This window comes from Bos mutus, chromosome 2, assembly GCF_027580195.1.
Source record: "Bos mutus isolate GX-2022 chromosome 2, NWIPB_WYAK_1.1, whole genome shotgun sequence".
In the NCBI taxonomy this organism is placed as follows: domain Eukaryota; kingdom Metazoa; phylum Chordata; class Mammalia; order Artiodactyla; family Bovidae; genus Bos; species Bos mutus.
The window spans coordinates 97,546,890-98,507,687 of NC_091618.1; the positions used below are offsets into that span (position 1 = coordinate 97,546,890).

At 40.0% G+C, this 960,798-nt stretch overlaps 4 protein-coding genes, 2 non-coding genes and 2 pseudogenes across 19 annotated transcripts; 5 read left to right on the top strand and 3 right to left on the bottom strand.

The window, feature by feature from the left end:
- Positions 1–36,167: 36,167 nt before the first annotated feature.
- LOC102284628 (tropomyosin alpha-3 chain pseudogene) lies at positions 36,168–36,971 on the bottom strand (annotated as a pseudogene).
- Positions 36,972–84,463: 47,492 nt separating this feature from the next.
- Positions 84,464–121,004, top strand: UPP2 (uridine phosphorylase 2). Its single transcript, XM_005906373.3, has 7 exons — positions 84,464–84,531; positions 89,229–89,346; positions 95,207–95,365; positions 98,515–98,629; positions 105,896–106,105; positions 108,208–108,354; positions 119,979–121,004. Exons 1-7 carry the CDS (start codon positions 84,470–84,472, stop codon positions 120,128–120,130), a joined length of 963 nt encoding a protein of 320 aa, XP_005906435.1. The 5' UTR covers positions 84,464–84,469; the 3' UTR covers positions 120,131–121,004.
- On the top strand, positions 103,618–104,363 carry LOC106701352 (large ribosomal subunit protein eL21-like; annotated as a pseudogene).
- A 19,869-nt stretch (positions 121,005–140,873) lies between the features above and the next one.
- On the bottom strand, positions 140,874–444,305 carry CCDC148 (coiled-coil domain containing 148). Its single transcript, XM_070357356.1, has 16 exons — positions 443,756–444,305; positions 358,007–358,126; positions 357,591–357,653; positions 356,087–356,208; positions 348,538–348,641; positions 340,182–340,264; positions 339,834–339,985; positions 337,333–337,428; positions 337,073–337,254; positions 314,494–314,632; positions 307,639–307,845; positions 249,167–249,307; positions 211,137–211,255; positions 151,942–152,059; positions 149,632–149,772; positions 140,874–145,929 (listed from the first exon to the last, which is right to left on the bottom strand). Exons 2-16 carry the CDS (start codon positions 358,041–358,043, stop codon positions 145,783–145,785), a joined length of 1,851 nt encoding a protein of 616 aa, XP_070213457.1. The 5' UTR covers positions 358,044–358,126; positions 443,756–444,305; the 3' UTR covers positions 140,874–145,782.
- Positions 306,425–306,572, bottom strand: LOC138985045 (U12 minor spliceosomal RNA). Its single transcript, XR_011462281.1, has one exon. It is a non-coding gene; the product is annotated as a U12 minor spliceosomal RNA (small nuclear RNA).
- Positions 444,306–444,418: 113 nt separating the features above from the next.
- PKP4 (plakophilin 4) lies at positions 444,419–702,434 on the top strand. Of its 14 annotated transcripts, none has more exons than XM_070357349.1 (23): positions 515,558–515,694; positions 515,817–515,913; positions 576,786–576,898; positions 582,132–582,207; positions 612,536–612,570; positions 636,993–637,124; positions 637,235–637,425; positions 640,107–640,659; positions 649,080–649,268; positions 651,369–651,592; positions 658,094–658,222; positions 659,331–659,544; positions 678,260–678,443; positions 682,859–682,976; positions 684,420–684,611; positions 684,812–684,985; positions 687,984–688,134; positions 691,195–691,390; positions 695,411–695,495; positions 695,619–695,736; positions 698,173–698,301; positions 699,933–700,006; positions 701,773–702,434. In XM_070357349.1, exons 7-23 carry the CDS (start codon positions 637,267–637,269, stop codon positions 702,019–702,021), a joined length of 3,138 nt encoding a protein of 1,045 aa, XP_070213450.1. In that variant the 5' UTR covers positions 515,558–515,694; positions 515,817–515,913; positions 576,786–576,898; positions 582,132–582,207; positions 612,536–612,570; positions 636,993–637,124; positions 637,235–637,266; the 3' UTR covers positions 702,022–702,434. The 14 variants fall into 14 exon arrangements, with proteins under 14 accessions (XP_070213443.1, XP_070213446.1, XP_070213449.1 ...); XM_070357353.1 differs by having other exon boundaries at positions 636,993–637,118; positions 637,287–637,425; XM_070357324.1 differs by lacking the exons at positions 515,817–515,913; positions 582,132–582,207 and adding an exon at positions 444,420–444,554.
- A 129,092-nt stretch (positions 702,435–831,526) lies between these two features.
- Positions 831,527–858,434, top strand: DAPL1 (death associated protein like 1). The gene is made up of 4 exons (XM_005904131.2): positions 831,527–831,630; positions 841,866–841,953; positions 846,074–846,134; positions 858,068–858,434. Exons 1-4 carry the CDS (start codon positions 831,573–831,575, stop codon positions 858,182–858,184), a joined length of 324 nt encoding a protein of 107 aa, XP_005904193.1. The 5' UTR covers positions 831,527–831,572; the 3' UTR covers positions 858,185–858,434.
- Positions 858,435–907,904: 49,470 nt separating this feature from the next.
- On the top strand, positions 907,905–907,976 carry TRNAY-GUA (transfer RNA tyrosine (anticodon GUA)). Its single transcript has one exon. It is a non-coding gene; the product is annotated as a tRNA-Tyr (tRNA).
- Positions 907,977–960,798: the final 52,822 nt, after the last annotated feature.

The window sequence follows — 960,798 nt, forward strand, 5'->3', positions numbered from 1 at the left end:
GAGGGACAGAAGTGGTCAGCTCAGGGAGAGCTGAAGCAGGGATTCGAATATCAGCAGGACTCTCTCTTCCTCTGGTGTATCTGAGTATTGCCTCATTTTCTCCTCTGCTTCTTAACGGGCTCTTTGCTGCTTCTGGGTTCACAGCGCCACAGCTCTCAAACAGGTGGCAATAGGCAGTCAATAAGATTAGCTTTATTTCCTGAGAAGGGTGCTTGCCTATTAGTCTCCTAGGCACTTCTGTATCTGGACAAAAACAGCTCTTAGTAGCAGTAAAGGGAGCTGTGAAGGGCGAACAGCAAATGAGCTCACACATGGGAAGGAAAGTTTTTTGCCGCTTGTTTGTGCAGAAGCCAAGCCCAGGGGTTTTATTTTATGTTGCTTACATAGGTAAGTCACAGACAGGGGGTTCCCTAGAGACTGTCTTCTGTAGCCACTGTCTGCTCCAAATAGTTCCAGGAGCCACCTCTTACTCCCGCAGCCGGCGGGAGTGTGCTTCTGCAGGGTCCCTGATGGGGAAGAACTGAGCTATTTAGGAATGAATTGCCCACCTACTGTTAAGTAATGTTCTGTCTCTAACGCAGTCTCTCCATGGAGGAAAATGTGTTGTGCACTTGGCTGCAGTCTTTACTACGCATCTGCTTGTCAAGCCTGAACTGCAGCTCTGAGGGCCCAGCTTCCAAACAGCAAGCGATTTCTGAAGCCAATGCGGGCTTTAGGAGGCAGACCACAGCTGAGGAGGCGTCAGGGTAACAGCTAGTCTACTATGAAGGTCTGGTGGAATCAATTAGGAAAGTTAAGCAGGGGAGCCCATCAGTGGCTGATTGTGCCTCCTAGAACAACCCCATCTAGCAATCCTTCCCAGAGTTATTCCAACAGCAGCGGACCCTGGAGCGGTGGCTTAAGCTGGAAGGTAGTAAAGTTTAGTTATGGGCATCCCACAATCCAAGCTAAAGCCACAGTTTCCTGAACAGTTTTCCAGCAGCACTCCGTCTCCTATTAAAAGTACAGTTGATCTGGACCTTTTCTCCCCCTTAATGTCAGAAAAGAAATGTGTTTCTGATAATAAATGCTTCCTTTGCTGCACAGCTATATTTCATCAGGGCTGTAGTTGGCAAATTGCTGCTGCATAGTATAAACTAAGTAATGAAACATAAGATATGTGCCTTGTATAATTTGCTACTGGTGGACACAGAAGGCAGCCCCCACCCCAAGCAGGATCAGATCAAATTCTATCACACCTTCCACCCCAACACAACAAAACAACCAAACCATTGAGTTTCCTAGGGAAATTTGGTTACCAGGAAACTGCTGGGTCACAGATTCTTTTGAAGATTATTCTTATATTCCAAAAGAATTATTGGGTTGTATGGTAATGGAGTGGGTTTCCCTAGAGGCTCAGCGGTAAAGAATCCACCTGCAGTGCAGGATCTGGAGGAGACACGGGTTCAGTCCCTGGGTCCAGAAGATCTCCTGGAGGAGGGCATGGCAACCCACTCCAGTATTCTTGCCTGGAGAATACCATGGACAGAGGAGACTGGAGGGCTACAGTCAATAGGGTCGCAAAGATTTGGACGTGACTGAAGTGACTTAGCATGCATGCATGCATGGTGATAGAGTATCTTGGAATGCTTAGCCAAGTTGATTTGCAGGAGGCAGGAAGCCCAGTCTAGCAACAGGATTGTGTTGCTAGTCCTATAAGGACTCTTTGAGCATCATTTAATTTACCTTGATTATGGTCATTAGAAAAAAACTTTTTTTTTTTTTAAGAGATCCATTTTAAAAAATGAGAATTGAGAAAAGATTTTTTCAGGTCTTCCCATTAAGATCCTCTCTTAGTGTCCTTGGTATTTACTGAGTAACCTGTAGGTTTGTGTAGAAGTTGATAGGAGATCTATGTAAGCAAAAAATATTCTTGTAAACCAGATAGTACTGTGGACTTCTACACTGTTGGTGTATTTCTGCTATTTCATTTTTCCAAATTGAGTTTGACAAACAAATGCTGTGGGTCTAGGTCTTGATTACCCAAGCCCTCTTCCTGTGGAATTTGAACTTGAGTTTAGCTCAGGCAGCTTTGCTGATTGCTGGCCTTCATCTCTAACCCTGGAGCGAGCCCAGAGATTTCTCAATAATTAAGTGAGATGGTCCCCTTCCCTCCTCACCTCACAAGCTCAGTCAGGTGGTTGATATTTCAGGCGTAAGTCCAATCCTCTTCAATTTTCCCCTCTGCACAAAAAGGAGAGCCAAGGAAGAGTGACCAGACTTTGTAACTGCTCATTATGGGGCCATTCATTATACTTTTTGTGTGCAGTATGTTAATAAGCCAAGAGACCATGGCAGAGAGTCCATAACTAATCTCCTGTTATAAATAAGAGTAATGGCAATGGTACCAGTATATTCTATGGACATAATGTGCTGCTGGCTAAGTGTGACATTTTGAATAAACTTTATTCTTGAGGTATTTAAAAAAACATAAAGGCAGTAATGAAATATGGAGCACAACATTAGTTGACACAGCAATTCCTGCCTCCCAAGACCCTGCTAAATAACCAGAGTTTAAATCTTCATCTTGAAATATACAGCTCTTCTAAGATTTTAAGTGAGTTGTAAAACTTTTATGTACTATGCCCTAACTTTATTTTTAAAATATTCTCCACTTTTATAGTAAAGGTGACCCAGAAGTACCTTATGAATAATAGAACAACATATTTAAGCTATTAAATTCACCTCTCTAGACAATACATAAGCTTTCCTGGTACTCACATCTTTCCTGGATGGAAGCAGGAATTGGAAAGTATCTTGAATTGTCCATTTACCCAAAACATACTGATTTTAACTCCAGAAATGACTGAATTGTACTTCAAATGGGAAAACTTAAAATTTCTGCCATCCAGGTGAAACAAGAATTCAAAACCTAATACCATTTATTATAGAAACTTAGAGAAAGTCAAATATTTGTATACCTGAGTGTTGAAATAGTGAAAAGTTCATACCCCCAACACCTGGTTTAGAGTTGTTGTTTTTGACATACAAAAGCTGACTTAGGCCTGGGGGATGAGTTTGTTCCCATATACAGAGAACTCATTTTAAGTCCAAAAACTAATTAAGGTACTCAAGTACTTTTTATTTATTGCCTGTCTCATCATTGAGTTATGGTTCTCTGATTATATCAAGCTCCCATACATCTTAGTGAAGGACAATTTATTTTCTACCGTTCTTTGTTTCTTCTTTTTAAGCTTACATTCTTTGACAATAGTTGTAGTCTAACACACACACACACACACACATCAAGTACATACACACACAATATGGCCTTCAGCTTAACCACAATATGTTCAACCTTGTTTGAATACGACAATAGTGTTTAAAAAATGAGAAACCAGTTCATCTATTTATTTCTTCTCGTTCGCACTGAAGTCACCGTTCGCACTGAAGTCACCTCTAATAAGTACACTGTATCCTAGTTGACAAAAGGCACTTAGTAAACAGTTTCTTTTATGCAGTGCCATATTAAGCATTATCCAAAGGACAGTAGTCTAAGTCAAGGATTAACAGTTCTACTGTCTGTGACCTCTCAGAAAATATCTACTCCCACAGTTATTTAGTAAGAATGCAATTGTTTACTGAATTCAGAGGTCTTGTTACAACTAATAGTCTCTGTTTCAGTGTTTATGGAAGGCAGGGCACGTGGCGATGCGTCTTTTTTCCCCAGTAGAACTCTACCGTGTGAGCATCAGTTTCTTTTATATCTGTGTTCAGTCGCTCTTCCCTTGTCTTTTCTGTCTTAACTTCCAGCCTCAGTTCTCTTGTTAAGAGAAGAAGCCAAGTGGGGATCCAGCCAGCTGAGTTTAGTGGCCACAAGTACGGAAGATTTGGATTTGGTTGCTTCCTATGTGGCTTTGGGGGAAGCACACCGCTTAGTCTCTCAGGAGAGCAGGTGGGCACTGCAGACAAACGCCCTTTTATTTCAGGCAATGTTAAGTGAACAGGAAGTCTATAGAGGGTACAGTTTTAGCGGGAGGTAAAAAGGAAATCCTTTCTCTTTTGTCAATAGACTCTTAATTCCTGTATTACTCACTGGAGGACTGGGAGATAGAAAATCAGAGAAGAGTAGCAAAGACAAGGAAGAGGCAAGTAGGTGGGATGAGGGGGTGGAGAGAGGAGCTACTGGAGAGTTGCCAGGATCTGGTACAGGGAGGGAGCTGGGATCTGGCAGCCTCAAAGGTCCTGGCTGGTTGATGGGGACTCTGGGGGATGCTCTTGGGTCTCCTTCCTGGGGCCACTTTAGGCCTCACCCCTTGGTTCACAGGGTGGCTCTAATGTCTTCTGTCAAAATTTGAAAACAGTCAAAACATCATTTCCTTTAAAAAATTGTTGAAAACGCTCTTCAACAATGGCCTGTGCTGGATATTTTTCAACAATTTAAAATCCTCCCAAGTGGAAGGAAATCAAATCCTTTAAGACACAAACACACACACCTACATACAGAAATTCTTTCCTACAAATAAAATGCATACTTCATTTTACAAATATCCCTATCATGTAACTATTTTTAAAACTATTTCAAAGGGCAAGCATTAAGGAGCTTATTGGAGTGATGGATCTGTATTCTGAAGGTGGTTACCCAAATCTACACATATGTTAACATTCATAGAACTATATACTCAAAAAAGTCAATGTCACTGTATTATAATTTTTATTTTTTATCTGGCTATGCGATATGGCCTGTGGGATCTTAGTTTCCCAGCCAGGGACTGAACTGGGTCCCCAGCTGTGGAAGCTCAGACCTAGCCACTGGACCAACAGGGAATTCTCTATAGTTTTTAAAAGTGTAATAAAATACATTTTACTGACATAAGAAATAAAAAGCCCAGCTCCCTTATAAGTTATCTCCCCTCTGTGATTAGCATAAAGCTAAGATGGCTGTTTGGGAGAAAACAGATTCACTTGAAATGTCTAGACTCTCTGAAACATTAATGCATCCAGTTTAAACAAAACTTGTTAAACCCTTGCTGTGGAATTTCCAAAAGTCACTTTCTCCTCAAAATGTGTGTTTTGTTCTCCCCTCTGGGTATATATATAGATTCAGATTCAGGAAGTTTGTGCTCTCCTGACACTGCACCTCACTCTCTTTGAACCTCAGTGGTCCTCCTTTGCAAAGTAGGGGCTCATTCCTTTTCTCAGATGGGTTGGTATAAGGATCCCCTCAGATGAGGTCTAGGGAGAGAGCTGAGTAAAACACCTTGAGGATGACAATTGTGGGCATTATTAGGACCCGCTCTGTGTTCCCTCAAGTCCAGAGACTGGATGAGAGGCTTGAGGGGGCATCTCTGTTCCTTTGCTGAAAGGGAGAAACAGAAACTCTTCTCAGAGTTCCCTGGGAGACTGTAGTGTTGACACCCCCAAACAAGTTCTAAACAGCCTCGCACTCACACACCCTGATATCCCAGGAAGAAGGGAGGATGCAGCAGAGAGTTATGTCTGGAGATTTAGGGGAGTCCAATGGAGCAGAATGAGGACTCCAGGCGCAGGGCTGAAGTTTGGGTGGCACATGCCAGAATTGTCTGTTTGCAGGTGGCAACCTGGTGTTATACCGAGGTTCTGAGGTGTTGAATTTAACCCTTGTGGGCAGAGATCATTGAGGCAGCATAAATAAGTGGGACAGCCTAGTATAAGAATTCCATGATCGTCTTGGTTCATTTATATTTTTCCAACTTTTAAAAGAGATATGATTACAGGGAGATATTTCACCGTTCTTAGAAAAGCATCAATACAGTGGAAAATGGAAACACATGAACAGTCTCAGAGCAAGGAAAGAGTGATGAGGATGGTGACCACTTATGCAGGTAAAGGGGAGAGATGCTGCTTGGCTCGAGGCTTGGAGGTCTTAATGTTTATTGGGCCCCTTTGGCAGCCTGGTGAAGCCTCTGGATCCCATCTCAGGATGATATTTTTAATGAAGTGAAATACATGAGATTATAAAATTAATTACATGAAAATACAGGGATTCCATAGATTTAGGTTAAGAACAGTTGTTCCTGTGCGGCAATATGAGCCTTGCAGTGCTAAATATTTTTATTTTCTTAGAAAAGCCAAGTTCCAAATTTTTAAATGAAGCTTTCTGGTTTTTAAGTGTCTCTCTCTCTCTCTACATATATATACATATATATATATTTTTTTTTTTTAAACATGGAGTCAGTCTACCCAAGTGCATGTCTGCTGGTCACCACTTTGATGTTTTCTTACTAGAGATTGTAGGAAACCCTTTGTAAACAAGGAAGGGTTAAGATCCTATATGATGTCAACAGATAAGACTGGGAACAGTGTCTTGACCCAGAGAAGGCAATGCCAACCCACTCCAGTACTCTTACCTGGAAAATCCCATGGGTGGAGGAGCGGCCCACCAGGTCGGTAAGAGTCGGACACGACTTCACTTTCACTTTCACTTTTCACTTTCATGCATTGGAGAAGGAAATGGCACCCCACTCCAGTGTTCTTGCCTGGAGAATCCCAGGGACGGGGAGCCTGGTGGGCTGCCGTCTATGGGGGAGCATAGAGTCAGACACGACTGAAGTGACTTAGCAGCAGCAGCAGCAACAGTGTCTTGACCAAACCAGTGAAAGCTTAAAATGGTCATACGTCTAATGGAAGAGGATAAAACACAGTGGAGAGGTTGTATGTGCCCTACATGCTTGGATTCAAGTTCACAGCAAGGTCAGTAGTTATTTTCCTTCTTTTGTGATTTTAATTTTAGCATCTCACCTTCCACTGTAATTTTCCACTGAGAAATTTAGATAGTTTTTTTTTTTTTAAGTTTGGCTTTGGGATTTAAGTTTTTAGATTTTATTTTATCACTTCTTTCTACTAACTCTTAGTAGAAATAGATTTTTCTCCCTGATGGAAAAAAGGGGAGAGCTAGTGTCATGCTATTGGCATAGAAAGGTAATGCATAGGACTCCCCTGGTGGTCCAGTAGTTAAATGCAGGGGGCACTGGCTCGATACCTGCTAGGGGAAGATCTGAAATGCCGAGGAAAAAAAAAGGTAATGCATGAGTACACACCAAAAGAAAAACAGAGGGTAAGGTCTCTATTTCAGTAAAAATGTCTTACAATAATAATCTCTAGAAAGGATTTTTATCTGTTCTGAACATAATTGAAATAAGGTTAAATCAGATCATTATCATTTCTTATAATTAGAAAACATATTGATCTCCAAAGAGTCATGGGATCTGTATACATTTCCTTACAAAAGGGTCCTCACAATCCAATAAATGGAAGCCACATCATAAGATCACTAAGTTATTTTTTTCAAATGGAGTCAATGAAGTGTAAAAGGATGACCTTTCCTAAATCAGTGGCTTCTAAATCTTTTTTTTTTTTTTTAGTGGTATTTATTCTTGTCTTTCTTTAAAAAAAAACAAAACTTTATAGTTCCTATTGGGGTATAACCAATTAACAATGTCATGATAGTTTCAAGTGGACAGCAAAGGGACTCAGCTACACATACATATGTATCCACTGTCCCCCAAATTCCCCTCCCATCCAGGCTACCACGTAACACTGAGCAAAGTTCCCTGTGCTATACAGTAGGGCCTTACTGGTTATCCATTTTAAATATAGCAGTGTGTACATGTCCATTCCAAACTCCCTAGCTATCCCTTTCTCCATTCTCCCCTGATATGGACATTTTTTAATTTTTTTAAATTTTATTTTATTTTTAAACTTTACAATATTGTATTAGTTTTGCCAAATATCGAAATGAATCTGCCACAGGTATACCCGCGTTCCCCATCCTGAACCCTCCTCCCTCCTGCCTCCCCTACCCTCCCCCTGGGTCGTCCCAGTGCACCAGCCCCAAGCATCCAGTACCGTGCATCGAACCTGGACTGGCGACTCGTTTCATACATGATATTATGAAGAGAAGTATATTTTGCATCTTTATATATATATATATTCATATTTTATATTCATATATATCATATGTATTATATATATTCATATTTATTATATGTATTATATATATATATATTTTCATGAAGATAAAATGCAAATTCCAGAATCCATTCTGGTATGTTCTAATCCTTAGGTCTTACGGTAGGGAAACCCTAAACCTGGCTTCTAAATATCTTCCTCAAAGATGCTGATGAATGTATCCCGTTGGAGCACATTTGGAAGAACATAAGAGTAATAGCACATCGGGTTTGAGTAAAACAAAAATCTGGGCTCCCAGGAAGTTGTTTCCCCTCTTGACCAAAACACAGTTTAAGGAGTCACAAGGTTTCCTTCAACTAACCCACTGAAGCCACTTAGAACAGCTGTCTTTCCCCACACTGTCAGGAAATCTCCTCAAGTAGACCTTCAGAAGAGAAGACTGGGATATGAACTGCATGGGAAACATAACTGCATGCATCTTATTAGAAGTCGTTTAATTTAATTAGCAGCAAGGCCCCAACCTTGGGAAAACCCAGCAGAAGTCTAAGTGGCAGATTTCACAGTGGCCACGAGGTGGCGATCTTCTGCATCTATTTGAAATGCTCTTCTGTCATCCGGTTTTAGCTTACTTTCAATATTAAACACATCATTAATTTTAAAAGTGTGTATTAATTTTAAAAGGATGCAAGTAGATATGATTTAACCGGTGAGACTTCAAACTTGCATTTCACTCAAATACTGACATGCTCTAAATGGGGAAATTTAGTGAGATTTCCACATCAGACCCCAGAAAAAAGATAAAAATCTATTTGAGAAAAGGCTGTGGTCCTTGCAAAATGAAAAATGTCACTCAAAGAAAGTGTCTTAAAAGCCTTCTGGGAAGCTGGTTTTCTTGAGAAGTAGCAGATGCACTTTGGTCATCAGAAAAAAAAAAAGCATCATCTGGTAAAACTTCCTTTTCACTGGTCTGTAGTCAAGATCAGAAAATGAAAGACAGGGAGTGGGGCAAGAGAGAGAGGAAGAGAGAAAGGGAAGAAGGAAAGAAATGAAGGAAGGAAGAAAGAAGAAAAAAGCTCTGGGTGAATATACTAACATCAGAAAATAAGAGCCAAGCTGAATCAAAAAGAAGAGCCAAACTGTGGCATGGCTTGTGTGGACCTGAGCCTTGCTCCCAGCCATTCTAGTGAGTTCCCCAGGAGGAGCAGTAGCAGGTGAGGAAGCCAGTGGGCTGAAAGCAGAGGCCTTGGGATCACCACAGCTCAGCCTCAACTGTGCAGCACCGCCTTGGACCACTGGAAGGCCAAGTCACTGCCAAGGTCACTGTGAGCCTGGGATCCCAGGGACAGAGAGGCTAGCAACTGGGCTTACAGTGAGGTCAAGGCACAATTCCACAGGGACAGGCTGCAAAGACCCAAGAACCTCAGGCCAGCAGAGAGTGCAGGGGACAGTGTGGTCTTTGGGCTGTATTTGTACACATCTGTACACAATTGGCTTGATCTGTTCTAGTGAAAGTGTCAGTCTCAGTCGTGTCTGACTCTGCGACTCCATGGAAGGTAGCCCACCAGGCTCCTCTGTCCATGGAATCCTTAAGGCAAGAATACTGGAGTAGGTTGCCATTCCCTTCTCCAGGGGATCTTCCACATTTGGTGTGGGAGCAGCCGCAGGCCAGAGCCTCACACTGAGAACATACAATTCAGTGAACGAACAGTGCGTTGGAGGAGGTTAGTAGGAGGGGCTGTAGAGAGGTACAGGTCACATCCTCACTCTCTAAGGGCACAGGGGAAAGCTGGCTTCACATCCTGCCCCTGCTTCTCCCTGTTTCTTCCATTGTGCCCTTGGTCAGGATAGGAAATGGTAGGAGAAAGAAAACTCTTTCAAAGAGGAAGAGCTGAGAATGCCATTGTCTTAGAAGTTTGTAGAGTGCAGGAAAGAAAGAAAATCTTTTTCTCTTTTCTCTTTTCTCTTATTCCCCCAGGGTGGGGCCAGGGGAAAGCCGCAAGGTCCTGCTTGTTTTGAGGGACAGCCATCCTTTGGTTCAGGGGAAATCAGACAAGAGAGGATAGTGGTTGTCTGCAGAGAGGATAGCAGTTCTCTACACAGATCTAGTGTGTCTCCAGGACTGTAGCCCAGAAGAACCTTCCCTGTGCTGCTAGGCAGCTGGAGGAGATGCTCAAATGGCTGAGGAGAGGGGATATCTAAGAGACACCCCCTGCCTTGGCAAGACCCTCTTCGATCGCATTATTCATGGATCCAGGGAGATGAGCTACTCAACACTAGGCACACAGAAAGAACCTATTTGCAGAGCAGAAATAGAGATTCGGACATAAGACTTGTGGACACAGTTGGGGGGCGGAAAGGGAGGGATGAACTGAAAGAGTAACACTGGAACATATATGTTACCATATGTAAAATAGTCAGTGGGAATTTGCTGTATGATGCAGGGAGCTCAAATTAGGTACTCTGTGACAACCTAGAGGGATGGGGTGGGAAGTGGGAGGGAGGTTCAAGAAGGAGGGGGCATATGTATACCTATGTCTGATTCATGTTGTTGTATGGCAGAAACCAAACACAACATTGTAAAGCAATTATCCTCCAATTAAAAATTAAAATTGAAAAAAGTCTTTCCAACTCTTGTGAGACTTCTGGGCCATACTTAAAGTAAAATACAGTAGGTGATACAAAGGCAAGCAGTTCATTTAGTGACCTTTAAATGAAAACCTTATCCCACATGCAGTATGAGAAATGCCTTGTCTTTGGGGTACATGTCTCATTGACCTGGGTTGATTTCCTTACACTCAGGCAGTCAGCTCAGAGGCGAAATGGAGAAACATAGAGGATGTTAATTATAAGAAGCAATTTTTTGAGTCTTTGTTAGTTTTTACCTTGCATGGCAGACTTCATGTTTGAAGATGAAGTTTCTGATTTACAATATGGGGGTGGTGGTAGTGTTCAGAGTGATTTTCTGATGAGTGGGAGTGGATTTGCATGAACTTTTTCATGATGTCCTCTTTAGTCTCTGCATATCCATCAGTACTGTACAGGCAGTGTGTGTGTATGCTCAGTCATTCAGTCGTGTCTGCCTTTTTGAGGCCCCATAAACGATAGCCCATCAGGCTCCTCTGTCTATGGAATTTCCCTGGCAAGAATACTGGAGTGGGTTGCCATTTCCTCCTCCAGGGGATCTTCCCTACCCAGGGATTGAACCCACGTCTTCTGCATCACCCCCCTGCACCACCTGGAAGCCTACAGGCAGTAGCCCAAGGAAGGCTGGCAGGCTGGCACAGGGGCCAGAATTCTGATGTGAGCCCTGTGAGCCCAGAACTTTCAGGAGCCACTCTGCCTGTTTCTACACCCCTCATCACACACTTCACACTCACATGCAAGACACTGAGGAAGACATGAACTTTCCTTAAACGAGCTGTCTTTGTAAGTATGAATGGTCAAACTGTAAAATAAGAAATAAAGACAATTTCCCTCCACCTATTTAGAAATGTTAAACTAAATATTTTGTTTAATAATAAATGAAATGCACTATTCTCAGATCAATTGAGCTATTCTCTAATTATTATTGGATTTTATTAAAAAAAAGAATTATTTCAAAGAAATGTTTCCTCTAGAAGCAGATGCTGTGTTGACTGTTGTCAGATTACCAGAATCTTAGACATTTTCATATCACTTTAGATTATTAGCTGCATTTCTTTCATTTCCAACTAGTGCGCCCTTGGTTCTGTCTGGTATCCATGCAGATGTTAGTCTCACAGGAAAGTTGCTGAATGGCCAATGTGTTGGATGTCTTGGCACAGTCACAGAATTACGGTATAGAGTAATATATACTCCTCTGGTAGCTCAGCGGTTAAAGCGTCTGCCTGCAATGCAGGAGACCTGGGTTCAATCCCTGGGTTGGGAAGATCTCCTGGAGAAGGAAATGGCAACCCACTCTAGTACTCTTGTCTGGAGAATCCCAAGGACGGAAGAGCCTGGTGGGCTACAGTCCACGGGGTCGCAAAGAGTCGGACACGACTGAGCGACTTCACTTTCACTTTCACTGTAAGTACAGTAACTATATAATTGTCCAAACTGGGACACTTTTGAGACTAAAGGAGGCACTATTAATAATTACTTCAGGAAAACAGATATAAACTTGGACCTCCTTACTTTTAGGCAAGGTATTTCACAGAAAGGAAGAAGATGCAGATATAGATATTATTCAAAGGCTCATGGAATTTTTCATATTTTAGGTTAAGTTCTGATTTACTTTAACAGTAAAATACAATTTAAAAAGTCCTGAGACAATTCAATCACTGCTAGTTTTGCATTTTTATAGAGGTCAGCTAATGGAAAGGATATCCTTTTAAAAGGAGGCATAGAATCTTGATGTACATTTAGAAATTATTCCCGAGGTAGTCACTCAAAATTTTAGTTGTTGAGTTTTGCAAGCACTTAAAAAAGAAGAAAGGTGAGTGGTTGGGCTGTCAACCCGTAGGATAAATGGAAGCTCCTATTGTTATGAAAGCTCATGGTTTGAAAGGCATTTTTCAGCGACATCATCAGACATGATTTTTCAAATTGCTGTCTTGTCAAACAATGAAGCATAAAGATGTGCTCTGGACAACTTAGTACAAGATAAAACAAAATTGGCCATTATGTTGAAGGAGATAATGAAGATGAAATATTTAGGTGGAGACTGAATATGAGCAGATGACTCATATTCAAATGACTGAATATGAAAAAATTCTAAATTAAGCATTATTTCATTTAATATATAAATACATGACTTTTAATATCAATATGTACAAATTAAATATTATGAGCAGTCATTTGAATATTTCATCTGTAGCCCTAAAAGTTGATATATTTAAATTGGCCAAAAAGTATCCTTTGACTCTTTTTATAAAAATTCATCTTGTATTTGGGGTCAGCTTATAGGGCTTCCCTTGTGGCTCAGATGGTAAAGAATCTGCTTGCAATTCAGGAGACCTGGATTTGATCCCTGGGTCAGGAAGATCCCCTGGAGAAGGGAATGCAACCCACTCCAGTATTCTTACCTGGAGAACTCCATGGACAGATGAGGCTGGCAGACAACCCCTTCTATGGGGTTGCCAAGAGTCAGACATGACGGAGTGACTGACTAACACTATTTCCAGGCATATGTTATAATCATATGGATTTCTGTTCTGTGTAGTTTTATAGCACCTGGGATTAAGGCTAGGAGAATGCAGGGTCCCCCAGCTACTTTTTGGGGCAGAAAACACATTGAAACTCCAGGTGATAGATCAAACCATTAGCCTGTGAGTTATGTCTGCTTTATCCTAAGCCCAGCTTGCAAAATACCACTATGCATGGAGTACGAGATGATGGAGATGAGCAGATCCTAAAGATGATTAGATGACTACCAGGGTTTCTGCAACCAAAACTCTCAGGTCTATACCGCATGGCCCAGGGGCACTGCCTTTCCATCAAGGGCTCTGAGCAGTCTCAGTCCTAGACCCAAGCCTTAACTCAGTTTGGGATTAAAAAGGTGGCCTGGGGTACCTTTATCAAAAGCCAGCCACTGGGTGCATCTGGAAAGAAGGATGTGTCAACCTGGTCTCTTCTGGCTTCTTGGGAGCTTAACATCTAGCTGGGGATGGATAAGGCATGCTACTATACTAACCAGCTCCTCAGCTTTAGGCAAATCCCTTAACCTTTCTGAGGGACTTAGATGTATTTCCTTCTAGAGTTGATTACTCCTTTTCTTTATGAAAATAAAAGTAAAAAGACAGAGAACGCTTTTAATAAACGGTTCAGAAAATAAACACCTCGGAAGTAAAAAGAAACAAAGATTAGTGTGACTGAAGTGATTAGGGAGATCATCTGATTTCTTTGGATTTCCCGAAAAAAGGAAATTAGGTTTCCCTCCTCCATTAGCTGTAGATTTTTAGCTTCATAGATTTTGGAGTAAACTCAAGGTTAAAGGAGGAGAATATATTTACTTAAGGCCATATAGATACACAAAAGGCCCTTAAGAACCAAAGCAGATCCATCTGGCCTCCCAAGCCCTAAAGTAAGATATGACTTAGTATGTTGAGCATCTTATGGAAATGGAAGTCATGTATTCCCAGTGACCTTACTTTTAAATGTGATGACCCTGTTCTCCTGACTTGGTACTTCAAAGGAACTGCAGAAACTGTGAGGTGCCAGGGGCAGGCTTAGGGATGGGTGTGGAGCGCAGGAATGGGGACCCAGGGGTGCTGGAGCACCTTCAGGACCACTGAAGCCAGTTAGGTGACACAGCTGTTTTCTAACAAGAATCTGAAGAGTCAGCCAGTGCCAGGTTGGGAGGCTTAGAGCTTTGACACCCTTCACCCTCCAACTTTCTCTACTTACATTTTGGTTTGGCACCTTTTATAGCTGGAGAACCAGTTACATGAACTTCTTTATAGAACTCACATGAACTGCAACTATGCCATCAGAAACCTATGAGATAAAATTGAGAAAATAGATTTCATATCTGCGGCAATCCAGGTGTTTCTAATTCCTACACTTTGGGTTTTATTTAAAACTGTAATGCCTTGGTTGGGTAAAATACTTACTTTTTCTTTTTTCGCTGCACTACACAGCATGCAGAACTTCCCTGACCAGGGATTGAATGTGCGTCCTCTGCAGGAGAAGCGCGGAGTCTTAACCACTGGAACATCAGGGAAATGCTGCCATCTTTCTTTTTAAATTAAATTTTATTTTTTAAAACTTTTAATTTATATCCGAGCCAATTAACAATATTGTGATAGTTTCAGGTGTACAGCAAAGGGACTCAGCCATACATTTGTATACACGTAACCATTCTCCCCCAAATTCTCCTCCTAACCAGGCTGCCATATCCGGCTTTCTTTTTTAAAAAAGCATTTCCCTCTTGTTTCAAGCAAAGATCATTAGAATCTGATCATGATCATAATCATCACAGTTATCATCAAAACACCTCCCTCATGTGCCTCCCCCTCTGTGCTTTGTCCTCATCACCCAGCTTGCACATCATCCATAGCTGAATATTGCATTCAGTTCTGGGAAGCACACTGCATGGGTGATACTGGAAACCAAGAAGTTCCCAGAAAGAGAACTGCTGGGACGATGCAGGATCTGGAAACTACAATAAATGAAGAACAGGCAAAATTACTGCAGCTCTCTGGTATGGAGAAGAGAACCCATACTTAAAAATTGAGAGCTCGCAGCTGCTCATAATGCAGAATTGGGACCAGATATGGCTCAGTTTGGCTTTGTAAAAGGAAGAACTTAGTAGAACTTAGAGCTATTTGGTATTAGAAGTCACAAGCATCCTGACCCCAGACATGTTCACAAGGAGATGGAGATGAGCATCTTTCAGGGATGCTGTATTGGGGATTTCTCCCAGGGTAACTTGCAGTGAAAGATTCTGCATTTGAGCTGATGATACAGAGAGATTTACAACAAAGAATCTACTGCCTTCCACAAGGAAAGGCGCCTTCATAAATATGTAAGTAACAGCGTACTGATAGATGAAACAGACGAGGGAGTGGGTGGTGAAACTGAAAGTCTGACTCTCTGTGACACCCATGGACTGTGTAGTCCATGGGATTCTCCAGGCCTGAATGCAGGAGTGGATAGTCCTTCCCTTCTCCAGGGATCTTCTCAACTCAGGGCTCAAACCCAGGTCTCCCGCATTGCAGGCAGAGTGGGTGGGGAGGAAGGCAATAGATGAGAAAGGCTTCATAAGCATGTGGGATGTGGGGTGGGAGCTGAAATGTGGCAGGGACTCAGTGGTGAAGGAGATTACAGGGGTGCATCTGGGGCTACAGGAACGACACCACGAACAAACAATTGTACTAGAACAATGAGCCTGCCTAGGATAGAGAGGAGGATTTGTGAGATGAGGGGTCCTTGAGAAGATTAGAGACACCATAAAGACCAGATCCTGAGAATTCTTGAACCCAAGTCATTGAAATAAATCCTCTGCTGGTACTTGGATTGCTAAATAGCAATGCCTTTCATATTTGACAGACAGTGCTGGCCTCTTTGTGCTGCACCTCAGGGTGGCCAAATGCTAGGGTAGACAGTAATTTCATGGCATTTTCCTGACCTCTTTCATCACTGGAGGATCTAGCCCTAACAGGCTTTTAAGGGAAATAGTACATTCTTTTGGCATTTGCCAGTATGAGCCTATCCACCCCTAAACCCTCAAAGCCCGCTGTATAATTACCCCGAGGAGGCCAGAGGTCATTTAGAACAAGTGTAGGCAACACCCAGCTATTAGAACTCAAATTTCAGAGCTCTCCTTAAATTCTGACCTGAAGCATTTTGGAAATGAGAGGAGGCCCCCAAGTTGGGGGGCCTTTGTGGTTGGTATTTCCTGTGTGTGGTTTGTGAGGTTGGCCTGGCAGGCTGTATGCCTGGTAGGAGGGGTGAAGCTCAAGGAGGCCCCCTTCTCAGCACTGGCTGCAGACCGGCTACAGGCCTCCCTGCCTCCTCAGAGGCACATACTCAGCTGTTCTGTCTTTCTGCATTGAACTGGGCATCTTGGGAGCGAAGCCCAGACAAGACTCTGGGCTTCTGTAACCCACTACCTCAGAGGGGAGAGGTGGTTCCAACAGGGAGTGCTGAAAGGCAGCTTTTCCCAAAGGGACCTTCCAGTGAGCCTGTGAGCAGTCAGCCAGCTAGCCAGGCAGTGTTCCTCCTATTTCCTGAGAGAAGGGGAAGAAGCTAGGGCAGGGGCAGCCCAATAGATGGTCTCCTTGTGGAGTGACCCCTTGGTCAAGATGGCAGCAATAACAGCCTTGCATGGTACCAGAGCTGCCTGCAGATGCCTGCTCTCCATGGTCTCATCTGAGGGGTCTCAGAAACCCCACATTAGCCTATGCTGAGATCTAAAATGATGCCGTCAGGATAGAGTCACTGGATTTTAGCATAAATCTCACCCTGAGGTTCTCTTTAAAAATGCAGTTTCACCAGGATGGAATAAATTAGTCTATTGGTTCATTTCTCCTTGACAGGAGGAGTGCGCTGCCCTGAAAGCATCAGAGGCTGGCAAAGGCAGCCAGTGACAATTAGATGCTCTGAATTGAAAGAGCAGAGTAACAAGGGCCACACTTACTTTCTTCATGATTTGCCCTGGCCCAACACAGACCCAGATGGCACTAGTGGTAAATAACCCGCTTGCCAGTACAGGAGACATAAGAAATGTGGGTTCAATCCCTGATTGAGAAGATCCTGTGGAGGAGGGTATGACAACTCACTCTAGTATTCTAGCCTGGAGAATCCTAATGGACAGAAGAGCCTGGCAGGCTATGGTCCATAGGGTTGCAAAGAGTCAGACACAACAGAAGCAACTTAACATGCACAAAACAGACCCAGTCAAGCATCTCCTAGCTCTGGAAACCCAGAGCCCATGATAAGAGTCTATATCCTGAAATTGATGCTTTGGAACCCAGCTTTATGTTCAGTCTCTCCAGGAGAAGGAAAAAAAAAAAAACACAGGAATGCAGAGTTTGATCATGATTACCAATTCCAGCCCTCTTAATGTGCCCTGTTCTGCCTGCTGATCTTGCATTCATTTTCACCATTCCGGCCTTTGTCTTTGAAGTTGGCTGGAGAGTCTGAAGTTTGTTCTCTGTGGGGAGAAACACAGAACTCTGCAGGGCGTGGCAAGCTCTCCATGCCTACCCCAGTCTAGAAACCAATATCTTGGGACCATCACACATAGAGCAAAGGTTTCTGCTCAGATCCTACTGACTGTCCAGCAGATGTCAGTAATTTCTAAGATGTGCTGGGAGCCTGACTTGACAATCAAGTGTCTTCTTTTCCAAACCAGCTTAGCATCCAAAGACCTCAGAGGGGATGTGACTGAGCAGAGGGCCTGTAGTAGCGGAGATCCTGAAAAGGAGAGCAAGGAGTGGAAATAGAGTCCATGTCCTTGCGGAGAAGAGCTGAGATCTGTCATGTGTCTGAGGCTTCAAGGGAGCCTGCACTATGGAGCCCAGGCTGAGAAATGCCTGGTGATTGATGAGGCGGAGATTGTGAGGCTCCAGATAGGAGTTCATGCTGTCTGTTTCACTACCAAGGGGTACAACCTTGTTCTGGCATCAGCTAGGGGCAACGTGTTTAAACTAGCCCTAGATTTCTCATTCAGTTTGAATGAGGCCTTAACTGAGCTAACTGGGAAGAGCCCAGGCACGTCAGTCCAGCCCACTGGACTCCATACTACATTAAAGTGACCCTTCATCCCCCCTCCAAGTGCCTGCAAATGTGCTAAGTCGCTTCAATCATGTCTGACTCATTGCGACCTTATGGACTATAACCCTCCAGGCTCTTCTGTCCATGGGATTCTCCAGGCAAAAATACTGGAGTAGGTTGCCATTCCCTTTTCCAGGGAATCTTCCTGACCCAGAGATTGAATTTGCACTTCTTAAGTCTCCTGCATTGGCAGGTGTGTTCTTTATCACTAGTGCCATTTGGGAAGCCCAGTCCAAATGCACAAATACACAAGTGTCGAAACTCATTTCCTGCCGATTAGCAGCTATTATCCTTACAAGTTGTGTGGATAGAGGATGTCTAGGAAGTTGATTTTCACATTAAACCTAGATTAGTGAGCTCTGAAAGACAAGGATTGTGTCCACTAGTTGACTGACAGTTGAAGTTGCTGTTGCTAATGCTTGGAGTTGCTGTTGCTATGCTTGGACAGAAAAAGAAGGGCACGCTGTTGTTGGGGATGGGCTAGGGAAATGCCTGCTGAGCTTCTTAAGCCATTCTCCAAGATTCACAGTGTTATACCTTCTGTTATTAAAGTTATATTTTCTGTTTTGCGCTTTTCTTTTTCATAGTTGAATCTAAAGTGTTTTCGCTTGAGCCTAAAGAGCAGGAGGAGCAAATACTCAGCCCATTCACCACTACTGATCCCTGTGCTAAGCACAGACATCACATGTTTCTCCTGGGTCCACGGGTGGTCTTACAATTGACCTCAACACTGAGCTCTGGGCCTTGGCATTCATTACTAACCCATTAGTGCTGGCCTACTGCATGCCATGTGAGATGAAAGCTCTTTTCAAGCATAAACTATAACCAGTGGTGCAGGTATATGTAAAGACCATGAGCAGGAATTTTGCTAGCTCTTATCTGTGCATGTGCTGGTGTAAGGCTTAGAGAAATACACAACTTCAAAATCAATCACCTATAGATTGTGACACCGATGCTGTGAATATAGATGTTTATGGAACGGCAAATGAAGATAAGACCAGTTACTTCTAAGTACTCTATGCATCAGTTTCCTGTCCCTGCAGGCAGAAGATAAATATTCATTGAATGAATCAAAGAATAGTGATCCATTGAAAGGAGTGCAGTCAAAATTTCACATTTCCAAATGTGTTTTGCTTCTTACTGACAGCTCCCTGACAGTCAAGGAGACTCAAGGTCGTCTCTATGTTCTTAAAAAAAAAAAAGTGACGTATTGCCAGCAAAACAGTGGCTCAGTCCAACGCCTGCATTGGGCTGGAAAAGTTTTCTGTGTTCAAACTCTTTTATTTCCTGGAGTCTCAGACTCATTCTCATCTCAGAGGGCCAGTCCTTTGATGACTTGACATAGAAGATGGAAATAGAACAATCCCTATAAGGAGAATATATTTATTCCTTAGAGCTATTATAATAAAGTACCACAAATTAGTGGCTGAAAACATCAGAAATTTATTCTTTCACAGTTCTGAATGCTAGAAGTATTCTAGCATTACCCTGGTGGCTTAGGGGTAAGGAACCTGTCTGCCAACTCATTAGATGTGGGCTTGATCCTTGGGTCAGGAAGATTCCTTGGAGAAAGAAAAGAGGAGCCTGGTGGGCTACAATCCATGGGGTCACAAAGAGATGGACCCAGCAACTGAGCACATACATAATGTTGGATTAGGGGCTACCCTACTCCAGTACAACCTCATCTTAATTAGTTACATCTGCATTATCCTGTTTCCAAATAAGGTCACATTCTCAGGTACTAGGGGTTAGGTCTTTGATGTATTTTTTTTTTTTTTTTTTTTCCCCTGAGGTTGAGGGTAGGGAACACAATCCAATCCATGATAGAGGATGAGAAATGATCAGACTTCATCAAATAATTAATGTTGCCAAATCATGTAAAGCAACATCTTAGGTTTAATTTGTGATTCACAGGGGCTTTAGAAATAAACTAAGACATCTAATAATGTACCCACAATGGATAGAAATGTTTCTGTTCTATTATTTTCCATCTCAACTCTGATTAGGATATTACCATCCACCTAAAAGATAAAGGGTCCATATTCCATCACCAACTTCCAGAACCATCTTATTTTTAGTTTCCCAAATTTGCAGATGTCAGGAACACAGAGTTCAGTATTTGTATCAATAGCACTAGCTTTCTCTGTCTTGTTAAGCTGACTTTTCTCCCCAGAGCATTCCACATATCAGATTTTCGATATGGCTTCAATGCACGTAGAAACAGAAAAAAAATATTCCACAGAGGTTAAAGTGATATGAGGCTGAGTTGTTAAAAGAGTTGTGTCTTTAGAATAAGTGGATACTAAAATAGTTGATTTCAAAGAACTAGATTGATCACCCCACTTGGGTTGCACCAATAATAAAGACAACCAGAGTGATGATACTTTTTGTTGTGTATTTGTTACCGTGTTTGTAATTTTTTTCACTGGGCAGATGCTGGAATGATATATTTTGTTTTATGCAGCAACTCTAGACAGACAGCTAATATTTTTTCCAGTTCAGTTATTCATAGCTCAGCATTGCTGTAGAAAGAAGTCATTTCATTCCTTTTACTGTGGAGAAAGGAAAAAATCTGTGCTACTCTTCACCATTGAGCTGGAACAGCCTGTGTCGAATGCCCATTTGCAAAACTACACTGGGGGAGAATTTTTACTCTCTCTGCTTTCTGACCTCCCCATAGACATCACTGTCGAGTGCTAGCATTAAAAACTCTATTCAGCCCTGGAGAAGGAAATGGCAACCCACTCCAATATTCTTGTCTGGAAAAGTCCATGGACAAAGAAGCCTGGTGGGCTGCAGTCCTTGGGGTTACATGACTGAGCATGCGTGCATGAGGGTGGAGGGAGATGGGTTGGTAGTAATAAACTGGTAGAACTAAAAAACCCAAAAAAACAAACAAACAAAAACCTCTATTGAGGCTTTCTACAAAGATGCTAGAGAAGAAAAGAGGGGTGTAGGTGCCCAACATTGGAGTAGACTGAACTTTATCCCTGTCGACCAGGTCACCAAGACTAACATTATGCAGAGTCTACACCATAGGCTCTACTAGGACAGTCATAATTTTCCCCAGGGAGGAAATGCCTTTCCTTAGAGCCTGGGGGCTTCTGCATACTGCACTGAGAAGATGTAATCCATTTTGGCTGGCTGCACTGGGATACTCTCTGTTCTCAATTAAATCAATTATCTGAGTAATCTTCATAATTAATGGCAGAAGACTTGAGCTGTCAGGACCGGCTGAAGCAAAAATATTTGGGCGTGTGGGTTAAGCCACAGTTGTTCTGTGGGTGTCTGAGGCTGGGGCAGGGAACGGGGCTGATTGCATGCTGCGGGCAACTTTTTCAATTAGCAATGGGCTCTAACTAGACGGCAGAGCATTTTTGCTTAGAAGTCAGGAGATAGTGTTCCTGTTCAGTCTCTGGCACTAGTAAGCTGTGACATATTGAGCAAGACTCTTTACCTTGGAATGACTTATCTTTACTTCTGCAAAATGAGGAGTAAAGTCATATGGATTTTGTTAGCATTTACAAAGCAGATGCTGAATATCGGGCACTATAGTAAGCATTATATCATTTAATCCCCATAACCAAACTTTTATGAAAAACAAAGAACAGAGAGGATAAGTAACTTACCCAAGATCACACAGCTAGTAATTTTCAAAGATGAGTTCTAAGCTCCCTCCCTGCTGTGATTTTAATGGCCATTCCTAAGAGTCAAGTGGAAATCTCTGTGTCCCAATTAAGGCTTAAGTTAATTTAGATTCTTGCTACATAAAGTTCATAGATTAACAGCATGAGTATCACCTGTAATCCCACTGGAACTCTGCAATCTCAGATCCCACATCAAATTTATTAAACTGAACCGGCATTTTAAATTAGAAGCTTATGAAAGATCGAGAGGCACTGATCTAAGGCAGACCACAGGTCAGTCAAATTGGAACCACTGCGAGGAATTTCTGTTTTCTGTCTCCTCTGGTAAGGTCTGAAGGCCCTAGAATGAGGTGCCAGGCGAGGGATGCCCTTTTGCTTGAAGTTAGTCCTGAGCTGGAGAAGGCAATGGCACCCCACTCCAGTACTCTTGCCTGGAGAATCCCAGGGATGGGGGAGCCTGGTGGGCTGCCGTCTATGGGGTCGCACAGAGTCGGACACGACTGAAGCGACTTAGCAGCAGCAGCAGCAGTCCTGAGCCAGTTGCCCAGTGCAAGAATCTGTGTTTCATCTTCTCATTTCTTACCCAAGTTATGTGCTCCCGACTCTCTGCCCCACTTCCAAAAGGAAGCTTCCAGTAGCCAGAAGAGATCTTTGGGGGCTGACTGCAGAGGGGAGGCCATTATGAACAGATTAATGTATGTGCTAGATGAAATTCTCCAGTGTCCTTTTGCAGGCAGGAGAAATTGTTGTTCTAATGTTCCCACTGGTTCCCCTCCTTTTTATAACAATGACTCTACACAAAAGCTTTCTATGGAAAGATAATTGGATTTCTAACTCTATTTGTTCAAAACTCACTTAACATTATAATGACCCTAGTTACATTATTTGTATCAACTCATCAGTAGTAAAATACCAATTTCTGAATAAATATCTAGATTTTGTACCTACATCTAGCATTACCAAAGCAAGGAGGGGGAAAGAAGCTAGAAATAGAAATCCATTAATAAAGACAGATACCACATATGCCTTGCTGCACCAGGCTTGAATGTGTTGGGTAAATTTAGGTTTCAATCATTTCAGTGCTATTCTTTATCTTATCTATGTATGTATTTGCTTAGTGTTTAATCACTGTAGTACTTTTGGCAAATGGGTCACTGAAGAAGAAAAATATAGCCTGGTGTATTCACGACTGAAGTGCCAATGTAAAATGAATGAAACATATACTTTAACTTAACAGTGATTATCCCTCTCTAGCAATGGAGATTACAATGGATTCCTGTTTCCTGAATACTCTAGAGGTTCCCCTTTGACATTTTTAGAGCAAAATGAGGGGGAGAAAGAGAATTTCTAAGGCTATGTGTGTTTCCATTACGTACAGCGGAGATTTATTTTTCACCTTTTCAGATATATCATATATCTATGGCTTTTTTCCACAGTTTTCCTTCTCTGCTCTTTCCCCTGGACAAGAAAGAAACTAATATCTTCTTTTTATCCTGTTGTACGTTACATCCCTAGTACTTATTCATCTTACAACTAGAAGTTTGTACCTTTTGGCTTGTTGTTATTCTTTTGCTAAGTTGTGTCCGACTCTTTGCAACCCCATGGACTGCAGCACGCCAGGCTTCCCTGTCTTTCACTATCTCCCGGAGTTCACTCCAACTCATGTCCATTGAGTCAGTGATGCCATCCAACTATCTTATCCTCTGTCGCCCCCTTCTTCTCCTGCTCTCAATCTTTTCCAGGATCAAGGTCTTTTCCAATGAGTTGGCTCTTCACATCAGGTAGCCAAATATTGGAGCTTCAGTTTCAGCATCGGTCCTTCCAATGAATATTCAGGATTGATTTCCTTTAGAATTGACTGGTTTGATCTCCTTGCTGTTCAAGGGACTCTCAAAAGTTTTCTCTAGCACCACAATTCATAAGCATCAGTTGTTTGGTGCTCAGCCTTCTTTATGGTCCAGCTCTCGCATCCATACATGACTAATGGAAAAACCATGGCTTTGACTATATGGACATTTGTTGGCAAAGTGATATCTTTGCTTTTTAATACACTGTCTAGGTTTGTCACAGCTTTTGGCTACCTTCATCCGATTTCTCCCTCCCCTTACTCCTCACCTCTGGAAAACTACAAATCTGCTCTCTTTTTCTGTGAGTTTGTTTATTTTTGAAGCATAATTGGCCTATGACACTACGCTAGTTCCTGGGACACAACATAGTAATTCAATAGTTCTATGCATTGCACAATGACCCCTACAATAGATAGGGATCTAATTACCATCTGTCCATCATGGACAGTTATTACAATATTAGCAACTATATTCTCCATCCTGTACATTTCATCCTGTAACTTATTTATTTTGTGACTGGAAACTTGCACCTCTTAATTTCCCTCACCCATTTCTTTCATTCCCTACTTCCTTCCCCTCTGGTTATCAACTATTTGTTCTCTGCATCTCTGACTCTGTTTCTGATTTGTTATATTTTTTCATTTTTTTTAGATTCCATACATAAGTGAAAATATATGATATTTGTCTTTCTCTGACTTATTTCACTTAGCCTAATACCTTCTAGGTCTATCCCTGTTGTTGCAAATGACAAGATTTCATTCCTTTTTATGGCTGAGTCGTATTCCATTGCCTATATATGACACATCTTTATCCATTCATCTATTGATGGGCACTTAGATTGCTGCCATATATTGGTTATAATGCTGCAAGGGACATGCAGGTGCATATACCTTTTTGAATCAGTAGTTTTGTTTTGTTTTCCTAGGAAAAATTTCTCAGAAGTGGGATTGCTGGATAATAATTTTTTGAGGAATCTCCATACTATTTTCCACAGTGACTGCATTCATTTACATTCCCAGCAAAATGCATGAGGATTCCCTTTTCTCCATATTCTCACCAATACTTGCTATTTGTTTCTTTTTGATGACAGCCATTCTGACAGGTGTGAAGTGATATCATTGTTGTTTCAATTAGCATTTCACTAATGATTAGTGATGCTGAGCATCTTTTTATGTGCCTGTTTCCATCTGCATGTCTCCTTCAAAAAAATGTCTATTCAGGTTCTCTGCCCATTTTTTAATCAGGTTGTTTGGTCTTTTGATATTGAATTGTGTGAGTTCTTTGTCTATTTTGGATGTTAAACTCTTGATTGCATACATTGTTAGTAAATATTTTCTCCCTTTCAGTAGGCTGCCTTTTCATTTTAAGATAGTTTCCTTTGCTGTATAAAAGCTTCTTAGTTTGATGTAGTCCCATTTATTTAGTTTTGCTTTTGTTTCCTTTGCCTGAGGAGACAGAGACAAAAAAATATTGCCAAGACCAATGCACTTGAGCGTACTGCTTATGTTTTCTTATAGGAGATTCATGATTTCAGATCTTATATTTAAGTTGCTGATCCATTTTGAATTTACTTTTGTATTTGGTGTGAGAAAGTTGGACAAAATTTTAAGCGCCACTTTACCTCACATTTGACTTTTGCTGTACAGTTACTTAGGGCTTCCCAGGTGGCGCTAGTCATAAAGAACCTGTCTGCCAATGCATAAGACGTAACAGACACAAGTTTGATCCCTGGGTTGGGAAGATTCCCTAGAGGAGGGTATGGAAACCCACTCTAGTATTCTTGCCTGAAGGATCCCCTGGACAGAGGACCCTGGTGCGCTACAGTCCATGGGGCCACAGAGGGTCAGACACGACTGGAACGACTTAGTGTGCACACATGCACACAATTACTGAAAGAGTCAATTTTTTTTTTTTTTGCAAAATATTAAAGGACTTCACTTATTCTCCCAAGGGTCTCTTTTAATTCTCTGATATTTAAATCAGTCTCTTATAAAGCTTAAATTGTGTCCTCATCCAACTTGGATGAAAGCCTGCATCTTTTGCAGAATGGGCAATTTCACTTCGTTGCAATCAATTTGCATTTGATTTGCATTGTATTGTTGACCACATGGGAGTGTCCAACAAAGATCTTGATGCCTTGTATGAGGGTCAACACACCAGCATAATAGGAAGTTATTAAATGGGAACTAATTACAGAAGTGGTCAATTGATGGATGAATATTTTTCTGTCCTGAGAATTTTTGCTTCCCCACCTAATCTTAGGACTGCATCAGTGTAGTTAATGAGTTCCTATCCCCCCGTTAAAACTGTATATAATCCAATTCTCAAGAAGTTGATTTGGAATCAAATTTTTAAGAACCAGATTGTATTTCAAATGCCCTTGAATGGGAGACACTATATTAAGACACCCTTTGATGTTTCTCAAGTAAAACGGAAAACCTACCTAATCTCTGACTTAATCTTACTTTCATAAATCTGGATTTCCAGGAATCAGATTTTCTTAGAGCAGAGCACATCCACTTCTTTCTTACATGAGTTGGGGGCCCATGATGTCTTGCTTTTCTCTCTGAGCAGGCAAAGGACCAGGTGCAGGTGGGACAGGCATGGAAATAAGTTCTCTACTTGCAGGGAAAGAGCGAATTCTTACTAGGAGCACCTCTCCCTTTCTGAGCTGCCCTGACTAAAACAGGCCTGTGAAGTTCTCTCTTTTCCGTCCTCTGCAGGCACGACATGTTGATGCTTAAAGACATAAGCAGACCAGGAAAGAACAATGTCTCAGAGCACCTCCCAAAACCTGTAGCATCCCATGACTCATCTGGAAGGGGAAGTGTCTGATGTCTGTTGCGATCACAAAAGCAACCTTTCCCTCCACTTGAACCAGACTCCACTTTCCTATCCTGTGGGGTTGGCAGTGGATAGGGCTGAGATCAAACAGGATTTCACGGTGCTTTTGTTAGATTTCCTAAACAGGCAGCTGTGGGCAGAAATTTAAACAAACAACAGGCCTTGTAAGGGGATCCTGAAATAATCTCATCATTCTTGACCTTGTCGCTCTGTTTCCACAGTCTGACCTTAGTAAGACCAGAAGCTTGGGCTCTGAGGAATTGGGGCGCCCCTTTTGAATATGCTTTGTTCTCCTCTTCCTCCCAAGGAGGAAAGTGGGTGGGAAGGCGAAGGAGAGAGAGAGGAGGGGGAGGCTCTGAAGAGTCCACTGAGCTGGCTGGAGAGGAAGGGAGGGGCCATACTGTGGGGAGGAGGCCTTTTGAGGAAATGAGCGATTTCCACCCCGAGTCCTCTCACGACAAAATGGCGCTGCAGAACCTTCTCCGGCCAGCTCAGGTCTGCACAAGCTCCCACACCCGTCCACAAAGACCCAAACCAAAAGTTGACTATCTCAGAGCCTCACTTAGGAGAGGGAAGAGAAATCCTCTGGAGAAAATCTCTTTTGAAACGCTAAACTCTAATGTTTAAAATCTGTTAGCAAACCACACACTTCTCCACTCTCATGGGGGCAGCTGGTTTCTTTCCAAATAAATCCCAGGGCTGCTGAACATTTTAAGGAGAGACCTTTGGGGGTCTCCTTTAAACTCCGCTCGAAAAGCCTGGCCTCAAGGGAACTGACCAGAGACACCCCTCCTGCAGGCTAAGATCCTGTTTATAAAATCCTTTGGGACTGGTATGTCTGAAAGGTGGGTTTAGGAACACTGAACCACCTTGGCACTGCAGAAAGGTGTCAGGTGGTGGCCAGGGCTCTGGGTTGTCAGAAGTCACACCTGGCAGGTGGGCAGAGAGAGACAGAGGCTCCATGGGGGAATCAGATGCCACCTATCTCGGGTGGTTGTCACCTCAGCGATGCAGTGGCTCACAGAGTGTTCATGGGAAGAAAGGGGAGAGACGCAGTGCATAACCTTACAGAGGCTGAGGAAACCTTGAAGGGAAAGGTTGTGTTGCTCTGTGTCTGAAAATGGTGATTCTATGGGAGAGGCCAGTCACGGGAAGATAAGTATAATTGAAGGGTCTATTACGTACTTGCTTAGGAGGACCCAGAGAGCACAGAAGTCGTGATCCTGCCCACACAGTTGCCTGTAATCTAGTTGGGGCCATTAGAGAAAGACACTTGAAGGTAGAAGGAGCAATTCTCTGGGGTAAAAGGCCATATGAACGGAAAGTTTAGCCTCTGACATTTGATTTCTTTGCACGAATTGTTTCTCCATCAACTACCCAATTCTATAAACTTGGGAAAGCCTCTGAATTGCCAGGAGGCCAAGGTTCCTCACCTTCAAATGTGCATATCATAGTACTCATCTCACATGGTTGGTGTGGAGAGTAAATGAGCTACGCCTGTGGAGCACTTAGTCCATAAAAGGTACTCAATAAATACTGTTGTTCTGTTGCCAAATCATGTTCGACTCTTTGTGACCCCATGGACTGCAGCACACCAGATTTCCCTGTCCTTCATTATCTCCCAGAGTTTGCTCAAACTCGTGTCCACTGAGTCAAGGATGCCAGCATTAGCTATTGATATCATGTGTTATCCAAAGATGGAATATAATTAAGCTCTAAAGTAGTGTGGCATAACCTAGTGTGCGTGCATGCATGCTTAGTGGCTCAGTCGTGCCTGACTCTTTGTGACCCCATGGACTGTAGCCCGCCAGGGTCCTCTGTCCATGAGATTCATCCAGACAAGAATACTGGAGTGGGTTGCCATTCCCTTCTCCTGGGAATCTTCCTGACCCAGGGATCAAACAACCTAGAGTAACTAACAATTCTGAAAACAGAAGATAAGTTGCATTTGAGATAGGCTTGGGAAAACAGTTGGATTTAAATTAACAGTTGAGAGAGGAAAAAATCATTTCAAAACATGCAAAAAAAGTGAGAAAGGCACAGACTGCAGTGTTTCTATTCCTGTGCCGGTTGGGACAATGGTCTGCCTAGAGTAGGGGAATGGTGATCATGGAGGGGATTTGGGGTTTGTTTATAAGAGCAGAGCCTGAAAACCGGGCTGAGGCAAATCCAAGTCACTGAGATAGGGAAGAGGGAGAGCCCATCCCTCAAATCTCTGAACAGGTGGTAATGTGGTGAAGGTAGAGTTTCAGGAAGACTATGGGGGCAAGAATTTCAGGATTAAGGGAGCAGAGAAACTATAGTCTGGCAGCTAGCTAGGGTGACATATTGGTGATCTGGAAATGTGACAGCTGGGGTCTGGAATAAGGTGGAAGGGTAAACTAGAAAGACTTCCCTAGGAAACATGAAATAAGATTTAGTGACACTCATATGCACAGTGTACACACTGTGGGATATGAAAGCTTCAGTTCAGTTCAGTTCAATCGCTCAGTTGTGTCTGATTTTTTGCAATCCCGTGGACTGCAGCAAGCCAGGCCTCCCTGTCCATCACCAACTCTGGAGTTTACTCAAACTCATGTCCATTGAGTCAGTGATACCATCCAACCATCTCATCTTCTGTCATCCCCTTCTCCTCCTGCCTTCAATCTTTCCCAGTATCAGGGTCTTTTCAAATGAGTCAGTTCTTCGCATCAGGTGGCCAAAGTATTGGAGTTTTGGCTTCAACATCAGTTCTTCCAATAAATATTCAGGACTGATTTCCTTTAGCATGGACTGCTTGAATCTCCTTGCAGTCCAAAGGACTCTCAAAAGTCTTCTCCAACACCACAGTTCAAAAGCATCAGTTCTTTTCAGCACTCAGCTTTCTTTATAGTCCAACTCTCACATCCATACATGACTACTGCAAAAACCATAGCCTTGACTAGATGGACATTTGTTGGCAAAGTAATGTCTCTGCTTTTTAATATGCTGTCTAGGTTGGTCATAACTTTCCTTCCAAAGAGTAAGCGTCTTAATTTCATGGCTGCAATCACCATCTGCAGTGATTTTTGGGAGCCCCCCAAAACAGTCTGACACTGTTTCCACTGTTCCTCATCTATTTCCCATGAAGTGATGGGACAGGATGCCATGATCTTAGTTTTCTGAAAGTTGAATTTTAAGCCAACTTTTTCATTCTCCTCTTTCACTTTCATCAAGAGGCTCTTTAGTTTTTCTTTGCTTTCTGCCATAAGGGTGGTGTCATCTGCATATCTGAGGTTACTGATATTTCTCCCAGTAATCTTGATTCCAGTTTGTGCTTCCTCCAGCCCAGTATTTCTCATGATGTACTCTGCATATAAGTTAAATAAGCAGGGTGACAATATACAGCCTTGACATACTCTTTTTCCTATTTGGAACCAGTCTTGTTCCATGTCCAGTTCTAACTGTTGCTTCCTGACCTGCATACAGGTTTCTCAATATTTATGGAATATAATTAACCTCTCAAGAGGCAGGTCAGGTGGTCTGATATTCCCATCTCTTTCAGAATTTCCATAGTTTATTGTGATCCACACAGTCAAAGGCTTTGGCATAGTCAATAAAGCAGAAATAGATGTTTTTCTGGAACTCTCTTGCTTTTTTGATGATCCAGTGGATGTTGGCAATTTGACCTCTGGTTCCTCTGCCTTTTCTAAAACCAGCTTGAACACTTGGAAGTTCATGGTCCACGTATTGTTGAAGCCTGGCTTGGAGAATTTTGAGCATTACTTTACTAGCATGTGAGATGAGTGCAATTTTGTGGTAGTTTGAGCATTCTTTGGTATTGCCTTTCTTTAGGATTGGAATTAAAACTGACCTTTTCCAGTCCTGTGGCCACTGCTGACTTTTCCAAATTTGTTGGCAGATTGAGTGCAGCATTTTCAGAGCATTGTCTTTTAGGATTTGAACTAGCTCAACTGGAATTCCATCACCTCCACTAACTTTGTTTGTAGTGATACTTCCTCGGGCCCAATTGACTTCACATTCCAGGATGTCTGGCTCTAGGTGAGTGATCACACCACTGTGATTAATCTGGGTCATGAAGATCTTTTTGTACAGTTCTTCTGTGTATTCTTGCCAAATCTTCTTAGTATCTTCTGCTTCTGTTAAGTTTAACTGAAAGCTTTTATTCATTTAAATACACTCAAGTTAAACCAAGTAATTAAAGATTTGCACACAAGCATGGAGACTCAGGAAAGGCTCAACAAACGAACTAAAGGAGGTCTCAGGGAGACTAACTGGAGACAGTCTTCTATAACTGAAATGGCTCTATTAAGGCAATTGTGAGTTTCATTTTAGTGCTCTAGCACTAACAGACTTAATTTTGCTCTGCGTGTTACATCTCAGTTTCCTCATTTCTGACCAACTCCCCACCCTTTATAAATATGCTTTATATTCTCTATACTGCAATAGGGATACTATTTGCAAAATATTAAGCTAATATGTTTTACTTTCTTCCTGAAGTCATATTCTTTGGAACTTTCCACCTCTGAGGATCAACCATAGAATCCAGTGTCCTATGAGAAAGTAACAGATTTGAAAAGCAGACTTGAATGAAACAGATGATTTTCTAAATCCCTTTAGAATTTCACGAACTAACTTGACAGGTCATGTCATAGAAATCCTCCCAGGGAATGGAGATGACACCTTTTTTGAGCACATTCACATGCACACAAGTAATGGTGGGAGGATAATATGATGCAGGTGAAGTGATGAAAAACCCCACCTTTTATAACCTGAAGGACAGTGGGAGAACAGAGGAGGCAGAGGTAGAGGAAAGGAGACATCAGACACCTATTTTTTTCTTCCTCTTATCTCCTCCCATCATCTCAAGGTTAAACGTCAAGGGCAATGGGCAGCATTAGAAGCATCTAGGTAACTTGGGTTCTTAATGTGAGGAGTCTGCTGCACTCCACACCGGGGAGTCTGGAATGCAGTGAGTTCCCACGTGCCCTCTGCAGCTCTCCGTGACAGCCTCATCAAAGTAAACCTAGTGCGCTGTGTGGCAGGAAAGACAAGCTTTCTGATGCTTTAGTGTTTTTGGTCTGCCTTTGGTGCTCCGTGATGTGGATTCAACATAGAGAAAATTGAGAGTTTAGGGAGCTCTCTTTCTTAGCAAGAGGGTTTTGAAGCTGTAGCAGATGAATGGGAGGGAGTCATAGCCCTTTAGCATCAATAAGAGCAGAGTGGGGCCACATGAGCCAGGGAGGGCCACCAACCACAGTCCACACTTCAAGAGACCAGATCACAAGTGACACCATCTGCCAATGGCTGTCGTGAGGGCTAGCAGGGCCAGTTCAAGGGTGATGACTGTGAAGACTAGAGAAGATAGGCTGCCAAATGGTTTTTAGGCCTGTTTCCATTCAGAGTCACAAGGTTACCTGAGCCCTAGTTGTCCCATAGACCCAAATACCATACTGAAATTGAGAAGGGAAAGCAATAAAATTCAAAAAAATTGAAATGCTAAAATTAATACCTCAAGCTAAGAACTAAAGTTTATTTTACTTTGTTCCTTTTGTTAGTGGATAGGGGTACATGAAGAAGATTAAAGGAGTCAGAAATCAAATAAGGAAGCTCTATTTTCTCTGCACAGTAGCTGCTGCTGCTGCTGTGTGGCTTCAGTTGTGTCCGACTCTGTGCGACCCCATAGATGGCAGCCCACCAGGCTCCTCTGTCTCTGGGATTCTCCAGGAAAGAACACTGGAGTGGGTTGCCATTTCCTTCTCCAATGCATGAAAGTGAAAAGTGAAAGTGGAGTCACTCAATCGTGTCCGACGGGTTGTAATTTAAATGAATTTATAACACCACCACAAGAGTGTCTGCCTGTTCATAGTTTCTGCTGCCTCCAAACCTCACTTGAAAATGGTCCATTGTGATTTCCCAGTCAACTCCTCAGTTGCTCTCTAAATCATTACCTACAATTTACCTTTCCACTGCTAGGAGTCTGCTTTGCACACAGTGTGTTAGTTTAGGAACTCTGCAGTTGAGAATCTTTTGGACCTAGATCACCTTTTTGAGCCAGGTTGCAAGTACTGGGACCTGACCTTTGGTTCAGGAGATAGAAGACAGACAGAACAGGGGAAGTCGCAGGAAAGTGTCTGAAGTAGATAAATTAATAGAATAGCCAATTCTTTACTCTTCCACTCATGCTGAAAGTCATGTGTGTTTAGTCGCTCAGTTGTGTCCAACTCTTTGTGACCCTATGAACTGTAGCCTGCCAGGTTCCTTTGTCCATGGGGATTCTTCAGGCAAGAATACTGGAGTGGGTTGCTGTGCCGTCCTCCAGGGGACCTTCCCAACCCAGGGATCAAACCCAGGTCTCCCGCATTGCAGGCAGATTCTTTACTGTCTGAGCCACCATGCTTAAAGTCATGACCAAAGAAAAACTGGGAAAAGTGCCCTGTAAAGGTATAAAAATGTTGACTCTTGACAGCCCGTTCTTTCCTCTGCATCTTTTCAATAGACTTATGTAACTGTGACCGTTTCTCTACTATCATAAACAAACTTGATAAGATAAGGAAAGATAAGATAAGATAAGAAAGATAAGATAAGGAAAAGTCCCTCCTTTTCCTCTACAGGGAATCAGGGATCCATCAATTCTTAATTATGCAGAATTTCATTTACATTTTCTAGTTACTCTGATATTATAATAGTTAATAAACTGTCAGCATTATGTTATAGTGGAATATGACTTTTTAAAAATTCAAATACATATACTGCAACAGATAAACTAAGACAACACTATACACTATCCCCATTTTAAGATTCAGAAGAGAGTTCAGTATTTTGCACTCTCTCTGGGTTGTAATTATGAAAATAAGTTATTTTCTTTATATGTGCATCTGAGAGAGTTATGATTAACAATCTAAGTCAGTTGATAATTCTCTTTCACTTTGCATTTATTCCAAGTTTCATTCCATTGAAAAGCAACTTCAAGGTGTCCTGTGGTGTATTTCCTACCTCATAAACATCTTTGTCAAGAGCTCCACATGTTCACCCAGTGGGGGTGTTGAGGTTCATTTAAGGGGAACCATGCCAGGTGATCCACACCGAAGCATGAATGCAGGGCTGCTGAGCCAATGGAAAAGTCACATGAGGACCTGGGGGCTGTTAGGAGATGGAGGTGGCTGCTGGTTTACTCACTCGCCTAACTTCAACATAAGTTTAAACTTGCCTTTCTTCCAAGTTTTAAGTCGGTGGCAAGATGAACATGCTGATATGAGCATTTGTTAGCTGACATCAGCTTTAAACTTGGGTGTTAGTGTCTATTCAGAGACATCACATAGGTTTGCCCAAGGCCAAGCCAAGAGACCAACAGAAATGGGAAAGCACAGAAAAATTTCTTTTTTCTAATTCAGTACCTCTCCTTAGGGTCCCTTGTGAAAATAACTCACTTCAATAGCAGCTGTAATTGTTGGAAAACAGAAGAGAGGTGCATATTGCAAATGAATGTATCTTCATTTTTCAGCTTTCTCTAGTGGCTCAGACAGTAAAGAATCTGCCTCCAATGCAGGAGACCTGGGATCAATCTCTGGGTTGGGAAGATCCCCTGGAGAAGAAAATGGCAACCCACTCCAGTATTCTTGCCTGGAGAATCCCATGGACAGAAGAGCCAGGTGAGCTACAATCCATGGGGTCACAAAGAGTTGGATGTGACTGAGTGACTAACACTTTTCAGTTATGTTTGCAGATAGGAGACAGCTCATCATCCTTATTCCATAACCCTGTGGCTTGTCTGTTAACACATTTGATCCCACTGGTGTTCAGCAAACTCCTACTATATGCCAGACTCTTTGAAACTGCCAGGGCACAAATCTGTTCAGCTAGCTTTTCTCCCACCTCAGCCCTGATGTATGAGGATATTTACTTGTTTTGTTGGATTTTTACTTTCAAACAGCTCAAAATCTGAAGAGAGAAGTATGTAGGGTAGAGTCCCAAGCAGCATTCAGTAGGGGGTGGGTGAAAGGGTGGGACCTCTGAGAATCCAGAGCATGCTATTCAACCAGAGATGGATTAAAGTGTGGGGTTGCTGGGCCTCTCCCCTCAAGCACCTCATCAAGCACACTGGCCATTACTGAACATTAAATTAAAGACAGCACAGATTTTTGCAAGACCTCTTCTCATATTTTGTGCTTTATATCATTGAAAGGGATACTTGGACAACACAAGTGGGCAGGGGCCAGGGCAGTGTGACTGCTCACTCTGGAAGCTTTCATAGCAATGAATGTTAAGGCATATTTTTGTTTTGCTGCTCTTCCTCATGGTGGTAGCCAGGGCTGAACTGACCTGCTCAGGAAAGCAAATAAAATGGAAGGCTTGTCACATACCTTCCCTCTCAGTTCCCCTCCATGATGTAGCAAGACCTTTTCTCATATTTTTTTTTTTTTCATATTGGATTTATTTATTTATTTTGGAGGGACTGGTTATTTCAAAAATACATTTATCAATTTTCAGTATCAAAACAGTTACACTATTGGTTTTTTTTTCTCCCAATCGGTCCCCAAAGAGACCACACCAAAGGAGAGAACATTTTAAGCCAATTAAGCTTCAGGATGCACCCCTAACAGACCTCACTGAAACCTCATCAAAAAAGGGGGATTGGGTAGGGAAAGAAACTTTAAAAGATCAGCACACTGCTAGCCCACAGACTGTAGAGAGCTCTCACAGGCAGAGGGGTGACCAGTTTGCCTCAACCCCAAAGAAGCAAAGTTCCAAAATATAAAAATTTACAAGTTTTGTACATACACTTTTCAAGATTTCTCCAGCACTAACCGATACAAAGCACAGTGAGATGGCACTTTTAGAGACAGCAGCTTCAGACCCAGAAAAGGGTGATGAGATGAGTTTCATATGGCTAAATCAGTGGCAAAACATAATTTTCTTTCCTTTCTTTCAAGGAGGCAGGAGAGCAAATAAGTGGTCACTTCAATATAAGGGGCACATGATCCATTCTGTGAGCAGTTGGAAACAGGGTAGAGCTGGGACAAGGATTTGGTCTCACAGGTTTTACCATCTTAATTGTTTGGTCACTTCTGATGAAAAAAGAAAAAAAAAAAAAGTTGTCCAAAGATACCGTAAAGCTGAAAACCTGAACAGCACTTTTTTTTTTTTGGCTAACTCCTTCTGGAATCATCTTTCTGCTTTGGCAGGTACTTTTTACAGGGCAATGAGGTTTCCCCAAATGTAGCCTTTCTCTGGGCTGCTAGGCTCTCAGTAAGGCAGGCCCAAACATTTTCCCTTTCTCTCTGGAGAAGGCAATATGCATTAAGCTGAAATGTTACCTTCCAAAAATGAGAAAGGGATTAGACTGCTGCTTCAGTTCTACGGAATTATCTGGAATGTTTTTTTACAAATGGTTGTAACATCAAGAACAAAAAAGGTAATTACAAAATGTGTACATCACAACATGCTTTTAAAGACACTTTGCATTGTGCTCACATTCCCTTAAACGTTGTTCCCAAAGGTGCTCAGCCTCTAGCCCAACTGGAATCTCTGGGGAGAGGCAGAGACTGTTTGGCGAAAAGGACACAGGAGTAGGGGGGTGGGAGAGGTGGCAAAAGGAGAAAGCAGCCTTCCAGTTAAAGATCAGCCCTCCGTTTAAAGGTCAGCTTCGGGCAGGCTGGCCCCAGTGGAGTCGGAGTCGGGGTGAGAGGGAGGAGCAGCGGCAGGGCGGGGCTGGGGTGCTCTACATTTTATTCAGGTCAAGCAGAGTCTGGTTCAGCATCCTTTGTGTACAGAGGTCCTCCTCTTTGATGCATTTCAGTTTATCTTCCAAATCATCAATTGTCTTTTCCAGCTTGGCTACTGATCTCTCAGCAAACTCAGCACGAGTCTCTGCCTCCTTGAGTTTATCGGTAAGAATCTTTATCTCTTCCTCATATTTGTCTTCCTTTTGAGAGTACTTTTCTTCAGCAGCACTCAGACACTTCAGGTGCTGGTCCATCAGTCTGATTTGCTCACCCATCTTTCGGCAACGGGACTCTGCCAGCTCCGCTCGCTCCTCTGTGCGCTCCAAGTCTCCCTCAATAATCACCAACTTGCGAGCCACCTCTTCATACTTCCTGTGTGCCTCTTCTGCAATGTGCTTAGCTTCTTTGAGTTGGATTTCCTGGAGTTCCATTTTTTCTTCATCTTTTAAGGCTTGGTTTTCAATAACCTTCATAACTCTCTCGCTCTCATCAGCAGCTTTCTCAGCTTCCTCCAGCTTTTGCAGCGCAGTGGCCAGGCGCTCTTGAGCTCGGTTCAGCTCCTCTTCAACCAGCTGGACCCTACGGTTTAAGGAGACCACTTCAGCCTCAGCCTGTTCTCGGGCCCATCTTTCTCCCTCCACTTTCTGCTGGAGGCGCTTGGCCCTCTCCTCTGCATCATCGGCCTGCTGCTGCAGAACCTGGATCTTGCACTTCATTGCCTCGGTGACGGCGATTGCGGCCATGACAGTGGTCCCGGCCATGGTCCCCACCCAGCTCCTGCTTGCCTTCGGGTTCCTGTCTCCTCCGCTCGGCGTTGCAGCCGCTTGGTTCCTGCAGGGTTGAACTTGTGGCCCACACTAGGCGAAGAGCACGAGCAGTCGAGGCTGACAGTAGGAAGCTTGGGATACTTAGGAATGGTGGGCTGCAGTCTATGGGATTGAACAGAGTCAGACACGACTCCCTTTTCTCATATTTTGAGAGACCTCTAAGTCAAGTAAATATTTAAAGAATATTGGTTTAAAGAATTGCAAATTATTGGCTCTCCAAGACTCCTGCTTCCATGTTTAACCATATTCTTCTTGTTTTGCTTGGACCCACCATGAGTGGCTTGAAAAGGAGGAAATCAGAAAGCCACATGAGGACCTGATCAGTGTCTGGAAATAGAGGTGAAGACCTACCTGATTTCTTCCTGTGCCTCCCTTCGTGTTAAACAGAGCAAATTCTTAAAAGATGTGATGAGAATGATTGTGTCCTTGGCCATCTCTCATTCTCCACTGCAACATCTGCCTGCTTCCTGGGCTGAGCCCTGACAATTTAGGTCTCCCCAGTGTGACTCCAAATATTCTGTCTGTCCTGCCTCATCACAATTTAATTGTCAGGTGTCTGATGTCCCTAGGGTCCCACTAGATGACTTTTACTAAAGTAGCATATTCTAAAATAATGGTTAGCTGTGGAACCATGTTCTAACTCATGAAACTAAGCCATGCCCATGGGGCCACCCAAGACGGGTGGGTCATGGTGGAGAGGGCTGACAGAATGTGGTCCACTGGAGAAGGGAATGGCAAACCACTTCAGTATTCTTGCCTTGAGAACCCCATGAACAGTATGAAAAGGCAAAATGATAGGATACTGAAAAGGGAACTCCACAGGTCAGTAGGTGTCCAATATGCTACTGGAGATCAGTGGAGAAATAACTCCAGAAAGAATGAAGGGATGGAGCCAAAGCAAAAACAATACCCAGTTTTGGATGTGACTGGTGATAGAAGCAAGGTCCGATGCTGTAAAGAGCAATATTGCATAGGAACCTGGAATGTCAGGTCACTGAATCAAGGAAAATAGGAAGTAGTCAAACAGGAGATGGCAAGAGTGAACGTCGACATTCTAGGAATCAGCGAAATAAAATGGACTAGCATGGGTGAATTTAACTCAGATGACCATTATATCTACTACTGTGGGCAGGAATCCCTTAGAAGAAATGGAGTAGCCATTGTGGTCAACAAAAGAGTCCAAAATGCAGTACTTGGATGCAATCTCAAAAATGACAGAATGATCTCTATTTGTTTCCAAGGCAAACCATTCAATATCACAGTAATCCAAGTCTATGCCCCACCAGTAATGCTGAAGAAGCTGAAGTTAAATGGTTCTATGAAGACCTACAAGACCTTCTAGAACTAACACCCCAACAAGATGTCCTTAGGGGACTGGAATGCAAAAGTAGGCAGTCAAGAAACACCTGGGGTAAGAGGCAAATTTGGCCTTGGAATATGGAATGAAGCAGGGCAAAGACTAATAGAGTTTTGCCAAGAGAATTCACTGGTCATAGCAAACACCCTCTTCCAACAACACAAGAAAAGACTCTACACATGGACGTCACCAGATGGTCAACGCCGAAATCAGATTGATTATATTCTTTGCAGCCAAAGATGGAGAAGCTCTAAATAGTCACAAAAACAAGACCGGGAGCTGACTGTGGCTCAGATCATGAACTCCTCATTGCCAAATTCAGACTGAAATTGAAGAAAAAGTAGGGAAAACCACTAGACCATTCAGGTATGACCTAAATCAAATTCCTTATGATTATACAGTGGGAGTGAGAAATAGATTTCAGGGCCTAGATCTGATAGAGAGAGTGCCTGATGAACTATGGATGGAAGTTCGTGACATTGTACAGGAGACAGGGATCAAGACCATCCCCATGGAAAAGAAATGCAAAAAAGCAAAATGGCTGTCTGAGGAGGTCTTACAAATAGCTGTGAAAAGAAGAGAAGCAAAAAGCAAAGGAGAAAAGGAAAGATATAAGCATCTGAATGCAGAGTTCAAAAGAACAGCAAGAAGAGATAAGAAAGCTTTCCTCGGAGACCAATGCAAAGAAATAGAGGAAAACAACAAAATGGGAAAGACTAGAGATCCCTTCAAGAAAATTAGAGATACCAAGGGAATATTTCATGCAAAGATGGGCTCGATAAAGGACAGAAATGGTATGGACCTAACAGAAGCAGAAGATATTAAGAAGTGGTGGCAAGAATACACAGAAGAACTGTACAAAAAAGATCTTCATGACCCAGATAATCACGATGGTGTGATCACTGACCTAGAGCCAGACATCCTGGAATGTGAAGTCAAGTGGGCCTTAGAAAGCATCACTACGAACAAAGCTAGTGGAGGTGATGGAATTCCAGTTGAACTATTTCAAATCCTGAAAGATGATGCTGTGAAAGTGCTGCACTAAATATGCCAGCAAATTTGGAAAACTCAGCAGTGGCCACAGGACTGGAAAAGGTCAGTTTTCATTCCGATCCCAAAGAAAGGCAATGCCAAAGAATGCTCAAACTACCACACAATTGCACTCATCTCACACGCTAGTAAACTAATGCTCAAAATTCTCCAAGCCAGGCTTCAGCAATACGTGAACTGTGAACTTCCAGATGTTCAAGCTGGTTTTAGAAAAGGCAGAGGAACCAGAGGTCAAATTGCCAACATCCAGTGGATCCATCGAAAAGCAAGGGAGTTCCAGAAAAACATCTATTTCTGCTTTATTGACTATGCCAAAGCCTTTGACTGTGTGGATCACAATAAACTGTGGAAATTCTCAAAGAGATGGGAATACCAGACCACCTGATCTGCCTCTTGAGAAACCTATATGCAGGTCAGGAAGCAACAGTTAGAACTGGACATGGAACAACAGACTGGTTCCAAATAGGAAAATGAGTACGTCAAGGCTGTATATTGTTACCCTGCTTATTTAACTTACATGCAGAGTACATCATGAGAGATGCTGGGCTGGAGGAAGCACAAGCTAGAATCAAGATTGCCGGAAGAAATATCAATAACCTCAGAAATGCAGATGATACCACCCTTATGGCAGAAAGTGAAGAGGAACTAAAAAGCCTCTTGATGAAAGTGAAAGAGGAGAGTGGAAAAGTCGGCTGAAAGCTCAACATTCAGAAAACTAAGATCATGGCATCTGGTCCCATCACTTCACGGGAGATAGATGGGGAAACAGTGGAAACAGACTTTATTTTTTGGGGCTCCAAAATCACTGCAGATGGTGACTGCAGCCATGAAATTAAAAGACGCTTACTCCTTGGAAGGAAAGTTATAACCAACCTAGAGAGTATATTCAAAAGCAGAGACATTACTTTGCCAACAAAGGTCCGTCTAGTCAAGGCTATGGTTTTTCCTGTGGTCATGTATGGCTGTGAGAGTTGGACTGTGAAGAAAGCTGAGTGCTGAAGAACTGATGCTTTTGAACTGTGGTGTTGGAGAAGACTCTTGAGAGTCCTTTGGGCTGCAAGGAGATCCAACCAGTCCATTCTAAAGGAGATCAGTCCTGTGTGTTCTTTGGAAGGACTGATGCTGAAATTTAAACTCCAATACTTTGGCCACCTCATGCGAAGAGTTGACTTATTGGAAAAGACTCTGATGCTGGGAGGAATTGGGGTCCGGAGGAGAAGAGGACGACAGAGGATGAGATGGCTGGATGGCATCACTGACTCGATGGACGTGGGTTTGGGTGAACTCTGGGAGTTGGTGATGGACAGGGAGGCCTGGCGTGCTGCGATTCATGGGGTCGCAAAGAGTCGGACATGACTGAGTGACTGAACTGAACTGATGGAACCATGTCTAACTTTTCCCTATAGAAAGACAAAGATTAAAAGCAAAGCCTGAGAAATGGATAATTATTTCAAAGGCATGCAAATATTATGGTAGGCTTGGACTGATGCTAAAGCTAAAATCCAATTGGCCACCTGATATGAAGAACGGACTCATTTGAAAAGATCCTGATGCTGGAAAAATTGAAGGCAGGAGAAGGGGACGACAGAGGATGAGATGATTGGATGGCATCACTGACTCAACGGACATGAGTTTGAGTAAACTCCGGGAGTTGGTGATGGACAGGGAGGCCTGGTGTGCTGCAATTCATGGGGTCACGAAGAGTCAGACACGACTGAGCGGCTGATTCCCTTTCTCTGAGACAGATGGAGAGTGACTTGGGGACACCCTCAAAATCACAGCACCTGGGAGCAGCTAAAAAGCCTCCTCTTTTATGCCCCAATCTTTCTTTCTTCTTTTAGCCTCATTAGTTAAGTTCCAAATTGTTTTCAAGTGCAATGCAAACCAGAGGACATCAGGTCTGGTCATGTGTTCTTTCACACATTTTCCTTTAAAATTTCCTCATCTGTTTGTGGCCCAGCATTTCAAAGCAGAGAGTGGTTTTTCAGGCCCTTTCATTTGAGGCAGGTAATACATTAGTGAGTCTTTTTCCTACTGTGAACAACAGGTACATGGAAATCATAGTCAGGGAGAACAGGCTGCAGCCATCAGACTTTCACATACTCTGTGGGAAGTAGGAGCTCAGGCACATTAACTGCCTCTTGCATTTGGGATTTAAGACCATTTCAAAGTCTAAGTCTGCAGTAGAATAGTTGTCAGCTTACATCTGAAATTCTAAAGTGAACTGGGGAATATTACCTGCAGAGAAGAAGTTTGTAAATGTTTTCCATTAGTTTCTTATGATTTTACATTAGAATTTGAACATGTTTGTTTACACCCTGTCGATAGTTTTCACTTGGAAGAGACTTCAGCAAAATGGCTCTTAGGTGATATTATTTATTTGGACCAACAAACCCCATCACAAGTTGAAATAAAAAATCCCTTTGGTTCTGGGGTTCTTCCTTCACAGTAGTGATTTGTGTTTTCTTTCTAATAGTCAGTCTCCTTGATTTCCTCAGTTTTATTTTTCTTTTGTTTTTTCCTGAGTGGAGCAGTGGAAATAATATGAATAATAGGCAACAACAGAGAGTGGAGGGGATTATGCTGTGTTCCTAACGCAGAAATTTAGCAGAGAGGCTTAGCTAAAGAGATTCATGAGAAATAAATAAGAACCTTTACGGGCTAAGGCTTTCCATGAGTGTATTTCAGAATAGACCAGTTCCTGAGGACAGGTAACATATTATTTCCTTTATTTTGCATTTTTAAGAACCTGTGAGAGCCATTAGCTACTATCTGCTAAAGGCAAAAAAGTAGATACTCTAAGTGAAGACTGAGAAGTAAAAGTTTGGCTCCAATTTGTTCACATGGATTAATTGCTTAATCGCTTAGTTTCTTTCTTTCTTTCTTTCTTTTTTTTTTCAGGTACTACTTTATCCTGTCCTTGTTCTCTGAACTGCATTAACCCCAACTGTAAAATTCCAATCTCTAAAGGAGACCTTAGAATAGGAAGGATCTGGCATTTATTAAGTGAACAAGGAGGACAAAAGTTCTCTAATGCAAGGAATTTTTAAAAATGAGTTTTTAGTTTCTGCAATCAAATGTGAATATGGAATTTGAAACAGGTTGACATTCAAAAGCAAATAATATAACTGGTTGTGAGCTAGTCACATCCACTCAGGGAGAAAATATTTATGGAATATCCTTCATTTTATAGCAACTGAATTTATTTTAATTTTTTCCTATGAAATTTATAAACCAGGGGTGGATTTTGTGTACTTCATGATTAAATCAACTTTAATGGATGTTTAAATTCCTCTGTCAGATGCTGAGGAAGGGAGTTCCGGGAACAAAAATCCTACAGCACTGCGCTGAGGGCATATGGAGGAATGTCTGTTTTACAGAATCCAGACTCTCAGAGGGAATAATTAAATAGAATGAACAAATTTTACTTGGATAGAAGACAACAGTTACTAGCTTTTTATCAAGCATGATACTACTCACATACACCATTTCACTCAGTCTTCACAAAACCAAGCTAGTAGGAAACTACTATTCTCATTTCATGGAGGGTGAAATATAGATATTTTGAAATGTAGGTAATTTTCCCAGCTGTCCTGGCACACACATCTTCTAACAGCAAATCATACACTCTTTTTCCTAACCCACAAGGCCTTCCAAGTAAATGCCCTGCCACTCCACAGTGGGTAATTCATCTTCCAGCTACAAAAACACAGAGATGGGGTTAAGGTTGCCAGAATTAGCAAATTAAAATGAAGGACCCTGTATAAGTCCCAAATATTGCACAGGGCATACTCATACTAAGAAATTATTCATTGCTTATCTGAAATTAAAATTCAACGGCTCTCCTGCATTTTATTGGGCAATCTTAGGTGGGGAACTAAGGGGCATTTGCTCAAAGGGAAGAACCTGAAGGAAGAAGGAGGTAAGATATTAGAACTCAACAGCGTGTCTCAGGTCTTCCCTGTTGGTCCAGTGGCTAAGACTCCATGCTCCCAATGCAGGGGGCCCGGGTTTGATCCCTATCAGAGAACTAGACCCCCATGCCACAACTAAGAGTTCACATGCTGCTACTAAAGAGCCCGTGTGCTGCAAAAAAAAGGCTATGGTCCAATAAACAGTGAGAGATCTTTCCAAGGAAAAAAGATGCACTTTTACTTTCACATGAAGCTGCAGGAGAAAGCAGGGTGGTAGAGATTCTGGGATGCGCATAACCTGGGAAGAAGTACACTTACAGTAAATGTTCAGTAAACAGTGACAGCATTGAGTTACTATTATCTGGAAAGCACTTGTGTACTGTTAGATCCCTAATGACTAATGTCCTGGACACCGAGAGTAGCCACTCACTCTACAGGCCATGAGTGACTGAATTAAAAGCACACACTTTGGAGTGATATTAACTAGTAGGTATTAACTCTGTCACTTTGATCAGGTTACAAAATATCTTTGAGCTTCAATGCCTTTCTTTGTATAATAGAGTTGATATCACTCTCTTTAAGAACTATTTTACTCAATTAATGGCAGAAGTGGCTTATTTTCTTTTTTCCCCTTCTCCTCCTCCTTATAATCTAGAGTAGGAATTGGTGAATGTTCACTGTAAAGCCCCAGATAACAAATATTTTAGATTTGATGGGATATAATGGGGCTTCCCAGGTGGCTCAGACTGTAAAGAGTCTGCCTACAATGCTGGAGACCCGGGTTCAATCCCTGGATTGGGAAGATCCTCTGGAGTAGGAAATGGCAACCCATTCCAGTACTCTTGCCTGGAAAAACCCATGGACAGAGGAGCGTGGTAGGCTACAGTCCATGGGGTCGCAAAGAATTGGACATGACTGAGCGATGTGACTTTCAATGGGGCTTCCCAGGTGGCTCAGTGCTAAAGAATCTGTCAACCAATGTAGGAGATGAGGGTTTGATCCCTGGGACAGGAAGATCCCCTGGAGGAGGAAACGGCAACCCACTCAAGTATTCTGGCCTGGAGAATCCCATGGACAGAGGACCCTGGCGGGCTACAGTGCAAGGGGTTGCAAGTTGGACACAACTTAGCATCTGAGCACGCATGCAGGGGACGTGTCACAATTACTCTGTTCTGCCATTCTAGTGAGAATGCAGCCACAAACAACACAGAGAAATGGTTTTGTTCACTAAAACTTTATTAACAAAAAGGTATTGAATTGGATTTGCCCTGAGGGCTGTGGTATGCCAATCCCTAATTCAAAGCAGGGCTCCTGATCTCTTCCCAAATCTCATCATCACAGGGAAAGGATGAGGAAAGAAGGAAGAGGGTGCTTCTGGACCTGGTGATTTAGCAGGAGTTTATCTCACAGGGTACCACTTGTATGTGGTGAAAAGCAAACTGCTTCTTTTTTTAAACTGGCTTATTTTTAAGCAGTTTTAGACTCACAACAAAATTGAGAGGAAGGTACAGAGATCTCCTGTGTCCACACATGCACAGCTCCCTGCGTTACCACCATTCCACACCAGGGTGGTATATTCGTTACAACTAACGCATCTATATCGACACATCATAATCACCCAAAGCCCATGGTGTATGATTCATTCTTGTTGTACATTCTATGGGTTGGATAGGTGTATATGTCATGATACAATGACATGTACTCACCATTACAGTATCAGAGTCTTTTCACTGCCCTAAAAATCCTCTGTACTCTGCTTATTTATCCGGTTCCCCTCCAACCCTTGGCAACTACTGATCTTTTCATTGTCTCTGTAGTTTCCAGAATGTCCCAGAGTTGAAATCACATAGTTTTTTGCCTTTTCAGATTGCCTTATTCCTTTCACTTAATAATATGCATATAGGTTTCTCCATGTCTTTTTGTGGCTTGATAGATCATTTCTTATTAGCACTGAATAATATTTCATTGTCTGATTATACTAGATTACTTTTCTATTCACCTACTGACACATGGCCTCATTGCTTCTAAGTTTTGGCAATTGTGAATAAAGCTGCTATAAACATCTGTGTGCAGGGTTCTGAATGGACAAAATTTTTTAACTTTTTTGGGTAAATACCAAGGATCACAACTGCTGGACTGTATGGTAAGAATATGTTTGCAAGAAACTGCCAAACTGTTTTACAAAGTGACTGTACCATTTTTCATTCCCACCAAAAGTGAATAAGAGTTCCTATTTTTCCACATCTTTGCCAGAATTTGGTGGTGTCAGTAGTCTGCATTTGGTCATTGTATTAGCATAAACTGATATCTTGATTTAATTTCCATTTCCCTGATGACATATGATGTGGAATATCTTTTTATGCTTATTTGCCATCTGCATATCTTCCTCACTGAGGTGTCTATTAAGGTCTTTGGTCTGTTTCTTAATTGTTTATTTAATTCTTGCTGTTGAGTTTTAAGGGTTCTTTGTATATCTAATATATTTGCAAAACATATATCTTTATCTTTTGCAAATATTTTCTCTGTGTACCTGCCTTTTGAGAAGCCCTCATTTAGAGGAATGAGTGAGAAAGACATAAACTATCAAAATTCCAAGTGAAAGAGTTGATTTTTATGCACTTTTATAATAATATCTAACATATACTGGGTGTTTATTGTGTGCTAACCATTGAGATAGCATTTTATACACATTATCTCATTCAGTGCAGTCCAGAATTTCAAAGAGTGGGTACTACTACTATCCCCACTTTGCAGATGGGGAAACTCAGGTTTGGGAAGACTCGCATGATCACCTAATGATCCAGAACTTAAATTCAAGCTGTCTGACTCCAGTGTCTGGATGCTTGACTCCTATGCCATATTGCCAGTGGCAGTACTGTTTAATACAACACAGCTCCCTCAAAGCAAGGGAAGAGAGAAGCCAGCTTTTCATGTGCCGAGTGCAGAATGTTGGAAGGCACCAAAGCATGAAATAACACGGTGCCTTTCAGGAGCGGTGAGAGGTTTGGCATAGCTGGTCTTACTCTAGGCTTCTCATTTCTGTGTCTCAATGAGTGACAACTCCATCCATCCAGTTGGGTCACGTCAGCAATCCATAAATCATCCTCAACTTTTTTCTTTTCCTTAGCTTCATGACCAAATTTTCTACTCCCTTTAATTTTACCTTCTTTACCCTTCGGGTCTACCTATTCCTCTCTATCTCTTCCACCTCCACCACCACCCTGGTCTATGCTCCTGTCACCTCCACCTGGACCATGGCAGTAGCTGTCTAACTAGGATGCCAGATCCACCCCATCCCTGCCAATCCATTCTCGTCACTGCAGCCAGAGTGATCTTTCAAAATTACAAATCTGATAACAATGTCGTGTCTTCTTCCCCACAAACTTTTAATATCTCTAATAGTTTACCATTGTCATCAGGAAACACAAAATCTTTGGTTTGACCTCAGGGTTCTGTGGGGTCTGGCCCTCGGTTTCTCTTTCCAGCATCTTCCCACATTAATACTCACTCTACCTCACTCTGCTCCTGGGCTGAATGGCTTAATCCCTCATATCTATATGCTCCCTCCCACCACAAGGGCTTTATGCTGACCATTCCCTCTACCTTGAGACTCATTTCCCTCATTCTTTGCCAAGTTAACACACATTTCTCAAGTCTCAGCTCAGGCTTTACACCCTCGAATTTGTCTTCCTTGACCTCCGTGACTAAGTGATACCTCTCTAAAAATGCTCTCATAATAAACCACGAACTTCCCTTTTATAGAACCTACAAAAGCTGTGATTTTAATTTAAAGTGGGTATTCAATGGTCATATATCTATTGAGTCAAAGGAGAGCAGTGAGTTCAGGCATAAGCAATTCCAGAGACTCTAATAATGGCCCAGGACCTCTCCTCTGCTGTCCCTTTGGATGGCTTCTTTCTCTGCTGAGCTCTCTTCCCATGACAAAGATTATGTTGTCCTTACAGCGAATGATCCAAGTTTAAAAGCTCACAGGGCAATCTGGCATTTATTTGTGTGATTATATTTGTAGTGTCTGTCTTCTTCCCTGGATGACAAGGGCACTGTATGTACCTGGCGCATGTCCTGGCACAGAATGAAAAGGTGGATGGATAACTAGATCTCATATGGGGACGAGGAGAGGAGAGGAAGCAGATAAGACTAAATTAGGAGCATGATGCCCTTAGGATGGCTTTCTGTGGGGCAGTCTCTGAGTCTTTAAAATTGGAATGCAGTTGATACAAACAACATAGAAGCAGATGATTCAAAACAAAAGCTTGGAGGAATTAAGAGGCCTTATTTCAATGATTGCAGTGATATGAACAAAATATTTTAAAGCTATACTTTATTTTTAGTTTTCAGTTAAGTTCAGTCACTCAGTCGTGTCTGACTCTTTGCGACTCCATGGACTGCAGCATGCCAGGCTTCCCTGTCCATCACCAACTCCCAGAACTTACTCAAACTCATGTCCATCAAGTTGCTGATGCCATCCAGCCATCTCATCCTCTGTTGTCTCCTTTTCCTCCTGCCTTCAATCTTTCCCAGCATCAGGGTCTTTTCCAATGAGTCAGGTCTTTACATTAGGCGGCCAAAGTGTTGGAGCTTCAGCTTCAGCTTCAGCATCAGTCCTTCCAAAGAATATTCAGGATTGATTTCTTTTAGGATTGACTAGTTTGATCTCCTTGCAGTCCAAGGGACTCTCAGGAGTCTTCTCCTGAGATGGCCAGCTTTCTTTATGGTCCAGCTCTCACGTCCATACATGACTACTGGAAAAACCATAGCTTTGACTAGATGGACCTTTGTCAGCAAAGTAATGTCTCTGCTTTTTAATATGCTGTCTAGGTTTGTCATAGCTTTACACTATTTTACAGTATGTTATTTAATATTTTTAGTTACTGAATAATTGTGAAGACAGTACAGAGAACCAGTTTTTCTCATTAGTAGCATCTTACATTAGTAGATGCTACTAATTGTAAGTAGCATCTTACAATTAATGAACCAATATCAATACATTGTCATTAGCTAATAATGAACAGTTTATTTAGACTTAGCTTTTACCTACTGTTTTTGTTTTCAGTTCCAATACTGTATTAATTCTTAAGGGTGACATTAAAAAATTCCTCCAACTAGGTGGTTTGAAACAGCAGAATTTTATTGTCTCACAGTTCTGGAGGTTAGAAGTCTGAAATCAAGGTGTCAGTAGGACCATGCTCCCTCTAAAACCTGTAGAAGAATTCTTCCTAGCTTCTAGTGGTTCTCTGGCAATCTTTGGTGTTCCTTGGCCTGCAGCTGCATAATTCCAATTCTTGCTTTGTTATCAAGTGGCCTTCTCCTGTGTTTCTCTCTTCACAAGGCCATCTTCTTATAAGGATGCCAGTAGTATAGGATTAGGGACCGACTCTACCCAGTATGTGCTCATCTTAACTAATTATATTGCCATGACACTATTACCAAATATGGTCACATTCTAAAATACTGGGAATTAGGACTTCAACATATCTTTTTTTGGGGGGATACATTTAATCCATGACAGACCTGATCCAAAATACTACATTATGTTTAGTTGTTGTGTCTTTTTAGGCTCCTCTTGGCCAGGACAGTTTCTTCAGCTTTCCTTGGTTTCAATACCTTGAGAGTTTTGATGAATACTGGTCAGGTATTTTGTAAGATGCCTCACTGTTGATATGTGTCTGATCTTTTGTTCACAATAAGATCAGGATAATGTGTTACTAGTAGCAGAAAATCCACAGAGGAAAGAGCTATTGTCATCACCCAATATCCAGAGTGCATACTATCAACACGATTTTTCACTGTTGATGTTCACCTTGATCACCTGGCTGAGGTTGCATTTAGCAGGTTTCTCCACTGGAAAGTTGCTCTTTCCCTCCCTTTCCATATTGTACATTTTGCAAGGAAGTCACTAAGCATAGCCCCTAAAGAATGAGGAGTTATGCTCTTGCTCCTTGAGTGTGGAGAATATACACAAATTATTTGAAATTTATCTGTATGGGAAATCTGTCTCTTCTTGCCATTTATTACTTTATTCAATCATATGTTTCTATCAGTATGAACTCATGGATATTTATTTTCTGTTTTGGATCATAATTCAATACTACTTTATTTTGTTGCTCAAATTCTTTCAGATTTGCCACTGGGGACTCTTGTGGTTGACTCCTGTGTCCCTTTGACATAATCCAATCAAAAATTTTATGCATGTCTTTATTTTTTGACACTACAAGATAAGATGCTCCAGACTATTTTTGCATATTTTTGCTTCAGTATCAGTCAGTTCTCCATGGAGACTTGGTACCTTTTATCAAAGAATGGTATTAGAAACCAAAATCTGGGCAATGAAAAGGATTTTGTAAAAGGGGAATGAATGATTTAGGAAGCTGAGAGGGAGAAGAGAGTTTTAGGTACAAAACTCATGAAAAAGGGAGGAAGGGAATTGCCCAGGTTACACAATGATTTCCCGATTAAAGTTCAGACAGGTTAGGGAGGTGAGAGATAGTGGAGGGATGTAAATGAAGAGGACAGTATAGATGGTCCCAAAGTCAACCAAGTGGTATCAAAGCAAATGCCCTTGGTATTACCTGAGCTGCTGATTGTAAGTCATTAAAAAGATCTTCCATAGCAATCTTTAATTCCTGTCCCACCTCCAAAACAACTATCTACTTGACTATAACTTCAAGGTCTTGTAAGATCATTAAACCCTTCAAAGAGCCAAGCAAGATGGGAAAGTGTAGGTAAAAAATCTCTGCACTTAGACTTTTTCCCTGCCTCTAGCCATTTAGTGAACCTGACCATCAGCAAACCAAGTTGGCTGGTACTCTCAGCCAGATTTATATTGGACATGAATACCTATCAGCCTTTGGCTTCTGCAGCTGTTTGAGTTGATGGCTAGGATAATTGGCTGTTCATCCATTCTGTCATTTAACTGGACCATTGAATTTCTTGAGTATCCTAGGTGTTGTCCCATATGAAGTCATACTTTAACATAAGCTATGTATTGCATCTTGATGGTAAAGCATAACCAACCTTGAACATCTAGCTGACATGAAGACAGGTTTTAGTGGCTGGTGTTGGCTATGCAGGGCAAAGGACAAAAGTAAATAAACCTGTCCTAGGAAGCCTATACACAGAGAACAGATTTTTTATTCAAATGTTGGCTATTTACTAGGTATGTAATTTTAGGTATGTTTTGAATATCCCTAGGAATCAGTAGCTACAATATAGGAGTAATAAAATCTACTTCTAAAGATTATTGTGGGGAGAAACGAGAAAATACATTTATAATGTCCTGAGAACAGCGTCTGTCATGCCGAACTCGGGAGAGGGCGTACTCCGTTTCTGTACTCCTCTCCTCAGCATGGCCTCTCTATTTTCTCCCTCCGTTTTCCTCTCTTCAAGTGCTTAAGCCTTTGTCTCATTCCCTAGTAGTTTGTGGTTCCTAAATTCAGCCTTCTTTCTAGGGCTCTCATCCCTCAATTGCTCCAATCCAAAATAGCTTCTTTCTCTTAACTGCTCATCAAAACTCTCATTTCCTGAAATTCTGATCTCAGCCAGGTGTTAAGAAAAAACGTTTTGCTGAATTGATTAAAATACATCACATTGCTTATAGGCATTAATATGTTACTTACATGTTAATTAATACATGTTTTTGATATATTAATACAACTCTAGGGTGTGTGTGTATAGACTCTCCTGATAGTCTGTGTCCAACCTGAGAATGTAGAGCATGGTAATTAGGTGGGCAGGCTCTGGAATTAGTCTTCTGGGTTTCATATGCAGATTTAGTCTCATGGTAACTGTGGGAACTTATGCAAATTACTACAGCTTTCCACATATTAGTGTCTTTATCTCTGCCGCTGCTAAGTCGCTTCAGTCGTGTCCGACTCTGTGTGACCCCAAAGATGGCAGCCCACCAGGCTCCCCCGTCCCTGGGATTCTCCAGGCAAGAACACTGGGGTGGGTTGCCATTTCCTTCTCCAATGCATGAAAGTGAAAAGTGAAAGTGAAGTCGCTCAGTTGTGTCTGACTCTAGCAACCCCATGGACTGCAGCCCACCAGGCTCCTCGGTCCATGGGATTTTCCAGGCAAGAGTACTGGAGTGGGGTGCCATTGCCTTCTCCGGTCTTTATGTGGGTCTAATAAGGTCCCTGATACTGGGAAAGGTTGAAGGCAAAAGGAGAAGGGGATGGTAGAAGATGAGATGGTTAGATAGCATCACTGACTCAATGGACATGAATTTAAGCAAACTCTGGGTGACAATGAAGGACAGGGAAACCTGGCATGCTTCAGTCCATGGGGCTACAGAGTTGGACATGACTTGGTGACTGAACAACAACAACAGCTGTAGGATGAAATGAGATGGTTCATACAATACACTTTGAAGAGGGCCTCATGGAAATAAGCTGCTCAGTAAATGTTAGCCATCATGATCATTGATAACTGAGGCAGTCATCTTTCCCTCCCACCTCTGCTTTGAATCTCAAGAAAGGTGAGACTCAATCTGATACTTCTTTCTAAAAAATTTCCTACTGATGAGAAAAGCATCTCCTTTTGTCTTGTACGTAACCAGAGAGCAAAATTCCAAGAACTCAGCATCCAAGCATAAAGTAATTTCAAGGTTTGTGCTGCAGACTGAATTCAGTCTCCCTGCCAAGTCCATGTGTTGAAGTTGTAATCTCCAGTGTGATGGTGTTTGGACATGGAACCTTTGGGGGTAATTAGGTTTAGTTGAGGTTATAAGAGTGGGCTATCATCATGTGAGTGCCCTTATATGAGGAGACACCAGAGAGCTCCCTCTCTGTGTATTTCTCTCTGCCATGTGAGGACGCAGGTAGAAGGTAGCCATCTGCAACCAGAAAGAGGCTCCTCATCAGGAACTGGCCATACTGGTGCCCTGATCTCAGACTTCTAAACTCCAAAACCTGAGAAAATATATTTCTGTAGTTTAAGCCTCCTGGGGTATGGTATTTTGTTATGATAGCTCAAGCAGACTAATACAGTTTGAGTGATAAGATGACCCCCACAACCATCCAAGTATAAAATGTCAGAGCTTTTCAGTGAACTGGTAGAAGCTTACTAATAAAGCTAAGACTTTATTCATTAACATGTGATCTGGTTCTCCATGTTAATTATAATCTCAGCTACAACCCCAGCCAGATGTCTTTCAGATGAAACAGAGATTGTTATCTAAGCTGGGTAAGAATGTAGTAGTCATTTGATTCACATTCCCGTGTTGCATATGAAGTCACTGAGGCCTAGAGTGTTAAGAGGTTTTGCAGAAGTCACACAGCTGGAGCCCAGGTTCTCTCCCTCTGAGGCTACGTCCTCTTCACGGAGCGCCTCGGTGCAGATCATCAGTCACAGGGAGGCCCTGGAGGGGCTGCAGAGATGAATTAGCTCAAACCAGAGCTCCTAGGAAAAGTGCTTTCCTAAGCTCCATGTGCATAGAAGAAAACATAGTGTAGCAGCATTAACCTTTTAGTTACTCTGACTCAGAGATGCAAAGAATGGCTTACCTGTTTTCTAGAATTGATCTAAAGTTCCTCTGGAGTTTCACCCTATCCCCTTGTGTAAACTGAGGTGGGGGGGTTGGGACAGTGGGTGATGACATCTATATTTGCCAACAAACAGCATCACTCTCTCTTCCAACTTAAACAGCCTCTTTTGGGTCATTGACTGATTTGAGGTTGGTCTTGCAGGTCTCTTCCCTCTGTGTTCCTTCTCAGGATGGCCTTGACTCTGTGTGTGCAAGTTTGTGTGCTGTTCTACAATGCTAGTCTGGTCCTTGTGCTAAATTTCACCTGGACCTGCACTGCTTTGGGTGCAAAATTGGTCCTATCCCAGGGCTCCACTAGTCCACCAATTCTTTCAGTGGTTTCTGTCCCTTCACTGAGGCACTCATGTGGGGATTTTCAGATCTTCTAGACCAGAGATGAACATACTGTGGCCCTTGGGTAAAAGTTTTTTTTTTTTGTAAATAAAGTTTTATTGGAACATAGACAAGCCTGCTTATTTACACATGGACTATGGCTGCCTTCATGCTACAAATACAGTACTGAGTAGTTATGAAGGGAACTGGTCCATAACTCCCAAAATATTAACTCCCAAAATATTAACTATCTAGCTTTTTAGAGAAAAAGTTTGTTGCTCACTGCACTAGACCACTGCTGTCTAAAAAAACTTTCTGCTATGGTGGAAATGTTTCCTATTTGCCTTTCAATACAGTAGCCACCAGTGACATATTGTTTTTGAGCACTAGAGCTGTGGCTCGTGTGACTAAGGAACCAAATTTAAAATTTCATTTAATGTGAATAACTTTAAAATTTACAACACATTTATAACAACAATATCATACTCAACAGTGAAAAACTGAAAGCATTCCCTCTAAGATCAGGAACAAGACAAGGATGCCTACTCTCACATTTTTATTCAAAATGATTCTGGCCAAAAAGCACAAGAAAAGAAGCTCAACATCACTAATTATTAGAGAAGTGCAAATCAAAACTACAATGAGGTACCACCTCACACTGGATCAGATGGCCATCATCAAATGTGATGGCTCAGAATGGCCATCATCAAAATGTCTGCAAATAATTAATGCTGGAGAGGGTGTGGAGAAAAAGGAAATCTCCTGCACTATTGGTGGCAATTTAACTGATGCAGCCACTATGAGAACAGTATGGAGATTCTTTAAAAAACCCAGCGTAGAGCTTCCATATGATCCAAAAGGGCTTCGTGGGTGGCTCAGCTGGTAAAGAATTTGCCTGTAATGTGGGACACCTGGGTTCAATCCCTGGATTGGGAAGATCCCCTGGAAAAGGGAATGGCTACCCACTCCAGTATTCTGGCCTTGAGAATTCCATGGACTGAATCCATGGGGTCAGAAAGAGTCAGACATGACTGAGCGACTTTCACTTTTACATGATCCAGGAATCCACTCCTGGGTACATACCCAGAAACAATTAAAACTCTAATTTGAAAAGATACATGCATGCCAATGTTCATATCAGTACTAATGACAATAGCCAAGACATGGAAACAACCCAAATGCCTAACAACAGATGATTTGCTTAAGAAAATATGGTATGTACACACACACACACACACACACACACAATGGAATTTTACTCAGCCATGAAAAAGAATAAAATAATGCCTTTGCAGCCATGATTTGTTTAAGAAAATATGATATGTATATATACATATATATATACACAAACACATATATGTACACAACGGAGTATTACTCAGCCATGAAAAAGAATAAAATAATGCCATTTGCAGCCACATAGATAGACCTAGAGATTATCCTACTAAATGAAGTAAGTCAGACAGAGAAAGACAAATATCATGTGATATCCCTTTTTGTGGAATCCAAAAAATGATACAAATGAACTTATTTATAAAACAGAAGTAGACTCACAGAGGTAGCAAGCAAATTTATGGTTACCAAGGGGAAAAGGGGTAAAAGGATAAATCAGGAATTTGGGATTAACAGATATACATTATTACATATAAAATAGATAAAAGCAAAGACCTACTATATAGCATATGAACTATATTCAGTATCTTGTAATAACCTATAAAGAAAAAGAATCTGAGAAAATATATGTATATAAAACTGAATCACTTTGCTGTATACCTGAAACATTGTAAATCAACTGTACTTCAATTTTTAAAAGGATAAATAAGTTAGGGAAAAAATACAATTTAACTACCTTATGTGTCTAGTAGCTATCATACTGGACAGTGCAGCCGTAGGCACCCTGAATAGGCCTCTGGGAGCCGTTCTGAATCCCTTGGGATCTTCTCTGGCCCCTTCCCTGGGCATCTACATTATCACTCTGGGAACACGTGTTCACATTCAAGGTTTTTAACTACAGGTATGCAACTTTCCTCAGGCAGGGAAGAGGAACATGCTGTTAGTCCCTGATGTTCCAGACTCTTCCATATCTATGAAATGTTCACTATCCAGCACCAACCACCAGTGTCCCAGGTTCTGACCCAGGGATGCGCTGCAAAGAGTTAACCCTGGAATATTCTTCTTCTGTAGTCTACTGGGCTAGGGATGGCACTGGTCCCTCCTTCCTCATGTGGCTGAGGCTTCTCTTACAAGATGCTGTATCCTCCTCCCTGAGATCACATCCATTCTTTCCCCTTTCCAAGACCATCAGATGGATGAGGTACAGAGAGAGAAAACAGCTTAACCACAAGGGAAGGCTATCATACCGGCATTCCAATACATGTCTTTCATAGGACTGCTGCATTAACTTGGTTTGTATAAGATAGAAGCTGGACTATGCTCAGATTCAATGCACATTTGTTGAGTACCTAAAGTTTTAAGCCCTCAACCCACTGCTAGAAAGGACCCACTCTGCTTCTCTCCCTCTTCTCTCCCTCTCCTCAAGCTGACAAATACAGTTCCTAATTACCCCTTTGAATCTGCTTCGGTAGCTTTAGAAGAAATACTTGCAACATAAGCATGGCTTTTTCTTGAATAACTTACATTTTTCTAAACTATTACCTTTATATAGCATTTATACCTGATATAGCACTTATCACCTGTCAAACTTGATTACCTAGTTAACTAATTTCCTGTTTCCACGTTCAGAATATAGGCTACATGAGAGCAGAAATTCACTGCTGTAGTGTACAGAATTGCACCTGAGAGAAGGTAGGTGCTCAAATATTTCTGAGTAAACAAAAACATGTGGGTTATACTTCATAGGATGCCTTTGATGTTTAAAAACAAAACACCTTCCACACCAGTGGTGAAGATGGAGATGGGGCAGGCTAAAGAAGTTGAAGGCTGTAAAGAAGCCCTCTTCACAGCCTTGGTGGAGATAGTGAGTGGCAGAAATTGTAAAACAACACAGAATCTCACCTGCATCACGGGTCAAAAATCCACAACTTTGAGAAGTTAAACGATGACCCATTGTTGGTGGAGAAGATATATAAATTCACATGCCCTGCTTTCCAAATTTCAAGGGTTCATCCATTATGTACTTGACTATAATTACTGTGCTGTGCTGTGCTGGGCTTAGTCACTCAGTCGTGTCCGACTCTTTGTGACTCCATGGACTGTAGCCCACCAGGCTTCTCTGTTCATGGGGACTCTCCAGGCAAGAATACTGGAGTGGGTTGCCATGCTCTTCTGCAGCAGATCTTCCCCATTTAGGGATCGAACCAAGGTCTTCTACATTGCCAGTGGATTCTTTACCACTTAAGCCACGAGGGAAGCCCAGAAATACTGGAGTGGGTAGCCTATCCCTTCGTCAGGGGAATCTTCCTGACCCAGGAATCAAACTGGAGTCTCCTACATTGCAGGCAGGTTCTTTACCAGCTGAGTTACCAGAGAAGCCCTATAACTACTAAACCTGAGATTAATTTCTGAAACTCACTTATTTACCTAAAATTTCAAGTTATCAACTTCTGGAGGTGTCTTTATGCTTTTAGTAAAAAAAATTAGGTTGTGGAGATTACTTAAGTTTTTGTTTGAAATGAACTGGAATCTTTTCTTAATTATGTTTTGCCTTAGCATCTTTCAGCTGTAAAGTATCTTCAACTAGTCTTCTTAGTTAAAAAATAAAGGGCTACTTGAAAATAAACTTTCTGAAGATTTATTTCAAATGAAATAATGTATAGAAAAGTTATATCATAAACATGAAGTATTCTGCATTAGTAAGCCTTTGTGACGCTATTGTCTTTATCAGCAATCCTGAAAAAAAACTTTGCAATAAAGTTTTCTTTCTCACCTTACAAAGAGTGTAAAATTATGTAAGATTTTTGAAATCACCTAACATTTAGTTCCTTAATGAAAATAGCATAAATTTCCCATTCTGTTGAAGTGATAGGAATCTCTACAATCTCATCAGATAAAAAGTGATGGCTTTGAAAATGCAGGAGAAGGGTTAAAGTGGGAATCAATGAAATTGTTTTTGTAGTAGTAATTATAGATTGGGAAGTGCCGATTTGGTTTTAAGGGATTTTGAGTGGGAATTTACATGAGAGCAAACAATATCAGGGTCGTTAACCCAAGGAGAAACCAGTCTTTATAAGCTTGCTGCAGAGCATTATGAAGACATTTCTTCCAATAATCTCCTCATTTTATGTAAGTGAACAAAGTCTATGCAACACAAACAGCCCAAATCTCGTACAAGTGTTTGAGACAAATCCACATATACGTTTATTTCTTGTCCTTGACAAACATCTCCCCATTCCCTTTTCTCCCCAGTCCTTGGCAACCACCATCCTGCTTTCTGCTTCTATGAGCTTGACTATTTTAGATTCTGCCCATAAGTGAGATCATGTAGTATTTGTCTTCTGTGCTTGGCTTATTTTACTTAACATAATGTCTTTAAGGTTCATCCTGCTGCTGCTGCTGCTAAGTTGCTTCAGTCGTATCCGACTCTGTGCGACCCCATAGACAGCAGCTCACCAGGCTCCCCTGTCCCTGGGATTCCCCAGGTAAGAACACTGGAGTGGGTTCTCATTTCCTTCTCCAATGCATGAAAGTGAAAAGTGAAAGTGAAGTCGCTCAGACGTGTCCGACCCTCAGCGACCCCATGGACTGCAGCCTACCAGGCTCCTCCATCCATGGGATTTTCCAGGCAAGAGTACTGGAGTGGGGTGCCATTGTCTTCTCTGAAGTTTCATCCATGTTGACACAAATGGCAGGATTTTTTCTTTTTTAAGACAGAATAATATTCCGTTGCATGTGTATACTACATTTTCTTCATCTGTTATTGAGCATTTAGATTGTTTCCATATCTTGTTAATAATGTTACAATGAGCTTGAGAGTGCAGATAGATATCTCTTCCAGATCCTGGTTTTATTTCCTTTGTCTATATACCCAGAATTCCACCTATATTTTAAGAAAAAGAATTGAAGAAAAGTCTTTTCCCAAATTTTCATCATTATTTGCCACTCTTTCTGCTCTCCAATGATGAGTGTGCCTCTAGCAGAGAAAGACTGAACAAGTAGAAATGAATCAGTCGTTGACAGAGGGGTGCACGACATGCCGCCTGGTCCATTGTTCCTTCACATCATCATCGTGGATAAATGGAAGGTTAGCTGCATCCAGAGAAATGTTTCACAGGGATCACTTTCTTGTCTGTCAGGCACAGAGATATCCAGAACAATCACCATCTGTGTCTGAAGTCTGATTCTCTGGGGCAGAGCCTTGATGAAGATACAATACAGTCATGTAAACATGCCCGGTGTTCTCCTGGAAGCCCTCCTTCTGAGACTGCTTATTTAACGAGGGGATTTGGGTTCCAAGAACCACACCTCATTTCACATTTCTTTATTTGCATGTTCTGTAATTTTTTAAAAAGAGTGTGTTAAGATAATAAATGGTATTAAGATAACAACTGCCATTCTTTATGATGTGTTAATGAACCAGGTATTTAATATATATTTTCTCATTTTATCTTTCAGAGACTCCTTTATGGTAATTACTATTATTTCACTTTCTAGGAAACAAACTACAGTTGGGAGAGATTACAAACCTGCCCAACAGTTCAGTCTACCGTATTGCCTCTGTAGTTGCAATTTTTTTAGCCTACCATTTTGAAACAAAACAGCATTCCTATACTGCAATAGAACTGTGCTTATTGTTTCCTTCTCCTTCCAGAGCCAAGAGTATGGCTTTTCTCTGAATGCAATGATGTCCACTTATCCACACACTGATTATACTCAAGGACAATACATCATTTGATATATTGTCGGTCTATTTTTATAAATTTTGATGTTTTCTTTTTTAAGCATATTAAAGCCTTAATTCTTTTTTTCTAGCTAGCTCAATTCAAGTAAAAACTTGCCAAATTGCAATGTTTTTCCCTCTAATTTGCAATAGAACTATGAAACTCTTACCAAGATCCAAGCCTTTGCATTTTGTTCACCAAACTATGATCTCATTGGTGTGGGAATGAAGGAGTAATTAAGGCAAAGAAATAGAGGATTAGAACCAGGAGGAACGTCTCTGGTACTTGTCCACTGCCCCTTCCTTCACCCCCGGAAAGGAGAAAGAGTAGGCTCTGTCTAAAGGAGAGCGGAGATGCCCAGTAACCTGGGTTATTTGTTAGAAAGCCATACATTGTAGCATTTTAAAAATATTCATTTAAAGGCATTTATTTTAAAATATTTTCAAATAAAACTTACTATTTAAAAATGTGGTATACCATGCCTGTGTCCTATTTTAAATGTTTATTTGCTCTATTGTTACATCCCAATTGAGTTATAGAATAAGAATCAAGTATTGCTAGCAAAATATATGCATAGACATATTCTCATAAAAGAAATTACAGAATATAACAGAATTTTGGGAAATGCTGATATTGGTATCAAGTTTGATAAGCTTAGAAATTACTTATGTCAATTCTTTAGTATTTAACTGAAATAGAGTCTACTTTTAGTGCTTAACGAAAAATCAAGGCTATCAGCCAGGACATGAAAGCAACCTAAATGTCCATCAACAGAGAAATGGATAAAGAAGATGTGATATATATATGTATATATATAATGGAATATTACTCAGTCATAAAAAGAAATAATGCAATTTGCAACAATATAGATGGATCTAGAGATTATATACTGAATGAAGTAAGTCAGACAGAGAAGGGAAAATATCATATGATATCACTTATATATGGAATCTAAACAAATGGTACGAATGAACTTATTTACAAAACAGAAATTGAGTTACAGACGTAGAAAACAATCTTATGGCTATCAGAAGGAAAGGCGGGGGGCTAAATTGGGAGATTGGGACTGACATATACGCACTGCTATATAGAAAATAGATTTGAGGACTGTATAGCACAGAGAACTCTACTCAGTCCTCTGTAATGACCCACACGGGAAAAGAATTTTTAAAAGAGTGGATATATGTATACATATAACTGATTCATTGTGCTGTATACCTGAAACTAACATGACATTGTCCATCAACTATATTCCAATAAAAATTAAACAGCAGCAAAACATAGGCTACTAAAAAACACCAAAAACTGTTGTCCTGATCCATATTCTTTGTAACGAACCATGTTTTTCTTTTGCCCGAGTGCTGGGTCAGTTAAAAAAAAAAATCTCTGTCTAATTTTTACGGCCAATTATCTGTATTTACTAAACAAAGCATGTGCATGTGCAAGCAACATGGAAAAACTGAGTGAACTAGATGTCTTTCCTAAAGTAAACAAGAAGAAGTATTGTGCAAAAGTCAATACTGGGTGAACTTTAAGGAGTGAAGCTAATTTCAAATTTCAGAAATGAAGAATGTCATAAATAATACCAATGTTTTCTTAGGTTAGTCTCTCAAGATAATATAAAACCATTGAAAATAAACAAATGGGACCTAATAAAACTTACAGACTTTTGCAAAGCAAAGGAAACCACAAACAAAATGAAAAGACAACCTATAGAATGGGAGAAAATATTTGCAAATGATGCAACCAACAAGGGCTTAAATTTCTAAAATATACAACCAGTGCATACAACTTGACAACAACAAAAAACACAACTCAAGTGGAAAAATGGGCAGAAGAACCAAAGAGGCATTTCTTCAAAGATGAAATACTGGTGGCCAATAGGCACATGAAAAGATGCTCAACATCACTAATTACTACAGAAATGCAAATCAAAACAACAATGAGGATCCCCTCACACCAGTCAGAATGGCCATCATTAAAAAGTCTACAGATAAAAAGTGCTGGGGAGGGGATGGGTAGAAGGGAGCCCTCCTACACTGTTGGTGGGAATGTAAGTTGGTTCAGCCACTGTGGAAAACAGTATAGAGGTTCCTCAGAAAACTAAAAATATAATTACCATATGATCCAGCAATCCCATTCCGGGGCATATATCCAGAGAAAAGTTTAATTCAAAAAGATATATGCACCTCTACATTCATAGCAGCATTATTCACAATAACCAAGACATGGAAACAACATAAATGTCCATTGACAGGTGAATGGATAAAGAAGATATGGTACATATATAAATGGAATATTACTGAGCAACAAAAACAACAAAATCCGGCCATTTACAGCAACAAGGATACAACTAGAGATTGTTATACTAAGTAAGTCAGAAAGAGAAAGACAAGTACCATATGATATGGTACAGACATAGAATCGGGGACATAGAGAATATATTGGTATTTGCCAAGGGGAAAAGGGTGGGAGAAGGTTGGATTGGGAGTTTGGAATTAGCAGTTGCAAATTTGGTATTAATATATATAGAATGGAAAAACAACAAGCTCCTACTGTATAGCATAGGAACTATATTCATTATCCTCTGATAAACCATAATGGAAAAGAATACGAAAAAGAATATACATATATATATGTTTTATATATGTGTGTGTGTGTGTGTGTGTAACTGAGTCACTTTGTTGTACAATAGTAATTCACACAACATTGTAAATCAACAGTAGGTCAATAAAAATTTTTTTAAAGTTAAAAAAAAAAAGTGAAATGAAGAATGTCAGCTCACAAGCTGATGGCAATATAGCCCAGTGAGGATTAGCCTTGGAGTAGACCCTCATGCCAAGTTGCTGGGTTTACAGGACACACAGACATGGTCCTGGTCCTCAGGAGGTAGAACTTGGACCTGAAATTCCTACATTAAGATGGGACCTTGGAAATTCTGTACCTTCAGTGAAAGAGGATTAAATATTCAGATGACCAGTCTGAAAATGCAAAAGAAGCTTGTCTCTGACAGCAGATATGGTTAGAAAAAGTTTCTAGTGAGAAACTGAAACAAAACATGATATGTGGTCGTAGACACAACTTATGCTAGCCATGTGGTGCTGAAATCATTAAGACAGGGATTTAATGTAAATCTGGTCCTGAGGATACCCCTGGAGCTCCTGGCAGAAGCAAATACAAAACCACCACCTTGGGACATTTTCCTGAATCCATCTATACCATGAAAAGTGAAAATGTTAGTTGTTCAGTCATACCTAACTCTTTATGACCCCGTGGACTGTAGCCCACTAGGCTCCTCTGTCCATGGGATTTTCCAGGTGAGGTTACTGGAGTGGTTTGCCGTTTCCTTCTCCAGAAGATCTTCCCAATCCAGGGATCAAACCCAGGTCTCCTGCACTGCAGGCAGGTTCTTTACTGACTGAGCTACCAGGGAACTGTACACACATAGAAAAAACAATATGGAGTCAAAAATTAAAATTATAGATAAAATGAAGAAACAGTCCCTTAGGAGAGAAATCAGTGGACACAACAAACAGAAAGATGAGCACTGTAAGAACTTGACATAATTTAACATAATTTAAATGGTGCTATTTAAAGTGATTAAGTGGAAACACGATGGAGTAGAAATATATAGAGACAATTTACAAAGAATAGGTAAGTTTGAAAAAGTAACAGTTAGAATATCCACAAATGAAAAAATATTCATCGGAAAAAAAGTCTCAGTGGATGGTATATCAGTTATCTATTGCCATAGTATACTGCCTTGGACTCGAGAGGTATGAAAGTCTGAAAGTATTAGTTGCTCAGTTGTGTTCAACTCTATGCGACCCCATGGAGCCCACCAGGCTCCTCTGTCCATGGATTTCTCCAGGCAAGATACTGGAGTGGGTAGCCATTCCCTTCTCCAGTGGATCTTCCCGACCCAGGGATTGAAACTGGGTCTCCTGCATTGCAGGCGGAGTCTTTACCTTCTGAGCCACCAAGGAAGCTGAGAAGTATACAACAAGCATTTATTCCTTATGTGCCTGGAGTCAGCCGGGGCTGCCTAGGTGGCATTGTTGCCCTTGGCTGGGATTGCTCACCTATGAGGGGTCAGCTGGCTTTTGGCTGCTATAAGCTGGCCTCAGTTGGGGTGACAAGGGTGAGTGGCTCCACTGTACATGTTTCTCTTCCTGCAGTAGACTACTGGGTATGTTCTTATGACAATGATAGAGCAGGGGCATAATAACTGACACCCTATCCCTCCTGCTTCATTTTCTTGATCAAACCATGACTCGACCAAGCCCTGAATCAAGGTCAGGGCACGGCGTCTCATTCCTGACGAGAGAGCACTGCATTGCACAGTCATGTGGAATAGGATATTTCAGGGAGACGTGAAGAATCGAGGACATTGCTGCAATAGATTGCAGATGAGTGAAAGAGCTCGTTAAACACACCTGAATAGAGAATGAGTGAAAAGGAAAACCTGAAAAAAACTCTCAATTTACAGCAAGCAGAGAAGCAAAGAGATAGGATACATGAAAAAGTTAAGACATTAGAAGTACAGACTGAGATGGCCTGTCATATATCTAATAAGAGGGCCAGAGAAGACAGTACATTTAAGGAAGAAATACTGAGAATTTTCCTGAGTTTATAACAGACCTATTTTCTCATAATTTGAAAGCATGATGGGCTCTGAGAAGAACTTTATTTTTTTTTAAAGTCATACCTAAATGCACTTTAGTAAAACTTGAGAATGTGAAAATTTCAAAGCCACAAGGAAGAATAGACAGATTACTTACTAAAATACAACTAGTTGCTGCTGCTGCTACGTCGCTTCAGTCGTGTCCAACTCTGTGCGACCCCATAGACGGCAGCCCACCAGACTCCCCCTTCCCTGGGATTCTCCAGGCAAGAACACTGGAGTGGGTTGCCATTTCCTTCTCCAATGCATGAAAGTGAAAAGTGAAAGTGAAGTCACTCAGTCGTGTCCGACTTTTCATGACCCCGCAGACCGTAGCCTACCAGGCTCCTCCGTCCATGGGATTTTCCAGGCAAGAGTACTGGAGTGGGGTGCCAGTTCCTTCTTCAAAATACAACCAGTAAATGAAAGCAAACTTTTCATCAACAACAATAGATACCATAAGACAACAAACTATACCCTACGGGATTGAGGGAAAATAGCCATCAATATGGAATTCTATACGATACAAAAAGTCACTACAAAATGAGGGCTAAATAAAAGGCTATGCTAAACAACTATTACATAATGTGCTTCAGAAAGAAAAAAAATAAATCCAGGAGGAAGGAATAAGATCAGAGAAGCAACAATGATCACAGACAGCGCAGATGTGGATAATTTAAATTTTTATTAACTGAAGATACCACAATAACCAAAATAATGACTATGGCTGAGGGAGGCTTGAAAACAGTAGATTAAGCTCCTTCACAAGGAAAATGTGAAGGAGTAACTAGACTTAAAGAATTCCAAGTTTCTTGTGTTACTCAGGAGAAGATTTGAGGTATTAATTAACTGTAAATTTTGTTAAGTCAAGCATGCTTGTTAAAATATAAGGGTAACTATTAGAAAGACAGAAATAGAGTATATAGCTTCAGAATCAACAGAGGAAAGTGGAGTCTACAGAGAACCTAATCATTCTATAGAAGGCAGGAAGTAAAAAGAAGCACTCTCTATCTTTCTCTCTACATATAATTAGAAACACAAAATAAGGTAGAAGAAATGTAATCACACTATTTGTAAGTGTATTAAACTCAAAAATGCTTGGCCTCACTAACAGTCAGGGAAATGTAAAATGAAGCAAAGAGATACAATTTTATGACCATCATATTGTGAAAAGAATTAAACCGCTAATAACACCAGATTTGTTGCCAAGGATATAGGAAAATAGGTCATGTTGTACACTGTTGGCACAAATGTAACTTGGTACTTTGTAAGGCAGTGTAACAATACCTAATAAAAGTGAAAACATACAAACATATGTCCAGATGTTAGAGAAACTCTCATGTGCATACAGAAGGAGATATACATAATGATGTTAACAGGGAAAAACTGGAAGCAACCAAAAACTGTAAGGTAGAGGCAACCTATAAAAAGCAAACAGTAAAGAATATATATAGTATTCTCCTGTCTCTCTGTGTCACATATGCGTGAGTGCATAACATACACATATATACCTTAAAGTATGTACTTATAAGTATGTTATAACTACATGAGCAGGTTATATGTATATACCTTAAACCTGCCAATGTCATTTGGGTAAATAAAAATATACTTATAAGTAGAAGCTATAAAATGTGCCCTAGAAGGACATCCACCAACCTCAGGGTGGTGGTTACCTCTGGGGAGAAAGCAAAAGTTATCTAAGGATAAAGAAGGTGAAGAGGGCTTTTAATAGACTTAAAAAAAAAAAAATCTGTATTAAGTATGGCAAAATGTTGGCAACTGTAAAATTTGTGTGGCAACTTCACAGTCATTTGTTACAGCTGTACATTTCCAAAAGTTTGAAAAATTTCATAATTAAAAATTTAAAGAATTCTGGCTAACACAAAATACTCAGAGAAACACCAGCAATCATCACAGCAGAGAATGAAATTCAAAGCCAAGGAGAAGTGTTCAAAGGAATCACATTTTTGGAAAGTCATGACATTCCTAAGGTGAGGTATTAACAGAAATGCAACTGTAATCATGATTATGTACTCAAGATTTCCTACTTCTTTAGCAAAAAATTAATGTTTAACCCAATGTATTGCACTTGGTAGTGTTAGGAGAGCACCATAAACACGCTGTTCTCTGTCCCTCAGCTAAATTCAAATTATAATCAGTCAGCTTTGACATTTCATGACTTTCTGGGCCTGGAATTCACCACCTCCACAAAGTATTAGCATTATTTTCCCATCTGAGCCCTTTTGGGCCACAGCAGTAATAACCTTGGTTTTTTTTGTGAGAGGTTATAACTGAACCTTCCTTGCGTTCCAAGGAAAATAGCCCCCATCTCATTTCAGTGTGAGGTTTGTCAAACTCAGAGCTTCCTTCCAACTGTGAGTTTGATTTCCCAATATTCTTCATGTTCCATTTGGGGCACTTTCATCTGGTGCTGAGAATGAACATAGGCTTTAATCTCCAAGGCCCAAAGTGATTAGAATGAGTAGGAGCCTCTCAGCGCTGTGCTTTTTAAATGCCCTTTTCAGGGACAGCTCAGGAGCAAACAGAACTTTCTGCAAGCAGGGTGTTGAACTGGATCTAGCTTTTGGGGTAAAATCATGGGAAGTAGTAAGCCTGAGATGAGTTAAACTATAAAGTGTATTTGAGGCACATTTTAAAGGTCAATTTAAATTTTGTCAATGAGGTAATTTTTAAAATCAGCATTAGGACTGGGCTACCAATCTAATGGTAGCCACAGAGCACACACTTGCTATGGCTTGGCTATGCCCTCTGCTCCCATAAATGCAGGAAATCGACAACCCTTCCAACCAGGGTAAGATGTTGCAGAGAGATGCTCCTCACATCCCAATCTTGTGTCACCTTTAAAACACATGGCAAATTTCCTTCTCTTGTTGATATCATTCTCCGTGGATTATTGTCTTCTTTAAGGAACACTAACATTTAAAAGGGTTTCCCTGGAGGCTCAGAGGGTAAAGAATCTGCCTGCAATGTGGGAGACCATTTCTCACAACTTTGTAGTTGGACAAACCTAGGTGTGAATTCCAGTCTTGGATTACTCATTGTAGGATCTCAGGTACCTTATTTAACCTCTCTTCACTTTAATTTCCTCGTCTGAAAATTGGGAAAATAATAAGACTTTTTTTAGAGACTTCTTGTGAGGACTGAATGAGATAGTACAGTCTGCCCTGGCATAATGCTGAATTAATCACAATTGTTACCAACATTCTTCTTTCCACTAATTTTCCTTGTCCTTCAGATTTCCATGCTGAGTTGAGAGTGATTATTTTGAACTTAGAGAAAAGCATTTTCATTTTATTCTTGTCTGCTATTGATGAAAAATATCATGCTTTATTTCCAATGAAAGAGATTTTCTTGAATTATTGTTTGGTATTCTGTGTCTTACATTTCCTTTTCTCTAACATCATTAAGAACAGAAACATTTGAAAAATTGAAGTCAAGCATATTCAGCAGTCAAGTGGTTTCAGTCTTAAGGGCCACTGTTCATCAAGCCACTTGAGGTACTTCTGACCTTTGCTGACTTCTCAAAGTGGCTGTTAATTCACTGAGGCATTGGTGTTGGTGTTAAGATCAGCCATTGGGGAACAGGACATTTAAGCTTTATTACACTGTGGGAGTTGTATTTCCAGTAAGACAGGCCAAGAAAACAACCAGAGAAGTTGTAAGTTCAGTCCTTTCCATTTACAGGTTGCCAGGAGAATAAGTCTGAGAACAAGTACCATTCCTTTATGTCATAGTCGGTACTTGATAGTCACTTGCTGAGTAATATGTAATGCCTCCCATGGGGAGTCACCTCAAGACAGACTGTCATGGACTAATTGTGTCCCCCCAAATTCACACGTTGAAATCATAAACTCCAAGGTGATGCTATTAGGAGTAACTAGTTCACAAGGGTGGAGCCCTCACGAATAGGCTTAGTGTCCTTGTAAAAGTGACCTCTGAGGGCTCCTTGCTCCTTTTCTACTATGCAAGGATACAGCGAGATGATATAGTCTATACGAGGAAGTGGTCTCTTATCAGACGCTGGATCTGCAGGTGCCCTGATCTTGGACTTCCCAACCTCCAGAATTATGAGAAATAACTGTTTGTTTTTTAAACCAGCCAGTCCGTAGTGTTTTGCGGTAGCACTCTGAACAGACTAAGAAACAGACCCTATCAAGGATGGCTGACAATCATCAAGTCTTCCCCACCCCTCAAAAAAGTCCTGAAACTAAATGCCTATACAACTTGAACTGTGTTCTTTTGTTTATTATTTTCAGTCTTTGCCCAAAGAAAAATTCGTGGCTATATATACTTTATTTTTTTTTTCAATTTTAATTAAAAAAAATTATACATGTGTTCCCCATCCTGAACCCTCCTCCCTCCTCCCTATATATACTTTAAATATTAGAAAATATAATTCTGGAAGGAAAAGCAGATCAATGAAATTTTGTAAATCAAGAGAAATCATTTTCCTCAAGAGAAATTCAACTTTGTAAAGATTCCAGATGTCAGTGCTCTGTGAATCCTGGAAAATCTGTCATTGTTTTGTATTTGTAATCTCATACACAATTACTGAACTTCAAAAACCTGCCCACTGTAACTCCAGCATCTCCTGGGACTGAGAACAGGCAGCTGCAGTTCTGTGCTGTCATCCTCCCCACGGTCTCAGCATGGTTCAGCTTCCACTAGAGAGCCCTTCCAGTGGCCCTGCTCATGGCCAAGTCTTCTTCATCTGCTCCCCCTCTGTGTGACCCTGCCTACAAGAGTCTCGTATAGCTCATATAGACTAAGTATAGCATTTTAACAGAATAATGGAGGGACAAGCACTCCAAAGAACAATACAAACCCTGTGCTGTTCCTGGCATTTGGGCTAAGAAGTCAATTCTTATTACTTATAATGCTAATGGAGACAGTACTTTTTTTTTTTTTAACTTTACAATACTGTATTGGTTTTGCCATATATCAAAATGAATCTGCCACAGGTATACACGTGTTCCCCATCCTGAACCCTCCTTCCTCCTCCCTCCCCTGGAGACAGTACTTTTGAGACATATTACTAAACTCTTTTTTCCTTTCTGTGTACATGACCATTTTCATAGCCCATATTCCCACCCATCTGCTGTGGGGATGGGAATTAGAGTAGAGAATTCTGTATCTATTCTTTTTCAGATTATTTCCTATTATAGTTTATCACACGATATTGAATATAGTTCCTGTGCTATACAGTAGGATCTTGTTGTTTACCTATGGAGTAGGGAATTCTGATGATTTGAATAGAAATTTTGAGTCTCTAGTCAGGCAATGTGGCAAAAAATAAGGATCTGAAAAATGTTTATGTTTTGGGGGGAAAGGTGGGGGAAGGAAAAATTGGGAGATTGAGATGGACATAAACATTCTATTATATATAAAATAGATAACTAATAAAGACCTACTGTATAGCACAGGGAACTCTTCTCAATACTCTATAATGATCTATATGGGAAAAGAATTTAAAAAATTGTAGATGTATGTATGCTAGTGCTAAGTTGCTTTCAGTCGTGTCTGACTCTTTGCGGCCCCATGGACTGTAGCCTACCAGGCTCCTGTGTCCATGGGATTCTCCAGGCAAGAATACTGAAATGGGTTGCCATTTCCTTCTTCAGGGGATCTTCCCAACCCAGGGATCAAACCCGTATCTTTTATTTCTCCTGTATTGGCAAGTGGGTTTTTTTGCTGCTAGAGCAACCCGGAAAGCCCAAAGATGTATGTGTGTATGAAAATGAAAGTGAATGTCTCTCATTAGTGTCCGACTCTTGTGGCCCCATGGACTATACAGTCCATGGAATTCTCCAGGCCAGAATACTGGAGTGGGTAGCCTTTCCCTTCTCCAGGGAATCTTCCCAACCTAGTGATCAAACCCAGGTCTACCACATTGCAGGTGGATTCTTTTTCTTTCTTTTTTTATTTTATCTTTTAAATCTATTTTTTAACTGAAGGATAATTGCTTTACAGAATTTTGTTATTTTCTGTTAAACTTCAACATGAATGAGCCACAAGTATACATATATCCCCTCCCTTTTGAACCTCCCTCCCATCTCCCTCCCCATCCCACCCAGATTCTTTACCAGCTGAGCCAAAAGGGAAGCCCAAGAATACTGGACCTATCCCTTCTCCAGTGGATCTTCCTGACCCAGGAATCTAACTGTGGTCTCCTGCATCGCAGGTGGATTCTTTACCAACTGAGCTATCAGTGTGTGTGTGTGTGTAAAAATGTGTGTGTGTGTGTGTGTGTGTATATATACTTATATATATATATATATAAAAAACAAAAAATAAATTTAAAAATGTTTATATCTCTATTAGCATACTGACAGTAGATAAGGGCATTTCACATCAGACAGGGAGAAACATTATGAAGGGGACCTTATTTTCTAGTTATGAGAATGAGAAGGCAGGAGAAATGGAATAAGATCAGACAAGGGTCCTTGGTTCCCATCCACTGTTGTGGATAAAATTCAAGGAAGAGAGTACTATTAAATATCTCATTAGGCATAGGTCAGCCTGAGAACATTGGAGCAAGAGACCTGCATCTTTTGATGTCACCCAGGGGAAGATGTAGGGATGGCCCGACAGGAGGATGTAGGATGTCTCTAGAAGAAGTTCCATCTTCAACCTGGGCCATATCCAACATGGGGTGAGTGAATTAGCAGCCACGGTAGAGAGAGAAGAGTCAGGAGAAACAGCCAGAGACCACACTAGTGGCTCCCCAAGCCTAGGTCTGGCAGGTAGGGTCTTAAAACTTCCTGAGTGTTCTCTTGAAGAATGCAGAGGTTCTTGGGTGTTGGTGCGCTGTCAGAAGCCAGGAGACTGAACAGGAAGGACACAATGGAACAGGGCTTTGAGGCTGGAGTAGAGGCCACAGACTTCAGAGATGGGTGCATGATGTTCCAATAGTGCTAGATGGAATTAGCTGCGTCTCAGTGGCCTCATTCAGGGACTCATAGACCAACCCAAATAGTCACAGATTCCTCACAGGGACACAGTAGACAACGCCTGACCTGCAACCTGCCAAACGGCAAGGAACTGAGCACATGGCTCCAGAGGCCCTCCTTTTCCTTACTGCCAAGGAATCAAGTAAATTCTCCCCACCCACTCTATTCAGTAGGTGTCATTTCAGATAGAAGAAGCGGGCAGAGGCAGGAGATTAGAGAGACTGAGTATGCGTATCAATCAGAGCAGGTTATCTGAATGAGACCATTTAACCAAAGACATGAAACTGCTACTGATTGGCAAGTTTAAAGTCACCACCCTCTGCCCCAATTTCCAGGACCATGGGTACTGTGAGAAAGACTGGGTGGCTAATAGATAAAAAGGTACATTTTCTTCACACATATTTGTAAAAATATTAAGCTGCAGGACATTTATACAACAAAGGAAACAGTTGTGTATTTTTTAATATCTCCTTTCTTCTAAAAAAGATTTGAGGCAATTAAAACTGATATATTGTAAAATAAACACTTCAGGGAAGAGCCAAAAATTGAGTAAGTTTTAATTATTAGGCATGAAGAATAAAATGATGCAGACACACTTAACTTAGGTGCTACAATCTAGAGAGAGAGAGTATGAGATGGGTGATACCTTGCATCTTCTCTATTCTTGTAATGTCAATATGTTTGTGGAAGAAATCAGAAAAGCAAAAACTGTGCTAGTCACACCTGTATTGCCAGCACTTCCTAGACTTGTTGGAGCATAGTGTATGCTCAGTAAATATTTGCTGAATGAATAAAATAAAAAATATAGGAAGCATTAGCATCCAAATGGATAACAAGACATTTTTTGAAATCTCAAGTCATCAATAGTGGGCCAAATGATGGGGGGAGGGGTTCTGGTATGGCAGGAAGTAGGGATACCCTGCAAGACCTGCACAGAAGTGGGAAAAAAAAAGGGAGTGGGTGTGGGGACTTAGCTGTGCTTCTCACCTTATCTCCCCCAAGCTGTGAGTTTGGTGCTGTTGTCTGTGTGAGTGTGTGTGATTGTTTTCTTGGGCAGAGGTACCTGCTGTAATTTCAGGTGAACGGATATGACCTTCAGTGGTACCTTATGCAGCAGAGATTCAGGGCCAGGGCAGAGAGGATTGTCTGGGAGGAAGGAACAAGGCACTCAGCATGGCTTCTGGGAGGCAGGCCTAGACCAGTGGGCCCCAGAGAGGCCTTTGGTCTACAATTAGACTTTATATACATATACTCATAACTCACTGATTACCCAGAAAGAAAGAGAAGAACATACTGTAACTTTAAACCGTATTTCATTAAACTTACATTGTGTGATGAATTAAGAATTGTTTTAATAACCCTGCAGTATCTTGTTACTAGCACAATTTGACTCATTGGAAAAGACTCTGATGCTGGGTGGGATTGGGGGCAAGAGGAGGATGAGATGGCTGGATGGCATCACTGACTCGATGGACGAGAGTCTGAGTGAACTCCGGGAGTTGGTGATGGACAGGGAGGCCTGGTGTGCTGGGATTCATGGGGTCGCAAAGAGTCGGATACGACTGAGCAACTGATCTGATCTGATCTGAGCACAATTTGACTATTGTTTATTAAAAGAGTTAAGATGCCAGTTCACTAAATGTCAACATTTAAAGTACACTGAAATTAGTGTAAGTTTGTTTTTGGCTTTTCTTTATTTTTTAAAATACCAGAATCTCAAAAAGAAAAAGCCGCTAAAGGCCCTGTCTGAGATATTCTGGTGCAAATAGTAAAACCACACAGCGCCTACTGACGGTTCTCTCAATGTGACGCTTTTTCTGTCACCTCTATGCATTTCACACACTGTTCCCTGGGCCAGGAGCACAGACTTTCCATATTTAGCCCACTTCCACCCCCAGCAATATTTTTCGGGATTACGTCTTTCTTCAAGACTCAACCCACGTATCACATCCTCCCAGAAGCTCCCACTCCTTCCATCTTGGGTTCAAGGCCGCTCTTTTCATAGCACTCATCATATTTACCACTCATCTCTCTTCTCCACTACAGTATAAATTCCTTTAGGAAAGACAGCATCCATTTCACCCTTTTTGTGTTCTTAGAATTTGGCACAGTGTCTGGCACTAGGTAGATGCCCAGCTCTTACAGTAAAGTTCTGGGAATTCCAAATTTCTAATTATGTCCTTCCCCAGCATGATTGGAGCACAGTTTAAGAGGGTGGGTAGGTGGCACTAGTGGCAAAGAACCTGCCTGACAATGTAGGAGACAAGAGAGATGCAGGTTCCATCTCTGAGTCAGGAAGATCCCTGGAGGAGGGCATTGCAACCCACTCCAGTATTCTTTTTTTTTTTTTTAACTTTACAATATTGTATTGGTTTTGCCATATACAAACATGAATCCGCCACATGTGTACATGTATTCCCCATCCTGAACCCTCCTCCCTCTTCCCTCCCCGTACCATCCCTCTGGGTCGTCCCAGTGCACCAGCCCCAAGCATCCACTATCGTGCATCGAACCTGGACTGGTGACGCGTTTCATATATGATATTATACATGTTTCAATGCCATTCTCCCAAATCATTCCACCCTCTCCCTCTCCCACAGAGTCCAAAAGACTGTTCTATACATCAGTGTCTCTTTTCTGTCTTGTTTACAGGGTTATTGTTACTGTCTTTCTAAATTCCATATATATGCATTAGTATACTGTATTGGTGTTTTTCTTTCTGGCTTACTTCACTCTGTATGATAGGCTCCAGTTTCATCCACCTCACCAGAACTAATTCAAATGTACTCTTTTTAATGGCTGAGTAATACTCCATTGTGTATATGTACCACAGCTTTCTGATCCATTCATCTGCTGATGGACATCTAGGTTGCTTCCACGTCCTGGCTATTATAAACAGTACTGCGATGAACATTGGGGTACATGTGTCTCTCTTTTTTTTAATTTTATTTTATTTTTAAACTTTACATAATTGTATTAGTTTTGTCAAATATCACAATTTGTATGGAAATACAAAAAACCTTGAATAGCCAAAGCGATCTTGAGAAAGAAGAATGCAACTGGAGGAATCAACCTACCTGACTTCAGGCTCTACTACAAAGCCACAGTTATCAAGACAGTATGGTACTGACACAAAGACAGAAATATAGACCAATGGAACAAAATAGAAAGCCCAGAGATAAATCCACGCACATATGGACACCTTATCTTTGACAAAGGAGGCAAGAATATACAATGGATTAAAGACAATCTCTTTAACAAGTGGTGCTGGGAAAACTGGTCAACCACTTGTAAAAGAATGAAACTAGAACACTTTCTAACACCATACACAAAAATAAACTCAAAATGAATTAAAGATCTAAACATAAGACCAGAAACTATAAAACTCCTAGAGGGGAAAATAGGCAAAACACTCTCTGACATACATCACAGCAAGATCCTCTATGACCCACCTCCCAGAATATTGGAAATAAAAGCAAAAATAAACAAATGGGACCTAATTAACCTTAAAAGCTTCTGCACATCAAAGGAAACTATCAGCAAGGTGAAAAGACAGCCTTCAGAATGGGAGAAAATAATAGCAAATGAAGCAACTGACAAACAACTAATCTCAAAAATATACAAGCAACTCCTACAGCTCAACTCCAGAAAAATAAATGACCCAATCAAAAAATGGGCCAAAGAACTAAACAGACATTTCTCCAAAGAAGACATACAGATGGCTAACAAACACATGAAAAGATGCTCAACATCACTCATTATCAAAGAAATGCAAATCAAAACCACTATGAGGTACCATTTCACACCAGTCAGAATGGCTGCGATCCAAAAGTCTACAAGCAATAAATGCTGGAGAGGGTGTGGAGAAAAGGGAACCCTCTTACACTGTTGGTGGGAATGCAAACTAGTACAGCCACTATGGAGAACACTGTGGAGATTCCTTAAAAACCTGGAAATAGAACTGCCTTATGATCCAGCAATCCCACTGCTGGGCATACACACTAAGGAAACCAGAAGGGAAAGAGACACGTGTACCCCAATGTTCATCGCAGCACTGTTTATAATAGCCATGTGTCTCTTTTGATTCTGGTTTCCTCAGTGTGTATGCCCAGCAGTGGGATTGCTGGGTCATGAGGCAGTTCTATTTCCAGGTTTTTAAGGAATCTCCACACTGTTCTCCATAGTGGCTGTACTAGTTTGCATTCCTACCAACAGTGTAAGAGGGTTCCCTTTTCTCCACACCCTCTCCAGCATTTATTGCTTGTAGACTTTTGGATCGCAGCCATTCTGACTGGCGTGAAATGGTACCTCATAGTGGTTTTGATTTGCATTTCTTTGATAATGAGTGATGTTGAGCATCTTTTCATGTGTTTGTTAGCCATCTGTATGTCTTCTTTGGAGAAATGTCTATTTAGTTCTTTGGCCCATTTTTTGATTGGGTCATTTATTTTTCTGGAGTTGAGCTGTAGGAGTTGCTTGTATATTTTTGAGATTAGTTGTTTGTCAGTTGCTTCATTTGCTATTATTTTCTCCCATTCTGAAGGCTGTCTTTTCACCTTGCTAATAGTTTCCTTTGTTGTGCAGAAGCTTTTAAGTTTAATTAGGTCCCATTTGTTTATTTTTGCTTTTATTTCCAATATTCTGGGAGGTGGGTCATAGAGGATCCTGCTGTGATGTATGTTGGAGAGTGTTTTGCCTATTTTCCCCTCTAGGAGTTTTATAGTTTCTGGTCTTATGTTTAGATCTTTAATCCATTTTGAGTTTATTTTTGTGTATGGTGTTAGAAAGTGTTCTAGTTTCATTCTTTTACAAGTGGTTGACCAGTTTTCCCAGCACCACTTGTTAAAGAGATTGTCTTTAATCCATTGTATATTCTTGCCTCCTTTGTCAAAGAAAAGGTGTCCATATGTGCGTGGATTTATCTCTGGGCTTTCTATTTTGTTCCATTGATCTATATTTCTGTCTTTGTGTCAGTACCATACTGTCTTGATGACTGTGGCTTTGTAGTAGAGCCTGAAGTCAGGTAGGTTGATTCCTCCAGTTGCATTCTTCTTTCTCAAGATAGCTTTGGCTATTTGAGGTTTTTTGTATTTCCATACAAATTGTGAAATTATTTGTTCTAGCTCACCCTAATACCAAAACCTGACAAAGATCCCACAAAAAAAGAAAACTACAGGCCAATATCACTGATGAACATAGATGCAAAAATCCTTAACAAAATTCTACCAATCAGAATCCAACAACACATTAAAAAGATCATACACCATGACCAAGTGGGCTTTATCCCAAGGATGCAAGGATTCTTCAATATCCGCAAATCAATCAATGTAATACACCACATTAACAAATTGAAAAATAAAAACCATATGATTATCTCAATAGATGCAGAGAAAGCCTTTGACAAAATTCAACATCCATTTATGATAAAAGCTCTCCAGAAAGCAAGAATAGAAGGAACATACCTCAACATAATAAAAGCTATATATGACAAATCCACAGCAAACATTATCCTCAATGGTGAAAAGTTGAAAGCATTTCCTCTAAAGTCAGGAACAAGACAAGGGTGCCCACTTTCACCATTACTATTCAACATAGTTTTGGAAGTTTTGGCCACAGCAATCAGAGCAGAAAAAGAAATAAAAGGAATCCAAATTGGAAAAGAAGAAGTAAAACTCTCACGGTTTGCAAATGACATGATCCTCCACATAGAAAACCCTAAAGACTCCACCAGAAAATTACTAGAACTAATCAATGATTATAGTAAAGTTGCAGGATATAAAATCAACACACAGAAATCCCTTGCATTCCTATACACTAATAGTGAGAAAACAGAAAGAGAAATTAAGGAAACAATTCCATTCACCATTGCAACGGAAAGAATAAAATACTTAGGAATATATCTACCTAAAGAAACTAAAGACCTATATATAGAAAACTATAAAACACTGGTGAAAGAAATCAAAGAGGACACTAATAGATGGAGAAATATACCATGTTCGTGGATTGGAAGAATCAATATAGTGAAAATGAGTATACTACCCAAAGCAATTTATAGATTCAATGCAATCCCTATCAAGCTACCAACGGTATTCTTCACAGAGCTAGAACAAATAATTTCACAGTTTGTATGCTTGTATATTTTTGAGATTAGTTGTTTGTCAGTTGCTTCATTTGCTATTATTTTCTCCCATTCTGAAGGCTGTCTTTTCACCTTGCTGATAGTTCCCTTTGTTGTGCAGAAGCTTTTAAGTTTAATTAGGTCCCATTTATTTATTTTTGCTTTTATTTCCAATATTCTGGGAGGTGGGTCATAGAGGATCCTGCTGTAATGTATGTCAGAGAGTGTTTTGCCTATGTTCTCCTCTAGGAGTTTTATAGTTTCTGGTCTTACGTTTAGATCTTTAATCCATTTTGAGTTTATTTTTGTGTATGGTGTTAGAAAGTGTTCTAGTTTCATTCTTTTACAAGCGGTTGACCAGTTTTCCCAGCACCACTTGTTAAAGAGATTGTCTTTAATCCATTGTATATTCTTGCCTCCTTTGTCAAAGATAAGGTGTCCATAGGTGTGTGGATTTATCTCTGGGCTTTCTATTTTGTTCCATTGGTCTATATTTCTGTCTTTGTGCCAGTACCATACTGTCTTGATAACTGTGGCTTTGTAGTAGAGCCTAAAGTCAGTCAGTCCTTCAGTTCCATTCTTCTTTCTCAAATAGCTTTGGCTATTCAAGGTTTTTTGTATTTCCATACAAATTGTGAAATTATTTGTTCTAGCTCTGTGAAGAATACCATTGGTAGACTGATGGAGAAGGCAATGGCACTCCACTCCAGTACTCTTGCCTGGAAAATCCCATGGGCAGAGGAGCCTGGTGGGCTGCAATCCATGGGGTTACAAAGAGTCGGACACGACTGAGTGGCTTCACTTTCACTTTTCACTTTCATGCATTGGAGAAGGAAATGGCAACCCACTCCAGCGTTCTTGCCTGGAGAATCCCACGGACAGGGGAGCCTGGTGGGCTGCTGTCTATTGGGTCGCACAAAGTCGGACACGACTGAAGTGACTTAGCAGCAGCAGTAGCAGTAGCTTGATAGGGATTGCATTGAATCTATAAATTGCTTTGGGTAGTATACTCATTTTCACTATATTGATTCTTCCAATCCACGAACATGGTATATTTCTCCACCTATTAGTGTCCTCTTTGATTTCTTTCACCAGTGTTTTATAGTTTTCTATATATAGGTCTTTAGTTTCTTTAGGTAGATATATTCCTAAGTATTTTATTCTTTCCGTTGCAATGGTGAATGGAATTGTTTCCTTAATTTCTCTTTCTGTTTTCTCACTATTAGTGTATAGGAATGCAAGGGATTTCTGTGTGTTGATTTTATATCCTGCAACTTTACTATAATCATTGATTAGTTCTAGTAATTTTCTGGTGGAGTCTTTAGGGTTTTCTATGTGGAGGATCATGTCATTTGCAAACCGTGAGAGTTTTACTTCTTCTTTTCCAATTTGGATTCCTTTTATTTCTTTTTCTGCTCTGATTGCTGTGGCCAAAACTTCCAAAACTATGTTGAATAGTAATGGTGAAAGTGGGCACCCTTGTCTTGTTCCTGACTTTAGAGGAAATGCTTTCAACTTTTCACCATTGAGGATAATGTTTGCTGTGGATTTGTCATATATAGCTTTTATTATGTTGAGGTATGTTCCTTCTATTCTTGCTTTCTGGAGAGCTTTTATCATAAATGGATGTTGAATTTTGTCAAAGGCTTTCTCTGCATCTATTGAGATAATCATATGGTTTTTATTTTTCAATTTGTTAATGTGGTGTATTACATTGATTGATTTGCGGATATTGAAGAATCCTTGCATCCTTGGGATAAAGCCCACTTGGTCATGGTGTATGATCTTTTTAATGTGTTGTTGGATTCTGATTGGTAGAATTTTGTTAAGGATTTTTGCATCTATGTTCATCAGTGATATTGGCCTGTAGTTTTCTTTTTTTGTGGGATCTTTGTCAGGTTTTGGTATTAGGGTGATGGTGGCCTCATAGAATGAGTTTGGAAGTTTACCTTCCTCTGCAATTTTCTGGAAGAGTTTGAGTAGGATAGGTGTTAGCTCTTCTCTAAATTTTTGTAGAGTTCAGCTGTGAAGCCTTCTGGACCTGGGCTTTTATTTGCTGAAAGATTTCTGATTACAGTTTCAATTTCCATGCTTTTGATGGATCTGTTAAGATTTTCTATTTCTTCCTGGCCCAGTTTTGGAAAGTTGTACTTTTCTAAGAATTTGTCCATTTCTTCCACATTGTCCATTTTTTGGGCATTTAATTGCTGATAGTAGTCTCTTATGATCCTTTGTATTTCTGTGTTGTCTGTTGTGATCTCTCCATTTTCATTTCTACTTTTATTGATTTGATTTTTCTCCCTTTGTTTCTTGATGAGTCTGGCTAATGGTTTGTCAATTTTATTTATCCTCTCAAAGAACCAGCTTTTGGCTTTGTTGATTTTTGCTATGGTCTCTTTTGTTTCTTTTGCATTTATTTCTGCCCTAATTTTTAAGATTTCTTTCCTTCTACTAACCCTGGGGTTCTTCATTTCTTCCTTTTCTAGTTGCTTTAGGTGTAGAGTTAGGTTATTTATTTGACTTTTTTCTTGTTTCTTGAGGTATGCCTGTATTGCTATGAACTTTCCCCTTAGGACTGCTTTTACAGTGTCCCACAGGTTTTGGGTTGTTGTGTTTTCATTTTCACTTATTTCTATGCAAATTTTGATTTCTTTTTTGATTTCTTCTGTGATTTGTTGGTTATTCAGCAGCGTGTTGTTCAGCCTCCATATATTGGAATTTTTAATAGTTTTTCTCCTGTAATTGAAATTTAATCTTACTGCATTGTGGTCAGAAAAGATGCTTGGAATGATTTCAATTTTTTTGAATTTACCAAGGCTAGATTTATGGCCCAGGATGTGATTTATCCTGGAGAAGGTTCCGTGTGCGCTTGAGAAAAAGGTGAAATTCATTGTTTTGGGATGAAATGTCCTATAGATATCAATTAGGTCTAACTGGTCTATTGTATCATTTAAAGTTTGTGTTTCCTTGTTAATTTTCTGTTTAGTTGATCTATCCATAGGTGTGAGTGGGGTATTAAAGTCTGCCACTATTATTGTGATATTGTTAATTTCCCCTTTCATAGTGATTGGGCATCTGTTCTCTGATGAGCATGGTATTGCAGTATTCACAGATGACATTTGCCAAAGGACAGTTCTACTCATGAATCTCTTTATAGCATTATAAAGAGCTAGCATTTGTTAGCATTTGTCTTGCATATTGCGGCGCTCCTATGTTGGGTGCATATATATTTATAATTGTTATATCTTCTTCTTGGATTGATCCTTTGATCATTATGTAGTGACCTTCTTCGTCTCTTTTCACAGCCTTTGTTTTAAAGTCTATTTTATCTAATATGAGTATTGCTACTCCTGCTTTCTTTTGGTCTGTATTTGCATGGAAAATCTTTTTCCAGCCCTTCACTTTCAGTCTGTATGTGTCCCCTGTTTTGAGGTGGATCTCTTGTAGACAACATATATAGTGGTCTTGTTTTTGTATCCATTCAGCCAGTCTTTGTCTTTTGGTTGGGGCATTCAACCCATTTACGTTTAAGGTAATTACTGATAAGTATGATCCCATTGCCATTTACTTTACTGTTTTGGGTTTGAGTTTATACACCCTTTTTGTGTTTCCTGTCTAGAGAATATCCTTTAGTATTTGTTGGAGAGCTGGTTTGGTGGTGGTGAATTCTCTCAGCTTTTGCTTGTCTGTAAAGCTTTTGATTTCTCCTTCATATTTGAATGAGATCCTTGCTGGGTACAATAATCTGGGCTGTAGGTTATTTTCTTTCATCACTTTAAGTATGTCTTGCCATTCCCTCCTGGCCTGAAGAGTTTCTATTGAAAGATCAGCTGTTATCCTTATGGGAGTTCCCTTGTGTGATACTTGTTGTTTTTCCCTTGCTGCTTTTAATATTTGATCTTTGTGTTTGATCTTTGTTAATTTGACTAATATGTGTCTTGGGGTGTTTTGCCTTGGGTTTATCATGTTTGGGACTCTCTGGGTTTCTTGGACTTGGGTGATTATTTCCTTCCCCATTTTAGGGAAGTTTTCAACTATTATCTCCTCAAGTATTTTCTCATGGTCTTTCTTTTTGTTTTCTTCTTCTGGGACTCCTATGATTCGAATGTTGTAGCGTTTAATATTGTCCTGAAGGTCTCTGAGATTGTCTTCATTTCTTTTAATTCATTTTTCTTTTTTCCTCTCTGATTCATTTATTTCTACCATTCTATCTTCTAATTCACTAATCCTATCTTCTGCCTCTGTTATTCTACTATTTGTTGCCTCCAGAGTGTTTTTGGTCTCATTCATTGCATTATTCATTATATATTGATTCTTTTTATTTCTTCTAGGTCCTTGTTAAGCCTTTCTTGCATCTTCTCAGTCCTTGTCTCCAGGCTATTTATCTGTGATTCCATTTTGATTTCAAGATTTTGGATCATTTTCACTATCATTATTCTGAATTCATTATCAGGTAGAGTCCCTATCTCTTCCTCTTTTGTTTGGTTTGGTGGGCATTTATCCTGTTCCTTTACCTGCTGGGTATTCCTCTGTCTCTTCATTTTGTTTATATTGCTGAGTTTGGGGTGTCCTTTCTGTATTCTGGCAGTTTGTGGAGTTCTCTTTATTGTGGAGTTTCCTCGCTGTCCACTCCAGTATTCTTGCCTAGAGGATCCCATGGACAGAGGAGCCTGGCGGGCTACAGTCCATAGGGTTGCAAAGTGTTAGACATGACTGAAGTGACTTAGCAAGAATGCGTAGTCCTACGTCTATATGAGTAAATAGCACAGATTCAGCAGAAAGTATATCAACTGGGGAGAGACACAAATGCTACCCAGTTACACAGCAGGGCTCTGACTTCTTTTCTCCAAAACTAGAGGTTTGGGGGCAAGATTAAAGCAGAGAGAAAATTTTTGTTAGACTGAGGATAGGAGGTTGCTGTTACTGTGCAGGATGACAGTTGGAAGTGAAATGCTTTGTCCCAGGCCAGGAACTGTGGAGAACGAGCTGATGCAGCCCCTGCTAATCTCTAAGCTGTGCTGAGTCATGGGCTCTTCCTGGCACGTGGCCTCTGCTCACAAAACACCCACTGATGGTGTGAGTTTGCATTGTGTGTGCTTTCTAAAAACAAAAACTTTTCCTGTTCTTGTTTGGATGACTGGCCTTTTGCAATACAGGCAGTTTTAAAAAATTATCAAGGACCAATCTGTCATAAGAAAGGGCTTGAGTCTTAAGAATATTGAAAACTAGGGAAAATAAGACAACTCAGAAGACATGAATTAGTACTCCATGTTCATAGACTGAACAAGACTATTCTGCATTCCACCAAGATGATGACCACTTGTGTAATGTCCCGGAGAGTTGTTATATGGGGTCCATAAATCTTTGCTGGCATTAACCTGGCACAGGCAGTGAAGAAATCATTAGCTGACAGGCATAGAAAACATGCCATGTTGCCACAAAGGAAAGGATAAATTAAGGAAGGGATAAATTAGGAGTTTTGGATTAGCAGATACAAAGTACCATAATAAAACAGATAAACAACAAAGTCCTAATGTATAGCACAGAAAAATATTTTCAATATTTTGGAATAATCTATAAATCAAAAGATATGAGAAAGAATATATATATGTGTGTTTGTGTATAATAATCACTTTACTGTACACCAAGAACTAACACAACATTGTAAATCAACTATAATTTTGAAAAAAGATCATTGGCTGACAGAAATTGCACTGGAAATCAACATGTCAACTGGCCTAATTAATTCACTGGAATAATTAATTATATAGCATTTTTCCAATTAGTGAATGTTTTCACCTGTCAGAACCAGAGGTAAATGCCACACTGGAATTGGCGGCAGTGGGTGAGGGGTGCAGGGTTCCTCCTCATTATACTCAACAGTAAATTGAGAGGAGCACAGAATACTAAACATAAGTGGGAAGGTCCCAGCAGTGGGAAGTGGGCATGCTGAGTCTCAACACTGTCAGTGAGCATTGGGAAAGAGCAGCAAGTAGACCACTTTGAGGTAGGTCATGAGGTCAGAGACATACGTGTTATTATAAACTACAAACAGGAACTACTGTACCAAATTACAAGCAACATACATATGCAGGCTTATTTTGCTTCAAAGTTTTCATTACCTTCAGTTTCCCTGGGGATTTTTGGATACCCAAAGTGACAAATGTATGTTTAGTGGTGGCAATGACAGGCTGCTACATTGGTTCCCTATTTATGGCCTTTCCTTTTCAATCAGTAAACTTTGCTAGCTGACTAAGATGGACCAAAGGAAGCCAGTATGGAATCTGAGGAGTTTTCCACAATGACTGTCACCAGGAAGAGGAATATCTTCTAACATGCAGACCCCAATTAAGACATGGGCATTTGGTACCTAACAAGGACATGTTGTATAGCACATGGAACTGTACTCAATACTCTGTAATGACTTGTATGGGAAAATAATCTAAATAAAAGTGGATATATGTATAACTGATTCACTCTGCTGTACACCTGAACTCAACACAACATTGTAAATCAACTATACTCCAAAAAAAATTTTTTTTTAAAGATATGGGCATTTGATTATCCGCTGTTATGCACATTCTTACAGAGAAATCCATGCACATTATGGAGTGCCTTGATCTGGTGCTGTTTGGGCATTTATGGACATTTGAAGCTCCAGTTTGCTTGAAAGTCATGAGATTAATATTCCTGATGCTCTCACCAGCATAGAACCTCAACTGATTGCCACTGGAGCTGAGCCAAAAGTGAAACAGGATGATGAAGTTCCTCTAACGTCTTTTAGATTTTCTGTCTGTAGAAGTATAAAGTGATAAACAACAGCAAACCTGGTGAATTCATGGATTTCTTGACAGAAATATCCTGTTTTCTGAAAATATTAGTCCGTATTTTGTTATTCTACCTGGGTTGATTTCTGACAGCTGCTTCATTGGATTTCACAGGCAGCCTTGGGTTTAGCTAAATAAAGAGTACCTGGAAACAGGTTTTGTTTAATTATCAGACCTTCTGTGTGAATTTGAACGGGCAAAGTTCAAATGAAGGGGTGTTTTGAGGTCCTGAGTTTTGTGTGTTTTTCTCACTTGTGATCACAAAGAATGAAAACAAGTTGATGAGAGGCAGGATGGGGTAAGAAAATGAAATGTTTGGGAACTGAAAGTTCTCACGTGTACCGGATACATTTTGAGACAACCTGGTGGATTTGTTATAGAAATCAGTGGAGGACTTGAAACCATATACAGTTGTCTTAAAGAAAATAAGTCTGTGTGCTACCCCAAACCCATATTGGACCAAGACCAAATGTAAGGATAAGGTGCACTGGTCAACAGTTAACAAATCAACCAACCTATCCTATGAGAGAGATAGATGCCACACCTTCAAAGGGGGCCTATCTTCTCGGGGAAATGTTGCCCTGAGAGCTGGGGTATAGTATAAAAGGCTATGTCAGGGGGAATATTTTTGAATTGATAAGGGAGTTTAGAAAGCTAAGGGGAAAGTTCCATTAGCAGTTTCAGAAGAAAACGAGTTTAAAGGGAGAGTGGCATTCTAACATCATTCTACCGTGATTTGATCTGTAACTGAATAGCAAATTACAATATTTTTATTTTCTGTTATCAACTTAAGAGTGACTATCTTCATATTACAAAGTATGGCTTCAGTTTTACCTGCTTCCAATACATCCATGAGATCTGACAGGAATACATATGTTGGGTGAGTAATTTTGACTTTTTTCTATTGACTTTGACAAGATGGAGGTTCTTTGGACTTTATATTAAATGTTCAGAAGATGGATCTCTACAGTTATGTAAGTTTCTTAAGTTTAGAGATCACATAGTTGGAAAGCAGTTCAGAATACAAAGCAAAAACAATGCCAATTTTCTTCTCAGTGGCATTTTCTTTCCTCAGTTCTTGGGAGAGTTTAGCTCATCTTTAAGAAAGTGGGGCAATATGTCAATTACATCTCAATTAAAGAAAAAAGAAAGTGGGGGCAAAACAATTCACCAAAAAACATGGAAAAGCTGAACCAACCTGCCTGAATGAACAAATTCACAGTTCAGCCTGAAATTCAGTGTGGAGTTCAGTCTTTAATTCCAAGACTATGTGCTGTATCTGAGATATAATTAAAGGGGCCTCCTGGTATCTAAGGCAGATTTAACTGTGTTGCAGCATATTGCAAAGTGATTTCATATGCTTTATGATAGACTTTACATAGAATTCACTTATAAAATACCATGTAGGTTATTCATCTCAGAGGTAGACATAAATCTGTTGAAGCTGTCTGCAAATTTAGCTCCAATTCTTGCCCCAGGTTCATAGAACATAATAGAGCATTAATCTTCATGAAGCTTAAGGAATTTTTGTAAGTTCCCTCTGATTTGCTGAGAGTTGTGTAAAATGTCTGCTTAAAGCTTCCATCAGGTCAGCATTTCAGAAAATGCTACACTTACACATCTCAAACAGAAGCAGCCTTCCACTGTGTTCATTTCTTCAGGGAAGCCAAGGAGAAAGAAAAGGAAAAATTACGAAGATGGAGGTAATAGTAAAATGGAAAGACATCTCAGCCAGCACTTTACTTTGGTTAACAATATTTAATACTGACCATGCCATGTAGCTTGTCATAGTTTGCTAAGACTTTATTCCCAACCCATCTCTGGCTTATGTTTTAGCAAAAAAAAAAAAAAAAAAAAAAAGGCAAAACAAGGTAGAGGAGAAGACAGTAAATGCAAGTCTATTTAATAAATATATATCTTGTAAAAACTGAAGCAATTGTCTGATTCATGCTGGATTGAATTTGGTATGATACCCCAAATTAATACTTTATTTGGTCATTGGTAAGCATGATCATCTTAGAAATGCTTCTCGATGAAGCCAGTGTAATAAAAATCTTCTACAGACATCTCTCTGCCCCCAATTTCTAGTCCAAGGGATCATAGACAATGGGACAGACATCAAGGAAAACTAAAGAATGAATTATGAGAGGTATTATTATTAACATGAAAGAATATAATTAATGGTTATGCCAGTTTGAGAATTTCTTCTTGAAGATAGGAGAGGTGGAATAGATCAGTGATTTTAAAAATACAAAATCCCAGATCTCCTTGACCAACTAAATCAGATTTTCAAGGAGCTGGGTCCAAGTATCACTAATTTTAAAGCACCATGGGTGATTCTGATATGTAGTTAGAGTTTGACTCACTGGAGTAGATGAACTCTTTTATAGAGTAATGATTCACTCATTCAATTGGGAATCCAAAGGAAAAATATCCAGATAGTGAAGCTGTTTTGGCAGAGTAAGACAGGAAGCATAATAGAAACTGGAAGAGAAAGTGGATAGTGGTGTTTCTCAAACTTTAATGTGCATGAGAATCACAAAACAGTTAGTTGAAATGTAGACTTCATTAGATCCAGGGTAGGGAGTAAGATTTTGCATCTCTAACAAGTTGCCCAGGTGAATGCTGCTGACCCTGCTGGTTCATTGACCACTTTGTCTAGCAAGGGACAGTGGGTAAATGTCCTCTTGCCCTTCATCAAGAGAAGAAAGGACACCTGTGGCGGATTCATGTTGATGTATGGCAAAACCAATACAATACTGTAAAAAAAAAAAATCTTAATAAAAAAAAGAGAAAAAAGGAGATATCCTTTTGCTTTGAAGCTTATTCTGAAAGTGCACTAATGCCATGGAATATTTTATTTTTGAAATCTACTCGGATTCACTAAGAATCTGTTATCCTAAATGTCTTGGAAATTAATAGTATTTTCTGTTCTACTTCCTGAACAGTTAAATTTAATTCAGCTAGTAGAATTTTTAAAGATTTAGGAATTAAAAAAAAAGATGTATATGTACAGCTGAGTCCCTACACAGTTTACCTGAAACTAAAACACCGTTAGTGGCTATTCACATGTCCTCATTGTGTCTGACTCTTTGAGAACCACCAGGCTCCTCTGTCCATGGAATTCTCCAGGCAAACATACTGGAGTGGGTTGCCATTAAGTAATTGGCTATACTTGAACAGAAAATAAAAAGCTTTAAAAAAAGATATATAAGAGAGCTTGTACGAGGGAATTCATATCTTTCTGGGGAGGCAAAAAAAATTAACATGTGAAATGCTAAAATAAATGCTTTAGGAGTACAGTGGGGAGGAATTCATACTGACCAGAGAGGAAAGATGCTTTGAAAAGCCTTCACAGAGGATATGGTATTTGAATTTGACCTTGAAGAATGGGTAGGAAGGTTTCCTTTTCTCCATACCCTCTTTTTTGTTTGTAGACTTATTGTTCGTAGACTTTTTAGATGGTGGCCATTCTAACTGGTGTGAGATGGTACCTCATTGTAGTTTTGATCTGCATTTCTCTAATACCTAGTGAGGGATTCCCTGATAGCTCAGTTGGTAAAGAATCCACCTGCATTGCAGGAGATCGAGGTTTGATTCCTGGGTCGGGAAGATCCGCTGAAGAAGGGATAGGCTACCCATTCCAGTATTCTTGGGCTTCTCTGGTGGTTCAGTTGGTCAAGAATCTGCCTGCAATGCAGGAGACCTGGGTTTGATCCCTGAGTTGGGAAGATCCCCTGGAGAAGGGAACAGCTACCCCTCCAGTATTCTGGCCTGGAGAATTCCATGGACTGTATAGTCCATGGGGTCACAAGAGTCGGACACGACTGAGCAACTTTCACTTTCAGCATCTTTTCATGTGCCTCTTGGTCATCTGTATGTTGTCTTTGGAGAAATGTCCATGTAGGTCTCTGCCTATTTTTGAATGAGTTTGTTGTTTTGATATTGAGCTGCATGAGATGTTTGTATATTTTGGAGATTAATCTTTTAATCAGTTGTTTCACTTGCAAATATTTCCTCTCATTCTGAGGGCTATCTTTTCATCTTGTTAATGTTTTCCTTTGCTGTGCTGAGGATTTTAAGTTCAATTAGGTCCCATTTGTTTATTTTAAAATTTTTCATTACTCAAGGCAATTTTACTCCAATAAAAAAATCTATATATATCTGAAACCATACTTAAAAAAAAAAAGCAAGTAGGATTCCAGTAATAAAAAACAGAAGGGTAGCAGAAGGCTGTTTCAGGAGCAAAGGCCTAGAACAAGGATCCTTAACTTTGGCTTCACATCAGATCATCCCAGAAGATCTGAAACATAATCAGAGTTTAAATTAATTTGGGCCTGAGCACCAGTGTTTCCTGCAAAGCCCCTTGGTGACTTTAATGTACGATCAGGTTGAGGATCATCAGAGATATAGAAAGATACAAGGTTTTTGTTAAGGGGTTTTGAGGTATTTGGAGGGAAATGGGAGGTCTATAGAACAGAGAAGTCCCAGATGGTTCTTGGTAAAGTTGGCTGGATCCACTGTGGTATAGGGTACATAATTTTTTATCACTACTAATTAAAGCAGTATATAATTATTATTGAAATAACCAAAATCTATATAGATGATGTGTTTCATAAATATGACTGTTTGAATTAAGGTGATTTCTATAACAGCAGTCAATTCACTGTCTTGACTTCCATGTCTTGTATTACTTTTCCAAGAGAGGGATGAAAAACTGGTGGTTCAGCTTGCACTGCTGTGATGGAGGTCTAAGCTGGGGCAGTGGCCACTGGCGTGGAGAGGAGGTGCTGTATTCAGCGTGGTTGATGGAGTCCTCAATGGCAGTGCTACTCTGAGTGTGATCCTTGGGCCAGCAACATCACACCAATGAGCAGCTTGTTTAAAAGGCAAAATCTGACACACACACACCCCCCCAAACTGCTGAATCAAAATTTCTAGAAGAGAAGCCATAAAGTGTCCAGTGATTCTTACGCTTGTTAAACTTTGAGAAACACTGGTCTATGGAGCTGAAAGACACTATTGGACTCACAGATTACATGTACACATACACTCAGATACAGACATACACAAAACCCCATGGAAAGCTGAGGAGACAAAGAAATATGCAGAGATGAAAAGACAGCAGAGCGTATGGAAGGATTGCCATGGGAGCAAAAGCCTGCCTGTGCAGAAATGACTGCTCTGCAATTTCTTGGTTATATGATCTTGCACAAGTTTCTCAACTTCTGTAAGCTTTGGTGTCTTACAAATTGAATTATTAGTATTTGTTACCTAATAGAATGATTATAGGATTAAATGAAGTAATATATTTATTATATGCAGTTTTTATGACATTGTGGAATTTTCATGCCTAATGCTATGCCTGGCACACAGTAAATGCACAGCAAATCTTTGCCATTTTTATTCATTATACCATATTTCTTCCTTACAAATCAATTAATCCTAAACAAAGGTTTGTGTCCAATATTTGGGCTTGTGGTTATCACAGATGTAGAATGATATTTCTCTTTTGTGTGGTATCTCTCCAGATTCCTTTACATGTTTGTACTATTATTATTATTTTTTTTTTTTCAGAAAAAGTTTTGTTCATGTTAAAAATCCTTACCTGGACTCTATGGATGAAGATGTTCTCTATCACTTGGATTTAGGAACAAAAACACACAACCTACCAGAAATGTTTGGGGATGTAAAGGTAAAATATTTCTAACTTTAGGGAAAACAATTTAATTTCTTCTGGTGATATTTCTCCTTATTTTCCTAACATAAACATTACTCTTTTGGCTAGAGAAATGTCAGAGGTCCAATAGGAACCAAAGTCATGCTCATTCTCTGAAACAATTTAGATTGTGTATGTCATAAACAATCATTTCCACCTCAACAAGACACAAAAGTTCCCAAACTAAATCTAATGCAAACATTGTTATTTGACTTCTCTGGCCCCTAGAGATAAATCTGACTTTATTGACAATCCTGCTGGGTGTTCAGAATTCATTATGATTCAGTTCACTGTTTAACATCTTTATTTATAGATGAACCTCACTAATCTTCATTTTATCAAACCATGAAATAACTCAACAGAACTAACAATAGGATCTACCACTTCCTGAAAACAAGCATTATTCAATATTTCATATTATTAAGATTTTTGTTATCTCATAAGACAATATTATGAGAAAAAATGTTTATGGAATTTTACTAGGAAAATTGTATGTCTGTATTATTTATTTTATCTTAAATGTATATGTTAATTATAAAAGTGGCTCATATTCACTATTTAAAATTGGAAAAATATAAAAAAGAATAATGACTTTAAAAAACACACCTAAGAAAAACTCCTACTCCTAGACATAGATGCCATCAACTTATTTTCTTTTCTTTTAAAAGGGAGGTGGGAGGGGGGTTCAGGATGGGGAACATGTGTATACCCATGGTGGATTTATGTTGATATATGGCAAAACCAATACAATATTGTAAAGTAATTAGCCTCCAATTAAAATAAATAAATTTAAATTAAAAAAATAAAACTTTTTTAATAAGTAGATTTTATAATTGTTGGAATTACATAACTTTACATCTTATGTTTTTCATTTAACTTGATGTCATTAATATTTCCCCATATTACAATATTCTCTTTGAAACAGTTTTTATGGATGCCAAGTGCCTGTGCCATACATTATATAGACTAAAACTGGCTTTCATGTTCAAGTATTTTCCATCATAAACAGCGCTCAAATGGATATTTTTGTACCTAAAATTTTTTCACATATAAGTCTATTTCTTTAAGATGATTTACAGAAGTGGTCAAAGGGAATAAACTTATTTTTAAATTAATTTTTATTGGAGTATAGTTGCTTTACAATGTTGTGTTAATTTTTGCTGTACAGCAAAGTGAATTATAAATCTACATGTATATATACATCCCCTCTTTTTTGGATTTTCTTCCCATTTAGGTCACCACAGAGCATTGTGTAGAGTTTCCTGTACTATATACTAGGCTCTCGTTCATTATCTATTCCATATACGAACTTAAAAAAAGATTTGTGTGCTCTAAAAGGCCTACACTGAATCACAGTCCCACTACTAGAGAACTGTGCAGTTTTCAGCTGACTTTTATTCACTCCTTTAGCAATTATAAGAACATAAATGAAAATTCACACATCCACTATCTCAAATCTTCACATTCCCTCTGTTAAGTGGGTATAGCAGATATTCATTTTCTCCATAAAATAAGGAAATTGAGTTTGAGTGGTCAAAGGTGGTTAACAAGTTATGCCATATAGTGGCAGTGCTAGGACTTGTCCAGTTTCCAGGATTCTTGCCTACTGCTCTAGGTAGGCTCTTTGAGTCATCGTAACTGAGAGTAGTCCATTAATTGGCAGGGGCACTGGAGAAAGGGGAGCAAGAGGAGGAGGATATTAGGTACATGAATAAGGAGGAGAAGGAACGAAAGCGGGAAGAGGGAGGTGAAGAAATCAATCTATGATGCTCATTAACAGTAGGTGTTAAATTGCTTCCTCCCCTCCTGTTGCTCCTATGGCACAGGTGTGAAGATACAGGCTGATCTGATGTAACCTGCCTGTTTCCTTACTCCCCTGCAATCAGTTACTCCTTGCCCTTTCATGGCATCCCTCAATCTTTTGCTTCATCTTTTCAATGTAACCTCTATTCCTACTGTTGTTTCTGATATTTATGCTCTAAGAGAAATTGATCAAGGCTGTCTGTGATACTCATTAACCAGACTTTATCTGAATTCAGATGTTAGGTTTGAGGTTCATGCCTCACAATTTTTCCAGGACCCTTATATAAAGATAACTCTGATTAATTAAATGATCCATCATAATTAATAAACTAAGGTGCACATCTAATTAAAAAGACATGTTTTTGAGACAGAACATGATCTATTATTTACATATCTAGGTATCTCTCTCTCTTCTACCTGACTAGATTTTTATCAGCACTCATTCTTATACTTTGTCATAACCACTATCCAATCTTAAAAATTCACAACCCTCTTGGTTCTGGACCACTTCAGTGATTCTCTTTTGGATAAAAAAACATGCTCTGGTTTAAAACACATTTCTACCAGAGAACCACTCTATTGATTGGGCCATTTGGATGGCTAGGAGGCAAACGTGTGTGTGTGTGTGTGTGTTTGTGTAGATTGGGAGCAAGTAATGTAGCTTCAAATAATCTGAACTGGCTGTTTAATGTATTCTTTAGAGGCAGCAGGTAAAGTATGATATATTTATTAATGCTCTTCTCAGAAACTTGCCTCCTTCCAGTTACATTCTTATCTTTGATTGAGAACATACTAGGTTCAATTGCTTGACTCACTTAAATTCCAGGATAGCCATCCTAGGTAAGGAGAGAGGACATAACCCATCAACACCTGAAAACTTAGCCTTATCTTCACAGAGATGATCATTATTAATACTACTACGTTCAAAGAAAAGAAGAACTTAGAGTGTGTAAAATTTTAAAACTTAAAAATTTTAATCATTGAAATGATCTCTATTTTCTTCATTTTCTTACTTACTGTACTTAAAGGGCTTTGTTAGCTGCTGCTTCAAAATATCAGTAGCACAACACAATGTAAGTTTGTTTCTCACTCACAGTGAGTGCCCCTGGTCAGTGGGGGGTTTCCTCCAACTGGTGATTAAGGATCCAGACGTCTTTCATCTTGTTGCTCTGTCATCGTCAAGGGGTGCCTTGCAAGGAGTGCCTGGGTGTCAACACCCATTCAGCAGACACATGGAAGACAATCTATAGGATCATTACTGGGAGATTTCTATGGGTGAGAACTCGAAGTGACACTCATCACTTCTGTTCACATTCTAGCAGCTGGAACTCAGGTATATGGCCTCATCTAACTGAAGAGAAGGCTGGAAAGTTACATTTAGTAGTGTACCCAGAAAGAAGGGGAAATAGCTTTGGTGAGCAGCTAATGTCTTCTGTCGTACTGACTTGACTCAATCAATCATTTGAAAATATAGTGGGGGATCTTTAGAAGTTATCTACTCAAATTCAGCCTCCAAATGCATCTTTTATAAAATCACTAACTGGTACTCTCCATTCTCTCCCTAGAAATTTCAAGTAATATGGAAAAGCATTATACCACTATATATGTGTATTTTAAGTCTTTTTACTCCTTTATTAACATACGAAATACATATACTGAAATAGGACTAGATTAATACAACATGGCAAACCTAAATCTTTCAAAACAGTAGGCATATTTGAAAGTGAGCTCATGCTGGCAGTCATTAGGGCAAGTCCTTGACATAGTTTTGCAATGCTTTAGACTCCTTCCCAACACAATTTTATCTCCTTTGATAAAACCAGGACACATCATCATTGAGGGGAGCATAAATCACAGAAAGTGTCGCTTAAGGTTAATGTTGGTTGGTGGTCTTCAGTTGTATTTTACTTCTCATCAAAGCAACCAGACTGAAAATTGTGTCCAGAGGTGATATTTAGTAAGTCTGATTTAGAAATAACTCATTAAGAACAAAAATGCCTTTGTCTATACTTATCATCTTTATGTCTCCAGAAACATTCAGAAATTCCCATTGATTACAGCAATATCTACGTTCAAAGAAGAATTCAAACCGCAAGCTATTCCAACATCTGTTTTGCTTTTATGGTCAATCTGAATAGCTGTAATTTACATTTATGGTACCACACGAGGTTATTTTCAAACTACTGTATTTTGTAAAAAGGAAACAATGACAACAAAAATGACCTCCTTGTACTTAGATCTTGAGCCAAGTCTTAACTATCCATACCCACAAGGGGAAAATTTCATGAATAATCAATAATAATTCAAAAACTCACCTTAGACCATAGCCTTATCCTCTTTGCTACTCAGGCTTGAAAGCTACCTTTCATTACAGTTCATACCAACTTTAGGCCCCAACCGAGAGCCTTGTAAGAAGGCACAGAAAAGACAATAACGAGAGTAGAAGAGAAGCAGAGGACCTGGATAAAAGGGTAATTACATCCCATAATTGAGAATGAGGGTGGCATAGGAATTATTGCTAAATGGAAACAGAATGCATCATGTAATGGACCACCCATGATTCACAGTAAATCATTTGTGAATTGGGCACCTAACTCTACAACCTCAGTTAGGTATTTCCTTAGGCAAATACTCTTCATCCCTGTGAGAGACCTCATCGACAATCTTTCTGAAGCTCTGCCCAACACTGCCTGCATCAGTCAGGCAGCACCAGCTGCCTTTTCCTTGCTGGATTTGAACCAGCTTCATTTGCAAAAATTATGCAAATACAGAAACACATAACCAAGCTAAAAGCAGGGCTAGGAAATTGCTCTATGAAAGATGGAAGTTACCATTTGTTGACCACTCAGAAGGTGTCTGGCTTTGTCCTCTATCACACTCAACAAAATCCTCAAAAGGGACTGTATTTTTTTTTCCTGTTTTGGTGATGATGATCTGAGGCACATAGAGATTACATGTATAACACTGAATAAGCTTCTTAATCAGAAACAGAATTGGAATACAAAACCAGGCTTCTCTAACTTCAAAGGGCAGTCCTTTAACCACTATGTTTCCATATCTCTATGACCCAGGGCTTCTTCAGACTCTGTGCACTTTACCACTCAGCTCAGATTCCAGAATGACTTTGCAGCTGGTACCTTTCTGTGGACTATGCTTCATTGGGTCTCTGATACCTGCTGCCACTCATCATCCCACTGCTGAGCACTGGTCCCCACAAAGCTGGCTGCTCATCCACACTACACTTAGGTCATGCCCATCCTGTCTCTGGCATCCACCTCTCTCAGCCCTGGGGCTGATGTACCCCTACCAGGCTACTGCACAAGCAATTACCAGACAATTTTATTACTGTACTTTATTAGATTTGACACTCTTGACTGCAACACATATTGTAATTTCAAAGATGTTAAAATGTGAATGAATAAGACAAAAATAAAACCAAATCATTGGAAGTGATGAAATACCATACTGAGATTTTTAGTCTTCAATGATAAGGCTTGTTCCATGAGGATTTCTTCTGAATGAGAAGTTGGAAAGCCTTCTGCTTTCTTTTAAGTTTCATGTTAACATTGTGTATTTCACAATAAAAACATATGATTGGGAGGGTGGAATCAGAAAACATATCTAAACTCGTCATTCTCCTATGGTTGCTCTTATATTACTTGCATTCCATGTCCTCGGTATTGCCATGTTAAGCCTGTAACCCACTAATGCCCAACAACAGGTGGCCTGTATAAACTTAAGATGCTGGTTGATATTCTCTGTGACAAAAACACCCACTTGAACAAAATCAACACTTATTTTTATTATGTGATTATCTTTTTTTTACAAATTAAGTACATCAAACTTTTTTTCTGGTTGCCTTATTTACTGGTTAATGATGCCAATTATTTAACTCATGAACATTAACCCAGAATGTCTACATATATCCTTAAGTATATAACTGGAAAACGAAATAACAACATTAAAGTTGAAAGATGACCCTTGCCTTTTATCTCAGGTACTTAGGTGGGTAATTGTTTATTTTTATTATCAGTTTGTCTGTGTTGGTGGAAGCCCCAACAGAATGAAAGCATTTGCACTGTTTATGCACAAGGAGCTTAGATTGACGGACAGTGAAGAGGACATCAAGGATATCTGTGCTGGGACAGACAGATATTGTATGTACAAAATTGGTCCCGTGCTCTCCATCAGTGTAAGTACTCTAATAGCTGCATGTCACGTAGTCATCACAAGCTAGCAAAAGAAAGTAGGACCTTCCAAATATAGGAGTTTCTTTTCCTCTCCTTCTTTGCATTTTCACACAGTTAAATGAAGTGTCCAGGTGTGACATTCATAGTTGGAACAAGTTCTAGGAGCAGAAAATAACATTCTGTGCCACTTTGGTATACTTTATTAGTTACCACTAAGCTATGCAAATTAGGGGAAAAAGCCTTCAAAGCACACTTCCTCTCTTTAGTTTGTAACTGATTAATAAGCCACCAGCAATTTTTTTCTCCTCTATGTCTTATCCAACTTTGGGAATGTTGGGCTTTTAGTACACAGGGTCTGATTTTCAGGGTTACCAAAGTGGTGCCATTTAACACTATACTAAGCTTGCTGAAAAGCTGCTAATGCTTTTCTGTGCAGACCTTGTAAACTGCTCTCCTGTATTAGAACATGCTAACAGCTCTGGACACACAGTGTCCTGGAACAATATGAAAGTGGAATGACTTGCACTCTTAGGGAACACAAGGCCTCTTTCCCTCTTGGGCCCAGGATAGCATACACTTAGCCAAGTGTAAATGTATGTGTACCCAGCTTGCCTTCCAAGTGGGTCTCTCTGCCACAGGGCTGTTTTCTGAAACAACAGTTCTGAGGCTGTACATATCTAGACACTGAAGCCCCCATAAGGAGACAGTTAACCACATCAGATGACAAGGGAAGAATCTACAATGGCGTGTGACAATTCTAAGGAGCTGCATTATATAGGACTCCTGCACTAGGGGATAACTACTTTTCCTCAATCACTCTGGAGATGGAAAAATGGATGATCATGGCTACAAGCCTGGACTGCAGAAGGGAAAACTATACAACACTAGTGGAACAGCCAAGCTGATCTCTCCTCTGGGTCAAAACACATGAAACCTGCTTTGGACTTGAATGGGAGAAACCATTCATTCATGTATTTGTTTAGCCAACAATTATAGAATATCTACATTAGAAAAAACTGAATACCCCCTGATCGTGGCATATTTTGTCTTACTTTTGTTTGACTTTTAGACTACAACTATTTGTCCTTTTTTGCACAATAAATGGGAAATGACAAAAAGGTAAAATTTATAAAAATGAGAAACTATCATAAACAAGTAGTAAAACTTCAGATATAAAAACAGCAGTGACTGATACTCTTGGCCTGTCAGAAAAAGAACTGAAATATGTATCATGCCCAAAGAGGTCAGCCAATTGGAAATGAGCCTCAGTAGGCAGAAAGAGGATTTCCAGTTGAGATCCCTTCTTTGAAAATTCTTCCTCTCCAAAAGCTGCTGAGGTCTGTGTGTGTGTGTGTGTGTGTGTGTGTGTGTATGTGAGAGAGAGAGAGACAGAGAGAGAGTTCAGTAGAAATACACAAGCCCATTTGTCATTTTATTACCATGCCATATATAAAGTGATAATCATAAACCTATCAAGTATCTGATTTAGGAGGAACCTAATAGACTTCCCTGGTGGCTCAGACGGTAAAGCGTCTGCCTACAATGTGGGAGACCTGGGTTCAATCCCTGGGTCGGGAAGATTCCCTGGAGAAGGAAATGGCAACCCACTCCAGTATTCTCGCCTGGAAAATCCCATGGACAGAGGAGCCTCTTAGGCTGCAATCCATGGGTTTGCAAAGAGTTGGACACAACTGAGCGACTTCACTTTTCACTAACAGATCAAATAATGGTTCATTCTCTTCAATTATAATCAAGGAAATGAGACTTAGAGAGTTTACTCATTAGTGGCAGAGCCCAGACTCGTTAATCTTGGACATACAATTAACGTAGGTTTGATTCAGGCCTCTCGGAGACTTATGATGCATTTGGAAGTCAGAACATATTCCGTGGCAACCAAAAATAGGAAGTCCAAAGGTTCAAAGTTTCTGTAGTTTAATATTCATGATGAGAAAAAGGGAACTCAGGTGAAAGTATTGTGCCCGTGGCTGCAGTGGTTTTCCAGATTTGTTAATGAAGAATTAGTGGAAGCCATCATCTAACTGCCAAGATGCCCCTGGTGCTTTTGTGCATTCAAAGTCTTTGTGCCTGAGTAGAATACTGAAGACCACATTTGACTTTCTGGCATTATGTTAGAAATGAAATAGAAACTGATTTGAAACTTAGCTCCATCTACCACAAATTCCAGCATGGAGGATCTTTCTAGAACATTATTAGAACATATTGTAAATGCCAAGAATGGCCAAATCCTCTAACCTGTGTTGATCTTTATTCTATGACAATGATTCTACTTTCCCAAATGCTGAGGAAGACAGGGTTGCAGTCATGAGCTATAGCAACTTATTCAACAACTTAATCTCACCTACACATTTAGTATGGGCTTCCCAAGTGGCGTTAGTGGTAAAGAACCCACCTGCCGATGCAGGAGACATAAGAGAAGTGGGTATGATCCCTGGGTTAGGAAGATCCCCTGGAGAAGGGCATGGGAACCTACCCCAGTATTCTTTCATGGAGAATCCCAAAGACAGAGGAGCCTCGTGGGCTACAGTCCATAGGGTTGCAAAGAGTCAGACACAACTGAAGTGACTTAGCAGGCATGCACACATTTAGTATATGCTCCAATTTTTAGGTGTAGGTATAACCCATATCTCTAACTTTGTACCTTTCAAAGCTCACACAGAATTACCAGCAAATGAACATGGACACATGAGAGCAATGAAATGGATTTACTCTTTCATTTAGTATGGTGGAAAAGGACTAAATACATGGCAGCCAAATCTATATTTCCTCGAAATCAAGTCAATCTTGCAAAAAGCTCTTTTTCAAAGACTCACTGTGAAAAGCCCAGAAATGGCACTGCCCTGACACACCAGTACACCACGCTGTCCCCACCTTCTGCTCTTGACAATGAGGGTTGAACTCAGTTTAACTGGCAGGGAGATGCCTCTCTTTGATCATCACAGATGGACCCATCTATCAGCATGTCATGTGGGCGTCAGTTAGAGCTGACTTACGTTTTTCTCCGCTTTGGCAAAGTCATAATGATTATGTAAATTTATCTGCGGGCTGTTAACTTGTAATGAAGGAAGAAAATATGTCCTGTGCGTGTATCAGTCTGCGAGATGTATAATGACTTTCCCTTTTCTCTCCACAGCATGGCATGGGCATCCCCTCCATTTCTATTATGCTTCATGAACTCATTAAATTACTATACCATGCCCGATGCTCTGACGTTACCATTATCAGAATCGGCACATCAGGGGGAATAGGTGAGATGAACTGATTTCTAAACTATACTAATAAATTCAAGGAGTGGTTCTGTACAGGGTAACTAGCTGCCAAAGCATACCAACATACCCAGAGCCCCGCTGAAACCCAGATGGGCTGAAAAGTGTCAGGAGGCTGAGCTTGAGGCAATTTGGAAATTTAAACTTAGAGAAAACTAAAGGAATTTAAAGAAATGTGTGTGTGTATATATATATGTATATATATATATGTGTATGTACATATATATGTATGTATAATCTTTCTCTTTTTACCTGCATGGAAACCTGGAGTGAGATCTCACACTGCCTATTGCCCAAATAGGCTTAGGTGTTTTTAAGGGGAAGAGTGGAATAACTGCTAGGAAATTTGTTTTGAGGATAAGAGTAAGTTTCAAGGGTTAGCATACATTTTGAGGCTTAAAAATTTTATAAGTGACAGAAATAAGTGTTTTCAAGTGAAAAAAAATCACTAAGACTTGCTTTGTTTATCAGCTAAGTAAGATGTCAATAGTTCTCAGGAAAACATTGCTTTTAGCTCACATCAGTGACTACCCTTTACTTGGCTTGGTCTGGGTCTTTTCTACATGGACATACCAGAAGACATCAGGCCAGGCTGTTAGGGAAGAGTTGGGTGACGCTTCCAAAGTTTTTCTCAGCACCTCGCCTCCTCCCTTACTCCTCGGCCGGCCAGGCAACTGGTCAGGAGCCTTGTTAATATATCTACCCTGGGTTCAGGTAAAGTTCTGAGGAGACCTTCGTTTTCAACCGTTTCCTCAGGAGCAGATCTTGTGAGAGGATGATTCTACTATGTCAAGAAATGCAAACAGAGCAGGGCATTGTACCTGAAAAGCTTGGGTTGACAGAGTGACAGGACTGAATGGGAATTTTTTTTTTTTAAGCTGGGAATTATTAACAAAAATTTGGTCTTACAATTACACAGGTGGCTAAGTTGTGCTTCACTGGAAACCAACATGTTTAAAAAAAAATCATGTCCTTTCCACAGCTATTGTACAGGAATAAAGTCCATCCAAGACCCTCACAGGTGGATTAAAGGACATCTATGGATGTTCATTTGGAAAGAGAAGGAGAATGTTAGCAATCATTGTTAGATCAGGCATCCTTCTGGATGGTTATTTAGCCAATGTTATGCCAAATAGGCAATGGTAGGAAATGAGGCATTTGGGGATGAAATGGATAATGTTGTTATAAAAAGTGCTCAGAATTCTTGAGTTGTGGGATACAAGGATCTGTCTGTGCAGCACGTGCCCATGCAGTGTACCATCCTGAGCACTGAGGTTTCCCTGTGATATTGGCAAGTGTCCAGTGTGGGCCAGGTACCCTACTGACCATCCAGCTTATGGTCATGGACTCTAGGTGTCTTGCTTCATGATACATACATCCCTTGCAGCACAATGAAGGGCTATGGATTGTGGGAAATTAAAGCAATGTGCTCTTGTGGATATCTATCATTTTGAAGTTCTGGTGTCACTAAGAATTCTTAGCTTATTGGTAAGATGTGTTTGTTTGTTTTGTCTTATGAAACATTGATTTGGAGATGAAGAAGGTGTAACTTGTTTCTCCCCCAATTTATGTTTCCATTCTTTAAATGAGCCAACAAAACTTGATGATGATCAAGTACTTGAATAAATAGTAAATAGTACATTAGCCTTTAACTGGGACATAAATGTTCCAATGCATCTAAATATTAGGATGGCATGTGAATAATTTCATTATTGATGTCCACATTTTCAGTTTCCTTCTCAGTCACTTTCTTGTCTTTAGGACATTGTAAATAATTCAAGAAGCTACTTTTTTGATTTATTTAAAAAGTATTTGACCTACCAAGGTTCTATCATCATAGTCTACTTTGGGTCTCTACCTGGATTTTCTAAATTAACCACATGTTGACAATGTTTGAATTTATTAAGAACCCAGAAGGATATGGCTAGGCACTATGGTAAGGGTTTGTAATTTTTTTCTACACTAAGTCACATAATCAATATTTTAGGATTTGCAAGCCATACTGTTTCTGTTGCAACATCTGAACTCTGCCATTAGTGTGGAAACAATCATTAAAAATATGCAAATGAGTGAATGTGGCTGTGTTTCAATAAAACTCTATTTACAAAGATGGACTGGATCTGGCCCATGAGTTGTAGTTTGCAGATCTCTGTCTATGGCATCTCTATGGAAACGTTTCACTCATTCAATGAGTTTTTACTGAGTACTTATAATGTGTCATGGATCACAGCTTTGTTGTGGCAAAAGGGCTTGCATAACTCAATGAAGCTATAAGCCATTCCATGCAAGGCCACCCAAGATGGACAGGTCATAGTGAAGAGTTCTGACAAAACGTGGTACACTAGAGGAAGAAATGGCAACCCACTCCAGTATTCTTGCCACGAGAACGCCATGAACAATATGAAAAAGCAAAAAGAAAAGCAAAAAGATATGACACCAGAAGATGAGCCCTCCAGTTCAGAAGGTGTCCAAAATGCTACTGGGGAAGAGCAGGGGGCAACTACTATTAGTTCCAGGAAGAATTAGGTGGCTGGGCCAAAGCGGAAATGACACCCAGTTGTGGATATATCTGGTGGTGAAAGTGAAGTTCCATGCTGTGAATAATAATATTGCATAGGAACCTGGAATGTTAGGTCTAAAAATCTAGGTAAACTGGAGGTGTTCAAGCAGGAGATGGCAAGATTGAACATCGACATCTTAGGAATCAGTGAACTATAATGGAACAGAAAGGTCGAATTTAATTCAGGTGACCGTTATATCTACTACTGAGTGCAAAAATCCCTTAGAAGAAAGAGAGTAGCCCTCATAGGCAATAAGAGTCCCAAAGGCAGTACCTGTGTGCAGCTTCAAAAACAAAAGAATGATTTTGATTCATTTCTAGGCAAACCATTCAATATCACAGTAATCCAAGTCTATGCCCCAACCACTGATGCCAAAGAAGCTGGAGTTGATTGATACTATGAAGACCTGCAAGACCTTTTAGAACTAACACCAAAAAAAGATGCCTTTTTCATCATAGGGGAATTGAATGAAAAGGTAGGAAATCAAGAGATACCCAGAATAACAGGCAAGTTTGGTCTTGGGGTACAAAATGAAGCAGGGTAAATGCTAACAGAGTTTTTTCACAAGAAGATGCTGGTCACAGCAAATATCCTTTTCCAATAACCCAAGAGACAGCTCTACACATGGACATCACAAGATGGTCAATACTGAAATCAGATTGATTATGTTCTTTGCAGCCAAAGACAGAGAAGCTCTATACAGTTAGCAAAAACATGACCTGGAGCTGACTGTGGCTCAGATCACCAGTTCCTTATTGCAAAATTCAGGCTTAAATTGAAAAAAGTAGGGAGATCAACTAGGATCTCTTCAAGAAAATTGGAGATATCAAGGGAACATTTCATGCAAGGATGAAAAGTGAAAGTGAAAGTCGCTCAGTTGTGTCTGACTCTTAGTGACCCCTTGGACTACAGTCTGCTAGGCTCCTCTGTCTATGGAACTCTCCAGGTAAAAATACTGGAGTGGGTTGTCATTCCCTTCTCCAGAGGATCTTCCTGACCCAGGGATCGAACCTGGGTCTCCTGCATTGCAGGCAGACTCTTTATCAACTGAACCACTATGATAAAAGACAGAAATGGTAAGGACCTAACAGAAGCAGAAGAGATTAAGAAGAAGTGGCAAAAATATACAGAAGAACTATACAAAAAGGTCTTACTGACCTAGATAATCATGATGGTGTGGTTATTCACCTAGAGCCGAACATCTAGGAATGTGAAGTCAAATGGGCCTTAGGAAGCATCACTATGAACAAAGCTAGTGAAGGTGACAGAATTCCTGCTGAGCTATTTAAAATCCTAAACGATGATGCTGTTAAAGTGCTGCACTCAACATGTCAGCAAATTTGGAAAACTTAGCAGTGGCCACAGGACTAGAAAATGTCAGTTTTCCTTCCAATTTGAAAGAAGAGCAATACTAAAGGAATGTTCAAATCACCATACAATTGAGTTCATTTCACATGCTAGCAAGGTTATACTCCAAATCCTTCAAGTTGGTTTCAGCAGTAGGTGAACTGAGAACTTCCAGGTTTACCAGCTGGGTTTTGAAGAGGCAGAGGAACCAAAGATCAACTTGCCAACATTCACTGGATCATGGAGAAAGCAAGATAGTTCCAGAAAAACATCTACCTCTGCTTTATTGACTCCACTAAAGCCTTTGACTGTGTGGATCACACCAAACTTGGAAAACTCTTAAAAAGATAGGAGTACCAGACCACTTTACCTGTCTCTTGAGAAATCTGTATGGGGGTCAAGAAACAACAGTTAGAACTGGACATAAAACAAAAGACTGGTTCCAAATTATGAAAGCAGTATGACAAGGCTATATATTGTCACCTTGCTTCTTTAACCGTTATGCAGAGTATATCATACAAAACAGTGGGTTGGATGGATCACCAGCTATAATCAAGATTGCCAGGAGAAATATCAATAACCTCAGATATGCAGATGATACCACTCTAAAGGCAGAAAATGAAGAGGAACTAAAGAGCCTCTTGATGAGAGTGAAAGAAGAGAGTGGAAAAGCTGGCTTGAAACTCAACATTCAGAAAATTAAGATCATGGGATCCGATCCCATCACTTCATGGCAAATAGAAGGGGGAAAACTGGAAACAGTGTCAGATTTTATTTTCTTGGGCTCCAAAATCACTGTATATAGTGACTGCAGCCATGAAATAAAAAGACACTTGCTCCCTGGAAAGAAAGCTGTGACAAACCTAGACAGTATATTAAAAAGCAGAGAGACATCACTTTGCCAACAAAGGTTCATATAGTCAAAGCTATGGTTTTTCCAGTAGTCGTGTATGGATGTGGGAGTTGGACCATAAAGAAGGTTGAGCGCCATAACTGAAGCTTTCAAATTGTGGTGCTGCCCTTTCGGCTGGAACTGCCACCTTCCAGTAAATCACAAAAATAACCAACACAAAGGCAAAGAGGAGGGGCACCCACTACATGTTCCCTAGGCCTTTCAGAAAACATGGAGTTGTTCCTTTGGCCACATACATACAAATCTACAAGAAGGATGATATCGTGGATATCAAGGGAATGGGTACTGTTGAAAAAGGAATGCCCCACAAATGTTACCATGGAAAAACTGGGAGAGTCTACAATTTTACCCAGCATTATGTTGGCATCATTGTAAACAAACAAGTTAAGGGAAAGATTCTTGCCAAGAGAATTAATGTGCATAAGGCAGTGGCAACCCACTCCAGTACTCTTGCCTGGAAAATCCCATGGACGGAGGAGCCTGGTGGGCTGCAGTCCATGGGGTCGCTAAGAGTCGGACACGACTGAGCGACTTCCCTTTCACTTTTCACTTTCATGCACTGGAGAAGGAAATGGCAACCCACTCCAGTATTCTTGCCTGGAGAATCCTAGGGATGGGGGAACCTGGTGGGCTGCCGTCTATGGGGTCGCACAGAGTCGGACACGACTGAAGCGACTTAGCAGCAGCAGCAGAGCATATTAAGCAACCGAAGAGCTGAGATAGCTTCCTGAAATGTGTGAAGGAAAATGATCAGAAAAAGAAGGAAGCCAAAGAGAAAGGAACTTGGGTTCAACTGAAGTGCCAGCCTGCCCTACCCAGAGAAGTACACTTCGTGAGGACCAATGGAAAGGAACCCGAACTACTGGAGCCCATTCTCTATGGATTCATGGCCTGATGGATGTAAAAATAAAGACCTGGGCTTAAAAAAAAAATTGTGGTGCTGGTGAAGACTCTTGAGAGTCACTTGAACTGCAAGGAGATCAAACCAGTCAATCCTAAAGGAAATCAATTCTGAATATTCATTGGAAGGACTGCTGCTGAAACCGAAGCTTCAGTACTTTGGCCACCTGATTTGAAGAGTTGACTCATTGGAAAAGTCCCTGATGCTCAGAAAGATTGAAGCCAAAAGGAGAAAGGGGTGGCAGAGGATGAGATGGTTAGATTGCATCATCAACTCAATGGACATGAATTTGAGCAAATTATGGATCTTAGTGAAGGACAGAGGAGCCTGGTGTACTGCAGTCCATAGGGTTACAAAGAGTTGGATTCTTAGTGACTGAATAACAACAAAACCTATAATGTGATAGGCATAATACTACCAAGGAGAAAACAGAGGACAAATACTGCTCTTGCCTCTTTATAGAGCCTATGTTTTATCAGGATAACAGACAAACAAATGAAGAATTATGAAAAGTGTAATGAATCTTAGGACAGAGAGAATCTAGTGAAGAAAGTGTGGTCACTCAGTCACGGCCAACTGTCTGTGACCCCGTGGACTATAGCCTGCTAGGCTCCTCTGTCCATGGGATTTCCCAGGCAAGAATACTGGAGTGGGTTTGCCATTTCCTTCTCCAGGGATTCTTCCCAACTCAAGGATTGAACCCAGGTCTCCTGCATTGTAGGTGGATTCTTTACCATCTGAGCCACCATGGAAAGCCATCCTGGGGAAATTGAATGTAATCTATCTGTGTGACCTTTTAGACCTCCCCATACCCCACTGTGGATTCAGATCTTTTGAAGGAAGTGATTTAAACTGACACTTGAAAAATGGGTTGGAGTTAGTCTGATGAAAGTGCATGGGGGAGGATGAGAGAGCGAATCAGGCCAGGGGAATAACAGTTGTCAGAAAATGGTTTCTCAAGTCCCAGAGACTTGAGTTCCTGAGTCCCAAGAGCAAACCAGACTTTGTAGCAATGGAAGGTCAGACAAGAGGCCTAATTTACATGGCGTAGGAGAGGGGAGGAGGGAATGGATGTGACGAAGATCAAATGGAAGAGAGGACAGTGATGCAAAGAAATTATAGTAATCAAAGAGTTGCAGAGAAGATTAAATATCAAGTAGTCACATCACTTTATGAAGGCTACTTGCTGGCAGTCTCACTTAGTTTATTCCTGACCTAATTTATTCAAATTTGAGCCCGAAGGCCAATACTAATTTGCATGCCCAAGAGTCATGTTTATCTTGAAATCTAAACCCCGTCACATTGTAAATGTGACTCTGGAAAGACAGCAAATGTAAATGCCTGTTTGGAATGTTACTATTAATTGCATTTGGAAAAGAAAATAATTTAAAACTTGAAAGTCCACAGAATCATTAGCAACTAGCATTAATTAATGCTGGAAGAAGAGATTATATTATATACTATGTGTCACAAGTCAACTCTAAGTGACATTCTTCTGTAACCACCTATTTATTCCCACACTGCAGGGATTGCACCGGGATCTGTTGTAATAACAGATGAAGCTGTAGACTCCTTCTTTAAGCCCCGGTTTGAACAGGTAATCTTGGACAACATTGTCACCAGAAGTACTGAACTTGACAAAGAACTGGCTGAGGAAATATTCAACTGTAGCAAAGAAATTTCCAACTTCCCAACCCTCATTGGACATACGATGTGTACTTATGATTTTTATGAAGGTGAGAAGAATTTATAAACTGTGAAAGCAGCAGAAAATTACCAGCAATATTTTGTTATTCAAACCTATAATTAATATTAAAAACTTCACCATAGAGAATTAATAGTTGGGGATTTAAAAAGGCACTGAAACAGCCTTTTCAACTTACTAAAGTAAAGAAATGTAAGGACATAATAAGCAGAAGAGACATACACACAATGAATTTATTTTGAGAGTGAGTTTAATCCTCCAAGAACAAATTGGATACTCTATGCAATTAGTGATGTTAGCAAAATCTTATCTCTGTTTATACCTTTAATTTAAACTGGAGAAAGGGGATAAACGTCTATGCTTCTGCCATTTTGAGGTACATTCACCTGTACCTTGAAAAGAAGCAGGTGCCTATTAAAGAGCGGGAACCAGGAAATCAGGAGAAATACTTGGAGGAGGAAATCTTGAAGGGATGGAATAGTCTCAGATCAGTTCTCTTCTCTCTCAGCCATGAGTAAAATGTCCTCAAATCAAGTTTAGGGACAAATTGAAGGTGACTTCTGAGTAGCAGTTCTTGCTACAGGGGTGGGGGGCCAGGAGAAAAAGCGTTCCGGGACAGACCCTGCTCATTCCACAAGAAAAATCTAACCAGGGCTGGTACCATTCCTTGGAGGGCATTCTAGAAATCTTGTAGTATAGCTGTGTCTGAGTATGTTCATTAAACCACATATTACTTCACTTTAAATTATTTTTCTTTTCCCTTTGGATCAAACTTAAAGTATTACATTGAATTATAAATAATTATGTATGAAGATACATTATATTATCTATACAGGTTACTTCAGGTTAGCAAACGTGTTGTCACAACATATGTGTTATAAAATAGGAGGTGCTTTGGGTCTGATAGGGTAAAGACTCCATCTCAGGCCACTGGTCCCTTCATTAGGAGGGTCACCAATGAGTTTAAGCCAGAGCTTGCAAAGAGCACAGGTAGGAGTCAATGTTTCTTTGGGCTGCACAGTATTTTTAAAGTGTGAATTGTTTTGCCAACATTTATACGTTCTGGATTTTTCATATGAAAAATATACAGATTTAGGGCTTCTTGAAATAACATAATAGCATAATATTAAAAATATAAAATAATTTATGCATGGCCGCCCTGGCAAGTCACATCTGGGGCTGCATTCATTGAAGGTGAGGTGAGGCTGCTCCCTCCCCACCAGGCACACCTCATTGACATTACCTGCTTGACTTGTGGGACGTCCGAGTTTAGATTGGTTCATTAGTGGTGTTAGCAGGCAGCTACAAGGAGTGCAGGAGAAGTAGGCAGAGTAGAAGTAGCATGAAAGATAAAGGAAAAGGGAAAAGGAGAGGAAAGGGAGACAAAAAAAGAGAATTGTGCAATATGGATAACAGTGTATACTGGCCTCCCTGCTTCAACAGGACACCCTTGGAGGTAGGACCCGGTGAAGTCTGTCCCCAGCGCATGCACAGTGGAGTCATAGCATCTGCCTTTTCTCTGGCCCCACTAATAGGTGCAGGTGGAAAAAGTGCTAAATAAACACTGAGAGCATCCTAAAAGGGAAAAACATGATCACAAAAGGCTGGCGTGCAGCCTGAGGTGTGTGGCAGGGAACAGGGTTGACAAATCAACTGTCTGTATGTACCTACCGTGGTCATGATGGTCAGATGGAACTGCAATATCCAAACCACCCTCCCAGTCCTCGAATAGCTTAGGATCATCACTGGGGCTTGGAGCATTATATTCTTCCGCAGCAACTGTTTCTGGGCCATCTGCCAGTCACAGGAGCAACTTGAGATTTTCCTCAAAGGGCAGATCATCCAGCAACCCTCAGATCCTGCTATCCCTGGGCACAGTGCTGGTTGCTGAGGCCACTCAGTGGTTACTTGCCCCAGAGTTGGGGAGCTCAGTGCCATGGAGACCCCACTCTATGTGAGATGCTTGAGCTAGGCACAATCTTGCCTCATGTCCTCTGGTAGGATGATTCAGATGGCTAGATTTATCTTATCTGAGTTAGCCACAGAGCACTTGGTCTGACAGCAAGCCTCTTAGTGATGCCACAGCGACCGTAGAGGACATCAAGTCGCTAAACATTCTCCATTCTCTTTCAGGCCAGGGTCGACTCGATGGAGCACTGTGCTCTTTTTCCAGAGAAAAGGGTTTAGATTACTTGAAGAGAGCATATAATGCCGGCATCAGAAATATCGAAATGGAATCTACAGTGTTTGCAGCCATGTGTAGACTTTGTGGTCTAAAAGGTAAGACATTCATGAATGCCTAGGGTCAAATTATCTTCTTTCATGAAGTTATTTTCACACTTCAGGAGAAGAAAAAGGAATTCAGCTATATATTACTTTGGGTTGAAAGCACGATTAGGTCTTAGTATCTTGTGAGTGGGCAGGACATTATTCCTATTTTGCAAATGAGGCAACGAAACCTTAAGGGTCAGAAGTGAGTTGCCCACCATCACTAGATAGTGGGTTATGTCGCCAAGACTTGACAGCTGGTTCAGTTTTCTTCATCCTAATAGTGACTGCTGTTTTCTACTACAATTGAATTTACTGAGACATAACACAAATAACATATCCCTAAAACAGTCCATCAAAGGACAAAACATCAGTGGAGCAGTGTGTTTTTAGAGTTAATTTACATGCATTTTTGCTTTTCCCACCCTTTTATTTTGAAAAGAAATCAAGAATACAGAAAAATTAAAAGAATAGTATAATACTTAGGTACCCTTTACTAAAATTCAAGTTTTTAGTATTTTCATGTTTGTGCATATATATCTAAATATATATGTACGTGTGTGTATGTATATATGTGTGTATGCATATATATATATATATACACACACATCTATTTGGTTTTTTCTTCTGAATCATTATAAATAAATTACAAATATCATGCCACTTAACTTTTGTACCTCAGCATCATTTCCTAAGAATAAGGATGTTCTCCTAATGTCCATAATATAATTATCAAACAAGAAAAGCTAAGAAAAGTAAAAATCATTTCATAACATCATTTAACATCCATTCCATATTTAAATTTTATGATTGTCCTAAGAATATCTTTGAAGAGTACTTTAATCCAGTATTGAATTAACTTTATATGTTGTATTGCTTGGTTATTGTATCTCTATATTTTTACAACTAGAATAGTCTCTCTACTTTTCTTTTTTCCCTGGGATTGTGATTTTTTTGAAAAGTCCAGGCTGCTATCCTGTAGCACACCCATGATCATTTCAAGGTTTTGCTTGTGCATTTATACTGAATATTTCCTGTAAAGCAGAAGCAAAATCTAGGGGCTTGATTAGAGTCAGCTATGTGGCAAGAAGATTTCATAGTAATGTAAGCTATGTACATTAGTTTTTCTTGTTCCATATCAGAGAAAGGTAAGGTGAAGATATTCCACTATCAGTAATTTTGCATCACTTGGTTCAGGTGGTAACATCCATCTCTCTCCATTGAAAAATTAATGCTTTCTCTTTGTAAGTAACAAGTAACCTTGGGGATGATAATTTGGCATTTTGATAATTTTGATTTTCTAATTCCATCATTCCTCCTACATATATTAGCTGGTATTTTTTAAAAAGAGGCTTTCTTTCTCACACTCCTCTCTCTCTCTCTCTCTCTTTGGTGACAGGGAGTTATTGTTTTGCTGATTTTGGTCAAAGCAGTTTGTATATACGGCTTCTGTCATTATTCTTTTTGATACTCAAATTATCCCAAAATTGGCTAGGAAGAGTCTCTTCTAGCATCCTTTTTTGACATAATCCTCTTAGCGCTTAGGCATCACTTGCATCAGGTTTGAAATCATCCATTTCTCCAAGAAGCTCTGCTTCTTTGGGTGGAGAATGGCATTATGAAGCCAAATATGGATGTGGCATGCATTTTTATTTTGGGTGAAATTATTCCGATAGAACCACTAACCTTTAACCAATACCAAGAAAACCTATTGTAGTAAAACATAATTTTCACAAGAATTAATCAATATAACTATTCTTTTTGATTTTAAATTATTTTCATACTCATCTTCTAGATTAAAAAAATCAAGCTTAACTGATCGAAAAGGTAAAGCTGCAAAGTTAGTTAAATATTATATATTAACTTGGCTATGAAAGCCTCAGATCTAAAGCTAAATATCATCATCTAAAATAATATTTTTGAGTGGCAAGCAGTCCCCAAATATGAATAATGATGTTCAAGAAAACATTGGAGCAACTTTTTTTTTAAATGCCTAGTTTTGTTTTTCACATGGCAATTATCTTTTTTCATAAGAGTCCATAAAAAATGTCATCTATTCAAATGTGTTTTAGAGCATGCCTACTGAGTGCATGGCACAATACAAGAAGCCTGGTTTTTTAATCAGATTTTTGGCTGATAAGATTTGTCTCAATCATTGTCTTCCTAAAGAGAGAAGAACTTTCTCCTATGCATCAGCTAGTTTCCTGAGGACCCAGGCAGTGTGGACACAGCAGAGGATGACACAGACTCTCTGCCCTTGAGGAGTTCTAGAGAGGAGAGAAATAACAACAAAGAGTTATCTATAACAATATAGTAGTGTGTTAGATGCTGAGGAGCATGATGGTGAAAAAATAAGGCAGGGAAAGGGCACAGGGACAACCAAGGTAGGGAGGAAAACCATAAATTAAAATAGGGAAGGGTGCACGGAGAAGGTGCCATTTAGGAAAATGCCACATGGGTGTCTGGGCAAAGCAGTCTGGGAAATGCAAATCTAAGACTGCCAAGCAGGAGCATTCAGAGTGTGCTGGACACACAGGGAGACCAGTGTGTCTGGAGGGCAGTGACAGCAGTGGAGAGGGTAGGAGATGGAGTGAGTGAGGACTGTGTGGTCCCCGTGAGAACTGTGACTTTCACTCTGAGCAACATGAGAAGCCATTGGAGGCCTTTGAATGGAAAAGTGATGGGATCTGGCTTGCCTTTGAACAGCAGCACACTGGCTGCTGATCTGGGAAGAGCCTACTGGGGTCCATGGCAGAAGCAGGGAGAAAGGAGGGCTGATCCCATAGTCTAGGGAGATATGAACAACACATGTACACCTGTGGCGGATTCATTTTGATATTTGGCAAAACTAATACAATTATGTAAAGTTTAAAAATAAAATAAAATTAAGAAAAAAAAAAAAGAAAGTGGGAAGCAATCATGTTAGAAGCAAACGCAACAAGATTTGTTGACAATGTGATGTGAATTTGGAGAGAAACACAAGAGTGAAGATCAACTCCCGGGCTTTGGGCCTGAACAGCTGGAAGGATGGAGTTATCACAGTTGAGACAGAGAAAATTCGGTGGGGCTTTGGGGGTACTGTGAAAGTGAAAGTTGCTCAGTCATGTCCGACTCTTTGTGACCCCCTGGACTATACAGTCCATGGAATTCTCCAGGCCAGAATACTGGAATGGGTAGCCTTTCCCTTCTCCAGGGGATCTTCCCAACCCAGGGATCAAACCAAGGTCTCCCACATTGCAGGCAGATTCCTTACCAGCTGAGCCACAAGGGAAGCCCAGGAATACTGGAGTGAGTAGCCTATCCCTTCTCCAGTGGATCTTCCTGACCCAGGAATTGAACCAGGGTCTCCTGCATTGCAGGCAGATTCTTTACCAACTGAGCTATCGAGGAAGTCCTGGGGGTACTGTAGTAGATGTCAAATAGAGGTTAAATAAGCAGGTGGGTTTATCAATCTTGAGTTTAGGTGTGAAGTTTTGACTGGAAAAGTAAAGAAAGTTGTAAGTTGACAACATGTAGGTAGCATTTAAAGTCCTGCAATGAATGAGATGACAAAGCAAATCAATGTAGAAACAGATGAAAAAGTTAGGGCAGGTGAGGAGGTCTAGCAGAAACTAAGGAGGAGGGGTCAGTGCAATTGGCAGAGCACTTGGAGAGTCTAGTGTCCCAGAACCAAAGAAGAAATCTTCAAAGAAGCAAAGAATTATAGCCCGATAATGATTTCACAAGTAGAATTTTAATTCTAGTATTTATTCTTATTGTCACCTAATTTTAATACACAAAGCTACAAACAAAATGTATGTGGCAACATTTCTAAGCACATCTTAGAAAGAAGTTGTAGGTCACAAGAAGAGATTAATTGTAGAACCATTACTCTCATCACAGAGTGAATGCACACACAAATCCTTGAAACATACGAGTGAAGGATGCAATTGCATCCTTGTCCTCTTTAGAAGGCCATCATTAATACCCGCTTTCAGGGAAGCAATAACACCTGCTTTTCTGCCACGAGTCAGTGAAGGTGGGAGGCCTAGCCGGGAGCAACTCGCCCTTCCCTGAGCAGCAGCCCAACCAGCACATGAACTGCAGGAACACCTGGATTCAGATGATATCTGCTCCAGGAAATGTTTCCTCACATCTCTTTATTATGGAACTAGCAAGTGGTCACCTGAGTCATGACTCCCTCTAATATGCAAATGGAGGAAATTTTGATAACCAGTGTAGTCAAACACAACACGCCAGGTCACAAACTGCTGCCCTGATGTAAGTTTGGCGATCACCATCAGTTCTTTCTTAAGAGGCAGTCAGAGAGAGTTCTAGGCTTGTGAACACTGGACCCAAGTCTTTCTTTGAAATGTTGCCAAAACTTCAGAGAAGTTACTCTGTTATGAGAGAGTTTTTGCCCTTGCCACAGGTCCTTGTGACCTTGCTCTCTCTGCCACCTGCAGGTCCCCTCCTAGGCTCTTTCCTCTCTAGCTTGCTCTAGTTCCTGCCCTCTGCTGTGTTTTCCCTTTTCTGTTGCTATTGAAGCTGTTGGTAGATGACTTCAGCCTGCCAATAGCTGTCTTCCAGGCCAATGATGCAGACTTTTCCTTGAGCAGATCCCTTCTGGGCTGCCAACATTCACACTAAAGGTTATATCTGTAAGTATGTAATTCTGTAGTTCTTGGGAGAATTTCTGTCCAAATTTCTTCTTGGTGACAGGGACTCTTTATCTCCCTCAGACACCACTGTTTCCAAAGATGAATTCTTGGTACAGGAAGATCAGCCCCTGGAAGGTCAACCACCAAGGACACAGACCAAAACCCCATGCATATGATTCTGCCACGTTCCCATCTTTCATCCCCACTTCATTATATTCTACTCCGAATGCGGTGAAGCTTGGGAAAGCTCTGTATGAGCTGGAAGAGCTTCATTTGGGGAAGGGTTGTGAGAGCCTTCACAAATGGCTGCTTTAACATACTTATCAGGGAGGTTATTTACCAATGGTAAGCAACACTGGAAAATATGTTTCATTTGGCACCAAAAGCTCAAGACTCCCAGGCCTATTCCCCCTCCCCCTCCATCTTGCTCCCACTGTCAGCAAAGACCCATTCCCCATGTGTCTCCAAATGGCCTTCTCTAATGGCATCACCGACTCAACGGACATGAGTCTGGGTGAACTCCTGGATTTGGTGATGGACAGAGGGGCCTGGCGTGCTGTGATTCATGGGGTCGCAAAGAGTCAGACACGACTGAGCGACTGAACTGAACTGAACTGAACTGAATGGCCTTTTATGTCCCTTTAGTAGTACCAGATGACTGGCTTCATACTAAGGCAATGATGCCTAATGGTTTCAGCTTATAAATAATATTTTATTTAAACAAGAGTCTTTTAGAGGATCATTGTTCTCAGAGGAGTCACTCATTGAGTATGGACTAGTTCAAAAACAGATCTTTCTGCATTCACCAGGACAAGGAGGTCCTGGGACCCCATGGACTAGCACTTCTTATCTTTACGATTCATGTAAGGTCTCACTTACATTAAGGGACATAATTCTCACTTCATCAGGGACATTTTGCGTGACTGCCTAAACTACTCACTCCCATTCATTCTACTTACCCACTCATTCACTTTTTCTACCTCATTTCTCTGTATTGTATTTACTACTATACCAAGCTACATTTCTTATTTCTTTATATATTAACTTACATATAATTTTGCATGTATTAATACATGAAGATATATATTTAGCATCTCTCTCCATTACAACATAAGTACAAGAACAGGAATGCTGTTTGTAATTTTCTTGCTATATCTTTAGCACTTAGAATAATATCTGTATATGGTCCTTCAATAAATATTTGCTAAATGAATAAAAAGAATGACTACTCAACTTCTATAGACCATAGAAGATAGCTATAACAAACTCAACTGGTTTCTTGTTATTCAGCTACATTTATGGCTTGGGATTATCTAAAGGACTCTGGAATGCCTCATACTCGTCCCAGTAGGAAGTGGCAAAATGTTATAAAGTTAAGCATCCTTTTGCTATAAGGTTCATATAATACTTCTATATCTCCTAATATCTGATAGATGGACAAACTACTTGAAACGGAGCCATGGACACCTCTATGTCACTGTTGTTATCTTGATCTCATTATGCTGAAAAAGAATAGTGGGAGTCCATTGTTGCTTTAACAAAGATTTAAGTGAGGGAAATAGTGGTCTTCACCAAATTACTCTACCTTGAAAGGCTGAACCTTCAGAACCATGTAAACCCACTGTACAATGCTATATACATATATTCATCTATGGTTCTATAATATGCACACACCTTTCCATCTCTTAAAACAAAATCTACTTTAATTAAAACCCCTAACATTCTGGTTAAAGATGATATTCCTTTTGCACTGGGAACTTGTGATAAGTATGTTGAGTTTTTATCCATCTTTAAAAGACAGTGCTGGCTGCCTTTTGACACATGCTTGCTTGCATGACAATATATGAAACCTAGTATTTATCCAAGATTAGGTTCACTTAAATCTTCTTTGTCTTTAGTTTTTGGCAGTACTCACAGTGGTTTATCTTTAGGGTAAAGGAAGAATTCACTGTTATTTCTTTTGACATATACTGGGAACTTTGGGGATAAATTCAGTCTTCATAATATTACTTTACTAGAGTTTGATGAAAGTGAGCAGAATCCTGACTTTAATTCCATATTATATTCATCTGCTGATCCAAGAAATGAAGGCTACTGGGCTCTGGGAATTGCAGGATTATCATTGATAGAGTAAACAAGATATTACAACAAGGATTAAAGATTATATTCAGTCTGGAGCTGGAGTATTTCTTAACTCAAAAATGGGAAAACTGGGGTTTTAAATTATTATTATACAAAAGCAAAAGGTGACCCATTGCAGTTCTTCACCCTCACAGTATTTGCTGAGAGATACTGTAGCTCAGAGAGGCTAACAACTTTCCCAAGTTCTCACACTAAATAAGAAGTAGCTGAACTGGAACTGGAATTGACCTCTCTCTGACTTGAGGCCCCTTTGCACCATGCCCTGCTGTGTCTTCCCGGCAGCCTCCGATGGATACACAAGGTTCAGAGCCTCTATTCACAGGAAACAAAAAAATAAGTGCAGATTTTTCTATTTTATATGTTGTGAGCAGATAGTTGTGCTACTTCAGAAAGCAAAGCCCCTGAAGGCTAATCATATATCAAGATAGTGTTGAAATCAAGTAAAGCATCACATAGATACTTATTCAGTTGTAAGTATAGACATTATTTTACTGAGAAAATAAGTCAGTGTATTTGAGAAATCAGACATAAATATAAGTAATTCATGTATTATGCTTATAAAGGTAAAAATTTTTTAAATTGTTTCTTCTTATTTTGCTGGTTTTTACATATTTTTAATGAAAGTCAGTGTCTAGAATTTTGTTTGATTCATTTTAATTCTACTCTCCTGCCTCTATCCTACTTCTGCCTGCCTTGTACCAACACACTCACCCATTAGAGAATGATTTGGATCCATGGATTCAACTTTTTGTGTGATAGCATTACCTGTGACCTGCCTCTCTCCATCTATGACCCCAGTGAGGAATTCTCCCTGCTGGAGCCCCCAACCCCAGCACAGCAGCTTCCATCCTCTGCCCCTCCTGACACAGCTCTGCATGGAGGTCCAGCATCCAACAGAAGCACAAGTTCCCAAGGTTGAACCTGGATCTCCAGGAGATGACAGCATGGTCCTCACACCAAGATAATGTGAGACACAGATGCTGAGGGTGTGGGCTTGGGTGAGACCTTTGAGGTCCAACCTGCTCCTTTCTCAGAGAACAAGACTCAGAGAGTAAAAAGTGACCTGTCAAAGGAAGCACAGCTAGATCAAAACAATGATGGACTAGCCCTGATATTTCCTGCCTCTTTGCTCCCACTTTCTACACTACTCCATAAGGTATAAAAGAGTAACATATTTATCTATTGACAGATTACCTATACTTTCCCCATATTTTAAAAAGGCATGAGCAGCAGCTTTCAATAAAAGATGAATGTATAAATAATTTAAGCAAAAGTAAAGAGAATAAGAGGCATGTAGTTAAGGGAGTGAGTGAGATGTTCTCAATAGCAAAGAGCTACCTAAAAGGCCAATACTAAATATAAATAGTCTGAGTTTCCTAGAAGCCAAGTTGAAAATGTAGACTCTTTGAGTAATACAGCACTAATTATCTTGTAAAAGAAAGCATTTGAAGTTTGTCATAAAACTTTATTCAAATATGTTAAACATAAGTGATCAGCTGTATTACATTGATGGTGTCTTTAGTAACACTTTCATAAAAGATATGGGACAATTTTTGATAGAGTTAATACTAAATCTTAGTTCTAATCCAGAATTTCTTTGGGAATATAAAGTGCTAGGGTGCAGGTATGAACATTTGTTTTCATTTGATTTAATTAGGGATAAAGTTTAAAGTCTTTAAGGCAATAGTTGTCAAATATCAATGTGCAAATAATTTAACTGATAATTTTTTTTTTTTTTATAAAATAAAGCTTAACTGTCCTTTTTCACTCCTCACTCCTAATTCTGTAAGTCTGCTGTTGCTGCTGCTAAGTCGCTTCAGTCGTGTCTGACTTTGTGCTACCCTAAATTAAAAGACGCTTACTCCTTGGAAGGAAAGTTATGTCCAACCTAGATAGCATATTGAAAAGCAGAGACATTACTTTACCAACAAAGGTCCGTCTAGTCAAGGCTATGGTTTTTCCTGTGGTCGTGTATGGATGTGAGAGTTGGACTGTGAAGAAGGCTGAGCGCTGAAGAATTGATGCTTTTGAACTGTGGTGTTGGAGAAGACTCTTGAGAGTCCCTTGGACTGCAAGGAGATCCAACCAGTCCATTCTGAAGGAGATCAGCCCTAGGATTTCTTTGGAAGGACTGATGCTAAAGCTGAAACTCCAGTACTTTGGCCACCTCATGCGAAGCATTGACTCATTGGAAAAGACTCTGATGCTGGGAGAGATTGGGGGCAGGAGGAGAAGGGGACAACAGAGGATGAGATGGCTGGATGGCATCACTGACTTGATGGACGTGAGTCTGAGTGAACTCCGGGAGTTGGTGATGGACAGGGAGGCCTGGCATGCTGAGATTCATGGGGTCGCAAAGAGTCGGACATGACTGAGCGACTGAACTGAACTGAACTGAACTGATAGATGGCAGCCCACCAGGCTCCCCTGTCCCTGGGATTCTCCCGGCAAGAATACTGGAGTGGGTTGCCATTTCCTTCTCCAATGCATGCATGCATGCTAAGTTGCTTCTGTCATGTCTAACTCTATGCTACCCCTTGGACAGCAGCCTACCAGGCTCCTCTGTCTACAGGATTCTCCAGGCAAGAATTCTGGAGTGGGTTGCCATTTCCTTCTCCAATATACAAATACTAGATTGGCCAAAATGTTTGTTCAGGTTTTCCCATAATATATGGGAAAATCCGAATGAACATTTTGACCAACCCAATATTTTATGTGTATATGCACATGTATATTTTTTTGAAGAGAGGTTCCAGTTACAGCTTTTATCAGGGGGAAAAAAATTAATGATCAAAGAGTTGAGAATCACTGGGAGTTCCTGGTGCAGCTCTGAGTGGATTGAGCTCCATGTTGACACTGGTGTGTTCCCATCCCATTGCAGCCTGAGGTCACTTAGCTGACAACCTCCTTGGTGACAGCTAGGTAACTAAATGTCCCTCCACAGGAGCCATCCTCCCTGCCCAATATGAGGATTATGGTAGCAAAACTGTCAGGCTTAATTCTGAAAAATTATTTTGGGTAAGTTGGTCCCTTTTAATTGCTGGTGGAAATTGTAATTTTAGATGACAAGATTATTACAAGCTGCTTGTTAATCGGTCTGCCAGCATCAAGAAAACCCCACTGAGATCACAGTGACCTGTTCTTGTCCCTCTTTGGCACTACCCATGAAATCACCAGAGAAGACATTTAGTAAAGTCAGCTCTTGCTCCTTGATAAGCACGAGTTTCCTTTTATCCCTCTGCCAAGTGAAGGATTAGAGAAGGACTTTCATCTTTTCCCTGTTACCGCCAGCCCACGTCAGCCTTCACAGACTAGCTGATCATTAACTTGAAAAGCTGAGGAAGTTTCTAGCCCTTCAGTTTGCTTGTTTACGTGTTGAGCCAAGTTGCTTTACAACCGGATGATTTTTGAATAAATAGGGTCCTCGGTGATGAAATATTTGACTCGGCTCCAGTTGGATATTTTCATTGCTTTTCACAGGTCACTGAGCAGGAGAGTCAATTTGACTGGTAGGTCAGGACAGGTCTGCCTTATGGTTTGCCATGTGCCTGCTCAGTAGAGGAGGGATGGGAGGAAAAGGAGTCTTCTCAGCAGTTTACGAAGCGGGGAGTTGATTGGCTATTTACTAGCTGTGTCTTCCTGGGCCTTTTGACCTCCCTAATTTCTCATTTCATCATTTGTCAGAAGAGGCTAAGAATAATAGCTAGCTTATGGCACAGCAATGAGGTCTAAAAATGGTATCGTAAATACCCAGCATATAGCAAGAGCTAAACCAAACAAAAAAGATAGCGCCTATTATAGTTACAGTCCATTTTTCCTTCTCAAATCCAGAAGTTTGAGATAGCAGAGAAGTCAATAAATAAATATCACATTCATACCCAACTTTATCTTCATGACCTCAAAGCCTGTGAAGGTAGCTACATCTAATCCCAGATCCACTGAAATCCTTCTTTAAATGATGCAGATGAACATAGAGATTATGATACTGCTATCAATTCAAAGTGATTCTCACTGATTTCAGTGTATGATATTCCTTGAAATCAAAGATTTCATGTGAAACGGGCAATAAAAAATTTGTAGGGTACCCAGTGTTTCTCTCCAGTTCTTGATGGAACAAACCAAGATGTTGCCTTTATGGTGACTTATCAAAAATGAAACTTCCATTTTTTAGAAAAGAAAGATGCTTGTTCTTTCCCCTTAGTTTTGCAACTGTCCCAAGATTTTGTCATCATTCTTTAGAAACGAAATGCTAATAAGTGTGCTACTTCATGGAGCTGATTCTTATGTTGAAGCATATTGTTTCACTTTTTTTCTCAAATTTCAAAAGGGTCAGGACTTGCCTTTAAGGCTATTTCCCGAGGATAGTGTTCATATCTCTTCTCTGGTTACTTCCCTTCCCAGCAGGCACACTCAAACATTGGATCAAGGAGTAAAATGTCATCTCAGGAAAAATGGCTAGCTCTCTAGTTATCCTCAAGAAAGAAAAGTTTGCTCTAAGAACTGGAAATGGGACAGAAAGCTGGAGGTTTGTGTATCTTGAATGGCAAAGATCCTTTCTCGTTCTTGTCTTGAATATAAAGCTTTTCTGAGCCTTAATCTAACCAGTTGTAGGGGAAAGGAGAAGGGAGAGTACTGACAACTATTTCAATTAATTTATTTAGATGGAGTGTTTGATGGGAGTCCACAGAAACATGAATCATAATATAGGAGTCTAGAGGGTTCAGTGGGTTGCCTTCACACAACAGGGAAAGCGACATAAAGCCCACGTGCAAGGGACATGGGGACTGTCCGGTCAATGTTTCTATAAGAAAGATAAACCCATTTGCTCAGTAATGGTCTCATTTACGTTTCCAGCTGCCGTGGTCTGTGTGACACTTCTCAACAGACTTGAATGTGACCAGATCAACTCTCCCCACGATGTTCTTGTGGAGTACCAGAAACGGCCTCAGCTCCTAATCTCCAAATTCATTAAACAGCGGCTTGGATTATGTGACCAGACATCATAGTTGGGCAGCTCAATCCTTCTCTGCAAATTCACAGTTCCAGTCATAATGTTGAAGTCATATATTATTTGTGGCATTTTTATATAGTTCTCATCCACATGGTAAAATCATAATTGAATGATTTTATAAAACCCTTTCTCTTAAAAATGAATTTGTTGAAAAGAATTTAATAACTTACATTAAATTAAGTTCAGATTTCGTTTTAAAATGAGTTAGCTAAGTCAGTCTAATAATTAAAATTGTAAAACTGTATTGTGACATTTGGAGTTTCATATGCAGCATTAATTAAGTTCACATCAAAATAGATCAACCACTTGTAGATTCAGTTATCCGTCACTCTGCTTCTGAAACCAATCCAGAAATTCATGTTAGGATGTTGTCAGGCACTTCTAGGTGTTGGACAAGTGACAGAAATTGATCATGCACATTCAAAATATTTACAGAAAAAAAGCCTCAGTGTAATGTTGGTCTCTATGAAAAAGCTACTCATAGGGAAATAGGACCATACTTCTTTTTTTTTTTTCCCCTGCAGGATTTTACTGTACCACAGAATAGGATTAGAGGCTGAGGTTTGCCCATGTTTGTGATTCTACCACAAGCTGTAACAACTCTAGATCACACATTGATTTTCAGATGAAAACCTTTGGAAATGCAAAGAAAGATCTTCATTTTTCTTCCAAAATCACACATGATTAAACTATTTTCTAACAAATTTTTCTTTTAAGGAAGTGCATTTCAAATGGGCTGTATTTTTAAAATTTCATTTCATTATTAACCTCATAGGCTGAGGAATAATAACAACTGAATTTAGACTTGAGTTCAAGATGTTAAAGTCATCCTTTTGTGTGACTTTGAAGTGGTCTTGCCTGCACCCTGCCCCGCCTATTCAGTTTGACCCTCTGGCAGGCATGGTGTCACTTGGAGGGTACACCATGCTTTGTATGAGTTGATGCTGCCTGGAGGGGGCAGTTCTTCTAAAGATGATACACTTAGGAGCTGGGAGGCATGGATGGAGGATGCGTGGAGGATGGCTTACAATCTTGAATAGTATGTAATGTTGTATACATATATTTATATTGTTGTGGCTCAAATAAAGTTTAATCCCAACCGTGATAGAGATTTTTTTGCCTACTGTAATCAATGACAATGAACAATCCCCAGAGAGGAACATCAGTCTGGAAACATTTTTGGTAACAGTTATGCTTGGAGTGTTTTTAAAGCCGTCCCAATAATTGACCATCAAATACCATGATTAGAACTAAAAGTAAGGTAGAATGACATTATAGTTATTAGGTGGGGTTTTCACTATGTTTCTTTTTTTTTTTTTTCAGACAAAGTGGACAGTACTTCAGAGTGTTCTCCATAGCCTTCAATTTGAACTTTTATCTGTCTGTTTCTGGAAAATCTTATTTTCCTTTCTATTGAGAGAAGAGGAGGTTATGGGGGCAGAGAGAGACAGCATTAAATACTCACAGTTAATCCTCCTCTCAGCTCCTGTGTAGGGTGTGTATATGTGTGCACACATGCCAGAAATCTAGGAAACCTTTTTGATGATTCTGCCTCCTCATCCAATCAATCACCATGCCTATTAATTGATTCTAAGACATTTTTCCAAACTGTGCTTCAGTGAAAAGCCTTCCATGTCCTCAAACCAGATTTCTCCCAGCCTCACCCATAGCTTCCCACAGCACCCTCTACAGCTTCTTTAAAGTATTCATGACAGCTTGCAGTTGTGTTGAGATTTGGGTCTTTAATGTGTTTAGACTATAAGATTCATGAGGACAAACACTGCTGCTAAGTCACTTCAGTCGTGTCCGACTCTGTGCGACCCCATAGATGGGCAGCCCACCAGGCTCCCCCGTCCCTGGGATTCTCCAGGCAAGAACACTGGAGTGGGTTGCCATTTCCTTCTCCAATGCATGAAAGTGAAAAGTGAAAGTGAAGTCGCTCAGTCATGTCCGACTCTTCGCCACCCCATGGACTGCAGCCTACCAGGCTCCTCCATCCATGGGATTTTCTAGGCAAAAGTACTGGAGTGGGGTGCCATTGCCTTCTCCGTATCTCATTCTAGGTGCTTCATTTAAGTGAAGGATATATTCTCTGCAAACATTTCCCTTATAGACTCTCACTAAAATGCCTCTAGTCTTTGCAAAACCCATCCTCTCCTTATTCAGTCCCTTGTCAGCTCAGCTCTCCCTGGCTTCCTCCCATGACATTCTACTTTGTGAGGTGGAAAGTTCTCTGTATCATCAGTGTGGAGTTGGGGTGATGTCTAGAACTTCTTGTTTTATCCTATAGCACGTGACTTTCCCCTCTGTCAAAATCAAACCCCAAATTCACCCTTTTTAGGAAGGTCTCCAAGTTTAATTCCCCTTGATTCATCATACCTAGTTCCTTAGAGAGATACCAATGTGTTCTCATTTATATGCTTTTTTGAGAAGACTTGTACTTTTATGTGAACCTGGGGAATGGATGCCCAGCTTCATTTGGGAGGCTCATGTTTCCTTTCTACCCTTTGACTGCCATGGAGTGTTATCCACTGCAGGCATTCAGCCACTACTCAGCTATGCCTGCCTTAAGTCTAGGAACCACCTCTTCACCTCACCCCTAACCTCACCTGCACACTCATTCAGTCTTGCCCTCCTAGAAGTCAGTTCAAGAAACAGTTAGACTTGCAAAAATTCCTCTGATTATTTCTATTTATGGGTGTTTCCTTGCATTTTTGGTATGTTTTTCCTTTGTTCACTCATTTGTTATAAATCTACATCTCTCCTTTTTCCCCAGAAGAATAAGAAACAATTTATAAGGAAAAATTAAAGTACATCAAGATAGTATAAAGTAGACATAAGTGGGGGGAAAAAAAGAAAAAGGGAAGGGAAGGGCCACCACTAACAAAGCCTGAATCTAACACCACAATGCGTTGCATATAGCCCATGCAGTGGCAGACAGTAGGGCCTGAAATGGCTCTGGGTTGCCCAGCAGTTCCTTCATAAAGAAAAAAAATTTACAGCGCCTCTAAGATAAAATGTGAACTAATCATCAGAAGAACAACTAGTCATGCTTCTAAGAAGTTAGAGTGTAGTGTAGTGGTGAGTGAGGGAGGTGGGGAGGGGGAGAGGTGTGTACGTCAATGCCTTTACTCCAGGTGGCTCTCAACACTGGTGCACGTTGGGGTACCGGAAAAGCCTTCAAAAAACACTATTTGGGGCCCCACCTCAAACCAGCTAAAGGGGAATCTCTCAGAGTGGGATCGGGAAGCCCTATTATAATAATTTCCCCTGATGATATGCAGCCTGGGTCAAAAGACACTGATTTAAAAGAACGAATAGTCTGTGAATCTAGCAGGCACTCCTCCAGCTGAACTTCTAGAAGTCTTTTGATGATGACTTCATTGGAAGAGTTATATACAGATCAAGCTCTTTTACTTGATTCTTACTCCTCAACAGGAACAGGATCCTTTTGTTTTAGTATTTTCAAGTGTACAATATGATGATTTGATAATACATACATTCTGAAATGATTACCACAGTCAAGTTAATTAACATATCCATCATCTCACATAGTTATATACATTAGCGAAGCTATGGAAACAGCATGTGTGTCTGTTGACTGATGAATGGACAAAGAAAATGTGTTATATATATGTGTGTAATATATACATATATACACACAATGGAATATTATTTAGCCATAAAAGAGGGGGAATCCTGCCATTTGTAACAACATGAATGAAACTGGAGGGCATTATACAATAAAATAAACCAGACAGAGAAAGACATATACTGTATGGTATTGCTTATATGTAGAATTCCCCCAAAAAATCAGATTCATAGAAACAGAGAATAGAATGGTGGTTACCAAGAGCTGGAGCAGGAAAAGGGGAGATGTTGGTCTAAGTGGTCAAAGGGTACAAATTTCTAGTCCTAAAATGAATAAGTTTTGAGGATCTGACATGCAGTATGGTGACTCTAGTTTAACATTGTATTGTATACTTGAAATTTGCTAAAAGAGTAGTTTTTTAGCATTCTCACCAAAAAAAAGAAACAATGTATTAACCATTTTATATCCCCAGCAATGTGCACAGTGCCTAACACATAATAAAAGTGGATTAATTATACATATTTTATCTCTCTCTCTCTCTCTCTCTCTCTCTCTATATATATATATATTACTATCGATTGAATTTTTGTGTCCCCCTCACCTAATTCTTATGTTGCAGCTCTCACCCTATATTGTGGCTATGTTTGGAGATGGGGCCTATAAGTAATTAGGTTCAGTGTGGTCACAGGATGGGGCCCTAATCTGATAGAATTATTGTCCTTATCAGAAGGGACACCAGAGAGTTCACTGTCTTTCTCTCTGTGTACATATAGACTGGGAAAGGTCCATGTGAGGATGCAGTGAGAAGATGGCCATCTGCAAGCCGGGAAGAGAGCTCTCAACTGATATGGAGTCAGCTGAAATCTTGATCTGGAACTCCTAGCTTCCAGAACTACGAGAAAATAAACTTCTGTTATATTTATTTAATCACTCAGTCCCTGGTATTTTGTTATGGCACCCACAGCTAAGATATATATCATATATATGAATTACATGTGTATACATATATATATATATGTATATATAACCCCGTAAACAAACAAAAAAAATGATCAATTGATCAGTTAATACAAATACATAGCTGACTGCCTGTCAACTTATTTTGCCTGAATATTATCCCCTGACCAACCTTTCAGAATAACATATGTATATTATTCAGCGTAATTTTCTGTGTGAGATCATTACCAGCCAGTTCACCTCCTCTGTTCCACGTTTCACTCCAAACACACTGGACAACTGACGCACAATGCAATCTTAGTAAAACTCAGTCTTTGGTCCAAAATATCCTCAGTAACTTTTCCTGTCTTATGTTTACACAGTTATGGAATAGTTACAGAATGTTAGTAAGTGCTCTGTACTATGTAGGTACTTAACAAGGACTAAAAGCTATCACCTTCAGAAATACAACAAAATGAGTTTAAATTTTATATCCTTCTTCTAAAAACATAGCTCTTAACATTTGGATTCATTTAGGAGACCGTTGATAGCAATCTATGGACCAACTCCACAGAAAAAGGCATGTTCACACATGTAACTCTGAGTTTGCACATAATTCGTGGGTTTGCACACCTTCCTCAGGCTGTCATGGCAGGATACCTGCATCCCCTGCCACAGGCCACAGTCCTTCTGGGTGACCCTAGTTACAGTGCTGTCCTTGATGTTCTGGTTATCACTCCCCTCCAGCCACCTCACTCCAGTGCTAACAGCTGTTCTGGCTACACCACCTTTGTCGTTCCCTAAATCCTGCTCACCCTTTTGTAAATAGTTCAGTAAATTCTCTCAGTTTCCTAGTTTAATTGTGCCATCTGGTTCCTGCTGGGGCCCATTAATACAGCCTCCAAGATACATCTGGGGACCCAGAACCATTTGAAAAAATGTAAGAAGCTAAAGTCATTCTATGTGCAGATCTTTCTATTATAATGTGTGGTTTTTTTTTTTTTTTTTTTTTACTGCAAAACAGAAGTTAGTATTTTTCTTCTTAACTGGTAGAGTACTTTAAAAAATATATAACCTTCTATTCAAGACTGTATATTTGTATTTAAAATTCTCCTGGAACGCTTTAGGACTTGTAGCTTGAAAAACAGAATGTTCAACTTACATTTTCTTAGCTGGCTGCTGGGCATCCCGTGTATGATAGAACTGAAAGCTTGAATAAAAGACAGATAAATGGCTTCTACTGCTTGCCTCCAAGCTACATGTTTCGTCATCCTGACATGGAAGGAAATTAAAATTGTCTGACATACTGAGCTTCATAAAGCCACACTGTTCCTCTCCAGGATCCTGTGTGCCTCTAGATGTCTATACCATGAGTAGATTTTTTGGGGGGATTTGATCTACAATCTTCATCTCAGGATTAAAACTTGAACAAACTCAATCCTTAGTTATTAGGGTCTCTCTCTAACCCTTTAAAAAATAAACTATACAACCATTTCATTCATCAGTCCACCTGGACTTTCTCTACCTCTTAATAATCCTAAAATTTTGGCCAGTGGGTCTACCATCCAATGTCTCCTAAGATGAATAACTGAAGATACTTATAATTTGCAAACTGCTTCATTATTTACTTCTTAAGGGTTTTCCTCATTTCTTATTTGCTTTTTTAATCCTTCCAAATAGTTGTTACTCAATATAGAATCAGCTTAACATTTATTTTTCTAAAAACTGAGCAATTTTCACTTGAGAACAAAAGCTCACCATTAAATCACTTTTCCCCCTGAAATTTTAAATGTTATTTAAACATTATTTTTATAAGTATAGTTTAAAAAATCATCAGGCAAACAACCTAAAAACGAGTATCATCTAGTTTGTATAGGATTAGTAAAAAATTACCCTCCAAAAGGCAGTAGTTTAAGATCATGTCCATTTATTTTCTAAATTTCCAAAGTGTTTTAGAAAATCTGTTACTCTCTACAGTAGCTTAGTCATTAACATTGTGAAGCACTGGGTGCATTCCAGAGTTACAGAAATCATTTGAATAATCTGATTTTGGCCCCTCCTCTGTTAGAAAAGGAAGTACAGATCTTTAAAAATCTGGTTTCTTCTTTTTACTTTCATATGAATTTACTTTTTCATCTGAGTTTATGGACATTTGCATTTGTATTTTCTCCTAACATTGTAACCAACAAAAACCAATGATGTGGCAAATAAATGTTACCCATGTCCCACTTACTCTGGGTAAATAATCAGCAGTGGACACCAATTCCACTAGCCAGATCTGTCTCCTACACTGCCTGGTCCTGTCCTCTCCTTTCTTCACCTTGGACTCCAGAGATCCCACCTGTTCTAGAGCTGGTTCCATGATTGATTTAAGGTTGTAATGCCATGGGCTAGCATGCAAGTAATAGAACAAATATAAAGGACCTACTATGCACAAACCACAGTTCTAGACATTGTGGGAAAGCAAGACACAGTCACCTCCTTTAGACAATGGACAGACATTCTACTAAGTTTGAGGCACTAAAACAAAGGTGTGGATAACTACAATTCAGAGATAATTGGATAGACTTGAAAAGAGAGGTGGAAATAAGAGTGTTCTAAGGAGGTATTGGACTTCCCAGGTGGTGCTAGTGGTGAAGAATCTACCTGCCATTGCAGGTAAACATAAGAGATGCGGGTTCATTCCCTGGGTCAGGAAGATTCCCTGGAGGAGGGCACAGCACCCCACTCCAGTGTTTCTGCCTGGAGAATTCCATGGACAGAGGAGCCTGGCAGGCTGCAGTGCATAGGGTCGCACAAAGTCCAACATGACTGAAGCAACTTAGCATGCACACAAGGAGTTATCAGGAAAATGATGGTATAGAGGTAGAAAAATTTGAAAGGGTTTCTTGAACAAGGTAGATATTTGAGATGAACTTTATTTAAGGGCCACAATTCTAAAAGGACTCTAAGGAGGGTGTTGTCATCAGAGGGAAAAAAAATGAAATAAAACAAAGGAGGCAAATACAGGACATATATAAGAATCGTGAAGAATCCTGTTTGGCTTGATCTGGAAAGCTAGCTTGGGGTTCTATTATGTGGGACCCCAGAAGTCGGGGTAAAGAGATTGGATCTTATTCCCAGGCAAAGGGAAGCGACTGAAGCACATAGAGCAGAACCGATCAGTAGTCTGTCAGGATAAGAAGAAGAAGTAAAGTTGAGATAATTAAAAATAACAAAAAACTTCACCAGGTGGAGGTGACCAAGATGTGACTAATTCCCTCCCACAACATTCCAACATTACAGAATGGGTGGAGATGGAGTAAAGATAAGCTCCCCTGTAAAGATGGTCCGCCAGGCTCCTCTGTCCATGGAATGCTCCAGGCAAGAATACTGGAGCAGGTTGCCATTTCCTACTCAGGGGATCTTCCCCATCCAGGGATTAAACCCACGTCTCTTGCATTTCCTGTATTGCAGGCAGATTCTTTACCCATTGAGGCCCCGGGAAGCCCTTAAAGATAAGTTAGGGCTGCCAAAAGACATTATTTTTTTTTGTTAGACTAGGCAGCTCCCCTACTTGTGAAGGTCAGTGCCTTCAAATTTTCACCTAATAAGTTAAATAGCATACATATTTTAGAATAAAAATTCCCTTCTCATGTGAAAATGATGTGTTTCCAAAATCTTTCTCTTGCTAAAAGGCTAAGGAAAGTTCAAACATGACAGAGCCAGAGCAGTAGCTGTGGGAGAGAATGGCATTTAAAGGGCTAATGAGTGAGAGATGTCAGCGGTGATCTCAGTATCCATTTAGATAAAACTTCTTATGGCTTTGTGGCTAATAAAAAATCTTCTTTCCCTCAAAGGATAAATGTAAAGTAAAGACTTGACTCACAGATAGAGAAAGCAAACTAGTGGCTACAGAAGGGGGGGAGGGTGTGTGCAACCTAAGGGTGGGGCAATGGGAGGTGTAAACTGCTGAGTGTAAGACAGGCTCAAGGATGTACTGTACAACGTGGGGAATATAGCCAGTATTTTGTAATAACTGTAAATGGAAAGAAACTTTTTAAAACTGTATAAAAATTTTTTAAAGATTTTAAGAGTAAACCAAATAAAAATGAATAAATAAAATTAGAAAATAAAAGGAGGTTCATCAGTCTGCATCTCTATTTCGGCCCTGTAAACAGGTGAATGTAGGAATGCAGACACAGACACAGAGAACAGACGAGAACACAGTGGGGAAGGAGAGGGTGGGAAGAACTGAGAGAGCAGCACTGACAGATATACACCACCATGTATAAAATCGATAGCTAGCAGGAAGCCAGTGCTCTGTAATGACCTAGAGTGCTGGGATGGGGGTGATGGTGGGGGGAGGCTCTACAGGGAGGGAATACGTGTATACATATAGCTTATTTGTGCTGTTGTACAGCAGAAACTAGCACAGCATTGTAAAGCGATTCTCCTCAAATTAAAAAAAAATAATAATAAAGGCTCAGTGAAATCCTGTCACATGCTGCAACGTGAATGAACCTTGAGGACATGATGCTAAGTGAAATAAGGAGACATGAAGGGACAGGCATCATACCTAGAACAGTCAGACGGTTATGAGAGACTGAGGGAAAGCCTGTACTGGGTACAGAGTTTCAGTTTGGGGTGGTAAAAACAAGTTGTGGAGATGGATACAATAGTTGTGTTGTATTGTATTGACAGCTGTATTGTATTGACAGTTGCTCAACAATGTGGATGTACCTAATGCCTCTGATTTCTATGCTCAAAAAAGGTTAAAATGGTAAATGTTATAGTAGGTACATTTTACTATAATAAAAAAGTAAAAACTTGTTGAGGTCTGCATTGTGGTTTTGATAACAACAAATTCTAACTTACTAATTTTTGGAAAGAAAGTTCATACTATATTGTCTGCTGGTTGACAACCTATCAATATATATGGGCTTCTCTGTTCTACAGGAGGAGTCATGTGGCTCTGAGAAGCTTGCTTGCTGAGTGCGAAATCAGGGCTGGGACTAGGTATGGTGATGGTTACCAGTAGACAGACTATTTTGTTTAATGTTCTCATCTTCAATATAGGAATATATCTGCTAAGGAGGCCTGAATCTTCGGATTAGCCAGTTAGGGCATTCTTCCTCAAAACAGTGTAATCAACCAAGGTTATTTTTCAAAGCACAGTTTATCAGAGTCAGGAATGGAGTAGGAGAATACTAACACATCAATAACTGTCAGAAAGAATGATGAAATCTAAAATACTCAGAGGAGAGACGAGAAGAGTAACATCAGGAAATATTACTACCAGATGAAAGCCAGTGATTTAAAACTGCCTGCATCAACCCAATATGCATTCCCTTTGGTTCAAATGCTTTGGTGTCTCGATGGTAGAAGACCATTTAATAAGGTTATTTGTCTTTTCAGGTTGTCATAACACATATGAGAGTCTCTAGGACTGAAATATGCTACTGGGGAAGGAAAGAAACGGATACGAAATGGGGGAAGATAATCAGATGAAAAATGAAATATTGAGAAGGAAGGGAGACTAGTAAGGAAGGAAGACAGTTGAGAAATAATGTTGTGAGAAGAAGCAAGTCTACTGGGGCTTCTAAGAGACAAAAGAGCTTGTATATCCTCAAGAACTGGAAATACCTACAAAAGCTACATGAAACATTTCTGGAAGAGAATTAAAACATGCTAATAAAAAGGAATAAACTTAAAGCCAGAGTAGGGACCTGAGCAGATACTTAATAACCTGGAGGCTTGGCCTTAAAGTTCATGTAGACACATTTTGAGTGAGGTGTTGGGACTAAGCCTCAAGAGTAAAAAATCTCCCAACCTGAACAGGAGATCCTAGTGAATACAGGCTATCTCTGTCTAGACAACCCGTAGGAAAAAGCATGTAATTCCCTGAGAGATCCAAAATTCATTCTTGATCCTTACTCAGGCTTGGAGTTTAAATTTATATTGCATTCAAGGAAACCCTATTTCAAAATAAAAACAGAAAATTAAGTTATGGAACAGAGATGTCCCTGGCATGAGTAAATGAAAATCAATGTGGGAGAATATAGACCCAGCTAGGTGGCAGGGGATTCTCACAAAATATTCAGCCTCATTGAGTATGAACTCAGGATAAAAATCACACAGTAAGTAACAATTTTTGTGTGAAGCAAAGTCAATGGTCATAAAATACAGGAAAATTATATTCAAGAATTTGAATTACTAGATGAGATATAGAAATTGACTGCCAAGGAGAATATCTTTAAAATTATTAAAGCTATACTAGACATAATTAAAACACAGAAATGAAAAAAGTCAAGACTGCTTCGAATGATGTTGTTGATGATAATAATAATAGCACAGCACTGACCACTTTTCTAAATGCTTGGCAAATATTAATTCATTTAATCCTCACGACAACACTGTTACATTGTATTATGAGGGATTACTATTTTATCATTTTATAGGTGAGAAAACTGGGGCACAGAGAGCTTAAGTGACTTGCTCCAGGTCACAGATATAATAAGAGACAAAGCTGAAGTTTGTACTAAAACATTCTTTATCCAAATGTCTTAGTCCTTTTGGCCTGCTATAACAAAAATACCATAAACTGGCTGACTTATAAGCAACAGAAGGGTATTTCTCTCAGTTTGGAGGCTGAAAAGATCCAAGTTTTGTGCCAGCATACTTATGTCTGGTGAAAAACCATTTTCTGGTTCATAGATGGCCATCTTCTCACTGAAACTTCACATGGAAAAAGGGACAAAGGAACTCTCTGGGGTCTCCTTTACAAGGGCACGAATACCATTCATTTGGGCTCTACCTCTGTCTCAAATGTGTCATAATCGTGTGATTAAGAATGCCACTTTCCTTGTCTGTGTCCTTTGCAGAGAGTCGGGTTTTCTCTCGGTCAAGTCTTTTACAGAGAGTAAAGTCATTTCAAGTGTCCCATTTGTGGGGAGTCTACATTTCACCTCCTTCTCTTTGTACAGACTAAAGGCCCAGGCTTCACTTTCATATGGTTCGTTCTATGTAGTCTCAGCCTGGGCCTCTGGAACAGGGGTCAGCAAACTTTCTTATAAAGGCCTAGATAGCAAGTGGGCTTCCCAGGTAGCATTAGTGGTAAAGAACCTGCATGCCATTGCAAGAGACTTTAAGAGATGCAGGTTCGATCTCTGGATTGAGAAGATCCCCAGGAGGAGAGCACGGCAACCCACTCCAGCATTCTTATCTGGAGAATTCCAAGGACAGAGGAGCCTGGCGGGCTGTGGTTCATAGGGTAGCATAGAGTTGGATGCGATTGAAGTGACTTAGCATTGCACACACACAGATAGTAAGTATTTTACCTTTGCCAGTCATATGATCTCTGTTGAAACTACTCAGTTTTGTTGTAGTACAAAAGGATCACATGGCAAAGGGGCAGAGCAACTCTCTGGGGTCCCTTTTACAAGGGCACGAATACCATTCATTTGGGCTCCACCTTCATGACCTAATCACCTCCTAATATCCCCATTTCCTAAAAGCACCACTTTAAAATGTCATATTAGGCTCATAAGAAATTAGAGAAGTCCTTAAGACAGAGAGAAAGCAAAGAGGAAGCCCACATCACAGAAGTAGATGAATACAAACACAAAATGTGGGGCCGCTCTGGGTCAGGGGTCAGCAAACTACAGTCTGGAAGCCAAAACTGCCTCTCCTGTTTTTGTCAAATTTTCTTGGAACCCAGCCAGGCCCATTGTTTACATGTCTCTGGATCCTTTTGTACTACAACAACAGACTGAGTAGTTTCAATAGAGATCGTATGACTGGCAAAGGCGAAATACTATCTGTGTGCATGCAACGCTAAGTCACTTTAGTCATGTCCAACTCTATACAACCCTATGAACCACAGCCCGCTAGGTTCCTCTGTCCTTGGAATTCTCCAGGACTAGGAGATTTTCAATTTCTCCACAAAGGTTTCCTGACGGTGATCTTCGTCATAGTCTCCACAGAAGTCCTCAGTATTGGCACCCCAATTTCATGTTTTAACTTATATGCCAAGCAGTAGGTCTACTATAAAACTCCCTTTCCTCCTTGACATAAACCTTAGGACCCACCCCAGCTGGTTTACCTTTTCCCTTCCTTTCATTTCTAAGTTCTTACTTATCTCTGGGTATAAAATGGAAAAGGAGGTTAGAGAAGGAATGGAGAAGACATGAGTTGTTCCAATGTCCCCAGAAGCTAAGGCGTTGGATTACAAACATTAGTGAAACTGGTGAGATGTGTCTTGCTCTGAGGTTCTCTCATGTCTACTGCTTTTACTGTATACGTTTTATCTCCTCAAATTCTGAGCATGTTTTAGGAACAGAAGAGATTTTAAACTTTGTCTCTCTACCATGTATATTTATCCTTATCCAGAAGAGATATAGATAAATATTTCTAGGTTGAGTATCCCATACAAAAACAAAGTCATATAGTTAGCCCATCCATCCATTTATTGAGAAAACAAACATTTACTGACTGACCCCTATTCACCCTGAAGCCTGACTAGATGCTGCCTGCTGCGGCAGATGGTTTGTGCAGGCTCTAGAACTCCTGGATTCCCCAGCATTTGATACATAGCCCCCTATAAAATATTCATTATTATAAAAGTAACACAGGCTCATGGTAAATATTAAGACAGTATAAAAGGGTATAAAGGAAAAAGTTTTACTTTCCCAGTCACCATTCTATCGAATTTTACTGTTTCAATTACTCAAAAGAAACAGTTGCTGATAGTTTCTTACATATCCTTCCAGAAATGTGCATTATTCTTTCTACATAAATGAAATCATTCTATATGTAATTTTTGTTGTTGCTCTCCACCCCTCACCTATACAATGCATTTTGGTTCTCTTTTCACATTAGCTCGTGTAATTTTCCTTGCTTTTCTTGTAATACTTTACAAGTATCTTTACAAGAGATATAATTCAAACACTATGTAATTCACTCACTTAAATTAGATAATTCAATGATTTCTAGAATATTCATAGAATTATGCAACCATCACCATAATTCTTGTTCTTTTTTTTAATGGTTACAGAGACTATTTTATCTTATGCATAATTTCAATAAATATTTGTTGAATTGAATTAAACCATAGATTTGGACTAAAAAAGTAGGTTAAAAAAGCAAATTGTCTAGAAACATAAAAATAAAGAAGTTCTGATTCTCCCACTAGTCTTTTAAGTCAATTTATAACTATGTTATATTGATGTGAAACACGGATGAAAATATATTCTCCACACATTATCTGGATCTTTTCTTTCCAGGTAATAGGGTCCTAATCCACATGGACAACTTAATGTTGCACTGTACTGGATTTTCTTTAGTGAATCAATTATTTTTACTTCCAAGTAAAGTTTTACTTCATTTTAGTAAGTTTAAAAATAATATTACCTCTAATAATCTTCCCAAACTAAGCTTAAAACATTTCAATAGTAACAGGACTTTCCCTCCCCCTAGCATTTGTTTTCTGGAGAAGGCAATGGCACCCCACTCCAGTACTCTTGCCTGGAGAATCCCAGGGACGGGGGAGCCTGGTGGGCTGCCATCTATGGGGTTGCACAGAGTCGGACACAACTGAAGCGACTTGGCAGCAGCAGCAGCATTTGTTTTAAATCTATGTGAAGGTAAGCATTTCAGATTAATACAATATTTATAAAATGTCTAAAGAAATGCAAGCAAATTGTTTTTGCAATTGTTTATAAATATTAGGAATTTAAAGCATATGTGGTGCTAAGTAATATTGACATGTTGGGAAAATGTGCAAAGCAGAAGGAAAATAATGCAACTACTCCTTCCCTGCAATTACATTTCCATTTATAAAATAAATTCTCTGAGGGACAAAAAAAGATACTTGGTAATATTAGTAAGGCCTACAGTGACATTAGGAACATACATTTAAATAATTTCAATAAACAAGTCAAGTTAAGCAGTGTAAAATATAGACTCAAATACTCTGGGAGGTAGGAAAGAAAAAGAACACAATCACTTGTCAGAATAAAAGAGGAATTACTGTAGAAAGGGGAAATCATCTTTCTAGAGATTTAAAAAATATGAACAGGATGGATTTGATGCCACATTCCTCCCTAATGATTGAGACTTGATTCTATAAGCGGTCATGGAGATTGTGAATTCTATTATTATAATCCAGTCCCACACTGTGTCTCAAAGTGAAATACTCAGTGTTTCAAAATGTTCAATGTCTAAGTTCCTGAAAAGTTTTCCCCCAGGACCTCTCCAGTACTTGCCAATAATCTATTAAGTGTTCGTCCTCAAATGTATTAGCCAACATACAACCACTTTTCCAAAACAAATTAATCAGATGCCAGAAACAGGCATTTTTTTCTAGAATTTCAGAATTTTCAGATTTTTTTTTTTCTCCTTAGATCAAACTTAATCATTTCTGGGATTTGACTGAGATCTTTAAAAGTCTGTATCTTAGATTTTTCCTCAAAACTTCTCTAGGCAGTTTTGGTCTTAAAAGACCTTCAATTATTCCAGATTTTCTCAAAAATGTCTTTTGTATTCAAAATGTTCATATTTTACCTCTGTGTCCTATGCTTAAAATCAAGCACAGCTAGAGATGGTGTAGCTGCTTTAATGGGGGCAAAATAAAACCCAAGAAAATGCAGTCTCCATAAAAAAATAAATATATGCCAGATGTAGGAAGCCTCACCCTCTTCATGCTTTTTAAAAATAAAAATACTACATAGGGCTTTGGATATGGGAAAATGGGCTGAACTCTTTAAGAAGAGAAAAAGTAATTTTCAGTAGGTCCTTTCATAGAGTCGAAAATACTGCTATGGAAAATAGCACCAATTAATGTGACATGCAAAAAAAAAAAATTAACATAGAAATATTCTCTTCATTCTACTTCTTGGAGAAAAAGAAAGTGATAATTAAGAGGACAGATTATGGAGATGGAGGGATTATCTACTTATCTAAAGAGGGCATGAGACTGAAAAAAACCACTTTTGTGGTTGGTGCATTGAAAAAAGAACAATGTATCAGAGCATCCATAGTAGCAAACAACAAAACCCACTTAAGCTAGTTGGATAGGAAAGAAGTTTATTGGGTTAACCACAAAGTTCATTACTTTTGGATTTCTATAACTTCTTGTGGAACAACTCAAATGAATTTTTTGGCCAATCCAATATTAAGGGTGTTGGATAGTTCCTAGAATTTCTGGGAGGGCCAGAGAAGAGGCTCAACCCTCACTAGGAGACTGCTGCTCTGAAGACTTGCTGCAGCTCTACTAGTTCCCTGTACATATGTCTGCATCACCTGTCCTGACAGCTAGACACTATAAGTATGCTTGCTGCTGCTGCTAAGCCGCTTCAGTCATGTCCAACTCTGTGCGACCCCATAGATGGCAGCCCACCAGGCTCCCCCGTTCCTGAGATTCTCCAGGCAAGAACACTGGAGTGGGTTGCCATTTCCTTCTCCAATGCATGAAAGCGAAAAGTGAAAGTGAAGTTGCTCAGTTGTGTCCGACTCTTAGTGACCCCAAGGACTGCAGCCTACCAGGGTAATGGTGTTAATTAGACTTATTGTGGTGATCATTTCATAATATATACAACTATTAAAACATTATGTTGTACACCTGAAGTTAATTATATGTCAATTATGCTTCAATTTTTAAAAGAAAGAGGAGGAGATGTGGAGGGGAAAAGAAGGAAGATGAGGAGGAGATAACAATGATGACAATGACAAGCTGGCAGATTTAGCTGGAAAATAATAACCCACAGGCATACCTCAGAGATATTGTGGGCTTGGTTCCAGGGCACCACTATAAAGGAACTATTGCAGTAAAGCAAGTCACACAAAATTTTTGGCTTCCTAGTATATATGAAAATTATGTTTATATTATACTGTAGTAGTATTAAGTGTATAAAATCATCATGTTCAAAAATGTTTTACCTTAATTGGAAAATAATTCATTGCTAAAAAATCCTAATCATCCTCTGAGCCTTTGATGAGTCATAAACTTTTTGCAGTAGAGGCTCTTGCCTTGATGTTGATGGCTGATGACTGATCAGGGTGGTGGTTGCTAAAGTTTAGGGTTGTTGTAGCAATTTCTTAAAATGACAATGCAGTTTGCTGCATTACTGAACTCTTCCTTTCACAAAGGATTTCTCTGTATCATGCAATGCTGTTTGATACCATTTCATTCATAGAAGAACTTCTTTCAAAGTGGAAGCCAATCTGCTCAAACCCTGCTAGTGCTTCATTAACTAAGTTTATGTAATATTCTAAATCCTTTGTGCTCTTAAGTGAACAATGCAAAGAATTAGAGGAAAACAATAGAACGAGAAGGGAGAGAGATCTCTTCAAGAAAGTTAGAGATACCAGGGGAACATTTCATGCAAAGATGGGCACAATAAAGGACAGAAATGGTATGGATCTAACAGAAGCAGTAGATATTAAGAAGCAGCAGCAAGAATACACAGAACTATACAAAAAAGTCTTAATGACCCAGATAACCACAATGGTGTAGCCACTCACCTAGGGCCAGACATCCTGGAGTGTAAAATCAATGGGCCTTAGGAAGCATCACTACGAACAAAGCTAGTGGAGGTGATGGAATTCCAGCTGAGCTATTTCAAATCCTAAGAGATGATGCTGTGAAAGTGCTTCACTCAATATGCCAGCAAACTTGGAAAACTCAGCAGTGGCCACAGGACCGGAAAAAGTCAGTTTTCATTCCAATTCCAAAGAAGGGCAATGCCAAAGAATGTTCAAACTACTGCATAATTGCACTCATTTCACTTGCTAGCAAGTAATCTTCAAAATCCTTCAAGCTAGGCTTCAACAGTACCTGAACTGAGAAATTCCAGATGTATAAGCTGAATTTGGAAAAGTTAGAGGAAAGAGTTCAAATTGCCAACATCTGTTGGATCATAGAAAAAGTGAGAGAATTCCAGAAAACTATCTACTTCTGCTTCATTGACTACGCTAAAGCCTTTGACTGTGTGGATCACAACAAACTGTGGAAAATTCTGAAAGAGATGGGAATGTCATCTTACCTTACTTTTCTTACTTGCCTCCTGAGAAATCTTTATGCAGGTCAAGAGGTAACAGTTAGGACCAGACATGGAACAATGGCCTGTTCCAAATTGGGAAAGGACTATGTCAAGGCTATAGATTGTCACCCTGCTTATTTAACTTATATGCGGAGTACATCATGCAAAAGTCCAGGCTAGATGAATCACAAGGTGGAATCAAGATTACTGGGAAAAATATCAGTAACCTCAGATATGCAGATGACACCACTCTTATGGCAGAAAGTGAAGAGGAACTAAAGTCTTTTGATGAAAGTGAAAGAGGAGAATGAAAAAGCTGGCTTAAAACTCAACATTCAGAAAACAAAGATCATGGCATCTGGTCCCATCATTACATGGCAAATAGGTGGGGGAAACAATGGAAACAGTGACAGACTTAATTTTCCCAGGCTCCAAAATCACTGGGGATGGTGACTGCAGCCATTAAATTGACAGACGCTTGCTCCTTGGAAGAAACGCTATGACAAAACTACACAGCATATTAAAAAGCAGAGACATCACTTTGCTGACAAAGGTCTATGTAGTCAAAACTATGGTTTCTCCAGTAGTCATGCATGTATGTGAGAGTTGGACCATAAAAAAGGCTGAATAATTGATGCTTCTAACTATGGTGCTAGAGAGTCCAAGGGACTCTTGAGAGTCCCTTGGACTGCAAGGAGATCAAACCAGTCAATCCTGAAGGAAATCAACTCTGAATGTTCATTGGAAGACTGATGCTCTGGCTGAAGCTCCAATACCTTGGCCAGCTCGTGGGAACAGCCAGCTCATTGAAAAAGACCTGCATACTGGAAAGACTGAGGGCAGGAGGAGAAGCGGGCACAGAGGATGAGATGGTTGGATGGCATCATTGACTCAGTGGACATGAGTTTGAGCAAACTCCAGGAGATAGTGAAGACAGGGAAGTTTGGCATGCTGCAGTCCATGGAGTCCCAAAGAGTAGGATGTGACTGAGTAACTGAACATTTAACAATCTTCACAGCATCTTTACCAGTAGTAAAGTCCAGCTCAAGAAACCACTTTCTGTGCTTATTCATAAGAAGCAACTTACCATCTGTTAGTTTTGTCAGTGATTCAGATACATGTTCAGGCTCCATTCAAGTTTTCTTGCAATTTCCACCACATCTGCAGTTACTTCCTCCACCAATGCTTTAAACCCCTCAAAGTAATTGAAGAGGATTAAAATCAACTTCTTCCAAACTCCTGCTAATCTTGACCCCTTTCCATGAATCACAAATGTTCTTCATGGCATCTAGAATGGTGAATCCTTTCCAGATTTTCAATTTTCTTTGCCCAGATCCACCAGAGGAATCACTATCTATGGCAGCTATAGTCTTACAAAACCCATGAGTTGCAAAATGGATGCTGTGTTAGCAGGCATGAAAACATGAATCTCATTGTACATCTGCATCAGAGCTCTTAGGTGCCCAGGGACATTGTCTATGAGCAGTAATATTTTGAAAGGAATCTTTTTTTTTTCTGAGCAGCAAGGCTCACCAAATAATCAGTAAACCATGTTGTAAACAGTTGTGCTATCATCCAGGCTTTGTCATTCTGTTTATACAGTACATAAAGAGTGGATTGAGCATAACTCAACGTTTCTAGGGGTTTCAAAATGGTAAATGAGCACTGGCTTAAACTTAAAGTTACCAGCTGCATTAGTCCCTAATAAGATAGTCAACCAGTCATTGACTTGTCCTCTCTAGTTATGAAAGTCCTAGAAAGCATATTCTTCTAATAGAAGGCTATTTCATCTACATCGAAAATCTCTTATTTAACGTAGACACTGATACTGTGCCCCATAGTGTTAACAGAAGCTGATAACTAACAGAAATTCCTGAACTTGCATTATGAAAGAACAGACAAAGGATCAGCTTGTTAAAACCTCTTTGCTTTTAATCTGTCTTCAATGATTAAGTTCACGTAAATATTTTTTTCTTCCTCTTTTCCTCTTTTAAACAGCATACCTTCCTAGCTTCATACACCTCAGTTGCTTTATAGGAATTTGGAGTCAGCTGCTGACCAGTGTAAGCTGGCTGGAGGCTAAATGGGACTGTGACCCTAAAACTGGGCCTGCTCAGATGCCCAGGAATGGTCTTTTGATGTCAAAGAGCCGGAAAACTCCACCCTCAGATCATACTAAGTGTCTCCATTTTGAATATGCAGAATCATATAACCCAGGTCCACCTGCACAGAACACTGATTCCCTCACCACTCTCCATACCTCCAATCTCCTTTCCCCATGCCTGAGAGTGCCCTGCTTATTCTATAAATACCCCAGGGTGGATCTGAGACTTGTTCTCCATCTCCTTGCTTGGCTGCCTTGCAAATCAATTCTTTCTTGGTTATGAACCTCAGTGTCTTGGCATTTGGTTTGCTGCACATCTAGCAAATGGATCCAGTTTGGTAACATCACGTTTATTAATTATCTTAGCCAGATCTCCTGGGAAATTTGTTTCAGCTTATACATCAGCACTTGCTTTACCTTGTGCTTTTATGTTACAGAGAGGGCTTTTTTCCTTAAACCTCATAAACCAATCTCTGCTAGCTTCCAACTGTTCTTCAGGAGCTTCCTCACCTCTCTCAGGCTTCACAGAATAAATGAATGGTCTGGATTAGGCTTTGATTTAAAGGAATGCTATGGCTGGTTTGGTCTTCCATCCAGACCACTCAAACCTTTTCCATTCCAGAAATAAACCATTTTGCTTTCTTATCATTCATGTGTTCACTGGAGTAGCACTTTTAATTTCCTTCAAGGACTTTTCCTTTGTGTTCACAACTTGGCTAACTTTGACCTGAGGAACCTAGTTTTCAGTCTAGGTCTTGACTTTTGACATGTCCTTCCTCACTAAGCTTAATCATTCCTAGTTTTTTATTTAAAGTAAGAGACATGTGACTCTTCCTCTCACTTGAACACTTAGAAGCTTAGGATTATTAACTGGCCTAATTTCACCAAGAAATTGTGTCACCAGGAATAGGGATTCCCAAGGACAGTGAGAGAGATGAGGAAACAGCAGGTTGGTGGAGCAGTCAGAATACACACATTTATCAATTAAGTTTCTGTATTATATGAGCATGGTGTTAAAATAATTACAATAGTAATATCAAAGATCACTGAGCACAGAACACCACCACAAGTATAACAGTAATATTTGAAGTATTTTGAACACTACCAAAATGTGAAACAGAGACACGAACAAGCAAATATTGTAAAAACCCCACCAATAGACTTGCTCGATGAAGGGTTGCCACAAACTTTCAATTTTATTAAAAAAAAAAAAAAAATCAAAAACACAATATCTGTGAAGCACAATAAAGAACAATAACATGAAGTACGCCCGTAGTTAAAATGAATAAATAAAAGCTATGCAATTATTCTACCCCAAGCTGAGCACTTTCATTACCACCCTTGCCAGAAAGTAGATTCTTGCTTTCTCACACAGCTCTCTTAACAGTGAAGTATCAAATGGGTGCATTTCATAGCCACATAGTAGATCATGAGAGGCTGGGGAAATTGAGTCTCTAGCCTCTACTCTGGAAGATGAATGCACAATATGGGGTATTCCCCAATTGTGAGAATGGTGTGGCCAGGGAGCCCAAAATCATGGCAAGTATTCTCCCTCAGCAGTATGGTTCCATTGTTGGCACTAGGAAGACACTAGGTCTTGACAGACGCAGTACTGAAGTGAGAGCGCAGGGCCTAGCATCACGAGTGGCAACCAGATTTCAGGTTTGTGTAGGGTGGGGGACGGTGTTATCATTACTTTGATGGAGGTGGCTTGAGGGAGAAACATGTTTAGTGCAGGAAAGGCAGGTAGGATATCAAGAGCAGTTTGAAAGGATTCTGGGAAACAGAAGTGGCATATTTTTTGAATCTCTTCAAATTATTTTATAAAAAGAAACAAAAATAAATAGAACAAAGCCAAAAATCATGGTGATAATCTCTACCAGTAGGTGACAAGGTATTGCCATATACCGCAAAATAGGAATGGGCAGGGAGTAAACCACTGAGAGTTAAAAGACTTCAGTGTACCATCTTTGCAGGACAGAAGAAATCAAGTGTTATCAAATGGACTTGAGAACCCTAAAAGAGTCAAGAAGTACTTATTGGAAACTTGAGCTGAAACTGAAGAGTTTTACACTCTCTAATAATAAATGAATATAGGAGTTTGCAGTAAAGTCTAAAGGAGCCAGAGAAGTCTGGGTCCCACGAATTCCCAGACTAACAAGTCAAAACTTACTTCTAGGACAAAGTCTTACAATAATGAGAAAACTTCTGCAAAGAGAATCCAAAGTAAGTAGTACAGGAACAACAGTCAAAGAAAATAGCAGGTCCAAATAAAATAAGGGGAGGCAGGAAAATCTCTAGAAAATAAGCTGTAATTAAAAAAAAATGTTGCATAAACACAACAAAAAATTCTAAAACTATGAAGTTAGAGGAAATATCTTGAGTCACATCCACTTCTGTAAGTTAAGAAAAGCCTCATTTCAAGTATAAAAGGAAAAAGAAAAGGATTAGATCTTGACACTAACAGGAAAAAAACAGATTAAGAAGCAGAATAACATCCCTACAGATCAGGAATGAACACAGAAAGACATCAGCATAAGACATATTAGAATTATAATCTAAAAATTAACAAAATAATACAAGATAAAAAATAATAATCAGAATTGGAAAACTCAGAAATGAGGTGATATAGTCGCAGAAAAAATTCTAAAAGAAAGAAAAACATTTCAGAAACAAGGTTAACTAGAAGGAAAAAAAAACAATGGCCTAAGGATTTCAATGGACATTTCTTCAAAGAAGACATACAAATGGTCAATAAGCATATTAAAAAATGCTTAATGTCACTAATAAGTAAATGTGAATCTAAACTACAATGAGATAGCAATTCACACCTATTAGGATGGCTGGTGAAAGCAAGTCAAAAACAAAATAACAACTGCTAGAGAGCTGTAGAGGATGTGAAGACATTGGAAACGAAACCTTGTACAGTGCTGTCAAGAATAAAAAAGAAACAGCTGCTATGGACAACAGTTTGACCAATTTTCAAGAAATTAAACATAGAATTACGATATCATCCAGTGATTCTACTTCTGGGAATATACTCAAGAGAATTAAAAGCAAGGGGAGTGAACAGATATTTGTGTACCAATATTCATAAAAGCCATATTAATGATAGTCAAAAGGAGAAAACATACCAACTGTTCACTGAGACATGAACAAAATATGGTTTTAAAAAGTGGTATGTACTATTCAGCCTAGAAAAGGAATGAAATTCTATACATGCTACAACATGGATGAATTTTTAAAGCATGATGGTAAGTGAAATAAGCCATTCACAAAAGAATAAATACTTTATAATTTGAATTATATGAAATACCAATTTGGAAAACTCAGCAGTGGCCATAAGACTGGAAAAGGTCAGTTTTCATTTTGATCCCAAAGAAAGGCAATGTCAAAGAATGTTCAAACTACTGCACAATTGCACTCATCTCACACAATAGCAAAGTAATGCTCAAAATTCTCCAAGCCAGGCTTCAACAGGATGTGAACCAAGAACTAACTTCCAGATGTACAAGCTGGATTTAGAAAAGGCAGAGGAACCAGAGATCAAATTGCCAACATCCACTGGATCATTGAAAAAGCAAGAGAGTTCCAGAAAAACATCTATTTCTGCTTTATTGACTATGCCAAAGCCTTTGACTGTGTGGATCACAACAAACTGTGGAAAATTCTGGAAGAGATGGGAATACCAGACCACCTTACCTGCCTCCTGAGAAATCTGTATACAGGTCAAGAAGCAGCAGTTAGAACTGGACATGGAACAATGGACTGGTTCCAAATTGGGAAAGGAGTGTGTCAAGGCTGTATACTGTCACCCTGCTTATTTAACTTATGTGCAGAGTATACCATGAGAAATACCGGGCTGGATGAAGCACAAACTGGAATCAAAATTGTTGGGAGAAATATCAATAACCTCAGATAGGCAGATGACACCACCCTTATAGCAGAAAGTGAAGAGGAACTAAAGAGCCTCTTGATGAAAGTGAAAGAGGAGAGTGAAAAAGCTGGCTTAAATCTCAACATTCAAAAAACTAACATCACGGCATCTGGTCCCATAACTTCATGGCAAATATATGGCGAAACAGTAGAAACAGTGAGAGACTTTATTTTCTTGGGCTGCAAAATCTCTGCAGATGGTGACTGCAAGTCATGAAATTAAAAGATGCTTGCTCCTTAGAAGAAAAGCTATGACAAATCCAGATGGCATATTAAGAAGCAGAGACATTACTTTGCCGACAAGGTCCACCTAGTCAAAGCTATGGTTTTTCTAGTAGTTGTGTATGGATGTGAGAATTGGACCATAAAGAAAGCTGAGTGCAAAAGAATCGATGCGTTTGAACTGTGTTGCTGGAGAAGACTTTTGAGAGTCCCTTGGACTGTAAGGAAATCCAACCAGTCCATCCTAAAGGAGATCAGTCCTGGGTGTTCATTGGAAGGACTGATGTTGAAGCTGAAACTCCAATACTTTGGCCACCTGATGTGAAGAGCTGACTCATTTGAAAAGACCCTGATGCTGGGAAAGATTGAGGGCAGAAGGAGAAGGGGACGACAGAGGATGAGATGGTTGGATGGCATCACTGACTCGATGGACATAGGTTTTGGTGGACTCTGGGAGTTAGTGATGGACAGGGAGGCCTGGCGCGCTGCGGTTCATGGGGTTGCAAAGAGTCGGACACGACTGAGTGACTGAACTGAACTGAACTGATCTACATGCTGAAGGAAAACTTGAACACATAGGCGAGAAAAAGCATAACCAAGCAAGACAAATTCTTGTGGAACTGAGAAGGGATGAAACTAAAATCACGCATGGATTTCAGGTTATGTCTTTTTGTGTGTCATTTAAAAACTACTTACTGATCAGGACTCACTAATATTGATTTAATGACCCACAGTTTGAAAAACAATAGAACTACGGCATAATATTTTACCTTCCTGAATCTATTTCTTTAACTATAAAATGGGAATGACAATCTTATAAGGTTGTTAGGATGGTCAAATAAGACATATGTAAAGTATATATGTGGTACTGAGCACACAGCTCATGCTCAATAAATGTAACTATTATTAAAACTATTTTTAAAAACAGAGAAAGTTAATAAGGTCTGAGTCTGGGCATTGCCAGAACATATCTAGGCTGCTGCCCAAACTTCAGCTAATATTTTCATCATAACCACAAGCATCAGATCTACGGTGTCACTGTCTCCTGCTGTGTAGCACCAGCTACTCCTATTTGTGTGGTTGTTTAGAAATAGCTAAAAATTATGCTCTAGTTTATTTGAAACACTTCCATCTATAAAATCATCCAGATATTTAATTGAGAACATGGAAATTTTGATAGCATTCTAAATTTTAAAACATTCCTCCCAAACAACCATACGAATACATTTTCCCAAGTCAAACAGATATCCCTAGGCTTGAACTGCTATTTCTAATTTCTAATTCATTCTTACAGGCTAATTTATAAAATGAAATTGTTTGGATGATTGGTTTGCAGTAAACATGGTAAACCAAACTGGTTTCTAAATTTAGAGAAAGGTTGAGTCTCCTCTTATAATAATGGAGAAATAATAGAAGTATTAATGACAATGAAACTTTCATAATTAAAAAGTCAAATTCTGAAATAACAAGAAGAAATGAACATTAATAGGTAGCAACAGCATAAATTGTGATTCTTGCAAATGGTTATTTTGAGCTCCTTTCACGGGATACTGCAACCTCCAAAATACAACTTACTAAATGATAATATATGTTCCAGATGTGTCCTAATTAAGTTCCATAGTCTTTGGAGAATTTAGTACTATTAAACATAAAAAGAGATTGGAAAATAGTGCATAAAATTCTAAAAATCATAAAAGAAGGACAAAATTGTTTTAATAGATGCTATGACTTCTACATCTGATAATTTGTAAACTTTAAAAAGTAGTAATTATTATTATCCATATAAATGTATTCAAAGAAAAATCTTATTTATGTATAACAGAATTTGAGGATGAACTCTAGATTTTAAATACAGTAGACTCCATATCCTTTCTTGGAGGTTTTTGAGGACTGATTTTTGGTAATATCTCTTTGGCATAAAATGTTTTATGAAGTCCAGCTTCTCGGAGTGCTAACTCAAAACGAAGTCTAGGGTCAGAAATTATCTGTAGAAATAAAATGATATAAATATTATGTATATAAATAATATAAGTAATACAGATAGTATAAAATAATACAAATAAATTTACTGAAGTAAATTTTATCATTTAGTTCCATATTTCTCCAAGCTGCATAGCTTGTTTTTGCTAGATGGATGACTAGATAACAATAAATTTTGTGCATACAGTGACTATATTCTGCTTATTTTTACTGAAAGGTCAAAATTTTTTGACATTATCACTTTTCAGTACATCAGTGGTTTCCAACATAAGATGTATAGAATGTTGTATACTAGATTAGTCAAAATAAAACATAAAATTATTTTAAAATGAGATAAAAGAAGCTTACTTTCAGTACTATCATTGATTTGTTATTTATCGTTAGCTGGGATTATAAAATATAAGCAACCATTCATTAAAATAAACCTAAATCACAATCTTGTATATTTGTCTTTAAACAGACATTTTAATTTCTCCATCATTTGGCAGCATGTAAGTTAAGTTCAAATACATGGCTACTACTTGAAAAACACAATCAATAGAACCTTTCTTCCAAGGCCAGATTTCTATTTCAAGCAGAACTAGAAAATGGTTCTATCAATCTGATTCTAAGTGGGAATAGATATATGAGTAGTTCAATTTCTGTTTTCATTTATAGCTGATTAGGCTTTATTTCTTCTTCTTATGAATATTAACGTCAACAGACACTGTTTGCAATGATAAAAAAGTGGCCACATATAGATTTCAGCTAATGAAGCATTTTACATGAACATTATCCCCCTAGAGGATGGGATAATAAGCTGTTGAAAGCAGCCCCTCCTTCAAGGAGCTCTTAAACTAACAGAGGTAGTAAGAATGTACACAGATAATTATAGTCCATGGCAACATGTGACAGATGCTCCAAGAGTACTAGAACACATTGGGACATCTCCTGGTACCAGTGGGACTAGGATGGTCTCAGGTAAGGACAATAACTTGAGTTAACTTTGAGGTCCAACTTATTCTTCTATAAAGTTGGGAGTGGGAGTGGAGGAGGAAGAGAGATCAAGCAAGAAAGGAAGGCTTATGCTAACTTAGAGATGAAATGGGTCAATTTAGGATCATGGTAATTTGGGTGGAGTACTTGGTACCACTGGGGAACATTGAAAAAGGACACTTCTAAGACTAGGACTTGAATTTTAAAGGCTTGAAGTCTGTGTCATGGAGTCTGGGGAGCTACTGAGGTTGTGTTTCTGTTTTCAGGATAAATTAAGGCAGCAGGCAAACAAGAGACAGAGGCACAAAGAGTGCTTAAGAGTCTACTACAGTTGTCTAGACATAAAGTAATAAATGCATAAAATTGGCTGGTAGCAAAGAAGAGATAACTGTCCAAAACATTATGAAGGGAAGAATCAGTAGAACTTGGCAACTGATCAGATACAGGGACGGGGGCAATGATGCATATAAATGGAGAATAACACAGAATTTGTGTCGGCAAAGCAAAATATTTAAGTCTTAGACTTAGGTTTCTTCTCTTTTGCCCCAAAAGAGTCTTCCTGGTCACTTTCATCCACTTCCACATATTCATGCTCCACCTGTGTGCTGTTGACATCCTAATTATCTCCAGGATTCACCATTTCTCCCCCAGCTCCAGATGTGTGATGTTCAAAACATTTTCATAATTATAGTTTTTTCAACATATATCAAGTGAAATGGATATCTGCCTCCCATACTGATGTCCCTTTCCCCAATTCTTCTCCCCAGAGAAAGCCCAGTAGTTTCTTGCGAGCATGTATTAGACATCTTCACCCTAACCTGACATGAACAAAGCAATTGCTCTCTCCCTAAGTCTGTTTCTTCCTTCTGTATTCTTACATGGTTAATGGCAGCACCACCTAACAATTGCAATTTATTGAATTACTACTAGGTGCCAGACAATATTCTAGGCAATTGACATGTATTATCCTAATCATCACAAAAAACTTAACGAATTATTGTTTTACAGATGAAGTAAACAAAACATAAAGATGTTAACAGCTTACACAAGTTCACACAGCCAGCAAACAGTGGATGTGGATTTTAATCCAAAGTGTAGGCTCTTCTCAATATCACTTGCTGCCTAGTTTAGAATCACCCTCACTTTCATTATCCTCTCCTCAGCCAGAGCCATACATGCCTCCACATCCCACCCTCCCCTGACTCCACTCCACTTCCATGAAGTCTCCACCATCTTAAAAGAACCCAACTCCACCTCCACCAATTTTCCATTCAGACACATTGCTATAACATGAAGCTTTTATATACTTCACTTGCTTCAAAGTCTCCCCTCTGCTCATAGGTCAAAAGTTCAAAAGTCTTTAGAAAGTAAGATCAACTATACTTTCCACAGTCTGACCTAAATTTATGTTTGCAGTCTTATCTCCCAGCACCCAAGATGTACAAGTAAGGACCTCTTTTCACCCTCTTCTGCTTGATCAAACCCTTATTTCCTCAGTCTAGGTACCTGAAAGCTTTCCAGCTTCTGACTTCAATTCTTTACAAGCCCAGATGCCTTCCTGCTTTGACTTCTAGAGATACTATTGCATCTTCTAATTAACCCCTCTTCCTATGCCCACCCCTCCCCAGTCAGTTTTGCCGTTCTTTTTAGTTAAATTATCTGGAATGAATTCTGTTACTGATGCCAAAATTCCTCAGTGAAGATGGAGCTTAGTTCCATCTTTTCTGCCTTCTCTGACTTCCCTTTCAGGGTTGTCTTCACTCCCTTCCTCTTGCTGCTGCAGCCCTGAGCCCTCTATCAGGGAGGTAGGTGATCTCACTCTAGTGGCATTATTCCCGTGCATTCTACTTTCTTTCCCAACCCAATTCCCCTGCTCACTTCCTTCACACAGAACAAGTTTATCTTGTTTGGGATGCAGCCCTGGCACCTGGCTCAGTGCAGATACAGTATATGTTCCATAAATATCTGCCCAATTAATATGTAAATTGTTCTTTTTATTAATATTCCCTAGCAAAGTGTGCAGCACATAATAGAGGCACATTAGATTTATTTGTCATTGGATAAATGTATAGTTTCCTACTTTTAAAATGATTAAACATTTAGCTTCTCTTAGATTTGTAAAGTTTACAGCTAACTCCTGTGGTATCCAATCATTCATATGTCCTGGCTCCCTCTCTTCCATCCACCTAAAAAAAAGCTTCTTAAAATCCCTTCTCCATTATAGAAACAGACTAAAATGATTCAGAAGCACCTAGAAATAGTTAAATAATCTCTTAATACCTTTTTCCACAGCAAGTGTTTTATCATTAGCTCCAGTACATTATTTTCTGTTCATTTTAATTTCAGAAAGCTTCCCTCTGCTTTGTCTTATCAGTATCATCAATTGTTTCATTAATAGGATTTATATTATGCATTTAAATAAATTCTGAATATGATAAATATTTAAACAAAAATACAATATTAACACAACTTTAAAGTAAAATTTTATAAAATTGTTTTAGATTAAAATAATTTCCAATGACAGATTCATAACATTTTCAAAGTGTTTTGTTCTATAGTCACCTATTAACATTTTATAATATTAAGAACTGTTCAGTAATTACATGTGATTTATGCTAATATGCATGGTATTTAAATAGAAATATAAATAATTTGTAACCCAAAATACACACTTCTACAATTCTTATCATCATCATGGCTTTTGCATCAATCTTGCCAATTTCCATAATTACCTGCTGTTCATTGTATGTATTCAATGTGAAGAGTGGCTTTTGAAGAATAAATTCTTCTTCAGTTCCAATACCCATCCTTGCTTTTGATGCCACTGTATCTGACATCATTCTAACAGGATCAAATTGAGCGACAATAGCAACCTAAAAAAAGTGAAAACATGGCTGCTTGGAGCAAGATACAAGCTAAATACTTCTGGGCAACATTATTAATGCTTAATGTCCATTAAAGTTAAGAAATTTTATTATTGCATAGTTACAGGTACGATTAAATTTAGATAAAAATTTCTTCCTGATCCAAAGTCAAGGGAAATCTTATATAGAAAACCTACATATTCAATCACTTTGAAAGTAACCCAAAGTAGAAAACATTAATTTTTAGCCACTAGAAATCCGTGGCCACAGTAATGACTCCATGAAGCTTTCTAGAAAGTTTAATCTGATTAAGCTGAGTCTAGAGTATATCATTTATGGGTAAAGTCATGTGTGTTAGCATTATTGAGCAAGATGGGTGAGTTTTCATTGTACTGAACAACAAGATTTCCAGGGACTGTTAAAAACCATTGTTTCCTCTTCCACTGAAAAACTCCAAGTCATTTTAACCCAAATGCCCTTGAGCTTTATGATAATTGAAATCAATCAAACCTGCATTCTGATGAAAAGAAGCCACTAATTTTGTAAATTATATGCCACCCTTAATAACACCTGCCTGCTAATTCCTAAAGTCAGGAAATAGCAATAGGAAAATGGCATTTTTAATTCTATTTAGAAATTATAATGACATAACTGGAGGTTGAACATACTTTAATTATTATAGGTTTTACTAGCCAAAATGTCTTTTACTATAGTTCTAAACACTGATTACAGATAACAGGCACAGACATTTCCTCTTTCAAAGGTCTCACAGATGGAAAAAGAATCTTAATCATATGGACTGTAGTTGTCAAAATGATATTTCGAACAAAATGTGTTTAGTAATAGTAACATTAAATTTTGTCCCTAGAAGGCTATGGTATATCATTATTGGCTAATGATTGAAACATTTAAATTTCATTGACTCTAAGATGACCAGATGTATATTCCTATGCTTGGAATTTGTTTCTATAATCTGTTTTATCAAAGATGGATACAATGTTTGTATGCATTTATACTTCCTTTATATGATTTCATTTAACTTAATTTCCTTGGTTTGAATTCATATTTACATTGAGTAGCTAGGTGACTTTGGGAAAACTCTGGGCTGCCTCAAGTTTCTCTTCTATAAAATAATAATTCTTACATCATAGGGTTGGGGTAGGAGTTAAATGAGGTAAGACCTAAGAGCATTTAGAAGAGGGCTTTACACTTAATATTCAAAACATGTGAACACACACTGCTACAAACCTATGAGGTAGGCTGTTGTTCTGTTGTTCAGTCACCAAGTTGCATCTGACTCCTTGCGATCCCAAGGATGAGATAGGTACGATTAGTATTATTCCATTTTTCAGAGGAGGAAATAAAGTTTAGGGAGGTTACGTGAAAGACCTAAGTTTCCTCTGCCAGTAAGCAGTGAGCCAGGTTGTACCAGCTTTGAAGGAAGCCAGAGGTGGAGTTCTTACCCAAGATTCGAGGCTAACTCCCAACGATATGGAAGGAGAACCAGTCAGTCATTTCCTGTCAGCTAGGAAATGGTATCAGAGAAGACTTTGGAGCTGATGAGCTGTGCTTATCACTGTTATGTTAACAATACTGAAAAATTACCAAGTAAAACTACTTTATAACGTTTCCTAAGGTCTGAAATTCTTGTTCTTGCTGTCTATAAATACTATTTTCAAAATTTTTGTCTACTTTTATGAGCCAAAGCAATAGAAGGCTTTTATTTTCCCACAAAAACAGTCATTTTAATAAGTGATTTTTAACCTTTTTGTTGACTGTAGGATATTTCCAAACAGAGGTCCCTTCCCTAGGGAGTATTATCTTGCTCAAGCTCCACCACATGTTTTTCGAGGAGAGTAAAATCCTTTAGCTACAGGCAGGGTTTCACTGCTATAGATGGATACTATTCAGCTTATAAACTAGAGGTAATATGGATGTATTTAAATCTTGGGAGAGCTTTCTTTAAAGGTTCTGATGAAGTTCTTTTCATATACTAAGAAACTGAAAATAATTCAACATAAATCTAATTGTTCCCAGGAATGAAGATCAGTGTCCCAATTTGGAAAAGTTACATTTTATATAGCAGATGTAATGAACTAAGTCCTAGTAATAATGTTATTAAGAGCACTTAGACACATTTTTTTAAACCACCCATGAAATTCTCCAAATTAAAAACACCTGTTTCCTTAGGGCTTCTAGTCGCTTTTCTCTCTCTTCTTCTTCAAGTGCTTCTTGAAGGGCCACTTCTTTTTTCTCCATCAAACGCTTTTCCAATAATTCTTGTCTATATTTAACCCTTTAAAAATAATGCACAGGGAAGTGAGGAGAACATCATGATAATGTTGGAGATTATGTGGACAGCAGCACATGGGCAGAAGTCATCCCAGAAGTGACATCAGTGTCATTTTGTTTTACTTGCTTTGGATGATTTCTCATATCACAACCATAAAGGATGTTTCTATAAAATATAATTTACAATAATTCTAATAACAATCATAGAATTGCAGGTCACACAGGCAGGAAAACATGGGGTAAAACCCAATCTCACTCCTTCTTCATTGAAATCATTGTATTAACCATCAGCTGCCACAACTGCAGCTAATCCAACTTGACAGATGACAGCCTCACTCTTGAGTTATTTCAGCAGTCTTCTAGTAAGTTTTAATACAATATGAGATTTAAAAGGCTATGTTACTGTTTGAATAGGCCTAATTTTAAAAAGACAAGTAAATAAAATACTATAATATGCCCAAAGTATCTCAATTACTAGAATGTAAACCAAACTTTATATTGTCACTCATTTTGTCAAGAATGCTCTATCTGGATGGATGTGTGTGTTTGTGTTAAGAAACTTTGAAAATTGTACATTGACTGTAGATGGCAGCAAAAACATGACTTTCCCTGAGCATTCTGTTTCCATCCTCCTTAACAGCAGCTATTAAAACTGAGCACATTTAAATACCTGTTTAATACTCCAGGTTTCACCTGGCCCTCCTCTGTTGCTCTTTTGGGGCAGCCTCCCTAACTATATTTTTGTCCAAGGTATTATTCTATTGAATTATAGGGATAAGATTTGCCTTTTCAAAAACAGTAGGCACCTGGCTTCTCAAGGTAGAAGGAGGTGTTAGCTCTGTCTTCTATCACTGATGGTTTAGATTCGACTTCCTCTATAGCATCAGGGCTTCCTCGGTGGCTCAATGGTAAAGAATCTGCCTGCCAATGCAGGAGATGCAGGTTCAATTCCTAGGTCGGGAAGATCCCCTGGAGAAGGAAATGGCAACCCACTTCAGTATTCTTGCCTGGGCGATCCCATGGGCAGAGGAGCCTGCCAGTCTGCAGTCCAAGTCTGACACCGCTTAGAGACTAAATAGCAATAGCTTCGGTCACAAATGTGCTTTCCCCCAGGCGTGCACACCTGTATTTTCCATGGATGTCCTTGCACTAGACCATTTTTATTCTGGATCCTGACATTTACTGAGGTGTTCACGACACATCAAGTCTTGTGCTAAGGGCTCTTTCAAACTTCACATGTTGGGGTACCATTATTTATCCCATTTTAAAGATAAAGAAATGGAGGCATAGAAAGGTGATGAAACTTGTCCCAAGCCTCAATGGCAGAACCTGAGGTCAAACCCAGGTGAACTGGCCCCAGAGCCCATGAACAGTTAACTACCATGTTCTTCTCTCTTCTCCCCTTGACAGCTCTACTCACCTCACTGACTGATGAATACCTAGTTTGTGCCAAACCCTGTGCTGGAAATTGAGAGCACTCTGAGAAAAAGACTGCTCTTAAAGAGCCTGTGGTTTAACAGAGACAAAAGACAAGCCCAAGAACTAAACAAGGTATACAGTATCTTCAGAGAGGTATAAATAAGGTCCACTGAGGATTCAGAGGAAAGTGAGATGCCTACTTGCTGAATTGTGAGAAAGACTGGGCGACTTCAGCAAGCACTTTATGGAGGAGGCAGCATCATCTGAGCTGGGTCTGGAGGACTAGGGTTTGGAGAGGCCAGGAGGCATGGCTGAGGTGGGGCAGAGCGAGAGCTGGGACGAGGGCGAGTCCAGGGAGGCTCAGGCTCTGCAAGTGCCCGGTTGGTCTCCCAGAGTGGCTGACTTCTTCAGTTTTGTCCTCTGGGCACCTTGCTTGCCCCACCTCGTCACAGCACTGGGCAGGGAAGGGTTCAAGGTGGCTAAACGGAGTGAGTGGGTGAGCAGTGACAGAGAAGCCCAGAAGAGCACTGAGGTAGTCACATGGTTCCCTCAATGATCTGCTCTTGGGGAGGAAAACTTTAAAACCAGGTTGCTCCTGAGGCTGGCATTGAAGAAGCAGCACTGGGAAAGGAGAGGAGGGGAGCAGGCAGTAGATACTGTAGGAGTACAAAACCCAGAATGGAATTTGGAAAGAAGGTCCTAAGCTCTCTTGATGGCTGTGGCTGTTCTGCCCCATCATCTCCCATTTCAAGAGTCACTACAACCGGATATATGGATTAAAGAATTCACAGACCACATTGCTCTCTTTCTCTGATGCCTCTCTGTCATAGAAAGCTCTGTTTCTCATTCCCTCCATTTTCACTAAGGCGTGACACAACTTTCCTAATGAGGTTCTACTCAATTTAAGCACTGAGTACAAGCTAAGGGAACTACTGTGAAAGTTCAATTAAAAGACACCCAGGGATTTGACAATTACCATATGTTAATTCTCAGAACTTCTGAAAAGTTTCTCTTCCTTTGGGATGTATAGGTTGCTTTGTCTGCTACAAACTTTTGGCTGCTTTGCGGAAAAGTAATAGCTGTTCTGGTTAGAGGAGCTTGACCAGTGAGGAAGAGATTAAAAAGGGGAGTGAAGCATTTGAAGCTATTTGGTAAAGAAAGCTGGCTTATGCTTTACTTTAAGTTCATTCATTCATTCAACAAAAATTTGAGCGCCTCTCTGCGTCAATTACTGTTGTTAGCACTGGACAAAGGATTTCAGTACAGAAGACATACTCCTGTCCTCACAGAAGTGACCATCTAATGTAGATACAAAGATCCAGGCAATTATGGCACAGGGTAGCTCTTGCCCTGGTGAGACAATGGGGCAGAGATCATGGGAGAATCATCTTTGCCAGACTTGGGGCATTCAGAGGAGCAGCCATCAGGAAGTGCTCTGAATTTCAGATCTAAAAAAGGAGCAGGAATTCGTCAGAGGGGGAGAGAACAGGAAGAATGTTCTAAGTAGAAAAAAAAATATCATATGAAGGCCCAGAAGGTGAGAGAGCACGGTATGCTTGAAGAACTCAAAAATATTTGGAATGACCAAAAATGAAAATTGTAAGGTGAGGAGTACCAAGAGTTGAGGCTAGGAAGGCAAGGGAGGACAGGTGGTGAGGACTTTGCAAGCATGAGGACTTTGATCAAGGCAACACAATCAGGTAACTCTCTCCTGTAATGTGGAGGATGGATTGCTAGGAAGCAAGACCAGAGAGACTTATTTTGATGCAAAAAAGCTTTCCTGAATTAGGGCAGGGGAGGGGTGCTTGTAGGAGTTAGGGAGACGATATAGTCTTAAAATTTTATGTAGAAAATAGAATAAATAAGTATTGTTAGTGCTTTTTAAGGGAAAGAGAGAGGAAGCTAAAGTTTCCATGCTGTATGGTGAACAATGGCATTCCTCTCTAAAACTGGGGACTTAGAGAAACCAGGGAGAGAAGGAATTAGGTTGAGTTTAGACATAGATCTGCTGTCATAAGATCTGGGCTGGAGAAATGGATGGGGATCTTTATCAATGGCGTGGGACTGAGACTGAGAAACGGATAGCATCTATCCAGGAAGATACTATAGTGTAAGAGGAGGTGGCAGGCCTAGAACTGATTCCAAAGGAAACAACTTTTTCTTTTTCATTTTTTCTATGTATATTTTCAGTATTTATAATTTTATATCATTCACTCATTCATTGACTGGGTGCCCAGGCTGTGCCAAGTGCTATTCTAGGGTGGATGATCCACACTGATTAAAAGAAAAAAAACAAAAACAACAAAACCCTGTTCTCACACTTTCAATTATAGGCATATATTTTCATGTATTTAGAAGTTTAATTTCTTTTCAAAAAGGGGGTAAATTACCAATTTCCCCACTCTACTCAACCCAAGGAAGGGGGCAACTTTTAAGAAGGGGATAGAAAAGGAAGAAACTAGGAGAATGAGGAGAAATTGTGGCAAAGAAGAGAATGACAATGGAAATAGCAATGTCTCATGCTAAAAATCAGCTCTAATCTAAGATAATCATTGGATTAAATAACAGGGAGCCACTGGCAATCTTGGCAGTAGAGAGGTAGCTGAAGAATTAGCAGTAGATAAGGAAGTAAGAGGTAAGAGAGACAACACCTTCAGTAAGGCTGATGCCAGTGGAGAGGAAAGAAGCTGGGGCTGGAGGAAGCTGATCACAGTGGCATTGGTTCCAAAGTGATGACCAAGATGACACTGACTGTTGTGAAGACTGGCCATGGGAAATTTTAAGAAGACATACTCAAATTCTTCATTCTTAGAGATGCCAATGTTTAAATTCAAATAATAATTCACTGTAAAAGGGGAAACTCCTGATACACCCTCCTTTTCCCAGTCTGGATGGAAAAATGTCTTTGCCTAAAGAGAAGTGATGCAGAAAAATTCCTGGGAGAAAGCCAAATACTCACATATTCATGGGGAAAGAAAATAGCAACAGTAAAGTCAATCATTTGGAAAAATTTTCCACATAAATACCTTTAGCCATTTGAAATAGCAGATTTTCTCCAAATTAAACTGTTGCTGTGAAAGTCAATGTCAGGAAGTGGCAAAACTCAATAGTCTTTAAGCTGTGCACTGAATTCCCAAACAAGAATCCTAGGTTCATCTCTCAGTCTGTTTCATACTCCCTGAGTTGACAAAGGTTGAGAATGCAGCAAAGGAGGCCTTTTCCATTCCTCTTGGGGGAGGAGAAGCATCATATTGTTCAAAAGCAACAGCTGTTGCAGAATCAGGCAGAGCATTAACAATAATCTGAAAAGGATTTTGTTTAAGCTTCCAGACCTGAGTGTAGTTGAAGGGACAAGAAGCTTTCATGTAGAAACGGAGAATTTATATATCATTTTGGAGATATTTTTATTTGTGTATTGCATTCGAAGAGAGGAGTTGCCATTGTTGTTTAGTCACTAAGTCATGTCTGACTCTTTTGAGACCCTGTGGACTGTACCCTGCCAGGCTCCTCTGTCCATGGGATTTCCCAGGCAAGAATACTGGAGTAGGTTGCCATTTACTTCTCCAGGGGATCTTCCTCACCCAGGGATTGAACCTGCGTCTGCTGCATTGCAGACTGATTCTTTACCACTGAGCCATCATGGAAGCTCCAGAGATGAGCATACAAATGCACATAGTTGGGAAACATCATGAACTTCAGTGACACCCTCCTTTGCTTCAGTGAAACTAGCAGTTAGAACTAGGCAAATTATTAACTTCAAAATTTGACCTCCCTCCTATCTGAAGGGAGACACAGATAACTTCAGTCTTAAAAGAAGCTACAGGAACTAAGAGGAGAAAAAAGACTTCAGAATAATTTTTTTGCTGACAGTGGCAGGTTCTACAGTTTGTTTTTTTTTAACTTAAGCAGTAAATAAAACAGCATTAACAATACATCTTAATTAGGTTACACTAACCAGTACAGGAAAATCCCATGGATGGAGGAGCCTGGTGGGCTGCAGTCCATGGGGTCGCTGAGGGTCGGACACGACTGAGCGACTTCACTTTCACTTTTCACTTTCATGCTTGGAGAAGGAAATGGCAACCCACTCCAGTGTTCTTGCCTTGAGAATCCCAGGGATGGGGGAGCCTGGTGGGCTGCCATCTATGGGTCGCACAGAGTTGGACACGGCTGGAGTGACTTAGCAGCAGCAGCAGCAGCAGCAACAGTACAGAACTCCCACGAAAAATGTTTCAGGGAAGTAATTTGCCCTACTGAATTAGAGCCAGTTTCCAAACAAATCTGCTACTTCATTTTTAGGTAATGTGGCTTACTCAACACTGAACAAGAAATCTTTAACAGGCACATGCTGGAGGTGCTATTGCCAGAGGAGTTTGAACAGCAGTGCAGCAGAGTGAACCTGTTTCTCTCTGCTGGGAAATCCAGTTTTGGCTTAAACCCCACTCAGAAAGTTGTTCTTCCCACCAAGCAAAGAGACACCCCCATGAGCTGTACAGGACTCCAACAGGGAAGAGTGTGCAGATCAAAACATAGGCAGGCCAAGTGGCAGCACCTGCATAAAGGAGGTGGTGGAGAAGCCTCGCACAGAAAAGAAGGAAGAAAACATGACAGGTGTTCACACTGGCCAGCGTCACCCCCCAGTGGTCAGGGCCACGAGATTCTATACTCAGTGAGGGTTCTGGCTAAGGGCAGAAACAGAGATCAGTTCCTGCAAATGTAATGTGAATCCTGATACAAGGCAGTGACATCCTGGTACAGATCAGCATGGGACAAGAACAAAGAGGATTCACAGAGAACCCACAGAACCAGAAGGAGATGAACCCAGGCCAGGCCCAGACAGAGACTATTCTTCTAGCTCAGAGTGCTTACTGGCTCCTTTGTGGGGTGTAAAGGCAAGTTCCTATTGGAACTTATCTTTAATTGATTAATCCAATTAGTCAACATAGAGTTATTGGCAAACCTACTGTGTGCCAGGCACTGCCCCACAGGCTCAGGATACAATAACAAAAAATAAAATCCAGACAAACAAGATCCCTGCTCTTAAATCTTACATTACTTATGGTTTGTTGTATATGAGCATGCCTAAATTAACGTCCTAGTAAAATACATAAAATTGTTTTAATAAATTATTTTAAATTTATCACAAAGTCCTAAATTAGAGATCTTTTTCTTTTATTGCTATAGCTCGATAGTTCTCAACTATGACTACATTAGAATCACTGGAACTTATAAAAACTTCTGATGCCAGGGCCTCACACCACACTAATTACATCAGAATCTGGTTTCAGGGCTCAAGATTGGTATTTTGTTAAAAGTTTCTCAGTGATTCCGATATGCAGCCTGGTCTGAGCACAGCACTGCCTGGCCAGTGGATCCCTAATTCACAGTAGTGTCAGGATCACCTGGAGGGCTTGTTTTTATTTTTTTATATTTGTCTGGGCTGGGTCTTCGTTGCTGCATGGGCTCTAGTCGCAGAGAGCTGTGGTGCACAGGCTTCTCATCAGGGTGGCTTCTTTCGTTGCAGAGCACAGGGCTCTAGGGCATGGGCTTCAGTAGCTACAGCTCCCAGGCTCAAGAACACAGGCTCAGTAGTTGTGGTACACAGGCTTAGTTGCTCCGTGGCATGCGGGATCTTCCCAGATCAGGGATGGAACCCTCGTGTCCTGTATTGGCAGGTGAATTCTTTACCACTGAGCCACCAAGGAGGCCTTGGAGGGCTTGTTGAAGGTCAGATTCAGGAGTAGTGAGGTGGGGTCTGAAAATCTGTATTTGTAAGAAATTTCCAGGTGATGCTGGTCTGGAGACCACACTTTGAGAACCACAGCACAGATAAATATTTAGATTAAAGGAAATCTAATTGCCTATTATTAGCAAGACAAAACTAGGTGCAAATCACTACCTAGATCAGCTTATTTCTGGTTGCATGTGCTAAACATCACAGTTATATGCCTCAGGATTGATCCGAACTAGAAGTTTCTGCTTTTGTGCTACTGACATTCATGAGCAGAAACTTTAATTTGTGTCATATTTTAGATTCCACATATAAGTGATGTCATTCACTTATGTGTGTATGTATATATATATATAGTGTGTGTATATATATGTATACATATAGTGTATATATATGTGTGTGTATATATATATATCTCCACATCTTCTTTACCTATAAAATAAAATGTCTGTTTACTCACAGACATAGAGTGGTTCCCAAGGTAAGGGGGAAGAGGGAGAGGGTTGGCTTGGGAGTTCGGGGTTACTAGATGCAAACTGTTATATAGAGAATGAATAAACAACTAGGCCCTACTGTATAGCAAAGGGAACTATATTTAGTATCCTGGGATAAACCATAATGGAAAAGAATATGAGAAAGAACATGCATATGCATAACTGAATCACTTTGCTGTATACCAGAAACTAACACAATGTTGTTAATTAACTATACTTCAGTTAGAAAAACAAGAAGCAGAATCTTTCAATCCCAACCTATCCCATGGCCTTAACACATTTGGATGACAGGTTTCCTAGTGACAGTGGTCAGGCTTGAGAGAGCAACAGTGGCTATCACTGAACCTTTCTTTGCAGTTGCAACAATGGCTACATCTGAACCTCTTTCTTTCCCTCAATGGACAAAACACTGGGATATCCAACAACAACTGGAAACCTCAGACTCCTGGTGATATTTAAAGGGTCTATTCAATAAAATCAAAGAAGGAAGAAACAACTTGAAAGCATTTGAGCAATGAGCCACTTCCCTTGGGACTAGTTCCTGAAACTCTGGGGTTGGGGGGAGGGGAGGGGGTAAATATTTTTCATACTGGAAGTGAAAACCCATAAATGAGAGTGATATACATCTTCCTGTTGGCTGTAATCAGTTCCAACCTAGCCATCTGAGTTCACTTGAGTTGGAAATACAGAGATACAAACAGCTGTGAAACAAGGACTTAAACCTGGGACTCCAGAGTTAAATATAGGATAAGCTGTGAGGAGAGGGTTAGTGAAAGAATGTTATAAATATAATTTTGGCCTTTGCTCCAAGTAAGTTCACAAAGGCATTTCTGCCACATTTACCTCCTCTTTTTGAACTATTTCTAAGTCTTTCCATCTAGTTTTCAGTAATCCTTTTATATCCTCACATAGTCTCAAATTTTCCTAGAATACTCCTTTCCCAATAGCATTTCAAGTAGGGTATAGGAAATAAAAGATGCATTGTCTATGGAGAATTAAAAGCAATAAATAAAAGCTAGTCTTTTTTTTTTTTTTTGTATTTTTAAACACTACGCATCAGCAAGTCTCAACACAGTTAGTGATAAAAACTCCCTCTACTGGAGCATGCATTCCTATCTCACTTACTCAGTTGCCCCTTCCATTGCTTCCCAGGTGATACTACTTCCATTGCTACCCATTTACAATGGAGAGAGAAGAAAGATGATAGCATTTTCCTGGCTCTCTGACAATTCCAGAAAAGTTTTACCCATTGACTTGGGTTAGATCATCCTGTTTATAATACAGTTCTTGGGATCAACTACTGGCTTCCCAGCTCACTGCCCACATTTACTGAGGGTTATTCAAAACTCCACTTTTACAGTTCCTTGATCCTGAACAGCATTTGCTTTTCCCCTCCTTTAACAGCCCACTCCTTAGACCAAAATTGGAGCTTGGCGTCACCTAAAACCTTTGAAACTGTGGATAATTATCAAATCCACTTTACCTGCCTTCACTACTCAAGATCATTTCATAACGTGCATGTTCTCCCCAAGCTGCATGGAGCCTAAACAATAAGATGTTTGCCCGAGGTGCTCTCCAGGAACTGGGAGTCAGTTCTGTCTTATTTGAACTGAAGGACCACCAACCCTCCAAATGAGCATGCTCGAGTGTCCACTAGGTGATTTTGACATCAGAGAGCTGAAATCTTTACCCTCAGATGGTGCTAAGCATCTCCATTTTTGGATGTACAGAGGCCTGTAACTTAGTTACACCTGAGGAGAATGATGATTACCTTTTCCCAACCAGCTTTCTCCATGCTCCCTATACTTCAGATCACCCTGCCCATTGCTTCATGGCAATGGGGAAAAAATGGAAACAAGGACAGACTTTATTTTCTTGGGCTCCAAAATCACTGTGGATGATGATTGTAGCCATGAAATTAAAAGACACTCACTCCTTGAAAGAAAGGCTATGACAAACCTAGACAGCGTATTAAAAAGCAGAGACATCACTTTGCCAACAAAGGTCCAACTAGTCAAAGCTGTGGTTTTTCCAGTGGTCATGTACAGATGTAAGAGTTGGACCATAAAGAAGGCAGAGCCCTGAAGAATTGATGCTTTTGAACTGTGGTGTTGGAGAAGACTTTTGAGAGTCCCTTGGACTGCAAGGAGATCCAACCAGTCAATCCTAAAGGAAATCAACCCAGAATATTCGTTGGAAGGACTGATGCTGAAGCTGAAGCTCCAATACTTTGGCCATTTGATGCAAAGAGTTGACTCACTGAAAAGACCCTGATGCTGGGAAAGATTGAGGGCAGGAGGAAAAAGGAGTGACAGAAGGTGAGATGGTTGGATGGCATCATCAACTCAATGGATATGAGTTTGAGCAAACTGAGATAGTGAAGGACAGGGAGGCCTGGCATGCTGCAATCCATGGGGCTGCAAAGAATCAGACATGACTGAGTCACTGTACAACAACAATGTATTTCAGTTCAGTTCAGTTGCTCAGCCGTGTCCAACTCTTTGTGACCCCATGGACTGCAGCATGCCAGGCTTCCCTGTCCATCACCAACTCCCAGAGTTTACCCAAACTGATGTCCATGGAGTTGGTGATGCCATCCAACCATCTCATCCTCTGTTGTCCCCTTCTCCTCCCACCTTCAATCTTTCCCAGCATCAGGGTCTTTTCAAATGAGTTAGCTCTTTGCATCAGGTGGCCAAATATTGGAGTTTCAGCTTCAACATCAGTCCTACCAATGAACACTCGGGACTGATCTCTTTTAGGATGGACTGGGTGGATCTCCTTGCAGTCCAAGGGACTCTCAAAAGTCTTCTCAACACCACAGTTCAAAAGCATCAATTCTTCAGCACTCAGCTTTCTTTATAGTCCAATTCTCACATCCATACATGACTACAGGAAAAACCACAGCCTTGACTAGACGGAGCTTTGTTGGCAAAGTAACAATGTATTTATTGACAGGCAAAAATATTAATCAAATACATGAGAAATTTTTAAAGAATTTGCATTAAGATATATTGGCAACCTCAGATTGAATAGCAACGTATGCTTTATTCTTTATCCCACAGATACCCAGCACCCCACGCCTCTGGGAAGTGTGTGTGTGGGGAGGGGGGCGTGGGGCAGTCTGAGACTTGTTCTCCTGTCTCCTTAATTGGAGATGCTCTCCAATTAGAAGATGCGCCTAATAAATGCTCTCTTTGCTGCACGCTCTGGCTTCTCAGCGCTTTGCTTTGCTGCCTGTCAGGCAAAACGAACTTGGTTTGGGAACACCATTTCCCTGCCAAAAGTTTACACTGAGGTATTCTGTTCTGACTCCAATCTCCAGAGTCACTGACTAGACTGACAAAGGTTGCAGACTAAGTAACCAGGAATGGATTGCCTTCCAACCTCCTGTCCTTTATGTGTTGATTATTTAACCTTATTCAACCTGATATTACCTTAGTTTATCAGGCTCTCCACTTATCAACAACTTTTATAAACTATAAACTTTATGCCAGGCACTGGGCTAGGTCTTCCCTCATGAAGCTTACTGTCATTCTACTTCTTCCTTTTCTCCCAGGCTATGAGACACAATCAGATTTACTCAGTTCTCTCTCCAGCTTTGGACTGATGGATCTATCTCTTCAAAGGCATTACCACTAGTATTCTTTTGTTATCTTCTTTCCACAACTGCCTTGCCAATTTCCAGCTCTCATTGTTTACTGAATTTATTATGTGTTCATGAGGTTTGAGCCTAACTGAGACATTTAACACTCCTCCAGAATAATTTTTACTTACCCTAGCTACTCGATATTCTCCCTCTTAGCAGAGAAGCTCACCTCCTACTTCACTGAAAACAAAAGGCCATAAGTATTCACTTTCCCCACCATGCATTGCTCCTTTCCAGTCTTGTTAGGACGATCTTAATTCATCCTTTGCTCCTTAAACCTGGGCATTTAATCCCAGAAATCTGACTGTCTCTAGGATCTTGCTCCAGTGAATCTTTCTTTCCTATTTCTTCAGACACTCTCCCGTTCATGGTCTTTTTTCCTCTGCATATAAACTTCTTCAAATGGGGAAAATATGTAACTCTCAACTTTCCTTTCAGCTACCATCTTCTTTGTCCCTTCCTTATAAAATTTTTTAAACAAAGAAGCCCCAATTTGTCTCTAATTCTTTGCTTCTAACTTGGTGCAACAATCCCTGGAGTTGGCTTCTGATCCTTCCACTCAGAAGGATCCTTTTACTCAGTCGGCTTCTGATCCTTCTACTCCAAGTAAAAACTACTCCCCCCAATGTCTGTGTAAACTCAGGACCTTCTTGTAGAATAAATTTTAGTCTGACTTGACCTGAGCAATGCCTGGTACTGATGACCATCTCCTTTATGAAATGCACATCCAATTTTTGACTGCTATTCCTCACCTTTTACTGGCTCCTCCTCATCTGTGTACCCAAGTTTTCAACACAAATCCTCTTTTCACAATTTAAAAACATTGTCTGGGAACATGACTTCAGCTACAATCAAGGCATGAATAGCTACAGCCTCCACCCCTTCAAAGCCCCAAATCCTTTGATCTTTTATTTTTTCCTCTATGTAATTTCAGGATTGGCTGCAGACAAATCCCTCAAATGTTACTATATTACAGTGATAGTTAAATGCAAAGCTTCTGCTTTAATGGGCATCAGAGCTTTTTGTAGTAACAAACCTAATGACACAAGGTTAAGTAGAAATCTGGAATTCCTGCCCACATCCTCTTAGAAAAAAGCCACTAGAGCACCATGGGTACCATGGACACGGCCAAGATTTTGCCTAGTCAGTTATTTTAGGTTCACTCTAATCCACAGACCAATACTTAAGCTCCCTTATAACATGGCTGCAATATTTATATACAGTTAGTCACTTCAGCTACCTAAAAATCAGAGAATGTATAACTTTGAGCAATACAACTTGGAACCAAGAAAATTTTTTTTATCCTTAACAGATTAGGGCCACAACTTTTGGGGATATTAGCTATAAACCATTTTATAAATTAGGAGATATCTTCCACAAATAATGGTTTTAATATTAGAAGACTTGATTTTTTAAAATCCCTGCTTTCTGATAGTAATTGTATAGGGCTACTGCCTATTATGGCTAAATCTAGATTTTAATAATTAGGCCATACCGTGGTAGATAGCTGTTGCTTTTTTTTTTTTTGCCCTCTAGCTTCAACCTAGTAATATCAATTCCCTTTCCGATTGCCTTTCTTCATTCCATGTAGGTTTATTGAAGCCTTTAAACAAGAATCCCCCCACCTTTCCATGTGATCAGATATGGTTAATATTAAGTACATTACAAATATGACCACAGTGATTGGCCCTCGGTGCCCACATGATTTCAGCTGAGCTAATCAGAATCAGAATCTTTCCCTGGGGATTTATATATAGATATTGAAGTAGAATTCTCCCAGCGAGGTTTAAAATTCTCCAAACGAGGCTTCAACAGTACATGAACCAAGAACTTCCAGATGTTCAAGCTGGATTTAGAAAAGACAGAAACCAGAGATCAAATTGCCAACATCTGTTGGATCATCAAAAAAGCAAGAGTGTCCCAGAAAAACGTCTACTTCTGCTTTACTGACTATGCTAAAGCCTTTGACTGTGTGGATCACAACAAACTGTGGAAAATTCTTCAAGAGATGGGAATATCAGAGCACCTTACCTACCTCCTGAGAAATCTGTATGCCAGTCAAGAAGTAACAGTTAGAACTGGACATGGAACAATGGACTGGTTCTAAATTGGGAAAGGAGTATGTCAAGGCTGTATGTTGTCACCCTGCTTATTTAACTTATATGCAGAATACATCATGTTAAATGCCAGGTTGGATGAAGCACAAGCTGGAATCAAGCTTGCCAGGAGAAATATCAATAACCTCAGATATGCAGATGACACCACCCTTATGGTAGAAAGCAAAGAGGAACTAAAGAGCCTCTTGATGAACTGAACTGAACTGATTGAAGAATAAAAGCTTTCTCTTCTCTCTTTAGTTGCTAAGCTCAAATGATACAATTACCCCTGGAACTGCTAGTAGCCATGCCTCCTTTTCCTTCTGACTCCCCCAACCCAGACACATGAGGAAGTCCATTTCAGTGTACAAACATGGACAGATAAGTGGAGAGTGAGAGGAACCCGAAGACGCCATTTGAGTCCCTGAGGCAAGACCCACTTCTGGATTCTCATTCATGTGAATCAATCCATTCTCTTTTCAGCCTAACCTAGCTTGAGTTAGATTTCTCTCAGTTGTTTCTGAAGAATCCTGACTGATAAACATAATTTATAAGGGAATACTAATTTTTTTTACTCTTCATAACATACAGAGCTGTTTCAAGTGATAATCAGTTCATTTCTTAAATTGATGGCCCATGAAATGTTAACATCCCATAGGACATGTTAACATCCCACATGACATGTATGCCATGAAAAATGTGTTGGATGTCTAGTAAGTTTGAGGAAAACTAAGATAAAGTGAAAGAAGAGTCTTTACAGTAGGAGCTCTCAAAAGATTTATTATGATATAGTAGGGTGAATTATGAATCTCCAAAAGGAGGATTTAGTGTGCCAATTCCCCCAAATTATCTAAGAATAGAAAATTTTTAATAGAAGCCAGTTTGGGGAATGTTATTTGCCTTTCTATGAACAAGCAGGGATATTCAACTCTGAGCCACCAGGGAGGCCCAGTAAATGAATTAATGGGCATCAACACAAATATACTTATTGGTCTGTTTTATAGCTATAAATGTTTGTTTTCACACGTTCCTTCTGTTAGACTGCATTTCCCGAGTACAATCAGTTCAGTTCAGTAGCTCAGTTGTGTCCAACTCTTTGCAGCCTCATAGATTGCAGCACACCAGGCTTCTCTATCCATCACCAAGTCCCAGACCTTGCTCAAGCTCATGTCCATGGGGTTGGTGATGCCATCCAACCTTCTCATCTTCTGTCATACCCTTTTCCTCCTGCCTTCAATCTTTCCCAGCATCAGGGTCTTTTCCAATGAGTCAGTTCTTCGCATAAGGTGGCCAAAGTATTGGAGCTTTAGTATCAGCATCAGTCCTTCCAGTGAATATTCTGGACTGATTTCCTTTAGTTTTGACTGCTTTGATCTCCTTGCAGTCCAAGGAACTCTCAAGAGTCTTCTCAAACACCACAGTTTAAAAGCGTCAATTCTTTAGCACTCAGCTTTCTTTATGGTCCAACTCTCACATCCATACATGACTACTGGAAAAGCCGTAGCTTTGACTATATGGCCCTTTGTCGGCAAAGTAATGTCTCTGCTTTTTAATATGTTGTCTAGGTTTGTAAAAAAAAATGAACAGAGATTTATTTATTTATTTATGTATTTTGATGCTCAAGCTGGTTTTAGAAAAGGCAGAGGAACCAGAGATCAAATTGCCAACATCTGCTGGATCATCAAAAAAGCAAGAGAGTTCTAGAAAAACATCTATTTCTGCTTTATTGACTATGCCAAAGCCTTTGACTGTATGGATCACAATAAACTGGAAAATTCTTCAAGAGATGGGAATACCAGACCATTTGACCTCCCTCTTGAGAAACCTGTATGCAGGTCAGGAATCAACAGTTTAGAACTGGACATGGAACAACAGACTGGTTCCAAATAGGAAAAGGAGTACCGTCAAGGCTCTATATTATCATCCTGCTTATTTAACTCATATGTGGAGTACATCTTGAGAATTGCTGGGCTGGATGAAGCACAAGCTGGAATCAAGATTGCCGGGAGAAATATCAATAACCTCAGATATATAGATGACACCACCCTTATGGCAGAAAGTGAAGAAGAACTAAAGATCCTCATGATGAAAGTGAAAGGAGAGAGTGAAAAAGTTGGCTTAAAGCTCAACATTCAGAAAACTAAGATCATAGCATCCGGTCTCAGCACTTCATGGCAAATAGATGGGGAAACAGTGGAAACAGTGGCTGACTTTATTTTGGGGGGCTCCAAAATCACTGCAGATGGTGATTGCAGCCATGAAATTAAAAGATGCTTACTCCTTGGAAGGAAAGTTATGACCAACCTAGACAGCATATTAAAAAGCAGAGACATTACTTTGCCAACAAAGGTCCATCTAGTCAAGGCTATGGTTTTTCCAGTAATCATGTATGGATATGAGAGTTGGACTGTGAAGAAAGCTGAGTGCCAAAGAACTGATGCTTTTGAACTGTGGTGTTGAAGAAGAGTCTTGAGCATCCCTTGGACTGCAAGGAGATCCAACCAGTCCATCCTAAAGGAGATCAGTCCTGAGTGTTCATTGGAAGGACTGATACGAAAGCTAAAATTCCAATACTTTGGCCACCTTATGCGAAGAGCTGACTCATTTTGAAAAGACCCTGATGCTGGGAAAGATTGAAGGCAGGAGAAGAAAGAGAATGAGATGGTTGGATGGCATCACCAACTCAATGGACTTCAGTTTGGGTAAACTGCGGGAGTTGGCGATAGACAGGGAAGCCTGGCATGGTGTAGTCCATGGGGTCCAAAGAGTCGGACACGACTGAGTGGCTGAACTGAACTGAGGTTTGTCATGGCTTTTCTTCTGAGGAGCAAGTATCTTTTAATTTCATGCCTGCAGTCACCATCTGCAGTGATTTTGGGGCCCAAGAAAATAAAGTCTCTCACCATTTCCATTGTTTCTCCATCTATTCGCCATGAAGTGATGGGACAAAATGCCATGATCTTAGTTTTCTGAATGTTTAGTATTAAGCCAGCATTTTCACTCTCCTCTTTCACTTTCATTAAGAGGTTCTTTAGTTCCTCTTTTCAATTTTGCAAGTCTGAATTTTGCAAGAAGGAGTTCATGATCTGAGCCACTGTCAGCTTCAGGTCTTGTTTTTGCTGACTGTATAGAGCTTCTCCCTCTTTGGCTACAAAAAATATAGTCAATCTGATTTTGATTTTGACCATCCAGTGATGACTATGTGTAGAGTCATCTCTTGTGTTGTGGAAGAGGGTGTTTGCTATGACCAGTGTCTTAGCAAAACTCCTTAAACCTTTGCCCTGCATCATTTGGACTCTAAGGCCAAACTTGCCTGTTACTCCAGGTATCTCTTGACTTCCTACTTTTGCATTCCAATTCCCTATGATGAAAAGGACATCTTTTTTGGTGTTAGTTCTAGAAGGTCTTGTAGGTCATCATAGAACTGTTCAACTTCAGCTTCTTTGGCATTGGTGGTTGGGGCATAGATTTGGATAATTGTGATGCTGAATGGCTTGCCTTGGAAACGAACACAGATCATTCTGTCATTTTTGAGATTTCACCCAAGAACCCTGAGTACACTCAGTTCAGTCAGTTCAGTTCAGTAACTCAGTCGTGTCCGACTCTTTGTGACCCCATGAATCGCAGCTCACCAGGCCTCCCTGTCCATCACCAACTCCCAGAGCTCACTCAGACTCACGTCCATCGAGTCAGTGATGCCATCCAGCCATCTCATCCTCTGTCGTCCCCTTCTCCTCCTGCCCCTAATCCCTCCCAGCATCAGTCTTTTCCAATGAGTCAACTCTTCGCATGAAGTGGCCAAACTACTGGAGTTTCAGGTTTAGCATCATTCCTTCCAAAGAAATCCCAGGGCTAAGTACACTGGCTATGTCTTAATTGTCTTTGTATCCCTGAGAGCTAGCATAAGGCCTAAAACAGAAGGCATGCACCAACACTTGAATGACAGAATGAATGATGAATGAATTTCTAAAGCTATAGAAAGTACCCAATTGAATTTTCTAAGTTGTAGGTAAATAACAGGATGCAGGAGTTGATAAAATAAGTTTAAAAATAAATTGAATATATACATCTCCATTAAACCTGTCAAATAAGTCAGTGGGCATTTTTTGGGTGAGATATTTAATTATTTGAGGAGTGAAAGAGAAGTTGAATTCAGTTCAGTTCAGTCGCTCAGTCGTGTCTGACTCTTTGCGACCCCATGAACCACAGCACGCCAGGCCTCCCTGTCCATCACCAACTCCCGGAGTCCACCCAAACCCATCTCCATCGAGTTGGTGATGCCATCCAACCATCTCATCCTCTGTCATCCCTTTCTCCTCCTGCCCTCAATCTTTCCCAGCATTAGGGTCTTTTCAAATGAGTCAGCTCTCTGCATCAGGTGGCCAAAGTATTGGAGTTTCAGCTTCAGCATCAGTCCTTGCAATGAACACCTAGGACTGATCTCCTTTAGGATAGACTGGTTGGATCTCCTTGCAGTCCAAGGGACTCTCAAGAGTTTTCTCCAACACCACAGTTCAGAAGCATCAATTCTTTGGTAGTCAGCTTTCTTTACAGTCCAACTCTCATATCCATACATGACTACTGGAAAAACCATAGCCTTCACTAGATGGACTTTTGTTGACAAAATAATGTCTCTGCTTTTTAATATGCTGTCTAGGTTGGTCATAACTATCCTTCCAAGGAGCAAGTGTCTTTTAATTTCATGGCTTCAATCACCATCCGCAGTGATTTCGGAGCCCAGAAAAATAAAGTCATCCACTGTTTCCACTGTTTCCCCATCTATTTGCCATGAAGTGATGGCACCCCACTCCAGTACTCTTGCCTGGAAAATCCCATGGATGGAGGAGCCTGGTAGGCTGTAGTCCATGGGGTCGCTAAGAGTCGGACATAACTGAGTGACTTCCCTTTCACTTTTCACTTTCATGCATTGGAGAAGGAAATGGCAACCCACTCCAGTATTCTTGCCTGGAGAATCCCAAGGACGGGGAGCCCAGTGTGCTTCCGTCTATGGGGTCACACAGAGTTGGACACGACTGAAGCAACTTAGCAGTAGCAGATGCGACCGGATGCTATGAACTTAGTTTTCTGAATGTTGAGCAGTAAGCCAACTTTTTCACTCTCTTCTTTCACTTTCATCAAGAGGCACTTTAGTTCTTCTTCACTTTCTGCCATAAGGGTGCTGTCATCTGCATATCTGAGGTTATTGATATTTCTCCCGGTAATCTTGATTCCAGCTTGTGCTTCCTCCAGCCCAGTGTTTCTCATGATATACTATGCATATAAGTTAAATAAGCAGGGTGACAATATACAGCCTTGACATACTCCTTTTCCTATTTGGAACCAGTGTGTTGTTCCACGTCCAGTTCTAACTGTTGCTTCCTGACCTGCATACAAATTTCTCAAGAGGCAGGTCAGGTGATCTGGTATTCCCATCTCTTTCAGAAAATCCCACAGTTTATTGTGATCCACACAGTCAAAGGCTTTGGCATAGTCAATAAGTAGAAATAGATGTTTTTCTGGAGCTCTCTTGCTTTTTCAATGATCCAGCATATGTTGGCAATTTGATCTCTGGTTCCTTTGCCTTTTCTAAAACCAGCTTGAACATCTGGAAGCTCACAGTTCACATACTGCTGAAGCCTGGCTTGGAGAATTTTGAACATTACTTTACTAGCATGTGAGATGAGTGCAATTGTGCGGTAGTTTGAGCATTCTTTGGCATTGCCTTTCTTTGAGACTGGAATGAAAACACACCTTTTCCAGTCCTGTGGCCACTGCTGAGTTTTCCAAATTTGCTGCCATATTGAGTGCAGCACTTTCACAGCATCATCTTTTAGAATTTGAACTAGCTCAACTGGAATTCCATCACCACCACTAGCTTTGTTCGTAGTGATGCTTCCTAAGGCCCACCTGACTTCACATTCCAGGATGTCCGGCTCTAGGTGTTGGGAGTGATCACACCTTTATGATTATCTGGGTCGTGAAGATCTTTTTTTGTACAGTTCTTCTATGTATTCTTGCCAACTCTTCTTAATATCTTCTGCTTCTGCTAGGTCCATACCATTTCTGTCCTTTATTGAGCCCATCTTTGCATGAAATGTTCCCTTGGTATCTCTAATGTTCTTGAAGAGATTTCTATTCTTTCCCATTCTATTGTTTTCCTCTATTTCTTTGCACTGTTCACTGAGGAAGGCTTTCTTATCTGTCCTTGCTATTCTTCAGAACTCTGCATTCAGATGCTTATATCTTTCCTTTTCTCCTTTGCTTTTTTTTTTTTTTTTTTTTTAAATTTTATTTTATTTTTAAACTTTACATAATTGTATTAGTTTTGCCAAATATCAAAATGAATCCGCCACAGGTATACATGTGTTCCCCATCCTGAACCCTCCTCCCTCCTCCCTCGCCATACCATCCCTCTGGGTCATCCCAGTGCACTAGCCCCAAGCATCCTTTTCACAGCTTTGTAAGGCTGTGAACTTCTCAGAAGTTGAATTACTGTAAAATAAATCAGGTGTCCAGTTTCTTTGGACAATCAGGAACCATTGATGCTAAAAGGCAAACTCAAATGACATCCATGAAACTGTACTTTTGGAGAGGTAGTACAGGAGAATGACATGTTGGCTTGCAGGAATTATTTATTATGAACTGAAATTTAAAAAGCTACCCAGGCAAATCAGCATTTATTTGCCTAATTTCCTCCTTACATTCATTTATTCATTGTATTCATATTATATGCCATATATACATGATTGTGTAAAACATCATATTCTGCAAAACATGGGAAAACCCAGAGCAATTGGAAACACCTGTCAAGTAGATAAGAGCAGAGCCTATATCTGGATTTATATCTCAAAAGTCTGGATTTTTGAGCCTATATCTGGAGCTTGCCACTTGGCATCATATGAGTTCACTAAGAAAAGACATCTGTCATTTGACAGTAATTGGGTAATTTGCACAGTGACTCTTGAACCCACAAATGGTTTACGTAGATAAAAAATGGTTTACGTAGTCTAGCATCACAATTAATATGCATTGCATTTTAAAAATCTTTAAGATGCACATAATCATCTTATCCATTGTATAAGAATGGAACTCATATGGAGGGTTTATCTCATAGCTGTCTTTAAATTCTTTCCACTAAGGTTTATGAACAAAAAGAAATGATTTAAGAGCTAATAAAATTATAAGCATGGGTGATTAGTTTTATCAGAGCTTTTTTTTTTTTTCCCCTCTGAAGGATTCCCTGATTGCTCAGACAGTAAAGAATCTCCCTGCAATGCAGGAGACCAGGGTTCGATCCCTGGGTTGTGAAGATACCCTCAGAAAGCAATGACAATCCACTCCAGTATTCTTGCACGAAGAATTCCATGGACAGAGGAGCCTAGTGAGCTGCAGTCCATGGAGCTGCAAAGATCAGACATGACTAACATACACAAGCACAGTTTCTGATAAACCTAATTTCAGTGAGTGTTTTCAGAATCACCAATATTGAAAAATGTATTGTGTTAGTGTGGAACTTTGAAAAGTCATGCTAAAGAAATATACCACTTTGTTATCAAATCATTTTGGTATGGTTTTATATCTTTTTTTTTAAATTTAACTTTACAATATTGTATTGGTTTTATATCTTTTTAACTTCTGACTTTAACTGGTCTTTGTTTTCCAGGGACAGACACCTGTATCATGATGGAACTGGTTTTTCTTCTTCAGGAGTCCTGCCGGGATGGTATTGAGACAACAAAAGAAACCGCAGTCCTCTCCCTCAAACAAATGGCTTAAGTAAATAAGATTAATAAAACTTGCCTTCTCTAATCCTGTTTGAAAATCCCCCTTACATTCTCTTTCTTCTTTCCCAGGTCTCTCAGAACTTCTGTAGACAGCAAACATCAAAAAGACCAGATTTTTATAGTGATATAGCCGCCCACAGCAATGAAGTAAACCCTGATTTTCTTTCAGCCTAGGAAAAGATCAGGAAAGAGGCTTCACAAACAACCTCTTTAACATTTGAGGTTAAAAAAAAAAAATCAGTGTAGCCGAAAGGTTACTTTCATCCATACCTTTGAGGGGGTTGTTTCCTTTCTCTTTCCTTTTTTTAAAGTAACACTTAATCCGTACCCACCCCCCATACAAACATTATAAAATATTTTCTTCACCAAAATTTTTTCGTTACACATTTAAAGTATACTTTAAAAAAAATGGCAAAATATATTTCTTGGGGGCATGGCATTTCTTGTGCCTTTTTTCCTTTGCTCATTCCCTCAAATGCGGATTTGCTCCTGCTGCAGCTGGAGTTTCCCTCTTCAAGTTTCAACTAGTTTCTCAGGTGATTTCCCACCAAGGCTCGTCTCTCTTAGCAGTCTCCTTTCTCTCAGAATTCAGCTTCCCTGAATAAGTTCTGGAATCCTTGTTCTTTACTCCTTTTGTTGTTGCTGTTTGGTGACTAAGTCGGGTCCGACTCTTTTGGACCCCATGGACTGCAGCGCACCAGGCCTCCCTGTCCTTCCTTTAGAGACAGACACGCCACATAGCAGCGCCCCCTACAGTCTCGCCGAGTGAACGCTGGTGTTCGGATCTGCGAGCAGAGTGCCGCAACGGAGAGCACTTCATGCACCAACGCTAGCTTTTTTCAGGTAAAAGTTCAAAGCTGATGTTCTGGAACGGCTACTGTTTGAGGCCAAGAGAGAGACGTGTGTCTTTATCCAGAGCCCAAACGAATAAAATTAAAAATAGTATCATTGACTAAACTGATAGGGAACCAGCTTTTTTTGGAAAACGTAGAACAATAAACTGGACAGAGATACAAATTAGTTTACAAATAATACCTTGGTCACAAACAACAACATCCTTTAAAGAATACCTATATTTTCTCAACAGCGTTATTTAAGTATGGGCAGAAATAAATCTCCAAAAGCCCTGTATTTTTCTTTCCTATAATAAATTAAAGATGTCCACACCCATATTCCATGGGACTTCTCTTTGGAAGCCTTTCAAAGGAAGAGAAATTCCTAGAGGAGGGTCATGGGCCAGAGAAGTTCAGTAAAGCAGGCTTACAAAAACGCACAATTGGTACAATTTAACAGTATACTAGAATTACAATTAAATCCCAAACTTAGGGAGCAGCTAGGGAAAGGGTGGAGAGACTAAAGAGAGAAGTAGCACAGATTCTTAAGTAAGTTGGTGGTGTAAATACAACAGATAATGAACTTTTATGAAACTGTATTTTAATAAACATTACAATGGTCAAATGTTGGCCCATCTAGACACAGCAGTGGTTGTGTTTCCTGTATTCAGATTTTGCAGAGAGCAAAGCAATAGCATAAGAGGCTCCTTAGGAAGAAGAGTTCTCTCCCAGCACAAGAACTTTACAGCAGTTGAGCTCAGAAAATAGGCTGACCTGGCCCTCCCAAGCGGCCTAATCATGACCCCCAAACAGTAAACCTGCAGGAAAATCCACATAGTCCTTGTTAAAATGACAAAAGGGTAGTGAATCTTGCTCCTCAAAGGCAGATTATTTACTCTAACCCAAGCTACTGAGCAATCCAATGGCTTGGATAGCAAAAAGAAGGATATTTTATTTCCTCTAAAAGCTATAAGCTGAGTGTCTACATAATGCTAATGTCTTAGAGATATAGCCAACCTTGTCACATATATGAAAGGCAACTCACATTTTTCTCTTCAAGTGACTCTAAATTTTAATCTTTATTGTCTTCTCCCAGATGTCACAACTCCTCTCTGCCAGATTCCCCATTATTTCAAGAGACAAGAATATTCCCTGAAGCCTCCTTTTGAATATACATTTTTCTGAGATCATGTCTCTGGTTTCCCTTGAGGACTGTCACATCAATAAATCTATCTACTGCCTGGATCCTTGGTTTTGAAAATAATTTTACCACCTTGGCCAGGCACAGCCAATATTTTTCTCTAATACATATTCTTTAGTTCAAGTAAAAAGTCTTGCTTGGGCTGTTTTATTTCTGTTCATAAAAATGTTCATATGCAGAATTTGGCATAACTGCAGATGGAGACAAGACTTTCTGCAAAGAAGCCAGTTCTTACATATGGGCCAAGGAAGACCCTACCTGAGCCTGGTCCAATATAAAGTTATATCCATCACATGGATTCCTCAGAGGGTATGGTTCACAGGGCAATACTCTGACAGAGCATACAGATTAACTTGAACCAAAAGCTCCCAGTATTTAAAAAAAAAAAAACCACCACAACAACAAAAATCAAAAAGCTTTACTCTTTGAGAAACATTTGAAGCTTTCAAGCCCACACACACTCAGATAGTACTGATAATCCTCTCTCCATTTGTGGGATTTGGAAGAGCTACAAAGGACGAAAAGCCACAATATTTTGACAAAGTGATATAGTCTTCTCTTTAGGTGTATTTGATGGAAACTTTTGGACTTTTCCCCTTCACTTAACAAAATGTCATAAATGCAGCAACATTTGAGTATATGGAGACTTTATAGTAATATAATACATAAATATACATACTTCTCTGGTATATATAAAGTGTCAATATCTTTAAAAAATTACCTTTTGTATAAAACTTTACAATTTTCAAAGTACTCTCACATACATTATCAGTACAGATTCTATATTAAAAATAACTTATTATTCAACTAACATCTAAGGAGCATTACTCACTCCACTTCTCCTGATTATGTGAGAGAGGGCATCAGTTCAGTTCAGTCGCTCAGTTGTGTCCGACTCTTAGCGACCCCATGGACTGTAGCCCACCAGGCTCCTCCGTCCGTGGGATTTTCCAGGCAAGAATACTGGAGTGAGGTGCCATTGCCTTCTCCTCACTCTCTATTTGTATCATTTGGGATCAGTTTACTCCATTGTTCTTCAAGGGAACGTGGGAGACACTCTCTTCTCCAGCTTCTGGCCATCAATGCCCAGATAAGGCCTTCAGTTCAGTTCAGTTCAGTCATTCAGTCGTGTCCGACTCTTTACGACCCCATGAATCACAGCACACCAGGCCTCCCTGTCCATCACCAACTCCTGGAGTTCACTCAAACTCATGTCCATTGAGTCGGTGATGCCATCCAGCCATCTCATCCTCTGTCCCCTTCTCTTCCTGCCCGCAATCCCTCCCAGCATCAGAGTCTTTTCCAATGAGTCAACTCTTTGCATGAGGTGGCCAAAGTACTGGAGTTTCAGCTTTAGCATCATTCCTTCCAAAGAAATCTCAGGGCTGATCTCCTTTAGAATGGACTGGTTGGCTCTCCTTGCAGTCCAAGGGACTCTCAAGAGTCTTCTCCAACACCTTAGGTAGGAGAAATGATCTGATCTCTGCTCTTTAATGTTATTTTCAGTTCATGGGCTTTATTTGATTATTCTCTCTATTTGAGGTACATATATTATGCTTTTCCCACGCTCCAAACTCTCTTAGACACAGTCTGCTGCCCCTGTCATTTTCTGCTTTCCTCATTACAGTCACTGGCTTATACTATTGTCTTCTACATTTGATGTGACTCCTATATCTGACTTCCCCGGTGGCTCAGATGGTAAAGTGTCTGCCTACAGTGCAGGAGACCCAGGTTCAATCCTGGGGTTGGGAAGATCTCCTGGAGAAGGAAATGGTAACCCACTCCAGTATTCTTGCCTGGAAAATCCCATGGACGGAGGAGCCTGGTTCCATGGGGTCGCAAAGAGTCAGACACGACTGAGCGACTTCACTTTCCTTTCACTTTCCTATATCTGATGATTTCATATGAAGGCACACTCAACATTTTGACTTCAAAATTTATGGCCCTAATTTCTACACTATAATTATCAGTTCTCCGGGCATATATTTGGGAATCAATTCATTATCCTGTAACACTCACTTACCCCCAAGCTTTTTCTCTTGTTCTCTGTGAATTTTTGCCTTTTCTCTTCAAATTTAGGATTATACTCTGCACTGCTAGTAGAGTATAATCCTAAATTTGAAGAGAAAATTTTTACTAATGTAAAAGTTTTACAATATTTTTCAAAAATATTTTCTCCATCTTTGAGAACTATCCTTTGTCCCTAGTTCAGGCTTTTTCTGGCCATGGACTACTTAGGAAACTACTTTTAAAAGATAGTAGGCAGTGTAACCTGAGAATTTGTTATGTTTAACTTTGTTTCCAAAGTTGTCAATATTAACAGGAAGATCAGGTGGAAACACCATCTCCACAACCAGCTCCTCTGGTCTTCCTAAGACACCAGAGTTTCTGCACACCTTCCACTTTTCTCCAAACTTACCATCCAACCCAGAACAAGTGCAGAGTGTCTGTTGGGTGCATGAGGTTAGGACTTCCCTTCTAAATTTTAGGAGAATTTTACAGGGGAGGCAGCTAGCGGATAAGGCCCAGCAGATTGGCTCATGGGCAATTCCATAGTGATCAGTAGGAATTCACAATGATATCTTCATGTGACCTTTGTTATATGATTCCTCTGCTGGGGTGCCTAAGAACCCTAGTCCAGTGCTAGAGCTGCCTCACGTCAGCTGGAGAGAGCCAACTGCTAAATATTTAGGACCATCGCAAGCTAGTTGTTAAATATCAGATCAGATCAGATCAGATCAGTCGCTCAGTCGTGTCAGACTCTTTGCGACCCCATGAATTGCAGCACGCCAGGCCTTAAATATAGCCACTAATAAACATTCAGTTAATGTGGCTCAGATGGTAAAGCGTCTGCCTGCAATCCAGGAGACCCGGTTTGATCCCTGGGTTGGGAAGATCCCTGGAGAAGGAAATGGCAACCCATTCCAGTATCCTTGCTTCAAGAATCCCATGGGTGGAGGAGCCTGGTAGGCTACAGTCCACGGAGTCGCAAAGAGTCAGACACGACTGAGCAACTTCACTTTCATTTTCTTTCTATAAATTTAAAATGAAATAGACTATGTTTAAAAACAAAGGTAAAAATATTCAAAACTCATCATTTTTAATTTACAGTTACTGTTATCTAGGCTCTAAAAATAATATGTAATGATGTGCAATGGCATATTTCTCCATAACTCTGTTCAGTGACATCAAGTCGGTCATTTTAAATAAACCACAGGAGAGGATCTATACCTCAGAAATCACCAAACTACAAACTGGGACTCACCCCCATCCTCTCCTCCCACCTCCAGCCAGTTTTTAAATATTTGTCAGTACATTATCGCTGTGAATCCGTTTAGTATTAAGATGGAAAGCCACAAAAAAACAGTACAGTTATGTGAACTTTCTCAATTTGACAATTCCCTTCAGTCTGTTTTCCTTTCAACGTGGTCTCGCATCTCCCAAGTCAAAGCCTTTGGAAGCAGAACCTGTATCAAATAACTCACCTGAACAGTGTTCAGTCCGAGTTTTTACCTTATTTATTGGCTTTCCTCTGTAAGATGAAATCAGAAATTCCTTTATAGAAACTGTATATCTAAATGTTCCCTGCTCAATATCCCCGCTCTTTTACTGACACTGTATCTTAGGCCCTGCACTGCACATGTGTGTGTGCATCAGTATTTGTGTTGTGTTTGTGTTTATGCATATCTGTGTGTACTATAAAATAGCTGTACAGCTACTTCCAATAGGCTAATTTTAACTTAAAATAACTACAATTAAACCCAGCTCTGTATCAACTAAAACACTAGAAAGGGAGATCATTAAATGTCTTAGAATCAATATTTTAATTCTGAAGAGGAAATTCAGTAGGAGGTCAGCAAATGTTATTAAAGGATCAGGAAACTGACTCAGGAAAATCTAAAGAAAGTAAGACTCCTTATATGGCAATGATAAGGCTAATGGGAAACTGAAAGCGATCTTGGAGACTGACTGGAAATTTTATACAGAGGAATCATTGTTCTCTGTTTCCACTCAGAATAAGTCAAGAAGTATTCAACTTACAGCGCTTTATTGAGAGAACGTTACAAGAATTCAGTAAGAGAAAATTATCTTAAGGATTTTTTTCTCCTAAAGTTGTTTCTTAATCAGCCATTTTAATCAGTGATCCCACAGAAGCTTAAATTAAAGGTAGAGTGTCTTATTACGAAAAAGTCACCCATAAGTGCACTCAATGGAAGATGGATGTCTGGATTTTCCCCACAAGTAGATATGGACTTTAGCTTTCAAAATATTCTTCAAAGTTCTAAGCTCCATTGAAGGTCATATTTACTAAGGCTAACCCGAAGAGATAGGCATGTATAATTAAGGGATAAGGATATAAATACCTAAGACAGGTAATACCAAATCAGACCAAAGAAACATTATATCTGAAACTCAGTTTCTGATCATGTCAATGAGGTCCTTTTGTGGGAGGGCATGTGAGGGGCTCAGATAAACAACTTTCCCTAATAATCCACTAAGTCCATATGTGTGTCTAATTCCATTTTGAATCACTTATATATTTATATGTACAACCTCTTAGGGTAATTACTTCCCTAGTTTTTATGACCACTTCTTCTGGTATACCGAAATTTGTTGAATCTCTATGGATGCATTAAAATCCTTTTGGAAAAAGATAGAGTATAACCACTAAATGTATTCACTAATTGTTTAATGTGATTAACAATAATTAATCAAGTAATTAAAACAGAATTTAATCCCACAAGATTTAAGACTCCCAAGGGTTTCCATTATTTGGCCTCTGCTTATCCTGTTATCTTCTCTCACCATAAACTTTCCTCAACCCACTGCATATGTTATGCTTCAACTACTTTAAATTGTTTTCAGTTCCTTAAAATTGCCATAGAAATTTGGCAGTTGACATTTTAAAGATGTTTCCACCACAAAGACTTCCTGGCTTCCCCCTGCCACCCTCTACCTGGTTTAGGTGGTGGGCCCTCATGAAGAATATTTTAATTTCCCATTAGACTGTCAGGTCTTTGAAAATAAGGACTGTGTCTTGTTTGTTTACTACTCTACATCAAGACATAGGCATTCAATAATAATTATGTAAAAAATAAGTAGATCAATGGCTTTAAAACAATATCACCACTGTTCATATACTAGAGGCTCCATCCATTAACTCTGACCCTCACAAACATGGCCCAACTTCATGGCCATTATATTTAATGGCCATTATATTTATCATTTTTTGAATAATAAATAGAAATCATGCAGTCCCCCAAATGCAAATTTATAATGATCTTATACACATGCCAATTCGTGCTTTTGTATTCTTTGTTAGCAGTCAGATAGCATCACTGACTCAATGGACATGAGTTTGAGCACATTCAGGGAGCTACTGAAGGACAGGGAAGCCTGGCATGCCGCAGTCCATGAAGTCGCAAAGAGTCGGACATGACTTAAGGACTGCACAACTGCTAGTGGTACTTTGGATTTCATGGGGACTTTTTTGGCTGATATCTTCAAGCAAATACATATAGTGGCCTCGGATCTCTTTAATAGGTTGTAAAGAATCATTTAGAATTATCATCCTATAAACATAGTTTGCAGAATAGAAGAAGCGAAATGGTGAACTGAGTTTCAATTTATCTTGTTTGATTTTGTATGTTACTGGCAGCACAAACTTTTGGCCTTTGTTAAGGGGAGTTGAAGAGTCACTGTAAAGTTTAAGAACATCTCCTCCTTCAAGGAACAAAAGCAGGAGAAACTTTCATCATGATGAGGTAAATCAAACAAACCTTGGTTTTGAAACTGCTTTGTCCTCACGAAGGTGACTTCTTAACGGAGGAAACCAAAACTAGAGTGGGAAAATAGAGGCAGGGGCCATCAGACTAGTCAAGATTAGTCGAATATAAAGAAGTATGCTCTTTATAAGTTGTGCATAGACTTTACAAGAACAATAGAAGAGGGTCATGGTAGCAAAGTATGGATTTTTTAAAAAATATATCTTGGTCTATAGGAGATCTTACTTGACTTTATTAGTTTGCTCTAAAGTATATGATACTTTAAGCTTAGAAAATGACTTTCTTATAAATGACTTCAATAAACACATATGTTGATATTAAGACAGTTTTTGGTTTGTATGTTATTTTAAATTGTTCTTTTTAACAGATCTTAGGTGCTGATAGGTGACATTTTCTGAAATAAATGAAGATTTTAAACTCCAAGTTCCTTCTGTCTTACAGGAAAATCACAGGTGAATAGGATGATCTTTTATTACAATCATTAGTGAAAAATATTGTTATCTGCTTAAGTTATTCTTCAGAACAAACAAAATTTTTTATTTTGGAATAAAAGGGTCAAATCATATAAACCTCCAGCTTGTGACTGATGGCGAAGATTGGTGATTAAGGCACAGACATTTTTTTCTCTCTTTCCCTCTCTTTATAAGCTTTCTCTCTTAATGATTTTAATGAAAAGTTCAGAGAAAAATTGTATTGATTTTATGTCATGAGGCTAAGAGAGTTGAGACACTCTCAAACTAGTCATTCTGGTAATGATTACAAATCATTCTGATGGAGGGAAGAAGATATTTGAAAGATTCTGCATACTGTTCCAAAAACTCATCTGCAGAAGACAGGGATGAGAAGACAGGGTTTAGTGGCACCATGTTTTAAAAAGATGGGCTTTATCTAGGTTCACACATTGAGACTGATTTTTATATCTTAACTAGTTTATTTTAGTCTGAACAGTCCCATCACTTTTCCCCCTAGGACACTGACTTTTTTTAAGCATTTAAAGAAGTTGTTTTGTAGAATGTCCCTCATTTTGGATGTGTCTGGTTATTTCCTCTTGATATCTAGTAATTGCCTTTTATTCCTCTTTCCCCTGAATTTCCTGTAAGTTAGGTCTCAAACAGGGGTCAACAAACTACAACTTACAAGCTACATTGAATCCTTGCTTATTTTTGTAAATAAAGTTTTATTGGCACACAGCACATCCATTTGTTTATATACTGTTTGTGGCTGCTTTCTGCCATAAGGACAGGGTAGAGTAGTTGTGATGGAGACCACGTAGTCCACAAAGACTAAAAAAAATTACTACAATCGGTCTCTTTCTAAAAAGTATTTGTCAATTCTTAGACAAGAAAATTGGTGGATTGAGGTAAAATACCTTTGGCATAAAAGTGATATATTTCCTATTCAACATCTTAGAAGGCACAGTGTCATGCTATCCAACTATTAGTGATGTGACATTAGTACCCTTGATGAAGCTGGTGATAGCTAGATCTCCCCATTGAAAAGGTACATTTTTTTTTCCTGTTTCCATTCTGTAAGTAATTCATGGAGTGACATTTTGGCTCTGTATAAATATTCTATTACTCAAAAATGTTCCCTCCAAATGTTTTACTATCCATTGATGATCTTTGCCTGAAATAATTATTTCATTAGGGGTTGAAAAAGGTCATTTTCCAAATCTATCATTTCTTCAACAATTATCAGGTGATACAATAAAACAAAGTTCACCTTGGAAATTTAAATCAGCAATATTTTTTCCCAATTAGCTCTGGTTCCTTTGAGTGAAAAATTGTATATAGAAATCAATACTTAAACTGATTTAGATACTAGACTGTATGATTTAGTACTTAGAGTGTATGACCTGTGGGCCTGAAAGAGTTTTATTATCTGGCCTTTTACAGAAAAAGCTTACTGATTCCAGGTCTAGTGGGATGACAAAAGGGAGGGGCACCAAATATTTAAAGACAGAATGTGGTCCACTGGAGAAGGGAATGGCAAACCACTTCAGTATTCTTGACTTGAAAACCCCATGAACAGTATGAAAAGGCAAAATGATAGGATACTGAAAGAGAAACTCCCCGGGTCAGTAGGCGCCCAATATGCTACTGGAGATCAGTGGAGAAATAACTCCAGAAAGAAAAAAGGGATGGAGCCAAAGCAAAAACAATACCCAGTTGTGGATGTGACTGGTGATAGAAGCAAGGTCCGATGCTGTAAAGAGCAATATTGCATAGATACCTGGAATGTCAGGTCCATGAATCAAGGCGAAATGGAAGTGGTCAAACAGGAGATGGCAAGAGTGAACGTCGACGTTCTAGGAATCAGCGAACTAAAATGGACTGGAATGGGTGAATTTAACTCAGATGACCATTGTATCTACTACTGTGGGCAGGAATCCCTCAGAAGAAATGGAGTAGCCATCATGGTCAACAAAAGAGTCCAAAATGCATTATTTGGATGCAATCTCAAAAATGACAGAATGATCTCTGTCCATTTCCAAGGCAAACCATTCAATATCACGGTAATCCAAGCCTATGCCCCAACCAGTAACGCTGAAGAAGCTGAAGTTGAGTGGTTCTATAAAGACCTAGAAGACCTTTTAGAACTAACACCAAAAAAGATGTCCTTTTCGTTATAGGGGACTGGAATGCAAAAGTAGGAAGTCAAGAAACACCTAAAGTAACAGGAAAATTTGGCCTTGGAGTACGGAATGAAGCAGGGCAAAGGCTAATAGAGTTTTGCCAAGAGAACGCACTGGTCATAGCAAACACCCTCTTCCAACAACACAAGAGAAGACTCTACACATGGACATCACCAGATGGTCAAGGCCGAAATCAGATTGATTATATTCTTTGCAGCCAAAGATGGAGAAGCTCTATACAGTCAGCAAAAACAAGACCGGGAGCTGACTGTGACTCAGATCATGAACTCCTTATTGCCAAATTCAGACTTAAATTGAAGAAAGTATGGAAAACCACTATACCATTCAGGTATGACCTAAATCAAATCCCTTATGATTATACAGTGGAAGTGAGAAATAGATTTAAGGGACTAGATCTGATAGAGTGCTTGATGAACTATGGACGGAGGTTTGTGACATTGTACAGGAGACAGGGATCAAGACCATCCCCATGGATAAGAAATGCAAAAAAGAAAAATGGCTGTCTGAGGAGGTCTTACAAATAGCTGTGAAAAGAAGAGAAGCAAAAAGCAAAGGAGGAAAGGAAAGATATAAGCATCTGAATGCAGAGTTCCAAAGAATAGCAAGAAGAGATAAGAAAGCCTTCCTCAGTGATCAATGCAAAGAAATAGAGGAAAACAACAGAATGGGAAAGACTAGAGATCTCTTCAAGAAAATTAGAGATACCAAGGGAACATTTCATGTAAAATGGGCTCGATAAAGGACAGATGGTATGGACCTAACAGAAGCAGAAGATATTAAGAAAAGGTGGCAAGAATACACAGAACTGTACAAAAAAGAGCTTCATGACCAAGATAATCACGATGGTGTGATCACTCACCTAGAGCCAGACATCCTGGAATGTGAAGTCAAGTGGGCCTTAGGAAGCATCACTACAAACAAATCTAGTGGAGGTGATGGAATTCCAGTTGAGCTATTCCAAATCCTGAAAGATGATGCTGTGAAAGTGCTGCACTCAATATGGCAGGAAATTTGGAAAACTCAGAAGCGGCCACAGGACCAGAAAAGGTTAGTTTTCATTCCAATCCCAAAGGAAGGCAATGCCAAAGAATGGTCAAACTACCGCACAATTGCACTCATCTCACATGCTAGTAAAGTGATGCTCAAAATTCTCCAAGCCAGGCTTCAGAAATACATGAACTGTGAGCTTCCAGATGTTCAAGCTGGTTTTAGAAAAGGCAGAGGAACCAGAGATCAAATTGCCAACATCCGCTAGATCATTGAAAAAGCAAGAGAGTTCCAGAAAAACATCTATTTCTGCTTCATTGACTATGCCAAAGCCTATGACTGTGTGGATCACAATAAACTGTGGGAAATTCTGAAAGAGATGGGAATACCATACCACCTGACCTGCCTCTGAGAAACCTATGTGCAGGTCAGGAAGCAACAGTCAGAACTGGACATGGAACAACAGACTGTTTCCAAATAGGAAAAGGAGCATGTCAAGGCTGTATATTGTCACCCTGCTTATTTAACTTCTATGCAGAGTACATCATGAGAAGAGCTGGGCTGGAAGAAGCACAAGCTGGAATCAAGATTGCCGGGAGAAATATCAATAACCTCAGATATGCAGATGACACCATCCTTATGGCAGAAAGTGAAGAGGAACTAAAAAGCCTCTTGATGAAAGTGAATGAGGAGAGTGAAACAGTTGGCTTAAAGCTCAACATTCAGAAAACTAAGATCATGGCATCTGGTCCCATCACTTCATGGCAAATAGATGGGGAAACAGTGGAAACAGTGTCAGACTTTATTTTTCTGGGCTCCAAAATGAATGCAGGTGGTGATTGCAGCCATGAAACTAAAAGACGCTTACTCCTTGCAAGGAAAGTTATGACCAACCTAGATAGCATATTAAAAAGCAGAGATATTATTTTGCCAACAAAGGTCCGTCTAGTCAAGGCTATGGTTTTTCCAATGATCATGTATGGATGTGAGAGTTGGACTGTGAAGAAAGCTGAGAGCCGAAGAATTGATGCTTTTGAACCGTGGTGTTGGAGAAGACTCTTGAGAGTCCCTTGGACTGCAAGGAGATCCAACCAGTCCATTCTAAAGAAGATCAGTCCTGAGTGTTCACTGGGAGGACTGATGCTAAAGCTGAAAGTCCAATACTTTGGCCACCTCATGCGAAGAGTTGACTCATTGGAAAAGACCCTGATACTGGGAGGGATTGAGAGCAGGAGGAAAAGGGGACGACAGAGGATGAGATGGCTCGATGGCATCACCGACTTGATGGACATGAGTTTGAGTGAACTCCGGGAGTTGGTGATGGACAGGGAGGCCTGGTGTCCTGTGATTCATGGGGTCACAAAGAGTCGGACACGACTGAGCGACTGAACTGAACTGATCTGAACTGAGGTCTACTCAGTACTACTTAAGTGTCATTATTTCTGGGGATACATTCAGAGTGATCCTTTTCAGAAGGAGAAATGTTTATTTTAAAAAGAAAAAAAAACAAATTCTTACTGATATTTTCATTTTTTATTTAATATTATAGTCTTTCAAAAATGTTATTTAATATAGGTATCTTTTATCATGCACTAAGTACTAATCCTGTTAACATTAAAATAATCATTTGTATGTTTTACTCTACCAAATGTAAAATATTTCAGGCTCACAATACCAATGTTATCACTGAATGTCAAACCTACTGAATGAAGTTTAGGATTTCTTTCTAGCATTTTTTCACTTAGAATACACTCAAATAAGGATGTACAGAGCATTATTCTCAAAAATCACTTGAAATAATTTTTTTTTCTTCATGTGGTTTTATTATCTTAGCTGGGGAGGCTATAAAAATTCTTATGACAGGAAAATTTGAATACAGACTGGATACTAGATGATGTTATGGAATTATTGTTCATTTTCTTAGCTACTTCATGTCAAAGTATTTAACAGTGATGTGTCATGATATCTACACCTTTCTTTTAAATAGTATGGCAAAACGCGGTGTGTGTGTGTGTGTGTGTGTGTGTGTGTTGAGAGAGAGAAAGCAATATTACAAATAAAACAAATAGGGCACAATACTAAAAATCCATTAATCTAGGTAAAAAAAATTTTGTACCATTCCTGCAACTCTTCTTTAAACTTGAAATTTTATTAAAGTTAACAGTTAAAGAAATAGGTGGAGAAAAACAGAGGATTATTAGTCCAATATGGATTTTAAAAAGTGATTTACATACGCATGCACAAATACTTTGCCACCTTGGGCAAAATTAATTAATGTGTTTATCTTGGGAGAGAAGCTTTTAATTCTGCTCTGCTTTGTCAGGAGAATCAGACCATATACTTAGAGCTCCAAATACTTTACCATGAAAGGGAACAGACAGAAACGAATGCAATGAAAGAAGCCAGTGGTGTGTTAGGTTGAAAAAACATCACGTTTTCTTTGTTTTCCTCATCCCAGTTAGGTTTATTTATACACTATCTGAGGCTCGAGCCCAAGTACATAAGAATATCTTGCTTTTTAATGCAACAGCATGAATTCCTCTCCCTTTCACCATCCCATTAGACCTGGGTTAGCAAATTTCTTCTGTAAAGGGCCGGATAAATGATTTAGGCCTGTGGGCCGTACAGTCATCAAATGTATCACACTGTCATTGTCACAGGGAGCCATAGAGTTTCCGTATGTGTTACACAGTAGGTGTCACTAAAATTTTGCTTATGGATACAGAAATTTAAATTTCATATAGTTTCCACAAAACACAATTTCTTCTCTTTTTTTAACTGCTTAAAGCTGTTAAAAAACACTCAGCTTGTAAGAAATGCAAAAAAATAGAGGGCTAGATATGGCTAAACCCAGAGAAAAAAGGGGGAAACTTACAATTGTACCTTTGTGTTGGCTGCCTTTTAGCTGCTCCATTTGGCTTTGATGAAGAAAACAGGCTCCTTTAGATGGTATGACAAGTCAAAGCAGCTTTCTCTCTCTCTTTTTTAATTTTTTTGGTCATGCCCTGCAGCTTGCAGACTTTCCTGTTGGCTTAGACAGTAAAGAATCTGTGTGCAGCAGGAGACCCAGGTTCGATCCCTGGGTTGGAAAGATGCCCTGGAGAAGGGAATGGCTCCAGTATTTTTGCCTGGAAAATTCCATGGACAGAGCAGCCTGGCGGGCTACAGTCCATGGGGTTGAAAAGAGTCGAACATGACTGAGTGAGTAACACTTTCACTTTTCTCTTTTCACTGCAGCTTGCAGGATCTTAATTCTCCAGCTAGGGATCAAACCAGGGCCCCATGCAGTAGAAGTGTGGAGTCCTAATCACTGGAGCGCCAGGAAATTCCCAGCTGTGTCACCAAGCAGACCATAGAAGACTCCTCCCAGAACTTCAAGATTAAAGAAGTCCATGAACTGCTCTAAATAAGAAGGCTCATTTCAAGCTCGTAATCAGTGTTTTGGGGAGAAGTCGTGATGTAGGTGATCATACATAGAACCTTGATCTGTCAGCCCAGGATCCAGCTGGAACTAGAGAGAAGTGTTTCCCTCAATCCCTCTGCAAGTGAAGCCACCCCACTGTCTTTGCACTGTAGGGCCACTGCCTTGACAGATCCATGTCATGTTAATACCTCTGTGCCATCAAATTACTTTGCTTCTAGGTACGATGGGTCTTATTTAAACAAATGAATATTAGACACAGATACAGGTAACTTCCTAAGTAATAACCTCTATTTACAATAATTTATATACTTTGATAGTACTTCATAGCAACCCTGAACAATGATATGTGGTTCACTGCTCATGTTGGGGTGCTCCTTTGGCCAGTGAGGATCTCCCTTGGAGTCTTCCTTGACTATAAATGACAAATGAGTTGAAAGCATACCCCTTCCAAAAACAATTTATAAAAAAGAGGACTTACAGGAATGAGGATGGATATGTAGGGAGAGACATGCATAGCTATCCTTAATGTTTAAAATGGTTGTCAAGGGAAAGAAGCTTCAGACTTGTTCCGTGTGGTTTCAAGCAATAGAAGAAGGATTAACATGTAGAAGATAGTGGGACAGATCTGGGCATAGCAACAACAATAAAGGAAAAAAAAGAGGAAAAGAAAAAAATCCAGTGTCTATCCAAAGGTGACATGGACTGCCCTGAAAGATAGCAAGTTTAGTATCAGGAGGTACATACATGCCTAGGATATATGATCACATAGTGGAGAGGGAGTAGAAGAAATCTAAAAGTTAAAGTCATTGAGCAATATTACTTTTAAGACATGACTTTTAATACTTAGGCTTGACAATTTTGAGATGGCATTCTTTTCTTTGTTAAAAAAAAAAGACAAATATAAGGAAAAAAAGAGAGAAACAATTCCTCATTTCTCTAGTTTAAAGACAACAAAGATAAGTGCGGTTCATTCACCTACAGCAAATCAAGGCCCCACCATTTGTCTAGTAGTAGTTTACCTCAGCTATATTCAGTCTTACACTTAAAGAATATTTATTGTGACTGAGTTTCCCCCAATATGTAATATATGAGAGCATGGTGGTAAAGACAGACACAGATTTCACTCTCATAATATTAACAGCTCGCTGGAAAAAGTTAAAAATTTAACAAGTAATTACACTGGTGTTGATATTATAGATATAGGGCACAGTGATGCTCTGTAAACATGATCACAAATTCATTAATATTATTCCTTTTGAGAGTTTGGGTCTCTGCAATGAACATTGGGGTATATGTGTCTTTTTCAGTTTTGGTTTCCTCAGGGTATATGCATAGTAGTGAGACTGTTGGGTCATACAGTGGTTTCATTCCTGGTTTTTTAAAGGAATGTCCATACTGTCTTCCATAGTGGCTGTATCAATTTACATTCCCACCAACAGTACAAGACCATTCCCCTTTCTCCACACCCTTTCCAGTATTTATTGTTTGTAGACTTTTTGATGATTGCCATTCTTACTGGTGTGAGGTAATATCTCATTGTAATTTTGATTTGCATTTCTCTAATAATGAGTGGTGTAGAGCATCTTTTCATGAGTGTTAGCCATCTGTATATCTTCTTTGGAGAAATGTCTGGTTAGGTCTTTTTCCCACTTTTGGATTGGGTTGTTTGTTTTTCTGGTAATTAATTGTGTGAGCTGCTTGTATATTGTGGAAATTAATCCTTTGTCTGTTGTTTCATTTGCTATAGGGCTCAATATTGAAAATGTGAATTCATGAGATTTACTAAGCCCTTGGCTGGGGGAGCGGTCAGGGGGACAGTGAGAGAGGGGGGAGTCACCTGGGCTTCTGATTGGGCAGGGGGGTGAGCGGGGTGAGTCATTTATGAAAAGGAAACATTGGAAGAAGAACAGGTGGAAGGGGTGACTAGTAGCTCCATCGGGGCCATGGAGAATTGGAAGTGCCAGTGAGATATCCACGTGACAAAGACAGGAGACAGCTGGCTAAACATTACACATAAGGAGAAGAGTATGGAGAGGAACTAACATTACCAAGTGTGCATTTCAATATGAGTGTCATTTTATAGATGTCATTTCCTTTAATTCTGTGAAGAACCATGTGGGAGTGTTCAGAGAGGTAAGTTCACAGACACAGGAAGTGGTGAGGTAGTAATTTCAATATAGACCTTCTTACTCCTTGTTCAAAGTGAAAGGCACATCGTACTCTGTCCATTAAAAAAAAAAAAGAAAAGAAAAGAAATCACCATGCCCATTGATACTCTTTGGATTTTGAAGGCAGTAGAATCAGCATTTAGGAATGCCTCTCTAGTCAATTTAGAGAGTGACCTGAAAAGCTAGCAGTTTTGAACAGTGGCCAGAGCAAGAGGAAAGTGTCCACCTGGTCTAAGCCACAGTGCAGAGGGCAAGGCCACTTGGCCCTATGACACTGTGGATTCAGTGTTGCACTGGTATATTCTGGATGACCAGACTGTTCTACAGAGCCTGCCAAAAACCTTATAGGTTTTTGTATCATAGAAACCCTCAGGATTCAGTGACACACTCATGCTTTCTTTGCAAGTTATGCTTTTTCTTTTAAGAAATAGCTCTTGGCTTACTATTCAACTATCATCTGTCAAGCAGGTACAATGTAATAAGCACTATTATAAGGGCTTCTGTGTTTTTAGCTTATTTATTCCTCTCAACAACCAGGTATTATTTTTCTGTTCTATAGGTGTCAATTGGACTTTTGACTTTAAGACACCAGATGACAATGAGACTCTAGCTACTCATAATAAGCTGAGTGTTATCTAAGCCACCTGGCCATAAAGCTGGGAGTGGCTCACAGCACAGATTAATAAAAAGAAGTGCACTAGGCTTAAGCATGATCTGAAGACATAAGTAATTTGCCCAAAGAGATGGCTCACTCTCCTTTCAACTGACATGCCTCCCTCAATCCACAACTATGGCCCATGGGGCATTCTCAATGATGAGCTGATGAGGGAGAAAACAAGTGGATCTGACACAAGTAGACTGCTTTGGAGGATAGGTCTGTACTGAGGTGTCCTGAGAGGTGGTAAAGAAGACAAATTTTCACTGAGTATAATTTCAAGAGGAACATCTCATTGTTCACTTTACCTGAGCTAAAGGACTAGTGACTGCCACATATTTGAGACTCAATAAATATTTTTTGAGTCAGTGAATAAGTGAATTAATAACACTCTGTGGAAAGTAGTTCAGAGTTGGGCCAGCTGGTTAGGGACATGGAAGGAATATTATTAGAAGATTTGTGACAGGAAGATTCAGAGAGATTATATGGGTGAACTTGATGGAGTTAGTCCAAAGGATAGAAGTAACTTACGGAGGTGATTTAAAAGAATTAGGTGAAAAGAGATGATGTGCTGTGTGTGTGCCAGTCTTCTCCAGAAGCCTGATATTTGCTTAACGGGCTCAGGATAAAATGCCCCCATGATGAGAACAGGAGCTACATGTTACTCAACTGCACTGATTTGCCCTTATCAAGGCTGACCTGGCTATTGTCAGTCTGAACTCTTGACATATATATATGACATATATATATATCTCTCTCTTATATCTCGACACTTCAGTGCAGACCTATCTAAGACCTATATGAGTATATGTATACTCTTATAACTCATATATATATAAAACACACCAGGGGAACTAGTCAGTGTTAGCTGTTACAACATTATATCACACCAGTTCTTTCATGGGAAAGGCAGAAAAAGAATTTGGATTTTCTCTCCTTATATACCACATTTGTACCATCTGTGCAACTCAACATCCCACAGGATATTGCTTCATCCTAAGGAACTCCCTTCACTCTGTAAGATGTCAGGCAACAGGCTGCAGCCCATATGCTGCCATCCTTACAAGACAAATGGCCTGTTGAAGACTCAGATACATCGTGAGCTGGGAACTAATATTTTGTGAGGCTGGGTGCTATTTTACAGGAGGTGATTTTGCTGTGAAATAGTGACCAATATATGGTGCTATTTCTCAATACAGTCAGTATATGAACATAGGTGGACCACTGCTTTTTCATTACAAACCTTAAAGACCCATTTGCAAAATTTGTTTCCTATCCCTGAGATTTAAGACTCTGCTCATGTTAACCTCTAATACTTCTACCAGGATGACAAAAATAGTTACATTGAACTGGACCACAAAGAAGGCTGTGGTGTTGGAAAAGTTTTGAACTGTGGTGCTGGAGAAGACTCTTGAGAGTCACTTAGACAGCAAGGAGATACAACCAGTCAATCCTAAAGGAAATCAATCATGACTACTCATTAGAAGGATTGATGCTGAAGCTGAAGCTCTAATACTTTGGCCACCTGATGCGAAGAGCCAACTCATTGGAAAAGACTCTGATGCTGGGAAAGATTGAGGGCAGGAGAGGGGGGCAACAGAGGATGAGATGGTTGGATGGTATCACTGACTCAGTGGACATGAGTTTGAGCAAGCTCAGACTGATGGTGAAGGACAAGGAAGCCTGGTGTGCTGCAGTTCATGGGGTCACAAAGAGTCAGACACAACTTAGCAACTGAACCATAGCAACAAGGAGCTAATGTAAGTATTTGCCTTTGGGGGGTTATCTTAACACTAAGTAAATAGGTAGAAAAGGAGGTTACAGTGCTGGCTGGAACAACTGATCTATCAAAAGGAAATAGGACTGCTATTATTTAATAGCGACAGGGAGAAGTAGAGGGAATTCCCAGGACATCTTCTGGTATCACGTGGCCAGTGATAAAAGTCACCCTATACAACCCAGAATAGGTTGACCTACCAGGTAAAGAATCTCACACAACCAAGAAGCTGGCTAAGAAGCAAAGGCCACATGTAATGCATAATAGAGAAGAAAAATCACAAATTGGAGTTGTGATCTTAACCATTTACCTAAGGAAGGCACTCATCCTTGATTTACCATATACATGCAAATACATACATATCTGTCTATATAACATGTATAAATATATGTATGTGCTCACTTATTAAACTAATTTTCTGTCTGCTTCTTTCGTCTCTCTTTTTCTTACAATTTTACATGAGGGCGTTTATTGGTAGTAAACTTTAAAGTTTAGTTCATTGATCATAAAATATTCAGATGAATCATGACAGACTTGAGAATGATATGGCAAAAACATATCACCTATAAGATATTAAATTTAGGGATGGATGTTATAATAAATGAGAGTTTAAACTGATTCCCTTTAGGAAGGAGGTAGGCATGATTTGGGTTGTAAAAAGTAAAATTACACAGTGTTAGGCGTAAGGCAAGTTTGGTATAATTTAAGTGTAGAAAGAAGGGTACATGTTGATTTTCCCAATTAAAGTTGTGGATTGTAAGAGACAGTCTTTTTCTTTTTGTCTCAGCTTCTGTACCCTCTTCCTCTTTTGAAGAAATGCCCACTATCAGCTGATGCCAGATACTTGCTTTCCCAGCCTCCTTTGCAGTTAGAGCATGAGCCTCTGGCCTGAGTTCAGCCCATCACAAGCTTCACTTAGAAGTCAATGATGCTAAGAAGCAAGGCCTGTGAAGACTCTGTTAAGGCCATGGGCAGTGGCAGTCTGGCAGGAATTTGAATCATGTTGCCAACAGTGATGTCTGGAGTCCAGAGTCAACAGAAGAGGAAGTGCAGGCAGTGGCATCTAACAGTCAGTGGTTAGACTCACTGGGGTGATTCTGTACAGGGAGTTGTGTAACTGTCCTGACTCTGATCTTCACAGTCTCTGTTATTTCCAGCCATTTTCTGAGCTGATTCTGTAGGTGATTCCATAAGCTACCCAAATACCTCTCAACAAAATCATTTTACTTCAAAATTTGACTTTCTAGTTGAATTCTGCCTACCTAGCCCTGCAGCTTTATAAAGTCTTCCTTTATAAAAACTTTCCAAAAGTTTCTGCCTGGAAAGTATCGCATTACCTGAGAGTGATTTCTGTTGTTTACAAACTAGAACACTACTTAATACAAGGGAGCTGGACTAGATGCTTTCTGAGATTTCTAGGGGCTCTAAAATTATATGACTCTATAAAACTCATATTAAAATATATAAAGTAAGAAAACAACCCAGATTACAAATATGTTCCTTTCAATAAATAATTACTTTAATATCACCTGATAGCTCTGTATATATATTTTTTGCAGGAGTAGTTTCAAACAAAGATAAACATCAAGTTGTATCCACTACAGCGGTAGCATTTTATGAAAGTTGCCATTACCTTTCTCCTCATATCATGGCTTCATACTTCCATTATAGCTGCTAAATTTCTGCCTACCTAGCCCTGCAGCTTTATAAAATCTTCCTAAAGTTTATGCCTGAAAAGTATTTCATTACCTGAAAGTGCTTAGTAAAACTCCCTAGCTAAAGACATCAATACCATCCAGTGTGGTTGCTCCAGTTTACACAGGATTTACTCTGGAATACGGTGTAGGGTGCTGGACGACACTGCCTCTCTTTGCTGCAAAAAAGGAACAGCAAGTCATCTAACTCTAGGTATTAGTGTAAATGCTGAATGGGAGAAAGGCAATGCAGTTTCAAAACAACCCAGTGCCCAAAGAGAAACTTTTAAGTATCTGTGGAACAAGAAAGAAGTCTGTGTTCCTAGGGAACAGTATATGACATAACTTAATCTTGAAAATACCACTCAATCTATCTCTTCTATTTGGAATTATAGCATCTATGATCATTTCAGTGATACATACATATGCAAGAAAATAATGATGGGCACAAAGGGGAGGTAGTAATGCTCATTTTCTATTAAACTTGTATTATGAAGGGTGTCTGAATACTGCCAGCTCTCAAACAAACACATACATGCTGATATTTCATTTTAAGTCCTAAACAAGTAACTGCAACAGACAAATCAACTTGGTATTGTAGAAATCCAGTAGCTTTTTTTTAATGAGCAAAGATTTCTAAAGTCAAAAATCCAAGTTGTAAACAATAAGTAAAAGTAGCCCAAACTACTGTGCAAAAAGCATTCTCCAATTGCCTGCGATTTGGAAAGGACCACAGATCTGAAGTTGGACTTGTGCAACTCAGGAGATAAATCACCGTCCAAGACCTTTAGAAAGCTCCCAGCTGAGCCATCCCTGCCCAGCTGATGCTCGTCTGCTGAGGGCACAATTTTGCTTATCCAATTTCACATTAAAATGACTCTACATATTATGCTTTGTCCACAGATTTCTTAGCCTTCCTCTGTTGATCATGCTTGCTCAGCTAAGATCCATTTGAGGACTGCTATTGTTGTTGTTCAGTCACCCAGCAGTGCCCAACTCTGTAGTATCTAACCCATGGACTGCAGCACACCAGGTTTCCCTGTCTTTGATCATCTCCTGGAGCTTGCTCAAACCCATGTCCATCGAGTTGGTGACGCCATCCAAATATCTCATCCTCTGTCATCCCAATCTCCTCCTGCCTTCAATCTTTCCCAGTATCAGGGTCTTTTCCAATGAGTCAGTTCTTCACATCAGGTGGCCAAAGTATTGGAGCTTCAGCTTCAGTCCTTCCAATGAATATTCAGGATTGACTTCCTTTAGGATTCACTGGTTTGATCTCCTTGCAGTCCAAGGAACTCTAAAGAGTCTTCTTCAACACCACAGTTCAAAAGCATCAGATCTTTGGTGCTTCTCTATGGTTCAATGTTCACATCCATACGTGACTATTGGAAAAACCATAGCCTTGACTAGACAGACCTTTGTTGGCAAAGTAATGTCTCTGCTTTTGAATATGCTATCTAGGTTTGTCATAGCTTTTCTTCCAAGGAGTAAGTGTCTTTTAATTTCATGGCTGCAGTCACCATCTGCAGTGATTTTGGAGCCCAAGAAAAAAAGTCTCTCACTGTTTCCATTGTTTCTCCATCTATTTGCCATGAAATGATGGGACTGAATGCCATAATCTTCATCTTTTGAATGTTGAGTTTTAAACCAACTTTTTTATTCTTCTCTTCCACTTTCATCAAAAGACTCTTTAGTTCCTCTTTGCTTTGTGCCATAAGGGTGGTGTCATCTGCTTATCTGAGGTTATTGATATGTCTCCTGGAAATCTTGATTCTAGCTTGTGCTTCATCCAGCCCAGCATTTCTCATGATGTACGCTGATATAAGTTAAATAAGCAGGGTGACAATATACAGTACTCCTTTGACATAGTCCTTTCCCAATTTGGAAACTGTCTGGTGTTCCATGTCCAGTTCTAACTGTTACTTCTTCACCTGCGTACAGGTTTCTCAGGAGGCAGGTAAGTGGTCTGCTATTCCCTCTTTAAGAATTTTTCACAGTTTGTTGTGATCCACACAGTCAAAGGCTTTAGCATAGTTAATGAAGCAGACGTTTTTCTGGAATTCTCTTGCTTTTTCTATGATCCAATGGATATTGGCAATTTGATCTCTGGTTCCTCTGCCTTTTCTAAATCCAGCTTGAACATCTGAAAGTTCTCAGTTCACACACTGTTGAAACCTAGCTTGGAGAGTTTTCAGTATTACTTTGCTAGCATGTGAGATGAGTGCAATTGTGCAGTAGTTTGAACGTTCTTTGGCATTGCTTTTCTTTGGGATTGGAATGAAAACTGACCTTTTTCAGTCCTGTGGCCACTGCTGAACTTTCCAATTTCCCTGGCATATTGAGTGCAGCACTTTCACAGTATCATCTTTTAGGATTTGAAATAGGTTAGCTGGAATTCCATCACCTCCACTAGTTTTATTCATAGTGATGCTTCCTAAGGCCCACTGGGCTTCGCACTCCAGGATGTCTTGTCTCTCAGTGAGTGATCACACCATCATGGTTATCTGGGTCATTTAGATCTTTTTTGTGTAGTTCTTCAATGTATTCTTGCAACCTCTTCTTAATATCTTCTGCTCCTGTTAAGTCCATACTGTTTCTGTCCTTTATTGAGCCCATCTTTGCATGAAATGTTCCCTTGGTATCTCTAATTTTCTTGAAGAGATCTCTAGTCTTTCCCATTCTATTGTTTTCCTCTGTTTCTTTGCCGTGTTCACTTAAGAAGGCTTTCTCATCTCTTCTTGCTATTCTTTGGAACTCTGCATTCAGATAGGTATATCTTTCCTTTTCTCCCATTATTTGGACTACTATGATTATGTCCAAATGATCTGTTATCAAATGATCATCCAGTATATAAAAAAATATGGACACACATATACACAAAAGCCATAGTCAGTTTTACAGTTTTACACTGATGAGCAGATTCTACAAGTTATTATTTTTATTCACCTCTACGGGTTGTAAGACTGCTTGTTGTCTGTCACTGGGGTCTCTTTCAGTCTTTTAAATGAATGGTAATTTGTGAAACTTTTATAATATCATTTAAAAAACAAAACAGGAAGCCTTGCTAAGAACTCTATTTGTTTAATGCCTCATGGTGATCCGTGGTTGACATAATTTGGCAAAAGTACTTGTAATGGGGATTTGGTTGACAGAGATTTAATGAACAAGAACTTTCCCACTAATTTGGGGAAATCTCATGCTGAGAAGCAAAAGCATAACAAACGTTTATTAAGTTTCTATTGAAGTCACTTTACTAAACATACTCTTTAAAATCTCAAAGATTAGACTGTGGACCCACTTTAAAAGTTTTCAATTTCTTCTAATACAACATGCTGAATTTTACATATTGTTAGGAAAAGACATGGAAAATAGAGAGAAACATCTGGCTATACTACTTAGAAAATGCAATAACTGTCAATTCCCTCCTGTTGGCATGCACCCCGAAATACACACTAGATTAAGAAAACCAATTTAGTGTTAGGAAGGCAGCTGACTCTAGTTCCTTACTTCGAAATAGCCACTGCCATCTTCAACTTCAAATGTTTGTTTTACAACATAGGAAAACTTCTCCTGGAAATCTTGATTCTAGCTTGTGCTTCATCCAGCCCAGCATTTCTCATGATGTACGCTGATATAAGTTAAATAAGCAGGGTGACAATATACAGTACTCCTTTGACATAGTCCTTTCCCAATTTGGAAACTGTCTGGTGTTCCATGTCCAGTTCTAACTGTTACTTCTTCACCTGCGTACAGGTTTCTCAGGAGGCAGGTAAGTGGTCTGCTATTCCTCTTTAAGAATTTTTCACAGTTTGTTGTGATCCACACAGTCAAAGGCTTTAGCATAGTTAATGAAGCAGACGTTTTTCTGGAATTCTCTTGCTTTTTCTATGATCCAATGGATATTGGCAATTTGATCTCTGGTTCCTCTGCCTTTTCTAAATCCAGCTTGAACATCTGGAAGTTCTCAGTTCACACACTGTTGAAACCTAGCTTGAGAGTTTTCAGTATTACTTTGCTAGCATGTGAGATGAGTGCAATTGTGCAGTAGTTTGAACGTTCTTTGGCATTGCTTTTCTTGGGATTGGAATGAAAACTGACCTTTTTCAGTCCTGTGGCCACTGCTGAACTTTCCAATTTCCCTGGCATATTGAGTGCAGCACTTTCACAGTATCATCTTTTAGGATTTGAAATAGGTTAGCTGGAATTCCATCACCTCCACTAGTTTTATTCATAGTGATGCTTCCTAAGGCCCACTGGGCTTCGCACTCCAGGATGTCTTGTCTCTCAGTGAGTGATCACACCATCATGGTTATCTGGGTCATTTAGATCTTTTTTTGTGTAGTTCTTCAATGTATTCTTGCAACCTCTTCTTAATATCTTCTGCTCCTGTTAAGTCCATACTGTTTCTGTCCTTTATTGAGCCCATCTTTGCATGAAATGTTCCCTTGGTATCTCTAATTTTCTTGAAGAGATCTCTAGTCTTTCCCATTCTATTGTTTTCCTCTGTTTCTTTGCCGTGTTCACTTAAGAAGGCTTTCTCATCTCTTCTTGCTATTCTTTGGAACTCTGCATTCAGATAGGTATATCTTTCCTTTTCTCCCATTATTTGGACTACTATGATTATGTCCAAATGATCTGTTATCAAATGATCATCCAGTATATAAAAAAATATGGACACACATATACACAAAAGCCATAGTCAGTTTTACAGTTTTACACTGATGAGCAGATTCTACAAGTTATTATTTTTATTCACCTCTACGGGTTGTAAGACTGCTTGTTGTCTGTCACTGGGGTCTCTTTCAGTCTTTTAAATGAATGGTAATTTGTGAAACTTTTATAATATCATTTAAAAAACAAAACAGGAAGCCTTGCTAAGAACTCTATTTGTTTAATGCCTCATGGTGATCCGTGGTTGACATAATTTGGCAAAAGTACTTGTAATGGGGATTTGGTTGACAGAGATTTAATGAACAAGAACTTTCCCACTAATTTGGGGAAATCTCATGCTGAGAAGCAAAAGCATAACAAACGTTTATTAAGTTTCTATTGAAGTCACTTTACTAAACATACTCTTTAAAATCTCAAAGATTAGACTGTGGACCCACTTTAAAAGTTTTCAATTTCTTCTAATACAACATGCTGAATTTTACATATTGTTAGGAAAAGACATGGAAAATAGAGAGAAACATCTGGCTATACTACTTAGAAAATGCAATAACTGTCAATTCCCTCCTGTTGGCATGCACCCCGAAATACACACTAGATTAAGAAAACCAATTTAGTGTTAGGAAGGCAGCTGACTCTAGTTCCTTACTTCGAAATAGCCACTGCCATCTTCAACTTCAAATGTTTGTTTTACAACATAGGAAAACTCTCCTCTTTTGGAGAAAATAAGAACTAGTGTTCGTTATTGCTAAACATCTTTGCAAACACACACACACACCTGCTTAATGAGAAACATGTAAGATTTCTGCTTACAGAAGATTCTTGTAATTGATAAACTCTTCCATGAATATAAAGTTTTGCCTACATGACTTTCCTGAACTATTTCAGTGAGGATGTAGCATTGAGGAAAGAGAAACTAGGAGCACTTCTAAAAAAGTGAAATGTTCTCAAGAATCCAATAGATAATTAGAGGCCCATACTTCAAAAAGTATGGAAAGAACTCTAGTAAACTGGTTCTCAAATGTTGCTGCATTGCAGAATCACTTGAGGATTTTCAAAAACTATTTAGGCAGAAATCCCATTGCCAGGGATTCCGATCTAACTGGTCTGGGGCCTGACCTGGACATCAGAACTTTCAAATGCTTTCCAGGTGAACCTATTGCAGCAAAGAATGGAAATTCTGAATGTTGAGCTTTAAGTCAACTTCTTCACTCTCCTCTTTCACTTTCATCAACAGGCTTTTTAGTTCCTCTTCACTTTGTGCCATAAGGGTGGTGTCATCTGCATATCTGAGGTTATTGATATTTCTCCCGGCAATCTTGATTCCAGCTTGTGCTTCTTCCAGCCCAGCTCTTCTCATGATGTACTCTGCATAGAAGTTAAATAAGCAGGGTGACAATATACAGCCTTGACGTACTCCTTTTCCTATTTGGAACCAGTCTGTTGTTCCATGTCAAGTTCTAACTGTTGCTTCCTGACCTGCATATAGGTTTCTCAGAGGCAGTTTAGGTGGTCTGGTATTCCCATCTCTTGAAGAATTTCCCACAGTTTATTGTGATCCACACAGTCAAAGGCTTTGGCATAGTCAATAAAGCAGAAATAGATGTTTTTCTGGAACTCACTTGCTTTTTTGATGATCCATCAGATGTTGGCAATTTGATCTCTGGTTCCTCTGCCTTTTCTAATACCAGCTTGAACATCTGGAAGTTCACGGTTCGTGTATTGCTGAAGCCTGGCTTGGAGAATTTTGAGCATTGCTTTACTAGTGTGTGAGATGAGTGCAATTGTGTAGTAGTTTGAGCATTCTTCAGCATTGCCTTTCTTTGGGATTGGAATGAAAACTGACCTTTTTCAGTTCTGCGGCCACTACTGAGTTTTCCAAATTTGCTGCCATATTGAGTGCAGCACTTTCACAGCATCATCTTTCAGGATTTGAGGTAAAATAGATAGCCAATGGGAATCTGCTGTATATCTCAGGGAACTCAAACAGGGGATCTGTGTCAACATAGAGGGGTGGGATTGGGAGGGAGATGGGAGGAAGGTTCAAGAGTTAGTAGACATATGTACATATGGCTGATTCATGTTGATGTTTGACAGAAAACTACAAAATTCTGTAAAGCAATTATCTTTCAATTAAAAATTAAATAAAATTTAGAAAAAGAAATGAAAGAACCTAACATGCTTTTAATTTAAAAGTTTCCATTTGTCTTACTACCCTACAAGAAGGGGGCTCATAAGGAAGTTGAGATCAGTTCAGTTCAGTTCAGTTCAGTCGCTCAGTCGTGTCCGACTCCTTGCGACCCCATGAGATCAGTTACTACTCTTCAAATATTTGGGATAATGTGAGTGAATATGTCACCCTGGTACAAATTAAAGTCTTATGTTATATTGATATCACACTTTACATACATTTTAAAACTTCCTCTTATACTATTTTGCATACATTAATATTAATATTTTACCAACAAGAAAGGAAACAGCATTGCCTTGAAAAACAGATTTAAAAAGTAATGCTGTCTTTTCATCTTGCTTATAGTTTCCTTTGTTGTACAGAAGCTTTTAATTTTAATTAGGTCTCATTTGTTTATTTTTGCTTTTATTTCCAATATTCTGGGAGGTGGGTCATAGAGGATCCTGCTGTGGTTTATGTTGGAGAGTGTTTTGCCTATGTTTTACTCTAGGAGTTTTATAGTTTCTGGTCTTACATTTAGATCTTTAATCCATTTCGAGTTTATTTTTTGTATGGTGTTAGAAAGTGATCTAGTTTCATTCTTTTACAAGTGGTTGACCAGTTTTCCCAGTATCACTTGTTAAAGAGATTGTCTTTTCACCATTGTATATTCTTGTCTCCTTTGTCAAAGATAAGGTGTCTATAGGTGTGTGGATTTATCTCTGGGCTTTCTATTTTGTTCCATTGATCTATATTTCTGTCTTTGTGCCAGTACCATACTTTCTTGATGACTGTGGCTTTGTAGTAGAGCCTGAAGTCAGGCAGGTTGATTCCTCCAGTTCCATTCTTCTTTCCCAAGATTGCTTTGGCTATTTGACGTTTTTTGTATTTCCATACAAATTGTGAAATTATTTGTTCTAGTTCTCTGAAAAATACTGTTGGTAGCTTGATAGGCATTGCATCGAATCTACAGATTACTTTGGGTAGTATCTTCATTTTCACTATATTGATTCTTCCAATCCATGAACATGGTATATTTCTCCATCTATTTGTTTGATTTCTTTCACCAATATTTTATAGTTTTCTATATATAGGTCTTTAGTTTTTTTAGGTAGATATATTCCTAAGTATTTTATTCTTTTTGTTGCAATGGTGAATGGAGTTAGCAAGGTGAAAACAGCCTTCAGAATGGGAGAAAATAATAGCAAATGAAGCAACGGACAAAGAATTAATCTCAAAAATATACAAGCAACTCCTGCAGCTCAATTCCAGAAAAATAAACGACCCAATCAAAAAGTGGGCCAAAGAACTAAACAGACATTTCTCCAAAGAAGACATACAGATGGCTAACAAACATATGAAAAGATGCTCAACATCACTCATTATCAGAGAAATGCAAATCAAAACCACAAAGAGGTACCATTTCACGTCAGTCAGAATGGCTGCTATCCAAAAGTCTACAAACAATAAATGCAGGAGAGGGTGTGGAGAAAAGGGAACCCTCTTACACTGTTGGTGGGAATGCAAACTAGTACAGCCACTATGGAGAACAGTGTGGAGAGTCCTTAAAAAACTGGAAATAGAACTGCCTTATGACCCAGCAATCCCACTGCTGGGCATACACACCAAGGAAACCAGAATTGAAAGAGACATGTGTATCCCAATGTTCATCGCAGCACTGTTTATAATAGCCAGGATATGGAAGCAACCTAGATGTCCATCAGCAGATGAATGGATAAGAAAGCTGTGGTACATATACACAATGGAGTATTACTCAGCCATTAAAAAGAATACATTTGAATCAGTTCTAATGAGGTGGATGAAACTGGAGCCTATTCTACAGAGTGAAGTAAGCCAGAAAGAAAAACACCAATACAGTATACTAACGCATATATATGGAATTTAGAAAGATGGTAACGATAACCCTGTATACAAGACAGCAAAAAAGACACAGATGTATAAAACAGTCTTTTGGACTCTGTAGGAAAGGGTGAGGGTGGGATGATTTGCGAGAATGGCATTGAAACATGTAAATTATCACATGTGAAATGAATCGCCAGTCCAGGTTCAATGCATGATACAGGGTACTCGGGGCTGGTGCACTGGGATGACCCTGAGGGATGGGATGGGGAGGGAGGTGGGAGGAGGGTTGAGGATGGGGAACACGTGTACACCCATGGTGGATTCATGTTGATGTATGGCAAAACCAATACAATATTGTACAGTAAAAAAATTAATTAATTAATTTAAAAAAGTAATGCTGAAGTGGAATATTATTCAATACAAAAGGAAAAAAGCTAATAATACACACAACTATATGGATGAGCCTCAAGAACATTATGCTAAATAAAATAATTCAGTGTGTTACGTTTATATAATATGTCTAGAAAAGGCAAATCTTTGAGTCAGAAATAGATTAATGGTCATTTGAAGCTAGGAGGGGGATTGGGAATTAATGCAAATAAGCATGAAAATCTTTTAGGGGTGAGGAAAATGATTTAAGACTGGACTATAGGGATGGTTGTAGAATTACATATATTTATTCTATATAAGTATGTGTGCATGCGTGCTAGGTCGCTTCAGTTGTGTCCTTGAGACTCCATGGACTGAAACCTGCCAGGCTCCTCTGTCAGTAGGATTCTCCATGCAAGAATACTAGCATGGGTTGCCATGCCCTCCTCCAAGGGATCTTACCTGCCCAGGGATCAAACTGACATCTCTTGTATCTCCTGCATTGTCTGAGGGGTTTATTACAACTAGCGCCACCTGGGAAGCCCCTGGTGGTTGTTTAGTCACTAAGTCGTGTCTGAATTTTGAGACCCCATGGACTATACCTGCCAGGCTCCTCTATGGGATTCTTCAGGCAAGAATACTGGAGTAGATTGCCATTTCCTTCTCTTGAGGATCTTCCTGACCCAGGTTTTGAACCTAGGTCTCCTGCATTGCAGGCAGATTCTTTACCAACTGAGCTATGAGGGAAGCCCTTATATAAGTGTAAATCATTTAATTGTACACTTAAAAGAGGAATTTATGATAACATAAATTATTCTTCAATGAAGGTTTTATATGTTAAAAGTAGCAGCATTACTAGCTTCCCATAAATCATGCTGAATTTTTACTCATCTTTATGAAAGACAGAAAATAGAAAAGTTAAAGAAATTAAAAACTGTTAGCAACCTTGCCTTTGTCAAGCACCCTACCAATATATTGTTAGGACATCAAAAATGAAACCTAAACTATTTAAAAATTAAATAATAAAAACATATTTCAAACCATGTAGAAAGTGGTCAAAGATACATAGATAGTATATGCAAACGAATTTATCAGAAAGTAAAAGAGATTGAAAACAAAATAACTAAAAGCTTTAAACCCAAGAGGACAGAAAAAGCTCTATAATATTCAGGATCATACTGTTTCCTCTGTTTTACTTCAAACACCTTCCTCAGTGAAATTAATTTTACCTAATCTAGGTACTTCGTAAGAGTCTATCACCTCTGCATCCCCACTGCCACTTTCTAGTTCAGACACTTTTCACATAGTGACTAAAGAAAATTTATAATTGGCTTCTTGGTCACTCAGTTCTACTTATTCCAAAATAATTTTCAGGTCTTCACCAGAAAAACAAAAAAAATAACAGAGCAAAACAAAAACCATGAAATCTTCCAGAGAACCTAAGAAGAGATTTGAACTGGAGAGCTACTCTGGAACGATGGTCCTAGAATGGAGATTAAATTTGGCACATAAATCAGCTCTCAATAACAAAGTTTCAATGCAAAAAATTAACAGATTTTAAAATTGAAAGGATATAGTAACTAACATATTTTTGAAAAGAACAATGAATGAACACAAAATTATTAAAACAGAAAAACAATAATTAAAACAGCATGTTATTGATGTAGAAATAAAAATATAGATCAGTTTTTATTTAATCTAGTCAAGTGTCTATATGGATATAAAAGCATAATTAGAAATGTAATATATAATAAAAGAGTGGCATTAAAATCAGGGGGAAAGGATGAATCATTATATAACTGGTGTAGAGATGGTGGTCCATCAGTTTAGAAATATGAAAGGCTTCCCTGGTGGCTCAGCTGGTAAAGAATCAGCCTGCAATGAGGTAGACCTGGGTTCGATCCCTGGGTTGTGAAGATCCCCTGGAGAAGGGAATATCTAACCATTCCAGTATTCTGGCCTGGAGAATTCCATGGACTGTATAGTTCATGGGGTTGCAGAGCTGGACACGACACTGGGCAACTTTCATAAAAGTCAGAAACTGAGCTCACATCTTTCATGAAAGAAATACCAGATGGCTAAACTTTAGAAGCAACATGGATAATACATAATATTTTAAAAGAATTAGGTTGGTTTATTTGCAGGGATATCCATTTTGAAGATTGTGGTTTGCAAAAGTGATGCTTAGCCAGGAGTAAAAATGGGGTATGATGTCCAGTTTTGCCTCTGCTTGTCAAGCTGTGTGTCATGGTTCAGGAGGGGAGTCTTGTCTTTTCCTAATTTGTCTGCTTCCTGTAGGGAATCTATGTACTTTGCCACCAGAAAGGGGTTCAGTTCAGTTCAGTCGCTCAGTCGTGTCCAACTCTTTGAGACCCCACGAACCGCAGCACGCCAGGCCTCCCTGTTCATCACCAACTCCCGGACTTCACTCAAACTCATGTCCATCGAGTCGGTGATGCCATGCAGCCATCTCATCCTCTGTCGTCCCCTTCTCCTCCTGCCCGCAATCCCTCCCAGCATCAGAGTCTTTTCCAATGAGGCAACTCTTCGCATGAGGTGGCCAAAGTATTGGAGTTTCAGCTTTAGCATCATTCCTTCTAAAGAAATCCCAGGGCTGATCTCCTTCAGAATGGACTGGTTGGATCTCCTTGCAGTCCAAGGGACTCTCAAGCGTCTTCTCCAACACCATAGTTCAAAAGCATCAATTCTTCGGCACTCAGCTTTCTTCACAGTTCAACTCTCACATCCATACATGACCACTGGAAAAACCATAGCCTTGACTAGACGGACCTTTGTTGGAAAAGTAATGTCTCTGCTTTTGAATATGCTATCTAGGTTGGTCATAACTTTTCTTCCAAGGAGTAAGCATCTTTTAATTTCATGGCTGCATCACCATCTGCAGTGATTTTGGACTTAGGCATATATAATTTGTATGTATGTATTAAACAGCTGATATCAGAGAAGACTTCCAGTGGAGAGATTGCATGAGGGTCTCCCAAAATATACATACAGCTCATACAACTCAACAATGAACAAACAACTCACCCACCTGGAAAATAGGCAGAAGACCTCAATAGACATTTCTTCAAAGAAGACATACAGATAGTCAGTAGGTACGTGAGAAGATGCTCACTATCACTAATAATTAGAGATATGCAAATACAATGGGAGACAGTACCTCCTCAAATGGTCAGAATGGCCATCATTAAAAAGTCTACAAACAGCAAATGCTAGAGAGAATGTGGAGAAAAGGGAATCCTCCTATGCCATTGGTGGGAATGTAACTTGGTACAGCCACTGTGGAAAACAGTATGGAGGTTCCCCATGCAAGCATGCTCAGTCACTAAGTTGTGTCTGACTCTGTGTGACCCCATGGACTGTAGCCCACCAGGTTTCTCTGTCCATGAGATTTTCCAGGCAAGAATACTGGAGTACATTGCCATTTCCTTCTCCGGGGTCTTCCCAACCCAGAGCTCCAACCTACATCTTCTGCATTGGTAGGAAGATTCTTTACCATTGAGCCACCCAGAGAGTCCTCAGAAAACTAGAAATAGAATTACCATATGATCTAACAAACCTGTTTCTGGGAATATACCCAGACAAAACTATAATTCAAAAAGATGCACACACCCCTATATTCATAGTGGCACTATTCACAATAGCCAAAATATGGAAACAACCTAAATGTTCATTGACAGATGAATGGATAAAGAAGATGTGGTACATATATACAATGGAGTACTACTCAGCCATAAAAAGTGTGAAATAATGCCATTTGCAGTAACATGGATGACACTAGAGATTATCATACTAAGTGAGGTAAGTCAGGAGAAAGATAAACACCATATGATATCACTTATATGTGGAATCTAAAATATGACACAAATGAAATGAAACAGAGTCAGACTCACAGACACAGAGATCAGACTTGTGGTTTCCAAGCTGGGGCAGGAGGGTGGAGGGCGATGGACTAGGAATTTGGGGCTGGTAGATGCAAGCTATTACATTTAAAATGGATAAACAGCAAGGTCTTAGTATATAGCACAGGGAACTATATACAATCTCCTGGGATAAACATAATGGAAAGGAATCTTTTAAAAAAAGAATGCATAAAAATTTAAAACTAAGTCACTTTGCTGTACAGCAGAGATTGCCACAACATTGTAAATCAACTATATTTCAGTTTTGAAAAGTGTCCCCATTATTACACCTTTTATTTAAAACATTTAAAATGCTTAAATATTTTGAGAACAAATTACGTTAGTATCACATGTTTTAAAACATCAATTGACAGTAATCTTTATATCTAATGGATGTTCACTGTGTGTGCATTCCATTTAATATCTCACTTATTTCTTGCAACAATCCCACCAAAAATATACTATTTATTTCTTCATTATATAGGTGAAGAAACTGAAGCACAGAAATGTGAAATAATTTACCCAAATGTCACACAGCTATAAAGGATAGAGATGGGATTCTTATGTTGACAACCTGATTCTAGAGCCTTCCCTCTCCACTTCTTTGACATTGTTGAGAAATAAAAATAGGGCATTAGGAGGTTAGTGGAAACTATGTCAAGAACAATGTCAATAAAGTGATGAGGGCACAAGACAGCTTATAACAGATTGAGACAGGAAATGTAATTAGTAAATAAATTGCTATATCTCTTTATTATGTTGAACTGCATAAAACTGCCAATACTTAACCATTGTTTGACCTATAAAAAGGGAATTTTCTTATGGTTTAACCTAATATATGTGTTAATTTATGAGTACTGTTTTCAAGAAATTTAATATTAGAGTTAGAAAATAGAAAAATGAAATATCAAAAGTTTTCAAACTCTCAAGGCTATGTGTATGTGTGTTTTTAACAGATCTGGAAACTGCTTCAAGCCTTCTTATTCTGACCTGAGAAAAATGTGCCTACAGTTAAAATATCAAATATGAGATTTGTGAATTGTATTTCAGTAGTGGAGAAAAACATTTTAACCAATCAACCACATTTCTCAGCATCAGGATGGCTGCAAAAGAACACAATTTCTCCTCTTGTCAGAAGCAAAAGTTATCAGCTGTTTTTACATGTTAGATTCTCTCTCTCTAAATCACAAAATGAGGACTGTGCTTTTATCTACAATATCATCCAAAAATTTCTGAGAATTATGTTCTGATACATTATCTGGATATTTTAATGGCCCTCCTCACTGATTTTCCATTGGCATACAAGGATTGGATTCATAATTATCTGAATCTATATTTCAGATGAGTAAAATATACAGATCATAAACTCTTAAAAATTGATAGCTCACTTAGCATTCAAAAGTTATCCAGTTCAGTTTTTTTTACAAAGAACAAAACAGAGCCTAATAGAGGTTAAATTAATGACTTTCCCTAGGTCGTACACCATTCAAATAATATACTAAAACCTTGGTCTTCTGGTTCCTATTCTTTAGTACTGTTTTCATTATGTTATAATATGATACTTATTTTTCTTTTATGTTATGTAAGACAGGCCCATCTAATTTTCCTTTTCTTCTTTTCAATTAAAGTTCTGAATCAGCTTATCTTGATAATTATTGGGACAAGAAGCACAAGGCTGAAATGGCTCTGTAATCAAAGAAACTCCTTGGCTAAGAGGGTAGATTCTACTAGAAGCATGCGGGGACTTCACCGCTGTTCCTTTTTCCCCACCCCCTTTAATTCCTGGGGCTCTCTTTTGTTCCTCTAGCTGAGTTTCAGACTATCCAACCAGCCTTTTGATCCCCACATTTGCCTTGCCTTTAATACTGAACTGCCTGTTTCTGCCTCTGACCTGTGGCCTGGCCTGCCCTCTGGTATCCTCTTATATCTTGGTTTGTGCTTAACTGATTTCTCACTGGTTGTTTCATCACTTAGCCTTGAGCCCTAGCTTTGCTATATTCTTGATTTTTTTCATAATAGATTAAACTCAATTACAAATCCTGAGATACATGGAAAATCAACTGAATTTTATTCAGAAGCTTGAGGGGAATTGCCTGGCATCCGTGTGGAACCCCAGATTCACTCTGCAACTTGGTGACTGGAATTTGAAATTATTTCCATGGGTCACAAAGGAAGCTTCCTAGATACAAGTGAACTTTGTTGTGTAAAATGGTTATGTCATCTTAAGCTACAATAAGTCTAAAATGTAATTTTTAGTACTTTAATAGACTTCATTTTTAGAGCAGTTTTAGGTTCACAATGAAATTGAGCAGAAAATATGAAGAGTTCCAGGCAATTTTTTTTTTACATTGACTAACTGTAAAGAAAACTTTATTATGATTTATGTTACAAAATGAAAGATCTATTTTTAATTTATCTTTTGTGAAAATCCACTCAGGAGCTGGCTAAACTGTATAACTATGCCAGTTACCAATTTATTGTCTCTCAGCTCCAAATCTACCCTTCATTATCTGCTCTATGAAAATAGAGATGGACCTTGTAACATTTCTGCTTTGTAGCTGGCACAGTTAGCCATGATGGAAAAGGGTGCTGGAGGGATTCTGAAGAAGGAAAAGGCTTTCCTTCCTAGTTTCTGTGTTTACTCCCCCTTCTTGCTCCTGCTTCATGGCTGCCAGCAGCACTTGTGGGGTACACTCAGGGGTGCTTGTGGAGCTCATTTGCACCCTGTGGGCAGTTTCCCATCAAATTTAAGAAGTACTCTCATCGTCAGATTCCCATCAAGTCTTGGAAGCGTAAGCATCACAATGCTTGACTTCCAGTTTGGGCATCCTGCACCCAGGTAGGGTGTTCCTGCTTGCCCAGTGACTGGGAACAACTTATGGATGAGCCCATTCAAGGACTTTCCCACCACGTGGCAGCCCACAGCCACAGTGAGATCTGAATCCCAACTGTGGAGAGGAGGGTTCGCACTCTCAAATTTGTTTCTTCCATGAGAACCCTCCTTCAGCCCTGGGACATTCTTTAAACTTCTCTATATCCTTTTACGTAACTGAGAATTATTTTTCTTAGAATTAATATTTTTTTATCTTAAACTTCCCCTATTCAAAATACTATGTTGTCTCTGCCCCTTCACTGACCTTGATTGATACATTAAACTAGGGAAAAGTAATTTTAACTTTCAGTGCAGTAAATCCTCATAGAATGAGGAAACTGTATCTCAGATGTCCTTTCCAGCTCTAAAATTACATTATTCTAGGGAATTCAAGGTTTTTCCTATATCAAATATCTCTTAAGTATAATAAAAGGAATACCACACAGCACAGTATGATTGTGTATTGTCTTTCTCAGCCTCAGTCATAGTAAATGGGTCTCTCTTTTCCTCTGAATAATGGTTTCTTTCTTCTAGGTCAAAATATTAAGTCACTGCAGCAGCCAGTATTATTTCACAAACACAGGGGGCAATCAAATACTATGAAATTCTCTGTGATGATTCTAACTAGGAAGCTATCTAAGGAACAAAATGGAAAATTAGAGATTTGTGTATGAATATGAAAGTTTAAAATATAAGTATCACTTTTCAATTTGTGAATATAAATATTGCAAGGACATATTAAGTACAGAAAAATGCTCCCTCTGATATTATTTATCCTAACACATTATGTAAGATTCCATTCACTTAACACATTACAAAAGACTTCTATTACCACACAATTTACTGTTTTGGTTTTTTTTTTTACCTTTCTCTGTCTTTTACTGACTGTTCAGCCATTAATTTCTTCAGTTCTTCCAGACGCCGAAGACCTCTCATTTCCATTTCCTGCCATTTCTGTTCTTTATCAGCCCGGTATTTTCTTATCTAATGTATAAGTATCACATGAAATTTAAATTAATGACAAATACAAAAACAAGGAACAAAGTTATAACAACATTATCCATTGGTTCATATAGCAAAGATTGAATTTAAATGGCCCTCCATGTTTTTGGTCTGCCTACAATACACTGACAACAGAAAAAATAAGTTAAAACATGAAAGTACATGTCCTGAGAAACCGCACGGTTTAACAGTTTCTAAAGTGGAAATGTAACATGTGCTCAAGACCTAAAGTTTTAATATATGGCTAAAATAATCGACTTTCAGGGAACCACAATAAAAGCATATTATTGTCTCTAAAGTATATGATCTACCTGTTACTCAAGAATATTTTTATCCTCTTATGGTAATGTAGTCTTTAACAAATATAGCATTAAATCTATTTTTACTTTAAAAGCATGAGTTTATTTATGCTAATGGACAGCAAGATATTGAAAGCTTTATGCTTCTGGGGATGTGGCAGGAGATAGGTGGGAGGAAGGAGGAAAAGAAAAAATTAGCAGGGTTGTGATAAATAGTAGTTCTGACTTATGTGGTAAAATGAAGGACAAATTTATCAAGCTCAAAAAAATGAAAGTACTGTCTCACTAGGCATGTTTTACCTCCCTTTTCTGGGAATGGAGTCAGCAAGAGAAAACCTGAAGCACACATAAGCTATTTTCAGGGGGCCGAAACCATTATTCCCCTAGTGACGGTGCAACTGAAGTTTATGTTTAATTGACAGAGGACCATTCAATGACTGGCCTGCCATGCTGTGTCTGGGTCAAGAGACTGAATCTTGCTGGTAAAAAACAGTACATTAATGGTGAATTGTAGTGAGTTACTACCAGCAGAGGGGCTTTTGTAAAGGTTGGGTTAGCCTCATCCCCAAGGTGGCATTTTTCTCTTTTGAGAAGTGAATATGAAAAGCTAAGTGGTTTTCAGACTTGCCCAGCAACGTGGTCTCTGGCCCCTGGAAGAACAAGAAGAGGCATCCCAAGTGCAATGGCCACAGCCTAGCAACTCTGCAGCAGGCCTGTGACACCAGCAGCCACAACAGCAACATCCATTCAGTGCTTAATGAGTAATTGCATGGCTCCAAGGTAAGGTGATTCTACACCAGACATGGTTGAAGTCTGAATTTGGGGGGAACAGAGAGGAAGCTAGAAAGGTAGCAGCACCAAAGATGGAAGGTGAAAGAGAGGGTAGGAAAGGGAGAAAAAGGAACACTGACACATGTCAGAGTCCTAACTGACAAATGCCTCAGCATTCTATTAGTGCCAGATATGGAAATGTTAACAACCATTATATTACCTCCCTCTGGGTTTATAACTGATCTTTATTTTATTCTTCATACTTTCTGTGTTAACTTATTTTGTGCAGTGAATATATATTTCTTTCATAATCAGAGAGAAAAGAGATACTTCAGAAAAAAAGATATTGGATTACAGGGCATTTTTCTCTGGGTTCTGACCATTGACAATATTGCTTACTCCCAGCATTGACCTTGAGGGGAAGTCAGTGGTCCTTCTGCCGACAATCCCTTGACAAGAATGGACCAATCCCAGGTTGCTGGTATCTTCAGATCACTGACACCATCTGGTTCAGTGGCCTGTGCAGGCTCTGGAAGTGTGTCACACCTGAGGCTTTTTGGCATCTCAGAACCAACAATTTCCATCCTTGACTCTGGTATCCTCAGCCTTTGCTATAGCTAACAAATCACTCTCTCTCTATCCCCCTCACTCCCTCCTTTCCTCTTGTCTTGGCTGAAATTCTCCTGAGTGAAGGATGCTTTTCTTATGATGCCTTGTTTGCCAGGAGGCTGGGGAATGGTTTGAGCATTTTCTGTCTTGTTAATGGCTACTTTGAGACCATGATGCTGTCCCTCACAGGTACAATGCTTTCTTCCTTTGATGTTTACACCATCTGGCTGTATTACACCATCTACCTAGCCTTATCACCAGTATGTGTGGACTTCCAGGTCTCTCTCAAATATTCATTGAGAATTCAGATATCTGAGCCACAGACACATGGGCCTTGTCTAGAAGAACTCCTTCTACCTTCCTAGTCAACTTCTGTCTGAAGCCCCTCTGACCTGCTAACTCACAGATGCATGACTTCCTCCATTCCAGTGAGCCACCTCCCCGTCCAGGATTCTACTCTCATGGAGAATGGCTCCAATTCCAAGAGCTTCAATTATAGCCAGTTATCTTACAACCAGACCTATGACCCTTTCCCATCATCCTCTGTGTTCTGCTTGTATAATTTTATTCCTCTGGTATAAGCCTCGCCACAAGGCTTTGTTAATTAGTATACTTATTCCTCTGTCCCGGTAGACTGCAGAAACTGTGATTTATTATCCTCTGCACTTCCAGCAACAACCAAAGTGTCTAGGAGATAGAATATACCTAATAAACATGTGATTGATGAAAGAATTACACGACTTTATAAACTGGTACCAAATTGATGGTTTCAGTTGAATCTTTATTGACAATCAGCATTCCTTTTATGAACTCCTGGCCAGTGCTTCTCAGCTTGCTCATGGTATCATTTGAATGCCTGTTCACTATGTTAAGTTCCATACCTGCCTCTATTTCTTTGCTTTTATCAGAAGAAATGGAGATCCTAAAGATCATTTCCTTGATGTCCTGCTCCTCAGAGGAAGTGAGGAGCACTTCCAAAACTTAACCCCCACCTGGGCTCCATATCCTATTCTCCAATTCCATCTCTATAATCTTCCTCCATCACCTACCCTTTATTCCCTTGTAACTTCAACCTCTTGGTCTTTGCTTCTTTCTCCTCACATGAAAATCTAAACAAATCTTATTCATTAACCAAAATTGTAAAGTACTTTCTTTACACACCCCAAGACTGTAGCACCATACCCTTCATTGTCCCCTTTCAGTCAAGAATACTCTCCTCCAATTTTGCATCTCCTATTTTAATCCTCACCCATGATGTACCTCTGCCTCCACTCCAATTGACTACTTCTGACACTGACTTCCCAATGATCAAACCATTCATTTTATGTATTATTTTTTTAAGTGTCTCTGTATTTGATTCTACCAGTGCTTATAGTCTTAAGAAACTAGTGACTTTGGCATTCATTTATTCAAAAAATACTTATTGAGCATCTACTTTAAGCCAGATACTTGGGATATGATGCTTAAAAAGAAATAAAGCCTTGGCTTCAAGGTTCTGAGAGTTTGTGGAAAGAGAGATAACAAGTAAATGAATGAAGAGAATATTATGCTAAATTCTGGGAAGGAAATAAATATGGCAACAATTTAGAAAAATCTGGGAAGAACTATTAGAAAGCATAGTTGTAAATGACATTTGGATTAAAATTTGGAAGATGAGGGTAAGGAAACAATGAAAAGAGATGAAGGAGACCACTGAAAGAAGTGTGAGTTTTGGGTGCAATAGCATTGAGTGAGAATGACTTTGCACTTGCTCAGAGTTGGGAAGAAACCAGAGCAGCTGGAACAGGTGGTTCGAATTTAGACTGGAGGTGAGTTTGGTAAGCTAGATGGTGGTTAGATGATTAGGCAAGGATTTAGTTCTAAAAAAAAGACATAGAAGAGTTTAAAGCAAAGAGTGATATGATGTGACAAATTTTTAAAAGATAGCTTGGGCTATTCAGTGAAGAATGGACAGTAGCGGAGCAAAGGAGAAATGAGAGACCAAATAGAATAAAGCAAAAATAATCACTGGGATTCAGGAAATTAAAAATTCCAATTAAAAGAGACACGTGTACCCCAATGTTCATCGCAGCACTGTTTATAATAGCCAGGACATGGAAGCAACCTAGATGTCCATCAGCAGATGAATGGATAAGAAAGCTGTGGTACATATACACAATGGAGTATTACTCAGCCATTAAAAAGAATACATTTGAATCAGTTCTAATGAGGTGGATGAAACTGGAGCCTATTCTACAGAGTGAAGTAAGCCAGAAAGAAAAACACCAATACAGTATACTAATGCATATATATGGAATTTAGAAAGATGGTAACAATAACCCTGTATGCAAGACAGCAAAAGAGACACAGATGTATAGAACAGTCTTTTGGACTCTGTGGGAGAGGGAGGGGGGGATGATTTGGGGGAGTGTCATGGAAAGATGTATAGTATCATATAAGAAATGAATCGCCAGTCCAGGTTCGATACAGGATCCTTGGGGCTGGTGCACCGGGACAACCCAGAGGGATGGTACAGGGAGGAGGTGGGAGGGGGCGTTCAGGATGGGGAACACATGTACGCCCGTGGCAGAGTCATGTTGATATGTGGCAGAACCGATGTAATATTGTAAAGTAATTAGCCTCCAATTAAAATAAATAAATTTAAATTAAAAAAAATTCAAATCTAAAATGTGCTTTTGAATAGTGTCAGAGTGCTCATTGAAGGATTAGATACAGTAGTTGAAGTTAAAAGAATCAAGGTAAATTCCTAGGGTTTTGGTAGAGCAACTGGGTAGATGATGGTACCAATAACTGAGATGGGAAATTAGAAGAAGAACAGGTTCAGAAAAGAAAGTCAGGGGCTCACTATTAAACATTAAACAGTTGACATGACTGTATAACATTTAAGTAGAAATTCCACATAAACATCTGGAGGTACACAGATGGGTAGCTCAGGAGAATTCAGGACTGGAGATCTAAATTAAGGAGATATCCTCTTAAAATTGTATGATGCCAAGGGAATAGACAACATCTGTAGAGTGAGAACATAAATAGAAAAGAGAAGGCAGTCATGCACTTTCATGTTTATCTGCCTTTTGCAGTTTTATCAACCAGTATAACTTCATTTTCCTCCTCTACATGTCAGTTTTACTCTACCATTAAGACCAGAACAAATGCCATCTTCTTGAATCTCCCTCTGAACCCTCTAGGGAAAATGTTAGCTCAATCCTTGGCATACCACTGACCCTTAATTAGGATTTTTTTACCCTCACTTCTTTGTTCTGCCTTGTACTCTTTCATTTGCTTTCAGGAGGGACTGCCACTGCCATTGTTATTGATTTATCTGGGCATTTACTACATGCCTGGCATGCTCTGCCCTGCCTTATTGCCTGCTAAATCCTCCTGTCCATCATTTAAGACTCAACTATAGCATTGCTTTCCCAGCCTTCCTCCTTCCCCCTCTTCTCCAGACAAAGTCAGGCACTATTTTATGTATCTTTAGCATAGCCCTTTCCATATTGATCTGCATTATTCACCTTTGTATGCATAGGACATTGTATCATGTCTAACACACAATAGGGCTTAAGTGATCAGCGCTGAGGTGAGTGGAAGCATTTTCTGATCTCTGGTCTGAGAATAACAAAGTTATGGATGGGAACCAGGCCAGCAGTTTTATTTGCAGGGTAGTAAAGTCCGAACTAAACACTTCCCTAAAGACAGTTCCATTGACTATCCATCAGTTAATAAGAGCAGGAAGTATGTGTCATGAAATACTGGCTTTGCAAGCTTCAACTAAAGTTAAGAGTATTTAGCCCTTTAGAACATTTGTTGAGACATAGATTGTAAGCATACTATTTTTTAGACTTTTTGAGTGGTCCTAACAGCTTTCCAATGACAGGGGAACCAGAAAGCTAGTGCACAGGAGACAAGTTGAATTTAAACCTTGTTTCTTCTAGGCTTACAGACGAAATTTCTTGAAAAAATTTTCTTTTCTGAAAACCAAAATGGACCCTCATTACCCTTCATTTCCTCTTGTTATCTTTGATTCTATTGGATAGTCTTTCACAGTTCCACATTTTGTTCATTTTGGTAAAGTTAAGCCACTATAAGTATAAACAAACTTAAGAAACTATTCTCTATATAGATTTATGAGCCAAAATAATGTTGTGCTATCTTTTCAGAGAGTTTAAGATACTTATTATATCCCACCTTACTTTTGTAATCTTCTGAACAATTTGTTTCCTATTAAAAACTTGACTAGTAAACATGATGCTTATGGTATTAGAGTAAATCAGAGTTTAATTTTAAAAATCTTGTGCTAACATTACATAAACATTGTCATTTCTTCAGTCTGAGTTATAATTCAGTATAGAATAAAAATGTCTTATTTACACATAGAAGGGTTTCCCTTATGGTTCAGATGGTAAAGAATCTGTCTGTAATGCAGGAGACCTGGGTTGGGAAGATCCCCTGGAGAAAGGAATGGTAACCCACTCCAGTATTTCTGCCTGGAAAATCCCATGGACAGAGGAGTCTGGAGGCTACAGTCCATGGGGTGGCAAAGAATCGGACATGACCAAGCAACTAATACATGCATTTTTCAGACATTAGAAAGTTAGGGCTAAAGCATTATAGTGGAAGACAGTTTAGTCTCTGATTTCAAGCAATCTATGTGATATTGAATCTTTGAACAAATAAACTTCTGGACCTTGCTCCTAAGTCATTACAAAGGTTTCAATGACTTACTCAGGAGGAGGTCATAATTTTTAACCAGATAGACAAAATATATGAAATATGAAGTGAAAAATATCCAGTTCCATTGCTCATAAACCGCTGAGGTAAAACGATTTTAATTTAACTTTCTAAGATTTCATTTACTTAGCTAATTCCTTGCATCTTTTCTACTTTGGCCTAGAATATGCACTGCCACACACACACACACACACACACACAAATGTGTCATTGCTATATATGAAAACATGACAGGACCTCTTAATAAAAAAAGCATTTTTTTTACTTTAAATTTTCCCACTTGTTTCACATAGATGAGCCTATATCACATAAAATCACCACCAACAGAAGTTTGACTCATTTCTATGCAATCAGTTTGACAATCATCTATATTTTGCCACATAAATTTTCATACATTTGTGTGAACTTCTGAAAGGTTAGGGACATGCTTTACACTGCAGCATTTATTTGTAACCAGTAGTATCACATCTTGGAGATAAGATATATACAAGACACATATTTGCTAAATTACTCCAGTAGAAAATAATATGGAAAGGCAACATTGTACATAGCACTTTTCTTGTATCAATTCATATAAATCCAAACCTATTAATAAAGCATCCAGATAGATAATAATGACAGACCATAGACATGAGTGAACCAATTTGTTTAGTTGTGTGGTGTATAGAGGTATGTTTAATCCCAGCAGAGCATGGGAACATGACACTTCTCTAAGTCAAATTGTCTATGGAAGCCAAGTTCAAGGTTTTTCATGCTAAAGATGGACACTTGGTCACTTCCATCCTCAGAACCTTTCAGCTAACATCTCTTCATCCTTTATGGTATAGAGATCTCTGTGGGCTTTAATCCAGGATGTGCTGAAGCTTCTGAGCAAAAAATTAGCCTCAAAAGAATTATTTTGCAGAACATACTTTATGCAAAGATGGGACAACTCTCTACATGGGTAAAAAATCAAAGCTAGTTCTCTGGTTTTTAAAATAGAAAATCAGTTTTTACACCCTCCTGCCTGGTTATTTGAATATAATGGATCTCCTTTCAGTCTACAGTTCAGACTATTTGTATTTCAGCTACTTACTTTCAGTGTCTTGAAGATTTTTGACACCAGTCTCCAATCTGATAAACAAGAGCATCTACCATTAGTGAGAGGGTAAACTGTCATACTCTTTTAGAAGAATAAATAGGGAAATGACTAGCAAAAGTCTTAAAAATTAAAAAATGAAGTTTAAGAATTAATACCAGATACCTATACAAAGATTTATATATAGGTATATTCATTACAGCCTTAAAATAGGCTGAAAAATAGGCTGGAAATAATATAATACCTCCCAAATAAGAAATTGGTTAAATGCAATTATTCACATAATGAAACACTAAGCAAGCACTAAAAATTATGTGGTAGAAATACAGAGTAAAATACCCTGAATATATTGACAGATGGGAAAAATCAGATTAAAAATATATACGTAGTATGTATGCAGTTAAATTAAAATCCTGCCTGGTGGGCTATGGCCCATAGGGTTGCAAAGAGCTGGACATGACTAAAGCGACTTAGCAGAGTTGGTGAAGGATATGGAGGCCTGGCGTGCTGTGATTCGTGGGGTCACAAAGAGTCGGACACGACTGAGTGACTGAACTGAACTGATACATAAGGAAAAAAGAATATAAGAAATGTTCTAATATAAATATAAGAACATTTAATCTTTTGCTAATGGTTTACAATTTGGGGTGGATTTATGGTATTTTGTGTGCTTAATTGCATTTTCCAAACTATCCACAATGGACATAAAAGACTTCATAATTACAAAGGGATGTATTAAAAATATAGCCAAGAAAAATCAAAATTTAGAAGGAATATTTATGGGACATGACTGTTATTCATTCTGGAAGTTTCCAAATTCTATTCCCATATCAAATCAGATGACAAAAATACTGTATATCCTTGTATATAACATTTTCTATATTTGTCACCTTGCATGCACCACTTTCCATTTTTGTAAAAAAGTTTTATAGAATTATGATTTAATTTTATTTTGAAGGCCTTATAAAGGTTAACACAATATTATATGAGAGTTGGTTTAGACGCAGTAAAACTACTGAAAATGCTTTTCCTTGGGCAGTTTGCCTCCCTCCCCCTGCCAGCTCTGGTTGTGCTAGATGTTGTCTATTATTAGCAAATAAGAACTAAATGCTTCCTTTTAACTTTACCCATGTTCAATTACAGCACCCCTTTTTAGTCTTGGTGTGCTGACATAACTATATTCCCATCCTCTTGGTTTTTTGTCTCTTATTCTCTTACTAATTTTCTATTTTAACGATTCCTAATAGGAAACAGATGGCACACTCAAAATTAGGATAAATCCAGAAGAATGTAATACGGGGACGATGATAAAGAAGATTGGAATGCGGGGCAATCACAAGGGCGCATGTGGCAGCCAGGCTGCTCTACCCAGAGCCAGAGAAGAGCTTGTCAGGTGGCCTTCCCCATCTCCTGCACGGGGAGGGCCACCTGGCTAGGGCTGAGACCTTTGTGGGAGGACACAGCTAGTCAACACAACTCTGCAGGGTCAGGAGCTGCGAGAACAGCGGTCCCAACCTCACTTTCTTATCTTACCTTCATCCGTAGCATTCCACTTCGACTGAACCCAACCAAAGGCGCAAGAATAAGGGAGCCTCCTATAAGACAACTCTCAGGGACATAGAGTAGAATGGAGAGCAGACATGACCGAGTGGGTGCATATCTAGCACAGTAACATTAGTGCCTTTATTATAAATTGTTTGGAAGTATGTGGTTTCTATATGTGTAAGTAAATAACATGAATTTTTTTAGGTGATGTTCACTTTGGTCATTTATGTGAGCATTTTTCCCATAGCTGAGCTGCCAACTCAAATTGGCAATAGCTATTTTCTGCCACAATGTAGTCTTATGTCCCTAGAACATGATGAGCCAAGAAAGTATTCTGGGGTAAACACATTAGTTATCTCCCTCTTAATTGAAATGCCAGGTGGATTTAAAAATAACTGTGATATCTTCTTTAGGAGTAAAGTCTATTTTCAGTCTGGGCATTGAAATATTACATAATGATCATGTCATATGTTGATATGACTAAAATGAATTTGTAATCTTGTTTAATTTCTCTCTTTTCACTATTCATTAAAAAGGGAGTATATATACTGAGGATGTTGTATTTCAAAGCCTGAAGTGTCAGGGAGAGTGAAAAGTGAAAAGTAATCAAACCTAAGAGTCATTCAATCATGACTTCTTAGAGCTGAGGTGATTTCAGCAATGATTCAAACACTTCATTTTACAATTGAGTAAGCAAAATCCCACAGAGCCTACATATCTTGCCCAAGGTCACCCACCTTGCTAGGGTCTCCTAGTTTGACATATTTTCCTCTATATCTCAGTATCAAAGTACAGTTGTATTCTGTTCATTCACTAAATTCACTCATTCAAACAATATTTATTGAGTGCCTTGTGTCAGGCACTGGAGATAAAACAATAAGAAAATGGACAAATTCCTCCTTTTTATTGGGCTTACATTCTAGAAGAGACAGTCAATAAATAAATAAATAGATGTCAGACAAATGATAAATGCTAAGAAAAAAATTAAGTAGGGTGAATGGACACAGTGACAGGGAAGGAGGATGCTATTTTAAGTTTGGTAATCAAGGACAGATGCTCTCTTTGATAAGATGACATTTGAGTGGGACCCTGAATGGAGTGAGTGAGTTATGCAGACATCTGCGAGAAGACTCTTCCAGGCACAGGGGACAGCCGGTGCAAAAGGGTAAGGGGACCTGTACTAGGGTGTTTGAAGAGGAAGAAGCAGGTTGTGATGGGTGGAGCAGGAGAAGTGATGGGGAAGTGGCAAGATATGAGATCCAAGAGATATTGAGTGCAATGCAGGGAACGATGTAATCTGATGTGACTTTTAAAAACACTCTGACTGCTATGTGGGAAACGGATGAAGAGGGAGGGTGGGAATGGAAAAGGAGGAGGCAGAGAAATTAATTATAAGAGTAAGAAATTTATAATAGTTCTGATTTGAAACATGGAGCCTTATATTCATAACAATAGGTAAGGCATGACAATGTGAGTATAGGATGTAAGGGGAAGGGATGAGTCAAAATACCATGGCTTTGGAACTCAAACTAGGGCTCTGGGACAACCTAGATGGGTGGGATGGGGTGGGAGGTAGGAGGGAGGCTCAAGAGGGAGAGGACATATGTATACCTATGGCTGATCTATGTCGATGTATGGCAGAAACCAACACAATATTATAATCATCCTTCAATTAAAAATAAATAAGGAAGAAAAGGGGCAGAAAAAAAAAATATCAAGATGTTTAGCCCAAGCACTGGGAGAATAGGTTTCTATTTGTTGAGAAATGGAATGTGGAGGAAAGAGAAGGTTTAGAGGGAAAAGCAAGATTATATTTGGGACATATTAGATATGAAACAGTGAGATGTGAGACAGTGAGTTTGCAGTTCAAGAGAGAAACCTCTACCAGAGATATTAATTGGTAATTTGAGTCAGCATGTAAATGGCATATGAAGTATATTGGGTCCATTGAGATCCCCCAGAAAGTTCTCCAAGGGAACTCCAAGACTTAGGGGTGGAATGGTGAAGAAGATCCATCCAAATTTATTGAGGACAACCCAGGGAAATAAAACAAAGAGAATGGCTTCCTAGAAGCTAAATATCAAGTTTTCCAAAGAGGAGGCAATGATCACTTCCATCTTAATAGCTTATGTAAAGTGAGGACTGAGAATTGACCCCTGAAATTAGCAACATGGAGATCACTAATGCCTTTGACAAGCACAATTTTGCCGGAATCAAGGGAGAAAATGGCTCCAGAGACAATGGATGGGAAGAAGTGAGGACAGTGTGTATAGGCTACGGAGGTGATGTGATTTTCTTAAGGGAAGAGATGTGAAGTCAAGGGAGAGTAATTTTTTTTATTAATAAATACAAGTCAGAATGGTATATTTGTAGGTTAATAGGAAAGATCTAGAACAAAAGGAGGGGAATCATGGTGGTGGGAGAGAGATTTGATGGCCTTGAGCAGGAGAGGGGGAACAGGATCCTGAGCATAAATGAAGGGACTGGCCATAGACAGGAGCACAAATACATAATGCATTGTAAAAGAAAGAAAGGAAGCGAATGGGTACAGATTCTAATAGGTTGGTAAATGCAATACTGAAAGCCCGTGGAAATTCTCTTCTTGTGAAATATAGACAGGCTTAAAATAAAACTCACATCAAAATCATTAATATTTTCTTCAGTCAACTTAACAAAAGAACAACACCAAGGAGGCAAAGCTGGTTTTTTTTTTTTTTTTTCAACCTGTTCACAAAACATGTCTTATACTTGACACTTCACCTGTGATCAAACTATAACGGTCTGGTTCCTTGTACTGTTAAGCTATACTGGTTCATTAACCTAAGGAGAGAAATCCTGAGAGAATATTAACAAGAATAAGACAGACTGTACCTGTAGAACATGAAAGAAATACTCCTAGGAAGCAGACTACTAAAGAGATTTTAAATTAACAATTACCTATCTAACAGTTCTGAGTAAACTAGGACACGATCAAAGCCATGAAAATGACCCGAAAGCAAATAGTTTGAAACCAAGTGTTCTTAAAATGGATTAATCACAAAATTAGCAGTAAACAGCAATCAGAGTGATGGGCAGCACAGCACAGTGTTTAATGTCATGAATGATGCAGTTGCACCTCCTGGGTTCAAATCTTAGCTGTACCTCTTAGGGGCTATGGGACTTTGGGGAAATTATGTTTCCTCTATGTATCTCTGTTTCTTCATCTATAAAATGAAGATCATATTAGTACCCACCCCTTAGGGTTATTAAGAAGATTAAATAAATGCAGAACAGTGCCTTGCACATAGCAAGCATTGCATAGGTGTCTGTTAATTAAATCAAATCACCATGAATAATCAAGACCCAGCCAGAAAATGTAGCCAAAAATTGACACCTGGAGATAATTTTTAAGACTTTACTTTTTAAATTTCCTACTGGGAAATCTTTTACAGAAAAACAAATACATCTGTTTCTTGATCATCCTGGATATTTTTCCCCCTCCATCTGACTTTTTCTTCAAATTGTATCCTGACAAAGATTAGGAAGAATCCATAATCAGCATTTCCATGCTCAAAAAAGAAATTCTAATGGAAATCTTCACTTTAAAAGACATGGAAACTAAAAAAGTGAGTCTCTTGTATTACCATCCTACCTTTCTGTCACTTACTGACTCAAATACCAAGAGCTGACTCTACATTTGGACTCATATTAGAAGATCATAATCAGTAAACAAGTTCTGTTAATGTTAATTTCTAAATTTTAATGACAAAATACAGAATATTATTATTTTAAAATTATATGATCCTTGATTTTTTTTTTTTTCTCCCATACAACATTCATTTCTTTACTCATATAGCATCATTCAGAGGACTGGTTAAATATTCAGGAGGTAAAATCTGAACCCCCAAGTTTATTTTGGAGTCATTTCTACATGAAATATACATTAACTATCTTTTCCTTTTGACCAATGTAATATCCTGATGGTTAATTTACCTGCTAGATTTTATAGCAACACCTGCTTAAACTTTGTGTGATCACATTTCTGGTAGTTAGTAATTGAGGAAACTACAAAACAGAGGTTGGGAAGTCATTCAATAGATGGTCCTCAGCCAGATGGTCCTCAGCTACTCCTTTAGCTGTAGTAGCAGGAGGTTCCTTTGCAAAAAAGTTTGCAGTGAGAGATTTGGGTAGATGGATTTTAGAGAAGAGGTCAAACTGGTGTTCAGAGAGATTCAAGAGACATTTTTAGGGTCTAAAGAGTCTATAAAAGTTTTTACATTCTATATTCTTCATTTTATAAAGATGTAAAAAAGTGTTATAAACCAATCTGAGATCATCTGAATGTCCCTTCCTGACTAAATGCCTCCATGGTGGTTTTTTGTGTTTGCAACTCAGTTGGTCCCCAGTGGTATATTCCATAAACTGGCAGTATAGCTTAAGTTATTTTACTCTAAGTGGGGTCCAGTTAGATCAGTTAATCTTTCTCTATCTCCCTCTCCCTCCCCTGTACCATCTTCATTCAAGGTTGAGAAAGAGCAGCTTGAGGGAAAAGGATGGAGAATCTGACCAGGAGATGCTAAAGGCTCTTTTTCCCACTGCCTAAATCCCCAAGATCTGTATCACCCTCCTCTGCAACAGCAGAGAATTCACTGGAAATGAAAAGCAATCAGTCACAGACATTTGAAGGAAATTGCAGAGGACAGTTCCGTATCCTGCAGTTCCTTTGGTGCACAAATGCATACAATAGCAATCAAAGGCCTAAACAGGAAAGAGAAGAATTAATAGAAAGAGAGTTGATGAACCCTTTTGGAATCAGTTAGGGCAAAAATTTTGTATTCTAAGGCCTGAACTTTGACCAATTGTGGCAAAACCAATAAGTTTCTTTGGCATAAGAGCGTTCTTACTAGGAAACAATCAGAGCAACATGGGCCAGTGTGAGGATGGATGAGATGGGATGAGGAAATAAGAGAAGGTCTAGGCATAAATAATGGCAAAGGCACTATCCTAACCACCCCAAGCTTAAACCCTCATCAATACCCACTGAAAGGAGCAGGAAAGTCACACCATAATTGTGCATGTCTATGTACACAAATATACACATTTGTATATGTCCATATATATTTAATTTACTATATATAGTTGGGCTTAATTTAACTAATTGAAAATTTCATGTATAGTTTAGTCCACTTTGTATTTTTAGTTTTTCTCTTTTAACCCTTTTATTTTACTTATAAACTTTGAAGCTAAAATAAATTCTTCTGTATTATTGGGAAGGGTCCTAAAATGGTGGAGGAATAGGACAGAAAGACCACTTTCTCCCCTACAAATTCATTGAAAGATCATTTGAACGCTGAGCAAATACCACAAAACAACTTCTGAACGCTGGTGGAGGACACCAGGCACCCAGAAAGGCAGCCCATTGTCTTCAAAAGGAGGTAGGACAAAACATAAAAGATAAAAAGAGAGACAAAAGAGTTAGGGATGGAGACCCATCCCCGGGAGGGAGTCGTAAAAGAGAAGTTTCCAAACACCAGGAAACCCTCTCACCAGCGGGTCTGTGGGGAGTTTTGGAATCTCAGAGGGCGACATAACTGGGAGGAAAAAATAGATAAATAAAACCCACAGATTATGCGCCTAACCACAACTCCCAGCAGAGAAGTAGCCCAGACGCTTGCATCTCCCACCAGCAAGTGGGGGCTGAACAGGGAGGCGCAGGCTGCATTGCTTAGGGTAAGGACCGGACCTGAATGCCCTGAGGACAATCTGAGGGAGCTAACCTGAGATAGCAACCCAAACTGTGGGATAGCCAGAGAGAAAAAAAAGAGAAAGAGAGAACTTTCCTGCTAAAAGCTCTAACCTAAGGCACTGCCAGGCCACTCACAGAACAAAGGACTGAGCAAATACCAGAGGAGAGGTAGCCGGCAGTGGACAGGCCCATTCCCTGCCGGAGGCAGCCAGGTGACAGCCAGAGCCAGAAGGCAAGGGGTAAACTCGGCCCCAGAGATGGCATCCTCTACCAAACTGCAAGCAGGCTCTCCAGTTGCTAACCAAGTCTTCTTGGGATCCTGGATGGTTGACATCCACCAGGAGGGATGCAGCCAGAGATCAGCTCCCCAGAGGAGACACAGGGCACACCTGAGACAGTGCTCCCACTGTGCACCCAGGAAATGGAGCGGCTGGGACATGGGAGGTGATAAGACCCACTGCCCCACCTGGGGAGTGTGCGCTCGCCAAGCACCTGGTCGCCTAAGCTGCTCAGACCTGGGAAGGGCACAAAACGCAGGCCCAACTGAGTCTGTGCCTTTGTGGAGTACCCGAGAACCTGAAACTGAGTGGGTTAGACCTGGGAAGTGCACGCAAACCAGGGCCCCCCGCTTAGACAGTTCCCCTGCAGAGCAACCTGGAGCCTGAGCAGTGTAGACCAGGAAAGCACACACGCCGTGAGTGGGGCAAACCCAGTGTGGCTCAGACACTGCGAGCACTCCGCACGCACACCAGTGATATTTGTTTGCAGTGTTTCTCCCTCCCCACAGCACAATTGAACAAGTGAGCCTAAATAAATGACCACGTTCGCCCCCTTGTGTCAGGGCGGAAGTTAGATACTAATGAGACTTGCAAACAGAGGAAGCCAAAATAAATGAAGAAGAGGGAATCGCTTTGGAAGTGACAGGTACAACAGATTAAAACCGTGTAGTTAGCACTGGCTACATTGGAAGGGACCTATAGACTTTGAGAAGAAGTATAAGCTGGAACAAGGAACTATCTGAAACTGAACTGACCCCACACTGCCTGCAACAGCTCCAGAGAAATTCCTAGATATATTTTTACTATTATCACTTTTTAAATTAAAAATATATATATTTTTAAGTCCTCTATTAATCCTTTAATTTTCATTTTTATAACCTACTATCACATTGCAAAAAAACACCCTATTTTTAAAGCAAACTTAATATATACTTTTTATAATTTTTGTAATTTGCTTTGTTTTTTTAATAGTGTATTTTTGAGAGTCTAACCTCTACTCTAGATTTTTAATCTTTGCTTTTTGGTATTTGTTATCAATTCTGTACCTTTAAGAATCTTATCTTCAGTGCCCATTTTTTTACTTAGTGTGTGATTACTAGCTTGATTGCTCTCTCCCCTTTTGACTCTCCTTTTTCTCTCCCAGGTCACCTCTATCTCCTCCCTCCCACTTCTCTTCTCTACTTTGTGAATCTCTTTGGGTGTTCTAGGCTGTGGAGAACACTTAGGGAATTGATCACAGGCTAGATTGACTCCCCCTCCTCCCTCCTCTCCTCCTGGTCACTTCTATCTCCTTCCTCCATCTTCTCTTCTCTATGGAAATCCATGAACCTCTCTGAGTGTTCCAGACTGTGGAGAGCAAATAGGGAACTGATTACTGGCTAGATTTCTCTCACCCCTTTTGATTCCCCCTCTTCTCCTCTTGGTCACCTCTATCTCCCTCCTCCCTCTTCTCTTCTCCATGTAACTCTGTGAACCTCTCTGGCTGTCCCCAACTGTGGAAAAACTTTTCACCATTAACCTAGATATTTTATCATCAGTGTTGCATGGATGGAGAAGTCTTGAGGCTACTGTAAGAATAAGACTGAAAACCAGAGGCAGGAGGCTTAAATCCAAAACTTGAGGACACCAGAAAACTCCTGACTCCATGGAACATTAATCGACTAGAGCTCACCCAAAAGCCTCCATACCTACACTGAAACCAAGCTCTACCCAAGAGCCAACAAGTTTCAGAGCAAGACATACCAAGATAATTCTCCAACAATGCAGGAACATAACCCTGAGCACAAAAATACAGGCAGCCAAAAGTCACACCAAACCCATAGACACCTCAAAACTCACTACTGGACACTTCATTGCACTTCAGAGAGAAGAGATCCAGCTCCACCCACCAGAACACTGACACAAGCTTCCCTAACCAGGAGACCTGGACAGTTCACTCGTCCAACTCCACTCACAAGGAGGAAACTCCACAATAAAGAGGAACCACAAACTTCCAGCAAACAGAAAGGCCACCCAAACACAGCAACCTAAACAAGATGAAAAGGCAGAGCAATATTCAGCAGATAAAGGAACATGATAAAAAGCCCACCAAACTAAACAAAAAAAGGAGGAGATAGGGGGTCTACCCAAAAAAGAATTCAGAAGAATGATAGTAAAAATGATCCAAAATCTTGAAAACAAAATGGAGTTACAGATAGTCTGGAGACAAAAATGAGGAGATGCAAGAAAAGTTTAACAAGGACCTAGAAGAAATAAAAAAGAGTCAATCAATAATGAATAATGCAATAACTGAGATCAAAAGCACTCTGGAGGGAACCAACAGTAGAATAACTGAGGCAGAAGATAGGATAAGTGAGGTGGAAGATTGAATGGTGGAAAGAAATGAAGCAGAGAGGGAAAAAGAAAAAAGAATTAAAAGAAATGAGGACAACATCAGGGACCTCTGGGACAATGTTAAATGCCCCAACATTCAAATCATAGGAGTCCCAGAAGAAGAAGAAGACAAAAAGAAAGGCCATGAGAAAATACTTGAGGAGATAATACTTGAAAACTTCCCTAAATTGGGGAAGGAAATACTCACCCAACTCCAAGAAACCCACAGAGTCCCAAACAGGATAAACCCAAGGTGAAACACCCCAAGACACACATTAAACAAATTAATGAAGATCAAACACAAAGAACAAAAATTAAGAGCAGCAAGGGAAAAACAACAAATAACTCACAAGGGGATCCCCATAAGGATAACAGTTGATCTTTCAATAGAAACTCCTCAAGCCAGAAGGGAATAGCAGGACACACTTAAAGTGATGAAAGAGGAAAACCTACAACCCAGATTACTGCACCCAGCAAGAATCTCATTCAAATATGAAGGAGAAATCAAAAGCTTTACAGACAAGCAAAAGCTCAGAGAATCCAGCACCACCAAACCAGCTCTTCAACAAATGCTAAAGGATCTTCTCTAGGCAGGAAACGCAGAAAGGGTGTATAACTCGAACCCAAAACAACAAAGTAAATGGCAATGGGATCATCAGTTCACTTCAGTTGTTCAGACGTGTCCAACTCTTTGCAACCCCATGAATCACAGCATGCCAGGCCTCCCTGTCCATCACCACTCCCAGAGTCCACCCAAACCAATGTCCATTGAGTCAGTGATGTCATTCAACCATCTCATCCTCTGTCATCCCCTTCTCCTCCTGCCCACAATCTTTCCCAGCATCGGGGTCTTTTCAAATGAGTCAGCTCTTCGCATCAGGTGGCCAAAGTATTGGAATTTCAGCTCAGCATCAGTCCTCCCAATGAACACCCAGGACTGATCTCTTTAAGGATGAATTGGTTGGATCACCTTGCAGTCCAAAGGACTCTGAAGAGGCTTCTCCAACATCACAGTTCAAAAGCATCAATTCTTCAGTGCTCAGCTTTCTTTATACTACAACTTTTACATCCATACATGACCACTGGAAAAACCATAGCCTTGACTAGACAGACTTTTGTTGACAAATTAATTTCTCTGTTTTTTAATATGCTATCTAGGTTGGTCATAACTTTCCTTCCAAAGAGTAAGTGTCTTTTAATTTCATGGCTGCAATCACCATCTGCAGTGATTTTAGAGCTCCCAAAAATAAAGTCATCAACTGTTTCCATTGTTTCCCCATCTATTTGCCGTGAAGTGATGGGACCGGATGCCATGATCTTAGTTTTCCGAATGTTGAGCTTTAAGCCAACTTTTTCACTCTCCTCTTTCACTTTCATCAAGAGGCTCTTTAGTTTTTCTTCACTTCTTGCCATAAGGGTGGTGTCATCTGCATATCTGAGGTTATTGATATTTCTCCTGGCCACCTTGATTCCAGCTTGTGCTTCCTCCAGCCCAGCATTTCTCATGATGTACTCTGCATATAAGTTAAATAAGCAGGGTGACAATACACAGCCTTGACATACTCCTTTTCCTATTTTGAACCAGTCTGTTGTTCCATGTCCAGTTCTAACTGTTACTTCTTAAAGTGTATACAGGTTTGCAGGTCAGGTGGTCTGGTATTCCCATCTCTTTCAGAATTTTCCACAGTTTATTGTGATCCACACAGTCAAAGGCTTTGGCATAGTCAATAAAGAGAAATAGATGTTTTTCTGGAACTTTCTTGTTTTTTCAAAGATCTATCAGATGTGGGCAATTTGATCTCTGGTTCCTCTGCCTTTTCTAAAACCAGCTTGAACATTTAGAAGTTCACGGTTCACATATTGCTGAAACCTGGCTTGGAGAATTTTAAGCATTACTTTACTAGCGTGTGAGATGAGTACAATTGTGCGGTAGTTTGAGCATTCTTTGGCATTGCCTTTCTTTGGGATTGGAATGAAAACTGACCTTTTCCAGTCCTGTGGCCACTGCTGAGTTTTCCAAATTTGCTGGCATATTGAGTGCAGAACTTTCACAGCATCATCTTTCAGGATTTGAAATAGATCAACTGGAATTTCATCACTTTCACTAGATTTGTTTGTAGTGATGCTCCCTAAGGTCCACTTGACTTCACATTCAAGGATGTCTGGCTCTAGGTGATTGATCATACCATCGTGATTATCTGGGTTGTGAAGATCTTTTTTGTACAGTTCTTCTGCGTATTCTTGCCACGTCTTCTTAATATCTTCTGCTTCTGTTAGGTCCATATAATTTCTGTCCTTTATTAGCCCATCTTTGCATGAAATGTACCCTTGGTATCTCTAATTTTCTTGAAGAGATCTCTAGTCTTTCCCATTCTATTGTTTTCCTCTATTTCTTTGCATTGATCGCTGAGGAAGGCTTTATCTCTTCTTGTTATTCTTTGGAACTCTACATTCAAATGGGTATATCTTTCCTTTTCTCCTTTGCTTTTCACTTCTCTTCTTTTCACAGCTATTTGTAAGGCCTCTTCAGACAGCCATTTTGCTTTTTTGCATTTCTTTTTCTTGGGAATGGTCTTGATTCTTGTCTTCTGTACAATGTCACGAACCTCCATTCATAGTTCATCAGGCACTCTGTCTATCAGATCTAGTCCCTTAAATCTATTTCTCACTTCCACTTATAGTCATAAGGGATTTAAATAGGTCATACCTGAATGGTCTAGTGGTTTTCTGCACTTTCTACAATTTCAGTCTGAATTTGGTAATAAGGCGAAGTTCAGGATCTGAGCCACGGGTTGAATGCTCCAACCAAAAGACAAAGACTGGCTGCTGAATGGATACAAAAACAAGACCCCTATATATGCTGTCTACAAGAGACCCACCTCAAACCTAGGGACAAATACAGACTAAAAGTGAAGGGCTAGAAAAAGATATTTCACACAAATGGAGATCAAAAGAGTAGCAATATTCGTATCAGATAAAATAGACTTTGAAATAAAGGCCATGAAAAGAGACAAAGAATGACACTACATAATGATCAAAGGATCAATCCAAGAAGAAGATTTAACAATTATAAATATATATGCTCCCATATTGTCACCCTGTTTATTTAACTTATATGCAGAGTACATCATGAGAAACGCTGGACTGGAAGAAACACAAGCTGGAATCAAGATTGCCAGGAGAAATATCAATAACCTCAGATATGCAGATGACACCACCCTTATGGCAGAAAGTGAAGAGGAACTAAAAAGCCTCTTGATGAAGGTAAAAGTGGAGAGTGAAACAGTTGGCTTAAAGCTCAACATTCAGAAAACGAAGACCATGGCATCCGGTCCCATCACTTCATGGGAAATAGATGGGGAAACAGTGGAAACAGTGTCAGACTTTATTTTTTCTGGTCTCCAAAATCACTGCAGATGGTGATTGCAGCCATGAAATTAAAAGACACTTACTCCTTGGAAGGAAAGTTATGACCAACCTAGATAGCATATTCAAAAGCAGAGACATCACTTTGCCAACAAAGGTTCATCTAGTCAAGGCTATGGTTTTTCCTGTGGTCATGTATGGATGTGAGAGTTGGACTGTGAAGAAGGCTGAGTGCCGAAGAATTGATGCTTTTGAACCGTGGTGTTGGAGAAGACTCTTGAGAGTCCCTTGGACTACAAGGAGATCCAACCAGTCCATCCTAAAGGAGATCAGCCCTGGGATTTCTTTGCAAGGAATGATGCTAAAGCTGAAACTCCAGTACTTTGGCCACCTCATGCGAAGAGTTGACTCATTGGAAAGGACTCTGATGCTGGGAGGGATTGTGGGCAGGAGGAGAAGGGGACGACAGAAGATGAGATGGCTGGATGGCATCACTGACTCGATGGACGTGAGTCTGAGTGAACTCCGGGAGTTGATGATGGACAGGAAGGCCTGGCATGCTGCGATTCATGGGGTCGCAAAGAGTCGGACACGACTGAGCAAATGATCTGATCTGATCTGAACATAGGAGCACCACAATACGTAAGGCAAATGATAACAAGAATGAAAGGGGAAATTAACAGTAACACAATAATAGTGGGAGACTTTAATACCCCACTCACACCTATGAATAGATTAACTAAACAGAAAATTAGCAAGGAAACACAAACTTTAAGTGATACAATGGACCAATTAGACCTAATTGATATCTATAGGACATTTCACCCTAAAACAATGAATTTCACCTTCCTGGGCCATAAATATAGCTTGGTAAATTCAAAAAATTGAAACCATCTCAAGCATCTTTTCTGATAACAATGCGGTAAGATTAGATGTCAACTACAGGAAAAGAAAACTATTAAAAATACAAACATATGGAGGCTAAACAACACACTTCTGAAAAAATCAACAAATCGCAGAAGGAATCAAAAAAGAAATCAAAATATGAGAAGAAATGAATGAAAATGAAAACACAACAACCCAAAACCCATGGGATTCAGTAAACGCAGTGCTAAGGGGAAGGTTCATAGCAATACAAGCCTACCTCAAGAAACAGAGAAATCAAATAAATAGCCTAACTCTACACCTAAAGCAACTAGAAAAAGAAGAAATGAAGCACCCCAGGGTTAGTAGAAGGAAATAAATCATTAAAAATAGGGCAGAAATAAATGCAAAAGAAAGAAAGGAGACCATAGCCAAAATCAACAAAGCTAAAAGCTGGTTCTTTGAGAAGACAAATAAAATAGACAAATCATTAGCCAGACTAATCAAGAAAAAAAGGGAGAAGAATGAAATCAACAAAATTAGAAACGAAAATGGAGAAATCACAACAGACAACACAGAAATACAAAGGATCATAAGAGATTACTGTCACCAACTATATGCCAATAAAATGGACAACTTGGACGAAATGGATAAATTCTTAGAAAAGTATAACTTTCCAAAACTGAACCAAGAAGAAATAGAAAATCTTAACAGATGCATCAGAACCACAGAAGTCAAAACTGTAATCAGAAATCTTCCAACAAACAAAACTCCCAGGGCCAGGTGGCTTCACAGCTGAATTCTACCAAAAATTTAGAGACGAACTAACACCTATCCTACTCAAACTCTTCCAGAAAATTGCAAAGGTAAACTTCCAAGCTCATTCTATGAGGCCACCATCACCCTAATACCAAAACCAGACAAAGATGCCACAAAAAAAGAAAACTACAGGCCAATATCACTGATGAACACAGATGCAAAAATCCTTAACAAAATTCTAGCAAACAGAATCCAACAACATATTAAAAAGATCATACATCATGACCAAGTGGGCTTTATCCCTGGGATGCAAGGGTTCCTCAATATTTGCAAATCAAACAATGTGATACACCACATTAACAAAATGAAAAATAAAAACCATATGATTATCTCAATAGATGCAGAGAAAGCCTTTGACAAAAGTCAACATCCATTTATGATAAAATAGTAAAAAAACAACCTCCAGAAAGCAGCAATAGAAGGAACATACCTCAACATAATAAAAGCCATATATGATAAACCCACAGCAAATATTATCCTCAATGGTGAAAAATTGAAAGCATTTTCCGTAAAGTCAGGAGCAAGACAAGCATGCCCACTCTCACCACTACTATTCAACATAGTTTTAGAAGTTTTAGCCACAGCAATCAGAGAGAAAAAAGAAATAAAAGAAATCTAGATTGGAAAAGAAATTAAACTCTCACTATTTACAGATGACATGATCCTCTATATAGAAAACCCTAAAGACCCCACCAGAAAATCATTAGAGCTAATCAATGAATATAGTAAAGTTGCAGGATATAAAATTAACACACAAAAGTTTCTTGTATTTCTATACACTAACAATGAGAAAACAGAAAGAGAAATTAAGGAAACAATTCCATTCACTATAGCAACAAAACGAATAAAACACTTTGGAATAAATCTACCCAAAGAAACAAAAGACCTATATATAGAAAACTATAAAACACTGATGAAAGAAATCAAAGAGAACACAAATAGATGGAGAAATATACCATGTTCATGGATTGGAAGAATCAGTATAGTGAAAATGAGTATACTACCCAAAGCAATCTATAGATTCAATGTAATCCCTATCAAGCTACCAACAGTATTTTTCAGAGAACTAGAACAAATAATTTCACAATTTGTATGCAAATACAAAAAACCTCAAATAGCCAAAGCAATCTTGAGAAAGAAGAATGAAACTGGAGGAATCAACCTGCCTGACTTCAGGCTATAGTACAAAGCAACAGGCATCAGACAGTATAGTACTGGCACAAAGACAGAGACACAGATCAATGGAACAAAATAGAAAGCCAAGAGGTAAATCCATGCACTTACGGACACCTTATCTTTGTCAAACGAGCCTAGAATATACAATGGATTAAAGACAATCTCTTTAAGAAGTGGTGCTGGGAAAACTGGTCAACCACTTGTAAAAGACTGAAACTAGAATACTGTCTAACACCATACACAAAAATAAACTCAAAATGGAATAAAGACCTAAATGTAAGACCAGAAACTATAAAACTCCTAGAGGAAAACATAGGCAAAACACTTTCTGACCTAAATCATAGCAGGATCCTCTATGACCCACATCCCAGAGTAATGGAAATAAAAGCAAAAATAAACAAATGGGATCTAATTAAACTTAAAAGCTTTTGCATAACGAAGGAAACTATAAGTAAGGTGAAAAGACAGCCTTCAGAATGGGAGAAAATAATAGCGAATGAAGCAACTGACAAAGAATTAATCTCAAAAATATACAAGCAACTCCTGCAGCTCAATTCCAAAAAAATAAGCAACCCAATCAAAAACTGGGCCAAAGAACTAAACAGACATTTCTCCAAAGAAGACATACAGATGGCTAACAAACACATGAAAAGATGCCCAACATCACTCATTATCAGAGAAATGCAAATCAAAACCACAAATGAGGTACCATCTCACGCCAGTCAGAATGGCTGCTATCCAAAAGTCTACAAACAATAAATGCTGGAGAGGGTGTGGAGAAAAAAGAAACATCTTACACTGTTGGTGGGAATGCAATCTAGTACAGCCAGTATGGAGAACGGTGTGGAGATTACTTTAAAAACTGAAAATAGATCTGCCATATGACCCAGCAATCCCACTGCTGGGCATATACACGGAGGAAACCAGAATTGAAAGAGACACATGTACCCCACTGTTCATCACAGCACTGTTTACAATAGCCAGGACATGGAAGCAACCTAGATGTCCATCAGCAGACGAATGGATAAGAAAGCTGTGGTACATATACACAGTGGAATATTACTCAGCTACTAAAAAGAATACATTTGAATCAGTTCTAATGAGGTGGATGAAACTGGAGCCTATTATACAGAGTGAAGTGAGTCAGAAAGAAAAACACCAATACAGTATATTAACGCATATATATGGAATTTAGAAAGATGGTAACGATGACCCCAAATGTGAGACAACAAAAGAGACACAGATGAAAAGAACAGACTTTTGGACTCTGTGGGAGAAGGTGAGGGTGGGATGATTTGAGAGAATAGCATTGAAACATGTATATATTCATATGTAAAATAGATTGCCAGTCCAGGTTTGATGTATGAGACAGGGTGCTCAGGGCTGGTGCACTGGGATGACCCTGAGGGATGGGATGGGGAGGGAGGTGGGAGGGAGGGTCAGGATGGGGAACACATGTACACCCATGGTTGATTCATGTGAACATATGGCAAAACCCACCACAATATTGTAAAGTAATTAGCCTCCAATTAAAATAAATTAAATTAAAAAAGAGAAATTCTTCTGTATTATTAACAAGAACTTCTGTTGACCTAACCAAGAATTGCAAACAAACCCACAAAAATCTTTATGGCACAGTGGGCAAACACCCTTTTAAAAAGACACCAGAGAAAGGCCAATTCGTGTTTGCATGAAGTGAACTCTTACAGTTGCATGAAGGACTGAGTGTAATATGTATCACATTAAAGGCACTTGGTACATACTTACTGAAGAAGCAAATAAGTGAATGAATGATCAGTCTATTTGGATCTTTAGTGACCCATTTTGGATTATATACAATCTTACTGTCAATATTGTCAAAAGCAGAGACACTACTTTGCTGACAAAGGTCCGTCTAGTCAAAGCTATGGTTTTCCCAGTAGTCATGTATGGATGTGAGAGTTGGATCATAAAAAAAGCTGAGCACCAGCGCTGAAGAATTGATGTTTTTGAACTGTGGTGTTGGAGAAGACTCTTGAGCATCTTTCAACTGCACAGAAATCAAACCAGTCAATCCTAAAGGATACCAGTACTGAATATTCATTGGAACGACTGATGCTGAAGCTGAACCTCCAATATTTTGGCCACCTGATGCAAAGAACTGACTCATTTGAAAAGCCCCTGATGCTGGGAAAGATTAAAGGCAGGAGGAGAAGGGGACGAGAGAGGATGAGCTGGTTGATGGCATCACCGACTCAATGGACATAAGTTTGACTAAGCTCTGGGAGTTTGAGATGGACTGGGAAGCCTGGCATGCTGCAGTCCATGGGGTCACAAACAGTTAGACTGTCAATATATCTTACTAAGAGCTGATACAATTATTCTATGTGCAAAGTGGTGGGGAGTTAACAGAGTTAACAGAGCTCTTCCTGAGCCTAGATGGGTGGTCTGATTCCATGGTAGCACTATTAGGAATGCCAGGTGGCTGAGCAGTTTTATCAGCCTGCTTCCTGCCAATGGAATTTGGGGGATCCATTAACCTCCTTTCAATTCATTCTCTCTCTGTCCCTTTCAGTCTAATCTTATAGCATTTTTGATAAAATTTTTTCAAGAACCCAGTGGGACTTTGTGGATTTTATGGGATTCCCTCCATTAGACAAATACCAATAAACACAAGTCTTTTTGAAATGAACCCTTCTCTCTTTTGGCCTCCTACTGATGTGGTTGAGAGAAATTGCCCTTAAACTTCTCTGAGGTTCTCTACTTAGAGAGTACCTATGAGAAACACCCCTTATCTCTTGGAAGGGTCATTTATATGAATGGATACACTGACCTTTTGATCTTTCCAAAGTTATTAACAAAACAACTGTACATTAACACTTCCAGCTTTTTCTCTGTGCTATTGGAAATAACCTCTTAAGTCTACAATCTTTTTCCATTTGGATAGGTGGAGTTTCCCAAAGCATCGAGTCCTCGTTCTTTTTAGTTTAACAGTTCCTCTCTCAATTTATCTCACTCTCTTTTACTATAAGAAGCAAAATAAAAAATACAGGTAGTATGTTCAACATCTTGGAAATTTTAGTTCATTTATATATGAAGTTCATTGTTTAGTAAGTTTTTCCATTTAACTACAGGACAAAACTCCCTAGGTTTTAGTGCCATAACATAACAGTGATTCTCCTTTCTCCAATTTCCAACAACATGTTCATCACTTCCTTTGAATCCTCTCCAGCCACATCTTAAACACCAATATTTCTATTAATACTAATAGTCTGTTCAAGGAATTCTAGTCTTTTTTCTATCATGCTCCTCAAAATTCTTCCAATTTCTCCCTGCTTCCCAATTCCAAAAAGATTTCTATATTTTTATGTATCTGTTACAGTAGCATTTCACTTCCAGATACTAAAATCCATATTAATTTTTCAAACTGCTGTTCAACAGGCTACCACAAATTTCACTACTTGAAACAATACTCACTTATTAGCTCAGAGTACTATAAGTCAGAGGTTCAGCAAGGCATGGCTGGGCTCTTTCGTCATGACATCACAAGGCTAAAATCAAAGTGTTGACAAAACTGAGCCCTCATCTGGAAGCTTTAAAGAAAAATTTGCTTCCAAGCTCTTTTTTTTTTTTCCTGGCAATATTCGGTCCGTTATAGTTATATGGCTAGACCAGCCAAAGAAAACTCTTTGCTTTTAAAGGGTTCATGTGAATACTTCAAGCCCGCCCAAGTTATCTCCCTTTCTCAAGGCTGTTTATGCCATATAATATAACCCAATTAGACATTTACAGATATCTGGTGTATGATACAGGGTATGTATCACAGAAGAGCAGGAAATCTCAGGGTCCATCTTAGAAGCCTGCCTATCATGGGGCTATTCAATAAATCTTTAAAGCCCCACAATCCCAAAGAAGCAGAGCTCAAAATCTAGGAATTCTTTTTTTATTATTCTTCTATGTCCACCTGTTTTTCTACTCATGGTTCTTTTGATCAGTATATTATTAGATTAAGAAACATTGCAGAAGAGATTTCATAATTTTATGATGAATTACTCTCATAAGGAGGACTTTCTATGTGGTGCTGGCAGTAAAGAACCCACCTGAAAATGCAGGAGACATTAGAGACGTGGGTTTTATGCCTGGGTTGGGAAGATCCCCTGGAGGAGGGTGTGGCAAACCACTCCAGTATTCTTGCCTGGAGAATCCCATGGACGGAGGAGCCTGACAAACTACAGTTGATAGGGTTGCAAAGAGTCAGACATGACAAAAGCAACTGAGCACATATTCTCATGAGAAACCATAAATTCTCACAAAGAGAGACTGGTTTTGATCTGAATGTGCTCTGGATTCCCTCCTAAGCCCGTGGTTCTTAATCTTCTGAGAAGCAACACTGTTCCAGATCTCTAGCATCCATTCTGATTAAGACAGCCTACCATTCTTGTTTTAGACTTTTTCCTCTCTTCTCAGTTATCTCTCAGATGAGTATAATTCTGAGTATTTTCCAGGTCACTTGAGGACAAGGGGAAGCACCCAAGTGCTGAGGTTCTACTGAAGACTGGGTCTACTGGTATTTACTGGTGCGATGTCCCTTGAGGTCCCCCAGAAATACCTCTGAGATAAGGCTAAAGGTCACATGGCCAGTAGAGTCATTCTGATTTTTCTGACTATGTCCCCCACCACTCAGTTGTGCGATATGAGTGGTTTCAAAGCTGGATTCAGAGTTGGTGAAAATAGGGAGAGAACTGTGACACAATAAATCAAAGAAAGAATGTGTTTCCTTTTTATGTGAGCCTTGCTTAAAAATCTCCATTTTGGGCACAAGGTTAAAACTATCCTTGCCTTGGATCCCATAGAATGCCAGGCATTATGCAGCAGTAAGATCTCCAAAGATGCTGTGATACAGAGCAATTTTTTTGTTATTCAAGCCATCCAAATAGTCACATGCAGTGAAAGGGTGGTTCTGGGACCAATACTACAGGTCAAGCATTTTGAGGTTTATCTAACATGATAAACTTGATTTTTACAATAGCTCCTAGGGCTGGTTTATTGAAAGACATCATCTCTTGATTTTGCCATGATAATTTCAAAGTGGAGACATGCTTCTGAAAAAAGCATCTTTATCACCTAACAGCTTCTGCATCAAAATTATCCTTGGGTCTTGAGATATAACTATGAGAACCATGAATATAATGTTAAACTAGATTTTTAAAGCACAGAAGGAAAAAAGTGATCTACTAATAGTAAATGTACATTTGCAAGGAGCTAGGCACCTACCAGGATAAATTTTAATACTGGATACAAATTATGTTATTCTAGCAAAAATACACTATTATTTCCTAACAGACAAATACTGGGAAGAAGAATTAGTATAAAGGTGATTGCTTGTTCAGGAATTCTAAGATAAGGTTTTACACATGGCATTGTATCTCTTTTTTTCATTTCAATCCCAAAGAAAGGCAATGACAAAGAATGTTCAAACTACTGCACGATTACACTCATCTCATATGCTAGCAAAGTAGCAGTCAAAATTCTTCAAGCTAGGCTTCAACAGTATGTGAACCAAGAAATCCTAGATATTCAACCTGGATTTAGAAAAGGCAGAAGAATCAGAGATCAAATTGCCAACCATCCACTGGATCATAGAAATAGCAAGAGAACTCCAGAAAAACATCTACTTCTACTTTATAGACTACACTACAGCCTTTGACTGTGTGGATCAAAACAAACTGGAAAATTCTTAAAGAGATGGGAATACCAGACTACCTGACCTGCCTCCTGAGAAATCTGTATGCAGGTTAAAAAGCAACAGTTGGAACTGAACAGAGGACAACAGACTGGTTCCAAATTAGGAAAGGAGTACATCAAGGCTGTATATTGTCACCCCACTTATTTAACTTGTATGCAGAGTACATCATGAGAAATGCCGGGCTAGATGAAGCACAAGCTGGAATCAAGATTTCCGGGAGAAATATCAATAACCTCAGATATGCAGATGACACCATCCTTATAGCAGAAAACAAAGAGGAACTAAAGAACTTCTTGATGAAAGTGAAAGAGAGTGAAAAAGCTGGCTTAAAACTCAACATTCAAAAAACGAAGATCATGGCATCTGGTCCCATCACTTCATGGCAAATAGATGGAGAAACAATAGAAACAGTGACAGACTTTATTTTCTTGGGCTCCAAAATCACGGCAGATGGTGACTGCAGCCATGAAATTAAAAGATGCTTACAACTTGGAAGAAAAGCTGTGACCAACCAAGACAGCATATTAAAAAGCAAAGACATTACTTTGCCGACAAAGGTCCAGCTAGTCAAAGCTATGGTTTTTCCAGTAGTCGTGTATGGATGTGAGCTGAGCACTGAAGAACTGACGCTTTTGAACTGTGGTGTCAGAGAAGACTCTTGAGAGACCCTTGGACAGCAAGGAGATCCAACCAGTCCATCCTAAAGGAAATCAATCCTGAATAGTCATTGGAAGGACTGATGCTGAAGCTGAAGCTCCAATACTTTGGCCACTTGCTGCAAAGAACTGACTCATTGGAAAAGACACTGATGCTGGGAAAGACTGAAGACAGGAGGAGAAGGGGACAAAAGAGGATGAGATGGTTGGATGGCGTCACCAACTAGATGGGCATGAGTTTGAGCAAGTTCCAGGAGTTGGTGATGGACAGGGAAGCCTGGCATGCTGCAGTCTATGTGGTTGCAAAGAGTCGGACATTACTGAGTGACTAAACTGAACTGAACTAGTATCTCTACTTCTGTTGCTGCTGTCTTTTAAGAAGATATGTCAGGAATTGAAACAGTAGATGAGGAGAGAAAGAACACCAGGTAACAAAGCAGCCAGTCTCAAGTCAAGGGGAGGTTGCCTATGGGGAGTTTTCTGCCAAGCTTCCAGGAGAAGGGAAAGGCTACCCACTTCAATATTCTAGCCTGGAGAATTCCATGGACTGTATAGTTCATGGGGTCGCAAAGAGTTGGACACTACTGAGCAACTTTCACTATTCTATTAAATACTGAAGAGCTAAAATTTGTCTCCAACGTTAAAAAAACAGTTAAAGAAAATCTATATTTGTGGTTCGAATATATAAAGATCGTCAGAAACTTGGTCAGTATGTCTGAGTTGACACAGAAATCTCCTTTACCACTTTAAACACAGAAATTTTAAACAAACTATACCCACTCCAGTGTTCTTGCCTGGAGAATCCCAAGGACGGAGGTGCCTAGTGGGCTGCCATCAATGGGGTCGCACAGAGTCGGACACAACTGAAGCGACTTAGCAGCAGCAGCAGCAGCATACCACAACCACACACACACAGTCAGTACCTCAGTGCTGAAAATAAAGATGGAACTCAAAGTCAGAGCAGTAAGAAGGAGCCAAAGCCAAGTGACTCTTGGGGAGAGCTGGACCTGAGATACATCTGAGAAGCTAATGGCTCAGTTTTTAATAATAGGTGTGGGACCTGTGCACATGAGTTAGGAACCAGCTACCTACGAAGAGCCAAGAAGTCATGTAGGACTTGTCCATACATACAGTGCAAACTAGCTAAGTCATAAACTCTCCCCAGGAGAGACAGGGAGCTAATTTTCTGCTTGGGACCAGAGGAGGAAAAGGGTCAAGTGCAGAGCCCACGGTGCTGTACAGGAGTGCCAAATCAACACCCACTCCCAGCTCACACCATGGGTCCCAAGTCTCAAAGTTAATACTGTACACAAACCGGTGTGGGGCCAGTAAAATACACAGGGCCCTGCCCTTAGCAGAGGCAAACAGCAAAGCTCTCCACAGAGATGTTCTGACTACCAGGTCATAGTTTATACACAAAAGCATGATTCTCAAAGGAAAAGTTTAAGAACTTGGATTATTTGATCATTTTAACTTTCCATGAAACTAAAGACATGGAGGCAAATTTATAGGCCAATGACCAACAAAAGAAAATATTTGCAACTCATGTAACTGATAGAAAGAAATAGTACCAAGAATTTATAAAGATCACCAACAGATTAAATAAAGGAAAAATAGACAAATGGACAAGAAGCATGAATAAGCAATTCACAGAGGAAGAAAACAGCTCAATAAAAACATGAGATTTGCCATCTCACAGGTGACCAGGGGAATCCAATTTAAAACACTGACATACTGTTCCCTTTTGTCCGATTCTTCTGCTGTTGTTCAGTGCGACTCTTTGCAACCCCATAGACTGCAGCACGCCAGGCTTCCCTGTCCTTCACAGTAGGAATACCCCTTGATGTACTCCTTTCCCAGTTTTGAACCAGTCAGCTCTTTCATGTCCAGTTCTGTTTCTTCTTAACCCGCATACAGGTTTCTCAGGAGATAGGTAAGGTGGTCTGGTATTCCCATCTCTTTAAAAACTGTCCACAGTTTGTTGTGCTCCACACAGTCAAAGGCTTTGGCACAGTCAATGAAGCAGAAGTAGATGTGATTTTCTGGAGCTCACTTGCTTTTTCCATAATTTACAAATGTTGGCAATTTGATTTCCGGTTCCTCTGCCTTTTCTAAACATAGCTAGTACCACTGCTGCTGCTGCTAAGTCGCTTCAGTTGTGTCCGACTCTGTGCGACCCCATAGATGGTAGCCCACCAGGGTTCCCCATCCCTGGGATTCTCCAGGCAAGAACACTGGAGTGGGTTGCCATTTTCTTCTCCAATGCATGAAAGTGAAAAAATAAAAGTGAAGTCTCTCTGTCGTGTCCAACTCTAGCGACCCCATGGACTGCAGCCTACCAGGCTCCTCTGTCCATGGGATTTTCTAGGCAAAAGTACTGGAGTGGGGTGCCATTGCCTTCTCCGTAGCTTGTACTGGAAGTTCTCAATTCATGTACTGCTAAAGCCTAGCTTGAAAGATTTTAAGCATAACCTTACTAGCATGTGAAATGAGCACAACTGTATGGTAGTTTGAACATTCTTTGGCATTGAACTTCTTTCAGATTGAAATGAAAACTGACTTTTTCCAATCTTCTGTGGCCACTGCTGAGTTTTCCAAATTTGTTGACATGTTGAGTGCAGCACTTTAACAGCATCGTCTCTTAGAATTTTAAATAGCTCAGCTGGAATTCTATCACCTCTACTAGCTCTCTTTGTAGTAATGCTTCCTAAGATCCACTTGACCTCACTCTGGGATGTCCAGCTCTAGTTGAGTGACCACACCATTGTGGTTATCCAAGTCATTAAGATCTTTTTTGTATAGCTCTTCTGTGTACTCTTGCCACCTCCTCTTAATCTCTTCTGCTTCTGTTAGGTCCTTACATTTTCTGTTCTTTATTGTGCCTATCCTTGCATGAAACGTTCCCTTGATATCTCCAGTTTTCTTGAAGAGATCTCTAGTCCTCCCCAATCTATTGTTTTCCTCAAGTTCTTTGCATTGTTCATTTAAGAAGGCCTTCTAATCTCTCCTCGCTATTCTGGAACTCTGCATTCAGTCGGGAATAATCTTTCCTTTTCTCCCTCATCTTTTGCTCTCTTCTTTCCTCAGCTATCTGTAAAGCCTCCTCAGACAATCACTTTGCCTTCTTGCATTTCTTTTTTCTTGAAATGGTTTTGGTCACCACCGCCTGTACAATGTTCTAACTTTCTTTCATAGTTTTTCAGACATTCTGTCTACCAAATCTAATTCCTTGAATCTATTCATCACCTCCACTGTATAATCATAAGGGATTTGATATAGATCATATCTGAATGGCCTAATGTTTTTCCCTAATTTCTTCCATTTAAGCCTGAATTTTGCAATAAGGAACTTATGATCTGAGTGACAGTCTGCTTCAGGTCTTATTTTTACTGACTGTATAGAGTTTCTCCATCTTTAGCTGCAAAGAACATAGTCTGATTTCGGTTTTGACTATCTGATGATGTTCATTTGTAGAGTCATCTCTCAGGTTGTTGGAAAAGCGTGTTTGCTAAGACCCTTGTGTTCTCTTGACAAACTCTGTTAGCCTAAGCTCTGCTTTATTTTGTATTCTAAGGTCAAGCTTGCCTGTTACTCCAAACAGGTATCTCTTGATCTCCTGCTTCTGCATTCCAATACCCTATGATCAAAGATACATCTTTTTTTTGGTGTTATTTGTAGGTCTTGTAGGTCTTCACAAAACCAGTCAGCATCAGTATCTTCAGCATCAGTGGTCGGGACATAGACTTGGATTACTGTGATATTGAACAGTTTGCCTTGGAAACTAATTGAGATCATTCTGTTATTTTTGCAGTTGCACCCAAGTAGTGCATTTCAGACTCTTTTGTTGACTATGAGGGCCACTCCATTTCTTTTAAGGGATTCTTGCCCACATTAGTAGATATAATGGTCACCTCAATTAAATCTGCCTGTTCCAGTCCACTTTTGTTCACTGATTCCTCAGATGTCAATGTTCAAACTTGCCAACTCCTGCTTGATCATGTCCAATTTATCTTGCTTCATGGACCTAGCATTCCAGGTTCCTATGCAATATTGTTCTATATGGCATCGGACTTTACTTTCACCAGACACATCCACAACTAAGCATTGTTTCTGCTTTGGCCCAGCCACCTCATTTTTCTGGAGCTATTAGTAGTTGCCATCTGTTCTTCCCCAGTAGCATATTGGACAGATTCTGACCTGCAGGGCTTATCTTCTGGTGTCATATCTTTTTGCCTTTTTCATACTGTTCATGGGGCTCTCATGGCAAGAATACTGGAGTGGATTGCCATTTCCTCCTTCAATGGACCACATTTTGTCAGAATTCTTCAGTTACCCATCTTAGATGGCCCTGCCGATGTGTTTCATAGCTTCACTGAGTTATGTAAGCCTCTTTGCCACGACAAGGCTGTGGTCCATGAAAGGGATTTATCAGATTGGCAAATATCAAAAAGAATAGTTTAAATATTTTATGAAGTAAAAAAAAGTCTTATAAAGTTGAAAACATGCAAATCCTGCAACACAGTGATTCCCACCCCAGGTATACCCTAGAGAAAGCTGTGCATACATGCCCCTGTCATTATATACAGGTGGCTGCTGCAGTACAGTTTCAAGAACAAAACTTAAGAAACTTACATCCTACTGCTCAAAGAATGGATAAATGGTAACCTAGTTCTACAGTGAAACATAATATAGCCATTAAAAGAGTAAACTAGCTGCCTCTACTAACATGGCTATATCTCAAAATTCATGGTTAAATGAAAAAGCACATGCTGCAGAATGATACAGTGTGAAAATATTTATGAAAAAAGTAAAAGAATTAAAATGTATTAAAAGCAATAGATGGTCTGAAAGATAGAAATAACATTCATGATCAAGACTCTACTGGGGTGGTAAGAAGAAAAATGGTACTGAGTAAAGTCCTCAAAAGAAGACTTCAACTTTATCTATAAAATTAAATATGAAACAATGAAAAATTTTAACAATTTCAATGTTAGGTGATGAGTACTGTTTTAATTTCATCAAGCTCTGTACTTCAATTTTTTTCTAAATGTTAAGAAGTAATTTTTAAAAGAAAAAAAATAAAATAGATACCTTGGTCGCATACATTTGCAAGAGATTGACCATGAATTTGACTTAGAGCTCGATTATTCATTCCATTACTATTTTCTTTGTTGTGGTTGCTGCTGTTTTGGTGTTAGGCCAAGTTCAGTCCAGATCAGTTCAGTCACTCAGTCATGTCTGACTCTTTGAGACCCAATGGACTGCAGCATGTCAGGCTTCCCTGTCCATCACCATCTCCTGGAGCTTGGTCAAACTCATGCCCATCTCATCTTATCCTCTGTCGTCCCTTCTCATCCTGCCTTTAATCTTTCCCAGCATCAGGATCTATTCTAGTGATTCAGCTCTTCGTATCAGGTGGCCAAAGTATCAGAGCTTCAGCTTCAGCATCAATACTTCTAAAGAGTGTTCAGGGTTGATTTCCTTTAGTATTGACTGATTTGATCTCCTTGCTGTCCAAGGGACACTCAACAGTCTTCTCCAGTACCACAGTTCAAAAGCATCAATTTTTCAGTGCTCAGCCTTCTTTATGGTCCAACTCTCACATCCATGCATGACTACTGGAAAAACCAAAGCTTTGACTAGATAGACTTTTGTTGGCAAAGTGATGTCTCTGCTTTTTAATATGCTGTCTAGGTTTGTCATAGCTTTTCTTCCAAGGACCAAGAGTTTTTTTAATTTCATGGCTGCAGTAACTGTCTACAGTGATTTTGGAGTCCAGGAGAATAAAATCTGTTACTGTTCCCGTTTTTTCCACATCTACTTTCCATGAAAAGATGGGACTAGATGCCATGATATTCATTTTTTGAATATTGAGTTTTAAGCCAGTTTTTTTCTGTCATTTTTTACCCTCATCAAGAGGCTCTTTAGTTTCTCTTGGCTTTCTGCCATTAGAGTGGTATCATCTGCATATATGTGTTGATATTCCCACAGAAATCTCGATTCCAGCTTGTGATTCATCCAGCCTGGCATTTCAGCTGTGTCTGTGTATGGCACTTAAAATAACACTACATGCAAGCTAATGTTTAAAAATACATCCTTTCATGGTCATACTAATTTATAGAAAGGAAGTTTTATGAAGGTAGATGACAAATCTCTAAGAATATACTTTTCCAATACTATAGTTTTATAACAGCAAATGCTGGAATTGATAAGTTTTATCCAGAAATGTGTATAGGTCACATCTGTTTGTTTTTGTTTTTAGTCGCTCAGTCATGTCTGACTCTCTGCGACCCCATGGACTGTAGCTCACCAGGCTCCTCTGTCCATGGAATTCTCCAGGGATGAATAGTGGAGTGTGTTGCCATTTCCTACTCCAGGACGTCTTCCCAACCCATGAATCGAACCCAGGTCTTCTGCATTCAGGCAAGTTCTTTTATCATCTGAAACACCAGGGAAGCCCTACATTATCTGAAACACAGTTGATATTTATGAGTATCTCTTTTGATGGGGACTTGATGAAACCACTTAATGTACTCTCTTAGAAATCAAACTGTAAATTACATCTTCTTCGCAGCTCATTTTCTCAAAAATTATATAATTCCTATACACGTTGTTTTTCACACATACTGACTCTACAACAATTTGCTGACATAAGAGCACAAACCAAGCAAGAATAATGATAACTGAACTATAAAAATGTAGAAAATCTGACTTTTAGCTAAAAAACCACAGTGTTATTTTTTTCTTCAGGTTGAATTTTAAAGGAAAAACTTTTGGACAAGAGTTTCATATGATTTCAATGGACCATATAGCTTAAAGTATAGCAACTGTGTTCATAAAGCAAAATTTATTCATCAAGGACTATGAATTAGTCATTCTTGGCACTTTAAGCAACTCTAAAAGAAAACATTTCACATATTGTCCGGATCAAGTCAATACAGATTAACGGAAATTCCTTTTTTTATCTTGTAGAATTGATCATAAATTGCCTTTTGTGAATTATTTCCACAGAAGTCATAAAACCTTAAAGAAAAGTATTCTTTACTATAAATTCTATCACTTTTATGATATGGGCCAATAAAATATCTAAATATATACCCTATATTTTTTTAAATCCCCTCTGAAATATGTTTTATCTTCCACAGGCTGTCAAAATAATTATTTTAAAGCTATTAATAAGTATTTTGGGGAATTCTCTGGAGGTCCAGTGGTTAGGATTCCACACTTCCTCTCCATAGGACATGGATTTGATCCCTGGTCAGAGAACTAAGATCCAACAAGCTACATGGTACAGCCAAAAATAATAAAAATAAAAAATACCTTTTAAAAAATAAGTATTTTAATCAATATTTTGAGGATTGGGAAACCAATGTTCATTCAAAAATAGGATGATGAATTTGTGTCAGTATGAAAAACCAAACAATCTAACACATAATAAAACAAGAAGTAAATTCTTTAAAGGGACTTTTGGTATTCTATGAATTGTACTGACCCCAATATACTGTATTTTCCAATAAATACATCTTTTCACAGTCTTCTGCTGTACTGTAGTCAACCAAAATGCTATTCCAGTACCTCTGGCTTTGCCATGTCCCTACTTAGAACATACTTTAACAACAACCACAAACCTTGTCTTTTCTTTATCTATAGTATCTCTTCTAATCACAAGTACTTGTGCTTATGAAGTCAATAAAGTGGGTTTTCCTCCATGTACATAAATCTCTGAAGCGCAAATACATTCAAACAAGACTCCCCTAGAACCTTATGAATCTTTCTAAGAACTGCCTATGAGGATTCTATGCCAAAGACCAAGGTCAATCAAATCTCAATCAAGCAATTAAATATTCATTCACACATTTGCAGCAACAGTATAAATACCTCTTTTTTCTTCTCTTCTCTTTGTAACAATTCCTTCTTCTTCCACAGTTTCTCTTTCTCCTCTTCCTTTTCTCTTCTTCTGGCAGAGATTTCCATTTCCAGTCTTGTTATCTCTTCCTGGCGGGCTCGCCACTGAAGAACCTGAAATAAATAGAAATTCATCCAATAAATAAATACACTCAAGTGATTTCACAGATCACAAGGAGACTAGGGTTTGTATCAAGACGATATTAAAGATTTTCCAAGGACACATTAAAATTCTGCATGCACATGAGTGTGTGATGTGTATGTAAGGTGTAGAAAGCAACTGTAAAAATCACCTGATTCAGAGATTGTTCACTTGGATTCATGGAATGAAATTCTAAAGAGTCTGTGATTTGACTTCAAAAGATCTGTGAATTCTCATAAATATTATGTCAAAGTTTTGTGTTTTTGCAGATGTGTTTTCCTGGAACAATATTTCTACTTTCTAGTCAACAGTTTTCAAATGGTCTTAATATCCTAAAACTTTTAAGAATCACTGATATGTTTCATCCTGATTTTTATAAGTGAAGAAAATGAGCCTGAATGAAGATGAAAAATATTAAGACATTTAAAAGAACTTCCTGGGTACTAATAGGTGTTATTGGTAGAAATATAATTGGTACAGCACTTCTAGAGAACACTGGGTAATATGTAAATATATATCGCAATATGAAATATACATAGCCTTTCACCCATAACCCCACTTTGAAGAAGTTATTCCAAGAAGACAATCAACAGGACATGTGCACAAATTACCAATAGGAATGTTCATTGCAGTGCTGCTTAAACAGAACAAATGGAGAATCTAAGTGTCTGGCAACAAGACATGGCTTAAATTAATTATGGCATCATCATGTAATGACTGCCATTGAAAAAGTTTCTATATTTCCATATTCATCAACACAGAAAATATCTACAACCTATTACTAGATGTAAAAAAGCAGGTGCAAAACCACACTCATGGTATGATCTCATTAAAATAAAATATCATCTATCTATCTACGCATAGAAAGAGATTTGGAAGGAGGTTTACCAAAATAATAATATTGTTTATCTCTGAATAGAAGCATTTCATGGAATTAAAAAAATTTTTTTTATAATAAACATATCTTATCTTTGTGAGCAGTAAACCAATAAAACTAACAAAATAAAAGCAAACACACATTCCATGTACACATATAGCTAACAAAGCAGAGAGGAAGGAGATGGAGACAGATGCAGAAAATCTTTTTTTTTTTTGAAACGGAAGAAACTAGCATTCTCAGTTTAATATATCATTGTCATATATTTGATATAAGCATGATTCACTGTGGTAATATATGAAATGAAAATTGAGTAAATAAAATATCATAAAATATAGTGAACGAAAATAACTAGTTAAGCTCTTTTTGCACTTTCATTATTCAAAGTTTGCTTTCTAAAAATATATTTTGCTCTATTTATCAAAATAGAAGGAATATCAAGGAAATTCAGACTTTTGGTCTTCAAACACTTAGGTTTCCCCAACTGCTGATAATCTTGGCCATATTTACCTTCTTCTTTTGAACCCTATTCCTAGAATAAGATCATCTATGCCCTCTGTCCTAACCTATTACTTCCAAATCATTCCTTCCTTTATCTACCCTCTGTCTGTAATATGCTATATCAAAATCAAGTGTCCTGTCAAATATTGCCAGGGGTCTCCCTCCTGAATTGGTCCCCCTTTCTTTAACTTTACAGTGGTATTTAACTCTGTCAACCACCTCTTCATGTTTAAAACTCTTTCATTCCTTGGCTATAACGCTGTTCTCCCCTGCTTCTCCACCAGTTGATACTGCTCACTTCTCTTCTTCCTGCTTCCTGTGTCTACCTTATACTCCTAACTCTATTGCTGTCCTTTCTCAACCTCACCCTCTCTGTTTGTTATCTAATGTGCTTGTCTTCACCTCCAACTAATGCCCCACTTTAACCTTGTTAATGTGGAGTCTCTAGGTAGGTTTTTTCCCATTCCTTTCTTTATACCACCATCTTTGTTCTTTGCCTCATGGTGTGACCCAAACTATTCCCCTACCTGAAATGCCCTCAGTTTCCCCCTATTTCATAAAATGCTTCTTGGCCCAGCACATGTCCCATAGCTGCCATTAAACATTCTCCAACCCACACTCATAACTGTTCTCTAATTATTTTGAGCATAATATTTCTATTTCCATTTCGAGCAGAGGCCATGATATATAGGTATTTTGTTTTCTCCTTATACTATCTAGCAGAGTGCTAGCACATGATAGATGCTCAAGTAATACCTATTTAAATTACCCAAATAACATTTTTAAATGGAACCAAATAAATAAAAAAGAAATGATAGCATTAGAATATACCCTATTGCAATGAGTAACGAAATAATGGGTTCTCATTCATGATAATCATTTGCTACTGAAATTGATCTGAGCTGATAGGAAATGTTATAGTAATGGATGGATCAGGCTGACAGTAGCTGAAAACAGTGAGTAATCTTAACATCAAAGAGGAAACAAACAGCCATTTTAGTTTCTGATTTGAATACACCTAATATAAAAAAAAAACAGATATATTTCAATATTGATTAGTAAGTAGATGCTATTATGGAAACACTGTTCAAGTTTTTAGGTGTGATCATAGTATGGTTATGCTTTTATAAAGGCTTTATAAATGGTTTATTCTTTTTAATTTTAGAGATAAATACTAAAATATAGATGAAATGATATGATATATGGGTATTTGCATAGGCATGAGAGACTAGATAAGGGTATAGATGAAAAAAATTTGACTAGTAAGTTGATAATTGCTGAAGTTGAATAATGACAGACTTTTAGATATATGTGTATATTTTTCTGTATTAAAATTTTTATTTAAAAAAACACAAAATATAATGTATGTCCAAAGAGATTTGTATAATAAAACACTGTAGTCTCAAGGTTCTCAGACAATGAGACCTGAGAAGCAGTGAACTAATGTAAAGAAAATTAGTACACATTCAGCCTTTCTGAATCCTGGGACTATTCCTATAAATTTCAATAGAAAAAAGTTTGTGTTTTGAAACTATTTTACTCACTTTTGACTTAAGACTAATTTATGGGAATTATCATTGAATGACTTTGCACATGTACTGTTGTATGATTTATGAAGCCAAATATAAGCAAATACCTACAACTGGACAAGATTTCTGTTTCCAAAGGTAAGTATAGCAAGAGAATAACCAGACCAATAAAATTCAGGTACCCCAGTTAATCTCCCAGTTTACCCTTCTTGTCATTTGCAAGTCTAAACAATGTTTTTCCTGTTCTCCAGAAGATTGCAGTAGTTTTTAAAATGGGGCATACACTGTAAATCATAAAACAAATGCAAGTTGAGCAATCAAAAGCCAATGGGTTGTAGATGTTAAACTGTGTACACATATATGAATTGCTGGAACAAAAACTCTGGAGCAAGTCAGCATCAGCCTTTTGAAACTAAATAGCTTCTACTTCATATTAGAATCATGAGAGTGGACAGGGACTGTTAGAAGTTTACCTGCAATCAATAACTCACAATATCATCTGTAATTATACCTATATCCCCTCTCCCCCACACACACAAAAAAAAGGTGAAAATTGAAGAAGAGAACATTGTTGAAGCTAGCATTATATCCTCCTAAGTAGCTGGAGTTGTGAGATCGTGACAATGAGAAACAGGCTCTTCAACAGTTAGTATCCAGGAGGTAAGGTAATGGGGCTTTTTGGAACACACAACAGATAGAGTGAAGACTCCGCTGGGAAAAGGGTGCCATTGAAAAAATCTGTACCCAGTGGATCCCCACAGAGGCAGCCAAAGGATTTTCCATGAGGAGAGAATGACAACCGATTATGGTATTTTCAAGTCCAAGAACAAGAAAGCTGACAGGTGGGCAGAGGAATCAATATAAGCACAATAAGCTGAAGTACCGAAGAGCAAACCATGAGCAAAAGGAAGAATACCCCAGAAAACATTTTAGTGGTTTTTATTTTAAAAGGTTTGGTAATTATATAGCTTTAAATGGAGCATGCGAACATAACTGTGTAGCAATAACAACCAGGAAAGAACATTACCACAGTGGTAGTCAGGAGCACATTATAAGTAAAGTATTATTTAGATTATTAACTACAGAAGTTTTTCCAGTTCTTTACTTAATTCTTTGTTTAATATTCCTGCCAAAGGTACAGTCTTTGAATGAAACCTTAACCTAACAGAGAACAAATGAAGTTTAAAATATATTAATCTTTTGCCAATAATAAATTAAGGATTTAAAATGAAAATGGTTAGTAGTATTACATATGTCCTTTGCTCTTGACGTAAAAGTTAAATAGTTCAAGGGAAATTAATTAACATGCATATTTTCAGAATGAATCAAGTACTAGGAAAACACAAAATGAAGCCCATGTAAACTTCAAAGGCAATAATGGAAATTAATATCAAGGTAACAATATTAACACAATTTTACATCAAAGCTGAGAGCATTGAAAATAACTCTGAAGTTGGCAAAGCCATATAAAGGAAATGAGGATTAAAGTGCTAGTCAGAATACCAGCCTTTTTGTCTTCTTGCTGCCACTAACTGACAACATTGTTACTTTGAGCAAAGGGCTAGCCTAGTTTTCTCCCATGTTAAAGGGGACGACTGGATCAGGTGACTTCTATAGTTTCTTTAAGTCCTAATATTCCGATTCTATTTTCTATTTTCCTTATACAGAGAGACCACAATATGCTCTGTAGTTTTCAGAATGAAAACTGAATGCAATTCAAAATGAATTGCAATGAGGAACAAACATCAGCATTTTATGAGCCTGTTAAATAATAATAGACAATTAAACATTAATTGTGAATTCTATCAGCCATTATTTGCAGAAACATTGTATCATGTGTATTGTTTTATATGTGGGAAAAGTACTATTGAGCGGTGTCTATTACTTACGATAAAATATTAAAAACTGCCATATATGAGGGCTTACTGTGTGCTGGGCCTATGCTTTGTAAACACATTAATCACAGTGTCAAGTAATCCTTGAAACAAGAAAGCTCTCTCTTCTTCATGCTTCATCTGGCTAACTTTTCTTTATCCTACTCAAGCCTAAACTTAGACATCATTTGCTCCAAGAAGTCTTCCTTAACTTACCATGTCGAGATCAGGTGTCTCTTCCCAACATCCCTAGCATCTTGTCCCTCTCTTGTATTACAGCACACATCAGCATTGAACCACTTGGACTTGCCCATATCTCAGACTTGGCTACAAACTTCTTAAGGGCAGGGACCAGATTTGTCTTGCATGGTATCTAGCACTTTAAAGGTTTAAGAAATATTTATTGGTAAATGCACAGATAAGACTCTGGGGCTATGCCTGGCAGTTAGATGGACAATATTTCCCTTTCTCCCCCAGTGGATAGGTCTTTGGAAAGAAAGGTACCCTCTCCAGACACGTTAATTTTCTGACTCTTCCACCCTGTGATGCTCAATCCCTGCTTTCCCCAACATAAGTGTTTCCAGGATTCCCAAGCGCCACTTCTGCTTGTCAAACAAGGAAAATATCCAGAAAACCTTGTCAGGATTTTCAATAATGAATTATATTTCTAGCAATGTTAGAGGATATGTGCAAAAAGTGTCAAGCAAATCTTTTTCTATCTTCTCCTTAAATGCTCCTATAAGCTTCTACAGCTGAGTAAACTTCAAATTTTCATTTTATTGAATCTTCAACAGTCTGATAGTTTCATTAAATTCTTTCCAAATGTCCCACCATTTTTCAATATTACCTAAGCTTTTTTTTTATCTTATATGTTCCATTTATGTTTAAACTCCTCTCATGAACATGGAGAAGGAAATGGCAACACTCCAGTATTCTTGTCTGGAGAATCTCATGGACGGAGGAGCCTGGTGGGCTACAGTCCACGGGGTCGCAAAGAGTCGGACACGACTGAGTGACTTCACTTTCACCTTCATGAAATACAGTACCTGTGCTTTTGCATACATTATTAAAACTTCCTGTTATCTCCGTGGCATTTTTGCTTAGTGGAAAGATTTGGTTTTTCCTCTTGGTTTCACAATTGTCCCTTGGTTTCTTGGATGACTTTATAAGTGCATTTTTTGATCACCTCTCTTTGATAACTGCTTTCCATTTTCTGTGAATTTTTACTCGTCTTTTTGAGAATCTCAATGATTATGCACTATTATCTGACTGTTTCGTGTCCTTTTCTTTTCAAATAAAATCTTGCAAAGTTTCATTTAAACGGGTCCTAGAGGGTCTTAACCTTAGTGTAAAATAAGACTTGCAGAGAAAGAAACAAACGAAATGCTAATAAGTGAAAAACTGTCAACAGATATTTTTTCCTAAGGGACAAAACTTACAAACCCATCATTGTACCATATTTACAAAGCTGACAAAGCCAAATTGCATAATAGACTCAGAAAATGGGGTTATCAGTCAGGAAATCTCTTGCCTGCTGACTATGAGATCTAGGGAAACCATTTCCCATTTCTGGGCCTCAAATCCTCTTCAAAAAATGAAGAGCACTAAATCAGTTTTTCAGACAAAGGGTTACAACTCATTAGTGGATAATGAAATAAATTTTATGGATGGGAACTAGCATATTTTTATGGAAGAAAATATAAGAGTGCATTTCATGTCATTACAGTAATGCTGTTTCAGGAAATTATTATTTCCATTCTCTGTGTGTGTGTGTATATATATATATATTCATTTGTGATGTAAAATACATTTCTCATGTAGGTCACAGTGAAAGAAGCTTGAAAAACACAGCAGTAAATTCTCTATAATCTCTTCCAATGCTGAGATTCTATGACTATGTGCTATAAAGACCAAAGCTACTGTGCTGCCATCATTAAGCCACAGTCCTCATCCTTTCTGCGGTCAACCGAGAAGCATAATGAGAGAACCCAGGTTTTGAAATCAGAAACCAGAGATTTAGTTCTATCCCTGTGACTTATTAATGGCACTCCCTGGGCACATTGTTTAACCACCTCTAACTTCAGAATAATGTAAAATGGGATAAAAACAGCACATACCTTACAGGATTGCTGTGCAAATATCATCAGTTTGCACAAGCCAGATTCTCAAGAATCATCCTGACACTGCCTGTCCCTGACACTCCACATATAATCCATTACCAAGTCCTGCAGACTGCATCTGACTATCATTTGGACCTACATTCGATTCTATCTTCAGGCCTTCCATCCTAGCGCTATTGGAATACATCCTGCATCCACGCTGGTTTCATTTTCTGCCCACATCCCCATCTCACTTCCTACACTTTTAAAGATTTCCATCACTCTTAGGGTGAAGTCTAAGCTCCCAACAATGGACTACAAAGCCTCCAGAGTTTGGCCCTGCCTATATCTGCAGCCCCAACTCCTAAACCCATTACAGTAACTGACTCACCCTCTCTGCTCCAGGAGCCCTGGTCATCATCCAGATCCCTAAACAAGCCACATTTCCTCCATCTACGTGGATGCTGAACATGCCATTTCTTTCACTTGTATCCTCCCCTTCTCTTTGCATCCTCCACATCTTCTCCTATTCAATACTTAGCCCCAAAGTTCAGCATCAGTGTCTGTCAGGGGAGTTTTACCCACCCATCCTAGTTGCATGCTCCCATAACTTGCTTATTTTTCAACATACTTGTCATAGTTTAAAATCAGACATTCAGCTTTGATTACATGACCATGGTCCGCTTCCCCACTAGACTATGATCTCCATGAAGAAAGGGACCACATCTGATTGGCTCATCACTGTATTTCCAGTGCCTTACACACCACCTGACACCTAATAGATGCTCAATAAATACGTGCGAAGGGGTGAATAAATGAGATAAGAAAGCATAACTTCTATACAAATGTCCAGTATATTCCTCAATTGCTACTATTGTTTTCTAGCTGACTTTCCTGACTTCAGTACCATTTTCATTCAACCAATTCAGTAGATATTTGTATTTTGGGTTAATTTTCACATATTTTTGCTCCCCTTCACATGATTCTAATAATGGTGGCTTTGCATTTGCCACCATTTCAAGCAGTTTCTATGGCAATTTGGACATTACCTTGTTCAAAGAAAGACTCAATCTTTTAAGGCATATGTGGACTTGACCCCATGTATATCACCTTATTTCCTATTACTCCCCAAAGCAAAGAGCCCAGGCCTTCCTCTTCCTCTGCCTCTTCCTCTCTGCCCCACTGCTACACATCCATGTTTATCTCTGTCCCAGCTCTTTGCCTGGGAAACCCTCACTCCTGCTCATCTGCTCTTCAAGGTCCTTCAGGGTTGTCCTTCCTAACATCCTCTCTACCATTTGTCAACCCCAGCTCTTGTGTGCATCTATGAATGTGTCTCAAAATAGATACCATCCAGACACTCTTTAACCATCTTGCTTTACTTTCATTCCACTTACACTATAAAAAATTATCTTGTTACCCTAAGAGTTCTCAACAAAAGGAGGATTTTGTTTTTCTCATATCTATGTGAGATGATGTCAACTAAACCTACTGTGGTAATCACTTCCAATAAATATAAATCAAACCATCATGCTGTACATCTTAAACTTATAAGTGAGGTACGTCAATTGTTTCTCAATAAAACTGGAAAACATTTTATTATTGGTCAGTTGATTTATTTTCTTAACAGTGTTTCTCCCTAGACTTTAAACTCCATGAGAACAGATATTTGGCCTTATTTACTTTCTAACCCACTGCTGGGACAGTGCCTCCTCCAAAGTAGATGCTCAATGAATATTTCTTTGGTAAATGAACAAGAATGGCTTTCATCAAAAAGATAAGAAATAATGAGTGTTGGTGAGGATGTGAAGAAAAGGAAACCCTTTTGCACTGTTGGTGGGACTGTAAATTGGTGCAGCCATGGTGGAAAACAGTATGGAGGATCCTCAAAAAATTAAACACAGAACTATCATATAATCCAGCAATTCCACTTCTGTGTATTTATCCAATGGGAATGAAATCAATATCTTGAAAGATATCTGCACTCGCAACTTCACTGCAGCATTATTTATAATAGCCGAGACATGGAAACAACCCAAGTGTCCACTGACAGATGAATGGAGAAAGAAAATGTGGTACACATATACACGGGAATATTATTCAGTGGTAAAAAGAAGAAATCCTACAACTTCCAACAACATGTATAGATCTTAAGGGTATTATGCCAAGGGAAATAAGTCAAAGACAAATACTATATGATCTCACATGTGGAATCAAACAAAAAACAAACCCCCAAAAATGAACTTTTAGATACAGAGAACAGATTGGTGGTTGCCAAAGACAGAGGGAGGTAGTCAAAACGGGTAAAGCAGGTCAAGGCACAAACTTTCAGTTATAAGTCCTAGGGGTACAATACACTGCATAGTGACTGTGCATTATACCCCTAGGACTGGGCAATAGTTTACAATTCTGTTTTGCATGTTTGAAAGTTTCTGAGAGGGTAAATCTTAAGAGTTCTCATCATAAGAGAAAAATATAATAATTATGTGTGGTGGTGAATGTTAACCTAAACTTACTGAGGTAATCATTTCCCACAATACATAAATATTTCAAATTATACTATTTGCCTAAAATTAATACAAAGTTATATGTCAGTTATATTTCAATTGTTAAAAAGGTGGAAAAAAGGTTTTATTTATTAGCCATTTCACAGGCACATACTACTTTTCCCAACTAGATTATATGCTCCTTATATTCTGAGGTCAAGGTTTACACAATTTTTATAATCTATAAAATCTTCTGCAACACTAAAAGTTATTATTAAAGATATCTGTGATCTAACAACATCTTGCAAGAAAGTTGAGATAACTTTATGCTGAGCCCTAAATTTAACTTCAGTATCAGGGATTTTCCATAAAGCCATCAACCCAAGAAATGACTACACTTCTGATTCTGCAATTCAGATTTTTTTTTATCTTGGTCTATGGTTAAAAATAAAATACAAATAAAGTATGTAGTACATTTGCCTAACAAGGCATTTGCCTAATTAATGCAAGTGAAATAGATTACAGAAGAGAGAAAAAGTTACCTAGAACCCCTTCCTGTAATTAGGATGGTTTGCTGTCTAGAGGGAGAAAGTGGGAGTATATATTATATAATGTAAATAAGTATTAGTAAGTTATTCTTAAATTCACAAGTTTATACTAGCATAATCATACACCTCAAGCTCTGATATTTTTCTCTTAGAGTTATTATTTTAATGAACAGAGCCTCAAGAGAAATACTTATGGATTAGTAATCACTGAAATAGTCTTTTTTTATGAGAATAAGATGATTTTGGAGCTATGAAATGAAGACCAGTGCTGAGAATAAAAATTAGGGAAAGTTATTATGGAGTGTGATAAAAGTGATTACAGTTTATGGATTCCTAACTCATAGGACCCAAATAGGAAGCCTTCAGTGAGAGTGTTTTTCTTTCCATCAACACAGTTCTTTCTAGATATAGCACAGAATCAACAACAGAATAATTCAACAGAAATAATTCAAAGAACTTGGCAGTACTTTTAATCCGTTCACTCAAACTTATTACATCTTACCTATAAAAAGGGGCCATGAATAGAAGTCAAGCAGAGATCACAAGAAGATTAACTGGGAAAAATCATAAAAGAAAGTGACTTCCATTATCATCAGCAGAACCCCATTCACTTAGGATGTTATTCAGCAATAAATATTTCAAACTAGATATAGTGCATGTTGATATATGTGTATTGCCTGAATGCCTTTCTTCAGAAAGAACAGTCAAAACATATCAGAAAAAATAAGCAATATCTTCTTGGTGGACAGAGGGAAGCAATAGGAGAAAAGAGAGGAGGGAAAGATAAAAGACAAGATGAAAAATTAAGGGGACCATTCTGTTCAGTTCAGTTTAGTTCAGTCACTCAGTCATGTCCAACTCTTTGCAACCCCATGAATCGCAGCATGCCAGGCCTCCCTGTCCATCACCAACTCCCGGAGTTCACTCAAACTCACGTCCACCGAGTCGGTGATGCCATCCACCCATCTCATCCTCTGTTGTCCCCTTTTCCTCCTGCCCCCAATCCCTCCCAGCATCAGAGTCTTTTCCAATGAGTCAACTCTTCGCATGAGGTGGCCAAAGTACTGGAGTTTCAGCTTTAGCATCATTCCTTCCAAAGAAATCCCAGGGCTGATGGCCTTCAGAATGGACTGGTTGGATCTCCTTGCAGTCCAAGGGACTCTCAAGAGTCTTCTCCAACACCACAGTTCAAAAGCATCAATTCTTCAGTGCTCAGCTTTCTTCACAGTCCAACTCTCACATCCATACATGACTACTGGAAAAACCATAGCCTTGACTAGACGGACCTTTGTTGGCAAAGTAATGTCTCTGCTTTTGAATACTATATGAATGCAAAGGGGCCTCACCCAGATTATCCCTAAAAATGCTAATGGAAGTTACACACATCAATTTTCTGAGCAGTCACAAGATAATAAATCCCATTATCTTGAACTTTTTCCAAATAGATACTAAGAAAGAGGCAGATTGCTGTACTGATACTACAGCATGAGGTGTTTGTGAAGATGGGAAACCTTGTTCTTCTCCATAAAGTCTTGGTAAATCTCTGAAATGAATGGTCTGAACAGATAAACACTAAAACAGTGTACATTCTTTTTAATTCATTTATCTTATATTTGGTTATATTTAACCAGTTTTGCTTCTAAATGACAACTCCTTTGCAGTTCCAATTTCTCCAATCTTCAAATTACTTACTCTGTATATGTTTCTTGAAGGAATAGCTCTGACCCCCTATATAAAATTCTATACTATTCAACCAAGGAAACAACTCTGTCCTAATTCATAAAAACATATTCAGCAGAAGATATGAAGCATGATGGTATGAATCTAATTGCCACTTATGCTAGGAGATTTAGAAATTTGAATTTGGTCTTTTATGTCTATGTTCTATTGCAAGTTTCCTGCCTCCAGATAATTACTCCCAGCTAGAAAAAAAAAAAGATCCTATCTGTCATTACAGAGCTAATGTAACTGACCAACAATTCTAAACACCATTATGTGCAAATGTCTTGGGGATTTTTTACATTTAAAGCTATTTTGTCTTTCCACAGGAGTCCAGTGAATTATGGCATTCCAGGTTTCTCATGTGTAATTCCTGTCATGTACCTTCTCTGCCTCACATAGACAGAGATTCTAATCCTTGAATAATATTGCCATTAGCACTTAAATTGAGACATACTCTGTGAAATTAATAAGAAAATATCTCTAATTTGTAATTGAATAAAAGCATGTTTAAGAGTTAGTATCATGTCAGAATTAATAATACTGATTATACATCTTCATCAGCTAGCTGGATCCACCTCTGATGTTCCCAGGGTTTCCGTTTTGGTTTTTTTGCTTCTCACTCAGCCCATTGGGCCTGCAGTACCATGAATGGGCTTATAACTCCCAAATCCATGGCTCTAGATCCATTTTGCCAAATGCCTGTTGGGTAATCTACAGCCCTCTAAAAGCAATACATTAAAGACAGAATCACTATCCTTCCCTCAGAACCTTACTCCTTAGCTAAGTTGGTGGCATCATAGACATACCCAGTTGCCCAAGCCAAGAGCCACTCTAGACCCCTTTCTCTCCAATATCCTTCACACTCTGTCACTAAATCCTTCTTAATAAATCTAGACTCCCTTATCTCACCTCCAGTCCCAGAGCTACAAAGTTCAGTTAAACTTTGATCATCTCATTCCTCAACTTTGAGAATTAGTCCTAACTGGACTCCCCACATTCAGATTTATCCCATATCAATCAATTTCCCACATCTTTACTGAATAATCTTTATAATGAGAAATCTGATGTTACTCCACTTTTGTGGTTGTTGTTTTTCAGTCGCACAGTTGTGTCCAATTCTTTGTGACCCCTTGGACTTCAGCATGCCAGGCTTCCTGTCCTTCGCTATCTCCCAGAACTTGTTCAAACTCATGTCCATTAAGTCAGTGATGCCATCCAGCCATCTCATCCTCTTTGTCCCCTTCTCCTGCCTTCAATTTTTCCCAGAATCAGGGTCTTTTCCAATGAGTTGGCTCTTTTCACCAGGTGGCCAAAGTATTCGAGCTTCAGCTTCAACATCAGTCCTTCCAGTGAATATTCAGGACTGATTTCCTTTAGGATTGACTGGGTTGATCTTGCTGTCCAAAGGACTCTCAAGAGTCTTCTCCAGAACCACAGTTCAAAAGCATCAGTTTTCAGTGCTCAGCTTTCTTCATGGTCCAACTCTTACTTCCATACAGGACTACTGGAAAAACTATAACTTTGACTATATAGACCTTTGTCGGCAAAGTAATGAAATGTCTCTGCTTTTTAATACACTATCTAGGTTTGTCACAGCTTTTCTTCCAAGGAGCAAGTGTCCTTTAATTTGAAGGCTGCAGTCACCATCTGCTGTGATTCTGGAGCCCAAGAAAAGAAAGTCTGTCACTGTTTTCATTGTTTTCTCATCTATTTGCCATGAAGTAATGGGACCAGATGCCGTGATCTCAATTTTTTGAATGTTGAGTTTTAAGCCAGCATTTTCACTCTCCTCTTTCACCTAGCTTTTCAAAGGTTCCCCATTGTCTCCAGCAGAGACTTAAGTTCAAATATCTGTTGGAGTCAGGTAAGTAGCAAAAGTGAGAAAAGGAGGGTGGGTGTAAAATACCCAAGTGGTGGTTGGGAAGCGACCCATATTGACAGGCACATGCTCCACTTAAAGTCACATAAGGGAGGCAGTGGCTTTTGACTTTAGACAGTTGTTGCCACAAAGAAAGGAACTCCTAAGTAATTCAGTTCAGTTCAGTTGCTCAGTTGGATACCTGCAGACCCCCTGGACTGCAGCACGACAGGCTTCCACGTCCATCGCCAACTCCTGGAGCTTGCTCAAATTCATATCCATCGAGTCGATGATGCCGTCCAACCATCTCATCCTCTATTTCCCCTTCTCTTGCCTTCAATCTTCCCCAGCATCAGGGTCTTTTCCAATGAGTCAGTTCTTTGCATCAGGTGGCAAAAGTATTGGAACTTCAGCTTCAGCATGAGTCCTTCCAATGAATATTCAGGACTGATTTCCTTTAGGATTGACTGGTTTGATCTCCTTGCTGTCCAAGGGACTCTCAAGAGTCTTCTCCAAACCACAGTTCATGCTTGTGATACTTTTGAACTGTGGTGTTGGACAAGACTCTTGAGAGTCCCTTGGACAGCAAGGAAATTATTCCAATTTTTCAAAAGAAGTTCAAAGTCTGGATTTGTATGCATATATTCCAATATTTTAGCATTGAAAATATATTCATATTCTTAAAAACAAATATTGCTCACTCAGTTGCTTCAGTCATGTGTGACTCTTTGCAACCCTATGGACCATAGCCTACCAGGCTCCTCTGTCCATGGGATTCTCCAGGCAATAATACTGGAGTCGGTTGCCATTTCCTTCTCCAGAGGATCTTCTCAACCCAGGGATCGAACCCATGTCGTCTGTGTCTCCTGCAGGCAGATTCTTTACCACTGAACCACCAATTAAGCCCAAAAAGCAAATACATGAAGCCCTAATTTAATATTTAGGCTATCTTTTTTCAGCTTCTCATCTACCAGATAGAATTCCAAGTCTTCACATGATTTACCAGGTCCTCCATTATCTGTCAAAGAATATTCTTTCTTCATCCTTCCTGCACCCAAACCACATCCCCTGCACCTATAACAAAATATATGCAGTTCTTCAAACATGCCATGCTGTTTTAGGTCCCCATGCCTTTGAATAGTCTCTCCTACATCTGAAATACCCTGCTTCCCTAGTGGCAAATGGTTATTCACTTTTCCAGTCTTAGCTAAAGAATCTCCTCCTCTAATAAAGCCTTCCTGGATCCAGCCACAGTAAGATAATTATCCTTGGTGTCACTTCCACCTCTAGGCCATAACCATATGACTCACCAGTCCCACTGGGCATGTATCCAAGTGAATTAATTGAATTATTATATAAATAAGCTCACTAAATTGAAATTATTTATTTTAAAGTTGCTTCTTCTGTATCAGGACCACTTTTAGGGCAAAGACTTATTTCACCTTTTTTATGTCTATTCTCAGCCCATAGCCTAATTAGTAGACATAATAGTATTAGAACTAAATAGGAGATATGAGACTTGTGTCATTTTTACAAGTTGATAATTAAGTATTAATGATAGGAAAACAGAGATCTTCATTGATATCTGCGAGAATTTAACTTAACTTTCATAGAAGTAGAACACTTTAGCTTTAACTGAAAAAGACTTCTAATCTGCCTCTTCTCCTAGGCTGGTCAGTCCTTCACTAGTTATGTAGTGGTTTCAGCCCTGTTTACTGTCTCTTGACCCTGTAAGTTTTGCCTTTTCCACAGTTTTATATAAAACTACATGTAGTTTTGGACTTGGCTTCTTTCACTTAGCATAACACATCTGATGTTCAACCATGTTGTTACATGTATAGAAGCTGATTCCCTTGGTTGTTGAGAAGTATTCTGTTGTGTAGATGCACCACAGATTGTTTATCCACCCACTAGTTGTAGGACATTTGGGTTGCTTCCAGTTTTGGGCAATTACAATTAAGCTGTTTATAAACACTTGCTGCAGGTTTTGTATAAACGTAAGTTTTAATTTCACCTGGATACATACTCAGTAGGATTGGTGAGTCATACAGTTAAGTGTAAGTTTAACTTTACAAGAAATTGTCAAACTGCTTTTTCCAAAGTGGCTGTACCATTCTGCACTTCCATCAGCAATGTATGAGAGTTCCAGTTGCTTCACATTCTCACCAGAACTTGCTACTGTCTGATTTCTGGATAGTTAGTTTTTTTTAGTGTAGCAGGAGTGGTTGACTGCAGGAAGGCATGACAACCCACTCGAGTGTTCTTGCCTGGAGAACACCCATGGACAGAGGAGCCTGGCAGGCTACAGTCCATGGGGTTGCAAAGAATCGCACACAACTAAGCTACTAAGCACAGCAAAGCACAGGAGTGGTTGAAGCCATTCAAACAGAAGTGTAGCAGAATGTAATTGTGGTTTCAGTTTGCCTGACATCTTCTAAATAATGTTTTCTTCCCTGTTCTTTATTAGCTGATATTTCCGACATCTCTGTGTCCTACCTTGTATCCTCTTGGTCAACCTCTTGACTGCAGCTGTTGCTCTGTCAGCCAGTTGCTCACAGATAGGGCCTGAAAGCAGCTCAACCTCATCTCACTGGCACTGTGTATCTTGCACTTTCTGCCCCCTGGCTTCTCTGTCCCCACCTCACATTTGAAATATTTGTAAAAGTCTTCTCATTCTGATGCAGTGTAAAGCTAGAAATGCAAGAAACCTTTTACCCTAGTGGGCAATTCTTGACCCATGGTGGACTGAAGCCAATGCATACATACTCCTGCCCTTGGAAGGATAGTTCTAAGACATTTTCTCTATGGTGCCTCGCAGAATCCGCAGTGGGAATGAACACCATCTGAACATTATTTTTGCCCATAATGGTGATCTGCAAAATAATATATCCCAGGGATGGTTTTCCCTTCTTTCTTGTTTGACTCTTTCAAAGCTCCTACTTTTCTTCCCTGAGGTTACCTTCTGAAATAAATTACCTGTGCACAAGCCTTTGTTTTGGTTCCTGCTTTAGGTGGTATCCAGAGTAAGTCAGCTCTGGGAAGTATCTCAGTTCAAAGGAGAAGTAAGTAACAGAACAAAACTGAACCTAGGCTGATACTCTGTAAAGGACACAACATTTTTTTTTTTCTTCTTTAGTGAGTAGTATATTTAGTCACATCTTCAACCATGAGATTTAAGACTGAAAAGTTATGTGACTAAACTGTTGGATTTTTAATACTTAAATATGTCTCTTTAATTAGAACCTTAAGGAGATATATGAAGATAGTATTTTAGATTTATTGAAAATAATAAAATAGCAACGTCAACTTGCTAAACATTAATATTTAACTTTTATTCTTCACTAAAGGGATTTGCAAATTTGCATTGCCTTGGTTTACTTGCACATTTTGTGACAGAGCCTCATGGAAGTAATATGGAAAACTACAGAGGTGGCTTGCTGAGGTGTAGTCTCCTATGGAAGGGGCGTTTTATTCTGTACAAGGGCTCTTACCAGGTTTGGAGAGAGGATGTGGGTGACAATGACTCTTATGTCACTTAGAACAGAAGCAAATAACAAAGGGAAGAATTATTTTATGTGAGGAACAGAGTCCTTGATACCGATAACTCTGGCTACTAAAGTTACACTCAAGTGTAGCTCTGTCTTAGCTTACATCTAAGAAATGTCCATAGAGAGAACAATTTATAGGTAAACAAGGGATTTTGTAAAGGTTTGTATTATTATTATCATGCTTGACACTGAATACCACTTTTCTGATTATCTACACAGAAAGAGCTTTTGTTAGCAAGCAGGAAAAAGCTAATCTATTCAGAAGGATAGAGGTCTCAATTTTCTTGATGACAATACACAAGTATAACTCAACTCTGGCACAAATCATTCTGGCATGTATACATTATATATATGGGTTGATTGTATCTATAGACACTCTTTGCGTGGGTTTTCTTTTCCTATTGTGGAAGCATCCTTAGTATTTTCATAAAAGGAAAAAGCTGACATGTTGGTAGACAGAAGCCACATGTGTGTTCTCTTAGAGGATAATCTTGATTATAGGCTTCATAGGTGAATGGTAGAAAAAAAATCTCTTGGGGAAAATGAGCAATTCAGGTTGAATGTGATTTCAGATAAAAATGTTTAACTACTTGGTATTTACAATAAGCAAGCCCTGTAAACATTTTCAACACCTTGCCTTTGTGAAACAGATCTATTCTGTTTCAGCATAACCGTCATCACCTTTACTTTAACCAACTAACAGAATTAATGACGCAGATTTTTAAAGTTAATAAACTATTCTGAGGGCTTTATGTGTACTCTTCTAAATCTCTCAGATAATAATTTACCAGTATATGAGTAGTTTCCAGTACATCTATTTTATTATACTGAAACCAGATAAAATGTTGTCTGCTGACTATTTTTATTTAGGTCTGTAACTATCATTTAAACAACATGCCTTAAAACCAAACAGTGATTTTGTCACAAAAGTAAATTGCTCTTCTCGTTTCTCTATTCCCCTAAACACTCCAGGTTGGAAAGCTCAGGCATCTTACATCCTCTTTGCCTCCTTATAGTAAATTAAACTCCATTAATTTATCCTTTGTTTTATTTGATTCTTCTTCTCCATTTCCTCTCCTCCTACCCAAGTTGAAAAGGCTAGGCTGATGCTCAGTGGATTAATAGCAGGGTCAGTTATCAGTAAGCTTTGAGAAAACATGAACATTACCTGACAAACTTAAATGCAGCATTCCAAAAGGTTTTCATAAGATTTATAGAGGGAACTTCTGGGGAAAGTACAAAGAGCTATAGCTCCACTTGAGACTTAGGAATGACCTCAGAACAATCACAGAGACAAGCAGAGCATATACTAGAGAAAGAAACAAATATATAGGTCCTAAATGCAAGTTGGTCTCCTTGATGAATGAGAAGATTTTGGTAATTTCTTTCTACCTCTCTGGTTTACAGAAGATGAATTATAGTTTTCAGATGAATAGAATAAAGTATACTTAAATGAAAGTCAAAAACAAAAAGAGCACAACTATTGCCCATGGTTTGGCAATTCTTATCTTTGACATAGATAAGAAAAAAGGGAAACTCTTTAATGCCTTAACTATACATCAGGCATGAAACTCTCCCCAGGCAGAGTGGATTCACACCTTCTGATAAAGCTGCAAAGGCCCCACCCCAGAGGGTGTTAGTGCCAGGTTGGATGTGCAGTACTTTCTGCAGAGGATGAGGCAGCTAAATGCAAGTCTGATATGGGAAATTATCCTGCACTATTCAAAGTTCAAGGAGAGCTTGCCTAGAAACAAGTATATCAACCCTCCCCACCGCTACATTTCTTCTCTTACACTAGGAAAGAATGAAACAATACAATTCAGAATGTATCTCTTAGACCTTAGAAAGTTATCTCAAAAATTGAAGCCTTAGAGACAAAAAAGGTAGATTAACTTTTTCTTCTAATTAAAGGTCATGGCTTTGGAAGAGGCTGGAAAATGAGAGAAGTAAATAACTGGCTCTGAAAAAAGTATTAAGAAGATTTGGTTTCTGCACTGTAAATTATTATTCCAGATTGATAAACTCCTAGAAGAACATTTTATAAAGATTAGGAAGAAAATTTTGGCAGAAGTCATACAGCTCTGACATGGAAGATGTCAACCTTAAAAGCAGCTGAGGATTGGTAAAGAAGTATATATTATGGTGACAACAGGTACAGTATGTAGAGAACAACAGTGAAGGAAGTATTTTATAATTATCAGTAATAAATAATATATTCCCATTGTCCCCAATTGAATGCAGAGTTCCAAAGAATAGCAAGGAGAGATAAGAAAGACTTCCTCAGTGATCAATGCAAAGAAATAGAGGAAAACAATAGAATGGGAAAGACTAGAGATCTCTTCAAGAAAATTAGAGATACCAAGGGAACATTTCATGCAAAGATGGGCTCCATAAAGGACAGAAATGGTATGGACCTAACAGAAGCAGAAAATATTAAGAAGAGGTGGCAAGAATACACAGAAGAACTGTACAAAAAAGATCTTCACGACCCAGATAATCATGATGGTGTGATCACTCACCTAGAGCCAGACATCCTGGAATGCGAAGTCAAGTGGGCCTTAGGAAGCATCACTAAGAACAAAGCTAGTGGCAGTGATGGAATTCCAGCTGAGCTATTTCAAATCCTGAAAAATGATGCTGTGAAAGTGCTGCACTCAATATGCCAGCAAATTTGGAAAACTCAGTAGTGGCCACAGGACTGGAAAAGGTCAGTTTTCATTCCAATCCCAAAGAAAGGCAATGCCAAAGAATGCTCAAACTACTGCACGATTGCACTCATCTCAAAGTAAAGATCCTTAAAAATCCTTAAAATTCTCCAAGCCAGGCTTCAGCAATACATGAACTGTGAACTTCCTGATGTTCAAGCTGGTTTTAGAAAAGGCAGAGGAACCAGAGATCAAATTGCCCACATCCGCTGGATCATCAAAAAAGCAAGAGAGTTCTAGAAAAACATCTATTTCTGCTTTATTGACTATGCCAAAGCCTTTGACTGTGTGGATCACAATAAACTGTGGAAAATTCTGAAAGAGGTGGGAATACCAGACCACCTGACCTGCCTCTTGAGAAACTTGTATGCAGGTCAGGAAGCAACAGTTAGAACTGGACATGGAACAACAGACTGGTTCCAAACAGGAAAAGGAGTACGTCAGGAAGACAATTTGTGAATTTTAAGCAGAGGAGTAACATGGTCAAATGTTTTGTTTTAAGTAGATTATTCTGGTGGCTGTTTTGCAAACAGATTTAAGGTCTCATGGCTGGTATTAGAGGAATCAACATGGGACACTGTGCCTGCAGTCCAGATGAGTGTCAGAAGTGACCATAGACTAGAAGAAAAACTGGGCAGAAAGGATTCTCAGAAGCAAGGATGAGAGGATTTCAAGAAGAAAGGGGCAAGTCAACAGAGTCAAACGGACTTACAGGAGTTATGTAAATTAGTAGTTAGGTGGCCATAAAAATGCATGCACAGCTGGAAACAAACAAAGCAAATTCACTTTGCCTTGGCATAAGTGTTTGAGGGAAATGAACATGGAAAAGAAGAAAGAGCAAGAAATGTTTTATTGCTTTTATTCTGAGCAGCATTTTCCCTTTTACTCCTATGTCACTGCAAATGATCTTGTAGTATTTGGGAAATGGATTTGCTAAGAAACTGCAGAATGAATTCTAGTCCTAAATCAAATGCCAAATATGTCACTTCTGGCAGGCCAATTTTTTGTGACTCAATGTTCTTATCCATGGCTTAGGGATAATAATATGTCCTCTCTCATAAGATAACTTTGGTGACAGGAAAATAAATGTCAAAATACTTTGAAAATTAAGGAAGATAACTAAATTGTGATTGTTGCACTGTTTAGATTTAGACAATATAATAGGTTTTTATTCAGAGCATCTGTATGCACAAGTGGGAGCCATGCCATTCACTTCTAGGTAGGAATTAGGTTTTCCCTTTCTCAAAAAAGAAAGAAAGGACTTTCTGATATTAACACTTTTCTATGGCTTCATACTAGGGAATTTATGTGAACAAAGGGGCCTAATAATTCTTTGACTTTTGAAGTCTCTTTTTTAACTCAAATCCCTGTCAATCTAGTTTTATAATCAAAGTATATTCTTTGGAGACCTTTGGTGACAGCTGGAAGTCAGAGTTATAGTTGGCTGTATTTATTCAAAGTATTTTGTAAAAGATTCTTGATGGGGGAATTTAAAATTGGAAAAAGATCTCTGGAGAAATGATTACTTTAGAAAAATGTAAGTAGTCATGACGATTCTGAAAAGAAGCATTGTATGGTGAGCATTTTGCTGTCAGTGGAAGTTCCTCACAGAATCACCCACCTATACCATCAGCACTACTTGTTAGTACCCAGAAAAGTTCATTGCCTGAGCATTTAGTCACTTCATAATCAAAGAATTATACATACAGATTTCCTGACAGGCTGTCTGTTGTTTTGTTTTGTTTTTTTAAGAAATAAATGTCCAATTTCTCTTTTAAAAAAAAAGTAAATTGGTTTTGCTAAATAAAAGGATTAACATGTAAAATAATGATATTTAGCTATAAGTTCAGAGAAGGCAATGGCACCCCACTCCAGTACTCTTGCCTGGGAAATCCCATGGATGGAGGAGCCTGGTAGGCTGCAGTCCATGGGGTCACGAAGAGTTGGACGTGACTGAGTGACTTCACTTTCCCTTTTTACTTTCATGCATTGGAGAAGGAAATGGCAACCCACTCCAGTGTTTTTGCCTGGAGAATCCCAGGAACGGCGGAACCTGGTGGGCTGCCATCTATGGGGTCGCACAGAGTCGGACACGACTGAAGTGACTTAGCCGCAGCAGCAGCTATAAATTATTCATCTGACTCGCAGCTCTCCAAGAGTCTTATCAGGCCAGGACAAAACACTAGAAGTTTACTGAGTTTATGTTCAAAACTGCCTCACTTCGTCATTGAGCCAACTTTAAGGTTGAACATAAAGTGAGCTGACACTCCATTCAGATACATTTCCATTATCATTCAGGAGGACTTCTCTCAGCTGTGTGAAATACTGTGAATATGTGTAGGCATCCAATATGGTCATTTATACACAGATAATCATGGTGCTGGAACAGACTTTGAAAAGGCCTCTTAGGTCAGACTAAGCCTTATTATTTTAAATGTCACACATTTTTCCTAGAGTAAGTATGCTTTGTTAATATGACAAATGGAAAAAGTATGATGCTTCATGCTAATTATCAGCCTATAACTACAAATTCCAAGCTGTCCAACTAACACTAGAAATTCATTAAATATGCAAATTCACTACAAAGATACTAGAATTGTATTTTGCATGTGAATATTAGAATTTTAGAACTGAAGACAATTTAGTCCAACTCTTGTTTTTGACATACAGAGAAATTGAGGCCTGGGGATAGTAAGCCATTTGTTCAAGTCACACAGATAGTAACAGGGCAGAAACTAGAATTCAAGAAATTCTCTTTAAAAAATTGGAATAATTAAAACAGATTATGGTTTGACAGTTAGTATTGCAAATGTGTTAAGAATACACATCACTATTGAAAAACACTCCCAGGGCTACGGCATGTAGTTGTGCAGAGTGAATACAGAACACGGCTCAAGGGGTGGTGCCATTTTAGAGATGAAAGTTGGGTAGTACACAACCTAACCAACTATTCACATCAGGGTTGACTGTTTATTTCATTCAAAAGTTCTTTTGAGAATTTGGGGAGCTACTCTAAGGCAGTCTACATCTCTCTGAGGTAATGATGAAACTTCTTGATACTTAAGAGTTCGTATCTACCAAGAAATGTTCCAAATTAGGCTAATGAGTTGTCATAATCAAGGAGACTAATGATTGACCTAAATATATCATTACCATTCTTCTCCCTGACAAATAAGGAAATTATAGCTAACATTTACGAAATGTTATTAAATGCCAGGGCCTACGCCATGTGATTTACACATGTGGCCTCATTTAATACTCACTACAACATAGCGAGTTAGGGCTTTTATTGTCTCTAATTTATAAATGAAGAAGCAGATGTTGGAGGGATTAAGCAACTTGTTCAAGGCTAACAGGCTCATAAGCAATCTAGATAAGACATAAACCATGACAATCTGAGTCATGGCTCTGGTCCCATCCACTACACCAGTGTTTGCAAACTTCAGTCACTAAAGTATCCCTTCATAATCAGATCTTCAGATAATCTGTGGATATTAGTATTTTTCTTTAAATGGACTCACTTTTAAAAAAACATTAAATTTATAATAATAAATATTAAAATTTGAAAATAAACATAATGGATTAGGTATGTCAGACTAAACTATCAAACAACTAGAAAAATATTAATAACCAGCCAAATTTTTTAACATAATGATAATAACTTCTTAAAGAGCTAAGAAAAACTTCTCAAAAATTGAAAGAAATTAGTGGATCAAATGAAGATGTCCTTTGAGGAATTTGGAAAGCTACTCAAATCAATTCTTTTTTGAAAAACAGGGAGTTAAGCATTTTAGGGGCACTCACTAAATGGGGTAGGGGAAGAGCAATACTTTGAAAAGGTAATGGACAAAACATGAATTTTGAAAGGCTGTACCAGTGAAACCTGCCTTTGCTTGGGAGCACTTACCTGGAAGCAGCTATAGATTCTTAGGAGTGGAGGAACAGCGAATGGAGGCCAGCATTCACCAAGAGTAGAGATCTGAGTGAAACAGCCTCTGATAAGGGCTGGGGTCCTGAAATTTGATGAGTCAAAAATCTTCAAACCTTAGTCCTGGGCTTTTAATGCTTTCAGGTATATGACAAAAGAGTAGAGGATGTTTTCTAAAAGCAAATGATATCACATAGGCATCAAATTATTTCTATCAGCATTTTAAATTCAATACCTAGTAAGCATCCATCTAAGGGAGAAAGAGCTAAGCTTTGGAAAGATTATAGAGAAAATATGGGTTTTGAAAGGCTGTACCATGGGAACTTGTTTGAGCAAGGACTGGCTAAATCTATGAAATTCTGCAAAATCTGAAATTCTGCAAAAATCATCAGAAGTAGACTGTAACTTACTATGTTTATAGCATAAAAACTGAGCTTGAAATTTTAAGCTCTATGAATTTAATGGTGAACATCTATGAATTATGAACACTGACATTTAACATTAGTAAAAGGCAAATAGAAATTCTAGAACTGAAAATCAGAAAAAGCAAGCAAGAAATCAGTTCTGGATTTAATTGCAGGTTAATAATAGCTGAAAGTGAGGCTGAGAGGAGCTACCCCACGTCCGAGGTAAGGAGCAGCAGGTGCACTTTGCTGCAGCAGCTGTGAAGAGATACCCCATGTCCAGGTAAGAGAAACCCAAATAAGACAGTAGGCACTGAGAGAGGGCATCAGAGGGCAGACAGACTGAAACCACAATCACAGACAACTAGCCAATCTGATCACACAGACCACAGCCTTGTCTAACTCAATGAAACTAAGCCATGCCATGTGGGGCCACCCAAGACAGACAGGTCATTTGGAGAGGTCTGACAGAATGTGGACCAGAAAGGAATGGCAAACCACTTCAGTATTCTTGCCTTGAGAACCCCATGAACAGTATGAAAAGGCAAAAAGATAGGGCACTGAAAGATGAACTCCCCAGGTCGGTAAGTGCCCAATATACTACTGGAGATCAGTGGAGAAGTAACTCCAGAAAGAATGAAGGGATGGAGCCAAAGCAAAAACAATACCCAGTTGTGGATGGGACTGGTGATAGAAGCAAGGTCCGATGCTGTAAAGAGCAATATTGCATAGGAACCTGGAATGTCAGGTCCATGAATCAAGGCAAATTAGAAGTGGTCAAATAGGAGATGGCAAGAGTGAACATCAACATTCTAGGAATCAGCAAACTAAGATGGACTGGAATGGGTGAATTTAACTCAGATAATCATTATATCCTACTACTGTGGGCAGGAATCCCTTAGAATAAATGGAGTAGCCATCGTGGTCAACAAAAGAGTCCAAAATGCAGTATCTGGATGCAAACTCAAAAATGACAGAATGATCTCTGTTCATTTCCAAGGCAAACCATTCAATATCACGGTAATCTAAGTCTATGCCCCGACCTGTAATGCTGAAGAAGCTGAAGTTGAACGGTTCTATGGAGACCTACAAGACGTTCTAGAACTAACACCCCCAAAAGATGTCCTTTTCATTACAGGGGACTGGAATGCAAAAGTAGGCAGTCAAGAAACACCTAGAGTAACAGGCAAATTTGGCCTTGGAGTACAGAATGAAGCAGGGCAAAGGCTAATAGAGTTCTGCCAAGAGAATGCACTGGTCATAGCAAACACCCTCTTCCAACAACACAAGAGAAGACTCCACATATGGACATCTACAGATGGTCAACACCAAAAACAGATTGATTATATTCTTTGCAGCCAAAGATGGAGAAGCTTTATACAGTCAGCAAAAAAAAAAAAAAACACCAGGAGCTGACTGTGGCTCAGATCATGAACTCCTTACTGCCAAATTCAGACTGAAATTGAAAAGTGGAGAAAACCACTAGACCATTCAGGTATGACCTAAATCAAATCCCTTATGACTATACCGTGGAAGTGACAAATAGATTTAAGGGACTAGATCTAATAAAGTACCTGATGAACTATGGATGGAGATTAATGACATTGTACAGGAGACAGGAATCAAGACCATCCCCTAGAAAAAGAAATGTAAAAAAGCAAAATGGCTGTCTGAGGAGGCCTTACAAATAGCAATGAAAAGAAGGAAAGCGAAAAGCAAAAGAGAAAAGGAAAGATATACCCATTTGAATGCAGAGTTCCAAAGAATAGCAAGGAGAGATAAGAAAACTTTCTTCAACGATCAATGCAAAGAAATAGTTGAAAACAATAGAATGGGAAAGAATAGAGATCTCTTCAAGAAAGTTAGAGATACCAAGGGAACATTTCATACAAAGATGGGCTCAATAAAGGACAGAAATGGTATGGACCCGACAGAAGCAGAAGATATTAAGAAGAGGTGGCAAGAATACACAGAAGAACTATACAAAAAAGATCTTCACAACCCAGATAATCACGATGGTGTGATCACTCACCTAGAGCCAGACATCCTTGAATGTGAAGTCAAGGGGGCCTTAGGAAGGATCACTACAAACAAAGCTAATGGAGGTGATGGAATTCCAGTTGAGTGATTTCAAATTGTGAAAGATGATGCTGTGAAAGTGCTGCACTCAATATGCCAGCAAATTTGGAAAACTCAGCAGTGGCCACAGGACTAGAAAAGGTCAGTTTTCATTCCAATCCCAAAGAAAGGCAATGCCAAAGAATGCTCAAACTACTGCACAATTGCACTCATCTCACACTCTAGTAAAGTAACGCTTAAAATTCTCCAAGCCAGGCTTCAGCAATACATGAATTGTGAACTTGCAGATGTTCAAGCTGGTTTTAGAAAAGGCAGAAGAACAAGAGATCAAATTGCCAACATCTGATGGATCTTTGAAAAAGCAAAAGAGTTCCAGAAAAACATCTATTTCTGCTTTATTGACTATGCCAAAGCCTTTGACTGTGTGGATCACAACAAACTGTGGAAAATTCTGAAAGAGATGGGAATACCAGACCACCTGACCTGCCTCTTGAGAAACTTGTATGCAGGTCAGGAAGCAACAGGTAGACCAGACATGGAACAACAGATTGGTTCCAAATAGGAAAAGGAGTATCTCAAGGTATATTGTCACCCTGCTTATTTAACTTATATGTAGAGTACATCATGAGAAATGCTGGGCTGGAGGAAGCACAAGCTGGAATCAAAATTGCCGGGAGAAATATCAATAACCTCAGGTATGCAGATGACACCACCCTTATGGCAGAAAGTGAATAAGAACTAAAGAGCCTCTTGATGAAAGTGAAAGAAGAGAGTGCAAAAGTCAGCTTAAAGCTCAATATCAGAAAATGAAGATCATGGCATCTGGTCCCATCACTTCATGGAAAATAGATGGGGAAACAGTGGAAACAGTGGATGACTTTATTTTGGGGGGCTCCAAAATCACTGCAGATGGTGAATGCAGCCATGAAATTAAAAGACGTTTACTCCTTGGAAGGAAAATTATGACCAATCTAAACAGCATATTAAAAAGCAGAGACATTACTTTGCCAACAAAGGTCCATCTAGTCAAGGCTATGGTTTTTCCGGTGGTCATGTATAGATGTGAGAGTTGGACTATAAAGAAAGCTGAGCACAGAAGAATTGATGCTTTTGAACTGTGGTGTTGGAAAAGACTCTTGAGAGTCCCTTGGACTGCAAGGAAATCCAACCAGTGCATCCTAAAGGAGATCAGTCCTGGGTGTTCACTGGTAGGACTGACGTTGAAGCTGAAACTCCAATACTTTGGCCACCTGATGCAAAGGGCTGATTCATTTGAAAAGACCCTGATGCTGGGAAAGATTGAGGGCAAGAGGAGAAGGGGACGACAGAGGATGAGATGGTTGGATGGCATCACCGACTCAATGGACATGGGTTTGGATGGACTCCGGGAGTTGGACACAGAGAGGCTTGGCGTGCTGCGGTTCATGGTGTCGCAAAGAGTTGGACATGACCGAGTGACTGAACTGATCTGAACTGAGTAGCTGAAAAAAGAATTGATAACCCAGAAGATAGTCAGAAAAAAGCATCTAGAACAAAATATACAAGACAAAATAGAGGGTATAGACAGGCAAAAACATAAGCATAGAAATATAAAAGGTATTTAATTATAATATATATACATGTACAATTTACAAGAAGCAAAATAGTTATTCATAAATAGTACCATCATAGACAATCTAACATAGAGATATATTATTAGAATTAATACTACTTAATATATGAATATTAGAATATCAGTTATTTAGAGTTAAATAAATTATATTGTTATGTTCTAACAATAAATATTAGTTATATTTTTAAAGATATCATTTTCAATAGCATCAAAGATGCAAATATCTAAAAATAAATACAGCAAAAGATGTATAAGATCTCTGCAAAGAAACTATAAAACTTTATAAAAGAAATCAAAATTAAAGAAGACTTGAGTAATTTAAAGGGCTTACATAAATCAATGAAACTATGAGCCATGTTGTGCAGGGCCACTGAAGCTAGATGGGTCATAGTGAAGAGTTCTAACAAAACATGGTCCACTGGAGGAGGAAATGGCAACCAATTCCAGTAACCTTACCTGGAAAACCACATCAGTTCAGTTCAATTCAGTTCAGTCACTCAGTCGTGTCTGACTCTTTGCGACCCCATGAATTGCAGCACGCCAGGCCTCCCTGTCCATCACCAACTCCTGGAGTTTACTCAGACTCACGTCCATCCAGTCAGTGATGCCATCCAGCCATCTCATCCTCTGTCATCCCCTTCTCCTCCTGCCTTCAATCCCTCCCAGCATCAGAGTCTTTTCCAGTGAATCAACTCTTTGCATGAGGTGGCCAAAGTACTGGAGTTTCAGCTTTAGCATCATTTCTTCTAAAGAAAACCCAGGACTGATCTCCTTTATAAAGGACTGGTTGGATCTCCTTGCAGTCCAAGGGACTCTCAAGAGTCTTCTCCAATACCACAGTTCAAAAGCATCAATTCTTCGGCGCTCAGCTTTCTTCACAGTCCAACTCTCATATCCATACATGACTACTGGAAAAACCTTTCCATAGCCTTGACTAGACAGACCTTTGTTGGCAAAGCAATGTCTCTGCTTTTGAATATGCTATCTAGGTTGGTCATAACTTTCCTTCCAAGGAATAAGTGTCTTTTAGTTTCATGGTTGCAATCACCATCTGCAGTGATTTAGAGCCCCAAAAAATAAAGTCTGACACTGTTTCCACTGTTTCCCCATCTATTTCCCATGAAGTGATGGGACCGGATGCCATGATCTTCATTTTCTGAATGTTGAGCTTTAAGCCAACTTTTTCACTCTCCTTCTTCACTTTCATCAAGAGGCTTTTGAGTTCCTCTTCACTTTCTGCCATAAGGGTGGTGTCATCTGCATATCTGAGGTTATTGATATTTCTCCAGGCAATGTTGATTCCAGCTTGTGCTTCTTCCAGCCCAGCGTTTCTCATGATGTACTCTGCATAGAAGTTAAATAAGCAGGGTGACAATATACAGCCTTGACGTACTCCTTTTCCTATTTCTAACCAGTCTGTTGTTCCATGTCCAGTTCTAACTGCTGCTTCCTGACCTGCATACAGGTCTTGCTGGAGCTATTAATAATTGGCCTCCACTCTTCTCCAGTAGCATATTGGACACCTTCTGACCTGTGGCGGGGGTTGGGGTGGTGGTTGTGGTGCTTAAGGCAAAACGATGGGACACTGGAAGACAAGCACCACCACCACCCCCGCACGCCCCACCGCAGGTCAGAAGGTGTCCAATATGCTACTGGAGAAGAGTGGAGGCCAATTGTAATAATTCCAGCAAGAATGACGTGGCTGGGCCAAAGCAGGAATTTCTTTGACATTCAGCTGTGGATGTGTCTGGTGGTGAAAGCAAAGTCTGACTCTGTAAACAACAACGTTGCACAGGAACCTGGCATGTTAGGTCCATGATTCAAGGTAAATTGGACGTGGCCAAGCAGGAGACAACAATAATGAACATCAACATCTTAGGAATCAGTGAACTAAAACGGACAGGAATGAGAGAATTTAATTCAGACGACCATTATATCTACTACTGTAGGCAAGAATCCCTTAGAAGAAATGGAGTAGCCCTCATAGTCATCAAAAGAGTCTGAAATACAGTACTTGGGTGCAGACTCAAAAATAACAGAATGAAATTAAAAAAAAAAAAAAACCAGAATGATCTCAATTTGTTTCCAAGGCAAATCATTCAATATTACAGTAAGACAATTCTATGCCCCAACCACTGATGCAGAAGAAGCTGAGGTTGACTAACTCTACAAAGACCTACACGACCTTCTAGAATGAACACCCAAAGAAAAAAAAAAAGATGTACTTTTCTTTTTTTTTTTTTCTAATTTTATTTTATTTTTAAACTTTACATAATTGTATTAGTTTTCCCAAATATCAAAATGAATCCGCCACAGGTATACATGTGTTCCCCATCCCGAACCCTCCTCCCTCCTCCCTCCCCATACCATCCCTCTGGGCCGTCCCAGTGCACCAGCCCCAAGCATCCAGCATCGTGCATCGAACCTGGACTGGCAACTCGTTTCCTACATGATATTTTACATGTTTCATTGCCATTCTCCCAAATCTTCCCACCCTCTCCCTCTCCCACAGAGTCCATAAGACTGTTCTATACATCAGTGTCTCTTTTGCTGTCTCGTACACCGGTTATTGTTACCATCTTTCTAAATTCCATATATATGCGTTAGTATACTGTATTTATGTTTTTCCTTCTGGCTTACTTCACTCTGTATAATAGGCTCCAGTTTCATCCACCTCATTAGAACTGATTCAAATGTATTCTTTTTAATGGCTGAGTAATACTCCATTGTGTATATGTACCACAGCTTTCTTATCCATTCATCTGCTGATGGACATCTAGGTTGCTTCCATGTCTTGGCTATTATAAACAGTGCTGCGATGAACATTGGGGTACACGTGTCTCTTTCCCTTCTGGTTTCCTCAGTGTGTATGCCCAGCAGTGGGGTTGCTGGATCATAAGGCAGTTCTATTTCCAGTTTTTTAAGGAATCTCCACACTGTTCTCCATAGTGGCTGTACTAGTTTGCATTCCCACCGACAGTGTAAGAGGGTTCCCTTTTCTCCACACCCTCTCCAGCATTTATTGCTTGTAGACTTTTGGATCACAGCCATTCTGACTGGTGTGAAATGGTACCTCATAGTGGTTTTGATTTGCATTTCTCTGATAATGAGTGATACTTTTCATCAAAGGGAATTGGAATGCAAAAGTAGGAAGTCAAGAGATACCTGGAATAACAGGAAAGTTTGGCCTTAGAGTACAAAATGAAGCAGGACAAAGGCTAACAGAGTTCTGTCAAGAGAAACATGCTGGTTGTAGCAAACACCCTTTTTCAACAACCCGAAAGACAACTCTTTGTGGACATCAACATATGATCACTACCAAGATCAGACTAATTATGTTCTTTGCAGCAGAAGATGGAGAAGCTCTATACAATCAGCAAAAACAAGACCTGGGGTGGATAGTGGCTCAGTCATGAGCTCCTTATTGCAAAATTCAGGCTTAAATTGAAGAAAGTAGGGAAAACTACGAGGCCATTCCAGGAGATAGTGAAGGACAAGGAAGCCTGGTGTGCTGTGCTCCATGGGGTCACAAAGAGTTGGACTGAACAGTGACAACAACGAGGCCATTCAGGTATGCTCTAAATCAAATCTCTTATGATTATACAACGGAGGTGATCAACAGATTCGAGGGGTTAGATCTTGTAGACAGAGTGCCTGAAGAACAATGGAAGGAGGTTTATAACATTGTATAGGAGGCAGAGAAAAAGAAATGCAAGAAGGTCTTCACCTTGTCTGAGGTTGTCTGAGGAGGCTTTACAATAGCTGAGGAAAGAAGAGAAGTGAAAGGCAAGGGTTAAACGGAAAGATATACCTAACTAAATGCAGAGTTCCAGAGAATAGCAAGGAGAGATAAGAAGGTATTCTTAAATGAACAATGCAAAGAAACAGAAGAAAACAATAGATTGGGAAAGACTAGGGACCTCTTCAAAGAAAAAAAAAAATGGAGATATCAAAGGAGCATTCTATATAAAGATGGGCACGATAAAGAACAGAAATGGTAAGGACCTAACAGAAGCAGTAGAGATTAAGAAGAGGTGGCAAGAATACACAGAAGAATTGTGTATTTAAACAAGGTGTTAAAAACCTAAAAAAACATGGTGGTATGGTCAGTCACCTAGAGCCAGACATCCTGGAATGTGAAGTCAAGCGGGCCTTAGGAAGCATCACTACGAACAAAACTAGTGGAGGTGATGGAATTCCAGCTGAGCTATTTCTGATGCTGTTAACGTGCTTCACTCAGTATGTCAGCAAATTTGGAAAACTAAACAGGGGCCACAGGACTGGAAAAGGTCAGTTTTCATTCCAATCCCAAAGAAGGGCAATGCCAAAGAATGTTCAAACTACCATAAAATTGTGCTCATTTCACAAGCTAACAAGGTTATGCTCAAATCCTTCAAGCTAGGCTTCAGCAGTAGGTAAACTGAGAACTTTCAGATGTACAAGCTGGGTTTTGAAGAAGGAAAGGAACCAGAGATCAAATTGCAAACATTTGTTGAATCATGGAGAAAGCAAGGGAGTTCAGGCAAACATCAACTTCTGCTTCATTGACTATACTAAAGCCTGACTGTGTGTATCACAACAAACTGCGGACAATTCTTAAAGAGATGAGAATACCAGACCATCTTACCTGCCTCCTGAGAAACCTGCATACGGGTCAAGAAGCAAAAATTAGAACCAGACTTAACAATGGATTAGTTCAAAATTCGGAAAGGAATACAACAAGGCAGTACAGTGTCCTCCTCCTCATTTAACTTGCAAAGTGCATCATGTAAAATGCTGGGTTGGATGAATCACAAGCTGGAATCAAGATTGCCAGAAGAAATATTGACAACCTCAGATATGCAGATGATACCACTCTAATGGTAGAAAATGAGGAGGGACTAAGAGCCTCTTGATGAGGGTAAAAGAGGAGAGTGAAAAAGCTGGGCTTGAAATTCAACATTTAGAAAACTAAGATCATGGCATCTATTTCCATCACTTCATTGGAAAAGACTCTGATGCTGGGAGGGATTGGGGGCAGGAGGAGAAGGGGACGACAGAGGATGAGATGGCTGGATGGCATCACTGACTCGATGGACATGAGTCTGAGTGAACTCTGGGAGTTGGTGGTGGACAGGGAGGTCTGGCGTGCTGCAATTCATGGGGTCGCAGAGAGTCGGACATGACTGAGCAACTGAACTGAACTGAACTGAACTAAATGGAAAATATAAGGGGAAAAACTGAAAGCAGTGACAAATTTTATTTTCTTAGGCTCCAAAATCAATGCAGATGGTGACTGCAACCATGCAATTAACAGATGCTTGCTCCTTGGGAGCAAAGCTATGACAAACTTAGACCACATATCAAAAAGCAGAGAGATCACTTTGCCAACATAGGTCCATATAGTCATAGCTATGGTTTTCCCAATAGTCCTGTATGGCTGTGAGAGCTGGACCATAAAGAAGGCTAAGTGCTGAAGAACTGATGCTTTTGAATTGTGGTGCTAGAGAAGACTCTTGAGAATTCCTTGGACCAACCACAAGGAGAACAAACCAGTCAATCCTAAAGGAAATCAACACTGAATATTCAGGCTTGAAAAGGCTGTTGGAAAAGCTGAAGGTCCAATACTTTGGCCACCTGATGGAAAGAACCGGTTCAATGGAAAAGACCCTGATGCTGGGAAGATTGAAGGCAAAAGGAGAAGGGGGTGGCAGAGAATGAGATCGCTAGATAGCATCATCAAGTAAATGGTCAGGAATTTGAGCAAACTCCAGGAGATAGCAGAGGTCAGAGAAGCCTGGTATGCTATAGTCCATGGGCTCACAAAGAATCTGAGGTGACTTGGCAACTGAACAACAACAACAAATAATTTAAAACATATATGATGTTCTTTATCTTGTAAAAATCTTCTTTAATGCCAAATTTATCTATATATTTATTATAATCTTAACCCTCAAAAGGGCTGTTTTTAGACTATGGTAAACTGTTTTTAAATGTATATGACAGTTCTTGTTTTTCAGTTGCTCGGTCATGTCTGACTCTTTGTAACCCCATGGACTGCAGCACGCTGGGCTTCCCTGTCCTTCACTATCTCCTGGAATTTGCTCAAACTCATGGCAGTGCTAAGGTCTAAGAATTACTAAGACATTTATAAAAAAGAAAAACAAGGTAGGAGGAATACTTTATCATGAGTCAACACTTACTTACAAAGCAATAGTAACTGAGGCAGCATATTATCGGCCCATGCATTTCATACGGAAGATGAAACAGAATACAGGGTAGAGAAATAGATTCATACATTTAGACCATTGGCTTATGACATAGATGGAATTGAAAAGGAGTGGGAAAGGATAGACCTTATAATAAAAGGTGCCAGAATAACTGAGTATCCTTATGATAAAACTAAAATTGGTCCTTTACCTCATGTTATTAAAAAAAAAAATCCAGGTAGATCATAGACATAAGTACCAGAGGCAAAATAATAAAGGTTTTAGAAGGTTAAAAGGAAAATATATTTATGACTTTGATGGGAGGCAAAGATTTCTTACACAAAATACAAACATACTAACTGTAAAACAGAAAAAGTGATATAGTCATTATTTAAAAACTTAAAACTTTCATTAATGGAATACCAGACCACCTTACCAGCCTCCTGATAAATTGATACGCAGGTCAGGAAGCACCAGTTAGAACCAGACATGGAACAACAGACTGGTTCCAAATTGGGAAAGGAGTATGCCAAGGCTGTATATTGCCACCCTGCTTATTTAACTTATACGCAGAATACATCATGAGAAAACCTGGGCTGGATGAAGAACAAGCTGGAATCAAGATGGCCAAGAGAAATAACCTTGGCCTCAGATACAACAATAACCTCAGATATGCAGATGACACCACCCTTATGGCAGAAAGAGAAGAACTAAAGAGCCTCTTGATGAAAGTGAAAGAGGAGAATGAAAAAGCTGCGTAAAACTCAACATTTAAAAAACTAAGATCATTGCATCCAGTCCTATCAATTCATCATGGCAAATAGATGGGGAAACAATGGAAGTGGTGAGAGACTTTATTTTCTTGGGCTCCAAAATCACTGCAGATTGTGACTACAGCCATGAAATTAAAAGATGCTTGTTCCTTGAAAGAAAAGCTGTGACCAACCTAGTGAGTGAGTGAAGTCGCTCAGTAGTGTCCGACTCTTTGCAACCCCATGGACTATAGCCTACCAGGCTCCTTCCATAGGATTCTCCAGGCAAGAGTACTGGAGTGGGTTGCCATTTCCTTCTCCAGGGGATCTTCCCGACCCAGGGATCGAACCCGGGTCTCCTGCATTCCAGGCAGACGCTTTAACCAGAGGGCATATTAAAAAGCAGAGACATTACTTTGCAGACAAAGGTCCATCTAGTCAAAACTATGGTTCTTCCAGTAGTCACATATGGAAGTGAGAGTTGGCCCATAAAGAAAGCTGAGTGCCTAAGAGTCAATGCTTTTGAACTGTGGTGTTGCAGAAGACTCTTGAGAGTCCCTGGGACTGCAAGGAGGCCAAACTAGTTAATCGTAAAGGAATCAGTCCTGAATATTCATTGGAAGGACTTATACTGAATCTGAAGCTCCAATACTTTGGCCACCTGATGCAAACTGACTCATTGGAAAAGACCTGATGTGGGGAAAGATTGAAGGCACAAAGAGAAGGGGACAACAGAGGATGAGACGGTTGGATGGTATCACCGACTGGATGGACGTGAGTTTGGGCTCTGGGAGTTGGTGATGGACAGAGAAACCTAGTGTTCTTCAGTCCACGGGGTCACAAAGAGTCAGACATGACTGAGTGAGTGAACTGAACCGAACTACTAAGAAGGGTACTACTCTTGGATAGCAAGGAGATCAAACCAGTCAATCTTAAGGGAAATCAACCCTGAATACTAGTTAGAAGGACTGATGCTGAAGTTGAAACTACAGTATTTTGCTCATTTGATGTGAACAGCTAACTCATTGGAAAAGTCCCTGATGCTGGGAAAGATTGAATGCAGGAAGAGAAGAGGGTGTCAGAGGGTGAGATGACTGGATGGCATCACCAATGCACTAGACATGAAGTTGGGCAAACTTCAGGAGATGGTGAGGGACAGAGAGGCCTGGCACACTGCAGTCCATGGGGTCGCAAAGAGTCAGACATGACTGGGCACTGAACAACAACAACTGCTAAGAAATTAAAAATTATACACACAGAGTGGGTAATTATACCTGAAACTCACATAACCCACAGTAAGTTTATATCCCAAATATTTAATGAACAAGAACAAATTGATAAGAAAAAGCAAGACAATACAATAGAACAAAAAGGATAAATAATCTGAACAGGCTATTTCACAAAGAAGTCCAATAGCCATTAATAATGTTAAGACTCTTCAGTTCAGTTCAGTTCAGTCACTCAGTCGTGTCTGGCTCCTCATTAGAAATCACAGTACTGCAAATGAAAACTACCACAAAAACTTCCCATCCACCAGATTGACTAAAATGAAACCATTTGAGTATACAAGCATCAGCAAAGATGTGGATCAATTGGAAATGGTATATATAGTTGGTGTAACTCATAATTGGTACAACCCCTTTGGGAAAAAGTGTAGTTGTACCTTGCAAAGGTGTAAATACACATACTCCATGACCCAGTAATCCCCTCTTGGTTGTAGATCCTATAGAAATGTGGCACTGGGGAATATTTGCAAGAATGTTCATAACCATATTGTTCCTAAAAACTCCTAATATGTGGATAACTCAAATGTCCATCAATAGCAAAATACAGTAATCACGATACAGTCACGCACAATACAATAATGTACTATTTGATTCCATTCACAAAAGTTCAAACACAAGCAAAACTATCCATTTAAGGATGCAGGGCTTCCCTTGTGGCTCAGCTGGTAAAGAATCTGCCTGCAATACAGGAGACCCAGGTTTGATCCCTGGGTTGGGAAGATCCTCTGGAGAAGGGAAATGCTACCCACTCTAGTATTCTGGCCTGGAGAATTCCATGGACTGTTCATCCATGGGGTCGCAAAGAGTCAGACATGACTGAGCGACTTTGATTTTCTTCACCTTCTTCTTTCATCCAATAGTAAAACGATGGAAATGATTATGGCAAAAATCTGGCTTTATTATTCTGAAGATGAGAGTTTTATAGAGTTGGAGGGGAAAACTGTGGGAAGAAGTTGAAAGAAAAGAGCTGAGGGAAGCACATGGGTAGGGGCTGGGCTGAGGTTACAGTCTAGAGGAGGAGGGGGCAAAGAAGGATTACTGGAGAGGGGGTGGCGGGAGGGGGTCGGGGTAGGGGACCTGAGGGGATGTGTGAGATGCAGGTGTGGAGGTCAAGGTGAGTCACTGGAGAGAGGGAGCTGAGGTCTGGCAGCAGCTGAGGAGGGGATGAGCTGACAGTACCCAAACAAGATGGGGAAGAAAGGAGCCTTGGGCACAGGGCACGCTCTGCCAGGCAGTGCAGGTTGTCATTAAATATTAGCGGTTGGTTCATTGTCTCTAGCCTGGCTAACTGCAAACGACTCCAAATGGGTCTGCCAGCTTCTTCCCTTGGCATTTTAGCCTATTCTCAAACCAAGAGTCAGAGAGATTCTGCTAAATTGTTTTAAGTCAGATCATGTCATTCCTTGTTCACTCCAATCACACTACTCCCATTTCTGTTCTCAAAGTAGAATAGACAGGGCCTTTACACTTGCTCTTCCTTTGCCTAGATTTATCTGTTACCTTTCACCTAGATACACAACTTGCTTTCTCATCTTGAAATAGGGTTGTCATTGTTTAGTCAGTAAGTAATGTCTGACTCTTTTGCGACCTCATGGACTGTAGCCCACCTGGCTCCTCTGTCCATGGGATTTCCCAGGCAAGAATACTGGAGTGGGTTTCCATTTCCTTCTCCAGGGGATCTTCCCCTCCCAGGGACCAAACCAGAGTCTCCTGCATTGGAAAGCGGATTCTTTACCACTGAGACAGCAGGGAAGCCCCGAAATAGGGTAGAACCTTTGTATTCTATTACAAGTTAATCACTAAAGGGATGTTGCCTAACAGGCTTAAAGTGTATATAAAGGACCATCTCTGGGAACCCTGCCTCCCAGCTAAGGAGCATCAAGTTAAAATACCTTTGTTTAGCTCACAGGAAACACCCTGTCCAGGCCTACCTGTAAATGACTCCACGAAGGAAAAAATTAATACATCCCCTCTGGACGCTGACCAGAACAAAGAAATGTTTGACTTTATTCCCCTCCCCCTATACTTTTTTATATAAAAGAAGTCTGAATTCTAATTCAGGCAAGATGCTTCTTTGGAACACCATCTCCTGTGTCTAGTGGCTTTCCAAATACAGTCACTGTTCCTTGTCCCAACAACTTGTCTCTCGATTTATTGGCCTGTTATGTGGCAAGCAGTATAAGCTTAAACTTAGTAAAAATCTCTTTCCAGTTTTCACTCAACTGTCAGCTTCTCCCAAAGACCTTCCAGAGACAGTCCATCTAAAATTTTAACTACATTCCCCCCACCACCACCTTTTTCTTTTTCTTTCCTTAATATTTTTTTTGCCATTATTACCTATCACTCTCTTGCACTATACATTTCACTTATTTTGTTAGCCATCCTAACTTCCACCAAAATATAAGCACCATAACAGAGTGAGATTTAGGGGCATTTTTCATGTTTGACTCCCTATTACTTAGAAGAATGTTTAGCATATGCTCATGCGTACATGAGTGCTAAGTCACTTCAGTGGCGTACAATTCTTTGCGACGTTATGGACTGTAGCCTGCCAGGCTCCTGTGTCCATGGGATTCTCCAGGCAGGAATACTGGAGTGGGTTTGCCATGCCCTCCTCCAGGGGATTTTCCTAACCCAGGGGTTGAACCTGCACCTCTTATAGCTCCTGCATTGGCAAGTGAGTTATTTACCACTAGCACCTCCTGGGAAGCCCCAGGATATACTCAGCACTAACTAAATATTTGTTGAGTAAATGAATGTAAGAATGAATGAATGAACCCATCCATCCAAAAATGAAAGTTAGAAACATGGGTACCTTTGGCTGTTTCTCCTTCACCCAGTTCTGCCTATTTAATTTTCTAAATACCCCTCTACCCCTTCCTCTACATCTCTATTAATCATCATTCCAGTTCAGACCACCATCATCTTTCACTCAGATCACAGTAATATATGTCTGACTTCTCTCCCCTCCACTATCCCTGTCCCAGAAAACCCATCTTTCCCCCAGCTATCAGACTGATCTTCTTAGAACATGTCAGTTTCCTACTAAAACTCTTCGATGGTTCCTCATCACAGATGCTGACTAAAACCCAAGCCCTTTGCCATGGCACACAAGACCCTGCAAGATCTGGCTCACACCTTCCTCTCTCACCACTTCTCGTTACTCCCTGATACACAAAGTATGAAGAGGAGACACCAAACTGCTTTTGTGCCCTGACATGCTGTTGGTGATCTGTGGGAGCGTGGCTCATCCATCCAATGTCCGGAATGTTTTCCCACTTCTCATTTGACTGAGCCGACAAATACCATCCTTTAGGATTTAATTCAAATGGCCGCCTCTCCCAGTGCTCATTACTTCTGCCTTCTCCTGTAGGCTATGTACCCTTCTCCGTGCTCCCATAAATTTCACATGTCTCTCCTTATCACACTCCATAATAACTATATGTCTGTTCTACTGGAATCTGAGATCCTTGAGGGCATCTTATTCATATCTGTATGTTTAGTGCCTATTACAGTGCCTGTCACAAGGCAAACACTCAAAAACATTTGGTGACTGAGTAAATGAATGTGTTATACTATATGAGCTATACTACATACAAAGAAAAATAATTTTTATAATAATCGCTAAACAAATTAGTAACATGCAACTTGTGTCACTTTCAAATACTCAGGCATTCAACATATGTTTTTACAAATTCCATCTTCTGTGAAAGTAAAAAAATAGGCACAAAGCCCAGAAGAATCACTTTTAACATGTCTCTTATGGTCCTTTCATGCCCAGAAATTTGATTCTCTTTATTATAAATGCCTCAGGCACCATCAGATCATTTTTCTCATTTTTTGTTCAGTTTTATCCCTTCACTAGTCTGCCTCTCTCACCCACAAGAAAGAACTTTCAGCAAGCCACCATAACCAAATGTAACATTCATTATAATGAGACAATATAGGAGAAATTCAATACACCTTATTTTAGACATTTATAAAATGGGGATTTTCTCAAGTACTCTGCAGTGAAAATACTCTAATGGGAATTCACTATGTTAGAATCGACCTAGTAACAAGTGCTAAGCAGTCATTGTATTCAGACCACTAATGTTCACTAGGTAGAAATGTACTTAAATACCATAGATATCAGTAATTAATATATTTAGTTGCTCTATTATCATCCAGAGAGTTCTGTGAAAATACACAACACATCAAAAAGATGACCTCATCTGTCCATTTGTAAACTATCAACCCTAAACTTGAAAGTCTTTTGATAAAAGATTTCCTGGGTTATCTGGAGCTAAGGGCGAGGAATCAGGACTAGAGTTTTTCTACCCAATTATCTTCACATTCACTGCCTAGGGTTTCCCCAGTCAAACAAAACCAAGGTGAAAGGGCGAACTACAAAAAGCAGATCTGCCCTCTGAGTTTCCAGTTGGAGAAAAGTATATATAGAAACCAGAATGAGCTCTGGTATGATAAAAAAAAAAAAAAACTATGGGGATAGCTTCAAACAGAGTTAGATCTACGTTAACACCATGAATTGATTTTAAAATACAAACTTTTCTAAACCATGAGGAACATCAAAGCCAGATGTGAACAATTTGAAACACAAATAGATTATCAGAGAGCATACATGAGTACACAAGACTCTTCCCATAGCACTCTTTAAAAAATAATACAAATTTCATACAAATACAACTTATTCAATGGTATATGATACTAATACCAGTGCTTATTGAGTATGTATTATGGATTATAACTGGTATTAGGCATTATGACACAAAGATGAATAAAATGGACCCTTTTTTTCATATGCTTAGAGTTTGGCGATAGACATATAAACATTTACTTAGATGTAATAAACATAATATGGGAGGTAGGCACAGGGAAAACAATATCGGAAGGAGGGAAAGAGCACATTTACCTTTTGCATCACGTGTAACAATCAGATTTCTAAAGAAGGTTGCACTGTATATATAATGTAAAAGGTGGCAATACACCTTATACTTTCTGTAGAGTAGGTTGTGCCATATGAAAGTTCTGCCACTTTAGCCATTTCTGACACACAGAAACAGTAATTTGACATGTCCTAACAAGTGAGTTTAAAGGAAACTTTGTTTATTCCACATATATTTGTTCATCATGTAGCAAGTACAGGTAGAAGAGGAACAGAGAGGAGGAAGAGTAGCAGCACCAACATGAACTAAGGGAACCTACGTGAGTGTGGACGAAGTTGTTTCAGTCCTGTCCAACTCTTTGCAACCCTATGGACTATAGCCAGCCAGGCTCCTCTGTTCATAGGATTCTCCAGGCAAGAATACTGGAGTGGGATGTCATGCTCCCCCTCCAGGGAAGGGAACCTAAGGATTACATTCAGCACTTAACCAAGTCGTTTTGTGCCTGAATTTCCCCTGAAGAGTGCCACAAACTCAGCCCACCAAAAATTCTGCACAGCTCAAAGAGGCTTGTGTTTGTTGTTATAGAAAACAGGCCATAGAGACCCTTTTCGAGAATGCCTGAAGCAGAGGTAGAGTCTTAGGGAGGCAGGGACCCCCACACCCCATGCTGGTAACTCATAGATGTGGTCAGCTAACTGTCTCTCTTATTTATTCTCTTCTTTCATAGTGTGCTTCAGTCACGTCCAAGTCTTTGTGACCCCATGGACCATCGACTGATTCTTTACAACCATAAACTGACCCCATGGACCATAGACTGATTCTTTGCAACCCCATGGACAGAGTAGCGTGTCAGGCTCCTCTGTCCATGGGATTCTCCAGGCAAGAATACTGGAGTGGGTTGCCATGCCCTCCTCCAGGTGACCTTCCTGACCCAGGGACTGAACCCATGTCTTTTTATGTCACCTACATTGGCAATTGGGTTCTTTACCACTAGTGAAACCTGGGTAGCCCTTCTTTCATAGTAATGATCTCTTAATTTTGGCTGGATGTCAACCACCTAAAATAGACTACACTGTTCAGCTTGCTGCCAGGTATGGCAGGTATGAGTAAGTGCTTATTCATGGGGGGCCAAGTGGACCAGATTGTGCAACCTGGAAAATAAACTTGACATGTGGTCATGAAGCCTTATTCCCTTCCTCCTGCTGACTGGGGAAGTCCTTCCTTCCTCAGTTCCCATAGTTTTGTCTTTGCAAGAAGATCCTACAAATGAAATCATATAGTGTGTAGCCTTTTGTGTTTGGCATTTTTCACTTGGGATGATACCTCTGATATTCGTCCATGTTGTTGCACATAGCAGTAGTTTGTTCCTTTTTTTGGCTAAGTAATAATCCATTGAATGGAAGTATCATAGTTTGTTCATCCCTTCCCCAGTTGAGGGCATTTGGGTTGCTTCCAGTTTTAGGAGCTACAAATAAAGCTGCTATACATGTTCAATTACAGGTTTTTGTGTGAACAGAAATTTTCATTTTAAATGAGTAAATATCTAGAAGTAGAAGTGCTGTGTCATGTGGTAAAATTACATTTATTAATATAAGAAGCTGCAATAATGTTATACAACGTGATGATCATTTTGCAGTCCCACAGCAATGTTTGAGAATTCAAGTTGTTTCACATCTTTTGTCAATATTTGGTATGATCAAATTTTTTTATTTCGACTTTCTAAATAGGTTATGCTGCTGCTGCTGCTAAGTCGCTTCAGTCGTGTCCGACTCTGTTAGTCATATTCTATTATGGTTTGGGGCTTACCAGTTGGCACCAGTGGAAAAAAACCTGCCTGCCAATTCAGGAGACATAAAGAGACGTGGATTCGATCCCTGGGTCAGGAAGATCCCCTGGAGGAGGACATGGCAATCCACACTAGTATTCTTGCCTGGGAGATCCCATGGACAGAGGAGCCTGGTGGGCTACAGTCCATGGGGTCGCAAAGAGCTTGACATGACTAAAGCAGCTTAGCACAGACATAGCATTATGGTTTTAATTTGCATTTCTCTAATGACTAATAATATTGAGCATCTTTTTATGTCTTATTTGCCATATGACTTGTTTTAAGAGTGTTTAAATATTTTACTACTTTTTAATTAGGTTGTTTACTTATTACTAAGTAAATAGATACTTTATAAATCCTGAAAATTCTTTATAAATTTGAGTACAAATCTTTTATCAGATATGTGATTTGCAAATATTTTCTCCTAGTGGGAGGCCTGCCTTTTTATTCTTTTAGGCATAATACTTTTGGTGTCATGTTTAAGAAATCTGTGCTAAACCCAAGGTTATAAAGATTGTCTCATATGTTGTCTTTCCTTGTGATTTTTAGTTTTCAGTTTTACCCTTAGGTTAATGATCCATTTCGAGTTAATTTGTATATAAGTCACAAGGTATGTATCAAGGTTCATTTATTTTTTTCACTTAAGTATTCAATGGTGCCCACATTATTTGTTCATAAAACTACCCTTTCTCCACTAAATGGACTTTGTATCTTTGTTGAAAATCAATTGACCATAGATGTGTGGGCCTATCGCTAGACTCTCTATTCTGTTCATTGAGACCCATGATTTTTAGTAGATATGTGCTTATTTTTAATAAGAATTTTAAAAAATACTGACTTTCCAATCCAAGTTGTGGTTTCCTCTCTTAAATTACCTAATCATTGAATTATGATTTCCTAGTTGTACTGTACAGTCACTGTAAAATACAAACATTCCATACAATATATGTCACACCAAGAATCCTTACTTGTAAAACATCTTGTGAGATGTTGTTAGGACTTGCCATTGAAATGCAAGGCTCTCATTGTAAAGAACATTAAAAAGTACAGCCTCTTTAAGACTTTATAAATAGATCTTAAGGCTGACAAATGTAATTTTTTTTAACTAAGACATTTTAAGAGTGGGGCTACTTTGAATATATTACTTGGAACTAATACATTTGAATCTGTTCTAATGAGGTGGATGAAACCAGTAGAGCCTATTATACAGAGTGAAGTAAGTCAGAAAGAGAAATTTAAATATCATATACTGACATACATATATGGAATCTAAAGAGATGGCACTGATGAATTTATTTTCAGGGCAGCAATGGAGAAACAGACATAGAGAATAGACCTATGGACATGGTGGGAGGAGAGGAGGGAGAAGGGGAGATGTATGGAGAGGGTAACATAGAAATTTACAATACCATATGTAAAATAGATAGCCAATGGGAATTTGCTGTATGACTCAGGGAACTCAAATAGGGGTTGAAGGGTGGGATGGGGCTGAAGGGTGGGATGGGGAGAGAGATGGGAGGGAGGTCCAGGAGGGAGGGGACATGTGTGTATCTATGGCTGATTCTTGTTGATGTATGACAGAAAACCACAAAATTCTATAAAGCAATTATCCTTCAATTAAAAAACTTTTAAAAATGCATGCTAAATATTAAACAGTAAAAAAAAAAAAAAAAGAGTGGGGCTACTTTGAATACATTATTTGGAACTAAAACACAGATTCATCAAGTCCCCAGGCCCTGTGCAATTTCAATTAGCTATCTGCCAGGAGCAACAGACAGCATAATATAGCTGTACCAAGAAAATGCTATCTGCCTCTGTGACCAAAAATCACTCTAGTATCGATATGTATGATTCCTCAAAGCTCTCTTGATTCTGCTGATATTATAGCCAAGGTTAATCACACTTCTCTGAATGTCTTCAACTGCAGAGGCTATAGCACCCATGCAGCACTGTACAAGATTCCCCAAAACCACTGTGCTGATGGTGCCTGGCACAGTTAACCACACCAAGATATTCATGAACAAATGTCCTAGATTGGCAGAAACTACTGAATCCTTGCCAGTTCTTGTGGTAAACTAAGCATCCAGGTTTTCCAATTATACATTTTTTTTCTTTATTGATTAAGGAAGTATATAACATGAGGATCATTATTTCCCAAGAAGAAATTTGCAGCATCTCTCACTACCAAAAAATAAAAATACCCCTGAGATGATGTCAGAAGGATAAACAGAAGTAAATACTAATAACACTGTGGGCTTCCCAGTTGGCTCAATGATAAAGAATTTGCCTACCAGGGAAGGAGCCACAGGAGACATAGGTTTGATCCCTGGGTTGGGAAGATCCTCTGGAGGAGGAAATGGCAACCCACTCCAGTATTCTTGCCTGGGAAATCCCATGGACAGAAGAACTTGGTGAGCTACAGTTCATGGGGTTGCAAAGACCTGGACATGGCTGAGTCACTGAGCACACACAAGTAACATTATGGACGTTCAAAGATTGACATATGAGATTATGATATGAGATTATGAGATATGATATGAGGTGGTAAAAGCATCCTTGCCCCTGCATTTAGTCCCTTAGGCCATGTGACTAAACAGTAAGCTTTTTGTGATCACCTCTTCCTTTGAGATGATCCTATATACTGTCCCATGCACCTTTAGCATCAATTCCAGCTTGACCAGGTAAGTGATGGGTCATCACTGGTTCTGACTCCTGCTTATCTTAACCTGCAATCACCACACAAGCAAGTTAGAACAGCATAGCAGGACCCAGACATCATCTGTGCCAGAGTTATTAGTAGTGCACAAGAAAATCCAGCCTAGTTAAAGAAGGGAAGTATTAATTACAGGGCTTTAGAAAGTTCACAGTCTTTGGAAGGGTCTGAGAAGCAAGCTCTAGACTAAGCTTCCAGGAACAACATCCAGAATCGTATATCACAAAGCTGGTCTGGTAAAGGACATGCTGCTTCTGGCTGTCATCACCACTGACCCCAGAACACGCTGTGTTTGCTTGGGATTGCACCAGCAAGATGGATGTCCATTCTATATCTGTCTCTTCACTTAACTGTATTACTCTTTACCTTTCATTTCAGTAATTGGAATATTACGTGCCTCAGAATAATTTCCTTTGTATTTATCCATCTTAGGAGTTTGCTGAGTTTCTTGAAAATACAGATTGAGATCATTCATCAAATTTGGTAAGCTCATATGTCACTTCTTCAATATTGCCTGTATCTCATTCTCCGTCTCCTATTTCTAGGGCTTTAACTACATGTACATTAAATCTTTTTACTATCTTTCATATTTCTCTTATGCTTTCTTCTCTATTCTGCTTTTTATTATTTTTATCTTCATATATTTTAGTTTGAAGATCTATTGCTCTATCTCCAGGTTCATTAATTCTGTCTTCTGATATGTCTAGTCTGCTCTTAAGGCTCATTCAATGAGTTCTTAACTTAAGATATTATATTTTGCATTTCTAAAATGCTCATTTGATTCATTTTTATATATTTTAATTCTATACTGAAGTATTCCATATTTTTATCCATTTTCATCTTTTCTTATATTTTCTTTAACACATTAATCATAATTGTTATAGTTCTTACCTTTTAACTACAATATCTAGATCATTTCTGAGAGTGTTTTATTCCTTTATTATCTGTCCGTCACTTTTTCCTGTTTCTTTGAATGTTTGGTAATTTTTATTTTGGGCTGAATGTTGTGAAGGATCTGTTGTAGAGGCTCTAAGTTATATTATTTTTCTCTAAAGAGTGTTGAGTCTTTAGTCTGAAAGGTAGTTAACTTGTCACAAAAATCTCCTGGATTGTGTTGATGCTTTATTTTTACCTTTTTAAGGGTAAGTTTGTTTCAGTTTTGTCCACAATCCTTAAGTGTAATTCATACCCTTAAGGCATGACCTTTCTGGAGTTTCACCTGAATGCCTAGAGTGCTCACCAAGATTTTTTCACATGAGCTCAGCTAGGATTCCAATATCTACACCTCCCCAAAACTGTGTGACCTCTGAAATCTCTGTTCTCAGCCTTCTAATAGTTGTTCTCTTTTGGCCTCTTGGCATCTCATTCTCTGCATTCAGAGCTCACAAGTTGGCAAAGAACTCATGAGATTTTTTTTGTAGGCATTTTGGAGGCTTTTATCTGCCGTTCCTTTATCTCTGGTACTCTGTCCCCCAAATCTCAGGTGCCTTTGCAACCCAAACTCCAATATCTGCTTTCTTCACCTATTGAGATTATAATTTACTGCATAGTTTATTTTTCTTTCTTCCTTGTATTAAAACATGATGTCAGAGGAATTTCATTGCAGTCCAGTGGTTAGGACTCCACACTTTCACTGCCAAGGGCCCAGGTTCAACCCCTGGTGGGGGAAACAAGATCCTACAAGCCACAAGGTACAGCCAAAAAAAGAAAACAAAACAAACCGAAAAACCATGACGAACCCATGAAGTCAGGAAGAAACCTAAGGTGAACACAGGGCTCATCTTTAAAGTTTTTCTTATTTTAGGGATCTTATTCAGGCACTGGCTGTCCAATGCCTATAAACACTTCTAAAATAATACCTTGTTCATTTTTTATTGTAGTTTATCATGGTATCTGTTATTCATTATCAATGTTCAATTCAAAAACTATATTATAGTACCATACACCATGCAATTTGTAAAACCTAAGTCTGTTCTCCAACAGCAAAGGAGGCTAAAATCTGTGGAGAAGGGAGATTATGGGAGGAGCCGATGCCATGACAAATATGGAAAAGGTATTTCAGATATTATTTATTCAAAAAAGTATCTTCTATCTCATTATTATCTGATTTCCCTTACTACTATAGTTTCTTGGTTAAGTCATTCATTAGATAGATAGAGATGGGAGGAAGAGCACACAAAGAAGATGAACTAAGTACCTGGTAACATGGTCCATGCCTGAAATACACCTCAGTTTTATAGACTATCAGATTTTCTTTGTAAAACCATATGTGACTTCACAGCATATTCAGTGTTGACAATTAAGTCTTGTATTTCACTTCTTAATGACCTTGAACATCCACGTACTTGTTTCTACAGAAGATTCCCTCATAAATAAATAAGGTAGAAAGAACGTAGTTAAAACAGTACTATATCAAGAGGTATAGTGGTGCTAGTGGTAAAGAACCTGCCTGCCAGTGCAGGAGACATAAGAGACGTGGGTTCAGTCCCTGGGTTGGAAAGACCCCCTGGAGGAGGGCACGACAACCCATTCCAGTATTCTTGCCTGGAGAATCCAGAGGACAGAGGACCCTGGTGGACTACAGTTGATAGGGTTGCAAAGAGTCAGACATGACTGAAGTAACTTAGCACACACACGTTAAGAAGAGAAAAATGCCTAAGGCTTATTATATACTTCAACAAGAGTCACTCAGCACCAAGCACGTTCTGATCACTGAGAAATTTGTTGCGAGGGTGGTATTAGAGGAGTAGAGGAGTTATAGGAGGTATATGCTATACCAAGATAAATAAGATGGGGCTCCTGCCTGCAGTTGTACAGGGGACATAGATTTTTCCAGTGTGGCAGAATCACTGGCAAGTTATGATTATCTAATAAGGGGCTAGGGATAACCAAGAATGGACTGAACCTAGCCAGTGACCCAAGAAAGTCTTCCTGTAGCAGACATTTGAACTAAATCTTGAAGATGAGTGAGACTTAACCAGACAAAGGAAGGTGAGAGCAGCATTCCTGACAAGCCAACAGTGGTGGGAGCAAGGACACAAGGTCAGGGAACAAAATGCTGTACAATGCTGTGTCAACTAGAGATGGAGAAAGGACTACAGGGGTTTGGCATGTTTAAACTGTTAAATATGAGGTGGAGTATCAAGAAAGGAGACTAAGAAGGGAGCCGGGGTCCATGTTACTGAGGACTTAGAAAGCCATGCTACGAAGTTTAGCCATATTGCAAGTAAAGGGGTGCTACTGAGGAGCTGTCATCAAGGGATGGACTAATGCAAATAACCAGAACGCTTTTTAGATACAGCACCCTACCTGTAGATTAAGGGAAAACTTACAGAAATGTTTTTGTGGGATGTGAAGCATAGCCATTAGAAGGCTGCTGTAATAGTTCAGGAACAGTGGCCAAGGCCCCCTGATAGAAAGGAAAGGCTATATAGTTAATACAGAAAATTTTCCAAATTTGGTAAGTCGCTATGAGGGTGAGGAAAAAGAGGAAGCTAAAATAAGTTTCAAGAAAGAAGTGCAAATTTATTATGGGAAAACAAAGATTTCTATTTTGGACACTGAGTTCAAGGTATCCGTAGACTTCTAAGTTGGTATAACTAGTATGTAGCTGGATAAATGAGGTTCAAAAGAGAGCTGTTCAGAGATGAGAAAAAACGATTTGAAAGTAATTAGCATATAAAGTAGGGAAAATAACAAGAGGGATTGAGAGCCAATGAAGTAGAGAGAGAAGAACAAAGAGCAAGGACAGAATCCTGGAAGAAACCAAGGTTACAGGAGGGGCAGAGTGACAAATACACAGGCTGGCTGAGAATCACTTTAAGACATGACGAAACTAATGATATTTTGGAAGCTGACAGAGTGAAAAATGTCCAGAGTGAGTAGTCAAGAGTGAGAAAAGAGGCAGAGGGGTCGACTAGGATGAGGATGGAAGAGTGTTAATTTTATTAAGTAATACAGAGGTCACTCATCATCTTGGAGAGAGGATAGGAATTTGATGGCGTGGAGACATCACAAGTCTTGAAGAAAAAAATAATCTAGATTATTCTTTCAAAAGTTTGATTTCAAATGAAAGGGTAGAGAATAGGGACTGCCCAGGACCTAGAGGATGACAGAGAGGAATACCCCACAGAGTAAAAATAAAGGAAAGGGGGTAAACAGTAGAACCAAGTGGTTATATGGGTCAGAATCCCAACCATCAGAGGAAAGGACTGGACATGAACGTGTAGAAGATCTCACACTGTGCATCAGAGGGGAGAGCAGGGGACTAGCAGACACAGGGCAGGGGAGATAGGAACTGAGGATTAATCTTACACCTCCATGACTTCATTTTATTGATAAAGCAGGAAGTGGTTTGTCTTCTGGGAGTGTGATGGGGAGGGTGTATGGTGTTAGTCACTCAGTTATGTCCGACTCTTTGTGATCTCACGGACTATAGCCCACCAGCTCCTCTGTTCACAGAATTCTCCAGGCAAGAATACTGGAGTGGGTAGCCATTCCCTTCTCCAGGGGATCTTTCTGACCCAGGGATTGAATCCCCGCTTCCTGCATTGCAGGCAGATTCTTTACCATCTGATCTACCAGTGAAGCCCAAGAGTCTTTAAAGGACCTGTCTGTGGCTTACTTAATGTTGGCACTAGTGGTAAAGAACCCACTGCCAATGGAGGAGACAGAAGAGACACAGGTTTGGTCCCTGGATAGGAAGACCCCCAGGAGGAGGGCATGGCAACCCACTCCAGTACTCTTGCCTGGAGAATCCCCATGGACAGAAGAGCCTGGCAGGTTACAATCCATCGCGTCAAAAGAGATGGACATGACTGAAGTGACTTAGCACACACACACAATGCTTTGAAACAGGGATGAGAGGACTAGGAAGAGCTGGTGAACCAAGGATAAGACTGAGCATTCTCATGTGGACATTTCATTCAGAGTCTGGATCAAATGACTTTTTTCTTAGCAGTACTTGGCCACCCAGCATGGAGACAGAGAAAGTCAACTGCGAGACAGATCTGGGAAAGAGGCCCCCCAGCCATTCCACAGACAGTCGAAGATGTTAAGGAATCAAATACGCAGCTAACAGAGTGGTCCAGGCTAGTGCTGGGAGGGTCTGGGGCTAGCAGTCTGAGAAAATTTAGGGGACCAAACAGAAGGTTTTGTGGGAGCAAGAGAATGAGAACTCTGTTTTCCCGCTTTCCTCTCACCCATCTTGTGAGAGGCCTGAAAGTCCCCTACTTGCTACAGCAGCTGCTGCTGATAGAAAACCAAAGCAGAGAGAGAACACATTATTTCAAAATTCCTTTAGCTCTTTCCTTAAAGACACAAATCATCTAAATCACTCCCCAAAAGCCCTTTTAAATTCCAAGACTAAGAACAAAATTACGGTTAAATATTTAACCAGTGTTTATTATAGCTAGCATGTTGGTTTTAGAAAGATCAAATTTATGATACGACAAAGTAATATTTTTCACATTCTGTAAGTCTATTTTATAGCACATTGGGGCCCACAGTATAATAAATATCTTCTATTATTTTATAAGATACTTATATGCAAAGCTGTGTAGGGCAGAGATAATATTGAATTTCAAGTCAAATGAGCTGGCATGAACCTTAAGTCAGGTCACTTTGTCTTTCAGGACGTCAGCTTTTGGACTTGTAAAATGAAGACTGAGAATAAATCTCCAAGTTTCTTTCCAGGTTTTAAAAAAACTATGAGATGAAAGAGGAGAGTGAAAAAGCTGGCTTAAAACTCAGCATTCAAAAAACTAAGATCATGGCTTCTGGTCCCATCACTTCATGGCAAATAGACGGGGAAACAATGAAAACAGTGAGAGACTTTCTTTTCTTGGGCTCCAAAATCACTGCAGATGGTGACTGCAGCCATGAAATTAAAAGACCCTTGCTCCTTGGAAGAAAAGCTATGACAAACCTAAACAGCATATGAAAAAGCAGAGACATTCCTTTGCTGACAAAGGTCTGTCTAGTCTAGGCTATGGTTTTTCCAGTAGTCATGTATGGTTGTAAGAGCTGGACCATAAAGAAGGCAGAGCACCAAAGAATCGATGCTTTTGAACTTGGTGTTGGAGAAGACCCTTGAGAGTCCCTTGGACTGCAAGGAGATCAAACCAGTCAATCCTAAAGGAAATCAGTCCTCACTATTCATTGGAAGGACTGATGCTGAAGTTGAAGCTCCAATACTTTGGCCACCTGATGCAAAGAACTGACTCACTGGGAAAAACCCTGATGCTGGCAAAGATTGAAGGCAGGAGAAGAAGGCGACAACAGAGGATGAAACGGTTGGATGGCATCACCAACTTGACGGACATGAGTTTGAACAAGCTCCGGGAGTTGGCGATGGATAGGGAAGCCTGGCATGCCGCAGTTCATGGAGTTACAAAGAGTCAGAAATGACTGAGTGACTGAACTGATGAGATTAATTTAATATTTTTAATTACTACAGAATTAATAGAGTTACCACTTTTCTTTTATGATATATTTTTGTTATGAACTATAATTTGCTGAGCCTCAGTTCTTGATCAGGAACACAGACTCCAACAATAACACTGTCTGTATGAAAAATAGAATCCATTTTACCAGTTTACTTTATGCTCCAATTTTTCCATTCTCTGCCCACATTTACTCTTTGGAGGCTGCATCTCCAAAAGTTCGGAGATATTTGTTCACCATATTGTGACCATGTGTTACTGAAGAGACCCATATTATATTGCCTTCGCAGAACCCAGCCCATGATTTCATGGCTGAGTGCTCTACAGCACTCATATGCAAAGCTGTGTAGGGCAGTTGTACACCTTAACTTGGATTTCTCATTGAGGGTAATATCAGAAAGTGCCTATATAGCATCTATTCAAATGTCTGAGATGTTGAGGGCACTCCACAGAGTACGCTTGATACACTGAGCAGCGTGATGTGTGGGAAATAATCAAAACACAGCATTATTTCTGTCCCCTATTCAGATATTTCTCCTACCACTAGACGAAACCTAGGCAGAAACCATAGCCCACTCTTGGATTACAGAGGGTCCCACGATCACTTTAAGTCACAAAATATAGTCTTGATTCAAAATTAAATTATCTAGTTCTAAGAGATTAAGCAACTCTTCCCTCTTTATTCAGAAGATAACATTTCCTTTTACTCCCTACATGCTTAGACCATCAGAGCCCAGGAGCAGGAAACAAAAGGAGAGGAGAGATAAAGGGGAAAGGCAGTTTTCTCATGGACTGGTTATGGACTGAGGCTGTCTGGTAAACTCAGTAGGTACTTAATGCTGCTGACTCTTCCCTTCCTATCAGTTTTGTTGCCTGGGCTGTTCCTGGAAAATTTCCCCATACACAATTTCCTTTAGTTACTTCTTTTCCACCTTCAGGTTCCCATTTACTGCTCTTCCAATTCACTGTTTTGGGTGGAGCCTAAACCTCTGGCAGGAGCCTTGTTGGGCAGAAAGAATCTCAGACTTTTGAAAATGACCCCAATGCCACTAGCCAATGATTTCTTAAATACAGCATGTAAAAGACTGATAAACTGCATTGCATTAGGACCTTCCAGAAATCAGAAAAGAATGGCACTCCGACTTTAACCACAAGAAAAGGCTGGATAGCCTACAACATAAAAATTTTTCTTGAATCTAACAGAAAGAAGACATCATAGGACAATAAACTAGCCTGATATTTAAAGAAAGGTAGAGGCCTCCAACAAGATAGGCAATTCTAGAGCTACTTACCTAAGGCAGAGCCCCTGGGAAAGACAAGGCCATTTTAGAAGGGATAAAAAGATGGCAGGTAAAATTTTGTGATGATTCCATAGTTTCATTTTAACAATTTGCTGCCGTGGCAGAGTCTGAGCTTCTGCCATATGGAAGCTACAGATGCAAGGGGAATTTACACCCCCCACAAGCTTTTCTTTACACATCTACTAGAATGTTCCTAAGAAAGATCCCGGTCAGGGAAAGCAGCAGAGGAAGACTCCTGTGGTCATACAAACCAGCCAGAGAGGAACAAAGCCCTAATGAACAAAAGGCACTGAGGGTGGCGAGGGAGGCGGAGCTGCAAACCCTCAGGGCGCAAGTGTAGACCCTTTGAGGCCAGGGAAAGGGGACAAAGAAATCCTTCTCTCCTGAGGAAGAAACAGGAAGCTTTCTCCCTCACAAGAACCAGCAAGACCTGAGGTGAACTTGAAGTTCATCTGCCCTGGGGAGGAGGGCAGAGTCACTGAATAGGTTCTGGCCACAATATCCAGGAACGTAGGTCCTGCCGGATACTGAGGCTGAACCAAGAAAGCGGAAATCCTCTTCCCCAAGCAGGCTAGCAAATGACAGTAAGAATCTGCAACTTGGGAAGATGCGAGAGTGGCAAGACACTCTCTTGGGCTCAGACTCACAAGGAAAGCCTGAAGCCTACTTCCACCATAAGCAAAGTGACACTAATTGCCAAAAACTGAAGACAACTGGTGAGTGGACAAACTGTAATAAACCCATATCAAGGAATATTACAGCAATAAAAAGGACCGAACTGTTGGCATTTATACTATCATGGCTAGATCTCAAAGGCATTATGCTCAGTGAATAAAGACAGACTCAAAAGAGTACATGTCATACTATCTGGTTATAGTTATATGACATTCTAGAATAGGCAGAACAATAGAGACAGAGATCAACAGTTGCCAAAGGCTGAAGGTGGGTGCGGTGTCGACTTCAAAGAGGCATGAAGGACTGTTGAAAGTGATAAAACAGTTCTATATCCTGACTGTGGGGGTGGTTACATGTCCAGCATTTGTCGAAACTCACAGAGCTATACACTAAAAAGGGTGATTTTGTGTAATAGTCATTCAGTTGTATCCAACTCTGCAACCCTATAGACTGTAGTGTGCCAGGCTCCTCTGTTCATGGGAATTCTCCAGGCAAGAATACTAGAATGGGTTGCCATTTCCTTCTTGACATAGGGATCAAATCCAGGTCTCCCACATTGTGGGCAGATTCTTTACTGTCTGAGGCCCCAGGGAAGTCCCCCAAAAGGATGATTTTAACCACATATAACTTACATCTCAAAGATATTTAAAATTAAAAGAAAAAATTTCATTGCAATTAAATTGTTCATCAAAAAACAACATTAACAGTGTGAAGAGACAAGTTACAGATTGGGAGGAAAAAATGGAATTTGCCTACAGAACATATAAAGAACATACAAATGAGTAAGAAAAAGAGCAGACAATGGAATAGAAAAATGGGCAAAGGACCTAAGTGGCTGTTTCACAAAAGAGGATATTCAAATTGCCAATATGCATAAGAAAAGCTGCTCGACATCTTTATTCTAAATGCAAATGAAAATCATAATGATGTACCACTACACATTCATCAGATTAGCTGAAGTTAAAGATTTGGCAATACCAATGTTGGCAAGAAAGTGGATTAACTGAAACTGGTTGTAAATTTGTATAACCACTTTGGAAAACTATTTGGAAGTATTTAACATGAGCCTTATGATTCAGCAATTCCACTCTGAGGTAATTATTCAAGAGTTACAAGGGCCTATGACCACCATAAGTCAAGATCAAGGATGTTCATAGCACCATTATCATAACATGAAAAGCTGGAAGCAAATCAAATGTCCACCAACAGGAGAAAATATAAATAAACTGTGGTATATGTATGTGCACAAAATATTACCCAGATGATTATTACATGCAGCAAGGATGGAACTCACAGATATGATACATGAAAGAAGTATCAAAGAGTAACTGTATGATTTGACTCATATGAAATTCACCAATAAGCAAAACAATCTTGAATGATTAGATGAATTCGGAATAGTAGTCATGGATGAGGCTAGTATATATTGGGGGGACTTCTCTGTAGCTCAGATGGAAAAGAATCTGCCTTCAATGCAAGAGAAACTGGTTTGATTCCTGGGTCAGGAAGATCCCTGGAGAAGGGATAGGCTACCCACTCCAGTATTCTTAGGCTTCCTTTGTGGCTCAGATTGAAGAATCGGCCTGCAATGTGGGAGACCTGGGTTCAATCCATGGGGTTCAGAAGATCCCCTGGAGAAGGGCACGGTAATCCACTCCAGTGTTCTTGCCTGGAGAAACCCCATGGACGGAGGAGTCTGGAGGGCTACAGTCTACAGGGTCACAAAGAGCCGGACACGACTGAGTGACTAAGCACAGTCTATATTGAGAAGAGGGGTGAGGGAGCATTCTGAGCCCTTCTGTATCTTGATCTCAGTGGTATTTCTATGGGCAGCATACATTTGTAGAACTTTATTCAATAGTACACTTATATTCTGTGGACTCCACTCCATGTATTTTTACCTCTATGTGATACAAAACCAGAAAATATCCCCTTCAGCACATCCTGAATGTGTGCAAAATGAGTATAAACAGACTAGGCGTATATAAGGATTTGGCAAGACCCCTGACCATCCTTCCTCTCTTGTTTTTTTTATAGTCACTGAGTATTTCTTATCAGCCACAGATGGAGATGAAACGTGCATTAGCTCTGTAGGACATGGTAGATTGGGCTTTGTGTGTGTGTGCGTTTGTCAGTCATGTCCAACTTTTTGTGACTCCATGAGCTATAGCCCACAAGGTTCCTCTGTCCATGGGGTTTCCCAGGCAAGAATACTGGAGTGGGTAGCTATTCTATTCTCCAGGGCATCTTCCGGACCCAGGGATCAAACCTGGGTCTTCCAAATTGCAGGCAGATTCTTTACCATCTGAGCCACCTTGGAAGCTTCATGTAAATTCTATTGCTTTTAGGTCCTAAGTTTATGCAATGTCAAAATAAATATCTTTTTGTTTAAAAAACTGCAGAGGAGAAATTTTTCCTCTAATAGAGACATTTATTTATTTGGTTTTTAATTTATTTATTTATGGCTGTGCTGGGTCTTTGTTGCTGTGCGGGCTCTTCTCTGGTTGTGGGAGCAAGGACTACTCTCTCGTTGCCACGCATGGGCTTCTCACTGTGGGGGCTTCTCTTATGATGAAGCATGGCTCCAGGTGAAGGGCTTCAGTAGTTGCAGCACACAGACCCATTAGTTGTGCCGCCAGGGCCCTAGAAAGTGCAGACGCCCCTAGCTGTACAGGGTCAGTGGCTGTGGTACATGAGCTTAGTCGCTCTGAGGCATGTGGAATCTTCCTGCACCAGGGACTGAATTCATGTCCCCTGAATTGGCAGGCAGATTCTCAGCCACTGGATCACCAGGGAAGTCCAAGACATTTGTTTTTATATGCTATTAATTGCTATAATGTAACATCTACCAGCTTATTTTTTCTTTCAAGAGAATAAAAGTTTACAACATCCTCCTACTATGTCATTTATCAATAAGTTAAGATCTGTGCACTTTACTGTGTGTATGCTGTACCTCAATACAATTGTGTGTGTGTGTGTTTGTGTGTCGCATGTATCTTTATTTCTCAAGTACAAACAAGCAGTTGGCATTATACTGCAGTTACAGAAGTAAGTTTCAGAGAACTGCCTAAGGTCACTAACTCCTGGTTCAACAGTTTCATGGTTAATAGTATTTTCAGCAATTCTGTGAGGTCCGAACAGTCCCCTGCCTAGGGACTTCAACAGCGAAGGATTAGTCAACTCCTCCTCCTGTCTCAGCTCCTCCAGTCTGATTGGGTCAGGCCATTCTACTCTTTAAGTATAAGGGGAATGGGCACATCACAGCTCCCAGGCATCCTGCAAAGTAGGCAGGTCACCTTAGGGACAGCTTTACCCACACAAAAATTCATCTCACATTAGCTGTGAGGATTCAGTGTCACCCCCAATCATAATTTTCCTTACTTAGAAGTTTAAAACATGATACAATTTATGTTTGACGGCCCTTCCAACACTCCTAGGGAGGCCAAATCCACCTGGGGCCTCTGGGACTCATGCACCCGTGATCCATTTGAGGAGTGCGATTACTCCCAACATAGCAGCCACTCTTGTTTGCAGTTCTGCCATTAAGGCAGTTTCTCTGTACTTCCAGATTCTGTGCTGTCTGTACTTCCCTGCGAAGGCAATGGCACCCCACTCCAGTACTTTTGCCTGGAAAATCCCGTGGACGGAGGAGCCTGGTGGGCTGCAGTCCATGGGGTCGCTAGAGTCGGACACGACTGAGCGACTTCACTTTCACTTTTCACTTTCATGCATTGGAGAAGGAAATGGCAGCCCACTCCAGTGTTCTTGCCTGGAGAATCCCAGGGACAGGGAAGCCTGGTGGGCTGCCGTCTCTGGGGTCACACAGAGTCAGACACAACTGAAGCGACTTAGCAGCAGCAGCAGCAGCAGTACTTCCCTGCGAGCCTCAGACACCAGTCCCCAAGACTCCACTACAAGGGTTACCCACTCAACTCTCCAAGCCATCCTGGAGGTTCCTCGCTGGGTCTGGGCAGGAGGAAAACCCAATCTGCTCCCCATCTCACTTTGTTGAGAGCTCACACAGCCCGTCAAGCTCTCCCCAACGTATCTGTTCACAAATCCTCCCTCCTCTTCGTAACTGGATCCTTTTTTTAAAAAAACTCTTTAAAGAGAATGAGAGGTTCCTGAGTCTGAACAAGTATCAGACATTTACTCTATAATTACACTGCATTTTCATCCCGTACCCCATGCTGATGTATAGCATTCGTAGTTGGTATTGGATATTCACAATCAAAACTTCAATACTTACCTCCTGTTCGACTTCAGGTTGAACTGTATGAAACTGTTGATTGTTTATAATGTTTTGACTTAAAGGAATTGCAATTTCATATAGTTCAAGCTAACAATTTTATTCAAAATAGGCTTTTTAGAGAAATTTTAGGTTGGAATTGAACAAACAGGAAAAGTGAATTCTGAAATGAATACTCAGGCAAATACTGAAGCATCATCTGCAAAGCGTCTCACCTTGGCTTTCAGATCCGCACACACTTCCTGTTGCTTTTTCCTGTCCTTAGCCAACATGCTTTCCATTTCATGAGTTGCACAGGCTTCAGCCAGTGTCAGCACAGCCTTCTGTATAAAGTCTCGCCGATTCTTATTCCAACTCAATATCAGGATTCTTCGCTGCTCCTTAGCAAAGCGATATTGATTACAATATTTCTCATGTTCGACCTGAAAAGAAAACAGATGATAAATGCTTATTATGAAACTGAGCTTATGTGTTATGTCATTGCTAGAAAAGTGAATAAAATGAATTAAAATCAATGATTTTGAAAAGTGAAGACCAAATATCTTAATAGTAAATACAACAATCAGGATCAGGTACCAGTCCCAGATTTCTGGGTCCATGGCTAATTGGTGACTGAGGACCAGTCATTTATTCTTTTTAAGTTCTCATACAGGATGGAGTCAGGCCAGGTGGTCCTAGAACAACTTCTACTTCTATATGGTAATGAATCTATGAGCAGAAAACATGATTTCCCCTGCATATAATTTTAAAAATACTCTATCTAAATCAGTTTTGTTATATTAATAACAACTTCAGGTGCTTTGGTTAGACATGTGCTAATAAACATTAAAAATTGCGATAATAATTCTAAAAACTCAGTTTGCCATTGATTAGGGAAACAATCAGATATTAGAACATCTAAACTTAAAATAATTATAGCACTGACAGTAGCTCTTCCCATCCTATGCTCTTGAAGGGCATGACATTCTTACACGGATATCAATAGTTCCTACTGCCAGTGAATACCAACCCTGGGAGGTCTGAGTCTTAAGAGAAAGAAGAGGAAGAGAGATAGCCTTAAGAGTTTGAAAAACCTCTGTAGGTGATTCTGAAATACTCCTTATAAAAAGGTGTGTGTGTGTCTATGAGAGCTCAGTTGCTCAGTCATGTCCAACTCTTTGTGACCCCATGGGCTGTAGCCTGCCAGGCTCCCCCATCCATGGGACTTACAGCAAGAATACTGGAGTGGCTAGCTATTCCCTTATCCAGGGGTTCTTCCTGAACGAGGGATTGAACCCATGTGTCTTGCATATCCTGCACTGGCAGGCAGATTCTTTACCACTAGTGCCACCTGGGAGGCCCCTATATAAAGGTATGTCACCTGAAATTAAGAGTTGACGACCTAAATAATTCTTCATTTTACTAGTATAGACCACATCTCTGAATTTAATATATTATAACCTCTAAGTGATGTGAGAAAAGAACCTAGCAAAAAAGATAAGGTGGCACCTACTTAAAAAAATTATAATTTAGGTATGGTTAATTAAAAGTTGGCTTAAAGCTCAACATTCAGAAGACGAAGATCATGGCATCTGGTCCCATCACTTCATGGGAAATAGATGGGGAAACAGTGGAAACAGTGTCAGACTTTATTTTTCTGGGCTCCAAAATCACTGCAGATGGTGACTGCAGCCATGAAATTAAAAGACACTTACTCCTTGGAAGGAAAGTTATGACCAACCTAGATAGCATATTCAAAAGCAGAGACATTACTTTGCCAACAAAGGTCCATCTAGTCAAGGCTATGGTTTTTCCTGTGGTCATGTATGGATGTGAGAGTTGGACTGTGAAGAAGGCTGAGCACCGAAGAATTGATGCTTTTGAACTGTGGTGTTGGAGAAGACTCTTGAGAGTCCCTTGGACTGCAAGGAGATCCAACCAGTCCATTCTGAAGGAGATCAGCCCTGGGATTTCTTTAGAAGGAATGATGCTAAAGCTGAAACTCCAGTATTTTGGCCACCTCATGAGAAGAGTTGACTCATTGGAAAAGACTCTGATGCTGGGAGGGATTGGGGGCAAGAGGAGAAGGGGACGACAGAGGATGAGATGGCTGGATGGCATCACTGACTCAATGGACGTGAGTCTGGGTGAACTCCAGGAGTTGGTGATGGACAGGGAGGCCTGGTGTGCTGTGATTCATGGGGTTGCAAAGAGTCGGACATGACTGAGCGACTGATCTGATCTGATCTGATCTGATGGTTAATTAAGTAAACAGTGGTATGATCACTCACCTAGAGCCAGATATCCTGGAATGTGAAGTCAAGTGGGCCTTAGGAAGCATCACTACAAACAAAGCTAGTAGAGGTGATGGAATTCCAGTTGAGCTATTTCAAATCTTAAAAGATGATGCTGTGAAAGCGCTGCATTCAATATGCCGCAAATTTGGAAAACTCAGCAGTGGCCACAGGACTGGAAAAGGTCAGTATTCATTCCAATCCCAAAGAAAGGCAATGCCAAAGAATGCTCAAACTACCACACAACTGCACTCAACTTGCACGCTAGTAAAGTAATGCTCAAAACTCTCCAAGCCAGGCTTCAACAGTATATGTGAACCATGAACTTCCAGATGTTCAAGCTGGATGTACAAAGGGCAGAGGAACCAGCGATCAAATTGCCAACAACCACTGGATCATTGAAAAAACAAGAGAGTTCCAGAAAAACATCTAGTTCTGCTTTATTGACTACACCAAAGCCTTTGACTGCGTGGATCACAATAAACTGTGGAAAATTCTTCAAGAGATGGGAGTATCAGACCACCTGAACTGCCTCTTAAGAAATCTGTATGCAGGTCAGGAAGCAACAGTTAGAACCGGACATGGAACAACAGACTGGTTCAAAATAGGGAAATGAGTACATGAAGGCTGTATATTGTCACCCTGCTTATTTAACTTATATGCAGAGTACATCATGAGAAACACTGGGCTGGAAGAAGCACAAGCTGGAATCAAGACTGCCAGGAGAAATATCTATAACCTCATATATGCAGATGACACCACCCTTATGGCAGAAAGTGAAGAAGAACTAAAGAGCCTCTTGATGAAAGTGAAAGAGGAGAGTGAAAAAGCTGGCTTAAAGCTCAACATGCAGAAAACTAAGATCATTGCATCTGGTCCCAACACTTCATGGCAAATAGATGGGGAAACAGTGGAAACAGTGAGAAACTTTACTTTTGGGGGCTCAGAACTACTGCAGATAGTGACTGCAGCCATGAAATTGAAAGATGCTTGCTCCTAGGAAGAAAAGCTATGACCAACCTAGACAGCATATTAAAAAGCAGAGACATTACTTTGACAACAAAGGTCCATCTAGTCAAAGCTATGGTTTTTCCAGTAGTCATGGATGGATGTGAGAGTTGGACTATAAAGAAAGCGGAGCACCAATGAATTGATGCCTTTGAACTGTGGTATTGGAGAAGACTCTTGAGAGTCCGTTGGACTGCAAGAAGATCCAACTAGTCCTTCCTAAAGGAGATCAGTTCTGGGTGTTCATTGGAAGGACTGATGCTGAAGCTGAAACTCCAATACTTTGGCCACCTGATGCGAAGAGCTGACTCATTGGAAAAGACCCTGATGCTGGGAAAGACTGAAGGCAGGAGGAGAAGGGGACGACAGAGGATGAGATGGTTGGATGGCATCACCGACTCAATGGACATGAGTTTGAGTTGGTGATGGACAGGGAGGCCTGTCCTGCTGCAGTCCATGGGGTCACAAAGAGTTGGACATGACTGAGCGACTGAACTGAACTAAGTACATAATGAAATAGGCTATGGCTTCACTTAAATCAAATATCAGCTACTAAAATCCATTCTATAAATTCTTAGCTTTAGTCCTCAAAGCCAAGACTATGCTTAAAACTTGTCAAACACTAAGAAAGGATGTACACATCATACAGAAATGCATACTAATTATCCCAATGTAAGAAGTAAATGCAAAAATCTTTATCGTATTAACAGTAGGCAAAGACAAAAATCTACACACAGTTCAAAATGACAGCTGGTCACAGATACAAATGGAATCAATAAGGAATAAAATGAAAGCTCCAACTTAATAAATTAGGACTTGTATAAAATCTAGAATGAATGATTAATATTATATAACATATTTTTTGCATAACAAGAATTTGCAATAAAATAAAGGTCAGAAGGAAAACAAATAACTGAATGGGGATTAATGGGATAGGAGAGGTTGGTCATAACTAGTTGTGTGGCCTTTGCTTCAGTTTCTTCACCTGAAAAGTAAGGATGATTACAGTACTTCTCTCATCCACTATTATGTGCACTACATGACTGACATAAAATAAATTCTATACACGTTAGTATTGTTTTTTTAATTTATTTATTGTTTTATTGAAGAATAATTACTTCACAGAATTTTTGTTTTCTGTCAAAGCACAACGTGAATCAGCCATAGGTATACATATATTCTCTCCCTGTTGAAACTCCCTCCCATCCTCCTCCCTCAAGTATTGTTACTTGATTTAAAACAATTACAAAAGTACAGAGTATGTAATACTATTTTATGGCATGGCCTATAATATTTAAAAGGTAGGAGTCCATACATGTTTGTTTACATATATGTTTTAAAGTGAATTACTGTGAAATTCATTGGTGACATGGTAACTTCTGTTTCCTTGTCTCTGTGGTCTTGTCCAGTAAAGAATTTAACCAGTAACTTCCCAGGCCTGTCTCAGGGAAACTTCAGACAAGACTCTGATTTATGAATTTGGGGCATTTATGTTCAGACCCATCTAGGGGATCAAGTGGAGTTGTGGTGGGGATGGTGTAGGTAGACACAAGCTCCTAAGGCAAGTTTTGGCTTCCCCATGACTAGAAGGATTGAGATGTGGCAGGCTGTGTGAATGGAAGGGCAAAACCCATTTTCTGGCAAGACTCAAGGAATGGCAGAATCTCTGAGATGGGCAGATGAATTTGCAGACACCTGGAAGTCAAACACAAGCAGAGCAACCCAGAGGACCATGGTGAAGCTCTCTGGGGTAAGCCACAGAATAAATGTTGCCAGAGGGGTCTCCCATCTTTTTATGCAACATGTTGTTGTTCAGTTGCTAAGTCATATCCGACTCTGTGACCCCATGAACTGCATGCAGCACACCAGGCTTCCCTGTCCTTCACCATCTCCCTGAGCTTGCTCAAACTCATGTCCATTGAGTCAGCGATGCCATCCAACCATCTCATCCTCTGTTGTCCCTTTTCCTACTGCCCTCAATCTTTCCCAGCATCAGGGTCTTCCAATGAGTTGGCTCTTTGCATCAGGTGGCCAAACCATTGGAGCTTCAGTTGCAGCATCAGTCCTTCCAATGAATACTCATAGTTGATTTCCTATGGATTGATCCTTTCCTATGGTTTGATCCTTTACTATCCAAGGAACTCTCAAGAATCTTCTCCATAACCACAATTCAAAAGCATCAATTTCTTTGGCACTCAGCCTACTATATGGTCCAAACCTCACATCCATACATGACTACTGGAAAAACAATAGCTTTAACTAGATGGGATTTTGTCAGCAAAGTGATGTTTCTGCTTTTTAATACATTGTCTAGGTTTGTCATAGCTTTCCTTTGAAGGAGCAAGCGTCTTTTAATTCTGTGGCTGCAGTCATCATCCACAGTGATTTTAGAGACCAAGAAAATAAAATATGTCACTGTTTCCATTTTTTCCCATCTATTTGCCATGAAGTGATGGCACTGGATGCCATGATCTTAGTTTTTTTTGAATGTTGAGTTTTAAGTCGGCTTTTTTACTTTCCTGTTTCACTCTCATCAAGAGGCTCTTTAGTTCCTCTTCAATTTCTGCCATTAAGATAGTATCATCTGCATATTTGAGGTTGTTGCTATTTCTTCTAGCAATCTTGATTCAATCCAGTCCAGCATTTCACATGATGTACTCTGCATAGAAGTTAGATAAGCAGAGTGACAATATACAGCCTTGAGGTACTCCTTTCCCAATTCTGAACTAGTCTGTTGTTTCATGTCCAGTTCTAACTGTTGCTTTTTGACCAGCATACAAGTTTCTCAGGAGGGAGGTAAGGTGGTCTGGTATTTCCATTTCTTTGAGAATTTTCCACAGTTTGTTGTGATCCACAGTCAAAGGCTTTAGCATAGTTATGCACCATGCTGTCTTGTAAAACAACAGACTTCATACCTATAACCCTATTATTATATAACCCTATATATAACCCTTCATATAACCCTTCATATAACCCTATTATTTTCTAGAGTTTAGGAAAAAATAATTTTAGAGCACCATTTAAAGTGTATATATAGATACACACACACATATATACATATATATACCTGCTGCTCTGTGACAACCTAGAGGAGTGGTTTGGGGTGGGAGGTGAGTAGGAAGATCAAGAGGGAGGGAACATATGTGTATACCCATAGCTGATTCATGTTGATGTATTGCAAAAACCAATATAACATTGTAAAGCAATTATCCTTCAATTAAAAATAACTTTTTAAAATACGTATGTGTGTGTGTGTGTGTGTGTGTGTGTGTGTGTCTATGGTGGTGGTTTAGTTGTTAAGTCATCTCCAATTAATGCGACCCTATGGACTGTAGCCTGCCAGGCTCCTCTGTCCATGGGATTTCCCAGGCAAGAATACTGGAGTGGTTTGCCATTTCCTTCTGTAGGGGATCTTCCTGACCCAGGAATCAAACTCAGATTTCCCACATGGCAGACTGGTCTCCTGCATTGCAGGGGATTCTGTTATTGCTGAGCCACCAGGGAAGATGTGTGTGTGTGTGTGTGTGTGTGTGTGTGTGTGAGAGAGAGAGAGAGAGTGTGTGTGCGTGTGTGTGTGTGTGTGCATGCGTATAGTTCAGTAATTATTGACCACCAAAACAATTTAGCTTGGCAGTATATAAGGACTGAAGCTAAGTCACTTCAGTCGTGCCGACTCTGTGCGACACCATAGACAGCAGCCCAACAGGCTCCCCGGTCCCTGGGATTCTCCAGGCAAGAACACTGGAGTGGGTTGCCATTTCCTTCTCTAATATAAGGTCGAGCACTCACCAAATCATGCCTCGATTTGTGTGGAAGACATCTTTGTAACATGTCCAGATACAAAGTCCTTCTGCCACAGAGATCCCCAGGATACTGATCCAAAACAGCCTGGTAAATCCAGTGGTCTTCATCACTTAATTGGAAGTTTCTGGAAGCAACAAAAATATCACATGATATTATGATTATTGAGCAGTCAAAGGAGATTGAGGGACCTCAAACTGTTTAAGCTGTTAGAAAACAACGATTACATAAAATGAAGTCTGGAAAAAAATACATTAGCCAAATAAAATGTCTGCTCTATAAAAGGCTCTAAATTCTAACACATTGGGTTCTTTCATTATTTCATGTTGCCATGAGTTCCAGGCTTAATCTGAACAAGTTTGACAATGAGACATCATATTTTTAAGATATTCTATCTTTCTTATAACAATATTTTAAAAAGCATGACAATGAATGAAATAAACAAACATTGGAAAATAAATTATTAAGCATATAGATTAAAAAGGAATTTTGCTAATTCAACAAAATTTCTATTTCTAGACTGGAGGAAAATACAAATGTAGACAAATGAACAATTACATAAAGGAAACTAAGGCCTGAGGAAGGGACATATTATGGTTTGATATTAAAAGTAAGTTTAAAATTCTCTTTTACTTTATCCCCTCAACTTCCTGCATTGTGGCGCTAAGACTAAATGTTGGTAGTAAAAAGATACCCAATGGCATTAGATTTCAAAGTGATAAAGAAATCATTTTCATAGGATCCCTACAAGTCACCTTCCCAATAACAAGGCCACTATGCTCCAAAATACTTTTAATTCAGAATTTTCCTAGGCTTTGTGTTCTACAGGAAGTATTAGCAAAGCCCTATGCAGAGTGAAAAGGCTACAGGATCAGCTTGAGCTGTAGACTGAATTAATGTCTGTTTATTATTTAGTTTATTTGCATGTCATTATTCTTATTTAATACTTTGGAATAATCAAATACAGATGCAATCAGAGTGAATATTATTAGCAACAAATATTTCTTTGATCTAAAATGAAGACTTACTATTGTTTATTTCTACCATGTCAATGTCTTCTACTTTAAAGCAATTTAAAGCATTTTTATAATATGTCCTCTATGCCCTTGTAAACTATTTGGAGATTTAAAACAATAAAAACTCTTTAAATCATTGATATTAATTGACATTTTACCATCCTCATTCAAGTTACTCAGTTTCTTAAGGTATTTTGTTATTGGGATAAGTAGTAAGAAAGAAACAAAATTATTTTTCAAAGAAGATACCTTCTCTAACAGCTCTGTAATAGGAAGAAAAAGTGGGTTGGAAATATTCCATTAGGAAGAAACAAAGTCTGCTGTTCTTCTGTATGACATAACAATCTATAGCAGATAAAGAATTCAAGATTTCACTCATTAAACAAATTAAGTGTTGGGTTCTCTCTGAATCGGTTATGCATATATAGACAACAATAAGGCATCCATAAATAAAGAATCTCAAATAGGAGTATTAAGCCTGGTAAAAAGCTTGCCTGGGTGTTTTTGGCATTTAAAACACCCTTGAGCTTCCATGATAGCTCAGTTGGTAAATAATCAGACTGCAGTGCAGGAGACCTCGGTTCTATTTCTGGGTAGGGAAGATCTGCTGGAGAAGGGATGGGCTACCCACTCCAATATTCTTGGGCTTCCCTTGCGGCTCAGCTGGTAAAGAATCCACGTGCAATGCAGGAGACCTGGGTTTGATCCCTGGGTTGGGAAGATCCCCTGGAGAAGGGAAATGTTACCCACTCCAGTATTCTGGCCTAGAGAATTCCATGGACTATATAGTCCATGGGGTCACAAAGAGTTGGACATGACTGGGCTGACTTTTACTTTCAAGTCTTCATGGACAGTATCTCAGGTCCTCTCTCAAGGAACTCATTTCGTTCATGATCCACGTAAATGCATTTAACAGCAGATGTAGCCACAGAAAGGGATTCCCACGTGGCACAATGGTAGGGAATCCACTTGCCAGTGCAGGAGACACAAGAGATGTAGCTTTGATCCATGGGTTATGAAGCTCCCCTGGAGTAGCAAATGTCAACCCACTACAGTACTCTTGCCTGGAAAATTCCACAGACAGAGGAGCCTGGCAGGCTACAGTCCATGGGGTCGCAAAGAGTTGGACACAACTGAGCACACACACATGTAGCCACAGAAATTCTCTATTTCTATTTGGCAAGCAACCAGAAAAGGGAATAGATCCACAGTCCATTCTTCATTTATGCTTTTAAATTGTTTTTGTAATCAAAAGAACTTGAATACAGTTTGAATTTCCATCTATATTTGATTACAAATGTGGATGTGCAGGGATGTATGTGCTGGGGAGGAGGAAGAAACAGAACCTAGGTCTAGTAAGTTCTGTTTTTGTTTTGTTTTGTTTTATTTACTTATTTGTGCCAGGTCTTACTTGTGGCACACGGGATCTCCAGTCCTTGTTGCAGCATGTTGGATCTTTAATTGTGTGTGGTATCTAGTTCCTTGACCAGAGATAGAACCTGGGCCCCCTGCATTGGGAACCTGGAGTCTTAGCCACTGGAGCACCAGGGAAGTCCCAGTTCTCTTTTAAATTGTTATTTATCTACATAAAGACTGCTGATGAAGCTAGGCGCAGTCACCTTGATGAACTAGAATTCCCATCATCAAGATGCTGATAATTCACAGGTGTAAATTTCACCTCTGGAGAACTGTCCTGGGCCAAATGGGAATAATCTCACCCAGGAGGCTACCCTCCCACCCACCTTTGAGAGCCAACCCCAAGCAATGATTGGCTGACATGCGGCACAGAAGACCAGTCCACTTGCTTCAAGATGAGACCAACTCTGTGATGCTATTTGTGCTCTGGAGTTTCACTATATGCGCAAACGGTAACCTGTTTCCACTGAGATATTCCGCACAGACATCTTCCCCTCCTTCATCCTGCTTCCCTTACCATCCTTTCCTGAGAGCTTTGCCCAAAAAACCACTCGTTCTTACAATCCCTGTCTCAGAACTGCTTCTACAGAACCTGACCTAAGATAATGTACGAGCAATCTTACCCATAATTGTCAAAAATAATTTAAATCCTTTGGTAAATGGAGAAGTACTTCTAAGCTAATTGCTTTGATGATTTCTCATACTGAATTGTGGTGTAAGATTGTGGCTGTCCTCAAAGAGAAAGTGCAAATAGCAAACATTTACAAAAATGATTTTTAAATAAAAGCATGCATTAAGCAGTGTACTTTGCTATAAAAAATATAGCAGCAGAAGAATTTGTGGCACTCAGTGCATTTTTATACACTGCATAAATGTATTAATTAGGTGCCATTTTAGCAACATTAAAATCACATAAACATATGAAATGATAACATTAAAATGAGATATTTCAAACCAAGTATGCTATGAACAATGATCACATCCATTTGCTATTGATTTTAGAAACCTCACATCTCAACAGCTTTTTCCAATTACCACAGTTACACAAATTGTAAGTCATTATTTTGGTATATGTAAGATAAAAATGAAAAACATGCTTATAAGAAATGATATATTTCAGTTCAGTTCAGTCACTCAGTCGTGTCTGACTCTTTGTGACCCCATGAACCACAACAAACCAGGCCTCCCTGTCCATCACCAACTCCCGGAGTCAACCCAAACTCATGTCCATTCAGTTGGTGATGCCATCCAACCATCTCATCCTCTGTCATCCCCTTCTCCTCCTGCCCTCAATCTTTCCCAGCATCAGGATCTTTTCAAATGAGTCAGCTCTTCGCATCAGGTGGCCAAAGTATTGGAGTTTCAGCTTCAGCATCGGTCCTTCCAATAAACACCAAGAACTGTTCTCCTTTAGGAAGGACTGGTTGGATCTCCTTGCAGTCCAAGGGACTCTCAAGAGTCTTCTCCAACACCACAGTTCAAAAGCATCAATTCTTCGGCCCTCAGCTTTCTTTATAGTCCAACTCTCACATCCGTACATGACCACTGGAAAAACCACAGCCTTGACTAGATGGACCTTTGTTAACAAAGTAATGTCTCTGCTTTTTAATATGCTGTCTAGGCTGGTCATAACTTTCCTTCCAAGGAGTAAGCGTCTTTTAATTTCATGTCTGCAATCACCATTTGCAGTGACTTTGGAGCCCAGAAAAATAAAGTCAGCCACTATTTCCACTGTTTCCCCATCTATTTGCAATCTATCTATAGTCCCCATGAAGTGATGAGACTAGATGCCATGATCTTAGTCTTCTGAATGTTGAGCTTTAAGCCAACTTTTTCACTCTCCACTTTCACTTTCATCAAGAGGCTCTTTAGTTCTTCTTCACTTTCTGCCATTAGGGTGGTGTCATCTGCATATCTGAGGTTATTGATATTTCTCCTGGCAATCTTCATTCCAGCTGTGCTTCTTCCATCCCAGCGTTTCTCATGATGTACTCTGCATATAAGTTAAATAAGCAGGGTGACAATATACAGCCTTGACGTACTCCTTTTCCTATTTGGAACCAGTCTGTTGTTCCATGTCCAGTCCTAACTGCTGCTTCCTGACCTGCATACAGGTTTCTCAAGAGGGAGGTCGGGTGGTCTGGTATTCCCGTCTCTTTCAGAATTTTCCATATTTTATTGTGATCCACACAGTCAAAGGCTTTGGCATAGTCAATAAAGCAGAAATAGATGTTTTTCTGGAACTCTCTTGCTTTTTCGATCATCCAGTGGAAATGATATATAAATACTCACAATATTATTATTTTAGAGTATTTATAGCAGTTTCCAGAGCTGCTGGCTTAAATTTCAAAGCAAATATTCACATCAGCGATACTAATGACACCATCATACATATCCATTAGGATGCTGTTTGTGAAGGAGAAAACTCCCACCACAATATATATACTGAGTCTCCTTGATAATAAAAATTTAACAGGTATGTTCAAACATGATAACTTCTTCATAACAATTAACTAGCTATTTCCTACTTAGCATTTAAAATAAAATCAAACTTAATGTATCTGAATTTCTAAATTCAAATTTTCACATTTATCTTTTCTAGTCAAACCTTCATCTTTTCATTGTAGAAAAAAATCTGTATAAAATAGTTTAATTATATGAAATAACTAAGGTTAGTTTTTACCTTCCAAAGTTATTATTTACTTTACCTGTTTTACAGGTGATTATGATGACAGAACTAGCTAAATTACACAGATACTAAAAAATATTCCAATCACTTTTTTACCTTTGAATTTGAAAAATGACTATAATTTAAAGAAAAATTTAAAGAAGACTTTAAAATTATCCTAAAATTTAGTACTTTTGAAAATACCTTTAGACAAAAGGTCTTTGGTAAGTTTCTGCAATTTCTTTCTTTTTTTTTTTTGTCCATCCAAATTTTCTAATTTAAAATGTTTCAGGAAATTTTACCCTGCATGAATGTGAGATATTTACTACTCAGTCCTTACCTTCCATCCCCTGCTTCCCAATATTGCTGCTACTGCTGCTTCTGTTAAGTCGCTTCAGTTGTGTCCGACTCTGTGCGACCCCATAGATGGCAGCCCACCAGCCCCCACTGTCCCTGGGATTCTCCAGGCAAGAACACTGGAGTGAGTTGCCATTTCCTTCTCCAGTGCATGACAGTGAAAAGTGAAAGTGAAGTTGCTCAGTCGAGTCTGGTTAGGATTTTTTATAATGACTCAAACAGGTAGAATTAGGGGGACAGTTGGCTTTGGTCTGGTTGAATGCTCACAGCCCTGTTGTCCTCTGTTCTGAATTACCTGTTTTCTCATGTTTACATAAAAAATCCTAACCAGACTCACAATTATTAACTACCAGTTTTCTTCATAGTCATGTTTCAATCACTTCCCAGGGTTGTGGTTCCATCATGTCTAAAGACATTTAGAAGTGTGGGGACAGCCAAGATGGCAAGCAAGGACGTAAGACAACAGGAGAAACAAGTCTCTGAAACTAAAGATTGTGTCTTCAAACTGCCTGAAAGCTGTCTTAAATTTTCTCAGGGTAAAGGAGGCTTTCCAGAAAACTGGTAATTAGTGCCTCCTGAAGCTAACTGGTGCGGTTACCAGCATCTGATGACTGCCTTGACTGGCAAGTGATCACAGTGAGTCTAGCCTAAAGAAAAACTCTTATCTCTTCAAGTGTAATGTTGTCAGGAGAGTGAGCCACTGGTGGAAGAATGTGGATAAAAGATGGCTCAGACACAATCTGCTTGTTTGGCTGCATTGAGTCTGACTCTCTAGAAAATACAACTTGACAACACTTTTCAAAGTTGTCTTTCCAAAACCATTCCAATACTGAAACTAATCAGCCTAGCTCCTGAAACTGTCTCCCTAGCTACTCACAACTCCATCCCAGGCCTATTGTCCAAATACCAATCTATCTTTGATTTTCTGCCTGGTTTACAAAGGGCTCTCTGACCTCAGACTCATTTCTGACCAACAGAATCTGCTCCTTGGATTTTGTTTGGGTGTGTACATTGTCTTCCAGGAGATCTATTGCCACTTAGCAGTCCTCTCCCTCCAGGCTCCCCAAGCTCTGCTCAGTTTACCTTCTCAGACAGTCAGAATAAAGTAGGCTCTTGGGAATATGATCAAAATCCAGTGAACTGAAAAATCAACAAGCAAAAAAGTGACCTATAAGGTAAAGCCAGAACTTGCACCAGCATCCAAACCACTTTCTTCTGAGGGGTGATAGGAAAGAAATATGACAGGGTTCAAAAAGTGATGGCTCCAGAATTTCTTACAGGAGGGTTTAGGAATGGAAATCTGGTCAAGAGGCTAAGAGATTTATTTGGAAGCTGCAAGTGCTATTTTCATAACAAGCACTCTGCTTTTACTTAGATACTTTTTAAAAGTAGTTTGCATCGAAAACTGAACTTTTTAACCTAGAATGTGTATATTTTTTGGAGGTGGAGTAGCTGGAATAGTGGCAATACACCTAAATCATCTTTGTCCTTACGTCTATTCACCACTAGTTTTAAGAGGAAGTAGGATTCCCAGTGGAAATTTGGAAATAATACGATCAAGACAAAGCAGCTTGTTAAAAGTAAAACATAATGGCTCAACCATCCCATATGCAAAGTTTTAAAGAATTATAGTCATCACAAGACCAGTAAGAAAAAGAAAATTGTAGCAGACCTTGCCTCTATCTTTGCTTCTGCTCACCAGAATCCTGATTTTATTCAAGATTTATCTTCTTCCATAATCCCTACCCACACACCCACTTCAGGAAAAGTGAGCCCCATTCCAGACTCGGGAGTGAATCTTGATTGATCTTAAGCCATTCACAATCAACCATTCTCAGGCTTTCTGTTCTTGACAGTGCTTGATATAATCATGGACAAATGTCCCAATTCTGGCCACTGAAATGGGAGGAGAAGTCTTCTGGGGCAAAGGTTTCCTGGCTCTTCAGACAAGACACAAGGAAGAGGTCTCTTTCTGCTTGAGTGTGGCAGTGTGGAACTGCTCTAGTTATCTGACAGAAGGTCATCTATCTATCCCGCCAGAGGGCAAGGCAAGACAATGCAGAAAACTAGGCCTCACTGTGCTTAGACTGCTCTACCTCTGGGCTTCAAGTGAAATAAGAAATAGCCTTATTGTTTATGTTACTTTCACTTGGGTTGAATATTCTCTGCTTTTAGCCAATGATATCCTATTTGATAGTTCATATAATGGAAGAAAAATGACCTTTTTAAATGTAACATCCTAATATTGCTTTGGAAGGCAAGTATCAATACTATTAAGGATACAGTGATTCAAGGGGTGCAGAACAAGTGTGCCCAGTAACCAGCACCAACAGGGACACTGCTTAGCTGACTGAGAATAGACCAGTTCAGTTCAGTTCAGTTTAGTCACTCAGTCGTGTACACCTCTTTGTGACCCCATGAACTGCAGCACACCAGGCTTCCTTGTCCATCACCAACTCCCAGAGTCCATCCAAAGCCATGTCCATTGAGTTGGTGATGCCATCCAGCCATCTCATCCTCTGTCGTCCCTTTCTCCTCCTGCCCACAATCCCTCCCAGCATCAGGGTCTTTTCCAATGAGTCAGCTCATCGCATCAGGTGGCCAAAGTATTGGAGTTTCAGCTTCAAAATCAGTCCTACCAATGAACACCCAGGACTGATCTCCTTTAGGAAGGACTGGTTGGATCTCCTTGCAGTCCAAGGGACTCTCAAGAGTCTTCTCCAACACCACAGTTCAAAAGCATCAATTCTTTGGCCCTCAGCTTTCTTTATAGTCCAACTCTCACATCCATACATGACCACTGGAAAAACCATAGCCTTGACTAGACAGACCTTTGTTAACAAAGTAATGTCTCTGCTTTTTAATATGCTGTCTAGGTTGGTCATAACTTTCCTTCCAAGGAGTAAGCATCTTTTAATTTCATGGCTGCAATCACCATCTGCAGTGATTTTGGAGCCCAGAAAAATAAAGTCATCCACTGTTTCCCCATCTATTTGCCATGAAGTGATGGGGTCGCACAGAGTCGGACACAACTGAAGTGACTTAGCAGCAGCAGCAGCAGCAGCAGATGAGACCGGATGCCATGATCTTAGTTTTCCAAATGTTGAGCTTTAAGCCAACTTTTTCACTCTCCACTTTCACTTTCATCAAGAGGCTATTTAGTTTTTCTTCACTTTCTGCCATAAGGGTGGTGTCATCTGCATATCTGACCAGTGTTCAACACCAAAGGCCATTTTTAAGACAAAAAAAACAAAACAAGCTCAAACTCAAGTGAACAGAATTGGTAAAGACAAGGTCACCCACAAACGTATTATTTAATTTTTTAAAAAAAGTCTTATTGAGCCAAAATCTGCTTTCATGTTACCGTTTTATTCTTCACTTTTGAGAGACAATGATATTTTTAGATGCAATAAAGTTGAAGTGAATAAAATTATTTTATATTGATATTATTACTCAATTTTCCAGGTTCAAAAGCAAGAATAATAGAATTGGACTACTTCTTTGGGATGGGATGAGGAAAAATTTAATTAATGATTATGAGGCCTTCTGAAATTTTATTTGTCACATAAAACTTTTATAATATCACCTCAAACCAACTACCAGTAGTCATTAAGAATTATAAGACTGGAATAGAAGAATGATGGTTCTTTTTCTCAATTTATTACTTTTTAGACATTAGCAATGCTCATAGTTTCTTACATTACTGGTTCTCCATAGTCTCAGTTCTAATGATATGGTTCCCTCAAAGGATTATATTTATCCACAGGCGGACTTCAAGGAAGTAGGAAAAACTTGTTATTAACAGTTGGTTTGATATATTAATTAGACATTATAATTCCTCTCATATCAAAATTTGGCAACCCTGTCCATTGAAATTTTAATCCTGTCTTTGCCTATAACTGCACAGGTTTTATTATTTTAATAACGAATTCTATCTGTATCATCCAGGTTAAAAAATAGCATAGACCAATTGTCTTGGACACAAATCTGTCAAGCTGATATGTTTCCATTTTCTTCAATCTGATTTACTCAAGATTAATTTGATTTCATATAGTGAAGAACAAAAACCTCTCATAAATGACTCTCACTCCATCCTGTAAAAGCCTGATTTTTCAGTTTTCTGAAGTATCAAAAATGTAGCCTCATGCACCATTATACTGTGTAGCTTCTATGTGAAGCAATTATATCAAGAAGGCAGTTGTGGGCTACCGTGATACTAACAATAAAGACTTCTGAACTAGAAATTTATTACCACTAGTCTTGTACTTTCCAAAAAGACATTTAAATGAACATAACATATACGTCAATACACAGACTAAGTTATTAATTAAGCAAAAGCAAAAATCTAAGACTAGTTTTGGGGATGTCCTTGAGAAATTGGACCTATTTTTCCCCTTGATAAAATGTATTCCACTGAAGTCAAGAGAATTTAAACTTCATTTTATTCCTACAGCAAACCCAGAATAGGTTGCGCAATCACCAAATGTGACTCTTAGTTTAAGAACACAAAGTAAATCTTTTCAACAATGTATTTATTTTAGGAGAAAGCTATGAAATACATATGACAAAAAATAAAAATCTCAGTTTGCAATTATTACCTCTCCAGGAGAAACATAAATTCCCAGGTAAGGCTGGACCATCCATGTTGGAATACGCCAAGAGAAAATGGGAGTTGCAGTGACTGTGGATATTGCTTGAGGGGGTCACGTAACCAGTGTGACTAAGTGAATACGTTAGTGTTCAAATAATAATACTCTTGTTTCTGAGCACTCCTCTCCTCATTAACCACCCTTAAAATACAGCCAGAAATGTAGAACCTGAGACTGGACATGCCCAGGCACTGAAACTTTCCAAAAGTTCTGAGACTACATTCTCAGAGAAAAATGCCACCTGCTAATTAAAGCTCTGGTTTTCCAAGTGGCTCCACGGGTAAAGAATCCACCTGCCAGTGCAGGAGATGCAGGTTTAATACCTGGGTCAGAAGATCCCCTGGAGAAGAAAATGACAACCCATTCCGGTATTCTCGGATAATCTTATGAACAGAGGAGTCTGGTGGGCAATAATCCATGAGGTCACAAAAAAGTCAGACATGACTCGGTGACTAAACAACAATTAAGGCTCCAGCATTTGAACTTCTTGTAACATCATCAAGTAAGCGAATTACAGTTGTTTGTTATGCTCCTTTCTCTTTCTTCTATCTTGTATTCATCAAAATATAGTCACATGTGTAAGAATATGTTCATTCAAATTTTTTTTTAGCGCTTCCCTGGTGGCTCAACAACCTCAGATATGCAGATGATACCACCCTAATGTCAGAAAGCAAAGAGGAACTAAAGAGCCTCTTGATGAAGGTGAAAGAGGAGAGTGAAAAATCTGGCTTAAAACTCAGCATTCAAAAAACTAAGATCATGGCATCTGGTCCCAGCACTTCATGGCATATAGAAGAGGAAAAAGTGGAAACAGGGACAGATACTACTAACTAGCTATTTTGAAAGTCATTAATAGTTAGGGTAAATTGAAAATTTTTAGTTGAAAAAATATAAAACTAGTGGGTCTTCACAATGTACACCCAGAGGGCCAAAATTGTTAAAATCATTGTGGGTTTTTAAATAGCACTCAAGGTTCAGATCTCATAAAAGAATGATAATTATGAATCAATATTTTAAAATGTAATATATTTTTCAAACAATAAAGTAGAAATTACTTGTTATCACTGTATAGTTTTTGCCACGTATTGGCTTCAAATCTGACATAGCTAAGTGGAGCATCAAACAATTTTGTCTCATCTATATGATTAATTCACCAAATGTTAGGAAATTAAAGCCACAATCTCATCTAAGTCTAAAACAAGTAATTAAACTTGTCATGTTACTAATGAAATACAGTCCAAACAGAATTTAAATAGCTTCACAAACATACTGAATAAATAAATAGGTTCAACTGAAGCCAATTTTTAAAAAAAATTGTTTTAGTAAAACATTTAAGCCATATTGTCCAAGATAGTAACTACTAGCCACCTGTGGCTATTCAGCACTTGAAATGTGGCCAGTCCCAATTCAGGTATGCTGTGGTGTGAAGCGTAAACCAGATATCAAAAGATTTTGTGTAAAAAAAGAATGTAATATGCCTCATTAATAATTTTAAATTATTGATTAAATATTAAAAATATACTATTTTGCACTAAGTTAAATTTAGTTAAAAATATAATATTAAAATAAATTTTATCTTTTAAAATGTTTTATTATGACTAGTTAAAAATTTTAAATTATGTATGTGGCTCACATCACACTTGTATGACACAGCACTGTTCTGGTCATCAACATAATTTACCAATACCCTGGTACATATACATGCTTGAAGTGGTGTGGTGTGGGGCAGAAGCTTTCTATTCAGATGCATCAGAAGAAACTCATTCCTGTTCAGCTATCTACTTTTTAGAAACTTAGGGGAAAGTGCTCATCTATAGCTACAACTGTAAAATAAATCAGTAAAATAGAGCTTTTTAAATGAGGTGTATTGAAGATTAAAATTACAGGTATTTGTCATGTCATGTAATAGGTACTCAATAAGTATCAATGGTCCCCTCTTCCCTCTTTAACTTAGATTTTTAAAAGTCTCTATTTTTGCTTTATAAAATAGAAATAGTATGTATGCCAAAATTATTTATAATATTACTACCTGGGGATAGCTATTATTATAATTTATGCAGGTAGATAATCTCAGTCTTTTTTTTTTTTCGTGTGGCTAAGAGGGAAAGGGAAAAAAGAGAATCCTTGTTATGTAAACTATTTTGTGGCCTGATTTTTTAATTGCATAGCTACTTATTGCAACTACCTGTGTCATTAAAAATTCTTTAATATAATTATTAATGACAGTGTGGTATTCCATGGTGTGGATATATCATAATTGATGAAGCTAAATCCCCTGTGTTGGCTATTTAGTCATTTTGAAGATTTCGCTATCACTAAAGAAAGAAAAATAATATTGAACACTCTCAAAGCCAACTATTTATTTCACTTTTATGATTATTTCCCTTAGGATTATTTCTAAAGAGATAAAGATAATTTACACATATAAAGATATGTGATGACATATTCCCAGACTGCCTCACAAAAGAGTTTATATACTAATCATGTATAAAAATACTCATTTCCCCCATACTTTTAATCTTGGATAAATTCCTTTTGTGTTTTACCATTTTATAGGTAAAAATATGAGTATTTTTAAGTTTTTCCATGAGTAGAGGGGTTTTCATAAATCCCTCTGTCATGTGTATTATGCAGAATTCCATGGACTGCTACCACAATATCAATTCATCTCCCAGAATCTGACCATATACTCTACATTGAACCACTTGTGTACTAAATCCTCTTAGGGGTTATTCTCATTAGTATCAAACGTACTGTTATCTGTCCCATTTTAAGCAAAACAAAACAACAACATAAAAGTCTGGTCCTACTTTGTTGCTCTCCTTTGAAAAAGAACTTCTCAAAAGTATTATCAATGCTCTTTGCCTTCGACTGTTTCCTCCCATTCACTTGAATCCAACCCAGTCAGGCATTTGTTGCCACTTCTTCAATGAAAACGGTTACCAATGACCTCCATATGGAGTCAGCAGTCAACCACCAGTCCTATTTTATTTGACTTAGTGTTATCACCCCTCCTTAGCTTACAGTGCTGCCCACTCCCTCTTACCTTGCCTTCTGGAACAGCACACTTTTCAGGTTTCCTTTGTATTTAACAGACCTAGTATCTCCTTTCTTGATGACTCCTCTTCATGCTGACACTGTAATGCCAGCAGACCCAAGGAATCAGTCTTTATCTTCTCCTTTGTCCCTTCACTCACTGTTTTGGTGATCACATCCAATTTCATACTGGTGACTCACAAACACGTATCTCCAGCTCTGATCTCTGTCCAGAACTCCAGACTTATAAAACTGACTGCCTTCCTTCCCAAAGGCTGTACTTGGACACCTGATGGCATCAAACTCAAAGTTCCAAACCTGAATGCCTGATTTTCCCCTCTGCTTTGCTTACAATCTTCCCCAACGCAGTTAATGGTAACTTCTTCCTTCCAGTTCCTCAACCACAAAATTCTGGACTATGCTTTTATTGCTCTCTTTTTCTCACTGGCGTGACCTTTTAAATGTGTCCAAAAGCTGATGATTTCACACTACCTCCACTTCCTAATGCAGGCCATCATTATCTCTCACCTGGGCTTTTAAAATAACTTTCTAAAGGTTCAGTCTTCTCTTGCCCCTCCTTTCCTCCATCATAAACACAACAACTGCCAGAGTGATACTGCTAAAACATAACTTAGGTCTTGTTACTCTGCACATTTCCTCATACTTCTGCTTCCAATAGCTTCCCATAGTACTCAGAGTAGAATTGGAAGTTTTAGAAATGGCTATTGGGCTCTAAATGTCCCACCCTCACTCTTACCACTTAGATTATACTTTCTACCCTTCTCCCATCTATAACTCTGTTCCTGCCACACAAGCCTCCTGCCAGAAACATACCCACCTTAGTAAACATGGCTAGAACACTCATACTCCATATTTCTGCATGACCAGCCCTCTTGCCCCCTTCATGACTTCCCTTCAATGTCACTTTTTCAGCTGGGACTATTGCCAAAAATCTATTCAAAATTACAATCTGCCTCCTCCCCAACAACTCCAGCAACTTCTCTTTTACTCTAATGTCTATTTTTTTCAGAGGACTTTTCACCTTCTAATGCACTGCTGTGAATAATTTAACTAGGTATCACGTTTAACTGTGTGTCTCCAACTTGCTTCATGAGTACAGGGGGTTTGTCTATTTTATGCCAGTAATTTCTCAACAAATATTTGTTAAAAATATGAAATATAAATAACTTCTTCATCTCTTTTGTCCCTTTTCACTTCTGGCTGTTCATTCAATCAATTAATTAGCAAACTGTCTTCATATGTTTTAATGATTTTAATTTTTTGTGCCTGATATTTGCCAATATTTCCTATTTATTATTTAATTTTTACCCTTATTATTTTTTCCTTAAAAATTCCTTGTCTTTAGAATAGATATTATATTCACAGGTTTCAAAATTCAAAAGGTTTAATAAATTGGGGGGGATACAATAAAAATTTTCTCTCACACTCAGATGCCCAGTCTTCTAGCTCCTGTCCCCAAGGAAACAAAAGGTATCAATTTTTTTGTATTTTTCAGACATATAAGCAAATATATATCCGAATATACGTATATGTAATGAGAGAGAGAGTACACGTTTACTTTTTCACTAATTTACAAAATGTGTACTGTACACTGTTACAAGGTTTGCTTAACCTTATATCACACCCTAATCAGCTTGACCCTGGAGAGTGTTTCATATCAGTGAATGCTAAGTATTTACCTTTTTTTTTTTTTTTCTGTGCCATGCAGCTTGCAGGATGTTAGCTCCCAGACCAGGGGAGCTAAGGGTCTCCAGAAGTGAAAGCACAGAGCTCTAATCACTGGACCACCAGGGAATTCCCTACATTATTTTTTAATCCAGAAAATAATACATTGTACAGAAACTTATAAAATTAACCCCTATTGGTATTAAGATTATTTCCTTAATCTTTAGCTACTACAATGAATAACCAAAAATAAATCACTATATATTCAAGTATCCCCTGGAGTAAGAAATGGCAACCCTCTCCATATTCTTGCCTGAAAAAATTTCATGGACAGAGAAGCCTGGTGGGCTACTGTCCAAGGGTCAAAAAAAGAGTCAGAAATAAATCACCATATATTCAAGTATACAATTGACACTTTAACAATATGGAAGGAGGGTGGGATCTTCCCAACCCAGGGACTGAACAAGAGTCTCCTGAGTCTCCTGCATTGGAAGGCTGATTCTTTTCCACTGAGCAGCCTTTGTTAAGAAGAACAGAATCCTCTGGGGTTACTCAAAATGTGTTTTTCCCCTTCCCCTACCAGAGGCTTGAGGGGAGTTTTCACAAATATTCACTGTGGATATCTAGTGGAACTCCTTGAAGTAAAACTCAAAAAAGTGTGGGGAGCGCCCATGACTAAGGTCCCTAGGATTTTTAATTCTGAGTTGTCCACACTCAGCATCCAGTAATTCATCAATTATAGTGCAGCTTTTTCTACCCCAACACTGGTTCCTATGAAAGTTTCTGCTAATGGGTTTCTTCTCAGATAATTTGTGATTCTCTGTATCACCTGTGTCTCCAGTTTTGGGTGCAGTGATTTGCCCTTGGCCTTATTCCTCTGACATACAGAAGAAGAGGATTTTCCAGTTTGCTCAACTTTCTACTCCTCATCAGAGCAGAGTAGCAAATGATAAGCCCCTTACTTGCTGGACAGAAAATTAGAAGTCCATATTGATTCTTTAAAGATTTTATACTTGCCTGAGGAAACATCCTGTTAGATTTTATTAAATGTTTATGTCATTGTATATATTTAAATTTTTTCTTCATGATTTCGCTGCAGGTAACATGCAGTTCATGGGGTCGCAAAGAGTCGGATACGACTAAACGACTTCACTTTCACTTTTCACTTTCATGCATTGGAGAAGGAAATGGCAACCCACTCCAGTGTTCTTGCCTGGAGAATCCCAGGGACGGGGAAGCCTGATGGGCTGCTGTCTATGGGGTCGCACAGAGTTGGACACGACTGAAGCGACTTAGCAGCAGTAGCAGCAACATGTTTTAAAAGGACTTCTCTACTCCAAGATTACTTAATATTTGTTTTTATTTTTATCTAATTATTTTATGATTTTTTTTCTTATTCATATTTTAATGCATCTGGAGTTCATTGAGTCACATGGAATAAGAGATTTAACCTCATTTTCTAATTCCCTGCTATTTAGTATTATCATATAAATAATCCAATCTTTCCCTCACAGTATAAAAATTTTACCTTTACATCAAATTAAATTATTATAGATACTCTCTGTATTTCTATTTTCTTCCACTGAGCTGCTACAGACATATAAAACCTTCTAATTTGCTTTAATATTAAATATATATTTATATTCGGTATGCAAGTTTTACCACTCTCCTAGCCACAATGAAGTCAATTTCACTTCTGTCCTTTATTGTGCCCATCTTTGCATGAAATGTTTCCTTGGTATCCCTACTTCTCTTAAAGAGAACTCTAGTCTTTCCCATTCTACCTAGGGACAACCACAGTGGTGTGGTCACTCACCTAGAGCCAGACATCCTGAAGTGTGAAGTCAAGTGGATCCCAGAAAGCATTACCACAATCAAATCTAATGGAGGTGATGGAATTCCAGCTGAGCTATTTCAAATCCTAACATATGATGCTATTAAAGTGCTGCATTCAATATGCTAGCAAATTTGGAAGTCAGCAGTGGCCACAGGACTGGAAAAGGTCAGTTTTCATTCCAGTCTCAAAGAAGGGTAATGTCAAAGACTATTCAAACTACCACAAATTGTACTCATTTCACAGCTAGCAAGGTAATGCTCAAAATTCTTCAAGCTAGCCTCCAGCAGTACATGAACTGAGAACTTCCAGAAGTATAAGCTGCATTTAGAAAAGGCAGAGAAACCAGAGATCAAATTGCTAACATCTGCTATATCTTACAGAAATTTTTCTTATAGAAAAAGCAAAGAAATTCCAGAAAACCTCTACTTCTACTTCACTGACTACACTAAAGCCTTTGACTATGTGAATCACAACAAACTGAAAAATTCTTAAAGAGACGGAAATACCAGACTGCCTTACCTGCCTCCTGAGAAACCTGTATGCACATCAAGAAACAACAGTTAGAACCAAACATAGAACAGTGGACTAGTTCAAAATTGGGAAAGGAGTATGTCAAGGATGTATATTGTCATCCTGTTTATTTAACTTCTGTGCAGAGGACATCATGTGAAATGCCGGGCTGGATGAATCATAAGCTGGAATCAAGATTTCTGGGAGAAATATCAACAACCTCAGATAAACAGATGATACTATCCTAATGTCAGAAAGCAAAGAGGAACAAAAGAGCCCTTGAGAGTGAAAGAGGAGGTTGAAAAGGCTGGCTTAAAATTCAGCATTCAAAAAACTGAGATCATGGCATCTAGTCCCATCACTTCATGGCAAATAAATGGGAAACAATGGAAGCAGTGACAGACTTTATTTTCTTGGGCTTCAAAATCACTGCAGATGGTGACTGCAGCCATGAAATTAAAAGACATTTGCTCCTTGGAAGAAAAGCTATGACCAACCTAGACAGCATATTAAAAAGCAGAGACATTACTTTGCCAACAAAGGTCCATCTACTCAAAGCTATGGTTTTTCCAGTAGTCATATGGATGTGAGAGTTGGACCAAAAAGAAAGCTGAGCACCAAAGAATTGATGCTTTTGGACTGTGGTATTGGAGAAGACTATCAGCATCTCTTGGACAGCAAGGAGACCAACTTGCTAAAGTAAATCCTAAAGGAAATCCACTCTGAATATTCATTGGAAGGACTGATGCTACAGCTGAAGCTCTAATAAGTTGGCTACCTGATGGGAAGAGCCGACTAATTGGAAAAGATCCTGATGATGGGAAAGATTGAGGGCAGGAGGAGAAGGGGGTGACAGAGGATGAGATTGGCTGGATGGCATCAAACACAATGGGCGTGAGTTTGAGCAAACTCCAGGAGATGGTGAAGGACAGGGAAGCCTGGCGTGCTGCAGTCCATGGGGTTGCAAAGAGTTGTACATGACGGAGCATCTGAACAACAACCCCCTAGTTATTCTTCATTCTGAAACTTTGGGCAATTTCACAACCTTAATCTTCCTAATATATTTTGGAATAATGTTCAAGAATTCTTCAATTCCAATTGTATTAAATTAACAGATTAATTTCATGAGTCATGGGTAATGGCACCCCACTCCAGTACTCTTGCCTGGAAAATCCCATGGATGGAGGAGCCTGGTAGGCTGCAGTCCATGGGGTCGTGAAGAGTCGGACATGACTGAGTGACGTCACTTGCACTTTTCACTTTCATGCATTGGAGAAGGAAATGGCAACCCACTCCAGTGTTCTTGCCTGGAGAATCCCAGGGACAGTGGAGCCTGGTGGGCTGTCGTCTATGGGGTCGCACAGAGTCGGACACGACTGAAGCGACTTAGCAGTAGCAGCAGCAGGGTATTTTGAAATCAGATCAACTATTGAATAAAATTAGGAATTTTATAGTCAAACTGATTTAAGACATTAATTGGACTAATTGCTTTTGGAAATGCAACAATGAGGTTGGTTTCCCATGCTGTTCAAACAAGGTACCAACCCAGTCTCCCATGGTATCTGTACCCTCTCCTCTGCTTGTTTGCTGCTCTCCTTCACTCACAACATGGCTGCCAGCAGCAACCACAGTTGTGTACTTTCCTGGTAGAACCACAGTGAAAAGAATGCACTACTTCTCACCTGTATCTAACAAAAGTTCTGAGCTTTGCTCTGATTTGGACCACCTTTTGCTGTGGCCTGAGGAAATGAAGCTACTGACTGGTACACATTCCCAGCTAGGGTGTACCTTTGGATCTGGGGATGGAATCATTCCAATCCAAACTGGCAAGCTGCTACTAAATAGGAGCAGTTAAATGTTGGGATTAACCATGATCGCAATGAAAATTTCTTATAATTTAAAAATGTCCCCCAGACCTTTCAGCCTTCTTAGTCCTAGCAGTAGGCATCTATTTAAAATATATACACACTCACTTGTGCAGGTGTACGCATACATATACACAAGCTATGCGAATTCTTACAAGGCCTAAAAACTAGAACCAAAAGGTGAAATGGTCTTATCCAAATCATGGCAGATATTGGCAAATGAGAGTTAAACATATAATTCATTGTGCTAGATAGAACAGTATATTTACATGACTGACTCACCAATAGCCAGAGATTTCTGATGCACACCACCTCTGTAGTTATTCAGAATAGCCTATTTATTCTCTTTCTCCTCAGTAAGACTACTTCTGAAATCTCATTCAATTTTATTGGTGTTTCATCATTCACTGCCAGCATATTTGTCATGGTCTCTGCAGTTGGCATTTGTCTATAATTTGGTCAGGGTAAATGTGCATATGTCCATTCCCCTCAATATTCCAAGCCTTCTTAAAGGGAAGGACACATTCTAGTCTAGTCTACCTGTTGAACCCCTTACCAAGGAGCTTAGCAGCGACCACTGTATATTAAGGATTACTGAATAAATATCATCAAGTAGAACATATCATTAGCTATATGAAATTTATTCTGGATAATTATATGTGACAAACAGACTATTAAACTAGAATTTATGAACCCATATTCTTCCAAAGTACTTTTCTACTGCTCTCATAACAGGACTTGCCACTCTCACCTCATTGTTTTCACCTTTCATTCATCTCAATTGAGCAATCATTTATTTAGAAGCTGCTATGTACCAGGATATGCTTGGTGCTAACGATACAAATATTGCTAATTACTTTATCTTCTAGGGTGTACAGCCTCAGCATTGAATATACCTTCTGGGAAGGTTCTTACCAGCGCCCTTCTGTCTTATTTTAACCCTATGCATTCCTCAGATTCCATAGTGAATCATACTTCTTCCATCAAGTCTTTCTGAGCTATTTTTCCTTCAGTGCTGCTTCTTTGTGCAGAAATCTTAGCATATTCATCTCATTCTCTAATCTCAGTAATGGCAATGGAGCTGTGAATCTCAGTCTTTACTGAGTGGTGCAGGGTTACCCAAAAGAAGAGCACAAAGAGTTTAGATTCAAACAGAGGTAAGAAAGTGTGTTGTAAAAAATAGATCCTAGTGGAAGGGAGCTGATACAGGCTGCTAAGGCAAAGCTTCCATGTTTAGGAGCCATTAACCTAGAAATACCACAGTCTCAGCCAGCTTTCCTGAGGGACAAGATGCCATCTGGGAAGAAAGGTCATGGGGCAGCCAACCCACTTTAAAACGACAGTCAGGTTTACCTCCCTTCATGGCACAATCAGTCTAATTACTAAAAACACCAACAGCAAACACAAAAAACCCCCTCATCCTTGCTGGATGAGTTCTAAAATCTCTTTAACAAGGTTGGGGTTTGGAAGGGAGAGAGAATGTTTATTTTACAATTAGAGATAAACTAAGTACATGGTTAATATTTCACTGTGATTGAGTTTCAATTAAAGTATAATTAATCAATAAATAAACTATTAATTATATATTATTAATATTTTCTCAGCTTTATTACAAGATGGGAAGAAAGGAAGACAGAAAGGCAGGGGGCTTTCAGGAGACCACAAACATGTTTGCCTATGAGGAACATGTGACCGTTGCCACAGAGAAGTAAGAAACCAGCTTAGGTCTTGAAAGCCACAGACTTCACCTAGGATTGCCTTTCCGAGAGCTGAGACACACAGAAGCTGTCACAGAGGAGTCTGGATCAAGAAGCTAAGAAAGCAAAGAGCTCGGGTTGGTAGGATTTAAGATTGTCTTTGTTATTAATTTAACACTAGTAATTTTACATAGAAGAGCTTCATTCACAAGCAATTCATTAAGAAATATAATAAATACTAATATTTGCTGGGTGTTCATTGGAAGGACTGATGTTAAAGCTGAAACTCCAATACTTTGGCCACCTCATGTGAAAATTTGACTAATTGGAAAAGACCCTGATGCTGGGAGGGATTGAGGGCAGGAGGAAAAGGGGACGACAGAAGATGAGATGGCTGGATAGCATCACCGACTCGATGGACATGAGTTTGAGTGAACTCCGGGAGTTGGTGATGGACAGGGAGGCCTGGCGTGCTGCAGTTCATGGGGTCGCAAAGAGTCGGACACGACTGAGCGACTGAACTGAACTGAATATTTGCACATTTATCATCTTTCATTTCAAGGGAAGTGTCTTTTACTTCTAATTTACTATAAATATGTCCCTTCAATAGTGTTTCTTTCTTTTTAAATGTACATTCTTTGAGGAAATTTTTGAATTCAACATAATAGAGTAAAAAGCATATTTTCCTACAAAATGTTCCCCAGAAACTTTATATACTTAACACTATATGAAGTAGGTTATTGATTTGACCCAGGGTGGCATTTCTCAGTTTGTTCATTAAATGAATTTTAATATAGAATTTACACTAGAGAAGATGGCCTTGCCAACAAGAATTTTAAGTCACTTAGCATTATAGTTGTCATTCAGAAGAGGATTGTCATTCTCATGATACAATCAAAAGTCATTTTCTTATTGCCATTTACAGCAAAATGGATGGACTTAGAGATTATCTTACTAAGTGAAGTCAGAGAAAGACAAGTATTACATGTTATCATTTATGTGTGGAATCTAAAAAATAATACATGAATCTACGCACAAAAAAGAAACAGACTCACAAATATAGAAAACAAACATATGCTTACCAAAGCAGAAATGAGTGGAGAGATAAATTTGGAATATGGGACTAACAAACTACTACACATAAAGTAACAGAAAGGCCAGCACTGTTAGGACAAAGTCTAGTTTAAAGCAACAGGATTTACTCTATAGCACAGGGAACTATATTCAATATCTTATAATAACATATAATGGAAAATAATCTGAAAAATATATATATATAGCTGAGTCACTTTGCTATACACCTGAAACTAACACAAAATTGTAAATTAACTAAACTTGAATTTTAACGGTGCATTTTCTAAAAAAGTTTATAAAATATGTTTTGTATTCAGTATAGGGCAAAATCATGGTAGATTACAGATAACATAATTACATGGGTATATTTTCCTCTGTAATCAATTTTTAGTACTGATTTTAAAATTTCCACTGAAGAGAAGCTTCATATCTTGAAATGAAAATTCAGTTATAAAAAATTCAAGTTTTAAAAAAATTCATGTTTAAAAACTATTTCTTACCAATAGTAAAGTGATAAATAAGAAAGATACTTTAACCATATACAAATCTTTAAAACTGTTACTTCAGGGAAATTACTTTGCAGAAAAAATAAGAAAACCTCTCCTTTCAAGAGTCAATTTAAACATTTACTGGTAGACTATATTCCAAGCACAAGGTGTCTCTAAAAATGGTAAATTAGAAGTATAGTGACCCCTAAAAAAAATAAAAAATTTTATGACAAAAATCTACATAATTGAAGAAGTTTTAGCTCATCACCTGTATATGTCTTCTAACTGCAGATCAAAATCTTGAAGTTTCTTTTGATATTTCTCTGTAAAGTTATAGAATTCATTAAGGATTGAAGATTTCAAGTCAGGGTATGGACATTCCAAAGTTTCTAATTCCATGGGCAGTTGACTAAGCAGGTTACTTCTTTCTTCTGAAGAATGATCTAATATCTGAAAAAAAAAAATTATATGATTGTTCTATTTAATATAAATGACAAATTGATAGATTACTATCTGTATTGCACTTACTTTCATGCTCCAGTCTGAAAGATAATTTTCTATTTCCTCTTGCTCTAGCCTAAGTTGTTCATAGACAGCTTTCAATTGTTTCTTCACGAAGTCAACCTATAGGACATTTAAAGCAAGTGGTATGCAAATTATTGATTTATTCAATATTTAAATTTAAAGTCACAGAAATTTTTCTCAAAAGTCAGTAAGTGATGACAAATTAAATAAGTGAAAGTCCCTTTCAGAATCCATGGAAGAGGGTTCAAGAGATGTCACATCTAGGCAGTGTCCATCAGGCAAAGGAGCTTTAAAGGGGCTTCTGGACAGATAACCCCAAAATGAGTTCAATTATAGCCACTCTGCACTCACAGTGAGTTTTGTTTGTGATAAGGCAGAAAGCTTACCAGACTGCCTCTGTTTCAATCACCCCCTCCTTTCCTCACATCCTTGCTACTAATCCCCAGATGGGCACTGATTTTTAATGTTCATTTTTAATTATTTATGAAAGCAATATGACAATACTACAAAAGCAACTAAAAAAATAAAGTAAGAAAAAAATCACCTGAAAGCCTACATACAGTGGCAACCATGATAAAGGAGTTTATGCTCTAGTCAGTGGCTGCTAAGTTGCTTCAGTCGTGTCCAACTCTGTGTGACCCCACAGACGGCAGCCCACCAGGCTCTGCCATCCCTGGGATTTTCCAGGCAAGAACACTGGAGTGGGTTGCCATTTCCTTCTTCAATGCATGAAAGTGAAAAGTGAAAGTGAAGTCGCTCAGTCGTGTCCCACTCTCTGCGACTGCATGGACTCCAGCCTACCAGGTTCCTCCATCCATAGGATTTTCCAGGCAAGAGTACTGGAGTGGGTTGCCATTGTAGTAAGTAAACTCATAAAAAAGTAGGTAAGAAAGTATCAGGAGGAGGTAAGTGAGGTATAAACTGGGTGAGGGGATAGGGAGTGACTGGGGCTTCTCTCGTATGAGTGGTCAGTACAGGCATCTCAGAGGAAAGGACATTAATGCTAAGACTAAAAGACAAAAAGAGCCATCAGTGGGACAGAAGAAACAGCCCATGCAAAGGCCTTGAAACAGGAAGGAGTCTGGCTTATGTGAGGAATAGGAAGAAGGCCAGCACTGTTAGGACAAAGTCTAGTAGGTAAAGCAGGGTATCAGATAGATAGTAAGACTAAAGAGGTGGAAGGTGGGGTCAGATGCATGGGGAGTTTTGGTACCAGGTACCCAACACACAGTGAGGCCAAGAGATATCAAAATGTCAGAGTTTGGAGCAGAGAAAGGCTTGCTACAGGGCCCTGCAAAGAGACAGGTGGCTCATGCCTTAAAAAACCCCAAACTCCCCAAAAGCTTTTAGCAAATCCCTTTTTATATGAAAGGTAAGGGAGGGGCCATAGTTGTTGTTGCAAAATTCTAGTGTCAGATCCTTTGTTCTCCAAGTTAAGTCATGGTCAGGTCACAAAGATCATGCAAACCTCCACTGAAACAAATGATAGTCTCTGTTCTAACAAGAAAGAGCAAAGTCCCAAGGTTTAACTTCTCCCCTCCCGCCAAGATCCAGACTCTGGCTAGGAGGAGGGAGTCCCTGTGCCAGCCGGTTACCTTGCCTGGGAGCGTTAGTCCAGCAAGCAGTCTGGGTCCTCCCACCAGTGCCCAGGCCTGGCTGAGGAGACAGATCTCAGCCGGTGGCACTTTCAGGGTCCACTCCCCAGGCCTTGCCCAGCCATTATCACTGAGGGAGCAAGAAGCCCAGGACCCAGCCATCACATGGCCCAAAGCTGGGGGAACCTGGTCCTACAGACTGTGGCCCATGGAGACTGCCACACCATTAGGTCTAAAAGATGGGGATTGGGGAGAGTTTTGCTGTTGCTTCAGGGCCTGGGCCTGGCCAGTGGGTGGCCATGGTGAAGGTTCTGGAGCCTTGAAGGACACAGCCCTCACCCTTTCCCCAGGTCCACCAGCTCACCTGCCAGCTAGAGGTCAGAGGGCCTGGAGCACCCCAGAGAGGGTGGTGATCCACTTCTCACCACACTTCGTGCTGTGAGGACCACCTCATGGCTGACTGCTGGTGAAGTGGGACTTGTAACCACAGCGCTAACAGTCACCCCTTAATGGTTACATGCTAACGGTCTCTAAGGATCTCACTCTAACAGTCTCTCTTTAAAGGTCTCACGCTAAGGATCTTGAGCTAAAGGTCAGGGGCTCAGGCTGCACACTTGCCCCAACCCTATTACAGGAGGAACCCTGGCCAGTAGGAGCCCTGAGGGGGTTTACCAGGAGGATGACTTAATCCCTGTCCCTAGAATAGGATCTCAGAATACACTGGAAGGAGGAGAAAGGAGGAAAGCAGGGTTATGAAATTATTGTAACATTTCTAGGTGAGAAATGAGCATGTTGGACAGATTAAGGGACAGAATTTGCTATACATTCTATTTAAGCACATAAAACATACACGTTTATCTCAGACTCTTCCAAATATTACAGTATTAAAAGTAAAGGAGATATACTGACCTCTTCCAATACTTTCATAGAGTTAGATTCACTGTGTGAGTGTGAATACTGTGAAATGTGATGCTGTCTGTATTTTAGATCTTCTCTCAATTGCTGAATAGGATTTATTACATTTTTAAGATATGTGCACCATTGTTCTGATAACTCCTGTTCTATGGTGAAACAAAATTAAAGCAACACATTATTAAGTTTCTTCAAGAACAGGTCATTAAGATGCAGATTTTTTGGATTCCTTTAGAAAAAAACAAACAGCAGTTAATATTTAAAAGACTGAAATGTGTGGCCCACTTTCATCTTTAAAACAAAACTCCCCTTTAAATGTGGGACCAAAGAAAAAACAAAACCTACCAAAATTCATAAGGTCAGAAAGACATTCATTTCCAATGTTCTCTTCACTGAATAAGGATTTTATTTCAGATTCCATTTTGTATCTGAAATAGACAATATCTTAATCAATTATATTATAATCATAAACATATATACAAGTTAAAAAATAACTAGCAGTAGAAATACTCAATCTAATGTGGTTTCATTCACCTGTTCATTAATTCAGACAGCATACTACATTCCTAACATCGATTAGATAATCTCCAAGACACTGAGAGAGACAGAAGTATGGCTGCATACCTCAGAAGTAACAGCATTAGCAAGGCAAGGACAGGATACATCCCTGCACTATTTCAGGTGGAAAGAGCAGTGGGAAGTGGGGAGCCACTGAAGGATATTAAGCTGACCACACCAATTCAGATCTGTGTTTCAGAAAGATTTCCAAGGCAACAAGATGGACGATGGGCTGGAAGGAGGGTGATCAATAAAAATGGAAGATGAAGAGGGGATCAGGCAAACCTGGACCAACAAGGAGGTTATTTTAAAAGTTCAGAGAAGGTCCTGACTTAGGGAAATGGGAGTAAAAGTATATATTTTACATACCAAAAATATAATAAATCTTAATAAACTTTTACTATATTATTTAAATATAGTCATTTTAGAGTAAAACTATAACCAGCACTAAATGGACATAAATATACTGTACTCAATCCCTTATTTATGGCAGGTTTGATAAAAATCATAAAAAGAGTTTTGATTTGTTATGATTGTTAAGATACATTATTTAAATGGTATAAAATAAGAAAATAGCAACAATATAATACTTTAATATGATTATTTTTATTTTTGTATGTAAGTTTCTAGTCCTTGTCTATATGCATGAATATTTTAAATAGTTGTAATTATAGCCTATCTACCATTTTACATTAAGACTTTTTGAAAACTAACTTTAATAATAATAAATAATTATTTATTTATTCCAAGTAATTTTGTAATTATTGTTTACCTTAGTGGCTGCATGGTATCCTATTTTATATATGTGCCATCATCTTTTAAGCCAATTTACAAATATGAGACAAGGGTTTTGTTTACATGTATAAAGGAGGGGGTGCTACTGTAGATGACACTATTTCTTTAGCATATGGTCTTAGTCAAAAGCTTTTTTAAGATTACATATGAAATTGATGGGACTGGATGCCATGATCATAAACATGGCATTCAGTCCCATCACTTCGTGGCAAAAAGATGGGGAAACAATGGAAACAGTGACAGATTTTATTTTGGGGGCTCCAAAATCACTGCAGATGGTGACTGCAGCCATGAAATTAAAAGATGCTTACTCCTTGCTTCCAAGGAGTAAGCTTGGAAGCAAGCTTACTTGCTTGGAAGCTATGACCAACCTAGACAGCACATTAAAAATCAGAGACGTTACTTTGCCAACAAAGGTCCATCTAGTCAAAGCTTTGGTTTTTCCAGTAGTCATGTATGGATGTGAGAGTTGGACTATAAAGAAAGCTGAGCACTGAAGAAATGATGCTTTTGAACTGTCATGTTGGAGAAGACTCTTGAGAGTCCCCTGGACTGCAAGGAGATCAAACCAGTCAATCAAACATGTATATTATCATATGTAAAATGATCAAACCAGTAAAGGAAATCAGTCCTGACTATTCATTGGAAGGACTGATGCTGAAGCTGAATCTCCAATACTTTAGCCACCTGATGCGAAGAACTGACTCATTGGAAAAGACCCTGATGCTGGGAAAGATTGAAAGCAGGAGGACAAGGGGATGACAGAGGATGAGATAGTTGGATGGCATCACCAACTCAATGTACATGAGTTTGAGCAAGCTTCAAATATTGGTAATAGACAAGGGAGCCTGGTGTGCTGCAGTCAGTGGGGTCGCAAAGAGTGGGACACACCTGAGTGACTGAACTGATGAAACTGATATACTGAGAATGGGTGCATGACAGTGGAGTATACCCAGAAGTTATTTCATAACATATATATTTTTTTAAATTTATTTGGCTGTATCAGGTCTTTGTTGCGTCATTTGGGATTTTTTCTTACAGTTTCAGTATAAAGGCTTAATTGCCCTGTGGCATCTAGGATCCCATTCCCAACTAGGGATCGAACTTGCACTCTCTCCATTGCAAGGCCATTCTTTTCTTTTCTTTTTTTTTTTTAATTGGAGGCTAATTACTTTACAATATTGTGCCATACAATTTGCCATACATTCACATGAATCAGCCATGGGTGTACATGTGTTCCCCATCCTGAACCCCGCTCCCACCTCCCGCCCCATCCCATCCCTCAGGGTCATCCCAGTGCACCAGCCCTGAGCACCCGGTCTCATGCATAGAACCTGGACTGGCGATCTATTTCACATATGATAATATACATGTTTCAATGCTATTCTCTCAAATTATCCCACCCTCGCCTTCTCCCACAGAGTCCAGAAGTCTGTTCTTTACATCTGTGTCTCTTTTGCTGTCTCACATATAGGGTCATCATTACCATCATTCTGAATTCCATATATATGCATTAATATACTGTATTGGTATTTTTCTTTCTGACTTACTTCACTCTGTAGAATAGGCTCCAGTTTCATCCACCTCATTAGAACTGATTCAAATACATTCTTTTTAATAGCTGAGTAATATTCCATTGTGTATATGGACCACAGCTCTGCCGATGGACATCTAGGTTGCTTCCATGTCCTGGCTATTGTAAACAGTGCTGCGATGAACATTGGGGTACACGTGTCTCTTTCAATTCTGGTTTCCTCGGTGTGTATGCCCAGCAGTGGGATTGCTGGGTCATATGGCAGTTCTATTTTCAGTTTTTTAAGGAATCTCTACACTATTCTCCATAGTGGCTGTACTAGTTTGCATTCCCACCAACAGTGTAAGAGGGTTCCTTTTTCTCCACACCCTCTCCAGCATTTATTGCTTGTAGACTTTGTGATAGTAGCCATTTTGACTAGCGTAAAATGGTACCTCATAGTGGTTTTGATTTGCATTTCTCTGATAATGAGTGATGTTGAGCATCTTTTCATGTGTTTGTTAGCCATCTGTATGTCTTCTTTGGAAAAATGTCTGTTTAGTTCTTTGGTTCATTTTTTGATTAGGTCACTTATTTTTCTGGAATTGAGCTGCAGGAGTTGCTTGTATATTTTTGAGATTAATTCTTTGTCAGATGCTTCATTTGCTATTATTTTCTCCCATTCTGAAGGCTGTCTTTCCACCTTGCTTATAGTTTCCTTCATTGTGCAAAAGCTTTTAAATTTAACTAGGTCCCATTTGTTTATTTTCGCTTTTATTTCCATTACTCTGGGATGTGGGTCATAGAGGATTCTGCTATGGTTTACATCAGAGAGTGTTTTGCCTATGTTTTCCTCTAGGAGTTTTATAGTTTCTGGTCTTACATTTAGATCTTTAATCCATTTTGAGTTTATTTTTGTGTATGGTTTTAGAAAGTGTTCTAGTTTCAGTCTTTTCAAGTGGTTGACCAGTTTTCCCAGCACCACTTGTTAAAGAGATTGTCTTTTCTCCATTGTATATTCTTGCCTCCTTTGTCAAAGATAAGGTGTCCATAGGTGTGCAGATTTATCTCTGGGCTTTCTATTTTGTTCCATTGATCTGTGTTTCTGTCTTGATGCCTGTGGCTTTGTAGTAGAGCCTGAAGTCAGGCAGGTTGATTCCTCCAGTTCCATTCATCTTTCTCAAGATTGCTTTGGCTATTCAAGGTTTTTTGTATTTCCATACAACTTGTGAAATTATTTGTTCTAGTTCTCTGAAAAATACCCGTGGTAGCTTAATAGGGATTGCATTGAATCTATAGATTGCTTTGGGTAGTATACTCATTTTCACTATGTTGATTCTTCCAATCCACGAACATGGTATATTTCTCCATCTATTTGTGTCATCTTTGATTTCTTTCATCAGTGTTTTATAGTTGCAAGGCACATTCTTAACCACTGAACCACCAGGGAAGTTTTACTTAGATTTTTCAAACAAAAATATAGCACTTATAAATTATTTAGCTCAGTCCTCTTATATTTTCATCATCCAGAAAGCCATAGTAGAACATAAAAACCAACAGAACTGGCTTTGTTCATAGAGGAGATCAATCTGCTACTGTGCATGTAATAATTCTAGTAAGCTCCATCCTGGCTTTCTAGATCAACAACCCTGACCCAACAGGCAAGACTAATCTATTTCTCTAACTGTCCTAATTGGCTAACAAAATCCAGAACCAAGTACTACATGACAAGCTTGTGAATATACATTGTTTCCCAAATCATGTCCCATAAAACAGAAACATCAATAAGATGGTAGGGAAAACTTGGAAACGGTGAACTAAACAAATCAGATAAGTTTACATAGTGCTGGATTATTCAGAAACTTGATTATGCTAAAGTGCATTGAGGTTCTCCAAAAAGGGATGAAATATGTAATATTTTCCTAATTATGGGACATGGAAATTCATTATTCTCCATGGAGTATCTTGAAGAATATATCTGTTTTGTAGAATTTGATTGAGGAAATACAGATAAAAATTGCAATGGGCTCAAAGGCATTAAAATTGGTAACTCTTGGGAAGAGAACCCTGCCTGTTCACCACTGACATGTAGACTTAGTACCAAGTGTTCACCAAGTCAGAACTCTGCAGCACATACAACTGCCTCCGCATCTGAAGATGGAACAAATTGAAGGCAACTTTCCTTGTCCAAATCTGCCAATTTAAGTACTTCCTACTGCTACTTGACCTGTCCTCTGGTACCACTGAATAAGATGATACTACAAAAATTCTCCTGAGTTTTTGTGTGACTGTTTGTCTAGAGGATATATTAATCTACTTCCTAGATAAACCCAGTTGCAATGCAATCTCTTGCAAGATAAATCAGCCTGATAAGGACACATTTGAGCTCTCGGGAGTCTACTCTCACACTCCTTGCCCTTCCAAGATGCTGCTAAAGTTCCAGGTGTAGTAGAATCAGTCTCTTTAGGAGATCGAAAGTTACCCAGAGCCTCCTGGGATTTCTGAGGCAAAATTACCAATTTAGGCAGAACAAGTGAAACATGGGGCACTGGAGAGTGGTGGAGTCATAAGCCATTTATGCAAACAACAGCACAGTGGCAAGGACTGTGAAAGATGGAGTAAGAGAGGATGTTAAAGTTCCTTCATTGGAACTAACAGACAGAGGATCAGCAGAAAATGAGGGCACCAGACAGGCTGAAGGCCAGAGCTCTACCCCTCCAACAAGGAAGGAATTCAGCAGTGCAGACAGTTGGGGACCTCAGACTATCTGTTTGATTGGCTTTTCTCTCTTGTAAGAGGCTGTCCCAATTTCTGTGTACCAGAAAAGGCAGGGAAGGAAATCTCACAATAATTGGCTAAGGGATGAACTCAGTAAATTCTCAGATGGCCTGAGTCACACAGTATGGGTACTGGTCTCATTTTCATACTTAAAGACACTTTTCCAGATAATATTTAATTATTGGTAAAACCTCATGATATTTTCTGGATAAAGGTGCTATTTTTAAAATAATGCTTTAAAACTAAAATTATGAGTAAATGACATATATTTCTAAAAGAAACTATAGTAAAAGTAGTAAGGCTTACAAATAAACCTCTCAAACTTTATTACTCAAAAGTTCTATTAAAATAATAATTGTAATTCCTTACCACATGGCCAATATAAATAACCTCCTCCTAATCTCTAAACCACTCATTCTGAAACAAGGAAGAAAGTGCTCCTGCCAAATTGTATCAAGGTCTTCAAGGGGGTATAGTTTGGAAATCATAGTAATAGTAAATATAATTTTATAAATTTAATATAAAATATAATTTTCTACTTTGAAATTTTAATCATCTAATCTTCTTATGATAGATTTCAAAGAACTAAGTTTAGGGAAATGCTTTACTTTTTTTTTCCCTAGCAAGGCTAGACCAATTAGATCTCAGGTGATGTGAATGGACTCCACCAGAAAAAGAGAAAAACCTGCTCAGATCCATGTTCAATAAGCCTAGGAGTCAAAGGCAAATGATTCAATACCACCTCCACATAAGCTAGCTGATTTACCTTCTGCAAATAACTTTAATCCTCTGAACCTCAAGGTTCCCATCTGTAAAATTAGGATAACAATGATACCTACTCTGCAGGGTCATTGTAAAGATTAAATGAAACAAAGCGTGTAAAGTACTGAACATACTACCTGAAAGTGAGTGAAAGTGTTAGCCACTCAGCCACGTCTGACTCTTTGCAACCCGCCATAGCTTGTAGCCCGCCAGATTCTTCAGTCCATGGAATTCTCCAGGCAAGAATACTGGAGTGAGTAGCCATTCTCTTCTCCAGGGGATCTTCTCGACCCAGGGATCAAACCCAGGTCTCCCACACTGCAGGCGGATTATTTACTGTCTCAGCCACCAGGAATGCCCCAACATACTACTTGGTATATACTAAATTACCCAGCAAAAGCTAGATGCCATTGGAAGCCCTTACCTTCTGGGGATCTGAGATTTTTAAATGAAGTCTCTTATGGTGATACATAAAAATATTTTACTTTCAATCTTTTATTAAAAAGGAAGGTAGGTTTTAAAGATTGAGAGACACAGAGTTTAAACTCCTGATTTTCTGGTGGTCCTTAAATTCCTGAACTTTTAGCCATTTCTTGAACTTTCTTTCCATCACTAGTAGTTTTTAATTTCACTGACTACACGTTGAAATTAGCCTACATTCAAGAAAACAGAGAAAGTTATCTTGGAATTCTTCTTGTTTATCCAATTTCAGTTCTTACAAGTTTCAAGACATAATGTTGTTACGTGAATATTCCTAATTTTCATCATCTTTGTGTCATTCCAGTTCAGCCCGAAAGAATTACTTTCCATAATAATATGTATATACCTCTTTTATCTACCTCAAGAACAACACATACACACAGGAAGAAGGGTATGGAATAGCCAAGATAACTTTCTCCAGTGTCTTTATATTTGAGCCTGCATCAGTGAACACCATAATTAAAATTTTCTATTGGCTTTCATTTTTCAATTATGCAAATCTAAAAAGAAAATTTTCCAATGGGCTCAAACATTATCTCCATAAAAGTTGGTATTTTGAGGGATAAGATGGATGTGATTTGTTTTTATTTTGGAAATATGAATGAGAAAATATATATAATTTTTTCTTTAAGTTATATAATAATGTAAAACTATTTCCATTCATGAGCCTTTTACGTCACATGTAGGAATCACTTGCCAGAATAGGAAACTCCTATAATCTGAAAAGCATGCATGTCAAAAATAAAGTTAATGGTATTAATACTTGGAAGTTTAGCTTAGAATGAGACCACAAAATTATCTGTTTTTTATAAAATATATGCTTACAAGTATATATTTTAAAAAGCATACTTTATAAATACCACCATCATTAAAACTAATATATATGCCCCAAAAGGAGGGGAAACACATCTGCCTCCTCTTCCTGCCTTGACCTTTGAAAAGGAATTTCTCTCTCAAAGATTATATTTAAGACCAAGTATAAAATGTGGCTCAGTTGGTAAAGAATCTGTCTGCAATGCCTGGAGACCTGGGTTCCATTCCTGGGTCAGGAAGATCCTCTGGAGAAAGAAATGGCAACCCACTCTAGTATTCTTGCCTGGAGAATCCCATGGACAGAGGAACCTGGTAGGCTATAGTCCATCACAAGAGTCGGACACGACTTGCAACCAAACCACCACCACATAAAATCATTATTTTGTTTTAATTTATCTTGAAGTGACTGCTGAAAATAACAGCAAAAGTCAAAAATCCAAATTGAATTAGTTATGATGCAGCTACATTTAGAAATCACTCAATTTGAATCCCTTAGTTCATTTACTGGAAACATTTATCTCTTTCTATGTATCTGAGGTAAAGATGAATATGATGGGATGTTTGTCCCCAAGAAGTTTACCACTTTGTAAGAAGACAAATATGTAAGCCTAATATTATAATCCAATGTGCTAAAGTATAATATAAATACAAGTATGAATGGGAGTGCAGAAAAGTAAGTGATTAGCAGATATAGAAGATTATCTCTTTTTTTCTGAAGGAAAGGAAATGTATTAATAAATTAATATATTTAACAGATTCCAAATTAAACTGAAGAAATGAAAGGGCTCTTTTTTTATTTTTTGAAAAAAACTGTATTGGAGTGTAACTGCTTTAGAGTGAGAAAGGAAAGGATTTTAATTTGATTTACTGTCCAATTCAACTGTAATGTTACATTTTGATTATAATGGTTTAATTAAAATAGAAAGTTACAGAACATCTACCTAGATAAGTGCAACTCAGTAATTCCTGCATATTCATATTGAGATTGCTCTCAGTTCTTACCTGACTTCATTTAGCCTTTGGTGTTCTTGCCACCACACTTGCTTGTGTTGCTTTATTAGTGTTTGTTCTTTAGATAACTTTGAAGTCTGCACTGTTTTTCTGATCTAGATTCAGAGGAACAAAAGAGAAGCAATTCTGATGTTTTTTAAGTGTTTCCAAAATAAAAATGTTTAATTTGTATTTTCTAAGTTAAATATTTTCTCTTTGTCAATCCTATTCCTGCATTTTCTAACACTAGCATCTTTCTAAAGAAAGTTATTTTTCTTTCTTTAGAAAGGAAAAAAATCTATTTTCCACACATACAATAAATAACATCTTATTCATCCAACTCAAGAAAAATTTGCATGAATATTCTATATATTTTCTTGCCTTTTTACACATCTTCCCTGCCAAGCATCATAATATCATTATTCTCATTTTACAGATGAGGACACTGAAGTTCAGATAGATTAAAAAACTTGGTCAAGACCATCAAGGTTGTAAATATCAGAATCACATAGAACCTTGGTATTCAGATTGGTTTTATGTAATCCTTCAGCACAGGATGGGAAAAAAAAAATCATTGGATAAGTTATTAGGAGGACTGGCCTTAGTTTCAGCATCTACTAGAAATATGACCTTGAATTATATGTACAATTTTAATCTTTTGACTCCATGACTTTGTAAATAGTTTTTTAAAACTTCAGGCAAATCTTTATTTGAAGGTATTAAACAAGGAAATAGTGAAAAAGAGCACTGAAACCCAAATTTTCAAATCAATTTAATTTTTCCCAAATTTTATGACTTTTCAAAAACAATGTACATAATTCATGCTTTGGGGTTTCTGCTAATAAGCTATGTCAAGCTTGGGTCTGTTTGCCTTAAGATCCATTCTTGGCCAGCTCCCTCATCTGCTTCCCATCAGAGAGCAGCCTGTGTTTCTCAGACACCCCTGAAACTGCCTTCCAGCTGGGTTCAGCCAAAGGGAGACACTGGTGGTGGGTGATTGGAGGGAGGGAGGAAAGGCAAGCCAAAGGATTATTCACTCCTCTCTGCTCTCAGAGGGGTCTCCACAAGCATCTGCATCTTCTCCATTGCACCAACATTTCCTGACAGTTCTACCCTGGTTCCAGCTATCTCTGGGTAACCTCAGCCTATGGGGTGTGCTACAACCTTGCTTTTGCTAAATGTCCCTCCAACCCAGGCAAGATAATGACTTTCTTCTGTTGTAATCCCTATGTTGGTTCACAGCCCTCTGGCTTCTCAGCTCCATCACCTGTGTAACTATTTCCTGCATTAACAACCCCTCTATTCTAAATCCTTGAGTATTTGTCTGTTTCTTGGTTAGACTCTGACTGACACTGAACTTGTGTATTTATATATGCTGAACTTGTATATTTCATATCAGTACTTTAAAACATCTATAAAAGTGCTAATCTCAAATCAGAAACTCAATGAAATATGCATATTTTATATTTTCACTGCTACTAGAATACTCAGTATTCTGAAAGTTTTAAGAGATCAATACTGAAGATATAAAAACTTCAGAAGAGAAACTCTAAAAAGACTGTATAATGCATGCTATTTCTAGCTGTCATTCACTGATTACTGTAACCTTGAGTTTATCTTTCTGCTGTTCTGGTTACTGATTCAAAATTAGGAGTATAAGAAAATAAAATAACCCAAGCATCACTTAAAAAAACACAAAGTCAAATCTTAAGAGTGTTACAATTATGAAATTTTGGAGAAAAGTATATTTAAATCAGAACAGGTCATTGCAGAAAAACATATAGCCATCTCTATTTCACTGAAAAAATAAAAGTGCATATGTAGTGTTTCTGAATTCAGACACTCTTGTGTTTGCTTGAAGAATGCCTAAAACTCATTCCAACTTTTGCCGTCTATAGTCTCTGGAGTTTGTTGCATCAGGCAAAACTTTTAAAATTAGATTTCTTTGACATATTTGGTCCATATTGTTAAAAAAAATTAAAACACATTGGTGAAAGATGAAGACAGATTTTTATAGCTTAAAAAAAAATCAATGCTGCTGCCTGTGGACCCAGGGAAAGACCAATTAGGTAGACTATAAAAGTCAAAACAAAGCTACTATTTTTCACTAGACACTTCCAATATTTTGCCGAACATCCTGATTTCTTTGTAAATTCACTCACTGACTCTCCTTCTATCCTCAGGCCAAAACCTTTTTTTAAAAAAAGAAAAGTTTTTTTAAAAATAAAAAGATTTAATGTTGTATCTTTTTATCAGTAATTTCTAGATGATTCCAATTCAGTTTGCTGAGCAACAAGCCATCTGAAGTCAATTTTTAAGGTAGATGATTATTTAGGCAGAATGCTGATGAATTAAAAATTATAAAAGTCATACATTCATTAAAAACATCAGAAAGTAGATGTTTTATTTGTAGTTTACTATGATGAGCCAAGATAATAAAACCCTAAATGCTGCTGCTAAATCACTTCAGTCGTGTCCAACCCTGTGTGACCCCATAGATGGCAGCCCACCAGGCTCCTCTGCCCCTGGGATTCTCCAGGCAAGAGTACTGGAGTGGGTTGCCATTTTCTTCTCCAATGCATGCATGCATGCTAAGTCACTTCAGTCATGTCTGACCCTGCGACCCCATGGACAGCAGCCCACCAGGCTCCTCTGTCCACAGGATTCTCCAGGCAGGAGTACTGGAGGGGGTTGCCATTTCCATCTCCCCAAACCCTAAATAAGCACCCTAAAAGTCCTATGGGCCACATAACCCATCTTTAGATAGAAGCAGCAGTAATTTGTAGACAATTTAAGTGCTGGTTGCATATGCCTGTGCCAAAATTCACTGACATGTACACTTTAGATTTGTGTACTTCACTATATGTGAGTTATAACTCAATGAAAACTGTCAAAATTAAAAATTACACTAAGATGTCATTCCTCATCTAACATCAAATTGGCAAAAATTCAAATGTTCAACAAAACACTATGATGTGAGGCTATGGGAAAACATGCTCTCTCTTACATTGCAAGTGGGAATGCAAACTGGTGCAAACTCCCATGGAAGGGAATTTGGAGTTTCATATGGATTTATCCTTTGACCTAGTGCCTGGAAAATCCCACGGCGGAGGAGCCTGGTAGGCTGCAGTCCATGGGGTCGCTAGGAGTCGGACACGACTGAGGGACTTCACTTTCACTTTTCACTTGCATACATTGGAGAAGGAAATGGCAACCCACTCCAGTATTCTTGCCTGGAGAATCCCAGGGACGGGGGAGCCTAGTGGGCAGCCGTCTATGGGGTCGCACAGAGTCTGACACGACTGAAGCGATTTAGCAGCAGCAGCAGCAGCAGCAATCATACCTATACTAATCTACCTGAAAACTACATTGGCCAAAGTATAAAAAGATAAATAAACTAATCTATCCACTGCAGCACTGTTTGTAATGAAAAAAGACAAGCACAGAGATTCTGTCAATGTGTTCTTACCAAAATAAATTGAATTTGAATCTGATCGAGTCTCTGCAAATAACTACCAATTACTGGAAATACAAGAGATAGGAAAACATATTTAATGACACCACCAGGATATAATCAGCAAAATCCAGGCTATAAGAAACTATAAAGAACAAATACTATAATTTTTTCAAAAAATAAATTATAAGAATATAAGAGGATGGAGGAGGAAACCTTAAAAAAGTAAATATCAAATATAATATATGGATATTATTTAGATGCTAACTTGAAAAAATTTGAAAAAATTGGAGACAATCAGGGAGATTTAACATCGATTATTTGAAATTATTAAGAAATCATTAACATTTTAATAGTAATGGTATTATAGGGTTTGGGGTTTTATAGCCCTAATCTTTTAAAGATACATAGTGAAATAATTATGGTGAATATTATAATATCTGAGATTTGATTAGAAATAATCTGTTATAGAGGGAAATTGTAGGTGAGAGTAGAGAGGAAACAATGGTCAAGAGTTGTTAATAGTTGAAGGTGGATAATATCATGTGGAGATTAATAACTCCATTCACTCTAATGTTGCAATTGTCCATATTGTAATGTATTTTACAATTGTAATTGTATTCTTGCAGTTGTCCATATTGTAATGTTTTTAAAAACAAGAAATAGTAGGTGGATTACTTGAGCTAGACAAGAAGAAATATTAATTCTTGCTAAGCAAAGAAATTCAAATAAAAATAATTGGAAATATCTCTTTTGTACTTAAATTGGGAATGAAGAGTTAACATTTAATTTACCAAAAATTGGTCTTGATTTTCTGCCCACCTTTACTCTTTGGCTTCAGGTCCAATCTCAGCCTTTGAAAGACTAGATCACTCAATGTGAGCATTAGCATCTTATCTAGCATACCATAACTTGTGCATGATCAATAACATAGCAATTATATAGGTCACTATCACATCAAATCAGTATAATAATATCAGCAAAACAAATCAGGGAAGTCTCCTGAATTTATTGTTAGTTAAAAATACTTATTGTTAACCGCTTTTAAAATATAGGTAAGCATTCTAGACATAAGTTGAAGTAAAAATCTTATGTGCTTTAAATGTTAACATTCTATCATTCAGGTTAAGTATGTCTACATTCAATATTGCCACAGTAAAGTGCTGTAGTAACTAACAATGATTGTTGAAGCTGTTAATTTCATGTGCAAAGAATGAGCACATTTAATTAGTAAAATAAATTGAGAATTGACTGATAATTAATATAAATATTAAGACAGAATGTGTTAACTATTTAACACTAAGAATAAAATATAATTTCTTAGCCAACATATTTTACAAAAAGTTAAACCACAATATAAGAAAGGATAACAGAGACAGTATTATCATAATTCTAGTTGGTGTAGGCTGTTTGATATATTAGCATTCATAACATTAAACAAAATAAATCTTAATAATTGTATCTAATTTTCCATTATCTAACTCCATCTAAGCCATGAGTCTTTCAAGAAAAAGTCCTATTTGGGAATTCTTCACATCTTAGAAGAATAAATTAAAAGCAAAATGTCAACTTGGTATCTCTAAATTAAATGAGAAGGGAAGGATCCAAAAATCATGAAAACAACATTCCCAATACATCTTCCTTATAAAATAAAATAAAAAGTGAAATTTGTAGAAAGGAAAGAAGACTGTTAGAAAATGCTGAGCTATGTAGGACACATTTTGTTCTCACTGACCAAAATTCAAAACAATAGATTTTACAAAAATGCTTTAAATGGATAATTCTTTATTATTATGAATCTATGGATACCAAAAATGAAAGCAAAAAGCTTGCCAAAATGATTGCTACAGATATTTTCAGTACTGAACCATATTTGGTAGTTTAAAGCAAGAGATTTCTTTGATATCTGCCAAGTTATGAATCCTGGATAACAAGTTTTTTCTAGAAAATATGTAACTAAAAAGCGTCTTCGTAAATTATATTCTGTGAACAAAAAGGTACTTGATATTATTTAAAATATTGTTTGTATATGGTTATTTGTTTAATCTCACAAATGAATAACACAATAACCAGAGAAGCAGCCTAGTTAGTTGACAGTGTTAGGAAATTATTATCCCTGCACTTAATGCCAAACTTTAAAAATCACCTTAATAATTTAAAATTTGATAGCAATTCTATCCTCAAAGAGAAATTCACTTTGACCAAATATTGATTTTTAACATTCAGTGATTCCCCATTCAAAGATGGGAAATCATCCAAAATATGTATCTGGTTTTACACAGACATTCTTCAAGCAGATGGTCAGCACCCCTAACCCTTGCAATGCTCCAGAGTCAACTGTACATTTCCCAATACTGAAAAAGGCATAGATAAAATGTTTGTGGTGACATATTTGTTACAACAGTACTTTGGGAGAGAACTAAAACAATTCATACTTTTTTGGCCCAGACATCCCAGTCATGGGAATTTACCCACATAAGGTGTCTATTCATAAAGATATTTATGGAAATATGATTTTCAATATAAAAAATGGGATACAAGCTAAATATCTAATAATTGGGATGTGATAAAGTAAGCATCTTTTTCTACTTGAAGTAGTTATCATTACTGTTTTTTTGGCTAATTCTTATTGTCCTTGAGATCCCAATTCAATGTCACTTTCTTAGAAAAGCCTTCCTTTCCACCCAATTAGTATCAAGTTCTGTTATTGTACATTAGACTTTTTTTTTTTGGTGGGGGGTGGATTTAGTTTATACTTAGTGTGGGCTTCTAGGTGACACTAGCGGTAAAGAACCCGCCTGCCAGTGCAGGAGACTTAAGAGACCCAGGTTTGATCCCCTGGTCAGGAAGGTCCTCTGGAGGAGGGCATGGCAACCCACTCCAGTATTCTAGCCGGGAGAATCCCATGGACAGAGGGATCTGGCAGGCTACAGTTCATAGGGTCATAAAGTGTCAGACATGACTGAAGCAACTTAGCATATATGCACGCACATTCTTAGTACTACTAATTTCATTTCAGGGCTTATTTCATAAACACTAGCTTCTATTCTTCCTCTCTCCTGAAAATATTACACCCCATGAAGGTAGGTGTTGTATTTTGCTCACCACTGTACATTCAAGGCACATAGTAAATATTTATTATATGTATGAATGTGTACAATGGTATATATACAATGGATTAGCACAGAAGTCAGACATATGAAAATGGCTTATTAGGATGATAGTCATATAAGAGATCTTCCCATAAATTTTCTTTGAATGTCCTGATAATATTAAATTATTTTAAAGTTGTATCTGAAACAGATAATGCCCAACATTTTAAGTGGTCTCCATAGTTTGAGGGGACATAAATATGGTAATTTCTCCAGAATAGGGTAACAAATGTGCCTTGAAATCATGACAGTTGCCTTTTTAAAAAGATATTAACAATAAAAAGCAATGCAAAGCTAATATAGCACAAAATATTAAATACACTTAAAAGTTTGTAAATTGCTTAGTTTGTTGCTTTGCCAAACCAGATTTTTGGATGCAACTAAGCAATGGAAATGCTATTTATAAAGTATTCTATTATTTGAATAAGAAGAAAATATATTGCATGAGCAATCCTAAACTCATCCATGATCCTAAAATATTGTGCACAATCACTTGGAACATTAACCTCTTTCAAATCTAGTTGAGGTTCACTTTTCTTAGATCAAGGCAAAAAGAGAATTGTAGAAAAGAGACACCTAGGGGCATATTTTGTGCTGCAGAAGGAGCTGTAAATTAGATGATAAGCCACGGCTAGCACTTTTTGCATTTTTAATTTTTTTAGACTATGTTAGAAATTGTTGAAAGCTAATGAAATAGCTCTTTCTGAAAATAAAGTTGAATTCAGGCTTCATGGGATTGTTACGAACAGTAAATGAGTCATGCATGTAAAGTACAGAGCACAATGTCTGAGAGTATCCAATAAATGTTCCCATTCACTATAACCAATAGTTGGAAGATTCTAAAAACTACTTAGAATGTTATTTATTTTCACATTTCATTGTAAATATCATTTTACTTCCTAGCAATTCAATTTTCCAAAACTATTAATAGAAAACACACATACACGAATCTAACCTTTAGCTCTGTAGAGGCAGAAGCTAACTTTTTTGCTTCAGTTAATGCATGCAATTGTTGGTAGTCTACTGGTTTATACTTGGTGCTTCTGATTTCATTTTTCATATGAAATATCAGATTATCTGTTTTTCATCAAAAACAGAAAATGACAAAGAAACAATGCTATATTATTGGAAGTCAAAATAGAGTTTTGGCAACATGTTGACTATTGGTCTTATTTTTAAACATTTTAAAGCAAATATAAGAAGTAATATGTTACAATATTCATAGTATATTTAAATTCTATTTCTGGAAATTTAAAAAATATTACCACTATATTCCTCAAATAAAATTACTTCTAAAAGAAGATAAAAGGAATACTTTCATTTTTTTAATATATTGAGAATTTTAGAAAATTATACTGTCAAGATACAATGTGTGATCATTCTTTTTATTTAAAATGTGTTAGTTATTAACTATGAATATTTAAGTATCACATTCATATGAATCAAATTAAGTAAATAGAACTTTTAAAGTCATAGTTGCATTTTTAACCTAGAAAAATTGACTCAGTTAAATACAAAAGAGGTTGAAACTGATAGCTAAGAAATTTAATAGGCCAGATAAGACAAAAAATGATATAAAATGTGTGGGCAGGCATTCTCCATCCAACTATATAAAATGTCCTAGTTTAGCTTGATATTAACTATTTTGATAAAATAAAATATAGGTAGAGGATAGTCAAGGCTATGGTTTTTCCAGTGGTCATGTATGGATGTGAGAGTTGGACTATAAAGCTGAGGGCCGAAGAATTGATGCTTTTGAACTGTGGTGTTGCAGAAGACTGTTGAGAGTCCCTTGGACAGCAAGGAGATCCAACCAGTCCATCCTAAAGGAGATCAGTCCTGGGTGTTCATTGGAAGGACTGATGTTGAAGCTGAAACTCCAATACTTTGGCCAGCTGATGCAAAGAGCTGACTCATTGGAAAAGACCCTGATGCTGGGAAAGATTGAGGGCAGGAGAAAGGGACGACAGAAGATGAGCTGGTTGGATGGCATCACCGACTCAACGGACATGAGTTTGGGTAAACTCTGGGAGTTGGTGATGGACAGGGAGGCCTGGCATGCTGCAGTTCATGGGGTCACAAAGAGTTGGACACAACTGAGCAACTGAACTGAATGAACTGAACTCCAAGGCGAAGAAACATGAAGTACAAAAATTTGAGTAATTCAAGCATCATTACCTCAATGATGTGAAAAATTCACCTGTGCAATGTAAGGCAACTAAAATTTATTAAGTATATCATGGGTCACATGATGGGAAGAAGGCTCCAAATGACTTAAGGACAAGCACAGTGAAGGAAAGAATGATTAGTCTGATTATTGTGAGGAAACCAAAGAAATTTTCACTATGACCAAAAAAATGAACCTTCCATTATTAAAATTTTGCAAATCAACGTTCTAGTTTTATATCACCCATAATCTACCATAAACCATAAAATAAGCTTAGAAGTAGGAAAAATACCTGAGCTATCATTTTTCTGAATTGTCATGAATAGTTGGTCTCTTTTATTCATGTTTTCCATACCTGTCAAGGAAACAAAAGAGAGCTAAAATTTTACAATGTTATTTTAAAACCTGTTTTAAAGAAATGTTCACTGTAGTGATTGTTGAAATCAAGTTCCAGGACTGGGTGCCATAACTCTTTGTATTTTATTAAAATTTGTTTCTCTTTGCTCCTAGAAGCCTCCTTCCACTAGTTTTTTCTCTTTGTGCTTTTCCTGGTCTTGGTTTTTCTTCTTCCAATCTCTTACCTCTGTCAGATTGTCCCAGAGACTGGTAAATATTTCACGATTTAAAAATTGTGTGTTTTATCTTGAGTTCTCAGAAGGAAAGAAAGTACATAAATTACAAAATAAAGCAGCTAGACAAATTACTTACTACTTCTCTTTAGCAACACAGCTCCTTTGGAGGACATGGGGATGTGTCATCCACTTCTAGAGAGCACTTGATGCTTAACTGTCACCTCCTCCAGGGTTGGACTCAGCTGCAGACAAAGGCCTGGCCAAGAAACACATCATTCCTGGAGCAACCCATGCCAAAGACAGAGTGAGGCAAGGAGGTAAGGCAAGCCCAACAGTTTGGGCTTAATGAAGGTCACTCTGATGGGTAATATTAGCTCCAGGGTCCTCTTTGGGGTTGACCCAGACTTTGCTGAACCTGCATTAGAACTTTTTCTTTTGCCCAAGCTTGCTTCCTCCTTTCTTTCACAGGTATGCATCCCTGATAAATATCTAGCACTCCAAATTCTGTTTCTCCTTCCTAAGAACCCAACCTGCGATAGCACTGAACTGAAACAACATCTTTTTACGGCACATCCAGGGCAAAAGACTAGTCAAGTTGTTCCTCAAAAGACAGTACACATTTTTCATACATTTTTGTTCACTATCTACTAGGTTGAATTACCCATGTCTAGTTGTCTTTGCAGTAATGTAAATCTTCTTAAATGGAAGAAAAATTAGCAAAAATCCATAGTTTTAGAAACTCTGCCAAGTTACCAAGAATCATGATGATTGCTTAACAGTTTTAGGGGTAAGCCTCAATGTGTAATTTCTTTAGGGTCTCTGTTAAAGAATTTTTCTTAAGTCTCTCACAAATTGACAACCCTCCCTACTGACTGGTTTTTACTCACACCCATATCCTATCAATTAAGAGTCTTCCTCGTTCTGAAAGATTTTGCACATCCAATCTGTCGACCTGTACTATCTCAGGCACCCATCACCTAGATGACAGCAGCATCGCACTTTATACCCTTACAGTGCATCCTCCACACAGCAGCCCCAGTAACCTTTTAAACACTCTAATCTTACCTTGCTTGAACCTCTTCAATGGTACCTATACCCTTTGAAATAGTATCCCAACTTCTTTAAATGATCTATAAGGTCCTGCATAATCTTACCCTTGGTCACCTCTCTACCCACATTTCAATCACACCAGTCATTCTGTGTCTCAGACCTACCAAGTTCATTCTGCTTCAAGGTCATCCCACTTGTGGTTCTCTCTTTCTTAAAGACATTTCCTTCTTCTTTTTGCCTGGTTGGTTCCTTCCCAACCTTCAGCTTGACCAGCATGTCACCTCTTCAGAGAGATCCTACCAGATTTTTCCATCTAAATAAGGGAGGACCCTTGTTTCTCTCTCATTCGATTCTCTTCGTTTCCATGATAATTTGTATTAGTCTTCACATTTTCATGGTTACTGATCTGATATCTGTCTCCCTCCATGCTTGTCATATTTCTGATTGCATCCCCAGTCGCTGGCACAGAGTAGTAAGTGCTCAATAAATATTATTTGTGGAAATGAATAAAAGGTAGTTGGTGGTAGCTAGATATTTTCTATCTCCTCAAAAGAACTGAAACAACAATTCCTAAATTCACACTGTAGCCTCACTCTCCTAACAATAACCTTGCAATTTTTAAAAAGCTGCTTTGATGTATAGCCAACAGAGAAGAATGACAAGCTTAAATACCCTCAGGGCCATCCAGTAAGTTAAATGAGAGAAGTGGCAAAATATACAACCATAAGGAGTGCAGAAAACATGGAAAATTGAAAAGTATTCCATGCCCAAAGATAATCAAATATACATTTTTTTCTTTTCCTAAAAACAAGTATTAGACAAACAAAGCAAACTCGGAAACAAATTTGTTCTTTTATTCAGCAGCCAGTTTCTGAGCTCTGGTCTACTCCTTTTCACATCTAGTTTTCATTTCATTCTCCCATGTATAACTGAACAATCTAAGTTTGCACCTCCATCCAAGAAAGACCTCACCAGTTCTCTGACTGGTTTTAGTTTTTCCTCCTTGGAGAGTTGAGCACTCCCCAAGGATTTAGGATTGATTTCCCTGGGCTTAAGATGATAAGACTGAGGCTCTAAAATAAGATGGGGTTTTGCAGATTTTGTTTCAGTTACCTTGCATGCATGCTCAGTCGCTTTAGTCATGTCTGACTCTTTGCAACCCTATGGACCGTAGCCCACCAGGCTCTTCTGTCCATGGGATTCTCCAGGCAAGGATACTGGAGTAGGTCATGCCCTTCTCCAGTTCAGCTATGTTGGTCTACCCCTATTTAATTTGTTCCTCCTGGTTTTCAGAGAAACATCATGAAAGCCACACCATGTTTCTCACCATTTCTACATAAGGAAGCAGAATTTGCCACCCCAAAATATGTCTCCTTAGAATAGTATTTTAAACTGGTCATTTTCTAGGAAACAGCAGACATGGAAAACACTCTAGGGGCCCACATTAAAGTTTTTTAATGATATGACCATTTGGCTGCTATATTTGTTCTTTCACTTGGAACAGAAGGTATCATTAATCATATAGAGGCATTAACAAAATTTATGTAGCAGCTTCAAATAATAACAATCAGGCCAATAGCTTGCTCAGGTTGAAGTCTCTGTGATTAAATTGGGGTCCTACAGAATTCAATGCATGGCCCTCAGGAGTCTAACTGCTTCCCAGTGAGAAACCTGAACTATAATACACACTGAGTTAATGAGTTTTGGCTTTTTATATGAAGTGTCTTCTGATGTAATTCGTCTTAACACACATACGTGAAGAATCAAATTTCCGCTCTGAATGATCCTCTTCCTAGTTTAGGAAAAATACTAGGAAAATAGTTTGGTTTAGGAAAATCTTGGCTTAAATCTTTACTAATGGCATTGTTACTCCAACAATTTTTATTACAATTTGTGTGAGTATGCCATTTTCACTTTATGCTTACTAGTGAATTTGTGAAAAATTCAAAGCGGCAACTTCAGCCCATAGTTTAAATGCTTTGGGTTGACTAATGGCTACTTGAACAGAATTTTCCATGTTAAATAATTTAGGAACACTTAGTTTTAGATATTATTCCATGTTCACATTATGTGACATTTTAGAAATTGCTTATAGTGTTGTCAAAATAAGTCTCTTAGATCTACCTGATTACTGAAAATATTTTAAAATAATATATTTTTATGAGAAATTTACTATTCTGTAGGAAGAACATGGAGAAGGCAATGGCACCCCACTCCAGTACTCTCGCCTGGAAAATCCCACGGATGGAGGAGCCTGGTAGGCTGCAGTCCATGGGGCTGCTGAGGGTCGGACATGACTGAGCGACTTCACTTTCACTTTTCACTTTCATGCATTGGAGAAGGAAATGGCAGCCCACTCCAGTGTTCCTGCCTGGAGAATCCCAGGGACGGGGGAGCCTGCTGGGCTGCCATCTATGGGGTCGCACAGAGTCGGACACGACTAAAGTGACTTAGCAGTAGGAAGAACATTTTGATATATAATATAATGATAGCCTTGTAGTAGCTAGAGGGCTGAAAAAACATTTTAATATAATGTTAATTTTATCAGATATGATACAGAATCTAAATCTAAAAAAAAAATTCACAACTTCAACTAGTCTCTACAGGGTAAGTGAACAATCTGGACTTCTCTAGAGATGAGAACAAAATAGCAAAGAGACCATTTGTACAATAAGGCAATCTTTCTACAGTGTTAAAATTTGTATTCTGTGACCAGGGATTGAACCTGGGCTCCCTGCATCGAGTGCCGTCTTAGCCACTGGACCACCAGGAAGGCCCCATATTCTCTTTTAAATTCTAAGCAGAATGGCACATATTACTTCTATAATGAAACATTATGTTTTGTAGTTGGTATAAGATAAAATTATTGTCCTAGAAAAACTAATGGAAACAAAGGGTAAATTATGAGAGCTAATAAAAATGATTATATAAAGTACTCAGTTACATTATAAATGTCTCAAAATTAGACATAATGGGAAAAGATCTCATTGAAAACAGCAACCACGGGAAGGAATTCCCTGGTGGTTCAGTGGTTCAGACTTCACCTTTCAATGCAGGGGTAAGAGTTAGTTAGATCCCTGATCAAGGAGCTAAGATCCCACATGCCTTGCCGCCAAAGACCAAAACATAAAACGGAAACAATATTGTAACAAATTCAATAAAGACTATTTCACTGTTCCATGTCCAAAAACAAAACAAAACAAAACAAAAAAATGGAAACAAAACAAACAACAAAAGAAGAGCAACCAAACAAAACAAAATATCCAGGTATAATCTGTACAAAAGTTTATAGAACTCATAAATTTGTAGAACTCATAAAAAACCACAACAAAATGTAGTACAGGAAATAAAGCTTGGATAGAGAGAAACAATGCTAATAATGTGTACCAAACATTTAATAGTGGCAATTTTGGGGTAGTAGGATTATATTTGATTTTGATTTTTTCTTTTTGCTTGAGCAGTTTCTAAATTTTTCTCTTTTTAACAGAAGAAAAACACATTTTAAAAAACACTAAGCAGGAACAAATATTTATTTCACTGTATTGGGGGAAATGCTACTGCATTTTCCACATTTCACCAATTTAAAAAGAAACCATTTCATGACACCAAGGAACCTTTAAAATGTGAACTTGATTATAGCAATGTAGTTTTCCACTCTAATACTGAATTGAATTATTTCTTACTAATCTTTTTTTATTAAAAGACATGATATATTAAGTACATTTGTAGAATTTCACAGAGCTTGAAAACATTAGCATTAAAATATTTACAAGGTCGTATTTTAATTCTCTATAAAGTGTTAGCCGCTCAGTCATGTCTGACTCTTTGCGACCTGATGGACTATATAGCCTGCAAGGCTCCTCTGTCCATGGGATTCTTCAGGTAAGAATACTGGAGTGGGTAGCCATTCCCTTCTCCAGGGGATCTTCCCAACCCAGGAATCGAACCCAGGTCTCCTGCATTGCAGGCAGATTCTTTACCGTCTAAGCCACTAGGGAAGCCTTAATTCTCTACAGGAAATAAATACATATATATTTTTTTAAATTATAAAAGTATTGGTTATATAGCATCAAACTGTATAGAAAACTATAGGGTGAATAGTTTCCAGCACTTATATTTAGCCCTAATAGTCATTTTTAATGTTTTCTTTTCTATTCTTTGAAAGACTTTATGTATATAGAAGTACACATCCAGTTTTACACAAATGCAAGCATGACATATATACAATTCAAAAGTTGCTTTTGTTTTTTCCTTCTTTTTTTTTTTAACTACACCACATAGCTTGTGGGATCTTAGCTTCCTGACCAGGAATTGAACTCGGGCCCTTGACAGTGAGAGCACAGATTTCTAACCACTGGATTGACAGGGAATTCCTACAAGTTGCTTTTCATTTTATAACCTGATTATATTTCTATATCATGTTATTTATGTGTCCATGTTTATATATATACTTATCTTTAATGGCTATTAAATGACATACTAGTATGTCATATATATGTTACTATCATCATTATTTATATTATATATATATATACATACAATCAACTAGTACAAGAATCCATGAAAGAAAATTTCAAAAAAATTCTGCCCTTTTACTGTAAAACCAGATCCATAATCAACGAAAATCTATAAAAATGTCTGCCCTTTTACAATTCTTATAAATTTGCTTATAAAGCAAATTCTATATGTAGTCAACCTTTAAGAATTTTGCTATTTTTAAGTCTCTAATAACTCAAAAAGGAGAGCTTAAATCAACCTCATTAATGAAAAGGATTCAAATGCAAACCTAATTATCTCAAATGCTTTTCCAGTAAAAGTCTGGGGAGCAGAGTCAAGCAGAAAAAAGTATTAACTACGGCAAGAAATCTAGAAATTTCTGAGGGACTTCAGATATCCACAGAGAGTGGAGGTAACTTAGTGGAGCCACTCATGCCCTTACTTCTGCTACATCCTTAGAGTATTTCAATCATTTTAAAAGCCAGGAGAAAAATGTATAAGCACCCAGTTTAAAGCAGCACATAGTTGGAAAAAAGAGGGGGCAAATTTGTGGGGGGGATGGATTTCCAGACACTGAGGTGGGGGGGGGGGGCGTTAAATGAATTCATACAGCTTATGTCGATAGTCTCAGAAATCCGACCAGAAGTCGTGGCTGGTGTTTTCAAGTTTAGGCCAAATAACTGGGGAAATTAAGTAATTATTTATGAAGAAATACTATTTTGTCCCTGTTTTCTCCCATAAAAGATAACATTGATCTTCTGTTATGAAAAAACTCACCACCTGTCCTGCTTACTTGACTTGCCACTTTGGACCTGAAGACTTTGTTACCTTTCTTGGACACAATTTGGAAATCCACTTTCTTTTCCTGCATACCTGGGCTTGAAGTGAGAGGCTCATCTACTTCTTCCTGGCCCTCTTTACTCCTAACCTCTTCATCAGTAGAGGGGTTTCGTATAATTCACTCCCTGAAAATCATTTGTATAGATTTTTACAATATTCTTTATCTGTTCTCCTAGCCCCGGCTACTATCATACAAGTGCCTGAATGAGTGATGTCTCAAAAACCCGAGTATTTCTGTTTTCCCATTGCTTTCCAGACAAAGTTTCCAACTCTGCAGAGTTGACAAGAACCTCTTCCTTGACAAGAATACAGCTCTTGCCTACTTAGCCCCCTTTTTAGCCATCACCCCTTACACAATCTATACTCCAGCTTTCCCAAACCATTTGCAGATCCTTGAACACACAGACACACAGAGATCCCTGAACACACACACAATGCCTCCCAGAGATTTTCACATTCTAATCCACAAAAACCTGTGAATATGTTATGTTATACAGCACAGGAGAATTAAGTGCAGCTAATCAGCTGATTTTACCTATGGAGTGTACCTGGAATTACACAAGTGAGCCCAATATAATCACTAGGCTTCCTAGTAAGAGGAAGGCAGGAGAGTCACAGGGAAGGAGATGTGATGACAGAAGCTGAGGTCAAAGAGAAGATTTGAAGATGCTACCTGCTTGCTTTGAAGATGGAGAAATGGGACCATGAGCCAAGGAATGTAGGGCTATCACCTGAAGCTAGGATAGGCAAGGAAATACATTCAAATCTCCATAGAGCCTCCCAGAAGGCACATAAACCTACTGAAACCTGATTTCAACCCAGTGAGACTTTTTATGGACATCTGACAGACTTGTAAGACAAATTTGTATTAAGCTACTAATTTGTTATTTGTAATTTGTTATTTAGCAGTAGTAAACTGACAATTCTGCTGTTTCACACCTTCTGGCCTATGAAGGAAGGCCTTTCCTTTGTTGGCCAATACCTTATTTTTAAGTCTCATTTTAAGCATCCCACTGGATCTTTTCCTGATCCAGATTATGACTGTTTTTCTTTCTTGTGCTACTATTACTGTACTTTGTATACCTCCCTACTGATGCATTTATTCATTTCTTCAATGTTTCTTGAACATCTATCATATACTAAGGGGCTTCCCAGGTGGCTCAGTGGTAAAGAATCCACCTGTCCATGCCGGAGATGTGGGTTCGATCCCTGGGTCAGGAAGATCCCTTGGAGGAGGAAACGGTAACCCACTTCAGTATTCTTGCCTGGGAAATCCCATGGACAGAGGAGACTGGTGGGATACAGTCCACGGATCCCAAAGAGTTGGACACATCTTAGCAACTAATCAACAACAATGATCATATACTAATTAAGGGATATAGATTTATTCAGGCTCTGCAAAGACCTTCCCTGGCCATTCACTGTTTATGCCCTCAATCTAATTCTTTTCCTTCATTGTACTTCTCACTATATGGCATTATACTATGTATTTATCAATTTACTTATTTATTAATACTTATTGCTCACTTCTGCAACTAGGATGTATGCTCCATGAAAGCTAGGCCTTCGGCTGATCATCGCAGTCTCTCTAGTGTCTAAAATAGTGCCCGACATAACAGACACTCAGTATACATTTGCTGAAAAAGCATTGACTGATTATATTAGAGATCACAGTTCTGTTCCTAAAGCCTGGGAGTACTAGAGGCAAACATGTACTTTTCACCTCCTCTCTTCCAGTTTCTAAAAATCTAAGTATGAGGTGAAAATTATTATAAAGGACAAACTCCAGATGAAAATGGGCAGTGGAGGGAAGTGCATGTCGAGAAGTAAGGAAAGATAAACACTCCTGCATCATCCTGGTGAGCACGGACTGTAAATCCTTGTTAACTACAGTTGAAGGTGCCTCTTGACCAGATGTTCAGCTGCCAGTCACAGCACACAACCCCCCAGTGGACAGAAACCAGGAAAAGGTATCTGTTTATTAGTAATTTAAAGATGTCTATGCTATTTTACTTGTCCAAGACCTTGAGGGTAAGGACATACTTTGCATAGCATACTGGTCTTTCTTATCTCCAACATATACTGAGTGAAAAAAGCAAGTTGCACTATGATACATATTATATGATACCATTAAATAAACATGCACAGACACAAAGAATTGTATGTATCTCTCTATTTCTCCAAACAGGAAAAAAAAAAAAAAAGCCTACAGGTTATACAAATAGATCAAGCTGAAGAGGATACTGCAACTGGAGTTTTAGTTTCAAAGGGAACTTTAGCTTTATCTATAATAAAATTTTGGCTAAAATATTAAGGGCTTCCCTGATAGCTCACTTGGTAAAAAATCCGCCTGCAATGCAGGAGACCCCAGTTTGATTCCTGGGTCAGGAAAATCTGCTGGAGGAAGGACAGGCTACCCACTCCAGTTTTCTTGGGCTTCCCTTGTGGTTCAGCTGGTAGAGAATCTGCCTGCAATGTGGGAGACCTGGGTTCGATCCTTGGGTTGGGAAGATCCCCTGGAGGAGAGAAAGGTTATCCACTCTAGTATTCTGGCCTGGAGAATTCCATGGACTGTATAGTCCATGGAGTCACAAAGAGTTGGACACAACTGAGTGACTTTCACTTTTCACAGGCTAAAATATAGACCTTTATTTTTCTTTTTAATAATGAGAATATATATATGTATATTTGTATAATTAAAAGTAATAAACACTACAAGATGTCTTTTTCCTAAATAATTATATTACCTATTATAGAATTAATACAATTATATTCAAGTTTATAAATGATTATCCAGTGGGTTCTGGTACTGAATGCCCCGTATACCAAACATACCCATCTTCGAGCCTGCCAAACTGGGACTAGTTCTGAGCACCTTGACCCTACCAGGTTGCAACAACCCTGTGAAATCCCTGAAATATCCAGTTAGCTTGATCTTTAATTTTGAATATAATTAAATAATTTTTGTACAAACTTGTTGTGCCTTGTACAAGAAATTTCTTCTGACATTTTTAACTAAATGAAACACAATACTTTTACTCTTGACTAATGGTCACAAATGCATTGCTCCATTGCTGATTATAAGCTTGCTCATTAAAAGAGAAGTGCCAATGTCAAGGTTACAAGGAAGTTTACAGAGTTCAACAATTAAATGGAATTTTGATATGCTTTTCACTATTACTGCTGAGGAAATGTTATCATCTGGTATACAAAACTGTGGCAGACAGCCAGTTGACAGTATCCATTCTTCCCATTTTCCATCCTAAAAGAATCCAATTTTGTTCAGAGTTAAAACATTGCCCTTCCTTGATACCCTGAGGATCCAAGTGACCATGTGACACAGTTCCAGTCAATGAACTGTAAGCTGGGAATCTGGGGACAAGACTTGCCTTTTCATATGGGCACTGCCCTTCTTCACATCCTTCCTCTTTCATTCTTTCCTGGAATGTGGATGTGAAACTAGGTGTAGGGAGACCATCAAGATACACACTAACTATTGTAGAGAATAAAGCCAAAGGGACCCTGGGATCCTAATGACATCAAGTACTGCTGCGACAGCTGAGGACTACTTTTCTCTGGACTTGTTGTTATGAGAAGAATAAATTCCCAAGCTTCTGCCACCAGGTTCAATAACTTTCAGCCAAACACAATTCCGAGCTGATATAGGCTGGGATGATATGAAGCATCCAGGTGAGTTTGATGCTTCACCATATAAAGCAGTGCAAAAAATGCTTCTAGAAAAGTATCCATCAATATAGGCATAGGTTAAAAAATAGTTCAGTCATTGCTCTTCAATAGTAGCATGAGAAAATTATAGCTACCAAATTTCCTATTTTAAAACTCCAGTAGAGTTTTATTTGTAATTTCAACACAGCTCAGTGAGACTATAGGTAAAAAGATGTGTAGGTGGTTCTGGAAGGGGAAAGATAAAAATCCTTGGAAACTTAATTCCACTATCAAAAAGTAAAACAGAAGAATGTATCTGTGGGGTTTCAATACTTCTGAATAAATCGCTTTTGCACAAATAATCGATTATGTGAGGAATTTTCCTTTTAAATGCTACACAAAAGTGTTGGATGTTTTTTTAGTTTTTAAAGAAAAATAGCAACCTACCACTTTTTAACAATACTCTAAAATGCTGTTAAACGACAGTATCTGAAACGTGATCACACTAATACATTTTGAATGAATGAAATAATAATAAGTAAGAAGTATTAACTCATTTTCCTGTTATTGCTAGTTAAAGAAAAGATATCCAGGCTAAGATGTGAAGAAACAAAGAGAAAGATTAAAGACATTACAGTAAAGTTTAGAGAGAGTAAAAAAAAGGAAAATCTGAGGGAAGAAAATTATGTTTACTTCCTATTTCCCCTTTCCAGTTCTCTCAAATTTGGGTCAACAAACAAAACAAAAAACATCTTCCCTCCCTAGAAAAGCAAACTCATATTTTAGTTCAGCTGCACTGAAGTGGTTACAAGTTTGACCACAGAGGAAGCAGGGCGCTGATTTTGAACCATCAAAGGTGGGCCCTAAGGTAGGTCTGGTTGGGATTTTCAGTGATAGGAGACCACCTAACTCAGGCTGAGCAGCTTACACTGAAGAAAATGGAGGGAACTGCTGATGTGGGAAGAGGGGCTGAAAGGGGAGAGTGTAGTGAAAGATGTCAAATAGCCTTTTCCGGTTTCAATTTATGTTTCAACTTAGTCCTTCACACAGAAAAGGAATGGAAAATTCTCTACTATTCTTTATTTCATGTTCTCTTTCCATGGGGACCCATATTATCTGCACAATGATTAGAAAGTCCTTATATGAAAAATCTCAAAAATATCCTATGAAAGCTAGAGAGGTAAAAAAAATAAATCAAAATAAAAAACATTTTTTTCCCTCAGAGAAAGAGGGAAGGAAGAGTTCTCTTTTTGCCTGTGGGGTCAGAGGTGGGAGGGGCTGAGAGAAACAAATAATCCTGTGATACAAGGACAAATAGTAAGAATTTGGTTGTACAGGATTTTCCCCTTGACTTTAAAAGTACTACCAAAATCAGTTCAGTTCAGTCGCTCAGTCATGTCCGACTCTTTGTGACCCCATGAATCACAGCACGCCAGGCCTCCCTGTCCATCACCAACTCCCAGAGTTCACCCAGACTCCCGTCCATCAAGTCAGTGATGCCATCCAGCCATCTCATCTTCTGTCGTCCCCTTCTCCTCCTGCCCACAATCCCTCCCAGCATCAGAGTCTTTTCCAATGAGTCAACTCTTCTCATGAGGTGGCCAAAGTACTGGAGTTTCAGCTTTAGCATCATTCCTTCCAAAGAAATCCCAGGGCTGATCTCCTTCAGAATGGACTGGTTGGATCTCCTTGCAGTCCAAGGGACTCTCAAGAGTCTTCTCTAACACCACAGTTCAAAAGCATCAATTCTTCGGTGCTTAGCCTTCTTCACAGTCCAACTCTCACATCCATACATGACCACAGAAAAAACCATAGCCTTGACTAGACGAACCTTTGTTGGCAAAGTAATGTCTCTGCTTTTGAATATGCTATCTAGGTTGGTCATAACTTTCCTTCCAAGGAGTAAGCGTCTTTTAATTTCATGGCTGCAGTCACCATCTGCAGTGATTTTGGAGCCCCCAAAAATAAAGTCTGACACTGTTTCCACTGTTTCCCCATCTATTTCCCATGAAGTGATGGGACCAGATGCCATGATCTTCGTTTTCTGACTGTTGAGCTTTAAGCCAACTTTTTCACTCTCCACTTTCACTTTCATCAAGAGGCTTTTGAGTTCCTCTTCACTTTCTGCCATAAGGGTGGTGTCATCTGCATATCTGAGGTTATTGATATTTCTCCCGGCAATCTTGATTCCAGCTTGTGTTTCTTCCAGTCCAGCGTTTCTCATGATGTACTCTGCATAGAAGTTAAATAAGCAGGGTGACAATACACAGCCTTGATGTACCCCTTTTCCTATTGGGAACCAAAATATGTTGGTTCAAAATATAACGATCAATAATACATGAAACAGTAACTAACATATGGCTACTATCTATCAGTGGCAATCAAAAATATAAGACATCTAAGATATTCATGCAATAGATTTTAAAAAGAGAATCCTAAAGAAAACACCATATTAGGCCAACAAAATAGGTTTGTTTAAAATATAATTGAAGTCAATCTCCATGTCTTCAAAACTAAGGCATACCTTAATTCCAGAGTAGTGTTGAGCTTTGGAGTAAGGCTAACAAAGATTAAATTCCACCTCCACTACTACAATATTGTGGGACTCTCAGCAAATTATTTAAACAGTAGAAAAGATGTAATATTGTAAGGATGTCAGCTCCTTCAAACTGATTTATACAATCCCAACTGAAATCCTAGATTTTTTGTGTGTATATGAGTTTGGCAAGCTGATTTAATAATATGTATAGAACTTCAAATACAAATAGCCAAGGGAATCTTAGAGAACAAAGCTGGACAAAGCTGGGGGATTTACAGCACCATATAATAATATTCATTATGAAGTTGCAGTAATTAAGACAGTGTATTATTGGAAAAAGGATGGATAAATAGAACAATGAACAGTAAGTATAGAGTCAAGAAACAGATCCACACATAGTCACCTGATTTATGGAAGAGGTGAGTCACACTGCTGTGAAATATGCAAAAAAGAGTCTTTAATAAATATTCCTGTGTCAATTGGTTGTCCATATGGAAAAAATGAATCTTGACCCCATACCTCCCAACATTCACAAAAATCAATTCCAGATGTATTAAAGATCTACATGCAATAGATAATAAATGAGGCTTTTAGAAGAACACATAGGCGAACATATTCATGACCTTGGAGTTGGCAAAGATTTTTTAAACAGTTCACCAAAAATGCTAATCATAAATGGAAAATGTATTAAGTTGGGAAATACTCAAATAAAGAACTTCTGTTCATCCAAATACACCACTCAGGGAGTTAAAAGACAACCCAAAGAGTAGGAAAATGTATTTGCAATACATATATTTAACAAAGATTGGAATCCAGAATACATATGTATTTTTAAAACACATAGAAGTAAATAAGGAAAAGGCAGACTGCACAATAGAAACTGGGGCAGAAGGCCTGAATAGCCACTCCACAAAAACAAAATAAAACACGGAAGCTGATAACCAACAGGCCAATAAATATTTTAAAGAGCTGAACTTAATTCATTAGGAAAATCCAACTTAAAATCAAATTGCAGTACCTCTATAAACACAGTAGGGTGGCTGAAATGAAAAAGGCAGACAATACCAAATGCTGGTAAGAAGCTAGAACAACCAGAAAATTCATACACTGTAATAAGTGTGCAAATTGGTTCAATTGCTTTAGAGAACAGTGCAGTTATACAACCCAGCCAATCTCCTCCCACAGAAATGTGCACATACCGTCACAGGAAACATGTACAAGAATGTTCATAGCAGCACTGTTTCTCATAGCCCCAAATTAGAAACTACCTAAATGTCTATTAGTGGTTGAGTAAATGAATTGTGGGCTTTCTGTCTGGAACTGTCTTTCCTTGGTTTTCACTATCTTGACACTTTAGAAGATTACAGGCCAGTTATTTTGTCAAATGCCCTTCAATTTGGGTCTGATTATTTTCAAAATTAGACCCAGGCTATGCGTGTTTGGCAGGAATATCACAGAAATTATTTGTGTTCTTCTCATTGCATTCTATCATCTGATTTCCATGTGTCCATTACTGATGATGTTCACTTTGAACGCTTAATTAAGGTAGTATCTGTCAAGTTTCTCCTCTATAGAATTAATTTTTTTTGCAATTTGCAATTAGTATTTTGTGGAGAGTTACTTTGAAATGCTGTAAATACCATACTTCTCTTTAAACATTGATGTATATGTTAATTTGTCTATAGTATCTAATCGGCTTCCCTAGTGGCTCAGACAGTAAAGAATCTGCCTGCAATGTGGGAGACCTGGGTTTGATTACTGGGTTGGGAAGATCCCCTAAAGGAGGGCATGGCAATCCTCTTCAGTATTCTTACCTGGAGAATTCCATGGACAGAGGAGCCTGGCAGGCTATATAGTCCATGGAGTAACAAAGAGTCGGACATGACTGAGCAATTAACACTTTCATAGTATCTATCTAGATTCATTTTATTCAGTGGGTTACAATCTGTTATTATATTTATTTTGATACTCAAATTATCTCCACTTTGGCCAGTAGGAACCTCTTCAAGATGGCTTTTATGCCCTACTTAAAAACAAACAAACAGTTTATTAGTTACAGTTCTGTAGGTCAGAAGTCTGGATGTCATGGCTGGGTTCTTTGCTCAGTGTATGACAAGGTTGACATCACCACATCAACCAGGCCGAATTTTTCTAAAGAAGCTTTAGAATAGGAAATTTTAAAAGTGAATTCTAAAGAAAACATTATATTAGACAAAAAAATAGGTTTAAAATGTAATTGAAATCAATCTGCATGTCTTCAAAAGTAAGATACATCTTAACTCCAGAGTGCATGCTCAGTCAATGAGTCATGTCCAACACTTTGTGACCCCATGGACTGTAGCCTTCCAAGCTCCTCTGTTCATGGAATTCTTCAGGCAACAATACTGGAGTGGGGTGCCATTTTCTTCTCCAGGGGATATTCCCAACCCAGGGGTCAAATACGTGTCTCCTGCATTGGCAGACAGATTCTTTGCCACGGAGCCACCTGGGAAGCCTTAACTCCAGAGTAGGGTTGGGCTTATTACTCCAGCTATAGGACTGGCCCCCATTTCTTGTTGTCAGTCAGGGGCCACTCTCAGGAACTAAACATTAGTTGCATTCCTTGCCATGGATTCCCACCATTTTTAAGACCACTAAGGATAATCACTCTCATGTTAAGTCCCTCTCATGTCTCTGACCTGTAAACTCAGATTTCAGGTGCTCATGTGGTAAGATCAGGAGCACTAGATAATCTATGTATAGTAAAGTCAACTAATCTAGGGTGTTAATTACCTCTGCAAAATTCCTCTTGCCATATAAAATAATATAATCATAGGAATATTATCTCCTGATAGTCACACTCTCAGGTATTAAACAAGTTGCTTAAGCTAGGGGACAGGGAGCCTTATGGGTCATTTTAAAATTCTTCCTACACATATACAAAGTGATGGGAAAGTGCTTGGTACGCGATAAACACTATACTGTATGTGCATTAGCAATTATTGTTATTGATTATCTAAACCATTTGCAGAAATTTTAAAAATAGTAATTACACAGTAATTACTTCAAAGAAATAAAGAAATATTTCTTTCTTCAAAGAAATAAAATTTTCTAAAAGCTTCTGGAGATCAATTTGGCAATGTGTGTTGAAAACCTAGTATTTCTACTTCTAGCAATTCATCCTAAGGACACATCAGTGGTATACACAAAGATATATGAAAGAAGATATTAATACAGTATATTAGTAATAATAATAAATAGTTAAAAGGAAACCAAAATCTCCTTTTAGGGGTTTGGTGAAGTAATAAGGCACAGCTATTCAATGGAATACTATGAAAACCCCAAAGCAGAAACAATAAACAAACAAACATACACGGTATAAAAAGCACTGATGAGAAGGGAACATAGTCCTGTTACAGTGAAACAATTACAGAGTACAAAATTGCCTAAGTAATTGTATCCAGTTTTCACACAAATACGAAATGGATTCCTGCTTTTCTTTCTCTCTCTTGAGCTGTGTTACAGAGAGCTTCTATGGCATGGCAAGATAGATCTTAGCCTCCTTATATCACCGGCCATTAAAAACGTTTCTGGTTACTCCTTAGGGACACGCAGCATCCTTCCAAAAGGATGAGGCAGACTTTTGGCAAGAGAGGGTCATGTGAAAAGGGAGAAAGCATTCTCTGACACCATCTGTCTATCTGTGCCATTTGCCAACACAAGGGCCTCCTGAAAAAGGAGGCTCTGCATCATCTCCCCTGGTATCCTGTGCTGCTGTCTTACCCAAGACCTTCCTTAAAGTGCAAAAAAAAAAAAAAAAAAAAAAAAAAAAGTGACCTGGCCTTTGATTCCTAATGCACAGCCCGGCCTTTATACTAAACTGGTTAAATTGCACTCTACCTAAGACTTTAGACTATGATTTTTGTTTGGTTTTAGCTATGATGAGAGCATTCCAGGATAGAAAAAATATGTATTAAATTGAAAAGGAAGGTGACAGGTGTTAACAATTACTGAGAGAACACCTATAGTGTCCTTTATAACACAACAAAACAGCTATTCTTAGTCCCACTTTACAGGTGAGAAAATAATATTCAAAGAAGGGAAATAACTTATTCAAGGATGCACATTTGGGAAGTGGTAAAAATAGACTTTGAAGCAACTGGTTCCCTTTTCACCACACCAGTGATTCCTGATGATTTCTGACACTATTTTAAATGCCCCTGGAAATCTTAATGACTAACCTAAGACCTACTGTGATGCATGTGACTGCTTCCCTATAAATGAAGGCAAATTATCTATAAGCTATTAATTTTTTAATAGAGCAGATTAATTTTTTTCCTCCTAAGCTTTTTTTCAGTTCTAGCACCTCAGACTTTAACATTCAAATCAATAGATGTGCTTTTAACTGGAACAACCAGATATCATCACAAGTTCAGGTTGAAACAATTTTTCTCATTGCTCTCCACCCCAAAGAGAGACAGTCTAGACTCCATAGTCTTTGGAATTAGCAACTTTCAATTCAGTTCAGTCGCTCAGTCGTGTCCGACTCTTTGCTACCCCATGAATTGCAGCATGCCAGGCTTCCCTGTCCATCACCAACTCCCGGAGCTTGCTCAAACTCATGTCCATTGAGTCGGTGATGCCATCCAACCAGCTCATCCTCTGTTGTCCCCTTCTCCTCCTGCCTTCAATTGTTCCAAGCATCAGAGTCTTTTCCAATGAGTCAACTCTTCACATGAGGTGGCCAAAGTACTGGAGTTTCAGCTTTAGCATCATTCCTTCCAAAGAAATCCCAGGGCTGATCTCCTTCAGAATGGACTGGTTGGATCTCCTTGCAGTCCAAGGGACTCTCAAGAGTCTTCTCCAACACCACAGTTCAATATCATCAATTCCTCGGCACTCAGCTTTCTTCACAGTCCAACTCTCACATCCATGCATGACTACTGGAAAAACCATAGCTTTGACTAGATGGACCTTTGTTGGCAAAGTAATGTCTCTGTTTTTTAATATGCTGTCTAGGTTGGTCATAACTTTCCTTCCAAGGAGCAAGTGTCTTTTAATTTCATGGCTGCAGTCACCATTTGCAGTGATTTTGGAGCCCCAAAAAATAAAGTCTGTCACTGATTCCATTGTTTGCCCATCTATTTCCCATGAAGTGATGGGACTGGATGCCATGATCTTAGTTTTCTGAATGTTGAGTTTAAGCCAACTTCTCTTTCACTTTCACTTTCACCAAGAGGCTCTTTAGTTCTTCTTCACTTTCTGCCATAAGGGTGGTGTCATTTGGTATCTAAGGTTATTGATATTTCTCCTGGAAATCTTGATTCCAGCTTGTGCTTCATCCAGCCTGGCATTTCATATGATGTACTCTGCATAGAAGTTAAATAAGCAGGGTGACAATGAATAGCCTTGATACAGTTCCCGATTTGGAACCAGTCTGTCGTTCCATGTCTGGTTCTAACTGTTGCTTCTTGACCTGCATACAGATTTCTCAGGAGGCAGGTAAGGTGGTCTGGTATTCCCATTTCTTGAAGAATTTTCCACAGTTTATTGTGACTCCCACAGTCAAAGGCTTTGGCATAGTCAATAAAACAGAAATAGATGTTTTCCTGGGACTCTGCTGCTTTTTCGATGATCCAGCGGATGTTGGCAATTTCATCTCTGGTTCCTCTGCCTTTTCTAAATCCAGCTTGAACATCTGAAAGTTCACAGTTCACATACTGTTAAAGCCTGGCTTGGAGAATTTTGAGCATTACTTTGCTAGCATATGAGATGAGTGCAATTGTGCAGTAGTTTGAGCATTCTTTGGCATTGCCTTTCTTTGGGATTGGAATGAAAACTGACCTTTTCCAGTTTTTTTATGTAAAGCAACTTTACATAGATCCAAAATCCAGGATAGTTTCTTGTATCTTTTTTTATTCTCTGACATGATTCTTAATAAAAGTCTGTGCCTAGACCCCAGATGTTACCAATTGCTCATTTCTTCTTCAAGGACTTCCCCAATATCCTTCCTACATATTCTATTTTCCCTCATGTTCTCAGGAGTCTTCAATCTACATTTATCTTCATCACCTTTAATTTCCATCCATCTCAACCTTCAACAATCCGTCCCCTCCCATTTTAGTTTTGGCCAATCTATCTCTGGCCAGTCACCTCAAATCCATTGTTCTATCAGGATATAAGAAGTGCCCTTACAGAGAACAAATGGTTGAGGAGTTCTGTTTCCTTTTGAAATTACTCTTTGAGCATTTCCTTCTCTTCTGGAATAACCTATTTTACCAGTCTCATCTTGTGCTTTGCTTCTCATAGTCCTGGAATTAGTTATTTTTCCAAGGATTTCTGATTCCTTGGAGGATGGTATTTAGAAGTCAAGATATAGACACTAAATGTATTCATGTCTATCGAGACGTCAATGCTTTTTGAACCCTATGTATGGGCAGAACTAGAAAGTACACACATACACATTTGTTTGCAGCTCTATTTCTCTTTTTAAAATAAGTATATGAAGAGAAAACACCATGCACAATATCTCCAACTGCTGCTGCTGCTAAGTCACTTCAGTCATGTCCAACTCTGTGTGACCCCATAGATGGCAGCCCACCAGGCTCCCCCATCCCTGGAATTCTCCAGGCAAGAACACTGGAGTGGGATGCCTTTTCCTTCTCCAACGCATGAAAGTGAAAAGTGAAAGTGAAGTCACTCAGTCATGTCCGACCCTCAGCGACCCCATGGACTGCAGCCCACCAGGCTCCCCCATCCCTGGAATTCTCCAGGCAAGAACACTGGAGTGGGTTGCCATTTCCTTCTCCAGTGCAGGAAAGTGAAAAGTGAAAGTGAAGTCGCTCAGTCGTGTCCAACTGCAGTACAGTATCAAGTTCACTCTCATTTTTTTCCCTATCTGTATCTGTAACACTTTATTCAAACTGTGATAAATGCAGCCCCCATTATCATGTATACCTTTTATTTGATCAACTCCCCATATCTAATCAATCCGCCATCTCCTATGCCACCCATCCTCTACCCAAATGCCTTTTTCAGCCCACTTGGGTTCCAACAACCCACAGAAGGTGCCCCCTACCACCATATAAGTTCTAGTGTTCCATGACAGACTATACCCTTCCAAGCAGACTCTTTCTTCTCTCTGACTCCCCATGCTGCATTTGGTCTCATGGCATGGACATGTCTCCCTCTCCAGTTGAGTTTGTAAATCTCATGTCAGTCTGTCCCTCATTCTTGGGCTCTGGCACTCTGTGCTGGGTTACCTCCAGTGGGTGCTCCCTCCCTGACTTCATTTGAGTTCTGACACCCACATCTGGCTGCCCCTCCACATGAAGGCAGTTCTTATCCTGGTTGGTCTCTGACATAAATGCAGGTCAGGTCTCCCAAATGAATCCCTTCTTTTTTGGACTCCAGTACCATATTTCCTTCTCCCTTCCTGTGGAGACAGCAGCTTTGTTCCTAATGGCTTTAAGAATAATCCTTCAAGAAAGGAAAAAAAGAAGAGAAAACTGGACAGAGGCTACATTGTCTTCTTCCTAAATAGATAGTGTGCCTCAAGCAACTTTGTTGCTATTATGGTTGAACAGTTTTCAGTTGACAACTTTCAAAATATTTGATAAGTAAATTTCTTCTATAAGTAATCATATTCTTAAAATGGGTACCAGCCAACATTTCCTGAAGTCTTTATTCTAAGAAATTAAAATCTATGTCTATTAAATTAATGAAAGTAATTTTTTTTAATTTTAAAAATTATTTTTAATGATCATAAATATGGGTAACCAATGATAAAGGAAGGGAACATATTCATTACCTTTATGAGGGAAGAAAAATATCAAACCACTCAAAAGTGTGAGCTCAGGAGTTAGAATATTAGGTTCAAAACCTAGCTCTGGGGCCTGTGGTAAGTTCCTTAATGTATTTATGCTTCCATTCTCTCATCTGTAAAACGAGGATAATCATGGTACTTCTTAGAGTCATGAGACTTAATTAGTAATTATTTTCTCAAGGATTAACATGTATTTCCAGGATAAGTTTCTCACATTTTCTAAATTCAGCACAAAAGTTTAAGTAGAATAAGGAAGATGAAATATCCTGCTCTAAAAATGGGCCAGTATCTCTTTCAGTCATAGTGAAATAATGTCATTGTCAAATCTGACTCAGGTGAAGGATATGCTGTGGCTGATGGAAAAGGAGCCTTAACTGACTGTCCAGAAACAGAAAGGAAAGGCTGCATTGATCATTTCTTGCTTCCACATATATTTACCTTTTTACTAATCAAGGTCATTTCTTAGCACTTCTTTCAGTGAAGTGCTGAAAATTCTAGTTGTCTGATGATTTAAGGTGTCCCACTTTATTTTTTTTTTAAGTTATTTTAAGAACTTCTACCCTATTTACACCCTGCTTGGGACTACAGTAGATATAAAATAACTGCCTTTTGTCCTTAATGAAAACCTTCTAAAAGCACCAGGAAGATTTAATACAGCTATGGTTTATGTCATTTTGAAACTTACACATTACATGCCTCAATTCCTCCCAGACAGAATTTGGAATGGGACTCCTTGGATAAGGAGTCTTCACTCAAGACAAGAAGATAAAAAGACTAAAAGGCATATCAATCACAAGGAACAGGAAATCTAAGGGCCAAATATGCCTGGAGGAAAGTTAAGACTGGGAAAGACTGGGCAAGGAGACCCAGGCTCAGAATTAGAGGAATGATGCTGAAGAAAAGCAGATGAGACTAAAGTGAGGGGTTTAAGAAAAGGGGGGATAGGAACACTAATTAATTACTTAGAGCAAAAAATGTTCAAATCTTTTTCAATAGCCAAATTCTTTTATAAACAAAATTCTTCTTCCAAGATTTTAAACTTTAAAGCCAAAGAAAGCTTTTAGTTGGTCTTTATCCAGTGACTAAAATTCCAAGATACAAAGCTTAACGGTTGTCATAAACCATGTGTCCCACTAAAAGAAACTGGTCTGCTGTGAACATTCATGAAGCTAACCTGCTGAGAGATGGAGATGTTGAACTTTTTTGAAGCCCAGTCTGAGTCCTGCTCTTTACTCATTTGTTCCACCTTTGTTGGTATTCCTGAACCAATCATTCTTTATTTGACTGAAGCTAGATTGTATTGTAGCTAAGAATCCTGACAAATACACTCAGGCAATGTAAAGGTTTGGCAGAAAGTCATTACTGTTTGCAGAACCCCTCAGCATCTCCAAAAGCATCATGGTTCCCCAGATCAGAAAGTAAAGGCTACTGTCCTAAGTTAACAACTGTTATTTTAGGCTTGCATTCATAAGCAGAGAGAGATATAATGTGTGGCTGGGGGCAGAAATAAACTCATACGTAATTCATTCATTTACTTCACACATTTTTATTAGACTCCTATTATGTGCTAGGCACCATACTAGACGTAGGTGCTAAAACAGTGGATGAAAAGATATGCTTCCTGTGTTCGTGTTGTTTCCAATGGCCTGGTATGCTCACGGGCAGTGAATTACAAAAGGCTGTCTTTCCCTGTTATTGATGGTTGCTACTCTTTCACAACAATGCAATGAAAAACATTAGTGCTTAAAATGAATACTCTATATTTATCATGAACATTTAGTTGTACATCAATATCATTTGTGAAATGCTTACCTCGCTAGTACTAAGACATACTAGGTCAGTTTATATCTGCCATAAAATCTGAGAAAGCATTTAATCAAGATGACAGAGATAAATTAAACATTTGCTACCAAAGTATTTTTTTAATAGTACTAGTTATTGAGGTTTCCCTGGTGGGTCAGGTGGTAAATAATCTGCCTGCAATGGAGGAGACACAGGGGACCGAGGTTTAGTCCTTGGGTTGGGAATACCCGTGGAGAAGGGAATGGCTACACACTCCAGTATTCTTGCCTGGAAAATTCCAAGGACAGAGGAGTCTGGTGGGCTATAGTTCATGAGGTCGCAAAGAGTCAGACATGACTGAGCAAGACATTGTTTCACTCCTTTAAAATACTGGGGAAATTATATATTTCTTTACTTCTGAAAACACAAGTAAATTGCTAGCCCATATTGCTTTTTCACTGATTCAGTGGACATGAATCTGAGCAAATTCTGGGAAACAGTAGAGGATAGAGGAGCCTGATGTGCTACAGTCCATGAGGTTGCAAAGAGTTGGACATGACTTAGCAACTGAAAAAAGCAATTGCTTTCCTTAGCACTTAATATTGCTATGGAAAGCAAGGACTTAATATTGGGGCTTCCCTCATAGCTCAGTTGATAAAAGATCTGCCTGCAATGCAGAAGACTTGGGTTCAGTTCCTGGGTTGGGAAGATCTCCTGGAAGGAAATGGCAACCCACTCCAGTACTCTTGCCTGGAGAATCCCATGTACAGAGGAGCCTGGCAGGCTACCATCCATGGGATTGCAAGAAGTAGACACGACTTAGTGACTAAAGAGAGAGAGGGCACTTAATATTATTATTTATGAATATAAATGATTAAAGCATTCCTCTATGAGGGATCCAGAACTTCTGAGTATAACTAATCCTTAAATAGTAAAACAACTGAGTCCTAGTATGATTTGTTGCTGCAGTATCATGATATGAATCTGAAAGACTTTTGTCTCTACGTTGAAGGACAAAGCCTGGGCTTGCAGAGTTAGGTAAGTTGTAATCATTTATGAGAAAATACCTGTGGGGCTGACCACACTAGAGGTCAGAAATTCAAGTGAACATTTCAGGTTCCACAGTTTCCACAGTTAACAGTGGCACAAGTGGAAGATGTGAAAGGACAAGACCTGGATGAGGATCTGAGCAAGGGAGCGCAGTTTTAGGGTGAAATTTTAAGAGTGATCCCCAATTATTCCCTTGAACTGAGTCTCTCTTTGTCCATCAGACAGGAAGTGATGACCTTACCAGACGTATTCACATTGCAGGATCATAATTTTGCCACATGTATTAAGACATAAATCCACTTCAGGCATCTGAGTCAAGATGATTCTTTCATCTTGGTTCCTCCCCGCTAGTTTGAGGTTGCACTGAGTAACAGCTCAGACTAGGAAAAAAAATGACTTGGGTTTCTCTAAACAGCATTCACTTTCTGTACTGGATCGTCCATTGATTTATCCACTCACTATTTACTGGGCACATAGTATATTCCAATCACTGTGCTTGGTGCTGGAGATACTGGAGCTACAAAGATGAAGATGACACCGTCTCCCTCCTCCAACAGCGCTAAGCATTCAGTGCCATGGCACTGGTCTCTAAACTTTTGTATTACATGCTCCTGATAAATGTTTTAGTATTTTCTGACAATCAGGGATATTTACCATTTGTAACTTATTATAATCATCATAGATTTCCATTATTGTATTCCTTTTGTTACCTAAATGCAAGTCCATGAGTCCAACACACAGTGAGGCTGAACAGTACCAAAACTTCGGAGTTTGGAACAGCTCTGCAAGGAGACAGGTGGTTTATGCCTTAAAAAAATCTCAAACTCTGTAAAAGTCTTTAAAGAAAACAAAGTGAAGTCGCTCAGTCATGCCCGACTCCTTGTGACCCCATGGATAGTAGCCTGCACCAAGCTCCTCCGTCCATGGGATTTTCAAGGCAAGAGTACTGGAGTGGGTTGCCATTTCCTTCTCCAGGGAATCTTCCCAACCCAGGGATCGAAACCAGGTCTCTCACATTGTAGACAGATGCTTTACCATCTGAGCCACCAGGGAAAGCCTTTAACAAAGTCCTTTTATAGGAAAGGTGAGGGTTAGTTGTTGCAGACTTCTTGGTGTCAGATCCTTTGTTCCTGAGGTCAGGTCATGGTCACGTAACCATGTTCCTGTAAACCTTCACCAAACAAACATTCTCTTTTCTGTCAAGAAAGGGCAAGGTACCAAGGCTCAATTCCACTCTCTGAGGTTCAGGTCCTGCTAAGAGGAGGAAGATCTCAGTTGGCAGCTTCCTCAGGGCCAGGCCCCAGACCCACCCTAGGTCTTAACTGACCTTCCATCTTCTCCACCTGTTGGGTCCCACAGACTACAACCTATGCAGATGGCCACCACCATTAGGTTGCAGATGCAGGGATGGGGGAAAGGTTCACTGTCACCTCAAGGCCTGGGACTGGCCAGTGAGTGGCCTTCACAAGGACCCTGGAGCCCTACAGGACACAGCGCCCAGCCTATTCCCTGGGTCCTCCAGCCCACCCGCTGGCCTGAGGCTGGGTGACCTGGAGGGCCCCGGGGGGAAAGCCAGGATCTGCCTCTTTCTTCACTATCTACCTGACGACCACCACTCCACTGCTGGCTGAATCCCTTCACTAACTGCTGCTTTTTGACAGTTGGTTGCTAGTGGGCAGGGCCCATTGTGGCACCAACCAATGACTGAGCAGGACCACTAACGGTCACTCACTAACAGTTGGTTGCTTGGGGGAGGGGCCCGCTGCTGTGCCTGATCAGTGGCTAAGCAGGACAACTAATGGTTGCTCATTGACAGTTGGTCACTTAGGTAAGGGGCCCATTATGACGCTAAGCAATAGCTGAGCACTGACATTGTTACCCTGTGGTAAAGGGGTTGGGATAGGGGAGTGGGGGACGGGTAATGGCGCACACCAATGGCTGCCTGCTAAAGGCTGTGCTCCGCTATGCTCTATTACACTTTGATCTAATATCTCAGGGCAAAACAACCCCTTAGGATAATGTTCCTAGGTAGCAACAGTTGAGGTAAGTCTACATTTTACATGATCTTAATAATTTTAATTTTAAGGGCTTCCCTGGTGGTTCAGAGATAAACAATCCACCTGCCAATGCAGGAGACATGGGTTTAAGCCTTAGGTCGGGAAGATATCATGGAGAAGGAAATGGCAACCCACTCCAGTATTCTTGCCTGGGAAATCTCATGGACAGAGGAGCCTGGTGGGTACAGTCCATGGGGTGGCAAAGAGTCAGACATGACTTAGCAACTAAATAACAACAATAATTTTAAATCTTTTTGTAAGATGCTATCAGTTTGTTATTGTTATTATTGTTTTTTGTTTGTTTTGTTTTTTTTACCTACAATGGGTCTGATGGCAGGGCCACCACATATTATTGCACAAAACCATGTGCCATCTGTTGCTGAGGAAGCCCTCATAGAGGTACAGAGGGGTTGGCTCTGGTTTTTTCTTGTTGTTTGCTGTGCCTACATTACAAGGGTCGTTTAGAATCCAGGGAACCTTGTAGAAACACATTTAAAGCACTTGTTCATTTCATGCAGGTTAGGGGGAAAAGTTAACTAATCTATAAATCCTCTTCAGGGCTTCCCACTGGCACTAGTGGTAAAAAAAAAAAAAAAAAAAAAAAAATGGCCTGCCAATTCAGGAGACGTAAGAGACGTGGTTTTGATCCCTGTGTCAGAAGAGTCCCTGGAGGAGGGCATGGCAGCCCACTCCAGTATTTTTGCCTAGAGAATGCTCTGGACAGAGGAGACTGGTGGGCTGCAGTCCACAGGGTCACAAAGTGTTGGACACAACTAAAGCGACTTATCACGCATGCCGGCAAATCCTCTTAAAACCAGAAAAAAGTGATTATATTATATTCACTATATAATATCAATTATATTATATTATAATAATTATATATTATATTATTCATAATGTGCTGAATATGAGCAAACGAATGAGAGCAAACTTGGTGCAATGGGGGACTGAATGAAGGTACCAGGATAGTTCCATGTATTAGAGATTAGAAAGGCCTATTCTATTTCCTTAGATTTGAAATAAATGTAAGTAGAATATCTAATACTGCCTTCCTGTACCTTCCTGTATAGGATCAACCTGTGTTCCATTTGGAAGAACACTAGTCTGCAGAGTGAGACAGAGATACTGCCATCCAAGGTATTGGAACACAAAGGGCAGACAGCCTTGTTTTGCTTGAGGTGGAGGAAGATGGAGGTGGAAGATGGCAGGATAGGTGATGTGCCTGGTGAGCCTCATACTAGGGTGGTTTCATTATGTATAGGGAGAGAGAAGGCCTCGGAAGACAGCTATCTAAGTCAGTGGGGCACAAAAGCTGAACATGTTTGGAGGAGCACAAGCAAGCAGTTTGGGATAGTTACAGGTTAGGGGGCCAAGTGGGCAGCCTTAGATACAGAGACATAGTAGATGAAAGGAGGGTTGACAGAAATCTGCTGGTGCCAAGAACACTGATGGCTTCAATTTAGAAAAGCATAGCCAAAATTAAATAAGATGAGCTGACAAGAGAACAGATCACAGAGGTGTATAGATTTTTTAAGAAAAACCATTGAGGAACATGTCATATTAAGACACCGCTGAAGAGCAGCTTTCCTGAGATACTGGGAACTAAATAAGTGATTCGTAATGCAAAGAATATCACAGAGAGTGTAGCAATTACCCATAAAAGCCTTTCCTAGTACCAGATATCTGTGGGTTAGACAAAATGAATAATTACATAACAAATTTTATTTTAAAGGATATGATGGCCATTTTGCCTTTAATGACCAAAAATCTCTCTTAAGTCCTGGCCTCTGATATTCCTCTTTGTAGCTTTCTTGCTCTTTAATACATCTAAGAAACTCTAGAGACTGACCAGTGAGAGAAGAGTAAGTTCAAATAGCTGAGTCCATCTCATTGAACCTTATCTCACAATCACTATCCACTAGTTTTGAATTTATTTGCAAAATATTAAGCTTAGGGAATTCCCTGGCAGTGCAGTGGTTAGGACTCCATGCTTTTACTGCCAAGGCTAGGTTCAATCCATAGGCAGGGATCTAAGATCCTGCAAGCTGTACAGGGCAGCCAAAAAAAAAGTTAAGCATGGCTCTTCTACACTAATATATGCATACATTCAAACACTACTCTTCTTATATCAAATCATCATGCTGTACACCTCAAATATCTTACAATTTTATTTTTAATTATGCCTCAATAAAGCTGAGAAGACCTACTAGTCTTCTATTCCTGGGAAAATGCAAACTTTTGCAGAAAGACAATATACTCTGGTTAAGGCAAAGCAGCTATTACCATTGACAAATCAGGAGGGAATTGAGTTAAGGATCCCAAGTTGCATAGGAACCACCATGAAAGAATCAACATTTTTCAAAACTGGTTTTCAGAATGAAAGCAAAGGGGAAGAGAGTGAAACTATTCTGGGATTGCCAAAAAATTGTGAGAAGAAGGATTCATGTTGCAAGGAAGCCTGGGCAAATTCTAGGAGGGTTTGGCACACTAAATATTAAGTGGATGTTTTGGGCAAAGTTGTCTAATAAATAACAGCAAGTACTAAGACTTAGCAGATGTCAGGGAACTCTTAGCATGGAATCTCCCTGAGTTCTTCCAACTATTCTCACTCTTGCTTGCAGAAGGGAAAAAACGAGTTCTGGGAGAACGCCACACTCTTGGGGCTAAAGGAGTGGGGATAGGAAGAGAAAGCCCAAAGATGACTTTGAGAATCACCCCTTCAGCTGCTCCTTTTCCTGCACCCTATAGCTCCCCTGGTGGCTCAGATGGTAAAGAATCTGCTTGCACAACTGACAAAGAATTAATCTCAAAAATATACAAGCAACTCCTGTAGCTCAATTCCAGAAAAATAAATGACCCAATCAAAAAATGGGCCAAAGAACTAAACAGACATTTCTCCAAAGAAGACATACAGATGGCTAACAAACACATGAAAAGATGCTCGACATCATTATCAGAGAAATGCAAATCAAAACCACAATGAGGTACCATCTCACGCCGGTCAGAATGGCTGCTATCCAAAAGTCTATAAACAATAAATGCTGGAGAGGGTGTGGAGAAAAGGGAACCCTCTTACACTGTTGGTGGGAATGCAAACTATGGAGAACAGTGTGGAGATTCCTTAAAAAACTGGAAATAGAACTGCCATATGACTCAGTGCCATATGACCCATATGCCAATCCCACTGCTGGGCATATACACCGAGGAAACCAGAATTGAAAGAGACATGTGTACCCCAATGTTCATCAAAGCACTATTTACAATAGCCAGGATATGGAAGCAACCTAGATGTCCATCAGCAGACGAATGGATAAGAAAGCTGTGGTACACAATGGAATATTACTCAGCCATTAAAAAGAATACATTTGAATCAGTTCTAATGAGGTGGATGAAACTGGAGCCTATTATACAGAGTGCAGTAAGTCAGAATGAAAAACACCAATACACTATACTAACACATATATATGGAATTTAGAAAGATGGTAACGATGACCCTATATGTGAGACAACAAAAGAGACACAGATGTACAGAACAGTCTTTTGGACTCTGTGGGAGAGGGTGAGGGTGGGATGATTTGAGAGAATAGCATTGAAATATGTATATTATCATATGTGAAACAGATCACCAGTCCAGGTTCAATGCATGAGACAAGGTGCTCAGGGCTGGTGCACTGGGATGACCCTGAGGGATAGGATGGGGAGGGAGGTAGGAGGGGCTTTCAGGATGGGGGAACACATGTACACCCATGGCTGATTCATGTCAATGTATGGCAAAAGCCACTACAATACTGTAATTAGCCCCCAATTAAAATAAATAAATTAAAAAAAAAAAAAGAATCTACTTACAACACAGAAGACCTAGGTTTGATCCCTATGTTGTGGAGATCCCCTGGAGAAGGGAATGGCTACAAACTCTAGTATCCTTGCCTGAAGAATTCCATGGACAGAGGAGCCTGGCAGGTTACAGTCCATGGGGTTGCAAAGAATCAGACATGACTGAGCAACTAACACTTCCACTCCTCATGCTCTCAGTAGAGCCTCTCTTCTTCTTCTTCTTTTTTTTTTTTAAAGCCTTCATTGAATTTGTTATAATATTGTTTTTGTTTTTGATTCTGGTTTTTTGGCCATGAATCATGTGGGATCTTAGCTCCCCAGCCAGGGATCAAACCTGCACCCCCTGTACTGGAAGGCAAAGTCTTAACCATTAGACCACCAGGAAAGTCCTAGGCCTCTCTTCTTGAGGTAATTCCAGATTTTACCTCACAAAAGCAGTAAAACTTGCCCACCTTGTTCTTACCATACATTGAGAGCTAATAATTTTTTTTCATTCTTGTTCCAGTAACAAAAGTCTGCTATTTGTTCTCCTTCTAAAATGAGCTTTCTTATTATAAAAAATTCAAACAATACATAAAAAGTCCATCATAATCCTATCCCTTGTAAATAGTCTTTTTGTGATTACTCCTTCAGCTTTGTTTTCTCTTTCATTATTCATTGGGTCTGCTCCTTAATCTGAACCAAAAAAAAAACAAACCAAAAAAAAAAAGTTTTTTAAAAGATTATGTTTTTATTTTAGAAGTACAAAAGATTTTCAAAATCTATTCAAAGCAAAATGCTGCCTTCTTGTAGTATAAATGTAATAGAATAAAAAGCACCAAGTAATAATGCAGCCTGGTCTATCTGAAGAGATAGCTCTCAGTAAAAAGTAAAGTAGCTCAAAAAATTGTGTGTCCACTGCCATGCTTCTGAAGTGGCCAGAAGCCTGCCTATTACCTAAGGGACAAATTGGGGGCCAGGTCTAGAGTCTAGTCACTCTGTCTGAATGGTGGCCCATACTTCCAAATGACCCTTTCTTCCCTGCTGTCCTCGGGAAATTCCCATGATCTCAGCTAGTTATTGGAAGGATGTAATCAGATTCACTGCAGGTTAATAGGTAAATAAATGAAGAAAAGATTGCTTAACCAGGAACTTTCCCAGGAGTATGTCTATTAACACAGAAACAACCCCAAAGGCTAGAGTTTCAGGCTGCATGATAAAGTGAAATGGAAGAATTTCCAGTTGTGTGCAGAGATCATTTTGATTCAAGGAACTGTTCCCCACTAAAACCAAAACTCACAACAACATGGAAAGCCTGTCCTGACTATGTGAATTCTAGCCTGATGCAAATCTCATTGCAACACTACACGGTAAAGGCAGGAGAGCCAGGAGGAAGATCAAGGGCTTTGGAATTATGCACCTATGGATTTAAACCCACCCTGCCCCTCACTAGAGGAAGGCCATTGGCCAGATGTTGTGTTGTTGTCATTCAACCTCTTAGAGAACTTTCCTCACCTGTTAAGCAGGGTTGCTATAGGAATTTAAATAAATAAAATAGCCTATATAAAGTGTAGCACATATAGGCATATATAGCATATATAGCTTATATAGCATATGTAAGTGACACATAGTAAATACAGAAGTTATTGCTTATTTCTTTCAGGCTTTATACAACATTTCATACAGTGCGATTTTCCCAGTCTTTTGTTAAGCAACATTGATGGAGTGGAAGAATGGTCCTACTACTAGTCATTGGGGACCATATGGCTACTTTTCTGGAGAAGGAAATGGCAACCCACTCCAGTACTCTTGCCTGGAGAATCCCATGGATGGAGGAGCCTGGTAGGCTACAGTCCATGGGGTCACTAAGAGTCGGACATGACTTCACTTTCACTTTTCACTTTCATGCATTGGAGAAGGAAATGGCAACCCACTCCAGTGTTCTTGCCTGGAGAATCCCAGGGACGGGGGAGCCTGGCGGGCTGCCGTCTATGGGGTCGCACAGAGTCAGACACGACCGAAACGACTTAGCAGCAGCAGCAGCAGCAGCAGCAGGCTCCTTTTCATATTGCATCATTACTCACTGAAATGGTTAGACTGTTGTACATTTTTCCCAAAAGAGGTTATAAACCAGGTAAAATTTGGTCTCCAGACATAACTACCTTAACCTTCACGGTGTTTAGCTTATTTTTTTGAGTTAGTTGTTGACATTCAATATCAGAAATACAACGTAAAATCCCTATTTCCATCATCTTTTAAAGAAGTTATGTTTCAACCTAAGTGTTCATCACAGATAAAGAAGATGGAATATTATTTAGCTATAAACAAGAATGAAATAATGCCATTTGCAGCAACAGGGATGAACCTAGAGATTATCCTACTAAATGAATAAAGAGAAAATAAAATACTTTATGATATCATCTATAAGTGGAATCTAAAAAGAAGTACAAATGAACTTATTTATAAAATAGAAACAAAGCCACAGACAAAACAAATTTATGGTTTGCAAAGGTGTGGGGAGGGTTAAATTGGTAGTTTGGGATTCACAGATGCATACTACTATATATAAAATAGATAATCAACAAGGATTTACTGTATAGCACAGGAAACTATATTCAATATATTGTAATAAACTATAATGAAAAATAATTGAAAAAAGAATATAGATATATATATATTAACCAAATCATTTTGCTATATACCTGAAACTAACACAACCTTGTAAATCAACTGTAATTCAACTGCTAGAGTAAGGAAGTCACAACTGGCTTTTTTAGGTAGAACACAGTTTCTCCAGGAAGCCACAGTCATCACCATGCCTTAGAATTCCCCCAGCCTGCGGAAGAACATCAGTTACCATTTATCATCCAGTCTGTACTCTTGTCTTGCTAACTCTGGGTTCTCTCTGTTACTTCTCATTTCTAGCCTGGCTCCTATGGGCATTTGAGTTAGTGACCTCTGCCACAAGAGCAAATTAATGTATTTCACAATAGAGCAGTATATTCAGGTTGTGAAATAACATAACTTGGGTTTGAACACTGATTCTCCAGATTACTAGTTTTGTGACCTCAGACAAGTTACTTCACCTCTCAGAGTCTGTTTCTTAAACCCTACAAGAAAAATAGTAACTGATTCATTTCCCAAGTTGGTTGTGAGGTTTAAACAATGTAATATGTATATAAAGACCCTCTCATCATTCCTGGCTAGGGGCAATAAAGGTTAACTACTACACAGAAGGAGATGATGGTAATGATTGGTGCTGCTGCTGCTATTATCACTATATATACTTAGACGACTCTAAGTAGTATCACAACAGTTACTTACTAGTGCTAAGTAGTTGAGAAGAATAAAGTTGTTACAGGCTTTCTCTGTTCTCATTCTGCTTTTTCAAGCTGGAAATTGAAATTCGTTTGGAAAGCCCTAAGGAACATGGAGCCTTTCAAAAGTGGTAAAGACCAGTTTCTATCAGCGCTGCCCAGAAGCACAATGAGATCAGCCGCTGAGTGAAGCAAAAGAGCTTCCAATCTCAAGGGCAGTGAGACCACTGTAAGCCAGACCCACACTCCAGTCCAGGGGAAGAACTCAAGACTCTGTCCCAAAATCCCAATAAGAAATAGGTTTCAGGCAAGCCAACCCATCTGACAGAACTAGAATGGGGAGAAGATAGGATCTCTAAAGATTTGAAGGGGGCAGTCCTAAGATGCCAGAGGAATAGGACGGGGAGACCACTTTCTCCCCCACAAATTCATTGAAAGAACATTTGAACCCTGAGCAAATTCCACAAAACAACTTCTGAACACTGGCAGAGGACATCAGGCACCCAGAAAGACAGCCCATTGTCTTCGAAAGGAGGTAGGACTAAATATAAAAGAGAAAAGAGAGACAAAGGAGTTAGGGATGGAGACCCATCCCCGGAAGGGAGTCTTAAAAGAGAAGTTTCCAAATACCAGGAAGCCCTCTCACCAGCGGGTCTGTGGCGAGTTTTGGAATCTCATAGGGTGACATAACTGGGAGGAAAAAATAAAGAAAGAAAACCCACAGATTACATGCCTAATGGCAACTCCCAGCAGAGAAGTACCCCAGACACTCACGTCCACCACCAGCAAGCAGAGACTGGACAGGGAGGCGTGGGCTGCGTTGCTTAGGGTAAGGACCAGGCCTGAATGCCCGGAGGGCAATCTGAGGGAGCTAACATGAGATAGCAACCCAAACTGTGGGACAGCCAGAGAGAGAGAGGAAAAAAAAAAAGAGAGAGAGAGAACTATCCCGCGAAAAGGCCTAACCTAGGGCACTGCTGGCCTGCTCTCAGAACAAAGGACTGAGCGAATACCAGAGGAGAGCTAGCTGGCTGCAGCCTGGCCCATCATCCCCTGCCAGAGGCAGGAAGGCAGGCGGGCAACAGCCAGAGCCAGAAGGCAAGGGGCAAAGTCGGCCCCAGAGACGGCATCCCCTACCAAACTGCGAGCAGGCTCCCAGCTGCTAACCAAGTCTTCCTTGGATCCTGGATGGTTGACATCCCCTGGGAGGGTTGCAGCCAGAGATCAGATCCCCAGAAGATCTGATCTCACAGCACACCTGAGAAGGTGCTCCCACTGCCACCCAGGAAACCGATCGGCTGGGACGGGGGAGGCAATAAGACGCATCCCCCACCTGGGGGAGACTGTGCTCGCTAAGCACATGGTCGCCTGAGCTGCTCTGACCTGGGAAGGGCACAAAACGCAGGCCCAATCGAGTCTGTGCCTTTGTGGAATACCCGAGAACCTGAACCTGAGTGGCTTAGACCTGGGAAGTGCACAAAACCCAGGGCCCGCCTCAGAAGGTTCCCTTGCAGAGCAACCTGGAAACTGAGCAATGTGGAAGGGGAAAGCACACCCGCCATGAGTGGGGGCAAACCCAGTGTGGCCAAGACACTGTAAGCACTCCTCACACATGCCAGTGATATTTGTTTGCAGTGTTCCTCCCTCCCCAAGGCAGAATGAATAGGTGAGCCTAAATGAGTGACCACCTTCACCCCCTTGTGTCAGGGCAGAAATTAGACACTAAAGAGACCTGCAAAGAGAAGAAGCCAAAATAAACAGAGGGAACTGCCTTGGAAGTGAAAGGTGCAACAGATTAAAACCCCATAGTTAGCACCGAATACACTGGAAGGGGCCTATAGACCTTGAAAAGTATAAGATGGAACAAGGAACTATCTGAAACTGAACTGACCCCACACTGCCCACAACTCCAGAGAAATTCCTAGATATATTTTTACTATTATCATTTTTTAATTAAAAATTGTTTTAATTTTTAAATCCTCTATTAATCCTCTAATTTTCATTTTTATAACCTACTATTACCTCGGAAAAAAAAAACCCTATTTTTAAAGCAAACTTCATATATGTATTTTATAATTTTTGTGATTTTGCTTTGTTTTTTTAATAGTGTATTTTTGTGAGTCTAACCTCTACTCTGGATTTTTAATCTTTGCTTTTTGGTATTTGTTATCAATTTTGTACCTTTAAGAATCCAATCTTCAGTACCCATGTTTACTTAGGAGGGTGATTACTGGCTTGATTACTCTCTCCCCTTTTTGACTCTCCTTTTTCTCCCCCAGGTCACCTCTATCTTCTCCCTCCCCCTTCTCTTCTCTACCCAACTCTGTGAATCTCTTTGTGTGTTCCGGGTTGTGGAGAACACTTAGGGAACTGACTACTGGCTAGATCTGTCTCTCTCCTTTTGATTCCCCTGTTCTCCTCCTGTTCACCTCTATCTCCTTCCTCCATCTTCTCTTCTCTATGCAAATTCGTGAACCTCTCTGAGGCTTCCAGACTGTGGAGAGCACATAGGGATTTGATTACTGGCTAGATTGCTCTCCCACCTTTTAATCCCGCCCCCACTTCTCCTTCTGGTCAACTCTATCTCCCTCCTCCCTCTTCTCTTCTCCAGGTAACTCTGTGACCCTCTCTGGGTGTCCTTCAATGTGGAGAATCTTTTCATCATTAACCTAGATGCTTTATCATTGGTGCTGTATGGATGGAGAAGGCAATGGCACCCCACTCCAGGACTCTTGCCTGGAAAATCCCATGGACGGAGGAGCCTGGTAGGCTGCAGTCCATGGGGTCGCTGAGGGTCGGACACGACTGAGCGACTTCACTTTCACTTTTCACTTTCATGCATTAGGGAAGGAAATGGCAGCCCACTCCAGTGTTCTTGCCTGGAGAATCCCAGGGATGGGGAAGCCTGGTGGGCTGCCGTCTATGGGGTCACACAGAGTCGGACACGACTGAAGTGACTTAGCAGCAGCAGCAACAGCTGTATGGATGGAGAAGTCTTGAGGCTGCTGTAAGAATAAGACTGAAAACCAGAGGCAGGAGGCTTAAGTCCAAAACCTGAGAACACCAGAGAACTCCTGACTCCAGGGAATTTTAATTGATAAGAGCTCATCCAAAAGCCTCCATACCTACACTAAAACCAAGCACCACTCAAAAGCCAACAAGTTCCAGAGCAATACCACACAAATTGTCCAGCAATGCAGGAACATAGCCCTGAGCTTCAATATACAGGCTGCCCAAAGTCACACCAAACCCACAGATATCTCAAAACTCACTACTGGATACTTCCTTGCACTCCAGAGAGAAGAAATCCAGCTCCACCCACCAGAACACCAATGCAAGCTTCCCTAACCAGGAAACCTTGACAAGCTACTCGTCCAACCCCACCCACAGGGAGGAACCTCCACAATAAAGAGGAACCACAAACTGCCAGAATACAGAAAGGCCACGGCAAACACAGTAATCTAAACAAGACGAAGAGGTAGAGAAATACTCAGCGGTAAATGAACATGATAGATCAGATCAGATCAGATCAGTCGCTCAGTCGTGTCTGACTCTTTGCAACCCCATGAATCGCAGCATGCCAGGCCTCCCTGTCCATCACCAACTCCCGGAGTTCACTGAGACTCACGTCCATCGAGTCAGTGATACCATCCAGCCATCTCATCCTCTGTCGTCCCCTTCTCCTCCTGCCCACAATCCCTCCCAGCATCAGAGTCTTTTCTGATGAGTCAACTCTTCGCATGAGGTGGCCAAAGTACTGGAGTTTCAGCTTTAGCATCATACCTTCCAAAGAAATCCCAGGACTGATCTCCTTCAGAATGCACTGGTTGGATCTCCTTGCAGTCCAAGGGACTCTCAAGAGTCTTCTCCAACACCACATTTCAAAAGCATCAATTCTTCGGCACTCAGCCTTCTTCACAGTCCAACTCTCACATCCATACATGACCACAGGAAAAACCATAGCCTTGACTAGACGAACCTTTGTTGGCAAAGTAATGTCTCTGCTTTTGAATATGCTATCTAGGTTGGTCATAACTTTCCTTCCAAGGAGTAAGCGTCTTTTAATTTCATGGCTGCAGTCACCATATGTAGTGATTTTGGAGCCCAGAAAAATAAAGTCTGACACTGTTTCCACTGTTTCCCCATGTATTTCCCATGAAGTAGAGGGACCAGATGCCATGATATTAGTTTTCTGAATGTTGAGCTTTAAGCCAACTTTTTCACTCTCCACTTTCACTTTCATCAAGAGACTTTTTAGTTCCTCTTCGCTTTCTGCCATAAAGGTGGTGTCATCTGCATATCTGAAGTTATTGATATTTCTCCTGGCAATCTTGATTCCAGCTTGTGTTTCTTCCAGTCCAGCATTTCTCATGATGTACTCTGCATATAAGTTAAATAAACAGGGTGACAATATACAGCCTTGACGAACTCCTTTTCCTATTTGGAACCAGTCTATTGTTCCATGTCCAGTTCTAACTGTTGCTTCCTGACCTGCATACAAATTTCTCAAGAGGCAGGTCAGGTGGTCTGGTATTCCCATCTCTTTCAGAATTTCCCACAGTTGATTGTGATCCACACAGTCAAAGGCTTTGGCATAGTCAATAAAGCAGAAATAAATGTTTTTCTGGAACTCTCTTGCTTTTTCGATGATCCAGCAGATGTTGGCAATTTGATCTCTGGTTCCTCTGCCTTTTCTAAAACCAGCTTGAACATCTGGAAGTTCACGGTTCACATATTGCTGAAGCTTGGCTTGGAGAATTTTGAGCATTACTTTACTAGCGTGTGAGATGAGTGCAATTGTGCAGTAGTTTGAGCATTCTTTGGCATTGTCTTTCTTTGGGATTGGAATGAAAACTGACCCTTTCCAGTCCTGTGGCCACTGCGGAGTTTTCCAAATTTGCTGGCATATTGAGTGCAGCACTTTCACAGCATCATCTTTCAGGATTTGGAATAGCTCAACTGGAATTCCATCACCTCCACTAGCTTTGTTCGTAGTGATGCTTTCTAAGGCCCACTTGACTTCACATTCCAGGATGTCTGGCTCTAGGTCAGTGATCACACCATCGTGATTATCTGGGTGGTGAAGATCTTTTTTGTACAGTTCTTCTGTGTATTCTTTCCACCTCTTCTTAATATCTTCTGCTTCTGTTAGGTCCATACCATTTCTGGTCCTTTATTGAGCTCATCTTTGCATGAAATGTTCCTTTGGTATCTCTGATTTTCTTGAAGAGATCCCTATTCTTTCCCATTCTGTTGTTTTCCTCTATTTCTTTGCATTGATTGCTGAAGAAGGCTTTCTTATCTCTTCTTGCTATTCTTTGGAACTCTGCATTCAGATGTTTATATCTTTCCTTTTCTCCTTTGCTTTTTGCTTCCCTTCTTTTCACAGCTATTTGTAAGGCCTCCCCAGACAGCCATTTTGCATTTCTTTTCTATGGGAATGGTCTTGATCCCTGTCTCCTGTACAATGTCACGAACCTCATTCCACAGTTCATCAGGCACTCTATCAGATCTAGGCCCTTAAATCTATTTCTCACTTCCACTGTATAATCATAAGGGATTTGATTTAGGTCATACCTGAATGGTATAGTGGTTTTCCATACTTTCTTCAATTTCAGTCTGAATTTGGCAATAAGGAGTTCATGGTCTGAGCCACAGTCAGCTCCTGGTCTTGTTTTTGCTGACTGTATAGAGCTTCTCCATCTTTGGCTGTAAAGAATAATCAATCTGATTTCGGTGTTGACCATCTGGTGATGTCCATGTATAGAGTCTTCTCTTGTGTTGTTGGAAGAGGGTGTTTGTTATGACCAGTGCATCTTCTTGGCAAAACTCTATTAGTCTTTGCCCTGCTTCATTCCATATTCCAAGGCCAAATTTGCCTGTTACTCCAGGTGTTTCTTGACTTCCTACTTTGCATTCCTTTGCATTCCAGTCCCCTATAATGAAAAGGACATCTTTTTTGGGTGTTAATTCTAAAAGGTCTTGTAGGTCTTCATAGAACCATTCAACTTCAGCTTCTTCAGCATTACTGGTTGGGGCATAGACTTGGATTACTGTGATATTGAATGGTTTGCCTTGGAAATGAACAGAGATCATTCTGTCATTATTGAGATTGCATCCAAGTGCTACATATCGGACTCCATTTCGTCTGAGGGATTCCTGCCCACAGTAGTAGATATAATGGTCATCTGAGTTAAATTCACCCATTCCAGTCCATTTCAGTTTGCTGATTCCTAGAATGTCAACATTCACTCTTGCCATCTCTTGTTTGACCACTTCCATTTTGCTTTGATTCATGGACCTGACATTCCAGGTTCCTATGCAATATTGCTCTTTACAGCATCGGACCTTATTTCTATCACCAGTCACATCCACAGCTGGTTATTCTTTTTGCTTTGGCTCCATCCTTTCATTCTTTCTGGAGTTATTTCTCCACTGATCTCCAGTAGCATATTGGGCACCTACTGACCTGGGGAGTTTCTCTTTCAGTATCCTATCATTTTGCCTTTTCATATTGAACATGATAAATGCCCACCAAACCAAACAAAAGAGGAGGAGATAAAGGAGTCTACCTGAAAAAGAATTTAGAATGATGATAGTAAAAATGACCCAAAATCTTGAGAACAAAGTGGAGTTACAAATAAGTAGCCTAGAGACAAGGACTGAGAAGATGCAAGAAATGTTTAACAAGGACCTAGAAGAAATCCCATGGATGGAGGAGCCTGGAAGGCTGCAGTCCATGGGGTTGCTGAGGGTTGGACATGACTGAGTGACTTCACTTTCACTTTTCACTTTCATGCCTTGCAGAAGGAAATGGCATCCCACTCCAGTGTTCTCGCCTGGGGAATCCCAGGGACGGGGGAGCCTGGTGGGCTGTCGTCCTTTGGGTCGCACAGAGTTGGACATGACTGAAGTGAGTTAGCAGCAGAAGAAATAAAAAGGAGTCAATCAATAATGAATAATGCAACGTGAAGTCACTCAGTCGTGTCTGACTCTTTGCGACCCCATGGACTGTAGCCTACCAGGCTCCTCTGTCCATGGGATTTTCCAGGCAATAGTACTGGAGTGGATTGCCAGCAACAAATGAGATCAAAAACATTCTGGAGGGAACCAACAGTAGAGTAGCTGAGGCAGAAGATAGGATAAGTGAGGTAGAAGATAGAATGGTAGAAATAAATAAAGCAGAGAGGAAAAAAGAAAAAAGAATTAAAAGAAATGAGGACAACCTCAGGGACAATGTTAAATGCCCCAACATTCAAATCATAAGAGTCCCAGAAGAAGAAGACCAAAAGAAAGGCCATGAGTAAATACTTGAGGAGATAATAGTTGAAAACTTCCCTAAAATGGGGAAGGAAATAGTCACCCAAGTCCAAGAAACCCAGAGAGTCCCAAACAGGGTAAACTCAAGGTGAAACACCACAAGACACATATTAATCAAATTAACAAAGATCAAACACAAAGAATAAATATTAAAAGCAGCAAGGGAAAAACAACAAATAACACACAAGGGGATTCCCATAAGGATAACAGCTGATCTTTCAATAGAAACTCTTCAGGCCAGAAGGGAATGGCAGAACATACTTAAAGTGATGAAAGAGGAAAACCTACAACCCAGATTACTGTACCCAGCAAGGATCTCATTCAAATATGAAGGAGAAATCAAAAGCTTTACAGACAAGCAAAAGCTCAGAGAATTCAGCACCACCAAAGCAATTCTTCAACAAATGCTAAAGGATCTTCTCTAGGCAGGAAACACAGAAAGGGTGTATAAACTTGAACCCAAAACGACAAAGTAAATGGCAATGGGATCATACTTATCAATAATTACCTTAAATGTAAATGGGTTGAATGCCCCAACCAAAAGACAAAAACTGGCTGAATGGATACAAAAACAAGACCCCCTGCTGTCTACAAGAGACCCACCTCAAAACAAGGGACACATACTGACTGAAAGTGAAGGGCTGGAAAAACATATTTCATGCAAATGGAGACCAAAAGAAAGCAGGAGTAGCAATACTCATATCAGATAAAATAGACTTTGAAACAAAGGCCGTGAAAAGAGACAAAGAAGGACACTACATAATGACCAAAGGATCAATCCAAGAAGAAGATATAACAATTATAAATATATATGCACCCAACATAGGAACTCTGCAATATGTAAGGCAAATGCTAACAACTATGAAAGGGGAAATTAACAATAATAATAGTGGGAGACTTTAATACCCCACTCACACCTATGGATAGATCAACTAAACAGAAAATTAACAAGGAAACACAAATGTTAAATGATATAATGGACCAGTTAGACCTAACTGATATCTATAGGATATTTCACCCCAAAACAATGAATTTCACCTTTTTCTCAAGTGCACATGGAAACTTCTGGAGAATAGATCACATCCTGGGCCATAAATCTAGCCTTGGTAAATTCAAAAAAATTGAAATCATTCCAAGCATCTTTTCTGACCACAATGCAGTAAGATTAGATCTCGATTACAGGGGGAAAAAAACTATTAAAAATTCTAACATATGGAAGCTAAACAACACACTTCTGAATAACCAACAAATCACAGAAGAAATCAAAAAAGAAATCAAAATATGTTTAGAACCGAAAAAAATGAAAACACAACAAAACCTATGGGACACTGTAAAAGCAGTGCTAAGGGGAAAGTTCATAGCAATACAGGATTACCTCAAGAAACAAGAAAAAAGTCAAATAAATAACCTAACTCTACACCTAAAGCAACTAGAAAAGGAAGAAATGAAAAACCCCAGGGTTAGTAGAAGGAAAGAAATCTTAAAAATTAGGGCAGAAATAAATGCAAGAGAAACAAAAGAGACCATAGCAAAAACCAGCAAAGCTAAAAGCTGGTTCTCTGAGATGATAAATAAAATTGACAATCCATTAGCCAAACTCATCCAGAAACAAAGGGAGAAGAATCAAATCAACAAAATTAGAAATGAAAATGGAGAGATCACAACAGACAACACAGAAATACAAAGGATCATAAGAGACTACTATCAGCAACTATGCCCATAAATGGACAACTTGGAAGAAATGGACATTCTTAGAAAAGTATAACTTTCCAAAACTGAACCAGGAAGAAATAGAAAATCTTAACAGACCCATGACAAGCACGGAAATTGAAACTGTAATCAGAAATCTTCCAGGAAACAAAAGCCCAGGACCAGACAGCTTCATAGCTGAATTCTACCAAAAATTTAAAGAAGAGCTAACACCTATCCTACTCAAACTCTTCCAGAAAATTGCAGTAGAAGGTAAACTTCCAAAAACTTCCAAACTCATTCTATGAAGCCACCATCACCCTAATACCAAAACCAGACAAAGATGCCACAAAAAAAGAAAACTACAGGCCAATATCACTGATGAACATAGACACAAAAGTCCTTAACAAAATTCTAGCAAACAGAATTCAACAACATATTAAAAAGATCATACATTATGACCAAGTGGGCTTTATCCCAGACATGCAAGGATTCTTTAATATCTGCAAATAAATCAATGTAATACACCACATTAACAAATTGAAAGATAAAAACCATATGATTATCTCAATAGATGCAGAGAAAGCCTTTGCCAAAATTCAACATCCATTTATGATAAAAACCCTCCAGAAAGCAGGCATAGAAGGAACATATCTCAACATAATAAAAGCTATATATGACAAACCCACAGCAAATGTTATCCTCAATGGTGAAAAATTGAAAGCATTTCTCCTAAAGTCAGGAATAAGACAAGGGTTCCCACTCTCACCACTACTATTCAACATAGTTTTGGAAGTTTTGGGCACAGCAATCAGAGCATAAATAAATAAAAAGAATCCAGATTGGAAAAGAAGAAGTAAAACTCTCACTGTTTGCAGATGACATGATCCTCTACATAGAAAACCCTAAAGACTCCATCAGAAAATTACTAGAGCTAACCAATGAATATAGTAAAGTTGCAGGATATAAAATCAACACACAGAAATCCCTTGTATTCCTATACACTAACAATGAGAAAACAGAAAGAGAAATTAAGGAAACAATTCCATTCACCATTGCAACAAAAAGAATAAAATACTTAGGAATATATCTACCTAAAGAAACATAAGACATATATATAGAAAACTATAAAACACTGATGACATAAATCAAAGAGGGCACAAAAAGATGGGAAAATATACCATGTTCATGCATTGGAAGAATCAATATAGTGAAAATGAGTATAGTACCCAGGGCAATCTATAGATTCAATGCAATCCCTATCAAGCTACCAACAGTATTTTTCAGAGAACTAGAACAATTCACAATTTGTATGGAAATACAAAAAACCTCAAATAGCCAAAGCAATCTTGAGAAAGAAGAATGGAACTGGAGGAATCAATCTGCCTGACTTCAGGGTATATATACTACAAAGCTACATCATCAAGACAGTATGGTACTGGCACAAAGACAGAAATATAGATCAATGGAACAAAATAGAAAGCCCAGAGATAAATCCATGCACCTATGGACACCTTATCTTTGACAAAGGAGGCAAGAATATACAATGGAGAAAAGACCATCTCTTTAACAAGTGGTGCTGGGAAAACTGGCAACCACTTGTAAAAGAATGAAACTAGAACACTTTCTAACACCATACATAAAAATAAAATGGGTTAAAGATCTAAATGTAAGACCAGAAACTATTAAACTCCTAGAGGAAAACATAGGCAAACACTCTCCAACATAAATCACAGCAGGATTCTCTATGACCCACCTCCCAGAGTAATGGAAATAAAAGCAAGAATAAACAAATGGGACCTAATTAAACTTAAAAGCTTTTGCACAATGAAGGCAACTATAAGAAAGGTGAAAAGACAGCCTTCAGATGGGAGAAAATAATAGCAAATGAAGCAACTGACAAAGAATTAATCTCAAAAATATACAAGCAACACCTGCAGCTCAATTCCAGAAAAATAAACGACCCAATCAAAAAATGGAGAAGGAAATGGCAACTCCTCCAGTATTCTTGCCTGGAGAATCCTGTGGATAGAGGAGCCTGGTGGGCTGCTGTCCATGGGGTCGCACAGAGTCGGACATGACTGAAGCAACTTAGCATGCATGCATGCATTGGAGAAGGAAATGGCAACCCACTCCAGTATTCTTGCCTGGAGAATCCCAGGAACAGAGGAGCCTGGCAGGCTGCCGTCTATGGGGTCGCACAGAGTCAGACACGACTGAAGCGACTTCGTACACACATACGTGAAGTCGCTCAGTCGTGTCCGACTCTTTGCGACCCCATGGACTGTAGCCTACCAGGCTCCTCTGTCCATGGGATTTTCCAGGCAATAGTACTGGAGTGGATTGCCATTTCCTTCTCCAAAAGAATTTCCCAACCCAGGGACTGAACCCGGGTCTCCTGCATCGTAGACAGACGCTTTACTGTCTGAGCCACCAGGGGAGTGACTTTAGTTCAGTTCAGTTCAGTCACTCAGTCATGTCCGACTGTTTGAGACCCCATGAATCACAGCACACCAGACCTCCTTGTCCATCACCAGCTCCTGGAGTTCACTCAAACTCATGTCCATTGAGTTGGTGATGCCATCCAGCCATCTTATCCTCTATCATCCCCTTCTCTTCCTGCCCCCAATCCCTCCCAGCATCACAGTCTTTTCCAATGAATCAGCTCTTCAAATCAGGTGGCCGAAGTATTGGAGTTTCAGCTTTAGCATCAGTCCTTCCAATGAACACCCAGGACTGAACTCCTTTAGGATGGACTGGTTGGATCTCCTTGCAGTCCAAGGGACTCTCAAGAGTCTTCTCCAACACCACAGTTCAAAAGCATCAATTCTTTGGCGCTCAGCTTTCTTCACAGTCCAACTCTCACATCCGCACATGACCACTGGAAAAACCATAGCCTTGACTAGACGGACCTTTGTTGGCAAAGTAATGTCTCATCTGCTTTTTAGTATCTAGGTTGGTCATAACTTTCCTTCCAAGGAGTAAGCGTCTTCTAGTTTCATGGCTACAGTCACCATCTGCAGTGAGTTTGGAGCCCCAAAATATAAAGTCTGACACTCTTTCCACTGTTTCCCCATCTATTTCCCATGAAGTGATGGGACCAGATGCCATGATCTTAAGTTTTCTGAATGTTGAGCTGTAAGCCAACTTTTTCACTCTCCTCTTTCACTTTCATCAAGAAGCTTTTTAGTTCCTCTTCACTTTCTGCATAAGGGTGGTGTCATTAGCAGCAATCAAAAAAATGGGCCAAAGAACTAAACATACATTTCTCCAAAGAAGACATACAGATGGCTAACAAACACATGAAAAGATGCTCAATATCATTCATTATCAGAGAAATGCAAATCAAAACCACAATGAGGTGCCATCTTACGCCGGTCAGAATGGCTGCTATCCAGAAATCTACAAACAATAAATGCTGGAGAGGGTGTGGAGAAAAGGGAACCCTCTTACACTGTTGGTGGGAATGCAAACTAGTACAGCCACTATGGAGAACAGTGTGGAGATTCCTTAAAAAGCTGGAAATAGAACTGCCATATGACCCAGGAATCCCACTGCTGGGCATACACACCAAGGATACCAGAATTTAAAGAGACACATGTACCCCAATGTTCATCGCAGCACTATTTACAACAGCCAGGACATGGAAGCAAGCTAGATGTCCATCAGCAGATAAATGGATGAGAAAGCTGTGGTACATATACACAATGGAATATTACTCGGCCATTAAAAAGAATACATTTGAATCAGTTCTAATGAGGTGTATGAAACTGGAGCCTATTATAGAGTGAAGTAAGTCAAAAAGAAAAACACCAATACAGTATGCTGCTGCTGCTAAGTCGCTTCAGTCGTGTCCGACTCTCTGCGACCCCATAGACAGAGGCCCACCAGGCTCCCCCATCCCTGGGATTCTCCAGGCAAGAACACTGGAGTGGGTTGCCATTTCCTTCTCCAATGCATGAAAGTGAAAAGTGAAAGGGAAGTCACTCAGTTGTCCCGACTCTTCGTGACCCCATGGACTGCAGCCTTCCAGGCTCCGTCCATGGGATTTTCCAGACAAGAGTACTAGAGTGGGTTGCCATTGCCTTCTCCGGTCCAATACAGTATACTAACACATATATATGGAATTTAGAAAGATGGTAATGATGACCCTATATGCAAGACAGCAAAAGAGACACAGATGTATAGAACAGTCTTTTGCACTCTGTGGGAGAAGGTGAGGGTGGGATGATTTGAGAGAATAGCATTGAATCATGTATATTATCATATGTGAAATAGATCGCCAGTCCAGGTTTGATGCATGAGACAGGATGCTCAGGGCTGGTGCACTGGGATGATCCAGAGGGATGGGATGGGGAGGCAGGTGGATGGGAGTGGGTTTCAGGATGGGGAACACATGTACACCCATGGCTGATTCATGTCAATACATGGCAAAAACCACTACAATATAGTAAAGTAATTAGCCTTCAATTAAAATAAATAAACTTTTAAAAAATAAAATCATACAACCAGAAAAAAAAAAAAGATTTTAAGCCAGAAAACTTCCCAGGGGCAAGGGAGGTATCCACAAATTAGAACTGCCCCAGGGAAGACAAAGGAATGAGGTACTGGCAGAGCAAGAGGGAGAGGTTGGGAAAGCAGGCCGTCAAGTGGTAATGGAGTACAAGCTGTGGCCAGAGCAGACAAGCCCCAACCTCCACTAGAGAACCCAAGACAAGACCAGAAGGGAAGGGAGATCACGTGATGGCACACAATCTGAAATTACTTTTCCTAGGGGTTTCCATACAGTGGAGAAAAACAACTGGGTTGTGCACTGAATATACTCAACACCCCCAAGGCAAGAGGTTCATCATCAACCCAAAAGCCAATATCCATCTTCTACAAAGTACTTTCCTGTTTATCATTTGATCTCAGACTAGCTGCAGGAAGTGAAATTCTCCTATTTTACAGATGAATAGAGATGAAGAGATTACACCAGTGCTTAAAGGCACAAATCTAGTAAATGGTGCAGCTTGTTAGAACTTAATTCTTCTGAAACCCATTACTTTGCACTGCTCACTGCACTGTCTTCAGAAACTGCCTTTTGTTCACTGTGTGGTTTCCAAGGTTTGTTTTTTTTTTCCTTTAAAATTTTCTTGCTTTAAGGAAGTTTTTTTGTTTATTTATTCTTTGTTTCTTCTTTTTAGTGCAGATATGGGTTGGTTGAATACAGAAGAAAAAGGTCACGGAAAACATATGTCAAAGCCTAGAAGAGCATAGCTAAAAATTAATTTCCCTGGAGTGTTAGGCATGGGGTCACCAAGAGTCCCACCTATAGAACAGAGTAACCCAATTTCCTCACCACCACCCCAACCGCCAGAGTTGGGGATTATGAGGTGTTAACATTTCCATAGGGTATTTGTAGTAACTTCGTTCAATATATCTTCATCCTCCCAATGGATAGATTAATCTTGTATTATTCTAGTGAGGATGAAGGACTACAGTCAAGAAGAGACCTTTGAAAGTTGTAGAAAAAATGTAACTCAAAGGAATATTCTCTGCCAGCATTTAGAACATGCCTATATAGCTAGCATAACTTTGCCAAGAACGTTCCAGTTAATACTATGATTTCAACAGCTGATTAGAAAGTAAAATGTACTATCTCAAGCTACAGTAATATTGTTTTTCAGGTCATGTGATTCTGCTTTAAGAGATTTTTCCAGAGCTGAGAATAGAACATGTCTCTAAGGCTCCCAGTCCAGTGAACTCAACAATGTGGCTTCTTCATTTTTAAATGGCCTGTTTCGAAATGCACAAATCTTAACACTTCATCAAGCTAAGAAAAGAAATAAAAGGAAAGAAATAGTCTCTTTGCCCAGGAAAAAGCTGAGATAGGTTTAAAGATGCTGAAGCTGAAGTTACCTGTAAGGTTGCCAAACTAAACAATCAATTGATTCAATTTTTTAAATCAAACAAAACCCACCACAAATCTTTCTTCTGTTTTTCTGACTGAGAGTCTGTGTTTCGAAGTTACACAGACAAAAATGCCTATCAAACCCAATGATTTGTAAGAGATTCATTCACAAGGGATGTTGATATTTCTTAAGAAAGATTTGAAAAATCTAGTGTATAAGTTTCTGAGACTGGGCTTTCAAACAAGACATGCACACACTCACACACATATACACACACACACACACGTACATCTTCTCTCCAGAAGGTACTAAAGTACTCATTTCAATCAATGGGAGAAAGCACCTGCAACACATATAAAATATCTATTATATCACCCACTAAAGTCTGTATTTTTAGAGCTACTGACCTTTATGTGAATGAAACAATAAAGCTGTTCACAAACCTGACAGAGAGCAGCTTTTCCAAAGTGAAACAGTGAACCACTGTCCCTAATGCACCCATCAAACTGAACAATTAAAATGGTAGCTAGCACAAAATTTAAAACGCCATTGTAACATAACACTGTCAAGATTATCAGTCCTGGCTCAATAAAAAAAATTCTTTGTTTGCTTTGTCATTTATTAAAAAGAATTAAGTTATTTATCAGATGAATGGGCTGAATAAATTTAAGGCCATCAAAAGACACTCAGTGGTCCACAGCTCCTTATGCTGCTGCCAAACTAACTTGGGCACTGGTAGCCACAAACTGGTTCTAATATCACAGTTTCAGTAACAAACAGTCATTGTGTGGATTAAACAGGCCCAAATTCAAGTCCATTTCTTCAGTTACTAGTTGTATGACATGAGTAAATTACTTAACCTCTTAGCTTCCATTGTCTCTTGTAATATAACACTAGTCGCTGAATGGAAATGAGGCTATATTCAGTTATAAATGAAGTTGTAAATGGGCTTCCCTTGTGGCTCAGCTGGTAAAGAATCCACTTGCAATGCAGAAGACCTGGGTTCGATTCCTGTTTTGCGAAGATCCCCTGGAGATGGGAAAGGCTACCCACTCCAATATATTAGCCTGGAGAATTCCATGGACTGTTTGGTCCATAGGGTCGCAAAGAGTTGGACACGATGGAATGACTTTCACTTTCAGTTATAAATGAAATCATATATGCAAAGAGTTTAGCATAGTGCCTGGTGGAGAGCAAATGTCCCCAAAAGTTAGCCATTATTATCACTGAGAAATCTTAGAGGGACCACATGATTTCTTATCTAATCTAAGATACTTTGAGGTTGAAAGGGCGCTCTATTAGCAATATGACGGTAGTGATGGAAGGTCAATCTAATCATTGTCTATGGAGCACAGTCTAGTTGCATAGAATACTGGGGACTAGGAGTGAGGTTTTAGTGATAAGCAACAATGGCACCCCACTCCAGTACTCTTGCCTGGAAAATCCCATGGAGGAAGGAGCCTGGTGGGCTGCAGTCCATGGGGTCGCTAAGAGTCAGACACAACTGAGCAACTTCACTTTCACGTTTCACTTTCATGCATTGGAGAAGGAAATGGCAACCCACTCCAGTATTCTTGCTGGAGAATCCCAGAGATGCGGGAGCCTGGTGGGCTGCTGTCTATGGGGTCACACAGAGTTGGACATGACTGAAGCAACTTAGCAGCAGCAGCAACATGAAGTACAAACTGTATAAGCAAATGAGGATGCCAAGCTACCCCTCAACAGCAATATTAGCAATGAGGAAGAACTCAAGCTAACTGAAAATATCAGTTGGTTGAAGATTGGATCACACCAAAAACAACTGTTAATACCCAAACTGTTTCAGCATTCTAAATTTAAACAGATCACACTCCTTTGCAACATCAATTTACATAAGACTTTGAAATTGAGTTTTTAAACTTTGCATTTATCATGAAATATCCTTAACCATTTCCTAGATCTATATACACTTTTCCATGTGGTGTTTTCAGCACAGCTTTTGTGCTAGAAATTAAACCAGTTTAAAATTTTTAAAAGAAATAGCGCAGCAATTATCTAAATCATCAAACCAGGAAGGCAGTAACCTGGACAGTACTCCAGAATATTCCAGTCACTAGAGTGGCTCAGCCTTCCTATCCGAAATCCTTAACACAAGCATTGTGCTTCCAGAAAATTAGCCAATTCCACCCTGACATTTGTAAGAGGGAAACCAATGAATGTTTATTTTAAATCATCTTGTAACATATATATATATATTCTTTTTCAGATTATTTCCCGTTATAACTATTACAAAATATTGAGCAGAGTTTCCTGTGCTATGCAGTAGATACTTGGTTATCCATTTTATATATATTAATAGTAGTGTATACATTTTGTTAATTTTGATAACATTATGGAGCCCTTGTGAATATGTATGTAGATTAGTTCATTGAAACTTTTTGCAAAGAAGAGGTAAGTTACCAACTGACAAATGAGTCAGTAGAAAGACACAACGGGGCACAAGGGGGAGAATTTAAATGTTTTTCCTGTTTTTTAAGGAAAACGAGAAAAACAAAAATGCATACTTGTGTTTTCTTTATTTTCATTAAGAAACAGGAAAAAAACAGAAAAGATTAACAAGAAATTACAAAAAAGGCAGTAACAATATGAACATGGTAACTTCTGAAACTATTTCTGTAGTTATTTGTGAAAATATGAAAATTATAACTAGTTTGTGGATGTGAGAACAATCTGAAACATCTGCATCTTGACTAACTGCCAGGGTGGTTCTCTGTGATGTAGATGGACCAGTGTCTTCTTCCTCCTTGACTTCAAGGTACATCTCCCCTAAACCTGACTGTTCTATGACCTTACTGCCCAGATTCATACTTACTTGGATAATTTGAATCCTAAAAAAAAATTTACAATATTTACAGTAGAAGCTCTGACTTGTAAGAGACCTACACTGTCTTTATACAGATCCAAGGGCTCTCATTTGTTCTACTGCTTAAGCCTAAGCAGAAATTCAATTTTTTGTAACAGGGCGAACTCAAAGCTTTGGGCAGGGAGTTTCCTGAACAAACAGGTCTGGCAGTGGAGAGAAACGGGGCTGAAATCTCAACCGTGCTGCTGAGTAAGCCACACATCCTGGTGTGGGACTGTGTCTGCCTGTTTCTCATTCACACATGCGTTCTAAGGGCTAGCGTGAGCCCTGCATCCAGTTTGGCATACAGGTAAGAGACTGGCCCTCTTGCATTTTCCGATACTCTTCCCCTCACAGTGAGGCATGGAACACTACAAATATACACTTTCAGGAAATCATTTCGAAGTACATGCTGTTGACATTACAGCCAGGTAGGCAGATGACATTTCCAGCATAATCAATGAGCCCAGTTTTGTCTACATTAATACAAGTGTGGTTTCTTTGCCGAACTTCTCTCTTTCTGTCTCTAATCTGTCTCATTTCTCTCTCCTTTCCTCTTCCCTCTCTGCCCCACTCAACATTTCTCTTTGTCTCTCCCACTGACCTCATTCCTAAAACCTTGAAGAAAACAAGATTCTTTCTGCCTGAGTTTTCGATACATGGCTCAAATTTGGGTTGAAACAGTTCTTTCTGAAGCCATCTGCCACCCAAGCTGTTTGCATCCTTCATTGAATTCCCATTTCTAAAACCAGGGAGGAATCAAGGGCTTGCGTTGCCAGCTTCCTCTGAATTCACCCCTTGGACTCTGGTCTGCCCTCTGTTTTTCATTGCTGGCTTCTGGTACTTCAGCTCCTTCCCCAGGCACCTTCTTCCTTCCCTCACACTCTACCTGGGGTCACCCAGTCTCAATGCAACTGTCCCTCTATTAGTCTACTGACAAATTGTCAACTTCCTGCTCTTTCCATAAATGGCATCCCCCAAATCCATAGCTGTATCAAAATATGTGAAATTTTTACTTTTTAAAGGACATATTAAGCAAAAGAAGTACAATGATGATATATGTCCTATTTAACTGGAAAGAGAGATACATACAGTCAGGATACTGACACAATTATTAAATTTATAGCACCTGATGGGAAAAACAAACAAACAAACAAAGGGTAAACACATTTACATATAGAGCAAAATTAAAAACAAAGGGGCTCCAACTGAAGAATATTTCTTAAACTGGTCCATAGTCATAGTCCATTATTATATGTCAGGATAAGTAGAAACCTTGTGATTATATGCAAAAATATTTTGTGCTAACTTTCCTGGGGAGAGATTACACAGATTTCATCAACTTCTCAGGGGAAATCTCTGACCCAAATATGCTTAAAATATTGAAGGAGGGTCAGTGACTGAAATATCAAAAGAAACTCACTATAAGTAATTGATAAATTTTTTTAATATTTAGTATTTTAAAGTACAAATATTAAATTCTATGTATAAATATTGAAATGGCCTCATCATTGGTGGGAGTATATTAATAGGATCAGGTAAGTTTTTCGAGCTTACTCAAATTGCTTCATGTATGATTTTTTTAAATGTGGAGGCATTCTTTTTTTTAAACTTTTCTTTTTATATTGGAGTATAGCCAATTAACAATGTTGTGATAGTTTCAGGTGGAGAGCAATGGGATTCAACCATAAATATCCATGTGTCCCTTCTCCCCCAGACTTCCCTCCCATCCAGGCTAGTTCATAAATAATATTGAGTAAAGTTCCCAGTGCTGTATAGTAGGTCCTTGCTGATTATCCATTTTCAATATAGCAGTGTATACATGTAGATCTCAAACTCCCTAACTATCCCCTCCCCCCATCTTTCCCCTCGAGCAACCCTAAGCTTGTTTTCTAAGTCTGTGAATTTGTTTCTATTTTATAAATAAGTTCATTTGTATCATTTCTTTTTAGATTCCACATATAAGAGATGTCATATGATGTTTCTCCTTCTCTGACTTACTTCACTCAATATGACATTCTCATCAATGGTAGGAGTATATCAATAGGACCATGTAAGTTTTTCAAGCTTAGTAAATCACTTCATATATGATTTTTTAAATGTGAAGGTATTCTTTATAGTAGCATTTCCTAAAACTTCTCTGATGATGTGAATCACTTGGAGTATTTATATTTAAAAGTGATATATCATTGTGGACTGGACCCCACCCCACAAATACTGAATGGAAATTTAGGAGGTTTAGGAATTTTATTCATTTTTGTTTAAGATTTTACTTTTTCAGAGCAGCATTAGGTTCATAGTAAGCTTTGGAGAAAAGCACAAAGATTTCCCATATATTCCCTGTGCCACACATGTATAGCTGTTATCAACATTCCCCACCAGAATGGTACATTCATTATGACTGATGAAGCTACGTTTGACATACCATTATTACCCAAAGTCCATAGTTACATTAAGGTTGACTCTTGGTGTTGAACATTCTATGGATCTGGACAAATGTATAATGACATGTATCCACCATAGTATCAAACAGAATAGTTTCACTGCCCCTACAATCCTCTGTGTTCTAGCTATTCAACTTTCCCCTTGGAACTTTTTTGAAACAAGTATCACAGGTGATTCTTATCAATAAGAGGCATTTTGTGAAAAAATTTCCAAACTTAATATTTGTTCCAACACAGAAAAATGAATGGACTCAAAGAAGGAAAGCCAGAAGTCCATACACTAATTTTTTAAAAGTATCATTTCTAAAATTAGATTCCTTTCTTTGCAAAATTTTGAATACAAATGATGAATAATTACAATAGTTTAGAGCACTTTGATCTTTATAGAAATGCAACAAATATTAAAATTAATTTTGTAATACATCTGTAACCGGATAGGTACAAAGGTTTTTCTACTCAATTTTTCCAAACCAGATACTACAATACACTTACTGAAAATACGTGGAGAACTTCATGTTCATGAGTCTTGGAATTTGATGATCATGCCTAAAGTATTAAGAAATTATTCAAGGAATCTTAGCATAAAAGGCAAAACATTAAAAGAAGCAGCAGGGGGTCAAGTATTCTTTCTCAAACATATGATTCCATTAAACTAATAGTTTTTTTCACAAAAGGAATGTTTTTTCTAATGTATTACAAATCACCCAGGGAGATTATTTATAATGGTCATTCTAATGGGCTAGTTCTGCTAGTTTACTCTACAGTGCCAACCTTAATAACAACATAACAGGAGGAAACTTCTTTTTAATTTTAAGTATTTAATTTTTAAAATTAATGTAATCAATTCAATTCCACAGATACTTGTTTAATATCTTCTATAAGCCCGGCTCTAGGCTAGGAACTAAGGATAAAATGATGAGTGAAGGCACAATTCCTACCTTAAAGAAGACATCCTGTTTCAGATTTTTTAAAAAATTTCCTCCTGATTTTTAAAATCTGGGGTTAACTAAATCCAGGGTTGACAAGCTCTCCTGTAAGAAATCAGATAATAAATACTTTATGCCTTGCAGACTGTAGAACCTGTTTATAACTATCCAATGCTATTGCAGCATTGAAGTTGCCATTGTTTGCTGTTGTTTTAGTTACTCAGTCCAGTCTGACTCTTTTGTGACCCCATGGATCGTAACCTGCCAGGTTCCTCTGTGCATGGGATTTCCCAGGCAAGAATACTGGAGTGGGTTGCCATTTCCTTCTCCAGGGGATCTTCCCGATCCAGGGATCAAACCCATGTCTCCTGCATTGGCAGGCGGATTCTTGACCACTGAGTGATCAGAGAAGCCCTAAAGCTGCCATAGACAATATTTAATCTAAAAAACATGGTTACAATAAAGCTTTATTTATATGAATAGTCTGCCAGCCAGATTTGGTCCTTGCACTAGTTTGCCAGTGACTAAATAATTTGTGAATGTTTATTTAAATTTTTAAATGCTCATTTGACCCTTTATCATATCTGCTTTACTGAAAATGTTTAGACCAGAAATAATGAAAATCACCTTTAGAGTTCTAATTTGTTTTAAAAAAACAGATGTGTTCAGTTACTGTTAGTAGCTAAGTCATGTCCTACTTTTTACGACCCCGTGGACTACAGCCCACCAGGCTCCTCTGTCCATGGGATTCACCAGGCAAGAATACTGGAATGGGTAGCCATTCCCTTCTCCATAACATCTTCCTGATCCAGGGATCAAACCTTGGTTTCCTGCATTGCAAGCAGATTCTTTACCATCTGAACCACCAGGGAAGCCCTGGATGTGTTCAACTATACTTCAGTAATAACATTTTTAAAAAGTAGATGTGTCAAAGAATTGGAGATAAAATTGAACTGTAATGCAAAATCATTTTTTTCAATTAAAAAAACAAACAAGCACAAAGGAAAACATCAATATCTCCTCAAATACTACCAACCCAGAGACACTTCTTTTTCACTGAATAATTTTCAAATGTGTTAGAACAGTTGACTCTTCAAAGGGTCCTTCCCATCATTCACGCCCAACGTTCACATTTTCAATGGCTACAGTGCTCAGCCAGCAAAAGCCTGTCACCACAGGGATATTATGTGTCAGGCACTGTGTGAGGAACTTTCTGGAGGTCATCTCACTGAATTCTCCCCACAGTCCAAGGATTCAGGCACTATTATTATTCTATCCATGTTAGAAATGAGAAATCTAAGGCACAGAGAGGTAAAACAATTTACCTATGTTCAAGCAGCTAATCAGTGGCAGAATAACTGTATGAACCCAGGAAATCTGTCTCCACCATCCATGCTCTGAATTTTTGGTGCTTTCTGAGGAAAAATAATGGCTTCTCCAATGGCTCAGCGAGTAAAGAATCCGGTTGCAATGCAGGAGACACAGGAGATGTGGGTTCAATCCCTGGGTTGGGAAGATCCCCTGGAGTAGGAAATGGCAACCCACTCTAGTATTCTTGCCTGGAGAATCCCATGGACAGAGGAACCTGGCAGGCTATGGTCTATAGGGTTGCAGAGTCTGACGTGACTGAAGTGACTTAGCACATAGCACAAGGAAAAATAAGTGCATACACACCTACCATATATCCCTGTCATCAGCATTCTGACACTGCTTGTTTTCACTGTGATACATATGAGAAATATGCATGTCTCTGCTACTTATGAAGAAATAATGGAAACAGTGGCACAATTTTCAATAGTTTGGTGAATGACTCTTTATTTATTGGCCTCTGGCAGGAAAATTGGTATTAATACTTTGGTTTCTGAGGCCTACAACATAACCACTTCTGTGTCAGACCTGTCAATGGTCCTGAACATTTTGGGGGACCCAAACATGTTGCAAATAAGACAAAAGTCACAGCTACTTTTCCCAGAGGAATGCACATAAGTATAGCGTGATAGCCCTGTAAGTGCACTGCTCATATATCCTTCTCTATCCTATATAGAGAACTCCTGCCAGAAGAGTTTTTGGACAGCCCCATCTACTGCACCCCTGGATCTATGACAGTAGTCACAACAAAACCTCACTTCCCCTGAGGTGGCGTGGAACCAATAACTGAGGATGGCAGTCAAACTAGTGCCAGTGCCTTTCTGCCTGACCTGGGATGCTTCCAACAAGCAACTTGTCCTTAGGGACTTCTCATCAGCCTGGCTGAGCCTTTCTTGAAGCTGTACTACAGTTCGAGACTTTCTACCCAATCCTTCCTTCTTGTTCTCCCTTCACAGGTGTCAGACCTGCACTGTGGGCTCATTGCTACCTATTCCTGCTCCCTTCTCCTTTATCTTCCATAGGAGTTTCCTCATAGTTGAGCTTGTCTGATACTGTCTTGATGTCTATTTCCTGAAGGACCCAAAATGATATTCACAAGCATGTAAAGTGTTGTGCACCTTTCAGAGGGTTAGCTGAAAGAAACTCAAAGCCTATTTGTAGACCCCTTGGAGTGTAAGACAGAGAAGGCAATGGCACCCCACTCCAGTACTCTTGCCTGGAAAATCCCATGGATGGAGGAGTATAAGAACACCAGGTTAAGAACCTGTTCAGATGGTACAATGAAAGTAAAATGAAAAGACACTAAGTTAACATCTATATTATTCTGCTTTTATAGATAAAAGAATTTGACCAATGATTAATATATATATATATATATATATATATATATATACACACACACACACACACACAATCCGAATTTAAATCAATTACTTGTACCTAAATACTGGTAGTAATAAATTATGGTAACTTATCTTTAAAAGCTTTAATAGAAAACAGGAGAGCCACACAAATGCCATAATTTTTTTTTAAAGTTAATGTTTTGTTAAAAACTGTTTTCTGGAAAGAACATTGGGCTCTACAATACTGAAGCTTGAACTAAAATCCTAGCCTGACCAGTCTTGCTGAGTTACTTACTATAAGCCACTTTATTTTTCTGGGCTAAAAATGCATTATCTCTGAGATGAAGGAGTTAGATTAGGTATCTTTTAAGGAACCTTTAAATTCTTAAAATTTTGTGATAATATACATTCCTCTCTGTGGCATAAGTAATAAATAGTGCCAGGATGATACAGTTAATTCTAAGGCAATTGTAATAATATCAATAATGTTATTTCAGAAAAAACTGATGATAACTTTATTTGAAATCCTCAAGATCTGACCCCTGCCTCTTTTTCCAGATTTACTCACTATGTTCCAGCAATACTTGTCTAGTCCTGGTACCTCCCATTCCTTCCTCTATGTCTGGTCCATCTGTTTGGAAAGTAGTTCTTGTAGATCTCAAATGACCCACTCCTTACAGTTGAGGTCTTGATTCAAATGTCACCTCCACCAAAAGACCTTATGTGATCATTCTGCTCAAATTAAAGCCCCTGCCCCCACCATCTCCAACCCTCTTTATCAGAACACCCTGTACATTTATTTGCCCACCAGTAATTATCATCATTTCATTGTTTGATTGTCCTAACTAAAATAGAAAAATCTTTGGGACAAGCATTTCGTCTGTCTTGTGTATAATTGGAATGATGCCTGGCATGGCGGAAGCACTCAATAACTGCTTTCTACATGAACAAATGAGTTAGTAAATGAATAGATGCACTATAAGAGAAAACATTTTAACTTTTAGAAGGGTTACATAGAAGCAGAACATAAACTTGATACTGTATGTTGCTTTTTACAATTTGAGAAGATAATAACCCAAACTAAGCCAGAGGAAGCATTAGTTTTCGCTTTGGGCTGTGTTTTTCTATGGAAGGTCAATAGAGTTATATGCTAATCAATACCAAGATCATGTTTTAACTGACTAAGTGAAAAGGCTTAAATTACTTAGCTTTTAATATTTGGAAACAAGCAAGTATCAAAATAATTCTATTGATTTCCAAAGAATTAAAAATCACAAGGCCTAATAATAAAGTCATGAAATAGCTCAATGAAAATTTAATTACTGTAGAAAGGTTACATTAAGAATGAGTCATAGAAGTTTAAAGAAACATTTTTTTAAAAAAAACAACACAATTCTTTAACAGAATTTGATGCCATAAAGTCCAAGATGCAGACAATTTTGAAGTTAACTCTCAATTTCCCACAGTAGACTTCGGAGTTGTAGCAGAGAGGATACAACTTTTGAACTTCATAAATCCTGTATCTGGCACTAGTAACTAAGGTTTTGAGCAATTCTTTTAATTTCTCTGGGCATCAATTTTTAATTTGTAAGACAGGATGGTAATACATGTTTTTCATTATTACTAATACTTATTTTGAAAATTCTTGATACTCTAAAGCACTAAACATGGGATTCAGCACACATGTGATAATAACCAACAGCTCAGCTGGACAATGAAAATGTACTGTTAGACTATGGAGAACGGTGTGGAGATTGCTTAAAAAACTGGAAATAGAACTCCCATACAACCCAGCAATCCCACTGCTTGGTATACACATTGAAGAATCCAGAATTGAAAGAGACACATGTTCCCCAGTGTTCATCGCAGCACTGTTTACAATAGCCAGGACATGGAAGCAACCTAGATGTCCATTGGCAGACGAATGGATAAGAATGCTGTGGTACATATACACAATGGAGTATTACTCAGCTATTAAAAAGAATGCATTTGAATCAGTTCTAACGAGGTGGATGAAACTGGAGCCTATTATACAGACTGAAGTAAGTCAGAAAGAAAAACACCAATACAGTATATTAACACATATACATGGAATTTAGAAAGATGGTAATAATGACCTCATATGCGAGACAGCAAAAGAGACACAGATGTAAAGAACAGACTTTTGGACTCTGTGGGAGAATGTGAGGGTGGGATGATTTGAGAGAATAGCATTGAATCATGTATATTATCATACGTGAAATAGATCGCCAGTCCAGGTTCAATGGATGAGACAGGATGCTCAGGGCTGGTGCACTGGGATGACCCTGAGGAATGGGATGGGGAGGGAGGTGGGAGAGGGTTCAGGATGGGGAACACATGTACACCCATGGCTGATTCATGTGAACGTATGGCAAAAACCACCACAATACTGTAAAGTAATTAGCCTCCAATTAAAATAAGTAAATTAAAAAAAGAAAGAAAATGCACTGGCAGAGTAAGGCTACGGTGCTCAGGAGTACTGTGTGAGAGGGGAAAGAGGGCAGAATTACCTCCACAAGCCCATTTCTTTCTTGAGAAACTTGATATGATCACTTTCTTTGTAAAACATGAAATGTGTATGGTTGAAAACTGACTGAAATATTTTGAAAGTAGGCTTTTCCCCTAGAAAGAAAAAGGCAAACAGCTCTAGGAGGTAAATCTTCTCATAATATTTTTTAAAAAGAATCTGCATTCATAATGAAAGTTAACACAAAATTATATCTTCTATGCTACGTTTCGGCCCTGCCACGCAGTTTGCAGGATCTCAGCTTCCCAACCAGGGATCAAACCAGAAGACATAGCAGTGAAAGCCTGGAATTCTAACCACTGTGCCACCAGGGAACTCCCTTTGCCATTATTTTCAGTGTCATATGAACTAATTTTTACTTTTTTTTTTTTTTAATTTAAATTTATTTATTTTAATTAGAGGCTAATTTCTTTACAATATTGTATTGGTTTTGCCATACACAACATGAATCCGCCACAGGTGTACACGTGTTCTCAATCCTGAACCCCCCTCCCACCTCCCTCCCCATACCATCCCTCTGGGCCATCCCAGAGCACCAGCCCCAAGCATCCTGTATCCCACATCAAACCTGGACTGGTGATTTGTTTCTTATATGATATTATACAAAGTTACTTAATTATTTGTTTAGCTGTGCTGGGTTATAGTCACAGCACATAGGATCTTCATTGCTGTGGGTGGGATCTGTTAGTTGTGTCACATGGGATCTCTAGTAGCGGCATGCGAACTCTTAATTGTGGCATGTGGAATATCTAGTTCCTTGATTAGGGGTCAAACCCGGGCCCCCTGCATTGGGAGTGTAGAGTCTTAGCCACTGCACTACCAGGGAAGTCCCCGAACTTATTTTTAAAAGGCTATAAATAAACTATCACGCAGAATACAAGAAATGATGCACATTAGGCATTCATAAGATGGTCAATAAATATTTATTTAGGATCTATCTTGCTCATGAGTCTATAAAAATAAAAAGGCAATCCAATCACTGGCCCATTCATTCATTCACTCAACAAATATTTATGTAGTACTTAATGCTGAAGACATGAAGCTTATTTCCCCTGGGGATTAAGTGGCTGTGGCATTATTAGTTTTATACCAATATACACAAAGTTCATGTTTAAAGGAAGAGAAAGGCTGTCTTGAAGAGGTGACATGAGCTGAAATCTATAAATAAGGATTAAACTTGAGAAGGGTATGAGTCAAAAGTAGGAAAAGACACCCCAAACAGAGGTAATTGCAAATGCTGAGATCTTATGGCAATAAGGAAGGTGACATCTCCCAAGGACTGAAAGAAAGCCAATGTGGCTGGAGACCATAGGGTACTGTGGTGACAGAAAAAGAGTGGTAGTCAAGGGCCAAAACTTGTAGAGCCTTTTAGACTTTGTTTAGGATTAAAGCCTTTGCCTTAAAATCAATGAGAATTCACTGAGGAGATTCGAGAAATCAGTGGCATGCTTTGATCTGCATTTGGGGAGATTATTTTAACCTGAGGTGTTGAGAACAGATTGGGGTAGATCATTAGACAGGAATACATAGATGACAGGTAAGGGACTGTTTTAGTAGGTTGGATGAGAGGTGATATTTAGCTTGGGCTAATTCAGTGGCAATAGTGATGGATGGAGGGAGTCCAAAAATTTTATGAGGTGAAACTTACAGGGCTTGTTGATGGAGAAAATACACAGAGAGGCATAGTTAGGGATGGCAGAGAAATAAGGGACAGGAAACTGTCCAAGTCTCTCTCGGGTTTTTGACCAACACAAGTGGATGTTATTGTTGTTTAGACATTAAGCTGTATCTGTCTCTTTTGCAACCCTATGGACTGTAGCCCACCAGGCTCCTCTGTTCATGGGATTTCCCAGGCAGGAATACTGGAGTGGGTTGCCATTCCGTCCTCCAGGAGATCTTCCTGACCCAGGGATTGAACCTGTATCTCCTGTATTGGCAGGTGGGTTCTTTACCACAGCCACTAAGGAAGCCTACACAAGTGGATAGGGTGAAGCTATAATTCACCAGAAGAAACTTTCCTTGGAAGAAAAGCTATAACAAACCTAGACAGCATATTAAAAAAGCAGAGACATTACTTTGCCAACAAAGGTCCATCTAGTCAAAGCTATGGTTTTTCCAGTAGCCACGTATGGATGTGAGAGTTGGACCATAAAGAAGGCTGAACGCTGAAGAATTGATGTTTTTGAACTGTGGTGTTGAAGAAGACTCTTGAGAATCCCTTGGACTGCAAGGAGATCAAAACAGTCAATCCTAAAGGAAATCAAGCCTGAATATTCATTGGAAGGACTGATGCTGAAGCTGAAGTTCCAATAATCAGCACATGATGCAAAGAGCTACCTCATAAGAAAAGACCTGATGCTGGGAAAGATTGAAGGCAGGAGGAGAAGGGGACGACAGAGAACGAGATGGTTGGATGGTATCACTGACTCAATGGACATGAGGTTGAGCTAGCTCCAGTAGATGGTGAAGGACACAGAAGCCTGGCATGCTGCAGTCCATGGGGCGCCAAGAGTCAGACATGACTGAGTGATTGAACAACAAATAATTCACTGAACTACGAGATACAGGAAGAGGGTCAGGTCTTGAGGCTGGCATCCGGGCAGGTGAGAAGATCACAATTTTATTAACTTGACTTCGAGTTGCCTTAAGAGATATCCAAGAAGGTAGGAGGGTCTAGAGTATGTAAGAGAGATGTAGGCTGGAAATAGAGGGTTGAAGGTCATTGGTGACCTTTACTATTATAGGTGAGATTTTCCAGAAAGACAAAATAAAAAGGAAAAGGGATCTAAACTAAGGCTTAAAAAAATTCTAAATTTAGAATACCCAGTATAAGATGAAGAACCTGAAAATGAGTATTAAAAGAAATGGCAATAGAAGAAGGAAGAAAGTCAGACCAGGATCTATTAAAGAAATCAGTGGAAGAGAATCTTTTAATAAAGAAGGAGTCAAGGATATCCAATGCATAACCACATACATATACAAAAATACAAACTGTTGAAAGGTTTTTCTGAGGGATTAAGGTAGTAATAATGGCAACCCACTCCAGTACTCTTGCCTGGAAAATCCCATGGACGGAGGAGCTTGGTAGGCTGCAATCCATGGGGTCGCTAAGAGTTGGACACGACTGAGCGACTTCACTTTCATTTTTCACTTTCATGCATTGGAGAAGGAAATGGCAATCTACTCCAGTATTCTTGCCTGGAGAATCCCAGGGACAGAGAAGCCTAGTGGGCTCCCGTCTATGGGGTCGCACAGAGTCAGATACGACTGAAGCGACTTAGCAGCAGCAGCAGCAAAATTAAGAATAACAAATTAGGCTTCTGCTTCTGATCATGATGGAGTATCAGAGACCAAGCTTACCCTTCCACTGAAACAACTAGAAAACTGCACAAAATTTATGAAACCCATGTGAAAACATAGAAACACATTCGAGAACAGTGTCCATGATCGCTGAGAAAAGAGAAACAAGCTGAATGAGTGTCATGATTTCCCTGGCTTTCAGCCTGGAGGTATATTCTAGACCATGTAATAGGAGGAATGGTTCTCAAGCATTAGTAAATTTGAAAGTCAGACACCAGCCATCAGAGAAGCTAAGGTATCCAGAAGCTTGAGGAATAGAGTTCCATAAAAGAAGGGAGCTATGCAGAAAGTCAGCTCCATAAATCTGAATATGGTTCTTCTTGAGTCTTTGCTGAATTCTAAGAGGTGTGTATAGGGGAGAAAACAGTCAAAATCTAAGCAAACATTGAATGGGAAAATGTAAGATGAGCAGTTACTACAGTTCACAGAGGGATGGGAGATGTTCAACTTCTTACCGCTTGAGTAAAAAGTCCTTGTTAATCACCCTGGGCATTCAGTAGTGACCCCAGGCGGTTATACCACAGTAACAAGGCTAATTTTTGTTTACAGTGAAGGCTACTCAGCACTCATCCTACCAAAGCTTAAGACAAGCCTTGGTCTGATCCACAGTCTTAACTGCCTACCAAACAAGACCCAGCACTAATTTTAAGACAGAGAAATCAAGATGTTCAACAATGTAACATTTAAATGTTCATTATCTGCTGAAAAAGCTCTAGACATACCAAGAAGCAGAAATACACTGACTGATAAACAGGATAAAAATCAATAAATAGAAACAGATACAGAAATGATAGAGATGATAGGATTAGTACAAAAAAAACTTGAAAAAAAACCTCTAATAAATGCTATAAATAGGCTCAAGGGTTTAAAAGAAAATACAAACATAAGAGGAGAGACACAAATAAAAATGATCACAGACTATTTGTCAGAAACTACAAGTCACGAGAAAATGACACAAGATCTGTACAGTGCTAAATGGAAAACAAAAGTTGTTGGGACTTCCCTAGTGGCTCAATGGTAAAGTGTCTGCTTGCCAATGCAAGAGACATGAGTTCAGTCCCTGATCTGGGAGGATCCCACACGCTGAGGAGCAACCAAGCCCATGCGCCACAACTATTAAGTCTGTGCTCCAGAGTCTGGGAGCCGCAACTCCTGAGCCCATGTATCGTGACTACTGAAGCCTGAGTGCCATAGGGCCCATACTCCACAAGAGAAGCCACCGCAACGAGAAGCCTACACACCCCAACTAGAGAGCAGCCCTCACGCAGCACGACTAGGGAAAAGCCTGCACAGCAATGAAAACCCAGCACGTCTCACCTCATGCTTGTGCTCAAATAGATAAAATTATTTAAAAGAAAGTTTTAAAGGCTGTCAGTGTAGAATTCTACAAACTCAGTGAAAATAGCTTTCAACAACAAAGGCAAAACAAAGAATTTTTCAGACAAATAAAAATGAAAAAATGTTGTTGCCAGGAGAACCTGCACCACATGAAATGGTAAATAAAGTTCTCCAGGCGGAAAAAAATGATATCAGATGAAAAATATATGTAGTGGTATTTACATCATAAATGGATAAAAAAGAAATTATAACCATGAAAAACGATAGGAGGTGGGAAATGAAAATATTGTGTGATAATGGTTATACATAACGGGTAAACTACTAAAATATTCTTAAAGTTAGACTGCTGCTGCTGCTGCTGCTAAGTCGCTTCAGTCGTGTCTGACTCTGTGCGACCCCACAGACGGCAGCCCACCAGGCTTCCCCGTCCCTGGGATTCTCCAGGCAAGAATACTGGAGTGGGTTGCCATTTCCTTCTCCAGTGCATGAAAGTGAAAAGTGAAAGGAAGTCATTCAGTCGTGTCCAACTCTTCACGACCCCATGGACTGCAGCCTACCAGGCTCCTCTACCCATGGGGTTTTCCAGGCAAGAGTACTGGAGTGGGTTGCCATTGCCTTCTCCAAAGTTAGACTAGGATGAGTTAAATATAAATCCTAGAGGTACTACTAAAAAATCAAACCGATAATCTCTTGGTAGAGATGAAAATAGAATACTAAAAGCTACTCAATCCAAAGGAAAAGAAAAAAAGTAGAGAAAATAAACAAAAAATGGATGTTATAACAAAAGAAAAATGGCAAGATGGTAGGCTTAAATCCAATCATATTAATAAGTATATTAAAATAAATGACCTAGGGGACTTCTCTGGTGGTCCAATGGTTAAGACTCTGCACTTCCACTGCAGAGAGCACAGATTTGATCCCCAGTTGGGGAACTAAGATCTCACATGCTGTGTAGCACAGCCAAAAAATAAAAATAAAAGTAAATGATCTAAACACTGCCATTAAAAGATAGAGATTATCAAACTGGTAGAGATTATTTTAAAAAGACCAACTATCAGATCAGATCAGTCACTCAGTCGTGTCTGACTCTTTGCAACCCCATGAATCACAGCACGCCAGGCCTCCCTGTCCATCACCAACTCCTGGAGTTCACCCAGACTCACGTCCATCGAGTCAGTGATGCCATCCAGCCATCTCGTCCTCTGTCATCCCCTTCTCCTCCTGTCCCCAATCTCCCCCAGCATCAGAGTCTTTTCCAATGAGTCAACTCTTCGCATGAGGTGGCCAAAGTATTGGAGTTTCAGTTTTAGCATCATTCCTTCCAAAGAAATCCCAGGGCTGATCTCCTTCAGAATGGACTGGTTGGATCTCCTTGCAGTCCAAGGGACTCTCAAGAGTCTTCTCCAACACCACAGTTCAAAAGCAACAATTCTTCAGCGCTCAGCCTTCTTCACAGTCCAACTCTCACATCCATACATGACCACAGGAAAAACCATAGCCTTAACTAGACGAATCTTTGTTGGCAAAGTAATGTCTCTGCTTTTGATTATGCTATCTAGGTTGATCATAACTTTCCTTCCAAGGAGTAAGCATCTTTTAATTTCATGGCTGCAGTCAACTATATGCTATCCCCAAAATATACTTTAAAAATATAGACAACCATAGGATAAAAGTATAAGGATGGGAAAATATATATCCATGCAAAAGTAAATATAAGAAATCTGGAGTGATATAATAATAATCAGAGAAGGAAGATATTGGAATAAGATATATTACCAGAGATTAGGGGGACTTTTCATAATGATAAAGGGTTTGATTCATCAAGAAGAGATATTAAGTCTAAAATGTTTACATCCAGTAAATGAATGGCATAGTACATGAAACAAAAGAAGGAATTTTTAACTGAAAGAATAAATAGATAAACTCTCAGTTATAGCTGGATAATTCAAGACTCTTTTCCAAATAATTAATAGAAAGTAGATAGAAAATCAGTAAGAATATAAAATATGTATATAACACTATCAAACAACTTGACCTAATTAACATCTGGAGAACATTCTGACAACAGCAACATGTATATTCACTACAAGTGCAAATGAAATATTAACCAAGGTAGACCATATTCTGGGTCTCAAAACAAGTCTAAAAACTTAATAGAGTTTAAGATTTTATAGAGTGTGTTCTCCGAACAGAATCAAATTTTGAATAGAATTAAATTAGAGATCAGTATCAGATAAAAGCTGACAAATCCCTCAATATTTGGAAATTAACATACTTTAAAAAACAAGTTTAACAAATTATTTGAACAGATGCTTTACAAAAGACATAGACATGTCCAATAAACACATGAAAAAAAAGTTAAATATCTTTAGTTATCAGGGAAATGCAAATTTAAACCATAATAAAATACTACAACACACACATTAGAATGGCTAAACTTCAAAATACAGTTGACTCTTGAACAACCCAAGGGTTAGGGGCACCAACTATCTGTTGAAATCTGCATGTAAAACTCTGAAATCAGCAGTTGAAAATCTGCATGTAACTTAGAGTTGACCCTGGAAGATCCTGCGTCTGTGGATTCAAGCAACTGCAGGTAGCACAGTACTGTGATACATAAGTTGAAAAACATTTGCTTATAAATGGATCCTTGCAGTTCAAACACTTGCTGTTCAGTGGTCAACTGTATTCATATACCAGGTGTTGGCAAGATTGTAGAGCAACTAGAACTTCATGCATTGCTTTCAGGGCTATAAAACAGAATAGCTACTTTGAAAAACTGGCAGTTTCTTAGATAGCTAAACATAAAACTACCATAGGGCCCAGCAAGTCCAAGAGAAACAAAACACATAAAGATTTGTACACAAATGTTCATTGCAGCTTACTCATAATAACCAAAAACTGAAACAACTCAAATGTCCATCAACAGGTAAGTGGATTAAAAATTGTAGCATATACATATAACAAAAAATTCTACTCAATAAAAAGGAATGAATAATGATACACACAGTATGGCTGTCTCAAATCACTCTGCTGAGGCAAGAAGTCAGAAAGACTACATGCAGTATGATTCCATTTATGTGAAATTAATCTAAAATGACAAAAAGCAGATCAATAGTTGCCTGGGAAGGGGTGGTGAGGGAAATTGTTGAAGTGATGAAAATTATTGTGTTGATGCTTAGATAGGTGACTGATATGTCAAAACTTGTCACACTATACTTGAAATAGGTACTTTTTAATGTAAATATGTCAATAAAGTTTATTTTAAAATAACACTCCACATTTCCATCCTAATGTTCAATATTAAGAGAAAATATGAAACAGGAAAAAAGATAAAGATTCGTCAGAAAACTAGATAATTTGGAAGTTAGAAACTCAATTCTAAATCTTTCATGAATATATTGCTTTTAAGTGTAGACTCTGGATGCAGGATACCAAGGTTAAAATCCCAGCTCTGACGCTTGGTAGCTGAGCAATTCTGGACAAGTTAAGTGACTATCTGTGCCATAATTTACTATAAACTGGATGATAATTGACCTTCCCAGGAAGCACTAGTGTTAAAGAACCCACTTGCCAACGCAGGAGATGAGTGTTTGATCCATGGGTCATGAAGATCCCCTGGAGAAGGGCATGGCAACCCACTCTAGTATTCTTGCCTGGAGAGTCCCATGAACAGAGGAGCCTGGTGGGCTACAGTCCATGGGCTTGCAAAGAGTCAAACATGACTGAAGCAACTTAGCACGCATGTAGGATGAAGCGCATACCTACCTCATATCATTCTTAAAGAGACTAAATGAAATAATATATATGAAGTGCTTGCAACTGTGTCAGGCACACAGTAAATGATATGTGTTAGCTATTATTGTGCAAATTAAAACAACTATAGACTTATTCCAGGATGCTCATATGAGTTGTTTCTATCCGATGGCTGTTTAATAGTCTATTAAAAAATAAATCCAACACACTCACTTTACAATGAAAATCACCCCCTATATGCTATAAAGGCAGACAGACCAAGATTTCATGGAAAGAGAGCCTGAAAGAGAATCTGAAGTATCATTATAATCTAGATGTGAGTCCCAAGTCTGGACAAACTAGGGCAATTTTCAACATCTCTTTTATGGGTCTTTGTAAAAATGAGATTTTCATTTCTAGAGCTGTCAATTCACCAAATTGAACTATGAAAGTTTAAATAAATGCACAGTACATAAGCAAAATTAAGAGATTCTCAGAACTAATTAGATTAACTATAACATTTCTAAACTATTACACCAAAAAATATAAAATAAATTAGAAGCATCTAATTAAAATGTTGCAAAATAAGCTCAAATTTAGTTGCCTTATATATCCTGAGAGATCTGTTGAATAGCAAAATTTCCTTCTTTTTTATGGATGAATAATATTTCTTATTGTATACATATACCTTAGCTTCTTTACTCATTCATTGAAGGATAGACACTTAGGCTGTCCCTATGTCTTGTCTATTGTAAATAATGCTGCAATGAAATTGGAGAGCAGATATTTTTTCAAGATAGTGATTTCATTTTCTTCAGATATATACCTAGAAGTGGAATTGCTCGATCATATGGTAGTTCTGTTTTTAATTTCTTGAGGAACCGCCATACTGCTTTTCACAATTTACATCCCCACCAACAGTGTACAAGAGTCCTATTTTCCCCCGCAGCCTGCCAGCACTTGTTCGCTGTTGTCTTTTTGATGATGGCCATTCTAACAGTTGTAAGGTGATAGCTCATTCTACTTTTGATGTGCATTTTTCTCATGATTAGTGATGTTGATCATCTTTTCCTGTACCTGTTGGCCATGTGAATGTCTTTCTTTGAAAAATGTCTATTCAGTTCCTCTGCTTATTTTTTAATCAGATGATTTGGGTTTTTTTGTTATTGAATTATATATCAATTTCTTACATAATTATGCAATATCTGACTTTTTCTTGTATGTTAGTATTTAAAATGAAAATATTCTGAAGATGTCTTATTAAAAGGCAAATTCTTTGCTATGTGACATTCTATGGCTTGGGAATTTTAATCCCTTCTTTTGTTGATATAGTTCTTTTTCAGCTTCAAACACAATACCTATGATCTGAAAAAATATATGTCCTAAGTATAACTTTTTGTCAATACTGTTTACTATCATGTTTTCTTTCCATCCTAGAAGAGTATGAGAAAGAGTAAAATATTTGTTGATTTATTCAGGTTTAATCGCCCCCATGTTCACCAATCATGTGCAATATAATTTTCTAAATAGTATAGAATTTGGGGTTCTTTCTAGTCAAAATCTTTTCTTATGGTTTTATTTTTACATGACATTTGTTACATTTGAGTTACAGAATATTAGACATGTGACTTCTTAATCAAAATGAATAAGCACCACCTTAAAAAAACTCATAGGGTTAACTATTGAGGTGGAAAGTATACTTTGCACCAAATTAAAATCTCGCTGTTAGATCTGACTGCTTTTTTCTTATTAAAAGAGCTGTTACACATTAAAAACTTGCTTTGATGGAGAATAGGAAAAAATACCCCATTATCAAAAACAAAGACTTGTTAAAGGTAGTATTGAAAATAAATAATTGGCTTTTGTTCATGAATGGCTAAATGTGTTTTGTGGTTTGAAAGAGCTAAGAGCAGATTGCTTCTCTTAAATTGTTAGCAAAGAAATGTTTTCATCAATTAACATTCTTTGCTAAGAACAGTTTTTTTTTTTTTTTTTTTTCCAGTGCTTTTTCTCAAATAGAGTATTATATAAATAGGCCTGCCCAAAGGACAATTCCTGGGCTTTTTTCTTTGATGTCTTAGAGTATAATAATTATGGCATGCCAGTTCTGAATTATGGCAGAAAACAAAAAAATCACATTTCAAACAGATAATTTACTTGAAGAAAATGTTGCCACAGGTAGCCATTCCTGCTAATTAAATGAAAGGTACGTCACCCACAAATCATGGCAGTCTTCCTCTTCATCACGCTTTTGCCTAACATTTCCATCCTGGAAGGATGGAAGTAGGGAACAAAGAGTTGTAAAAGAACTATTAGGACACACCATTCTACTCACCCTGCCTCAGTATTACCCATCCCTCTTCCACCCTGTGCTGAAGTGATTATCGCTTTATGAGGGTTGGGTGCAATAATTGGCAACATTTAAGGAGCAATTTCTCCTAACCAGGCTCTATCCTAGGTGCTTCATCTATTTTGATTCATTTAATCCTCACAATGTGTGTGTTAGTCACTCAGTTGTGTCCGACTGTTTGCAACCCCGTGGAGTAGCCCTCCAGGCTCCTCTGTCCATGGAATTCTCAAAGCAAGAATACTGGAGTGGGTAGTCATTTCCTTCTCCAAGGGATCTTCCCAACCCAGGGATCGAACCTGGTCTCCCACATTGCAGGCATATTCTTTACTGTCTGAACCACCAGGGATATCCAGTCATCACAATAATGTTTGGTAACACGGTTGTTCCTATGTTGCAGAGTAGGCACCTAAGGTCAAAGATCATATAGCTGCTGCATGGCAGAGACTAGATGCACCCCCAGGCAGTCTGGCTCTAGAGCCCATGGACCTAACTGCTCAATTCTATTCCCCCTCAGGGAATAGAACTCCTCAATACAGAGCAGGGGACCTTTGTCATGTTTTATTTTGTTTTGTCTTTTTTAGTAAACAGCTGCTCCCTTGATAAGATAAGAGTAAGGTCCTAGAGGGAAAGAAAGGAAGGCAAGATAGAAGTGGGAGCCAAGGGAAGAGATGGATCTCGAATAGGGGAAAAGAAAGGAGTCTATTTAAAACAGTTTATGGAAAAATGAAAACAAACAGGGTTGTGGAAATAAATTTAAGGGCTACAGCAAAGTGAGAAAAATTTTTGGTAAATTTCTTTCAAAGAAAACAAGGCCACAATTTAGAATGAGATCATGCAGTATGTCTTTTTATACATGAATTAACATAAGCCTGGAAAAGATTTTAGTCTGACTGATAGATTTTACAGATCGGTAAACACAGAGCCAGGGAGATTAAATGCTTTATCCAAGACGTAAAGAAGCAGGGAGCATATGAAAGCTAGACCCCCAACCAGATCTCCTGACTTTGAGCTCAGCACCCTTCCACCAACTGTATCAAACACAATCCGTCAACTTTCAAAACACAGAAATGGTGGTCAAGAGGTTTTTACTCAATTTCAAGAATATAAAAAATAATTACAGCATATACATATTGTAGATTAAATGCAAAAGTCCCTAAAGTTATCTTCTCAATAGTCAAATAATATTGCAGGAGAGTAGCACAGATAATTTATAAATGCAAGAAAGAAAATTCTTCATATAAATGCAAAATTTTCCCCTAATATTCTTTCCCTATAAACATTTTAAATCGATATTTTTACCTAATATTAAAAAATAACAGGAAGGATGCAAAAAGAAAAATTGATTAAAAAGTAAAAAGGAAGAGGCCTTTTCTGAGATAAACCCTCAAATGTCAAAGAACCTTGTATTTAAGATCAACTATAGATACAGTAGCACATTCATACTAAAAGTTCAGAAGTTTACATATTTTACTTTTTTTAATTTTGAAAGTTAATAATTAACATTTGTGAGAATGCAAAAGTATATTAAACCTCATTTTCTAGTTGTGAGGCAGAGGCAGTAGAAAAATATTTGACATTTCCAAGGTCAAACAGTAGATCATTGAAAGCCTGGGATACTGAAATCAGATTTTCTATTGATCATAAAAATGTATTAATTCTGCGAGGGTGGAATTTTTTTTCATATTTCAAATTCTGTAAAGCAATTTCCTTTACTTTCTTTCTATGTTTCACTTTCACACCATTTGCATGTGTCAAAAGAATAATACTAGTCCTAATATCACTCAAGACTTCACTAACCTCTCTTGATTTGGATCACAATAATGATCAACATCTCTGATGACGTTATAGACTTAAATGTGATTAATTGCAGACAAATGATCCAAGTGATCTTCAAGACAAAACATCGAAAATTTAGATTTGACTGTCATCTTCCAGCAACTTATTTCTACTACCTGGGGTAGACAGGAAAGGAAAACTAAAAAACCAAACCAAAACAAACCAAAACAGGAAACTAAGGTTTCTAAACATTCTCTGACACATACCTCTATTAATAAGCATTTTTTAGCACATACTTAAAAACTACTGTTATGAATAAGTATAATGTTGTAGTAACATTACATAAATTGTAAAACATAAATACAGAGAATCCATAAATACAAAAAAAATTTAAATGTATATAGTGCTGATAATTTTACTAAATTTTAGTGAGAGTTATGTGATAGAAAATGCTGTATTACCTTGAAAATCTTGGCTTAATACCTGATCATAGAGGGTTCAAAGTCTAAGGTCAGTTTATTTCCATACTTAGATATAAGGACTATTGTACTTAAATTAGATGGCACAAAGAGATATGGAAGAAGTGCAAAATTAGTTTCATGTACTCAATTATGATACTCAAATTTCAGTTCATCCATTAATTATACAAAGGTTGTAGCTTAGTATTTTTCTAGTCTAGTAATTTTCTGACTTTGCTGATATCAATCAGTTTTCCTAGCAAAGTTTTTTTTTTTTTTTTTAATTTAATGTTTAACATATTGGGTCTAAATCCACTGAAATGCATTTGGAAGATTTTCAATCATGTTAAAAATTGTCTGCAAATTTACTAAGTGTTCATAAATGAGAGTTTTAAGACAATGTGCTCATGCTATTTTTTAAAGTTTTTATTTGTAATAACAGCTTTATTAGTATCTAATTGATACTCCATAAAGATACATCCATTATAAGTGTACAGTGCAATTATTTTTAGTAAATATACAGCAGTTCTACCATCGCCACCATTTAGTTGTAGAACATTTCAATCACCTGAAAAGTTCTGTCATAATCACTTGCATTCAATGTTCCCATTCCAGCCCAAGATAATCATTGATCTGCTGCTTTCTGTCTCTATTTTCCTTTTTTAGAAGTTTCAAATAGATGGTATCACAATGTATATGATCTTTTGTGGCTGGCTATTTTCCTCCTAGCATAATAAATTGGAGATTTATCTGTATTATAACATGAATCAGTAGTTCATTATTTTTATTGTTAAGTAGTATTACATTGTGCAGTACTTTTAAAAATATTTATGTTTGGCTGTGCTAGGTGTTGGCTGCTGTGCATGGGCTTTTCTAGTTGTGGAGAGTGGGGGCTACTCTTGGTTGCGCTGTGTGGGCTTCTCATTGCAGTGGCTTCTCCTGTTGCAGGGCACAGGCTCTGCAGTGCAGGCTTAGTTGCCCTGAAGCATGTGGAATATTCCAGGACCAGGGATCGAACCTATGTCCCCTGCATTGGCAGGCAGAATCTTAACCACTGGGCCACCATGGAAGTTCCATTGCATAGCATTTTATCTAGTCATTATTTGACGGACATTTGAATTATTTCAGATTTTTCCTATTACGAACACTACTATAATAATTCATGTAAAAAGTCCATTGTTTAGACGTATTTTTTTTTTTTCTTGAGATTTCTAAAGGTAGAATTGCTGGATCATATGGTAAGCTTGTATTTATATTTTAAAGAAACTGCCAAACAGTTCTCAAAAGTGGGTACATAATCGCGTGTGCATGCTAAGTCGCTTCCGGAGAAGGCAATGGCACCCCACTCCAGTACTCTTGCCTGGAAAATCCCATGGATGGAGGAGCCTGGTAGGCTGCAGTCCACGGGGTCGCTAAGAGTCGGACACGACTGAGCGACTTCACTTTCACTTTTCACTTTCATGCATTGGAGAAGGAAATGGCAACCCACTCCAGTATTCTTGCCTGGAGAATCCCAGGGACGGGGGAGCCTGGTGGGCTGCCAACTATGGGGTCGCACAGAGTCGGACACGACTGAAACGACTTAGCAACAGCAGCAGCTAAGTCGCTTCAGTCATGGCCAACTCTAAGTGACCTGGTGGACTGTAGCCCACGAGGCTCCTCTGTCCATGGGATACTCCATGCAAGAATACTGGAGTGGGTTGCAGTGCCCTCCTCCAGGGGATCTTCCCGATGCAGGGATCAAAACCAGGTCTCCTGTGGCTCCCACATTATAGGTGGTTTCTTTACCATTGAGCCACCAGGGAAGCCCAAATTGGGTATAGCAACCAGCAACTTATAAGAACCAGTTTTTCCACATCCTTGTCATCACTTAGTATTGTCGATCTTTTGCCTTATATTTATTCTAGTAGTTTCATAGGGCATTGTATTGAAGTTTTAATGTGCATTTCCCTAATGATTAATGATGTTGAGCACTTTTTATTTGATTATTAACCATTTGTATAACTTTTTGGTGAAATATTTAGTAAAATATTTTGTCCATTTATAAAACTGATTTTGCCTTATTTTGATATTTAAAAGTTTCTTTATATATCCTGGTGTAAGTCCTTTGTAAGATTATGCTTTACAAATATTTTTTTCCCAGTCTGTCACTTTTTTCATTTTCTTTGTTCTCTTGAAGAACAAAACTATCTTTTATAAAGTCCAGTTTATCAATTTTTTATTTCTCGATCATGATACAGTGTCATAGCTAAGAAATCCTTGCTTAAAGCAGGGTCACAGATTTTGTACTATGTCTTCTTGTAGAAGTCATAATTTTAGTGTTTACAGAACTAACAATTCTTTTACAAGTCTCATAATTTTTAGTTAGCTCAATAATGCATTTTTTCCTCTAAAATATGAATTGAGTGTAAGTTCATTATTTTGCACATAAATGTCCAATTATCCTAGTAGCATTCTTTGAAAGGACACCCTTTCCCCCACTGAATTATGTTGGCATCTTTGTCAAACATTAATTCACCACCAGTGTAAGGACTTATTTCTATACCCTCTACTCTACTTCATTGATCTAATTAGATGTTATAATTTCTTCTACTTTGTTGTTGTTTGATATTCTTGTTCCTATGTTTGTCCATTTTAAGACTGGCTCATGATTTCTACAAAAAGTTTGCTGGGATTTTAATAGGGATCACCAATGTGATCAAGAAGGAAATGGCAACCTACTCCAATGTTCTTGCCTGGAGAATCCCATGGATGGAGGAGCCTGGCAGGCTAGAGTCCATGGGGTTGCAAGAGTCGGACACGACTTAGCAACTAAACCAATGTGATCAATAGAGGTCTAATTCTTCTTTTCTAATATTTCTTTTTTAAAATTGATTAATTTGGGGGTTACACTGGGTCTTTGTTGCTGCACATGGGTTTTCTCTAGTTGAGGTGGGCAAGGGCTGCTCTCTAGTCATGATGCACAGGCTTTTCACTGCGGTTGCTCCTCTTGTTGAAGAGCATGGGTTCCAGGGTGTGTGGGCTTCAGTAGTTGTAGCACACAGGCTTATTTTCCCTGTGGTATGCGGAATCTTCCTGGACCAGGGATTGAACTGTGCTCCCTGAACTGACAGGCAAATTTCTAACCACTGGGCCACCAGGGAAGCCCTACAATTTATTTCTGAATATTATATATTTTTTTCATGTTATCATAAATGGAATCATTTTCTTAAGCTCATTTTCAAATTGCTAGTTCTTAGGGCTTCCCTGGGGGCTCAGATGGTAAAGATCTGCCTTCAGTGTAGGAAACCTGGTTTTGATCCCTGGGTTGGGAAGATCCCCTGGAGAATGGAATGGCTACCTACTCCAGTATGCTTGCCTGGAGAATTCCATGGACAGAGAAGCCTAGCGGACCTCAATCCATGGTGTCACAGAGTCAGGCACAACTGAACAACTAACACTTTCACATCGCTTTTCACTTTTTCAGCACATAAAAATTCAACTGATATTTGTATACTTGTCTTATATCTTGTGACCTTGCTAATTTACTTATTACTTCTAGTATAGTTTTTTTTTTTGGTATATTTGTTAGGATTTTCATGCATAAAATCATGTCATCTGTGAACAAAGTCAGCTTTAATTTTTCCTTTCCAATTCATATGCTTTTATTTTTCTTTCCTTTCTACAATGAATGAAACCTCCAATGAAGTGTTGAACGGAAGACATAAGAGTGGACACCATTTTATTCTCAGTCTTAGGGGCAAATCATTTACCATTACCATAAATGTGATGCTACCTGTAGACTTTTCATAGATGCACTTTATCATATTGAAGAAGTTTCCTTCTTCATGAATGGGTTTTATTTTTTTAGCATTTTCATCATGAATGGGTATTGAATCTTGTCAATTGCTCTTTCTCCATCTACTTTCATCTTTTTTTTGCATATTTTAAAAATCTATTAAACTCTAAAAAAATATGCCAGTTCTTGACTTCCAGATTGTATCAAGATAATACTAGCAGGTCCTGTTGACTTACTCCCTCAGAGTTCAACCTCAGAGATGCCCAACCATGAAGACACTGAACTGATGTACCATATAAAGGAAACAGTGACCCAGAGATGGAAAGGGCTGGCTGCCATGGTCAGAGAACAGGATAGGGGGACAGTTCTTGCTCTTATTTTCTCTTCCTCTAGTGTTCTGGTCAGCTTACTGCCACCTCTATGAACCAGATAGAGAACTCTGAAGTTAAAAATAATGAGGTCATATTTGCCTGAAATTTATTTTAGGAGAACTTCAAATCTAATATTTTAAACAGAATTTTAATGTGGTGATCATTTGATGTTCCAGAGTTAGCACAGAATCAAGAACTGTTTTTCAAATGGAGATTATTGACTTGCCAGGTGTCCTGCATCTGACAGCCTTCTTTAGCTTTGGACCTCACTTATAAGTGGTAGCCATACAGATTTTGTCAGTATTAGCATATTTCTAATATAGGTTTATTTATGAGGACTGCCACCTTCATTTTTGATGGTTTTGCTAAAGAAAACTTGATTGACAGGATTTTTTCTTTTCAGTACTTTAAATCTGTCTTTCTACCTCCCTCTGGTTTCCTTTATTTCTCATAAGTTAGCTGTTAATTTTATTATGGTTTCCTTGTACATGATGAGTTGTTACTCTATTTTTGCTTCAAAACTTTCTCATCTTTGTCTTCCAGCAGTCTATGATGTAGCTAGTGTGGTCTCCTTATGCTTACTCTACTCAGGATTTACTGTGTTCCTTGGATCTGTAGATTAAAATTTTTATGAAATTAGGGAAGTTAGGTCATTGGTTCTTTTTTTTTTAGACAATTGCTTCTTTAAATTTTTTATATACCCTTCTAGCCTTCCTTTCCTTCTGTTACTCACAGCTGTCCTACCAATTTGAGGCTCAGTTAATTTTTTCTCAATATTTTAAAATTTGTTTTTCAGATTGGATAGTTTGTCAAGAATCTCCATTTAGTTCCTTTTTTATAATCTTTATTTCTCTATTCAGAGTCCCCATTTTAAGTCATTTTTCCTGTAAGTCTTTAAACATATTTATAGTAGACACTTGGATTAGCTGTCTGCTAAATTCAACAATATGCTCACTCAGCCTGTCTATTGGCTACTTATTTTCCTGAATTTGGATACTTTTCTGGTTTTTTTAGCTGTCTCATAATTTTTTGTTGAAAACTAGGTATTTTATGGATGTTCCCAGTGGTCCAGTGGTTAAGAGTCTGCACTTCCATTGTAGAGGGCACAGGTTTGATCCCTGGTGAGGGAACTAAGATCCCACATGCTGCAGGGCACTGTCAAAAAAAAAAAAAAAAAAAAAGAAAGAAACTCTGTGCGGTAAACAGTATGCTAGTTTATATAGCGTATTATATAGGTATTTCGGAGAAGGCAATGGCACCCCACTCCAGTATTCTTGCCTGGAAAATCCCATGGACGCAGGAGCCTGGTAGGCTGCAGTCCATGGGGTTGCTAAGAGTCAGACACTACTGAGCGACTTCACTTTCACTTTTTACTTTCATGCATTGGAGAAGGAAATGGCAACCCACTCCAGTGTTCTTGCCTGGAGAATCCCAGGGACGGGGGAACCTGGTGGGCTGCTGTCTTTGGGATCGCACAGAGTTGGACACGACCGAAGCGACCTAGCAGCAGCAGCAGCAGCAGCAGCATATAGGTATTTTATGTAAAACACTGTAACAGTTTTGGATGGAGTCTGGTTTTCCTTCTATTTTATTACAACAATAATTACTGAATCTTAAACTTCAAAATCTGTTTCCATTGAGTTGTAGGGCTACTAGTATATTTGATAAATTCTTCTGCTTTTATTTTTTTAGTCTAGTTCCTAAAACATTAGCATAAATGTCTCTAAAAATAGTATAGCTGTATTTTCTTCCTACACCAATGGGATGGTAAAATGACTCTACCCTGAAACAGGTATCATATTGCTTATCTTCTCAAAGTTCTTCTCTTACTCCCAACTTCAAAAGAGGAAAATTGAGAGTTGAGGAATATAAGGCTTTGTGGGGAGTAGGGAGGAATAGATGCCACACCAAGGAAAGCTCTTTTACCCAAATTTGGTTGGTAATGTTTGGATCTAGACAGATCCTTTGTTTTCTATTCTTTGCTCTTCAGAAATTTTTAGACTGCTCTCTTCAAGTCCAATATGATGGTCATAATATATGTTTTGTTTTGTTGTAAATATTTGCATAATATTTTCGTGAAACCTAAAGTCAGGAACAAGACAAGTGTGCCCACTTTCACCACTACTATTCAACATAGTTTTGGTCACAGCAATCAGAGCAGAAAAAGAAATAAAAGGAGTCCAAATTGGAAAAGAAGAAGTAAAACTCTCACTGTTTGCAGATGACATGATCCTCTACATAGAAAAGCCTAAAGACTCCACCAGAAAATTACTAGACCTAATGAATGAATATAGTAAATTTGCAGGATATAAAATCAACACACAGAAATCCCTTGCATTCCTATACACTAACAATGAGAAAATAGAAAGAGAAATAAAGGAAACAATTCCACTCACCATTGCAATGAAAAGAATAAAATACTTAGGAATATATCTACCTAAAGAACCTAAAGACCTATATATAGAAAACTATAAAACACTGGTGAAAGAAATCAAAGAGGACACTAATAGATGGAGAAATATACCATGTTCATGGATCGGAAGAATCAATATAGTGAAAATGAGTATACTTCCCAAAGCAATCTATAGATTCAATGCAATCCCTATAAAGCTACCAATGGTATTTTTCACAGAGCTAGAAAAAATAATTTCACAATTTGTATGGAAATACAAAAAACCTCGAATAGCCAAAGCAATCTTGAGAAAGAAGAATGGAACTGGAGGAATCAACCTGCCTGACTTCAGGCTCTACTACAAAGCCACAGTCATCAAGACAGTATGGTACTGGCACAAAGACAGAAATATAGATCAATGGGACAAAATAGAAAGCCCAGAGATAAATCCACGCACCTATGGACACCTTATCTTTGACAAAGGAGGCAAGAATATACAATGGAGAAAAGACAATCTCTTTTACAAGTGGTGCTGGGAAAACTGGTCAACCACTTGTAAAAGAATCAAACTAGAACACTGTCTAACACCATACACAAAAATAAACTCAAAATGGATTAAAGATCTAAATGTAAGACCAGAAACTATAAAACTCCTAGAGGAGAACATAGGCAAAACAGTCTCTGACATACATCACAGCAGGATCCTCTATGACCCACCTCCCAGAATACCAGAAATAAAAGCAAAAATAAACAAATGGGATCTAATTAAAATTAAAAGCTTCTGCACAACAAAGGAAACTATAAGCAAGGTGAAAAGACAGCCTTCAGAATGGGAGAAAATAATACCAAATGAAGCAACTGACAAACAACTAATCTCAAAAATATACAAGCAACTCCTGCAGCTCAATTCCAGAAAAATTAATGACCCAATCAAAAAATGGGCCAAAGAACTAAACAGACATTTCTCCAAAGAAGACATACAGATGGCTAACAAACACATGAAAAGATGCTCAATATCACTCATTATCAGAGAAATGCAAATCAAAACCACAATGAGATACCATTTCACGCCAGTCAGAATGGCTGCGATCCAAAAGTCTACAAGCAATAAATGCTGGAGAGGGTGTGGAGAAAAGGGAACCCTCTTACACTGTTGGTGGGAATGCAAACTAGTACAGCCACTATGGAGAACAGTGTGGAGATTCCTTTAAAAACTGGAAATAGAACGGCCTTATGACCCAGCAATCCCACTGCTGGGCACACACACCAAGGAAACCAGAACTGAAAGAGACACGTGTACCCTAATGTTCATCGCAGCACTGTTTATAATAGCCAGGACATGGAAGCAACCTAGATGTCCATCAGCAGACGAATGGATAAGAAAACTGTGGTACATATACACAATGGAGTATTACTCAGCCATTAAAAAGAATACATTTGAATCAGTTATAATGAGGTGGATGAAACTGGAGCCTATTATACAGAGTGAAGGAAGCCAAAAAGAAAAACACCAATACAGTATACTAACGCATATACATGGAATTTAGAAAGATGGTAATGATAACCCTGTATGCGAGCCAGCAAAAGAGACACAGATGTATAAAACAATCTTTTGGACTCTGTGGGAGAGGGAGAGGGTGGGATGATTTGGGAGAATGGCATTTAAACATGTATAATATAAGAAACGAATCGCCAGTCCAGGTTTGATGCAGGATACAGGATGCTTGGGGCTGGATGACCCAGAGGGATGGTATGGGGAGGGAGGTGGGAGGGGGGTTCAGGATGGAGAACACATGTACAACCATGGTGGATTCATGTTGATGTATGGCAAAACCAATACAATATTGTAATTAGCCTCCAATTAAAATAAATAAATTTAAATTAAAAAAATAAATCAAGCTGTTGATCAAGTAAAAAAAGAAAAGAAACAAAGACTCATTAAAGGCAAAATAAGAAAAGGATGGGTTGGGGTGATTTTAAGTAACAAATCTCTTAAAGTGATATCTGCACTCCCATGTTTACTGCAGCGTTATTCTCAATAGCCTAGATATGGAAACATCTTAAATGTTCATCATGCAGATGAATGGATTAAAAAAAGATGTATATAAACACAATGGAGTAATATTATCCAACCATGAGAAAGGAGGATAGCCTGCCACTTGCAAAAACATGGATGGACCTTGAGCACATTACACTATGTAAGGTAAGTTGGAGAAAGATAAGTACTATATATTACTTGGAACAACAGACTGGTTCCAAATAGGAAAAGGAGTTCGTCAAGGCTGTATATTGTCACCCTGTTTATTTAACTTATATGCAGAGTACATCATGAGAAACACTGGACTGGAAGAAACACAAGCTGGAATCAAGATTGCTGGGAGAAATATCAATAACCTCAGATATGCAGATGACACCCCCTTATGGCAGAAAGTGAAGAGGAACTCAAAAGCCTCTTGATGAAAGTGAAAGTGGAGAGTGAAAAAGTTGGCTTAAAGCTCCACATTCAGAAAACGAAGATCATGGCATCCGGTCCCACCACTTCATGGGAAATAGATGGGGAAACAGTGGAAACAGTGTCAGACTTTATTTTTCTGGGCTCCAAAACCACTGCAGATGGTGACTGCAGCTGTGAAATTAAAAGACGCTTACTCCTTGGAAGGAAAGTTATGACCAACCTAGATAGCATATTCAAAAGCAGAGACATTACTTTGCCAACAAAGGTTCATCTAGTCAAGGCTATGGTTTTTCCTGTGGTCATGTATGGATGGGAGAGTTGGACTGTGAAGAAGGCTGAGTGCCGAAGAATTGATGCTTTTGAACTGTGGTATTGGAGAAGACTCTTGAGAGTCCTTTGGACTGCAAGGAGATCCAACCAGTCCATTCTGAAGGAGATCAGCCCTGGGATTTCTTTGGAAGGACTGATGCTAGAGCTGAAACTCCAGTACTTTGGCCACTTCATGTGTAGAGTTGACTCATTGGAAAAGACTCTGATGCTGGGAGGGATTGGGGGCAAGAGGAGAAGGGGACGACAGAAGATGAGATGGCTGGATGGCATCACTGACTCGATGGACCTGAGTCTCAGTGAACTCTGGGAGTTGGTGATGGACAGGGAAGCCTGGCATGCTGCGATTCATGGGGTCGCAAAGAGTTGGACACGAGTGAGCGACTGATCTGATCTGATCTGATATATTACTTAATTTGGGATCTTAAAAAGTCAAATTTCTAAAAATCAGAGTAAAATGATTTTCCAGGGGATAGGGAGTGGAGCAATATGATGTTTAAGGCTACAAACTTGCAATAATTGGCAAATTAGCAATGGAGATCTAATATACTATATAATTAATATAGACAATAATAGTTTATTGTATAATTATGTAATGTGATAAATATTGCTACATTAGCAATCATATTACAATATATGTGTATAAAAGTAATACATTATATACCTTAAATTAACACAGTGTTATATGTCAAATATATTTAATTAAAAAAAACTCATTGATCAATAAAAAATGAAGTATATATTCTGCCTTCATGGGGAGAATAAGAACCCAGAAAACATCAGGATGAAGGCAGCTATTCTCTCTGGCTCACTTGTTTTCTGAATCCCAAATTTCTTGGGAAAAAGTATGATTGGTATTATTATAGTTTATGGGTCAATAGTCAGCTGATGGATTGGTTACATCTGTGTCAGGCCCCCAGCAGGGCTGGTTCCATGGTTAGATGCAAGGTCATGAGACATACAGGACTGCTTACTTCAAGGGCTATGCATATATAGGTACTTGAAATCATGTCAATTACACTTTCCAGATGTTTAATGACTTTCTGATTTTATGAAGTTGTTAAATTTGCATGATTCTATGGTGTTTCAAAAGACAGAGCAACCTGGATGCTTCAGATGGAAAAAATGTAGACAACCCTTATTTACTGTTTGACAAACTTGCGTTTCAACTGCTTTCTCCAACATACAGATTTTATAGTCTTAGCTCTGGATATGATAAGTTCATGCCAAAAGACATGCAGCCAGTTCTGTTCACATTGGTCCCCTCCCTCACAGAGGAGTAGAGATAGGTCATGGTAGAGATGAGATCTGAGGTCTTTCTCTATTAGGAGGATACATGGCAGAAACCTCTACTCCGCTCTGCCATACATTACCTCACTTTTCCACACTGAACCTCTAGTCCCATCTTTTTCTAATTACCGCCCAACATTACCGATTCCAATTTTTCATTGTTGGAAGCCAAATTCTTCCAAAGGCTAAAAGAAGGATTCAAGACTGTTGGCATTTTTCTAGTGTGGGAGACACTTTAGTAGCACTGCAGAGGCTATCATCTTGACCACGACATAAGGCTCACACACTATAAATCTGCACCTTGGAGTCGAAAGTGTTGGTGCCTCAATAAAACACTAAAGCAGAAATAATCCTCTTTGGAGATAGGTACTATCAGGACACTTACAGAAAAGGCTCTACAGGTAACAATTTGGCTGGGTTGCTAAAGGCAGAGGGATGATTTGCACATTCAGAGAATGTGCTATAGGTGGGATATAGCCAATTCTGCAATCCTGAGAGGAATTGTTATTAAGCTCTAGCATCCTCTCCCAGGACAAGTTTATTCCACTGCACCCTTTCCCTCCTTTGCCACCTGCCTCTTTTTAACATTCCTTTTAAAACAAACACCACCCTCATCCCCTAACCAGCACGCTTTATGGAATTTTTATCTTCACTTTTCCCACCTCCTCCCTTGGCATCTAAGAATGAGGAGTGTTCCTGCTTCTCTCTTTCCCTTGCTGCCTTTGCTATTCTTTGTCAGGAATTCAGTACTAAACATTATAGGCTAATATTAAAATAACTTTAGAAAGTTACAATATTTTCATAATTATGAAAGGTTCAGGCTGACTTCTTTCTGAGATGGTAATTTAAAAGTTTCTTTGGATTTCTGCTGTTTACTTTTGTAATTGAGCATGCCCCACTGTCAGGCGAAGTAGAGGCCCGGTTTCCTACCTCAATTTCCCAGCAGTTAGAGCCACCAAGGTGGTGGGGCTAGCAGGTGAAATGCTTCCTTTTCTCAAGTAAATAATTTGCATTTCTATGTATCCAAAAGGGTGGGAGACAATGGTTTCTAGCCTGCACTGGAAATCTGGATTGAGGCACTGCAATTTGCAAGTAAAAGGCACATTTATAAAGGAAAACTTTGTTGGCAAAAAGAGTTAGGGTTTTGAGGGCAAAGAGCACAATCTTCAGAATCATTTCAGTAGTATTCAAGGGCAGAAAATTGAAAGTGGAAAAAATAGAAGCCACAAGAAATTCCCTTCAAATCGTTTCTTAGTGATTTGGCCAATAGAAGGATAGAAGGGAGGTGGTGTTACTGAAGGTCACATATTTGTAAGATATAGGATAAAATTTTTGGAGGAGAGGATGTAACACATGATCTAAGAGAGTGATTATAATCAATGGAGGAAAATTCTGGGATGGGAGGATGGCCAATGTTTAAGAGCACAAGTGAAGTGTGAGCTCAGAACAGAAGGCTGGCACCCTTCTCAGCCAGGACTGAAAGAAGTGATGAAGTGTGAAAACTGAGACTGAGGTTTAGGAAAGTTAAGTTGAGAAACCTCATGGTGGATGCCTCAGTCAAGTAGGAGACAAGATCATTTGCAGAACTGGAAGAAGACCAAGTACAGTGGAGGCTGAGTAGAGCAGAAATAGGACAGTTTCGGGAGAAGTGCCTTGAATAATGTCTTTGCATCAGTATCCTAGATAATCACCCTCCTGATGAGGAAAGGAATTTAGAGAATCAGTGAAGATCCAGCCAAGACTGGATAGCATAAACTTTTAGTGGAACAAAGTAATTTCTTTATCCAACAATGCTTGGTTGTGCAGGAGCAAGTTTAAAGTTTTCACTGGAGCATAAAAATGACTAATAATAATTTGAATGGCAACATTTTAAGGGACATTATTCATGGTGGATTTTAGTAACATATTAATCATTACAAACATGAAATACACAGTATCAAAATACTCATCAAACATGTGATCTGAGAAATATGCAAAAAAGAAAAGACTATAAGAGTAAAAAATAAATTAGTTCTTGTTTCTTTACTTTTATATTAGCCTAAGGGAAGGAAAAAGGAAATATCAATGTTTTCTTTCCATTTGACATATCTTCTATTGATTATTATAAAATTTTAAAATAGTCATTGGTATTTTGCTAGTACATTAAAACTGAGTTTTTATTTATAAAAATTTGCACTTTACTTTTTCTATTCTCTTATAAACAAACACCAAAAAGAAAACAAAAGGCAGAAATTGAAAGCATGATGAGCTAATTTCCATGATGGCAAGGCATGAGACAGCACTCCAAAGTCCCTGCTGATTTCTTCCCAAGTCTATAAATATTTAGGGGGAGCACTCGTATGTTTAGCTGTTTTGTTTCACAGTCCAATCCTGCATAGGATTATGGACAAAGTTCAAATTTTACTACAAATTGCAAAAGACACTTTCTAATTAAGGTACCATTGAACAATTCTTGTTTATTTTTGTCATTTTTAATTATGGCAAGATAACAAACAATAGCATATTATCCAACTTAAAATTCAGGACAGTAGAAAGACATATGTGGCTTGCACACACATTAATCTGTTGCTCTTAACAAAATATTTGTAATTTCCAAAATTCTATCAGTTTTTTCATACAATGTGGTCCCTTCAAATTGAAGGGCAGTAGCCTAAACATAGTCTTCTTACTAAAAAAAATTAATGTAAAAATGGCAAAATCAACAAAAAGAAGGAACATAAGAATATCAGTGACTATATCACAAAGCAATATAACGCTTAAAAGCCCAATATGTTCACAAAGTTCTATTTTAATAGCTAGTATCTATATATGAAAATTATTTACAAAAAAACAATTGGTATTTACGAACTAGCAAAGTGACTTTAAATGAAAGCAAAGCACTTGTAATTAAAGCTCAAGATTTTCTATGTGACTCCATGTCTCAGTTTATTTATCAAATTTACAGGTAAACTTGAAAATACGCAGAAAACAAAATCTAGCAAGTTGTAATCTCTTTCCTTTACTCTCTTGTGAAATCATCAGAAGACATGAAGGATCAATTGCCTGTGTCTTGCCCCACCTTGTAAACTCTTAGGGGAAAGAGCATGCACCTGTCAAGCTTATAGTGCAGAATGCACACACAGATGGGCATTTAATAAATATCCTTCAATGGAGAGATTAGAGGTTTTCTTTGGGAAGCAGGGAACACACCTCATGCACTGACTAGATGACATCCATCATACAATACGTCAGCCTGTTTCCTCATCAAAATATCATCCAAAGGAAGTCTTTGAATGATGTTTAGTCTCCTTTTAAGTCTTTAGACCCAAAATTTTGATGCAAGATCCACCCCAGGGAAGGGGGAGTGGTTGGGAAGAACAAGTAGATTTGATGTGGATCAGTGACGTCAGGAAGAAGCAATGATTTAAGGGATGGGGTGCAAACTCACCTGGAGAAGCAGAAGGTGCACACGTGTCAAAGGCCAAAGGGCAGAGGCCGAGGGACTCCCTAATCGCAGAAAAAGTGAAATGCCCACTCCCAGGTTCTCAAGGATTCCTTTAGGGGCTCAGCTGTCCCTGCCTTTGACGCGACGGACTAACCCTTTCATGCACAACTGGGTTTGACAGGGAGACAAAGCGAAAGCTGTCCCAATTTCAGTCAGCACTCACGAATCCCTCGGTAGCTCTTTCCTCTACCCCCTCCCGCACCCAAAGCCAGAGACACCTTCATCCTCACTCCCCACCTTTTCCAGGCCCTCTAGCTCTTAACAGCATCGGTCTCTATGGCGACCTGAAACCTCAGTTCCCATTGGTCAGTTCAATATGAGGGCCGGTCCAATGGGAAGGGCCAGCCTTCTCCTTCCGACCAATGGGGTAGGCAGGGAGCAGGTCCGGAGACGGCGGCGTGCTGACGTTCCCGGGAGCCTGGTGCTGGCTGGGCAGGCGGGCTGAGTGCTGGGCGGGCGGCGGCGGCCTCTGGGCAGTAGAGGGGGCTCCGGGGCTGAGTCCTCGTCGACGCCGGCCGCGGAGGCGGCACCATGGGCAAGGGGTAGCGGGGCAAGTTGGCCACCGCCGCCGCCAGGGGTGGTGGGAGAGCCGCTTCGGGGTAGGGGGCGGGTGGGGGAGGGAGGGGCGGGCAGCCGCTCGGCCGCGGCACTTTTTTAATTTTTTCGAGTGCCGCAGCGGCGACCCCACCGCGCCGATGTTCCTGATCCCTGGAGCGACGGCGGCTGCTGCCTAACCTAGAAAGTAAGTGTGCGGGCTCGCGGGAAGGCGCGGAGACTCCTGCCCACAAGACCCCCGGCCCTCGCCCCCTCGGGCCGGAGACAAGACCTGCCTGCGAGGGGCGCGGGGAGGGACGGGGACGGGCGCCTCCCTCCCGTTACTCCGTCCCCACCGCCTCGCGGCCGCCTCGGCTTTCCTGCCCCGCCTCGTGTTCCTGCCCGCACTCGCCTGCCTGCTCCCCTCCCCCCGGTAGGCGCACAAGTTTCACCCTCCATTTGCTTTTCCCGGCGATTACTCTTCCCCCGGTCTCCCCTACATGCAGTGCACGACCCCACCCCGCATTGGCCTTTTTGGATCTAGGGCCCGCAGCCCCAAACTTGAGCGCCACGCCGAGCCCTCCTGGACGTCTGCCGGGAGGCTTCCCCTCTCCTGCCCGCCTGGTACGCCGCCTCGCGCCCCCAACACCCCTGGGCGCCCGCCTTCCCGAACCCTCGGGGCGGTCCGTCCTTCCCTCCAGCCCCAACTCCTGCACCTTGCCCCGCCCCCCCTTCCTCCCACGTCCCTTCTGCCGGTGCTGTCTTGCGTTTGCCCGGAGTCCCGCGCTTCTAGCTGGTCTTGCCCACCCACCCTGTCCAGTGCGCCCCTCTCTCCTCGCCGCGTATCCTCACGCTCCACCCCTCCCGGTTCTCCAGCCGCAAGCTTCCCCGGCTGCCCTCTTGCGCGGCCGCTTCCTTCTCTCCCTGCCAGGAGTTGAAGAGGAGCTGCGGCACCCCCGGGCGGATAGTGTCCCTGCCCGCCGCTGGCGCTGCCCACCCCTCTCTCTTTCCCCCTCTACCCGGGAAGCGAGGGGCTGAGCGGTTGGGCCGAAATTTGGCTGCGTGTTGGCTGAGTGCGACAAACAGCGAGAGCGGGCAGTAGAGGCGCCGCGGCGGCCGTGGCCGCGCGGGGCGCAGCAGTAAGCAGGTGTTGTGTGTCCGGGGGGGACGCGCACCGCGGGCTCTTCGGCTGGCGACAGATTGTGCAGGAATGCGAGGAATGCACCGGGAGCATAGTCCACGCGGCCCGCCGCGGCAGAACTAGAGTCTTCCCCAGCCCAGCTCTCGCTGAGCAGTCAGAGGTCACCGGAGCATCTTCGGAGCTGGTGAGCCTCTCTCCACTCCTCTCCTCCCCTGGCTTTTCTCCATGCGGCAGAGGGCGGCGGAGGGGAAGCGCGGCAGTTCTGTTGGGCTTCAGCTAGTCTTTCGTCTGGGATTTTGCTGCATTGGTCTCCAGGACCGTGAATTTCGTGCCGATGGCGGTATAGCCAAGGTTATTGATAATTGCACAAGATTCTTGGCAACTTTGGGTTACAAGGTTTAAATAGTGCCTGGATTTTACGAGGTTTTTTTTTTTTTTTTTTTGATCTGCAGGAAAGGGTGCCTAAGGTTCTTTGAGTAATGAGCTTGCAGCCAACGTATTTTGGCTCTATCAAAAAAATGTTGTTAATGCTCATGGACGGGGATGTTCTTCAGGAGATAACTTGAATGCATCACTTTACTGTCATAAAAATTGTAATTTTTTTCTCTCATACTGGGCTGTGTTTAGACCTCTTACAATCCACAATGAATAGAAACAGAGAAGCAGTGTTTGGTCAGCGATGGGACAGATAGGACTGTCTGGTACAGTTAAATTCGGGGCGTGTCAGTTACCATTGGAAGTAACGGGGTACTACAGATGATGTATATTTCAAGATGTAATTTATTAGTTGAGGTCGCAGTTCTTTCTTTTTTTGGCACCGAGTTTGAACATAAAATAAAAATACGGGTCTACGACTTTTAAAGAATGGTGGTTATTTATGTGTAAAATCCAAAATGATTAGTATATAGTTTTGGTCAAATTTTATTTTCCTTAATGCAGAAAAGCAAATTTTTGACAGAAGTTGCCTTGCTAGAACAGGACTTAGATTGTCTTATTTTAAAAGGTAAAGTAGAAGACCACTTCTCTTTTTTTTTTAATGTAGTGTATTGCTGTAGAAAGTATTTAATTTCCTTTCTGGTACTAGTGAAACAGTTACGGAAAATGGTATCTCATCAACATGAGAACAGTTGATGTCCAAAATAAGTATTTCTGGATTTGGAAAAGTATACTATGTATGCTTTTTGTTTGACACAGTTTGCTTTGGAGGTTGAATTTACTATAAGCCTCTCCATGCTTGGCTATTTTGTATCAGATTCAGGAAAATAGTTGATTGTCCAGCTGTCTACTAACACCTTCTGTGTAGGGATCAAGGGCATTGAAAAGTATAAAATGAGAGCCTTTTATTTGGTTAAGGACCCAGCGGGAAAGGAAAAAGAGAAAAGAAAAAAACTTTGTGATGGATAAAGTTATGTCTTTTGGCTGCTACATTGTTTTTCAGATATGTTCATAGTAAGTGGGCCTTCTAATTTAGAGGGTTAGCTCTAAATTAGAATTAATAACACTGTGTTGGATATCGAGAAGTGTTTGGAGATGTGAACAGGAAACTTATTATGTAACACACTCCTCACAGCAGAGTTTCACACGTGCATATTTGATGTGATATGAATATTAGAAAGTAAAAGCACATTTAGTTTATCTGCTACATTAGAAATTGAAATAGCCCATTCAGGCATATAGAAAATGTGTATATACATTGGTATATATGATTGGCTGTACAAATAGTTTTACATGCTTCAAGGTAGGCTTTCAGTTAGAATTATCGTCTATTTGTTATTGACATTTGAAGAGAAGAAGTTTTAAAATTGGTTATCGTTCACGATAAAATAACAAACTATTTCAGTCATTCCCTCCCCAACTCCCACTATTATATAAGAGAAAGTGCTGTATTTCATGTCTTATATGTTATATAGAAGATTCTAAATTGGGGGACAAATGTTCAGTTATCTTAATTCTTACCCATGTTGTTTTTGGAAGGAAATAGAGGACCAAGGTAGTGATGGAAAGCACGAGTAAGAGAAGGTAAGCAGAAAGTAGGAGCAGCTGGCATTCATTCAGGAGCGGGGGAAAAGGCTGCTGCTGCATTTACAAGCTGAATAAACCAAATCTAATTCTATCAGTGGTTGGTTCTGACATCATTTGAATTTCAGGAAATTACTACCAAACTCAATTCAACAGGAACTTTAGCAATTTTATAACCTTGAGTATTTGGATTGTCTATATTAAGTCAGAGTTACAATTTTCTTTCCTTTCTATACAAATTGGGCAAGGGATTTTAGTTTAAAGCTCTTAAATTTGCTTAATTTTTAAAAATCCAATTATTGTCAGTTTTCAAACTGAGTTATTTCCTTGTTTTTGACCAGGGGTTGATTTAAATAGAGAATTTCCATACCCTGGATGATGCCAATCATTTATGTCCAGGGCTTCACCTTACAGCTTTGAAATATTAAGGTATTTTGAGATTGCTCCATAAGCTTTTTTTTTTTTTTTTCCAGTCAAGAAGGATGTCCCTAATTTGCTTCATTCTAAAGTGGATATTATTGCTTCTTTTTTCAGTGAAAGATGAAGTAGAGGTTATTCAAGGGTTCTTCTAGGGATTAAGCATTCATGGAATTGTATGTCACTTTGGGAAGTTACCTTCACACCTTCAGTGTACTGGGAGATAATTACTTCCTCAATGTGTTAAATGGTTTTGTAGTGCCTTTCCTGCAATGAAGAGGGGAAACAAATCTAATTCATAACACTAATGAACTGGATATGTTGGCGGTATCCAGTAACTATTTCATGCCCAAACTTTAACTACAAATAGCTGCAAACAGAGAGATAAGACAGACAAAGTAAAACTTTAAGTATACCTGGGTATAAGACTTGGGATCCTGCCAATAAGTGATTATAACAGTTAGCAAATTAGTTTGATGCCCAGCAGTGGAAAATAACGTTTCTTTTAGGGAAAGGGGATCAGGCCCTGAGTCACAAACAGCAGTGATTCATGTGCTTGCTGGTTGCAGTTGAGAAGTTGTATGTATGTCATTCAAAAGTTGGTCCCTCTGTCACTTCAATAATTCAGTGGAATTATGTTCATCTTTTGGAGGCTATGTTGCCAAAACTAAATTGGGGACATTACATGATGGTGCTCTGTGTTTAAATTTAGAATGCTACAGACATTCCATTTGTCATTGGTCTGAGGGTTTTTTTTTTTTTATATATAATTTAGATTTACTTTTATTTGATATACCAGTAAGTGTTGGCTACACTGCTGATCATTTCATTATTCATAGTCTTAATAATATTATAGTTTATTATGACTCATATATGGTGATATAGTGATTCATTGCAAGTGATAAAATATCATTAGAAATTATACTAAATCTTTAATACTATAAAATATATAAATTAAAATATGGAAGTATTTGAATTATTTTAAGTCATGTCATGGTGAAGCATTTTTCACGAAGTGAATAATGCCTGAGGATTGGTTAGATGCCAGTCTCTGAAGGACAGTATATCATATAGCCCTCACAGAGTCCAGAACTCACAAATTAAGTGTGGAGAGGGAAAGGATCAGAGGAATCAGTAACGCTTTTTTCATCAACAAGAAAGGCATGTTTAACTTCTATAATTGTTGCTTTATTCAGTATGAGTTTAGTGGGTTGCAAATATGCAAGGATGTTTTTTCTGCTCTTCCCTAATCTGCATGCCTGTCCTTTCTCCCCACAACACACATACCACCACCACCACCACCACCAATGCATCTGCCTGCTTGGAGAGCCAGAAAAAGCCCCCTTTCAAGAGCCACTTATATAGAATATGGAAATTGGCGCCTAGTGTTGTAGGTTGAATTTAGAGCAGATGTGCATTTTTGTCATAAAAATGATATTATATATGAATACAAAAGGTAAAATGTGAGGTTGAAGGTGGGCTATCAGCATACTGTGCAGGCTTTGGGGGCTGGCCTAGAACTTTGAATACAGTGTTTTATGGGCACGCACTGCTGCTGCTGCTGCTAAGTCGCTTCAGTCGTGTCCGACTCTGTGCGACCCCATAGACGGCAGCCCACCAGGCTTCCCCGTCCCTGGGATTCTCCAGGCAAGAACACTGGAGTGGGTTGCCATTTCCTTCTCCAATGCATGAAAGTGAAAAGTGAAAGTGAAGTCGCTCAATCGTGTCCGACTCTTAGCGACCCCATGGACTGCAGCCCACCAGGCTCTACAGCCCATTACAAATAGACTTTTAAAACACTGGATAGGTGGTATCTGAAATTCTGGTCCACTGTAAGCTCTCTCTTTAATTGCAAACATGAAAAGGAGGTGAAAAGCACCCTAAGCTAGGAATTAGAAGATCTGCCATTAAACCGTATAACCTTGACAAACCATTTAATATTTGGGTTACAGCTTCCTACTTTTAAAGATACAGGGTTTGGATTGCATTGATCTAAGATATATTTCAACTCAAGGTTCCCAGAGTTCTCAGGGTTTTTTGGTTTGTTTGTTTTTTAAGAAAACAAAATGGTTTCAAAAGCATTCCTGTATATAATCAGTCCTGTTTTCCCTTCTATCCCAAATCATACCAACAGGAGATTTGGGTTCTCTTTTGAGACTCTTGATTCTCCTTTGTGTTCATCTTAAATAACTTTGTTTTCTTTAACAGTTTAATTTTGGAAAGTGAAGGGAAGGGAATAGACCATATAATGTGTTGAAGGTACCTGTTTACCCCAACTCTAGTTCAAGGTGAACCAATGTAGTTTAGGCCAGGGAAAGCCTTTGGGATTTCACCCACACACTGAGTAAAAGCCCTTGAAAAGTATCATTATAAGGCAGTGAGGTATCGTAATTAGCAGCCAGAGTGTCATAGTTCAATTCTGGCTCTTCTGTTTGCAAGGTGTCTAACTTGGTAAATTATCTAACCTCTCTGGATCTTGTTCTGCTCGTCTGTAAAACAGAATGACAAAACTATCCACCTCATATGGTTGTTTGAGGACTAAATGGGCTAATATATGTAGAGCACTTAAAACAAGGCCTGGCTTAGGGCTGGCTTTAATACATCAAGTCATTTTTATTCTTATGTTGTGATACTTAATGATGCTTTCTGTAGCATCTGCTATATCCCAGGCAAATTATTGGCTTGTTTTCTGTGTTCTTAGTCAATATGATTATGGATCTGAATAGGATATTTCAGGAAAGAAAACTACCAAACAAAAAATACTATGAACTGGATGGTTTGCAAGAGATTGCCTTTAAAGAAGAGAATTGATAAAAATAAGTCAACTAAGGGTATTTTTAAAATAGGGAAGTTGGACCTTCCTTAGGCATGCAGTACTTGAGGCATGTAAACACCACTAACCATCATGTGTAGGAGGTTTGGGTAAACAGCTTAATAAACTGTTATGTTTAAAAGGTAAAAACTGATAGTATTATGCACTTGAAAATGTAAAGCATACCTTTTAAATGTGTATACTACTATGGTATTTGTAATTCTAACTGTGGTCATTATGTACAGCGTCTTTGCTAGTCAATGTATGACGAAAATGCTAGTGTAATCATTTATGAGCTAAAATGCACCTTGTAAATAAACTCTTTTCTGCCTTTTCTGTCTGAAATTCACACTTGAAATTGGCAGGAAACTATGAAAGCAAGAAAGACTAGAAGAAAAGTTTGGAAGATACTTGATGTAAACCAACAGACAGTAATTTAATAAAGAGTCTCTAGTCCTAGACCTGGCCGTGTTACTAGGCTGGTATGTGTCCCATGAGCAAGTCATTTAACTCCTCTGGGCTCTGGTTTTCTCATCTTATAAAATGAAGATGTTGGACCAGATGCTCTCTAGAGCCCTTCTGGTACTTATATTTCACTTTAGCACAGCAAGCATTCTCATTCTGTTGCATTTTTTTCCTTGGCAAGAATGTACTGTCTACTCAAGAATTTATTACAATTTACCCTCTGGGGTAAGGGAAGAAGATTGAAGTTATACATCTGAAATGCTCAACTCCTAAAAATATAAATGTTGCAGCCAGACAAACATTTGTCCCCATAATGGCTGAGTTAGTGGCTACCTTCTTGGACTCATTTGTTAACAAACAGCCAGTCTACTGTACATATTTGAGGCTTAACCACTTGTTGAGACTAAATTTTCTGGAAGTTGGATTGAAACAGAAGAGAATTTAAATGGTGGTTAGATGGAACTGGTCTAGTTAAAATGATAAAGACTCACTTATCATTTGTTTTGGTCTTATTTATCCTCAGAGGTTTGATTTGTCTTCAAAGAAATTAAACAACTGAGAGTTGTTCCTCTGGAGAAACTGTTGCTTTTCCATGAACGGAGCTCATTTATCCACCTCTCATCATAGAATATAGGTACTTTCATTTAACTGTAATTTTTTAGCACATAAACAACCAACCAGTGTTTAGAAGTTGTAGTGTAGTTCAACAGGATGATATTTTACTTAAATCTGTGCTCTGGGATCTGTGTTGTTTTTGTGAAAAGCAATTAAAAAATCCAAGAGAAGAGATTTTGACATGAATCCTGCTCTCTCCCACAAAGGGGGGAGATCTCTATAGAACTTACATACAAATACATTCATATACAGTTGTTTAAAAATTTATTGAGATTGGCTGTTTCCCTTTGCTAATACAATAAGTACATTATTTTCAAAAAGAATCAATTATATTGCTAACAGTGCAATATTGATTGAATTCTCATTGTGATCAAAGTACACACTTGAACCCACTCTTAAGTTTCTGTACCTTCAAGAGAATTATAAACATTCAATGTGAAAACCAGTAATAACCACTTTGCAGTGAAGTTCATCATTCTGTCTGATACTTTGCTCTTCGATTGAATGGGAAACGGGCTAATCTATTTAGAAGTTACTTCTTGTCCTAAGTACCACCAGAGGTCCATGTGAGGGGACTGAATACAAGTAGCACTTCAGGTATTTGCTGAAGGTCTACTGTGTGTGAAGAGCTGTGTTCTGTGTTATATACCTCTTATTTAAAAAAGATACATGATTCATTTTGGTTCCATTCAGTTAACATTTATCTGTCCCCTGCTCTGTATTGGACTCAGTGCTAGACCTCACGGCCAAAAAATGATTTTTCCTGGGGAGTTTTGTCATCTATGTTGGATTCAGTATTCAGAGTCTGCATCTTTGAGGAAACAGTGATTAATTTCACAATCTAGTTGGGAAAGATAAGACATAATGAACTGGAAAAAATTGTCCTAGAAAACTTTGGTATATAAATAAACATGCAAAATTGTTCTGTAAGTGTTAAGGATGAGCTGTAAGATGACTTTGTATTAACTAGGTTTTAGCTAAACCTACTTTTTAGGTGTGTGTTATGTGATACATTACCAGAGTCTAGATAGACAGCTGCGTTAAGCACCATCAGTGGCTTTGTTTGGAAAAAAAACTTGCATTTGAAAAAGTGCTCCCTACCAATAATAAAATAGTAATTTCAGAAAAGATTTTAATCAATGAAAATTCATTATATATGAAGAAACATAATTTATGCGTTAAGAACAACCATTTTAGGTAAGTTCTTATCTTCATATTGCATTACTTTGGTTTATTGTGGTTTTTTTTTATTCTTTAGGCAATTTTTGTGCCTTTGTAAGTCCACACTTATTATCTGTTATTGAAAATAGTCCCTTTTGTTATGAATAACTAGCAGAATGTTTTGAAAATCTCTTGTGACATCTGCTAGAATAAATGGTCTCATTGAATCATACCTTGAATCTCAGACTGATGCAGTGATGGGAATTTCCTGCTTATTGTCAATTTGTCAATGACTGAATAAGCAGAAAAGTCAGTTTTTAAAAAAGCACCACAAAAGGAATCAGAAAGCGCAATTGGACTTTCCACAAGAACTATTATTTTGAGACCTGCAGTAAGCAACTCAATTGTTAAGTGTCTAACTCAGATTATCCATACAGGAAAAATACGTCAGTTTGATATCTCTGCATAGTGTATTGGTAGGTATCAATCTTCCAAAATATTCACTATGAGTTACTTCATCAGAACTCTGAATACACTTTTACATAGAAGCAACACTGAAGAATATCAGTTCCAAGTTCCTTTGGTTCTTCTACTTCCCTGAGCTACTTGAGGCCAGAGACTCTGTGTTTTTGCATGACTTAATCTTGACTTCCAGTCTTTCTAGATATCTCTATAGGATTAATGGGTTTTTAATTCCAGCCTTGGCATACCCTCACCTACGACTCTTGGATAAATCTGTCTATTAGCAGCCCTCTTTACTTTGGCCACCTGATGTGAAGAGCTGACTCATTTGAAAAGACCCTGATGCTGGGAAAGATTGAGGGCAGGAGGAGAAGGGGACAACAGAGGATGAGATGGTTGGATGGCATCTCCGACTCGATGGACGTGGGTTTGGGTGGACTCCAGGAGTTGGTGATGGACAGGGAGGCCTGGCATGCTGGGGTTCATGGGGTCGCAAAGAGTTGGACATGACTGAGCGACTGAACTGAACTTACTTTTGTTTACTACTTTTATAAAATTGTTTTGGTCTTAGATGCTCAGAACTATTTATTGTTCATGTTTCAGTGGAAAAATGCATTCTGCCTTATCTAAACAATTACCATTATAATGCAACTTGTTAGATAAATAATTCTTTATATCAAATTACTTGCTAAAAACATTAGAAATTTTTAAACAGACTGGTTCATATTCATTATTGCATGGTTTATAACTATGGTGAGATGAGTTTACATACTACTCTCCTCCTCAGGCCATTAATATGTAGCTACAGAGCACCAGCTCCAGCTTGGTCAGGCTTTGGCTGTATGACGTTGAGCAAACTTTCTATGTCCTTGCCTTTTGTGAATTAGTAATATCTTTTGTATATTCAGTTGATGAAGTAAAAAAGAAAAGTAGATGCATTTCTAAGTACATGGAGTCTTTCAAAGGAAAAAGTTACTAAAATAATACAAGTATAATTAAAACTGTAAAATTAAATACACATTAATAATCAGAAAAAAAAAAAAACAGGGAATTTCACAGCTTGTTTGTGACCTAGTGGGTATAGCAAATCTTTATTTGGTTTTGACAGTGTAATTAGAAATACTCTTAAACATTTTGGTGGTTCCTTCCCCAACCTCAAGTAATCACTGTGATAAAATTTGAAAAAGTTATAATTTAAAACTTAAATGTTTAATCATGATATGATTATGAACTCACAGACACTTATTAGGAACAATACACACATCCTATGTACCCATTGCCCATTTCCCCTAATGGTAACATCTTGCAGAACTACAGTACAGTATTACATCCTGTATCTTGACATCAATGCAGTCAAGATACAGAACAGTTCCATCACTCCCAGGGACCCTTATGTGGCCCTTTTGAAATCACACTTCCACTTCTCTTCTACCTCATCCCCTCCTTAATTCCTGGGAACCACTAATTGTCCTCTTTCTATGTATTATAGGAATATATTAGTTGTGTAATTTCTATAATTTCATCATTTTAAGAATATTACATAAATGAAATCATACAGTATGCAACTTGAGAGTTTTTTGTTTCTACTCAGCATAATATTTTAGAAATTCAAGCAGGTTGTTAACATGTATCAGTGTTCTCTCCTGTTCTGTTGCTGAGTAGTGTTCTATAATAAGAATGTACTAGAATTTAACCACTCTGAAGGACATCTGAATTTATTTTTTAATTTACAGAGCTGCTATAACTATCTGTACAGGTTTTCATAAGTTTATATTTCTCTGGGATAGATGTCTAGGAATGCAATTACTGGGTTAAATTATAATTTTTAAAGCTTCCTTTCTATAATTATACACTGAATTACATGTGACCTCAGTAATTTAAAAGTTAGATTTATAGCTTTGGTAAATTACAAAAACTTGTCTGTAAAGTCAAGTGTTTCATCTTTTTTTTTCCCCCACAAATACTGCCTTCTATGAGTTTACCTTGTTTTTAGCAAAGCCCCATCATTGATTTTATTTTATTATTTTATTGAAGTATAGTTGATGGACAAGTTTATGTAAGTTACAGATGTACTATGTATTTGTTGTTTAGCTGCCCAGTTGTGTCCAACTCTTTGCGACCTTAAGGACTGCAGCATGCCAGGCCTCCCTGTCCCTCACCATCTCCCGGAGTTTGCCCAAGTTCATGTCCATTTCATCAGTGATGCCATCCAGCTGTCTCATTCTCTGACGCCCTCTTCTCCTTCTGCCCTCAATATTTCCCAGCATCATAGACTTTTCCAGTGAGTTGGCTGTTCGTATCAGGTGACCAAAATTAGGAGACCAAATTAGGTGACCAAAATTCAGCTTCAGCATCAGTCCTTCCAAGAATATTCAGGATTGATTTCTTTTAAGATTGACTGGTTTGATCTCCTTGCTGTCCAAGGGACTCTCAGGAGTCTTCTCGGTGCCACAGTTCCAAGGCATCAGTTCTTTGGTGCTCTGCCTTCTTTACAGTCCAGCTCTCATAACCGTATGTGACCACTGGGAAGACCATAGCCTTGACTATATGGACCTTTGTTGACAGAGTAATGTTTCTGCTTTTCAGCACACTGTCTAGGTTTGTCATAGTTTCCCTGCCAAGATGCAGTCATCTTCTGATTTCATGGCAGCAGTCACCATCTGCAGTGATTTTAGAACCCAAGAAGAGGAAATCTGTCACTGCTCCCACCTTTCCCCCCTCTATTTGCCATGAAGTAAAGGGGCCAGATGCCATGATCTTAGTTTTTTTAATATTGATTTTTGAGCCAGCTTTTTCACTCTCTTCCTTCACTCGCATCAAGAGGTGCTTTAGTTCCTCTTCACTTTCTGCCATTAGAGTGGTATCATCTGCATATCTGAGGCTGTTGATGTTTCTCCCACCTATCTTAATTCCAGCTTATAACTCATCTAGCCTAGCATTTCTCATGATGTGCTCAGTATATAAGTTAAATAAACAGGGTGACAACAGACAGCCCTGTCATACTCAATCCTGAACCAATCAGTTGTTCCATACAGGGTTCTAACTGTTGCTTCTTGACCTGCATATAGATATTATGTGGTACAGTATACAGTGATTCATAATTTTTAAAGGTTATACTCCATTTTCACTTACTGTAAAATATTGGCTACATTCCCCGAGTTGTATGGTATATCTTTGTAACTTATTTTATACCTGATAGTTTGTACCTGAAAATCCCCTACCTTTATATATTTCCTCCCCTCTTCCCTTTCCCTATTGGATATAGATAATGAGAACTAATTTGTTCTCTATATCTGTGAGTCTGCTTCTTTTCATATCCACTAGTTTGTTGTATTTTTTAGATTCCATGTGTATGTGATATCATACAGTATTTGTCTTTTTCTGGCTTGTTTCACTTAGCATAATGCCCTCTAAGTCCATCCATGTTTCCGCAAATGGCAGTATTTCATTTGTCATAGCTGGGTAGTAGTCCATTGGATATATATACCACATTTTCATTATCTATTCATCTATTGATGGACACTTAGACTGCTTCCATGTCTTGGCAGTTGTAAATAATGCTATGAACATTAGCCTCATCCTTGATTTAAAATGCAATTCATAAAGTTACTCTGTAGCTTAACCTCAGGGTTTGTTTTTTTGTTACATTTTGTTTTTAGATGCAAGTATATTTAATTTACAATAACAATACTGTATTTCAAAATGTATTTGTTAATATAAGTTCTTTCAAAATTTCACCTATATTTGATGTAAACAATTTAGGTAACATTCTTGCAAAACAAATGTTTATTGTGTACCATCCTAACAGGCCAACTAGGAATTTAAAATGAAGACAGTATATTTGTGTGTGACTGGAATCCATTCAGTTGTCAGGTGGAAGCCAGCAAGCATAACTGAAACTTGTAAAGGCAAGGAGTCTGCTTTTTTCCCTAGAAGAGAAGATGTTTTCTAAAGCATAACTTTTTCATTTTCCATCTCTTCCCAATTTCTAACCCCCACACCCCCAGCTTTTTGCATACAATTTCTGCCAGAGAAAAACATTGAAATTGTGTCTGGTCTAAATAAAATTATCACAGTTGATAATTTGATTTGTTTTTATCCGTGTCCTTTTGTACCTTGAATGTCAAATATGTTTCTTTTCATAGTTAAAATACCATCTGATCATATATCTTGTTCTGTATTGTTTATATTTATTCTAAGATTTTTATCAATGCTTTTACATTTACAGTCTTCTGAAATCGAAGCTGAGAAGTGATGACTACGCTTAGTCCTAAAACATAGCTTATCCAGTTACCTTCTTCTTCAACACTGTGCTTTTAAGGATTTGATCATTTCTCTATATTTAATTAATATGACCTCAGCACCCTTTAATTTCACAGAAATATGGTCTTTCCAACAAATTGTATATTTCCTGAAGGCTTTTCAGTAAGTAACTAGTATGTGCTTCTCTGGTGAGCCTGCGGTTTCTTTTCCTTAGTTTAACTTAATATCCTCTCCTTGGTGAAGCCTCCTAGCTCTTCTCTCCAACTGAAACCTTCCCACCTGTGCTTAGCACTTTGCATGTAATTCTGCTACAAATATGTGTCATATGGTGTTCAAGTTTTTCCTGCGTCTGTGTTCCTGGCTGTTTTGAGTGCTATCCAGGTTAGCACTGTGTCACAGCTCTCATTGTAACCCTCATCTATCAATGTGCCTGACATAATATTTTTTAAGCACCAGATGCCTGCTTTGGATGAATGAATAATGAAATACTTTGTTTATAACCTTAGTAGTCCTTCTTCCCTCTAACCTTAAGTGATTCCCCACTCTGTAGGATCACTTCAGACTCCAACTTGCCTACCAGTGGAGGCCCTTCACAAGCAAACCTTGATTATTCTCCTTCCTGAACCTTCTGCATCAGCAGAACTGGCTTCTACTCACTGTTCCTTGCCTCTCTGAGCTCTGTGTTTTAATCTTCATGGTCCTTCAAGACCTTGTTCAGCTATTGGCTGGTGGTCATCTTTCCTTCTCCAAATGCCTCTCTTCTCTGGGTTTTAATGCTAAACTCCACCTGTTGGTTTTTTGTTGTTTTGTTGGGACTGTTAACATCTGCTGATTAACTCGTCTCTCATCTCTTTCCTCCAAGTTGACTGTAGCTTTTGAGGAAAAGCCCTTGTCTTGTACATTTGCTGTCTACCTGGAGAAGGAAATGGCAACCCACTCCAGTACTCTTGACTGGAAAATTCCGTGGACTGGGGAGCCTGGTAGGCTACAGTCCATGTCGTCACAAAGAGTCAGACACAACTGAGCAACTTCACTTTTCAAGTGATATATTTCAAGTAGAGCTCTCTCAGAAAGTAGAGGTAGTTAGTGCCTTGATGATGTGGGTGGACAGGGTCAACCTCTAACTTCGGATTACTGAGATGTATATTAACAGTCTCTCATATCCTTCTTTCATTAATAGTTATTTGCAAAGCACCTAGCGCATGCCAGTCTTTAGTGTATGCCATTTAGATGGTTTGGCGAGCTCAGCTGTCAAATAAGCTACATCAAAATGAAGTTTTGATGGTTTGTTTTTAAAGATCCCTTTGCCAAATACACTATATTAAGTGGGGGTTTTGCTTCTGTAAGGTGTTGTCTCTAATTTTTATATAGTACTGTCCCGTGTTGAAAAGAGTGAGTACTGTAGCTGAGAAAACAAAATTTTATCTCTTGCACTTTTTTCTTTTTTTTACAATGAAAAGATTATGTTTCTGAAGCTACCGTGATGTCCAGTCTAATAACCACTGACCATATAGACTATTTAAATTAAAAATTCAGTGTCTTATCCTCACTAGCCACATTTTAAGTGTTGAACAGCCACATAGGGCAAGTGCTATACTAATAGGCAGATACAGAACATTTTTGTCATTGCAAAAAATTCTGTTGGAGCTGGTATAGAGTGTAGCTGGGACCAATTGTAAATAAAATATTAAATGCTTTTCAATTAACAAAGCAGTATGACATAACTTTACAGTTTCCAAAGCATTTCTATTAATACCTATCTAATGAAATAGATGGGGAAACAGTGGAAACAGTGTCAGACGTTATTTTTTTGGGCTCCAAAATCACTGCAGATGGTGACTGCAGCCATGAAATTAAAAAACGCTTACTCCTTGGAAGGAAAGTTATGACCAACCTAGATAGCATATTCAAAAACAGAGACATTACTTTGCCAACAAAGGTTCGTCTAGTCAAGGCTATGGTTTTTCGTGTGGTCATGTATGGATGTGAGAGTTGGATTGTGAAGACGGCTGAGCGCTGAAGAATTGATGCTTTTGAACTGTGGTGTTGGAGAAGACTCTTTGAGAGTCCCTTGGACTGCAAGAAGATCCATTCTGAAGGAGATCGGCCCTGGGATTTCTTTGGAGGGAATGATGCTGAAGCTGAAACTCCAGTACTTTGGCCACCTGTTGCAAAGAGCTGACTCATTGGAAAAGACTCTGATGCTGGGAGGGATTGCAGGCAGGAGGAGAAGGGGACGACAGAGGATGAGATGGCTGGATGGCATCACTGACTCGATGGACATGAGTCTGGGTGAACTCCGGGAGTTGGTGATGGACAGGGAGGCCTGGCGTGCTGCGATGCATGGGGTCGCAAAGAGTCGGACACGACTGAGTGACTGAACTGAACTGAACTGAATGCTTCTAATGGAGAAGGCAATGGCACCCCACTCCAGTACTCTTACCTGGAAAATCACATGGATGGAGGAACCTGGTAGGCTGCAGTCTATGGGGTCACTAAGAGTCAGACACAACTGAGCGACTTCACTTTCACTTTTTACTTTCATGCATTGGAGAAGGAAATGGCAACCCACTCCAGTGTTCTTGCCTGGAGAATCCCAGGGATGGGGAAGCCTGGTGGGCTGCCATCTATGGGGTCGCACAGAGTCGGACATGACTGAAGCGACTTAGCAGCAGCAGCAGCAGCAATCCTTCTAATAACTCTGTAAAAATCGGTGATATTCTACTTTCATTTCATCAGCAAGGAAATTATTAGTGAGTCATGGGAATAGAAAGAGTATCAAAGTAAACTATAAGTTTAGTTTGTGGTTCAGTTCTTCATACTAAAACAAGATAGTTGTTATTTAGTGTTAAGATTTGATTACTGAATTATAGAAAGCATTTGATGTACAAGAATGTGTGATCTTATTTTTTTCTTCACTTAAAATTTCATGAGGTTAAAAAAATTCTATTGGGCTTATCTTTTGAAATTTTCAGTAGAATTCATGGAGTTTTAGTCAATAGCCATTTAATACAGAGGCCCAGTGCTTGGTATGGGAAGGGGGCCTTGGGAAACGGTACAGAAATGATGCACAAAAGGCCTTGTCCCTTTGTTTATGTCCTACATTCAGGGCATTCGCTCTTAGAAGTGATATTAAAGTAGCAGGTGAGCCTCAGCAATGCCAGAAACATTGTTACTGACTGCAGAGAGGCTCAACTGTCTTCATCAGTGTGGAACTGCAGGTCTGCCGGAGCCTTTCCCTCTCCTGCATTATGTCTGCAGGCTGAGACCTGTCAGGGCAGCAAAGGTATAAAACAGAGTGCCTGTCTTCAAGGAGCTTGTCCACAATTCTGGGGATAATAGAAAGAAAGAGTTGTTCTAAACAGCTTTGATTTGTAGTTTTGCTTGGAAAATTAAATACTGCCTGAAACACACTGAAGTGTGGGTATGCAAAGTAAGTTAAAAAGCCTGCTGAATAGAATTAATTTAGTGTGTAAAGTCGGAGAAGGCAATGGCACCCCACTCCAGTACTCTTGCCTGGAAAATCCCATGGACGGAGGAGCCTGGTAGGCTGCAGTCCATGGGGTTGCTAGGAGTCGGACACGACTGAGCGACTTCACTTTCACTTTTTATTTTCATGCATTGGAGAAGGAAATGGCAACCCACTCCAGTGTTCTTGCCTGGAGAATCCCAGGGACGGGGGAGCCTGGTGGGCTGCTGTCTATGGGGTCGCACAGAGTCGGACACAATTGAAGTGACTTAGCAGCAGTAGCAGCAGCAGTGTGTAGAGTATCCGGAGAAGGCAGTGGCACCCCACTCCAGTACTCTTGCCTGGAAAATCCCATGGACGGAGGAGCCTGCAAGGCTGCAGTCCACAGGGTCGCTAAGAGTCGGACATGACTGAAGCAACTTAGCAGCAGCAGTGTAGAGTATAACCTTGCTTCACAATCACAGGAAAGCCAAGCAGAGCCCTCCCACTTCCTTATTTTTTCTTTTTGTGCTGATCTAAGACAAATTTCAGCTGATTATTAAATTTCGATGAACTAGCTTCAGAGCAAAAAAAAAAAAAATCCTGATGTACAATTTGAGTTACTTATATGTATCTTGACATTTCATGTTTTAATATTTGTTATTGTCATTGTTCAGTCACTAACTCATGTCTGTCTCTTTGCGACCCCATGGACTGTAATCTATACTCTATCCTATATTCTCATTTTTCACTGCTTTTAAGAAGCTAGGTGATTGAGCCTCATAGGGAGAGAATGGGCTGTAACTAGCATGTAGCTCCCTTCTGTGTGTCTGACTCAGTTTGCTTGTAAAGACATTAGAACTGATGGAGTCAGTCTGAAGATAAGTTTTCATTTTGGGATTTATTTTAATTTTCAGTTTTGTGCTGAGCTTCTTAAAGCTTTTTGGAAGAGGGAAGAGCTGGAGAACACATTTTCACTCTATATCTTTAAGAATCCATATGATAAGATTTATTTAAGTTTGGACTAACTGTAGAATGAGACTGAATAGCTTAACCGTGTTTAATCTTTCAGTAGTCAGAAATGTTTAAATGCCTTTGTTAAGTTTAATATGGATTCTGAAATGGAATTATTTTTCATTGAGTAGTTCTTCGTTTCTTTGAAATAATGCTTAGTTTGATAAATGGCAGTTAATAGAAGAAGGAAATACCTTGATTTTGTAACTATGAATAAGATTGGAGAAATATTAAAACAGGCATTCATTGATATTTAGGTTGGAAGCTACTGCTTATGTCAGATCAACTAGAAGAAAAGATGAATCTTATTTCCAGTGTGTCTTCTCTCATACGTATGATGAGCTTCTGTTACTTCAGTGATGTGCACAGTTGGAAATAAAGCACAATTTTTTGCGTCAGCACTTGAAGGCTTTTTTTTGACAATGAGCAGAACATTAGACATTTCAGTGTGAATAGCTCTTGTGATCCAGAAAATTCGAGCAGACAATTTAATTGTTCTTGACTGTAAAAATTAAATCTGATACTAAATTTAATCCAGAATCTTTTCATGTAGGATTTTCTCCCTTAGATCAAACAAAAATTAAAGTTGCATGTCTAAGCAACTAAATGGATGTAACATTCAGAAGAAACTTCATGCTAAGTGATTTATAACCCATCCTCCTTACTCCCTGATCGTTATTAATCCTGTTCTTTGACTTTTCTGGCCCCATCCATTCAGTTGAGTTCAGTCGCTCAGTCGTGTCAGACTCTTTGTGACACCACGCCAGGCCTCCCTGTCCATCACCAACTCCCAGAGTCCACCCAAACCCATGTCCATCGAGTCGGTGATGCCATCCAACCATCTCATCCTCTGTCGTCCCTTTCTCCTCCTGCCCTCAATCTTGCCTCAAAGCATCAGGGTCTTTTCATATGAGTCAGCTCTTTGCATCAGGTGGCCAAAGGATTAGAGTTTCAGCTTCAACATCAGTCCTTGCAATGAACACCCAGGACTGATCTCATTTAGGATGGACTGGTTGGATTTCCTTGCAGTCCAAGGGACTCTCAAGAGTCTTCTCCAATACCATGGTTCAAAAGCATCAATTCTTAAGCACTTAGCTTTCTTTATAGTCCAACTCTCACATCCATACATGACCACTGGAAAAACCATAGCCTTGACTAGATGGACCTTTATTGGCAAAGTAATGTCTCTGCTTTTTAATATGCCATCTAGGTTGGTCATAACTTTCCTTCCAAGGAGTAAGCCCCATCCATAACCAGGCTCATGTCTTCATCTTTACAGCTTTTCTTCTGTCAAAGCCCCCTGTCGGGCCATCACATTCTCTTCTTCACCTCCAAGGCCCTGAGAAAGAGATTCCTCTGCCCTGGGTGGCTTCCCAGTGTTTGCTGAGAAGGGGCATAGGTTGGCAGGCTGGCTGAAGGTGGGACCAGGGTCCTGAAGCTGCTTTTGAGTTAGACTGTTCATAGAACAGGATGACCACACTATATTGATGAATTCCCAGCTACAGTGGGCTTTCACCAGTGTTCCAAGGAGGACAGGGTTTTTGCCCTTTCCTCAGCAGTTCAGTACCAGAGATAGAAGAGAAAGATCCAGGTAGGATTTCATGCCTCTCCCAAGGCAGCTGCTGTTCTCTTCCCCAGGCTGGCACCTAGTGGGAGGTGAGCTCTGGACTCTGGCCAGAGTCATACGTTGGTACCTGCAGAGGTCCACGTAAAAGAACCTGTTTGTGGGTTCACCTCCTGTCTGTGACCCTCCTATCTGTGACCCTGCAGAGTTCTGTATTCTCTTGCTTGCCCTCATTCAGCCTTTATCAGTTTGCTGAAAACTCTAGCTCATTTCTCCTTGCCAACGTCCAGCAGCATCACCCCAGGTAGGCAGGTCCATTTCCTTGGAGGTGCCTCTCTTTCCTTAATTTCAGGTTAGTGGGTTATACTGAGGTTTCTCCCGTCACCCCTCCGATGAGCTGACGAAAATTATGAGTTGGCAGACTGTGGTGGTGTTGCCGCCATCATGAGGGTAAGATCTGTGCTCTTTTTTCTTTTCTCCTGGGTTATATGCCTTTTCAGCCACTTTGATGAAGCTCAGTGTATCCACTCCCAGTGTCAAGAACCCCTGCCCCCACTTTTAAAATCTTTTTCTTAGAGCTTTTTAATTTTTCAGCAACCTATCTATGTGCTGTCTTGCCACTAGACAGTAGACTGCTGCTGCTGCTGCTAAGTCGCTTCAGTCATGTCCGACTCTGTGTGATCCCATAGACGGCAGCCCAACAGGCTCCCCTGTGCCTGGGATTCTCCAGGCAAGAACACTGGAGTGGGTTGCCATTTCCTTCTCCAATGCATGAAAGTGAAAAGTGAAAGTGAAGTCGCTCAGTCGTGTCCGACTCTTAGCGACCCCGTGGACTGCAGCCTACAGGCTCCTCCATCCATGGGATTTTCCAGGCAAGAGTACTGGAGTGGGGTGCCATTGCCTTCGTAGACTAGAAATCATAAAACTATGCCTGACACAGAAAGGGCACTCAGTAAGTATAGACATTGTGGTTTGCATTTTAATCTAAATAAAGGCACTTTTATTATACTTAATGGTTACAGCATGTTCTGTCTGTGCCTTGCCCACTTGCTATGGCTCTCACAACCAGTTCATTATCTTTTAGCTTTCTGCTACAGGCCCCTGGGACTTTTAGCCTGAAGGCTCTGCCACCAGTGTTAGGTCAAGTCAGAAATGCAGGAGGTAGCCCCCAACCATCAATCAACAGGAGATGAACTAGTAGCCTAACTTCTTAGCCTCTTAGTTGAGACATCCCTGGGTCCTGCCCTCTGCAGGCTCCCTGAGGTCCCAGCAGACAGGAGATCCATTTATTCATAACATTGACTCACTAATGTACCCCTTAGTACATCCTTCCCTACCTTACTTGTCCACCTCCTGTCAGTTGCTTGATTTCCAGCCCTTGTCTTGGGTTTGATTTGGGGGAATTCCAATTCAGTACAGTTATAATGCACATAGATACTCAGATGTTTGAAGTTCTGTATATTGGGAGCAATCAACAAAATCAAGATTTAATGCAGTCTTTTTTTTTTTTTTGAGATGAATTACAACTTTCAACAGATTTTCAAATGTTTCTTTGCTTCTCCACTCCAAAGATAGAATAATTGCAATTAAGGAAAAGAAAAAAAAATTTTTTTTCCCTTTAGCTTAAGACTTTAGAGCAGTTCTTTCGTTTTCAGAGGGCTGGAACACTGAATCTTTTTAGATATGATCAGGAAATTACTGAGCATCAGGTGCACATGTGGACACATCTCAACAGGAATTTAAAGGTATGATTTCAGGTTTAACTTTATGTTATTGGTTATCATCCACATGCGTAGCACAATGTACTATGATGTCACATTTTAACATCCTTTTCCTCACTTTAAATTGGGAGCTCATCCTCTGAAGGCTTAAATGAATTAAAATATCATCACTTTTGGATCAGAGAACTGCTATTTTAAATACAGGAAAATTCACTTTAAAAATAGATTTTTTGCTAATTATAAACGTGATCCCTACTTTTATAGAAAAATCTTTAAATTTAGAAAACCATGAAAGAGGAAAGTAAAACCCACCTTTATTTCCCTGCATCCAGAAGTGATCACTGTAAGCATTTTGTAATAAATAGTCAAATTCCTTTTAAAATGTATGACTGTGTTAAAATTAAGCCATAGATATAATCACACTTGTTTGACAGTAACACTGCTGACAAGGTTAGGGTTTATGGAATCACAATGTGCAGTCCCTTCCTTTTACAGGTGGAAAACCTGAGGTCTGGAGAGGTCGTCACTCAGGTTCAAGTACATGCCTGGATCAGGAGGTGGAGGCACTTCCTCAGGGGTTGTATCTGTGTGTGTCTACAGTCTGGTCATCCTTGTGGAAATAGCCTTTGCTGTCTGAGCCTCTCCAAATCTCATTGAGTCCTTCCCTTGATGGATGCCAGATTGTTTTCTGTAGGCCACATCTCTGCTTTATTTCTTAAGGTGTTATCGAATTTGCTGCTCCAGTGGTTTCCTCTACTTGGGTTCCTCTGGTAGAGTTACTTGGACGACTTGCCTTCAGTTGAGTGGCAGGAAACAATGGCATGTGTGCTGCATCTTTGGAATTTGTGTCACTGGCATCATTTTGGTCATCCAGTCTCTAAGGCAGGTTTAAGTCTTGAAGAAGAAAACAGATCTAAGTCATGACCTGAAGCCTAAGCCAAATACCATGTTAATATCCCCAAATTATTAGCCTGGCCATAAAAGATATGTTGATCTTTTTGAGAGCTCTTACTGGTCATTTCATGGATTAATTTTGTGTTTGTATTTAGATTTTAGGTTGTATGAGTTCTTTTTTATCTTTGTATAGTAATTGCTGCTTTATGCTTTAAAATTTTAGAAAGTGCTTAAAAAAAAAAACACACATACAAGTGTTAAGGAATCCAGATATAGCCCCAGACTTGACATTCAAATGTCTTGAAAAAAAAAAAAAAATGAAATCAAAGTGTTCCGCTTATTCAAAATGTACCTTTTTCTAAAAAGTAAATACAAGATACACACTTTTCTTGAATGACTCAGATGTTCAGTGAGACGAATCAAGTTGTTGGTCCCTGAATCATTCATTCTCACTGTGTCACCAAGACATTCAGTTGGCCCCCTCATATCTACTCTTGGATTTATTATCTTGATGAAATGGTCTAACCCAGGAAAATCTTTCTGCTTCACGTTAAATACCTGTCTTAGTACTTGAAGCTTTGGTCTAGTGGTACATTGTGACGTTGACAAGTAAATATGAGAAGCTAAACTAAAGATGGTGGACTTCCCTGGTGGCTCAGACGGTAAAGCGTCTGCCTACAATGCGGGAGATCTGGGTTCAATCCCTGCGTCAGGGAGATCTCCTGGAGAAGGAAATGGCAACCACTCCACTATTCTTGCCTGGAAAATTCCATGGACGGAGGATCCTGGTAGGCTACATACAGTCCATGGGGTCACAGAGAGTCGGACACGACTGAGCGACTTCACTTCACTTCACTTCACATCACTTCAAACTAAAGATAATATTGAACAAAATCTTAGGCCCTGAAAGAAATCAGTGAGGTGACTGTGGATGATAGGCGAAAGAAATCTGCATCAGGATTTGTCTTTTGTTGGTATAGTTCATATTTGCTTGTTGCTTCAAGTATCATGTATTGAGGTCATTTTACTCAAATCTAAGAAACTCAGAGTGGGTGGGGAAGGCCTATCCATGCTACCTAGCTAGTTGGTTTACAGTCTCTGAAGGACCGCAGTCAAACCCTGCCGTGGTAGTGTTAGTGGGGTACAAAAAATTCAGTCCTAGAAACATGGAGGTGAATCATGGCAAGGTTGATGAAGTCACCAAAGTAGGTGTGCACACAAATAGCCAGCCACAAAATCCAGGAGTTTGGCTGTCAGTACATTTGGTTATATATACATTTTTTTATATGTGAATTCACATTATCCAAATATATGTAGTTGTGAAGCACTTGCCCAGTACATAAAGCCTTTCCTTTGTAGGTACCAGACTTTTTTCGGTCCTGAATTTGTTGGAGACCAGAAACAAATTCAGGATAGGAACCAGTTGGTATCCATTAGTCATTATCTCAAAGTAAAGCAGTAAAACTATCATCAGTAATTATAGACATCTTAAGGGCTGGTTATGTTATCTCTGACTTGGCAGCACTGGAAATGGCCAGATCTGTAGGTCTGGAGTCTGAAGCTGACCTCATGGTTTGGCCAGAACTGCTTCAGATCCTTAGATGTCTACATGCACAGTGCTAGACCTGATAGGGAAGTCACACACGGGAACTCAGTGCATTCCATAGGCCTTTAATATACAGTCTGCCTCCAAGGAGAGGAAGCAGTGTGCCCCAAGGAGACGAAGAAAACTTGACAGCAGTTGATGGTGGCCTAGCTGCCTCACAGCCGCAGGGAGCCTTCTCAAAACTGCAAGGCCAGTAGGGTCGAATCTCGGCATCCTGGGCAAGGTACCATGTTTCCCATTAGCTAATTTAGATGAGAATTCAGAACTCTAATCCCCTCTCTCCCTCCCCCACAGAAAATTTTTTAAAAAACAGGAAATGATCTAGGCCAACTAACCTGGAGGTGTGCCTTCAGCAAATAAGGAATTGGAGGAAAAGCTTGCCAAAGTGAATGAACTACCTCACTGCAGCATAAGTATCAGCTCTTGTGTCATTGAAATATTAATTATGGCCTGATTTCTCTAGAAGCCAAGCAGCAAGGGACAGACTCTGTGAAGAGAAGTGAAATATCAGTCTTACAGCAGGGTTCCTTGGAATTCTGTAATATTGATCAACTGGGATTAGGCCAAGGTTCAATTTCCTGATAACAATTTCCTGATTAAAAAAAATGACTAAAGCCCCATGCCAGCTAAGCTGTAGGAACCAGCTTCTGAGGTATGCAAATAACGCTGTGATAACTATTAGAATGCCTCATGTATGTAACTGATAAGCCAGGAACAAAGTTTATAGTCTCAGCTCCTAGAGAGAAACTTCTGATTCAGGCAGAAAAACGTTTTCAGTGTTTTCTAAAATATACTGGCAAAGTTTAGAGATCTTAAATGTGCAGTTTTGCTTTTGAAAGGGTGTGGTTTGAAGCTTAGCCTCTTGTTAGGTATAAGATGTGAGATTGAATAGGAGGAATGTTAGCTTTATCCCAGATTATAAAGACATAATCATTGCTTAGATTATTATGTTTTTAATTAGGGAAGCATTCACTGTATTTACTTCTGTGCCTTAAAAGTGATCACATTATGTTGTGTGCTTTGTTTCTGCCATGCAGTGAGTTAGAATATTTTAAGATGAGATGCTCGTAGGCAGATGACTTGCTATGATTTTGATTTTCAAAGTTTAATAAACACTTTGGACTATGTTGACAATGTGGTCTTTAAATTCTTTGTACGGAAAGGTACCCATTTAACAAGTGTACTAGATCCTAATCAAGATAAATGGAATCATTAGCAAGCATGTGTCATCAGTCTTCTGTCCACCTCTTCTCAATTTTTCTATTAAATAGCTTTATATATTTTTTAACTGAATCACCTAAGGTATTAGTAATGGTTTAAACCTGAATCAACAGGGCGAAGTACAGACGACATGTTAATGAACTACATAATATTTCAGTAGTTGTTCAGAAACATAATTTGAAGTGTGATGAGTGAAGGGGGTCAAAAGGTACAAATTTCTAGTTATAAAGGAAATAACCCAAGAGGATGTAATGTAAAGCGTGATGACTATAGTTAATAATACCACATTGCATATATGAAAGTTGCTAAAAGAGTAGAGCTGAGAAATTCTCATCACAAGAAAAAATGTTTTGTAACTGTGTGGTGATGGATGTTAACTAGACTTACTGTGGTGATCATTTCGCAATATGTACAAATACTGAATCATCATGTTGTAAACCTGAAACTAATATAGTATTGTAAGTCAGTTATACCTTAATAAAAAGAAAAACATAATTTGAACTTTTGGGATAACTAGAAACTGATGATCATGTGATAACGAGACTTTGTTTAGAGTTTTTATGCAATATTTCAAATGCAGAAAAATACAAAGAGTAATGTAATAAATACCCATGAAGTGTTGTTTAGTTGCTCAGTCGTGTCTGATTCTTGACTCCATGGACTGTATCCTCTGCCCATGAGATTCTCCAGGCAAGAATATCGGAGTGAGTTGCCATTCCCTTTTCCAGGGGGTCTTCTTGACACAGGGATCAAAACCAGGTCCCCGGCAGAATTGCAGGCAGATTCTTTAGCATCTGAGCCACCAGGAAAGCTCATTGGAGCCCATTTTCATGTACTTATTGGCTGTTTGTTTGTCTTTAGAAAAGTATCTATTCACTTACTTGCCTACTTTTTGATTGGCTTATTTCACATACATTTATTACAAGTATTGAGATTACCTTTGGGGGAAGAAAATTTTATAGGAATGAATTATAATGTATGGGTAAAATGCATGAGGAATTGACTATCACATAACACACAAAAACAGTGAAACTGGTTGTACTAATTAACATTACTCATCTATATGTGTTACTGAAATGTACCAAATTAGTTTATAGCTTTAGTGTCAGATTTTAAAACGTTGTGACTGTTAGTTATATTTCATTGTATTCTCCTTAGAGAGTAATAATTGGTAAAGTGTGCATATTTGTAAACTGGGATCATACCTTCTTTAACTGTCCTGTCTGATACATATCCACAAACCACGTTTAGCTGTGTAAGTTTAAATTTAAACTTAATTAAAATTAAAAACTCAGTTCCTCAGCCACACTTGCCACATTTCAAGTGCTTGATTGCCTTTAATGGCTAGTGGCTGACACACAGAACAACAACACAAATACACGTTTGCATTGATTGGGTGATTCTGGTCTGGAATTATTTTATTCAGTTGCCCTCAAGTGACAGATTTTTAAAAAGAAAAAACTGAAGTGTCATTTGATTAGGTTGTTTCCACACTTACATGTCTTCCCATTGTTCTGAGATAAAAACGGAAAACTTGAACATGATCCACAGAGCCTCGCCTGACCACCTTTCTCTCTCAGCAGAAGTTCTCAACTGGCAGCTTGGCCTGTATACAAGTCCAAATTTCCAGCTTTTCTAAAACAGTAGTCATTGTTTATTGACTTATAATCAATTGCTTGTAATCAGTATATGGAAGGAACTATTCTAAGTATTTTTTTGTGAATTAATTTGTCTAACTCTCACAACAACCCTCTGAACCAGGTGTTATTAGCTCTATCTTATAGAAAACAACATAGAAAAACAAAATAGTGAAGTATGTCATCGAGAGACAGATAGCTTGGAAGTGACAAGACTGGAATTTCATAATAACTTGTGATTTAAAACTTTTTAACAGCATTCATGTTTTGTTATCAAAAGAAAATACATATTCTGATTTGGGCCACTTGAATTTTTTATTTCTAATTAAATCTATGTAATCATTAAGAGTGGAGTTCAAACTAAAAGCAGTACAAAAAACGGAATTTGATAAGGAGAATTGTTTTTTTGGCATTTAATTAATAATCGTGGTAAACTTATTTTGAAGATGCTTGGCAGCTCAGTTTCCAAACTTTTACTTTTGTGATAGGTTATAATTAAACTAGTTTCTTGCTATTTGAATGTATGTTTGATACAATATAAAAAGAAAATTTTATTAAGTTGTATGAAGTATGGAGACAATATTAATTGTTAATTGTGTCATGAAAAAGCAGAATGTTTTTTCCTTTGATAATATTAAAGTAATAAATCATGGTGAAGTCAAGAAATTTAAACAAAATACGGCTGAACACTTCCGTTACTTCCAGTGGATGTTTTTGAGAGCTACTTGTTTAGTGGCAATGTAGAACTTAGTTTTAGGTGAAACTAAAAACTTACAGCACAGAGTTTTGAATGACTATGAGATCCCTGAGGCCTACAGATCTCATCCAGTTTTTGTGCATTGTTGCAGCTTACGAAGAGCTGTGGGTGGTCCTCTAAGGTTGGGATCTAGAACAAGGTGGCCTGCATTCCAAATCCAGCTCTTCTCAACTAAACCACAGGGCAGAGTATCAATTAAAGTGTAATAAGTTAGTACCTGTTACATGGCAAACTGATTTGGGGAAGCAGTCTAGAAATACACTTGAAAGATGTACGTTTCATGTCACCAGCAACATGTCATTGTCATGAAGTATGTAGAATAACAATTATTGAAGGTCATTCTGTTTGCTTGGGATGGTCCCTCTTCAATGTGTAAAGCTTGAGGATGGATCATATACAGTGTGTTAATCCAGGGACAGTGCTTAAAGGTTGAGTACAGCTATTTGGGCACTGGTCATTTCAGTTATAGCTGTGTATGCAGAGAATACTTAATGTCAAAATTAAGGTAACATTTTAAACACAAAAGTATCTTCCACGTAACTTGTATATAACTTTATAGTCATGTATCTGTTTCCAGCCCTCTGATACATGCCTTAAGAAATGTTGTATCAACAGCCTTATATATGGTATAACTGTAAACAAAGAGAATACAGAGAAGTGGCCAGAACATGGAGTTTATCACACAATGGTTCAACCTTTAGTTAGTGATGACTACACGAACATGTCAGCTTTGTGTAAACAGTTAAAAGCAATTGCAGGTGACATAGTGGAGCCTTAAAGGCCATAAACAGGACATTTTAAATTAGCACGAGGCCTTTATAAAAGTGCATTTTGTGAACTATATAATGCTTCTGTATATTTTATCATTTACCAGTTGTCTTCACCATCATCTTTGTAAGTATACAGTGTTATCATTGTATGTGTTCTATATACCAGGAAGCAGGCTGAAAGAAATCTATGACTTGCCTAGAATCTTGCAGCTAGTACATAGTAGAATGGGAATTCAAACCTTAGTTTTCTGATGTAAAAAGAAAAGGCCTCTATTTGACCATGCAGCTGTTGTGAGTTAATGTGGGTGATGTCCTATGTAGAAGGCTCCCATGGGTTTAGAGTTTTGTTTTGTTCAGGTGTGGTGTTTATGTAATCATTCAAGTTAAATTTTGGTAGATTTGTGCTAACAGAACTTGGGTGTTGGGATAGCTTCTGCAGATACTGTTCTATACTTTTTTTTTTTTCATATATTTTTGTTTACTGAGTAAAGACATTGCACTGTCCTACTGCCAGGCACAGTCCTAGATCAGGGAGACTCAATGATGTCAAAGGAATGAATGAAGATTTGGCCAATGTTTGTGTCTTGTAAATAGTGATAAAATATACTATGTCTGATAAATTAAGTAGAAAACTCCAGAGATGTGCCTAAGTCATAAATGAAAAGGATGACTTGTTTTCTTCAGTTTGGGAATTATTCACTTATGAATTCATTCCACAGGATTAGATCATCTTCTAGGTAGACCCTCCACATTTTTCAATTTCTTCCCTTTATACCCACAAATTTATCACTACAGCTCACTAAATCATTCCTAACCACTGTCTGCATACAATAGATTTCTGCACACATACACTACTATCAGATTTCATCTTCTCATGAAACTGGATTGTAAAATAATTTTGAGGGAGAGCTGTAAGATACAGACAGGATATGAACTTTAAAAATGTATAAAAGTTTAACAAATATTTGTTGACCCTATGATGTGCTTGGGGCATCTTCTTTAGCACTCAAGAGCACACATTATCCTTACTCAAATTCCTTCACCTTCTCCTCAGCACTTGCTGCATCTTCTTCAGAGATGACTCTTCTTTTTTTCTTCCTCTGACAACTGAGGCTTCTGCAGAGCTGGTACCTTGCTGAACTCATTCACATATCATGTGCACTTTCCCTATTTGTTTTCCCCTTCTTTACCACTTACATTGTCCCACCAATGTGAGGAAGCATCCACAGGGAAGAAGGGATCACCCCTGACTGTCTTAACCTTGCTTGCTGCTTCCTGTCTCACTGATACCCAGATATCCAATATATGGTAGGATATGGTAGACAGCTTGTAAGATAGCCTTCTATGATCCCTACTTTCTGGAATTCCTACCTTTCTCTTGAGCAGGGTCTAATATTCATTTCTAATAAATAGAAGATTCCTATGGAGTGATAGAATGTCACTTCCAGCAATAGCAATGTTACCAGTATCATGATCCTTGACAGCTTTGTGCTGGAAGAACTTAGAATTGGCCTCTGAGTGAGGAAAAGGACAAGGCCTCTGACTGTTTAAAAAGAGCTGTCCAAAAAGGTGTTGATATCTGGAAACAGACAGGAACAGGAGATCCAGGTACTGTACCTTCCTAGAAGATTTGTCTCCACTTCTGTTGGCTACCTCTGGTCTTGGAGGAGGTAGTGCATCTCTCTGAGCCATTATTTTCTCATTTCTACAATGGCTGGAGTTCAAATTTAGGATTGTACTGAATGTCTTCAGTCCACATTCTCTACATCCAGATATTTAATATTTTGCTTTTTGATAAGGATGTTAACAACAACAACAAAATCTCATCTGGGCAAGTGAATTACTTCCTTTAGAAACCTTATGTTGTAGATTTGAAATTTATATACCATCTTAAATATTCTGATATTATTTCTCTGGATATTAGCATATCTGGGTGCCTCTTTTATTGAGTTACTGTTTACAGTAACTTCCCAGAGATATACTTTTTATAGTTGTAAAGGCAATTTGAATGTGGTCACACTATCTTAGTCTTTTTGAGTTTGTTCCTGGCAAGTCAAAAAGGTTTCTGAAGCTAAAAATGACTCGCTCGGGGAAAATGATACGTGTCCCTTTCTGTACACTGCATGTATTTTGTTCTTCCTGTGGAGCTGGCATGATGTGCCTGAAAGCATCTTCTGAGCTCTAAAATGTTGCTGGTATCTAGTAATGGCACGTGAAATACTGATGAGGTTCCCTTGACCCTCTGGCCACCTGCTATAACTGGACACAGGCAAATGGCTTTCTTTTTTTTTTTGCCATGATCTCTCTTTACTGAGCCTCTTGCCACTCAGCTCTCCGTGGTTTATTAACAGTTTCTTTTCAATGTCAGTGTTTCAGAAACTGAATTCTACTAATTTCCTTTAAGCCCATGTATGTGTGTTAGTCAGTCATGTCCGACTTTGCAACCCCACGGACTGTAGTCCACAGGGCTCCTCTGTCCATGAAATTCTCCAGGCAAGAATACTGGAGTGGGTAGCCATTCCCTTCCACAGGATATATTCCCAACCCAGGGATAGAACCCCAGTCTCTCACATTGCAGGCAGATTCTTTACCATCTGAGCCACCAGGAAGCCCATTTAAGCCCATGTGACTTACAAAATTTTCCTGTCTTTGGGAATCAGTGAAAATACTTTTAAAGCTATATTTATCAATAAGACAAAAGTAGGTATGGTAAAAATAAAATTATGTTTAGGAAAATATCAACCACATATACGAGGAGGATGTAAAGTGAGGGGAATCTGGATTCCTCAGGTTTGGCTCCTGTGCTGAGTTCTATATCCCTTGCCACCGTTTTCTCCTAACCCCTAGCCCCGTCTTCTTTGAGAAAACACCTAACAATATGAATCATTTTTCTTCAGCTCTTGGTCATTATGAAAGATCAACATTTAGGAGACATGTCAAATTGCATTTTTAAATAGATGCATTAAAAATATTAGATCAAACAGTTAGATTTACTTAAAATATTTTCAGTCAATTTAAGGGTGTGCAGATCGTTAGTACAAGATGGCATCTACCTAAAATTTTTGAAGGGTGAAATTGGGATCCTTGTAGCCGGCGTGTGTGAATTTAGCTTATGAACAGTTACTGTGCCAGCAGATTGGTTGGTGCCACTGTGCACATTGCGATGCAACGGGATTTAGGGCATTAGTGGTCCACCCTTCTTTCCTGCCAGGCTTCTGGTACCTCTCTGATAATGGACCTGGTTACCAAATCAAATATGGGCGGCGGGAGGGGCGGGTGAGAAAACGCTTTGAAAGGAAAGCAAATATGGTATCTGCAGACAAATATATTTACTAAAATGTTTTGAGAGGCTAAAGCATACATAAGTAAAGTATATATATTTTTTTATACTTTCAAAAACACCTGTAACAGATTTCCACTTTTAATGGCTGCTTTTAAAAATTGCTGTTGGGCTTGAAATGGTTGATAATAGCTGATTTGTCCATAGAGACTTGAAGTTTGGAAGTGGAAAATAGCAAGTTGGAATAAGGTATTTTTCTAGAGGAAGAAGTACAAATTGCAGTGCTCCTTCAGAGTCAGTGCAGGGGATGGTTTTAAACATCCATTTAATCGGTCTTGAAAAGGGCATGAGTGCCTAGATTTTCAGTAGTGAACACTCTAAAAGACTGACAAAACAGCCTTTGTTGTTCGCTTCACATTGCTAATTTTTATTTTATAGAAAGTTTCTAGTTGGACTTCAGTGATGGTTGAGTTTTTCATGCATCTAGGTTGGTGGCCCATTGACACCATTGGTCTGGGCCAAGCCTGTGTTTTATTGATCAATTCCTTGTTATTACCATCCACTACATATACCCCCAACCCCCATTACCATGCACACTAGTCTAGTGGGGTTAGTGTGTGGGGTTTTTTTGTTTGTTTGTATGTACTCTGTATAATCTGTATTTTATATTATATAAACTGTTACATAAATGGTATTATTCTCCTCCAGTTAATATTTTCACTCCATGGTTTAATGTAAAGTTCTGTCCCTGGTCCTGTGTGAATATTAGCTTATTGATTCTGACTGCCATTGGATATTTTGTGATGTACATTCACCCAGTTTTGTTCCTCTACTCCTGTGACCGGAATCCAGATTGCTTCCACATCCCCATCATCACAGAGTGGGCTGCATGTCTCTTGGGACCTGTTTGATAGTTTCTCTGGGAACTATGTCTAGAACTATGATTGCTGGGTCATAGACTGATGTGTGCCTGCTAAGGCACCTCATTCGTGTCCAACTCTGCCCCCCAGGCTTCTCTGTCCACAGGATTCTCCAGGCAACAATACTGGAGTTGGTTGTCCAGTGACTGCATTTAATTTGCATAATTTATACCTGATGGTCTCTGGAATGACTGCATCCATCTATATATCCTCATACCCAACCAACACTCAACATGGTACAGCTTTCAAATACTTTTGCCAGGGTATCAGGTATAAAACATCTCATTCTTAGTTTATATTTCTTTGTGTGTGAACTTCATCATCTTTTCATTAGCTTGCCATTTTGGGGAGGGGAGTATCCTTTTCTACTAATTTTTTGTGGATAGCTTTTGGCCATTTTTCTGTTGGGATTCCCATCTTATGTTGATTTGAGGGCAAAACAAAAATCTTCTGATTTTTCATCTATCTGTAAACTTTATCCATGAAAAAGATACTCTTGAATGTGTTTTCAAAAAACTTTTTTCTTACTTATGGCTTGTAGATTTAAGTCCTTCCCTACTAGGGTTCAAAGATGCTCTACAACATTTTTTTTTAACTTTGCAGTTTTACCTTTCCCAGTTCGGCTTTCTTCCATCTGGAGTTCCCATCGTATCTCACTGCCCTGATCTAAAGCCTTCAAGCATGACCTTCTCTGGTGGTCCAGTGGTTAAGAGTCTGTGCTTTCACCGCAAGGAGCACAGGTTCGATCCCTGTTCAGGGAAGTAAGATCCCGAATGCCAAGCAGTGCCGCCAAAAAAATAAAAAACTTCAGGTAGCCTAAGTTACCTATAGAGTGAAGTCTGAGCACCCAGAGGGTATATGAAGCCTCTCAACATCTGTCTCACTTTTCCTTCTGTGAATGTGTTCCTTCCAGTCAGATGTATTTGCACTACAGACTTTACTCATCTTTGGACCTCAGGCATAGAGAATATCACGTTGTCTGAAAACATCCCCTAATGGTAAAGTGAGCATTGTTACATAATTGAAAATGTATTTTTCCTGCTTAAATCATTTTCAAGTCTAGAAAAAGACTTTCCTTTTCTTGATTTTTTAGATTGAAATACTTTTATGTAAATTGTAAAGGTAGTACCTTCTCATTACTTCAGAAGTAAAGTAATACAAAAGTGTGCAAAGTAGGGAATGATAAATTTTAAATCCCAGCCCTTTCAAAATACTATTTCTTCCTCTTTATTATATATAGAATTATTTGAGTAGAAGTCTGGGGAGGGATGTCAAAAATCCCAGTGCCAGGCCATGTTCCAGACCAAATAGACCAGAATCGCTGGGAGTGGGACCCAAGCATTGGATTTTTGATAGCTCTCTAGGTGTTTCTAATATGCAGCCAATGTTGTAAATGCTTTTACAATACTTTAAAACATAAAAAGTGGGTCATGTAGCATTCAGCATCTTGCTTTTTTCCCAGATACTTGTTTTGCAGGATTTAGAAACACTTTGCTCTATAGCAGAAATTAGCACAACATTCTGAATCAACTACAATAAAAAAAAAAAAAAAAAACCTCCCTTTGGTTTAAAGTTTATCTGTAGTTAAAAACTCCATTTATTTTGAAAATGTTCTCAAGTCTGCCAGCCTTGTTAAGCATTTGATTAGCATTATAGAATAGTTATTTTAGATGGATTAACTATTCCTGGTAATAATGGTAACTTTTGATTTGTTAGTAGTAGTATCAAATTCTTCCCTCTTTAAATTAAGATTCAGAGTTTGTCAAAATTCCTACTGAATGGCCAGTGTCCTTGTGGGAACTTTGTTTCTATGGTGCCAAACGGCAGAATATAGTCAAGTACTCAGTAGGACCTAAGTTTTGTAAAAAACTTAGAAACCAAAAGAATCAATTTACTCAAAGTTAAATTGTGCCCCCCCCCATTTTTTTTTTAACTGAGAAATCACCTTATCTCTTATTTTCAGTCGCTTCCTCTCCTCTGGCTTATTTTCCTTAAACATCGCTCTCCCCAGATGTTAACAGCTAGAAACCTCTTCACCACCTGTGAGCTGTCCTGCGCTACCTGCTGCCTTCGAGTCTGGTGCCTGATGCTGGGATGCACTCTCATCTTCCTCAGTCCCCAGTCCTGTCCTCCCCCAGCCCTGCTAGGGAAGATGCTCATGCTGTCCTAGTAGAGGTCTTCCCAGCAGCAAGTAGTCCATCGATGGCACTCCTTAGTGAAATTTCTTTTCTTCTTTGCCTATAGGATCCTCTTTTTTTGCAGTTTCCTTTTATCTTTGACTTTTGTTTCTTTAGTCTCAATTCCAGCTGACCACTGTCTTTCTTTTATAAGTTACCTTTTTTCCCCTTCTTGTAAAAGTGTTATGCTTGTTTCCAGTAGAAAGTATGGAATAGTTAAAAAAAAGTATTCAAAATCTCACTAGAAATAGCATTTCAGATTTTTTTGATTCTTTGTGAAAAATGGGATCATGCTGCCTATGCAGTCTTTAGATATCCATAGCCTTTATTTCTTCTCTGCCTAATCATTGTGTTTGTTAGGGGAAGCACACTGACTGAAAGTTCCACCCTGGCCAGGCACCATGGTAACCATTTACATGAGCTGTTTTACGACAGGAGGTCCTGGTAAGGAATACAGAACTAATAAGCCACCACCAACCAAAAGAGTTCAGGAAAGGTCAAAAGGAGACACCACATGTCCGACCACCTCCCAGAATCCTTCTCTCTGGCATCCATCTTGGCTGAACAAGGCGTGCACCACCAGGAAGGACTCTGAGTCAGAATGATTGGCTAAAGACAACCCGGAAACTAACCCCATCACCATAAAACCTGAGACTGTGAGCCACGTGGCAGAGCTGTTCTTCTGGGTTCCCTTACCTTACTGCTCTCCGCCTCAGTGCCCTTTCCCAATAAAATGTCTTGCTTTGTCAGCACATATGTCTCCTCGGACAATTCATTTCCGGCTGTTAGACAAGAGCCCAATTTTGGGCCCTGGAAGGGTCCCTCTTCCTGCAACATGTTTACTGAACTGTTTGAGTTTTGGTTACTGTTTCAGTTTTAAAAATTCTTTTAAATTAATGTGCATATAGTTAGAGTCAAGTAATACCAAAAGGCATATAATAAATTACAGTAGTCACCTTGCCTCATTCTTTTTCCCAGAGGCATGGACTTTTAATTATGGTAGCTTCTTTTCTGATATTTTTCTCTCAACTTCTAAACAGCATGGTTGTAATGTTTCTTGAATCATCAACATTAGACAGTATCTATCTACTTCTTATTTTGTAAGTGAAAATTTCTGCCTTGCTTCTCTTCGCTCGGGCTTCCCTGATAGCTCAGTTGGTAAAGAATCCACCTGCAGTGCAGGAGACCCTGGTTCGATTCCTGGGTTGTGAAGATCTGCTGGAGAAGGGATAGGCTACCCATTCCAGTATTCTGCCCTAGAGAATTCCATGGACGGAATGTCCATGGGGTGGCAAAGAGTTGGACATGACTTTCACTTTCACTTTTCTCTTTCCTCTTCACTTTCTTAATACTTTCAGTCTTTTAAAATTGAATCACTGTTTCTTTTCTTTTTTTTAGTTGAAGTATAGTTGATGTATAATGTTGTGTTAGTTTCTGCTGTACAGCAGAGTGATTCAGTTATGTACATACACACACACGCACACAATTTTATATTCTTTTTCACTATGGTTTATCACAGGATGTTGAATATAGTTCCCAGTGCTACAAGTACAACCTTCCTGTTTATCTGTCCTGTGCATTCTAGTTTGCATCGCTAATCCCAAACTCCTACTCCATCCCTCCACCATCCTCCCCACTTGGCAACCACAGATCAGTTCTCCTTGTCTGTGAGACTGTCCCTGTTTTGTAGATAAGTTCATTTGTGGCATGTTTTAAATTCCACGTATCAGTGATACAGTATGTATTTGTCTTTCTCTTTATGACTTACTTCATCTATTATGATAATCTCTAGGTCCATCCATGTATATCTTTTCTGATTACAGTTTTCTCCAAGTATATGGCCAGGAGCAGGATTGCTGGATCTATGACAACTCCAGTTTTTTGTGGAACCTCCGTACTCGTGTCCATAGTGTCTTGTAGTTGTCCACCAGTTTACATTCCCACCAGCAGTGTGTGAGGGTTCCTTTTTCTCCACACTCTCTTCAGCATTTGTTATTGTAGACCTTTTAATGATGGCCATTTTGCCCAGTGTGAGGTGGTACCTCATTGTAGTTTTTATTTGCATTTCAGGCATCTTTTTATATGTATATGGACCATCAGTATGGTTTCTTTAGAGAAATGTCTGTTTAGATCTTCTGCCCATTTTTCCAACTGGGTTGTTTTTTTTTTTGTTGCTGAGTTTTATGAGCTATTTGTATATTTTGGAAATTAAGCCCTTGTCAGTCACATGTTTGAAAATATCTTCTCCCATTCTGTAAGGTTCTTTTTTCATGGTGTGTATGATTTTCCTTTGCTGTGCAAAAGCTTGTAAGTTTGATTTGGCCCCGTTTATTTATTTTTGCTTTTGTTTCTGTTCCCCTAAGAGTGGTGAGTCACTTCAGTCGTGTCCAACTCGAAAGACCCTATGGACTGTAGCCCACCAGTCTCCTCTCTCCATGGGATTCTCCAGGCAAAAATACTGGAGTGGGTTGCCATTTCCCACTTCACAGATCTTCCCAACCTAGGAGTTGAACCCCAGTCTCTTACATCTCCTGCATTGGCAGGTGGGTTCTTTACCACTGGCACCACCTGCGAGGCCCTCTATTCCCTTGAGAGACTGTCCTAAGAAAACATTGGTACAGTTTAATCATAGTAATTGTTTGTATTATTTTGACTCACCATTATTTTGATTCACAGATGAATCAAGTAGTCTTTCTTTTTGTATTTATCCTCCAGTGGAAATACTTGCCTCATTTTTCCTTTTCCTTAATTCTGTTTTGCTCTATGGCTGAATCTTCCCATGCTCTCCTTCTGCCTCTCAGTACCACTTTCCATGTGGTGGTTACTCTAGCAGATAATAATTGTGTTTCAGTGTTTTCTTTTGACTCACCCTATTGGGGCCAGCCCTTCTATCTTCCTGCTCCAGACTCTGCTAGTTGCTTTGCAGGGCTGCTTCACAGCGTCCATTGCACCAGGATAACCTTCATCAAGGGACTGAAGGAATCTTCGACAATAAGGCATGTTGAGAGATAAATTCATTGATACAATGATGTTAGCAAATTTGGGCATTTGAGAAGGTCTCAGAAAGCCTCTAGTCTCTCTAGGTGTCAAGTACTTGCTGCTGACAGCGAGCATGGCTCAGCCCAGCCTTCAGACGTGTGTGTGCCTGCTCATTTGCCAACACACTTTTTACCTCTCAGGAATGCTAGTCTTGGTCTGACCGCTGGTTTCCTTTTTCCCACTTCCCCTCTCCCTGCCCTCTGGAGATCCCTTCTCTCAATCTCCTTAATTCTCCTGTGTGATAATTGATTGTACTGCTAACTTTTTTTTTGCCGGCAGGTGGGCGGGGGTGGTGGCCAGGAAGAAAGAAGTGGAATCCAGGGGCAAGATTTATTTAAAATGAGGTTGACATTTTCAGACTTCAGGAATTAGACTCTTACTATTATAAAAAATTGGGTTATTTTCTTTTTAAAATTTAGGACCTTTAAATGATTCACTGATGAAGAGGGAAGAAGAGTTGTTTGCACTTAGCGTATTTCTCATTATACAACTCAAGATCCTCATCCCTTACACTACTTTAGGCATTTTGCTCTGTTTTCAGCAGTCTAGGACAAGAGATTATGTTTTCATTATGTGCATTGTAAAAATCATTTCACTGCAGCAATAAATTTTTAAAAAAATTATGGAGTGGGAAATGAGTTCTATTTAAAACAGAAAAGACTTTTTAGTAGCAAAAAAAGTGACCTTTATACAGTCTTACCTGAAGTCCATTTGAAATAGCAACTGTGCCAAAAACATTCTGTGAACTAGGAAGTGATTTGCAAGTGTGAGTAAGTGACTTAAAATATGCCTTAGTTATTTGAAGGTAGATGAGCAAATTATGAAACTGCTGTCTGAAGTGATGATTAATAACATTAAGGATGATTTATTTTGGAATAAAATATTTGAACGAGGCAATCACAGATAGTAAAAACACTTTAAATATGGTGGCAGATTGCTTTCATTATTCAGTTTATTTAGATTTTTTAATATGAAAATTTGTAGATGAATTGCAAAGACTTTTTTGAGATATAAAGTACTTTCATTGTAGATAAAATACATTTAATATTTATTTCTTTTAATTTGTGTGAGTAAACAGTTATGAGCTTTTAAAACTGACTAAAAGGTTTAGTTTGGCTATTTGCTAGTCCTTAAATTTGAGCAAATATTTTAACTGCTTTGAGTCTATTTCCTTATCAATGAAGATAAGGAATTATCAAGATAATTCATGCCTGTAGGGTTTTTTAAAATTCAATGAGATGAACTAAATGGCCATTCTGTTTTTTTAGTTCTCCCCTTTTTAATAATAAATGAAACTATTAAAACAATATGGTACCATTTTTGAGACTGATAAAAGACTGGAAGGAACAATAGAACCTTGTGTCAACAAGGGTCAGTGACACTGGCTCACACTGCTACAAGTCTTCTGTAGAAGAAGTTGGCACTAGGCGTCAACAGCCCTCAGAAATCCAGAAAGAACATCTTGTCCACAACTTCTAATGTACTGTGAGGCAGTAATCAATCAGGTAGATAAAGACTGCTGAGTTGTTTAGAGTATTAAAAGCTATACATGTAAATATTAAGCTAAGGGAGAGAGGAGCTGGGGGTTGAATGGAGTGGGAATTCGGGATTAGCAAATGCAAACTATGATATATAGGATGGATGAACAAAAGGATTCTACTGTATAGCACAGGGAACTGTATTCAATATCCTGTGATAAACCATAATTGAAAAGAATGTAAAGAGATGTGTGCGTGTGTATGTGTGTGTATATATATTATAACAATCACTTTGCTATATAGCAGAAATTAATACATTATAAACCAACTATACTTCAATTAAAAAAACAGGAATAAAAATATTAAGCAAATACATCATACAAGAGACTTCTGTATAGCCAATGAAAGTATTAGTCACTCAGTCAGTTTAAACTCTTTGCAACCCCATGGACTGTAGCCTGCCAGTCTCCTGTGTCCATGGGGATTCTCCAGGCAAGAATACTGGAATGGGTTGCCATGCCCTCCTCCAGGGGATTTCCAGATCCAGGGATTGAACCCGTGTCTCTTGCATCTCCTGCACTACAGGCAGATTCTTTACCTGCCAGGTCATGGGGGAAGCCCATAGCTACTAAAGACTTCTGTAAAGCCAATACCTATGTGTTTCAAAAATAAAGGAGAGGTGTATGTATGTATTTTTAACTTTTATTTAAGTAAATGTATATCAATTTAAATGTAGCTTTTTTAAATGACTACAGTGATACGCTGACTCTAGTCCATGTTGGGCTGCATTTGTGTTTATGCGTTTTTGAGTGCCTTCCTTCTTGTTTGGTTCTGCCTAGGTTATAGCTCTATGATCCTTTCCCTTTTGCCTCCTTTTCCTACTCCTCCTTAGTTCCTTTGCTTTTGCTTGCCCAGTGCTAGGTATAAATCACATGAAGAAAATTAATACTGATTGAGGAGAAGTTATCTTAAAAAATTATTTTCCAATTCTTTAGAGTGTTTCTGTATAAAATGGTCTGCTGGTTTTTTTTCTGGAAACATAGAGTGTTGAGAGTTTAGGAGTCGATTAGACCCTGGCTTGAATCCAGACTGTGTCACCTGCTTAGTGTGTGACCTTATGCAAGTTATTTAACTTCTTTGGCTTCTGTATTCTCAACAGCGAAACAGGGATAATATGTAACTCAGTTTTACCTTGAAGATTAATGATATAATATTTGTAAAGTGCTCAGCTGACTCATAAAAAGTATTCAACAAATGATCGCATTAACTTTCCCGAGATGAAATGGATGCCAGACATCTTATTTCAAGTACTGTGTCAGTGTTAAAAATCCCAGTAAATGTTGCATACTCACTGTAGATTCAAAACCCAAACCAAACCAACCGATAAGACAGAAATGTGGAGTACAACTGTTTTACAACTGTTGTTTCAGAAGTATTATGAACTTTGATATGAAGCACGGCAGATAGAGAATGAGGAAAGGACTGTGGGGAAAGGGGGAATAAACAAGTCTTGGTGATGGTGGTTTGGTTGTTAAGTCATGTCCGACTCTTGCGATCCCATGAACTGTAGCCCACCAGGTTCCTCTGTCCATGGGATTCTCCAAGTAAATAAAAAGATAAATGATGACTGGTTAACTTCCTTGAGGCAATGTGAGCATGGGCAAAAAATGGGAGGGGAGAGCTTTTCATACACTTTAAAATGAATATGAATATAAATAATTTGAAATGGACAAAAAACCATATCCAGATATAATAAAAGCATTTTTACAGTCTTCACTACATTCTCATGATAAACCCTGTATCTTTGGTGCTTTGTCTCAGAACTTTGCCATATTATGAGTTTTACCTAGTGTTCCCAAATGTTAATTGTGTTGTGAAAAGTAAATTTTGAGCTTCATTTTTCTTTACAACATTTCTTCAGTGGTACAGATCATTGGAAATCTAGCTTATTATGTTGATATTGACCATATAGCCATCTTCCCCAAGATCCTTCTTTATAATATCTGGAGATTCTGCAGTGTTGAACCTTGGGAGGCAAGTTGGTAGGGCAGAAGTCTGAGGCCCTTCCAGAACTTGTTCCTCTCTGCCTTGCTCCTCTGTACACTTCTGATCCTTTAGTTCAGACACTTGCTGTTGCCCCGTACCTCCAGCAGGAAGGTTGTAAATGCTTTTTTCTACAAAGATGGGAGATTTGGGGAAAGCCAGGTGTCCTGCCTCTCCTGACCATGAGTGGCTTTCTCTGCCACAGTGGGTGACAGTCACATCACAGCCTGTGGCCACAGAAGGGAGCAGATCTCCCCGCCTCCCCCAGAGATTGAGCCCTTAGGGCTAGTGCATCAGTTCAGCTCCTGAATCCAAAATAAGTGTGGAAGCTTGTACAGTAAGAGCAGTAAAACACTCCACATGAAAGAAGCTGCCATGGGGTTGCCTTCAGGGGTCCAAAATAGCAATCACTTTAGATTCCCTGCATGTTTGAGCTGTTCCTGATGGTGGCTAATGAGGACAGCTTGTGAAACTTAATTTTAAATGCATGAGGCTAAATGACCAATTGGGCTCTTGTTTAATTAAAAAATGGACCCCTTTGACATCAGCACTGTAGATATGAACATTGCCTAAGGTGCACAGTCGCCAACCTCAGAGGGTAATTTTCCAGTGGGGCCCCCACTCTGAACCCGACCAGGTTCCACAGCCCTCTTGCTGAGCACCTTGCCCCAGCTGGACCCCTCGGACTGCAAAGCATCCCAGTACCCACCTTGCTCAGTTTCCTGGCCTGTTGTTCTGTGGCCTTGTTGTGTGTCTAGCCCTAGAGAAACTGTACAATCACTGAGTTTTGGCCAAATAATATTTAGCATGTATCTGCATTTTAAGTTAGAATAGCAGAGGTCAGTGTTCTGATAATCCTAAAGGATGATTGGCCATGTGTCCACTGGCCTGGAGAGAAATTTGTATTTGGGTGGGTAGCCAAAGAGAGCACCACTGATCCTTACTACATTTTGAAAGCTAGGTGGCCTGACTTCATGACAGGGTGTTATCAATCATGCCATCGTCCTAGTACCTACTCATCCACTTAGCTAAAAATGAGGTCAGTTATTTCTGGGAAAAAAATGGATAACACTTGCACAAGGCTGGGGGGAAAAAAAGCCCTTGCCTGTAGACTTGTCTCAGGCTTCTGGAATAAAATGGAGTTATTGCAGTATAGAGAGTCTGGGTTTAGAGGGTAGGATGCATGAATTGATCAAAGCCTCACCTCCCCAAACTTTAATTTGCAGTATCTGATTCTATTATTATGCACAGTAACATGTGTCAGAAAGTTAGATGGTATTCTCCCAGACATGTTAGGAAGTTCTAATTATTGTCTGTTGCTAAAGAAAGCAGTCAAGAAAGTCATCTTCAGTAGCAATTTGTCGGCACTTTTATGTACAGTATATGAGGTAATTTTGTGTGGTTTACATCCACAGATAATCAGAGCAGACTAATCTTGCATGTTCGTTTCCTAATTGCTCTATTTTTAGCACTCCCATCATGTCTCTTCCTACTGAAACCCCCAAATGCAGTGGCATGCGCGTATTCATGGTGCAGTGGCGAAGGTGAAGGCCCTAGTCAGCTCCCTTGCTTCTGTAGAGAAAGCAATCGTCCCGAGAACTGCCAGTGACAGCCTTGTTGCTTATACCAGCCAAGGTCTATTATTAAGCACGCAGAAATTTTTGGTTTTGCCTTTCAAATATATTTTTGTTCTTTGATAAACATGCATAATAGCAAAAAGTAAAGATAACTCATCCTTACTGAGATCTGAGTTCTATCAAGACAAGGTGCAACGGCATTTATAGATGTTTTGTTTCCCTGGGCAACAGAAAATGCAGTCCTTGTTTAACTTAGTAGCAGTGCTTTAGGAAAATAGGAGCCTGCAGATGGTAATGGCCTCCATTTTTTCCACAGAGATACCCCCAGGTCTAGGCTTAACTTCAGCCTGGGGTCCATAACAGCACGTGTGCAATCGAGCCAGCTCTCATGCGCCGTGGCCTAGGGCCCTCTGGTCTGTTGAGCTCTGCTTGTAGAGTTGCCCACTTTGAGACTTGAGCCTGGACTGAGCAAAGCCAGCTGGTAGCTGATGAAGTTGCAGTTCCAGCCTAGGTCCTTGCTGTTTTTCTGTGGCCTTCTCCATAGCAGTGACCCAGCAGGTCTGTGAATCCCATATGTCCAAACTGAGCACCTGTCCTGGACTCTCCTCTCATTTTCCCTAGTTTCATTCATGGTACCAGACCTCAGACCCTAGCTCATCTTTGATTCCTCTCTTTCTTCTGCCCCCATGTCCAGTCAGTTATCAAGTCTTATTGACTTAATTGTTTGAATTATTTCTGTAGTATTTCTCTAACCTATGGTCTCAGCTCAGTGCCTCCTTCCAAGTTTCCTCCTGCCTGAACTGTTGGGATAGCTCCCAGCAAAGCCTCCTTTCTGCTCTTCTTTCCAGTCAGCACACAGCTTCCTGAAGCACACAGGTGATGGCATCACTCTCCTGCTCACATATTTCCATTGGAGCCCTAATGCCCACCATGCAGATGAGACCTCATCTGTAATACCAGCCATCCTTCGTTTCCTAGGATTCACTACTGTCTCCTTCAAGCACAGTGCCATTCAGCTCTACACACAGGCTAAAGTATGTTGCCCCCATTCTTCTTCCCATTTGTCACTCACTGTCCAAGGACTTTACATCTGCAAGGCCCTTCTCAAGGATTTCTTCCACAAAGATGTTCCTGACCCTGCCACCCTCCTTCCCCCTACACGTATACATACACACATGCGCGTGCGTGCCATTTACCTCTTCCCTTGTGCCTGTTTTATTCTAATTACCTCAGATACTTTTAAACAATGTGTTTATAGCTGTGTGTCCCATTATTTACTTCTGAACTTAATTTCTTTGTGGTCAGTTAGTTTCTGATTCACCATCCTATTCTCCATGGTACCAGGCCTGGTGTCCCATACATAAATCAATAAATGGATCCAGATTTTGATTGTTAAGATTCCCACTTGTCTGTGTTTCATTCTCTACAAAATCCCTTTGTAAACTGTGCAGAAATTAATGTCAAAAAAAAACAGTCCTTGGCCAGTTTTAATAAAAGTTAATTCCTTCATCTCTGTGTTAGCCAGTTTATGAGGATTTTATGGTAACATTGATGCTTTTGAACTGTGGTGTTGGAGAAGACTCTTGAGAGTCCCTTGGACTGCAAGGAGATCCAACCAGTCCATTCTGAAGGAGATCAGCCCTGGGATTTCTTTGGAAGGAATCATGCTAAAGCTGAAACTCCAATACTTTGGCCACCTCATGGGAAGAGTTGACTCATTGGAAAAGACTCTGATGCTGGGAGGGATTGGGGGCAGGAGGAGAAGGGGACGACAGAGGATGAGATGGCTGGATGGCATCACTGACTGGATGGATGTGAGTCTGAGTGAACTCCGGGAGATGGTGATGGACAGGGAGGCCTGGCGTGCTGCGATTCATGGGGTCGCAAAGAGTCAGACATGACTGAGCAACTGAACTGAACTGAACTGATGGTAATGTTTAATTATGTTCTATCTTTAAGCAAGGAAAGATAGCATTATAGAAACAGAATGGAGACACACCTACCTTTTTGTGCTTTGTGGTCTAAATACATAAATCAATATGAAAAGATACATTAAATGCATTTTTTAGTTTTCTAACAGGCCATGGGAGTTTGTGTGTTGAAGAAATCATAAGGGTTGACTACCATAAGAAATGATATCCATTCTTCTATTAATTAGAAAAGGTTTTCTCTACGAGAACATTTTAGACTCTAATACTAGAGAAAAAATGCAGAGAGATGTAGGTATCTGGGAGAGGGCATGGACTAATGAAAGTGTGTGTGTGTGTGTGTGTGTGTGTATAATGTATATTCTAAGCGACTGTGACAGGTGTGCCTTTAGGGCCAATCTAGTCATTATGGCCTGCAGGTCTGTTTTGGGCAGAATGGGTACCAGAGAGGTGTGACAGACCCCTAATCTGAATGCCCAGCCTCCCTGCTTGTACTCTGCTGGTTGAGGCTGCCCTTCGCTACTAGCCATCTTGTAGAGCTATTGCTTTGTCTTAGAACTCAGAAATCTAGGAGAATTTAGCTGCTACACCTGGGTACAGAGAGGTTTTAGATTGAACTTCAAATGGAGAAGGGTCCTGGCTCAACAGTGCTCCGCAAACACTGTGCTCCCTGGGGCAGGCTTTCCTGCTTTGCTGCCTCCTGGGCTACGACCTTGAGTAGGCTGTTTGACTTCTGAGGTGTATTACCAAAAAGGCTATCATTACCAATGATAACCTCTCACTTCATAGGACAACAGCCAGTGCAACCAGAATCCCATTTGTTATTGCCTTGAAACTCTGCCTTTTGGGCCTTTCTGAGTATCCATTGATGTTGCCTAAAGGAATCATTTTACTTCTAATTGCTACACACCAGGTTGTTTTATGTGCTTCTGTTTCTCAGCGTTCCACGGATGCCACATTACTGAAAGCTGTGCTTTAGAGTGTCTTCACAGATTTCTCCCTCCCTGCCCTGCACAGCCTGCCTGCTTGAGGTTCTCGCATAGCAGCTGCTCACACACCCTGCTGACATCCATCCACAGCACATGTCCAGCCAACAGAGCTAAATTGGAGTGAGCAGGGCTTCAGTACTGGTGAACTGGCTACGCTCCAGGACTTTGCCACTCCAGTCTTACTCTCTGATGTTTAGTGTCTTGTTGAAAAAGCAGATTTAAACATTTCAAAAAGTGTAGAACCAAGTTCAATAGCTTTGTGAAAGGTGCATAGCTATCTTCAGTCTCTCTAAAGTGTGTTGGTTTTGGTTCACGTTCATATTTTCTTCTCAAGCACATGTGCAGTATCACCATGCATTGTTTACTAGGTGAGGTTTTTTCCTTGCCTAAAGCAGGTTGTGACCTTGATCTTCCCTGGTACTGTGGAATCTGTAGTATCTTTAAGACACCTGTAGTGTCTTTAAGATCACCCTGGGGCTTCTCCAGATATGTTACTTCAGGAGCATGGTTGTTGGCAGTGGGCAGCTTCAGGGCAATATTTATAAAGCACACTAGTTCATACTTACATTCTCACTCAGGTTTTCTGAAAGCTGAAAGCACTTGGTAAAGTAAAATGGAGGCTATTAATGAGTTTGCTTTGCTACATTCATGACCCTCCATATGAATTCAGAAGACTGATCATGAAACCTCAAGTTCTTAGTATGTCAGAGCAGTTATATTTTAGGAACTGGGATAATCTGGGTTGGCTGGTGATGTAAACTTTGCAGTATCTTGATAGTTCCTGGAAATAAGATACTAGACACATTGGTGACCTCCAGGTCCATTAGAACCCAGATTCCTGCCTTTGTAGCTTAGGGTCCATACAAACTCTGGTTCTGATCTCTTCTGAGGTATATCTTCCTATTCCTCTTGTGGGGCTCCCTGCAAAGCTTTCATAGACGCTAGATCTCTCATTCCCAACTAGTGCCCTGGGCCGAAAACCTTAATTTCTACCATCTCTCAAGTCCATTTGAGCTTTAAGATTCCATGACATGCTGCTTCTCCTTCAGTTCCTGCCACTGCTCTCTCCCTGGCATCTAACCTGTCTCCATGTCTCATCGGGTCTGCAGCTGAAGTGTCTTCCAGTCACCGCTCACCTTCCATGTGGATCACTGCTGACACTTCAGTTGAAACCCTGCTGCCACTGGCCTTCCGCGGCCCCTCAGCCCAGCTAGTCCCATGTCGAATATAAAATGTTTCCAAGGCACTGCTCCCGTTTAGAGAATACCCAGATGCCCTTAGTGCAGTGAGAGAGAAAGGTGGTTCACAAAGTTAACTCATACATGCTAACAGGTGCTGATGGTGACTCAGTGTTTACTTGTGGTACAGCCTCTACAATGTGTTAGAGATGGGTTCTGTAAGATTAAAAGTTAGACATTCATAAAAGCAAAGAATAGTAAGCTCTCCCTGTTTTAAAATAAACTTTTGGCACAATTTCTCCAGACTTTCTGCTCTCTGGCCTTCTATTTATACCTTTAAGAATGCTATGAGAATTCTCAGTAAGAAGGCTTCAGGCCTACTTACACTTCTTAGCTTTGCTATCCACATCTGTTTTGCATAAATTCAGCTAGACCCTCCCCTCGTAGGAATTCTTCAGCCTAATTAAAACTTTGAGCCATAACACATGTGAAGGAATTGGAAGAGCTCCTGGAAGCGACATTTGTCAGATGATATAAGCAGTATTCAAGTTGTTAGCTGTAGTTGCTATGTTTCTCGTATTTCTTAGATGTACGTCTACTCATGTAGAGGATATGTCACCAGGAGTTTCAGTGATGCTTTATTTGTAATTTGTTTCATAGTTTAATCAGTAGCTGTTTAACACTTTAGTATAGATCCTCTTGATTCTCCTTTTACCTCTAATTCCTCCTTCTCCAAAGATTCAAAAATATTGTGGTAACTTATAAACAGATAGTTCAATAGCAGACTAAGGGAAATTGCTATTAAAATGAAGTCCCATTAAGTAATTTTATAAAGGAAAGAATATTTTTGTAAAGTGAGACTGTATGCTTATATAAAAATTAATATTTTATCAAATTATTTTCTTAGTGGGGATATAATTGCAATTTTAAAAATTATGCCTTAAATTTAAGATCTTAGATAGCTCATTGAAATTTTATGTTGAAAATTTGAACATTCCAAATATTTTAAACACCTCCATTTTTTTAATAGGAAATTTTAGCAGCTGGGCATAGTTCATAACCATTCATTTACTCAGAACTGTTTTTAATTCCAAGTCTAGTAAATGAAATATTTTGAGTTAATTATTAACATTCTAAAAGTACATTATTCCTATAGTTAAAAAATTATCTTTAACATTTTTATTATAAGCTTTTCTATAAGTATTACCCAAACTATGTCTTCATCTTTGTGTACACAGTTATGAATGTACTCTCTGATTTGTTGTTTTGGGTTTTCTCAGCCTTCAGTGTGTATCAGGACCACCCAGAGGGCTTGTTAAAAACAAATAGCCATGCTTACTCCCGGAGTCTGATTCGGCAGGTTGGGGTGCTGTTGGCCCTGCGAGACTGCACTTTCAGCACTACTGGTTGAGGAATCAAGTAAGCAGTGATCTATTGTGATTTTCAAATATAGTGAGTTGAGGTACAGGAGAACAAAGGAAAGGTAAGAATGGTTTACTGGAGTTTGTATGGTTCCCAAACTTACATTTAACTTGCTTTTTTAGCCATATTCCCTTGTTTTGCTATTCTGAGAATATTGCATTTTACTTATTTTGATTAAATGTGTATAGTGCTGACAGTGTGGTATTTCTTGGGAAATGACCACATGTACCTTGGCTAGTTTTCATTAATAATTTGAGAAATGGTGAATGGAGCTTTGCAGTGACTTCTATACTATTAACTTTGCATCAGTACTAGGAACTCAATATAAATAGGTTTCTATAAAGTACATGCCCGGTGCCAGGTTTCATAAAGGGAACATTCAGTAAATTTTGAACAAGTGATTTATGTAGCAGTTCATCTTGCCCTAGCATCATGGAGTTATTCCTTGAAAACAACTGATCCAACTGTGAATATCTGAGAGTTATCTGGTTTATTGACTTTGTAGTTTTTATAACCGTTGCTTCTCATACTTGTGTTCCTGAGGGATGGTTATCTCACTGATAATTTAGTGCATCTACTGTCAAAAGTGGGAAGCAAGTTAAACATAAAATTAAGCTTTTACTCTTCTCTTACTTGTTAGTAATAATTACTGGAATAGGTGTATTAACTTTTTTAAAAAGTTCTTTTGGGGATGATTTGGGTTCATTACTCAAGCTGGTCTTACAATCTTCTTATTATATGTTTTCAAAAAACTTTATTAGCTAATCTGGAATGTAAGTGTATAGCAAGTTAGATATTATTTTTATATGCATCTTCCAAATTCACTGGAGTTGCCAATTCTTTTTTTAAAAGTTTATTTTTTTTACTTATTTAGGGCTGTGCTGCGGAGAAGGCAATGGCACCCCACTCCAGTACTTTTGCCTGGAAAATCCCATGGACGGAGGAGCCTGGAAGGCTGCGGTCCATGGGGTCGCTAGAGTCGGACACGACTGAACGACTTCACTTTCACTTTTCAATTTCATGCATTGGAGAAGGAAATGGCAACCCACTCCGGTGTTCTTGCCTGGAGAATCCCAGGGATGGGGAAGCCTGGTGGGCTGCCGTCTATGGGGTCGCACAGAGTCGGACACGACTGAAGCGACTTAGCAGCAGCAGCAGCAGCAGGGCTGTGCTGAATCTTCATGACAGTGTGAGGGCTTTCTCTAGTTGCAGCGTGTGGGCTGCTCTTCATTGTTGTGAATGGGCTCTAGAGCACAGACTCAGTAGTTGTGTTGCATGGGCTTTGTTGCTCCATGGCATGTGGAATCTTCCCGAACCAAGATTGGAACCTACATCCCCTGCATTGGCAGGTGGATTCTTAACCATTGGACCACCAGGGAAGTCACTCCAATTCTTTATCATTATTACTTTCTAATCACGTTTAGGGCTTCTCTCATAGCTCAGTTGGTAAAGAATCCATCTGCAATGCGGGAGACCTGGGTTCAGTCCCTTAGTTGGCAAGATACCCTGGAGAAGGGAATGGCTACCCACTTCAGTATTCTGGCCTGGAGAGTTCCATTGTCTGTGAATTCTCTGGAGTCGCAGATAGTCAGACAGGACTAGTGACTTTCACTATCTACTAACCATGTTTACTATGATAACTCCCAAAGTGTTGAGAACATTGAGTATCGTAATGTTACATTTTCCAGTTACTTCAGTGCAATTTCAATGATGCTTAGCTTTGTTTTTGATGACTCTCCTGTTGATTATGACAGATGGAGTCACTGTAGATTGCTAAACAGCCTGCTCATACCAGTTTGGCCAAGATGCTTTTCCATATGAGAAAATGGACAAAAGAGCTTAATGGTGTTTTCAAGTGGAAAGTAAGAGAAGTGTTCATTCCTGTCCTGATTCTGATGCCATTGTTTCATGGACTCTAGCTTATAAAACATTTCTGTACTGTTCCTGCTTAGTTCATGAGGAAATCATAAGAGTGAATTAGATAATTATTACAATCCTGATAAGAAAGGTGCTCCATAAACTTTGAGTTTAGGAAGATGATGAGCTCAGCTATGGGCATGCAGAGTTTTTGAGTGTCTGGAAGAATACCCTGTTGATGGTCAGGAAACATGAAAATTGAAATTGAGCTTAGAGCTCCAGATCATATTTTTAGTGGTTATCCTAAAAGTGATCACTAAGGTTTTATCTCCCCCCAGCCCCCTTTCCCTTCAAATAGATCTTTTTTGGAAAACCAAACACCTTGGGAACTCCTGGGGCTTAGAGGAATCAGGACTCAAAATACTGAGTCCTAGTCATAAGGGGATTGACATGCTGAAGAGTTGGGCATGACTGAGTGACTAAGCACAGCACAGTCATACAAGGAGGGCTTCGCTGAGACCTAAGTTCTTCCTCCTGCACCCTGCTGCTATTTGTGATAAACTAGTGAACACAGTCTCTACTATACTTATGCTGCCTATATTCAAAGCAAGAGACAATGAGATCAGGTAGTGATGAGTGTTAATATGAAAAACAGCAGGGTGGATGAGAGGAAAGAAAAGAAAGCCATGGAATGACCAGAGGGTGTTGGTGAGGTCAGACTTAAGGTAAGGATTGACTCAGCTTAAGTGCCTCAGCAGTATGAGGTAAGGGATGTCGAGCTGGAATGGGAGCATGCCAGGGCCTGGCCCAGCAGGTGCAGGGGCAGTTAGAGAAAGGAGCAGAGTGCCGAGTTCCTGAAGTGCAGGTGTGGGTCAAGGAGCCTGGACCGGGCTGAGGCTCACCTCTGTCAACCTCCACTCTGGTGCAGAAGAGCTCTGCACTTCTCAGCATGCATGCCTTCAACTGTGAGTTCGTGCTGTTCTCTGTCTGAAACACGAAAACATTTGGAAGATAGTACATCTGAACTTTTTTCCTCAAAGCTATATGTGAAATTTGAATTTTAAAAAGGTTGTGTAGTAAGAAGGAAGTACTTTTGAGTTGGATGTGACAGACTTGCGTCTCTTCTAGGACTGTACTGCTTTGATTGCTCACTGCCTTGAGAACCAGCAGACCCCTTAGCAAAACTAGGCTAATGAGCTTCCAGGAATCTCTGAAGTGCAAGCCTTGAGGTGAAATGACCTTCCTCAGGGAGCCTCCTGACCGGCTGTGGTTGAGGAGAGAAGACACTAGGTCAAGAATAGCTCCTGCTTTTCTTTTTCTTTCTTTCTTCTTGGTATTATCTTGAGTTTATTTAGAAGAAGGGTTGAGAATAAGGAATTTGAAAAAGCACTCAACTAGATGGTCGTCAAGGGTCCTTTATGTTTCCAGAGTTCTGTGAAGTTGCTGTTTTTATTTGTCTTCAAGTATATATTGCTACCACATAATTGAGCCACAAAAACATTTAGATTTGTGTTGGTGACCTCAGAAGTTTCTGAAAGAAGTGTGACTAATTGTGTTGTTGACACAAGGGCATCCTTAGCAATAAGAGTTGCTACTGTGTTTAATACTACTTGTTTTGTGATTACTTCTGAAATCTGATCAAAAATTGATATAATTATCTCTTCAAAATTTATTCTTTTGTCTATTTGCTTTTAAGCTTTTAGTAAAACTTTATAAATTAAAATATTCTAAAACTCTGAAGAGAATAGGGAAGGGTTAGAGTGGAACTTTTCCCTATTCCCTCTGACTAACATGCTCACATGAAATGTTGCCAAGAAGTTCCTATAAATGTAATTTCACCTTGTGTGCTTTTGGAAGGAATGGAACAGCTGGTTAAAATATTTTATTTTTGACTAGAGAAGATAAATCAGACATGATTAGGTTAATAAGAGAACTGCTAAATGTTTTCTAAAAGTGCCATATTTAGTTTATGGTCATTGTTCATGACTGCGCGTAGAGGACATAGTCTTAAGAGGTACTGCCACTACTCTATCTCTTATGAATAACTGTGAGGAATTATAGAAAGTCAGGAGTGGGAAATAGTGAAGTGATTCTTTTGGCCAACCTAAAGCCTGTTCCATCCAGCCACAGTCTGTTCTGTTCTCTCTTTCCCTTTGAAGGCCAAGGTGGCATGCCCACTACTTGGGTGTTTTCATATTCTGTACATTTATCATGATATGTTTATTTGGCAGTGGTACAGATGTACTGATCCAGAAATGATTGATATCACATACTGAATGGTTGTATACAAGTTAGGAGAGAGACCTGTGTGACTAAACCACTATGATGTGTGAGGATGAGTTTATGCTGTTAATGGAATGGCTTTGTTGTAATGTAATTTCAGGAGCTGCTCATGGCAGCTGTGAGTCGAAAGTAAATTGAAAGCCAGCTGGTTTAGGTATCTTGGTGGTGAAGATCAACAGAGTACTGTGAAACTGGGACTCACTTATGGCAACATGAGACTGTCCCAACTAAGTCTCAGATGTGTTTCATCTGACACTTTCCTAGCTCCGTCCCTTGCTGTACTGGCTCCATTTGAAAACTTGACTTGCTCAGGAGAATGAACTACAGGTCTTGACAGGGAAGCAGACTTTTGACTTCTTGGTTACTTTAATATTTTTTAGTTCATTTGGATCATCAGATTATTGAGGTTAACATTGATGTCTTGTTCAAACTTCTTTTGTCTCTCTCACAGTAGCAGAAGAGTAGAGAAAATGCATTGTATTAAGCAAGGGATATGAAAGTGATGTTTGGGGTCTTTGGGTTCGTAGAATTGCTGGAATGTAGACTGCTCGGAGAAGGCAATGGCACCCTACTCCAGTACTCTTGCCTGGAAAATCCCACGGATGGAGGAGCCTGGTGGGCTGCAGTCCATGGGGTCGCGAAGAAGAGTCGGGCACGACTGAGTGACTTCACTTTCACTTTTCACTTTCATGCACTGGAGAAGGAAATGACAACCCACTCCAGTGTTCTTGCCTGGAGAATCCCAGGGACGGGGGAGCCTGGTGGGCTGCTGTCTGTGGGGTTGCACAGAGTCGGATACGACTGAAGCGACTTAGCAGCAGCAGACTGCTACCTGAAAAGCCCTCTAAACTTTTGTTGCCAATTGAATGCGGGGTAATGTGAACCCAGGCCCTTTGTGGTGGGCTTGTGTTCACAATTGAAATATTCCTGGGTCTGCCCCCAGGGGTAGACTTCCTCCATCCTCCATCTCTGCTCATTGTGGTTCTACCACAGAGTGACTGCTGCCTTTTTCCTTCAATAGGTATGTCCAATTTTCCCCGCCCAGGGAACATTTTATCCTTTAGACATTCTGTATAAGACATTGAAAAGAGAAAGGAAGATGCCAGTGAGGGAAAATTAGGAACCACTTTGTATCCTAGGCAATTCCTCATTCTTATTGACAGTTTATAATTGATATATAGGTAGGAAATTGATACTAAGAGATCCATCTGCTCTAAGAGTAAGAGCGTAGTGACTCAGAAAGAGGAGAGACTTGTTGAGCTATAAAATGAGCAGATTGCCATTTCGGTGTCTTTTTCTATCCTATCAAAATACCAGTTTGCTCCATCTTCACCAAACATTTTAAATTAGTCATAGTTATGGTGCCTCTGATGTTCAAAATTACGTATGTTGCTGTAATTCTTATAGGGTGTAAGGGCACATACTTTCATGTAGACAGATGGTACTTCTGTCATAGCCTTTTTAATCCTGGTATGCTGATTGGGCATCAAAATTTTGTATTTACACTATTACCTTAACTGTAAAGAGATTGTGGGGCGGCTGTGGAAAGTCATCTGACATGTGTTCTCTTTCTTTGTACTGCCAGGGTTCTAAATATTTATCAACATTACTTATTCATACTCTGTAATGCCATACTTTATTGGTGAATGTTCTACCTTTCAGAGGGCGTTAGATAGGTTTTCTGCAGTATTCAAGAGACATGAGCATAGCCCTATCAACCTATCAGTGAACATTGAATCAGTTTATGGTCTTCAGATTAATAAAGGCAAGCCTCCCCCTGCCCCAAATTAAAATGATACAAAAACGCATCTAGGGCACAATAGTTTAAACCCAAAAGTCACACTTATCTTTTGAGATCTAGTCGTGTCGTGCCAATTTATATTCTGATAGATTATGAATTTGTGATGAATTCATTTTGATAGACTAAAGTTATCTTTGCACTCTGAATAATGAAGTTTTAAGCAAAAAAAAAGTTTCAGGGGTATATATAAAACATAGTTAATCTTTGAGGTATTTTAACACAATTTTAGAATCACTAAATGCTGTTTTTGACCTATTCATTAAATCACAGCACATAAATCTATGTTTTTATTAGCAGCAATAAAAAACATGTCTTTAAAGTATGGAATAATTCAATTCAGTCCCTTTATTTTTCTGCCCATTTAATTGGAACTGGTGATGTTTTGATATATTGAAACATAATCAAGATTTTGATAACAGCTTTCTGGCTTATTGTGGGAATCATAACTGTGATGTATAGGGTTTCATTAAAAGTACACTTTAATTATACACTAGATCTGCAGCTGAGAATTTAGAAATACTAGTGTGACCACATTGTGACAAAGGTTATGTTATCTCCTGCTAATGGAATGTAGCTTCCTTGACTTGTGGCTATTTTCCTAAGTTCTTCCTTTAATAAAGACAAAACCCTCACCCTAAAAGAAACAGGTTACCCAAGTAGGAAGATTGAAAATGAAATCAGACTCTTTCTGACATTTTTAGTGCCAGCTACTGAACAAAAGACTTCTTTAGGGAAGCACTTTATTCAGTGGCTCTTTGACTATGAGCCATCTAATATATTAAACATTTTTCAGTGAGCGCAGCAGTAGAATGCCACTTTCTGTTTTCAACTCCTCACATAGTAAAACCTGTTCTGTCAGCAAGCAGTGTATTAAATGCCCTAGCACATGTGTTAGACACCAAAGGAAAGACATGTCTAAGACAAGAATCCTAGTTTCAATCAACTTAAGTCTACATAAATGAGAGAACATTTATAGGACAGATACAAGTAGGTGAAAATGAATATTGGGTGCTGGTTAAGACTCTAGATTAGTTGGACCAGAGGAATGAGTCATCAAAAAAGAAAAAAAAGCATTTCCAGAGCACGTTGAGAAATGCCTTCCTAAGAAGGAGGCACGTACAAACTCTGTCAAAGGAAGAAACAGTTTGGTGAGGCAGAAGGCAGTGAGCTTGGTTTTATGCTTGCTTGTGGAATTTGACATGACAGGAGGTGGAGTAGCTACTCTCAGGAAGCAGCAAGACAGTCCAGAGCTAGAGCTCTGTGAGGGGGAGGGAGAGGCTGTGATTCCACTCAGCCAACCTCACAGCAGATCTCAGGCCTGGGATTAGCACCAAAGAGAGAGGCTTTGTGTTGAGGGAGCTACTGCGTGCAAGGACGCCCACGGTTTGGGGACAGGCAGATGCAGTGGGGTCCCTTCCAGATTTCTACCTGACTTTTGCCTCTGATTTCTGTGGTGATCTATACTGCTGTATAAATTTCCACCATCCACCATTCTTCATCCTTCAAAGGGCTGCTCAATTCCTCTTGTTCTGGAAGACCACAGTGGTCAGGGAAGCCTTCTGTGAGCCCATGTGGGTTGAGGGAGGAGAGGAATGCAGGGGAGAGGAAACAGGCAAAGGTCTAAAAGCCCATGTTAGAGGCTTCTACTGTGAGACCAATCTTCACAGAACATTTTCTCAAATCCTTGAAGTCAGTGGTTTCAGTTTTCCATATATATTGTATACATTGATCAAAATTGTGCTTTTTAGTTATTTTGAGATAAATTTTATTTGAATGCTGAAACTTAGTAGTACTTCAAAACAAACAAATATTCTGCCCTTTGGAGGGGGAGAGTTTGCTGTAATTTCAAAATATTTAATGTATTATTTATCTGATGAATAATATTTGCTTGGTTAACTGTATTACCTGACTGAACTTCCTTCTGGAAAGTTATTAGAGAGAGACACAGGCAGACAGACACACTAAGACCAGTTAGGAAGACATTTTCAGAGTGAAACATTTCTGTTGTCCAATTTTATTTGCATTCAAGCTTTCATCCAGAAAACATTTATTTACCTTTCCTTTGACTGTGGCATGCCATTTAAAATGTTATGTATGAAATAGCATATGTAAACACAAACTATTCATAATAGATACCCTCTCTGAATCAGTCCCCTAGAATGCTTAATAAAAAAAAATCTCAACTAAAATATATTTAGTCATAAAAATGGATAGTAGTAAAGCCAGTAGAAATGGTATGTTATGAATTGTATCTCATTTTTTTTTATATGTTATGATAACACCTTGTTGGAGAGAAGTTTTTCTGGTTGCTTACTGCAAAGTTAAAGACAGTTCTGTATCATTGCATAGGCTTTTGTATGCATTTGTGCTCCCAGGGAGACCAGATGAGAAGTAGACAAATACTGTGAACTTTAATGACTGCAGGCTTTATTTTTAAGATGTATAAAATAGGGGAACCCTCCTAGGTGCTTTCTGGATGTCACATGTGGAATACAGAACCATGCTATCCTGGTTCTTGGTATTGAAATTGTTTGCACTTTAGATGAGTAAATACATTGGTTTTTGAAAGCAAAATTTAAAAACAGATTTTAGATATAAATGATAACCTAGAATTAAGGCATGGTTCTGCAGAAGTTGACTTAAACTAGTGAATGTTGAAAGAATCACGTTTCATTGCCATGCATATGGTAGTCACGCAGCATACAAGCACAGCAGATAAACGGAAGTGGTAGACTGTGGATAGGGCCCCATGTACAACTTTCATGGGCAGCTCGGTAAGTATGTAGCTGTTTGTTTTTATCATACTCCTGAGTGACTAATGGACATCAGTTACTCGTGTTGACTAACCTGTTCATTTGTTTTGTGTTTACTCTTTCTTACATTTCTGAATTGGGGTGAACCACTCCTCAGCTAGATTTGTTTTGGGGGGGAAATAACTAGTGGCAGAGGCCAGGCCTCCCTCAAACCCATCCTGAGTTCTGAGGTTAGCACAGTGCTGAGCCTGTCCTCAGTTCTGCACTTCTAGGAACCAGAACTAATCTGTAAACCAGAGCACTCATTTGTTAAATTATGAATTCTTAATTGCCAGAGTGTTCATGGTTGTTGAGTAGGCTTCTCCCTTCTGGCACCCGGGTAACTGCTGCAGTAATGAACCTAGAATCCTGTTAAAGATGAGGAGAGTTTCAAGAGAGGTCTCGTTTCAGGACCATCTCTTGCCTTAAAGAGCTTACAGAGAAGATCTTTCTAGTAGCCTCATAGATTTGACTTCCCCAGACAGGGCCAAAATCTAGATTTTCCTCTCCTGTTCTTCACACTCACAATGTCCCCTCCTCCAATTCTGATGTTAATTACATGTGATGGGGCATAAATCACGTCTGTGTTTTCTATAATCTTTTCCTGATTATAGATTTTATAAAGTTCTTGAGGGGAATGCATTTACTGATTCTTAGTTTATTTCCCAGGGCTTCCCGGGTGGCGCTAGTAGTAAAACATCCCCCTGCCAGTGCAGGATATGCAAGAGACTTGTGTTTGATCTGTAGGTCCGGGAGGTCTCCTGGAGAAGGGAATGGCAACCCACTCCAGTGTTCTTGCCTGTAAAATTCCATGGACAGAGGAGCCTGGCAGACTACAGTTCATGGGGTCGCAGAGACTCAGACATAACTGAGCAGCTAAAAACAACAACAACAGTTCCTTCATCTTTTCATATCCAGAGTTTTCTCTCTCCTTTTCTTCTCCTCCTCTCCACCCTAATTTTAATCTGTTGGCATTCTCTGAACACAGCACATTGTGATGTTTTATGTCTCTTTGTCTTTGTAGAAACGCTCATGTTCCTGGATGTCCCTCCTGTTGTGGCATATTTTATTATCTTTTCTGTTGCATTTATCACACTATTTTTATTCCTTTCTCTCCTGTTAGAATGTGAGCTTCTTCAGCATCTTGATGATTCTGAAGCTTAACACTGCTTGGCACATAAATATTTCTTTGATAAAAGTGAAAATACATTGTCGTTCTTCCCCTCAGTCTTCATCTCATTGTTTCCTTCTTTCACTCAACAAACTCTATTGAGCACCTACTATGTTTCAGGCATTTTATTGGTGCTGAGAATACCGTGGTGATTTAGATGAAAAGAGTCCCTGGTCTCACTGAATCTAGAGTGTATGATTGGGAGATGCAGAACAGTGAATAGGAAATTCAGTCTAGTTCACTGCATGCTCCATCTGTGATAAAATGCTAGAAGATTTGTAATTTTTTTCTTGTCCTTTCTTCAAAAAGCTGTTTGGAGATGTTAAGTATGGAAATGTGTGTGTCTTCTGGAAAATATAGTATTAAGTGCACAAAATCTAAACTAATTAAAGACAGAAAGTGAAGTCTCTCAGTCGTGTCCAACTCTTTGTGACCCCATGGACTGTAGCCTACCAGGGTCCTCTGTCTATGGGATTTTCCAGGCAAGAATACTGGAGTGGGCAGCCATTTCCTTCTCCAGGGGATCTTCCCAACCCAGGGTTCGAACCCGGGTCTTCCACATTGTGGGCAGATGGTTTACCATCTGAGCCACCAGGGAACCCCTAATTAAACTAATTAAAGGAGGCTGAAATACAAGTATCATTTCTCTGACTTCAGCTTGTTGAAGACAGGGACAAAAAGGACTGTTATTACAGTTGTTAATCTACCATACTTCCAGTTATGATGCCTTTTTAGATGTAGGATTTTCCAGAGCTACTTGAAAAATTGAAATCATTACGTACATTATTACTTAAACCAGTATTATTAAAAGTGACTTCAAGCATTTATAAGATCAGTGTTTTTTGATAATACTCCAAATCAAAACTGTCAGCTTTCCTTCTTCACCTGTGCTTTTAGGAAAGCACCTTCTAGATTAATACCTATATTGAACTGGACTTGTTTTAGGCAAATTGTTGTATGTCTCGGATGGGGAGTTGATCTTCCCAGCCACGGTACCAATGTGTACCATATACCATGTCTATTTCCACATAAATGTTTATGAGACAAGCATGAAAAATATAATTAAAGTTCACACCTGGCCTGGAGCAGGTTGAGTTCTTTTTCTGGAAAACCATTTTATTCCTTCATTCAGAAATGATGTTTTCCAAGAAATTGTTACCCAACTTAACAGCCAAAACACAACTCCATGCTTAATTTTGTTGGAAGGAGCCTTTATTGAAGAGAACTTTAATTTTTCTGTACTATTTTCTTTAAAGTACTTAATGTTTTTCTTTTAATACGCTGACATTATTGGAAAAGCTGAGAGAGCCCTATTTTAATTGTGAAGGATGGAGCAGTACCTCTTTCTAGCTTTATTTGCTCATTAATAGTAATTATTATCTTGTGGGATTTCCCAAAGCATATTCCTCAGAATGTTAATAGGTGGCCCTAAAAACAGTTGCGGGTCAGATAAGTGTGAGATACTGAAATAGATGAGATTAAACAGGTTCATTTACTTTGAGATTTCTCAGTCTTTAAATGCTCTATGCCACTGCTTCTGAATCTTGAACATGTGTACAAAACACTGGTGATGTTATTCACATGAAGATGATTCAGTAGGTCTGGCGTGAGGCCTGAAATTGTGCGTTTCTTCTAAGCTCTAAAGGGCTGCCGGTATAGCTGGCCCACAGGTCTCACTTTAAATAACAATGTTTTTAGGAATCTTCAAGAGGAAGCATTTCCCACATTTATACTTTGCAACGTTGGAAACATTGTTTCTGATGTACTAGAAGTAGTCCATGGAGCATATTTTGAAATTTTTAATTTTAAATTGAATCTTTCAAATTACAAATAAATTTATAATTTAAAAAGAAGTCTGATATAACACTTCTGAGATATCTAATACAGAACTTGTAGGTTATTATCAGCTAGAAAGCCTGGTGTAAATCACAAGACACTCAGAAGTCATTTAAAGAGTCCATGTTTAAAAAAAAAAATCACTGTCATAAACTAAAAAGACAAATACTGCATAAGATAACTGGTTGTTAGTAGACTGTATACTTCTTTTAAAAATAGATCTTATAAATGTTATTAAATACCCAAGTCCTTAATTAAACAATTTTACTGTTTTTATTGCCTCTGGTTATTCACTTATAAATTACCATATTTCTGAATCCCCATATGTGCTGTGCTAGTGGTTTTATTAGTCTTTAATCTTTAATACTAGCATTTGATATGAAAAACTAATGATAAAAACAAATTTTTGTTTAAACAGCTTTAGATTGGATATGGCTTGCCATACCCTTAATTGCATATATTATAAAACAAGAGTCTAGGGACGATTTTGAGAAATCTATTAAACCTGAAGCAAATTTTTACATATAAAAGCTTAATAAAATGAATGCATTATAGCTAGGCTTCTCCCTACCTGTGTCCTTGTGTTGCACCTAGTATTCAGTTCAGTCGCTCAGTTGTGTCCGACTCTTTGCGACCCCATTTGACCATAGCACACAGGCCTCCCTGTTCATCACCAACTCCCGGAGTTCACCCAAACTCCTGTCCATCGAGTCAGTGATGCCATCCAACCATCTCATCCTCTGTCGTCCCCTTCTCCTGCCTTCAGTCTTTCCCAGCATCAGGGTCTTTTAAAATGAGTCAGCTCTTCACATCACATGGCCAAAGTATTGAGTTTCAGCTTCAACATCAGTCCTTCCAATGAACATTCAGGACTGATCTCCTTTAGAATGGACTGGTTGGATCTCCTTGCAGTCCAAGGGACTCTCAAGAGTCTTCTCTAACACCACAGTTCAAAAGCATCAATTCTTCGGTGCTCAGCTTTCTTCACAGTCCAACTCTCACATCCATACATGACCACTGGGAAAACCATAGCCTTGACTAGATGGACCTTTATCGGCAAAGCAGTGTCTCTGCTTTTTAATACTGTCTAGGTTGGTCATAACTTTCTTTTCAGGGAGTAAGAGTCTTTTAAATTTCATGGCTGCAATCACCATCTGCTGTGATTTTCAGTTCAGTTCAGTCACTCAGTCGTGTCTGACTCTTTGCGACCCCATGAATCACAGCACGCCAGGCCTCCCTGTCCATCACCAACTCCTGGAGTTCACTCAGACTCACGTCCATCAAGTCAGTGATGCCATCCAGCCATCTCATCCTCTGTTGTCCCCTTCTCCTCCTGCCCCCAATCCCTCCCAGCATCAGTCTTTTCCAGTGAGTCAACTCTTCGCATGAGGTGGCCAAAGTACTGGAGTTTCAGCTTCAGCATCATTCCCTCCAAAGAAATCCCAGGGCTGATCTCCTTCAGAATGGACTGGTTGGATCTTCTTGCAGTCCAAGGGACTCTCAAGAGTCTTCTCCAACACCACAGTTCAAAAGCATCAATTTTTCGGTGCTCAGCCTTCTTCACAGTCTCTCTCTCCCATCCATATGTGACCACAGGAAAAACCATAGCCTTGACTAGACGGAACTTTGTTGGCAAAGTAATGTCTCTGCTTTTGAATATGCTATCTAGGTTGGTCACAACTTTCCTTCCAAGGAGTAAGAGTCTTTTAATTTCATGGCTGCAGTCACCATCTGCAGTGATTTTGGAGCCCAAAAAATAAAGTCTGACACTGTTTCCTCATCTATTTCCCATGAAGTGATGAGACCAGATGACATGATCTTTGTTTTCTGAATGCTGAGCTTTAAGCCAACTTTTTCACTCTCCTCTTTCACTTTCATCAAGAGGCTTTTTAGTTCCTCTTCACTTTCTGCCATAAGGGGGTGTCATCTGCATATCTGAGGTTATTGATATTTCTCCCAGCAATCTTGATTCCAGCTTCTGTTTCTTCCAGCCCAGTGTTTCTCATGATGTACTCTGCATATAAGTTAAATGAGCAGGGTGATAATATACAGCCTTGACATACTCTTTTTCCTATTTGGAACCAGTCTGTTGTTCCATGTCCAGTTCTAACTGTTGCTTCCTGCTGTGATTTTGGAGCCCCCCAAATAAAGTCAGCCACTGTTTCTACTGTTTCCCCATCTATTTGCCATGAAGTGATGGGACTGGATACCATGATCTTAGTTTTCTGAATGTTGAGCTTTAAGCCAACTTTTTCACTCTCCTCTTTACTTTTCACTTTTTCACTGCGCTTTCACTGTACCTAGTATAGTGTCCTTATTTATACATGCTATTGAAGCCCTTCTTTGAGCTTCCTGTATTTGAGCTCTTAGTACCCCATTTATCTTGAGATGTATTTTATTGTGGATGTTTATTTACCTTGTCTTTCCATTTAGGCTATAAATTGAATAGGAGGTCTTATTCATCTTTATATTTTCAGTTACACCTAATTTATAGTATCTTATTTAGTAAGTCAAAGAGCAATAGTGTATTAAATAAACTATCTTTAGAAGATAATCCAGCATGTAAAATTTAATTTTTTAATCTTATAATACTTTAAAAATAACACTGATAACTTAAAATTTCCCCCTGTATCCTCATTTCTTGTCTTGATGGTTGTATCAGTTAGTATCACTTACCATGTAACAAGTCATCTGAAATCTCAGTGGCTCAAACAACAGTTTTTAAATTTCTCGTAATTCTAGATTGTTAAGGAGGTTCTGCTAGTCTTACCTGGGTTCACTCAGGTGGCTGCAGTCAGCTGCTAACTTGGTCAGGGTAGAACAATTTACTTTCTTCAGTTCCTCACACGTCTCCTGTTGGTAGCATGTGGAGTTTCTTTAGACTTAACTTTCAATTTCCTGAGTTATTTGCTTAGCACTGTTTCTTGTGTACTAACCCTTCTTTGGTCATATTTGTTATTTGGTTGCAGAACTTCCTTTGAAGAGTATTGAAGCCACATTTTCTTGGGTCCTGGTATGTCCTAAAATGCCTTTATTTTTCTTCATATTTGAATAATGATTTTTGGTTAGTACTTAGAAATTATTACTATATATATATAGTAATATATACTATATATAGAAGTACTTAGAAATTATATATTTAGATTATATATAAATTATATATATTAGAAATATATATTAATATATATTAGAAATATATATATATACTGTATATATATACTATATATATATTAGTACTTGAAATTGTTACTATAACCATCAGGCTTCTGTGAAACTGATTCTCATTCCTTTGTATGCAATTTATTTTTCCTGCATGGTAACATCTACAATCTTTTCTTTATCCTTGGAACCTAGAAATTTCAGTGGATTGGGTTTAGATATAATCTGTTTCATTCATTTTATTTACTTACTGGCCAATTTTAAATATTAGTTTTCAGCTCAGAAATTTCCATTTCTTACTTGTTTGAGTAGTCTCCTTTTTTCCTCTCTTCTTCATACTTGTAAATAAACATAACTCCTGGATCTAGTCTCAAGTCTCCAAACTACTCTTATCTTTTTTTTCTCTCTCTCTTCAGGCAGGGAGTGGGGTGCAGTGCTCAGATTGAATCCTTTACATCACTCTTAGGAAATATTCTTTTTATAAAAATTAATTCTGCTATTCATTGCATTGATAGAGATTTTTGGTTTTATCCTATAACTTATTTTCAAGGTCTTTGGCTGTGTTTCTCTTTCACAGACACAGTTTTCAATTTAAACGTTAAAGATGTTAGTTTACCACTTCACTCTTTATGTTCAGAGAATTCTGCCCTTCTGGGCATCAATACTGCCTGAGGCCCTGTTGTGTCCGGTTCTCTCCATCTTTGCCTGTGACTGCCGCTTGAGCATGTGCAGGGCAGGGGCCAACCAACCACCTAGTGGCATTGTCTCCCTCTTGATCATCTGATCATGGCCCAGGTCTAAGAATTCCAAGATCCTCTGACTCTGAGCTCCCTCACCTACTGCTCCAGCCACTCATCAGGCTTGTGTGTGTGTGGTTTGGTTGCTTCTGGTTATTTTGCCATAGGTCTGCAACCATTATTTTTCTAATATTTTGGCATACTGATGGCGTTTTTTGAATTTTTAGACTGGCTAATTTTCTTATCCTGAAAAAGAGAAAATGCCTTTTCCATTATTTCATGGTGTTGTGAGTTGGAAAATAGCAGAAATGTATGCTCATCTCACCTCTCAATCCAGTCATCCCCCCTCAGAGTTACATTCTTACCCTGTTGGTTATCCCCATCCTATCTTTTTTATACCCTTTAACATGTCAGACAGCTATGTGCTTTAAGGGATCCCAAATCCTAAAACAAACAAACAATAACAAAAAAAACTGAATCTATCAGTTCAGTTCAGTTCAGTTGCTCAGTCATGTCTGACTCTTTGCGACCCCATGAATCGCAGCACTCCAGGCCTCCCTGTCCATCACCAACTCCTGGAGTTCACTCAGACTCACGTCCATCAAGTCAGCGATGCCATCCAGCCATCTCATTCTCTGTTGTCCCCTTCTCCTCCTGCCCCCAATCCCTCCCAGCATCAGAGTCTTTTCCAATGAGTCAACTCTTCGCGTGAGGTGGCCAAAGTACTGCAGTTTCAGCTTTAGCATCATTCCTTCCAAAGAACACCCAGGACTGATCTCCTTCAGAATGGACTGGTTGGATCTTCTTGCAGTCCAAGGGACTCTCAAGAGTCTTCTCCAACACCACAGTTCAAAAGCATCAATTCTTCGGCACTCAGCTTTCTTCACAGTCCAACTCTCACATCCATACATGACCACTGGAAAAACCGTAGCTTTGACTAGATGGACCTTTGTTGGCAAAGTAATGTCTCTGCTTTTGAATATGCTGTCTAGGTTGGTCATAACTTTCCTTCCAAGGAGTAAGCGTCTTTTAATTTCATGGCTGCAGTCACCATCTGCAGTGATTTTGGAGCCCAAAAAAATAAAGTCTGACACTGTTTCCACTTTTTCCCTATCTATTTGCCATGAAGTGATGGGACCGGATGCCATGATCTTCATTTTCTGAATGTTGAGCTTTAAGCCAACTTTTTCACTCTCCTCTTTCACTTTCATCAAGAGGCTTTTTAGTTCCTCTTTACTTTCTGCCATAAGGGTGGTGTCATCTGCATATCTGAGGTTATTGATATTTCTTCCAGTAATCTTGATTCCAGCTTGTGCTTCTTCCAGCCCAGCATTTCTCATGATGTACTCTGCATATAAGTTAAATAAGCAGGGTGACAATATACAGCCTTGACGTACTCCTTTTCCTATTTGGAACCAGTCTGTTGTTCCATGTCCAGTTCTAACTGTTGCTTCCTGACCTGCATACAGGTTTCTCAAGACACTGGTCAGGTGGTCTGGTATTCCCATCTCTTTCAGAATTTTCCACAGTTTCTTGTGATCCACACAGTCAAAGGCTTTGGCATAGTCAATAAAGCAGAAATAGATGTTTTTCTGGAACTGTCTTGGTTTTTCAATGATCCAGCGGATGTTGGCAATCTGATCTCTGGTTCCTCTGCCTTTTCTAAAACCAGCTTGTATTTTCCAAAGAAGATTTCCGTTTTTTTTTTTTTTTTGCTCTGTGTAAGAAACGTTTGTTTAGAAGGATTGAAAATACCAAAGTGCAGTCTATGTTTATCCAATATAGAATCTTTAGTTTTTATCAACAGTTTTACAGGATTTACCTGTCATGACACGAACCGTGTCAGTACTCCACCTGACTCTGGGAGCACCATTTACATAGCACACAGTGTAAGTGGCCATCTCAAGGTGTGAGTCGTGCTATTAATACTTAAGTTTACTTATGCAAAAAAATGGAGAAAAAATACAGAATCCAGTGAATTTCACTGGATAAGACAAAATAAAGTGTATTATTATACTTTGACAAAAATTATCAGTAAGGCGAGTAGAAATGGGTAAATAGAGGAAAATCCACTATCTAGTTGATCTTCTATCTCATTAAGTTAGTGGAGATGATTTTGTGGGTTAGTTTCATCTGTGATAAAGGGGGTTGTAGTTGAGTCTTAAGTTATTCCTGTATATTACATCCACAGCCTGCAAAGAAAACCTTTTATAATCACACTAGAATGTACTTGACCTGTAACCTGAACAGAAAATTTCTTGTTAATTTGTGAGTTCACTATGAGAAACACACACTATGTTATACCAACAGTTTTATGTAAAAATTTGTCTTCAATAGAGGTATTAGTGAAAACACATAACAGTTCATAGCTTTCCAAAAAGTATTTCACAAGGCTCAAAAGAATGCTGTCCAACAGAATTATAAAAAGTAGTGAAATAAAATGAAGTAATAAGAAAGTAACAAAAGGCTGGAATAAAATGAGAACACAGTTGTAAGAGTTGATTACAAACTCCTCTGAACTTTTTGTGTACCTAAACAGAAACAGTCAGCAGTAAGACTTCCAGTCACCATCATTCTCTCAGGAAAAACACAGTGTCCTGGCCTTCAGGTGCTTTTTTACAGAGAGGTGTGATGTGGTAGACAACACTCTGAAAACCCCTGAAGAGCATTCACATCAGTTCAGAACATAGATGTTCTCATATCTTTGTCTCCGCCTCCAAATTCAGAGAACTTTGTCTCCTGTTTCTGACACACACCCGGTGCAGGATTCCTTCTGTACCTTCCCTGCTACTTGATCTTCTGAACTGTGGTTAAAGACCTCCAGCGATGGGGAATATACCACCTCTGGGGGTTTAGTTCTTGAAATTTTGGATATCTGGCTCTTTACTCCGAAAGGAAAGACCTTCCTGAGCTTGCCCTCATAGCGCCAACCTTTAATTTTACAATATAAATATAATGAAACATAACTGTTAGCCAGATTTGATTCAGAGTATAAAGACAGTAGTAATTTAGGTTAATACAAGTTTGGTACAAAACCATTAGTTTTTGGTCTAGCTCTTGGGACCAAAAATTCTGACCTTGTTTGTGCTTGGCAGACCTGAAGATATTCATAGACCTTTGCTTGTCTGCGTGGTCCTTTTCTTGTTCAGGTCAGATTTTTCTTGTTCTTGTGATTTCTTGTTCAGGTCAGATTTTTCTCTTCCTGTTCTGTCAAGTGTTCTTCCTGTGTTCTCAGCTAAGCTTCAAGCTCATCATTAATTTTGTCCTTGTGCCTGGAAATAAATGGTGGAATCCTTTTACCATCCTACTCATCCTCTCGAATGAATACATTTGTGTCCATTCCTGTTAATGTGCCACCCATCACTGAAAGTGGACATGGACCTGAAGAAGAGGTGTACATTCCCTTGTCCCTTTCTTTCTATCACCTTAAATGCTGATATCGATACAACATAGCATCACCTTGGCTTTGTGGAAGCCTCTTTTCATTCTTGATTCACTCATTGTGCTCTTGAACCTAAGGTGATTATGGTGAAGATCTCTCAGTCATGTCCAACTCTTTGCGACCCCATGGACTGTAGCCTACCAGGGTCCTCTGTCCATAGGATTTTCCAAGCAATAGTACTGGAGTGGATTGCCATTTCCTTCTCCAGGGAACTTCCTGACCCAGGGATTGAACCTGGGTCTCCCACATTGTAGACAGACGCTTAACCATCTGAGCCACCAGGGAAGTCCAAGTGCCTACTAAATCTTTCCCCTGTGTGCTGCTGAGCTAACCCTAAGTACAAGATCCTTGTTTATGCTTGGTGTTTTTGTTTTTTTTTACATCTCATTAGAAGCAACTCATTATTGCAGTGTATCAGCAATTTTTATATTTGAATTTCATCACCTGGTAAATTCAGTATTCTTACTCATTGAAGAGTTTGAGCATGCCCTGTATATTATTATTACATTGTGGTTAAAGTTTTTGGTTAGGGCTGGGCCAGGATCAGAGTTCTCTAGCATTACATTAGAAACCTCTGTAGTTTGATGTATTTTGTTCAGCTATTTACAGAATGTCAGAGGCAGCAGTTGCCCTTGTGCCAGCCCTATTTCTCTGCTGATTATAATACCATGGGGGACTTCTAACATCATCATGACTCAATGAGTCTAGACACACTGCACTTCCGTGGTTACAGTGCCAAAGAGAAATTAGATGAGCTTAACATGACTTTTCTTTGGCATGCCCCTTTTTGGTTCTCACAGTCATCTCTTGGATAAAATCCTTGTAAGAATCTCACCCAACATCTATGTCTAGCTCTCTAGTTTGTAACGTGAAGAGAGTCTACTTTCTTCTTTCCAAAAACAGCAATGGCATTTTCCTGTTTCCAGTTTTCTGGCACCTTTTCCATTCTCTGTGATTTTTCAAAGAGCCAGAATGGTCCAGCAACTTATTTGTAAGTGTACCCAGGTCCCTAAAATGTAATTGCCCAGATCGGGCCAGTTGAGATAATTGAGGGAAGCACAAAGCTTAATTTCTCACAGTCTTTTTGCCATATAAGTAGTCGTTGCTTTTTTGCTTTGCTAATGGGGAGAAGTAATAATATTCTGTAACTTTAGTCTTAGCTTGATTCCTTCCAGCTCCTAAAATTGTTAGGAGAGCTATGTAAATGAACAGATTACTTTACTAGGTGTATAGCTTGTCAGTAGTATGGCATCCCTTCTTTGCCCCATCTTGGTGATGGTGTTTAGGGACCGTTCAGAGATGAGGTGTAGAGAAGTGTCTCACACTCATTTAAGCCTGGGTACCCTGGTCATCATCGTCTATCCCGTGAGTGTTGGTGATTGCCTGCAGTGTCTCCTAGTTTTGAGGAATCTGAGAGTAGAAATCATGCCTACCTATGCAAGTCTCCTCTCTTGCTGAATAAGAGTTTCTTTTTCATCACCTCTTTCTGTTGATTTCAGTGTAGTTACTCCATCACTTGCCTCTTGCCTCTGTCTTGGTCTGACTCATATTTTGCTGCCTCAGCTAGATGATGAGCCATTAATGATCAGTGACCTTTCTTTATGCCCGTACCCCGGTATCACCCTGCATGTTGTTACATGGGCAAAGTGGTATTCAGAAGATGTTCATCTGATACCATAGATCTGGACAGTCATCAGAAAATAAATATCATGAAATTAAATATGGTGCACTCACAGTGACGTAATGCAGTTACAACGGTATTTTTCAGTATCTTTCTTTAAATAGCAACGATCCTCCTATTTTTAGTCAAGAGTAATTACTTCCCCAATGATGTTTCTTTCTTTCCCAAATTCTCTTTGTTCACTGAAAATTTGCTTCTCTTTTTCTTATACATTGGTTATTTCAGGGTATTATACTCTTGACATTTAAAATTTTTGTTTCTTGGCATTATTTGTTTCACTGTTGCATAGTAACATTTTTGTTCTTTGCAACCATCTGCTTATTTTAAGGTGTGTAGTTTTTTGATGGCATAGAATATTTTCATATCTTTACCAGCCTTAAGTGCAAGTCTAGGATTGTTATGTGTGGCTTTTTTATTTTCATAGACCTTAAATCTTATCTATAATGAGCACTGGCTAAATACAGAAATGCATCATTTTATCCAGTTAATAATACTTTCCCCTGGAGAAGGGAATGGCAACCCACTTCAGTACTCTTGCCTGGAGAATCTCATGGACTGAGGAGCCTGGTAGGCTACAGTCCGTGGGGTAGCAAAGAATCGGACACGACTGAGCAACTAACAACAACAATGATATTTGAGAGCACTATTTTATATATCAATATTAACATACATACTAAAAAATAAAGATTGTCATAAAAATCATCCGATGGTGTTGTGGGAAGAATTAGTAAGCTCTTTTTGTAAGTGAGGAAGTGGTAGCTCATGTTCAAGGCACTTAGGTTATGATCCTGGACCCGCATACTTTAAGCCTGGAGGTCCTCCTCAAACTTGAACTGGAGGTCCTCCTTTTTTGCAGTTGAGGCTGCACTTGGCCTGGGGCTCCACAGAAACTGCCAACAAAGAATTTACCTCTAGAGCAACCATGAGAACTCCTCATGGAGAGCCCCATTAGGGGAAAATACACATACTCATCAGACCCGTTTTCCATTTCTGCCCATTAATGTGGCAGCAGTAAAGCAACATTGACAGCACCCTGGAACCTAACCCCAGCTTCCCCAGTATGCAAGTCAGGAGAGTGAGGAAGGAGGTGGAGGCTCGGATGATATGTTCATCTTCCTTTGTCTTACAGATTGAGTTTGGAAATAAACAGCAAGTTGATATTTGATATTTGAGGGAATGGGGACCTTCTCCCCCGTCCCCCCACCCCAGATCATCCTACAGAAATGAACATTGTTGAAGTTGAAAAGAAATCAAAATATGAGAGTAGAGTCATTTTTAGGAGAAAACTATGAAGAATGTCAAAAATAGCACTTGCGGTCTCAAATACAAGTACAGAGTAATGTATTAAGCAAATAAGATCTCAGGAGCACCATAGCACTTGTGGTCAGATTTGCCTAATGACTGTTATGAGACATGGAAGAGACAGTCAGTCCTCATTCATGTATTCATTTATTTGGTGAAGATTAGTTGGATATTATATATGCCAGGCTCTAGGCTGGTCTTATGGTATGATAAACTCTATTCTGGAGGAGACAGACAGAGAGACTGACAGGTAAACAAGTTATTAGAATATTTACAACATTTTATATGGGTACCTTTTCCCAATCTTTTTCAAATTTATATAAAAATCCATATCAAATCAGTAAGTTTCCCGGCAAACACACCACTCTCAGTCTGTGTTATGTAGGAGAGGCACCTATTCACTTGGCAAGAACCCATTTTTCTGTCACAGTCTATGATCCTGAAAAATAAATTCTCTTTCAACACCATCACCATAGTCATTGTCATCTTTGCATCAACAGATTCCTCTAAGGAAACCAAGCTAGCTATAATACTCCACCAGCAGTCTTGATTTTTTTTAAATACCACAGAATTTCGCCTATTTTTTCAAGCCTTTTGTAAGTTTTACTTTCCCTTTTCTTCTCATGCATAAGCCTCTTCTGCAACTGTAAAGCATTTACAGTTGTAGATGTCTTCTTACTCAAGTACTTCTTTGAAAACTGACCCTTATAGCAGTCTAGCGTATTTGTTACTATTTTGTTCATGATAAGGTAATCATATTTACTTAATGGTGACCTGTTTAGAAAATTCAGCAATTTTATAGCATCTAACAGCTTTATTGTCCTTGGTGTATTTTTGCATCCTCTTCCTTAACACTTTCCACATCATTTTTAGACTATGATTTTGTTTAAATATTTTCTCAGTGTTTTTTATTGTCATTATTATTCTATTGTTATTTTTTAGTGTTTGGTAGTACTAGTTCTACTTTGACCCTGGGTGTTGCCTTTTAGACATCATATAGCCGTATGGCGTTGTGATCATGGTGTGTAGAAGTCTGTAGTAGTTCCTGGGAACCCTGTGTAAGCACGCAGCCCCTGCCTGTTCCGGCACGGGAGCAGATGAAAGTGTTAACTCTTTGCCTGCTTGGTTGCAGGAGGAATGCCAGCTCCTGAACAGGCCTCATTGGTGGAGGAGGGGCAACCACAGACCCGCCAGGAAGCTGCCTCCACTGGCCCCGGCATGGAACCCGAGACCACAGCCACCACTATTCTAGCTTCCGTGAAGGAGCAGGTACATCCTCTGATTTTAGACTTTGCAATTAATTATTTCTTCATTGCCTTTAAAAATTAATCTTTGGATGTGTTTTCAATTTGTCTAACGTCCTTGACGCCTTCACGTTTTCTAATTATAAGGTGTTTACATCCCTGAGTACATTGGGATGACTGGCAGGTAGAGCCGCTCCAGGTGCCAGTCAGAATCGGAACATGCAGGATACTTGTGCGTCTGCAAGTAAGGACAATATCAGTGGTGATCGGTGTCTCTGTCTCGCTCACCTTGCAGAGTGTGTGCATGCACGCCCAGCTTTGTAAAGCGTGTTTCACATCGCTGACTTTTCTGTCAGAACTCTGGCAACTTGAGGCCTGTGATAGCCTTAGATCTGTTGAACGTTTTAACATAGGTATTACATAGGGTTGTCTCCGTGATTTTTTGGATTAAAGGTTCTATTTGTTGTGTTTGTCTTAATCAGAGTATACTCATCTTGTGAGCTACTGTTCTAAAACTTGTCACACTGTGCCATTTTGCTTAAATGTCATGTTTATGTTGATTTTTTAAAGGCACTTAATACTGTTATCCTTCAGATCCAGGTAGCCTTCTAAATTAGATTTTGATTTGGTGGGCTTAGAGAAATTTTAACTGCATAAGATTTAGAAGCTTAATAAAGGTGAATGTCAGTGTAAACCTCCGGGGAGACTTTTCTTTTCTGCCCTCCTCCCTCAAAAAACACACAAGCAACCAAAAAGTATATGCCCTCTGTGAGGGTTATTTTGTTGGAGATAATCTAATAGTGAAATTGTCTTTTTAAATCTTATGATTTAAAATACTAGTCTTTTTTTTCTCAAGAGATACAAGCTTAAATGTTGTATGTAGGCCGGAATTCTTTGAAAAATCAGTGTCAACAACTCCCATGACTAATGATGACAAAGAGTGAAAGGGTATTTAAAACTTCCTTATTTTATTTTTTGCTGTAACTTAAAGATGGGTGTGTATATAAAAGATTGCTCTAAAACTAGAAGATATGTCTTGCCATTAGAGCTGTATTTTCAAGAAAAAATGATTTCACAACTTTTCCTAGTAGCAAGATGTCAAAATATTTTTCATTCATTACAGAAATTTGAAGTTTTTAAACATTTCACAAACTAAGAATTTGGGAGGACACAAGAAAATTAGAGTCAGTACTGTTTTCATTTTCTCCCAAACTATAGATTATCTATCACCTTTAGGGAGGAAAAAAAGGACTCTTTCTTCTTAGTTGCTGAGATCTGACCCAAGGAGCTGTAAAATGAGAAGGCTCTGATTTATTTGTGACTCTTAGTGTATACTGCATTTTGGTGAAATATGACAGTAAATTTATCAAAGTACCCAGAACTAACTTAAAACCAGAAACTGTGCTCAGTAAGCATAACAGTAGGAACCTTCATGTCTGTATCTTTAAACTAGATAACGCTGCATATAGAAGAGATTGGAAACCTATCAGAATTTTTGCCCTATAATTCTTTGATGGCCTCAAATGACTTCAAAATTTTATCTTTTGGCAATGAATAGTATTTTGAATGCATATTTTGTGAGAGAAAACAAAAAGAGTTCTGGTTTCTTGGGTTAGGCAAAAAATATACAGATATTTGTTATTTATTAGAATTATCATATGTCTCCCACTTTAGTTGGAAGATACACTTCTATTCTTGTTCTTAAGAATTTGAGTCCATTATTATACATTTACAGTTTTCATTCTTAATTTCTTTTAAGATTGTCAGTGCTCATTACTCAGTGCATCCATCATTCAACCCAAGACACCATATCTATCTCTTGTTCCAAGATACTTGCCTGATTTTAAATAGCTAACTCTAGTTCCCATAGGATTTGTGTGGTACAAAGCAAGATACTCAAATTTCTCTGTAATTAGAGTAAAAATTTCTTAGACTTTCCTGAAATATGTCACTTGCCTTTGTCTGCCAAATGAGACAGAGCACAGAAAAGTTAGCTAAGAATAAGAAAACTAATTACTGTTTACCTTATATATTTGATTCTAAAATACTAGTCAGAATGTCACATTTGTAGTTGTGTTAGACTCAAATGAAATAATTAATTTTAGATTATGTCCTTGGTCATGTATTGTATCAAAGAGCAGTATTACTGGATAGGATATACAATTATAGGGGGGAAAAAGGTGCCTTATTTTCATAGGCTTGGAGTGATGGGATCAGATCCGCTGATCTCAGAGAACAGACCTTGTTTGATGGTGGATGTGTCTCAGAATGAATGTTTCGTTGGGATACAGAGACTCCTTCAGTGCGAGGGGGAGATGGCTGGATTCCCATCATGGCTCCACTACTTACTGTGTCATCTTGGCAAGATTGTTAACCTCTCTCTGCCTCAGTTTCTCATTTGTAGAATGAAGATAGTAATAGTTATTGAAACATTAAATTAATCTATGTAAAGTTTTTACACTCCCTTACACTTAGTAAATTCTCATAGTAAAGGCTAATATTACTATTATCATCATCATCTCTACTTAAGAAGAAAATGCCCTCCCTAAGAGAAGCTGGCGGTTCTACTTTTAAATATGTGTCTGTCGGGACTGAGAAACTTCTTCCAGGCCACTGATATGAAGACAAAAAAACTTTTTGAATACGAGCCATGTTTATGCTGTGACAGTATATACTTCGACATGGCATTAAACTTCCAAAACTTCACCATGTTGATCTCACCAATTAAAACAGCTTTATGTGTTTATTATAAGAAGTAGAATAATGAAAATAAATTTTATTAACATGCTGACATAGTACAAACTCAAACATCATGTCAAAGCACTTGGTTAAAGAATTGGAGAGTAATATCTTTTAACATGCACCTGAATTTTGAGAGGAAGAATCTGGGTTCTTATAAATTATATCCAAGCACTACATTACCTCATGTGAATTCCCCCTGGACATTTCATGATAAGTAGTAGGGAAGAAAATGACAGGCAACCAGTAGCCATCTTGTTAACAAATCACTAGTCTGTTAATACCTGAAATTGGATTTAGGGAGTCATGGGAACACTGAAATCTTGCTCTACTGGGCCTCTCTTTCCTTCAGATCCTCCCATGCCAGAAGCTGTTCCTTTTTCTTGACAAAATACAGAGATTCATATTCTCTCTCTTTTATGAAGCTATGACCTTTCATGTTGATGTCAGTCCCATAGATGCATACATGTACCTTTATAGAAAAAGTCCTTGCTTTTTTGCAGATAGAAAGAAGGAACTCACTTCTGTTCAAGTGCTACCTCTTTCATGAAGCCAACCATGAAGTTCACCCCAGCCTGAAGTCAACTCTCTGCTGATCTTTCTTAGCACTTTATACCACTGCTCTGACTCATCACATGCTCCTTTGGATGATATAATTAAAAGCTACCTGAGGATGAAAATGAAAGTTACTTAGTCATGTCCGACTCTTTGCATCCCCATGAACTGTACAGTCCATGGAATTCTCCAGGCCAGAATACTAGAGTGGGTAGCCTTTCCCTTCTCCAGGGGATCTTCCCAACCCAGGGATCGAACCAGGTCTCCTGCACTGCAGGCAGACTCTTTACCATCTGAGCCACCAGGGAAGCCCAAAGGGCTTGAATATACTAGAGCTGCATGAATGATTGTTGAAAGAGGAAGTAAATAAATAATGCTATCAGATCACTTTGTCACCAACTGGCTATTCTGTAAGGATAATGGAATCTGTTGCCACATTCATAGAAGCATTACTAAGCAAGAGAATCTCAAGACAGCACCTAGAAAACTAGTTACTCAGCTGTACATTCTTATCTTTAAGACAATTTGAGTTGCACGGTATCCATATTGATCTAGAAATTAAATCTGATCTCTGCATGGAACAAACTTATATTTTATTTCACATGGATGGTCAAATAATGGCGTAAGTCTTTTAAAAATATGAAAGAAATTTATATTTCATCTTCCATCTGTCCAACTTAGCTGCAAAGGAAGTGTAGGGAATGAAAGGATGCGGTTTATCTTGGTGATGTCACAAAATATCCACCATCATCATGTAAACCAAATAATCACAAAAGAAATGTCTTCCAGTTAAGGATCATCTTTCAAGAGAAGGAAAAAGTCAGCCCATGGGATTAGCAAAGCAATGTTATCCTTGGACTCCAGTCTAAAATTATAGAAAGTGTCAGTTGAACTTAAGCCACCAGTTGGCTGTTGGGTTTATACAATCAGGATCATCATTTGGCAGTTTCTACTGTTCAGTTCAACTCCTGCTGAGAATACAGTATTCCCAAAGTGAATGTAGATGTTGGAAACAAACTATTTTGTATCCTGATAGTTTTCAGGCTTACCCAAGAATGATCTAGTGCCTAGCTTATATGTGGTCAGGTAAAGAAATATGGCCAAATGCAGTGCCCTCAGAGAACCTTGCCACTTCTGTAAAAATCATAGACTAAACTGATTCATCCTTGAAATGGACAGCATGCCTTTGAATGGAAAGGAATTGGAATCTGGTAAGACATTGACTCATTCAGAAATTCAGTGCCATCCCTGCAACTTAGAAGTGTCAGCATGCTAACGTCACAGGCTCAGGGAAGCAGTGAGCCAGGAGCCAGGAGCAGACTCTTATTATCAATGGGGGAGTATATTGAACTTTTATAATTGGTAGAATCTCATACTAGATGTAGAAATACCCTTTAAAAAATCATATGGCCAGTCCTGAATAGCGTTAAATATTTTTCATAGCTCTGTTTAAGGTGCAAGTAGATTTACATTCTGTAAAATCACGCATGTAATATTTATTACACTCTTTCATCCTCTGTCATAAAGTTTCTTGAATAATTGAGGTCTCTATTTGAACTTGGCCTGACTCCCTAGGTGCTCTAACTTCCATTGTTCTCCCACAAACCACACCCTCTTATTTTGGGTTTATGATTTAAGAAGTTTGGAATCCAGGTTTAAGATCGAGTTCAATCCAGATAGCATGAAATGGTAAGCAAAGAATAGATTTGGTAAAACGTGCTAATATTACGTGTACTTCTCTTACTCTGGTGAAGTCCTAAGTGAGGTATTGGGTATACTTTTGTTATCTTGTTATCTTTGATGAGTGAAAATTGAAATGTTCTTCATTTGTGAGGCTTTCAAAGAGAATAATACCACCTTTAAAGATAATATTTTCTGACTTTGTGAAAATTACAGTTCTGCCTTCATGTATTCATATTAACTTAAGTGATATTTAAATATCAAAGAGTGAAATGAGAGTCATTATAGAGATCCTTAATTTTTCGAAGATAAAAAAGGAAATTTAGATCCCAACTGTGTTCTATTGATATTACTTCATTTTTACATGGATGTGTTAGCTTCAGTAATTACACACCCTTTCCTGTATGGCAGAATGCCCAGAACTGAACAAATTCCAGTACAATTATTTACTTTATTTCTCTGAAACTGAAACAACTCAACTGCTGTACACCTGCTTTTGCAACTTCCTTTTATTTGGCCCCTAGATTTATTTACAATGAAATAGTTCTCCCTGACACACCTCAGCCCCATGCAGAAGACAGAATTTTTACTTCAGCTGTAAACAAGCATAGTTTGTAGCCTAGCTAAAAGCATTGTACTGTAGGTTCAACACTGAAAACTTCACACTTTCCCTTTTAGTAACTTAGTAATTTTTTCTCTTGGTAACTGAATTATCTTGGCAATTGTAATTATGTAATATAGGAACGTCTTCTGTGCCTGAACTGCAATCATCAGACACAAGGTAAGATTGGATCTTTTCTTAGTGACTTCTGTGGGATCATCAAATTTTACAGCTTTTACTCTTTAATATTATGGAATTAAGGTTCAAAGTGGGATCAAGTGGTAGATGTCTTGCGACACTCTTTGGCCTGGATTCAAGAATTCTGAATGCTAATAATTGGTTCTTAGGAGATCAGTCCTCTTAAACTGCATATGACACAGTGAAAATTTAACATTTCTCTTCCATGTGTTAATGATGTAGCGTAACCCCAGTTTGAGTGTCTCTGTGGTTAAATAATACAAGAGTATAGTTAACAGGTTTATTTATTCATATATTTGAGTGTACAAAAAAAAAAAAAAACTGTCCTTAGATTGCCAAGTTAGCTAACAACAACAGGTAAATTTTTACATCTGCCCATGTTTTCCAGTAGTCTGATAAATGATCAGCTGGACCTGTGAGCACAGTTCCCAAGTCTTTCTGTCTGAGGCGTACATTTTGAGTAACTGATTTTTTGTTCTGTTTGATTCCCTTGGAGACATCTTTTTAGATGTATTGACACAATAGGTGGTTGTTTTGTTTTACTTTGTTTTGTTTGACGAGCTCTTAACTTCCAGGAGTTTGAACAGCTTCTGTCTGGCTCTTTATCCACAGCTGAATTACACTTGCAGACATGGAATACATAGTAAAAGAGCCCCCAAATATTTATTGGGTAAATGAACTAAGAATGTAAAAATGCTCACCATCCCACTGTAGTTCATTTACACTTGCTTTTAACTAGGTAAATATATATATATATTAATTTATAAATATATATATAAATATATATAATTTATAAATATATATATAAAATATATAAAAAAATATATATATATAGGGCCTACTGTGAGAAAAAGACTGTCCAGGAAAGAGATGGGAGGGATGGTCAGGAGACCTATAAAGGTGGTCTGTTTAATACAATTTCTGCCCTCAGAAGAAGACAGAGTTACAAACCATATTGTATATTTTTATTTGTGGTAATTGGCACATAATGAATATTCATTCATTGGAACCACAAAATCCAAGAATTTGTCCCCTTTTTTAAGTTAATCAGGCTATAGATATATATTGTATTATGCCAGGTTTATGTAAATTTGTTAACTTAGGCATTATTATTATTATTAACTATTAGGCAAAATTGTTTAATTTTTACCATTGAATTAGCTGTACCTTGGGTTTACATTTGAAAGTAATAGAATATTTTTCCTTTATTAACGGTTAAAGTCAACCTTGCCTTTGCATATTTAAAATGATAATTTCCTTTTCAGTTGAATAACTCAGTTCACAATTCCTGTTCAGAGTTAAATTATGAATATATGGAATAATTTTTCCCCTGTACATGCAAACTTTATGATATTAAATGTGAAATGAGTGACTGCTGAGTTGGTGAGATTAAATGGATGACAGGATCATTCAGCATTAAATTCTTTGTGCCGCTTGATTGTTTTTCTTTGCAGAATCACTTCGGGAGAGAAAATTATTTCAGAAACAGAGTTTTTTCCTGCAGGTATAACCTTGAAGTCATTCCACAGCTATCGCAGAACAGTCTGTCTTCATGTTTGTGTTCTTACCTAAATTGTAGTTTTGTCACTTTTGCAGAGAGGGGTCCATTCGGCGTTACTGTGTCTGTTTTTATTTTATGTTTGTATTCTTTCCAAAGTGATCAGATCTGCTTGTACCTCAGCAAAGTAATGTAGGCTTTGAGTATTTTGTTCTAGGCACTCCTAAGAAAAATCATTTAAAACATAAAGTTGATTTCAAGTAGTGCAAAGACAAATTGGTGTCTTAGCTTATAGAATCTTGATAGTTTTTATGCACTGAAACCTTCATAATATGGAGATTTAAAATAACAGAAAAATTCTGTAAGCAAATTGAAAGAACACATTATTGAAACATAAAGATAAATCATGTTATAAAATTAAATTCCATATAAATCATATTTCAGGTATGAAAATGGCTATCATAAATTGGAAGACAGTTTCTTTAATTTATTTTTTTTAATTGAAGGGTAGTTGCTTTACAGAATTTTGTTGTTTTTCGTCAAACATCACCATGAATCAATCATAAGTATACATATGTGCCCTCCCTCCTGAATCTCCCTCCCATCTCTCCCCCCATCCCACTGCTCTAGGTTGATACAGAGCCCCTGTTTCAGATCCCTGCAAATGAGCCAATTCTCATTGGCTCTGTATTTTATATATAGTAATGTAAGTTTCCATGTTGCTCTCTCCATACATCTCACCCTCTGCTTCCCTCGCCACCCACCCCCCTGCCTAAACCCAAGTCCATAAGTCTATTCTCTATGTCTGTTTCTCCATTGCCCTGAAAATAAATTCTTTGGTACCATCTTTCTGGATTCCATATATATGTGTTAGTATACAATATTTATCTTTCTCTTTCTTACCTCACTCTGTGTAATAGGCTCTAGGTTCATCCACCTCATTAGCACTGACTCAAATGTGTTCCTTTTTATGGCTGAGTAATATTCCATTGTAGATATGTACCACACTTTCTTTATCCATTCATCTGTTGATGGGCATCTAGGTTGCTTCCGTGTTCTAGCTGCAGTGAATAGTGCTGCAGTGAACATTGGGGTGCATGTTTCTTTCTCAATTTTGGTTTCCTCAGGGTATATGCCTAGGAGTAGGATTTCTGGTCATATGGTGTTTTTATTCCTAGTTTTTTAATGAATCTCCATACCGTCTTCCATGGTGGCTATGTCAATTTACATTCCCACCAACAGTGCAAGATGGTTGCACTGTTCTTCACACCCTTTTCTTCACACCCTCTCCAGCATTTATTGTTTGTAGACTTTTTGATGATGGCCATTCTGACTGGTGTGAGGTGATATCTCATTGTAGTTTTGATATCAATTTCTCTAATAATGAACGATGTTGGGCATCTTTTCATGTGTTTGTTAGTCATCTGTATGTCTTCTTTGGAGAAAGGTCTGTTTAGGTCTTTTTCCTGCTTTTTAATTGGGCTGTTTGTTTTTCTAGAATTGACTTGTATGTGCTGCTTGTATATTTTGGAAATCCTTTGTCAGTTGTTTCATTTGTTAGTATTGTCTCCCATTCTGGGGTTGTCTTTTCACCTGTTTATAGTGTCCTTTGTTGTGCAGGAGCTTTGCAAGTTTAATTAGATCCCACTTGTTTGTTTATTTATTTGTTTTCCAGTACTCTAGGAGGTGGGTCATAGAGGATCTTGCTTTGATTTATGTCATCGAGTGTTCTGCTTATGTTTTTCCTCTGAGAGTTTTATAGTTTCTGGTCTTACATCTAGGTCTTCAATCCATTTTGCATTTATCTTTGTGTGTGGTGTTAGGAAGTATTCAAATTTCATTCTTTTACATGTAGTTGTCCAGTTTTCCCAGTACCACTTATTGAAGAGGCTGTTTTGCCCCATTGTATATTCTTGCCTCCTTTGTCAGAAATAAGGTACCCATAGGTGTGTGGGTTTATTTCTGGGCTCTCTAACTTGTCCCATTGGTCTGTATTTCTTTTTTTTTTTTTTTGCCATACTGTCTTTATAACTGTAGCTTTGTAATATAATCTAAAGTAAAGAAGGTTGATTCCTCCAGCCCCATTCTTCTTTCTCAAGACTGTTTTGGCTATTCGAGGTATTTTGTGTTTCCATATGAGTTTTGAAATTTTTTTGTTCTACCTCTGTGAAAAATGCCAGGTAGTTTGATAGGGATTGCATTGAATCTGCAGATTGCATTTGCTAGTATAGTCATTTTCATAATATTGATTCTTCCAACCCAGGAACATGGACTATCTCTCCAGCTGTTTATGTTGTCTTTGACTTCTTTCATCAGTATCATAGTTTTTCTGTATACAGTTCTTTTGTCTCCTTAGGTAGGTTTCTTCCTAGATATTTCTATTCTTTTTGTTGCAGTGGTGAATGGGATTGATTCCTTAATTTCTCTTTCTGATTTTTCATTATTAGTATATAGGAATGCAAGTGATTTCTTTGTGTTGATTTTGTATCCTGCAACTTTGCTAAATTCACTGATTAGCTCTAGTAATTTTCTGATAGTATTTTTAGGGTTTTCTGTGCATAATATCATGTCATCTGCAAACAATGAGAACTTTACTACTAGTTTTCTGATCTGATTTCTTTTATTTTTCTTCTTCTCTGATTGCCTTAGCTAGGATTTCCAAAACTATGTTGAATAATAGTGGTTGAAAGTGGACACTCTTGTCTTGTTCCTGATCTTAGAGGAAATGCTTTCATGTTTTCACCATTGAGAGATGGTTTTCTTAGAATTTAAATCTTTTGGCTTTTGAAGGAAAATTTAATTTTCCTTTCAAAATTGGAGTTCTAAGCATTTCAAATTTGAATTTCAGTTTGTATGCATTTACATGTGAAAATTCCTATAAACCAGCATGATATCAGAATAATATTAATTATGTGGTATTATCTACTCTAATATTCATATATCCAATTAATACATTTTCCTAAAATCATTGCTAAAGCCTAAATCAAGATAAAGGCCCTCAGCCACTACATATATGGCCTTCTAATCTGTTCTGGTGGAATCAGTCCTTACACTTTCCTCAGCATTCTGTTTTCCTTTAGAAATTCCTTTCCATTAAAAGTTGATATAAACCATCATTTTTCCCCTTTGCAAAATATTTTCATAAATTGTTGTATTAATAAAAGAGTAAATGTGTCTTGCCCAAGTGTAGAATAAATTGGCACCTTCTTTTTTCACTCATGACCTTATCTACCTTCTATGTTTCTGGCTTAAAAGAGACAGTTGTTGGAAGAGGGCAAGCTTACTGGATTCCCCATTGTCCCAATTTTCTCAGTTGTTTCTTAGAAAGATGAATATTGGTTTTTTTCTTATAATATAAGCAGTTAACAGCAGGATCTTGATTTTTTTTTTTTTTTAGTTAGCAAAGTATAATGAAAATGTGAATTGTTACTAAATTATTTTGTGGAAAAATACATCTTAGTAATTGCTGCTGTTGGCATATTCCCAGCTAAGTAGAAGATTTGATGGTCTGTAGGTAAGAATATGAAACTTATATAGGTATGGATACTGAACAGAATGCTGTTTCACTTAATTTATTTGATCTGCACTATAGAATAGGGAAAACATTTTTATTCATGCAGAACTTTTATTTAATTTGATTTTTTTTAATATCATACCCTTTAAAAACGTCTCTTGATTTCCCATTGAAAACTATGAAGACACCCACCCTATTGTCAGAGTTGGAGAGGAGTTCTACTATAAGGACAATAGAACAAAATTGAGAAGAATGGTTAGCAGATCATTTATGTTAGATCTGCCCTTGTAAGTATGGAGACCCTTTTCAGTACAGTCAAATTACTGTCTCTTCTCTTTCTGCCACCATCATCACCACTACTACCACAGGAAACAAGCCAAAAGTTTTAGAAACGATCTTATCACTGTTAGTGAGATATAAAAGGCAATAAACTCTGTGGAATAGAAATCCATTAGGAAACTAATATCTAACAATTATTATTACTTAAACTGTGTGCCAGGCATTGTGCTAAGTGCTTTACGTGAAGGATTTCCTCTGTTATTTATCAAATCTATATGAGTTGTGGAAATCTGTCAGGCTTTTTTGGCCACTGAACATGTCCAAATTTCTCTTTCTTTGCATTTTTCCACCTAAATAGACAGAAAATATATAGCCTTGAGCTGTACAAGTAAGTTGTTCCAGTAAATTGTTTTTAATCTTTAAATTAGCCAGGATGTTTTCAGTTGCTTGTAACTAAAAACCTAGAATCATACAGATAGTTATTATTATTACTGCTGTTTACAGATGGGAAAATGGAAACTCTGGTAAAGTTGAGTAATGTGTCCAAGCTTACACAGTTAATCAGTAGGAAATCCAGTATTCATATCCAGGCAGTTATACTCTAGAGATGCATAGTAAATAATTAACATCTATAGTGGAGGTAATAAAGGAAAAATAGATACAGAAGAAAATTGAATCACTGTGGTTGATAAATATTATTTGAGAAGTTATCTTGGAATATGGAAGAAAAGAACAAAAAAGATATAGATGTCCCTAGACATGGAGGGACATAAAGAGAATATGTGGAACAAAGAGAATAAATCTAATGTAAGTATTGTGGATGTTCTTGAAAAAGACATTAGAATAAGTAGAGCAGAAATAATACTTAAATATAATTTTGGAAGTTTTTCTAAGCAGACAATATAGCTGTGAGTATACAGATTTGAAGTGGTCAGCACATTCCAGGTATTACATATGGAAAAGGGACCTGTCCAGGAATAATTTTGACAAAGTTTTATATTATACAAAGATAAAGAGGAAAGGGGTTCTAGAAGAATCCATATAAATAGTTTAACTACAGAAAATAAGATCAGACTGACATATAACTTGGTGTGGAGCAGTGTGTTTAGAGTATTGAGGGGGGGAAAAATGCTTATAGTCTAGGAGTTTGATACCCAGCTAGAATGTCTTCAGTGTATGAAGAATGAAAAATATAGTTTCAGACATGTAAGAAATCATGAAATGGCTTCACTCTTGTGCACTGGTACCCTTTAATAGTTGAAGATGTGCTCCCTTCAGAGAATAACCAAGTATAAGACTCAAGAATGAGAAATTTATGGTATGAAATAGCTAGTACATCATCTCTTACTTGATTAAGATTCCAAACCAGGAATCTAGGGTTATTATATGCTATCAGTTAGATTTTGCAGCTTTTCTCCAGTGTTTTCCTGATTCTTATGGTTCACATAAGAGTTCACATAGTTCAGATGGATATATTACTCTCTCTGGTGATTGTCCCTGTTAGCCATCGGTACTATTCTGATTCACTCTTGATAATAGTAGGTAAACTGTATATGTATGTGAGATACTCCACAGGAAGAACGCCTAGTCAGTGTAGGTATCATTTAAACATTTGGTGGCATTTTTCATTATCACAGCGCTTAAGATGTTTTGCAGCCTATAAGCTTATATTGAATGCTCTGAGTCATGGTTTGTTGGCTTATTGAATTTGCAAAGACATAAAAGAAAAAAAAATCTTCGGTTTGAGCTGGGAACAAATTTCTGTACATGTTTTTATCTTCCTTGGATCTATGCGTACTTTAACTGTATGTAAAACATCAGTGTCAATCGTATCATCTTAGGTATGTTAAGATATGTATTTACTTGGAAGAAGTCTTATAAGGAAATTCCCAAAGGTATTCAAGACTATGAGGAATAGATAGAACTGTGTCCTTAGCACAGGACAGATAGGTTAAAGGAGTTCAGCAGTTACCTATCAGATGAGTGAATAAAATGAATGCAATCTGTACTGAGTAATTACAAATGAAAAAGAAAAATACAGTAACTACCTAATGAAAGAGAGGTATTTGACCTTAACAGACAATTAACAAAAGAAGGGATATAAATAACTAACATGAATGTGAAATAATATTTTTACCACACTGGTAATTATAGAAATACATATTAAAATAATGAAAATATATCTGCCTTTCATATTGGCAACAGTTAAAGAGTAAAAGACAGTGTGAGTACAGTGATGTTAGCAATTTAATGCAGTGTCGCTAAGAGTGAATTGGCAGCCACTTTGGAGAGCACTTTAATGATATGTAATAAAAGTCTTAAGAATGGTTATATCTTTGGTCCAATAATTGCAATTCCATGTGTCTAGTCTAAGGAAATACTAAGCATTAACACAAAAATATTAATCATAGTAATGTTTATGATATCTAAAAATTGGCAACAGCTTGATTGTCTAATAAAGTGAAATGAATACATAATAGTACATGAGTATGAAAGGCTTTCAGATCAGATCAGATCATATCAGTTGCTCAGTCGTGTCCGACTCTTTGCGACCCCATGAATCGCAGCACGCTAGGCCTCCCTGTCCATCACCAACTCCCGGAGTTCACCCAGACTCACGTCCATCGAGTCAGTGATGCCATCCAGCCATCTCATCCTCTGTCGTCCCCTTCTCCTCCTGCCCCCAATCCCTCCCAGCATCAGAGTCTTTTCCAATGAGTCAACTCTTCTCATGAGGTGGCCAAAGTACTGGAGTTTCAGCTTTAGCATGATTCCTTCCAAAGAAATCCCAGGGCTGATCTCCTTCAGAATGGACTGGTTGGATCTCCTTGCAGTCCAAGGGACTCTCAAGAGTGTTCTCCAACACCACAGTTCAAAAGCATCAATTCTTCAGCGCTCAGCCTTCTTCACAGTCCAACTCTCACATCCATACATGACCACAGGAAAAACCATAGCCTTGACTAGACGGACCTTTGTTGGCAAAAATCACATTTCTAAAGAATTTTTAATAACAGGAAAAACTCATAATACAAATGAAAATATGAGGCATCTAACCATATAGGTAAAAATTTGCTATAGAAATGCACATGAATGTATACATGCGTGTATATATGTGTGTATACACACACATGTGCAATCATTAATAAAACAAGAGTCACTTCTAAATACTGAGTAAGTATCTTCAGGCTTTTTCCTTTGTATTTTCCAAATTTCCTTACAAAAATCGTATAATGCTTAATAAAAATTCTGAAGCTATAAAATAATATGACTGAAGTTTTCAAAAAGATAGTAAAAGATTCAGTTCAGTTCAGTCACTCAGTTGTATCCTACTCTTTGTGACCCCATGGACTGCAGCATGCCAGGCTTCCCTGTCCATCACCAACTCTTGGAGCTTGCTCAAACTCATGTCCATCGAGTCAGTGATGCCATCCAACCATCTTGTCCTCTTTCGTCCCCTTCTCCTCCTGCCTTCAATTTTACCAAGCATCAGGGTCTTTCTAATGAGTCAGCTCTTCGCATCAGGTGCCAAAGTATTGGAGCTTCAGCATCAGTCCTTCCAGTGAATATTCAGGATTGATTTCCTTTAGGATTGACAGTAAAAGGTTACCATAGATTAAGTTGACAGAGACGGAAAGAAAAGAAGTAAGTGTATATAGATTGCAAGCTGTGGAAAATATGTGAGATAAATCATGGTTGAAATGGAAAATTTAGCATCACTGTGATGGCAGGCTTCAGATCCAGAGGGTATCATAGCACAGTGATTAGGAGCAGCAGCTCCCACTTCTGCCCCTGGCTATGCTGTGTGACTTTGAGCAGGTACTTTAGATAGAGGCTCCTGTGTCTTCATTTGTAGTAAAATGAGGATAATGGTTCCAATCTTTCTGAAACAGTGAGTATTCAGCAAACATTCACTGGCATTCAAGGATACAGTTGTTACCTTTGACATGGTATGAAGAAAGGTTGTGGAAGCAGCAAGTTCTAGCCCAGGGCCATTTAGGAAGCACCTGCATCCAAACTGAAGAGTATTCAAAGGCATGGGGCCAGGCAGAGGTTGCATGCCCTGGGGCCCCTGTGGCATCATGCTGATGAAGCTGATGGGAGGAGTCAGCATCTTTCTGCACCCATGGAGATAGGGGTTGTATCATCTTCAAGCAATTCTGCATATCCAATTATTTGTAGATAACTTTACACAGTATATTCAGAAATCTCATTATGAGATTCCTCAGCTATATCTTCACCAGTTGCCTTGGAGGGCTTTTCTACAAAGAATCATTAAGTCAGAAAAGGAAGATGTAGAGAAGTGTACCAAATACCCATATTTTTGGAGTACTCGACTCAAGGATATAACTCTAAGGATGCTTTCCACTGTATTTCAGAGCTTAGAGTAGTGTCTGATGCTAATCAACTTTCCATACTTGTTGAATATATATTTATTGAAAATGTCTGTGTGTTCATGGAATATAGGTAGGGAACAAAACACAAACATAGTAGCAAACATCAGAGTCACTTCATGAAGTAGTCATTCCCTAGGAATAGTGAGGGTGGAAGTAAGAAGCTCCTTCCCCCAAAAGCATAGTAGGAGGGAGGTTATATATCCAAAAAAAGAAAATAAAAGTTTCCTCGTGACGTGTGTCCGAAAATTTATACCTGATATTTTTTTCCCTTCCATTATAAAAATCAAGTCTACCTAAAAATGATAGTCATGAGAGATTTGTTCAAAAATGAATGTTCATTTCTAAAGTGGAATGGTGGTCCTCGCATCTTGGTCAGAACCACACTACCCTTGGGCTTCCTCTGCTTTTGCAAACATCTGCCTCTCCAGCCCCACTGCCTGGTGACAGCAGACTGAGTACTTTTCAAAATGATGTCACTCATTGGGGGTAGGGAGTGAGGCATCTGTTCTGACATGATTGTATTTTCCAGCTTTTAAGTGCTTCCAGCAATATTTCATTGAAAATGTAGCCTTAGTGAGTCATGTCTAAGCCTGAAGAAACACTGGTGCTTTTACAGAGAAGTTGAGAGTTTGTCACTGCTGGAATGGCTCATACCTCTAATCTATTCTTGCCTTCCATAACCTGGATACGATCCAAACCCAATTGTATCCACTCTGACTGATTTATTTGAACTGGCAGAACTCACATGGGTAGACTCTAAATGTTCCCTTATGATATATTCCTACACAGAGGAAAGTAAATGTAGTAATTAGGACTGTCTTATTTTATGACTAGAACTATGCAAAAAAAAAAAAAAGAAGCCTTTTCCAATACAATTCTTATATTTGGAAAATAACATCCCAGCTTCAAAATCCTTTAGCCCAGGCAGACTAGAAATACAGAACGAAATAGAGTAGATTGGCCACAGACTATTACAAAGCACAAGGTCCAGTTTGTATTCTGTGGCTGTTTTAGGTAGCATTTTTAATGCCCGAAATAGGTTTTTAAACATCTTGAGAAAACCATGTTCCCCAATTCAGATTTTGATTCCCACAGCAGAGTAGTACTGGCAGGTTTGAAGGTCATGCACCTTGACAGCTAAGAAAAATGTCAGATGGCCACCTGAGAGCCAGGTTTTGAGGCGGGGAGGTTACCAAACAGGAGAACTGAGCCAAAAAAGAATAGCTCTCTCCCACAGTCTTCAGTAGGACACTTTGGAGGCTGCTGCTGGCTACTGGGCAAGCTAGTCAGTCCTGGGACCCTGTAGAAGAGGCACATGGACCCCTGAGCTGAGGCAGGAGGCGGGAGGGGGCATGTCAGTTTGTCCTGAGGACATCACTGTACCATAGGGAATATTTTTAAATGTTAGCCTTCTTCTTATTTATACTAATAATCTGATCATCCTGACCCATCAATGAACTCTTATAGAGTTTCACTGTACCCTTATAAAGAATTCAGTCATTTCTTAGTAGAATGGGAGGCATGCAGACGTTGATGTCAGGATTCAAATCCAGACTCCCACAAGTAGCTTTATGCTATTGGGCAAGCCCCTTAACATTTCGTAGCCTGTTTCCTCTGTGAAATTACAACCATGCCCAGTTTGTAGGTTATAGGGTGTATATTTAAAATGCGAGTAAAGTGCTTGGTACTTAATAGGTGGTCAAGCCCCTGTCTAGAAGCAGAACTGTCAGGTATTTCATGAATATTGAAGTTTTCTGTCTTTGGGGGTTAGTAATAAAACTAGCATTCAGATCTAATTGCTTCTGAAATTGCTTTTGCAAAATGAAGCCACCCACAAGTGTGGAGTATTGTTTACCCTGTTGCTCTTTGTTTCCTGCAGAGCATTTAGTTTTCATTTTCATCTACTGGAAATCTTTATTTCCCAATCCTTCAGTTTTGTTTGGTAAGTTGAAAAAAATCCCACTCCAACCCCTTGTTTCTTGTTAAAACCTGCCTTAGGACTCTTCGTTGCCTAAAATGGATTTAAACATTCTGCAGTCCAAAATAATGTCATAGGATTATTCGGAAAGAGCTCTCTGCTGGATCCAAGAAGCCATTAATTGTTTTGAGACTATGAACCGTAGCTGGTGGAAGTGGCAGATTCTGACTCGGTGCAGGAGACGTGCTGAAGCAATCTGGTATGCTTCAGGTCCTGCAGCTGGCACAGGGAGGTGGGCAGTGCTGTGGTTTGGGCCCCAAGCCCTTGAAGGCTGTTTCCAAATGATCATATGGCAAAGAATCAACCCGTTTCCTTAAATCAGTTTAGAAAAAGGGATTATTTCTTGAATAATTTTTTTTTAATATTTTCAATTTTAAATATTAGGCCCCACATGCTCTGTGATATATTGCATTTAGTAAGCCCTTATTTATCTGTAGGACATGTCTAGAATTCCTATCAAACTGCCAGCACAGATGAGACTCTAATAGGAAATAGTAACCTCCGACTTCCTTTTCTTACTGGATGCTAAGAAACAGTGCTCCGATGTTGTGACAGTTAGTGTGTATCTGTACACCAAGCACAAATTATTGACATTTCTTAGTTACTGTTGACATTTATTGAGTACCAATGTGCATGACACTGACTCACATAAGCACTTTGTATTGCCTCATGTCATCCTCACAGAGTCCTAAAATCAGTCGCTATTATTAGTCCCGTTTTACAGCTGAAGTAGCTGAGGCTTAATGAGTTTATAAAATTTAAATCTATCAGAATGTAGACGCTGTGATCCATAGCAGAAACCCTTGTTCCTAGAATGAGGCCTGCCGCAAAATAGACGCTCAACTGATGTTTGTTGGATGACTGAACTTCCTAAAGTTCACACGTCTGATTAGAATTCAGGAATTGACAAAGAATTCAATTCCAGGGGACTCTCAGACACTAAAGCCTGTAGCTTAAACTTACGTGTTTTTCTGCCCCTCCTTTCCCTTAATCAGCCCTCTGTTAGACAGTTTCAAGAAACAGAGGACATGATCCCTGCCCTCTAGGTGCATAATCCAATGAAAGATGCTTAAAACCCAGTAAAGATGTTCAGAATATACTTGCTAAGCTTCAGAATATGAGTTGAGGCAATTAGGCATTAAAACAGTCAACTCTGCCATAAATATGTGTTAATTGGGCTTCAGGTTTAGCTGCTCTGAAAAATGAGACCTCAAAATATTATGGCTTAAATAAACAAGATAGAAATATGCCTCTGTCGCAGAACATTCCAGAGAGAAGTGGTCCAGAGCTGCCAAGGCAGCTTTGCCACATGGTTGCTGTCAGCGTCTGAGACAGCTCCCAGTTCTCATCAGGTTCTGTCAGGAGGTAAGGGTGAAGAATCAGGGGAACAGACGTGTTCCTTTCGGAGGGCATGGTCTAGAGAGGCTTGTTCCTCTTAGGCATTGAACTGGGTGAACTGGATCATGTGGCCACAGCAAGCAGTCTCAAAAGCTGGGCCTGCAGGCTCCAGCTGAATTCAGATACAATGATGATCAACAACTAACAGTTTTTCCCACAGTCCACTTGGCAAAAGTGTGGGTACCTTGGTCTTTGGGCCTTGTTCCTCTTCTGCCCTCTTTTCTATCTGGCTTACTCTACCTTCTTGATTAGTGCTGGGCGGGGCTGAGCTGTACTGGGTGCTCACTGTGGCTCAGCAAAGGTCAGAGTCATCACACTGATTTTTATATTCTCTGTTTAACATTTATAAGTGAGATGCTGTGGAGGATAGACTAAAATTTGATTGCCTTGTGCTTAGTTTTTAAAATTTATTTTATTAGAGTGTAGTTGGTTTACAACATTGTATTAATTTCTGCTGTACAGCAAGGTGAATCAGTTATACATATATATATATAATTTTCCTATTTTTTCCATTATGGTTTATCCCAGAATATTGAACATATTGATAGTTTCTTGTGCTGTATATACTAGTTTACATCTGCTAATCCCAAACTCCCAATCCATCCCTCCCCCTCAACCCTCACCTCTTGCCAACCACAAATCTCTTATGTCTGTGAGTCTGTTTCTGTTTTGTAAATAAGTTCTTTTTTTTTTTTACTATTTTTTTGGATTCTACGTATAAGTGGTTATCATATGATATTTGTCTTTCTCTTTCTGACTTACTTCACTTAGTATGATGATCTCTAGGAAAATCCATGTTGCTATAAATGGCATTATTTCACTCTTTTTTATGGCTGAGTAGTATTCCATTGTGTATATTTACCACATCTTTATCTATTCATCTGTCAGTGGACATTTAGATTGTTTCTGTATCTTGGCTGTTGTGAATAGTGCTGCTATTTACAGAGGTTCTAGTATCTTTTTGAATTACAGTTTTCTCTGGATATATGCCCAGGAGTGGGATTGATGAATCACATGACAACTCTAGTCTTTTAAGGAACCTCCATACTGTTTTCCAGGCTTCCCTTGTGGCTCAGCTGGTAAAGAATCTGCCTGCAATGCGGGAGACCTGGGTTTGATCCCTGCATTGGGAAGATCCCCGGGAAAAGGAAGGCTACCCACTCCAGTATTCTGGCCTGGAGAATTCTGTATTATGGAGAATTCTAGAGAATTCATGGCTTGTATATAGTCATGCGGTCACAAAGAGTTGGACATGACTAAGTGACTTTCATTTCACTTCATACTGTTTTCCATACTGTCTGCACCATTTCCGTTCCCATCAGCAGATATATGAGGGTTCTCTTCATACCCTCTCCAGCATTTATTTGTAGATTTTTAAAATGATGGCCTTATGGTGATACTTCATTGTGATTTTGATTTGCGTTTCTCTAATAATTTGCAATTTGAGCTTCTTTTCATGTGCCTGTTGGCCATCTGTATGTATTCTTTGAAGAAATGTCTATTTAGATTTTTGCCCATTTTTCGATTGGATTGTTTTGTTGTTGTTGAGTTTAATTTCCTTGGTTCTCAATAAGTTTCTATTTTTAAACGTTCTTTTGTTTCCCCTTTTTTTTGAAGTCATGTTAATATTGCTTAAATTTTTTTTTTTTTGATTTTACTTTTATTTTATTTTTTTTTCAATTTTAATTTAAAAAAAAATTATACATGTGTTCCCCATCCTGAACCCTCCTCCTCCCCATACCATCCCCTGGGTCGTCCCAGTGCACCAGCCCCAATTTTGAACCTGGACTGGCATCTTAATATTGACATTTCACATGTTTTTTCTCCCAAATCTTCCCACCTCTCCCTCTCCCACAGTCCAAATTTTAAATCAGTGTCTCTTTTGCTGTCTCGTATACAGGGTTATCGTTACCAAACCCTCATCAAATTTTTCATGCTCTTGCCATCTTGTAACATAGTAATGGAAATTACTAAATATGCTATGATATCTTAATGTTTCATTTCTATTTCTTTACTTCTCTGTTCCTGCATTTGGAAAAATTATACTACCCTAGGGTCTTAACTTTAAATATATTTTCATAATGTTATCAGGTCTCTCTCCAGAGTTACATCTGTTAGTTTTTTTCCTGTGTAATACTGAAAATTTTTCCTCTACAGTTTTTAACTAGAAATGAGTAAATTTCACAATATAATCTCAACAAAACATTACTCTTTTAAGAAAACAAAAGACGTTTTCTGATTCAAACTTTTTAATCCCTAAGAGTAGGAAAGTTATCTGTTCTTTTTCAACTTTTTATTCCCAGTACCTAGAACAATGCTCAGCATATGACTGTAGTACTCCAATATTTGTTGACTAAATCATATTTAACTTTTTAAGGTAAAAAAAAAATTCTCTATTTTAGTCTGTAGGCTTAGTTTAAAATATTGCAAAATAATACACTTAAAGTGTTTTGCCTACAGTAACTATCTCCTGTGTGTGTGTGTGTATGTGTGTGTCACTCACTCATTCGTGTCCCACTATTTGTGGTCTCATGGACTATAGCCCGGCAGGCTTCTTTGTCCATGAAATTCTCCAGGCAAGAATACTGGAGTGGGGTGCCATTTCCTTCTCCAGAGGATTTTCCCGACCCAGGGATCAAACCTGGGTCTCCTGCTTTACAGGCAGACTCTTTGCCATCTGAGCCACCAGGAACTATCCCCTAAATAGCCAGTGTATTTACATACAGCACGTGCTCACACACAGGTGTATGCACTCCCATATGCGTGTACACATATGCATTTGTTTGGAAGCCAGGCCACTGTCAGCTTCACCCCTTTGAAACATTCTAACAATTGCCGTGAAAATGTCCTTATAAGGCCCTCACTCTTAACCTTATTCCATCTAGCCTGCAGCATATAATTTGATTATCTTTGTATTTCAGTAGATTATGTTTTGGGTGTGCAAATTTAGCCAAGGAGTTGAGAAGGGGGGAGGTGAGGAGAGGGAATAGAGGGAAGGAAAAAGAAAGCAAGATGGACATCAGAATTAGAAGAGGGACTGTGACAGCACCAAGAGACATTCCCGTATCACAGAAGGATACAGAACAACTCAAAGGCAGGTCCCAGGCATTATGATGCCACCGTATGTTTGTGGTTGGGCATGTTTCGTTAATAAGATTGTGATTAATTATTAAGAAAAGTGTGTGTGTTCCATATATTCTATTTAGAAGAAAGCGTAACATCTTAGGGGTGTTTGAAATCAGAAAATAAATTGCCTTTTGGAAGATGAGCTTTGAATATCCAGAAATTTTAATCCTGTGAAGCAACTCTTTACTCAAAGATAACAGAGAAATGAAAAATTATTAAGTAGTATAAAGAATCCATGTAGCCAGTTTTAGAAAGGAATGCATGAAAAGGTTGTAACTAGGAAGAAGAGCACTGAGGGACTAGACCAGTTCTAGCCATCCTAGTTATCCTTGTCAGAGAGGTAAGTAGAAGTGTGTAAACACTGTGCACTTGGGCCAGGCACCGTGCATGTGATGACAGTGTGTATACTAAGTAAGTTCCCCCAGTAGCTCTGTGATCTAGGAACTGTGCAGAGTATCTTAAATATTTTAAATGCATGGGAAATGAGGTGTAAATGGGTTAAGTTGCTGTTTGTGAGCAATAGTAGTGAAGAATTTGTTTTGTTTGATGACATTGAGTATTGAATGTGGTCTAAATGGAACATGCCACCAGAAGCCAGAAGGTCCTCTATTCTCATTCAGTCATCCATCCAACTCTGTCTACTCATAACTGTTGCCATATATAACTAGCTGTTGAATAAGTTCACATGCTTCATCTGTCCAGACTTTAGGAGAGCACAGAACTATGTCATGAGAGACCCCTCTTTACGTGCAGGTGCAAATGGGGAATAGTAGCCATGGAGTGACATTTAAGGAAGCTGGAGCTTAATGAATGAACCACCACTCTCCCACCCTCCATCCCTCCCTACACACACACACACACACACACACACACACACACACACACACCTCCTCTCACACACACACACACACACACACACACACACTCACTTCCTCCTCCTTTTACTCTCAAAGGCCTCTCAGTCACAGGACCAGGATCTGATTCCATTCTCTCCACGTGCCCATGTCATTGGGCACCCAGAGACCCAGAACATGTAGTCTTGAGTCCTGAGCATGGCAGAGAGCAAGCCTAAATTCCATATTTAGTTGGGAGTTACTGGGCATTGGAAAGTTGAGCTTTCATTCTGATTAGCTTGGTTATCTCAGGAGGAAGTCTTTCTCTGCTTCCCTTTTTGGGGGCCCAGCTTCCTCACCAGACGCCTGGGCCTCCTCCATTTCTCTGTATACTCTCACTTTACCAGCTGTTTCCTCTTCCTGCAGCCTCAGTTTTGTCCTTTTTTACTCCTCCTATAACCCCACCAGAAGTACTGTCTCTTGTTATTTGTTCAAAGAAAGGGAAGTGGAAAAAGAGGCTTAAAATTTTGAGATATGGGTAAGTCTGTTCTTCTAAGTTGTAAACTGGTGGAGGGCAAGTGCCCTTGTTACACATTGTAAAGCATTAATAAAATCTCATGAACAATGCTTTTTATAGTAACAAAGCACAACTATAATGGAATTTAAGCAGATGTAGAAGTTAGGATTTTTCTAATAATACCTACATTCAATTCGTAATCTTCACATGTATTTAAACTTGCTTCTAGTAGTTATTCATCATATCCATGAAAAATTATAGCTGTTCATTTATATATATATAAATATATATAATTATATATAAATATATGTAATATATATAAATATGTGTGTGTGTAATATATCTGCATATTTACCACCTAGTGACATGCTTGTTTCTAACCTGGTACCATAGTTTTTCCTATTTATAAACTTGTGAGAAAATTTCATAAGTGCATTGTATAATATGATCTAATTAGTTTAATGTTTATAAAAAGTCTTTGAACGTAAGTTCTGTACACTTGGCAATCAGTTGTGCCAAAAATTATGATTGCTTTCTTCATGTAATTCCCAGAACCCAGTTTCTCCTACATATAGTTTCTCTCATGATCAATCAAAAAAGGTTTATATGCAATGCCTTTGAAAACACTTCAAAATTAGAAGCATATTTATGGTTGAGGGAGATACTGGATTATAGTATACTTGCTGGGTTTAATCTTGAAAATAAATGAATTGTAAGCTTAGATTAAATTGGTATTTCTTCAGTCATTTATACCTTGACATTTGGATTCTACCCATTAAACTCTGCATTAGGCTGTCAGATTATTTTTTAAATGTTTCCTGAATTTGTAACACTATTCTGGGATTTATTTAAATTGAATTTTTTGTAGGTAGAGAATTTTATGTGATATACTTAAAATAACATTAAATATAATGAATAAGTAAAAGATTTCAAATGCCTAGCTTTTTAGATTCCTTTAACCAAAGAATTTAGTAAAGTTCTTCCCCCAATATACTTTTTCATATAGTTTGGGGTTTTTGTTGTTGTTGTTCAAACATAATTTTTCTTTAGCTTTTTGCTTCACTTTCCTTGAAACATTATGAAAACCATCTCTGTTACTGCATTATTGTTGCACTCTAAACCTAGATAGCATTTGAAAAGCAGAGACATTACTTTGCCAACAAAGGTCCGTCTAGTCAAGGCTATGGTTTATCCAGTGGTCATGTATGGATGTGAGAGTTGGACTGTGAAGAAAGCTGAGCACCGAAGAATTGATGCTTTTGAACTGTGGTGTTGGAGAAGACTCTTGAGAGTTCCTTGGACTGCAAGGAGATCCAACCAGTCCATCCTAAAAGAGATCATTCCTGGGTGTTCATTGGAAGGACTGATGCTGAAGCTGAAACTCTGAAACTCCAATAATTTGGCCACCTCATGCGAAGAGTTGACTCATTGGAAAAGACCCTGATGCTGGGAGGGATTGGGGGCAGGAGGATAAGGGGACAACAGAAGATGAGATGGCTGGATGGCATCACCGACTCAATGGACGTGAGTCTGAGTGAACTCCGGGAGTTGGTGATGGATAGGGAGGCCTGGCGCGCTGTGATTCATGGGGTCACAAAGAGTCGGACACAACTGAGTGACTGAATTGAACTGAACTGAAACCTGCAAACAGAAAATGCTTAGGTAAAGATGGTTAGGTGGTATAAACAAAAGGCATTGTATATTTAAAACCTGATCCTTTTTTGGAATGTTGCTTTTCTAAGTAGTCACAAGATACTTGGGAGTCAGTTGACCTCGGTAAACAAGAAACAAAAGTATATTTTTGTTGGGATAGTAACAGCATAGGGCATGAGCCAAAAATTGTAAGCAGTAATTAGCCCAGTTAGGTGTCAAATTCAACCTAATTTCACTTTTGAGAAAAATACTCCTTCTCAAGCAGCTCAGCTTGGTGAATAGAAGATTAAAACAACCTCCACAAAGAATCAACAAGGGGAAGCATTGAGGCCCAGATTATGAATAAAAAGCAGTGGGGTATGATTTATGGACTGAGAGAAAAGTAAGCTGGGCCTGTATACATGAATGGCTGAAGTACCAAAGTTCAGGTGGTAAAAGGTAAGAGATGAGTTGTAATCACACAGCACAAGGCTAGAGTAAGTCAGACTTTTTTTTTTTTTTTAAATGTTTGTTCTGTCGCTGAACACTGAGTGATTTTAGAAAAGACTTGACTTCACAGCATTTCAGCTTCCCTACTGATTAGGTGGCCAGGGATAGTATGGCAGCTGTTCAGAGAATGGGATTTGGAGTCTGACCAGTCTGGTTTGAACTTTGAACTCAGTTTTAATGTAAGTGTTAAATCAGACTGGTAACTTATCTATGGCAAGTATGTTTCAGGAATTTTATCAAGTTTCAAGAATTAATTTTGCATTGTGAAATGCAAATTTGTATTCTTCTACACATTTTTAAGAGGAAAGGTAGACAAACAGAGGAAAGAAGAAGCTGTAGTAATCTCGGTGTTTGATAGTATATATAACATTACATTTATACCAAAACCAGCAGCGACATTACATGATTAAAAAAAAAACTATAAACTATTATCCCTCATGAATATAAATATAAAAATCTTTTATAAAATATTACAGAGACCATCTCAACAATATGTAAAAATTTAGATCATCATGACCAAGTATGTTTTATCCCAGGAATGCAGGGTTGGCTTAGCATTTGAAAATTTTGCAGTGTAATTCACCAGATTAATAGAAAAAAAGAGAGAAAACCCACATCATTATCTCAGTGGAAAACAAAAAGCATTTGATAAAATTTCAGTGCCCATTCATGATGAAGCCTCTAATCAGGCCCAGATAAAGGGCATTTATGAAAAACTTAAAGCTAGTGTTATATTTCATGATTAGAGACTAAATATATTCCAAGATTTTAACCAGTACAGTAAGGCAAGAATAAGCACAAAAATTGGAAAGGAAAATTAGAGCAAGAAGAAGCACAAAAATTGAAAAGGAAAATTAAAATTATGTTTTTACAGAGAAGACATGATTTTACACATAGAAAAGTTGAGAGTTGGAGTCAGCAAACTACAGCCAAATGTGGGCTATCTCCTACTTTCATATGACCTGTGACTGCGACTTAAGATGTTTTTTACATTTCTTTGCCTATTTGACTGTAAGATAGATAAAACCACGTTAGAAAACATTTTGGCAATTCTAAAATTAATCATACACTTACCTCATGATCCAACACTCTTGAGTACAACCTAAGAATAAATGAAATAAAAACGTCCACAAAAAAACTTATATATGAATGTTTATAGCAGCATTTGTGGATGTCTACAGTACCCTCCAATTAGAAACAGCTTACTTGTCTGCATGCAGGTGAATAAACAAATTCTATTTTATTCATACTACTAAATAAGAAAAAAGAAACCACTGATACACACAACAATATGGATAAATCTAAAAAACATGCTAATTTAAGAAATCAAACACAGAAGAGTTCATACTACATTATTTCATTTATGTAAAATTTTAGAACAGGCAAAATTCACCTACAACAGCAGAAAGCAACCCATGGTTGCCAAGGAGTAGGGGGAAGGGCATATGAAAAGGAGTTAAGGCAGTTTACGGAGAGCAAGATACCCTAAATCTCATTGGAGTTACAGTTCATTGTTGTGTATGTTCAGTGAAACCCATCAAACTCTGCATCTTTGAAATGGGTTTTATTATATGAAAGTTATACCCCAAAGGTGACTTTAAAATAAAAAATACTATGTTTTAAAAAACCCAAATGTGACTTGTCTTAAACTGGATTGTGAGCTTCAGCAGAGCACATGCTCTTTGGTAACAATGTTTTTTTTTAATTTCCTTCATTTAGCTCAGTACTCCGTGCAAATATTTTTGAGCAAATACCTTGAGTAAAATATAGAAACAAGGTGACCTAATAGGCTGGGAGTAGAAGAATGAAGTTCCCTGGAGTTCGGCCAGCGAGGCTCAAAGGCCAGAATTCAGATCTGTGCTGAGGCTGGGTGAAGCTGCTGTTTGTAAAATTTTTGTTTTAGATTTGTTCATCCTAACATTTATTTTTCTGTTGGAGAAGAATGTGTGCAATGTAATCTGCCATGACTGGAATTACAGATAAAGCCTTTGGGATGGCAGACAGGGATTCAGACGATTAACTGTCTGTGGAGTACTTTATAGGAAACGATTTTATTGAAATAACATAAGGAGCCTGTGTTGGTAGTTTTAATAAAATCAAGCCTGACTCATCTATTTGAGGACCAGGATTATGGGAATAACATCTTATACTTCTGGAGTATTTTAAGATTGAAACAGTTATATTCATGTTTGCTTATGAAGAAACAGAATTGGATGGATAAGTAAAACTTTAACCCTGTGGAAAAAAATTTAATATTTGTATCTGGCTTCTCTATGTTAACACTGAAGAAATTGCTTTAGGTTATACAGCTCCGTAATGTTACGTTTCCAGCATTACCAGAGCGTATTTTTATAGAGGAGTATCATGTTTTATTTCATGTCTGAAAAATAAACTTGAGTCACTGTGTTCTGCTTCAGTCCCTTAAAATTTTATTGCAGTATGTTTCAGAGTTTGGGAGAAAGTTCTTAGTGGCCTTGAGGGAGGCTTTATCCCTATAAGGGATGAGTGATTGGGTTGAATCTGCACCCCTCCCCTAACCCCACCCCTGATTTTGACTTCTTCCCCCATTCTTTGCTTATTCCGCACTCTGGGAATAGCTGGGCCTACAAGTAGTTAGGTGCAGTCAGCCCTCTGAAGTTCATCCATATTTCATCCCTGCTCCCTTCTTTAAAAAAAAAAAAATTATGTTAATTGGAAGATAATTACTCCAATTTATGTTAATTGGAGGATAAGACTTTATGGTATCGTGATGGTTTTTTCATACATCAGTATGAATCAGCCATATGTATACATGTGTCCCCTCCATCCTGAACCCCACTCCCCATCCCTGTTTCTCTTAAGCCTATTAACTCATTGGCTCATCTTTGCCTTATCAGGAAGCATTTGATCTTGTGGGCTTGTTTGGATCAAGACAAGCTATTAATCCAGGGGATGCATCATTGTATTACTTACATTGTATTCTTATAACTGGACATAGATGTGTCTTGAAGAGAGAAGAAAATTGACCCCCACCTCTGAAATGTTTGCAATTAGTTGGTACTTAATCGATACACACCAGCCATGGTATTCTGGCAGATGGGACTGCTGCTTCCTGGTTAGAGGGTCTTATGGGGTTGGGTCAGCCTTTTAAGTATTAATAGTTGAGGAAAAAAGATCAGGAATTCTTGGGGGTGTAATGAGTAGATAGCCTTTCTTAGAATCGTCCATTATTTTTCATGAGCATCCATTACGCTTGTGCAAAATTAATCCTGAAATAGAATTAGGAGAGGAAAAAACCCACCTTTGGCAACCACCATAGATGGTTGGATGGCATCACTGACTCGATGGACATGAGTTTGAGCAAGCTCTGGGAGTTGGTGAAGGACAAGGAAGTCTGGCATGCTGTAGTCCACAGAGTTGTAAAGAGTCAGGCAGGACTGAGTGACTGAACTGAACTGATAGTAATAATTGTTTGGAGCATGAATCACCAATGGCTGCTAAAACTAGTATGTAAGGATGATGAGAAACATGATATTTATATAATCTATTTATATAGTCTCAAAGTATCTCCCTATAGGATGTTATTAGTTACAAAAGGAAAACAAGTGACTTTACAGTGGAAAAACATGATACACACCACCTAAATAAAGTGCTCTAAGTTAAAATTAACAACAATGGGACAAATCATTGTTATGTGCCTTTTCCCACTTTCTCCTCCCCCCTCTTTTTAATGTGCATAGATGAATTTGAGTAAGCTAAATTTTAGGTATAATTTCCTTCCCTGTAGAGGTCCCTCCTGTGCATAAAATATCCTAACCAGTATCTCTGGACCGTGATTTTCAAGATGGAGCAAAAGCTTTGGTTGCCTTTCAGACTATGCTATATACCATAATATATCAGTACTCTGTGACTGGCGTATTTCTGCACCTTGACAACATATAGATAGATACCTTTGATCTTACTTAGCAAGGTCATTTGCCTAGCCATTTGCCTCTGTACAAATATCTGTTTTGAAGTTTTGAACAGTATGACTTTTTTGGTTCCTAGATGGGGTTCTTAGAACACAGACCCTCCAAAGATATTCATATAGACCTACATAGGATTTCTTAGGGCTAATTGGCCTCTACCTGTGTATTGCTATATGACCTAAATGTTTCCTGAGGTATATTGGTTCCCACTTGATCCATTTCCTTGATAAACTTAATATCAGAGCTTTCAGTGATCTGGTCTCAGTGTGATTCTGCAGTCACCGTTTGTACGCTCACCGTTCTACAAGAGTGAAGACTCCCTTCCTTGGATTGTCCTGTGTGTAAGATGTTACAAATCGCAAGAGACTAGCTCAGACACCTTTTATGTCTTATCCTCCTATTAAAGTTCATTTTAAATAGACAAATTTGGAATTAAAAGTGGGTAACTTTTTTCTCATTTACAATTTATTAATAAACAGAGGAAGAAGGCAGAGATCGGTTTAACTTCAGAACCCAGAATTTTAATCTTTCATGTTGATGTGTTTAGAAAAGGATTATTAATATTCTGGTGCCTGTATTTTGCATCTGTTAACAAAATTTTAAGTTAAAACAAGTTTTTTTTAATATTACAGAACTTTTATTGAAGATACAGTAGCTTACTTTGATAAATATTATTTTCTTTCAGTGATTACTTTAAAAACTGTATGGACTGATAGGAAATAAAAACATCTAAGTTGTGTAAAATATTTATAGTTATGCCTAATACATATGGTTGTGGTTTTAAAAAGGGTTCTAAAATGATTTAACCTGATGTAAATAGCATTCTCCCTCAGAGCAATGTGGCTAATGCTAATGGTGTTATCCCAGCATCTTAGACGAGAAAACACCAGAAGGGTCAGGCACACACTCTTCCGAGGCTTTCTGTGGCTCCGCTCCAAACAAAGTTACATTTATAGATCTCTCAGGGAAAAAAAAATTTATTCTGTTGACATTGAAAAGTTAAATTGTATAGTCTTTTAATGTGGAAAGTGTTGCCTGAAACATAGAAATCTATTTGTATGAAACATAGAAATCTATTTGTATGGCACATCAAGGTGGATTAGTGAGTGAACCTTATAGCGTTATTGCCAGAATTATAAGAAAGGCACTTGTGGGTGAAAATATAACCTAATAAAAAGAAACTATGACGATGTGTGTTAATTTTCTGAAGGCAAGTTTATTAAGGCATAGTTTATATACAATAAATATACCCTTTTAGTGAGTAGTCCTGAGTTTTGACACATGAATACAGTCAAGGTTTCAACACAGTTCCATCATCCTGGAAAATGTTCTCTAACAGGTTTTTCAAAAGGTGGCTGTGAGTCTCTGGACAAACAGCATGGGACACAGCAAGCTCTTTGCCCTCAAGGCCGAGACTCTGTGGTGGGTGATCTCCAGTGCTGTGCTGTGTGCAAGGGTGGTCCCTTAGTACCTCTTCAATAGAAGACCTTTCCAGTGGAATCTTCCTGCTTCTCACTTTCAATGGATAATCCCTGACATTCTGCATTCTGGTGAAAAACTGTTCACAGCTATTCTCGTTGCTAAAATTCTATAGCTGTGAATTTTTAAGTTTTTGAGGGAGTGATCATTATGTTTTACATATTCAACATTTATTGCTACTTTGTTAATTTAGGCTTGCAAAATAAGTACTTTAAGAGAAAACTTAGAAAAACTTCTGGAAAATGAATGGGATGCCCTACAGGGAATTCACAGTCTAGGCAGCCAGGTCTTTTAAATATGTGAATAACAGAGAAAATGGATTAGGTTGCTTTGCTGCTTATTTATGCCTTTTTTAAATAAAAAATACAACTATATATGCAAAGTGACTTGCATGAACCCTTTTTTAAATATTGTTTTTAATTGGAGAATAATTGCTTTATAATACTGTGTTGGTTTCTGCCATGCATCAGCATGAATCAGCCATAGGTACACATATGTTCCTTCCCTCATGAACCTTTTTTTTTTTAGATAACATTTTTATTTATCCTTACTTTTTTTTAGAATAACATTTTGCAAATACAGTTACTTAGGTCTCATTATTCTTTTCACTATTAAGTATTAATGACCATTCTCTAATGTAACTCTGGTTTCCCTGCTAGGCTTAAATGGAAAAGAACAATTTCCTTTCTTAGTGTTAAAATTCCCACCAGGCCTGTGGTCTTTGGGTTAACTTTACCAAAGCAATTAAAGCTATTAACAAGGACACAGTTTTTATTTGGCCACTACAGCTCCAGAGAACTCCAAGCTGCTTGCCTCTAGGTTAGAGGAAATGCGTTAATTGTTCAGCAGTACTCCTGCTTCTCTACTTTCCTTTACTGTAGCAGAAACGCAAGTGGACGAGCTAGTTTCTTGGCTGTAAAGCCCCTTCCAGGATAATTGATCAAATTGGCAAGGACTTAGCTTGCCTGCTGCTTTCTCAAAACCATCTCAGCCAGGATTCTTCCATCTGGTATTTGATCACCCTTGGCCCTTCTTTATCCCAAAGAGTACAAGTATAAACTGGATATAACTTTAGTTTTAAAAGAGAGATGTCAGCCACTTATTTACCCTAACTCCTAAGGGAAAAAAGTATTTTCCTAAAGAGTAGTTTCCTAAAATATAGGCATTTCTCTTCCTAAAATCTTTTGAATTTCCATGAAAATTTTTTTTAGTCTTTGCAACTATTTATATTTGCTAATTTACGAGTACTTACGCTACTTAGCTGTACTATCAACCTCATTTTAAAGTTATGTTTGCAAAGTTAATTACACTTATCTGTAAATGGAAAAATCAGAATAAGCATTTCATATTAGCATAATAGCTTTAGAAAAGTAATTTTGTGGTCTTTTATTGCAATATTAAGTAACAAATGGTCACTTTGAAAGAGCCAAATTCAGTTTCAGTGCTTTTTTTCCCTTAATAGATGTAACAGACTGTAGTAAATTAATATGCTGTTCTTTTATATTGTGATTGTAGTGGGCAGAATAATGCTCTTCTCACCAAAGATATGAGGTCCTAATAACTGGAATTTGTAAATGTTACTTTAATTGAAAGAGATCTTTATGGATGTAGTGAAATTCAGGGCCTCAAGTGTGGGAGATTACCCAGACCAGCTCTGAACGCCTTCACAAGTGTCCAAGGAAGAAAGAGGCAGTTGGAGATTTGACACATGTTCAGAAGAGAAAGCAGGGTGGAGGTGGAGACAGAAACAGCAGTGATGTGGCCACGAGCCTACGTATGCTAGCAACCTTTGGAGCTGTGAGAGGCCAGGACCAGATCCTTCCCTTCAGCCTCTGGGAGGAATGTATCCCAGCTTACAACCTTGACTTTAGTCAAGTGAAACTAACCTCAAACTTCTAACTCTATAGCTATGAGGGTATGCCTTTCTATTATAGCAGGCATAGGACACTAATACAAGTTTTGATACCAGGAGGTAAGGTGCTGAGGTAACAAATACCTAAAATGTGGAAGTGGCTTTGGAACTGGGTGACAGGTAAAGGCTGAAAGAATTTTGAGGCAGTGATAAAAAAGAAGCCTAGATTGCCTTAAGCTAAATGTTGGTAGAAATACGGACATTAAAGGTGCTACTGGTGAGAGCTCAGAGAATGAAGAATATATAACTGGAAACTAGAGGAAAATTGATCCTTGTTACATAGCAGGAGAACACTTGGCTGAATTGTCTCCTTCAATTGTGTGGAGCACATGTAAGCAGTGAACTTGGTATTTAGCTGATAGATTTCTAAGCAAAGTGTTCAAGGTACAGCCTGGTTTCCTCTTGTTGCTTATAGTAAAATGCAAGAGGAAAGAACTTGAGGGAAGAACTCTGAAGTGAAAACAAACCACAGCTTGACAATTTGGAAAATTCACAGCCTATCCAGATCACCAAAGACATTAAGATTAGAAGATTCATTGTTGGGTAAGTGTGCTCTGGAGGGAATACCAAGGGTGTAACTGGACAGTCTTCAGTACTTTGAGTGCTTTACAAAGTAATTAAGGTTCGAGTATGTTCAGTCCTTTCTCCTCTGGGGTATTTGTAATTGTGAGCCATCTGTCCTCCTGGCCAGCAAGCTTCTGGGACACCACCTTTCCCTTATAGCAAGTAGATATTAGGGCCTGTAAACTGATTTAAATAGTAGAGCACAATGTAATTAGAAAGGCAGATCTGCTACAGAAACATCGTACCATGCATTACAAAGCCAAATGTAAATAATTTGGATTAGAGCCACACCACTGGGTGTTTCTAGTAGCGTAAATAACAGAATTGGTAGTATAAAAATAACTCTTCATAAACATTCCTCTGTCCTTTGTTTTGAATATTTGTGAAATGTTTTACTCTGTCTCCAGGACCTTTTATAGGCAAATGTGGAAAGAGTTAGTTAAATGTATTTGAACATGAAAATGGATGGTAATAATGTGGATTTGCTTTGAGTTGACTTTCTGATGGTTGTGCTGGATTTTGCTCATGCCATCTGTGTTCTTACCTGGCCATGGTAATCTGTAAGACGGCTGCCATTTTGTGATAATCCACAGACATAAACTACTTTTTTTTTTCTCAGTAACCTTTTTTTGGTTATTAATATGCTGTCCCAACTGAGCAATAGACCAAGTCTAAGTATAAATGGCTTCCCAGGTGGGTCTAGTGATAAAGAACCCACCCGCTAGTGCAGGGCCATAAGAGAACACGGGTTCCATCCCTAGGTCAGGAAAATCCCCTGGAGGAAGGCATGGCAACACACTCCAGGATTCTTGCCTGGAGAATCCCACGGACAGAGGAGGCTGGCATGCTACAGTCCACAGGGTTGCAAAGAATCGAACATGACTGAAGTGACCTAGCATGCTCTCAAGTGTAGTCTACTATGAGCCTGAGGTAGTTTTAACCTCGGGTTTTTTTTCCCCCTATAGTTACTGTGGTTATTGTTTATTTAACTCAAGGTACAGTACTTTAATACTCCTGATGAAATTCTAAGGGCAGTCCATTTATATTCTGTCACAATCACAATGGAGAATTAAGCAAATATTTATGAACCAGAATAAGGATTCAATATTTACCTGTGATAAAAGGTAGTAATGCCCAATTTATCACATTACTACACTGTAACATTGGCAAGTTCTGAACTAGTTTAAAAATGTCTCTCTTGTTTTCTAAATAAAAGGGAATGGGCTACATGCAATTAAACACATCTCAATGTGAACGTAGTGTGAAAAATATCTTCACATAGGGTGGCTTATTTTTTAAAGTTCTTCAGTACACTAATGGCATACAGCTTAGTTTAACAGCTCGGTGTGCTGTAATCAAGAGTGTGAATAGGCAATCAAATACTTGTGTGAAATTCTGCTCTCCAGAGCATTCATGGCAGGCCTGTTGCTATGGTGCAGTCTCACCTGGGACTTGTTTAGCTTCTTTCTCAATCAGATATATTGACAATAATGAGCTAAAAACAGAAGTCCATGTAGGAAATTCAGAGTGGAGAAATCCAGACAGATAAATGAAGCAATATGGCACTTATTTTCCTACTTGCACTTTCAAGTTCTTATCTGTGATCCCAAGAGTCTAAGATCCACTAAAGGCATTGCTCTCTCTCTGTAAAGTGAGCTGGCCATCACAGAAGGCCCTGTTTATCAGATGGGAAACAGTGGAGAAGATCATTTCTAAAAGCTGCAAACTAGATTCTCTTCATCCACAGCTGCTTCCCTGGAACTTGAGACCATCATGGTGCTACTTAACAGTGCCATCTTACTTAGATAATGCCCAAGAAGGACTGATGAGTCACAGTTACTAAGTTGAAGGAGATGGCCACATCAGAGTAAACTAATAAGGCAGGCAGAGAGACCTTTGATGGATTCCTTAGGCTTGTATTGTTTTTAAGAGGTATTATCTCCCTTGCTTCACCTGGAAATCAGTTTCATTGCTACACTCTGTAGGTCACTGTGTGAGGCTGAAAGACAACGACAAAACCGACTCTGGAGTCACAGCACTTAGCTCCATCTCCCTGCTCTGCCATCCACCAGGTGTGTGACCTTAGACATCTCAACAATGAGAGTAACAATATGTTAAATCATGAAGCGGCCGTAAAAACCAGAGATGCCTAGCGTGTAGAAGTCATTCACTAGTTGTTGGTTGTACTCCCCAGGTATGATGTGCATAGAAAGCTTTAGTACATAATCTGGCACATGCTGCTGCTTAGTCGCTTCAGTCATGTCCAGCTCTGTGTGACCCTGTGAACTGTAGCCCACCAGGCTGCTCTGTCCATGGGATTCTATAGGCAAGAGTACTGGAGTGGGTTGCCATGCCCTCCTCCAGGGGATCTTCTTGACCCAGGGAACAAACCCAGGTCTCCTGCATTGCAGGCAGATTCTTTACTGCTGAGCTACCAGGGGAACCCATATGGCTCATAGTAAGCACCTAATAAATAATAGCTAGTAATACTAGTATCATAATCCCTTAAGTGAATCTTTGCTAGATGCTTATTAAAAATGAAGGAGGATGTATAAGAAGATGGTTAAAGTTTGATGTATTCAACCATAAAAAATTATATTCCTATGAATGAAATGGGGTAGAGAGCCAGAAACCATCCAAGCCATTCATTCTAAGGCAGCCAGGTTAGAGTCATCGGCCCAGCAGCCTTTACAGTGAACATGTCATTGTTAAATCCAGCTAAGTATGTGCTCTTCTAAAACTCTGTGCTGTTTAAACCAACTTACTGTGTTCTATGAGAAAATGCTAGGCTTTGCCAAATTGTGTCTTCTTACCTGCCATTTGATAGTCTTGACTTTCATTACACAGTACTGTTAAAATGCTTTAAGTACAAATACATTAGTTTATTTTAAAAGGTTAGTGTCACAGGTGTGTATTTAAAGTGATCATTTAGGTTTAGTTTCGAGGAGAGTGGGAGAGAGCCATAGCCTGCCACTTGGTGGTCTTTTTACACCCTTTCATTCACTCTGCTGACAGAATCAGAAGGTCTCCTGTGGCAAACTGTGCTATCCTTCCTTCCCAGAGGGACCAGTGTTCTCATTCTTGATCATACACTCAAGCAGGCAGGCATGGTCCTAGGTACTGAGGCGGGTGTACCTCTGAAGTGGGCGTAAACCAGTGGACTAGCCTCTGCTTACCTGAGCCTCGGCCCTGGACAGGTGCACAGGCTGAGTGGGATGCTCTGCTTCCTATCTGCTCCATGCATTTGGCTCAGAGGTAGCATGCTTTCCATAGCAACTTAATGCTTTTAGAAGAGAAGAGTTACAGAATTCAGCTCCATCTTTTTCACGTCTGTTAAATGGAGATTTGAGTTGTTGGTGTGAAAATACTGAACAGAATATCTTCGAAAAACAAGAGGAAAAAGCTATTTTTCAGTATTTTCACAGAATAGACACAAGGAATTTTTTTATTTTTTTGGCCATGCCATGTGGCTTGTGGGATCCCATTTCCCAGACCAGGGCCCAAACCAGGGGCCACGTCAGTGAAACTGCTGAGTCCTGACCACTGGACCTCCAAGGAGTTCCCAGGAAGGAATTTTTTTTTAATTGAGATGCAGTTGATACATTTGTTGTTGTTCAGTTGCTAAGTCATGTCTGATTCTTTGTGACCCCATGGACTGTAGCACGCAAGGCTTCTCTGTCCTCCAGGAGATTGCTCAAATCATGTCTAAATTGATGTATAACGCTGCATTAGTTTCAGATGTACAACATAGTGATTCATTATTTGTATATATTGTGAAATGATCACAATAGGTCTAGTTAAGGAACAGAATAAGATGGTGGGAAATATTGAATAAAGGTTTGGGGATGTGTTAAATCAGTATCTGAGTGTTAAAGAGCAGCTTAACTTACTCGTCCACCATCTTCATATTGTTCATTGACATTCATATTTTGATATTGTCACACTGACTATAGAAATCATACATTTTAATTTTTTGAGTGTCCTTAAATTTTCTGAAGTTACCTGCTCTGAAGTTTAATAAATAGAAAATAGAGCATATGATATTAACAAGAAGCAACCACTCTTTTTTTAGTCATTTGTCATGAGTGCTGCTTCAGCTACTGCTTCTTATGATTTGATATATAAAATTGGATCCGCCTTATATGAGGATTGAGAAAACAAAAAATGATGAAGCAGAACTATTGAGGTCAGAATATGATCAGAAGGTGAAGGAAGTAAATTTTTAACTGAATAGTATATTAGCATTGTATAATACTAAGAGCTTATTAAAAATGGAATTCAAGCATCTCTCTTTAGTCAAATTACTTCATTTTTTCCTCCACTTATGAATTGAAAATAGATCCCCTGATTTTTGGCAAGTGAACTCCTTAAGGAAAAACATGGTGCTTTTTAAATTGTATATTTGTTACTTTATAGTGCTCAGTTCCCTAAAAACAACTGTATGGTTTATACAGCATCCAGGATCTCATTCACATACTCACACCAGTTCTTCTGTAATGTGAGTGTTATTCCTGTTTTATAAAGTTAAACTGGGGTTTAGAGATGTTCAAATGACTTGTTCAGTATTATTTAGCTAGTAAGTGGCAGAGCCTAGAATCAGATCCACGTTGGAGTGCAAGTCTTACAGTCCTTCCATATTTGTTGTAATCTGCTTCAAACTACAGACTGTTAGCGAGTCTTTTAGGTTTTTAAACTCTAGTACATGGGTGAGCAAAGACTGGCCCACAGTCCAAATCTGGCCCCCACCTGTTTTTTGTAGCCTGTAAGCCAAACTTTTTTTTTTTTTTTTTAACTTTTCTAATGGTTTAATCAGAAGATTTCATGACAGTAGAAAATTAGATGAAGTTCAAATTTCAGTATTTATAAACAAAATCTTATGTTTGCTTAAATTTGATACAAAATTTTTACTTTTTAAAAAAATGTATAGAAGCAACCCAAGTACTTTCTAATAGATGAATATATAGACAAAATGTAGTATATGTGAACAATGGAATATTGTTCAGCCTTGGAAGGAAATTTGGACACAAGCTACAGCGTTGATGAGGCCTGAAGACATGATAAGTGAGAAAGCCAGCCAGCCAAAGCCAGCCACCAATGAGAAATACTGTATGATTCCACTTATATGATGTCCCTAGAATAGTTAAATTCATAGAGGCAGAAAATAAAACGATAGTCACCACAGGCTGGGTGGAGGGAGAAATTATAAAGTTCAAAGGTAGATGGTGGTATGGTTACATCACAGTATGAATGTCCTTAATGCCAATGAGTTGTACACTTAAACATTGTTAAAGTGCTTAATTTCATGTTATGTATATTTTATTCTAACATGATTTAAAATTTAAAGTAAATGTGTTATTAAAATTAAAATTTTAAACGTGTGTGTGGGGTTCTCTTCTATAACTTATTTCTGGAAGGTATGTTGATATATAGAATCTGTAAAAAAGAGTACATGGATATTATTTTTATGGTTATACTGAGCATAAGTTGTTCCCTATTTTTGGCAAATTGTTGGAAAATTCATTAAAACTATAGAACTAGCTGAGAAGTACTTTCCTTAAAGATACCAATTCTTTATTAAAGAGTCCTGCAGACTTTGAAGAGAAATATATACAGGAGAATTCATTATCAATACATTATACAGCATTTATTTTCAAGGAAGTCATTTATTACTGGTGTCATGTGTTTCATGCCCTTTATGAAAACTAATTCTTAAAATGTGCTCTTTCAATAGGTCAGAATTAGAGCCTTTAACTAATAGTAAAAATTAGGTACTTAGTGTGGTTTTAAATGAAACAGCAGTTCTTTTCTATTGTATTTATAGAAATTAGTAACAGATGAATATACAAGTTAAAAGAAATTATTCACCTTCAGTTCAGTTCAGTCGCTCAGTCCTGTCCGACTCTTTGTGACCCCATGAATCGCAGCACGCCAGGCCTCCCTGTCCATCACCAACTCCCGGAGTTCACTCAGACTCACGTCCATCGAGTCAGTGATACCATCTAGCCATCTCATCCTCTGTCGTCCCCTTCTCCTCCTGCCCCCAATCCCTCCTAGCATCAGAGTCTTTTCCAATGAGTCAACTCTTTGCATAAGGTGGCCAAAGTACTAGAGTTTCAGCTTTAGCATGATTCCTTCCAAAGAAATCCCAGGGCTGATCTCCTTCAGAATGGACTGGTTGGATCTCCTTGTAGTCCAAGGGACTCTCAAGAGTCTTCTCCAACACCACAGTTCAAAAGCATCAATTCGTCGGCGCTCAGCTTTCTTCACAGTCCCAACTCTCACATCCATACGTGACCACTGGAAAAACCATAGCCTTGACTAGACGGACCTTTGTTGGCAAAGTAATATCTCTGCTTTTCAATATGCTGTCTAGGTTGGTCATAACTTTCCTTGCAAGGAGTAAGCGTCTTTTAATTTCATGGCTGCAGTCACCATCTGCAGTGATTTTGGAGCCCAAAAAAATAAAGTCTGACACTGTTCCCACTGTTTCCCCATCTATTTCCCATGAAGTGATGGGACCGGATGCCATGATCTTCGTTTTCTGAATGTTGAGTTTTAAGCCAACTTTTTCACTCTCCTTAAAAGTATAAAATAACTAGTAACCTACCCTACAAACATCTAGTTCATTTTTCCAATGGTTAAACCTTACCTGGTTAAGTTTCCTGAGTATATCAAGGAAAAAAATTCTGCTCATTTCAGGATTTGTCTTTTTAAAAACAATTACATAGCTTTATTTTCCTGGGTAGTCTCTCTTATTGGTTATTCCACACATGTTTGGAATAATGGTATAGATCATACCAGCACATGTGGATTTCCTTCAACCCTTTCTAGCAATTGCATGGAGTTCCATCATAGAGATATATATATAATATATTTACTATATTATACTGTAAATATTTTTAAGAGTCTATTGAACTGCATGGAAATCAAACCAATCAATCCTAAAGGAAATCAACCCTAAATATTCATTGGAAGGACTGCTGTCGAAACTGAAGCTCCATTACTTTGGCCACCTGATGTGAGGAGCCAACTCACTGAAAAGGACCCCAATGCTGGGAAAGATTGAAGGCAAAAGGAGAAGGGACAGCAGAGGATGAGATGATTAGATGGAATCACTGACTTAATGGACATGGACATGAATGCGAGCAAACTTAAAGAGATTTTGGAGGACAGAGGAGCCTTGCATGCTGCTGTCCATAGGGTCACAGAGAGTTGGGCAAGATTTACCAACTGAACAACAGCAGTAGCAAATATATTTCACCAGTCCTTCGCTGACTGATGTTGTTGTTTCCTAACATTTGATTGGTTGCTTTTGTTTACCTTTCCAAGTATATCCGAAGTATTGGCATTAGAATTGATGGGTCAACAGGTTGGTACACTTTTATTTCTTAGGCATTATTAAATTGCCCTTCCAAGAGTTTGCACCAAATTGCATTCCAGGTCAGTTCAGTAACTCAGTCATGTCCACCTCTTTGCGACCCCATGGATTGCAGCAAGCCAGGCTTCCCTGTACATCACCAACTACCAATGCTTGCTCCAACTCATGCGCATCGAGTCAGTGATGCCATCCAACCATCTCATCCTTCATCATCCCTTTCTCCTCCTGCCTTGAATATTTCCCAGCATCAGGGTCTTTTCTGAGTCAGTTCTTTGCATCAGGTGGCCAAAGTATTGGAGCTTCAGCTTCAGCATCAGTCTTTCCAATGAATATTCAGTACTGATTTCCTTCAGGATTGACTGGTTGGATCTCCTTGCAGAGCCTTCTCCAACACCACAGTTCAAAAGCATCAATCCTTCAACACTCAGCTTTCTTTGTGGTCCAGTTCTCACATCCATACATGACTACTGGAAGTCAAGAGATATCTGGAGTAACAGGCACTTTAAGTTAGGCCTTGGAGTACAGAATGAAGCAGGGCAAAGGAATAGCCCTCATAGTCAACAAACGAGTCCAAAATGCAGTATTTGGATGCAGTCTCAAAAATGACAGAATATCTCTGTTCGTTTCCAAGGCAAACCTTCAGTATCACAGTAATCAATGTTTATGCCCCCACCACTAATGCTGAAGAAGCTGAACTTGAATGGTTCTATGAAGACCTACAAGACCTTCTAGAACTAACACCCAAAAAAAGATGTCCTTTTCATCATAAGGAACTGGATTGCAAAAGTAGGAAGTCAAAAGATAGCAGGAGTAACAGGCAAGTCTGGCCTTGGAGTACAAAATGAAGCAAGGCAAGGACTAAGAGAGTCTTGCCAAGAGAACGTACTGGTCATAGCAGACACACACCCTCTTCCAGCAACACAAGAAACAACTCACATCACCATGTGATGATGTGGACGTCATCAACATGGACAACATGGACATCACCAAATGGTCAATACCGAAGTCAGATTGATTATATTCTTTGCAGCCGAAGATGGAGAAGCTCTAATCCGTCAGCAAAAACAAGACCAGGAGCTGACTGTGGCTCCAGTCATGAACTCCTTATTGCAAAATTCTGACTTAAATTGAAAAAAGTAGGGAAAACCACTAGACCATTCAGGTATAACCTAAATCAAATCCCTTACGATTATACAGTGGAAGTGACCAGTAGATTCAAGTGATTAGATTTGATAGAGTGCCTGAAGAGCTATGGTTGGAGGTTTGCGACATTGTACAGGAGGCAGTGATCAAGACCATCCCCCCAAAAAAGAAATGCAAAAAGGTAAAATGGTTGTCTGAGGAGATGTTACAAATAGCTGAGAAAAGAAGAGAAGTGAAAGGCAAAGGAGAAAAGGAAAGATATACTCATCTGAATGCAGAGTTCCAAAGAATAGCAAGGAGAGATGAGAAAGCCTTCCTAAGAGATCAATGCAAAGAAATAGAGGAAAACAATAGGATGGGAGAGACTAGAGATCTCTTCAAGAACATGAGAGCTACCAAGGGAACATTTCATGCAAAGATGGGCTCAATAAAGGACAGAAACAGTATGGAACTAACAGAAGAAGATACTGAACCCCTTTAGAGTGCTAAAATAGTTTCCAAAGGGTGAAAAACCTGTTCTCTCAATGAGAATGCTGTTTTCCAGAAATTGGATTGTTTCCTAAGTAGGATCTGTCCTTGTAGTATTTAAACAGTAATTTTTTAGCCCTTGTTTTCTTTTCTTTCTTCATAGTTTTTTGGGTTAGGGCTTCCCTTGTGGCTCAGCCGGTAAAGAATCTTCCTGCAATGCAGGAAACCTGGGTTCAATCCCTGGATTGGGAAGATCCCCTGGAGAGAGGAGTATCTACCCACTCCAGTATTCTGGTCTGGAGAAATTCCATGGACGTTATAGTCCATGGGGTCGCAGAGAGTCAGACATGGCTGAGCGACTTTCATTTTAATTAAGGAAGTCGTATGCTTGTTGCGACAAGTAAAGCAGTATAAAGAAGAAAGATTAAATAAATAAAATAAACATAAATAGTATCTTGTTCCTTTTTTCATTCCCGCTCTCTGCTACTGCTAAGTCACTTCAGTCGTGTCCAACCCTATGTGACCCCATAGACAGCAGCCCACCAGGCTCCCCCATCCCTGGGATTCTCCAGGCAAGAACACTGGAGTGGGTTGCCGTTTCCTTCTCCAATGCATGAAGGTGAAAAGTGAAAGTGAAGTCTCTAAGTTGTGTCTGACCCTCAGCAACCCCATGGGCTGTAGCCTTCCAGGCTCCTCCATCCATGGGATTTTCCAGGCAAGAGTACTGGAGTGGGTTGCCATTGCCTTCTCCGGATTGCCTTCTCTAGAGGTAACCAATCTTATGCTCTGCTGTATTCCTTATCACACTTTTTTCCATGATCAAACTAACCTACAGTGAGGTTTTTTTATTTTATTGTTTTGTTGTGTTTTGCTAAGGTCTTCAGCTGGCTTTTTCACTTAATTGCATGTAATGGTCCTTCTGAAGCAACAGATAAAGGTCTATTTAGCTCATTCTTGTAATAACCATGTAATAGTAGTTATTATGTATAGTGTGGAGATTCAATAGTTTCTTAAAATATTGCCATGTAGACAGATTTTCAAGTTTTTTTCTAACTGCTGCAATTGATTTTATGTATATGACTGCTTTTTTTTGTGCACAGTAGCTATCCAGAAGTGGAATTGCAAAGTCATGGCGAATATACATACACACGTGCACATTTTAAAAATTGATTTATTTTTATTTTTTGGCTGCCCTGGGTCTTCATTGCTGTGCATGGGCTTTCTCTAGTTGGCTGAGCGGGGCTACTCTCTAGCTGTGGTGCACAGATGTGTCATTGCAGTGGCTTCTCTTGTTGCAGAACATGGGCTCTGGAGCAAACAGGCTTCAGTGGTTGCAGCAAATGGGCTCTACAGAGCACAGGCTCAGTGGTTCTGGTGTACAAACTTAGTGTCCCCACAGGATGTGGAATCTTCCCCAGACCAATGATCAAATTTGTAGCCCCTGCATTGGCAGACAGAGTCTTAACCATTGGATTGCCAGGGAAGTCCAGAATATATATTTTTCATTATAATAGAAGTTATCAGATTATAAGGAAACCACACTAACAAGAACAATATATGTCTGTGCCCTTTTCCCCAAATGTCCCTTTCTATCCCTGAATGACACACTTTGAAAATACCTGCCAATATGATGAAAATTGGCATTTTGTCATTTGGTTTTCTTTCTCCTTATGCATGAAATTTAACATTTTTTTTCTGATATTTTAATTAGCATTACATTTCAGCGTAGATAGATTGCTTGTTGGTACCCTTTGCCTATTTTTATTATGTGTGAATTTGTTTTATGTGTTTTTAAATGTCTGTTACGTGTTAGAGGTTACAGATATTTCTTGCTCTCTCTTTTTTTTTTTTTTTTTTTTTTGGCATTTGACTTTGCCTGATATTTAAGAGTATGAAGTTTCATTTTTATGTATTTGAATATCTTATTTTTACCTCTTATGTTTTTGGGGTTTCTTTAAGGATGTCTCTGTCATCCCAAGTATAAAATTATTCTCCTATATTTTCTACATTGTTGGAGGGAATGTAAGTTGGTGCAGCCACTGTGGAAAACTCTATATTGCTTCCTCAGAAAACTAAAAATAGAATCGAGCAATCCACTCCTGGGCATATATCCAAACAAAACTCTAATTCAAGAAGATATATCCATAGCAGCACTACTCACAACATCCGTCAACAAACAAATGAATAAAGAAGATATGGTACAATATACCATGAAGTACTACTCAGTCATAAAAAAGGATGAAATAGTGCTATTTGCAGCGAAATGGATGCACCTAGAGAGTATCATACTAAATGAAGGAAGTCAGACATAGACAAATCATATAATAGCACTTATATGCAGAGTCCAGATTGTGACATGAATGAACCTGTCTGTGAGATGGAAACGGACTCAGGAAAGCAGAGGGCACACCCGTGGCTGCCCAGGGAGGCAGTCGGGGGTGAGAGGGAGTGGGGAGTTGAAGTTAGCACATGTACGCTTTTATTACAAGACGGATAAACAGCAAGGTCCTACCCTATAGCACAGAGAACTATTTATTCAATATCCTATGATGAACCACCGGAGAAGGCAATGGCACCCCACTCCAGTCCTCTTGCCTGGAAAATCCATGGATGGAGGAGCCTGGTGGACTACAGTCCACGGGGTCGCTAAGAGTCGGACACGACTGAGCGACTTCACTTTCACTTTTCACTTTCATGCGTTGGAGAAGGAAACGGCAACCCACTCCAGTGTTCTTGCCTGGAGAATCCCAGGGATGGGGAGCCTGGTGGGCTGCCGTCTATGGGGTCGCACAGAGTCGGACACGACTGAAGCGACTTAGCAGCAGCAGCATGATGAACCACGGTGAATATTTTTAAAAAGAATATATATGTATAACTGAATCATTTTGCTGTGGAACAGAAATTAACACAAGATTCTAAATCAACTATCCTTCAACTTTTTTTGATGTATTAAAAAAGAATATTCTCCGAGGTCAGGGGTCCCCAGTCTCCAGGCTCTAATTCCTGCTGATCTGGGATGGAGCTGATGTAGTAATAACAGAAATAAAGTGCACAGTAGATGTCATGTGCTTCAATCGTGCTGAAGCCAACCCCTCCCCCATCCCCAGTCTGTGGAGAAATCGTCGTTCACAAAACTGACCCCTGCTGCCGGAAGGTTAGGAACCAGTATCCCAGGTCATATTTTTATATAGTAGGTTTTTTTCCTTATATTTATTATACAACTTGTGTGGGTGGGTGGGTGGCTTGAGGTGGTAGTCTAGCTTTGTTTTCTCTAATTATACCTGCAGTTCTTTTCCTATTGAAGGAAATTCTACCTTTGTCATAATTAGTAAGTTCCTATATATACTGGCATCTGGGTCTTTAATTTTTATTACATTCTAGGGCTTTATTCGATTTTGGAAAAAAGTTTTGAAGCAATAAAGTCAATTATAGTTCTAAATATAACCTTCAAGAATAGAAAATGAGACAACCTTAGTTTTTTTCAGAATATAACCTTCAGGAATAGAAAATGAGACAACTGTAGTTTTTTCAGCTTCCTGTAATGGAAAAAGCAAGATTTTAGGATTCCATTCCCAGCTCTTCACTTACTAATTTTGTGACCCTGTGCAAGTCATTTATTTTGTCTCTCTCACTCTGTGGTTCCTCAACTCAACAGTGGCCTGCACTTTTGTAAGGATTAGAGAAAAAAATATGTAAAGTGCCTGACACACAGTTGGCTTTCATTCAGTGAGACTTAGTATTACCACTAGTTTTAGGACTTAACAAAAAAAAAGTAAGATATTTAATATAAAATTATATCTTTTAAACATAAATGTGTTATTTCACGAGTATATATTGTGTGGAAGAGAAAAGAATTCTAAATATAGTAACTTAAAAATTCAGGCAAGTAAATTAGTCTGAATAGGAAAAATAACATCATGAAATCTGACCTTTTTTCTAAAAACTTGTTTCTTTATTTTCTATTACAGGCATATAGACCTAATGCAAATAAAAAGTAACATTATTTAACTTGTCTGCTTTTTTTAGCTAAGCAAGGAAAATACACTTTTTGGTAGCAAAGTATTAATTTTCATTGCTTTTCTATATAGCTAACCTATAGAAGGAACAGACAGTTTTGGAGGGAAAGCAGGAGAGTCAGAGCAAACCAGAGGGATACTGTGGACCTGAAAATAGGGATGGGCCTGAGATAATGCAGATGCATTGACATGTCCCAGTTCTGTCCTAAGGCTTTTATGTTTCCTGTATGTTAGAGATGTCCTGTGGTTATCAATAATACATTGATTTTTCTTACCCTTTTTTCTCAAGAACCTCAGGACAATTTGTGGAGGTTTAAAAACAAATGGTAATGTTAGATTAATGTAAAATTAGAGTAATGTTAGATAAAATGTAAAATTAAAAAGGTAAAAAGGAAAAACAATTGAATACCTCTTATACTTCTTGAGCTAGGTAACAAGATTTCTCAGGGAACCATTGAACTGACTAGGGCACAATTAATAAATGTATATTCTTAGTCCAGCTACCTCCCCCTCCCACACTTTGGTCTTAAAATATCTGCAAAGCAGAAAGAACCACTGTAGAAGGAAGCCTAGAAATTTAAAAAGTAGAATCATAAGACAGGAGCTACCTGCCCTAGACGGTATTTGTTTTCTTTCTCCATTACATTTCATTAAGTTATTAACCAAACCTTAAATGAATCATTTTGAAAATTAGCCTCTTATTCCCTGGTGCTATTTATTAGACTTACTAAAGAAAGGAAGATTAAATTTCCCCTTGTTTTTGTTTCTGTTGTCATTTTCATATTCTTTGCTGTGTTTGCAGCAACTAATCCACACACAGGAAGTTGGAGGTTGGTCATTTATTCCTCTCACTTTTCCATTTCCGCAGTAATGATTTATATGCATTATTATCATCTGCACAGTCAGTTAGCTCTCAAATAAGCATCTGACATTAGGTGATTTGCATCACTGGTCTTACTAATTTTGAAATATTTATGTACTGAAAACCAAACAAATTGTTAATGTTAAGTCATTATTATTTTTTATATTTTCTTAATGAATGTTAAAGTAACATCTAATCAGATATTCAAGACATTACCTTTTAAAGAAAATCTCCTTTGTGTTTTTGACACTAATTCTACCAAATGCCTACTATGTTGGAAAATGACAGCAAGAGTTGTCACTGACAACTGCAACTGACACTGACTACAGGCATCAATTTTTCATGCTGTTGCTCTTTTATTATTTGATTACATTAAACATAAATTAGTAAAACCTCAACCAATAGAAAATTTAACCAGCATTTATGTTTATACACACATATATTCATACACAGATGCTTACATTTCTACTATTAGGAGACAAGATAAATGGAAATAAAAGAAGGCATTTCTAGTTTAATAACTTAAAGTGTCATTGGACTATTAGGTTTTCAGAAATGGCATGCCAGGGCTGGGAAACTCCTGATTTTTTGAAAGGTGGTATATATATGATGCCTGAGAGCTCAAGGAATTTGGCAGATGGAAACGTGTGTAAATAAATGAGGGAAGGAGAAGAAGTGGCATGGGGAAAGTCAGTAATGGCATGAAGCTACTACACCATGGAAATCGTGCGTATTATTTTTTTAAAAGAACCTATTTGCCCATGCCACCATGAATAATATGAAATCCCTGATCAATTCAGTTCAGTTCAGTCGCTCAGTCGTGTCCAACTCTTTGCGACCCCATGAATCGCAGCACGCCAGGCCTCCCTGTCTATCACCAACTCCCGGAGTTCACTCAGACTCGCGTCCATCAAGTCAGTGATGCCATCCAGCCATCTCATCCTCTGTCGTCCCCTTCTCCTCCTGCCCCCAATCCCTCCCAGCATCAGGGTCTTTTCCAATGAGTCAACTCTTCACATGAGGTGGCCAAAGTACTAGAGTTTCAGCTTTAGCATCATTCCTTCCAAAGAAATCCCAGGACTGATCTCCTTTAGAATGGATACAATCTCAAAAACGACAGAATGATTTGTGTTCATTTCCAAGGCAAACCATTCAATATCACAGTAATCCAAGTCTGTGCCCCAACCAGTAACTCTGAAGAAGCTGAAGTTGAACGATTCTCTCAAGACCTACAAGACCTTTTAGAACTAACACCCAAAAAAGATGTCCTTTTCATTATAGGGGACTGTAATGCAAAAGTAGGAAGTCAAGAAACACCTGGAGTAACAGGCACATTTGGCCTTGGAATATGGAATGAAGCAGAGCAAAGGCTAATATAGTTTTGCCAAGAAAATGCACTGGTCATAACAAACACCCTCTTCAAACAACACAAGAGAAGACTCTACACATGGACATCACCAGATGGTCAACACCGAAATCAGATTGATTATATTCTTTGCAGCCAAAGATGGAGAAGCTCTATACAGTCAGCAAAAACAAGACCAGGAGCTGACTGTGGCTCAGATCATGAAGTCCTTATTGCTAAATTCAGACTTAAATTGAAGAAATCCCTGATAGAGTTGATTAATTGAAAAAGCAGTCAACAAAATTTAGGGAAACCAAGTTTCTTGTTGAAGCTCTGCCTTCTTATCTCTTTGTGACTTTAAAGAAAAATAGAAAATCCTGTTGTATCATTCAATTTAAAAATTCATGTGATCGATTATAACATACTAAATAAAGTGTACTGTGTAAAATTCACCATGAATAAATTAGCAGGGATTTCTTATCTTGGTTTTCCATGAAGCTAGATGAATCAAATATAGATTTCACTCTTCTTTAAGGGGAATTCAGCTTAGTAAATCCAGCACATGTAATGGCCAAGTGCTTTACCCAAGGGCTGGATAAAGGAGTCTAGGCACATAGGAAGGTGATTTTTCAGGTGGATGGAGTCACATGAGAAAAAGCTCTGAGTGATATGTATGGGAAAAAATGAATAGTTCTGTTCAGGTACAAGAAGGGAAATGACAGGATCCTGGGCGGGGGGTGGGTGGGGGGTGGGGAAGGTTTAGGGCAGACTGCAGAGGGTCTTAAAATAAGGCTGAGTCGACTGTTTGTAAGTCGTATTACAGGTTGGCTGCAAGGGGCATGATGCGTGGTGGTTAACACCATGGAGTTAGGAGTCAGACTGATGTGATTCAAACCCTGGATTTGGATGACTTCAGACAAGTCAGCTCTCTGTGAACAAGGGTAACCACTCCTTTGCAGGCTGACTAGGAAGTTAGCAAGGTAATGCATGTTAAAGCTTAGCAGAGAGCCTGGAGCACAGGAAACACTCGGGAAAGGATTATTGATCAATATATTGTACCTTCAACAGATTTATCTGGAAAAGATGTGAAAAGCGAGGCCAGGCTCCTCAGCACCATTGGGTGGGGAGGAGACTTAGTGCAGGGTCAATATAATAATCTAAGGTGAATGTGACTCTGAATTAGGATAGTAGTGGCAGGTATGGCAAGGAAGTGAATGGATTCAGCAGTGGTAGAGAGGTTGGGTGACAGGGTTTTGGAAACCATTTAATATGTGAGGAATGAGGAATAAGAGAAAGGGAAAAATGATGAAAAGATGAAAACACTTACATTTTTGAGCCTGAGTAAAGAGTTGACTCATTGGAAAAGACCCTGATGCTGGGAGGGATTGGGGGCAGGAGGAGAAGGGGACGACAGAGGATGAGATGGCTGGATGGCATCACCGACTCGATGGACGTGAGTCTGAGTGGACTCCGGGAGTTGGTGAGGGACAGGGAGGCCTGGTGTGCTGCAATTCATGGGGTCACAAAGAGTCAGTTATGGCTGAGCGACTGAACTGAACTGAAAGAGGAATATGTGACTTCCCTGGTGGCTCAGACGGTAAAGCGTCTGCCAACAATGCGGCAGATCCAGGTTCAGTCCCTGGGTCGGGAAGATCTCCTGCAGAAGGAAATGGCAATCCACTCCAGTATTCGTGCCTAGAAAATCCCATGGATAGAGAAGCTTGGTAGGCTACAGTCCATGGGGTCGCAAAGAGTCAGACACGACTGAGTGACTTCACTTTCACTTTCAAAGAGGAATGGTGGTTCCAGTAGGTCAGTGTGCATGAGAATCTCCCAGAAGACCTGTTCAAGCTGGCCCTGACCCCTCTGATTCAAGTAGGTTTCTGAGTGATGCTGATACTGCTGGTTCAGAGCCCCTACTTTGAGGACCTCTGCAGTGGAAACATAGGAAACACAGAAGGCAAGGTGGTATGGCTGGTTGTGGAGCATGGCTCATCTGTTGAGTAGAGCTGCTTACCTCACTACCATTGAAAACATCGGTTTGAATCTGATTAGACGTAGTAGATTTGGGCATCACTGGTGTACACAGACCCATGCAGTGGTCAGAGGGCACCAGGAAAGAGATTAAGAGCCAGTGGCAATGAGCTTTTTGTAGTGGCAGACAGATTTTTATAAAGCCATCGGTGGTGCTGTAGGAAAAGCTCGAGCTTTTGCCTATTTGGCCGACCTTCTCATCCACATGTGGCTCTAAGCAAAGCTTTCATTAGTGTGTTTCAGTGTGAACCTCTCTTCCTTTAGTTTGATTTCCTAATAAAGGAGCTTTGGTGACAGTTACAGATAAGAGCCTGAGCTTTAGAATATAAATTTAGAGCATCTGGTAAGCTTTGCTATTTCCTCTCTGCTTCATTAAAACTGAAGGATAGATATCAAAGCTAAAATCTGATATAATCCTATGTGATTTGCTACTAGGATAAAACAATAAAGATCTGAATGTTGATCATCTCCTATAGAATGTTAACTAGTATAATAGGAAATCAGATTGGTGGTCATATCTCATATTTTTCTGTTATCTTAAAAAAGATCTAAATGTAAGAAGCATTGGGCATAGGTTAGGGCAACTGATCCATCAGAAATATTCTAATAATGTGTTCCCTTCCTGTCTTTGGACTGATGTGAGGTCAAGAGTTTCCATCTGAAGATTCACCATTTGTGGTGACCTCCCTGTTGTAAATATTCAGCCTGGACCAAAGTAATGAAAAATTGGGTTTTCCAGTAGATGAGGTGGTGGTGGTGGTGGTGGTTTCTTTTTTTTTTTTTAGTGTAGAACACAAGGCAATGTCCCTTAATTCAGTCATCTCAAAATACAATAAACATGAGATGAATTTTTAGTGTTGACTAAGTTGTGTTCTGCAAGGCAGTATTGTTCCTTGCAATGTTAATAGTTATTCTTTGGAAAATCGAGGTTAGTTTCAATAAACGGAAAAATCTCCAGGTAGTACAAAGGCAAAGCAATTTCTTACTGGTAGACACCTGAGAACTTTTTATATTCTAGTGTCATGTGAACCTCCAACATTTGGAATCCTCTGGGCAGCATTTTTCAAACTTCCTCGAAGGCTTAAACCCCTTCCAATAAGGGCAAACCTGTGGGACTCTGTTGTTTGAGAACACAGTTTGGTTGAGAAAGGCAGTGTTTCTTTTTAACAAAAGGCTCTGGTCAGTACAAAGTATATGATATAAATATCATATACTTAGTTAACATTTTTATAATTATGTATGATTTTTAGGGACTACCAAATACACTTAATAATGACTTGTCAGTTATTAAGTAATTGTGATAGAAAGAGCATTTGATCATGTCTGTGCTAATGAATGGTTATTTCAAGGTTGAGAAATTTAGGGATGCTTTGAAAATATGACTGCTTTGGTTTTAGTGTCAACCTAGATTAGGGAACAGTTATCTGGGATGTTTTGAATATTTTAGCTCTTGAATATTCTTTTTTTTTTTTTTGAATATTCATTTTTAAAGTAGTTCCCCAGGCCTGACTCAAGATCCTCAAAGATATCATCATGACCATAATTTGTTCATCTTTTTAATGTGGAAAAGAGAAAAAATGCTATAATATCAGTATGTCCTGAGATAGGATGTGTGTGCATGCTAAGTCACTCCAGTTGTGTCTGATTCTTTGCAACTCAATGAACTGTAGCCCTCCAGGCTCCTCTGTCCGTGGAATTCTCCAGGCAAGAATATGGGAGTGGGTCTCCATGCCCTCCTCCAGAGAATCTTCCCCACCCAGGGGTCAAACCCATATCTGCGTCTCCTGCATTGCAGGCAGATTCTTTACTACTAGTGCTGCCTGGGAACCCTGAGATTAGGACATATCTTGTGAAATCCTGTGGACCTTAAAAATCCAACATATTATTATGCAGTGATAATTGATATTTAAGTGATATAAAACTCTTTCATCATGCTAAATTAGAAAAAAATTATTACTGGAAGATTTTTAGGCAACAGTAATTAAAATATAGATATTCTCACTTAGGCACTGATTACATCAAATAATGATCATGTCAGTTTACTTCTTTGAGTCTAAGCAGTACTCAGACTTTCCTGCTGAGTTGTGTAGGTATGGAAAGGTGTGTCATCCCCTGGTGTGGTGTACCTGTATTGCTAATGTGAATGGGTTTTTAATGCACAGATATACATCTTTTAAAATTATGTATTTTAATTTATATTAAGATGATTATATAAATGGAGAAGGCAATGGCAACCCACTCCAGTGCTCTTGCCTGGAAAATCCATAAAAGCATTAGAAATCAGGATTTCAATTATTTTAATACTGAGATAATACTGTTTTTAAAAGGAGTCAATTTAAAGAGAAATATTTAATTAAAGGAAGTACAGGTCAAGGAGAAGGAAACAGATTGAGGAGTCCTGAGGTTAAGATATTTTCCAATGAGAAAGACTTAAGCATTAACCTGAGAGGAAACACCGACAATTCAGGAAAGAGAAGCAAGATTCTAGAAGAGGCAAGAGGGCGTGGAGAGGCCGGCCTTAGACAAGAAGGGGACACTGCCCCCACCAAGCCTGGAAGAGAAAGAATTAGTGGAAATTTGGGGGCAGGATCACTAATGACCTGATAGGAATACCTGCTGCTATTTCTTAATTGTCACCATCACAGTGTTAGTAACTATTATAGCCACTCTTGAATTAGTGAGTCAGTTAGAACAGCCTGAAGTAAATAGATCTAGTGATGCAAGTGGGCAACTGTAATCGGATGGCATGACCCCCAAACAGTGAGCTTTTGCACATGTTTGGAGAAATAATCGTCTCCAACAATTAAGGGCAAAGAGAGCATGGCTTAATACAAGAGTGTAAGAGGGAGTATGATTACAGATTCAGCTGACAGGGGGTCTATGAGGAATCCTATGTACAACTTCATGCTAGTAAGTAGAGGTAATGAGCCAGTGATGGCCAGCTTCCTGCTCTGGGCACCTCAGCTGTGATGTTTGAAGAATGCATAGTCTTCACCAGAGAGAGGTCAGAAGAAGCATATTTTCAGGAAAGAACTACATTTCAGTTAAAGCGTATAGTGGGAGAGTCTTCTTAGTAACCTTGAGATGGAGAATATTCTGAGTAAAAAAAATGACAAGTTTATAAACAATTTGCAAACTGGAGTGAGGCTTCCATAGGGCACAGGTGGAAAGAGCCATGAAATATGTGACTGCTGGCCATCAGTGAGAAATTAATGAAGCTGCGAGAGGCCCTGAGGCCACAAGAGGGTGAAGAATACCTTGTTTTCAATGCCAGCGCCAGGGTCCTTGACACTGTGGTCTGGGTTGGAGCTCTTCCTGCTAATTGAAGGAAATGAAAGCGGAAGAACCTAATGCTTGTTGGGCTTCTTGAAGCCAGTGGCAGGAGACATGACTAGGTATGCAGTATTATTTCTGTCTGAAAGAAACACTGAATCACAATCTAAAGTCTCTTAGGACTGAGGTACGTGGAGTTTAGGTAAAGGTAAACCTAAATAGAAAGGGAGATGATAGAGCTTTCACTCCAAGTGAGCAGCAGGAACAGATTTCACTTGAAATGAGCAGCAGGAACAGGTGGGTAAGAAAAAGACCCAACTAGAAGTCTCAGAAATGGAAAATATTGCCATTGGAAAAAAGTATAACAGATGACATGAACCCTTAACAAGGCAAACAGGGAAATAGTGAATTGAAAGAAATACTAAGAAGTTCCCCCTGAATAAAGCTTAGAAAAATTCAGAGAAAATATGAAAAAGCTGTGGAGACTCCCATTTCTGGTATATTCAGTACCCTAACTAGTCTTCCCCTAAAAGAAACTAAATATGTATACTGAATAAAGTGCTTAAATTGTCTTTTCAAAAGCAAGGCTAAGCTGCCAAGAAAGTAAAGAACTCATAGAAACGAAAACCAAAATGAAAGTGAGACTCCTAAGCCAAGTAAACAGTAAACCTGGCTTCCACCCTGAAGGTGTGTGTCAAGCCTAGGTGATCTTGAGCACACTGTGTGCCCTCTGAGGACAGCCTACTGTGGGGAGTCTAATGGGCTATCCCTCGCCCAAACCTAAAGCATTAGTGCAAGGGTGTTGAGAAACCTGGCCCCCTGACAGTGTATGATAGCTGTGCGAGAAGAGGGTACCTAAGTGGCCAATAAGCATATGAAAACATGTTGTTTAGCAGGGAAACACAAAATAAAATAAATGCAAGATACTACTCCATGCCTATCATTCCATGCCTTTACAAAAGAAAAAAATGAAAAGAAATTTAAGCCCCCACATGCAGATTGGCATCAGTGAGAATGTACATGAACTGGAACTCTCATACAATGCTGACTGGAATGTAAATTGGTACAACCACTTTGGAAGGTAGCGTAATAATCATTATCAAGTAAATTTGAAGATGTACACAGCCTTCAACTCAACAATTCCATATCTAAGACTCTAATGGAACTGTCTGGCACACGTGTATAGATGATTTATACAAAGATGCTTGTTTTGCAGCATGTTGATAATTGCACAAAATTGGAAACAACCCAAGGGTTCATTATGATGAGAACATACACATATACTGTGCCGTAGTCATACAATAGAATATTGTTGAGCAATGGAAATAAATGAACTGGGTCTAGGTGTACTGATATTGATAAATCTCAAAATCATATTGTAATAAAAGCAATCTGCAGAACACTGGGTGTTTTGTATACCATTGATATAAATTGTATGAATATGCAAAGTGATGCTATGTATTATTTATGGTACTGTATGTATGGAGTGTTAAAGGCTTTATATATGGAGTAGTAATAACATAAAATATTCATGTGAATATTAAACACCAAATTCAAGATAATGGTTTCTTCTGGAGAGAAAAGGAGAGAGAGAGAAATAAGATCCAGGAAAGAGAAACCAGGGGATTTCATTGTATCTGTAATACTTTATTTCTCAAAAAACTTGAAGCAAATGTAGCCAAAGAGTAAGATTTGCTAGACCTAGGTCAGATTTGCCAAAGCTCATTGTGTTATTGTCTGTACTTTTTCAGTACATTTAAAGAATCTCACAATTTTAAAAACTAGGAGTGAGAGAAAACTTCCTGTCATTCTGTAAAAGAATCCGAAAACAATACCATCTCAGGTTGGGTTCTCACTGAAGTGGGGTTTTCATGCAGAGTGTGTATTATAGATCAGCTCTTATGGAGGAGAGGGGAAGAAAAAGCAGGCTTGGGCACTGGGGTCAGGGGCGTCCACATACTATGCCAGGAAGTTAAGCTGATGGCAAAGTCTAAAGCATGTCTGAACCTGGCTTTTCTCTTCTCATCTCAGTCAGTGCTGCACGCAGCCTGCCCAGAAGGATATAACTTCCTGGGTCACGAAGGCTCTCTTCAGCTGAGGGACCCCTGAAGGCATGACCTCTGAGGCAGCGAGTCTTTCCTTGGGCCTCCTCAGCCACACATTTCTGTCTACCATACAAGATCATGAAAGTGAATCTTTATGTTTTCTTCTGTCCGCTTGACTCTCAGAGAATGATTTTTGATATACTTACCTGAGAGAGATGAAGTAAATATAAACAAAAGCTTCCAAACACGTGTGAACTGACTCCATTTTTATAGCATGTCAGTAGCCTTGACTTTCTTTCTAACCTTGATTATGGTCTTGTTTAACAGAATTTAAGGGGAAGTTGTGATGTACTAAATCACTGGCAGAAGATTTTAACATTATTGCCTTGCTCTTCTCTAAGGATCCTCCCATAATTTAGATGCCCAGTTTTGGAGACAGTGGTAAGGGTCAGATTTCACACATTATGTTGAGAGGATTAAAAAAAAATTAAAATTTAGGGATGGTATCACAGCATAATCCTCTTGATGAGTATTATTTTGGAAATCATTAGAGGTGTTTTTATATGACTATGTAATACTGTCTTCCTTGTCAATCAATCTTAAGAATCCAGTGGAGACAAAATTGTCAAATGTTTATATCATACTCATTCATCTTGATGGCAGTCACATGTGGGAGTTCAACTTATATTCTTTGGAATTAGTGTAATATTAATAATTTTACAACAAAGCGTACATATATTTTGCTTGTAAATGTTCACAAGTATTAGGTAACCTGAATAGATTCCATGCTTTACAGCTTCCTGAGAGTCTGCTGTGGAGGCTTTAACTATGTTCTACTTGTGAGAAGGGTGGGCAAATAATGGGTGAAATGGGTTTGATAAAAGTAGCCAGTGATGTTCAATATTATAGACTCTGCAGCTAGGAGGGATACAATGTGGACTTTACTCAGTCCAAATGAGTGTTAAAGGAATTGCCCAACTTCTAAAAAAAATCAGCTGCATCATGGGTACTGAGGCTCTTCTCATAACTTGACAACTGTAAATGATTTCTAGAGGTCTTTCAGTCAGAGTTTCTAGTTGCAATAAAAAGAGACTAACATGGCTAATTATGCAGGGGGAAAATACTTATTAGTGGTTATTCGTGAATTCCCATGTTTGTTGCCAGGACTGGAGAACAAACTTTGAGACTGAGCTCTCAGAAATAGTGTCCAAATCAAGGAAACACTGGCACTGCCATCAAGTATAAACACAGTTTGTGTGGAGGTTATTTCCATGTTAGAAACTTGGCCTCGATTTCTACCACAGGAAGTGCAGCAAGAAGGTGAAAGGAAGAGAGGAAACGAGCTTCGTGTTTTCTGATGTCAACATCTTGGTTTCAGCATCCTGGTCACAGTCTGGCACCTTCTCAGCAGAGCTGAAGTTGCCTGTATCTGCTTCAGAGGGAAGGAAGTATGGGACATTAAGTTCCATTGTCTGCCTTCAAGCAGGAAATTTCCCAAATATTTCCTTGAAAGGATGCTCAAAAGACCATAGGCAGCTATAGACATAATTAAAAAAAAACTACTAAAATAGATTTTTTTTTCTACGAATGGAAATTTTTCTACTGTTCTAGTATAAAACATACCTTAATCCTATCCTGGTAACTTTTGGCCATCCCAAAATGAAACCCTCCAGTCCTCAATCCTTAGTAGCCACTGAACTAAGAACTCAAAAGTTATATAATGTGTTGGCGGATATTTTGAGATGCACGGATGGTCCTTGCGTGGCCCAGCTTGGTATAAGCAGCATCTTCCAGGAAAAGAGGTGTATAGTAAACAATCTGCAATGGTATAGAATCCAACTGCCAGTGCATGAGAGTCATATTTGATTCCTGGATCAGGAAAATCCCCTGGAGAAGAAAATGGCAACCCACTCCAGTATTCTTGCCTGGAAAATCCCATGGACAGAGGAACCTGTCAGGCTATAGTCCATGGAGTCACACAGAGTTAGGTCCTATAGTCCTTGGGGTCACAGGGAGTCAGACATGGCTGAGCAACTGAGCATACACACACACAAAATAATTGAAAGAATGGAAGTGTATCACAAAAGCTATGATGCTGTTTAAGGACAAAGACTGTGAAGTAAACATAATAGTATTTGTGCTTAAAATCAGTGATCTTAGCCTGGAACTGAATATTATGCAATTATTATCGATCTGGTGTTTTATGGCTGAACATTGATCAGAAGCCTGTGATCCAGGAATTGTTAAGTAGAGGTAGGCAGTGTCCCCCTTACCCATTATGATCCCATTTTACAGCATTGTTGGGCCAACAGTTCAGTTCAGTCACTCAATCATGTCTGACTCTTTGCAACCCCATGGACTGCAGCACGCCAGGCCTCCCTGTCCATCACCAACTCCTGGAGTTTAACCAAACTCATGTCCATTGAGTTGGTGATGCCATCCAACCTTCTCATCCTCTGTCGTCCCCTTCTCCTCCTGCCCTCAATCATCCCCAGCATCAGGGTCTTTTCCAATGAGTCAACTCTTCTCATGAGATGGCCAAAGTATTAGAGTTTCAGCTTCAACATCAGTCCTTCCAATGAACACCCAGGACTGATCTCCTGTAGGATGGACTGGTTGGATCTCCTTGCAGTCCAAGGGACTCTCAAGAGTCTTTTCCAACACCACAGTTCAAAAGCATCAATTCTTCGGCGCTCAGCTTTCTTTACAGTCCAACTCTCACATCCATACATGACCACTGGAAAAGCCATAGCCTTGATTAGACGGACCTTTGTTGGCAAAGAAACATCTCTGCTTTTTAATATGCTGTCTGAGGTGGTCATAACTTTCCTTCCAAGGAGTAAGCGTCTTTTAATTTTATGGCTGCAATCACCATCTGCAGTGATTTTGGAGCCCCAAAAAACAAAGTTTCTCACTGTTTCCATTGTTTCCTCATCTATTTGCCATGAAGTGATGGGACCGGGTGCCATGATCTTCGTTTTCTGAATGCTGAGCCTTAAGCCAACTTTTTCACTCTCCTCTTTCACTTTCATCAAGAGGCTCTTTAGTTCTTCTTCACTGTCTGCCATAAGGGTGGTGTTATCTACGTATCTGAAGTTATTGATATTTCTCCTGGCAATCTTGATTCCAGCTTGTGCTTCATCCAGCCCAGCATTTCTCATGATGTACTCTGCATATAAGTTAAATAAGCAGGGTGACAATATACAGCCTTGACGTACTTCTTTTCTTATTTGGAACCAGTTTGTTGCTCCATGTCCAGTTCTAACTGTTAACTTCCTGACCTGCATACAGGTTATTCAAGAGGCAGGTCAGGTGGTCTGGTATTCCCATCTCTTTCAAAATATTCCACAATTTGTTGTAATCCACTCAGTCAAAGGTTTTGATAAGTCAGTAAAGCAGAAATAGATGTTTTTCTAGAACTCTCTTGCTTTTTTGATGATCCAGCGGATGTTGGCAATTTGATCTCTGGTTCCTCTGCCTTTGCTAAAACCAGCTTGAACATCTGAAAGTTCATGGTTCACTTATTGCTGAAGCCTGGCTTGAAGAATTTTGAGCATTACTTTACTAGCGTGTGAGATGAGTGCAATTGTGCGATAGTTTGAGCATTCTTTGGCATTGCCTTTCTTTGGGATTGGAATGAAAACAGATCTTTTCCAGTCCTGTGGCCACTGCTGAGTTTTCCAGATTTGCTGGCATATTGATTGAAGCACTTTCACAGCATCATCTTTTAGGATTTGAAATAGCTTAACTGGCATTCCATCACCTCCACTAGCTTTGTTCGTAGTGATGCTTCCTAAGGCCCACTTGACTTCACATTCCAGGATGTCTGGCTGTAGCTGAGGGATCACACCATCGTGATTATCTGGGTCATGAAGATCTTTTTGTATAGTTCTGTGTATAGTTCTTCAGTGTAACAACTGTTACTACTGCTGTATATTCTCCCACACCAACTGGGCTCCTTAGGAAAGAAATGTCGATATCAGAAAGCAATAAGAGTTCACGGACTGTTTTCTTAAGAATGATTCTAAGAATAGTTTGTAGAATTTGCTCAGCCAGTGCTGCCAAGTAGTTTTACCTTTGCCTAATCTCACAGGGAGTTAATTCACTTTCCAATCGAATTGTATTTTACTGTCATAGATAGTATGTTGTCAATAATATTATTATTAACAGAACTAAGGTAGTTCTATGTCTGATTAGTTCCTTTGCTTAAGGTGCATCTCCCTGGTGTTTTGAACCAGTAGCCAGCGTCCAATTAAACCACTTACAGTTCAGCATTTGCTTTGAGTAGACTTGTAAGGAGTTAATATGGCACAGGGGAGCTTGAGGTGTTATTGGAGATGTTATTTGTGGCCTAAAGCCTTTAGAGCGTACATGATTTATAGATAGTTTATAGCATGGCCTGCTTTCTATATATTAAAATCCTGTTAAGATAACAATGAGATAAGTACAAATAATGTTAAAAGATTTCTCTTAGAATAGAATACTTGCCTTCGTGATGCATCATAGTATGAAAAATATAATTTCTGTAGACAATCTTCCATCTTTTTAATACAATTTTAAGTTCTATATTATGACTCAGACTTGTTCATTATTTTTTCTCTTGTCCCTTCATACAGTGACACATGAATGCATTTGTGACAGTAGGAAAAATGTGTTTGTATTATAGATAAATATAACAGACTTTTTTGTGGTATTGTAATGTTTTTTTTTTTCTTAACAATTGAATGGTTTTGTATCTAATACTGTCAAGCGAGTCTCATCACAGGAATTTACTTTTTTTAATGCTGAGCTAACATACAGTATGAGAGATGAAAATATTAGCTGTTGAGGATGAGGAGATTATTTATATTGGTTGGTGTGCCTCTAATGTAAGGACTCTGCAACCCTTACATTACATCCCTGTGGCATAAGTACTATTTGAAGACCTCAATTAGAACCAAAGGAAAAAAAGGCCAAATAAGGATTTACGTAATTTCAGTTCAAACAGATTGAAATTCTAGTGCCTTTAAGTTTGTTTGTAAGAGTTCAAATCAGTAGGTTGTTTAGGCCCACAATTCCATCCAAAACCCTGCTCTCGTAAGACCGCACTATAGTGTTATGTTTGGGCATGTTCCTGTGTTTCTTGTGACATACATGAGTTCATGTATCTGCCTGAGCAACCCGGTGCTTTATGTTCCTTTTATTTCCTTGAATCACAGGAGCTTCAGTTTCAGCGACTCACCCGAGAACTGGAGGTGGAAAGGCAGATTGTTGCCAGTCAGCTAGAAAGATGTAGGCTGGGAGCAGAATCACCAAGCATCGCCAGCACCAGGTACAGGGCCAATGGCTCTATCTTTTTTTTTTTTTTTTTAGTTTGCAAGCTTATTTTTTTTAATAGAAATTTATTTATTTTAATTGGAGGCTAATTACCTTACAATATTGTATTGGTTTTGTCATACATCAACATGAATCTTCCGTGGGTGTACACGTACTCAGGGCTGGTGCACTGGGATGACCCAGAGGGATGGTATGGGGAGGGAGGTGGGAGGGGTGTTCAGAATGGGGAACACGTGTACACCCATGGCTCTTTTTAAATGCCTTTATCTTCTTAACCGCCTTCAAGTCACGGGCCACATTAATTGTCCTAGATGCAGCAGATGATGCTTTTAGTGTCACTGTTAACTTGTCTTCCTAAAATTGATACCACCAATGTCAATTTATTCTAATTTTGAGAAACCTCTTGCAATATTGATTATCCTTCGGTTTTGTACTTGAAGTGTTTTATACGGCACTGGTACGATTCTCTAACAAAAGCCACTAAGCTGCCTTTAGAAATTTGATTTATTATATGTAGACAAAGTTAATGAATGGTTTTAACAATTAATTGCTAATTATTTGGTAAAGCTAATTGATTTTGGAAACCTGATATTGGTTTTTTGTTTTTTTTCCTTTTTAACTAAGAAGTATTTCCAAGTAATAGCATTTAGCCAGCTTTGAAAAATGCCTTCAATTTACCTTGAGTTTTCTAGAACTCTGTAAAAAATACTATATGAAATGATTACTATTTGAAATAATTGTATATTCAAATCAGCACAAAACGAGTTTATTACTGGACCAAAAAAACCTTTAATCACAAGTATTGTTTTATATTTAAATAACTTGTTACGCTATTTTAAAACATCATTAGAACATGAATTACTGCCACAACTCCAACTGGTGAGTCACTGTTGACCCAACCTGTGGGTTTCTTCCTTAGTATTTACATATTCCAGGAAAGCCGACTATGCAATACTTCTGTTGCTTGCATTTTTAAGCTTAGTTTGTTTATTTCTAAGTAGGTGTGTGCCCGTAGTAACTTGTCTCTCAGTTGTTTCTAACATCATATTTGTTGTACTTCTCAGTATCTCCTATTATTCATAGCCAAAAAATCCTACTTGGTGAGTAGAATGCTGTTTGTAGCTGATTGCTATCCATTTAAAATTACTAGACAGATAAATTGTATTCTCATGAATTTTTTCATCTTTGATCCTTAACAGTTATGCACATACGTATGTTTAGTACATCATGAAGCATGCAAATAAAGAAAACTTTAAACAAAGATATCAAATAATGTGAACATTTTAAAAACATCAGTTTTTTTAAGATGAGAAATTATAAGCAAGGTATAAAATTATAAGTCAAAAATTTCTAACATATAACTCAATTAGATAATTTATTAAGAAAGTTAAAATTGTCAAAACAAAAATTTGTTTTCATTTTACCCAGTTTTTTTTTAAGGTTATCTGTATCTTCAGCACAAAAAAAGCAGTTCACAAGCTCAATAATGTAGTGTTGAACATTTCCAAAAAGTATGAACCAACAGATTTTTTTCAAATATAATTTATACTATTAGAAAAATTAAATCAATATTTAAAGAATTCAGTTACACGAAAATGAACATAAAAGTTTCTCAGTAAGCTCCTAGAAATACTTGATATTCAATAATATAGGTCAATAACTAGAAGAAATAGTAAAGGAACAAAGAAAATCCTCAGGTTCTAGAAATACAGAACCAGAAGCCAGGGTCACAAGTATTTGAGCTGCCAGTGCAGGAGGCCTGGGCATAGTCAAGCCCCCAGCAAAGCACTAGAGTCTTAGGTTTAATACTCCTTTAGGGACCAAAGAGTGAGGCCTTGTGTGCTTGTGGTGGTACACTTGAACTTAGAAACATAAGCCATGGGCCTCAAATGCACTCTTGGACAACCCCAGGGCTGTACCCCATGTGAATTTAGAGTCCAAATGTAACCATATGCATTGTTTAAGAATCTCCAGCTGAGAAACTAACATCACCAAAGATGAGCTCACAATCAGATAATTAAAAACTCAAGTAAAAAAAAAAACTCAACCATGAGAAGAATCAGCAGGCCAGAGAGTAGGACTTAAAACTAAGAACTTAATATCATAGGAGAAAGTCTGACAGGTATGTACAGGAAGACAAATACAAATGCTTACTATATCATTTGGAAAAGTAAAAACTTAGAATCAGGATAGATATGGGAAATAAACTGTGAATCAGTTCAGTTCAGTTCAGTCGCTCAGTTGTCTCCGACTCTTTGCGACCCGTGAATCGCAGCACATCAGGCCTCCCTATCCATCACCAACTCCTGGAGTTCACCCAAACTCATGTGCATTGAGTCGGTGATGCCATCCAGCAATCTCATCCTCTGGCGTCCCCTTCTCCTCCTGCCCCAATCCCTCCCAGCATCAGGGTCTTTTCCAATGAGTCAACTCTTCACGTGAAGTGGCCAAAGTATTGGAGTTTCAGCATCAGCATCAGTCCTTCCAATGAACACCCAGGACTGGTCTCCTTTAGGATGGACTGGTTGGATCTCCTTGCAGTCCAAGGGACTCTCAAGAGTCTTCTCCAACACTACAGTTCAGAAGCATCAGTTCTTTGGTGCTCAGCTTTCTTCACAGTCCAACTCTCACATCCATACATGACCACTGGAAAAACCATAGCCTTGATTAGACGGACCTTTGTTGGCAAAGTAATATCTCTGCTTTTTAATATGCTGTCTGGGTTGGTCATAACTTTCCTTCCAAGGAATAAGCATTTTTTAATTTCATGGCTGCAATCATCATCTGCAGTGATTTTGGAGCCCCCAAAAATAAAGTCTGACACTGTTTCCACTGTTTCCCCATCTATTTGCTATGAAGTGATGGGACCAGATGCCATGATGTTAGTTTTCTGAATGTTGAGCTTTAAGCCAACTTTTTCACTCTCCTCTTTCACTTTCATCAAGAGGCTTTTTAGTTCCTCTTCACTTTCTTCCATAAGGCTGGTGTCATCTGCATATCTGAGGTTATTGGTATTTCTCCCGGCAATCTTGATTCCAGCTTGTGCTTCTTCCAGCCCAGTGTTTCTCATGATGTACTCTGCATATAAGTTAAATAAGCAGGGTGACAATATACAGCCTTGACGTACTCCTTTTCCTATTTGGAACCAGTCTGTTGTTCATACAGGTTTCTCAAGAGGCAGGTCAAGTGGTCTGATATTCCCATCTCTTTCAGAATTTCCCACAGTTTATTGTGATCCACACAGTCAAAGGCTTTGGCATAGTCAATAAAGCAGAAATAGATGTTTTTCTGGAACTCTCTTGCTTTTTCGATGATCCAGCGGATGTGGGCAATTTGATCTCTGGTTCCTCTGCCTTTTCTAAAATCAGCTTGAGCTGTGGAAATTCACTGTGAGTAAGTAAACTCAAGAGCCATTAAAATGAAATAACTACATGTGCCAACATGGACATCTTTGCAAAACAGACTTTTGAGTGAAAACTACAAGTTACAAAAGAATAGATATGAGGTTATCCTTATGAACATTTAAAAATATATGTGATACTGAATTTAAATAGTGTTTAGTATTGTTTATACATCAGTGCATCTCTAGTAGAATTATAAAAAATATTTCTGGATGATACCAATTTAAGATAGTGGTACCTCTAGGGAAGAAAGGGAAGGAGGGAACTATTAGGAATTCAACTTTAGCCAAATCTGTAACATTTTATTCAAGATTGCCATCTGAAATAAACATAACAAAAATATTAATATTGGTTATACAAGGGGATTATTGGTACATGCCTGGTGATTAGATACTTTTCTGTACTAAAAGTTTTAAAAGATGAACTAAATTTAGGGTTATATAGTTTGAATTAGGTTATTCCACAAGTTTGTTAGAAATTGGTTAGTAAAATCATGTGGGTGGTTTGTGGCTTTGTGTCTGATTCTCAGTGCCCAGCTTGGTGCCTGGCATGGCACTGGAGCTCAGCCAGAGAATGTGGGTGAATGAGTGGGTCCTGCAGAAATGGGAGCCTGGCTGACCCAAGAAAGAGGGAAAGTATGCACAGATGTGTGTGCCACACTGCAGTATTGGAGGCCCCCAAGGCACGGTAGTGCTAGGATGTGTCCTAAAAGCACCTTGTGGCTTTTGAGATTGGAAGAGTAAAGCTGGCCTTTGATTCTGGAGCACTGGAAACCCGTGAAGATGAGTGTCACCTTCCATTAGGTCTGTAAAGTAGACATGTTGAAACACGTTGTAGTTGAAGGAAGTTGTTCTGATAGTGTAGGGTGAGGTCAGAATGAAGAGAGGCCAGGCAGCAGGACAGGAATCTGTTATGGAACCTTAGGGGTTGAGAAGAAAGTGGGTTTCTTTATTCTGTGAATTCTTCTTGGAATGATAACTGACTCACTTTGATTGTCCTGGTCCCATCTCAGTTGGATTCTTATGTATTCTTGATATCCCCAACTAAGTGCTAATCAACTCTTACAGCCTTTCCCATATTTCTCCAGGGAAGTCACCTCTTCATCTAAACTCTTATAACTGTTCCTCTGTGCATGTATTAGCCTCCTATGAGGTGGTAAGGCCCACCCCAGCCCCCACCCCCACAGCCCTGGCCCCTGCTAAGTGTTCATTGAATGAATAATGTTATTTAATGAAGCTCAGTTTGGTTTAAGTTCCTCAGGTAAGCATGCTTTACTGTTGGTCACTTACTTGATATTCTCGCCTTCTCATATCTGCGTTTTCACACCTTTCAGTGTGCTTTTTGGTGGACCTTTAGGAAGACTATTGATGCAGTTACTTTGCCCAGGTTTAACACTGGCAAGAGCCATTGAGAAAATAGTGTCAGTGAAGGGAGATAGGCTTTTACTGTATCACTTGAGAGATCCCCCTTTTGTCTGCCAATCCCCACCAACAGTCTCAGAAGCAGAATCTAAAGATAAAGAAAATAGCTCTCAGACCCAAACCCCCTTTCCTTTCAGCCATTTCTGATTTGCTCGAAGGACCTTAAAAGTGCCATCACTGCTTCCAGCCAGGAAGCTTCCTTTCAGGATTCAGGTCCTTCTTACTTGGAAGTGAGGAGGATGGAGTCTTTCAACAGGGTAGAGGATTTGAAAACCAGTTCTCTTCCACATTGTTTAATTTAGATCCTGTGTCAGAGTTTGTAAGGTGATCTGTAAGATTTTATTTTTCCAAGTCCAGATATGATCTAACAGGGTAACAAAAAGCATACTTCGATTTACTTTTTCAGTTGTCTGAAGTTCTTGCCATATTGGCCTCACCAGGTGAACAAGGAGGAGGCAGTGGCAGGAGGGCCTCTCGAACGAGTGAGTGAGTATAAGTTGCTCAGTCGTGTCTGACTCTTTGCGACCCTATGGACTATAGTCCATGCAGTTCTCCAGGCCAGGACACTGGAGTGGGTAGCCTTTCCTTTCTCCAGGGTATCTTCCGAACCCAGGGATCGAACCCAGGTCTCCTGCATTGCAGGTGGATTCTTTACCAGCTGAGCCACAAGGGAAGTCCAAGAATACTGGAGTGGGTAGCCTATCCCTTCTCCAGTGGATCTTCCCGACCCAGGAATCGAACCGGGGTCTCCTGTATTACAGGTGGATTGTTTACCAACTGAGCTATGAGGGAAGCCCCACCTATTGAATAAATGACTCTAATATTGTGCTCAATAATATACTGTGGAGCCCTCTCCCACATGGCTGTAAAGACAAGCAATTTGGTTTCCTCACATATGTAGTACCAAAGATGAATTTTGAACCCTGCCATGAGGTGTCTCCATTTTATAGTAGGGAAACTGGACCTTTGCATGCATGTGGTTATTTAGGAAGTGTCCTAAAAAGTGAGATAGCTGCCTTTGGCAGGTCTCTTGCAATATGCCTTGCTGAGAACGTTTGAAAACTCTTAATTATTATCGATGACTAGGTTTTCTATTAATGACTGTTTGGAAGTAGTAGTCTTCTAAACTAGGTAGTAATAAAAATTCCCGTTTGCAATACGACTTTTCATTTATTTACTACAAAAAAACATTAGTAACACTAGTAGTAACATCAGCAATATCAATATACAATCATCCTTAATCTGGAATTAATGGTACTTATATCTGAAGATGATATATCAGACCAAAAATAATCACTGCAAATTGAGAAATCTTGAAGGGGAGATACAGGGTTAGTTAATAGAGAAGTTAGAGACTTTCTGCCTTTGCACGAAGTATGCTATAGTTACCTGTGTATGTAACAGTTATCTATTTTAATATTAGGCTACAGAATTGTAAGCAAATTATACCTTTTCTGCATTTATAGTGAGTATAATATAGTTATTTATATATTTAATTTTTTTCCTCACTTAAAGTGGGCCTTGGAATCAGTTAATAGAGAAGATAGCAATTTTCCACATTTGTTTTGCATATACTACAGTTATCTATGTATCCAGCATTTCACCTTATAGAAAGTAGGCTGTGGAATCTGTTTATTTCTGCATTTGTAGTGAGTACGATATAGTTATCTATGTACTACTCAATATTTTACCTCTCTATGTATTTGACACGTTTGAAAAATTCAAAAACCAACAGTGGATGAGGGAATTAGGGCAAAGATAAAAATTAGGAAAATAAGATGAAGGAAAGGTTAAAATAGTATACAAAATGTTTCTTATTAGTATACCATGCACTGGCTCAAAGTAAAGAGCCACTTTGACTCTGTCCTGGTTGCCAGGCTAAAGAAAGAAACGTCAATGAATTACGTGATTTAGAGTGTCTGGAAGATAAGCACAAACCCGGTTGCTCAGGAGGATTTACTGTCCCTGGGGCTGAGACTTGAGAGGATTCTCTTGTGTGCCACTATTAGACCTCTGCACGATGAGGCAGGCAGCATGCCTGGTATTTCCTCTCTGAATTACAATACAGTATCAGGCTCATAGGGTTCTCCCTTTGGTTGCTAAAGAGTTTATGAATGGATAGGGAAGCAACTTAGCTAAAGTAATTCTCCAAGAGATCGATTCTGTCACTCCAGTTTGGTTGGGGAATGATATTAAGCCTATGTAGATGGAGGGGTCAATTTCAGGTCTCCATGCAGGCAGCCTGCCATGGTGATGTTCTGTCTGCAGAGCCTCTTGGAGTCGTGGGTGGCCTTGGGTTCCAAGGTGTGAGAGGTCCGTGTTGCAGATCACTGTGCAGGTGCGTGGTGCTCGTGCCTTAGCAACAGAAGTGGTCCTCAGGGAAGGCTGAGGTATGTACAGCTCATCTCAGGAGAATCTCAGAGCACAGGCACCTCAGAGGAAAATAATGCCCTTTAAAAGTTCTGCTTCCCATGGGCTGAGCAACCACCTTCAAATCCAAATTTCCATGAATGTAGGATTTATTCTTTTTCTCTTTGCAGTATCATCAGTAGGGTGTTTTTCTCACCTCAGCTGATTTAGCGAGGGAACTTAGACTTACTCTGCCTACGTACACTTCCAAGGGCATAGAAGGGGACAAGGGTGTCCAAAGCTACATTCTTTTTAACTGACTGTGGAGTTACTTAGTTTGTAAAGTTCAAGAAAATATAAAGAGAAAAATCCTTAATTTTATCATTCATAGATAACCACTTTTTTAGATCAAGTTTACTGAAGTATAATTTACTTACAGTAAAATTTACCCTTGGTAGCATATGGTTCTATGGTTTTGGGCAATTTGTCGTTTAGTTGCATAACCACCATCATGATCAATATATAAAATGTTAACCGTTCAAAAGAGGCATCCACTTCTAAAAATTCGCTGCATTTCATTCTCTTCAAGAAAAGTTTGAGATAGTTCCCTCCAGCTAACTTTTGTCTTATTCCCAGAGCCCCACTTTAATATGCCACTTCTAAGTCTCAGTGGCTCCCACCAGCCTGAGGAGTTGTCAGGGAGACAAGTACTTGGAGCTGTACCCAAAGGATGCTAATTTAGCAGTGGTTAGAGATGACTACAGCCTTGCCATGGCAAGCTGCACTCGGGGTAGAGGACTTGGAACTACTGCAAGGTACATGCAGCCTTCCAGTATTCAGGTTATGGTCTGTATTGCATGTTTTATCCAAGCAGAGAAATTACACTAGTGGTCAGCTTACTGGGTAACAAAATTGTGAAAGGAGAAGAAAATATAGTTCAAAATGAAAAGTCAGTAAATATAAATATGATCTCACAATTCAAGAAATTATCTCTGAGATTTTATAGTACACAATTCCAAAACTATTTCTAATAGTAGGCTTAGAATCTTAGCAATGCCCAGAAATAGAAATTTCACTTCTCGATAAAGGAGAAAGTTTATTTCTTTGGGACACGTTGGTTCCACACATTTTACCTTCTAAGTAAATCGTAGCTTGCCTACTCCTTAAGATGAAGCACTAAATTTTCATTTATATTGAAGTCAAAAAGACATAGTTAAAAAGTGCATATTTTATTAATTGTGGAAAATACTAATGACAACTTTTGAAATTAAGCTTAGTTTAAAATTGTTGCTTTGATTTTATTTTTTTGCACATTGTTTTAAAATTTGTTTATGCCAGTTGGATACAGTTGGCTCCTTTGCGTTCTCTGTCCTTTAACTGGCTGTCGTTGGTATTGGGAAGTTACTCTAAACCCTGAAAAAACTCCTGTCCATATCTATCAACTGAATGAGGGGGGAAATGGGTGGCATTATTGAAATTAAAAAACTTCCCTCTCATCCTAAGATTATCTCTCCCTTTTGAGTTAGGTAAAGCTTTGCTAGAATAGAATTCTTTATGGTTTCAAAAAGGTCATACAATCTTGACAAATAGTCTTCTTACCACCATTTAGGAAAAGGACTCTGTTATTTTTTAATGAAAAGATTTGATTCCCCACTGCCATTCAAACTTTTTTTAATACTTTATAGGATAGTGCCCATCAGGCTTCTATTGATACTATTAAAAATTCTAAAAATGCCTTAGGGCTGACAGTCGCAGAAAAGGCTCTTTCATGGGTCAGGTCTTTTCTTCAGCAAGTATTTTTAGTCATTGTGAAATATACTTGCTCAATTGGAGAGTCTTTGAAAAGACTGAATGCTTATGCATTGACAGCTTATTACTTATTTAATGTACCACTTGAGGAAGATGCTTGATAAAGTTTTGTCCCTTTGACCTTGAGTACTCTTACCAGCCAAAACCTGGATTTTTTATAATAGTAATTTTATTGAGATATATTTCATATATCATAAACTTGATTCTTTTAATTGTATGAACACCTTCACTAATTTTTAGTATATTCACAGAGCTGTGCAGTCATCACCACTGTCTAATTTAAGAACATTTTCACCATTCCGAAAAGAAACCCGCTACCCATTAGCACACTTCCCTGGTGGCTCGATGGTAAAGAATATGCCTGCAGTGTGGGGCACACAGGTTCGATCCCTGGGTTGAGAAGATCCCCTGGAGAAGGGAATGGCAACCTACTCTGGTATTCTTGCCTGACGAATCCTATGGACAGAAGCCTGGCAGGCTACAGTCCATGGGATCCCAAAGAATCAGACACGACTGAGTGACTTACACACGCACACTTATTAACACTCCTTCCCTATTCTTCCTTCCCCCTACCCCTAGGAACCAATAATCTATTTTCTGTCTCTATGGGTTTGCCTATTCTGGACGTTTCCTATATAGCCTTTTGTAACTGGCTTCTTTCACTTACCATGGTAATTTCAAGGTTCATCCATGTTTTAAATATCAGTTCTTTATCCCTTTTTATTTCCAAATAATATTTTACTATATGGATATACCATATGTACATATTTGGGTTACAAGCTGGATTTAGAAAAGGCAGAGGAACCAGAGATCAACTTGCCAACATCTGGTGGGTCATAGAAAAAGCAAGGAAATTCCAAAAAGAAACATTGATTTCTGCTGTATTGACTATACTAAAGCCTTTGAGTATGTGGATCACAACAAACTGGAAAATGCTTAAAGAAATGGGAATACCGAACCACATTACCTGTCTTCCTGAGAAACCTGTATACAGGTCAAGAAGCAGCGGTTAGAATGTGACATAGGACAACAGACTGGTTCAAAATTGGGAAAAGAGTACGTTAAAGCTGTATATTGTCACCTTGCTTTTTTAACTTCTATACAGAGTATATCATGCAAAATCCTGAGCTGGATGACTCACAAGCTAGAATCAAGATTGCCAAGAAAAATATCAACAGCCTCAGATATACAAATAACAGATGAATACTCCTTAATGGCAGAAAGTGAAGAGGAACTAAAGACCCTCTTGATGAAGGTGAAAGAAGAGAGTGAAAAAGCGGACGTAAAACTCAACATTCAAAAACCAAGATCATGGCATCAGGTCCCATCAGTTCAGTTCAGGTTAGTTCAGTCATGCCCGACTCTTTGTGACCCCATAGACTGCAGCATGCCAGGCTTCCCTGTCTATCGCCAACTCCCAGAGCCTACTCAGACTCATGTGCATCATGTCGGTGATGCCATCCAACCATCTCATCCTCTGTCATCCCCTTCTCCTCCCATCTTCAATCTTTCCCAGCATCAGGGTCTTTTCCAATGAGTTGGTTCTTCGCATCAGGTGGCCCAAGTATTGGAGTTTCATCTTGGCATCAGTCCGTCCAATGAATATTCAGTTCCCATCACTTCATGGCAAACAGATGGAAAAAAAATGGAAACAGTGACAGATTTTATTTTCTTGGGTTCCAAAATCACTGTAGATGATGACTACAGCCACAAAATTAAAAGATGCTTGCCCCTTGATAGAAAAGCTATGACAAACCTGGACAGCATATTAAAAAGCAGAGACATCACTTTGCCAGCAAAGGTCCATATAGTCAAAGCTATGATTTTTCCAGTAGTTGAGGCTGGATGTGAGAGTTGGGCTGTAAAGAACGCTAAGCACTGAAGAATTGATGGTTTTGAACTGTGGTGCTGGAGATGACTCTTGAGAGTCCCTTGGACAGTAAGAGAGCAAGCCAGTGAATCCTAAAGAAAATCAGTCCTGATTATTCATTGGAAGGACTGATGCTGAAGCTGAAGCTCCAATACTTTGGCCACTTGAACTCTTTGGAAAAGACTCTGATGCTGGGAAAGAGGAGAAGGGGATGACAGAGGGATTGATATGGTTGGATGGCATCATCAACTCAATGGACACGAGTTTGAACAAACTCAGGGAGATAGTGAAGGACAGGGAAGTCTGGCATGCTTGTCCATGAGGTTGCAAAGAGTCAGACACGACTTAGTGACTGAACAACAACATGGATATACTACATTTTGTTTATTCTTTTATCACCTAATGGGTTTTTTTGATTGTTTCCAGGCTTTTTAGCAACTGAGAATAATGCTATATCTCAGATTTTAGGAGGAGAACATCCCAAGGGTTCTGCTCCCGGCATTCTTTCTTTGGCATCAGGAAGAGACACAGAGTAGTCAAGATTCCCCTCTGAGCCTCTCTATCTAAGCCTCTATCTGAGCCTCTCCTAATCCCTCCAAAGGACTTGCCTGCTTTTCTCTCTCCTTTGCTCTGTTATGGTAAACCATTGTATGTTGCTGAGTTAACTGAGTTAGTTTTAAGTGTGTAGTATGTAAGCTGTTTGAGAGTTCTCTGACACTCATCAATCAGCATGTAGTTCACCATATTTTCTTTCTTCGCCTTGTGTTTGGTCACTGGTGACCCTTAATGGTCAAACAAAAGCTCTCTATGTTGACTTAAAATTCAGACTAAATGAAGAATAAACTATTTGATATTTGAATGTAATTATCAGAAACCCTCTTCAGGATCACTATAGTGAATATTTAATAAATGGATGCTCTTGTGAACAAATTTAGTAACGGGATATGTTTATGATTCAACTCTCCTGTGTTAACATAGTAAAAGATACAAATGAGTTTGTGGCTGACTACAGCTCTATATAAGCCCTTTTCTGGAGCAAATTACTCAAGCACAGTTCTTTCAAAAGGCCTTTTAATTGATACTTCACAATGCCATTGAGATCACAAGCCAGTTTCATCTGGAATATACAGATCCAAGTGGCAACTATCTCTGTACATTTGAATTAAACTCCATAAACTAAGTCTTATGTAGGGTATATGGAGAAGGAAATGGCAACCCCCTCCAGTATTCTTGCCTAGAGAATCCCATGGACAGAGGAGCCTGGTAGACTGCTGTCCATAGGGTCGCACAGAGTCGGACACGACTCAGGTGACTTAGCATAGCATGTAGGGCATGAGTTCAAGGTACTTCAACCACTGTTCCATTAAGATGACCTATTTTAATCTAAGAAACGTGACCATATAGAATTTGGATTTTAAGCCAAGTAATAGTATCATAAATATTAGAATCTTTTATGGACCTGAAACATTAAACAACAAAATGCTGTAATCATAGTGAATAAATATTTGAAAATGAATTAGTTATTGCTTAAACTGAGCATTTTAAAATGTTAAGATGGTGATATGGTTAGAAGGAGCCACAAAAAGAGATCAAGTTTATAGCTGGCATCAAAGTTTCAGATTAAGACTATTTTAATACATTTGGTTAAATACAGAAGCAGCCCAGGTGTATCAACTTTCCTAATTAATGAAGAGGAAAATACTTTTCAAAATTCAGAAGTCCATGTGTCTAAAATATAGGTACCATTCCATTATTTAATTATCTATTAAAGAACTAATTTAATTAAAATAACATCATTTCATTTTCTGTAATTTTTCATAGTTCATTTCTATAATTACAATTCCTAAAATAGGTAACAGTGATGAATTATTGAATCAATATAAGAATTATATTACTAGCCCCCACTCTTAGTCATTAGGTTTTTTGAAACCATGTGTATATATTGATTAGTTATAAAGTAATTTAAATAGCTGTATAGTGTATGCTGCTGCTGCTGCTAAGTTGCTTCAGTTGTATCCAACTCTGTGCGACTCCATAGACGGTAGCCCACCAGGCTCTCCCGTCCCTAGGTTTCTCCAGGCAATAACACTGGAGTGGGTTGCCATTTCCTTCTCCAATGCATGAAAGTGAAAAGTGAAAGTGAAGTCACTCAGTCGTATCCAACCCTCATCGACCCCATGGACTGCAGCCTTCCAGGCTCCTCCATCCATGGGATTTTCCAGGCACGAGTACTGGAGTGGGGTGCCATTGCCAGGATGCTTTTTGGAAAGATTTACTGCCTTATAGGAATTAATATAATAATTACTTTAATTCTGTATTTTCTTATTAGTTTGCATTTTTTAATCTTTATCTTGAGAGATATGAAAAATACTAAAAATTACAGAGAATGATATGACAAAAATTCAGGTACATTCCAGAATTGAAAAGCATTGATAATTCATCATTTTAGCTTTTTATATAAAAAATATCCTGAACATCAAATTCAAGACCTCCTTGTCCCATTCTCCCTTCCCAATAGGTATTAACTAAGACACAGTCTTCCTCTGTGAACTTTTATATAATATACGTTCATCATATACACCCATGGCCTGTTTTGTGTGCTTTTTTGTTGACATACACATATGATATACTCTGTGTGTGATTCATCTTGATTACTCCGTGTTTGAGATCTATCTATTCATATTGATATGTGTAGATCCAGTTTATTTAACTGCTATTATTTATTTATGTCACAGGATATTAAACTCTCCTTTCCCCTATTGAAGAACATTTATGTTACACTTTTAAGTGTTTTAAGTAATGCAGTAGTGAACATTTGGACACATATCTCCTGTTTTACATATATGAGGTTCTAAAAAAGGCATCATTAGAAGTAGAATACTTGGGACATAATGAATGCATGTTTTCCATTTTTCTAGATCTTGCTGAATTGCTTTCTCAGGTTACCACAACAAATGCACCCTCTCAAGCAGTATGTGAAAAAGTTCCAGGTTCCCCCTCCTTCTCTCTCTTTTTTTTATCTTTTTTAGCCAACATTTGATATTAGGCATGCTTAATCTAATATTTTCTCATTTTACTTTGCATTTTCTTGATGGGTGGTAGGGTTAAGTATCTTTTCACATCCTTTTGATAATATTTGCATTTCCTCTTCTATTCATATCCTTTGTCTATTTTTCTAATGAGGAATTTGGTTTATTCTTTTCATTTCTATCATTAGTCTTACTGAGCTGGAGTAACTCTGGGATATACATCTAAAATAGTATAGGCCTTGGTACACTACAACATAAAGAATACCATATTAATCTGTTTTTAGAATATAAATCCTTAGTGTTATGACTAGTATGGAGGAGAAACCACCCTCTATATGTGATATATAAAAATGGATCCCAAATTCTCCAAATCTACCCAAACAGATGATACTAACATTCCTTTCTCTTTCTATATTTCCTTTAGTGATTGCATTTGTTTTCTTCTGCAAATGCTTATGATGTCCTCTCTAAATTCATTCAATAAATAGTATGCCTTTGCTTTATCACAGAGATACAAAATACAGAAGCCTGGAATTTCAACTCTAATAGGAGGGACCATTGTGTGTAATTAATTAGCCATTTGACAGAGCAACTTAGAAGCATGAAATATATGTCTATATTATATTATTTTTAAGTTTTGAACAGTGCTATGTTGATCAAATTACATTGCCCTGTCTCTTTGCAGGGAGGCCTTACTTTGGTGTTTTTGATTCTCATATCTTTAAGTAAAATTACTTTTTGGAATTATATTAGAGGGAAGAGAGCCATAGCCATTGGCACCTATGATATATATCATGTATGATATAGTAAACATTTTTGCTAGTTAATGTTTTATACTCATTATCTGCTTATTGTTCAAGGGTTTCTGTTTTGGTTTGTTTTTGTTTGCTTTGGTTTTTATTATTATTGTAATAACATACAATTACAATAATGTTAACCTGATTTTAACATTAAGATATTTTCTCTTAAAGATAATGTTATTCTATTGGTTTTCCACCATGCTGTCAAGAATTAGTTACTACCACTGTTTTGTCTCTCCTTCACAGAAACTTTGAATTGGCTGCTATTTCTATTCTTGGTTGGTCATAGGCATGTTACAAGAAGTCATGTAGATATTATTTCAAAGATTCTGTAAACAATCTTGAGAAAAGTTGCCACTAATGTACTCTCTGCGGTTCATTTGGTGGGGAGGGGGGCAGTTTACCATGCTTTCATCTAATCCTTTTACTCTCCATGATGAGCTAAAGGAAGGTTGGTATTAAGTTCACATTCTCATTATCATTGGCAGGTTAAGGACACAGCAGAGAAAGACTGATGTGTGTGATGTGATGTTTCCTTAGTCCTTCAGAGACAACTACTGTATACATTGTAGCCAATGATGTATAGAAAAGGAAATTGGAAATGTGATTATCCACCTAAAAGTGAGAGCCATTCATTAGTGCATTTTCAGCAATTAATCAGCTTGCCATAAAAATGAACATGGCATGTCTGCCAAGGGCAGGGAGAAACAACTGACAAGTTTGCCAGACTTTGTAGTGACTAAATTGTTATTATAGCTATCCTCCCTGAGGCTTCACAATCTATTTAATAACAAATCAATCTAATCTGTTTCTTGCATAGATTTTTCTGCTCTGCTGTTGTGTTACTGTCCAATTAAATAGGGAGAAAAGCACTCTAAAACTGAAGAGAAAGAAAGCCTGTGGGCTACAGATTTTCATAGCTAAAAAAATCTTACATTAAACAATTATGCATTTTAACCACTGTCACATAGTTTAGACACAGCATTGGTTTGCGTTATTGGATTGCTTAGAGGCCAGGGAAGAATGTCTTTAGGGTGTGCGTGTGTATTTATTTCTTCTAGCCTTTTATTTTTTTTTTTCAAAGAAAAATAGCAGCCAGTTATTCTAGGATCTTATGATCTGTTGTTTCTGCTTCAGAACACATCAGTTAAAGGTTGATCTATACCCAGCTTTAGTTACATTATCAATAAAGAGGCTATTTGAGCCACAGAGAAAAGTCAAGCAAAATTATCAACCGTCATCTAAGAACTGGTGTTTTGGAAGTACAAAATACAGATTTGTATCTATTTCCTGAGCAGCATTAGCAAAATACTTTTCAGTAAAGACTTATTTAGAAGTAGTAAGTAAAGCACTTTTGTATTCCTTATGAACGTAAATACAAAGGTAGAAACTACTATTGACTCGAGTAGTACATTAAAGTCTAAAAGTTAAAATCTTGGCTGAGGTTTTTTTGCAGCCACCAGCAAAACAGTGTATCTTCATCAATGATCATCAGTGACTGGCTAAAATCATTAACTGAAAATTGATGAGAAACTTTACAATAAATGAATCAGGCTGACAGCGCCTGAACTCATTGATCTTATGTTCTACAAAGCAGAACACAGACGGAACTTTTGGCCTTCTGATGAGAGGCAATGAGAAGTACATACCATTACCTGTGACATATTCTTGCCCTCAGATTTCTCAGTTATCTGGATTTAAGTACCAATTCATAGGAAATTGGAGACAGATTAACAGTAAATGACACTGTGCTGATGTGTTAGTTAGATCCAGTCGGGAATTTTGCATAGCAAATGAAATCAGTTGAAACAGAAGAAAAAGTAAGAGAGAGGGCGAAATTTTGCATGAAAGGAAATTTTTAGAGACATAGCAACCAAATACAATGTGTGGACCTTGATTTGGTGTTGGTTCAGTCAACGGTTTTTTAAAAAATTCAAACAGGGACTTTGAATACACTGACTAGATACTTGTTGATGTGAAGAATTTTACTGGTAAAGTCTCTGTGTTTAAGGACTTCTCTGGTGGTCCAGTGCTTAAGATTTCACCTTCCAAGGCAGGGGGTGTGAGTTTGATCCCTGATCATGGCACTAAGGTCCCACATGTCTCGTGGCCAAAAAACCGAAACATAAGACAGAAGCAATATTGTTTGAATAAAGACTTTCTGAAAAATGGTTCACATCAAAGAGAAATCTTATAAAAAGTCTATATTTAAAGATACATCTAAAGTAATAAGATATCTGAGGCTTGGTTCAAAGTAATCTAGTAATGCAGAGAAAATAGTGAGTAAGGGAATAGGTGAAAAGCGTTGAGCACATGTTCCCTTTTATTTGTTGAAGCTGGGTGATGAAATCTATAGAGGCTTCATTATACTGTTTTCTTTTATATATACATATATATATGTGTGTTTTAAATGTTGTATAACAAAAAGCTTAAATGTTTAGTGATCCAACTCTTAATTTTCTTTTCTTTTTTAAAAATATTTCTTTGCACTGGGTCTCTGTTGTGGCACACTGACTAAAATTATGGTTAAAACTTTCTTTCATTTTTATAAAGCTAGAAAGGTCATATTTCTCAAAATCTGAGTGATGGATGCTTTCTTTAATAGTTTAAATGCAGAGTATTTATTAAAATTAAATTAGATTATGCATCAGCACAGTATGTTCCACCATACTCTGTAATGCATTTTGCATCAATCACATTGGCTCATTGTGGCATGAATGGGAAAGGGAGCAAAGAGGAGAAAGAAAGTTAAAACAGACCAACTGCTTCCTCTTTCACTTTCCTCTTTTCATTTATATTTCTTAAAAGAAGAATGCTGGATATTAAAACTACGAATTTAACAGTCATGTCCAGCCACTTGACCATTTGCCATGGAGGGTGCCTGAGCAGTGTTTTTGGCTCACTCATTATATATCAAGAATTCTGGTTGAATGGACTTTACTTTCCATTTTCATTATAGTCATTCCTTTTCATTCCTTCTAACAGGCCTTTTTTTTTTTCCTATTTCATTCCTCCATTCAGTAGTTTGGAAACCCTGCACACTTATGTTGGGGGATAATAGAGAAGAGAAGGAAACAGGGTAATTATGTAAGGGAATGTGGGACAAATTAGGGATCCGTGAGAGCTTTCAGGGGAGTTTTAAAGCATTCTATTACAACTTTGCTAGACTCCTAAGTCTCACTACCTAGAAACCTAGTATGAATGAAAGTCACTCAGTCATGTCCAACTCTTTGCGACCCCGTGGACTATACAGTCCATGAAATTCTCCAGGCTAGCATACCGGAGTGCGTAGCCTTTCCCTTCTCCAGGGAATCTTCCCAACCCAGGGATAAAACCCAGGTCTCCTGCATTGTGGGCAGATATTCTTTACCAGCTGAGCAACAAGGGAAGCCCAAGAATACTGGAGTGGCTAGTCTATTTCTTATCTAGCAGATCTTCCCAACCTAGGAATCGAACTGGGGTCTCCTGCATTGCAGGCAGATTCTTTACCAACTGAGCTATCAGGGATATGCTCTGCCAAATGTTGACTGGGCAGTTATTGATGATGCAGGGCCTGTACTCTACCCCACAGGAGGACTCAAAACAGCTATTTATGGTGCTTGTCCATGAATTGAGGGCTGAAAATGCTGTTATATTATGTATTTTTACAATCTTAATGAAAGTAAAGTTTCCTCAGACATTCAAGAAACTTGACTGGTTAAAAAAAAAATTAATTAAAATCTTCTGGGTAGTAAGTGGCTAGAAAGTGAATATCATTCTTTAGATATGGCAGAAAGTGAAGAGGAACTAAAAAGCCTCTTGATGAAAGTGAAAGTGGAGAGTGAAAAAGTTGGCTTAAAGCTCAACATTCAGAAAACGAAGATCATGGCATCCGGTCCCATCACTTCATGGGAAATAGATGGAGAAACAGTGGAAACAGTGTCAGACTTCATTTTTCTGGGCTCCAAAATCACTGCAGATGGTGACTGCAGCCATGAAATTAAAAGACGCTTACTCCTTGGAAAAAAGTTATGACCAACCTAGATAGCATATTGAAAAGCAGAGACGTTACTTTGCCAACAAAGGTCCATCTAGTCAAGGCTATGGTTTTTCCTGTGGTCATGTATGGATGTGAGAGTTGGACTGTGAAGAAGGCTGAGCGCCAAAGAATTGATGCTTTTGAACTGTGGTGTTGGAGAAGACTCTTGAGAGTCCCTTGGACTGCAAGGAGATCCAACCAGTCCATTCTGAAGGAGATCAGCCCTGGGATTTCTTTGGAAGGAATCATGCTAAAGCTGAAACTCCAGTACTTTGGCCACCTCATGCGAAGAGTTGACTCATTGGAAAAGACTCTGATGCTGGGAGGGATTGGGGGCAGGAGGAGAAGGGGACGGCAGAGGATGAGATGGCTGGATGGCATCACTGACTTGATGGACATGAGTTTGAGTGAACTCCAGGAGTTGATGATGGACAGGGAGGCTTGGCGTGCTGTGATTCGTGGGGTCGCAATGAGTCGGACACGACTGAGCGACTGAACTGAACTAAACTGAACTGAGACACATACTAAATTTGATGATGTCTGTACATGAGATCAAAGAATTTATGTGAATATATCATTTGCTTTTGAATGCCAGAACAGGATAAATAGGTCAGTACATGTTTAATAAGACATTTAGGTTATGATATCTTAAAGTTACTTTTAAGTGAATTTTTATATAGGGTTTTCAAAGTATTTTATATCCTAAATAATATTCAAAATGAAATTATAGGCTTTATAATGAGGAATTTTAAGGGTTCAGGATGCCGGCCAGTAGCTCTCTTACTGCAGGTCTCTACACCTTAGTCCACATTAACTATGTGCTCCACCTCCTGTAGAGCAAGGGGTAAAAACAGGACCCTTGCTGTGTTCCATACCAGTGCTAGCTTTATTTTGAAATGTAAGATTTCAATTGTCTTACATTTTTCTAAAAGAGTTTATTTGTGTGTGTGTGTGTTTTTTAATCTTAAATTTTAAAAAAGTCTTTTCCCTTTCTGTTTGTTTGCCTTTGGAAGAATGTAAAAGAACACAAATGAGGGAGACAGTAACATTTTGTAGACCTCAACACAAATAATTCACAGCAGCTCATCTATTCTGAGGCTTGACCCTTTGCCTAAATATGAATAGCATCCTACATTATGGCAGAATACTTAGGAAAGAGAGTTTGGTTTTGTGTTTAGTCATTTTACTATTTTCATCTCAGTTTCTTTCATTCTTTCAAATGTCAGCTGAAATGTTAGAAAACCTTTCTATTCTGATTTCTGCTTTTATGATTGAAACACTAGTTGTGGGATGGGCTTAACCAGAAGTCATGCTTCCTGTATAATTTATGGAGATACCAGAGGGAACCGTTTGTCTCATTTCTGTCTAGTACTACATTCTTTTTGATCTTCCCCTTCCCCTGAGGTCCTCTGGATCTTTTATTCATAGATTCAAAGTACTAACACAAAATGCTTTTGTCAAATAATATTTATCTTCTAAAATGTGTGTTCACCTTCAGTCCCCATGAAAGTTACTTGAATTGTTTAAATGGCTAATCTGATATTTCCTGTTCCTTTAATGTGTTTTTGCTGTGCACCAACTACATAGTTTTCTCTTTCAGAGACTCACTGTAATATTATTTATTTTTTGTATTACCCTTTCCTGGAATGTATTTCAGACAGGTGTTATAAGGGTCCAAAATATGGTGAAGTGGCATGAGAGAAGAGTGGAAGAAAGAATTGAGTAAACAAGGGTGAGAACTACCTAGAGCCAGTATGAGATCAAGAATGTTCACCCCCGTGTTCAGTTGTGTGTTTTACTCAAAATGAGCAGACTGTGGAAAACAGGACTGCACTTTTATCCCAGCCCTTGCTGTTCCTCATGATCTTTTGAAGACTGACGTTTTAAAAGCACGTTCTGAGACCGAGGCCAGTTTTTTCAGGCGAGGTGTCACCGAGCAGGAGGGAGAATATGGGTCAGACTGTAAGCCTTCGACCCTTCCCATCCTCCATAAAGCAGCGTGCCTGCCTTCCTGTGGCCATCTTGCCCGTGCCTGCAGTTGGCCACCCAGGTGACTGTGACGTGTGAGTGTGGGTTGCTGGGTAGAAATCCATCGCCAGGCAGGGAGGGGAACGCGGGGCTTGTGTCATGTTGCCCATGGGTCAGGAACAGCTGTATCCTATGTGAAGGATATCATTTTAAATTCCAGGGCCTTTTCTTTTTAATCCTCAGTGTTACCCTCAGACATACAGATAATTATGAAAAGAAATCCTTTGCCCTGTCTCATTTTTTTATTCCTTGCTTAGTTCAAATTATAGGCATATACCATTTTCAGGGGCAATTTAGAACCGTAACACATAAAAATAATAATAAACTACAAGTAAGAGCATGTTGTCATGGTTTCACTTTTCTTTTTTTAATATAATTTTATTTATTTATTTTTGGCTGTGCTGGGTCTTGGTTGCTGTGTGGGCTTTTCTCTAGTTGTAGCGAGTGGAGGCTACTTTTGGTTGTGGTGTGCGGGCTTCTCATTGTGATGGCTTCTCTTGCTGCAGACCAGGGACACTGCGAGTGCAGGCTTTGCAGCACATAGGCTCAGTAGTTGTAGCTCCCATGCCCTAGAGCATAGGCTTAATAGTTGTGGTGAATGGGCTCAGTTGCTCCATAGATAGCATATGGGATCCCCCTGGACCAGGGATTGAACCTGTGTCTGCTGCATTGGCAGATGGATTCTTTACCATTGAGCCACCAGGGAAGGCCTCGTTTCAGGTTTTTTGACTGCTGGTATCAAGTGGTCCTTTGGTAGGAAGAAGTAAATCAGTCTCCATCCAATAGAAAATTTTCTAGGGTCTGATAACACAATAAAGAAATCATGAATTTGAAGGAAGAACTTTTGGTTTTGGTTTGTTGAGATTGATTGTGAATAGGCAATAAGTAAATTTGGAAGAGGCTCCCAAAATTGTAGTATCACTGCTAAGATATCTTTATTATCTAAAGGCTAATGATTTGTTATTCTAGGATCCTTAGAACCCCTTCAGTTCAGTCTCTCAGTCGTGTCCGACTCTTTGTGACCCATGAATCGCAGCACGCCAGGCCTCCCTGTCCATCACCAACTCCCAGAGTTCACTCAGACTCACATCCATTGAGTCGGTGATGCCATCCAGCCATCTCATCCTCTGTTGTCCCCTTATCCTCCTGCCCCCAATCCCTCCCAGCATCAGCGTCTTTTCCAATGAGTCAACTCTTTGCATGAGGTGGCCAAAGTACTGCAGTTTCAGCTTTAGCATCAGTCCTTCCAAAGAAATCCCAGGGCTGATCTCCTTCAGAATGGACTGGTTGAATCTCCTTGCAGTCCAAGGGACTCTCAAGAGTCTTCTCCAACACCACAGTTCAAAAGCATCAATTCTTTGGCGCTTAGCCTTCTTCACGATCCAACTCTCACATCCACACATGACCACAGGAAAAACCATAGCCTTGACTAGACAGACCTTTGTTGGCAAAGTAATGTCTCTGCTTTTCAATATGCTATCTAGGTTGGTCATAACTTTCCTTCCAAGGAGTAAGAGTCTTTTAATTTCATGGCTGCAGTCACCATCTGCAGTGATTTTGGAGCCCAGAAAAATAAAGTCTGACATTAACGGTGAGTTGCGATAGCTGTCTGCCTCCCAGCTCCCCTCCTCTGCTTCAGCAGGCAAAGCAGTTCACCTTCATTGTCTACGTACTGGTCTTCCTGTCTTCAATTTATTGAAATAGCCTAGTGGAAAAATAGCCATGCACACCTGTCTTGGGAAGAATAGTCATGATGTGTTATTTAATTTTGTCTTACTGCTCTAGTTCAGGCATGAAAACAAAAGGTAGATCTCTGTTTAATGTAAGGTATTTATTTCCTAGTTAATTCTTATCTAACTAAAAGCAAGAGATGAGGTATATTTCGCAAACTTAAACAATACTAGTTAAAACCTATCAGTTACCTGCTGGTAGGTGGTATGAGTTCTTGGAACATCAGAAGATGCTTCATGATATTAGAGAGCCCTTTGATTCCATCAGGAGAAGGCAATGGCACCCCACTCCACTACTCTTGCCTGGAAAATCCCATGGACGGAGGAGCCTGGTAGGGTGCAGTGCATGGGGTCGCTGAGGGTCGGATATGACTGAAGGACTTCACTTTCACTTTTCACTTTCATGCATTGGAGGAGGAAATGGCAACCCACTCCAGTGTTCTTGCCTGGAAAATCCCAGGGACAGGGGAGCCTGGTGGGCTGCCGTCTCTGGGGTTGCACAGAGTCGGACATGACTGAAGCGACTTAGCAGCAGCAGTAGCAGTTGATTCCATCTTTGGCTTCTAGACCTCACTTCTCACCTTGCTAATGATGAGTATAAAATGAACTCAAAGATGTTCTTGTTGAGGTCATGTTGAGGAAAAATTTGACCTGCTTACATGATGAATGCTTTAAGACCTGGTACTTCCACAGGCATTATCTTCAAAAAGTGGTTTTCTCAACCATAAATTCAAGAGCACTCAACAAAGCTGAAGCACACAGTGAGCTTTACTCAGCTAAGAACTCACAAAAAAAAGCTAATGGAATGTTTTACCAATGCATTCAAAGGAACTGAACAGAGTTTTAAATGTACTAATTAAAAGGGAATCAAAGCAATACTAGATAGAAATTTTAGAAGACTCAGAATATGGTATGATGTTATTGCCATATTGTTGAAAATTTACCTATAATTAGTGAAGATAGAGAAATTTAAGTGTTGGATAGACTGGGTTACTCAGTTAAGGGAATTTATTAAGTTTAATCTGGTAACATTCCAAACAGAGACTGAAAGTTGAGAATCATTAGTAGTTATTTCCGAGAAGGCAATGGCACCCCACTCCAGTACTCTTTTGCCTGGAAAATCCCATGGATGGAGGAGCCTGGTAGGCTGCAGTCCATGGGGTCACTAAGAGTCCGGCACAACTGAGCGACTTCACTCTCACTTTTCACTTTCTTGCATTGGAGAAAGAAATGGCAATGCATTCCGGTGTTCTTGCCTCGAGAATCCCAGGGACAGGGGTGCCTGGTGGGCTGCCATCTATGGGGTCGCACAGAGTCGGACACGACTGAAGAGACTTAGCAGCAGCAGCAGCAGTAGTTATTTTGCCAGATTCTGGCAGAGAAAATCCTAGGTGCATAATAGGAAATCTGGAGTTACCTGGGAACTCTGGAGTCCCACTTTCATATTTAAGAAGATTCTGAAGCAGTTTATTAAAAAGCAATTTGTAATGCCTAGAGGATAGCAAGGTATTTGTTGTTATTGTTCAGTTTCTTAGTCATGTACAACTCTTTGCAACCCCATGGACTGCAGCACACCAGGCTTCCCTGTCCTTCACTATCTCTGAGAGTTTGCTCAAACTCATGCCCATTGAGTCGATGATGCCATCCAACCATCTCATTTTCTGTTGTCCCTTTCTCCTCCTGCCCTCAGTCTTTCCCAGCATCTGGGTCTTTTCCAAAGAGTCGGCTCTTTGCATCACATGGCCAAAGATTTGGAGCTTCAGCTTCAGCATCAGTCCTTCCAATGAATATTCAGGGTTAATGTCTTTTAAGATTGACTGTTTTGATCTCTTTACTGTCCCAGGGACTTAGAAGAGGCTTCTGCAGCACTACCATTTGAAAGCATCAGTTCTTCAGTGCGCAGCCTTTTTTATGGTCCAACTCTCACATCTCTACATGACTACTGTAATTTCAGTGTAAATTGCCTAAGATAAAGAGGCAAACCGACCTTTCATCTTTTAACTGAGAGAAATAAACCTTGGAATCAAGTAAAAAGTAGACTTGTAAATATTAGAGCAATGAATTACAAAGGTAATTACAACAAACCAATAATGAGTTGCCAAAATTTTTCTCAAAATGGATTTAGTATCCAGAACACCTACACATTTGCTAATGGAATAACTTCAGTTAGTAATGAAATGGTAGAGAATGAGAAAAATGCATTTTGGAATTTATTCCAGCTACTGAGATTTCATCTCAGTGAACATGAAGTGGTTCTTGAATTCAGGAGTTAACATGTACAGAAAATACAGAACTTTTTTATAATTGAACTTTAGTTGTGTACCTGTGCACAGAATTATACAAAAAAAAATCTTCATGACCTAGATAACCACAATGGTGTGATCACTCACCAAGAGCCAGACCTCCTGAGATGCAAAGTCAGGTAGGCCTTAGGAAGCATCACTATGAACAAAGCTAGTGGAGGTAATGGAATTCCAGATGAGCTATTTCATATCCTAAAAGATGATGCTGTGAAAGTGCTGCACTCAATATACAGCAAATTTGGAAACCTCAGCAGCCACAAGGCTGGAAAAAGTCAGTTTTCATTCCAGTCCCAAAGAAAAGCAATAATAATGTTCAAACTACCACACAATTGCACTCATCTCACACACTAGCAAAGTAATGCTCAAAATTCTCCAAGCCAGGCTTCAACAGTACATGAACTGTGGACTTAACAGATGGAAATTCAAGCTGGATTTAGAAAAGACAGAGGAGCCAGAGATCAAATTGCCAACATCTGCTGGATCATAGAAAAAGCATGAGAATTCCAGAAAAACATCTACTTCTGCTTTATTGATTATGCCAAGCCTTTGACTGTGTGGATCACAACAAATTGTGAAAAATTCTTCAGGAGATGGGAATACCAGACCACCTGACTTGCTTTCTGAGAAATCTGTATGCAGGTCAAGAAGCAACAGAACTGGACATGGAACAACAGACTGGTTCCAAATTGGGAAAAGATTACGTCAAGGCTGTATATTGTCACCCTGCTTATTTAACTTATATGCAGGATACATCATGCAAAATGTGGGGCTGGAAGAAGCACAAGCTGGAATCAAGATTGCCAGGGGAAATATCAATAACCTCAGATACGCAGATGATATCAACCTTATGGCAGAAAACAAAGAAGAGCTAAAGAGCCTCTTGATGAAAGTGAAAGGAGAGAGAAAAAATTGGCTTAAAAACCAACATTCAGAAAACGAAGATCATGGCATCCAGTCCCATCACTTCAGGGCAAATAGATGGGGAAACAGAGAGAGATTTTATTTGAGGGGCTCCAAAATCACTGCAGATGGTGACTGCAGCCATGAAATTAAAAGACACTTGCTCCTTGGAAGGAAAGCTATGTCCAACCTAGGGGGCATAATAAAAAGCAGAGACATTACTTTGCCAGCAAAGGTCTGTCTAGTCAAAGCTATGGTTTTTCCAGTAGTCATGTATGGATATGAGAGTTGGACTATAAAGAAAGCTGAGCACCAAAGATTGATGCTTTTGAACTGTGGTGTTGGAGAAGACTCTTGAGAGTCCCTTGGACTGCAAGGAGATCCAACCAGTCCATCCTACAGGAGATCAGTCCTGGGTGTTCATTGGAAGGACTGATGTTGAAGCTGAAACTCCAATACTTTGGCCACCTGATGCGAAAAACTGACTCTTTTGAAAACACCCTGATGCTGGGAAAGATTGAAGGTGAGAGGAGAAGGGGATGACAGAGGATGAGATGGCTGGATGGCACCACGGGCTCAATGGACATGAGTTTGAGTAAGCTCCAGGAATTGGTGATGGACAAGGAAGCCTGGCATGCTGCAGTCCATGGGGTCGCAGAGAGTCAGAAAAGACTGAGTGACTGAACTGAACTGAATCATTGTAGTAATTTACAATGTTTAAAGGTTATAGTCCATTTATAGTCATTATAACATACTACCTATATTCCCTGTGTTGCACAATATACCCTCTTAGCCTATTTATTTTCTACACAGTCTGTGCCTCTTACCCCTCCCCCTGTTTTGGTATTCCCCTCACCCCTCTCCCTACTGGTACCCACTAGTTCGTTGTGTATATCTGTGAATCCGTTTCCATTTTGTTATATTTACTAGTCTGTGTTATTTTTTAGATTTCACATATTAGTAATATCATAGTCTTTACTTTCTCTGACACATTTCACTTAGGATTGTACCCTCCAAGTCTATCCGTGTTGCTGAAAATGGCAAAATTTCCTTTTTATGGCTGATTAATATTCTGGGGTGTGTGTATGTGTGTGTACACACACAGCATCTTCTGTCTACTCATCTGTCAGTGGACGCTCAGGTTGCTTCCATATCTTGGCAATTATAAAGAATGCTGCTATGAACATTGGGGATAAATATATCTTTTAGAATTAGTGATTTTTGTTATTTGGATATATACCCAGGAGTAAATTGCTGGGTCATATGGTGGTTCTATTTTTTTTCGTTTTTCTTGAAAAACTTCGACAGTGTTTTGCACAGTGGGTGTACTAATTTACATTCACACCAACAATGAACAGAGTTCCTTTTTTTCCACATCTACACCAACGTTTGGTATTTATATCCTTTACTTTGTCAACAAAGATCCATCTAGTCAAGGCTATGGTTTTTCCAGTAGTCATGTGTGGATGTGAGAGTTGGACTATAAAGAAAGCTGAGTGCAGAAGAATTGATGCTTTTGAACTGTGGTGTTGGAGAAGACTCTTAGAGGCCCTTGAACTACAAAGAGATCCAACCAGTCCATCCTAAAGGAAATCAGTCCTGGGTGTTCATTGGAAGGACTGGTGTTGAAGCTGAAACTCTAGTACTTTTCCACCTGATGCAAAGAACTGACTCATTTGAAAAGACTCTGATGCTGGGAAATATTGAGGGCAGGAGGAGAAGGGGACGACAGAGGATGAGATGCTTGGATGGCATCACCGACTCAGTGGACATGAGTTTGGGTAGATTCCGGGAGTTGGTGGTGAACAGGGAGACCTGGCGTGTTGAGGTTCATAGCATCACAAAGAATCAGACACAACTGAGCGACTGAACTGAACTGGTGATAGCCAATCTGACAAGTATGAAGTGACATCTTATTGTGGTTTTAATTTTCATTTCCCTGATTAACAGTGTTGATCATTGTTTGCTTCTTTTCACCATTATATCCCAGCCTCTAACAATGTCTGGCACTCAGTAGATGATCAACAAATACTTGTTGAATGGGTTCATGTAATATTTACAGTAGACATCTTTTCTGTAAGATGTAGAAAAAGCCAAAAATTCCTTTGTAGAATGATTGAAACAATTCTAAAATAACATAGGATTAGCCCTAATAATGAGCAACTCAAAAAATTAATATCAGCTATCATTTATTTAGCATTCTACTCAATTGTGGTTGGATGCAAATAGAATTAAGCTACAATCTTTATCCTCAAGAGAGCCATAATCTGGTAGTGGATACAGATAAGCAAGTATTGCAGTTACAATCATATGAAAAACAAGAATCAAGGTAGATTAATTGTTAATATAAAGAAGAAGTGATCAACTTTCATCATGCTGATTTTTGAAGAATGATTCGTACTTACCAGACAGAATGTCGTGGAGGGTATGCAGTCTAGACAATGGTACATGCCCGTACTCTATTCATAAGTAAAACAGTTTCTGGTGTATTCCTTCCAGTAATTCCTGTCCACTAATACCAAATGAAGCTTAAGTTTTGACTGTGCTTAACTTTTTGAGCTATTAATAAGGGCTGTACATATACTTAAACACATACATGTCTCTGTGTGTAGTATAAAATTTCTTAACTGTTTTTCTAAACAAAGTGGAATAACTTGGATTGTATCCCAATTCAGTGGGTTTTGGACGAGAAAGTGACGGTGGCCTGCACCTCACTAGTGATGATAGAGCCCCAGCTAGACCAGGGAGAAGGTGAGAAGTGCCGTGATGCAGTCACTGTGCAGCCTCATCAGGCTTTCTCCACTCCACCCTCTGCTGCTGTTTTGCTACTACTGTCCACTGAAGCTCACGTCAGACACAGTAGAATCCAGGAGGAAATCGAGTGCTGACTTATTAACGTTGACCGTTTTACAAAGACATTCCTGTTATTATTAAGTGATTAAAAAGTAAAAGTAAACTAGAGTGTTCAATCCATGGGTGTGTATGACATATATATTGTTACGTTGTAACACGTATACCATTCTGAAATTTGGGTAATTCTGAGTTTCCAGACTGTGTTCTACACATTCTACCCCCAAAATAGCACTAGAAGCCTGAAGCAGCCTGATATATGAGGAAACTGCAAGTAATTAGAAATGCCTAGAATGTAGGTTTGTGTGGGAAAGGGCAGACTCGAAGGAACCAGGTGGTGGAGGGCCTTCTGCACCATCTGAAGATGTTTGAATCTCTGCCATACTAACCAAGATGCTTGAAATGTATCCTGTATGAATCTGTTGTGCATTAGCATCAGGAGAATTTCAGATTTGAGTGTTTGAAATATCACCGTAGCAACAGCCTGGAAGAGAGCCTGAAAGGATGAGAAATCAAAGCCAAGCAGACCAGCTAGGAGAGAGCCTGAAAGAATGATCCACCCAAGAGACCATGAGGATGAAAGCCTGAACTGTACTTGGTGGTAGCGATGGATTCAGAAGGTGTGTGTTTTGAGTGACAGGCGTGTGCCACAAGCTGCTGTAGGTTCTGTAAGTGTATCTGTGAACGAGGCAGACTTCCCTGCCCTTGTGGAGCTGTACATGAGCGGGGTTCGGGGACAGTAGGTAGTCAGTAAAACAGCTCCGTGTTCTTCAGTGAGTGACTAGGTGGTGATGATTAGATGGGAATTTATTTGGGGCGGGGGGAAGGGTTTCAGTATGTCAACTACGAAATGTATTATATCCAGTACGCAGCTGGAAATACAGGTCAAGAGTTAAGGAGTGAGGTTTTATCTTTTTTTCAGAGGGCCATTTATATTTGGTCTCAGTCATAAACATCAGTCAGAACCTTCAGCTACAAACAGTAGAATCCTCTCTGGCCTGTGTAAGCTAGAAAAGAACTTGTCAGAAGCTGTGAGGTGTTAATCTTCAGAATCTCCGGGAAGGCCAGAGAGCCAGCTTCTGAGTTGGGGATTATGGGAACAGTGCCCACTGCCTCTACTGGGCCCCCCACTGCTGGTCCCTGCTGCACCACTGCCACACTAACCAGCCTTCTTCTAGACCCTGTCACTGATTGGCCCTCTGGCTGCAAGGGACTGTGAGTGGCTGGTTTTCTGACTCATAACATAGGAAAACATCACTATAAGGGGATTTCAAAGACAGCTATGGGCTTCTCTGGTGGCTTACATGGTAAAGAATCCACCTGCAATGGAGGAGACCTGGGTTCGATCCCTGGGTTGTGAAGATCCTGTGGAAGAGGACATGGCAACCCACTTCAGCATTCTTGCCTGGAGAGTCTCATGGACAGAGGAGCCTGGTGGGCTACCTGCCTCCTGAAAAATCTTTATTCAGGTCAAGAAGCAACAGTTAGAACCGGACATGGAACAATGGCCTGGTTCCAAATTGGAAAAGGACTACGTCAAGGCTGTAGATCATCACCCTGCTTATTTAACTTCTATGCAAAGTACATCATGGGAAATGCCAGGCTGGATGAAGCACAAGCTGGAATCAAGATTGCTGGGAGAAATATCAATAATCCCAGATATGAGATGACGCCACCCTGATGGCAGAAAGCAAAGAGAAACTAAAGAGGATCTTGATGAAGGCAAAGAGGAGAGTTAAAAAGCTGACTTAAAACTCAACATTCTGAAAACTAAGATCATGGCATCTGGTCCCATCACTTCATGGCAAATAGATGGGGAAACTATGCAAACAGTGAGACTTTATTGTCTTGGGCTCCAAAATCACAACAGATGGTGACTTCAGCCATGAAATTAAAAGACGCTTGGTCCTTGGAAGGAAAGCTATGACCAACCTAGACAGCATATTAAAGAGCAGAGGCATTACCTTACCGACAAAGGTCCATCTAGTCAAAGTTACGGTTTTTCCAGTCGTTATGTATGGATGTGAGAACTGGACCATAAAGAAGGCTGAGCACCAAAGAATTGATGCTCTTCAATTGTGGTGTTGGAGAAGACTCTTGAGAGTCCCTTGGACTACAGGGAGATCCAACCAGTCCAACCTAAAGGAGATCAGTCCTGAATATTCATTGGAAAGACTTATGCTGAAGCTCTAGTACTTTGGCCACCTGATGCGAAGAACTGACTCTTTTGAAAAGACCCTAATACTGGGAATGATTGAAGGCAGGAAGAGAAGGGTACAACAAAGAATGAGATGGTTGGATGACATCACCAACTTGATGGACATGAGTTTGAGCAGCTTTGGGAGTGGGTGATGGACAGGGAGGCCTAGTGCACTACAGTCCATGGGTTCGCGAAGAATTGGATACAACTGAGTGACTGAACTGAACTGAACGACTGCAGTAAATATTAACAAAGGTGTTTTGGGCTCCATTTATGTCTGTGAATGAAAAAAAATACATAATTTCTTAAGTGCACGGAATTTTATAGTGATTTATTGCATTTTCTCATCAATACTGATAAAGGCATGGTGTCTTTCTTAAAACTAAGATTTTTTTTTCTCATTAAAATGAATTGCCTTGATTTATTAATTTGCTGCTGATTTTGCTTTTAACTGTAGTTTGCTGTCCAACCAAACAGTCCCAAACTTATGAATGGATTTCATTCTAGAAGGTTGTTGATAATTAAGTTGTTAGAAATTGTGAATGCATCTTCCCACTGAAACAAAGTTGTCATGGATGATCCCATTCTTGTATTTTAAAATATTTTCACACTGCAGAGGAGGTTCTTGGCATATTCAGATGAGAAGTGAAAGGGAATGGAATGGAGTCATCCGTGGCCACAATACTGTGAGACATGTTGTAGACATTCCTTCCAAGGAGCAAGCGTCTTTTAAGTTGGGGAAATCTTTTTTGGAATAGATGGCTAGAGGGAGAGAGGGAGGAAGGAATACACCTATGTGTCATATGGAGCTGCCTCTAGTTTTATTGTTCCAATAAAAGTGACTTGAAACAGCATTTCAGAACTTCACGTATTTACTGCGTGATCTCTGAATCCTAGAGTGGTGGTTCCGAAAGAAATAGACTATTATGAATAATATATAATGACCAGGATTGTGGAATTAGTGTGAAAGTAATTGGGCTAAATATATAGTCTTCAAAATATACCATGGAATTTTTTATCTTTAATCTTCAATATTAACTTATTTTCCCCGTGATTTTTTTTATTGTTTGTCTAGAATATGATAGGAGAAAAAGTAATTTTTTTTCGTGTTCATAATGTTTTTTTTTTTATAATTTAAATTTTATTTTATTTTTAAACTTTACATAATTGTATTAGTTTTGCCAAATATCAAACTGAATCCGCCTTCCCCATGCCTTCACCTCAGTTCAGTTCATGTTGCTCAGTCATGTCTGACTCTTTGCGATCCCATGGACTACAGCAAGCCAGACCTCCCTGTCCATCACCCACTCCCAGAGCTTGCTCAAACTCATGTCCATCGAGTCAATGATGCTGTCCAACCATCTTATCCTCTGTTATCCCCTTCTCCTGCCTTCAATCTTTCCCAGCATCAGGGTCTTTTCAGATGAGTCAGTTCTTTGCATCAGGTAGCCAAAGTATTGGAGTTTTAGCTTCAGCATCAGTCCTTCCAATGAATATTTAGGACTGGAATGCCTTACTGTGTTTTGATGACCAAAGGTCTTTTCAGCACCAGAAATGCTGCTTGCCTGCTTGTTATAGGAACTTGGAACTTCCTACATAGAGTAGGGGAGAATAATTAGACCTGTTTGAACAAAGTGTTGTTGTTCAGTTGCTAAGTCATGTCTGACTCTTTGCAACCCCATGGACTGCAGCACACCTTTCTGTCCTTCTGAGTCTTTTCCAGCACCACAATTCGAAAACATCAATTCTTTGGTGCTCAGTCTTCCTTATGGTCCAGCTCTCACTTCCGTACATAACTAGTGGAAAAACCATAGCTTTTTGCACCTTTGTGAGCAAAGTGATGTCTCTACTTTTTAATACTCCATCTGGATTTGTCATAGCTTTCCTTCTAAGAGGCAAGCATCTTTTAATTTCTTGGCTATAGTCACTGTCCACAGTGATTTTGGAGCCCAGGAAAATAAAACTATCACTGCTTCCACTTTTCCCCTTTCTATTTGCCATGATGTGATGGGACTGGATACCATGATTTTAGTTTTTTCTAATGTTGAGTTTCAAGCCAGCTTATGAACAAAATAGTAATAATTTACATATACCTGATCCCTCAGAACAATGAAGAACTCAGTATTATTAATACTTTTTTCACAATTTGTGTTACAACCGTATATATTAGGGGCTTCCCAGATGGTACAGTGGTAAGGAATCCACCTGCCAGAGCAGGAAACACAAGACACAAGGGTTTGATCCCTGGGTCGGGAAGATCCCCTGGAGTAGGAAATGGCAACCCACTCCAGTATTCTTGCCTGGAAAATTCCATGGATGGAGGAGTCTGTCAGGCTACAGTAGAGGGGCTTGCAAAGATTTGGACACGACTGAGCACACACACACACATTAAACATCTGTGTGCCAGGCAATACGCAGTGCACTTGACCTAAAGAAATGCACAAAACAGCCACAACCCTTGCCCAATTTGAGCAGTTAAGATGACATATAATCTATGATCTAAAATTTCAAAAATAAAAAAACTTGTAAAGGTATTTCATTAAGGTTTATGTAAATTTCAACCAGAAGATAATAGACTTCACCACTCCCAAGACACCTGAGGTATATTAAACATTTCTGGTTGGTAGTTTGATTTTAATATTGACAAAAAATGTGAATATGTTGATAGAAATACAGTTGGGTAATAGCAACTTTGGTGCTTAGAAAGCTAGTTTAGATGATAGGTTTGCTGCTGCTGCTGCTAAGTCACTTCAGTCATGTCCGACTCTGTGCAACCCCATAGACAACAGCCCACCAGGCTCCTCCATCCATGGGATTTTCCAGGCAAGAGTATTGGAGTGGAGTGCCATTGCCTTCTCCAAGATGATAGGATTAAATTATAATATTCAAGAGAATTGGAATTCAGTTTTGGAAACCACTTTTGAGAATGTGGTAATATCTTCAGGAGCAAGACAAATATGCCATTTATTGATATTTGACCAAATTTTCATCTGTTTTTTCTTCCCATCAGTCCCTTTTGAAATTAGTTAGGAGTACATCAGGTGGAGGATCATGATTGGAGTGCTGAAGATGAGCGTTAACTGATTGACTCTGTTCATTGGGAGCATGTCCCCCTGGGCACAGCTAGTTCAAAGTCCCGGAATGTGAGCTGCTCGCAGATCACAGGCAAAATTGAACTTTGGGGAGTTCTTACTGAATCTAGAGTTTTTAACCAGCAGGAGTTTCATCAGCCACTTAATGACTTGGGGAAAATACCAAGGGACTAACATGGATTTAAAATCTTACAACTACAAAAAAAATAAAAAAATAAAATCTTACAACTACAGCTCTGAAAATATTGTTCTTTTCTTTATTTTAGAGTTTCCTTAAGTGCAAAGTCTTGTACCTTTTCCTTAAAATTAGTAAACACTTCCAAAATACTTCAGTATGTATTTGTTTCTGATTTCTAAATAAAATACAAATGTTTAAAAAGAAAGAAATCCTTTTAGTTATAACCCACAGAAAAAACCACTAGCACTTTGATTTTTATTTTTCTACACTTCTTAGGCATATTGTGTGTGTCTATGTGTGCATGTGTGTGTGTTTAACACAAAAATGGAATCACAAGCTGTTCTGTGTAGCACAATGGTCAGAAGCCCTGACTTTGAAATCAAACCATCCTTGGTTTAAATCCCACTTCTTCCATCTACTAATGGAATAAGACTTTGTCCAGTTTTTTAATCTGTGAAATAAAGATAATAAGGCACCTCTTCATTAGGTTGTTGTGAATAATATACAGGAGATAATATATGTGAGGTACTTTAACATTTAATGAATGCCGAATAATTCAGCCTCTCTTATTGCTTTGTTCTGCTACACTGTCCCCTGAGAACCATGCTTTCCTGTATTAATTTAAGGGAGTGGGTGGACAGGGAGGCTCAGATATGTTTTTATGCACTAATTTTTAAAATTGGTACTCTATAAACTGGGCTTCCCAGGTGCCTCAGTGGTAAAGAATCCACCTGCCAATGCAGGAGACACAGGAAATGCAGGTTCTATCCCTAGGTGGGAAAGATCCTCTGGAGGAGGACATAGCAACCCACTCCAGTATTCTTGCTGGAGAATCCCATTGACCGAGGAGCCTGGCGGACTATAGTCATAGGGCTGCAGAGACTTGGACGCGACTGAGCATAGCACTCTATAAACTAAGAAAAATATATAGTTAAAATTTACCCCTAATTTGTAAAACTTTGTGTTTTGATATAAAGATTTATGATATTTAAATTTTATAAGACAACATTCAGTAAACTGACCCCATTAACTTATATGTCTATTACAGCATCTAAGCCTTTTTTGAAAATAAGTAAAATTAATAAACTTAATAGCAACCTTTTTGGTTCTTTTTAATGTATATGTCGTACAGTGTATGATATATATGTTGTTTTATATGTAGTTTTCATATAAATTATTCCACATAAAGTAGCATGCTGCTGATGCTGCTAAGTTGCTTCAGTCGTGTCCGACACTGTGCGACCCGTGGACTGCAGCCTGCCAGGCTCCTCCATCCATGGGAATTTTCCAGGCAAGAGTGCTGGAGTGGGTTGCCATCACCTTCTCCGATAAAGCAGCATATGCCCTCATATAAGTACTATGAAGGTCACAGTTAGCTGTGGTATTACATTTGTCTTATTCAAGGAGAATCATATGTCTTTTAATAATTTGCCTTAAGTTCTAAGAAATACAAATTTGTCCCAGATTGGCATAGGGGGTTAAATACTCTCTAAAAATTAATTTAGAACAGTCACTTTAAATTTTGTTTGAGGTTTTAATATACTTTTATATAATTAAATGTGAAAATTAAATGTTTATGTTCAAAACAGATCCACAGTTAAAGTTTACAACAAAGGAAGTAAATGTTCCATTTTTTTTCCTTCTTTTTCTCTAGCTCAACTGAGAAGTCATTTCCTTGGAGATCAACAGGTATGAGTTTTTAATCATATAAAAAAATCTTTCTTACGTTTTGCCCAAGCAAAGTGTGCTCTCTGAATTTACTGTCTCTTGATGAGATCAGTCAAGCCAAAACTTTAATAGTGACAATATTGAGCTACTTTGCTTAAAGGTAGTACTTCTTAATATGCTTAATTTTTTAACATGTTTGAATAGATTTATATATGTCATTTGTAAAGAAATTAAAGGATTGAGCATCAATATTTTTAATGTCAATTCAATATTTGAATTTTTTATCATAAAGAAATACAGCGATGCCCTCACACACAGGTTTTTGTATAATCTTGGGAAGTTGGCTAATCACTTATGTAAGTCAAAGTCTTTCCTTTCACAGTTTTGTTTTGTTTTTTTTTTCATATTAAAAGAGAAGAGTTGCCTGAAATGTTCATTTTTTTGTACTTAAATGTGGACTACCTGAAAGCTTCTAAAGTAGCCTGGAAGATTCTAATGTAGTCTATATGTTCTTTTTACCTTAAGTTCACCTCATATAAAGGATGAATTACATTAAGGAGAGTGTCTCCCACTTTCACAGATGTTTGATGTCTTCACTCATTAAATGTTTACTGAGCAGCCACATCATGAACCATATACTATACACATTGCTGGTTAGATAGTGATGGACTCCACACACACATGCCCCTTGCCTCTCATCAAGCTTATAATGTGAGGGACAATGCCAGCAATTTATAAATGCTAGATTAGGCCTTGATATCCAAATACTTTGACAGTTTTTAAACAAAGTTTGAATTCAGTAAAACTCAAATCACTAAATGACTGGTATCTGAGTTTATCTGAACCTGATACCAGGATTCTGGTGTTATTTATAGTGTATACAAGGCTCTTTGCTATTTTCTAAAGAAGCTATTCCCAAGAAATGTAGTGTTTTATTCAAAGCATAGATGACGTGTAGTATGGAGGCTTCACAGGTGGGACAGTTGTAAAGAATCCACCTTCAGTGCAGGAGACACAGAAGATACAGGTTTGATCCCTGGGTTGGCAAGATCCCCTGGAGTAGGAAGGGCAACTCACTCCAGTATTCTTGCCTGAGAAATCCCATGGGCAGAAGGAGCCTGGCAGGCTGCAATCCATGGGGTCTCAAAGAGTTGGACATGACCAAGCTACTGAGCACAAAGATGAAGAGACGTGAAAATCTACTTAACAATAAGACTTAAAAACCGCAGTTTAATAGTAGGAAAGACATGGCATGAAATAATATGTGGTTAACTGCCAAGTAAGTATTATGCAGGAAACATTGTCATCAAATGGACAATCCATTTGTTAGATAACTTTGCAGGGGTGAGCCTGGAGCCTGGGGCTTGACTGGCAGACCAGCTGTGGAGAGAGTATTGTCATTGTCACAGCAGCAGAGACGACAGAAATGTCTCATGGGAACATTTAAAACTGGTTTGGGAGATGATAAGATGTGCAAAGACCACACTGGGCCAAATTATAGAGATCTGTAAATACCAGGGACTTTGAACTTGCTGCAGGTCATGGGCAGCTACTGGAAATCCTTTGAGCAAAAAGTCATTCGGTTTAAACATTCCTCAGGAGACATGGCAGTGCTGTGAACTGTTAAAAAGAGATTTGAAGATTTCAGTTTAAAGAAAAATACAGAGTGCATTTGCTACTTAGCTATGGCAGAACTCTACCATTTAATATAAAATTCTCCTATAAGTTCATGTTTAATACTGCATCATTAATTTATTCCAAAAATATTTCTTGAGAGCCTAGTTGGCTCGCACATAGCTTTCACTGTTTAAAACAGATATCCTTGCCCTCTTAAGTGTTTCAGGTCTAGTGGAGATATATAGCTCTATACACTTAAAACTGGGGAGGGGGATTCTTTAAAGAAAAACTACAAGTATATATCATATTTACCTATAGCTCTGTTTTTGGACATTCAGGTGTTTTTCATGGATATAAATAACATTATGGTAAACATCCTTGTATATAAAATTATACCTGCAGCTTTGATACACCTTTTAGGCTAGGTTTTCCCAAGGAAGAAAACTATTCAAAGTATATGAACATTTTCAAGGCTTTTTAGATGTATAACCAAGTTGTTTTCTTAGAAGAGTTGTATTTATTCTCCCTCCCTTTTGGTATATGAGGTTAGTCTTCTCACTCCCTCATTAGTGTCACCATTTATATTTCTAGCTACAAAATATTTCGATATCCTGTCATTGCCCCATTCTCTTGGAATGCTAGCATTTGATAGGCGGAAGTTCTTCACAGCCCAAGGAAAATAGTTGTATCATTTGGGGCCCAATCACCCATAGGAGTAACTGTTCCTGGAAGCTGCTGCCATGTCTAGGCCTGCAGGGACCAAGCGCTGCATGGGTTGCCACCAAATTGTAGAAGTGGTGGGAGGTAGAGCAAGGCAGTCTTCCGGCATTAGCTGGAACCACAAGGGAGATACGGCCTTCCCAGCAGTGCTGCCTAAAGTAGACCCGGAGAAACATCCTGGCTGAAGTAAGCTGGAGGGAGCAGTTGTAGATTTCTAACTACCAAAGCCAGGCAGGCCACAGTATGTAATTGTATTGATGTACTAGTAAAGAGAATGAGCTTAGATTATGAAGACACCCAATAGGGAATGACCATCCCTTAGCATCCTTTCTACCTCTCCTCCCAACCAGTGTGTTCACTCAGTTTCAGTCACTTGACCACCTTCTTCCTGGTGGCTCAGAGGGTAAAGCATCTGTCTGCAATGCCAGAGACCCGGGTTTGATTCCTGGGTTGGGAAGATCCCTGGGAGAAGGAAATGGCAACGCACTCTGGTATTCTTGCCTGGAGAATCCCATGGACGGAGGAACCTGGTAGGCTACAGTCCACAAGGTCACAAAGAGTCGGACACGACTGAGCGACTTCACTTTCTTTCTTTCTTCATGATTTACTAATGAATAAAATAGAGATAGGTAAAATATTATAGATAATTTGTAAAACATTACATTTATGTTTCATTTAATATATAAATATTGTATAATCTTTTATTTTTATACATATGCCAAATAGCTCACCAAATACTTTAGTGTTTAGGGAAATACAGCTTCAGTAATTCATCTGTCTTCACCACATGCACATTCATAATTCACACCTGATAACTATACTTCATCCCTTACTTAAATCAGAGTATACTCCTACACAAGTTCATATTCCAACATGGAGGTATTACGTTTACTTACCCTCTTTCCTTCTTCAGGGAAACATAACCTTCAAACACAGCAAACACAAATGCTATTTACTTCACTCTGTTATTTTAACTACATTAATGTTACTTGTGTGTTTCTTAAGACATTTCAGTTGTAACCATGGCAATAAGCTATAATGATAAGAGTAGTAATTTGAAATTTGATTATATGAATAAAAGAAATATCTGGTTTGTTTCATAATCCTTTTTCTAAGCAGTTATAGATGCCCTTAAGTTTGATTGTGAGTAAATGGGATGAAATGACAGTTTTGCTGCTACTTTTCCTGTAAAGTTTGTTATCTTCTCTTTACCAGTATGCATGCAGAAATACTGAATGTAATATGAAAATAATCTTGTTTTAAAATTTGGTAGTCCCACCCAGAATGAGGTAGAGATGGCTTAAATATAAAATATATTTAAAAAGTCTTTGGTCTATTTTGTCTTTGGCTAGGTCTTGGCAAAAGAAACATCTTTATCCAATTATCTTGGTTTCCTAAATAAAAAGGATCACATGAAAGGATTTAGGATTGGAGGTCTGTTATTGTTCCTCATTTTTCTTTAGTATTTTGAACATTTACTTGAAGACAATTTCTCTACCCTTTATTTTTCTCTTTTTGATATTACAAATTTGACTTGAAAAGATAGTCAGCAACAAAGTGAATTGATAGCAAGGCAATGATTTGATCACTACCAGAAATTGAGACCAACTGCTGAATTTGTTTTTAAATAGCTAACGTACTGTAGAGTCATTTTATAGGGAAAAACTCAAGAGGCCCTAGGCAGAAAAGATTTCCATTTGTGATTCAGTTCAGGATAATCAGCTTGCTTGTTTTTTTCTTGGTTGGTTGGTTGGTTTGGTTGATTTTTAACTCGTACCAGGGATTGTAGGCTCTTGGAAAGCAAAAAGCCAAAACTTTGAATACTCAGATAACTTCCCAAAGCATATGGAATAATCACCCATTCTACAACACATTTCTATTTTCCTAGATTGATTGGGAAGCAGTCTTAAGGAGAAGCTCCCCTGGATGTTACAAAGTTGTTTTAAGCATATATGCTTTGTTGTTATCTTGCATTTCTGTTGTCTTCTGTCTTCATTATTCTGTATTTTCTATCTTATTAGCATTATATGTCTGCTCTCTAAAAATGTAAATGCACCTCCTCTTCTCTTTTATGCAGAGGAGAGTTTATCATTTTCTGTCTGGCTTTGTCTTTTCCATAGCCTTGCATTCCTTATGACCATGAATTCTGTGAATGTGTTTATGTATATTCTGCTGAAAAGGAGTGAAGGGGGAATGTTGTCTTAGTGTTCCTGTTTCCCCTTTTGTTAATGTGCCATTTTTCCACTCTTCACACCTTCATACCAAAGTATGTATTTCTACAGTCTCTTATGTTCCACCAAAATTTGAGGTGGCTTTTAAGAACCCATATAATACAATAGAAAAAAAAATCCATATTCATAGAAAAAGTATATTAGAATAATAGATAAAGACCTGAAGAAAGTGAGAATGCAAATTTATGCACAAGTAATTATATTTCTTCATAATGGAAAATATTATATTATGGAAGGTATCTTCTAAAGGATAAACCTTGGCCTTTCCCTTCTTTTAAGAAGTAGCACACCAATTCAGTCATAAAAATAACCAAACATTGTGTACTCTTTGCATCAGAAAGAAGGGCTGTTGAGAAAACAAGGAGGTACTATTATATAGCACAGGGAACTGTATTCAGTATCCTGTGATAAACCAGAATGGGAAAAAATATGAAAAGGAATATACATATGTATAACGGGGTCATGTTGCTGTACTGAAGATATTAACATTGTAAATCGACATTATAATTCAAGGAAATTTTTTTTAATTTGCTGAAGTATGAAGTGAAAAAAAAAAAAAAGACATAGAAACATAAAAGTAGGGTAAATTTCTAGTTGGCCAAAAGGCATTAAGGGATTAATAAACTTGGATGGGTCTTTCACTATAAGAAGGAGAGAAACTATGGATGATTCCATTCCATTCATATATTTGATGTTTGACAATACATGTGAAAGAGAAGGAGAAAGATGGTGGTAAAATAGAAATTTTAAGCTGATCAGATTATTTAACTTAGTGCTACATTTATTTGTTGTGGAGTATGTACTGAAGTGCCATTATTTTAACATGCCATCCATTTAAACCGTTATTGTATAGTATATACAGATATATATATTTTTTTACCATTTTCTTTATACATTTAAATTTTGCTTCTAAAACGGATACAAGTTTTCTTCCACTGGGATGGGTTAAAAAAAAAAAAACATAAATACTGAAGATAAAAGATAATTGAGAGACTAGCCCTAGTCAATTTATTTTTCTTTTTTCCTCCGTCTGGAGCAAGTAATTTACAACACAAAAAATCATCAGCACATCATGAGACAGGACCAAACAAACGAGAACACTTTATGCCTCAGTAGAAATGTACTGAATTTGTAAAGGAGATATAGTAGGAAGTTATATTATACATATTCATAAGCAGAATATTAGATTTGCAATCATGTATAAAGGACTATTATTGAGCTTGAATTTTATGATTTATTATGACTATAAATTGTATAAATGACAAAATTTTGTTTCTACTTCTCTTCCGAATACCAAGAGGAATATGAATTTCTCTTCATATCAGGCTTGAAGTCCTAAGCTTTTCCATGCTTATTTTTTCAGGCCTTTTTTAGTAACATAGTCATTATAGTCTTCTTACCACAATTGCAGTGTTGTAGCTTCCTAAACACTACTATGAAGGTTCACTTAGCTTTTTCATGTTTTGTTACAAAAGGCATGGTTTTTTTTTTTTTTTCTTTGAGGAATGTTTCTTACTTAAAATAAATAGAAGAATTTGGAATAAAAGCTAAAAATTTCCCTCATTCCCACATCTACCCGTACCATGACCATTGCGCCAAACACCTACACACACACACACCCTATACACACACACACACACACCTGTACACACACACCTATACACACACACACCTATACACACACACACATCTACATACACACAGAGTAAATCTGAAAACCAAACTGGTGAGTGTGTGTGTGTAAATATGTACACATCTGCATATGTTTTCTTTGTACTACAGTGAAGATAATATATTATACATTGTTCTGTGACTTACTTTTTTCCTTAACAACATAGTAAAACCATGCATGTGTTTCTAAAACACTATATATAAAGGTCTGCCTCCTGTTTAGTGGGTGTCTATTGTTTAGAAAATTATATAACCAGTTCCTTTTTAGTGAACATTTTGTTTTTCCCAGTTTTGCCCTTTGACAAGCAATGGTAAAAACTATCACTGCATATCTGAGTGTCTCTCTTGATCACATTTTTAAGGGTAACTGCCTGGACAAGGGTGTATACATTTCTATTTTGGCAAATAGTGTCAATTTGCCCATGAAAATGCTTAGCGAGATGTGGGAGAGGGAGACTTTTCCTCTATGCTCTTGGGTTAAGTAATTGGGGGCCGGTGAATTTAACTGACAGTAGACAGATTAATAAGAATAATAAAAACCCTAAGTATTCATATGCATATAAAGCTCACAAAAGTAGTAGTTCCCTAAATGAGTAGGGTTAGGGGTTGTATGTCTAACTTACTGTAAAGGATGCAGGCAGGAAAGGCTTCTGTAGGGAGAACAAATGGATTTCCAGGAGAACCAGCAGGAGATAAGACAGTTTGTGACGATGTTTGTTCATGCAGGTACAAGGTGCAAGTGGTGTCTCCGGTTTTTTTTTAATGCCATAAAATTCCTCCAGAAGGAATCCATGGCAGCCTCCCTCCCAGAAGTTTTCTGCTCTTAGTGAAATAAGGGAAGCTCCAAAAAGCCTTCTTTCTGGTACCTGTTGAATCTCAAATATTTTAGTTTAGAATAACCTTCATGCAAACTCTCCAGGTCCAAGTTCATCCCCACAAACATATATTCCTACCTTTACCAACTGTTACACCTATCTATGCTTCCGATGTTACCAGTGGTGAGTAACATTTGAAATGTAAATCATCATGATTATTTAAATTTTTAATAATTTATTAGTCTTTTAAGAAAATTGTTTCCAATTTCTCTTTAAGCCTCTGCAGATTAAAGAGGGTAAATTATTTAAAGAAATAATTATTATTCATTGAATCACATTGCCTGGAGACTTCAGCATACCACTGACCACTCTATTATTTGATTAATTCTTATGAAAATTGGAGTTATGCCTGATCTTAAACTTAATAATTTTGTTACATTACCTGTCAGCTTTGCTTTCTTCTCTTTTCATATATCTGATACAGTTTTCTGTCAACAAAAATGCAACAACCACTATCAAAACAAGTAAAAAAAAAACTTTTTATCACCACTGGAGGTAATTTGAGTAACAAATAACCTCACTCCAGATCAGATCAGATCCTCAGTCGTGTCCGACTCTTTGCGACCCCATGAATCACAGCACGCCAGGCCTCCCTGTCCATCACCAACTCCTGGAGTTCACCCAGACTCACATCCATCGAGTCAGTGATGCAATCCAGCCATCTCATCCTCTGTCGTCCCCTTCTCCTCTTGCCCCTAATCCCTCCCAGCATCAGAGTCTTTTCCAATGAGTCAACTCTTCGCATGAGGTGGCCAAAGTACTGGAGTTTCAGCTTAAGCATCATTCCTTCCAAAGAAATCCCAGGGCTGATCTCCTTCAGAATGGACTGGTTGGATCTCCTTGCAGTCCAAAGGACTCTCAAGAGTCTTCTCCAACACCACAGTTCAAAAGCATCAATTCTTCGGCGCTCAGCCTTCTTCACAGTCCAACTCTCACATCCATACATGACCACAGGAAAAACCATAGCCTTGGCTAGACGAACCTTTGTTGGCAAGGTAATGTCTCTGCTTTTGAATATGCTATCTAGGTTGGTCATAACTTTCCTTCCAAGGAGTAAGCGTCTTTTAATTTCATGGCTGCAGTCACCAACTGTAGTGATTTTGGAGCCCCCAAAAAATAAAGTCTGACACTGTTTCCACTGGTTCCCCATCTATTTCCCATGAAGTGATGGGACCGGATGCCATGATCTTCGTTTTCTGAATGTTGAGCTTTAAGCAACTTTTTCACTCTCCACTTTCACTTTCATCAAAAGGCTTTTTAGTTCCTCTTCACTTTCTGCCATAAGGGTGGTATCATCTGCATATCTGAGGTTATTGATATTTCTCCCAGCAATCTTGAATCCAGCTTGTGCTTCCTCCAGTCCAGCGTTTCTCATGATGTACTCTGCATATAAGTTAAATAAACAGGGTGACAATATACAGCCTTGATGTACTCCTTTTCCTATTTGGAACCAGTCTGTTGTTCCATGTCCAGTTCTAACTGTTGCTTCCTGACCTGCATACAAATTTCTCAGGAGGCAGATCAGGTGGTCTGGTATTCCCATCTCTTTCAGAATTTTTCACAACCTCACTCCAGAGGTTCCCAAACTTTGGTGCATATTAAAATTGCCTGTGGAGTTGTTAAAATATTATTCCCAGGCCTTCCTACACATGACCAAGTCCTAAAGCGTGGGGCGCAAACCAGACATCAATGATCTTTTAAGATCCACCTTTAAACACCATGTGATTCCACTCTGCTGTTTGAGACCCACTGCCTTACTCATAATTAAGTTAATTTACTTACTAGTAATTAAAGAGAAGATTTAAAATTTTATCCTTCCTGTCCTGTATGTATTTTTCCCCAGGATCACCCAATAACCCTAGACAGTGTAATAAATACAGAAAAAAAATCAATAAAATTAGAAAGTCAGCAATTTATAACCCTTAATGAAATCATTGATTCAAGCAAAGATTATTAATGTATGCAAAAACCTCTATGTTCTTAATCCTAGCTGCACATTAGAATTACCTTGTGAATTTTTTAAAAGTCCTACTATTCAGACCACAACTTAGGCTGAGTGACTTGGCATCTCTGAGTGTAGGACTCAGTCAGCAGTAGTTTCTAAGTTCCGCGCCCTATACTTCCACCCCAGGCAACCAAGTTGTGTGGTGTGCAACCAAGGCCGAGGATCCTTGCATTAGTAGAAAGGAATGTGGTAAACTTGAAAATACAAACGAGGCTGCCACCACTTGAATTGGCTGATTGATCTGAGCAAATATAAAAGTTATGATATGACAGGATGTAAAGTACATGGCACCTTTCGTAAAGTACTCTAACCCACAGAAGCTTGACCGGAAAGCTTTTTATCTCTAAATTTCTGCTTACAAGAAAAATTGTAGTTGAAAGTTGTGTAAATGATACCATGAGAAATCCATCAAACAAATTCAGCATGTGGCACATCCTGTGAGTTTATTGCTATGGTTCCAGCAGTGAACCAAGAAAATGAAAATGAAGGAATGGGAAATCCTTTTTAGATTTAAAGGACTTAAAGAACAATCACAAATGCAATCACAAGCAATTCACAAACGTGAACCTTGTTTTAGCCTGCCTAGTGCATGCCACTGAAGAAAGACATTTGTGAGACATCAGAAAGATTTTGAATGTGAACTCATTATACGGCATTATGGAATAATGGTAGTTTTCTGAAGTCCTTGTTTTATAGAGCTACAAGTGGAAGTATTGAGAGTTCTGATGATCTCATGTGAGAGGTCTGTTTTAAAATTCTCTAACAGAAGAAAGGGAAAAGATAAATGGAGCATGAGAAGTGTGGCATAATGTAATTATTAAATCTGGGAGGTGATTAATTATAGTTTTCTCTATTTTTATATGTGTTTAAAAGTTTATTTCTAAAAAAATTAAATATAGATTCTGTAAACAAAGGGGTTTAAACTGTACATCAGAGTGACATATGTTAAAGCCTGCCAAGTGTTGCCATACTCTGAAGGCAGCTTCTAATAGAAACAAAACCAACTATGAGACAGTGACATGCGCTCTTAGGCAGTGGGTGGTACTTTAAGTTTCCACGTAGATGAGATTTTGCTAACATTAAGCAAAATTACCTCTAGCATGCTGGGCATCAGCTTAGAACTCCACATTTGTCACTCTGTGCATGGGTGTTTGTGCCACCAAATAAGAATATTAGCATTTTGCTTTAGTCAGTGTATATCTGAATGTTCCCGAGCCAGTTATTCATGATGTATGAACATGTCCCTGAGAAGCTTAAATATTTTGAGTTAGTACTTCATGTAAAAATCAAATATCCAGTTTTAGCCTTTAACATTTTATGTTTAATTCAAACATGTCAAATAAATATTTAAATTCTCTCATGCTTTTAGTGATAATGTGAAGAAATATTCTATTAGGTAGCTAAAATAAAATAGAAATTGTCAAGTCAGAAAGCTCCTCTTTTTCCATTACCACTTCCTCAACACACTGAGCAGCAATTCCTCAGTTTACAATTGTTACTTTGGTGTGTGTGCGCATGTTAAGTCACTTCAGTCATGTCTGACTCATTGTGACCCCATGGACTGTAGTCCACCCACCACCTCTGTCCATGGGATTCTCCAGGCAAGAATGCTGGATTGGGTTGCCATGCCCTCCTCCAGGGTGTCTTCCCAACTCAGGGATCGAGCCCACGTCTCCTGCGGCTCCTATATTGCAGGCGAATTCTTTACCACTGAACCACTGGGGAAGCTTAGTTGTTACTTTGGAAAACATTAAAAAGGCTACCATCTATAACTCCACATTTCATTTTCATACCAAAGTTAGCCTGCCTTTAGCTTTATCTTGATAATCTTTGTCCAAATAGATAATCCAATAGAAAAGTACAAAAAAAAGTTTCACAAACTCCATTCATTGCTTTTGGTGGTGAATATATATGGATTATTTTTTAAGATTCTTTTTGGTTTTTTAATAGAAGTCTATCTCATATCTCCCATTAGCAAATATTTTTATTGATGTATTTGATAACCTTTCTTCCCATAAAAGAATGAAATTTGTCTTTGAAAAATTATTTTAGTGATTTTTGAGCACTTATTTTCCATAGACTTCACTTTACAGCTTCCCAGGTGGCTAATGGTAGAATCTGCCAGCCAAACAGGGTTCGATCCCTGGGTGGGGAAGATCCCCTAGAGAAGGAAATGGCAACCCATTCCAGTATTCTTTTTTTTTTTTTTTTTAAATGATCTTCTTTAACTTGCCTTTATTGCTCAGATTATTTTTGTTGTTTATCCATGCTGATCACTTGTAGTTCACTCATTTTCACCATTGAATTGCATGAATATGCCACAGTTAATTTGTTCCTTTTCTTGTTGATGGGCAATTGGGTTGTTACCAGTGTTGTTTTTTATTTAAATTAATTTATTTTTTATTAAGGATAATTGCTTTACAGAATTTTGCTGTTTTCTGTCAAACCTCAACATGAATCAGCCATAGGTATAGATACATCCCCTTCCTTTTGAACCTCCCTCCCATCTCCCTCCCCATCCCACCCCACTAGGTTGATAGACACTCCAGTATTCTTGCCTGGAAAATCCAATGAACAGAGGAGCCTGGTGGGCCACGGTCCATGGGTCGCAAAGAGTCAATCACTTAGCAACTAAACTACCACCACCACACTTTTTACATGACAGCAAATCCCTTATTCTTTTCTCAGCTTTTCTCATTAGGAAGTGAGCCCCCTGGCCTTTCATGAACAATCACCTGTTAAACTTGGACACTTCATAGTGGGGTCTGCTTCTTTTCATCTTTATATTTCTAAACTTACTGTTTCTGTAATTTTTCTTTTGTAGATAAAAGAGTATAAATTTTTATGATAGGTGTAACACCTGTATTCTTATTAGTACCCAGACTGAAACCACTTAATAAACACTCATCTTAATTTCCATTACTTGTAGAAATTCCTCTCTTTTTTTCCTAAAAATTAGTTTTAATCATTTTGAATCCCTGGACAGAATTCAGGAATTTTAAAGTGTTTTTGAACAAGAGCTCTCTCTGATGACATACAAAGCAGAATTATTTTTCAGATTTGTCATTGTAGAAATCAGAGTACTTCATACCAATCTATACAGATACGAAGTTTGCTTAAACTATGAGACTGAATTCAGGTAGATGAGCTTTTACAATGGATTTTAAGGCAGACTAGTTGATGTTTAGAGCAAGGTTTAAAGTGAACTAGAAGGTACTTTGTTAATATGGTTTCTGTTTTCCAAGGCTTTTAACACAGTGTTTTCTGGATGAGTAAAAACTTTAGGGCCATTGTCTTACTAATATTTAAAAGAAAGTATGAGCATGCATAAGACTCAAGAATTTAGATATACTCAAGAGAACCAGACTAGAAATAGCTTCATAAAACATGGTCTTCTATTCATTCTTCTAAGTTTTTACTTCCATGAAAACCCAACTTTTAAAGGATATCATATGTGTATAATAGTTTATAGTTGTCAACAAACTCCAAATATGTATAATATTCTTAAAATATCAGTCAATATCCATCTATGTCTTATGTGGATTAAAGAACATTCTTATGCTTCATGCTTCCGTCACCCTATTTACATATTCAGTCTGAATCAGGATTTGCCAGTGTTCTCATTGTCTCCAGTAATAAGGCTTCCTTCTATAGAAATTAATCTTGTACATCAGGGAAGCTACTGAAGAGGTCAAGTCTTTGAGGGACCATTTTCCAGGTGCACTTCCAGAATTTGGCTGAGAGTTTTACTTCTTAGCTGTTGAAGGCACTGGAATACTATTTCTGCAACAGCTCTCTGGAAAGTAGACTCCCTCCTGAGCCTCTGATCCTATGAAAAGTGAGAGTCCCAATGCCAAATAGCAAGTTGAGTCCCCATAAGACTAAATACTCTGCTCATTTTTCACAGTGTTGCCCCTGTGTGTAATAGCCTTAACTGGCTTCTAGGCCAGAGTTGGAAAAAATGTCACATGCCCAGTTCCCTTAACAAAGAAAGTATCATCTGCCTTAACATTGCGTGCTGTTACCATCCTAAGAGCCCTGCCAGAACTCACACTACACTACTTTTTATGAAAGGGCACACCCGTAAATGCTATAGCAACTCAGGACAAGGAGAATGTGGCATAAAGTTACAGCATGCTGGTTTGTGAAAGACTAGTTACAGGGTTGTACGTGCTGAGTCTCCTTACTACTGATCTCTAGGTTTCTGTTTCCATGGTGATTTTACACACAGTATAGACCTCTGTCATTTCATATAACATAAACAGACACATAGATTAACAAAGCAGAGGCATTTTCAGAATTTCAAGTTCTTTAAAGAAGTCTTAGACTTTTTACTGAGCATATTTTCATGCGTATTCAATATGTATCGGGGAGATACATCACAGAAAAGATAAAATAATCCACTTTGTATTTCATCTTTTACTATGAGCTTAATGGGGTGGATAATATAACATTTTCAATAGGCCCACAACATTATTGTCCCTTAACACATATATTTTTCTTAGCCGCAACCTTGTACTTTTTCTAATTAATTGCCCTTTTTTGAGTAATACTCAGGCATTCAGATGAAATGTAGCAGACAAGAAGGACCATGCTTCCACAAATCCCCTACTCCTAATCACAGATGGAGATTACTTCATTCTACTTTGAAGCTTTTTCAAATTCTATATTTATAGACATTCATTTTCTTGGAAGATGCTAATTTATGCTTGAAAATGTCCTGAAGTATATTTCTGGTGTCCCAGAAAACATGTTTATGATTTTTTTTTTTAAGGAAAGGTAACACATGTTTACACAGATGTAAACACATATTTACACAGATTAAAGAAGTAGCATTCATACTTTGCCATTTTTACTCATAAAAATGTCTTAATTTCATGTTCTGATTGTACTAAATCACAACATGCCAACTTTTAAATTATAGTTTAGAGGGTTAATCATGAAATGATTAACCCCATCATGTAAGTCTCTGTGGGTTTCTCTGATAAATTTGACTAGTATCTGCTTCCATTCCACATAGCAGATGTTTTTAAAAGACATTCTTTTGAAAGATTGTGTAAATAATGCATAATTAGTCATTGTGACATGCCATACTACAGTAAGGAATGTTTTAGTAATTCAGAAATGACCCTTTTGTTTACCTGAGGTATAGTGGCTGTGTGTACATACATTTATATGTCTGTATGTAATTGGTGGATTATAAATTTTCAAAGAAGCAGTAAATAATAGCAAAACTATTTTGAAAAACAGTTTTAATTTTCTTTTAATGATTCGGAAGAGATTTCAGTGTCTTTTTCTCTTCACAGATATACATTGTAATTGAACTCTACTATCAGTTCAGTTCAGTTCAGTCGCTCAGTCGTGTCCGACTCTTTGCGACCCCATGAATCGCAGCACGCCAGGCCTCCCTGTCCATCACCAACTCCCGGAGTTTACTCAGACTCACGTCCATCGAGCCAGTAATGCCATCCAGCCATCTCATCCTCTGTCGTCCCCTTCTCCTCTTGCCCCCAATCCCTCCCAGCATCAGAGTCTTTTCCAATGAGTCAACTCTTTGCATGAGGTGGCCAAAAGTACTGGAGTTTCAGCTTTAGCATCATTCCTTCCAAAGAAATCCCAGGGCTGATCTTCAGAATGGACTGGTTGGATCTCCTTGCAGTCCAAGGGACTCTCAAGAGTCTTCTCCAACACCACAAGAAAAATGATTGAAGACCTTATTCATAGTATAGAATTTGGTTATTTTACAATTCATATTAAATGAACATTTTACCAATTTTGTAGAATTTTGTATTATATTTACTGAAATGTAAAGCACAGAGTATGTACGCTGTGCTCTAAACCCAGTTATTTAGGTCTTCAAATTAGATTTTTGGCATATATGAATTTAATATTTTAATGTTCCAGTACTTTGACCATTTGATGCAAAGAGCTGACTTATTAGGAAAGACCCTGATGCTGGGAAAGATTGAAGGCAAAAGGAGAAGGGGGTGGCAGAGGATGAGATGGTTAGATAGCATCACTGACTCAATGGACATAAATTTGAGCAAACTCTGAGAGACGGTAGAGACAGAGGAACCTGGGCACGCTGCAGTCCATGGAGTTGCAAAGAGTTGGACACAACTTACTGACTGAAAAACAACATCTGTGTCCTTTTCCATATTCTATTTTCTGAAGCATTTCACTTAAAAAAAACAGGCTTTCCTGGCAGTCCAGTGATTAAGACTCCATGCTTCCACTTCAGGGGGCATGGGTTTGATCCCTGGTTGGGAAACTAAGATCCTGCATGGCTGAAAGTAAATAAATAATAAAAATATAAGATAGATACTAACATTTAGAGGGTAGATGATTATATTACTTGGGGATAGTTTTAAGTCTAGTAACCGTCTGTCACTGTAGAGTTACCAGAATGTTGTTGATTATATTCTCTATGTTGTACATTACATCCTCATGACTTATTTATTTTATAACTGAAAGTTTGTACCTCTTAAGCCCTTTCACCAGTTTGCCAACTACCCCCTAAGCCCTCACCCCTTGACAGTTAGTTTTTTCTCTGTATCTATAAGTCCATTTTTGTTTTGTATTTTAGATTCCAGAAATAAATAAAATCATATGGTATTTGTCATTCTTTAACTTATTTCACTTAGCATGATACTGTATCCATGTTGTGGCAAATGACAAAATTGCATTTTTAATGGATGGGCAGTACACAATGGGATACCACATCGTTAGTCAATTCATCCGCTGGTGGACACTTAAGCTGTTTGTATATCTTGGCTATTATAAATAATGGTGCAGTGAAAATACAAGTGTATGTATCTTTTCAAAGTAATGGTTTCACTGTCTTCAGGTAAATATCCAGAAGTGGAATTGCTGGATCATATGGTAGTTCTGTTTTTACTATTTTGAGAAGCCTCCATCATGGCTGTACCAATTTACAATCCCACTAACACTACATGAAGATTCCCTTTTTTCCACATCATTGTTAACACCTGATTTTTGTCTTTTTGATAATAACTTCTGAGGGTATGAGATGATATCTCATTGTAGTTTTGATTTATATTTCCATATGATTAGTGAAGTTGAGCATCTTTTCTTGTGTCTATTGATCATCTGTATGTCTTCCTTATAAAAATGTTTATTCAGATCCTCTGCCCATTTTTAAATTGAACTATGGGGGATTTTTGGTGTCCATTTGTATGAGTTCTTTGTATATTTTGAATATTGACCCCCTAACAGATATATCACTTGGAGATATTTTTTCCCATTCAGTAGGCTGCTTTTTTATTTTGTTGATGTATAAAAGCTTTTTAGTTTGATATAGTCTTATTTACTTTTGCTTTTTTTGTCTTTGCCTGGGGAGGTTGATCCAAAAAAATATTAATAAGACTGTTTGTTGTCAAAGAGCATACTGCCTATGTCATCTTCTAGGGCTTAATGGTTTCAGGTCTTAACATTTAAGTCTGTAATCCATTTTGACTTTATTTTTTTGTATGTGCTATTAAAAAAAAAAAGTGACCCAGTTTTGGTCTTTTGCATGTAATTGTTCAGTTTTTCTCGGAGAAGGCAATGGCATCCTACTCCAGTACTTTTGCCTGGAAAATCCCATGGATGGAGGAGCCTGGTGGGCTACAGTCCATGGGGTCGCTAGAGTCGGACACGACTGAGCGACTTCACTTTCACTTTTCACTTTCGTACATTGGAGAAGGAAATGGCAACCCACTCCAGTGTTCTTGCCTGGAGAATCCCAGGAACGGGGAAGCCTGGTGGGCTGCCGTCTCTGGGGTTGCACAGAGTCGGACACGACTGAAGCGACTTAGCAGCAGCAGCAGCAGCAGCAGTTCAGTTTTTCTAACAGCATTTATTGAAGTGACTGCCTTTCCCCTGCTGCATAATGTTGGCTTCTTTGTAGTAAATTAGTTGACCATATAACCACAAAGGTTTTGGAGTAGTTTAAGAAGAATAAGTCTTAACTTTTCTTTAAGTATTTGATAGAATTCACCTGTGAAGCCAGTCTGGGCCTGGGTTTTTGTTTGTTGGGAGTTTTTGATTACTGATTTAATTTCATTACTAGTGATTAATCTGCTCATATTTTTTTTCTTCCTGATTCAGTCCTGGAAGATTTAGTGTTTCTGGGAGTTTATCCACATCTTCTAGCTTGTCTGATTTATGGACTGTAGCCTGCCAGTCATCTCTGACTCTTTGCAACCCCATGGACTGTAACCTGCCAGGCTCTTCTGTCCATGGAATTTCCCAGGCAAGAATACTGGAGTGGGTTGCCATTTCCTTCTCCAGGGGAACTTCCCAACCCAGGAATCAAACCTGAGTCTCCCGCACTGCAGGCAGACTCTCTACCATCTGAGCCACGAGGGAAGCCCAAAGGGTCAGAAATAGTTGCCAAAAACTAGGACTGAACCAGGGACCTTCAGATCTTCAGGCTAGCATTCTCCCAACTGAGCTATTGTGGCCACCGGTTTATCTGATTTGTTAGCATGTAACTGTTTGTAGTAATCTCTTAAAATCCTCTGAATTTCTATGATGTCAGTTGTAACTTGTATTTCATTTCTAATTTTATTTGAGTCCTCTCTCTGTTTTTCTTGATGAGTATAGCCAAAAGTTTATCAATTTCGTTTGTCTTTTCAAAGAACCGGGTCTTAGTTTCATTGATCTCTTCTATTGCTTTTACTATTTATTTCTGCTCCAGTCTTTATTATTTCCTTCCTTCTGCTGACTTCTAGGCTTTGTTCTTTTTCCAGTTCCTTTAGGTGTAAGGTTAGATTATTTATTTGAGAATGTTATTATTTCCTGAGGTAGTCCTGTATCACTATTAACTTCCCTCTTAGAACGGATTTTGCCTAGTCCTGTAGAGTTTGGAGTATTTTGTTTCCACTTTGTTTTGTCTCAGAAGTATTTTTTAATTTCTAATTTGATTTCTTCTTTGACCCATTGGTTTTTTAGTTGCATGTTGTTTGGCCTTTAGATGTTTGTGTTTTTGCTAGATTTCTAGTTTCATGTGATCAGAAAAGATGCTTGATGTGATTTCGGTCTTCTTAAATTTATTGAGACTTTTTTTGCAGCCTATGATCCATCCTGGAGAATGTTCTGTGTGCCTTAGAAAAGAATGTGTACTCTGCCATTTTAGGGTGCTGGAATGTTCTGTATATATATTTATTAGGTCTGTCTGATCTAATGTATTATTTAAAGTCATGTTCCCTTACTGATTTTCTGTCTGGTTCATCTGTCCATTGAAGTAAGTGTGGTGTTAAAGTCACTTATTACTATATTGCTGTCAATATCTCCCTTTATGTATTAGGTCCCCCTGTGTTGAGTGCACAGATGTTTACAAGTGTTATATCCTCTTGTTGGATTGACCCCTTTATCATTATGTAATGCCCTTCTTTCTCTCGTTACAGTTTGTATTTTAAAGTTTATTTTTCTACCCCGGCTTCCTTTTCATTTCTGTTTGCATGGAGTATCTTTTTCATCCCTTCACTTGTGTGTCGTTGGATCTGAAGCATGTCTCTTATAGGCAGCATATATATGGATCTTGTTTTTTCATCCATTCTGCCACCCTGTGTCTTTTGTTCTTGTCTGTTTCCATTAAGGGTGATTATTGATAGGCATATACTTATATCCATTGTTCATTGTTTTCTGGTTGTTTTTTATAGTTCTCTGTTCCTTCTTCTCAATCTCACTTGTGATTTGATGGCTTCCTTTAGTGTAATGTTTATGTTTCTTTTTCTTTCTTTTTTGTGTATGTGTTGTGGGTTTTTGGTTTGTGGTTACCATGAGTTTCATATACAACAACCTGTGAATATAGCATTCTATTACAAGTTGATGGTCACTTCAGTTTGTGCATATTCTAAAAGGCACTACATTTTTTACTCCCCTCCCTGAATAGTTTGTTTCTGAGGTCATATTTTTATTTTGTGTTTTACTTAACTCATTATTTTAGATATAGATGATTTTACTACTTTTGTCCTTTAACCTTCATACTGACTTTTTAGTTGATTGATCTACTACTTTTACTATATGTTTTCCTTTACGAATGCAATTTTTCCTTCATTATTTTTTTGTTTCTAGTTATAGCATTTTCTTTTCAATTTAAAAAAGTCCTTTCAACATTATTTAAAAAAAAACAGTTTAGTAATCATGAAGTTCTTTATCTTTGGCTTATTTGGGAAACCCTTTATCTCTCAATTCTGAATGATAATCTTGCCAGGTAGTATATTCTTGTTTGTGAGTTTTTCCTTTTAGTATTTTATATCATGCCACTCCTTTCTGGCCTGTGAACTTTCTGCTGAAAAATCAGCTAATAGCCTTATGGCATATTAACCTTTGTATGTGATTTTTTTGTTTTTCTTTCTTTATCTTAGCCATGTAATCATATGTCTTAGTATGGATCTCTTTGTGTTCATCTTATTTGGGACTTAGTGCTCCCTGCACCTGGATGTTTGTTTCCTTCTGCAGGTTAGGGAGCTTTCAGTCATTATTTCTTCAGATGGCTTTTCTTGTCTTTTCTGTCTCTCTTCTTCTGCAGCTCCTGTGTAATGTGAATGTTAGTATACTTAATGTTGTTGCATAGGTTCCTTAAACTTTCTTCATTTTTAAATTCTTTCTTTTCTTTTTACTCTCTTTTTGAGTGATTTTCACCATCCTATCTTCCAGATCATTGATAATGTTTTTCTTCATCTTCTAATCTGCTGATTTTCTCTAGTGTATTTTTAACATCAGTCATTTTATTCTTCACTTCTGATGGTTCTTTTTTTATATTTTCTCTCTCTTTTTTGAACTTTTCCCTGAATTTATCCATTCTTCATCCTAGTTTGGTGAGCATGTTTATGACCATTATTTGGAACTCTTTATCTACTAAGTTGTTTATCTCCATCTTGTTTTACCTTTTTTCTGAGATTTTGTCTTTTTTTTTTTTTCATTTAGAAGCTATTCCTTTGTCTCCTTGTTTTATCTAACTCTCTTGTATTTGTTACTATGCATTAGGTATATCAACTATTTCTCCTAGTCCTAAAAGAGTGGTCTCGTAAAGAAAGTCTCCTCTGAGGTCCAATGGCTCAATCCCTTCTAGTCACAAGAGCCAGGATCTCCAGGAATACCCTCTATGTGGGCTGCCTTTACTTCATGTGGTTGGACCATGATTGCTATGGGCACTCTGGTAGATTGGTGACTCCTTGGTTCAGCTAGCGGAGAGGTTTCTCCCCAGTTGCTGCAGGCACACTGATGTGTGGGTGGGGCTGGTCCACCCACAACTGGCTGTAGGTCCCAGCTGGAGCCGTTGCAGACACACTGGTATGCTGGGCTAGTTCCCTGGAGTGGAAGCCGCATTGGAGGTGTGCTGGTGCTGGCTCGGGTCACCCACTGTGGGGGCAGAGTGAGAAACGCTTTAAAGGGGCCAGTGGGGCCAGGTGGATTGATCAGGGCTGGTCCTCAGGAACACCTGGGCAAGGCTCACAGTGTTTGTTAGGTAGAAAAACAGTAACAGAAACGACACCTGCTGGCAACAGGGCACCCAGGGGAAGCAAAGAAAAATAAAAAAATGACATCTGTCAGTGTTTTCATTCCCGGAGACAGTTCCACTAGACCCCTGCCCTCTGGCAAATGTCCCCAGGTTAGTCGGTGAGTCTCCTTCTCTTATATCTTCAATGTTTTTCAAGCTGTTGCTTCTGCCCTGGGACTCGGAGAAAATGAGTTTGTGTGTGAGCTCTCTATGGGCAGATTCTTGGTTTCCCACAGCTCTCTGGCTCTCCCAGACTTAAGTTTCACTGGTTTTTAAAGCCAGGCATTATGGGGGCTCATCTTCCTGGTGCAGGTCCCCTGGGATGGAAACCTGACATGGGTCCTCGCTCCTCAGGGGTCCTCCACAATTGCACTATCTCTCCCACTGTGGGTGGCTGCACTGAGGCTTTGTGTTCTGACTAGACCACATCTCTGCCCCTCCTGCCCATCTCAGTGTGGTCTTTTCTTTGTATCCTCAGTTATAAAAAATCTGTTTTGCTAGTCTTCAGATCATCCTCAGACATGGTTGTTCTAAATGTAGGTGCCGTTTTGTATATGTATATCCATAGGAGGAACTAAGCTCAGAATCTTCCTACTCCTCCATCTCCATCCCTCTAATATTATTTATTTTAAATATCTTCTTTTACAAAAGAAGCACAATTGCTTGTCTCCTGGGTTGCAATAAAATGTTCCATAGGATAAAGAGACCAAATTGCTGAAGTACAGATTTTTAGGGTGTCTCCTACTCTTTTCTTATTTAAATAATATCCCCTAATGGTTAAAAAGAGAGAGACATACACAGAACTCTAATGGTTTTGGTTTCCATGGTGATAATTTTTTCACATTCTGACACTGCATGCCACCTAGTGTTTCCAAGCCAAAAACTTTGATGTTTTGGTATCGCAGGTTTTATCTTATACTAAAGCCGAAGCTAGAAAATATCTAAACACCTTTTTCTTTTTTAAAATGGCACATTTCCCAATGTATGTGAAGTCTTGAAGCTACCCCAGTGATTCCTCCATATCTATAGTTTGTTGCCATTTCATGTGTGGTTTTCCAGTGTTCCTTTCCTGGATGAAATAAAGGTGGATTGCTGCATAGCTCTCTGATTTCAGGTTCATCTCTTGTTTAGCTTCTCTCAGTCATTCTATTCCCTGTAAAACTCTGGTAACCCAGCAAACTATGTATTTTACTTGTTCCTCATAACACTCCTTCACAAATTGCGGTGTAAGAATGTTTAGAACTGTGGAAAAACAGAAGACTTGCAAATTGAAGCAGATAACTCTCCAGTATTATTAGCCTGATAGAGAGATAGAGCATGTTTCAGTATGTACTGGGGGAACCACATGCAATCTGAAATCTATATTGAAATTTCAAACTTAAGAATTCAGAACTGTCACAGAGCTCTGCTACCTAAAAGTGTACTGTCAAATAATAAATTTGGAGACACATTCATCAAAAACCTATTATTAAGAATGTCAGCAAATCTTCCTGGGGGCTAGGAAACAAAACCTTGGATTGAATCTGACATCAAGTTAAAGGATTAGAATGTAGGATTCCCAGTTTGCCTATAAACCCTGTTTTCACTTTTCAAACTAGCTTGATCAGCAATACCTAAAAGTTATACTTTGCTTTACAGGAGTGAGTGAAAGGTGCTCAGTCATGTCTGACTCTCTGTGACCCCATGGACTGTAGCTTGCCAGGCTTCTCTGTCCATGGAATTCTCCAGGCCAGAATGCCTGAATTCTCCAGGCCAGAATGCCGTTCTCTTCACTAGGGGATATTCCCAACCCTAACCCTAATCAAACCCAGGTCTCCCACATTGCAGGCAGATTTTCTTTACCATCTGAGCCACTAGGGAAGCCCTTGCTTTACATAGACAAACCTTGTTGAACACAAGTTACAGCACAATGCCAGGTGTGAATCAATACTCAGTAAAGAGAAGCCGCTATTCTTTCTGGGAATTTGTTTGCTCAGTAAGCACTTACTGAGTACCTGCTGAGTGCTATGCACCTGTCCTAGGCACTGAGGTACAACAGTAAGCAACTCAGACAAAAGTCCCTGTCCACTGTGAGCTTCTATTCTAGTGGGGAGAGATGGTGATAAGTGCTATAAATAAAGGGCAAGCTGACCTCCTGTGGTAAGTGGATACTACTTAGATACTACATCCTCTAGGAAACTTCTCCTAAGGTCCTTAACCCTAGACAGTAACACAAACACATGTTCATGCACACACATACATACACTGTCTTTTCTCAGCCACATTCTTCAGTTCAGTTCACTTTCGTTGTGTCCAACTCTTTGCAACCCCATGGACTGCAGCACGCCAGGCTTCCTTGTCCATCACCAACTCCCAGAGCTTGCTAAAACTCGTGTCCACTGATTGAGTGATGCCATTCAACTATCTTATCCTCTGTCGTCCTTTTCTCCTCCTGCCTTCAATCTTTACCAGCACTAGGGTCTTTTCCAATGAGGCACCCCTTCACATCAGGTGGTTAGAGTATTGGAGCTTTAGCATCAGTCCTTCCAATGAATATTCAGGATTGATTTCCTTTAAGATGGATTGGTTTGATCTCCTTGTAGCCCAATAGACTCTCAGGACTCTCCTTCAGCACCACAGTTCAAAAGCATATCAGTTCTTCGTCATTCAGCTTTCTTTATAGTCTAATTCTCACATCCATACATGACTACTGGAGAAACCATAGCTTTGACTGTGTGGATCCTTGTCAGCAAAGTAATGTCTCTGCTTTTTAATATGCTGTCTACATTTGTTAAAGCTTTTCTTCCAAGGACAAATTTCAGTCCTCCTTAGGACTGTGTGTTATACTCAGAATATGATACAGATTCAATTTATAAAGTGAGAGTGAAGCAGCATTCTGAAAAAAAATGTTTGTTAGCAACATGAGGGTTAAATCTGAGGAAAGAAAGACTTGTCATCAGAATTTGGGCAAATATATTTTGAAGATAATAGAGAAACAAGAACATATTCGAATGGAGTTGAATAAAATGCAGTTTAATCTACACCACCTAAATTTATAACATAAAAAGGAAGTTGGAATTGGGAAGAAGAAGAAGATAAATAGTTTTGTTTTTTAAGTTCAAGATGGCAAAATGATATAGTTGAAAATAAAACAAGATAATAGGCAAAAGAGATTTGACTAGAGAAAACAGTAATGAGGTTAAATTTGTCTGTATTCATTTGGAAAAAGACTAAAAGCATAAAAGAAGCAAATCGATAAGAAATTAAACTTTCCATTGTTGACAGTTCTGAAAACTGTGCAAAGTTTTTTTTATTTTAGTCCATATGAAATTTGACATAAAAAGCTAGCCCTGGCTTCCAGAGTTTCATCACCAAGCTCAATAATGTGGACATCATGCAAGTTTTCATTTCAAAAGTTTGACATATGGAAGATCTTTTGTTTAAATAGCATCATTCTCACTCAGTTTGTTGATCCTCTTGGAGGAAGTCACCCAGGAGGTGAGTTTTCCAAGGGAGAACAAGGTCAGTTTTCAGATTTTAATTAAATGCAGCATGTGAGTTAATTTGTAGCTGGTAATCAGGATGACAAATACTCATGAAATTTAGCAAAACATAGTAACAAACTGAGTATATGCAATACTTTTCTATAGAAAAGAGTCAAAATGACTGTGGCTTAAGGTGAAAATAGTCTTATATTAACTTGTATGAAGTCTTGAGTTGATAGTCTTGTATTAAGATTATCTGACGTTGCTAACAAATACCTGAACCTTTTTTTTTTTTAGCAAATTTTTATATAATGTCATTCATTTTAGCTGATTAAACTTATCTTCTTACAGATGTGCCAAATACTGGTGTAAACAAACCTAGAGTTTCTGACACTGTCCACCCCAACAACTATTTCATCAGGACAGAGCCAGAACCAGGGACCCTCTACTCACCAGAACAGACGTCTCTCCATGAAAGTGAGGGTCTGTTGTATTATCTTTTAAGTATCAGATTTACTTTTAATGCTTCCATTTTGAAAATGAGCATCAGAAATATAAAATAAAGGCATTTCCTGCTGGTTTCATTCCTGCAGGATCTTTGGGTAACTCAAGAAGTTCAACACAAATGAATTCTTATTCCGACAGTGGATACCAGGAAGCAGGGAGTTTCCACAACAGCCAGAACTTGAGTAAAGCAGATAACAGACCACAGCATTCATTCGTAGGATCAACTAATAACCACCTGGTGAGGAATTCAAGAGCTGAAGGGCAAACACTGGTTCAGGTAAGCCAAACACATCAAGATCTTTGTAAAGAAATGCCCTCCTAATTGATTATGTGTTATTAATTTAAATATTCTTTATTGAAAGTAAACCCAATGTGTACAATTTTGAAGTTCTAGAATGGATGACACAGCAAAATCATTTTATACCATGAGGCTAATGAAATTTTAAACTTGAAAACTAAAAATGTATTAGTTCCTACTAATTAAATCTGATAAATTCTAGATACAGGAGAGTAGTTTTCTGAAAGCAACAAGTTTGGCATCAGGAGAGTAGTCCAGGGAGAGTGTGAGAGAACTGGGTGGTATATTCTAGTGTAGTTGTGGGTTCCTCAGAATACTAGAGCTAAAATGTGCTGTTAAGAGTCCTAGAGGGGCAGAGCACAGTTCCCACACTTGTATAAAATGGGACTGGTCCATTCTAACCAAAGGTTTTGCCTTCATCATTGGAATTTTTCTCTGAAAACACGTATCTTTGCTAGAATATAGATATTCCTGCCTATAGAAAGCTAGTGTATAGAAGGATAACCATTCTGTTAAGTTATGATTTTCTTACTTGATGTTAATAATAATAATGCATATATGTTTATGAAAACTCCTTAGCTCCTCACTCATTGCCACTTTATTCACTCAGTCTTCCAGCATATGCCAAAATTAGTAGAAGTTATAGGAGTCCCAAGTGGCAGTAACCAGTAAGGATGACTTTCTGGCCAAGTGCCCCAGTGATTTCTCTGGAGCTGAAAAATGGCACGATGATCAAAGAACTTAGTGTAACACTAATCTCTTCATGTAATACAGGAAGCCCTGAAGGTACACACAGCAGTAGGCCAATGTTCCCAGTGCCAAAGGAGAAATACAATATGACTTTGGCTCAACAATTTAAGGGAAACTTTTAGGTATTAAGAAACATTTCTGTATTAAAACAAACACAAATATGGAGCATGAATTTTTAAGCTAGGACAGGCAGTCTTGTGCCTATAGCAAACTGCTTCCAGCTGCAGCACCCCACCCCCACCTCCACCCCACCCCTTCCTCAGATGATACATTTACTCCTCTGCTGTTCAGGATGCACTGAGGGAATGGTTTGACAAGCTTTACACTAAATGTTCATCTGTTTAGGTCAATCTCTATGTCGGCAGGTCTAAAGTCACACTTCTGAATAATAATTACAAAGATTTTCTATTTTGCCCCTAAGGGTGGTCATGTTGACTTTTTGTTTAATTTTTTTTTTAAACTTAGGTAAGTTGATCTTGTTCCTGGAAGTTGCAAGGGGGTCTTTATATTTGCATGTATTTCAGGAAACACAGATTGAAGCCATCTGAGCCAAGTGTCATCCTTTTTTGATAGTAAACAACTTATATGTGGGACTTTTAAAATTACCTTTAGTACTATTAATAAACCCCAAGCACAGATTTTAATTTTCCAACTGCCTACTAATTTTTAAACCACCTCTTTCTTGCCTTATTATGTATTTACAGTCCCCTTCCCTCCCCAGACCTTCTCTTTTCCATGGCTATTGCCTTCACAGAATTCTTGAGTTTGAGCACCTGAGTGGTCTCAGACCCGTGTTTCAGGCAACCAGTTGCTTGTGACACATGGAGACAGAGCATATTTCCTCTTATAGCATCTAAGAATATACAAAGTCCTTGAGTCATCCTTGTTTCTTCCTTTATTGCCCCAATTAAAAGTAACAGGAGGTGGATGACGAGTGAACTCTAGTCATCACTAGGGAAATACAGAAAGCTCAGTTCTGAGCTTGTAACCCAACACCCCAGTCCAGCCACTGTTCCTTTTTATTGTCGTCCTGCATGAAGACAGAGATCTGAGATGCAATTTTGCAAGAGTCTGTGGACTCATAGAACTGGCCATGGCAGAGATGTTCCTTCTTTCCCAGCTGGCCAGAACCCAATGGAGATTTTGAGCATTCCTCCTGCTGCAGCAGATTTGAGGGCTGATTATTCATATGTCTTTCAATCCACCAGCTTAAGACAAGAGCCTATAAATCAAAGGAGATAGAAAGAAATGGCTGAAATCACTAGCAGCCACAATGAAGCTAAAAGAAAAGACAGATTTGGCTAGAGCACTTGTACAGTGCTCACAGAGGAGACCTTTGGACCTCAGACCCTATCCAAATGTTCAGTTATTCCACTTTGAGAGAATACCTTCCTTTTGTAAATGGGGTCAACCCATAAAGACAGATATAAAGACAGGTATAGATACTGCTCTAACTTAACAGATTGAAAACGTTTTGTTTTACACAAATGGGTTACCTTAGCCAAACTTAGATTTACAGGGTACAAAGTAAGTACACTATTCCAGTGGCCCTTCACGCTTGAGATACATCATACTATGTGTTGTGAAAAGTGCATGGGCAGAGGGTAACATCAAATAAAGACAAAGGTAAAAGGAATATTAAATGTCTTTGTATCTCTCCTTACGGGTTGGTTTTAGTATTCTGAAAGGGAAAGGTGGAGGTTAACAATCACCAAAAACAAAAAAAAGTAGCACAAGAAAAACAGAATAAGGAAAAATTAAGATTCAGCTCTGTAGCTCAAAAAGGAAAGGAAATGCCTGAAATAAATAGTGAGTTCACATTCTGTAGTTAGCTATGTGCATGCTTTTCTGTAATGACCATGGATACACAACCCTGGATAAACCATTCTCTTTTCTCCCCCTTCCATCAGCCATCAGTGGCCAATCGGGCCATGAGAAGAGTTAGTTCAGTTCCATCTAGAGCACAGTCTCCTTCCTATGTTATCAGCACAGGCGTGTCTCCTTCAAGGGGGTCACTGAGAACTTCTCTGGGTAGTGGATTTGGCTCTCCCTCTGTAACCGACTCCCGACCACTGAACCCCAGTGCATACTCCTCCACCACATTACCTGCTCAGCGGGCAGCTTCTCCATACTCTGCACAGAGACCCGCCTCCCCATCAGCTGTACGTCGGATTGGGTCGGTCACCTCCCGGCAGACCTCCAATCCCAACGGACCAACCCCTCAGTACCAAACCACCACCAGAGTGGGGTCCCCACTGACGCTGACGGATGCGCAGACTCGAGTAGCTTCCCCATCCCAAGGCCAGGTGGGGTCATCGTCCCCCAAACGCTCAGGGATGACTGCCGTACCACAGCATCTGGGACCTTCACTGCAAAGGACTGTTCACGACATGGAACAATTCGGACAGCAGCAGTATGAAATCTACGAGAGGATGGTTCCACCTCGGCCAGACAGCCTGACAGGTGAGTACAAAGTGACACCCCTACACAAGCCCAGTGGGAAAGTGTTCCATGCAACCGTTGCTAAAACAGAGCATATAATGTGGAAAAACATTATATTTTTATCTCAAAATTTGTGCCACAATGTACCGCAGACCTCACGCTGACTTTTCTTTCAGGCTTTATACTTTTTAATGCATCAAATTATATACATTTATATCACCAGACCTCTTTTGCAATTAAAACATTTCCCCCATCCCTCAGAAAACTAGGATATAAAAGGTAGGTACTTTTTGCATATTAGAAGAATTGGCTAGAATTCTAAACTGTTGGTTGCGGTTTTTCATAGTGAAATATTTTTCACTAGCTAGGCCTACCCATTGGAGAAGGAAATGGCAACCCGCTCCAGTGTTCTTGCCTGGAGAATCCCAGGGACGGGGAAGCCTGGTGGGCTGCCATCCATGGGGTCGCACAGAGCCGCACACGACTGAAGCGACTCAGCAGCAGCAGGCCTACCCATACTCAAAACCCTAAATTATGTTAAAAGGTGGTATCAGAATGTCTATTCAAATATAATTTTTTTAAAGAAATGCCTTACTAGTGTAGACTAGAATGTGGATTTCCTTACCTACTGCCTTGATTTTTAGCACCCCAATGGGAAATGCACAAAGTTCTTATGAATTGCCTTCAAATGCCACTTAGATTAAGTCAGAAAGACACCAACCAGATCACTGATAGTACAGCTGTTTCTTTCGGAGTTTTCTCATCGTGGGTTTTCTACAGGATGTACAGACTTTTGATTAAAATGATATTCATCTTTAGCTAGTAAAAAAAAAGTTAAAACTATGCAGGAAAATAAAAATTGTGAAGTGAAAGTCTCAGCCCCCTCTTACCCTCACCCAATCCCACTCCCCAGTTTATGTGTCTTCCAGACTGTTTGATTATATATAAGTATATACATTATATATAGATGTGCACACACTGTATTTTTTATGCTGTTGGAGCTCTATTATGTATATCTCCTATACCTTCTTTTTTTTTTTTTTTTTAATGTATCTGAGGGTTCTACCTCATTCTCTCAAGGGATGCCTAGGACCTTATTTTATAGACATATTATAATTTGTTTAATCACTTCTGTATTAACAGACATTTAGATATCCTCATTTTTAGCTGTTAGAGACAATCATACAATATATATTACTCTTCCTGCATATCTGCACATAGCTTACTAAGATAACTGTGAGATCCATTTCTTGAAGTAGGACTGCTGGATCAAAATATGTGTTTGTGTTTTCTTAATGAAATACTGTCAAACTGCCCCCACTAAACTTTTATAGATTTTTCTTTCTACTAGTAGCTTGAGTGCCTGTTCCCTACACCTTTACTAGCACTGCATATTGTCCAGGTGTTTCATCTCTGCCAGTCTGTGCCTCATTGTTTTAAGAGACCTGTGTTGAGTAATGACTGAGGTTGATGATTTGATGTTTATCAGCCATTTTATTGCTTTACTGCAAACTGCAAGTTCAGGTCCTTTGTCTGTTTTTTTAAAATTTGTAAATGCTTTTTATACTTGAAATAAATTGACCCCTTGTAATATGCTTCTCAATTATTTTTCATTTCATAATTTGTCTTTTGACTGTTTTTTTGTTATTTCTTACACAGAAGTTTTTAATATTTATTTTGTATGATAAAATTAATATCCTTTCCTTATGGCTTCTGGGAAAAATAAAGCCCTTTTGAGATTTTCTAATTGCATGATCTTGCACAAAGAATAAATATTGAACTTGATTTTGAGCTCAAGGAAATTCCTATTGGAGAAACTAGCTCTTTTTCATTCAGCCATCAGAAGGGTACACTGGCTTAGATATTTTCTGGCACGGCTCTGGAAAGCATGCAACAGAGTGAGGTAGGGATCATCGATGACACGCCTCCTCCAAAGGAAGCCTGAAGAGAGAAATAGTTCTGAGGATTCCTGTTCCCCCTACCCACACCCCTCCCTATTTATGAACAGTGGCTGAAATCCATGTTTGCAGGAGAGCACAGAGAAAACCAGGAAAGAAAGTGGGCACAGAAAGGACCGTCTCCATGTTTAACCCTGAGGGCTGGACTTTTGTGGTTTAAGAAACCTGCTTCTCTTCACATTGCAGGTGAAGTTAAACTTTATGTTTCAGGGGAAAAAAATTATAGCCTACTATGGATTTTTTTGTTCCCCTGAATACCACAGTGTTCAAAAGAAGCAAAGCATTTCTTAAAAATGCTGTATGGAAGCTTTGGTTCCCATCATCTGTCCACCTGCCCAGTTATTCTGAATGTAGATCCTAACTTGTAAATTCCTTTCTTTTTTTAATTTCAGAAAGTGATGTGCTTGTCATATTTACTATGGTTCTTGAGTTCAAAGACTTAACAACCTGCTAATTGAAAAGCCTAAAGCAATATTTTGTAATAGATTCAGACACTTGAATATTTGGTGATCACAATTTAAGTGATGTGTATAAATTATGTCCTACAACAGAAAAATATGTCTGCCCCAACACATTCATTAAAATATAACCATAGCATATTAAGGCAAGTTTTGAGAATAAAAAGAATTTACATTTGAAAGATAAATGTATGTTTGTTTTCACTGACTTAAATATAGAGGTGTTAAATCAAAAGGAATATATCATTGAGGTAGGTAAACTTGATATGTATTTGTGGAATTGCAGCAAATTGTCTTCCACTTCAAAAGATACTAAATTATAGTAGCCTTTCTACAAAATCACCTTACTTAATCTGTTCAGTTCAGTTCAGTTCAGTTCAGTCACTCAGTCATGTCTGACTCTTTGTGAACCCATGGACTGCAGTACACCAGACTTCCCTGTCCATCACCAACTCCCAGAGTTTACTCAAACTGATGTCCATTGAACTCGATGATGCCACCCAACCATCTCATCCTCTGTCGTCCCCTTCTTCTCCTGCTTTCAATCTTCCCCAGCATCGGGGTCTTTTCAAATGAATCAGCTCTTCGCATCAGGTGGCCAAAGTATTGGAGTTTCAGCTTCAGCATTAGTTCTTCCAATGAATATTCAGTACTGATTTCCTTTAGGATGGACTGGTTGGATCTCCTTGCAGTCCAAGGGACTCTCAAGAGAGTCTTCCAAAAGCATCAGTTCTTCAGTGCTCAGCTTTCTTTATGGATCAACTCTCACATCCATACATGAATGACTACTGGAAAAACCATAGCTTTGACTCTGTGGACATTTGGTGGCAAAGTAATGTCTTTGCTTTTTAATATGCTGTCTAGGTTGGTCATAACTTTTCTTCCAAGAAGCTAGCATCTTTTAATTCCATGGCTGCAGTCACCATTTGCAGTGATTTTGGAGTCCAAAAAAATAGTCTCTCACTGTTTGCATTGTTTCCCCATCTATTTGCCATGAAGTAATGGGACCAGATGCCATGATCTTAGTTTGCTGAATGTTGAGTTTTAAGCCAACTTTTTCACTCTCCTCTTTCCCTTTCATCAAGAGGCTCTTTAGTTCTTCTTCACTTTCTGCCATAAGAGCAGTGTCATCTGCATATCTGCTGCTGCTGCTAAGTCACTTTAGTCACGTCCAACTCTGCGACCATACAGACCACAGCCCACCAGGCTCCTCTGTCCCTGGTATTCTCCGGCAAGAACACTGGAGTGGGTTGCCATTTCCTTCTCCAGTACATGAAAGTGAAAAGTGAAAGTGAAGTCACTCAGTCGTGTCCAACTCTTCACGACCCCATGGACTGCAGCCTACCAGGATCCTCCATCCATGGGATTTTCCAGGCAAGAGTACTGGAGTGGGTTGCCATTGCCTTCTCCGTCTGCATATCTGAAGTTATTGATATTTCTCCCGGCAATCTTGATTCCACCTTGTGCTTCATCCCCCCCAGCGTTTCTCATGATGTACTCTGCATAGAAGTTAAATAAGCAGAGTAACAATATACAGCCTTGATGTACTCCTTTCCCCAGTTGGAACCAGTCTGTTTTTCCATGTCTAATACTAACTGTTGCTTCTTGACCTGCTTAAAATTTCTCAGGAGTCAGGTAAGGTGGTCTGGTATTCCCATCTCTTAAAGAATTTTCCACAGTTTATCGTGATCCACATAGTCAAAGGCTTTGGCATAATCAATAAAGCAGAAGTAAATGTTTTTCTGGAACTCTCTTGCTTTTTCAGTGATCCAGCAGCTGTTGGCAGTTTCATATTTTAAATTTTCATATTTCATCTTCCTTTTTAAATCCAGCTTAAACATCTGGAAGTTCACGGTTCATGTACTATTGAAGCCTGGCTTGGAGAATTTTGAGCATTATTTTGCTAGTGTGCGAGATGAGTACAATTGTGCAGTAGTTTGAGCATTCTTTGGTATTGCCTTTCTTTGGGATTGAAATGAAAACTGACCTTTTCCAGTCCTGTGGCCACTGCTGAGTTTTCCAAATTTGCTGGTATATTGAGTGCAGCACTTTCATAGCATCATCTTTTAGGATTTGAAATAGCTCAGCTGGAATTCATCACCTCCACTAACTTTGTTCGTGATGATGCTTCCTAAGGCACAGTTGACTTCTCATTCCAGGATGTCTGGCTCTAGGTGAGTGATCACACCATCATGGGTATCTGGGTCATGAAGATCTTTTTTTTTGTATAGTTCTTCTGTGTATTCTTGCCACCTCTTAATATCTTCTGCTTCTATTAGGTACATACCATTTCTGTCCTTTATTGTGCCCATCTTTGCATGAAATATTCCTGTGGCATCTCTAATTTTCTTGAAGAGATCTCTAGTCTTTCACATTCTATTGTTTTCCTCTATTTCTTTGCATTGGTCACTGAGGAACATTTTCTTATATATCCTTGCTCTTCTTTGGAACTCTGCATTCAAATGGGTGTATCTTTTATTTTCTCCTTTGCCTTTAGCTTCTTTTCTTTTCTTAGCTATTTGTAAGGCCTCCTCAGATAACCATTTTGCCTTTTTGCATTTCTTTTTCTCTGGGATGGTCTTGATCACTGCCTCCTGTACAATGTTACGAACCTCCATCCTTAGTTCTTCAGGCACTCTTGTCTATCAGATCTAATCCCTTGAATCTATTTGTCACTTCTACTGTTTAATCATAAGGGATTTGATCTAGATCATACCTGAATGGTCTAATGGTTTTCCCTATTTTCTTCAATTTAAGTCAGAATTTTGCAATAAGCAGTTCATGATTGGAGCCACAGTCAGCTCCTGGTCTTCTTTTTTCTGACTGTATAGAGCTTCTCCATCTTTGGCTCCAAAGAATATAATCAGTCTGATTTCCATATTGACCATCTGGTGATGGCCATGTATAGAGTCTTCTCTTGTGTTGTTGGAAGAGGGTGTTTGCTATGACCAGTGCATTTTCTTGGCAAAATTCTCTTAGCTTTTGCCCTGCTTCATTTTGTACTCCAAGGCCAAATTTTCCTGTTACTCCAAGTATCCCTTGACTTCCTACTTTTGCATTCCAGTCTCCTGTAATGAAAAGGACATCTTTTTTGCATGTTAGTTCTAGAAGGTCTCGTAGGTCTTCATAGAACTTGAATGTTACTGGTTGGGGTGTAGACCTGGATTGAATGTGATACTGAATTTACCTTGGAAATGAACAGAGATCATTTTGTTGTTTTTGAGATTACACCCTAGAACTGCATTTTGGACTCCTTTGTTGACTATGAGGGCTACTCCATTTCTTCTAAGCGATTCCTGCCCGTAGTAGTAGATATAATGGTCATCTGAGTTAAATTCGCCCGTTCCAGTCCATTTAAATTCACTGATTCCTAAAATATCGATGTTTACTCTTGCCATCTCTTGTTTGACCACTTCCAATTTACCTTGATTCATGGACCTAACATTCCAGGTTCATATGCAATATTGCTCTTTACAGCATCAGACTTTACTTCCCTTACCAGTCACATCCACAACTGGGCGTTGTTTTCACTTTGGCTGCATCTCTTCATTCTTTCTGAAGTTATTTCTCCACTCTTGTGCAGTAGCATATTGGGCATCTACCAACCGGGGGAGTTCATTTTTCAGTGTCTTATCTTTTTGCCTTTTCATACTGTTCATGGGGTTCTCAAGGCAGGAAAACTGAAGTGGTTTGCCATTCCTTTCTCCAGTGAACCACATTTTGTCAGAACTCTCCACCACGTCCATCTTGGCTGGCCCAGCACGGCATGGCTCATGGTTTCATTGAGTTAGACAAGGCTGTGGTCCATGTGATAGGTTTGAACTTAATCTATTGGGGCTATATAATTTTGTAATTTTTTAATTGTTAATCTTTAAGACTGTGTATTTTTGTTTTAATGCATGAGTAGGTAAATAAAAATATTAACCATAATATTACAAGGATTTCTAATATCAAAAAATTGCTGTGTCTCACTGTAATTCTTAAGTTCTTTATTTCCTGTTGTAATCTGTCACATACAGTAATTTCATCTCAGTAGGAATCCTGTATCAGGGAATGTTCACTGGATACTTTCTATGGTTGTAAGTGTTAACAAGCTCATTTGGGTCCTTATGAAATCATAGTAAATGGCCACAAAAGTTTGCATATTACATGAATGCCATTGAAGACTCCAGCCAGATACTTGCACAATGAGCCTGTCACATTTTGAATGGAACAGAATGCTGTGGTCTCGTTTCACACCACAGTGGGAGTGGGCCAACGGGACTTGGCAGGCTTTAGGAGCATCCAGGGCTCAACTTGCCTTGGCCCAAGTGTTTGTGATCTTCAGTCTCACAGTAAATCAGGTATTCTACTGAATATGAAAATAGCACCTCATACTGATAAGATTTCCAAGGACTAGGTACATTTTGCTGCCCAGTTTTCATCACAGTTAACAAACAATGCTGGCACTTTTGTTCAGGATTCTCATGGGCTTTATAAAGAAATGGAGTTTATACTCTCTAAGAATGAGAAATCTGCCAGTAAATACAAAGCTGAAATCCTCAAATAAGAACTTTACAATAACAATCATAATATCATCCTTAGAGTTACATGGGCTTCCATGAGCCCCTGGTTGAACTGACCTCCCTCTTTAACCTTGTTTGTGGAGGGCTCTGTCCAGTCAGGATTTCTCACACTGTATGTCATTGATCCTTGAGAAGTAGTTTTGTCCAGTGTTGAGTGTGCAGTGACGGAGAGGGTACAGAGAGAGCTTCCACTCAGCCCTCCTCAAAAGCTCTCTGAAGAGGATGAACTGCATTTCCTTTTCGGCTCTGTTTCCTCAATTTTGGAATGGGAAGATTTGACTGAATAATTCCCCAATGACAAGATTATATAAACCTGTGATCTTTATTTCAGCAAGTGGGTAGCCAGTAGCCAAAACCCACATTTGTTCATTTAATTTCTTCCCATGTCACATTGCTCTCTGGGATAGGTAATAATCATTCATTTTAGAAGCTTTATGTATTAACTCTCTTGCCACTCCTCACTAAGCAACATATAATTATCACTCACATTCAGCCCCATTTGTTTTTAGTTATGCTATGATTATGTGAGCTAACAGGATGTGAATGATTGTATCTTTTTGTAATGAGTTACTGTGTTGACTGTTTGCAATCTTTTTAAAAGCAAATATATGCTGACTGACTTCAGATATGTTTGTGCTTTTCCTTCCTCATATTTGGAATATAACCTGAGTTGATACTCTTACAAAGTGACAGATTTTGCTTACTAATGATGACAAATCATACATTTCTGAGCATCATAGTACAGAAAATACTACGTCACTTTTTTAAAGAAATTAAAATATTTGGGTTTGGAATCTGCATTATAAACAGTTTGAATGAAAGAGTGGTTGAAGTAACAATACTAATACACTAACTTTGTACTTTTCCTTTATACCAGAAAGAAGGTAAACAAGAATCTGGTATGTGGGTTCCTGGAAAAATCCCTGTTTTGGTTTTGTCTTGTTTTTTTTTTTTTAATTGCAATAACAAATAATAAAATAATGCTTTATACATCTTATTAGTTTGCTGATGGTTTTTTAAACTCTATAACATAAAATTTCATTTTTCTGTAAAAAATTTGCATGAGTAAATTGAGACAAAGGTCCGAACAGTTCTTGAATATCAGCCTATTTGTAAGTACTGTGATGTAGGTGTTATCTTAAGCATTGGGATTTAAAGAGGTGTGGGACATGGTGGCGTGCTCTTTTTGGTTGCCATCATAAAATAACTTACAGTTGGGGGATGAATTTCAGAATATCAAGCCATTTAATAATTTTGTGTGTATATATGTATATTTTAGAAAATTTGCATTTATCCTGCTGCCAGGAGAAAGTCTTACTTTTAGAGTGTATATGGTATCCTGTAAAACTCACTGGGTTTGGTGTTTAGACTCAGCATTTGGTCATATTGATTAGGAGTTATACTTTTCACCTCACCACAGTGTTCCAAGTTTCTTAATGATGTAATTTTCCTGCCTGTAGGCTTACGGAGTTCCTATGCTAGTCAGCACAGCCAACTTGGACAAGACCTTCGTTCAGCTGTGTCTCCCGACTTGCACATCACTCCTATATATGAGGGGAGGACCTATTATAGCCCAGTGTACCGCAGCCCAAACCACGGAACCGTGGAGCTCCAGGGATCACAGACAGCGCTGTACCGCACAGGCTCAGGTGGGCGTCTGCTCTCTTCAGTTCCTTTCTTACTTTCACAGGTCCAAGAGTAGAGGATTTTATTGAGATGGGTTTCCTGGTAGAATGAACTCACATTGTCCATTTGGATGTTAGATAAACAGTTACAAAAGTAGATCAATAAACAGGAAAATAGAAGTTCAATTAGTACCTATTTATTTGTTGGCTTCCCTGGTGGCTAAGATGGTAAAGAATCTGCCTGCAATGCAGGAGATCTAGGTTTAATCCCTGGGTCAGAAAGATCTCCTGGAGAAGGGAATGGCTACCGACTCCAATATTCTTACCTGGAGAAATCCATGGACAGAGGAATGTAGTACCTGGTGGGCTACAGTTCATAGGAGTTGGACATGACTGAACAACTCTCACATCATAGATAATATATTTTTATCATAGTTCAGTCTAAACAGTTATACTTTAGTTCACAAATAAGTTTGTATAGCTATAAATCTGACTCCCTGAGTTCAAAGCATATCAGAAAGAAAAGTTTTGGGGAATATTTCTTTGTAATTTTTGTTGCCTAGAATACATCTTTAGAGAAAATCCTATGTGAGCTATTGGCTTGTCTTTGATTTGGCACATATGTGGCCCAGGTATATTTGGTATTACTCTTTTTTGATACTGAATTTTTTCTGAATGTTTAAGTGGTAGGATGTGAAATAAATATTCCTTATGATGGACTCAATCTAGGGCAGAATGCAGTGCTGACAGTTATAAAAATAGGGAGCTAGTGGAGGAAGGATTGAGAGTTTGGGATTAGCACATGCAAACTAGCATATGTAGGATTGACGAACAACAAAGACTTACTGTGTAGCACAGGGAACTATATTCAGTATCCTGTGATTAACCAGAATGGAAAAGAATAGGAAAAAGAATTTATATATATGTGTATATATATATGAAATGGAGTCACTTTGCTATAAGGCAGAAATCAATTCAACATTGTAAATCAACTATACTTCAATAAAAAATTTTTAAGTCAAAAAAGGAAAAACAGGGAGCTAGTGAATCACATTCTTGCACCCCTGGCCTCGTGTGTGCCACTCCATAGTCACTGATAGAGCAGAAACTAGAGCCTGTGACCCCGGGAGCTGCCAAGTTGTGCTACCAGTCTAGTTTATAGATTCTCAAGAGGACCCTTTTAAAAACAAATAATAATAAATTAGTATAGATTTATTAACATACCCATAAATGAATTCTAGATAGCAATGATAACACCCTAAAGGCACAACTCTAAGAGCCATATCTCACAGACCACCACGAGGGAAAAGACTGTTATTGCAAAAACTGACAGTTGGGTCCACTGTGGGATATTTCTTCTAAGAGAATGTTAAAATTTTTAATAGATGTTAGTGGAGAAATATTTCACTCTTTTGGTCTACACATTGAAGAATTTTTTGTGAGGTTTAAGAAATAAATAATGTTACTAAAATATGTTAATTGCAGGAAGATTATAAACACAATCGTTGGAGAGCTACCTATTGCAATAATTTGGAAAAAAATATTAAACACACTGTGCAATACTTTATACATAACATCAGGCAACAATTTTAGGGAGTAGCTTTAAAAGAATTTGATTGATTTATCAGTCTTCTTTCCTATAAAGTTTTTTTTCAATGTTATCAAAATCACACGTCTATAAATAAAATGTACATCAAAATAAGTAACCAGTATTCACTACATGTCCAAAGATTGGTTTCAATAATCTATAAGTTTGAAAAAATATCTTGCTTGTTTTTTATTGCTAAAATTAAGTTATAAAATTTTCCTATTTATTTCTAAGATCATTTTTCTTTCTTTCACTTGCAGTTTTGTTACTGAATCTTAAATATATTAAGACTCACTATGGGAATAGATTTATAGTTTCATTTTTGCTCTTTCCTGCTAATAAAATTGATATTAATATTTGTGTTATATTAAAAATTTCAGTTCCTTTTCCCACTAATGAACTAGATTGGTAATATCTAAAAGTAAGCAATTTATATAATTGTTAAAAACCCTTCTTAAAAGTAAAACCATTTTTACTTTGAAAATTATTTCTTTGTGGAGAACATACTAATCCTTTTTAAAATGTTGACTTTCTAGTAGGTGTTGGAAATCTGCAAAGGACGTCCAGCCAACGAAGTACCCTTACATACCAAAGAAATAATTATGCTCTGAACACAACAGCTACCTATGCGGAGCCCTATAGGCCAATACAGTACCGAGTGCAAGAGTGCAATTATAACAGGCTTCAGCACGTAGCACCGGCTGATGATGGCACAACGAGATCCCCGTCAATAGACAGCATTCAGAAAGACCCCAGGCAAGTACTAGTCAAGAGTCTCCAGAATGCCACCGTATCTCAGGAGTCAACCCTTTCCTTCATTCTTTTTTTTTTCCCAAGTTGCCCTATCTATTATAGCGTCAGTAAATTCTCATCTTTAATATTTTGCAGCACTGTATGTCACTGAGGTTAATTTTTAAAGATAGTTTCCTTCTTTTGGTGCATTAATAATAAAGTTAGAGAATGCACAGGTCAAAATATTTTACCAAGGCAACTACTTGAGAGCCTTAGTCTGAATTACACAAAAGATTTTAAAGGATCATTTTATACCCTTTCTTTTATCTTGACTGATTTTTTAGATGATGGCTTCAGAAAATGCATGAGGTTTTATATTGGGAAGTCCCAGTGTCACGTATATTTTGAATCATGTTGGTCAGTGCTGTATTGTGCTTTTATCAACTAGGTCCTTTGAAAAGCTTTTTGCCATTTAGGGGGAAATAGTTTACAAGAAATTGTCATATTGCATAAACAAAAAATATTTATTTCCTTGTTTTAATTTTATTTGGTCTTGTAGAAAAAGTGTTTTATTAAGATATACACGAGTCATTTAGTACTTGATTGATTTTGAAAAACTAGCTTCATGTCATTAATGAAAGTCATTTAAAATATTCAGGAAATAAAGATTTTTAGAAACTAAAAGAGAGTTTTAACTTCTGAAAGAGTGATATTATTTCTAAATTTTAAGCAGCTTGAGTGTTATTTTAAGGCATATATTAGCAAGATTTCATTCTCTCTTCACCCACAAATAGTTATTTCACTGAAAGATTGTTATAATTATCAATTCATTTTTAGCAGCCTACCAGCTCATTCTAATGAATGTGAATTTAAAGCATGAGTGAGCTTTGGTTATTAAAACAAAATAACTTTAGATACTTTGAACTGAGTGGGAAGCCCACTCCCCCACTAAAACTACTCCACCTATTCACTCTTTTGCCTAAATTTTTTTTACAGTGTATGTGTACATTTGATTCAGCTATTCCTGTTTGCCACCATTCTGTCATTTTAAGGATTTTTTAAAATAATTTGTCTAATAGCACCTCCAGTATAATTAAATTAAAATTTTTTACATGATTTTGTTTTTTTGAAGTCCTCACAGGAACAACAGAGTAGGGCACTCTGATAATACAGAAATTCTCTAAAGGGTTTTGAATTGTAGATAATTTAGAGCATACCTTGGCTGAACCTGCTGAGACGAGAATAGCTATCCAGAAAATCAGTGAAGTGATTAGAGCTTTGAGTTTAGTATGCATTCCTGAGGACTTAAGTTTTGACCTCTGTTTTGAACTGATTCATTATAAACAAGGATTTCATGTCTGATAATACACTTCAGTTATTCATAGTATGATAATTTCATAGTCTGATGCATAAAACTATTGTGGCTAGCTTTGATTATGTGCAGCTTCACTGATAATGTATTTTGTAAGATGAATAAATGATTATCTTATAATAATAGGTGCGTTTATTCTAGTCAAAACTGGAATCTAAGTGAGTTTAAAGTTTGAATATTCAAACCAAAGTAAAAGCTCATGACAATTTTAGTTTTAAAAATAACAACTTTAATATTTGTATTCACTTCTATACCTACTTTGTCATTAATGCCACATCATAGCCTGACACTTTCCCTGTAAGACTAAAGAAATTATTGATGTTTTCTATATATAAGGGATGAATTTTTTTAATAATGATCTAGTTTACAGCCAAAATGTATTAATGGTACAAATAATTCATCTGAAAGAAGGAACAAAGTACTTACTATGGAAAGTGGCAGTGAGACAGAATTCATGTTATTCTTTTTGAGGAGGGCTTCAGCTCTGACACTCACCGGCATAATTCCATTTACTGTCTCTTTCATCTTTATGCTATTGTCAAATATTTTACTTCTACACACATTGTAAAGCCCATAATATGGTACTGTTATTTTTACTGTAAATAGTTGTCTTTTAAAAAAATTATATGAAGTCAGAAACACGATCTTTTTATTCTCCTACATAATTATTTATAGTTTCCTGCACATCTTCCTATAAATTCTAGTTTCCATCTCAACTCATTTCCCTTCATCCCAAAGAACTTTCTCTAGCTTTTCTTATGTTTCATGTCTGCTGCCAACACATTCTCTCGACTTTAACTTATCTGAAAGTGTTTTTATTTACTAATTTTTAAAGGATATTTTTGCTAGATATATGATTCAGGATTAATAAGCTTTCATTTTCAGTGCTTTAAAAAGGACATTGTTCATTATCTTCAGAGTTCCATAGTTTCTGATGCAAAATCAGCCAACATTTGCATTATTTTTCTCATTAAAATAATGTATCTTTTCTCTGACCGACTTTCATATTTTTTCTCTTTTTTGTTGACCTTTAGCAGTTTTACTCTAACAAGCCTTAATTATGTTTTTCTTATATATAACCTGGTTGGGGTTCACTGAAATTCTTTACGTGTTGGTGATTTTACCAAAGTTGGGACATAGTAAACTATTATTTCTGTAAATATATTTTTCTGGCCCAAAATTCACTCTCCTCTCCTGGAATAACTTGACACCATCTCACAGGTTATTGTAGTTCTGCTCACTTTTAAAAAGTCTTTTTTCTCTGTGTTCTTCATTTAAGACTTTATTAATCTGTCTTCAGATTTGCTGTTTTTTTTCTCCCATGGGCTCCAATCTGTTGTTAAGCCCATCCAGTGAGTTTTTTTTCAAACAATTTGGCTTTTTTTTTTTTTTAATAGTTTTCATGTCTCTGATGACATTCCCCATCTATTCCCTCCTTAAATATATCTTTTGCATTATGTCGTTGAGTGTATTTATAAAAAGCATTTTAAAATCCTCTGATCTTTCCAGCATCTATGTTTTCTGTAAGTCTGTTTCTGTTATTTTCATCTTTGAGAGTCACAGTTTTCTGTTTCTTCTTACAGCCCTGTAGTTTTAAATTATAGGCTGGTTGTGTGGATGGTACATTGTTAGCACTCTGTGTTGTCTCCTCTTAGGGTTCTAAGCTTTATTGTGGCAAATAACTAAATTACTGACAGGTGCTGTTTGATCCTTCACAATTGATTCTGTTCCTTACTAGGACAGATCTATTTTAGATTTGTTTTACTCCCTAGCACATGGCCCTTACTCTGTGGCATTGTTGTTACTCCTAAGCATGGCCTTTGTGGAGACTAAATGCTGAGATGATCAGTAAGGTCTGCACTGTAACTGGGCTGGAGGTCCAACATCACCTGGTACGTATTCAGTTCTCATTCTGCTCTCCACCAAACCTGCATATATGCAGTGCTCATATATACATATACAGCCCAGTGCTCAACTAACGACTCGTGAGTAGACCATACACAGACTTGCAGCGTCTCCTCTGCATAGCCCTCTCCTCCCCAGTATCCTGCCCTGCAAATTTTAACCTCTTTAGCATCTCCAAATTCCAGTCTTTCCCCCTCAGGTAACTAAGACCATCATGCCCAAATGAACTTGCCATCCATCCAGCCCATGAATTGATAGCAGTCTTTCCAGGATAAATTTCTGCTGAAAATCAAGTTTGGAGTTGATGCCAGCTAAGCCTAACTCCCCATCTCCAACTGGCGCCCAACCTTTGTGTTGTCTGGCTTTAGTGACACCCAGGGCCACTAGGAAATCTTGACCATTTAAAGAGGACAGAATATATATTCGTAATGATTGAGTCTTCAAGGAAAAATTAAATCACACTCCTTGCACTCTGCTAATTACCTTGTAGATTTATATAGTAGGCTGTAGACAGATTTTCATCAAAAATAGTTAACAGTTTCAATGCATAAATGAAAATCTGCCTTTATAGAGACTGCCCCTACTTAGTATATGGTTCATTTTTCAGGGCTGATGAATGTTAGTAAAATATATATATCCTAATTCTAAGTATGTAAAATACTTTAATATATCACCACAATTTAGTCATCACAATCAGTCTAAGAAGAAGTTAGAAATAATAGTTTTATTGTTCCTATTTTACAGATGGTAAAACTGGAATTCTAAATAAATGGTTTTCAAAATCACATCATAATTGAAAGACCTTGGACCTAAACATAGGCAGTCTAGCTCCAAATTCTGTGCTTTTTCTGCTCTGTTATCCTCTCTCTCTTGGTATTTGTGGTTTTCTTAGTGCCTGTCTATCCCCCAAACTGGAAATTTCCATGTCATCCTTGACTTCAGTTTTCAGTAAGTAGATTATCTGGCTGCTGTCCAAAGAATAGGTGGGGGAGGGGTGATATTTGAAGGACAGTGAGCCCAGGTGGCATGTTATTGGTTCAGCCAAGATGGAAAGAGTAGATGCGTTGGATTTATATTAAATATTTTGGAGATGGTTAACAGAGTTGCAGGTGGATTGGATGAGAAAGATAAAGGGAAGAGAAAAATCAAGGATGGTCCTATTTTATTTTGGGCAAATGTGGGGATGGTGGATAGTCTCCTTGCCACCAGTTTTTCCTGATTCTAGTATATTCTTTACTTGGCCACGAGAGTTATCTTCCTTATAAATGTGACCATATTGCATTCTCTCACTCTTCTGCTTTAAAACCTCCACCAGGTAACGTTTCCTGTGTGGGAGAATAACACATGAACCACTGAACTCCACCTCTTAATACTAATGCCAGGTTCCTTGTCTATCTGTATCTAATGTTGTTTGATAGTGCCTACCGCATGCGGCAACAGTCAAGCTAAGTGAGATAATGTCTGTAAAGCTCTTGACATAATATCTGACACAGATAAACTCAGTAACAGTTCATGTTAGAGTATTAAGACTAAGCTTTTTTAGCTTGGAATACATGGCCCTGTACATGAGATCATGTCTTACTCAATGTTTGTGTCTCCAGCACCTGCTGTGGCGCTTGTAGCAGGAATTCACTGATGGGCGGTATGAATGTGTGTGTGCAGGTATGAAATGACCTGCCCCTTTGAAGTGGGTGAACCAGTTTATAACAGTTTCCTCCATCCTGTTATCAAAGTCTGCAAATGTGTTGCTTTGTGAACCATTTGTAAGAAACTTATCTTTATGCAACATAAGCATTAAATCACATTTAACAAGGATACCAAACAGTGAGCCATTTAAATGGCATCAGAAAATTCTGACAGTGTGGTATTATCTTATTTTAAAATGGTATGAAAATGTGTATGTATATTTAATATGATTGTGTACTCGTTGTACAAGGAGGGGGATAGTACAGGGGTAAGGGCGCAGACTCTGAAAGCTGATCGCTTGCTTGCTGTGTCGTGTCTGACTCTTTGCAACCCCGTAAACTGCCATGGGATTCTCCAGGCAAGAATACTGGAGTGGGTTGCCATTTGCTTCTCCAGGGGATCTTCCCAATCCAGGGATTGAACTTGCATCTCCTGCATTGCGGGCAGATTCTTTACCACTGAGCCATCAGGAAAGCCCACCTGAAAGCTGATGCCTGGATTCAAATGTTGCTCAGCTGTTGACTAGCCAGGTGTCTTTAGGCAAGTCGCTTAGCACTTCTGCTTCAGCCTCCAAATCTGAAAGACTGCTTTAAGTATAAATGCATTAACATACATAAAATGCCTGGAATAGTGCCTGGCACAGAATAGGTGCTCAGGAAATATTACATTCTGCTGCTGCTGCTGCTGCTAAGTCGCTTCAGTCGTGTCCGACTCTGTGCGACCCCAGAGATGGCAGCCCACCAGGCTTCCCCGTCCCTGGGATTCTCCAGGCAAGAACACTGGAGCGGGTTGCCATTTCCTTCTCCAATGCATGAAAGTGAAAGGTGAAAGTGAAGTCACTCAGTCGTGTCCGACTCTTAGCAACCCCATGGACTGCAGCCTAGCAGGCTCCTCTGTCCATGGATTTTCCAGGCAAGAGTACTGGAGTGGGGTGCCATTGCCTTCTCCGATATTACATTCTACTTAATAATAATACAGTTTTTAACAATTGTGTATACACACATGTGCACACTTGATATGTTGAAAAAAGACCAACAGGAAACATAAACAGTGGTTTTCTCTGGATATAGGATTACTGGAAAAAAAATTGTTATCATGTTTTATATTTATTATAATCAAGAGCAACCATATATATTAAATTTCTTATAAACCATCAGGCATGCGGTATTTCCACTAGCCTTCTTCCTCCCTCCCCAGACGTGACATCTTCTCAGCTAGCTGAAGTGCACTTGCACTCGCACCTGCAAATTTCTTGCAGAGGCAGAAAGGCATAAAATTAGAATCAGGAGAAGGAAAACAAAAATGGAAAAGTAACTCATATTAAGAACCTCCTTTGTGCCCCGGATTCTTTCTGTGCATCATGATTCTTTAAGATCATAAGTATCTGTGATATGTTCATCAGTGGGAAAATATTATTTATGTATATTTTTAAATTTTATTTATTTTTTAGGATATTTGTAACGTCCTATTGTGGTCTCCACTCTTTTCTTTTGACAGATGTTTTGTTCAGTTTATGGTAGACCCTGGGCCTCGCTTTCTGAAGCCGTGTTTTTCTCTTGCAGGGAGTTTGCCTGGCGTGATCCTGAGTTGCCTGAAGTCATCCACATGCTGCAGCACCAGTTCCCGTCAGTTCAGGCAAACGCAGCGGCCTACCTGCAGCACTTGTGCTTCGGTGACAACAAAGTGAAGATGGAGGTACAGGACCAGTGCCTGGGGTGCCCAAGACAGCCGCGGGGAGCGGGGAGGGTGGAGCAGTGCCTTTCTCTTTAGCAGCTGTGTGCCTGCGTGCTTGAGAAATGGCCCAGTGCGTCTAGAGGCCCTTTAAAAGAGATGTTTCGATACCAGTTACTCTTTTACTTCTCAACTGCGCATTTCAATATTTCTTGGGAAAAGCTGCAATGAGGATATTTCTGGAAGTACATTTAGCTTTTTCAAATCATGTGTCCACTCATTACCTTATTTATAAAACATGAAGCAAAATCAATTTAACCTGCAGTTTTAAAAGTATTTTCTGTAAATCTGTTAGATACAAATTATAATATGTACTTATGAGCTCACGTATTTTATGAGATTCTGGTCAAGATTGGTGCCAACACGTAATTAAGTAAAGAATTTATAGCCATTACTAATTCTGAATATATATGAATATTTTATTTCAGATTTTAAGCATTTGGGGCTTTTATTGAAAATAGTCACTGGTTTTGGCTGGATTTCACATTTTAAGCCATTTTTCCCCCTGCAGTGTCATGCAGCATTTGTTTTTTTCATCCCTTAAAATTTAGAACAACACACAGTTACAGACCTAAAGGTGGATGCTGCAGATAAAGCCCCAAAATATTCATATAATGTACTAATGAAGTGACAAATGGAAGAAAATTTAGGAGAGGAGAGTCACCCGGAGACACGATTCTAGAAAGCCAATGACTTCAGTCAAAACTCCCCTCCCTTGTTTTCTTCAACCCCGCATAACTTTGTGTGCTTGTGTATTTGTGCATTTCACTCAGAAACAGCAGTGCGATCCCTGTGTATGTTCAGGGGTTGGTGTGTGACTGTGCTACCTGTGTGTGGCCCCTAGTCCACCTAGGGTCTCCCTTCCCTTCTTTAAGCCATGAACCTGTGAAAAGAGCTTCATCTTAGAGAGCGTCCTTAAAATTTATAAAGCACGTTTTCTTAGGATAAAAAGTGCCCTTTTGAAATGATCTGAAGTTATCTGTTTTCCATGATCTTTCCATAATAGTCTTTTGTTTGACCTCTGATTGACCACATGTCACTTAGGCCTGGTGCTTAATGTTTTTCATTCTAGGTGTGTAGGTTAGGGGGAATCAAGCATCTGGTTGACCTTTTGGACCACAGAGTTTTGGAAGTTCAGAAGAATGCTTGTGGTGCCCTCCGAAACCTTGTTTTCGGCAAGTCTACAGATGAAAATAAAATAGCAATGAAGAATGTTGGCGGGATACCTGCCTTGTTGCGACTGTTGAGAAAATCTATTGATGCAGAAGTAAGGGAGCTGGTCACAGGTGGGTACAAAATGTGATCTTGTCTTGAAGGAGGTGTTGAAAACCATCTAAACTCTGCCCGTGTATGGTGGCATTGTGAAGGACTTTAAAAGGTCTAGGAGGAGATGATGATACAGTGCTCACAGCTGTGACAGTGGCTCATACAAGTTACTCTAATGATTCAGAAGGCCCTTGCAGTGCTAGAGTCGTCTCTCCTAGTCTCATTCATTGTATTCGTTAGTGAGCAAGGATCAGCTAACAGATCTCTTGTTCACAAAGGGTTGAATACATTATTTTTCATTACATACTCCATAGTAATTACTCATTTTAAATAGATTTGGTTTCCTTCACTATGAAAATAAACTGTACTTAATGGATTGGCTACCTGCCACTTCAGTTCAGCCAGTGTCTGAATGCCTGTTAGTATCTCAGACACTTCTCCAGGTAACTGGAGATGTAAAATGGATAAAAGTCCCTGCCCTCATGTAGCACTTCGATTCCAGTGGAGCACAAGTGATTTTCTGTGAATGTCAGTGAAAAGTGCAAGTGCCGAACTCAGTAGAGGTTGCCCTGGGAGCACAGCTGATGGGTAGGGAAGTTCTCTGAAACCAAAGGTGGCCTAAAGGTTCAGGAGGCATTGGCTGGGTACAGAGGGGATATATTTCCAGTCGCAGGCAGAGGCTTGGAGACAGCATGGGATCTAGGAGCAGAGCTATCAGCAGAAGGGGGATTCTGTAAGAAGATAAGACCAGAGAGAAACACAGGCCTGGTTTGGGGAACTTGTGTTCCCGATGCAGTGGGAGGGATCATGGGACATGGCATGACTAGTTTGGGCTTTTAAATGCGTTCTTCCAGCAGGCAACTGGGTGGGGGATTAATTTAAAGTAGAGGAGCCTGGCACCTGAGAGGGCTGTGAGGAGGGTAGGAGTCTAGAGATAATGGCTTGTACTATTCACTGGTAGTGGGCAGTGAAGAAGAGGGAGCCATGAGAGAAATATTTCATGGCCAGGGCTTGATTGTCAAATTTGGGGAGCGAGCAACCCAGAGAAACAGTGATGCTTTGTCTTGATGTCAAGCTGAAAAAACCATTCTGCAGGAGGGTGAACAAATGACAGCACTATTTATAATAGACTATTAGGGGGAAATACTGAGTATTCATTGGTAGGGAAATGGTTAAATAAATGGCAGTACATCCACACAGCGAAACTACATAGAAGGGTTAAAATAAGCGCATTAGCACTATCTGTAGCGACAGAGAAATCTCTACAACTGCTTGCAGAATGATAAACCCAGTATGATACTATAGCATAAGTGTTAAAGTATGCAGGTTGAGGCTATAATTTATTTTTTGATAGAGACACACTCAAGAAAGGTAAAATTTTTTATTAAAATGATAAAAGACAGATTCAGGATAGTTGGTTATGTCTACAGGGTACAGGTGGAGAAAAAGGGATTGGGGAGTAAAATCCAGCTCCATTTCTTTAAAAAGAAAGAGAAATCTAAAACAAATAAGACAAAATGTTAATGCAGCTGATCCTTGGATAACCTGGGGTTTGGAGGCACTGATCCCCCGTGCAATCAACACTCTGTGTATAGCTTACAGTCAGCCCTCCACATGTGTGGTTCCTCCATGTCTACAGTTCTACATCCATGGATTTGACCAACCACCGGTTGTACAGCACTGTAGTTTTTACTATTGAAAAAAAAAGCCACATTATTAGTGGACCCATTTCAAACCCATATTGTTCACAATTCAATTTCATTTAACAAAACTAGGGGTAGTAGACATCTGGGTGTTTGTTTTATACTTGCTTTGCTATTTTTCATGCTTGAAATAGTTAACTTAAAAAATTTTAACATTTTTTTCAAAATTAAACCCATTCCCCAGTGGCTTCCACTGTCAAATCAGAGCTTTAGGTTCTGTCAGCTCTTACTCAGTCACACTTGCTGCTGCTAAGTCACTTCAGTCGTGTCCGACTCTGTGCGACCCCAGAGACGGCAGCCCACGAGGCTCCACCGTCCCTGGGATTCTCCAAGCAAGAACACTGGAGTGGGTTGCCATTTCCTTCTCCAATGCAGGAAAGTGAAAAGTGAGAGTGAGGTCGCTCAGTCGTGTCTGACTCTTAGTGACCCCATGGACTGCAGCCCACCAGGCTCCTTCATCCATGGGATTTTCCAGGCAAGAGTACTGGAGTGAGTTGCCATTGCCAGTCACACTTAGTAATATATTAATAACAAACCATCTCGAATCTAATATTTAGTTAAGGGGAATCAGCTTTCTTGTAAGATATTAATGTTCAAAGTAAATGCCCTGTATTCAAATAAAGCATGAAAATTATGTACTAAAAGTAGAATCCACGTTATGTATAAACTCCAAAATGGATTGCTTGCCCTAATGTAGTTTGAATATTAATGCTTTAACACATCTAAATTACATATTGATTTAGGTGTATGTACTTCCTCTTTATAATATGTTCTTAAAACATCAAACCCTCTCACACACACAAAAATAATTTCTTTGTATTTACATATTGTGTATTGTGTGTGTGTATGAAATGAAAGTTAGAACAAGAAATAGAATTAAGAAGAAAAGATTATAGACATAGCTGTTTAAGAAGCTAGGACTGTCACTGTGATTACACCCAAAAATTTATCCTAAGCTCCCTGTTAGGCATAGAGAAGATGGTGTTATTTGCAGTATATGAGTTTTTTCTTTCCTCATATGATATTTCTTTCCCATCACTTTGAACATATATATGAATGTTCAATATTTTCTCCCAGTAACCTACCTGTGCAGCCAGCAAGGCTACCGAATGATGTGTGCGGGCTCCCTGAGGGACCAGGGGGCAATCCAGGGTCAACCTGACCTTGGAAACACAGCGTCTACTAGATCTGGTTCTCTTTTGATTAACTAGGCTGATTTTTCATGGCTTGGTCCTTAACATCCATAATGTGCAGCTTTTTTCTGTTCTGTCATAATTTCTCACAGGAAGAGGGAGTCTTGGCAGCTTTTTTGTTTCTGAGGTTTTATCCTTGGGAGGAATTGTTACAGTGTCTTTCCTGAACTGAGCTCAAGAAATTTGTTATGATTTAGTGATAAACAAGAAGTAAAGTGCATGAAAGTTTGGTGATTTCTTTTTCATTTTAGAATAAATCAAATTTATTTGAAGTAGAGCCAGACTGTACTACTAAGGGCTTTTATGTACTAATTTACCTGGTGCATACTCTGGATGGGAGTACTAATTTAGCTGCTTTACTACATATTTCATCATTTCTATTTGGGAACAGTACTAAGTTGCTGAGAACACAAGATATTTTAAGACTTGGACCTTGACCTTGAAAGGAGGATATGAGTTTTCCCAATTCAAAAAACTATTTCCCTAATAGATTGTATCAGTTCCAATATAAAACTAGCAACAACCTCTGATATTTCTGTCTTAGAAACAGCTGCCAGTAGCTTTTAGCCTATTATAGAAGTATTTTTTAGCCATAGTTATAGGGTACGGAATATTAACAACTGTTTTATAGCTCTGTATTTGTACCTGTAACAATTTATGTTGGTGTGTGGATGGATTGCTTATGAAATATTTTTTGCAAAAGTAGGCTTTGCTTTGGAATGGGAGTAGCCAGTGTGTAAACAGGTCACTGAGATGACAATATAGAAAGGAGTTGGACCAGAGAACTTACAGAATTGAGTTTCCAGTTTCAAAATGCTATATGTCAGCCCAAGTTTGATTTGTATATAAACATTATCTACCTAATATGAAACTACCAAGTCATAATATAAATTGAGCATGGTTACTTGGCAGTGTATGTGTATTATATTTATACATTTATTTGTAGCTTAAGATTTATGGAGACAAGAAAAATCTATTCACATTTCTCAATTCCAGAATTTAGTAGTACCAACTTTAATGATCAGTGGTGGTTTACTGTTATTTTTAAATTTATTTATTTATTCATATTTTTAGCTGTGCTGGGTCCTCGTGGTGGTGCATGGGCTTTCTCCAGTTGCAGTGAGTGGGGTCTACCCTAGTTGTGGTGCAAAAGGCTTCTCGGTGCAGTGGGTTTTCTTGTTGCAGAGCACAGGTTCTGCAGGTTCTGGACTTTGTTGCCCCGTGGCATATGGAATCTTTCTGGACCAGGAATTGAACCCATGTCCCCTGCATTGACAGGTAGATTCTTAACCCCTGGAACCACCAGGGAAGTCCTCAGTAGTGTTCTAAGAGCAACTAATCCCTGATATGTTTTAGAGAATGACAACATCTAGAGATCCTTCTGCCCTTTCATTAACTATTCCTCAAGTCAAACACTCATAAACTCTCTAAATCATAGAATCACAAGATTGGAAGGGACCTCAGAATTCATTTTGCCCATCAGCCATCTAACGCATGGAGCCCCTGGGTGGCTTCCCTGGTGTGCAGGCCGCCCACCATTTGCTTGAACCCACAGGGACAGGGAAGTCATTACTTTGTTATTACTCAGTCATTAAGACTGAGCAGCAGGGTTGTCCAGAAAGCACCAAGAAAACATTAAGTATGACTGGAGAAGCAAGGAAGAGAAGCCCTCGGGAGCTCATTTTGCCTAGGAATAGCCACTCCAGTATTCTTGCTTGGAAAATTCCATGGACAAAAGGAGCCTGGTGGCTACAGTCCATGAGGTTGCACAGTCGGACATGACTAAGCATGCACACAGATAGCCCCAAATCCAGCCTTCCAGATTGCTCCTAACTGGGAAAGCATGCCCCAGTCTGAACCATTTTCATTAAAACACATCTGCTCCAGACTTGGTTTGAAGGGTGTGCTATGTGACTGCATCACGCAGCATTCCCTATCACCTGTCCATCTCCTGGAAGCTATCCTTCCAAATACTAATGTTCTGCCAGTGTCTCCACAAAGTACTCTGACCGTGGCCAATCTTGCATGATGCTTGGTCTTTGTAGGTATAGCCTAAGAGTTCTTCAGTTAAGTTATAGTCAACTTTGGATCATGAAATGTTAAAGCACAATGCAACTGTCTTGTTCAAAATATTGTATCACTTGAAAATTGGTATCCCCTTGTTCTGTTGTTCTTAACATTAAGTAATTCAACCTAGTTATTAATCCAAAGCCCTTTTTTCTAGTTCCTTTTGTTTCAGTTTGGCATTCTTAACACACTTCAGTGAAGAAGTTTTAACTGTTGTTTTAAAAAGATGCCTCGCCTTTGCTTTAAATATAATAACTGTCCAGGGCCTGCATTTTGGGCCACATCTTTATTTTCAGGGGAAAAAAGGAAAAAATACTTGTAGCCAAGTATATTTTCCCAGGAGAGTGTGGCTGCCATTGTTAATTAAAATAGTTCTCTAATATGTAACATGATTCTGTGTTTTCTTCATTGTGTTGAACATTTTCCAGGTTGAAACCTAATGAGCTTTTCTTCCAGTAAGTGCTGATATGTGTAGGTGAGGTTTGTATTACAAAGATACTTTTTGCCTTTATTGTGCTTAAACCTGAAAGCTGGATGAAGTATGGTTTTCCCCCGGTTGGGTTGTAACATGAACGTCTACTAGGTCACAGGCTGTGGATAAAAAGTGGGATCATCTTGTCACTAGAAAAAATGTGTTGAATTTACTTGTTCAGGATAATTAGTATTTCTAAGCTAGGATATGTCAGCTTCAAGTTATTGAGCATCCTGAAAGAATCACTTTTTAAAACTATAGAAATTGAAGATATTGCATAGAATCTGGAGGCCTGCCTTTTAATGCACCAGATGTCCCAAAATTATCACACTTCTCTTACCCCCATTAACACTGGTGTTAAATACCCAAAAGTAGCCTTTGGATAATAATGGACTTTGTTTAAATGACTGCCATATTCACATTCCTTCCAATTTAGCAAGTGATTATTCATCCATATGGCTAAATAAAATATTTCCACACTGTTTATTTTAAAATTTTTGGATGCCAGCAGTGGATTCCAGACACTATGAAGAACGTGAAATTACGCATATTCCTTTCCTAATCATTAGCTCCATATTTCTAATTAGTAAATTAATAAGAAAATGATTGCTGTGGAAGAGGAAGAGTAGATGGGCCAGGCTAAAGTTTAGCAAACAGCAGGACATCCTATAAAGAGCCAGAGCTTAATGGACATGCATTCAGCCTTTTGGATGGTTGCTTGCCATTACAGGATGAAATAATTGCTAAACATGTCCCCTTGGCCTAATTAATGTGCCTTCAAAACAGTCATTTATTCTCTGATCCAGAGAGGAGTTGGCCTACTACTGTCTGCTGTGCTTTTTGTGGGCCCCTAGAGCTCTTCGGAGCCGCATGGGTAGTTTTCAGAAATCAAGCAGCATCGCCCCCCAGTTCTCAGCGTAAGTCGATAGAATCCTTACCACTTGGTCTACTTTATAAAATAGCATTTTATTATTAAATGCATTCTCTTCTTTACTGAACATTTCAAACCATAAAAATCAATAATGAGAAATAAAATGACAAAAGTTTCATTGGTAGCAAGACAATAATAGCTTGATAGATGCAACAACTGCTAATTCAAAGTCACAGAACTTTGAGCTGGAAAGGGCCGTAAAGAAATCTATTCTGCCCCTGGTATTTCAGCGTAAGAAACTAGGGTGCAGAGAGGTTGGCTTCCCTGGCTTGCAGGTTGGAACTGTTTCCTCCCTGCCTCTGCCTGCCCCAGCCCATCCCCCAAGTCTGGGGGAGGGTGCAAAAGCCCATTTTCACATCTCATGTTCCTTAATCTTTCAAATTACCACCAAAAAGAATTTTTTAAAAAGTCCCATATCTCCTTTACTGTCTGAATTTCACCCAGATGTATGGAGAAATATTTTTGAACTTAGTCACTGGCATGACCACATCAAACTAATGATCAGGTAGTTTGCTTCAAATATGTGAAATGTGATCTTAGCCTTGTATTTCAAGATTTGCATCCTGAGTATGAAAAGATTTGCCCTTGGAAGTGGAATGTGACATTCTGTTTAGTGCGTAGGGTTCTGAACACCAAGCAGGATGAGGCAGTCAAGTGGGGAGACTCAGAGACTCCTGGAGAATTCAAGTGGTCAGCCACTGGTCTTGGGTGGGGTATCTCAGCACGAGCCAGGCCCCGTTAACGACACTCTTTCAGTAAACCAGCCAGCATGTTAGTGTGAGAAGGATGAGAGCACATGACAAAATACCCAAAAAAGATGCCCAGAAGACCCCACCCATGTTTCTCGGGTCTTTTGCAGTTTCGGAGTCTTTCTGATCTCTTAAGACTTAGGACTGGAGGCCCTTCTGTCTCTAAGCTGCTCTGCTTGGATCAGATGACTCAGTAGAAGCTTGGTGCCATTACAAATGCATAAGTACATTCCTGGAACACATAGAAGTCAGATGTGGAACCTACAATGGCAGGAACTTTTTCTTAGGGCAATCTCTGTGTAAATGGCCTAACTCTGTCAGCACCTGAAGTGACCTGAAGATCAACCAGGGTGGCCACGTCACTACCCCCACTGCCACCTCTGCATCAGAGCACTTCTCTTAGAAGGATTTCCCTTCATGTGACCCATTCACTTTTATAAACTGCCCCCCAGCAGAGGCAGTCATCCTTTATGTGCCTTACGGGCCATTCTTAGTCAGCAATTCTAAATTGTAAGCTGATTTATTTTCAGAGGAAATGCCTTTCCAGGGTACATAAGACCGTATCCCTCCGTGATGTCATTAATCCTCTCAACCTGCCTCTAAAGTTGGGAAGTTACCTAGGTAAGAAAGAATATGATGAAATGCAAATGTGGGTCTGTAAGTGGAGCTTTAGAAATTGATAGATCTTTTTAAAGATGCTGTGATCCACCTTTGTATCGGAAAAATCACAGAAACAAAGGCTAACCCTTACGTTCTTTAAAACTCTATACAGATAAAGATCAATCATTTGAGTCCTTTGGCTGGGAAGAGTTTAAACAGCCAGAGTAGTCCCCTTCCAATTGAACATGCAGGCTGGGACCACACTGTGTGCAGCATCTGAGCCATTACTCACGGTGACAGGAACCGGAGGTCCTGACCATCGTGACCACAGCAGGGTCCGAGTTAGCCTTCCCATGCCTGGCATGGAGTACGTGTTAGCTGAGCAGGAAATCTCAGGGAGCAACCAGGGTCGCAAAGCAAGCCCCGCAGGCTGGCTGGGCCAGGCCTCCCTGTGGGACCTAGCTCTCGAGGCAGCTGCACTGCCCCCCACCTAGGATGGCACTGTGCCAACCAGCAATGAGTGTAGCAAAGCCTAGGCTGGCAGCAAGGGCACAGGAAAAAGAAAGCCAGGAGCTAGGAGTGTAAGCCAGGCCCAGGACTGCACATTCAGCTAGTCTGGGGGTCACCACACATGTTTTAGGAATCTCTGCTGCGATGGTCTCATCTTGGGAACCCTGGAGATGATTACCCCACCATGACTTGTTTTCCTGGGAATTTCTCCAGAGAAAGCCATTACTGTAATTAAAGACACTCTCATAATAATTGCTTTCCTATTATTTCATTTCTGTCTCAATGTCATAATTTATTCACAGCATTCCTGTCCTAGTGGAAAGTTTGAGATATTTACCTGAAGCCACAAATAGCAAATACTTCTCACACTATTTTTTCCCACTCCCCCTTGATTTCCTTGTTTCTGTCAGCTGAACCATAGTCTCACACATGAGCTAAACTGTTGACTCATCTTTGACATCACCCTCAGCTTACATCAGGCTCCAAATTCTCACCACAAGCATCTTCCCTCCCTCTTCCCGTCCCCTCCGCGCTCCTTCAGGTCCTCATCACATGCTCCCTGAAGTACTGTCCTTAGACACAGGCTCTGCCCCTCCTGGTCCCTCAGGGTCACTGTCCCCTCCTGGGATGACCCCTGGCCTTACAGTCCACACTTCCCCACCTGCCAGCCAAATCTACAGCCCCTGTGCTCACCTTCCCTTCTGGGCCAACCCCAGCCTCAAGGTTCCCCCATTCCTACCCCTCTCAATGGAAGAGCACCCCAAGCCCACTTCCCCCTGGCCTCTACCTTTCACACTCCAGCTTGAATGCCATGGTCTCCAGTTCCACACCAAGGTGGAGCTTCGCCTACTCAGTGAACATCCAGAGCGAGGCAACCTGGTATTGGGAGCAAGTGTGGGCTCCAGAGTCTGATTGACTCATTTCCTTCTTGATCTCTGACCCCTGGCAAGTCCTCCTCACCAGTGCCAGCTCCCCCCAAAGATAAACACAGCACCTGCCACTTGGGGTTGCTGTGGAGTGCCTGACACAAACCACATGCAAGCTGGCCTTGTTGCTCTTCTGCTGGTGACTCCTTGGTCACTGCTGCCTGGAGCTGTAACTGTTTGTGTCAAGGCCTCCTGGGAGCCAAGGGCCCGCCTACTTGTATCCTTTAGTGTCTGATGTAAAAGCACCCCTACCAGCACTTTTCCAGTAGAAGTGTAAATGCAGGGCACGTGTTGTTATGAACTTCCTAGTAGCCACATTACAAAGGAAAAGAAACATCTGTTTATTTTAATAGTGTAATTTGTTTGACCCAGTAGTTCCAGAATATCACTTCAACTTGTAAGCAGTACAGAAACTATTAGTAAGGTGTCCTACATTCACTTGTTTCATACCAGGTCTTCATAATCAAGTGCATATTCTACACTCAGCACATCTCAGTTTGGACTCGCTGTACTTCACATGCTCAATAGTCTAATATTTCTACCCCCCTTTTTCAAAGATGCTTGCAGGGTGGGGATACACAACTGCAGCCTGTTCCTCAGAGCCCATGGATGCAGAATGGCTGGGAAGGGATGAACATGTATATACCACACAGTGTTCTGACCCCCAGAGAACTGAAACATGACCTGACTTGTCATGATGCATGCTCTGTGCAGGGAACCATGGGGCCAAGACCTTACTATCCCTTCTCTGAGTTAACACTCTTCACACCCCTATGGCTTGGATGCCTGGTGGACATCTCGTGAAAGAGCATAACTAAAACAAGAACAAACACTGAGCATGAGGGCAACTTATGAAGGAAAATGCAGGGGCTGGTCAGGTCAGTTCAGTTCAGTCACTCAGTCATGTCCAACTCTTTCTGACCCCATGATTTGCAGCACGCCAGGCCTCCCTGTCCATCACCAACTCCCGGAGTTCACTCAGACTCAGGTCCATTGAGTCGGTGATGCCATCCAGCCATCTCATCCTCTGTCGTCCCCTTTTCCTCCTACCCCCAATCCCTCCCAGCATCAGGGTCTTTCCCAATGAGTCAACTCTTCGCATAAGGTGGCCAAAGTACTGGAGTTTCAGCTTTAGCATCATTCCTTCCAAAGAAATCCCAGGGCTGATCTCCTTCAGAATGGACTGGTTGGATCTCCTTGCAGTCCAAGGGACTCTCAAGAGTCTTCTCCAACACCACAGTTCAAAATCAGTAGTGATACCTGAAGTGCACTAGTACTTTTTTGGCTGTTTTATTTTTCTTTTTTTTTGCAGTGCCCATGAACTCTTGTGTTGTTCGGTGTTGGGTGTTTTGTTTTGTTTTTGATAACTAGGAAGCAACATGAGTACTATATAAAAATTAATGGGTTTAGATTTATTTCATATCAGAAAAAAATTGCATAGGCTGTTATATATGCTACTCGAAAAATAGCATTTTCCAAATGCTGTTTGGTTTTCTAATATCCTTTAAGAAATATATTTTTCAAATGGTGCTATTATTTTAATTAGGTAAAATCAGTTTCTAATTTAACTATAGAATTATCACTTGGCTCTTTGAATAGCTATAAAACTAGTTTTAAATGTGAGCTCTTTCAAAATTCTGCAGCCAAGGATTTATGTGAAATGGTATTCTAATTACTTTATTCATTCTTTGTGAGAAAAATGAGCTTTCATCTCTTACGGCAGTATTTCATTGTGGTTACTGGTTACTCTTAATTACGTGTACTTTTTCCTGTGGTAGAGAATAAGCAGCATTTTCTTCAATAGGAGGCATGAAATTCCCTAACATATTCTAAATTTGTTTATGCATGTTCATAGTTCTCACAACAAAAAAAACTAATTGTTTTGAATAAAAACCTCAAGTTTCCTAAGCTGAATTATAGTTCATTTTTAACTTTTTCTTGTTGTGGGCCCTGCATAAGTGTAACCAGACATATAAAAGAATGAAAGAGTATTTCTTACCTACTATGCTTGCCTAATGAAATTTTTTTTTTTTTGCCTAATGAAATTTAAATTAATATTAAATTTAGAAAAAATGCTCATCATACTGTGAAAAGTCAACATGCTGAATATCCCTGAAGCACATTCTGCATTAGGATGTTAGAGCTAAAGGTTTATCGTGTTGATGGAGAATGCTAATCCTGAAGTTCTCTATTTCTTATCAGTCTCGCTGCATGTGGGAGTTGGTGTATATTCTATTCATTACTTACTGCTCTAGGAACATTCTCCCTGACCCATTAAATGAAGCCCTGGACAGACTAAGTGGAAAGAACATTATTTTATTACTACTTTAGTGATGTGGGTGACACAGGTATTATTAGTCGGTCTTAAGACTGGTGCTTTTTACTTCGAGTAGAAAAGTCAATTCCATAGCTAAGGCTTTTAAGTTTAATTGAACCTTCTTCATCTAATATTGGTTGATCAGAACTGGTTACTTTAGCTTTCTATAACCTTTATTTTTTAAATAGAAAGTGGAGAAGAAAAACCAGTGTCTTGGAACTTGCTCTGATGTTCAAAATGGCAAGTTAAATCCATACCAAATGTAGTTTTGAGTGTTATGTGGGAAAGCGCATGATTGGAGGTATAATGTAACCCTTAGTGTGGGATCAGAAAGCTGCCTTTGTGTGGATGCCACAAGCATATCAAAAATAGAATCCTTCCTTTTTTCTGATCAAGAATAATTTTGAACATTTTCTGAAGTTGCAGAAGAGGAAGCCTGAATTTCTATGGCAGACTGGTCTTATGAGTCATCCGAGTTGACCGAAAGATAGCCTACTTTGCCTACTTTGCTCTATATGTCTACAGAAGGATTCAGTTCAGTGCAGTCGCTCAGTTGTGTCCAACTCTTTGCAACCCCATGAATCGCAGCACGCCAGGCCTCCCTGTCCATCACCAACTCCCAGAGTTCACTGAGACTCACGTCCATCGAGTCAGTGATGCCATCCAGCCATCTCATCCTCTGTCGTCCTCTTTTCCTCCTGCCCCCAATCCCTCCCAGCATCAGAGTCTTTTCCAATGAGTCAACTCTTCGCATGAGGTAGCCAAAGTACTGGAGTCTCAGCTTTAGCATCATTCCTTCCAAAGAAATCCCAGGGCTGATCTCCTTCAGAATGGACTGGTTGGATCTCCTTGCAGTCCAAGGGACTCTCAAGAGTCTTCTCCAACACCACAGTTCAAAAACATCAATTCTTCGGCACTCAGCCTTCTTCACAGTCCAACTCTCACATCCATACATGACCACTGGAAAAACCATAGCCTTGACTAGATGAACCTTAGTTGGCAAAGTAATATCTCTGCTTTTCAATATGCTCTCTAGGTTGGTCATAACTTTTTTTCCAAGGAGTAAGTGTCTTTTAATTTCATGGTTTCAGTCACCATCTGCAGTGATTTTGGAGCCCCCAAAAATAAAGTCTGACACTGTTTCCACTGTTTCCCCATCTATTTCCCATGAAGTGATGGGACTGGATGCCATGATCTTCGTTTTCTGAATGTTGAGCTTTAAGCCAACTTTTTCACTCTCCTCTTTCACTTTCATTAAGAGGCTTTTTAGTTCCTCCTGACTTTCTGCCATAAGGGTGGTGTCATCTGCATATCTGAGGTTATTGATATTTCTCCCAGCAATCTTGATTCCAGCTTGTGCTTCTTCCAGCCCAGCGTTTCTCATAAGGTACTCTGCGTATAAGTTAAATAAGCAGGGTGACAAATACAACCTTGACATACTCCTTTTCCTATTTGGAACCAGTCTGTTGTTCCATGCATACCTCTAAATAATTTCGCATTTTATATTTGGGAAACACTGACCCTGCAGTTTTGCAGTTTGAGGGATGGGGATCCAGGCATTTTGGTGTAACTTCTGGTGCTGGGAGATGGATCAGCAATGTGCTTCCCCTAGCCCATAACTAGGGTGCTGGTTTCAGCAACTGTCTGTTTAGGTCTTCAGGTGAAAAACAAGCAAAACTATGCTGGCGAATTCCCTTGAAGATTCACACCACTGTTCTGACCCTCTCCCTATAGTTACAGACATGAAAGGATACTCTCAGGACCCTCAGAAGAAGTGAAAAGGATGGAATACTTAGGAACTAAATCTGACAGGCAAGCAGTAAAACAGAAATCTAAAAACAAATACAGGCTATTTAAGTGGATCCATTGACATATATTCCTGAGCTCCTGTTGTATTCCCTGCATAAGTGTAACCAGACATATAAACGAATGAAAGAGTATTTCTTACCTACTATGCTTGCCTAATGAAATTTAAATTAATATTAAATTTAGAAAAAATAAATGCTCATCATACTGTAAAAAGTCAACATGTGGAATTTCAAGCCCACCAAATCATTAAATGGAAAGTTTATTTTGTGTGTCTTGACTCTTTAACGTATTATGTGTAAAGCACATTGTGCCTGGCAAAGAGTAAGACCACAGTAAAATGGCCAAGTTACTGTTATTGATGTTGATTTGTGAACGTTCTGCTGTCCAATCCCAAGTAGATGTAATGGCTGGTAGTAGACTGTGAAATGACATATAACTCCACTGATCATTCTAAATGCTGGACAAGGAACAGAAAGAGCCAGACAAAATTCTTATTCCGGGACAGAAAATCAGGCCAATCTACAAATCTGGTAACTATCCTTTGCCAGAGTAGATCTTAGAAGGGGCCAGGAGTGGAGGCAGGAACCATGAGAAACAAGCTTTTCTGCCAGCGATCAGAGAACCTCTAAGCGTCAGCTTCAAGAGAAGTGTGCCAAGAACCAGCCCTCTTCTTAGTCATGGTCTCACCTGAAGTTTGTGACTCAACACTGTTTAATTTTCTGTATAGATATATCTCATTTTATACCTATAGCCTACAATATGATAGACTTTACTTTCCATAAACCTTGCCTTAAGTGGATTTTACTGGAATGCATTTATTCTGTGAAGTAGAAGGTAGCTTATTGGAAAATGCAGCTCTCCCCCATGTGTAGAATTCTGTAGAGTGAGGACAGTGAAATGATTTCACAGAAAAAAAAAATCGCTCTATGGCCTTAGGAATCACATGATATAAAATTGTCAGCAGGGGAGGTTGGGAAATGACCCTTGCCACCACAGCCTCAGGGCCACACGCTGCCACGTATGCAGGCCTCTTCAGTGCCCTGGGCAGTGAGGCCAGCCTGGTTGGCAGGAAGCATTAGAGCCCTGTTTGTGGCAGCTGCTGCCACCCACCCTTCCACACCTCAACCTTTTGGCTTCTCTCAGCTCACCTATCATCTAGGTCAGAGCCAACCTTCAGAGGCTCGTTTTTCACTCTTAGCTCCCAAGGTCTGTTCTGTGGTCATCTGTCCTCAGATATTTTTCCCCTACTACAGCCCTTTTTAAATGCCTTTTAGACCCAAAACCCAGTTTTTCAAACAGCAACACACAAGTGAAGCCCAGTATTGAGAAAAGAGGCTGGAGCCACTCTGGGTGAACTGGGGTAGGATCTAGAGCCCTGCCCCCAATTCTCCACCCACCCCTCCCCTGGCTCCCCCTGGAAGCCCAGCAGAACCCTCAGAATTATCCGTAGAGAAGTGGGGCCACCTGTGGAGTTGCAGTTCATTTTGTGAGCACCTGCCATGTGCATCTGCCACAAAATAATTATGGAAGCAAAGGTCTGTCGTGGTGGACAGGACAAGCTTTAAGAGATAAAGTAGGGTCTTTCCTTTCCCTGATTCTGGACTGTCCAAATCTCCCTCGAGTCAGCCTAACAAGGTGGGTCACCGCTAAGGCTGAGGTTTTGAAAAGCTGTGCTTTTTTTTAAATATAAATTTATTTATTTTAATTGGAGGTTATTTACTTTACAATATTGTATTGGTTTTGCCATACATCAACATGAATCTGGCACAGGTATACACGTGTTCCCCATCCTGAGCACCCCTCCCACCTCCCTCCCCGTACCATCCCTCTGGGTCATCCCAGTGCACCAGCCCCAAGCATCGTGTATCATGCATCAAACCTGGACTGGCGATTCGTTTCCTATATAATATTATACATGTTTCAATGCCATTCTCCCAAATCTTCCCACCCTCTCCCTCTCCCACAGAGTCCAAAACACTGTTCTATACATCTGTGTTTCTTTTGCTGTCTCACATACAGGGTTATCGTTACCATCTTTCTAAATTCCATATATATGCGTTAGTATACTGTATTGGTGTTTTTCTTTGTGGCTTACTTCACTCTGTATAATAGGCTCCAGTTTCATCCACCTCATTAGAGCTGATTCAGATGTATTCTTTTTAATGGCTGAGTAATACTCCATTGTGTATATGTACCACAGCTTTCTTATCCATTCATCTGCTGATGGACATCTAGGTTGCTTCCATGTCCTGGCTATTATAAACAGTGCTGTGATGAACATTGGGGTACATGTGTTTCTTTCAATTCTGGTTTCCTTGGTGTGTATGCCCAGTAGTGGGTTTGCTGGGTCATAAGGCAGTTCTATTTGCAGTTTTTTAAGGAGTCTCCACACTGTTCTCCATAGTGGCTATACTAGTTTGCATTCCCACCAACAGTGTAAGAGGGTTCCCTTTTCTCCACACCCTCTCCAGCATTTATTGCTTGTAGACTTTTGGATAGCAGCCATTCTGACTGGCATGAAATGGTACCTCATTGTGGTTTTGATTTGCATTTCTCTGATAATGAGTGATGTTGAGCATCTTTTCATGTGTTTGTTAGCCATCTGTATGTGTTCTTTAGAGAAATGTCTGTTTAGTTCTTTGGCCCATTTTTTGTTTGGGTCATTTATTTTTCTGGAATTGAGCTGCAGGAGTTGCTTGTATATTTTTGAGATTAGTCCTTTGTCAGTTGCTTCATTTGCTATTATTTTCTCCCGTTTTGAAGGCTGTCTTTTCACCTTGTTTATAGTTTCATTTGTTGTGCAGAAGCTTTTAATTAGGTCCCATTTGTTTATTTTTGCTTTTATTTCCAATATTCTGGGAGATGGGTCATAGAGGATCCTGCTGTGGTTTATGTCAGTGTTTTGCCTATGTTCTCCTCTAGGAGTTTTATAGTTTCTGGTCTTACATTTAGATCTTTAATCCATTTTGAGTTTATTTTTGTGTATGGTGTTAGAAAGTGTTCTAGTTTCATTCTTTTACAAGTGGTTGACCAGTTTTCCCAGCACCACTTGTTAAAGAGATTGTCTTTTCTCCATTGTATATTCTTGCCTCCTTTGTCAAAGATAAGGTGTCCATAGGTGCGTGGATTTATCTCTGGGCTTTCTATTTTATTCCATTGGTCTATATTTCTGTCTTTGTGCCAGTACCATACTGTCTTGATGACTGTGGCTTTGTGGTAGAGCCTGAAGTCAGGCAGGTTGATTCCTCCAGTTCCATTCTTCTTTCTCAAGATTGCTTTGGCTATTCAAGATTTTTTGTATTTCCATACAAATTGTGAGATTATTTGTTCTGGCTCTGTGAAGAATACCGTTGGTAGCTTGATAGGGATTGCATTTAATCTATAGATTGTTTTGGATAGTATACTCATTTTCACTATATCGAGTCTTCCGATCCATGAACATGGTATATTTCTCCATCTATTAGTGTCCTCTTTGATTTCTTTCACCAGTGTTTTATAGTTTTCTATATATAGGTCTTTAGGTTCTTTAGGTAGATATATTCCTAAGTATTTTATTCTTTTCGTTGCAATGGTGAATGGAATTGTTTCCTTAATTTCTCTTTCTATTTTCTCATTATTAGTGTATAGGAATGCAAGGGATTTCTGTGTGTTGATTTTATATCCTGCAACTTTACTATATTCATTCATTAGTTCTAGTAATTTTCTGATGGAGTCTTTAGGCTTTTCTATGTAGAGGATCATGTCATCTGCAAACAGTGAGTGTTTTATTTCTTCTTTTCCAATTTGGATTCCTTGTATTTCTTTTTCTGCTCTGACTGCTGTGGCCAAAACTTCCAAAACTATGTTGAATAGTAGTGCTGAGAGTGGGCACCCTTGTCTTGTTCCTGACTTTAGGGGAAATGAAAAAGCTATGCTTATGGTGGGCTGTCCCACCCCAAAGGGTAGGAGCAGAGGAAGGGTGAAAGAATGTCTTGGGGGAAGAAAGGAAACCCAGTCAGCAAGGCCCAGAAGTCAAAGCCAAGTGAGAGTGGAGAGCAGCCAGGACCCAAGACGGAGCCCTGCATCTGCCTCCATCATTGACCATTGACAACCGTGTGGGTTGGTCAGGGCAGACATGGGGAATGATGGTCCTCTCAGTTTATAGAGTATTCTCTTTGGTTCTGGCTTTGGCTTATACCCCTCCTCCAACCTTCAGAAAGAAAGAAAGAAAGAAAGTTCCTGTCAGTTCTCTCCTGCCTCCCTCCTTTATAAAGGGCCCTGTGATTTTGTCAGGCCCAGAGGAGGCTGTGCAGTTTCTAGGCTGGCTTCTTGGTCACCAGACCCAGAGCAGCAGTTTTCAGTCTTGTCTCTGGCCTGACACTCTTCAGTCATGTTCACAAGCCTGATGTGCTTCCATGGACACGGGCAGATTTTGCCAACTCTGTTCCCTCCACAGGGCCTCGAACATTTTGTGTGCTGATAATTCTAAAAGCACTGTACTGATGAAAGCAACTTGCCAAGGATACATCAGGAGTGTAGGGTTCTGAGGGACTTCAGTGCAGAGGAACCAGCTGTACCATTTCTCCTCCATCCCCTTCCCCCTTACTTAGGAAAATGCATTGATGTAAAAATTAGAGTAGGTATAATCTTGAAATTTCTCTAATTTCTAAAAGAGTAATTATTAGAAAATATGCATGCTACAACAATAATTTAACCCTCTTATGATTGACACAGAAATGAAGACCTTCAAGTATGTTTGTAATTCAAGTAACACTCTAATAAGCTACATTTAAGGTCTCTTGTCCTTGGAATCTTGATACGAATTACAGTATCAGTAGCTTTTAATTTATTGTTAGTGTTTTGCCTGTATCCAAAAAGGAATGGTAGTAATTTGCACATACTAAAAACACTCTTAATGTGGAAACAGAAGTGTTTAAACCTTTTCTAAATAAGAGAGACGAAACAAATGTGTGACCATTCTTTGTGCCAGCAAGTCATTGCACACATAATATTTATGCTTGAGCTTCCCACTAGCGAAAGTAAGAAAAGGAAGTGTGATGAAGAGAAAGTTTAAGTCTTTTGAGAAAGAGAAGTTCTTTTCAAGAACTAAATTGTAAAAATGGCTTGTCACAGAGAACACTAAATGTAAGAGACGATACAGGAACCTCATTTTTACAACCGTCACAGATGCGTCATATTTGTGATCCTTGATTACATTGTGCCCGTCCTCCTCATGGAGTAACTCTGCTTTGCTTTGCAAAACCACAGTCATCTTGCCTAAGGATGACTTGATGATGTACCAGAGACTCATATATGTTCACTCAACATTTATTAGAGGTCCAGCCCCAGCCTGGGTGTAAATTCAGGCCATTAGGTTTGGAACAGACTGAGTTCCCAACTAATGCTAACATGTTCATTTCATTTCTAAAACTGCAGGATTTCTAATTGATGATTTGACTTTAAAATCTGCCTTCTTTAGGAGTTCTGTGGAATTTATCCTCATGTGATGCTGTAAAGATGACAATCATCCGAGATGCTCTCTCGACTCTGACAAACACTGTGATCGTTCCACATTCTGGATGGAATAACTCTTCTTTTGATGATGATCATAAAATTAAATTTCAGACTTCACTCGTTCTGCGTAATACAACAGGTTGCCTGAGGTAGATATTTTATTTCTTCTTTCCGATTGTCTGATTAAATAACATGTGTCATAGCTAAGTTGATTTTAGGATGATTTACTTAACTTTCATTAATATCTGTGTAAGTTTCCAAGTTTGTTTAAGTGTAAGCCACTAGACTTTGTTAATCTGTGAGGAAAACATTATGAGCACAGACTAGTGGCTTGATAGACATTATCTTGTAAATGACTCTTCTATAGACTAGTCAAAAAAAACCTTTCAGTCTGAAAAATTACTGCCAAAATTCCAGTGTTTTACGCTTTAACAGCATTTTTCTGGTTATTACATTCTGATTGCTAATGTGTTTGCAGCCTGGTTTTTGTTTAAATTCAAGATATGGAGGTATAAACTTTGAGTTGTAAAATAAGTAAGTCATGAAGGTACAATGTACACCTTGGTAGCTACATGCTGTGTGTGTTGTACTTAGTCGCTCAGTCGTGTCCAGCTCTTTGCAACCCCACAGACTGTAGCTCCCCAGGCTCCACTGTCCATGGGGATTCTCCAGGCAAGAATACTGGAGTGAGTTGCCATTTCTTGGAACAGGGGATCCCCCCAACCCAGGGATCAAACATTGCAGGCATATTGCAGGTGGATTCTTTAGCATCTGAGCCATCAGGGAAGCCCTGGTGACTATAATCAACCATATTGTGTTGTAAAGTTGAAAGAGACTTAAGAGTTAATCTTAAAAGTTCTCATCACAAGAAATAAAATATGTTTTGACTTTGTGTGGTGACAGGCTCACTGTGGTGATCATTTCACAGTGTATGCTATGCTATGCTATGCTATGCTGTGCTGTGCTATGCTATGCTATGCTAAGTCACTTCAGTCGTGTCCGACTCTGTGTGACCCCATAGACGGCAGCCACCAGGCTCCCCCGTCCCTGGGATTCTCCAGGCAAGAACACTGGAGTGGATTGCCAGTTCCTTCTCCAATGCATGAAAGTGAAAAGTGAAAGCGAAGTCGCTCAGTCATGTCCGACTCTTAGCGACCCCGTGGACTGCAGCCTACCAGGCTCCTCCATCCATGGGATTTTCCAGGCAAAAGTACTGGAGTGGGGTGCCATTGCCTTCTCCATTCACAGTGTATACAGATGTCAAATCACTGTGTTATACACCTGAAACTAATACAATGTCTGTTAATTAGACGTCGGTCTTTTTAAATCTGGGCTTCCCTGATAGCTCAGTTGGTAAGGAATCTGCCTGCAATGCAGGAGACCCCTAGTTCGATTCCTGGGTTGGGAAGATCCACTGGAGAAGGTATAGGCTACCCAGTTTTCTTGGGCTTCTCTTGTGGCTCAGCTGGTAAAGAATCCACCTGCAATGCAGGAGACCTGGGTTCGATCCCTGGGTTGGGAAGATCCCCTGGAGAAGGGAAAGGCTATCCATTCCAGTATTCTGGCCTAGAGAATTCCATGGACTGTATAGTCCATGAAATCGCAAAGAGTTGGACATGTCTGAGTGACTTTAACTTTTTTAATGTAACAGTTGAAACCTTTCTGCTTTTAAAAGGGTGCAGAAAGGTATAGTTTAAATAGTCATTGGATTTGAGTTTTATAAATAAATGAAAATGAACCCAAATACTATTTTCAGTCATTATCTTTAGCATTTGAAATCCAGAAGGCCTCTTTTAAGTGTTACAGTATTGCTCCCTATTTGCTGGTCATTCTCATCAGCTGTTGCCAAGGCTTTTCGGGAATTTGAAACAAACCTTAGGGCTCTGCCTCAGACAGACGGGCTTTCTGTTCCATTCTGAGCCTTGGTTTCCTCATCTTTAGAACAGGGGTAATAATACCGTCTCAGAGTTGTGAAGACTCAGCTTGTATAGAATGCTTCATGTAGTGATAACACAGTGAACGCTATTCACATTTAAGCTAAGGTGTCTAAGCATCTCTACAACAGAGCTTGTGGGAGCAGGGGAAGGAGCCTGGGCTTCTCCTCTGAAGCCTTCCCCTATTGGAATGGTTAACTGTGGGCTCCTTTGCCTAGAACTGGCAGGGGCGGTGGGTGGGGGCTGGGGTGGTGGTGGTGACAAGAGTTAGGCTCTTAGAGGACAGACCAACTCCCTGACTCAGATTCCTGCATCACCAAGCAGGTCACATGGCCTCTACTGCTGATTCGTGGGTCAGCATCTCATCCTCTCCCCATGCCTGAAAGGGGAGACTGTGATCACTCAGCCAGTCTGCCGGGCTTCAGGGAAAGCCCAGGAGCAGGACACACAGGCTCCCCCAGTGGCTCAGAGCTATTAACATTTGGCGAATGCCTTCTGTGTACATTTAGTGATGACCAAAACAGACTGGATCCCTGTTCTGATAGAACAGAATTCTATTGATGAAGATAGGTAAATAAACAAGAAAATAACAGATGTCATTTTAAAAAAATAGGGTGACCTAAGAGTTACTAGCCGGGTACTTTGAAGGTCAGGTGGTCTCTCATAGGAGGTAAAGTTTAAGTATCTGAGATACTACAGGAGCTGCTCACATGAGGGCTGGTGAGGGAGGTGAGGAGAACACATTCTAGGCAGAGGCAACAAGGCGTGTAAAGACTCTGGGGCAGGGACAGGCTCGAGGCTGGAGCTTAATGTGCAAGGTGCAGAGTGGTGCCAGGTTATGTCAGATTTTTTAAATCATAGGAAAGAGTCTGTACCACCTGCCAAGTGCCATGGGAAACAGGGTTTTAATCATGGGAGTGGCTATGGTTTCTGACTGTGATGTAGGGGACAGTGGAGGCAAGAAGGTGAGGCTGTGCATCAATCTAGGCAAACAATGAGAGTGGCTGAGACCAGGCTCTGGAGAGAGGTAGGCAGAGTTGGGTATGTTATAGAGGGAAAGGCTGACAAGATTTGCTCATTGACTGACTATGATGGACAACGAAAAGAGAGGAAGTAAGGACACCGCCTTTATCTTTGGCCAGATCAGCTGGGAGCATGGAAGTGCTGTTGATGAGGTCAGGCAGAGGGCAGGGGGGAGTAACTGAGGGTTTTGGCTGGTCTACTTTGAGATGTCTAATTAGCTATCCATACGGTAATACCAGGATTAAATGAGTTTGGCGTTCTTGAGAGGGGTTGCCCTAAAGATAGACATTTAGGGGTCATGGGTCCACAGGTTGTGTTCCTTGTGTCAAATCCAAGGAACAGAAGGACACCACCCAGGAAGAATGCAAAGATAGAGGCAGGGATCAGTACAGCCCTGGGCACCCCCAGCAGGACCCACGGGCAGAAGAGGCTGAGAAGCAAGACAGCAGATGAGAGGAAAACCAGAGAGAGACGAGGAACAGAAGAGGCCAGCTGTTGAGTGCAGCATAAAGGTTACCGCAGAGGGATTATGCTGCTGCTAAGTCGCTTCAGTCGTGTCCGACTCTGTGCGACCCCATAGACGGCAGCCCACCAGGCTCCCCCGTCCCTGAGATTCTCCAGGCAAGAACACTGGAGTGGGTTGCCATTTCCTCCTCCAACGCATGAAAGTGAGAAGTGAAAGTGAAGTTGCTCAGTCGTGTCCGACTCTTAGCGACTCCATGGACTGCAGCCCACCAGGCTCCTCCGTCCATGGGATTTTCCAGGCAAGAGTACTGGAGTGGGCTGCCATAGGTGATAGTATCTCTGTGGCCTCAGAGAAACAAAGGTAAAAAGAGAACTCATTCTCAATCCCCCTTACAAAGGCTAATTTTTGCAAAATTGCAGAGTTAGACTACTTTGTTAATGGCACATAAAATAGAACCTTATAATTTGGAATCAATTCACAATGTTGAATGGACAGTAAAATTTCAGTATGGATGAGACCTAAAAACAACTCAGAGTTTTTAATAATTTAAAAGATCAGGCAAATTGTAGCATGACCAAGTGTTCTCATTTAACTTGAAGTTTTTGTGTAAGAAATGATGTTTCCTCTGTTCATTCAAGAAGCATTTATGACCACCTACTACATGCAAAACATGTTTTAATAGGTGCAGGGACTTCCAAGACCTTATGGCCTTACAAGGAAAGTACAACTGCCTGAATATAGCAACCGTGCATGGCTAACAAACATCCTTTCACATGGTGGGCACTTTTGTAATTGCTTTATCTGTAGCAATTCATCTTTTCCTCACAGCAATCCTATGAGATAGTTACTATTATTCCTCCTTTTTTACATAGAAGGAAACTCAGGATAAGCCCCAAAAATAATTCTATTAGAAGGTTAGAAAGTGACCTGTCATGAGAGAGATACGAAGTTCAAGTGTCCCTGCTGTCTTCTATTCATGGCTAATGAGGGGCTGGCTATTATTATGAGCTCTTGAGATATTAAAATGCAGGCTCCATACGCCTCCTCAGACCAGATTTACACGCTGCTCTGTCGTCCATTCTCGGATCATTAAGGTAAGGCTCCACGGCTAATGAGCTCCCCCGTGTCTCTGCCTGTATAGGAATCTCAGCTCTGCTGGGGAGGAAGCGAGGAAGCAGATGCGGTCCTGCGAGGGGCTGGTGGACTCGCTGTTGTATGTGATCCACACGTGTGTGAACACTTCGGATTACGACAGCAAGGTCAGTGAATGCTGGTTGGCAGAGGACAACAGCTGCTGACCACCACTATCTGCATGCCCTTGACTCTGGCTGGAATTCCTGACCCTCTCCTCTTTGTTAGGTTACGCTCCAGGTTAAAGGGAGAATGTCTCTATAAAAATTACAAGTTAACAGAGACAAGAGAACTTAACGAAAATAGCCTTAGAACCGTGAAAACTGAATGATTCCATGCAGTAAGAACCTTAGCAGGGTCCAGACCTTCTCTGTGACTCTCCTGGGCTCAGTGTCAAGGTGATTGCCCCACTGCTGTTCCCTCTAATTCCGTATCCCCTGCTGCTACAATCAGATCTGTCTGCATCTGAGTATTTACTGAATAAAAGTTCCTGACTGAGGCACTGGAACCCCCCACCTCTCTGCCCAGCCTGCCTGGATACCAAAGGGTGCCCCTTCTGCATCCCAGGTTGCTGCATTCATCTGCTCCCTCTGTTCCCACATGAGCCCCTCATCCTCCCCTCCTATTTCCTCCATCCCGGCCCTTGTACAAAGCATGCTGCTCATATCCAGGGTCTACACTGGCGTCAGAAGCTGGGGAAGGTGGGAAGAAACAGGAAAGAGGGACTAAATGTATCTAGAATCCCAAAGCAGGCCAGTCATGTATTGTTCAGATTGGGCTAGACAAAGAGAGGCCACAAGTAGGCCTGTGTTTGAAAATAACGGTCTGTGAGAGAAAAGAATGATGAGTGGTAGGCTTGGGAGGAGGTAGAGGAGAATTCAGAGTGACAGCCAGGTTTTCATTTGAGCTTCATTGAACCAAAAGATCTGCAGATGAAACTCAGAGGAATAAACAGATTGGAAGGGGAGCACTTGCAGGGCAAAACTGAACTGGTTTGGACACTCTTTGTTGAGTAGACAGCTGGCTTCCCAATTAGAGGTGTGATGGAGACTTTGGAGGGGCAAAAGACCATGTGCAGAAGGCAAAATGCAGAACGAAAGAGATCGTGGGACTTTCCACAGATGGAGGGGAGAGGTGGGAGATGGAAGAAGAGGACAAAGATGGCACTTGGGGGAGGGGCTGTGCTGGAGGGCCGTGGCCACACCTGCTGTCATGATGAGAGTTCCCAGCTGGGAGAAGGGGTGGGGTTCTGGTAATTTGGGGGCTCTGCCACTGCAGCAGCCCTGAAGCAGAAACCTTGGGCATTCTCCCCTCCAGAGCCCCACACATTTCACTCAGTGTGAAATCAGATCCTCAGCTCTACTTTGGGTGGCTCTGCACACTCTGTGAGCTTGGGGTCCCACCAACTTGAGTCTGGAATCAGAGTTCTAACTTTCAGGTTGCAGGTTCCCATCAGTGAAAAACAGTTCTTTCATATTCTACATTTATTTAGTGCCACTGGTGCTTGGTACAGAAGCATTTTGCACTAACACTTTACGATGGTTTTAACCCTGCGCTGTGTTGGGTTTCAGACCGTGGAGAACTGCGTGTGCACCCTGAGGAACCTGTCGTATCGGCTGGAGCTGGAGGTGCCTCAGGCCCGGCTGCTGGGGCTGAACGAATTAGATGACTTACTCGGAAAAGAGTCTCCCAGCAAAGATTCGGAGCCAAGCTGCTGGGGGAAGAAGAAGAAGAAGAAAAAGAGGACACCACAAGAGGATCAAGTTAGCATTTTATTTGACGTGAAACTCTTAAAGTTTTGTTTCTCTGGGAGTAAGAAATCACATATTTGGCAAGAAAAAATTTTTTCTCATGATTCAGCTTTTCTGCATAGCTCTAGCTGAGTCCAGCAGAAAGGAATGTTTTCAAATGTTGAATACTGTGTTCGCTTTGCCTCCACCAGTACATGTTCTTTGTCTTTCAGTGGGATGGAGTTGGTCCTATCCCAGGACTGTCAAAGTCCCCCAAAGGCGTTGAGATGCTGTGGCACCCATCAGTGGTAAAACCGTATCTGACCCTCCTAGCAGAAAGTTCCAACCCAGCCACCTTGGAAGGCTCTGCCGGATCACTCCAGAACCTCTCTGCTGGAAACTGGAAGGTAGGATGTCCTCCGCTCGTCCACACCTCCATGCAGTCAGACCTGCCATGGTCAATGGAAAGGGACGAACAGAGGTGTTTAGAGCTTGATAAAGGGTAGGAGGAAAAAAGTGAGGAGACTGCAGTTGGCTCTGGGGATCCAAGGATGGATATGACATAGCCCTTCCCCATGAGAAAGTGAAGGCGAAAGAGAAAAACAGATGTATTGAGTAAGTGTTGCATAGACTCCATGGTCTTGGAAGAGGACCTCTAACCCAGCCTGGTGAGGGAAAGGCAAGGAAGGAGGGACTCCAGGAGGTAGGGAAGAGTTCCTGGGGGGATGGTGCTGCCCAAGTGGAACCTTTAAGAATGAGCAGATGAAGCCACACAGTGTGAGGTTGGGTGCAGAGGGAGCTTTCCAGATAAAGGGACAAGAGGGCACAAGAGCCCTCACAGTGAGGACGTCATGGGCGCAGGCTATGGGCTGGTGGCTGAGATGTGCAGGGGGACAAAGAGTGCCCGTGGTGGAACTAGCCCTCGTACCCAGGCCTGACGGCCAAGCTTCAGGAGCTAAAACCTGACCTTCAGACCAGAGGGGCCACTGAAAGGGTTTAAGCAGACAGGCGACATAGACAGACTGATGTGGACACTGTTGGATCCCATCTGCAGCTGCACTGAGAGTGAATTTGAAGTCAAGAGCCATGGAGGCTGGGATTCTGTTGGAGAGCCTGGTGAGAGATGCCGAGGGCCTGAATTGGAGCTGAGATTGGGCCTTTGTTCCTTTCTAATACTTGCAGAACCTACGTGTGGCAGAGTTTCTGCCTCCACTGGTAAATCTGTGACTTCATTAGGAAAATTGAAGGTGATTTCCTACTGTTACCACCATAAGCAAGTTCTCAAAACTTTTTAAATATCATCTGACAACATCTCAGACAATTCTTGTTTGAAACATTTCAACCTCTAGAAGTTTGCCAACAAGTATGTTTTAGTAGAATTATTATAATGCTTGTTTTTGATTATTTCCTCCATCACCACCTCCCAAAACGAAAATTGTCTGGGCATTGTTTCTTTCCATGAGAGTGAAAAGTATTGCATTGCTAGCATGCAGCCAGCTGTTCTAATGCTTATATATAAATAATTAGGCCTAGTGCTAAGCCACTGTGGTTTTTTTGTTATGTTCTTGATATGTGTATGTCACTTTGCTGTACAGCAAAGATTGGCACAACATTGTAAATCAACTATTAATTAATTAAAAACATTAAAAGTACTAATAGCATCTAAGTACTGACTCTGGAGCCAAATCCCTGGCTTTGAATCCTGCCCTACCTCCCTTACTAGCTGGAGGCCTCAGATCTTTCTGTCCTCAGGTTCATCATCTGTAAAATGGAAATAATACTCACCTCATTATGTGGTTTTAAGGATTAAATGAGGTAATAAATGTGGAGGACCGAGGACAGTGCCCAGCACATAAGTATTCATAAATATTTATGTTGGTTATGTGGTGTTCACCTCCAGCTCCTTATGACCTGAGAATCATATGGTGATTTTAAAAGCAATAACTAAAATAGATATGATTTGAGTTGTAGAATTTTGTTTTCTGGGACCTTTAGTGAATAGAAGTTAAATGGCAGGGTCATTTAAAATGTAAATATTATATGGAAGTGATTTCAAAGGTATCGAAAATAGTAAATCAAAATATTGGACTCTCATTAAGAAAACAAGATAGTCATGGTGAGAGATGTAAGCAAGTGAGAAGCTGTTTTGGGAGTGGCAACGGTGGTAATGTTCTGAAAGGGAGGCCCTCAAGGTAAACTGAGCCAGTTGTCTCCAAGAGAGACAGGCATTGGTTCTATGCTTGCAGGTTTCAGAGGGAGAAGTTGCCAAAGCTGCCCAAGTCCTTTACCCGATGGCAAGTTGTGTATTATGTCTCCCCCGCAGATTTCATTTGATTTAGAAAACAGGAGTATTCACTTTACCTGAAAAAAGCTAATAGGATCTTTGAAATGTATCTTTTCCTTTTATTTATGTTTTTTAAAAAATCCATTCTGTTGATATTAAAGAAGCATCAGTCACATATTTTCATGTTCAAAATAATACAAAGGGCTGGCAGATCTTTGTCCTTGTGTCTTGACCACAGCAGGAAAGTATTAAGATATTTTATGAGCAACATTTTTCAATTATCCTAAATTGTGAAAGATAGTTTGTATTGGTAAAAATGCCAGTGAAAGCTCAAAACAAGATTAAAGACCCATTTTCAAATGTTACTTTTTCTGTTTGTTTGTTTCCTTGATGACTTCGTGTTCATTTCCAATTCATGTGGTGCCCAGACTGACTCACTGTACAGACTTGCCTCTTAATCACGAAAGAAGTTTTTGACTGTGGATTTTAAAAAAGCAGCAGCAGCAGCTAACTAATCTTGAATGATAAAGCATTTTGCGCACAGATATACTTACTTTTTCACCAATGTATATGAATTATGATGCTCAGTGTTCCTGGAGAGTTCCTTTTCTTCCAAGGCAAGGGATTTTTTTCCCAAGAAATTTCTTTGAAGGGTTACTAAACTGTAAATATTGTTGCAGAGAATACAGGGAAAAGACGACTGGATAGAGACAGGTTCTCCTTTAATGTGCACTGATCAGTTACCAGCTCTGCCATGCTATTTATAGCCTCTGGACCTGGCATGGGGCCAACTGCAGAGAAGACACGCCATCCGTCCTTAATCATGTTTATGTAGCTGAAGTAGAAAGTAATCACTGCCTTCTCTTTTCTGCACAAAAATATCTGCCAGATGGTGGTTTGAGGTTTTCAGGCTTTGGGATTTCTTTTTAAATCAGTCATCCTAGCTTATCTTTTTCCCAAACTGGTTTTCTCTTGACTGGCATCACAGATTTAATCTCCAGTTGAAAAGAAAACATTTAATCTATTAGTTCATCTTTTGAAAACATTTTTCTTAGGTGACAGTAATACCTGAGAGCTGCACTCTGTTTTATAATTGCTTATTATCTTGTTTTGTTTCCTAGTTCGCAGCATATATCCGAGCAGCCGTCCGCAAAGAAAAAGGGCTCCCCATCCTAGTAGAGCTTCTGAGAATGGATAACGATAGAGTTGTTTCTTCTGTGGCGACTGCCTTGAGGAATATGGCCCTAGATGTTCGCAACAAGGAGCTCATAGGTATGTTCTGGTGACTTGATGAACTCTAAAGAGAAATGACAGCATTTATAAAGCTCTTCTTTTGATTTATAAAAATATGACATTTAAAATGATTAGCAACTGAGTCCTAGTCCCTGGTTTCTTGGTGTATTTGGTACCTTTGTGTCTGTCCTTCCTGACCACTCCATTTCAGCGAGAGGTAGGCTTATTAATTAAACATTGATCTGGAAGGTACGTGTTCAGAAAAGCTAGCAGTTTCAGTCATACATTACAGAGCTACTTGGTAGATTTGGCGTGACTGTTTCCCAAGAGAGATTCATTTCTTAAACCACAAAAAAAAAGGTTTGATTCTCACTTTTCTGATTTTTGAGACTTATATCTGCTAATTCACCAATACTACCATGTTCTAAATTTTACAAAGAAATCACATGAATGTTTTATAGCTTTTCCTTCTCAGATCTGTGTAAGTGCTCACACCAAAACAGAGCCAGTGCCCCTAGGCCTGACCCCAGGGCAGGGTCAGGATGAGGGAAAGGCAAATGAGGCATATAAGGTACAAAACTATAGGAGGCATTCACCCTTAAATGTGGCTAGCACTTACATGAACTTGAGAATGAGCTCCTCTTCAAAGTTCTGCACTCTTGGCAGCTTACCTTGTTTGCCTCCTTGGGATGGCCACCATCCCAAGTAGAGTGTGGCATACAGAAAAGATCAGCGGGCCTCAGGTTAAACCCTGGATCCACTGCTCACTGGCTATGTAACCTGGGGTGTCCTGTATTGAGCCCACCAGGCTCCATTCCTTCATCTCAATTGAAAACCCTTCCTTGGTTTCCATCTCTGAAAGGAAGCTGCCCATGCCAGCTCTCCTCACAATGGATTTGCTGTGAAAATGCAAGTTCCACGCCAGACCCATAGCTGGTGACGGGTCAGGGGAGGAGGAGGAGAAATTAGACAAGACCTTATGTGGATTAGTGAATGTATGTTGAACTCATTAAAATGCCCATGAGAGATAGGGAGAGAGGAAAGGAATAGGGGCCAGAAGGTTTACCTTACAGAGTGACAGAATTCTCTATGGCCCCTCACACAGTGCCTGACAGCAATGCTGTTTTAAGTCATTGCCTGGATTATCCTGTTCTTAAAACACCATTCCTCCATGGAGCCAAACTGTACCTCACAGAGAGGAAAGGAGCTTCTTCCACAGCCTGTTCATACTCCAACTCATGCCTGATTCCAGTAGATGTGTTTATAGCTCTTGAAGTTTCCACATTTCCTTGAGAGAAATCCTCTAGGTCCCTAAAGAGAGATTTTTTAAGTTATTTCTGTTACATCTATATTATTTGAATTTATAGTTTGGGAGTTCTTACTGCTAAAAATTAAAGGGTTGGCCACAGATGCCTTGCAGCCTATCATTCCACACATGGAGGAGAGAGTGGGAGAGCAGAGGGTGCTGGCCAATTCCATGAGAGCCAAGACCTGTGGGGAGAACCAGTGTGCATTCCGGGGCCTCGCCTTCTCTCAGTGCCTCCCTGTGTTTTTGAGAGTTCCTCACCCGCTTTTAAACTTCAGTGAGCATATTCTCCCTCCACTGATGAGCTTTATTTTACCCGCGTTATTTACTCAGGAGTCGCTTTTTCTTGTTTCCCCATGAAGATCCCTTCCTTCCTAGGCAGTCTGAGCGCCTCCCGGATCTGACTCTGATTTACCCAGCATTTCTGTTCCTAAGAACCACTCCCTTCACTCTCCTCACGTCCAGCACTAGCAGTGGACTCTGTCTCCAGAGATGTTTCTTCACAAGGAAACACAGTTTTGTGAGTTCACAAAAGTTCCTGCATATTCACCTGAGTCTGACCAAGCTAGCTGTCTGGGCCGCAAGCTCTGAGAGAACTGCTAGGGTCGCTCACAGATGGAGTGAGCGGCCTTCTCCCAGACGTCCAGAGTGCAGTTTAAAACTATGCCTTAGCAAAATGACAGATTACATGTTGCGGACCTGCTGGTCGTTCACAAGTATTCACAATCACAAGTGCTAACTTATCATCTTTTCCTAAAACCCATATTTATCTTCTGGCTTAAGATGTCATCACTGTTTTTCCACTCTTGGTAACAGTATTCTCTATGAGTAAAGCTCAAGTCTTCCCTTGACGTGCTGTAAATCATGGAGCTTGTATTCAGGCACTATCTTCTCCTGCTTACCACTGTATATAAATAGGTCTTCAATAAAAACCCCATTTAGCATCCACTCAATTATTTAGCATGGGGGAAAAAACTAAGAAAATATTTACTTGTGCTTTAGTTAATTTCCAGTTTGTCAGTCAGTAATTGAGATGGGAAAAGCTCGAGATAATTGCATTTTGGAAAAGAGTAAGGGAAATTGAGGGCCTGTAGGGAAATGCTTCAGGAGCGAGGGGGCTCCCCTGCCTTGTCCTGTTGGGAACTTTATTATTACATCACTCCTGAGACATACAGCATACTCATTCATACCAGAATTGTATTTGTGTCTTCTTTAAAAGAAACAAACACGTTGTTACTGACGTCAGATGCCAGACCGATAGAAACCCTCAACTTGATGAAAATATGTAACTACCCATTTCACATGTTGAGATCTAGAAAGATGTCATGAAAAGTATTTTTGGCAGCCTTATTTGACCAACTTAAAACTTATTCAAAAAAAAGTTTTTAAAAGCTTTAAGAGGAAGCTGTAATTGTGATACATAGGAATTGAATGGAGAACAATATTTACTATCATAATTCCTTTATTCTCACTGTTCATGAAAGTAGTGGAAACTAAAGCAGTGTGATTAGTACACCAGTTTTATACCCTGATTTACATTTTCTTTTAGCAATTTTCAGTAAAGTTTTATAAATCAAATCATTTCCCCAAGTGGCCTGGCTGTGATGTTAACCTGCCCCTTACAGTTAAAATGTTTGTCATTTCCTTTTTCACTGTGGATTTTTTTCTTTCCTGTTATTGTCTCTTTTGAGGTTTTATCTTAAAGAGACCATGCAATCACAATTTTTCAATAACAATAATAACAAAAACCAGGTCCCTTCCAGAATCGGAATGAGCTCTTTTGTCCTGGGCAGGGAAATACGCCATGCGAGACCTGGTCAACCGGCTCCCAGGTGGCGCCAGCCCCAGCGTGCTGTCGGATGAGACCGTGGCGGCCATCTGCTGCGCCCTGCACGAGGTCACCAGCAAGAATATGGAGAACGCCAAGGCCCTGGCTGATTCGGGAGGCATAGAGAAGCTGGTGAACATCACCAAGGGCAGAGGAGACAGGCAAGTCTGCTGCAAGGGGATGCCAGCCCCAGGCCCTCATTCTTGGGTTGGCCCTGTGACAAGTGCTTTGGTCAAGGATACATTTCCTGTTGGATTACATGCCAGTAAGCTAAGCAGTTAAAACCTAGTTTGCTAGGAGAAGTATTTGTGGTCATGTGGCCCCTTTTCTGCTCTTTATTTTCTTGGAGCATCCCTTAGCCCTACTATTGTCCTGTCCCTAAAGCTGCATGTGGTCATTCTGCCTCCTGGAAGAATCAGACGTGTCATGGGGAGGAAAACCTAAAGACCCATCTCCCTCGGGCATTTGGCTCTGCTCCAGGCTCTATTCTGCAAGAACTTCTTCCTAAATCCTCAGTTCTGGGTTCATTTGCTCCCACAAAGTACTAAAATCACCACGTGCAGCAGAGCCTACATGTGGCCTCAGGATGAGCCCTGGGCTTGGATCATATGTCGCTTCTGGGTGACACCCAAGTGATGAAGCAGCAGAAGGATTGGTGGCAAAAATCGTTTCTTGTCACAGAGCCATAGTGGTGACTATGAATTTGCCTTAATACCAGATCAGAGAATCCTTCAAGGAAGTGGGACGTGTAGGACACGCAGGATAGCACCTCCACTTCAGTTGTAAAATGCCCTGCCCCCCAGATCACCTCTCATAGGGCAGTGGCTTCCCTGGTTTATCCACGGCCCCTCTGGCATCTACCGCACCAGTAGCAGGCGCTTTGTGTTTTTATTCACTGCTGCATCCTCAGTGTCTAGAACAAAGCCTGGCCCCCAATTAGTGAACATTTATTAGTTGGCTGAGCATCAGTGCTAGAAGTCACATTGTATATACTTTTGAAATAATTTCTGTTGATAAAATATAAGAATAATGTAGCAAAGCATAGTCTCACTCCACAGAAACCACAGCTATCAACATTATCCGTATTTCCTTTTAGTCCTTTTTTTCTTATGTATGTATCTTTTTTATCTCATTAGTAATAAGTGCACACACACTCCTTTTTATTTCAAAGGAAATGAAACATTACAGAAAAAGCTAAGGTCCTGTTCCACTAACTCCCCTTCTCTCCCCTCTTCCATAAGAGTAACCAAAATCACATTTCGTGCTCTTAAAATTTTGTGAGATAGCCTTTATTTGTGAAAGGCATAAGAGCAGACTACAGAAATGCTGAAAGAGTGCCAAAATCTTTGTATATTAAAAAAAAGAAAGTCTAATTTTTTTTTTTCAAAACAAGAGATTCAGAAAGTCCTAGATCAAATCAAGTTTTCTTCTGAACATAAACTTACTTTCCTTTCAATTCACTCACCAAGCATCTGTCTCCTGCCTGCCTGCCATGTGCTACAGCGGTGTGCAGGTCACACCTACCCACAGGCAGCTTATGTTCCCTGGGCAGAGCAGATGAGGTTCCAGTGGAGTGAGCAGCGCACTTAGCCTGTGGATGGTACTGAGTGTGTGGCAAGTAATAAAATCAGGGATAGTTATAGGGCTCGCCAGGGTGAGGAGGCGGTGTTACAATTTTAGACAGTCGGGAAGACCTCGAGGAGATGGTGCTTCTTGAGCACAGACCTGGAGGAGGGAGGGAAGAGCATCTGGGGGCAAAGGGAACAAGTGGAAGTGCCCAGAGACGGAAGAGCACCCGTGTGTGTGATGAAGGGCGGGAAGCCAGAGGGGCTACAGCGGGGCAAGTCAGCAGGGAAGAGGGCGAGGGACAGTAACCAGAAGTACAGGAGCCTGTGGGTCAGTGTCAGAGGACTCTCGACTTTACTCGGAGCAAAACTGGGAGCTATTGGAGAGTGTACAGCAGAGGAGAGACATGATCCGATGTCCCTGAAAGTAATCAGAGTAACTCCACAAACTCTTCTCCCCTGACTCCTAATGAGACTAACGGTGACAGGACTTGAGGTGGAGAAGAAGTGGTTGATCCTGACATGTTGGAAAGTAGAATCAGTGAAGGATTTACTGAAGGATTAGATGAGCAGCAGGAAAGAAGGAAAGTGTCAAGGATGACTCTGAGGTCTTTGACCGAAGAGACCATGGGATGGAATTGCCACTTACCGACATGGGGTGGCTGGCAGGAGCAGCAGGTCTTCAGGGAGGACCAGAGTTTGGGATGTGATACACTTGAGATGGCTATTAGATGTCCACGTGAAGGTCTGGTCAGGAGTGGAATGTACTCGAGTCAAGTTCAAGATGGAGTCCAGGCCGCGGATCAATTTGAGAGTCATAGGATGTGGATGGCGTATTTAAAGAAGAGAAATGGGATGAGATCAACAAGAGATGTAGATAGAAAAGAGAAGAGGCCTGAGGGCTCTGGTGTCCCTCATGGTTTGAGGTCAAGGAGATAAGAGGAGCCGACAGTGAGCCCGAGAAAGGGCAGCCAGACCATTCAGAAGAGACCCAGCCACACCTGGTGCCTTGCAAGCCACATGCAGAAAGCGTTTTGAAGGTGAGCGCATATCACATGTGCTGCTCAGCCAGGTAGGACTAGGATTGAGATGTGCCCAGTTGAACAATATTGAGGAGAAGATGGGATGAGAGAAATTAGAGATGAGACTACGTAATTGCATCCGGAATGGTGCTGCAAAGGGAGGGCAGAGAAACTTCTTGCTTTCTCAGGAGTCAGGTTTCTGCTCAGAGAACCTGTCTAAAAATTTGTGGTCTAGCTGTTGGTGTCCCGGTGTGCACCTAGCACGCCCCTGCTGTCAGGTTTGTGGAGTATTCCTTGGAGCCAGGTCTGAGGTCTGCCTTTCCTGACCTGATCCCAGCTGCCCAGCATTCAAAGATGGAAAACAATAGCAGCAGCAACAGCAGTGTGAGACCCTGGCTGAGAGTGGGTGGCTGTGAGCTGTGGACACCTTGCAGGACCATCCCAGGCGTCTGAAATTTCCTGTGCATTCTCTTCTTTAGGGTATTCCTTGCTCTGTTGTCTGTTTTGGAAATTTTAAATTTAAAAAGTCTTAGAGTGGTTGGGTCTGACCCAGATTTTCCCTTGACTCACCTCTGGGAACTGAGATTGTGAGGCTCCTCCACTTGCCTACGTGCCACCCCCCTGCTGAAGCCTCAGAATCATCACCGCCCAGATTCTGCTGTGATGGACTGGGTGGAGGAGGTGCCACCAGCCTGCTCTCCTCTCTTCTTCCCCCATGTCCTGAGGGTTTATTTGGGAAGATAAGGAATGGAAGAGGACAGCAGATCAAGTCTTCAATGTCAAAATGAAGTCTGAGGACAGAGGTGTTCAGTTCTCTTCAGGGCCCCTGAACCACCCTCATGAGGTGCTCTGAAGGCCTTCGCTGAGGCAGGAGGCCACATTCCCACTTCTCTTCATGGTGAGGCCGCTGACTGAGAGGACCAGCTCCTGAGCTGAACTGCCTGGACTTGAGGTCAGCGGCGCTCGAATACAGCACCAACATTCAACAGTCTTCAGAGAGGGGAGGCAGTAACTGACCTTATTTTCCAAAGCAAATATGAGAGCACACAGACACACGTGTTTACAAAGAGGTATACACGATAGGAAATACAAGGTATACATGGAGAAGGAAATGGCAACCCACTCCAGCGTTCTTGCCTGGAGAATCCCAGGGGCAGGGAAGTCTGATGGACTGCCATCTCTGGGGTCGCACAGAGTCGGACACGACTGAAGCGACTTAGCAGCATACACGATAGGAAAGTTATAAGAAGGCCCCATAATGGTTCAGCGGGTATTTCAGCCAACTTGGCAGGGCCCTCAGACCCTTGGGATGTGTGGTCACAGTCAGCAGTCACGGGCTCATTCCAACCACAGCTTCTGACCACACAGCCGAATGCCTGGGAGCCTGTATTTGGTCCCTGCCACATCTGGCCAGCCCTGAGCTTGACAGACTCCCAGGGGCTCCTCACACCTTGGTGGTTGCTAGCAGCAGCCTCCTCCCCGCCCTGGTCCTTGGAGAGGTGGCCTCATGGCCACCGCTTTGCTGCCAAAGTCTCTCAAGTGGAGCCTGGGGCGATGCTGCCCACGTTCATTAACACACCCGCTCTTTCCCTAGATCATCTCTGAAAGTGGTGAAGGCAGCAGCCCAGGTCTTGAATACATTATGGCAATATCGGGACCTCCGGAGCATTTATAAAAAGGTAACTTACGAGAATAGCTCTAATATAATTAGCATTCATCAGAGCGCACAGTCGTAATCATTTATTATCATGAAATGTCATTTTTCATTTTGAGAGGTTTCCTTTTCTCTTTTAACTCCACAGGATGGGTGGAATCAGAACCATTTTATTACACCTGTGTCAACGTTAGAGCGAGACCGGTTCAAATCGCATCCTTCCTTGTCTACCACCAACCAACAGATGTCACCCGTCATTCAGTCAGGTCAGTGGGTAAACGCCCCTCCTAGGTGAGAGCGTGTGACAGAATGTCGTTTCCCGTCCAGAGGAGACTGAGCATGCACACTAATTGATTAAGCCTGTCACTTCCAAACACTGAGGGAAGGAGAGTTTGCTCTTCAAACTGAAAGCCTTCTTCAGGAATTACATGTTATTGTAAACAGCAGGCCCACTCTCCTCCTTCCATTTGAAAGGTTTATGCAAGTTTACACCAACTAGGGTACAAAAGTGGCCCAGCCTCCTCCATAGCATCTGTTACCCCAAGCTTCTGCTTCACTAGGTTTGCCAAGGGGCCTGGGAACCTGCACTTCATAAGCCGACCTGGTGACCGGATATAGGAGAGTGGAGGAACACACTTTGAGAACCACTAGCTTGTGCCTGAAAATGGTTGCCCTTGTCTGCCTGCTGGCCATAAGTCTGAAATCTCTTCCAAAGTGATTTTTTTAGTTTGCTTGATGAAAACTATTAGAGTCCTTTAGACCGTGGGAGAGCCATGATCTCCCCCTGCATCTTACTTCTCACCAGTTAAACCTCTGTTTGCTGGCTGCACCCAGACCCCAGCATTCAGAGCTCATGGGCAGGCCTTGTAGGTGGCTTTACAGGGATTCCCTATGATTTGTAAGTTGGGAGTCTTGGCAACCATGCTACCTACTTATTAGTGGTGTTTAATTTGGTAGAAAGAATGTTTTGAGACTCAACATAATTTTTTTTTTAACATGTAAGAACAGAATATTACCACCAAGTTGATTCAGCCCTGTAAATTTAATTCTTAGCTAAATGAAACAGGAAAAGTAATAAACATCTTTTATTTGGCTTTAAATCTCTCCTTCTGACATATAAATATTATCTGTTGTATTCAATTGTGTTTCTGCTGGCAGTCTTATTTCTCTTGTGGACAAATGTGGCCAAAAAGACTAATATACAACTGGGGGTTCTTGTCGCGTAATTAGATGTCTTCACTTATACCAGGAATTTTTAAAAATTATCTCCACCTACTGCGTGATATATATTTATATCTTAGTTTTTAAATTATGAGTTGTTTTCCTTCAAAAAGACCTCTGCTTGGGTTTTGACACATTCTTGCCGGGCTCCCAGGTATAGCCTGAGGCCATCCTGCTTTATGGAAATGCTCAGGATTCTTTAGGGAACTTGGAAAGAGTGGTGCCAGGGCAAGTGGGAGAGCGGGCTGCTTAACGAAAGGCATGTGTACAGGCAAAAGAGTAATTTCAGACAAATTAGAACATAGTAAGCAATGAACTCGTTTTGAGGACTCAGATACCCACACTGGACAGTGCTGACGAGCCCCATCCAAGTTCCGAGGTCCCTCTCTGGGTTCCATTTGAAGGTAGGATATAATTCACACTTGTTTCTCGAGTTATTCTGAGGGCTGATCATCCATCCCTCGGGATTAGTGTGATATCTGTTTATGGGCACATCTCATATCTTGCTGACATTGATAATAGTGGGAGGCAGGCGAGGATGTCTACCTACCTTCTAGAAAGTAGGATGAGAAGCACATAGACATGGCCCATGCTCAAAATATTTTCTAGGGAAGATACTTTGCCATCAGTCTTCTTCTGAAAGCATCAATGCGTGCAAAACTACCAGTGGCGGGTCTGGGGGCTGCTGCTCTCTTGTGGATCCAGTGAATAAGTGACCATTCTTAATTGTAAGACACTTCAGTACAAGCAAGATGATTCCTTAATGAGAAAAAGAAGATGTGAAGTGTTTTCCTTCAGTGCAAAAATGTCCCACAGGATACCCAAGGGTAGATATGTTGTTATGAAACGTTTGGCTCCAGCTGGATAAAAAAGCTGGACCTTTGTGAAGCTGGGCTTCTCAGCATCCTGAGCTTCTTGATGAGCAGGGCTTACTGAGCTTAAAATTTTCCTGACAGCTGATCACCATGAAAGGAATTATAAATTTCATGGGCTGGGCACTCTTATTCAAACACATTTAGAGATGCAGATATTTTTGGAAATCATCAGAAATCAAAACATGCCATAAAACATCTATTTACTGAAGAGCTATACATTAAGGATAATAGATGGGTGTGTCACAAGCGACTGAACTGAGATCATAAAACAGCAAACGCAACTTTTGCATTAGTCTCAAAGGCCTAAGCAGGTCATTGAGACCCACCATCTCAATGGGGAAACTGCACAACCCCTGTACCACGCTGGGCTCCCAGCGATCTCTGGGGTTGACAGCACTGATCATCACAGTGGCCAGTCTGCAGGCCACCATCCAGGGACCTGGAGTTGGCTGCCCTCCAGTTCTCAGCACCTCTAAGAGCTGACTTTAGTGCTGGCCGCGTCTAATTATTGACCTTTGTTCTTCCAGAAAGGACTTCCTAGAGACACTGACAGTCTGATCTCTCTTTCTTCTCCTCTCTCCCTCCTCCTCTCACCTGTCCCTTCAGTCGGCAGCACCTCGTCCTCACCAGCACTGTTAGGAGTCAGAGACCCTCGCTCTGAATACGATAGGACCCAGCCACCTATGCAGTATTACAGTAGCCAAGGGGATGCCACACACAGAGGCCTGTACCCTGGTAAGATGCCAGTCGGGTGTGTGATAGAGTATCTCGAAAAGCCGCGTGTCCCCAGGCGCTTGAACGGCAGCCTGGGAGGTAACCTCTGCCTGCCTTGAGATGGTCCCCCAGCAGCAAACCATGCTCCACTGTCTCCATCTCCTTCCTGCTTCGGGGGCTGTTGCCTTTCCCACTTGTTTTAAGTAAAACAAGCAGAGGCAGTGGTCTGCTGACCGCAAATAAAAAGAGCACTGTATCCGAGTGAGAACGCATTTCCGGCTCCCGTGCAGCGCAGGCCCTGTGTCCTGCCCCCTCCCCACTCCCCTGTGTGTTCCAGAAACCTGTGCTCTGTGACAGTCGGCAGGGCCGATCTCCTGGACCGACTCATACATTCAAACCTGCGGATGGGGGTCAATTCCATTTGCATTTTCGTGGAAAAGTTTGAATGAATAACAAAATATATAATGTGATTCTCCTCAGAGTGATTATTTATTTTTTAAGAATAACAAAAGTGATGTTGCACAGTATTATTTTTATGTCCTATTCAGAAAGCCGTGCATATAATTTATTTAAAGAATGCCAACCTGAAGGGTTACCATGACTTCATATTATCTCCATTCTCAGCTATCTTGCAAATTGAAACTCCTCTGGAGGTTTCAAAAAGGAGGGGGACGCTCCTTTCTCAAAAAAAACTATTTATTAAAAAAAAATAAAAGCTGGTGGCAATTTAACAACTGCTGGGGGAGCAGTCTCAGTTGTGCTGTTGTCTTTAAAATTGTGATTCCACAGGACTATTTACTAATCGACTGTTGTTACTATGGCAATTAATAGCTCAGAAAATTGCAGATGCTACATTTCAAACACCACGCTCTTTGCAGAGGAAATGCACATACCAACTGAAGTGCATTGTTGCTTCAGGTTTGCAGCAGCCTGCTTTATTTTAAAGATCGCCTCCTTAGCATGCGCGCCCTTCTGTATCTTCTTTGCTTGCTTCAATAAACTAATTTGCCTCAAATATGTTTCATTTTCCTCATTAAAATAAAAATCTTTGCTAGCCTTAACAATACTAGAAGGGTAACCAGTGACATCATCAGAGTCTGCTGTGGCCTCTTGAAGACAGCTATCTGGTTACCAGGTTCTTTTTAAGACATACTCAAATATGGCAGACACAAGACTGTGCCTTCAGGTGGCCGGCCTTTTAGAACACAGGCTGTGCCTGCTCCTTGCAGGACCTGGGATTTTGAGTCAAGGCTGTTCTGAGAGCATGGAGCTTGTTCCGCTTTGTTTCCCCTCCCCCATCTGAGGGTGGGGGCAAAGCTCAAGAGCCCTGGAAAAGCCATGTTCCCGGGCCCCGGGAGCATGTCTGCTGTTCAGAAAGCCAGCCAGCGGACATCTACACAGGTGGGAAGAGCTCCCCATAGTGACCAGAGTTTGAGAAGGAATCCTTTTTGGATCTGTGCATTGGCATTGCTCTTTGGTGAGACACGCAGGCTTGATCCAGGGCACCCAGGCTGCTAACCGTCTGGGGCTATGCCATGCTGGGAAGGCAGGGCCTGTCGGGCACACCACCAGCCCTAGCCCTGGGAGTCCATATGACCTAATGGACCGGATAATGAGCACTAGTTTTAATTTCATAAAATATTTTCTTACAGGCTCCAGCAAACCTTCACCAATTTACATCAGTTCCTATTCCTCACCAGCAAGAGAACAAAATAGACGGCTACAGGTGAATTTGCAATACCATTTTTACAGAAGGCCGATTAGCAGGGATCAACACAGTAAGGGGTCCGCGCCGGTTGACTTACCTGAGCTGGGCCCACACGGCGGGGCCGGGGAGCTGTCCCAGGGGATCTCTGTTCCTTGGAAGCTCATCCGTGGTTTAAGCAAATCACTTCTCCAGTAGCCTCTTGTCCTTGCATATCTGAATTGGTAACCCCATGCCACTGATGGCAACCAGCTGAGAAGTCTTTAACTCCTGTTCTTTACCCAACAGTTTCCTCTTCCCACTTTTTTTTTTTTTTTTTTTTTTAGGTCTCTAAAATCTCTTCTGTTCTCTGGGTGGGGAAAGATCAGTAAGCACACTCCATCCTCTCACCTCATTGTTCTCTTTTTTGTACCTCCGTCTCTTTCTCCATCTTCATGGCTCCCTCCGATTCAGGCCTCCATGGTTTGAAGACACTTGAGTCTTAGGCTCAGAGGTCACAATGGACTCAGCCCTACAGGGGTAGACCCCAGTCCCCAGCAGAAAGGGGACTAGTGACTGTAACATTTAATCTCTGCTTTCATGGGGGCCTAAAATTCATTTTGGTCCTGTCTGATGCCATGTCCACATGGGTCATCTGATCTCTCCTCTTACTTTCCATTAACACAGCAGTTGGGGGGTTCCCAAACAAGCCTGTAACCTGCCCTGCAGATAAGGATGCTCTCAGACCTCCTTCCATATCTTTTCCCTGTAGATGGAAGAAGAACCTCTCAAGTTACTCATAATCTCTGCTATAGTTTTTTCGTCAGGAGAAATATCCTCAGAGTCATCACTCTAAGTTAAAAAGCAAATTTAGCTCTGAAATCCTTATAATATTAGAATGCCTTTAGTTCCAGAATATGGTGTTGATCCGTATGTGGTAAATTTGTAACATCTTGCTACAGGCAGGGCAGGGGTAGAATTTGGGCATAATCAGAAGGAAAGACAGACATTAGGACCATTACAGTTTTTCTCCAAACATGTGAAGAAATCAATGTGAAGTCAGAGATAGACAGCACAAAAGGAAATGAGGTCAGGCTGTGGGTGCCCACCTGTGTTTCACTTTGCTTCCTTAGAGATGAAGTTAGTATCAGCCCTGGCTTGGGGGAAGTCTGTTCCTTTTGAATTGTATTTGCTCACATATCTCTTCTAATTTTACTACTCTCCTGCCTGGAGATTGCTTATTCGTTTAAAAGCACAGCAGGGTTTCCAAGGTGTGATTTGTTCACCGGACTACATATTTCTTTTAAAACTGAGGGATGGACTCAATCTTCATCTCTGAGATAAATGTTTTCAAAGATGGTTCTGCAATTATACAGCAATCTGGAGCCCCAAAATCCAACCTTTAACTGGGTTCTTGATGTGCTAATTGTACCCCCATGTCAAAGCAAAAATAAAGGCCATCTTTCAACAGGCATGCCCAAATCACAGGCTCTTCCAGAGCAGAGCACAGAACTTGGCCTCTAGGGAGGAGGGAGGTAGCAGGGGCTCTGTGGGGTTCTCCCAAGTCGCTGACTTCTAGAAGTCATAGGACAGGACTTGAGCCAACTGCCAGCTCACCTGTAAACAGTTTAAAATCCTTCCAGTCCACTAGTGAACATACAGTGTGCACCAGAAAAACGTTCAACGATAAATTCACAAACACTGAATATTGCTTTAAAAATATAAAGCAGGAAGCCCACATTAATTTTCCCTAAACATGTACTTCCAAAAATTGCCTTGATTTATTTGCTTTCTCATTTTGCCAACAGCATCAACAGCTGTATTATAGTCAAGATGACTCCAACAGAAAGAACTTTGATGCATACAGATTGTATTTGCAGTCTCCTCATAGCTATGAAGATCCTTATTTTGATGACCGAGTTCACTTTCCAGCTTCTACTGATTATTCGACACAGTATGGACTGAAATCAACCACGAATTACGTGGACTTTTATTCCACTAAACGACCTTCTTACAGAGCAGAACAGTACCCAGGGTCCCCAGACTCATGGGTGTAGCATCCTGATGCTCGGGAGAGGAACTCTTTCTTTCTAACTCTGTTTGGATTGAGATGAGAAGTCCGTCTTGCTGATTTGCTGATGAAATGTGAAAGTGACATGGAAGGAATGAGTGAAGAGCATATTCTTTTTTTCTTTTTTGAGGAATTTTCAGGGAAGTGAGGCAACCTTCGGGAGAAAGGACTTTCTAAGCTATATTTAGGTGTTAGATCTAATTACTTGTAGATTCTATAGTCTGGTGAAGGTGTGGGCGATGTGATGAGAGGTTTAAGAAATGGGTGAAATGAGATGGGGGATGTGTAGGTCAAATCAAATTAAAAATGATTTTTTTAATGTGAATAAGTTATGTTCTGATAGTTTGTACAGAAAAAAAAATAAATAAAATGGATGCCCTTCGTGTTTTATTGCTATTACTAACTGTCAAGATTGTATGCTATTATGTCTTGTAAATTTCTTTTGTTGATGTAAATATGGAAATGCCACATTAAGTGCCATCACTTGTAACGCAGTGTGTCATCTGAAAAGAGATTTGAAGAAACTGACAGCTTAAAAAACAAATGGGAAACCCAAGGAATTGTTAGCAGTTAAAAACAAACTACAACATCCTTTGTTTCCAAAATGAATAGTGTACCTGTGAAGCACAAAGTCCAGTCTGGCATAGCAGCACCATGCCCATCCCCTGCCTCTTTCATAGGACCCTTCACTGCCATTTTCTATGCACATGAAAGAAAATAAATGTGGAAATTTCATCCTTGAAAATTTGTTCCCTGTTCTTTTTCTTTGTTTTTTTTTTTTCTGTGTATGACACAGAAAAGTAAATTAATAAATGTGAATCTCATTGCATATAGGAAACAGCTTAAATATATCCATCTATTTTGGACTTTTCCTAGTTCCATACAGTTAATATACTTTGCGGAATGGACTGTTCCACAGAATGACGCTGTGAACTTTCCTCCTCTTTATCTATCTTAGTGTTTTTATTTCTTGTGATCTGTTTTTAATCTAATGCCCATTACCATTTTATCATGTTTTTTTCCAGACTGCTGTATATTTAACACCATTTTTCACCGAAGAGAAATTACATCTGGCAGCCTGGCCCTAACTAAATTGGCAGACTCCTTTTGGCATCATTTTAAGAACTCCATAACTGCGTAAGAACAGTGGTTGGGCACTTATTGGTTGGCAGCAATGTAATAAGCTGAAACAAATTCTAAATAATTATTTTGCTGAGTAATCCCTTGAGACAAAATAATTCCTGGCTTAGAAATAGGGTAGGGAAGCCCCACCATGCATGGCAGGCAGGGGTCCTCATAATACCAAGCTGCATCCCTTCCTAGCCTTTCTCCATCCCTGAAGACCCAAAGTCTGAGAACTTCCCAAGTCTTGTGGTTTCCACCCTGGGTCTTACATGGAAAACAACCCATACAGCAAGTCAAACCCAGTGGAGTTCACTCAGCTCAGTATATCCTGCAAATGTGATTATAAAAGAAAAAAACCTAGTCTGGCCTGTGTGTTTAAATTTGTGAGTATAAGTAGAGAGTTCCAAGAGGAAAGTGCTTTCTCTCTCTTGCTGAAGGGACTACAGCTCAAGAATTAGGCTCCAAAGTGAAATGAAAATACAGAAATAAGCAAAAAGCTTCCTCACGTCCAGCTCCCCAGGTGGCGGCAGTGGTAAAGAACCCAACCTGCCAATGCAGGAGACGTAAAAGACATGGGTGTGATCCCTGGGTCAGGAAGTTCCCCTGGAGAAGGAAATGGGACCCGTCTCCAGTGTTCTTGCCTGGAAAAATCCATGGACAGAGGAAGCTGGTGGGCTAGTCCATGGGGTTGCAAAGAGTCGGACACTACTGAGCACAAGCATCTCATCTTCACGTCCACCAATGGCGAACCTTTCCGAAGTGCAGGCTTTCTGAAATGACACCTGAGCCAGTTCCCACAGTCAGACTGCCCAGCTGCTCCCAGCCTCACGTGCCCTGGAAACCACCCTCTTTCGATGGCAGAGGCTGCCAGATTTCCCCCAGGGAGCTGGCCTCAGGACTTTGGAGATGTGTCTGTGTGAGTTTTGAATCACTGTCTTCGCTGAACCTGCTTTCCATGCATCTGGCTTAAAGGCCCTCCCCCATGGAGTCAGGAGTAAAGGACTCTGCAGCTGGCCTGAGCTCACTTGACAGTGACTGCTGCTTCTAGTAACCTCATCATCCTTTGGGATAGCTTGGTGAACCAGGACCCCCATCTGACAGGCAGCATTTCAAAAACTGATCCAAATTTAGGTTGCAAAGAATTCACTTGGGTCTCAGCCAGATCTTGTAATGGCGCCAGAAAGAAGCCTGTGGGTGAGAACTGGGCAGAAGATCAGGTGCCCTCTCTGGCTCCTCCCTGATAACAGAGGGAAAAAGAATCTGCACATGGAGCCTGAAAGACAAAACCACATCGTGGTTCAAAGAGCTGAGCCCTACCTCCACCCCGCTCTTCAAGGTATGGAAATAGAAAAGCTCTGCTGAAACTAACTTGACTTTCAGTTACTGCCTCCAAAATGTTAGGCAGAACTCAGACGTCCTGAAGAGAGCTGTGCTTCCACTCAGCCATGGTCAGCATACGGCCCTGCTCCCAAGTCCTGGAGAATTGGAGCTGAACTGAGCCAGTGTTGGTGAGCTAGACCCATGCATCTCCACCCTGACCACACATCAGAGGGCCCCCCCCAACACTGACCAGTGGCAACCCCAGGAGGTGGGGTTCAGGCATCTCTTCTTGAGAAGCTCCCTGGCTGATGGCAGTGTGTGGTCAAGCCACTTGACCTGCACACCATTCCCCTCGCCAGTTTCCTGCCCTGGAACCTGAAAATGTAGCAGTTGGAGTTAGGGTTGGGGAGAGCTTGCCTGGAAGATAGTGGTAAAGATTTGGAGTGTTAAAATTGAATTTTTTCTTTTTTTTAATTATGAAATTATGGTAACACATTTACAGGAGACTTGGGAAATATAGAACAAAGTTACGTATATTTCCACTATGAAAGTGAAAGTGCTAGTCCCTCAGACGTGTCCGACTCTTTGCAACCTCATGGACTGTAGCCCTCCAGGCTCCTCTGTCCATGGAATTCTCCAGGCAAGAATACTGGAGTGCCATTTCCTTCTCCAGGGGATCTTCCCAACCCAGGGATCGAACCTGGGTGTCCCATATTGCAGGCAGATTCTTTATCACCTGAGCCACAGAGAAGCCATATTATAATTATTTTTTAAGCAGCTAAGATTTTTAGTTGGAGTTTCAATATCAAATTCTCAAATATTAATAGAATGAATATACAGAAAAGTAGAAGGATATAGTAAACCTGAAAACCACTGTGAACCAATTCAACATAATTAAGGTTTATATAATTTTCACACAAGAGTAGGATACAAATACCATTCAAGTTCCCATAGACTATAAACTAAGAGACACTGGAAGATATCCAGGGACATAAAGATGCAAAAATTTCATGGATAAGGTTAAAATTGACATCTTAAATTTAAAATGTCAGAAATGAGGTTTTTCTTCTTGCCAGTGTACATATCTTTTGCCTATGAGTACTTTTTTAATAGTTATGAAAGCCCTTGGGTGTTCATGAGTATCAAAAATGAGGACCTCAGTAACTCCTCCAGTCATCAATTCCTGGCCGGTGTTTGGTTATCCACAGGATTGCTGATTCTTACAGTGAAACCGCAAATTCACTTTACCCAGCACTCAAGATGCGCTCCTAGTTTCACAGACATCATTCAGCCCTCAGAGCAAATGGGTGAAACCTGTACTAATAGCTCGTTTTACAGATGCAGAAGCAAACCGGGTGAGTGGCCAAGATGACACAATGAGGGGCCAAGACCAGGTAAGTTAGCACCACAGTCTACCTTAACTACAGTGCTAGTGTTTTTTAAATTGAGTGATTTGAGCTTCAACTGAACAATTTTCCTGAGAATTTTTCTTTGGTCTTAAATTTGCCGAAGGGAACTTAATCACACAGGATAAAGGAAAATCTGTCATCACTTACCATAAATAAAAGACAAGCATAAAAAATGAACATTTAACTATTAAACACAATAATCCACGTACCACCAAAATTCACTGTCTTCCACCACTGGTGTTACATGAACCAGTCATTTTTGGAAACATGAGTCCTAATCATTCATTCTGATGTTTGTGATAATTTCGATTGGGCTGAGAATTCCCCTTAAAAGAACTTTGTAAACCATGTCTTTGAACACAGGCCCATTAAAACAACTCTCTTATTTTGGAGCCTCAGCAGTGCCTTTGGAGGAGACACTGGATGGTTTTACTTCCATGATCACACCAGATTATAAAGAAAAAAAACCTGCAAATTTGGCCATTACTTCTCACTTACATTTTTTAAAATCGTTTATAACTGCATTATTCATAATAGCCCAAAACTATAAACAACCCAAATCTCCAACAGGAGAGTAGATGAACAAACTGGAATACCCTTGTGTAATGGAATACTAGTCAGTAATAAGAATGAGCCACAGATACTGATAATAGCATGGGTGGATCTCAAAATCAGGCTCCAAAGAAACCACACACAAAAATGTATACATACAGAATAATTCTGTTTTTAGAAGAGGCAAAGATCATCTATGTTGATAGAAATCGGAACCAGTGTTGCCTGTTGGGGCACCAATATCTAAGGGGTATTGACTAGAGAACTCTAGGAGATGATGGGAATGATGTGTATCTTGCTCGGCGGCTCTTACACAGGTGTATGCAGTTCGCAAAACTTATCAAAATGTAGACGTAAGATCTTACATCTCATCATATGTAAAATGTATCCCAATAAGAAAATTAACACTTAAAAAGTCACAGAAGAAATGAGTGATAGCATTTTCTGAGACTTAGTTTTATAACCTAGAATCAAAGTTAATTATTATTACCAGTCTCCTGAGTTGAGAAAAATCCAATTTATAAATTTCAAATCTTACAAAACATCCACTTATAGTAGTTTCTCAGACTAAAGATTTTAGCACAAAATTCTTTGTAGTTATATACACAGTCTATTTAAAAGCTGACAGCTTACTAAAAGTTAAACAGAACTCTAGAAAATTTATATTTGAAAAGCACTACATAGGAGAGTCCTTTTGAATGAGCTGTGATAGGGCTGATTTATGTGTGTGTTGACAAGAAAGTAAGTGGAGAAGGAAAACTTGGGCTCATGTTTAAACATGTTCCCAGGAGAGAGAAGTGTGTCATCCCTTTTATCTAATGATCCAAAGAGATGTGTAAATAAACGCCTCACCCACCTCAGTGCTGCCCAAGTTGAAGGGAAGGAGTGTGGGAAAGGAGCCCTTTCAGCAAAGTACCAGAGAGGTGTGAGCAGACAAGCAAACAGGTCACTGAAATCAGACATAGAGCAGCTAATGGAATTTTTTTTTTTTAACTCTACAAATGTAGGGCAGACAATTCAAAGAGGATCTTTGCTGTAGGTTAAGGAAATCCTTACTGGAGAGGAAGAAAACAGTCTTAATTAGTGTGCAACTGGCAAGGGGGTTGAAGGAGAACAAAGGATGCAAGGCATGTTGAGGGATTCTATAGGAAGCTTCCACCCTCCCAGAGAGCTGCACTCTGCTGACCTATCCAGGCGCTGGCCTGGGCCTCAGAGAACAGGAGATGCCACCCATACAAAAGCATTTCTGAGCTGTGTGTGTGAATCCTGCCCCACTTTAGGACATCCTGGCTTTTGTCATCAGCTTCACTCACTTTAAGTCAACAAACGAGTCCAAAAGGCAGTACTAGGATGCAATCTTAAAAATAACAGAATGATCTCAGTTAGTTTCCAAGGCAAACCATTCAGTGTCACAGTAATCCAAGCCTATGCCCCGACCAGTAATGCTGAGGAAGCTGAAGTTGAATGGTTCTATGAACACCTACAAGACCTTCTAGAACTAACACCCTTTTCACTATAGAGGACTGGAATGGAAAAGTAGGAAGTCAAGAAATACCTGGAGTAACAGGCAAATTTGGCCTTGGAGTACAGAATGAAGCAGGGCAAAGGCTAATAGAGATTTGACAAGAGAACACACTGGTCATAGCAAACACCTCTCCAACAACACAGAAGAAGACTCTACACATGGACATCACCAGATGGTCAACACCAAAATCAGATTGATTATATTCTTTGCAGCCAAAGATGGAGAAGCTCTATACAGTCAGCAAAAACAAGACCAGGAACAGACTGTGGCTCAGATTATGAACTCCTTATTGCCAAATTCAGACTTAAATTGAAGAAAGTATGGAAAACCACTAGACCATTCTGGTATGACCTAAATCAAATCCCTTATGATTATAAAGTGGAAATTACAAATAGATTCAAGAGATTAGATTTGATAGAGTGCCTGAAGAACTATGGACTGAGGTTCGTAACATTGTACAGGAGGCAGTGATCAAGACCATCCCCAAGAAAAAGAAATGCAAAAACACAAAAAGGTTGTCTGAGGAGGCCTTACAAATAGCTATGAAAAGAAGAGAAGTGAAAGGCAAAGGAGAAAAAAAGAAAAAATATACCCATTTGAATGCAGAGTTCCAAAGAAGAGCAAGGAGAGGTGAGAAAGCCTTCCTTAGTGATCAATGCAAAGAAATAGAGGAAAACAATAGAATGGGAAAGACTAGAGATCTCGTCAAGAAAATTAGAGATACCAAGGGAACATTCATGCAAAGATGGGCACAATAAAGGACAGAAATGGTATGGACCTAACAGAAACAGAAGATATTAATAAGAGGTGGCAAGAATACACAGAAGAACTGTACAAAAAAGATCTTCACGACCCAGATAATCACGATGATGTGATAACTCACCTAGAGCCAGACATCCTGGAATGCGAAGTCAAATGGGCCTTAGGAAGCATCACTACAAACAAAGCTAGTGGAGGTGATGGAATTCCAGTTGAGCTATTTCAAATCCTGGAAGATGATGCTATGAAAGTGCTGCACTCAATATGCCAGCAAATTTGGAAAACTCAGCAGTGGCCACAGGACTGGAAAAGGTCAGTTTTCATTCCAATCCCAAAGAAAGGCAATGCCAACGAAGGTTCAAACTATCACACAATTGTACTCATCTCACATGCTAGCAAAGAAATGCTCAAAATTCCCCAAGCCAGGCTTCAACAGTACGTGAACAGTGAAATTCCACATGTTAAAGCTGGGTTTAGAAAAGGCAGAGGAACCAGAGATCAAATGGCCAACATCCATTGGATCATCAAAAAAGCAAGAGAGTTCCAGAAAAACATCTGCTTTATTGATTACGCCAAAGCCTTTGATTGTATGGATCACAACAAACTGTGGAAAATTCTTTAAGAGATGGGAATACCAGACCACCTGACCTGCCTCCTGAGAAATCTGTCAAGAAGCAACAGTTAGAACTGGACATGGAACAACAGACTGGTTCCAAATTGGGAAAGCAGGACATCAAGGCTGTATATTGTCACCCTGCTTATTTAGCTTATATGCAGAGTATATCATGAGAAATGCTGGACTGGATGAAGCACAAGCTGGAAGCAAGATTGCCGGGAGAAGTATCAATAACCTCAGATATGCAGATGACACCACCATTGTGGCAGAAAGTGAAGAAGAACTAAAGAACATCTTGATGCAAGTGAAAGAGAAGAGATAAAAAGTTAGCTTAAAACTCAGCATTCAGAAAACTAAGATCATGGCATCTGGTCCCTTTGCTGCTGCTGCTGCTAAGTCACTTCAGTCATGTCCAACTCTGTGCGACCCCATAAATGGCAGCCCACCAGGCTCCCCCATCCCTGGGATTCTCCAGGTAAGAACACTGGATTGCCATTTCCTTCTCCAATGCATGGAAAGTGAAGTCTCTCAGTCATTCATGGCAAATAGACAGGGAAACAGTGGAAACAGTGAGAGACTTTATTTTGGGGGGCTCCAAAATCACTGCAGATAGTGACTACAGCCATGAAATTAAAGACACTTGCTCCTTGGAAGAGAAGTTACGACCAACCTAGACAGCATATCAAAATGCAGAGACATTACTTTGCCAGCAAAGGTCCATCTAGTCAAAGGTATGGTTTTTCCAGTAGTCTTGTATGGATGTGAGAGTTGGACTGTGAAGAAAGCTGAGCACTAGAGAATTGATGCTTTTGAACTGTGGTGTTGGAGAAGACTCTTGAGAGTCCCTTGGACTGCAAGGAGATCCAACCAGTCCATCCTAAAGGAAATCGGTCCTGAATATTCTTTGGAAGGACTGATGCTGAAGCTGTAACTCCAATACTTTGGCTACCCGATGTGAAGAATTGACTCATTTGAAAAGACCCTGATGCTGGGAAAGATTGAAGGTGGGAGGAGAAGGGGACGACAGAGGATGAGATGGTTGGATGGCATCACCGACTCAATGGACATGAGTTTGAGTAAACTCTGAGAGTTGGTGATGGACAGGGAGGCCTGATGTGCTACAGTCCTTGGGGTCGCAAAGATTTGGACACAACTGAGCGACTGAACTGAACTGAACTAAACTCACCTTATGATAGTAGTTGGCTGTTACTCATCTGTGTGATGGCTTGACCTGGCTCACTGTCTTTATGTATGCACTTATTCAGGACAGTTTTTCAAGGCTGCAGACACAAAAAGGAAATTATTAGCAACCAAATTATGACTTGAATTGTATCTGTTTTAGTGCTTTTTCCCTGCTTTTATGTCAGCAGCTTCACTGGAAGCAGCTGGCATGTCCCCTAAGTGGCTATTTGTGCCCATTGCCATTGCCTAATTCTGACTTGAAATCACTAAAAAGCATTTTGTGCTGTCATAATTGTTTGCATGAGCTATAACAAGCTTTTTCATTATTAAAGCCCCATCCAATGGATGGGGGGATTTTGACACAGACTTAATGATACAATGGGCTATTTCACCTTCATTCATGCCCCAGTGAGCCCAGAGCTAACCAGTGCATTATCTTGTAAAATAAATTAAACAACTTATGCTGGATCAAAAGTGTCATTCTGAGATCAGTGGGAAAATATTCAGTTCTTCTTTCAGAAAGCTCCTATTCCTGTTCATTCACTTCCCAAAAGGCAATATCCCTGAAATTTGCCTTTATTTGCTGGTGATGAAATCTAATGTGTTTGACTCCAGTGCCTTGATGAGCTGCCATCCACTGAGTACTAATCTAATAAAATAACTTCGGGGAGGAAAATGCCCTTCCAGCGTCTCTCTTTCAGGGTTCTACATAGTCAGTGGTCATCCCATCCCAATCCTAAGGAACTCTCTTTGCCTTTTCAGGTGTGAGAATGAGTACAGTGAGGTGTGCCCAGCTTCCTGGGGGACTAGGGTGAAGGATTCTGTCCAGATGGGCTCCAGGTTGGAAATAAGCACGATAGGAGGAGATCTGCCCATTATGTTATAAAAATGGTTGTGCAGTTGTGCAGTGAGGACTGCATCTCAAGCCTTTACAAACTATTTTGTGAAGATAAACCAGGAAGCACATTCTACAGCTGAATGATTAAGATATTTACAGATCCACCAATATCACTGCAATCATGGTTGGCCTCAGTGACCAGAAGTCTCCTTTTTGTCTCTAAACTGTGATCTAGAGATAATGGTGTGTTTATTTCACAGCAATCAGTTTGCAAATAATTAGGTGCCCCCTTATTTCACTTTTATTGCTTGTAGCCTACTTTTAAATTGCTTCTTTGGTAATTAACACTTCTATGGAGAAAAGCTATCAAAGGAAAGGTGAGGTGATACTGGAAATTATCAAGTCTGTCACTATATAACATCTTAATTAGAGAAAATTTTGCCCAACACCACCTGGAACTACTAATGCTGTCCTCTGAGGCCACATCACTGAGTTGTGGTAGTGGCATAATCGGCTGATAATAACAAAATCTCCCAAAGTTGTGACTTCAACAAGATGAGTTATAGAAGGTCTTAGATTTTTTCCCCTCACATACTGAAATTAATAAAGAAAGGTAGACCAATGCTAGTATGGTGGTTCTTCAATGTCCTCAGGGACCCAGGCTCCATCCTAATCTCCAGGTATGGCCCTCATCTTCATGGTTTCCCAGCTGGCTGCTGGAGCTCCAGCCATCACATTCTCATTCTTCAACAAAAATAGGCCCTCATTCCTCAACTCAATTTGCAGGGAATGTGGAACCTGTCATTTGAATCCACCTCTTAAAAGAACTTTTCTAGAATCCATCCCATATATCTCATGGGAAGAGTAGTTTAACCTGGACTCATTGTTGCTGCTGCTCACTGTTGGGGTTCTGTAGGAAGGGTATGGATAAGGCGAAGCTTCTATAAGGCTCTGCCCAAGACCCAGATGGTGCTGAGATGATCTCTACTTGTCCATTACTGGGGTTCCTAGGAGTATAGGCTCCAGACCAGAGATCCATGTTGTATTAATTCTGTGTGTGGGCAGAAGCCACAATCCCTAGACATGGAAGACAGATCTAGATAACATTTCTCAAGCTTAGGTTGTCCTAGAAGCAAGGTTCCCTAGCAGGTTGGTTTTAATTTACTGCTCCATCTTGTAGCTTAGATGTTAACCGTGGAAAGCCAGTTACCATGTAACCTATGGTCAGAAACCCCACCCTCTAATGGCTTCCAGTTTCTGAGGACAGAGCCATAGAAGTCCTCAGAAGAGCCTCAGGAGTCCAGAGGAGGGGATCTGGGCCCCTCTCTCCACTGCATCAAAAGCAGCCCAGAGTAAGCAGTTTTCTATCACATGGCCACGTAAGTTTCTTTAGCAAACTTTCGACCCCCAAAAACAAAAGTAATGATAGCCAGTGACTGACCTTGTGAGCAGCTCCCTGGAGACCTGTGTGTGCTCCTGACTGGCAAGCCTGGTGGAGTCACAGCAGTGGGTAACTTCCCTGAGCCACCCACTCACTCCAACCTTCATGCAGCTATGGAGCATCCCCCTGCTACGTCCTGGGCACAGTGGGAAACCTGATGAGTTTGCCATCACCCCGAGAGCTTGCAGTGCCCCCTGAGCCCATCGGAACACACAGCAGCCATCAAGTCAGCTGTCAAGGTAAACCTCATAGAGCAAGAGGAACTCAATGTCGGGGTAATTAACTTCAGGTTAATCCCAAGCAAAGGCAGCAGGAAATACATGAGAATGGCACGGGGCTAAGGAGAAAGCCAGCTGCACCCAAGGACGGGGAGAAGGTCAAGTGGAAAAGGCAGAAAGAAGCAACAGAGAATTTCTCTCACTGGTTTGGGTGAGAATAAACCTCTATATAATAACCCTCTGCTGAGTGTTTACTAAGATACAGGGTGTCAAGGGCTGTGCTAAGCGCTTTTTGCACATTAGCCCATTTAATCTTCACAACAGTCTGAAAACAATGTGCAAGAGAAGACTGTGCTCAAAAATGGAACATGAACAGCTAAAAAATCTGCCTGCAATGCAGGAGACACGGGTTTGGGAGGATCCCCTAGAGAAGGAAATGGCAACACACTCCAGTATTCTTGCTTGGGAAATCCCATGGACAGAGGAGCCTGGTGAGCTACAGTCCAGGGGTCGCAAAAGTTGGACACGGCTGAGCAATAAACCACCACCACATCAATAAGAGATCCATTGGCTTCTAGAGCCCCCGTCTGTCCTTCTGGGTCTCCCAGAGGAAGCAAAAGAGCAGTCGCTTCCAGCCTTCACATAATCTAGGTTGATGTTAACGTGAGTCCATGAGACAACCCTGTCCCAGCCAGGGATCCCCCTCCAGCTTCCCACCAACTTCTCTACCAAATTAGGTGCATCAAGAAATGCAAACTAGTTTTAGTTAGCCTTAGTAAAGATAGTTAGGAAAATACTTTATTGACTTGAATCAAAGTGGATGTGTTTAAAACGATAGAAAACTATATATATATGTAAAGTGCCCTGTTCATGAATTACGCTCTGAGTTTCAGCAGATCTGCAGCAGAAGAACTCAAGGAATACAACAAAATCAAGAGAGCACCTTCCCGGGTCGACCAGCCCAATGCCCAAGCAGGAGCAACTCAGCTGGGAACACTTCGTGGCCTGGGCAGGGGAGGAGCAGAGGGCCCCCGGCAGCGCAGCCTGGGAAGGGGCTGGCAGCCTCCAAGACAGAGAAGGCCTACCCTCTGCTCTAGCTTTTGTGGGGAAATGTGTGTTAGTTGTTCAGTCATGTCCGACTCTAAGACCCCATTGGCTGTAGCCCACCAGCCTGCTCTGTTCATGGAATTCTCCAGGCAAGAACACTGGAGTGGGTTGCCATTACCTTCTCCAGGGGATCTTCGTGATCCAGGGATCAAATCCAGGTCTCCGTCTTTCAGGCAGATTGTTTACCCAAATGAACACTGATTCACAACGCTGCAAGTCTAAGATGGGAACTGTGGACATTCTGCTGCTGCTGTGTCCGACTCTGTGCAACCCCATAGACAGCGGCCCACCAGGCTTCCCCGTCCCTGGGATTCTCCAGGCAAGAACACTGGAGTGCGTTGCCATTCTGGAAGATGCTAAAAGAAAACATTCCTCTCTCTCTCTTCATTCTTCACTCCCTCTTTACTCTTCACTACTCTTCAAGGGCAGAGGAGGGACCACCTGACGTGCCTAGGAAAATTCAAGGTAAGCTCAGGGCGCTCGGCTGCCCAGGTAAACACCAGAGTATCCAGCCTCCCTGCCAGGTTGGGGGATCGCCAGGCAGCTGTGTGCTCAGGGACCCCCATTCCCACACCCATGAAGTCCTGGTTGTGTGAGTTCCATTCCCCCGGGTGGCTATGGAAGCCTGCTTTTCGCTCTGGTTCAGGCTGTAGGCCCTAGATCCACTTCCCAAACAAGAATCGCTGACTGGTGTTTGAATACACACAACACCTGTGTTGCTACCTGGTTCTGACTGTAGAGAGGAGTGCGTCCTTATCACACAGAGACCAAATGGAATCTCAAGATGTGAACCAGGCCCCCTTCCTGGGAAAAGATAAGAAGGAGATTTGTCTTGGGTGCCAGGAAACAGGCACACCCTGAGAGCAGGAGCCCACCTTGCTAACCTGGGAAGCACCCGAGTCCCCGGAAACACAGCTGCCCTTTAGGAGAACATGCCAAAAGCTGAGGTTGAAGCTGGAATTCTCACCTCTCCCCCAAGAGCATGGTGTAGGTAGGTCTGAGGTGACCTACTTGCCCCAGTCAGAGGCCAAAGGAAGGCTAGAGAGGCAGGAGTGGGGTGCAGACAAGGCAAGGACGTCCGCTGAGTCTCGTTGCCCACCTCACCCCCTCCCGGGGCTCTGTATTCACTCTGTGTCTCAGGCACTGAGCTCAGCCCTTCACCTGGATTGTCTGATGGGGAGATTGTGAGGAAAGGGTCACTTTGACTGCATTTTACAGACAAGGAAGCCCTGTCTAGGGAGGTTAAGAAACACCCCAAATGACCATGGCACAGTGACCGCCTCCAGAGCCACCTCCAGAAAGGAACGTCAGGCTCTGCGCCATCAGATGAGTGACTAGTGACTGCCCCTCTGCTGGGAGAACAGGGAGGAGGGGACCGGAATTCTCCCAGCAGCTGTGGACCTCTCATCCATGGTGAACCCTTCCTGACTAGGTGGGTGAGGCGAGCAAGACCTGCCTTCTCTTCCCATCTCTCACTTTGTGTCACTGTACCCCCTGCCCTGGGAGGGAGAGCAGGCTTTGCTCTCTCGTCCCCAGTATCCCATGTCCCCACTAGCTCTAGAAAGCCCCCCTTTTGGTTTCACCCCAGAGCCTGCCCTGGGCTTCCAATCACCTCTGTATCCACCTTAGTGGGGTGAATGCTTTCCAGCCCAACCACCCCCAACCAGACCCACACCTGCATATCTGGAGTGAGCACGCAGCCAGCTCTGACCTCCCTTACTGGAGCAAGCAAGTGGGTTTCGGGATACTAAGCAGCTCTCAGCACTTGGGAGACCACTTCATCACTTCGTCCTTTTGCTGAGTAAACAAGTTCCCTATGTTCCTTCGAAGATTAGTTCCACAAGTTGCCCTGAAGGAGAGTTTTATGCTCTGGAAAGTGGAGCACAGCATCTCTCTCACGGAGATTCACAGTACTCATTTTGAGATCTCTGAGTAAACTTGGAATAAATATTGGATTCAGAAGTCCAGTATTTTTCAGGTTTATTTGACCCAAGAACATTTTTTTTTTTGGAGAGTGGCACCTTTTTTAGAAACAGTGTTCAGTGGAACGCCCACCCTCATGCAATATGAGACTACAGTAAGTCCCCCACATATGAGCAAGTCCCATTCCAAGGACAAATTTGTAAGTCCAACAAAGTTGAACCCCAGGCCACTGCAGTGCAAGTGGTAAGTCCTAACTACTGGACCACCAGGGAATTCCCGCAAATCTCTTTAATATCTGGCTTTTTCTTAAATTAATTTTTATTGGAGGATAGTTGATTTACGACGTTGTGTTTCTACTGTACAGCAAAATGAGTCAGTTACACATACACACATATCACTCTTTTTTAGATTCTTTTCCTGTATAGGTCATTACAGAGTATTGAGTAGAGTTCCCTCTGCTATACAGTAGGTTCTTCAGTTCAGTTCAGTTCAGTCGCTCAGTCGTGTCCAACTCTTTGTGACCCCATGAATCGCAGCACGCCAGGCCTCCCCTGTCCATCACCAACTCCCGGAGTTCACTCAGACTCATGTCCATCGAGTCAGTGATGCCATCCAGCCATCTCATCCTCTGTCATCCCCTTCTCCTCCTGCCCCCAATCCCTCCCAGCATCAGAGTCTTTTCCAATGAATCCACTCTTCGCATGAGGTGGCCAAAGTACTGGAGTTTCAGCTTTAGCATCATCCTTCCAAAGAAATCCCAGGGCTGATCTCCTTCAGAATGGACTGGTTGGATCTCCTTGCAGTCCAAGGGACTCTCAAGGGTCTTCTCCAACACCACAGTTCAAAAGCATCAACTCTTTGGTGCTCAGCTTTCTTCACAGTCCAACTCTCACATCCATACATGACCACTGGAAAAACCATAGCCTTGACTAGATGGACCTTTGTTGGCAAAGTAATGTCTCTGCTTTTCAATATGCTATCTAGGTTGGTCATAACTTTTCTTCCAAGGAGTAAGCGTCCTTTAATTTCATGGCTGCAGTCACCATCTGCAGTGATTTTGGAACCCAAAAAAATAAAGTCTGACACCATTTCCACTGTTTCCCCATCTATTTCCCATGAATCGATGGGACCAGATGCCATGATCTTCATTTTCTGAATGTTGAGCTTTAAGCCAACTTTTTCACTCTCCCCTTTCACTTTCATCAAGAGGCTTTTTAGTTCCTCTTCACTTTCTGCCATAAGGGTGGCGTCCTCTTCATATCTGAGGTTATTGATATTTCTCCCAGCAATCTTGATTCCAGCTTGTGCTTCTTCCAGCCCAGTGTTTCTCATGATGTATTCTACATAGAAGTTAAATAAGCAGGGTGACAATATACAGCCTTGACGTACTCCTTTTCCTATTTGGAACCAGTCTGTTGTTCCATGTCCAGTTCTATCTGTTGCTTCCTGACCTGCATATAGGTTTCTCAAGAGACAGGACAGGTGGTCTGGTATTCCCATCTCTTTCAGAATTTTCCACAATTTATTGTGATCCACACAGTCAAAGTGTGTGTATATGTCAATCCTGATCTTCCAATTTATCCCTCTCCCTTTTCCCCTTGGTAACCACAAGTTTGTTTTCTACATGTGTGACTCTCTTTGTTTTGCAAATAAATTCATTTGCACCATTTTTTTAGATTCCACATATAGCCAATATCATATGATACTTGTCTTTTTCTGTCTGACTTACTTCACTCAGTATGACAATCTCTAAGTTCATTCATGTTGCTGCAAATGGCATTATTGAATTCTCTTTCATAGCTGAGTAATACAGCCTTGTATGTTTGTATCACTTCTTCTTTATCCATTCATCCATTGATGGCCATTTAGGTTGTTTGCATGTCCTGACTATTGTAAATAGTGCTGCAGTGAACATTGGGATACACGTAACTTTAATGTCTGCTTTAATTGAAGACAGCTATATTTTACCAGCTTTACATTCAGTCTGTTCTGACATCACACATCATGTGGTCTCCATAACATGCCACTGAACGCTCATGAGAAAATAAGGATGAAAAGAGAAAATGACATATTAGTACTATGCAAGTAATAATTTTGATCTTGGGGACCCCCTGAAAGGCTCTCTAGGACCCCAAGATCCCTGGGCCACTCTTGGAGAACTGCTGCTTCACATGATCAGTCCCATTCCTTCTTACTCTGCATCTGCACATACCTAGGCGGGGTGGGAGGATGGATGCAGCTCTCTGCTTCTGAGAGGAGCACATCCATCACCGAGGCACCCACCTCTCAGGGGCCCTGGTGCTCTGGGCTGGCTGATGCTCCTTCCTGTCCCCTGCCCACAATTTTTCACTGGGAGCCCAGTAGAGGAAGAGTCATTTTGCATATTTGTGATGCAAAGGTTTTTAAAAGAGTTTTGATGTATAGAATTTTATTAAAACCATAAAGTCCCCAAGGTAGCTGTTGTGCAAACACAGATATTGCCTTCATTTGTAAGCCATCCTATTCCTGCAAGAATGGAGTTAAGCTTTATCTATAATCCATGCCCTATTCTCCTGCAGGGTTTGAGTTGGTCCATGATATAAGTGAGCTGAGAAGAGCTATCTTTTATTCTTCCTCACGTGGCAGGAGGATGAAACAATGTTTTATCTTGGCCCTGGGAGATTTGAAGCCCAGACACAAAAGAGAACAGAGGGAAAGAAAGACACCAGCTTTGGCAGATCTGAAGGTAAAAACCACAAGCTGCGCCCACACGGAGCCCCTCCCTTGGGGCAGCCCCTTAAAACTGAGCGAGAGATGGATCCAGATGAATAGCACCCGCGTGCATTGTTGAGTCAACATTGTTCTTTTGAGTCCCCAGGTGAACAATCAGACACAGCTAATAACTTTTCAGCCTTGGGCCAAAAGGAGAGGAAATGAAACCCTGAGAATCTTGCCTGGAACCATGGCAGTAGCTCGACTCCTGTTCCCTCTGCATGAAGTTATGTTTAGGAAGCTCAGGATAGAAGTTCTGATTTTCAAGATTGGTGGATAGAACATAGTCCCAGCTTACCCACTCACTGACTGGGTGACCGCTAGCAAAGCACAAGTCTCAATTTTTACCATCTGTAAAATGAGTTATTGTAGGATTTGCTGAGATAGTGCATATAAGCACTTAGTACAGTATCTGGCCTACAAAAAGTGCTCAATAAATGCTAGCCATTATTCTGTACTCTTGGAGAAGGCAATGGCACCCCACTCCAGTACTCTTGCCTGGAAAATCCCATGGACAGAGGAGCCTGGTAGACTGCAGTCAGTGGGGTTGCCAAGAGTTGGACACGACTGAACGACTTCCCTTTCACTTTTCACTTTCATGCATTGGAGAAGGAAATGGCAACCCACTCCAGTGTTCTTGCCTGGATAATCCCAGGGACGGGGAAGCCTGGTGGGCTGCCGTCTCTGGGGTCGCACAGAGTTGGACATGACTGAAGCGACTTAGCAGCATTCTATACTGTACCTCACCTCCTAACATGATTCAGTCCAGTTCAGTTCAGTTGCTCAGTCGTGTCTGACTCTTTGCAACCCCATGGACTGCAACACACCAGGCCTCCCTGTCCATCACCAACTCCCAGAGTTTACTAAAATTCATGTCCGTTGAGTCAGTAATGCCATCCAACCATCTCATCCTCTATTGTTCCCTTCTCCTCCCACCTTTGATCTTTCCCAGCATCAGGGTCTTTTCTAATGAAGTCAGTTCTTTGCATCAGGTGGCCAAAGTATTGTAGTTTCAGCTTCAGCATCAGTCCTTCCAATGAATATTCAGGACTGATTTCCTTTAGGATGCACTGGTTGGATCTCCTTGCTATCCAAGGGATTCTCAAGAGTCTTCTCCAACACCACAGTTCAAAAGCATCAGTTCTTCGGCCCTCAGCTTTCTTTAGAAGGACAAAAATGCAGGCCCACCCTTAACATTTGCAGAACACAGGGAAACATTTGCCATATAGATATATAAATATATACAGAGAGAGATTTAAAAGATATAAATCTGTTAATACTGTTATATAAAATGTTTCATATATTTTCCTCAAGTATCCTTTCATAAGCATGCCTAAAGGTATGGTTTTCATATGACTAAAAGTTTGCAAGATATCAAATATGACTGAATTATTATTGCAATTATCTGGAGGCCAGTATTATTTGGATGAATAATAAATACTAATATAATTCATTCTTATAAGTATTTTGCACACAACATTTTCTTCCCTTCACCTTTGGCAAAGGTCTTTCCTCAGTGGGTTTTCCTCATTTACCATATGTATTAAATTCCTAGGGCTGCCATTAACAGAATAACCACAAACTGGGTAGTTTAAAACAACAGAGATGATTCTCTCTGTTAGAGAGGCTAGAAGTCCAAAATCAAGGTGTTGACAGGCCCATGTACCCTCCAAAGGCTCTAGGGGATGGTCTTTTCATGTCTCTTCCAGCTTCTCATGATCCCGGGTGTTTCTTGTCTTGTGGCAGCAAAACTTGATCTCTCTTTGCATCTCCATATCGCTTTCTTCCTGGCATGTCTCTTTATGGCTTATCCTCTTGTAGAACTCCAGTCACTGGATGTAGGCAAACCCTAAATCCAGGGTGATTTTATCTCCAGATCTTAATTAATTATATCTGCTAAAACTCTGTTTACAAAGAAAATCACATTCTGAGATAATAATTTGAGATGGGGAGCAGAATACTATTCAAATCAGTATATTTTAGAAAGGAATGACTTTTTAGCTGAAAGTAGTGGCAGTTGATGTTTTATTCCACCCCCGCCCCCCGCAAATTTCAAATTTGAGGCTTTATTTCAGTCACCTCTTCTTCTGTTTCCCTCCCTTTAGAAGTTTTTTAAAATTAATTTTTATTGAAGTCCAGTTGACTTACAGTGTTGTGTTAGTTCCTGCTGTATAGCAAAGTGAATCAGTTATACACATATCCACTGATTTTATTATTTATTCATTTAGCTGTGCCAGGTCTTAATTGTGACATGTGGGATTTTTCGTTGTGGCACGTGTGGTCTTTAGTTGCAGCCTCCAATCTCCTATGCATGGCATGTAAGATCTAGTTCCTTGACCAGGGATCAAACCTAGGCCCCCTGCTTTGGGAGTGGAGTCTTAGTCTCTGGACCACCAGATAAGTCCCTATCCAGTGTTTTTTAGATTCTGTTTCCATGTAGGTCATTACAAAATATTGAGTAAAATTCCTTGTGCTAAAAAATAGGTTATTATTTATTTATTTTGTATATAGCACTGTGTGTAGGCAGTTGATGTTTTAGAAAACAAAAAGCCGTGGGTACCCATCCCTACCTCCTAAATATTCAAGCTGCAGAGAAGTGAAAATAAAGTAGGATAATCTGGCAACACCCAGCCATTTACTGTCAATTTTAAAAAGGTAGGTCCATCCTCTCTGTGTGTTCCCCCTGCTCCAAGCTTTGCTTTTTTCCCTTACAGAAAAATGAACAGAAAATAGCACAGAAAATTGAACTCCACAGGAAGTGTATGGAGTCTGTGACTTTGGTGGCAATTTTAAAGCATGGCCACAAATTCTTTGGCATTCCTCCCATTGAAAGATCCCTGTCTTAGTCTATTCAGGCTACTATAAACAAAAGAAATCTATTTCTGACAGTTCTAGTAGAGAAGTACAGGATCAAGGCACCAGCAGATTCAGTGACTGATGAACACCCACCTGCTGGTTCATGGATGGCCATCTTTCTGCTGAGTCCTCACATGGCAGAAGAGGCAGGGGAGTTCTCTGGGGTCTCTCTTACAAGGGCACTAATGAGCTCTGCCCTCATAATGTAATCACCTCCCAAAGACCCCATCTCCACATGTTGTAGCCACACGTTCCAGGAAACAAACTCACTCAGAAGGACAGTGCAGATACTGGAGTGCAGTTTATTACACCAGCAGACCCAAGGAAGAGTCTCCTTTAGCCAAGGACCCCAACCAGTTTTTTTGTGAAAACCTTATATACCCTAAGCGTATGTGCCCAAACCCACCTCCCCAAATTCCCTGAAACTAGTCTGAACAAAGGAAAAAAAAAAGATACAATCAAAGTTAACCCGGGATCATTTGCCTTAAGCCTAGGTAGTTAACAGTGGACAATTATCAATAGGCTTGTGGTCATACCCCAATAAGCATAATAGAATGTATGATTCTATTCAGTTACACAGATAATTAGGGTATTCTTTTAGGCAGTGGGAGAGCCCTGGGGCTCTTCCTTCAGGGGCCTGGTTTTCCAGTTGGTATGTTGTTTCCATAATACTGGGCCTATAGCTCAAAGTCCGTAAGCCAGCCCAAGATGGAGTCCTGCTTTCCAGACAAAGCCTGTTCTGTTTCCTCCTTCACACATACCAATATATTGGGGATTAGGTTTCAGCATATGAATCCAGGGTGACACAAACATTCAGTCTGTAGTAGTCCCCTTGCCTTGAATCTGGGCGAGCTTGTGTCAGCTTTGTCCAACAGTAGGGTGAAAAGTTAAACAGCACAGCTAGTTGAGCCAGTCCAGTCAGGATCTGCATCTCTTGCTCCCAGACTCTACGCTATCTTCCTTGGAGCACAGCTTATCTGGAAGGGTTACCTACACCTTCTTCCGGCAAATTAAATTTTCCGGAAGTTTGTGTTCTTGAGAAAACTAAATTAAAGCCCTGTTGAAAAGGGTAACAGCATGTCAGGAAGGATTAATTGAATCAAAACCTCCCTGGGGGTGTTTTGCCCCAAGAAGGCCCAACCAGAGTTCATTTGACTCCTTTGTGTGGATTTTTTTCTTTTAAGCTCACAGCAAATATTCTTGACAATGAGAGACCTTGCACGGGGTGGTCTTCTGTTTTCCAAGTATAAGCCCTGGAATTTTCTGCTCATATCCTCTTAGAACAGTTTGTCCAAAATGAAAATAAAGGTACCTTATTTAGCATGTAACTTGTAGAGACCTGAAGAAACAACTTTATGTTAATTTATTTTAAACAACACTTAGACTTTCAGGTTTTGGTCAAACATGTAAGGAGTTTTAAAGTCATCACTCCATCATAACAAGTCAAATGCTGAAAATCAACAGCTCTCAGATGCACCAGAGAACTGAGGTCACAGAGAAAAGCCACTGCCCCAAGAGGCGGAGAAACAAAGAGGCAGACACAGAGAATCACAGTTTCCCAGAGCAGAAACCTCTGTGGGAACAAGTGCTGGGGTAGGGAAACCTAAACTGTAATTAACAAATTGGTGGAAGTTCAATCATTCATCAGTCTCAACTCTGAGAGTTGAAAACTCCATGGGGCCCTCAGTCTTGGGTGGGAGGAGGGCAAAACTCCAGAGCCCTACTAGGCTCTCACAGAGAAGATGAGAGAGAAATCCCCTCCTACTTCCAGGACCAGGAGGAGGAAGATAATCATTCTAAAATAACAATAGAGCATTCTGTTCTTAACAAGACCTGCCCTCCAGAGAAACTATCTTACCAGAATCTGACCTATTGAGGTTTTAAAAGAGCCTAACAGAGCCTAATCAAATCCTTTATGATTATACAGTGGAAGTGAGAAATAGATTTAAAGGACTAGATCTTATAGACAGAGTGCCTGATGAACTATGGACGGAGGTTTGTGACATTGTACAGGAAACAGGGATCAAGACCATCGCCAAGAAAAAGAAATGCAAAAAAGCAAAATGGCTGTCTGAGGAGGTCTTACAAATAGCTGTGAAAGGAAAAGAAGTGAAAAGCAAAGGAGAAAAGGAAAAATATAAGCATCTGAATGCAGAGTTCCAAAGAATAGCAAGGAGAGATAAGAAAGCCTTCCTCAGCGATCAATGCAAAGAAATAGAGGAAACAACAAAGCCTAGGGATCTCTTCAAGAAAATCAGAGATACCAAGGGAACATTTCATGCAAAGATGGGCTCGATAAAGGACAGAAATGATATGGACCTAACAGAAGCAGAAGATATTAAGAAGAGGTGGCAAAAATACACAGAAGAACTGTACAAAAAAGAGCTTCATGACCAAGATAATCACGATGGTGTGATCACTCACCTAGAGCCAGACATCCTGGAATGCAAAGTCAAGTGGGCCTTAGAAAGCATCACTATGAACAAAGCTAGTGGAGGTGATGGAATTCAAATCCTGAACGATGATGCTGTGAAAGTGCTGCACTCAGTATGCCAGCAAATTTGGAAAACTCAGCAGTGGCCACAGGACTGGAAAAGGTCAGTTTTCATTCCAATCCCAAAGAAAGGCAATGACAAAGAATGCTCAAACTACCGCACAATTGCACTCATCTCACATGCTAGTAAATTAATGCTCAAAATTCTCCAAGCCAGGCTTCAGCAATACATGAACCATGAACTTCCAGATGTTCAAGCTGGTTTTAGAAAAGGCAGAGGAACCTGAGATCAAATTGCCAACATCCACTGGATCATTGAAATGACAAGAGAGTTCCAGAAAAACATCTATTTCTGCTTTGTCGACTATGCCAAACCCTTTGACTGTGTTCAGTTCAGTTCAGTCGCTCAGTTGTGTCAACTGTTTGCGACCCCATGAATTGCAGCACGCTAGGCCTCCCTGTCCATCACCAACTCCCAGAGTTCACTCAAACTCACATCCATCGAGTCAGTGATGCCATCCAGCCATCTCATCCTCAGTTGTCCCCTTCTCCTCTTGTCCCCAATCCCTCCCAGCATCAGAGTCTTTTCCAATGAGTCAGCTCTTCGCATGAGGTGGCCAAAGTACTGGAGTTTCAGCTTCAGCATCATTCCTTCCAAAGAACACAATAAACTGTGGAAAATTCTGAAAAAGATGGAAATACCAGACCACCTGACCTGCCTCTTGAGAAACCTATATGCAACAGACTGGTTCCAAATAGGAAAAGGAGTACGTCAAGGCTGTATATTGTCACCCTGCTTATTTAACTTATATGCAGAGTACATCATGAGAAACACTGGGCTGGAAGAAGCACAAGCTGGAATCAAGATTTCTGGGAGAAATATCAATAACCTCAGATATGCAGATGACACCACCCTTATGGCAGAAAGTGAAGAGGAACTCAAAAGCCTCTTGATGAAAGTGAAAGAGGAGAGTGAAAAAGTTGGCTTAAAGCTCAACATTCAGAAAACAAAGATCATGGCATCTGGTCCCATCACTTCATGGGAAATAGATGGAGAAACAGTGGAAACAGTGTCAGACTTTATTTTTTGGGTTCCAAAATCACTGCAGATGGTGACTGCAGCCATGAAATTAAAAGATGCTTACTCCTTGGAAGGAAAGTTATGACCAACCTAGATAGCATATTCAAAAGCAAAGACATTACTTTGCCAACAAAGGTCCGTCTAGTCAAGGCTATAATCTTTCCTGTGGTCATGTATGGATGTGAGAGTTGGACTGTGAAGAAAGCTGAGCGCTGAAGAATTGATGCTTTTGAACTATGGTGTTGGAGAAGACTCTTGAGAGTCCCTTGGACTGCAAGGAGATCCAACCAGTCCATTCTAAAGGAGATCAATCCTGGGTGTTCATTGGAAGGACTGATGCTAAAGCTATAACTCCAATCCTTTGGCCACCTCATGCAAAGAGTTGACTCATTGGAAAAGACTCTGATGCTGGGAGGGATTGGGGTCAGGAGGAGAAGGGGACAACAGAGAATGAGATGGCTGGATGGCATCACCAACTCAATGGACATGAGTTTGAGGAAACCCTGGAAGCTGGTGATGGACGGGGAGGCCTGGCATGCTGCAATTCATGGGGTCGCAAAGAGTTGGACAAGACTGAGCAACTGAACTGAACTGAGCCTGGGGGCAGGGCAGTACTCATCTCCGCCCTCCTCAACTTCCTGCCCCACCTAAGGGCAGGAGCAAGGAGCACAAGCTCAGAAGTCTGAGATCTAGTCATAGGGTTATAGAATACCTCCTCTCCCTGTATAGTTTACCACTACAACACTAAAGGCCATGAACCTCAGTTCTTTTTACCGAGAACATCTGGCTTTCAACAAAAATTCACAGGATATACTGCAAGGCAAGTTTAAAGAGACAGCAAGTATTGAAACCAGAGTCAGATATGGAAGGAATGTTGTTTATCTCAAGTGTAGAGAGAGGGGAGTTAAGGTCTCCAACTATAATCCTGGGTTTGTCTGTTTGTCCTTCCTATTCTATTTCATTTTACTTCATGGATTTTGCAACTCTCCTTTGGTGGATACACCTTGAGTATTGCTAAATTGTTTTCTTGGTGAATTGACTCTTTTTATCATTATAGAATGTCTCTTTCTGCCTTTGATATTTTCCTTCACTCTGACATCTACTTTATCTAATACTAACATAGGCACTCCTGCTTTCCTTTGATTAATGTTTGCATGATATATCCTTTCCTATCCTTTTACTTTTTCTAAAACTGTTTTTTTTCAACTGTTTTTAAACGTATACTTCAGTGGCGTTAAGACCATTTGCATCATTGTACAACCATTACCACTACCCATATCCAGACCTTTTTCATATTCTAAAATTGAAACTCCATACCCATTAAACCATAGCTGCCCGTTTTTCTCTCCCCATCAGCCCCTGGAAACCACCATTCTACTTTCTGCCTCTATGAATTTGACTATTATAAGTACCTCATCTAAGTGGATTCATACTGTACACTCTTTTTTTATGACTGGCTTGTTTCATTTAACATAATGTCTTCACAGTTTACCCGTATCTTGACAAGTGACAGAATTTCCTTATTTTTAAGGTTAAATAATATTATATTGTCTGTGTACACCATGTTTTGTTTACCCATTCATCCACTGATGAACACTTGGGTTGTCTCTGCCTTTTCACTATTGTGAATAACGCTGCTATAAACATGGATGTACAAATATCTGTTCAAATCTCCACCTCTGTTTCCTTTAGGTAAATACCCAGAAGTGGATCATATAGTCATTCTATGTTAGGTTTTTTGAGGACCCACCATACTTTTTTCCATGTCGCTGCACTATTTTACATTCCTATCAGCAATGCACAAGAGTTCTGCTTTTTCTGTATCCTTACCAAGGCTTATTATTTTCTGCTTTATTTTTTAAAATAATAGCTTTGCTAATGAATGGAAAATGAAATGGCAACCCACTCCAATATTCTTGCCTGGAAAATCCCACGGACAGAGGAGCCAGGTGGGCTACAGTTCATGGGGTCATAAAGAGTCAGACATGACTGAGCTCACACACGATATACCATACTAATGTATGTGAAGTGGTTTTATCCTTTTACTTTTGACTTGCCTATATCATTATACTTGAAGTGAGTTTCTTATAGACAGTATATAGGTTGGTCATGTTTTTTTATTCACTTTGCCAGTCTCTTCTATTTGGCATCTTTAGGTCATTTGCAGAAAGAGTAATTATACTAATGTTAAGGGCTTCCCTCCTAGCTAAGTTAGTGAAGAATTTGCCTGCAATGCAGGAGACCTGGGTTCGATCCCTGGGTTGGGAAGATCCCCTGGAAGGAAATGGCAACCCACTCCCGTATTCTTGCCTGGAGAATCCCATGGACAGAGGTGCCTGGTGGGCTACAGTCCATGGGGTCACAAAGAGTCGGACACAACCGAGCAACTAAGCACACACACACAGTGATGTTAAGGCTTAAGCTTGCCGTTTAATTTTTGTTTTATAGTTGTTCTCTCTGTCTTTAATTTCTTTTTCCTGCCTCCCATTGGGTTACTTGAATTCCATTATAATTCTTTAGTGTATCTCTTTGTATCACTTTTTGGCAATTGCTCTAGGCATTATACTACGTATACATAATTTAGTGCCATTTACTGGTACCATTTTGCCAGTTTGAGTGAAATACGGGAAACTTACCTCCCTTTATATCTCTTCACCCTCCTCTGTTTATAACTGCCTTAAATATTTTCCTACATGCGTTTAGAACCACATTAGTCAGTGCTGTAATTTGTGCTCCAACCATCAAACACAATTTAGAAAATTTAAGAGGAGAAGTAATCTGTAATTACCCATGTTTTTACTTACCATGTTCTTTCTTCCTTTCTGATAGTCTAAGGTTCCTTCTTTCTTCATTTCCTTTAGCTATTTTTTGCTTACTTATAACAAATTCTGTTAGTTTTTGTTCATCTCAGAATATTATGACTTTTCTTAATTTCTGAAGAATATCACTGCCTTTAGGAAACTGACCATTCTTTTCTTTTCAGTTCTGTTCAGTCGCTTAGTCGTGTCCAACTCTTTATGACCCCATGAATTGCAGCACACCAGGCCTCCCTGTCCATCACCAACTCCCAGAGTTCACCCAAACCCATGTCCATTGAGTCGGTGATGTCATCCAACCATCTCATCCTCTGTCATCCCCTTCTCATCCTGCCCTCAATCTTTCCCAGCATCAGGGTCTTTTCATATAAGTCAGCTCTTCTCATCAGGTGGCCAAAGTGTTGGAGTTTCAGCTTCAACATCAGTCCTTCCAATGAACACCCAGGACTGATCTCCTTCTTTTCTTTTAGCACTTTAAAATTAATATGGTGATTCCTTCTGTCTCCATGGTTTCTGCTGAGGATATCTACTGTAATTCAAATTAGTTTTCCCTGTAAGTATGGTGGTGTTTTTTTCTGGTTGCTTTGAAGATTTGTTTCATGTCTTTAGTTTTTAGAAATTTAATTATTATGCATCTTGATGTAGATTTGAGTTTATTCTATCTGGATCTTACTCAGCTTTTAGAATCTGTAGAGTTATATCTCTTTCTAAATATTGGAAGTTATCAATAATTATTTCTTCAAATACTTTTTCATTCCTTCCCTCTTTCTCTTTCTTTCTGGACCTCCAAAGATACAAATGTTAAATCTTTTGTTATAGTCCCACAGGTACCTGTAGCTCTCTGTTTCAGTCTATTTCCTCTCTGTTACTCAGATTGGCTAATCTCTATTGTTAAATTCTTCTAACTCACTGATCATTTCTTTTGTCCTCTCTGTTCTGCTATTGACCCCATCCACTGAGGTGTTTTATTTTGGTTATTATGTTTTCCATTTCTCAAATTCCATTCAGTTCTTCTTTATATGGTCTATAGTGTTGCTGCTGTTTTCCTGTTTCTTTGCTGAGGATTTCTATTTTTTCATTTGTTTCAAGTATGTTCATAATGGCTCATTGAATTTTTACCATGACTACAGTAAAATCACATTAATTACATTTCTGTCATTTCAGTGTTGGCATCTACCAACTGTCTTTGCATTCTATTTGAGATGTTCTTGGTTTTTGCTGTTAGGAGTGACTTCCAATTGAAATATGGACATGTTCACTTTATTTTCTGTTTTAGCTGCCTTTCTTTGACATAGCTCAAGCACGGGAAGGGAAGTTGTACCGTCTCATTATTGCCACGTGGAGGTAGAATTCGAAGTTCCTTGCTCAGCTTCCTCTGACACACAGGGGTGAGAGAGCTCCTTGTTACTGCTGGATGGGAATTCTGGGTCCCACTGGGGTCTCTACTGACACCACTGTGGAGATGTCCTTGTTACCGCTGGGCAATGCTGAACATCCTGACTCCGTTAGGTCTCCTGGGATACCACACAGGCAGGCATCTGGGAGGAGACAGTAAGCCATTGTTCTTGGGTCAGGGTGAAAGTTCAGGCCCCCTGTGTGGTGTCCACTAACACTGTAAGGCAGGGAGCACATCGTTACCAGCCAGCAGGGACACAAGTGCAGGCTCCCTGTTGGCCTGTGCTAGTAAAGGGGACGCAGGGGCCTCAGTATTTCCTGCAGTGTCTGGCTCAATGAAGTTGTTATTCCCTAAAAGTTTTCCCTCTGGTTAGAAGGCCTCTTTCCTGGTCTTTTGATGAGAGAGAACAGGGTTGTGTGGGAAATTTATTTTGTCTGTGCTTATTGCCATTTCCAGCTTCTTTTTTAAAAATTATTTTTTAATTGAAACATAGTTGATATATAATATTATGTAAGTGTGTAATATAGTGATTCACAATTTTTAAAGCTTGTACTTCATTTGCAGTCATTATACAATGTTGGCTAGATTCCTCACATTGTGCAGTATATCCTTATAGCTTATTTTATATGTAGTAGTAGTGCCTCTAAATCCCCTACCCGTGTCCTCCCTTCCCTCTCCCCACAGGCTAACCACTGGTTTGTCCTCTATATCTGTGAATCTGTTTCTTTTTTGTCATATTCACTAGTTTATTGTATTTTTTAGATTCCACATATAACTGATATGATACAGTATTTGTCTTTCTCTGACTCATTTCATTTAGCATAATACTTACTCTCCAAGTCCATCCATGTTATTGCAAATGGCAAAATTTTATTCTTTTTTGGGTCTAAATAGTATTACATTGTATGTTTATACCACATCTTCTTTATCCATTCATCTATTGATGGACACTTAAATTGCTTCCATATCTTGGCAATTGTAAATAATGAACATTGGGGATGAATGTATCTTTTCAGACTAGTGCTTCTGTTTTATTTTAGAGTAGAATTGCTGATCATATGGTAGTTCAATTTTTAGTTTTTTGAGAAACCTCCATACTGTTTTCTGTAGTGGCTGTACCAATTTACCTTCCCACCAACAGTGTACAAGGGTTCCCTTTTCTCCATTTCCAGCTTCTTTAGCTTCACATCATGATAGATGAGGCAAAAAAAAAAAAAAATCACTCTGTCATTCCTGGGGTCAACTTTCCTGGTCAGGCTGCTGCCTTCTCTTCTCCACCTTTCAAAATCTATGTTGTTTCATATGTAATGTCCATTGGTGGTTTCCAGTGTGATTAGCAGGAAGACTTGGGAAAATTATGTCTACTCCACCTACCCAGAAACAAAAGTATGAAAGAATGGTGTTTAGCAGAAGATTTCTTTCTTTTGTGTGTGTGAATCTGGTATCTAGAACAGCATAATCTTATTTAGTCTAAAAATTGATAAAACTATAGATATTTTGTATAGCCAAAGGCATAAGAATGAACATTGGCATTTACCACTCTGTTTGAGAGTTGTGCCATGAGAAAGGTATTTCTCTGAAATCAGAAATATCTGGGAAAGTCTGCATGTTATGTCCCTCCCTTTGAGATTCTTAATGCAATTAGCATTTTAAAGGCTCTGAGAATATCTCTAGTAAAGAAGTGCTTAATTTTTTGATCCAGTGTTCACTAAATAAATGTGAACATGAAATATGTTTTCCCAGAATATCTGATCATATCCTGTAATAGTGTCCGCTTTGGAAATATTGAGCCACTCACATAAGCCAGGGAGTTATCTCAGGAACCAGGCTCTACAAGGGAAAGCACTGGCATCTCCCCATGTGAGCTGTCCTCCCAGGCCTCCAGAAGGTGGACACTCTATCTTGATGGAACATGCAAAGTGCAGGGCTGGAGGGAACATAGTAATCTTTTGCATTTTCTAACTCTCGTAACCTGTGCTTTTACTCTCTTTTAGTTTACTGATTTGTTATCTGTACATTACCTCTACAAGGTACGAGGGGAAAGTATTACTATTTTCCTTTTGAAAATGATGAACAAAGGCTCCAAAAAAATGTGTGTTCCTAGATGATCCAGAAGTGGATCTGTAGCCTTTGAGCTGCAGAGGCTGCTAGTAATTGCTGAGTCCCTGCAATTCCCGACTGGGGCCCTGTCCTGCCAAATGTGGGTACAGTGTGGCCTCCTGGGCCTGTCCACCAGAATCCTGTGTCCTGAATCCTAGCTGCATCTCCTCGGGCCTCCTCAGCAGAAGCACCCCCATGGGATTCTAAAACATCCCTCCCTGCTCCACTCAGGGCTCTGCCAGGATGGCCTTCCTGCTTTCCAGAAACCTTTGTTCTATGGAAAACAAGAGCTATTTTCCAGAACCAAACCTCTGGGGAGGTGAGGGGAAGCTAGAATCCTAAATACAGTATGAGGATCAAAATTGCTCCCTGACCTTCACTTCCTCTTCAGCCACCAAAGCCCACTGTGCAGCTCAAGAGAGGAAGTGGCCGGGACTTTAGAAAGCAGATTTACTGAGAAGAGATGTTACCAATAAACATAACATCCAAGTGGCATGCCTCCTGCTCCCAGAACCACACAATAGTGACTTGTCTGCCACGTTGCCTTCAGGGACTCAGGAGGAGGAAATGGCCACTCTCTTATTTTAAGGAGGTTCTGCATGAGGGCAAAACACTGGAATATAATGAGACACTGGATGATGCTCTAAAAACTAAACATTTGGCCCAGCAAAGAGCCCCTGTCTGAAGACCTTGATGTTTATCTTCCTTTCTGATGATGTCATAGCCCCCTTTCCTCAAAATGGTCAGAGAGGAGGGCACTTCTTTAGTGGGGAAGAGATGAGAGAGAACAAGGGATTTTTGTAGTTGACGTCGCTTGTCTGACTGGCCTCACCAGAAAGTGGAATTTAGTGGTGCCTACAGTTAGTTCTTCCTTCCTACTTAGCAGTTCTTCTTGCTACTAAGAATGTTAACTGAGGCATTAAATTCTTAAAGACTTTCCCCACTGGCCAAGCCGAGCTGCTGCAATGGTTACAGGAGGCTTGTAAGTCACTAATGACTGATGTTAAAGTCTAGCTATAATCTGTAAGGGGAAAATAGTCTCAGACATTCACTTGTTAGCCTGAATTAGTTTCTCCAGTTCGATCAGGTAGGTTCAAGGAATCAGACATGGACATAAGACAGATTTGATTGGGAGGGAGGTCAGAAAAACGTGGAGTGGGTTTCCTTGGAGGCTTCATGGTAAAAAGAAAGGAAAGAAAAGAATCCACTTCCTAGTGCAGCAGACACAGGTTTGATCCTTGATCCAAGAAGATCCCACATGTCTCAGAACAACTAGGCCCATGCGCCACAACTGCTGAGCCTGTGCTCTAGAGCCTGTGTGCCACACCTACTGAAACCCATGTACCCTAGAGCCTGGGCCCTGCAATAAGAGAAGCCCCAGCAATGAGAAGCCCATGCACCACAGCTATAGTGTAACCCCTGCTCCCCGAAGCTAGAGAAAAGCCCTCTCGGCAATGAAGACCCAGCATAGCCAAAATTAATTAATTAAGAAAGAAAACATGGAGCACATCCAAATGGTGGGCCCAGGAGGGACCCCAGAAAAGGACTGTAATCAGCCTGGTACCAGCATAAGAGCCCTCTGCACTTGAGGCAGACCTAGTGATAGTGAGAGGAAAGGAGATATATACTTTGTCTCAGTTCAGTTCAGTTCAGTTGCTCAGTCGTGTCCTACTCTTTGCGACTCCATGAATCGCAGCACGCCAGGCCTCCCTGTCCATCACCAACTCCCGGAGTTCCCTCAGACTCACGTCCATCGAGTCAGTGATGCCATCCAGCCATCTCATCCTCTGTCGTCCCCTTCTCCTCCTGCCCCTAATCCCTCCCAGCATCAGAGTCTTTTCCAATGAGTCAACTCTTCTCATGAGGTGGCCAAAGTCTGGAGTTTCAGCTTTAGCATCATTCCTTCCAAAGAAATCCCAGGGCTGATCTCCTTCAGAATGGACTAGTTGGATCTCCTTGCAGTCCAAGCGACTCTCAAGGGTCTTCTCCAACATCACAGTTCAAAAGCATCAATTCTTCAGCGCTCAGCTTTCTTCACAGTCCAACTCTCACATCCATACATGACCACAGGAAAAACCATAGCCTTGACTAGACGGACCTTTGTTGGCAAAGTAATGTCTCTGCTTTTGAATATGCTATCTAGGTTGGTCATAACTTTCCTTCCAAAGAGTAAGCATCTTTTAATTTCATGGCTGCAGTCACCATCTGCAGTGATTTTGGAGCCGCCAAAAATAAAGCCTGACACTGTTTCCACTGTTTCTCCCTCTATTTCCCATGAAGTGATGGGACCGGATACCATGATCTTCGTTTTCTGAATGTTGAGCTTTAAGCCAAATTTTTCACTCTCCACTTTCACTTTCATCAAGACGCTTTTAGGTCCTCTTCACTTTCTGCCATAAGGGTGGTGTCATCTGCATATCTGAGGTTATTGATATTTCTCCCAGCAATCTTGATTCTGGCTTGTGCTTCTTCCAGTCCAGAGTTTCTCATGATGTACTCTGCATAGAAGTTATATAAGCAGGGTGACATTATACAGCCTTGACGTACTCCTTTTCCTATTTGGAACCAGTCTGTTGTTCCATGTCCAGTTCTAACTGTTGCTTCCTGACCTGCATACAAATTTCTCAAGAGGCAGATCAGGTGGTCTGGTATTCCCATCTCTTTCAGAATTTTCCACAGTTTATTGTGATCCACACAGTCAAAGGCTTTGGTGTAGTCAATAAAACAGAAATAGATGTTTTTCTGGAACTCTCTTGCTTTTTCCATGATTCAGCGGATGTTGGCAATTTGATCTCTGGTTCCTCTGCCTTTTCTAAAACCAGGTTGAACATCAGGAAGTTCACGGTTCACGTATTGCTGAAGCCTGGCTTGGAGAATTTTGAGCATTACTTTACTAGCATGTGAGATGAGTGCAATTGTGCGGTAGTTTGAGCATTCTCTGGCATTGCCAAAGAATACTTTGTTTAGTTATCTTTTATTGAAACAGATTTGACATGTAGCATTGTGTGCATGTATGGTGTACAGCATGTTGATTTGATACGTTTATACGTTGTGATATGGTTGGTTGCCATGGTAGCTATCACATCACATAATTATCATTTCTTTATTATGTTGGGAATAATTAAAATCTAGAGCAAGTTTGATTTATAATACAATATTTTTTGTTGTCTACATTCACTATGCTATACATTATATCTCTAGGACTTAACCTACTAGTTGCAAGTTTGTACACTTAAACAACATCTCTATTTCCCTACCTGCCACCCTTGGGAACCACCATTTTACTTTCTGTTTTTATGAGTTTGGCCTTTTAGATTCCACATGTAAGTAATATCATAGAGTATTTGTCTTTCCCTGCCTGATGTACACCTGTTAGAATGGCTATCATCAGAAAGATGAGGTAGCAATTGTTGTCAAAGATGTAGAGAAAAGGGAACATTTGCGCACTGTTGATGGTCATGTAAACTGGTGCCACCACTACGGAAAACAGTATGGAGATTCCTCCAAAAGTTAAAAATAGAACTACCAGGTGATCCAGCAATGCCACTTTTGATTATAATCTGAAGGAAATGAAAACAGGATATCAAAGAGGTCACTGCCGTCCCATGTTTTTTGCAGCATTATTCACAATAGCCAAGATAGGAAACAACCTGAAGATTTATCAGTGAATAAATGGATAAAGAAGATATGGGATATGCATTCACTGGAATATTATTCAGTCACGAGAAAAAAGGAAATCCTGTCACTGACCACACTTGAATGGACCTTAAGGATGTTGCAGTAAGTGAAGAATGTATAAAGTCAGGTGAAGGAGCAGGAACTCAACCTCAGACCTCGCCTCCACCCTCAGGTGGAGCACAAATACTGTCCTGTGGGAGGAGCTGAGAGGAAGTGACAAGGACAGTCAGGATGGAGGGTTCTTCTCCAGATTCTGTCCTCACCACCTCGCTGAGCGGCCTGGGACGATTGCTTAACCTTCAGGACAGTTTCCTCCTTGGGCTAGATCATCTCTAAGGTCACTTTAAGCACTAACATTTCATGATTTAAAAAAAAAAAAAAAAACAGGGCCCTTTTTCTTTTCTTTCCCTAGATTTGCATTTTTATTACATATTCACCTCAACCAAACTTTATAATGGAAAAAGTGAAGGAGCCCACCCACCTCCCCAGCCCCACTTCCCCCAGGTTGTTGCCCCTGCAGTTTCATTTCTATACATTGAAAGCAGAATTTGAAACTGTGGGTTTCAGAACCACGTGCTGCTGCTGCTGCTGCTGCTAAGTCACTTCAGTCGTGTCCAACTCTTCACGACCCAATGGACTGTAGCCTACCAGGCTCCTCCATCCATGGGATTTTCCAGGCAAGAGTACTGGAGTGGGTTGCCATTTCCTTCTCCATCAGAACCACATGGCTTTGCTCAAATCCATTCCCTGCTTCTTGCCAGCTCTGGGAACTCAAACATAGTTTTCCTCTCTTGTTCTTGTCCTAATCTGTAAAATTCGGAAATGGGAGTGTGTATGTTACTCTGAATTGACACATATAAACACAACAATGCTTGATACCTAGTGTTCCATACCTGTTAGCTGTTTTCCCCACAGCAGACTTCTGCCTATAATAAGGGAACAATAGATAGAGTGGACCTGGGTGCTACCTGCAAGGAGCTCACAGTCTAAAGTCAGCCCAGGCAGCTGTCAGGACCTACTCTGTGTCTGTGGACATTTTAGAAACAAGGAAATTCTAGATAGAGCAGTAAGTAAGTAAGGAGCTGCCAGGACAGGCACATCCCATACCGCAACGTTACAGTACCAATCCCTTCAGGCAAACGAGTCCTCAAAAGAAAGCTGGACAATCTATTTAAAAATCTGAAAATGGCATTGCCAAGAAAGCAGCAGAAGAAAAACTGAATTTCCTATTAATAGTGGTTTTTTCAGAACTCCATTCCAGGCAGAAATTCCCAATTGGGCATCATCTGGCATTGAATACTCTGCCCCGGAGAAAAGCAGAAATGCTTCTCGACACAGAGAACAACACCTGCCCTGTCCCTATTTACCCCTTCTTCCTCTGGGTCATGTCCTGCCTTCTTCAGCCTCCACCCAAAATTGAGTTGAAGATGTTTATTACCTGCTCCCCAGCAGGTCCCCAGCCCGCATGCACATTATCCAGCTCCTCTGGTTCATTCTCACCACAACTCACCCCTGGACTGATTCAGTGGCCTGTGACTTCAGGTTCCCAGTGTGTGCCATCAGCCGGGATCCACTGAGGCTTTCCCCCCAACGCCTGAGGGTCAGCTGTCCCTTCCTCTGAATCTTTCAGATATATACAGGTCATAGGGGGACATCAGGAGCTGGCAGGAAAAGCATGGGCTTTGGAGTCAGGACTTAATTTCCATAGGCCTCAGTATTCTATTCTCTAAAATGGGCTAATAATAGTGTCAGCCTCATAGGCTTGCAGTAAAGACTAAGTGAGATGAGAATGTCAATAAAATGCTTCGTATTTTGCCTGGCATATAGATGATGTTCAATAAAATTAATCTACTTGTCACTCCTGGTTACAATTACATAATATGTTTGTCAGCCTGTCTGCCTCACTAGACTGTGAGCTCCTCAGGGTAACAGTAATGTCTTAGCTATGCCATCTCTGTAACTCTCACTCTCTGTGGCTCCAGACTCTAGAACAGTGGTAGTATATAATAGGAACCCAGGGTATTTGTTATCTATTTCCATAATAATGCTACATAGTGAACCAAAATTAAAACAGTCATTATTTAGCTCATGATTCAGCAGTTAGTCTGTTTAAGCCAGGCTTAGCTGTGTGGTTCTTCTGCTTTGGGCTGGGCTCAGCTGCAGGTCATGTAGGCTTTGATCTGAGGATGGGGGAGGGTTGGGCAGAGTAGGGGAGGGTGGTGGCCATGTCCCTCATCAAGTAGTAGCTGAGTCTGGGCCTCTGCACATGGCATCTGGCAGGGTCCTTGAGTGAAAGAGTGAAAAGACTCTTGGGGATCTGACTGAAAACTTCCATTGTCACTTCCACCGCATTCTGTTGGCCAAAGCAAGTCACAAGGTCAGCTCAGGTTCAAAGGATAGCAAAATAGATTCCATTATTCCATCCCTTAATGAGAAGAGTGGCAAAGTCACATTTTAAAGGGCATGGGTTCAGAGAAGAGTGGAGACTTACCACTGTTTTTGCAATTTGCCACACCCAGTTTTTCAAATGAATGAGGTTAGTTAGGGAGAGAAGAATGAACCAAAAAGGCAATAAGAAGGAAGGTCCAATTTAAGTCATGGGCAAGGACATTTAAATTCTAGGTTGCTCAATACAAGCAAGATGAAAATTGACCTCTCAAACCATTAAGTAGTTGGGCGCTCTCTAAGGTACAGTAAAGAGAATATGTGCCAATTGGGGGATAAATCAAGATACTCCTCTCCCAGTGTCTTGGAAAGGCAGATGAACCTGGATTTATTGAGGACACTCAGTCTCCTGACAGCAGTATAATTACAGGCTCCAGCATCGTTAATCAGCAACCGCTGACCATCGAGGGAGTCTATAAACCTCTAGCTCTCTCTGTTCCAAAATTGATTTGACTTAAAAACAATTATTTAAATTCAAAATACTTACACACTTCGCTTAGAAGAAAGAAGGAAATATTGAAAAGAGAAATTTGTGGTTTTTTTAATTAATCTCCATCTCTAGAACATCCTTTATTAGCCTTTCAATTATTTAATAAACCTTCTGTTACTCACACATACACAAATTCTATCAGAGAGACTCTCACCAACACCAAGTAAAATGGATTAGGATGTCCCCATTGCACCTACTGCAGGAAGTCTGTCATCTCCCAATATATGTGTGAATTTCCAAGGGCAGGGGCTCCCATTCATCTTGTCATTCTTTGCTACCACTGTCACCAAAATTCATGCAGTGCCCACCTCTCTCCTTTCTTAAGATGTCCTGGAATGGTGCTAAAGACTTGTCTTCATCTCCTGCAAATTTTTTGTACACAGGCTCATGTAAGAGATTTTACTTAAGGTTTTGTGGCTAAAGGGTGGTAATTACAGCACAGAGTAGAAAATAAATTCACTGTCAAGCAAACATCAGTGTTCCTAATTTTGATAGCCTCTACTTATCAGCAGGCTTCTCCTCCTGCTCCGTCTTCCATGCACTCCAGCCTTGTGCCATATCGCTGTGCTTTGGGCTCTCTCAGAGCTCTTTCTAGACCCTGTGCCATTTCCCTCTGGCTGTCCTTCTAGCCTGTCATCTCCTTCTCCTCCTAGATGCTAACAAAATTTTAACAGTTTTTGATTCCAAAAGCTGTTTAGCCTTATTTTGTTTCACCCTGACCCATCCTGCTCAAAATTCTCCAAGCTAGGTTTCAGTGATACATGAACCGAGAACTTCCAGATGCTGAAGCTGGATTTAGAAAAGACAGAGGAACCAGAGATCAAATTGCCAACATCCATTGGATCATAGAGAAAGCTATGAAATTCCAGAAAAACATGTACTTTTGCTTCATTAACTATGCTAAAGTCTTTGTGTGGATAACAACAAACTGTGAAAAATTCTTAAAGAGATGGGAATACCAGAACCACCTTACCTCCCTCCTGAGAAACCTGTATGCTTGTCAAGAAGCAACAATTAGTACTGTTCATGAAACAATGGACTGGTTCAAAATTGAGAAAGGAGTACATCAAGGCTGTATATTGTCACTCTGCTTTTTTAGCTTCTATGCAAAGTACATCATGCAAAATGCCAGGCTGGACAAAGCATAAGCTGGAATCAGGACTGCCGGGAGAAATATCAATAACCTCAGCTATGCAGATGACAATACCCTTATGGCAGAAAGCAAAGAACTAAAGAGCCTCTTGATGAAGGTGAAAGAGTGAAAAAGTTGGCTTAAAACTCAACATTCAAAAAACTAAGATCATAGCATCCAGTCCCATCACTTCATAGCAAATAGATAGGGAAAAAATGGAAATGTTGGCAGATTTTGTTTTCTTGGGCTCCAAAATCATTGTGGATGATGACTGCAGCCATAAAATTAAAAGACACTTGTTCCTTGGAAGAAAAGCTATGACAAACCTAGATAATGTATTAAAAAGCAGAGACATTATTTTGCCAACAAAGGTCTATCTAGTCAAAGCTATGGTTTTTCCATATGGGCTCCCCTAGTGGCTCAGACGGTAAAGAATCCACCTGCAATGTGGGAGACCTGGGTTTGATCCCTGGGTTGGACAGATCTCCTGGAGAAAGGCATAGCAACCCACTCCACTATTCTTACCTGGAGAATCCCCATGGACAGAGGAGCCTGGTGGGCTATGGTCCATGGTGTCCAAGAGTCGGACACGACTGAGCAATTAAGCACAGCACATGGTTTTTCCAGGAGTCATGTATGGATGTGGGAGTTGGACCATAAAGAAGACTGAGCACTGAAGAACTGATGCTTTTGAACTGTGATGCTGGAGAAGACTCTTGAGAGTCCCTTGGAAAGCAAGGCGATCAAGCCAGTCAATCCTAAAGGAAATCAGCCCTGAATATTCATTGGAAGGACTGATGCTGAAACTGAAGCTCCAACACTTTGGCCTTCTGATGCAAAGAGGGAGAGCTCACACAGAGAAAGTAGAAAAGAAGGTAATATGAAGATGGAGGCAGAGACTGCAGTGATGTGGCCACAAGCCAAGACTGCTGGCAACCCTCAGTACCTGGAAGAACTGATGGACAGATCTCCACAGGGCCTCCAGACAGAGTGTGGCCCTGTGATAGTGATTTTCAACTTCTGGCCTTCAGATCTGTGAAAGAATAAATATCTGGGCTTCGGTTTTTCAGCAGTCTTAGAGTTCTTCTAAGAACTCTCGTGATTGCATGTAGGACCAGATAATCTCCCCATCTCCAGGTCCTTAATCACATCTTTAAAGTTCTTTTTTACCACACAAAATAATATTCACAGGTTCTAGATCAGGATGTAGATATCCTTGAGGGGCTTTTTCAGCCTGCCGCACAGTCTGTCAGGATTCCCAGGAATGGGGCCAGGATAGGAGGAGGAGGTGGGATTCTGACCTCAGGGAGAGCAGGTCCAGGGGAAGAAAAGGCATCTTGGTTAGACTAGGGTAGGACTCTGTAGTTTCCTGGTGTTGGGGACACTGTCCCCACCTAGCAGGAGGGACCAGCTCAAGATGGATCCACTTGTCAGGGAAGGAGTGGTCAGGATGCAACCAGAGGCCAATCACTGCCCAGCCTCATGGATCTTCCATGGTTGGTGGATACCTACATGCTCCCAGAGTCACATGCTTTGAGTTAAAAGGGAAGCAAAAAGTGACGACCACATCCTCATGCCCACCTTGGACCCCAGTGAGAGTATCCGAGATCTCAAGGAAGGACAAACAGCCAAGTTTAGCTCCTACTGTGTGTCAGGAATAGAGCCAGGCTCTCATACCTAATCTCATCTAAGCCCTAGGAGAAGCTGTATTAAGTTCCCTTTACACCTGTAGCTCAGAGAGGTCAAGCAGTTTGCTTACAGTTGCACAGCAGATGTGAGTTCCGTGGAGGTGAAGAGCTTGAATACAAGCTGTACAGAGCTGGATTCACATCCTGGCCCTGTACTTTCTGGGCCTTGAACACAATCCATTGGCACCTGCTTCTTCCTCTCAAACCCCAGGGACACTGCTGCAGGAAGCGTCTACCTCATGGGGTCAATTGTGGTGAACGTAATTCGAGTGCTGAGCTTAGTGTGTGGCACAAACATGCCCAGATAATCAATATTAATATTCCCAGCCCAGCCCAGGTGCACGGACTCCTCCCTCCCCTGCCCAGTGGGAGGGTCTGCCCATGAGAGGGCCTGAGGCAGGCCTGCAGCCCCTGAACAGGCCTGGGTTGGAGGGCAGTTTCTGTACAAGGAGCACTTGGATTTGCAACAGCTGGACTCTGCTAGTCCCTGCCCATCTGCTTCCCCAACAAAGGACAGGGCAGGGAAGCTTCAAGATAATCTCCTGTTTGTTCTCCACCCCCGTCACTGACACGGGTTTCAGTGCGGACATGAACAGCCCCAGCCTTGCCCCCAGTGGCAGCTGCAACCACAGAGCTGGCAGCCAGACTGGGAAAAGCAGGGGTGACCCCGTCCCCTACCCTGGGCCTTCTTGGGGTTTTGCCTGCACAAGAACCCCTTTCAGGACAGGCCTGTAATTGTACGAGTTGTTTTAAAGTTTTGGCAAACATAACTGGCCCAACAATAGCCAGACTAACATTGACTCTGGAGGTCAGCAAGCCTGGGGCAGCCACAGGGAGAATACAGAGGCCTGTCCTGAGCCACCTCAAGTGCCCAAGGCCTGGTGGGAGTGAGCAATGATTCCCATGGGCCATGCTCTGGACACACTTCATACTCCCTCGAAAGGAGGGAATCTGCCCTTAATTGAGCACCACTGTATGCAGCCAGCTATCTTCCCCATCAAAGGAGAGGGGCTGGTGCTCTGTGAAAAAGCCCAGGCTCTTTTCAAGGCCGCTGTGAATTTTTCCCAAATGAACCTCCTGCCCTCAGTTCCAGACCTACCTGGGGTCTCTAGTTCCTACCCCGAATCCCCATAACTGGTTTCTGTGCCCACTCACGGACTCAGAGAGGGTGATGTGTTAAGTACTGCCCCCCCGCGCTTATTGAGCTCACTCTGTGCCCTGCTGGTTCCCTGTCAAACACAGTCCTGTTTGCTGTGGCCTTTGCCCAAGTGTGAGCAGCTGGTAACACTGGCTCCAAGGCTTGCACCTGGCCTCATGCAGCACCTTTCTCTTTGCATCGAAATTTAATATCTCAGAGTTCATCTTTTAATTTTTTTTAAAAATTTACTTATTTTTGGCTGCGCTGGGACTTCATCGCTTCCTGAAGGTTCTCTCTAGTTGGGGCAAGCAGAGGCTACTCTCAAACTGTGATGCTTGGGCTTCTCATTGCGACGCTTTCTCCCGCTGTGGAGCGCGAGCTCTAGGCTCACAGGCTTCAGTAGTTGTGACACATGGGCTCAGTAATAGTGGCTCAGGAGCTCCAGAGCACAGGCTCAGTGGTTGTGATGCACGGGCTTAACTACTTTAAGTTGCTCCACAGCATGTGGAATCTTTCTGGACCAAAGCCCTCAGAGTTCCTCTTTCAACATAAGAAGAGCTGCAGGCAAAGCAACATGACCCATATGAGGCCTTCCCTGGTGGTCCCGCAGTTAAGACTCTGCCTTCCAGTGCAGGGGTTGGGGGTCAGTCCCTGGTCATGGAACTAGGATCCTGCATGCTACATAGTGTGGCCAAAAAAAAAAATTTTTTTAAGGGCCCATATGGACTGTTTGTGCTTATCTACATATACTTTGGGGAGGGGAGTGGACATGCCATGTGGCATACAGGATCTTAGTTTTCAGACCAAGGATCAAACCTGTGCCCCCTGAAGTGCAAGTGCAGAGTCCTAACCACTGGACAGCCAGGGAATTCCTGGGTGAGCTTGTCTCTGACATCAGTGACAACAGCAAACAAAGCACTCTGACACAGGAGCCAATTTGCTTTGCTTTCATTACAACTTTATTTAGCATCTGCAGACTGTGGTGCTGCAAAGGGTGTGAAGTCTAATCCTTCATTTTATAAATGAGGAACCTGGTGCAAGGACGTCCTCCAAGGCTGCACTGGAGGCATAAACCGTGTGACCCCCAATACATTCCCGCTTGCAGAATGACAGCCTGGAAGACGAGGCTGGAAACTGAAGTCTTTCCAGGACTCTCTTGAAAAGAGCATCTGAGCCTCCAACCCGGATAAGTGGGAGCTTGCAGGACTGACTTGGGTACCCAGATGGGTTAGTGTGATCCACAGCAAGGGTCAGGAGGCAAAACCAAGTCATAAACAGGCCCAGGCTGATTAAGTAAAAAAAGTGAGGCAGACAAAGGGAATCCAGGTATGAGGCCTTGGGATGGCTCCTAGGCCAGGAGGTGGAAGTGCAGAAGATTGACCTTCTGCCCTGCAAGCCTGTAGGAGTCAGTTAAGTGGTGCAGCAGCTTATAAACTGGATAGCTGTCTAAACTGTTGGCTCCACCAAATTCACAAGCAGCTTCAAACAGCATAAGGAGGTCAATTTTTGTAGGTGCTTAATAGTACAAACAAGAACTCAGAGAACTTCCCCTCCCTACTCCCAGCCCAGGGCCCTTCCTGCCAGATCAAGAAGCTTGCTGCTCAAGCAGAGCCTGAACTTGTTGAAAACACATTAATTTCTTATGTATCTATGTTTGTACCCTTCTGGCTTGACCTGTATGAATGAGCTAGGGAATTGAGGCTTTCTTCAGCTAACTTTTGAAGTCCGTCTAGCCCCATAACAAGCAGTAGGTCCTAGAATGGGGACAGGTAGGTCAGCCATCAGTCCTCAAGCCAGCTCACAGGTGGACCTGTCACCTGGGCCTCAGTTTCTCTAGTTATGAAAGCTAAGAAGATGAAGATGAAGAATAGATTTACCTGATGAAGGTTGATTTTCAGGAGGCCCCAACTTGCACAAGCAATTTTCAAGGCTTATCAATGTATATGTAATTTGCATTTCTTTTCTTTAAAAAAGGCTCTCAATTACATACAAGGAAATGGCAACCCACTCCAGTGTTCTTGCCTGGAGAATACCAGGGATGGGGGAGCCTGGTGGGCTGCCGTCTATGGGGTCGCACAGAGTCGGACACGACTGAAGCGACTTAGCAGCAGCAGCAGCAAGACTCTATAAAAACCTCATCTAAGCCCAGATGGCGTCATGGAGCTAATTTCACAGGCCCTGAATATTCACATTTTGAAGAAAGATGCCAAAACTCCTTGAGATAAAGACTGGAAACTATATAATCTCTGGTTTTCACCAACTCCTTCCCCTCCCCCCACCACTGAAATGATGATGCTGGTATCAACAGCAAGTGAACATCAGACATTCATAAACATGATTCTATTTGAAAACCCACAGAACTTTGGGTTACAGTGGTGTCTTATTAATGAGGAGATGGGGAGCTTCCACTGTGAAAAACAAAACTACTGCTGCTGCTGCTGCTAAGTCACTTCAGTCGTGTCCGACTCTGTGCGACCCCATAGACGGCAGCCCACCAGGCTCCCTGGTCCCTGGGATTCTCCAGGCAAGAACACTGGAGTGGGCTGCCATTTCCTTCTCCAATGCATGAAAGTGAAAAGTGAAAGTGAAGTCTCTCAGTCGTGTCCGACTCTTAGCGACCCCATGGACTGCAGCCCACCAGGCTCCTCCATCCATGGGATTTTCCAGGCAAGAGTACTGGAGTGGGATGCCATTGCCTTCTCCAAAACAAAACTAAGTTCACACAAAATTCAACTAGGCTAATTCAAGTTTGTGAAGATGGAGAAAGCAGGAAGGGAGGGAAAATTAGGTAGGAAAAACTATGAAGCAGAGAAAGATTGGGGGACAGGTCTAAAGACAGGAAAAAGCCACCCCCTTACCCAGGGTCCCCTTACAGCTTGGAGAGAAATATCACCCTGGCCTTGCTAATATTCTAAGTAACAAGAGAGATCACATCCAGCAAAAACCCGCTTCTGTGCTGGAAGATTGATTTCATGATGTATTCACATACAAGAAATTCAGTCGTTCATTTTTCATTCAACCAATGGCTTAAGTATGTGTTGCTAGATGCTGGGGACATAATGACAAGCAAAAGAGACGTGGCCCTCTCTCTAGTCTGAAGGAGAATACAGACAAAGCAGTGGACTAGAGAGAAGCAAACAATAAGGAGACCAGTTTGGCCATGGCAAAGATAGCGGCCTCAATGGAAGGAAGCTGCCACTTTGGGATAGAGAGATTCGTACAGATTCAAAAAACATTAAGAAGCACAATATATTTGCTTTGATAATTGTTTAGAAATGACTATACTATACATGGAAAGGACAACCAGTGGGGACCTGCTGTATGAGGTGGGAATCTCATCACCTCTATATGAGGTGAGGACCTTTGTGCATGAAGAATCTAAAAAAGAATCAATATATGTGGCCACTTTGTCGTGCGCTTGGAGTTAACACAGCATTGTAAATCAATTATATGCAAATAAAATTTAAAAAAAAAAAAGGAAATGAAGTGTGAAATGTCCAACTGTCCAAGGATGACCTCAGGTACGTCTGGCTTGAGCAGTTGGGCAGCCAGGTGGTAGAGCCATTTGGAAAGGCAGCAGCTCCAAAAGGAACATGTTTAGTGCTTTTGAACTGAATCACCCATTAGGATAGAAGGAGGCTTCAGAATTCACAGCAGAAGGCCAGGTTGAAAGACCCAGGAAAGACTGAATCGTGAAAGTTATGGCGGCCAGGACAGAGAAGAAAAAGGCAAGAGTGAAAAGAAGTCCAAGTGAAAAGATGTTCAGATTAGAAAAGAAGGCTACAAAGCCACATGTACAATAAAATGCACATATGCAAAACACAAAGAAAAGATACTGATGGTGTCTTCATGGACAGGTGAGCAGTAGTGAGACTATTGCTGATTTATGTCTGCTTCTCTTTGCTCGGTTGTGCTGACTTAGAAAAATACACAAAGTGAGAGTTGCAAGTGAAGTTTCACTGGGAGCAAAATGAGGACTATAGCCCAGAGATAGCTCTGAGAAACTGTTCCAAAGGGTTCGGGGGAGAGGTTTGTACAAATGTGATTTTTTGTGAAGGGGGAGTATATGCAATCAGGCACACATGTTTTGCAGGTTTCTGCTAGTCTCATGAAGGTCATGAGCTGCTAGTCATGAGGACCAGTCCTCCTAGATGTGAGGAGATACAAGAGTTGGGCTCATAAAGTTGTCTGCTGAAAATATCTATCTGAAGACCTGTTTTGCCAGTCTCCCCCAACCCCCACCCTGAGCACAGAGTGCCTCATTTCTGCTCTCCACTTTCAGGGGTTGTTGAAAATTAGCAGCTGCAGCAGCACATGATTAATCCTTGTAGATGGCAAATGCCAATGGCAAGTGCCAATTTATAGTTGACAGCTGTATTTGCAAAGCTAAAGACTGTAAAACAAATGTATTTTTTTGCAATAAAAAGTTATTTTTGAAAAGTGGCTTAAAAAGGAACAATTATTAAAGGACTTTTAACTTAAAGAGCTTAATTGGAAAGGGTAGCAACAACTGAGTTAGTGGACAGCTGAAGGAGGTAAGTAGCATGATTCACTGCCTCACATTCATGGTTGCTATTGGGATCACCTGCAAAATGAAACAAGATACTGATCCTGGATCCCACCTCCAGAGATTCTGGTTTAATTGGCTGGCAGCGTGGCTTGAGCCCTGTAGATGTTAATGCTCCCAGCTGATTCTAATGTCAGTGAGGCTGGTGGACCACTCACGTAATTAGTGAGAAGTAAGAGGGTTCACTTCAGAGTAGCATTTTGATTTATTAGGAAAGAATAAGAATCTCCAGGATAAGGACCATGAGGCAGGCTCAAAGGTGAGCAGTGAGATGGCATGGCTGTGCTGGGCCTGGGCCAGTCACATAGGATGCTTTTAAATGATAGAAGTGAAGTGAGCTTAAAGCAATCTAATTTTAAAGAATGTGGTGGTGGCGAGGGGAACTCAGAAACTGCGAGAATTGGGGGCATCTACATGGACAGAAATTCCGTAGTTTTGGATACTTCAGTGCAGTCAAGAATAGGCAGGGAGGCTGGTCCCACGTTAAAGGCAAAGGGCTCGGGCAGCCTAAGGGGTTGTTCAGTGCAGCAACTCAGCTGAAGGCCTGCAAGTCCAGGGAGGACAGCGTATGGATTTTTCACCAGCCGGAGCAGTTGCAGCGTTGCAAAGCGCGCGGCGGAGCTGCACGTGGAGACGCCAACTCGGCAGGGCTGCAGGGACACCTTTTTTGAATTCTGGTCCCACCACTGAAGATCCCCACTTCTGTTTGGGTGAGTTATTTTATTTCTCTGGCTTCACTCTCTTCACTTGTGAAAAGAGGATAATAATACCTGTTTGACAGGTTTCTATGTATTAAAGACAATAATTGTGAAAGCAGCTAACAGGTTTTTTAAATGTTTTATGTTGGTGAGTGTTTAAAGTAGGAAAAGGAGATACGATAGTTGTTAGAGGCAGTCTGGACCCATGTCTTTCTACCTCATTTCCCTCTCTCACCTGGTATTCTCTCCATTCTTATTTAACTTTCTAAATTCTAAAGTATGATGGCTAGAGCTGATGACCTGTTTTTCTTAGTAGGAGATTAAAACCATGGAGTTGGAGGACCTAAAAAGTGTAAAACTTAAAAAGCAGAATTAACAAACTCAAAACTTTGTTTTCTGTGCAAAAAAGTATCAATGTTAGGAAGCATCAGAGTGAAGCAATGATTGCTGAAATTTAAACTCTGAGAGAAAGCAATTTGGTAAAGTGTGTGGGACTTTCAGTTATATTTCATGAAATCTGAGATGCCTTTGTTTGTAGGATACATCATGTTATGTATTATGAAGGAAAAGTGTTCCTTATTAAACTGTGACAAAATGCTTTCTTTGCTCATATAATTTTTTTTCTTTTTTGAAAGAGCCCCTTAAGGTTAAACATGTATTGTTACCATGTGTTACTCTTAGGCTTGTCTAAGGAGAACAGTGGAAAAGTTTGTTAACATGTTTTGCAAATCTTGTTCATGTTCACCTAACTCTTCTAAATCACATTTTAGTCACTGATGTGTGTATTTTCCCAAACATCTATGTCCTCTGGGCTTTCAAGTGAACTGATGATATGGTCTCTCATAACATCCCATATCTTCTTCTAAGTCACTGACATCTCTTTGCAAGCTTTCTTGCCTAGCATGTGATAGGTAATCTTTCTGTGCGTATCTCAGTAACTAAACATAACTCAGCTTTATCTACCTATAGATATTTTCCTTAAGTCCTATAATGCTCTGCTTCTCAAACTTTCATATTCATACAAGTCACCTGGGAATCTTGTCAAAAGCCAGTGTGAAGTAGGTCTGAGATAGGCCTGAGGTTCTGCAGTTTTCTCGTGGTCCAAGTTGAGGCCAACACAATTGGTACCAGTTGATTTGAGAAGTGAAGCTATAAAGCAGTTGTTTCAATGGGTTGCTTCTTTCCAAGAAAATGAGGAAGTGTGATTGTTCCTCCAGTAAAAACTTGTTTTGCTAATGTCAAATGCATGCCCTGCTGCTCTGTTTTCATGGCCTTCTGTGTATACAACAATTTCTCATTTCAACACCAAATGATAGTCTAATCTCCTTGAAATTATTTAAACAGCAGTGAAACTCAACATGTGTAGTGTGGTGTAGTGCCAGCAATGCACATAATTCCTTGGCATGATGGTGGAGTGAAGAGTGAGGACCAAGTTAGTGTGTGGACAGGCAGCGCTGGACACCAAAGAGGACTGTAAGCTGTACTCTGACGTCAAAGGTGCAAAAATGTCCTGCTTCAGCTCACGGAAATATAGAGAATCTGTTGTAAATCTCTGTGCTATTTGAACCTCTACTCTTCGCAGTTATTTTCACTTAAGAAAATGCTGAAGTCAGCCTTAAGAAGTATGAGAGATAACAGTAATAACCCTAGTGCATTTCTCAGCATCTTTGTCTTTTAACCTTTCCAGTTCCAGTTCAGTCGCTCAGTCATGTCCAACTCTTTGCAAGCCCATGAATCGCAGCACGCCAGGCCTCCCTGTCCATCACCAACTCCAGTTCACCCAAACTCATGTGCATCAAGTAGGTGATGCCATCCAGCCATCTCATCCTCTGTCATCCCCTTCTCCTCCTGCCCCTATTCCTTCTCAGCATCAGGGTCTTTTCCAATGAGTCAACTCTTCACATGAGGTGGCCAAAGTATTGGAGTTTCAGCTTTAGCATCAGTCCTTCCAATGAACACCCAGAACTGATCACCTTCAGAATCGACTGATTGGATCTCCTTGCAGTCCAAGGGACTCTCAAGAGTCTCCTCCAACACCACAGTTCAAAAGCATCAGTTCTTCGGCGCTCAGCTTTCTTCACGGTCTAACTCTCACTTTAGGTTTCCCCTAAGTGAATGGTACACAAGGATGAAAGTTGTTGAGTGTGTGAGCATTGGTTATTTGTGTGTTTTATTTTAGTATTTATGTATTATTTGGCTGCATGAGGTCTGAGTTACGGCATGTGGGATCTTCAATATTTGTTGCAGCATGTGAGATCTTTCGTTGTGTCATGTGGGATCCCTGGTCAGGGATTGAACCTAGGCCCCTGCATTGGAAGTAGGGAGTCTTAGCCACTGGACCACTGGGGAAGTCCCTGATTTGGGTGTTTTATGATTGACTTTTCAGTGGTTGAAATCCCTGAGCACTTGTAACAAACACCTGACTCCAAGTTCCCCCAGCCTACTGAAGCATCATCTTTGGGAACAGACCCTGGGAAACCAGGTCCCACAGGAAAGCCTAACTCAGCTCAAGTTTGAAACCATGGGTTTAGTGTCTTCACACCTTCTGCAGGGTTTAGTCAGTCCATCTCTAGGTAGGGGAGCCTGCCAGGTACCAAACACTGCCAGGTGTTAAAGGGAATACCACGCCCATCAGAAATCTATCACAGCATTTCTCCCTGTCCTCACAGAGCTTATACCCCATGTATGCTGAGAGAGAGAAGACTGTGTCATGGGCATTCAGAAGCGGGGTGGAAGAAAGAAGGAAGGACATTGCTTCTGATGGATATGATTGGAAAAGGAAAGGTGGGAAATTGGCTAGGTCTTGAAAGGGGGCTGAAATGTGGATAGGACACAAGAGGAAAAGGGCATTTCAGGCAGGTGGCACAGCAGAAACAAAGGCAAGGAGGCAGAGAGCACTGATTGTGATCCGTAGACAGAGAGCAGACCAGGTGTTCTAAGGAGATGGTTCATGTCACGGGATCATAAAGAGTGTGCTGGGAAAGCTTGATGGGAGGAAGGCGATGCCCCAGGAGGCTCTGCTCTCTTGTATATGGTCTCTCCATTTAGAGTTTTTAAATTCGTTTCCTTTTCTTCTTTTTCCTTCTTCTCTTCCTCCATTCTGATGTCTTTTCAAGTTGAGAGAGGAGACCCAGAGCCTTTGATTTTTCATCAGTACCTGGGCCTTACCCTTCTTTCCTGGGCACTGGCTTCCCCTGCCACTCACCTTGCTTCTGCACAGACTCCCATGTCTCACCACCTCTGCTGTCAGCTGGCGTGTGAGGAGAAATGCAAGCACAATGCAATATTAATCTGAGCAAAACACAACTAGAGAGGAAATTTTGCTGCTCTGTTGCAAATAACATATGGCACTTCCCCAAAGCCAAAAGAAATGATTTTTTAATCATCTGCTGTTCGGGATTATCCACGCTCCCTTTCCTTGGTGTGGATAATTGAGGGTTGACTGTATTTGGATTTCAAAGCAATTTGGAATTTACTGAAATCCAAGGTTCCCAGTTTGCACCGTATCCCCTGTAGCCATCGGTGCCTATAATTAAAGTGATCTGCAAAGGGAAGGCCACAGAGGTACCTCTGATGTGAGTGGTTACCAGAAAAGGACAGCCAGCATTTTTTATGTTGTGTGTATGAGGCTAAAATGATAGTAGCTGCCCTCCTTCAGGAGAAAGGGCCTTTGTGCTCCAGGTCTGGGGTACTGTTAGCTCTAGACATTTCAGTCTGCACTCCAAAAAGCCTTCAGTGAACTTAACACCTATTTAGGGTGAGACTTCACTAGGGTGCCCGTGGGGTTTCAGAAGGAAACATGAAACATGATGCAAGTAGAGATATTAGAGACGATTTGTTTTGAGGTGGGCAAATTTGGGCCAAAACATACACACATATTCTGGGAGCTGAAGTTTTGAGGGAAGGAGAATACTGAATACAGAATGGTTAGAAAAATATGTCTGCTCCCTGTGTGTGTGCAGAGAGGAAAAGGGGCAGCTTCTTCTAGAGCACATGGGGCTGGGGAGCCAGAGCTGTACTGCTTCACAGAACTTACCCTGGTGCAGGAGAAAGGAGGCGGCGGCTTGTGGAGGAGATGTAAGCCAACTCTTCACCTGTACATGTTTGCCACCGAGAGAAGAAGAGAGGAAAATTGTAAATTAAAACATAGGGACATACACAAGAAGTGCTGGAGGATGTCCTTGGTCTCCACATGGTGCTGGGGTGAGAGCTGAGATGCCTGGAGAAGCGCAGGAGCCGGGTCAACACTGGCTGGGCTGTTGGGGCAAAATGACAGGGAAGGAAGGTTCGAGCAGGACTGCACCCCTTTCTGGCACCACCTGCGGAGGAAGCATTGGCTAAAGCTTGAGCACTCAATGTCCCTCCTTGTTGGTGAGAGTGCTCTCAGCATTATCCTGAAGCCTACTGACTGTGCCACCCTGCAGGGGGACCCCCTGTTTAAGGTCAGAAGCAGAAAATGGCTGTGTGTGTTGGGGACCCCCATCCCTTCTTTGCTAAAGTCAGAATAGGGAATCAGGACCCCAGTTACCCCTCACTTGCTCCATCTCCCTGAAATTGCACCACAGCAGCCTCTTCTCACCCTTCCCCTTGCCACATCCTCACCGTGAGCTCCCCTGCTCCACTGCAATACTCATTTGGTTTTGCTGGCTGGCACCAGCTGGCCCGTGAGAAAGGATGGCCTTGATCAGTCCAGGAAGGCAGTAGGGTCCTGTGGCCGGGCACTCCCTCCCTCCCACTCCTCTGCCTCTGCCAGAGACACTGCTCTTCTCGCCTGTATCATCTGGGGAGAGGTTCAGTCAAAACTCCCTGCTCTCCTAGGGAGCTCACTGCTGCTGCTAAGTCACGTCAGTCGTGTCCAACTCTGTGCGAACCCATGGACTGCAGCCCACCAGGCTCCTCCGTCCATGGGATTTTCCAGGCAAGAATACTGGAGTGGGTTGCCATTGCCCTCTCTGCAGGGAGCTCACAGATGAGTATTTATGCCCCTTGTCCATCCCCTCAGACAGCCATGCTCTCCCAGGGAGCTCACGGACGAGTATTTATGCCCCTTGTCCATCCCCTCAGACAGCCAGCTGGCTCCCCACTGAAATGAGGGTGGGCACTGGGTGAGGATGGAAAGCCATCCAAGGAGCCACTTCCCTGCCCTCCTCAGAGAAGACAGCTGGGCCATTCTCATGATTACCGCTCCCATTGGCTCTGTGACAGCTTCTCCCGACCATCCTGGTTACTGATTAAAGAGAAGCTGGATTATTTTTCTTAGAAGAAAATTAAAACCACAGACTGAGGTGAGGGGAGGGGGGCCGGGGGGAACTCCACTGCACTGCTTTGGTGAGAGCCACAGATTGCTCAACCCACCTCCACCCTCGTGACATGCAGCACTCTCTGGTCACTCAGGATACAGCCCAGATGGGATGCAGCCACTCTGGCCCTGCCTTCTACAAGCCTATATCAGTCTTCCCCTGAGTGTCAGGCAGCGTGCTGGGTCGTAAGTGCAAAGCAGTTTGGCCCCTGGCTCCCTCTCCCGCAGAGAGACCAGCCAGCACACTGAGCATCCGGGAGAGAATTTCACAGCCCTCCCACTCGAGCTGTTTTGTCCTGCAGAGCAGCCCGTGCCTCTTGCTTTATAGACTGCAGAACTGCAGCTCTGCTCAGAGGCTAATGTGTGTCCCTCGGCTCTGAAGCAATGACCTGTCCACTGGCAGCTTTCCCAGCAGGACTATCAAGCCTGTACTTCAAATATAGTTTCCTCTAAAAAAGAACATAAGGCACTACCCTGGTGTTTCCCATCTGTGTGCCTGCCTTTTATGGTCTGGACTCTTGACTCTCATTCGAGTTGCTGATGAGGAGCTGGTGACCGAGGATAGGAGTGGCTCCAGGATTCCTGTATGGGATCCTTGGGGGTAGCTTTGTGGTCAGTGATAGGGTCCTTGTTTATTGAGCTTGCTGGTTATTTGGGGGATGCTAATGGAGACTGTTGGAAGGTTAAACCCTCTCCCATCACTCTACAAGTCTTTGGCAACATCCCAAATTGAGCCTTTGCTCTATGAATAAAGCCAGCATTGGAAATCAGAGCTGTGGCCCAGTTCCAGCCCTGACTGGCTTGGTGGGGCTTTGTACAATCCCAGAATTTTTCAAAGACTTGGGACTCTCATCTGTGAACAGACTGGGGTTGGACCATATCATTTCTAAAGTCCCTTGCAGTGATTCTAGGTCTTAGAGGTAGGAAATGAGATTGGAGATACAGTCCCCAACCCAGAAAAAGCTGATGGTGGTGAAAATATATCTCTAGAGGAAAAATTGCATGAAACTGCAAATGGTGGAAGTAATGGAAAGTTATTGATCTTTGTCCACCAGCATCTATCACCACCTCTTCTGACAACCCCTAATCTCCATTTGGGAAGGTTGTGAGGCTCTTCCAGGGATGGACCCCTAACTTAAGATGTATCCTGAGTCCAGCCACTTCTCCCCAGTTCTGCCTCCTGTGCCAGCTGCTGTTGCCTGAGACTGCTTCCCCTCACCCTGCCCTTTCCACACGAGAGCAATGGAATCTGTGGTTGTCGCTGTCACCTGTCGTGTATGTCTTTCATTTTTTTTTCTTAATTTTATTTTATTTTTAAACTTTACATAATTGTATTAGTTTTGCCAAATATCAAAATGAATCCACCACAGGTATACATGTAAACTCAGATATAATGGACATATGACACTGTATACCTTTAAGGCTTCCATGTTTGCTTGATACATTGGAATACTGTACTTTGATTACTACCGTAACCTTACTAACACTTTGTCCTGTTGCATATTTATCATTTCTTTTTTGTGTTCAGAATCATTAAGATTTAGTCTATAAGTCACTTTGAAGTTTATAATACAGTATTGTTGACCATAATCACCAGGTTGTATATTCAATCTCCATAACTTATTTATCTACTAGTTATAAGTGTCTACCCTTAGAAAACGGCTCTTCAGTTTCTCAACCCCCAGCACCTGGTAACCACCATTCTACTGGTTTTATGAGTTCAGCTTTCTTAGATTCAAAATATAAGTGAGATCATTCAGGTCTTGTCTTTTTCTGACTTAGTTCACTTAGCATAAAGCACTCAAAGTCTATATATATTGTCACAAATGTCAGGATTTCCTTCTTTTTCTTGGTTGAATAATATTTCCTTGTATATATGCACCACATTTTCTTTATTGACTCATCGTTGATGGACTCAGGTCATTTCCAAATATCAGCTATTGGAAATAATGCTGCAATAAACAAGGGGGGGCATATATCCCTTCTAGACACTGATTTCAATGCCTTTGGATATATACCCAGGAATGAAATTGCTGGATCATGTCAGTTAAGTTTTTAAAGTTTTTGAGGAACTATTTTCTGTAATGACTGCACCAATTTACATTCTACCAATAACATAGAAGGGTTTGCTTTTCTCCACATCCTCACCAATATTTGTTATCTCTTACCTTTGACAAAAGCCATCCTAACAGGGGTGAGGTGATAGCTCCTTGTGGATTTGATATGCATTTCACTAATGGTTAGTGATCTTGAGCAACTTCTCATGTGTGTGTTGACCATTTGTACATGGAAATCTTGATCAAACATAACTCCTGTCTCTTTCCTTTTGAAAAGCCTCCCATCTCACCACCATGATCAGAATAAAATTCCATCTCCTTCCCTCGGCCTGCAGGGCCAGCATCTTGTGGCCACTTCTCCACCTTCTCTCCTCGTCTGCTCGGCCCACACTGCTCAGACCACATTAGCCTCCATGGCTCTTCCTTAAGAAGCCTGGCTTGTTCTGCCTCACAGCCTCTGCACTTGTACCTTCTGCCCAGGTCTTCACACGCCCTCTGTTCTCCTTTCATTCAGGCCACTTCTCAAATGCTACCTCCTTCCCCGAGCATCTCATCTAAAATCACACTCCACTGTCACCCGATATCACTCTTTACGTTCTCAGTCTGCTTTGGTTGGTGGGTTTTTTCCATTAACTCTTGTCATTTCTGAATTTTGATTCATCTTACACAATGTATTTGTTTTCTTTCCTACTGTAAGTTAGCCCCAACAAGGCAGGGATGTGATCTGTCTTGTCCCCACTGTGCCCCCAGTATTGTATATGCCCCACATACGCAGTGGTGCCTGGCGTGTAGTTGGTGATCAATAAACACTAGATGGGGCTTCCTTGGTGGCTCAGACTGTAAAAAAAAAAAAAAAAAAATCTGTCTACAATGCAGGACACCTGGTTTCAAGCCCTGGGTGGGGAAGATCCCCTGGAGAAGGGAATGACTACATACTCCAGTATTCTTGCCTGGAGAATTCCATGGACAGAGGAGCCTGCAGAGCTACAGTCCATGGGGTCGCAAAGAGTCAGACATGACTGAGCTACTAATACTCACTTTTTTTTTTTTCCAAACACTCGGTGAGCGAGTGATGTCAATCTGTGCGTTCAGCGTCCTGGCCACACTGCTTGGTTCAGGGTGGGCACATGACTTAACCAGATTAAGGCGGAGGGAATCCCTGGACTTTGCCAGGATGGAAAGCTGTGGGTGCACACTGTCCTTTGCTGCCCCATGTGTTGTCATGGTGTGAGGCTGAGGCCAGAGCTGCCACATGGATCCAGAACCAGGGCCAATACAGGGGAATCAAGACCAGGGGGCAAAACCTAGTAACATCTGTAGGGCCCTCCATGAAGCCATGCCTGAAGTTGGACCTTTCTGTGGGTTTTTTCCACCAACATGAGTCAATACATTTTTTAAGCAAAGTAGTTCTGCTTCCCTACATCTCACAGAGAATAGAATAAGGCTCAGGGGAAGAAACTAAGTGACTTGGCCAAGGTCACAGGGCCCGACTGGGGCTCCATTTCAGGTCTTCTGACCACAGTGCTGGGCTTCGTATTCTCCTCTGCATGACCTCGAAGGGTGCTGCCCTGGGAAAGGCAGAGCCGTGCTGACACAGCAGAGCCTGACAGGCAGGATCGTCTTAGCCTCAGGGCAGAGTACCCTGCCGCCTGTGTTTTCTGTTTACAGGAGGCTGCTCTTCAAAGCGGCCCACCTGCTTTTGCAAATAACTATTACAAATCTTCTCTGTGGCATGTCTAAAGGAGACAGGTCAAATGAGGGCAACAGATGTTCTCCAACCTTAGAAACCAATGAGTGTCCAGCTCACAGGCTAACCACGCAGGCCTCTGTGATTTGACTGGTGGAGTAACATGGCACCTCACAGGTGTTTTTTTGTTTGTTTTTACTTTAATTCTGTGTAAAGTGACATCATATAAACCACAGAGGATTTAGATACAGTGTTGACCAGTTTTAAAACAGTAACAGCAAATAATCATTTACTCGGACTCCTCATCTCTAATTTTACATCTCGTTATACACAGGTACTATTAACACAGGTACTATTAATCCTCCTTGTCCACTGGCCCCAGCAACAGAGCATGAGGTGTGCAATTCCTTATGGTTTAAAGGGCAGCCCTCAGCCCTCACCGGTTCCTCTCCCATGAGAGCTGCCAAGGATAGCTTTGCTGGGCGGTCCTATGGGTCTGGCCTGCCTGCCCCAGGGTGAGCTTCATTTCTGGAAGCTGGGCTTACACTGAGTGAATCCTGAGCCCTCCTCTGAAGACTGGGGTCCCCCAGCAGCTTCCTGCTGACAGTCCAGAGGCTGTTCACGGAAGCCAGCCTGCAGAGAAACATCTCAGCCACACAGTCTCACTTTCTCAGGTATGCCCCACACTGCCAAACGGCGTCCCATGAGCTGTGCGCTGGAGGCAGTGCTTGGACTCCTCTGCCAAGCCCCTGGTTTCTTAGAGTGAGGGATGGGACCCCACTCATCCTTGGGAGTTGTCCTCTCTGCCCCCCAGGCCAGGCTAGTGGGTTCCTTCCCAGTGCCAGGCTGATCTGCCACTTGGACCTTACCACCTGGTGTCCATCAGGGGCTACCCATGACCAGGCTGTGGGAGACAGTCTACATACACCCAGCAATTGGTGCTTGGTTCCCCATCTCCAGCCAGGACCTCAGTGGGAGGCTGGGTAAGGGACAGCCAACCCAGGCCAGAGGGGTTCTGTCCTCCAAAAGGAATGTCACTCTCAGTCTCAAGAGGGCCAGGGCCAGGGTGGATGTCTCTGGGGAAAGACACAGTTCTTTGGGGAACTGCCCACAGTTCAGCAGGAAGCAAGTCCTGTGTTTGTTCGTGGCAAGGATCACATTTCACTGTCAATTAGCTGGCTCCCAGCGAGCAGCAGGAATCCCGGCCTAGAAGGTCGCGCGTGGTGGGCTTTCTCTGCAGCTGGGCTGGGACGTGTGTGGCCATGATGCCACTTCCATGGTCAACAGTAACAGCTGGCACGTTCTAAGTCCCATTTGCAACACGTCGTGTTATTCACTCACTAATCCCCATTACAACGTTGTTACTACCCCAGCATTAAATATATCCCACTTGGTAGACAACTGGGGCACAGAGAGGTGGTAAGCTGTCTGAGAGCACACGGCAAGTACAGGGAGGAGCTGGCAATAGAGCACAGGCGTTCTGCCTCCAGAGTTCTCCATAGGTCGGGTATGAGGACAGGGCACCGGGTGAGTCTCCTGTGTAGCCAGGTCAATGTTCAGGGACGCATCAGATCCGAGCGAAATGGTGGTGCAGGCACTGTCAGCCTCACAGGATGGTTAGAGTTGTAGTCTGGACACTCAGGGTCAAGGTTTTTGTGATAAATGTCATGTACATTGGACTGTGTGACATGTAAGCATCATCAGAGTGCTCTAGCCCAGCGTGACTGGTGAGGCAGAGAGGCAGCGCCAGATACCAGCCATGGACACCTGAAGGGCTGGGCCAATTTGAGCTCCTGCTTTCCTCAGTCTGCAGTTCCAATCTCAGGAAAGAGACGCCAGAACACAGCTCCAAAGCCAGCTTCAGGTCCCGTCCAAGGCAACTGTCGTGATCCGAGATGCCCATGGCTCCCTCCATCCTCTGCCTTCAGCCAGGCGCCCACCTGCAGGGGGCCCTTCTCTGTGCCAGGCTTGGGAGGCACTGCACAGGACTGAACAGCACCTGCCTCATATGGCTGTAGCTGGCACTGTCCCGTGTAATTCATCAGCATGCTCTGAGGTGAAGGAAAGGCACCTGCCCTCTCTTCCCCTGTGTCTGCCCACGAGGTCCTTCCCCTGAAGACCTTAGGGAGGGGGATCTACTGATACCTTGTGAAGAGTCAGGGCTCCTGAGCAGTGAGTGGGTGAATGGGAGACGCTGAATGGTTCTGCCAGAAACAAAGAGCAAAGGCTTGTGGGTGGAGCAGAGGAAGCCAGAGGCAGAGCTGAGGGGGTCCACAGATCCGGGCAGCCACTCCCTTGTGTGGCTGTGGGGCGGGTGGTAAGAAAACTGCCTGACCAGTGGGTGCTGCAGGGTAGGCGTAGGAGAATAAGAACATCTTGGAAATCAGGACAAGAGGGACCTGGGATGGAAACAGGTGGACTTGGCCAAGTGAACAAGGAATCTAGAGCTCGGGAACGGAACTCCCAGGAAGAGCTATGTCCTGGCCTGAAGAGCCACAGTTCCTAATCGCTTGTGGCCGAGACTGCTAGTCTGCATAAGGCCTGGTCCTCTGAGGCAGGCAGACACCTGAACTGGCATTTAACAAGGAGCAAAAGGAGTGGAAAGGAAAATGGAAAGTAGCAATTCTGAGGCCCAGTCCCAGATAAAAGCTCAAAGAAGCAGCCCCCAGTCTCAATACAGCTTATACAGTGAGAGAGTAACCTGCAGCCAGCTGAGCATTTCCTCTTCTTTCTCACACCTCACCACAAACACACTTGCCCCACCACAAACACACTCACCCTACCACACACTCAGCCCACCACAAACACATTCACCCTACCACAAACACACATGCCCCACCACAAGCACCTTCTTCACACCCACCTCCCCCCCCCCGCCACACACTCAACCACATGTACACACACATACACACACACCACAGAGTATTAAGCTATGAGCCCAGGTTGGAGCTCCAACCTTGGGTCCATGTTCTGGAACAGTGCCACAGTCTTATCTCAGAAAATTTAGAACTGCGGGGACTGAGCCCCTAGGATGAAGTCCAATGAGGCCTTATCCTAAATTCTGGTCTCCAGTGAATGCTGGCAAAATGAGTTTCCAGCTGACAAGCAGAACCACAAAGCCAGACAGTATCTCAAAAGATCACTCAGTGCTGAGGGAACAGATGGGACTCCACCCAAATCCCCCCCAGTAATCACAGTTGCCTTTTAGTAATCCTTTCCGGAAGGCTGATATGGCTACATCCCAGAATCACTGAGTTTTTCTTAGGTTGAAATGGTGCATGGTTATCATGGTTTGGAACCAGACTCAAAATCTGCTCCTCATTATTTATTCACTTTATTATTATTATTATTTTTTTACCATTACTTAAGACCTCATTTTTGTTGGAGTCTCTTCATTGTAGAGTCAGTGCAATCCCTCTTTCAGATTCTTGCCCCCGCTCACATCAGAGTTGCTTTAGAGTGGGAGACTCTGAGGTGCTGGGAGTGCACTTGCAGGGTGGGATCTCTTACTGGGGGCTGGGGTGAGCACGTAGGGCATTTGTGGAGCAAAAATGAAAACCACAACAATCCAATGTACTGGTCGCTCACAGGAAGATGCACAAGGCTGGAGGTCTCTGTGGCCAGCAGACGCCATCTTGTACCCTGCTCGCCTCTTATGTGTGGTGGTTGGGGTGGAGGAACCAATCCTTGGCGTGGTCCTTGTCCTCCCAAACATCCCGGAGTTGGTGTTGCCCAAAGCTTAGAGGCCCATGGGTTTGTCAGTTTCTCCCTTCAGGTCCTCTGTTCAATCTTCAGAGTCCTGAGGTGAGGAAGAAGAAGGTTGTAGCAGCTTCAGAGGGCAGACCAACCTCCCTAGAGTGCATGGTCTGAGAAGTCCCCATTGAGACTGCTGGTGAAGGATATCATAATGCCTGGAGCCAAGTTTCCCCAGAGCCTCAGATTCTCGGCAGTTAATGCAAACTCCCCCTGCCCCCCTCACCCCGGAAAGGTCTGACCGTGCAAACTCCACCCAAAATTGTTCAAAGAAGTAAGCTTTATGGCAGACAAGGGTAAATATGGACACTAGGGTTCTTCTCTGGAGAAGGCAATGGCACCCCACTCCAGTACTCTTGCCTGGAAAATCCCATGGATGGAGGAGCCTGGTGGGCTGCAGTCCATGGGGTTGCTGAGGGTCGGACATGACTGAGCGACTTCACTTTCACTTTTCACTTTCATGCCTTGGAGAAGGAAATGGCAACCCACTCCAGTGTTCTTGCCTGGAGAATCTCAGGGACGGGGGAGCCTGGTGGGCTGCCGTCTATGGGGTCGCACAGAGTCAGACACGACTGAAGCGACTTAGCAGCAGCAGCAGCAGGGTTCTTCTCAAGCTAGGAAGGTATTTAAAGTTATAGGTCTTTCTGCATCTTCCAAATTTTACATTCTATATTTATTTGTTTAATAGAAAAATATGTTAATTATTTACAGGCTAAATTATAACTTTCCCCCCTAAGTCTTCAAATTAAATGGACTTTCTAGGAAACTGCCTGCTCTTTTTTTGTATTCCTGGCAATAGGACTTAATGCATTAAGAGTGAGCCTATTCTGTCTGTTACTACTGTAATTGGTATAAGAATATAACTTTAACTACCATTAATGACAGTGGGATTCTGAACAGAATGCTGTGCTGTTTTCTATGTTTTACTTTTTTCCCATTAAAAAAAATTGAGATATAATCCACATACCATAAATTTAAACATTTTAAAGTATATAATTCAGCGAGTTTTAGCATATTTATACAGTTGTATAGCCATCACCACAATCTAACTTCAGAATATTTTCATCCCCCCAAAAAGAACTGCTGTGTGCATCACCCCATGACCTTTAGCACTCACCCCCCATTCCCCTTCTCAGCCCCTGGCAACCCCCTAATCTGCTTTGTCTCTATGGATACTTGCATTCTTTCAAATCATCCTAAACAATTACTTTGTAAAGGATGAGAAAACTAAACCTCTGAGAAGTTCAGTAACTCGATCAAACCCCACATGTAGTGAGTGGATGAGGCAGATTTAAACCCAGGCCTGTCTGACTCCAGTGCCTGTGCTCGCACACTCCCCTCACTTCTCTGCCCTGTCTACCACTGCTCTCACTCCATCCAAGCACCCCAGTTCAACCTGAACACATTCAAGGGACCTTGCTCGTGCCCCATCTCTGTGGGGCCAGGCGCCCTGCTGCTGCGCGGCAGGCGCTGGCTACCTCACACCTGCTGGGGATCAAGCCAGCCCCTCTTTGTAGACCTTTGGGATGAAGTTGGCCCATCTGGCCATGTGCTGGGTTCCACCTGCAGGGCAAGGCTGATGTTGAAAGTAGGGACCTGGCTGAGAATAAGAATGGGACCAGATGCATGAAGCTAGAGAGCAAGGAAGTGCCAAGAGGGGAAGCAGGAAGACCAAGAATACCTCACATCTTTGGGAACAATTCATCCTGTTCAGAACCACCCAGTGACTTGTTATGCACTTAGGACGTAGTTAGTAGCCCCTCATCTTTTATTTGGAGAAAAGTCTAGCCCACGTGGTTCTTTCATAATCAGGAAGTGTTTCTGGGATGGAAAACTCAAGGAGAGTAGGGAAAACTTGCAACTTTAGATGTCTAATAACTTGGTCACTAGGCCCAATCATCAAAAGAAGCAATTTTTTCAGGTCGCTGGCTTTTGATGTGAACTGCCCCTTTTGCCAAAGGACAGACAAAAATTCTCCATGGCAGCACGGTTTAGGTTAGAGCCCCTGTTTAGTGCAACAGCAGGCATGCCTCGACTGCTAATCCCACATGTTACAAGGCATCTTTATGATACCTTCTGCCTCCACCAAGGCCCCTCCTCCAGTGCTATTGCCAAGGGGAGCAGAGAAAATGATGCCTTTAGCTGTGACCTTTCTGCTCGGAAATCTCTCAGTTGATCAGTTCCCAATATGTTTAATGTGATATTTGCAGGGAGGATGACCTTCATTAAATGGTAAGGTCAAGTGCAACATTGGAGGAGAGAGCCAAGAGACGCATGAGAGTGGCAAGGAGACAGAGAAGGAAATTATTGCTCCCTCTCCCCAGAGTGTTGAATGAATCCAGAAATATTGAAACCAGTCTCTAGGTCTGTGACTATAGCTTTCCAAAATCGAAGGGTGCTAAGTCAAGCTCCAAGGGCTCACCAGCAAGCTCCCTGTATGTACTCGCTTAGTAAATAAAAAGCAAAGGGTAAAGTGAGGCCTGGCTGCCACAGAGCTCAGTTTGCTGTGTCTTTGGGAGGAGCCAAAGTATTTATTTAATTCAGTGGCTGTGAAAGGCATAAACTTCAGCAGTTCTCTTTAGAAGCCTCCCACCCATTCTAGGAAAAAAAAAACAAACCAAGATCACAAAGTGTTTTCTAAGGGCACTCAGAAAGATAAATCTATAGAAAAGACCACAAAGTGTAGCTGCCAGTGAGTTTTTAAAGTCCACATTTGGTTTGCATGTGCCTACAAAACCCAGGCAATCAGAACAAGCTCAGGTAAATCCAAGGTAAAATACTTTTCTTATGTCCCTAAAGGTGTCATTTCTTGGTTATCTTGTCAGTTTCTCCCCAAGATCCTTTGAAATACAGATACAGTTCATGAAGGGAAAAAGCGGTATGACAGAAACAAGAGAGCATGTGTTTTGGCATCAAGAACATCTATGTTTCTGTCCTGTTTACCCCTTTTACTAGCTAGCAGACTGGGCAAGTTATTGAAGTTTTTTTGCCTGAGTTTCCTTATCTGCAGAATGGGATTATCAATTGAGGTTCTTGGGCTACAAGTCACAGAAAGTCTAACTCAGTGTTCAAACAATGGAGAGGCTCAGTGGCTGACATTGCAGAGGACCAGAGGACCAGCAGCAGCTCAGTCTGGACCTTCTCTCTCTGTATCTGGGCTCCCTGCCCTAGCACATGTCAGCGGTAGAGAAAAGGCTGCAGCAGTTCCAGGCGTATTATGCATACACAAGTTCAGGAGAAAGAGACTCTCTCTTCCAGTCACTCTCCCTTAGGAGAAAGCAAATTTCTTTCCCAGAAGCACTGAACTAACTTCCTATTGTTTCCTATTGGCTCAAAGAAGTCACATGCCATTTCTTAACTAATTGCTATGACAAGAATGCCATACCCTGATTGGCTAAGAGCTGAGATAATCACGATGGTGTGATCACTCACTTAGAGCCAAACATCCTGGAATGTGATTCAAGTGGGCCTTAGGAAGCATCACTACGAAGAAAGCTAGTGGAGGTGATGGAATTCCAGTTGAGCTATTTCAAATCCTAAAAGATGATGCTGTTCTAGTGCTGCACTCAATATGCCAGCAAATTTGGAAAACTCAGCAGTGGCCACAGGACTGGAAAAGGTCAGTTTTCATTCCAATCCCAAAGAAAGGCAATGACAAAGAATGCTCAAACTACTGCACAATTGCACTCATCTCACACACTAGTAAAGTAATGCTCAAAATTCTCCAAGCCAGGCTTCAGCAATACGTGAACCGTGAACTTCCAGATGTTCAAGCTGGTTTTAGAAAAGGCAGAGGAACCAAAGATCAAATTGCCAACATCTGCTGGATCATCAAAGAAGCAAGAGAGTTTCAGAAAAACATCTATTTCTGCTTTATTGACTACACCAAAGCCTTTGACTGTGTGGATCACAATAAACTGTGGAAAATTCTGAAAGAGATGGGAATACCAGACCACCTGACCTGCTCTTGAGAAACCTGTATGCAGGTCAGGAAGCAACAGTTAGAACTGGACATGGAACAACAGACTGGTTCCAAATAGGAAAAGGAGTACATCAAGGCTGTATATTGTCACCCTACTTATTTAACTTCTATGCAGAGTACATCATGAGAAATGCTGGGCTGGAAGAAGCACAAGCCAGAATCAAGATTGCTGGGAGAAATATCAATAACCTCAGATATGCAGATGATACCACCCTTATGGCAGAAAGTGAAGAGGAACTGAAGAGCCTCTTGATGAAAGTCAAAGTGGAGAGTGAGAACTTTGGCTTAAAGCTCAACATTCAGAAAACTAAGGTCATGGCATCTGGTCCCATCACTTCATGGGAAATAGATGGGGAAACAGTGGCTGACTTTATTTTTGTGGGCTCCAAAATCACTGCAGATATTAAATTAAAAGACGCTTACTCCTTGGAAGGAAAGTTATGACCAACCTAGACAGCATATTAAAAAGCAGAGACATTACTTTGTCAACAAAGGTCCATCTAGTCAAGGCTATGGTTTTTCCAGTATTCATGTATGGATGTGAGAGTTGGACTATGAAGAAAGCTGAGCACTGAAGAATTGATGCTTTTGAACTGTAGTGTTGGAGAAGACTCTTGAGAGTCCCTTGGACTGCAAGGAGATCCAACCAGTCCATCCTAAAGGAGATCAGTCCTGGGTGTTCATTGGAAGGACTGATGTTGAAGCTGAAACTCCAATCCTTTGGCCACCTGATGTGAAGAGCTGACTCATTTGAAAAGACCCTGATACTGGGAAAGATTGAAGGCAGGAGAAGGGGACGACAGAGGATGAGATGGTTGGATGGCATCAATGACTCAATGGACATGAGTTTGGGTAAACTCTGGGAGTTGGTGATGGACAGGGAGGCCTGGCATGCTGCTGTTCGTGTGTTCGCAAAGAGTTGGGCATGACTGAGCGACTGAACTGAACTGAACTGAGTTCCTCAGCTTATCAATGACAAATGATTTCTCTTGGATCAAATAGGCCCACTTCTGGAGCTAGAGCTAGAGCTGGGAATGGGATCTCTTTCCTGGGAAGGCCAAGGGATGGAGGGATGATGCTTAGGTAGGTACCACTAACCCAATTCACAGAAAATTGTGAGAATTATATGAAATATGTGACAGTATTCAGCCCAGTCCGTGGCACAGAGTGAATCTCAGTGAGAGTTTTTTAAGGTGGAAGCTGGGGAAGAATATCTTGGATGAGTGAAACCAGAAATGAATCACCTATCTGGAGGCTACAGGTTAAGAGAACATGCTTCTAAATTACTTAAAATTCTATTCCAATAACTTACCCAGCACCCACCACCTCCCAAACACAAACAGTGTGTTAGAGTTAAGACAATCCTCAGGATGCCTCTAAGCACTGGAGTAGGAATCAGAAGACCATTTCCTGGCTGAAAGACACAACTTGTCTGAGCCTTCATTTCCTCCCATTAATTTGCTCTTGGTTAATTGCCATCTCTGAAAGTGGTCTCTCATTGTTCACATGTGCTCACTTGCTTCAGTCGTGTCCAACTCTTTGTGACCCTATGGATAACAGCCCGCCAGGCTGTCCATGGGATTCTCCAGGCAGGAGTACTGGAGTGGGTTGCCATTTCCTCCTCCAGGGGATCTTCCCAACCCAGGGATCAAACCCCCATCTCTTATGTCTCCTGCGTTGGCAAGCAGGTTCTTTACCACTAGCGCCACAGTACTCTTTAACAGGACTTTCTGCAATGATGGAAATGGTTTTGGTGCTGTCCAGTACAGTAGCCACTAGCTGTATGTATGGCTTAGGAGCTGAATTTTCAATTTTCTTTACTCTTCATTTTAATATAAATAGCCACATGTGGCTAGTGGCTACTGTAATGGATAATACAACCCTAGACTATAGTTTCCTAGACACTGAGGCAGAAGTTTCTCCTTCCTCCATATCTCACCCCAGCCTTGAGTCAAGCCCTTGGAGGGCCCTTCATCGGTGCCTCTGACTGCCTGACTGAATGATGCCACTTTTGCACTGAATCAGAACAGACTTGCCCCCACACAGCTGTGTGACAGAGGAGAGACAAGTGAAACTGACTTGGGCTCAAGAGTGATATGCTGCTTGCTCCGTTGTCTGCAGTACTGGATTGCTTTATTATCTAGGTCATTATCAGGTCTGTTCCTGGCTGGGTTTGCATGTGTGCCTGTTAATTGTTTGTGTAAATAAGAATGACCCTGGATGGTAAGAGAAGCTGCCCCCTCTTCGTCTTCCTGGCACAGGGCTCTGCGTTCCAGGTTGATGGCCTTTGTCCTGGTCTCCTGCTCACTCCAGCACTTGCTGAGAACATACAGGCTTGAAAAGGGGAGGGAAAAAACCCACTCCAGGAGCTGAGCAGACTGAATATGTTCTTCAGCTTCTACCACTGTGTTCTGGAAGTGCCACGGCTAACCCTCTCTTGGGAGAAACAATGGCCCCTGTGAACAGGGCCCTTTCTTGGGGAGCTCACGTTACCTCTCTCTCCTAGGGCTCACATTACCTCTGTCTCCTCCAGGAAAAGGCCGTGGCCGATCCTCAGGTAGATACGATGCCCTCCTCCCTGTTGTCATCAAGACGATCGAAGCCCTCACATCGTTAGGTTGACTCTAGAAGGGTTGAGATGTGGGGGTTGTTTTTCGGCTTCAGTGAGGAGTAGCTTATTTGTAAACTCTACCCTGCTTCTGAACTGAACCTTGAAACTCAATTTGCTGAGGAAACTGCCTCTTTTCAGAGTATTTATTACGGTGTGTGCGCCACCTAGTGGCTGCTGTCTGAAAATCAGACAGTCCGGCCACCAATCTTTCGTCTCATTTTTCCGTGTCAAACAAAAGACCTTAGGAAACCTGTCTTTGCTGAGTAAACTCCGTTTTCCTTCTACCCCCTCGCAGATGACTCTCTGTGATCCCAAACTCTCCTCTCGTGGAGCTCTCGTCCTAAGAGAAGCCTGGACGTCTTCCCGGGACTTTCCAGTGTCTGTCAAAAGAATTTTACAGGCTGCCTTGAGACTTCAGAAAGCTTCTCAAGAAAGAATAGATGAGCCTTCCTGCTTATGTCCCAGAGCTTCACAAGCTCCCTCGGTGCCAGCGGCACCCTGAGTGGCGCTCTGGCTGGGTCCTGCACGTGGGATTCAGTCACCCAGGACTGAAGGGTGACTAGGGGGCCTCTTACCCTTCTTCCTGGGACCACACCAGCCACACAGCATGGAGTATGAGCTGTCCCTGGGGATGGACATTATGTTCAGGGAACCATAGCGAATATTTTATTGAAGTCATTGCTGTGTATTTTGTTTTATTGTGGCAAAATATACATATCATAAAATTTACATTTTTGACCACATCTAAGTGTACAGTTCAGGGGCATTAAATATAAGCACATTGTCGTGCAGCTCTCATCAACTGTCCATCTCCAGAGCTTTTTTGTCATTCCCTACCAAAAACTTTCACACTCTCCACACAATCGCTCCCCGTTCCTCCCTGCTGCCTGCCCCTGCTTAGGCTGATCCTGCTTTCTGTGAATTTGCCTCATCGAATTAGATACCTTATATACATGGAATTATACAATTTTTGCTGTTCTGTGTCTGGCTTAGTCAAATATTTTTAGTTGTGGCTGTTTTACTTGGGCTGTAGAGACCTTTCTTTTCTGTTTTCTCTGGAGGAGAAACGGAAAAGAAGTCAGCAAAATGAACTTAAACCTTGCCCTTGAGCCCACGCCAGCCCTGGATGTGCTCTGCGGCTGGGTGTGCCTCTGAAAACTGCTGTGGTGTCAAGCAAAGGAGGAGCCACCACTGAAATCTCTCAAAACAAACAAGGAAGAGTCCATTGTTCAGTGGCTTAGGCGAATCAGGTCTCGCCTGGCATTTCCTGGCCCAGGTTTACAGGGACCCTAAGGAGGCAGTTACTGTGAAGTCTGACGCCAGGGGCTGTCACTGCAGAGCCTGTGGGGACCTGGAGGGTCTGACCCTGAGGGTTTGTGGCCAGGCAGGCAAGAGGCAGCTCTGAGTGTCTGGACTTGGTGGTGCAGTGGCTTTGGGGTTTGTGTGACTGGAGGTAACCTGAGGATTCAAGGGGGTTTGTGTCTATACTTCTTTCTTCCTCCATTCTGTAGGAACAGATTGTTTACCTATTGAACAGAAAGGACCCTTTGGTAGAAATGGCTGTTATAATGTGCGTAGGTTTCAACTCTGTTATGGAACTATAATTCTGAAAATGACACTTTCCAGGGAAAAAGGGTTTGGAGCGCCAGAGTGAGTCATTGTACTGGTAACAACTAACATTTACACAGCATTTAAATGGCTTATAAAGCACTTTTCACTCACATGATCTCATTTTTCATCCCAAAGAACAGAAAGAGGCAAGAAGCATCTATAAATGGCACCAGGAAATGGTGTTTCATTTATTGGTGTCAATTAATTGGTGGTTATCGCAGATCTGCCCACGGGCTTCAACTCTTTTCCTTGGCTGAAAAGAGGGATTCACTAGGAAGTTCTCCCAGGAACAAGGACTCTTGGCCTCTAGGCCAAGGTCTTTTAGTTGATAAGCGGGACATGTTGAGTTCAATAGTAACTTATTTCTTTGCGGAACTTCTCAGAGCGTTTAACATGTTAGTGTGCATTGGGACTTCCCCAAGGTGGGGTAGAGTATATGTTTCTCACACATATTTTATAATGGAGAAGTGTTTGAGGCTAACGTTCCTTGGGACACAGTTTGGGAAGTACTGACTCAAGAGGGTGGGTCCCTTGGACCAGGGCTACCAAAAAACTGGAACCAAAGAGCTTTGCAGAGAGGTAAGAAAGCTGCAGATCTAAGCAGAATGGTCAGAACCCTATAGAAGAAGAGCACGTGGTGAGGGGCTCGCTCTTGGAGTAAGGGTAGAATAAGTCTGAAGGCAGGATGTCCAGCCACAGAACTTCCCATGGCTATCCAACTCGTTTGAGCAAGATCGGTGCAGCATCTGCCCTTCCAGTCTCTACCAGGTGGACAGCAGTGGGATATGGAAGAACCTGCATCCACTCAGGTTCAAGGGGAGTCCCTCAAAATGGTCAGGCCCTCTCACAGAGGAAATGAAGGATACCTGCGTCATTTAGTCCTGTGGGGATCGCACTTAACAGGAGCCATCAGCACAGGTTTGGAGACCCCTCAGTCATGCCTTTTGAATGACACATTTATTTCAATGGGGTTTGATTTTTATCATGGACAAGCGTAGAAGTTGTAGAAATATTGCTTTCCCAGCCTCTTAAATCATAGGTACGGCAATAGCTGCCCTTTGGAGGGCTTTCACTGTAACACACACTGTCCTGAGCATTCTACATCGACATTTTTACCTGACTCACAACAAACCTCTGCAAGAGGTTTTATTACTTTCTTCATTTAATAGATGAGGAAATTGTATCTTAGAAATATTTGGTGTCTTGTTGTTGATCACTCATCTATAGCTCAGACATTAACCCAAATAATGTTGTAGTCTCTATGTTTAACCAATGATACTTGACTGCCTCATCACATGTAGAAAAGATTGCTGGTTGCCCTACCTGCCTAGTCATTCTCCCCATCTAACTTTCCAGAAGGGTCAAATTTATTCCAAAAACTCAAGACTATTTCCCAGCTTCCTTTTCAGCCTGTCCACTGAGATGTGAGCAGAAGTTGTTGGGTGTTGTTTCTGGGAAGGCTACTTAAAGGGCTAATATACACCCTGTTGACCTTTTCCTGATTTTTGTGCATGCTAAGTCGCTTCAGTCGTGTTTGACTCTTTGCGACCCCATGGACTTGTAGCACCCCAGCTCCTCTGTCCATGGGATTCTCCAGGCAAGAATACTGGAGCGGGTTGCCATGCCCTTCTCCAGGGGATCTTCCTGACCTAAGGATCGAATCCTGTCTCTTAAGTCCCCTGCATTGGCAGGCAGGTTCTTTACCGCTAGCGCCGCCTTTCCCTGATTCCACCTGCCTAAATCTTGGAGGTGGTGGCAAGAGTTCCAGCAGCCATCTCGGACCACGAGGTGTCCTTGAGGGTGGACATCCCCATTCTAATGATGACAAAGCAGGAAGGTAGATGTCTCTGCCAACCATGGAATCAACACACCCGCTATTGAATCCATACCATCAGAGATAAATTAGCCTTTATTGTTTTTAAACCACTGTTAGATTTTCTTTCAGTTCTGTTAAATGAAACAAATCCTGACAGATACACCAAGCCATATTTCAAATTGTGCTTCCTGGTGTGAATTTCTGCCTGCCCATCAATGAATAATTTCCTCCATTAAGCCGTTTCCCTTCCACGCCCCAGGGAAGCATGTTCCCTCCCTGTCTGATTCAAGTCCTAAGTCCCAGTGACCTTTTCCACACCCACCCAGCCTCTTCCTTTCTAAATCCAGCAATTAATACCATTCCCACACATCTGGCCCTGCATTTTTCTCAGCACCATTCAAAATAATATTAGGAATGTTTTATACCAACAACTGTTTGGGGAGAAGCACGGTTTAGTGTAAAAAGCACTGACGTGGTAGAAAAATAAGGGGGTGACTTGCCCCTTTGCAAACAGCAAGGTTGTAAAGGGAGAGCTGGTAGGTGATCGCTTCCTCCACATGAGCCTGAGACCCCCTGACTCGGCCAGTAATGACTTTTCCATTTTATGGGAAGCAGATGGGATTTTAATGGACTGTGACTATTGTCTATTTTCTTTAAGCAACATACACCGAGATCTCTGTGCCCCTTCCAGGCACGAGGAAGCATAGTCACAAAAAAGGAGGTAATGTTTGCAAGTTCCTACTTAAACTCTTTCCTTTAGAAATCATGCTGCTTTTTTTTTTATTTCCTATAAATAAGAGGAGACCCCAGCCCTCTGTTTCCTAGATGAAGCAAAAGAGTTGTGATTAGGTAGTACCCCAGTGCCACTTTTTTTAACCCTGAAGAAAACAAACAAAAAAAATGGGTCATTTCTTGATACAATAAATATGAGGATACTCTTAGCAGGGGCTTCCGGGGGGACGCAAGTGGTAAAGAATCTGCCTGCCATGCAGCAACCATAGGGGAAAGACTGGGTAGAATTTGGGGAGAGCAGTGGAGAGGGGTCCTGGGAAGGCTGGCAAAATTCTGCCTTCTAACAAAAGAACTGATTATGAGAGTTTTCACTCCATAGTAACTTATGAAGCTTACATTTGTTTTATGGCACTCTCTGTGTTTGGTAGCTTAGCTGGTAAAGAATCCACCTGCAGTGTAGGAGACCTGGTTCAATTCCTGGTTCTGGAAGATCCCCTGGAGAAGGGATGGGCTACCCACTCCAGCATTCTTGGGCTTCCCTGTGGCTCAGCTGGTAAAGAATCTACCTGCAATGCGGGAGCCCTGGGTTCGGAAGATCCCCTGTAGAAGGGAACAGCTACCCACTCCAGTATTCTGGCCTGGAGAATTCCACAGACTATATAGTCCCTGGAGTCACAAAGAGTCGGACACGACAGAGCAACTGTCACTTTTTTTTCTGTGTTTGTTATATTTAACATAAAAGGTTTTAAAAAGGGGAGAAGAAGAGATCACATCCTCCCATTAGAACTGTCTCTTAGTCATGTTCATATGCAAGTATCAGGGTTCTTTAACCCCCTCATTGCCAAGGAAGCAGTGCAGGCTCCAGAAAATAGAAGAATCCCATTTCTGTAGAGAAGGTGTGACAATAATAATTGTCCAGCTGGTTGCAGCTAAAAGAGTATTATATAATTTTTTCTCTTCTGATCTTTAGTGTGACCCCATAAGACATGCTTTAACAGTTTTTTATTTTATATTGGAGTATAGTTGATTTACAATGTTGTGTTTCAGATATACAGCAAATGAATCAGTTACACATACACATTCTTTTTAAGATTCTTTTCTCATGTAGGTAATTACAGAATATTGAGTAGAATTCCCTGTGCTATGCAAAAGGTCCTTGCTGATTATTTTATATATACTAGTATGTCTGTGTTATCCCAAACTCCTAATTATCCCCACCTCCCCCCAGTTGGTTTCCCCTTTAGTAACCATAGTTCTTTTTCAAAGTCTATAAGTCTGTTTCCAAATAGGAAAAGGAGTTCGTCAAGGCTGTATATTGTCACCCTGCTTATTTAACTTATATGCAGAGTACATCATGAGAAACGCTGGACTGGAAGAAACACAAGCTGGAATCAAGATTGCCGGGAGAAATATCAATAACCTCAGATATGCAGATGACACCACCCTTATGGCAGAAAGTGAAGAGGAACTGAAGAGCCTCTTGATGAAAGTGAAAGTGGAGAGTGAAAAATTTGGCTTAAAGCTCAACATTCAGAAAACGAAGATCATGGCATCCAGTCCCACCACTTCATGGGGAAATAGATGGGGAAACAGTGGAAAGAGTGTCAGACTTTATTTTTGGGGGCTCCAAAATCACTACAGATGGTGACTGCAGACATGAAATTAAAAGACGCTTACTCCTTGGAAGGAAAGTTATGACCAACCTAGATAGCAAATTCAAAAGCAGAGACATTACTTTGCCAACAAAGGTTCATCTAGTCAAGGCTATGGTTTTTCCTGTGGTCATGTATGAATGTGAGAGTTGGACTGTGAAGAAGGCTGAGTGCAGAAGAATTGATGCTTTTGAACTGTGGTGTTGGAGAAGACTCTTGAGAGTCCCTTGGAGTGCAAGAAGATCCAACCAGTCCATTCTGAAGGAGATCAGCCCAGGGATTTCTTTGGAAGGAATGATGCTAAAGCTGAAACTCCAGTACTTTGGCCACCTCATGCGAAGAGTTGACTCATTGGAAAAGACTCTGATGCTGGGAGGGATTGGGGGCAGGAGGAAAAGGGGACGACAGAGGATGAGATGGCTGGATGGCATCACTGACTTGATGGGCGTGAGTCTCAGTGAACTCTGGGAATTGGTGATGGACAGGGAGGCCTGGCGTGCTGCGATTCATGGGGTCGCAAGGAGTCGGACACGACTGAGCGACTGATCTGTTCTGATAAGTGTTTTGTAGATAAGTTCATTTGTATCATTTTTTCTAGATTCCATGTATAAAGGCTTTGTCTCTGTCTGATTTACTGCACTTAGTATGATAATCTCTAGGTCCAACCATGTTGCTGCAAATGATATTATTTCATTCCTTTTGTGGCTGAGTAATATTTCATTGTATATACGTTCCATGTCTTTTTTATCCCTTCCTCTGTTGATGGACATTGAGTTGCTTCCGTGTCTTGGCTATTGTAAATAGTGCTGTACTGAATATTGGGGCACATGTATCTTTTTGAATTATGGCTTCCTCTGGATATAGGCACAGGAGTGGGATTGCTGCATCATACGGTAGTTCTATTTTTAGTTGTTTTTTTTTTCAACAAGTCTCCTGCTAGTGGTAAAGAATCCGCCTGCCAATGCAGGAGACATAAGAGACATAGGTTCAATCCCTGGGTCAGGAGGATCCCCTGGAGAAGGGCATGGCAACCCAGTATTCTGGCCTGGAGAACCCCATGGACAGAGGAGCCTTGCAGGCTACAGTCAATGTGGTTGCAAAGAGTCGGACACAGCTGAGCAACTTAGCATGCATGCACATGCACACCATTTTCCATAGTGGCTGCGCCAACTTACATTCCCACCAACAGTCTAGGAGGGTTCCCTTTCCTCCACACTCTCTTCAGCAGTTTTTGTTTGTAGACTTTTTGATGATGGCCATTTTGAGCTGTGTGAGGTGATTCTTCATTGTAGGTTTTTTTTCACAAGTCAAAAGACATACTTTTTTTTTCTTAACAGTTGTCTTACAAAGGAAGAAGCTGGGGCACCAAGGGGTTGAGTTAACTTGTAGTTAGGAAGTGCCCAGGTGGGAACTCAAATGCAGGCAGTCTGGGTTTTCCTCACCACCTCTTTGGGGGATGGGAAGTGGGGTAGAACCTTTTCTCTCTGGGTGTCTTACATTTCTTCCATCTCATTTAAATGAAAATTAAACAGGATCTTACCAGAGAGAGATGCTTCTAATTTTGGCATGGCTAGCATTAGCCAGTTTGGTTGTGCCAACAAGCAGGCCCAAGCTCCCGTTCCCTTCTCAGTGTTGCAAGTCATCCCAACGTACCCAGGTCTGAGAGGTGTCCTCACACACAGGACTCTTGGTGCTAAAAGAAGGAAAATCCCAGGCACCCTGGGAGAGTTGCCCTCCCTGAATGGGCCCCTGCCTCAGAGGGACGCAGGGACAGTCTCCCCAGAACAAAGCTCAGGTGACAGAGGGATGCTATGAGGCATCCATGAGCCACAGACCCCACTGGCAAACACAGCAAGCAGGGAGATGTGGCGCTGCAGACTGAGTCAGCTTCCTAACGTGGAAGGCTGAGTTAAGCCTGACACCTAGAGAAGGAAAAAAAAATCGATGATAGCATAGGAATGGTTTGAATGAGAGCAAAATTTGCATTTCTTTGTATTGGGCCATAAATCCCTTTTGGACTTCCCGTGAGTCTAGACCTTGTTTAATTCTGTCAGTCACTCTAGCCGGGCACTGTGGTCTTCAGATGAGGATTTGTGCATGCTGCTATAATCCCTTGCCACAGAACACGGCTCAGGGCATCCACAAATGTCACGGTCGCCTCTGCAGCTCTTAAGTGATGGACTCGTTGTCAGAGGGGATGTGATTCAGCAGAGGCCACACAGCTTGCCAGCAGCATCCTTTTCCTTGGGTCATGTCATGGACAGGAGAGGCAGACATGGAATTGTAGAGTCACCGCAGTGGAAGGGACATGGGAGGAGATGTGTAGCTGAGGCCTGGGGGGAGGGGTGGTACTGCCATAGGTGGTCGGGGCTGGTGAGGGAGCAAGGACATTAAACATGATCACCCTGTGACTTCCTTTCATGCATATTCCTCACTATATTGCTTTTAATATTAATTCAACAATATTTGTTAAGCATCCAGTGAGTGTTTATTCTAGGCTTTGGGGATCAGCACCAACTGTCATGGGTGAAGTCTGTGTCCTCGTGGCATTATGTTCTGGTAGGGGAACTGACCTTCTGGAAGAGCTTATACTCCTAGGCCTGGGTCTCACAGTCTTGCTGCCTTTGCTGCCTGTCCACTGTAGATCTTACACATGGAGTGCCAACGTGTTACCTTTAAGGATCTGTTGCGAAGGTACCCATTTTGAAAAACACGCTCGAGAAGGGTTGGTACAGCTGCTCCCCATGTCCCCAGTGAACATCTCTAATCCAATCCTAGGAACCCCGCGGACAGTCATACAGGTTGCGCTCTGCACAATGTCATAGGGCACCATACACTTAGATCCGCCTTGACCAGCACCAGCTTAGGTGATACCCCTGCCCCACCATCAACCTCAGGCAGAAACCTTATCATCTCATCCTGCCACAGGAGGAGGCCTTTGAATTTATCCCTACAAATGAGTTTACCCTACTTGACTTCCAGTTCTAAAATCTTGACCTGTCTTTGTTTCTTCTAAAATGAAAATTGATCTTATTACTCTATTCAAATCCTTCTTAATTCAGTGGCTTTCAAACTTCAGTGAACTGCATCTTACATTATGACCCAGTGTATATTTACGTGCATGCATTGCTGCTACTGCTAAGTCACTTCAGTTGTGTCCGACTCTGTGCGACCCCATACACGGCAGCCCACCAGGTTCCCCTGTCCCTGGGATTCTCCAGGCAAGAACACTGGAGTGGGTTGCCATTTCCTTCTCCAATGCATGAAAGTGAAAAGTGAAAGTGAAGCCACTCGGTTATGTCCAACCCTTAGCGACCCCATGGACTGCAGCCTACCAGGCTCCTCCATCCATGGGATTTTCCAGGCAAGAGTACTGGAGTGGGGTGCCATTGCCTTCTCCAACGTGCATGCATATCTATATACAAACAGATAGACAGACAACTAAAACCTTCCCTTCAGCTACTTACATTGTGTTCTCTTTCCTACTGAGAAAAGTACAGTGGTTCAGAGTGGCCAGGATCTAGTTTTCCATCTCAGTTCCTCAGTTATTAGCTGTGTTAACAAAGCAGCACAACCTGAGTGGTTTTAAACGGAAAATATTTATTCTATGACAGCTCTGGAGGCTATAAAATCTCAAATCCAGGTGTCAGCAGGGTAGACTCCTCCTGAGAGCTTGTGAGGGAGGATCTGTTCATGCCTCCCTCCTGGCTTCGGTGCCAGCCAGCCATCCTGGCCGTCCTTGGTTTGTAGACCTATCACTCTCCTCTCCTCCTCCATCTTTACATGGTGCTCTCCCTGTGTCCCTGACTTCACATAGTCTTCTTCTGATATCAACACCAGCCATGTTGGATTAGGGGCCACTCTGCTCCAGTATGACCTCATCTTAACTCATGACATCTATAACACCTTATTTCCAAATAAAGACCCATTCTGAGATGGTGGGGATTCCCCCTGGTGGCTCAGTTCAGTGCAATTCAGTTGCTCAGTCATATCCAACTCTTTGCAACCCTATGAACTGCAGTATGCCAGGCCACCTTGTCCCTCACCAACTCCCGGAGCTTGTTCAAATTCATGTCCATTGAGTCGGTGATGCCATCTAACCATCTCATCCTCTGCCATCCCCTTCTCCTCGTGCCTTCAATCTTCCCCAGCATCAGGGTCTTTTCCAATGAGTCAGTTCTTTGCATCAGATGGCCAAAGTATTGGAGCTTCAGCATCAGTCCTTCCAATGAATATTCAGGACCAATTTCCTTTAGGATGGACTGGTTGGATCTCCTTGCAGTCCAAGGGACTCTCAAGAGTCTTCTCCAACACCACAGTTCAAAAGCATCAACTTTTCAGTGCTCAGCCTTCTTTATTGTCCAACTCTCACATTCACACATGAACTACTGGAAAAACCATACCTTTGACTAGATGGACTTTTGTCAGCAAATGTCTCTGCTTTTTAACATGCTGTCTAGGTTTGTCATGGTTTTTCTTCCTAGGAGCAAGCTTCTTTTAATTTCATGGCTGCAATCACCATCTGCAGTGATTTTGGAGCCCAAGAAAATAGTCTCTCACTGCCATAAAGTGATGGTACTGGATGCCATGATCTTCATTTTTTGAATGTTGAGTTTTAAGTCAGCTTTTTTACTCTCCTCTTTCACTTTTATCAAGGGGCTCTTTAGTTCCTCTTTGCTTTCTGCCATAAGGGTGGTGCCATCTTGATATTCCTCCTGGCAATCTTGATTCCAGCTTGTGCTTCATCCAGCCCAGCATTTCACATGATGTACTCTGCATACAAGTTAAACAAGCAGGGTGACAATATACAGCCTTGATGTACTCCTTTTCCTATTTGGAACCAGTTTGTTGTCCCATGTCCAGTTCTAACTGTTGCTTTTTGACCTGCATATAGATTTTTCAGGAGGCAGGTAAGGTGGTCTTGTATTCCCATCTCTTTCAGAATTTTCCACAGTTTGTTGTGATCCACACAGTCAAAGGTTTTGGCATAGTCAATAAAGCAGAAATAGATGTTTTTTCTGGAACTCTCTTGCTTTTTCGATGACCCAGCGGATGTTGGCAATTTGATCTCTGGTTCCTCTGCCTTTTTTAAATCCAGCTTGAACATCTGGAAGTTCTCAATTCATGTACTGTTGAAGCCTTGCTTGGAAAATTTTGAGCATTAATTTGCCAGCATGTGAGATGAGTTCAATTGTGCGGTAGTTTGAACATTCTTTGGCATTGCCTTTCTTTGGGATTGGAATGAAAACTGGTGGCTCAGTCAGTAAAGAATCCATCTGCAAAGTGTGAGACCTGGGTTCAGTCCCTGGGTCGGGAAGATCCCCTGGAGAAGGGAATGGCAATCTACTCCAATATTCCTGCCTGGGAAATCCCATGGACAGAGGAGCCTGGAAAGATACAGTGCATGGGGTCACAAGAGTTGGACACAGCTTAGTGACTAAACCACCGCCTGAGATGGTGGGAGTTAGCCCTGTAGCATGTTTGTTTTGAGGGGGACACAATTCAAGACGTAACAGACCTTAGACAAGTACTTCAGCTTCCTCATCTGCAAAATGGAGATAAAAATGGAACCAACATCTGAGGATCAGAGTTAACAGTGATACATGAAACTCTCAGAGAAGTGCTGTGATAGACTATAGTAATTACTACTTAACTCACCATTATTTTTATATGTGGGTTATGAACTACTGTGTTGATTTCATACCCACATTTTGAAGATCATTGCTCTCAATGTACTTGACCCATTGCTGTCAGAATAGAATCTCAACTCCCCCACATGGTTTCCATGGGCTTTGTGATTGGCCCCTATTACCCACCCAGCCAACTCTATCTCAGTCTCCCCTCCCAAGGTGAACTTCTCTCCACTTCCTGAATATACTATAATCACTCTTGCTCCCAGGGCTCTCATGCAAGCTCTCATTCTACTACTACCGCTAATCATCTGGAAAATGCCTATTTTATCTCAAAGAGCAACTCCTCCAGAAGTCTTCCCTTGCCGCCAATCATGGGTCACTGCCATACAGTTCTTTCTGCATAGCACCTACACACGATACTGTTAATGCCAGTTTACTTGTCTGTGACCTCTCATACAAGCTCCCCAGGAATGGTGTCTGTCTTAACTACTGTTGTGTCCCTGCGTGCTCAGTCGCTTGTGCTAAGTTGCTTCAGTCGTGTCCAACTGTTTGGGACCCCATAGACTGTAGCCTGACAGGCTCCTCTGTCCATGGGGTTCTGCAGGCAAGAATACTGGAGTGGGTTGCCATGCCCTCCTCTAGGCTTAACTACTGTATGCTCAACACCAACTACAGTGCCTAGAAAATACCCTTGGTTGCCTGCCAAAAGCGATTTCTTCCCTTCTGTCTTTACCTAATTGATTTTTTTCTGGCATCAACAATTCTGGAAAACTAAGGGACATCTCACAGTCGCTCCCGTGCCACGCAGCCACTGCTTCCGCATCAGTTCCAAATCAGGAAAGGAGTATGTCAAGGCTGTATATTGTCACCCTGCTTATTTAACTTATATGCAGAGTACATCATGAGAAACACTGGGCTGGATGAAGCACAAGCTGGAATCAAGATTGCCAGGAGAAGTGTCAATAACCTCAGATATGCAGATGACACCACCCTTATGGCAGAAAGCGAAGAAGAACTAAAGAGCCTCTTGATGAAAGTGAAAGAGGAGAGTGAAAAAGTTGGCTTAAAACTCAACATTCAGAAAACAAAGATCATGGAATCTGATCCCTTTACTTCATGGCAAATAGATGGGAAACAGTGGAAACAGTGACAGACTTTATTTTCGGGGGCTCAAAATCACTGCAGATGGTGACTGCAGCCATGAAATTAAAAGACACTTGCTCCTTGGAAGAAAAGCTATGACCAACCTAGATAGCATATTAAAAAGCAGAGACATTACTTTGCCAACAAAGGTCTATCTAGTCAAGGCTATGGTGTTTCCAGTGGTCATGTATGGATGTGAGAGTTGGACTATAAAAAAAACCTGAGCACCGAAGAATTGATGCTTTTGAACTGTGGTGTTGGAGAAGACTCTTGGGAGTCCCTTGGACTGCAAGGAGATCCAACCAGTCCATCCTAAAGGAAATCAGTCCTGAGTGTTCTTTGGAAGAACTGATGCTGAAGCTGAAACGCCAGTACTTTGGCCACCTGATGTGAAGAACTGACTGACTCATTGGAAAATACCCTGATGCTGGGAAAGACTGAAGGTGGGAGGAGAAGAGGACAACAGAGGATGAGATGGTTGGATGGCATCACTGACTCAATGGACACAAGTTTGAGTAAACTCCGGGAGTTGGTGATGGACAGGAAGGCCTGGCATGCTGCAGTCCATAGGGTCGCAGAGGCAGACATGACTGAGCTGAATTGAACTGAAGAGACATCTCAGGGTGGATGACAACTGGTCCATTCCAATCACAGAAGCTCATTCATCTCACCAGGAACTGATTCAGGGAGGAGCAAAGTAACCCACTTTTGGTCCATGAGACATGAGATAAGGTCTGTTGGGGCAACTTCTGGAAAACAGTTCTAGGAGAATTCTGAAGAGTTGCGTGAGAGGAAAGAGCCCAGGCCCACTTCCAGGAGAGTGAGGAGCTGCTGTTCTGCAGCCTTGGAGAGAGAGGCACCGGGACAGACGTAAATTGAGGACGACGGAGCTAAAGTAGCAAAGGAGTCAAGTCCTTGGTAATTGTGCTGAGACTCCACAGTAACCCACCCTAGAACTGCCCTGCCCAGACCAGGGATTGAACCCAGATCTCCTGCATTCCAGGCAGGTTCTTCCCTGAGCCACCAGGGAAGCCCAACGAGATAATACCTTTTCCTTATTGTTTACTGCCATTTAGGTGAGGTTTTCTGTCACTTGCAATTGAAAGCAACCTAACTGATACAGGTACTCAGGAAATATTCTTGAATGAGTAAGTGTTAATAAGCTAGACTTGCTAAAGAGGGAGAAGAGAGGAGAGAACTAGAATATTCACTGTCTACAAAGAGCCACGTAGGAGAGCACTCTCACGCACCTTATGCTATTTACTCTTCATAGCCAGCTGGTAGCCATGATAGTTTTCCCCATATTAGAGATGAGGAAACAGTTTCAGAGAAACTGTGTATCCAGCCCAAGGTCACAGAGTTGGTAGGTGCTGGAGCTGGGCAACATTTCCAGACTGTCTTATGAGGACTTAGTTCAACATCTGAGCTGAGAGTTCTCATTGATAGTACAGGTTTTTTTGTTTCTAATTCCTTTTTTTTCTTCCTTCATTTTCACTTATAGTTGAATTTTTGTCTGCTACTTTAGAAGTTAAGCAATCTAATTTTGATCTCTAAAAGGCCACTTCTGACTTTTGACCTACACTCATGCTTACTCACCCCACTTAACTTTCCCATCCCATCACTATCTCCATGTTCCCCTCCAGAATAGTGTCTCATCACCCCTTCATCTGAAATCAGGGCCCGAGGGCCCCAATCCAAGGGACAATCCTAACACCTCTCGACCTCGCATCAGGTTACTGTTGGAGTTTCTCCAGGGTTGCCAGCAGCCCTCTTGACAGGAAGCTTGGGAAAGGGAAATGAATCCCATATAGACCTAATTCCACACTTTATTTATACTATACCATGAAGCCTGCTAGACACATGTAGCCCACCAGCATATTCTACTAGTAATCTCAGGAACAACAAAAATCATTTGTCCAACTTTCTGCAGCCCTTTTCTTCTCCCTGGGCTGGGACTACGCGAGAGAAACAGAGAATGCGGTCTTTCCTTTGCCCGCCAGTATGTCTGCTTCTCGCAGCCAACATTTCACAGATGAATGCCGTAGAAAATGCCTTAGCTGCATCCTGGGAATTTCAACTGCTTTCCTCCTGTTTCTGAGGGAAAACAAACAAACAAACAGAAACTGTCCTTTCTATAGCAAAGCCCCAGGAATTGGCTGTTGGCTGTGCAGAGGGCCTTATGAGCTGGCAATCATGTGCCCTCTTGTGGTCATCTGGAGGAAGTCCCACCAGATGGCCCTGTCTGCAGAAAATCTGCAGGGAGTGTGGGATTCAAAAACAGAATGCCTCAGAACACTTTAATGATAAACTTTATGGTGGAAAGTCAATTGCTTTAGAGTTTTATGTTAAGTACCAAGTACAGGTCATGGGTGTTAAAAGGGACATCCAAGCCGTCAAATCCTGGCAGGTTTCCCTGACGTTGCCCTGGGACTGGCCTCCCAGCCTGAGCCCCTAAGGATTGGATGGGTTCCCAAAGCAAGAACTCCCCCGGGGAAGAAAAGGCTGTTTCTGATAGGAAAATATTTGATAAGAAGCTGAGGCCTGAGTGGACACAATGGTTCTGGCTACACCCTGGGGGAGGACCTCTTTTATTTTTAAAATTGCAGCCTAAGAAAGGGAAGATGAAAAGAACAAATGGAAAAATAAGAAAGCCGGGTGAGAGAAGGCTGGCCACACCTTCATGTGTAAGCGTCCCTGGACTTGCCCCCCCACAATCCCATCAAGATTTCAGATTAGTCTGTAAGGCCCACTGGTGAGTCAGGGGTCCTTTGGGGGCATCTCAAAAGGGGACTAAACTCTTCATCAGAGTCAGTGCAAAAGTGAAACCAGCAGGTGGGCACAGAAGTGGGGAGGCCTGGAGAAGCACAAGAAAGGAAGCCTGATGAGCCCACAGGTATCAGGGGAAGGGATTGGGGCATAATTATCCAGATCTAACAAGATTTCTGTGGGGCACTCTGGAAGGTAAAGCCACACAACTTAAACTTGGTTAAAGCAGATATTCAGGCTTTGGTGTTCAGAGACAACTACCCATCTTAACAGCAACTCTAGCCTGAAGGCCAAAATTCACATCATACTAACAACAACAGGATAGCTTTTACAACAGTCCATCTGAACTCAGAAATGAAGACTGTGACATTAGGGTTCAAGAACAAAGCCTTTGATCTCAGAATGGTGTAATAAGCTGTTGAAATGCCTCCAGATTTACTTATTCAAATTCCTCAAGATAGGGATGTGACAGGAAAGATAGACCCCAGTGAGCACCCCAGGTCCAGAGACTTGTCCATTGGAATATGACAAATGAGTAGCAAAACTGGGACTCAAACCCAGGACTTTAATTGCAAATCTCACCTTCTTATCCTAAGTTGCCTCTCCCATACATAAAGGCCTTTTTTATTATTTTTTTTAATGGTGAAATAACTTCAACTGAGAAAATCTCAATAGTCAGATCCTTCTCCCTGACCTAATCTACTGCCTTTCTATTGGTGCTAGAAAAATAAGTATTATAATAGCCCTAAAACTGCCAACACATCTGAAAAATATTTAGCTCTTTGTCAAAGGATGGGACCCACCCGACAAAATAAAACCAAAATAAAGCACCTCTAACTGCTCTTCCCCACATCTGTCATGTGTGCCTATAAACAAATGTTATATTCCCTTCCATGGAGATTTCTTTCCTCCGAAGTAATCCAGGTGTGTGGCTTCTTAACGTGCTTCATCTTACACAGGGATACACTGGGAACAGGATGTGACCTGATTTATGTTTGCTTTCCTAGGGCCTAGCACGTTCTGATGCCTTTTGATAAATGGAAAGTGGACAAATGCTCTGAAGTGGGTGGCAGGAGCAGGAATGTAAAGCTCTTCCAATTTTACAGTGACAAACAAGGGAGAAGAAAGGGCTAAGTCACGCAGGGGCACACGTTCACCTCGTCACTAGGCAAGAGCGTTTCGTGCCAGAGTCAGTTTCCCAGAAGGCTTACATTTATTGCATGATGATTCATATATGCACCTCTAAGAGCTCTTTTCATCCTCCAAACTTACTTGTTCAGGCAAGATAAAGCAAAGACAGTTTGGAGTCATTTACTTTGTTTCTCCAATAAAAGATGTGGATTTACACAGGCTCTCTTCTCCAAAGAGCTCAGCATGCTTGCCCATCTGGTGTCTCATTTGTCTTCATTGGAAGGCTTTTTGTATGTCAGGGCAGACCAGGACAGGTGAGACTGCGTGAGTGCTCAGTGACTCAGTGTTTGTGACCCTTTAGACTGTGGCCCTCCAGGCTCCTCTGTCCATGGGATTTTTCAGGCAAGGATGCTGGTTTGTAGGTTTATTTCTGCTCGCCACAGGAGGGAGCCCATGAGCCCTTCAGTCACACATTTAGGCTTCAGACACCTATTGCCCACCCCAGGGGCCAGCACTTCTCTGCAGGTACCAAGGGATCTCTGCCCACAAGCAACCTCAGCCTGGCAAGTCTAACGATGGAAAGAGATGTGCAAGCACAGAATAACAGTATAGAATTACAATATAGTGTGATTAAGGGCAGTGCTGCAGGAATGGATCAGGTACGGGTATGGAGAGTCTGGAGGGGGCGTAAAAGGGAAGAAATTATTGAAGGGTTTAAAAAGTAAAGCTGCAGGGGCTTCATTGGTGGCTCAGTGGCAAAGAATCCACCTGCCGATGCAGGAGACAGGAATTCAATCCCTAAACCAGGAAGATCCCACATTCCACAGAGCAACTAAGCCAGTGCACCACAGCTATTGACCCTGTGTTCTAGAGCCTGGGGACCACAGCCACTGAGCCCCGTGCACCGTAGAGCCCATGCTCCACAACAAGACAAGCTCCCACAATGGGAAGCCCAAGCACCGCAGTGAGAGTAGCCCCCGCTCTCCACAACTACAGAAAAGCCCATGCAGCAAAAAAGACCCAGCACAGCCAAAAAGAAGCAAAATTAGTTTTAAAAGGCCCACATCAACATAGTAAAGCTTCAGCATAAGTCATAGTAAATGAAATAACTGGAAAGGTGGTTTTCAATTCTAATTAAATTAATTAGCCTGTCCATTCTCCAAAATGATTGCCTTCTATGTCTTCTATGCTTGATTGGAAAATTTGGCTTAAAGAACTAAATGATGCTTCACATAATAATCACAAAGTAAATAGAAAAACTATTCCCCTGTTTTTTAAAAAAGTAAAGCTTCAAATAGCAAGTGTTAATGAGGATGTGGAGAAGTTGGAACCCTTGTGCATTGCTGGTTTGAATGCAAAATAGTTCAGCTGTTGTGGAAACACTTTGGCAGTTCTTCAAGAAGTTAAACATAGAATTACCATATGACCAAGTAAATCCACTCTTAGATATATATACAAAAGAACTGAACACTCAAACAAATCTCTGTACTCGCATGTTTATAGCAACACTATTCACGTAGCAGCACCATCCACAATAGCAGGAACAACCCAAACGTCCATCAGTGGATGAAATGATAGACGAATTCTGGTGCATCCATGCAGTGAAATAGTACTCAGCTATAAAAATGACTTAAGTGAATTAGCACTGTGTACTTTGTACTACAACTTCAGTGAGCCTGGAAAACATTATGCTGAATGAGAGAAGCCAGACCCAAAAGGCCACATCTTGTGTGATTCCATTCATATGAAATATCCAAGACATGCAAATCCATAGAGACAGAATGTGGACTGGTTGCCAGGGGCTGGGAGAGTGTTGAAAGAGGAGCAACTGTTGAATGAGTATTAAGTTTTATTTTGGAATGCTGGGAATGTTTTGGAACTAGACAGAGATGTTGGTTGCATAACATTGTGAATGTACTGGATGCCATGAAACTGCTCGCTCTAGAATGATTCATTTTGTGTTATATGAATTTCAACCTTAATAATTTTTTAATTAAATTTTTAAAAATTAATTAATTTTTTAAATTTAAATTACTTTAAGTTTTTTAAAAGTAAAGCTTGAGCCAAGAGGTGAAGGGGAACAGGAGGATAGCAGGATTTTGACAGATGGCTGGGAGGAGGGCGTTTGAGTCAAAGCATCACGTGTAAGAGAGAAGCAGCGTGAAACAGAGGATGTGGGCGGCGTGTCTGGATGGGGGAAGCAGTGTTGTGTGCTGGGTGGAGATCCCCGTGGGGAGGAAGGCTTGAAGAAGGCTGTACCCAGGAATCGAGAATGAGACGGCACTTCGTTCACAGGTATATTGCCATCAGTCACTGTGTCTTGTCGCAGGCATTTCCAGTTCGTAGACAAATGACTGAGGAGTGTAGGAGTTGGCCCAGCCTGCAGCAGGGGCCTGGGGTGGTGGTACCCCAGCACTACACAGAGCACTCCAGGTCTCACCTGAGGCCAGGACAAGAGTTTCCTCAGAAACTATCAGCTCTCGGTCTGTCTTGAACCACTACAGGAACGAATGAAGGATCGAGGCCCAGGGCTCGGAATCCACAGGGCAGGGCTGCAGCTATTTTCACTAGGGAGCCTTCTCAGACCTGTAAGTTACAGCCCGGGGCAGAGGTTCCTAAGCTTTACTATGCCACGGAACTCTGGGTGCTCCTTAGCTAACAGAAACTGTGCAATAACATAATGCAGAGGCAGTTCTAATAATTATGCTGCTGCTGTTGTTCAGTTGCTAAGTTGTGACTGACTCTTCGTGACCCCATGGACTGCCACACACCAGGCTTCCCTGTCCTTCACTATCTCACTGAGTTTGCTCAAACTCATGTCCATTGAGTCAGTGATGCCATCCAACCATCTCATCCTCTGTTGCCCCCTTCTCCTCCTGCCCTCAATCTTTCCCAGCATCCGGGTCTTTTCCAGTGAGTTGGCCCTTTGCATCAGGTGGCCAAAGTATTGGAGCTTCAGCTTCAGCATCGGTCCTTCCAATGAATATTCAGGACTGATTTCCTTTGAGACTGACTGGTTTGATCTCTTTGCAGTCCAAGGGACTCTCAAGAGTCTTCTCCAGCACCATACTTTGAAAGTGTCAGTTCTTCGGCACTCAGCCTTCTTTATGGTCCAACTCTCACATCCGTACGTGACTACTGGAAAAACCAAAGCTTCAACTATAGATATGTCAAAACTTTGTCAACAGCATGGTGTCTCTGTTTTTAGTGATAACTATAAATGAAATTCTGAGGGTCCACAACATCTAAAATGTGATAGAAAAATACCCATGATTTCTCCTGCTGAAAAGACACGGGAGTTAATGACTGAGGTGGTGGTTGTCTCTATTCATGACTGAAGGAGATACTGAATGTCAATGAGAGGCTGATGAAAACAAAGATGTGTTTCACAGATTCCAGCTAAGATCCTTGGCATTACAAACCAGAAGGGAGATTGTGAAGCAGAGGCTAAAAGCTCCCCTCCTCAAACTGTTGGGTTGTCACTGGTGTCTAACAAAAAGAATTGAGGTATTATATACAACCTGGTTGGCTTGAATCTGTTCTCATCAAGGTTAGCGTTAGGGGAGAGGTGATGAGCTGAAGGAGCGAGGGGTGGGTAGGAAAATGCCGGGGAGGGAGAGATTTCCAAGGGCAGGGTCAGTGGGAGGGAGACATCAAGGCAGCCTGAGGCTTCCTGCCTGCACAGGTGGTGGCGTCTGTCTGCACTTCCCTCTCTGTAGAACTGGTTGAGTGAGTTGTGCTCAGTGAGGTATGTGTACTTCCAACTGAGCAGGGCTTAGTAATGACACCTTTGCTCAAGCAGCTGTGTGTGTGTGTTTAAGGGTGAGACATATGTAGAAAAAGTTCCCCAGAAATTGCCTTTTTTTGGCAAATGGTAGAAGAGGGAGGGAGAACTCAGTGCAGTGTGCCTTTCATTCTACTCTAATGACCAAAATGTAAGCCAGCCCCCTGTTTTAAAGTCCCTCATTCCCTTGTGGGGCACCTGGAAGACAAGGCTATTACACGTGTGTCCTTCCCTCCATCCTGATTGCAGCTTCTGCCTCAGAGCACCCCCAGCTCTGTTCTGCCCCCAGAACCTCTGTGCTCCCTGCCTATATGTCATCACCATTCAACTTGGCCTCCAAAGCCCGATGTGAACTGGGACCAGTGACCTCCTCCCCTCAGCCTCCTTAATCATTCTCTCCACCCTCACTGGAGCACCCAGCAGGACCGGGCCGCCAGGCTCTCTCATTTCCAGACCCTTCTCTCCTGCTCTGGCCCCTCCCAGGTCTGTCTCCACCACCCAGTGATGAAAGGGACTGTGTCTCCTTTACAAGACTTGGGCTTCAGTGTCAGGAGATAGTCAGTGCCTATTTGTTGAGTGAATGAACATTTGAGTGACAAATTAATACTCACTAAATACAACAGAATGTAGCTGTTTGGGTCTCATATTAGTCTGCTCAGGCTGCCATGAGAAAATATGACTGTTTTAGTGGCTTCAACACAGAGAAGCCACAGTTATTTTCTCACAGTTCTGGAGGCCGGAAGTCCAAGATCACACCGTGGGCAGGTTTGGTTTCTCCTAAGGCCTCTCCCCTAGGCTTGCAGATGGCCGCCTTCTCACCGTGCCCTCTCCTGCTTTTCTTTGTGTGTGCACGTCCCTGAGACCTCCCCTCTCTTCTCATAAAGACAGTAGTCCTGTCAGATCAGGGCTCACACTATCAGATTAGGGCTTGCCTCATTTCCACTTAATTATCTCTTTAGATATAATTAGGAAATACTGTATTTGGAAATGCAGTATTTCCAAATAGTCACCTTCTGATGTACCGAGGGTTGGGGTTTCAAAAGATGAATTTAGAGGTGGGGGCATAATCCATAACAAGTCTGGAGCAATTTATTGAGCAGGGTAGATTGCCCTGAGGCAATATAATGGATTTGCACCCTTCAGAAGAGGTATGCAATATAATGCAATATAATGTGTGCAATATAATGGATTTGCATTCCTCTATTTCCTATGCTACCATCTAAATATCTTAATAAACATAAAGCCCACTAACTGAGACTGAGCTCCAGCCTTTGTCTTCCAGGACAGTAGCCTCCTTAGCAGACTTCTCCCTCGAGGAGCTGGAGCTATGGTGGGTGGGGGTGAGGGGGTGGTAGGGAGAAACTCTCACAATCACACTTTCTTAAATGCAAAGAAAGGCTCTTACAAAACTTTCAAAACAAGTTTAAAATAACTAAACAGGTACTAATCTCCAAATCAGAGGTACATTTTGTCTTCATATTTACTGGAGACCTACTCAGAACGCAAGATCCAGAGGACCTTTGGAGAATCACTGGTAGCCTTTGGTCCCTCCAAAGGCAGATTCTTTACTACTGAGCCCAGGAAGCCCCTTAGACAGCAAGGAGCTAATGTGGGTTTTTGAGCAGAGATAGATTATGAGCAGATTTGTGATTCAGTAAGATCCCTCTGCAAGTTAAATGGAATCATTAAACCATGAATCCCTGAATGGCAGAAGTGTCTCCAGTACATAATAGTAGTTAGTAAATATTTATTGAATCAGGAGATAATGACAGACTCAATAGAGGCAGTAGCAGTGGGACGAGAGAAAAGGGAGACATTTTGAAAAACATTTTGGAGCTAGAATCAACAGGACATAACAATTAGTGAGGAAAAAAATTAAGAATGATTTAAGTGGTTTCTCTCTAGAATGACTAGATGGGTAGAAACAAGAAACAGGACAGGTTTCCAGGTGAAGATATTAGCCTCACTTTGAACAAATTAGACATGGGCCTGAATTGCAGGGTGAACTTTTTGGAAGGAAGTTGGTTTAACAGACTAGGAGCTCAAGAAAGTGGTCAGGGAAAAAGATGGGAGGGCCTGGAAGTCATCATCCCAAAGAGGCAGCTCAGAAGAGGGAGTCTTAGTTGAGAGAAAATTGCTTCTGAAATGCTAGAAATTAGTCAAATTATGATCGTCCAAAAGAATTAAGAACAGCAAGACTCCCTAGTCCCCAAACCCCCAAACAATGGTGGCAAGTGCCCCTGCACTACAGCAGGGATAAAACAAGGAAGACTCCAGAAATTTGACTACTTGGCACGTCTGGGCCACAAACCAACCAACCGTAGATTTCTGGAGATTCTGGCTGGCAGCTGATGTTGGCCCATTCATGAGAAAAAGCACCAGCCTCCGCTGACCCAGACAACATTCAAAGTCCTGCCAACACTTGGATGATCACAGAGCCTGGAGGCCATTGGATTTTCCTGCCAAACTGGCTACATGCTCACTCTCCCTCGCCAGGAGTCCTTGCCTGAGCCTCCACAGGCACTTGATAAGATGCCATGGTCCTTGCGGTGGACACACAAGGAGCATGGGGGCAAGCAGCAGCGGGAGCCAACAGCCCAGGGCCAGTTGTACCAGTGACACTCAGCTAAACACTCTGGTTGAGCTGAGGTTCAGAACCTGATTTAAATATGAATCTATAATACTGTCAGAAAGTAGATTACTTATTGTGATTATATCCAGATGAGTTGACATCAAAGGGTATCTATTCTATAAAGTGGATTGTATGGCCATATAATAATATGACCTGAAAGTATTAATTTCTCAGTCATGTCCAACTCTTTGTGGCCCTATGGACTATAGCCTGCCAGGCTCCTCTGTCCATGGGATTCTCTCCAGGCCAGAATACTGGAGTGCGTAGCCATTCCCTTCTCCAGGGGATCTTCCCTGACCCTGGGAGCAGACCCAGTTCTCCTGCATTGTAGGCAGATTCTTTACCATCTAAGCCACCAGGGAAGCCCAATATGGCCTGGGTTTTATATATTTGTGCTTCCCTGGTAGCTCAGATGGTAAAGTGTCTGCCTGCAATGTGGGAGACCTGGGTTCGATCCCTGGGTCGGGAAGGTCCCCTGGAGAAGGAAATGGCAACCCACTCCAGTACTCTTGCCTGGAAAATTCCATGGATGGAGGAGCCTGGTAGGCTACAGTCCATGGGATTGCGAAGAGTCAGACATGACTGAGCAATACAACTTCACTGTGTATACATATATGTGTGTGTGTGTGTGCAGAATATGCCTGAAAGAATATATCCTCAGCACTGGAAGCTAGGATGAGGGAATGCAGAACTTTTTATTGTTTCATATAGTTTGCCTTTTTTTAAAAAAAAAAAAAAAGTTAATTTTCAAATAAAGCTTTTTTCAAAAAGCATCAAACATTTAAATCAATCATAGAAGGACAGCCCGATGTTGAATAGATTTCTAAGGTCTGCGTGCGAGCATGCATCACTGAACATCGTGGTTTCCTAGCGATGCTCTTAGCCAAGTCAGGACAAGTCTCAGATGACTGACTGAAGGAGCAGGTGGCCTCCTGTCCCTGGAATCCTCCCTGTTGGTCTCCCTCCATCTCGCCCAGGTCAGGTAAGAACTTGTCTGAAGAACACGTGTAGGAGAAGGGAGTTACCATGATGGTACCTGTGGGAGTCACTAGCTGCAAGGACTCCCATGAAACAAGACCAGGCGCTGGATGACTTACTGCAAGTTCATGGGGAATTTAACACTCTTGGTCCAAACCAACCCAGGCTTATCATCCCCAATCTAAGCTAACATGAAATTCATAATCAGTCAATGATCACACCTAAAGCTAGTTTGTTCCTGGCTTCAAGGCAGGTGGATACTTGTTCTGGGCTGACTTCTTTTCCTTGGCAAGACCTCAATTCCTGACTGATTAAGGTACCTTCCTTGCCAGCCTGGGGAAAAGCCATTTGGAGCATAAATCCTGAGATCCTTTTCAGAAAAATCAGAATAAACCATGAGGAATCAGGATGAACTACCTCAGAAACACTTCATAAGGGCAGATATTTTTAAAAAATTCTCATTTGGGGAATCTAAAAAATTAAGTAAAATTAAAGAAACATAAAAATCAACTTGGAAAATAATATACAGGCATACCTCAGAGGTATGTTTGGTTCCAGATCACTGCAATAAAGACAAGTCACACAAATGTTTTGGTTTCCCCGTGTGTGTGAAAGTTATATTCATTCTATACTGTAGTCTATTAAGTGTGCAATAGTGTTGTCAAAATAACAATGTCTATACCTTAAATATACCAAACAAAAAACAGTTACAATAGTAACATCAAAGACCATGATAAATGTAATAATGATTTTAAAAGTTGGAAATATTGCAAGAATTATGAAGTGTGACACAGATCACTAAGTGAGCAATCACTGTTAAAAAATGACACCAATAGACTTGTTCAAGGTGGGATTGTCACAAAGCTTCCACTTGTAAAAACACAATTATTTGTGAACCACAATAAATTGAGGTATGCCTATACTCTCTATTCATTTTTGATGCTCTTCAAATATTAGGAAATTGAAAATTTGACCATCAATGACAAAAAAAATTTGACACCCCAAATAGGGAAGAGGGTTTCTTTGCATCTTGCAACATCGCCAATGACTCCATTGCAAGAGCCCCACCTGACCAAGGGCTCCCCTGGTGGGTGGCTTATTTGGTAAAGAATCCTCCTGCCATGTAGGAGAGCTGAGTTTGATCCCTGGGTCATGAAGATCCCCTGGAGAAGGAAATGGTAACCCACTCCAGTATTCTTGCCTGGAAAATTCCATAGACAGAGGATCCTGGCAGGCTACAGTCCACAGATTTGCAAGAGTCAGACATGTCTGAAAGACTAAGCCACCACTACCTGCCCAAGGCAGGGGGAGACTGCTAGGAAGACAGCTTGAGAAGCTTCCTCTCTGCTCACTCAGCTCCCCATTCCCTGCACCCTCTACAGCCCCCATCAAAGGGTTTGCTTGACTATTCCTACCACTGCCACAGAATGTCCTCATCCTCCACTCACTCTCTCTCTCCTATTTTATGTTTGTCCATATATTTCTTTAAAATAATCCATTTCTATGCCAGGCTCAGGTAACAGAAGGGCTTTCTGAGTAGTTTACATTGTCTAGACCCAAAGTCCGCTCCTCAGTCTGGAATGAAGTGAAAATGACAACTTTCTAAAGAGAAGTTAGAAATTCTAAGCCAGTAAGTTAAGCTACTTCTTTCTCTGGGAGCAGGGATGAGTTATGTGTCTGGCCACAAAGCCACCATTCAAAGGTATAACCAAGAAAAGAGGGAGCAGATCACAAAAAAACAGATCAGCCATGGGATATACCATGTTACAGTACAGCGACCATAATTCAAATTACCTGCACTCAAAGGTGACCTACAAAATCTTTGTAAGGTATACGCACCATCCAAAGTGAGATCACTGCTGTTGGTAACGCGGTAGTTTTCTAACCTATGTCGCACTTAAGAGACATCAAAAAAGGCTTTTATAGATGCAGAGAAATTAGAACCCTTATGCATTGCTGGTAGGAATATAAAATGGTGTATCCACTGTGGAAAACAGTAGGTAATTCCTCAAAAAATTAAACAGAATTAACATATAGCCCAACAATTCCACCTCTGTGTTTACAACCAAAATAAGTCAAAATAGGACTCAAAACAGGTATTTGTACACCTCTGTTTATAGCCGCATTATTCACAATAACCAAAAGGCAGAAACAACCTAAGCTGTCGATTGGGTAAACAAAAGGTATTAGGTACACACAATGGAGTATTAATCAACTTAAGAAGGAATTCTGACAAAGGCTACAACATGAACGAACCTTGAGGACATTATAGGAAGTGAAATAAACCAGTCATAAAAGAATAAATATTGTGTGATTCTGCTTATGTGAGGTGGCTAAAGTAATCAAATTAATACCAGCAGAAAGGAGAAGGGGAGTTGCCAGAGCCTGGGAGAGGGATGGAATGGGGAGTTGGTGTTAAATGGATACGAATTTGAGTCTGAGAAGGTGAAAAAGTTCTGGGGGGTGAATGATGGTGACAGTTGCCCAACAGTGCAAATGTACTTAATGCAGATGAACGGTATACTAAGAAATGGCTAAAATGGTGAACTTTTAATCTTTAATAATTGTAATAAAATAATAACTGTAATTATTATTTACAATAATTGTAAAAAGACTGTTCTTAGGCCACAGAGAATAGCATTAAGTTCAAGGCTTGTTAACCCATGTTCAGGTAGATCCATTTCCACTTCAGGAACTTGGCTTATGTTTCTGGTTATGATATCAGAAGTCATCAGGTTTTCCCTGATGGTATCACCTGGTTCATAATTTTCCATCTTGAGCCGTATGCTCCCCTTTTCTCCGCAGCTGGCCACTCCCCTGGTCCTTCTGCCACGCCCGGCGCCCTCTGATCCAGGCACAGCCATCTTTGGCTGTCCTCATTCTTCCGCATTTTAACCCCACAGGCCTGCCCTGACTTCTAGTTTTACCAGCACTCACTATTAGCATCATCTAAAACTCCCGAAGCCTGCCAACTGGCTCTATACAGAGCAGATAAAAGGCCTACTTCTCATCCTGGAGATAGCATTCTAAAGATGACAGTGAGTTGAAGAGGTCAGGAATTCTTTCTTAGGTTGTGTTTTTGAAATTCTTAGTGGAAGGAGTCTGGCCCATGTGAATTTAGAAATATAGCCTAGAGGTGATAATTTCTCATGATTTTATCTCATCTCTTGCCTCTTCACTCTATTTTCTCCCTCCCTGTGCAAAAACAAACAAACAAACACAACTCTACTCATCTCAGATAGAGTATGAGTGTTCACTTCCTTCTTTGAAATACTAGAATCTCACCTTCATTCCTAAGCAGACTTATCAGAAAGTTCTTTTCAAATAAGGACTTTAAATATATTTTGGTAAATAAAAAGTAAAATTTTCCACCTACTTATAAATATCTCATACACATCTTACAATTAATTATATACTGTTTTGGAGCTGGCCACCTACTTTAACAAGCATGATCTGATTGATCTTGCCAAGAACCCTGGGAGGAAGGCAGGATTATCAAGCCTCCATGTTGCAAATGAGGAAACTGAGGCCCAGAGAGGTTGTGTGTAGCCTAAAGTTAGAGGTGACCAATCAAGAAAACCAAGATTCATTCCAAGTCTGCTTCTTATTCAACGACTATGTGTGGCCAAAGCAATTAGCCTAACACCGCCAGCAGCCACCACATGGCTTCCTTCTGCGTACGGGATTTGGAGCTGACCCTAGCGTACCAAAATTTAGTCCCTGCCATCAATGGATAGATCAGTGAGAAAAGAAGAATTTAGTCAATAAAATGTGGCATGTGCCAAACACCAAATATGCCCTGGAGGCAGTAAATGCAACAAGCAAAGTGTCCTACACCTTCTAACGCATGAATGGGCCAGACCTACATGGAATAGTACTGACACCCTGGCAGGACCTGTGAAGGCAGTCTGAGAAATCTAAGACCCTCTAGAAAGGGGTACCAGTGTATGGTTCAAACCCCTTTCCAGGCACTGACTGAGTTGGTCTAAGCCAATTGTTTTGTCTGGCATGGTTATACCTGGGCCTTTCCTACCCTTTCCTGTGGGAGACCCCAAAAATGACTCACCTCCTTTTCCAATCTTGCTACATGCTCAGGTGGGCTGACGAACCTGGCCTAGAGCCTCAGATACCCTTGCTCTCATTTCTGCCTCCAGGCCGTATACCCATACATAATTGCTGCTCCTCCTCTGGAACCACTGCTGGAATATTTTTGTTTATTTGTTTCAATTTACTTTTTTTTTTTTTCAAGTGATTTTTAAAAAAATTTTATTTTATTTTTAAACTTTACGTAATTGTATTAGTTTTGTCAAATATCAAAATGAATCCGCCACAGGTATACATGTGTTCCCCATCCTGAACCCTCCTCCCTCCTCCCCTCCCCATACCTCAATTTACTTTTTAATTTTTAAAAATTTCTGTTTTATGTTGGAGTAGAGTTGATTAACAATGTTGTGTTAGCTTCAGGTGTAAAGCACAGTAATTCAGTTATACATATACATGTATCTACTTTGTTTCAAATTCCTTTTCCATTTAGTTTATAACAGAATATTGGGCAAAGTTCCCCATGCTATACCACAGATTCTTGTTGGTTATCTATTTTAAATATAGTAACGTGTATATGTCAATCGCAAACTCCCAATTTATCCCTCCCTGCCAATGGCACCCCACTCCAGTACTCTTGCCTGGAAAATCCCACGGATGGAGGAGCCTGGAGGGCTGCAGTCCATGGGGTTGCTGAGGGTCGGACACGACTGAGCGACTTCACTTTCACTTTTCACTTTCATGCATTGGAGAAGGAAATGGCAACCCACTCCAGTGTTCTTGCCTGGAGAATCCCAGGGACGGGGGAGCCTGGTGGGCTGCCATCTATGGGGTCGCACAGAGTCGGACACGACTGAAGTGACTTAGCATAGCATAGCATAGCCACCTTTCCCCATTTAGTAACCATTAATTTGTTTTCTAAGTCAGTGAGTCTGTTTCTGCTTTGTAAATAAGTTCATTCATATAATTTTTTTTAGATTCTACATACAAGCAATATGTATTTGTCTTTGTCTGACTTTATTTAGTATGATAATCTCCATGTCCATCTATGTTGCTGCAAATGGCACTATTTCACACTTTTTAATGGCTGGGTAATATTCCACTGTTTATATGTATCACATCTTCTTTAGCCATTTATCTGTAAGTTAATGTTTAGGTGCTTCTATGTCTTGGCTATTGTAAACAGTGCTTTCTACAATGAACGCTGAGGTGCATGCATCCTTTCAAACTATGTTTTTCTCTGGATATATGCCCAGAAGTGGGGTTGCTGGTTCATATGGTAGTTATTTTCTTAGATTTTTATGGAACTTCCATACTGTTCACCATAGTGGCTGTACCAATTTACATTCCTACCAATAGTTCAGAGAGTTCTTTTTTCTGCACACCCTTTCTAGCACCTCTTGCTTGTAGATTTTTTGATGATGGCCATTCTGACTCCATTCTGCAAGGAGATCCAACCAGTCCATGCTAAAGGAAATCAGTCCTAAATATTCATTGGAAGGACTGATGCTGAAGCTGAAACTCCAATACTTTGGCCACCTGATGTGAAGAGCTGACTCATTGGAAAAGACCCTGATGCTGGAAAAGATGGAAGGGGACAACAGAGGATGAGATGGTTGGATGGCATCACCAACTCAAGGGGCATGAGTTTGAGTAAACTCTGGGAGTTGGTGATGGACAGGGAGGCCTGGTGTGCTGCAGTCCATGGGGTTGCAAAGAGTCGGACATGACTGAGTAACTGTACTGAACTGAACTGATTCTGACTTATGTGAAGTGATATCTCATTGTATTCATAGTTTTGATTTGCATTTCTCAACTAACTAATGATATTGAGCATCTTTTCATGTGCCTAATAGCCATCTGTATATATTCTTTGAAGAAATGTCTATTTAGGTCTTTTGTCCATTTTTTGATTGGGTTGTTTGGTTTTTGGATATTGAACTTTATGAGCTGTTTATAAATTTGGGCGATTAATCTGTTGGGTGTATTGTAAATATTTTCTCCCATTCTATGGGTTGTTTTTTTCATTTTGATTATGGTTTCCTTTGCAGTACAAAACTTTTGGGTTTAATTAGGTCCCATTTGTTTATTTTGTTTTTATTTCTATTACTGTAGAAGATGGATGGAAAAAGATATTGCTATCATTTATGTCACAGAATATTTTGCTTAAGTTTTCCTGTAAGAGTTTTATAGTATCTGGTCTTACATTTAGGTCTTCAATCCATTTTGAGTTTATTTTTGTGTATGGTATTAAAGAATGTTCAAATTTCTTTTTTTTTAATATGTAGTTGTCCAGTTTTCCCAGCACCATTTATTGAAGAGACTGTCTTTTCTCCTGCAATATTAGTACCCTTCCTGTCCCTGTAATTTAAGAGAGCAAAATACTTGGGTAAAGTCTAGAAAAGACTACTTTAGCCAACAAGCATCTATTTAGCAAAACATTTATGCAAAACATTTATGACTTTAAGCAATCAGCAGCCATCAGTTACATTAATAATTAACCAAACATTTATGTCTATAATTTACCCTGCATGTAGGTGGAATAGGTGGCCAGTGGAAACTGCCAAAAGCTTGTCCAATTTATCTTCCAGTGAGACTGCCTATTGGAATTTGCAGGGAAATCTGCGAAACCCGACACACCTAATTGCTACCGCTCAATAGACTCTTGTTGATTCTTTCTGGATCCATTAGCCGTCTTGTGATATTAGCTGAAAGATGGTCTCAGAGGGACACTAGAATACGACAGTTTATAGGGGCAGAGAAAATGGAAACTCTGAAGCATAAAACATTGGCCAATCAAGGCTGGACTAAGGGATAAACAACAGTGAGTGGCCTTGGACAACCAAGGTTTAATGAGGACACAGAGCATCAGGGGAAGGATATCTATAAGACAAAAGAGAGAGGAAGGAGAACACTGGAGAGGGAGCAGCCTCCCCCAGGGGGGCCCTGGGCCAGCCCTGAGCACAGCTAAAGGAAGCCTGTGGAAAAAGAGACACCGCCTCTCCTGCCTCCAGCCTCACCTCTGCCTGGGAGAGAGCAGACAGAGAATGCCGAGGCTGGAATTGAGTGTGCTCTCCCATACTCCGCAGTCTCCCAAAACCAAAGAGGCCTCTTCTTCAGAAGCTCTCAAGCTAATGTTTCTCTGAGGCAGCTACTCTGTCAAGAAGACAAGGCTGCATGTAGGACTTCGAGATGCACAGCTCCTTGGAATCTTCTTGGTAGAATGGAATCTTGCTCTTAAGTTTTCCAATCCATCCAATTCTGTGGCCAAATGATTTTGTACAAAACATTAAGTCTGCGACTGTCCTCCCTTTGGTGGGCTGCCATATTGTTAATGTGCTAGAAAACAGCTGAAATTAAAGCTGAATGGAGCCGAGGGAGATAGGCTGTAATGAGCATTAATAAGCACCAAGTGTGAAACTATTAGTGGGATTGTTACTGGGATAAATCACCTTTTTAAATGGCATGGATTACTTTGTAGTCCATGGATTCCAGCCGTATGTTCCTGATACTTTATCAGACTCAGGAAAGCATTCAGTGTTCAACCAATTCTCCTGGACATTCTTCCACTAGCTATGAGAAACTGAAACTGTATCTATGATGGGAATTTTAAGAACAAAATTTTATAGTGGTTTCAGTTTTAAATAAGTCTGAATATAGTGATATTTTGTAACTATTTACTTTTCCATGACTTTCTCTTTTTTGTACTTGTAAATATAAGAACCAGTCTACTAGGGAGTCATTAACATTATAATTTAATTTAATATTAGAATTTTAATAATTTTCTTAAACTGTACAAACTATGATTTCTCCCTTTTGGGTATTTTAGTGGGGATATGTACAGTGTGAACCGTGTTTCCCAGAATCTCCTTATCGTTCCAGATAGAGTTGGCCAAAAGAGAAATTTAAGGTTTAGAAAGCAGGAGGAATACATGTTCATTGTTCTTCACAGGTGACAGACAGAGGTGTGGGCAACTTCCATGCTTCCTCATTTTCTCCTGCTCTGGATCTAGCTCTTCCAAATTGCCGGCACTACTGACAGAAAGCCCCGAAGACCCCCCACCTGAAGCTCAGCTGCAGGCTTTGAGAAGCAATAGTTATGAAGAAATCACATCTTTCATCAGGTCTCCATGATCCTACGCTGGCAGTTAAATGTGTCTGGTTTCCCAGGTAGATTCTCCTGCAAGTTCCATACTGCCCGCCATACCAGCAGATCAATGGCTTTTCTCTGATCCTCCAGCTCCTACTTTCAGGCCCGCACCTCCCCAGCATCTCCCACAGCTGTGTAATGAATCCCTTCCTCCCTGATACACCCAGTAGTTCTTCTTCCCTGATTAAGTCCTGACTGAGTCCTCTGCCTCACCATGTTGGAAGCAGTCAATCAGCCAAAAAGGTTTCACAGGGTTAAAGAGTTGCTTCCAACACTCATTCATACAGAAAGGTGTCCAAAGCTAAGCTCAATATCCATTAATGATTCTCAGCAGAAATTGACATGAAGCATGTAAAGCTGTAATATTCTATGTAAATCCTCCTTCTTGTGATCTAAAATGAAGATCCAGCCTTTAAGGGAACTAAGAAGTTAGTTTTAAAATTGTCCTTTGTGGATTTCAAAGATAGTGCTAAGATGAGTGTCAGCTTTCTGACTCATCTTAAGGCCCCAATTTTACCTTCTCGTTCACAACAATGTACAAAGGAAAAGGGAATTGGAATCTGTGGTTTTTATCCTGTTTAAACTGTAAGGCTCCCATCTTTAGTCATGAGCTGGGTACAGCAACAATGCAGTAATCATAAATATTTTTCGACCTTCTGAAAGTATATTACACAGGAGATCTCCCAAGCACTAAGACTCCTTTATTATTCAGATATTTCACCCTCTTACTTACCCCCAAGGGTCTCATCTCAGTCTCTGCCAAATGCAGCTTCTCTTGATTATCTTATGAATTCCTCCATGAGCCATAAGCAACTCTTGTCTGTCTCCTTGCTTTCTCTGCACTTCCTTAGGTGCCCAAGAGACCATCCAAGCCCCCAATCCTTTATCTGCTGGGACTTAAGAATATTCTGCCATGTGGTGTTAAGTGTCATGAGAGGACCCACACACAGTATCACATACATTATCAGAATGTCACACACACACATAGGGAAATAACAATTTAGGAAAACCTGATAAGTCACCAGAGAGGCATCTGCCCATGGTAGAGAGATGTATGCAGTTCAGTGGGCAAGATAAGGAGCTGGAATAAAAATAATACTAAACAGCAAGTAACAGGAAACTTGGGAGAACTGGCTTCTATCCGGTTCTGACTCTATACTAACATGTGTGTAACTGTTAATCACACGTATCTGTTGGTTCAGAAAGTACTAGTTTTGCTGCAATAGAATGTCCATAGTTTATCTGAGCACGTGGCAGCCAGAAACAGAGACTCAATTTTCTAGCCTTGTTTGGAGTTAGGTGTAGCCATGTGACGAAGTTCTGGTCAATGGGCTGTAAAAGGAACAATTACATGGAAGTTTCCAGAAATTTCCTTAAGAGAAAACTGAGACTTGTGCTCTTGGCTTTATCACCCCTTCTTCTTCTTCAGATGTGGCAATATTGAAAGAATTCTATCTTGGAACACTATGACATGAGACATACTCTAGTGACTCTGAAGTCAAAAGGGAGAAATAGCTTGAGTTGCCAATGACTGGTGAATCCCTACACCAGACTTTCATGTGATAGAAAAATTAATTTCTGTGTTGTTTAAGCCAGTTTTTCAGATTTCTGTTACAGTGAGAGCTAATCCCAACAAATGTGTATGTCATTATTTTTTCAATTGTATTTAGATGTTGTTAAAATTAATAAGATAAATAACCAATTGAAACATTACTGCATTATATACATATTTAAATTTCTTTGGCTGTACTGGGTCTTAGCTGTGGTAAGCAGGATCTTCCATCTTCATTGCAGCAGGCGGGATTTTTTGCTGTGGCCTGTGGACTCCTAGCTGTGGCATGTGGGGTCTAGTTCTCCAGCCAGGGACTGAACCCAGACCCCCTGCACTGGAAGTGCAGAGTCTTGGCCACTGGATCACCGGAAATTCCCTAGATATTCTTGATACTATGTGTTTTTAATCAGTAGAAGCATCTGCTATTGCAGTTTTTCTGGAGACCTTTGATATTAAAAAATCTTTATTCTCACGAATCTGGGACACTCTGCTCTGGACGTTGGGAAGAAGTTGGAAGTGAAGAGAGGAAGGAGCAGGAGTAGAAGACAAGTCATGCAAGCTGCCTTTTTCCACTTAGCAAATTTACACGGTTGACCTACTGGGCATAACTGGAGAAAGAAAAGTAACAGCGGATGGAGGAAAATAGCGCATGGCTTCTCCAAAGCTCAGTAGGGTAATCGACAGTATAGCTGGGGTTTGTCCCCAGGTGTCCCAACTGGGGGCCCTAGCTGGGCCCTTAGCTGGGCCTCTTTGCCATGTTGCTCAGGGCTTGTGGTGTGAGCTGCACAAGTCTTCAGTGATGGGGGAATGTCTGTTTCACTTGTCCCTTTCCTTGCTATCCTCCGCCACTCCATGTCTGCACTTGAGCTAGCATCGTGATGGAGCTTCCTGCCCAAATTCTATCTAGAATTCTAGCTCTTTCTCTCTTCCCTTCTTGTTCCTCACGTCATCAGTTTCACTCTCCCAGAGCTGTAGTCTCCTTTCCCCTCACCTCTCCTGCCTCTCTGCTAGGATGTGCAATATGTACATTTTTACTAGAAAAGAACCTCCACTGGTCAGCCATCCCTCATCCAGATGTTTTAACTACACCTTGATCCTTGTCAACTTGGAAGCAGAATGCAGACCCTTCACTGATTATCACAGGAACCTCATTATTGCAAGTGCTTTTTCTTTATTTTCTGGTCTTTACCGAATCTCTGTGGATATTAAAGGGAGATCAAGTCAAGCAGCACATTAGATATTTCCCATTTCCAGGAGCGTTGTCACCAGAGTAGTTTTCTCTCCAAGGTTTCCCATCCTCCCACGCCTCCCACCCTTCTGGCTTCTCCCGCCTTAATTTCTCCCTCCATACTCCCTATTCCTTTTTCTGTAAAGAGCATTTGAGTCCATTTTTCATTGCCTGTCTCTGCAGATTCAGACTCTCCAAGGTGCTTAAACAAATACCTGTGAATTGACAGAAACCCTCTTAGGAAGAAAATTTACCCATTTCCTCTTGTTACCTGACTTTGCCCCTGGGGCCTCACCTTTCTCTCAAGCTTATCACAAGTATTTCTTCCAAACAAATATAATGCCCTTCTCAAGGGAAAATCTACCAGCAGATGAGAGAATAAAATGTCTCTATTTGTTTCTGCCTTATGGATTTCCATGGAACCAATAATCTAACCTTGGTATATCCTCAATTAACACTTCACAGTTTGTTAATTTCATGAGTTCATTGAAAACTATGTAGCTCTTTCCCTTTTGCTTTATTTTTTCCTTAAAATTACTTTTCACTGTGAGCATGAGCTACAGCAGTTCTGCATATGCACTTAAAGTCAACCATGCATTATCCTTCTAGAAGCGTAGTTCCTCTTAGGTTTTAATATTTGCTAAAGAATATTTCTAAAGAAACTACATGTACATATAGCAGAAGGGACAACACTAACTTTATCCTGAGAAATTCAAAACAGAATTTAGTGAGTTGACCCTTAGTTCTGGGCCTGGGATGGGTGTGTGTTCGGTTGCTAAGTCCTGTCTGACTCTTTGAGACCCCATGGACTGTAGCCCCCAGGCTCCTCTGTTCATGGGATTTTCCAGGCAAGAATAGTGGAGTGGGCTGCCATTTCCTTTCCCAGGGGATCTTCCTGACCCAGGGATTGCACCTGCATCTCCTGCATTGGCAGGTGGATTCTTTACTACTGAGCCACCAGGGAAGCCCAGCTCTGGGCCTTACACCATGCGTATAATTTCCAGAAGATGGATTCACTTCTATAGCATAAGGAAAAAGCATAATTCATTAGTAGGGCATATGACCATTTCATTTGCTGAGGACAGTCCTGGCATGAGTATAAATATTAGCCCTTTTCATTCTCAAAAATGTCCTATTTTGGACAATAATCCATATGGGCACACACAGAGTCTGGAGCCCAGCACAGTGACTATCTTCAGTAGAAGTGGTGCCTGTGGAGCTTAAGGGTATGGGTTCTGGGGTCCAACTGCCTGGGTCAAGTTCTGGCTTCTCCACCAGAGTGCCCGAATCAGTTAGGGCTCTTAACTATGAGTGCAGAAACTAACTGCCTGGTTTAGGCAGAAAATGAATTGATTAGGATTGGGAGTGGCTCATCCAACATTGCCAGGAAGGCTGGAGAACCATGCTTGAAGCTAGGTACCTGGGTAAGATCCGAAATCACAGTGCAGAAGAGGTGTGACGGTGGAAGCTACCACTGGACCCTTGAGCAGCGGCTGACGACAGTGCAAGGCCAGCACTATCCTGAGAGGGCTTTCCACGCCCCTACTTTAGGAGGCAAGACAGTCACACAGTGGAGTCCCGGGTCACCCCTGCTTTAGGTCATTTGCATACACTTCTTGAGTATTCAATTTTACTTTGCTCTTGTGGACTCTCATCTGCCTTGGAGCTCTTGGGTCTCTGATTTTAACACATGGGATTATTCTATCCCAATATTTGTAAGAACATGTAAGTTAATAAACACGAAACAGGCTCTAAGCCATCACTATAGATAAAGAAGAAACAGGTAATACAAAAATCTTCTGTTTAACCTAGAAATATTAGAGGGATATATTCAGACTTTATTTTGAAAAACAGTACATACTGACAAAAAATTTATCTATCACTAAATCTATCCCCACAGTAGACTCTGATACACCTTGGCTTTTTTATGGCTCACCTTGAGCAATTTTTTTAGACTCTGTCCAGCTCCTCAGGACAATGCACAAGCTGGGATTTATGCGTTAGCTACTGGCCTTGCTAAATCAGCAGGTGGTTATCTCTGAGTCCTGTGCCTTTGAGCTCTCTGGAGAGGTCATGGATACGAAACACTCTGCAGTCCCATTCAGATTTATCCTAATGGTTTGGCAAAGATGTCCAGGCAGATGAATCTATGGGAAGACAGAGCACAGAGTCAGCATTAAATGCAGAGGCAGACGTTGTTTATGCTGGTCTCCCCAAAGCTGGCATTCCCATCCCCAGTGAGCAACCAAAATACTGTCCCTGCTTGCCAAACTCTAGAATTTGAGAGCTGAGCCTGGGCTACTGTTGTCCCATGAATTTAATGGACAATGACGAGATTTTAAGGTGATTCAAATGTGTTCAGCACTCAGTCATGCTCTTGGGAAAGGACGTGCCTATTGTGGTAGATGGAATTTTCTGTTTTAATTACAAACTACTAGTGAATTATGTTTGAAATTTCTCAAGTAATAAGCAAGTCCAGGTCTCAATCTTCGTCTCACAGTTGGATGCTGTGAGAAAATAGGGCAATCATTGTTCCTTCTAGATTTTCATATGCTGAGCCTCTGAGGCGCTTGTGAAACCAGTAAGAAAGGGAAGGCAGGAAGCCTGGCTAAGTCACCTATCTGGATCCTAATTCATCTGAGACATAGCATAAACTTGCTATGCATCCTTCCTCTGAACCTTGCAATTTTACAGAAAATAAACTATGACAGTGACGCTGTTTCTGCTAAAAGAAAGATTAAGTCCTTTTTAAAAACATAAATAAATAAAAGAGATAATGTAGTGTATGCATGGATATAAGCACAGAACAGAATTGGGGGGAAAAATCTATGTTCAGTACAGCAAATGTCTGTGAATAAATAACAAGTTGACTTCATGGTACTTCAGCTAGCTTGTAGAGCAACTTGTACAAGTTAGAAAAAGGCAGCCCCTTTTGGGAGGCTGAAAGGGAAACAGGTCTGTGCATTAAGACAAAAGAAGGCATACCCCAGGGTGCTTGGCATGGTGAGCATCCTGGTTGGACTTGGTGAGGGTCATCCAGAGACCTGAGCCTCAGGTCAGTTTCTTGATGGGCTCTTCTTGTCCTGCACTAAAAGCAGAGCGTAGAGGTATAAAGGCTGGGGCTGTAATAGGTTGAATTATGTCTCCACCAAAATATGTAGACAGTCCAGCCCAAAGTACCTGTGAATATGGTCTTCTTTGAAAACAGGGTCTCTACCAAAAATCAAGTTAACACGAGGTCATTAGGGTGGGCTGTTATCCAATGTGTGTGTGTGCTCAGTCATGTCCAACTCTTTGTGACCCCATGGACTGTGGCCCACCAGGCTCCTCAGTCCATGGAATTTTCCAGACAGGAATACTGGAGTGGGCTCCCATTAACTTCTGCAGGGATCTTTTCCAATGCAGAGATCAAACCCACGTCTTTTGGGTCTCCTGCATTGGCAGGCAGATTCTTTACCACTGAGCCACCTCCTTATTAAAAGGAGAAATTTGGACGCAGAGAGAGACACACAGATGGAACCGAATGTAAAGACACAGGGAAAAGAAGGTCACCGACAAGCCAAGAGCGTCCTAGGCCACCAGCAGCCAGGAGAGCGACCTGGAGCCAGTCACTCCCTCTTATCATCAGGGAGACAGAGCCTAGTCCTACTGACAGCTTGACGTTGGACTTCTGACCACAAGAATTGTGAGCTGATTAATCTCTGTTGTTTAAGCCACCAAGTTCGTGGCACTTTCCTACAGCAGCCCTCGGAACTCAGGCAGGGACCGACAGTAGGGTGCAACGGAAAGAAGAAGTCTCCAAGGGAGTCCTGTGATTCAACAACCCCAAGTTGTCTCCAGGGCTATGGAAACCATGTAGCTGAGACCAAAAGTGAGCTTTGGGAAGGGCTGTAGAACTGCTAGCCTACATGGGAGAATGGAGCCGAGCTCTGCAGGAACATGTAGGGTGGACAAAATCCTGGTCTGAGTTGTGCAGCTGCCACTATAGGACTGTGGGGAGAACGTCAGCAGACACCTCCCCTATAAGACAGGAGTAAGAAGATGGTGTGATCACTGACCTAGAGCCAGACATCCTGGAATGTGAAGTCAAGTGGGCCTTAGAAAGCGTCACTACGAACAAAGCTAGTGGAGGTAATGGAATTCCAGTTGAGCTATTTCAAATCCTGAAAGATGATGCTGTGAAAGTGCTGCACTCAATATGCCAGCAAATTTGGAAAACTCAGCAGTGGCCACAGGACTGGAAAAGGTCAGTTTTCATTCCAATCCCAAAGAAAGGCAATGCCAAAGAATGCTCAGACTACCATACAATTGCACTCATCTCACACGCTAGTAAAGTAATGCTCAAAATTCTCCAAGCCGGGCTTCAGCAATACGTGAACCACGAAATTCCTGATGTTCAAGCTGGTTTTAGAAAAGGCAGGGGAACCAGAGATCAAATTGCCAACATCCGCTGGATCATGGAAAAAGCAAGAGAGTTCCAGAAAAACATCTATTTCTGCTTTATTGACTATGCCAAAGCCTTTGACTGTGTGGATCACAATAAACTGTGGAAAATTCTGAAAGAGATGGGAATACCAGACCACCTGACCTGCCTCTTGAGAAACCTGTATGCAGGTCAGGAAGCAACAGTTAGAACTGGACATAGAACAACAGACTGGTTCCAAATAGGAAAAGGAGTACGTCAAGGCTGTATATTGTCACCCTGCTTTTTTAACTTACATGCAGAGTACATCATGAGAAACGCTGGGCTGAATGAAGCACAAGCTGAAATCAAGATTGCTGGGAGAAATCTCAATAACCTCAGATATGCAGATGACACCACCCTTATGGCAGAAAGTGAAGAGGAACTAAAAAGCCTCTTGATGAAAGTGAAAGAGGAGAGTGAAAAAGTTGGCTTAAAGCTCAACGAAAACGAAGATCATGGCATCCAGTCCCATCACTTCATGGGAAATAGATGGGGAAACAGTGGAAACAGTGGCTGACTTTATTTTTCTGGGCTCCAAAATCACTACAGATGGTGACTGCAGCCATGAAATTAAAAGACGCTTACTCCTTGGATGGAAAGTTATGACCAACCTAGATAGCATATTCAAAAGCAGAGACATTACTTTGCCAACAAAGATCCGTCTAGTCAAGGCTGTGGTTTTTTCTGTGGTCACGTATGGATGGGAGAGTTAGACTGTGAAGAAGGCTGAGCGCCAAAGAATTGATGCTTTTGAACTGTGGTGTTGGAGAAGACTCTTGAGCGTCCCTTGGACTGCAAGGAGATTCAACCAGTCCATTCTGAAGGAGATCAGCCCTGGGGTTTCTTTGGAAGGAATGATGCTAAAGCTGAAACTCCAGTACTTTGGCCACCTCATGCGAAGAGCTGACTCATTGGAAAAGACTCTGAAGCTGGGAGGAATTGGGGGCAGGAAGAGAAGGGGACGGCAGAGGATGAGATGGCTGGATGGCATCACTGACTCGATGGACATGCATTTGAGTGAACTCCAGGAGTTGGTGATGGACAGGGAAGCCTGGTGTGCTGCAATTCATGGGGTTGAAAAGAGTCGGACACAACTGAGCGACTGAACTGAAGATGAAAGTGCCAGACCTCAGGCCTATAGAATAAAGAGGACAAGGCCTCAGGCAGAGCTTGGGGGTTCAGAAAAGCATATTTGGAGCCAGGAAACTTGAGCCATTTGGAAATGAAAAGAGAGGTTCCTGACCACAGTCAAAGCAATTGGGCTGGAAAAAAAAAAACACAACAGGAAAAAAGAGTGCTTCAAAAATAACAATGCCTTTATAATATGTTGCTTTTACTTCCATGAAAATAAACAAGATATAAAATTAAAATGTGTATTAGTCATTACTGGCAGGTCTGTTTTCCTTACTGTCTACAGAAACCAAGGGAATACTTGTCACTGGAGGAATTTTGGCTCCGGCCAGAGAGGGATACCCCAGGTCTGCATGATTGCACCACATTGAGACTGTAATTGGCTCCTTTAGGCTGCATTGCTGAATGTTTTCTGTTGACATTTCCTGCAGACAAACATCAAGTCATAAATCACATGTTTGATCCAACAGAAATACCGAAGCAGTTGCCAGTTCAGAAAAAATAACCTTTGATGGCCTAGGAGGGAATTAACTGAGTCTCGTGTTACATTTGTGAAACATCCAGAACTGAATTGAGTCTGCAAGTGAAAGGCAAGTCAGCGTTTCAGAACAAAAATAGAATAATGCATGAACTCTACCCACTCTTGATCACATCTGAGTACAGGCAGAAGCGCTGGGTTTTCCTTTCTGTTCGTCATTCTTGTCTTACCCACACATAAATGAACTAGCTAAGTGAGGTATAATCATAGTGTCCCAAATGGCTCCATTTTCCTAGACAGTTTCAAATCATCTCATAACCACATTCAGTTCAATATGCTCTCCCTTAACCCATAAAAGGGATGTTACCTTCCTCTGCCACACAAAATATGAACATTATTCACGTCTCCAAAAAAGCAGGAGACTGCCCAGATGTGTGTTATTCTGAATCCTTCAATTCGAAGAAAAACTGGGAATCTTTTTTCTTCTGAAGAAAACTGTCTCCATCTCTTAGAAGAAAGGACTATAAATATATCACATATTCACAGCAAAACTATCTATAAAATCTTTGGAAATACAAATAATGATGGCAATGCTGTTTTTCAGCTCTGTTTGCTGTAGCAGCTGAGATCAATGCCTGTGGATGTGGCATTTACTTTACATTATATGACAGCAGTGAAATGCTGCCATATGACACCAAGCAAATAATCTCGGAAGAGCGTTCCCTGGAACTTAATTTTATTATCTCCTGGAGCTCTTTAAGGGAGGAGGTCAAAGGTCATTTGTTAAATATCATTTGATATTGTTTCACCAGGTTAAAAATAGCTTTGCAGGGAGTTCCCTGGTGGCCTAGTGGTTAGGACTCCAGGCTTTCACTGCCATGGTCCAGGTTCAATCCCTGATTGAGGAACTGAGATTCCATAAGCCAAACTGTGAAGCCAAAAAAAAAAGAGCTTTACAAAAAATGCAATAACTATGTAAGGTCACAGAATCATCCAGTTGGGGAACATTTTAATCAGTAATTAGACTCAACTACTAATCAGTCTAATCTTGGTGATAAAAATGATCAGAAATACTTAACTGACCATTTTTTAATCTGCTGTGTTCATTGTGTGAAGACACTGAGAGGAAGATATACACACACAAACCATGCACACGAAACCCGACCAGTGCGATGATTGCACTAGAATCTTTCTATCTAATGGGAATTACAATAATAAAGTGGCAACTGCCACACTCCCTTGAGGACCTATTATGTCCTGGATGGTGTGCTTATTAGGCTTTACCTGCAGCATTTCCGTCATTCTTTCAAGGCTTGGAGGCAGATATTAGTAACTCCATTTTACAGAAAAGGAAACTGAGGTGTAATGAAGTACTTGCCAAGCATCTTACTGTCACTAGGAAGGGTTTGAGATTTTATTCTACTTGCCAGCTAGTAACTTAGCCTGCACCATTTTCATGCATGATGGTAGAAGACACAAAACTCCTGGGTCAAAGACTTCAGAAAACTGTATTTTCCTGGCATAGCAGACAGCAGGAGTTTCTTGTACACCTCAGTTTCCTACTTAATTGGAGTGACCAACCATCCCACAGTTTACACAGGACTGTTTTAGTTTTAGCATTGAAAGCCTGGGGCAAACCAGGACGTTGGTCACTGTAATGCCCCCTGGCCCCCAAGTCTGATGAAGAGACTGAGAAGCAGCCCAGATGTAATGACTCAGAGCTGAGGAACCCCAAGGTTAGGATATTCCCACTCTTAGAAAGAAGCTGTTAGTAAGCTTGCCCACCATTTTGCCCCCAAAGTGACATTATTTTTATTATTTTGGATAGCAAACAAATCTGACTCCTGCCCCAGAGGGAGACACTGTATATTCTAAGACTATTCACTATACAAACATCCTTGGAAAGATTATCTGATACAAAAGCTGTAACCAGTGCAGAAATGTGAGAGACTCATAGAGAACTATCTCCCAACTCCCAGGCAGTCTTCAAATTCAGCTTCTTCAGCTGTTAAAGCCCATGTGCTATCCTGCATCTCAAATTATTATGCTCAGATTTAGAGAGTTAAGGTCAAAAGAGCGGGAGTTTTTCTTTCAGTGGAAGGTTTGAACTCTTAGTTTTGATGATGAAAATTCAGCCTCTGTACATTGGTGCTGAATTGAATCTTGGAAACAAGTTTGGGTGAAGTTAGAAGAGCTTTATTGCTTTGCCAGGCAAAAGGGGACACAACAAGCTTGTGCCCTAAAAAACTGTGTCCCAACCTGGGGCAGGATTGGGGAAATTTAGTGAAGAGTTTTATACCGGTGATTCAAGGGTGGAGTTGCTGATAAGGATCAGGATGTGTGTGCAGGGCCTGCACTGCTTTAATCTGGCCTCAAGTGGTCTCCTGGTGAGCTTTTTGGTTCTCAACATTGTCAAATTGTGATCATCTCTGGAATGAAGAATGATTAATCAAGGAGTTAACATCTTCCATTTTTGGGGGTTTTAGTCCTGTTGTCGTCGTTCAGTTGCTCAGTCATGTCTGACTCTTTGCGACCCCATGGACTGCAGCATGCCAGGCTTTCCTGTCTTTCACCATCTCCCGAAGCTTGTTCAAACTCATGTCCATTGAGTCGGTGATGCCATCCAACCATCTCATCTTCTGACATCCCCTTCTCCTCCTGCCTTCAATCTTTCCCAGCATAAGGGTCTTTTCTAATGATTTGGCTCTTCAAATCAGGTGGCCAAAGTATTGGAGCTTCAGCTTCAGCATCAATCCTTCCAGTGAAAATTCAAGGTTGATTTCCTTTAAGAATGACCGGTTTGATCTCCTTTAGTTCTGTTGTTGTTCAGTTGCTCAGTGGTGTCTAACTCTTTGTGATGGACTGCAGCTGCCAGGCTTCTCTATCCTTCACCAACTACCAGAGCTTGCTCAAACTCATGTCCATAGAGTCGGTGATGCCATCCAACCATCTCATCCTCTGTCATCCCCTTCTCCTCCTGCCTTCAATCTTTCCCAGAATCAGCTTTAGGATTGACTGGTTTGATCTTGCAGTCCAAGGGATTCTCAAGAGTCTTCTTCAACACCACAGTTCAAAAGCATCAATTCTTCAGTACTCAGCCTTCCTTATGGTCCAACTCTAAACATCCATACATGACCACTAAAAAAAACATAGCCTCGACTATATGGACCTTTGTTGGCAAAGTGATGCCTCTGCTTTTTAATATGCTGTCTAGGTTTGTCATGACTTTTCTTCCAAGGAGAAAGTGTCTTTTAATTTCATGGCTGCAGTCATCATCTGCAGTGATTTTGGAGCCCAAGAAAATAAAGTCTCTCACTGTTTCCCCATCTATTTGCCATGAAGTGATGGGACCAGATGCCATGATCTTTAGTTTTTGAATGTTGAGTTTTAAGCCAGCTTGTTCACTCTCCTCTTTGCCTTCATCAAGAGGCTCTTTAGTTCCTCTTTGCTTTCTGCCATAAGGGTGGTGTCATCTGCATATCTGAGGTTATTGATATTTCTCCCAGCAATCTTGATTCCAGCTTATGCTTCATCCAGCCAGGCATTTTGCATGACATACTCTGCATATAAGTTAAATAAGCAGGGTGACAATATACGGTCTTGACATTCTCCTTTCCCAATTTGGAACCAGTCTATTGTTCCATGTCCAGTTCTAACTGTTGCTTCTTGACCCGCACACAGGTTTTGTAGGAGGCTGGTAAGTTGGTCTGGTATTCCAATCTTTTTAAGAATTTTCTGGGGTTTGTTGTGATCACATGGTCAAAGGCTTTAACGTAGTCAATGAAGCAGTAGTAGTTGTTTTTCTGGAATTCTCTTGCTTTTTCTATGATCCAACACACGTTGGCAATTTGATCTCTGCTTCCTCTGCCTTTTCAATTCTGTAGAAGACATCAAAGATACTGTTCTGTGTATCTCTTAAGTCTGAACCAGCGTCCCAGGGCTGCACTATTGTTTCTTGACTCCTTCTCACTAGTCTCTGCATCCCCTCCCTTCCCTGATTAGCCACTGTTCGAATCTGCCCTTTGGAACTCAGGGAAGGTCATGGAGACTGGAGTCTATTTCCTATAAGAAACAGGGAACACATAAAGGCTTCTGTGCCCAGGAGCCCCATAGGCACTGCTCGGTTTCAGTTATATTTAAAAAAAAAAAATGGCATGTTCAATCTTGAGTGAATGGTATGTTCAATCTTGAGTGAATTTACAGACTATAAGTTTGGCAATATTCTAGAAGTGACACAGTAATCCAAAATAAAGTTAAACGAGTTGGTTAAGCTACTTGACTCCTGCCCTGAGAGTCTATTATTTCCCTCCCACTTTATTACTACTTGCTATTTTCTTTCCTCTTGTTGTGATGAATGCCTTACATAAAATTATATTCTTCTGCCTCATTTTGAATCCAGGCAAAATTTCAGCAACAGAACTAGTGTATGTTCTGTTACCAGAGTAAAAAACAAGTTCGATTATAAAAAGAAAAACAAATAAGATTATAACATAGGAGCTCACTTTTTCAAAAACAGATTTTCATTAATCGTACAGTGGTAACCACAGCATCAAACAGATGTGAATTTTTTTAGGCAGACAGAGTTTAAAGTATATTTTTTCTCTAATATTCAGATCAAATTTCCTTTCTCTTTTTTTTAACCTGAGGTGCTAGTAGGGGAGGATATTACTGTATGTTTTAAAAGGTGATTTTGATTTCCTTTCTGGATAGAGCTAGTTCTTCTGTCTATTGCCGTCTAAAGATCAAAGAAAGATGAAAAGAAACAAGTGAGCGGAGAACAAAAGACCTGTGATCAGTTTCTATATTGCCTGAGTCATAGTTTGCACAAAAGTTAAGCAAAGTATGAAAAAGTTGATAGGAACAACTCCTCCTTCTAAGAGGTAGCTGGTGATTAAGGTGCCCTCAAGCATGGTCACATCATACAGAAACCACATGGATTAGCCTGCAGGAACAATATGGTTCCCGTTCTGGGATCTCAAGCCTGCTGGGGGACTATGTAGATTAGCAGTCAGGATCCAGGGGTCCTTTCAGTGAAGGGAAATCACTTACTCCCCCAGCAGGGATCCTCAAGAGCCAGACCATCCATCCAAATGCATGAAGCAGAAGCAACACCTTAGGGAATGGTGTAGCTTTTGGCAGACTAGAGAGCACTTGTCCCCCCTGAAAATGTTCAAATTCAACTTTAACAAAATGGCCCAAATAGAGGAGCTTCCCAGTTGGCACTGATGGTAAAGAACCTGCCTGCCAACACGGAGACATAAGAGATGCAGGTTCTGTCTCTGATTCGGAAGATCCTCTGGGGGAGAACATGGCAACCCACACCAGTATTCTTGCCTGGAGAATCCCCATGGACAGAGGATCCTGGCAGGCTATGGTCCATGGGGTTGCAAAGAGTTGGACATGACTGAAGTGACTTAGCAACAGCAGCAGCCCATATAGAGAATTCCCTGACAGTCCAGTGATTATGACTGTATTTCACTGCTGGGGGCCCAGTTTCAATTCCTGGTCAGGGAAAAAAGATCCTGCAAGCTGTGAAATGGCCAAATAATAATTAAATAATGAGATGGCATGGCCAAAGAATAATTAAATAAGTAAAAAACTTTTTTTTGTTTTTTGCAGTACCACGTTTTTGTTGCATGCAGGATCTTTAGTGAACTCTTAGTTGTGGCATGTGGGATCTAGCTCCCTGACCAGGGATCAAACCTGGGTGCCTTGCTTTGGGAGCTCAGCATCCTAACCACTGGACCAGCAGGGAAGTCCCATAAGTAAATTTTTTTTTTAAAAAACTCTGCCTATATAGACTCTGAGTTATTTTGCACCATCAGAGGACCAAACTGCAACTCTGCCTCCCAGCTAACTCAGACACAATTTGCCGGAATTTTAGTAGCAGTGAGAAAATGCCCATAAAAAGCTTTGGTCCACACATCTGATGAAGTTAAAATATGACTTGCTTATAAAATGCAGTCTGGCTGATAAATCTTTCAGAACACAGAGTCCATGAGATAGAAAAGAATGAAAGGGATGCTTAGAATGGGATTGGTTTTCTCTCCAAATGAAGCAGAATCTGGCATGCAAAGAAAAAAACCAGAATGCGTTTGGATTGTGGAAGAAAATTTAATAAAATTTGTTTTCAGGAGGCTTATTTTGAGAATAAATACTCCTTTGAGACCTAAGGCCTCTGTTTTCTACTCCCCAACACAAAGCATGAAGACACTGCAGTTTGGGAAGTACAGGCACACAGCCTTATTGATATTGCCACTGCTCACCTGAATGGGGGCAACAGAGGATATTGTGCTTTTCCAGGCATTTCCTGCTGGCTTAAGAGCACAGAATTCTGGCATTTAAGTAGGGTCCAGGTACCTCCATAGATTCGCTCTTGAAATCAGCTCCCCTCCCCTGACTGATACCAACACATCACCACACAATTGCCATTTTATACAAAATACTCTTTACATCTTCTTTTTACTTGCTTCCCTCTCTTGTGCCCGATTTTTGACATTTCCATTCTTTGCCTGCTACCTTGGCTCTTTTCTGACCATTCCCACAGTTCACAGGCTTAAGATTCTTTTTTTGTCATTTCTATTTTCATGGAATACATATTGGTCACAGAGGAGAACCCTTAACATGACCATTTATTACACCTGTTTGTCATATTGTCTTCCAAATGCTTCAGTAAGATTGTTTGGTGATCTGGTATAGCAGTCCCCCCTTATCCATGGGGGATATGTTTTAAGATTCCCAGTGGATGCCTGAAACTGAGGATAATACTGATGCTGAAAACTTGGCCTCTGTGCATTGGTGTTGAATCAAGTCTTAAGAACAGAGTTTTGGGTGCAGTATGTAAGAATAGCTTTATTGCTTAACCAGGCAAAGGGGGACACAACAGGCTCATGCCCTCAAAAACTGTGCATTCCAATCCAGGAGGATTTGGTAAGGACTTTTATAGCAACAGGGCTTCCCTGGTGGCTCAGAGGTTAAAGCATCTGCCTGCAATGCAGGAGGCCCAGGTTCGATCCCTGGGTCTGGAAGATCCCCTGGAGAAGAAAATGGCAACCCACTCCAGTGTTGCTGATAAGTATCAGGGTGTGTACAGGGCCTGAATTCCTTTAATCTGGCCTCTGGTGATCTCCTGATGAGTTCCTCTGGTTCTCAAGGTTGTCAAACTGTGACCTTCTCTGGAGTGAAGACTGTTTCATCAAGTAGTTAACATCGTCTATTTGTTGGGATTTTAGTTCTGTAGTTGGGATTTTAGTTCTGTAGTTGGCATCACCAACTCAATGGACATGAGTCTGAGCAAGTTCCAAGAGTTGGTGATGGACAGGGAAGCCTGGCATGCTGCAGTCCATGCAGTCACAAAGAATCAGACACGAATGAGTGCGTGAACTGAACTAGTTCTGCAGAAGAGCTCAAAGATATTGTTATGTGTGTCCCTTGAGGCGGAACCAGGATCCTATCCCAAGGTTTCTTGGCTTTTCCTCCCATGTCTCTGCATCTCCTCCCTTTCCTACTAGCAACTGTTTGAAAGGCTTCTGTGCCCAGGAGCTCCATGGGGCCCTGCTCGGCTTCAGTACTGAATCCTCTACATACTGTGCTTTTTACCTATGCACACAGACCTAAGATAAAGTTTAATTTATAATTGGGCACAATAAGAGATTAACAACAATAAAATAGAGCAATTGTAACAATATATTGTAATATAAGTTTTGTGACTGTAGTCTCTATCTCATATCTTATTGTACTGTGCTCATCCTTCTTATGACGATCTGAGATGATAAAGTGCGTATGTGATGACGAAGTGAGGTAAATGATAAAGGCATTGTGGCGTGGCATTAGGCTACTAATGACCTTCTAAGCACACATCAGAAAGAGGGTCATCTACTTCTGGTGATCCTGGATCATCAGGCTGCGACACTGTCAATGGCTGGAAATCCTGGACAAGACAGACTGGGACAGCACGAGATTTCATCACCCTACTCTAGGAATTGCTTACTTCTGGAATTTTCCATTTAATATTTTCAGACTATGGTTGACCACAGCTAACTGAAACCACAGAAAATGAAACTGTAGATCAGGAGGGATGACTGTATACTCAGCATCAGTAACATGTTTATTTTGCCATGAGTTGCCACATGCCATGAGATCTAAATAACAGATTCCACTCTCCTAAGTCCCATCCCCACCACTTCCAAGCATATGCAAAGATAAAAATGTTGAGGTTGTTGGAGAAGGAAATGGCAACCCACTGCAGTATTCTTGCCTGAGAAACCCCATGGACAGAGAAGCCAAAAAAAAAGAAAAGAAAAAAAAATGTTGAGGTTGTAAATGTGTATCAACAGATGAATGGGTAAAGAAGATGTGGTATATATACAATGAAATATTACTCAGCCATTAAAAAGAATGAGATAATACCATCTGCGGCAACATGGTTAGACCTGGAGGTTATTCTTCTAAGGGAGGTAAATTAGAGAAGGACCAATATCATATGGTATTGCTTACATGCTGAGTCTAAAAGAAAAATGACACAGATGAACCTGTTTGCGAAACAGAAACAGGCTCACAGACTTGGAGATTAACTTACAACTGAAGGCAGCGGGGAGGGACGGAAGGAAGGGTAGATTGGGAGTTTGGGATTTACACGTACACACTGCTATATTTAAAATAAATTCCCTTCCATGAAAAAAAAAATGCTGAGGTTGCAAGTCAGCTCCTGTTAAAATCCATGCATGGGCTGAAGAGGCCCAGAATCCTGAGTTGATTTTTGTCCTAACTGTTCTGCATCATGAAATCCATGGCTTTGTATGTACCACACCTACACAGAGACATAGGATTTCGAATAGTATACAACCCAAGCGAAGAAAAGAAAACGAAGGGACTGTTTTTTAAAATCTCTTTTGTTGTCATCATGTAAGATAAAAAGGAATTATGTTATCATTACCTACCTTGAAAAGGTATTATATTCAGAAACCAGAGTATTGGGTGATATAATTCACTAAATTTATTGATATACTATGAGAATTTTAGTATAATATATACATGTGTGTCTTATTTTTTTTAATCTCCAGCCAAAGCTATAAAAGAGCAGATGATTTTTGGAAAGTAGATATTCTCTCACAACTTCTCTTTAGGAACAGTTGAAATCAGAATTCTGTCAGTCTCTTCAGATTTTCATGAACTTTTCCATTTCTGAAGCACATCAATCACCGTATACATCCACAGCACAATATCCAAGGGAGAGCAAAGAACATGTGCCTCCTTCTCAAGCCTGCCCACACCCCAGCCCGCACAAACATACATCTTTTGCTACAGGCAGGTTATTGTAGTTTCTTTCATACATGCAAGAAAGAGAAGGCCCAAAGCATGGGCATCTGTAGAAATCTTTCAAAGAAGACATTTTGCTTCTAATTTCATCAGTTTATCATGTTTCATATCACAGCATAGCCGTAAGATATATTTAGAAAAGTCATTTTTAATGGTTTAAATGGAATTAGCTAATAGGATTGAGAGAATTATAAAAAACCATTCAGAAAATAGGATTATTCACTGTTGTGTTTCTATTATCTTATTAAAAAAATATTTTTACACGGGAGCATAGTTGATTAACAGTGTTAGTTCCAGGTGTACAGAAACTGATTCTATTATATATATACACGTCTATCCATTTTCAAATTCTTTTCCCATTGAGGTTATTGCAGAATATTGAGCAGCATTCTCTGAGCTACATAGTAGCTCCTTGTTGGTTATCTATTTTAAATATACCATTGTGTATCTATTCATCCAAAATTCTCAATTTATGGCTTTTCCTACCTTTCCCGCTTGGTAACCATAAATTTGTTTTCTGTGTCTATGAGTCTACTTTTGTTTTGTCAATAAGTTCACTTGTATCATTTTTTACAGTCCATATATAAGCAATATCATATGATTTTTCTTTTTCTGACTTACTTCACTAAGTATGATAATCTCTAGGTCTGTCAATGTTGCTGCAAGTGGCATTATTTCAATATTTTTAATGACTGAGTAATATTCCATTGTGCATATGTACCACATCTTCTTTATCCATTGATCTGTAGATGGGGATTTAGGTTGCTTCCATGTCCTAGCTATTGTAAACAGTGCTGCAATAAACACTGAGGTGTATGTGTCCCTTCGAACTATGTTTTTATCTGAATATATGCCCAAGAGTGGGGTTACTGGGTCACATGGTAGCTCTGTTTTTAGCTTTTAAGGAACCTTCATACTGTTCTCCATAGTGACTGTGCCCATTTACATTCCTGCCAATAGTGTAGGAGGGTTCCCTTGTTTGCACACCCTCTCCAGCATTTATTGTTTGTAGAGTTTTTGATGATGGTCACTCTGCCTTGTGTGAAGCGATAACATCTTTGTAGATTTGATTTGCATTTCTCTAATAATTAATGATGTTGAGCACCTTTTCATGTGCCTGCTGGCCATCTGTATGTCTTGTTTGGAGAAATGTCTAGGTCTTCTTCTGCCCATTTTTTGATTATGTTGTTTGTTTTTCGAATATTAAACCGCAGGAGCTGTTTGTAAACTCGAGAGTATTTCGATGTCAGTCTCATCATTTATAAATATTTTTCCTGTTCTTTGGGTTGTCTTTTCATTTTGTTTATGGTTTCTTTTTCTTTGCAAATGGTTTTGACTTTATTTTAGGTCACATTTATTTTATTTTTATTTCCATTACTCTAGGAGATGCGTTGGAAAATGTATTGCTGTAATTTATGCCAAAGAGTGTTCTGCCTATGTTTTCCTCTAAGAGTTTTATAGTATCTGGCCTTACATTTAGGTTTTTAATGAATTTTGAATTTATTTTTGAGTTAAAGATTGTTCTAATTTTATTTTTTTACACATAGCTGTCCAGTTTTCCCAGTACCATTTTTGAAGAGACTATCTTTCCTTCATTGTATAGTCTTGCCTCCTTTGTCATAGATTAATTGACCACAGGTGCATGGGGTTATTTCTGGGCTTTTTATCCTGTTCCATTGGTCTATATTTCTGTTTTTGTTTCAGTGAAAGTTAGTTGCTCAGTCATGTTTGACTCTTTGCAACCCTGTGGACTACAGCCTGCCAGGCTCCTCTGTCCATGGAATTCTCCAAGCAAGAGTACTACAGTGGGTTGCCATTTCCTTCTCCAGGGGAGCTTCCCAACCCAGGGTTTGAACCCAGGTCTCCCACACTGCAGGTGGACTTTTTACTGTCTGAGCCATGAGGGAAGCCTTTTGTTTCAGTACCATACTGTTTTGATGACTAATTTTGTAGTATAGTCCAAAGTCAAGGAGCCTGATTCCCCCAGCTCCATTTTTCTTTCTCATGATTGCTTTGACTACTCGAGATCTTTTGTGTCTCCATACTCTATTATGTTATTTGAATAATAGAGAAATATCTTTTACCCAAGATGATCATGAAGTTGATATTCACTTCACCTAAACATGTAAGCACTTAGAAACAGATATTATAGAGTGGCATTGGAAAAAGTGATTTTCCATTGAGATACCACAGAGGCTAATTGTCCTAGAGAAAATGCAATTTTTAAAGTAGCATAAAACAAAGACACTCAATTGCCTTCAAACAAGTACTTCTTGAGGACCTTCACGTTGGTCATCTCTAGGATACAATGAAATTCTCTTTCCTCAAACCCATAGAGCATTATGGATGTGGGAGTGGGATGATTGTAGGAACATCGAACAGACTGATGGAATCAGGGAAGGCTGTGGGTCAACCAGAGTAGGGAGCTGTAGAGAGAAAGGAAAGTGAAAGCTCAGAAGCGAGGAAGACAGGGTGAGCAATAGACATTCAGACACTTTTTAGGAAACTGAAAGCCATTGTGATCACAGCTCAGACCTCAGACATCAAGTCTTTTGGGGAAGACATTTTCCAAGCCCCCTAACCTTTTATTAACATTTTAGAGGCAGAAGCATTTTAAAAAGTGAGATATAAAAAGCAAGATAAGGACATTTTTATTCCAAGTTAAATGAAAAGAAACAGAAAAATGCCTGAAATACTTCGTTCGACACAATGAGCCTTCAAATACCTGAATGTTGAACTAAAAGAATGGTTTTCTTCTGAGGCTTTCACTATATTAAACATGAGAGCTCTTGACATCACGTGTTCTTTCCTCCCAAAATGAAGGGGTGCATTTCTCCTTTGGCACTTCATTTTCTATAGAGAGATAAGTTTTGTTTTCACTCTCTAATAGCATTTTTAAAAAGCAGAATGTCAGTAAAACTGACAGACAACCTCAACATCACACAGAGAGAGACAGCCAGACTTTGTGGGCCTCTTGACATGATTCAGGAGGACGTGCACGATAGCCCCCATCAAGTATACTTATCCCCACCCCCCCACCAAATAATAATAAACCTGAATCTGATCAAGTCTCTAGATCTAAACACCAGTTTGCAGGAAATACAGTCAGCAGGAAAACATGGTAAACACAATGTGACAAATCCAGCAAAATGTAGAATGTGGCAAGTTCTACTGGACTATAGACCCAACTTCTTCAACATATAAAAACAAGAAAGAAACCAAGGGAAGGGAACCTGTAGATTTAAGAAAAGTTAACAGACATATGTCCACCAAATGCAATATGTGTACTGGTTTGAGCAAACCATCTATAAACAAAAATTTAGGAGAGAATCAGGCAAATTTGAATACTGACCAAAGATCTGATGAAATTAAAGAATGCCTACTGATTTTGTTTAGGAGTCTAATAGTACTATTTTAAAATAATAGAAGCCATTGTGATGAAATTGTTTACCACCAGGGATTTTGCATCTAAACAGCTCAAGGTGCAAGGGAATTTTTGTGTGTGAGGGGGAGGTTGTGGGTGTGAGGGAAGGTTACATTTGAAATAAGATTGGCCATGTGTTGATGATTGCTGAAGCTGGATAACAGGTACATGGTTGTTTGTCGCATTGTTCTCTGTTCTTCTGTATATGATTGAAAATATCAGTAATAAAAGGGTTTTATTTAATGACTAAAAAATAATTCCTTTAGAGAAGACTTCTGACATACACATCAATAATCTATATGTACTTTCTAATTTACACAAGAAAATTATCAGTGTTGTTTGCTATACTCATAAAAGTGTACAAAAGCTTCTAAAAAGTAATAAGAAAAATGACCAAAATACCAACAAACCAATAGAAGAATCAAAGTAATTTATGAATAAATGATTCATAACACATCAATGGAAAATACCACTGTTAAACATTAAAAGATATTCAACTTTACTCATACTAAGAGAAGTGCAGATAAAAATAAAATACTGTATTTCACCTCTCAGCTGACAAATATCGAAAGTTGGCAATTGGCAATACCATAGGAGGAAAGAAGAAAGAGAAGTTGCTCAGTCATGTCTGACTCTTTGCAACCCTATTGACTGTAGCTTAGCAGGCTCCTCCATCCATAGGATTTTCCAGGAAAGAGTACTGGAGTGGGTTGCCATTTCCTTCTCCAGGGGATCTTCCCAACCCAGGGATCAAACCCAGGTCTCCCGCATTGCAGGCAGATGCCGTACTGTCTCAGCCACCAGGGAAGCCAAAGGAAAGGCACTCATATGTTTCTGGTGAGAATTGCCCTCCAAATTTTATGGAGGACAATTTGGCAATATCAGTATTATAAACACATGTGCCTTTTGATACAGCCGTCTACTTCTAGGAATTTATCTTACAGATAAACTGGCACACACAGGCAGTACTGCATTTGTACAAGATTATTCACTGTAACATTATTTGGAATAATAAATGGCTAGAAACAACTTAAATCTTCATCAGAAAGGTACTAGTAAAGTAAATTGTGATATATCCAAACAACAGAGGGTTATAAAGTCACTAAACAACAGCAAAAATTTTATGTCTAATTAGAAAACTATGTTCAAGATATACTGTAAGTGAAAAATGTTAGGTATATAATATATACACATATGACCATATGTGTTATAAAAAGAAATACACACACACACAAACACACCCCTATAATTTCTTAGGAAAACTGATAACCTTGGTTGCTCCCAGAGACCTGGAAGATGGAGAAAGGTGGGCAAGGATTGGGGAACAAGTGCATATAGATTCACTATATATGCTTTTGTATCTTTTGAGTTTTGAATTATAGGAATATGTTATTTATTCAATAAGTAAAAATGTAAAACTCTTTGGAGATGTTAAGTTAGATGACTAATTTGTAGGAGACCTAAGACAGGTCTTTGTCAGTACAGAGATATATAATAAATACTTGCAAGGACTCAGAAATCACGTGAAGTAATCCCCAGGCTCAGAAATTCATTCCCTACTCCATGTGGCACCGAGAGAAGGCTGCCATAGACAAGTATGTCTTAGCCTTTAAGCCAAAGGACCAAGTGAACACTTTCTCCATAGAATCACCCCCACATGCCAACATCTTGCCTACAGTACATTTCATGGGGAAACAACAGAGAAAATATTGAATGAAAATAAAAGAGAAAACAAAGATCCAGGCTAAAGATGAAAATTACAGCAAAGTCTATGAATTTCCAGCTCTGGTTTTCCCTCTAACAGGAAAGGCACGAGCACCTTGGGCAGGAGAAGAAAGCCACGGGCAGAGCAGATAGTCAAACACTGGCCCACAAAAATCTGGTGCCCGGCAACCCTGCAAGGCATCTCTTTCCCATGGCTAGTCTGGCCATGGTTAGAACTTTGTTCAGAATCTTTGGTACCTGGGACTTTCTAACACATCAACATATAACCTGGTATTAGCGTCTGCCGCTCGGAGAATAATGCTGCTCTTAGACTGTTTTCTTATCAGTGTGCAATACAGATTCCCAGTAGAACTTTTCAGGTGTTTGATAGTTGTCAAGCACCTGGACAATAATACAGATTAGGCCAACAATGGCTCAGTAGCAGCTTCCAATCATTTCTCTGCCATTTTATAATATTTAACAACTAGTTTGCCTCTCTTTAGGTCATACCTGAATGGTCTAGTGGTTTTCCCTACTTTCTTCAATTTAAGTCTGAATTTGGCAATAAGGAGTTCATGATCTGAGGCACAGTCAGCTCCTGGTCTTGTTTTTGTGGACTGTATAGAGCTTCTCCATCTTCTAAATCAAATCCCTTATGATTATACAGTGGAGTGAGAAATAGATTTAAGGGACTAGATCTGATAGATAGAGTGCCTGATGAACTATGGACTGAGGTTCCTGACATTGTACAGGAGACACGGATCAAGACCATCCCCATGGAAAAGAAATGCAAAAAAGCAAAATGGCTATCTGGGGAGGGCTTACAAATAGCTGTGAAAAGAAGAGAAGCAAAAAACAAAGGAGAAAAGGAAAGATATAAGCATCTGAATGCAGAGTTCCAAAGAATAGCAAGAAGAGATAAGAAAGCCTTCCTCAGTGATCAATGCAAAGAAATAGAGGAAAACAACAGAATGGGAAAGACTAGAGATCTCTTCAAGAAAATTAGAGATACCAAGGGAACATTTCATGCAAAGATGGGCTCCATAAAGGACAGAAATGGTATGGACCTAACAGAAGCAGAAAATATTAAGAAGAGGTGGCAAGAATACACAGACAACTGTAGAAAAAAGATCTTCACGACCCAGATAATCATGATGATGTGATCACTCACCTACAGCCAGACATCCTGGAATGTGAAGTCAAGTGGGCCTTAGAAAGCATCACTACGAACAAAGCTAGTGGAGGTGATGGAATTCCAGTTGAGCTATTTCAAATCCTGAAAGATGATGCTGTGAAAGTGCTGCACTCAATATGCCAACAAATTTGGAAAACTCAGCAGTGGCCACAGGACTGGAAAAGGTCAGTTTTCATTCCAATCCCAAAGAAAGGCAATGCCAAAGAATGCTCAAACTACCACACAATTGCACTCATCTCACACGCTAGTAAAGTAATGCTCAAAATTCTCCAAGCCAGGCTTCAGCAATACATGAACTGTGAACTTCCAGATGTTCATGCTGGTTTTAGAACCAAATTGCCAACATCCTCTGGATCATTGAAAAAGCAAGAGCATTTCAGAAAAACATCTATTCCTGCTTTATTGACTATGCCAAAGCCTTTGACTGTGTGGATCACAATCAACTGTGGAACATTCTTCAAGAGATGGGAATACCAGACCACCTGACCTGCCTCTTGAGAAACCTGTATGAAGGTCAGGAAGCAACAGTTAGAACTGGATATGGAACAACAGACTGGTTCCAAATAGGAAAAGGAGTACGTCAAGGCTGTATATTGTCACCCTGCTTATTTAACTTACATGCAGAGTACATCATGAGAAACACAGGGCTGGAAGAAGCACAAGCTGGAATCAAGATTGCCAAGAGAAATATCAATAACCTCAGATATGCAGATGACACCACCCTTATGGCAGAAAGTGAAGAGGAACTAAAAACCCTCTTGATGAAAGTGAAAGAGGAGAGTGAAAAAGTTGGCTTAAAACTCAACATTCAGAAAACGAAGATCATGGCATCTGGTCCCATCACTTCATGGGAAATAGATGGGGAAACAGTGGAAACAGTGGCTGACTTTATTTTTTGGGGCTCCAAAATCACTGCAGATGGTGACTGCAGCCATGAAATTAAAAGACGCTTACTCCTTGGAAGGAAAGTTATGACCAACCTAGATAGCATATTCAAAAGCAGAGACATTACTTTGCCAACGAAGGTCCATCTAGTTAAGGCTATGGTTTTTCCTGTGGTCATGTATGGATGTGAGAGTTGGACTGTGAAGAAGGCTGAGTGCCGAAGAATTGATGCTTTTGAACTGTGGTGTTGGAGAAGACTCTTGAGAGTCCCTTGGACTGCAAGGAGATCCAACCAGTCCATTCTGAAGGAGATCAGCCCTGGGATTTCTTTGGAAGGACTGATGCTAAAGCTGAAACTCCAGTACTTTGGCCACTTCATGTGTAGAGTTGACTCATTGGAAAAGACTCTGATACTGGGAGGGATTGGGGTCAGGAGGAGAAGGGGATGGCAGAGGATGAGATGGCTGGATGGCATCACTGACTTGATGGACATGAGTCTGAGTGAACTCCGGGAGTTGGTGATGGACAGGAAGGCCTGGTGTGCTGCGATTCATGGGGTCGCAAAGAGTCGGACACGACTGAGCGACTGAACTGAACTGAACTGAACTTACCTCTCTTATCTCTTTATGGCCGTTTTCCATCCATAAAATGGGCTGACTACATTTTACCTTTTCAGCATTGGGGACGTTTGGGTGTTGCAGAAATTGGTGTCTTCACTTATCTTCTCAAGTGTGCTTCTGTAAATAAGTGGCGATTATTGTCTCGTAATGAAGACTATCCACCCCTTTGTCCTAACACCCAAGGCCCAAGGCCAGAGTATGCTCTTCACTGTTTACCTTATTAGGGCTTTCCAGGTGGTGTTTGTGGCAAAGAACACACCTGCCAGTACAGGAGACAAAAGAGACACAGGTTCAGTCCCTGGTCAGGAAGAGCCCCTTGAGAAAGACATGGCCACCCATTCTAGTATCCTTACCTGGAGAATCCCGTGGATGGAGGAGCCTGGCAGGCTACAGTCCATAGGGCCGCAAGTCGACTTGCTTCAGGACTATGCCTGTATGCCATCCTGCACACAGAACAAGCCTTGTTTTGTTGCTGGGGAAATCCCCCATTTGCACAGGCATATGTATGTGTGACAATTCAGAAACAACATCCCTACATACATCTCTGAATTATTCACAGATTCTTTGTTTGGGGACCAGCAAGTGGACAGAGAAAATAGCACAAGTTTACTGCTAAAGAACACTAGAAATTAAAAATGTGCCTGGAGGAGAGGAAACATCCAGCGTTTTGGAGAGACGGCAGCAGTTAGAGAGTGGGGGAAAGAGGGGCGGGGGCGAAGGAGTGCTACTTCTGCAAAACAGACAAAGGAAGCTGGTGAACCCAGGGGGCAGGCAGGCGCTGGAAGCTCAGAGACATCTTTCAAAACAAGGCACAGGGCCCCTTGCAGGGGGCCTTCCCACTAAGCCACCTTCTCATGTGAAAGTCACCACCTTCCTGGTTAGCTTTCTTGAAGATCGTTCCTGACATAGATTTCTCATACTTTCAGAACTGGGGATTAGATGCAGTGTATAACTAATATAATGCAAAGAAGTAGATGAAAACAATAGAATGAGAAAGACTAGAGATTTCTTCAAGAAAACTGGAGATATTAAGGGAACATTTCATGCAAGGATGGGCACAATAAAGGACAGAAACAGTAAGGACCTAACAGAAGCAGAAGAGATTAAAAAGAGGTGACAAGAAACACAGAAGAACTATATAAAAAAGGTCTCAATGACTGAGATAACCACAATAGTATGGTCACTCACCTAGAGCCAGACATCCTGGAGTGTGAAGTCAAGTGGGCCTTAGGAAGCATCACTACGAACAAGGCTGGTGGAGGTGATAGAATTCCAGCTGAGCTGTTAAAATCCTAAAAGATGGTGGTATTAAAGTGCTGCACTCAGTAAGTCAGTAAATTTAGAAAACTCAGCAGGGCCATAGGATTGGAACAGATCAGTTTTCATTCCAATCCCAAAGAAGGGCAGTGCCAAAGAATGTTCAAACTACCAGACAATTGTATTCTTTTCACATGCTAGTAAGGCTGTGCTCAAAATCCTTCAAGCTAGGCTTCAGCAGTAGGTGAACTGAGAACTTCCAGGTGTACAAGCTGGTTTTAGAAAAGGCGACGAACCAGAGGTCAAATTGCCAACATTCATTGAATCATAACAAAAGCAAGAGAATTCCAGAAAAACATCTGCTTCATTGACTGTACTAAAGCCTTTGACTGTGTGGATCACAGCAAACTATGAAAAATTCTTCAAGAGATGGGAGTACCAGATTATTTTACCTGTCTCCTGAGAAACCTGTATGTGGGTTAAGAAGCAACAGTTATAACCTTACATGGAACAACTGACTGGTTCAAAATTGGGAAAGGAGTACAACAAGGCTGTATATTGTCACTTTGTTTATTTAAGTTAAATGCAGAGTACATCATGCAAAATGCCAGGCTGGATGAAGCCCAAGCTGGAATCAAGATTGCCAGGAGAAATATCAACAACCTCAGATATGCATATGATATCACTCTAATGGCAGAAAGTGAAGAGGAACTAAAGAGCTTCTTGATGATGGTGAGAGGAAAGTGAAAAATCTGACTTGAAGCTCAACATTCAAACAACTAAGATCATGGCATCTGGTCCCATCACTTCATGGCAAACAGGGAAAAAGTGAAATCAGGGGCAGATTTTATTTTGGGGGGCTCCAAAATCACTCCAAAACTACAGCCATGAAATCAAAAGACTCTTGTTCCCGGGAAGGAAACCTATAACAAACCTAGACAGTGTATTAAAAAGCAAAGACAAATGTCCTTATAGTCAAACCTATGGTTTTTCCTCACACGTACAGATGTGAGGGTTGGACCATAAGAAGGCTGAGTGCCGAAGGCTGATGCTTTTGAACTGTGGTGTTGGAGAAGACTCTTGAGAGTCCCTTGGACTGCAAGGAGATCCAACTAGTCCATCCTGAAGAATATCAACCCTGAATATTCATTGCAAGGACTGATGCTGAAGCTGAAGCTCCAATACTTTGGCCACCTGATGAGAAGAGCCGACTCATTGGAAAAAACCCTGATGCTGGGAAGATTGAAGGCAAAAAGAGAAGAGGGTGACAGAGGATACGATGGTTAGATAACATCACCAACTCAATGGACATGGATTTGAGCAAACTCCAGGAATTAGTGAAGGACAGGGAAGACTGGCGTGGTGCAGTCCCTGGGGTCACGGAGAGTCAGACATGACTTAGTGACTGAGCAACAACAAGTAACTTATATTAAAAGGAAAAAGTAAAATACAAGCATGAGAGGCAGACTACAAAGCTGCACGTGCATGAGGAGGTAAAATCACGGCTCCCCACACACAGATTAAAAGAAGAAAGTACTACGATGAAAGTGTTGTATAAATTTAAAATATTATTCATGCCTTTAATATTATATTGTCCTTTCATTTAAAAAGACAAAAAGCTCCCTGGCAACCTCAGTGTCCAGAGAAGCCATTTTACTAGGCTTTTAGCATTACAAAGCATGATCCCAAATACTTTGGTCCTAGCATGAACTGCTCTCTCCCTGCAGTTAACTAGACTAATGCCTCTCTTAAAATGAGGTTTACAAGCCTATTTAAAGGGTAATAACATACTGCTTTTCTGGGATGAGACGTTCATGCTGATGAAGGCTCTAGTATGTCTCCAAAGTAAATGATCAGGCTCGGCTCACCTCACTGGATGCAAAACGAGTCTGGGCTTTTAGTCACTAATATAAGACAGGGCGGGGGAGCCCCTACCCGCTGAGGGGCTGCCCCGTGTGGTGCACATGCACCAGAAGTGTCAGAATTGTGTGGAAGCAGATGGTAGCAGAGTGGGGAGGAATGCGCTAGAAGCGGCCACAAAGGAGGAAAACTGTGGCGGCCTCATCTTTCCTTCTCCCCTTCCTCTACTGGCATTTCTGCAGTAAGACAGGTTGTTTGTCTCATAAGAAATCATGCTGCTATCTCATATATTCTCATTTATAGTCCTGGTATTAACTTACAGATATTTTCCATGTTAGAAACAACAAAATAAGTTGAGCCTATTATCTATTATTCTATGATGTTTATGCTCAGTGTGTAGGGTTGGGGGGAGGATAAAGGATACTCTGTGGATTCTAACCAATTCTTCCTATTTCCTTGGTTATTTGTTTGTCACAATCACCTCCTGAACACCATCACTCCCGTCACCTCGGATTAGAGTTTTCCTACTTGAGTTTCAAGAGCAGTAAGAGTTTTCATCCAGGGCCATTAGAACAAAGAAACCTGAAAAGAACTCTGAGTTGCCTACTAACTCTCCCTATGGAGGTTCACGACATACATCCACCATGGAAAGCTCTGCATGTAAATGAGGTGAAAAGGAGAGTTATTTAATATGACTTCATGGTTACATAAAGCAACACGTGCTCAGAAGATGTCTTCCCCTCTTGAGCATGCATTATGTTTTAGTCCTTATTAATAGTTGGTCTGTCCTTTGCACAGACTCCTAAGGGGATGGTTGCCCTTTGATGTTCTCCTTATCTTCTGCAACCTGTAGATGCAGAGAGTAATCCATGAGATCTGGGCGAGAATCACATGTCTAACTTTTATGCTACCACCCTGTGCCATTCAGAACAGTAGCCACAAGCCACTTGTAGCTATTTACATTGGACTGGACAAAAAGTTCGTTTGTTGGCACAGAAAAAAAGATGGTGCAGAAAAACCCAAATAAACTTTTCTGGCCAACCAAATATTTAAATTATTTAATTGTTATTAAAATTAAAAATTCGGTTCCTCAGGGGCACCAGCTGCATTTCAAGTGCCCGCATCACATATGGTTGTGGCTACCATTTCGGTCACAGCAGAAGCAGAAATTTCTGTCTGACCTTGCTGCTGCTGTCACTCATATAAGGAATCCTTTTAACCTTTTTCTCATATCATCTTCCACATCCCCCAAGAGCCTGTTAATTTCTCTGAAAGCATGGATGGGGTTGTGTGACCTCTGATACCCAGCCCCTAGTCCAGGGCACTTTAGGGAAGGTCACTCACAAAATATTTGCCAATAATATGGATGATCTCTTCTCTTTGCTCCTACAGCATGTGACTACTTGGGTCAATGCTATAGCACACTCCCCTCCCCCAAACCCCACCAATTTTTATAATTGGTTTTCATTAATTTTAAGACCAACACACACACACACACAAAACTGAGAAAAGATAATAAAACTCAACAGGCAATACTCTCACCTGTAGACAACCACTCAAAATTCTGTAACATTTTCATCCATTTAACAAATAGATATTTTTATGTACACATGTAGTGTAATTCACCATTTTCATCTAACATGTGTATGATGTATGTAATCACCACTATAATCAAGATATAGAACATTTCTATCAGCCTCCAAAAGTCCCATCTCCTGCTTCTTCATGATCAAACTTCTCTTCTCGCCTCCTCCTCTGGCAGTCACTGGTCTGATCTCTGTTCGGTAATTTTGACTTTTCAGGAAGATCATATAACTAGCCTTGTCTAAGTGGCTTTTTCTGTCTCACTTCTTCCACTTAGCACAATGCTTTTTAGATTCACCCATGTTGTTGCAAATATCTTTTCCTTTCTTTTATTGCTGATTAATATTTTATTCTATGGCTATGCCACTGTTTATCCCTTCTACACTTGGTGGACTTTGTGGTTGTTTCTGACTTTGGGCAATTATAGAATAGAGCTGTTATAAAAATTTACACACATGTTTTTATGGGTACATATGTTTTCATTTCTCTTAGGAAAATTTCAAGGAATTTGATTGTTAGTCATGTAATAAGTATATGTTTAATTTTATAAGAAACACCAGACCTGGCCTTGCCAGTTTGTATTCCCACCAGCCAGGTATGAGATCTTCACTATGATACTATATTTTCCATTTTTCTTGGATGAATCATTCTAATACATATGTGATGTAGCTCATTGTGGTTTTAATTTGCATTTCCTTAATAATTAATGATGTGGAGCATCTTTATATTTTGTCAATATCTCTATTTGCAGAGTTTCTGTTTGAATCTTTTCCCCATTTTTAAATGGGTTTTTTTGTACTCCTTTTATCGAGGCGTGCTGCAATTCATGGGGTCGCAAAGAGTCGGACACGACTGAGCAACCAAACTGAACTGAAGAGTTCTTTATATAGTCTAGATGCCAGTATTGACAGAAATGTATTCTACCAATATTTTCTCACAGTTTGGGGCTGGTCTTCACTTCCTTAACAATATCTTATAAAGAGAGGACATTTTTAATTGTGTGGAAGAACAAAGAGACATTTCTAACTATCGGCAATATGCTGAGCTTTGATCAGCACTGGAAATATAATAACGCCTCAGCTTACATTTGTACTTTTTCTTTTTAGCAAAATAGGCATCTGTTGGTTTACAGCCTCCTTTTTCACTGTCATATCATGACTATTTTCCACATCATTAAATATTATTCAAAAACAGGATAATGTATACATAGTACTCTCATGGATATTTCTTAATTTATTTAACTATCCCTCTCTATTTTGGGGGTACTTGGGCTTCCCTGGTAGCTCAGTTGGTAAATAATCCACCTGCAATGCAGGCGACCCCAGTTCTATTCCTTGGTTGGGACAATCTGCTGGAGAAGGGATAGGCTACCCACTCCAGGATTCTGGCCTGGAGAATTCCATGGACAGGAGCCTGGCAGACTACAGTCCATGAGGCTGCAAAGAGTCGGACACGACTCTGTGACTTTCACTTTCAAAAAATAAGAGAGAGAAATATATGATTACCACCCTTTGCAGAAATCTCTGTGAATATCCTCAATTATTTTCTTAGTATGAATGCTTACAGTTGCAAAGACTGAGACAAAGACACAACACTTTGTTTCCTAATTGCCTCTGAAGAAAGACAGCTGATGTCTTGAAGATCTCATCTTGCCCTCTTTGTCATGCCAGTACACAACAGAGAGCCTGTCACATTGTAAGTGCATCGCACATACTTGGTGGATAAATAAATAGTTGGAGAGAAAAAGAATTCCCCTGAGCTTGATCCTTTCCCCTTCCTCCTGTGAAAGAAAGTAAGAGTACCCTTCACCTCTCAGATGAAGGGAATAAGAAGAAAGCATTCTTCTAAGAGAGAACTGGTCAAAGAGATGTAGGTTCCCAGAAAAGCTAGGTGCTAAGCCCTGTTGCTGCTCAGCAAAGCCCTTAAGGGGCCCCACCCCCAGCCCATATAAAGCCAGGGTGCAGTGGGGCGGCTGCAGCAGCTGGCACTCAGCCTCCAGAGCACCGGCACTGCCACTGGCCTTGGCACACACTATGGCAAATGAAGTGCAAGTCCAGCTCTCCCCACTGAAAGGGGGGCATCCTCCTGCAGGTAGGCTGCCCACCCACCCTCTGCCCTGCAGATAGCAAGGCCCCACTGCTGCTGCCCCTGCCCCGCTTCCATCAGTGCCTTCAACAGAGGTACCCCAAGAGAGCCAAGGCTCTGTCTCCCGTGTTAGTTTAACTTCCTGCAAACTGATTTCCTCTTCTGTCTTTGACCCTTTTAGGCTTATGTATAAAAACCACCTGGGGACTTAACAGGCCCCGGTTTGGTTGAATTAAAGCCTAATGTTCTATGAGAGCACAAGGGATTGGGCACTGGTGGAAAGGAACAGGTGGAGAGCTTGGATCTTCCCTCTCTGGCTGTAGGTTTGTAACGACCAGTCCACACTCAAGAGGTGATTTCCTACTCATGGAAACCTTCCTCCCTAGAGGTTCCAGCTTCTAGACTCAGTCTCCCCAAGACGCCTACACATTATCTGACTTGGTGCCCAGGCAAACCAGCTTCTGCACAGAAGACAGAAATGCAGTTTCTCTCGCCCTCCTCAGGTGTGGGGTTGGCAGTGTTATCAGTAATCTCTTTTGTCTGTCACCAAGCTGAGGAGCACTTTTTTTTTAAATTTAATTTTATTTTTTAACTTTACAATATTGTATTGGTTTTGCCATATGTCGAAATGTACGAGGAGCACTTTTAAAAAAGGATACAGGCCTGGTAGAGGCTGACTAGAAAAGGTAGCTATTGAAGTATTTTACAAAGGATCCACAGTTCTATTTTTTTTTTAAGTATGCTATTTATATCAATTCTCTGGAATATGGAAATTATTTTTATTGTACTTAACCATATGTTCATATAGATTGGCTGAGGCACTCAGGCCTATTTTTAGCCAGTTTGATGTTCTTTCTACTGTCTTTCTCTTTTTTTCCTTGAGAATGATCTCACGAGCTCAACTGCTTTGTTCTTGCCTTTCTCCAAATAACCAAATTTATTTGTTGGTATCATTCTTTGGCTCTTCTAAGCCAAGGTTGTTTCAGTCATCTTTGCTGCAGAGGACAATGGCAGGTATAACCTTCACAAAGCATCAAAAGCTGACACAAGGCTCAGTGGCTTTCTGGTGGGCAGCCCAGCCAAAAAAGAGTCAGAATTTTTACACTAATTCTGAGTTTACACGTCTTGGCACCCTGTCATGGTCTCTTGTGGCAGACTCCTGACTTTTTATATTTGTCATTGGATTTAAGAATAATTAACATTATCTACGTGTAAAGTTAATGATGCTAACTAATGATCAAGAACTATTGATGTCAATTATTAGAAGCTTGTGAAAGTGAAAGTGAAATCGCTCAGTTGTGTGTGACTCTTTGCATCTATAGCCTACCAGGCTCCTCTGTCCATGGGATTTTCCAGGCAAGAATACTGGAGTGGGTTGCCATTTCCTTCTCCAGGAGATCTTCCTGGCCCAGGGATTGAACCCGGGTCTCCCTCATTGTAGACAGACGCTTTACAGTCTGAGCCACCAGGAAGTCCTACCTGGAAGGACTAATTTAGAAGTTTCTACCTAAGGACAAAAGAAGACATCATTCTCTTCCTGCAGCTTCCATCCCAATCCTTCATAAAACAGTTCAGCTAATGCCTGATTTGCTAAATGACATTTATACACAAAGAACACAGAGATAAACTCAAGCAAATAAAAATGTGAATGAAACCACCAGGAACTTTTTGTCCCCACTGCTAATGATTGCTAATTACTCTGTGTACATAGCACACCATGACGCCATCAAGCATGTCACAATGCCTCTGGCATGACAATTAATTATTATGAACTGTGACACTTCAGATAAGAGGTTTGGGATAATTAGAATGGAGATGAAGGCAGACTTTTGCCTCCCCGCTGAGAACAAGGGAACAAGAAAGCCTCATCCTTCAGCTTGTCTATTACATAGTTTAACTCTGAACCAGATTGCTAACCACACAAAATTTTATTTATAGAACAAAAATAATTCATTGCCAGAATTCCATTCAATTTCACCTGAGTTTTATAAGCAATAGATAGGCCCCAGAAAGTAGGATGCAGACATGATAAGGTGGAAAGGTCTGACATGGCCTTTGGAACCAGTCAGTCCTAGAATAAAACCCTGCCTCCCTTCCACATCGCTGAGCCTCAGTTTTCTTATCTCTAAAACAGGAGGGGGTGTGCATGCATGCTCAGTCATGTCTGACTCTTTGTGGCCCCATGGACTGTAGCCCACCAGATTCCTCTGTCCATGGAAGCGGTAATAAATAACATTGATATTGTAAGGTTGTTATGACTGTTAAAAGAGATAACCTGTGTAAGGTACCCAGACATGAATGTTAATCCCTGTAAAGTACAGGCCTGGGAAAACACATAGCTGTCACAAAAAATGATTTTCTTCCATGGCAAGACCTCCTGATGTTTGAGGGAGGCATTAGAAACTACTGCAATCATCAGAACAGAAGGAAATTGCAATGGGAAAGAACCATGTGCCTGCCCCATCACAGTTAAAAGTGAAACCACTCAAAAGTCAGCCAGCTGTAACCCTTTCCCACCTACGCGGCAAGTGTGTAGTGGTTTTTTCTTTCATGTATGTTGTATAATATATGGCACCTCTGTGAGCCCTGCTTATTTATGTTGTGAAACAAGACTACATTAAACATGAGGTGGCCTGGGCTCTAGGAAGCTTAGCTTTTGGTTTTCTGCTGTTTTGATTTGCTTCACTCTCAGTTTTATAAGACCTCCATTACATGAACAGCCGAAATTGTGCGAGTAGGAAGTAATCTAAGGAAGCTAAGGGCATACATATTGAATGAGAAAGAGCAGCATTCATGAGTTTTCTGTATCCCTCACACTTTTTTATTTGGCGTAAGACAAACGAATCAGAGCCATCAAAGGGGCCACTGCTGAACCCCCAGAGAAAATCGTTTACTGACTCATTCAAGAGAGAGGGAAGTCTAGGGAATGTATCCCCCGCATGAGTGAGTGTTTAGTCACTAAGTCATGTCTGACTCTTATAACTCCATGGACTGTAGCCCACCAGGCTCCTCTATCCATGGGATTCTCCAGGCACCTCTGTACAGGGGATTTCCCAGGCAAGAATATTGGAATAGTTTGCCATTTCCTCCTCCAGGAAATCTTCCCAACCCAGGGATTGAACCCCAGTCTCCTGCATTGCAGACAGATTCTTTACCATCTGAGCTACCAGGGAAGCTCCGTGTATCCCCTAGGGTTAAATTAATGCAGAAAAGGGGGAAGAAATCATAGTTGCAGAAGGGCCAGTATGATTTTTTTTTAAAGCAAACACTAGAGGTTTAATTCTATCGACTCTATTCTGTTCATGTCAACTTCTGGGAGTTGATTTGTGAGGTTTGACAGAGAGGTTTGTGAGACCACTACCCCACACGCACAGCACGGGGTTTGATGACAATAACAGCTGCTTTTCACTTAACCCTGTGTGCTGGCACTCCACGGAGCCTTCTAGACACGAAATCAACCCTGCAGACCAATGATGCTCCCACATCCCTGTTTCACAGAGGAGCACGCTGAAAGTTAGCAAGGTCGAGGGATATGCTCAGCACCACACAGCTGGAGAGCAGGGGTGCAGAGATGGACAGTCAGGTGGACCCATGCCAAGCCCTCTCTCCTTGCTTCACAAGCTATTCCTCATGCGGCTCTTTTGATGGATAGTTTAGAATTTACCAAAAACTCAACTGTGAAAGCAAAGAAAGTGTTTTGCAAACATCTGACTTTTCAAGTAAAATGTTCAAATGAAAGTTCTAAGTCACAAGGCAGAGTTTGCCCAAACCTTCATGGTGGTCATCTTGTTCACACATGTTCTCCACTGATTATTGAAGGAAAGAAGCTCAATTTTTCTTGGAGGTTTGTCTTTCTTTATCTTAACCACCCTCTACCAAACAAGATGCAAAATGCTTGAAAAATCTTAATTGGAAAATTATTGTATAGCATTCTAAACTCGAGGGTCCACTTTTGAAAACTACAAAAATCCATAAACTACAAAAGTGACCACAAAAGTATGGCACCTAGTCATAGATGGGAAATCAAAGTTTTGTTTTCTCCACATCATTGTAGGTTTTCTAATGAAACTATTAAAAAACATCAGCTCTCTCACATTCTTTAAAAATCTCTAGTTCATTTTGCTTATTAAAAGGACCTGCAGTCTTGTATTTGAATATATTTGTATTCAAATCCTGTTAAAATATTAAATCAGTTCATTTTGTACTTTGCCCAATTCTAGTTGGTTGTTCTACAAAGGTTCAAAAGGCAATATAGTCCCAAACATGGAATTACATGAATAATTACAAATTTAATTGACCTAATTTAGTTATAGTGAGACTTTGAGGTCCCATGAGTTAGACCAACTAGTTTAAACAAAACTGGCAAGAATCTGGTTGCAAATGTTGGTTGCAAATGTTTTTTTTTAATGGCTTGTTTAGGGAATTCCTTGGTGGTCCAGTGGTTAGAACTCTGAGCTTTCACTGCTGAGGTTGTGGGTTCAATTCCTGGTTGGGGAACTAAGTTCCAGCAAGCCACACTGCTGCTGCTGCTAAGTTGCTTCAGTCGTGTCTGACTCTGTGCGACCCCATAGATGGCAGCCCATCAGGCTCCCCCATCCCTGGGATTCTCCAGGCAAGAACACTGGAGTGGGTTGCCATTTCCTTCTCCAATGCATGAAAGTAAAAAGTGAAAGTGAAGTCACTCCGTCGTGTCCGACTCTTGGCAACACCATGGACTGCAGCCTACCAAGCTCCTCCGTCCATGGGATTTTCCAGGCAAGAGTACTGGATTGGGTTGCTATTGCCTTCTCCAGGAAGCCGCACAGCTCAACCAAAAAGAAAATGAACAAAAATAAAAGGCAATAACATAAAAAAAAAAAAAAAAAAAAAAGCTTGTCTAGATCCAGGGATATCCAGGAGATACATGTCAACAGTATTCCCGGCAAAATTTTGAAGATGACCCTCCCACAAGGTTCCATCTGGTTCAATCACCCCTGTGTAGTGAGAGCCTTATTCTATATCTCAGTGTATCCATCTATAGTGTGGAGGGATCCTCCTCTGCTCCTTTCTACTGTATTTTGCTGACCAAGTGAGATTACTTATCAGAACAAGTTTGGTACAAGAACTATACTCTGAAAATTCAAGGTGTGGTTGACTTGTGCTTCCTAAATCACTCAGAGCCCACAGCCCTGGATAGATTCAAAGACTCCTGGATGAAAGTAAGAATCTTGTGAGAAGAATTTTTTCAAAATTGGGTATAGCTGCTTTGCAAATTGTGTTAGTTGCTGCTGTACAGCGAAGTGAATCAGCCGTATGTATACATATGTCCCCTCCCTCTTGGATCTGCCTCCCTGCCCCACCCCACTGTACCCCACCCAAGCCCACCCTCACCCCTCCAGGTCATCACAGAGCACCAAGCTGCGCCCCCTGCACTATACCGCAGGTCCCCACTATCTGTTTTACACACGACAGTGCACCTATATCAACATCCGTTTCCCAATTCATCCCCTTTCCGCCCACCATGTCCAAACATCTGTTCTTTACGTTTGCATCTCTATTCTTGCTCTACAGAGAGGTTCCTCTATACCATTTTTCTAGATTCCTTATATATTCATTAATATACAATATTTGATTTTCTCTTTCTGACTTACTTCACTCTGTGTGACAAACTCTAGGGTCTGTCATGAGAGGATTTTTAATTTCCCCTCAAATGTCTCTGTTTTATTGTTCTGAAGAATGAAGAACTCCCAGGTGTGCATTCTCTTTACTTTTTTTTTTCTTTTTCTTTTTTTTGGCATTTACTTTTCTAAGTGCACTGTACTCTTTCGAAAGGGAGGGAATATGATAGATTTTCTTTTGTAGGTAGATGGGAATAGTTAGACTCACATTAAAGACGTTACAATAAAAACCATCTAGTTAACTTCTACTGAGTTCCCCAAAACGCTTCTAAAATATTCATGACAGATACACTTCTTTTCAGCACACTGTGGGGCAGAGAATATACTATTGTACTATGCAGTCTACTTCACTTTGAATAACAGTTATATGCAGCCAGGCTCTGCCTTTCAGGAACTTTTGCTCTTTGGTTTTCATTCTCTCCTCTGGAAAAACAAATGTAAATAATAATAACTACTAATTATTAAGTGCCTCCCGTGTATCCAGGTGCTTCTGTTACCTCTATTTTCTAGGACAACTCACACAATCAGTATTATTCCCTTTGAAGGATGCAAAAACTGTGCCACAGAGGAGTTTAAGTATTTTGCCCAAGGTCACAGAGCTCGGGCAGGGCAGAGCTCTCTGACCCTAATAACATCTCCTTACCTGGAAACCAGGCCTCCTCCATAAGACAGCCTCTAAAATCCTTGAAAATGACACCAGAAGCTTCCCTTGTGCCTCTGCTTCCTCAGAAGTGGTCTTTCCAGTGTGGCACGGCTTCTTCTCCTCTCTGGTCACTCTCCTCTGGACATTGTCTAGACTGTCCACGTCCTTTCAAACGAGCAGCACAGACCTCAACATTCCAAAATTCTTCTCACTTTAAACTGGTGCTCATTTTAACTATAACAAGTGTGCTTCTATAGTTGGCAATAATAATCAGTGGAAGAAAACATGTGAAAACCATAACAGAGAAAACAAAAGGAATACTAATAGGAAAGTAATTACAACACTCCATGTTTGAAAAGCATTTGTCATAAGAAGAATGAAAGATACTACTGAAGGGTACTGAAGACCCAGGCTCTAGCTCTGGAGCTATTGTGATCTGATTCTTCTTGGCAGAAGAGAGAGCGGTGCTGTGAGCAACACCCTTCATACAGAGGCATACTCTCCTCAAGCGGTCTCCAGAAAAGGGCGCCCCTCGGTTATTTTCATCTCTATTTCCCATGGCTATTCAAAAGATGTTTCCACATCATTTCCATTTCTGTTGCTGATTATTTTGTATGCTGTGTGTGTATATGTGTGTGAATTTAAAGCAGAGCCTAGTGGCTCAGATGGTACAGAATCCACCTCAATGCAGGATACCCAGATTCAATCCTGGCTTGGGAAGATTTCCCCTGGAGGAGGGAACGACAACCCACTCCAGTGTTCTTGCTATGGATAGAGGAGCCTGGTGGGCTACACAGTCCATCGGGTTGCAAAGAGTAGGACACAAGTGAGTGACTAACACACACACATGTGTGTGTGTAAACACAGGACTTTCCCCCTGGACTATATCTAGTATTATAAAAGTATAGTGATATGCTTTTATTATCAATAGAAAAACTTGGTTATTCAAAATGACCAAGAAGAGTTTATTCCATGAACACAAGAATGGTTTGATAGTAGAATATTCATTAATATATACTTACAAAACTTTTATCTATTAACATAATTAACCACATTAAGGAGGAAAACCATATGATCATATACATTAATTATAAAAGAGCATCTAGTCAAATTCAACATGTGTTTGTAATTTTTTAAGCCAATGAAACAGTAATAGAAGGATATTTCCTTAATACAGTAAAAGAAATGCATTTGAATAGATATATATATTACAGATATGTGTTTGTGTGTATATCCAACTAAGTACACATTATACTTAATGGGAAAACACTAAAAGCAATCCCTTAAAAAATTAAGATGACAAAGATGTCCTTCATGACCACTATTTAATATTATTCTAGAGGAAGTAATATTCTACTGTTTGCAGATTATATAATTTTTAACCTGGAAAATAAAAGGGAATCAACAAAAATACTATAAACAATAAGAGATTTCAATAAGATCTGGATATAAAATCAATGATATTAATATAAGAACAACAATCCGTGAGAGCTATGATGGAAGAATAGACCCTCTTTACAACTGCAACAACAACAACAAAGAGAAAATGCTTAGGGAATAAACCTAATAATAAATGTGTGAGATTCATGTGAACAAGTTACTAAAGGACCCAAAAGAGGATGTAAAAAAGGAAAAGCATACCATGGTCTTGAAAAGAGAGCAACCAGGATATGAAGATATGAATTTTCCCTTTAAAAATAATCTAAGGGCTTCCCAATGGTTCAGTGGTAAAGAAGCCGCCTGTCGATGCAGGAGACACGAGTTTGATCCCTGATCCAGGAAGCTCCCACAGGCCATGGAGCTGACTAAGCCCACGCACCACAGCTATTGAGCCTCTGCTCTAGAGCAAGTGCCCCTCAACAGTGAGAAGCCTGCGCACCACAATCAAAGCGTAGCCCCCTCTTGCCACACTAGAGAAAAGCCCACACTGCAAGGAAGACCCAGCACAACCAAAAATAAATAAATAAGATTTTTAAAAAATCTATAAATCTAAAGCAAGACCATTAAAAGACTACCAGCAGGATATTTTTGGTGGGAATTGACAAAATGATTCAAAAGTTCATATGGAAAAATAAATAAGAATAGCTAATAAAATTCTGCTAAGTAAATATAGCAGAGAAAGACTATCAATTAAAATATAAAGCTACAATCATTAAAATTAAGTTGTAACAGCATATAAAAAGATAAAATTTAAACAGTCTTTAAAAAGAAAAGACAACTGCCTTCTGAAACAGAAATAAGCTCAACTTTTAATAAAATAGAAGAAATGCAAATTACCTTTCTTTTTCTTATTGGTTAATGAAACCAAATATTTTCTAGTTCACATTGTTGCTTGAGGTGTAGGGAAACAATCACTGTCATTGTAGCTAGTGAGATTGTAAACTAATGCAACTTCTGTGAAGGATAATTTGACAAGATTGAACAAAATTACAAATGCACATACTCTTAAGAATTAACAAGATCACTTCTAGGAATTTATCCCATGGATATACTTGCACTTGGGCAAAATTATGTACATGAAAAGGATATTCATTACAGCATTGTAGAATGCTGTAATGTCCATATTATAGAATGTCCATATAATGAAATTTTAAAGCAGATGTCAAAAAAAAGACATTCTCTTTTTACATATATTCTTTTTTTTACATATATATTTTTACATATATATGTGATACATATATACATATGTATCTCTTTTTACACACAGATAGGGAACTTACTCCAAAGTGCATGACTGAATGAAAAACATTAAACAAGATGTAGAACAATGTCTGCTGCCATTAAAAAATATATAGGTATGTGTATAGAATGTCTATGGATGAATACATAGGAAACTTGTTAACGTTAGCAGTATTTAGGGAGGTGAACTGGAGACCTAAAAATAATTGTAAAAGAGACCTTTCCATGTTTTTTGAATTGTGTGCTTTATGAATGTATATTACATAGTCAAAAAATTAATAGTTTTAAAAGAAAAATGAAGTCAATTCACGAGGGCATTGAGAAAGAGAAGAGGTTTTCTTATTTTTCGCTTTATTGAAGGCAGTTTTAGAAAATTGCCAATCTAACATTTCCATAAAGAGAATTAACAGGCTCAAACAAATCAATGTCCATTTAGCTTTTAATCATTTGAGCTTGTCAGATTTCAAATGTGCAAATTTCCTGGGAACAGAAAAAAGTATTTGCTTTGACTTGCAATATGAAATGGGTTGTTCCTTTTCAAGTTGATTTCATCTGACATTGTTAAACACTTGAATTGCTGTTAGGTCATCTGTAGCCTAATTAACACTAATTGATCTCTTGAACGGCAGGATTATTAATGCATTTTAATTACTCATTAGAACATCTGAGCTTCTCCAACATCGGAGGTTTGAGGTCTGGGATGGAAGGTAGGTATCTGGTGGGATCAGAAGCATCTCTCTTGAATTAAGTGCCTGTTATCACCACTGCCCTGACTTTTGGCTCATTCTCCAATCTAGCTTTTGAAAGCTTCGGTTGGATTAAAAAATTTGCAAGCCTTGCACTTTAATCTTGTGGGAAAACAGGAGGGTCACACTGTAATTGTCAGTTGCTATCATGAAGAATGTAATTGGTTTGATAATAAGAAAAAATGTTTTTCAGTGAAATGCCTAAGGGAGTGCATTGTTATCTCCTCCCAAATCAAAGGTATAAACACCACTGCCTTTTTTAGCCTTAGTTCCCCCTCTCTGAACACAAACAGGCAAAAACCTCAGCCCTTCTCTCCTTCCCACTTTGATTGAATTTTTTTTTCTTCTGTAACATTAGCTCAAGGTACTTTTTTTATTATGTTGTTTTAGAAAAAAGTTCAGCTCTTCAAAAAGTTCTGAAATTCTTCAAATGTCAATTCATACCTTGAATAATAAAACTAACTTTCTCTTGCTGCCCTAACCATGTCTCCTGTGCTGATTCTTCTTTGTTTATAGTAAAAGCTGGAGGAAAGCGAATTTCCAAAAAACAGGAAATTGGCATCTTGGAGAGACACACCAAGAAAACAGGGTTAGAGAAAACAAGGTAGGAGACTGCTTCATTTCTTTTCCTTCGTCATCTCGAGTTTTAGATAACTCTGCTGCCAGAAGTCAGAGGCGTTGCTGTATCTTAGGGCAAACCAAGGCTCCCCAGACACTGGCTAACCAGAGTTAGAGGCAGCAGGTGGGGTGGGGTGGGGTGGGATGGGGTAGGTGATGGGGGTCAAGATAGGAGGGGAAAGCAGTGGGGGGAGGTAACTACCCTCTGGAGACTCTCTCTGCCCAACCTCCTCCTCTCTGCAGATAGCCTAACTGCCTGCTATTAAAAAACACAGTCCTAAATGCATCAAAACTGGACTCAACATTTCTTTTTCACCTTAGCCTTTAAAGTACTATGGTCTTGTTTTTGTAATATGCTTTCTGCTGAAGCAAATCTCCTGAATTAAAAATAAATGCTTTCTTGTTTGTTTATTTCAAATTCCTCACTCAATTATTTAGAAAATAATGGCCACTATATTTGGCACAGCCAAAAGGCATTTGGATACTGAGGTTGTTTTCTCCCTGAATTCCTTCCCGGATAACCTTGACACAGTGTGCTTTTCTCAGAGCTAAGCAAAGAGCCATGGGCTGGATCTCTTGTACAAATGGCCCAGCCCTCTATGCCTGGGGTAAGGAAAATGGTGCCTTCAAAAAGAAGCATATAAAGTTAGCTCCTCCAAATAGGGGCATTTCAGAGACTAATTTCAGGGTAATTTCCATAGGTGAGTACACGAGTAATTCAAAAGGAGTAAATTAGAAGATGCTCAGATATGTCCTTAACACTTAAAATGGTAACAGTTTCAGAAAGAACATGTGAAAGGAAATAGGCTACAGAATTTCTCAGATTTTTTTTTCCACATAAAATTACTTTTTAGATCACTTTAAAAGTTTTCTTTCTTCTGGAAAGAATTTTTGTTGAGGGTTTTTCTACTTTAAAATGAAATACTCTATCTCATACATAGAGAATTCATACAATTCAGTAGCCAAAAAGCAAACACACCAGTTTTAAAACGGACAGATTTGAGCAGACATTTTCCCAAAGAAGAATCAGATAACCAACAGGTACATGAAAAGATGCTCAACATTATTAATTATCAGGGAGAAGATGCAAATCAAAACTACAATGAAATATCACCTTACATCTGTCAGAATGGCTATTACCATGAAGTCAAAAAATAACAAACTGTGGCAAGGATGTGGAGAAAAGGGAACATTTGTGCATTCTTAGTTTCTAATATAACCACTATGGAAAGTAGAATGGCGTTTCCTCCAAAATTAAAACTAGAACTGCCATATGACCCAGCTATTCTACTTCTGAATATTTACCTGAGGAAAATGGAAACGCTAACTTGAAAAGATACACACATTCCCACATTTAGTGCAGCATTATTATAGTAGCCAAGATATGGAAGAAACCCAAGTGTCCATTAATGGGTGAACGGATTTTTTAAAATGTGATACCTACATACATACACATATGTGCACACGCACACCCACACACTCACACAGAGGAACATTTTTCAGCCATATAAAAGAAGGAAATCCTACCACTTGTAACAATATGGATGGACCTGGAAGGCATTATACTAAATGACGTAAGTCAAACAGAAAAAGACAATTAACATGTGATCTATCTTGTATGAGAAATCTAAGAAGAAAAAACCCCAGGACAACAGCAGCAAAAATCTCAAGCTCTTAGATACAGAAAGCAGATTAGTAGTTGCAAAAGCTGGCGGGGGTTGGGGGGGGCGGGGGTGGGGAGGGGGGTTGGTGACGGGTAGAAAATGGGTGAAGGGGATCATCAGGTACAAACTTCCAGTTATAAAGTAAATAAGCCATGCGGATGCAGTGTACAGCATACTGACTATGGTTAATGATTTTGCTGTTGTTCAGTCGCTCAGTCGTGTCCGACTCTGTGTGACCCCATGGACTGCAGCACACCAGACTTCCCTGTCCTTCACCTTCTCCCACCATGACCCCTCCATCTTGGGTGGCCCTATGTGGCATGGCTCAATATTTCATTGAATTAGACAAGGATTGTTAGTGATACTGTATTGTATATTTGTAAGTTGCTAAGAGAATAAACCTTAAAACTTCTCATTATAAGAAAAAATATTTAACTATATATGGTGAGAAATATTAACTAGACTTATTGTGATCATTTTGCAGTATTCACAATATCAAATAATTATGTTGTACACCTGAAACTAATGGAATCTTTATGTCAGTGATAGCTCAATTTTTAAAAAATTTGCCCATTTGGCATTGAGTGTTTGTTTCTTCTGAATCACAAAATAATCACCACATAGTGAAAGCAAAGCTCTAAGCCCTCAAGAGTGAGAGTCACATATTATTTATCTCCTGACCCAGCATCTAGGACAGTTCCTAGAATAGAGAAAGTACTCTGTAAATGACATCAGACTGTCATTGAATTGTCAGCTGGTTAACTTTGAAAGCCTATCCTGATGTTAAAATCTGACTCAAGCATAAGCTCTGTTTATTGTGACACTCATTATCATGCCTAGGCCAGGGACTCAGGAACTAAAGAGTCATAACTTGAAAATGGCCTTCTATGTTGGCAGCCTTCTATGAAAATGGCCCTGGTGCACTGGGACGACCCAGAGGGATGGTATGGGGAGGGAGGAGGGAGGAGGGTTCAGGATGAATTTTCTTTTAAAAATTTAAAGAGAATTAAAAATAAAAAAAAAAAAAAGAAAATGGCCTTTTAGTTGGCAGCCAGTGGACAAGTCATTTTTCTCTATACCTCAGCAAGTGGGACTTACTGTTAATCCGAACATCAAGTGAACATTATAAGGAGTTGCCTAGAGAGTTATAAAGTGGTGAGTGGAACCCTCTTTAAAAATGCAATTATTTGCTGCTGCTGCTGCTGCTAAGTCGCTTCAGTCGTGTCCGGCTCTGTGCGACCCCATAGACGGCAGCCCACCAGGCTCCCCTGTCCCTGGGATTATCCAGGCAAGAACACTGGAGTGGGTTGCCATTTCCTTCTCCAATGCATGAAAGTGAAAAGTGAAAGTGAAGTCGTTCAGTCACGTCAGACTCTTAGCGACCCCGTGGACTACAGCCCACCTGGCTCCTCTGTCCATGGGATTCTCCAGGCAAGAGTACTGGAGTGGGGTGCCATTGCCTTCTCCGAATTGTTTTCTAATAGTCATTAAAAGATGAGAATTGGACAACTGCAGAACCTAAACAGCTAGAAGTAGCTTTCTTGCGATATTTACTGGGGATAGATATAGGTATGTGGGACTCGAAGCTTACAGAATTGGGAGGCTGTTTTAAGGAAAGACAGTATAAAATTATAAATATGAGATGGTTAGGGCCCCCTTGGAAGGAGACTGCACAATGAGAGGCCCTGGAGCTTCCCCAGCTTCCCCATGAAGTCACCTCTGTTCTTCATATCCGCTTCATGTTTGCACGGATATGATTGCTTCCTTTTCATGGACAAATATCTCTCCTTATATATTCTAGGAAAACAGCTTCTGAAAAATATATCATAGAAAATAAATTCCTAAGCATCATCAAATTTATTTTCCTTTCCTAATAACTTCTACTAACCAACCCACACATACACAAAATAGGCCAAGAGCAGAGTTCCTTCAAGAAATTACACTGGAAGCTCGTCCCTTGTTGAAACTCTGCTACAAAATAACTTGGCCTGAGAAAAGAAGTCAGACACAGAAGAGTACCTGCTATGTGGTGCATTTTACTATGTACAAACAAAGTCAAAACTAATATATGGGGCAGTAAGGCAGGGTAGTGATTATCCTTAGGGGCAGCCAGTTTGACTAGTGCTACAGGTCTGTCTGTAAATATTCACCAACCTATATGTTGATAATATGTGCACTTTTCTGCATGTATACTCTACTTTGAAGAAAAAATTTTTAAATATTAATAAATATTATTATAATTAAAATTATAATAACTTGGCCTGCAAAGCTTGTAGTTCATGGTCACACAGAGCAGGGTTTTGTGGGTTTTTTTAATCTTCCAGAAGTAGCCAAGCAGCATGAAAGCTTAAAGACCAAGTAGAAAACCATCTATACAGATCATTTAGCGTCTTTAGTGGGAAAGTTGCTGTTTCTATATGAGGTTTCTTTTCATCTTCACAGTGCCACTGCAAATGTTGCCAAAATACAGACGATGGATGCCCTGAATGACACGCTGGAGAAGGTGAGCCATGGGTGAGGCAGATCACATGATACTCCTAGCCAGTTTTCACCTAGCTGATCATGCTACATGGGTGAATGAGCTGATGACCGGAATTTTTTTCCATCTCAGAGGTTTGATGTCCCTGTGAAAGAATCTGCTTTCAGTTCAAGGAACACAGAGCCGTTTTGATGGGAAGAGCTGATGCTCCCGAATTCCTAGCATCTATTTAAGAAATCATTTCAAAAATAAGATAGGAAATTAATCAGAAATCATGATGCCAAATTGGCAGAACTTTACGTTGCCATCCATTTATTTCCTGGAGACCTTGGCATGTTGCTCAAATAAGGCAAACTGTGTGCTAGGAATTCAGCCCTTTTTGACCTTCCTCCCCACCACTGCTTTCCCATATGGAAATGTTTGATCTGAGGCCAGGATGGGTGGAGGGTTGCCCAATTTAAGACTGGAGGAAGGCTGGGCACTGGCTGGCTTTATCTAATAGAGTCTATTTATAAAGGTGGTCGACCATTACTATTTTTATTTCTGTGTCTTGAATTCTTTCTTAGTAGCTCAGGAAACTCAGAAAGTTCTTCCTGAATAGACAGTGGTTTAATTTTGGGTTCAATAGTTTGTTTTTAAATGTTGTAAGTGATCCGAGTGAGGATCTTTATTCTACTCCTAGGGAGGGGGCAGATACACTGAATTCAGGCATTGAAGAACCACCATTTCTGTTACCCCAACATATATTGAAGGTACAGGACTGGGTGTCCTTTGTAGAAGGAAGACTTGCTGTTATTGCCAACATCAGGGGTCTGAAATATTAATAGATTAGAATGGAAATTGTGCAGCTAAACTTCTGGGACCTCTCTTTGGTACTGGCTTCTCCTCTTACTGTCTTTAAAGCCTTGAGCAAGTTATTAATCTTGCACCTCTGATTTGCCATTTGTAAGATGAGGATAAGGAAGAAATGGTTGTTGTGTGGAATCAATGAGATTCACACACAGGAATCTCTTAGAACAGTGCCTGACACATGGAAACCTGTCTGCACTCTCTGCTCTGATTAGTAGCATCCATTTTATGACAGTGCAATGGAAAGTTATGTCTGAAGCCCCTGAGGCAGGCAGTAGTACCAGATGAGATCTTGACAATAGACCATAGCTACAGAGCCTTCTCACATGGTGGGGTGTGGTTCTCCCATCAGGTAGATCAGCGGGCAGGTCATAAATGACTGTTTGCCTTCCTGACTTTAGAAGAAGGGAAGGGGTGGATGGTGATCTGCCTCTTGCATTCTCTGGCTCCTGCTGTCCAAACACCTCATCCTCAGGGGCAAGAGATATCCACAGTAAGTGGAACTGAGTGGAATAGATACATTCCTCTAAAATATGTTAACCCAAAATAAAGTGTTTAAAAAGAGTGGTCAGTAAAGGTCAATTATGCTGTACTTTAGGTATGATGCTGGAGTCTTCACTGTTTTTTAATAGACAGGTGTATATGTCTATGGCATAAAGGACTCTTTCCCTGCCAGTTAAAAATAGCACCTCTGTATTTCAAAGATAAAATAATCAAATAGCAACAACAATAAGTTATATTTTGAAATCATAAGAAAACACAGATGGTGTGCTATTACAAATATTTTTAACAGTAACTATTCTATATTTTAAAAACCCTTTAACACTTAGCTCAATGTGTACTGTGTGGGACTGTGTATATTACTAATTATGACAGTTTCTGGCATCAGATGTCAGGTACCTGGGTCCTGTGCCGGCTCTGTCACTTGGTAGCTGTGTGTCTTTAGTCAGGTTGCTTCACTTTTCTGTGCTTCTATTTCCTTACCTGTAAATAGGAATGTGATTCACAGAATCCACTTCACAGAGATGTGAAAATAAAATGAGGTTATATAACATGTGCAAAGGACTCAGCACAGTGCCAGACACACTTAGCCCTCGGGACGGGTTAGCTTCTATTCCCCGGGGGAGATGTCCTACAGAGCATCACTTGGAATCCAGGCAAAGAATAAGAGACCAATCATAGAGTCCCAAGATTACCCTAAGTCACTGTATTGAATATGGAGGTTTGTGGGATCCACGTGTTCCCTTACAGCTGAGTAAAATTTTCCATAAATCCATAATTCAACCTGAAGTGTAACAGGATTTCATAATAAAGGTCAACCTGAGGTGGAAAGAACAATGCCTTTTAAAAAATAGATCTGCTGAGATCAGTGGTTGCCAGAGAGTAGGAGGAGGAGTTGACCACAAAGTGGCAGGAGGGAATTTTGAAGAGTGATAGAAAGGTTCTATGTCTTGATTGTGGTGTTGGTCACAGACTGTATGCACTTAAGAAAATCCGTAGAACTGAACACTGAGGAGGGCATATATTTTACTGTGGATAAATTATTCTGTAATTTTAAATGTAAAAATTGTATGATTATTAATAAACAGTCTAATACAAAAAAAGATGTAAAATACAGAGATGTAGATTTTTGCTAATAAATTTCCATCTGCATTATGATGACTTCCCCAACAATACATATTGTCATGAAGATCTAAGCATATATAATTGGCCTGAAGAAATATTGTAGCAGTAATGAGGGTCATAGACTCTGCATTTATTAGCATTCATTCATGCTCTCGGCTAGAATTATATCTAGTTAGTAGAACCCATGTTAATTCTCATGCCAGTTTAAGAACTTAAGAGTCCAAAACAGTGAGAGTTACAGCCCTACTCATAGGATCTCATTAACAGTTCAACCATGGCAGGAAATTTCTATCCATATACTATTCATGTCTGTGTACCCTTTTAAAACCAACCTAGATTTAAGATTTGGGAGAATGAAAAACAATTCCCCAAAGGTTGGAATTGTACAAATCTAAGTGGAAAGGAGGGCTTCCCTGATGGCTCAGTGGTAAGAACCCACCTGCCAATGCAGGAGACGTGGGTTCAATCCCTGAGTCAGGAAGATCCCCTGGAGAAGGAAGTGGCAACCCACTCCAGTATTCTTGCCTATAAAATCCCATGGTCAGAAGACCCTGGAAGGCAACAGTCCATGGGGTCTCAAGAGTCAGATACACCTTAGTGACTAAACAATAACAGAATGGAAAGCAACCTAAAATTTCCTGTCCCATTATTTCACCCACTCATCCCCACACAGACCTCATGACCAACTACCTTCCTCCTACTCTCCCTTCCTCTCTTGCCAGTCCTTCCTACCTGTTTCAGCCATAAATAATGAAAGAATTCATGTTGCCCAGTGATGGGCCATGCAACGTGTTTATTCTTGCAGAAGATGGGTTATATAAGCTCTCCAAGCTAAAAATTTGGGAGATCTGGTCTTAGACCAAGTTCCACCTACTCCCTAAAGGTTTTTGACCTTTTAGAAGCCACATAGCTCTTCTGAGATTTATGATTGCTCATTTACTTGATTATTTTAAGGCAAAGAATAAGAGAGAATGGTACTGCCAAATATGTTAATTCTCTGGATAGTCACAGAAGTATGTTTGGCAATAGTTGTGAAGCTTCTCCCAACAGAAAAGTATCCAGTTAAGCCATTAGTAATGGGGTTGGGTTATAGTGTGGATGTGGGTGGAATGTTGAAGCCTGGTTAAATTGGGGCCACTTTTCAAGCTGCCAGCTGTGTCACCAGGCTCACAGTGAGACGTATGTGAAATGGGATCCTGGGGAAGAGGAAGCCATCAAAGGCATCTGCAAATCTAAAAAGGTTTCTCTTGTTCTGTGGATTAACATCACCATAGGAGAATCCTTGAATTTCATCGACTGAATGTTTTGTTTTAAGCACTTTGCGTAATGGGGTGTAGAAATTTAAGCGCCAACATTCAAGTTGGAAGTTAACACCCTGGAAAGATGAATGAAAGAGCTGCCAGTCTGCTAATACCACCTGACTTCAGGCTCTAAAACAAAACCTGCCACTGAGGTTCTTTCACAGCTCTAATCATAAAGACTTTTTAATATACTTCTTTGACTTTTTCTCTGAAATGAAAAATACCGGTTCTGAGGTCACAACTACCCGAGAGGAAGGTACATTCTCAATGTGGAAGTTTCTATTAATCTGCTTTTCAAGTCCAATGTTTTGCCCCTTATGGGACAGAGTTGCAGCCAGGCAGAATCCTTACACACATACTGGCCTTGAATTCTTTCTCTTATGGAGTTACCATGGTTTATTTTATCTTTTTTTTTTTTTTTAATTAATTTTATTTTATTTTTAAACTTTACATAATTGTCTTAGTTTTGCCAAATATCAAAATGAATCCACCACAGGTATACATGTGTTCCCCATCCTGAACCCTCCTCCCTCCTCCCTCCCCATACCATCCCTCTGGGTCGTCCCAGTGCACCAGCCCCAAGCATCCAGTATCGTGCATTGAACCTGGACTGGCATCTCGTTTCATACATGATATTTTACATGTTTCAATGCCATTCTCCCAAATCTTCCCACCCTCTCCCTCTCCCACAGAGTCCATAAGACTGTTCTATACATCAGCGTCTCTTTTGCTGTCTCGTATACAGGGTTATCGTTACCATCTTTCTAAATTCCATATATATGTGTTAGTATACTGTATTGGTGTTTTTCCTTCTGGCTTACTTCACTCTGTATAATAGGCTCCAGTTTCATCCACCTCATTAGAACTGATTCAAATGTATTCTTTTTAATGGCTGAGTAATACTCCATTGTGCATATATACCACAGCTTTCTTATCCATTCATCTGCTGAGGGACATCTAGGTTGCTTCCATGTCCTGGCTATTATAAACAGTGCTGCGATGAACATTGGGGTACACATGTCTCTTTTCCTTCTGGTTTCCTCAGTGTGTATGCCCAGCAGTGGGATTGCTGGATCAAAAGGCAGTTCTATTTCCAGTTTTTAAGGAATCTCCACACTGTTCTCCATAGTGGCTGTACTAGTTTGCATTCCCACCAACAGTGTAAGAGGGTTCCCTTTTCTCCACACCCTCTCCAGCATTTATTATTTGTAGACTTTTGGATCGCAGCCATTCTGACTGGTGTGAAATGGTACCTCATAGTGGTTTTGATTTGCATTTCCCTGATAATGAGTGATGTTGAGCATCTTTTCATGTGTTTGTTAGCCATCTGTATGTCTTCTTTGGAGAAATGTCTATTTAGATCTTTGGCCCATTTTTTGATTGGGTCATTTATTTTTCTGGAGTTGAGCTGTAGGAGTTGCTTGTATATTTTTGAGATTAGTTGTTTGTCGGTTGCTTCATTTGCTATTATTTTCTCCCATTCTGAAGGCTGTCTTTTCACCTTGCTAATAGTTTCCTTTGATGTGCAGAAGCTTTTAAGGTTAATTAGGTCCCATTTGTTTATTTTTGCTTTTATTTCCAATATTCTGGGAGGTGGGTCATAGAGGATCCTGCTGTGATGTATGTCAGAGAGTGTTTTGCCTATGTTCTCCTCTAGGAGTTTTATAGTTTCTGGTCTTACGTTTAGATCTTTAATCCATTTTGAGTTTATTTTTGTATATGATGTTAGAAAGTGTTCTAGTTTCATTCTTTTACAAGTGGTTGACCAGATTTCCCAGCACCACTTGTTAAAGAGATTGTCTTTAATCCATTGTATATTCTTGCCTCCTTTGTCAAAGGTAAGGTGTCCATATGTGCGTGGATTTATCTCTGGGCTTTCTATTTTGTTCCATTGATCTATATTTCTGTCTTTGTGCCAGTACCATACTGTCTTGATAACTGTGGCTTTGTAGTAGAGCCTGAAGTCAGGTAGGTTGATTCCTCCAGTTCCATTTTTCTTTCTCAAGATCGCTTTGGCTATTCGAGGTTTTTTGTATTTCCATGCAAATTGTGAAATTATTTGTTCTAGCTCTGTGAAGAATACTGTTGGTAGCTTGATAGGGATTGCATTGAATCTATAAATTGCTTTGGGTAGTATACTCATTTTCACTGTATTGATTTTTCCAATCCATGAACATGGTATATTTCTCCATCTATTAGTGTCCTCTTTGATTTCTTTCACCAGTGTTTTATAGTTTTCTATATATAGGTCTTTAGTTTCTTTAGGTAGATATATTCCTAAGTATTTTATTCTTTCCGTTGCAATGGTGAATGGAATTGTTTCCTTAATTTCTCTTTCTGTTTTCTCATTATTAGTGTATAGGAATGCAAGGGATTTCTGTGTGTTGATTTTATATCCTGAAACTTTACTATAATCATTGATTAGTTCTAGTAATTTTCTGGTGGAGTCTTCAGGGTTTTCTATGTAGAGGATCATGTCATCTGCAAATAGTGAGAGTTTTACTTCTTCTTTTCCAATTTGGATTCCTTTTATTTCTTTTTCTGCTCTGACTGCTGTGCCAAAACTATGTTGAATAGTAATGGTGAAAGTGGGGCACCCTTGTCTTGTTCCTGACTTTAGAGGAAATGCTTTCAATTTTTCACCATTGAGGATAATGTTTGCTGTGGGTTTGTCATATATAGCTTTTATTATGTTGAGGTATGTTCCTTCTATTCCTGCTTTCTGGAGAGTTTTTATCATAAATGGGTGTTGAATTTTGTCAAAGGCTTTCTCTGCATCTATTGAGATAATCATATGGTTTTTATTTTTCAATTTGTTAATGTGGTGTATTACATTGATTGATTTATGGATATTGAAGAATCCTTGCATCCCTGGGATAAAGCCCACTTGGTCATGGTGTATGATCTTTTTAATGTGTTGTTGGATTCTGATTGCTAGAATTTTGTTTAGGATTTTTGCATCTATGTTCATCAGTGATATTGGCCTGTAGTTTTCTTTTTTTGTGGCATCTTTGTCAGGTTTTGGTATTAGGGTGATCGTGGCCTCATAGAATGAGTTTGGAAGTTTACCTTCCTCTGCAATTTTCTGGAAGAGTTTGAGCAGGATAGGTGTTAGCTCTTCTCTAAATTTTTGGTAGAATTCAGCTGTGAAGCCGTCTGGACCTGGGCTTTTGTTTGCTGGAAGATTTTTGATTACAGTTTCAATTTCCGTGCTTGTGATGGGTCTGTTAAGGTTTTGTATTTCTTCCTGGTCCAGTTTTGGAAAGTTGTACTTTTCTAAGAATTTGTCCATTTCTTCCTCGTTGTCCATTTTATTGGCATATAATTGCTGATAGTAGTCTCTTATGATCCTTTGTATTTCTGTGTTGTCTGTTGTGATCTCTTCATTTTCGTTTCTAATTTTATTGATTTGATTTTTCTCCCTTTGTTTCTTGATGAGTCTGGCTAATGGTTTGTCAATTTTATTTATCCTTTCAAAGAACCAGCTTTTGGCTTTGTTGATTTTTGCTATGGTCTCTTTTGTTTCTTTTGCATTTATTTCTGCTCTAATTTTTAAGATTTCTTTCCTTCTACTAACCCTGGGGTTCTTCATTTCTTCCTTTTCTAGTTGCTTTAGGTGTAGAGTTAGGTTATTTATTTGACTTTTTCTTGTTTCTTGAGGTGTGCCTGTATTGCTATGAACTTTCCCCTTAGGACTGCTTTTACTGTGTCCCACAGGTTTTGGGTTGTTGTGTTTTCATTTTCATTCGTTTCTATGCAAATTTTGATTTCTTTTTTGATTTCTTCTGTGATTTGTTGGTTATTCAGCAGCGTGTTGTTCAGCCTCCATATGTTGGAATTTTTAATAGTTTTTCTCCTGTAATTGAGATCTAATCTTACTGCATTGTGGTCAGAAAAGATGCTTGGAATGATTTCTATTTTTTTGAATTTACCAAGGCTAGATTTATGGCCCAGGATGTGATCTATCCTGGAGAAGGTTCCATGTGCGCTTGAGAAAAAGGTGAAATTCATTGTTTTGGGATGAGTCAGACAAACACCTTTCATTCTACATATTCTATCATTTTACAAAGACTAATAATGAAAAATCCAAAACAACCCCAAAGTTAAGATGCCAGACTAAAGCTCAGCTGTTTGTAGGTTGGAAAGCTATTCCTACTTATTTTTGGTTAAGACTTGAATACAAAAATGTTCCTATCTCCATTGATATAAAATTTACAACAAATTAGGGCATTTAAGGGTTGATTACTTACCATTTCATCAGTTCTGAAGGTAGACCCTTTATAGGCTCTCTACTAACAACCTGCAAGTCTTTCTACTTTATTTTATTTATTTATTATTTTTTTAAGTTTTTCTACTTTAGAGTGCCCCTGATCGAGGGGGTGAAGTATTTGAGAAAAAGAACTCAGCTCTCTTGTATTTTCATGCATTGCTATAAAGCCCTGACCCTCCCAAACTTGTACAGTTGTAATTTAATAATCATGAGTGGTTCCTCTAAGGTTATTATCCTTGGCAGAATTATTTCCACTATATTCTCAGTCCTGTTGATTTTTTTCCCCTCTAAAATTTACCAGGTCAGTTCACAGATGGCTAACAGCCCCCAGGGGCAGTCTCCCTTTCATTCTGACCTCTGTCATTCCTCTGTGGAGAAGCCATTCAGCAGAGCTCTTAGAACCTCAGTTAAATGCCTTAGTTAAAAGGTAACCCCTAACCAGTGGGAATAAAAAATGGTAGAGCCACTATGGAAAACAATATGATAGTATCTCAAAAAATTAAATATAGAATTACCATGTGATCTAATAATTTCACTTCTCAATATATACCCGAAAGAACTGGAAGTAGAGATTTGAAGAGAAATTTGTGCAACAGTATTCATAGCAACATTATTCACAATAGCCAAAAGGTGGAAGCCACCCAAGTGTCCATCAACCTATAAATGTATAAACAAAATGTGGTCTATAGACATACAATGGAATATTATTCAACCTTTAAAAGGAAAGAAATTCTGACACATACTACAACATGGATAAACCTTGAAGGCATTACGCTAAATGAAATAAACCAGACACAAAAGAACAAGTATTGCATGCTAAGTCACTTCAGTCGTATCCGGCTCTTTGAGACCCCATGGACTGTAGCCCACCAGGCTCCTCTGTCTGTGGGATTCTCCAGGCAAGAATACTGGAGTGAGTTGCCATGCCTTCTTCCAGGGGATCTTCCCATCTCAGGGATATTGCATGGTTCCACATACATGAGATACTTGGGGTGGTCAAATTCACAGAGATAGAAGGTAGAATGATGGTGGCCAGAGGCTGGAGGAGGAAATAATGAGGAATTATTCTTTAATGGGTACGAAATTTCAGTTTGGTATGATGGATAAGTTCTGGAAATGGATGGTAGTGATGTCCATGTTAGCACAAGTTCGTGTACCTGACACACAGTGAATCCAAACACACCAAAACATCAGAGTTTAGAGCAGAGATTATTGCAGGATCATGCAAGGACACAAGTGACTCACGCCCTAAAAAAGCCCTGAGCTCCCCAAAGGTTTTGGCAAAGCATTTTTAAAAGCCAGGTTTGGGGGTGGAATCTCAAGGTATTGATCAGCTCTGCACAGTTCTCTGGTCAGCTGATGGTGAGGTAGGAAGGTGACGTCACAGGGTTAACATTATCTGTCCTTAAACTCCAGGAAGCCTGGGGTTATGTACTTGTGGTCATCAAGTAGTTAACATCAAGTCTTCCATTTGGTGGAGGGGTTTTCACATCTGTAAAATACCTCAGGAAATGTGCATCAAATACTATTATCTAGGTACTTCAGAGAGTAGCTAAAGCAGAGGATATGGGGGAAAGCCTATCCTGGGAAAGTCCCATAGGGTCATGCTCAGTTTTAGTTACGTAACAATGTAAGTGTACTTAATGCTGTACTTAAAATGGATGAAATGGTAAATTTTATGTTATATGTATTTTATCACAATTTTTTAAATTACAAAAGAAATGTAGCCCCTGAACTATGGAGATAACCCTGGAAATGATCAAATAATGAGTTAGTGCCAAATTAAGCAATAGGCGTGTCATTACCACTGTTCTCCTCTCCCCTTTCCTTTTGCACCTCCACCCATCATCCGTCTTGACACCGTAAGAACAACAGTCACACTGTGGCTGTCTCTCTTCTGTCTCAACTTGTCATCTTGCTCCATCTCACCTTGGCTAATTGCCCAGACTTCTGTTCTATCAGAGCTACTCGTTCATTTCCTTTCTCACCCTCCTTTACCTTATGTTTGACTTTAAGTACTACATCTTCCTACCTATAATCTCTTGAATGTGATTTAGAGCTAACCTGAAATAATCCATCTGTTTTAGTTGACACTAAAGACATCTAATCTGAAAGAAAACTACTGAAGTCAGTGACTTCTTAAGTTTCCTTTTGGTTTTAACCTTAAAAACAAAACAAGACATTCTGCTGTTACCACACTATAACATGTATGTCATGAGGCCCAATGTTAATTAATCTGACCCTCCAAAATTACCAGCTCTTTTTTAAGTTCTAAAGCAATATTTATAACCAATACCTCAATTATGTTTCTTCCTTTCTACTAGAATGTCAGCATAGACCATCCTTGGGTTTAATTATTAAATAACTTGTAGCTTCTCATTGTAAAAAAAAACACTTTGAGCAAAACAAAGGCAAAGTAAAGAAAAAGACTAGGAATTGCCCATAATTGTATCCCTCAGAGATAAACAGTGTTAACACTTCAGTGTATATTCTTCCAGTGTGTTTAATTTTTTAAGACCAAGAAGAAAGAGCTTTCCGGAGTATGAAAGGGAGTGCTGTGTGCCCAGGGATATTTAAGAAGACATGTGAGGCACTTATGTTTCCCTGGCTTAGAAGAGCCCAAACAAGCCATAAACAGTGTGATGTTTGGGGTCATGAACAGTTTATCTCCCCTTTTATTTGACTTGAGTGTCAAGGCAAGGGCATCTAAGTTCAATAGAAATAAATTAAATTCCTAGTCAGCTGAGACATCCCTTCCTTGCTGGCTGAGGAAGGTGTCCTTAGGTTCCTTTATATTGAGTCAGTGGGCTGGAAAACCAACAAGTGGAATGGGCCCAACAGGCCACTGAGTCTAAATTCTCCTCCTAGGAAAAGTGTGTTTGAAATTGTCCCGGCATTGGGCATCCTTTATGATCTCATGCTGCCCTTGATGTAAACTCCATAAGGTCTCTTTGTCCCATAGGAACTTCCTCTTATTGTCGAAGTCTCAGTCTGTGTTAGTTTAGGCTCATTTCCTCACAAATGTCTTCTGGAGGGATGACTCAGTTCAGTTCAGTTCAGTCGCTCAGTCGTGTCCGACTCTTTGCGACCCCATGAATCGCAGCACGCCAGGCCTCCCTGTCCATCACCAACTCCTGGAGTTCACTCAGACTCACGTCCATCGAATCAGTGATGCCATCCAGCCATCTCATCCTCTGTTGTTCCCTTCTCCTCCTGCCCCCAATCCCTCCCAGCATCAGAGTCTTTTCCAATGAGTCAACTCTTCGCATGAGGTGACTAGTGAGCTAATAAGTCACTCCTCAGCCTTCTCTTTACAATGATGGTAGGTTGGACCATACAAAACAGCCAGTATTTGGCCATTTTTTTACCTACAAAAATAGAAATTTCACATGCTTCAATCTAAAAAATAATAACCCTAAGTTTTCCTAACTTCCTTCAGAGGCTCTTTATTTCTGATCTTTTGACATCTGAGGGGTTCCTTCTCCCCACCCCAGGCCCTCTCCAATGTGCCCGTAGCCTTCTTAGCATATTGTATTTCATATGGTGCATAGTGGTGCCAGAATAATGATCAATATTGGAGAACTGATGAAGAAGATACGGTTAACCATTTCTATCTTTAAAAATATCACTTCAAAACATAGATAGATGCACATATATATATTATTTATATATTACAGATAAAATATTTTATAGTTAAAAAAATTAAAAACATACTAGTGAGGGAAAACCCAGGTTAACACATATACTCATGGGTACAGAGCTAGAGGTGGTATGGAAAAGAGGTTATATCAAAGAGCTAAACAGAACTGTGAAATTCCTCTGCCCAGCTGTTTTGCTTTCTACTACGTTAACACTTTACGACCCAAAAGATCCAATATGCTTATTTTTTTTTCTTTCCTTCTCACCTCTAGCTCAGCCATAAATTTCCAGCAGTAGCGCACATGGCACATCAAAAACCCAGACCTGCTCTGGAGAAGGTCACTCCACTGAAAAGGATCTACATTATTCAGCAGCCTCGAAAATGTTAAGCTGGGACATAAAACAGCCGTCTAGCCAACTGCCTCGAATGTCTGAGAGCTTAGCAAAAAGGACCACACTTTGCATAGGCCTAGTGTACTTGCTTGGTAAATAAAACAGCTTTTATATCTTCTTTTTTGACTTCAGATAATAAAACATTCAAATTTGCAAATCCAATGCATCCTTGGACCTAGTTAGCATCCTACTGATGTTTACTGCATGCGTAATTTTGTTTAATAAATGGAGAAGATAGAAGGACTATTCCACTCCACCCCTGTGGATAAGCTCTTTTCTTCTTGATGCTGACCCTGAGTGGTTCCACCCACAGCAAGTTCTCCTTGAGGGCAAAGGTTAGAGAGCAGTCCACTGACCTTTGCAAGGAGAACATTCTGTGCAAACCTGAGCAGTGATTCTTTTTGATACATTTGTCTTAAGATGCTCAAGTTTTCACTTAAGGTGAAACGTCTTTTCTAATTTCCCACATAAATGTGTAGTTCGTCTTGACGTTTTGTTGAGAGAAAACGAAAATATTAGATTTATTTCAGACATGTTCTCTTCTACAAAGCAATGAGGTTTAGAAGGTATTAATAGAATTCTACTTTTAGTGGCACATTTGCTCAGGGCCTCTGCAAAGTTCATGCTCTGGAACTGGGGGCTCCTGATGCTCAGGGCATTGTGGTTGGGGTACAGAAGTTGGTTTTCACTGGAGGCGAAGCTGAGAGGGAAAGTGTTGCTGTAGTTAAAACTACTCTAGCTCTCTTGCCTTCCAACACACACTTTATATACTCACAAATGAATAGCCAAAGACATCCCTAGGTGACAGTAGGGGACAACCACATTTTCCCCCACAGAGGTTGGCTGCCACGCATAGTTCACCATTCTGTACCTCTAATTAATGATGCTATCCAGCATTCAGTATTTCTCTTTACCCAGGGAAGGGGTCAGTACTTTACTCCATCACTTTATAGGTTGACAACACTTGGAGTATGACTTGATGCCAAGACTGTCTCTGATTTCTGGAAATCCAAAGGCACCTGGCGAAGGCCCAGAAGTCATGACGACACACCCCACGGCTCCCCTTCATTGTTTGGTTCTTCTTCAGAATTAGGAGATCTGTTTGAGGCAATATCAAGCTTCTGGTCAGCGCCAGCATGAATCAACACAACAGTAATAACCACCCCACATTGGCTTAGCTCAGTACCTGGTCCTCTGGGAGTATGGTCAGAAAGATGAGTGTTGCAATTCAAATAGATGCTCAGATGTTCAAAGTCAGCACCACTTCCCCAGGGACAGTAGCAAGGTATAAACCAGATGGTGAGTGCTTGGTGTGGTGGTGGACTTCAATTAGGAGACTGGGGTTCTACTTCTGACCCTTACTAGGTCGTAAGCCTCAAGCAAGCCACTCAACTTTTCTGATCCTGATCATATGAGCATAAGAACATCTGACTCCTCAGTTTAAGCCCCGCAGTGGCATCCTGGGAAGAAGAAAAAATGGATACTTGGATTTATAATAAGCCATTTAAAGATTATTGAGAGCGATGTGGTACCAGGATGATTGTTCAAGAAGCTCCCAGAACTATAGTAATTGGAGAGAACTATGAGAGCTGGTATAAACTGAACCTTGGATAGGAAATTCAAGAAAAAGCTGAAGATTTGGGCTAGATGACAGCAGGGAGGAACCTGGGGAGATTGATAAGATACGTGGGAAGCAAGGAAGGCAGCACTGCACATTTGGCTTTCCTGAGTGCGATCTGAAGGCCAACCACCCAAAGGAAGTGCAAAGGGAAGACGGTGCCATTCTCTCTGTCCCTATACAGAAGGTGGATTGCAGGGGAAGAGAGGCTGCTCAAAGGGACACTAGGCAGTGAGGACCCCACATTAACCGAGGCCCACCATGGCCATCACAGAATCACAGGAAGTAAGAAGTTTGATGTGAACTCCAGATCTGAAAAGAAACCAGAATGATCTTAGAGAATGTCTTGGAATGGCTGAAAATGTCTTGAAGAGGAACTAGGCTGGTAAGAGAAAGTTGTGATGGAAAGCCGCAGGGGCTGTTCCCTCTCCTCCTGAGGAACAAAGCCTGCACCAATGGGCTGTGGCCCCCTGTGGTTAGAGGCCCCTAAGATACAGTCTAAGGCCCAGTAAAAGCCACCACAGCAGGGGAGGGGCCATCAGCCAGTGCAGACCCAGGGTTTACTGATGGATAATTTAGCTCATTTCATCCCAGTTCAACAGGATCTATGCTGGGCACAATCAAGGGGATTAAGACACTAGCCCTTGCCCACTAGAAGCTCTTAGGCCAAAGGGAAATTGGCGAGCCAACTAACCAATGTGGAAAGTCTAGAAATGGCTCAGTGAGTGATGAGGGATGTACTGGTGATAAAGTCATGTATAGTAAAAAAAAAAAACAAAAGGAGAAGAAATACGTTAACTGTGGAGATTAGTGACTCCCATGCAGATCTTTAATATTTTGAGCTTTTTATTATGGAAATTCTCAAGTATATAAAAAAGTTGAGTGAATAATATATTGAACCCTCAGGTACCAATTGCAGAGCTTCAACCATGCAGCCAATTTTGTTTGATTTATAATAGCGAGCAACCCCCTCTGCCCCCACTACCACTTCTTCCTCTCCCTTCTTTTTTTCTGGATTATTTTAGAGCAAATTCCAAACCTTAAATAATCTTATCTAGAAATACTTCAGTATGTTATCTCCAAGAGATAAGTGCTCCTGTGTGTCCACATACTCTCCCCCACTCTCAACTGAATTTTACAAATATTGTGGAGCAAAAGGAGTATTTATGCAAACCATCCAAGAATGCTTCACCATAAAAGGGAGACTGGGATTGTTAGACTAGCCACAAAAGCCAGAAACCAAAACAAAACCACACACACACACACACACACACACGAAGAACAGAGGCAGTAACAGCCACAGAAATGACTACTGTGGAATCTGGGAAAACAGAAGTGGACTTCTGGAGAGGAAGTAGAAAATGAAGATGACTTTCAAGTGGAAAGAAAGAAAAAGGTAAACATGCCCTTGTCAGGGCAAACAAGAGGTGTGGTAAATACCTCCTGTTGAGGAAAAGGATAAAGAGAACACTTAAAATAATTCTGAGGTCACTCAGAGGGGAAAAAAAAAAAAAGTCGTTTGAGGTAGGAATAAAGAAGGGCAAATTAATGGTAGTAGAACATGAAAATGATTTATTCAACAATTATTAAGTTCCTCCTGTACAATAGGCTTTCTTTAGATGGAACTCAAGTCCAAGGAGAGTATAGCGTCTTGACTCCATGTCCTTAGGGAGTCACCTTACCCCAACATAGTCTCCCTGCCTCCAGCAAGGCTGGTGCCAATTCTTCAGGATCTCAACATTTTCATCCAAATAGGATAGAATGCATGAATGATCAATCAATAGTTAATTAGAGAAAGCAGTGACAGAGAACCTGAGCCAAGAAAAATGAAGAGCCAAAGGAAATAGAGGAAAAATTTCAGAGGAAATATCAGAAGACTAAAAGAAAATACACACACACACATGTTAAGATAAGCAAAACTTCATCTAAATGATTTGCATACAGTATTTCATGACATCTTCACAACAATCGTGAGAGATGATAGCTGTCATTCCATTTTACAGATGAGAGAATTAAACCTCACAGAAGTTAAGAGATTCTCCCAAGGCTTTATAGCTTGTTAATTGGTGAAGTTTCTCTGGGAATCTTTTAATATCAAATATAGAGCTGTCTCCATTATCCCATAAGAACGCAGACTGGAGATGAAGCTTAGAAATCTCCAGAAAGATACCGAGGATATGAACGTAACTTGGGCTTAAGAAATAGAGCTGAATTTGAAGAGAGAAATCTATGTATGAAAGGACTGCTTTGGGACTAATCAAATTCCTCAATGGGAAAAGAGCCACCCAAGTTCAGATTTCCAGATTTTTGTTTAAAAGTTTGGAAAGATCATGGAAGCGAACAGGTTGAGAGGAAAGATGCAATTTTTATATCTGAACCCTCAAAAGGAAGAGTGCACGCAGAAAAAGGAAAATGTGCACAGGATGCCTCTCCTGTGTCCAGCAAAAGGCATGAGTCTGGGGGAGAAGTCAAGTGCATCTTAGGAAAGGAGCTGTGGCCAGGGATAAACAAATGCTGACCCCTTCAGTGAAGTATTTGTTATCAGCCTGGAAGATGTAGATACAAAAATGTGAATGTTTTCTATTAGAGCTTTCCAAATCAATCTGAATAATTGCAAAAGCCTATCTGGATGACCTGTATGCACAGTTTATCAGCAGGTATGGAACAAAACCTCAGGCTCAAGTTTGTGCTAGTCTTTTCAACCCTGGTCTCATTGGGGTCAACCATACCGCTACTATAATTATCCAAAAGCTGTGAAAAAAGAAGAAAGGAGGGCTGACCACATAAATGTTCTTTGTGAACAGAAGTTTCAGAGTAGTTTGAAAAGAATGTGAGAGAACTGAGTCTGCTAAGGCTTTCTAGAGTCAGGAAACTGCCCATATTAGCCAGAACCACATCTGTATTAAAACAGCAATTTATCATAAATAAAATAATTTTGGTCAATACTGTGTGTCCAGATTTTTTTTCCTTTTTTTTTTAAAAAAAAAAAGTCTATCAATTATTCAAGTTTAAAATTCGCTAGATTGGAGAGAGGGATATTTATTTAGCTGTCTGTGCTAGCTAGCCATTTGAATGCAGTACTTTGAGAGTCTCACAAGCAAAAGTGCTACAGGTCATAACATTTAAAGCGAAACGTTTTATCATTTCTATTCATGCATTGGTAGAGATTGAAATTAATTTCTTAAAACATAGGGAATTGGGTAGAGAAGCGAAGAACCAAAGTCATGCTCCCCCTTAAAGATTTCAGAAAAATGAAACATTTTTTTTTTTAATGACATAAAAAGAGTTCTCTCCACAGAAATATAGCCAAAGGCTTTTAAGAATAAAATAGGTATTGTCACAAAAGGGAGAGCACAGACAGATAAAACCAAGGTGAAGACACTGGGGAAGAAATAGTGAAATCAAAGAACAGATGAAACAGAATGGAGATGATGAGAGCACAAAAGGGTCACAGAAGAGCAGAAACACTCCCTCCAAAAGCTAAAGAAGAGAGAACTGCTGCAAGATTAAAATGGGCAGAAAAAGGCACCAAAAGAGGGAGCCTAGAGATAATGGAAGGGTTTAACCAAAGACATCAAGTGCAAGGAAAGATTGAGTGATGAGCTCGACTGTGGACTGATGAAGAAATAAGCCATCTGACAGTGGACATCATGGGTCAAGTGATTCTAAGGGAGCCGAATTTCAAAGCAAGTATGCACTCCTGGGTCTGGTGGACATGCTGCTTAGTTCTTCCAGGCTTTTAAAAATCCAGTCAACTGCACTTTTCCATGGCAGACACTTATGAGGAAGGTGAAGTGACCTATAGAGTGAAACGAGGAGCTAGTGATCATTTAAAAATGAAAGAGGGCAGATGTTGGGAACTAGACACCACTATCTTTTTAAGGACAGATTAGGGGACTTTTGTAGGAAATTTTCTATTGCATACAACATTTGTTCAATGCTCAACAAAGTAAAAAAAAATTTTCAGCCATTATTTCTACAAATAAAATTTATGCCCCTTTCTTTCTTCTTCAGGGTGTCTTATAATGCAAGTGTTAGCTCAGTTGATATTGTCTCATATGTTCTCTAAGCTATCTTCAATTTTTAAATTCTTTTTTCTTTTTGCTACTCTGATTAGATGAGTCCCATCTCTTGTCTTCAAGTTCACTGATTCTTTATTCTTCACTTTATCTGCTTTTGAACCCCTCTAGTGTAGGAAAGTTATGACCAACCTAGACAGCATATCAAAAGCAAAGATATTACTTTGCCAACAAAGGTCCATCTAGTCAAGGCTATGGTTTTTCCAGTAGTCATGTGTGGATGTGAGAGTTGGAGCATAAAGAAAGCTGAGCGCTGAAGAATTGATGCTTTTGATCTGTGGTGTTGGAGAAGACTCTTGAGAGTCCGTTGGACTGACTGCAAGGAGATCCAACCAGTCCATCCTAAAGAAGATCAGTCCTGAGTGTTCATGGGAAGGACTGGTGTTGAAGCTGAAACTCCAATACTTTGGCCACCTGATGCGAAGAGCTGACTTGTTTGAAAAGACCCTGATGCTGGGAAAGATTGAAGGTGGGAGAAGAAGGGGACGACAGAGGATGAGATAGTTGGATGGCATCACCGACTCAATGGACATGGGTTTGGGTAAACTCTGGGAGTTGATGATGGACAAGGAGGCCTGGCGTGCTGTGGTCAATGGGGTCGCAAAGAGTCAGACATGACTGACTGACTGAACTGAACTGAGTGTATTTTTCAGTTCTATTATTGTCTTCTCTGTGACTTCTACTGGTACTTTCTTATACTTTCAATGTCTTTGTTCTATCACTGTGTTCATTTATTCTTCTCCCCAGTTCAGTGACTAATTTAATGACTGCTACCTTGAACCCTATCAGGGTAAATGAAATCTGATTCATTGAGGTTTTTTCTGAAGTCATATCTTGTTCTTTCATTTGGAAGATAGTCTTCTGTTTCTTCATTTCGCTTGACTCTCTGTTGCTTTCTATGCAGTAGATAAAAAACAAAAACAAAACACCACTTGCAGTCTTGAAGGAGTGGCCTCCTGTAGGAGATGAACTTTGTCATTCAGTCCTGCCCTAGTTTATCATAGTTGTCTCTTAGACTTTTGTGACTATTAAAGCAGCTATATTCAATAACTCCCAGTAATTGAGGATGTACCAAGACTTCAGTGTTAAAGGTAGGGAGGCTCTTTGTACCTACATTTGGACTGATTGAAAGCCAGACCTTCAGCGAGCAGCTTTTAAAATTATGCAAAAATATATACTCCTGTAAGACCACAAGCATAAGCCCTTCAGGCCACCACAACCAGGCAATCTGGAGATATCCTCTGGGCAGCAGCTACAAATTTAAGGGTTCCAGACAAGCATATAAATTCTTCTTTGGGAGATACTAGCAAGCTGGAAAAAGGCCAAGATAACATCTACAGTCCACATACTTTGAGAGCAGCTCTGTAGGCTACTAGATGCATGCCCAATACAAAGCCGGCTCCTCAGCCCAGAGCTCCAGGACAAGCAAAAGACCTCGTTCACAGAAGGATGGTGGTGGGTGCCCCAGTCTGCTATCTGTGCAGTATTCTGGGGGTGGTAGCCTGCCAAGAGTCATCACTCCAATTGCCCGCAGGACCCAGGAATGCAAGCCCCCTTCTCCCCCTGTCACCAGAGCTAGATATCAAAGCAGCATTCCCTGGGAAACATGCACAAAACTGGGGGCACCAGACATAAAAATCAGAGTGCCAGATGCATGCAAAGCTCTCTTGAGGGGACACTGGCACTCTGGAGCATGCCAGAGGGAGAATGCAAAGATAGCACCTGCCTCTATGTCCTCTCTGGAAAAGGAAATGGCAACCCACTCCAGTATTCTTTCCTGGAAAATCCCATGGATGGAGAAGCCTGGTAGGGTACAGTCCATGGGGTCTCAAAGAGTCCGACACGACTGAGCAACTTCACTTTCCCTTTCCCTATGGCCTCTGGAAAGGATTATAGTCAGCCCCTAGATGCATGTTAATTAGAAGCCTGACCCTCCGGCCACAGCTATTATAGTTAGCTAACAGGCAGCCTTCGCAGAAAGACCAAGCTGCTGGATTGTGACCATGAAGACACATGAGTACCTAGTACAGGTGGGGAAATGGCAAACAGCTCAGTGTCACTAGAGTTCAAGGCAGGGAATAACAGAAAATGTGGCTGGAAATTGGGAGATTCTTATATCGTCTGTCAAGGAGCCGAGACTTGACTCTGGGCGATTGTTAAAAGAAGGAGCTCTGGCATGTTCGCCTTGTAGAAGGTTCATCTTCCTCTTGGCTTTGGTGTGGAGGGTGGTTTGGAGGAGGGGATCAATCCACAGGCAGAGAGATATAGGGATAGAGAAGAGGAGGCGTACTTGAAAAAGATTTGGACAGCAAATTATGCAGGGTCTTATGGTTATTGGTTGTGGGTGGGAGGAGGCCAGAAAGACCCATGGGTTCTGATCTGTGTGATTCAAGGAATGGTGGTTCCATTAAATGAATCAGGGAAACACAGAAGGTGGAGGGAGGTAGTGATGAATTCTGTTTGGGTCATGCTAAATTGAAGATAGGAGGCGGATGGCTATGACTGGTGGTCAGAGGAGAGTTCTGATAGTAGACATATAGATTTGAGCATTGTATTATCACAAAACTTGGGGAGCCTGGTGGGCTGCAGTCCATGGGGTCGCTAAGAGTCGGACACAACTGAGCAACTTCACTTTCACTTTTCACTTTCCTGCATTGGAGAAGGAAATGGCAACCCACTCCAGTGTTCTTGCCTGGAGAATCCCAGGGACGGGGGAGCCTGGTGGGCTGCCATCTATGGGGTCACACAGAGTCAGACACGACTGAAGCGACTTAGCAGCAGCAGCAGCAGTGACTTAATAAAAATATAGTCTCTTCTAGTTTTAGCAGTTAGAGGTCTAATATCAGTCTCACTGAGCTAAAGCCAAGATGTCAGCAGGGAGGTCCCTCCTGGAGGCTCTAGGGGAGAATCTTTTCCTTGCCTTTACCTGCCGGGGCCACTGACATTTCTTGGCTGGTGGCCCTTCCTTCATCTTCAAAGCCACCACTGTAGCATCTTGTTTCTGTGATCACATTGCTTTCTTCTCTCTCCCCCTGCTTCCTTTTATAAGGACATTGGGCCCACACAGATGACCCAGGATAATCTTTGCATCATAAGATCCCTTTTGCCAAAAAAGGTAGCAGTCACAGGTTCTAAAAGTTAGAACCTGGATATTTTGGAGGCCATTATTTAGCCTACTATAGGTGTTGTTGGCATGAAGTTCACGAGAGTACGTACAGTCAGCAGGATGGATGTGTGTGGAGAGAAGAGCATTAGATCAAAGTCAAAAACGTTAAGGGAGTGAGCACTGGAAGAAGGAACCCAAAGAAGATGGAGAAGAGAGTCTGGCCAGGAAGGGGAGAACAGGAAAGAGCTGGTGTCAGGAGATAGGGAGTGGGTAAGAGCTGCAGGTGAAACTGGGTAAACCCTCTGGAGGTTCCTGGGGATCTTCTCCATCCATGGAGTACAGGGATAGAAAACCCACGGCAGAGGATAGCAGTAATGGGCAATGAGGAAGAGTGGACTCCCTTTTGACAAGTTGTCCAGAAAGAAAAGAAAAAACTAGTAGCGACTAGAAAGCAATGCAGACTCAATGGAAGCTATTTTATTTTGCTTTGTTTCTTAAAAGATGTGAGTCTAGAGCATGCTTCTGGGCCGAACAGAAAGAGCCCAAGGATGGGAGAGGCTAAATGTTTGTGCAGGAGAGGGAATCCCTGATAGAATGAAGTCTCAAAATAGGGTAATGAATATGAACTCCAGGAGCACAGATAAACAAAATTGGAAATAGGCCTATGGTGGCTCAGAGGATAAAGCATCTGCCTGCAATGCAGGAGACCCGGGTTCGATCCCTGGGTTGGGAAGATCCCCTGAAGAAGGAACTGGCAACCCACTCCAGTATTCTTGCCTGGAGAATCCCATGGACAGACGAGCCTGGCAGGCTACAGTCCACGGGGTCGCAAAGAGTCGGACATGACTGAGCGACTTCATTTCACTTTATCCTTTGATCCAGCTTCTAGGGATTTATCTTACAAAAAAAAATCTTGTGAAAATACTCACATAAGAGGGGAAAATGTACAAGACTCTTAAAAGGCAGAAGGTGTACAAGAGTGTTCAGGGCAACATTGCTTCTAACAGGAAAAACTGGAAGCAGCTGTCTTGTCTATCAGCAAAGGATTAGTTAACCTCTGAAGTTGAGAATAGCTTTAAAATCCGAGTATAAAGGTTTCCCTGTGTATGATATGATTTATAAACATCATAAAGGAAGGTATTACAGAATTGATAATAAAACATACAGTTCCTATAGACCCCATAAACACATAAAGACTTGAAAGAAAACATTTCTAGTCTACCTAGTATTTAAAGAATTCTTTCAACTGCATTTTAAAATGACAACCTAACAGGAAAATGACCAGAAGCTGTAAACTAGCATTTCAGAGAAGAAAAAATCAAATAGCTTATAAATATATATTTTTAGTAATCAATGTCATTAGAGATGAGAGATATACAATGAGATACCAACATTTTGTTTATAAGATCAACAAAAATTAGAAATATTGATATCTGTTATTGGTAAGTTTATGAAGAAAAAGACATTCTCAAACAGGGTGAATGGAATTTAAATATATACAAGTTTTATAGTTTTTATAGAGAAGTTTGGTAGTATTTATTAAAATGCTTCATATACCTGACTCTTAACAATTTCACTTCTAAAAATCTATCTTATAGAAATACTCTACATATGCACATGAAATTTTGAACAAGTATGTGTTTTATTGGTTCATACTTTGTTATTTGCCAAAATTGTGAAAATCTGGACATGACCTGAATGTCTAATACATGAAGAGCAGTTAAATACACTCCATAAGGAATACTGGGCAGCGATTCAGAAGAAAGAATTAGATCTAGATGTAATAAATGATACAGAAGTAGGTTTATAATAAGTAAACAAGCAAAAAAGATAGCTAAATTCCAGGTATAGCATGATCTCACTTTTGGAAACAAAAACATTTCCATGTACTTGACAAAATAAGGACTTGATAATACATCAATACAGATGAATTGCAGATGCATTATGCTAAATGAATGAAGCCACATTCAAAAGACTGCACACTGTCTATTCTATTTATATGACCCTCTGGAAAAAGCAAAACCATAGGAACAGAAAATAGGTCAATGGTTGCCATGGTGGGTGTTGAGAAGGTCATTATAGAGGGGCATGAGGGGTTTTTTGTGTGTGTGAGTAATAATGAAAATATGCCATATCTCAACTACAGTGATGGTTCCGCAACCATATGCATTTGTATACTACAAAAGGTGAATTTTACTGTATGTGAATTATGCTCCAGTAAACCTAACTTTTAAAAATTCATAAAGGTTCCCAGCAAGTTGTTACTAATAGTTAGCTCTTGGAGAATGGGACAGGGGAAGTAGAGAAAGGGAAGAATCTTTCATTTTTTACACTTCAGTATAATTTGGATTATTTTTAGTAGGCATACACTACTTTTGGAATTTTGGGAAAAGTTTGAATAAACATGGCATACTCAAATAGCAGAATGCTATACAGCCATTAGAAGCAGATTTACACGCACTGACACATAAATGCATTCATAAGCATTGTTAAGTAGAAAAATGCAAATGACACAAAAATAAACAATCATAGTTTTGGAAAAATATAATAAAATTTTGTGTATATGTATATGTTTAGGTATATATGAGGATGTGTATGTCTGTCTGTGTGTATGTGTGCAAATCAGGATTTCTTCCAAATATTTAACAGTAATTTAACAGTACTTACTTTTGAGGAGTAGTATCATTGTGGGTTTGTGGAGGGGATTACTGTTATTTTCAACTCTGCCTGAATGGTTATGAGAGTATATCATTTCTATAATTATAAAAAAAATTATGTTTTTGAAATAGCATAACTGAAGAGGTCGGAGAAGGCAATGGCACCCCACTCCAGTACTCTTGCCTGGAAAATCCCATGGACGGAGGAGCCTGGAAGGCTGCAGTCCATGGGGTCGCTGAGAGTCGGACACAACTGAGCGACTTCACTTTCACTTTTCACTTTCCTGCATTGGAGAAGGAAATGGCAACCCACTCCAGTGTTCTTGCCTGGAGAATCCCAGGGACGGTGGAGCCTGGTGGGCTGCCGTCTATGGGGTCACACAGAGTCGGACACGACTGAAGTGACTTAGCAGCAGCAGCAGCAGCAACTGAAGAGGTTGCTTTGTCTAAAAGGAGGACTGTTCATTCTCTGAGAGTGGAAGCAAGATCTGGACAGTTATAGGAAATTTTGTAGACTGGACAATAGAAGAGTCAATAATTTTGGTCTCAGTTTTGTCAGTAAAATGGGTCATCTAGGGAATGAATCCCCACTCCAGTACTCTTGTCTGGAAAATCCCATGGACGGAGAAGCCTGGTGGGCTGCAGTCCATAGGGTCGCTAAGAGTTGGACACGACTGAGCGACTTCACTTTCACTTTTCACTTTCCTGCATTGGAGAAGGAAATGGCAACCCACTCCAGTGTTCTTGCCTGGAGAATCCCAGGGACGGTGGGGCCTGGTGGGCTGCGGTCTGTGGGGTCGCACAGAGTTGGACACGACTGAAGAGATTTAGCATCAGCAGCAGCAGCAGGGAATGAATGTTGGGGAGGGGAAGGAGTTAAAGGAAGTGCTAAGATCTGGAATAACTTTTAAGGGGCTTGCTGAGGAAGGACACTGAGAGTAAATGAAAAGTATTGTTGAGGATGGTGGTTATAAATGTCCTTAGCGGCTGGGTCATGGGGTAAATGTGGGAGGCGCACCAGGAAAGGGCTTCAACAAACCGAGGTGGGCAGGATCATCCAAAATGGGTCCTGGTGACTGTCACAGCCCAGGTCCACCAAGACCCCAAGAGAAGGCAGAAATACAACTTTTTAGGTGAACTCATCCAATTGAAAACACTGGCAACTAGTTACATGTTACTTCAAATGCTGTCCAGACCAAATGAAACCTGACAGCCCTTGGCAGGGGGTGTTCATGTGTGTTATGTATTTTTTGTTTCTATATTTTTTATAGCTCAGCATCTTTTAACTCAGCTTGTTTCAGGGAGAGGTGAGATGCAATTCAGAACAATATAAAAAAAATCATTGCTCAGTTGTGATGCTCAAAACAGACCTTTTTAAAAAAATATAACAAACAGTAGATTCAAGCTTTTATTGCCAAGAGCCCCGTTCCTGAGAATGAGAAAAGGCTTTCAATCTTCTAAAAACTTCCTCTTAAAAATTGAGAACAAGAGCCTGGGTCTCTCAGGATCCATAGAAGAAGGAATTCTAGAAGATGTAGGAGCAGTTTTCCTTCAAGGAAAGATCTTGACTTCTGGGTTGGCAGGAGCAATAGGAGACAAGAGGAGGATTATTAGACAGGAGATGACTAATAAATCCCCAGAGAGTTCTGGCCTTGGTAGGGGGGCAATTATGACCCATTTTCCTCCTGAACCCCTGAAAAGAGGTGGCCTCTTCCAAGCCCTTTGCCCACACTGGGCAGCTGTATTTGAGTAGCAACCTCAGTAGGATGGATCTAGGCAGTAAGATGGACTGCATTAGCCTGTCTGACCCTCAGGAGGCCTAATGGTACCAGAATTTCCCAGAGGCCTCAGAGGAGATGGAGAAGATGAGCTGAGAGGGCTGACCCGCAAGCCAAGGGGTCACCATGGTGAGGGCTGAAATGGCCCTGTAACTGAAGATTTTGGGGTGGACTGTCCAAGTCCCAGCAATCCTCAGGGAGGTCTGAGGATGGCCAGTGGGTGCTGAGGTGGGCTGTTGACCCCAACTCATTTGTATCAAGTGATAATAACAAGCATTTCTGTGATTCTCAGGTACACTGAAGTTGGAGCACAACTGAACGAATGTTGGATTTCACCTGGCTGGACACTAGAACAAGTGAGCAGTAAAGACGAAGGTATTTGTAAAAGAATGACTCCAATTACCCAATGAACAGAATAAATCCATGCTTGAGGTACCAGCTATGCAAGGGTGCACAGAAATGAAAAAAAAAAAAGGGTTTAAGAGTATTTTATTCTCCCCCCAACCCTACCACTTCCTCTTCACCTCTTCTCCAAAACAAACAACTGGGGAGAAAAAAAAATCACCCTAAGAAACAAATCAGAAATTGAATTTCTTTATACTTTTTGAATTTTATCTAGGACAAGCGCACCATTGCATTTTCAGTTTTCAGTGCCTGGGGCATCTAATCTAGCCCTGATTTTCGGGTGAGTGACAGGAATCCTTTCTAGATGAGCTAAGGAGCAAAAGGTGCTGACAACAGGAAGAAAAAAGTCTCAAGGGTTCAGAGTCTCTGCAGGGTCAGAGAGCTGGCAGCGGGGGAGACAATAGGAAGGGTGTGGTCAGAGCACCCTTGAGGGTCAAGGAGGCAGGTGGCTAAGTGTTGCTGAAGAAGGGAATGAGGTTACTGAAAATGTCACTGGGATAAACAGGGTTATAGGACGGAGAAGAGGCCCACAGGTCCCCGTGCCAGCCTCAGTGAAGCCAGAGAATAACCCAGTGCTGAGTGGATGCCAAATGCAGTCGGCTCACTGAATGTAACTGGTTAGCCACACGTTTCCGTAACTGGACCTTCATCTAATACAGCCTCGTAGGCTCTTGCCTGGAAAATCCCATGGATGGAGGAGCCTGGTGGGCTGTAGTCCATGGGGACGCTAAGAGTCGGACACGACTGAGCGACTTCACTTTCACTTTTCACTTTCATGCATTGGAGAAGGAAATGGCAACCCACTCCAGTGTTCTTGCCTGGAGAATCCCAGGGACAGGGGAGCCTGGTGGACTTCCGTCTATGGGGTCGCACAGAGTCAGACACAACTGGAGCGACTTAGCAGCAGCAGCAGCAGCAGGCTAGTTACATTGAGTAACAGGTTTACATGGAATACTGATATAATTACACACTGATTAATAACATTGAATGTGTTTCTCACATTTGTCAGATTTTAGCAAAATTAGGCTCTGATATGCAACATTAATTTCATATACTGCTTACTTTGTTTCCTATTAAACACACATATAAACTTCTTCCCAGTTTTTCCCTTGACAAAAGGAAATATGTTATCTTCTGGAAATTTTGTTTTTAAGCAGTTATATTTGGATTCAAGCTGCCAGGGGAGACTGTTCTGTACATTTTTACTTGACACTCAAAATGAGCTTGTAGAGAAAGCTTTCTATTCAACGTAAATGCTGCTTTTCTTATTTAAGTCTCCAGAGAAAAATTACTACCCAGGAATGATTTTTTTCAACTTGTTTTCATTTTCCCTATGCCAGACTAAGTATTCCTGAGAGAAAACAGACCTTTTCAAGAACCCAGACTCAGTGCCATGATATCCCATTCTGAGTGAATTAACATTTTTTCCCACTGAGATGAGTTGAAAACAGACTATAAGATAACCTGTTGACTCCTAGTTAATCTTTTGTTTTACAACAGCATTAGGCTGTCTTTTCTCCTTAATGATTTAAGCATCTGATACTCGGCTTTCTTGTCAGATAAATGAAAAATCTGGCTTTATACTGTCTTGAAGTTTGTAGCTAAATATTTATCTCTGGCTGAAGAAAGAGAAAGAAGGTCAGTTGTTGGTGGTAGAATGTATTTCTGCATACATCCTCAGAAATTGTGCAAGATGGTAACATAATTACTGCTGTTGTAAACGCTCAGGTCTGCTGAGTAAAGGAGGTTCTTTTTGTCTTCCCAACAATGTTCACTTAATGTTCTCTTATTTTCCTTTGCTAATCAAGACTTCTGTAAGATCTAAGGTGGCATTGGCTCTAATCCAGGAAATTTGTGGGGTGTGAGGAGTCCTTTCAAAATGAAAGCAAAAACTTTACATCCTTGATATGATGGAGTAGGAGGCTTCCCAGGCGGTGCTATGATAAAGAACCCACCCGCCAATGCAGGAGACGTAAGAAATGCAGGTTCAGTCCTTGGGTTGGGAAGCTCTCCTGGAGAAGGGTATGGCAACCCACTCTAGTATTCTTGTCCAGAGAATCCCATGGACAAAGGGGCCTGGCAGGCTACTGTCCATAGCGTCGCACAGAGTCAGACACAACTGAAGCAACTTAGCAATCATGTCTGCAGGTGACGGAGTAAGTACTCAATTATTCATTTAGATGGAGAGGGGATATTTAGGAAAATAGAATAGATGGTATAAAAATCTTTGTTATTTAGTGTGGCCTCTCCAGATATACCACAGAGTAATGTGCTGTGTTTGCAAATTGCTCACAGGTTCTGGAGGGAGAGACTGTCAAACTTGCTTTCCTATCTCCTTGGAATCTTCAGAATGGGTACAGAGGGGTCTTTTGTGATATAGAGACTCTTTAGGAAAAATTCTGAGAACTACTAGGGTTTCCTCAGTAGGAACGTTTGTGTTACACTTTAAACCAGGTGCGTTGTTTTCCTATTGATTCTGTAACAAATTACCACCAACATAGTGGCTTTGAAAAAACAGATTAACTATCTTAAGTCCTGGCGATCAGACGTCCAAAATCTGTCTCGCCTTGTGGGTTAAATCAAGACGTCAACAGGGCTGGTATCTTTTTGGAGGCTCTAGAGGAGAATCCATTTTCTTGTCTTCCCCAGCTTCTATCGGTTACTTGCCTCCATCCATTTACAAAACACATCACTCCGCCTTTGGCTTCTGTGGTCACATCTCCTTTTTCTGACTTTGATTCTCTTGCTTCCCTCTTGTAAGAACCCAGTATATTGAGCCCACCTAGATAATCCCGTGTCAACTTAAAAAATATTCACAACCTGAAAGTTGAGAGTTATATTTTATTTGGTGAGAATTTTGGGGACTTCAAGCCCAGTAGACAGCATCTCAAGTAACCCTGAGAGAACTGCTATAAGGAGGCGAGGGGAGGAGTCAGGTTATATAGAAGTTTCACCACAAAGGGCAGGTAGCCTGAATAATAAAAAAATTATTGTTAATTAGGGAAAACCAGATATCCCAGGTTAAGGAATTTAGCACGTTTCTATGTACGGGAAGATGCAAGAGTCTGGGCACACTGAAATCATCCCTTTCATATGCATGTCAGCTCTCCTGCAATAGTAACCTGTGTTTTTCACATCCTGGGCTCCCTTGGGGCTCACCGTAGAGGGTGGCCGCAGCCTGATGGCTGCTAGAGCACAGGTATTCTCCTTCCTGAGTGCCCTTAAGGCTCACTGGCTTACATTAGAGGGCTGAAATCACTGATGACTATGACATCCTTGTTTACTAACATGATGGGAAGTATTCCATTTCTCACCAGGTTAATCTTCACATCTCGAAATCTTAGTCTCATCAGCACAGTCCTTTTTGCCTTGTAAGGTAGCATGTGTATGGGTTTCAGGAATTAGGATTAAGTTGTTCAGCCTGAACCACCAGGGTGGCCCATGTCTCTTCAGATCGGGGACTAAGCCTGTCTTCAGTCACAGCAAGCTGAACCACACAGTCAGTGTACCTTCTGCTGGATCCTCCCCCACTCCACCACCCACTTCTAATTCATCCAGGAGCATCCAGGACATAGTCGAACAGCTGTGGAGAAGAACTCTCCAGTCAGTGCAGAAAACCCAAAACAGTGTTTCAACCCAGAAGAAAAGGATATGGTGAATGAGCACGAATGATGATATGATCAAAATGTACTTCTATTCTTGCCTTCCATGGCCTTTTCAAGATTTGTTCAGAGAAGAGGTGATCCTGCCTCCATGCCTGTGTCTCAACCAAGGCGCTGTTAGCATTCCAAGCAGAATGATTTTTGGAATATTTAGCATTCCAGTCCTTGCCCTCTAAATGCCAGTGGCCTCCCCACTAACCATCATGACAATCAAAACACACTGTCACACATTTCCTAGGGAGGGGGATAACCCAAAAACTCATTACCCATACCGAGGCAGGCATGGGACTCATCTGCTGACTCCCAGGGCCTCAGGGAGAAATTGCGTTATGGTCCTTTTTGGTCACAGACAGTCTCTATTCAGTAATTAGGATGCCTGATCAATACAAAAATTAAAAGTCAGATAGATTTAGGGCTGCTGCTGGAGAAATCTGCTTCCCCTTATCCCTCTCAGGGCCCCAACTTACTAACTTGAGTGGAGAAGGATCGGGAAAAGCGGGTGAGAGAAGTTTCCAAGTTACTTGCTAAAAATCACAACTGATTTTTCCTTTTGTGGGTTTTTCGGAGAGTCCCGTCATTGGAAATTTCTGGTACAACTCTCAGGAAGTATAGAGTGCATTCCATTCTCAGGGCCACACCCTCTCCATCCCTGCCCTGGTACTGGCCTCCCCACCTTCCCCCATCCTTTGATTTCCCCCTCGCTGCCCCAGGACTCACCTCCCTCTGGGGTAAAGGATCATGAATTAGAAAACTGTTCTCCATTCTGCAAACAGTCACCATGATGGGGCCTCCACTCGGAATGTCACATCTATGGCATCTTAGTATTTAGTCGACACTTCCATTGTAACATCCCGTTATGGGAAGGAATTAAGAATGTTATCTCAAAACAAGTCAATAAAGCTGATTCTTCAATGACTAGAGAACCTCTGGGTCTCTGAGTTTCTGCAACATGGTAAAATACATACAGTTATTTTTTATAATCCGATACCTTTTCAAGTTGAATTTTGAAGATAATATCTAAAATGCTCTTTGTCTGGAAGAGGGTTTAGGAGATTTTTTTCTCCTCCCTCCCATTAAAATGCTATTCTTCTCCTTCCTACTAAATCTTAAAGCTTTTATTTTTGCTGCTTTATACTCCAGTCCCTTCAGAATGGAGGTTTGGGACCCACAGATCACTTCTCATTCTTACTCTTTTTTTTTTTTAATTTAAGGAATACCTGGAACACAGAGGAGTGACTGATGCAAATATGATGAAAATAAAATAACCTGTATCATAGTAACAACTAGTGATGTAGCACTTCCCAGCTTATGAAGTTGTCTTTATACAGTGTTTCTCCTTTGATTCTTGTGAGGTAAGGATGAGGCAAGTCCGGTTTTACAGATGAAATAGGTGAAGCCCAGCAGAAACGGAAGGGGAACTAACATGTAGCGAATACTGTTATGTACTAGGTGATTTTTTCTGATACATTTATCATCTCATTTGGGCTTCCCTTATAGCTCAGTTGGGAAAGAATCTGCCTGCAATGCAGGAGACCCGGGTTTGATTCCTAGGTCGGGAAGATCCCCTGGAGAAGGAAATGGCAACCCACTCCAGTATTCTTGCCTGGAGAATCTCATGGAGAGAGGAGCCTGGCAGGCTACAGTCCATGGGGTCGCATAAGTCAGACACGATGTAGTGACTAATTAACCACCACCACCACCACCATCATCTCATTTAGCGTCCCTAGTGAACATATAGGATAGATATTATCATCATCCTCGGGAAATTGAGGCTTAGAAAACTTAAGCTCCCCAAAATCATACAGCAGGTACCTTTGTCTTTTTGCTGTACCATATATTTAATCTGCTTTTTTGAACTAGAACTTGATCAGTTACCCATAAAATGCCTTTGATATTCACTCAAAACCAGAAAAAAAATGTCTAGGAGTGTTTTTGTCTGTTTTATTGGATTCTAATGCCAGCAGAAAGTCAGATGGCCAAAAGAGCTGACTTTTATGGCTCCCAATTTTGGCATTTAAAAGGGAATGAAAAGGAACGTGAGTTTGAGGAAATAGCAGTGCAAGCCATCGCACTTTATAAAACAATTCCTTTGAGACTAATCAAACCAAGACGAACACTGAATCATTTCAAGTGAGACAAACCCAATCCCATCTCCACGTTGCACATGAGGAGCCCAGAGCTCAAAGCTCACAGGACTGTTGGGAGAAGGCTACATGCTGGAGCACCCTGTAAACATTTCCAAGACCTTCTTTGCCCTTTGTCAGCCGTACATTAAACAGCTTCCTCAGCCCGTGGGGCCTTCTCTTTTGCAGGCCTCCTACTGGCCAGGGCCTTGTACCCATGATTTCTCTCTTTACCTGTCATTCTGGGAAAGCCCTGATCCCTCCCTCTGCTGCAGAGTTCTGTTCAGCCCTGAGTACTTGGGCTTTCTTGAACCCTTTGTCCCCTGAAGTTTTATAGCTCTTGCTGACTCTTCTACCCAGCATAGCACTTCCTAACGTATGGTATTCTTTGCTGTTATGTAAGTTCAAGTATTACAACAATCAAGCCTTTATAAATCATTGAGCTGTGGCAAAGAACTGTGTGATGCAAGTTCAGATGTTGATATTTTATTGAACTCGGGACATCCTTAAGAAAACAAAGAGCATAAATATTTAGCAGCCGTCAGGTGGCTACCCATACAATAGTACCCTATCTAGGAGAGTCTGGCTAGTACTGCACAGAGGACCCTGTCTAAGAGGATGAGGTGGTGATTATATGTAAATAATGGGGGAGAATTAAGAAAAGGACAAGACAAGCCTCAACACTGAATGGCTCCCCAGAAGGAGACCTCTCTTCTCTGAACTTTATAACCTCACTTCAAAGCAGTTTTACGGTGCCAAGAACTCTATGACTGGTCAGTATGAGCACAAGGAACTTCTTGCTTTTAGAGCAATCGATGATGGAATAGAGCGCACGGGATCAAGCTGGGAACTCATCTGTGTCTATTTAGCATCAAAGTGGTTAAAGCACATTGTGGGTTTTCAGAAACGGGTCTGCACTGTCTAGGGATAGAGTTCACGACTGCCCGAGGGAGGTTCTTTCAGATGGCCAGGAAAAAAGGCTCAGATGTCTTGACTTCAAGGACAGGTTTTTGGTTGGGTTTTTTTTTTTTTTTAACCTTACAACAATCTCATTATTGATAACTTTCTTGGATCTAAACTCTACTTCCCATATCATATAACATCCAGGTCAATTCTATAAGCTTCTGATGCTCATAACTTTCAGTATTGTTTTACATTCTCCTATTTTTTTGTCTTAACTTTATTATTTTATTGCACTTTTTAAATTATGTAAGTTTGGTATGTACAACATTTATTCCTACTTCTGTGTTCCTTACAACATGCTCACCACCACCAATTTACTTTCCGTCTGTCACCGTACAGTTGATCCCCTTTCCCCTACATACCACCCCTCCCTCTGCTCCCTCCCCTCCCCTAACCACTATTCTGGTCTCTGTAAAGTTGCGGCTTTGTGTAAAACAGAAGAATAAAGCCATGAAGCTAGACCCTCAGGCTCTGAAGTCAGACTAAGTAATTCAAATTCAGCCTGTCATATCCTTGAACTGTGTGTAAATTGTTTAACCTCCCTCAGCACTGATTTTGTCATCTGTAAAATGGAAAGATGAATATCTAACTTATAAAAGTTTGAAAATAAATAAAATAACACTGGTAAAGCACTTCATACTATGTCTGGTACTCAAAACAGTGTGTGTTCTTTCATCAAGGAAATCACTAAGAAAATGAATAGGCAAGCTACTGACTGGAAAAACACATACAGCATATTTATCTGGAAAAGTATTCATATCCAGAATACATGAAGAACTGCTACAAGTCAAAAATAGATGAACCACTCAGGTTGGTTTTTTTTAAATGGGAAAATAGGTCACAAAAAAAGAAATACAAATACATGAAAAGGCATTCAACATCATTAATCCTCAGGGAACTGCATATTAAAGCTACAATGAAATACCCTTTCCACCCAAAAGCGTGGTTAAAATGAAAAAGACTGATGATACTGAATGTTGACAATGATACAGAGCAACTAGAATTCTCATCTGTGGCTATTAGGAGGGCAAAATGGTACCATCACTTTGGAAAACAGTTTTACACTTTCTCATAAATGTAAGTGTACATTGATCCTATGACCCAGAACCAAAGAAATTAGAATACATATCCACTGAAAGAGTTGAGCGTGTATCTCTATAACAGCCTCTTCTCTTAGGCTCAAACTGGAAATAATCCAAATGTTCATCAACAGGAGAAAAGATAAATTTTAGCACATTCCTGCCATGGAATTCTACTTAGCCATGAAAGGAAACCAACTATTGATACTCACAACCACATGGAGTTGGTTTCTTCTCTCCAAAGAAATGAAAGAAGTCGGACCCAAGACTTCTTGTGGGGACAAAGAAGGGGACATAGTGTCTGAAGCACAAAAGAGGCACATTAGTCTATGGAGCTCTGGTATAAGAAGAGTTGACTAGAAGGTGCAAGAGAACTTTCTGGGGTCATGAAAATGTTCCATCAAGTTTTGGTTGGTGGTGACGATTTTCAAAATTTGCAGAACTGAGCATTTCAGATCTGTGGATATAAGTGTGTTAGATTGAACCTCTGCAAAAGATAAATAAATGTTGCTTATTACTTTGTTATTATTATAACCAATCCTCTCACCAGCAACACTGCAAGCTAGGTGGAGAACTGAACACTATGAGCCTCAGCACAGGATGCTCCCACAACTCGGCGGCTCCAACATTGTACGGTCCATTCAAACCGAGCATCTGATGTTCCCTGGTGACTTGGCACACTCATGACTCTGATCCTCTCTCAAGTCTCTAGCTGTTTCTAGTGCTGCCTCCGTCTTTACTTCTCTTGGCTTCTGACTTTTCCTATTTCCCTCTCTTATCCCCAGAATGAATAAGATTGTCAACATGCTGTCTGACACCCCTGTTGGTCTGATTCTCGTGTCCCACCGCTTCAGAAGCCTCTGCTTTCCTTATGTCTAACATATAGAGTTGCCGTTGTTAGACCCTGTTTCTGCCCTTTTTCCAGTTTCTGAAGACATAATTGACATATAGCACTGTGTGAGTTTAGGATGTACGGCACAATGACTTGACTACATGTATTGTGGAAGGATGACCACAATCAGTTTCGTTCACAGCCATCATCTCATACAGATACAAAAAGAAAAAGAAAGAAAGAAAATTGTGTTTTTCCTTGTTACGAGAACTCTTAAGTTCACTCTCTTGACAACTTTCAAACATACTATGCGGCATGGCTAGCTATCGTCTCCGTGTTGTCCTTTACGTTCCCAGTCTTGGGCTTTCCTGGTGGCTCAGTGGTAAAGAATCCACCTGCTAATACAGGAGTTGTGGTTTTGATTCCTTGATTGGGAATATCCCCTGGAGAAGGAAATGGCATCCCACTCCAGTATTCTTGCCTGGGAAATCCCATGGACAGAGGAGCCTGGAGGACTATAGTCCATGAGGTCACAAAAGAGTTGGACATGACTTAGCAACTAAACGGCAACTCATTTATCTTATAACTAGAAGTTTGTACCTATTGACTACCTTCATCCAATTCCCCATTGTCTGCTTCTGGTGACCACAAATATGATCTCCTTTTCTTTTCTTAAAAAAATATGTTTTTAATCTCCTTGTCTACGAGTTTTGGGGGAAATGTCTTTTATTTTTTAAATTCTAGATTCAAATATTTTTACCCATAATCAATCTTTCCACAATTCCTCCATCTTCACCCCTAGGTAACTTACCATTCTACTCTCTATTTTTATACATTCTTTTTTTTTTTTTTTTGGTTTCACGTGTAAATTAGATCATACACTGTCTGACTGTGTCATTTAGTATAATCCCCTCAGGGTTCATCCATGTTGTTGCAAATAGCAGGATTTCCTTCTTTTTATGGCTAAATAATATCCCACTGTGTACATGTGTACATACCACAACTTCTTTATCCTTTCATCTGTTGACAGCCGGTTAGGTTGTTCTCATATCTTAACTGATGTCAGTATTGCTGCTGTGAACATAGGAGTGAAGATGTCTCTTTGACATAGTGTTTTTACTTGTCAGAACCTTATTTCTGGTCCAGTCTGTTTGGCCAGATTGGCAGGGTCTCATGACACACTTCATGGCAGCTTGGGTGGAAGTCAGGAACTCAGGGGGCTGTGGATGGCGGGCATTTGAAGGTCCATGAGCCAGTCATTGTAATAACTTTGTCCCATCACACACAGTGTCACTGGGCCCCCCAGTTTATAAACTTCTGGCTCTAGTTTTGGGGCACATCAGGAAAGATCCAAATGCATGTTTTATACCAGTAAGGCTATACTAAGACTTGGTCGTCTTACTGACAAATTCACAATGCTACCACGATACATAGTTAAATATATGCTTGATGTCAACTGTTAACTTCTCCCATACCACCAGAAAAAAAACCTGTTGATGAGCATCACCATACAGGGCAGGATAATTTTAGGTTTTCAGGGCCTGAGCTGAGTGATTTTTCAGGCAGCTCTTGCAAGATGAGGAACTGGCTGGAATTAGGCAGAGTTTACAGCACAATAGCTGTGCATTTGTGGGTTCAGTGAGGCAGAGGTCTTAAGGGGCATCTTTATGAGCAAGTTGTTATTCTTTTATTTTAATATTTATTTGTCTATGCCGAGTCTTCACTGTGGCATGCTGGATCCCATGCAGCATATGGGATCTATTCACTGACTAGGGATCGAACTTAGGCCCCCTGCATTGGGAGCATAGAGTCTTAGCCACTGAACCACCAGGGATGTCCCACAGTTGTTATTCTTGACTGGGAAGATATTTAGTTGGATCATACTCTTCTCTTCCAAGAGTAAGAATTTTTTGGAACAGGCAGCTAACTTATTTCTGTCTGACCCAGCATCAGTTAACCGAGAGAGAGCTCTGATTTTCAGTTCTCACAGGCTGACTTGTAAATTTTTAAAGCAATTTCTCTCATATTCTACTTTAATCTTCTGCCTTCAAATCTGTCAATCACAAAACGAAGTTTTAGTGTAAGTTGTAGCTGCTGTAGACCTTGGTCCATGAAAGCAGGTCATGATGGTGTGGTTTTTGTTTCTCAAATTCCTGTGAGACAGTTGGATGCTTTTTACATTCTACTCATTGTTTTCATTCTATTAAGTGGATCCAGTGCACTCCTCAATTTCTTCATTTGTAAAATAGGGATGATAACTGTATCTTTGTTCAGTCACTCAGTTGTGTCTGACTCTTTGTGACCTCATGGACTGCAGCATGCCAGGCTTCCCTGTCCATCGCCATCTCCTGGAGCTTGCTCAAACTCATGTCCATTTAGTCAGTGATACCATCCAACCATCTCTTCCTCTGTTTCCCCCTTCTCCTACTGCCTTCAATCTTTCCTAGCGTTCTTTCCGATGAGTCCGTTCTTTGCATCAGGTGGCCAAAGTATTGAAGTTTCAGCCTCAGCATCAGTCCTTTCAATGAATATTCAGGACTGACTTCCTTTAGGATTGACTGGTTTGATCTCCTTGCAGTCAAAGGGACTCTCAAGAGTCTTCTCCAGCACCACAGTTTAAAAGCATCAATTTTTCAGCACTCGGCCTTCTTTATGGTCCAACTCTCCCTTCCATACATGACTACTGGAAAAGCCATAGCTTTGATTATATGGACCTTTGTCAGGAAAGTAATGTCTCTGTTTTTTAATATGCTGTCTAGGTTTGTCATTAGCTTTTCTTCCAAGGAACAAGTGTCTTTTAATTTCATGGCTGCAGTCACCATCCGCAGTGATTTTGGAACCAAGAAAACAAAGTCTGTCACTCTTTCCATTGTTTTCCCATCTCTTTGCCATGAAATGATTGGATGCCATGATCTTCATTTTTTTTATCTTTATTTTTTTAATGTTAAGCTTTAAGCCAACTTTTTCACTCTCCTCTTTCACCTTCATCAAGAGGCTCTTTAGCTCTTCTTTGCTTTCTGCCATAAGGGTGGTGTCATTTGTATCTACCCCCATGCAAATGTGGTGAGAATTAAAAGAGTTACGTAAGTGTGAAGATCTTGAAAATGACTATCATTATGATCTCCTCTTTTCCCCAGCCCCAACCCTGCAGCCATCTGTTATGGCATAAACATATATATCCTGACAAGTCCTTCTGTAGCACCTGCCCCAGGTCTCGTGATCCTCACCTCTCACCCTCAGTAACCAGGTGCACCAGGATGGCCACAGGAATTATTTAAAATATTGAGAACCTCCCATCTGAGTGTACCTGTGCCTGGATTTCTGCCTCGCCACACCACTACCACCTCTTCCTTGGGATAGTTGCTTTTCTCTGTCAAGCAGCCAAAGTGTAAGTACCTTTACTGGGCTCCCAAAAAGGGCTCCAGACCCTGCTTAGCCCAGTTCTCCCTCTACTCCTGCCTCCGCTCTCGGTTTCAGCCCTTACACCCTTTTCCTCCTTCCTTTCCTAGTATTAATAATATGCAGCTTTCTCAAAACTATCTCCATAAGCCATGGGGAGACATACACGGTTATAAGGAATGAATCTCATTAAGTTCATCACTTGAGTTTAATTCCATTTAGGAATCTAGTTCTACCAGAGCCAATGTTATGCTGGCTACTGAACAAAGGATTCTTCTCAAATGCTCAGCTAGAAAGTGTTCTCAGCTGGTAAGATTAATGCTACATGAGCCCCAAGGCTGAGATCCAAGAGATCATCTCAGCCTCTGGGGTTCAGCCGACTCCCTGGCCCTCTGCCTGTTCCTACAGGATTTGGTAGCAACCTTAGGGCTGATTCTGATGCATTATCCTGGAATTCAGCCACTACCAGATTAAAGCATTTCTCTTCCATGGGTATTCACCTTTGCTTTGCACCTAAATGCCTGGTCCCTCCTGCTTTTCTCAAGATGTGAGGCTGTTGGAGGGATCAGAGACGTTCTTGTTTACCTACTGATTTTTCCAGTCTTGTGGTGCATGTGGAAGCTGAAGACATCACGTGGCCTGCACAGGCAGACTCGCCTGAGATGGGAGTTGGGGTGGGAAGCATTCACCATAGGCCTCCCTTGTTCTTAGCTTTTTCCACTGTTTCAAATATCAGTAGCAGAAGTTCAGCTGCCTCAGGAGTGGGAGGAGGCACAGCCTGTGTGAGAAGGAACAGATGGCTGCAGTGGGGTGGGGGCCCAGCCACTCTCCATGCCCTGCCCGGCTTGTCCTGGCATGTCCACTGACTAGCACAGCCTGGTATTGCCCAGGCCACCCCTGCTCTCTCCCACTGCCTTTTGTCCTCCACTGGAGCCAGCGTCGTCTTCAGCAAGAAGTCCTGTTATGCTCTGCTCCACAGCCTTTGTTGATTTTGCAGACTCCCGGATAAAATGCCAAGTTTTTAGCTTGACCCATTCTCCACTAGTCACAGTGTTCCTGTCAGACATGACTGCTTTCTCAGTCATATCTGACTCTTTGCGATCCCATGGACTGTAGCCCACCAGGTTCCTCTGTCCATGGGATTCTCCAGGCAAGAATCCTGGAGAAGGCTGCCATGCTCTTCTCCAGGGGGTTGCCCTTCCCCAGGGGGTTGCCATGCCCTTCTCCAGGGTATCTTCCCAACCCAGGGACTGAACCTATATCTCTTAAGTCTCCTGCATTGGCAGGCGGATTCTTTACCACTTCGCCACCCAGGAAGCTCATACCCTCTCATCATTCCTAAAGTTATTCTACCCGCAGCCACTCCCTAGACTGCCACAGGACAAGGCAATTTCTTCCACCTAGAATTCCTAAAATTGTCACAATCATCCCACCTTCCAAACTCCTATTCACCTTACAGTACCCACTCTGACATCTCTTCCTCTGGAAACAGCTTTCCCAAAGGCCTCTGTGGGAAATAGTTGTTCCTCTTCAGAGTCCCTTAGCCCTGGATTCATACATCTAATACCACAAATTTCAGGTTTTATTATAATTTATCTGTTTATATCTCTCTCTCTCACTAGGCTGTAAGATCCTTAAGGACAGTATCCTTGTCATAAGTTGATGTTCAATATATTTGATGAATAAATTATTTAAAGCCTAATTCACACTGTGTCCCTACAGTTCCTTCTTAAGCTTTAAGGGGCTTCTCAGTGTTACCAGTATCTTTTGTCTCCCCCTTTTGCCTTCCCTTTCACCCTTCCTGGGGCTTAGGGGAATTTATGGTGACTGTGAAGTGGGACACCTATGTCTCTGGAACCTTCTACCTGCTCTTTTGTGATGCCCCTTTGAGAACTCTCTCCTCCTCCAGATGCCCAGAGGGAGAACAAAGCAAAACCCCATTAGTGAGCAGCTGTGGGCGAGTCATTCATTCAACATTCTAGACAGCAGGTCCTCATCCGTGAAATGGGAGGTTTGAACAGGCAAAGGCTAAAAAAGTTATCAGTAGTTCTGACAATCCATAAGTCATAAAGAAAGCAACTGGGACTCTAGGCATCCTCAACTAATAGGACGATCAGTTCTGTACAGAGGGCCTTTTCCGTGTCCCATATGACATCCGTCTAAGTGTTTATCTGTGAATGAGGCCAACTTGGGTGGCATCTTCCTGTCCTGGCACATCGCCGCCCACCACTTCTGACTCAGAGCCGCCTCCTGAGTTGCCAGCGAGGCCCCTTGGGAGCCTTCATTTTTGGCTTATTCATGTTCATGTGACAGCATTTTCAGCCACTGCCACCTGTAGAGTCCAAACTCTCCATATCAAACACTGCTTGTATTCTTCCATCTCCTGAAGTTCCAAAGGCCACCACTCACACCGTGGACTCTTTGCAGAGCGTCTCAGAAGTGGGGAGGCCAGCTCCTTGCATTCCGTGGAGCTCTTAGCTGGGGATTCTTTGAATGACTCTGCATAGCACAGGGCACAATTCCATGGGGCACTCTTACTGCTGAGATCCTTGTGGACTTGTTCCTGCAGGAGAATCACTTTCTGGCTGATGGTGTCTGCCAGATGGTGTCTAGCAAGGTGTCTGAGGAAAAGATGCCTTTTCTTACTTGCACAAAGGTGCTTTGGGGGGTTGCTCGCCCCTCCCCCCTTTTTAAGGAAACTGTGCCACAATAGGGTTATGCAAATAGTAGTGATCATCAATGTTTCCATGTAACAAATTGATGTTTTTTTAAATTGTGGTAAAATATAAGTATAAAATATAAAATGTACCTTCTTGCTGCTGCTGCTAAGTCACTTCAGTCGTGTCCGACTCTGAGCGACCCCAAAGACGACAGCCCATCAGGCTCTACTTTCCCTGGGATTCTCCAGGCAAGAACACTGGAGTGGGTTGCCATTTCCTTCTCCAATGTATGAAAGTGAAAAGTGAAAGTGAAGTCACTCTGTCTTCGACTTAGCGACCCCATGGACTGCAGCCTACCAGGCTCCTCTGTCCATGGGATTTTCCAGGCAAGAGTACTGGAGTGGGGTGCCATTGCCTTCTTAACCACTTTTAATTGTTAAATTCAGTATTCTTTTAAGTTTAGAGGTATTAAGTATATTCACACTGTTATACAGCCAATCTCCAGAACTCTTTATCTTGCAAAACTGAAATTCTCTATCTACACTCATTGAGCAACAATGGCCACTTGTTCCCCCCCCAGCCTCTGGGAACCACCATCCTACTTCCTGTCCCTATGAATCTGAGTGCTCTAGGAACCTCATATAAGCGGAATCATCATAAAGCATTTGTCTTTTTGTGACAGATTGACCTACTTCACTTAGTATAATGTCCTCAGAGTCCCTCTGTGTTGTAACATGTGACAGGATTTCCTTCCTTTTTAAGGCAGAGTAATATTTCCTTGTATGTGTAGACCAGATTTTCTTTATCCATTTATATATTGGCAGACACTTGGGTTGCCTCCACCTTTTGACTACCATGAATAATGCTGCTGTGAACATAAGGATGCATAATTAATATTTTTAACATACCAAAAGGGTTGCATGGTAAGTAACTCCCTTGGGCCTTTGAGAGTGCCTATGGGGTTACTTGTATAAACCCCATTTCCTTTTGTAGGTATAAGGATAAGATTCTACTACTCCCACCCCACACACTGCAGGGTCTTTTTACATAATTGCTCTCCCAGGCCTCCCTCACATAACCAGGACAGAACACTTTTAACACTCCTCCTCCAAACAGCAAAAGTATTTTCAGAAATAACTATGCAATAAAATAAATAATAGTGATGGCCAGAAAAAAAAATGCAGACAGTGCTCATTGTGCTTTATTGAACTTCGCATATATTGAAAACTGGAATTGACTACAGTTTAATGTCTGCATTAACATGACTTTACTCCTGTAAATTTACCAGAAAATCCTTGACCAGGAAGGTTAAGTTGAATTTTCTGAGAAATCAATTTATCCAAACAAAGACTGTCAATTTGCCCTTGGTAGGGTGTCTTAATTTGGATTGTTGTAAAAAAAAAAAAAAATGCTGTAGTCTACAGCATTGGTGGCTAAAACAAAAGATATTTAATTTCTCACAGTTCTGGAGGCTGGGAAGTCCAAGATCAAGGTGCTGATAGATTAGGGTCTTGGCAAGGGTGCTCTTCCTGGCTTGTGGACAGCCGCCTTCTTGCTGTGCATTCGTGTGGCCTTTCCTTAGTGCATGCCCATGAGAAAGAGAAAACTCTGGTGTCTCTTCTTCCTCTTATAAGAACACTAATTCCATTATGGGGTTCTACTCTCTTGACCTTATTTAAACCCAAGTACTTTCCAAAAGCCCCACCTTCAGATATCATCAGACCGAGGTTTAGGACTTTATCACATGAATTTTTTGGGGGGATTCACTCAGTCCATGACACTAGGTAAATAGTTGCTGAGCTACTTCTCAAAGCAATAGTTAACTGTACTTTGCAAGTGATTGTTTACTTTTTATTTACTTATTGTTTACACTTCAAAATCCTAACTGTATCCACCAATATTAAATTATTATATCTTGAACTTTATCCAGTCCCAGTCGAGCCTGACGTTGAAAGAGCCTAAACACCTTCTAAACAGCCCACATCTGACCTGCCTCTTCAGAGAGACTTTGTTGTTGCTCAGTTGCTAAGTCGTGCCCAGTGCTTTGCACCTTCATGGACTGCAGCACGCCAGGCTCCTCTGTCCTTCACCATGCCCCAAAGTTTGCTCAAATTCATGTCCATTGAGTGAGTGATGCTATATAACCATCTCATCTCTGTCCTTCAGTGTTTCCTGGAGTTTGCTGAAATTCATGTCCATTGAATCGATGATGCTATCTAACCATTTTATCCTCTGTGGCCCTCTTCACCTTTTGCTTTCAGTCTATTCAAGCATCAGAGTCTTTTCCAACAAGTCAGCTCCTTGAATCAGGTGACCCAAGTATTAGACCTTATCAAGATAGTGACCTCCACAGGGCATCAGCAGTCATCAGTATAATGAAGTCAGTAAAAAAAATTTTTAATAAAAAACAAATATTATAGGACACAAAAGAAAACATGTAATGGATTTTTGAAAAGTCAACTAAAACTTATTCATACATTTGGTGTGTTACAGAAATGAATAACATTAGTTTCTATTTTTGAGCTTTCATTTCTGCAAATTTGTCAGTGATCATTGAAATCAATCTTCTTCACGTGTTTAATAGACAGTAGAGCAGTCTCCACTCAAATTAAACAAAACACTTTTAATTATTTTAATTTTGACAGTCTTTTTCCAAATGAGGCAATACATATAAAAAGAGCAAAAAACTATAAGGATGAGACTTGCAGAGATCTCCAATAATCCTATTTCACAGAAAATCCCAGAGATTGAAATATTGTCCAAGTCTTTGTTCCCTCAGGATGTATAGTAACAGCTTTCAAATGTCTCTGTAGTCCAAAAAAAAAAAAAAATCCCCTAATATATATTCACCAGAAAAATTCATCATAAATTTCTACCTTATTTGGTTATGCTTCCTAAAGTTTTCCTTTGCAAAAGTCAGAGTGAAAGTAAACGCTGACTGTATCTGATCTTTTGCTTTAGAATGAAGCTCCCATTCTTGGTCAAAATGATGGAAGCATCAAACATGGTCCTCTCGATGCTTCTGGCAGTGTAAGACCAGCATCTTTTGCTACTTGTCCTAACTTGCTTCTTCAAAATGTCCATTTCCCTTACGCTTTGTTTTTGCAGAGTTACCACTTTTCTCCACAATTTGTATGTGCCAGTCTTCAATGAACATTCCTAAAGCTCAGCATTTCCCTGTTCATTGTTCTAGTCAATTCTGGTTACAGGGAATGACAGAATGAAAGTTACTCGAATTCTGTTAGTCTTTATAATCACTATGTTATTACTGATTCTTTCAAATCTGTAGTTTAGACTCAGGAAAATGTGGTTCAACTGTGCCCAAATTTAGGTCTAATTTAGGTCCGATTTATCATGAATTTACTCCTGAAAAAAAATGTGTATAGCTGAGTCTGCATGTGTCATAGGCCAACTGTATAACTGGAAGTTCTCCAAATAAATTTCTGTGATATGGAACACAATGTTTATGAAAGGATAAGTAACACAACTGTGTTAATTAGAAACATATGCATGTTATTAAAACTAAACAGAAACCATAGTTGTTTAGAATTCAGACCAGGATAAGTATTTCAGGGGGGAATATGTTATCACTGTCATTGTTTAGAATTTCCAGCTGATGACCATGTGATAATAAAAAGCAAGCCCTTTTTAGGTTGGTTTTAGTATTGTTTTTAATTTCCTTTAGACAGTGCATCTCTTATGCCTGCAAAAAAAAAGGCTGTTCCTACTGCCCTCTTGTCTGTAGGCTACCACCTCCTAAGGTCAGCCAGGGATGGAGACTGGGAGACAAGAGAGATTAAGTAAGACTGTGATGTACTTAAGTATCAGGGCTTCTTCCTCCTAAACAGAACACCAGGGAGGGGACCACCAGGAGAATATACTGGTTAATCTAAGATTTTATGTTTATTCAGTTCCCCTTGCCTGAATTGGTTTAGGCATGTTGAAATTATAACCTTTAAGCATGTTGAAATTGTGGAAATTATAGCCAAAGAGCCTTGAAGAGAAGTCTGTTGTGAGGCTTTCAAATCCATCAGTGTACCTCAAGCATTGTCTATAACTAAGACTTACACATAAACTATAAATAAATAACATACACGAATGGGCATTTTTACATGTATGTCAAAGTACATATGGGCTTCCCCGATGCTCAGTGGTAAAGCATTCACCTGCCAGTGCAGGAGACACGGGTTTGATCCCTGGGTCAGGAAGAGCCCCTGGAGTAGAAAATGGCAACCCACTCCAGTATTCTTGCCTAGAGAATTCCATGGACAGAGGAGCCTGGCAGGCTGCAAACACGGAGCCACAAAGAGTCTGAGCACTCACACCTAACCTAATTGCTTTATGTTTCAAAGGAATTCTTTTTTTGTTTGTTTGTTTGTTTTAAATGTATTTATTTTTTAATTGAAGGATAATTGCTTTACAGACAATGTTCTTTCTTGGTCATCAAATAGCTCAGTTCAGTCTCTCAGTCATGTCTGACTCTTTGAATCCCCATGGACAGCAGCATGCCAGGCTTCCCTGTCCATCACCAGCTCCTGGAGCTTGCTCAAACTCATGTCCATTGGCTCAGTGATACCATCCAACCATCTCATCCTTTGTCGTTCCCTTCTCCTCCCGCCTTCAATCTTTCCCAGCATCAGGGTATTTTCCATTGAGTCTGTTCTTTGCATAAGGTGGCCAAAGTATTGGAGTTTCAGCTTCAGCATCATTCCTTCAGGACTATGAATGAATATTCAGGACTGATTTCCTTTAGGATAGACTGGTTTGATCTCCTTGCAGTCCAAGGGACTCTCAAGAGTCTTCTTCAACACCACAGTTCAAAAGCATCAATTCTTTGGTGCTCGGCTTTCTTTATGGTCCAACTCACACATTCATACATGACTACTTGAAAAACCATAGCTTTGACTATACAGACCTTTGTTAGCAAAGTAACATCTCTGTTTTTTAATATGCTGTCTAGGTTGGTCATAGCTTTCCTTCCAAGGAGCAAGCATCTTTTAATTTCATGGCTGCAGTCACCATCCACAGTGATTTTGGAGCCCAAGAAAATAAAGTATCTCACTGTTTCCATTGTTTCCCCATCTATTTGCCACGAAGTGATGGGACCAGATGCCATGATCTTCGTTTTGAGTGTTGAGTTTTAAGTCAGCTTGTTCACTCTCCTCTTTCACTTTCATCAAGAGGCTTTTTAGTTCCTCTTCACTTTCTGCCATAAGGGTGGTGTCATCTGCATATCTGAGGTAATTGTTATTTCTCCCATCAATCTTGATTCCAGCTTGTGCTTCATCCAGCCGGCATTTCACATGATGTACTCTGCATATAAGTTAAATAAGCAGAATGACAATATACAGCCTTGACGTACTCCTTTTCCTATTTGGAACCAGTCTGTTATTCCATGTCCAGTTATGTTGCTTCCTGACCTGCATACAGATTTCTCAGGAGGTAGGTAAAGTGGTCTTGTATCCCCATCGCTTTAAGAATTTCCCAGTTTGTTGTAGTCAAAGGCTTTAGCATATATCAACCACTAGAGGGCAGTATAAACCAACAAAAAGTCCCACCATCCAGCCTGCTACAGAATAATCCTGAGACAACCTAAACAGGCTGTTTATCAGTCATTTCGTTAGAATAACCAATTTAGGCAAAATAATTCAGCTAACATTGTTTAACAATCCAAAATGAAAATACTTTTACTAATTCCCATAAGAAATATGTATATTCTAAGCAGTTGGACAACCTTAGGCGTAAGTATTCAGAGTCTAGGGTCAGAGTGACCAGGTTTAAATCTGTCCTACACATACCCTTAATAGCACTGTGACCTTGGGGACGTTTTTTCTGCTTCTTTATTTCCTTATCAATAAAATGATAGTAATAGTGCGGTTAGAACAGTGCCTTCCTAGTGCACAGTGAGCATGCTCTGTAAGTGTTAGTTCTCATCAGAGGTTAAGCTCTCAGGCTCTAGAGTTACACTGCCTGGATTCAATTGCTAGATCTATCAAGTTAAATAAATAACTTGGCTAATTTTGAGCGAGTTATTTTTCTTAGTCTCAGTGTCCTCGTCTGTAAAAAGGTGGTAATAACACCACCCCTGGGATAAGTGCTTGAGGAGTAAATGCTTGAGCACTTAGTACAGTGCCTGGCATGTAGTAAAATGTAATAAATGCTTATTTTAGTATTACTTTTAATATTCTTTTTATAATCACTTGCAGTATTATTATTAGGCTTGTAATGAAAACTTTGGCAGTGGTCCTCACGCATGTTTGAGAAAGAGCAGCATGGAGCACATTTCTTGATTCTTGCTGAAGTCAGCCAGGTTCCAGACCTGTTCCAAAGCTTTGCCTCTACCAGAAAACCAAATGGAAACTCGTACAGTTAAGTGGAGAATTTGATCTTTGTCAACAGACAGTGTATATAGTTGAGTGCCCCTTTAAAACCTACTTTCTTTTTGAAAGGAGATATTTTCCTTGGGTTGTTCAAAAACTTGGAGTTTCTGTACAAGGTGTCAGCCTTTGTGCATTTCTAGAGAGGCTTTTACAGATCAAAGTGGGCATCATTTTTAGTTTTTCCCTAAGGGGGTGTATGCTGGTGTTTACTGTCACTGAGCAAGGATGGCTTGGCATTGGCATCTTGGCATCTTTCTATCTCCATGGAGAAACTTGCCTTTTCAAAAATCATACTTCAAAATGGTGTAAAACATCACCAGTCATTTTAGTATATCTGCCAGAAGAATTTGATGATGTTGGACTATTGCTTAGCATATAGACCTTTTAGTAGTCAAAAAACAATTGTTAATAATGGCAACAACAACAAATTGATTTCAGGAGTTTACCAATAGTATTTGAAGATTTATACTTTGTCAGGCTTCCCTGGTGGCTCAGTGGTAAGGAATCTGCCTGCCAATGAAGGAGACACGGGTTTGATCCCTGATCTGAGAAGATCCCACATACCACAGAGCAACAAAGCCTGTGTGCCACAACTGTTGAATTTGTGCTCTGGAGCCCAGGAGCCACAACTACTGAAGCCCCTGTGCCCTGCTCGTGCTCTGCAACAAGAGAAGCCACTGCAACGAGAAGACCGCACATCGCAACTGGAGAGCAGCCCCCGATCCGCGCAACTAGAGCCTGCGTTGCAACGAAGTCCCGGCACAGCCATAAATAAATAATTTTTTAAAAAGATTTTTAGTTTGTCAAAATGAACCAAAAAAGCAAAACTGCATTGCCTAGTCTAAAAATCCTGGAGATGCCAGCCCATCTGGTCAATGTGGGGCAGTGAATTGGCTTCCCTGTCAGTTTTGCTCAGTCTCAACTCTGAACTTCCTGTTTCACTGATCACCATCGCTGTTCAAATTGTGATATCTCGGAAAGATGGAGAAAATGGCTGTCTTGGACTGTTCTAAGTGCTGGATCACTTCCAGAAGACAGCTTCCCCACGCGAGCCAAGGAATCTGTTTTCACCAAGTTCAAAGTTCAAAAGACTTGCCCCCAAAGTCAGAGCTTCTGTAGCCAGACAACTGGTGTTCCAGTGTGATCATGTCTGCCCTTTCAATGTAAAAACTAAAGCACTTTGTAAAACCTGAAAACAGTTTAAGACATTAAAAAGAGAGACGCCTCCCTCCCCAAAAAAAGGAATTTTCATGCACTATAGAAACCATTCAGAGGCAAAACATCACGTCCTAGTGGATATAATAGGGTCTTGCATCCCCCTCTTATTTGAACACAACTCTCATTGACTTAAAAGTGACATTTCCAAATGGGCTGCAAGAATGATTTGTCCTCTAGACAAAGCAGGCTGCATTTGTTCTGGTAGAATGGCTTCTCTTCTTTGTCTCCAGATAATTTGATACAGCATTCATTCATTCAAGTGTGACTCTCATTTGAAAATTTTCTCAATGAGACCATTTAAAAAATATTTTTTAATCTGGAGCTTTCATGACTTAGTCTAAGGCTTCTTTCAGCCTTTTTAGCCTTGTCCCTGTTAGCTTAATAGTACTGGCAAACATTGATCTTCAGAAATAAAACTCTTCACAGTAAATCTCAACTTAAATCCGATCATTTTCCCCTAAGACTTTGTTTGGGCTATACAGGTGCAGTGTCTGTCTACAATTTTAGAACTAGGGATTTTCTAATGGCTTCAGAATTTTTTCCCCAGATAAAATGAGAGGTTATCAGCCTTCAAACTTGGAAGGGAAGGGAAATCACTTAAATGACATCTAGTGTCTTCCACATGCCTGCGGTTATTTCAAGAGGAGTAACAAATCTTTGCAAGTTGAAAAATCTACAGCTGTGAGTGATATTGTTTTCTCTCCAGGGAAATGTGCCCCACCAGGGGCCAATCTCCCTTCTACCCACCTTCTTCAGTCTCCTGCACTTCCTGGCCCTTCAGGTCAGAATTCCAATAAATTTCAGGGTCTGCCATTTTCTCAGGGCAGAGGTGAGATGGGGAAGAGGAGACTACAAAATCACATCTTCATTAACTCAAACAAAACAGCCTTTCAGGGTTTACATTTTCAGCCTATGAATCTTCTTCGTGATGGTTCCCATGTCTCCTGAAATAAACAATGTAGAAAGAAAAATGTTATGGTCTCTATTTGCAGCATTTGGTTCTGAAAATAACTGCAGGAGAGGTGACCTAGTGAAACATGCCTGAGCAAATCTCTGTGGCAGCACTTTCACAGCTGCCTCTCTCTAATCAACAACCAGTGTCCCAGGTACTGCAATACCTGTGTGTGAACACGGAAGCCAAAATTAGAAGGTCTTCTTAATGCTAAAGGTGAGACGCCAGTTAAATTTAGAACCAACCAGAAGGCAATCTGGTTAGTGGTTGTGCTGTGCATTCAACTTCTGCTTTTAGCTTATGACTAGGGTTTAAATGAATAATCAGTATTTAAAGTCAGGGTGGCCCTTTAAAACATAAATAACAGAGACCATCAATGAGATTGTTAAATATCAAAGAGGTTACTACTACTTCCTAAATTTCCCCTTGAGTGAGAAGTGAGTGATCAAATTCAGAAACACTTCATTTGATAAAAACTAAATGCAGTCCTTCTTCTCACTAATCTCCTCCCAAGAGTTTGCTCTTCACCAGAGCAAATTAACTGAGGGTGAACGATGATCAAAAGAACAACTTATGAAGAGCCAACTCCATAAATCGCTGGTGAGACTGAAACACAGATCAGAAAAAAATCTTTCTTTAGTCTGAGATCAGAAGCAAAAGGCCCAGATATAAGCATGAGATAACTGCTATAAATAAATGGAGAGAAAAGAGCAAGCAGGGTCCAGCCGTGATCACCAGAGGACTTGCTGGTGCCTGGCAGCTCCTCACAGCCCTCTTCCCGCACCTTGCCCGTCGGGTAGAGCCGAAATCACAAGGAGCTACCAACTCGCAACCTCCACACACCCACCCGTTCCTCCACACGCGCTACACACACACACACACACCACCTCCCTATACAGTGCCCTCACCCACATACACAAAACACACAACACCCCACATAACCCAATACCCGCTCCCACATGTAACACCCCCAGACACAGCATGCCCCAACAATACTCCTATACACATACCACCACACACACCATCTCATACACACACAAAAACACACCACCTTCCCATACACATACATCAGCCTCCAAACACACAATACCCACCAAAACCACCTCACACAGACACAAAAGTATACAGTAGCTTATACAATATCTCACATACACACAGCACCTACACTCACACACACCATACAACACATACAACACCACACACACACACCATTGTCCCTATACACATACCACTCCCACGCACATATATCACCCACACACAACACCCACACACACACCACAAACACGCATACCATCCTCCCTACACACACAACACCACCTCCCCCCAACACAACACACCAGCACACACACACGTACGCAAACACACACACCATCCTACACCCACACACCTCACACACTGATTTTCTTCTTTATGAGTGGGGTTTACACAAGCCCTTTGAGTTTAGTGGAAATGAACAGAGGGAATTTGCATAGGAGTTAAGGAAGTCCATACTTTAAGAAATAGTCGTCTGAAAATCATTTCTGGAATATATCCTACCAAGAGAACCGCACACATACCAAAGGACTTGCGTACAAGGTTATTAACTGTAGTGTTCAATATACAGAAATCACTGGAAATAAGCTGCTCCTCATCCCCACAATAGAACCACGTCACTATAAGGAGAATACCATCTGAGAATGCTCTTCAGGATATATTAGTGCTGAACAGTGCACATATATTATTTGTAGTGTAAGAATGGAGACGACATAGAATATGTATTTATATTTACTGAAACTCTGGAAGGAAACACAAGTTAATGAACGTATTCTCTAACAGGTTAATGGAGACAAAGATGGGTACATTCTGATGAATGAATTTTTTTTAACTTTTTTAAAAATAGATTTTTTTTTATGTGTACCATTTTTTAAGTCTTTATTGAATCTGTTACAGTGTTGCTTCTATTGTTTATGTTCTGATGTTTTGGCAGCAAGACATGTGGGATCTTAGCTTCTTGACCAGAGATTGAGCCCATATTCCCTGCATTGGAAGGCAGAGTCTCAACCACTGGACTGCCAGGGAACTCCCAGTGAATGACTTTTTAAGTCACTTTTGGTTTTTCAACCATGTGAATGTATTATCTATTCAGAATATTTTATTTAAAACAACGACACTACAACTCAATAAATAAAACAAGCCAATTTTTTAAAATGGGCAACAAATTTGGATATTTCACCAAAGAAAAGAGATGGATAGTAACTAAGCACCAAAAAAGGATGCTCAGCATCATTAGTTATTAGAGAAATGCAAATTAAAGCCAGAATGACTCAAATAAAGACCCCAAGAATACCAAGTGCTAAGAGGGATGTGAAGCAACTGGAATTCACACAACTGAAATGTTTAACATCAGTTCAATTCAGACACTCAGTCGTGTCCAACTCTTTGTGACCCCATGGACTGCAGCATACCAGGCTTCCCTGTCCATCACCAACTCCCGAAGCCTACTCAAATTCATGTCCATCGCATTGGTGATGCCATCCAACCATCTCATCCTCTGTCGTCCCCTTCTCCTCTTGCCTTCAATCTTTCCCAGCATCAGGGTCTTTTCCAATGAGTCAGTTCTTCGCATCAGGTGGCCAAAGTATTGGAGTTTCAACTTCAGAATCAGTCCTTCCAGTGTTTAATATACATTTACCATACTATCGGGGCTTCCCAGGTGGCTCAGTGGTAAAGAATCCGCCTGCCAAGCAGGAGATGCAGGTTCAATCCTTGGGTCAGGAAGATCCCCTGGAGGAGGAAATGGCAACTCTCTCCAATATCTTGCCTATTCATCTTTGACAAGAGCAAAGACTATCAGATAGTTCTATTCCTAATTCTACCATAAATTACCTGCAGAGTCTCTAAGTGCATGCTAAGGACTGGAATAATAATATAGAAACTGGAGAACGGGAGACCAAGAATCCTTTTGTTGTTTATCCTAGAAATTAAAAAAGAAAGAATTGATCCAGTCAAGGTCTTCTCAAGCAGGAAGGGCTAATTTGAAAGAAAATGCTTCCCACTGTAGAAGGACAACAGCAGAAAGTTGAAATTCTGTTACCTGTATTTTTTGGTCAACATAAAATGGCCTAACAAGGAAAGGAGGGGAAAATGGAAATGTATTCTATTAATTAATATATAATCATTATAATTTATTCATATTGGTTTTTTAAATCTATAAAGTTCATTTCCCATGCACATGTATTTTCTGTTGACTGACTGTGGACTGACAAGTGACTGCCCATTAGCCTAGCTTAGGCATTCCTGGCTGTACCACTAACATGTTGAATCCAGTTTGGATCTAACAGTTTAAAGCAGGGCATTTGTCTTTGTTCGCCTCACCTCAGTTTACAGTCATTTGCTCAAAGCAGCTAAACCAAATCCTAGAATGTCATGTGAAGTTCAACAGAATATCCTTTAGGCTTGTGCCAGTAAAATCCCTTTATGATGAAGGTGAAAACAATAAAGAATTGCAATAGAGGCCAAAACTGCTAGGTAAAACCTCTCATATTATCTTACATATACGCATACACATATACACATGCACAAATATATTTTGATTATAAAAATAATACAAAAGGCTGTAAAACATTTTAGAAAATCCTCCCCAATTCCACTTCCCAGCTATGCAATGTTAGTTTTTCGCTAAATATTCCTCTAGAGTGTTTGCTATAGAACTACATGTTTATTTTAAGAGCATTGCTTATACAAAGATAATTTAAAGAAATTCAAGCCAAGATACATAGATTGGATATTAATACTTCTATCCTGATTAGAAAAAGGAAATTATGTGAGAGGATATATATAAATATCTCAAAAGAATATGTCTGGATAATTCATTAACTTTTAAAGTATTAATCTAGGGCTGTTCCCTTTGATGATTATTAAGAGAAGGTAATAGAAACTGTATGTAAAAAGAGTAAAATAAAATTACAGAATCGTCTGATTCTACATAAAAATTCTTAGCAGCAGTATTTCACAAAGAGTTAGTACATTTAACTTATGACAGTTAAGAACATGCTACCCCCCAAATATGGCGCCTCAGCACACTGAATATTTTAAGCTGAGGGAATTTGAGAAATGGCAGGTGTGGAAAGGACTCTCTGATCTTCCCTTCTCCCTGGAAGAAGGTCAAAAGACCGTCCTGTGAGAAGTGGTCTCCCTCTCTCCAGAGAAAAGGGGGGACACGGAAAGGAATCTGAACAAACAGGCCTCCTTGCTAGGTTGCCCTCGGTTTCGCACTCTCTGCTCTCACCCTTTTGTCCCATCACGTTTCTCTGTGACTTTGCATTCTTCATCAAAGCTAGTATAAAAACACTCAGGTATAACTGTTTCCTGGGGGTCTTCATTTCCTTGTGAAGACTCTTGTGTCACATAAAACTTATACTGAATAAATTTGAATGCTTTTCTCTTGTTAATCTGTCTTTTGTTACAGAGCCCCAACAGAGAACTTAGAAGAGTAGGAGGAAAAAAAAATTTTCTTCATCCCATACAATAAAAAATATTTTACTGATAGGAATATTTAATATAATATAATAAAGTACATGCCCTAATGCATTTAGCCATTTGAATTAGGTATTTGAATTAAGGGAAAACAGTGATTAATAACTAGAGGTAATTAACATCAAGATATCTTAACTGTCTCAGTTCAGTTCAGTTCAATTGCTCAGTTGTGTCCGACTCTTTGTGACCCCATGGACTGTAGCACACCAGACCTCCCTGCCCATCACCAACTCCTGGAGTTCACTCAAACTCATGTCCATTGAGTCTGTGATGCCATCCAACCATCTCATCCTCTGTCGTCCCCTTCTCCTCCTGCCCTCAATCTTTCCCAGCATCAGGGTCTTTTCCAATGAGTCAGTTCTTTGCATCAGGTGGCCAAACTATTAGAGTTTCAGCTTCAACATCAGTCCTTCCAATGAATACTCAGGACTGATTGTCCTTAGGATGGACTGGTTGGATCTCGTTGGAGTCCAAGGGACTCTCAAGAGTCTTCTCCAACACCACAGATCAAAAGCATCAATTCTTTGGCGCTCAGCTTTCTTTATAGTCCAACTCTCACATTCATACATGACCACTGGAAAAACCATAGCCTTGACTAGATGGACCTTTGTTGGCAAAGTAATGTCTCTGCTTTTTAATATGCTGTCTAGGTTGGTCATAACTTAACTGTCTAGACCCAGCCTATTCCAGAAAGATTAAGAAAACCTTTAAGATAAGTGTTTTATATTACCATATATACAATTCATTTGGGTCATAAAAATATGTTTGGCAATCAAAAATATACCCAGCCAAGGTTTGAAATGTCAAATACTTACAACATTTAAAGTAATAAACAAACAAACAACAAAACAATACTCAGCCCCAGAAGTAGATTCCTTGAAGGCAGAGGCAACTTCTAATCCAGTTAGCAGTTTTTCTTCTTATATTTAACTCCATAGTTTTACTAATAACTTCATGCAATTTTAGACATTATCTACTCATTTCCTACTATGGAAGAATTTTTCTTGCAGAATTTTGGAGACACTGCTGCAATAGCTTGTAACTACTAGTGTTGTTGAGAGTCTAATGCTATTCTAGTTCCTTGTGGCCTTTCTTTTTCTTTCTGGAAACTTTTAGATTCTTACTCTCCCTAATGATGGAGGGTTTTTCAGTGATGTGCCTTGATATGGATCATCTTCATTTCTCATTCTCATTTGGACCTGTCATATTTTTATTCTGGAATATGCTCCTGTATCATGTCTAGGATGGTGAACTTTATGTGTCAGCTTGACAGGGCCATAGGGTGCCCAAATAGCTGGGTAAACATTACTCTTGGTGTGCCTGAGTGTTTCTAGATGAGATTAACGTTTGAATCAGTGAGTAAAGCAATTGTCCTCCAGTGCGGGTAGGCCTCTTTCAATTCACTGAAACCCTGAATAGAAAAAAAAAGGCTGAGTAAGAGAGGATTCACTTTCTCTGCTAGTCTGCCATATGGGAAATCCATCTTCTGCCTTTGGACTCAGGCTTGAGCTGCAAATACACCATTGACTTTCCTGGGTCTCCAGCTTACTGATTGCAGATCTGGGTACGTGCTGGCCTTCATAATCAACAAGTAAACTGATTCCTTATAATAAATACATTGAATTTATATAAATAGAAATATATACACCATTGATTCTGTTTCTCTGGAGAATCCAGACTGATACAATAGCTGACAATTTCTGCTGCTTTTGTTTTATTTCTGAAATCCCTATTAATCAGATACTGAATCTCTTAAACTGCTCTAGTTTTCTTTCTTTTTCTAGTTTTTTGTTGTTGTTGTTGCTGCTGCTGTTCTGCTTTTCAGGGATTCTTCACCTTTGTCTTTTAACCCTCTATTGAATTTTTTACTTAAGTCAACATATTTTTAATTTCAAAAGCTTTTCTTGTTCTTTATATATTCCATTGTCTTATCATCCTGTTTTCATTTCAAGGATGTGGTATCATCACTTATCTTTCAGAGGATGTTAGTCATTTGGAGTTTCCTTCTGTTCTTTGCACTGTCTTTATTCTTCTGAGTTCCTTTTCTCTTGTCATTTTGTCCCCATTTTTTCATGTCACAGGCTTTCCTCAAAAAGTCTGCCAGTTCATATTAAACACGAGGTGCTAAAAGGCTGATTGAAAGCTCTAGGAACATGAATGGGGCTTGCTGAATGGTGAGTTTCACTGTAGGGTAATCAAGTGGAACTTGGACATTTTACTGGACAACCCTAAACGTCAACAGGTCTTTTTTCTTGGACCTTCTCCAAGGAAAAATTATCCAGTCTACTGACGGAGGGGTATAAATGTCCTTGCCAGCATTCTGGGGACTGAGGTGGGGAGAAGGCGTGGGTTTCACTGTGCAGTGTGTAATCTTTCTCTCAATCCCACTATTTTCTGTCTGGTGCCTCATCCCCTTCAGTTGTGCCTGTCATCATCCCTGAGGCCAGAGTCTCTTTGGCGTCATCTCCTCCTGGATCAAGCCTCCCATTTCCGGATGAGGTGGAGGGTGGGGGTGCTATAATCCGTGGACATCAGGGGTGGGATAGAAATTCAAGGGGTCTGCTTGCTCCTTGTGCAAACTCTCAACTAATTTTCCTATGTTCGCCTCACATCTTGCCCCTCCTGAAAGTACATGGTGTCTCTAATTTCTGAGTTTCTTGGGTATTCTGGGCCATAAATCAGTTTGCTTCTCATGGGTGACTACTTCTGCAGAAACATAAGCTTCAGTTTTCACCATCTTGATAATTCAGTTACTGCTTATCCTCCACTTTAACCTTCCAAAATTCTGCTGATATCGCTAATCCTCTTCATGCTTTCTCTGGTCTATTGGCCCTGTGTTACCTCTTTATGTCTTTACTGTCATTTGGGTGACATTTTAGGAAAAAACATTGCTGTTGTTGTTTAGTTGCTGCTGCTGCTGCTGCTAAGTCGCTTCAGTCGTGTCCGACTCTATGCGACCCCATAGACGGCAGCCCACCAGGTTCCCCTGTCCCTGGGATTCTCCAGGCAAGAACACTGGAGTGGGTTGCCATTGCCTTCTCCAATGCGTCATGTCAAATTCTTACAACCCCACGGATTGTAGCCTGCCAGGCTCTTCTGTCCATGGGATTTCCCAGGCAAGAATACTGGAATGAGTTGCCATTTCCTTTTCCAGGGCATCTTCCTGACCCAGGGATTGAACCCACATCTCCTGCATTGACAGGTGGATTCAGCCACCAGGGGACCCCCAGGAAAAAAGCATAGATGAACTCAAAACACATGTTGCAATAGATCCTTTGCATTAAATATAGAGAACAAAACCCCAAAACACCATTCTTCCAAGCCCTCCTTTCTCCCAAGGCAGTATCTGTCTGTGGTCTGGTATACACACCCTCCCCAGGTTAATTCTTGATGATTATACATACACAAACTATTTGATTGTTCTGTATTTTTTTGTTCTAGCCTTGGTTTCATCACTTAATAAAATGTCTTGGAGCTATTTCCATATTAGTACCTATAGTCCTAACTCATTCTTTCTAATAACTATATAATATTCAATAGTATAAATTTATCATAATTTATTTAAATACTCTTTTAAACTTTATACACATAGACATATATATATACATACACATTTATCTTCTTGAAAGGTAAGTAAATTAAGTGACTAGAATTGCATAAACATCAAATAATCATATTTGACATTTGATATGTAAGGGAGAAATCAAAAGGACCATGTTATATACATAGAAATCTTCACTGTTGAGTTATGTCTAATAGTGGATGAATAGAACCATCTCCAGTGCCTCCAGAATCTGAGACATTAGGATTCAACTCCGTTTAAAGATGCACCAGAGTGAAGCTAAAGCATCCTTGAAGCTATGCAAGCCCACAGACACACCAATATAAAGCTATGTTCTGTAACTCTGTGGTTCAGTTTGCAGTTTATCTTTTTACAAAGCATGAGATGTATCCTCCTCTAATCAGAACCACTTTGTGTCAAAGTCCTGACGGGAAACAGATGGCACTTTCAAGTGGGGGAACTGAGGTGAATTTAATGAAGGGACCATTTTCAGTGGTGTGAGGGTTAAGGGAAACCAAAAAGGCGAGGTACTAAGGGCTTGCAACACAGAGAGCGATGACCACCTTTAAGCCCCAAGATCAGAAAAGAGAACAGTCACTGGCCCCAGAGAGCAGCTCTAGCTGTAAGCCAGGGCACCTGTGGGAGCCATGCCTTGGCAGAGTGACACAGCCAAGCTTCTGCAACCACAAAGGGAAAACACCTGACCTCACTCTTCATGGGTTTCTGTTTGCTGAAGCTGGCACCCTAGGTGAGGAGAAGAATAGAGTCAGTCTGGAGGGGCAAAGGGAAACTAGTTCTCCTATATGAAAGAGGTACATCTGTGTCCTACTTTTCTCATTATTAGTCACGTTTGCAGACCTCAGGGCAAAGCCTTTCACCAAGAACCACAGATGATATATTTATCCAATCATAGGGTACCCACGCTCATGAGCGCATGCTCATTTGCATTCGACTCTTTGTGACACCATGGACTGTAGCACACCAGGCTTCACTGTCCATGGAATTTTCCAGGCAAGAATACTGGAGTGGGGTGCCATTTCCTACTCCAGGGGATCTTCTCAGCCCAGGGATGGAAACAGAGTCTCCTGTGTCTCTTGCACTGGAAGGCAGATTCTTCATCACTGAGCCACGAGAGAAGCCCTTAGCCAATCATGTGTGTGCCTGTGCTCGGTTGCTAAGTCACATCTGACCCTTTGTGACCCCATAGTGATGAATTAATTGACATCTCTGAAAATCGCCCACACCTCGGGTTTTCATTCTAATTATATAGAAAAGAGACTACATATAAGAAGAGTCAATAGTAAACCATCCTCTACCTTCCCCCTCCATCAGTATTTAGTTTCCTTATTATTCCAGGCTCGGGCTCTGCAGATAACATATGCCATCAGTACTGAATGGGATGTCTCTGTCCAGGCTCTAGGAGAAAAATTCCATCACGGCTGAAGGCTAAGCCCACCAGAGAGTGCAAGAGGGGAGTAAAGGATGGGAGCCATCCTTATGTTTGTAATAAATAGTAATCCATGACAGAAACAACATAAAGAATATGGACGGGGTCCATAAGGAAGCAGAGTCTTCCACAAATCAATATAGTTAAATAGTATTCTGGCAATTCCAAAGCAGCAATCTTCTTTAAGAATAAAGTTTGTTTTAATTTATAAGCAATAGAAAAAAAAATGGAGATGGGAATATCTGCAGATAGTCTTACCCTAAAAGAGTAAATCTGGTTAGTTGGAAAAACAGAGCCCAGAAGAAGCAGTGAGATTTTATAGATTTGAAAATTACTTTCCCCTAAAAAAGTTTTATTTAACTTTGAAATGAGTTTGGTTTATTCCATTTCCACAGTTCACTTTGCTGCTGCTGCTGCTAAGTCGCTTCAGTCGTGTCCGACTCTGTGCGACCCCATAGACGGCAGCCCACCAGGCCCCGCCATCCCTGGGATTCTCCAGGTGAACTACCAAAGCATGACATTTTTAGTAGTTTAAAATGTCATACTTTTTCTTATGAAATTTGTTTTCTAAAAAAGTACTGAAGAGGAAAATGATTAAGGTTCTACCTTTGGCTCAACAGCTGTAAAAGAGTTTGAACTCATTTTAAGTGATGGGCTGCTGTGTTCACCTTGATGCCTGGGTGAGTCCAAGGTTTCCAAATGGTGACTTTCACAGAACAAATGACACCTGGGATGGAGCACTCTTTATATCTCTCTATGTGACAAATTTTTTCAATAATACTTATGGAAAAAAGATGAAATTTTTTGAACTTTCTAAAAATAATGTCAGTAAAAAACAATTACAGTATAAAAGGACTGAACTGTTTACCTTAAAGTGTTTTCTTTTTTTTTTTTTTAAAGCTGGAGAACACATAAAGAAAGGTTTCTAAAATCTAACCCCATAAGATATGACTATATGGGGATGGCTCATGGATTTTTGCAGTGATAGAATAATTCCATATCTTGATTGTGATGACGGTTACACAAAACTGGGCTTCCCTGATAGCTCAGGTGGTAAAGAATCTGTCTGCAATGCAGGGGACCCCAATTCGATTCCTGGGTCGGGAAGATTCTCTGGAGAAGGGATAGGCTACCCACTCCAGTATTCTGGCCTAGAGAATTCCATGGACTGTATGGTCTGTGGGGTCACAAAGAGTTGGACACAACTGAGTGACTTTCACTTTCACTTTACAAAACCACACACAGATAAAATTGTATAGAACTGTACAGGTACCCACCAATGAGTGAATGTTAAATTGATGAACATGGAATGAGGGCTATGGAGTGTATCAAGGTCAGTCTCCTGGTTTTGATATTGCACTGTAGTTATGTAAGATGTCAGCCTTTGGGGTGACTGGCTGGAGTGTACCAGGACCTCTCTGTACTATTTTTGCAACTTTCTGTGAATCTGTAATTAACCACAACCCTCCCCCAATCTTTTAAAGGTTACAAACTGTGTGATGCCATTTATTTGACATTCTTGAAAAGACAAAAGCATAGCAACAGACAACAAATCATTGGTTGCCAGGGGCAGAAGAAGGATGTGACTACAAAGGAGTCACTCAAGGAGATTTGGGGGGAGAAGGGAGGGACAATTCTATATCCCGATTGTTATTGTGGTTAGGAGAATCTATACACGTGTTAAAACTCTTAGAACTGTATACCATGAAAATGTCAATTTTACTGTATATTAATTATTTTTAAAAAGTTGTCATTATCTTACATATTTAAAAAAAATACTGCTGAAAGCTTTGGATCAGACTTTCATTTGAATTTTGCAATAGGGAATTCCTTGGCGGTCCAGTAGTTAGCACTCTGCGCTCTCGCTGCCAAGGGCCTGATACAGGAATTCAGATCTCTCAAGCCACTGGGTGAGACAAAAAAAAAAAATGGGCTATTGGGCAAGTTAAGTTCCAGTTATCCAATCTATGAAATAGTAATGATAATATCCATCTAATGATGATGTATGCAAAACTTAGCACATTGCGTAGCACTGAGTAAATAGCATCACTTATTTTAATCTTTTTTTTTTAAATTTTGGAAATCCAATCTGTAAGGAAATTTAGAATAAGGAAAAGAGCTTAATGGATATTTCTAATGGAAACTGAATTGTCTAGAACACACCCTTTGCTTTATCTTTTCTAACCTTTTGCTGACTTTGAGCTATTTCATAACTCTGAATTTGTAGATATTTGATAGTAATACAAAATAATTTTTATAGTGTCATACAAATAAATTCCTTGGTGGAATTGTGGTGTGGTGGTTTAAACTGACTTTCTCCACATCGCTGAACCACCCTGCCCCGCCACATCCTAGTGAAAAATTCCCATTTTGCATCCTTTTTGTAAATTAACTTCAACATTCCTTTATTCCATATGAAATGGTGGTTCTTTTGATTTCTTCTTTTAACCAGTTATAATGTATTTCCAGTTTCATCACTGAATAATGAGTTAAGTAAAATCTTTAACATATGCTTATTTTATATCTGCATGAGAGGCATGATTTTACCTCTTGGAGGGAAATCTACCCTTTAACAATTTTATAGCTGGAAAATGCTCAGCGGCAATGGGAAATTGTAACAAAAATCACTAAACACAGCATTCTAGATACTAAGTTGTTTTGGCTGTTTTGAATTATCTGAAATTTTAGTGTCTTTTAAATCAATAGTCCTGATGATCATATAAAGTTTTTGTTACTCTTGTTAATAGTGCTTTGAACAGACTAGGTCCTTAATTAATATTTGCTAAATGCATCAATCAAATTATTATTTTATCTGAGATTGCACAATTGGATGGAAAAACAGACTTAATTTTTGTCCTCACAGGTTGAGGCAAAAGTCCACAGGGCTCATTATTACTTATTTATAGTTGTTTCAAATTATATGGCTAAAGGGGCTAGATTATACCAGATAGCTCCCAAACCTTAGTGGCTTACCATAAGGAAAGTTGATTTTTCCCTAATCATTGCAGTGAGGGGGGTCTTTTAATGATTGTGACTCAAGGACTTAGGCTCTGGAGACTCTGCTGTGTGCTGTGCTGAGTTGCTTCAGTTGCATCCAACTCTGCAACGCTATGGGCCGCAGTCTGCCAGGCTTCTCTGTCCAAGGGATTCTCCAGGCAAGAATACTGGAGTGGGTTACCCTGCCCTCCTCCAGGGGATCTTCCTGAACCAGGCATTGGCAGGCAGGTTCTTTGCCACTAGCACCACCTGGGAAGCAGTGGAGATTCTATTTAACACTTACTTCCCTGGTGGCTCAGACGGTAAAGCATCTGCCTGTAATGCAGGTGACCCAGGTTTGATCCCTGGGTTGGGAAGATCCCCTGGAGAAGGAAATGGCAACCCACTCCAGTATTCTTGCCTGGAGAATTCCGTGGACTGAGGAGCCTGGTAGGCTACAGTCCATGGGGTCACAAAAATTGGACACGACTTTGCGACTTCGCTTTGCTTTGCTTTTTGCTCTATAACCACTGCAGCAGCAGGATGGGAATCTGAGACATACACATGGGCTTTTAAAGTTTTCCCTGGGAAATGATGGGGCTTCCCTCATAGGTCAGTTGGTAAAGGATCCACAGTGCAGGAGACCCTAGTTCAATTCCTGGGTCGGTAAGATCTGCTGGAGAAGGGATAGGCTACCCATTCCAGTATTCTTGGGCTTCCCTTGTAGCTCAGCTGGTAAAGAATCCGCCTGCAATGTGGGAGACCTGGGTTCAATCCCTGGGTTGGGAAGATCCCCTGGAGAAGGAAAAGGCCACCCACTCCAGTATTCTGGCCTGGAGAATTCCATGGACTGTATAGGTCACAAAGAGTCAGACACTTTGTGACTGAGCGACCTTCACTTCACTTCACACTTCACTGGGAAATGATATGTTACCTCTCACATTCCGCTGGCCAAAGCAAGTCTCACAGTCTCACCTTACTTTGAAAGGGGCAGGGAAGGAGGAGGAAAGAAAGACCAAAATGGCATTAATGAATCCCACATCAATATGCTCAGAGATAAAATAAGCACAAAAGGATGAGGTGCCCCACAGGAGACTTCTGATCATTGTTAATATAAACTGTAGAGATGTTAGAAATGTACTTGGCACCTTCTCCTCTCACGAAAACATTTCCATGCCATGGCCCCACAAAATATCATCCTTTGTGATTGTTTTTGTTGTTGTTAGAGTTTCCGAGAGAAAAGAAGACTTTCCTTTTTATTATCACCACCAGAAAATCACTGAGGTCCCTGGCAGAGGTGAAGAGAAGCTGGGGGCATTCATTTAAGAAAAGGAATAATTTGAATATCCAAGGGAAAAACATAAAAATAATCAAAATAAAATGTCAAGTGAAGAGGCAAAATAAGAGTGAAAAAAGTTTTTATCAGGTAAAAGAATATTTTTCAAAAAGTAGATCAAGAGTCTGATAAAGTACTTACCTGATAATCTACAGCCAGGGTGGGTGCAGAGCCCTGGTTGATTTTTGTATACTCTTGGTGAAGACAAGAGTGGTTATGCCCTGGCACAGTTTTAGAACAGGAAGAATGAAGGTTTTAAATCACTGTTTTATTGAAGGAAAAAAAGTAGCCTGCACCAGAGGACTCAAAAAACCCAGGAAGTAAAGTGTAGCCAACGACTGCCCGGGGGCACAGGGTGGGGGGATCTGTACTTGGATCCAGACCAAGTCTGTTTCAAGTTTATTTGATTGAGAATTTCACTTTGAAAAGAGTACTTCATGGGGACCTTTGGGAGCTGTCAAACTCTGCCCTGAGGCAGAAGATTAACGGCTCTGTGGACCAGCAGGGAGAAGCCCAGTAAATCAGAAGCCCCTTGTCTGTGGGCCTGTGGCTTACAGGTGGCAATGTAACAGGCTGTGCCTCTCTGCGGGGGCCTCAGGGACTTCACAGTTAATGGGTCAGAACTAGCTGTGTGGATGGAGGACAGCCTCTGAATATGTTCTCCAAACTGCTGATTGAAAAATGGGCTTGAAAGAGCCTCTGAAAGAATTACCTATCTTCTGGAAGGATCCCCAGGAAGCTGGTAACAGTGGTGTCCTCTGGGGAAGGGACCAGCCTTTTGTGTCTTATGAGGGGGGCGGTCAAGTGTAGCGGTTAAGAGGGTGACCCTGGAAACTTTGGCCTGTCCTTTAGTAGTTGTATGGGTTTTCAACCTTAAAGGGTCTCAGCTGTAAAATGGGGATTATAATAAGGATTAAATGAGTTTATTATTCAAAAAACGGGACAATGAACATAGTGCTATGCAACTTTTGGCTTTTCCCATGTATTTGCATATATTTACCTATTGAAAAAATTATTTTATTCTATTTTATTTTATTGAAGTATAGTTGATTTCCGGGGCTTCCCAGGTGGCGGTAGCGGTAAAGAATGGTAGTGGTAAAGAATCCATTTGCCAGCACAGGAGAGGCAAGAGACATGGGTTCAATCCCTGGGCCAGAAAGATTCCCCTGTAGGACAGCATGGCAGTGCACTCCAGTATTCTTGCCCGGGCAAGAAGAGTCTGGCAGGCTATATATATAGTCCATGGGGTCACGAAGAGTCAGACACATCTGAGCATGCACACAAGCTGATTTGCAATGTTGTGCCATGAAAAAAAAATAATTTTATGTTTTCATAAAGCATTAGAAATATTTCTATAGAGCAAATAATTGTCTCATAATATGCTTTCTTGGATTTTATATTTGTAAGTGAAATTTTCTTATAGTTAGACACAACTATAATTCTCCTTCCTCCACCCATCTCCCTTGTTTGCATTTCTTTTCCATGATCTGGTCCTGCATTTGGCTATGTGGTAGCCTGGAAGTGTGAGGGGTCATTTCTATCAGTGGCCCCCATAGCCCAGTTCTCTGGTGATCACCTAAATATTTGCTCCCCAGATAGCTTTTCAATAGCAAGGAAAGGAAATAATATTTACCACTCCTGCACCTCATACAGTCCCCAAAGAGGGGTGATGCTCTCTTCCTGCATTTTATTTGGCAGTTATGAAGCCAAGGGTATGTCTTCTCAAATAGATGTTTAAAGGCATGGATGTTCAGAGAGAATTACCATCCTCCAGTTTTGTTTTGTTTTTGTTTTTTTAAATTTCAAATATACACAAAGGTAGACGGAATAGTGGAACAAACCCTCATGTATCCAGCACCCAGGTTTAACAATGTTAACTCTGCCATATTTGCTCCTTTTTTCTCTTAGTTGTTTTAAGCAAAATTGTAGAGCATGACTTTGTTTTCCCCTTTTTTCCCTCCTTTGTAAATACAGCTTTATTTATACAGTTGGATGGCATCACCGACCCAATGGACATGAGTTTGGGTGAACTCTAGGAGTTGGTGATGGACAGGGAGGCCTGGCATGCTGCAGTCCATGGGGTTGCAGAGTTGGACACAACTGAGCAACTGCACTGAACTGAAGTCATGCCATACAATTCACCCATTTAGAGTGCACAATTCAATGTTTTTAGTATATTCACAGATATGTGTAACCCATTACCACAATCAATTTTAAAACGTTTTTATCATTCCAAAAGATAAACTTGAATCCTTAAGCTGTTAACCCCACTTCCTTCTACATCCCCAGCCCTAGGCAAACACTAATCTACTTTCTGTGTTTTTTAATACATTTGCCTATTCTAGACGTTTTACGTAAGAGGAATCATACAGCATGTAGCCTTTTGTGATTGGCGTCTTTCATTTAGCATATTTTCAAGGTTCATCCATGTTGTGGCATGAGTCAATACTTTATGTCTGGATAATATCCCATCATGTAGATATTCCATATTTTATTTATCCATTCATCATAATTGACAGACTTTTAGGCTGTTCCTATTTTTTTAACTAGTATGAGTAAGGCTGCTATGAATATTGGTCTATAAGTAACCTGACATTTTATCTCTAATTTTTTAATATTCATATCTAAGAGATAAGGGCATTTTCCCACAATATCATCCAAAATCGAAATCCTCTAATGACCTAATCATGGCATCTGGTCCCATCACTTCATGGGAAATAGATGGGGAAACAGTGGAAACAGTGTCAGACTTTATTTTTTTGGGCTCCAAAATCACTGCAGTTGGTGACTGCAGCCATGAAATTAAAAGATGCTTACTCCTTGGAAGGAAAGTTATGACCAAACCAGATAGCATATTCAAAAGCAGAGACATTACTTTGCCAACAAAGATCCGTCTAGTCAAGGCTATGGTTTTTCCAGTAGTCATGTATAGATGTGAGAGTTGGACTGTGAAGAAAGCTGAGCGCCAAAGAATTGATGCTTTTGAACTGTGGTGTTGGAGGAGACTCTTGAGAGTCCCTTGGACTGCAAGGAGATCCAACCAGTCCATTCTAAAGGAGATCAGTCCTAGGTGTTCTTTGGAAAGAATGATGCTAAAGCTGAAACTCCAGTACTTTGGCCACCTCATGCGAAGAGTTGACTCATTGGAAAAAAACTCTGATGCTGGGAGGGATTGGGGGCAGGAGGAGAAGGGGACAACAGAGGATGAGATGGCTGGATGGCATCACCAACTCAATGGATTTGAGTTTGAGTGAACTCCGGGAGTTGGTGATGGACAGGGAGGCCTGGTGTGCTGCGATTCATGGGGTTGCAAAGATTCGGACACGACCGAGTGACTGAACTGAACTGAACTGAATGACCTAATCAAGATACAAATTTCACTAATTTTTCTCAAAATCTCCTGTTATGGTTTATTTGTTCCAATCAAGACCCAATCAATACAACGTTTCAATATACTATATTTGGTTGTCATGTCACTCGAGTACCTTCTAAGTAGAAGAGTGTTATTGGGAGGCGGTCCTAAGATGGTGGAGGAGTAGGACAGGGAGACCACTTTGTCTCCCACAAATTCATCAAAAGAACATTTGAACGCTGAGTAAATTCCACAAAACAACTTCTGAATGCCAGCAGAAGACATCATGCACCCAGCCCATTGACTTCAAAAGGAGGTAGGAAAAAATATAAAAGATAAAAAGAGAGACAAAAGAGATAGGGATGGAGATCCGTCCCGGGAAGGGAGTCTTTAAAAAGAGAGAAGTTTCCAAACACCAGGAAACACTGTCACTGGTGAGTCTGTGGCAAGCCTTGGAACCTCAGAGGGCAACATAACCGGGAGGAAAAATAAATATATAATTAAAATCCACAGATTACATGCCCAACAGTAACTCCCAGTGGAGAAGCAGCACAGACACTTGCATCCGCCACTAGCAAGCAGGGGCTGGGCAGGGAGGTGCAGGCTGCATTGCTTAGAGTAAGGACTGGGCCTGAATGCCCCAAGGGCAATCTGAGGGAACTAACTTGAGATAGCAAACCAGACTGGGATAGCTACCCTGAGAAAAGCCCTAACGTAAGACACTGCCAGGCCCGCCCACAGAACAAAGGACTGAGCAGAGCTAGCCGGCTGCGGACCAGCCCATCCCCCGTCAGAGACAGGCAGGTGAGGGCAGCCAGAGCCGAAAAGAGGGCAATCATGGCCCCAGAGAGGCATCATCTACCAAACTGCAAGCAGGCTTTGTTGCTAACCAAGACTTCTTGGGATTCTGGACGGTTGACATCCGCCTGAGAAGGTGCACCGATTATACACCCAGAAAACTGAGCGGCAGGGACGGGAGAGGTGATAAGTCGCAGCTACCATGCTCGCCAAACACCTAGTCACCTGAGCTGCTCGGACTTGCTTTTCCTGCTGCTGCTAAGTTGCTTCAGTCGTGTCTGACTCTGTGTGACCCCAGAGACAGCAGCCCACCAGGCTCCCCCATCCCTGGGATTCTCCAGGCAAGAGTACTGGGGTGGGGTGCCATTGCCTTCTCCGCTCAGACCTGGGAAGGGCACAAAATGCAGGCCCAACCGAGTCTGCGCCTCTGAGGACTACCCAAGTGCCTGAACCTGAGCAGCTTAGACCTGGGAGGTGCATGCAGCCCAGGGCCAGCCTCAGATGGTTCCTGGCGGAGCAACATAGAGCCTAAGCAGTGTAGACTGGGAAAGCACACACACTGTGAGCGGGGGCAAACCCTGTGCAGCCGAGACACTGGGATCACTCCCCACAGATGCCAGTGTTATTTGTTTGCAGTGTTCCTCCCTCCCCACAGCACAACTGAACAAGTGAGCCTAAAAAATGTCCACCACTGCCCCCGTGTGTCAGGGTGGAAATTAGACACTGAAGAGACCAGCAAATTAGACACAGAAGAAGCGAAAACAGAGGGAACTGCTTTGGAAGTGATGGGAGCAATAGATTAAAACCCTGTAGTTAGCATCAACTACATAGGAAAGGACCTATAGATCTTGATAAGTATAAGCCAGATCAAGGAACTATCTGAAAGTGAAGTATAGATGGAGAAGTCTTGAGGCTACTGTAAGATTAAGACTGAAAACCAGTTGCAAGAGGCTTAAGTCCAAATCCTGAGAACACCAGAGAACTCCTGACTCCAGGGAACATTAATGGATAGAAGCTCATCAAACGCCTCCATACCTACACTGAAACCAAGCACCACCCAAGGGCCAACAAGTTCCAGAGCAAGACATACCACGCAAATTCTCCAGCAACACAGGAACATAGCCCTGAGCTTCAATATACAGACTGCCCAAAGTCACTCCAAACACATTGACATCTCATAACTCATTACTGGACACTTCATTACACTTTCAAAGAGAAGAAATCCAGCTCCACCCACCAGAACACCGACACAAGCTTCCCTAACCAGGAAACATTGACAAGCTACTCGTCCAACCCCACCCACAGTGAGGAAACTCCACAATAAAGAGAACTCCACAAACTGCCAGAATACGGAAAGGCCACCCCAAACACAGCAATATAAACAAGATGAAGAGGCAGAGAAGTACCCAGAAGGTAAAGGAACAGGATAAATGCCCATCAAACCAAACAAAAGAGGAAGAAATAGGGAATCTACCTGATAAAGAATTCCAAATAATGATAGTGAAAATGATCCAAAATCTTGAAAACAAAATGGAGTTACAGATAAGTAGCCTGGAGACAAGGATTTTTGAGAAGATGCAAGAAAGTTTTAACAAGGATCTAGAAGAAATAAAAAAGAGTCAATATGTAATGAATAATGCAATAAATGAGATCAAAAACACTCTGGAGGGAACCAACAGTAGAATAACAGAGGCAGAAGATAGGATAAGTGAGGTTTATGATCAAATGGTAGAAATAAATGAAACAGAGAGGAAAAAAGAAAAACGAATTAAAAGAATTGAGGACAACATCAGAAACCTCTGGGACAATGTTAAACACCCCAACATTAGAATCATAGGAGTCCCAGAAGGAGAAGATTAAAAAAAAGACCATGAGAAAATACTTGAGGAGATAATAGTTGAAAACTTCCCTAAAATGGGGAAGGAAATAGTCACCTAAGTCCAAGAAACCCAGAGAGTTCCAAACAGGATAAACCCAAGGCAAAACACCTGAAGACACATATTAATCAAATTAACAAAGATCAAACACAAAGAACAAATATTAAAAGCAGCAAGGGAAAAACAACAAATAACACACAAGGGGATTCCCATAAGGATAACAGCTGATCTTCCAATAGAAACTCTTCAGGCCAGGAGGGAATGGCAGGACATACTTAAAGTGATGAAAGAAAATAACCTACAGCCCAGATTACTGTACCCAGCAAGGATCTCATTCAAATATGAAGGAGAAATCAAAAGCTTTACAGACAAGCAAAAGCTGAGAGAATTCAGCACCACCAAACCAGTGCTCCAACAAATGCAAAAGGATCTTCTCTAGACAGGAAATACAGAAAGGGTGTATAAACTCAAACCCAAAACAATAAAGTAAATGGCAACAGGATCATACTTATCAATAAATACCTTAAATGTAAATGGGTTGAATGTCCCAACCAAAAGACAAAGACTGGCTGAACAGATACAAAAACAAGATCCCTATATATGTTGTCTACAAGAGACCCACCTTGAAACAAGGGACATATACAGACTGAAAGTGAAGGGCTGGAAAAAGATATTCCATGCAAATAGAGACCAAAAGAAAGCAGGAGTAGCAATACTCAAATCAGATAAAATAGACTTTAAAACAAAGGCTGTGAAAAGAGACAAAGAAGGACACTACATAATGATCAAAGGATCAATCAAAGAAGAAGATATAACAATTATATATATATATGCACCCAAAGTAGGAGCACCGCAATATGTAAGACAAATGCTAACAAGTATGAAAGGGAAATTAACAATAACACAATAATAGTGGGAGACTTTAATACTCCATTCACACCTATGGATAGATCAACTAAACAGAAAATTAACAAGGAAACACAAACTTTAAATGATACAATAGACCAGTTAGACCTAATTGATATCTATAGGACATTCCACCCCAAAACAATGAATTTCACCTTTTTCTCAAGTGCACACGGAACCTTCTCCAGGATAGATCACATCCTGGGCCATAAATCTAGCCTTGGTAAATTCAAAAAAATTGAAATCATTCCAATCATCTTTTCTGACCACAATGCAGTAAGATTAGATCTCAATTACAGGAGAAAAACTATTTAAAATTCCAACATGTGGAGGCTGAACAGCACGCTGCTGAATAACCAAAAAATCACAGAAGAAATCAAAAAAGAAATCAAAATATGCATAGAAATGAATGAAAATGAAAACACAACAACCAAAACCTGTGGGACACTGTAAAAGCAATGCTAAGGAGAAGGTTCATAGCAATACAGGCATACCTCAAGAAACAAGAAAAAAGTCAAATAAATAACCTAACTCTACACCTAAAGCAACTAGAGAAGGAAGAAATGAAGAACCCCAGGGCTAGTAGAAGGAAAGAAATCTTAAAAATTAGAGCAGAAATAAATGCAAAAGAAACAAAAGAGACCATAGCAAAAATCAACAAAGCCAAAAGCTGGTTCTTTGAGAGGATAAATAAAATTGACAAACCATTAGCCAGACTCATCAAGAAACAAAGGGAGAAAAATCAAATCAATAAAATTAGAAATGAAAATGGAGAAATCACAACAGACAACACAGAAATACAAAGGATCATAAGAGAGTACTATCAGCAATTATATGCCAATAAAATGGACAATGTGGAAGAAATGGACAAATTCTTAGAAAAGTACACTTTCTAAAACTGAACCAGGAAGAAATAGAAAATCTTAACAGACCCATCACAAGCACGGAAATTGAAACTGTAATCAGAAGTCTTCCAGCAAACAAAAGCCCAGGTCCAGACGGCTTCACACCTGAATTTTACCAAAAATTTAGAGAAGAGCTAACACCTATCCTACTCAAACTCTTCCAGAAAATTGCAGAGGAAGGTAAACTTCCAAACTCATTCTATGAGGCCACCATCACCCTAATACCCAAACCTGACAAAGATCCCACAAAAAAAGAAAACTACAGGCCGATATCACTGATGAACATAGATGCAAAAATCCTTAACAAAATTCTAGCAATCAGAATCCAACAACACATTAAAAAGATCATACATCATGACCAAGAGGGCTTTATCCCAGGGATGCAAGGCTTCTTCAATATCTGCAAATCAATCAATGTAATACACCACATTAACAAATTGAAAAATAAAAGCCATATTATTATCTTAATGGATGCAGAGAAGGCCTTTGACAAAATTCAACATCCATTTATGATAAAAACCCTCCAGAAAGCAAGAATAGAAGGGACATAACTCAATATAATAAGAGCTATATATGACAAACCCACAGCAAACATTATCCTCAATGGTGAAAAATTGAAAGCATTTCCCCTAAAGTCAGGAACAAGACAAGGGTGCCCACTCACCACTACTATTTAACATAGTTTTGGAAGTTTTGGCCACAGCAATCAGAGCAGAAAAAGAAATAAAAGGAATCCAAATTGGAAAAGAAGAAGTAAAACTCTCACTGTTTGCAGATGACATGATCCTCTACATAGAAAACCCTAAAGACTTCACCAGAAAATTACTAGAGCTAATCAATGAATATAGTAAAGTTTCAGGATATAAAATCAACATACAGAAATCCATTGCATTCCTATACACTAATAATGAGAAAATAGAAAGAGAAATTAAGGAAACAATTCCATTCACCATTGCAACGAAAAGAATAAAATACTTAGGAATATATCTACCTAAAGAAACTAAAGACCTATATATAGAAAACTATAAAACACTGGTGAAAGAAATCAAAGAGGACACTAATAGATGGAGAAATATACCGTGTTCATGGATCGGAAGAATCAATATAGTGAAAATGAGTGTACTTCCCAAAGCAATCTATAGATTCAATGTAATCCTTATCAAGCTACCAATGGTATTTTTCACAGAGCTAGAACAAATAATTTCACAATTTGTATGGAAATACAAAAAACCTCGAATAGCCAAAGCAATCTTGAGAAAGAAGAATGGAACTGACTTCAGGCTCTACTACAAAGCCATAGTCATCAAGACAGTATAGTACTGGCACAAAGACAGAAATATAGATCAATGGAACAAAACAGAAAGCCCAAAGATAAATCCATGCACCTATGGACACCTTATCTTTGACAAAGGAGGCAAGAATATACAATGGAAAAAAAGACAATCTCTTTAACAAGTGGTGCTGGGAAAACTGGTCAACCACTTGTAAAAGAATAAAACTAGAACACTTACTAACACCATACACAAAAATAAACTCAAAATGGATTAAAGATCTAAACATAAGACCAGAAACTATAAAACTCCTAGAGGATAACATAGGCAAAACACTCTCTGACATAAATCACAGCAGGATCCTCTATGACCAACCTCCCAGCATATTGGAAATAAAAGCAAAAATAAACAAATGGGACTTAATTAAAATTAAAAGCTTCTGCACAACAAAGGAAACTATAAGCAAGGTGAAAAGACAGCCTTCAGAACGGGAGAAAATAATAACAAATGAAGCAACTGACAAAGAATTAATCTCAAAAATATACAAGCAACTCCTGCAGTTCAATTCCAGAAAAATAAACGACCCAATCAAAAAATGGGCCAAAGAACGAAACAGACATTTCTCCAAAGAAGACATACAGATGGCTAACAAACACATGAAAAGATGCTCAACATCACTCATTATCAGAGAAATGCAAATCAAAACCACAATGAGGTACCATGTCACACCAGTCAGAATGGCTGCTATCCAAAAGTCTACAAGCAATAAATATTGGAGAAGGTGTAGAGAAAGGGAACCCTCTTACACTGTTGGTGGGAATGCAAACTAGTATAGCCACTATGGAGAAGTGGAGATTCCTTAAAAAACTGGAAATAGAACTGCCATACTACTCAGCAATCCCACTTCTGGGCATGCACACCGAGGAAACCGGAATTGAAAGAGACACGTGTACCCCAATGTTCATCGCAGCACTGTTTACAATACCCAGGACATGGAAGCAACCTAGATGTCCATCAGCAGATGAATGGATAAGAAAGCTGTGGTACATATACACAATGGAGTATTACTCAGCTATTAAAAAGAATACATTTGAATCAGTTCTAATGAGGTGGATGAAACTGGAGCCTATTATACAGAGTGAAGTAAGCCAGAAAGAAAAACACCAATACAGAATAATAACGTATATATATGGAATTTAGAAAGATGGTAACGATAACCCTGTATGCGAGACAGCAAGAGAGACACAGATGTATAGAACAGTCTTTTGGACTCTGTGGGAGAGGGCGAGGGTGGGATGATTTGGGAGAATGGCATTGAAACATGTATATTATCACATGTGAAACGAATTGCCAGTCCAGGTTCGATGCATGATACAGGATGCTCAGGGCTGGTGCACAGGGATGACCCAGAGGGATGGGATGGGGAGGGAGGTGGGAGGCGGGTTCAGGATGGGGAACACATGTATACCCATGGCGGATTCATGTCAATGTATGGCAAAACCAGTACAATATTGTAAAGTAATTAGCCTCCTATTAAAATAAATAAATTTATATATATTTTTTAAAAAAGAGTGTTGTTGTTGTTATTCAGTTGCTCAGTCGTGCCTGACTTATTGTGACCCCATGAACTGCAGCATGCCAGGCTTCCCTGTCCTTCACCAAATCCCAGAGCTTGTTCAAACTCATGTCCTTTGAGTCGGTGATGCCATCCAACCATCTCGTCCTCTGTCATCCCCTTCAGTCTTTCCCAGCATCAGGGTCTTTTCTGATGAATCAGCTCTTCACATCAGGTGGCCAGAGAAGAATGCTATACTTCCCCCTTTTTCCCTCGAGACTGACTTGTTGAAAAGTTACCATCCTCCTTTAGATCATCTTCTGACAGCCTATGAGAAAACAGCAGATAGGGTTTACACAAACCTCATTTCTAGCATGTTCATCACTCTTTTAATAATGATTTTGAAACTCAGTTCACTAAATAAATGTAACTTTCTTTACCAATACAGAATTTTGAGCTCTGCCCTATTCTACCAAATGAATCTTAATCATGATCTAGATTGGGGTTTCATCTTTCCCCAGGGTGGCATCCAAGTTGCTGGGGGTTTATAGAATGTGGACATGTGTAGAGGGGTGGTCTTGGGCGCCTCAGTGCCATCTCTCATGGCATCCACTGAAGCATTCCGATGGCCTTCTTCCCACTCAGTCCATGCAGAGAAGTGCTAGATTGTATTCCACTCAGCCTGAATCATACCAAATCAAGTCCGACTGCTCATTGCTCAAAATCAATACTCAAGAGGCCAGTGTTGGTAGGAAAGAAAGATGCTTTTAATCAGATTGCCAGCAATCTGGGGAGATGGTGGACTCAGTGTCTCCTCAAAACTATCTCTGAAGATTCTGCAGCCATGAAAGTTTTTAAAGGGTAAAAAGGAAGAAATCTTAGTTAATCATTGAGATAGTGGGTCAGAGTCATCACCATCCCCCACTGTGTGTTGGCTTATGAGCAGCTTGTCGAAACTTCTTATGAGTTTTCTTTAGATGATATCTTATTCCCACAGTTTGTTCTTGAAATTACTGAAGAAGAATCCAGGGAAGAGATCTGGTAAACTGTTAATTATTTATTCTTCATTTCTATTTCTTTGATGTACAGAAAGAACCAACAGGTTAGGCAAGGTATTGTGTGATCAAAAGATTTGAAAAGTGTGCTAGAGCTGGAGATGAATAGAGCATGGTGTTAGAGGGGGGAGCTGGTTTTAGGTTAGTGGAAAGACAAAAGGGACCTCCTGCAGAGAAGTTTTCCTTCAAAAGAGCTTTTTCCTGTCGGAAACTGATTATAAAACAAGATCTCCTTAGGTCACCCGGCTTGGTCCTTGTCTATGATACTCGAGCATACAAGAAACTTTTTATGGCTCCCGTTCTCAGCTATGGGATTCAGCAGTCCATGGGGCCATTTTCGTCTGTCTTGACCTGTGCTATTTGGCAGTCTCAAGCCACAGGTGGCTGCTGAACATTTCACTGAAATATGATTAATAAAAACTGAGGTGTGCTGTGACGATAAAGTACACATTAGACTTCAAAACCTTAGTACAGGGACTTCCCTGGAGGTTCAGTGGTGAAGACTCCATGGATCCAATGCAGAGGGCATAGGTTTGATCCCTGGTCAGGGAACTAAGATTCCACGTGCTGTGTGGCGGGGCCAAAACCCAAAAACTTTAGCACAGAAAAATGCAAAATATCTCATTAATAATTTCTCTATTGATTACATGTTGAAATGATAATATTTAGGCATATGAGGTTAAATAAAATAATGTATAAAAATTAATTTCACCAGTTTCTTTTTACATTCTTTAATGTGGCTACTTATTAGAACATATAATAAGACAGAAGGGTTAGTTACTTAGTTGTGTCTGACTCTTTGTGACCCCATGGACTGTAGCCCGCCAGGCTCCTCTGTCTTAGGGATTCTCCAGGCAAGAGTGGGCTGTTGTTGTGGCTGTTGTTCAATTGGTCAGTTGTGTCCGACTCTTTGTGACCCCACGGACTGCAGCATGCCAGGCTTTCCTGTCCTTCACCATCTTCCAGAGCTTACTCAAACTCATGTCCATTGAATCAGTGATGCCATCCAACCATCTGATCCTCTGTTGTCCCCTTCTCCTGCCTTCAATCTTTCCCAGCATCAGTCTTTTCTAATGAGTTGGCTCTTCGTATCAGGTGGCCAAAGTATTGGAGCTTCAGCTTCAGCATCAGTCCTTCCAATGAATATTCAGGACTGATTTCCTTTGACTGGTTTTATCTCCTTGCAGTCCAAGGGACTCTCAAGAGTCTTCTCCAGCACCACAGTTCAAAAGCATCAATTCTTCAGCACTCAGCCTTCTTTATGGTCCAACTTTCACATCCATACATGACTACTGGAAAAGTGGATAGCCATTCCCTTCTCCAGGCAATCTTCCCGACCCAGAGATCGAACCCGGGTCTCCGGCATTGTCAGATGGATTCTTTACTGTCTGAGCCACCAGGGAAGCCGACTTACTAGAACACTCAAAATTACATATGTAGCTCAAATTACATCTCTATTGGACACTGTGCTGGTCTAAATTTTCCGTGAGGCCATTTCTTTCCCACTATGCCTCTCCTCTCCTTTGTCACATCAAGGTAGGGGAATTCTGGTGATTTACCTACTCCACAAACTAGTCTGGAATGGGATTCAGTAGGGTGGGAGGTAGCCTAGTCCCCTTTCATAGGAACACTCACTGCTATCTCACTTGTTTACTTTTCCTCAGCTTTCCTTTCTCCTTCACATTTAGTCAGGGAGTAGGTAATACAGCTCTTCTGTCTGTCTTCCAAAACTGTTGTTTATACCCCACCTGAGTATTTGAAAGTCAAAAGCCAAGAATTTGACTCTGGTTCTACTGTGTTATTCTTAGCCCGAGGCAATCTGTGCATAAAACACTCTCACTACTGCCAGAATGGGGTAGATGTTACAGAGAAGCAGGAAATACTGGGAATGAAAGCTGCATTAGTTGCTACAGCAAAGCCTCACCCATCATTCTAGAAACACGTGTTGTGCAGTGATTCTCTCAAATGCTGTGCTAGGGTTTGGGAACCCTGAGATGAAGGTGACCCAGGCTCTACTGTCAAAGAGGACAGGCCTAGTGAGTGATTTAAGTGTATAAATCCATAGGTGCAATGAAATTTTAGAGGCACTGCGGCTGAAATACCTTCAGGACACAATACGGCACAAGAAAAAGGCTGACTGGCTAATTCTCCTGCAGGGTCGGGGCAGAGCAACCAGGAAACTCAAGCCAAAGCACTATGGGTACCAAACAGTTTGTTATGAACTCTTTGTGCCTCAGGAAAGTCACTTTCTGAGCCTTGGTTTCCTCATCTAAGAATATTGTGGATTATTTCTTCTATCTCAAATCACTGCCACGAAGGAGAAAAGTTCATGCCGTAAATATACTAAATTCTTAGCATGGTTTGGCACTGGGTGGTAGGTAAGATTATGGGTGACTATTGTTTTGTTCTTAATGTTCTGTATTTCCCAGTTTTTTTTAATAATAAACAAGTATTACTTTTATAATCAGTTCAAAAAAAGAACAATTTGATTTTAAATTTTGCCTTTGCTGCCAAACTTCTTGAACTAGTGATCTATACTGGCTCCCTCCTGCACTTCCTCCCCATTCTCTGAATCCAGCCATTGTAATCTGGCTTCCATTCCCTCATCCAAAGGTCTCCAGTGGCCTCCCACTTGCCAAGGCCAATGACCTCTTTTCAACCCTTGTCCAACTTGATTTTGCCATATCATTAACACAGCTTCTTAAACTTTCTGAAAATCACTGTTTAAACTATGGAAATAATGTACCTGTAATACACACACATGCACAGACACACACATACACACACAAGCCCATCATCTACAATGTTACCACCATAATACTACCAAAGTCATTTTGATATATTTCCTGCTAGTCTTTTTAAGTATTTTTCACATCATTATAGCATGACTATAAATCCAGTTTTGAATTTACCACCTCTTTCTTGAAACTCTTCTTATTTCCATAAAACAATAATTTTTTGAGTTTTCAATAATTTACCCATTTTTAAAACTTGTACTACTTTACGTAAAATTTCTAAAGTGCTTGTTAATGTGTAAATCCCTGGACCCTACTCTACCCCATCACAAATATTCTATTTCATTACTATTGGTTTGGGCCAAGAGCCTGTTTCCTGTTTTCTATTGCGAGAGGTCCAGAAATTCTGCTGAGAAATATTTCTACAGACTCACCCCTCTACAGCAACCAGCTAACCAACCAACTGAGGACCAAAAACAACTTTGGAAACCCAAACCAGTGCTTCCTAATCATGAGATTCCCTATGGGTTGGGTTTGAGTATCTGCCTATTTTTTAATCCCTTCTCATGATTTTTTTTTTAATATTTATTTGGCTGCAATTTTTGTTGGAGCATGTGAACTCTTAGTTGTGGCATATGGGATCTAGTTCCTTGACCAGGGATTGAACCCAGGCCTCTTGCATTGGAGAGCATGGAGTCTTATCCACTGGACCACCAGGGAAGTCCCTCTTCTCTTGATTCTGATGAGCCATGACCTTAACTGAAACTACACTATTCTATTTGCATTTTTCACTTTCAAGTCCCAGGGCCTTTGTGCTATTCCCTTTGCCTGGGTTTCCATTCCTTCTCACATTCATCCTTGAAGCACAGCTCAAATGTGGCCTCCTCTGTCAGATTTCACAGTTGCTGTTGTTGGTCAGTCACTCAGTTGTGTCTGACTCTTTGCTACTTCATGGACTGCAGCACACCAGGCTTCCCAGTCCTTCACCATCTTCTAGAGCTTGCCCAAACTTCTGTCCATTGATTTGATGATGCCATCCAACCAGAGGCTTTTCTATGTCCTCTTTCTTTCCCACTCACAAATTAGTCAAGTGTCTATGACTTTAGGCTGGGCAATGAGCTACTTGAGAGCGAGTATAGTGCATGTATTTGCTACCTATTCCTGGGTAACAAATTTCCTCAAAACTTAATGTTTAAAACTCACAGACCTTACAACATCTGCAGTTCAAGGATTCAGAACCGGCTTAGTTGGATGGCTCAGGCTTGAATCTCTCATGAAGTAGTCAAGGTGTTGGGTAGGGCTATAGTCCCCTGAAGGTTTGACTGGGGCTGAAAAATCCACTTTCCAGATGGCAAACTTAAGTGGCCAGCAAATCAGTATCAGCTGTTGGCAGAGGGCCTCTGTTATTCTTTATGTGGATCTTTTCATAGGGCTGCTTGGGCATCCTTACAACATGGTGGCTGCCTTTCTTAAGAGCAGGCATTCTGAGAGCAAGAATAAGACTACAATTTCTTTTATGACCTAGCCTTCAAAGTCACCCACCATCACTTCTGTAGGGTTCTATTGATCACACAAGACAACCATAATACAGTGTAGAAAATTATGCACGGATATAAGTAAGGATCATTTGGGGTCATCTTTGAGGTTGGCTACCACAGAGAATATCTACTTTTTTATTTTATCTATCCATCACTCTTTGTAGGAAACACATTTCATGTTATACAACCAGGTTGAACCTTCCTCAGCTGAGGGTGAAGCATATAACCTAAGCCTGGCCAACTTGATATTCCATTTCCCTGGTCAGAGTGGTCAGTTAAATGGGCTTGTGACCAACTAGAGATAATCAGAATCTTCCTTTACTTTTGATATACGGATTCTAAGGAAGAGAGGGTCTCTATTCTGCTATTTTGAGATCTAAGAATGATCTTAGCTGGAGTTTCTAAAGGCCATTTGTTCAGGTCAAATTGGAGGAAGCTATCTTTAGTAAGAAAAAATGAGGCCAACTCACAAAGAGAGGTAAAAACGAGTAGAGATGAATAGAGAAAAAAAAGAGCCCTGATGAAATAATTTGAGCTCCCTTGATCCAGTCAAGCCTGAAATTAATACAGACTTTTTAGTTACATGGGTCAATATATTTCCTTTTTTATTTAAGCTAGTTTAAGTTGGACTCCTATCACCGGCAACAAAAACAACTCCAACACATTAGCAGGGTCTGTATCTTACTCCTCTTGAGTTTCCAACATTGGGTTCTAAGTACTCAACTCAAGTTGGATGAATTTATTGTTGTTGTTCCTGTTGGGTCACTAAGTCCTGTCTTTACTCTGCAATCCCATGGACTGCAGCATGCCAGGCTGCTCTGTTCTTCACTACCTCCTGGAGTTTGCTCAAATTCATGTCCATTGAGTCAGTGATGCTATCTAACCATCTTATCTTTTGCCACCAGTCTTTTCCAATGAGCAAGCTCTTCACATCTGGTGGCCAAACTATTGGAGCTTCAGCTTAAGTGTCAGTACTTCCAATGAATATTCAGGGTTGATTTTCTGTAGGATTGACTGGTTTGATCTCCTTGTGGTCCAAGGGACTCTCAAGAATCTTCTCCAGGACCACAGTTTGAAAGCATCAGTTCTTCAGTGCTCACCCTTTTTTATGGTTCAACTCTCACATCCATACATGACTACTGGAAAAACCAGAGCTTTAACTATACGGACCTTTGTTGGCAAAGTGATGTCTCTGCTTCTTAATATGATGTCTAGGTTTGTTGTAGCTTTCCTTCCAAGGACAAGCATATATTAATTACGTGGTTGCAGCCACAGTCTGAATTTATTTTGGAGCCCAAGAAAATAAAATCTGTCACTGTCTCTACTTTTTCCCATCTATTTGCCATGAAATAATGAGACTGGACAACAAAAGAGTCCGAAATGCAGTACTTGGATGCAATCTCAAAAACGACAGAATGATCTCTGTTCGTTTCCAAGGCAAACCATTCAATATCACAGTAATCCAAGTCTATGCCCCAACCAGTAATGCTGAAGAAGCTGAAGTTGAACGGTTCTATGAAGACCTACAAGACCTTTTAGAACTAACACCCAAAAAAGATGTCCTTTTCATTATAGGGGACTGGAATGCAAAAGTAGGAAGTCAAGAAACACCTGGAGTAACAGGCAAATTTGGCCTTGGAATACAGAATGAAGCAGGGCAAAGACTAATAGAGTTTTGCCAAGAAAATGCACTGGTCATAACAAAAACCCTCTTCCAACAACACAAGAGAAGACTCTACACATGGACATCACCAGATGGTCAACACCGAAATCAGATTGATTATATTCTTTGCAGCCAAAGATGGAGAAGCTCTATACAGTCAGCAAAAACAAGACCAGGAGCTGACTGTGGCTCAGACCATGAACTCCTTATTGCCAAATTCAGACTTATATTGAAGAAAGTAGGGAAAACCACTAGACCATTCAGGTATGACCTAAATCAAATCCCTTATGATTATACAGTGGAAGTGAGAAATAGATTTAAGGGCCTAGATCTGATAGATAGAGTGCCTGATGAACTATGGAATGAGGTTCCTGACATTGTACAGGAGACAGGGATCAAGACCATTCCCATGGAAAAGAAATGCAAAAAAGCAAAATGGCTGTCTGGGGAGACCTTACAAATAGCTGTGAAAAGAAGAGAAGCAAAAAGCAAAGGAGAAAAGGAAAGATATAAACATCTGAATGCAGAGTTCCAAAGAATAGCAAGAAGAGATAAGAAAGCCTTCCTCAGCGATCAATGCAAAGAAATAGGGGAAAACAACAGAATGGGAAAGACTAGGGATCTCTTCAAGAAAATCAGAGATACCAAGGGAACATTTCATGCAAAGATGGGCTCGATAAAGGACAGAAATGGTATGGACCTAACAGAAGCAGAAGATATTAAGAAGAGGTGGCAAGAATACACAGAACTGTACAAAAAAGATCTTCACAACCCAGATAACCACGATGGTGTGGTCACTGACCTAGAGCCAGACATCTGGAATGTGAAGTCAAGTGGGACTTAGAAAGCATCACTACGAACAAAGCTAGTGGAGGTGATGAAATTCTAGTTGAGCTGTTCCAAATCCTGAAAGATGATGCTGTGAAAGTGCTTCACTCAATATGCCAGCAAATTTGGAAAACTCCACAGTGGCCACAGGACTGGAAAAGGTCAGTTTTCATTCCAATCCCAAAGAAAGGCAATGCCAAAGAATGCTCAAACTACCACACAATTGCACTCATCTCACACGCTAGTAAAGTAATGCTCAAAATTCTCCAAGCCAAGCTTCAGCAATATGTGAACCATGAACTTCCAGATGTTCAAGCTGGTTTTAGAAAAGGCAGAGGAACCAGAGATCAAATTGCCAACATCTGCTGGATCATAGAAAAAGCAAGAGAGTTCCAGAAAAACATCTATTACTGCTTTATTGACTATGCCAAAGCCTTTGACTGTGTGGATCACAATCAACTGTGGAAAATTCTGAAAGAGATGGGAATACCAGACCACCTGATCTGCCTCTTGAAAAATTTGTATGCAGGTCAGGAAGCAACAGTTAGAACTGAACATGGAACAACAGACTGGTTCCAAATAGGAAAAGGAGTTCGTCAAGGTTGTATATTGTCACCCTGTTTATTTAACTTATATGCAGAGTACATCATGAAAAACGCTGGACTAGAAGAAACACAAGCTGGAATCAAGATTGCCGGGAGAAATATCAATAACCTCATATATGCAGATGGCACCACCCTTATGGCAGAAAGTGAAGAGGAACTCAAAAGCCTCTTGATGAAAGTGACAATGGAGAGTGAAAAAGTTGGCTTAAAGCTCAACATTCAGAAAACGAAGATCATGGCATCCAGTCCCATCACTTCATGGGAAATAGATGAGGAAACAGTGGAAACAGTGTCAGACTTTATTTTCTTGGGCTCCAAAATCACTGCAGATGGTGACTGCAGCTATGAAATTAAAAGACGCTTACTCCTTGCAAGGAAAGTTATGACCAACCTAGATAGCATATTCAAAAGCAGAGACATTACTTTGCCAACAAAGGTTCATCTAGTCAAGGCTACGGTTTTTCCTGTGGTCATGTATGGATGTGAGAGTTGGACTGTGAAGAAGGCTGAGTGCCGAAGAATTGATGCTTTTGAACTGTGGTGTTAGAGAAGACTCTTGAGAGTCCCTTGGACTGCAAGGAGATCCAACCAATCCATTCTGAAGGAGATCAGCCCTGGGATTTCTTTGGAAGGAATGATGCTAAAGCTGAAACTCCAGTACTTTGGCCACCTCATGCGAAGAGTTGACTCATTGGAAAAGACTCTGATGCTGGGAGGGATTGGGGGCAGGAGGAGAAGGGGACGACAGAGGGTGAGATGGCTGGATGGCATCACTGACTCCATGGACATGAGTCTCAGTGAACTCCGAGAGTTGGTGACAGACAGGGAGGCCTGGCGTGCTGTGATTCATGGGGTCGCAAAGAGTCGGACACGACTGAGCTACTGATCTGATCTGAATGAGACTGGATGCCATGATCTTCATTTTTTGAATGTTGAGTTTCAAGCCAGCTTTTCCACTCTCCTCTCTCACCCTCATCAAGAGGCTCTTCAGTTCCTTTTTGATTTCTGTCATTAGAGTGGTAATATCTGCATATCTGAAGTTGTTGATATTTCTCCTGGTAATCTTGATTCCAGCTTGTGCTTCATCCAGCCTGGCATTTCACATGTACTCTGCATCTAAGCTAAAGAAGCAGGGTGACAATATACTGCCTTGATGTACTCCTTTCCCAATTTTGAACCAATTCATTGTTCCATGTCTGTTCTAACTGTAGCTTTTTGACGTGCATACAAGTTTCTCGAGAGACAGGTAAGATGGTCTGTTACCTCCATCTCTTTAAGAATTTTCCACAGTTTGTTGTAATCCACACAGTCAAAGGCTTTAGCATAGTTAATGAAACAGATGTTTATCTGGAACTCCCTTGCTTTCTCTGTGATCCAACGAATGTTGGCAATTTAATCTCTGATTCCTCTGCCTCTTCAAAACCCGGCTTCTACATCTGCAAGTTCTTGGTTCATGTACTGCTAAAGCCTAATGTGAAGGATTTTGAGCATAGCTTTGCTAGCTTGTGAAATGAGCACAATTGTATTAACATTCTTTCATGTGACCCTTCTTTGGGATTGGAATGAAAACTGACTTTTTCCAGTCCTGTGACCACTGCTAAGTTTTCCAAATTTGCTGACATATTGAGTGTATCACTTTAACAGCATCATCTTTGGGGATTTGAAATAGCTTAGCTGAAATTCCATCACCTCTACTAGCTTTGTTTGTAGTGAAAGTGAAAGTTGCTCAGTCATGTCTAACTCTTTGTGACCCCATGGACTATAGAGTCCATGGAATTCTCCAGGCCAGAATACTGGAGCCTGCAGCCTTTTCCTTCTCCAGGGAGATCTTCTGAACCCAGGTCTCCTGCATTGAAGGCCAATTCTTTACCAGCTGAGCCACAAGGGAAGCCCAAGAATATTGGAGTGGGTAGCCTATCCCTTCTCCAGGGGATCTTCTCGACCCAGGAATTGAACTGGGGTCTCCTGCATTGCAGGCAGATTCTTTACCAACTGAGCTATCAGGGAAGCCCTCAAGCATTGTTTGTAGTAATGCTTCCTAAAGACCACTTCATCTCACATACCAGGATGTCTGGCTCTAGGTGAATACCATCATGATTATCTGGGTCATTAAGACCTTTTTTGCATAATTCTTTAATGTATTCTTGCCACCTCTTCTTAATCTCTTCTGCTTCTGTTAGGTCCTTACCATTTCTGACCTTTATCATGTCCGTCCTTGCATGAAATCTTCCCTTGATATCTCCAGTTTTCTTGAAGAAATCTCTAGTCTTTCCCATTCTATAGTTTTCTTCTATGTCTTGGTACTTTTCATTTAAGAAGACCTTCTCATCTCTCCTTGCTATTGTCTGAAACCCTGCATTCAGTTGGGTATATCTTTCCCTTTCTTCCTTGCCTTTCTCTTCTCTTCTTTTCTCTGTTATTTATAAAGACTTCTCAGACAGCCACTTTGCCTTCTTGCACTTCTTTTTCTTTGGGATGTTTTTGGTCCCTGCTTCCTGTACAATGTTACAAACCTCTGTCTGTAGTTCTTCAGATACTTTATCTACCAGATCTGATCTCTTGAATCTATTCGTCCATCACCTCCACTGTATAATCATAAGAGATTTGATTTAGGTCATACCTGAATGGCCTACCGTTTTTTCCTACTTCTTCCAGTTAAGCCTGAATTTTGTAATAAGGAGCTCATGATCTGAGCCACAGTCAGCTCCAGTTTTTGTTTTTACTGACTGTATACTGTTTCTCCATCTTTGGTTGCACAGAACATAATAATTTGATTCCGTTGTTGACCATCTGGTAAAGTTCATGTGTAAACTCATCTCTTGGGTTGTTGAAAAAGGGTGTTTGCTATGACCAGTGTGTTCTTTTGACAAAGCTCTGCCCCAACCACTGATGCTGAAGAAGCTGAAGTTGCACAATTCTATGAGGTTGGATTAAAACCTTAATTATCATGTTTTTACATAAAAGTAATCTGATATATGTAAATGTTGGGGATTATTTTTTAAAGAATTGGCAACTTACCAAGTAAGTAACAGTTATGAGAACACTAAAAATCCTAGGACTTTGAAAAGTTTGGGAATCTGGAAGCCTACAGAGCCATTGTGTTGGTCAGCTGTGCTCAGTTCCTTGCAGTTCTGGGTGATGCAGTTGAGTGAGTGGTTGACCAGCATCCTGAGAACATGCAGAAAGTGGCTGAGGAAAGGGGCACCGTGGGAGAGGCACAGCAGGTTGCCGTGGTGACAGGAAATGGAAGAAGGTGCGAAGTGCACCTCCCCACATCTGGGTAACACTTGAGTAATATGATATCACAGGAATTAGGATGAGTAAACCAACCACAGACATCCACAGGATGCTGGCTGGGGGTGGTGGGTTTTTGGTCTCTCTAAGAATCATGTCCATAGAGGAATTTGCAATAGCAAGATGCACCATCAGATTTATAGCTTCAGGTAAAGAGTTCACCAAATAGCTGGACTAGTAATCAGATTATCCCAACTCTTGCTCAGGCTGAGGGACTGCAAGGACCAGAGGAGTATATGGCTTCATAAAGGAATGTTTGCTGTAACATAGATGAGTAGTATCACACGTGTGAGTGGTTGTTCTGATATAGAATGATATAGGGAGATATAAAAGGAAGGAAGCCAAATACGGGAAAGAGAAACAGATTGTCTGCTGCCTGCCTTTCTCATCAAAGTCTTCTGATACTCACCAGTCCTGTTGTGTCTAGGAAAACCGTTATACACATCATCAACCAAGTGACAGGTCTTTATTTTTAGTTCATTACAGAAACCCTGCTACCCAAATGATGCCTGACAGAAAAATCTCCTGTTGGTAAGGACCTTTTCTCAAGCCAAGGTAAACCTCAGAATTCCTGAGTTATCCCCTGGGCTTGTACAGCAAGTCAGTTTTCTTTAATTCCATAAACTCCTATGACTCTTAGTTACATACCAACCACTGTTTTTCAGAAAGGAAACTAGTGTCTATACCAATAAGAGCCTAGATTCTGGAGTTAGACTGGCTGTGTTCAAATCACGGCTTCCTCACTCAGTTGGCCTATATCATGTAGGACAAGTCATCCGTTGTGCTCAGTTTCCGTGCCAGTAAAATGGGGTTAACAATATGATAGTAGTATCTCCTCATAGAGATGTGACAAGTACTAATTGAATACGTGTGTGTGTGCATAGAGAGAGTTTAGAACAGTGCCTAACACACAGTAACCCCTTTATAATTTTTTGATATTATTATTATATAGACAAAATTGCATTTCTCTCTATGAAACTTCCTCAAATCTTCGTCACTATACACGGATCTCATTAGATGCATCTCATTAATGAGAACTATTTGTGGATCAAATGTTGTTAACTGGCTTAAGCCACTTTGGTGTACAATTGTCAGTGTCTTGGTGGGGCCTCTGCCAATTTGTCCCCTTAGTGTCTGGTGTCCATGAGCTCAAACCTCCTGACCAGAACCCCTTGAGAAAACTGAACCAGATGTCATGATGTCACAGAGCCAGATCCAGCCATGCTTCTCATCTGGTCAGGTGACAGAATCCTACACTAAGTAGCAAGCATGGGACTAAAGAAACACCCAGGCCTAGAGCACCATTCTGGGCTCACACAGAACTGATGCCCCGTTCATTTAAGGGTAAGATGCCCGTGCATCACACATCCCTCAGTAATCATCCATGTCACCAATAAATTGTTAAGCTATTTCTAGCACCTCTTATGCTAAAGAATAAGGGAAACTCATATTCCCCATTAGAGCACTTCAAGTGTTCATTAACAACTTGTACTTCCTAGGTGGTGCAGTGGTAAAGAATACACCTGCCAAGGCAGGAGACACAGAAAACGAGGTTTGGATCCCTGGTTCAGGAAGATCCCCTGGAGAAGGAAATGGTAACCCACTCCAGTACTGCTGCCTGGGAATCCCATGGACAGAGGAGCCTGGCGGGCTACAGTCCATGGGGTCGCAAAGAGATACGACTGAGCACTCATGCACAGGGTGAATATTAAAACTATTTTTTAAAGCACACTTATCTTGTTATGCTGAAGTATTTCAATTATGACAATAATCACCTAATGTCAGTAGAACTCTCAGACAAAAAAAACATGGTTTTTTTTGTTAGGTGACAGCCTACCTATTGACCCTGATTTTTGAAGATGTTCATAGATTCCTCATTAAAAGCGAATAATTAAAATAATGTCAGCTGATAAATGCTCTCTTTGCAAGGACCCTTCATAGCTCCTGACTTGATAATCACCAAAAAATGTGTTTTCAGCTATGTGGGTGGGTTGGAAGTGATTCTTCATGTGACTCAGGCACTAACTAGATCTCCTTAATTCCAGGATTATCAGTGGGAAATGGCTTTCAAAGAAATAGATTTTTGATGAAGCAAATGGAATTTCAGAACTTAAATATCAATGTACTGACATAGAACATCTTTTTAACTCTTGCAATCTGTAGAAAACCACTTTAATTTACAGTACAAAAGTCATGCAGTCAATATGGTGGGACAGAATTCACTGACATGTTTATTTAGGGCACACCTCACCCCTTTGCTTTTGACACTGAACCAAAAGTAGGTCACGGTAGGCAAAATATTAAAAGAAAATAAAGATATTTTTAGTGTCTTTCATGGTACATATATTTGTCTCTCACTAATTGCACAGAGGGCAGCAGGAGGGTGCAGATTTTCTGCAGGATAAGGGAGAGAAGGAAGAAGGAAGGAAGATTAAGAAGGCCAATTGCTGAAGACAAGCTTCATCTAATTGGTAGTGTCTGGTATATCACTAAAATCCTGAACCAAAAATTGTTTTGCTTTTTGTTGTTGTGTTAGGGGAAATGAAGGAACCTTATGATTATTCAGTCAGTTCAGTCGCTCAGTTATGTCTGACTCTTTGCGACACCATGGACTGCAGCAAGCCAGGCCTCCCTGTCCTTCACCAACTTCTGGAGCTTGCTCAAACTCAAGTCTATCTAGTCGGTGATGCCATCCAATCATCTCATCCTCTGTCATCCCCTTCTCCTCCTGCCTTCAATCTTTCCCAGCATCAAGGTCTTTTCAAATGAATCAGTTCTTTGCATCAGGTGGCCCAAGTATTGGAGCTTCAGCTTCAGCATCAGTCCTTCCAATGAATATTTAGGATTGATTTCCTTTAGGATTGACTGGTTTGATCTCCTTGCAGTTCAAGGGACTCTCAAGAATCTTCTCCAACACCACAGTTCAAAAGCATCAATTTTTCCATGCTCAGCTTTCTTTTTATGGTCCAACCCTCACATCCATACATGACTACTGGAAAAACCATAGCTTTGACTAGACAGACCTTTGTCAACAAGTAATGTCTCTGTTTTTTAATATGCTGTCTAGGTTATGATTATTAAGGCATAGCAATTCATGGGGGTGTAAACACGAAACTGTTTAACTGTCCCCAGCCCCGTCTGGTATAATCCCTCTTTTCTCAGGTCAGTGAACCCTCTTATCTTTACGATGTCTCCTTCTAATTCCACAACCTCCCAGTCTCATCTTTAATGCTCAGCTCTGTTCATTTCCAAACTTCAATCTGAAAACCAAAACAATATAAAACTTCAATGTCCACGTAGTTGGAGTGGGGATGGGAGATGTGTCTACTATTATACCCACATCTTCTCCCTCTTTTCCAGATAAGAGCACCCTAGGTCTGGAGGATGGAATGAGAATCTCCTTCCCTGGCTCCTTTGGATGGGGGTGGGGGTAGAGAGTGGGGAAGGTGGTGGTGGGGAAGGTGCTACCACTGAGGCTGCTGCTGCTTCTCTAACGCCAACAGATTTTCTTTCCCCTCTTGACTTGCCAGTGTTGGCTTTTCCTGAGTCACATGTCCCAGCCCACAGCCTCCTGACAGAGAATCTGGCTCAAGCTCAGCCTCTTCTCTCCCTCAGCCCAAGTGGTCCTCTTGTCTCACATGCTCTTGGATGTGAAACTGACAAGATGGCTCAAGCTCAGCTACTTTGTCTGCTCCACTTACAGGAAATCCTATCCTTGCAGTACAAATTGGGGAAATGCAGTCTGGAGCCTCATTAAGAGTGAATTAGAAAGAAAAAAAAGAGTGAATTAGAGCACTTTGTAGGAGACCAGGGGAACAATAGAAAACAATCTGTCATTAACTTAAAGGCAAGGCAGTGTTCCTGGAAGTAATGAGATTCCAAGTTGAGTGGAGCCGATAGAGTAAGCCACCAATCCATCTCCTAGCTCCAAACATTACTTTAATGCCCAGAACACAAATAAAGAATACATCAGGTGCTTTAATTGGTAAGACAGATATGAAGTTTGATTTTAGCTAATAGAGAAGAGATAACAGTTCTACTTAAGCCACACCCGTTTCCTCTCACGCTTGTGGTGGAAGCTAATACCTTCAGAGCCCCCTCCCCTCCCAGTGCTCTAAATCTAACCCTAATAGTGCTTTCATCCTATCCATCCTAAATCACTTTAGTCGTGTCTAACTCTTTGGGACCCTATGGACTATAGCTCACCAGGCTTTTATGTCCACGGGATTCTCCAGGCAAGAACACTGGAGTGGGTTGCCATTTCCTTCTCCAGGAGATCTTCCCCACCCAGAAATTGAACCCGAGTCTCTTATGTCTCCTGCATTAACAGGTGGATTCTTTACCACTAGTGCCACCTGGGAAGTGCTTTCACCTGATATAATGTGGTCACTGAAAATGAGTTTTGATGTCTTCTTCCTGAAAGAAGTGAAAGAAGAAAGTGAAGTCGTTCAATCGTGTCCAACTCTTTGCGACCCCATGGACTGCAGCCTGCCAGGCTCCTCCATCCATGAGACTTTCTAGGCAAGAATACTGGAGTGGGTTACCATTTCCTTCTCCAAGGGATCTTCCCAACCCAGGGATTGAACCCTGGTCTCGCATACTGTAGGCAGACTCTTTACCATCTGAGCCACCAGGATGAGACCCACTCCAAACACCTTCCTTATTTTCTTACTCACTAAACTTAATTGATGAGCTCTATCTTCTCAACACCCATATTTTCTGTACTCTTTGGGGGGTCAAGGGACAATTCTGGGACTCAAATCCATAGACTATTTTTTTAAACTTTTTATTATGGAAATTTCCAAACAGTAATAAAAGTGGAAAGAATAATATAATAAACACATATACTTACCACCCGGTTCAATTATCAACTCATGACTAAGTTGTACCTCCACCTACCTTCTCTTCCTTCTGGACCGTGTGTCCCAAAGAAAAGAAATCTTTTTGTTTTAAACCTAACTGTAATATTATCAACACACCTAAAAAATAAACAGTAATTTTTTTTTTTTTGGTAATTCTTAATTATCATTAAGTATCTAGTCTATACTCAAATTTCTACAGTGGGGTCATAAACTGGAATCCTAACAAGGTTTATCTTTTAGGCTTATTTGATGGAAACATTCCTTGCATAAATCAGATTACATTAAGGTTATGCTATGGTGGCAAACAACTCGAAAATCACAATGGCTTATGACAGGTTGGGTTTCTTTCCTGCTCACGTGAATTTCCGTTAGTCAGCTCTGCATCCTCTTCACTCTTGGCCAGAAGCTGAAGAAACAGTCCCTATTTGGGATACACCCACTTCCTGGCAGATGGAAATGAGAAATGGTCGAAACACAATGACTTTTAAAACTTCTGCTCAGAAGTAACAACCATCACATCTGCTCACATTTCATTTGTCAAAGAAAATCACATGGCCAAAGCTGATGTCAGAGGGGGAGAAGGGAAGACTAACTCTCTCACAGGAGAGGTCAGCAAATACTGGGAGTAATACAATCTATCAAAGCTTGTAAGTCTCTCTTGATTTATAGATTCCCTTTCTCATGTTTTTACTTCCTTTTTTTTTTTCAACTTACTTCGGAGAAGGCAATGGCAACCCACTCCAGTGTTCTTGCCTGGAGATCCCAGGGATGGGGGAGCCTGGTGGGCTGCCGTCTATGGGGTTGCACAGAGTCAGACACGACTGAAGCAACTTAGCAGTAGCAGCAGCAGCTGAAGAAATGGGGTCATTTATGCTGTAGAATTTCCTATTTTCTGGATTTTGCTAATTGCATCCCTTTGCACACTTATTCAACATGGTGTTTTGCCACCTCTACTTGTTCTAAACTTGTGTTTATATACAGAGGCATAATCAGATGCAGGTTTTTGGCCAAGGATACTTTCTAAATGGTCATGAGTGTTCTGTTAATTATCTCTTTTCTAACAAATCATCCCCAAATTTGGTGACTTAAAACAATAATCATGTATTATCTCATGGTTTCTGTGGATCAGGGATTCAGACAGGGCACAGAGGAATGGTTTGTCTCTAGTTTATGATTTCTGGGGTCTAGCTGGAAAGTGGAAACGCTGGAGGGCTAAATCATCTGAAGGCTTGACTGAGACAGAAGTTTGTTCAAGGTGGCTTATTTACTTGTTTAGCAAGTTGGCATTGGTAAATTGGTCTTTTCTCTGCTGAGGTGCTGGCCTGTCCACAGAGCTGCTTGAGCATCCTCACAACATGGTGACTGACTTCCCCCAGAGTGACTGATCCAAAGGACCAACACTGAAGCTGCAGTCTCTTTTTTGACCTAACTTATTATTACAAATTCATACACTGACACTTTAGTTACAAAAGCAGCCCTCATTCATTGTAGAATGTCTACACAAAGGCATGGGTACCAAGAGAGAAGGTTCACTGAGGGCCATCGTGGGGTCTGGCTACTATATGTATCAAGTGGTTTTCATGTTAAAACAATAAGTAAGGACAATCTATATTATGTTGTGTGAGACAGTGGTCTCTAGCATTTATGATGTCATGGTCCAGTAGGATTTCAGAGGGAAAAATAGGGCCTAAGTGAAACTATTTAATCTTTATTTCACAATGTAAAGCTACTTAAAAGATGTATCCTGGTAAAGCTACCATTATCATTGTTACCATTTTTTTAAAAAGGGCTTTATTACTGAAAAGTACACTATCTCAAAATGAAGAATAATCATTTTATTTTATTATTCATTTATCTAATTTTGGTTGCACCATGTGGCTTGTGAGATCTTAGTTCCCCAACCAGGGATTGAACCTGGGCCCACAGCAGTGAAAGTGCTGATTTCTAAGCACTAGACCACCAGGGAATTCCCAAGAATGATCATTTTAGGTGTGGAGCATGGAGAACTCTCCTCAACTGTGGTGGGAATGGACCTTGGGAATCCACTTGGAAAACACTCTGTAGTCTAGTTGAGAACCACATACTCTATCCTAGGTACATTCCTAGGTACATGCCTTAAAGAAATGTTGTAGACACACACCAGGAATCATGTACAAGAATGTTTATAGCAGCACATTAATAATAGCTGGAAACAAAATTAATAATAGCTGGAAACAAACAGCCCATCAACAGCATAGATAGACAAATTGATGTATATTCATACTGTATTATTCCACTTGTATCAATTTCCCAGAAAAGCAATAGTGAAGTACAGTGCTTTGGGGTGCATGCTTAGTTGAAAAAAATTTTAAAAAAAAGGACCAAGAGTATATTATTATAAAGGTCAAGTCATGGTTACCTTTTAGGGGAGAAAGGGTTTTCTGATTTTGAACAGTCACAGTTGGAGACTGTTAGGGTGCTGGCAATGTTTTATTTATTGATCTGAGTGATAGTTACACAGATATTGCCTTGATAACTCAATAAGTGGTGCACTTAATGTTTTTTCTTCTGTTTGTGTGCTATATTTTACCATAAAAAAGGGGAGTTTTAAGAAGGAAAAATAATAGTCTTTTTAATTAAAAATTTTAGATTTAGGAGAAACTTAAAAAAAAAAGACCATCTGTTCTTTCTCAGCTCCATCATCCCTTTCTCACCCCTTTTTCCATACGGGGTGTCAGCAGGATCTCTGCTGGTTCCAGTACTGGCAGCTTCATGAGAGACACTCTCACATGTCCCTGACTCAGTGGAGCAGGAATGGATGTGGTTACACACACACACACAACCCCGAAACTTCCCTCCCTGTGCTTCAGAAAGAGGAAGTACCTTTGCTCCTCTTCCCAGGTTGGTGAGAAGAGGGAATAGCCTCCCCTCAAGAACTCTGAAGCCCCCACCCCTGGCCAGAAGTCCCCCATTTCTTGCTCCCAGGGCTTCTGGGCAGGCCTGACAGTCGACTTGTTGGCTCTTCTGACGTGCAGTGTCAGCATGTCCTGCCAGCAGCCCCAGTGCCTGGAAGCGCCCTGGACTAAGGCTGAGTGGTACTTCGTGCTGTGGTTCTAAGCAGTTTGCCTGAGCAGACCATTTTAGTACTGGGCACTTCACAGCATCCTGTTCCATCTCAGTTGATGGAACATCTAGTATATGCTAGAGTTTTTGCTAGTTGTTTTACTTCATGCAGTGCTTTATAATTTACAATATTTTATTTCATTCTGATAACAGTCCTATGTAACAGATGGAAGATATCTAATTATTTCTGCTTTTCAAATTGGTCATTGAGTCTCTCAGGTTTGAGTGTCTTAGGCAAAATCATTATAAAAGGCTAGTCATACCTCTGAATACTTGCCATACCCACAGCCTCATGGTAGAAAAGTAGGCCTGGGTGCTTCCTCAGACCACCCTGTTTAATGGCATCTCCTGACGCATTCCCACCCCTAGCCCACAGCCAGTTTTGCCAGAAGCGATTGCTTCATTCAAGGGCAGCCAAGCTATAGGGCCAAGATATATAGGATAGCCTGGAGAAACAAATCTGCCCAAACAGGAATAATAATGATTAGACAGATAATTAGATAATCTCAGAAATATTTCATAAGAAAGACAAGTTAGATATTAGAAAAGCTAAAAGATACCAGAGATGAGAAAGTTTTGCACAGATACCATAGGCAGTAGGAATCATCAATAAACAGAGGGTGTGAGTAATGTAACTGTGCACAGAAAATATACTTTTGAAGGGCAATTTGATAGTACCTATCATAGTAGTAAAAGCAGAAATGTTTTGATACAATAATTCCATTTATAAGAAAGTAACTTACATAAATACTTAAATAAGCAGGCAATGTCTTATGTACCAGCATATTTACTGTAAATATTCATAGTAGCAAAAAAATGTAGGCAACCTAAATGTATATCTTTGGGGAAATGATTAAATAAATTATGTTTTCAGTATCTAATGAAATGCTATGCAGCTATTAAAAAAAACAATGTGTTAACAGAAGTGGTGTCCTTAACATATTATTTAATAAATAAGAGTTTGCAAAATAATGTTCATAGCATTTTCTAAGAATTTTGTAAACAACTATAAATATATGTAAAACATGTATATGGAATAGATATATATTCATATGTACCTCATATGTATTTGTATTTGCATAGAAAAAGGTCCAGAAAGTTTTGAACCAATATATTAATAGTGATGAGCCTTTAAAGAACAGGATCACTATGGTGGTTTTAAAGTATGTCTACAAGTTTTTCAGTACTCTTCTGTCCAAAAAGTGAGGCCCAATTTCCCTCCCCTTGACTGTGGGCTTGCTTAATGTGTATCTGTGTGTGACTTTTGAGATTAGGACACATAAGATTTTCAGTTGCCTCCTTGCTCTGTCTTTTGGATCATTCTCTCTGGGCATAGCTAGCTTCCACCTTGTGAAAACAGCTAGCAACCCTGTGGTGAGGTCTGTGTGGTAAAGAACTGAGACCTCCTGCCAACAAGCAGCACTAACTTGCCAGGCACGTGGGTGGACCCTACCTTGTTAGTAGACCTTTCAGCCCCAGTCAAGCTTTCAGATGACTGCAATCCCTGTTGGCACCATGACTGCAACTTGTGAAAGACTCTGACCCAAGACCCACCCAGCTAAGCTACTTTAGATTACTGACCCGCAGAAGCTGTGTGAGATAATAGATTTAATTGTTTTGGGCCACGATATTTTGGGGATAATTTTTTATATGGCAACAGACAACTAAAATGAGTATGAAGAAGAAAAGGATAAAGTTTTTAGAACAATTCACTCTAAAAACTTTTAAAAATTTATACTCCATTGTTTACATTTTTATAATGATTTTTTTGTGTGTGAAATTTGAACAAAATCTGTACTTTAGTTAATAAAACTGCATCACTTGTTAATTTTTTTTTTTTTTTTTTTTACAACATGATATTTCATTCTATTCTCAGAATTGGATTAGAATTTTCAAGTCTCATTCAAATTTTTTTAAATCACTAAGACAAGTTTTCTAGACTTTCAGCAATAATACTCGACATTTATGATTTATAAATTAAAAAAATTTTATGTTGAAAAGGACAATCTTTAAGAAAAAGTAATAGCTCATTTGGAAGGTCTAGCTCATGAATAAACCTAGAAAGAATAATACATATTTCAAAAAACATGTGAGAAACTCAATGACTAGTCGTGGTGACTATATACAGAGAAACAAGCCAAAACATAAAATTTCTGCTCCCAGTGATATAAAACATAAGACATTGCCAGTCATCGATCATTATGTTTTTCTGACTAAATATTACCCAGTCATCCCTGACTTGCAAAGGAGAAAACCACAGAAGGGCATTTCTCTCTGTTGAACAAATATTTATGTTTGTGTTAACAAAGGACAAAGAACCCCTTTCTGAGTTTTTTTTTCCCTTAAAGAACCAGTACTTAAATATGCAGTTTTGATTAATGGTAATGTCACTAGTTAAGACACCAGTTAAAGAAGTTAAGTGTTTAACATCTGTTTCTTTCTCATCAACTCCACAACTCCACATTCGTTAGGTTGTACCCATTAGAATTTCAGTTTTTGTCTTTTATTTACATTCTTTCTTCTCTTCTACCCAATTATTTTATCTCTGCGGTCCTTGGGCAAAGCCAGAAAATCAGTCTAGCCAGGTTGCAAAGTAAGGACTTCCTAAAAAAAATACCATTGACTTCACAGCTTCCCCTGTTCATAGTTACATTTAATTCTTTTTGAGGTAATGGTACCAGGGGACTGATGTCTGCGTCCTGAGCGAATATTCTCATAATTTCTTCCTTTCCATGTAAAAACATTCCTTAGCTCTTTCAAAAGTTAAAGGTCTCCGAGTTTTTTATGGAAGTATTGTATGTGCTGTTATATGGATTTTATTCATGTTCCAGATTTTTTTTAAAGTAAATATTAATCTTGCCTATTATATAAACGAAACATCTGCAATATTCCATATGTAATGATACCATCAAGGGAGAGAAGGAGTTTAAGAGAAGAAGGGGAAAAGTCATTAAAAACAGAATGTTAGGCTAAGACAAAGGAATCTAGCTAGACCTGGACCATCAGTCTCTGAAAAGTTAAAGTAATTGTTTAACTTGAATTACATCATCAACCCAAGTTAGGGTGTTCAGGGCCATTCCAGTTATGGCCATTTCGGCTAACCACCCACATAGTATAAAATCTACTCTCAACCTGTTCTTATTCATTTTTAGTATCCAGGCTTAATTAGTGTTCAGACAGGAGCTTGACACTTACTTGACTCATTTAAAATATGTTAGTAAAATAACTGTCCGAACATCCTTTGCTAGTCACCTTTGCTAATACAACCCAAGCACCCATTGTAGCATTCCCCAGAGAGTCCAGATCCATACTGTTTTGACTATGGAAGGCAGGTCTTTTGGGTACCATTTTATGGTCTCATTTGGATTATGGTGGGCAAATAAGAGTGAGATAAAGTCCAAATAAACTGGCTCTCAAATTCCCATGTTTGTGTGGATTTATTTGGTTCTTTGATGTCTTTTTTGTTTCTCTGTTGGAATGTTTCAAATATGCACTTAGGTCACCCATAGAAAAGGCTGCTAATGTAAATGGACGTGTGTTTAGAATGGGCTGTCATCTTAACCCTCCCAGAGATGCAAAACCCATAAAACACAAGGGGTCAATTGGAATTACCTCTTCTGTTTCTTCTTTTAAATATGAGAGGTTGCAGAGTTCAGATTGCCCTTTCCTTCTTGTCTCTCTGTTTATTCAGGTGACTTAAATTTTGGCTGTTATAAGGAGGGGTTGACCCTCAACACTAGGACATTCCTGTTAAAATTGAGTTTTGACTTCCATGCATTACTGATTATTTTAAGAGTACTATTTGAGTCTTTGATATGCTATCTTCACAGTAATTTCCATCCAAAAAATAATAATATAGAACTGTGTTATCTGCAGTATTTGAACTCTTATTGTAAATGCTCTTTTCAAGTTTAAAATATATTTTGTCATAAAAGTGTTATAAAAGTAATATTAAAGAAAAATTGAGAAGCAGGAGGTGAGAAATAACCTCTGATCTATAACCCACACACATATTGCTAAAATAGACCTAATCAGAGGTGAGGTGGGCTTTGACCCATGCATGCACCTCCAGGTTGGTATATTGAAGTTGGTGAGACTTGGCTGCCTAGCAGTCTAGAACCAATGGCGCCATAAATGTGTACGGACTGCCTTTTACATGTAACATTACATCACAAGCATTTTTAAAGTATAAGTCTTCACAAGAGGAGAAATTATATGGCTCCAAGTTTAGATTTTTTTTTTTAGTGTGTACTTAGAGAAATCAAAATCTAGCTATATTACATCCACATTTTCAACTTTAAAAACATTTTTAAAAAGTTATCTATTTTTTGCTGCATGGAGTCTTTGTTGCTGCACAGCTTTCTCTAGTTGCAGAGAGCAAGGAGTCCTCTTTGTTGCCGTGTGCAGGCTTCTCCTTGCACTGGCTTCTCTTGTTGCAGAGCACAGGCTCTAGAGCACAGGCTCAGTGGTTGTGGCGCTTGGGCTTAGCTGCCCTGAGACATGCGGAATCTTCCCAGACCAAGGATTGAACCTGTGTCCCCTGCATTGGCAGGCAGATTCACAACCACTGGGCCACCAGAGAAGTCCCACATCTTCAACTTTGGTTGAATACTGGTCTTGCCATTATGTAGTAGAAATGAGACCCAGTGAAAAAAACTATTCTAAAAGCTTAAAGTATCATTCTCTCTGTACTGAAAATTACATCCCTTTTTGAGGCAGGTCAATAGTATACAACTGTGCTCTGCTTGAGACTTCTAGATAGAAACCTTCTCGCTGGCATCCTTGAGTACACACTTCAAGTCAAAATGTGAATCCCTGTCAGAACTTGTATATTCAGAGCAATAATATGAAATATATACATAATGCTTTAAATGAACTTCCCAAAATTGTAAATAATCTTATGGATTAAGGGTGAGAATAACGGAACAACCAAGAGAGCTCTTGAAAGCAACGGGGCTTCACCCTGAGTAATAGGCACTCTGAAGGGATCACGCGAAGGCTTTTGAGAAACAGAAATAGCATAATGCTGCCTCTCAACTTGATAACACTGTCTGTGTCTGACCCATTTGGCAGGCTTGGTATCTCCTTTAGCATAGTCTCATTTTAGTCACTTTTTGTTTCTGTTAGGTGGGGTTAAGTTTTGGATTCTTGGTTAGGTTACTTTGGTTGGTCCCCTCATGATACTAATGAGGCCACAGAAATATGGACCCTTAGGTTTTGTAGAGAAAAGCATTTCTTAATAAACCCTTCTTTCCATTCCCTACCCCGTCTTTTACTTGATCACCCCCAGATTGTGAGGCTGTGAGCAGCTGAACATTGTACTAGGTGGCTTTGGGAAATAATGGGAAAAGCACAGATTTTGGAATCAGATGAAATCCAGCTACATATTAGCTGGAACTCTTGAAGAAATTACTTGACGTAGGCCTCAAATCTCTCACTTGAAAATTAAAGTTAATATCAAAACTTGTGATGAGAATTAGATGACACAAGTGCTGTGACACAGAGCTGGTACATAACAGGCACTCGGTGATGCTACTTCTCTAATAGTGCAATTTGCCAACTCTTTCTGGAGCTCCCCTTCCCAGTACACAGTAGGATTGCCCCTCAAGGCCCATTTTTGGTTGCTGGAGTTAAGGGACTGGTTCTAGCTGTTGAGTTTTGTTGAGCAAAAGTGATACGTATTTGAAGCTGCCGGTGCAAGTTTCTTTCTTTTGACATAGTGACTGGCAGCATTCAAGGTGCTGGCTTCTCTCAGCTTGTGTTCAACAACTGAGGAGCATGTCCTGCTGACCCATGGAGGCTGAAGAGAAAGAACAAGGAACACAGTTTGGTATCTTTAGCCCCTGAGGTTTTAGTATTGTGACTGCAGCATGACCCAACCTACTCTCTTGCTCTCCTCTACTTTTTATAACAATAAAGTATAAAAATGGAGGACATAGAACCATGACTTAATTAGTGGATTGCGGAGACATCTGAGAGCTTCTCCAGTTTCATCCTGGTCAGTGTGGTGAAGTTACATTTCCAGATGGAAGCTATTAATAGAAATAGCTTTTCTGATGTTGAGGATGAATCCAAGTAGTTGCAGTCCAAGTAGAGGAGCTAGGGGAAACCAAGATATGAGGGCAAGCTATTTATGGTGTCATTCTCACTAACTCTTGAGAAAGTCTTGACAAATCTCCTAGGGCTTTTAAGTAAATTTCAGACCAACTCTCAGATGAATCAACAACATTCTTCCTACCCCCACTACCAGTCTTACTTAGAAAGCATTAAAATGTTCTTGAGTTCCAAAGAAGCTAATCTACTATAAATAAAGAAAATAAAGAAAACATCTCTTAGAAACGAACATTTCTTTACACCAAACAAGACAAACATTCATCAAAATATTTCAACGTCTCATTCCCTTCCCCCTCAGATGTTTTCTAGACTTATCAGTAAATAACCTCCTTAGAGGACTCGTTGAATATAACCTAGCAGCACTTTTAAAGAATGACAATACAATGTCAAATTCTATTTAAACAAATATTATTACAACTAGTGTCTCTAATGAGAATGTTTACCAGCTGTAGTTGACAATGGATTACTTTATGCACTATTTACCATAACTAAATTCCAGAACAATAATTGTGAATCTCCCATAGTGTTCATTGCAATGACAGCTGACTTATAATCATGATGCTTTATAGAAAAATGAAAAGTAACCTTTATTATTACTATTGGCAGGCAGTATGCTGAGTGCTTAGGTCAGGATTTCATTCAGCTGCATTTAACAGAAACCTGACCCCAGTAGCTTAGCCAAATGAAGTTCATTTTTCTCATCTAACAAGAAGTTAGGAGACAGGTAGACCAGTCCTGGTACAGCTGCTTGAGAAAGTCATCAAGGCAGGTTCCTTCTAACTTTCTGATCTACCGTTCTTAGCATAGAGCTTGTGTTGTCTTAGTTGCAAGATAGCTGCTTTTCTTCCAGGTAGCCCCATTCTATACAGAATGAAACAGAAAGGGCAAAGAGCAAAATACACATGCCAACTGGCTCTGTCCCCCTTTTTTTTTTAATCAGAAACCATTGCTTTCTTGGAAGCCCCTCCCTGTAGAACAGAATCAGATGGTCACCATAGCTATACAGGAGTCTGGGGATGGAGTACTTTAGCTGGGCACATTGCCACCTCAAACAAAATTGTGTTTCTGTAATAAAAAAGAAAGTAGGATGTGGATCTTGGGTAGATAACTAGCAAGATCCTCCATTAGGCCTTGAGGGCATTATCCCTGATCTTTGCAACAAAACTATGAAGCAACTACTGCCATTTCCTGTTATTTCCCTGTTTTATACATTAGGAAACCAAGGCATGGAGACTGAAATAACTTATCTAGGGTCACATAGATGGTAGGTGGAGAAAATGGAACAAAGTTAGACACCCTTTGAAATGTAATTCTCAAGCAATCACAAAAGGCAAAAATGACAAGCTGATCAAGCTGGGAACTTGGTTCTCCTGGAAGGCCTCTGACTGCTTAATCAATCACACAGAAAGCCAACCCAGGGCATGGCCAAGGTCTCTTGGGCAATCTGCCAGCAGGTCCCTATGGGAGGCAGTTACGCTGTCATTCTTTCCTTGCTGTAACCACATACTCTCAGACTCCAAAGAGTCTTGAGGCAGCTGTGACGAGCATCTGCACGAGCCTGTTAATGAGGCAGAGTTCATGAGTGCAAAATACACGGAACATCAAGTTTCTGGGAAGCAACGTGGGTTGGGGGAGGGGTGAATCCAAGGTGTGGCCTTTCTGCTCTCTGGGTTTAGGGAATTTTGTTTCAGGCAGGGTATAAGGCACTTCAGGCTTGAGGGGTATGGGGGTGGGGGAAGGAGAACAGACCATTTTGAGTCATTAACATGCTAATAGCTAATGATTTTTTGGGGGGTGGGTATTTGTTTTTTTACTCAACCTGTTATCTTTATTCATTGCTTTAGTTAACTTTAACAGCTTCTGGCCTGTAGCAAAATGCATGAAATATTTTATAGCAACAAGAAGAAAGGCTCAGCTTGGGGCAGGAGAGCAGACGCACTCAGAGCCAGCCAGTGTTCTCAGGTTGTAAAATAAAATCTCTAGACCAATTGGACACTGGCCTCAGGCCATGGCAGTGATTAATGCCAGAGTTGTAAAAAGTGCTATGGTAGGAATGGTTAGCCAGGTTGTATTTTGTGTGTGTGTCTGTGTGTTGGTTTTTTCTTCAAAGCAGCTTAACATGAAACATACTTTTTAGTTAGTTTGGAATCTAAAAATACAATTAAAGCCATTTACTTTTCTTTTTTAATTAAGAATTTAAGCAACTTTATAGAAGAAAGGAAGCCTGAGAAACATGAACCTCTAGACGAGCTCCATTTCTTCAAGTCTCCCTGATCTTTGTTAATCTAATTTTGTACATTTTTACACAATTGTAATAATTATAGTACACTTACAATTCTAGGTTCTACTTTTTTCTTTAAATTTCTTTTATGTGAACATTTTCATACTTATTTGAAATACAGGGTGTGTTTTTTAAGCTTTAAGAGTATTTTATTACATCCTTTTGCCATAATTTGCTCAATTGTCTCCCTACTGTTGAGGGTATGGGCTGTTTCTCTGGTTTTGCCATTATAAATGAGGCTACTTTCAACAACGTGGTATACGTTTTTTCTTTTTTGCCTTTATTTCTTTCAATTATGTTCCTCTAAGTGGAACTGTTTAGTCAATGAGTATGAAGAGTTTCTTATCAGTAGCTGTGCTCTGACTCAGTGTTATCAGCAATGTTGAAGTACACCTGCTTCTCTAAATCACTGGGTGTGTTGACTGTTTACCTGCTGTCTCTGAGCTCCACATCAACCCTTCTACAATCTGCTTTGAAATGTTGGGGCTAAGAGCCCGGAAACTGCATTTCCCAGGCTTCCTTTCTAGCTGGCTTCCTGTTAAGTTCTGCTAGTAGAAGGTGCCAGCAGAGAATTAGAAGGCATTAGAGGAACAGAGGGGAGAAGTCATAATTCGCTTTTTTTTTTTTTCTGTTTCTGGCAGTATCTTTAGAAGTGACCGTCTCAGATGCCCTGTTGCCGGTGTTCGCAGCATCCCGTGTAGCGCTTCCAGGGACACAGTAAGAGGTGCAGCCCTGAGCTAGCACAGTCCTGTCTCCTCCTGTTTGTTTTCCCACCTATTTTCTTTCTGTCCTCCTGGAGAAAGGGATGCAACCAACTCAAGTATTCTTGCCTGGGTAATCCCATGGACAGAGGAGCCTGTCCATGGGAATTCCTCTTTGAGATTCAGGCAGTTGCAAAGAGCCAGACATGACTGAGTGACCAACACTTTCTGTCCTATGAATCTCAGGGTTACCTACCCCTCCCTCTATGACCTTTCAACTCTCCCAGCAATATAGGTTCCTGTATGCAATGCTGATGCTGGGAGGGATTGGGGGCAGGAGGAGAAGGGGACGACAGAGGATGAGATGGCTGGATGGCATCACTGACTCGATGGACGTAAGTCTCAGTGAACTCTGGGAGTTGGTGATGGACAGGGAGGCCTGGCGTGCTGCGATTCATGGGGTTGCAAAGAGTCGGACACGACTGAGCGACTGATCTGATCTGATCTGATGCAATGCTCACTCTGAAATACCTAGTTTGCTTTCTATTTTCCTGACTAGACCCTGACTTATAAACTGAGTTTTATAATTCAAATATATATTTTATTAAGGTAATGTATGTATGATGGCTCCCCAAAGCTTTATTTTGCATTAAAAAGTACTACTGGAAATGGATATTAACCCATTTGTCATCAACCTAAGTGCTCTGTGTATTTTTAAGTATCAGTTCAGTTCAGTCGCTCAGTCGTGTCCGACTCTTTGCGACCCCATGAATCACAGCATGCCAGGCCTCCCTGTCCATCACCAACTCCCGGAGTTTACTCAGACTCCCATCCATTGAGTCAGTGATGCCATCCAGCCATCTCATCCTCTGTCGTCCCCTTCTCCTCCTGCCCCCAATCCCTCCCAGCATCAGAGTCTTTTCCAATGAGTCAACTCTTCTCATGAGGTGGCCAAAGTACTGGAGTTTCAGATTTAGCATCATTCCTTCCAAAGAACACCCAGGGCTGATCTCCTTCAGAATGGACTGGTTGGATCTCCTTGCAGTCCAAGGGACTCTCAACAGTCTTCTCCAACACCACAGTTTAAAAGCATCAATTCTTCAGTGCTCAGCTTTCTTTATAGTCCAAACCTCACGTCCGTACATGACCACAGGAAAAACCATAGCCTTGACTAGACGAACCTTTGTTGGCAAAGTAATGTCTCTGCTTTTGAATATGCTATCTAGGTTGGTCATAACTTTCCTTCCAAGGAGTAAGCGTCTTTTAATTTCATAGCTGCAGTCACCATCTGCAGTGATTTTGGAGCCCAAGAAAATAAAGTCTGACACTGTTTCCACTGTTTCCCCATCTATTTCCCATGAAGTGATGGGACCGGATGCCATGATCTTCGTTTTCTGAATGTTGAGCTTTAAGCCAACTTTTTCACTCTCCACTTTCACTTTCATCAAGAGGCTTTTGAGTTCCTCTTCACTTTCTGCCATAAGGGTGGTGTCATCTGCATATCTGAGGTTATTGATATTTCTCCCGGCAATCTTGATTCCAGCTTGTGTTTCTTCCAGTCCAGCGTTTCTCATGTGATAGACATTTCTAGATGATAACATATATGTGCATTCATTTAATACAAAAATTATTTGTATTAAAAAGAAAAAATAAAAATAAACACTTCATTAGCAAATGTGATTGATTTGTAAATATTTAAATCTAGTATTAGGTTCCTTATACAATTTGGTTAGCTTAGTTTTCTTTTTTAACAAATACTTTAGTAGGTTGAATGGCTGCCTGATGAAAAGGTATGTCCATGTCCAAATAGGGCTTCCCAGGTGGTGCTAGTGGTGAGGGATCCGTCTGCCAATGCAGGACACATAAGAGGTACAGGTTCGATACCTGGGTTGGGAAGATCCCCTGGAATAGAAAATGGCACCCCACTCCAGTATTCTTGCTTGGAAAACACCATGGACAGATGAGCCTGGTGGGGTACAGTCCACGCGGTTGCAAACAGTCAGACATGACTGAGCATCTGAGCACAGCACAGCATGTCCAAATACCTAGAACTTGTGAATGTTACCTTTTTGGGGAAAAAAAAGGTCTCTGTGGATGTAATTAAATTAAGGATATTGAGATTAGATCATCCTGGACTATCTAGGTAGAGGCCCTAAATCCAATGACAGGCATATTTATAAGAAAAACGCAGAGAAAGATTTGAGACAGAAGAGAAGAGGCAGACACACAGAAGGCCATCAAAGGTGGAGGCAGACACTGGAGTTATGCAGCCACGGCCAAGAAATGCTTGAGGCCCTTCGGGACTAGAAGAAGTAAGTTAGGATTCTCCCCCAGAGGCTTCGGACGGAGCGGAGAGCATTTTCCTACTGCTGATACCTGGCTTCCAGAACTGGGAGAGAGTAAATTTCTGTTGTTTGAAGCCCCCAAGTTTGTGGGTAGTTTGTGGCTACAGCTGCAGGAAACTAATATAAATATCATATAATTTCAATATTTGTTAACTCTTTTTTTTATTCCATTTGTAGTATTCAAAACATTTATACATTAAAAAGGGAACAGATCACATAAATATTGCCATTAGATAATTAGGTTTCAGTGCTTCTTTACTTGCAGCCAGCCCTATTTAGTATTGTTCCCACCTTTTTTAGGTGAGATTTATTACAAATTGTTCTGTTCTTTTCTGTTCCATTTTGCTGATGACTCTAATAAGCCTTATAATTAGGCCTCTGTGTCATTTATGTTCAAAAAAAACCTATTAGCTTCTTCTTGAGACAAGATTCTTACAATTAAGTTATCTTTGCCTAAAACCACTACAATATTGTAATTAGCCTCCAATTAAAATAAATAAATTAATTTTTAAAGTTATCTTTGCTTATGTTTTTTTCTGTCCAATCCTTCTGTTTTCATTTTTAATCCATATATTATCCTTTTCTCTTCTCTTTGCTTTTTTTTTTCTTGTTATATTTGTGCTTCCCAACTTGTTTTTCTTTTTAATTGTGGTTAAAAAACATATAACTTTGTTTTAATCACCAAAGGTTCCCTTGGTTATTTCCCCTCATAGAGGTGATAATTTGAAGGATTTTTGTCTGTTATCCATATTTGTCAATTATAGTGGATGTTGTTGGTTTGCTTCTTTCTTATGTGATATTCTTTGGGGAACTTACCTTTTCCTGGTACTGCCTACATACTTCAAGGCAAACTAACAACCTCCTCTTCTAACACCAGAGAGATCACACCAGAGATAGGCCGTGATTGACTCAGGCCAATCAGCACATTTCCACCTCTGTCCACTGACACTGGTTTATAAGTGTACATTGGACCTCAGATGATTCAATAAAGGTGGCTTGTACTCTTGCTTATAATATTGGGACAAGAATATGCATTTTCTCCTACTGGACGCAAACAGGGAAACATAGCCCAGTTGCAGTTGGAAGCCACATTCCATTGTCAAGGGGAATCGGTGCCCAGATGAAGGATGACGCTCACATGGAACATAACTGGGCAGAGGGTGGAAAGAAAAGCAGTCTCTGATGACCTTGTTGAGTTGCTGGATCATCCAATTTTGAAGCCTACTCTACCTGTGACTTTGCCACTTAAATGAGCCTGAAACACACGATTATTGGTTAAGCCCTTTAAAACCGAGTTTTCTCTGATATCCTTAACTGGTATAGCAAGAATAATTAATTAGTGATTTTTATTAAGACATATAACGTTTGGATTTTTAAAAATAATTGTATTTATTTTTGAGCTCTGCTGGATCTTCACTGCTGCTCTGATTTTCCTCCAGGCGTGGAGAGTGGGGGTTACTCTCTATTTGAACTGTGAGGTCTTCTCAATGTGGTGGCCTCTCTTGCGGCCGAACACTGGCTCTAGGGCTCATGGGCGTCAGTAGCTGTGCCTGGGCTTAGTAGTTGCGGCTCCTGAGCTCTAGAGCACAGGCTTAATAGTTGTGCATGGGCTTTGCTGCTCCATGGCATGCGGATTCCTCCCAGATCGTGTCTCCTGCATTGGCAGGCAGGCTCTTTACCACTGAGTCCCAGTGGGGACCAAAATTTGAATTTTTGATCAACAACTATAATATCTGCTACTATTTATTGAATATCTACTTGATGCCATTACATTGGAAACTGATTGTAATCATTGTCATTAAAGTATAATTTGTGTGTCAGCTGCAGAGGGAGAAAGAATGGCACTGAAGGACACACAGAAGCAATGTTACCATAAACAATTTCAATTTAAAAATAGGCGTTCTATCATTATTAAAATGCTCTTTAGCCGCTCCATTGAAGGGACCTTCCCAGGGCAGTGGAGTCGGGGTGGTCACTCATACACTGCTTTGTCCCTTTGGCTATCTTACGTTTCTTCTTACCTCCCCGCTCAGAAACAGACACAAATTCCTCTCCTTGTCACACTCAGAGCTGTCTGGCCCTTGTCTATGATGCCTTGCCACTCAACTTACACTCAGGTTCAAAGGTCTCCCCTCTGACCCAACAAATATTTTCCTAATAAATACCTTCAAAAAGGTGAATTCTAATGCCAGTTATTAAGATAACAGTTTCACCTTGGGTTGCAGAAAAGGGGGAACTGGACTGTGAAATGCAAGTCTGCATGTCTCTGAAGCCCAAGGCCTTTTTATTACACCACAGCCACTCCCAACAAGAGCAATAAAGGTTATTGTGTGACTGCTGTGTCTGGGTTAGAAAGGGCCACGCACCTTCTACAGTTGCTCTTGGGGACACAGCTGTGAACCCTCAGCTGCCCATGTGAGAGGCTGACTATGCTGGGCCACCAAGTGGAGACAGATAGAGATGCCTAAGGAATCTCAGCTCTTCTGTATCTTCTCAGTCCAGTACCAGACATATTCTGACTGCAAGCTGGATGGGAACTGCCTAAATGAGCCCAGTGAAATCCTAAATCACTATCCTACAAAGACTGAGTTTAGGATGGGTTAGTACACAACAACAGATAACTGGGGAAAACCGACAATTTATATTAGTTCAATCATGAAACATCCTCGTCCTTATGGAGCTCACATTCTAGTTGGGAAAAGCTGTCAGAGTCACTATGAGCAGGCTTTAAACTGCTTTGCCATTTGAACATCAGCATTATTTATTGTGACGCAGTGGTAAAGAATCCACCTGCCAATGCAGGAGACCCAGGAGACACAGGTTGGATCCTGGGTCAGGAAGATCCCCTGAAGTAGGAAATGGCAAGCCAATCCAGTATCTTACCTGGAAAATTCAGAGGAGCCTGGCTGGTAGGCTACTGTGCAAGGTGTCACAAAGAGTTGGAAGCAAATGAGCATGCACACACATTATTTATTGTACGTATCACTGTTCTCAAGGGCCTCTGGATGTTATGCTTTAGTCAACACGTGGAGACAGTCTGCTTTTGATATGTTTGTCGTTCTCAGTGATGATACAAAGGACCTTTTGTTTAATGACAATTTTTTTCTATTAATATTTTGGTTTCCATCTTCTTGAGTATTTTTTGCCATCTGATTTTAAAAATTAAACTTTCTGTCTTGAGATCACTATTTATAACACATGCAGTAATAAGAACTAATGTAGAGCTCTCCTGTCCCCTTTACTCAGTTTATCACAAACAGTAATATCTTGCAAAACTATAGAATGTTTTCACAAGGATATTGACATCGACATAGTAAAGAAACAGAACATTTCTATCACTACAAAGATCTCTTCTGTTGTCCTTTTAAGCCCTCCTCTCCCTTGCACCAGGGCTTCCCTGATGGCTCAGATGGTAAAGAATCTGCCTTCAATGCAGGAGATGCAGGTTCAATCCCTGGGTCAGGAAGATTCTTGGAGAGGGAATGGCTACCCATTCTAGTACTCTTGCCTGGAGAATTCCATGGACGGAGGAGCCTGCCTGGCTACAGTCCATGGGGTCACAAAGAGCTGGACACAACTGAGTGACTAACACTTTCACTTTTCTCCCTTGTACCAATGTTGACTCCTGGCAACTAATAATCTCTTTCATTTCATAATTTTATCATTTCAAGCATTTTATATAAATGGATCATACAGTATGTAACCTTTTAGAATTAGCTTTTTTTTATTCAGCATAATCCCCTGGAGATTCATCCAAGTTGTGTGCAATAGTTTATTCCATTTAACTGCTGTGTTAGTATTCCAGGGCATGGAGAGACCAGTTTGATGATCTATCTCTGCAGGATGTCTGGGCTGTTTCTACGCTTTGTTATTGCAAATAAAACTTCTATGAACATTTGTGTATAGGTTTTCATGTGAAATGCAAGTCTTCATTTCTCTGGGATAAATATCCAGGAGTGCAATTTCTGGGTCATGTGGCAGTTACATACTTAGTTTTTATTTTTTTAATTAAAAAATTTTTTATGTATGTACGTATTTGTTTCTTTGTTTTTGGCTGCCCTGGGTCTTTGTTGCTGCATGCAGGCTTTCTCTCATTGTAGCGAGAGGGGCTCTCTTCATTGAGGCGCACAGGCTTCTCATTCTGGAGGCTTCTCTTGTTGCGGAGCACAGGCCTGGAGTTCACTAGCTGCAGTAATTGTGGTGCATGGTCTTAATTACTCTGTGGCATGTGGGATCTCCCTCAACCAGGGATCAGACCCGTATCCCCTGCATCGGCAAGCCAATTCTTAACCACGGGAACACGAGGGAACGTTTCCCAGAGTGGCTGTATCATTTTATGTTTCCACCAGTGATGTATGAGTGATCCAGTTTCTCTGCATGTCACCTGATTTTGGGACGCTAAATATAGCTTCCCAGATAAATATTAGGACAGTTTTTTTTTTTTTTTTTTTAAATTTTCGGTACTAACTCTTTGTCAACAAGATTTAGGCCTCTAGCATTCTGGTTGGCTCCTGGGGGTAGGGTGAGGGCATGGAGAATTAGAAAGAGGATGAAGAGCCTAAGAGGACATCATCTACTTTTAACCCCCACTGATCGCTGTCTTATTTTGGGCTTCTGATGTCTTGTTTTAACCTGTTTCTATTGTAATTGTATCAGTAATCTCTTTCCCTTCAGGTGGTCTTTTCAAAGGCACAGAAAATCTTGAAGACTGAGAGGAACTAGATTAACTGTAAAAGCTAGAAGAGCTTTGAATTCACTGAAAGATAACAGGGCTTTAGGAACAACTCACTAGGTAGTCAAATCAATCTTTACTAAGTAGCTGGTTTTTAAAGCAAATTCTCTAGGTAAGGAGTGACTCCTCTAATGAAGCCCAGAGATAATTACAGCATGCCCTATTTTCTCTTAGGCAGATATGATTCCTGTTAAAGCCATTGAAACATTTAGACATGACATACACCAAGATCTAGAGTGCAAATGTGTAGATTGAAAGATTTCTGCCCCAACTCTAAAGATTTTTAATAGACTGTTTTAGACAGAACTTCTAATTATTTTTTAAAATTATTTATTTATTTATTTATTTTTTAATCTATTTATGTATGGCTGTGCTGGGTCTTCATTGCTACACATAGATTTTCTCTAATCATCATGAGCTGGGATTACTCATCGTGATGTGCGAGCTTCTCATTGTGGCGGCTTCCCTTGTTGTGGGGTGCGGGCTCTAGATTGCACGGGCTTCAGTAGTTGTGGTGCGCAGAGCTTCGTTGCCCCAAGGCATGTGGGATCTTCCGGGACCAGGGATCGAACCCGTGGCTGCTGCACTGGCAGGCAGATTCTTAACCACTGGACCATCACGGGAGTCCTAGAACTTCTATTTATTGTATTAAATCCCAAGACTAGTTTAAAAAAAACAGTTTTTTAAATGGGGGAATTCTGCTATATGCACATTTGGCTTGGAAGTTGCCTCTGTCTATTCTGCATTGTCCTTTAGTGGAGAAACCACTCTCTGTTCTAGGAAATCAATTATCATCATCATCAATGGTATCCATATTCCCCATCCTTCTGGATTAGATTGTTTGATCATCAAAGGGGAAATAGCAAACTGATTTTTAAACAAAACCAAACGTTCAGTTTGGGCTAGACTCTCCATATTTATGCCTCCTGCTCCCTGCCCTTTGAACCAAATGTTGTGGTAGGTGCTGGTCTATGATTTATATTTCTTCAAGTAAATATGCAACTGCAAAGGAGTTTGACTAGTGCCTGGTATTACAAAAAAATGTTTATATGGGTTCAAGCTCATAATCTCCTTAGTGCATCAGTACTGTTTCACAGAATTGACAGGATGATTATTAGTCATTAATAATGTAAATAAGATGGTAGTGGCACTGGCAAAGAATCTCAGCAAGAATTCTTTAAAAGGAAACATTTCGTTGTAATCAATATGCTGTGTAATTAAGGGTTTCCATGTTGATTTGCATAAAGTGAGGTCCACCTGTATTGTAAACATACTACAATTTTTCCTCCTTAACATTAACACACAAGAAAAACATAAATGGCTCCTGTAAAAATATAACAGTAAGTGTCTCCTGACTGCTACTGTTTGAGACAAGAACTGCCAATTTAGCCCCAGATGAGCCTCTGAGAGTTTGATTTGTGTTATTATCTACTACTAAATCATCGTTCAGGCTCTCTCCTTCTCACATTTGGCAAACGTGGGCCCTCTGGGCTGCTCTGATCAAGTTTCTAGGTTGTTATTCCAATCAAAGTGGACCCAGGTAATGGGGAGGAAAAACATAGCTTATTGTTTATTAAATAAAAATTAACAATTGTAAAACATTTTCTAATTTATTAAATGCTTTTCACCTTATTTCATTTAATCTTCTCAACAAAACTGGGAAGCAGAAATTCCAGGCTATCTTCCTTATTTCAAAGATGAGGGATCGGAGGTTCAAAAAAACTAAGTGAATTGCCGGGAATCACAAACAATAACTGCCAAAGTCAGAACTCTAGAGTCTAAATATTATTCCTGTAATGTCCAGACTTTTTGTGCAACTTACTCAGAAGAAGGAAGGCACCCCTCCCATGGTGGGGAACATTAAAATGCATGTGTTACACTGAAACTTAGCAACACATTTCTCCTTTCTTTTTAAGCCATCTTAACCAGACTTAACATTTATTGGAGGGATTATTACCTGATTGCATTACCTCATTCTTCCTGAACATAGGAAATGTCTATTTCTCCTGACAGACCATTTCACCATCACAAGATAGGGCTAAATCTATATTTAAAATGTTCGTCAGATGGCATGCCATCTTAGCAGATTCTCCCAGGATTTTAGTTACTCCTATACTGTCATAAGGAAATGTGAGTCCCTGAATCTACCTTCCTACTTTCTTCCCTCAGTGGATTCCTTATCAGTTTAAATAATTCACTGCCTGGCCCCTATTGGATGAGTTTCTACAATACTGGCAGGCCATGTGCTTGATCTGCAGAGGGGTTCATATGTCACTTTAGATGACTCTTTCAACTGCCTGAATAACTCTGTACAAATATGGCTTCTGATATCCCTGGATGGATGTCTGCCATTATCCCACATCTGACCATGTGTTGGTATATGTACATGACCATGGATTATTACACATGTGCTAAGGGTATGTAATTTCTTTGTTTTTCCCAATTGATTTCTAACTATAACCCAATTTATTTCATCACTTCCCAGGTTTTTTTTTTTTTTGCCCCCAGGTTTAAAAATTTTGTTTCCTCTCCACAGAGTTAAAAGGGAAAGGAAGAATGAATGAATCAAAGGAGAATGAATTCTGTAAACATTAAAAAAATATTCCAAAGTAGGCAAAAAATGTTTGTGGGCTCAATTATTTTGAGTCTGGATTGCCTACCTTACCTTTTTTTTAAAGTCCTGTCTCACTTTTTGCATTTAATTACTATACTGTTTTAAACATTTCACTTCTCACTATGTCTTTTATACTACCCTTATCATAATAAACACTGGCTATGATCCTAACTTAGGCTTGCTTTAAAATAGATGTACTTAAGAATCTGAGCAAGGGAAAAAACCATGCTAACACTCACAAGGCACATTCTTTTCTCACGCCTTCCTCAGCCTATTGCCCAGGGCAGTAAATTGCAGGGTAAAATAACCGGTTTATTATTTGCTGTTTTCTTTCACTCTGTTGAGAAAAGCTACATTGCTGGCAAACTGACAGAAAATTTAAAAATAGAATCCAGTGTATTGTATGCATGCTTGGTGCAAATGCTCAATGTATAATATTCATGTGAGCTATATTTTAAAAAATTTTTTTGTACTGGAATCTACAAAAATGTAATGAGTGAGTTTTTTAAACTGGGTAGGGTAAGCAGAAAGACCATAAGAAAAGCAGGCAATGATTTTTGCCTTCCCTTCCTCCTAAAAACACAAATAAGTCCTCACCTAACAACTAACCAAAAGCATTTTTATTTTTTTGAGGGAAAAGCAGAGTTTTAAAAAGCATTGATTTTTTTGAATCTGTGTTCCACTAATACCAGCGTTATTTAGCTGCTTAGAAAATGCTCAAAATTTTTTCTTACAGTCTAGCTCTTAATGAATCTTCCTTTTTTCTCACCCATGAATTTTCATTACTCTGTGCTTTTGGCCTTGTCTTCTATAAAATGTACCATTTTCACTCACAGTTTAAGACAGGTTTTGATGTTCTTAGTATGACATACTGTATGTAATGTTAGCTGTTTAAAGCTGGAGATCAGATTGTGCATAATAACATATGTAGTTTGGATTATATAAACACTACAGGAAGAACGGGAGACAGGGCCCTTCTGTGTACAAATTTCAGATTGCTAGCTGTATGCCTGTTTAGAATGTTAAACACTCCTAACTAGGCAGTGATGAAGTTATTTCTTTAATGACTGTGACTTCTGAAGCTATAAAGACAAAAAATTTACAGCTAAAAATAAAGATGCTGCTGCTAATTAATATATTTACGTTATGTGATCTTCTGCTTGCTACTTAGGGAGTTTTGAGGAGGAGGGAAAATGAATTTTGTTGTCTTCAAAGCTCAATCCAACTGAGCAATTTCTTAAAAAACTTGGAGAACATAGCTTAGAAGAGCCAGAGACAGAAGAGCCAATGCAAATTGTACATTTCACCCATTATAAAGAAGTTGGAGTCAGGGAACTCTTCTAGTCTATTTCCCTAGGATTGTTTCTTTTGTATCCTAACATTTCAGATTAGTTAGACTAGCCTGTGTGTGGATATTTTTTTTCTTTCTATTGTGTCATTCGTTTATTATTAACGTTGTTGTCCTGCTTTTTCATCTGTTGTTGAAAGACTGGTAACTTTCATGCATTTCAAGAGAAATTAAAACGTATTACCATATTTTTCAGCAATGGGACATTTCAGAGTGAAGAAATAAGTCACAGTTCTTCTGGTTTAGTAAGTTTACATTTTATTTTAAATATTCATATCCTGCTTTATTTCAGGAAAACTTCAAGGTCGCTGGTATGTTTACTGCTCAAGTATCAACATAGTAATAATCAGAACTTTGAAACTGTGGGTGAAAAATTCAGCAAATTTCAGTCATCTTTTACTTATGTAAGGAGATTGTGTGGCATCTTACTTCCTGTCCCTTTTCACAGGAACTTTAAACATGGACGCTTCTCTCCCGGGGTATCTTTATATTGGGAAGCTCTGCGTGAGGTTGAAGTTTTTATGGGGGAACTTGTTTAAAAGACAGTTGTCTTTAAAGGCGTATTTGGCTCAGCAAGGTTAGGGGTTGCCAATAAATCCATTTATAGCAACTTCTGTATTCCCTGCTCTAAGACACATGATTGGGGTGACCCGTGTATGATTCCCGCAGGCCATGCAAGGCAGCGACGGTCCTAAGTAGATCGCTCTTAGACCAAGGCTGGTCTAACGGGCTTCGGGTGTGGAGTGGGTTGCGCCCTGCGGGCTGAATTGCCTGCCTGGGAACCCAGGGTTCCCGAATCCATAAGCCCTACCCCAGCTTTCACTCTACTGTGGAATGACAAAACATTTTGGGAACTCGGGAACTTAATTTACTGCTGCTGACGGAAACAATAATAGCATCTTTGTGTATTTCCTGCCTCCATACCTCCCTCCTCCCACGATACAAGCATGACGTTAGCACTCCATGTGTGTGTGCACAAAACACAGGGCCACCCGTGTGTGTGTGTGTGTGTGTGTGTGTGCGTGCGTGCAGACAACACAGGGCCAGCCCGGAGCGGTGGGAGGAGGCTGCGGGGACACGGCCCCGGGGACGTCCGAGGCAATCACCGGTCCCTGAACCTCCCTAATTCGAGTTCGGGAAAGAAAAAAACACAGCAGGCGAGATGCCCTTTACACCTCCCATCTGCTTTAGCTCATTCTTGCCCTAGAAAGTGAGTGTGTGTAGTTAAGTGAGGCAGAGAAAATTTAAGAAAGCCACACAAGTCACCCTAAAGGATCCACCAAAACTTCAGCTTGCTTAATTGCTCCCAGATGTCCTCCTCGGCTGTTTTCAACAAGCAGCAAGGAGGGAAGGCCAGGCCACTTCACTGATTTTTAGAGGTT

What these genes read in the sequence shown, in the direction of transcription:
- UPP2 (XM_005906373.3), top strand. Translation starts at nt 84,470, where the DNA reads ATGGCTTCAGTTTTACCTGCTTCCAATACATCCATGAGATCTGACAGG. An exon ending in GTCCCGTGCTCTCCATCAGT is followed by an intron (nt 95,366 to 98,514) that starts GTAAGTACTCTA and finishes TTCTCTCCACAG; the next exon opens with CATGGCATGGGCATCCCCTC. An exon ending in CGGCACATCAGGGGGAATAG is followed by an intron (nt 98,630 to 105,895) that starts GTGAGATGAACT and finishes CCCACACTGCAG; the next exon opens with GGATTGCACCGGGATCTGTT.
- CCDC148 (XM_070357356.1), bottom strand. Translation starts at nt 358,043, where the DNA reads ATGTCCTCCAAAGGAGCTGTGTTGCTAAAGAGAAGTA. An exon ending in CTATGAAAGTATTGGAAGAG is followed by an intron (nt 337,429 to 339,833) that starts GTCAGTATATCT and finishes AATGTCCTATAG; the next exon opens with GTTGACTTCGTGAAGAAACA. An exon ending in ACAAATCGAGGCATGATTTG is followed by an intron (nt 307,846 to 314,493) that starts GTGAGTGCTCGA and finishes TTTTCTTTTCAG; the next exon opens with GTCGAACATGAGAAATATTG.
- PKP4 (XM_070357324.1), top strand. Translation starts at nt 515,563, where the DNA reads ATGCCAGCTCCTGAACAGGCCTCATTGGTGGAGGAGGGGCAACCACAG. An exon ending in TAGCTTCCGTGAAGGAGCAG is followed by an intron (nt 515,695 to 576,785) that starts GTACATCCTCTG and finishes CTTGAATCACAG; the next exon opens with GAGCTTCAGTTTCAGCGACT. An exon ending in AATACAACAGGTTGCCTGAG is followed by an intron (nt 678,444 to 682,858) that starts GTAGATATTTTA and finishes CTGCCTGTATAG; the next exon opens with GAATCTCAGCTCTGCTGGGG.
- DAPL1 (XM_005904131.2), top strand. Translation starts at nt 831,573, where the DNA reads ATGGCAAATGAAGTGCAAGTCCAGCTCTCCCCACTGAAAGGGGGGCAT. An exon ending in AGGGGGGCATCCTCCTGCAG is followed by an intron (nt 831,631 to 841,865) that starts GTAGGCTGCCCA and finishes CTTTGTTTATAG; the next exon opens with TAAAAGCTGGAGGAAAGCGA. An exon ending in TGAATGACACGCTGGAGAAG is followed by an intron (nt 846,135 to 858,067) that starts GTGAGCCATGGG and finishes TCTCACCTCTAG; the next exon opens with CTCAGCCATAAATTTCCAGC.